The sequence below is a fragment of the Motacilla alba genome, chromosome 2 (genome assembly GCF_015832195.1).
Source record: "Motacilla alba alba isolate MOTALB_02 chromosome 2, Motacilla_alba_V1.0_pri, whole genome shotgun sequence".
NCBI classification, from domain to species: Eukaryota; Metazoa; Chordata; class Aves; order Passeriformes; family Motacillidae; genus Motacilla; species Motacilla alba.
In genome coordinates, this window is record NC_052017.1 from 74,675,909 (window position 1) to 75,829,341 (window position 1,153,433).

A 1,153,433-nucleotide genomic window follows, 5' to 3' on the forward strand; every position below is an offset into this window, starting at 1 on the left:
GGAGAAAGGAATGCTACTTTGAAAGACTGCTTCTAGCACCTAGGTTAATACACTACGCTGCTTCAATTGGAAGATGATATATATAAAGGTATAAATATTTTTTAAATGGTGCATTAAAAAAATCACTGAATCCAATAAGAAACTGTTTCCTATTTCTGCTTTCAGGTGGCTCCTGTAAGGGGAGTAATAAAGCTTCAAATTACTCCAAAAAGGGAAGAGACTCAGTAATGTAGAACACTATATGTGTGTATATAGGCTGGTTGGCATATATTATTTAAACCGTAATTCATTGTTCTTCTGGAAATCTCAGCATTAAGGAAATAGTCAATATTTGAAGATGCTTTAGGGTCTATGTTTAGGTAGCTATCTCCACTTCTCTAAACAGCTCTTTGTGTTAGGGTGTCCGTAAGCAGTTAAAACGTATTGTTCAGGAAAGTGGATTTCTCTTTGTCTGCTCTATCATCTATCCTAAAATGACTGTGCTGTCATTCTTTAGTATTAATCAATAGGTATCCTATAGAGCTGTAAAGGGGTACCTTTTTGCTACGTGAAATTTTGCTAGAATGATATATGACTCTTGCCAGCGCTTATAGGTCAGGGTTTTCTTCCCCTGTGCTGAAGATGAAAAATAAGAATAAATCTAAAATTGAGATTCTTTTCATATGGTACAGCAGGTTTGCATTTCTGGCCTCTCTCTTTCCTTGCTTAAATTTTTATGAATACCTTTAGAAAATATCTGGATCTTAGGCTATATAAAAGATTTCTTTTAGTCATCTGGGCAATGCCAAACTCTTGTTGACATCTGAATTTTTTTTGTGGTATTTTTGCTTTGAGAAGTGGGTTTTTTGGGATTTTTTGCTTCTGCCTATATTGGTAAATTAAATAAGTCTATGGGTATGTCATGAGTACAACTGTACTGTCTCCGCTAGCCTTAATGCCAGAACACTAGAATCCTAGTCTTTAAAAATATAATTGCTGTTTCTAAATTTGCATTTGGGAGTAGTTTCTGAGCATTGCCAATTCCTGAATTGTGCCCAAGAATAGTTTGGGAGCACTGTTTAATCCTGGCCAAAACCCATGCCAGACAGGACTGCTGTAACAATTAAAAGGACAGATAATTGAATTCAAATGCTGTGGAACACTTCCTAGTACTTCTAATGAAATAGTACGTGTCTAGCCAATGTAATAAGCTAAAAAGTGTTTTGGTTTTGTACATTTCAATGTGTCAGTTAACATCAGGATTGGCACTTATGGAGGCATACACAAACTGCCTTAATAAGGAAATGTGTAACGAGTTTAAGCCGTAGACAAAATAATTGACACAGCCTTGAACAGTTCAGTTCACTCGTGTGGCTAATTAACTCATGGTTTTGTAAAATTGCATGTTTTCTTTGTTTTCATTTGTCTTTTATTTGTTTTTTGTTAATGTTCTGTTTCATTATGTTAGAGTATTTCAAATATCAGAGTGCTAAGAGTTGGAGAAAAGTACCTTTAGACTCAGAATTAACCAATGGTGAATATAGTGCACATATAATCTTCCTACTTATTGGTCTACTCCCACTTTTGTTAAGGCTGTAGGTCTTTTGAACATCTTCAATGGGAGCAGAAACTGAAATCAGAACTTTTGACTTTCAGCTACCAACATATGACAACATACATCTTCTGTAAAATAGTGATCAAGTATGTTTCCCCACTGCTGTACAAATTTCAAGTGTTTATACAGCATGTTCAGCCCTTAAATGTTCACCATTGTTTCTGGAGCACCTAATTGGTGCAATTATAGGAAGCATTTTATAGCAAAGAGTCAACTGCTGTAACTGATACGCTGCTATCATATGGAATTTGTTAAAAGTAGAAAACTTTTTAACCTTGCTGTGGGACTTTTTCTTCAATCGTTTGTGCCACAGAAGCTTGTTATCCCTGCTCTCTGTATTATACAGACATTCAATTTTCTGTTTTTAAGGAGAAAACATGAGATTATTGTTTTGAATTTTTCTGTGTATTTTATATACCTCAGAGTACCAAAATTTCTGTGAAGAGCTGATGAACAAGAATGTCAGCAGTATGGGCTGACAAATGTATGGCTTTCAATTAGCTCTTCAGTGGATCATCAACTAAGAGAGGCAGAATATTTTGAGGGAGAGTAGATTTATGGAGCAGTGAAACATCAGCCACCAATATACTTTTCTATCAAAGGATTTCTGAAGTGATTAAGAACCACTTGGGGAAAAAATATTTAATAAAGGCAAGAGAGAAAGGAAAGATTTAAGTACAGTTTTATGAAAGATTTACATATACTGTTACAAGGTGCAGTCAATCCCATTTCCAGTGTCAGCACCAGCACTCCTTGGTCTGACTGCAAGTTAGCTGTGTAAAATAAACAAAGCTGGAGCTCTTTCTCTTGACCAAAAGCAATTGTATTGTATTACCCCTTGGCAGTACCAGGAACCTCCACTGCACAAGCAAGGAGATCTGAAAAAATAGATCATGAGTGAGCTTCAGGAAAGCTGGGAGCCTCTGTATACAGCAGCAATGCTAATTGGTTTGTTAAACTGCACTTCTTTGGCATTGCTTTGAAAAATGTGGAATCTGCCTGAAACAGGTTGCTGTAGAGCTTTTTTTTTTTGGTTTTTTTTTGTTTGTTTTGTTTTGGGGTTTTTTTGTTGTTTTTGTTGGTTTTTTTTTTTTTTGTTTTTGTTTTAGAAAGCAAACCAAAGGCCCCTCAGACACTTTGAAAAAGTTATTTTGCATGAACAGATCAATCCATATATCTGGAGAGCAAGATCCTTCTATTACAGATTTATGTATGCACTTGCACTTGTTATGTACCAGCACTTCCCTGGTTGTTGTCAAGATGTTTTTAATCTTAAAATTGGTTGGCTTGACCTCAGGATGCTTGTCTTCTGTACTCCAAATGCATAGACATTGCCTATCCACAGATGACTTCCTCTCCAGAGACAGGCAGAAAGGTGAGGGAAGGGAAAGCATTCTTAGAAATCAAGCAGAACTACTCGACACCTAGGATTCACAGCATAATACTACATGAAAACTCTATCAACGACTGCCTGGAAGGAGTATTCAAGAAGATATTTACAGCAAGGATCTGGATCAATATCTTCTAACCTATCCCCTCAAAGGGGTTGTAGTGTTGCATGAACATCCTGTGGAGAAGTATAGAAGCAGTCCAGAGAAATTGCTGCAGGATTTTTGCATTTAAAATAGCTTATATGCAACTACAGGGGGAAAATGTCCAGTTATTTTACAGGGGGTGGGTTTTTCTTTAGCAGAATTGGGCTGTCATTAGGGTGCTCAAAATTCAAAATGCAGAAAGAGATGGCAAAAAAATGGTATCTTTCAGTATTGTTGTTTTAAAACTTTATAATGTGTGTAGTACTGAAAAAGTAAGCTGTTACATATTGGCAAGCAGTACTGCAGTTTATTACTGTATATCCTGTTTAAAACATGTTGGCAGTTTCCTAGTCCAACTTATCAGTAAGATATTCCACACTTCATTTTACCAGAGTAGAAGCTTTCATTTTACCAGAGTAGATCCTAATGATTTAAGGAATTATGGCATTAAACATCACTGATTGTGAGATCACTTTAATAATTCTCTTTATGTTGTGGTAGGAAATGTGCTAACTTTATTAATACCTTATCTTGCATATCCATCCTGATAAGCTGACATTTTGTTCAAAGTAATTCATTAAAATACCCCATTTTCATTTTTTTTTTCCTTTCTGGGTGTATTAGGTATAAAGTTTAAAATCATACCTGTAACAGTGGAGCTTGGCTCAATGAGAACTGCCTTTAAAATTCTGTTCATTTGTGACTTAATAGCATAATGTCTTTTTTCAGATAATGCTATTTCTTCTTCCAGCAGTCAGTAGATGAGGATAAATAGACTGAAACCCCAACAGAATAAATTATCTTCAAATGAAATAATCATGTGTCAGAAGAATGAAGGGTAATGTCTTGATTTATAATGTGAATTCTTTCTGTTGGACAGTGTGAGGTAGCTGAAATATATATTTGATAGACTAAGCTGTCTTTGATTTTTAGTGGTGTCATGGCTAACCCCAGGCAGCAATGAAGCACTATGCAGGTTCTCACCCAGTGGGATGGGCTAGAGAATAGGAAGAGCAAATGAAAACTCATGGTTTGAGATAAAGTCAGTTTAATAGGGAAAGTAACAGTCACATGCCCACAATCAAAGCAAACCAAAGAATTAATTCATCACTTCCAAGATCAGGCAAGTGAAGTGTTCAGACACCTCCAGAAGATGACTAACTCTCTCTCCAGGAGAGCAGGTCTCTATCACATGTAGCAGTGGTGACTTGTGAAGACAAAGGTCCTAACATCAAACATCCCCCTCCCCATTTCCCTCTTCTACTCCCAGCTTTATAAACTGAGGATGATGTCCTACTGTATGGAATATCTCTTTGGTCAGTAGGTGTCATCTGTCCCAGTTGAGTCCCCTTCCAACTCCTTCTGCACCCCCAGACCCCTTGCCAGCAGGGCAGTACCAAAAGAAGTAAAGGCCCTTGACCTTGTGGAAGCCCTGCTCAGCAATAAGAAAACATTCCTGTCTTATCAACACTGTTTCCAGCACTAACCCAAGACACAGCCCTGTACTAGCTATGCTGAAGACAATTAATGCTACCCCAGCTCAAACAAGGACATGTTGCTAGCTTTAGGTTCACTCAGACTTATTCTCTAGTATGAGAGTGTGTTTTTGCCTAGAAATGCATTATCTGACAACCCCATGTGGAACTGGTCATATAAATGATATTGACTATTTTATCATCAATTTGAAATAACTGAGAAGCCATTCATACTTCATTTTTTGAGTAATGAAGTGTATTTAGGGTATTACTTCAATAAGATAAAACTTAGAAGTGCCTATTTCTTTCATTACAATTTTGGGCTCTGTTAAGGAATAAAAAGGAGCACAGAATAGTATTTGATCACATCACACCTGTTAAAATGCATTGACTCTCCTTCAGACATTTGTTCTTTATGGGATATGGACTGGGTGGGGAATGGAAGGGGAGCTGGAGGCACTTTCATGTAGGATAGTGTTTGACTGACATTTAATATAATACTTGATGCCACTTTAAGCTTTCAGATTTATCATGTGTTGTGCTACTACACCTGAAACAGTTTCTTGTTCTATTAAGAGCACAGATCTTGTGCTGTTTCTCTGGGAGCAGCAGGGAAATGGTGAATATATCTTGCTGGTTACAAGAGGAAAAACGTGTCTCATCTTTGAAGCTTATAACAGTAAGATTTTTTTGCATGCCAGTCTTGTCAGTTTTTCCCCCTGCAGAAGGAAATGAGTTTGGAGGAAATCATCCTTGTAGCGGAGACCCAAACAAGTATTTCTAAGAGGTAAAGTAGTGAAGTGAAAAGAAAGCGTGACAGAAGAGTATCTCTTAAGTTGAAACATCTTGGCCTCCTCTCATATTACAATATTGCATTGTAACAGCAAGTGCTACAAGCATGAGAAGTGATGCCATCCAAAATATGGCAGTAAAAACTTGCTCTGCAGTTGAAGGACCTCTAGAGTTGTGTTTTCTTAAAAATGAAATTTCTTCATAGTATGTAAAAATTCACAAAATTGATTCAGTCGTTCTTTCTTTCTGCTTTATTTTTTGAAGACTTCTCTCATGATAAATTAATCTAGGTATTATTTTTCCTTGCAACAGAGTTGCTCTGTTCTATGCTTTACCTGTAACATCTTTTTGCAGTATTAGGACTTACTTTTGAAAAAAGCAATTTGCTTTCCTGTATTCTATATAACCCAGTGGGATTAAAATTCCTACTGGTATTACTGCATGCTTGTAAGGTAGCAGGTGGAGGGGGAATGTGGAGAAAAAGCAAACTGTTTGCTACCAGAGGCCAGAGAGAATGCAGGAAGCCTGTCTTTGAGAAGCCTTTACTAATTCTTACTACATTTACCAGCCCATATGCTTAATTGCGAACTCAACACCAGGAAGAGGGGCCTGCAAAGCCATGAGTAGGCTTTGTGAAGCAGCAGACCTTGCTAGAATGGCTGGTTGCTCTCTCCTTAAATGTGAGTAAAGGACATGGTCTGCAGGCTTAGCAGCCTTCCTTTTTTTTCTATTTAAACAAAAATAAAAAAATCTAAATATATCTAATCTGCAAGTTGTAAGATTTGTCACATGTTTGTCAATTTTCTATTCGAACCACCACTGAAACAAAAAACTTCTGTGTACAAGTGGGTTTACATGTTAAATTGCAAGGCCAGCAGGAATTGAAGTCTCAACAGTACTAACATCATTGCTTAGCACAGAATTGTCCTTAGCCAGATTAATCTCTCTTGTAATGTCTACCAGGGAGTTATCTTGGCCCTTAAAGTGAAAGACACTCTTCCTTAGGACAGAATTTGCATTAAGTATGCACATACAGGAATGTGTTCTGTTCTACTACAGAATCAATTAGGTTGGAAAAGACCTCTGAGATCAAGTCCAACCTATGACCAAACACCACCTTGTCAACTGCATCAATGCTTGAAGTGCCACATCCAGTCTTTCCTTAAACACTTCCAGAGATGATGATTCCACCACCCCTCTGGGCAGCCCATGCCAATGTCCACTCACCATTTCTGTGAGGAATTTCTTCCTAATGTCCAACCTGAACCTTCCCTGGTGCAGCTTAAGACTGTCTCCTCTTGTCCTGTCACTGGTTACCTGGGAGAAGAGACCAACCCTCTCCTCGCTACACCTTCCTTTCAGGCAGTTGCAGAGAGTTATAAAGTCTCCCCAAGCCTCCTTTCCTCCAGGCTAAACAACTCCAGCTCCCTCAGCTTCCCCAAGCCCTTCACCAGCTTTGCTGCCCTTCTCTGGACGTGCCCCAGCTCCTCAATGTTCTTCCTAAATTAAGGGACTCAAAACTGGACACAGAATTCAACATGCAGCCTCACTAGTACAGGGTGATGATCAATGCCTTCATCCTGTTTGCCACACTATTTCTGATGCAGGCCTGGATGCTGTTGGCCTTCTCGGCCACTGCTGGCTCATGAGTCCAGTAAATGTGCTATCTGTCTTCCTGAAATTCTGTAGTTTAAGTAATGACTCAGACCTCTTCCCATTACTTTCACCGAATTATGCTTGGAAGTAAACTAATTTTGTTTCTGATTAGTTTTGTTTGTCTTTCCCATTCTTATCCAGTTAAGTTGATGTATGTCAAAGTGCAAAATTCAATGCCAAATAATGTTGTGGTATCAGTCTGATAAGGTGGTGCAATTAAATTTGAACAAATTACCAGGAAAATTAAAAATTAAGAGGAAAATAAGATATCCTAGCTGGCACTCAAGACCAGTACTGAAGGCTTTGAGAATCAAAGGCAATCATATTCTGACTTTAGGATCATCAACAAAGATGCACTTGGATGTCTCCTGGAATCAAGTTTTTAAAGTTCTGAAATAGTTAACTAACTGGAGAAAGCAGTATTAGCTGAGTAAAATTTATATTATACATTTATAAATTTTATAGATCTTGAGAAACTGCACTGGTGCTTTACTTTGTGGAGTGGGTTTTATCTCTTTAAGCTGAATGTGGATGCTAATTTACAACAACAAAACGGGAAGAGACAAAACTGAAGGCAATATAATATGAAATTCTGTAATTTACTAAAACACCTCAATGATGTCTACTTCTCCTGGTGGGATGTGGCTGTCCTGAGCAACCAAGGACAACCGAGTTGCTTGTCCCTTATAGAAATTCCTCACCTACTCCCATCCGTATCATGGTTGAATTTGAATCTGGATTTGATATTTGTGTGTTTCATCTAGTTTAAATGTTACCTTTGAAGGAAGATACTGTTTCTAACTGGATTTGTCTGATGCTCACCAATCTTCCTTTGGTAGCTTTTTGTCTTTATGGTAATAGGGGCCAGTGGGAGGGGAGTCTTATTTTGACTTAAACCTAAGAACTGAGGAAAGCCTGAAATCTTGAAGAAGAAATCTGCAAATCTGGTGAAAAACTATTATTCACTACTTATAGTGCATCAAACAAAAAAAAAAAATCTGACAATATTTCTTGTGTTACAAAGGGAAGAACAAAGAAAAAAAATAAAGAAAAATGTATTAGGTATAAGAATAGGAACAGGGAGACTTAGGCTGCTACACCTAAACTTTGTGTTTCTTAGTGGGTGATCTCTCTATATTTAGCATATAAAAGTGTTTGGTTCCAGTTAGGGTCATTGTTCTTTATAACAAGGACTTACTTTAAAAAATAAGTCAGAAATTATAGGAAAGCTGCATTTGTGTCATACTTTTGATCTTACCATACATCTGTAGGGAAGCTCTGCATACAGGAGGAAAAGTTGAATGAAAGTGGCTTAATAACTTGAGAATAATCCAGAGAGGATCAGTATGACAGCAGTCAGCATTTTCCTAAACTTATTTCCTTGAGTTGCTGATTGTCATGGGTTCTTTGACTTTATGTAGCTGGTCCAGCCTGGGATCTCATTGTACTTTTCTCATGTGGAAATCCATACAAAAGTTCTTAGTTTTTGCAGCCTTGAACTCTAGAAAAATCTTTCCTGAGTGTCTTGCAGGGATTGCCTTCTCAAAGCCAGATTGCAGGGATTGCCTTCTCAAAGCCAGAAACATCAAAGTCAGATGTTTCTTTATCAGGTAACTAGATATTTGTTGTAACACAGTGACATAGCCACCTCCAGCCGTTGTGAACACAAGCAGCCTCTGAAAAAAAAAAATCTGGAGGATGATTATTACATTTTGAATGCATTTTGAAAATGTTCAGATACTCTTAAGATGATGCCTTTTATATCTCTTGTTATGCCTCTTATTCCAACCACTGAGGGAAACATGCTCTATAGAGTGCACTTGCCTTGTTTTGTTACTGTAGCTTTGAAATACTAAAGCTTGACATTTAGTTTCTGAAATTAAATTGTTATTGATATCCAATCATAAGATTTAGTCTCTGAAATTAAATTTTTATTGCTATCTAGTCATAAAACAATCCTTGAGCCATTCAATTGAAAACTGACTGTGCAGTGCAGCTTTTTGAATGCATCTTGTTCTTGCAGTGAAGTCATAGGTTTATCCACAGAAGCCTTTTGAGGAAATATTTACTATATAATGCATTTCTTTACTATTGCAAGCACATTAGTACAGCAGATTTCTGTCACTTGGTTATGTAATGCTTGAACAGTGCCCTCATTACCAGCTCGAACGGGGAAATAAAGTATTTGACAATTTACTGTTTTTTCTAACACAAGCATGATAAAATATCTTGTGATAGGAATAATGTGACTTTAAAGTATTTCAATTGCAATAGAAGCTTGCAAAAATGAGTTCTAGCTCAGCATTTTGGTTAGAGAGTGACCAAAACTTCCCTTATTCTTAAACATTTAAGTAGCTTTAAGCCTCCTGATTACTCCTGTATGTTATTACTTCATTAAATATAAGAACTTAGATTTTTGTCTACTTTATATTCATAGTTCAATAAATCTGCTTTGTCCTGAGATGAAGGTAAATTTATGAAATACTTAGCATTATAGTGAGAAAAGCTACTCAAGTACACAAACCAGAAATGTTTCTCAAGTAGAGAAGAACCAAGTCATTGCTTTAGATTTTTTTAGTCTAAGAAAAGCTTGTTATAGTCTCAGAGAGGGAACAAGGAGGAGAGGAAAACAATGTTTATTAAACAGTGAAGGAAATATTTCTGTTCTTACTTTGTGGGAGGAAAATCTTAACTTTTGAATTGAGTAATTTACCTTTCCACCTGCTAAGTTCAACTATTTCCAGAGCTGTCATGCTCTGTTTAGTACAGAGAGAGAAAATGGAATTCTGTTGACCAAATAAGAAAGAAAAAGCATTGTATTATAGAAGAGAAAGATAGAAGAAGAAAAATCATTCCTGCACAGTGCTCATCAATTTAATTGGATGCATAGTCATTTCATGTGACTGTTTATTAAACTTGTTTGAAGTAATTTTAGGCAAAGTGAATTAAATAGCACTGAATATGTTGAAAATACAAATTTTCTGCCTGGTTTCAGGTTCAATATCTTTGCCACTAACTTTGACAAAAGATGATCTTTAGTTATATCACAAATAGGTTAGCAGGTACATATCCCACTTACCTTAACAAGTCATGGCTCCATAATAATCAAATAAAGTAAAGACAGTACCTTGAGATTTGAATCTGAAGGGAAAGCTCTAATTTTAGTGCTGGCGTTCCTCAATTATTCAACACTTATGCCCTATTATTTTTGTAAAAAATCATTTCTTAGGAGTTTTTTAATCTCTGATTACCTCATTATTCCCCAAGGATACATGTTTGTCCTTGGACAGGTAGATCATAGAATATTTTTCTTTAGAGAATTGTGTTAATTTGCCAAAAAGTGAAATGGCAAAATGAAAACTGAATGCTTGCACTGCTGCTGAGACTGGAGCCATTGTAATAAGAGCATGTTGTAATAAGATCATGAACACTATCTCTTAACAAAAAAACTACAAAAAATCCCCAAACCAACCAACCAAAACTCCAAAAACCCCCACAAAACCCCAAATACCAGATGTTAGCAGCTGAAAGATGAAATTACTTACGCATAAGATCTTAATATTACCAAAGGAGAAAAAAAAAAGATATTTTGATAACTTATAGGTGTCATTGATCTTATCCAGAACTGAATTTAAGCATTAAGGTTTGAGAAATTACAATAATGCAAATTACTGATGCAAATTACAGTTCTCGATGTTTTTATTTCATAAGAGCTTTGCTAGTGGTTGGGGTGTCTGGATGCAGAATAAAATGTGATGTCACTGAACTGAGAAAGACTACACACTTGATAATTAAAAATGTTGAAATTGAAGTTACTGGGAAAAAATAAGAAGCAGAACTTATGAGGAAATACATTAAAGCAGGAATTTAAAAATTGCATGAGAGTAGGAAGCCAAATAAATGTTCAGGTGACAGCTATTCTAAAAAGCTTAATAATGGACCTCTAGCTGAGCCATAACCCAGGGATATCCCACTGTTCTGGGGAAAAAAAGTAAATACTATATTCTAGTAAAAGTGAATCTACATTCTGTAAGGCTTTTTGAAATAATCCTGCTCTACAGAATACTGTGAGGGTCTTGGCTTCTGTCCAGTTCTGAGCTTTGCACAATTGGAGAAAGCTCAGAGGGGATAATAAGGGTGAGCATAGGTCAACTAAGCATGGCTTACAACAAAAATATGATTCAATTAATGTTATTCTGTTTAAGATGATACTCCTAAATATGTAAAACACTAATTCAAAGAAAACTGAAACAATTATTTTCCATGTCCATGAGAAGACAAAAGATAACTAATTAATGAAATGATAAGAAAGATTAAGGTTTTTTTGGGTTTTTTTTTTTAAATGCATAAGTAGGTAAGCACTGAAATTAATTGCCTGGATGTAGCTTCTAACTGTGGAGAAGTAGATAAGCAGATCACAGAAACTATGTAGATTTTAAAAAAAATAATGTAAGGAAATAGACTTAAATGATAATACAATGTGTCTTTAAACCCTGTAATTTTGTGGTAAATGAGGAATAGGTGTGTCAGTCCTTTGGCCTTAAATAATAGAAAAGCTTTCAATTATCTTCCTCTCACATTTGTGTCAAGGGTATAGAATCCTGCACCTTTTTTTCTGTCCCTCTGTAGCTGCTTGTAACCTTCTCTGGCTGTTCTTGTGCTCTCAATCTCCTATATTTCTTATCTGTAACAAGGTAGCAGTCAGAATACTTCAGTCTTGCTCATGCTTTTCATCTTGGGATTCAGGCATTAGAAAGGCTATCCCTTGCTATCACAGCAGAGAAATTACCCTTGGATGATCCACACTGAAGAAGGTAAGGTTGTTGGGGTTTTTTTAGCTTTTCGTTTGCTTTTTCCCAGTGATCATTTTATTTTCTCCTTGTGTTGTATTGCACTTACTTCCTTGATCATGAAGTTAGGATGAACATTCATATATGGTAGTCATTCTTTTGGTTCACCCAACTCTTTTGTTCACACCCTAGTAAATGTTTCTGTGACACATTTTAAGGACTTTTGTGGTTTTTAACACCAGGCCAACATCTTTCTTGTCCTGAGACAGTTCTCTGCCAGTTATATTGTCCATCCTATTGATTTGATGAATTCAGCTGGAATGTGCAGAAGACAAGGGAGTTTCTAAAGCAGAAGACGGTAATTGTCAAAAGCTATATAGTTCAGATGATCTAATTTACCTCCTGCTTTTCAAGAAATCTGATTGTGTTGACCAGACTAAGGTTAAAGCTTATTTTCAATTGACATAGATATTGCTGCATTTGCTCTTTTAATTCAGTACTGCTTTGGACTGTACCATGGAGCTGTATACCAGAAACACACAAATCTTCGTAAGATCTGTAGACCATTAAAGGTTCAATACATTTGCAATAGGAAACCAATGTTAGAGTTTCTAAGGATCTAAGAGCTCTTATTTAACCAGTTACATAATCTGTTTGCTTTATGTAACAAAGACTCCAATTTTTGTCACTGAAAGATACTGAGTCATGCCTTATGTGCAAATATTTCAGCTGACTTTCTCACAATTCCTTTGGTTTGTAAAATTGACAGAAGCTGAGATTCTCTTATGCCCTCTTGTCTTCCCCTACTTTTACAAAACTTGATTCAGTTTGGCCACTTCAACCCATTAACTACTGCATGAATAATGAGCAAAATACTGTGTTTAATACCTACTTACTGTGAAATGGTGTTTTCAAAAGGATGTTTACTTTCTAGGAGACTTGGGGTACGTCACGGTATTTTTAGTCCTGAAATGAAGATATTCATGAGCGATTATCATGATTACTGAGGATTATGCTCATATATTAAAGTATGTGACTGTTAGGACACTGGATTCCAGACTCTCTCTTAGTTCTCAAAAATATTTTCCTTCTAACTCTAACTTACATGCAGCTAAGTCCAAAAAATGGATTGCAAATTTTAATTTTTATGTTAATTATTTTATCCCAGTAATTTTTTAAAATTAGTTAGAAAGTGGAGTTGCTGGGGTTTTGATTAGCTGTGAAGGCAATGTGGCCTTTGCAGGGCAGCCAGGATGAGGGAAGAGACGAGAATCCTGACTCCATGTTTTAGAAGGCTGATTTATTATGTTATGATATATATTATATTAAAAATGCTAAACTAAAACTATACTAAAAGAATAGAGAGAAAGGAATCATCAGAAGGCTGGGCAGGAATAGAATGGAATGAATAACAAAGTCTTGTGACTGACCGAGACAGTCTGGACCGTGATTGGTTATTAATTAGAAACAACCACATGTGACCAATCACAGATCCACCTGTTGCATTCCACAGCATCAGATAGTCATTGTTTACATTTTGTTCCTGAGGCCTCTCAGCTTCTCAGGAGAAGAAAATCCTGGCAAAAGGATTTTCATAAAGTATGTCTGTGACAGCATTATACTTATATTCCCTGCCTTTTTATTTCTTGGAGAACACTACCACCAATTCTTGATTTTATCTTGCCAGTCATACATCCTTATTTGCAGGAGTAACATTTATATTCCAGGCAATGTGTGGGACGTGCCGCTATTTGTAAACCAGTCTAATTAACTCATTCTGCAGCTTAAGTATCATATTAAGTAAGCAAAAAACTAATTATCATCTGGTTGTAGCAGAATTAATTTCACTCCTTTCGTTGACTCCTCATCACTCCTTTGCTCTGAAGGAAGAGCACTTGGTTTTCTTTCAGAATGCAAATATATTCCAGTAAAGATCAGTCTGAATGTTTTTTTTTAAATATGATTAAACACCTTGGTAAATACATAATTCTATAAAAAAGACAACCTAATAATTTTATGGCTTCTAACTTCAACTTATTTTCTCCCAAGAGATGTGCAGCTTCTTTACATTTAAACAAAACATGTGTCATAAATATTGAGATATAATTTTGAGCTTTAATAGTTAGGTTATCTGTACTCTGATTAATAACAGAGATCTCAATGCTTTTTGGGTGGCCTCTAAGAGATACTTTTCTGTGTAGAAATTACAACATACTTGCACACACCATGCTTCAAAGACAGGTGTACTGGCTTTGCTTTAGAAACTGTATTGCCTGTCTTTCCATTATCATTTTGCAGATGGCCAAAAAGTCAAATCCATTTGTAATTTTGTACTGTAAGAAATAGAGCTTTCTAGAATGTGAGCATAGGAAGAGTATATGGATTGAAATATAGACTAAATAGTGTTAGTGAAAGGGATGCATATTTCTGCCTGAAAAAAATTTTAAAATAGTCTTAGGTTTTCCCTTTATTCCTGGTCTGCAAACTGAGAGACTCAGGCAGTTAAAAGTGACTTTCCATTTAGGAAGGAAGCATTGGTAAGCTGTTTGCTGAATGGCCTTACTAGTAACTTGTACTGTAGACAATGAACTGCAACAGGAAAAATATTTCTGCATCTTGTGGTCTTTGTAGGCCTAACATCTCCAGTTCTGAAGGATGCTCTAGAGAACTAGTGTGGATCTTTCAATTGCCAGTCTTGCACACTGTTGCAAAGCATTGAGAAGTCATAGTTTTCAGAAAGTTATTCTGTTTATGGAATTGTTTTGTTGGGTTTTTGGTTCAGTTTTTTTTTTTTTGGGGGGGGGGAAACATCTCTAAGAGCATCAACTTCAACTGTTAACCCAGAACTAAGTCCACTATTAAACTATGTCCCTAAGTGCCACATCTATGTGCTTTTAAAATACCTCCAGGAATGGTAACTTAACCACTTCTGGGGACAGGCTGTTCCTATTGTGAGCAACATTTTCTGTGAAGACCTTTTTTTGTAATATCTAATCTAAACCTCCCCTAGCACAAATTGAGGCTGTTTCCTCTTGTCCTGTTTCTTGTAACTTGGGAGAAGAGGCCAACATCCACCAGGCCACAACCACCTTGCAGGAAGTTGGAGAGAGAAGATTCCCCCTCAAAAACTGTCAAAATCTTCACTTTATATATGAGATTTGTGAAATGTAATTGTACAATATTGCAGATAATTTTTGGTAGTTTTACTGGAATTCCTACTCTTTAGGGACTAATTGCTCAGCCAAAAAAGAGGCAATAAAAATTACACAATTTATTTACCTGGAACAGCAAAGGAATGAAATAATCCTATTTATGTTCTTACTTCTCTGAAAGTGTTTAAGTCTCCCCTCTCCCTCCCTGAATCCCCTTCTTGAATTATGCAAGTGCTTGAATGCAATAGCATCTGACACCTGGATGTTTTATACAGAGGCACCTATGAAGCATAATCACTGGTCCACTTAAAACTTTACGGGTTTTTATTTGTTGTTATTTTTTTCTTATATGCAGGATATGTGTAGCTGCCTTCTTGTTCAGTATATAACATTCAAATCGTGTCCCTGCAATCTAATTGGCAACTTTTGCATCTCTTTCTTTGACTGTGGTTCAGGTTATCAGAATAATTTACATGTGGGAAAGGTTTTCTTTGTTTTACATTGGTAGGGTTTATCCTTCCCTTCCCTTCCCTTCCCTTCCCTTCCCTTCCCTTCCCTTCCCTTCCCTTCCCTTCCCTTCCCTTCCCTTCCCTTCCCTTCCCTTCCCTTCCCTTCCCTTCCCTTCCCTTCCCTTCCCTTCTTCCCCCTCCACTAGGCTTTAAGTTGTACTGTAAATATGCCTACATGGGTAAAATTCAGTTTGTGAAATTTCAGAAGTGTGTGGTCAGAATAGTCACACTGTGAAAAGACTTGTAATTAAGAAGGAAAAGTTTAGGAGGAAAGAAGACTCATGCTCATTGTGAACTGGATGATTGAAACACAGAAGTATACATATTCATACATAGCAATCTGTGACTGGCAGGGTAGGCATTTAAACCAAGATCTTCAGAGAATTGGAAGTCTCTCTTCTTTTACGATTACAAATCATTAAACTGCACACAAAATTTCAAATGCAAATTATATGATTTTTTTCTAAAGTGACAAATACAAATTCCTTATTACTCATGAGTGATTTGATGGATGGTGAAGAGTTTGTTTTCTAACTATCCAGACATTAAAAGAAAAGAAAAGCTATAATATTAGCACACTTTGTTAAGCAGGTATTTCCTTGCAAATGTTAAAAATGCAAAGTAACAATTGCAGGTGAGTAATTAATTATGGCTTGTTAGCACTGGCTAGGGAAGAAATGCCAAGTATACCTATGCAGAAACCTGAGCTAGGTGTCTGAGATCCTTTATTAAGCACCCGATAAGTTCTATCTCTACAAATAAAACCAGTGGTGACAGTAACCCTTCTTAGACAAAAGCTGCTGCCTTGCTCTACACTTACAAATTTATTTATTGCATATCTGACTTGCAACATGGCCGGAAAAGTAGGAAAGTATGTTTGTTTTTTAGCCTTTTTTATAATCTATTAGTGACATATTTGAGATAAGAGGCTTTATCACATCCTTTTTCAGCAAATGACTTTTCAACTGAAGCTCATTTTGTGATGAAGTACTAAATACCATAGAATTAGATGTAATGTTGAGTATGAAATTTTCATCTCACTGATTATTTTTCCTAAAATGCTAATTAATTCCTTGAATATGCAGTGTTGTAGCTGTATATTTTGTGCTATCTTACAAAGGTTTTTTGGTATGATAAAAGGTAGTCAAAATAATTGAGTCTTATGAAATAAAATTCTACATATTAAGCACTATCAAAGGATGATTACTGACATAAGTTGTCTTTTTATGATACTTCCATGAGACCACATCTTGTTCTGTTGGTTTGAAGAAGGAATTAGCACCTACTATTTACTAGCGATTTAAAAAAATGCTATTTTAGGACTAAGTGGGGTTTTGCAACAGCAGGTACCATTTTCTGCTAAAAATCCTAGGTATTTTTTGAAAAAGATTGTGGACCAATTTTCAATCATGCATTATTTTTATTGGCCTTTTGATGGAACTTCAGAACTTTAGAAAATTACTTCCCAGCAAATAATATTTTCAAATAGGTTTCAAAAACTTGCTCAGGCTGAGCAAGGAATTTTAAGAATGGAAACATATAAGTGTTAGTAATAAAGCTTTTGATGCATGCCGGTGTTATCTTGAAATAAAGCCAATGTATAAACACTATTATATGTAACACAACCGTAACAAATAAATTTACTGGTTTTTAGTTCAACTCTCTACTTGAAATTTACTCCCTGTGGCAAAATTAATGGTCCATGTTGTTTACTAGAAGGAAATGGTGTACTGATATTCTTCATGTAAAACAGAAGCTGAGGATCAGTAATCCCAAATTCAATTGCACACTGCCTAGTTTTTACTGGTAACGATCTAGTGATAATTTCTTAAGATGCTTGTACAGTTTTTAATGCTTCAGTTGGAGGATAGTATACTTTCCAGTGTTACATGCACTCTCTCTAAATCAGTACAAGCAACTATCAAAAGGAACATGGTTTTACCCTTCTTTAAAGTAAGGATTTGCTATTATAATCAAGGAGGGAAATTGCCAGTACTAGAAAACCTTTTTTGTAACTAAAGCACTCTGTCTTTAATTAACAGATGACCAGACTGTTGCAGGAGGAATGAAAAACTGGTTTAGTATGAAGGACTTAAGGAGCCCTTGGTAGAGGAATTCAAGAGAAAGCTCAGCTCTAGAAATAACACCACTGTTAATGCTACCACCATCCAGGAGATCTGAGAAAAGAGCTCCTTTGCAATAACACTGCAAGAATACCTTGAAGGTGTCTGAAAATGGCTTAATGATTGGTTCATTGCCTTCTACAGTTTCCTAAATGAGTATCATCTGTAGCAGATGGAAGTCTAAAGCCCACAATACTAATTCTGATTACACAGAGAGTATAGGGAAGGTAGTGAGGATTTTTATGGCACGTTAGTGTGAGCATGCTATACTTAGGCTCTTATTTGTCTATAATGTTTAAAATTTGGCTTGGTTTCATATTTAAAAAAAGCTTTTATTTGCATTCCTCTTGCTTTAGATTAACCTGAATGTTTTTAAAGTTTTTTTTGAAAAAAAAACCAAGACACTGATAATATAAGGGTGTCCTGAATTTATATCTTCAAACACTTTTCAAAGTGTGGTCTGGCTTAAAAGGCTTTGAGGGGCAAACTTAATTCTGACTTCTAGTAACACAAAAGGCTTTTTGGTGTGCAGTGAAATACTGGGATATATACTTGAACCTCTAAGTGAAAAGAGGAATATTATGCTCATAAAAGATAATTGAATAATAAAATAATAAAAAACCCTAAATTACTATTTACCCATCTAAATATATCTACTTTTTCATGAAGTATATGAATATGATATTCGAAGAGTGGACTGTATCTTCAAGTATAAATCCTAAGTTATTTTTATTTTTCTAAGTGAACCATATTTCTTTTTCCTGAAAATCATCTTTCTTTTGTCCTAGTGAAGTCTAATAGAATCATATTCAAAATGAATTAAAACAGAAGAACTGCATCTCTGAATTGAACCTGGGGTTCATTTGCTGATTACTGCCTTCAGTAGTGCTCAACTAAGAACAAAAAAGCTTGTAACTGCAATTAGATAGGACATGGTGAATGAAGCCTGAATCATCTGATATAGCAGCTCTTCTAATCTGCTTTGAATTATTAAGAGTACTTTGTCCTTTTTCAGTATCTACGCACTTTTTTGAAGTTCTGAGGCAATCATGGCTGCATTCTGCCATCCTGCGACAATGTGCAACAAGGTGGTCAGTCATACATAGTGCAGAAGGAAATAAAAGAATGCAGTCAATTATTCTAAATTTATCAGCCCTTACTCTCAGGGGATACAGAAGTTATTGTTCTACCAGGACTTTTACCATTGCTACACTAGTGTTGCATCCATTCTAGGCATTGGTGGGGTTTAAAAGAAACCAAAAATTTTTTTGAAGAGAGATATAAGTTATAGTTGGGCTTTGGTCCTTCTAATTTACCTTGCACAACCTCATGGCATCCTTACACAACCCACTGGCACCATTATAGTCCTTTCTCCCTGAGGTGAAGTCAGTGTTCAGCCAGAGAAGTGAGGATATGTAATCTTCCATATCATACATCCTAATCTCCCATGAGGCCTGTCCCAGGGAATGGAGATCCAGACAGATGCAGCAGATCTTTCTTGGATTCCTCCACCTTCTCACCAGAGCTCTGTCACTAAGAGAAGCTTCTCTACCTGAAAGACTCTTTGTTCTTCCCTTTAGAAAGAAGAATTGGAGGGTAAGGCTTTTATTTTTTCAGTTGAAACAGCAGCATTTGAAAAATAATAAGTCATAAAGTGGTAAAAGCAGAGCACTTAAACATTGTAATTTAAAGCCAAATTTATTATAGTTCATGTATCTCTGTTTCCTTTGCTTTCAATTGTCCTCTTCTTTACATGAGGATAGCACAGGAGACTAGTCAGCAAAATACATTTCTTGTTTGACTGGCTATGCCTTTACTTAAGAGTGGGTTGTATAAATGTCCCCAATGTTTGTAACCCCTTTGAAGGGGACATGGGAGAGATAATCTCTTGTTCAGGAGATCCATGGATGTTCTGCATTTGAGAACTTTTAGTTTTGGCCCAGCTTAACTAATGATTTCATTTCTCACACAGATGTCATGAGGAGGGAACTCAGGACACCTAGCATATGGGGAGTTCAGTTTTGAGCAGGACTTGCAGGATGTTACAGTATTGCATATAAAAAGAACTTAGTACTTTATCAGTTAGCCACTTTTCATTCCTGGAACTCCCGAAAGTTTTTGTGGATTATTTAATGCAAGCTGTACATTTGTCAGCCATGTAAACTCATATTCCAGGCGTCCCTTGGAGAAGCATATACCTGTGACAGGTTCAGATTTTTTTGTCATATTATTCAGTTATAATTATCCTGTGAAAGGCTGATGGAAGAGACATAAATGAATTCAATCTTTACCCCATTCTTAAAATTCATGGAAATAGAAAATATGTCCTTATAATATGTTACTTCAATAATTATTGTAGTCCCTAGCATAGTCAGTTGTGGTTGGAAGCTATGATATGGGGTTCTAAAGAGTTATACACCCAGATTTCATTGGTATAGTTTTTGAGTGCTTGGATACTGGAGGAATGTTTGTAAGTCTGAGATTCAAAGATTTTGACTGCAGTAGGATTTGGTGGGAGGAGGTAGTTCTCTATCATCAATATTAAGTGTTTACCTACATTAGAAATTCCAGTTTAAATAATCAAACTCTTAGCTACCTGTAAACACTTAAGTAAGCTATGATGATAGAACATAATTTGATCTCATTTTAAGGAAAAAGTTCCCCAATGTCAGCCTTATCTTTGCTTTTTAACTACTGTAATATTATTAATTTCCATTTTTGAGTAATCCAAAATGACTTGGCTGAATAAATGGCTTTCTTAATTGGCTAATTAAAGAGTTCTTAGCGAACAAAGTTTAAATATTGACATGTACAGCTTTTGAGACATAAGAAGCAAATATTTTTATTTTTATTACTATGTTTAGTACTTCATTAAATATGATCATTACTTAAGTTTAATTTTTGAGGTAAACAAGACCTCATCAAGACACAAATGATACTGGAAACCTGGTGCAGTGAAAGAAGTTATTCCCTGTTGAATTATAGAGTCAATGAAGTATGAAAATGATGACATTTAAAATCTTAAATGAAAGCTGCTTTAGGGAATGCTTCAGGACTTTAAACTGGTATCATAATTTGAACTCGCCTGCCTAATTCAATATCACAATACAGCTGCCAACTTTCAAACTCCAAGTTTCTGGTACTGCTATCAGATTTAGAAGGAAAAAGATGATAGAACAATATGCAACAATAAGTGTTATATTTATAGACATTTCTAATCAGGACATTTTTATGAGCTGTAACATTTATGCAGTTTAAAAAGCTATTTGTTTGAGTATATTGTAATATGACAACTACTTCAGTTAGAGAAATTAACCTAGTTGTGTGGCTTTTCTGTTTCCATTTCTCTGATATTGATGAAATATAAAAGAAGGTGAAATCTTCATACTGCTGTATCCAAATAAATTGCCTTTCTATAGGAAATATATGACAGAGACTTTGGGAGAATTGCTAAATCCCCACAAAAAATTTCAACAGATATCAAAATAATGTTATAATTTTGAAACTTAATTCTATAATCTATCTCGACCTCAAAAGGGGCACTATTTTTTCTATGTAAAATGTTCCATTACTTTGGAGAGGAGATGAATCTTATTCTACCAACCCTTAAACCTGACATGTTTTGAAGGAGTCAGTCCTGCCCTTGGATCACAACAACCCCAGGCAGCTCTGCAGGCTGGGGACAGAGTGGTTGGAAAGCTGCCCACTGGAAGAGGACATACAGGTGCTGAATGTGATCCAGCTGTGCCCAGATGGCCAAGAAGGCCAAAGACTTCCTGGCCTGTATCAGCAATAGTGTGGCCAGCAGAATGAGGGCAGTGATTGTCCCTCTGTACTCAGCACTGGTGAAGCTGCATCTTGAATTCTGTTTTGGGCACCTCACTTTGAGAAAGACACTTTGAGGTGCCGGAGCCTGTCCAGAGAAGAGCAACAAAGCTGAGGAGTCTGGAGCACAGTTCCTGTGAGGAGTGGCTGAGGGAGCTGGGAATGTGTAGCCTGGAAAAGAGGAAGCTCGGGGGAGACCTTTTGGCTTCTCCAATTACGTGAAAGGAGATTGTGGAGTCACGGGGGGGGTCAGTCTTTTCTCCAGTGAAGCAAGTGACAGGACCAGAGGAAATGGCTTTAAGTTATGCCAGGAAAGGTTTATATTAAGTATTAAGAAAATATTTTCACTGAGATTGTTGTCAGGCCTTGATACTAGCTGCTCAGAGAAGTGGTGGAATCACTGTCCCTGGAAGTGTTCAAAAAACGTGTGGATATGACATCTGGGGACTTGATTTAGTGGTGAAAATGGAAGTGCTAGCTTGATGGTTCAACTTGAGGATCTTAGAGGCCTTTTCCAGCCCATGATTCTTTATACTTCTTTCGTTCACTACAAGAGTACATTATTTATTGGGGGGCGAAATTCTTTTTAAACCAGGTTTCTTTTGGGTGGTGTTTGTGCACGAAGACAGGGTTATAGATATTTATTAATAAAAGCTAGTTGTTTGCAAGCCTATTTACACTTGCAAACAGAAAAGGCAAGCATATACATTATGGAGATCATGGAGCCTGAGTAGCTTTGCATTTTTGACTAGTATGAATATGTGCTTGGATATGTGAGTGTGGCAGTGTAAATTTTAGCATCAAATTTACTGAAAAAAAAGTAGCATTAGCACTATTTCAAAATTAGGGGAAAACAGTAAATGCATGCATTAAAAATAGCTATCTTTCTCTGTTTCTCTGTACTACAATAAGAAGAAAAGACCTCACACAGGGATGCTAAGAGCTCTAGCATATCTGTGTCAGAATACATAATGGTAATTGTGTCCCACTCTGCAATTTCATAAATGTACTAATTTTGTTGGAACGATTCCTTGACCATACCAAGCTAATGGAACAGGTTTCCAGAGACAAAGAGAAGTATATGTAAGACATATGGAACATAAAAATAAATGAAGTCATGTTTGATTTGCTCATAATATTTATTGTATTCCCTACTTTATTATGTCTTAAATTGCTGAGATTTTACTCTTCTTTGGCTTGTTACTTACAAAGGCTTAATGCTTCTTTTCAATGAAAACAGTAAATATTTAACTACATGAATCAAAGCTTTAGGGAAATATTACAGAAGCAGCACATGTTACAGGAGTTGCAATGTCTAAAATCCAAGGTATTGTCCTAAAAATCCTCAAGTTTAGTACAAAGAAAGGTAACTCTAAAAGGTAATTCTACAAAGGCATGTTTTTTCAACTACATACATTGTTTCTAATTGCAGTCCAATTCAGAACTTCTCACAACTAGCTTTTAAAACTGTTTATTAGAAGTATTTCACGCGTCATATTTTCTAATGCAATTAAGTATAACATGCTTACTTATCTTCCACATGATAAACAAAACCACCATCTGCTCTAATTGGGACAGGTAGAATGTGATGCAGATACTCAGATTGGTTTTGTTCTGAGGGGAAAGACGCCTTTAAAGTTCTGTTTTCTTGCATAGTTATTTCACCCAAAGACGTTGAGGTTAGATTTAGGTAATTATACTGTGCTCTGAATCTAGCTGAAACCAATGCAATTTTCAAAGCCTACTTATATCTAATGCTTATATCTAATTTATGGGCAGAAAAACCAGTTTAGTCTGTTGGGAAGAGGGGAATAAAGGTTTGGGAACACAGTGTGGGGAAGTATTTGTATGTTCAACTAAATATCAGCATAAAGCTGAGGGCTTAGATGTGGGAGATCTACCCAGCAAAGAGTCAAGCTGGAGTAGAGAGGGAGAAAGCAGTAGGTCTAGGGGAATACTAGTTGTGTTGCTGTCCATTAGTATGAATATCAGTGCACCAAGTAATGTTTTTGATCACTACAAAGGCATTTTTTTTTTTAAAAAAAGCCCTTTTAACTCTACATTTTAGTCTAGCAGACCTTTACGATGATCCCCTCATATTAATGAATCATATGTGCTTAGCTCTGAAATTTTTATCATCTTTCCAACTATTAATATTCATCATGCTGGGCTTTATGGTTGTAGACCACATTGTTATTAATAAAACATTAATTGCAGATTGAACAGCAGGCACATTCTGTAGCATATGGAGGAAGGGAGTGGTCCTGACCTAGGGAAAACCCAGGCAGTGCTGAGACCTGCAAGGAAGTGGCAGCTCTCATGTGAGGGGCTGATGAGGTGTGTGTGGGGCTGGGAGGAATGGTGTCACTCCCAATGCCCACAGAGAGCAGCCCTGGGGAGCACAAGGAGTAGAGTGGGCAAACAGGAGCTGGCATGTCAGCCAGAGCATGGTGAGACAGCTTGCACAGGAAGATGTGCCGGGGGCAGGGTGCTTCTTTGAAGGAGAGGCATTCCACAAGAGGAGAGTCTTGCTGCTGTGTCTGTTGGAGGTTCCTGGAATGCATTAACAATAGCTTCCTTCTCCATGTGATAGAGGAGCTGACAAGGAAAAGTGCTTTGCCAAACCCTGTTCTCACCAAGAGGTGCTGTGGGGAATGTGCATCTGGTTACAGCTGCTGTAACCATCAAATTGTGGAGTTCAAGATACTGAAGGCTGTGAGGAGGGTGCACACCGAACTCTGTATACCCTGGAGTTTGGACAAGAAAACTTTGGCCTCTCCAGGAGTCAGCTTGGTAGAGTAGCATGGAATAAAGCCCTGGAGGGAAGAAGCCCAAGCAAGTTGGTTGATATTCAAGGATCAACTCCACCAAGTTCAGGAGTTATACATCCCAACAAAGAGGAAGACAGACAAAATGACCAGGAGGTTAATGGAGGGAAAAAAGGTCTCCTGGACAAATAACAAACACAAAGCAAGCCTGGAGAGCATGGAAGCAGGGACAAGTAGTCTGCAAGGAATTTAAAGAGATTGTCTGGACAGCCAGGGATCAGGTTAGGAAACCTAATGCCCTGACAGAATTAAACCTTGCCACAGGTGTCAATGGCAAGAAGTAAAGCTCCCATGGGTTATGTCTGTAATAAAATTAAGACTAGGGAAAATATGGCCCCAATTCATAAGGAAGAGGGAAATCTGATTTTTAGGGATTTGGAGAAGGTAGAAGTGCTCAACAACTGTTTTGTCTCAGTCTTTTCTGACAAGTGCTTCAGCCACGCTCTTTGAGCCACACACACAGAAGATAAAGCCAGGGACTGAGAGAATGAAGAACCACTTGCTATAGGAGAAGATCAGGTCTGAGACCATCTAAGAAACAAGACAGTGCACAAACCCATGGAATCTGATAAGACAAATCTGTGTGTCTTGAGGAAACTGGCAGAGGAAGTAGCTAAGCTGCTGTCCATATTTGAGAAGCAACGTCAGTTTGGTGGAGTTCCCAGTGCCTGGTAGTTATGCCTTCAAGAATAGGGGTTACCTCTTCAAAAATGAGTGTGGGCAGGCACTGGAACATGTTGCCCAGAGAAGCTGTGGATGCTTCATCCCTGGAGGTGTTCAAAGCCGTGTTGGATGGGATTTCATGCAACCTGGTCTAGTGGAAGGTGTCCCTGGCATACTTGAGCTCTCTTCCAAATCAATTCCATGCTTCAATGATTAAAAGATAGCTAAGACAAGAATCAGGATTTTAATAACTGAATTGCTGTAAGTAAAAGGCAAACTGTCACAAGGAATTTGTTCCTGGATGGTGAAGAAAAGGCTAAAACACATTCCTTTGCTAGTCATGAAGGCAGAAACTAACCATCTATTAGCTCTTCCTCTCCTCAGCTGTTTGTTTGTGTAAATTTTTTTTAACAGGAAAAAAGTGTTTTTTCTTATGCTGTGACTTCAAACTGCAATAAGCTATAGACAAATGTTTTCTGGGTGATTTTACTTTCTTGATGGCAAAGATTTTTCAAGCTTCTATTCATGCATAATTTAAGGATTTCAGCCAAACTATTCAGTGCTTCTTTGGTGAAAAGGTATGATACAGAATAAAGCTAAACACAAAGTTCTTCTAAAGTTGATTTCCAGTATCTCTTAAATACTTACAAATCCATGAAAAATTCTGCAGTTGTCTCTATTTGGTAGTTCCGAGAAATTATGTAGGCTAGCATAAGTGTTAAGTGTGGAGCGTGTGTATGTCCTGCTATAATTATCTTGTTGTTCAAATAGACAACTGTGGGAGGGGAAAGGAATAGTTTTTAACTCACACATGGAAGATATGACCAAGGTCTTAGAACAGGATCTAGATATTGACTTGCATCTAGTTTTGCTTTGGAGTGTTCCCATTCATTTTATTGTTATGGTGACAGTTATTAAAACAATATATAACTTGACATTTCATTTGATCAGGGAAGTATAAGATGAAAGTATTTTGTAACACTTTGTTTGCCTTATCAGCCACATACAGATTTTTAAGTACTTACTGACATAGTAAGTATATTAACAGATTTTTGTTTTAATTAACCTCTAATGGCTCACCCATTAGTACATGTAAAGCACAATCACAATTCAAGAGACACCTGACATCCTGTGACAGGATGGCTAATCATTAGAAAAGCAGCTGAGACAACACAGCTCTGGCACTGTAATAAACTCCATCCTTTAGGTGTACAGGTTTCCTATAAATAGTTGATGGTGAAACTTTCACTTCTAATTCAAAGTTAACAAACCCAATCATATACATCTCGAATATTGATTTCTTTTTTCTAAAAAAAATCTGTTTTGAGGTCTCTTCTGTATGATTCTTCTTGCACAGTTATAAAGATCACAATGGTATTTTGAAAAACTCCACACAAATAATCCATTCTAGTTTTAGGTCTGCATATGCATTTTAATAAAATTTTTGTATTACATATTTCTGTTCTTGCAGTCATAAACTGGAAATATCTGAGTTTCTAGTCTAATACTAAAATGTGAAAAATAACAAACCTGATAAAAATAGAATCAAGAGATTGCTTTTATGAGAAAGTCATTACTTGTTTCTCTTTCAGTCTGTCATCAACTTTTTACAGCTATTATCCTATCTTCATATTTTTTCTTTCTCTGACTTTGGTTTTTGGCTGAAATGAAGGTTTTGGATATCTTATATTTGCTGTGACTTTCAATTATAAACAATTCAAGGTGGTTGTAGGGGGTCTAATTGAGACTTTGATATACTTCCTTCTTGCATTGCAACTTTGCTATGATATCTCTTTTCAGGAATGGTATAAAGGCTTGCTTTTAAAAGAAGTCTCTGAATGTTTATTGTTTCTGCTGTAAATGACTACTCAAATCTAGGTGTGCTGCTATGTCCAACAGGGTTTGGGTGCATCAGAGTAAACCTGACCTGTATATTTACATAGAACCAGAAGTTGGCCCATCAGGTACCTCAATTTCTTTTTAAGCAAATGCTTAAGTGTAAGGAGCAGCATAAACAAGGCTTGATCGATGTGCTGGAATGCTTCCTAAAGTTTAGACAGAATTATGGAGGTTAAACCTAGAGTACCATATATTTACCTTGTAAATACTCAGGAATGGAGATTACAAATAATTTAATAACCTAACTTCCATTTAATTTCAGTAGTGCTTGGACTCCAGTGTGCCATAACGACTGGAGCTTTGCAAAACCAACTGCATTTAAAAATGGATCATGAAGGTGGCTGTAAATTCCTCTAATGCACAGAATTACCTGTTTAGATAAAATTTTGCTGTTTGCAGGATTGAGTAAAAGAATGTCCTCTTTTATAAAAGCAAGATGAAAGAGCGAGAGGAAGGTAAGCCATGGGATTGTTTTCTTCCACTTGAGTATAGCTAATGAAGGTGAACAAAGTTAATAAAGATTAATATCCTTAAGCCTGAGAAATTGATTTTGATATCAGAGACTGTGGATGTGTTCACTCATCAGAGTTTAGCAATCTAAATTCAGGATCTTAAAGCAGGATACCTATGCCCTTTCTAAGATGAATAGCCTTTGAAATGGTTGAATGATCTGAAGAAGAAATCTCACACAGGCAAGACACCTGTGTAATGTTATAAAGGAGCTTAATTTTTTTTTCTCTTATTTCAAGTGGCTAAAACTGACTGTGTATGTATCCTTTCTTTCCAATATGTATTTCATTCTGATCTCCTATTATGTATGTTGGTCATATAACTGGAGTTGTGACTGTAATGAAATGATTCCTCCCCTGAGAAAAACACAAGACCTTCATCTCTTCTGTAGACGTTAATCTTTGCTCTGTTATGCATGGCCACACTTTCTTCAAAGTTCACTCTGTTAGTGTACATCATTCAAAGTGCTGTCAGGAATTAAGGGCCCTCTTAAGCAAAGCACTTAATTCCTCTACTTCACTTACAGCTAGGGTAGTCCAAAAGAACAAATAAGATCATCTACCTCCTTAAACTGAGGGTAATAGGTACCTTGCTTACTTAAAAGTTACTTTAGAATTTTGAAACTTGTTTCTTTCTGTGTTGTTTGATCACTGGAAGATTATTTGTTGTAGATTCTACGTCAGCTGAGTATTAATTATCTATAAAGCATGAAAATTCATATATGCTTATGAGAGAATTAAAAGTCATGAGAAAGTGAATAATTTTAATTTTTATTCTTGCTGTTTAAATATTTCCCAGATCTCATATATTGAATTATAATTATAATACTTAAAGGTTCATATGAAGGTTGCTCTGAATCATTCAGCTCCTCTGGGAAAATAGTATGGGAATAAATATTTGAAAAAGTTATATTAATGTATGAACAGGATTTCATATGGAAATGGGTATGTTTGGGGTTTTCTGCATCTGTAAATTTGACTTTGAAAGCCAAAGTCCTTTAATAACTCATTTTGGACAAAAGACTTCACAATATGCAATAAAATAGGATAACAATATTAAAGTACAAAGAAAGATAGCTTCTCTATAAAACATGGAAGGAGAAATGTTATTCCACTAGGCAGTGTATCGCTTGTTATTTCAAGTAGCAGGTTTAAAAAAAATTAGGTGTTTTGAAAATTGCTGGTTTTATTCTCACACTATAACATCTAAATATATCTTGAATAAATAACTTGACCTCCAAGTGCTGAAGTGTTTAGATGTGTACAGGTAACCTAGAAATATTTTAAGAAATACTGATCTCCAAACATTTGGAAAAATGTGTGTTTGAAAGTAAACAGGGAATGATATTATATAAAAAATTAATGCCTCAAACTCCACTTTATACATTACCGTAATTTTTTTTTCACATGCAAATATAAAAAGCTCTTACAAACCCTGTTTGCATTGCAAAAAATCTAAACAAAGTTTTTTGTTATTAATAACAATTTAGAACCTGTGAGTACTGTTCTATGATAGTTTTTGTAGATAAAATCTTTGGAATATTCTCCAGTAGATATATAAATGGAATGTAGGGATTTTAGTGTTATGGTTTAGTTTAAGTTTGTAGGGGCTTTTTTCCCCCCCTCAGGTGTAATTGTTTAGCAGTAAAAACTCTGTGTAATTCATAAAATGATGATTATAAGACTAAGCCTTTTTTTTTTTTTCTTTTTTTTTTTTTTTTAAAGAGGAAGGAAAAAAGTAGGGCTATATAAAGATTCAGGCCCAAGGATTAGTTTGAGTAGGAGCAACCCACCTTTTACTATCTTACCCTACCTGGCATCTCAGCTAAGAGGATTAGCTCACAGAAAGCTAAATAGCCTAAGCTGATTAGTACACTTTTGTAAACCTTTGTCTCAGCTTTGGGGAGCTCTGATCATGAAAATACAATCTGTAGTCTGTATCAACATAGTATTTCCCTTCTCTAATTCCTTGTTTAGACTTGTCATCTGAATACCAACCACTAGACAACATACCAGTAGGGGACTTGGGGACTATCAGTCCCCAGGATCATGTTCTAGGCAATGCAATTGTCCAAAGTCTCTCAGTGATGTAACTAGGCACTGGTTATTACTGGTATTCCTACTTGGAATAACATGGCACAACTTTAGCACTTACGGATACTAAAATGGTGAAGTATCCTTATGGATAGAGAGTCCAGAACAAGTTGTATGAATTGGGTTTATTTAGTCCCCTGTAATTTTGGCTTTTTCTTTGGCAATAGGGAAAAGATCATTCCTGACTTTTAAATGCCAGTAAAATTAGCTTATGTTCTGGGCTGTAGATATGCTGTGCAGCAACCTGCTAGGTTGTTTTATGGTTTTTTTTTCAGCCTGATAGGATTGCCCTAGTGTTGGCTCAGAGAGCAAACAAAAGAGGCATTACTCTCACTTCATGTTCCAAGACCTCACATGTTCAATCAATTTTTCCTTTCACTTTATAGAAGCTTTTGGAACAGGGCTCTCTGTGTATCCATATTGCCATACATGTTTCATATTCACAGGGTAGACTAGGCAGAAACCAAGTCATTCAGTTATTATTCAAACCAATAGAGAATCACAGAATTGCAGGATGAATCAGGCTGGAAAGGACCTCTGAGTTCATCAAATCCAACCTGCGACCAACCACCTTTTCCACTAGACCATGGCACTAAATGCCATGTCCAGCCATTCGTTGAACACTTTCAGGAACAATGACTCCTCCACCTCCCTGGGTAGACAAGAGATCTAACCAGCCCTTCTGTAAAGAATTTCTTCCTAAAGAAAGATGGTCTTTGAGATCCATGATCTTTTGGAGTAGTTTCTCAAGTAGATGAGCTTCACTCTTTGGATTGCTTGGTAAACATAAGCATGTGTATCATATGTTTGCTCTTGTGCTTATTAAAAGAAATTAAACTTCAAATTTTTTTTTTTTTTTTTTTTTTTTTTTTTTTTTTTTAGTGAGAAACTCTGGTCTGCTTCATTATGATAATTTGTCCTCTGACATCACATTAATTATTGGAACCAATGCTGAGGAAAGTGAGTTATCAACAGGAAGTATTAACAAAACAGTGTACTGAATAATATCAATTTTCAAACACAAAGTAAAAGTGAATTATTAATATATAATCAATTAACTTTGTATTAAAAATAAACAGTCATACAAAGAAAGCATGAAAGGGACTAAACACTGTCTTGATAGCATACCATTACGTTACTTCCATCACCATTGAACACCTGCTTTATTTTTTCCTATATTTTTTTTCCTCCAACAATATGCCTCTATGTTATGATTTTCTGTCTGTTAGTGACATCTCTTCTACTGATGTAAAAAAATGTTGAACACTGGTTGGTAAGTAACCTGGCATTCATAGGAAAGGGCTAAAGTTATTTTTTAAAAGCTCCCTTGGCTCAAGAGCAACTGGAAATAAAAGTTGCTGTTACTATTGAAACCTGATCATGTAAAAAGTGCTATTGTTACGAAATATGCTATATTACTAAACTAACAAGCAATAATCTGCAAGGGTGTTTATTTTATTTTTTCTTATAATTTATGCTAGTGCATAAATTATGGAGAGATCTCATAATGGTATTAAAAGATGTAAGATAATGGTATAAAAGATGTAAGATAATTATTATCTATATTTTCCATGTCAGAATGGGATTCTATTATAAAAATTCCAGTAAACACAAATTATCCCTTTCTATTTTTAAAGCAAATTAGAGTTTGGTATATTTAAGAAATGCAATGCCTTTAAAATATGAAGGAAGCAATCTCATTATCATGCTAGTCATGTTATCATTATTTTTCATGTTTTGGTAAGTACGTTACTGAAAATGCTCAATAAAAAAATGCAAACAAGATTACTAGTACTGCAAGCTGTTATATTTTGCTCTATTGCCATAGAAAGCTGCTGTGCCACTTTAATATGGCTTGGTGGTTGTTAAGGTACAGAATGGTTGTTGAAATGGATAGGTCCTTATATAAATGGCAGTGAAAACCAAATGCCTCTCCTTTACTCAGCTCTGGAGCTATCCTACAGAATTGCTTTAAATATTTGGATGGCTTTGTCAAGACTTAATGAATTCTGGCCATCATAAATCTCAGATGCCCTCCCTGAGTAAAACCCAAAATTATCAGAGTTTCATAGCTTAAGCTGCCCTTGCCATATGGCAAGTGCAAATGTTTCTAAAGCAGCAAATGTTCTGTCAAGAGTTCCCAGTGATGTTTTGATTGGATTGCTCTATTATCTGAACAAGTCTGCCAAAAGAAAGCACCTGCACAATGAAAAGTGTGCAGAAGCTGCCAGTCTGTAGCAAGGGAAGGAAAGTAAAGCATGTAGTGACAAGTTACCTGTCATTAGAAGATGTGCTGCCTAGGTTATAATAGATTCTACAGCACACCTGATCTCACAAAATGTCTCTCACAAAAGAAGAAAGGTGGGGAGCATGTGTGTGTGAAAGAACTAACCTAGCTCCAGTAAACTTCTGCCCCTGAGGGTGCCAAGTCACAGCTTAACGTGCTGTAACAGCTCACAAAACAATGAACTCATCTGGTGCTTCTTAGGCAGACCTTTCCAGAGAGGTTATCAAACAATAACTCCAGAGAGGTTAGATATATTCCTTTTCCATATTCAGTTTTGCTTCAGTTCTAAGATGCCAATACTGTATGCAGATTTTTATCCTCTTGGACAGTCTGGCCTGGAGCATATTATTCACTTGTTATAATTGATAGCTGAATATGCAACTGCAGTAAAGAACTGACAGAAGTAAAATTATTTTTTCTTTTCTGACAAGGAATATTTAATGAGATCCCTTTGCTATAGTCTACTTTTCTGGACTGTGTATCATCTTTAAGTAGATTAAAGTTATATTTTGCACCAAAAAAAGTTTCACATGGACAAGTGACAGCTATTATCTGTGTGTATGTAGGTTTGCAGGTCATTACCATTTCTGTCATTGAGAAGGATATGTAGCTATGCTGCACCTGTTGTTCTTAAGAAACAATAATATTCAATCTTACCTAGTAGCCAGAAGTGTGCAAAGTGTTACCAGGACATGATCTCTGTGCAAATCCCTTGACTCTGCCTTATTACTATGAATTTTGCTGTGTGCCCTGTCGTGGAACTGAGGGAAGAGAAGCAGTGCAGAGAGGAAATTGTAGATCAGAACAAGGGAACAGAAATTGACTCTATCAGAAGAAAAAAAAAAAAAAAAAAAAAGGCAACTGGATGGTGGGAATATGGTGCGGGGTTGGGAGATTTTTCTTTCAGTGAGGTAGATTAGAGTTGAGTGGGAAAACAGTAAAAATATGGGGGAGGCGGGGGGGAGGTGGGAACTGGGGGAAGATAGATGGTGTTAAGAGTTTTATGAGGACCTTTTGGGATAGATTTTTTATTTTATCCCCACTGTAGAGATGAATCAATTCATCTGTTAATGGATTTTACAATTCCAGTTTAAGGTCAATAAAATTTAATTTGCCTTCCAGACATACCTTTGCATATTGTAGTTCTAAATTTTTCCCACAGTAAAATTTCATCAAAAATCAAAGGGAGAACTGGAGTATAATAAAAGTGAGTTGCCTCGGTAAAATATTGTCTGAGTATTGTCTGATCTACCTCTCACAGGGTCAATGTAGCTGTTACACAGACATTGCATCAAATGTCAGTTGCACACTGTCCAGATTCTAACTATGTAGATGTTTTGAAAGAATTATGTTCTAGACCATGCTGTAACAAACCTCATCAAACCTGGCATCAGTCTTGGGACTTGCAATGTTTTAGCCCTCAGTAAAGCATTCTATTAAATAAGCAGTTCAAAATTCCTGGAGGATGTGTCTTACTCTTTAAAATTCCAACTTGGAATAAAAGCAAATGTGAAAAAAATTTACACTGTCTTTGGAGATCTGTTTGATAGTGGCAGAATGATCTCTGCTACCAGTATTTCCATAATTCATTGAGTGTTGAAGTGATATTCTCACTTTCCCTTTCCCTAAGTATGCTTTGGGTATTTAAAGACAATCCATTTTGACTTTTCTTTATTCTACTCTGTGCATCTTTTCTTAATTCACCTGAGTATAGAGTTGACCAGCTAGGAGAAAAAGCATAATGATGTTTTGCAAAACCTTTTTTTACATTCTCTCACCTCACCATCAGTCCACATTTGCCTGGTGGTTTTTTTTCTTTTCTCTTGTAGTGTGCTGCTATGCAAACCAAATCACAATCTAACAAGGCCCTAATGCAAGGTTGTTTATTCTCACATCAATGATGTATTCTGCACACAAAACAATGTACATTATAATTATTTTACATTTTTTCTGCACCTTTAAAATTGTATTTTTTTCCTCCATAGATGCTAAGTATGATTTAGGGTTTTCAGATTGTTTAAGGCAGTAGAAATTAATATCGTGTGGGTCTTAATCCTATTTAATATTGGAATTCATAACTATTTTCTTCCTTCTTTTTCATTATTGCCCTACTTAAAGTAGGACATTTTGTAAAATAAAAAGGCTCAGAAATAGGGGAAAAAGAGTTCCGTGATTACAATGCCTTGAATGCTGCAAATATGCAAGCAGATCTCTGGAGACTATCTCTAAAGGCTACACAGAGTATCTCTTAGTTATCACTGCATAATTCAGTAATTATGATATGAATACAATTGGTAGGAATACTTAAAAAAAAAACTCTACTAAGATTATCCCTTTTTCTGAAAGATCAATTTGAAAAGTTAACACTGATTAAAGGAAGTGCATGATATTATCTTTTAAAATCTGCTGTCCTTTAACTTTCAGGCATTTTCCAGAACTTTTTCTTTAGTTGCCTATGTTTGGGGGCAGTGGAGAGAATGTATGCACCATGGTCTGGTAGCTACCCGTATCATAAGAAGGAAAATATCTCTGACAAGGTAAATGAATTAATTTATAAATATGGAAGTCTTGACATTTTCCATGCAGAAATAGAAGTTAGCCACTGAGTGGATAAAACTGGTTTTGGTTTTGGGGTTTTTTTTGTACGAATGCCCAGAGGTGAAAAATATCTTGTTTTGTTTATACACGGATATTAATTTTAATGACATGGAATTAATACTAAAACCAGTCTTGGTACAGAGGACCGTAACTCTTGTAAGCCACTGCACTACAGGCATTTCTTAATGTAGGTTTTGAAGAGAAAAGCACTTAAAGCAGGTATTTTATAAATCAAAGGAAAAACTTCACTCACAACTGCTACTGGCAGATCCACAAAACTGGTACACCTGCATGACAAGCAATGTATCCTAGTGATGCCAAAATAAGGAAGAAGTCTAGGCATCTGGTGACTGACCGTTTTGTTGCTAGACTTAGACACATTCATCAAACAGCAGGTTTATATTGGATCTATTAAGTGTAAAAAAAATATTTGGGGATGTTTTTTCTAAAAATTGCAAGCAACTCGCTGCACTTGGTTTTTTTGTGAGAACAATATTCAGAACAAGAAAAAGGTTATTTCATTCTCTGATGCTTTAATTCAATTATATCCTAAAACTCATTGTGTGCTTCAAAAATAAATTAACTCAAGATGCTATTCTGCTCTCCATCTGCTGCATTTCTTTAAATGTATTACTTCCACTCCTAGATCAGTTTAAGTGATTTTTTTCCCATCAAACCCATAGGCATATTTTCTTTTTTTTTTTATTGCCTCTGTTCTAGAAATTGCCTCATAAACCATGTGACTCTCTACTTTACTTTTTTTTTCCCTTGCATGAAAAGCAGCCAGTAAAATGCAGCTAATGGCTGTTTTATGTCTATGCTGCTGTAGTCTTTGTAACAGCATGCTTCGTGTTTTCCATCTGTGGTCTGTGTCTCACTCGCAGAAGAGGCTGTGATTGTAGAGCAAATGATCAGAGTACAGTTCATTGTTGCCTCTTGATGCTGAGAGGCAAAAGAGGCTACTTGAGATAACCAGACTTTGGGTCATAGTTCAGCTGATTTCCTCACTCTTGGATGTTCCCTTCCAAAGCATTTCTGCTTTAGTTTGATTGGCTGACACAGATGCTCAAGATTTCCACTTTAGTATTTGCCATGCTAAATAAAAAAATGTAAAATGTCTTTATAGCAGAGCATGTTTCCTGTCTGCTTTTCACAGTGTATGTACAGCTTTAAGATCAGTATGGAGTAGAATAAACTTGTGCAGATTTCTCCCAAGCATTAAATGAACCTTGAATTAGTAGCATAGCTAAATACTTATGGTTAACTAATAAATCACAATTATACCTGGTTAATAGGAGCTTGAGGAAAAACATTAAGTTTCACTGGTTACCAGACAGGGATGGGTCAGAAGAACTGCAGCACTTTTCCTAAACAATGTAAATACTCTAAAATATAATATCACTGTCCAACTTTGAAATCTCTTCATATTTTTATATTCAAATTATTGTACATGGAAGTCAACCATACTTTCATTGGATTAAGGGTAGTCTGTCTGAAACTTTGTCCAGGAGGCCAAAGAGTTTGGTACAATTTCTTTAAATATATGATTTGAGGCTGGGCAAACCACTTATTCTTGCATTTATTTTTCTCTGTGTAAAATACGTGTAGTACTTGTGTACTTTAAAGACTTTTTATTATGTGCAATTTGCATTTTTAAAATTGTTTGGCATCCTTAAATGAAGATTTATTAAAAAACACAGAAATCAACAAATCTTCAAGATAGATATATGTGCAGTTGAACAGATGTCTGTCTTGATACCTTTATGCTGCTCTAATACTGCCTTCATAGAGACAAAATTGAACAGCTGTTGAGTTTTCAAATTAGTATAGTGAACTTGAGCATTCATATCATGCTGATAGGAATCCTAAAAACAAAAAAGACCACTTACATGCCACTGCTCTAGTATTTAGTACAATTAGTCTTAAGGAGTCCTATGTAATTGGTTTGTCTAACTGTGTTAGCTGAGGTTTTGACCTTTGAATAACTGATTCAAGTCCTACCTCCTTCCCAGTAAAGCCCATAACTTTTAGAAATCTGTTTCATGTTTTTCACTGCTTGTTTTACATGGGTGTACTGGTTTTGTCTAAGGTAGAATTCAATCTCATCAGTAGCTGGTAGGGGCTGTATCCTGGATTTGTGTTGAAAACAGGGTTGATAACACAGGCAGGTTTCCACTATAGCTGAGCAGGGTTTGGCCAGAGCTAAGAGCTCTTCTGCCCCTCATCCCACCCCCCCCCCCACCAGCGAGGAGGCTGGGGGTGCACACGAGGACAGAGAAGGGACAGAGAAGGTTGGGACAGCTAACCCAACTGAGCTAAGGGATATCCCATACCAAATGGTGTCATGCTTAGCATAAGTATCAGGGGAAGAAGGAAGGGAGGGGACACATGATGTGTGATGATGTTTGTCTTCCCAATTCATCATAAAAGGGGATGGAGCCCTGGTTTCCCAAAGATGGCTGAATACCTGCCTGCTGAACACCACAGGAAGTGATGTTCCTTATTTTCTTTACTTGTGTGTGAAGGTTTTACCTTGCCTATTAAACTGTCTTTATCTCAGTCCACAAGACTTTTCCTATTTGCCCCCCATCCCACAAAGGGAAAATGAGTGGGGCTTAGCTGCTTGCTGGTGTTAACCTATGACAATGGCTTATGAGATGCAGAGGTTTCTAGCTGAGTTACAAAGGAGACTGGGACACAAAGATTCTATCTGAAACACATACACTATTCAAGTTTTCTTTATTCTGTGTCTGTATTTTCTAAATCAGAGTGAGAACACTCTAACTGTAAAGGCAGAAATCAAATCTGATTTGAATCACATCTCTTTCTGCACAAGGCTGTATATCCTAAGGGGTGAGTCACCTTTTTTTTTTTTTTTTGTATCAACCAGACCAATTTTTCTGAGGAAGGAAGCTGCTATTGTCCTGTTCTCTTCTCACTTTGCCTGGGATGTTCTCTATCTCACTGATACTTAATGAATCCCAAAGCATCCTCCCCAAAAGCAAAAATATTGGAAATTTTAAATCTTCTTTTGGGAAAGAAGGTTCCTTGTTCAAACAGAAAGTGAACTTAGAGGCAGCAGTAATTTTCTCCTAACAACACTTAATTTTCTTGAGGGAAATGACTTTCAGCCCAGAAGGTGAATACTGTAGGTAAGCAAAGAGGCATTAAGAAATTACTTATTATCATCTTAGATTCTTATTTCTAAACAGCCATGTGTTTCATTATTAAACCTTTGTAATGATTTAGCTACTGTGTATGAGGAGGTGGAAAAAAACAATAGATGTTAGCTGTCAGTGAGATGTAAGAAAGAATATAGTAACATAGAAAAAAATCCTTCATCTTTAGTGATGAAGTGATTCCATCCTCTGAAATATTAATCTAAGTATAATGGTGACCTTTAAAATAGTTTTATTTTATTCTAATCTATTTTCTAAGACTATATTTTTGAGTTTAGTGATGTATTTGTTGTTTTTAATTTTCATAAAATGTAAAAATGGACACATAAAACACTTTTTTCTTGATTTACTATGCAGGCCACTAACTCAAATAACTAAGGTAGTTGAGCCAATGTATTTTTAAAGACATTTCACTCTGTTTAAACTACCATCTGCCTTCTTCAAAGATTCTACTTCAAATGAAGTCCTAAGTATGTGACTTTTGTTGCAGATGGTAACCACAGGTAATTTCCCCTTATTTGATTTTGAGGAATAACTCTTCTCCTAATCTATTCCTGCTTAATAACTGCTTCCAAATTCTTCTCAAACACAACCTCTGAAAAGGAGAATATTTGCTTTTCAAAGCTTCACTGCCAAAAATGTGATAATTCCCAGTATGTGTAAGAATATATCACTTTTTTGTCAAATTAGATGCATGTGAAATACTTAGTAGTTAAAAGTTCTGTAAGTAAATCAGTTATCAATAAATGTTATTAAATTATTACATTTTGTAGGAAAATATATCAGCATTTCTAGATGTACTTTTGATAGTGTGAAAACTAGGAATAGCTTTTTAGGAATACAAAATTATTCCAGTTAACTGCTTCATATTCCATTACAACACATGGAAAACACTAGTTTATTCAATTATGCTAGATATAGATTTTCACAAATTGCAACATTCAATGACAGAAATCAATAAATGATGAGAAGCTATAGAAAACTGTAAATAGTAAAATAGTTTTGTACTGCCATAAATAAATGAGGACTGAAATACATTAAATTCTTATAGTATTATTATTGAGGAAAACATTCAAGTCTGCAGGTGAGTCAGCTGATCTGGTGACATCAATGTGGATGAGAATTTTTAACCTGTAAGATCTCTTATAATTTTTGTCTTGTTCATTCTTTCCAGCCAGGAGATCTCACAGTATTATACCAAGAGGTCAGTAGTCTTTTTGTTTTGTGTGTTGGGAAAACTAAGGTACAAAGAATGGTGATTGGATGTTCTGGGTACTCACCATGCCACAGTGGAATGTCTACCATAGTAGAGTGGAAATACAGTTGCATTTTGTGAGTCTTCTCTCTTGATTGAGTAGAAGGAAATAATTGCTATGCTACAATTTAAGAACTCAATTCAGGCTGTTGAGTAAACTTCCTGATTCTACCAAAATTCAGAAATACTTCACTTTAGTTGTGGCTAAGTTTCATGCAGTTGAACTACATGCCAGTAATTACAGGATTTGCATCAACTTATCTCCAATTATCCTTGATATTCATTGATCTATTTATACACATGTAAAATCTATTATGAGAAGTTACTATTAGGTCATTAAGCCAAAAACTTTACATTCCAGCCTGACATTTAAAAGCCAGAGTTAGAAATTTAATGGCTCAGTATGATAGATTTGTATCCCATGAAAAGCTCTGGTATCTGTGATGAGAGATCATGCTGGACCTTGTTAGAGGGGTTTTTTTCTAACACTCTCCTGAACCTAGAAGTCTCATAATAATTAGGAAGCAGGTGGAAAGCCAATTTTCACTCCATGTGCTTTTGGACCAGATAGAAAACCAATTAATCTGATTCTAATAGACTATAATGGGGAAAGTAAAATTCTAAATGGTGGGGCTAATCCGGAGTTTCTGCAGAACTCAAGAATCATGGAAAATGTCTTGCAATTTCCTATGCTTCTGTCTCTAGTTGAACATAACAACAAATTGTCTTGAAACAAAGTAAAAATAGTGGAGGACTAAGCACCCATCCAATTTCCAGTGTTCAGTCCTAAATTATACTAAGAAGCTGTAAAGGAGAATGAAGAACATCCTGTGTCCAAATCACCATCTCCAAGAAGCCATGTGATGAAATCCAGATATAGGCAGTGGACAGCATCTTGCTGCAGTGAATTGAGAGCCACAGAAAGGAGTTGTGGAGGTGAAAAAGGAAGGAAAGGGTGAATCACTCCTAATTACTGAGATGTCTTCCAGATGTCACCTCTCATAGACACTTCCATTGGAGCAGTGGGAGGAGAAAATGCAGCAGCTGAGGAGCTATGAAACTGATGGAGCAACAACCATTACCCATGGCAATTAAACTGTGGGAATGACATATTCCATCAAAAGTTATAGGTAGCTTGGATGGTACATTAGCACAATTAACTTTTTCATAAAACAAGATCAAGAATGTCTCATAGACCATTTTTCCTATATGAATAAACCAGTATGATATTTTTAAAGTATTGTATGCCCTCTTTCCCCATCCCCCAGAAAGTAAATTTGCATTCTCACACAAACAGTGTGGAAAAATACAAGTATCTTATTCTAAACAGACAAGAATATGCAATAATCATGCAAAGGAGACTTTTTCATCCAGAGAATGAAATTCTTAGTAGCAGAGGTGATCAGAAAATCCCATGTTTATGAATCTTTAAGCAGCTGAAACCGATAGGATTAACACAGTGGTTTAATAGAGAATGAGAAGAGAGAACATAGGCAAAGAACTTTTCAAATCCTGGCAAACAGAATAATAAACAGACAGTAATGCTTAGGTTGAGGAAACTGTATTGTGAAGGAATGATTTTCAAAGCTATCTGAATGGAAAATTTGTCCAACAAAATATAATTTCTCTAGTGCCAGTCTTAAGAGTGCTTAAATGGACTATTTTCCATTAACAGAGCTTATAGTTATTGTAGCAGTAAAATAAACTGTAATTGTTGGCAGACGTAGGAATTTCAGAGATCTCTTGTGTAGCCCTGGATTTCCCAATAATGCACTGTTTTTCTTGGAAGTTGCACCACTTTCTGTACTGTAGAAGTTAATAAGTCCCCCTTTGAATGTTGAATGTTTTTAGCTTTTCTCTGCATAGTTTTGTGACCAAACCTCCCACACAACCAGCGGATCTTGTCACAAACAAAGGAAAAGAGCAAGTGAAGTGCATATATCAACAGGCATTTTGGGTTGCATCTATGTGTAACATTTGAAGTTTCAATCTTCCATTGCTTTTTCTTACATCAGTAAATGAAAATTTTGTTGGTTATGTAACTGAGCAAAATTTTAGTTACTTTTCATGTCATTTTGTGTTTTAGTGTAGCACTTTTATTTACATATAAAGGTCACACATTAATTCTCTAGATAAATCCCATACAAAGCAATCATAAATACCATTAGGTATGACAGGAATGCCCCCCTCCACAAATAAATAAATTCAAGCCTACTGAAAGATAGTACTGTTAAAGCAAAACCCCTTTGCAACAGGAGTTGCCAAAGTGTCTGGCATGCCCATTGTCAGTATCAACTTTTTAAACTAAATCAGACAACAAAGCATTTAAAACTCCATTTAGAGTCCTCTGTAAAAGTTTTTTGACTAATCTTCTTCCTAATAAAAGGAAAAGCATGACTGAATTAAGCAGATATTCCTCTAAACATATGCAAACACAAATGGGCAGCATTAGTGGTGGTTTTTTTTCTTAAGAAAAAGATAACTGAATATTTACTGGCAGTGGAAGTGAGTATGTGACAAAACAAACAATCAGAGTTACTGAAAGAGGAGTTACTGTGGGGTATCCATCACTGAAAAAAAAAAAAAATTACCTGCAAGAAATGTATTTTTTTTCTTCTAAGGCTTTTTTGTAGAAAAGGATTACCACTTATCTATGTGGATATATAGATGGATAAATATAGCTCATTTTCTATGACTAGAAACATGTATGACAATTACAGTTTAAATAATTTAATAGTTATTCTTAATTAAAACAGTTGTTCTGATTCCAAAAACATCTTCAAATAAACAATTGGTGATATATTTGCTTCTCAATATTTTCTTCCAATGCTGTGCATTTCATATCATTATATTTACTAGTGTCAAAATTAATGAAAGCTGATCATTATGGAAGTAAGCTGTTCAAGGACAAACAAAATGAAAAAAAAGCGTTTAAAATTTAAAAATTTATTTATTTATTTAATTTATATACTAAAGATACAGACTTAGGTACTAATTTCTTTGGTCTTAAAGGGGAGCAACCTTTGGCTTTAGGTAATGACATACACTGGGAATTAGATTTTGATCTCTGTTCCACACCTTTGTTCCCTAATGTCACAAACTATTTTGTAATCTAGGTAAAATTTGCTTTGAAGAATGGGCTTATCATCTTTCTTTAGTTTGTCTTGTTTGTTTAAATTTTAGAAAAATATATTCTACTGGTTGCCTTTTGTTTTACAGTGGCACAGTTCTTACACTAATACTCTATTCCGGTGGGGGCTTTTAGATGCTATTGGAATGCAGATTCTTTTTTTTCTTGAAATTTATTCCATCATTCTTGAGAAAAGCATTTTGAGATAAATTTAGGTCTCTCCCTAGAAGAGTAACTATGGAGGTGCCAGTAAAATAAAAGTGAGTATATCATGGACTTAACTTGCTAATGGAAATGCCTGAGTTTAATTGGTGCTTAAGTGTTAACCAGTTCTTGATATTCTATCCTCAAACCACAAGACTTAGTGGGGTCACGCTGCACTTTATTTGACAGCAGCAGAAACCTAATTCACTAAAGCCTCATTCTAAATTATTAACTAGTTTGTCAACCTTATGGCAGATCTAATATCAACAGTGTTCTCTTTTATAACACCAAGCAGTGCAGGTTGAGTAGATTATAGTCATCAGCTAAACTGTATCCAGAGCTATTCTGTTTTACCAAAATAGCATTAAAGTAGCTGAAGTGCATTCTCAAATATCTCTCTACCTCTTTACTGTCAACCCCTCATTTTTCTTCCACAGCCACAATATCTCTCATGAAGACACTGTGTGTTCCTTTACAATACCATTGACACACACATTGCCACATCTATCCTTTTCTACTAGCTCATCTGTTCTTATTTAACACTCTGACAGCAGTCTTGGGAAAGAAAGGAGAAAACACATTTTGAAGTCACCCTCCTAGGGACTGGGAAGAGCTAAAGGTCTTTAATGGCTGCAGATATGCACTGATGTGCCAGGAGATGCCCAGTGCTGGCCTGGATATGTTAGGGAGATGGGCAAATGAAATTATTGTTCTGGAACTTGAAGGCGTTCAAACCACTCCATGAGCCAGGTGACAATATGACATCATGTGGGAGTGAAGCAGCCAAACCTTATTTCTTTCTATATATACATTGTCACATGCACAGGTTACATGTAAATATACTTGGCAGTGTTTCTAAGTCTTAGACTACTTGGGAGGAAAAACAAAGTGCTCAGTCGAGTTGAATGCAGTGGAGAATTATTGAAAATAAATTTTTTACTAATACACTCATATTGGGCTGCTAGATATTTGTAATTTAACTTATCTATCTTTAGAGGAATTACATGAAATTTTTGTTCCAAGTAATATCCAAGTTTCCTTCTGAATTGACTGCTGCATCTCATTGCTCTTAACAGCATTGAAACAAACTGTCACCTTCCAAAAAAATCCTGTCTTTTGCTTTTCCCCCTAAGGAATAAAAGCTAGGAGATGTTTGAGCATCTTATACTGCTAGAAGTCACACTCACATTGATAAGAGTGTGACATAGAATCCATTTTGCAGCTGGATAGTCCTTTATGGAATTTCCATTTTGGAAAACACTCACGAGTCTCTAGTGTTAAACCTTCAAAACACTAGAGAGAAAAGCTATTAATTAAAAAGAAATTTAAAAAGTTAATTAAATTTTTTTAAAATGTTTTGAAAGTCTTGAAATATTTCAGTGTACAGTTTTTAAGAGTGTATGTACTTTATTCTTTAGGGGGAAGAGTCAAGGGGACTGCACAAAACACTGCTTTTTCTATAGATTCTGTGTCATATTTAAATGATTTATCTGTAAATGGATACACTTTTCAGTGAAAACAGGTGTAAGATGAAATCTCCCCAGACCTCACAAGAGGGGCTGAGTTAGCAGTGCTTTATCTTATTACCTGAACAGTACATCTACATATTTACTATATGGGATATATTCATTGGTGCTCACTGTAGCACCACCACTCTTTCACTTGTGGGTTTGGTTTACCTCAGCACCTGCTTTGGTATGAAACTGGATTCTCTGGCATTGGATTTCTACAGGTGCATGTGTGTGTGTGTGCAGTGGTTGCTCAAGAGAGGCTCTGTGGCCAGGGTGACCAAGGTGTGATGGGGTATTATTCTCACATGAATCTTCCCAGGAAGCGATTTGTGATTGGTTTTGTGTTCTTCATGGAAGATTGCTCTTACAGGTTTTCCTTTTTGCTATTCAGTACTGAAAAATTATGAAGAGTCTTTTTTAAGACTAAACAGGCTTCCATCTCCAGAAAGGATTTTTTCTTTTCAAATTCATCTGAGTATTTTAATTTCATTTTTTTTGCCCCATGGAGTGACAAGTGACTTGTCATAACTCAGGAAGCTGTAGTGTATTGGCACATGAGTGCATGGATAAAAAATTATATGATATCCTTTTGATAGAAAATATTGAAAGCTCTCATTAAAGATATAGTTAGTGGTTGTTGATAGTGATATCAATGATGACATATTGGTATTTGGCATTATATATCCACTTCTGTCTAGCTTCCTATTTAATGATCAGGAAAGGATATTTTCTATATATGCATTCTTTTGTATTGCAGCTGAATATTTCCTGCTTTTTTTTTCACCTGAAGCTCCTTACATTTCTTGTTTTTAATTAGGGAAAAAATGTCTTCTGCATATAGAAGTGGAAAATTTGGTGATCTGTAATGTGTAAGGTTATTGACTTAATGTACATGTTGCCCTTAGTATTCTTGGGATAGGTATCTTTAACTTGACTATGTTCAGGGGATAGGAAGCATGGCTCTTGTGCCAGTAGATCCATGATGATCAGTACTAATGGGCCATTCATTTGTCAACTTCTGCCCAGAGTGAGTGCTGTACCAAACAAAACCAGACTTGGTGAGGTAGAGGCCAACTCCCAGGCCAGCTTTATCAAAGCTGCTTACATGATAAGCATGGTATTTCCATTCTTCAATAAAAGGAACAACACAGTCTTTTGCATTGCTGGTAGTAGGGTAAGGCAGGTATAATTTCCCATAGGTGGCCAAAACATGTAAAAGGAATTAAAAATGAAAATAACCTTAAAATGTGAGAGGATTCTTGTATAATCAAACCTCATTTTGAACATATGACTTGAAGTATTAAATTAGTTCTTTGGGCCAAAGAAAGGTGTTTCTAGTTTGCTAGCACTAACAGTCAAATGACATGGTTTTCTTCCCAGAACTCTCTTTGGAAGGACTGTCTCTTTGTCAAGTTTTATAAGAAACAAGGAGACTATGTCGTTGTTGTGGTGATCCTGTCTAATGAATGCTTTATGTTTCCCTGCCCAATTGGCCCTGCACAGCTGACACCAGGAGCTGGCTGTGTCTAAAGCAGAGTGGTTGAATGCACGCTGAATACTGCTAATGGGACAGCTATGAATGACAAATATGTTTTTCAGACACCTTTGTGTGTATTCTCTCATCAATGTTTTTGGCATGTGTAACATATACACTTCTCTAGTTTGTGCACACATCCTGCATTAAAATTGAGCTGAGCCCTGAGTTCCACCAGTAATTTGTTACCACTCATGATAGTTGTGACAACAGAGCAGTTTTCTGTTCCTTCTGCTGAGATCTCTGTCTGCCTTAGCTGCTTTCATTAATCACATTCCTGATGTGAGAAGCATCCCTACTGTTTCAAGCTGAGAAACCTAACTTTTCAGGATGATGGTAGACAAGCTGTTGTAGAGTGGGTATAACCTGCAGGAAGTGGTACCCCCAGGCATACCACAGTAGAAGAAACAAATTATAGATATGTGATGACCCATTCACTGTAAGTAGTGAAACCATCTGGGTCATCTCCTACAGGCATGTTTCTATTGTTTAGAAGCTGCTGATCAGGGAGACAACACCCACTGGTGGGATGGGGCAGTAGTCTGCACCTGACATGACAGTTACTATTTAGGAAATATCAAGTGCACATGTGTGGATGTCTCCCTAAAGGTGCCGTGTTCTTGCTACAGAGCACAAGCTCACTTTCTTAGAGTTAATGCATTAATTAAGAGGCTGCCATCAGCAGCCTTATAATATTTGTGGTCTTTCTAAAATAACAAAATAGAAAATAGAGCTGTCTGAATCCCACATTTAATCTCACAGATGGGATCCACTTCCAGCTCCCACACTAGCTGTAGCACAAACTAGGAGACTGACAAAGCAATCTCTGTTCCTGGTGATCTGCCCTGAAATGACAGAGTATATATTAAAATGTTAATTAAAAAAGGTGCATTTTTCTCATAACATTTCTCATAATCTTGTGAATAAAGTGTAGTGTTTTGTGTTCTTGTAAGGAGATGTACTGCTGCACCAGGATAAGGATCCATCTACAGGGCACAGAACACTGGTGTTATTATTGCACACCAGAGGAGCACAGCCTTGTAACCCTTAGCACCTGATAAACCAGGTGCATTTGGTTAAGCTCAGAAACTCACAAAAACTCATTGAGATGTGAGTCAACACGTGTTAAAGATACATGAAATAAGAAAAGTTTAAATAAATAAAAGGAAAACAGCAAAGATTCACAAGACATAATTATCTGAGGCTATCATAATAGTGCTTAGCCTAACTCCTTAATCCTAGCCTTTTATGTAAATTAGCTAATAAAAGATTTCTTTCTACTACTTAGATGGTTTTTACTGTTCTCTCAAAATTTAGGAGTTTAATCTTCATTTTCAGAAACAGGAGATCAATGTCAGAGATCAAGACAATTTTTTTATCGTCAAAAAATTCAGTTAAATTATGGGAAAATAATTTAAAATTTTAATATATTTTTAATGATAATTGTGATTTTATTTATTGTTTCAGACAAGCATGTCTTTTCCTCATCCAGCCTCACTTTCCTCTATGGCTTGAATTTTAGTTTCAAATCTTCAGTAAACTTTATTGACCTCTTAACCCTCCAATTAATTTTTTATTTTAAATGTCCTCTTTCCCTTCACATTCCTCAAAATCTGCATCTTTAATGTTAAACTTTCAGTTGTGGCTTTTAAATAAGCAGGTGCACTTGGTTTAAAAATTGAACAAATCATAGTCAGAAAACAGGGAATTAAAAAATTTTTAGATTCATGAAGCTGGAATCAGTCAGCTGATCAGTCCTATGACATTATTTCCTCAAAAGCTACATTCTGTCTTTATTTAAATTTTGTTTCAATATGTTTTTCAGAGGTGAAAACTTTTCCCACAGACTTGTTTTTTCTGTTTTCTCAGGAAAGTTTTTGTTTTTCTCCTGTTTGGACCCAAGGGACGTTGACCAGTCAGGATTGCTGCTGGGCTTGCATCCTGCTGCCAGCCCTTCTGTGACTGTGGGACAGTATGTGCCTGTGCTCTGGTGCATGGCCACAGCTCCAAGCTGGCCACCTTGTGCCACAAGGAGAGGTCCTTGAGAAAGCTCTCATCCAGGCTTTTTGCAGGGCAGTGGAAGATATGCAACAGCTGGAAATCACCCATGGAAATTAATAATTTCCTAATTATCCCATATCTCAGAACAGACTTGCTGTCTCCTTGTGTTCTCAGCTATTATTGACACTCGAATCAGTCTTACATGTCGTTGCTCAGATATTGTGAAAGTTTTAAGATTTTTAGGACAAACACGTGTGATTCCACAAAGAAAGAGGTAAATAAAACTCTAATTCTACAAATTCAGTGTTGTTTTTTCAGTCTGAATTTCTTCTAATCCACCTGAAGTGAGAGAAAAAATTAGACTATGTAATATTTAGCCTTCAGAGGTTCCCTCATTGTCATGGGATTAGCAGGTCAGTCCCTGTATGTGGCCTGCTTATTCTGCCACTTTATTAGATAATTCAATGCTGCAATATTATAGCAGGAGCAATTTGCACACTACATTCGAATTTTAAAATAAGTAGTTTTTGAAAATTATCAGTGTTCCAAGAAGGAGGATGTTTATAACTGTTTCAAAGATAAGAGAAATAGATGACCTTATTAAAGTATTTGGCTCTAAACTTTAAAATGTTGTTGCAGAAATGACCTATACCGTGTTTTACTGCAAAAATGAATATTTGGGGAAAATAAAAGTTGATTAAAAGCAGGAACTTAGAAAATGAAGCCTGTTTGAAGGTCTGCTGCATTGGCTGGGAGCATGAACTGTTTTGCTTACACATGCATATTTATCATTTTTTTCTCCAGAAACCCAACACAAAGCAGAAAATTTCTTTTTATCTGATATCAGTGAAAGTGATAACCCTTACTGATATCACTCTGCTTTCTAAATGTAGTGTTTTTTCTCTATCCTTGTCTGAGAGAACTGCTTATAAGCAATATATGAATACAGAGTAACATTGATATTTTTCTTGTCTTTGTAAGCATGCTTCTGTGTATATACAAACACAGACACATTATAAATATATATATATTCTATACAAATGCAGAAAATGCAAGGTAAGATCTATTTCTACAGGGTTTTTTTTTGACATTTGCAAATCCTATAGCTATATTACCTAGCCTAATGTTCTCAGCAAATTCCGTGAAGAGATTCACACAATTTATGTAGTGTTTTGCATGCAGGAACTCTATAAAATTATGTAGGCATCTGTTCCTGCAGATGCTTTTGGAGACATGTTGAGCTCTTAGATTGAATGCAGTTACAGTATGCACACTCTAAAAATTATGAATGTGTTGAATCCTCTCCAGATAAGAGCTAAAAATTGATGTTTCATTTGTTTCCGAAGACCCACATATATATATGTGTGTGTGTGTGTGTGTGTGTGTGTGTGTGTGTGTGTGTGAATTCATGTGTGTGAATTCACTAAATCCATAGAACACAGATTTAGTGACTTTTTGATGACTTCAGGTTTTGAGACCACAAGCTAACATCTTTTTCATTGCTCTCTTACTGAATACTGGACTGCTGACTTTTCCTTCCTGTATGAATAAAATTAGAACATAAAAAGAATTAAAATACCTACCCCTTTTTCTAGCTCCAGGTAGTTAGGAGCCTATCAAATACCAGGTATTTTTGAAGCAGCAAAGATACTGAGTTTCTGCTGCTTTTTCAGTCCTCACAACAAGATTTGTTTTCAGACAGATGGGAAAGACAAATTTTTCTTTCAAACTCATTAATACTGTTGAAAATACAACCAGAATTTTAAACTACTGATAAGCTACTGTGGTTTTCAAACATTTTAGAATGTATAGTTGATAATGCATCCCACTTCTAAATTCACAAGCCAATTCTATTTCAGATTAAAAACATGAAAATAAAGTTAGGAGTTACGACTATAGGCATTGATTCGATATGTAGAAATATTGTGCAGCTTGTTAAAAAATAATAAATCCAAAGAATGGGAAAAATACAGGAATAAATAATACTGAAAGACATGGAATTGAAATTAGATAGTGTGTTGACAGGGGATTTTAATATCACCTATATCAGGAAAAGGCGACTGTGATTTTTAGCTGCTCTCACCAATGCCATGAATTGAAGAAGCAGTGAATGTTTTTTAAGCCTCAAAACTTCTGCTGCAAGTGTATTGTTGCCATAATTTTTAAAAAATTCTCACGAGAATGCTATTCATAAGATTAAGGTTCAGAAAAGAGCAATGAAAGTTATTGGGAAGAAGAAAGAAAAATATCTGAAAGGAGAAAAACAAGAAACATGCAACACGGAGAAGTGTTTGACTTAATTTTACCAAGCTCATGTATATATGAATTATCTGATTAATAATATAACAATATAATTAGCAAATGTAATTTAAATATTCAGATGTTTTAGCAGATGAGAAATTGTTTCATGTAATCTATCTTTTAGCATAGGAGTGTGTGTGTGCGGCATTTATAGTTCCATTTTTTCCTACAGGAATTGCGACTCCGTGGAAAGAACAATGTTCTAAGAGTTATTTGAAGCTTAATTTAATTTTATGTCATCATTCATTTTCTATTGCCATGTCATATTTTACTTCATATCTTCTCTATGGTGAACTGCCTATGAAATAACAGGTGGACTTTTCTTTGCAAGCCTTTTTTCATCTTGAAAATTCCTTTCCAGGAGGAAAGGAGACAGATGAAAAATTATCTCCATTTGACAGGAGGAGAAATGGCACAAGACAAGGTAAAAATTGTTCAAAACATCCAGTTATTTTGAATCTTAATCTAAAATAACAAAAGCTTAATTTTTTCAAGTAATTCACCATTTGAATAATATTCAGTAATTTTTGAGCCACTATTGTGATATTCATGGGTACATACTGAGCTTTGTCAATAAATTCTGTATTTTGGTCATTTAATGAGATGTAGTGTGAAAATGATGGTCATTTGTGAAAGGCAGTACTGGGAGAAAAGGTTGTCAACCATTTGCGCAGAAATTTTGAAAGAGAAGAAAGCACCTACTTCCATGAGGTGAAGTGCAGCTGCTCACGGCTGTAATGCATTGTCTCTGTTTTGTGAGAGGCTTTTTTTTCTGCATCTTTCCCACTGGAAATAAATACCTCAGTGTTCAGTCATTGGCTTGTTCCTTGAAGGTGCCCAGTTCTATGTACAGAACAAGGAAAATCTGCAGAGAATTGATTATTGAATCCTAAGAAGAATTCCCATTAAAATTGGACAGGCAATTTTAATTCCAGTCTTTTAAAATTTTGTGATCCTTGGGTTTGTGACGTTTTCCATACATGGTCTAAAAATAGGATAATTATGATTTCAAAACTTAGACCACTGTTCGAACTGTGAAATATTTCTGAGATTGACAGATAACTTTCCTGACAGGTGAGCAATACTGATGCTCACAGATCACAATTTTTAGTTTGGGGTCAGATCTTTTTGTGTTTAGGAGTACTATTAATTGTAGTCTGTTCCCACCACCTCTTACACTTATTTTTGCAAGAAGGCAGGAGAACACAGAGAGCCTGGGAGGGCAGGACCATGTGCTCCTCTGGCAGCCTCAGCTGCACCAGCAAGCAGGCAGGTACTGTTCTGCAGAGGAATGAGAAAGGGCATGTCCCTGACTGACAACTGTGTGTTAAAATTCAAACTAGTACAGCACCAGCAAATCAACTGTGAACAAGCAAAGCAACAATAAAAAGGGTAAATAGCATTTCCTTACTGTAATTGTGAAAATAGTTTCCTTTTTTTGCAACTTTAAAAATTAATAGTGATGTATTATATGATGAGGTAAATAGTTACCATGGAAGGTTTCAGCCTTCATGTATGAAGTTTAACAAAACTATAAGAATCTAAAAATGGATCCAAGTATTGGAAAATGACATGCAAGTTTAAGTACAAGCAATCTAATATTTATAAGTTGAGCAGTGATCCAGAGATAGATAGATAGATAGATAGATAGATAGATAGATAGATAGATAGATAGATAGATTCTGCAGCTGAAATTGAAGTTTAAAAGTTACAGAGGATGATATATCTATTCCTTTCCACGAAAAGGAAGAATAATCATAATATTATTTGGGTTGGAAGAGACCTTAAAAATCATGTTTCTACCCCCCTACCATGAGCAGAGACACCTTCTAGTAGACCAGGTTGCTCAAATCCCATTGATCACTTCCAGGGAGGGAACATCCGGATCTTCTTTTGGCAACCTGCCCCAGTGCTTCATCACCCTCACAGCAAAGAATTTCTTCCTAATATCTAATTTAAACCTATTTTAACCTATCCTCTTTCAGTTTTCTCCCTGTGCTATTGCTCCATGCACTTATATATTTGGTATTATATCAAGGCATATGTTGAGATTCAGTTACTGAGAGATATCTCTGTCCAAATTAAGGAGTAAACAAGACCATATGCCAAAATCAGTAATACTGATTTTTTTTTTTTTTTTTAACAATGAATGTGAGGTAGAGAGATAGAACAAAAAAGAGAGAAGAGAAAGAGATCAAGTACAGGATAGTCAACACCTGTGGATCCAGTAGTGTCTTGATGGTCTCTCTTCACTCTGGACATCTCAGTGGTGGGGATCCTGAGGTTGTTCAAAACTTTTCACCATTTATACATTTTAGCTGATACAGAAATAGATGCTCATTGGCTACACAGTTCTCCTATTCTATTGGTTAAATTATACTTTTGCTTCTAGCTCTAACTAGTCCACATGCTCAGTCTTTCTCTTCTTTGGTGGGTGTTTGAGTTGGTGGATTGTGGTCTTCCCCTGCCAGAATTACCTTGTATACAATCAGAGCTGATTCAGCATAGTTTCTAGTTGTGCAGTTGGCTTTCCTTGTAGTACATAAATTCTGTGCTCTTTGTGGCCAATTTCAGTGATGTGTTCTTCTCCCTCAGTTTTGCTAAGCTCTCCCTAGGTCTGAGAAAACACCTGGACAACAGTACCACCTTTGTCTTATCCCAAATTCTCTCTGTTATAGCTTAACTTACACTCAAAGTTCTGGGTATCCATGCAGGCATATTTGGGGATGCTTTGGTGTTCTTTGGTCACAGATGCCATCTGTCCAATAACTTGAAGTGGTCTTTGTTTAACCAGTGATATGTGTACAAGCAGGTACTTTACACAGTTTGCCATAGTGGGAATTCCTGCCCAGATGTGTTAACCAGGATGAGCTAACCAGACTTCACCTCTGTCAGCCCTGGGGTTCATTCTGTTCTTATCTCATAGTAAAGTCCTTCTGTGGCTTGAAGGGTGTTTGAGACAGGCACCTATGTTCTGTAACTCCTTAAAGTATAAGACACTGTTTTGACCTTAAGAGTGAGTCTGTTACACAACGCTTGTGACTCTTTCGTAATAAACCAATAACACATAAGTCCTTACAAAGAGTACACAGAGAAATTCAGCACTTTTCAGTTTTGTTTTTCATAAATTTTTAACACTTCCAGATATAATATTATTATAAGTGACATTAAGAGTCTGTTGCTGTCTCTGGGACATGGCATATAGACTGGCTCTCCAGTTCTATATGCATCTGGAACTGCTTTGTTGTACTCATATTCATGATACATCAGAAAAAGTGTTTTAAAGACTAATCTTGATTATTTGTCCAAATTTCTTCCTGGGACACTTTGAATGACTAACTTAGTACTTATCAGAAACATTCAAACTCCCTTGGCTTCTATTTTCTAGTGCAAAACTTGTTTATTATGGACAAGGGCTTCATTGTTATCTACTTTTAATGGAAGTCTAGAGGAACTTGAAGGAATTAAAGAAATAATAGGCAGAATTCTCTTCTGAGTTGTGTCAATATAAACATGTTTCAGAAGTCCTATGATAATTTAAGCATTGCAAATATTTCTAAAAAGTGTCACAGCATGTCACTGAAACCTAATTGTGTATAGTGTATTCCCACATCTGCAATTATCTCATCTCACTAGCATGAAACTTCATTAATATAGAGTATCTCATGTTGTTATGTTCTTAACAGCAAGCAGTGAGGGAGAGATTGCAGACAAGACCCTGAAGCCTTGAAGTTTGGTTCATTCATGGCAGTTTGTCAATTTCTCACCTAAAGGTTTTGCTCTGTTCATAGTGTGAGGTTATGACTGTCAAGAGAATTTCTATAAAATGAAATTTTACTTTCTTCTATGTGTCTCTGGAGCTGAAGAAAGATCAAGCCTGGCATATTTATAGCTCTACATAAGAATTTCTTTGGCCATCACTGTCAGCATATGTAAAACTTGCATGGAGCAGCATGAAAAGACTATTATAAAAAATAAAGTAGGCATACTGTAGACACAGCAACCAGCAAAACCCCTTAGTATACAGAACTACTCAGTGATTTTCATTATGCCTCTCTTAAAAATTTTGAGTTTATGTTGAACCAAGATGTCCATCCTACTTACTACCATTCATTGCATGGCAAGTTGGATTTTTTTAATACTTTGGCAATCGAAAGAAGTTTTGAAATTTTATGCCCATCAGTGCTCAAGTGTAACTATAATTTCACAAGACTTACTTTTTGAATTGGTAAGAATTTTTGTGAACTGATAAACATACATAATCTTTGGCCCACAGACTATATATTGCTTGCATAAACTAGTATTGCTTGTCCATATGTGCCAGAAATAATCTCATAATTTTTGCATTAAATGGTCAGTGATCGCATATTCAAAAACATTGTTCTCTAGCACTGCAGCATTACATGCATGATTTGTGCAATAGAACAGTATTCACTGGCTTCTTGTTTCTCCCACACAGAGTAATGTCAATCCTCCTAAAGCAGAGTTGTCTTATTTCATCTGTTAATCATAGCATTTGTCTTCTGAATTTCTGTATAATTTGATGATGATTGAAATCATCATTACATTTTTCTTCCCCAAATTAGAGTGACATGCTATGGAAAACAACTGCAATGAATTTTCTCTAAAAATTTATCAAGGAGGGGTAGGTAACATAATGCTTGACTTATGTGACTGAAAGATATTTCCTTGTTTTTCAGCTGTCAATTTTCCATGAAATTGAATTAAGATATTTCTTACAACTAGCAAAATTGTAGTGATATTACACTGACTTTTATTGCCTAGAAGCAATGCATTAGATCTTTATCTGGTTAGAGCAGTGGCCACTTTATTGATCACATCAGTATTATCCTTCTGTGAGAGCTGTGTAAAAATCACCATCTTACAGAAATAACATGTTAGCTATGAAAATTATTAGTATGCTGGCCACTGGCTGGCAGAGCCAGACTATGCCCAAGTTAGTAAAGCTTCTTTTTTATTCAGGCTTGTTGTCCTTTGTACTGTCAGGAAGTTCAAATAAGATACTTTTCACCAGATTCTTCAGAAACTCATTCTTCTGTAAATTTGAATTACCCTTTTGATCACATATAAGAGCATCTGACAGACATAATAGAGATGCAACTCACAGTGTCACTTTTGATTATTTAAAATTTAAATTGAGTTCTTCAAATATACTGTGAATAGTTGTGGATACCATTAGAAATTTCTCCTATGGCTTTAGAAGTTTCAATGTAGTGTACTCCTTTATTATATATTTTTCAATTTAAGCTTCATAATTTTATTTTTAAATAACTCTTTCTATAATAGCATTTCTAAATAATCATTCAGGTGCATAAATAAAAACATTTTTAACTACTGCTATTCTCAGAATCTTGACTTTCAGGAATCTTACACTCCTGAAAGTGAACACTGCAAAAAGCCTAGAAAATTATTTTGAGAGGAATCAAAGGAGAATACTTAAATAGCTGTCATTTCTGGGCATAAATATTCACAAAAATAGTGGTTTATTTTTAAACTTAGAAACATAACAACAGGTTTGTCCTTAATACTTCTTTAGAAATGCATACTTTAGAACTCACAGAATTACTAAGACAAAAACTGCTGATGAAACAAAAGGATTTATGTTTTGTACTTGAAGTAAAAACAATATAAACTGTAGCAGTTAATCAAATTCATTCCACAAACTGCATATCATACAGCCCAAGTATTATATTGCAAATGTAATTCTTCCAGCCAGTGCCCTAAAAATATAATAATATTTGTATAAGCTTGTCCTCTTTCCAAAGTAAACTAAACAAGAAATTTTAGAAGTATAGAATGGATGATAATTATTCTTTTGCTAGATTAAGGTTGCTTAAAAGACAAACAAGCAAATAAAAAACCGTCTTACAATTTAAGTAGATAGGGCCGATGAAAAGAGAGATAGCAGAGTCACAGCAGATACTGCAGTTATTGTCTCACAATAGTTTTTATTTACTTTTATTTGAAGATGAAGATGTCATGGTCGGGAACACAGCACAAGAATAGGACAGTGAAGCAGCAGCATTAAAAATGTGAAGGAAGAGAATCTGTAAACAGCCACAGAATTGTAAGATTTTAGATCTATTTATTTTAATAAGTTCTTCCTATGTTTTATAAAAACATGTGTTTCCTGCTTCAGCAGAACTTTTATCTTATAACATGCATCTGGAGGTCTTATGGTTTCCCTCAATGACCTTTGGGTACTCAAATGGGGATAGTCAACAGTTTGGTACTTCTCCTAGCAACTCTCAGTATAGCAGTAAATTTAAGAATTTTGCTGATTCCTTTTCAATGCAGGTAGTTTTCTTTACCTATCTTTATCTGTAGACTATTTCGTGGTACCCTGAGAGAAGCTTATAGGTCATACATTCTCATTCCTACTTTTGCCAATATTCATCGTTGTACAATCAATAATTTATCAGGTGCTTTCCTATAGCAACATAAAGTAAGTGACACAAAGCTAGCTCAAGAACATCTATGTTATTCGTGCCTCCCTCAGTCACTCGCTTTTATTGTGACATCTCAGCAGTGTCATTATTTATGCAGTTATCATGCTGCCATCATGGCCCTTTGGCCCAAAGCTATGCTATTAGTCACTGGTGCCCATTTACACAATCCATTTCACAAAGTGGATGCACTACATCCTGGGAGAAGTGCATTTCAGTGATGAGTACCAAGGTAGAATCTTAAAGGAAACAAAATCCTTTTGCTGTTTTTTTGTCAACAGTAGTTGTCAAACTTGTGCCTCAATTATTATTGATCTCATTCTGGTGCTTTTATAGCAGGTGTTACCTTGCTGCATGAATGGTCTGAAATGAGATCAAGTAAGAGTATTACCAGCATAGAAGAGCCATACCAACACTCCTTTCAGTAAAACTGTGAGTTGCTCTGGGAAAGGAAGGTACTCCCACACTGACTAAAGATTATTCTAAGCATTATTTCTTTCACCTAAACAGATTTAGAAATGAGGGCCCCTATTTGGCTGAGCTTTCTCTTGGGCTGTATTAGCAAGTGTTCAGAGAGCCAAGAGAAGTAATTCTTCCCCTATGGCCTTTATAAGACTGTGTCTGGAGTACCACACCTACTTTTGAGCTCCTAAGTACAGGACGGTCTGTGACATAGTCATGGAAGGCAGAGGGGAGAGCTAATTTCTGTATAGAGGTGAGAGGATGCAGAAAAATCAAAATCTCCTCTAGGAGATTCACAGTAGTAGCACATGAGGCAACAAAACCAACTTGGAGTTAGGAAGGGTTGGTTAGATATTACGGAAAAAGGAATTGACCCTGACTGTGGCCCAGCACTGGCACAGGTTGCCCATACAAGCTGTTAAATCTTTGTCATGGACATATTCAAAACAGAACAATACAAGACCCAAAGCAACCTGATCTAAGTTGAGCTGTTTAGAGCAGGAGGCTGGTCTGGCGGTCCTTCTTGAGTACTTTACAGCATGTAAGACTTAGATATCAATGATTCCATTAAAAAAAAATAATAAAAAAAAACCAAACTACAGCCTAAAAGAATGCTTTTCAATATGAAAGTGATAAAGAGAACACGACAGACTTTTATATCCAAATTGTCTAATCTGTGTAAAAGATGCCAATATTTGGATCACAAGGGAAAACATAAAACCATTAAATTATATAAAAGTATAACACCATAAATGTTTACCAAAATGCTCGATTATTATCAAAGTAGCTAAGGAAATAATATCACATATTTAGGACATCTTAAATGTGTTTATTGTAATTGTGCTTTTCATTGCAGTGCATTTACATTGTAATTGATCCTCTTGGCTTAAGGTGCTCTGTGGCTGCTCTGCTGGCATCATATTTTATCTTATTTGTCAGCCACAACTTGTAATATGTTATGACATGACATAAAGCTGTGCAACATAAAAAAAGGGTGAAAGAAGGCAAGTAATCCACTCTGACATAATTTCTGTAGTGAAAAACAATAATTTATTCTAATTCAAGCCTCAGAAAAAAATACATATCAGTTGCAAATCATGACTTCTGTTAATGCAAATATATTACCTCCTAAAAGAAAAATAAGTCTTCAGAGATACTATTTTTATTTTGTTATAAACATTTATTTCCTTGGGTTTTATTATATCAGGAGATTAGATGCCCTACATAAAGCATATTAAAAGTGCAGTTCCAAAACTCTTTTTTTTAACAGCATAATTTTAATTACTGTGCAAGTTTTTTTTCCATCACAACAGCTACTATGATAGTAGAAGATAAAAGTATATGTTGAATCCTAAAACTAGCAGATCAAGTCACATTAATTTGAATGAAAATAAAGCCTGGAAAAATATTGGAATTGGGAATAGTTTCACTGAAGACAAAATATATCCTTTGAAGAAATTATTTCAGTATTTTTCCTCTTGTGATGTCCATGATTATATCATCTCCCATATGTTGATAAATTTGTCATCACATGCACATTTTCAAATAGAATTGCAAGTAATGTTGGTTTTTTGCTTACTTCTTGGTAGACTATCCTCCATCTACTGCAGTTTTAAAGTTCATAGTTATGGTAGTTACAGGATTTTAATTTTTTTCTGCAAAGATTGCATATTTGTATCCCCATACATAGATTATATACCATTTCTAATAATTTTTTGAATGCACATTATTTTAAGGACTTAATTGACAAAAACTTCAATGCCTTTTTAAGTGTTGTGCTGATAGATTTATAGTGTTTTCATAGAAACTAGCTCTTATGTTCAAAAGATAATCCTTCTGGTAATATAGGGATGACTGTCTCTGTAATACACATAATGTGGAATCCATTAGTGGTCTGCATACCCAGTTTCATATGTGTGAATTTCTGTCTTTAAATATAATTGCAGCAGTAGGCCAAAGGAGACCAAAATACTTGGATTAGCACACACAGTCTCAAACCACAATGAAAAAGAATATCAGCAGGAGGAAGAAATTGTCAATTTTCTTCTCTGGATGACTTCATAATGCATGCAACATAAAGTTACGTGTATGAATGTTTAAATTGCTCTTCTATTCACAAATCAAGTATGGGCATAATAAAAGTTCGGTATCATTCCGTATAAGATTTTAAATTCAAAGCCTTTTCTTAAATTAAGACTGAAACTAGTTCCATCAAATAACCCAGGTGATTGGCTAAGTACAGAATGTCTAAGAAGATCTAAGATTTGTCTTAGATGGGTTTAAAGAATGATAATTTATGTTAGAAATTTTTATAAGCTTGCAGTTCTTACTCTCTGTTAAACTTTCACATACACCTTTATAACCAATAGATGAGAAATTGAATCCTTTTATGGCGATCCAATCTTTACCAGCTGTATTTTCCATAATGAAATTGTGTACTTCGATTTAAATATTTGGGGCATTAAAACACAACAAGCCATTGAGTTGCCCTGATACATTTGTAGTGTCTACTGTATTTTTAATTTGACATGTCCCATACGAGATAGGTTCTAAGTAGCCTGGCATTACAAGCTTCTATATTTGTATTTTTGAAATTAATTATTTTTCATATGAAACAGGCTGGAAAATCTACCCTATATTTTTTTTTTCTACATTACTTTATTTTTCTATAATAAAAATGTTTGATTACCTTTCTATAGCAAAAATGCAGCTTAAAGGCAGGAAAGCTTTCCTCCATTTTTCATTTAACATTCTCTTTGTTCTCTTAGAAACTTTTAAGATATTAAAATAGAGGGAAGGACAAAATTATGTCTATTTTTTTATTCATGGAAAGTTTTATCTTCTAATTTACATCCTGAGTTTTCCAGCTGGAATTTCAGCATATAAACTTGAATTTAGTAAACTCTATTTCCTATAGTCTTGTGTCCCCTTTCCTGGAAGAGCTTGAGAGATCTGGCTCATTCCTGGTAAAGTTTGGGTAAATCTGGGGCCCATTGACTCAGCAGATATTCCATTCTCTAATTTAAAATGTCCTTCCAGGCAGACCAAAAAACTCCTTGGATAGCTTTTGAGGCAAGACATCCATGTTGTTCTGCTCTTCCACTACAGGACTCTCTAATCATTTGCAGTGGCACGACTACAGTACAATTCCTCTTTTTTAAGATTTAGCCTTCAAAGAATCATCATTCTGGAATGATCTTATTAAGTAATTTGAAAAGGAAGACAATGGTGCTTGTAAAAATGCTAGTGGGGAAAACTACTTCCCTACATCCCTACAAAGAATGTCAGAGATGAGAGGAATTTGCAAGACTGATTCTAAAAGTTATGGTTATTATCATAAGGCAACATTTTCTACAGAAATAATAACAAAGGAAAAAAGCAGCAATGAAAATAAGGCAGATTCACCTCAGCTGGCTGTCGTGTGCTCACTCAGCTGCTATCTCACTCCTCCTCCTCAATAGGATGGGGACACAAAAGATTTAAAAAACTCATGGATCAGGAAAAAAATGAATGAAAGTAAAGGAAGCAAGAAACAAAGCAGAACAAAATTATTTTTTCTCTTATTTTTCACCAACAGGCAGAGTCCAGCCACTTCCTAAAACCCAGGGACTGAGTATGTATTTCAGTTACTTTGGAAGACAAATTTCTCTATAACAAATGCCCCCTCCAGGCCTTCCTCTTTCCTCTCAGCTTCTATTGATGCACATTACATCATATGGTATGGATTATCCCAGGAAAAGCACTGCTTTCTGCCCCTTTCCACCTGCCAATGCAGACAGCTCTAATGAAGGCTGCTATGGTGATCACTAACTCCATTCCAGACACGCTCAATATAGAACATTTGGATATTTGGTTATTCATTTTTTGTAGAGAAAATGAGAGTGAGTCTAATACACCAGGATGTCAGCTTATGTATCAATCACTTTTACAAGTCCATTGCTCATGTAGGCAAATACAATCTTGCTTCATGTCTATCCACTGAGTGCTGATACCATGTAATTTTATAACCAGTTTTATTTCATCATGTTATTCTTCTTCTCTGTCCATCCATTTTCTGTTTCCCTTTCTTAATACTGTAAAATAGTACAAGCCTATCACTGTCACTCTGAGGTCGATTAGTTCATCTTCCACCCTTTCTGTCATCTCTAATTTATTATCACAAATGTTGGTGCAGACCACCAGTCATGAGGGAAGCTGGCAGCTTCCCTCATGCACCTCTTTTAAGCACAACCAGGTTTTTTTTTACTGCTTCCCATCATTGTGTCTAAAAAGTGAGAGCAGATTTAAATGTGTTTCTCTTCAAAAGTCTTCTTAAGTTTTTGTCTTGTGTTGCATATACTAAGTTGCTAATAGCCTAAATGTTCTGTGCTCTTCTCTACTACAATTCTTCCTGTAATTTCATTGTTTAAATTTCCTTTAAGACAATTTTCAGTGTTTGTGCAGCATGAAGTTCAATGGAGTGAGGGTCTCTGAACAGGACCATATGTTATCCTGATATTGTGCTGATAAATGAAAACCCACGTGATTCACAACCAAAGCATGGTGATGAGTTGGGGTTTTTTTTCCTGTTTAACTAGCTGTGACTAATTATTAGGAGCTTTAGACAGTTTTTAAATTAATGGATTTATAAATGGAATGAAAGGCAGCTTTTGCTATAATGATGAATGTTTACAGATTTGTAATAGACATTAATAAAAATATTATAGACAGTTATAAGTACTTACTGGTTTTGTATTCAACTGAAATCAGAGGTAAGGAAAACTTTTAAAATAATAAATCATTCAGTGTACAATTTGTTCCTGATTGTTTTGGTAGAGTTTGGTTCTACTGCCACACTGGGTTGCTTATACATAGTATATTATTTCACAGTGTGGTGTATGAGCAAGTAAGGAAGAGAAGTTTGAAGTGATGGTTGTTTGGAATGTTTATTTTTGTTAGTAAAATATTGCAAATTGGCTTTTCTGTCAAGATTTTAAACCTGCTATTAACAGCTGTATTCTTTCCACTGCTCATATACTGAGGGAATTTAGTCAGTTTGCATATTTTATAAACTGAAGGAAAAATAAACAAAAGAAAAAAGAAAATAAAATCAGGAAGCAGTCCATGTTTCTAAAGGCATTGCCATAGGGTTTGCAGCCTGAAGACAGTGTTAAAAAACAAACTAACAAGCCAAAACAGCTAACAAGCAAACAACAAACTTATACTGAGACATTTTAATCTCAGTATAACATAGCCATCATCAGCCTGAGGAATGCCGAGTGAGAGATTAAGTATGTTTACTAACTTGAGCTCTAATTAAAAAACTGTGTGACAAAAGAAATTAAGGAAAACATTTCTTACAAAAAAATTCTCAAAATTAAATCCTAGCTGCTGACAGAACTTGGACTAAGAATAAAGCTGAGGAGTTATATTTTATTCAATGTTGAAGACAGGCACATAGCAGTGTTCCAGTCTGTGGCAGATGCATAAAATCTATTCATTTAAAAGAAAATACATGTATAAATTTTGTTTTATACCCTGCTCACCTCCAGCAGACAGGTATTTGTTTTTTTGAAAACAAGTAATTTTTGAAGAAATACCTTTATGCACAGAAATGGTCGTATTTGTTGTTGAAGTAAATGAAAAGGCAATTGAGGGCTTTCAAAAGATTATCAGCATTTTAATAAGTTGAAAACCTGTCTTTCAAAAATGCATTAGAATTATTAGTCTGATTTCTTAAAATCTGCCAACCTAAAAACATGCCAGGGAAATATTCAGAGGTGAGTTGTGAGGAAGATGAAGGGTGTAAGTTCTTAGAGAAAGAATTATGAATTTTGGGGCACAGACATCAACTTTGCCTGTGTCTATTTCTCCCTGCAAGGGTATGATTAGGTTATGTCTGCCCCAACTTTAGTTTGACATTTGCAAGAGCCATTCTAGCCTATTGCAAAAATTGTTACAAGGACAACAATGTCATGGTATCATATACTATTTCATGTGTAAGGGTGGTAAATTCTAATGGGAAAGTTGCCTGAAGTACTTGCATCATTTTTTTAAATCTCATTTGAATGAGTATTTTAACTTTCCCTCCCTCAAATTCTACTTATTTACTTATTTTTCAAAGAGTGATAATTTATATGCATAAAACATCCTGTAATCTGTTTCAGGAATGTTCCAGTCTTTTTGAGTCTTTATTTCCTTTGGCTGCTTTCCCTTACTTTTTGAGAGTTTTTCTCTTTCTATATGTCACTGGTCTTTTCTAGTTTCAAGTAGGCGCACCAGTGGTGGTGTACTTTTTCCTTAATGTCCATTAGTTTCTATTTTCCTCAAATTCCATCATTACAGTCTTTCTAATAGAGGCAATGTGAACAGGTTAACTTCATAATTTATATGAAAAGAATTTTCTATTAGTTCAAAAGCAACAAATTTACAATGTTTCTTTGTCTCTTGATGTTTATATGATACATTTGTGTTAATATTATTAAACATGTTTTAAATTACATACATAAAATTATACAGTCACAAAAAAAAAACCCCTCTAAAATTATTGAGTCCAAATGTTAAACTGGCTCTGCTGTGTTCACCACTGAACCATGCTCCCAAGTGCCACATCCACACCCCTTTTGGACACTTCCAGGGATGGTGACTCAACTACTTCCCTGGGCAGCCTGTTCCAATGCCTGAAACCCTTCTCCATGAAGAAATTTTTCCTAATATCCAATCAAAACCTCCCTTGGTGCAACCTAAGGCCATTTACTCTTGTCCTGTCACTTGTTACTTGTGAGAAAAGACTGACCTCTCCCCTTGCTACAGCCTCATTTCAGATAGTTGTGGCAAGCAGTAAGGTCCCTCCTGAGCTTTATTTTTTCTCCAGACTGAACAATTCCAGCTCCCTCAGCTGCTCCTCCTAAGACCTGTACTTTAGACACCTCTGTGTGTTGGTGAAAACACATTACATTAAATGAAAAACTCATTGATATTGGTGCTCTTAGATGAGGCACAAATTAGAATGGTAATTTTACCTAAAATTTATTGAAGATAAGCCTACATTTGGGTTCATTCCAGAGCAGAACTTAACTACTTAACAACTATTTTTGCTTCTCTTAGCTTAGAAAGACAATATTTAATACTTAAGACTTCACCTAGAGAGATTACTCAAAGAATGGGTGAAAATACTATCTTTAACAAATAAGATTGTCAACTGTTCTATATTGATTTTAATGTGCCATTTTAACACTGTATTAACACTTGTACATTGTTAAAATGTACATGTACATTTTAACATTTTAACATATTGTAACATTTTAAATGTTACAATATTGTTAAATTTTAGGCAAAGATGAAGAGGAGAACCTATGCACCTTAGGTCTTACAGCAACACAATTTTAGACTAAGTTCATAAATTATTTTTTTTATTCAGTCATTTTCAAAGCACCTATTGTTCTTGGAAAAATTAATAGTGAAAAAAATTGGAATATATGACTCCAGTATTCCATATTCTGAAAAGAAATAGAAATGTGATCACAGGAAGAACAAGGAATGTTTTTTTCAGAATTTCAGCTTGTCTTGAAGGAGATAGGAATAAAATTATTAATGACACAGCAAGTCAAAAACATTATTTATTTTGGAGACTGGAAAGATCAGGATTGAATAGATTTTCGTAGTATTCTTTGTGTCTTCTCTTTGTGTTGGTTTTGCACAGCCTGGATTTTGGTAGCAGGGGCCACAGAAGTGGCTGCTGTGAAAAACTGCTGGGAGCTTCCACTATGTCTAGCAGAGCGAATCCCTGATGTCTCTGAAGATGGACATGCTGCTGGCCAAGGCTGGGCCAGTTAGAGATGGTGGAAACACCTCTGTGATAACAAATTTAAGGGGAAAATCAAAACAAAGTTTGGGTGCAGTTTTAATTCCATCCAGAGAAGAGGAGGAGGTGAGAACATGTTAGGGAAACCACATGGAGACACCAAGGTCAGTGGAGAAGGAAGGGAGGACGTACTCCAGGCACCAGAGCTGAGATTCCTCTGCAGGCCGTGGTGAGACCATGGTGAAACAGCTGTGCCCCTGCAGCCCAGGGGGATCCATGGGGGATGCAGAGATCCACCCTCAGCCCATGGGGGAGCTGCCCATGCCAGAGCAGTGGATGCCTGGAGGAGGCTGTGATCCGGTGGGAGACCCAGCGGAGAGAGGGACTCCTGCTTCCAGGCTGGAGCAGCCTGGCCTTGGAGGACTGCACATTGTGGAAGAAGAGAGACCAGTGTCACAGCAGTTTTGGGAGGAGTGTGCCGATGGGAGGCACTCACGTTGGCAGCAGGTGCAGTAGGGCTGCTGCTCATGAGATTGGAACCATGTGGGAGAAGAACTGTGTCAATGGGAGGGACACCACAGTCTCACAGGAGGACTCCTCTCCCTGGGCAGCAGAGGAAAACCTCAGGTGATGAACTGACCAAAACCCCCACGCCCTGTCTCCCTGCCCTGTTGGTGGTAAGGAGGGAGGGGTTGGGAGTAAAAAGGTGTTAGAAGGGCTTATTTTATTCCTCATTACCCTCCTCTGATTTTTTTAGCAATGACTTCACATTGTACCTTTAAGTTGAGCCCGTTTTGCCCTTTGAGTGTTTTCTCCTGGTCCTTATCTCAACTCATGAACTCTTTGTTAAATTTTTCTCTCCTCTGCCCAGCTGTGGCAGGGGAGGGTGAGTGAGCAACTTCCATGGCTGCCTGGTGTTTGGCCAGTGTCAAACCATGACAGTTTTACTTTGAGTTATGCAGACATTCAGGCTGTGTATACAAGTTCCTTTTTAACAATGTGGTGGAAAGCTGTTTTACATCATCTGAAATGTCCTATAGCTTGTGGAGGGTATTTAATGGTTGTCTGGAGTGCCAAACATAGTTTTTAATCCTAATTTCTTTGTTTTAAAAGTATATTCAATGAAACAATTTCCTTAAAGTCCATTCTTCTTCAGCCAGTATCTACTTTCAAAAACACCTCACCTCTGAAATGAACTTAAAGATCATTCATTTGAAAGATCAGGTTATTTCACAAACAGAAAACTGCTGGTGACTTTATAATTTTGCCAACTGACGTCTAATCCATATTACTGGTATTTTCTGATAGCTGATACTGAGGCTGAACTGATAAGGAGTAATAAATCTTTAATGCGTTTGAGAATTTACAGATATTCAAACTGAATTAATATCACAGCGCTTCTTAATTTTCTACTATGACATTCAAGTTTTGAAGAACCAGTGTAGCTTGGATACATGACCAAATGTGAAAAAGATGGGAAATGTTAATATCCCATGGCAGAAATAAAACTTTTTTCTTCCCACTTAAATATTACCACCTAACATTTTATGAAATATAATACCCTGTGGTGCCCAGGTGGCTTCCTCCCCTGGTATCTTGATTAAATATTTACTTTGTTTAAGAGTCAACATAGGACAGAAAAAGCTCAGAAAATGCATTTTTAAACATTCTCTAAAGGTTCATATTAAAAAGGAATTTTAAACAGAACTCTGTAAAATGCATTTTATTTGCATTAGAAAAATATTTCACATCATGTTTCTTGAAAATTTAGACAGTTGCGCAAGCTTAGGTTTTGAATTATTCATTTAAAGATATTTGCTATGTAAAGACATGGAGGGGAATAAAACACCAACCAAAAAAAAAACCCAACAAAAAAAACCCCAAACCAAAACAGAAAAACAAACAGAAAAACCCCATATCCTGTTTCAGCTATCTTAAATGCCAATTAGCAGTTACAAACAAATTACATCAAGCATGGCTACATGAGTTCATCATAATCCTGTGAGAGAAAATAATTTTCTTCACTTTGGACAGGGGCTCCAAGAAATCTGATGTTGAAAATGTCTCTACTCGTTGCATGGGCATAGGACTACATGTACTTTAAAGATCCCTTCCAGCCCAAAATATTTTAAAATTCTATGATCTGCAATTTATTATTAAAAAAAAAATGACATGCAATTTTGGGGAAGGACTTTGTGTGAAGGAAGTCTACAAAAATGGGATATTATTGCAAAATTGCAGTAGTATTTAGATTAATCTACAATAGTTTATGTTCTTTTTGCTGATTTATTCCCAGACTGAGATGGTGTTTATAAATTGTAATGAATTTCAAAGAATGGAAGAAATTAAATATGCAGCTTTATTTAAATAGGAAATACAGTTATAAGTAAGACTTTTCAGAAGTTAGACAAGTTGTCTGTGGCTATGCCGTGAGAGAAAACCTGTTCTTTCTCTGGAGGATTTGCTCAAAAAATTGCTATCAAAATGGAGTCTTTCTTACTACTGTGGCAAAATAAAGTACTAGCTGTAATCTGAAGGCTTCATTTATTGGAGGTTATCATGTGACCTGATCTCTTTTCTGGAATGACCAGAAGGCAAGATTTCCTTTTGCACTAATTTTGTTTGTACTGCTGTGATAAATAAAGAAGCATGGTGTGAAACACAGTGAAATAACCAGAATTTTTTTTTCCACAAGCCTTAGAAGGATGGTTTGAGAGTAAGTTATATTTCCAGCATTACATCACTGTCAGTCCCATGCAAAGATTGTTACTTTCCAAAGAATGGACCTAAACCTCATGAGATTAGACATAAAAGACAATCTTGTTAGCCTTAATATTTTCTTTTTCTAGCATAAATTTCTGTTCCATTTTAATATTATAAAAATTGGTAAAATACTATTTGAGCTACATCTTTAAAAATCAGATTCATTATAGATAGTAAAAAAAAAAAAATCCCAACATAATTCAAAGCAGAACTGGAGATTAAAATATCCATCATGAACCCATAAGGGAAGCCATTTCTTATGAAAAAGGCAGAAGATAAAGCGTGGGAATATGCCTCAGGTGGGCACTATGTTGTCAGCACAGACTGTTTTGCCCATAGAGGAGCAAAAAAATCACTTACTGTTTTTTTAGCTGTACCACTGGTCTCTTGCCAGTTAACAAAAATCAAAACAATGCAACAAAACCCCCCAAACAAACAAACGACCAAATAAACAGAAGATAAAACATAGTCAAAGTTCACTCTCAAGGAAATGTTCCTATTCAATCCTGGCTCAGAAGTTAAGGTAAATCACACCAGTAGGCAACTTCCAAGAATGATAGATCTTAGGGGGTTTGCTTAACCAGCAAAAAATTGTGATTAATAAAATGGAGTTGCTCTGTGAGCAGTTTTTAATGTCTGAAGACTGATAAAATTGCTGAGTTTAAGAAAGTAAAAAAAAATTCTTTATTTTTGACAAGTTATCATGAACTTTTACAGTCCAGTGCTATGCTTTGAAATATATTTGCCAACAAGTCACTGTCACTTATTTCTCTTACTGTTTTGAAAGTCCTGCTTTTAAAGTGTTATTTCTAGTGCAATTCATATTTGTTCCGGTCTGGTGTATGCACAAAGTGCTGAGGGGAAAAATGTGTTTTTTGAAAAACATCCAAAATCACACTTTCCAGAACAACAACAAAGACTTGTTTAGAGATAATTAAGCTACCAAGAAAAAGATGCAATAATTTTAGCTATACACCTGACATAACCGGGTTTTGTTTATTTCTTCTTTTATGGTAATTTCTTCCATGTTCTTATTCATAGTTGATGCAATAATACTTTTTAAATTTATTACAAAGAAAGTCCTGTCTCTTTTAAATTGAATGCCTATTATGTATTAAAATGTGCAAATAGATTTCATAGATATAGATGTTTCTATTTTAATATCCTGGCATCATTTTTTATGGACTTTGCAAACCAGTGCTGTAGACAATTTCATTGAAGAGTTTCTTAGTTGTGAAGAAGTTGATATATCAGAGTCATTGTTGTCTTTCTGTAATTGCAAATTTCAAAAAGAATTTAAAAAGAAGAAAAAAATAGCAGCAGAAAAAATAATTGAGGATGATGCTATAATCCAGCAGAATTACTGTTGCCATAGTACACAAACCTTTTTATGTTTGGAGGTTTTTTGGTTTGGTCTGGTAGGGGGTTTTTTGGTTCTTTTTTTGTTTGTTTTTTGGTAAAGCTGCAGACACTGAAATTATGATAAACATGAAAATGCTTATGGAATTAATTTTGTGTGACAAAAGCAACTGGAACCATAAAAAAGACCGTATTTTTATTTGAAAAATAACTACTTCAAGAATCAATTTGTAGTACAAAGGATAGAATATCCAAGTGGTTTTTTCTCTTCTATCAGACAGTAAAAGAAAAAAGAGAACAGGATCAAAACAAGGAGACCTTCAGTGTTGAAATAGGCAAAAAAGCAGAAAGAATTTGCTAAATGAAACCATCTATACTAAAAATCTATGCTGAGGCGTTGGTTACTACTGAGATTTAATTAACAACTGAGTACTGGGAGAAGAACCAATTAAACAGGCACAGAGATTTAACAACGGAGGCTGAATCCTCAACTACCTCAACCTTTTAAAAAGATTCTTGTTTAGAGACAGAAAGAGATTTTTGCTTTCCTTGTTTGTTTTGAAAAAAGTAGCCAAATCACTGAAAATAATTCCCTGAATTGAATTTTCACTGAAAATAAAAGAAAGATTAGAAATTAATTTATTTTGGATCGCCATGCAAATTTTAGGAGGGTTTCCAAATGTATTTCAGCATGCTAAAGTTAAAAACCTTAATAAAGGCTGCTCCCCCTACACACCTTTTCTGTATACATTATGGCTGTTTCATATTTGTGACATAGTAGTGAGCTGATCTTTCTCTGGGTATAGACCCAGGAAAAACAGAAAACATGAAAAGTCATCCAATGTAAAATCATGAATAAGTCTTCCTTATTTTTTAACACATATTCTTGCCTTCAAATTTTCCACAAATATTTTTTCTTTTCCTTTTATAGTCCTAGATGATGCTTTTTGTTTAAATGTTTCCTCTTTATTGGACTATAGTGTACTACAGTATCAATGAAAAGAAGATTATTGGTTGCTTTTTATTTACTATTTTGATCAATAAACTTATTAAATTCTTATATTACAGCCTTTCATTAATTCTGAAATGCACATGACTTTAAATACAGGAAAAGCTAATTTGTATTACAGATACTTTCTTAAGTTTCTACATTAATTTCATCCTCAAATCTCTTCATTGTTTGTCTACAGATATGACATTAATCTAAATGTTGTTCAGTAGTCATCAAATTCTTTAGTCATAAAGATTGAGTTTGTCTCTTAGACTTACTGGTGCCATACACTAGAATTCTCTCAGTTGCTCCCAAAGACAAGCGAACGTTGAGTATCTGACACTTCTAGGACAAGAACTAGAAGTTCTTGATAATCTGAGATTTCTGCAGTTTTCCATCTGTGAAGTCAATGGTTCTGAGTTCTGCAGGCTTGTGTTTAAATCAAAATCAATGTGTTTGATCTCTGTTATAAGCTACTGCCCTTGCATTGCTATAACCATAGGAAAAAGAAGCTGGATTAAAGCACAGCCACACAATACTAGCAAAAGGAACAGGTTTAGAACCCTTCATATCCAAGAAATAGTGCTCACATGCACCTCTTCAATGTGTCAATGATCCAGTTTTGTATGGGGTTTATGACCACATTTGTGGTTCAGTGGAGCAGCTATTTTGATGAGAAAGAGTCTGGAGGTGGAAAAGGTGGAGACTCGTATTTTTTCCTCAAAATATGCTCTAGGAAAAATAAATATTTTTATGGATTTTTCTTGTAGCATGATGACTCCAGCCCTATCAGTGTGGTTATCTCCTCAGAAAAGTTGTTGCTGTCTGCAATTAATAATTTAAACCCAGATATAGTTAAAAATCTTGATTAACCAACAGCATGTCTGTTTAAATCATGTTTTCGTCTGACTTGTTGACCAGAAGTAAAACATTGGTTTTCAGTGTGAAACCCCAATATCTTAGATTTTATAGTGTCTCATTGAAGATGCATTTTTTTTCTTGTCTCTGCATTCCCACAGAGTCTAATTTCTTGGCCAGCCTGTATCTTTCGGAAAGTCATAAATTAATGTGGAGATACTGAGTTAAAGATACTCACTATCATGATCATAGAAGCCCATGAGACTAGAGAAAAAGATATTTTGAATATCTGTATCTAGAGAATTCTGTTGCGACAAAAATCTATATGAATAATATAATTTGACTTGGTATTTGGTATAAGTATAGAAATCCAGAGTTGTTTGGGACATCTGGATGCTTAGCACAACAGGCAATAAAATTAGCAGTTTCCTAACAAGCAGATTTTTAAATACTCATAGTATAAAGTATAATTCCACAATACACATCAACAAAGCACAACTTTGAGATTTATGTGCTTTGTTCCCTGAAAACTACTGTCTGTCTGTGTTTAGAGCTAAAAATGTCTGTTCACCTTGTAAGGTGTTATAAAATCCCTACTGCTTTTCTAAGTAAATTATTTCTCTGTAGCCTGAAGCTGCTAAGAGTACCTGAAGAATTAATAATGGTTTTGGCACAGGTCAGTATGTATCCTGCCAGTTCTCTCTCCCACTGAGCACACACACTAATACAGGACTTGTGACTCCAGTGGGGTTTATTACACTTGCTTATGGTGAAGATGGTGGGAATCTTAAGTGCCTAGAGAAACAGGAGACCACTAAAAAAGATGTAGCTGAAATAGAACAATAAAGGAAATGAAAATTTTCTGGACTCCATCAAAAAGACCTTGGAAGAGTTGGGGTTATCATGTACTCCCCCAGTGCTCCACTGAGAAATTTTCACTTCTTCCTGTGAGAACCTGGTAAAATTAACTGATTTTACCTTCCTGAAATGGTAGACAGGAGTTTAAAAAATCAAAATAACAAAATCTGATGTTAATTCATAGATGTCATTTGGTTAGCTGCTGGTTTATTAGTGTATTCAATAGTCATCTTTCTAGTAGGTTTGAAAAGTCAAGTGATGTTCCAGCACATTTAATGGGGCCAGGTAGGTTGTGTTGTCTTCAGGCTTCTTCGTAAGAGTTCATGAAGCTGTTCTGGAGACTGGATTTGGAAGTTTTAGGAAAATTTGATTCATAAGGCAGAGCACTTTCTGATTATGATTGGTTTTACTTTTCTTTCCTGCTATGAAAATGAGGCCAGAGCAGGGTGCCATTATAGAAGTCGCTAAGCAAACATATAATAAAATGCTAATCCCTGTCATAAAGGCTGCACAACCTAAATAACAGCCTGACATTTCAACAATGCTAATATAAGGTATATAAGTGAAATTTTATTCTCATTACAAAAGAGATATTTAAGCCTTAAGAAATGCATATGAGTATGAAAAAAACTTGCCTTAGAAATTAATATATTTTAAATTATAATTTTAATAAAGTGCTATAATTTTGAAGTGATGGATAATGTGTTATAACAAGACATCAAAATTTTTAATTTAAGAGGTAGATTTCTGCAAATATTAATTTTTAGAGAAAAGAAAATTTTATGGTAACAACCAGATATTTTCCATACAAAAACATGTTCAAGTTATCCTTTTGGGGAGATCTTACATAAACTTGGCACTAGATTTTCACTCATTAGTTAAATTACCATATTGCTAGTTCTAAAGATCAATTTAAATCCCATAGACACACCATGAAGAGTTTGTTTGATCACTACCTTCATTTCTGCTCTATCCAAGCTGAAATAATGAATTTTATTTTGCAAAAGCTATTCTTACTCTGTTTAGACACGTCACCCTAACTTTAGTGATTCTACCAGAGTACCTGCAGGCTGCCCAAGCTGCCAAGAACGATCAAGTGAAGCGAAGCTTGATAAATGAAAGCGGCGCTCCCCCACCGCGGTGTGCACTGACAGCAGGTGGTGCTGTACCTTTAAATTAAGGCGAACCGCAGCTCCCCCATCACATCTGCTGTACAGAAAAGTTTGGGTCAAGCTTCATCTGTCTTCCTTGGTAGGGGGCACGTGGAACCTGAAGTGTATTTTTTGTTGTGTTTTGTTTTGTTTTACAGGTATGGATTTACATAAATATGTTTATATATATATGGTACATGCTATTTCTGTTTTTGTTTTTTTTTTTTTTTTTTAGTTTAGAAGTTCTTGTGGGAGTTGTCCTCTTTGTGAGGCTTTACAGAGCTAGCAGTCAGGTCGTTAATGTTCCAGTTAGAATTAATCTTCTCAGATATGACACTCTTCCTACAGAGGAGAAACCTCCTGGTTATTTATGTAATGCTTTAAAGCCTGAGGTGGATAAGGCATATGGAGCTGCCTACAGTGGAACAGCTCACATCTGTGACAGGTTTTACTTTGGTCATGATTGCTGTTTTTACATGCCTTGAATGCTTTTTTTTTTTTTTTTTTTTTTTATTTTATTTTTATTTATTTTTATACCAGATATACCGAAGGGCAAGCCAGACACAGCCATATTATTTAATTTTCCTGGGGAAGTTTTCAACTTCCCTCCCTGAACAAGTTGAACTCCTGCTCCAGCTGTATGGTTTAATTAAGGGATAGATCTGTAGATGATGGTGAGGTGTTTCAGTTCTCTATGTAGAACTGAAGCCAAATTTAAATGTCTCTGACAAAAATAGTCCAAGCAAGCAGTAAATTACAACAAATTACCACATTCCTAGAGGATCATTTGAAGATATCCCAGTGAATAGTTTTTTATATGAATTATAAACCAATTCATTTAACCTGTCTCAAGGAAGGGCTAACAGGCTAATCAGATGCACAGAATGTTAAAAATCTCTTGTGATTTCTCCCTCCATAATACTTTTAAAATACAATGATTCCTTTCTGTATTCATATAACTCCACTGGCAAAAACGAGGTTCAAATAGAATACTGTATATGGGAAAAAGGGTCTACATGCAGTCCATGCAAAAATTCACGGCTCTTTTTGAGATCTAATATGCAAATTCTATATCTACTGTTAAAATATAGTGACTAAATATATTAATTTCCTTATTGTGGAGTATTATGAATGATGAGACACAAAATGGACTTGCTAATTAAAATCCAGCTGAGCATTATAAAAGTATCACTACCACTACATTGACTACATCTACAGAGATTCCTTTTCTATTTAATGAGACAAAAACAAACAAAAAAAACCCAACAACAAAAAGAGAAAAAAGAGGTTAATATTACATCTTTTACATCCTGATGGTATCTAAAACAATTACTAAAGTAACCTACTGATTACCTATTTAAATACTTGCCTGCTAAAGCTAAATGAAAATCACAGTATTTATTGTATTCAATTTACACTGAAATGGATGCAAGGAAGAACATTACTGACAACATAATTATCATTTAGAGTTGGATGTGTGATACACTTATTCTTGACACTTAAGGACCTTTCAGTTCTATTGATAGAGAAGCAAAGTGATTAATTCTTTCAATAAAAGCAGTGGTTTATATTAAGGTTAAACTGCATACTGTATTATTATTGATTTGCAGTTCACACAAAATAAATACTTATTAATAAGAGATTGATCTAATTGCTCTTAACACAAATGGAGAAAATAAAAGAGAATTCTTAGCATTTCTTTAGCTTTCTTACATATGCTAATTTTAAAATGTGTTTTGATTATATAACTTTTCAGGAATGATGCTCATGTTGAGGTTTTTTTCTTAGGTAATGCTAAAAATTAGGAGAAACCAAAATAAATACAGATTTTTTTTTTTTTTTGGCCTTGCTGCATATAGCTAAGACTTAATTTGATATTTTTTTATGAGCCAATTAAGACCCTAGTGTTTCTCATCTTGTGAGATATGGTAGGTACTAACCAAAGAGCATGGGTTAGAATCTTATAAAGGATTTCACTGCTTTTAAAAGTTTCTCTTAAGCATACATTATTTGCGTGTGCTTCAATTCTTACTTATTTTTTGGATAAAATATATTTTCCTTTTTTGTTACATCTGAATATGCATCAAATTTATTCAAAGTAAGTATTACTATGGAAATAGATATTCTATAAGGAAACATCCTGGGTTTGCTGGTGCTAAATTAATACATTTTACAAAAGACTAATTTAAACAAACAAACAAACAAACATGCAATATGCAAGCTTCATTTTCCCTCCTTTTTAACAATTTTTTTTCATCATATACTGGATCTTGTTTAAATTTAAACATTTACCTAACTCCTTCTTCAGGGCTGGTGTCTTATTAATCATCTTACAGGTGAGAGTATTATTTTATTAAAAATTTCAGAAAATATTTGGGATAATGTCATGCTTGCAGTAAATGTCACTTAGGTTCACTGCAGTTCTTTTGGAACAAAGTTGATACAGTCATTAGTAGGGAAACCCAGAAACAGCTTGTACAGCTTTAAAAGTATGCCTGTCTAGACAGCAGATGAATGGAGAAGAAATTCTTTCTGCATTGGCCTTGAGCAAACTCTACACAAAATAACAAGTACTTATATAAGCCAAGACTGCAGTGACCAGACAGGAGAACTTAAAATCCTCACTCTAGATTATATTTTATGTAATCATGACTTGATTACATATTATGAATAAATGTATATCATATTTGTTAGGTACTCTGCAATAGTATAATGTATGGCTCATGGAAGGCCAATATTAAAAATTTATACATTGAAAGAAATAACTCCACAGAAGGAGTAATGATAGTATTCTTTCATCTCTCACTGTGTGCCATGCTTGGCAGAGAAAATAAGCTGCAGGACAGAGCCATTAATCCAATCTTTGGTACACTCAGCAACATTTGTAGTGGTCCTGCAGGCTGACAAGAACTGTGAGCCTTCCCCAATGAAATCCTTGTACTTGCTTCCCCAAGGAAGTGTAGACAAGAAGGGCCAGTTCTCTGACAAGGAAGCTGCCCTCTTCCTCCAGGGAATTTCTGATGTGCTAAATAGGCTATGAAACATGATGAGCAAAGAGACACGGAAACTCCCAACACTTGGTTCTGTCCTGCAGTCACCAAGAAACAGAGCAGTTGGATTATGTCTTTCACTTCTTGAGGGCAAGGGAACTCTGGTTCAAATATTCCCTCCCTTTCCCCTTCAGTAGTATGGAGGCAGATATTTACTCTGGTAGATGTTCGCACTTGCAGTCAAAATATGTCATGAGTAGAGCTAAGTGCATATATCTGCACACTTAATTTATATATAGTATAGCTTAACCCATAGTGAAAGAGTTCTGATAAATCACGTTACTTCACTATTGTTGCAAGCTAAGAACATGCAGTGAATGTGAAAGGTAGCTCAGCAGATGCTTGGTAAGCCACAGTAACTTGATTCATTATCAATTCCCTGGGAAGTGAGGCCACAAATCGCATAAAGTTTCATAGGTTAAACTCTCAAGAGGTGTTCACAGATTCCCGGCATAATGTACTCGATATATGACTGTCAACATATTGACATTTGCAAGTTTTAGCTGAACTCTCTTTAAAAAAACTTCAAAAGATAAATTCTGCTCAAGATTTATTATTATAAATAACAAAGATGGTGCAGCAGATATTGGATGTATCAGAGTATGGGGTCAAACCTCAGGAATAAGGCAAGGAAGATGTAATCAACACCATCTCTAAGTGTTGTCTTGCACTTAATAAAAACCTCAGGGGGAAGTAAGGAAAGATAGCAGCTGGAGCAGCTGTTTTCACAGTGTGCCAAAATAACATCAGTGGGAAGTAAAAACTGGATGGATCTTGTGCCACTAGTGCAGAACCTGGAAAGGTTCCCCTAGGTCAGCACACAAAGAGAACCTGGTGCCATTCCAAAAAGTACTGCATTATGAGCTGTGAGGATAGCCAATTAAGAATGATGGTGAGGAGCTCAGTGCAGCAGCAATCTCACTGAGCCATCTCTGCCACTCAGCTCTGACTTGGGAGGATCAAAAACTGAATAGTGACATGCTTTAACTGGAGGAAGTTTAATACAAAGCACACATATTATTCAGCCCTGTTAAATCGGCTTTTCAATCCAAAGACAGTGGCAAGAAAAGAGGCATTTTCAAGCACAGAATACTTCATGTTTTACTGATGCCCAATCTTACATCATTTTCCATTTGCACAGTTAATACAGAGGTAAAATATATGGAATCTGCTTGTCACATGAAAAATTAAAAAGGGGCACCACACTGGGATGAGCTTGGTGCAGCTGATATTTTCCAGATTGTATCAGAGGGTTAAATGACTTGTTTCTTTAATCATCCCAGCAGTGACATAAGCCACTGACTGTCAAAATTTTCTTTGATCTATTCTCAACTGAAAAAAACCCTAACTTTTCCATGTTCACCATGTAGGATATTGTACTTTTTTATACTCAGTCTGCTCTGTTTTGAGGAATTTTTCTACATCTCACTGATTGGAAGCTGGAAGAGTAAGCAAAACTTGGTCAGCAAGCAACAATTTCCTGAGATTTACATTTACATTTTGGACACTTCTTAAATTCAATAAGTCATTCAGAACAGTCACCCAAAAGTCACTTTAGGGAGTGTCATGGTTTGAGAGGAAGTGAGTTTTTGGGAGGTGGTGGTCAAACCAATAGGTGCTCAGATGTGAATATTGGCACCTGGTTTGGCCACTGAGGATATGGATACGCCTCTGAGAACACAGGGCTTAAAAGCAAAGAACTCCCAGGGGAACACTCTCTCTTGGTTCCCAGCTGCGGACTGGGCGGGGGAGGGGAAGCCAGGAGGCCGGAGGGAGGAAAGCCAGAGGCTTGGGCAGAGAAGGGAGGTGAAGGCCCCTGGCCCCGGCAGGACAGGAGTGAGTTCCCTACAGAGGTGGAAGGGTGGAAGAACTGTGTGAGGCATCGGGCAGCCCCCCCTTCCCAGGAGGGAGAGATAGAGAGAGAGGGAGAGCGTGCCAGTACTACCTTGAAATTTGATAGCACTGACCTGGCCAAGAAGGAGAAGGGGGGGGCGGCAAGGAAAGTGCCCAGCAGGGCGAGCCTGGGAGTTCTGGACAAGCAGAGACTGTGATTTTAACCCTTCTATGGGATGATGGAAACCTTGTAAATGCTGATCCTCCAGGAGCTGAAGGAGAAGAGAGATAGGGATGAAATAGGAGGAAATGGGCAAGTGTGATGTAGAGTTGTGCAAGTGGAGAATGACTGAGAGAAGTTGAGACAAATCCTAGGTGGGAGGAGATGATGGAGTAGCTTTTGGCTGGACTTTTCTTGTATGGCCATGGACAGAACCATTTTTTCCTGTAATACAGAGACTGCATTTTAGGGGTAGGCGATGGCTTGGTGCCGAAGGAGTGATGTGAGCAGAGACGACGGGTGAAGAGGTGATGGTGCTCTCGTGACCCCTTGGCCCCAGGGGGTGAAATCTGGGGGGGACTAGTGTCCCAAAAAGGTGAGAGACAGTCGTTTTCTCCTGGAACTGGGAGAAGCATCCTTGAAAAGGGAACCCTAAAAGCAGCTCTGGTCCCTGTGCAGTGGTGAGAGCACTGGACATGGAAGGAAGAAGTCACGAAGGTGTGCTGAGTGACGTGGAAACACAAGAGGACTCGGTTGTGTTTCCAGGGGAAGCCTGTGGTGCAAGAGGGACTTCTCTCTCCTTGTTGAAATGAGAGGTGATTGTCGGAAGGGTGGAGATGGACTGAGAGTTGATTATTTGAAGGGTGATGGACTGGGTAAAGATCTGAAGTTCTGTTTTATGCTGTGGGAAATTGAGTGGGGGGAGGAGAAATGTTTTTGAAAAGTTTCCATTTTGCTCTGTGTGTTCATTTTATTATAGTTCTAAGGTAATAAAGTTTTTTTCCCTCTTTGTTCACAAGTAGAGGCCTGCTTTGCTGTTTCTGATCGCATCTCACAGCAGATACCAGGGAGAATATGTTTTCATGGGGGCACTGGCATTTTGCCAGGGCCAAACCATGTCATTTTTGGTTCCCTGACCGGGAATGGAATTTTGGACCAGAGATAAGATGAGACTGAGAGATGGGATCAAAGAGAAATAAGAGCAAAGCATGTAGTAGGTATCCACAGCGGGGGGAAGGAGCTGAAGGAGCGCCAGGCAGGCAAGGGAACAGAGGGGCTGCTGACACAAGGCTCTGCCTGTCATTTTAAAGGATTTTATTAACTTAATAACCTAATACAACTAACTTAGTAACCTAATACAACTAAGCAGTCATATCTCTAACTATTGTCAACTAAACAGTCATATATCGCTGACTGTTGTCACAGGCGTTTCTCGATTCTGACAAGGTGTCCCAAATCGAGCACTGGGCGCTGAGTCCTCTCCAGCTGGCTGGGCACTGTTGATGTCTGGCGGGGCTGGAGAGGCTGGTCGAGCCCTCGCGCCCATGAGACGTGTCTGCTGGCTGTGCCTGGACGACGCTCTCGTGAGGCGGCAGGGCCTGGAGGATGAAGGGCAAGGCTGAGCTGCCTCAGGTGCTGGCCCCATCCACCAGGCCTCAAGCTCTTGTCCCACACTGGCCATTCTCCCATCTTACTCCAGCTCCAAGCTCAGTTTCCCCATGTGCCAGTCCTCCTGCTCCATTCTGCCCATTCCTTCTTACCCCAGATGCAAAATACCCATGCCACATTACCCAGCTCTGTACACAGAGCCCGACTCATCTCCCAACCTGTACCCAAGCAGATAATCAGCCCCCTGTCAACATCAACCCCCATGCCCCAACAGGGCCATACCTGACTCATTCAGTGTCCTGTTCACCACAGGAAGCTGGTCATCACGGCCCCTCGAGATATGTCCATCACTGCGCTGCAGCAGGGTCACACTGGGCTGAGGAGGAGAGGCAGCTGGCTGCAATGCAGGGCCCAATCCAGCATCCCCCAATAATCCTCCCAACCCAGTTCTCCCTGGGGACCGAAGGAGCAGATTCCTGCGGGATAGTCAGCAATGCCATCAAGCCTCACTCACCATTCTGTGTCCCCCCTTTCATCATGCCCACCTTGTTGTGGAGTACCAGGAGACGCTGGAGCTGCGCACTGGTATGTGGGGAAGCCTTGATGTTCTGCATTGTGGGGCTGCTGCTCTGATGGTCCCCAGAGCTCTGTGGCACACGGGAGACCCTGCCATGGACCACCGTCCGCCTGTGGGATGGGGCAGAGGACGCTCAGTGCCCAGCCCTGCGGCATGCTGGGCATCACCCTGGTTTGCCAGGGAGGGGACTGGCAGTGCTGCCTGCAGGGGCATGTCCCTACCAGCTCCTGCCCACCTGCTGCAGGAGCCCCAAGCCCATCCCACCCGGCTGGATCTGCTGGCTCTGTCCCCACGGCCAGGTGAGCTGGCCATGGCCATGGCAGGTGCCTGTGCACAGGACACCAGCTGGCAGGAGCTGGGCTGTCCCAGCTGCAGGGATTGCTTTTGGGAACTCCTTTCACAAGAGGCACACAAGTCCCCACCAAGCCTGAGCCCCACCAAGCCTGAACAGACACAGCCCATCAGATGTGCTTTCAGCAACCTTGGGACAGAGAGGTGGGCCAGACAGGGCAGTGCAAGGCAAGGAATGCAAAAGCCCCCAGATGTGGGGCAAACACTGGCCCTCCACAGCTGCCTTCTGCTCCCCTGCCCTGCCCAGCGCCTCCAGGCTCCTCTGCCCAGCCCAGGTGCAGAGCCCTCCTTGCTGTGCCGGGGCTACCCTGCACCCCGGGAGCTGGGGATGTGTCCTCAGGGAGCTTACCTTGGGCTGCTGTGCTGAGGCTCCTTGCTGGGGGGCAGCGGCTGCAAATACGGAAGGGTCTCGGGGTTCCTGGGCAGGGCAGGAGTCACAGGTGTGGGAGAGGGCACAAACAACCTGTTCCTGTTGGAGGCAGCAGCCCCAAAGCCCTAGGATTGTAGCCCATGGCATCCCGCTGGCCGTGGCCCTTGGGATGAGTCCCCAGACGCCCTGGGGATGGGCAGGGCTGCAGAGGGGGCTCCCCACATCAGCCCCTCCCTAGCAGACACTGTCACCCCTGCGCCCAGCACAGCGGGTCACTGCTGGCACCCGCATCCCCCCATCCCGGCCCCGCTGTCCCCGCTGCACTGGTGCTACTCACTGGCCAGGAACCTGCACGGTGAGCATGCGGTCACAGGACAGGCACGTGAAAGGGACCGGCAGCTGCCTAAGGAGGGTGAGGGAAGAGGGCTGGCTGAGCTCCTGGGGCCACAGCCCTGCAGCACACAGGCAGCAGCTCACTGGGCAGGGCACTGCACAGGGCCACGGCGTTTGCAGGGTGAACCGTGCTCTCTTGAGCCTGTTTCTCCCCATTCCCAAGGTGCTGGCTGATGCCAGGTGAAGGGCACGGGCACCCATGTCACTGTGCCAAGCAGCCCCTGCAGCGCTTTCAGCCTCTCTCTGGCACCGAAGTCCCATGTGTGCACGGGCAGCAGGGCAGGGCACCACCCAGCTCTGGGACACTGCGTGTCACAGCCCTGCCTGGGAGGAGCACTTGCCATCTCCCGGCCTGGCTTCTGGGAGCCTTTGCACCCACACCCCCATTTTGCTTTGGGAGGGCTCCATCCTGCAGTTGCCCTCTCCCCGTTGCTCCTTTCCTGCGTGGAACCCGCTGCTGCTGGAAGGAGAAGCTGCAGCTGCTTCATCAGCATCCCCGTGCTTCCTTTCACAGCTGAATCGGTCCCGTGGCAGGGGACCACACGGGCAGTGTGTGGGACAGCTGGAGGCAATGGGACCGTCACGGTCCCCAAAGCCATCGGAATCTCCATCACCCACTCACTTCTTAATCCCAGCGGCGTTTTCACGCATCAGCCTGTTCTCGACTTCCTCCATGTTCCTGTTCCAGGAATCCTCCAGGTGCTTACGGAAAGCCTTCAGCTCCTGGCGATCCAGCTGTGGAGAGGTGCACAGCCTCAGCCAGCTGCTCCAGGATGCGACATGGAGCCCTCCAGGGAAAAGCCTGGAGGGGGATCCTCAGAGGGATGCTGCCTCAGGCTGTCAAGTCCCAAAGGTGCCAGTTCCTCATGGTGGGGACGAGGTACTCCTCACCTTCTCTTCCATTGCATCGCTGATCACCTGCTGCATATTGTTCCACTGATGCTCCTGGCCTGAAATCTGGCTCTGCAACTCCTGCAGCCTCTCATCCAGCTCCTCCATGTTCTCTTCAAACTGGCTGCGATCGACTTTGCTGTCCAAGGCGCCTTTGTCCACCTTCTAGCAGAGGGGAACAGCAGGAGAGTGGCGGGGAAAGGGATGAGGAACGACAGGCAGGGCCAGCGTGTGTGAGGGGCAGAGGCAGGCGTGCTTCCTGCAGGCCATCATGCCCCTTTCAGGCTGTCGTGGCCCCATTTGCCCCAGCACGCTGGTGAGCTGGTCCCACCACCTGAAGGGTCAGGGACCCCATGAGCTTGGGAAATTCTCCCTCCCCAGGCCAGTTCTGCCACTCAGCCTCCAAAGGACAAGGGGGCACTTGTAACCCTGCCTGGGGACCCCTGGGCGTGCACAGAGGCTCCTCTAGACTGTACCATGTCCATCGCTGCCATCACGTCCTGCTGATCTGCTTTCTCCTTCTGCAGCTTCTCCAGAGACTGGAACAGCATCTTTCAGCACAGAAGGGAACCCATGACACCACAGCAGGGTTGGGGCACACTCCAGGATGTAGGAGCCCACCCCTCTCCCCCTGCCCAAAAACCTGGAGGAAATGCACTTGGCACCAGCACTGTGCCGTGAGGAGGGCAGCAGGAGATTCCTGCTCATCCCTGCCTGGAGTCGTCTTGGGGGATGCTCTGACACAAAAGCAGTTTCAGCCACACACCGTGATATCTTTCTGCTTTTGTTGAGAGTCCCTTTGGAGGCTCTTGGAGGCAAAGCTGAGTTTCTCGTAGTCTCTCTGGATCTCCAAAAGCTTGTTTTCCATGTGCTGTCTCAGCTGCTGATCCTGCCCCAGGGATGAAAGAACATAAGGTGCTGACCAGAGGGGATCTGGCTGCTCCACAGGGGCAGACTCGCATTACTCAGCCAGTGGCCATGAGCTGTCAGTGTCAAGAGGACCTTTGCAGCAAGGCTTTAATTTCTGTTCATGCCGCTGACTGCTCCAGGCCAATTTGGACAGGTTGGCTCTCCCATATGATTACAGCAGAGCACAAGACAGCACGAGGGAGGATGTGGCATTGGACCTCCAGCAGGACCAAGCCAGGAGTGCTGGGAGTGCTCCCCCAAGACCTCACCTGCTCATTCAGCTGGTCGGCTGTCTCAGTCACCAGCTCCTCCAGCATGGCATTCCTCTTCTCCTGCTGCTCTCGCATCTTCTGCAGCTCACGCTTTGTCTCCTGGCGCAAAGCCCTGGCCAGCGGGAGCGGAGCAAGGGCAGGGTTACCCCTGCAGGGCTGCTGGGCATCCCGTGCCCACAAACCAAGATGCTGCCAGATCATCTGGGCTCCCTTGCAGCCCCCCAGGGTAAGAAACCCACTCCTGTCCTCTTACTCGATTTGCTGAGAGATCTCCTTCCTGCTCTCTTCCTTCCACTTGTCTAAATCCTGCCTCAGCTTTTTAAGGTTCTCCTCCAGCTTCTTCATCTGGGAAGGCCAGTGACAGCAGAGTCAGGGCACAGACATCATGTTGTCCCAGCGGGGGGGCCCTTCAGCTGCATGGGCAGAGCCAGGGTCCTCCACCTGCTCCTGGGACCCTGCTCCCAAACCCTGATTGTGGAGCCACACGGAAGTTCCCCATGAGAGCCCAAAGATGACACGACCCAACAGCTCACTAAGGCAAGAGACTCCTTAAGCTTCTTTATGTCTCCTTCCATGAGGATCTGTGCTGTCTTTATCTTGTCAACCTCCTCACGGAGGTCCTGGGTGAGAGCCATGTCCTACGAGAGAGCAGTGGTGGTGGCAGTGAGCCTCTCGCAGGGTCAGTGGGGAGCCGCAAGCCCTTGACCCCTGCTGTGGTTGGCGGAGCACTGGGGACAGTGCAGGGCCGGGCTCAGCCAGGCTGGCAGGGCTCTGCAGGCAGCACGGTCCGTGCATTGAGCAAGGCCAAGGCTGCTGAGCCTCCAGCCAGCAGAGCAGAGGGTACGGGCTGCGGTCTCAGACCCAAAACTTGCTCCCTGCAGCAGTTCACCTGGTCCCGCGACATCTGGACCTTCTTCACTTCCCCTTGCACATGACGCTGGCCAGCCTTTAACTTTTCAATCTCCTCCAGATGCTGGGAAACCACCATGGTCTAGGAGAAAGCAATTGTCAGAGACAAGTCTCTGGGGAGTGTGTTTAGGAAACATGACCTTAGAAGAACCACAGTGATCTGCGCAGACCTGTTCCTCCTGGAACTTCTTCATCTCCTCTGATATGCGGGAATGTTCTGCCTTTAACCCACCAATCTCCTCACGAAGCACCTGTGACACAGTCCAAGGAACAGGGATGCCAGAGGTGATGGCCAGGGCAGCAACAGCCCAAAGAGCCCCAGCCTGCCACGGGCAGCCCATGGCACAGCCAGGTGAGCAGGGAGAGTCCCAGTGCCACCTGCCTTAGGTGGGCTCAGGGCCAGAGCGCTGAAGCCCACCCAGACAGCAAAGAGCCCCTGCCAGCGGCTCTGCCAGGGCAGTGAGGGCAGAGCCAGGCACTGCTGCCTGAGGAAGCAGCGAGGGGCTGTCTGGTGGGGAGTGCCCAGGGGGCTGGGAAGAGCCTCTACCTTGGACATGTGCTTCTTGTATTTTTCCATCTCCTTCTTAAATACTTTTACGTCAGAAGTGACGTCAGCAAGTGAGGGGCCACTCAGCTGGCCCGGCCACGGCTCCTCGCTGGTCAGGTACTGCACGTCCAGGTGCTCCAGCACAGTCTGCAGCAGTTTGCGCATGGCTGCAAAGTGAATGGCCCCCTTCTGGGGCGTCCCGATGGCCAGATCCAGCATCTGGGAGAGGCTGAGTGTGTCCAGGGATGTTGCCATGACTGCACACACTCTGTCCCTGATTTCTCACAAGCCTTTCTGTCCACTTGGGTCTGTCGGGGATGAGCACAATGGATGAGAAATGCGGTGAACAAAAGGGGAGACAGACGCAATGAGAAAAAGCGATAATAAAAAGGCAGAGTAGCCAGCAGGCTCCTTCCTCCTTCCGTATCCCTTGCAGGACTGGGGCCGGCTCTGCTGATGCCCCTCCTCATCACAACTCCCGTTGCCCGGCAGCGCACCCCACTCCACTCCCAGAGTCATGAAGTCATAGATTAATGGAGTCTTGGAATGGCGTGGGCCGGAAGGGGCCTAAAAGATCATGGCATTTCACCCAGTCTGGGCCAGGCAAAAGAACATTTTCCACTAGGCCAGGGTGCTGCAAGTCCCATCTAACCCGGTCTTGGGCACTTGCAGGAGTGGTGCAGACTCTGTCAAGGCATCACCACGCTCACAGGGAAGAATTTCTTCCCAATATCACAGCCATCTCTCCCCTCTCTCAGTGTAAAGCCATTCCCATGTCAGGCCTGTGTTCAAAGTCCCCCTCCAGCCCTTTGGTAGTCCTTTGATTTGCCAGAAATGCTCAAAGGTCTCCCAGGAGAGTAGAACCTCGTTGTTTTTCTTTTGATCAGTGTAAGATGTGCATTATTACATCTCAGCCAGTTCCTCCACTGCTGCAAAGCCAAGGCCTGGTCTGGAGCATCCACTGCGATCAGCCTTTGCCAGGGAAGCAGTGGGGTGCTGTGCGTGAGCCCCTGGCTGAGCTCTAGGCTTGTTGGGGCATAGACTCTTTTCTCCTCAGGAGTTCAGGACAAAGAGTCTCTGTGGGTGAAGCCTTTGTACGTTTTCCTCCAAGTCAGCTTTTATGTCAGCTTGACAGTCCAGAAAGAAGACAATGAAATCATTTCTCCTGCCAATGTCCCCACGACTGTGGTGGAAAACAAAGCAAGTTCTTCCCTTCATCACCAGCCATCCACCCCCACCTGCCCCTTTCCAAAACATGCTCTCTTCACCCCTAGTCCTTCCTGCTTCAGAGCTCTACAGGAACAACGCTTGGTGAGCGGATACAGAGCTGACTTACGAGCCAGCAGAGGAAACAAACCATAGAGGACTCTCAAATTCGCTTTCAAGCGTTGGGAAACCTGACAACATGCATAGGGAATATATGTCCTGCACCCGGGCCTTGTCAGCCACTTTCTGCTGTTTCTTTGTCAGAAGAACAAAGAAACATGGGAAAGAATATGGGAGACTCCTTCCAATCCTCTCTGGCACATCTTCTTAGCTTTAATTTTAGCTGAGCTTTTTGATTCGATAGCTCTAATCACTATTGCCTTGGTTTGTTTGTTTTGTTTCACCTTTCAAGATGTTTTCTTATCCCTAATTTCTTGAGCTTTTTATTGCATACAGTATGAGAAAGAAAACCAGCAGCAAAGGCAGCTGTCTGCCGTAGTGACCAATCAAGTGCATTTCCAGTGACATGACAAGGCTTGTAATAAGCAGCACATCTAGGGAAAAGTAGAGCAAAATAAGTTCCTTTCCATGCTGGGTTGTTCATTGTCCAAATCTGCCGTGCAAGAGATTGCAGGAAGATGAAATAAGAACAGTGAAGAAGAACAAGAAGAAGAAGTGAATTATTAATCACCAACATGAAATAACAACAGTGAATAAAGAACAATGAAATAAGAATAAGAAGGTAGAACAAGAAAGAAGAGCAAACAGTTTTGAATATGAATACAGAACATGAATGAAGAATGAAGAACATGACTTAAACTGGTTTGTCTGCCTTCTTGACTTTCTTCATTGGAGGCTCCATTCCAGCTGGAGATCTTGGCTGTGGATGTTGTCTTCTGTATGGGTGAAAGAAGGACACAATGAAGTTAATTCAAAGAACCCACTCAGCCCACCCAGTGCAGAGGGCACTACAAATGCCTCGGTGTGAGCAGCCACTGCAGAGCTCTGCGCTCCAGAGGGCATTTCCGCAGGGAGCAATGGGTGAGTACAGGGCTGGGAAGTGGGCACTCCTTGCCAGCAACAGGGAGAGCAAAGGTAGGGCAGCTGAGCGAGACGGAGAGGCTCCATGCTCTGGTTCTTGCACACTGATGGGGAGCAGTGGCACCGGTGCCCTTTAGGGGCACTTGCCACCTCGGAGCGCCAGCTGCTCATGGCCTGTCTTCTGGCTCAGCCCAGCCAGGCCCCTGCTCCAGGGACCAGGAGTGAAACATGGCTCAGGCAGCTGTTGGCTGCTTTGCTCTGCCCCAAACTACCCCATGTTTGACTTGTCCACCGCAGATGCAGGGGGAAAGGGCAGGTTGTGACCCCTTGGGAAAGCTTTGCAGCTTGCAGGGAGCAGCCTGATGCTGCCCAGCACGCTCGCTGCCCTCCTGCACCTCACAGGCTCCTGTTAGCTGCGGTGCTGGTGCCATGGGAGGGACAGTCACATTTCTTCTTTGCTTCTTCTCCCTTTCTACCAGCTTTGTGTCTTCTGCTCCTTGCTTCATCTTGGCTTCACCAGGCCATTCTGTGCACACGCAAAGCCTAAACACCTTCAAGAAATCTCCCTCTAGTGCTTCAGAGAGTGCTCTGAAGGGAAATGGTAGGTAGCATCCCATGGACATCGGGTGTTAGGTGCACATGTACAGTACCCAGCCAGCTCTGGGTAGGGCAGGACCGTGCACTGTCCCTCGCCCTGACCCTGCTCCAGAATGGAGAGCAGAGGAGGTGTACCTGTCACCAAAATTCAGGAATAAAACTTAACAACAATATAGTATTCAGAATCAGGCATTTCTTTCTTGCGCAGCCCAACTACAACTGTGGATGCACAGGGGAGAGCTCCACCAAAGTGCAGGCACGGGGCCAGATGGTATAATAAGCATTTATTACCCAGGGCATTTTTAAATGTCTTTATTACCCATAAACATTGATTATCCCTTCTACTTTAGGTGTCCGCAGAAGCCCATCATTACCTTGGGCCACCTTGATTTGTTACTGAGTTCTTAAGGTACCAGTGACTGTTTCATGAACTGCCTCTTTGGCAAAATTTGCTATGCTTTAGCAAGGTTTTCTTGCCACACACCATTGTGAGAAGCATCCCTGCAGCGTCCTTTCTCCGGTCAGAGCACAGACATTCCTTCCCCTGTGCTCGGGGCCGTGCCAGCCCCGCACACGGCGCTGCCATGCGGCAATGGGGACACGGGGAAGCGGTGCCCGCCGTGTGTCCCCCGTGGGTTCCCGTGTGTCCCCCCGTGTCGCCCTGTGTTCCCCCGCCTGGGGAGCTGCTCTTGCCCGGCATGGCCGGGCCCAGCCGCCGGGCCTCGCCGGCTCTGGGCAGGAGCCGGCCCAGGCTGCGGGACACACCGGGGGTGCCCGGCTGGAAAGCAGCTCTGGCTCCTGACAGGGAGCTGTGGCCAAGGGGCTGCCAGCCGTGCGGGAGGAAAGCCGCTGCGCCAGCCGCGAACGCTGCCCCTCAGCAAGGAAGGCGAGGAGGAAGCTGACAGACGAGCTTGGAATCTCCCCGCGCAGAGAGGAAGGGACAAGTGCACTTGGGGGCCGGCTCGGGGCCAGCCCTCGGGCACGGCTCCAGGCGGCTCCTGAGGCGGCGCCAGGGCTGCCTGGGAGCATTTCAGGCGGCAGCCGAGAGCAGCAGCGCCGGCAGTGCCAGCCGGGCCCCGTGGCCATGTGCCCGTGGCTTCCCAGCCCATCAGGGCCGCGGGCTCTACAGCGCTGCTGCTGCTGCCACAGCAGGCCCAGAGCCTCAGAGCTGCCCTGCAGGCGCCACGGGAGCAGCAGCACCAGCAGGGCCCGGCCCGGGGCTCGATCTGCTCAGCGCGGGGGCAGAGCCACAGCGGGGGAAGGAGCTGAAGGAGCGCCAGGCAGGCAAGGGAACAGAGGGGCTGCTGACACAAGGCTCTGCCTGTCATTTTAAAGGATTTTATTAACTTAATAACCTAATACAACTAACTTAGTAACCTAATACAACTAAGCAGTCATATCTCTAACTATTGTCAACTAAACAGTCATATATCGCTGACTGTTGTCACAGGCGTTTCTCGATTCTGACAAGGTGTCCCAAATCGAGCACTGGGCGCTGAGTCCTCTCCAGCTGGCTGGGCACTGCTGATGTCTGGCGGGGCTGGAGAGGCTGGTCGAGCCCTCGTGCCCATGAGACGTGTCTGCTGGCTGTGCCTGGACGACGCTCTCGTGAGGCGGCAGGGCCTGGAGGGTGAAGGGCAAGGCTGAGCTGCCTCAGGTGCTGGCCCCATCCACCAGGTCTCAAGCTCTTGTCCCACACTGGCCATTCTCCCATCATACTCCAGCTCCAAGCTCAGTTTCCCCATGTGCCAGTCCTCCTGCTCCATTCTGCCCATTCCTTCTTACCCCAGACGCAAAATACCCATGCCACATTACCCAGCTCTGTACACAGAGCCCGACTCATCTCCCAACCTGTACCCAAGCAGATAATCAGCCCCCTGTCAACATCAACCCCCATGCCCCAACAGGGCCATACCTGACTCATTCAGTGTCCTGTTCACCACAGGAAGCTGGTCATCACGGCCCCTCGAGATATGTCCATCACTGCGCTGCAGCAGGGTCACACTGGGCTGAGGAGGAGAGGCAGCTGGCTGCAATGCAGGGCCCAATCCAGCATCCCCCAATAATCCTCCCAACCCAGTTCTCCCTGGGGACCGAAGGCACAGATTCCTGTGGGATTGTCAGCAATGCCATCAAGCCTCACTCACCATTCTGTGTCCCCACTTTCATCATGCCCACCTTGTTGTGGAGTACCAGGAGACGCTGGAGCTGCGCACTGGTATGTGGGGAAGCCTTGATGTTCTGCATTGTGGGGCTGCTGCTCTGATGGTCCCCAGAGCTCTGTGGCACACGGGAGACCCTGCCATGGACCACCGTCCGCCTGTGGGATAGGGCAGAGGACGCTCAGTATGCCGCAGGGCTGGGCATCACCCTGCTGTGCCAGGGAGGGGACTGGCAGTGCTGCCTGCAGGGGCATGTCCCTACCAGCTCCTGCCCACCTGCTGCAGGAGCCCCAAGCCCATCCCACCCAGCTGGATCTGCTGGCTCTGTCCCCACGGCCAGGTGAGCTGGCCATGGCCATGGCAGGTGCCTGTGCACAGGACACCAGCTGGCAGGAGCTGGGCTGTCCCAGCTGCAGGGATTGCTTTTGGGAACTCCTTTCACAGGAGGCACACAAGTCCCCACCAAGCCTGAGCCCACATTGAAAACAGACACAGCCCATCAGATGTGCTTTCAGCAACCTTGGGACAGAGAGGTGGGCCAGACAGGGCAGTGCAAGGCAAGGAATGCAAAAGCCCCCAGACGTGGGGCAAACACTGGCCCTCCACAGCTGCCTTCTGCTCCCCTGCCCTGCCCAGCACCCCCAGGCTCCTCTGCCCCAGCCCAGGTGCAGAGCCCTCCTTGCTGTGCCGGGGCTACCCTGCACCCCGGAAGCTGGGGATGTGTCCTCAGGGCACTTACCTTGGGCTGCTGTGCTGGGGCTCCTTGCTGGGGGGCAGCGGCTGCAAATACGGAAGGGTCTCGGGGTTCCTGGGCAGGGCAGGAGTCACAGGTGTGGGAGAGGGCACAAACAACCTGTTCCTGTTGGAGGCAGCAGCCCCAAAGCCCTAGGATTGTAGCCCATGGCATCCCGCTGGCCGTGGCCCTTGGGATGAGTCCCCAGACGCCCTGGGGATGGGCAGGGCTGCAGAGGGGGCTCCCCACATCAGCCCCTCCCTAGCAGACACTGTCACCCCTGCGCCCAGCACAGCGGGTCACTGCTGGCACCCGCATCCCCCCATCCCGGCCCCGCTGTCCCTGCTGCACTGGTGCTACTCACTGGCCAGGAACCTGCACGGTGAGCATGCGGTCACAGGACAGGCACGTGAAAGGGACCGGCAGCTGCCTAAGGAGGGTGAGGGAAGAGGGCTGGCTGAGCTCCTGGGTCCACAGCCCTGCAGCACACAGGCAGCAGCTCACTGGGCAGGGCACTGCACAGGGCCACGGCGTTTGCAGGGTGAACCGTGCGCTCTTGAGCCTGTTTCTCCCCATCCCCAAGGTGCTGGCTGATGCCAGGTGAAGGGCACGGGCACCCATGTCACTGTGCCAAGCAGCCCCTGCAGCGCTTTCAGCCTCTCTCAGGCACCGAAGTCCCATGTGTGCACGGGCAGCAGGGCAGGGCACCACCCAGCTCTGGGACACTGCGTGTCACAGCCCTGCCTGGGAGGAGCACTTGCTATCTCCCGGCCTGGCTTCTGGGAGCCTTTGCACCCACACCCCCATTTTGCTTTGGGAGGGCTCCATCCTGCAGTTGCCCTCTCCCCGTTGCTCCTTTCCTGCGTGGAACCCGCTGCTGCTGGAAGGAGAAGCTGCAGCTGCTTCATCAGCATCCCCGTGCTTCCTTTCACAGCTGAATCGGTCCCGTGGCAGGGGACCACACGGGCAGTGTGTGGGACAGCTGGAGGCAATGGGACCATCACAGTCCCCAAAGCCATCGGAATCTCCATCACCCACTCACTTCTTAATCCCAGCGGCGTTTTCACGCATCAGCCTGTTCTCGACTTCCTCCATGTTCCTGTTCCAGGAATCCTCCAGGTGCTTACGGAAAGCCTTCAGCTCCTGACGATCCAGCTGTGGAGAGGTGCACAGCCTCAGCCAGCTGCTCCAGGATGCGACATGGAGCCCTCCAGGGAAAAGCCTGGAGGGGGATCCTCAGAGGGATGCTGCCTCAGGCTGTCAAGTCCCAAAGGTGCCAGTTCCTCATGGTGGGGACGAGGTACTCCTCACCTTCTCTTCCATTGCATCGCTGATCACCTGCTGCATATTGTTCCACTGATGCTCCTGGCCTGAAATCTGGCTCTGCAACTCCTGCAGCCTCTCATCCAGCTCCTCCATGTTCTCTTCAAACTGGCTGCGATCGACTTTGCTGTCCAAGGCGCCTTTGTCCACCTTCTAGCAGAGGGGAACAGCAGGAGAGTGGCGGGGAAAGGGATGAGGAACGACAGGCAGGGCCAGCGTGTGTGAGGGGCAGAGGCAGGCGTGCTTCCTGCAGGCCATCATGCCCCTTTCAGGCTGTCGTGGCCCCATTTGCCCCAGCACGCTGGTGAGCTGGTCCCACCACCTGAAGGGTCAGGGACCCCATGAGCTTGGGAAATTCTCCCTCCCCAGGCCAGTTCTGCCACTCAGCCTCCAAAGGACAAGGGGGCACTTGTAACCCTGCCTGGGGACCCCTGGGCGTGCACAGAGGCTCCTCTAGACTGTACCATGTCCATCGCTGCCATCACGTCCTGCTGATCTGCTTTCTCCTTCTGCAGCTTCTCCAGAGACTGGAACAGCATCTTTCAGCACAGAAGGGAACCCATGACACCACAGCAAGGTTGGGGCACACTCCAGGATGTAGGAGCCCACCCCTCTCCCCCTGCCCAAAAACCTGGAGGAAATGCACTTGGCACCAGCACTGTGCCGTGAGGAGGGCAGCAGGAGATTCCTGCTCATCCCTGCCTGGAGTCGTCTTGGGGGATGCTCTGACACAAAAGCAGTTTCAGCCACACACCGTGATATCTTTCTGCTTTTGTTGAGAGTCCCTTTGGAGGCTCTTGGAGGCAAAGCTGAGTTTCTCGTAGTCTCTCTGGATCTCCAAAAGCTTGTTTTCCATGTGCTGTCTCAGCTGCTGATCCTGCCCCAGGGATGAAAGAACATAAGGTGCTGACCAGAGGGGATCTGGCTGCTCCACAGGGGCAGACTCGCATTACTCAGCCAGTGGCCATGAGCTGTCAGTGTCAAGAGGACCTTTGCAGCAAGGCTTTAATTTCTGTTCATGCCGCTGACTGCTCCAGGCCAATTTGGGCAGGTTGGCTCTCCCATATGATTACAGCAGAGCACAAGACAGCACGAGGGAGGATGTGGCATGGACCTCCAGCAGGACCAAGCCAGGAGTGCTGGGAGTGCTCCCCCAGGACCTCACCTGCTCATTCAGCTGGTCGGCTGTCTCAGTCACCAGCTCCTCCAGCATGGCATTCCTCTTCTCCTGCTGCTCTCGCATCTTCTGCAGCTCACGCTTTGTCTCCTGGCGCAAAGCCCTGGCCAGCGGGAGCGGAGCAAGGGCAGGGTTACCCCTGCAGGGCTGCTGGGCATCCCGTGCCCACAAACCAAGATGCTGCCAGATCATCTGGGCTCCCTTGCAGCCCCCCAGGGTATGAAACCCACTCCTGTCCTCTTACTCGATTTGCTGAGAGATCTCCTTCCTGCTCTCTTCCTTCCACTTGTCTAAATCCTGCCTCAGCTTTTTAAGGTTCTCCTCCAGCTTCTTCATCTGGGAAGGCCAGTGACAGCAGAGTCAGGGCACAGACATCATGTTGTCCCAGCGGGGGGGCCCTTCAGCTGCATGGGCAGAGCCAGGGTCCTCCACCTGCTCCTGAGACCCTGCTCCCAAACCCTGATTGTGGAGCCACACGGAAGTTCCCCATGAGAGCCCAAAGATGACACGACCCAACAGCTCACTAAGGCAAGAGACTCCTTAAGCTTCTTTATGTCTCCTTCCATGAGGATCTGTGCTGTCTTTATCTTGTCAACCTCCTCACGGAGGTCCTGGGTGAGAGCCATGTCCTACGAGAGAGCAGTGGTGGTGGCAGTGAGCCTCTCGCAGGGTCAGTGGGGAGCCGCAAGCCCTTGACCCCTGCTGTGGTTGGCGGAGCACTGGGGACAGTGCAGGGCCGGGCTCAGCCAGGCTGGCAGGGCTCTGCAGGCAGCACGGTCCGTGCATTGAGCAAGGCCAAGGCTGCTGAGCCTCCAGCCAGCAGAGCAGAGGGTACGGGCTGCGGTCTCAGACCCAAAACTTGCTCCCTGCAGCAGTTCACCTGGTCCCGCGACATCTGGACCTTCTTCACTTCCCCTTGCACATGACGCTGGCCAGCCTTTAACTTTTCAATCTCCTCCAGATGCTGGGAAACCACCATGGTCTAGGAGAAAGCAATTGTCAGAGACAAGTCTCTGGGGAGTGTGTTTAGGAAACATGACCTTAGAAGAACCACAGTGATCTGCGCAGACCTGTTCCTCCTGGAACTTCTTCATCTCCTCTGATATGCGGGAATGTTCTGCCTTTAACCCACCAATCTCCTCACGAAGCACCTGTGACACAGTCCAAGGAACAGGGATGCCAGAGGTGATGGCCAGGGCAGCAACAGCCCAAAGAGCCCCAGCCTGCCACGGGCAGCCCATGGCACAGCCAGGTGAGCAGGGAGAGTCCCAGTGCCACCTGCCTTAGGTGGGCTCAGGGCCAGAGCGCTGAAGCCCACCCAGACAGCAAAGAGCCCCTGCCAGCGGCTCTGCCAGGGCAGTGAGGGCAGAGCCAGGCACTGCTGCCTGAGGAAGCAGGGAGAGGCTGTCTGGTGGGGAGTGCCCAGGGGGCTGGGAAGAGCCTCTACCTTGGACATGTGCTTCTTGTATTTTTCCATCTCCTTCTTAAATACTTTTACGTCAGAAGTGACGTCAGCAAGCGAGGGGCCACTCAGCTGGCCCGGCCACGGCTCCTCGCTGGTCAGGTACTGCACGTCCAGGTGCTCCAGCACGGTCTGCAGCAGTTTGCGCATGGCTGCAAAGTGAATGGCCCCCTTCTGGGGCGTCCCGATGGCCAGATCCAGCATCTGGGAGAGGCTGAGTGTGTCCAGGGATGTTGCCATGACTGCACACACTCTGTCCCTGATTTCTCACAAGCCTTTCTGTCCACTTGGGTCTGTTGGGGATGAGCACAATGGATGAGAAATGCGGTGAACAAAAGGGGAGATAGACGCAATGAGCAAAAGCGATAATAAAACGGCGGAGTAGCCAGCAGGCTCCTTCCTCCTTCCGTATCCCTTGCAGGACTGGGGCCGGCTCTGCTGATGCCCCTCCTCATCACAACTCCCGTTGCCAGGCAGCGCACCCCACTCCACTCCCAGAGTCATGAAGTCATAGATTAATGGAGTCTTGGAATGGCATGGGCCGGAAGGGGCCTAAAAGATCATGGCATTTCACCCAGTCTGGGCCAGGCAAAAGAACATTTTCCGCTAGGCCAGGGTGCTGCAAGTCCCATCTAACCCGGTCTTGGGCACTTGCAGGAATGGTGCAGACTCTGTCAAGGCATCACCACGCTCACAGGGAAGAATTTCTTCCCAATATCCCAGCCATCTCTCCCCTCTCTCAGTGTAAAGCCATTCCCATGTCAGGCCTGTGTTCAAAGTCCCCCTCCAGCCCTTTGGTAGTCCTTTGATTTGCCAAAAATGCTCAAAGGTCTCCCAGGAGAGTAGAACCTCGTTGTTTTTCTTTTGATCAGCGTAAGATGTGCATTATTACATCTAAGCCAGTTCCTCCACTGCTGCAAAGCCAAGGCCTGGTCTGGAGCATCCACTGCGATCAGCCTTTGCCAGGGAAGCAGTGGGGTGTTGTGCGTGAGCCCCTGGCTGAGCTCTAGGCTTGTTGGGGCATAGACTCTTTTCTCCTCAGGAGTTCAGGACAAAGAGTCTCCGTGGGTGAAGCCTTTGTACGCTTTCCTCCAAGTCAGCTTTTATGTCAGCTTGACAGTCCAGAAAGAAGACAATGAAATCATTTCTCCTGCCAATGTCCCCACGACTGTGGCGGAAGACAAAGCAAGTTCTTCCCTTCAACACCAGCCATCCACCCCCACCTGCCCCTTTCCAAAACATGCTCTCTTCACCCCTAGTCCTTCCTGCTTCAGAGCTCTACAGGAACAACGCTTGGTGAGCGGATACAGAGCTGACTTACGAGCCAGCAGAGGAAACAAACCATAGAGGACTCTCAAATCCGCTTTCAAGCGCTGGGAAACCCGACAACATGCATAGGGAATATATGTCCTGCACCCTGGCCTTGTCAGCCACTTTCTGCTGTTTCTTTGTCAGACATGGGAATATGGGAGACTCCTTCCAATCCTCTCTGGCACATCTTCTTAGCTTTAATTTTAGCTGAGCTTTTTGATTCGATAGCTCTAATCACTATTGCCTTGGTTTGTTTGTTTTGTTTCACCTTTCAAGATGTTTTCTTATCCCTAATTTCTTGAGCTTTTTATTGCATACAGTATGAGAAAGAAAACCAGCAGCAAAGGCAGCTGTCTGCCGTAGTGACCAATCAAGTGCATTTCCAGTGACATGACAAGGCTTGTAATAAGCAGCACATCTAGGGAAAAGTAGAGCAAAATAAGTTCCTTTCCATGCTGGGTTGTTTATTGTTTAAATCTGTCGTGCAAGAGATTGCAGGAAGATGAAATAAGAACAGTGAAGAAGAACAAGAACAAGAAGTGAATTATTAATCACCAACATGAAATAACAACAGTGAATAAAGAACAATGAAATAAGAATAGGAAGGTAGAACATGAAAGAAGAGCAAACAATTTTGAATATGAATACAGAACATCAATGAAGAATGAAGAACATGACTTAAACTGGTTTGTCTGCCTTCTTGACTTTCTTCACTGGAGGCTCCATTCCAGCTGGAGACCTTGGCTGTGGATGTTTTCTTCTGTATGGGTGAAAGAAGGACACAATGAAGTTAATTCAAAGAACTCACTCAGCCCACCCAGTGCAGAGGGCACTACAAATGCCTCGGTGTGAGCAGCCACTGCAGAGCTCTGCGCTCCAGAGGGCATTTCCGCAGGGAGCAATGGGTGAGTACAGGGCTGGGAAGTGGGCACTCCTTGCCAGCAACAGGGAGAGCAAAGGTAGGGCAGCTGAGCGAGACGGAGAGGCTCCATGCTCTGGTTCTTGCACACTGATGGGGAGCAGTGGCACCGGTGCCCTTTAGGGGCACTTGCCACCTCGGAGCGCCAGCTGCTCATGGCCTGTCTTCTGGCTCAGCCCAGCCAGGCCCCTGCTCCAGGGACCAGGAGTGAAACGTGGCTCAGGCAGCTGTTGGCTGCTTTGCTCTGCCCCAAACTAGCCCGTGTTTGACTTGTCCACCGCAGATGCAGGGGGAAAGGGCAGGTTGTGACCCCTTGGGCAAGCTTTGCAGCTTGCAGGGAGCAGCCTGATGCTGCCCAGCACGCTCGCTGCCCTCCTGCACCTCACAAGCTCCTGTTAGCTGCGGTGCTGGTGCCATGGGAGGCACAGTCACATTTCTTCTTTGCTTCTTCTCCCTTTCTACCAGCTCCGTGTCTTCTGCTCCTTGCTTCATCTTGGCTTCACCAGGCCATTCTGTGCACACGCAAAGCCTAAACACCTTCAAGAAATCTCCCTCTAGTGCTTCAGAGAGTGCTCTGAAGGGAAATGGTAGGTAGCATCCCATGGACATCGGGTGTTAGGTGCACAGGTACAGTACCCAGCCAGCTCTGGGTAGGGCAGGACCGTGCACTGTCCCTCGCCCTGGCCCTGCTCCAGAATGGAGAGCGGCGGAGGTGTACCTGTCACCAAAATTCAGGAATAAAACTTAACAACAACGTTGTATTCAGAATCAGGCATTTCTTTCTTGCGCAGCCCAACTACAGCTGTGGATGCACAGGGGAGAGCTCCACCAAAGTGCAGGCATGGGGCCAGACGGTATAATAAGCATTTATTACCCAGGGCATTTTTAAATGTCTTTATTACCCATAAACATTGATTATCCCTTCTACTTTAGGTGTCCGCAGAAGCCCATCATTACCTTGGGCCACCTTGATTTGTTACTGAGTTCTTAAGGTACCAGTGACTGTTTCATGAACTGCCTCTTTGGCAAAATTTGCTATGCTTTAGCAAGGTTTTCTTGCCACACACCATTGTGAGAAGCATCCCTGCAGTGTCCTTTCTCCGGTCAGAGCACAGACATTCCTTCCCCTGTGCTCGGGGCCGTGCCAGCCCCGCACACAGCGCTGCCATGCGGCAATGCGGACACGGGGAAGCGGTGCCCGCCGTGTGTCCCCCGTGGGTTCCTGTGTGTCCCCCCGTGTCGCCCTGTGTTCCCCCGCCTGGGCAGCTGCTCTTGCCCGGCATGGCCGGGCCCAGCCGCCGGGCCTCGCCGGCTCTGGGCAGGAGCCGGCCCAGGCTGCGGGACACGCCGGGGGTGCCCGGCTGGAAAGCAGCTCTGGCTCCTGACAGGGAGCAGTGTCCAAGGGGCTGCCAGCCGTGCGGGAGGAAAGCCGCTGCGCCAGCCGCGAGCGCTGCCCCTCAGCAAGGAAGGCGAGGAGGAAGCTGACAGACGAGCTTGGAATCTCCCCGCGCAGAGATGAAGGGACAAGTGCACTTGGGGGCCGGCTCGGGGCCAGCCCTCGGGCACGGCTCCAGGCGGCTCCTGAGGCGGCGCCAGGGCTGCCTGGGAGCATTTCAGGCGGCAGCCGAGAGCAGCAGCGCCGGCAGTGCCAGCCGGGCCCCGTGGCCATGTGCCCGTGGCTTCCCAGCCCATCAGGGCCGCGGGCTCTGCAGCGCTGCTGCTGCTGCCACAGCAGGCCCAGAGCCTCAGAGCTGCCCCGCAGGCGCCACGGGAGCAGCAGCAGCAGCAGGGCCCAGCCCGGGGCTCGATCTGCTCAGCGCGGGGGCAGAGGCACAGCGGGGGAAGGAGCTGAAGGAGCGCCAGGCAGCCAAGGGAACAGAGTGGCTGCTGACACAAGGCTCTGCCTGTCATTTTAAAGGATTTTATTAACTTAATAACCTAATACAACAAACTTAGTAACCTAATACAACTAAGCAGTCATATCTCTAACTATTGTCAACTAAACAGTCATATATCGCTGACTGTTGTCACAGGCGTTTCTCGATTCTGACAAGGTGTCCCAAATCGAGCACTGGGCGCTGAGTCCTCTCCAGCTGGCTGGGCACTGTTGATGTCTGGCGGGGCTGGAGAGGCTGGTCGAGCCCTCGCGCCCATGAGACGTGTCTGCTGGCTGTGCCTGGACGACGCTCTCGTGAGGCGGCAGGGCCTGGGAGGTGAAGGGCAAGGCTGAGCTGCCACAGGTGCTGGCCCCATCCACCAGGTCTCAAGCTCTTGTCCCACACTGGCCATGGCCATTCTCCCATCTTACTCCAGCTCCCAGCTCAGTTTCCCCATGTGCCAGTCCTCCTGCTCCCTTTTGCCCATTCCTTCTTACCCCAGACGCAAAATACCCATGCCACATTACCCAGCTCTGTACACAGAGCCCGACTCATCTCCCAACCTGTACCCAAGCAGATAATCAGCCCCCTGTCAACATCAACCCCCATGCCCTAACAGGGCCATACCTGACTCATTCAGTGTCCTGTTCACCACAGGAAGCTGGTCATCACGGCCCCTCGAGATATGTCCATCACTGCGCTGCAGCAGGGTCACACTGGGCTGAGGAGGAGAGGCAGCTGGCTGCAATGCAGGGCCCAATCCAGCATCCCCCAATAATCCCCCCAACCCAGTCCCCCCGGGGGACCGAAGGCACAGATTCCTGTGGGATAGTCAGCAATGCCATCAAGCCTCACTCACCATTCTGTGTCCCCACTTTCATCATGCCCACCTTGTTGTGGAGTACCAGGAGACGCTGGAGCTGCGCACTGGTATGTGGGGAAGCCTTGATGTTCTGCATTGTGGGGCTGCTGCTCTGATGGTCCCCAGAGCTCTGTGGCACACGGGAGACCCTGCCATGGAGCACTGTCCGCCTGTGGGATGGGGCAGAGGACACTCAGTATGCCGCAGGGCTGGGCATCACCCTGCTGTGCCAGGGAGGGGACTGGCAGTGCTGCCTGCAGGGGCATGTCCCTACCAGCTCCTGCCCACCTGCTGCAGGAGCCTCAAGCCCATCCCACCCGGCTGGATCTGCTGGCTCTGTCCCCACGGCCAGGTGAGCTGGCCATGGCCATGGCAGGTGCCTGTGCACAGGACACCAGCTGGCAGGAGCTGAGCTGTCCCAGCTGCAGGGATTGCTTTTGGGAACTCCTTTTACAGGAGGCACACAAGTCCCCACCAAGCCTGAGCTCAGACTGAAAACAGACACAGCCCATCAGATGTGCTTTCAGCAACCTTGGGACAGAAAGGTGGGCCAGACAGGGCAGTGCAAGGCAAGGAATGCAAAAGCCCCCAGATGTGGGGCAAACACTGGCCCTCCACAGCTGCCTTCTGCTCCCCTGCCCTGCCCAGCGCCTCCAGGCTACTCTGCCCAGCCCAGGTGCAGAGCCCTCCTTGCTGTGCCGGGGCTACCCTGCACCCCAGGAGCTGGGGATGTGTCCTCAGGGCGCTTACCTTGGGCTGCTGTGCTGAGGCTCCTTGCTGGGGGGCAGCGGCTGCAAATACGGAAGGGTCTCGGGGTTCCTGGGCAGGGCAGGAGTCACAGGTGTGGGAGAGAGCACAAACAACCTGTTCCTGTTGGAGGCAGCAGCCCCAAAGCCCTAGGATTGTAGTTCATGGCATCCCGCTGGCCGTGGCCCTTGGGATGAGTCCCCAGACGCCCTGGGGATGGGCAGGGCTGCAGAGGGGGCTCCCCACATCAGCCCCTCCCTAGCAGACACTGTCACCCCTGCGCCCAGCACAGCGGGTCACTGCTGGCACCCGCGTCCCCCCATCCCGGCCCCGCTGTCCCTGCTGCACTGGTGCTACTCACTGGCCAGGAACCTGCACGGTGAGCATGCGGTCACAGGACAGGCACGTGAAAGGGACCGGCAGCTGCCTAAGGAGGGTGAGGGAAGAGGGCTGGCTGAGCTCCTGGGGCCACAGCCCTGCAGCACACAGGCAGCAGCTCACTGGGCAGGGCACTGCACAGGGCCACGGCGTTTGCAGGGTGAACCGTGCGCTCTTGAGCCTGTTTCTCCCCATCCCCAAGGTGCTGGCTGATGCCAGGTGAAGGGCACGGGCACCCATGTCACTGTGCCAAGCAGCCCCTGCAGCGCTTTCAGCCTCTCTCTGGCACCGAAGTCCCATGTGTGCATGGGCAGCAGGGCAGGGCACCACCCAGCTCTGGGACACTGCGTGTCACAGCCCTGCCTGGGAGGAGCACTTGCCATCTCCCGGCCTGGCTTCTGGGAGCCTTTGCACCCACACCCCCATTTTGCTTTGGGAGGGCTCCATCCTGCAGTTGCCCTCTCCCCGTTGCTCCTTTCCTGCGTGGAACCCGCTGCTGCTGGAAGGAGAAGCTGCAGCTGCTTCATCAGCATCCCCGTGCTTCCTTTCACAGCTGAATCGGTCCGTGGCAGGGGACCACACGGGCAGTGTGTGGGACAGCTGGAGGCAATGGGACCGTCGCGGTCCCCAAAGCCATCGGAATCTCCATCACCCACTCACTTCTTAATCCCAGCGGCGTTTTCACGCATCAGCCTGTTCTCGACTTCCTCCATGTTCCTGTTCCAGGAATCCTCCAGGTGCTTACGGAAAGCCTTCAGCTCCTGACGATCCAGCTGTGGAGAGGTGCACAGCCTCAGCCAGCTGCTCCAGGATGCGACATGGAGCCCTCCAGGGAAAAGCCTGGAGGGGGATCCTCAGAGGGATGCTGCCTCAGGCTGTCAAGTCCCAAAGGTGCCAGTTCCTCATGGTGGGGACGAGGTACTCCTCACCTTCTCTTCCATTGCATCGCTGATCACCTGCTGCATATTGTTCCACTGATGCTCCTGGCCTGAAATCTGGCTCTGCAACTCCTGCAGCCTCTCATCCAGCTCCTCCATGTTCTCTTCAAACTGGCTGCGATCGACTTTGCTGTCCAAGGCGCCTTTGTCCACCTTCTAGCAGAGGGGAACAGCAGGAGAGTGGCGGGGAAAGGGATGAGGAACGACAGGCAGGGCCAGCGTGTGTGAGGGGCAGAGGCAGGCGTGCTGTCTGCAGGCCATCATGCCCCTTTCAGGCTGCTGTGGCCCCATTTGCCCCAGCACCCTGGTGATCTGGTCCCACCACCTGAAGGGTCAGGGACCCCATGAGCTTGGGAAATTCTCCCTCCCCAGGCCAGTTCTGCCACTCAGCCTCCAAAGGACAAGGGGGCACTTGTAACCGTGCCTGGAGACCCCTGGGCATGCACAGAGGCTCCTCTAGACTGTACCATGTCCATCGCTGCCATCACGTCCTGCTGATCTGCTTTCTCCTTCTGCAGCTTCTCCAGAGACTGGAACAGCATCTTTCAGCACAGAAGGGAACCCATGACACCACAGCAAGGTTGGGGCACACTCCAGGATGTAGGAGCCCACCCCTCTCCCCCTGCCCAAAAACCTGGAGGAAATGCACTTGGCACCAGCACTGTGCCGTGAGGAGGGCAGCAGGAGATTGCTGCTCATCCCTGCCTGGAGTCGTCTTGGGGGATGCTCTGACCCAAAAGCAGTTTCAGCCACACACCGTGATATCTTTCTGCTTTTGTTGAGAGTCCCTTTGGAGGCTCTTGGAGGCAAAGCTGAGTTTCTCGTAGTCTCTCTGGATCTCCAAAAGCTTGTTTTCCATGTGCTGTCTCAGCTGCTGATCCTGCCCCAGGGATGAAAGAACATAAGGTGCTGACCAGAGGGGATCTGGCTGCTCCACAGGGGCAGACTCGCATTACTCAGCCAGTGGCCATGAGCTGTCAGTGTCAAGAGGACCTTTGCAGCAAGGCTTTAATTTCTGTTCATGCCGCTGACTGCTCCAGGCCAATTTGGGCAGCTTGGCTCTCCCATATGATTACAGCAGAGCACAAGACAGCACGAGGGAGGATGTGGCATGGACCTCCAGCAGGACCAAGCCAGGAGTGCTGGGAGTGCTCCCCCAGGACCTCACCTGCTCATTCAGCTGGTCGGCTGTCTCAGTCACCAGCTCCTCCAGCATGGCATTCCTCTTCTCCTGCTGCTCTCGCATCTTCTGCAGCTCACGCTTTGTCTCCTGGCGCAAAGCCCTGGCCAGCGGGAGCGGGGCAAGGGCAGGGTTACCCCTGCAGGGCTGCTGGGCATCCCGTGCCCACAAACCAAGATGCTGCCAGATCATCTGGGCTCCCTTGCAGCCCCCCAGGGTATGAAACCCACTCCTGTCCTCTTACTCGATTTGCTGAGAGATCTCCTTCCTGCTCTCTTCCTTCCACTTGTCTAAATCCTGCCTCAGCTTTTTAAGGTTCTCCTCCAGCTTCTTCATCTGGGAAGGCCAGTGACAGCAGAGTCAGGGCACAGACATCATGTTGTCCCAGCGGGGGGGCCCTTCAGCTGCATGGGCAGAGCCAGGCTCCTCCACCTGCTCCTGAGACCCTGCTCCCAAACCCTGATTGTGGAGCCACACGGAAGTTCCCCATGAGAGCCCAAAGATGACACAACCCAACAGCTCACTAAGGCAAGAGACTCCTTAAGCTTCTTTATGTCTCCTTCCATGAGGATCTGTGCTGTCTTTATCTTGTCAACCTCCTCGCGGAGGTCCTGGGTGAGAGCCATGTCCTACGAGAGAGCAGTGGTGGTGGCAGTGAGCCTCTCACAGGGTCAGTGGGGAGCCGCATGCCCTTGACCCCTGCTGTGGTTGACGGAGCACTGGGGACAGTGCAGGGCCGGGCTCAGCCAGGCTGGCAGGGCTCTGCAGGCAGCACGGTCCGTGCATTGAGCAAGGCCAAGGCTGCTGAGCCTCCAGCCAGCAGAGCAGAGGGTACGGGCTGCGGTCTCAGACCCAAAACTTGCTCCCAGCAGCAGTTCACCTGGTCCCGCGACATCTGGACCTTCTTCACTTCCCCTTGCACATGACGCTGGCCAGCCTTTAACTTTTCAATCTCCTCCAGATGCTGGGAAACCACCATGGTCTAGGAGAAAGCAATTGTCAGAGACAAGTCTCTGGGGAGTGTGTTTAGGAAACATGACCTTAGAAGAAACACAGTGATCTGCGCAGACCTGTTCCTCCTGGAACTTCTTCATCTCCTCTGATATGCGGGAATGTTCTGCCTTTAACCCACCAATCTCCTCACAAAGCACCTGTGACACAGTCCAAGGAACAGGGATGTGACTCCAATTAACAGGAGGTGATGGCCAGGGCAGCAACAGCCCAAAGAGCCCCAGCCTGCCACGGGCAGCCCATGGCACAGCCAGGTGAGCAGGGAGAGTCCCAGTGCCACCTGCCTTAGGTGGGCTCAGGGCCAGAGCGCTGAAGCCCACCCAGACAGCAAAGAGCCCCTGCCAGCAGCTATGCCAGGGCAGTGAGGGCAGAGCCAGGCACTGCTGCCTGAGGAAGCAGGGAGAGGCTGTCTGGTGGGGAGTGCCCAGGGGGCTGGGAAGAGCCTCTACCTTGGACATGTGCTTCTTGTATTTTTCCATCTCCTTCTTAAATACTTTTACGTCAGAAGTGACGTCAGCAAGCGAGGGGCCACTCAGCTGGCCCGGCCACGGCTCCTCGCTGGTCAGGTACTGCACGTCCAGGTGCTCCAGCACGGTCTGCAGCAGTTTGCGCATGGCTGCAAAGTGAATGGCCCCCTTCTGGGGCGTCCCGATGGCCAGATCCAGCATCTGGGAGAGGCTGAGTGTGTCCAGGGATGTTGCCATGACTGCACACACTCTGTCCCTGATTTCTCACAAGCCTTTCTGTCCACTTGGGTCTGTCGGGGATGAGCACAATGGATGAGAAATGCGGTGAACAAAAGGGGAGATAGACGCAATGAGAAAAAGCGATAATAAAAAGGCGGAGTAGCCAGCAAGCTCCTTCCTCCTTCCGTATCCCTTGCAGGACTGGGGCCGGCTCTGCTGATGCCCCTCCTCATCACAACTCCCGTTGCCAGGCAGCGCACCCCACTCCACTCCCAGAGTCATGAAGTCATAGATTAATGGAGTCTTGGAATGGCGTGGGCCGGAAGGGGCCTAAAAGATCATGGCATTTCACCCAGTCTGGGCCAGGCAAAAGAACATTTTCTGCTAGGCCAGGGTGCTGCAAGTCCCATCTAACCCGGTCTTGGGCACTTGCAGGAGTGGTTGTCATGGTTTGGCGCTGACACAATGCCAGTGCCCCCATGAAAACATATTCTCCCTGGTATCAGCTGTGAGATGCGATCAGAAACAGAGCAAAGCAGGCCTCTACTTGTGAACAAAGGAGGAAAAAACTTTATTACCTTACAAGTATAATAAAATGAACACACAGAGCAAAATGGAAACCTTTCAAAAACATTTCTCCTCCCCCCACTCAATTTCCCACAGCATAAAACAGAACTTTAGATCTTTACCCAGTCCATCACCCTTCAAATAATCAACTCTCAGTCCATCTCCACCCTTCCGACAATCACCTCTCATTTCAACAAGGAGAGAGGAGTCCCTCTTGCACCACAGGCTTCCCCTGGAAACACAACCGAGTCCTCTTGTGTTTCCACGTCACTCAGCACACCTTCGTGACTTCTTCCTTCCATGTCCAGTGCTCTCACCACTGCACAGGGACCAGAGCTGCTTTTAGGGTTCCCTTTTCAAGGATGCTTCTCCCAGTTCCAGGAGAAAACGACTGTCTCTCACCTTTTTGGGACACTAGTCCCCCCCAGATTTCACCCCATGGGGCCAAGGGGTCTCGAGAGCACCATCACCTCCTCACCTGTTGTCTCTGCTCACATCACTCCTTCGGCACTAAGCCATCGCCTCCCCCTAAAATGCAGTCTCTGTATTACAGGAAAAAATGGTTCTGTCCATGGCCATACAAGAAAAGTCCAGCCAAAAGCCACTCCATCATCTCCTCCCACCTAGGATTTGTCTCAGTTTCTCTCAGTTATTCTCCACTTGCACAACTCTACATCACACTTGCCCATTTCCTCCTATTTCATCCCTATCTCTCTTCTCCTTCAGCTCCTGGAGGATCAACATTTACAAGGTTTCCATCATCCCATAGAAGGGTTAAAATCACAGTCTCTGCTTGTCCAGAACTCCCAGGTTGGCCCTGCTGGGCACTTTCCTTGCCGCCCACCCCCCCTCTCCTTCTTGGCCAGGTCAGTGCTATCAAATTTCAAGGTAGTACTGGCACGCTCTCCCTCTCTCTCTATCTCTCCCTCCTGAGAAAGGGGGGCTGCCCGATGCCTCACACAGTTCTTCCACCCTTCCATCTCTGTAGGGAACTCACTCCTGTCCTGCCGGGGCCAGGGACCTTCTCCTCCCTTCTCTGCCCAAGGCTCTGGCTTTCCTCCCTCCGGCCTCCTGGCTTCCCCTCCCCTGCCCAGCCCGCAGCTGGGAACCAAGAGAGAGTGTTCCCCTGGGAGTTCTTTGCTTTTAAGCCCTGTGTTCTCAGAGGCGTATCCATATCCTCAGTGGCCAAACCAGGTGCCAATATTCACATCTGAGCACCTATTGGTTTGACCACCACCTCCCAAAAACTCACTTCCTCTCAAACCACGACAGGGAGTCATATTGGTAAAAGGGAAAGTAAGGTTCATTATTGTCTTTTTAATGAAATAAATTAAATTTCAGAGAAATTAATGGTTGTAGCCTTGACGAGATAGGCACAAAATGAGGACCATTAATATAAAACTTTATGGAACAGTTAAAGAAAAGTCATTAGTTTTGTTTCCTTTCCAAATCAGAAAATGTTCATGGTTATTACTTGTCTGTATATAATGTATGGAACCTGGCAGTAAATTCAGGATTGTACACTTGGTAATTTATCATGTTAATTTGAATCCATATGAAAAAAAATGATTACATGTCTTTTTATCTGTCCTAACAAATAAGATTTCCTTTTTCTAAGGAAGTAAATCTACATACCATTTTTCTCTGAAGTCTTTAATGAGCTTCAGACTTTAAAAGCAATTGGATTTTTTTCTACCAGACACCTTGCTTCTCTTGCCAATGTTAATAAAGCTCTTAATTTTATTTTATTTTTCTATTGGCAGGAAAAAGGTGAATAGGAGCTCTCAGTCACAACCTTCTCCTCACGATTTCTGTATTCCCAGCTTTCCCAGAACAGGCAGAGACAAGCTGGCAGTCAGCCTGGAGGAGGAGGAGGGGTTGACAGTCAGGGCACTTAGGCTCCAACAACTTGCCAGAGAAGTGCATGCCAATTTTACTTTCCCCCTGCAGTGAGAAAATTAGTTGGATAAAAGCCTTTCAGACAGGTAACAGTCAAGCTACTTTTTTTTTTTTTTCCATTTGTACACCCAGTATGGGATTTTTCTAGAAATCATCCTCTCTCTTCTTATCTCACTGATTTTAAAAACATTATCTTTATCCCAATTTGCACCATCAGAAATACCTACAAAAAGCATAGAAGGAGAAACAGATGGAGGCAGATATTGTTGGAGAGAAGACGGAAGGCTGAGTAGCTTTGTATGGTTAATTGGCTGGTTAATAGCTCATATCACTGTACAGTATTACACAGCAGCTGGAAGATTCCTGTTGAGGTGGAACTGCTTGAAGGAAGTGCAGCACAGGATTTCAGAGGTCCATTGGACTTGAAAAATAAAAAAAAAAAAGGTGCTGATTAGTAAAAATAAAGAATGTTTAGAAGAAAACCAGCTACATTGTGCATCTGTTGGAATTCCCAATCTAACCTTATTATTTGTAAAATATGTCAATTAATGGATTTGGGTAACTTCTATCTGTATACTGCATCAATATAGGAAATGCAAAGAGCAGCTCTGAAGACCAGCAAATAGGCTGTAGGAAAGAAAAAAGCATTCAGCAGCTGTGTGCCTAAATAGTATGGAGGAAGACACTGCATTCTATCTTCTGTAATTGCTAGTTACAGAACTTCTGGAATTTAAAGACCACAATGTGCTACTGTGCTTCCTTCCAAAGCAAGACCCTGAAGAGGTTTTAAATAAATGTTTACAGTTCATCATAAACTTGGAACATGTAGTGCAGTTGCATATACTTACCTTGTTGCAGTGAGGCAACATTTTATGTTCATATTCCTTGAAAAACAGAGGAAGGACTCTGAGCTTTTTCAGCAGAAGTAGGCAAAATTTTGTGCCCTCCATGGTTCTTCATATGAGTGATGACCAGGATATTTCTGTAACTTCCATTATTGACTTAAAAATGTGATTTTAGATTGCAAAAAAAGTGGAAAAAAATAGCATTGATTTATTTAGAGGATATTACTGCTACACATGTATTTTATTTAAACCACACTCCCTCCTCCTGGAATCACTTTTCTGGGATTTTTTTTTGGTTCTTACGTGGGTTATTTTCTTGGAAAACATATTGCTGATTTTTAATTTATTTTTAGGCTCTGAAGTGTCCTGTAATCAACTGAAAATATGATTAAAATATACCCTGAGTTTTCATTTAGGTTTGCTGGAGCTAATTTTATTTTAAGAAAGAAATCAGCAGAACTCCAAAGCCATGGTTGTTTCTTTTTTCATTACTCTTAATACAGTCTTGAGATTTTGGAAGGAAAGCTGATACTGAATTCTTGTGGCAGCTACTGCTTTTATAACAAATATGTGACTACATTAGGAAAGAGAAAAATGCAAGCAGTGTGTCACGCTATTTCAACTGATTGTGGATGAGGGAATTTAAAACTTAGTTCTTGACTTTTACAGAAGTATGTTGGATTTCATGCTAGTCATAGACAGGAGGCTCAGATGACAGACAGGAGAGTACCTTTATTTATATCTACAAAATTATGAGAGGTGATACAGAACTGGCTGTATTTGCTAAACATCTGGCCTTGCTGAGGACTGGTCTGGTTGGGCACAAGCCAGTAAATTGCAGAGGTACCAGCACCACAACAGGCTCACAGAGGATTCAGTTCTCACTGTTTCTTTGCTGTGAAAAATGTGGTGGTTATAACTTGGGCTAAGGAGAAGATGAGATACAACTTGTGGTTTTGGTATTAGATCACTGAAAAAACTGGTTTCTCCAGAACACCTTACTGAAAATAATACACTGGACAGACTTTTTGCAAATGCAGATATTCACTTATCACTGAGCTTTTAGAACTGTGCAAATGTGCATCAATCAAAGATCTCCTTGACTAGGAAGTATGGAAATACAAGAAATCAAAATTCAGCCCTAAGCCACTTCATGAGATCTTTCTGGTATTACTTCCTGTTTTCTTCTCAGGTCTGTGGTGAATCATGGTATTTCTTAACTGGACAAGTGAACTGTTGAAGAGGGAGAAATAAAGAATAACAGTGTTGACTTATGGGACATAATGTTAAACATTCACCCAATTTTATTATATATTAATATTTTTAATTCTGAGAATAAACAACCTCATAAAGTGTACAGTACAACCAGGAAGTAAACTGGGCACAGTTGTATGGTGGTGTTTCAGGGACTACCCCTGATGGGTGGATGGTGCTCAGCAAAAAGAGGGACTGAAGTGTTCTTGAGGAAAGAATAGATCCGTGAACATAATATTTGACATCTGAAACCAAAAGACAGTTGTCTATATTAAAAGGTGAACCTTTTGCAAACTTGTGATTTATCAAAAGAGAAATTGGTTTAGATACCAAAACTAAAGGTGTGACCTGAGTTAAATAGAAGTGAACTTCAGAAGAGGATTTTTTTTGCCATGCATATGTTTGCCCAAGGACATGAGAAGCAGACCAGGGCTGATGCAGCAGGTGAAGAATGTCCTCTTGCACTCTCAGCAGTCTGGCCAGATCTCCAATGGCCAGGAGCTACCATAGAGGCCACACTGCAGCTGCTGGGTCCTGATAGCAAGAGTTTTGGCAAAAGAACCTTTATCCATATTTTGTTACGGCTCAGACATAAACATAAGCTGTGTATCTCCCCTACATCTATGGTTTCTTTTTTTTCATTTCACTTTTGAAATGCACATAACTCTGATAGAACCAAACTAGAATTTGGAAGAATCATCAGGGAAAGATCATAGGAATGTAGTTAAATTATAGTATCAAATTGGTACAACAAAATGGAAACTGTAAGGCTATAACACAAGTTATATGAGCCTATATTAGCAATTGCATGGCCAGCAGGCATACAATCACTTTGTACTCAGCACTTTTGAGGCCACATCTCAAATCCTATGTTCAGTTTTGGGTCCCTCACTAGAAGATAGTCATTTAGGTGCTGGAGCATGTCCAGAGAAGGGCAATAGAGCTGGTGAAGGGTCTGGAGCACAAATCTTATGAGGAGCAGCTCAGGGAGCTGGGGTTGTTTAACCTGGAGAAAAGGAGACTCAGAGGAGATTTTATCACTCTGTACAACTGTCTGAAAGGGGGTTGTAGCCAGATGGGAATCAGTCTCGTCTCCCCAGTAGCAAGCAACAGGACAAGAGGAAACAGCCTCAAGTGGCACCAGGAGAGGCTTAGTCTGGATATTCAGAAAAAATTTCTTCACTGAAATGGTGCTCCAATAGTGGAACAGGCTGCCCAGGGAAATGCTGGCATGAACATCTCTGGAGGTATTTAAGAAATGTGTACGTGTGTTTTAGTGGTGAACTTGGTAGTACTGGGTTAACAGTTGAACTCAATAATCCCAAAGGTTTTTTTTAAACCTAAATAATTCCATGATTATATGTAATTTGTGTACAGTTGTTTAGCAGACAAAGATCTAACTGTATATTTCTTCTCTATCTGAAATTATTCTTCTGTTTGGCTGAGAAATTCACCTGATTTGGAAGCTGTAGCTATAAATCTATAGTATTGGCAGAAGCCTATTCATAAAACGTGGAGATTTCACTGTAAGTTCTGGAGGAAAGTCAATGTTGCAAAGTGAAGTGTAAAATTATTCCTGTCTCAGTGTTATTTTTGAGTCATATATCTCTGCCTTTTATGAACAGCAGGCATATTTGGAAGAATTATGTCTGAGTCATAAATCCCTATTTGCCTGGGACATGACTAATAGGTGTCTTTAACACAGTAAGATGATATTACTGTCTTAGCTTGCAATTTTTTTTAACCTCTGAAACACATACAACAGATGAAGTTTAAACAGTACAATGACATTAATCTATGGTCTGTCAAGATGTGTTTACCACCCTCCTTTTCTGGTCCATTGATTCCAGCCAACAGATGCTGTAATTTATATGAGTCCCAAAATTTATTATTTCAATATTTAGCAAGCACAATCAGCATGGTTGCTTTCGGAACCTGCTGAGTGTGGTGGTCTGTGGGAGAAAAGGAGGGAGCGAGTTGACGCAGGGAAGGAGGGAGGAGATCATTGTTCCTGCACTCCCTCATGCTGCGTCGGCTGAGCTGTGACCAGGGAAAACAAAAGTCTGTTTAAATGAATAATGCTGCAGATCTTCCTGCTGTAGCTACCGGTGGGGGCCAGTCTGTTTGTAAGCCATTACCAAGCCGTTGTGTTTTGAATAGTTATGCATCTTAAATGCAAGAAAATAATCTTCAAGAACTGGTTTCTGTCATCCTCATTGTCTTGTAGAAAAGACAGAGAACAACTCCAACAACACATCTTAATATAAATATTTAATATTTGTGAATCTCTCTGCTAGTCTAAAGGCTGCCAAGCGTCGCTTATGAACAGGTTCTGAATTTTGCAGAAGAGCTTATTATTACAGTGGAAACAACACCACCTTCTCTATATGCCTTTACTAGCTGCCTCCTTGCCATTATCACTATTATTAGTTATTTATTTATCTATTGTAGGTTAGACTGTGCACTCCTGCATAGCATTATGTGTGGTTACACTAGTTGCCCCAAACTTATTCCCCTTTAAAGCCAGTCTCTTTATAACTGTGTATATATGTAGAATGCATTACATGACATGGTGAAAAATATTATATCACATAATAGGAATGAAAACTACTAGGTGTTTCCTGAACATCCTCAATTGTACCTGAAAGTGTGTTACCTGCAATAATAATTTATCCTGACTGTGCAATGTGTAAATACGATCAAGAAGTTTTTGTGGGAAATTTAGATTTTTTTTTTTTGGAATACCGAAGTTTGCACTTCAATATTTTTGATATGTGATTTGTTCCTTAAATCACAATGCATTATATTTGCTCAGTCGATTAGATGGCCTAAATTCCTAGAAGAAAATAACTGTTGAGGAATAATGAATGAGGAATAATATATAATACATCATTAATATGGAAATTAATCAAAATTTATGCAGAAACTCACAAGCCCTTCATCAATTATCAGAATTTTTTATAAATAAAATGGTAGCTGCCCAAGTGTTTACAAACAAATAACATGCCCTACCACTATTATGGGCCTAACTAATTATATGTGCTAAAGCATCAACAAATTATGGTTTATGGTGTTCGATCAATTGTAATTAATTCTAGATCTTCCTCAAGGGAGATTCTGTTCAAATGAACTGATTATTAGCAGTGATGAGAGCTGCATGGTGACAAATGTATCCTTTTCTACAGTCTTCAGGAATGGGATAGCATTTGGTTGGGCATGGAATAAGGCAGTGTTCTGTGTACTTAAATATGGCACATAAAAGGCATTTTCTTCTTCTGGTAGAAAGGACCATCAGAGGCTTTGTGTGTTTATTTCTTCCCACACCCTTTTAGTTAAAAACAGACAGTGCAAGATAATGCTGCAACACCCTAAACCAGAAAGTGACTGACTGTGGGTAGGATTCAGCTCACCCGCACCTACCTTCAGACAAAGCATGCTGGTGGTTATTTAGTTTAGTATCGGGTAGGAATTTATAGTTTTTACACTGGAGGATGACTTTGTGTGCTTTGGGCTCTGCTTGAAGAAGAAATGCCACCTTGAGGTACCAAAAAGTACACGTTTAAAACAAACAGCTGAAATGACAGCAGCTGTTGCCCCCAGGCTGATCAAGCTGAGCACTGAAAAGCATGATTTTATCCTTGTGCTGTGAAGACTGTCACTTTCTAATGCAAACAACTAACTGCCGCGCTGCTGTCCCAAATGTCTCTACTCCCCCCAGGCGCGGGGAAGGAGGTCGCACCGGCTAGCTGGAGGCACACAGCAGCTAGCAGGGGGGGGACACTACCCAAATGCGTGCGGGACGTCCGGAGAGCGCTCTTCGACTGGAAGCAGCGGTCGGGGCGGCGAGGGGCGCAATCTAGAACTTTATTTGTCTCCAGGGGAGTCCACAGAAGAAAGACCACGAGAATCGAAGTACAAGGGTATATACAGGGGGTGGAACACACAGATGGATACAGTACAGCAACCAATGAGGGAAGACCAGGGAGGGGACTTGTAACCAACAGACCGACTAATCAACCAATAATAGGTAGGACAAGGAGGGGCTCTGATCCTTTGTCCAATCACCCTTCAGGGAAGGGAAAATTTTCTGGAAAAAGGGGAGGGGTTTTGGGTGAAGGACAGGGCTCAGGAGGAGGGGACAATCAACTCAACCTATCAACAGTATCAACTATCAACCTATCAACAGTATCAACTCAACCTATCACCAGGGAAACGGGGGTGGAGACAAGAAACTGGCAACACTCATGAGTAGGGAAGAAACCAACTGGGGAGGGGGAAACCAGGACCGAACCATAGAGTTTTAAATGACAAAATGGGGGCCAAACAGTACTAATTAAAATTGGGAACACACTGCAACAATTAACATGCAGCATTTCTTCTTATAATTGTAGGCAAGATGCCACAAATGAAAGAGAAACTGTGCTACTGCATCTGGCAGCCCTTGAAGGCTACAAGTGGTGACACTGGCTCCAAAATTTAGACAATTACTTGAATTCCTTTTAATTTCATTATGCTAAACTGTTTTAGTTGAAGAATCAAAACAGAGCAGCTGTGAGAAAACTGCAAGGACAAAGTTGATAATTTTTGCTTTGTCTCCAAAGTAAAAACAACTATATTATTGTGATTTATTTTAAACTCATATTTAGACATGTTTGGGGTGTGGATTTCTAGCTTCAGAGATCTAGCTTCCTCAGACACCATTGCTTAATGAGTGCAGTTATCAAATATTCATCCAATTTCTTTGCAATTGAATTTTCTTCAGTACTAAAATTTCATACTACTTTTCTACATCCATAATGTCGCTTGTAATTATTCCATATTCTTAGTGTTCTTTCTCACAGAATCCCACAGTTTACATATTTTTCAGGTTTTTACAGAGCTTATAACTGTTTTATGTCTTATGTAGTCAGGAATGGGCTTTGGCTAAAGCAAGGAGATAGAATTAATCAGTGCTTGAAATACACCTTCATCAGAAAGCTAGTTTCCTATGTCAAGAGAAATTAAACTCCTGGAGTGACTGCAGATGTTGCTTCATGCTACTTTTAATCAAGGATATTTGTTTAAGACTAAAAATGCCTTTTGAATAGACATTTCTTGTCAAATATTTTCATTTTTTATTAGTAAGGTTAATTTTGTTTCAGAAAGTTATAATTCTTGATATAATTTCTGACAATACTTTGCACTCCACCTACCAAAGAACTCTCAGATTGTAGTCTCCGTTCACTGTAACCAGAGTTACAAGCAAACTGTGTCACTGAGTATGTAGATCAGGAACTTCACAACCAGGCTCACAGACTGCTTGAAAAGCTCCAGGAAGTTTATTATTTTAATTGCATGTTTAATCACAAAGAAAAACAACAAACAAAAATCTGGCTTAAATACAATTTTCAGATTCTTAATAGAAATGTTCTTCAAGAGCAGTCAAAATCAATATATTGTGAAAGTTTTCTGAAGAACCACTGAAATATTCAAAGTGCTTTTTACAAGTTTAAGATGCAATCTCATTACCATACTACTGAGGTAACAAGAAAAAAATATTCAAATTCAAATGTTTGAGTTCAAGTGCAGAGAGAGCAAATAACTTTGCAGAGAATTTGAAAAAATTATCTTTTAGTTTTGACATATGCTGTGTATACTATTGGCTCAGTAACCTGCAAGGGAGAGGAAAAAGAGGAAAAATATCCACCTTAGTTGAAGTGTGATTCTATATATACTAGTGAGTATGGGAAATGTAGCCATAATATTTTTTGAAAATCCTTTTCTCAGGATTTTCTTCTCCTGAGAAGCTGAGGGGCCTCAGCTTCAAGATGTAAACAATTATTATCTGCTAGTATGTAAACAATTATTATCTGGAATGCAACAGGTGCTTCCTTGATTGGTCGATGTTGGATGTTTCTACTTAATAACCAATCAAGGAGGCAGCTGGGTCAGACTCTTTGGGAGTCACAAGACTTTGTTATATATTCCTTTCTATTCCTGTCTCTCCTTCTGATGCATCTTTATCTCTGTTCTTTTTGTATAGTTTTAGTGTGGCATTTTTAATATAATATATATCATAATACAATAAACCAGCCTTCTGAAACATGGAGTCGAGATTTCTCTGTCTCTCACCCTTCTCTTGGCTGTCCTGAAGACCACAGGGAAATATCATAATCTTGCCAACAGTAGCTCTCTGTTGGCAATATAAGCTCTGGGGTTTTTTTGACAGAAGTTTTTACAGGACCAATGCACTAAAGAAACTACAAAGCTTTGTGCCTTACCTGTCATTAAAGACCTTGTGAAGATTATATAGTAGTAATGCAGGAATTGCAAGAGACATGTAACTTTGATGTCAGATTTTTATTTTGGCTGGCATATAAAATTATCATTTTGGGACCCATAAATATCACAGCAGAGCACTAAAGGAGAAAAGCTCTGAATTCCCAGAGAGTTTTGTTATAGCATTCCTACTAATTCAAGTTGGTCAGTGGAAATTAACTCTGGAGACAGAGTTAATACCAGAAATACCATTATTTTCACAATGGAAGAAATCAAATGCATTGTTTTAGTGAGGATTCAACTCTGAAACAAATTGCTCTAGAGGTTAACAGTCCCAGGTAAGAGTTCTCCTCTGCAGTAATTTCAGTGGAATACCTACAGACATACACTTTATTGAGTGTAAGTTAGTACTGTTTTATTCATTGATGATCAGGCCTTCTAAATCTACCATTGCTTTCTCTCCATAGGTTTTCCTTATATTCAGTCAAATTTTATCAGAATGTGTCTGCCTCACATCTCTAGCCAGCATGGAGCATGACATTTCTAAAGTATTTCTGTCATTTCTAGGATATAAAAATCTAGTCCCAGAATACTCCCTTTTATTTTTTCATTCTGAGAAACTGGTGTCTTTTCACCTTCCTAAGAAAGTGGCAGTGAATACAGAGGAAGAGGTTTAGAAGCTGGGTTAGAAGCTGAGTATTTTTCTGGCAGTGGAGAATTTTGGTAGTTTGAAAAAGCACTAATGCTTTCCCAAATAAAAAGTTTCTGAAATTCTCCTTTGTTAGATTTATGTTTAAATCCTTTTTGTTTAAATCTTCTGTTTGTCTATCCATTTATACTGACTTACTACACATTGCAGTGGTGTGGGTGGCTTATTTGTATCCATGATAGCTTCTTTATGCTTCCACTTTCAAAAGTTAAAGACATATTTCTACTGAGAGTAATAAAACAAAACCAAAATCTGCTCAAGAGCTGCTGCATTTCCTCTGTCTTTGAAATAAAGGATAGCTGATGGATATATAGTCCCTAGTGAGTTTTTACATGCATCTTGGACTAGAATTTCAGCAGAATCTAACCTCCTTCTGCAGAGAGACATAAGTTCTTGCTTCTTTAGCTGCCGATAGCAAGAAGGGCATCCTCCATTATCGTCAGCACACTTCTAGATACAAATTTATTTGCCTTTATAGAGATGGTGTTAGTCATAAAAATCTTAGTAGACTTTTTTACTTTAATGTGTTCTTTTACAATTTCTTTCCCAATTCAGTAAAATGCATCATGATCTCCCCAGATCAGTAGGATTTCACTGATTAAACATATTTTTTACTAGAAAGATGTAGCTAAGAATTACCAGGAACCAGTTTTTCAAGATTTATCTCAGCTTCAAGCTTCATTAAAACACAAGGATATAATGACATTAGAATTTTATCTTGGACATCTAATTTAATCAGAATTATTTCTCCCTCTATTTTTTCAGCTCTATAAACTTGATTTGCGCAAGCTATTCTTAATGTTTTCCAGTTGCAGTGCAAGCAAAATCAAACCTTTCTAAGTGAAACAAAACAGAACAGAAATACCGGTATTTTAAATTACATTGCTTTCCATTTATTATTTTATTTTTTATTTTCTTTGCCCTAGTGGTTGTTTTGTTTTGTTTTTTTTTTCTGGTTGGTTGGTTTTTGGGTTTTTGTTTGTTTGGGTTTTTTTTTGGGGGGGAGGGGTTGGTGGTTTTTATGGAGTTTGTTTTGTTTGGTTTGGTTTGGTTTGGTTTTTTGTCTTGAAAAGAGTCTCCCTGGTACATATTTGAATAGGTAAAGTGCTAAAGCATATGAGAAATTAAAAATAAAATTATTACCTTTTCAACCCAAGCAAATTTCCACAGTCTATAAATAGCTTCTTAATTACTTACTAGTTTCAGTTTTTCAGGTATTACTTACGCAATATTATAATAACCTGGCACTAGAAAATTAATACTTTATAGTAGTGTCTGCCTCTATCATCTGGTCACTTATTCTCATTGCTTAAAGGCTATGTCTTGAAGAAAACTAGAATAAACCAAAAGTGAGTAGAAGGAAACATATGATGTTGAGCCATTTAGCCTGTTCAGCTGGGGAAAGAAGGAAAACCAATTTTTCACATGTTCAAAAATCAGGCATTCTGTGATTTTCTCTATAAAGTAACAACCTCCCCAGAAATAAATACATAAGGTAGCAGATCCTTGCAAAAAGGTGGATTGACACCCACCAAGATACCATTCAGCCAAATTAAGAGTATAAAGTCTTACCTTTAAAAAATGGAGCAATATTCTTATGTGAGGGGGATTACAAAATGAATTATACATGCCATTTCCTTCAGCTTTATAGCATCCTTTCTTACTCATTTCTGGAAGCAGGTACCAGACTTTAAGCAGTGTATTTTAGTTACTACAGGTATCATAGGACTATAAAATAATATCTTCACACCCTTTACTACCGTGTCTGTAAATTCTTTTAGTTTCTGTCATGATAAAAGAAGTCTGCAATAATTGCATTATATATGTTCAATGTTCTGAAGCAGAACAACAAGCCTGCATTTCTTAATAGATTAAAATTCTCTTTAATGTTTTTACATAATACAACAATTTCACCTCTCCTTGGCAGTGTGTCTATACATAGAATTAGACCTCAGGGAAAAACCTAACAATCTAGCGTGTGTGTGTGTGTGTGTGTGTGTGTGTGGTGTCAATGAAAAAAAATAACTGTTTGATTCACAGGTCTGTTTTGATTTTCCTGACTCATCTGCTTAAAAATCACATAAGGATGTTTCCTTTGGTTCTCATTGTTCTTGTTAAATAAAAGGAAGACGTGGTTAGGACCCACTCTGTCCCAAACAGAGACAACTTCTTTCAGTAGCATTGGTACCATGTGTTGCTTGCTCAAAGTTCTCTTGAAACTGCAGTGTTGGAAAAATGACAAATACTTCAATATTTTAAGCCTAAATCTTAGACCACTATTTCAGTATTCTCTTGGAAAAGCAAATTGTTCAAGAATACTTTTAATTGAAAATGGAATGAGGAAATGAACCATTTTCTGGTGTTTGAGACAGACATCAATCAGCTTGCTTCTTTTGTTTCTATAGTGTGAGTGGAAAAAGGGCCAGGGGGAGGACAGAATGAAGCATTTCACTAACTAAAAAGAAAATCTCAGGTGTTTTTTTGATTTCTAAGTTACATGTAAAATTAGGAGAATATGTACTAGTTTCTTATCTGTAGCTATTAATGGACCTTGCAATAATCTTGTATAGACAGCTGTGTTTTTATGCACTTAGATCATATCTGTATAAGCCACTGACTGAGTTTTTGTTCCATCTTATTTTTTAGTCCTCTTCCTACTAATGCACTTGAAAGCTGGAGTGAGCAGTCTGTGTAAATATACAAAATTTGTGTGAACAGCGCTGAAAGCTTGTTGAAATAAAATCTGCAAAGCATTTAAAACTGTAAATATGTAAGTTTAGAGATGCCAATTTCCACATGCTATAGGATGCCATTAAAATTGAAAAAAAAGACAATTGTTTCCATTTATATTTTCAGTAATATTAATTTGGTTCTGTTCTAAGCCTAATAGATGTTCATTATTTATTTTTGGCAGGGACTGTCAAGGATCATTTGTGCTTTTATTTCCAACCTACTACTTTTTTTCATCTAGTAGTAGTGGCCTGTTTTCAGCAAGATGGATGGATGCACTGACCTACGTACATCAACAGTAACCAAGGTGCAGAATCAAAGAAATAACTCCCAACTAATAGATGTTTTGTGGACTGCAAACATATGTTCTGCGAACACAGGGGTTGGAGATCCCTTGATGTTTCTTGGGCATCTTTGTGGAGAACACTGGATGAAATACTACTGTGCTACATACTACATTCACTTATCCAGTGGCTGATAAATCTTGCCACCTCCAAAAGCCTTAGGAGAAGAGGGTAATGAATTTCAGGGTGATGTAGAGGTACACAGTAGAAACAAAAGTAAGGGCACTCTCTGGTTCTGACTGATGTTAGGGCACAAACTGGATGTGAATAGACTAGAGGAAGCAGGAACTTGTTGAATTGCTGCCCCTCAAAGAGAAAGCCAAAATGGCCTCTAAGTATTTTTACTCTCTCTAAGCTCTAAGGCAACACTTCATCCCTGTGTGTGTATGCTCAGGCTCAATGGGTTTTTCCTAACCTGAATTCCAGGAAAAAACTTCTGACTGTTTGGTAATTATGTGGCACTTTTCAGTGCCCCAGTACCTAGTGCCTCACTATGAAAAATCTCCAATCTTCTCCCAGAATAGTTTCTATCTTAATGAAAGCATCTGTATTCACATTTCACACATTAGTGTAGCAAAAAACATAAATGAGAGAACTTGTTAAAAGTTTCAAGAATCTCAAAAAAACAGTGTGTTTATTTTTGAGGTCAGAATAATAATTTCATCCAGTTTCATCAGTAGATATTAAAACACTTTAGATAGGTACATGTAAAATTCATGCTGCTCTTTTTTGGAGGATTTGCAAAAAAGTACGTGATATGACTTTTTTTAGGTCTGCTATACTGTTCCAGTTCAGTGATTTAACACTCATCTAGCCTTTGTTTATAGAAAGTATTCCCTCAATTTATTTTTTCTTTATTATTTCCTTGTGAAAATAATGCTAGTACTGCTATGAAAACTAATTTTAGATCGACATGTATAAAATTGCTATTCAAGTGTAACATACATGAGGTGAACACTTGATGGAGATGAGTACATAGCACATAGAACACACTTGCAATCTTAGCAAGGCAGAAATGTTATTTTAAGAAGTATAAAAAATGGCTGCTTATTTGGAAACGTAGATAAGTTTATTGTGTTTCTGAGAGAATCTTTCCCTGGATGTATCATCTAGATAAGTATACAAAATGACAACAGGCTTTTAATAGTTGCCTTAGAAATTAAAATAACTGCAACATGTAACATTGTTTTAAAGATAACGTCTATTGCTTAGAGGAAGTATTGCATTGGGATTTAAGAGTTTCTGAATTGCAGGAAAATAAATTTACCTCTCAGTGAAATAAATTCACTGTCTTGTTAGAGAAGCAGTAAAATAAGAAATGACTAAAAATGGATTATGTTAATATGTATGTATTTATAATTGCACCCCTGTGAAAAAGCTTGCAAAAATCTAAGGTTAGTGATAACAATTTATGGAGATGTACTTATCCCCAGAAGAAACTGTGATAACTTGCTAGAACACAACAGTTTCAACAGTACTATCAAAATATATAATGTAGAAAACTTACAATTTAGAAAATGTGGGTCAATAGAATACATTATTTAAAAGCAAAGTTTATACCGAAGTTAAAAAAAACCCCAAAAATTAACTATTTTATGAACTACTGTCTGTGTACATTAGGGCTGTTTTCCATGCTGTGAAAAACCACACGTAGTTCTCATCTGGGCTACTGACATAACTTTTTCTTTCTTAATAACTGCTATAGCCTTTGCTGTCCCTCTCATCTTGATAACCTATTTGGTGCTCATGAGGCTAATTAAGTTCACACACAGCCAGGTTTAGTTTGCATCAAACTGACACATTTCATAACTGTATGAGTTAGCTATATGGTTCTATTTGACTTACTGCTTGTGTGAATGCATCAAAACCTGACTGTTTACTGAAAAGTGAGATGAGTAATCATTTGTTGACAATGTTGGTGGAGAGCACAGCTAACTGAATTAGTAGGCAGGCCTTAAATGGGGATAAGCTAGAAAAGAAGGATGCAGGAAGATTGTCCTGATGCTTTGTTTCACGTTTTCAGCAGTAGGACAGGCAAAGTGTGACTCAGTGCTGGAATCACCAGCAAGGAAAATTATTCAGCTGGTGAAATCTTCTCTCTCTTTTTTAGCAGTCATTATGTCTAAAATACAAGAGTAAAAAAAAAAAATCAACAAATCCACAGAACAGATTCTAAGAAGTAGTATCAATTGTAAAGTTGAAAAAAACACGAGTGAGTAAAAATTTTATATTAAAAGATTGACAAATTAAATGTGATACAGGTAATGTTTTGTGTCTAAAGGTACATCTTCCAATGGGTAGATGGATAAAAAGCACTACAATCTGCAGACATATAGACATTGTGGGAAGTAGGCAGTTGCATGAGACAAAGATAGTGGCATAGACATTGACAAACTGAAAGCTTTGTGGAAGGATGTAGTAAGAAATAGGAGAAGCTCAAAATGCCTCTTGCAAACACTATTGCACCCTATTGTTTTGTGTCTCATTTCCTGTGTTGACGATGACAATTAAAGTCAGCCTGCACTGTTCTGTTCATAGTGTGCTGCTGCACTGATTGCATCTGAGAGCTCTCTCTTATGTTTTGTTTAAAGTGCAAGTTCTTTAGAGAAGGACTGATTAATAGGATAACAGCATGACAAAGAGAAGAATGGCATTGACCCTGAATAAAGACAGTACTCAAATTTGAAGGCATTACCTTTCTAATAATCCTCAGGATGTGCCTTACCAGCACAGAGCACAGCAGCCCTATTGTATCCAGTATTAGACATTTAATTCTAGGAAACAGGAAATCTGTTGAATAAAGAAGAGAGCAGAGTAAAAAGAATGCTCAGAATCTAGGAAGCAAAAAGTCCTGTGAAGAGAGATGGAAGGAATGGGGATTGTTAGAGATGATATGTCTGTATTTCATATCTGCATGATATGAAATATCATAGCAAAAAGGAAGATAATAGTACGCATTATGCTAAACCAGAGGATATGTAGAGCAAAACCCAGAGGACTTAAATTTCAACCAGGCAGTTTCATGTTAAGCACCTGGAAAATCTTTCACTTGTAAATGTAGCTAAAATGTGGAAGAGGCTAGTTGAGAGACTGTGAATTCTCTGTCCTCAGAGATTTCTAGGACAGATTAGACATCATCTGGAAATGACACCTGTCGTTTTTGACTCTGCTTGTGACCTTAGGGAGGGATTTCAAATACTACCCAGCTCTCTTAGGATAATGCTGGATCTCTGGTTGGTTTCTCTAGGTGTCACTATAACAATCTGTATTTATAACTACAGTAAAAGCAGAAGCCTGATGGCTACCTGGATAACAAGGTGGGAAATCACTTAAGAGGCAGGTTACCACTTTATTGATGTAATATACTGGTTTAACTTCAGGGAGGTCTAACTGCAGAAGTTTCAGAAATTATGGAAGATCCCATAGATTCCTAGTAAGTAAACCTATAAAATTAGGATTTCTCTTTGAATCTTGTCTAGAATAAGTTTGCCCAACAAAAATAAACTCTCAGGCAAAGACTGCTTGGCTAATCTTACATATATATAAATATTTATCAACTAAAAAAGTTCACAAGTGAAATCTCAGTTCCCTTTCACCTATGTTGTGCAGTATGTAGGCTTTTAATCCTAGTTTTACATGTGTAGATGAATGAATTCTCCTCAGAAATGGCTAAACCTTGAATTCTACCATGCACAAATCAGGCAAATAAGTAGCTGCATAAATAAATCCAGTTATCCTTATAAACATGTTTCCATGATGCTGCAAGGCTAAAAATCTCAGACATTGTTTTGGAGGCATAGGAAATCTTTTAGACTCTGTAAAGGGTATTGGTCCAGCCTGCATTTTCTTAACAGAAATCTTTGAAAAATCATAGGAGTAGCAAGAAAAAGAAGAAACTTAAGTTATCTGGACCAGTATTAGAAGAATTTGTAGGGATACAGGGGCAAAATGCAATCATGTTTGATCCTACTGACATGCAAGGATTTTTTTCAAAAAAGGAAGAATTCCAGTTTCTCTGGATGCATTGTCTTCCATGCTACATACATTTTCAACTTTAATGAGTATTCTCTCATAAATAAGTAGTTCTATCTCTTCTTTAGAGTGACATTAAGAAATGAGTTATTCATGCTTCAGTGTTTCCTAAAAAAAAAATTTTAAAAACAAATGGAATTTTAAACCACACACATACTTCTTTGTGACAGATAGGAAAATTGGAGGCTAAAATTAGCAATTTAACTTCGTGGCTTTGCAAGGACTCACATACTCCTTTGTAAATTATATTGGTCTGTTTTCTAGGGTTTGTTTTGAACTTTCAATTGTCAAACTTAAAATCAGACTGTAAAGATGAAATGAAGATAGTTTGAAGTAGACTTTTAAGTGTTTCAGTAGTTTTGCAGCTAGTATGAGCTTTATTATTGATATACTCCATTATAAGGGAATAACTAGACTGAGTGAACTTTTTATAGTCACCTCTACATTATAATTTAAGGAAGTGCAATAACAACATTTTCCTTGTCATCAGTTAATAGAATTGACAAACATGAAAATTATACTTGCTGATGATCTCCTAGATTTAAAATATAGAACATCCTAAACTATTTTCCAGTGATTACACATCTAAACTGCTAAAGTGTCCTAAAAGGACACTTTCATGGCTTGTTCACTTGATGGACAAAAAATAAATTATTTAATTTTTTAAGTCCCTAGAAATCATTTCAATGTCATGACACCCACAGCTTTTCACACAACATAGAGACTCCATCTAAAAGGAGAACCTAGTGGCTTTGATAATCTATACAAACAGTTCTTAGGGCATGAGTTTTTTCTGGTTAACTACCAGCATTTTAACATACAATACAGTAACTGACTGTTTTGAGGAAGCTGGACTTTGACAAATAGCTCATGTATTCGTTCAGAGCACACATCATACCTGTAAGAGAGAGAGCTACAGGACAAGACTGCCACAGGACTGGGAGGGCTGACCAACTGTGGAGGCCATTTCCCTACTATCAATATCAGAATCTTTCATCTTGATGGGCTTGGTGCTCACTTGGAGGAGAAGGTTTTAATTTAGTCATGCTCCTTTTTCTACATGATAGCTCCAATCTATTAACTCTGGGAAGAGAAATGCCTTTTTTTTTTCATGTTATCTAGTGTACAGAAAACCATACAATGAAAGCCAGTGTCCAAAAAGGAGACAGAGGAGTCCTACAACTTTATTTGAATAAGGGGAGAGAATCCATTGGGGCACATGCCTGTGGGGTTTTCTCTTTCAAGGTTTCAGAGGGCACAGCCTCTTTTAATACTAAACTCCTGGCCACCTGTTGTCCTGTTCCTTTCCCCATCGGCTGAGGCGCCAGGAAGGTACAGCCTTCCCAAACCACCTACCACATATCCCTCCCTTGAACCTCCTATTTTACCCCAAAGTCCAGAAGTTCAGGCTTGTGCAGACCCCCTGGTTTGTTTCAGAAGCCAAGGTTTCTGCACTCTGTAACAAACCTGCTGCTTGGAGTTATAGAGACACTAAGGCCCATTTCAAAGATGTTAACAACCATCCCCTTCACCCTTGGAATTTTTTGTAAAGACATTAGCACATATCTTCCCTATCACTAGGAATTTGGTTTTATCAAGTATCACAGCTACATGCAGTTTGATTTCAGTTGTAGTATAGTGTGTGGGATGGGCAAAGATCGAGAATCCTAATTTGTCATAGCTTAGCCTAACATCAGTGGTTTCATGACTTTGTTTCACTGGAAAGCTCACCAATCTCCTGGAACTGAACTGTGGTATGAGGTCTTCTCCACAATACAGCCAGTTGTGCATGTATGTGTGTGCATATAGGGATGCACAGTATGATCAATTTGGCAATGTCTCTTGTGCTTCTGAACTTTATGGCCGTGTGCCTCAGACATACTGCATACATTTTATTTCTTCAGCACATATTCTTCTGCCTACCTTTTACTCTCTACAGAATGTTCTCAGACTTGATCTGAGAAGCACACATGAGCAGATAAAGACTGATAAAGACTTTTTAAGGCTCCTCCAATGATAAACTATGGATCAGGTGTATTTTTCTTTTGTGGGGACCATGTTCAGAACTGGAATTACGTTGGGGAAGCAATTCCCTGAAAGTCAAGGATCTCGAAGCTCTCCTGCAGTCACTACCAGAACAGCTCTTCCACAAGTTATTTTTGTATAAGAGGGCATCTGAAACTGAGCCTAGAGTTCATACAAATTATCCTAACAGGCTGCAAATGGCCCAAGAGCCAGAAGCCAAAAGTCATGAACTGTGTCTTTGCAATGCAGAAAGTGTTCAGTATTTTGACAGAGAGGAAGGCCTTACCTCATAGGTGATAGCTGCTTTGTGTTTCCCGGAGTAGTTAGGCCTGTTTCTCTATTTGACTAAAACTAATGAAGTTTTTGCCTGCCACATTAAAATCCATGCAGGTATCTGTAATTTATTTGCCTGCCTCTGTCAAATGAATATTATGTTATATATAGCACTGCACTTTTTTCAACTAAATTGAGGGAAACCCAAGTGTGTCTTTACTAGGCACACTATCTAATTTGCAGTACAAACTTCAGAATAATGAAATGCTATGAAGATTGTATTATCCACATGCTAATGTAACATGATTCACTTACCTCTGTGCATTTTAGCCAGGTTTGTTTTGTTGAAAATTTAAGTATTTTTAGAATCTTCTATTTTTCAGTAATTCATGTAGCATACCTTTTACTTTAAGTCAGAAAATAAGATCTCAGGCTTAACCTATTTTAAAACAGTTCTTGCCTTCATATGAACACCAAGAAACAAACAAGAAGATGGTGTATTTACTATGAAGGTCTAGAAATAAAGTTGTAGGGCTCTACAAGTAAAGCTATTTCTTCAAAAGTGAAGTACTCAATGTCCTTGATGACATTGTGAAGTCATATCCACTAAATAAAATTCAGGACCGGCCAAAATAAAAATTTCTCTTCTCTAGGTATGTTACTGTGACTGTATATGCCACTACTTAAATTCTTTTTTCTTTCTTGCTTGAAGTAGAGGCATATTTTTGGTCAGAAATACAGGAAGTTTGTGGGTAAAAAAATAAGGATGGTGTCTAGATGATAGATTTGAGGCTTTTTTAGGGGGAAGGTAACTTTTTGTGGGTTTTTTTCTGTTTTCTTTTTTTTTTTTCTTGCGCATTTTGGTTTGTTATGTGGGGGTTGTGGTGTGTTTGTGTTGATTTTTTGGTTTTTGATTGGGTTTTTTCTGGGGGGGAGGGTTTGTTTTGTTTTTTGTTTTGGCTATGGGCTATATCTACTAGATTGCAAAAATATCATCCTCCTAGGTAGGCAGTCAGTTGATCGCCAGGTCGGGTGTTTTAGTTCGCTCACTGACTGTTTCCCAGCTTAAAAACGTTCAGGTGGGGACAGTTTGGACAGTCAGAGGTTTGTTTTTTTTTTAATGCAAAAATAAAAAATGAGATTATCTGGAGCTCCGAAAGCACAGGGTGGTTTTCAAGCAAGGGGTTAAAACTACTTTTCACAACTCACGAAATTTCAAATGCAGACGGTGTATTTTTGTGGGAGGGGGTTACCGAAAGGGAATCCTCAATACCAATTGGCTGTTCTCTATCAGCCGCAGCTGAGCTCAGGCTGCTGCTGAAGTGCGGTATTGATCTGAAGGGTGAATGTGTAGAGAGCCTCAGAGAGCTATTCAGAGGCGTTCTGAGAAGGGAACCGACCTCTTCCAGTAAGAAAGTGGTTTCTACCTGCCTTTGCCGCCCGCGACATCCTTTGTGAATGAAGGGGAAGGCGAGAAAGGGCAGTTTGCTGCTACAGCGATTGAGCGAGCGAGGCGCTGCCGCTGTGGTCGCCGCTGCTGGTCTGCCTGCTGCTGCTGCAGCTCCATGTAGCAGGTAAGGCGGCTTTTCCTGGGAAGGGGGAGAGACCGGGATGGCCCCGCGGTGGTCGGGGCTGTGGTGTGGGGGTCCCCGGAGCCGGGCACCGAGGGACAGACGCTGCCCCCGCCGGAGGAGCGGCAGGGCCGCTCGCCAGGAGCCCGACCGTGCGGATGTAGCAGCCTCCATTCCCTGCTCATCCCGGTCTGGAACCGCAAAACTTCAGTAAGTTCCGAACAAAGTGTGCGAGTCCACAGTGCCTAAAGGGAGAGGGAGCAGGGTAGGGGGAGGAAGGAGCTACACCTTCCGCTGCCCGCCCTGCAGGTGTCCAGCCCTCCGGCGGTTGGGCAGCGGCTCTGGGAGACGCGGGTACCTGGGCGCCACAAAGGTGTGGGTGCAGCCACCTCGTCTGTGCTGGCTGCTGAGATCAGGGCTGATAGGAGGGAAAATACAGCGTGCCAAACTGGGCACTCAGTTAACAGGGAGAATAGCGAAGAGATGGTGTGAAACTCCTGTTATGTCCCTTTTTTTTTTTTTTTTTTGAGTGCTCAGTACTCTGTGTGTGTCTGAAGACAGGGAGGTGGGGGGGGGGGGGATTTCTGCAGCGTTGACGTTTGAAGTAATAAGGATCAATCAAATTGAAGAAGGTAAGGAATGTGAATTCGACCTGAAACAACTTTGAAAACACCTGAGCGGCTTCCCCCCTTAAAACAAACAAACAAAAAAGGCACTGCAGAAGAAAATTAATGGGGAGAAATAAAATTTAGCCCTGGCACAAGGTTTTCAAATGTGAGCCATGATTTATCAATATAATGTTTCAAACTGATCTTCTATGAATTAATCATGTGATGAACAGTATGACATGCATAATCTTTATACAAACGTTTTAATAGTGGGTTTTGCTCTGAATTACAAATCATGCTGCAAGTGTACCTATGACAGCAATGTGTGAAGGTACTTACCTTGAGTATCTCATGTAATTTTTGATGTTAATGCCTATGTGGCTTTGGTATTTCAATTCTTAATCTAGAGCAAGGAGGAAACATAGTCTCTTGCCTTTTAAATACTCATTTTAAAGCATGCTATGGTGTGGTGGTGATGATGGACTATGTGTAAATTTCTGTGTTTATTGAGTGGCAGTTAACTGGGCTTTTTTCTGTATCTGCAAATATCTGTACAGAGCTAAATAGGATGCTGGAGAGCATCAATGAATGGTTGCGGTTACTGGTATTTCTTTCTCTATTTTCAAATTCAAATATAAATAGCAAAAACTGAACAATTCAAGAATACTAAGTAGGTCTTATTATAATGCACCTTTTGCTGTGTATGTGATTGCATTTCAGATTCAAAGTAAATCAGTATTAAAATATTTCCATGAAACTATGCTTTTATGAAATTAGCAAATTTGTCAGGGTGTCTTTATTTCTGTCTTCTGAACATGTTACACCTTTTATTGATGACAGTGTATTTTCAAGAGGTCTCAAGGCTTCTTACAAAATATTTTCCCAGGTCTGAGAGGCAATGGTTACATTGCAGAAGTCATAAGCAGTTAATTGCTAAACTGATTTGAGTGCTCAAGAACATATCAGCATGCAGACCAAAGTCTTCCAACAGAACTGATCAAACTAGTTACCTCATGTTGCTCTTTCCAGAGGTTGAGGCCCCTGTGGGAGACTGCAGAGGGAACAGATTCTCCTTTGGGGAAGCAATAAACAAAATACTTTGTTTTGAAAAGGCTCTTTTATTAGCAAATTTATTTTGTCATTCTTGCATCTACCCCATAGATGACATTCATCCTCAAATTTGCTTTATTTCGATTAATTTGTGTCCTTCCTGCCCCCTTCCCCCCCCCCCACCTGTTCTGAATGTCAGGTCTATGGTATTTGTTTATCCACTGTGCTGGAGGGATCTCCCACAATTTCTATTCATAATAGACAGAATTCCCTCAAAGTATTCAATACTTTGTAATTTTTTCTTCCAAATATATAAGAAGAACTAATATTTCAGTTGCAATGACATGCAATAGAAAGTAGATTACAGAATAACCAATGTAAAGGCTACAGTTTTCTTGCTACATGCAGTTTCTCATTTTGCACCCATCAGTTGGAGTTTTGTTTTTCTGAAGAAAAACACTACTTGTAGTCAGTATTCAGAAGGAAAGCAAATGCTTATTTTGCTTTCTTTCAACCTTAAATAACCCATTTGTTCAATAGTAGTACTTGAGATGATTAAAAAAATTTATAGGTTAGCAAATTCCTAAATTACTTTTCCTTAAGTGAGTTTTAGACTAACAGCTTTTTCAGTATTCAAGTTATTTTAAATACTTTTGTATAAGAGAATGTTTTAAAAATCATTGACACTTGCGTAATATGAAAATGTCATGGTGTCTGTCTTCATCTAGATGCTGCTATGGCAGTATTATAAAGGTTTGGTTATAAATATTTCGTTAAAGGCTGCAAAATTGTGCTTAAGTTAGTATTTAAACAGTTATCACAGAATTAGAGAAGGGAGTAACTTACGTGTAACTGTGCAAAGCATCATGATCAAATTTTTCAAATATTCTTATAATCACCCACAGCTCAGGTAAATTGCTTTTAATATGTTCAGAGGATCTGCTAGTCTCATATTGACTTTCCTAGACTATTCTTACATGGACATGCAGTTTGAAGTCGTACAGAAAAACAGAGCAGATAAAGTCAGGGTGGCACATTGTGCTGTTTTCACGTAATGAAGCACAGAGGCTTGGGGGTGAGCTCACAGCCTGGTGCTGGCTGTAGGAGCCAGCCACTTTAGTACATGGAAACACCTTCTCATTGGTGGGGAGCAGGGCTCCCCTTACCATGTGCCCTGCTGTAAAACTGGTAAAACACTCACCATTTCCTGTGCGATGACTGAGTCTTAAATTATAACAAGAAAGATTATTTGGAGCATAGTTTTCTCATTAGGCATAACATTGTAAATACCAACTTTCTTGAGAAAGCTGTCTAAAGGGAATTTCTGCGCGTACATTTCTTCACAACAGTGCCTGCCCAGAGGGATCTTACCTTTTGCTCTGGAATGTATTGCTTCTAGTTATCCTTGTGCTTTAAAAGATTATGAGAGAGTGTATGTGCTCATTACATGTCTTTTCCTTATTTTCTAGCTCTAATAAAGTTGTCTGAAACAACAAAGAAAAAGAATATATTTCAAATTTGGATATATTTACTTTAAAAGTTTTATTTTTTCATATATTCTACTGCTGATTTGAACAACATATACTAGTTTTAATATAAAAATATTCAAAATTTACTAAAACCTTTGCTCTATTGCTCATACTTCATTACCAGACATTATTTATTATTATTGATACCTACACAATTAATTGTGTAAGTATTTTACTGAGTACTGTATGAAATAATTTTGTAATGACAACTGGCATTTTGATTAAATTACAGCAGTGGTCCCATTCACAGTCATAAGGCTTTGAAAAATGATTGCATACACGTATGGCTGTTGAGCATCTCTCCTTCTTTTAGAAATACCAAACTGTTTTCAGAATATTTTTCTTAACGTTGACCAACAGTGATGTGTGTGTGTATGTACTGGACTATGTGCATGTCCAGAAAAGGGCAACAAAACTGCTGAAGAGTCTGCAGCACAAGTTTTATGACGAGCAGCTGAGGGAGTAGAGATTGTTTGGCCTGGAGAAAAGGAGTCTCTAGGGAGACCCTATTACTCTCTACAACTGCCTGAAAAGAGGGTGTAGCCAGATGGGGTTAGTCTCTTCTCCCAGTCAACAAGTGGTACAGGACAGAGAAAACAGCCTCTAGCTGCATCAGGGGAGATTTAGATTGGATATTAGTGAAAGTTTTTTTCATTGAGGGCATGGTCAGAGATAGGCTAAGGAAGTGGTGGAATGGTCATCCCTGGATGAGTTTAAAAGGCATGTGGATGTATCACATTCCGACATTGTTTGGTAGTGGGCATGGCAGAACTATGTTAGTGGTTGGACTTAGTGATTTTAGACCTCTCTTTCAACTTTAACAATTCCATTATAAACTATAAATTCAAAGTCAAATACAAGCAAATTTATGACAATTCTACTGGAGTTATTCAACATTTCTTGAAAGGTTAGAAAAAAATCATAGTTCAATTTTAGTGTGAATTATTTTAAGCAATAAAATATACTGTTTTTTTCCTCAGTATGTTGCTGAGTGGAACAGCCATATTTTAATCTTATTTCCCCACTGTCATTAATTTTGAGCCTGTATATTAAAGACTCCTAATAAAAAAAAAAAGGAGAGAAATACAGACTCTAAAAGAATTAAAGCTGATGCCATAGTGTCTTTGATTTTTCTTAATTTAACCATGGTTTTCTATTCATATGTTAAGAGAAGAAACTCAAATGCAGAAACCTCTGCATTTGTCTGCTCCCCTGCAAATAAAATGTGTTTGCCTACAGCATCAGTATCTTTGTTGGTTTCCAAGCTATTTCTTTGCAAAGCTCTTTGAGGTATCTTAATGTGAAAATTGTTATGAAGCCAAGTACTGTTCTGCTTTTAAGTGACTCATAAAAATGCCTCCACTTAAAGCATTTTATGTATACATCAGTTTGGGTGTGTTTATACATACTCTTTAAATGAAACAATTTTTATAAGACATTTTAAAATGTGAACATGATTTGAGTTTGTATAGCACATTGAGTTGAAGGCATCACAAGGAATAAATTATGGTTCACTGTGGATAAAAGTGGACAAATGTTACTAAGAAGGTTTGTTACATGAAGTGTTGTTTTATAACTGCATTGTGAAAAATATCATGTGATCTTTCCTTTTTCTTAGGTACTTGACTGTTCACTAAAGGAACTGGAATATAATATCTATTATAAGAGATGGCACCTCTTTTCAGCTCTAGATTCACTTTTAGAAAAGTCTTTCATGTGGAGAGAGGTCTACAGTCTGCTGTGGTACACTGGCTTCTCTCAGAGCATTCACTCCTACTGGCCTGCATTTAGGAGCTGTATGGTACTTATAAGTGGTTGCATCGTAGTTGTGGAAATAAAGTTGGGTATGTTTTCATATATGTGTTATTTTGTATTGTGATACTATCAGATTTCACAGAGTAGACGTGACGGTGTGCTTACTTCTCAAGGGAAAAATTTAGGGTAAAAGGGTACAGATTCTGTCATCCCTCATTAATACAATTTGCTGCTCAGAGACCTAAATTTCAGAAAGATAGTTAAGTCTGTCTCTTTTTAGGATGCCACTTAAGAGTCTGCCTAATGTTAAGAGAATTCCCTTATATCTGAGAAGCTGTCTGCTAAAGTACTCTTTTTCCCTGAGAAATAGTACAAGTTATTAATCACCTCTCATCACTGAAAAGCTTACATTGCTATTGAATAAGACAGGGCTAAGACATACTATTTTGGCCTCTTTGTTTTAAAATAACTTATTTCCTAATTTCATTGTTCTTTATTGGTTTATCTTGGCTGATTTGTTTTCTCCTACTCAGTAAAACCAATTGTGAGGTACTCTGAAATTGCTACTTTGCTAAACTCCAGAAAGGGATTGCATTTCCTTGACAGATCAAGTGAACCTGTCACAGCTTGTTATATCTACCTCCTTTTCAAAATCTTGTAACAAATATTTTGCTTTTTTTTCTTTGTGTTTATTCTCCGCTTTGTCTTAGCACATGCGTTCTTAATATCTACTATAAAATTTAGTTATAAACTGAATTTTGAGATGTCCTGACCATTACTTCAGTGAAGACACTTACTGACACTTACTGTTGCATTTACTGTCTTTTAATTCCCACTGTCAGTTACCAAATGACAGATTTTTTTCCCCCAAACATCTGTCCTCTAGTAGCAGAGTCAGAGGTGGTAGACTGTGCAATGCCTTCACTCACAGAAGCAGTCTCTTTTTTCAGTTCTGTTCTGTACATTACGTCTTTCTTATAAACCACTGAAATCTTTGACAACAGCATGAAAAACAATGGGATTTTTATTGAATTAGGTATTAACCTTGAAAACTACTTCAGCCACAGGAAAACACTTCAAAATAACAAAATGGGTCTCATGGATAATGATCTGATTGCTTGAACTGCATAATAAAAAGTAATGATGGTGGATAGGGAAATAATATCAAGGTAGAAGAAGAGAAATATAACCTATCTAAAGTTAAATGAAAGCTCTTTGCTCCAACTTTCCTGTCATTGATGGAAATAGCACTAGTTCTGGTCCTTGTCAGAGAAATAAAGCTGCATGATTCACTGAAGAGACAGCTCAATGAACAAGCTTGATGGTCTTGATTCATCAAAATCTTTCCTGTTGTATTCCAGTAGTAATTATTGATTCCTGTAGAAATTTATTCCTTTGAAGCTAGATTTTTGGCCAGGTTGATTCTCTAGCCTCTTTAGGAGCACAGAGCAGGAGTAAATCTGGCTTAACCTTGGCTGGAGACTCCCTCAGTCGCAAAGCTTGTACTGTTTTGTGGCTGGCAAACAGCAGCCCTTTGGCCAGGCAGAGAGTTTGGCCTCCGTGTTCCTGCCCTGCTTATTGCATACCTGCTGGTAGGGCTTCTTTTGGGAGCTGCTGTTAATATGGTTTAGGGATGCCTTGAAACTAGAGCTCTTTAAAATCTTTATCAATGACATAAAATTCTAACAGTGAAATCAAGTGCGCCATTAGCAAGTTTACAGATGGCCCCAAGCTGAGTGACTCTGAAGGACAGGATCCCATCCAGACAAGTTCAAGAAGTGGGCCCATGATAACATCATGTGGTTCAACAAGTCCAACTGCAAGGTGCTGCGCCAGGGTCGAGGCAATCCCAAACATGAGTACAGACTGGGAGCTGAACTCATTGAGAGTAGTTCTGTGAGAAGGACTTGGGCTATTGGTTGGTGAAAAGCCCAATGACCATGTGTGCTTGCAGCCCAGAAAGCCAAATGTATCATGGGCTGAATCAGAAAGAAGTGTGGCCAGCAGATTGAGGGAGGTGATTGTCCTTCTCTGCTCTGCTCTTATGAGACCCCCATTTTGAAGTACTGTGTCCAGCTCTGGAGTTCTCAGCACAGAAAACATGTAGATCTGTTGGAGTGGGTCCAGAGGAGGGCCACCAAGATGATCAGAGGGCTGGAGCATCTTTCCTACCCAGGCAGGCTGAGAGTTGTGGTTGCTCAGCCTGGAGAAGAGAAGGCTCCATGTAGACCTTTGGTGGCTTTTCAGTACTTAAAGAGGCCTTATAAAAAGAGGGACAGCGACTGGACAGATATTGATAGAGAAAGGGGGAATGTTTTTGAACTAAAAGACAGATTTAAATTATATGTTAGGAAGAAATTCTTTACCTTTGGGACTAGTGAGACGCTGGCACAGGTTGTCCAGAGTGGCTGTGAGTGCCCCTCATTCAAAGTGCTCAAGGCCAGGCTGGATGGGGTTTTGAGCAATCTGATTTAGTGGGTGACGTCCCTGCCCATTGCAGGGGTTTTGGATCCAGTTACTCTTTAACGTACTTTTCCAATCTTAACCACTCCACATTTCTATGAAATATTGGTATTCATTCTCTTTTTCTTCTGATAGCATAGTATTTTGGTGATAGGTGCAAAGAGAGATTCTATTTATAAATAAATGTCATTATAAAAGAAAAAACAATAAAACCCCAAAATGTTGCTAACATTGGATTCCAAAAGCTCATCCATATAAGTCAGGAGACAAGAATGAACTTTTCAGGACAATGCAGCTATTATTTCTTCAGTCGTCAACTCAAAGGAAAATGAATTAGGTGTCAGTGTCATTTGTTTGGCTATGACAGAGAGAGAGAGATGATCCTATATTCATAATGCTTGTTGTAAGCAGTTGTGTTGATTTCTATACGTTCTTCCCTAATTTATTAGTTGCCCTTTTACACTGAGAGAATGCATTTTCATTTTTATTCAATTACTAGATCAAATAGAAATCAAGAGGAACTCATCAGTGGCTTGCATACAATCCTAACAGTTTAAGAGTAAAAGTCTTCTACCTACCAAAGTTGATATGCTATGTATATTTTAGAGACAGTCATAGATATCATCAGGGAGGTTCCAGAAATACAAATGTAAGTCAGACTTCAAAGTTAGAGGAGGGTCTGATATAGCAGCTTACTCAAGCATCTAACATTCTGCAAAGGCTGCGTGTGGTTCATGGGGATTTTGTTATTATGCACAGGAAAGGTGTTTCACTGAATTTTTTTTTTTTCCCACAGCTCTAGAGTGGGAGTGTAGAGTGAACTGAGTTGTTTAAACATGAATATGAATGTCCTTCTTGAAGCTGCAACTGGAGAAAAAAATTACATACTGTTATACTTGGCTCTTGTCAGTAGAAGCAGTATGCCCCAGTGAATTTCAGTCCATCAGGGGAAAGTGTCAGAGGGTCTTAAGGAAGTATGCAGGTAATGAGTATATAATTGAAGCTTATCAAAAGAAAAGTATGTCCCAACAAAGAATTTAGCTAAACAACAGTAATATATAGTAATTTATTCTGGAAAACCTTTAGAAATGTAACCAAAATTATTTTATGTGGATGCCTTAGAATTCACAAAAAGTACTACAACACACAGTCCCTTAAAACACCTTACATATTCTCAAAACAGCTGTTTAACAGAGTCTTGTAGTAAATGGTCGCAGATATTTTTCAGGGTAAAAGTGAAGAAGCTAATTGTCCATCCTCCCTAGAAGGAAATAGAAGCGTTTTCAAGTGATTACCCCTTTATCACTATTTATCAAGTTCTTTGGTATTTGCTCCTCCCAAGTTATCCATGCAGTACTTGGAGAAGATATTTTGTTCCCAACTGTGAAACCCATTCCTACCTTTTTCAGGCAAAACTGGTTTGATAGTGTATAGTGATTTGATTAAAAGATTCATTAATTTCCTTCCCTTATTGCAAAGATTTGCTATAAGATTATGGCTATAAAAATAAAACAATTTTTTGGTATAATGATATATAATTTGTGATTTAAACTTGATTTCAGGAGTATTTAGGGGGAAAATAATTCCTTCTTCTTTTATGGTCCAGCAGTCTCAGAGGATGTCCATAGTTCCTTGTTGCATCCATAACTGAATAAAGATTCCAGGATGCCATAAGAAAAGGAGGGTCATGGGAGTCCTTGAAAGGTTTTTCTTAACTAGTTTTGAAGCTCAGTCCTGTTATCACAACTGAGCACTGAAGAACTGGTATTAACACCTGGACTTGCGTCTATGCAAAATCCAGAGTTCCTAAAGTAGCAATTAATTGGCTTAATTCTGAATTCTGAATCTCTTTACTGAAGGACACTGTTAATTTGTCATGTAGTGCTGATTCAGAACAACTGGAAGTTCATTAATTTTCTACATTCCCAAAGTCTTTACTTGTGCATTATGAAAATTTGTGAAGAACAAAAAATTATCAAATTAGTGAATATTTTCTTTCCTCTTTAAGATAAAACTACAATTGAGACACATAAGAATTGCTTTATATATATGTGCAAATAAGTGTTTTAATGAAGCATTTTAAAATTATTCAAGTCTTAATCTTAGGTTTTCCCTTCATTGCTACCTCTCCTTTAAAAAGACACTTAGAATCTCTGTTGTACTTGGGCTGTATGCTCTAATAAAATATAAGACCTTGGAGCATTAACAAATCTCTCAGCTTTTAAATAGACTGTGACCTATTCATTTACAGGGCTACTTCAATAAAGCAATAGCTCACTTAGGTTAATGATGGATCATGGTGTGATTCGATTTGCAGAGTGCAGACTTGCCTATTATCCCCTAATGTTTGTATGGGTCATGTTATCACATCCAAATAATGATTCATGCCACCTCTTGTTCCTGAAGATATCACAGTGATTACAGGAAAGCTCAGCATGCTAGTACATAAAGCCTTTGGGGTTCTGTTGGAAGCTGTTGAATTATTATTTTTGGCTAGAGAATGATAAAGCAGGGAAGTCTCCGGCTTCTCTGTGACACCTTCCTCTTGTGATTCAATTTGCCATCTGGCTGAGCAGACGGGCTGGACATTTGCAGAAATCAGATCTGTCTCTCCCTGTCTTTTGCTTCTTTCTTTTTCCTTCATTTAGGTGAGGAAAGTTAGCTGGCCCTGACCTGCTGTGACAGATTATTTACAAGTCAAGTGCCTTATGACTTTCCTCACTCTACCCCTACACAGCTTGAGTTTCTAACATGAAAATGGAGCAATTTCCAACAGGAAGAAAACATCAATACTATGTCCTGCTGTAGTTACCCACAGGAGAGACTCAGGCTGGTAGCCACACTGAGAAGGGAATAAAGGGATATGTTTTCTAGTTGTGAATACACTGTGAGTATCAACATAATTTCTTCTCCCAATGTTGCCACATTGTCATTTACACTGAAGAATTGTTGTCACTTAGGCATAGCAATTCAAAACAGTCCAAGTGATAGGATGAGAAGACATTTTGGCTGTGATTGTAAATGTTTGTAAAGTGCTCTTAAGGTTTATTTTAACCTCTCATTTTTGGGGATGATCTGGGTTTTCTCACACTACCACTGTGTTTGTGCTGAATGACCATCAGGCTGCTCACTGGTTCGGCTGCTGACAAACACTAAATCTTGATAAATGCTTCCAATAAAACTGCCATAAACCTCACTACCTCTAAACTCTCGTAGACATAAACCACTCCTAGTTAATATATAGTACAACTAAAACATGAATGGGTAGAGGAATAGTTGACTTATATTTTTTATATAAAGATATAAGACCTATGGAAATTGAAAAGATGAACTTTGTTCTCTACCAATTGCACATGCAACCTAGATACAGAAAAAAGTGCCATAAGAAATAGTGCTGTTCTTCAAATAAATGAATTTTCTTATAGCTGAATTTAAAGATTCTCCAACAGCTTCTGTCACTAAGGAAATATAATAGTTTCACTCTGTCAACATTTTTCTAAGAAAAGCCACTGACAGTGAAAAAAAATCTAACTTGAAAGTATCTGTTAACATTGTTTCTTCCACTTTCTCTTCTTCTACACTTTGGCAAACAGGCGCATTCAACAGCATCAAGTAGAGATGAAATGCTTAAAAATATGCATTTTTTTAACCCATTTGACTTTTTCTCATCCACCCATAAAAATATTTCTTAAGAGTTTGGATGCTATAGAGGGAGTTTGTTGTTCAAATCAGGCATTATAAATAGAATTGTGATTGAAATAATGTTGCTGTGTTGACCTGTTTACATGGAATATGGTAAAAGGATAGGCCCTTAAAACATTTCATATATTTGGCTCTCATTATGTAACATTTTTATTTTGTTTTAGAAGTATTATACAAGGACCTTCCCAGAAACAGTGCCAAGGATCTCAAAATTGTAAGCAGATTTCAAACCTAAATTAGGTTTCCCAGCTGCTTAGTGGTATATACTCACATTCAAATAGTGAAAAATGGCTTTTGAAATGTGTACTACATTAAAACTCTGAGAAGTTTTATGTATTTTAATTTTCTGAGTGTTGCAGCAAATTTCAGACTTGAAAGTCTCTTGTGATTGCTGCCTGAAGCATTTATAGAAAGAGATTTTCTTCCTTTTCCCTCCCCTTGCATCCACAGTATAATGATTTTTGAGGATCAATATTGTATTCCTGCATTTGGAAGCTTAAACTCATGCAATTTTATTTCTGTCCAATGTTTTCCTACTTAAGCATGTTTGGCCTATTGAAATTTGAAAAGATATTCAAACTCACCATTTCCAAAGACAAGGTCATTCTCTCTCCTTCACAGATCCCATTTCCAGTGAAAAATTTATAAAAAAATCCTGGTGTTTTAGTCATATCTAAGAAATATATAGACTTAGTTTTTAATCTGAGTACAATGACCAATCCTTCAAGCTCAATGGACTAATAACAGGAACATGTGTGCTTTTTGCAAGCAAGGCAAAGGTTTTCATTCAAACCATAACCATAGGTGTAATTATTTTTATTTAATAATTTTACAGCAGAGTGATTTTTTGCATTGAAACACAGACTTTCAAGATTTCAAAGTTTGTGTAAATGCTGATAATTGTAAATTTAGCTGGCTGCCAGGTATAATGCAAAAACACATAGGATTTTATTTCTATCTTTATCTTTAATATCTATATATAATGTGGCATATCTGTATCACTGTATCCTTATTTTCTTTACATTGAAAACAGCACAAGGAAGACATGTCCTGAAACAAACTGCTAGTTCTATTGTTATTTTTCATATAGAGAAGTGAAATCCATCCCTAGAAAGAAGGAATTATAAATATCACCACTATGAAATATCTACCTGGGAATTTGTGAACTTGTTTATTTTCTGTGTGAAAATATGTACGTGCTTAAATCATTATTCTTTTTATTGTCATTGAGAGGATAGAATTAGGGTTCTTGTTTTCATGTCTTGATATTTTAAATGGGAAATGATGATCCTTAGAGAATTTAGGACCATAATATCCTTCTGTTGCATTCAAGCTCTCAGGTAGGAGCTAAGTACTCAAAAATTTTTGAGGGTTTAAGTTAAAATATTATATAGAGACTGAACCCCAATAAGAAGCAATGCAAAGGAAGAAATGATACTTTTTATGTCAAGTGCAAAGTGGAAAGCTTTGCTTTGGAATCTGTCAAATATCTCTTGCCTGTGTCTTACCTAAATACCCACAGATATGTAGACTTACCCCTGTCAGGGGAAGCTCATTAAATCCTACTCTTAGGCAGAACATCTGACAGGAAAAGAATCTTCCTCTCACAGCTTCTCCTGGAATTTTCTTTATGTCATGAGATTTTTCTTCTATTAGGAATAGACTTTTCAAACTTTCATGGACTTAGTTTAGAATGATAACATTTCACTTTCTTGTCCAATTAATTTAAAATTACATGAGAAATGCTGTTTCTGCCTCAGATATAATTTAACAGTTCCAAGAAAAAACTTGCTGTCATGGTATATTGGTAAAAGGAATAAATAAGAGAGAATAAAAGGACCTTATTTTGATAACAACAGCACTTTTCTGATGACCAGTATCAATGTATCATTTCAATTCAATTTACTCATATATTTATGTAATACGTAAGACTAGTCTTCACTAATGCTGTAGGTAATGTAAATTAGTCTTTGTGGTTCAGTTTATTTTTGATGATAGGCATCTAATTCTGGTGCCCTGTACTTCCACATTGTATGTGACAATTTCTTATTTTGAAACTTTTCTTCCCCTGTCAAAGTCACACAGTTGCAACAATAGATGTTGGCATGATGAGATTCCTATTTAAAAAAAAAAGAAAAATTAAACCAGTGGTTTGAATATTTTAATGGTGGTTTGAATGTTATCTAATACCAAGTAAATTTACAGATGTGGTGGTTCAGCTTTCACACGTGGGGAAATGAAAAGAGAATTACTTTGTGAATTCTCAACAATGAGTCAGTGTTTTCAGCCTTGGGATGAGCTGTAAAAACCCTGGTCAAAACTTTCCTGAAGGAAATATTTTTCTTTCCAGAATTTGATTTGTAGCTGAAGAAATCATTTTGCAAACAGAATTTGCTTTCCTGGAGAAAAAAAAAGAAAAAGAAAATTAATAAATAGCTGAAACAAACTATTGTACAGAAAAAGATGCAAAACCCAAAATCATTTCATTCAGAAACATTGCATGATATTGTAGCTGTTGCCTCATGCTCCTGACTGAAAAGCAGAAACTCTATTTTTATGTCCCTCCATGTAATGCTTTAAGGCCTTGTCAGTCTTATTCACTAAGGACAGTGTTGGCCTGTGGAACAGCATGGAGAATACAGTGAGTATGAGCAGTCCCATTATAAAAAAGTAGGACTGTAAATCTGAACTATCTCTCTCATATAAGATCAACAAAAAATTGTATTTTGTATTTTTGCCCTTCTTTTATCTTAAAAGAAAATGCCTCTATTTTGAAGATTCTTTAACTCTCTTATTAAATACTACCTTAGTTCACACTTTTTACATAAGATTTACTCCCCCAAAGTATATTTTATCTGTTGCTTGTGAGCTTAATAATGTGGAAAGTTGTGTTTATCCATCTTCTTTATAGAGGTTTTCACCTCTAGTTTATTCAGCACTCACTTTATTCTATTGCTTCCTCACTCCAGATCAAGACTTGGAGGAGTACAAGTGACACCACAGACTAAACTGTAGAAATTTAAGAGCTTAGAAGAATTATTAGGCCCTAGCTGTTGTCTGACAACCTAAATAATTGTTTTAACATCAAGGCTTGACCCTCTTCTGCACTTAGTTAAAAGACTGCATGCTGTTTTGTCATTCTTGTAACAGCTAAGGCAGATTATTTTTAATCTTTCCTTGAGGATATTTATTAGATAGATAGCTTAATGTTGGTACCTTATGATTTCTTGACAGCTGGCCATAAAACCTGATAAATGCTCCTGCCAACAAAACAACACGTGGGTTCCAAAAAAAGTTGTGATTTTTAATAAGGTAGATTATTTGATTGATGTGCAGTATGCATTCTAATTACAAAAAGAAAAAAGAGGAAGAGGAAATTTGTCACTTCCCTATTCATTATTCCTTAATTAGACTACAACTAATCAGAATATATGATTGGCTAAAATAACCCCAGATTTAATTTACTGCATTGCCATTACAGACAGATAAAAAGAAATCATAAGTTATGTTTCGCTGCCAAGACAGCACAAAAGAACAAGGAAATTGGATGAACCTTGAAAGATTGTAAACATGACTCTGTCTGCAATCTCTCAGATTAGTAATTTATTTCAGCAAATGAAATGCTTCTCTTCTAAAAATGACAGGGTACATTTTTTTAAAATATGCAATATTTATATATATTCTGAGTATCAGAGTAGATCAGTACTGCACGTGAGATCAATGCATTTATTTTGTTTTTGGCTTGTGTAACAGCATTTTGCAGACTTTACTTAACACCAAAATACGTCAAAGGGACCAAATGGGTGGTGATAATAGCACAGCTCTGACATTGTTACAGCTTCATTGTGGAGCCGAAATGTAGAATGGAAACTTTCATTTAGATGTGTTTTTTTTTTTTCCCTAAGTCAGCTTTATTCTACCAGTCTGGGTTTGCTGTGGTGTCTGTTATGTGCTTCTACTACCTGCGTTGCTGGTCTTTGTTTTAATGTGCGTATGTTAGGGGAAGAAAGTAGGACAAAAAAGAGAGAGCAAATTTTCCTTATTAAGTTCTCATTTGCACTCATTTTCTTGCATGGTGGCATCAAAGTAACTTGTATCTCCATGATGCAGTCATGTGCATATGAAAGCAATATATTTGTTTTCATATGGGAATCTGCTGACTATGCAGGCAAACACATCAGGTGCCTGTGGTGCAAGGTGTGGAAAATTCTGATTAGTCAAAGTTAGTTCTATTTCTGAAGTACTGTCATTGTTCTGTGTGCCCAGTAGAGGAAAAGAGATAGGAAGAAAAATGTCTAAGCAGAAGTTAGCACAATGGTTAGCAGTGAAGGAATTCTTTTGGGCTGTAAGAAAATACAGTTTAAATTCCTATTTGTTTTGGCTTTAACTCAGGTCTCATTTTAAGTAATTTTGCCTCAATATTTTATAGCCTGAGTCTCTCCAATGAAGTTATTTGAATTTTTATAAAAGCTAAAAGATCATTGGTAGGGACAGGAATTGTAAATTACTCAGTAGCACAATGGGCAGAATACTTACTCACTTTTTCAGAGGCAGGTTGGGCTTCTGTTCTGAATTAATCCAAGCAGAGGCTTCAAACCTTGGTCTCCCTAACTCTCAGATAAGTTGCCTTCTGCAATATTATTTGGTCTAAAATTTAGCTTGAGGCTTTTTATAGCTGATTCAATACTGCCTGTGAGGAGTGTTCCCATTTGAAATCTGTAAAAGTATATAAGTACAAAAGATACATGTTAACTACTTTACTTCTTTCAGCTTTTTTGGCGTTCTAGTCTAGGGATTGTGTTTTGGCTGAATTTATTTTCTCTTCAATTAACATAGATCCAAAATGCTTCAGAAATAAAGGCAGACAGTGAGAAACTGTAATCTGAAGATTTGTAATCCTGAATTTCACAGTACCAAAGCTTTCAAGGTCCTGGGTACAATAAAACCAAGTAATTGAAAATGCTTATGTCCTTGTAATCCAGCTGCACAAAAAAACAGCTGCTGTGACTCACTGTGGGCTCAGCAACAAGCCACAGGGTCATTTTTATTTCCTCTGATTCTATGTCTTGTAATTACGTAGATGTAGTGCATAAGATTGAGTCATGTACGGTCAATCATTGGTTCTTACTGCTTTAAATAGCTTATAAAAATGATCAGTTCAGTAGGCTGTCATTGACAAGGAATCGCTGAAAATGGCAGAAAACTGTGTAGTTGTCTTTGTACCTTCAGTAAGATTCTTTCTTGCCTGCTTTTCCAAGCAGAGCTTGTCCATGACGTGCTGGGCATCTTTTCTGTGTATGTGTGCATAAGTGAGATCTCAGCATCCTGCTAGCCCTGGTGCTGATGTTCTTATTATCCCTTTTTCTTTTTTTTTTTCTTTCTTCTAAGTTTTTGATAATTTTTTTTATTTTGCTTTTTTTTTCTCTTGCATATTTCTTTTCTTCCATTAATTTCTACCTCTCTGGTCTTTCTGTGTTTTCCCTTCTCTCATTGGAAAGAGGTAATGCAGTTCAGTAATGCTACTGTATTAGATTTAAGGAACCTTCTGCTTCATGCCAAGAAAGCTGGGTCACATTTGCAGCAAACAATAGTTCTCAAATGCATCAGAAACAGGGAAAGAAGCCTGAGGCTTCGTGTAGCACAAAAAGAGCTGGAATATTTCTGTAGTGAACTTCATTTGCATCATGCTTGTACCTTAGTAGACATCTTCCATTTGATTGCATATCTATTTTTACTTCTGTACTTTGTAGCGATCCACAATTGCACCAAGGAATTGAGGATGTGAAGACACATCCAATCTCAATAAATATTTGTCTGTAAAGACAAGAAAATACGTAAATAGTTAATGGAAATTATGATGAACATCTATATTATGGACTGATCTATGAGGTAATTATTTAAAGGAACAACCTACAGGTAATCAATACAAATGTATTTCTGCAAAAGTTCTGATAGCATTTTATTGTGAAATGCTGAATCTTAATTCAGATGATTATTAAAGCATTATGTATTAGAATGTCTTCTTCACTACACAAGAAATATTTTCCTAATGATTTTTTTCATTATTGAGGCACTTTGACAATTAGGTAACCAGCAAAGAAGAAATGGGACAGCCTATCTAGGCTAAGCCTAAACTCATATGCTTTTGGAAAGGTGCAAAATTATTTTTATGGTGTTCATTTACTTCGGGCACCTTCTGCTTGACCTTGGCAAGACTTGCAATGAGGACTTTTACAATATGATTTCAAGGAAAATGGATGCATTTGAAATTTCCACAGGGATTCATACATCTCAGCAATCTTTAAAAATGCCCAATGGTTTATTTTTTGAAGAATTTAGCTTATCTGCATCAAATATACAAGCTATGGTTTTATCCTGCTTGTTGGGAATTCTTGAATGCTTTCCAGGTGCTGCTGTGTCTCTTGAAAAACTAAAACAATAGCTTTGCAAGTGATGCCATCTGCCTGCATCCTGTTAACTAAAAACAAGTAGCCTCGGAAAAGGATTAACACTTTCAGTGCTGACCATAGAGGCTGCAGCTGAACTCCTAATACTGTAGAAACCCTGGCTGTAGCTGGGGCTGCTGAGCCACAGAGGAGTTTCTCCGCTGTGTCACTGAGACCATGACTGTCACAGCAGGTGGACTCCAAGGAGCTCTGTGGCCTTCCCAGACAAAAAAATCTATACCAAATAGTGCGTAGCTAAAAAATGGTTTCAGTAGGTTAAATGTTTCACTGTTTCCTAATCTAGGGAGGATTTGCACAGGTAAGCAAGAATGCTGTTTCTGTTATTGCCAAACAGGATGGGACAACAAAGTGCTAAATAGGGAATCTGGAAGAGAATATAGTTTTGAGGCCTTGGCTGTGTGAATAGAGACTCCACAGAAGTTGATGAGTTTAAAATTGCTAATTGAGTGTTCCAGCAGATACTTTAATTAAATTTTTTTCCCAAGGGAAGCTATCTTTACTTAATTTTTCTACTAATCCTTTTTCTGAATGTGTCTTGTTCATCATATGGAATATGTTAATACTTTGACCTGTATAATATTTTTTTTGCTTATATGGCTGACACCTCTGGGCAGTAACTTCAAATGTAAGGTTTTAGTGAGACAAAGTAGTGTAATTGTACTGGTGATATCTTAAAAAAGCTGGAAAGTATTTTCCAAAATGTATTTGACTCTATGTTATATATTAAAAAAATGTGTAAAACTTCATCTAATAGTTCCACATGGCATAATTACTTTTGGCATAATTAATATTGCTGTTTATCCAAATGATAAAAATCAGATTTTATCCACTTTGAGTTTAATCAAAAGGCTGCAGCTGATTAACTTTCCTTTGTCAGAGTTCTTCCATAATGGAATCCCCATGACACCAAATAAAAAAATAACTAATTGGTCAGTTGCCGCTTGCTACTTCTTCCTTTACACTGGCTTTTTCTGAAAATGCTTCTCCTTAGCCTGAGGCATAATCCTGAGACATGCACACAGTTAGGGATGATAAAGCTGCAGGACAGAGTAATCAACCCATATAGATGTAGTGACAAAGAAAATAGGTCCCCTGTGCTGTTTATGTGGCTTGATTTTTAACAAAAATCATATCTACACACTGCAGGGGGTAAGTAAAGAGTAAAACAATGCAGACATGGTGTCATGAGCATGAATGGATACAGATTCTACATACACAGCATATATAAGAAATCTAAAAGCATAGAAAAGCACAACATTGATAACATGATCCAATGGTCTGTGTCCTAGGGATTACACATTCTATCATATGTCTGTATTTTTTAGATCATATTCTTCCTTAAAAGTGGCATAGCTGGCAGCATCCTAAATCAGGATTTGTAACAGCATGCAGGTGAGAGTCTATGTGGAACCTAACAGTTCTGGGAAGGAGAGGTATCTTGGAGGACTTTGTCATATTCATTAACAGAGAAATACACTGCCCTAAATAGTGGTATTTTTTCAAGCAGATGTGTCTATTTTATCATGTATTATTACATATGTGCTTCAGAAAATACAGCAGATTTATTGTTTCAAGATGTCTTGTTTCTGACTTCTTCCCTGGCTTTTTCTTCTCTTGATGAATTGAAATTGCGTTGTTTTTATCCTCTGAAAATGAAACAGTACAAGCATTGTTACAAGTATTCTTTCAGAAGTGAATATCTTCCACCAGCTTTAAGGAGACCTAACTTAGTGACTTCTTCCAAGTTTTGAGAATGTATTTTCTGATACCTTTACATACATACAAGTACAATATTTACTTCCACCTTGCCTTGCTTACTCATGCGCTTAATTCTCCCTTAATGCACTTTTCCCATGTTAACAGGTTTTCTGTTTCTATTATACATTCAGTGTGTTCATTACATGTTGGATTTAATCAAATCATCCTAGCTCCCAAAAAAGCATTATCCCTTACTTCTGTGAGGAATTCATTTAAGATGACCTTCCTTACTCGCTCCTACTCGTCTTGCTCTTGTTATATGTGGTAGAGTTACCCTCTTTGGAACAGAGTAAGGCTTTCATAGGTCATTAAACCTGAGTTGCCATGTAAACATGCCATGAAAATAACTTTCTCTAGGAGGCTTTTTATTAGCAGTGGGCAAACTGGAATTCTATCTTTGGTACCTGGTATCATATTTGGTATAATATTTTTCTGTCTATAAGGGGCCAAGTGCTGTGAAAAAGAGAGTAGCAGTGAAACAGAGCTGTTGGTGTGGCATCTAGGGAGTAACCAGGAGGGTTATGTCTGCAAGCATAATATTTCAGTTAGCAAATACGGTACCACAGCTATCCTAAAAACAGTGTTTGCCTCTGTGTCCCTTGGAGCTTTATACCTGAAAGGGCAGCAGCAGAATAAAGACAGAGACAATAATCAACCAACAGTGAAAGTGCCACTTCTGTAGAAGTTCCTGTTCCCTCAGCTCATGTGGGTGTGCAAGCTTCTCTGTGCTGGAATAATGGAAAGAGGAGAAAATTTTCATTTTTTTTATTATCTTTTGGAATCTTAAATTTGTATTCAAGCTGTCCTAATGGTTAAATTGCCTTGCTGGGGGTTTTATAGCTGCAATGTTGACTATTTGGATTTTAATTCTCAGTTATTAGGGAGCTTGTTATAGGGAGGACTGAGATGCATTTTACTCCTTTGAACTTAGCCTCTGCAAAGAAGAGGAACCTCTACATTCACTCAGTGCATTTGTGCAATATTATTTCTCATAAAAAGACCAGCTTTATCAAGAAAAAAAAAACACAAACCAGTAAACCAGTTAAAATAAAAATATTTTAAGGCAATTTACCACACAATTATTATGAATTCCTTCTGTTTCTGGAGCAATGCTTTCTAAAAATTATCAGTGAGAAAGCAAAGATGCATAAAAGATAGTGGTAGCTGCTGTTAGCCTACACACTATCAATATACTAGATTAAAAAATTTCTTACAGTGCAATAAACTACTACTCATCTCTACAAGCAGATGAAATATTTTGTATGGATTTATATGTCCTTGAATGTCTTCTCATGAATTTCAGAGTGCTTTAAATGCAGTTAATTTGCAGTTTAAATATTCAGTTGTTTTTCAAGCTCTGTGTTTGTTGATATGGCCTTAGTCTGTTATTAAGCATTGCAGAATTTAGGATTTGTGGATTGCCAAGTTAAGTAATAGAACTGGTACTAAATTTGCCACAGAACTGTGATGGACTTTATACTGTTACTTGGGAAGAAAAGAAGTAAAATATATCTGTCACTGCACTGGGCAGATAAATGTAACCACTGCTCTGTGGTACTACAGAATTGGAAAAAAAATATTTATCTCTAAAAGTCTTTTCTAACATTACATGTTATTTCTAACTTCATTACATCACCTTACCCAAATTTCAGTTACCTTGAAATAAATGCTGCTAAATGACCACTGAAGCTTAGCTTCATTAGAGGTCATGGTTTTGAAAACTTTTGCATGGCTGTAAAAACAACTTTTGATTCTGTACTTGTTTCCATCAGCTTTTCAGCAGTGTCACCTGATAGTTTTGAGCAAGTAAGTTTTTGAGTTTTGGCAGAGCAAATGAAAGCAAAACCAATTTGAGGTCTTACTTTGCATCTAACTGGTTAAAAATGAAAAATAAAAATCTTCATCAGGCAAGAAGGGCTGTGTTTTACTGTGCTGGCAATTCTCAGCATAAGAAGTTATCTCTTTTCTTGTGATACGTCATCCACTACCACTAGAGTAAAGTCCATGATACACAAAGCAAAAAAGAGGACATATAAAGAGGTTTTTTTAGCTCAGTTTAAACCTCTCTTCTCTACAGAGATAACAAAGGTGAAATACAATGTCTACAAACACTTTCATTAAGATCTTAAAATACCTGGATGCCGGTGTCTCAGTTACACCTCTTGCTTCCCTTCATTCTCCTTAGAAAGGTACTCAAGAAGAGGAATAATAACCCTAAAAAACAGTCTAAAACAGTTGGCATACAATTTTTCATACAAGAACACGTCTCTAGATGCTGATACCCATTGCTAAAGTGCAAAGGAATTTCGAATGTCAGGTAGTATGTCATATGTTCATTTATCAATCCTAGTCTGCTGGGCTTTGGTTTATTAAATGTGTAACTTCAGAATCAGCTGCTACTGAAAACTGCTACTGATTTTACAATAACATCTCTGAACCACACTTTTTTTCTGTGTACACATTTGTGGTATGCAAACTCTGAAAACTCACCTGATATAAATGCTCATTCTTCAGTAGTATTTTCAGTTTCTTGTATTTCCCCTGTTGACCTATTCTGTAGAAATTTAACTCGCTTTTTCTTCAAATTAAGCAATCTTTTTCCTGCTTTCCCAAAGATCTCTTATCAGTTTCTGAACTACATATAGCTACACTTCCTAATTTTTTATATGATATGTATTATTCAAGTAACTCGTATATATTTATGTGTATGTATTGGGCAGGGACCAACTGACCTGGGAGACCTCAGAGAAAGAGAAACTAAGGAGGGTTTGTCCAGTAATGAGTAAGAAAATGAGCAAGGAAAGCAGAACAAATTGTTTCTTCAACTGAAGAAATTATTAGAGACGGTTTGGGGGCATCTGCACTAAGTTTTCACTGTCACAGATTCTTGGCAGTAGCTGTCCTAGTTTCAAGCAGCATGAAGTGTCTGAGTTTATAGCTGGTGTGAAATTACACTCTGGTATCAGAAAACAGAAATACTGAGTTCAGATCATTCCTAAGTGCTTCAAAATCTAGAGCTCTGAAATAGATGTTTAGGTATCTAATTTTAGGCAGTCTGATTTGAAACTGGACCTATTATTTGTATATGTTTTGAAGACCAATTTATCTGACCACTTTAAATCTCCAATATTTCAGACAGTTTCACACTGCTAGAAGGTATGATATTTGAAAGGCACTTTACTGTGTAGCAAAGCATTCATTCTTACTTCAATGAAAGCTGCAATAAATTTGATGGAAGTAAACAGATTTGAAATGTAATAGACTGACAGTTCACTAGTTATATCTGAAATATCTGACCATGAGCAGTCTAAATTTCAAACCAGTTTTTCAGTGTCAGAGAATGTATTTGGGTTTTAGCTGAAGGGCAACTAAATGGTTCCATTTCCTGCTCAGATCAAACTGTATTATTTTCTGGGATGATAAGGACCAGAATAAAATTCAGTGCTAAATTAATTTTAAGATAAACAGCAATAAAACTAGTGATTGTTATTGACTTATTAAAAAATGATAGTATTGTCTCTTCAACAGCAACATTGAAGACTAAGACCCATCAAAATGGGTGTTTTCAGTTTTAATAAATATACCAACACTGAGGCCACAAGAGCATGAAAAAACCTGTAGCATTTTGGGAAACAGAAAACTTTCAACTCACAAAAAAATCGGTCATATTGCACAGGTTTGAAGAATTAATGTTAGATACTAGAATTTAAATGAAATACTTTTACAGTAAAGATAAATGTAAATTTTAAAACTATAATAAATTATTTGAAATTTTATCAAAATTACAACTTTCCAAAAACACCCATATTTTGAAATTGTTTCAAGAAAGGGGTCAAGTTGACATTGCTTTTGTGGTTTTTAAAAAATTCAGCTTTTTGCACAACTGTAAGTAAACGATTAATAAATGGCACCTTTGACAGCTGGGATTTTGTGTGTGTAAGAGTTTTGTTATAAGGGATACAGATAAAAAATTTTGAAGTGGACTTTTCAGTAGCCTTTGAGCAAGCAAGGCATTTACACAGGCAACTAGGTTGCTCAAATAAATTACCTCCCTTGCTGATTTGGTCTAGCAAAAGCCTTGTTAGCTGTCCTAAGTTCTAGCACTTAGGTTGCTTTCTAATGAAGTTACTGAGCACAGGTGTGTACACCTCAACAGTGAACTGAACCAAAGATTTTTATGTAATGAATTGCAGAGTTGATGTAATATTGCAAACAAAGCTCTTTAGAAGAGTGTGATGTACTAACTCTCTAATTGCCTATATATATATATATATATATATATATATATATATATATAGGTTTAAAAGGAGTCATCTTATTAAGAAAAAGCAATGACATTTAAGAAGAATCCTATAGATGTCTAGGCAAAGGCAGTCTTTAAGAAACATTAATATCCTCTTAATTGTTGCAGTCACAAATGAAATTATCAGAATGGGAAATAATTAAAATTAGCTGATTGGTTTTATGGGTGTTTGAAGTGCGAATAGTATCAGCCCTTTTGGCAGAGTGGCAGAACTGAGATCTTTTCAGAAGAAAAACACAGTGGCATGGCCAAAATCCTTTCCTTCTGTGCTTTCTTTCTTATGTGCATAACAAAATCTTTCTTTTGGCATAAAATGCTTGCAATAAGACTGTATAGCTGGTCAGAAAATGCTGGTACAGTTTGGGTTTTTTATTTTTTTTATTTTTTTCCCAAAAAAGCCAGGATATATTTTAACAGGGATTTTCTCAGGAGACATTGTCAGCTGAAGCACAGCCTGCAAGTGTTACAGTACAGGCTGTGTGTGGATGTCTGTGAGAATAGAGTGATATGCAGGAGCCAAAATGTTCTCCTCCAATACAAAAATCACAGGCTGAAGTCTCAGTTCCGGTTGGCAGAACGAGGATTTCAATTTGCATTGAAATCTTGAAATAGAAGTTTTGCAAGGGAGAAATGCGAACATCATAGACACAAGAGAGCATTTCTTTACAAGAGGTGGTATTTAAGTATTTTTAAAAGGTGGAAGAGCATAAAATATTAAACAAGGCATTTACTTCCAAGCTCTGTGGTCACAGACCTTACAGTGTTTAAAATAAACAAATTAAATCCTCTAGATAAATAAAGCAGACATTCACCTGTGTCTTCTGTGGCCCAGGTGACCGGTCTAACCACTGTGCCCAAAACCTTTGCTGACAGGAAACAATGTACTGAATATTCGGGAGAAAGCAGCATGACTGTAGAACATTCTGCCTGATGCCTAGGTTGAGCAATGGGAGGAAACAAATGGCAGCTGTACATGCTTAGACGTACTGTAGGTCTTCTGTGGGTCTAAAGCAAAATATTTTGAATAAAAGTTCCTTGGATCCTATGATTTTTTAATCCTACCTCACTAGTGTTCTTAAAACTATTTTCTATTTAATTCCAATATTATTTAAAAATCTTACATTTCCTATGGAACATCCTGCATTTTGGTCAGGTGTACTCAAGAGTTTTGATTTATCTCCTCCAAGTACTGATGCAAAACAGTTGTTTTAGGTTCAAATAGTTTTCCTGTATTAAAAAAAAAACCAACAAAAAAAACCCCAAAACCCCAACAACAACAACAAACTGGAAAAAAAAAAACAAAAACAAAAACAACCCAGTTAAAATTGTTTTTTGTCTGATCTTAGTCATCAGTGGGTTGCAGATCTGTGCCAAATACTATTGAATTTGATGAGGTGACCTGCTTAAAGGTGCCATTATGGCATATAAGGACATAAATTTTTAAGACAGAAGAAAAGTTACACAGATATTTAAGTATATCAACACACTTGAAATATCCAAATTTAAAAAAAAATAAACAAACATTTTTATAATTGATAAGAAAATACAGCCCAGAAAGAAATTTCCAATAATTACTCTATGTAGAATCTTACTCATCCAGTGAACCTTGTTTAGTTACTGCATTAATAATAAAGATACACTCGGCTTTAATTTTTTACTCTTGTGCATTTTGGGGCAGTCAATAATTCTACATCTGTATTAGCTGCCTAGCATACTTTTGACAATAAAGTAACCTATTGAGTACTTGGACAAAAAAAACAGTGTTTGCCATTTGGTCGATCTGTTTGAATCTGGAAGATTGAGGCAGTTTTTTTACTTCTGCTATTTTCTGCTAGTAGTCTTTGATGGGTACATAAATCAGGTGACACTATTTCAGCTTCCTAATTAGAGAACTGATGTTATTTAGGGGAAAATATTGTAAAACAAAAATCAGTAAATTCCTTATTTTGCATGTGTATGCACACATTATTCACATCTTTGATGGAAACTACTGTCAGTGCTCATGCATTTCATGTAGAATTATTGTAAATAAGATTACAGAGAAAAGAAAACAAATCATATCTGTTGTGTATGGAAAGCTTTTTAACCAGGAATTTTCCATCTGATTTTCCTTTATGGAGGAAAATAAATCTCAAAATATACTACTAGAAAACATCTGTCTCAAGGAACCCCTGGTGCACAAATTGTTAAAGAGTGGGATGATAATATTGGGAAAAACTCTAGGTGTTTGCCATGTTCTTACACTCTTCCCTCAGGCACATTTTGTTGATCACTGGAAGAGACACTACACTGACATAGATGGATATTTTATTTTGACCTAACTGTGTTATCCAAAGTGACAGTTTCCACCATTTCCTAGTCCTCTATAAGGCAACTGCTGACCTATATTATTCCAACACCCTATCCTCTGTACACACCTCAGCATGTCAGTGGTCTTCTCCATAACTTCTCATGCTTGGATATTTTCTAGAGATTGATTGAGAAATTCCTCATGAATGAAATATGCTATAAGATGACAAGAACCTGGAAACTAGATTAATCTTTTGGAATAAAGTATAAATAAAGTTAAAACTGATCTAAGAAATAAAATTTGTCTTCATACAAAACCAAATTCAAGCAAAAAATTGAAATATTTAATGGATAAAATGGATAAAAATATTATTAAATATTTTTTCCTGGGTGCAGAAGAAATTTTGAGTTGGTATTAATTTTCCCTTTAGAGTAGTTTGGATCACTGTCACTGGCAGCATTTCAACTTGAATGAAGATGGAAAACTGCAAACTTCTAAGCCGCTTGTTCCTCAAGCGTTATGAAAGTAATTTATCCTCCAAAAAATATTGTGACAAAGGTAGTACTTGGGGCCTTATGTTCAACCAGTCCAAATCAACATTCCAATCCTATATGATATCTGAAATTCACAAAGATTATACTAAGAAAGCAAACTGTTGGGGATTTATTGAGACTACTACAAGCAGTATTTGGAGGTATTTTAACTTGTTGGTTTGGCTGTTTGTCTTTCTTCATCTTTATGTGGACTATTTCTTCTCTGTGCACCATCATAAATCATCTATTTAAAGTAGGTTTGTTAAGTTCACTTTTTTTTTTTTAAATTTTGAAATACTACATAATAAATAAAAAAATGTGTTGTTGCCACTGAGGACCTCCTCATTAACCAGAATTGGAGATGAAATGCACTGAAATGTTTCAGTGCTAATGATGTTCAGAGTCTGGTTTTTGTAATAAGAGATTAAGTATCAATTTTTGTCCAACTTCTCAAGATACATGCCACTGATAATGTCCGTGAATTAAGTTGGCAGTGCTCTTAATTCATCCTTAGATATGTGTTGTGCAGCATAATTTACATATTTTCAAATGCTGCAAGTCTGCCCTAGTGAAATAAAAATAAGTTTTAGTGTCTACTAACAAAAGACACTAAAGGTAATAAAAATGTAGAAGAACATAAATACTATAAAAATACCTTTTTAGAGTAAGGGCATTTCTACTTTTAAAACACAAGAAGGGCGTTTTTAAAGTTAGGATTAATTATGCATGCTTGTCTCAATACATTTCATTGGCAATACAATAAAAAACAAGTTAAACTTTCAAATGTTTATTACTTTAATTTTGTTTGGTTCCTTGCTTACAAATGTATGTGCCTTTCCTCCCTTCCTTCTACAGACACCTGGATCATAGGCATTTATATGGTATCATATAGTTGAGGTGCAATGAACAGTAATAGGGTTATAAGACTATTTTGAGCTAGGAAAAAACACTAAACCATTAGTAAAATACATACGCATTTGCTGTTCTAGCCACACATGAAGTTTATATGTCCTGCTGTGGGAAGACATGAAAGTTGCATTAAAGAAGCATTTCTTCTCTGGTCTTCATATTTTTTTAATCTAGTAGTATTTTTTTTGGACTTTGAGATTCACTTGAGGGACTGTACCTTAAGAAACCATTATGTTTTATGTTTGAGGCTGGATTAAACCTGTTCTAGTGGGAGATGTCCCTGCCCATGGCAGGGGGGATTGGAAGTGGATGATCTTTAAGGTCCTTTCCAACCCCTTAACATTCTATTATTCCATGCTTCTGTGAAATTAAACTTTAGTTTGTACGGACTTCACATGAAGTGCAACAAATGTGGATTATAGTGGAAATGTAGTATCAGAGTCCACTAAATAAGGTTTTTCTGCGACTATTTTGATTGTAAGATTGACAAAGATATTTGTAGACATCTGGACAAGGAAAAACTGTAAGGAACAGTAACTTTTTTTTGACGCTAAAATAAAAACTAAATCTAATTATGTCCCCTTAATACTTGATTAGGCACTGAACATTTATAACACTTTCTAAAGAAATTATACACAATGTGAACTTACGTTAAAGGACCAAAAAATGAAGTATATACTGAATCGATCACTTAAACCTGATTCCAGTTGTCTATATGAAGAAATATCGAGATGTCTGACATAATATTTTATTATCCTTTAAAGAAGGACTGTAGATTTACTCCTGGTTAACAGGAGGCAATAAGCCCCACTTTAGCTTTGTTTTCAAAGGTAATAAACACCATGGCTTCCTCCAAGGCAAAGTTCTGTTTGAAACACACTATGTCTAGTTGTAGAACATGTCACTGTGATATTTGATTTTTTTTTGTTCTATTTTTGTCTTTCCTGGATCACTTACTATATACTATATATAGTATATATATATATATATATATATATTTTAGTTATTTTTCTCTTTTGTAATCTAAACTCCAACTCCTGTGTTGTATCTTCCTTAAAAGTTCAAGCTTAATAATAGAAACTGTGGATAATGTGTTAATTGTGCTTGTTCTTTTACTCTTTCTGGCTGAACTAGGACATATGACATGAAAGGTCAATGATACCTGACTGAAACATTTATTAAAAGACATCTCTGAAAATCATTGCTGGAGAGAGATATTCCCTCTTAAAAATCAAGAGAACAGGCTGTCACTAATATGTCCTGTTCCATTCTTGTATCTGAACCATTTATTAACCCCCTAGCACTTTAAAATAACTTACATATGATTGAAATTTAGATTTAAGGAAACAAATAGAGAGTTAGCTCTCTGACACTGTGTCTGGTCCACAATCCATTTCATATGCTGCAGTCAAAAAGAATTTTATGATCTCTTCAACCAACAAAATGATCTGGACTAATATTGTTATACTCATATTGCAGTTTAGCACATTTACATGCCACAGAAATTGAATTTATGTCCTTTACAATAATCATAAATGTGATCACTTCCCCCCACCCCCCCACAATGGTTCTGGGAAAACCATCATAAGATCCTTGAGAGTAATACTTGTTTAGTGTTTTTAGAAGGCAAATTATTAGCTTCATTATGGATATCAGTGTTCATTAAAGATAAGGTATGGTCAAAAAATTATGGCTATTTAAGTGTCAGGAGAATCAAAGTACTATGTTTTTGTTTTTTTGGTTTTTTTTTTTGCTTTGGGAATAAATTTATATGGAAGGATTATTTTACCATCTTCCTAATTCTTATCCAGCTAACTGTGGAAAACTGATATGTGGACATGAATTTTCTAACTTAGATCTACATTTTCCAGTTGAATTTGGATATAGAACTTCTTAAACAAAATCTCCTGAGAAACACTATAGACATAGAGATAATTTTAGAATTTCTTTTCAGAAGTTCACTAACTTTTTAAAAATTCTTTTTGTTTTTAAGGGCTTCTTGGTTAGAATTCTGTATTTTCCAGTGATTTCTTCTCCCCCACCCATTAACATTTACTGGTTTTATATGTTCTTGGTCATTTTTCTGCCTAGAATATATTCTGTAAATGACAATGTTGGAAGGCCGCAAGGATATTATTTTATCATGTAATACTCTTCCTGGTTACTGTGTCATCTATTTTACTATTTTAATAATTGTCTTCTCCAATAACAGTCTCCATTTTAATGTAAAGTTCCTGCTTGTCTTCACATGTAGAATATGCTGACTTTTTTGATAGGAGGTAAACTACAGGTTTGTCAAATAGAATAATTTATGCTAGTTTATTAAAATAGTTTTTTTATGGGAGGTGGGCAAATGTATGAATTATTTCTGTTACAAAAACTTCCTAAGTCCATCGTAGATATGTGAGGAAGACATGTTCTCATACATCTTAAATAACCAAAACCTATGGAATATGGTTCTCTCTTAAATGACAAAAAGCTATAGATTCCATCTCATTCTCTGCCCTACCTTACAAAAACTAGATGGAGAGAGACTTTTTTGAACAACTTACAGCATACTCATTATGAAACATTGTAGAAACATACTCATTGTAGAAACATCGAGTGTGAGATGCTGGTAGAATAGCTGGCAGATTTTAAAAATCCTTACCACTCCACCGATTGTGTTCATCAGCCAAACAGCTGCATTTTAGTGATTATTAAAATCTCAAGCAATTTTTTTTCTGGAATGAGGTGACCCTTATTTGTATTTTTAGTCACATTTTTTGGTTTCTTCCAGTTATTTAAATGTTTTAAAAAACCTCCATGTTGTCCAGAAATGGCACCACAGTGTCTTCTCTCTTTTCAATAATTATTCTGAAGTATTTATACCAATACTAACTTCATTTTCTTCTCATCACTTCCTTACTCTTATCAAATACCAGTCTTTAGTAATACAGCTGGTTTCACGGTTATCTTTCACCAATATTCATGAAGCTAACATTGATGTATTTTCACTTGCTTATGCTCACCTATCTGCCTGCCAGGAAATAGTACATTCATGCAGTCTATACAAGAGCCTTTTAGTAAAATTAATGCTACATTCAACTGGGTCTTCCATCAGGAAGGAGCATTTCACAGGCAATGGTGCAGCACAGAAGCTCTTTAGGATAGGAAAGCAGAGTTTCTGCCTCAGCTCAGATTTTCAGAGAGCCTTCAGTAGAAAGCCTGAAGAGAAAGTATGAAATGAAAGAAAACTTCCATCACAAATCAAAATCAGCCTCAGGCTGGGAAAAATACCTTGAGATGATTTGCTGACAAATACTATCTCTTCTTTCCAGGTACTTGCTAATACATCAGGAATTCTCAAGAAGTAGCGTGTGGAAACTTGCTCCCCAGTGCTGCAACAGCCCCTTTAAAAGTTGGCCCCAAAAATAAGAGGGTGTCTCCCCACGGCTACTGATGCCATTGGGAGACACCAATTGGCTGATCTGATCTGATCTGAGTTCATACACAAACTGAAATGAAGGACTTCCTCAGATTAATTTTTATTTCAAATCAGGCATCATTCTTGATTTACAAATTCCTGATTTAGATAGTTCTCAGCAGTGCTTGGCCAGTGGATCCAATGGCTAATTACTGCCCTTATGGAAATATGCATGTGCTTTATTTGCAGGATACATTCAGCTAACATTAGCTTACAGACATGGGTTGGTTTTTTGTTGTTGTGTTATCATCTTTTGATAATTTTACTTGATAGAATGCAGTACAGTATTCTTTCATTGTTTAAATGGAGGAAGAAAAAGTTGCAAGGGCATCAGAGACCCAAGTCAGTAGTAAAACAAAGCAGTAAAATAAGAAAATCTGGTACAGTAGATTATCAAATACTATGTGGTAACATTTGTGTTTTAACATTTGGATTATTTGCTCTGAATGTCCTTAATTCTAAGCACATTTTAACACTGCAGCTATAAATATAGCAGTATCAGCTGAATTTAAAAGATATTTTATTGAGAAGGGTAGGGGAGGGTTAAATAACTGTCTGAAACTACTGAAAATCAAAATGAAATTTGAAAACCAAAATAGATAACAGATTTTGTTTTGGATTTGGGGAATATAATTTTAGTTGCATCTTGTCCTTGACTACCATAGACTAGAACGGTCAAAATAGAACATGTAAAGATGACATTTTTAAAGAAGCTAAACCAAGAGAGACTCTTTGGACTTGAAGCATTGCTTCCTCTTCCCCTTCTCCAGAAACATAGGATAGAGTGTCTTAATATGGACTGGTACTTAGGAATATAAACAACAGATATATATTAGAAACCATCAAGCTGTGAAGTTACATCTTACATGAAAATCATCTTAGAGATTGCAAAATGCTAGCAACATTTTGTTTTCTTATCAGATGTGACATAGAGTCTGACATAGATCAGGGATATTATAAAATCAAACCCATGAAATGCTGTGTCAAGCATAAAATGAAATTCTTGTAATAATTTTAATTTTTAATTTATTTTTTTTTACCCGATATAAAATTCCTCCTTTTTTCTGAAGTTGAACTTAACTGCACAATAGTTATTTCCCATGTAGGTCATCAGTACTTTGTGCCGCTACGTTATTCCCTTACTCTTCCCTCCCCAATCTCCCCAGTTGGTTACAGAGTCATTTTTCTGCATATGAAGTCACATGTAAGCTCTCTCTGGTGTTGTTCTCTGTCTTAAGCTTTCTGTAATCTTAATTCATAAAATCCTCAGTGACTGTGCTTTTGTTTGCTTTGCTTTGCTTTGCAGCTAGAGCATCTGCCATATCCAAGTGGCCTCATGCATAAGACAGGGACAGAAGATACTCTGCTCTCTCTCTCAGGCTTTGGTATTCATACAGCCCTGGTTATTATAGTTCAATCTGTTTACACTCTCTAATGAATTCATACAAAATTCCTTTGAGATACAGAGGATGTACTGCTGTTCCCTTTTTATAAGTGGGTGTTGAAGCACCACAAAAAATCCTGTGATTCCTTTTGAAAAAGAATGAGTTGTTTTTTCTTTCGCTTTATATGACATTCAACATTTAGATCTCTGAAGTCAAGATTCAAATGAAACCAACTAATTTGCTAATTCCAACTGATCCTTAATGACTGGCTGGGAGGTTGTGTGACAGAGAAATTGATATGGCTGATGGCCCCATCTGGTGTGGTAAAATCTTGTAGTCTGGATGACTTCAGCTCTGTCCTCATCAGTCTGCCTAGCTGGGACAAAATGTGAGTCATTAGCAGACAGAACTTCCTATTTGGCAAGATCTGCCCTGACTTTAAATAATAGCTTTCTAGGCTGTGTATTTCCTTATGGACAGCTCTCTTGTATTTCAGCCTTTACCTTCTTGATGGACTGGGATCTAGCTCTTTAATGGCGACCATAGTAATGACTGGACCAGATTTTCTTTTCCCTTTTGCCTCTTTTTTGTTGTTGCTCTTTTTTTTTTTTTTTTTTTTTTTTTTTTTTTTTTTTTTTGTAGCTAATAAAACCATTAGAATCTGACTGAAATTCTGCTCATTAGTGCACAGATGACTTAAGGAGATGTTTTACACTCTTCAAGAGTTGTTTTACTAAATCCCCTAAATTTTGCAGAGTTGAGCATTGAAATACTTTTAACAATCTATGAGTGCATATCTTTCCTAAGGTCAAATAGGAGTGTTCTGTCATATTTCAAATTTGCCACCAAGATTTTGTCTTTTTCTCATTTTGTGGATCCATGCCTGAAATGCTGTACATGGAATAAATACTACCGGTATATTAATTTGTTTTTCATTGCAAGAAAAGGATTCTTACAAGATTGGGTACTGAAAATTAACTACCTCTCTCACCAAACACGTATGTTTTTAGTCTCTGATGAGGTTCTGAAATGCAAGTCTATATTTTCTCCTCAATTTCACACTCCAATTTTCTTAACACTACCTATTAAGAGTGAATTAGGGTGAATTGCATAGAATTTAATAAAAATAGTATGGAAATGTGAAAATATACATAGGTTTTGTAAAAATACTTCTGCTATGAGAATCTGGTTCTTTAACACACCTTATATATCCTCTTTAATGCAGGAAAAAAAAAGAAAATTTGAAGTTATTGTAGAATGAATGGCAAATCTGAAGTTTTTGATGTTTCTTGTTTTGAAGTAAACAAAGCAAAATGTATAATCAGGATTAGTATTAATTGCTTAATTTGGTTGAATTATAAATGGTTACTTTTTATTTTATGTAAATTCATTTAATATTCTTAACACTGAAGAACTTTCGGGGGGGAAATTTTTTCAAAAAGGTATTTGCATTATTTTATATGCTCAGTTTATCCTTACACAGTACTAAGTACTCACTTTTATTTTGATACATAAGATCTGACTTTCATTCTCACTATAATTAATTAATTTATAGCAAGAATAAGAGAGGGTAAAAAATATTTATCTGAGTGCCTGAAGGAAGTTATTTATCTGAGTGTCTGAATATCTGTTTGCAGTAGGCAGAGTCCAGAGTAAAACGATTGCTAGAGAGTTACATGGCTAAATGGGGAGATGTGAGAGTCCTGTGTGTATTGTAGGGAAAGCATGAAAGTTGCCATGGCCAGTTTAAGGCTTAGAGCCCACTTCCCTCTAAGCCTGAGGATCACATTCTTATTTTCAGTAATAACAAGGGTTCAGATGTATTCAGTTTCTTTTCATGACTCTTACTCTACTTGTGAGAGAGCTCTCAAAATTGGATTTAGAACGTTCTAGCCCAATCTTTGCAGTTAAACCATCAGTCTTCTTTAATCATCAAATAATGCAAAGAATTATCAGATTCATACATAATTTATAGAGAATATCATTAGTTTAGCCAGACATATCTGTTTTCCTGTAGAGGCGAATCTATCCTTTATATGAATTAAATTTTATTTCATATGAATAATGTTTTTTGTTGCTACATAGAGGCCTAGTTATTCAATTATCAGAGTTATTGAGGGAAATAGTAAGGGCCTATTTGATATGTTTAGAAAAAAGGAAAAAAATCAGATTGTTCTGGGTTTTAATCAGTTTCAATGCCTTGCATTTGGTAGAGTTAATACAAATAAAACATTTTAATGTTAACAGATTTTACCTGTTTCATGCACAGGTAAAGTCTCTCTACTTGCATTTTCAATGGTTTGCCCTTTTTCAAGCTTCTGGATGAGAACCCAAACTCTGCTAGAGGTCAGCCTGGTGCAGGAGATACCAGTAGATAAAGCAGATGGATGTATCTTACCTGAAATGAGGCATTATCTTGCCTGTTCATGTGTGTGTATTTATCTCCACCGTCATTATAGCTGCTGGTAAAAGCAATGAATCTTTTCAGAGAAAATATCTAGCTGAGAAAAAAAGAGAGAGGAGTGAGAAAAACCAGTGCCCCCACACCTAGAAATCTGCTTATACAGTTGATGTTAGCAAAACAGTTGGGACAACTAAGTATCTGCTGCTTATTTAAAACAATCACTTAAGAGTTTTACTGAGTTTAGACTTCAGAAAGGGTAAGACAGCTCTCACTTGTGGTCTTTCACTTAGTTCTAGAAAATCAAGTGTTACCAGGAAAAGGAAATGCTTTATGAAGCATTTCTGTGGAGAGTAATAATGCCATTAAGATGCTAATGTCTGTAGGACCATTATTGTCTTTGTAGAACTGGCAGAATAGTGGGTTTCTGAACCGGGAAAAAAAAAAGTATTACTTATATGTATGCAAGAGCACAGAAGAGAGAACAATACCAGATGTAATTTTAAGAAATGAGATTTGCATAAGGTCTTGGTCCACAGTGTTTGCAGATATTGTGGCAAGGGCAAAATAAATTATTTAGACATGTCAAAGTGAGGAGAGAACCCACATCTATATCAAAATACTTGTCGTAGGGGACAGAAAACCCAACATGAGAAAAGAAGAAGCTGCCTTTTCAATGCAGTCTAAGTATGAAAAAGAAGTACAATAATGGCTAAGAAGGGAAAAGGCACCAAAAAGAAGAAAATGCTTTTAAGTGAGTGGGAAATAGCTATAAAAATACAAAATCTAAAAAGTATAAGGGTTTTCCAAATTTGTGATGTGAAATTGAAATTATATGATATGATACTATGAAGAGAAAATAGGAATTTAATATGATCTTTTTAGAAAAAGAGTTAAAATACCAAGAAAAAAACCCATATGAAAACTCTGAAAGTTGTAACCCTTGAATGAATCCTATTAGTACTGCTACTGCTACTAAAGGTAAATTAATTTTTAAAAATCCCCCAAATATAACATGTCCCTTACTAATTTTGAAAACAAGGTATCTGAAACACCAGCAGACTGTAAATAGAATAGCCTTTAAAATGGGAGCTGGTCCGAAAATTACAAAACCAGTTCAGGATTGTAACATTACTCTGTTAGATCAAGAGAGTGCTACCTATTGAGATTTCACCCACTTAATGCTTTGTCCTTTCTCAAGGACACAAGAGTATAATTTCATTATCTCATAGTGCTGATTACTGGACTGATTAAAATTAGCCAGGATAGTCACAACTGAGACTTTTACTTGTTTAGCTTTGTATTGAGGGTTGAACCCTGTAAGGGTTCTCCAGGAAAATCTAAACTCAGTCTCAGAGTGGTGCAGGATTGTGTAAGCATTTGTGATGAGCTCAGGCTGCAGCTGGCAGCTTGATGTCTACTTTCAGTTTCCAGTTTTGGGTTATGGGTTTTATATGCCTCCACCTAAACTAAGTGTAACCTATAGAATCATAGAATATGCTGAGTTGAAAGGACCCCACAAGGATCACCAAAGTCCAACTCCTGGCCCTGCACAAGACCAACCCTAAGAGTTAAACCTGAGAGTGCCTGAGAGTGTTGCCCAAAAATGCTTCTTGAACACTGTCTTGCTTTGTACTGTGACCATTTCTCTGGGGAGCCTCTGGAGAGTTCCAGTGCCCACTCTCTGTATGAATAAACCTTTTCCTGATACACAACCTAAACCTCCCCTGACTCAGCTTCATGTCATTTCCTTGAGTCCTGTCATGAGTGAAGAGATCGGTGTCTGCCCTCCTTTTCTGCTCACAAGGAAGTTGTAGGCTGCAATGAAGTCTCCTCTCAGTCTCCTCTCCAGGCTGAACAGACCAAGTGCCCTCAGCCACTCCTCAAACAGCTTCCTCTCCAGACCTTTCACCACTTCATTGCCCTCTTTTGGATGCTCTCTAATAGTTTAATGTCTTTCTTATATTGTGGCACCCAAAACTGCCCCCAGCACTCAAGGTGAGACTGGTAAATTGCAGAACAGACCAGGACAATCCCCTCCCTTGCCTGGCCAGTGATGCTGTGCCTGATGCCCCCCAGGACAGGATTGGCCCTCCTGGCTGCTAGAGCACTGCTGACTCAGATTCAACTTGCCATGGAGCAGGACCCCCAGGTCTCTTTCAGCAGCTGCTTTCCAGCCTCTCATTCCCCAGTCCATACACGCAGCCAGGTGTAGTATATGGAACTTGCCTCTGTAAACTTCCTGGAGTTTGTGATTGTCTGTCTGTAATTTTGTCAAGGTCTCTCTGCAGGGCCTCTCTGCCCCAAGGGAGTCTCTGTGTTTCATCACATCAACAATTGCAGACATACAGTAAATATTTGAATGAAAGTTTGAACCCTTATAATTTGAGCAATTTAAAATGATGCTATATATATTCATGCACAATGTGATTTCAATTGAGATGAGATTGATAATTTTACAGGTGAAATATGTCCCATTTAAAAGAATGGACAGAATGAAGGACCATAAATTTTACCAAAAGAATAGGAAGCAAGATATTGAAGTTTTAAAATATTCTATCCAAGAACTGCATAATATTTCAGTTTCATCTCCGTCTCCTACCCCTTTTAACTGAGAAGAAATGCATATTGACAGAAAAAAGGATTCATAGGTTAGCCTAGAGCAAAATGTTCTTATTTTTCAGAATCTTCCACTGCATTTGAGAAGATGGCCAGTAGTATGGTTTATTTTTTTCTGACATCTCCGCTTTTCACTTTTGCCTAAAGCAGAGTGGCAAGAAGGAACTGTAGAATCCTCCTTGCAAAAAATGCTGAAGGCCTGCTGCTCCTCAAAGTGGAATTTTCCAAAAGACGATTAAGAGTTTCTGACTCCCAACTAAAATCTAATTTAAATCTGAATCAAGATTTAACCTAGAATTTTTGACTCTTTTCTTTTAAGGGTAGGAGAGCTCTACTTAGAGGAGTGAAACAGACTTCCACTTCTTTAAATAATTGAAGTTTCATATAGCTAAAAGGAGCTACATTAAACAAGTCAGTTATGCAGTATTACTGACACATAGGAGAACTCAAAATTGTGCTGATAAACCCTACATCATGATTCATAGAAATTCACATTTTTTTTTCTTTACAGAATAGCTGTAAGCATCTTTCTTTAAAAGATGTCAAAATTTTACATGAGCTATGTGAATGAAACAGCTATACTGAGAGGACACAGAAGAATATTATAAAGAAATAATAATTTAAAGAAATTAAATTACGTCTAGATTTTTTTTCGTTATTGTGGTTAGGAGTAGTACATTTTTGGCATTTCAGACTTGTATCAAAATATATTCCAAGATTTGCAAGGATGGGTGTGGGGAAAATACTTCACATCTAGTTTCTAAGGGAGATTAAAATCTCTGTGCATAAAAAGAATGCTAACCAAAACTTGTTTAACAAAACCAATAACTGTAATCTTACATTCAAATTTCTTCTTAACACTCAAAGACCCCCACAGATTGCACTGTGAGTGCATTCAATCAACTAATATGTGGGAATTATATGATTTTTCAGCATTTAAGATAGTCTGTCAAAAGGGATTTGAGGTTTAAATTAAGAGATTCAATATTTATTGTAAGTGGAATTCTGTCTGAGGTATTCTAGTTTATTAACCAGAAAAAAGGTCCCCGCAAGTCATTCTGGATAGAATAAAAGTCTTGATAAAAGTTTTTTTGAAGGATGTCATTTGCTTCAGGATGGTGCTTCCCCCACACTCAGCTGTGGGAAGTGCAGTACAGTTTACAAGATGTTCTTTCAGCTGAATTACCAGCACAATTTGCTAGATGTTCCAGGATTTCTTCCCTCATTCAAGCATTTCCCTCATTCAAGAAAGATGAGTTCCTCATCTTTCTACTAGGATAAAAGAATGTGACTGCAAACCAAAACAAAAGAAACACACAGATCCAGGAAGCACTGGATTTTGGCTCAGTACTTGAGGTATACATGTTCAGTGAAATTGTAAACACTTGAGATACAGATGTAATTTCAATATATACTTTATTAGCACATTAAATGGCAATACTCAGTATATTCAGCTTCTGTGAATAGCAGTTATGAAAACTTTGCAAAAGTTTGGATAAATTGAATATACAAATGGTTTTGCTTTAGTACTGATGCTTATCATTTGTTTATTATGTTCTATTCTAGGAACTGGATGTAGTTCATTTATTCTATTTGTTTCCAAAATTCATATTCCTAACTTTCAAAAAGGCTTGTTCTTTTCTCCTCAGTGATGTACCAGTTTCCTGCTTTAGGTAAGATTTATAGCCAAGAGTTGTAACTTTTCATTTTATAAATGTACTTGACCTAAGGTTGAGTGTCAAATTTACCAGTTATCTCTTTTACTCCTCTAGTAAAAAGTCCTTCCATCTTTGTGATCTTCTATTATCTGCTGGGAGATAAGAGGGAAGCCTTTGGGAGTTATGTTGCTTCAACTTTGTCAGTCCCTAATTAGTTATTTCTCATGACCCTGTGAGCAGCATATCAAAGTTTTGTATTACCAAGAGACACTAGACAGAGTTTATACCACGTAGATAGCCAGAAGAGAAATATGTGGGCAGTCCTGAGAAAAGAGGTAACTTTGGTTTCCCAGAGGTTGCTGTATTCAGGTGAGGAAGGAGATGTGATTGGATTTTTCTAGTCACAAAGTGCAAGTATTTAGCCTACAGCCAGGGCAAGGAGCAGTTTGGATATCAGCAGTCATTGCTGGCTCATTTCCCTCACAGATGTATGTCTCAGTTTCCTTTTGCCCATCTTCCTCAACTGATGGTGTTACTTGGACACAACATGGCTCCTTGAGCTGCATGCAGTCAACAGCCACTGGGTATTCACATCTCACCTAATGTTACATAGATTAAAGGGAAAAAATATCTCTAGATCCAGCTTCTTTTCAGAGCAGTTGCATCTGGGAAGATTAAACATTGCTCCAACATGAAGTGCTGTCTCTAGCAAAAAGGGGCCAAAAGTTGTAGCCTAAAATCGTATCAAATAAAGCCCACACATAGAATCAAACAGGATGATTGAGGTTGGAAGACACTTCTGGGGAAATACCAGGACCAATCTCCTCAGAGTAGGGCCAGTTGAAACAAGTTGCTCAGGATTGTCTCTCATTGAGCTTTGAATATCTCCAGGAATGGAGACTTTAAAACCTCTCTGTGACATCTATCTCAGTGTTTGTTCATCCTCATAGTATAAAAGCACATAAAGCACATGCTTTTGTTTTTTGAGGTGGGTTTTTGTTTTTGTTATCGTTTCTTCTGTGGTTTGAATGGGGCTTTTTCACATCATTTTATGCCCATTGTCTCTTGCCCTGTCAACAGGAAAAGAGAAAAATCTAGCTCTTTATTCTTAAGTCCTCCCATCAGCTATACACAATGAGACTTCTCTTCTCTGGGCTGAACAGTCCCAGCTCTCTTTTGGTGTATCCTTCTATGTCAGATGCCCCAGTTCCTCGACCTTTTTCATGGTCTTTGTTGGACTTGCCCTAGAAAATCTATATCTGTCTTGTACTGGGAAGCCCGAAACTGGACACAGTTTTCTAGACATGTCTCATCAGGGTTGGGCAGATGGAAAGAATCTCCTCTGAGTTATCATCAAAGGTCTTCCATATATTGCCCAGATGCTGTTCATCTTTACTTAAAGCACACAGTTGCTAGTTCATGGTCAACTTGTTTTTCACCAGAGACCCCAGGTCTGCTAGAAAACACTGCTTTCCAGAAAGTTATTCTCTAGTGTGTACTGATGTAGGGTATTATTCCCCCTACATGCAATTTCCATTACTGAACTTCATGAGCTTCCTGTCAGACCATGCCTTCAGCCTGCTGAGGTCCCTCTGAATGGAAGAATGATGCTCTGGTGCATCAAACATTCCTCCCAGTTTTGTATCTTCTCCAAGCTTGAATCCATTGCCCAGGTCACTGATGAAGAGGTCATAGACAATTGTTTGTTGTGGTATCAGCCCCTGGGGTACATGTGGCTCCATCCTCAAGGTTCAGCTCACTGACTTCCTGAGCTAAATGTCCTTTCTATAAATGTAGTATTTTCAAAAGTATGTATGAATTTGTCTGTCATGAACTTTTCCTCACCTCGTTTAAGTGAGGCATTTGCTAGCAGAGGTAACTTGCCTGGATGTCAGTGATGCTCAGGATTTCAGACCTGTCAACAGAAAACCACAGGAGGGTCACTAGGGTGCTTTCAATTCCCAATGGTCACATTATTTTTTCTAAGAGACACTTGCTTATTGAACTTTTAAAATTTATTTAGTGGCAGACTTCACATAGTCACAGTTGGTAAATTTATTACAGTTTCTTCTTATAAGGTGAAAATAGGCGAGCTTAGACATTGTGAGATATCTTTTGACAAACACTGTCATAAAAAGCAACTACGGTTTTAGTTTATGAGTCCTGTTTAATTATAAACTTTCTAAAATTATTGCACTCATTATATAAAATTTGCTTTTTAAATATATCAGTTATAAAAAAAAAACCCCTCTGAAATTCAGAAAAAAAATATAATAATTCACTAATTATAAACTAACTCAGTTTGTGTTTAGCTGATGCTTTTTCCAGGAGACTGACAAATCAATAGAAATTGAAATCAATTTGTTGGCTGAATAATTTTGGAGCTCAAATTTCAGCTAAATGGTCTAAGTGGAATAAGGTTTATCAGATTTTTAAAAGTTGATTAATGTGTAAGGGAAAAATCCAATACAGTAGTACAGTACTTGAATGCTTTGCAATGTGTGAGAAGCACACAAGTATCTATGGTAAGTATGGATGACTGTAATGGCTTGTGGGAATTCTTTTTAAAATTTTGCCAAGGACATCAAAACCAAAGTGATAGTAGGAAATTACAGCTCTAGACATGATTATAGACTGGTAAGCATTTTTCTATAAATTTAAAAAAAATTGAAAAAAAACCCTAATTGCACTATTATTTTTCTACATTGCCATCAGCTTTTTTATTTAATCAATATACATTTTTCAGAAACACAGTAATACTATACTTTTTTAATACATGTCTGGCTCCTTTGTTTATTCCTGTTTAAAGAAAAAAATATATACTTGTCACTCTGTGAACCTCATGCTATGTTAGTGAAGTTTGCATTTTTTCTGAAATACTTTGAATTTGACTTCAAGGCTTTGAAATGAGGGAACACTCTCCTGTTGGGACTTTTTATAAGTAGAGGCAGAGGAAAATGATATTGTTGGAAATTATTTAAATGTAGAAATTTTGTAAAGTATAGTATGTAGGAATTAGTAGCCGTTTGAAGTGTGGTGTAACCTTTAGAGTGTGTAACCATAGTATTCAAGCAACCGTAACGAATGTTTAATCAGGGAGGGAAGCAAGAATGTTGATCTGTATACAATGTACTGGAAATCATGATAGGTACTTGATTTATAGTCTTGTTTGTAGCTTAAGGAGTATATCGTGAGTTTCACAAGAAGCCAGTTATTAAGAAAGGGAATTGTTGGGGAAGGGGGGTCTGTTACTTGGAGAAATTTGTAACAAACTGTAGTATATAAGGAGATCGATGTATCAGTAGCGTTGGAGCTCTGATTTGGGACAGGGGTCCCCGGACTCCCGGGCCCTCAATAAAGCACCGCACAAAACTTACGGGTTTTGTGTCTTTGTTCGGGCAACAGTTTTTCTGGCGACCGCGGCAGGACTCCGAGGGTGGCTGGGGCGGTTCACGTCCCGATTTGCTCCAAAGCCGGCGCCGAGCACTTCTCGGGGAGACATCGGTTCGTGCCCTACCCCCGCACCTGTCGGACAACTGCATAAGGTAAGCCCAAAAGGTGCTTTATATTGAATAAGGGGATATTGGATTTGGTGGATTTGGTGGAATAAGCCTAGGCCCGGCCGTAAGACGTAGAAAATACGCAGGACCGGATTTTACCCTTCGGGGTAAAAAGGTTTTACCCTTCAGGGGTAAAAAAAAAAAGGTGTGGAGGTATTGGTATATTGGAATATTATAATTGTATGGTGTAGAGGTATTGGTAGTATAATTGTGTAGTATGATGCCGTTTAAGACGTTTAAGGCATTAGTTCAAGCAAATAGTAAATGTAAAATGTAAAAATAGTAAAAAAAATAGTAAATGTAAAAAAATAGTAAAAAAAAATAGTAAATGTAAATGTAAAAATGTAAAAAAAATAGTAACTGTAAAATGTAAAAATAGTAAAAAACATGCCATTAGGTTGTATATCAAAACGATGGAAAAGTGAAGGATATGACCAAGAGTTGGACAAAGGAAAGATGATTGATTATTGTAATCACTGGTGGCCGGAGTATGAAATTGGAGAAGCTGGGTGGCCGGTGAACGGTACAATAGGAGTGAGAATTATGGAATCTTTGATGCGGTTTTTGAGGAGAAATGAGAAATGGGAGGAAATGCCATATTTAGACTTGTTCTTTGTTTTAAGTCGAAAGGAGGAGTAACAGCGAGAATGCAATATTTTGGTGTTGGACGTAAATGAGGAAAAAGAGTGTGTTGGTTGTAAGCAGAGAAAAGAGTGTGAGTTGGGGTCTACCGTGGAGGAAGATTTGTCTTACTGTGTAGCTCCGCTAAGAGTTTCTGAGAATCCTGGCTCTATTAACCCTTCTGCGCCGCCTGCTGAATATATAGGATTTAGTGAGAGTGAGACCGATGATGATAAGAAGGAGAATGTTAAAAGGACCCCATTAGCAGAACGAACACGCAAGGGGAGAAAAGGGCAAAAGAAGCCACAGCTAATTGCGCCATTGAGAGAGGCTGTGGGACCCCAAGGGGAAAGGATCCTTATAAAAGTACCCTTTTCCCCAGGAGATTTGGTGATCTGGAAACAATCTGCGGGGAGTTACCGGGAGGATCCTGAAAGGGTGGCAAGGGTGGTTAAAATGGTAATAAAAACACAGAACCCAGATTGGAATAATTTACAGGTGTTACTAGACACAATATTAGACTTTACTGAAAAGGAAATGGTTATTTGGGCTACTAAAGAAAAAGCAAGGGATGACATCCGATTACGGGGGGGTGAATAAAACGATTGATGAGGTAGTTCCAAGTGAGGACCCTAGATGGGACCCTAATTCAACAGGGGGAATGAGGGCCGTGAAGCGGTATCAGGAATTGTTAATTGAAGGAATCAGAACAGGAATACCTAAAACCATGAACTGGTCAAAATTGTATTCAGTTAAACAAGATAAAAACGAGTTACCTTCTGCCTTTTTGGAAAGATTGAAGGATGTGGCTCGGAGATTTACTAATTTGAATGTAGAAGAGCAATCGGGAAAACTCCAGATTGCATTGTTGTTCATGGGTTAGTCACAGGAAGATATTAGGAAGAAATTGCAGAAATTAGAGGGGGAAGATACTCGGGACCTGGATAAATTGCTAGAAGTGGCCTGGAAAGTATATAATAACAGGGAGAAGGAGGCAGCCAGAAAGCAGCAAGCTAGTCTATTAGCTGTGATACAACAAGCAAGGGCAGGCGGGAGGGTTAATCGGGGTTGCGGACGAAGTGGAATGTGAATGACTAGGGGACCTAGGGGAATGATAAGAAGAAGGGGAGGATTTGGGTTTGCCCCAGGCATGGAAAGACTAGACCCCAATCAATGTGCGTTTTGCCGACAATTAAGACACTAGAAAAATGAGTGTCCGATAAGAACCGGAATAAGAATGGGGCCAGCTATGGGAAATGTAGGTATAGGAATTATTTTGCCTGGAGGATTTGCAGGGAGGTCAGCAGATGTCGCCCAAGCAATGGTCCTGGGACATTATCAAAATCAAAGCTGACTAGACCGGGACTTGAAAGTAGTTCTAGAAGTAGAGGGGGAAAGTCAAGAATTTATAGTAGATACTGGAGCTACTTATTCTGTACTCAATAAACGAATAGGACCTTTAAGTGATACAACAGTCCAGGTAGTGGGTGCAACGGACAAAATAGAGGAGAGACCATTTTTGCAACCTTTAAACCTCCGATTTAGGGGAAAGGAACTGGACCATCAATTTTTGTACATGCCAAATTGTCCAATGCCCTTATTTAGAAGAGATCTTTTGTCTCGACTAAATGCAAAAATAATATTTGAGAAAGGATGAGTAAAATTGGAGATACCGGATAAACAGATAGCAGGTATATTTGTGATTAAAGAAATAGATGCTTCAGCTATTCCTGAAGAAATGGAACAAGCAGTAGTACCATGGGTATAGGAAATGGGAATCCCGGGGAAATCAAAGGCAGCCCAACCGGTGAAAATAGAGTTAAAGGAAGGAGTTAAACCGGTAAGAGTGAAACAATACCCTTTGAAACTGGAGGCTAGGAAAGGAGTGACTCCTTTGGTCAAGCAATTTCTGGACCAAGGAATCTTGCAGGAATGTGAATCAGAATATAACACCCCTATTTTTCCAGTAAAGAAACCCAATGGGAAATATCGGTTGGTCCAAGACCTAAGGGCTATCAATGAAATAGTGAAGGACATACATCCAGTTGTTGCTAATCCTTATACCTTGTTGACATCTGTATCAGAGAAATTTAAATGGTTTTCTGTGATTGACCTCAAAGATGCCTTTTTCTGCATCCCACTGGCAGTAGAAAGTAGGAAATATTTTGCTTTTGAATGGGAGAACCCAGATTCTGGAAGAAAGAGACAACTGACATGGACAAGGCTCCCGCAAAGATTTAAAAGCAGCCCCACGATATTTGGAAATCAATTGGCCAAGGAATTGGAGGACTGGAAGAATACTCAGGTAACAATATCTCCCTTTGCCTATGTGATTTTACAGTATGTGGATGACATCTTTTTGGGTACTGAGGAAAGAGAAATATGTGTCAAGCTAACTACTGATTTGTTAAACATGCTGGGTCAAGCTGGATATCGGGTTTCAAAGGAAAAAGCACAGTTGGTTAAAAACAACGTGATCTATTTGAGTTGCGAGATTACCCAAGGTCATAGACGATTGGGGGTGAATCGAGTAGAAACAATATGCGCTATTCCATTACCCCGTAATCATCAGGAACTGAGATCCTTTTTGGGAATGGTTGGGTGGTGTCGTTTGTGGATAATGAATTTCGGTCTCCTTGCTAAACCACTGTAAGAGGCCTTGAAGGAGCACCAGCTGGAATGGACATCTCAGCAGAAAAGGGCTTTCCAGGAGCTGAAACAGGCATTGAAGGAAGCCCCAGCTCTGGGACTTCCGGACTTAACCAAAGGATTCCAGCTGTACGTTAACGAGAGACAGAAATTGGCCTTGGGGGTTCTTACCCAGAAGGTTGGAACATAGAAAAGGCCAGTGGAATACTTTTCTAAACAGCTGGACTCGGTAAGCTCTGGGTGGCCCTCTTGCTTGCGAGTGGTAGCTGCAACAATTGCTCTTATCCAGAAGGCCCAGAAATTGACCTTAGGAACAAAAATGGAAGTATTTGTTCCCCATATGGTCATGGCCGTCCTGGAACAAAAGGGGGGACATTGGCTGTCATCCAGCCGTATGTTGCAGTATCAAACAATATTGAGAGAACAAGATGATGTAGAAATAAAAACCACTAACCATATCAATCCAGCAGAATTTTTGCGCGGAGACCGAGAGGAGGGAGAATTGGCACACGATTGTGTTGAAGTAATTGAACAGGTGTATGCCAGCCGACCTGACCTGAAAGATGAACCATTGGAGGAACCAGATTGAGAACTCTACACGGACGGATCCAGCTTCGTAGAAAATGGGACTCGATATGCAGGGTATGCTGTGGTAACCCTGGACCAGGTAATAGAAGCCAAAGCACTGATGCCCGGAACGTCTGCTCAGAAGGCAGAGATAATTGGACTTACTAGGGCCCTGTATTTGAGTAAAGACAAGAAAGTTAATATATGGACAGATTCTAAATATGCATTTAGTGTAGTCCACGTGCACAAGGCATTGTGGAAAGAGAGGGGACTGTTGAATTCACAGGGAGCCAGTGTTAAGCACCAAGAGGCAGTACTACAGCTGTTGGATGCTATACACAGTCCTGAGGTTGTTGCAATTATGCACGTGAGGGGACACCAAACCGCTGAGGGAAAAATCTACCAGGGAAACCGGTTTGTTGATGCCGTCGTAAGACAAGTTGCACGAGAGGTATGGACTCAGATGGCTCTAATACCGGTAAGGACTAACCCCGCGACCCCATACTTGAATCAAGAACCAGTGTATTCGACGGAGGATGTGAAGCTAGTAAATTTATTAGGGGCACAAAAGAATCAGACTGGATGGTATGTTACTTCCCTAGGACAAGTTGTAGTGCCAGCCCGAATAATGAAATTTATTTTAGAATCAGAGCATAACAAATGCCATTGGGGAGCAGAAGCATTGGTTAAATTTTAAAGAATGAAGTCATCTCTAATCAGATGTTAACAATGGCAAAAAGGGTTAACGCAATGTGTCCTGTGTGTTTGAAAAACAATCCAATAGTTAGGAGACAAATACAAATGGGGAAATTACAGGTTGGACCACAGCCTGGGGATTATTGGCAGGTTGATTTCTCTGAATTACCAAAGGCCCAGGGATATAAATATTTACTTGTGTATGTATGTACATTTTCAGGTTAGCCAGAAGCCTTTCCATGTCGAACAAATCAGGCAAAGGAAGTAGTAAAGACACTGCTAAAGGAAATAATACCGAAGTTTGGGGTACCTCTGGGGTTATCATCAGACAGGGGCCCACATTTTATTGCAGGGATAGTGCAGGAAATAGCCAGAATACTAGGCATCACTTAGAATTTACATACGCCCTGGAGGCCCCAGTCCAGTAGTCAGGTGAAAAGGATGAATCAAACACTGAAAGGTCAAATCAGGAAAATTTGCCAGGAAGCTAAGCTATATTAGCCTCAGGCCTTGCCCCTGGCATTGCTCAGGATTCGTATAAAGCCCCGAGAGAAGATAGGTGTAAGTCCATACGAAATATTGTATGGCAGACCATATCACGCCACTGTACTAAAAGGAGAAATGCGTGTGAATGGGAATAAGGCAATTGCAGAATATATAGTATCACTCAATAAGACTTTGAATTCTCTAAGGAATACCTTGCAGTGAAATAGGCCACTCACGCTAAAGAATCCTGTTCACGACATACATCCTGGGGATCAAGTGTACGTCAAAAATTAGATGACAGATCCACTACGGAAATCATAGGGTGGACCTTACCAGGTAATGATAACGACCTACACAGCAGTGAAGGTAGCGGGGACGGACGCTTGGATCCATTACACCCGAGTGAAGAAGGCTCCGCAGCAGTGGGAGACTTAGATGATAACCCCCACTCGAATGATTTTCCGCGCAAAGCTGCCTTCTTAATCATTCTGTTGTTAGTTTTAATGAAAATAATTCCTGTACATGGGTTTATCAGGGTGGAAACAGAAAACAAACGGGTTACAAAGGTAATGGAAATAGATATTCAACTAATTTGTGCATTGTATGATGACCAGGGAGCTGGAGTCGAGGAGATCCAGGTAGAATGGCAGCAAGAAGCTGAGGAAAGCCAGGGAGAAGTGAGTCTGGATTGGGATCAAGATGCTCAACAAGGAACTACAATGCTGAGACTGACTAAGGTAGCCACAAATAATTCTAAAGAGTACATCTATTTAGTTAGGATTCGGAGTAATGTTGATTATAAGAGAATCCAATTACAAGTGTTATCATAGGAAGAGACCTACTCAGAAAACATAGTAGTGTAGCCAACATCAGCAGTTGTAGATCTATGGGAGGGCCCACCACTTAGGATAAATTGCCCCTTTTTAATAAAATCTAGATACCCAAGGAATTTACGTGTCAAATGGTGGAAGCAAAATAAAAATTTAACCTAGGATCAGATAGAAACAGGAATAAGTTAGTAGGAGTACAAAAACCAAGGAAAAAGTTAGCTAAATATCACTGACCCACAAATAGGCAAAACAGAAGGGATCTACTTATGCATAGTAGAAGATGATATGGCTGGAGCATATGGATTGAGGATGGTTCAGGCAAAGTCTCATGGTGTATATCAAGAAGCAAGAGGACAGGCATTTCTGAAAAAGCATATAAGGAGAGATCGGAGGGAAATTAGTCCCCTAAAACGGAACGAAGAGCAGGAAAATTTAATAGTAGGGTTGATCAGGGACTTTGGAATAATGCAGAATATCACCAAAATAACTGCTTGTTTGCCGTTACCACAAGCTGCAGGGGAACCTATACCTCGGGGAATAATACCAATAACCGAGATGCCGGAATCTTTTAAAAATGTATCTTGGACTTGTCAGACAGTGCCAAAGTCAGTAGTAGAATGGAAAGATGTATGCAAAACAATTAGAACTATGACCGAGGCAGATTGTAAATTGAAACACAATTATTACGGGTGGATCCAAAATACAAAAAGGTGTTTAATTACATTTCCAATCGATGAGCCATGTAACAGGCTACGAATCAGAAACATAATCCATCGAAATGAGATGAAGTGTCAGAACATCACACAGAACTATGATACCTGGCAGGGGTGGAAAACATTGTGGGGTTCTAGTGTTTTAGAGCATTATAATTATTTGGGAGAAGTTCAATGGTGTATTCAATGGTTAGGGAAGCGAAACCAATCCTATTATAGAACTCTTGTTACATCCACATCCTCTAGAGCATTTAAGGCACAGAAAGAGGAATAGAATTGCACACAAGTTTTCACGTGCGACACTCCAGAGGATCAGATAGGACTAGTACCAGTTAAAATGGCCTTGAAGTGGGGATGTGAGTGTAGGGGATATAATCATACAGTAAACAAGGCATCAGTACATGAACCCATAAATTGTAGATATACAGCTGTGCACAGCCCAGGAAATTTGGTTTGGGTCATGGGACACGGACAGTGGACTACCCATTTACCACTAGATGGGCCCACCACTCAAATTACCCTCGAAATTCCCACCCTATGTCCGTATTAGAAGCAGAGCAAATTAAAACATAAAGAAAGAACAAAAAAGGAAGCAAATCCAGAGGAACAATGGCATGAACCTGATGCAGGAGTGAAATTTGGATGGATATTGGAATCTTTGTTCACCCCAGTAGCTACTTATCGAAACAGAGAAATGTTAAACAACCTGTTAGGGCAGACAGAGAGATTGGCAGCAGCTACAAAGAAAGGGTTCAAAGATCTAAATTTACAATTTCAAGCTACGTCAAGGATGACTCTCCAGAATCGAATAGCCTTAGATATGTTGCTGTTGAAGGATCATAGAGTTTGTGGTTACCTCAGCCAGAGAATAGATCATTGTTGTATTCATATACCAAATGTAACTGTAGAGGTTGAAAAGGATATTTCTCAGTTAAACAGAATAGAAGAGAAGACAAAGGAAATTAAAAAAGAAGCACAACATAACTGGATAGGAGCAGTGTTTGATTCCTTAGGACTCCATCTCTCTGGTTGGATTACATCCCTAATACAATATACACTAATGTTGTTAATATCTATAGCCATCATTTGGAGTGTGTATAGATGTCTTATAGGAGTCATCGAGAAGGAAAAGAAACGATCTCTTCGGTTGATGAAAGCGATGACTCGAGGAAGACAGGAGGAAGAAACCCATGAAGAAACCCGTGCAGCTTCCCACGTTACTGAATGATTGAGCATCCTTGCAGCAGGACTGAAGGATGCTCAAAAGGGGGGAAATGTTGGAAATTATTTAAATGTAGAAATTTTGTAAAGTATAGTATGTAGGAATTAGTAGCCGTTTGAAGTGTGGTGTAACCTTTAGAGTGTGTAACCATAGTATTCAAGCAACCGTAACGAATGTTTAATCAGGGAGGGAAGCAAGAATGTTGATCTGTATACAATGTACTGGAAATCATGATAGGTACTTGATTTATAGTCTTGTTTGTAGCTTAAGGAGTATATCGTGAGTTTCACAAGAAGCCAGTTATTAAGAAAGGGAATTGTTGGGGAAGGGGGGTCTGTTACTTGGAGAAATTTGTAACAAACTGTAGTATATAAGGAGATCGATGTATCAGTAGCGTTGGAGCTCTGATTTGGGACAGGGGTCCCCGGACTCCCGGGCCCTCAATAAAGCACCGCACAAAACTTACGGGTTTTGTGTCTTTGTTCGGGCAACAATATGGACAGTCTAACTTTAAAGTCTTTTTAAAAAAAATATTGACAGAAAACCATTAATTTCACACACATGTTCTTAATTTTATGATATGACACTGGTGGTTTGGAATGCATTTCCCGTGGCAGTGATACACTGTACGAAACAATAACACAAATCACAGTTCGTTCATAATGTCTCAACTTTCTCCTCTTTTTGAACAATGGTAAATCATATGGTTGGATCATGTTATTCTGTAACCTAGAATGTCCTAGAGGCTGATCTCCATTCAGCATTGAAAAGCTAGACTTGGCTCATGCCTTTGAGACCAAATAAGGTATGAAGTGATTTATTATCTTTTATGATTTGACTCCTGAATAGCTGAGATAGACAAAAAAATCGAAATATCCTTATTTCTACAAAATGAAACAAAGTTTTTAGATAATAATTTTTCTGTTGCCAAAAATTTTTGCTGTAGGTCTTAGAGGTGTTTTGTAAACAAAATTGTGCTTGTACAAGTACTTGCAACAATAGTGAAGTGCTGAAATTCAACCAAGAGTGTTTGTCAGTTAATGTACAGTTCAGGTGTGCTGTATGGCTGAGTGCTTTTACCACCTGAAGTTTGTATTAAGAGGCTAATAAAAATGCCCTGGAGTGTTTTAATATTGTTACTGTATGTCTCTTTAAGCATCAATTACTTTATTTAAACTATGTTTTTAAAACATTTTTCTCTTAAGATTACTTCTTTCTACATAAAATTAAAATCCCTCTAGCAGTAAAAGAATAAAATAGGAAACCCACTATTTTAATGTGAATAGAATTTTTTCATTCACTATGTATTATTTTATAAAGTATTTTTATTTTTATTTCTTTTCCTGTGTTACATTTGAATCTTACTGTCATTTGCCTATCCTTCAAGCGTAGCTGTGCTTTCTCCTTTCATTGTTTTTCCAATTCCTTATTTTTTTCACATTACACCAAATGTTCTCTGATGCACAATTTTCTTTGTTATCTTTTGTTTTTACCAGCAACTGCAATTATCCTAATATTTTAAGCTACTGAATTGCTTAAGAGCTATCCTAAGCTTTTCAGAACCTGCAGGGTTTGTTTGAGGTGCTTCATTAAAAGTGGCCTAAATAAAAATGGTAGTTACAGAAAGATGGAAACTTGTGCTGAATCTTATATAGACAATTGTTCTACTTGTGGGTTGTCAGGTCCCTCATGGGTTGACGAGATTTGTTGGCTATTTTAAGCCCTCGCAGACCATATGAGCTGTGCCCTTTAAATTTTGTGAAAGTCAGTGGTAAAAATGTATAATGTATCCAGAAAAATATTCTGCTTAGGAAATTGTTATGCAGCAGAATTCTAGTATGTCTGACCTTTTCCTCAGTTGTGTAGATGTCACCATACAAATATAATGAAGTGCAAACTGCCAGCTACTTTAAACAAAGTAGTTATATGGGGAAAATTTTAATCATAGCATATTTCAAAGAAGCGTTGGATTATTTTTATCATTTCTATAGAATCATTGTCACTTAAAATAAGACCATACACTTTTTACAAATAGTTTCCGTTGACTTCTGTTAGATATATGCTATGCTTTCCCTTGTGGATGGCAATGTTGTAAAATGAAAACAATTGGATGTCTCTACCATGTATATCAGAAAACTTCATGATTGCCATTTAAAAATATAAAAGCCTTTTAAAGTCCAGCTGCAATTTTAAGAGCTAGGTTGGGAGCTTCCGCTTATCTTTCTATGTGAAATCAAAATGGAAAATAAGTAATTTCAATATGTCTGAAATGCTAATGAGAAGGACAGCCAAGCTTCAAAGAAAATTGTCATCTAATTCTGGAGTCCACCAGTTACATCTTCTCTCAGTCAGCTTGACTGCTGAAAGGCCTGCCTTTCACCACAGAGGTAAATTAGCTCTCTCTGAAGTGCTACAGCCGGGTAGGAAGGGCAGTTTCTCTTTGAAGTTTGACCACTAGCACTTCTTTCTCAAGGAGCTGAACTTCAAAGGGAAATATTGTTTCTTTTCTTTTTTGGATGTTGTATTCAGTTGTATATGAAAGAGAGCTGTCCTATGTGTGTAGAGAGAAAAGCATTCTTTTAAACAATATCTCTGCATATATATTAAATTGAAGTTTCAGATTACTTTCTCTGTGATTCAATAAGCTGAATAGTGGTTGGGGAGAGCTACTAGACACTTATAACTCTCTAATTACAGGATTTTCAAGAATGGATAAGAAAGAGAGAAAATATCAAAATGGTGATTTTTCTTACTAGCATTCAATTTTATTTATAGTAGGAACCAACTCTTTGCCAAAGAAGCCTCCAAATCCAATGACTGCTCATCTGGTTTAAATTTTGTTCTTTACTGGATAATATTTAGAAGTTTGTTATAGAAATTGTGGTTAGAAACACATATGGAAGCCATCCAAACTCCTGCTCTCAGCAAGATTATCACCAATAGATCACACCAGCTGTGGTTTGGTGTAATGAAGTCTTAGAAGCTGGCAGTCGGTGTAATGAAGTCTTAGCAGTTGGAATGATGGAGGCCATGCTGCTTCCCTAGGTGACCTGTTCTACAGCTGAAATAGCCTCCAAATATCTAATTTGAAGGTCTCAGGCAGGTAATTTTAGCCATTTCCCCTTTGACTTTTCTGTCTGCCACCTTTAGAGAGAGTTAGACTCGGTCATCTTTCTAACTTTCCTTCAAGTGCTCTGGTTTTCTCTTAAACTGCCCTTTGACCTTGGCTTCTCCAGATGAAATAAGCATATCTCCCTCGACCTGTCCTGAAGGTCATGACCTTTTTGAACTGTGGGGCCCAAAACTGTAGGACTACTGTGGGTCACAGTAGTCCAGGTTTGGGTCCATTGCCACTGAGTAGAATGGAATATGTGGTCTGGTGGTCACAGTCCTCATAATGTAATTTAACATGCTGGTTGCTTTATTTGTGACAAGAGAGCACTGCTGGATTATATTCAGTTTTGTGTCAACTGTAATACCCACTTTCTTTTCAGCTGGTTTCCATGGACCAGTAAAACTATTATAACTGCAGCTGGTCTGATTCATACCAAGCAGCCCCAATAATACACCATGGCAGTCAGAGAAAGAGTAGTTTGTCATTAGTAGAGCTATCTGGAACATTTCCATTTAGAAAAAGCTTAAGTAATGCTGCTCATAAGCTACACACTTTTCCTTTGCATGGGAGTGTTTCTTGCACATTAATAATATCCTGAAATTCGGAAGAATGAGCACCAGCTGTAATGATGGAATGAGTACTAGAGTCTTGAAGACCTCATGAATTATCTTTAGAACTTTTTTCTCTCGTGATTAAGCACTTATAATCTAGACTTACAAGAAATGGACTTACATCCTTGAAATATTTAACAGTTTTTGTATAGAGTAGATGAGCTGTAAAATTACATAAAGTCTTTCACAATTGACCATTTTCAATTAACTTCAAGGAGGAATATTAGGAGTAACTTAAAATTTTACTACACGCTGTAGCAGTTAGAAACATCAATAGGAAACTCTCATTGACTTCAGTAGGTCTGGGGAGAAAGGTAAAACACTGATACATACACTTCCAAATGAAGAGGTAGAATGGTGCAGCCACAAGTCTCACCAGTTCTTTCAAGATTAACATTATACAAAGCCAAAATAATAGCAGCATATCTCAAATATTGGAATAGAATATAACTAAACTATGTTCTGTAGTGACAAGGAGAGGTTTATAGCTGTGCAAAATTTTTGCAGTGTCCAACATCAATTAACAGTCCTGTTAATCACTGTTATTCTTGATCACACTTTCTTACCTGCCTGTTTCAGGTTTTGTTTGGTTTTACTTAATTGTAATTAATTAATCCTAATTTACACAAACATTTTTATCTTAGCCTACATGCTTTTAAATTTTATTGTTATGTGTAGGAGAGACAGAAGTTGCATTGTTTGGCCTCAGAATTATGCTGAAATCTTTCATAGCGAAAGGAGGTCAGATTTTATGATAAGAATTTTTTTAAATTGTATTTTATCACTTTTGTGTGAAAGCTTATTTGGTCTGTTTTATTAATTCTAAATATGCTAGTATTGTAAAAAAAGGAACCTAGACAAAAGAAGTAAACAAAATGTGCTGTAAGCCTGATCATTTTGCTATAGCATCAGTCAAATATTGTGCTTTTTTCCCATTCAGTGTTAGATTTTGTATGCATTGTTTCATGACAGAGAGTTCTGGCTGACTGTACTTCTGTACTTCTCTTATGGAGATATATGTGGTTCACTGTGGTGATTGCTAAAACAGGAATAGTTTATTGTGGCAGTCTTCAGATTTTCTTGTACACCATCCCTGTACACAGAACTGTAGAATTTCTGAATGAACTGAAAAGATTCTGAATTCATGTTTTCACTGGAGTGGATAGTTTAAATTAAAGAGCTGATTGATCTAGCAACATAGTAGTTTGTTAAAAAAAAAAAAAAAAAAACAAAACAAAACCAAAACCCAAACCTGAAATTTTTCCAATAAAAATGTTATTGTCCCACCAGTATATAAGAATAAGAAAACAGTGAAGATTGCTTTTCTGTTAGACAAAGCTGTAAAGTTAAATCTTGGGAGATATATCTGAGATTTGTCTAAGTCCTTGGAAGATTGTGGTAGGTAAGTCTTGGCTAACAGACAGATCCCCACACAGCTGTTTTCTCACTCCTCCTATGAGGGGACAGAATAAAAAAAGAAATCTTACAGATTAAGGCAAAGATAGGGAGATTGCTTACATTTAGTGTACAACAGGCAAAAAAGACTCTATATGGTGGAAATTAATTTTTTTTGTCAATTTAAATAGATTTAACTGAGCAACAAAAGACAAAAATAAAGCAACACCTTTCCTTACCTGTTTGTCATGCCTAACTTCACCTCTTCACTCCCAAGCCCTCCCCAAGCAGCAATGGAAGATATGGGTGAAGAAAGAGTGTTACCTTCAATTTTTATTTATTTTAGCCTTTCCTGTCAGCTGTAGGAAACAGATGGTACTTGGTTTGACAATATGAGGGCCTTTTTTTCCAAATTATTTAAATAACAGATTGAACCTTTACCAACTAAATGCTTTGTGTGATAGAATCCACATTTTTTTATTTTAACCTAAACCTAAATCATACTGAACTACTAGCCTGATTCTTCTGGAAGCTATTTACACGAATTTACTCCTCAATTATCATGGAATGCTACTGCAAAATATAAACTTTTTATATATATACACACACCAGACTGGTAATCTGATTTTTAATGACAAATTTAGACAATATTTTGACGTTCTTCTTCATTTCATTGCATTTGATTGCTTCACCATTTCTGAAAGAAGGGCACTGTTTTGAGATGTTTCCACTAAAAAATACTCAAAGGTAGATGAGTTTACTGTAAGTAATGTCAATTGACATTTTATTACCAGTGTAGTATATTTTACCACTCCTTCAAGTGCTTTAGGAAATGAAGCAATGTAACATAACAGAGATATTGCTTCAGAACTCAGTCCTCTACAGTAGGTGGCTTGAAATGCGTGTGCCAAATAGCATGGAAAACGAAACCAGAACAAAACAACTCTTCAGGAGCCTCTGCTTCCCAGTATGAACTTTATAGCTGACACCCTGGGTTTTCATTGTCAGTAATCTTACATTGAAACAGTCTCAGTCTCATAACCCTGAAGTTGTTTTTCAGAAGTTCTCTCTCATTAATTCTTGCTTGAAGACATATAATTAAAACCTCACAAGGTGTTTCTTGGTAAAAGGTAGGTACCTTTTACATGAAGATAGAACACAAATCCCACTCTTAATACAATGGACCTTCTCACCTGGCACTCTCATAAAACCAAGATGTTGCCAAATAAATTGGCTGCGAGTGCAATCAGTGCCCTGCAGTGCTTTTGTTAATTATATTGCCATAGTGCCTGAGACAGATAGCAATCTTTCCAAAGGAGCAGGCAGATTTAAAGAGGCAGAATTAATTAAAATTGATTTTTGCAGTCTGTCATGTTGAGCTCTGCTGGGAGAGTTTTCTTTCCCTTTCTCTCTGTAATTCCTGCTGTAGTAGTACATGTAACAGGTAGTTGCCTCACCTTGGTTTACTGATTATGGTGAATGAATGGATTTGTCTGCTGTGATAGGTACAGGACAGCATAGGATTAGAAGACATCAACATTTACTTCATTTGAGTACCACCCAGAGAAAATATATTTTTTTTCCCAACTTTCTGGGTTCACTAAAAAAGGGGACTAAAAAAGAAAATTTCCATGGCCACAATTTTTTCAGTTGAGCTCATAGTTTGGTTTAGTATGTCCAGAGATACAGGGCTATAAACCTTTGTTGCAGATATGATAGAAAATGGCAGTGGAAGGTGTGCAAGAATGAAAATACTCCAACAGTGTCCTTGGAGCACAGAGATATCCTGATGTGAACAGTGGATTTATTTCTTATATATGAGGCTCATTATCAAGGAATATTGCTCAAGAATTACTGAGCTCCTTTACCCAGTTCAAATTTTATATGGAATTCTTCTCATATTTAAAATATCAAAAAGTTGAGCATTTATAAATAACCTTGAAGAAAACGTCAGCTGTTTCTTTTATAGAAATTTGCCTGTCCTACTGGCAAATAATGGACATATGTGGGAATAATTAATGTTCTTTATGTATTTACATCAAGTCAATCCAAGATGGGTTTTTAAGAACGTGCTTCTTTGAAAAATTCTTAACTTAAATATTTTAGATGTAGTATATTGTTTGCAGTCAGTTTTTTCCAACCTTTATTTATCTATATAAAAGTAATTTTTATTATTTGGCAAGGTTAGATAGGGAAATGATGAAGACATAAACTATAAAACCCAGTTTCTACTTATATTGAACAATTTTTTCTAATGTTAGGGAAAAAAATTCTTTTTAAAAGATGCACTAAAATGTATTTATTAATGAGGGGCTTATCAAGCAAGATGTGATACATTCAGTGGATTTTTTAAATATTTTCCTGGACTTTTTTAACTGCAAAAGTTTTACCTGGGTTTCTGGTGTTGATGTTGCAATTTGAAAATAATATCTTGATGTAACTTTGAAGATGGATTATAATTTGTATTTACTGTGAGAATTTGGATGAGTATTTTAAGCAAGAAAATTGCCTTCATGCAGCTCTTTACTGAATCAAATTTTCAAAAATGTATTTAAGGTTCCCACAACTGTTAAAAACTGACACAGCAACTGCTTGTCTTGCACTTTCTTAGATTATCATAGTACTTTGACTGGATAAAAACCAGGAAAGAATCAGGCCCAATGTGCTTCAATTGTTACTTCCATATCTAAGTCTAACAACCATGCTGTTTCCTTTGAAACTGGCTATTCACAAGCAGGATTTGCTTTATGCTGCATCACATTTATAGAGATTCACCTGGAGGAAAGGGCAGAAGAGGAAATCTGTTATAAGAATAAGAAAAAGAGGTAGACACAGTAACAAATAAAGTGGAAAGAAGCTAGAAAACAAATTAAATATGCAAATATAGCCGGTACATGCCAAGGTGAGTATTTTGCCTGATGTATTTCTTTCATGACCATCTTTTGAACCCAGCAGTTCAGCCAGCTTTTAGTCCATTTCACTCTGTGTTTATTTTGTCTGTACTTCATCCAGCCGAGTCAAACAAATCAGTTTGTTTATAAAGATGATACATAAGAAACTGTTAAAATCATTACTCAAGTGCAGATAAATCTTTCCTTTCTCCTAAATTAGTATCTTGACATATTACTTTCTATTTTCTATTACTCCTTTTAAGTAAGTGGTGCTATATAAAATTTATCATGAGTGCTTAAGATAACTTTTAATCCAAAAAACTAGTGAAATTTTTGGATCAAACGTGAAAATATTACTGGTAATAATAATATTAATAATTGGGGTCCTTAGGATTTATCTTCTTTTGAAGTGCAACTTTTTGACTGGCCTCAACCAATCTCTGACGATTTCAAGTATATTCACTATCTCCTTAATGCTGATAAACTTTATTGAAAAATTAGGTTTTAGATGTCTTTTTTTGAAACTAAAAAAATCTGCTTTGAAAGTCTTTCAGTCATATAGATAAGTGTGTGAAGTTGTCTGAAACAAAAGTTAAATTCCTGCTATAGTCTGATGAAACCGATTAGAAATCTTGAACAGTAAACTAAATGGAATAATGAATTAAACCTCATAAGAAGATAAAAATACTTTTTTACCATATAGAAAAGTTTAAAAGAAGTCACAGGACCATTACATTTGTAGTAGATTGGTTGTACAGAATGGCCAATTACAAAAAATTTAAACAATGACAGTATTGAGATAATGCAAATTCAGGGTTCTCATTTGATTCAGATTCAACTCTCTTGTAAGACGAGAATTTTTATTTTCGTCGACCATTTTCCAGTGACAGATGGAATTATAACAAACCTTCTACCCAAATAATTAAATTGATATGCAGTTAGAACTCAGCAGATGTAAATACTTTGATGGCAAAAAACTTTAAACCACAGACCTTTTAAAACTGATTGTCTTGAACTTCTTTATTTGTTAAAAATATTTTTATCATGATGATTTAAAGTATTTTTTTTGAGCAGGGCCAATCTGATTGTTTAAATAGGGATTAGGAACAGAGGTTTCACAGCAAGTTTGCAAATGACTAAGTGTTACTATGTGTTATTTATATCTAAAATACTGTGCTTTCAGGTGAAGGTAATTTCCAGGCTTCTGAGGAGCCCTTTAATTATTTCCCTTTTGAGTTACAGCAAGTAGATGTGAGGTTAAAACAGTGAAAAAAAAAAAAGAGTATTTTAAATTATCCTAACAAGAAGCTGAAAGCTATTCAAATAGAAGGGATTAAATCAGAAAATGAAAGCTGCACTATCTACCCAGTAATAGAATATTACAAAAAATCAATAATTTTTTTAGATTATATGAACCATTTAAAATCAGTATTTACACTGACCTACATCATCTGGAAACTAGAATTTATTTATTTTTGGGAAAATACCACTGAGATGCCCTTGTTAAATGTACGATACTTATATAGATCCCAGGTCAGCAGCAGTGTTTCAGCAAACCTTCATAAGATTAGTTTTGAGAAACCTGTACTGTATATCTTTGCTGACAGTTAGAAAAAAGCTAGGAAACAAACAGGAAAGGAATGATTTTCTGAGAGTTTCAGGTAAGAGAAACTATACTGGAATTTTCTGATTTCCTAGCAGACCTAGAAGCTGAATGCAAACCTAGTGAATGACTTGGGAGAAATCAATTCTGCCATCTATGCTTCAGTTTTCCATTCTGCCCTTGCCTCTCTTATTTGTTCATATTCATCTTTTTTGAACCTGCCTTATTTCTGGCAAGGAACTTTCAGTTGCTGTAATATGAAATAATAGGAAAGCAGCTTTAAAGCCATAGTCTTGGCTAAATTTACTCATCTGTGTTTTTAAACAAATCACTTTTTTTTTTAATATACATGTATTAGAGACTAACAAGAAAAGAAAATATAATCCTAATAGTTCTAACATCCAATGACATTCCAGCCATATTGCTCCCTTCAGATTTAACAGATTTTCTAACTCTGGACTAATGGTTACAAAGTGGAAAACAAGTAACAGACATTTATTTAAATAATAGTTTTTTCTTTATAAGGAAAGAAAAAAACAAGGCACAAAGAAGCAGTGAGCAATTGTTCCATACTGAGATCTCTTAATTACAGTTTCTTATTAATATATTTTAATTGTGGTTAGAATTACATCTGGGACATATCCTATATATCACCAATTGAATTAAGGTGCTAGACATGTATTTATAAATTTTCTTCTGGACTAGATGACTTCCAGACGTCCCTTCCAAGCTACACCATTCTGTGGTTGTGTGATTCTTTGAAATATCCAATAAAATTTAAAAATATATAGGATTATTTAACATTTTATTAAAAATAACTAGGATTCCATTCAAGTGTTAAGGGGAATAGTGAATCCTATTTAGTTCTATATGGAACCTTATAATGCTGTTAATTTACCATAACTCTATCATGTGAAAACTAGTTCAGAAATCCTACAATTCACTTTAAAGAGCTGTCTTTAGCAACAATATCAACAACAACAACAACAAAAATTGTATTAAGCTCTCTGCATTCCAGAATGAAACTTACTATTAATTTTAGTAAACAAAGTCTGAGTTCTTAAACACCTCTTCATGAATATACAGTCATAAAAACCTGGCACTTTACCAGAAGTTGTTAAGTGGTAAATACAATGACTTTGAGATTTGTTATTTGTTACAGGAAAAATTCAAGGTTAGTCTTCTGCAATGATTTTATTTGCATCCTTTCCCTAGTCCTGGCAGTTTGTGCTCTGCTCCCTCACACATAAAAAAAAAGCCAAAGTAGGGAGTTAAAGACTCTTCAGTCATCAGTAACTCTGTCATACTTCACATTATCACTTATTAATATTGATGTTGGTGTGTTAACAAAGCTTTCAAGCAGTGTAAATATTGAGAGGACCATTAATGACAAAAGAATCATTAATGGTAAGCAATCTGGGTTACATGGAATAAGGCCTGCAAGAAATATGAAAAGAAATATGAAAAGAAAAAAAACTCAGAGATTTGAAAGTGGAATAATTTTCCTATTTTGGTTTTGTGGTCTTTGAGAATTTACTCCTATGGCTTTTTTTCTTTAAGACAGACAGTAACCAGAATTGTAAAGGGCAATGGTCTGAGGTGCAGTTCACCATTACCGTTCTCAAAATCATTACAGTTTCTCAAAAAGAGAAAAAGAAAACCCACAAAAGCTATCTAACTTTTAGATACACTTTTATAACATCTAATAAAAATATATGAAGCATTAAAAGATTATACAATTTTAAAAGCTGGATTTCCAGCTCTGTGGAATGGACCTCACGGTGATACCAGCAAGGGGTATCATGCCTGTATGCATTGAAGGAGAACTGAGATTTACCTTAAAGCAGTCTTATTTAATTAGCCTGAACTCTTTATTTAATGTAATGAACAACCAAAGACATGAGCATGTGAACTATGTTTTTCCAGAATTACGTCTGAGAGAAGTGTCTCCTACAATTGATTAAAAGCAAAGATGATTTTACAATATGTAATATCTTCCCCCCCATTAAAATTTTCTGCACCTAGTTACACCAAATTGCCCTTCTGCAGACTTTGATATCAGACCTGTGCTTATAAAGCCTGTTTTTCAGATTTCTTATGTTTTAATAATATTTAGCAGTAGGGTAGGTACTTGTACTTTGGATTCAGGCAGTTTCAATTAATTCCTGAATATCTAAAAGTATAATGACGTAAATAGGAATCTGGTGGAAACTCAGGACCTTTTTAACAAGCTCTTGTCTGAGCTACATGACCAGTTCTATTAGTTCACACCCTGAAGCAGATTCAAAGTCTCACAATCGAATTTTCCTTTGGGAAACAAGTCCACATAAATAAAAGTGAGTATTTTTTAGTCCTTGTTAATCATTATTGAAGGTGATTTGCCATGAGCTTTTGAGAGTGTCCTGCTTGAAGGCCATCTAAAATACTTATTTAGACCATTGGTCATTCATACTGAAGTTTAAACATGGAACTACTGGAGTCCTTGAGTAGCTGATCAGTATAGTGCTTTTCAAAGGCATCCCATGAAATCCCAAAAGTGTCACCATGGCACTGATGTGGGGCTACACAAAACATATTAGCTACAACTCTCACAGTAGTCACCATGGTTTTTTTGTTTATGGCTCTGTGTTGACCCTTCAGATTTTCTGCAGATTGTATAACATACACAAACATTATACTGTGTAATTACTTGAAGGGGAAAGAAAACTACCCTGAGCAGCACTATTTGCATTGGTAGTCTGTCTTTTGGTCATCCTCATCCATTTCATTAAACACATAAAGTGATTTCCCTGACCAGCTGAATGTGAGGTGTCTTTGCTATCTCTAGCAGCACTCTGTAGTGTTTAAATGTTTAACATTTTCCAGGATTGCACTCTTAATATTCACCAGAGTCTTGCTTCAATGAATAAAGAGAAGGTTGGGTGGAAGAGAGTATTCCCTGAATGCTCTTCCTAGCAAAATCGACTATTCTTTTTCCAATACTAGCATGGAAAATTTCTAAAGCCAGCTTGAATTTTAGGGCAGAGATTATTGTTTCCTTAAATTTTTACATATGAATATTAGGTATTCTGATTGTTAATACAAGAGAATCCATGTATGAAACAGTATTCTCAATGTCACTTTTGTTCTTCAGAGATAGAAAATACAATCTTGTAAGTGATCACATTCAATTTTGTAAGAATTCACATTGACTATATACATGGAATGTTTTACCTTTTGCCTTTACCTTTTTCTTGAAATAAGTGTTTATACTACGATGACTTATACTGTTATATAAATATTGGTCTGTATATAGAGAGCACAATTTTTGCTACTTTTAAAGAATCTAAAATCATGCCACAGAGATTGTGTTATTTAAAGTATTTTTCTATGTTCTAAGGAAAGACTTAGTGCTTAATGAAGAGATGTTTTTAGTTTGCAAGTGATGTTTTAAAAGGTAAGTTGCTGCATATTACAGAGTTTTTCTATTGTTTTGTCTTGTGTTTTGGAGCGATTGCTCATTTTCCCTTTTCCAAGTTTAAATTATTTGTGGCAGAAAATACAGCTGGCTGCTTGTACTGAAAAATGTTTCTAATTAGCTCTTAAAGTCCTCTTCTCTGAAGGGTGTCAGGATTCTCTCACAGATCACTTGTTGCTTTATTTCTCCCATCCATCTTCTTCAGGCATCTTGACATTTTATGGCGCATTATTTTTTACACATCTTGAATTGAAGCTCTTAACCTGATCCTAGAAAGAGTATTTTTTGCTGAAGAGGGGAAAAAAGGACTTTTGGTTTTGATCAGATAATCTCTGGGCCACCTGTCTTAGTGGTACATGATCAACTGCCATGCCATACTTCTATTCAAGTCTGTGTTTAAAGAAAATGCTGCATAGGCTTACATTTATTTAAAGAACTGACAAATTTTTTATTGGTGCTTGTTAATGAAAAGACAAGGTGACCTTATTATTTTCTTCTTTTAAAAATCTTTTTGTTGTTTTGGGACTGGGGCTAGAGATAATTGCCATACTTCTTAACAGTCTCTGAAGACCAATTAACAACAGGGAGCCATGTACTCTGCCAGTCTGAGTTTCAATTAAATGTCTGCTCCAGGAGGAGCTAAACTAACACGCAGCTATTGAACAGCAGTTACACTATTGGTATAGCTGAGTCCACCACAGAGGACAAAGACTGTTGCTTCACAACAGATGGCCTAATGCTCTGGCAATTAATACATTTTTATGGCTTTTAAATCTTTCTGACCTTTTACTTTTCTGTCTGAATTAGTAGGGCAGAGTTTTATTAGTAGAATGAAAGTTTAAGAACATGTTTATGTGACATCTTTGGAGGAACTATTTTTTTTAATGTAAAATATATTCTGTTGGCAAGACTTAGCAGTCTGATTTTTTATCATTCAGGACTGCAATGTACTTATTCTGACTGTAGGGAAGGTGGCTGTTTCTGGTGAAATCCTGTTGTTTTATTATAGCTGGGCTGCCAAAGTAGCTAGAGATTAGAGAACAGAAATAATTAGTATGTGTTATTAAGTAAATGTTACTCAGTGATTAAAACACATGCAATGGAATTTGATACTTGTATCCTAACTCATCATGCCCTAGAGTTGTATCCTGAAAATACAGTGTTCCAAACAATAGAAACTTAAAAATCAAATCAGCATGGTAAATATTATCATGTAAACATTTTTTCAAATTTCCAACTACAGTTTAGAAGTATCTGCAAATTTTGGTTAGCTTATACACTAAGATGGAATCTAAAAAAATGCAGTCAATTTAGCATTATAATAAATCATTCCAGTATTAAGAATGTACCAGAGTTTTACTCATTTGCTTGTTTCTTCCCCCAAAATATCATCCATAAAAAGTTAAAATAATAACAATAGTAGTTAAAAAGAAAAATAATACTTTTCTCTCAGGCATACTTTATTATTGAGTCAGTTTTCCAGCATGACTAGGAAGAAATTATAAGTGCTTGGTATTTGTGAAGCAAACACACATCTAAAACCACTGAAATAAATGATAAAGATACAAATTATTGTGTGCCTATCACATACTGAGAGTGTTTTTAAACATTAATTAATTACTAGTCCTCTAGTTTTTTTAAAATAATGATTGGACTAATTGTGTATGCACAACATCCAATATTTCAATATGTCTTTATATAGAAGTTCTTTTTTTCTGTCAAATATACATCATACGAACAATGAAATCACTTGAAAGAAAACAAAGAACACTCACAGTTATGCATTGACTTTATTTATAGACTACAGAAATATTGTCAGTTTGTTTAAGCTTATATTTGTGTTCTAAGGCAAAGCATTTTCATTTAAACTCATTTATTTGCTTGTGGTTTTCCCTAAAATCTAAATATTAAGATGATTGGTAATGAATTTCCAGTATTAATATATAAAAAGTTTTTGGTATTATTTGTCTACAGATAACTTTAATAATGCACTTGTGCTAGTGATAACAAAGAAGTAACACTCAGAAAAAAACTAATAATAAACATTTTTGTTCTATAAAAGATCATTTGGATTCTAAAAATCCATATATGTATCTCCCCCTTGCCCTCCAATACACACACATATTCTGAGAAATTAAGATTTTATTTCTCCACAGATTTATTGAAAATCTTAAAAGACTGAAGTGTTAAAATTTTGTTATCCAAATAAGCCCCTTGAGGATGTCCTATATACTTGCTTCTAACATCAGCAGAAAATTAGACAACTTAGTCAAGCTCCTAGTAAAATGAGCCATAAACTTTTGGAACTAGTCAGCTGACCAAACTCAAATGTTCTCTGTGAAATTCACTGATTTTCATTGGTTATACTTTATTGGCCTATTTAAATTTCTGCACCTAAATTACATGCAAAGTTTTTAATGACTACATTTTTCTGTCCAAGAGTGTATCTACTTTCCATCTGTAATGGTATCTAGAAGTAAGATTCATTCTTATACTTCCTGGGTATGTACTTCTCTTCCATTATTTTTAGTGCGTGTGCACAACTTTTCATTGTGCAGACAAGAATCTGGTAAGATTTTGACTGAGAAAATTAAAATTTAAAAGAACGCTGAAAATTCTATTCTCCATCTTTATAAGATGACCAAGGTGAACACTGAATCTCGATTTAATTATTTTTTAAGAGTGTCAGACTATTCAGTGTCAAGGAGTTGATACTTCCCCATTGTCTGTGCTAAACATAGGCACTAGTTATTACTTGTAGGTGATCTAAATAAATAAATAAATAAATAAATGAAGATAGCCACCACCAAACCTCTAAACCTCTAAAAAATTGACTAAAGAGACTCAGTTGTTTTATCTGTATTTTTTTGGGGGGTGCATATATGAGCCCCTCAATCCTCAAGCAGGCCTTTTATGAACTAATTCACCATTCATAAGGGAAAGAGGAACACCAGATTAAAGATACCGGGACCCTTTTTTTTTTTTTTTAATATAGGACAAGATAAACTATGGGTGAATATTTGCCTATCTGGAGATAAATGGAAGGTTAAACAAGCAAACAAAACCTTAGAATTATGCCTGCAGATATGAAACTGAGATTTATTTGGAAGTGGAAGAGGTTGGTTTTTTGTCTTCAGGAAATTCAGGTACACTGTAAAACCTATAATTATTCCTGCCTTATAAAACGTAGTTTTGATTTCAGTACACATCTTTAAAAGTTAACATAGTATTTTTAATATCTCATCCCACGTGAACAAACCTGTCTCTTATTTGGAAAAGTTTACTTTGCTCTTATGACTGTGCAATTGTATTGCTGTTGAATTTCCTTTCTTTTTTTTCTCTTCAGTACCCTAAGACAAGGAACCTGTAAATGGGTAGAAATTTTTAAGTTTTGTCTTTGAAATAGTGTTTTTCTATGGTTTCTATTAGTCTGCAATGATAACTTTGTTCATCTATAAGTCTGTTATCTCCATTTTACAAAGTAATTTCTATCCTTGGCTTTTATCTTTCATAGACTTTTGGTTTGGAAGATTTATGGGCATGTGAAAAACCATGTGAGAAATTTGCATTTTACTTTCCACCTAGGTATTTGCTGTTCATGGCAAGTGATTATCGAATGGAAGAAATTAAAATCAGTTTTTATTAATAGCTTGGTTATAATTTTATTGCTCACAGAGCACTCCAAGCTGGCAGCACTCTAGAATGCTATCAGTTGCTTAGCTGGGTGTAAGTACAGGATCATTAAATCTATGCTTTTGATAGTCCTATTTAGTGAAACTCCAGCTCCACTTAGGTGTATGATACCTTTGGGACCAAGAGTTTATAACCATTCTTAAAGCTAGTTCAGGGTGTGTGAAGATCTACCTCTATAGTGCATGGTTCATATGGTTTGGTAGGATTTTATCTTCTTTATGCCTTCCTCTTTCAGTTTTCCTTCCTTCCTTCCTTTCTTGCAGCCTTCTTTGGCACATCCCCTTTAGATCTGTTGGTCTAACTGTAGCTCCTTGAAAAATAATGGAGATGATCATGCTGGATACTAATGTAAGTTATTAAAAGAGTAATGCAGTCATCTGGCACAGTCAACATGGATTCAGAGAGGGAAAGTCCTGTTTCAGTAATTTGATATCTTTCTAGGATAAGGTCACTCCCCTAGTGGATTAATGGAAAGTGGTGGATATAGTTACCAGGATTTTAGTAAAGCTTTTGATACTGACCCTGAAAGTAGCCTTTTGAACAAGCTGTCCAGCTGTGGGATGTGTGGGTTCACAGTGCTCTGGATAAAGAACTGGCTGAAGGGCAGAGCTCAGGGGGCTGTGGTGAATGAAATTACTTCTGGCTGGTGACCGGTCACCAGTGATGTTTCTCAGGGTACAGTTCCAGGGACAGTCCTGTTCAATTTGTTTATCAATGATCTGGATTCAGGAGTTGAACCTATGATGAGCTTGTTGATGATCCCAAATTGGAAGACTGGTAGGTAGTATTGACTCTCTTGAAAAACAGGAGGCCTTGCAGAGGGATCTAGATAGATTACTGCTTTGGGCTATGATTATTGGGATGAAATTTCAAAAGTTCAAATACCATTGTCTCAGTTTTGAGACAAATTTTAAAAAAGACACTCTGCAATGAGTAGTCTTCTCTAAAGGCTACAACAATCCCCCTCCACCAACAAAAAAATGAATGCTAAGGAAAGTAAAAAAAACCCAAAACCCAATGGTTTATTAACAGCAGAACACTCACAGAACTCACCCTCTGCCCCACACCGTCACAGGAACAAAGCCCCAAATATGCCCAGAGAATGGGGCAAAAGTTAAAGGAACACCCCTGACATATGGTGTGAGATGGAGCTGGCTTTCATGCTTAGGGAAGTGGAGCTTCCATGGAAGAGTTTCAGCAGTAGACAAAAAAAACCTGGTAGCTCTCTGGCATTGACCTCACCACAGCACTCATGGTAGGTGAAAGAGATGAGCTGGAGACTTTCTCCTTGGCTTGGCTACCCAAGGCTTAGGGCTGGAATGGGGCAGTCCCACTCCCTTTTCTCTAGTCTTGGACCAGGAGCTATTCTGTTCACCTTGACTCAGCTGAAAGATTGCTGCTGCAGCTTCTCCCAGCCAGGAGAGGGAAATGCTTTTTGCCCGGGCCAAGAAAACCAAGGAAAACCAAACCACCCAGTGCCCTGGAATGCCTGGGCCATGAGGTTTTGAAAAACACCTGCCAAAGAGCCCAGAGCTTCCCTGGACCCACACGCACCCAGTCTCAGGCCTTAAAGGTGGTGCTGTCAATTTTGGGCATAAAGTAGAGAATCATGGAATGGACTGGCATCATAAATGCCCCCAAGACAGCCATATTCTGCACCTAGGATGGAGTTATGATAGGGAAAAGTATAAATGAAGAGAGGCTGGAGAGCAGTCCTACATACAGGTAGGGATCTGGGCCTGCTGGTCAGTGTGAGCCAGCAGTGTGTGCCCTGGCAGTCCAGATGGCAAACCACATCCTGGGATGCATCAAACACAACATCACTAGCCAGTGAAAAGATGTGATTATCCCACTGTATTCAGTGCTGGTGTGGCCCCACCTAAAGTATTGTGTGCAGATCTGGGCCACACCATTAAAGAATAATGTGAAAGTCTTTCAGTCTGTCCAGAGGACAACAAAGTTGGTGAAAGAGATGGAAGGAAAGTCCTGTGAAAATCAGCTGAGGACTTTATGCTTGTCTAGCTTGTAGAGAAAAAGGCTGAAGGGGAGACTTCGTTGCTCTCTACACCTCTTGAGGAAGAGAAATGAAAAAGAAAGTCCTGAACTCTTCTCCCTGCTGTTTAATGGTAGGATAGAAAGGGAAGGCTTCATAAATGTGCAAGAAGAGGTTTAGAGCAGATGCTAGAAAGCATTCCTTTACCAAGTGGGTAGTTAAACATTGGAGCAGGCTTCTAGAGAGGTGCTTGATGCCTCATGACTGTCAGTGTTTAGGAAGTATTTGGACTTGACAACTTGGTCAGCCCTGACATGGTCAGGCAGTTGGGCTAGATGATTGCTCTATGTTTATTCCAATTGATATAGTCTGTTCTAATCTGCTCTGTTCTTAGTCTGTGCGTTTGTAGGGAGATTATTCTGAAAAATAAAATTGGCAAGTATTTAATTATGTATACATAAACCTTTTACCTTAAAACACAAGATATTGAACAGATACGTGCTTTTAAATAACAGTGAACAAAATATCAACTTCACAGGAATTTGAACATCCCAATTTTGAATTTGTTCCTACCCCAGTATTATTTTTGAAGCTGCACTTGTTTTGAGGTTTGAAAATGTTAAGACCATGATAAGCTCAAGCATTCAAACATCTGTTCAAAGCTTACAGATGGTCTTTTGTGTTATCTCTGGGCACTGTATAATTATATGTGACTCTGAGCTTCTCAGGGAAATGTTGCAATGTACAGATATATTACAATTGAAATGTTCCAAAGGGCTTTCCTTAATACTTATTATCTATTCCTCAGTGTATTCACCATAACCTCAAGACCGAAGATTGTGTTATTGTACATTGATTTGTTCTTGTTATACAATTCTTGCTGTTGAAAATTACTGTCTTTTTAGGGTAAAAATATCAAAAAAGCTTTCCTTCTCTTTCTGCATAATTTAATAGAAAAAATACCAATATTTTTAAGCTTTTCAATCCATGCTACAGAAAATTATGCTTTTTATATTTGCATAAAATGCATTAAATAAATATTAAAAAATTACTTTCTAGTAGCATCAGCATAAACCTTTGGTTCATGTTTGCTTCTTTATTATTCTTAGACTTTCAAGTTTCTCTCCTCAGTGAGAAAGCCTCATTTCTTCATTCTCAAGTAGGTTAGCAGTCTTAGAAATGTTTCTTCTGTTTGACTCCCAGAATCTCCCTGGTTAACCTCACAGAATAAAATGAGAGGGTTAAATATCACAATGTGAATCTGAAGTTGATTGAAGAACCATGTGGAATTTGTAATGGATGAGATTTGTACACCTGAGTGTTGAAACAAAAAGGGAGAGAACTATCTTGAATTATTTATTCTCCTAGATTCTAACAGCACTTTTTTTTTTTTAAAAAAGGACTCTTTTCTTTTTGAATAAATAGCCAATTCCCAAAGGTATACCTGCCACAGTTGAATCATATTAATCCTAATATGAAGGACAGGAAGACATTTAAGCAACCAAAACACCATGCAATTTATGAGGGAGAAGTGGCAATAATGTAGACGATTTCTGTAAGGAAAAAAAAAAGCTGCAAGATATTACTAGAAGTGTATTATATATTTTATACTTTCAAGTCTCTATGTATAACTTGAATAGTGTTAGGTTTTCTATTTCTTGATAGATCTCTGTACTGCAAAGAGCATAGAAGCACTGTTGTATTAATGCAATTCCACAGTAACTAGGAAGTGTTTCGTTTGTTTTGTTTGTATTCTTAATTAGAAGATCAGGTAACAAAAGGATAATTAGATAACTGCTTCTGCTGTTTACAACAGGCCCTTGAAAATAAGTGTACAATCTGTTGTTGGTCTACATTTTTCCTTCTCGGTATTTTTGACACTTTAATCATCAGGATAAGAATGGAGTAGATTCTATGTTCATTATTTAAAAGCTTGCTGCAACTTCATCTGTAGAGAATTTTGCCCACATTAAAGTATAGGATAAGCAAATATTGGCCAAATGATGATATTCTTGCTATTTACAGCTGAGTTTTCATTTAGTTCTTACTAAGCATTCCTTGTGTGAACTCTGAGTTTCTAGTCATATTTTAGAGCAGTTCAGCTCCATTGGAGCCATGTATAGTATTCATTATAGTAGAACTAGAATCATATATTCCCTAATTGAAACTGTTTTCAGATAAAAAAGGTATTTTCATTAAATTTTTAAGTATAAAGATTTTTTCAACAGTCTGTATTCAGCAAAATCATAACTATAGCTTTTCTTAATTATAGTGACTTTGGTGATACCCTGGGTATTCAAAACAAAGAAATAATTGAGACTTCCTATAGAAATGTTTTTCTTTATTAAATGCTTTCTTTTTTGTTTTTTCATTAGAACCATTACAGTATAATGAAAAAAAAAAAAAAAAAAAGATAAAAAACGCAGGATTTCCTGAGGTTTTTAATTCTTTTAATTCAGTATTTAACTTCATTTACCTTTCTGAAAATGAATCACCATAAATGCGTATTTATGTCAAGCAACCTATGGTATTAAAAGAAATCCCTCCGTGCCTATCTATTAAGTGTATTTTTTCTTTAATATAGCCATGAAATGTGCAGGTAAGTGGAGCAATGCCCACTGAGGTAAAAATTACTTGTAGAGGAGTAATTTCACTCTGGTAAAGAGTCCCAGCATTTTGACTCAAAGAGCACAGTGCTTTGAAGTATAATACTTTTTCTTATTAATTTCTATTAAACATGTGTTTCCGTTGAGTTGCATGAAGTTTTGCAGGATTTAAAAGCGGTGTTGACTTTCGGAATTGGGCTGCATGAATGTTGCTCTTGGTTTTTTTTACTTAAAATAAGCAAACTTCCATGACAAGAAGAAATGTTAATAACTGATTAGTTACTAATGATTACAGAGAGAAAATATACTAATTTAAAATGTTGTTCAGGCCATTGTAAAATATGTTCCAAGAAAATAATCCAAACAAACAAGAGAGTAAAGCAAACAAATAGAGCACTGATTTTTGAAAATTATTTCTTACATTTATTGACTATGGGAACTCAATTATCAGTAGAAGTCAAAGCAGCAAGTAAAAGCCTTTAAATTTTATCCCACTTCCCTTGACAAGAGAGTATTCTCAATGGAAAATTTTAGAATCAAATCAGATTTTTATTAGAACTGATGGCATGTGGACATAGTTTTTTTGTCTGGCATGCATTTCTATCATTTTAACTAGAACTGTGAACTTTTTCATTATAGACAGGCCTCATGACCACAATTTAATTAATTGCCATCTTTTAACCAAATCCTGAAGCATGTTGTAAATTGTAATAAGCTAAAATATAAATAGAAAGTCTTAATAAACCCAAATGCTATTGCCTGGTTCCATATGGATACATTGCATCAATTATTTAAGAATGTAATTTGCTTTTAAAATCTGAATTTTGAGATAAATATTCCCAATTGTGCTGAGTTTCCACTTTAAGAACAATTTTTCTTCCAATGAAGTCGCTGAGACCAGCCAGAGAAAGTTATTTCCAAATGATCTTCAAGTTATGTGGGACAACCTTGTTTTCCCTTCAGTAATAAGTCAGCAGAAAAACAGGGGAAGATCAAGTCTTAAAAGTGACCAATTGACAGCCAGTAAAGGTTGAACCTTTTAAGCAGTTTGATGATTTATGCAAATATCCAATCCTCATATCACAAACAAAATTAGACTACTCTATATCTTACCTGAAAAAAAAAAATACTCAATTCATGATTATGTGGAAATAGACCACTTTCTGCAGCAATATCTAAACAAAGGAAGATCCACAAGAAACATAGCAATACAATAAACATAAAAATACCAGCAATGCATTGCAGAAATAACTTTGCAGAATACCTCATGCCTTTAGAGACTATCTGGAAGGGAGAATTAACTGTTTATCAATGAAATTGCACATCACACTAGGGTGGAATTGTTGGCATTAATCAAAAAAAAGAGGAATTGGAAACTAAAGAGTATTCAAACATGAACAAAAACAAGATGAAAGCCATCCTGTGGAGGGAAACAGTTAGTGTAACCAAGGAAAACAAACAGCATGCTCACTGTCAGCTGGAAGGCAGTAACACCTAAAAGAACAAGGCTTACTGTCATCACAGGAGACAGCTACATTTCCATGAGCACATCAGGAAAAATCAAAGGAAAGACTAATGCAATGTTAGGCTTTTTGAATAACAGAACATTAGTAATGACAGTAACAGACCCTTATAAATATGCTACGTTACTCTGATTGATTAGTGTTACTGATGCAGTTATTACAACAAAGTTCAATGAAATAAAGGGGAAAGGAATTAATAAAAATAGAAGACAGGCTTTTCATTGTAAACATAATTGTTCTTCTGCTTAATGGGAATCTTCTCTTTTTTTCCCTAGAAGTAGTAAAATATGCATCCCTTTAAATACTAAAACTATTAAAATATCTGGGCAGATCAGTCTTTCTCATCCTGAGAACAGGGACTATTTAGGGGATATTTTCCATTTCACATTTGGATATTTCTAAAAAGAGGACATAGTTACTTTGTCATACATATTTGAAGTATGTCTTCATTCTGTATATCCGTGTCTACGGAACAGCTAGGTTTCCAGCATCCTAAAGAAGTAATTTTCCTCTACAACTATGCCTCCACATCTACTATAGCAATCAACTGGCTGGCCAAGCAGCACGTCCATTGACACAGTGACATATGACTGCAAGTAAGACTTATCTGGTTATTCTGTGACTGATGTTGCACACTAAAAAGAATTCATAAAACCTGAAATGCTAAAAAACTTTTCCATTTCTGGCAGCATGCATTCTTCGCTTTGTATCAACATTTTTGTAAAAGCATTTGTCTAAACTGTACCATTACAATGTCCTCTTGAGGATTAACATTGAATCTTTAACATTGCTTCAAGCAATTTTTTATATGCCACCTCCAACTCATATTCAGGCCAAAGATATATGTCATGAAAGCTGAGTTTTAAATCACCTCTTCATAACTTGCATATCCCAAAGGCAGTTCTGGACTTCAATCTCTGCTCCTAACCAGTTTAAACAAAAGAGAAATATTGCCACTTCTGTATATGTGTGTGACTACTCTTGGGCATGGAATTGTTCGAAGAATAAAAGCCAGAGAGGACAAATATTCAAACACTCTAATAATGAAAACACACTCTTAGAATAGCAAAATGTAAGCAAGTTTAATTATCACTGCTACCGGTAATCCTGCTGTAATACTGTTTTTTGGTTAACTTTTACACTTTTTCATGGAAAAAAAGCCTTCTACCTGTAAAGAAAGCATAATACAGTGACAAGCATTGCCCTACATGTCGTACATTAGACTTGTTGATTACCTGTCGCAGTAGACAATGTGTGTAGAAGAAAGTTGTTCTTATTTGGATACTTTTAGAGTGCTTTTCTGCTTTTGAGATAATTTTAAAAAATTTTTATCAGTTTCTTTCAATTGGGAGTGATTAGTCAATAATAAATGGTTCTTAGAAAAAATAATTCCTCAGAAATATAAAAAAATATTTACATTCAGCTATAGTATGTGGCATGGGGACTACTATCTGTGACCCTGAACTAGCCTCCATGAATATGGGAAAGATAATGCCAGAAGCATTTTTAGTAGATTAGAGAATGAATGTGGCTTATTTTGGTATGTTAGGGATATCTGCTTCCACAGACTTGTTTATTGAATTGACACAGCTTTTCAACAGTGAATTCTTTGATCTGATCCTGTGAAAAATGTCATCACCGCCACCATTTAAATTCTATCATGGATTTATGTAAAGATATTTAAAAATTTAAGGTGCAATTCAGATGTGCAGAATTATAATTTTAAATACAAGAAAATGCAGAGAATTTTTCCCAGGGTGGATTATAATGATCAGCAGTACTACACATAGTCAAAGCAGGAGAGAGAAACATATGGTCTTCCAGCTGTGGCAATACAGGTTGCTAAAGTCAGTAATAACTTAATAGAAAACCTAAAATTTCTATGCTACATTGCACAACTATTTGTCATGCATGCAAGTATTTAGGGGCAGAATAACACACAGTTATCTGTTTTAACTGCAGGAGACAGAATCCTCAAGCTTAAATAAAATAATACAATTTTGTCATGTGTTTATCATGCTCCCTCCTTCTTTTCAGACCTCCTGAAATTTTCTGAATGAGAAGGGTGAGATGTTGCATTATTACCCGTCACTCATCATAGTGTACTGGTAATCATCCTACTCCAAATCACACAGTTCCTTCAGCTTCATTAGGTCTTTGTGTTCCTTACATTTTTTTGGGTTTTTTTGGTATTTCTCTTTAGGCATTTGGGATATCAAGAAACTATTTTCTCAAGAAACTCTCAAACCAGAGGACATCTTCATTATAAAGAAATGGTGTGAGTTTCTGGGGAAAAGGCAGATGGTCATCTATGAAAAGACATATCTCATTATCCATCTAGTGAAATATATCTTTGTCAGCCTCCTTCTGTGCCAGAGTTTCCCTGCAGTAGGATTCAGATGATTTATCAGCAAAAGTCAGACTAGAGCCAGAGTCCAGAGCAACTTGCAGGACTGAAAGGATTGTGGTGGATGAGGGCAAGTTCAAGACCTAAGTTAACACAGATAGGAAACACAGCTGGGGACCTCCATCTCTGCAGACTTTGAATGAAAACCAAATTCCAGACTATTTGATAACACCTATAAGAAATGTTAATATTTTTTAAACACTAATCACTTATATAACATGTTGAAAGTGACTCCAACAGAAAATATTCCCAATATCTTTAGTTAGTCAATATCAAAATCAAAATTAGCCCTCCAGCCTCAGAGTTCTCTAGCCTCAGGAAGAGAAAAAAAAATCAGTCTTAATTGTCATTTGTCATACATTTGCATTTTATGGTAGGATGTGGTAATGATTTCAGATTCTAGAATAACAAAAGTTGTAAGTAGTCAGGTATAATATGTATAAGTATCACAATTGAACACAAAGTTCTTAACAGGAAGATCTTATTTACAGTGCAGATGCCTGTGTGCTGGAACAGATTACCCAGAGAGGTTTTGGTGTTTCCCTCACTGCAGATATTTAAGAGCCATCTGGACACAATCCTGTGTCATGTGCTCTAGGATGACCCTACTTGAGCAGGGAGCTTGGACCAGATGACCACTGTGTCCCCTTCCAACCTGACCCATTCTATGATTCTGTGAAAGTTTTCAGCAGTCATATGTACAGTAAAGGTGAACAGTTGTCTGAACATTTAAGAACATTGTTATCTATGCCTTCTGCCAAACAGAGAATTTTAAAAAACAGCAGGGGTTTTCTGAAGAAAAATTTAAAATTATTTATGAAAGCTAGTCCTAAATTATAAATTTACTTTAAAGCTACCGTGCGGAAAACCTTAAACATTCATTCTAATGGGAAAAGAGTACATTCTTGTACTTTTTTTCCTTTTTGTTGTTCTTGTTTGTTTGTTTGAAGAAGAGAGTTTCTTGGGTGTTTTTGTAGTTGGTTGGTTGTTTTTTTAGAATTTAGAAGTTTAGATATTTATAAGGGCAAAACAGGTAATTTTGCCAGCAAAGTCAATTGTTATATGTTTGAAATAGTTTTCTGCAGCTGAAAATCTCCAATCTTAATTTGTGGTCCTATCTCTAGAGAAACAAACCAGTATTTCTTCTTTAAATCTAATGAACAATAACAAAATAATATGTTATCCTGGATTTATATTAATTTGTTGCTTAACTTTCATTTTCTTATCATACCAAATTGACGTAGAGATTAAGACAGTTCTTAGACTATGTAAAAGAAAACCCAGCTTGCTGAAGTGAATGCAATGTTCACAATTTACATTAGACTGATTCTGTTTATCTCATGTAAGTTTATTTATAAATATACCTTAGCCTGGCTCTTTTTATCATGATTGTAACTGAGAAAACTAAAAAGTGATTTTGTTTTTCTGAATGCTTAGTTATCTAGAATGATTGTATCATTATCTGATCATAGCCCAGTTTGGGTAAAATTAATATGTAGGACTAGGTAAAACATTTTGTTTAGTAGTATATGCGGCATTAAAAAAATGGAATTATTTAATCAATGCCAGAAGCAGAAGCGTGGGTTTACAGAGCCCAGCAGCAGTGATTGCACATAGAATTGCATCCACATACATCCAACAATATTCAATCCTTGTTTTTTGGACAGTTAAATTAGAAGCAGTTATTATAATGCCTCCCATGAACATAAGGGATACCATCCACATGGATGCATCCTAACCAGCTCCTGGTTTGTATGCCTATCGCATTTCTGCTCTTCAAACAAACTTCAGTTCTGGATAACTCTTACTTTTATTGTACAAAGACACTAACTAAGATGTTTTTCTGCATAATTTTATGAGTTAACTAAAAATCTTGATGATTTTTTTCTTTGTTTGTTTGTTTTGGTTGCTTTTGTTTTGCTTTGTTTTTTCTGGATTATAGCAAAACACTTTTACCATCTAAAATTTAATATGTGTTTATTTATTTCATCCTGTAGAGTTTTAAATAAGCTGCATGGATTAATTTAAACTAGGATAAGATTAATCCAATTGAAATTTTCTCTTGAGGGAATTAGTTTTGAATATAGTTCATACATTTTAAATCCCAAATTTTATTTTAAAATCAGATAAGTAATTTTAGTCTAGAGAATTATGCAAAATAAAAGCGGTGTTTCTTAAACTTAACTTCTTAAAAGTTTAAGAAGTCAAAAGAACTTCTTAAATGTCCTTGTGAATATTTGTCAGTATATAATTTATTGATATTCCTGATGTTGTCTCTTTAAATATATGTGGCGTATTTTTTCATCCTGTAGAGTCAATCACAAAAATTCCTAGTCAGATATTACTCAGGAAAAAAATGCTTAATGAATATCTAGGACTTCTGAGCTAAAGGTTGAATAAAAATATTTGATTTGCTTCTACAGAAAGCAGAATTACCTAGACAAATAAATCTATATTTGTATTCAAGTTCTGTGGATTCCATGGAAAGTAAAAATTCTATGGCAGGTGTAATCCAGGAAACACAGCAGATTCCCAAACTAGCAGTGCTTTGCATTCTTCCTAGTAAGGAATAGCTCAGAGTTTTCTCTAACATACTAGATGTGCTTTAATATTTAGTCTGATTGCCAGAATATATTTTATTAGTAAGAGCTTTTATTTGGGAGCAGGAATTACACTTTTTCCCCAAGCCAGTTTTTTAAATATGTCATTATTTATCTCTCTAGTTTCTAAAGAAAGATTGGCCCAAAGATATTTGCAGTGTCTAACAACAGCTATGATAAAACAGGTATGAAAGAATTTGTTGACATTGAAATACTTTGCGCACTTTCCACATCCTCAGCTGTTACAACAATTTTCTCAAAAAGAAAATTTAATAGAGAAACATTGTGTCACATGGTTATATTGTTTCAGCTACAGCTTTTACGATTATATAATAACTATAAAGAAAAAGCTGAAAATCAGAAAGGCTCTTCATTTTTCTTATCTCCTTATAAGATCCAGTTGTTGAATGCACTTTATGCATGTCAAGATTGAACATTTTTGTTAGAACTCCAAATATCCAGACTTTCCCTTTTACATTTCTTCTGTAAGAGAATGTTTCTAGCTTTCAAAATTTCTTAGAAAGCCTAAGTAAAAACTTTGAGATAATTGATGAAAACTACCCATTTTGGCAGAGACTATATATTCTGAAACAATTCAGAAGTCCTTCCAAAATTAGCTTACTCTAGGAAGTTATGATTAAAACAAAGCATTTATTTTATTTCCAGCACTATGTCTCAATCATTTTATCTAGTAGAAAGAGAAATTAGGTATGTGCAGCATGTAATTACAAGAAACTAATTGAGCTGTTTCTGAAAAGGGAACATATTTACCTGCTGAAAGTTAAAAATAATTACAAGAAGACAGAGCAAAAATGAGTAATGATGATAATAATAATAATATCTGATTTTTGCCTAAGCCCAGTAACAAAATAACAATGAATGACAGAATGCAATGAGTCCAAAGTAAATACCCTACATCCATCATTAGAAAAAACCCTAGTTCTTATCTTCTAAAATGTCCTTAAGACCTAGATTTTTTTCTCTATTTACAATGTTTTTCCTACAATAATACTAATACTAAAAAGTGGAGCAGAAAACAGCTTTCCAATATTTACCATAGTGCAACAATAAGGGAAAATGCAATAGCAGTTTTAGGCTGGCTTAAAGCAAATAAATCAGGTTACATTGTTAAGATTAAAAGTAGTTCTGATTGCCCTGGAATGTTATCAAGGCTAAAAGTATGTTTAGAATAGCCATACAGCCGTGACCACTAACAAATGTCACCCAGACAATCTCATTTTCAGTCACATACTTAAATGTTTTATTATGTCTTTCAAGGAATTAACATTTTCTGTGCTTCTTCTTCTGCTCTTTCCTGCAGTGTCTGCTGCTCATCCTTCTCAGGATTTCAGGCTACACAGACCTTTCGTATGGGCAATTACAGGCATTTTAATGTTCACATTATTCCAGTTTTGCTTTCTGCCTGGTTTCATTTAGCTCTTTTCCACCACTTATGATCTCCATTAGAGCCTGAACATCTGTAACTTCCTTTGCCGTGGTTAGATTCAGCATCTTCCTTCTCAATGACTCCCACTTCTTTCTTTCTTTCCTTCCTCTTAGCCTTTTCTCCTAGCATGTGGAGAGGGCATTTGCATTCTTGCCTCTTTTCATAGTGGTGTTAAATGCCCTGAAAGTGCTTTTGGTTGAGCTTTGTCTCATCTCCTGTATTTTGGGGTTAAGCTGTGAAAAGTCTGTGTAGAAGTGAGGCCTGTGGGAATTACAACAAGGGTATCCAAGGATGCCAGCTTAGTGGAACTGAATCTGAGGAGTTGCTAAAACACTGCAGTATTTTCAGGTTTGATTAGGCCCAGCAGTCCTTTGGTATCACAGGCACTGCCTCGGGACAGCACAGGCAAAGTCATTTCAGGTTGTTTGCTGATCAGCAGCTGTGCAGTGGGACAGGGGCAGGGACAAGGGACAGCCACTAGCAGAATAGCAATCCAGTCAGGGAGGTGAGGCTGACAGAAGGTGCAAGTGCAACTCTCAGACAACATAAAATATAAGAAAAGGCTCTGGGGCTTTGTACGATTAGCAAAACCTGAGACAAAATACAAACCAAATATCATGTGAAGTAGAATGTTATTTTTTTCTGATTTAGCAGCTTGTTTTTGTCCTCTAAATTACCTTTTAAGTTATCTTAGTCCTTGTATAATAGGAAATATATACTCATGGAGACAATAATCTGCAGCCTTTTCAGAGAAGAAAAGTATTGTTTTCTGTGTTTCTATTTGTGAACCTTGAAGAAATTCTGGAGGCCAGGAACTGCCATGTTTTGCTTTTTTAACATGGAGCAATTCCATAGAATACAACAAGTTGTTTTTTTGTTGTGATTTTTTTTAAATTATTTTTTATTTGGGTCATTTCTGAGGGAATTAACAAACAGGTGAGTGCCTGGAGGATAGGAATTTTTTTTCCTACTAAATTTCATGCTTTCTCTTTTTTGCTTCCTAAACCTAACATTTATTTCACTATTTTAAGTTGTCAATTTTTTCTAATTTTTCAATCAACAAATTGTTGGCAATCAACAAATCCCCACTGATGGAATTTTTGGAAAATGCATAGTGTGTCCAGGCTTCAGAAATTCCTAAAAAGACTCAGTTAGATGAATTTTAGTTGGATGTGAAGATACAAAAAGGGTTAGGATGGGAGACAAAATGAAGAGCTCTAGGGTGAGTGGGACAGAAAATGACAGTCTGCAGTGGGAAAAGATGCAAAACTTTTACAATTGTCAGAGACTTCTGGGAAAGGTTTTCACTGCTGGTGTCACATGAAAGAGGGTCATGGACAGTATTCCTTTCTCTCTGAAAATCAAGATTCTTGCTAAGGCCTATGAGGGAAGTTAACATAATGCACAGGACAGCTGTCCTGTGTGCTCTCTACCACTATCTCCCTTTACAAATTAGCACAGTACCCCTAATGTTTTGATAATTATGATTTATTTTCTGTTCTTTATCTCCCCTTATGTTTTCCACACCTTGATTTACTTCCAGTGACTCTGCAGCCTTTATCTTGTCTACTGGAATTCTTCTGAATATCTGTTTTTAACAGATTTTATATAAAACCCTTTTGTTCTGGGGGTTTTCTTTTCGTTTCCCAGAAGTTGAAATTGAATATGATTATGATGCAGGTCTTCTAAACAACCAAATTTGTTCTGAGCCAAATAAAGTACTTTCCAAAATCAGCCAGCAGATCATTTCTCAGCCTGTCATTACTTTCACATCTGCTGCTGCTGATAGAATCTTCTGCATTGAAAATGTATGCTTGAAATGAGCGCTGCACACAAATGGCAGGACATAAAGAAATTTAATGAGTGTAAATGAAAAATAAAACCCACTTTCAAATGCCATTTATGGGCTCAATCTTGCAAGCTTCTTGGAAGTTTCAGAGAATATAAAGGCCGATCTGTACCTCAGTGGGAGTGGTCAGGACCTTACTAGACCAAGATCTGTAAGACTGTGACCTTCCCTTCAAAAGAAGGGAAAGAAAAAAAATCTTCCTATTGCCAAGATAGAAGTCTGACAGAAGAGAGGAAAAGCATGCAGGCTTATTGTGATGTGAAAACGCAGCTCTAGCTGCTAAACTTAGCTCTAGCCTACTAAAATTTAGTAATTCATTGGAAAGGTCAGGCACCTACTGTTGACATTTCATATGTCATTTTTAATTTCTAAAATAGTAAAAAAGCGAATTTTTTACTCTCAAACTGACTTTTGAGCAAACTATAAATCAGTGGAGAAGACTATCACTAAACCCAAAGCTCTATAACAAATTTGAATTCTATCAGAAGTCCAAAATCATATCTAGTAATGTGTGGGCATTTCTTGTTGCAAAAGTAGAGTGGTACCATCATTGTATCATTCCCTGCTGGAAGGAGAGTGGGTCACTGTTCTGGACTATTTGTTTCTCTCCTGCAAGGCTGACATATCTCTGCTCATCTGCTTCCCATGCTGTATTTTATTTTATCTATTATATTCGTTACTGGGATGTCAAACCACAAATACAGCTTGTTTTCTCTCTCAGCACTAGTTGGTTCATAAATCATGATAATAACAGGTGTATCAATATTTTATTCTGCATTAGTTGTTCTGTAATGTCTTTGCTTCTGTCTGTGTTTAATATTGCCAAAATTTAACTCTGAGGATAATATAGTCCCTGTTTGCTGTCTGCTTCAGTCTTACTGTTTGTGAAACAAGTTTTAAGACAGGAGCTTTACTAATATGGTAAGAAAAAAAGCAGAGTATTATTTACCCAACAAGTTGCTTCTTGGTGTTGGCATCTGATTTTTGAATGAGGCCAAACTGCAATGTTTTCCAATATAAAGGTCTATCAAGATCATCATCTTTTTGTCCTATCTATATCTGAAATATTGATAATATCCTTATTTTTTATCAAATTCATTATAATAAAATATTTTCTAAATAATTTGCTAAATGGATTTCAGGTGCCAGTTGTGTCCCATATACCACAGCTCTGACATTTTTTTAAATTGATTTTCATCTGAATTTTTCAGATGTCAGACTTCTAGAAATAGTTTCTTGAAGAGATCTCTAATGCACATCCCCTCATTTCCTCCTTCTTCCCTCTCCCTTTCCCCTCTCCGAGTTTATAATTAGCCGACTGCAGTCTAATTAATTCAGTAACAAAGTTTAGGCCCTTTTTTAATAAGACTATGAATGTGTCTGCTCAATGACTATGTGATGTTCTTAAGGGAAGTTCTCAGGATCAGAAGTTCTCTGCCTGTAGTGTAAGCAATTATTTATATAAGACTAAAAAGTCCATCAGGTTTAATTTATTGTCTAGCTTAAAATACTTCCCATACTACCATACAGTATTAATTCAAATGCTAGAGTTCTATAAAGGCTACCTAAAAAGTCTGTCAAGTAGAAGAATGTGAGTGACAGGAGAACAGTATTTTGAACCATGGAAATATGTGAAGGAGTGGACAAAAAGTTCTTCTGTGAGCTCCATTCTTGGTTCTCTTCCTTAGCTACCAGGTGACACCTGACAAGAAGGAATAATCCATACACAAAGGCTGCAGAAGTAATCTTTAGACTTGCATTTTCATATTTCTACACTTGAGTTGTATTGTTTTCATTCCTTCAATAAAGCATAAAGCCTATTTGAATGACTTGAAAGACTTGTTTTCCATTTTTACGAATAACAAGGGGACTTATTTAGGAGTGGTGAGACTTTGTTATCAAAATTTAAGCAAAACAATGTGACTGAGTGGTCTAGATCCTCAATCCTGCCCTTCTTTGTTACTGAAAATTTAGAGATTCATTTAAAAAGAAGCCAGAAGGATTTAGACTGAGTTTGTGGCCTATAAATTACAGAAAACAAGTACAAAAAGAACAAAACAGAAATAAGCTTTGGAAAATAAATAAAGTCTCTCCAGAGGCAGTGATGGTATCTCTAATTAGTAGTACTGGCCATGGCACTTATTTTTAGGGAAGGGCACATGCTGCCTTTATCCCTACTCAGCATAATAAGAGAGAAGGAACCTAAGATTTTATTAGTCACTTATTGTACCTCAAAATTATTTATGAAGACTAGCCATTTGATGACTGGAGGAATATCAATAGGAGGAAAAGACACCAGCATGTTGCATCCTTCTCTTAGACCCCCTTTTAAAGAACCGTGCATGAAAAAATGTGTGCAAGCAACCAAAGAATGCACTCAGAAGATCCCAACAGTAAAAGGTTAGGCTGCTATTTTAAGTGACTACTCTGTACTGTCTCCTTCGAGCCTAAGAATTGTTGGAGATTTCCAATGCAAATTTGGCTTTCCTTTAAAGACTGTTTTACTTTGCTTATGCACAAGATGGCTGAACTAAGGCTGCAGAGAACATTTGAATTCTGGCATTCCCTGTCTTATCTATACCAAATTTAAAACCCTTTGATGTCTCAGTATATTGTTGTACACTAGTTTATACACAGAAAACAAAGCTTTCCTTCCTGCATTTGCCAGTCTAGGCTGTTATGTAAACTGACCTCTGAACAGGTTACCTATCACCTGATAGCCAAGAGGGAATTTAGCCAACAGTTTTTGCAGTTTAGGGTAACAGACTCATACACTTTATGGATTTCTGCAAGAACATATGTACAGTTAATTATAGATGCTGTTTCTCACCCTTTCCCTGACTCTTAGCTAATCTTTGCTACCCTAACCTCTAACTGCTGTTTCTTCACCTTTCCTGTACTGTTGCATTCCCATTTCTTACTAAGGTATTTGATTCACATTTGGCCTCCTAGTGCCTGCATCACAGCATGGACAGTTCTGAGGAAAACACACAGTGAAACAGGCTAGCATCAGGTTATTGTCCCTATGTATTTATCAGATGGACTTTAATGTAAATAGTACCTGGAAAGTTTTTCTATATAGCTTCACAGGCAGACAGGAGGTACTACCGCTGAAATACCATAAAAATGTATTTTAGTATTAGTTTGCTTTTTTTTTTATTTTTTTATTTACACTTAGAAACTCTGTATTGTTAAATATTGCCTGGTTGTAAAATGAAATAGATTTACGGCAGAAAGTATATTGTATATGATGTGACTTATTCAGATTTTCAGACCTTAGATCTTTGAAGATAATGAAAGACAACATTGCAAGTCTAGGATATCTAAATAAGGTTCTCACTGCTTTGGCTTTGAACCTCACAATTTTGCAGCTAGAAGACCTGTAAGATTGTGCAGTCTTTCCATTCTGAGATCTGAATATTATAAATCTTTTTAAATGTCTTGCGTCCTGCTAAAGCCATACTCTTGCCTGGCTCATTACCAGTAGACATAGCCTTTAATTTCTAAAACCAAAACTCAGAAGTTATTCTGATGCTATACAAGGAACGACCAAAAGGAATAAACCAGCATACCACATAGGCTTGAAACTGCTTATTTCTAGTCTCGATGTCTTTATTGCTTTTCTGGTGACATTTTTTTAAAATAAAACTACCTTTCTTCATGCTTGTATATATAACCTCAATTCACACTTTAAGTATTTTGTGTTCCTGCAGCCATCTATTCCAAAAAAAAAAAAAAAATTTTCATGTAACTCCAAGAGTAACAATGTGGTGCTAATCTCTTTGAGGAAAGGAAATGCTTTACAGACTGAAGTGGGATGCACAGATTGATATACATCCCACTTCAGTCTGTAAAGCATTTCCTTTTCTGAAAACACAACTGATTCAAAGTAGATTGTAGTACCCAGAGGATTTACACCAACTAAAATTCTTTGTTCTTCCCCAGCTAATACTGCCTTCTAAACTTCTAGAAGTCTTTTAATAAGAAACAATCAAAGCAATTTATAATATTTTTAAGAAGGGGAAAAAGACCTGGGGAGCTATGAAATGGTAGTGCCTGGTGTGATCATTGATCAGATGCTCCTTGAAACTGTACTAAAGTACATGAAAAACAGTGCAGTGGTTGCTGACAGCCAGAATGGCTTCACTAAGGGTAAACCATGCCTGAAAAATGTGTTTGCCTTCTATAACAGGTTTAAGGTATTGGTGAATGAGGGAAGAGCAACTGATATCACCTACCTGGACTTGTGAAAAATATTTGATACTGTCCCACATGGCATCCTTGTCTCTAAAATGGAGAAACACAGAGTTGATGGGCAGACCAGTCAATGGATAAAGAATTGGCTGGATTGAATTGGCTGGAACTCAAAAAGTTGTGTTCAATGGCTCAATGTCCAATGTACCAGTGATAAGCAGCATCCTCAGGAGTGCATATTGGGACCAGTATTATGTAATAATTTTTTTGGAGACATGGACAGCAGGTTGGAGTACACTCTCAACAAGTTTGTGGATAACATCAAGCGGTGTAGTGTGGTCAACATGCTGGAGGGAAGAGATGCTTGACAGGCAGAGGGATCTTAAAAGGCTTGGGAGGTGGGCCTTTGAGAACCTCATGAACTTCAACAAGGCCAAATGCAAGGTCCTGCAGCTGGATCAGGGCAATCCCAATCATGGATACAGGCTGGGCAGCAAGAGGATGAGAGTAGCACCACAGAGAGGATGTGTGGTTTATTGGTAGTTAAAAAGCTCAACATGAGCCTCAATGTGTGCTTGCAGCCCAAAGAGCCAACTGCATCCTGGGCTGCATCAAAAGCAGTATGACCAGCAGGGTGAGGGAGGGGATTGTCTCTCCACTATTGAGTCTTCCCTCAATAGACTCCACCTGGAGTGCTGCATCCAGTTCTGGGATCCCCAGCATAAAAAGGTCACAGACCTGTTGGAGAGAGTCCAGGGGAAGGCCACAAAGATTATCAGATGGATGGAGCACTTCTCCTGTGAAGACAGGCTGAGAGACAAGAGAGATGGTGTTGGGCAGTATGGAGAAGGTAAGGCTTCAGGGAGACCTTCTAGCATCCCCTGTACCTAAAGGGGCTTAGAAGAAAGCTGAGAAAGGGTTTTTTACAAGGGCATGGAGTGATAGGGCAATGGGTGATGGCTTTAAACTGAAAGAGGGTTAGTTTAGATTACATGTTATGAAGAAGTTCTTCACTGACAGAGGTGGTGAGACACTGACAGAGGTTGCCTAGGGAAGTTGTAGTTTTTCTGTCCCTGTAAATGCTCAAGGCCAGGTTGGATGTGGCTTTGAGCAACCTGGCCCAGTGGAAGGGTACCTACCCACAGTGAGGAGGACTGGAACAAATGATCTTTAAAGTTCCTTCCAATCCAGACTATCCTTTGATTGGCTGATTCATTGTTTGGCTAATTTGTTAACAAGTAGATATCTCCTAGAGATTTGAAATTCAATTCAGAGGAATAGTCATATGTTTTATATTTCCTAGTAATTGATAGTCTGTTTGAGCTATTTAATAATAAGTAACAAGCCTTTTAAAAACATACACACTGAAAGATAAATGAATCATCTTTGCTTTTTGCTCGATTGTTCTTTCCTAGTTGTGTTAACAAGCAGATGGCTATCCTGACAGTATAGCAGTAACTTCTATGTAATTTTTCCAGCTGGAGGTACACCTGCTTATTTCACCTAGGGTTGAGTATTGACTATGTATTTCACCACACTGAATGTATACGCATCTTACATTAGCTTAATTTGTCCTAATTTAGTTCAATGTTCACAGAAACACAGAATCATTTACATTGGAAAAGACCTCTTAAGATCATCAAGACCAACCTTTGACCGAACACATCAACTTCACCACATCATTAAGCATCACATTCAGTAATTTCTTGAACATTTAGATGGTTGGTGACTCCATCATTTCTCAGGGCAGCTTTTTCCAGTTCTGGACAACCATTTCCATGAAGAAATTCTTCCTGATGCCTCTGGCACAACTTGAAGACATGTCCACTCACCGTATCACTAGTAGCCTGGGAGAAGAGAATGACCCCCACCTTGCTACAACCTCCTGTCAGTTACCTGTAGAAGTGATGTCACCCCTGAGCCTCCACTTCTCCAAGTTAAACAATTCAAGTTCCCTCAGCTGTTCCTCATAGGAGTCACTCTCTAGACTCTTTACCAGCTTCATTGTCCTTCTCTGGACACGGTCCAGCACATCAAAGTCTCTTTTGCTGTGAGGGGCCCAAAAGTGGACACAGGACAGTGTGGACCGTGCAGCTTCAGCAGCTTCAGCAGTGCTGAGTACATGAGGACAATCACTGCTCTGGTCCTGCTGGCCACACTATTGCTGATACAGGCCAGGATGCCATTTGCCTTCTTGGCTTCCTTGGGCACAGCTGGATCATGTTCAGCTGCTGTCAGACAGCATCACCAGGTCCTTTTCCATAGGGCAAATTTCCAGTCACTCTTTCCACAGCCTGTAGCACTGCCTGGGGTTGTTGTGATCCAAGTAAAGGACCTACCACTTTGCCCTATTTAACCTCATACCTTTGGCCTCATCCTTTTAATCCAGCCTATGCAGATCTGTTTGTAGAGCCTTCCTACCCCTCAGCAGATCAACCCTCCCCCACCCAACTTAGTATTGTCTGCAAACTTGGCGAGGGTGTACTCAGTCCCCTCATCCAAATGATCAGTAAAGATATTAAACGGTACTGAGCCAAATACTGAGCCCTGAGGAACCCAAATAATAACAGGACTCCAAGTGAATGCAGCACTATTCACCACCACTCTCTTTCATCACACTGAAGAGAGAACCTGTCCAAGCCATAGGCTGCCAGCTTTTCCAGGAGATTGCCATGGAAGACATTAACCAAGGCTTTGCTGAAGTCCAGATATTGTTGTTATGTTTATCTGGATTTCATTTTGGTTTTGTATGATTTGTTTTGCTTTGATCAAACCAGATGGGGCTAGCTTTTATTACAAGAGGAGGAAGCATAAAGGCGATATCAGATTAATAACTGACTTGAAAGATACTAAGATTAAGCAGACAATGGAAAGAGGAACTGATTAGAAAGGGAAAAGGAAATTAAGTCTGTGTTTTAGAGCTCAGTAATGAATAAAGTAAGAAGTGCCAAAAGTCAGATTTGCAGAGGAATTAAAATGAGAAGCACTATTCCTCCAAATGTATGCATAGAATAAGATAAAAAAGGAAAGAAATAGTGGTGCTGCTATGTAGTGGGGAATAGGCAGAAATTAAAGAAAATCCTTATTTGTCTTGATTTTCAGTAAAGATAATGATGGAGCTCATGAAACCAAACTAAAAGGGCCCATAAGGCAGAGAGAACAAAGGCAAAATTAAGAGATAAAACATAACCAAAAAAAAGCAATTTCAAGGCAGATGGATCATAAAAAATTAGCTCTGGAAAAGGTTTGTCCTGCCTGGAGAATAAGGGGCTTCAGGAGAACCTAAAAGCAGCCTCCCTGTACTTGTATGGATTTAATGAGAAGACAGAGATGGGCTCTTTATAGAACTACACAGCCAGAGGAGAAGATCTGACCTAGTCTGACTTCACAACTGACCCTGCTCTGGGCAGAGAGTGGGACTAGGGACCTCCTAGGGGTCCCTTCCAGCCTGAATGAATAAATGTGAAAACAATGCCTCAAATTAAAATGAGGCCTGAGAGAGCACAATCACTGTCTCAGATTATGTATGAGATGAGACTGAACAGAAGGAGGAAATGTAAAGAGAATTACTGTTTCAAGAGCAAATAAATATGCATACATTGACCTTGAGTCAATTCAGTCTGGAATGAAAAGATTTCTACCTGTTAGGGTCATGAAGACTTTGGAACCACCTTCCAAACGGCAGTAGTGAGGCCCAAGACTAAATTTGTTTTGTCTTGGAACTTAATTCCTATATGGAAAGAATTATAGTATGTGCCTTCCTCCTATACATGTAATTCCAGGTCTGTGGCTAGGCTGATCTTCACAAGACACATCTTTTTCCTAAGAAAACTCCTTTGTTGTGACCTACTCTGGAATACCCAGCGATCTATAAAGTTTGTTTTAAAAACTTGACATAACAAACTTTTAACATCCTCCCACCATGGGCAATCAGTTGTAGATGTCATTAAGAGGTGAGCAGAAGAAACCCATGCATTCACCAAATAGAAAAAGAAATCTTGTTTTTGCCAGTCATCATCTCTTTACACTCATCATGCTCAGTTGAGTAGCTCTTTGAGATGCAGGGGCTGTTGCTCTGTTGTAGTTAGTGCTCATGGATTAATTCCTATTTTCTGGTTAATAAACAAGTTTGTATTAATGTCCTTTCTTCCTAATTGAAATTGAGTCTAATAATTTTGAGAGTTATTTAATGAAATACTGTTGTGTTTTCTTCCTGCTGATAAGAATGCTTTCTAGGCTTTTAAATTCAGCTCTGCAAAAAATAAAAGTTGTGTGTAAACACTTCTAGGGTTCTAGATCATTTAAAGCAAGAGTTTCAAAACTTGAGATAAATTCCATCAAAAGATAAGGGGGAGAGAGACTGAGAACAAATTTGAGTCTTTCTATAGAATTATTCTTTTTATATTTCTGTGGTATACTTACATTTGGAGCAATTTTTTAAAGAACAAACCTAAACCATCTGGTAGAATAATACTTGGTTAGTGCTTCATATGCATGTACTGGATGCACAGAAAAGCTTTGATATACACCATGTCTTTCTGAGGCAAATGAGATACACAATGCATAATTCATGGCTGTACATCTTGGCATTGCATGGCAGTCTTGATTCAGTTGTTAGAACCATTTTATTTTTCAGAAGATTGTAACTCCTTAAGAGCGTGATTACAGTTAAGTGCACTGATGAATGTCAGATGTAATGAGAGGTTGTATCTCTGTCTTATGTCTCTGTTCTGAGTATGCTGTTTTAGGGTAGCCACAAGCTGCAGGCCCTCTTGCCAGTAATCCAGTAAGGAAGTGTGGACGAGTGACATTACCAGTATGCCTGGAGAAAAACAGTGAAATTTGGGAGGAGTTTGTTCCAATCTTTGGATAATTCTTTAAAAACAAACAAACAACAACAATAACAAAACAAACAAAACCCCAAAAAGCTTTAATTGAGGTAAAAAATCATAACTTTAAAGATTTTAGAAAACCATTGCAATTGTCAGCCATATTGCTTTATAGATGGGTTATGCACCTGCCTCATGCCACTCACTAACCCTTACATTTGCTTTAGTCTGAAAACAGATAGGGGATTTGGAATGATTGCAGAGATGCATTTTAGGGCCACTGTGTTTTGCACGTGAAGTGCCTCTTGCCTAGCAGATCAGTGGAGGGAATGATTCCCTTCAGGGTGGTTTTGGATTGATCCTAATACTAACTTCAGTCACTGTTGACATAATACTGAAGTAGTTGTCCCATCTGTTCAAAAAGTGTGATGCCCTTCACTGTGGAGGAAAGTGAATGTTTTCCCCACACACACATTTCTAGGACTATATATTTTCTCAGTGAATCTCATTGTAGTTCCAGTCTTGATTTCTCTGCTCTCTAGATTCTTTCTCATTATGTCTGTTTAACCCAGTGATAGAAACATCTTCTGTAACAAATGTTGTGTTTATGCATTCGCCTGGATTATTAATGGAGTTGTTCCATAAAATAAATCCAGCCTCTGAAAAATGCAGTAGTATAGCAGATTAATATCCAGACTCAACATATAGCAATATCCCTCAATATCTTTTGTCATCAGCTGCAATGACATGGCTTTCATTACTTCCTAATTGTCCATAGCATCTCCTTGTATTTTTCTCATTAAAGTTATCTTTAAAAAGCAACCTGGTGGCTGAGATGGTCCAGAATCATCAGAACCTTCTTCTGGAAAGGTTGCACAATGACAACTCCATAAAACCTTTACTTAAATTTAGGGAAATATGGTGCAAGCATCAGTAAAGATGTTTTTGTCTCAGAGCTATTTCTACCTCATCTTTGAGGGACAATTCCCCAAGCCTATTTAGTCTTTGATTTCTCTTATGAAATTACTTATAGGACTGCAAATTAGCTTGCTAATAATAGCAAGACAGCTTGTACATGAATTCATAAATACCTTTCCCACTTATTAATAAAAATGTTTGAAGCCATCAAAGTCAGATAAGACATAACCTTGCGCTTTTAATGTTAACATTTTTTTGTATTAGCTTTTTCCCTTTTACTGTAGTACTCAAATGCTATTATATATCCTACTTATTTTCCATTTTTATTTGTGGCAATCCTTGGGACATATTTTTTTCTTCCTATTTCTACAATATTTAGAAAAATGAGTCTCAGGACGTTGGCTGGGATTTCTCTTCTAGTAGAAGAGATTTCACAGCATGCAATATGTAATTACTTTTCTAAGACGCATCAAAGAAAAAAAAGTCTTACATTTTATGGCAAATGTGAAAGAATATACCCAAAAGGGACCATCTTTTTCATCCTCTTGCCTCAACTGTTCCTGATAGTTATTTCAAATCCTGGTAAATACCTTCAATGATGGAAATCTCACAGTCTCAATTTAATTTAGTGCTTAACTGTCTTTACAGTTAAAAGTTTTACTAATGTATAATCAAACTTAAGGCTTCAATTTAAGCCTCTTACTCCATGTTCTATCCCCAGTGGACATTAACAACAAGTTATTCATTCCTTATGTGCAGCATCCATGTAAATGTGCAAGGCTGTGAATGCTGCTCTTACTGTAAGCCATCCAAAGTGCCCTTTCTCTTCATACACTGCTTTGTCTGTAATTGGTCTCTTTCTCATCAAATGTTTATACATTTTGGGCAACGAAGAAGTGGCCTCCTAAATTGCCATTGGCATTTCTACATTTGACAACTTAATTCACACCCTAATTCTAAAGTCATAATTTCTATTCTGAATATCTAAATCCTGAATTTGTAAATAGTTGTTAATAGAGCTTGAATGTCTTTGCTTTTTTCCACATTTCACATTATGATTACTCTTCATGAGATGATGTCATGAAATCATAATTGCACAGTTCTGGAAGTCAAGCACCCTGAAATTACTTGGGTTAGCATATGGATATATTAGCTATACTTGTGTACATCCCATTCCACGGGTAGATTTATCTTTGTTTAATGAGATCAGAATCTTGAATAGAGTTTTAAAAAACCCTTTTTTAAAAATTTCAATTAACGACTGTATTACTTCACTTAATGCTAAGTCAGCCACTATAATGAGAAGTGGGTATTTGTCAAAAATTCTAAATTCAGTGCAGTGAACTACTAAATATTAATCTCTGTAAAACAGCTGCCTAATGTTGGTAGACATCCACGACACTTATATTGTCCTTGTCCCTTGTCCAGTGCAACACCAACTGTGTACTAAGTTCACTTAAAAATTTATATTCCTTTAATGGAGCATTAATGTATCTGCTTACAACCCACAAAAATCTAAAAATTTGAAATGTTTTTTCTTACATGGGACATTAATGAGGTGCATGGAATTAAGTAGATCAATCTGACTCTTTAGGGATGCAAAAAAGCAGGTGCAGTGACTTAACCCACTCAAAGTTTAGAAAATCTATATTAAACCATAATTTACCAACTTTAATGCCTCACAGGTTTGTCAATGTTACTTAGTGCTCATGAAAGTACATGTGGATATTGAGTCCTCTTTTAGGGTCCCAACACTGAGAACAGTGTTAGACTTGAGTAAATTCATCTGGCTGGGATCTGGAGCCATCATCCCATGAGGAGGTGCTGAGGAACCATGGCTTGTTCAGCCTGGAGGCATGGCTCCAGGGTGTCCTGGAGCAGTACATACCATCACCCCAACACCTGTGAGAAGATGGAACTAGGCTCTTCACAGTGCATAAAGTGAAATAAGAGAGGATTAGGCTATAAGAGGGATGGAAATAACCCTTAGGACAGTCCAGAAGTAGAGCACCTTTCCTAGAATGTCTCCTAGACATTTTTCCTAGAAATGTCTCCTAAAATTTCTCCTAGAAATGTTCAGTCTCCATCTTAGGAGTTTTAAAGACAAAACCGGAGCATATGTCAGATCCTGCTCTGACATACTTTTCATCATGAATCATTATGTGAATACAAACTGTAGACAATTTAGTCACTATACTTTTTAAATTTATTTTAAAATATTATGGAAATGCAGTTATTCAGTGTCAATTGTGCTTGTTTTCTGCATTTACTTGTGGTTAAGTTTAAATATTCCTTATTACCGGATTTTGGGTCTTTTTTGGATGATAATGCAATTACTTTTAGAGTCTTCTTTAGAGATTAGATGTCGAGGAGTTCATTGCAGAGTTTCAACCCATTTCCTGAGATAGTGAAAGGTAAATTGTTAAAGCCATCATAAAAATTGTATTTTTTCTCCATCTCAGTTACTGATTCCTAGTATGATTCTGAAAAGCTCAGTTGCATGGGTCTTTTAGCAACCGGGTACCATTCATTTCTGAATATTTGAACTGACTAATTTGCAGAAGCCCTGACACATAAACCCTAAAGTTAACCAGAGCTGTGTTAAACATTTTAGTTTATTCTGAGAAGTGTTCTGTAAAAGCATACATTTGATGATACTTACCAGATTCTGACAGTCTTGTCTTAATTTTCTCAGTTGTAAAAAATCTAAATCCAGGCAACATTAGAGAAAGGTTGATATCAGTATTTCACTTTCCCATGAAACTTTGAAGAAAAAAAATAGGACATATATGGAGCAGGTCTTCATTGGATTCATTGGATGAAACAGGGACTTTGTGGAAAACAAATTTATAGCACAATGTAATAGTGTGTGCAAAGTGGATAATAGTGAATCAACCTGTTCTGCTCTTATTATTTGTTTTTTCGGTCTTAATTTTTTTAAAGTAGTTTAGGATTATTTTTTATTGTTACAAAAGATGATTTGAGGCTTTACTGAGTTATGCAGTTTGATTAGAAATCCATTATATGATCCAAACATGGGAAAACCTTATATAAATTTAGGAAACTGGTGTTTGGATTGGACAAGGGAGACTTGCTCCATTGTCACAGTATTAAAAGAAAGCTTCCTAATAACCACATTCAAAACTTCTTTTTCCTTTTCTCTTAATTTTAGCTTCTTTCCCACAAGTGGAGATTGAGGGACTCATACCTCATTGATATCCACATCACTATTTTGCAAGTGAATTCATTGTGTTGTCTTTCACTTCAATGCACATCTCATATATTTCTCCAGCAGAATACACAACTCTATTGTAAGGAGAACAGCATAGCAAACTAAAAAAAAAAAAAAAAACATAGACGACAGAAGGCATCAATACTCACACACCACAGGTCATTATTAGTGTTGCATTGCTATCATCTTGTTTTTCTCTGTCTTGTCTCTCCTCCTGGGTGAAGAGAGCACATCTGGCTATAAAACCAGAGGTTTTTTTCTTTACTGAGGAAAGCATTTCTATATTAGACATTCCTGTGATGGTTTTTCCACTCGGTTATGAACTAAAAACCATCTGTCCAACAGTGGTGAAAGGCATGCTTGAAACAGTATCCTTGAGGGTACATAATTTGCAGAAAGTTTTCTTCTAGAAAAGTTTACAGAAGGATACCTAGAATCTGCATATATATAATCTGCTATCCCTCCATTCTCTCATATCTAACACAAAACTTTTAAAATAATTAGTATAATTGAGCTGTTCCCTGTTGCTTCATACTTTTGGTCAATTTGGTTTCATTACTAGAAATGAGAGCTTTGAAATTCTGCAGCAGTATAATTAGACATTTTTGTATGTTGTTTATATAAGTGAGCAGAAGTCAAACCCAGTCTCTTGGCCTAGATATTTATCTTAGTAAATGTGCATTGAGACTGTGCTACCATATAAGCACAGTCATACTTTAATTTTTCAAACGAGTGTTGCCACCTAATGTAGCAGTCAAAACTTATTTTCTATCAGAAACTTGCTTTCTCTACATTTACAAAATCTGTGTCTAGCTTTAAACCAACCAGTAAGAGTATGCACTTAGTCTATTTACATTATGTCACCTTGAATCTTTTCTCCCTGACAATTTAATGCAATCTGCTTTTCTGTTTCTTCTGGAAAGGAGTGCCATACAAATACATATCACTCAGTGATAGGTTTCTCTAGAATGTTTACCCAGCAGTAATATTCTCTCCAAAGTGCAATGCTAGTTTAACCTCTTTCCATTACTGAATTCACCAATTACCTAGGAAGCAATTCAGGGCTAACATAAGGTATTAGGACTAATCTTGTTAATTTGAGTTTATGGAGATATAAGTCAAGGGCCTGACCCTACACCAGTACTGAGAATAAGTTATAGAAGTCAGACAGTTTGCAACACATTAGTGTGCCTAGACTGTAAAATGATCCCTTCTCAGTATTTCTTTGGGAACAACCACTCCCAAGGAGGATGAATAGAGGTGGAATTCCTAGCCTTGTTCCTTCCTTTGCTGAAATAAGGGCTGATGCACAATGTATAAACATCCATGTGGAAATGCCAGATGAATGAAAAACAAAGAAAAAGAAAAAAACCCATAAAGTGATATGTCAGTCTCTGAGGAGGGCACAGTCTTTAAGGCACATGCTCCTTTGAGGTTTTTCAGACGAGTCAAGAGATGATGTCAGCTGATAAACTGACATTCTTCAGTTTTCTTTAAACTCTTCTAGTCCTGTGCCAATAAAAGTTATTCAATAGTTGGCAGCATGAACCTGAAAGTAATTTGTCCCAAAGATAATGGAAGCTAAAGAAGTAAACCAAATTAAAGTATGTTCTGCAACTGGTTTTGTACAAGACTTTTTTAAATAAAAAAAATTACAAAACATATTTCAGCATGTTTAACATTGTAGAAAAGTGTACAGTAAAAAATGAATGACAGGGGACTTTGTGTTGCATTTATTTGTCCTTCAGGACTTCTCTTTAGTTGTCTGAAATAACATCACTGAGATAATTCTAGTGTTTTCCTGTGCAATTGAGATCCAATTTCTGAGATGCCTTCTTTGTTTCTGAAAAATGTTACAGATCAGTAAAAAACCATTTTGCTGACACCTTCTTATCTTTATTCTTCTTCATGATCTCACTCCCATTAATTAAAGCTCTTTTATAATGAAGTGTTATTTCATAACAATGGAATATTCTCTATTATCAGGAGAATATTTGTATTCTTTCATAAGGTTTCTATTTTCTTTGAAATGTTGCTGGAAATTATAGTATCCCTTTTTTCAAATCAATAATACCTATAAGTTCTCATCTATGTTTAGGCTCATTTCTACTTAGCTAGAAATTATGGTTTAAAATTTTGAAACTTTATGTAAGAATTATAATGTATATTGAAACCTTTTTAATCACACTGAAGAAAAACCACTATTGTGATCAGTCAGTCATTAGTATTATGCATGGAAGGTTCACAGTTTGTTCTTAGAGGAACAACCATTATTTTATTTACTTATGTTATACATTAATATATTTGTATATGTATCAAAAAGAAAATCAGAGATCGCTGTAATAGGAATATCTAGAAGACTGATGTCATGACTCCTGTAGCAGTCATCTCATCCAGCTGCCTAACTGTGGTGGGAATAGAATATAAGAAATATGTAAAAAGCAGCTTTACCCCCAAAGAGTTGCAGCCAGGCCAATTATCCAAGATCAGAAACAGGCTTGACTCACAGCTGCAACCAATAAGGAAGACCAGTCCTATAAGACAGGGAGAACTGAGACCTAGAGTCACTTGCTGTCTGGGCGTTAAAGAAGAAGGAGCAGTGTTAAGAAGAACTACCCATGAGAAATCACTGAGAAGGTATGGGACTCTTGCAATAAGATAACCACACTTTTACATTGAGAACACAACAAATGGTGATCCTGATGTGATCCCATAGTGATTTTGGTAAAGAACTGTAGAGAGAGTTGTAAGGATGTGATCGTATGGTGATTCGGGTAGAGAACTGTAGACAATATCTATAGCCAGGTGAATCTGAAGGAGCTGGGTGCAGTGGTGCTGTGCAGGAGGCTGATATCGATGGATTGCTTGAGTTTGGAGAAGCCCTCAAAAATGGTATAGTGGCCATCTCCACAGGAACCTGATGTAATTCGGGATTGGGCTGCGGGGAAAGGTGCAGCCAGAGAGGGAGCCCATTGTAGCATTGAGAGCAGCAGGGGAAGCTGCCTGGTCCGGACCTGACAAAGTTTGACACCTGGGGTACAGGTGAGCCACTGGGGACACAATGAGAAATAATATATCGAGTGAAGAACAGATTGTTTTGTCTACATGGCAAACAGAGCAGGGCAAGAAAGGCTTGCAGTGACCAACTAATTAAAAAAAAAAAAAAAAAAAAAGGCAGTGGGAGTTGAAGACAGAGTAGCTGTATCATTCAGTATGGTGTATTTGCTGACGAAATGTGCATTTTATTTGCAAGAATTGCAACTATTAATCTTTGATTAGGCATAAGTGTAACAGTTTATATTCCATAAGTACCTTTACAGATACATCTCTTATAATTTCAATATCCATAACTATGTCCAGTGACAAGTGGTGCTCCTCAGAGGTTGGTAATGGGATAGGCATTGGTTAATATTGTTATTAGGGACATGGGCATTAGGGATTACATGTAGCCCAAGCTGAGTGGTATGTTTCATACACTAGAGGAAAGGGATGCCATCCATAGGGACTTTAATGATCCAGAGGGCTTTGGAGGTGGCCTGTGTACTCAGGGAAACGATGTGCCTATTTGTAGTCCCCTGTGCTTATCCTGCTCTCTTTTGGTTAATTTGTTGTACTTGGATGCACCCTTTGGGCAGCTACAATGGCCTTGGCCCCTCTTGGTGACCACGTTGCATGTGAAATCACTTTATATGGTATTTTCTGTATTTGTTGGATATTCTTTCTGTTTTGTTTGTTCTGTTTTGCCCCTAGAATAAAGTTTTGCCAATCTTCCAGGGTTACATCCTGATAATGGCATGTAATGCATATTGTTGAATCATTCATAGCTCTTCATTTTATCTTGTCCTGGTGCTCCAAAGGCTTATGCTGCCATCCCATGCCTCTACTCAAATCACATGGCTATCCTAGTGTGCCACTTCTTTCTGTAGAGAGTAATTGCACACTATTATAACTTACTGCTTTCCAGAATGTTATTACAACAGGCATAACACGCAGTTTTTCAAAGCTAAGCAAAACTGAAGTAAATTAGGCAATAATAACCTGATTGTTCAATAATTGCTAATAGAACAAAAGTTGAAAGAAAGAACTTGGGAAATATAAGGAAGCCCAGACAAACCAAGACGTTCTGGTTCTGAGCTCTTGAAGAGTTTTGATACAGCATTAATACATTCTTATCAGTGATGGGAAATTTTTTTGCTGAGGTAAAGGGCAATGCATTTCTTAGAAGATGGATTTTATTGCATGCTTGTCACAGATGAACTACATAATCAATAGAGAAAAGAGTTTGGACAATATATTTAATGCTAAATCTTTGTATATAACAACAGACATATTAATGAAATCATTACACTTTTTAGATGGAAGAACGAAAAGAAATGTTGGATATTGAAAACATTGACTTTTTTCTATTTTTATCCAACTACAAAATATAAAACTAGAAACATATTTTTACTGGTGAGCAGAGAGGAGTTACAAGGCTGGGTACAGCTCTATGTGCAAATAGAATGCTGGGAAAAGGGTTTGTTCCTGTTGTGGGATCCCAGACTTAGAATGAACCCTACTGCTAGGAATGCTTGTAAGAAAGATACCACAGAAGGTAACTGAGGTGTGATAGCAACAAACTGGAAATGGTGCAAACTGAGTTGGTTCTTACAGATACACACACTCCAGTGTACACGCAGATATATCTCTGTATACAGAGCAGAAAGTCATTCTTCTAGGAGAACTCTTAAATCTTCCAGCTGTTTGCCTTGGCCAAGGCACTGTAAATCTATTTTTCTCAGGTAACTGTATTTATGTTTTTGTTTCTTAGCTCATCTGGTTAAAAACTACCAAATTTATGTATATTCACATATATTCATATATTCACATAATAATAGCTAAAAAAATCACGGATTGAGACATATGTCTGTCAAGTGTCTGTATATGGAAGCATAAGACACTTCCATATACCAAAAGTATCATTTGACTATCAGAGATGGTTTATTATGATAAGGACTAGAAGATTTTTGTGTTAACATAACAGTGTTTTACAATCCTAATGATTTGGTACAGTATGTTTGAATTTCAAAAGTCCAATTATTTAGGTTTCTAAGAAATATAATTAAGTAAAAAAAAAAAAAAAACAACAAAAAAACCCACCCAAAAATCCAGAAAACAAAAAATACTTATAAAATAGCTTAAAATAAATCCAGAATTTGAGCCAAGAACTGAATCAGTATTTAAAGAACCAAGGACTGTACCTATCTTTAGGTCTTTAAGAATAAAACTGTAGCTTACAGTGAATCTAAAGTACAAACCCCACACTTTAAGGTAAGACAGGTTGTCTCAGCAGAGAAAATATAGCTGTTTGCTAAAGCAGATAGTATCTGTTCCTAAGATGCCGTAAACTGTTCTTCCCAGCAAAGTACTTCTATATAAAAATTTACTGACTATGTGACATTCAGTGAACTTCAAATGCTACAGGCTGATCATTTTATAGGTGGGTTGTCCAACAAATGAAACTTCTCACAAAACCTTACTATCACAGCAGTGTCTCTGTTCTTTGGTACAGCTGTCTAATTGAAGATTTTAATTTAGAACAATACTTGGCCTCAACAGAACCCAGAGTTTTCTGCAAGTTATCAGGTATTGAAATGATCCAAATTATTTTTTCATATCAATGAACTACAGAGTTGCCCCCAAGAGCTGCTGCTGCTAAAGAGGAAGATTTGAGACAGTAGGAAAAGGCAATTTCATATAATATTTTAAAATAGGCTCACTTGGTAAAGTTGAGAAACATGCAGAAACACTGTACAGTAGCTGTAGGCCAGCCTGGAAGCTGAGGTGATGGACTGGGTATGAAGGGAGAAGGAGTCAAAACTGGGAATTGGAGACAGAGGGGTAGGTGGCTTCTTGGCTCAGCAGGTCTGGGCTTCCAGGATTTGGCAGGGGCTCCCTGGCACCTAAGAATGAGTAGAAAAAGAAAAAAGGGAAAAATGCAAGAATCTTTTCCTCTGAGAGGTCAGATGGAGTTTTCATTAAATTTAGATTGAGATTTTATCTGCTGCTGTGGTGTCTGCCCTCAGATGGACTCAGATGCTATCTCCTGTTACCCATCTCATGATGGTAATACCAGTCTATTAGGAAACATCCTTAAATGATGTTCAGAAAATTGTCCTGCAGGATAAAGGGAAGAATGGGGAAAAATATATAAATGCATATATTCAAAAGAATTTGAGACAATATCTGTTCTGAATGTTTTCAGTTTTCTTTAGTATTGTGTGAAATTAGTATTTTCTATATTAATTTATTGCTTTCAAACACAGGGAAAGTAGGCAACTGTGGAAGGGAGCCCCACTTCACCTTTCTTTCTCATTCTTCTTTGTCTGCTCTCTCAAGAAAAGCAAATAGGCTGAAAATGAATAGACCTGGAAAACAAACTTGTAATCCAAAATCACATTCTGAAATATTTGTGATTCCTAAAAAAGTAATATTAGTTCAAGTAAAATGCAACTTTTCATTTTAATTCAGAACACAAAATATTAACTCTACAGTTATTACAGGCAGTAACTAAATCAACATTATCAACATATTTCTAGCTTGGAAATTGTTATATTTATTTTTTTCTTGAAAAAGTTTTCAAGAAGCCCTATTCCAATCAGACATATAGAACTAAAAAGGAAAACAATTACTTCTAAAAAAATTGTAATGGAAGGTGACAATAATTTTTTCATTTATATTTATATTCATATTTTTATTTGAATTTATATGCATGCCATTTACCTGTAGATAATTCAAATAATAGTGTAGTATAATATTCTTATTCTGAGACATGGAGAATTTACAAGGAAAATGGAAGGAGATTTTGTTTCCTTAATCTTCAGCTTCATGTTGATAAAGATGAAATATTAGTTTTTATTATCCATACTACTCAATTTCCTGTTTACATTGTTCAGGAAATGGCAATTCAGTGAAGTAGTACTGCAGGTTTTGATTGTTTGTGCAGTGAACATTGGGATGTTGAGAAGTTGCTTGTTTTTGTGATTTTTTCCATGTTCAAATGAAATGCATGAATGGTAGAAGTTCTCTTGTTTGAGTTTATTGCCTCTCTCTCACCTTACTAGATTACATTTGCACTAACCAAAGTCACTGTTTACACTTATTTAACAGTATTGACTGAAGTAACACTGAATCTCTTTCAGTGAGGGCTGATTTAGCTACAAATCACTGTTCCAGCACCAAGATCATTAATCAGCCTAAGGCTAGATCCATTATGTGGATATTCAGTATAGAGAAAATATTAACAGCTCCACAGAAGAAATGTTTCCATCAGATTAGCTCTGACTCCCTGCTGGAGCAGCAAATTACTCTGAAGTAATAATTATAATACATTAGTAGAGGTTTAATTTCCAATAAGTGCTGTCTATTTAAGGGATGGCAACCTCACCATACTTCAGAGAACAATAGATCATGTTATCAGCAGGAAAAATCTACATGGAATTTAAAAAGAAAAAAAAAAAAAAAAAAGGACAATAAAAAATTTATTACAGCCTCCAAATTGAAAAAAAAAAGTCCACTGAACTTTCCTAGATAAAGCTTTGTGGAAAAAATCCTATTAGTGTATTTGCGAAAACTTTCCCGCAGTGAGTAAGCAAGGATACACATTTTACCTGTAAATAAGGCCTGATTATGCAAACTCCAGCCTTCTTTTCAAGTCATTTCTGGAATATGCTGACATTTGGTTTAGGGTATATATAAAGCAAGAAGAAAGAAAGGTGTGCTGCGCCTGAAGTATTTAGCTTAATTAAGCATAGTGTGTTGACTTTGACAGAGTTTACCATAGCTCAGGGTCTGGACTTCTGTCTATATCCTCAAACCTGGGTATGAAAGGATTTGATTAATTTGCACAGAGCCACCGCATACCACACCATGGAGTTTTTCTTGAGAATCAGTAACAGCAAAAAATTTTTGTAGGGTTTTTTTTTATTAATTTCTTGTACCTCTCTGCAGATATTCAACACTTAAAAACTTCTCAAGTCACAAAGTCTGTGCTTAAAGACATTTTAAGTCCATATGTTGGCATTCTAAGGAAATAAAATGAACTAACTACTCCACATGGTGGCTTTGAAGTATTCAGTGCAGCTCTGACCAATGCTATTGTCTAAAATCAGTTACTGGAAACATAAAACCCCTCAATACCTGATAACTACAGAGGTGTTCCAGGAATGACCTGTTGCAGTGTATTAATTTTATGTACTTGGTGCTTATTTGATTGAGAAGTTTCGGGGAGAAGGGAGGAATGGGAAAAACAAAGATGCTGGGTTGCAAGGGAAGAGGGGCAACATGACTTTCATAATGTGAGGATTAAGACATTTCGCTACAAGATATGACCTACTGAACCTTTAGTTGCAAGTATTGTATCCTGCTTTGCCATTTTAATCATACATTCAGTTTCTTTGCACAGAAAAAAAAAAAAATCTAGGTCCTGAGGTGGAGTAAAGCTGGTAAGAGCAAATACTACAGAATCCAGATAAATAACCTTACCTAGTTGTTCCATGACTGCCATCTTTGCCTTAGATGGGACCAGAAATGATAATAGAGACATTCTTTAGTAATATGAGTCAGATTTACTGTCACAGCAGAGGAATACCTCTGCTTCCCTGAAGATGAGCAGACTGGCTAAAAATGTGGCCCAAAATACATTTCTAAACAGGGAATCAAGGTAGAACAGCATAGAAAAAGCCACACTAGATGTGCTACCCTCCTCTCATTCTGCAACAAGAATGATCATTCTGATTTATCTCTATTATAAATGAAAAATTAAATTAAAAAAAAAAAATCAGGTTGTTATGTAGCAAGTATATCTGTAAGGACACTGGTTCAAACCCTACTTAGTTCAGGCCTGATTTTTCCTTTAGACAAGCTGATTTTGAAGTTAAATCTGAGGCCTTCAGGATTAGTGAGTTCAGGTGCTTCTTTTTCTCTTTCTCTCTATTGTATTGACTTTTTTTTTTTTTTTTTTAATGTTACCTAAATCTGATCACATATTCTGAGAATTATGCTCCATTTTCACCCAAACCTTGGTTTATGGGTTTCTTTGTGGCTCCATTAAAACTGTAAAGAGATGAATATCTTTTAATTCTGTAGATTTCTGATTTGATTTATATCTCTCAAGAATGTATAAACTTGAAGGTTTTTCCTGTTCTCTTTATTTTCACTTTGAAAACATTTAAAGCCATATTGGCAAATATAGAATAAATACAAGCTGTGCTGTCTGGATTTAAGCTTTTATAGCAGAATTAAAAATATAATGTTGAGAAGATTTTGGGTCCAGATCACTTAAGTTCTGCAGAGTTTGCATTACAGAATTGAATTAATTTCATTCAGAAAAGAAATAAGCTTCTCAGTTCCACTGAAACAGCAATTTGAGATTTAAAAATAGTTGAGCATTCTAATTTCCTTTGTGTACTGCCACACTTTCAAACTAGGCAATGAACTGGAAGAGACTATCACAATGTTTCAAGACATGCTGTTTTCTTTGTATATGTGATCAAATCAGAATTATTCTTTGAACTGCTTATGCTCAAATTAATTCTTGTATCCTTTAATAACCCTGTTACATTAGGATAAACCCCTCAGCTTATAATGTTTGTGTGAGTCTCCAATATTAAGACTTAGGCTTAAAGCATCAAAACTGCATTCATATTTATCTTACTGCCCCATGTAGGAACAAGGATACTTACAGATAATTAGAGCTTCTGTGAATAGCTGAAATTGTAGAATAAACAGAAAATTCTATAAATTGAAAATGGACATGGACAACTCTAGAAAATATTTCTTAAAATCTAGTACCAGCATAGAAGTTTGATATATTTCTGCATCTATGTCTTCTAGAATGAATTCATCGCTTCTGATTTTCTATGTAGCTATGAGTTTGACTCATTAGATCAAAATAAATATACATTTTTAGCTTATTCATTTGATTACAAAGAGAGAGAACAAAATCATAATAAGCTTTACTTCCTCTCCTGCAATAGTGGATAGCAACCAAATTCTGAAAAACATATTATACATTTCAAATACTTGTACAGAGAATTCTATTTAACTCCTTTTAAGTCTCACTCTATTTCAATGCAAAATGATAAAACTGCATATTAATATAAATGTGAGTGCAGCAGATAACTATACCCAGAAATGCGTAGTATATAGCATATATAGATTTTTTTATCAAAAGCATCATTATTGCAAACTGTGAAACTTGGAATTCATATAAGCTAATGGATTGCAAGTATTTTACTCTGTAACTTCAGGAAAACAATATTTTATTTCTTTTTTTAGTACATCTTTTTCTACCTGAATTTTATTGACTGAACTTAGGTACTGTTTACATGAGTATGTGTTATGTTGAATCAATACACGTAGTACTTTTCCTGAAAATGAGGCATAATTCCTTGAGTGTAGGTGGGTCATGGTAACTCCTTTACTGAGTCCCTTACAGCTAGGACAGGATGATAGACCACAGTCTGAGAAGAATTTCATGTAAAAGAAAATATTAGAAACAGTTGGCAAGATATGTTCTTATACCATTCTGAGTATTATTTTGAAAATTGTGTCTTTCAATGGCCTTCCTCTTTTCTCCTGTCCATAACTTAACTGAGAAAGGAAGAGAAAAAAGACAAGGAAAAAGGAGAAAATAAACCCTCTCTCTCCCACTACACCCCACGCATTCAAAGATTAGAGAAAAAAACTCTTCTTGGTATCGGAGAATTGTTTTGTAAGCTTCCATTTCATTTTAGCTACAAAAAGTCTGTATGAAAAAAAGGTGATTTTTTGCTATCCCTGAAATTTAATATATCTTAACATTGAATCTCAAATCCCCATCCCAAATAGAACTTGTTTTCAAGACTCCATACAGTTCTGTTCAGGGGAGTGGTAAAAAGTTTAAAAAATCAATTACAGCTCCCAGGACTCTGAGTCTTGATTCCAAAGCTATTGATCTTATCTCACAGTACACTCATCAGACTTACTACCTCAGCCAACTATTTTGGCGACTACAAGTTGAGTTTTATAGCTTACTGCGCACTTGCTCTGATTTAAGACAAATAGGTAAAACTGAGTATGGAAACTCTTGTGCTCACTTTCTATGCTGTCCTCAAAGTAAAGACAGAGGATTCTGGTCTCCTCAGTTTAATAGCATAATCTAAAAGATGATTCCAAGTGTGTGGAACACCAAAGCACTCTTTCCTTGAAAAATCCTTCATCCTTTTCTCTCTCCTATAGGTGATACTAATTAGCTTCCAGTCTGAGCAATATGCCGCCACATTTTTCATCGGCATTTCATCTGCAGGCCCATAAAAATTTGTTTTTGTAGATTCCTGAAGCAGTTCTTAGTAGAAATCAAATTCAATTTTCATTTTGCTAGAGAACACATTCTGTAAATTGCAGGTGAAACTGCAAAAATAACTTCCATACTTTTACATTTTCATTGTTATTTATTCCAGATTTAAGATCACTGGTAAAAATATGAGAAGGTAAAGCTTACAAAGCTTACCAAAGTAGAAAATAAAGAACATCTTTTGAAACTCACTTTTCATCTACTGAAAACCAAGGAATGACATAGTTAATTACTATTTGTTAACTTAAAATTAGGATAATTTTCAAATTTTCACACTACATAAACCTTAAAACCATCAGATGATTCTAATGAAATCTGCTTATGAAACAGGTGTAAGCATGATAATAGATCATAAAGCATTGATCTGCTTTCAATCAACTACCTCAAGTTCCAGGGTCAGGAGCTGCAACTTCAAGGTATAGAAAAGTCCTACTCTACTATCACAAGCACAATGTTTCAAAATACTTTGAGAAAACACCTCAAGAATCAAAAGAGTTAGTAATCAAAATTAATTTTATAAATTTTAAAAACAATGATGTTTCAAGATGTTCGCTCTTATAAAAATAACTGGGTTCACATAGGCATTGGTTTATTTAACTTTTAGACTCAAACTTTTTAAACTTCTTGTGTTTATTAGCCCTTTGGTTTGAATTCATCTCTGCCCTCAGATGAAAACCATCTTCTGAAACCTTCCAGCATTTTTCATCCTTTCAAACTTTTAGAAGTACACCAAAGACACTGATTTCTCTTCAAGGTGTTGATGTGAGAATAGACTTGCTGCCTGAACTGTTACAGACATTGGGAATTGTCATTCATTTCATCATTTTCTCCACTGAAAAAAGAAAAGGCTATTTATGGGCCCCAAGAGAGACACAAACATGTGAAGCAGAGAGATCTTTTAAAATTTTAATTAGTACTAAGTATCCTAATAAGAGGTTCAACCACCACAGCACCAGGTAAACAATTAATCAATGTCAACTGTAACTAAAATATGACTAGGCTTAGAGCAATTTATTTTTTGTCTCACTGACTTTGGTCGCCTATATGCAAATTATAACACTTCACTAAAATTCCTTTGTTACATTTTCTTACTATATTAGTTGTGACATTTTTTCATTTATATTACAATCCAGAGAAGATGATCACACCCATTTTTAAGGTACAATAAGTCTAAATTTAATATACTTTCTTTTTTTTTTTTTTGATTGAAGTAGAACAAAACATTTTCCTTGATAAATTACTGGTGAGCCTGTTAGCCGTAAAGAAATCAGACAGAGCTCCTCATTGTGTTTGGTGGCACTTACCACTCATAAACTGCACAAGTGCTCAGGGTCTTAATGATGACTTCAGAACCTAATGTGTACAAAGTGGACAAGAGCCCCAAACAGACTTTCTACTCACTTCTGATTGTCAGAGTAAAATGCTGTGTACCTCCTATTGAGGGAGAATTACCTGTGGACTGTAAATTTTGAGATCCAGGGGCAAGGTGCTCTACAGACTTTCAATTACATAATCAATCTATTTGATCAAATTTATTTCTTGGGTGGCAAAGCTATTTGGTGTTCCTTTGGATCAGTGCAAAGAGAGATGATAATTGGAAGTGAGTTATTTGCATGAGCATGAGATGTGAAAGTCACACTCATACTGTAAAAGCCCTCGTGAAGATGGAGTATAGACAGAGGGTATTTTCAGCTATTTGAAGAACAGCTGATGTATCTTCTGTTTCTGGAAAGGTATCACCTTGAGAGAGTTGTCATTAATTGGAACATCAATATTGGGCTGCTTATGGTGCCAATTTACTTAAACATCAGATGCCCTACAATATGTATGGGACTACTAAATACCCTTTCTAGGGTGGTTCTAGAGCAAGTAGAAACACTTAATCAGCAAGAACTGTGAGCCTCATGGGAGTTCACAGGGCCATAAAATGTGCAAGGACTAAATAGTCAGATGCTAAAAATATCTCAATTGTCATTGATTAGGATTATAACTAATAAGTATATTGGTCTTTAGAAAATAACTATATTTTTTGTTGATGTGAACGTGGAAACCCAAACTGTCAAGAACTCTGCCATAAGTTCCAAATTGCCATGGTTTAAGGGCAGCTGTCAACTAAGCCGCACACAGCCATTCATTCACTCTCCTCAGTGGGATGCAGGAGAGAATAAGGAGAGTAAAAGTAGAAGAACTCCTGGGTTGAGAAGAAGACAGTTCAAAACAGAAAGCAAAAGCTGCACACACAGAAGCAAAGCAAAACCAGGAATTAATTCACTGCTTCCCATGGACAGGCAGGTGTTCAGCCATTGTCAGGAGAGCAAGGCCCCATCATGTGTAACAGTGACTTGAAAAGACAAACATCCATCACTCCAAACATCCCCCCTCTTCCTCCTTCCCCCCCCTGCTATATTTACTGCACATGACATAAGGTATGGAATATACTTTTGGTCAGTTGGGATTAGCTGTCCCAGCTGTGTCCCCTCAGAACTTTTCATGCACCTCTGACCTTCTTGCTGGTGGGGTGCTGTGAAGAGCAGAAAAGTGGTTGACTCTGTGCAAGCCCTGCTCAGCAATAACAAAATCATCCTTGTCTTGTCAACACTGTTACAACACAGCCCAGTTCTAGGTACTGAGAAGAAAATTACTTCTATCCCAGAAAAAAACCAACGAGCACACAAGCAAACTCTTTGTTTCTTGATTTATACTTTTGGTTCAGCCCCCCCTTTAATAGCCACAAATAAAATTAGAGATATTAAAGTGGAGTAAATTTAAGTGAAGCAGACTTGGTAGATCTTCACTCTAATATATTACTCTGCTTAAAATATACATATTTCTACACATACACATAAACACATGTATATGTATATTAAGGATTTAATAAGGTAACTGACCTTTTTAGAAGAATCAGTCTATTTTAAGAGTTGAAGGTATTATATCCTCAAATCAGACACAATACCTGTGACAAGATGCACAGTGACCTTGAGTGAGACTGTATTTCATACTTCTGTTATTCAGTTTTACTCAATGCATTCATTATACATGTGGTATAGGCAGGCATGGAAGACTGTATTTCGTTACATACTATAAGTGCGTTCATATACAACAAAGTGACATTCTATAATGTTCATTTAAGCTAAATCTTCCCCCTGCCCCGCCCCCCCCCCCCCCCCCCCCCCCCCCCCTTTGGGCAATTGAAAAGGAACTATTTTTATCAGATGTTGACATAGCTACTTTATATTTTCACACCCTCTTATCTAAATATTTCTATTGATATTTTCACACCCTCTATACTTGACTTCTATCTTACTGCAAAAAATTATTTTCTTTATAAATAATTTGTTTTCTTTGTAAATTCTGATTTGGAGTTCATCAAAAGTCAGTTTTCCTTAGTATAGTTTCCAGTCTAATCAAGGCAATTGAGTTTTTGCTTTTAAACAATTTTTGTTCTTAATGTTGCTTCATCTTCTCCCTCCAAAAAAAAGCTTATTTTTACTTTTCAACAACTTTGTCACTGTTTTTTTTAATCTTAACTAACATCTTAGCAATAGACAACATCACAGAGAATATGGGAATACTGTTATGCTCCCAAGGAAAATTTAAAGGAAAACTTCTCCTTGAATACCTTTTTACTGAAAACTAGGTGTGGTAAGCATAGCTGAAAATTTCACTGTGTGTAGTGAATTAAAGCAGGACAGCTTATGTGATAGATAAGAGGAAATCAATTAGCCCTTGTGTCTTCATTAACCTGCATGGGGGAAACACCTGGGATCAATGTGAGAGGTTCTACGATATGAGGAAGTGGCAGGCTGGTGGTTTGGGTGGGTTTAAATGTGATGGGGGTGTTTATGAGTGCTCCTGGGATAGTCTTTGTGTTGCTGAATGGTTTTATGGTAAGTTGTGGTTGAAGCAAGTTCTATGTAATTGTTTCTAAAATCTTGTGTTGCAGAGCAATTGGGTTGGTAGGAGAATTTGTGATTACTTGGTTTCTGTGTGACTGAGGTTTTATTGAAGAGTTTCTTACTGGAACACTAAGTTGGAACAACCAGAATAGTATTACTGAGCAACATGGTTGGAGTTGGTTTTGTTTGGTATGCTTGTAGGCAGCATAAGAAACTTACTTGAAAATTTTGTTCTTCAAGCTTTTGATTGAAGCCTCTGAGCAAAGAATATTTGCAAAGCCCTGTGGTTTGTTTGTAGCAGCTGGTTGTTTTATTTGCGGCATGAATTCTATTTAGATGTTTTTCTACTACTCACAATTTCTCTTCTCTACTCTGCTTTTATGTAATTCTTAGAGATTTAAGTATGAAGAGAATGTTATAGGTGTGGGCCTTGGTAATTACTACAGTTTTCATAGATATGATATTTCAAAGGCTTATGTTTCCTTATTTTAATAGTAGCACTGTTGAGTGTAGCAGTATGGACTTTAGATCTGTTAACCTTATTTTTTTTCACATAGCCTGAACACCACACAGAGCATCAATCCTGAAGGATGTTACTGTTAAGGGCATTAGTTGTTTGATGTTTTAGGAAATACCGTGTTAAAAAGCAACAACAACAAAAAAAAAAAAAAAACTCAAACGAAAAAGCAAACAACCCCCAAATTTTTATTTCAATAAAATAATCATCAAAACCCTAAGATGTAAGAGTAGGACTCAGATATCTGCACTTCTAAAGAGCTTGGATGAATTTCCCTTCATGAATGATAATTCAACCAGATATTTTAAGTGTTTCAATAAATTTCATTGATCTTAAAAGTAAACATATGCTGAAGTAGTGTGATGACTAAAGCTTTATTTAAAAAAAAAAAAACCAAAACCAAAAACTGTCCAACATTAGTAGTTTGGCAGTATTAATAGGATGATATTTTGAAAAGCATGTATGTATGTATCCATGGATATGACTGTGGATAGCTTCTTGTATTCACGAAGTATTCACTTAATTTCTTGGGCTTTTTTGGCTTAGTTCTGGGAAATGTTTTTATGTTAGCCTAGTGGATATTTTGGAAAAAAAATTCAGTCCTTTCTGAAAACTCAGGCTTCTTTTGTATGCCTTGTTTTGGACTTCTCTGTGGCTCACAAAGAGAAACTGGTGTTCCAAAACTTTGGCAAGATGAGTGAGAAATGCATTAGGGATTGTTTTAAGTTATTTCATGTTTGTTTTTTCTCATGTTTCTTTGTGCCTTCAGTACCTGCAACAACATATCAAACCCAGTAATATTCTGAGATTTTGTTTTTGCTTTTTTTGTTAAATAATATTAAAAGTTGTAATAGTAATGAAACATAGATGTGCTGTATTATAAATTTTAGTATTGAATTTCAACTGATGAACAAAAATGCAGCCATGCTACTATTTTCTCCTTTTTTATTGCTTCTCTTATTGCTCAAATTGCTGAGTTCATGTGCATATCACATGCAACTCTTGTTAAGTAATTTGTTACATTAATTGTTAATTCATGTTGTAAGTTATGGAGAGAACACAGTCAAATTTCTATTCCTAGTAATTTTACCAAAAAACTCAATCTGGAATTTTACTAGAAGAGAACATGCCCCCTCACAAGTGTGTTAAGTACAATAAATTAATGACAGCCTAGTCCTGAAGTGTAAGGAGCTCTTGCTATATGTGGAAGAATGGTAGTTTTAATAGGAGGCTCCCTTCTAAGGGGGATGGAGGGCCCAGTGTACAGACTGGAGCCAACTCACAGGAAAATCTGCTGTCTCCCAGGGGCTCCGATAAGGGACATCACTGGAAAACTCTCTAGTAAGGTCGTCTGATTACTATCTGTTATAGGCTGTTTAGGCTGGCAGCATTGAAATAACAAAGTTCAAGTACAATCAAAAGGGACTTTAGGGCCCTGGGAGAATCGGTGGAGATATCAGGAGCATGGATTGTGATTTCGTCAATTTTTTCAGTACCAACAGATAATAGGAATAGGCAGGTCCACTGGATCAATGCATGGCTACAAGGTTGGTGTCAGCAAAAAAGTTTTATTTCCTGACCACAGGATTTTATACTCAACACCTGGTCTACTGACACCTCACCAGATATGGCCTTCTCATAAGGAGGAAAGAGTTATAGCACAGGAGTAGCAGAGCTCATTGACAGAACTTTATAGTAGTTTGGAATGGGGGAAAGGGGCAAACCCGGTTGCCAGTGATAAGCAATGGGATGGTGTGCCAAAACTTGAGGAAATGAGTACTAATGAGATCCCTCAGTATGTTTGAGGAGTTGTTGGCTACAAAAAAGGTACCACACTTGAAATGTTTGTATACTAATGCACACAGCAAGAGGAAGCTTGAGGCTTTGGCCAGTCCAAGATTTGACATCATTAGTATAAGTGAAACCAGGGGGAATGAGTCTAGTGACTGGAGTGCCCTGTTGGATGGTTACAGGCAGAAGAGGTGGAGGGATGGCATTGTGTGTAACAGAGTGTTAGAATATAGGGAGCTCACGGTTGGCAATGAGAGCCTCTAGGTAAGAATCAAGGGACAAACAAATAATGTGGATATCTTTGTGGGAGTCTACTATAGAAGTCCTGGCCAGAACAATGACACTGATGAATTATCCTACGAGGAACTAAGGAATACTTCCAAGGCGATTGCCTTTGCCTTCATGGGGAACTTCACCTTGCCAGAAATCAGCTGGGAGCATCACAGAGCTGGTGCGACCTGGGCCTCTTTATGGAAGAGGACCTAAGGGAGCTGACTCAAAAATATGCCCTCCTTGATCTGCTGCTTGTCAACAGAGAAGCTCCTGAGAGCAAAGTGGTGGTTTAACTACTATAAAGGATCTAAAATTATTGCTTTATTTGCTTCCAAACAATTATTTAGACAGATATTATGAAATGTGATTGTTTTTTTTTCCCCATTGGTGTGTCTTTTTTCCTTCATCCTATGCCTCCTCTGTCTTTTTTTTTCTTTGTCTCTGAGAAGTAACATTTTCTGGGTAATGCTGGATAATTAGCAGTATAGCAGTATAAGAATTTCTTTCCTTGTGTCAAATAATTTCTTTGAGCTCTTATGCTACATCTTAGTTTTGCTACTGAATTTGTTATCCTTGGAGTGTCTGATCCAATTATACAGTCAGCTGAGCTTTGATACAGACAGCTAAATTAGCATGTGATAAGAACCATGCTTTAGAATTGTTCATAAACAGATAAGTGTTTTGTTAAAGCTCTGCTGGATGTCATCCTTGTTGATTAATACCTGTAAAAGAATAATCATAAAGGAATAATTAGGAAGGAGAACAGACATAATTTCACTAGATATCCTAAATTTTCGTCTTATTAACAAACACCCCCACTATCTCTATGTAAAAGAAAAAAGTCCAAAGAAGAAGTAAAGGTTTTATTGTGTTTTTTTTAATCCCAGAAATATTGCTTTCAACAGGAGCCAGTCATACTTAAAAATATTTTGTGAATGCAGATGTGATGAGTAATTAATTATTAATTTATCTGGTCACCTAGATGGCTAACCTACATTTTGGGCAACACCTATCAATATTCATTTTCAAAGGGCTTTGTGGCATTTCCTGCTGATTGACTTTTATGTTCAAGACCTGATTTTTACAGAGGGTGAGCCATTAAGAGCTTCTCCTGAGCATTTTGTAGTGCAATTCCAATACATGCTCCAACATTATTCTGCTACACTTACAGCTTCCTGTAATGTTAAAATTTTGACAATATATGATTTCTTGTCACAGTTAAAATACACAGTGCTTGGCTAATATTTCTAAAAAATTCAGGTGTTTCAAGTTTTTGTTCTGTCTCAGCTTTTTTTTAGCACCACAGCCTTATAAGTTAGTATCAGTTTTTATAGCTGTGCTTAAAGCTTTCAAATTATTTGATTTTTTTTTTTTTTTTAGTTACTATATTCCAGAGAAATGCAAGAGGTGGGGGAGCAATTAATTTTATTTTTTTTTTCCCCATGTGTCACCTGTAATCAAATTCTTCGGGATGATTTTGATGCATAACATGCTGTGATAGATTTGTAACACTTCCAAAATAAGAGATTTTTAGATCATGCTGATGCATTTTCACTGTCCCAGCATCTAGTTAGATCAGCTGCATCCTTAATTACTCTTGTACTATGTGATGTTGCATAATCAGAATATGATGCTGCTACAGCTACAGGCCTTTCATTATTGTTGCTGCTGAATGACTGCATTCAGTTTTCTGTATTCCACTCCAGAGAGTACAGCAGACATCCTTTTTACAGATTCTAAAGCCCCGTTAAAAACACTTGAATTTTCCTTTCATTCAATGTGGGCTTTAACTGGTTGCATATATAAGTGCAATAAGTTGCATATATAAGCACTGCATCAAACAAATTTTAGAGCTTCTGATCCATTAACATGAATATGAACAATTTTGAAGAGTGTCTAGAATGCACTGAAAGTGCCAAAATAATACTCTTTTTTTTTTTTTTTTTTTTTTTTTAATATGCCTATTTACCCTGCTCAGGATGAGAGGAGGCTAATTACAGGAATGTGAGATGTAAGAAAGCAGTTCTCTCTGGTTTTATTTAATCAGCATTTTGGGTGAAGTTGCCAAACTTGTAGTAACCTTTGAGGCCCATTGAACAATGACTGTGTCATATTAACAACAGGCATTCTCCACACTTCTGTCAAACTGAGATGTGCAGCCCAAGAGAAGGCCCTGACCTATCCATCTTGCTTCTGTCCAATTAGTGCTGTGACATTATGGGTTTGTTTTTGGGGAGGCATTAGACTTCACTCTCCTTATCAAGACTTACTTTTTCTTTTTCTCCCCAAATTATTAAAAATGTAAAAAGTGAAGCAACTTCATATTTTGAAGGTAGACAGGAAAAATAATTGAATACCACACTTCATGTTGTGGGGGATCTTAAGGCATTGTTCTTGGGTGTTTTCAGTTACTACTGGAGGCTTTCAGGCCTGTTCTTTTTAGCTCCTCTGTCTAGTTAGCTCCTGCAGAGTTTTGTGAACTTCTGATATATGCTTCTCTCTTTGCTCGTTTTCCCAGTTTGACTTGTGTGGTAAATGTTTCTCGGGTTTTTTATTCTCTCAGGGGACATGAATGTACCTAACCCCAGTCACATAGTGTTGTACAGAAACAGAGTGGAGTAACGTGCCTTTGGAAATGCAGGATTAACTGCTCTGTTTAAATATTCAAATTTCAACATTAAGAAAGCAACATAGTTTGCTGATGGTAAGGAATACATTATGGTTTGATACTGCAGAATATTTAAATCATCAAAGTGAAATCATTTCATTGGTTTATAAAGACATATAAAAATGCTACTAAATTGTACATAATATTTCCCTGACAAATCAGTGTGCCTTTTTAAGAAAAAGAAAAATCTAGTTGCATACACTGAAGTGAACTTTTTATTTTTTTTTTATATGAAATATAGAAAAGAGTGGGAAATATGAGAGCTGACTACTCTTGTAGTAGATGGCTTCAGCTCAGCTGAGGTTTCTTGCATCAATTATATACATCAGTTCATCTTTCATTAATCTTTTCGTACATCTTGTTTCTAATCGGAGCTTCCATTCGGAAGTCACTTGATCAGCTATGTTAAGTTGTAGATTGTTTAGAGTTATTCTGTTTATGTATGAAGCATGATTGGTATAGTTCAAGTGGGTTTACACAGTGGTGTGTTTAAAAATCAGGTTTTGGGAAATACAATATTCTCATCTGTTAAAAAAACTACTGCTGTAACCCTTTAAAGGGATCTCTCTTTTAAGGGTTTTTGAAGCAACAGAACATATTGTTTTCAGGATAATGTCTGTATGACAAAATAATTTGCTATGAACTCACATTAGCTAATTTAAGCTAAGTGTTTGATTGAAAATGTCCGATTTGTTCTAACTGAAGTTTAAATCTGCTTTTCTCCCTCCAGTGAACAAAATAGATAAGAAAGTGATGTTTGCCATTAAAGCTCATCATTTGATCCCCTGGCTACTGATAGCAACAGCCAGCATAACCAGATTGTTTTTGTATAACTTCAATATAAGAAGTAACTAAATCTTTAACTTGAGGAAGAAACGAATTGGCTAATGGTTTAAAAAATGATGAATGACCATGAATTAATCATTTTATACTCATTTTTCAAGTCTCATTATGCAAGAATTAATGACAAAAAGAATAACAAAACAGGAGGCAGAGAATAAACAGCTATGTATTTATCATACAAAATGCAATTGAACTGTGGGAATATTCTTGCCAGCAGTCAGAATGGTAAAGCAAAGTGTAACTGCCCAGAAGGATTAGACAAACTCATAAGTTATTCAAGAGGTGTTAAACACTAAGGTGAAGACTCTAACTACTTTTAAGAGTCCAGGAAATGTAGATTAACACATCTCAGAACAGTGTGTTCCCGAGTTTGTCTTCTCAAGCACACAGCATTCTTTGGTATAGCTGCTGGGTTCCTTAGTCAGATTGGATGCATCCTACTCGGTCAAGAAAATGAAAATTCCCTCTGAGATTATAGAAAATGAAGAAACTTACTGCAGAAGATAAAATCTGGGAGAAAATGGGGATTAGGGGAGAGCAAGAGTATGTCCAAGAAGCAAAACAAAAAACAACTACATGAATTCTGAATGATGTAAGCAGTCAGGGCAACTGAAAAAAAACCCAGACCTAAAACCATGCAAACCTGGATGACGACATCCAGGAGGCCAATGTACTTTGCACAGAAATATACAGGGAAAAGTAGATCTGTGGATATTTGGGAATGCCCTGATAACCTTCAGACAATTACTAATGAAGAGCCAGCTCTGTAATTATTCTGTTTTGGTATTGAATTTTTATGCATGCTCCTGCTGCTAATTATTGACACAGATATCTTGTTTAATCTTAATTCAGTTCTAAATTTGTTTGAACATACAGTATTGGTTCACTTCCAGCATAGGCTAGTTTAGCTGTCCTGGAAAAATTTTTATTGTGGTTATATTTGTCTTAATTTCATCACAATTCTGATATGCCTTGTCTATCAAGGCCTTCTCTGGACATAAATATGCCAGCTCCTTTATCTTAGGTTTTCTTACTTGCTCATCCCTGTGTGTCTGTTAGGGGCTTGTGCTCTTCTGGCTTTCCAGGTTGCTTGAGCATCCATCAGCCTCATTCAGAGGTCTTTCACTTAAATAAATTTAAAATTTAAAAATAACAAAAAATCAAGGGGAAAAGGAGGATACCTGTGACTCTTGAAAAACTAGAAACTTGAAGTAACTGAAAGAGGAATAAGCAGACCTTCCCCAGCAGTACCCTTTGATCCCAAAAGTTTCCAGACAGATGAAGCCTCAGGGACCTAAGAGCAGGAACAGATTCCACCTTGCTTAAGATCCTTGTGACTGTCTCGCCCAGACCAGGGAAGAGGTTTGAAGAAGAGCTCCTGTAACTTGCTGAGGTCTTTGTGAGTGACAATTTATGAATTGTGAAAGTGAGTCCTTCTGAGTTCTGAAAGGAGAGCAGCATGTCAGTGAGTGCTGTGCTGTGTGCATGTCCAAGAACACTGCAAAGGTGCCTGCACCCAGTTCTTGAGAAGCAGCAGGTACCAGAACCTAGCCTGACCCTCAGGGCTGCTCTGCACTGCCAAACTGTTTGCAAGGTGTCATCTATGTTTGGTGGGAGATGCGGGGAATGCTTAGTTGTTAAATGTGTCTGTGGCTCCCCCTGATTCTCTGTGTGTAAAAATATAATGCCAAACATTACCTGAAGTTTCTACTTGTTGGCTGGTGATTTCTCCAAGTTTGATTAGTTTTGTGATTTGGTGGTTTGAAGAGTTACCCTTCCTGCTTCCTCACTCCCCCCAGAAACTTATTACTCTGCTGCTTTCCTGCTTTCCTTGGTGGATGTGGAGGGGAGAAACTACTCTGCTGGCCAGACTGTTTGGTTGACAGTAGCAACATCTCTGAGTTATTTGAGCCTTTTTTCTCCTTTGTTTTCTCACATCAATCTCTCTGTTAGTTCTGGAAAAATACTTTTGTTCCTGCTTCATAGCAGTATCTGTGAACAGAAGAAATGTCAAGATGGAGCCTGCTAAACTTTGATTTCTCTGAATGCTTAGTTTCTGTATGTTCTATAGAGAGGTCATCTTAAATTTCATTTATGATTTTAAAGGTATCAGACCAGTGTTTCGACATTTTTGGTTACAATTGCCTGTACTCAATGTATGTACTCAAGCATTCAATTTGCATTCCTAATGTCTGACAACCAAACTCATCAACTTGTCTGGGTTGAAGTCCAAGGTTCATGTTAACAAAAAGGAAAAAAAAAAAAAAGACTGAGAAATTCAAGAATGGTTCTGGAGGTTTCTTCTGCTCACTGGGAACGCAAGTTGTAATACTCATGTTACATTTTATGTACTATCATCTTGCTTGTTTTGTAACAGAAGCAGTGTAGTGTCACTGGGGAAATGTCATCCATTTGCTAGCTATTTCCATTTCCAAATCATTGACTGCATAGACCCATGAGATTTTTCTACTTAAAAATAGCTGTGGTTGTGTTGAGGAATAACTTTTAAACTTTATTTCCGATTGCTTAATTAGTTTCTAAATCAAGATATTTGCCCCTTAGAAAACTACCTAGCACACAGCTGGTGACATAAAGCTAAATAATTTATATCCTTATGTGTAATTACAAAGAAATTAATATTCCTTTAGGAATGATCTAATTATATTATTTTTGAAAATGGAAGTTAATTAAGCCCATTTTCATTTACTCCCTTTCCTGCCCCCTGCCCCCCCCCCCCCCCCACTCCATTTTGTGTGTGCTTGCAAAAAAATATCTCTGCTGGGTTAGAGGAGTGAGATTTCTTTCTCCTCTACCCTTTTTCCCTTTACTGGAGCCATGCTGGCTTGAGTCTATCAAGTTATATTTATCCAGCTGTTCTGCCATTCTATCTTTAATTAGATTCTCTATCAGTTTACTCAGTAATGGGACAAATCTCACCAGGCTGTAAATTTTAGATTATTTTTTAGCAGCATTATTTAAAATTAGGTACTGAATTATTATTTTTTTTGCTATTCATCAGCAATTTAAGTGTTTCTGTAAGGATGTTCTTCAGATTTCTATTTCATCACTTTTTAAAATATTTTTTTGTTTGATGCTGCAATTTGTTCTCAACCTTTTCTCAAGTACCACCCAATCTTTAATCTTCTTCTGTAGATAAAACTTATTTGTCTGATGTCAAGTCACTGGTTTTAAACAAGTGATTTGAAGACTAACATGAACATCCATAGGGGATACTTCAGAAAGGAGTCTTTATTGACCAACATGTACATTTCCAGTGGAAGGCTTAGCATTTTATTGTAGAAACATGGTGAACCCACACTGCAGTAAAGCCCTTGACAATAACTTGTTTGAGCAATTTCTCTCTTCTTCTGGTGTTTGCACTTTATAGCTAATTGTGCATTTAGAGTTTCCATTTCCATTTGGAAAAGTAAATGCAATGTGAATACAGTTGAAGAAGAAATAGAAGGTAATTAACTGCAAGGCCAAAATTTTCACACTTGCGCCCACATGGAGCAATGCAGATAATCTGATTTACTTAACTTTAGTCATATATGGCCTCATTCATGTGCACAGCAGAAAAAAAATGTTTTAAATTGACTCACAGGCACTTTCACACTAGCTCCTTATTAAAATTTTATTTAAAATATAATTTTTATAAATTAATCTTGAAGCAATGTTTTTATTAAAAGAAACAGAGGGGGATGTGTTCTGGTAGAGTTAGTATTTCAGCTTGGTTTCAACTGAAATTATTCACACCGCTCTACCACAAATATCTTTTCACTGCTGCTTATGTTAAAGGTAACACACCTGTATCATGCACAGTCTTTTGCTGAAAATTAATGCCTTTTAACTTAATGGGTTTGCTTATGATACTTGATTTTGTATCAATCATATTTAGTCTAATTTGCATGTATAGAGCTAAATACATTAACACCAGGTGAATATGCAGTATCTGAATATTTGTGAGAAAGGGGATTAGCTGCAAAGTCAAAAGTAATAGGAGGGGGATTACTTGTTTTTTATCTGTATATGGACCAGAAGGCTTGAATTTTATGATTCCTTGCTATGTGCAAGACATGATGATAAATCAGAATATCTTTATTCTGTCCTCTGATTCTAGAGGAAAGGAAATAAATATTTTAGACTGTAATGGGGAGTTCTGAATATTCTGCTGTGATAGGTAGATAACTGGCTGGCCACCAGATGCCTGCCCAGCTGCTCTCTCACTCCCCCACTGGGAGAGATGCTGCCATGGAAGACTGTGGGTTTAAATAGAAGGGTGGAATCCCTTATGAGTTACTATCAGGCAAAACAGATTTGACTGTAGGAGAAGCTGTGTTGGCATTTTAAAAAGATCTGAGTTGTGGAAACAAAGACAGGCTTTAGAACAACACTTTTCTTCCCCTGCCCTTTCCTGGGCTGAGCTTCATTCCAAGCTCTTTGATGCATCCTCAGGTGACCCTGGTGCACAGTGTGGGGAATTGGATTGTGGTCAGTCCAAAACAACTCCTCTGCATCTCCTTTTTTCTCACACTTCTCCCTGCTCCACTTGAATACCTTCCAGGAACAACAGAGGGGCCTTCAATTCAATGCCCAGAGCTCCTCTTCCCTCTCTCCCCCCAGGGTTTGGAGGTACAGTTCCCAGTCTCGTTTGCTTTGGGTAAACTGAGTCATGTGTCTTAATATGTGGTGTTTTTTTGGTAGGCAGGATACCATTTCCTCCTTTCAGACATTGGTTGATGTGATTTTGGGGCACTTTTACTCTAGTGAAGGAAGAAGCAGTTGAACTCTATACTTGCGTTCTGACACCATCTCTGTTGAGAACTGCATGCAAATAAAGAGGACAACTTGAGTTTCTGGACCTCACTTCTGCCCCTTGGGTACTTCTTTTAATCTTTGTTTGTTCTGGTTAGGTTGTTGTTTTGGGGTTTTTATGAACTGTTAGTCTGTTTTTAAACAACTCACATTGCAATTATGCTGCTTTAAATTCAAGGTCTCTTCAATGAAAATGGTGTATTTACTCTGTAGGTGATAAAACCTCTTTTCTTTCTTAAAAAAAACACTTTAGAATTAAAGAGCTTGTATCAAATTGCAATTAGAGAAGTAAAAACCTAGATGTGGCTTAATGAGTAAATGAAGAGTTGGATAATGGCTGTCCCTTGTAAGAGATTTTAATGTGGAAAATGCTCTTTAATCATCTGATGATTATAGAAGAAGAGCAGTAATCTGTGCCACTTTGATGCCCTGGCAAGGTAATTTACTGTATTTTACTTTCTTGCTTTGAAACGGAATAGCCTTATTCTGTGCCCACACAGCAATCTGAAACATCTGGAGTCTGCTGTATTCAGGAGTCTTTTTTATTTTTAAGTGTTCATTCCAAATTGTGTGAATGGAGAGTGGGTGCTTTCTGATGCTGATGCACAGAAATGTACAAGGACTGTGGATGTAGTTAGGTATAGGATTATTGCAAGGTACACTTTGTAAGCACTTTGCTTTTCAGAGAATCTTTATACTTATTTCTGAAAGCTGTTTTATTTTTCTAGGAAGTGAGCCAAATGCTTTGACTGGCTGTCTCAAAATGAAAAGCAGCAGCCCCCACCAAATGCTTATCTGCTGCCACAGTGAATGAACATACCTTTAAAACTAAAGGCTCTGAAGTGCTGTGGCACTTTGTTTACGTAGTGAAATACATAACGGGTTAAGCCATAGATTCTTCCTTCTGTATCTACATGACAAATTTAGGATAGGCAAAGCACCAATCTGTGTGTGATCAACCCCTTGTTTGTTATAGAGGGAAAGGAAAAGAGACTTCTCACCTTTGCTCCACAAGTAAAGAGTATCTTCTTAATATCTACTATAAGCCTACTCTCAGTTTAAAATATTATCCCTTTTTCTATGCCATTGTGAGAAGTCCCTCTCCAGCTTTTTTTGTAGGCCCCTTGACTTACCGAAAGGCCACAGTTAGGTCATCCTGAACTACTTCTTCTCCAGGCTGAACAACCTCAGCTTGCTCATCCTTTCTTCCTAGGAGAGATCTACAGCCATCTTGATAGCCCTCCACTAGACTTGCTCCAGCAGCCCCATGTCCTTCATGTGCTGGGACCCCAGAGTTGGCTGCAGCACTGCAGGCGGGGTCTCAGCAGAGCAGAGGGACAGAATCCCCTCCCTGGCCCTGTTGGCCAGGCTGCTTTGGATGCAGCCCAGGGTACATTTGGCTTTCTGGGCTGGGAGTTCATATTGCCAGGACATGTGCAGCCTCTCATTCACTATCACCCCAAGGCCTTCTCATCAGGGCTGCTCCCAGTCTGTTCATCCCCCTGTGTTGAAAGTGGAATGCCTCAACCCAGGTGTACCATCTTGCACTTGGCTGTGTTAAATTCCATGATGTTCCCATAGGCCCACTTCTCAAGTTTGTCCAGGTCCCTCTGGATGGCATTCCATCTGCCAGGTGTGTCAACTGCGCCACTCAGCTTGGTGTTGGGCGCAAAATTGCTGAGGGTGTGCTCCATCTTGGTTATGATGCCAATGAGTTAAATATATTTCTTTCTCACATTGGTTTCTCAGTATTTTCTAGCTACTTTGTTATTGTTAAGGTTTTTTTTTTTTTTAGTGTCAAGTCCCATGTTGAGATATTATGACTCTTCTATTGCAATACAAGTGGTTACTTTGTGCATATAAAACTAGTCTTACAGCTGCTCATTGTTATTGCAGAATCCTTCTGGTAGAACTTATTTAAAAAAAAAATGAAAAAAACCCCAAAAAAAACCCCAAAATTCTAAACCCTCTCTATGTGTAAGCATATCTGTTACCAGGTTATCTGAAAGCCTGTGAAGGACACTTTTATGTTATGATGACAAGATAAAGTTAACCTTTCAAAGACTGATAATGTTTTTCATTAATGAAAGCCTAATTAGATGGTTATCATGTATGTAAAGTCAAAAAAAGAGCTTTGATTGTGGTTTTATTATTTATTTAATTATCACAACTGCTTCTAGAATAGTATGCAGATGGTACAATTGCTAAAACATTCTTTTTAAAAAAAACCTTTTTTTTCCTTTTGTTTTGTGGTTGTTTTTTTTCCTCTCCTTTTGCCCTGTGTGCTTTAAAGAAAACAAAGGCTGTGCAGAGTTTTGGTTGAAAAAGCAAAAGTTGGATAATGAGAATACTATAGCTATCACGGTGCAATTCCATTGTACTGCTGTGTCTGTGTCCCACTTTTCCAATAAATCATAATAACCAGCTGACAATGCAAATATCACAGCATGTAGTCTGGGAATTATTCTGATTAGTTTGTAACTTGCAAAGACTCCTCTCATTCTACAGCAATGAGTTTTTCTCTTGGGGTTGCTATTTTTCCCTGATACTTTGTGTCATAAGAGATACTGAGATTGCAGTGGCCATAATTCTGGTTCAAAGGTGGTTGCAATAGATCAGGCTTGTTACGTTTCAGGGCTTTGGGGAGTATGCTGTTAATACAGAAATATTTTTTTTCTACCATCTTTTCTTGCAAACTATCTATAACTAGATTTTTAAATCCCTGTATAGAGCTTTGGTTGTAAATCTCGCACAAAGAAAAAAGTGTATATTAAACCACTGTAGGACCATACAGTCTGCATACATTTGTAATGTGTCTGGAATTTTATAATTTCTGTAGAGGTAAAAACATTGTTAAATTTTGATTCTTATAATTTTAAATTTCTTTTTATTTTTCTCACAGAAATAGCAAGGTTCCTGCTCTTAAAAGTATAGATTTATTTCTATTTTTGACATTTAATATATTTTGTCTCTTACTGCCATAATGATTTCTGTGTAATAAGTCATGGTGGTCTTTTCTGGGAATTTACTGTGTGCTGAAAGCTTGTATTCTCTGATGTGATGAAAACATGAGAATTTGACTCCAACATAAAACTTGGAAATATGTGCTAGGGTTGTGGAAAAAAAGAATAAAAAGGATTTAAGTATACATCTAAAAAATCTATTTAAATTTTTTTTTAGTGTATAAAAGTTTAACTAGAATTACCATGTTTGAAGTCATCACAGCATCTTATAGGGTGTTCACAGTGAAAAACCTCCTAAAGCTTCTTGAATTGTTGTCCATTGTGGAAAACCTTAGACAAGACAAAGTAACCAGCTAATGTTGTCATGTGGTCATGTTAATTTTCTAACCTTCTTCTCTTGAGATGTTCAGTTTCATTATCGAAAACACACAAACATCAATTTTTTTCAAAATAGTTTGCCCAGATAAACTTGAAGCATTTGTATTCTTGCATACATTAGTATTTACTGCGCATGTTTTGGCTAGGAACCCAGTTTAAGCATCTAGATTTGATTTCTCAATCTGCCACAAATTTCTCAAGCTGTCCTGAGTACATTAATCTAGCTTTCCTATAGCTCAATCTTCAATCTATGTAATAGATTATTATTTAATAGATATCCTTCCTATTGTGACAGAATACACTCTGTAAATGTGGAAATAAACTTATGATGAATTCCAAAATGCTTAGGAAGTGTGGGATGGATCCACATGCCAGAGTTGGATGTGTAAAGAAGTAGTTATGTGCCCCAGCATGACAAATAAGTTAAACCAAACAGCCTTGTCCCAGCGTATATTTGAAACGTTTGGAGAGTTATAGTAGCTTCATATTTATTGTAGGACTCATGCAGTGTTAACAGAGTAGGCTTTGGTTTTAGGGAAAAATACCCTAAAGGTATTCAGAGGATTACTGTATCACCATCTGCTCATCATGAAAGAAATTTTAGCTTATTAGTATGCACTTTGTAGGGGAAGACAAACAAATTTCATAAAATTATGGAGGTGAAATATAGAGAGACTGTACAAATTCACAATATTGCAAGCCACAGAATCACAGAAGAGTTTGGATTGGAAGGGACCTTTAAAGATCATCTAGTCCAACCTCCTTGGCATGAGCAGAGACATTTTCAACTAGATAGGGTTTCTCAGAGCCCTGTCCAGTCTGACTATTAATGTTTCCAGCAGTGGGGCACCTTCCACTTCTTTGGACAACCTGTATCAGTATTTCACCAGCCTCATTAAAAAAAAATTTTCTTCCTAATCCTTACAGTGAATTTGTCCTCTTTTATTTTAAAACCTTTACCCCATGTCCTCCCAGAGCAGGACCTGCTAAAAAGTCTCACCATAATGTTATTTTCTTGTAGAAGTGTACTTGGTTTTTAACATAAAAAGGAATGGTTATTGCTTCATTTATTAGAGTATAAATAAAAATCCCATTCCTGGGTAAATGTTTTTTTTTTTTTTTTTTTTTTTTTTTCTCCTGCTTTTCTCAAGATGCATTCCTGGCAACAAACAGATAAAGTTATTAAGAAAATCTATAAAGACCAACTGCTTCACTACCAAAATATAAAAGAAATTCAGCAGAAAAAGCAATTTAATTGGGAAAGAGCTAGTGGGAAAAGAACTGGAAAGAAGGCCCCATGCTTCAAGATTTCTCTGAAGGACAGAATATAAAAAATGCCAGGTTTTTTAGAAAGAATCATGGACACATCTGAACATTTTAGATAAATGTTTTATTGGATGAATCCCATTCTAGTAGCATATGCTGGTAGCAGGGGTTACGACTGAACTACAGCAGATGCCAAGATTTAGTTAAATATGTTTCAGAATGGCTGGGCTGGACTCTAATTACCTAGTGTAAAAATAAGAAATTGTCATGCCTGGTGTTGTGGTTTAAGCCCAGACAGCAGCTGAACACCACTCGCTCACCCCCCACCATGGTGTGTGATGGGAGAGAGAATTGCAAGGGTCAAACTGAGAGCTTGTGGGGTGAGACAAAGGCAGTTTAATAGGGAGAGAAAAAGCCATGCTCTCCTGGCTCTGGCCAGGCTGGGGTTAATTTGTGTCGAGGAAGGGGCATTGCTAGGACCTGGTAGCAATTCTATATCACTTCACATCATTCTCTGGGGATGGGAGAAAGGGCTCCCTTCTGGGTTGGGGTAGCATGGTGGTAATTGGATCAGGGTCCATAGTGAGAATTTTCATGTGAATTTCTTGCCTCTCTCTCGTACACTTTTGTTATTAATATTGTTGCTGTTGGTGTTCATTTTCTTGTCTCATTGCTGTTTCCAGTAAATTGTACTTATCCCAAGCCTTGAACCTTCTATGCTTCCAGTTCTCATCTCCAGCCCATTGTAGGGTGAGGGGAGGGGGAGTGGGTGGCTGATGCAGGGTTTCAGTGGGAACACTAAACTGGAGAATACTGTTCCTAAACCATGACACACACATGAGCAAAACAAGGAAGTCATTCCCTGTTTCCTATGGGTAGAGAACTGCTCAGCCATGATGCACATGATGCCCCATCACTCACAACAGTTACTTGGGAAGACAAACACAATCACTCTTCCCTTCTTCTCCCCTACTTAATATATTAAGCATGAAATATCTCTCTGCTCAGTTGGGATCAGCTGTCCTGGCTGTGTGCCAGGCCTCCCAGCCTCTTATGCACCCCCCAGCCTCCTTGCTGCTGGTGCGAGAAGCAGAAAAGCCTTGATGCTGTGTAAGCTCTGCTCAGCAGTAATGAAAACATCCTGGTTATTGAAACATTCTACCACAAAAACAGAGCCCCATACCAGCTGCTGTGGAGAAAATTTTACTCTAGTGTAGCCCAAACCAGCATACCTTCTGATACTGGAAGCAGCAGCATCAGGAATTTGTACCTTGAACACAGCAGAGTATCAAAGAAGGTCATGGATAGGCAGCTCACTGTATAGGCACCTCACCTGCTGCTCAGTATAACAACTTATGCTGCTTCCTTGAAGGTTGGGTGCCCACCTGCATTTGTGCATCTCCTCTGAGTTTGTAGAGATGGGCCTGTGATGGGCAGATACCTCCTGGGAAGGGTCTGAGTGCAGTTGACTGCTCCTATTCCTGCCATTTTCTCCGAGCTCATTTGTGGTTCTGGGGATTAGCTTTATCACACAACCTAGCAGTAATGAATACAGTATAATGCCTTATGAATAGGCTGTGTTTTTGCTAGTTAGTTATAATGGAGGATTACTGTTATACAAGTTGCAATGTACGCAAGTCTCCAGAGAGGAAGATGTCCCTAATTGAAATAATTGTAAGTTAGATTGTTTTGCTGAAAATACTATGTTGTTAGCCTTTGCCTTGTCCTTAAAATACTCTTCATAACTGATCCTTTTGACTTCTATTTTTTAATGATTTTTCTTCAGAATACTCAAACTGTAGATTGTCTTTCACAAATGAGTTTGTAAAAGGGGAATTAAATATACTTTGTTCTCTTTACTCTTCCCTAGCTGTCATGTTGGATATTTACAAGGTTATGCTGTGTTCTACTAATTGTTGAGTTATTCTGGCACGGCAGTATTGTTTCATGTAGAAGTTTTGCCTGGGATAAAGACAGCAGGAAAACAAGTTTAAATAGTCCTGTGATTCAGAGCTTTAAAAGGATCAGTCTACAGTGCACAGAGCTGCCTGTCACTGTTGCAGCAAGATGAAGCTGAGTGGCCCATGAGAGAGAGGGATAAGTGCTCTTTATCAAAGAATTGAGACCTTTCTGAAAGGTGCCAACCGACTGGAGATACACAGCATGAGGATATATGCCCTGCAGATGTAACTCTTCTTTCTGTGTTTTGCTTGATTTCTAAAATCAGTGACAGGGTGATAGTCAATGGAAAAGATCATAATTCAGTAAATGATGCCCTTTTGGCTATTGTAATATGTAAAAAAAAAAAAAAAAAAAAAAAAAAAGCTTCCAGACTCAGAGAAGCTAAAATAGTAAAATAGTCAGCTGGTGTGCTATCACAGGATTTTAACTGTAGTCTTTGAACTGAGTTCTCAATTTCTTGTCTGTTTGAGATGAGCAAAATAATGTCTCCCAGTTGGTGAGTGTTCGGTTCCCTGTTAGTTACCTGCAAGGAAACACATAATTTTATAAGCAGATCGTGTAAGACAAAGGAAGTACTCAAAAGTGTTAATGGGAAGACCTTTATGGGTTGAATTGGACTAATTCTATTCAGCTGGTTGTGGGGAAGTAGAGATGTGAAGCTTTCACTGGTGGATGCTAGTCTCTGGAATACGCATTTAAGTAGGTTTGAGTATGTGTGGAGCTGCCTTTTCTCAAACTCTGTCTATGTCTTATCATTGGTATGAGAAGCCATGGTGAAAATCTTGATGAAAACCAGCCTGCAACTGAAGTAAATCCCTTCAGTAACTGTATTTCTCAGATCTCCCCTTCTACAAGATATTCTGGGGTTTTTAGAGGGAGGTGGAAGTGTTGTTAAAACAGCTACTTCTTACCTTATTTAAATCTGCACAGATGATAAAAATTGAGTACATTTAAATCTTCTTTATAAACTCATGTCCACAAAAAAAAAATGGAATCAGTATAATTTTAAAATTCATATGTTCCAGTAGCTTCTTATTAATGGACTTCTAACTATCTTAGAACAATCCATCAACAAACAGGGATGAGAGGTAGTGATGGGTGTCACAGAATGAGAATGTGAACAAAAAGCTCAGCGTTCAGATCAAAAGATTTTTATGTAAAATATATCTCATTCAGGCTTAACTGTCTGAAAACTAGAAATTATTCCAGCATCTTCATAAGTAGACTTTTTAGCATTTTAGCTTATAAGGGACAACCTGTGACTACCCTAAAATGATCTAAAATGATCTAAAAAGAGGTCTGGAGTTTGGCTGTGTATTTGATGTAATAAATGTATCAATGGCTACAGATGTAACTGCTATTACCAGTTTCATGTGCAGATCCAGTGTTTTCAGAAACTCTGTTTATAAGATGTCAGTGCTGCCATCTTACAAATATTAAAGGAGTAAGAATAAATTCAGTCTTTAAAAACATCAGTTAGAAGGGCTAGATGGTGCCTTCTGAACATGCTCCAGTCTCTAGTGGTTGTAAAAAAATTGGCAGCTGCAAAATTTTTATAGCAGTTAGTTTTACAGAGAACATTATAATAATTATGTGATTTGTCAGAATTTTCTGAAAATTGTTTAAATCCAAACAACTAAGTTTCCACAACTTATTATCAAAACCCTTTAATATACCTTTTTTTTCTTTCTCATATCTCATTGAATATCTGAAAAAGTTTTCAGAGACTCACTTGATGATCTCCCACCTATAATGAAAAAAAGTGGTCTGTAGATGGAGGTGTCTTGAAGAGATCTCAAACGGTCATATTGTCATTATCCCTGCTTAATGAAATCAGGAGATGAGTTGTGTTTGGATATTTAAACTGCTACTTACAGCATACATATGTTTTCTCTATTGAAATCTTGGATTAACTATGCAGTGTAAGATGCAAAGTCTAATAATTAGTGTTAATGAACTTCAAAGATAGCAGCATGGGAAAGCCTGTAGTACAAATGTAATTACAAGCTGTTATGATAGTTTACAAAAATATGTATATGCTTTATGTTGCTTTCTGCTTTGATTTTTCTATGAAGGTTACAACAAATAAAATGGTCTCCAGAGATTATTTCTCTTGCTGCTAAAAAAGCACATCTCATACTTTTTATGCAGCTTTCTAATTCTCTACTGTTTCCTTTCCCTTGGGTATGAGCTTTTATCCTGTAAAAATGGGGGTTTAACATTCTGAGTCTTAAATGTTGAAACAGTTCTGCCTGTTACCTATTTTTCCTGGTGTATTTTATGTACCAAGTGGCTTGTAACTCAGCATGTTTCCAGCACTAGCTGGATTCCAGCACTTGCAGAAATAAGCTGTGCTCTGACTGTGAGGGACAGCTGCAGTTGTGCCACTGTTTGCTACTTAAAATGAATGTTGGGAAAACAGAAATATTCTTGCCTTCCCTGAGGTAAATAAAATGACTGGCAAAGTGATATTGTGTTGAACTATGTAGCAGTCATACAAGTTCAGATCTCCCCATTTAGTAATAGTCACATTATCAGTCCATGGAAATAACTCTTGCATTAAGGTTAGCAAAATTGAAGTATGCAAAATACACAAATCTTCAGTGCTAAGGAATGTAGAGGATTGGACAGGATCATCTATTATGATCTCCAGCTTCTCATAGCTCTAATTTTACAAAATCTTCACTATCATTATTATTGACATATTCTGTTCAAAAAATTATTTATGCTAAAATATAGATTTGGAATTCCAATATTCCAAAAATTAGCTTTTCTGGTTCCCTATACAATTATTTAATATTTCTCTTACTTGAGAAAAGAATAAATAATAATTGGAGTTTGTTTCTTTTTTGTCATAGCCTATCTCATTAGACTTGGCTGGAGTAGTTTTATGTCATCATTTTTGCCAAAGGAACAATTCCATGATGTTATAAGATACAACTGGTCATGCTATCAGATATGTTGATGAGTGGCAAATGATATTTAGATTTAGGACAAGGTTGTTTTTTTCTCTTAACCATTATCTGTCTCATGTCATAATGGCTTAGCCCACTTAGGACATGCCTAATGCTTTCTTTTTTTTTTTTTTTTCCTTTTTGGTCGATGGGAAACCAGAATCTTATCTCGCAAGGCTTTTTTGACTAATACATTATGGGTTTATTATGTGGTTGTGAATGTACCCATCTCATTCTCTAGCTGTAGAATAAAAATGCCATTACCAGTAACTGAAGGAGGTCAGGAAATACAAGAACACTATATTCACAGAAATATTGTTGAGAGCTGAGTAAACAAAAAGCTGAATAAACTAGAAACACAGAGGGGTTTGGGTCAGAAGGGAATTAATGATCATCTAGTTCAACCCCTGATACAGGCAAGGACACCTGCCACTAGAGCAGGTTGCTCAAAATTTTGCCCAACCCAGCCCCAACACATACAGAGGTGAGACATCCACAAGTTCTCTGGTCCATCTGTCCTAGTGTCCCACCACCCTCATTGTGTAAAACTAAACAAGTGAACAAAACCTAATAAAATACCCCAAATTTCCCAATAAACAAATAAAAAAATTTCTTCCTTGTATGCTATCTAAATCTACCCAAAATCTACCATCTTTCAGTTTAAAACTGTTACCCCATGTCCTGTTTCTACAGGCCTTGGTAAAGACTCTCTTCAAGTCTGTCACATAAGCCTTCATGCATTGAAAGGCCGCAATGAAGTCTTTCAATGAAAGACCACAATGAGACCCCTTCTCCAGGCCAAGCAATCCCAACTCTCTCAGCCTGTTCTCACAGGAGAGGTGTTCCACCTCTCTGACCAGTAATAGATTTACAGATACATTATGTATGAAGAAATAGTTATTGAAGACTTTCCAAATTACTGTATTGAATGTTATTGAATGAACGAAGACTATAACTATACTTTGTGTAAGTTATCAGGAGACTAAGCTAGTGGATCACAAAAATTATCTTTATTATTTAAGCACATGTACATTGTGAAAGACGAGAGTCGTTTTGCCTGTTTCTTTTGATGACTTTCTCAGCAGCATAAAATCTTTCTGAATTAAATTATGTTAATGATAATTTTATTTTTTAAACTGTTATTTGGAAAAATAGATAACATAATCAGGTTACAAGATTAATTGGCAAGCAACATGAACAGATCTGCTGAGAAGATTGGTGTTAAAGTGGCACAAAGTACACATGTATTCTTGTGTGTACACACGCAAGTTCTTATGGCCTAGATTTGGATCTAAAAACTAGGCAAACATATTAACACAAAAGTTCTGGGTTTCTTGAAAAATGAGGATTTCTTCTGTATAGTTTATTCAGAAACATTGTCCCATTGCAAGGTTGTGGATGATGCCAGCTAGAGAAATGTAGTTTTTGTTAAGGTCCTGGGCTAAAATTGATAAATGGTTCTACTGCTGTTCAGGAAGCAATGGTTTTCCTTAGAACTCTTCAACAGTGATTTTAAGGTCTAAGCCTTACTGGAGACTTAAGCAGCTACCTCTTTCTTGTGTAGTTTTTCTTTAACATTTGATAAAATTCTCAGTAAAGCCCAGATTTTGGGAAGTACATTGATAGTGTTGACTGTCCAGTTCCTATTTGTCCAACAGCATCCAGGAGGTACCATGGATAATAATTCTAATAAGGGGCATCTAGAATTTTTTTCGAGTAAAGCCCTAGCATAAATTAATGTTCACATTCATTTAATAATGGTGGGTTTCAAATTGCATCATTAATGTGTTAGCACATCATGATGGTCTGGTCTCTCCCTGTATTGCACTTAACAATACTGTTTTTTTTTTAACTGAATGTTCCACAAAATTGATACCAAACTCCTGGAAACCATTACTGAGTCAATGAATTATTTCAAGAAACTGGTTGATATGGCATGCTTCAACAAACTGTGATTTTTCAAGTGGTGTGTTCATAAGATTGCTTATAATGCATACATTCTTATAATGCTTTTACTAGAAAAAGATAATGTAAAAATAATTTTCTTTTTTTTTCTGGAGATATATCTGCTTTCTTAAAGCTGTCTACCAAGCCTGAAAGGAAAAGTTTTCATGGAAAAGTGTGATTTTATTATTTTTTTTTTTATTTCCTCTTGATTGCTTTGTTTCCATTCAGCAGTCTGTGGTCTGTAAACATAATGAAAAGTAAACAAATGAAACCAGTGCATGACAGGAATTGAAACAGCCCTACCTGGAAAACAATTTGTAAACTGTTAGGAGTCCAAACTTTTTCCTGTTTTCCATAAACATACTATAACAGTGCATTAAGACAACAACCCTGAGTTTCCAAGATGAAGGGATACCTAGAATGACAATTATTATATACAATTAAGAAAAAGCTATTGCTGGGAAAGAAGTAAATATGTCCTAACCTATTTCAAGCATATATGATAAACTATATGAAGTGAGAAGAAGTGTGTGTTTCATGGAAATTTGTGACAATTATGAGCACAAAAAGTAGTGGATGCATACACAAAAAAAAGCATAAAACTAAACTAAAGATAGTACAAAGCTGAGCCTTAGGCTATTAAAAAGAATATAGCTTTTAAAAAAGAGTAGAAATTCCCTTGCACTTTCTTACTGCCTGATGCACCTAAGACAATCCTTTTCCCCCCAATTTTCAATTTTTCCTTTGAAATATGATTTTTTTTTTTGGTGTGTTTTCTGTAGTCACTACTGAGACTGGATAGATGAGTTTGACTTCCTGACTCAGGAATCAGTGCTGCTTCTCACAAATTTATTTTGGTATTTCTCAGCTGTTATTTTATGACATCTCTGTCTTCTTGGGATGAGTTGGTAGTTAAAGCTTTAGGGAGACTTACTGTCTGCTGCCTTCTTGACATATTGCTTGCACCTAAAAATTTTTTTTTTAACTATAAATGAGAATAAGGTATCTTTTTTTCTCAATTTCAGCCCTGTAATAGAACATGGAAGAAATCAAATTTAGTGTTTCTTATATTGGTAGACTTAGATAAGTCTGATCCCTTGTACTGCAGAACAACATTGTGTTGTAAAACGAAGCAATATGCTGCTGACATCTTTTGTCCAATAGCAATGATCTTTCTTATCAGTGAAACATATGTGGTTAGACAACTTTACTTATTTGGTGTCCTTCTTATAGACCTTCCGTGAATAATGTCTTTTCTCCCAGTTACCTTCTGGGACTGGTTTATTTCATCTGAGAGCTCTTGTAGCACATAACTTAATGCTTTACAACCAGGGTTCCAAACCTTGTTTGCCTTCTGAGAAGATCCCTTCCTTGTTATTGATAAGGATGTCTGTTTGACATTATAACTCAACATAATGGGTTCCATTCTTATATCTGCTCATGGGCTCATTCCATGCAGAATGAAGCAATTTTTTTTCTTCTTTTCCAAAAATCTAAAGGGAGTTAGATAATTTAATCTGGTACTGCAGTTGTACTAATATTTGTTCTGTTGAACTCCAGTCTAAATGAATATCTACTTTTGTCTAACTGCAAAATTGCCTGTAATTTCTCATGACTCAGTAGCTGAAAATTAACACCAAATTAGTACTGATGCTTTATTAGAATGCTCAAATTAGTTTTGATTTGAAGTGTGTATGTATGTGTCTTAGCATACTCTGAAATTTGAAAATGGAATAGACATCAAAAATAAAGATTGAATTGTTAGTGAAAATTGGACTTGTTTAATTTTTAAAATTAATTGACTCTGTCTCCGGATTATAACTAATTGACTCAGTATTTTGGGCCTGAACTTCACTCCTGAGTATCACCCCTCTTCATATGAACTTAATTAACCAACTTACTTTAATGACAGTACTGTAAACAGCCTGATAAAGTTCAACAAATTCATTCCCTTCAATAATGGAGAAACAGTGTGTCTATACTGCTATATTATTTTATCCTGTTATTGGTGGGAACAGACTTGAGAACATGCAACTGGGAAAAACCATGAAAGAGAATTAAGCCCATCCTAAAAACATAGTAGGTAGTGGTGCGTTTGGATCTCTTGCAAAATAGGTCCTGGATAGTTATGCATGTGTGTGTAATTGTGCATGTGGATGCATTTCAAATGCTAGTAGATATGTCTGCATGCTAGTAGGTTTAAAGCAAAGGGTTAAACTAAATGAAAAATCAATAAAAATCCCTTTGTGTTTTAGCAGCACTGCCCTGGGAGCCAGTTGAGATTCCAGTCACATGTTCTGTTTCTCCTGAAGTTTTTCTTTTATTTTCTGCAGTTCTTGAATAGAGGCATTTTGCAACGGGAGACTGCTGCCTGCTACAACGAGTTTTCAGATTAATCAAGACAACCACCAAAATCAAAGGCTCTATTTCTGCTGAAAATATGTGTGTATAATTCTGCATTACAATCATAGAGTAATTGGGTTCAAAGGGGCTTTGGGAGGTCCCCTAGTCTGACTTCTTGCTCAAAGCAGGATCAACACAGAGTCAAGACCAGGTCTTAAAAATCTACAAGGATGGAAACTGCACAACCTCTTTGGAGTACTTGTTCCACTGCCTAATTATCCCCACAGTGATTTCTCTGCTCCCCGCCACAAGTCCTTTCCCCCTTATATCAAACTGCAATCTGTGTTTTTTGGTTCGTGTTTATTGTGTCTCATCTTCCAGCTCAGTGCAAAGAGCTCCTTCCCAAAGGGCAAGAGCTTGGCTTAGCCCTTCCTCGCTGAACTTGACTCAGTTATTCAACATCTGCTTTGTACCTAGGGTCCAGAGCTGGACACAGTATTCTAAATATTGTCTCACTAGCACTGAGCAGGAGAGACTAGTCCTCCCTCCGGCCTCCTGCCTGCGCTCCTGTTAGCACACAGCAGGATGCTGCTGGCATTCCTTGCGGCCAGGACGCACTGCTAATTCAGGCTGAAATATAAACATCCCTGCTTGTCTCTTGGGAATTTAAAGTTTGCCACGCAAGGCTGAAATTGTTTCTTTAGAATTCACCTGTGTGCAATATTTCAGATGAAAGTAGGAAGAGTCATGAAGTTCTAAATTGGAGCACAATAAATTCTCTGATCAATTTGCTGCCTGATGCATGGGTGTTCTGACTAATCTGTACATTGTTCTAAAAATGGCTCTCTGAGTGTTAGCATCGACTTTCACAGCTCCTTTACCAAGGACAAAATGATACTGGCTTGCATAAACTGAATCTTTACCTTTTTTCATCAATATCAAAAAATACACTTCATAGTTCTTTCTTGCACAGGTATTAAATACAGTCAAAATATATCCTGAGTCTTTGGTGTTTTGATTTTTGTTGTTTTTTAGCTTGTTTTTTTTTTGTTTTTTCTTTAAAGAAAAAAAAAAAAGGTCACCTAAGAGTCACTCAGGAAAGTATCTAACTATTTGTGTTGAATTATACCTTTAAGGCATATGCTACATATGCTTTTGAAGTTGTATTCATATTTGGAAATAGTTATTTATTTCAAATTGCTTCAAGCTGGTGGAAAGGTCCTCTAAAATTTAATCAAATTCAAGTTATTTGCTTTAGGAATCTGACAGAAAAGTAGTTTATTCCTGAATATTTTTGAATTACTCTGCTATAAAGTATAAAACAATTCTCTCCAGTAACTTTCTGTAAAATGAACAGGAAAGCTCTTTGTGCTACTTTTCTGGCTGCTTGTCCCCTTTCAGGTTAGTACTAGTAATACATGTCATCTGTTATCATAAAAGAAACTCGGCCAAAGGCAGAAATAACAGGAAGAATTTTATACATTGTTTTGTGGCTTTTGTCTTATCAGCTCAGCCAACATATATATCGTGTCAATTAAATTTATCTCTGAAATGTCTTGAGCCCAAAACAAGAAGTGCAGTTATTATGAGGAATTTATAAGAGGTTATCTTTGAAGTTAAAAGATAATTTAAATACTCCACCAATTTATTATTCTAACAATTAGCTAAAGAATAAAATGTTATATGCACATCAACAGTTTAATCTGAATTGCAGTTTGCTAGTAGATGTTGAGCCAAATGTTCTGTTCATGAACTTCAGTGACAACTGAAAGAAAATACACTAAATCTACTTGTGAAATTTTTCATTTTGCATTTAATTATTTTTCATAAATCCCTGCATTGATATCAACTTCTTTTGACAGTTGCACTGTTATGTTAGCTAGTCTCCTTCTTAGTAATTATATTTAATTTTGCCCTTCTTATGGTTCTTGTCTTTTGCCCACCAGTAATTATAAATCATTAAGTGGTGGAAAAATCACTTGCAGAATTGTTATACTTTATCAGGAAGCTAACTGGTTTGTACATAACTATGCTTAAGGGATAAATCTTGTCTGCCTTGGTCTTCTGAACTAGCCAGAATTCGTTCGCAACAGAAGCTGGTAATTTATCTTGCATCTTTAACTTCTACTTCTTCCTTTTTTCCATTTCACGTTAATGAGAGGATTTTGTTAGACTTGGAGAGAGAAGTAAATAATGCATTTAACCTTACATTATCTGTTCAAATACTTTTTCTTTCATAGAGGCCTAACTTTGAAATCCTCTCTAATTTTACTCTAGTTTGTCTGAAACTTTCTGTGTAGATGACCTGAAACTTGGTTTCAAGAGAAAGAAATAATATTGGTTTTTATCTGTATTTACCATCTATGTACTGCCTTTTATTTTATATAATTTAGCCCTCTGATCTGCTTGAGTTTTGCTCTCTCAATTTGTTAAGGCTTTTATACTTCAGGCTTGGTTTCCTCCTGCATATCTGTCTACCTTCATCTGTTGTAAAGAAACAAATATAAGAGAAATTACAAGAGGAACTTGTGATAAAACATAAAATAAATGGTCAAATTTCTCAGTGTAATCATGATCTTAGATAAAGGAACTGTTCATTGTACAGGATTTTCTTCCTTTCACCTTTGATTGCTGCTCACATAAAACAATCCTGAAATAATCTGCAGCTTCTATAAAGATGCAGCTAGTAATTAGCAGCTCTGATCTGTAATGGAAGAAAACATCTAAGTACGTGGAGCATAGTGGTAATCTTTAAGCTCAAGTAGTTGGAAGGGGAAACTAAAGTCAAAATTATGGAACTGCTTAGGAATATTGTTTTTGGAACCAAGTTCAGCTACTATTGAGGCTTTAATGCTTTAGAAACTCTTCAAGGGTTTGCATTTTAAGAGGGTTTTTAGTGTTGAGGTTTGTTGGTAAGTGGTTGTTTTGTTGGATTTTTTTCTTCCAAAAAGAGTTGGAATTTTTTTTTTTTTTTTTCTGGTAAGCTTACATTTTTGTTTATGAGAGATTCTTGCTAGTGGTAGCTGTGCTGGATCATGTTTCCTTGAAACTTAATGTGAGTTTTTAACCTAAGCAGTTGGGTGCCATTCATAATCCTTATGGTCTCAAATTACAAGGGAAAAAAAATTCAACTCCTGATGACTGCTTCAGGATGTATATTTTTCAAGCACATAAGGTGGTTTTATGTGACTCTAAAACACTGCTTACAGTAGTTCCAATACAGTCAAATTCTAATTTGGAAAATTTCCCAAGGCCTGGAATTATGTCTTATGATAGCATTGCAATTAGAAAAAAACACATCAGTATTATACCAGTTGCTCATACTCATGTTATTTCCATCACTTGACTAATTTAATTTTTGTTTAACTAGTCTCTTCCTTTGTCTGCAGCTATATATGTTTCCTTATAATCTTATGCTGCATAAGCTTTTCTTACGTGTTCCCTTGTCAAAGTCTGATTTATGTTTGACCTGGTGTTGGTTGCTATTCCTAAGGCCCAGTTCTGCTCTGCTGTCCCTGACAGCTGACTGAAATGATGGAGAAGTCAACATGCAGGGTTGATGCCTGTCCCCATGGAGGTCTGTGAGCCATGCTATGACACTCTGACCAGCACTACCTCTATCTTTGCTGGAGTGCTGCTTGCTCACAGGTGTGATAACCAGTGACTTGGCAAGATATTTTCTTTCTTTAGTATTAAACTACCAAATTAATCCATTGCTATCAATACATGGCAGAGTTTTAAAGTAAGTTTCATGAGCATGAACTGAAATCCAAAAGTATCTGGATTGTATGGCTCAAGAAACTGTAGTGTTAGATTATTTCATGTGTTTTGGACTTCAGGACAGTACAGTATTTCCACTTGCTTTAGCTTTTCAGGTAAGGAAATTTTTTGGAAATGATGTGAACTAAAAATCTTTGGGCAAAAGAGACTAGGATACTTTTGGCATTGTAAGCCACTTGCTCTTTTAATTTATGTACTAATTAATACAGTTGAAGGCTGATGTAGGAAACTTCATATGATGGATAAAATTAAAGAGGAGTTTTTCAGCATATTTACTTGCTTATGTAGGCAATATTACATACAGGACTACAGAAATTGTAGATCAAGACATGGAATTCTATCATCTGTGAAAAAGTCATGGGAAATAAAGGAGTTCAGGGAACAATGAAGAAGTCAGTTTAAGTTATGTAATTATGGTCAAACTGCTAATAATTGTGCAGAGACAAAAACATTGCCTCATGAAGTGTAACTGTATGAATAAGTAATATTCATCATCACAAAAATGATAGATAAAAATGTATTGAATTTCCTGTTTATGAAGTAATTGAGTAGCAGTAAACATGGGACAAACTGATAACTGCTAGAATGAACACAAGCAAATAGAAAATAATTACTCCTTTTGTAGGCAGAATTAAAACACTTCTGTTCCTGCATAATAATAGGAATTAAGATCAATCTAGATGTAGAAAAAAAATTTTGCTAATTTGCATGATCATCACCATGCCTGGTTTATCCAGCTACAGGTGCTGATAATATTCACAAGAAGCTTGCTAAAAAAAATGCCTTTACACTTGTATTATAATGTGCACACATACCAAAGAATTTATATGCCTAATTCAAGACGTGCATTTGGTAAAATGAAAAGCCATATGTTTCATTTTGAAAGGAAAATTCACATTCTGTGACATTTCCAGTGTGTGCCTACATGCTTCATGACAACACTGCAAAATTGTTGTGAAATAATACAACTCAAACCCAAAATTTTATTGCATGGTTATAAAACAAGAAAAAAACAAATTCTGTGATCTCACCATTTAAAAAGATTGCTTTAGAGTGAGTGGAATTTTTCAGATGTATCAGTGAGGAAAATGCTGCCAAGTAAGTTGTATAAATGTGCTTGTGGGCTTGACAGAAATCAGGCAAGAAGTAACAGCCAGTCTTCCAAATCCTGGGATCAGTATTCATCCAATAGACATTTTTTTCTTTTTTTTTTTTACTGTTAGGCAGAGCAGACTATTGTTTTTGTTTTGCTTTACTGAATGTACCAGTCTTTTCTTGTAGATTGCTTCCAAGGAATATAGGTGAATCTTTATTCATAACAGCGAGTAAACATCAGTTTAAAAGAATCACCGTAGTTTCCTTTATTTCCTTATCATAGGAAGTAGCTTTAGTAAGCAATTTTCTGCTGTAGGGAAACCAGAAAGTAAGCTTTTTAAATTTTTTTTTTTTGAAGAAGGGGTTCTCAAGAAGGGGTGATTAGAGAAAGTTGGAAGATATTGTGACAGAGTAACTATATAACAATATGCATATCCTAAGAGGGTAAAAAAAAGCTCCTTGGTGCTGGTCCTTGTGGTCCTTGTACCCTCAACCTTGTCTATTATTCACAGTTAGACTTATAGTGCACAAAAAGCCCTGTAAATTGCATCACTTCTGCTCACAGATCCAATATTTTAAAGCCTATCCAAAGCCTGTCTTGGCATACATTAGGCAAGGTACCTGACATACCTATGGTGTGTTAATATAGCTAGAATATATTAAAGTCAATGTCTGTCACATCTGTGAGCATGTTACTATGCATGACATTTTTCAACATTCTTACACTTTTTTTCCTAATAAGTGCTTTTCCATATTTTTCATGCTAGCTTCAATAGAAATGATCCAAAAGATAACTTTTCTTCAAAAATCTGAGTTGTTTATAGAACCTAGCCCATCAGTTCTTTTGTTAATGAAGAAGAATCCTGGTGTGTACCATGATATGTTTAGCATATAAATGCTTTTAAATATGTGCATAATATATGTCTAGCAGTTCAGAGTATTTAGTTATATTGTGGCTGTACTACAGAGCTATACCATTTGAACAGGGTGTCACACAGCTTGGTTGACTGTAACCAGCTCTGTTCTTCTTGTCGTACTTGGTGTTAAAAAGACGTGAAAGATGTGCTTGCACTGACAGCAGACAGAACCCTGGTTGTCGCAACACTTGAGTACCTTTGTTGGTTGCTGTAGTGGTATCGGCAATTTTATGTTTCTGGAATATTGCTGTATAATTGTAGCCTGAATAACTAATACAAAAAACAAGGATTTGTTGCACATCAGCTTTCCTAACTGGATTCTTAAGTGTGCACACATATTTATTGATATGTCAGTTTTTAAATGTGAGAATATATATGTATTGTGTATTTATTAAACCTACATTTCATTTCTTGTATTTAAAATACTAGATGTGTATCATTGTGCTAGCTACCATTGCAAACATCTGACTTATACTAGATAGCTTTTTTCCCTGAATTTACAAGCTTGAGGAAACAGGCAATTTCATAACTCTAGACAGTATATCTGTGCTGGTACCCATAAGATTAAATATTGTGCCAGTCGCGATAGATAATTTGTTTAAGCCTAAGGAAGTTCAGAACAAAAAGGAAAATATTCTCTGCAGGAAAATATATAGAGAAGTAAAAGGATTGAGTACCTAATAAAGGACTGCTAAATCTAGCTTTGCCTAAAAGCAGCCTAATCTTTTTCTCAAGTACTTTAATATGACTGAATTCCCTCTGCCAGAGGAGGGAGAGAGTGCTTTTTACAACTCTACAGGTTCTATAAAGCACAATGCAATGTCTGCCTGTTGTATGCGTCCACACAAATGCACAGCAAAAAACTGTCATTTGGCTATGCCAGATCACAGTCTTGTCATAAGGCAGGTGACCACTGATTCTTTCAAACAAGGTGCTGTCCGTACTTATATGTGCACATATCTACATATCTATCTAAATATCTATCAATATATAATATATTTATATAAATATATATCTGTATCAATACGTGCATGTCAACTTTTCCTGTGTGTTACTCTCATACCATGATGACCTGTCCTGTGTCCTTTTTGCTTGGGTAAAACAAAAAGGGATTTTAGTGGGCAATGTTTGAAACCTTTTGATGGGCAATGTTTCAAATAGGGGAACTGACTTCTCTATATATTTCTTGATCATTACTTGATACTAGTCATTATTAAAAATAGAAGACTGTTCAAATCTATCTTCTGTAGTTTGGAATATGAGCTGTATTTACAGTTAAAAACACATAATTTGGGCAGTCTCTCCATCTGCTTGCTAATTTGTGCATCTGTGGCCTTGTAGGGCATGAAATCTGTGTGTTAATATAGTGCAGCTTTGGCTTTCTGAAGTTTAGGAAATGGTAGTGATTTCTGCAGCTGAATTACCAGGCCATGCTGAATGAAGTTCCTGGGTATAACAGTGAGAGCCTATGTCTGTAAAAACTGTATTGGTTTGAACTGGGCTTTTTTCTTCTCATCTTGCTCCTTTTTTAGCCAATATGGTTGCTTGTCTGCTGATCCATGGGAAGATGTGGATAACTAAGCACTAGGATTCCTATGGGAAAATTTCTTGTCTTGCATTTGCTGTTTATGTGTGATTCCCCTCTCACTGATGTTGGTAGCCTAAATGTTCATGTCTAATAATTAAAGTTATGTATCTGAGCCCCCTCTTAAGTCATGGGTATTGCAGTAAGGACTATCCCACCAGCCTTTCAGCAGGAAGACTTGTCCTTTTGGCTATGCTTCTCTTTCTCCAGATTAAAGACCTCTGGGGTCAGCTAAGATGGAAAGCTGAGCCTTTACCAGCCAGATCAAGTCAGCCCTACTGACCTTAACTTCTCATGTAGCAAAGGCCCAGAGGCAGCTATGTCAGCTGGCTGGATTTCTTGCCTCAGATGCCAACTGAGTGAAACCCTGATTGTGAATTAAACCATCATGATATTCTTGCTAAACCAGAAGGAGCAACCTTGCTAACCAGAAGCTAGCTTCTTATTGCCTTTCCTTCTAGTACCTTATGCCAGCACAGCAGGAGAAATTTCTGCTACCAGGCATTGCAAGGATATAGAAGTGTCAGTAATTATTTCAAAGTTGTAGTTTCTTAAATTTTTACTACTTCTTTTGAAATTTATTTACACAATTTTGCCAACTTTACCAGCTGTTGTCAAACCTAAACCTAGAAGCTTCTTTGGGATATTTGGGTTGTTGCACGTTTCATCAGCTCCCCTTAGGTGCTTTGATCTGTTGTTTTGGAGCAGATAGCAAGACCAGGGTCTGAGGGGAGAAGGCTGAAAAGGAAAAATGTTCTCAAGTGATGCTCCCTCTCATGTAGTACGTGAACACCGTTTGTTAGTACCAGACATTTCTTCAAAGGATATTATTTGTCTCTGTCTCGTGGTGTTAGACAAAAAACTAGCAAAGAATTAATGATCAGGTGTCATGATATTTCTTGACTTCTGTGTTTCTTGTAGCTAGTGCTGTCTGTTCAGCCCAAGCCAAAGTGGTGACTATCTGACTATCCATTATTTTTATTTTGCTATCTCCTCCTCCAATTAATTATTGACTCTGCTTTGCTATATGCCAGTTCATAATGAGTGGTAAGATTTTAGGAAATTATTTCAGGGTCTGGAAAAAGAAACAGCTAATTAAAATTACTAAATGGTGTTAAATTTCTGAAGATGTTATGTGTTGGTGCTGAAATCTACAAATGCAACTTTTCAGTCTAAGAAATCAATAGTAGTCCAAGTAATCACAAATTGGCTGTACAATACTAACTAAAAAGCTGAATCTACATATAGAGACACCACTTATGAAAACCCCACCCACAAAATGAAAATGTTCTATGTTGTTTAATCCCCTTCAATACATATGACTTCTTTGAGCCAAAAAATGTTAGGTGCTATCCTTTTGAAAGCTCTTTCAGTAATATGTGGTTCAGTGATTACATCTCCAAGATAAAAAACAAAACAAATTAGATAAAAATTATTTATCATTAGATTACTATAATTGGCTTTAAAGGCAGGCTAAAGACTATGTAGGAAAAATGTTGTAGTTTCAAGAAGAGGCTTAAAATTGTGTTTTGGAAGATGCAGTTTGGAGATGTTTTTCAGATTGTGTGGTAAGCAACTCTTACAATGTAGTAATTTATCCTTATAAATAAAACAGATGCAAGTTGGGGAGATCAGTGTTAAAATCTGAAGTTGTCTTAATGTGGTTGAGTCATCCCTATGCCAATCATAGTACTGTAAAAAGAAGTTAGAGAAGCACTTGTCAGACTTGTAAGGAGGAAAAACTAAAAATGTTAACATAGTTTATCCTCAAGTGGAGAATATTCCATGTGTAGTTTATTCTGTTATTTCAAAGGTTTATATTACTTTTTCCTTTGTCTGCATTTCAATATGGCTTTTAAATTATTTTTTGAGATTAAAAAATACTCGTGCTAGATTTATTTTTGAATGGTTTGTTTACCGCTTTTTGGTGACTGCATCTTGAAGTTGTTTTCTACTAGTAAATCTGTTCACTCTGTAAGAGGTTATAGTTCAAAAAAAAGAATGAGAAATTTCAAAACAACTTTGTGTAATGAAGCTGTTCTATATTTTGGTACACATTTGAATATGCTGATGTAGCTATTTTGAAGATGCATTGTCAGCCAAGGAAATGACCTATAATTCTGTTATGTTCAAACACAAGGAAACCGCAGCTGGAACGCAGTACATAGACTAAAGCAATAAAACAACAATTAAAAACTTTTTTGTGATTTCTTGGCCAAACCCACCCTGAAGCCAGAGTAGGACCAATATTTCTGACACTACTAAATTTGTTAAACTAGTTTTAGGAAACTTCAGGAGGCACTCTTGCTGTTGGGAGAAAAACATTCAGGGCAGTTTTGTCTGAAGCATTACCTACCCAGTACCTGTTAATTCCCTGAATCATTCTCTGACTTTAATGATAGCTTTATAACCCTGGAATTAATTTAGTAATTGATTCACATAACCTTAATTACAGTGTGAAGTACTGGAACTCTGATTGTACATGAGCCAGACTATAATCAGTGATGCATGCACTCTGGAAGAAAAATCCTGTCAGAAGTGAATGATCTTTATGGGCTGTGGATATTTAAAAGTACAAGATGACAACAACAAAAAAATCCAAATAAATAATCAATATCTTCTTTAACTAATGGAAATCCAATTTAAGAGAATTCTGTTGTGTCTGTATATATCAGGAAATTCAGCATAATTTTAATGATTTACTGGCTTTCCAATAGAGTCACAGCGTCTGTGTCTGTCAGTTTTCTGTGATAGCTTTTGAATATATTGGCTAGTTCATCTTAAATTTGTCAGGCAGTAGAAGCCTGCAGGCAGTGAAGGAGTTCTGGTAAGTGCTGTGAAATTGTGAGGTGGGAGAGAAGTCTGTGCCTCTGTCCATGCAGAGTACAGCACTGGAAGAAGGGCAGCCAGGTGGTTTGGCCCCTGGTGCTGTGCCCAAGGCAGACACGTGGTACCTGCTGGGGTTTTGACATGGATCTGACTTCTATTTTAGCCGTCTAGCCAAAAAATGGAAACAAGGAGTGGGAGGAAGGAAACTGAAAGGTTTTAGATGGCACAGAGGAAAAGGAGGAAAATAACACCGTGGGAAAGAGCGTGAGGGGAAGTGAGGCACATGCTTGTAGTGAAAGAAGCTACAGCTATATGGACAGAGGACCCTGCTTACTGAAATGTCCACAAATTTTTAAGAAGACTTAAAGACATATTTATTTTTGATCTACTGATGTAGAAAGATCAGGAAGCTCTATCACTAATTGTGTACAGAGACTGCATACATCAGCTATCGGCCCTCTCTAATGCAAACTGAGACTGACAATAAAGTTTTTCTGGGAATACATATGTAAAAATTGGTTGTTTATGGGAAAGAAATTTGTAGAAAATGGGTAACTGCTGAAGTTAACCCAAACCACAAGTTTTGTGTTACCTATTGTAGCTCAAGGAGATAAATAGGTAAGGAATTTACATCTGCCCTGCTTCTGACATTTTCAGCTATTCCTTTGAATATCCTACAGGGTAAAAAAAAGTATCTGTCTCTGTCTGTCCTTTCAACAGACCTAGGAAGTATTTGTGAAATGTGAACAGGTGCTGGAGGCAGTCTGAAAAAGTGTCCATATATATATATATATATATATATATAAGCACTTAAGCAGTATAGTAATATATATTACTCTGAATCTCACTAGAAATCAGTATTATTAAATAACAGAACTCCTTAAAGACTTTTTTGAACCTGTTTGCTCCCAATAAAATTAATGTCCAGAGAAAAAGAATTGCAAAGAAAAGTAAATCTGTTTGCAAAAAAAGTTGCTTTCTGCTGTCTGATTGCATAGTATATATAAAATCTGAATATTGTTTATGTATTCAATTACTTTTACATTAGATACTACAGTTTGAAAGACTGGCAGCAGTCACCTTGACCGAAGCAGTCACCTTGACTTACAGTGACAGTGCTACTTTGTTGCCAGTAGCAACATCTGTGTTAAACGTGCTTTAATTAAGTTTGAGTTTTGAAGTTTATTGCTGTCACAGTACTTGGTGGCATTTTGTGAAAACGAGGTGGGAATATTAATACAGCTCATCAGCCAGGTAGTCTCTGCCCATTGCTCTCTCTGCCAACTTGATACTCCACGTCCACTGTCCTCAGAAGAAAGGTGACATCCTGCTGGAAGACATCTAGTGGGAAAGGGTAGAAAATTCTGGTGTCAGTTAATGCTGCACTCAGACACATAAGTCAGGTTCACTTAGATGAATTCCCTGCATGAGTTCACTTCATGAGTTACCTCCAGTGTGTAACTTATGAACTTCTTTGAAGACAGAATCCAGTGAATTCACATGGCTTCATCTTTTCTACTACATTTGCAAAGTTATACACTGTTTAAATTGTCCTCTTACTACAGAGATTAACCTGGCTCACTGTTTGAGGCTCTCCTGATTACTCGAAGCTCAAGTGGAAAAAAAGTAATAAGGATTACAAAACCTATCAGGCAGAGGTTCCATTTTGCCTGAAATCCACATTACTAATGACTTTTGACAGACAGACAAAACATTTAATTACTGCTAAACATAAGACTTTTACAATTAGGTAGATTGGGTTTGTGTGGCCAGGTTTTGGTGGCTGGGGGTGAGGGAAGAGCAGCACACAGAGAGCTGGTAGAAGCTTCCCCCATGTCCAATGGAGCCCATGCTGACCAGCTCCAAGATGGATGTGCCACTGGCTAAGGCTGGGCCAATCAGAGCAGGTAGCAGCTCCTCTGTGATAACATATTTAAGAAGTAAAGAAAAAAAAAAAGTATAATGCAGATGCCATTGTGCTCAAAGAGGAGTGAGAATATGTAAAAGGAACAACTCTTCAGACACCAGCTTCAGTGGAGAAGGAGGGGCAGGACCTGCTCCAGGTGCCAGAGCTGAGATTCCCGTGCAGCCCATGGTGAGGCAGCTGTGCCCCTGCAGCCTATGGAGATCCATGGGGATGCAGAGATCCACCTCCAGCCCATGGAGGAGACCCCCACTGGAGTAGGTAAATGCTGTGAACCTGTGGGAGGCCTGTGCTGGAACAGGGTCCTGGCAGGACCCGCAGACCTGTAGAGAGAGGAGCCTGTGCTGGAAAATTTTCCCTTGACACAACATCTGAGCACGATGTGCCTGAAGGACTGCAGCCTGTGGTGAGAGACCCACACTCTCACAGTTTGTGGAGAGCTGTTGCCTGTGGGAAGGACTCAGGCTGGAGGAGTTAATGCAATAATGTTTCCCATGGGAGGCAACTCAAGCTAAGGCAGGGGAAGGACTCCTCTCCCAGAGCAGTGGCAGAAAATCCTGTGATGTGTGATGAGCTGACCATATCTCCCACTCCTTATCTCCTTCCACCACTGGGGCGAGATGGTAGAGCCCTGAAGGAAGGAGGAGTGGGATGAAGGTTTTTTTTTAAGATTCATTTTAATTCTCATTATTCTGCTCTGATTTTCATTGGCTATATATTCAATTCATATCGTCAAGTCTACTTTGCCTGTGACAGTATTCGATGAGTGTTCGCTCCCTGTCCTCATTCATCTTTCTCATGCATCTTTCATTATAATTGTTTTCCTCTACCTAGTTGCAGAGGTGAGTGATAGAGCACCTTTGGTGGTGGCTGAGCATCCAGGCAGAACCAAAGACCACACTTAGCCTATTTTATTATGTCTTGCTGCTGAGGAAAAGAAGCATGTTGATGAACTAAAGCTGCAGTGCTCTGTGTTCTTTTTTTGATGGTCCTGGGTTTTTTGGTTTTTTTTTGTTTTTTTTTTTTTTTTTTTTTTTTTTTTTGTTTTGTTTTTTTGTTTTTTTTTTTGCTGTTGTGTTGGGTTTTTGTTTTGTTTTGGTATTTTAGTGGGAAGTTCGTGAGAGTTAATTTTTCAGCTTTCATCAGATAAGCATACAAGTGTCAGCAGAGCTGAATGAAAGTATGTACTTTAATGAAATACAAGACTGAAATGTTGAACTCTTCCGGATCCATTATTTGGACTGGATGTATTTGTAAAAGTTGTAATACCTGTGTGTTTGATTTTCATTTGATATATTGGCTTATTTGGAGGTTTAGGTGCATGAGACAAGTATGATTAATAGGCTTCCTTCATGCAAAGCTGCAAAAATAATAGTAAAAAAATAATAGTAAAAAATAGTGGAAATTCTAAGTAGAAATTGGGGCAATACTCTTAATTTTATTATGTAAAGACCTTTCAATTTGCAACTTAATTTGGTTAATAGAGGAACCTGTCACTTTTTTTCTACGTGGTATAGTGCTCTTTGCTAAAGAGGAAAGAGAAGGTTGAGGGTACAGAGTAGGACTCTAATTGTTATTATTTATGTGGTTGTTGGCAGTGAGACTTGTAGTATAAGGATGAGGTTGACTCAAACATTCACAGCTGTGTCTCTGGTTTTGTTTGTTCTTTTCTGATTCAAGTTGGATGGATATGTGAGACGAAGCATATTGGTGACTAGGGCTGGAAGTTTATATGCTTGGCAAATGTTGGAAAATATTAGCTCTTTGCTAATTCTTCTATTCTTTTACTACAGATCTTTTAATTTACAGCTTGTGTTCAGCGAGGTAGAAATAAACCTGATTTTTGTTCACCCAATATATAACCAGTGAATTTCCTATGTCGTCACTACAGAACCATATGTATGTACAGACAGAAATTGTTCATATATAAATATTGCTCAATAATTAAATTATTTAATGACTATTGCCATTATTTTGTAAAATATTTGCTGGACTTGAAATGCAGAACCTATTTTTCAGTTGTTGTTATTGGTTCAGTGTAAAAATAGCAGTTGTTAAAAAGCAGTCAAAATTAAAAATTGTATGTTGCATCTTTTTCTGTTCTCAGAGGAAGAACTTAATTTCCCTATTGATGTTTTTGATGCCATATTGCTTAAGAAAATGAGCAGAAATACAAAAGCCTGTGTATAGATTTTGAAGGCATAATTGTGATGATCAAAAGCCTAATGGGGAAAAAATTCTAAATTAAATTAAAATTCAATTTCTCAGAAAACAAAAGAGCTCTGAAAGCTCAGTGTCACTCTGAGTAAAGCAATTCATTACCAGCCTGTTGAAACATCAGCTTTATTCTAATAGAAATTGTGGACACAACCCATAATCGGGAAATGCTATTTGAAATAAATTGATTTTATTTTTAAAGCTGCCAAAATTATAGTAGATTCTAGTGTGAGTCATTAGTTTAACAGCTGAAATGTCTGCATCAAGCCCACGAAAGGTAATGTGAGTTATCTTTGCCATGTGTATCACCAATTGGAGCTGTGCCAAGATAAAACTAATTTCTTGCAGGTGCCAAGCTGGAGATCTTGCAAAGGTGTTCCCAGGAGTGTTGGTGTTGGCCAGATCAGTAACACAGTCTTTCAATTTACTACACTTCTGAACAGCTGTTACTCACAGGTAGAAAGCATTCACACGACTTCCTGCATCCATTTCTTTACCTGCAGGCCTCAGGTGGCAGGTTTCTGCATGAAGTGTGCCTTATCAGCAGTTGTGTTACTGTGATATATGATAATGGGTTATCAATGAAATGGAAGTAAACCAGGCCAATAATCTATAAAAGGAAAACATATTGCAATCACTGCAAGAACTGGATAATCAGTTGAAAGAAAAAAAATCTCAAGTACTTGTTTTATGAAGAGCCTCAATAACTGCTCACAGTGGAATTTTTATTATTTGTTTGACAAATAATAAATATTAAACAGAGCAAGTTATGCATCTATAAAACACCTGCATGCAAAAAGTATTTAAGTGAAGCCAAACAGTGTAGATTGCAACATGAATATAAATGGGCAGGAAAGGATAAATACCACATACAGCTCAGAATTGTTTCACTCTTTATGCATTTTAAGAGAAGACCAGTGGACTTTGGAATTGATGGCAGTTCTCAAAACCAGAGAGAAGGTCTTGCCATCCCTGATAAATGCCAGGCTGCCACTTTTTCTCCTCCGGTTATCCCTAATGCACCAATGTACATACCCCTCACACACACACTGGGAACGTGGCTGGCTGTAAGAACATCCCCTCCTTTTGTTCAGGTGTCCCAGACCCACAAACAGCCCTCACATAAGCCAAAACTGTATGTGTCAATCTTGTTCTTAGCCACTGGCTAAACATGTTCAAACTTGCACACAAAATTCCCTCTGTTAGCTCCTCTTTGACCTATGTTCACACTCATAACTGGTTGCAGATTTACAGTCTCTCCTATCTTCACTTCCTTGCTGCCTAGTTAAGTTTGAAATTTGCAAGCATCTTGCTTGCTCGAGCACACATGGAATAGACAACATGCTTCTGAAGGTAGTGAGCTTGGAATAGAGTTTAAAAAGAAGACAGGAGGGACTGCCATGTTCAGGCACCAGATCTCCTCCTGCCATTCAATCAGATGCTCTTATTCCTGCTTCCATCCTCCTTGCTGTGCCTGCTACTTCTGAGTCACCTTAATCTCTCTGGTTTTCATCCTGTCTCATCACAGACAAACAACCTGCCCCAATTTACTTTTAACCTTTAGGGCCACTGTTTACTACAGACATTCTCCATTTTGGTATTTCTGGTGTTACTGAAGGTAATCTCAGACTCATATGATGGTGTTTGCCAAAGTTCTGCTGGTTTTACAAGACTCCCTAAAATGTTTCAGTGATGCCCATTGAGTTATTAATGTATCTTTATCCCACTCCCACCCCCTTGAACCATTCAATGAAATGAATTTCAGCCCTTCCTCGCAGCAGCAGGTGAAAATCTTACTCATTTATTGCCAAGGCCTGTGTTGTGTCCAGCAGATTCTCACATGATCTTCAGGAGTTTCTCCCATCCTCCTCAGTAAGCTTAACCTTACTTCAGGGCCCAGTTACCTGCAGTCATGCCTCAGTATTCCAGTTGTTCTCTTTTGTTCCTCATCCTGAATTTAACCTATTTTTCTGTCCAGCTTGCCGGAGTAGCTTGTGCTCAGATGCAAAACCAGCCAGTCTGACATTGAAAGAGACAGTTTTATTTTTTTTTCCATTTTATTTTTATACTGAGTGATTGTAATATTAAGCATCTTTGTACAAAACCAACACCCTTGTACTTAATTTCTGCATATGAATACACTTGAAGAAGAGGAAGTCTGATTTGCTGCAAGGTGGGGTAAAAGATCCACTTTTTAGAAATAAGGAATGAGGAAAATATCTGATTGGTAGATTTTCAGAATGTGTAAGAGGCTGATCCCTTCACATGTTTGCATGCAGGCATGAATTTAAATTTCCTCTGCAGATCATCATCCTTGTTGTCAAAACTCATTAATTTCTCAGAAATAACTGAAAATTGATTAACTAATTGATTAGTTTATCAGCAAAGCTGATAAATGTTCCAGGTATTTCTGTAATTTTATTGTGGCTGGGAAAAAACCAAAAAGTCTGAATTCACTTGCCTCCTTGATTTTGATAAATTCAAATGAAGTTATTATAAAATAGGTCAGGCCTTCAGGAAGCTTATAATAAATTTTCAATAAACAGAGGAAAAATCATTCCTACTCTCTCTTTATTCAACATCAGATGGAATTGAGAATTGCTGAAGAAATACTTGAGAGTGGCCTCTGCAGATTTTACATCTGTCAGTAACTGGCTGATAATGTGACACTATTAAGAAAGATTCAAGCTCCTTAACTTCGTCACACAATAATGCCACCAATGTATTCCCAGTATAATAGCCTTCTATATGCCATAATCCAGGCCATTCTTGACAAGTACGTTGCCTTTCTGGAATATGAAGATTGGCACTGTCATACAGGTAGAAAATATTGAAACAGTTACATAAGAGTAAATCATTATTTCACATAACCTACAGCTAAACCTTTCAAGTAATGATTGTCTCCTGCCACTTGTGTAGGCTCTATTAGATTTGATTTTTTTAAGGATAGATAATCTTTCCCCAGTGTTCCTGGTATTGTTTTATGGTTTTTTTTTTTTTCTTGTTTTTATATTTTAATCAATCTGTGAAGTAATTTAACAGTACGTGAAAAGAAATTATGTCCTAGTTAAGGAATGTGACTGGCAGAGCCATATATGACTGATTTAGCACCATGTTTACCACTCTGTAGCTGGTAGAAAATCAATAAGTTACTGAGTTCACAAGGCAACCAGTAAACCATGGTGTGTGACTCCTTTCATGGTGTAAGATTGTTCAGGCAGTGGCCTCTCCTTTAATATTGCAAAGCTTATTATAAAGTTAAATATTGGTGCTATGAACCCAGAAACAGTAATACAGCATTTAACAGTGGGATTCTCATTAGACCTGAAGATAATAATGTCTCTAGCTCAATATTAGCTGTCCTCAGCAATGATAACCCTAACCCAGGATCCCTTCTAAGAGGAAGGACAATTTCATTCTTCCACATTCACAGTGTTTATCACTTAAAAAGGAAAAAACAAAAAAAAAAAGAGGAAATTTCAGTGATACTGATAAGTCACAATAGTGGAAAAGAAAATGAAATGGTAAATTCTGCCAATGTGAATATTATTCCTATTTATTAATTCTCAGTGCCTGGTTTTAAGAGCTGTGGATTATATTAACAAAAATTGATGAGAGCTGGTTAATATGGGCCTGAGTAGGTAAACATCAAACTCTAAGAGCTGAAAGATCCTTTCACAATTCTTCTCTTTTGATCCTTGAAAGTGCAATAGCGGAATTGATGTTTAAGTGCTCACAGCCCTTTCTCTTTTGTGCAGAACAGTGAAAGTGTTGTGTGGGTGCCTCACCCTTGCATTCAAAATACTAATGTGCAGAAGAGAATGAACCACGGACCTGTACCTGCTTAATTGCAGCTGAACTAAAATCTACATGTGAAACTCAGTTATTATTATTCTATTTGCAATAATAATAATTGTAGTCCAAAATAATACAGGACAGCCTTATTAATACTGCCTTATAAAATTATTGCACAGTAACTTGCTAGCACCTATTTACGTTTGTCAGTGTCCGATGCTCCCATGTCTCTTTGGGTTTCCTGTAGCAGAGCAGTGCTGAGGTGCTTCAGGACATTGTCAGCAGCTGGGAAATGTTTGATACTGGTGGCGACAACCACGAGTTCCTTAGTTTAAAGGTCTGTATGGGGTTATTTTATAATGGAGGGGTAATATTTGAATCTCTTGAAAGGTTTCTGAATGATCCTTTTCAGAATCTTTTGGCTCTAAGCGTCTGTGAGAATGGAAGAGAATTGAAAAGAGTTTGGAGGTACTGTGAGATGATAATCCCTGTGGCACTCATGAGTTGTGTGTATACTTCTCAGTCTTAGAAGATCATGCTGTTATTAAGTATTTGTTTCTGTCGTACTTGCTGACAGAGAGTATATTGTTTGAAGCTAGTTATTTGGAGTTGGCCTTACATAACCAATCTTTCTTATTTAGAGTAAAGTTTAGCTCTTATTTATGAGTTGCTTACTTTATATATTCTATTAGAAGTAGGAAGACCCAAAGAAATTCTGAAATCATTGTATAGTATCTTAAGTAGGAGTTTGAAGAAAGCTTTTTTAATTATGAAATTTTTATTATGAAATTTTCTCTTGAACCAGCTCTTTCTGAGTTTCTTATCCAGTTTTAGTGAGACTACAGACTGGAGTTATAAAAAATTTGAAAAGAAGATTCAGAGAAAGATACACCTATGGGTGGTAGTCTTCTGAAAATTGAAAAGTAGGACATGGAGGGCTGTTTCATACTTTTGTTCTTAAAGAAAGCTTCTTTGGGTTGTCGGTAGTGCAAAGGTCATCACACCTGATGATTTTAATTGTAAGGTTTGCTGTAGTTGTAGCTGTTTTTTCTAAAACCCAGGCTTCTGATATAAAGGAACAAATGAATCTTGGGTTTCCTTAGAAAAAGAGCATTCTTCTGATGATTGTAGTTTAGGAGAAAACATTGAAAATATGTTCTGTGTTGCAGAATTATAATCTGAGAAGAAAGCCTTTACTCTTCTCCTTTCTTAAAAACATGGTCTCTTAGTAATCAGGCTATGTTGCGTTCCTAGTTTGGAATTTCCTAATTGTGGCATCTCTGGAAACTTAAAGTACTGTTTTCCTTTTTATAGAATTAGTGGGTGAAATAGCTTAATAGTTGGAAATTTTTAGCTTTCTATGTTAGATTTTTTTTGCTTTTTTTGTTTTTCGTTTTGTTTTGGTTTTTGTTGGGTTTTCAGTTTTGTTTTTTTTTTTCATTTTAGGATTGCGACTATATTAAAATATTGGCCACAAACATGCCTTTTAAAATATCACTAAGTATTTTCTTTTTTTTTAGCACTGACTTCTACTGTTATATATGTTTGTTTTTTATAAGTAATTCTATGTCAACTTTAATTGTCTGTTATCATACTGAGGAAGATCAGGTGAATTTACCTTGCAACTCCTGCACTGGTATAATTATCCATGGAGCTGGATTGGGCCATGGTGTTGTAGGATAAAATTCAAAGTTCACATTTCTATGGGCATGACTTGTCAAGTGTTAATTGTTGCTCTACATATTATAGACAAGGTCTGAATCTGAGAGAATCTTGAAGTAAATCTGCTGGCACCTTTTCTTTAAAATAAATGCACTGAAAATATTGAAAATCTTCCAGCTGATGTTTAATGAAACATCAACCAGAACAAGGTGTATTTTTTGGAAAGAGAAAATTCAGCTTTTGGCATCTGGAAATGACAGGAACTGGAATCAGTGTCTCCCTGCCTATTTTGCTCTTCTAGAGCAGTTAGGTTTTTTTCCATGGCTTTGCTGTCCAAGTGATTTCCAGTTCTTCACACATACACCTCTAGATTCAAAGTTATTCTAACTTTGTCTGCCTCCTCTGAAAATTTGGCAGTACTCACTGCCAAGGGAGTATATGCTCCCTTTATCTCCTTAGGAGTTTCTCATCACGCACCCTGTCTGCAAGTTCTTTCTGTGCTCTGGTGCTGTTTCTGCCCACCACATCTTGCACTCGAGAAAGCTTTCTCTGACTGAGCATGCTCATTTGCTCTCAAGGCCATCTCTCCACCCATCCAGCATGTCTTTTTAACATAGCACACAAGCACAACAGCTCTTGTGCTCATGAATCCTTCAAAGAAATGGAGTGTGCATTAGAAGATGAACAAGAAAAAGAAAAAAAAAACAAAACCAAAACCCCCAAAAAACCACCCCAAAGATACCGTCATTAAGAACATGTAAAATGGACAATCGAGTCCAAAGACTTCTTCATCATCACTCCTAGAAGTTAAAGGTAACATTGTTAAGCTGTAATGTGATTTGGCATGGCTTTCCTTCTCTAGCTAATCTGTGTATGAAGTGTGGAGTTACATGACATGCTAATACCCTTTTGGATGAGATTAACAAAAAAAATCAGAAAAATTGTCCAGGGTAACATTTTTAGAAAAGTCTCTAAAGTTTCTCATATAATTTTGGGTTTTTTTCCTTCTGAAACGAAGATGGTAAATGCTTTGGCTTCATAGGGCACTGTACATAGCTTGTTCAGCAAACCTAGCTTTACTGATGTAAGTACATCCTCCGTTTTATATATATATATATATAAGTATGTTAAGAGAAACTTGGAAACAGGTTATGCCTGCTGGCAGGCATTGGCAAGCATCTGACAGTTGTCTGAAAACACATGTACAGACTTGTGATGTTTTATGGCCTGTCATTATCTTCTCACTGCAGAGTATCTGTGTCATAACTCACTGAAACCATGCTACATGGAACACAGATACTCAGGGAAGAATAATACAGTCTTTTAACACTATTTTCATTTTAAAAACCAATATGTCCAATGACAATAATGTTATGATTTTGGCCATTATGAGAGTTCAGTTCTTTGCATCAGAAGAGAGTATGGTAACTGGAAAAGTTTTCTAGTATTTTGGCATTGGAGCTTCTTATTTGTTTCTGATTTTCCTTATATTCCACATGACTTTTGAAAAGGGGAAAGAATATTTACCAGTTGTTGGGATCTCAGCCTGAGATGCATGTAGATAATGTGTATACATCTGACCATGACCACATGTGGTCCACAAGACAGCTCCTGCTGCTCCATTTGCTAATTAGGTAGGGTGGGAAGCAGTGTTGGAAAGGCAGTGAGCATAGAGTTGTGCAGGGCATCTGCAGCTGCCCTAGTGCTTTCTTTGCCAGTTGCAACACTGCTGTTGAGCATCAGTGCAGGTGGTCATATGGAATCAACCTCCTTGTTGTCTAGGGACACTGCTTTAAGCAAAGCTTGTTAGTGTGATGATTGAGGAGATGCAGACTGAGCTCTGTGTGGGAGCCTGAGACAAGATGCTGTGAAGTGCCAATCCTTTGGTTAACAAAGGGCATGCAGACCAGTCCCACCAGCCAGGAGAGCAGACACTCAGAGACACAGGACAAGCCAAGGACTCATCTGGAAGACCCCAGACTATGGCACTGGAGTATAAAAGCCCAGGGGTTCCTTTGTCAAGGGTCTCTCCTCAGAAGCATCAGCTTGGCCTGTTTCTGTGTTACTGCACCATCAATAAGTGGTTTTATGGAAAGAGATAGGTCAGATTCTGCTAAGGGAAACCTGGTCTGACAGTGAGGGGGGGGGGGTGTGTAGGGAATCAAATGGGCACACGTCATTCACATCATCAGCTGTGAAGGGCTTTGGGCCCAGCAGTGAAAGTTTCTGGTGGTGGCAACGTGATTGCCAGAGTACCTTCTGAATGGTCACAGTGAGAAGCTTCCTTACCAGTGATCATGTACCATAAGTGCTGCTATCCACATAGGCACTCTGACTTTACAACTGCCTTTGCAATACAAGCAAAGCAAAAATGAGATGTCGAAACAGACTGACCCAGCCATCTTTGACAAAGACACAGGATACCATGCTAAAACTGATGACTCTAGTGACTGAAGCCAAGCTTTCTTGCTAAGAGGTATCCTATCCCTATGCTAACATTCTAAGTGCTTCTTAAAATTAACCTGTCTTGTAAGGTCAGACATCCAAGACAGGAATAGGTGTACCTTGCTTTTAGATAAGTTACCACAAGAAAGCAAAGTGCCCAAACTGAGTTGCAATTAATTTTCATTGATATAGACAGGGGTTTTTGTTTGCTTTATGTTCTTGAGAGGTTAAATACAGAAATCTTCGGATGCAGTTCCTTTACGCTTAGCTCAGATGCAAATCCTGAAGACTCACCAAAAACTCTTGTGAAATGTGATTCTTTTAAATAAGCTTTAAAGTTCTGCTGCTGTATATAGCTTTTAAGTTTGGAGATATTTGCAAAAATGCATGCAGAGAAGATAAGAACTTGGAAATCCATTCAGGCATGTGATTGCTTGAGAAAAATTAGTGTGTAATTGAAGATTTCATTTGTGCCAAATTTTAATAAGCTTTTTTTTTGTGTTTCTACTTTCTGAATGGCTAGCTGACTGTAATAAATTGAGTACATAGGTGCACACATAAGTGAGGGTCTGACTGTTATGCTATACAGATCTGATTAAGACCTTAGATCATATCAGAATGTGGATTTTCCTAAGTTTAAAAAACCTGAAACTATATTCCCTCCCTAGGTAAAGTACTTATCTTGCAAGTAATTATTTTTTATCCATGCACCTATGAACAGTAACTGGAAAATTACCTGTTATTACCATGGAAATTCCACCCTACAGGATGATCTTAATCAAGTTACATAAAGAATTGCTCATAAATATTGTCAGGAGGGGAACTGAACCAGCACAGTAATACAGCTCTAAAGAAGTTTCATCACTTGGATTCATGTCAGCTCTGTTACATTGTGAACAGCAAGATGTTGCAGAACAGAAAATTAACTTTGGAACTTTGTGTTCCTGAATTCTGAGAAGAGTTACTGTCTTCTACTCTGTCCAATTTTTCATTCTCTATTTACAGTGTAAAATCCACTCCAGGAAAGTAAAGACCTGTAAACCCTAATATTTTACACTACTTTAACAGGAAAATGTACAGAAGCATGAAATTCAAGACACATTCTGTGATCTTCTGACTGTTGATGTGTGGTATATACATATTACAGCTGTTCACCCTTGAGGAATTCCAGCCAGGATTCACTGATACAAAATTAGTAATTTTTAAATTTTAAACAATTCATTTTTTATCATCACAGCCTTTAATTTGCTCCATATTAATAACTAAATGTTTAGTTTAGATGAATGATAAAATATTGTAGGATTAAGGCTTTATTGAAGTACTGTACAGCTAGTATATAGCCCCATATTTTGGCAACAGGCAAGTTTACGCAGTGTGCTTCAGTTTTTAACAAGGAGATAATTTTATAAAAATATCACTTAAGTCTATAAAAATATTCTCAAAAACACTTCATTTGTTTTCTGTAAGCTGTACAGTACCTTGCTGTTTTCAGGCTTTAAAATAAGTCAGAGGGTTTGATTGTTTTATAGTGTTTTATTTAAATTTTATTTATTTGGGGTGATTTTTTGGGGGTTTTTGTTTTTTTTGTTGTTGTTGTTCTTTTGGTTGGTTTTTGGTTTTCAAATTAGAGAGAGCAGTATAGATTCAATCTTATGGAGACAGTCTACTTTTGGTCAAGACATTGACCAGAGAATAGTAGTATAAATTTATATTGATGTACCTAATTATAAAAATCTTTCAGATACTTCTATTTCTCCAACATTAGGAAAGAGCCTTAAGATCGGACTATGACAGAAGAACATAAAGTTCTACATGTATGTGCAGTTTGACACTTCTGCCGATTGGTTTCACATGAAAGTCAGAGTTCGGAATTATTTTGGAATAATGAGCTCTGTTATTGTTACACACAACATAGTTATAAAATGCTCAACATTCTTTCATGGGATTTTTTTTTAACTTCCATGTTTTTCTGTAGATAAATTTCCACCTCTCTGTTCCCAGTCTTGCTCGACTGTGGTGTTCAAGACAGGAGAAGGCAGACACTGTGTTGAATTTGAATACCAAAGACAGCTCAGGCTGAATCATAGATGCATGTGCCCAGTTTTTCCTGTGGGACTCTTCCTCCATTGGCCCTGGTCATTCCTGCTGTAGTAGTTCCTCTAACATACAACTCAAATCAAAAGTTATTTTTCCCTAAATGAAATCTCTTTGAGATGCACACTTGATTTCCTCACCAAGCATACCATGGTCCTCTGCAACCTCATGAATGTGTTTGCCAAAGGAGCAACCCAGTTGATTCACAGCCCAGTCAGTGCTATATGTGGAGTATGGTGACAAAGTGTGCACGGGCTTTGTTTGGGCAGGGCCTGGCCATTTGACCTCTACTGCTAACAAGGTGTCTTCAGTGAAACTTGCTGAAGACACAGTTAATTCAAAATTTCCAAAAAGGGATAAAAATGTTATCCTGGACGTGATTTTGCTACGCTCCTTTGAATGTGAAGGCGGATCAAATTTGTGGTACTTTTCTCTTTTCAGAGTCTTCCTTGTCACTCCTTGTCAAGTGTTGCCATATTCTTGCAGAAAAAAAATCTGCAAAAATAGAGGGCTTTTCTCTTTGCAAGCAGTTAAAAGCTCTTTAGTAGAAGTAGTTTTCAAGGCTGAATGATGTCAATGGAAACATGCACAGTCATGTGACCCAGAGAACATATGTTTTACTCTTTGATTACAGTCTTCTAAATCCCCCTGATAAGCTTCAACTTTAATTTACTCTCTGTAAAACACTTTAAAATATATAGGGTTTGTTTTCAAATTAAAATTTTTGGCTCCTATCTTTTGAGTATGTTAAATATTTTGTATTAGTTCTGAGTTTTGTATTAGTTCTGCAAGCACGCCTTTAATTTGAGGGCATTTCTCCAGAGAGGAAACTGAAAAATAAACTTTCATTCATGTATTTTGTTCAGAAAAAAGACACAGGCAGCATCTGAAATTTTAGTATGTGCTCTGAAGATATGGGGGATTCTTTGCATATACCTAATATAAGTTGGATTATTCAGTTTACTAATTTTAGCAAAAATCCTTGGAAGAATGACCCAGGTGGAATGGAGAAGTTCTTCAAGGTAGATTGATGTATTTTCTTTATTTTCATTGCAGTTTTGAAGCAGAAGAGAAGCAACACATGTAAATGTAGCAATTTCTGGGAACTTGTACACAAAGTGTTTAATTAGGTATCAGTTTAATTTACAATGGAGTATGTTGGACAACCTGGACAGGTTTCTGCCAGAATTCTGCCAGCAAACTGAAAGTGCTATTGCCCAATTTTTGTCATCGTTCAACAATACCCAGTAGGTGGCAAAAGAACACAAGGAATTTGTGCAATTCTTTTCTTATCGGAGTTCTTTTATGCTTGATTGATTGATTTCAAGGATTCTAATTAAAATACAATCATTTAGCTTTTTACTTTCTTTACAATGCTATGCAACTTGTTACTACAATTTCAGGTAACAGTTTGTATTTTGTACGATGGCAGGAAGTTCTTATTTTGGAACACATATAAATTCATGTCCTTAATCATAGCAAAAGCTCCAAAAGCTTCATCACTGAGTAAGTCTGATGTAAGGCTGATTTGAGACTTGGAGAATGATGAGGATGTTTTCACTTCCACTTTTACTATCATTTCATCTTTTGCAGCAAAATGTCTACATGTTGAGTACAAATTTTTTTCTCATTGTCTTCCTTACCAGTTTCCCTGACAAAACCAAAGTGGTTAGTTCTCTATGAAAACATACAAGGAAGTACATAGGAAGGAATTTGGGTTATAATTTTATTTTCCAAGTAACTGATCATAGATGGAACACATTAGTTATGAGAAAGAGAAAAAAGCTGTAGTGCCTTATTGGAAAGATACAGTCCAGGCATGTTTTCTATCTACTGAATTAATATTTATCAATTATTTGTGTAATTATCTGTTTCTTTTCAGATTACCAAAATAAGAAAAAACAGCTCTTTTACTATTATGCAATTTATAAAGTGTTGTGAAGAACAGTGCACTTTAGGACCAGCATGTCTCTACAATATAAGTGCGCCATATTTATAGTGCATTAATACTGCCCAGATCTACTTACTTAAGAGACTTCTTTGTCTCAGAATATATAATTAGATCCCATTCTTCATGCACAGAGACATTTAGAAATGGTAGCTGTATTTCATCATTTTACATGAGGAAAGGGAGCCAATCTAGTTCAAAGGAAACCCAGACATGATGAGAGAAAATAGATCTAAGGTGATTGCTGAAGAGCTACTATTTAAATCCTTCTGTGAGAAAATTTATCAATGGGTAAACTCCATGGACTCCTGTTGTAATTGGAAAAATTCAGAGAGGAGGCTGTACATGGAGCTTGTGCTGCCTCCATGAGCAGCAAAGGCACAAGGACTACTCAGTTTACTCACAGCAGCAGGCTTGTAAAAATGTCTTGCTAAAAAAGAACCCAATCTCAAGTATCATGTTGCTTGGCTTGTAAAAATGTGAAGACAGCTATCATACTGTTTTTAATTTACTCCCTTGGCCTGTAACTATGATAGTCTGTGTAACATTGTGTCAGTAGTGCTTCCTTTCAGAATACCAATTCACGATATCGCTGTGGCGACAGTGGCTGTGGCTACTGAATTTTCCCTTTCTTTTCTTTATTGGCATCTAAATGTCAAATGATGGGTTCCTTGGAAAGCATACCTGAAGCTGTATCTGTATTTTAACTTACATAAATTGATGAGAGCTCCTCCTTTATCTCCTCCTTTAGCTCCTCTAAATATTATAAGTTTTACAAATTATTACAATGGTGTAGTTTTTGGCTTTGCTGTATGGTTCTTCTTTTGAGAAGGAGAGGATTTGTTTGTTTTTGTAAGCAATTTAGCAATTTGTAGTAAGAAGAAACTACCTCCAGGTGATCTAAGAATCACATTCAAAGATTCTAAACTTCAGCTTTGATTTTTTGTTAATTTTGTTGTTAAATAAGAAAACTGACACAGTTGATGGCAATAGGTTGTCTACATAATTAGTATTTGCCTTAAACTCCTAAAAAGGCCTTCATTAAAATAAGGAAATACAGTCAGGTGATCCTTGCATTAGCAGTTATAAACCTCAGCATTACAAAAGTGAAACCATATGATAGCATCTAATAACTTGAATTTCTTCCATGATGCCTGCTAGAATGATGGAATTAGTTCATAAGTGTTGGCATTATTACCCAAATAATGCCAGAAAAAAAAGTATGTCTATATCTAGAAATGTATTGTGCTGGAGCTTGCTTTTGTTTGGAGTTTGTTGTATGTGTGGTTTGAAATACTGTATATTTGAAATAAATAAAAAAAATAAAATCTGGGAAGTAAAATAAGATAAATCAGTGGTTTGGTTTAGTTCTAGGATACTAACTGAGTTATTCATTGTATCTTGTGTATGGAAAGACTTGTGAATATTGTAAGAGTTCTTACTATTATGGAGTATAATGGAAAAATACCTTTAAAATGATGAATTTTTACTTGGAGTATTTTCTATACTCAAAGATTAAAACCACAAGTAAATTTCAGTAAACTAACCTTGTTAAATTGATATTTTTTGTAAAATGTTAGATTATTATTTAAATATATTTCAAAGTTATTTTTCATGCCTGTCTTACAACGAATCTCAAAACTGCTTGGTGTTTGCCAAGAGAATGTGAAGGAAAAACATGTGATATGAATTGTTTTCCATCCTGATCAGTCCTCCAGCTGGCTAGTTGTTTGGGTTTTTTACAGGCTCCAGGATAGTGTTTTTACCAGTTGCTAACAAATGTTTCAGAAAAATCTTTTCCTGACATAAGGATTAATTACTGCTAAATTACACTAAATCTCATCTTGTGAGAAAACAATAGTGTTAAGCATTAAATTGACTATTTTGCCATCATACAGCATAATGTCCCACCTGACACTGCAGCTGCACAAAGCTTTGGCAGTTTTCTAAAATATCTTATTTGCAACCCCCCAACCTTTGTTATTTTGTTTGGGGGTTTTGATGTTTTTACTGCTAGGATTAGAAACATTTAAAATCTGCATTTTCAGCTCTTCTTTTTGTATGTGTCTCTAGAACTCATTGCTTTCCTGGATAGTCAATGTCAAAAAGAATCAGTGTAGTCCTTGGGAGCTGGGGACTTTTAGGGGATCTTTTTCATGTCATCTTGCAGATAGGGGTAAAATACAATATGAATGTAAACATTAAGAAATGCCAACTGGGTTTTACAGATAGTTTCATTTGACCTCTATCTGATGTATACCTTAACTGTATGTTGTATGTAAACAGATATTTTTGAAGTTGAAATATTTAGTAGTCCATAGGACAATCTGATTTACAAGTTCCAAATGTATCTGGGGAAATAGCTATGAAATAGAATATATTTTTAAATAAGAAGTTTTGGTTTTAACTTAATTTTGTCAACTAGCTTTTCAAAGAAATAATTAATAAAATTAGTGAGTTCTGCCAATAGTTGTCATATCAGTATGCTGAATAGGGTCTTTGTCACTTTACAGACTAACTAACTCAGGTCAATATTACTCCAGAATTGTTGAGTGCGGATCTTTGCTCTTTCCTTTTTCTGGTGACCAACACTAGGAATTGCCTCAGGAACTGTCTAATAACTGAGAACCCTCCTGTGGTGCCTGAATGCTGATGAGAGGAATATGGTGGAAGCATCATCCTCTTCCTCCAATTGTGACTCTCACTGGCCCCTCTGTTACATCAATTTCATTTAACAGTATGGCAAAAGCTTCAACCAGTGTCAGGGTTTTCCTAGAGACCTCATTGTGAACTAAAAATAGGAGAAGAAATTTATTAAAATATTCAGATTTAGATGGAATAGATTTATTGTAGCCAAAAGAACCTTTGCTAACGTGAAATAAATTTCACAGATGAAGCACTGGCTATCATTTATCTTATTGAATGTGATCTTAGTAAACATGCCAAGAAGAATTCATACAGTCAGTCTTTCAATGGCACATAAATTCTTTGACTCAAAATGAGTGAAAGGAATTTTTAAAAAATTATATATATATATATATATATATGTATGTATGTAATATTCCAGGAAACTTCTAGAGGTTTAGTGGTTTTTAGAGGAGGTGTTTGTTCCATCAAGTGATGACAAAATAATGATAGGTTTGTTTGATCAAAGCTGATTTCATATGGCACGTATCATTGTGATACAGTGACTTACCATCCCTTCCCATCACTCATAACAGGAAATTAAGATTTACTAATAATACACTGAGACAAAATTACCAGGGTTAGGTTGAAATCCAGCCCACTAATTTTGCTCTTTCTGACTGCAAAATGGATGATGTATGTAAATTTGGTTACTTGGGAGCAAACATCCTGGCAGATTAAAAGACAGGATAGACCCTGAATCCTGGGAAGGTTTATAGTGAAATGCACATGAATAAAATGAGCAAGTGTTGCTTTTACTATTAACAGCTGAAGGAGAAGGGGATGTGTGTGTATGTTCTTACTTAGATTAGTATAAAGATTGCATAATCACACACTAAAAACCAGATTAAAAGACTGGTAGCTTAACTGAAGATAATAGAACTTGTGTTTGCCCTGCTATAAAAGTTACTAGTGGTAAAGTCCAAGCTAATAGCTTTGAAATAACCTGCATGCATGAAGAAGTGCATGGCAGGTCAAGAGCAGGAGGATTCTCAGTCATGAAGGATGGATCCCTGTAGGTCATGTATTTTGTATCTGATTTGTGTAGGGTTCACACACGTTCAATTACACATCCCTTTGATGTAAAAATTAGGGTTACACCTAGCTGCTAACTGGGAGTAGGAGTCAGAAATTTAAGTGGGGTTCCCAGGTCATCAGTAATTGTTGGCCAAAATGCATCCCTTTGTGGCTCATGTGTTCTCCGTCATTTGTGAATTATGGAGTTGCCAGTCTCAGTGCCAAAGGTATATTGTTCTTGCTTCCAATCTGTCTGAGAGGTTTGATTTGACAGAGCAGAGTGTATGATGACACAGAGAAGAGAAAGGAATCAAAAAAAGGGTTATTTTCCAGTTCTTTGTCCTGTCTCATATCCATACTCTTGAAGATAAAAACATTAGAGGAACATCACATCCTCCACGATCATGGATGCTATGAGCATTGGTATTGGGTGCATCACTCAGAGCTGAGAAGAAACTTGGGTCAGTAGCTGTATTTTAATAGAACTGCAAAGACATGCCTAGTGTTTCATTAGGCACTTCAGTTTGACTTCCTAGCTTCAGACAATGCTATTACTGGCACTGATGCTTGCTCCAGTGAACTAGGGAAACAGAGAGAAAAGCACAGTTTGGGTTTGTTTGTTCTACTGTTCCAGCTGGATTAAGCTAAATTATTCTCATCTCAGTGACTTGCTGCAGACATAAAGGGTTGTGGTTCTTACTCTGTTGAGAAACAAGAACATTGCCTCTGCTCCAAAACTCCTTGTTTGTTTTTTTCTTTTTTTTTTTTTTTCTCTTATGCAGAATGTGTTCCTCCGATGTTTGGTAGTTAAGTGAATCATAAACTTTTCATGCTCTGCAGTGGGTATATTCATATGTAAAATTACTACTATGCTTGTCATGAAATTGTAATAGGACATAGCACTTATCACAGCTGTGGACTTTTTCCCAACCATCTGAATCTCCAGGTGTGCCCTTGAATTGACAATAACAAGGTGATATGCTACTGTTATAACTTTACTGTATTTAATGTCACTGTCTGGGAAAATAGTTTCATGAGAAAGAGTTAATATAGGTTCCTGTTCCTAACTTTTTTGCAAGATTCACATTTTTTACATGTTAGGAATTTCATGTGAAAACAGATAAATGCAAAAATGCAAAAAATATATATAAAGCTTCATAAACTTTATGGATTAAAATCTTAAATTTCAATAAAGTAATAAGATCTTTAATAGTTCAGATTAATAAAAATATTCTATAAAACTAAAAGCAAAGTTTTATATTGTTGAACATAGTTTCTGGCTGCTTAATGATTTGCGTCAGTGTAAATCATAATGACCTGTAGTTGGAACACTTGAATTCAACTCTCTACAAGAAATGAATGAATGACAAATAAAACTTTTTGCCTTATGGAAAATTCACATACATCTGAAGGTTTCTTCGTTTCACACCCTGACTGCCTCCTCCACCTGGTCCCTCCAGCTTGGAATTCCTTTGTCTTTGTTTAATACTTCTCAAAATAATAAGGCTGAAATTCTTACACAGATCATCAGCAGAAAGTCCTTTATTGCAACTGCATTTTTCATGTAGTTGGAGAAGGAACACAGACAAAAGGAGTCTTGGGTTATATTAGGACTACCTGTTCTCTCCCTGCTACATCTGTGTAGTTGTGGCTGTTGGCATCACAGCTGAATGGACCTCTGCTGCCACTTGTTCAGATCCTCCAGAGGACACTTGGGCTACTCAATGACTTCCAAATGCCATTGTGTTCCTGGAATTATTTCACGGGACTTTATCTTCACAGGTGTTTTTTCAGCAACATTGTGTTTTATAAACTCCAGAACAGAAGAAAGCAATTTGAAAGAACTAAGTGGATTTTGAAGTGTTCTTTGTTACTTGATTTCTATTAGTCTACTTAGTAATTGGATGTTTTTGGAGGGATTTTTAGGGTTTTTCTTTATACTGAGAACTAATACTTCAGGTGCTGCAGTGAACCTGATTTTAGGCTATTAAAATTACATTTATATTGTTTCCACTTCTCATTTGCAAAATTCCTATAATTAAAAAAATTCTAAGGAAATTAGTAATAAAAGATCTTTTCATTTATAGCATAGATGTCTTGGTGACTTACACACAAATACCTTCTAGTGATATACTATTTTCTGTTGGAAGAAGGGAAGAATCTCTTTTCTTTAATTTTTTCTTAAGAGTGGACATATTCATCTGCAATCTGCCAAGAATTAAGTATGGAAACATTGTTTGTTGGTAAACTATTGTTCTGCCTATAGTTGCTATTCCTGCCCTTGAGGTTGAGAGAGTTTGCATTTTTGAGACCAGATTTAGGTGTTGAGTCTGCAGAGTTTTGATGCCTACCTTACTTACAACCACCAGCTTTTGGATGAATCTAGGCTTAACCACAGAATTTTGTTGCACAGCCTCCTCAAAATAAGATCTTGCCATACCTGCACATGCTGTTGTATGTAAAAAAATGTGCCTTGCATATGTATCTTGGACATAGCATTTATCTGTAGACCACAGCATTTTTTGTTTTGCCTTAAGTTTCTACAACACTTACCCGCAAAGCAGCTAATGCCTAAATCACATAAAAGCTGAATCTCATAGAACGCATTGTGAATCACTGATACTCAATGAAGTGGATTTTCCTGGGGAATGTGGGATTTTAAGCTATGATAATTAGTGATGCATTTTTTCTGTTAAACAATGTAATTTCAAGATTATAGAGGAACCAACTGAGTTGTTAAAATGTAAAATCTTTTGAGATTTTACCCTTTCTTTTATTTATAGTTTCTTATTTTTAGGAGAATATTTTGTCTTAAAAACTTGAAAATTACAGTTCTTACATCTTTAGGTCTGCAACTGTTTGCCCTTTTCTCGGGAAATAACTTCAGAAATAAATTTACCAAAATATTTTGCTCTCTTTGAAATTCTACTTGCTAAAAGCAATGACATAAAATTTTAAGCTGGAATGTATATTGTGGAAAGCCTTATAAAAAAGAAATGGAGCCTAGAACCCCCAGGAACAGTCATGACCAGTGAAGCTGTGCATGTAATGGGGGAATAAAACACTATTAACACTGTCATTATGTTTAATAGAAGTGCTTAGATCAGTTCTTACCACAGAGACAAAAGAAAAAGAAATAACCTCGTTATAAGACATAACAAATAACCAGATACTTTGAACAATAATGTCATTTTTTTTTAATTTTAAAATTGAAAAGCACAATTGTAAAGTGTAATTCAAAGCTGTTGTGCAGAAAAGTTTATTTTCAGCACTAGAGTCTAACCCAAGGCCTCTAAATGGACAGAGAACGTACACTTTTGAACTTTTAGAAACGTTCAAGTGCACTGCTGGTGAAAACCCTGGGTTCTGATAATACAAAAGAAAGACAGCGGCTTCTGAGAAATAAAAATAAAAGGCAGCACACTGCAAAAATCTACTATGTTTGGCGGTGGTTTTCAGAAAAAAAAAATCAAGAAATTTTGGTTTCCTCAAGCTATAAAGTGATAGTAAAAATTATCTCAAATCCTGTAGAGGTTTTCAAAACACAAGATAAAGTCACCCTTAACTTCTTTTCAGAAGGGCTTAACTTCTCTTCAGAGACCTTGTTTCTGTACATGAGTAGATGTTGTATCATGGCTCCAGATGCCTGGCTAAAACTAAGGCAGGCTGCTTGCTCATTCAAACTTCTGCAGAATAGATCTGAGGAGGGTAAAAAATTGCATGGTCATCCCCTTTTCAAAATGGGATATTTTCAATATTTCCTACTGTTAATTTAAAAATAAATTTTGGGGTGGATAGTATTTAAATGTGCTGGATAATGGCCACCTCATGAATTTAACTTGGATCTGTTTTGTTAGACTAATAAGACTAGAAAAAACATGGTAATGTACTGTATCAAATAAGAATATGTGGCTTCATTACATTATATTTCTTTTAATGTTATTCCATTTTTACATTGCCCATATGCTGAATGGAAGTAGTGTCAGATTGATAGTAGAGGCAATGTTCCTTTTTTTCCCTCAATTTAGACTTCTAATATTTTTTATCAAATAAATCAATTAGAGTTACTGGGAAAAAAAAAAGAAAAAATAAGAATGAAAAACATGCTAAATTTAAAAGAAACCATGTAATAAAAATCTGTTATGGAGTAGAAAGAAATTGTATTTGTGGGTTTATGAGTCTGTGTAAGTAGGTTCTTACAGAGGGAATGGAGAGAAACTAAGAGAATACCCATTTGTTTTCCACTTAGATAAATTATCCTTTTACAACCATTAAACAAGAAGACATATGGTATGATTTCACAGAAGAACTTATGTATAGTAAATTATTCGTCAATTCCCTGTTGTTCCTGAAACAGGCATGCAGCACAAGTGTTGTGCAAGCTATTCCAAAAGAAAAAAGATGTAAAAATGTTTTGAGAGTCCATGATGATTTATTCTAAGAAGTAAGGCATATATATTTAGAAGTAATCTTAAAATTATTCTTGGTTTATTTCCTTACTAGAAGTTTAAAAAGAACATCTCCTTTCTCTTGAGGCATGTATATGGTATAAAAGGACATGCAAAAGACCAAAAAAACTACCTAGGAAGAAAACAACCTAGAAAATCACTCTACTTTCAATCTGGAGAAAGTAATAAACTGGCTAGTATCAGAAATAAACTAGTGTGATCTTAGATAATCCTGTCATGCTTATCCTTCTGCTAAATTATATCTTTATGGGGGAACGAGATTATGGCAGATAGACTGGAGTCCACAAGGTGGGTTTCAGAAGGCCAGGTATAGATTTTTATATGTATCTCAGGAATTCTATGAAAATTTTGACTGCCTAATGATAAGTCCAAATACTTTTAGATGCCATATTGCACTCTTGGTATTTGAAACACATGAAATCCTGTCTAAAAATTCAGTCAAAATATAGATGTTTAAGAAACCATTAAAATTTAGTGCAGTGACAGAGTTCTTTGTCCTGATTCCTAGATAAATCTTGAACGGTCAATATTTATTTTTAGTAATATTTATAGAATAAATTTTATTATGGTTTTCTTGACTCATTTCTGTGAAGAAGGAGCTGTAGGATGGAAGTAAAGCCAAAGAGCCAAAGGCTTATTTGATTAAACTATGGCAACAGCATTAATCTTCAAAAGGAAAACAAGATAATAGAGGGGTCTGGATGGACCAGGAGATTGATAATTGGTTATAAAGCTTTTGACCTTTGAGCTGGTAGCTCAGATTCAAGCTAAGCCACTAGTGACTGAAAATCATTACTCTCTGATAGCAGTGCAATTGCTGTGTGAAATGGGTGATTGGTTTCATTCCAGTTTCTAGCAAACCTGTACTCATGTTGCAAAAATAGCTAGTGCCATTGTCAGGGACTTAAAGAAGAAAAGGATGAGGAAGTTCTTTACATGCTTATCTTAGGAAGTGTTTTGGGCAGTGAGGGATAGGAGAAGCTGCAGTTCATTGGCACATTGAAAACATCAACACCTCATCAAGGCTCTTGTTAAGGAATTAAAGCTACCTGTTTTGTCCACATGACACTTTTCATTGACCTCAATAAAAGACAAAATTTGGTATGTGATGCAACTCTGTACACATTTATAAAGATATTTCTCATTCTCATGGATTGTTTTCACCATTTTTAGTATGAAAGAATGCTGGTTTTGTTTTGGTCACTTGTAATTCACAGAAAAAACTGTCATTCAAGTAATTTATATGAATCTGTTTGACCTTGGAGTTGGGCTTGACCTGTTTTAAATGAATGGATGACTCATACCTGAATTGAGTTGCTAAAGATTTGTAACTGCTTGTCTGTGTTGGGTTGTTCTTCCTCCTTAATTGGATGACCCGATGTTAATAATTAATGCCACCTGAAACCAGCACAATTCAATTCAACCAGCACAATAAGAAATCATTTAGGTTGCTGGCAATCTCAAAGACCACAGAGTCATATTAAAATGTTGGAGCACTACAAACTTGGTAGTTCTGGGTTATAGGCTGGACTTGATGATCTTAAAGGTCTTTTCTAACCTAAACAATTGTATAATTTGTCCTCCTCTTACTCTTCTAAGTAAAAGTTATATTTATAATCTCCTTCACTATGCATTATTTTTCATTCTTTTTAACTGTGGGGAATGTGGCAGTATTGCTCACTCAGGCACTCTTCTGACTTCCTTTGGGTTTGCCAGTTTCTTCCGTCTGTTTTCTGAATCCTCAGCAAACCAGGAGGAATTCTATTGCTTCAGCATGCTTGCATTCCCATGTCTTTTATAAGATTTATGTTTAATTTAATTATGTGTCTATTCTTGCCTATTTCTCTAGCCTTTTCTTTTAAATGCCTTTAAATTTATAGTTTGACTGTTTAATGCATAATGTCACTGTAAGGTATTAAGTTCCTTTTGTTTCAAATACAGCCGCCCTGCCTCACCTGGAACCCCTTCCCAAGTCCCCAGAAATTAAACTGTAATTAATCCCTGTCTCATTTTTCTGTAGCTAGTCCAACTAACAGACTTGATTAGTAGAGATTTTTGTGTAGAATTTAGTTCCAGATTAAAAAAAAAAAAAAACAACAAAAAAAAACCCAAAAAAACAAACACAGGAGAGAATAAAAATAACATTGGATCCTTTAAAACTCAAAGCTCATGTTGTTGTTGTAAAAATAACATTAAAAGATGCTGTTACAGAGGTTGCTGCATTCTTCTTTCCAAGGACAAAAAGCTGGTTTAGAAACCCACTGGACTTTTGTAGGGTCTTTTGGAATCCTTTCAAATATGTCTTTGTAAAATACAAAGTGTTAAAAGGGTGAAGAAAAATGATAATTTTATAGCAAATGCTGTACGTTGTTTTAGTGTAATGAGTGGGTCTCACTTAGGCTGCCAGCAATGTCAGGAAACAACCTCCATCTACTGCAGGCAGAAGAAACAGGGAAAACGCAGAGGTGGATGCAAAGACTTACCCTGAAGTGCTGCAATTCATGAAAACTTTATTACTGAATTCTGCCACAGGAATCCCAGAATTCAGCAAAAGCGTTAATGCTGCTTGTTTTAATATTGACTTGTCAATAAGTAAACATGAAAGCATTATTAGCTGTACATTGTTGCATAATTGTGTTGGACGAATATTTATCAAAGAAGCCCAGAAGGAAATGTTGTTCTTTACAAAATTGACTATTATGGTTTTGAAGAGTGTGTTTGACTGCCAAATATCTGTAAACACACTAGTGCCATAAAATGAAAAACTAAGAATATTGAAAAGTACGGGGAGAAGTGAGGCCTTTCAGTCTATGATTAAGTTCTTTCTGAATGACCTTGTGTGTGGGGAGTTTTTTGCCCAAAGACACTTGTTTCTGGAGAATAAATGTTGATATAAAGGGAATGTGAAAAAAACCCAGAAACACAGGCCCAGATGCCAGCTTCACAAAGGATGAATCATCACTATCATTTGCAGTTGTGATCCACTTCTCCCCAGTGGGGGCAAGGGAGTGCAGGCAGAAAAGCACTATGAAATTCAGTCCATCTGCAAAACCAAAAGAGACTAAGGAACCATAATTTCATGTAAAAATTAAAATTAGGTGACTTCTATTTAAATGTTTTACTTCAAAAAATATCCGTAAATGAAAGTGAGTGATATTTCACCAAATATGCACATTCTTCTTGATACTTTTTGCTGGTTTACAGATGATAACAATCCTGACAGCTTTAACTTTGTTTTGTAAATGTGTTCAAAATGTTCTCTGAATGTGGATATATTCCAAGGTACTCAATGGCACCATAGTTCCCAGTCAATCTCCTCAGCTTAGGTCATTATTACAAACTGTATATTACAGTTTTCGTGCTGTACTTTTCCTTCAGCTAAGTAAACTGGATTATTTGCAGAAAAGATTTTTCAAATTTAATCAATGCAACTGAGAAAAAATCAATAAGGTTTACAGAACTACTCCAGTCTTAATTTGCAGTAAGAGTCATTGGGATCTCTTTTTCATTGCCAATGTTTTTGGTAAGAGGTGCCAAGCAATAAATAACTAGTGCTGTATGCTGCATTTTAAGAATATTTTTAAGGAATCAGGAACTTGCTATGCTATCCAAAAAACTGGATTTTTTTTTTCCCTTGGCTTTTATAAGGTTCTTTATTTTTACATCAGCAGACTCTAGAGGCCTGCAATGTGTGCAGTTCTGGATGCATGTTTCAGCTGCTCTTTTGAACTGATATCAAGTGTTATTGATTAATTAAGTTAATATTGTTGCTGTCAAATCCAATAACATGAAGAACTAACACTGAGAAAGAGCAAGTTGTTTTGTTTACGACTTCTGTATTCTGTTAGGGGTTTCTGTAATAAAAGGAGGTTGTACAGTGTTGGGATTCATCTCCTTTTGGACTGATTATTTTTGTTTTGTAAGTTTGGTTTTTGCAGGTACGTTAAATTTTTGGTGTAAGGACCACAAGTAAATTCTTCAAAGGAAAAGGGAATGTGGTTGGTTTGGTAAGCTTGAACTAAATCTTGTGATTTAAATCCTGTTTGCATCAGCAAGAAACTCAAAAAAATTTCTCGTGTTAAGTGGGTAGATTTGCTTCTGGTGCTGCCTTCCTCACAAATATGGTAAATTTAGAAGGAGAAATATATCACCACATCCATGGGGACTGAGTGTTTGAATAGTACCAGCTATTGCATTGGCGTCAATCACTTCTACAGTAAATTCATTGCCAGTGAATAGAATGTCTTGGGCATAAAAAAATTGTGGTTGAATGATACTAATAATTTCAAAATTTAATTCAACTAATTATTGAATAAATACTTCTTCCACTGAACTTAAAGAAAATTCTATGATTCCCTCCCCTTCCCACACCCCCAAAAGGTATTAAAAGTTCTGGAGGTACCAAAAGTGGTTCTGTATTAATTCGGTGGAGGGGAGTGGAAGTACTGTAAACATGTTATATATTTATAAATATGCAGTTTATTTTGTAGTGTATTGGAAGTTTTTTTTTTAATGTTTTCTTGAACTATAGAGACTTGGGTTGAAGTTTTATGACTGTCCTATTCTCCTCTGCAGGCATAATTCACCTGCAACTCGCAAGTTTGTACATTCTTAAAAGCCTCAATTCAGTGTAATCTAAATCTTGTTTGGCTCAGAGTGAGTGTTATGCGTCTCTTTAGTAACCTCTTATCTTCGATGAGGATACTACCTAGGGTATAAAAGAAGACAGAGAGAGCCACCAATTCAGCTGTTTGTCTTCCCTTGAGCTTTCTCTTGGTTTATAGTTTTATATCTGGATGCCATGTCCCTCTTAATAGCCCTCTAGCCTTATGTTTGGAAGGCTATCTATTTTAATTTTTTTGTCTCCTCTTCTATTTATTTAGCTTTCTGTCCATCTTCATTTAAAAATTCCATTGTGCAAACTCCTAGACAGTAAATAAAAGCAGCAAAGAACCTTCAAACTTTTCATCCTATTGAAGTAATTGAAAATATTTTCCAGTATTTTTTGTTTGCTTCCTCCCACCCCCATCATCTAAATATCAGATTGAGGTTCAAACAACATGTCTCAGAGCTGTAATAGGAACCAGATCATGATGGGCTAGTTATAGAAGTTGCTTCTGTGAGTTGCAGAACTGCATTTAAGAGAAAAATTGCAATCCTGACATATATGATACTGATTTATATGATTATAGTAGTGACAAAATTTGCTGTAAAACCATTGTGAAAAGAACAAATCATTATATGAGATGTTCCTAGCTCATATTCTCACTACTCCATCCTTTTCAAAAAGTTCTTTGTATGTTTATTTTCATGCTGTGATGAATGATAGCTGACACAAAGGAAACTCAGCTAAGGCAATGCATACAAATCAGAGCTGTAAAATGATGTTCTGCAGTTATGCCTACTGGCAGTAAAATCCCCCAAGTTTTAGACAGTTATAAAGAATGTGAGCATTTTAAAACTGAGTGTTTGCTCAGTGGGGTCCATCAGCTTCAAGGAATGTCTGTGTCCTGCTCTCCACCTTGCCACATTCAGTCAAGAGGCAAAGAAATGTGCTGTGTGGTGATCTGTTAATATTTTTTTTTACGTTAGATGGATTTTCTAATAACACATAATTGTGCTTTGGCTGTTATTCCCATTTTCATGGGGAACAATGATGACAATGACAATTTTACTTTTGTATGTTTGTTACAGACTTTAGTGACCCAATCTGTTGAGGGTTGTGGTAAATAAGGCCAGCTAAAGGCTGAAGTTCATTTCAATAAAGTCTTGGAAGATGTGGCATCATATTCACAGGTAGACTTTTAAAAAGATGTCTCTGTCATCTCAAAAAAATCTGTAATAATTGTGATGAACTTACTGTGTTAAACCTGGTGTATTCACGTCTCACTTTTTAGTTGGTGTATTTTTTTCTTATTTGTTTGTTTGCTGTTATTTATATATTAAACAGAATTTAGTTTTAGGCCCACTTAACTGAGCTCCAGAAATTGAGGATTATAACTATCCTTGCTGGCATATCTCAACAAAAATATTTGATGCAGTCTAGAGATATTTCACTGCTATAGACCAATTCACTATTTCCAGAGAGCTGTACTGTATGCTATATTCTTCAGACTATTTCAATTTAGATGTAGATTGGAGAAAATAAAAGCACTTTTGCAGTCTATTCTGTACCTCTTAAAGGACAGAAGCTAGTTTTCTCTCTGAGCTTTATTTTTATGATGCTTTTTCTCTTGTATTTGCGTGGTATTATTTTTGTCAAATGATATTTGTCTGCTTTCAAAGGCATGCCTTAGCAGAACCCTTTCACACAGGTAAAAACCAGTGTCATAGGCTTCCTCATGTTTGTAGATACACTATGTTTGCTTCAGTTGTTGCATATGGAGTGTACTGTAAACTGGTTTTACTGTATTCTGGACAGCAATTTAATGCTGGGAATGACCAAAAAAAATCAATTAGATGTGAAGGTATGAATTTTATAACTTTAGCAATAATATATTTTGAAGTAAAGTAGTTTAAAGTACAGCCTCCAAAAGATGGCAAAGGTTGGTGAAGTTTTTGGGGTTATAATTTTTTTTAGGAATTTGATCTATGAATCTTGGTTAAAAGTGTCTGGATACTAGGTTTTTGGTTTTTTGCTCAAGTCTGTCTTTGGGACAAAGAGCACAAGGCAATTTTCAGTTATGCATCTTCTCTTACAAAATTCTGGGCTTCTGACTAGTCAAAAGAAATCAGGAAATTGAGATTATATCTCAGTAACTCTGACAAATAAATGAAAAGATCTTCTCTGATGTCAATGTGATCAGCACTTGCTATCTTGACTAGGCTTGCTGGAAATGTGCCAGAAGAGCTTAGGATGTGACTATCATTTCTGCTTAGTAAAGTGGTTTGGATGACATATTTCCATGCACTTTGCCTTTAAAACATTATTTTTTTGACACTTGGATGGTAATTTAAATTGCATTTTGTTTCAGGACACTCAGGTAGAGAGTGTGGGAATGTAATGAGAAGGATAATAGAGAGCAAGTAATGTGGAATTACTTTATTAAATTTCTTTTGAAATTTAATGACATCAGCACGGAGTAGACTGTCTTCTAAGAATGCTTGTGTGTGGACAAAGACAAACCTTGGCATGCTCAGTTTATGATTTGTTGCTGATAATGAGTTTATATTCTTACTGCATGTAATATGAAATAAAATTTTAAACTGCTTGATTATAAAATTAGGCACATAATTAAAAGTCTGGTTCAGCTTTTCATATGCCTTAGATAACTCTCTAAGTGTTTGATAAGTTTATATTGATACATGCGCATAAGTGGAGATGTGGAAATCAGCATATTAACGAAGAAGAAATAGAGAAGTAGTAGAATAACAAAAAGCTATGCATTTACCTCATTCAGAATGGTTCCAAGTGTTCATATGCTAGGTTTAGCGACACATATTTCTGGAGAAGGAAAATAATCTCTAGATTTGTGAATTGTGAACTTTGAACAGCTTAAGGGATAAAATACACATTATGTTACTGCCTGCTCTGTCTCTCACATCTCATTCCCTCCCCTTCTTTTTACTGTGGGTTTTTAAAACATGTTGGTTAAAAGTGAGCAGAGCAGGCAGTAATCAAGATCATCATAGCATCACCCAGTCTGGAAAAACAAGAGTGATAAACAAGGGGGAAAAAAAGCCTTTTGCTGTTATCAAAGAAATACTACAGGAGAGATCAGGAGGCAGCTTGATTGTGGGACAACAATCCATAATTTACTTTGCAGATGTCTCTGTAATTTAAGCAGCAGGCAGAACAACCACACAGTTGTGGATGCTCTGGGGAAAGGATACCCAGAGCCTCGTAAATCATGGTAAGGATTAAAAGCAGTGAACATTCATCTTCTTAACCTCATAAGGTGGTATTGCAAAGCCAAGGATTATAACTTACTGTGCATGTAATCTTTGTTCAGGGATAGAGGATGGGAAATTTTTAAATGCTTCTCTCAATTAACAGTAACACATTTTGAAAGGGAAAAATATTGTAAAGTGGATCTTAAAAGAATTTATGCTATTAAAGGAATACTTAACATTTCCCGCAAAAGAAGGGAAAAAAAAAATTGATTCTTGCTGAGCCCACTGTTTCTAAGCCCTGATCTGCTTTTAAAAGTTAATATTTATAAATATGTTTGAAAATCTTGCTTAATAGATACAAGACAGAAAAATACCAACCTTTCCCATTTTAAATTGGTAGACTCCTGAACAACCCTTTGCCTTTGAATTGAACTGCCCTTTGTGTTTCCTTGAATTCAGCTACTTTTTCAAGTATAAATATTCAACTCAAATATTCATGGTGATTGAAGAACAACTTCAAAATGAAAACCCACAGCATGTGTGCAGTCTGTTAAATAAGCATCGTAAAGCCTGAATTTATCTGTTCGGTTTGTAAATGTTGCCAGTACACCTGGAAATAAATTTTATCCACAAATGTATTGAAAATATTTTACTTCCATACTCAGAATGCCAGTGTAGAGGGACTGAAAACATTTGTAAGAGAACTGAATGTATGTGATGTTGTAGCACCTTTCATAGCCCTGCAAACTAAGAAAATCAGGGAAGCAAGAGCTTTTGGGTTTTGGTTTGGTTTTGGTTTTTGGGTTGTTTTTTTTTTTTTTAATTCTGATATGTGACTCAAAATCCTATCTATTTCTGTCAGGGAAAGAAATACAGGCTTATAATGTTCAGCAGAGTTCTGTACTGCATGACTGGCAATGCTGGTGATCAGTTTCATGTATTATGAAGAAAAAAAAAGTTTGAAAGTTCTCAAGCTCTAATCCATTGCATAATTAGCACAGTAAACTCACAGATCAAGAAAGATGGAGAGTGACCTTTTACATGGTAATGTACTGACAGGACAAGGGGGAATGGCATCAAACTGAAAGAGGTTTAGATTAGATATTAGGAAAAAATATCTTTACTGTAAGGGTGATGGGGTACTGGAACAAGTTGCTAATAGAAGTTGTGGATGCCTTATCCCTGGAAGTGTTGAATTAAGGTTAGATGGGCCCTGAGCAACCTGGTCTAGTGAAAGGTGTCCATACTCATGGCAGAGGGATTAGAAAGAGATGGCCAGATGGTCTTTAAGGTCCCTTCCAACCCAGGCTATTCTATGATTCTGTGATCTAAAGGTGAAAGATAAAGTCAATCACACAATGTTATGTCTTGAAAACTAAAAAAAAACAAAACTAAAAAAAAAAAAGATATGTGTGTAGTTTGAATTTTCTTGATAATTCAAACCTTTGGATTGCCAACAGACAGGCAAACGTGGCATTAAGATGTTTATATTCAGTCATTATGTACAGAGAGTGTTTTCTAAAGAGCACTTCCTGAGTACTGTCAGAAGATCACAATCAGGAGAACATTTGTTTGTCAACTGCTTCAGGTCAGACTACTTGATAGCTGCTTAAACAATGCTGTAAAGTTTTACAGGCCCCCAGCAAGACTTTTTTCATCTCTTCAGAATAGCTGTTTCCTCTAATTAGCTCATGGAGATTGTACTGGAAATGTCTTCCTGGACAGATTTTCTGCAGTGATTTTTCTTTTAATTCAATTATTTTCCTATCTTAGCTTCTTTCCTACTTTGATGGAGTGAAAGTTCATTTATTTTCTAGTATTCCGTTGGGATGTTTGATCACTCTAGAAATCTAGCCAATAAAACAGACGATGCAGGATGAGAGAGTTTGCTTATACATCCACCATGCTATTTAGGAGTGATGCTGTTGCTATGAAACTAAACACTGGCCTTGAATACTATTTGTAGATAGACTGTTTTGTTTATCTGATTTCACGTAAACTTAAAAATTAGTTCTTTATGATAAAACTTCCTTTCCATACTATAAATATGTGCTACCTGCACAGCTTCTTACCCTCATAAAACACATCATTCTGGATTGGAATGGGTCACAGACTAAGAGTCCATGATTCACAAGAACCATTAGAGTAAAACCATGAAGGTAACAGCTGTCTACTTAGTGAACTAGCAGAAACTGCTCTTTGTTCAGGAAGTTTAATTTGGCCCAATGTAAATGTCTTTGTTTTCTTTTTAATAAAGCCTTCTGTAATTGTACTACACATGACAGACATAGAACATGCTGTTTTGAGAAAGCAGGATGGTTAGGTTACAAATGCATAGCTGAGACATGTTTATTATAACCTCATCTTTAAACATATGTACCTTTCAATACCAGATATTAATTTGGAATTCCTTAGATTTTAGTGCCAAATTGAGATAATTTTAAAAAATGTTAATTTTATGAGCATGCATCAGAAACAAGCTGATTGAAAACAGGTTTCCAAGAGTAAACCCGATGACATGGTGAATTCAAAAATGGAAGTCTTAATCTAATCCATGGTAATAAAGTTCTTTAGAAATTATTAATTTGTTTCTCATGGTTGAAATGCAAGAGCTAAATTAAACTGGAAATATGCAATATTCTTATTCACCTGAAACAAATAATTAAAAATGGCAAGTTGTTGCTACAATGCCACAAAAATTTTACAATGCCTTGTAAAATTTTAAAATTTTACAAGGAAAATGGAATATTTTGGGGATAAGTTTCCTTAGATTTAAAAAAAATAAAAGCATAATCGACAAATTGCTTGTAAGTAATTATTTTGTCTCTATTTTTGCCTATCCATCTTGTGACATCATGCTGTCACCCATATCTCAAAAGGATTGTTTGGTTAGCTGTTTTTACAACATAGGCCTGTTGAATTTCTGTGGTAGTGACCAGGCCAAAACATAGGAAATCTATATTCCTCAGTGATATAAAACAAAACAAACAAATAAAAAAAAAAAATCCTTAGTTACTTTCTTATATTGACCATTCACCTGACCAAGCCAAAAATCTTTATTTGTTAAGACCTCTGCTGTAGAAGTTATAAATGGAATCAATGTCACCGTTACACAGTTCTAATCTTAGTACATAATGCTTCTAGTTTGCTGATAAGTGACCTCACTTATAACATTTTTACTTCAGAAATGAGAGCTAAAATATTAATTAAATGGTAGAAATTCACATATTTTGAATGAATTATGTCAAAGCTCTCTAGTCTTGTAGCCTTATGGAGAAAGGAGAAAACAGGTGCCTTAAATCCTGACTAAGAATTTTGGAACTGTTTCACTTAGTGTTTTAATCTGTCTTTAATCTAGATGTATCAAAAAAGAGAAAGCATAAAGTTGGTTGCAGAACTTTCTTTACAATGAAAAGATATCTTACATTCAGCATGAAAGTGTGTAGTCATAAGGATCTTGTTATGGGCTTAGATCTGGCTTTATTCAATATTATCATTAACCTGATGGGTGATGAAATAGAATCCTGTATTTCTTATCAATTATGTGAAGATAAATATGTACATTTTACAAAGATAAATTTTCCATCTACAAAGCTGATGAGAATTAAGAGTGTGTGGAGGCAAGACTCTGCATTCAAAATAACCCTGAGGAGCAGAGAAGTAACCTCTAAAAGGTGTGGTGAAACTTAGACAAATTTAATATCCTTGCATAAAAATCACCAGAGACAAAATACAGACTGAGGAACAATTGATTCAGTAACGAGTCAGGGGAAGGAAGGAAGAGAGAAGGGATTACAAACTGAAGATGATGCTGTAAAATTATTTCAGAATGAAGCACGAAAAATTTGGGACATGATCTGGTGACTGGGGAAAAGCAAATTTTGCACACATCTTCCAAACAAGGCCCAAAAGATGGTACAGGAAATTACTGTATAGACATCTCATGTTAGTTTCTGAGGGAATCATGGAGATCTAAAACTCATATCTGGGCCCCTGAAGAAGAATGCAGGGGCTGGGAACAGTCAGACTCCCATTCATGCCTGGCCAACCTGATTGCTTTCTGTTCTGTGAGCATGGGGAAAGAAATGGGTAATATTTGCCTTGACTTAAATAAGTCTTACATTGTTGGTGTTGAACATTGCACTCTGGATGGCAGAAAACTAGATGGATAAAAAGCTGGTTGGATGGCTGAGACAAAAGCAATAGATCATGTGCTGCTTGAAGGCCTGTGATAAATTAAATATGTGAGGGATCTGGGCCAGCAGAGATGACATCTAGCCTGTATTCATAGGGAAACAGAAAGGAGATTGAGGGAGTAGGATTATGCCCCTGCTATTCAGAGTTTGTGAGACCTCATCTAACTACTGCTCACAGTGTTGGGCTCCTCAGTACAAGAGAGATGTCAATTAGCTGAATTGGGATTAACAGATGATACCCAAGCTAGTCAGGAGCTGGAGCATTTTTATTTTGATGAGAGAATGGCGGGTCAGACCTTGTTCAGTCTGAAAAAGAGACTTCTTTGGAAGAACTTGTCAGCAGCTTGACCATGCCAGCAAGATGGATAGCAAAAAGATGGAGCTGGGCTCTTCATGGCCATGCATCAGAGAGAATGAAAGGCTACAGGTATAAAGTGAAACAAGTGGAGTTCAGACTGGATGTATGAAAAGATCTTATAAGTCATAGGACAGTCAAAGTGTGGAACAGGTTTTTCAGAGAGACTGTTTAGTCTCTCAGTTCTTGGGCATATTCAAGACCAGACTGAATAAAGCCCTGAGCATAGTGGTTTGACCTCACAGCTTACTAATCCTATGAGTTGAAAACTGGACAAAAGATGTCCTGATGTCTCTTCAGCCTGAATAATTCTGTGATTCTATATATAGTTTAGGAGATGATTTTTCATCTCTATTTAGCTCCTGTAATACTTCTGTAGTGTTTTTGACAATATACTTTGAGATATCTGATTGGTTTAAAAAAACCATTCTCATTGCATGAGACAACCTTTGAACAAGCATATCTTCTGAGTAAAGAGAAGATGGAAAAAAATTAGATATCTTAATCTGCCATGATAAGTTCCTGAAAGAGAGATGAATAACTTGTTTTTTCCCAGGACAAATAGGGCAAGAATTAAGTGCTTTTTAACTTTATAGCAAGAGACATTTGGATTACATAGAATTAAAAATCTTATTATGGAAAATACCATTGAAATAGACTGTGTAGGAGAATCATGAATTCTTCATTATTAGAGGTATTTAAGAGCATAAGCATCTGTCAGAAACACAATGATTTCAAAAGTAGAAAATGGAATATTTGAATATATTTTGTATTGTGCATTGAAGGCTATGCTGAAATGATTTTAAGCTTTCCTGACCTCAAGCCTCTATTGTTTGCAGTATAACTGGGAGGTAATTTAAAAAAAATCTTCAGACACTGAGTGTGTCAGGATTTCTTCAAAGACTGACTTAGCTGTCGGTTTCACTACTTTTCTCTGTAAGATTTATGTCAAATCATGTTAAAATATAACAGTACATTTTTACACATGTCTATGTAAAAAACACACAATCTTTTTAGAGTTTGAACTGCTGCAATTCAAGCATTCAGAGCATGTATCCTAAATGGTTCTAATAAAATACTTATATGATGGCTTTTTTTTTTTTTCTGCAGCTCATTAAAAGAGTGAAAAAACCAGTAAGCCATTATCACCTTACAAAGTTTAGTTATCTGAAATAGAAATAACAGCTGACCTAGGAATATAGTGATCCTATTTATTTCAGATGTCTTGGAACCACAACTATTCATTTTCCACTACTCAGGCAGGATAAGAGAGCCTTGTCTGAATTATGGGTTTCTGATGCTTCTTTTTCAGGTCCCTTTAAGTCTGTTTTTAGTTGGTATGCAGTCAAGCTAGAGATGATAATTAGGGTAGACTGCTAGTCTGCCTATATGGAGATGAGGGTGGAGGCTCTAATTCTTGGAAGATTAAAGGCTTTAAGTGAAATGAATTGTAAAGGGAATAATCTCTTTCCTATATTATCAAGGTTGATAACTACTCTAAAGGTCAAACCTCAGTTTTAGTCTGAGGGGTCTATGAAGCAGACATATCATCTTACTCAAGGACTGACTCATGGACTAATTTTAGAAGTGGATAAAGGAAAAAAACATAAATTTTATTACAATATGCCCTCTACATTGTGTTTTTAAAGTGCTGTTTTGCTCCACAGTCCTGCTACATTTTTTTTTTCTTTCAGTCATATCTCACAGTCTCCATTAGGAGCTTATTAGAAGCAAAAAAAAAAACCCCTCTCTTTAGTTGTAGACTATGTGAGTTACAGTGGTATTTCACCCAACTGGTCAGGTGACAGAGAGAAAACAGGAAAAAAAAGGTAAAATACAGTTTTGGTTTAGTTTGTTTAAATATTCCTTTGGGTGACTTTGTGGAGTATAATAGATGCAAGCCTGAAACTTATCTGAGATATCTCAGGTGGTTTCTCTGTGAAAATGCAGGTTTGTACTAAGTAAACCAGCAAATATTTTCATGTTAATGGACAGGTCCTGTTTCTTACCTTCATGAATTGTGATGCTGCCTGTGGGGTGACTTCACATGCTCAATGTTTGATGACACTAGAAGAGAAATGTGTTCTGATTGACTTGCTTATTCTTTGGAGTGTCAATAGTTGTGTTTAAAGTAGTGACTCTCATGAGTTCTCATGAGTCTGAGGTTTTTCCCTCACCATTGGCAGTATTACATGAATATAATCTGTAGGAAGAGCTCCACTAATTGCCTGATCTAAATGCTATGAAGGACATCCTTCTTAGACAGCGCTGAAGATTTCCCATTTTTTTTTACTGAAGTCATGGTATTCTCATCTGACATGTTGGCTGTTGGGTTTGTGCTACAAATCACAGTTTGTGTGTTTTTATTGCTCACCTGATTTAAGTGGCATTTTACATTGATTTATTTATATTGATAAAGATAGTAGTGGCTCCTAAAATTTTATATTATTATATAAAATACCATAATAGTATAGGATGCAATTTATGAACTTTGTAACTAAGGCTAGTGTGGTAGCAAGTACTTTACAGAAAACTGAAAAGATTGACGAGCCAGTAAGAATGTTAATTTGGATTGATTCTGGTTGTTCTCTCATCTACCAAAACCTTTGACATCTGCAGTTTGTTTTGTGTCCTATAACTTATGACATCAAGATCAGATGGGTGTGCTGACTTTACAAGCTGGACAAGTGGAATACAATGAAATCTCATCTGAAGCTCACTTAGCATCACCTGACATATGGTGATTGGTATAACGTGTTCTATGCTGAACCTATAGGCACTTAATTTTGTAGTAAAGGTTTCCTCATATTTTTGCATTTTTTCCAGTAGTGTTGGGTGTATGGTTTCTTTCTGTAAATTGGCATACCTGCCTCATATTGAGCAAAGTGTGTCCTCTCTGTTGCTACAGATATTTGAAAGAAATGGAGAATAATCCCTCAGTGTTGTTTTGGGGTGTTGCTAATTAGAAGTCTTCTCAGATACTTCTCCTTGGTTTTACCTCTCATTTCAAATGGAAGGCTCTAAGATGTGCATAGAAAAGTGGGGTTTTTTTTGGTTACTTTATAAAATTAAAAGAAAGAAAAGGAAAATTGGATTTGTGTAATACCCTAGGTATCAATATCTTGAATAAAATGTCAAGTTAGAGTTTATGTCTTGAGTTTGGAAGAAGAGTGAAACGTTAAAATTCAGAAGTTATATAAAATTTCAGAGTCACAGATCAGACTAGGAAATCATGAGTGAATAAAAATTGTCACAGTAGAAAAGTCATCTTTCTGGAGTCAGGAGCACTCACCAAGTAATGTAGTGATTGATTAAGAAACAAAGGAAAAATAATGAAATCAAAAAGTAGAATATAGAAGAGCCTATATTGATGTTCATTTGATCCCAACACTTCCCTACCTGGAAATAAGGAATAGATTAGGGAGGAACACAGAACAAGTACCAAGATATGAAGTACCTTTTTGCCCCAGTCATATTCTATTAGGAACAAAAGTTTTGTTCTTTGGCTGAAGAAAGAATTGGGCTAGAAAAGATAAATATTTAACTGTCTGAAAATGTTAATACTTTGAGGCAGTTCTGTGCAAAATATTAAATAAGAAATAGAATAAATGCCAGCTTTGCCTCCTTCTGGAGCCCACCAGCTGAATTGGTAAGAACATTAAATATTTTTCATGAATAAATGTGGAAGCTTGATAAAAAATTCTGCATACTTACATGATCAGCTGTTGGTATTAATAAATGTAGCAGAACCTCTGTGGATGAAAAAGGAATATTACAGGCATGAAAGTGAGGCAAGAAGATACCTGCTAAAAGAATGCTTAATTGTAAACTTTGACAAGGGAGGAATCCTTTTATAGTATTACGTGTTTTTCTTACTAATGTGTATTTCTGCTGCCATTAGCCCCCATAACTGCCATGTACAGACCAGCTACAAGGTGCTTCAGTGTATTACTTACAGCTGAGTTTTTTTATAAATATTGATGCATTTCAATGCACTTTTCCATAAATTCATTGCATTTTATAAAATTTTTGTATGACAATCAATTCTGTTTATGGAAAATATTTTTTTTTTTACCATGGAGACATGTGGCAATGGAGATAATAAATTAGCACAAGTTTTAAGAAATTGTGGTGGCTAAGATTCTTTCATAATACTAGACATCTGAAGCATTTCTATGAATCTCTCATAATCTCTTAACAAATGATCTACATAAAACCTTTTTCTGAATTTCCCAGCTTTAAAGACAGTCTCTGTTTTTTTTTTGTTTTTTTTTTTAACAATTATTTTAAGGAAATTAGTAATGACATTAAGGTAATTTTGTTCCCTGAAAAAAAGCTTGTAGGATTACTGTGTGAAATCTCTTTCCCATCTCATCTTTTTTTTGCTGTGGTGTATTTAAGAGAAGTGCATGGGTGGGTGTCAGGGTAGGACCAATATTTTAAAATATACAAATCTGTATTCAAGACTGAAAAATTGAAATATTTCCTCTAATTTGAAGATACCTTTTAGCAGTTGATTATAAAAGAGTTGAAAATTCTTCTTGCATAAGTTTCAAGATCTCATCTATGGGCCACGCATGGGAATGTTTTGTTATCCTTGAAGTGTTTTTTGGTGACAGAAAGTTAAGTCACAATCTGTGTCATTAATTATAGGTATTATTATATTTTTATGTTGTGCTTTCACAGATTTTTTGTTAACAGCAAACCAGTTTTCTATAGTTGCACATGCTATTAATGAGTTCTAAAGTTTTTCTTATGTGTGTAATAAAAGTTTTTGTATGATTTGTTACATTGACACGACTTTTTATACTTGTCCCTGATGAGTTGAAAAGCCGCTAATACACCAAGTATGATAGCTTTGTTACAATTACTGCTAAACAATGTAAAATAAGCTCTAGCCAACCTATGAAGTGTAGAATTATTTTTTTTCTTTTAAATGGCTTTTTGACCATCATCGCTATTTTTCTGACCTATGTAAGGAGAGAAGCTAATGTACAGAAATTGCATAAGTAATTCCTAGGTCATGATCATTACAATCTTTGTCAGCATGGGATCACCATAGGTTCAGAATATGAAGTCAGTATTTAGTGCCTGCTGAAATTATACTGTGAAGTCATTGACTCATAAGTAGATTTAAATGCCATAAGTCTGACTATAGAAAATGCTCTTATTGAAAAAGAGTAGGTTTTGATTAGATATCCTATAACAAAATTTGGAAGTCAGGATTTCCTTTATATTTTAGTAAGAATTGGAGTATGTAAATAAATTTGGCATAATGTGATTTTAATTTACAGCCAAAAATAAAAATTCCTTTTTTTTTTTTTTTTGACATGATAAAACTGATTTCTATTCTGTCAGTGATTTCTAGTTTTTTGGTTTCATTTTTTCTCTTGGGACCACATTTTTTAGATTACAAGTATTATTTACTGTTTTATTCAAATGGGCCATCCCTTTAATTTTCTGCATAGTCTTTTTTTTCCTCTAGAAACCTCATCCTATAATAAGTTTAAAGGGAAAACTTTCCTTTTTATTTCTCTTCCATTGTATGACTCCGAAAATACGTTCTACAGTTCCCTCAGTTGAAAAACACCAAACAGCCTAGCACAGAAAACGTGAAAGGTAAAATCCTGCTTTACCTAGTGCTTACTGAGCCTATGAAAATAAAAATTTCAAGAATGGTCTGGTAATACTTCCATGCATGAGCTTTTAGACTCTACCAAAAGGAATTGAGTTGGTGTATGTTTCAAAGCCATGATCTGCATATGATACTGACTGAGCCTTTTCACTAAAATATACTATTGCCTTTGTACAAGCAGCATTTTCTGTCAGTATAATTGGGTTTTCTAATGACACTGTACACGTATGGATCACACAGACATCCAGGGTGTATAGAAATGATACAATTTTAAATATTTTAATTCATATTTAGTGTTTATTGTAGTATAGCCTTGCATTAATCTGTTTGCCTATGTTGTTTTGTGTGTTTGTTTTTGTTTTTTTTTCCAATCACTACATTTATTAGATCTTCTACAACAAATAAAAGTTTAAGTAGCAAGTATACATATTGTTGAGTAGTAGTTTAATTTTTCTGTATTTATGTGACAAAAAAAGACTTATGAGATGTTCTTTAAGAGTTTTGGGATCCTCCTCACAGCACTGTGTGGAGCTGTGTTGTATAAGCAGAAGGAAGAGGGAAATAAATTGAAAAACTGTAATTCTCAAGCCATTATTTGACTATCAGTTCATTCCAAAATCAATGCAGTGAAAGCCTTTTAGGAAGAAAGGAATTCATTTTAATTTGGTCATAAAGTGGGGGACTGCCGAGACAGGCTTTGGGTATCGAAAGAGACTATGTAAGCCCCATCCTCTACGTTGATCCTGGAAGAAATGTTTTTCACTGTCACTTAATTTTATTCTGCAGTTCAGTGTGGATCATGACCTGGTTATGTGCTCTGGATTGAGATGCAAGAAGTTCCACTTAAATGATTAAATGTTAAATGATTAAAGACATCAAATTATAAGTGAACATATGCTGGGGAGGAGAAAAGCTAGTGGATAAAAGGAGAAATATAAAAGTTTATCTCTTCTGAAATCTGCATGCTGTATTGCACAATAATAACTATAAATTGACAAAATCTTAGTGACATTTAGCAAAATGTGGAAGATGTGGAGTGTCTGTTAAAATGGGGAGGACTGCTGTGTGTTTATTGATACCTTTTAGGATAAGAGATCTTTGGTGGTCATAATCTGATTTCAAAGAAAATATTTCTGCAGCTCACTGATCCAGTTTAGGCATAAGAAGACTTCACAGAGTTGTGAAAATCTAGGAGCAAAATTGTATGCAAACAATTGGTAATGATGATAACAGAATAAAAATTGAATTCTAATTTAGGTCAAATTTTGTGTATAAGTATTTTCAGAAAAGATATTTTAAAAATAGTCAACTAGAATGACGTGGTAGCTACAATTACACAGACAAACTGAAGTGTTTTTTTTACTTTCTGAGATTTTTTTGATAGTCCTTTTGAAATCTCAGAAAAATACTGAGTAGGTGTAAATTCCACTCCATGCTCAAGTTCAGTTATTTCACCAAACATTTTATATAGCTTACCACATAGTTCTTAGACTAGGGTTTAGAAGACAGATCTCCATTGCTATAAGGGCTTTGCCAGGTATTTCTACATTGCTCTGTTAATGGCTTGTCCTGGTTCCATTTTAGATCAGCAGAAGAGGGCAAGGCCAAGACATTGGCCTTATATAATAAGGCCACACAATACGTCGCATTATGTCATTGACAGGGACAGGGAGCAGCTTCCAAGAAAGAGGGTCATGCTTTTCCAGTGGAACAAGTGTGACTGCTGCAGCAGTGGGATAATGCTGGTCCTGACCAGAGAGAGCGGCTTGGGTGGAATGTCTATGGCCAGATTGGGCTCCTACGCTCTCCTTTTTGTATAATTTTGTTATTAATGTTGATGCTGTTACTGCTTATTTTCTTATCTCATTGATCTTTCCAGTGAATAGTGATAACTATTCTTATCTCGACCCATGATCTTTACATTGTGCCTTCAACTCTCCTCTCTCTGCCCATGGAGCCAGAAGGGAGGAGAGGGGAAGAGTGGGAGCAGCAGGTGGTTTTGGAGTCTTGGGGGGAGGGGGCACAATAAATTGTGGACTACCATTCCTAAACCATGACATGTTTAAAGAAAATTACTTTATTTTGTAGATTATAAAAATTCAACAACACTTGGAAGCTGCTCTTATATATATATTCTATATGTATAAATACAGAATTTATATTTATATAACAATAGTATATTCTATAGCCTGGGTATCAGGCATTCTGCTGGGCTGAAACTGCCAAGACCAAAAAAAAAAATCCATTTTCACATGTATTTTTTTTCCAAACTCTTTATCATTAGCATTATATGTAGGGCGATGCCTTTAATTTTCTTTTTGTGAGTCCAAATGAAAGCTGGTATCATTGCTATGCTTGTAGGAACTTCATTTTCTAAATGCGAGTACACTTCATCATCCTAAGGAGTCTTCAGATGAAGATTGACACTAAGTCATCCAGAGACTTTGAGGCTATTCCATATGAGCACAGAGGCATTCAGGAAACATACTTTCTGATTGGGTCAATTTATGGGTTTATGCTTGAATTTGAGGATGAGACTGCTTAACATGAGAGATATCTCCAAATGCTGTTTTTGTTTCTTACTTTTTTTTTTTTTCACTTTGTTCTTGTTCTGTGTTTCCAAAAGGGAGACGGTAGCATTATTCACATTGCTGCAATGTGTCTGTGCATTATACCGATGTTTATAAAGGGAAATCAAAACTTTCATATGTGGCTGTCCGAAGCACCTTTATTGACTTTGGCAGTCACTTCACATGGTATTTAGTTTAGCATCTGCCACTGACACTTCCTGTATTTTTTTTCCTGTTCAATTGCAAGATCATTTGGCTTACTGCAATGATTCTCAGTTGTTTATTTGTTGGCTAGTACACTGTGCTCAGTCAAACACAATTTTTTGCTGCTCTTGGAGCCCACTTTCTATCTTGCTATAGGAACACATATATTTTCATGACACCTTTTTGTTTTGTTTATTGTAGCTGGTTTTTATTATTGCCTCAAAGGAAGAAGTATACATAAGATGTATTAGATCAAGAAGGAAAGAAACCAAAGGAGAACAGAGGTAAAGAAGTTTCAGGAGCAAAAGGGGAACTGAAGAAAAAGATGGAATGAGCAGTGAAAGCATTAGGTGTTTGCACTTTCTCACACAAGGAGAGTTCAGAGAAAGGAAGACACATTCAATGCTTGCCAAGGCATTTGACTTATATGTTTGGAAAAATTATACTCAAATAACCCCCAGCATGAAATCACACCTTAATAAATGTCGTAAAAGGGTGTAATAATCACATTGTTGTGAAATGTGACTCAAAGAGGGACTCTTAATTATTAGCTAAGAATTTTTTTCCTGTGAGTTGATATCTTGAAGTTGTTATCCCAGGAAGGAGCGTCAAACTAGTACAGGTGAAGTAAAAAGACATTTTCCATCTCTTGTTTATTTGTAGGTTCTTGACTAACATGGCCTTGATTCTGTGGGTGGGAATAGGAATAGGTGTGGGTGTTTATTAGACATCAGTAGCAAGGAGGTTTCTTTAAGTCTGCTACATTAGAGTTCTCTTTTGGTGTAGCAAATATGTGAGGTCTTGTTTCCTGGTTTTTGTTGGTTTGTTTTTGTGGGGTGGTTTTTTGTTTGCTTGTTTGGGTTTCTCCAAGAAGACCAGAGTAAAAGTTAAAATGGTAGATTAACTGATCTCTATATGGTGATGTTGACATTTTCAATTTTTACTTGTAACATTAGAGAAAACACACTGAAAAGCAGATAATTTCAATGCATGTGTTTAGATATTATTCTAAATAATGAAGCTGGTTTTCAGGGGTTTTTTTGGTTTTTTTTGGTTTTGTTTGTTTGTTTGTTGTTTTTTTATTTATTCTAAATAATTTGAAGCTGTTTTCTTCCCAAGTCACTGCCTTATTTTGGAAAACATAAAACTTGTAGCATTATTATACTTTTCTGCAAAACCAATTGTGAACACACAAGACCTATACTGAGACATCAGATCAGGAAACAAATGCATTAAAATAAAAATTCATGATTTATAGAATAGACTATGAGTAGGATTTGATTCCACTTTCTTCTGGTCCATAAATGAGCATTAAATAAATAATTCTTTGCTTGTATTTCTAACAATTTCACCATGTGGAACCACACAGTCATACTGTATTTCTAGTATATGTTACAGTTTCCTTATCCCTTGCCTCGGTAAGTAATCTCTTGGGTGCTTTTTGTTAGAAACATTTACTCCTTATTTTATTATTATCTCTGATTTACGTCTATCACCAAATAATTATTTGGAAAGTAAGAGAGGTTTTTTATGTTTTTATAGGGTGCATTTTAGCATGATTAAGTACATGCTTTTGTTGTTCTCCATTTCAAGAATTTCATAGAAATCGTGTGTTTTCCACCTTTTCATCGAATATGCTTATTGATAGGAAACAAAATTCAGTGCATTTTCATAAAGAATCTTCTTGGGTATCACAACAAACTAAACACCTAAACTAAAAAGCTCCTAAACAAAAAACATCAACCTAAAAAACCCCAACATTGGTGCAAAAGCATAATTTCCATTCCTCAGGCATTGTGTTAGTATAAGAACAGACACAAAGCAGGAGTGCAAAATTTCAAAGCTATTGTAATAGCAGGAAAAATCCATTTGCTGTCTTTATCAGAGAAATTATTATTGTGATGTCTGTCTGATGATGAAATATTTTTCATATTCAAAATAATCTATTCAGGCCTGAATTCTTCTTTCTTGTGACTTTTCATATATTTACTTTATTTGAATTTCCATAGTACACTACAAAACACATTTAGCTTTGAGTTCTTTGAGTTTGGTCAAGGGAGCATTGTATTGTAAAGAATTTTAAACCTATGATCTCCTGAAGAGCCTGGGGGTAATGGGCAAAAAAACCTCTAATTCTCTTCTCAAAAGAGAAAAAACATTCACATTCTCTTCTTAAAAAACTGAAATAAAATGTTATGCACAAATAAAGTTTGATAATGATCAAACATGGAATACAAGAGGATGTAAGTTTTGTAAATTGTGCTATAAATCAGAGTTGGATTAAGAGAGTTCAGAGGTTTATCACACTGTTGAGGGTTCTTTCTAGAAACTGGCAGTTCTTCAGTCTGAAGTAACTTGAACTGTGGAAGGTAATTTCCATTCCTTACTGCAGAATTCTGATACATCCAGAGAAGGATTTTCAAACTGTGTTTATCCCTTGAGAAAACATTTTGAAGGAAAATAATGTCACCTGCACCTCCTCTGGAAACCAACTCAAAGGTTCACCCACACTTGGGTAACTTCTTGTTACAGGCCTGTAATGAAAAAGCAGGGGTTTCTCCCCTAGGACATTTTTATTTTCTCTGTAGATCCAAGAAATACTAAGCATAAAGTGAGCACTGATTGCAGCCTTTTGATAAACAGCAACAAGGAATCAAAATTATTTCATATTGGATTTCATACCAGTGTCTTTACTAGAGGCCATATGTAGCTAATAATATGGGAAAGCCAAAGTACACCTGGAGTTGAGTTTTTCGGGGGATGTAGGAGGAAATAGACAATTTTACAAGTACAAAAACTATTGATGGAGGACAACCCCCAGCCAGGGAATAATGTGCAATGACGACTCCATGATTCAGAAGGCTGAACAATTGCTTTATTAAGCTATACTATATTATATTATATACTATACTAAACTATACTAATACTATACTAAAGAAAAACCTGTGACCCTTTCAGACAGTCATGACACAGTTTTGACCCAATTGGTCAATTGGTCAAAACAACCATCAACAGAGTCCAATTAACAAGTCCCTTCTTTGGTAAACAATCTCTATAACACATTCCATGTGTGCCAAACAACAGGAGCAGCAAATAGAGATAAGAATTGTTTTCTCTTTCTCTGAGCTTTCTCACTGTCTTCCCCAGGAGAAATCCTGGGAAGGTTGTGTCTGCTGCTTTCTGTGAAGAGAGCTTTGGCCACACATAAACAGCAAAAGAAACAGTAAGGAAAAAGTGCTTGTCCACCTTGTTATTGAATATTTATATTGCCTAGAAACAGAATTAGGTGCAGTTCTATAAAGAATTTTTTGGGGTAGTACTGCAAAGCAAAAATCTAGACAGAAAAATCTCCCAAACTAAGAACATCAAAAGTGGGCTTGCTGCTGAATGCATCTGATAAGCTGCTGACAAAGAATATGTTAAAGGCAAAGACGTTTAATGCCTTTTCCTGCTCAGTCTTTACTGGTAAGTTAGTATTCAGGAACTAAAAGAAACTAGGCATATATAAGTGCATGAAGCTTGATAGGAGACACAAGTGCTGAGGGAGCTGGTTAATGTCACTGTGGAGCCACTTGGTTGTCTTTGAAAGGTCATGGTCATTCAGGAGAGATCCCTGAACACTTTAAGAGGACACATATCACTCATATTCAAGAAAGCAAAGAATTAAGATGTGGGAAGTCCTACGGATCAGTGTCACCTTAGTGCCTGGGAGGCTAATGAAGCAACTAATCCTGGAAACCATTTCTAAAAGTGAATGAGAAGCAGGTGCTCAGGAGTAATCAGCATTGATTTATGAAGGAGAAACCATGCTTAGCCACCCTGATAGTCTTCTACAATGAAGTGGCTGGCTTAATAGATAGAGCGATAGATGTTTTTTTACCTGGACTTTAGTAAATTCTTTGACTATGTTTCCCATAGCATCCTTAGATAAAACTAAACATGGATTAGATAACTAGATAGTGAGGTTGATTGAAAATCTACTGAGCGGCTTGTCCTAGAGGATGATGATCAGTGACAAAAAGCCCAGTAGAGGTAAGTCACTTGTGAAGTAACTGAGGGGTCAAGGATGGAGCCAATACTGTTTAACATATTTATTAATGAGATAGATGATTAGGCACAATGTGTGCTCATATAGTTTCTGGACAATTAAAATCTGTGAGAAGTAGCTGATCCATTGGTTGTGTGTGATTCACCAAGCTGAACCCAAGTTCAGCAGTGGGCGGAGGAGAATCTCATCAAACTAAACAGTGGGAAATTCCAAGTTCTGCAGTTGGGGAGGAGTAACTCCAGGCACTGGTACCGACTAGGGCTGGCCAGCTTTAAAGCAGGTCTGCAGAAAAGAACCTTGGGATCATGAGGGACACCAAGCTCTCCACGAGCCAGCCAGAGTGCCTTTATGGCAGAGGTTACTGACAGCTTCTCAGGCTGCATGTGGAAAAATGTTGCCAGTAAAGGAACGTGGTTGTTTTTCTTCTTCTTGGCACTGACCAGACCAACTCTGGGAGTGCTGGGTGAAGTTCTGGTTCCCCCAGTCCAAAAAAGATATGGGCTTTATTAGAATAAGTCCACATAAGGGCCACAAAGATGTAAAAGCAGCTAGAGTATCTGCACTAGAAGGAGAGACTGAGAGAGCTGGGATTGTTCAGCATGAAGCAAAGAAGGCTCAAGGTGATCTTATCAATTTGGAAAAGTACCTGATAGAGAGGGAGTGAAGGAGAGCTCATGTCAGTGGTACCCAGTGACAGGACAAGAAGCAATGGATGTAAATTTGAAAATGTGAATACATACTTGAACAAAATTTCATGATTATGTAAAAATAGCCATACAGACAAAGGAAAGAAATAGAAAATCCTTTCTGTGTAGGTGTAATCATACCATTATTGATTTAATTTAATTCAAAACTGCAGTCTTCTATTCACAGTGAATAAGAACATACTGATCTCTGATAGAGTGAAAGACTAAAAGTCATTGACATGAAGAAGAACCACAATCTCTGTTTCATCATTCATTATTGTAATAAATGGATGGTTTATGACAACAATAAAAGATGAAGTCATTGCTCCATCTACAAATAGACAAAAGAGGAAAAGCTGAAATATGAATAACCCTATTTATGCTTCATAGTTTTCTTGCCACAGAAACCTGGTCAATGCTTCAGTCTGTCCTGGACATAGCAAATCAAACCAAAGGTTTATCACTCTCCAGTCTTGTTAGGGTAGAGATCCTGTTGTCAGGAGCAGTCTAAAATGACGGATAACAAGGGCAGTTTGTGTGCATCAAGCCGAATGATAAGTAGCGTGTTGGTGTAGGACATGGATATCATTAAATTAGTTGTAAGGCTGTTCTGCCTTGTTCATTTTTACTTCATACAAATATAAAAACCCCAGTGGTGGTTACATAATATGGGAAATATGTTTTTCCTTGACTTTTTTATAGAGTGTACATACAGGCCATAGTCATGAAAGAGATTAGGCTCTTTTTTTTATAGCAGATAACAATCCAGAATTCCTTTACAACATTGCTCTTTCCACAGCTTTCAATGACAATTTTAATTTGAAGATTCATTGAAGCAAAAATAATACCAAAAAGTATTTTCACTTCTACTATTCAGTGCATAGGATTTAGAAAACTTCCGAAGGATCTGAGAATCTAATGTAATCTTCAGCAAATCACAAGCAAAGAATGAAAAAATGAAAGAATTGCAAGATGAGAGCTTAAGAATAAATCAGAATTAATTATGTGAACAACTGAATGAATTGACTAAATTTAAAGATACAATTATATGGCAAATTATGCTGAAAATTAAATTGCTCACTGAAATAGAAGCAGCTCCCTGGAGGCTGTGTAGGTTGTGCAACAGTATCCTGAAAAGCACCAATGTAAAATGGCTTTGTCTTACTCAATGGATTTATGAAAATGGGGAACCAGTTTGATTATTTTGCTGACTGCACGTCCAGTAATTTTTGTGACTTGCCCCTTAATACTGAAGTATCAACACACAGCTTTAGGAAATTAGGATGGATCATTAGCAGGATTCTTGACTAAATTCAGATTAATTTGGTGAAACTCACTGTTAAAAGTCATCAGCATAAATGCTCAGGATGCCTTAATTTCTACTTTTCATGGCTCTGATAAGCATGCACATGTCATATTGCATAGTGCTTTTAAGAAATAAATGCCAATGAAGCTGGCAAATATTTTGAAATATAAAATATTACTTTTATACTCTGATAGATTTAGTATTATACATTTTAAACATGTTTTAAAAATATGTTTATAGCTGAATTGAAAACATAATTAAAGAACAAATGCATCATAGGTGGTGTCACTAAGTTGTCTGTTTCTTTCTATGGCTATTTTTTTCCTCCTTAGTATATCTTAATATGCATAAATGTGTAGTATTTATTTACATGTGTATCTTCATATATGTATCTTCATTATATAAAAATAAAGAAGGCAGTATTTAAAGACCACAAGATAGTTTTGGTCTGTACGTATAACAAATAAATTGAAAATAAAACAAAGCAAAATGAAAGCCTAATGATTTTGAAGTGGTTATAAGAATGTGAAGCAAAGTCTTGTTGATTTTCATTATAAGAAAAAGGAGAAGAGAAATAAATAATAAAGAATAGTGCATAGATAAAGGCTTTTGAAAAGAAAATGCGGTTTTGAGCTCCTAAGGAAGTATACTGTAAATAGATATGAACAACAAATTTTTAAGTTGTTGAGCAGTAGCTAGGTTTTCCACTAGCACTTAGTTCCCCAGTTATTTTCAGGTGTATTATATCTTATGAGGGCTTATGTGTCACAGAGGCTGGGGAACAGCAGATTCAATGGGAAAGGAATAATATTCTAAAAGACAGAGTTCAGGTTTTTTACAGAATAGGAGGCATCCCTTCAGAATGTTCTGAATTGTTTTCCTCTTCCTACATAACATCTGTTTGCTCTGGATATCAGATTCTAGCTGTTCCTTTAGATAAGATGACAGAAAAGAAAGAAATAAAGCATGAGAGGGGCAGGCAGATGGAAGACCTGCAGGAGGAAGGTCTGCTGATGTTATAAGAATTGTCTGTTGCTGTAATGAAGGATCAAAGGAGAGGGTGCCAAACTATCTTTTGGTGCTTTCAGGAGATGAGGTTTGGCAGAACAGACAAGATGATGGAACTCTTCCATCTCTATACAAAAGTTCTCTTTTTTTCATATCAAGGCTCTAGAGGAAAGAAGTTCATGAGAGATCAAATAAAAATGATAAAAAAAATACTCAGAAATTTTAGTATTGCAGTAAGCAAGGATTATAGTGTTTTGGGAACCATTGTTTGGATTTTAATTAGTAAAGAATGTGGGCACAGATCTATCACTTGTCCTGAATTTGAAGACTAATAGAATTACAATAATAAGAGCTAAAAGTTTTGTTCCAAATCTTGTGTAATTGGCAAATGGAAACTGCTGAGATCTGTAATGCCCTTGAAAAAGTCCTGCTACCAAGCAACCTTTACTAGAGGCACTAAGGTAGGCATTATTAGTAAAAGTGGTGTGTAATTCTAGTGATTGAAGCATGATCCTTGACAGTTTTTTCTGCTCTGGTCTCTAGCTCTTCTTATCTGACATGAGCAAGCTAAGCCAGGCTATGAGTCACTTCTGAGGAATGATTCAGAAATCAGATTCAAAATACATGGGCTCTGTGGCTGGGGTGAGTGACAAATCTATATCTGAAAATTCACAATAAGGACTTTATGACACCTAGGTAGGATAATTCATTGACCTTACTCAAAAGTTGATGTTTGGAATCATCTGATTATACCAGAGGAGGAATAAATTGACATAAGAATGGTGAGGAAGAAAAGCACTGAGTCCCAACTAAAAGAGTTTATTCTTTTGTAGCTCAATAGCTTAAAATATCCAAAATCTGCAGGTTTCATCTCACTTACATTTGTTATTCTTGGCTAATAGGATCTCACAGCTCTTTACCCTTGCTAACTGTTCCTGTGTCTTTCATATGAAATCAACACAGATTTGTGGTTGAGCCAGAAGAAAATAATTAAATTCCATGAACAAGTGTTTTCTAACTTTTTTGTTTGAGGAGTTGCAGATGACACTAAAAATAAGGGGCTTTTTTTCTTCTGTTATAGGAAGTAGTTTGGTCTTTGCAATCATTAATATGACTTACATGAAATAAATTGCTGTGTAATAGTATAACTTTATGTGGTGACAGCAGCCATGGGTTTGCAATGAGTCAGATATTTTTTAATGATGTGGATTATTCTGTGTGCATTAAGTGCTTTGCAATTGTGAAAAAAAATGTGCTAATCTAAGCAAACACATCAGTTTTGTTTTTTTCCTGGGCTATAACCAAAGGAATCATAAATAAGAGGAATACATAATACAACTTGGAGCTGAGCAAGGAGTTGCTGAATTCCTTCCTATTTATATGCAATCTGCATAAAGGGGGTCATAGCAGAGACTATGGTCTTTCTCAGTTTTCTCTTCTTATATCAACATATATCTGTTGAGTTGTAGTTGCAATCTATGCCACTTCAAATTATATTGTAGTCAACACTAGATGTTACCTTTGCATGAAGAGAAAGGATTCTGTTGCATGGTACTTGATTCTATTTCAAACTTCTCTCTAGAATGTCGTAGAGTGTTTCAATGTCACAGTTTGGACTTAAATTCAAAATACTTACCTTTAAGTTTGTAGTGTAGTTATTTCAATAGGTTGATATTTCCCTGAATACTTTGGTAGATATCTTGAATGCTAGAGAGAAGGCTAAGAGGTACTCTGTATAAAAAATTGCTCTGAAATTGAAGCCATGTAATGGCGATGAACTTACACACATGTAAGGCTGGTGTTTTCTTTGTTGTGAGTTTTAGTGGTTTTCTTTGTGTTTGGTTCTTTGGGGTTTCTTCTGGGGAGGAGGCTGGAGGTTGGAACTGAATGAATACAGAAGAGCACTTCTCTGATGCTGAGCTGTACAGATCTCCTGCAGGTCAAGTGTAGCTTTGCCCGGCTAGGTGGTAGCAGACTGCCACAGCCTCTCTCTGCTCTGCTGTTTCCCAGCTGTCAGGGAAGGCACGGTGCAAAAACAGAAGCAGCAGTCACAGATCCTGGGGTACTTTTATTTGATGTTACCAGTCCTCTTCTGCTTCTCCAGGACCCCAAACTCAGGGCTGACAATAGTTTATATACTGGGGGAGGGTCGCAGGAGAGGCTACAGAATTCAACAAATCAGGAGAACTAGAGATAATATACAAAGCGGGCATTCAAATCTCCACCAATGAAGAATCCCAAGGGAAAAGGACAGTTTAGAGAAATGCTGAATTGACAGAGAAGTTTCTCAAGAAGGCAGGTTTTTTTGGGGGAGAGAAAGGCATTTCCTGCCAGGAGGGGTAAAGGAAGTTCTGGGAGAAGAGCGGAAACCAAAGGGCAGCACAAGGAGATTACAAATCAAACAATAGTCATATTGATCAAACAAAACACATCCCAACAGTCAAGTATAAAAAAAACTTCATCAAATTATTCTTGTCTTCCTGAAGTAGATTGATTTGAAAGAAGAGAAAGAAACTTGGATTTCTGGTTTTAATTATGGACAATTTTATCCATGTAAATATTTATGAGAAAGAATAATCTCCAGAATGCCCATGCCGTGTTTGTCTCAGAAGTAGTCTAAAAAAGCCTCTTGTACTGCAATTAACTTAGTATCTCTGCAAACAAATTATCACAAAAGTCAAATTTTTTTAGGAAACATAAAGAAATGTAATATTTTGACAACACATCAAAAGACACAATTAGGTGGCTTCATAAACAATAGAAATTATTTTGGGGAGGAAAATGCCTATGTCTTTGAAGCATCCTGTTAGAATGTAGGCTTTTGTAAGACTGAAACCTTCTGGAAGTTTCCATACCTTGTATCAAAATGACATAAAAATACTGATTAGAGAAAGTTTTTATTCTATACATGATAACTTCTGAAATTGCATTAGCTTGTTTTTTGGGGGGCTATTGGATTTTACTTTTTTATTCAATCGGTGTGACAGTACAAATGAATCTGTCATCTTATCGCTGAAAAAGATCAAAGTAGGTAATGAAAACTGGATTTCCCTGCAAACCATCTTGGAACTACAATGCACCTTCTTGTGCCAGTCAAAGTGGTGCAGGCATGTAATGAAAAATTACAATTAATAATGACTATTATACTTTATAACTTTCCCTGTGCTTAGTGAACAAAAAGCAAAAATCATAGAAGTACAATTCTGTGGGGTACATTTATTTCTGGGGCAGAGTGTAATTTCCCACATTGATCAACAGTATGTCATCTATATATAATCTATATCTACATATATCTATGTATCTCCATCCTTGCTAGCTTTTTTACTGAATTGTCTACATAATTTCTGCACCTTGTTGTTTGCATAGGTAAACAAGCATATACGTAATCTTTATCTTCATGCCTTCTAAAAATTTGAAATAGCAAGATGAGATCTTTTTGGAAAAGTGGTCCATTAGCTATTGTTAATTAGAACATCTTTAAAGATTTCACTCATATATTGTCTGTGGTTTGAGTTGTGTGTCCACATAGTATTTCTTGGGAAAAAGCAAGTGGTGCAAATTATGCTGAAGTTATTTGACAATGGCAGGTATGACCAGCAAACCTCTGAGCAGAGGCTTGGGTTTTATTTTTTTTTTTAAATCCCAACTGTATGAAAATCATCAGAATATGTAAAGGGGGTTTGGAAAATAAAGTCTATTTTGCTCTGATAATTATATGGACAACAAATAATGATCAAGCCTAATGTAAAGCAAAGCCTGAAGTAAATCTCAATACAGCAAGGACACATATATCAAAGGCACCACGGTGTTTATTGTTTCAGGCTGCCACCCTAAATTTTACTAAATCACTTCTGCTCTTTGAGTGGCATTCTCCTGGAGTTGCCCGGTAAATCCTACCTGGCATAGATTGGGAAAGATAGCCTGTATGGATTTTCTCAGTGCCTATTCTAAGTGGTATAGTCTTCTTGCTAAAAGTGATTTTACACTATTTAGAAAAGTCAGCAAAAGGAACTAAATTACAGGGAACATTTCAGCCTTTAGTGACAGAACTATTTTCCATTGGGGACCTTCCTCTTTCTCAGAGTTAGTACCTGGAACAGATAAGTATTTAATTCTACTGCTAAGGTTGCAGTTAATAATATAGGTAATAATTACAGAAGTGAAGTTAATGATCTCATTTTGTGCAGTCCTAGATACTGTAAAATGCTGCTATAACCTGGATACATTAGATACTTGGTAATAGAATTTCCTTAAGCTTGCCTTGGGTAGACAGAAAGAGAAACATAATATAAACTTAGAGTTGTAGTACAAGAATTATATTAGGATTATAAAAGTGAAGTCTCATGGACAATAATGATTTTCCATTTATACCTGTAATTTCAGGCTAAGTATCTTCACAAATACCTGTCTCAGTCCTATTAAAAAAAAAAGAGATGAGTTATGCCAGGTTTTTCAAAAATAGTGTCTTAATTTGGTTTTCTTTTTAGAGAATGCCGTCTCTTAAAAAATTTTGTTTTGTCCCGAAGGGTAATTTTGACAATATTGATGACTCTCTTTTTTTGTTTTTTAGTTAGTTAGTTAGTTTGTTTGTTTTTATTGTTTTTATCTGAATCTTATAATCAGGAACTCTCAGAAGTTCCCAAGCAATGTTCAAGGATCAATACTGATATAGATAAATTTATGTAATACTACATTATTTAGTTGTCCTAATATTAAAAAAAAATATGTTGAAATAATGAGAAATGCCTGTCCTGACATTCACCAAAACTTTTGGATGTGATTCTTTGACGGAAAAAAAAAAAAGGGAATTTGAAATATTGCAATTTCCATATGGAAATGCTAAACAATACCAGAATCCTGCCTATCTCAATATGTTACTGCCAAACTCAAGCTTTCACAACAGTGAATCTAGCTTAGAAAAGCATGAGATTAAATTAAAAACCAAAGGCAGTAAGTAGAAGAATTAAATAGACATTATAATGCATATATGTGTGTGTGTGTATGTGTGTGTGTGTGTGTGTACATATGGTACACATTATATATTATATGTAAGTATGTACATACACCCACTTTATATGATGTATATAATGTATATATTTTATATGTATAGGTACACATTACAAAATGATAAATATTCTCTAAAATACATTTTAGAGTTTGGTACAGTTTTGGGAAGGAAATGTAAGCTTCTAAAAAAAATTTTTTTCCCAATTGATTCCTCAGAAACTCTTCAAATAAAAGTAACAAGATTTGATTGATAAAGGTAATCAGATGCCTTAATAAGCTTTATCAATCTTATACTTATGCATTGCATTAATTAGGGAAATATATTCTGCATTTTATGAGAGCAAAAATGAAAAAAAAAAATTGGTAATTTTTTCTTCACACATATATCTTGTGTATGGTAAAAAAAGTTATGTCCAAATGGGTATATGCTAATATGCTATAGGCTTTCAGTACCTGTACCAAGCAACTTTGTACAGGTTTAAATCCTACTGAAATAAATTATTTCAGTAATAAATAAATAGGCATTCTATCTTTTAAACCACTCCTTCTGGTGCTTGAACACAGGTACCAGGCATGAGGAGAAGGAGCAGAAAGCTGAAGTGAACTGGTGAAGGATAAAAAGGTGGGCAGAAGTGGAACAAAATCCCCTATAATCTTAAAATTTTGTTCTATACTTTTGTTTGAACCATGTACCTATTCCCTCCAAAGTGAGAGGTCAAGGGGTAAATCAGTGCCTTCACCTGAAAATAACAGAATAAAAAAAAAAGGCAGAAAGGAAGACATTCAGTCTTAAGAATGGAAAAAAAATTGTAGCAGAGCTAGGCCTAGATTTCTGTTAAAAGATTATACTTTCTTTTTTCCTTAAGAATTTTTAAATTACGTTCTTCATTGTAGTAAGACAACAATTTAGACAATTACCAGAAATGCCAGATACGTAGCAAACATTCTAGGTGGCCTCAGTTCATATATTAAAGTCTAATGCTTTTATTTCTAATGATGCTTGTCTGGGATAACTGAGGCAATATGCATTAACCTGAGGTGCTTTTAGGTGTGTGGGGTTCCAGTGAATTTGTTGCTTTATCTATAAAATCCTAAAGATGAGATTTTTGGAGTTAGATTATTTTTTTTAATTTTCTGAAGCAATATTATGGCTTAGGTATATTAACTTCAGGAGATGTCTTTATTGGAAATTTCTTTCAGGGGTAGGTGAGAAAGCATTCAACAGTTTTTTTGACAAAGATTTGATAAACCATGAAAGATACTTGTACATATTTTCATGTACATGTACTTATAATTGTGCCTGTAGGATAGATACAGGTTAGGTATGTATATATAGGATACAATATATCGATATATAGGATATTCCGGTTGTGCCAGATGCAGGTGCTGGCAGGAGCAGTGAGGATCTGTGGGGCTGTGACGAGAATCTGGTGCTACCCCTTGCTGTACACAGCCAGCTCCAAGACAAGGCCCAGGCTAAAGAGGAGACGAGCATGAGGAGGGGGCAGAAACAGAGAGAAGCTCTTACAACTGACTGCAGCCCCTAATTCCCCATCCCTCTAAGCTGCTCAGGGAGGAGGAGGTAGAGGAATTGGAAGTGAAGGAATGAAGGTCAGCCTGGGGAGAAGCTGGAGGAGAGGAACATATTTTTGATTTTGTTTTTGTTCCTCATCATTGAATTGTGTAATATGGACAATACCTGAAATTAACTTTCCCCAAATCAAGATAGTTTTGTACATGGTGGCAATTGACTAGCAAGCTCCCTGTCTTCATCTCAATCTGTGAGTTCTTCTCTCTTATTTTGCCCCACTGTTCGATTGAAGGGAGTGAGAGATTGGCTGGATGGGTGTGTGGTAGCCTGCCAAAGTCAACCCATCACATCTTTGTAATGAAGACTAGAAAGGATAATAAAATATCAACCTGAAAAATGTTTAAAAGGCTTGTTTTAAAAGACTAATTTCAACAGCACATTGGAGATACATGTTTTAACTGAAAATCCTAGTTAATCTATTTGTTGGCAAGTATCTTTCTGTCTTCTGTTTATCTCTGTGTACAAGGTACTACATCAGAAGTTGTCATTTTGTGGAAAACTAGAGCTTCTGCAGAGGAATGAGGACCCACCTGGAATGATTGTGTCATAGTGACTCATGTCTTTGGATAGTGATTTTCCAGTGATACTGGAGTTATTTGACAGTGGAAGGCAGTCCTGCTCAGAAAAGCTGTGTTGTTGTTATTGTTCTTGTTGAGGCACCTTCAAATTAAATACTCGTGTTGTCTTCCATCAACTCTGCTGCTGAATACATTGAGGAATAAGCAGTAAGTTGTATATACAGTCCCAACAAAGCTGTAGGTGATGGGGGAGTAGAAACTACTACTTTTTCATCACTAAAACTATGGAAAGACCAGGGAAACAATAAAAGCACTTTTTATACTGGCTAGTTTTTTTCTTATAATATATTACTAAAACCTCTGCAAACAATCTTCCAAGTTGTTACTGATGAGCTCTTAAATATTTAAATATTGTATATTTATTACAGTCTGTAACTATTTGAGAAGAAATAAACCTTCCCAAATACTTGAAGGATAAGCATTCAAGTTTTTCAAGAAAATATTCTGTGGTCTTTATAATGATTAAGAACATAATGCATTCATTAATTATACAATATATTAATCAAAAGTTGTGCTGTATACTGTGACAGCTAAGTGCATATACATTTTAACAAAAAAAAGTCCCTGGCCATAAAATCAGAGCTATGCTAAAAAATTGTTTTCCTTTTTACAATTTAAGAGACTAGTCTATGAATCTGCACATTAGAAATATGTCAAATGTTTCCTTTTTTTTTTTTTTTTCTTTTTAATTCATGAGTAGACTTGGCAGCAGATATCCAAGGCCCACCCCCATCCACTCTTGTTATTAGATAAAATCTTATAGCTAGAATTAGAATAAAAAGAGGGAAACATCACTCCCATTCTTAAAAAGGGGAGAAAGGAAAATCCAAGGAAGACTGTCTGTCTGAGAAGATCATGGGGTGGATACAGCTAGAAGATGTGGTGAGGCACACAAAGGACAACGAAATTATCTGAGAGAGCCAGCATAGCTGTTGGAGAGACAGAAATGTTTGACAAATGAAGATTGACCAAAGTAATATATTTAGACTTCTGTAGGGCCTTTGATATGGTCCCACATGACATCATTATCTCCAAATGGGAGAGACATGGACTTGAGCAGTGGACTACTTGGTGCATAAGGAATTGCCTGGATGGATGCAGCCAGAATTGTGGTCAATGTTTCCATGTCCAGGTGGAAGCCACTGACAAATGTGTCCTTTAGGGCACCTGTCTTGGGTCTAGTCTTCTTCCATATTTTCATGTGTTATACAGATGGTGGGATCAAGCACACCCTCAACAGGTTTGCAGATGATGCCAAGCTGAGTGATGCAGTTGATACACCTGGCAGATGGGATGTCATCCAGAGAGACCTGGACAAACTTGAGAAGTGGGCCTATGGGAACCTTATAAGGTTCAACAAGGCCAAGTGCCAGGTGCTGCACTTGATTTGGGGCAGTCCCAAACATGAGTACAGACTAGGAGAGGAAGTCATTGAGAGTAGCCTTGTGGAGAAGGACTCAAGGTTGCTGCTGAATAAGAGGCTGGGCACAACCCAGAAATGTGCACTTGCAGCCCAGAAAGCCAAACTTGCTCCGGGCTGAATCAAAAGCAGCACGGTCAGGGGAGATGATTCTGCCTCTACTCTGCTCTGGTGAGACCCCACCAGCTGCTTCATCCAGCTCTGGGGCCCCCAACATAAGAAGTACATGGACCTGTTGGAGCAAGTCCCGAGGGGGGCTGCGAAGATGAACGATGAGAGCACTGCTTCTGTGAGGACAGGCTGAGGCAGTTGAGGTTGTCCAGCATGTAGAAGAGATGGCTTTTTGGAAGAGATTATAGCAACTTTTTAGAGCTTTAAGGAGGCTTGTAAAAAGGAGCGAGAATAACTTTTTATATGGGCAGATAGTGACAGAACAAAGGACAATGGTTTTAAACTGAGAGAGGGCAGATTTAGATTAAAAGTCAGGAAGAAATTATTTACTCTGCTTTAGGAAAAAGTCCTTTTTAGAGTTGTGAAGCACTGGAACAGTTCCAGAGAATGTTGGCTGACCCACCCATGAAAATGTTCAAGGCCAGGTTGATGGGGACCTGAGCAGCCTGAATGTAGTAAATGGCATCCTTACATGTCAGGGTGTGGATTTGGGTGATCTTTAGAGTCCCTTGCAATCCAAACCATTCCATGGTTCTATAAGTTACACATTGGTGCTGAGCCTAACCTATAGGACACTTAAGTACAGTAATAGTGATGACAATGACTAGCATAGAAAATTGAGGAACCTCAGAAAGAGTAATTTAAGGAGTGCAAAACTTATCAGAAAATTTGTCTGCAGAGAAGATAAATTCAACATTTTCATTAAAAAACCATGAATCTTTGCAGACATCGCACATTTTTCACTTGCAGACTCTAGCACAGTATGTGTACATCATACACATGAAGTATATATATAAATATATTCATATATATACATATATAAGGAATTCAGTCCAGTGATCCAGTAGGTTTATTGGGTTGAAATATTTTCATTTTAGCTCACAATGTACTGTTTAATTAGCCTGTTGACTCTATGGAAACTACTGGTGTTTGTGGAAGTATATCAGAGAAGGTTTTGTTTTCACAAAAAAAAATATATTTGAAAAGAGAAATTATTTCAACAGAAATCAAGTAATACCTCAGAAATACTAATATTCAAAGATCTTTGGGGACAAAAATATTTAGCAATCAATTAGCAGAAACTTCATCACATTGTTAGATGTAAGGTAGATGGTTATTTTGCAAGGTTGCTAAATCAAATTCTTCAAAGAAATTTAACAGCTTATTGAAATGTAGTTATTAAGTTTGACATTCAGGATTAAAAAATATTTTAAAGGTAAAAGATTGTTGTTCTTTGTTCATAGAATTGCCTTACTTCTGGTAGTTCTGCAAGTTTATTTTTATAGCAGGTGATACTCTTACAGGATCTGGAATATAGAAAGGCAAAGACATTCATGCTTTGAAATATACTTTGAAGTCAAAGTTGAAAATATAGAAAACAGAATAGAATAGAAAAATAGAATACAGGAAGAAATAGGGATTTTTTTTCCCAATTGTATTTATACTACAAATATGCAAAGTGTGGGGTGGGTTTTCTTTCCTTCCCATTGTTAAAAATCCCTAGAACTAATTAATCATGTTGCAGTGAATGTCAAATGTATGCTTTCTTTGATTTGAGAAGCCCTGCCATTACAATAAGGACCCTGGACAGGAGAAATTATTGTCTGGGCATTATATTAAAGCTTATGCACCACCTGGTGGTTTTGAGAGATGGTTCTGTGCCACATGAGTTAGATCTGAACAGCTGGTTCCCAAGGTCAGAGACAGTCCAGCTCTAAAAAAACACAATAACAGTGTAGAATGTGTCTGTGTGTCTGGCATTACTTGATAGAGAGGATAGATAAGATGAGCTCTGAATTCACATAGAGATCTTAAGTCTAGTGCTTTTGCAAATATTTTCTTTTTTCTGGAGCTTCTGTTATTTACAGGTGACATAATCATTCACTGACCTTTCCTCCTCCTCCTCCTCCTCCTCCTCCTCCTCAATCTCCTTTCCACAATTGCACATGTCCAAGATTGATTAAATTAATAATCTCAACCAGACTTATTCCACTAGTTTCTTATCTGTGAACCATTGTTTGGAATTGTGTTTTTTCATCCAAATGTTATTATTCTCACTGATTATCCTCTCTGTTTTTCAGTTCAGTATCTGGTTATATATACTTACAAGATATGCCCTATTTCCTTTCCTAATTATCTGGTAAGCAAGTAAGAGGACATGAATAACAGTTTTACCATGCAACAAGAATACCTAGAGCCATCACCTTACTTTAAGACGTGCTAAGTAATCAACAAAAGGCGATGTGCATTACTGTCTTCAGTCAAATACACACAGAGAACTGTTGTTTTCCCTTCTCTAAGACTATATTGGAAATGTCTTTCTGTGCTGGCAACATCATGCTGTTTATTCCTCACAGTAAAGCTCATTTTTCTCCCTCTTCTTGTCTTCCAGCCCCACTTTCTTTATTCCACCTTAGAGTCTTCTTACTCAGTTTTCCTTCCACAACTCCAGACAAGGTGTGGTTTGGGTTTCTATTTTGGCTTGGTTTGGTTTTGGTTTTGGAACTGAAGCAAAGCACTTTTAAAAATAATTTCAGACAAAAAAAATTTTCTTCCCTAAGCACATAAAAATGTTAAATTAAAATTAGAAAAACAATAGGATGAAATCTTCAAAAATATTTCTCCAGCTTAGTCTGCATGAAGATGGTGAACTAGTAAGACAGAGGTAAAGACAGATAGAATGTGTTTGAAATAGACCTGTATATAAATCAGAAGTTACCAGAATATATTTTCAGGCCAGCTATGTGGTAGATGCTAAAGCAAAAAACAAACTCAAATTATCCTGCACATATTCTTCAGGGAAATCCATAGAAAATTAATTCAGATAAGTGCAGAACCCAATCAGTAATTTCTCAATAATTTCAAAGCCTTGATTTCTTTTATTCTTTAATTCTGCATTCTAATATTTTTAAAGTGTTCTTCATGCAGAGACATGTATTACAGCTTAGTTGTGCTTCATGTTGAGAATCTAAAAAGTATTTCTTCAGCTTTTAAGTGCACTTTTTGTCTGGGATGGAAAAAGTAAACTCAGTACTAGTTTTATTGCAAAGCATTCATAGTTATTGCCTTTGTATGTTTTATGCAGAGTTTGCTGACTGTTAAAATCTCAGGAAACATAGAAAAGTATGAAAGATACTCTTCTGAGACAAATCATGGGACCATATATTATTCTAACAGTTTATTTTTGGAGCCACAAACCATTTCAAAATAAGGCTATTAATTTTTTTTTATAACTTCGTTGCAATTTATTTCAAGATTGAAAGAAGTTATATGATAAATCAGGTGTCATGCTGGTTTTGTATACACCATACTTTAGTAAAATAAACAAACAAACAAACTGGGCTGGTATACAACAAACCTTTTGTTCTACAGGACTTTTTGATTGTTGCTTTGGATTTCTTTTAAATTACAAATCAAATCTATCTTAGTAGCAAACAACTTCCTCTGAACATTTGCAAAGTTAGTGTGACTTTTACTCCCCTGCCTTGTGTTCCAGATACCACAAGTGCCAACACATGGGAAAAAGACAGAGGGTAAATATAGAAGTAAGGCTCAGATGATGCCATTTACATGAGCTGTAGTGCCTCAGTTAAGGGTCCAACAATACTATGACTTTCAGATAAAAAGGTATCAGAAAGAAGAAGAAAAGAAGGTACTATTCCATTGTCTAATTTTTTTGGATACCAGGAGACACTGTTGAATGATTTGCCTGCCTGGTAACCTTTGAACATATATAATATACCATTTTCTATTTGCAGTTGCCTTCAGCAAGGAGTGCTATTGAACAATGGCTTATATAGTTTGAATCTAGATGCTACTACCTTTACTGGAGGTAAACAACAGTGTTTTATAGATACTTTTTTTTTAATAGGATATGGGAGAAAATAGATTTATTCCATTGTAGAATGATTTAATGGATTTTTCCTCTGCTCTTTTGCTCCTATCAGCATTTGCATATTTTGTACCTCTTGGTATGAAACTCTCCAAACACCAACCTGTTCCTCCGTATGTTAAATTAGTTTCATTGTTATATTTGTGGAAGTAGATTTATTTTTTGTCATGCACCTTTATTAATCTATAATATTTTTCATGTCTCATTTTGTCATTCTGTTGTTTGGGTCCCTAAGAGCCTTAAATGATTCTTTGCAATTTTCCTTGTTCTCTTAAATATCTTCATCAACAAACCAGCTCACCTTGCTGCTTGCCTTTTACCCAGGTTATTGATGAGGATATCAGACAACACAGGGCCAGAACCAGATAGAACAGAGGCTCTGGAGGGATTCCATTGATGACAAGCCCTACCAACACCCCTCCATTATGCAAAATAGCTCTTTGCGTCTATGGTCTGAATTCATATCTTTAAATGAAGTGGCTGCTTATTTTTCTTAAAAGCCTGAGGTAAAGAAATTTATCTTAAAGTATTTTGGAAATCTAAGGAAGACATGAGAACTTGGTCACTCTCATCCAAATGTGCTGAAAAGTCAGGTGACTCTACAAATTTTGCAACATCAGCTTCTGTAAAAGAAAGAGCTGCTGTCCCTTCCCAAGTACAGTATTCACAATTTTTTTCCTTATTCTTTTTTTCTTTATCTTTATAAATACATATTTATAAGTCTGAAGTTTCTTAAATCCTTTTGAAATCTTTTGTGAAAAACTAACATTCATATTTGCCTCCCTTCAGCCCAGATCTATCAACTAATTTTCACTGAGAGGTTATATATCATCATTAGCATTCATTATTTTTCCTTCCTTGAGTTCTTGTTAAGCTCTTAAGTGAGTGTGTTTGGATTCCAATGATAGTTGTTGTGTGACTAGTATGTGTTATTGAATGTTAGTATTACATTCCCTCAAAAGGCTGGCATATATACTTTGCATCCATTTACCTACAGACCAAGGACAGAGATCCTTTCTAGCTTATACAGTGTTTTATAAGATTTCAGGGCTCATTTACATCCAGTCAGGGAAGTAGAGAATGATGTTGGGAAAAAGTAGCCTCTCCCCATACACGCACAGGCACCCAAACCTGGAGAGGGGAAAAAAAAAATGCAACGTTCTGCTTGCTCAAGTTCTAATTGTAGCTCTCTAACATGTGTACTAGATACTGTCAGTTATTTTTAATTACATAAAAATTGACATAATAGAAAACCAGTTTGAGAGTCTAGCTATAGCTAAGAGAGCTCCTGTTGATGTGTGGGATAAGCTCCCTTTCTGTGCACTGTACCTTTTCTCAATGGAATAATTTATTGTATTCTGGTGTAATTTTCTGCCTTCAGGTGTAATTTAAGCAGTGAACATGTTTCTGTAGACACACACCCACACTATATGGATTTTTTTTTGTAGTTAAAAAGATGAGAAGCAGAGAATTAAGTGAAATAGTGGTATTGGATCCAATTCATTCTGCATTTAAATGTAAAAGAAAAATGAAATTGCTCTATCTATTGTAAGTGGATTGTCTTCACAGTCTCATAAAGATGAATTCCCTATTTTACTTGTACTCTGTGCAAAAAAAAGCATGAAAAATAACTGCAGGTGATTTCTGAGTCACAATTACAAAAAAAAAAAAAAAAAAGAGAAAATAATTTCTAATTTATTTATTAGTTTACTAAAACATCAATTTCCAAAATAAAAGAATACAAAAACTATTGGTTTTATTAATTGAAATAATTGCGGGGAGGGGGAGGAGAAATAAAGTTTACAACACTGACTAGCCAACAATAAACTTCTGACTTTGTGTCACTAGTGAGTTTTCTCACATGAGAAAAACTCATGTTTTTTTGAAGATGACCTGCCTAGAAATAACAAAATTTCATAGGGTTTTGGACGATTTATCATCACATATAATTGTTCTGGATTACATTTTTTTTTCATTCATTCCATGACTTTTGAAATCATTTTTTTTAGAATTCATTTCATAAGTAGATTTTTCACTCATTATGCACAGAATGCTTAAATCTGGTAGCTCATTTCAGGTTCAAAGTACTCCATTTTGCAAGGCAAGTAGAGAGTGAATAGGTAAATCTCTTAGTAATCCTGAAGGCCAAGTTTGACACATTAATTATATAACAATTGATATAAGACTGCTGCAGGGGGCAGCTCTGAAAGGAGCAGCATGATGGGTGTAACCAATATAAAGTAAAAATTAGAGCTGTAAAACCCTTGAAGGAATACTTACTTTTTTCATGTGAAATCTTTTTTCAACATGAAACACTGTGACTTTTACCCCCTGTATCCGTATATATGCATGTACATGCATATATATATACATATACATATACACATATACATCATATATATACATAGTTATATACATATTTACTTATTTATTTAAAATTGAATACTTGTTGAAATCCCAAAGTGAAGGAAACAGGTTGGAAGGAACAAAAAAATATTTTGACAGTACATATTTTTTCTCCTACTGTATTGACTACATATATGTTTCTGAAGTTATACAGATTGAATATCATGTCCAAAGAGAAGCAGCAGAGTGAGTTTATTAACCTCTATTGCATGAGCATATGATTGCTTACGAGACTAACTAATGTTTCTAGTAAGAAAATAAGTAAAGTCAAAAATTAATTTGTGTGGCAATCTGAAGTTTGATGACATCTTTTAAAAGCCAGGAATTATATTGAATAGTTTATAAAACTTAAACTAAAATACTGAATTTTTAACTAATAAAGTTTTGTGTTGGGAGCTGTCCTTTTTGCCAGATTTGTACAGTGCCAAGCAAAATGAAATTTGACTGTAATATCATTATCAAGAAATAACATTAGTGCAATAGGTATCCTTTTGTATCAATTGAGAAATGGATGTGCTTCTTGTGTGCATGTAGTTGTTTGTTCACTATACTTGTGCATCCTGTTAGAAAAATTTACACAATAAAATGACTTCTATCTCAAATCCATTTGTTAGTATTAAAAGGAGAACATTTCTACCATAATAGTTTATATTTTTCTGTTTGTTCATGTTCAGTGACAGAAAATCAGAATTTTACTTACAATTTTCTCAAGTAAAATTCTTAAATATGCATACGTATTTTTTAAAGAAATTGAGTAAATAATCAAGACTCAGTATAGTGCTTTGGACTTACTGAAATCCTAAGGAAAGTCAATTTTTTAGGAACAGTTCATAGGCCTGACTAGCACAAAAAATACTGGTTCAGATTCAGAAATGCTGTGCTCTTCATCAAAACTTAGGGCATTTTTGCCTATCTATATCCACTAAAAATCTAGTCTAGAGTTTTATACATAGAGAAAAGATGAAGGAGAAAAATTGTCTTCCACTTTACAACTTCTAAAAAGAGACAAAAAATTGTGACCACTCATACTTTTACCTGAAACATCCTTTCCTATACAGAAATAAGCTCAAAAACCAATAAAAAGTATGTTAAACAGCAGATTAACTGTCTCTCCCTTTTTCATAGCTTTTTTCTGAAACAACTTTCACGTCCCTAAATACTAGACTGCCTTTAAGCTACGTGTTTTTTACACATATAAGAGGACAGTAAATAAAATGTCTTTTTAATTGTCCAGGTACCTCTTTTTCCTTTTCAAATGTTTTCTTTTCTCGTCTGCCATCTACCAGGACCCTCAGAAGACAAATTGGATTTTAGGATTAAAGGGAAATGAAGGGTCAGAAATAATGCTGTGTGCTTTATCTGACTACTTTTGCAGCCCAAGCTGTGTAAACAAATCAGGAAATTTGAAGTCTTTGAAGAAAATAACACAACAAACACTGCCTGAGTATATAGTGTATCTAGTTGGCCAGCTCAATTATAAAGAACTATTGTGTGCCCAGCAAACATGGAAGAACAAAAATGAAAATGCAAGTCAGTGCTTTTGGGGTGTTTTGGTGGTTTGGGTTGGTTTATTTACAAACAGGGCAGGTAGCTCACGTTGAGACTGTTGGTTAACACAGACCACTGGCTTGGGGTCCAGTCGGGGAATTCTTTCCAGCAAGGCATACCAATGCTAATGAAATATGGCATATAAAGCTGTGAATCGACAGCAAGAGCCATTCTCAAACCACCAGGAAAAGGCAGTTCCACTCCTCAAACCTAGGGGGTAAGACGAGAGACACCATGAGGGAGCAAACCTGGCAGCGGTGCAGGGAGGAGGTGCAGATGGCAACAGTGAGATAATTAAAAGACAACCTGGAGAAAACAGTGATAGAAGCAACACTTTATCCACATCAAGAGATTTAACCCAGAAAGAGTACCCTAGCGCAGAAATTAAGCCCTGTGACTGGAGAGTTATTTGGAAGAGCTATTTATTAGCTACTGTTTAGATTTAGTGCTTTCACAATGCAATTACTGATAAACTAGAGTCTTTGCCAAATCAGTGTGTAACAAATGTGTCATTAGAAGTTGCAAACAACCCCATCACTTTGTTCCTAGAAAAAGATGATTCATCTTCAAATGGTTGACAATCTTGTTTAGCTGTTATAAGAGTGGCAAAAACTGACATGCTATAGCTATTTAAATGCAAAAGAAAAATTAATGCTTGTTTCTTTATAAAAAGTTAATGTAATTGAACTTTTAATCATTCTTACCAATTTATCACATGTGTTTTCTTTATCTATTTTATTAGTTTCTGCTATCAATGTTTTTTTTCTCTTGTTTTCACAAAATATAGCAAGTGGTTATTTTTCATGATCTGTGATATCAGCCCATAATTCATTTCTAGCTGTTCTCAGTAAGCGAGTTGTTGGTTTATTTTATGTTTAAAATTCAGAGAAGACTGAGCCTAACAAAAATTTTGGTACTCAATCACACGTTTATGTATTCAGGCTGTCTTTTTTTTTAAGATAAATTTTTCAGGCACTATATTCTTTATAACTCATCTACCAGGTTTTACTCTATTCTGCATGTTGTATAACACAAGGTTTTTTTCCATTGGATTGTTTTTCCCTTAGCAATTCCACAATGGTTCTGTGGCAGCTTCTACAGTCTCTGTCATGGAAAAAGAATATGTACTTACACAGGTGTATCAGGTTGATTTGGGGTTTTTGGGTTTATTTTTTTTGTTTGTGGTGTGGGGTGTATTTTTTTTTGTTGTTGTTGTTTGGGTTTTTTGTTTGTTAGTTTTTTTTGTTTTGGGTTTTTTGTTAAATAGAGCTGAAATTAGGAAATCCTTAATCCTTTTCATCATTTGCCACATCAAATCATAGTCTGAGACTCATCTAATTCATCCTTTTGAAGGCACTCAGCCTTGCCAGAAGGTCAGAGTTCACACTTCTCACATCTTTTTATGCCTTACTGGTCTTATTTCCAACTTACTTAAAGGTAAACTTGTCTCATTTCCAGTTGTACCTCCAGTTGTACTGGTTTTGCACACATCTCTGCCTGTCTTCATGTATCCCCAGAAATCTTCACAATAGACACTTTTAATTCGCTGACATGTAATGAAAGAAAAACTGAGCATAAAATATATATTTTTCAGTAATTTTTTCATAGATGTTACCAGTTACTAACTAAAATTAAAGCCAAAATCTACAAACCTAAAGCACCAGTATATTTTCACACGCAAACAAGGCTTTAAACAAGTCCTAAAAAAAATCTGTTCTAGAAAGTGAATGAGAGATACATTGTCCTAGAGATAGGATCTAAGTGCTATTATGTTATTAATTCAGGCTGTTCACCATGAGAAAAACTTTCAGAATTTGACTTGATCAGGAAAGCAGTTGTGAGCTGTGCACTGGCATCATGCATTGTAAAATGGGAAGAAGTTATAGCAACACAAAAAGAAAAAATACTAATGAAAACAGATAATTAGTGTGAAATATCTAGTTAGGGTACACTTCTGCACAATTTTCAAGCTTTAAAACGTGCTACATTAAGAAACCTGATACAGTTTTTAAAAAAGGACTTACACATTTTTTGTTCTGACTAGGACAAAAGATGGACATTTGAAAAAAAGTTTAAATAACAAATAAAATAACATCCACAAAATTATTTAGAAGAGCCATTTTTGTTGGTTTTTGACACGTGTGAATGAAAGAATATGAAAAAAACCCTCACAAATGCATAATCTCTTATTAGCTAAACTAGGCAATAGCAATGATTCAATCACATCTGTTATTCTTTAGCATTATATTCAGTGGGGAAAAAAAAAGAACAAAATAAAAAATAATTTTACTATCATGATTTCAGGGCACAGCTCATCATTTGCAAAATTTTTATTCCCAAGTTCTAGAATTGTGCAGGTGGCAGTACTTACATTAGAAATGGCCTGAGAAATGGATCTAGGCTATACTATAAGGCAAACCAAAAGGGGTTATTTAGTTTCTCTCAGAGGCAACAGCAAGAAAAGTGTCAAGATAAGTAAACCCAGCATTGTTCTCCCATTTTTCTTTGCCTTCAAGCACTATACTCATTTATGTAATTTACTGTCAATTCTAAAGACAGGCAATGATGGAACAGCATAGGTAAATATCACAGTCATACAGGAGATAGGTCAAAGATTTTTTTGCCCAAACATTGTTCCATTATTTTTACATCCAAATCTTTGAAACAGTTATATTAAGTAGATAGATAATCTTATTTGAAGACAATAGGAAGAAAATTACTGTTTATGCAACTGAGCTACAATACAGCACTGCATGTTCTATGTCTTGTACACAACTGTTCTCCCTTGCAAACGAAGGACACATTTACTTTTTCCATTTCTCCAGCAAGTTGTGGGAGTTTTTGGTTTTAGGGTTTTTTGTTTGTTTGTTTTCTTTTTTTCGTTTTAAAAACTTTGTATGAGGTGGGGCTTTTTTTACTATTTCAAGGGAAATTACTTAGGAGGGCATAACAATATGGAGTATTTGTTGCTAACTTAAAAGATTCTATTCTTTCTTCATGGTTTATATTAGCCAGAGAGAAGAGTCATTCCAAGCCTTACAAATCTTTCTAGGAAAATAGAGTGATCTTTCAAAATTTACTATTGAATTAGTGAACAGCAAATAGTGGTGTTCTTATTAGTGTTGTTCATACTACTAACCTAATGGTAAAGCCAATTCTGCTGTGTGGCAAGATGTCAACTCCTTCAACATTGTGTCAGAAGCCAACCATGATCATGGAATAAGAAAGTCCATTACTTTTTTGAACAAAAAGTGGTTCCATTTGAGGGAACTGTATCATGTTCTCTGTAGTTGTGTGTTTCGATGGGAGCAACTGTATAGCTGTGATTGTTGCCAACATAAGGAATGTCACAAAATTATAAGACATTTAAAATTTGAGATTCTTCTGATTAGAAATCAGTGTTTGGTTTAGGCATATGTTACATGTTTCAGATACACCATTGGAGAGAGTTTAATATCAACCATTTCATAAATGATCCAGTAGGGTCATACTTCATGGTGACCCCTGGAAGAAGTATGTGTTTATGTCTTTGCCATTTACCCACTCAGTTTCCTATCCTGTTGGAAATTAAGAGCTCTAAATTCTCCAGAAAGCTGTTTGTAGTCAATGAGAACCTGAGAAGACTGTGACAGGATGTTGGCAGCTGCAATTCCAACCTGTCCACTGCAGGAGGACCCCATCCTCTCTTTCAGAATCTCTCAGTTTTGATTGTGGGCTGACTGTTTTTGGGGAGAAAAGGGGGAATTGTACTAAACCATGTTTATCATTGTTTTGGCATCAAACCCTTTCTAAAATTTGTATTTTTGTATGTAAATAGCATTTTGCCTCTTCCAGACTACTTTATGTCCCCTACCAGAGCCATCTTCTGTCATCTTTATTGATAATTTTCTAGCTTCAGAGTGATATTTTTACTAATGATGAATTAAACCACATCATCTTCCAAACAATTCCAAGCTGCATAAAAGTTCATACTGAGAGCCAAATTTGAAGTGTGACATTTGTGGCTATTTCTTGAAGGGCCTGGCATTTCCTGTAGGACAAGCTGCTCTTTAGAGTCTAGCTGATAAATGTGACATCAGTCAATTAAAGAAAAAATAACAGCGATGTGTAATCACAGAAATTACAATGTACTCATGCAACCCAAAGTATTCTAGATGAGAAAAATATTAACTATTAAAATCAAAATTACATTCTGTGACAGAAACTATCTAGTTTAGAATTGGATGTATAATTGTGTAAGAAAACATAATTTTTACAACTAACTAACATGCATTTAAAAGGAAAGAAACAAGGATAAACCTGTTAACACTTTTGAAAATTTTGGAAGAAATTAATCAGAGATCAAAGCCCTCTGATGCTGTTGTCAAAACAGGATGTAATTATCCATGTCAAAATAAGGAAGACACCATTTTTAGCTCTAGTTTTCCCATTTTAAGCTTGTACTTATTTGTCCTTTATGATTTTATAAACTTGTCTAGTGGAACTTTTTAGTAACATTTACTAAACTTTTAGTAAATGTTACTTTTAGTAACATTTACATTTACTCCTTAGTAACATTTGTGCCAAAGCATGTACCTGTACATCAAAATTTGTCTGATTTTCTCATTAGAGGAATTCAGACTTTTTCTTAGTATTTCACTATGTAACAAATTTCCAGTACCTTGGATCATCCCCATGGGCAGGTGCAGCTGCAGAACTTACCAAACTGTTGTATAAATTATCTTTAAAATAGCTTTATACAGGTCATATTTTCTTCTGGAATTTTAGCAGATCTTCCCTTTATTCCAGTACACCTGAGGCAAGTTGGATTTTTAATTAGTTCATTATGCTATATGCAGGAATCATCTGGTTATCTTCTCTTAAATCCTTTCCATACAGTTTAGAACACTCACTCTTTTTCTTCACTAATTTTACATGTGTTCTTGATTTATACACATAGGATATAGCAAATGATATAAGGGTATATGTATCTCAAGTGCACCTAATTTTCCTAAGAGTCTTAATATCTTTGTAAAATGGCCTCCACTTAGAATTATTATGTCAATGACTTTGTGTCATCTGAGTTATAAAAAATTCTTTTTTTTCCAGATAGCTCACGTAAATATGCATAAATATGTTCAGAATATTGATTTTCATTTCCCCAGAAGGACCATATTAAAATATTTCAAGTGAATTATTCTTCCTCTGCAAATACATTTTGAGGTCTATCAATGAGAACATATCAGTCTTGTCATAGGCTGAAACAGAGACAGTAAGCACTGCCAGTGATATTATTTTTATTTTGGTATTTAACCCAAATGGCTCTAGATACTTCGGGGAAGCTAAAAAGAGGAAAAATTGGTTTACATTTTCCTGTCCATTAAAGAATGAAGACATCAGCAATCTAAATATCCTCCAAGCAGGAAACCTAAGAGACAAAGATGTCATATACAGGGTGCTGTTACTTTTATCAGAATTGCATTGTTCTTCATATGAATTATTCCTTAATAATTAAAATAAAACAAGTACTTCTGCCTCTTTCCATAGGGAATTGAGAAGAGCCATCAGGTTTCTTTATTTTTAAGAGAAAATATTTATTGATGAAGATCAGCACAGATACTTGGATAGATTATTATTGATCCAGATCTATAGGTCAGATGATGTGGATGTTATTTTCAGACTAGAGCTAGGACAATGCCTCTGGTTTAAAGATCCTATAGACTTCATTAGAATGCAGCCTTCTAGCCTGGCATGGACTCAGCGTCAACAAATTCATTGATTCCTCATTGTCATTTAAAATGCAGTTCTAAGATAAAAAAGTAATGATTTCTTTTGTCCTTACAAAGACTTATAAAGCCAGGGGAAAAAAAAAAAAAGCTCTAATCAGTTTATGCCATTTTTAGATATATGCATTTTTGCTGCTTCCCCTCCAGAGCTAGAACTGTAAGGTTGCTTTGCTTTGCTGTACCTCGTTTCAATTGGTAAGCACAGGTCAAATGTAAACATGTTAATTATTGATCTCCATGACAACATTCCATTACCTATCTAAGCCTAAAATAGCTTATCAAATTGAGTAATCTCAGTAGGGTTTTTTGACTATGAGATCCAATAACAGTGCCACATAGTGAGAAACAATATAGCAATTCTATTATTAACTCACGTGGAGAAAAACAAGTATGAAACTGAATGCATTTACAGCAGATAAGAAAACTGTATTATTTACCAGTGTGTCTAATCAACCATGTTTGATAACATAAAGTAAGAATTCCCAACTCATTTAAAGAAAGATAAAGGAGAAATTAAATGTAAAGTCTTTATGTAGAACTCTTTCTATAACATCAGGTGGTTTTAGTCAACTGTGTGGATGGTACAACAATTGAAATGCTTGTCAAGTACATCTCACTCTCAACAGGAGGTTCTATCACTGGGCATAGAGGAAGATTTCCCTAATTAAGACAATTTTCATTTTCAATGTACTTTTTTCTATATTTCATAGAATACAAAATTTAAAATTACATTCTGCATTATACTAAACAGTTGACTGCTGAAAAAATAGGATGTGTCCCCCTAGATTTGCCAGAATTATATTGTTTTTCTGAATTGCTTTGACTAAACTAAAACAACAGATGTATCCAAAATATAATAAGCTGACATTTGAAAAAAAAGGAGCTGTGCTAAAAGAGCGTTGTTGAAAAGATGTATTCTTTAGGGATGGTAGCCAAATAGGTTACAGTTTGCATTTTGCAATATGACATTGCATGACAGTTTCTGTTACTGTGTTAGATGCTGATATAATTTGTTCAGTTTTCAAAGCTACGGTTTGATCCAGTGACTTTACTGAGTTTGAGAGCACTACACAATTTTTATTTTTTTTAATCAGGACTTTTACTGTACTTATTCTTTCCCTGAAGCATTCAGGAAATTCCATTACTTTTTTCACTTTACTAATAGCCTTTAGTGAACTGGACTAGCCAATGTTTGTTGCAAATGAGAACACCTTAAATGTCTTGCTTTACCATTAAACTTTACAGAGCATGAACAAAAGGTGCACTGCCGTGACAGTGACAGTTTGTTTCAAAAATGAATGCAGTAGAAATTTTTCACTGTAACTAGTCTGAAATATTTTTAATTGCAAAATATAGTAAGAAGGAAGAAAAAAAAAAAAAGGTAGAGCCACACAGTCTTGTGCATAATGGAATGAGCAAGCCTAGAAGGTGTTATTGATCACAATATTGCTTGCATCAAATTGTTTTGGCTCAGCCTGCCTTTAAAAGCAGTTGTCACATTGAGTTCTCATCTGTCTTTGTCACTTTTCTTCATTTCATTAAGGTTCTGCCTGCAAGGTAAGGACAGGGTAAGTACACCGCACTGCAGTTTGATTCCTTAATTCCTTTAGAACCAACATCACTAGCTCTTTGGTAGTGAGCTCCCACTGGACTGTCACGCCCTGATTTTGGCAATGAACCTTCCAACTTGGAGGTATGGATCACAAAAAGCATCAAAATGCACTGTGAGTATTACAAGTTCCAGTGATGAATGCAAGTAAAGGAAGAAATTGCAATTTGCCATCTTCTATTTGCCACAGCTATTGCTTGAAAATATGTGTAAACTCAGGGGTCTCATGTACTTGGAATAGACAGATATTTAGAAACAGTTGGTTGTCAATAAGTCAGATATTTCTTCACAAGCCATAACACCTGAGAATTTTTCAACCCACCTGAGAATTAATGCTCAATTTTCAGACATAGTTTGGCAAATTTTGTCCTTTTGCCACGTATCTATTGATGAATGTTGCTTTACTTTCCCGTACAAGCCTTGTGTGGCCCACAACTGTGCCATTAAGGCAAAAGGTTGAATGGAAAATATAATAGTTGCTTCCTAACAAAAGATCTTCAATGTATAGTTTAGCAAATTAGAGACTGGGAATACTTATATATTACTGTTAATCAAATACTTTCAGACTGCAGGATTTTTATTCAGACAAGAATAACCATTTTGCTCTGCTTCTTTACTTAAAGAATTCACTCATACTGTAATCACACAAATAGGACTTTATTTCATTAGAGTTTAGGCATATAGAGATATTATATATCCATTATATATTATAGATATATGAGAGGTTAGGCATATACAAAGAACTTCTGGTAAGTCTGTTGCATGAAAATAAATATGTTGAAAAATTACATCTTCAAAGACAAGAAGGATTGTCAATGAAAATTTAAAGAGTCAGAAATATACATAGCTTTTTCCTATTCCTGAATTGTATAATGCTGTAAAGCCCAATCTTCATATATCCTTATTAATCATAATTAAATACACAACTGATTTGCTGCCAATGCACCCATTTCCCCTCTCCTGTTATCACCCTTTTATTTCTTATCCAAATTGTTGCTCACCTTTAATTCTGCTCTAGCTCACTTGTCTCCTGTAATTCTTTTTCACTTAACGCATGACAAAGATAATGAGGAATAAAACTATAAAAATGGTCACATAAACCATACTATTGCTTGTTGAGGCTGACAGGATATAATCTCCTGGAGTCCTGTCTATGATATAGAAACTGAGCCTGGTTATTTATTTTCTGACAAATGTTAACAAAAAGGAAACACTTTATTAGCTTTCTATGAAATTTCAGTTGAGCTTTAAGCAAATAAAACTCATTTCTGAGTCAACTAACAAGAAAGAGTGCAAATTTAAATGAAGTTTGGAGTTGATCATGAGCATGAATACAAACGATATTCTTAATGAATATTCTGGTTTTTGCTGTAACCACTAAATTGTTTTAAAGTCATAAGTGTATATTACCTCCACCACTAAAACACTGAGTGATACTTAAAAAATGTTACAGGAAGCACAGTAAAAATGACATGTGAAGCCATTATCACATATGGGTCAAAGAGAAGGAAGAAATAGGAAGGCTTGGTGGGGAGTACTTTGAGTGGGAAAGTATAATATTTTGTCATTAAACTTGAGCCAGATCTGTTATTATTCAGTTATGTTCATATTTTCTTTCATGTGACAGTAACAGTATTTTGATCTGTTTTCTTTGTGACATCCCTTTAAAAATCAGACCTAGAATATAGCCCATTTTCTTTGTCAAAAGAAGCTGTTTTTTAAAAGTCATGCATAAATGCTGTTTTCTGATCCTAAATAAGCCACAATGAGAAAGAACTTTTACTCCTTGAGTTTCTAAGAGTGATCTTGTCATTGCCAGCAGTTTTCTGCCCACGTCAGCCCATTTCCTGAATTTCTGTACATAAGAATGACAATCATGGTTTTCTGTAGTTGTCCAACAGTGTTTGAAATCTAGCGAGAAGAGATAATTATTTATTTTCTCCACCTCCCTGTTTCCCTTGCAATTTCTTTTTTTAAATACAAAGCTCACATAAAGAGGTTCATAATAGGAAAATTAATCCAAGATCCTAATTTGGTGGTGTGTATTTGATGTCCAGCTAGTGGAAAAGAAAAGTTAGTTTTAATTTTAGTTTCTATTTCTATTTTAGACTAGAAGGCAGAAACAACTTATTTAACAGTGGACTTCAAAAGGTTGTGCAATATGTAAATTGTTCAGGGATAAATCTTGGCACCAATGATGTCAAGAGCCAATTAGTCTTAACTTCTGCAATGATGAACTCCTTTTAAACTATGATAAACAGTAATATTTATGGCATGCTATGTAAAACTTTGCTGGAGCCGAATATGTGGATCCTGAGCTTTGGGAGGTGGTACTGATGGCAACATTTTTCATTCAGTGGAAACTGCATCATGAGTAAAATTCCTAGTGGCTGAGAAAAAGCACTGATATAAACATGGTGTGTCAGCATCAAGCCTGGTTTCTAGCTAAACTCTTAGTGTAAGTCAGTCAGAATGGACACTAAAGAGTTTTACTGATTTGTGCCACAGTTGCGTTCATCCTCTCTCATTAGAAAGAGATTACTGCTTGTGTCGGAGAGTCCTGTTCCTGGAATGGCCATGACTATGTCACATGTACCTTAAAGACACCCTCTCTGGGTGAGCTCAAGCCCAGAGTAGAAATCATGTATATATGACCTGCAAATATGGCCTTGCATGCTCTGCATGCACTCAGTGTAGGCATATTCCCACATTCCCTACATGCAACTGGCCTCTCCATTCTGTCTCGATTAGTGCAGAACCTGGATCAAGATGCTCTCACATGAGTTGTAAGCTCTGGTTTTAGTAAGAAAGGAAAGCAGGACTCTTTAAAGGGGGTGGTTCTTGGCTGTGGAACTTATTTATTTTTCTTCTTCATCTCAAAGTGATGGCAGTGTGTTGCTTTTCAAAACTTAACCATCTCTTCTTGTCTGTGAGACAGGGCTGTGCTGAAAGGAGTAAGGTCATTCATGCAAGAGCTCAGCAACCCATTGGCTCAATTTGGCAGTTAAAAATAAAGCCATTGGTGCCTTAGCAAGACAGACAATTAGTACATGAGCCTACATAAAATATTTGAGATACGTGCTTAAGCAAGGATTTTCTTGGGAAAAAAATAAAATGGAAGCCATTTTCAAATTAGTTCAGAAGACTTTTCATATGTTGACCTATCAGAAGAGTTTTTCTAATGTTGATACATAGACAAAAAAAATTTATGGTCTTCTCACTATCACAGAAAAATTTTAGTTAAACATAAAATCTGCTTTGAAGGCTGGTATAGTTTTGGTTTGGCTATTTTTTTTTTTTTTTTTTGTCCCTAATGATTTGAGGAAATGAAGTTTTAGAGAGAATGTCAAGGAGATCATAACCCTACAAAGTCTTTGTGGGAAGGAGTTCCACTTGTCATGGTGAAATCTTAAATTTGGTAACATAAGCTAATCATACATAATTTTTTATTATAATGTCATTCAAATGTGCATGTGTCTTAACGATTTTTTTCCTAAATCTGGTGTATTTCTACGAACTGGACATCGGTTTACTATCTGACTATGAGTGTCCACTGTATTTCAACAAAGATGAGCTAAGAACAAAGTTCTTTTTCTACCCAAACCATAGCCCAAACCTGTAAATTGCCTTCTTAATCTTGCTTCATTAGGTGCAGGCTAAAAAAAATATGGGGGGAAAGGCTTAACATCTGTATTTCTTTTATCCATGTGCTCAGCCCCTAATGCTGTTTCTGTGAACTCAGAAAATAGGTAGGTTACTTCAAATTGCATCATTATAAACATTTTCTGCTTTATTGATTACTACAAGTATAAAATTCCTGTTTATCATGGAGATTACTCTGAAAGGAATCAAAAACCCTGTCATTCTCAAGGTCCATGACTAAAGGACAGAGACTGTGGTATGGAAATATGTAATGCTGCATCTTCTAGTGTAAACAGAAATTAATCTTTGATGTATTGAGCATATTAATCATTATCCAAATAGCAATTCCACAGTAATGCAACTGGAAGAGGCCTAAAGAAAGGAGTCCATCTACCATTAAAGTGGTTATTGATTGAAGGTTAATGTTGTGTGTCTGGGAGATCATTCTGCATCCTTCTTTTAATCAAATAAGTGGAGAACTGAATGACTGACTAAACTGCTTGGCTAGCTGTTCATCTTATTCAATATGGGATATCAACATTGATTGTTTAAAGTAATGCAGTGGCTAAAAATCTAAAGCTCTATATCAACTGGAAATAGTCACGTAGTCACACATACCTACCAGTAAAAACTTGGTACTTTTTCACTTTGTTCACATTCAAGCTGTTGACATCTACTGCTTATTCCACTCTAAAAAAGGTTTTACCTTTTTCTTCCCCAATTTATTTATATTCTATTTTCCTTTTTTTTAATATCCAATTATATAGTACTGTGCATTTCTGTATGATATTCATATGAAAGAGAATGACAAGGTTAAATAAATGCTCCCGAGGTATGGAGAGATGGAGGTAGCCTAGGGACTATGCTCAGAGATAGGAAGGTTCAGGGGATGTTGGGCTGCAGGCAGCAACTATGCAGAGCCTTCGGGTAAATGCCAAGCCAAGCAGTGAGCACGCAGCACAGGAGGGATAGGAAGGTTGTTAAAAACAGGCAATGGAAATAGAATAGGTTACCAGAATGACAAAATCTAAATGTTTTCTTAGGACCACAGATTATGTACAGATAGCAGCTCCAGTCAGGAAAACGATTGAGTTGCTGAAATTACACTGGGGGATGAGGCTGGGGCAGAACTTCCACTGCTTATGGCAGAGTGGGAAAGGTTTCCCTTTTCTCTTCTGTCTTACTAATCAGTCAGAATTTTCTATACTTTCAAAGTAGAAAGGGATGATGAAGAGCTAAAATCTAATCACGTAAATTAAATGGCTTAGTCCCTAAATGCTGAAGGATTACACAGGAGTTCACACGGCATTTCAGAGCACATAAATGAAAAGCCCAATTAAAGTCTGCATAAAGTAGGTTGTGTAAATATCATACCAGTCTAGGACTTGACAGTGTCAACTTGTCAGCTGGTATTTCCTCTGCTCTAGTATATTCTCAGTGGATTGACAATTCATTTCTCTGTTTTTCTAGCTTAGGCCTGACCTTTATTCTACAAGGGCCAAAATGAATTGTGGTGCAGTCTTCTAGAAACATCAGCAGTGAATGTCTTGTGTAAAGAAACCCATGCAAAGAAGTGATTCTAAATGAGTATTTTGTTACCATCTTTTTGTTGTATGGTCTGAATTTGAGCTTTTAAGCTATATTATACTAAAGTCAGCGACAGTTTAAAATTGAAAAAAAATATCTTCTTATCCTTTGTGGCAATCATAACTAGTCTGTGTAATATGAATGTCATATGCTGTGCATATTTTGAGGAGTTTAATTGTCACATGACATAACTCACAGAACACTAAACATTAGTCTGTCTGAGTAACGAACCTATTTCTACTTACAATGTAATGAAACCTTCTCTCAAATAATCAACAAGCTAATGAGACTTTCTGAATAACCCTCGACTATACGTTGATTATTCTTGTAATTTAGATCAAACACTGCTGATAAATAAAGTAGAAAATCCTTAACTGAATGTAAACATTCAAACAAGAAAAGAGAGAAGAAATTAGTTGAAGCCAGAAATGAAAAGGACAAAGGAGTTCTGAATGGAAGCTACTCCAACCAAGATGATTGTGTAGGAGGCAGAAATGCACTGCATTAATGTCTATTGATTCAAGCACAATAAAGTTTCTCCAGGCACAATGAAGTTTCTCCCTGATTGCTTACTGAGCTATATAAAGGCTGTCCAATGGACAAAATAGCAAGATTTTTCCCTAAAAGTGTCTGAATTCAACATTATCTCACCTTTTCTGTACTTGCTTGCTCAAATATCTGGTGTCAGACATGAATTTATACTAACAGCCTCAGAGATTCCTTTGCTTTCACATTGCCTGTAAAACAAGCTTTTCAATGTTCTTCATGAGAGAGCAGCGTTATAAAGACCAGCAAAATCTCCAAGGAAGGGGTATGATATCTGAGTACATTTTCTGAGATAGATGAAAAACTATACAGAGTTTATAGAATGCTTCTTTTTATTATTTATATGCATCTATAACTTAGCATAAATACAGTTTTTGAAAGAGAAAAAAGAAAGAAAGAAAGAAAGAAAATTACATTTGAAAATATTGACACTAACCCTGAAGCCCTGAACTTGGCTACTCCCTTCTCCATGATATCTCTAGGGACTGGCTTCCAGGGCTTCCTGCTTTCCCACATGGCTTATATTTCACACTCCTTTCTCTTTCTGTCATTGCTGGTTATCCCCTGTTGTCCCTCATATTCAGTGCAGTTATGGTTCATGCTGCCTGTCCTGCTTTTATGTGAGTGCACTCAGAATGGAGATAACAGTTATCTCAGCAAATGGCTGGTTGGTCCTGCAGATGAATGTATGGGAGAACAGAGAGTGGCAGAAACTGAAGAGAAAGTGTTTATGATGACACCTAGAAACTCTGGACAAAGAACATTCTTATATAGATGATATTAGTGTCACATCCTTATTTAGAAAAATGTTTCATTTCTTTACCATTACTATGACTTTGATATAAGAATGCTTCATTAACAGATCTCATCAAATTAGAATATCAGTTCATAGAAGAAATAGAAGAAAAGTCTATGGTTTGGTATTTTATTTTTAAATTTTACAGGAAGTAGTAACTAGTTATTAACAGACATTTTTTTAGTGTATTAACCTACATTTGTCAGTGTTTTCTTTTCTGGAGAAAATTTCCCTCATATACAGCTTTAAAGCTAAGTTTCTTGTATTTTATGCATGCAAGCTTCTGCCTGCTACATGTATATATTTTGCACATTGATGTGTTACTCATTTCTCAAGACACTGGAGGATATTATATATCAAGATAAGGGTTTGGTCATGACCTTGATACATGAGATTCATTTTGCTGGTTGTGAATGTTATGGTTACTACAGCTGCAGTAGAATCACAAGCATATTTTAAATAAGAACATAAAAAGTTGATTTTTTAATACATTTGTGTTATCCTGTGGCCATTTGTCTGTGCTCTTGAGCAGTCTCTTTAAACATGTGGTGCATGATAGTCAGTTGAGCAGAAATGAGATTAGTTTTCCTCAGCAAAAGTAGAAGTATCTGATAAGGCATGCTCAGAAAAGGAAAGACACAAACCTGTTGGAATGATCTTCCTTTGAGGAAAGGCTGAAAGAGTTGGAATTGTTTAGTTGGAGAAGAGAAAGCTCCACTGAGGCCTTATAGCAGCCTTTCAGTATCTGAAGGGGGCTTATAAAAAGATGGGAACAATATTTTTAGCAGGGGCTGTTTTGATAGGACAACGGGTAATGGTTTTATCTGAAGGAGGTCTAGACTAGATATAAGAAGGAATGTTTTTACAATGAAGGTGGTGAAACAATGGAATAAGCTGCCCAGAGAAATTGTGGATGCCGCATCTCTGGAAGTGTTCAAGACCAGGATTAATGCTGCTCTAAGCAATGTAATCCAATTGAAGATGTTCCTGTTCACTGCAGGGAAATTTGGACTGGATGACCTTTAAAAGTCCCTTCCAACCCAAAATATTCTATCCTTCTATGATACAAGAAATTTTTTTCAGCAGATGAGTAGTACTTTTCCTGCACATACCTTGTACACAGATGGAGCTCAGGGCTGAAGGAAGTGCAATTTCCAGATGAAGGATGGAGAACAAACACCATGAGACTCTGAGTCTTTGGTCTGTAAACTCTACTGCCAAATTTTAAATTGACAAGTTTTAACCTCTCTCACTATGAAAATAAACTCTCCATTTTGAAAATGATTCAATTATGTGGAAAGAGATTTCTGATCCATGGCAACCCTTCTGTATGATAGAGAGGCATTGGTCACAATCTCAGTAGCTGAGTTGTTGCCAAGGAGAAAATAATGAGTAGATAATGACTCAGTACACCAATATCTCACATACTGCTTGTACTGTCTTAGGAAAAAGTGGTTGTGAGAAGACAAAACAAGGAATGAAACTCAACATGTCATTAGTATTATTTGTGTTCTGGCTTTTCAGAGACAGTGAAAGATGTCCTGTTAGTAAGATCAAAAGCATTACGGAAATATCCACATTTATTTATGTATTTATTTATTGCAAAAAAGTCATTAGAGAGGAAGGAAGAAGGGGATTTTTAGGGCGATGGGAAATTTGGTTTGGTTTGGTTTGGAAGAGGGGTTGTTGTTTAGTTGTTTTTTGTTTGTTTGTTTTGTGTTTTAGGAGATTTTGTTGATTTTTTTTCTTGGTTTGGTTTAGTTTTGGGGTTTTTTTTGGGGTTTTGCTTATTTTCTCCTTTTTAGGTTTTCATAGTTTAAACATCATTTGCTTTCATCTGTGATTCTTTCTCATATACATCATCATTAAATTTATTGTTGATGCGGTCTTTATATTTGTTTTTACAAAAAAAAGCTTTTGGCAGCTCACACAAAGAAAGTACCAAGACCATGTACTGCATTATTAAAGAATTTTGTCTGAGAGGAAAAGAAGATACTATAATGCATGTTATACTACAGGGCTGTTTATCAAGAAAATTGGTAGAACATACAAGACCCTGAACAGTTTTATTTCTCTTTGAAATTAGCTATACTGTAGCAAGAGTTTGGACCAGTGGTCTTTTGCCCAACCTATATTTTTCTGTGGAAAAGGCTTGAAATGTATGGAGGTCATATTTATGCATTTATGGTGGTTTACGTCAGGAAGTAAAAAGTTCCTTTTGCTACATCTGCCTATGTCTTTCAACACATATGTTCTATCCTTCAGCATCATTAATAACTTTCCTACTGCAAATTCCCTAATGGGTAAAACGTTATTTAGCTCTCTTCTAAGATTCTCAAGTGAATACTCCCTTCCAAACCCAAAATCTACAAGACTTCTGAAGACACAAGTTGAGTAAATAAGTAAGTATTTATTGAGTAAATATGTAAAGTCTTGATTAGATCCCTAATTTTGCACAAAGTAAGGGTATATTTAAGGGCAGCATTTGGAATCCATTGGAGTTGGTAGGCCATTCAGCTAATTTGGACTCTGAAGTCAGTAAATATTTTGCTGAGATTTTAATACCTTGTCTACCTTTTTGTGAATTCTTTACTGAGTCTTATGGTTCCTGCTGCTTCTGCTCTCCTGAACTGGTTAGAAAGGAAAATAAAACCTGGAATCCTGCAGAAGGTGTTCAGTTTCTCGTAACAGTAAATGTTCAGTTGACTAATTGTCTCTCACAAATTAATCCTGCTCTCTCCAGATGATTTTATGGCAGTGAGATGCCTAATGAAACAGAGTAAGACAAAGGTTTGGAGGATGAAGAGAATATGAACTATATTCTGTTTTAAAAATAAAGAAGAATTCAAAGTGTATCAGTAGGAACAGGCAAGAGAGAAGAATAGTACTGGATGAAAGTGAATTGCTGGGAAGTTACCTGTAAGTGTTAACACTAAAATTCTTCTTGCCTTAGTTGGATTCCTATTCTTTTTTACTGCTGTGCTTGGAATTGCCTTTACTGCTTGACATTAGTTTGTCTTTACTATATTTTGTCATATATTTCTATTAAGGGTACTGCAGAATTAATGCTATAAAGACCTTTAGTGAAACTACCTGTTAGAATCCTGAAATGAGTACAACATCTCACAGCTCATCACTTAAAATTCCTGTCTTGCCATATTAATGAGTCTCAGACAGCATTAATGCACCCGGAGGACATGGGTCTCAAAAGCCCAAGTACAGCATAAAGGAGATGGACATTCATTTGAGTCTCAGAGGCCCATGGGACCTTACAGGTATAAACTTGGCTATAAATTGACATGCAACCTTGCTTGTCCTCAGGCTGTCTGAAATTTATGAGAAGTTTGTAGTGTTTTGAGAAAAAAAAAAAAACAAACAAAACAACACACTAATGGATTGCCATTTGTTTAATCTGGCTATGGGACTGTGTTCTGTGTGCATACTTTGTCTTGCTATGGGACGTAAGGTGGATTTAAGCCCACTGGCTATAGATTTTCATAGCAAGTCAACCATGCTTCTACACTGCTCAATACTGACCAACATATATTAAACAGTTACCTTGTGGGTTATTTAGAGGGAGATTAATAGATAACTATGCAAAACCTTTGCTTTTGCCTGAATATTAGTGAATTAAGATGTTCTGTTTTGTTTTCCTGCAGAATACAAGGAGTCTCAAACAGTCTGTCACTTTCTCTCTTGAAAACAGGAAAAATAAAGGATTTAGAAAGCAGACTGAGGGATTTGTCTTGAGTGCTCAGATTAGTACTCTAGTATAACCCTCAAGTACCCTGCAAATGTTGACAAGTTTCTTCCTAAAGATTAAACCATTGTTTAGTAATCACACAGTACTGAATTAACATGGACCATCCAGAAAGAAAAGTCTTTTCAAAGCTGATGCTATAAAATCAAAATGTATTAGCTTCTCTTTTTTTTATTTTCTTCTGATGACTTTCTGTGCTTTTGTCCTCTGCCAGAAGCGAATCAGAAGCGATTCCAATTGACATTATATCTGATGGCCTATCAATAGAGAACAAAAGCACAGGAGATTTCAGGTAAAACTAGATTGTTTCCATTCAGATAATTATCACTTGTCCATCAGAACAAAACTTGCCCTACTTTTATGTTTCTTGAGTAGAACATTGGAGCGGGACACTGTTCCATTGAATTTTTCCTGAGTTTTGGGCAAGTCACCTCCTTATTATCATGAATTACAAATACAATTACACTTCCTTTTTAGAGATTGGTAAAGATAAAATGCTATGTAGTTGTTTAGTTTTATTTTTAGATTCTAACCTTAAACCACCTTTAAAACTGTTTCATGGTGTATGTAACTCATTACAAAGCATGGGTAGTTTTTTGGAAACTATCACAGAATTTTACCTAGAATTTAATACACTTGGTATATACAATTGCAGAAAGAAGTAGACAAGGGTTTGATTTTTCTGTCTTTCCCTTGAACTATCAGTTGAATTGGTAAACCAGATAAAAAGGAAACCAGGATCAACATCAGTGGAGATCCTGTATGTTACAGCTGGATGTCTAACAATGAGACTTCTGAAAGTTCTTTTCCATATTTTGTTTAAGGCACTGATTTGTAACTTGATTGTCTTAGGTTTGGCTCTGCTACACACGTATAAGTTTTGAAAAGTTGTTTGGTTAAACATTGCATGTGTTACATGGTTTACATTCATAAAATTGTGATATAAGTTATTATTTTTCTGTTTGGTCTACAATCCCTGTACTACAACAGACAATGCTGGTAAATGAGATGTGTGCTTGTGAAGGAATTCTGAATTGAAATAGGGCAAGTGAATATAATAATGAGATTTCAGGAAACTGGTATCTACCAGATCATCAGGCAGGAGTGATTATAAAGTAGTTCTCCCTGAAAAGAGCATTCATACCAGAAAAAAACTAGAGTCTATTTTCCAGATTTCATAAAACTTTACCTTTTTAGAAAGACTTTTGTGGAAATTTTCACATAATATATTTTTCTATACAGTTTTCTGTCACTAATTGAGGTAGAGAAATGTAGAATATTAGTCAAGTTGTTTTGTAACTGGTTCTAGGTTTCTCTGCATTTTGATCAAGGAAAATTTCTCTATAAGCATGAGTTCTTGAAAGATTTAACTAGAAAACCAAGAATAGCTTGTAGAGCAAACATAAAACACTTCCTGTTGTGAATGTCCCTTAGACTCTACTAAAGAAGTTGAAAAGCAACTGCCTGGCAGTATCTAGGACTGTTGGTCCTAATGTAGTCATAGGAGATCAGCATAAAAGGGTTCTATGAATATTCTCTGGGCCAGGATGAAGAAAATCATTGCAAAATGAGTCTAAACTGCTGTCCTTTCCCTTGAAATGCTCCAATGGTTAGAAAAAAATCCACAACTCTGATAGTCTGAATTCCTGGGAAAGACATTGTTCTAACAATAAAGAAAAAATACTGATGCAGGATAATCTCCATGTTTTCACATTAACACTCAGTATGGTTGACTAAGTAATGACAAGTGGGGCTTCACTTGCAAAATCTAACACAATGTTCATTCAAATGAACCTCTACAATATGTGAAGTGCACCCCATAATATAAAATACAGAAGAGATTTTTATACTGTTCCTTTTGTATCCATCACCTTCATAGTTTCTGTGGCATTTGGTACCCAAATTCCCTTTTAAATGGCATTCTATCCCTTCTAATAAACACTAATGCTTTGACTTCCTATTGCACTGGGAAATTTTAAGTTGGTGTAACACTGGTGAAAGTAATGGTGATGTTGTCTCTGAAAATGGAAAAGCTCAGAAATAACTCATAAACCAAGTCTTACCTTTTTTCGCTGAAATTTTGTCCAGCTTGAACCATGCATGCTAAAAGTTTGACCATCAAAATAAAACACAGATATGTAGAAGCCATCTCCAACATTTTTCATTCTAATAGCGAAATTTTGGCTTTTTTCCAATTCAAATGAGCAGAGTTACAATTATTCTTTATTATCCAGAGAAAAAACAAATGGTGAATCATATCTTCATATCCTAGAGTGTTATATAATACATATTGAATTTCATTTGTATGCTGTATGCATATGCTTATTATGCTGAAAGCTGATTACCCAATTTCTTCTAAAGTCTTTGAAGGCACTGTGCCAGCCCTTCCTAAAGTTTGCAAGCATATTGTTTTTGACAGTCAGGAGAGTTTGAGGTTTCTGTATTAATTACTCTGTTTATATAAAAATGAGCTTTATAACATTTGTGTATTCCTATTATACGTATTTTAGAAATTACAGAGTAATTACAGCAATTGCTTAAACTGCATGTGGTGTCTAATTTAATTTAATAAGATGCAGCTACATCATTTTTCACATCTCATAAAACTAAATATGTGAGACAGTGAAGTCATAATGAAGTGTTGTAACAGTATATAACACATAGAGTTCTAACAATGTTATTCAGTTACTTAATGGTAATTATTCATATAGTTAAGAAATATTGGTGTATTTGTCTCTATATGTAGTGTGTAAAGTATGTGAATGATTATTATCTCTCACTTTGTTATTTTATGCAAAGAAATGCATGTTACTTTTTTTCTCCCATGTAGGGCAGAGCCTTTACCAGTATCAGTGTGGTAATATTAGCTCTGGCCTGTGGTAATGCATTTTAGCAAGCCAAAAGGGATGGCCATTTATCAGACTTGACAAGTGGTGGCTGAATAATAACTTTCCTGTAATGCAGACACTTTCCTGAATGTTTAAGTGCTGATGGTTTGAACATTACAGCTCACCAAATTTTAATTGATTTGAGGTTCACTGATTCACTGACCTCTAAGTAAGTGCCAGAACATACTGGGGTTTTATTTTCTTTTAGTTGTCTATGCAGACGAATTTAAAGTCAAGTATTTGATACTATGATGTCCTATAGATACCCCAGAAATGTACTTCCTGTTCAAATATGTAAAGCCTTCTCTGCACAAGAGACACACAATCCATACATCCAAAAATACTGGTTTTAGCTGTGTGTGAAGTACAGGAAATATAAGCATTGCTTAGGGAGGGAAGTGCTTGAACAATAAGACATAATGTTTCTCAAGTCTTGTTTGCATGACTTAGAAGTGTAGGTTTTACAGCTAGACTGTTTCAGAAGTAAGGATGAGATTATAGAATCTGGCACAGGCTTGAGGTAATTCTGCATAATTATTGCCAAAGTGTGACTGGAAGCCTGATCAATGTTTTCATTTTCCTTTCATGTTTCATGGCCATAATTCAAGAATTGTGAAAGGGTCATGGAAACTTGCAGCTATGTCCTTTAGTTCCTGAACCAAGAAGTTTCATCTGTAGTCCTTTTTGTTTTTTTGGTTTTGTTTTGGTATTTTTTTTGTTGTTTTCTTTTGTTTTGTTTTTAAGATTTCTGCTTGATATGCACACAAATCCCCCACATATTCTGGGAGTTTTCAGCTTCTTTGTTTTTTTTCTCATTTTGACTTCAAGACATGTAGCCAGTCCTCCTCTTAACTTCAAGGAGAAATGAGAATAAAAGCTATTCTGTGTTATGTGACCATATAGGAAGCATTGTAGTGACAAATACTTCATATTGATCAAAAATATGAGCAAAAAAAGACATTTTGTTTTCTGTTTCAGAGTAATCACTCAAAAATTATGTGCCTTCTTTGAAGACATCAGTGAAGAATGAAAAAATTATAAAAAAAAATTAATGAAAGTATTTATATTTTCTTGTTGCAAATTATTTCCTTTTATGCCATTATTTGTGTTTGGAAAAGGAATTTTATATAAAATTTTCTGTTTAAATTGCAATGATCTACAAGTTTTTTTCTGGAAGGTTCTAGACCTTGTTCCTCACATGAGACACCTCAAAGTCAATAATAGGTATTTGGGAATAAATGAGAAGCCTAAATATTGTAATTTCATTCATCTAAGAAGCCAGGTAAATGAAATATGGCAAAATAATATCAATTTTTGCTTCAATCTTGTTGACGAAATGATACAAGTTTTAGAAATTATTAGAAGAAACAGATTCAAACAGGAATACATAAGAAGTTCTTATTATATTATGGCTTTTCATAGCTACTTTCTGGAGAGCAGTGTAGTCTTGTCTTCTTCTCCAGGCCTTCAAAGGATGAAATATTCAAAGGGCGACAATATTCATAAAGACCAGCCAGTTACACAGAAAATTCTTATGCTGATAAGTAAGCAATGATTACAATAGCGAGTACCCAAAATAAAACAAAACCGTAATTTAGACATTTATTTATTCCTGCAGCGATGAAACTTTTCCTAATTGCATAAAAACTTTGCCTAACTCAACTGTTTTAGTTATTTCTGTCTGCTTTGCCAGATACTCATGCTGCTTAATGAGTTTATGTATATACTCATGACAGTTATCATTAACGAAGCCAATCCCTATAGAATATACACATACATACATATAAATATAAATATATATATATATGTATTATATATATATATGCATATATGCATACATATAATGGAATAGGTCTACATATAATGGAATAGGCAAGCTGTAATAAGTTTGCTACTTCTTCACCAGTTATATGCATTTCAGATATGAGAAAAATCCTTTCATATTCTTCCAGTGTATTAATATACTTTGGCTTGAATTTTAGTGGATTTTTGTGGTCTTTGCAGGGCAGCCAGGACGAGGGAAGAGATGAGGAATCTTGACTCCATTTTCAGAAGGCTGATTTATTATATTATGAGATATAATATATTAAAAATGTTAAACTAAAACTATACTAAAAGAATAGAGAGAAAGGAATCATCAGAAGGCTAGACAAGAATAGAAAGGAATGAATAACAAAGTCTTGTGATTGACCAGAGAGTCTGAGCCAGCTGCATCCTTGATTGATTATTAAGTAGAAACACCTCACATGGACCAATCATCAATGCACCTGTTGCATTCCACAGCATCAGAAAGTCATTGTTTACATTTTGTTCCTGAGGCCCCTCTCAGCTTCTCAGGAAAAGAAAATCCTGGCAAAAGGATTTTCATAAAATATGTCTGTGACAGATTTTGGCCTTTTTTTTTCTCTTAACAGCAACTGAGTGCTGTGTGTGCTGACTTAAACATTGTGTACCAAAATTCACACAGGACTGTACTAGTTAAATAGTGGACTTCATGATACAATAAGTCATAACTAAAGTCTATTTGATATTTACCTACTACTGGAGAAGGGTCCAAGGCAGACAGTTTCAGCATTTGTTGCCATTCAGCAAGGGGCTCAGGAATGAGATGAATCTCTGTAATGTGGAGCTGGCTCAAAACTTGAAGGTTAAACAGTAGAATTATTATTATGGTCTTCATTCTTATTAAAGTACTGTACACAGTGGTTTTTATATTTTTAAACACAAAATATACTGAAGAGAAGAGGAAATAAGTGATGGGAAAAATGTGTATTTTATTACAGATGAAGAATTTTGCTGATTTTTCAAACTGTTAGCATGGTGGACAAATAAAGTGAAAAACTCTGAGTATATAATTAAATATATGTTTAAAAATCTATTTCCAGTTCTCTTTTTAATGCTACCTTATCTGGCCCAATCCTAAAACCATCAATTTTATCTAAGTAAATAAAATATATTCCAAAAAAAAGGAGTGATATCCAGGGATGTAAACAGTATTTTACAATTACTCCTTTTTTTATTTTTCTTACCCTATAGTAACCAATATAATCTCTATATACTATATGAAATCTAAACTCCAGTGGGGAAAAGTTTCTGATAAATTCTTCTCTACATTTATACTCACTTCTTGTTCTAGACTGTAAAATGACATGCAGGCTAGCTGTGCTGCAAAATAATTTTTCATCCATGGTTTGTGATATTGCATATTGTCTTTTAAGCTCTTGTGAGACAGTTGTCAAAATAACACCAGTCTGTGATGTTAATGGGCTTGAACATATGCTTTGGTAACTTAGGTGTGATTTTATATTGCATATTTTGGTGATATCTTACCTTGTAGGTATTCTATTCTGCTTTAAACTTGTATATATATATATATGTGCATGTAGATGTGCATATTTATGTGTACATTGCTTGTAATATACTGATAGTACTGTTTCTAATTTTAATGTATTCACCTATATACTCTTATCAATATAAAACAGTTTTCACTGCGAGCATGGAGATGTACTGTTATTCATACTGGGACAAATTCCTCATTAAGGAACTGAGGAAAATTTTGACAGTGAAGTCTGACCTACTGAGACTTTACTCTGAAGTTATCCCTATGTATTTAGACAAATATTATTGTACTTTTTAAAGACTGTTGAAAAGGTGGAAAAGTCATTGACCAAATGATTGAATAGAAAAAATGTTAATGTTGCTGTCTCAGTTTTATTCTTTTTAATATGTGTGAAATAATTTTATTCTGTTTTTGAGAAAACAGATTGCCTAAGTTTGTTTCATGTGCTAGAAGTTCTTAAGAGGAATCATTTACACTTTATTTTGAGAAAGATGATAACTCTGAATTCAAATTTTCCAACAGGGATGCTATCCTGCTATCCTGCTATATTTTTTGAACTGAGTTAATGAGCTCCAGGACTATTTTTCAAACTGAGTTCAGATTCTGTTTCATCTGTAAAAGCTGGTAATGTGTGGTAATGTAACAAATAAAGTTGTAAATAAATTTCATACCCCAGCATTTCTTTTTGCTCATAACAATACCAAATACTGCACTAAGAGGAGTGTTCCATCAAATCTTAGCAGCCTGGATGTAAACATCCCAACAAGCTCCTTATTGTCTGACCTTTCAGAAGCTGGTAGATTTCTTATACCTTTTTTATATACTTATATTCTATAAGTCTTAATATGTACAGAAAAAAAAAAAAAAAACAAGGGAGAGTTTAGTCTGCTCTCTGAAAATGAGGTTGGAAGGCTATGATTTCTTTTTTTCCAACCTACAACTAGTCCAAAAATAGTTTTCCTTTACTCTTAAGGAATAAAGGAAAAAAAATCACTAAAATTGAGGATAAGCACAGTTTCATGTAAATAACATTTTCTGAAGTTTTATGTGTGATAACTCCTCCTCCATAACTAAATCTCATTCCCTCATACAGGATTGAAAAAGAAGAGCAATGAGATCTCTTCTTCTGGACTGTGACAGTGCCTCAGGAAGTTGATGCACGTTCTGATATGCACTTCTTGCTCTTCCCCTGATGAGCCTTCACACTAGAACAAGGGGACTTAGTGCACGGTGTTTTGGTTAACCACCTAATTCTGAGTCCCTTTTGAGGATGTCTTTATTCATTTGCAATCCGGTATGCACAGCCTCAGACTTTTTTCTGTTCTATTCCTCCCTCGGAGTATCTTCTAGGGGTCAGGCTGTTCCTTTCTGCTGTAAAGGCTCTTCACTGCTAGAAGACTTTTCACAGAAAAACTGACTGTGTTAGCTCTGCAGTGTTGCCAAAGATTAGGACATTGTGAAAAAAGGGTGTGATTTGAGATCTCACTGAATTGTTTAGATGCTGTTCAGCTTGCTGGGATACTCTTTTTTAGCTCCTCTTTGGAGATTAGATAATTCTACAGACTCATGCATGAACTGGTAACAGAGCTGCTATTTGTAAACTTCAGATGTTTTATAATGCAGTAACAAAATTCTTTGTTAAGAAAACATATTAGTTAGCTAACACCACTCAAGTAGGCTTCTTTGTTCTTCTCCATTTTAAGTGGATTTAAACCTCAACCCCTTCCTAGTCCCTGATTTTATAAATAATACTTACAGTGTTAGGATTTAACATCCTACCCAGACTAAGAGAGATTTGTTTAGGCAATAGTCTGGAAAGAATCAAAATTTTATGTTTTGTATCATAAGAATTGAACTAGTCTCCAGGTTTGGGATGAAACAGTTCCACTGATGGTAGTCCTATTAGGCAGCAGTCTCACTCATTCTGTCTTCATCTGAATGTAACACTGAATGTCAACATCCTCATCTGAGATGACAGCTTGACTTTGGGTGGGTAGACAATGTATTTTTCTACCAGAATTTTTTAATCGATGTTCAACTACACCCCCAGAGAGAAATTTTTGAAAAGCAAAGAAGAAAACATAAGGTTTCTTGACTGTAGAGGTTCAGTCTTTTTTTATCCTCTCAAGATGCTAGGAAGATGCATATGCTTTTAAAAATCATTACCTGTCAGGAGAAAAAAATGCTCTTTTCATCTCTTTGTGTGAGCCATTATTTTGTTTTGAGGTGTAAAATTATGAGACTAATGGACAGTAAGGTAAGGTCTGGCATGGGTATTAAAGGCCATTATTGCCATAGGTTAGCAGAGGATGATAAGAATTATGACTACACAGGGATAAGTGTAAAACCTTGGTTTCCTTCTTTCCCCTTTTCCTAAACTAATCACAGTATCTGTCTTATTTTTTGTAATCTGCTTATGAGAAACAGTGCAAAAGCTGAAACCAGTAAAGCAGGAAGCCTTAGCTTATCAATTTGACAATTTTCAGGTGTAGATGTACATGAAAAATTGAACTATAGCTACCATGAAATATCTGTAATGATTGACAGTAGTATCAAGAGACTATACGCTAGGTTGGTTTTCTGGTGAGTACCAGATAGGTAAATTGATTAATTGTGGGTGTTTGTTGGCTTGGTTTTTTAAAAAATATTTACACTATTATTTCTATTTATAAAATTTATATACACTATTTTCTTTTTCATATCCTCCCTATTTCCACAGGAGAAGAACTGAGAGCATTTTAAAAGCGTGCCAAAGGAAGCAATAACAAGAAATGTAATTTCTTGTAGACGATTTCTTTTTTGTTGTTTTGTGATAGTTTATCTAGAGATATTAGAAGAAATAAAATTATTCTGCCTAAATATAATGGAGCTGATAAGTATATAGCATTTAATACAGCAGTTGGGGGTTTGGGACAAGCAGTTAGAAAGGATGCTTGAATAATGTAGCATCGTTTCAGAATTAGATCTGGAAATTGGAAGTGAGAGTTTCTGCATTTGTATTTCTTGGATAAACCGCTTAAACTTGCTTAGTTCTGTAAGTTAAGAGACTGTTAGTATGTATCACAATGATATTTTGTTACTTTGCTGACTATTGAGAGATGTATGTAATCATTTGAGATCTTAAGATGGAAATCTTCCCTCTTCCATCTATCCTTGCCTGCCCACAAGTTTAGGAAGAGAATCATTCTCTCTCTCAAAATCTAGTGATATTTTAGTGATATTTCTTGGGTTTTTTACATGCCTTAAAGAAGTCTGATTTTCATGAAAACCTGACCTTTTTCTTAATCTTAATTTTTATAAATTTAGCCCATGTTCCACCAAAAGTGCCTTGGCTCTAAAGGCTGGTTATTGGGAGCAGTGCTACTCATTGTGTGGATTCCACACAGTACATAACTAAGGTTGTGTTGGCTGCACTTGCACATGCTGATGGATGGCTGAACTGACTGGGTGTGGATAATTTTGGAGGCTGAACAAGTTAACAAACAGCTTCCAGTTAACAAATGAACTATTAAAAACACGATACCGAGCCTGAAAGCAGATGTTGCTATTGGAGGACCAAGAGGAAAACACAAGTGTTTTCCAGTGTGGTTCTTTTGCCTAAAGTGCTTGATGTGCTCTTTGATCTCTTCTGTTAGCTCACTTGGATATAAGGGCATTTTCTTTAGTACATTCAACGACGTGGTAATTTACCAAAGGCAGCAAGATGAATATTAAATATTCCATTCCTAACACTGGACTCAGATGAATGAAGATAGATACAGACTTTACAGCTTCTGAGAAGGACATCAGTATTGTCTTTTCCAGAATCTGGACAGAAGGCTAGTTTTACTTCGACTGTCATCTTTTGCTGGGTGATAACTGGTTAAAAAGAATGAAAATATTTTGTAGTGATAGCTTACATTCTTGCTCTTTTTTTGTTCCACAACTGGAAATTGTGAGAAATTGTAGCTTTTGTAGGAATATATGTAACTTGAGAAATAAGAGCAGCTCTGAAAAAGTTTATCTGCAAGATGTAACCTATTAAAGACCCAGTTGCATCACAAGTCATGTTCTTGATGGATATATTCAAAACAGTGAAAGAAACTTCTACTATATCTAGGACATTGGAGAAGGGAAAGGTTCTAAACATTTTAAAATTTGATATTTGATAAAATCTTGCATTCTTTATTTAGCAGTTTGGAATTTACTTGGAATTTTTCACAAGTGAAAACAAGAAGAAAGAACCTCACCTGATATAAACTATCATGGCTTCACTGAAGCCAAAAACCACAGTGTCTGAAGCAGCTGAGAAACTGACTGCTGCTTTCAGAATGGAGGCTGGTCTTTATTCTGGCACTTTATTTATTTATTTATTTATTTATTTATTTATTTATTTATTTATTTATGTCTATGCAGATCTATGCAGATCCCTGTTTATTGGAACTAGAATGCGTAGCTCATTTATTACCTAAAGTATTTTTTGGTCAAAGAGGGAAGAGGGCTGCAATTTTCTGTGCAGATGGCAAAAGTACTGTACAGTGGAATGGAGTGGAGTGTATCTATTAATCTCATCTAAAGAAGCAGACAGTGAAGAGGCTCAGTTCTGTGGCAGCCTAACCATTAACAGCATCCCAAACTTGATTTTATTTCTTTACTTTTTTGGACTGAAAACACTGGGGCTAAGATTTATTATGTCATTGTCGTCTCTGCCTTTCCTCTGTCTCATCTGTATTCTTTACAGAGTCTATAAACATGGGCTGTCAGCAAGCTAAACCTGTCAGATTTCTACTTCCCCCCTCCTCCGTCTGCTACTATGCTGCCCGAGAAACAGCCCCGCACATCGCACCCTCACTGTGATTCTCATGATCACATCTCATTCATCACCGTGACTCCAAACTCAGCTCAACACATTAGAAAAAAAGGTCAGGGATATGAAAGGGAAAGAGAAATAAACAACCACCCAGCGGAAGCCGTTGAGCTACAGGAGACGTGGGAGGTAAGATCGGAGCCAAATTCTCTGCCAGCAGCTGTACTGGGCATAAAGTACTTGCTTTACAAGTTCTAAGTGTTTTAAGCTGGAAGGTTATGTAGGGGGTTTCTGCAGCTCCTGGTTTATTTCCCAGCACAGAAGCATAGTGAAAGGATAGAAAGCCTTAGTTAAAGGTGGTAAGGTGATAAAACTTTTTATAACTGGAGTAAAGATGAGAGATTGGTTGCTGAGTGACTAGAAACCTGATAGCATGCAAGATTTTGGCTCGAGAGTTCAATAAGGAATGATAAAAGGGACAACTTCTTTGTTGACTTTCTGAGCCAAACTTTCAGGTGCTTTTATTTTGGAATTGTGAGAATTTTGTATGGATGAAAGAGAAATTATTTTGTATGAAGCAGTAAAATTCCTATAAATGGGGTCTGTTTCCTCCTCTGAGCTATGCTGTCAATCTAGTTAGGTAGAATTTACTTTAAAAGTATTCTGGCTAAGTGATATCTCTTTTCCATTCCCCTCACTACTACTTTTGTCATTTATATTTAGTAGGTTTTTTCCTTGATCAGGACTTTTTTTTGCCTTTGTGCAATTACCTTTTGTTCAATTTATTGATAATTCTCATCATAAACAGAAATAGTTGTTAATTCTTCACTCATTTGCATTTTGCAAATCTATATTTAAAATATTGATGTGATATAATGCCAGTGATTTTTTTCAAGTAAATAGGAGGGGAAAAAAAAGAGAAACTGCAGAGCCTAACATAAATAACTTGTAAAACTCTGCTTGGAAGAGTTTTTTTCTCACAAGTAGTAGTAAACATATCAGGATCTTAGTTTGCTCTTTTATTTATGTATGCAATAATATGGCCGCTGATAATAACATATTGCACAGCAAGTGTGATGACATTGGTCAAAAAGTCAAGAATATAAATATCTCTATTGAGTAATAATGTGACTGTGCTTTATGTGAGCACAGATTGTTTTTCTCCTAACCTTTTTTGACATGTTTCTGTCTGGCTCAAGTTACAAGCTTGTTTTTATGCTTTATGTGTTATTCAAGATTAAGAGAAAAAATTAATTGAGTATTTGATAACTCTCTTTGAACAAAGGAAAAAAAAAGGCAGAAGAACTCTAGTGAAGTTATCAGGCAAATGATAAAACCAGAAGCATGTAATGATTAAGCAGGGAAAAGGAAATTTTATAGAAGATGATTCCCATGATGTCGATTAAATGCAATGCTTTGGATGCAACCTTCAAATGTGTTAGCCATGTGCCTCTGGCTCTTGTAAGGTGAGAAGGAAAACTACACTGTATATTTGCTCCATTTCTCATTCTTTTTGAAGCATTTGCTATCATACCAAAGCTGAAGACAAAATGCTGGAGTTTGTGACTCAAAAGACCATAGCACATCTCACTGAGTCACTCATGGCAAGAATCTAGCAGCATCTGGGGAGAAACTTCTTATAATTCAGAAAAGGAACTTTGGTATTAAAACTAGAATATGGACTAGACTATATATAGACTGTAATATCCCTTACTTCTGTGCCAGAATTTGTGTTTTCTTCAGTAAATATAACTGCTCTCAGTGTCCCTTAGGAGGCTCTTTTCTCTATGTTCATCATTCTCCATGGAATGATAGTACGGAAATTCATCAGTTTTGAACATACTGAACATCCTCACTTTAGTGGGTAGGGGAAGTTAAGATCCCCAAATCAGGTAACTGCATCAATACATTGTATGCATAATAATGTAGCAACTGAAAAAGACAAAAAGCTGAGCACATAAGAGTTTGGATATTCAGAAAAAAAAGTTAGAAATTGAGCTGAGAATGGGTAAATTCTAGATTAACGTGAACTGTGAGGAGTCAAATAAATTGTGGAAGATAAGAACCAGAATGAAAACATATTAGAAAAAGACAAGCACATTTGAATTCCTACAATTTACTGTATATAAATGCAACCTTGTGATACAGCAGAACTCTGTACTGACATGATTCATACTCCAAAATAAGGAAAAAAAAAAAAACAACAACCAAACCTGCTAGAAATTTCAAACTTTTGAAGGAAGAGGTGTGAAAAACACCTAGCAGTACACCTATAAAAGAGGCTATAACTGAAGAACAATTAAGAAATAAATGTGAGTGGCTCTTCATGAACTACATTGAACTGCAATAATAGCAGTGCTGGTAGTATGAAAATTATGGTTCTACTAAAGGAAAATAAAATAGAGGGTAAGATCAGGATAAATTACAGTAAGAAAATAGGAGTACTTCAGAAAATAAAGTTATAAGAAACAGAGATATTTTCTAAGAGTGTAACTTGTAAAAAAATTATAAAGAATGTTTTTATCTACCACATCACTTCAAATAAAGTATAGATTGAGTGGAGGATGAAAGGAGGAAGAAGAACAGTCCAGAATCCAGTACTTCCTTCTTTACTGTTATACTAGGAAGAAGCCAACTCCTAGCCAGTTTATCTTCTGGAATCAAATGAGATTGTTTCAGTTATCTTGATCAACACCAGATGAAAATGAGGTGTAAACCAAATATTATTTTGCACTGGGATATCAAATATTCTTTTATGTTTCTCTGCTAAAGTAAACTTGCAAATATTGAGCTTGGCAGACTGAATCTGACAAGTACTTAAAATTTGAAGTGATGTCTTAGAAAAATAAATGGGAATCTCTTTTCCTTCTCCAATATATAGTAAAGTTTGCATAACATAATACACTGCTGTCCAGATAGAAGCTGAAGGGCTACATTAAGCTATGAAAAATTGTCCTAAACTGGTATATGAAAGGCAGTCATTTTAAAATAATAAGACTGAGGACAGAAAGGCAATTTGGAAAGTGAGTACTTTCAAGCGACTAATTCATCTCACCAAGCAAAAATTTGTTTTAGCATTGACCATCTAGTAAACATCAGGAATGTCATACGACAGAACTTGCCTACTCCTGATTGCTTGTAGTCACCAAAAATAGACTTGATTTGCCAGGCTGCAAATCAGATTCCTGTAATGCAGATATATAGGGGTTGGGTTTCTTACTCCTATATTTCTTAAGGAGGATTGGTTTAGTTGCACAGACCTCATTATCCAAGCTTGCAGCTCAGCTGGCTGCAATCAATAGTGTGCAGTCCAAGACAGATTTGTAAAATAAGCAAAATTATACCTTCATTAAAGACTTCATTGTGACTGATAGAGTTCAGGTCTGTATATTGGGTATGACAGCTATAATGCTTTCACTTCAGTCAACCCGATGTTTGCAACATAAAAGGATGTACCTCTCTAAGGAGTGACATGACCACTGACCCCTTTTTAATTTTCTGGAAATGTTTACTTTCCATTTGACAAGGTCTTAAAAAACATTTCTTATTATATTGGAATTAGGAAGAAAAACATTGAAACACTTTCAGATTTCTCTTCAGAAAGTAGCTGGTACTCTTATTTCTCAGATAAGAGACTCTTTCTGGCAGTTCTAACTACTCTGTTCTACTATTCAGAACTCTGTGGGTTTTAATAAGACTGCTTGAAAATGTTAAGAGAAGAGGGTATATTTGCGTGCTTAAGGAGTGCTTAGTCTTGATTAGTGGTGCATAGGAAATCAAGTAGCGTCTTATTTTTACCACAATTTATTCATTTGATGGTATCTATAATGCTATTTATTTAACAGGAATAGTCAAATGACTGAGTATATTTGAACATTGAATTTTATTTTTGCTTCTATTTTTCCCATCAAACTTTCCATGATTCAAAAAGATTCTCAGTTCTCCTGCATGTCTCTGTAATGAATATCACTGTCTAATATCATCAGGGAATGCATCCTCTGACTGTGCTGCTTCACTTCTTTTCCTTGGCCCCTCCAGTGAAGGCAAGCCAAACATTTAAACATGATTAACCCATTTCAAACTTCTTGCATGAATATGAACCAAGTTATTGTTTAGGAAAGAGTGTGTTCTTTTTTATAGTAATAACACTTTTTTTTTTATGTTAATATTTGAAATGGTTTAAAGTCATTCAAGAGTGACCAAGATACAGTATTGAATGTAGTTTGTTTCCTCTTTGTTTCATCTGAGGATGTATAACAGTGCTAACCATTTTATTTTCTTCAGGATGTAGCCTGTAATATTTTTTCACTCAAATACTATATTAAAAAATAAAAAAAAAACAGACAAAAAATTTCTAAATAATTTAGGAAATAATTAGGATTGAAATAGAAAAGACAATAAGTAAGGCAATTTTTTAAAAGTAGTCAGATAATTTATGGTTAGTCTTACAAGACTTATATTAAACAGTTGGAATTCAAACTACTCTTACATTGTGTTTCATTCATTACTAGTACTGTATTTAATATGTTCTTGGCATTCTGTTGCCCATTACAATAATGGGATATAATGAGATCTCTTTTTATGTGCCCCAGGTGTAAAAGTGTTACCCAGGGTTTCTTAGGCAACCACTGGAATCTAATCAGCACTGAGATGTGCTTGCTAGTAACCAGAGATAATCTGCACCCTCGTGCGCAAGGGCTGTGGTTTAAACCCAGCTGGCAGCCAAGCCCTGCACATCCACTTGCTCACTCTCTCCAGTCTGGCTGGGGAGGAGAATGGGAAGGGTAGAAGTGAGAAAACTCTTGGACTGGGGTAAAGACAGTTTAATAGGGAAAGCAAAAGTCGTGCACACAAGCATACCAAACCTAGGAACTCATTTACCACTTCCCAATTCGTTCATCACTTCCCATGTGCAGGCAGGTATTAGCCCATCTCCAGGAGAGCAGGGCTCCATCACATCTAACAGGGGCTTGAGAAGACAAATGGCATCACTCTGAAAATCCTCTGCTTCCTTCTTCTTCCCTGAGCATGAAATCCTGAGCAAGATGCCATGAGTGGAATGTCCCTTTGGTCATCTGGGGTCAGGAGACTCTGTCTCCTCCCAGTTCCTTGTTCACCTCCGGCCTCCTTAATGTTGGGGCAAAGTCTGAAGCAGAGCAGATCTTGATGCTGAGCAAGCACAGCTCAGCAAGAAATAAACATCCTCATGTTATCAGTGCCGTTTTCAGCACAAACCCAAGACATAATCCCATACTAGCTACTATGAAGAAAATTGATTCTACCCCAGCTGAAATCAAAGTAACTTACCTTCTCACAAGGTCCAACTTACTTACTTACAACAGCCTAACCATGGGAAACCTTTTATCATGTGCTGTGGAGAAAACACATGGATAAGGTGAATTTATTAGTCACTCAAAGGGAATATGTCACCTGCTGTATGTCTTGGCTTGAAGTTTTTAGCAGCAAATATCCTGAGAAGCAGCATGGGTGCAACTTTTGGAGGCAATTAGTATACTTCCCCTTCCCTTCATAAGGACTTTGAATTTTACATGATGACAGTTGTATGCCCAGGAAAGGAAAATATATTCTTGTTAGTACTCTCTCCTCAAATATAGCTGAATGTGAATATTAACTCTCCTCCTCCTGCATTTCATAGGCAAGATGAGGAAGAGAGATCTAATTCCATTCAATACACTGCTAGCTGTGATTTCAACAAGAAAGATTGTTTTTTAATTAAAAAATCACAAAAATACTCCCGGTCAGTTCCGAATTAACAAGGGTTTTGTTTTAATGATATATCATGTTGAATGATATATCATGTTGATATGGAACCAACCTTACCACTATCATTTCCAGTGCATATCTAGTCACAAAACAAATTGAATTTGTAAAACATAAATCATTTATAAACCATTTTTTTACTTAATAACTTCTTTGTCAAGTAACTTCTTTTTCCAAGATTTCCTCAAAGTTCATTCATTATTATTTAGGACATAAGGGCTGCAAAATGCAACAATTTTGATATATCAGCTTATTTAAAATACCTTTTTTCAATCTTTTTGGTTTAAGAACCAAAGAACCATTGGTTAAGAACCATTATTCCCAAAGCATTTATAAGCATTATTTTAATTTTACTAAACAATGTATTTTTACTTTTCTTGCTGCAACCATAGATTAGTATGTAAAAAAAACAGGTAATAGTGATAAAGTACCTTGCAGTATTGCTTCTCCTAGTATTCTTCTAGTAGTATCTTGCAGTATTGCTTCTCCAGAGACATTCAGAAAGAATAGATTAAAATAAAATCCACCATTGTCCAAACTCTGCTGCTTTTTTTTTTTTTTGTATTCAAAGTGTTTCATTGGTGATGATTTAGTTCTGAAATCACTTTCTGCTACCTTATTTTTTTTTTTTTTGGTCTGGATATCCAAGGTAAATGCCACAAAAAAAAAAAAGAAAAAAAAAGTACTCAAATATTGCAATATCACTAGAAGTACTTTCTGATTTCATTTTAAATTTATTTCTACTTAGGGTGTTTGGGAATTAGCAGGGAAAATTCCCTAAATTCCCTTCCAAGAAATTTCCCCAATGTTGTTTTTTTTAAAATATCAGATGTCAATGAAAGGAAGGTCTAAAATAAGAAACAATAAAGCTAAATCTTAAAATTTAAGATTCTGTAACATATTATAACTACCAAGAAGTTAATGCTAAGTGAAGCTGAAAAAAAATAATAAGTTTTCAGAGCTGGTGGTTTTTAGAATGTTTTGAAGATGTTCAAGATAAGGGCTAGAATTCATTACATTCCTTTGGAATATTTAGATAATCTTAATCAATTGCATTTTTGAGGGGAAAAAAATTGACACCACTGTTTTATTTTAAACTGTTTCTCTGGATGGAATAGCTGTTAACAGAGCTTTAGACTTGAGGGACTGACATGACTTTTAGAATATTACACTAATGAATACATGGATGGAAGAAATTCAGCTGGATTTTGGAGTTTAGACTAAGCTTCCATATTTGGAAAAATCACTATTTTGCAATGTGAAAAAAAAAGTGTTTGAAATATAAAGACAATACCATGACCAAGTTTTTATATTTTCATTGGAACAAAAAGTCTAGAAAAAAGATTATTTTTAAATGAAATATTTTATTAAAACATTTCAATAATAAGAAATCTAATAAACTTGCTCCCTATTTACATTTTTAAATGCACAATTTCCATGCATTTGGATTTTAAAAATGTGTGTTTCTATTCAATAAATTGACTTTTATTTGGATTGGCCTACAGAATAATATTATTTTAAATGCACACTTTTTTCCCTATGTCCTTTTCCAAATCTTTTCCAAATTTTTTCACATCCTATAAAACCATACTAATGAATGTTTCTTAGCTGAGTAGTATAATCTTATTTAAGGATTTCCTTAATTTGTGGTTTTTTGTTGTTTTTTTTTTTTTTTCTGGTTAACACCCTTTAACAGTCTTTACTCTTATGAGTCTGAATTTTCCCCTCATTAGACCAAGACAAATACAAAAGAAAGCATTAGACATAGCCATTTTTACTATCAATGTTCAAATTAAAATTCTGTTAGGCTCAACCATTCTTTTGTTTCTTACTCCTGTTTCTAAACAGATGAATTTTGGGTTTCTCTTTCTTTATTTTTTTTCATTTGTTCCTTTTTTCCTTTGTCATCCCATACCTAACCACATACCAATCATATACCAACCATACCAATCTTATATCAAATATCCCCAGCACTAAACCCAGGATACATCAGTTTTCTCTTTATTGGTGTTATAATCTGAAGCCTGGGTTTTATTTTAATTTTGTTTTCAGGAAAATGACCCCCATTATATGTGTTCATTAAAAAAAAAAAAAAATAGTGGGCTACTCTGTTTAGTTCAGAAGAAAACACTTTTATATTTCCCAGCTGTTTTAATAGTTGCTTAACCAGAGACAAGACTTAATCTGGGATTAAAAATATATATGAGTTCAACTCTCCAATCCATGAGAAAAATGAAGTTATTCTATATTCTGTGTGGAAAAGTGGAATTTTATTTCTTGCCTCATAAAGATACTGAGATATTAATAAAATAATAATTCCCCCTAGATTACAGGGCATGTAAATGCTATCAGAAAATGAGGAATGAGAAGATAAATACCTATTGCTAGACCTAGATAATGTGCCTTTCATTCTCAAAAGCTCTTAGGTAGTGAAATGCCCCATACTCACTGGAAGTCAAAAAAAAAGGTGCACATTTTTATCCAAGAAGGGTGTCTTGAACTTTGGTTCTCATGTTTATAGTAATATAATGGAGAAATAGTATAATTGTCTAAGTTAAAAAAAAAAAAAAAGGCACATGAAATGCAGTAAATGTTTATGTGAAGAGGAGACTATTGAAAAGACGTTTCAATGGAAATGGAAGGGAAGGGAGCAGACAGATGTACCAGACAATGCTCTCATGTTTCTACTGTCCAGCTGCAGTTAAACCTCATGGATAGCAACTCAAGTTTCTGCACTGATTGGTTTATTTCTGCCCCTAGCTGAAATACCAGAAAATTATCTTCTTCAAGAGACTTCAGTGCCTTAATATAAATGAGCATATGGGACTTGTACCTTGATGTCATACACTGGAAGGCTTGGGGTCCTCTGCTGCTGCCTCACCCCACAGCTCTCCAAATATGTCACAAAGAACATGAAATTGTGTATGAGCAACAGAGTAGTGGTAAGAAACATCCTGTGTGAGGAGCTGGATAGGAACTGCTGAGTGAAACCGTTCAACGGGCACATCTCAAATTTTCACAAGACCAACAAGCAGAATTCCAGGTAAAGGGGTTGCTGATGGAGATATTTTAAATGGAGAATACATTTTATTTCTTTCAATCAGCTCAAAACAATAAACAGGAAAAAAAAATAGGATTTTAATCTTCATAGTATTTTTAGTCTATAACCAGTTTGTTAGTTTCATAAGTGTATAAATATATTTTGAAAAATATCTGAGTTTGTTAAATGTAAATCAAAATTCTTCAAGTTTTACATCATGAAAATGGCAGAGTTTTAATAAAGCTAGTTGTTAATATTTAATATCACTGGTCTTTCCATGAGAAGCAGGGTGTAAGGAACTTCATCTTACAGAAATGGTTTCTATTTGGGATTCCTGTGCTAAGGAAGTACTTGATCACACAGTATAATTCTACTCTGATTGTTCTTGATAAAGTTGAATATATTTATTTGCATGAAATTATATGGACAAGGTGTTGTGAACCCTGGCTTTGATCCAATAAGTCACTGCTTTGATAAGTGGGTAACTTTTCAGCTATTCTCCAAATTTACTAAAAGTTTTGCTTAGTCACATATACCATGCTCTGCTCATAAATTACTAAGTTAGAATTGACAGTGAAAAAAATCAATTCTTCTTTGTAGTACAGATAATCTGTTCATAAACTCTGCATTATTATCTGAACTTTACCAGCATAACCATACCAAATGAGTAATTTATAAATACATCAACCTATTGTATCAGCATTTTATAATAATTGTAACAGAAATAGTGATTCATATTTCAGAATCACCACACTTTTTAACTCTGTGGAAAGTGCATGTAGCCCTTTTCTGACCTAGGGGATAAGTAATTGTACAAGTGCTATTATAAAATGTGTCTGATCTTTTTCTCCTAGTGTCTTTGTTTCTCTTCCCATTTCTTCCCTGCATCTCTCCTTGATGATCATGCACAACTTACAAGGATAGAGACCTGTCAGAAACTTGAGATCTCTGTAATTTTGAAATTTAATGCTTCTCCATGTATTTACAGTTTTCTACATATATATGTAGTGCAGTACAAATGCCATTAATCCAATAATTCATCATGCCACAGCTGATCCATTCTAAATGCTCTCTGCATTGCCACAAATATTGCCTACTGCACAGAAGTGATGACTAACACTGTCTGACAACTTGCTCTACAATTTCTGGAGATACTAGAGTAGCAAATATATAATGTTGGTCAGGTTAATGTTCTTGAAATGATTGATAAGTTTTTAATTATAAATCAAATTTTAATTTAGTTACTCTGTTCAGCCAAGTACATCTTATGAAATTTAATGTATGTAATATTAATATATTATATAATTGAGTTTCCAGTGCTGGTAGATTTGGTTGCTTGAGAATGCAGAGTAGATATTTTTATAATGACTGGTTTTATGATTGGGAACTTAGTCCCATAAAAAGGAATGCAAGAAACCACCCTTTTTATGGTATTTCTTGTACTGGAATGGTGACATGAAGAAAAGTTACTGTTTGAGAATTCTTTTCCATCTGTGCCCTAGCCTTGATAGCACTGAAATATAAAATTTTTCTAAAAGTATTGTGATTCTGTCTCTTCTCTTAGGCACTGTGACTCATACTTAACCATACATATGGAAGGGTATGAGCAAAGACAATAACAGCCAGTCAAGGACACCTCCATGTTATTTTAATTTCCCTACTAAAAATAGATATTAGATCATGTTTTCCCTGATACATTTTTCGGGTTCAAAACACTTTGCATGGATTCAGTTTGATTTCTATAGTCAGACCTCCCAGTGTTTGACAACATGTATGTGTTTTCATGGTTGGTAGATGGCATTTATTTCTGACTTTGGAAGAATATAAATTATCAAGACTCTGTATTGTGCTTATATTAAACTTTCTATTATTTTCCTAAATTTCAAAAATTCCCAGAAAGCTCATGAGTCTGCTAGACTTCATGTCTTCAGTAGTTTAGCCTGTGGTATATTTGCATTTTTAATGATGTTTGTACCCTGTTGGTCAAAGTAGCTGTAGGCAAGCCATTTCAATAAATACAATGTGTTGAATAGTATATGATAAATGAAAAGCAAAGTTCTCTTGGAACAACTCCTATGTGTTACAAAATATTGCAAAATACCTATGATTTTCATAAGCTGAATATGCTGACTGGAGGTTTTAATGCTTAATTAGAAATTACTGTTAATGGAAACTGAGTAGACAAATAGCACCAGGACTTTCCTTGTGTTTATTCTTTGACTGTGAATTAAGGATCATGTGTTTTAAAAGACTTTTAACTGTGAAAATGTAAGGCAAAACTTTGTTGACCATAAGGAAGCATTTGGCATTCTTTACTATAAGTAATAAATTCGAAGTTCAAGACAGAAATAACAGTTTATCATCTTGGTAGTTAAATGGTACTACCCAGTAGCAGGACAGGCAGCTGAAGGAAATTTATATTTCTTCAATTTTGAATAGTTAAGAGAGCTCTGCAGAATCAGATACATTTAGTTTAACTAAAAACTTCTGATCTTTTATCTACTAGGGATAGTTTACCTTTTTTGCAGGTTTCTCTTATTGAAGCCTAACAGTATAAGGATGCCAATGGAGATTTGATATTTGGATTTTTAAAGAGATTACTTCAATGTGTGTTTTTCCTCAGTCTATGAAGTAACTTTGCAAATAATTACTTTCTTTCTATATACCTGTGACTTTTAAAAACTAATTTATGCATTTTAGGTGACTATTAATGAATATCTCTTAATTTCTTTGATGAACTTTTAGCTATTTCTTTTTTTGACTACTAAAGATATAACAACTCTATTTTTGTTTACTGCTTCTATTTGTTTGCAATCGTTCAAGGTAATGATTACAGGCTCACACTTTCAGTCACCTCTTCCAGTAATACTAGAAAAATTTCCACATACATATTATTCATAGGAAGCTATATAGTCAGATAAAATATATACATGCATTTGGGCAGGAGGAAAATTATGTTTCTTAATTTGCTTATAGGGATGCTGTTTCTCCAAGAATGGGAGATTAATAGTGGGTCTTGCAACAGTGACAATAAAATTAATTTTATATCAAATTATATTAGCACCATAGAATCCTAATAATCCTAAATACTTCCTTGGACACTATTATTGCACAAAATGTACAACCCGTAACAGTTAATGTACCAGTGATGATAAAGATGTAGCAAAAACTGTAAAAATTCTTCAGCTATCCTTTCTCATATTCTCATCTACTCTTTTATTCCCTTATGTTTATACTGGTGTTTGTAAAAATAAATGTTATCATCATGACCTTGTAAAGTTGATAAAAATCCTGTTGGAGTAAATGTTCAGAGAATCAACTCTCAATTTCTAAAATGTTAAATACCTTTAGTATTCCTATTTTGGGACTTCTAGTTCACTTAAATTTTCAGGGAAAATATTAGAAAATTAAAATTCATATCCTAATAATTTTCAAATAGAACTTTGAGGAGAAAATATACAGCTCTGCTTTTAAAAGTAAACAAACATACAAGCCCATTTCTTGTTCTTAACTGTTCCTACCTCTACTTGATTTTTATGTCCTATTTTTTACTTTCTTAGTCATGCTCAATGCTGAACTCTGACAGGCATTTTGGGAAACTGTGCAATAGAAAATGTGTAGCATGAAATATTATGGCAAAGTAATTTTTTAAAGATGCTTCCAGACAGGGATAAATCTTTCTTCTTTCCAGAAGATTTCTTCTAGTGCATATTTTCAATACTGTTTGGGTATTTTTGTCATTTTACAGTAAAATAGAGAAAGCAAGAGAGAGAATTTCTAACAGGTGGGAAAATTCCACCTGGTAGCAGGCTTGTGTGTGCATGCATTTGTTTTTGGGGCCTGTGTAAAAAATTGTTCCTTCTTAAAAACAAAACCACCTGTTTTTAATTTTTTTTTCCTATTACGAGTTACCTATAGATTTCAAAAGAAAAAAAAAAAGGCAACAAACCAATAGTACTCTTTCTTTCAACAAAGCTACTCCCACTGTGTCTCAGACACATATTTTGAAAAATCCTCCTCCTTATGAGATTCTCATTGCAGTGCCTATCTCAGCCCTAACTGAGTCTCATGGGGGCAGGGCTGTGCACAGGATTTCCAGAGTGCCATTTTTTGTGCCAGTTTGAAAGCAGGAGACCCTGGGCCATCCTTTGAAATATCATTCAGTGACTGTTTGATGGGACTGGAGTAATTATTGAATTTATCATTCCCTAAACACTGAATACATTTAGAATCTCTAATGCTGGCTTTATTAGAACAGAGACTAGAAGCATGAACTTTTAAAAGTACAGAGCTCAGATAATGATATAAAGCTAAGACAGAATGTGGAAAGAAATTTCTCCTGCTTTTTTTGTCTTTTCAAAGTTCTCTTGTCTTCCAGGCTTGGTATTAGGCCAGGTTTTGAGGATGGATTAGTACAAATTCATATTGTTGATCCCTTGAAAGTGGCTAACTACCATTTTGGAGGTGTGTATGTTTGAAAATACCCTTTTCTTCCTCACTGTGTGCTCGCTCTCCCAAGGCAAAAATTTTACTGTCTCATGAGCCCCTTGCTTTCCTGCACACCAGAAAATATCTCTGGCACCTAGGCACTCTCTTCTTGCATGAAGGAACAGTCTCCCCTTCCTCCAAAGGCTTCTTCTGATCCAAGAGAAAAAGAAACATCCATCTGCCTCCTGCCTGGGTTTGGGCTTTTAAAGAAATGGGGCATGGGGGTTCACATGACTATGTTAAGCAGAGCCATTCTTGGCACCTTTTGAAATCAAAGGTCAGAGATGCTCAGAAACAGGTTTGTGAGAAACAGGTTAGCTCAGTAGGTTTGTATTATAACATGAATGGATAGGAGGGAAAGCTGTAATTCAGTTATAATTTGGGCATTTAGTGCAGGAACATAATTTATGTTGCTACCTCTGTCTTTCTAAAGCTGTCTGCCTTTGTGCTTTCTAAATGTCATTTCAGGATGTTCGGCCAGAAAATTACACTTGGTTGATGCTTTCCATGCTACAAATGTATGCAGTGCCTACAGTAATGTCTTAAGTTGAGAGCAGTACCATCTAGAAGAGGGCTTGTAGAAGTTAGGTAACATTTGTGCTGCTGTTTATGATGTTTTCACTGGCCTCTGGGAGGCAAGTCTGACCAAAGTTTTCTAGGGAAGACTTTCTAGAGTCTAATATATTGTGTGCATAAAAAGCAGCATTCACATAGCCTGTGCTTTTCCATTCTTCAGACTCCTTGTTTTGATCTTCTGGACCCCTGCCATGATGTAGCCTTGGGCATTAATTCCAAATGCAAAATGCTTGATCTGACCTTCGTGACACGTTCCAGAATGACTGCTGACATATTGGATGTGGGCTGCCACTGCTGTGCTGTTACTATGTTCCAGTTTCTGTCTCTTGTGCTCTTATTTGCTCCCTGTCTTTGCCTGAAATGAAAGGACTCATTTAGTTGAATGTATTTACCTGAAGAATTATGGTTTGGTCCCTTGGCTGGAAGGCTGGTTGTAGGCATTTGGCATGGAATCCGTTTCAGTGGATTGTGGCTGCCTGTTCTTATTGTATGAGGTTGCCAGTTGTAGTTTATAGTCTGCGTGGAGCAGCTAATCTCTCTCTGGTGTAAAGGACAGAGCTGGATTGCTGTATACTATACATTACATCTCTTGCCAGCTGGAAAGATTGCTAGGCACTCTGGAAGATTTTTTTTTTTCCTAAAGTAAGGACTTCTATGGAGTTTCTATATGTAGCTTTTTTCTTCTCTTGATTATCTCTTAGCAACAGGCTTGAAGAGTGTTAAGAAGATTAAATGAATAAATGAAAAAGGAGACTGGTGGGAATTCTTTTTAACTCGCTCCAGAATAGGACAGAACAAATGGAAACAGATGTAGCATTGATCTACATCTGACCATCATTGCATCCCACAACTAACCAATAAAGGATGGTACAATTGCAGATGTGCTCTATTGACATTATTGACGTTCATCACAACTGTGTGGGTGTAAAATTGTTTGTAAAGACATGGTAGGGTGGGGGGAGGGGAAGAAAAGCCCCTTGAGTCTTTTCCTTAGCTGATTATATATGAATTCAAAAGAAAAATCAGAGCTATGCCAAGTAAAATTTACAAGAGGATGAGGTACACTATAGATTTATTATTTTTTTTCTATTTGAAGTTGAAAACGAAACAGCTAATGCAATGCTTTCTGGGTAGATTGAAATTAATCCATAATGTAAGAATAAGAAGAGTTAGTGATATGATATCGCGAAATTTAGCCCTTTTTCATGTTTCATCTTCTCCCATGCAATGTTTGAAATAGATGAAAAGAAGTGAATTGCTAGTTTAGGATCATGAACACTTGCAATAAAGTACAAGGATGGCTCTGCTGAGTCACATATCCACATAATCTAATATTCTGTCTCAGATAGTGATCAAATGTGAAGGCCTTGAGAAGAGTATAGAGAGTGATAGCGTTCCTCCACTTTGGCACAGCATAAATCCTTTGTCCATTTCTGGGCCCCTCACTACAAGAAAGACATTGAGGAGCTGGATCATGTCCAGAGAAGGGCAACAGAACTAGTGAAGGGTTTGGAGCACAACTTTTATGAGGAGCAGCTGAGGGAGCTGGGGGTGTTTAGCCTGGAGAAAAGGAGGCTTGGGGGGGCCTTATCGCACTACAACTGCCTAAAAGGAGACTGTATCCTGGTAAAGGTCAGTATCTTCTGCCCAGTAACAAGCAATTGAACAAGAGGAAATGGCCTCAAATTGCCAGGGAGGTTTAGATTGGATATTAGGAAAAATATCCTCATCATGAGGGTTCTCAAGCACTGGAGCACATTTGCCAGGGAAATGCTTGAGTCACCTTAGTGCTGTTCAAAAGGCATGTAGATGTGATGTTTAGAGACATGATTTAGTGGTGGACTTGGCATTGTTAGCTTTACAGTTAGGCTTGATGTTCTTAAAGGGTTTTTTTTAACCTCTATGATTCTGTGATTTTATTGTATTTTTACAGTATGTCTTTTCAGCCTTCCTCTACTTTCAGGCCATGGACTTGATATGAATGAACATATTATCCAGGTATTTAGCAACCTGCTGTGGATCAGTCTTCCATGATCTTTTCAAGTTTCCTCTGAGCTTCATTTTGAAACAAGCAATCAAATATGGTTTGGCAAGAATTTTCACAATTCAGCCATTGGTTTTGAGCCTGACTCCTCCTGGCTCTATCTTGTTTTGAAATACACTGCTTAACCCTGTCCACCTCTTTTTACTTTTAACTTAATTTTATAAAATTTTAACACATTTCCCAGCCTCTCTTTTTTTTTTTTTTTTTTCCCCCAGAATGCAGAGATCAAATTCACTCAGGCATTCAGTGTAGGTAAGACACTCCATCCCTTTGTTTATCTCTAAGTTCCTGAGATGTAGAGGAGGGAAGGGCCAGAACTGCACATGATATTGAAGAAGTAGATGTACCATGGATTTGTACATTGGCATGGTTATATCAAAGCCAGGCATAACATCCAGACTACCTATATATTTCAGAGATCTCACTATAGGTTTGTGCATTGATGCAGGCCCACTTTCTCCTCTAGAGATAGATTCAGAGTAGGATCTCTCTTCATCCATGCAAATTGAAAACTAGGAGGTTGTGCTAAATATCCTGTTTTGTGGGGAGGTCCAAAGAAGCCAGCCTTGGTTCCCAAAGAATAGGCCCAAAAGCAAACAAATTAGTTTAAATGTGTGTGTCTTTATGTCTTCTTTAGACTTAAAACAGTCTATATATAAATGAAATAATATAACATCAGTTATGTGTAAACTATCTGTGAATCCAATTATTGTTCCCTCATTTTGAAGATTTCATTTTCAGAAAAGAAAAGAAAAAGGCCATCTGGTCCATGATAGAGAAATTATTTGATAGCAAAAATATTACAGGTAATACACAAAACAAGTTTTTACTTTTGTTTAGCTATTGCCATAACTTGAATAATTTTACTGGGATCTATGGTGTTTTGCTTTGTTTGAAGACTTGGGTCAATAAAGACAAGCTAAGTTGAATTTGTAGCAGTAAAATTAGCATTAAAATAGTATTTAATAATGCTTCTGTAAATACACTTTCTGACTGTAAAGAACGGGAAGAGTTTGAGTCTACAGTGTATTTATTAGTTGCATGTGTAATTAAAACCAAAAGTAGAGCAATTTAAAATTGTTGGAACAAATTCAATTAACTAGGGATTACTTTGTCTGAAAGTGAGCTACTTCAACAGTTGACAGTGTTATGGCTGAAGATGACTACAATAAATCGTTCTTTTTAAGGAGGCCTTTCCAATGCAGCAAGTAAAGGGCTCAGTATTCTTAGCACTAGAAGACAATCTTGCTCCTACGTTGACAGGTAGGTAAAACAAAGTTGAACACAATCTTGTGGTTTCAGAGCAAGATCTGAGAAAGGGTCAGTTAGAGTGGAAAGCATTCTTCAGGCTTTTGAATAGACTTTTTCCACTCCTCTCATGTACATCCAGTGTTATATGTATTTTTTGTGTTTTCTTTACTTTTTTATTTCACATTCAAAACAAAATACTTCTTAAAAGATGATTGCAACTACTTAGTACATTTAAGGGACCTTCTTTATTTCTATTTATTACCTTTGATGTTAACTGACAAACGTCCATGAACATGTTCACGAGTCCACTGTAGCACTGGTCATGTTCCTGCTCTTTCTGATGTTGTATCTTGTTTTAGTTTTTAAATTATACCATACTTTGGATGAATATTGTTGTTCAGAGAATATCTTATACAGAAAAAGCAACTCAGGTCAACAAGTTACCTTTCAAATGAGTAAAAGTATCTAGATGAGGAGTAGTAAAAGAACAGTGGATCAGAAGAAGCCAAAGTGATTTCCATGTAATTTTTAATATGATTTTCATGACTGTATTTTTTAAAAGCCAAAGTCATAACTGAGAAGTATAATGAAGTTCATGGAAATGTTCTGTTTACTTAGCAACAATGAAAAAATTGCTTGATTTCAAGTTTGGATATAAGAGGATTCTAAATTCAGTAGTATACTTCAGCTGATCTCAAGGACTCAGCACAGGCTTAAAGGCTTTTCTTTGTTTCTTGCAATAAAGAATAAAGCATAGAGCAAGAATTTTTATAATAGTAATTAAACAAAGGGCCTGTCTTCACAAGTTAAATGTCATATGCTAATTTATGAACTCTGCTAAGTTAGTAGCAGAGATTACTAAAATAGTACATTCTACGCATGATACATATTCGGCAGATTCATAAACAGCATATTCAACATGCTTCAATGAAGTACATCTTTAAAAATATAGTCTGTTGAAATCCCTAAAATCCTTAAAAGCAATTCACGTCCTAGCCAGAGATTAATAACACCATGATGTTATTTGCATTGTTACACTTCTTAATTAAGCAGCACACAATGAGTTTACGCAGGCACTAAAAAATCCCTTCTTAAAAAGGTTTTATGAAACCATTTGTAAACATCCACAGCAAAGTAAAGCTCAGTGGATCTATCAGCACAATATTAGCTTTATTTGCATGTCATAAAAATACAGGTACTCATTTAGTGGGACCTTATAACTTTCATAAAAGAACAGGGGCAATATAATTAGAAAAGAAAGGACAACCAGACTGTTGGGGATTTATCAGCACTGCAAAGTTACTGTGACTCGTTGCTATGAGAAGCTTTAATTAACCATCAATCACACTGAACATTTAAATGATCATATACGTATTGTGCTGTACAACATGCAGAACTGCTTGAGGCATCACAAAGAAACTTGTACAGAAACCAGTGTCAAATGTCCCATTTGTTATAATAACTGCTCTTTGACTACATTTATTATTTAAGGTAGGGATATGGAATTTATGAAGCCAACTGAGATTAAAATGTGAAGTACTGTACAGGTTATGGAAATGCTGGAATGAAGTTAAACCTTCAGTCTAAAATGATAAGTTTTATACTGGAAAACAAATTAGAAATCCAGTGAGAAATAAACCAGTAATAACTCTTTTTCTATTATTAGTATTTGTATTATTACTCAAAATAATTTTACCATTACTTCCTCTCATTTCCTAAGAGAAGGTGGGATGTTTGCAAAAAGGGCCTATCCAGGGAGGCAGTAATCTGAAAGAAGGGATTGATTTAGTAACTCTTAGTATAACAGTTAGCTCACTGGCTTGGAGTGTCTTGAAATGAAGATGATTTCATTTCTCCGTTAGCTTATCATTCCAGATGATCTATTATTATAATTAAACTCTAGCACTACTTCAATATTTTAGCTGTTAAAGGAGTTGAGATTTTATTACAGATCAAAGGTTTAATATTTATATTTAGTATCTTGCTTTAAACATCTGGGTAAGAATCCAGTTGGGTCTAGTTTAGGAGATTCCTAAAATTGATGGCTAAAGAAAGGGAAGTACTCTGAATTAATCTCTCCAATAAATACTGAAGGCTTTACACTTCTCTAACTTCATTAGGAGATTAGCCTGGTAAATTAGCCATCTAATTCAGGTGTTTGAAATGCAGTTAAATTAATAGTCCCTTAGCCTCTTATTTGGGTTGCTGTGTTACAAAGCCTGGCTGAGACAAAATTGGTTTTCCACACTTTCAGGTTTCTCAGAACGTTTCAAGCCTCTGCCTAAGATATAACAATTGCACAAGAATAATGTACTCCTTATTCACAAGGAAGCAAATGTGCGCAAGTTCTTAATTCCTGTCATGTGAAAAAGCCCAACAAGTGTTATAAATGTTTAAAACACATCAGATATCCTGATGTCACATCCAATGACCAGTCATTCTCGATATTTCCATAGTAATTTTAGTAAGCTATTATTCTTTATTCTTCATTCTTATTGTCACACAAATGTATTTTAAGACAGTAGAACCCTACATGTCTCAGTCATCTTCTGTATTCTGTTTTGAAAACAGAAGATTTGGTTACTACTCATCTACTATCAAACATATTTTAAGATATTGTTATGTCATGTGAGATGACGATCTCAGATACAATACTACTGCTAAACGACCTGTCTATAAAATTAAAAAAAAAAATGGAAATATGACACCATGGCACACTGATTTTGTTATTGTTATTGTTACATGTAAGATAAACCATATTGAGGCCTTCTAAATTCCTATGTCTATCTGTTAAAATATAACTATACACAAGAAAACTCTGAAATTGTCTTGCCATCCAGAATAAAAAATCCCACAGAGAGAAACATCCCCTTGAGTGATGTACAGTGTTTACCTTGTCTGTAACTTGATGTTCTTTTCCAGACTTCTATGTCCTGGCTTAGTTCAGAGAAACAGTTGACAGTATTCAAAGCTATATTGATTTCAGATGTTGCTGAAGGTGAAGAAGGATGACAAAATACAACTTTCAGCTCTATGCTCTAAGGGACTTGGTATGATTGTCCTTATATTGTAACTTTAGAACTTATGAATTCCCCCAGCAACCACATTTAATATAATAAAATGTATGCTGAAATTTTCAGCATTTTGCTGACTGCATCTAAGACCCTCACTTTTTTTGACACTTACCCATCATCTTTTTTTATCTTTGTAGGATTTCCCTGTTTATTTTTTTTCTCTTTTATTGTCTTTAAGTGTATTTTATCTCAGAAAATATGTTTACTTCTGATTCATTGAACATCTGATTGTTGGACGTAGGAAAAGTTTAAAAAATAACATTTATTGAGTATAGCTTGCATGCCGATGCACTGTGAATTTGATATTCAATAGCAAAAGATTATGATATTTATAGATCTTATAGCATATATTTTCTAAATTTGATAAGACTGGAACACTGATATTTTGAAAAGTGGTGAAAGTGTACAGGGAGAATGGGGTATGGTTTCCAAGGAAAAACAGGAAAGAGAGTCAATATCTAACATGGATAGTGAGGCTGATGAACTGGTGAACAGCTATAAAACTGCATGGCTAGGTATGATAAAACAGTGTTTGTTCTGCCTAGCAGAAAGCAAGGAAATAATAATTTGGGCATTTTTTTCATCTTCTGAATTGATTTGATTCAGAAGCCAAATGGTAATTGACTGAATTTAATATTATCCAAGACAACAATAGCTTTTCATTTTTGCTATTCTGCCAAGCGCTCTTGGCTGCAGGTACAGAAGGGGTCAGAGGAACCAGAGATGATTGCTCTATGTTAAGATTACTTTCCTTCAGGAAATTTTCAGTAGGTATCTTAAGTCATCCATAAATTTCTTATATATGTTATATATATCTTTCTGAACCTTTTCAGATGGTTGGGACTGTTAGAGTCCCATATGAAACAGACTGCAGTAGACATGACATTCAGACTATATACCACTATATGCCAATTTTGGCTAGGGTAGAGTTAATTTTCTTCACTATTGCGGGCAAAGGTCTGTATTTTGGGTTCGTGCTGAAAGCAAGGTTGATGGTACAGCATCATTTTTGTATTGCTGAGTAGTCCTTATTAAAGTCAAGGCTTTTTCTGCTTTTCTTACTGTCCTGCCAGTGAGTAAGAATTTCTGAAGGGGACACAGCCAGGGCAGCTGATCCCAACTGACCAAAGGGACATTCTAGACTTTATGGCATCATGCTCTGTATGTAAAGCTAGAGGAAGAAGAGGGGAAGTAGGGGATGTTGAGAGTGATTGCATATGTCTTCACAAGTATCTGCTATACATCAGGGAGACTTACTTTTCCTGAAAATGGCCTGGCTAGGGGAAGTGGTGAATTAATTCCTTGTTTTGCTTAGCTTGTGGGTGTGTTTCTTTCCTATGAATGTATCCTTATCTCAACAAACAAGTTCTCTGACTTTCCAATTCTCCTACCCATCTCACCAGAGAAAGGCAATCAGGGAGCTGTGTGGTGCTTCCTTGTGAACTGGAGTTAAACCACAATGCATTAAGACCCAGTTTAATACATAAGAAAAATAAAATTAACTCACACAAAGCTCTCTTTTCTTCATTAAAATTTTAACTAGTTTAGTTGCAAAGCAAGAAACTCATCTTTTCTCCTCTCAGGGAAGACAAGGCTACGAAGAATGAATGTTTCATATCTTTCCTCCTCTATGCTGGCTCTTTGTGGTAATTTCAGAATGACCTTGCCTGACCCACAGAGCACAGAGGTGTTACATGTCATACTCTGACTATAATTCTGTTTTTCCATAGATAATAGGTGTGAGACTGCATGGCAGTTGCCTTCTCGGTGTCTGGTTATTTTCAGATTTGAGGATCTTTTAAATTCTTTAAAGAAGTAGCTGATTCCCTGTAACTGTTCAATCCATATGGTAAAATACATTATACCTGATTATTAGGTGTTAAAGGTTTTGAGTATTTTATTCAGTCCCAATTTTATGGACTAGAATATGCCTTTTCTACTTTACTTTCTTTTTCCTACACAATTTTCCTGGTGAGTGGACTAGGTAAATAGAACTGCCTTAAAAGAGGTGGCCACATTGCTGTCCCTGGCCATCCATCCCCTAAAGAAATGCGCTTTTCCATTGATGTGTGCAGTTTAGAGTGTCGCTCCTTCTGGAAGATGGATTTGGAATAGAAAGGTGAGAAAGAGGAGTGAAGCTTTTGACTGATACTAGTCAGCTATAATGAGAGTTTATTTTTCTCATCATCTAGAAGCAGAACACTGTCTCCTGCCCAAATTGTCCACCACAGACTTGTGTTTCTCTCCTTCTGAGAAGTGTGGTTTCAGACCTCCCTTGCCTGTGTGCAGTTGTAGACTTGGGCAGGAGATTGTGTGGGAGGACAGGAGTGTTAGCTTCAGAACACATCCAGTACATGCTCAACACATGTGAGCAAACAGTTGGAGAGAAAGGAGACTTGTACCTTCACTTTGGTCTCCAGAAAACATGACTGGAACATTTTCATGGACAGACTGTATCTTCTTATTCTTGCTAATTAAAGTTTACAGTTGAGCAATCAAGCTTTCTGTGCCACGAGTGATGAATCTCCAGGACCAACAGTATAACACTTAAACCAGATCATAACGCATCTATATCACCACTGTCTTCCTAATTCTTGTCCAAGTGTCATATAACTGTCAGATTCATACCTTGTGTTAGTTTTGAATGGGAGGAGGCCAGAGGACACAGACTATGAATGTCTGTATTTTTCAGAGGATTACTTCCCAATTAATGCAACTTGAAATTAAAATTCTCAATTGAAAGTCATATTAAGTAGTTGTGCATAACTTGGAACTATTTTATATAAGGCAAACATTTGTAGGACAAAGAATTACTTACATAGTATTTGCTAATTAAATATTCTTATAAATAACAGCAAGAAAAATTTTACAGTACGCAGGACAGGAAAAATTGAAACTTGCAATGAAACATTGATCTATAGCCAAATGAAAATATTCTAAATGTAAAGCCTTCATTTAATTTAGGCAAAATCAAAAATAACATCAATGGAACCGTTACAATTCTCCCAAGACCTTGTCCGGAAACATAATACAATTTTCATGCTGTCCAGTGATGGATCCAGTTAATGGAATAACCTTATAAACTTTAGTGTTCTAATTCATATTCAGGGTAATATAAATATCATCTGTCCTTCCCTTGGGCTGTAGAACATTAGGCTAACCTATTTCTTCAAGGCTCAATGTGCTGTGGTTGCTCTATCTGTCTGATGTATTGATTATTTTAAAATAAATGGTGTTATTTTAGGCACAGAAGATTTCTTTAGTAGATCTGCAATGTGTTAGAGACTGAAAACTGCACTGAAACTTCAAAAATTGAGTATGTTCCAGAGACGTACCAGACCCAAAAAAATATTATTTGTTTATCCAAGGATTTTTCCCAAGCAGATTTGTCACCTCCAGTGTTTCTTTGTGTGGGGGTGTATAAATTAGAGTTCAAGTAATCATACTCTTTATTTTCATTTAATGAGTGCTTTCACTTTTCCATAAAGCTTCCTTGCACTGTAATCCTCTATGTGTCTAATTCCTAAAACCTGTGAAGAATGAACATAAAAAATGAATTTGCACAACCTTTGTTTTACTAGTTTCAGCTTTCACATGAATCACATTTTACACACTTATTAACACCATAAACAGTAAATAAGATTATCCTCTGGGTGGAGATCTGAGGTGTACTTGGCCTCATGTGCTGCCTGAAGTGGTCAGCCCTTGTGTCCTGTAGTTCTTAGCTCCAATCTGTGGGCAGAAGGGCTGCTAAACACCTGCAGCCTATCAAGTAAGGGGATTTCAGCTGAGGGTTCTCACTAAAGGGCATGGTAAAATTCTAGGGAAATGAACTCTAGAGATATATTTTTATTAAATAGTTCTCCATCACTACACTCTCCTCCCAGAAATGCCAAGGCAAGTATATCCAGCTCATGTTTAATAGAGGTAAGCAGATCTGTCATTCCTTACACACAGATGTCAGTCTGGCTTATGTGTACTCCTGTAGCTATGATGAAGCAGGAATAGACAGGCATGGGAATCGGGCAGAATGATAAGCTTGAGTCAAGCCAAGGGAAATCTCATAGCTATCATACCTTGTTTTGGAAGAAAAGCCATTAATTTTTAAGTCAGAAAAGACATTAATTTCAAAGAAGAATTTTGAAATAAGAGGGCTGAAGTCAATAAAGAAATGCAAGGAGCAATGAAATGCAGGATATGGGGAATGGAGAGCTGCAATGTGAGACAAGATACATAGTGCACTTGTATAGCAGTTAAGATAAAGTAAGTTTCAGTCTTAAAGTGAAGGTAAGTCCTCTGAGGAATGCTCTATTTTATATGTGCATAAAGGAAAGTGCTGATGGCAGAAGAAAAGCTCTCTCTTTTTTCCTTGACCCAGCCTTCTCCTACCACCTGGTGCATAGCTCAAACCAGACGATTCTAAAGATGCAAAGGAAACTGTTGTTATTGAAGGGAGAGAAATGAGAGAAAAGAAATTTAGGAGGAGGGGGCTGATATGATGCTTGTTAGTAAAGGGAGGGTTTTTTGCATACAAGGATTGCTATGCAGTCACTTCTTTCCCAAGATCTGTGAAATTTATGGGGAACCACCAGCTACTTGCAGATAAAATGTTTACTTATCCATATCTGAGGGTCAATGTATACTAATTTAGGAAAAATTCCCATCCTTTTCAATGAAGCTTCTTAAGAAACGTTCTAAGAAAAGATTCACTTGTGTATTGATTCACCGGGATGATGCTTTATTTCAGTTCACCTATAAGCCCAGCAGATTTGAAGCGGGACTCCTCTATGTTTCTTTTTGAACCAGTGAGTTTATAGCAGCCAGACACTCAGACAGCACTGCAGTAATGAGTGCATTACTAGAAGTGTAATGTTCACAGCCTTTAAGGACCATCAGGTTTTAATAGTTGCTGGTGTGTGTAGTGTATAAGATAAAGTATATGGTTATGGTTCTATGCACGTCTCAAATACATGCCTGCTACCTTCATGCACAGTAAAACAGAGAGGAGAAAGGGAAGGTAATGACCTGGCAAGCTTTCTTTTGGGTGGCTACCAGAGAGGGCACTATCTAAAATCCCAGGTTTAGAATTAGGTGCCAGAACAATTTGTGCCTCCATCCTCAGCTGACAGTCATCCTCATCCTGAAAATGCTTGGTTTTGCATTCCCAAACCTGCAAAATATCTGTAGTTGTGCTTAAGCGTTCTAAACCAAAGTCAGTAGGATCACTCACAGGCTTGAAAGGTTAGTCTACTTATGAGATTTACTGGATTGAAAAACCAGGGTTTTTGCAATGGGATAACCTTATAAATGAACCATATAAACCATATAATGCAAGGGCTTAATTATTCCTTGTTTTTCAGATGTGCCATATAAAATCAACTTGCTGCTGATACCAACAAAAATAATCTTTCTGGCACTAGCCAATAATGTGTTAACTAGCCTGCTCCAGCTCTAATGGTAAAGCTGAGATGGGCTTATTTACAGTCAACATTGAATTCATGTCTCCATAACCTTCTAAAGAGAATTAAAGGGCTATGAGAAATAATTAGCTGATGCCTGTCATATTATTTGAAGATGAAAAATACTAAGTGCTACTGTGGTTACAGTAACAATCCTTTCCTTTGAGAATGACTGCATGTAATCAAAATGTTAGAACCACAAACAGCACCATGGCAACTGAATTGTATTGGCAGAGAAAACACAAGTTTGTATGATGATAAGGGATGCTGACATGGTCTTTGCCATCTCTTCTCAATTCTGTATCAGCAGCAAAATGTATGAAGCACAAGAGTAGTTATCTTTCCCTCTGCATTCCTAATAAAAATATTAGATGACTGAGATGGAAAGAGAAGGCTAGTACTCAGTGTGCTCTGAAATTCTCTTATATGGGATACTTTGGGAGTGAGCTCTGGGGCCCTGAGAAAATTATAGTCTAGAAAGATTAATTATCCTGTTGCAAATTATCCTTCTTATTTTAAATTTTCCAGAGACAAACGACATTTACCATGACATATCAACAGGGTTAGCATCTCAGGGACTGTGGATTGATTAATGAGGTTTTGTTCTGGTGTCCTGGCTCTGTTAGTTCTCTCTTTATGCACCTTCAGCTATTGATGAACCCCAAACACTGCAGGGAAATATTTATAGAAAACAAACTGAGGAAAAATGTGAGAGATCTTTACAGCATCAGGATTGTGGTTAATTTACCTTCACACCTGTCCTGGATTGATCCCAGCCAGCAAAAAGCCTTGTACAACCACTCACCCTCTGTTCCATCAGTGGCATTGGGGAAAAAATTGGAAAAGTAAGAGGTGAAAAAATTGTGGGTTGACATAAAGACAGTTTAATAGGAAAAGCAAAAGCTGTGCATGCAAGAAAAGCCATACAAGGATTTAAGTCAGTGCTTCCCAAGGGCAGACAGGTGTTCAGCCATGTCCAGGACAGCAGGGCCCCATAACATGTAATAGTGACTTGGATGAGAAACACCATCACTTCAAATGTATGATTTTTAGAATTTTCCTCTTTATTCTGTAAAGAAGTTCATCATCTTAGTAGGATGGGAGAAAGATTTGTTGTTTTGTTTGGGTTTTTTATTTAATATTTACATTATTATAAGTTATCCCCAGACTAGCAAGCAAGAAGACCCCACGAGTCTTTATACATTTTGCAATTCTTAAAAGAAATGAAAGATGAAAGGGCTACACATTAATTTACAGATCACTTATGATAAGCAATAGCTATGTTATGTGTTGTCTTATATGCAGGTAAATCTATTTCTAAGCATGAATGAACCTTGCTTACAGAATCCAAATCTGTGGTCAAATTTCACCTTTGCATATCTCAAATAAAGAGGTATGTAGATGAGACAATACAGAGCCATTATTATTAGGTGCTTGCTGAATTATGATTTATTTTGGTTGTTGACTTTTGTTCATTTTATCTTTTGAGCAGATAAGCAAATTAAAGATGTAAAATCTAGCAAAGCTTGCCAAGGTTGGTATTTTGGTTGAATGGAGGTTGGTATGTCAGAGGTACACATTGATGAAAGACATGAACCAAAGATACTGTATCTGGGAAACTTACTTAAATATGACCAGTGAAAGCTGGACAAATAACTGATCTTTTGATTCCTATTGTTTTCTCAACACTGGAAAAACATGATGAAATCTGAATAGTATGAAGAAGTCAAAATTTTTCATTAACTGAAATGTCAAACACCTATATGTCAAACAAAATGTTTGTGTGGTTTTTTTTCCTTTTTTTTAAGTCACAGCCAAATATTTTTAGAGATTTTATCTGTTATTTTTAAAACAGATGCTGTTGTTTGTTTTTTCTTTTAATTAAAAAAAACCCCGAACAATTTGTAATGCAGATCTGTGTCACCTCTTGGAAATACTGCAGTGCTACTCTTAACTTTGAACTGATCAAATTAGCTGGCAAGCTATCTCCAATTCAATTTCCTTTCCCTGTTTTATGATGTCCAGATGGCTACAGAACATGTCCTGAATACTGTCAATATTTGGACTTGTCAAGGAGCTGCATGGAGATCAGTGGCTGCTTCACTGTACTTTGTACAGTGTACAAAGTCTCACTGTTTGAGACTTTGCAGTCAGGGTGATTATATAGGTGAATGCACTAAACATGCTATTTAAATGCAGTATTTTTCCAACAGTTCAACAAAATGCTTCTGTATCAGTATATTCTGCTAGCTCTCTTGAGATAGGTTTTGACAATCCTGAGAAAATTTCTGAGTTGTTGGGTCACAGGGCAGAACTGGTCTGGAAATAGTTATCCCTATTAGGTAATATGGAATATTGTATTAGTGCAGGATTTGTAAGTCCAGAACTTGTTATTTCCTATCAAATGCTTCAGGCATGAGGGAGAGAGCCTGTGTATGCTTTGTGCAGGTATAGTCGATGTCACTTCATTATCTTTTTTAGGTGATTAGTGTGCTATTGTTTCAACTAGGTTTTATTAAATCTCATTGTAAGCAAAATAAGTTTAGAGAGACAATATTTTGTGTTTCTCCTTCTGGGCAGTGTTAGATCTGCTTCTTAGATTTGTGTCCTCTGTGCTCATAACCACAAAGCTGTCTGAAAAATATAATAGTATTTTTTTCCTTGCAAAATTTTAGCCCCTTGAAGTTCTGCCTAAAGAAATATTTCTGGCCAAATTACTGCATGAATGGGCAATTTTCTTGCATTAAAAAAAAAAAAAAAAACTATGAAAAGTGTTTACTTAGCCATGTATCCACAGCAGAGGAGAGTCTTAACTCTCAGGATTTGGGGACAAAGACATGTAAATGCTTCCATTTCCCCAAATTGCTAACTTCATTTTACTGGAATTTGAATGAGAGTTTATGAATCATTCTACTACACCTGATTTTCTCTAGGTCTTCACTGATTTAACTAAATCTTACAGTCTTCCCACCATGAAATATATGACAATTGTGGGGATCAAAACCATAATTTTCAGTTTCACTGGGTTGTTTTGATGTTTGTTTTATTTTGTTTTGAAACACTTGCGCTTCAGTGGTAGACAGAGTTTTTCAAAAACTATATTCTTTTACAATTCTTCAAAGAAAAGTGATTCTCATTTTCAAAGACTTTAAATACCAGTTATTCCCAGGAAGTTCCAGTGTTCCAGAGCACTTCTAAGTGTAGCATGACTAAGTCAAACCTGGACATGAAGCAATCATATGATTCACTGTAACAGTGCATAACAGCAGTTTTAAGACCTTCAGTAGTCACTCAAACAAGGCATGAAATCTGGTAAGAGTCTTTTCAACATTTTTTTAATCTCAAATTTCATGTATAACTCCACAGATAAACATTTCTGTTTGCCCAATCAAACATCACTTCCCATGTTGTAATCTCATTCGCGCATCAGTTTTTATTTTCAAGAGCCACTTCTGTTCCTTCCTGATGTCAATCCTTAGTCTAGATATAAAGTGACAAGAGATTTTTATCTTTGCAACTTCTTTTAATTGCACACTTCTCTGGACAGTCTGTCCCAATACATGACAACCTTTTTGATGAAGAAATTTTTTCTAATATCCAGTCTAGACCTCCTCTGGTGTAACTTGAAGCCATTTCCTCTGGCCTTGTCACTCACTGCCAGGGAGAAGAGGCTAATCCCCACTTTGTTACACTCTCTTTCAGGCAGCTGTAGAAAGTGATAAGGTCTTCCCCAAGCCTCCTTTTTTTCCATGCTAAGCACTCCCATCTCCCTCAGCTGCACCATAACATTTCTCAGACCCTTCAGCAGTTCTGTTGTCCTTCTCTGAACACGTTCCAGTCCTTCCATGTCTGTCTTTTAGTGAGGGACTGAGCACTGAACACTGAGCTCAAGATGTGCCCCCATGAATGCTGAGTGCAGGGGGACAATCACTGCCCTGGTCCTGCTGGCCACACCATTGCTGATACAGGCCAGGATGCCATTGGCCACCTGAGCACATGGATCAGATCCACACAGCTGTTGATCAGCACCCCCTGGTCCTTCTCTGTGGGTTGCTTTCCAGTCACTCTGCCCCTAGCCTGTAACACTGCAGGGAGTTGCTGTTACCCAAGAGCAGGACCCAGCACTTGGCCTCATTGAACCTCTTAGAGTTGGCCTTGGCCTTTTGATTCAGCCTGTCCAGATCTCTCTGAAGAGAGTTTGTCCAGCAGATAAACACTGATGCCCAACTTGGTGTCACCTGAAAACTTACTGAGGATGCACTTGATACCCTCCTCTAGGTCATCAATGAGAATATTTAACAGGACTGACCCCAACACTGAGCCCTCAAGAAGACCACTTGTGAATGGCCACCAGCTGGATGTAACCCCATTCACCAGTACTGTTCAGGCTCAGCCATCAAGCCAATTTTCTACTCAGCAAATAGTGGACTTGTCCTGAGCAGCCGGTTTCTCCAGGAGAATGCTGTGGGAGACAGTGTCAAAGGATTTACTAAAGTCCAGCTAAAAAACATCCAGAGCCTTTTTCTCATCCACTGAGTGTGTTACCTTTTCATGAAAGTAGATCAGGTTGGTCAAGCAGGACCTGCCTTTTCTAAACCCATGCTGACTGGGCTGAACATGGCTGGTTGTCCTCACGTTCTGGCTCTTGTAGATGGGGGTCACATACGGTAACCTCAAGTCAACTGGGACCTCCCCAGTTAGCCAGGACTGCTGGTACACTTACCAAAGTAGTTTGGCAACCTCTACTGCCAACTCCATCAGGACTTTTGGAGGGATCCCATCTGTCCCCATAGACTTCTGCATGTCTAAGCAGGTAGTTGACCTCTCCCCCTTAGGTTATGGGGATTTCCTTTTCCTTCCCATCTCGGTCTTCCAGCTCAGGGGGCTGAGAACAACTGTCCTTGCTGTTAAAGGCTGAGGCAAAGAAGGCATTAGTACCTCAGCCTTCTCCTTAATCTTTGTTACTATTTCCCCCGTGTTCAGTAAATGATGGAAATTCTCCTTAACCCTCCTTTTGTTGCTGATGTATTTGTGAAAACATTTTTTACTATCCTTTACAGCAATAATCTAATCAGATTAAGTTCTAGTTGGGCTTTGGCCCTTCTGAATTCCCCCTGCAAAACCTCATGACATTCTTGTAGTCCTCCTGACTAGAAAAAATCTTTAATAATGCATGCATTTGCATAATGCTGTGGGATATGTATTGACCTCTGTTGGTTGCTGACATACATTTGAACATGGGAGGATTAATAATACAACTCCCTCTGCTCCACTGACATGTCTGTTCTGAACCTCAGAGGAGGCTGCTTTCTCTGTAATAAGGATTATTCATAACCCAGTTATATTGAACAGCCATATATTCTCGACCTGAAGTGCAGCTTATTAATCAACCATACAGTCCAGGAATTTCAACTAAAATATTAATGTAGTATGTTATTCACTTAGGACAATTCATGTCACCACAACTGAACAGGTTCAATTGCTGCATCACAAATTCTGATTTTTAATAAAGTTGAACACCTCATCAAGTTCACTGTTGTCATGCAGGATGCTGTCACCTTGTCAATGTTTTTTTTTTTTTCCTTTGATTAATAGTCTCCAAGTTTCAAAGCATGATATTTTAGATTGTCTTTCTTTTACACCTTTACATCCTGCAGTGCGAAATCTGACATTTCAAAGGAACTTGAGTCTCCTGAAGTCATTAGCACCTATTCCTAAATGAAAATATTATACGACTGAGCAGAATATGATATGTAGTTTTTATGTAATATATATAATATAAAATGGAATGTAATATTTTTATTTGATGATACACATATTCAAATAATACTTATTTAATGAGTAGTACTACTGAACAATGGTCTATGGAGTGTGAAAAGACAAGTTTCTTTAGTGGCTCTTGTCATATTGTAGTGTGTTGCGGGAATCTAGAGCAGAATTACAGAACATAAAGAAAGACTCAAGATGTCAGAGATCATGTAAACAGATAGTTCCTGTGAGTCTATGCACAATTTCTCCTACAGAGAAACCCAAGAAAAAGATTGAAATAGTTTTATCTCTTGGGCTCTAAACTTATTTTATTGATGTTTCCCCAGTCACAAACAGAGCACCTACAGTGTGTGACCCAGGTGTTCTTGCTTATGTGATATTATAAATATGGATAATTCTTTCAGGTTTTAAAACCTAAAGGTGAACTTCTAAAGAAGGGAAAGTGTCAGTATGGATATCCCAGTACATCAGATGATTTTATTTTGACACACTGCTTATTCTGCAGAATGATTATCTTATATTCTCCAGAGCTGATTTCTCCTTAGTTATTATACTGTCTGTGATCTGCATAGCAATATCCCACAGCCTTACTGAGATTTTTAGATCTAATCTAAGATGCAAAATTAGGCCTTGCACACTTGTAGTCATTAAAGACTTTTTTGGCACTTAAAGGAAAGGCATCACCAGTGGAAAATTTCCTTGCTCTGCTAGCCACAGCGTAGTCTGGGTAATTCACAGCATTGTTTTATAAAAGAAAACAGAATGACCAGACTGTCAGTCCTGTTAATGCCATAAAATTAGTAGTCAACTCTGTAACAAACACCATGTTTTCCTCAAATATAACTAATCACCAGTTAGGACAGGCAGGTTATCTGCCGCTGAACACTATTAATTAAAATCCTTTATGCTGTAGTGGCAGTGCAACTTAAGTTATAAAATAATACCTTTTTTTTTACCAATAGAAACAGATTTAGGGGAACTATTTTGGAACATTTTACAAGTCTGATTTGGGAATCTGGACTAAAAATTATCACATTATTTGGAAGATAAATGTTGCTGTAGGAATTTATATATTGGGCTGGGGGTACAGAGGAGGGTTGATATTCAATAAGTTGCATTAAAACATACTGAAACTATTTCTGAGTTGGAGCTTATTCAAAGATTAATGATAAATTGTAAAAAATACATGGTTTGTTTTGGGTTTTCTTGTTAAAATATTTATTTATGAGTATAGTGCAAAGAGTACTTGAACCTCCACCTTACCCACATAAGAGGCAATTGTGAGGAAATATGGATTTCTTCAGCACAATTTAGTTTTAATAGTTTGAAGGATTTTTAATTATGTGTTGGGAACAGAAGTGTTTTCATCACATCAGCCTGCTGACTTTTACAAGTATTTTGTTTTTCATGATACCTAAATTTGGCTTCAAGATAAGAGCAAATCAGCTGGGGCATTGGCGTGATTTGAACTGTGTTAAAACAATCAAGACATTTCTTCCCAAAGAGGAATTGTGTTATGAACTCCTGCATTTATGACTACTTTTATAGGATTGATTGGTTTCTTTGTTCATCCCTTGGGGTCTGCCAGTTCATGGGAAGAGCAAGTTCCTCTCTAGAAACCTTTCCTCTGATGCTCTTTTCTGCTATTTGTGTACTTTTAGTCTTTTTATTGGGTCAAGATCTCTAAATCTAAAAACTTGCCTTGAGTTCCCTTAGGGTAGGTGTTGTTTGTATGTTGTTCTTTTCCTGCTACTTTCTTTACTAATGGGCTTAAGAAGCCTTAGAAGAGAGAAGAAGCTAGGAAATGGTATAGTTAGATCATCAATTTACCAATTTTTTTTTTTTTTTTTGTATCAATTTACTTTCTGTAATTTCAGAGGGATATGATGAAACATCAGTTACTACCCTGGAAGCTGCAAAATCTTTGGTTTTGGGGCACATGGTGCTTTTAATGTTTGCATAAAAAGGTAGTAATTTCTCTTCATGTCATTAATCCTAGCCATTGCAGACTGACTAGTTCTGGGGAATATACTGCCTGTAGACAAATCTACTCCTTAGGCATAATTCCCAGCAGTAAAGCTGGCATTTGGCCTACAGGAGTAGATTACTATGGATTGTTTCTATGAATTATGTCCTTTGGCATCTGAACCATATCTCTGGGAATACCCTCTTCATGACTTTTAAAATTCAGTCTGTACCTTCACTATGGACTTGACTTTCAGCAGAGTGCTTGTAGTTCACCCCAAATCATTCCATGTCAGACCCACTTGCTATAGTTGCAAACTTTTGCAAAACTGTCAGTCCATGAAGGAACAGTTGTGACCTGGTAAGTGAGTGTTTTAGCCTTGGAGTGGAGGAAGACAGCATAGTATTTAACTCTTTAAGGATTCTTACTTATTGTCCCATCATTCATCTGAAATGAGTCTGCCTGCACTGTCTTACAATACCAGTTACACATCTATGTTTGGCATTCTGATTTGTTTGGGGTTTTTTAAATTTTTATTATTTTTTTTTCTGTTTTAAGACCTGTGTTATGAGCTTGTTAAATGTTTGTAGTGAAATGTGTCATTATGTGTTCAGGTGTTTGAGAATTCTGTCAGACTTTTTGCTGCAATTTGGAGAAGCAGTTGACCTGTCCCATCATTCAACTAAACCTTTAAGCACATGCTTGAATTTAATTCATTTAAGAATGCATTAAAGTTAAGGATTTTTTTAGAAGTGCTTTGATGAATTAATATTTTTATTTTTAAATACAGGCTTGGCTTCTGGTAGGGATCTTTGGTTATTCATAGTGATAGTAATAATGGTATAATACTTTGAGAAACTTAATCAATCATGGTTTGATTGGGCTAATTGCTTCTAGACAAAAGAAAAGAGATTCTGCCCCACTCTGGAATCTCTAATAGACAGGAAAAATAAAAAGCAGGAGGAAAAATAGTATCATCTGTTCTATATTTTTGTGAAACAGCCATTCAAAGAATGTTAGCAATCTGTACAAATGACCAAGGGATCACATAGAGCAATAGAAATGACGCCTTACCTTCACAGTTGTCAGCCCTGAAGATTGTTCTGTTCATTTTCCCTCACTGTTATAACATTGCTAAAAACAGTATATTTCTTTTTCCTTAATTAATTGATAGCTGAAAGAGACAAGTCCCTTTTGCAAATAATAGAATTTGTCTTTGAATAAATTTGTAAGATTTCCTGCAACTGTAAAGTCTGGAATGACTGATTATGGCTGCTAAATGTTAAAATCGAACCTCAGTCTTTAGCCTAATAACAACCATCTCATCTTCATCAATCTCGAATATCATTGTCAAAATTCTCTCCCCAAGTGTCTGGATAGATGGAAGTTACAGCTGGTGTCCATCCTGCTCTTTACATTGACGTTCGTACTTTTCCATCCGACTGAACGCCACCTGCTGCAAGGGCAGGAGGGCGGGGTCACCCATTTCTGAATGATGTCTCTCTGCCAACAGAAGGTTATTCAATTAGGCAATCACTTCTGCTTAATGCTGGGTGGGATGATGTCTGCCACCTGCACTCTCCCTCACTTCCCACTTCCTGGGGACAACAGTCTTTTCTGTCCCTGGGGAGGGGGCAAAGGTTTTCAATCTGTTCCCTTTTTGCATTAGCTCCTGAATGCAATTATTAGAATCTGACATTTGTTTTGCTTCCTGACTGGGGCTATATTCAGTGCAGACACTTTGTAGAAATATGAATAAGCATTTAATAATATATTTATATTTTAACACTCCTCCCTGCTCTAATGTGCTGAATTTTTCTCTTGCTTGCTATAACCTGGTGTTAGCAAATTTCATGTTTTAATGCATTACACTAGGATCACTAAGAAAAGAGTCAGAATTCTAAAGTGTAATGATGCTACAAGACTTTTCCTGCACTTTTGTTTGTGTTTATGTCTTTTTTTTGTTTCCCCTAAAGTCTGTTTGTATTGTTGATTTTACTATGGTTATTCCAGTTTTTAGAAATAGAACCAGTGTTTATTGATGAGATTACTCTTGCTTCACTAGCAGATAATTTTGTGCTCTCTTTGTTTATTAATTAAATGGATGTGTGGCTTTGTGACTTTTCTTGGTGCTCCCTGCTCTTTACACAATTAATCTCATTTTGTGAGGGAAAAAATTACATATAAAAAGAATAAAAACTAGAGGCATGCTGAACATCATCTTTGTCTTAGAAGCAAACAGACATGTTCCTTTACACCCTTACTAAAAACTTTATAAATTCATCAATAGAATGTCAAACAACCATCCACTCAGAATTTTATTTTAATAAATGGCAACTCTTATATCCATAACAGATTACATAATAATTTCCTGAAATGTGTAATATTTATGGAACCCTGAAATATTTACATGAATCTGGAAAATAGTCGTCTAAGCATGGCTATTAGAACAATGAGTTTCATTCAAGCCTCATATGTCTCTGAGAGACAATTGAAACCAAGTGCCATACTGCTGAATTTGAAGTAATTCCATTTGGTTTAAAATGCACTGAAGATAACCTTGAGTCTGTCAGATCTTATTATAGGTGAAGAGCATAACTCAAATTATTTTTCTGCTGTGGTAGTTCTTACCTTTTTATTTTATTTATTTTATTTTTTTCTATTGATGTACTCTTCTATTCTCTCAAATATTTTATTAATGTAGCTCCTGGGTGCCATTTTGTTAAGTAAACTTTATTAATTTTTTGCTAGTTTTAAAACTGTTTTTTTTCAATAGAAATTATTTTACTCCCTAATGACTGTTTAAACATTTTTGATAACAATACACGCTTAAATTTTTTTCCCTCCACTTTCAGTGGAGGGACATTCTGCAAGACTTCAGTTTCCTAATAATCTTTAAAATTTCTAATGATTAGGCCCTTCTATATTTAATTAACAATTAATTTTAAAACTCATTAATTTCTCAGACGTCTCAATCGTCAGTAAATATTCTACATTCAGTCTGCACCTTCCACCGACAACACAATAGAAATAGAGATGGTAAGGGGGTTGTTATTTGTGGAAACACAATAAAAAACTCCCAAAAATCTCCACTAGCAGGTATATCCCCATTAGTGGAGATTTTTTCCTTTTGACTTCCCGTTGATTGAGAACCATCTTATAGCTTAGTGTTTTGGGATAAAACAGTCCGTTGGACAATTCCTGCAGCATTTGGGATTCTTATATTTCAAAGGCTACACCACCTTGGAAGGCCAGGCAAAGTTGAATTCCTGTTGACCTACCAGTTTTGATGCTCCTAAAAAAGTATCTCAGCTGTAGTTTCCCAATGGTTATTAGACATATACGGTTTGTCTACTTGTTTACCATGAAAGTAATAATGCTGCTTTCAGCATTATTATATCCAGTGTACTTAATTAGCATGGTCAACACATTTTTCATGTGAATAAATTGAGGCAGAAAAGAAGATACTCAGACAGGTTATTTCATTAGCCAGTTACATACTGTAGGAATAAAATTAGTATCTTTACACTAGAGAAGGACCAGAAAGTGTTCTGAACTGTATTTAAATCTTCCTTTGTCTGTCTGAGCATTATCTAAGTTAAATATTTTTATTATTACTAGGCACAATCCTAATAAATGCTAAGTAAAAATACACAGAAAGTAAAGCAAAACCATTTCTTCAAGTGAAAAATGGTGATCTAAACACTCTTGGACAAATGTAATGAGAGAAGATGAGTAGATGACTGAGATTAATATAAAGACTCAAAAGCTGAAAATCAGTGAATATCCATGAGTACAAATACCTTCACACATTTCATCATTCAAGACCATCATACACATAACTTTCCAAATTGACAGAGGCCAAAATAGGTGATAATTCAGCCACCTAATCAGCCAGTATCATTTAGTTTTTTGAGTTGCAATGAGGCAAAATGTGTTATTTCTACTAGATTAGGTCCACTGATCTTTCTTAAACCCAGTGAGATTAGTTTTCAAACATGTTTTAAAAGAGGAAATTAAATAAGGATTTTAAAATACAGCAAAAGTGAAGATGAAGGAGGAACTTAATTCTGTATGGATAAACTGACGGTAGCTTGGAAATGAGAAAACTATATACAAGTATTGAGTTGAAACAGGTCTGGGAGAAATACTATAGTAAAACAGCAGTTCAGTCACTGCAGAATTAGTGACTATAATTTTCAAGATTTCAAGAGAGAGCATGACTTGAAAAATGTGTTTCCAGACCACACTATTTTGTGCATGTTACATTTTCAGCTAGACTGGTGTGTTTTATGTCTGATGAATTTATACCACAATTACATCTGTGAGGTAACGCAGAGGTAATTTTTAGTTCTTAAATGGTATTGTACAAGGAGGTTGCACTGTTTTAAAAAGCTTAAGATGCCATTTAATTCTCAGTATGATGCACAAAATTTGTCCAAAGGCATGCAGTTACAGGCAAACCATCCTGTGCAAATTTTTCCTAGAAGGAAAGTTGACCCTTTGAAGGACTCTTCACAAATTTTCTGTCAATACTAGAAACTAATAATATAGGTCAACTCTGTTTTCAAAAGAGATATTTTCTGAGTTGAAATAAAGAAAAAAAGCCTTGATATCTGTCAGTGACAATTGCTAAATAAGGTCAAGGATATTATTAAAACCATTGCAGTGTACAAGGGCTCATCTTCCTAGCACTTCTGGAATATTGGTACATATCAGTTTAGAAAATGAGAAAATTACATTTGGAGCAAGGATTTATTTGGCATCTACATTAGCACAACAGTGCTGTGGGCTGACAAAGACTGATTAAAAACATGTTCTTATAGTTTTCTAAATGTGTTCAAGATAAGCAGGAGTTCTCATGGAGATCCTAATGGGACTATTGTCCACACAAAGTCTACAAGTACAACCTGAAGGATGAACCCATTTATACTTTTCTGAGTGTACAAAACCCAGGAAACCCAGAGCTTTTCAGCCAGGTAGCATGCTGACAGTCAAGGGCAGACTGGCCATGGCTGTGTAATTGGAACAAAAGCGTTGGAGCAGTTTGTGCTAAAGCTTCTTTAGGAAAATTGCACCTTCACAGCAGGACAGACATAAAATATGGGTCAAGTCTTTAATTCATACAAGCCAGTGTTATATAATGGAATTAGACTTTAAATGGAGATATCAGCTGTAGGGATCACAAGGTCCTTATTACACATGTAAATAGATGTATCTATGTCTATGTATATATACGTATATATTGTGTGTCTATTTGTATATATTTATATGTAAAGTTAGCAATATGCAGTTTAGATTCAAGGTTAAGTTTGTTCCAAATGAAAAGCCATAAAAATCCTGTTGCTGGCACAGATGAGTACATGGCCAACAGAGTTTAGCTTTAAACAGGTAAATCTCTGTTTTGATTTATACTTGTGGCACTCAAAATGGCAGAATCAATTTGCTTGAAAATTGGTAAAACAAATTTGTTGTCGGCTATGACCTTGTATGCTGAACATCCCAGAAGGTTTGTTTTTTTTTTCTTTATGTTTGATTTGTAAATCTTGGAAATACTGGTTTTTATTGCAGAAATATTGACAGAGCTTTAACTATAACGGTGTGGCTATATTTCCTCAAAGAGTAGGTATGTGTTTTGCCAGTAGTTACCCAATATTTTTCAAAGAGTAGTAGATGTTGAACAGAGAAGACAAATTAAAAATGAGTGGCAAAAACCAAAAAGTCATTGATGTGAAAAATTAATAAAAGGGAAAAAACTACTATAGGAATGACCAAAGATGAAAATTGACAGCTGAAAATGCTAAGAGTATATGTGGAGATAATCATACATGAACCCTCATGGGATTGTATTTACCGTGTGTTTCAAGACTCAGTTTTGTTAAGAGACTACAAGAACAAGATATATAAAATTATCAAAGGCAATAAAAGCAATTATTGTGACTAACACTCACATGACTTAAAATGACATCTGAGTGTAATTGTGTAATTTTGTTACATGCTATCTTGTATTTGTGCTTGAAAAAAGACACGTTAGGATTTTTTTGTAGGAAACATGGGCATTGCTGTTTATCTCATGTAGCATACAGATACAAAGGTGTCTGATCCTGAATTATTTGCTTAGGGCAAATACTTGTTTTCACCTTTGGTGTGCTCTTTTAAGATTCAGAGATTTTATTGGATGCCTTTTAGTTCAGATTTAAACACACTTGGACTAGTTGAGATTTGTGTTTCATTCACGTCTTCAATCAATAATTCTTGTTCATTTTAAACTTGGGCTAAATTTACTAGCAAGGGCACAAAATTACTTAATGAAGTACTTTTGTGATGATCAGATAAATTCTCCACAAACTTTTGTATGAGCTGATGCCAATAAGAGCTTGTGTTGCAATAAAAAAATTCAGTCAAATTATACCTTATTTCAATGGCCCTATACTTTAAATGAAATATGAAAACGTGAGATTAGCATCTGCATTGAGGTTGTCCCCTTTGGTAATGTCAAATCTGTAAGCTGGTAAGCATTCCAAGGCCATGATTTCACTGAGACATATTTGCTACCTGAAAAGGGAAAGAGGACAAGTTAGAGACAAACTTTCTTTCACTGGAAAACTGAGAACAAATAAATTAAAAGATTTTGTGGTTTTGCATATCTTCAAAAGTGCTAGAAGATTATGAAGAATAAGGAACAAGCCACAGATGTGACTGTGGTGACAGCTTTCTGTGTTAGCCACACCCTCAGTTAATGCGCAATCACAGACTTGTCCTGAGTATAAACTCTACATATTTGATTCATCGAATCAAATTATTGATTATCGAATCAAATTATCAAATTTATCGAAAATTTGATAAAACTGGTTTGTGTTTCAAGCTGGGCCCACTTTTATTTTCTTTTGTTTTTTTTTTTTTTTTCAAAACTATCTTTATCCAAAGTGGGTTAATTTTAAAATCTTAATCTAAAATCTGGCCTCTTGGTTTATTTGAAGTATATGGAATTATGAGGGAGTATGTAATCACGAAGCATACTGGATTACCTGTTGTGTGAATGGCCACAACTAGCTACCATTGCAAAACACTCTCTCAATTGCTGCTTTTTTTTCTGCTCTGTCTCCACATCTGTGCTTTCTTGATTCTAGTCAGGAGTGAAACTGGATGGTCTGCCATAGTGGGAATCTCTCTGTATTTATATTTCTGTACATGTTTCAGCAAATTTTGACCTGTTTAGCCTTTGGACCATTTAAAATTCTACTCTAACATCTCACCATTCTTTTTGTGGTGTCTCATAGAAATTCAGTGAAACTGGTTTTTTAGCCTCCCTGACACGTTCTCATCCACTTGACTTCTTTCTCTTGAATAATTTCCTTTATTTTTAGTTTCCATGTCTTCTGGCCTTGCTATTGACCTTGTACAGCAGAATACAAAGAGAATTCTTGAGCTTTTCCTGCCCTTAGTGACCGTTAAATGTTGAAAAGAGAACTCTTGCATCCTGTGTTGATAACATAGAAAACTAACAAATCTTTTAAATCACAGAGCTAAGGTTCCATTGGTCTGGGAAGTGAGCATCCTGCAACATTTAGGTACAATCTTACAGCATCATCAGCTCCACTGAATTCTCTGCTTGAGGCGGTTTGATGTGTTCTGTCAGCTCAGCAGCATATTGTGTGACTTGTTCTTTGGTGCAAATCTAATGGGGATTAATGGCAGCAAACTTGAGGGTACTCAGGGCCTTATTCACCCTAGTTTGACACCAGCAGCTGCCTGAAATACTGAGGAAAGTGCCCCAGTTTAGGTTTGTCATAATGTCTTAGCTGACTCAGTAAGAAGTACCTGTTTTAGGGAACCAATATTACAGGACAAAAAAAGGCCTTGCTAAGTGCGAAGGCACTTTGTTTACCTTTCTAGTGCCTAGTGAAATTCTGTCAAAAATTTTACCCTGTAATCTAAAAGTGTAATAATTTACTCTCTTTAGGAGACTGTCCTTCTCTGCAGGTCCATAAGTTCCATGTGGATAATCAGTGAGAAATCTTGGGCGTTTTATTTCTTATCATTTTCACAGAAGTATAACATCAAGAAACAGATCTTAATGAAAATTGGTTTGAGGGAATGCTTAATTGAGAAAAAAATTAATTTTTTTTTTCCTTCCCATTTAGTGAAATGGGAAGCTTATTCTTCCAATCCAGAATGCAACAAGATACTGTCTTTACCTTCAATAGGAACTCTTACAAGGATTGTAATTCCAGACTCTTAATTTTTAGGTCCATGTCCAAAGTTAACAGCAAGCACTGCATCCCAAAACACAATGTTCTTTTACTCCTTCTCCCTCTTCCAGTGTAGATTATACAACTTTAATTTACAAAGCTGGAATTCAGTTTTAACTCGCAAGTTCAGTTGTCAGTGCTTTTGTAGATGTTCTGCACTAATTGTGTTAGTGCAGAAGAGTACCCCCAAAGTAATTCAAATCACACATGACAGAGTAAGAAAAACATCCCCTTGTGTATCCAAGCCCTATACCTGAATGCAGGGAGGTTCAACTATTTAGGTGAAACAGAACCAACTTTCTCTGAAAGTAAATTCTTATCTCCTACAAACTGTCCACTGGTAAAGTGAAATTGATTGCAATCAGTTCTTTCATTGCAAAACTATACTCCTAATTATAAATATGGTGCTATGATTTTAGTTAGTGCATGTTCTTTACCACTGTGATGTTTCAGAAATCATCCCAAAAACTTCACCACATATTATCATATGTTAAATTATATCAGCAGCTTGTAGAAAGGGAAAGTTTTTCCACTGCAGATGGCAAGTCTGTGCTTTTTATCTACTTTAATGCTTGCTTGAGTGAACTTTATTTTATAACATCTGTAGTATTTGTTTTTCTTTTTTTTTCCTGTGGTAAATTATTTTAGAGGTGTCTAGTCTACAAATTATGAGGAAGGAAATGGATAGACACACAGTTCAGAGGGAATGCTTTTTAGATATGTTACAATAAAGTACTACCCTTATGTTTATACATCACATTCAATTGTATAATCTTGATGTGTCGCCAATATTTAAGAGAGTACCAAACAGTGTCACTCCGTTTCTGAAGCATGAGTTCTTTCTTTTTCTGTACTAAAACATCTAACATGAATGAGTTATTGAATCACTTTAACAGCTGGTCTCTCCCTGTCTCTCTTTTAATATTTTTTGTTTGTTTTGTTTTGTGTTGTCTTGTTAATAAATACATATTTGTGATTTTTGCAAGCTTTTTCTTTTTGGAAAACATTGTTTTCATCAAAGCAAAATCCTTTTCATGCCAGCATATCTATTCTGAGATTTTTGTCTGAAATCCAGGTAATAGTGTTTTGATCAAAAAGAGAAAAGCTTCAATCTCCTACTCTGTGGGAAATGCTAAATCAGGTTCTCTTTTCAATTGTTATTAGACATAATGATTCAATATCAAATTCTCTTATCAATTGTTATTAAATATAATGATATGCTTTTAAAAAGAGACATTTTTATAATGATTCATCAAATTTTAAGTGACTCAAAAAAATGGTTTGCTATATGAATAGAATGATGGAAACAGCATAAGTGGGGGCAAGTGGGAGATTCTGACACCAAAATATTCTAAAGTAGCTGTAAGGGGGCTCTCAGTTAACATGTGAAAGACCAATAGATTGAGGGATCTGAAGCTGATGTTTGCCACATACGAGAATCCTCATCTTGCCTATAATAAAAACCCCTCTGACTCACTGTTTCATTCTTTTATATCTCTTTTTCTTTTTTCAGAAAGTCATATAAAAGTTTGGTTTTTGGTTGGGTTTTTTTTAGCAAATATTTCATATTCTTGATACTTCAGGAAGAGTTGTGTTACAAAGAAAAATTTCAGGCACTTTAAAATGAAATACCTTCTTTAAATGCAGTTTAAAACATTAATGTTAGAAGATATTAAATACATTTTATAGAATTTGGTTGGAAATTAGATACATCATTCACTTCTCATGTGTTCAATCTCCAAAGGCATATGTAAATACACAAACTGAATTCTGGTAAAACTTCATCTTGCAGGAGAAGCTGTCTCTAAGTCAAATAAGGAATAAGATTAAAATTGATTTTGTCATGAGAAAGAAAATTACACAATTGTCTAAATCATGTTTTAGTTCTTCAGTTAGTGGGTGGCAATCCAGGGCAATCCAGGTCATATTTATATAAAAGACAAGGATCGTCTCCATTTTGTTTCCATGCTACATGACACAGGTTGGCTAGGTCACCATCTAATGACCAACTAATCATCAGCTTGGTTGCTCACAGATAAATTATGTTCAGAGATATGCTGGAAAAAACTTAAAGCACGTGAAGGGTACAAATCAACTTTCTAATCTCAGCCTAGGTGATCTTAGAGAAGACTGTAGATGGTGAGATTTATTCTGAGTGCATTCAGATCTCATTGTTGATGCTTTTCCTTGCCAAGTTCCATTTTATTGAACTGCATGCCATGATTAAATGATTTTGTTTAAGCTTAAGAAAACAAGGAGACGGGTCTGCATACAAGCAATGAAAAGGAGACATAAAAATGATGTTTTCTACAGCATCTGCTTAGACTATCTAGTCAGGTTTCCTAGTATGAACAAGCTACTCAGTTGCCAAGAGAGGTTGAGACTTGAAGGACTTCTCATAGTAAAATTTATGGTGGAGGGTTGATCTGTAGAAAAAGATAGGAAGCAGTTCAGCCTTTTTACTGATTCTTGAAATTTTTAGGAGCAGCTTAAGAAAGCTGCCAGTTTGGTGGTTTGTATATGCAGACCTATTGACAATTTAACTGGTAAATGGGTTTTGCTTGAATTTCTGTGGTGTGGATGACTGTGTTAAATATCTTGGGAATAATCACCAGTGAAAATCATGTGGAAGAGATATCAGGCTTCTGTGGAAACCAGGAAGATTTGAGGTTCTGCTAAGAACATATTTGTGTGTGCAAATGCATGGAATATTCCTTACTGTTTGGCTCTGCTCAGAAATACAGAACTTGCTAGGATACAATTCTTGGATAATGGAGACAGCAGAAGTCACACCTACATGCAAGAAGAATGAAATTAGCATCAATATAGATTTTCAGTTGCTAATGGAATAGAAAAGAATAAAAATTATGTCTGTTTGAAACAAAACTGCGAATCAAATCTAATATTGTATTTTGAAAAAAAAACCATAAAAAATAAAATTAGGCTGATTTATGAACATCATTCAAAGCCTATTTGTTACCCATTTTCTAAGAAAGCTCATTTTAGCATCATTTTTATGTTTCAATTTAAGTGAAGCATTTTCTTTCAGTTGCCAGTGTAGATGATAGGATGCTTACATATTATTACAAAAGAATCCACAGTTCATAAGTACTTTAAATTTTATATTTCTAGTTGAAGAAGCTTGACTGACTATAGAATGAGTTATATTTTATATTCATCTGGTTGGTATATGGAGCTGGAATGAAACATGAAGAATTAAAATGGGAACAATTAAACTAGGCTTTTTTATATGTAGTAGTAAAGAAATAAATCTTGTTTGAAGTGTACAAATAATGTAATTTATCTTGCAAGACTGGCATGTGAATAATTGCAGCTCCCCATTTCCCTGCTGAAATAAATTCCACATACATATCACGCTGCTGTGCTCTGCAACTCAGCTCTTTTCCATGCTTTCACCATCTAACATTAACCAGCACACATCAATGTGCAGAAAAAAATTTGCCTTCAAAGCAAGTCATCCACACAAACAGCCTTATTTGAAAGACTTAGAGGACTATTAGTTCCTGAGGCTATGCTCTTTTTTAAAAAAGATACAGAGAAAAATATATGATAGTCAGCAGCATGCATGAAAATTAAAAATAGTGAATTTGATTTATCTCAGCAAACAGATTAAGCACTCTGTAAAAAGTATATTAAGTATATAAATTTGTAAACAATAATTTGAACTTTGAATTGATATCATTAAAATAGTATTTTTCCATTAAAGACAGAAGCCATGTGCAAATAGCCCAAAGATGCATTTTCTTCTTAGCGTTATATCTTTATTGATTAATGAAAAGCAAAAAAGGAAAAGAAAAAAACCCTTAAAACTCTCTTTGAACCCTAAGGAGCAGCTATGGTCAGAAAATGGATTGACTGTAAAAGAGATGTTTTTATGATAGCTTGGAATAGAGTCTAATTACCTTGTTAGCTGAAGCAGACTCGTATTGTTTGCACATATTCATCTAGTACTCAGCACAAAGGATGTTTTGCATCTTGCTTTGTTTTTAATTGTTATCTTAGATCAGTTAATGAAGAATCAGAGAGGTCAGGTAAATAATGAAGCCATCAGAACTGAAATAGTAGTACCGGGCCGTAGGATAGCAACCATTTACTCAGGATCAGCAGTGTCTAAGGTAGCCAACCTGGTCAAGCTATGTGCCAAGGACACATAAAGCACTACAGCAGAGTCCAGTAATCAATAGCTTTTTATTTCATTTAACTTTTAAACTAATTTTTTTAGGGATTATTTCCTTATATGGCTTGTTTGTGATCACACTATGCTTTATTCTACCTGCAGTACTTCACACTAATATTTTCTATAAAATATGAGCTGAAGTAATGGCATTGCATGTCCTAATGTTCACTGACTCCTATAACAGATATTGGTATTTCTAATTTGAAATGAGATTCATATTTTTTAAGAAGTCTGTGTGGTAACCTGCAGCATTTGAACATGCCCTCTTGCCTCAGTCTACAAAACAAAAAAGTTAAATTTTTTAACTCAGTTAAAAATTTATTTTGAAATAGAAAACATTCAATACCATAAAATAATTTGCTATACAAATGATAGCCTTTGTCATTTAAACTGGCTCATTTGCTCAAAAAAATGAGCACTTTTTCAAGTGCTCTGATGACCATTAAATTCCTTTTGAGAAACAAGATTTCCTTTCAAAGGTAGATTTTCAGCTCAGTTTCTTCCATTAATCTAAAAGGGGTTTTGTGTGAAATGATAGTTCTGTGATATGTTTGAAGTAGTTCTTATTGCATTAACGAGAGAATTTGGACTGTTCTTATAGCATATTAAAATATTCATAGTTCATTAATCAAACCTGAGTTATCTATGAGCAAAAAATTTTCAGGATGCTCATACATGTGGACTGGCCTGTTGTTGAACTAAAATTGGTTTCTGATGTCCATTTTCCAGTTCTGTAATACCTTAATTCTTGATCTGTTTTCTAGATAGTGCTCCTTGAAGTGACCAAAAGGGTTAGAAATTCGGAACAAAACCCCACAAAAAATTTTACTGTTTCATTCACAATTAAAGTTCTTCCTCAGATGATTATTGCTTTATACTCTTTAAAATGGAAAAAGAGGAATAGAATTATTTATTGTTGTTTGCATGTTATCAAAAGAAATTGAAATATATTCTTTGAAATTTCATATATACTGCTTGTTCCCAGAATAAGGACTTCTAAAAGAGGCTTTAAAAAAAAAAGTGAGCTTTTAAGAAGTTCATTAACAGAAATTAACATAGATCAGAAGAAGTAAATTATTAAAAACTGATCAAGAGGTGGATTCAGTCAACAGTCTACAAGTTTTCTGAGTCAGAGAAAAATTCTTTAACCTCAAAAGGCAAATGACTGGGTCCAGAGCAAGATTCCATGTCATGCACAGAGATCTATTTGTTCAACTATCCTAGTCTTTTCATGTGGAACCTTGTTCTTATTTCAGTACCTTTGTCCTCTTCCTTGAACTGCATAAAAAAAAAATACCCATGAATGGTAGAACCTGAAGAGTAATCTTTCTCTGTGTTGATCTGGTAGTTAATCAGTCTCTGCTGGTCTTTACTGTCAATGTACACTGATGATCAGGCAGTGTAAGAAAGAAAGCATCTCAATGCTTTCTGCAGTGGTAAGTTTCTAGACATAATGTACTGTGTTTCCACAGTGCTGAGAAGGACATGAAAGTTGTAGATTTCTGTCGGCCCAGGAAAAAAAAAATCATCCATTTCTCCTCATCTTTAAAATTAAAATTTAGGAAAATAAGAACTGTAGAAAATGGGCCACCTTTCACAAGAGAGGACTAAGTCTCTACAGGATGTCAATACACAAAATGCTGCAATGTTTTGGGTTTTTTTTCATTAAAAAATATTCTGGATTGGAGAATGCTGGAACTCACCATAGTGTGGCAATTGTCAATTCCAGTGTATTTCATGACCCATTACCAAATTTTCAGTGTCTTAATATCCTCCATGAAGGAGAACGGTGTTGCAATAAAAAAAAAATACAGTGGATTACATTAAGGGATAATCTTTATTTTATTTATTTATTTAATTATTTCTTTCTTCCTTTCTTTCTTCTTTGTACACTAAGACTACAGCTAGGGTGCTCGTTCTCTCTTGTTCCCCTCCCTGCTAGCTCGCCAAGGCAGTGGTGTTAGATCCTGACAGCAAAGAAATGAGATTTAGCCATCAGCAGAAGCCTCATGGGACTGGCGCTGGCATGAGTGACACTGGGTGACCTGCTGTGTGAGGCTGAGTGACCCTCACTGCCTGGGCAGAGCCTGTGCAGGGCTGTCAGTGGTGTGGGACTTGCCAAGGGAATGTGTGGGAATCATCTGAAGCAGACCAAAGTCTGGGGAGGGGGAAACCCCTTTCATGAGCATGGCAATTGCTGTAAGGCCCCTGCAGCCCACCCTCCCTTCTGTGCGTGCACACGCCAAGATTCTGAGGTGCCCAGGAGCCATGGATAGGCAGAGAACAGGAGGGGGTAGGAAGGGTGTGAGTTTTACTGCAATTTCTACTGGATCATTATTGAAGGGGTTTTACATTTGAGAGTGTGGACTGTAAAAACCATGAGCACATCATCTGCACCAGCAGTGCTTTATCAGTACTGCAGGCACAACAGTTTTGAGGCTTTTGAGGGTAACCAGTGGTGGAAAAGTGGGCAAACCCCTCAGTGATCCCAGACCCAGTGACCTGCAAACATGTCTCTGCAGATGACCAGACTGATCAAAGAAGACTAGAAAGGCAGAGCTTGTGTCAAGAGTGTTAGCTCTTGTGACATTTTTCTTTCTTTTATTTTGTTTTGTATATAATTTAATTAATTTAATTTCATTTCATTTAACTTCATATATGGTTTAGAAGGTGAAGGCTCCCCAAAAGCACAAGAAGAAGGGAAGACAGAATTTTTTTTGTCTTGGTTTTGTTGTCAGGCCACAAACTTCAGCTGGAAAATCATTGGTTTGGAGAGGAATTAGCTGAGGAACTGGTATCTCAGGTTGTTAGCCCAAAATCTGAGAAGGAGAATGAAAAGAGTCAGCCCCTGAAGAAGTCTGAGAAGATGTGAGATCCAGGTCAAAATCTCAGGATTGCTGCAATGTGGCTTCTGTCTCTGGTCAGAGTCTGAGGAGATCAGAGGTCTCTGTTTTCTGTTATTTTTTTGTAAACTGGTTGAATCCAGGTGTTTGGTCTTCTTGGCAGTTTTTTTCTATGAACTGATGGAAAGGGCAGAAGGCCAGACACACCTATAGGGAAGGCAAGGAGGAGGAAAAGAGCTAATTCCCCTCCTCTCTTGACCCCACACTAGATCCCTGCTCTGCTGCTGCATGAGTTCTCAAGCTGAGCTCAGCTGAGTAAAGGGATACCAAAGTCCTGGGGCTGGGCTTCCAGCATAGGGATTCTTTCAGAGAAACTCTCCAGAGCTTTCACTGGGAAAACTGGCATCCAAAGAGGAGAGAGAAGTAAAAAGACCACAGTTAAAAAAAAATAAATAGTAAAAAGGAGAGGGGGAAAATATACTTTAAACCACAGAATCAGTGTCTAAGTGCTCTCTATACTTAAGTAACTGTCAGCGAAGTGAGGCAGAGCTAACTGCATAAGCCAGAATATAAACCTATAAGGGATGATTGCAATTGATGCATTCAAAAAGACATTTATTTTGAAAGGAAAGAAGGAAAAGAGAAATGTAAAAGTTTAAATACAAGTCCTTGTTTTTTTTTGTTTGTTTTTTTAAAGTTAAAATATCTAGTTTTATGTGTTTGCTCTAAAAAATAGATTAAAACCAGGGGTAAGAAGTAATGTTGTTTGATCAGTGAACAGTTCCTTAAGCACACAAAGTAAAATGCTCTTACCTAGTAATAAAATAATTCATAAAAGATACTGCAAAATGTATTGTCAAAGCAACAATGGTGCTAATTAGCTGGAATATCACCAGAAAGACTTCTGAAAGGAGATGGGACTGACAAAGATAGCGATTTGTAGCAGTCTTGGTTGTAAGATTTTTGTGGGGTTAGTTTGTTTATATGGTTTTTATCCCTATAGGTAGAAAAGAAAGATGAATAACCAATTTCTGTCCCATGGGTATTGTTAGCTGTGTAATGCACAGCTATTATCTGTTTGAATTTTGGTTTGATTTGGCTTTTTATTACCATATCCCAATATAAGAAAAACAAAAGTTAGGATAGTTTCCCTGGGAAGTCAGTTGCCATGGCTGAAGTTAAAAACATAAGAAAATAGGCACCTGGATTAAAAGGCACCTATGTAAACCGTAGGCACGGTTTAAACTGTTGGGGTTTTTTTGTTTTGTTTTGGTTTGTTTTTTTTCTGTATTAATTTGGATTAGAAGTATTAATGTAATTGGACAATTATGTGTTTTTTAGGATCCCTACCCACAGGAAATTCTTTTTCTAATATGACTAGTTTGAATGTATCAGCCATGAGATAAGTGTGTAGAGTTCTATCTGCCCTTCCTGTGAGACAATTTTATCTAGATTATAATAAGACTACTAATGCTGGACATCCCAAATCAGTCTGAAAGGAAAGCTTTGCCTGGATTCAGCTGAAAATCAGATCTATGTCTAAATTAGCAATATGTACAAACATGGTGGGCCATTTTGTGAGCTACCTAGATCTCATGAATGGATTTGCTAGAGGGCTAAAGCAGCTTTACATGGTCTGTTTTTACTGCCAGTGTTTGCATATATCTTGTTTGTATGATCAGTGTGAGCTTTGGCTTCAGAGTCTTCTCTTAGCTAAGGCTCTATTAAATGTTGCTCTGTTACATTCCATGAGTAGGGGGAAAGCAAAGAGTGCAACTTATGTGAAATTTAAATCTGTTTGAATTTCTACAAATCTCTGAACTTTTCTATGTTCTTATGGATGGATCCATCTCTTCACTCTCCTGAATTGAATGAAGTTGTATTCTCTTTCTATACTGATACACAACATAACATACTGTATTCTATAAACTTTGTGTACACCTCTGTAAATTTTATTCACTTTTTTTTAGATAGCCAAAGCTCATGTTCCTTATCAATACTTTTGATCCTCTTCCATGAGTAAGCTCTCACATGGGCAGGTAGAAAGTTTTATAAAAGATAAAAAGAGATAACTATGCCTGTGACCATGTTGAAAGACCAGGAAGGGAAACAGATACTTGCACAGGTTATATAGACTTCTGTTATCAGAAGTGAATCGCAAAAGAATCCACATTACACTATTTGCATGTCATGATTTGTCCTTCTCCCACTTTGTTATTCAAACTTGGTCTGTTTGTAAAGATAACATTTTTGGAGGGTGGTTTTGAAGAAGTCTTCATTTGATTTTTGTTCACAGCAAATATCCAGGGCTGCATACCTTTAACTTAGTATTTAAAGGTGAGATTACTCAAGACCTGGTTGAATAATCCTTACTGCTCATTCTTCAGACTTGCACGTTTTCTTCAAATTCTCATCAGTACTTGCATAAAGTGACCATGTACTTCACCCTCTAGACTTTGCAAATGCTTTTGGAATAAAAGCCTATAAGAGCAAAAGGAACTACTGCATTTATTTAGGGGTATGCTTTTATCCTTTGCTTTTCCATAGTTTTGTTCCCCTAATATGTCTTCTTACTGAATCCTTTTAGAAGCTCTGAAATATCAAAGGTAATCCTACATCTTGTATTTTGTCAAATCCAATTGATCACAGTGCTAATACTTTCATCTCTCCGTATGAACATCCTTGTAATGCTTTCCTTATACTGTTATAGTTTTGTTTCAGAGGCATGATGGGTAAGATTTTAAATAGTTACTTTGAAACTTTTATCAGTTTGCAATCAGAGTAGAAATAAGACTGTATTTCATTGAGGAGGTTAACATGATCCCATAATTCTCATAATATGAATAATAAGGCTTACTGACATTGCTGGTAAAATGAAATAATACACTTCTTTTTATTGGATAAGTTTTGTTTTCAGTGTGACACTCAGACTTTTAGTTGCATCCCAAAGGGGAAGTTTTATATGCATGAAAAATTTTAAGGCTTTGCTGTTTATGGTTTAGGGGTTTGCTTTACATTTTCTCATTTTGGATGATTTTAGGAGCAGTAAATTCCAGAATACAATTCTGCCCTTGGAGAGAAGTTTTGATCATCAAAAGCACTCTGGTTAGTGGTCTACGAATCATAACTTACCACTGGTTTATGATGCTTTTAGGTCTGCTTTTATTTGAGAGATTACTTTCAAGTTATTAAAATATCTGGAGATTTAATAAGATTTTTGGAGACAAATATTTTATTTTGGTAGAAAAATATATCAATCACAAATGTTTTTGGCTTGTTGCATCTAGAACAAAAAAACTATGTAAGCATGTAATACAGTCCTTTTCTGAATCGTAGGCCTTGCAAGTCCCTGAGATAGAATAGAAATGTCTTTCTTCTATTTATAGTACTGCATATGCAGATTAGGAGTAAAATTCAGTCCTCACATTTGTTTCAATAGAGAGTTTTGCCAAGAGCAGAAGGATAAGATATATCCATGACAAGAAATCTATGTTGTATGTTCCTTGCTTAGTTTCTAAATTTGATTTTTACCTTTCCTTTCAGAGCAGAAAGGGTCTGAGCAGGTTCCTGTAGCAGGAAGCATCAGCTTTACCAGACTTTACATCTCAGCTCTAGACTATCAATGTCTGGCTTTTAGGCAGGCACAGTATGAATTAATTTTAAATGTATCAGGGACAGACTTTGGTTAGGAATCTTTCTCTGTATAGAGCATGTGTCTGTAGATTGAAAAGAAAAAGAAAGATTCATCTTTTATTTAATCTTTTTCCATATCCGCTCCTTTAAGATATATATATATATATATTTCTCAGTTTTATTATTTTGTTTTGTGCGTAACAGTGGATTCTGTGGAGCTATGCAGTTAGAAATGGTGTATCAGGAAAATTTGTGACATTGGCCATTGAGATTTAACTAGGATCAATTAGAATGAAGCTGTAATTATGCAAGAGAGGACAGCATATTCCTAAAGTTCACATTTTGTATAATATTATTTCTTTTACACTAAAAATGTTTCTGTTTTGTTGATTTTTGGGTTTTTTTCTGTTTTTTTTTTTTTTCTCTCTGTGTCTTGATAAATATTTTAAACTAAGTTATCAGTAGGGAGGGGAATATCATCAAAGAAAAAGATCTCAGAAAGCTTAGTGAACTAATTTGCCTGACATTATGTGCATGTTGTGGTTTGGAAAGAGATCTATTGCTGTGAAACTACTACTCTATACATATATCCCTAGGGGAATAAAAAGGGGAGGGTTTTTTTCTATAAACTCTTAGAGGGATACTCTCATGAGTTTTCTGAAAATAATCAACAGGCTGTTGATGGTGTTTCCCATAGAAGACTGGCTATTTTGGTAGTCAGTGAACCTGAACAGGGTATCAGCTGTTCAAAGTGCAGCCTGCCTCCAAAGCAGTTAGAGATGTTACTTTTAGACCAGCAGGGAGGAAAATGCTTTGAATATGGAATCTAGAGGATGATAGCAGTCACTCCTACTAGTATGTCTTTCTTTTTTTTCTTTTTCAGGAATCTTTTCTGTTAGTTGGAAGATTCTTGTCAAGAGTTAAATAAAACTTCTTGAATTATCTGAATTTTTTAATCTTCTCATGAAAAGCGGTTTAATATTCTACAGAAAAGCTGTATTTTTTAATATTCTCTGTTAATCAGATAACAAAACCAATGGAGTTTATAATACAAAACTATTTCTATATATCACACAGACTCAACCATATAAATTTTTAAATTTTATTTTACTTTTAAAATTATATGTATTTCTTTTGTGAAATATTCATTAAGGTAAAAAACCACGACCAAATACAGAAAAATAATTCACTCAAGTTATCAAGGAAGCCAACAGGAGGTACAGGAATAGGATCTGACTTTTCAGCATCTCATTCTAGAAATCTAGCTCTAAAAAATAAATAATTCAATGTCACAGTGAGGAATTCTTTTAAAAAAATCAATTTATTCAGAAAAAAATTCTATTGGAATGAATTTGTCACTGAAGACTTTAAACATACATATAGCTTTTCATTTAGAAAAATCTAAATTTAATGTTGCATTCTGAGACATTCATTTAAAAGAGCTCATTTAATTCTGTTCTCTCTCTTTATGTGATATGTATGTATGTATGCATGTATGTATGCTCCTGATTTCTTGATCTTGGTTACATTTAAAAAAGAAAGGGCATTAAAAATTTTGTTAAATTTAAGGTAGAAAGAAAAATAGTACCAATGTACACTTAAATCAAAGTTTTTCATATTAAGAAACTTGAGAAAACTGTAGTTTGCTACATACTGAAATTTTTTTTCATGTTCCAGAAAATAGAATTTTCTTTGTCTTTCTTGGTAGAAAAGATAAATGTTGAAAGGTAGTATTTACTTTGCCACAGAAATTATGAGGTTTGCATAACTCTAATTCTGGTATGTCTGTTATTTTAGAAAGTAAAAGGCTTTTGTGACAGGAATCAATATACCCCCAGGAAGTTCCAATGAATTTCTACAGTGAAGTGAAAATGTGTGCTAAAAAATGTGTTCTTCATGAAATATGAGTCCCTTGAATTGTTTTGCACTGAAATGTTTTCAACATAGATTGTGCAAAATATAAGTTTTATCAGCAATTTTCCAGCTTTAATGTAGTACTTGGTTAAATACTTACTGGTGTCAAGGACAGGGTTGCAATCAACAAACTCTAAGCAATGATTTTTTAACGGAAGTGATGTTCCCAAATAAGTAAGATGAGCAAATAGCATTGGAACATTTGTTGGTGCAAACCCAGGAGTTGATCAAAAGTTCTGTGACAGCTATTATTTCAATGATGTATCTGGTTATTTCCTGTCTTGGAGTGGTTAGCAAATAGTGAATACATCTTGGCTGCTGACACTTCATTTTATTCTTAACTTGCTTTGGATCACATCCAAAATCAATTGCTATCAATGGCAGTTTTCTGACCTATGTTAAGGAGAGCTGGATCTGGCTCTTAATGATCTAAAAAAGCTTTATTATTATCCATAACACTGTCTGCCACGCTGAAACACTAAACAGTTTCAGCATTTTCTGCTTTTCTCTGTTTCATTGTGAGATGTGGCATGTCTATTGACTAATGGGATGGAAATCACTAATAATAACTAGCAGTTTATAAGTAACACTCTTTGAAAATGTCAAAACAAGCAACAACAACAAAAAAACAACACAGAGGAAATTGATCTTTTTAATAATTTCCCCTTTAATTACTAACAGACACATGACTTACCATCTAGAAAATAGATTTTTGGTGCATCAGGAGGGGGAAAAAAAAAACAAACAAAAACAAAACAAAACAAAAAAAAACCCTTCTCATTCCACCATGGAAAATGAACTATTCTGGGAACTGAAGGCTCAATGGTATCTCTACACTAGTCTATACAGAAGACAAATTCAGGACATGGTAGCCCTGAGCCATTGTATTTTGAGGATGTCTACTTCCAGAAAGACCAGTCATAACTGGAGATCATTAATGTAAAAAGTGCCTGAAAAGTGTAAAGAGCTCTTCAGCAGCTCAAGAATACATGCATGACATATGATGTGAATGATACAAACCACTTGTTTTTCCTTTGTAATTTAAATGTCAGTCTTCTATTGTGTGGGAGATTTCTTATATTAAACACTCTGCAAATTGCTACTTACTATAAGGATTAGATTTTCCATTATGAAGCCTTGCATCTTTGTCTAGTGGTGGTGGCTTATATGTTCAGGATTGCTTACATGTTCAGAATTAAAATACTTTGAATTTTTCTCTCTGTTTTCATGAGTAACACCAAGGTTTTAGATAAGTACCTGGCTGACAGCCCTGAAAGGCAGACAGTTTTTTACAATTTGTTCTAAGTAAATTTATTTAACATGCATTCTCCATGATAGCTTCCTTTTTCTTAACTTGAAATCTTGATAGGACATCAATAGGAGAAGTCTTCCTTCCAGATCTTGGTCACTTTGGTCGTGTCTGTACAAAGAAGTGAAACACACCAGGGTCATTATGACATTGGTGGTGAAACACTGGCACAGGATTTACGGGGAGGTGGTAGATGCTCCATCCCTGGAAACACTTAAGGTCAGTAGCACAGGGCTGTGAACATCCTGATCGAATTGAAGATGTCCCTGCCCATTGCAGGGAAGTTGGACTAGATGACCTTTAAAGGTCCCTTCCAACTCAAACCATTCCCTCATTCTGTGATTCTCTGGCACTGAGGCCAAAAAGCAGAGAGCAGCAATGGAAGTAAAGAAAGTTTACTTACAAAATAAGATGGTTTTATATAAATTCCCTGCTGTTCTTTTCTACCACATAACACATTCCCACAGAAATAACTTCAAGAAAACACTGAGGCTCCAAGTATATTGGACACTCTTTTAATTTGTGGTATGATGACTGAGCCCAGTACCCAGGAAAAGTCACAGACACTGGGTAGTTTAATAGCATAGGCATTTCTTTTGTGGTGGTGGAAAGTTTAATTTCAGGTGCTTACTATTTTTTTTAAAATTATAGGATTCCATTTAACATGCAGATTGGAAAACAGTGTCAGGACACTTCCCTGTCTGGATCTTCAGTGGACTCTAGCTACAGGTGTAACATTTCAGAGAGCTCCTCTGTCTCTCCATCTAGATAGTAAAGATACCAGATTGAACCTGAGATCAGAGTTAATACTAGGAGGAGCATCAAGGCAGTTGATTCCACCAAAAATTATGCCTAACACAATTAAAGCTATACCTAACCATGTAAAGTTAATTCTTGCTCCTGAGGCCACTTAGATGGGATATAAAAAATTATGCATGTCTTCATATGGAAAGCTGAGCCATAGTACCTTTCCAGCTCAGAGATGCAAATGCATCTCTTGACAAATGAATGAAAGCTAGCTCTGAACTCATTGTGTGTGGGATGCCGTAAGGGATGTAACTGCAGAACTAGCAAGCTCCCCTCTTTGGTTGCCCTGTGAATTTCTCTTAAGAAAGTCAAAAAAGCAAAAGAAAACCTTGATGCTATTTGATAGATTATTGTGTTGTAGCAAATACAGACTACATAGAATCAAATATTTTTGTATTCTATACGTATAGACTTTGTAGGATATACACATCTTTTGGGTTTTGATTTCTGCAGAATTCTTTAAAAGATAAAATACCAAAACAGCACAGTAAAATTACAAGACACTTGGCACAGACATCCTATTTTCTGTAAGAAATAATGCTTTTGGAGTATGCTGAATAACTAAATATGTGTTCAAGCATCTTGTCTTTTAGTTATGCTGCTGCTTCAAGACCTAAACCAGTCTTGTGTTTGAATGCTTTATGCTTGCCACAGTGCTATTAAAAAAAATGTTATGTTGTTATCTCTTGCTGCTGCAGAAAGTCACAAATCTGCATGATGAAATTGGGGTATTGTCACTGGGCCACAATTGGGAGAATCTTTATATTTACTCTTCTTCATCTAGCTCCTTGTGTCCTAACCCTGCAGTGTTTTATCCCTCCAAGAAATACCTGCTTTAAGATATCTCGGCTCTGTGGCTATATAAGCAACAAACTCTTTGCTTATATAGTATTAAGGATTTTAAATGTAGATTTTTGTGTGCCTTTTTGCAATCAACTTTGCAGTAATATTTTCAGTAATTGCTGTATCCCTTTGTTGGAACTTGCTCTATTGGTATAAAATGGTCTTGTCAAATCTCAGTCTTTATAGAACCAAAATCTGAAATCCTTTATTCTGTCAAAATCAACAATAAATCTGGCTTTACCAGCGCTGAGTAAAGGGGAGGAATCAAGTTCTTCTACCTGCTAGCAATACTTAATGTCAAACATCCCAGGGTCATATTATTCATCCTGGCTGCAAAGGGCATATTGCTAGTGCATGTTTCCTTTGGTGTCCACCAGGATCTCCACGTTCTTTCTGGCAAAGCTGGTTGCTACAAGCATACCTGGGGTTGTTCCTCCCCAGGCACAGAACTTGCACTTCCCTTGATTGAACTTTGCAGCATTCCTGCCTGCCCATTTCTCCAGCTGGCCCAGGTCCCTCTGGATGGCAGCATGACCCTTTGATGTATGAACCACTCCTTCCAATTTTGTGTCATTTGTAAACTTGCTGACAGTAACAGCTCAGTACAGAACACAAACGATGGAGTTGATCAGGACTGGAGCCCAAAGTGATCCCTAGGTACACCGCTAGTTACTGGCCTCCAGCTAGGCTTTGTGCCACTGTTCACCCCCCCACTTTGGGCTGGCTATTTGTCAAGTTTCTGATCCTCCTCACCATCTGCTCATCCAGCCCTCAGTTCAACAGCTTCTCTATGATGATCTTGTGGGGTATTTTCTGAAGTCAAGGTAGACAATATACACTGTTCTCCTCCCATCCGTCAAGCCAATCATTTCACCATAGATGTCTATCAAGTTAATCAAGCATGACTTCCCCTGTTTAAATCCTTGCTGGCTGTACCTGACGACCTGCTTGTCCTTTGTATGCCTGGGAATGGAACACTGGAAATGGGAAACCAAGTTATCAGTATTAAAGGGTTTAAATGCAGAGGTGATATTACATTTCTGTGCTTCACACATTGCACAGTGACAGATGGGGAGATTAGAGGTAGTTTTTAGTGGGAGGTGTTTTCTCTATTTTTAATTTACACCTAGTATGTGAATTAATTTATTTATTACAGTAAGAAGAAAAGTAAATTGCAACTGGAAATGGACATATGATTGAATTCCTTAAATTGAATTGGGGTGGGTTGTGTTAGCACAATTTGCCATTAACAATACAATCACTATTGTGAGAATGAATTCATGTTGTTCCATACTCTGGTCTCATTATAACCTTTTTATTCCCACATAACCATACTGAATTGTTGGGGTGAACAATAATAAAGTGTATTAATGCCAACTCCATCTCTATTTAATTGCACTGACTTCATTTGTCCAGTGCCTCATGCTTACAGTGACGGGCATAGAAAGATAAAATAGCATAGATTTGAGGTGAAAGTCTGACCTTATTTAAGTGAACAGGAATTTAGCCATGGCTGTCTTTGTAGCTGAAATTGTTTCTGTTATTTCAGGACAATGCTGATATGAAGGGAAAAATCCTAAATGAAATCAAGTTGAAAACAATTTTCACATTATCCTTTTTTAGGAATTAATAAATCAGACAAACTTTGCAATTATTTTTAAAATGAATTCTAAAAGAACCCCAAACTTAGTTTATTTTGATTTCAGAATCTTAAATTGTTTATAATTGAAATTAAAATACAGTAAGGAGCAAAGCATCAATATATATAACTAATGAAAAATATTAAGTTGGGATTATTTAAAATTCAGGTACACTTTTAATTTGTAAACTAAAAATCTCTAGGATGACAACATTTACTTTATAAAATAACATAAAAAAACCCATTAAGTTGTTTTTTGGAAAAGGTTAACAGCTGACATAATGACAAACCAGGCATTTACATTCTGAGACTGCTTTTTCACATAGCTGGCATGGATAATTTGCTCAGAAAATAAGAAATTGACAAGATATTTATAAAACAGCTCTTCCCCTGTCTTTGCTAGCTGGCCTTGTCCATCTTTCTCCACTGTTGAGTAACAAAGAAATATGCCATGTTCCTCAGATTTTTTATACAGATGCTCTGCATTATTTCTTTACTGAATATTTTTTTTAATATTCAACAGGAACTACTTGCCTTTAAATAAAAAACAAAAAAAGCCTATCAAAATTGTGATATTTCTTTCCCCATCTATATATCATCTATTAGCAACAGAAAATAATGAAGTTATAGACCAGATTTCTTTCTTTATGAAATTAACTATATAACTATAGGAAATTAAGGTCCATAATATGCCTAAACGTGTCTGGAGTTCAAATTACCATTCTATGTCTTAAATCAATTTGTAGATGTTTATAAACTCTGTGTAACAAATAATTTTCGTTTAGGTGGCTATTCAATAGTTATCTGACAGCCTAAAGGTTAAACATATTAAACGATAATTTATAGAAGTTGCATGGTATACTGAGTTGAGGGAAAGGTGTTTGCAGTATTATTTGCTCTTACTTCAGCCTGTGATGTTTCCCTTTTGAGTCTGCAGTCATCCTATGAGGTCACCCTAGCGTGGGAGAGCGGAGAAGGGGAAGCAAGTGGGCAGTGTGTGGAGTCTTGAGGGGAGGGCAGCAATAAACAGGGAGTGCGATTCCTAAACCATGACAGTAAGGTTACATATCTTAGTGAGAGGAAATTCATGCAGTTTTATTCCTCATCTTCTACTCTTTCTCCCAGCCTGAATCACACATGAGAAATGTTTACATAATATTTACAAAATTATAAACATCTGGATAAGACTACTTTGATAAAAAACAAAGAAAAATTGTACAAACTTGACAGGGAAAGACAAAGCATTTATCAAAACATGTCTTTTCAGAAAAACAAGGTTTTTTTTCTCTTTCCATGACTTCTAAAGCTTGTGTCAAGGAATGGTGGGATTCTACTCAGCTAATATTAATTGGTTACAATTTAGGCATCTGATCTTAACAAATCGTCTATGATGTTTTCATAATTGAAAGCGTAAGACTTAGATGCCAAATTTAAGATAAATCTCATTTTGAAAAAGATGTCTATCATTGAAGGGAGCCCCCGATGCTGGGAATAATGTGCTCTGACTCCATGATTCAGAAGGCTGAACAATTGCTTTATTAGGCTATACTATATAACACTAATACTATATTAAAACTACACTAAAGATATACTATACTATACTAAAGAAAAACCCGTGACTGTCTGAAACAGCCAGGACACAGTTTTGGGGGATTGGCTAATCACTCAAAACAACTTTCACCCGTGTCCAATTAACAAATCACTTCAGGTAAACAATTTCCATAACACATTCCACACGTGCAAAACAACAGGACCAGCAAGTAGAGATAAGAATTGTTTTCTCTTCTTCTCTCTGTGCTTCTCACTCCCCTCCCAGGAAAAATCCTTGCAAAGTTGTGCCTGCTGCTCTCTGGGAAGAGAGCTGTGGCCACAGATGTCTATGTTCAGATAGAAGAAAACTTACTGACATTCTATTCTAAGAATGGACTGTCAGGTAAGCTAAATTACAGCGCACAATCAATTGAACAAACCACACATAAGAGCCTAGAGTTGTAATGATATTGCAAGGCATACAGATATGTTGCAGTATTCTTTTAAATATGAGTTTTACTTTTGAAAATGTTGAAATTCTGAAAACTTTATTTTTAGTTGGCATGTTGTATACCACCCTTTCTTCCTATGAATAATTCCATCTAGGTATACATGTGTGTCATGGTTTAACCCCAGCCAGGCCACTTCCCTACCACACAGATTGGGGAGGAAATCAGAAGGATAAAAGGTAGAGAACTCATGGGTTGAGATAAAAACAGTTTAACAGGGAAAGCAAAAGCCATGCACACAAGCAAAGCAAAACAAGGAATTAATTCACTGCTTCTCATGGGCGGGAAGGTGTTCAGCCGCCTCCAGGAGAGCAGGGTCCCATCAATTTCTTGGGAAGGCAAAAACCATCACTCCAAATGTCCACTCCTTCCTCCTTCCCCTCAGGTTAAACACCGAACATGTTGTCATATGGTCTGGAATATCCTTTCAGTCAGTTTGGGTCACCTGTGCTGGCTGTGTCTCCTCCCAGCCTCCGAAGCAGCCCCAGCTTCCTCACCAGCATAGCAGTATGAAAAGCAGAAAAGGCTTTGGCTCTGTGTGAGCCCCACCCAGCAATAATAAAAACATCTCTCTAATATCAACCCTGTGTTCAGCACAAATCCAAAACACAGCCCCACACTAGGCACAGTGAAAAAAATGAACTCCAACCCAGCTGAAACCAGAACAATGTGTTTATCACATATTCTAGCAATGTATTATTAAGATGTTTCTCAAATTAATGATGTGAGTGTGTGTATATATTAGCAATGCCTTTTTAGCTTGTCTCTTACTTGCACAAATAAAAGCAGTCTCTTGCAGAAATGTATTCAAGGTCTGGCCCATAACCAATTGGGTCACAGATTTCATGTAAATAATCTCACTTAGTTCACTGGAACCACTTTCTGTGAGAATGCAATGAAAAAAAGTTGAAGCATGGGGTAGATTTCTTTAATGAAATGTAAGGGATACATCCCCTAATATTCCTTTGGTTTCTCAAACGTACTGTTTGCTGGGCATGATATTGTAAAGAACATATTTGGGTAGCTCTCCTGCAGTTATTCACTGTGCCCTGCTATGCTGCTACTGGTATTTCAGCTAATTAGGACTAACTCAGATGTGTCTGTGTGAATTTCAACCATTCCCAGTCTGCTTGCTGTTGAGAATAAAATCATTCATATTTTCTGGAATATGAATATTTGTGTCTGATGTTTTACAAAATGTGATACTCCTGAGCTTTGGGCTTTGGGACCTGCATGAAAAGATTCTTAATGTATATAATAGCAAGTGGAAGTGAAGTGACTGGAAATAGGCCTATTAGTATTGAGAATGAGCCATAGAAAGAGACAGCATTGTGCTACAAATTAAAGGGTGCAGACGTCATCACCGTTGCCATAGCTTTCCTGCGTGCTTCAAAAAACAGTTTGGAAAAAAGATGCATACAAAAAATGAGATTATTTTCTATGTGAGCAAGTGAAAAAGACAAAAAATTGAGATGAAGGTAGACATAAATAATGGGAAAGCCCCAATTACCAAAAAGCAGACAGCTACTTAGGCCACTTACACAAGTATTTTATTTACTGAGAGAGTGATCAAAATATTGAAAAAAAAAGAAAGTTGGAATAACTACGTAAACTTACTTTTAGAAATTCTCAGTTGCAGTCAACATTGCCCATGAATTTCTGTTGAGGTAAAACCATATACACAGGACATATTCCTGGCCCATCCTACTCATTATTTCTTTATTCTTTTGTTCCATAATTTGGAAAAGTTTTGGACAAGTGTTATGAGTGGATCATAGATCTCACATGTATATTTTTCTGAATTAGATAATAAATGATCCAAACTACAGAAACTTTATTTTCAGGCACTGGTTGTGAATTCTAGACTTTTCATATCTTTTATTTATGCAAACTTTCTTTCTGAAAAGTAGTGTTTTCAGAATTAATGGTCAACGATACAGTACAGTAAATTCTTCCGTCATTATAACACACTTCTTGTGGGAGTTCTTACTTAGAGGTTGTTCCAAGACATGTATTTTACCACAGTTTACAAAACAGTAGAGTTCTTTTTTATGAGTGTATGCCTGTATTTAATTATTTTCTAAACCAAATTAAAGAATTTTCATCCTGGTATCATGTTCATGGAGATCAGGATTATTTATTATTAATACAGTGTTTTCTTCAACAAATTAATATTTTATTCTTAGTATCATCATAAATAAGTAATTTGTGCCATTTTATCATTAATGACATAGGACAAACATGCTTTTGGTTGATTGCAAGTGTGCTGCTGTGCAAATGTCATTGAGATAGAGAGAGTTTATTTTATGCCATTTTCTATAGTTTTAATTAAGCAATAAAAGAAGAAATCCAAAATAATTACATACAGTTTCCTGCTTGAAGAATATAAAACTAAAGTCTTTGCAAAAAAAAAGACTGCAAAAGAAAGAAAACTGACACTTTCCTGCTTAACCGAGAATAACCTTAGGTAGTTTAAAATATTTGAATCAGCAACATTCAGAATACATTAACAAATTTTAATTAAAGATGAACTGATAGGTAAAGCTAGTCCACTTGAAGTTTCCAACATCTAAGAACCAGTATTTGCTTTACCTTGATAACCACCCATTTAACTTACAGCATTGAACTACACAGCAATGCCTAGTTTCTGACAAAAAAATAGGCTAAGTAAATAAATAAAAATCATTTTTTAAAGGAACTTGATTCCTAAAATAGTAATTAGATTTCTATCAACAGCACTTCTGAGCTCCATCTTTGCTCAACAGCATCCAAATACAATTATAGAGACATGTAAATAAAATCCGCCTCTTCTTTTTAACGCTGAAATATACGGAAGAAAGGGCACAATGCGAAGCTACAGCAGCCTCTGTGTAACCTAGAAGCATCTGGGAAGAAACTCAGGACATGTGGTCTGAATCCTTGACATTTTTATAACGGTTGCATAAACAAAACTTGTCTTCTCCATGTTGGGTGACACCACAGCTGACCCAGGCACTTTGTTTTCTTTGCCACTTTTCCTATTTGCTAAAAGTCCTTCCTGCACAGTGCTCTGAGTTTTGGTGAGAGTGATCTGTGGCCTTACTCCAGCAGACTGACCTAAGCAAAGCAAACCTAACTAAACCTCACAGACAAAATGCAGCATTTATTTGTCATGATACATTCATGTAATCACTCAGCATCCTTCTCAAGAGTCCTGTACCTATGCACGTGATCTGTTATGAAACTTTTGTGATTGTTACTTTTTTGTAATAACATAAACCCCTTTCTATCACAGGAGCTAACCAAAAATTTAATCACTGGATGAAATCACAAATTTAATAGCTTCATCCTGATTACAATGTACTGTAGGAGTTCTTTCCAATCAATTTGTTTCTTACTGCTACAGAATTTTGAGGTCACAAGTGGTAAGTTGCTTGCTGTTGTCAGTGATTGGATTGGTAATCATGTGTATTGTCTGCAAAGCTTGCAAATGATGAAACCATAAAATTGTGTTATTAATATCAAAATAGTGCCAATAGAGGCTTTTTTCCACCTTGTCATTTCCAAGAAAGGTTTTTCCTGAATATGCATCTTAAATAAAGTTTAAAGGGAGAATTAATTTTAAGAGGATATAGAACTCAGAGAGAGAGAAAGCAATTAACTTTACTTTCAAAGTCTTGGACAAACAAAATATAATATTTATTATTCTTTTTTGAAATAACAGTTTTGGCTCAAGTTCTTAGAGCTTGGGAAGCAGATAATTTTGCAACACACAGAATAGGTGTATCTGTTCTGTATCTTAGAAATTATTTGCTTTCCAAGCTCTAAGAACCTGGGAAAGTGTAGGTAATTAAATTTTATTTTTAGGGCTTCTCCATGGCAGAGGATAGCTAGTGAGAGAAATGCACAGGTTTCAGGAGTGAGAGTTCCTTTCTTAGTGCTGAATATTACAGCACGTATGCAGTGTTTGAAATTGTCAGGGGCCTTTTTACATCCCCCTTTGCTCCTCTTCATTCTCACTGGGGCTTTCTGTACTCTTGGATTCTTTATCCACTATTCAGTGAGTTACAGTATTGTATAAAATGTCAATATTGACATAAAGTGCAACTAAAACAAACATTTAACATATCAATGAAGTGGAAAGCAAAACTTCTCAGAGACAGGCAAAAGTCATCTCAGTTTGACCTGATTGTATATTTTCTAGATTTTGCACAGCTTTCTGTGGGCTGATTTTTTTTTTTTTTAATTTGTTCCCAGTCTGTATGGCGCATATAATCCATTGAATATTTATGTAATCATTTGGAGTAATAATTTTGATTTGGATAGGTATGTTTACTGTACTTGCTAGATTCAAACACAATTCAAAACCAGTCCCCAGGTTTGTAACAGCTGTGACAGAGAATAGTTTCTGCTTTTAGATAATTCATTCCCAGGATTTGTCTTGGGTATCTCACATCATCAGTTGCTGTCCTAAATTCTGGACAATGACGTATCTCTTACAGCCTTAAGGAAAAAATCTCCCTGACAACAGTATAATACAATAGTATTATCCCATGTTCTCCTGTAGTCTTGTGTAGAAATGTTTGTTTTCCTGGAATAATTTGGGATTGTAAACAAAGCAAAACCAAACTAAAACAAAGTGGAAAAAATGTAGTTAAACAGAGGTTATTTGGAAAGCAGAAAGCCAAGGTTCAAGAGGGAAGTTTATTTGTTTAGTTTTTTCACTTAGTGTTGGAATTAAATACGTGAGCTAGATCTAGTCTTATAGAGAGCATATTTTCTATTAGACTCCCTTGATGCAAAATGAACCAGGCATAGAAATCCAAATGTCACTAGCATTGGGCAGTCTTTGCATTTAGTTGATCCAATTCAGTACACATAGCCTCACATCAAATGAGATACCAAATAAATTAGAATTTTCTAGTTTCTTGACCCTAGTTTTTTGCTCATGATTACTTTTAAGATTTTTGCCAGTATCTAAGAACAGATTGTTCTTGTTTTTAAAAAAAATATGAATGAACAATAACTTTTATTTTCAGGTGGTTTTGTTTTTTGTTTGTTTGTTTTGGTTTTTTGTTTTTTGTTTTTGTTTTGTGGATCCTTAGGCAAACTGAGTGGCTGTATAATATCCAGTAGGACTAGCACTGCCTGCCCTCCAGTGGTATGTTGAATTCTTCACTGGACTCTCATGATCACCATAATTGTCACATCTGCCTCCATTTCATTCTAGTTATAAGCATCTTTTTTCTTAGTCCTCTCCCCTTTCTCTGCTCTCCATGGCCTCAGGCAGGTCACTCACCCTCTCTGCTAATGCTTCCCCATCTGTAAAATGAAAGTAATGTGAGTTGTTGGAAAGATTAATTAGTGAATTAATATTTGTAAAGCACTTGAAAGATGAGAAGCACTAGATAAAGGCTAAGTAGTGTAATTATTATTCTCAGAAGTGCCTTCATGAATAGGGGAAAAAAAAAGATGCAGTGTTCCAGCAAACTGATTAATATCAGTATAGGTGGTTCTGGAGATAGAGGAACGCAAGCTGGTTGGCTTTGCTAGTTAAGAGACAAATTAACATGAATGAATATGTAGTGTTTGTGGTTTTTACCCATTGTACTTAACAGACAGTGTTAATATTACACATTTTCACATCAATCACAAATTACAGCTTGAAAGCATGAGAGAAACTGTGTATTTAGGCAGTGAGGCCCTGCATCTTTCAGCTTCCACATTCTTCTACTCCCATTCCCTATATGCAAGTGTCTTTTAAACATGCTACTTATTACAGATGCAAATGGAACTGAGAGGGTAACTGAGAATAAATATTTTAAGGCAATATTTTTAAGGTAATATTGTACAGTCTCAACTTTGTATTGTGATTATTAGACCACCTTCTCTACCCCCCACCAAAAGGCAAGTAATTTCCTAGTGCTATAATTAAGCTATATTTCATTCCTCTATATTCATAAAAAGGGAAAAGAGAGGCTAATGGCTCAAAATGAGAATGATCACATAATGATACTTTCTGTCCATAAAATATATGACTATTAACCTGCACAATTTTTTTTCCAAATGTTTCATATGATTAATCTGTCATGTGTGACTAGAGAATTCTATTTGGTTTAATCAGTGGAGGCCAAATTTTATTGCTTAACCACTGTCTCAAACCATGCCATCTTCAGAAGAGGTAACAGGTGTCTGTGCTTTGTGGAAGCATGTTCTTTCCAAAAGGTTTCCAGAGAAATACTGGTTAAAGAAACTGTTCCAGCATGCTCTGTACTGGTTTTTGGCAGCAAACTGCAATGATGTAGAGTTTAAGATGCCACTGCTGTATTCTCTCTGCAGGATACAATGCCCAAGTTTATGATAGACCATGGCTTCTGCTTCCCTGAGTGAAGAGGCAGCAGCTGTGACGTGGCTTTTGCTTGGTCTGCCTGTGCTAAGGAGTCTGGGTTTTTAGCTCCGATCTCCTCCTGCCACCTTCAGTTTCCTGCTGGCTAGAACTGTGTCACATTTCATATTGTGATCTGATTCTCTGCCTTCTGAGCTTTTAAAATGAAGGCATTAATAGATCCAACTGGAAATAATGACTACAGGATGGAAAAATTAAGAACACAGTATATTATTGCCTTTTCATTTTCTTTTCAGCTGATGATTTAAGGTAAACCTTTGGAAACCTGGTAATCACAAAGGCCTATGAGACTATTGAAGTGCAAGATATAGTCAAAAACAGGCAAACGAGAAATTACATACAGGTCTGAAAAAGGAGGCAATATTTTTTTCTGAATTTTTGCTATAGGCAAGCAAACTCATGGTGGAGTAATATGCAGCACATGATATTTATCATATGCCTGTAATAGGAGGTGTTAGAGGGAGTAATGATGTGAGTGGTAAAAACAAGAAGGAAACTGACAGGGTTAGACCCTGCTAATCAGTGTCAGTGTCTTGTACTAGACTGAAATCTTCATGTTCCTTGGTATAAAAAAAAAAAAAAAAAGATTAATATACAGTGAACGCTTTAGCTTCTCTGTGTCATGGAAGGCACTTATTATACAATTGGATGCAGTGCAATGCTTCTGGGAGTAATAATCTTGACATTAGGCACATGGCAGGAACTAAATAACTTCTATTCCTGATAACCTCTGAAGAAGCTGGAATGAGGGACTGCTTTACCCTCCTGTTCACTGTCACCTTTACGTGCTAGCTTGAGTATTCCCACAGCAAATCCAACCAAGAGCTAACCAGCATGGTCCCACATGAAGGGAGAGTGCTGACCCCAAATAAGGGCTTGTCTTACTGGCTGCTATTCCCATCAGCCTATTCCTTCAGGGCTTGGCACAATACTGCTGCAGATACTCTTTATTTTATAGTCCAGCCTTCTTCCTTGTTACAAGGATGTTGTCCTTGAGCTGGTGTCTGTCATCTGAGGGAAAACTTGTTTCAGACTATGAAGAATCAGACTGTATGAGGAATTAAAATGCTTCCAGTCATGCTCTTTTACAGAATTTCCTCCTGAACAGTAGTTGAGGGAATGAAAAATAAAAGCAATTTTGGTAACATTTGATTTCCTTTTCCTACATAAGATATTTTTTATGTGTATATGGAAAAATGTAGGTATTATTCTCCCTGTTATTTTCCTCTATACCTATCCATTCTAACACTGCCAAGAAAAGGCACTATACATCTCCATATAAGACTGGAAAAATAGAGAGCAAGAAAACAAGGAAAGAGGAATATTAAAAGGGATTGGAAATAAAAAAAAAAAAAAAACAAAAAAAAACCAGATTAAAGATGACTCTGGAATGGAAAAACTGCAAAAGAGAAGAGTAATATCATATAAGAAAACAGTCAAGGGTGAAATAAAAATAAAAAAAAAAAAAACAGAACAATCAAAAAAGAAACAAATAAAAGTTCCCAATAGTTAGAAGACTAAAATCTAGACAGACAGATAGCTGGAAAGTTAATTAGTGTTTAGTCTTGTTACTGTATTTTTCTGAGCTTTTCCAGAAACCGGTAGCATCTGAAAAATCTGAGGCAGAGATGTTGTCACATCCTAAGATCTGATTTTCTCTATTATTATAAAAGCCTTGTGGTTACCCTGAAAAATGGACAGATATGATGCTTTATGATACTGAAAATGTGGCCCTTAAAGTATGCTAGATTTATAGCACTAGTCTGAGTGAGTAGCTGACATGCTTCAGCTATAAAAATGCCAGGGAGAATCCCAAGACTAAATTGCAGTTCAGTTTTGTCCCCTTCAAGGGGACAAGCATCCCCTCCTTATTCAGAGAGACAGGAACAGGGAGGCTAATGGATGAGTGTAAGATATTTATGTGGTTACAAGCAGTACATTGCATCCCTGCACATGACTTTCTGCACTATCCTCTCCCCCCTGTCCCTGCATGCTAAAGCAAGTTGATGGCAGAAGGGAGTGAGCAGAGGGATTTTAGGGAAGTTGTAAATTGCTGCTGAGACAGCTCATACCACAAATCACACTGTTCCCTTCACCTGAACAAGACGGATGTGAGGGAGGAATTGTACTTTAGAAAGGATGTCCCTGAGTCATTCTGTTTCCCACACTGCTACTGTGGTGCAAATTGCAGGGTGCTCCTATTTTTGCTGTTATGTCTAAAGTAGCTTTATAGCCCCCAGCAAAAAGAAGACCCAGACCAGAAACTGCAAACTTCGTTGCAAAATCATGCTTTTGGTTACAGCTGCTTAATTTCTTTTCCAGCTGAGCAGTATAGGTGTATTGCTGACAGAAATTTTCAGCAGAGATTAACTAACTTTATATTCAAAGTTTCCTTGGTCCTGTAGAGTAAATTTTGGTAGTCCCAAGGTTCTCAATTCATACAGAAAAACACACCAAACAAACTGAACAGAATTTTGATGCCATTATTTCACAAAGGTGCCTTTCTAGTATGCATCTGTAAATGAAATAGTATTGCAAGCACATATCACATTTGAATAATTGTTCATTCTGTTTCCTTCTAAATAATTATGGATAACAATAGTTTATTTGGTTCTTTAACGTGAACGGTGTTCCTCTGTGATAAAAATTTATTTCTCTCAGATGGTAGTTAAACTCCAAAAGAGGGGTGGCCTGTTTCCATTTTACATCGTCTTTCTACCTTCATTTTCATTTTCTCTATATTAGACCTGAATATATCCTTAAAAATACTATCCCTCTACATTTCCTTTCACTCACAAGGCTATGTATCCTTTCTACCCATAAGTTCCCCACTCTTTCAAAGCATAATGTTCATAATTTTTTCCCAGAACTGAATTTTAGAGTATTTAACCACCACCTACTTTTCCGCTGTCATTATGATTTTGGGACTATTCCACAGTGGTATTAGGTTGCTCCAAGACTTTAATTTCTTTATGCATTTTTTGGGCCTTTATTTAAATCTAGGGTTACCCATGCCTCCTAAATGTCTCAAACATTGTGAGAATGTCTCCATAGAAACAGAGATCACCAACATTAAATTCTCTCAGCCTACAAGGCTGGCTTAATCAAAGCAAACAATGGAATTCAAACTGCACTTTACATAACATTATCAGAAGTGTCCTAAAGCAATATGCTGTGCTACTTTCCTTACATTTGGAAGTATGGCCTTAGTAAGAAGAGTGATAATGATAATTATTGCTAAATTAGGAGTGAGAACATTGATCAGATGCCAAAAAGCAGTTTGGATTTGTCTGAGCCCCTTGAGGTACCACAAGGGGAAGCCTGATAAAATCAGCAGTTTTCCACTGAGTATGACAAGGATTCAGCTGTCTCCTTCCATCCAGATCACATCTTTACCTTTACATCAAGAACCTGTTGAATAAACTCTGAATTAAAGCATTGAATACTCAAGATTAAACTCGTTGGTGCAAAGAAATTTCCTGTGTTGTCCATACTCACTGTGGCCAAAAAATTTGGAAAGAAATGATCCATATCAAACAGTAAAATATTAGATGATGCTACAGAAAGTTTGATCTTTGAAAACTGCTGTATTATTCATTGATGACCAATTGTATTGCTATTACATGAGATCTCACTGATTTATAAATCTGCTGCACAATTCCACTTAAATCAATGTAGCCGTGCGGATATAGGCCAGATGAGAATTTGAAGTTGGCTTTGCTCAGCTGGTACTTTTGAAATTAAGGAGGATGAGAGTAAAATTTCAGAGCGACAGTGCATGGCAGTTAAGTATTACAATGAGTTAACTAGTCTCATTGTTGATGGAGGCCATGGAGAAAAACTGGTTGCCAAAATAAGGAAAATACAGTTGTGAAAGTTTGAATGGCTCAAATGCTTTTCTGCGGAGCATTTTTAGTGTCTTAAAGTGGTTTGCTATTTATGTTTTTCTCCGAAGAGATGAAGGATAAATATAGTGTTACCTAATCTTTTCTATGTACTCTGCTGGGTTTGCTGCTATCCTAGAGTACTCAAACACTTTATCTCCAGACAAAATGAAGCTGACACTATCTCCTTTTTGTTTTTTACTTATTAGAAAAGAAGAAATTACTCAGAAAATCAACATTCTAGGTGCATCTGTACAGATTTTTTCTTAATTCATACCAAAGGATCTTTTTAAATGTAAGAGAAGAATAATTCTGTGTGTTGACATGGACATAGACACAATTTGCTTCTACTCCTTTCTGTTCCTGAAAATCAACAGAGCTGACACGACAGGCTCTATGTGGGATTTGGGCCAGCAGGAAAGTTGTGACTGTATTAGCACTTTTCTTGCTGTTCCTCTATCGCCTTTTATTCTGTCTTGACTTTACATTGATGCATGATAAGGAATTGAGCTGAAGTACTTTGTGTCTGTGAACTAAAGGTCTTTACAAGAATATTATGAAACTTACACTAGTACAGCTTTCTGTATTTATTTTGGCATTCAGTCTACTCAAATAAACAAGTTTGGAAATACAGCTTTTTAAAATATGCTACTCATCTTTAAAAAAAGTCTTTTAGTGAAGCACAAACATCTAATGACCTTTGACAGTAAAAAATATAATGGTTTATTCAATGGTACTGTAAAGGTATTTTAAATTTTTCTGCTAAATCATTAGTTGGACAACAATTCTTTTCCTCATGACTAGTATCTTGTCTTGCCCATGAGAAAATGTTTTTGCTTTGCAATGAGGAACAATACTGAACAAAGAAATTATTATTGTGTAACCATTTTAGATGCTGTTATGATTTCAAAATACTCTCACACGTACATATGGATTATTTCCTATAATCATGGCTTTGGGCAGTGAATTCAAAAGATTAATTAGAGATTATATAGAATTTTGGGGTTTTTTTAACTGCTTTAATATACTGCCCCCTTTCTGTAAGAATGATGTGCTGAGAAGGGTGCCTATTTTTTTTTTTTTTATCTCTATATGTTACTGTATAATTTCCTATTGTAAACATATTACTTTTCTGATCTCCTTGTTTAGAAAAACCTCTGTCCCTTTATTGAGATGACTCACAGGAACTGCGTTCAAAATTTTAAGTTATATTTAGGATTGGGAATAGGACCCAAGGCACCAGACTTTGCTTCTGTTACTTAGACTGTAGCAAGATTCATGAGTGAGTCAAATTATTGCTTTCTTTTGTTAACAACGAATTTAAAATGCCAGTGTCTTACCTAATAGTCCAAGACTACAGTAAGTCCCAGTTGTTTCTGCACAAACTGAAATCATATTGTCACTTCAGGTTTTTTTCCTTCATGCTTCAGTCCCTTTTCTGGATCTGCTGTTATTTTTTTCCTCAGACCTTTACTTGTGGTGAGAAACAATTAAAATAATTCAGTTTTGTACAATGAACTTCTGATGAATGTTGACCTTTAAACCTTAAAAAGACAATCAGAACATTGAATTTGAATGATTACCATTTAAATTATTAGAATATTTTTTTTAGTAGAAAACTATTGAAAGATATTTGAAAAGTAGTAAGTGGAAAAGAATTCCTGTTATGGAGATCTCATAGGGTGGAACAGCAGTTTAAGGAAAGTGTTGAAATTTCTAGGGCTGGTGAGAGCTAAGATTCAATTAAACAAAAGTAGCATGAAACCTGAAATTGGACGCTTACAGCAGTGGCAAATAAATTGTCTTAATAAGGTCTTTTTCATATTTAATTTCTTTAATTGTATTTAAAATCATTAATAATACAGCATGTGTCTGTGGATTTCACATTTCATGAGGGATGCCATGTCAGAACAGATAAGACTCTAAGCGTTGGGATGACTTCCACCCTTTCACTAGTACAAATGTATAGGTACGGAGAACAGCCTCTTTTTCAGTGGGCGTTGTAACAGGAAATCACTTTAGTCTTGACACATAAAACCCTTTACTCAAGAATGTGTTTATGTTTCATAATATTGTGTATAAAAGTCTTCTTATTTGATTAACTAGTACATTAATTAGATTAATTATTACTTTTTTACCATTAGTCCCAGGGCAGGCAAGAATCCCTGGGTGATAGGCATTCAATAAATTAAAAAAAAAAAAAGTAACCTACATTCTAAAAACTGTGCTGTCTGAATATAAAACATTGCCAATTTTATAATCCAGACTTTGCACATTGAGGCACTTTTCAGTGGAGACTGGCATTTTCAGAGGAGGAGCCTGAAAATTATATTGCTAACACTGCTAGGGTAGAAAAATTGATATGTTCCTACTCATTGTCTAGTGGAAATATGGGACACTTACATTTATTTCCTGTTTCTCAGGCATTAAAACCAGGGTGAAAAATCTTTGTTTTCTATCTTGCTAAATAAATTGGAGATTCAAACTTCCATGGTTACTTCTGAGTGATCTAAATCACATGATACTCTTTTCTCTGTAATAATGAGCTTTCTGATATGAATGCCTTCAGAAAGTAAACATATAATCCATTTTCTCTGCCACTTAACAACTTTAAAATTGCTTTCATTACTGCTTTTCCTACTAAAACACAATTGCACAAATTTACCAGAAAAATGTATGAGTACACCCAAAGTAAATAAATTTGATTAGGAATTTCAATATTTGTTTTTGATTAACTTTTTTTCAGCATTCACAGAGTGACTTATGGTAACTACATATGAACTAGCATTGCTATTATAGCTTCTAAATCATCTTCATTAGTTGCTATAAAAATATCAATTTTCCATTTTGTATTGATGTTTCAGATCACAATACTAAATATATTATTCTGTGAACAAAGTTTTTCTTAGTCACAAGCTGGTATTTCATAGATAAATCTGAATGGAAAATGGACTCAACTGCCTAGAGCCTTAATTATCATCCAAGAACAGGAAAATAGCAGATGAGAGCAGTCATGAAAGTTGACACACTTTGACTTGACTCATTTGACCATGCAAGCCTGAATACTTGGTACACTGAAGTCTAGTTTCCATAATACCCTTGAACCAAAAATGAGTAATGAATACACCTCATTCTTCTTTCACTCTGTTTTTTTTTTATCCTTATCTAAATTAAAACTGTCATCTTTAATAGAATTATTTGTATCAGTGCAAGTGAAAGGCAAATTAGAGCCTTTAAATGCATTCCTTGTTGGTTTTTCCCCTCTGCTGTAAGAGAGGGAAGAACTTGCATTGCTGTTTTGTTGTGTTTTTCTACTGCTTTATCTCCATGTTGAAAAGTGCTTTCTGTACTAATTTGAAATTCTTTCTCCACAGTTTATTTAAATTGCCACATACACTTGTTAAATAATTAGTCTGTTTGGGTTTTGTTGTTCTGCTCTTTTTCTTTCCATGCTGACTGATTGCCATCTGGGGGCTAACATGAGCCCACCATTCTAATTTCACTTATTCTACCCATTAACTGCTATTGTCTCCAGGGTCAGAGACAAATGTATGGATCCACTTTATCTCTCAGCTTACAGAACATCTCATACAGAGAGCCTTGTATTACGAAATGGCTACATCAGCCTCTAATTACTCAGCTCTACCCTGCCTTGAATGCTGGTGTACCTTGAGAAACAGCACGCAAAAGCACAATTGTTTAAGTCCTCAGATGGTTAACATTGTGCATAACCTCCTCACAAATTACAGCCTCAGCTGCAGCACATCCATTAGTCTGGAAGAATGAAGATTCCCAAGCGGCCCTGGTGCCTTTCCCAATTCCCTTGCGACCCACCAATCCTCTCAGCGCTTTCTCTGCATGTAGGGAGTGTTCAGAGCTAATCAGGTCAATGATCATCTCACGGCTCAGGGGACATGACAGGAGCCTATCACAGCAGTTACAGGATCTTCCAGACCTGAGCACGCTTGCTGAGAATCTCCCGTTAAGAAACATTGCTTTGGTGCCTCTTCTCTCACTCCCTACGAGCCTCTGAGGATTTCAGCTGATCTCTCTCTCTCTCTCTCTCTCTCCTCCAGACAGTGAGGAGTTCACTGAAAAAAAGGCAGAGCAGCATGCGGCTACCCGGAGGGTGTTGATTGAAACTTAGATTCTCCCCGATCGCTGTTGATTGGACTGATGCTCCAGCATTACCAGAGAAAAGATTTCAAATAAGGTAAGTGCTGCTTTATCTGGCTGCCTGCATCGTGCCGAATTTCTGCATGGAAAGTTGGAACTGAGTGAAGTGCCAGCCTGCACTGCAGCAAGGGAGCCCGCGCCGCGCCGCGGGAGCGGGCTGGGGGCAGGACCCGGTGTCCCAGCCCGCAACACCTCTCGGGAGGGAGTCGAGTTTTCAGCAGCATCGTGTGAATGGTTGCAGTTTTTCCGATCCTGTGATTCTCTGAAGCTTGCAAAAAAAAAAAAAAAAAAAAAACCAAAAAAAACCAAAAAAAAAACAAAACAAAAAAAAAAACCAAAAACACAAACAAACCCCAAAACCAACAAACAAAGAAGAAGGAAAAAAAATGTTAGAAGCGTGCAGGAGTGCGAGAAGGCAGGAGCAGGAAAGGCAAGTGCACTTTCCGTCCTTGTGTATGTATTTGAGGAAGCACAGCAGCTGGAAAAGAAAAGTACATTATGGTAAAAGATAATCCTTAATAAGGAGGATCATTCCCTCACCAGCAGGAACTCGTAGATGCGGGGCTTTAAAGTCCCATGGCATTTAAATGAGACAGTAAGGGATTCTTGAAATGTGAGTCAAGAATATGCATGCAGCTTTCCAGGTTGCCTGCAGACTGAAGACTGTGACTGGCATGTGGAAGGAATGTTATGCTTGGAGGCTGGTAGGATTCGGGTAGTTGCTTTTGTAGGGTTAGCATTTCTCCTCTGTGTGGGGGGAAAGAGTGCGCAGGGGTACTCTTTCAATACAAGCGGCCAGAAAATTAAATTGATTTCTGTGGGGTGAGAGCAGTGTTTAAATGAGGGGAGAGAGGATGCATTTTTTCATGGGCTGATAGAAAGTGAGACATATCAAAAGAAATAGACTGATGCTTGAAGATCTTTATCTGTAAGGAAATAAGACAGTAGATGAGAGAGGCTGTCTTGAAAGATTAAATGAGTAATAGGAAAATGTCAGAGATTTTTACACAGCCTGGAGTTTGCTAGCCTTGTACCTATGGTCTATCCATCCTGAAATTTCTAAAGTGAACTGACTTGACTAGTCTCAGTCGTGCCCATGCATGACAGCTGTGCTATCAGGGGATGCAATTAAGGAGTGTGTAATAAGGCCAAACTTTTTAATACTGTAAGGGATGAAATTAAGATCTGTTGTATTGAAAATGTCAGTTCTCTTTGTTGCCCTTAAAAGTTAACACATTTTGTTTAAAAGTCTGTCATAATAGAAAGAAAGCATTAAGGGAAAGTTAAGTGATTTCAAATCCTCATAGCTTTGACAGATGTAAAACTTCTAGGCAGTTTAAAAAAGTGTAAATTTATTGCACTGTTTTCAGCCAATGCTGTTTATTGTCGTTAAATATCTCTATTGTTGATTATCATTTATTGTTGGAAATACAATTCATAGCATTATATCATGCATTAAAAACTCAGCTAATTGATTTGGACATATACTTCTCAAGCCTCTGCCCTGCTCCACTCCTCTCCACATCACCACCTGCCCTCCCCTGCCCCCCATCCCCAAAAAAGAGGAAAGAAAAAAAAAAAAAGGAACCCCTTTTTCCCAAAAAGGGGAAAAAAAAAAAGGAACAACCCTTGCTCCCAAAATAAGAGGAAAGAAAAAAAAAAAAAGGAACAATTTCAGCAAATGTTGGTTACCTGCAGTTTACTTACTCTATTAGCTTTTTCCATGAAAAATACCAAGTTGTCTTTCTTGCAAAAACATTAGCATAGGGAGAAATGACTTAAGGTTTTGGTGGGATGTTTGAAGAATACTTACAGTTTTAACTGTCTATATTCTCCTTCTTGAAAGTTATTTTGGAAAGTAGTATTTTCTATAATGGTGATTCAGTATGTCCACTGTTTTCTAGGAAAGGAAGCTGATTTTGGAAGTAAGTTACATGCACTGATCCTCATTTTGGTGAAGCATATGGCTCACTTCATTTTTCATGTTACATTTATATGACATTTACTAAATGCCTAGGTGCTTCCTCCAGCCAGAGATGCAAGTCTTGACCAGGGTAGAAGTATTTCAATGCACATTTAAGAATGCACAGAATATGTCTTCACTTTTTTTTCTTTCACAACTAATCAATGTTTTTTCAGTATAGTATTCATTCATATACATCAGAGCATTCATTATTTAAAAAAGTCAAAAAAACAAAACAATAACCTAATGCACTGCAAGGAAAGAAATCAAGAGTCAACCAGTTGCAGTTGCAATTGAGGACATCCAGGTTACATACAAATAGCAGGAAGTTCCATTCCAGTCTTTCACAAGGTCTGACTACAAACATTGTTTGACATGATGGCTTTGTTCTCCTTTTGTTTCACAAAGCTGTTGCTCTGAGTAAAAAATAAATAAATCACACTTTCATGGCAATGTGTCTGTGCTTTTCTAAACAAGTCTTACAAATACATCTCTATTATTATTTTACAAAATCACATGTTCTATCTGCTTGTAAGTGAAGAGCACTTACTTTCCGGTTTGCCAGCCTCAGAGGTTTTATGACATGACAGCTTACCTAACACAGGGAAATGCTTGCTTTTCTTGTGTTTTGATAAAAACAGACAATAATTCTATCATTACTTCCTGATCTTTTATATTTGTGGGTTGTGAGCGTCTCCATACATAGTAATGATCCTAAAAGTGACCTCAGCAATATGGGGAAATAATATTCCTCTCATTAAGCAAATAAATTGGGGCATCTGACTTACTGAAGCTTTTCAGACTTGTTAAACACAGGCCAACAGATTACACAGGAAGGCAATATAGCCTAGTTCCCTCTCTTGAAGTTGTTTTTTTACTCCAAGGCTGTATTAAATGCTATTAAATATATATCTATATGCAGAGTTCAACTTTATTTCAAGCTATTTCAACTTTATTTCAAGATATTTCAAGCTCTTTGAATGAGGTTGGTGTTAAATTTTTTGCCTCAAGCTACGTCTCCTTATTACTGACAGCAGAGTATGATTACTATCAGGCCCAACTCCATTGAAAATTAGTGTTTGATACTAATGCTTTAATGTTTTACGAGATTTTAAGGAGATTCATTAAAAGGAAGCTTGGAAACGGGTAAAGGAAAATGAGTTCTATGAAAAGTGAGATGAAACCAACCACAGACCAGTGAGGAACAGTCCTGGTAAAACAGGGATAGTGACATGTTAAAGAGGAAACAACTGTTAATGACTATAGTTCTTAATCCAGATAATATAAAAGAAGGAGTTATATTATCCTAAATTATTATATAATTCCAAGACTATGGGGTGACAGTGAGTTAGAACAAACTTCAGGGGTTAATGAGTTTCCACAGTTATCTTTCTTGAAGATATATGGGGAAATTGCTTCACCTGAAAAGGAGACTTACAAACCCTGTGTTATTAACATGGGTTATGAAACTAACATTAGCTTTCCTAGCAAGATCATTGTGTCCCACCAGACTCTTGTTATCTCTCTTTAATTTGTTGTTTTCATCATCTATTTCATGGACGCTTGTTCTTGCACCTCAGGGTAGCACCTTCCTCTTTGTAAAGTCTCATTTTCTTCTTGATATATGTTTATCTTCGTTCTTTTCCTCTTAGCATTCCCTTGTTCTTTCCTTTTCTTCACCTACCATGACTCTTCTCCTTTCTTTGATGCTGCAGGGATATCACTTTTCACACTTGGGCCATCTGTGTAAATTTTTCATTTTTGATTGAAACAAAAACCCCACTGAAACACTCCAGTGCTCAAAAGAATAGGATGTGTGTGCTCCAACAACTCTACCACTTCTTGATCCCGTTTATCTCTAGTTTTTAATTGTACAATCTTGTTTTTGATTGTACAATCTTTGTGTCAGGGGCTGTATCTCACTGTACAGTAAGTACCTAGTACAGTTAGATATGGTTGTGCTTCCAGCTTTGGAGCCTATGTGTGTGTCTAGACTGCAGAAATCTCCTGCTCTTCACTGGTTCATAGAAACAATGCAAGGTTTAAGTCATCTGCCTCAGGATGACATTGTTTTTGTGTTTTTGCAAAAGCATACATTTCAGTTAAAAAAAAGAGATTAAAAAATATATATTATGCTTTTAAATGAGTAAGCTTTGAGCATGTTTTCCGTGGTTGCTATTTTCAAGACACTCTGAAAGCTGCACCTCCTGAATGACTTCTCAGACTCTAATATGTTGATGTAGAGGCTACTCTAGTCTTTGCTACTACTTTTCCCTGGCTTCTCTTTTTATTGTGGCTTTTCATAGATAAGATAACATAGCATGTTAAAGAATGACTTTCAAGCACTATCTTCTTTTGTATTAACAGAACCTTTCACAAAGGCCCGGTTGTTTTGTAGAGGCATAACTTACTGGCATGTGTCACCGAATATTTGTTCAGGTAATTATTTTGTAACAAAGCTTTGAGGATACAGTGCTCTTTTGGGAGGGACAAAGCTTCAGTCTGCTTTTTTGTTGAGCATTCAAGCCTGGTGGTTTGCATGGGGAAAAAAATTTTCAGGTAGAAAAATTCTTCATCAAAATGAAATACAAACCTATCTCACTATTTTGATTACTGGAATTCGTATTTAGCAGAGATCATGTTTTACAATGCTAATATTGAAATGGTTTGTTTAAAGATTCCCTTCTTCTCACCACCAGATGGGAACTAAAAGATTTCACATCATGAGACTTGGTCAGATTACTTTAGGAGCAGCTGTGGTTCAGTTTCTGTCAACTGTATCACTTCAGGTTTGAGGGTGAAGAGTCTTCTTGTAAAGACCAGATTCGCTGATGTATACCAGACAGTCCCAGGCTGGAGTATCATCTTTCTTCTGCAGATGTCTCAGCAGTCATTTTTTTTTAAGGCAATGGCTGCATTGATTTGGATATGTATGATATAAGCTTTGTTTACTGTCCTGTGTTGCAGCAGAGTGGGATTTGGGGTCTGTGGGTGCTGAAGTTCATCTCTGTACTGCTGTACTGAATGGCCCAGACCTGGAACCACAGCTCAGATGCAAACCTTTATGGCAATATTCATAAGAAAAGTAGATGTCTGAGATTAAAAACAAAACATTATTGAAGCAAAATTCTGTCTACCACATAAGTTTAAAACTTGAGTATTTAGGTACCAGAATTACGTGCTCTGTCAACTTTCAGAGTACAGTATATTTGGAACTGTCTCCAAAATGATGATAAATACTCAGTTAAATAACTTGGATGAATAGTTTTGGTTTCTACATTTAGGCCAGATTTATTATTCTTGTCATTCATGCCTTTACTCACTGTCTGCATCAATACTTTGTCCAGCACACCAAATACACTTACAAAATACCATAGTGACTGACTTGATTAGTAAAATGCTTGAAACAATTTTTTTTCCACTAAAGGTAAATAGGTAAGCAAACCCATTAGTTTTTCAGAAAACGGACTTGACTTTTGACATATCTTGATCAGCAATGTACTCTTGAATTGATCCCATCATCCAGGGTTTTGAACTGGGTCATTTGGCCTGGAGTCTATGAGCATTAGGTAGGGTCCTGGCTGTTGTTCTCTGAAGGCTGCCAGTGGGTGTTAAGTGGAATTGTAAATGTAGACACACATTTGCCAAATACTTGTCTGTGGCCATTTATTAATTTCACAAAAAATTGGGGTTGTTTATGCAGTTCAAACACTACCCACAGGACTTGGTTTGAACTGAAGACCCAGATTCTGACTTCCTTTCCCTTTTCCTTGTTTGTTCTGCAGTCACCTTGGACCATTTATCTAGTCAGTTAGTTAGTTATAACGCAGCATTTCTGTACATGGAGTTGAGGTGATAGTTTAAGCAGCTCTCTTAAAAGCCATTATGAAGATCACAAAGTATATTTATTAAGAATCTCCTTGGCGTTCTATCCTCAGGCATACTGGCTCTGTGTGTGTGTGTGTATGTGTGTGTGTGTGTTACACACTTTCAGGTATCTGTTTTATACTAGGTTTAATGCATAATCTAAACAAAACAAAACAAAAGACCCCATTCCACTGTTCACTTTTCCTGTTTAAGAAAATGCTGAAAATAACAAACAATATTGTTAAGTGGAAAATTTAATTACAGATTTCTAAGAATACTTACAGCATGAATAAAAGGTAGAAACCAGCATTTCTTTACTAGATTTTCATTGTCTTTAACAGTCTGAGCAGAATTTTACACAATACTTCTGCTAGGAATTTGATGATGAAGCCATTCTGCCGAATCTGAGTTTATTCAAATTTATTGCAACAAGCCATCTATAAAAAACTCTTCTATTTCAAGTAATATTTCATTCATTTAGCTGGAGTAATAATTGTATGGCAAAATGAAAAGCCATTGCCTTTCCATTTAAAAGCCTTTTATGTTTGCTTGTTAAATGTCTTTTCAATTCTCTCTAAAATATTAATAATATTCATGTTACTTGTTTGCCAGAATTTTAAATATACAACCATATCTCTTTTAAAAAGTTTCATTTACTGTCACAAGGAGCACTTTTTATTCCTTCACTAAATAAATAGTAATAATTTTGGGCATAAGTTAACACACCCAGTGTAGATCTATCTCACTGTAACTCCAAACAGATGTTACAGAAGTCCTGATTTACACTATTATAAGAAAAGAAGGAAAAAAGTAGCTCTATGCCTTTCAATAAATGTCCTGACTTAATGAGCAGACCTCTCAGTAGAGCTGTGTTTCATATTTTCGTAATGAAATAGCCTGCTGGTTTTTGGTTTGTTTTTAAAATCTGACCTCCTAGATAGTGACACTCAGATTTGCTATAAATCAGAGCTTTTTGTAATTTGGTCCGTCCTCTTCTGAACTGCTACTTGAAGGAGAATGTGTCAAAAAAATAAAGTGAGAAAATGTGATATACCTGGCTTCTGCTTGAATGAGTACATATGTCAGAATAAATACAGAGTGTGAGAGGTGGTGTTGAATAGGTAAGTGCTGATAAGGAAAACACTCAAATTAATTTGCTAATTAAAATGCTTTTTAAAGAGCATCACTTACCTCTGATGTTTTTGTAATTCAGTGTAAAAATTGCTATCCCATTTTTTGATCCTCACTGCATATAGATCTAATAAAATTTTCAGACACTATCGCTTTCTTCTGCATTTGTCCTCGTTTCTCCTCATCTCATCCCTATCCTCTTCTTTTTATTATTATTTGTAAACGTCCTTTGTTAATGCACAGAATGCATAAGCAACTATTTCAGGTGCATCAATGGACTTCAATCCCACTCTGCATTAGCCATCAGATGCAGCACATAGCAATTACCTGTCCTTCTTTCTCACCCTGAGAGCCAAAATTTATCTGTCAAGGACATATTTGAGTTCCAGCAGCCAAGGAAGTGAGTAATCGTAGGCTAGGTAAACAAGATACTATGTATGGCAGGATGGAGCAGAGTCATCAGGGCAAGCAATTGGATGATTTTAATAGTTAAAGAGAAAAAAACCCAAAAAACAAACAAAACAACAACAAACTAAAAAGAAAACCTCAAAGAAAAGAACACCAAAAATCCCCCCAAAAGAACTAACCAAAAACCCCAATGCAACAAAACAAACAAACAAAAAACCCACCACAAAAATACCACCCCAAAAAACCCCACAGGAAATATTAAAAAGTAGCCTTTTTTTTTTTGTTTGTTTAGTTTGGTTTGGGGTATTTTTAGTCTGGTAGAAGTTGGCTTTTCCCCAAGCCTGTTATTTAAACTGGGTGGGTTTGTTTGTTTATTTGGTTTGACTTTTTTTTTATTTTTCCTGGAACTGCCTTGAGCATTATCTTTCAACAAACAGTGGGCATTTTTTTGCAAATGTTTTCTAAAGGTCACTCTTTTTTTAATCAACTCACTTTTTCTCTAATAATTTTGTGACATTTTTTGCCCTATTTGTGATCAAAGAGCATGAATACTTCAAATAGAAAACTCACACACTTACTGTCTTTCTAAATGTTGATGTTACAGTTCTGTGCAAGGCTGGAAGGGGGTTACTGAACTACCAGAATTACCATTCCCTTCTCATTACCTGGTGGCTATACAATCTTTTTTTGTGGTACACACCTAGGGATGCTAATTCAGGTAAAAAGAGCAAGGTGCTATGTTTAAATTTTTTCTTGATTGGAAGGTCTCACAACTATTTCTAAATATGTCTTCTGTCCAGTCAAAAGCATGAACACAGTTCATGTTTATGTACCGAGTGACAGATGATGATTTTACTAACAGCTGAGTTTAATAAATCTAACTTGACGTAATCTCACTTATTTGATAAAGACCAGCTGGAGCTGGTTACCATGCACCCTACCTCAGTTGTTTCTAATAGTGCAGGTTTTACCAGCCAAAACAAAAATGGATGTACCTAAAAGTATTTGAATGCAGTGCTTAGGTGTATCAGACATTTCTTTTTCTACCAGCTGTTCTTTAGGTCCTCTTTGGACAAATACCTGAGACATCATTTATTATCATTTCAAAGCATACTTTGGGATGTTTGGGATCATTTTTTGACTCTCTGCCTCTTTGTGCCTTTATGTCTTGTGCAAAAATGATTAAGGAAGTAGAGGTCTTGTGCCATCTAAAATTTTAAAAGATACATGTGCTGGAGGTCATAGCTATGTGTGTTGTGCGGCTTGCCTGCTTGTTTTCAGATTTTAATTTTGAAGAAAAATTAACTGATATTACTGATTTCCACAGTTAAACTAGCCATTTTAGGAGTCATTCTTCTGGAGTCCATGATAGGATATCTCCCCCTCCCCAGCAAAAATAAAGAACAGTATTTGTTTTGGAAAATGTTGCCTTCATACCTCTTTAGTGCTAATCTCCTCAGACAGAAATTAAATTGTCTTTCTTGCAAAGAAACAAAACTTGGGTCAAATGGGTTTAGTTTTCATGGGATATGTGGATATATTTTCTTAAAGTGCACTTCATAAGGCATAAATGTGATGTTTTAAATGGCTTGTCAGGAAAAAGAAGTGATTTTTAATGCAGATCTATTAAATAGATGCTCTTTAGTAACATCAATACCGCTGAAGGCAAAGAGCAGCATAACACCAAGATAAATGTGAGTAGGATGGAAGGCAAAATGTAGTACAAGTAAATAGAGAAACATTTCTTGTCAAAATAAGGAAGTATTAGCAATCAAAATTATTGTTCTAATATTTTGTTTTATTTGCAAATCTCTAAGAAGACATTGAGGTTTTTTTAATAGTAAAGGGTTTTTTTTCTCTTTAATTAGTTTCAAAATATTTTTAACTCTTTATTTGTTATTCTGAAAATAATTAGGAATACAAATGAAATACATAATATGTATTTTCTTTATTATGCAAAGTTCTATTGCTCTATTACTGCAGCAAAACACAGCCACAGAAATGAAAACTAATTCTAAGTAATCATTTGAAATACCAATTTATAATTCTTTATGAGAGTATAATCCCATGTATGTTGGAATTTGATATTCTAAAATTGTAAAAATTCTGAAGCTCTCTGTGAAACCAATTGTTATTTGATAATAATTTGCAAGAGTTTTGTAATTGGATAATCTTATTCATCCCTCCTTGAGGCATTAAACTATGTTTTATGGAAGGTATTGTGAAATGAGCACTGCTCTGGTACTATAGCCTAGCTTTAATTTCATTAAAAAGGTTATCTATCATGTTTACCAACCCACAGGTGAAAGAAATTTTACAGTCTGCTCAGCACATTGCCACATAGATGAAAATCTAAAGAAGTATTTAGTAAGCTCTGGTTTACAGAGCAGACAAAATTCAGAAGAGTCAACATGGATGGAAAATGAATTTAACCTCCTATTATTTCATCAGGAGCTGGATCAGGCTGTGGCTGTGAAGTACACCAGATATGATTGACAGAATTAGAAAATCTAACTGAGTGGGTAGGTTTGATAAGCACTCATGAGAGCTTTGAAGTTTTATAGAATGTCTAAACAAAGTCTTAGAACAATTAAGTCTTGATTTCTACTGTACCCTTTATGTCTGGGATTGAAGTGTCATTCAGTGGCTAGGATGTTGAGTAATAGACAAGATCCTGCTTCAGTCATTAGACCTAAGTGCCAAGTGTGGAACAGTGCTGCACCTCTGACTGAGATTAGGTGAGAATGTGATTACTTATGTGATGCCATCAAGAGCTGCTGAGCTTTTCGTCTTGGACAAATTGAAGTTTATAAGTACTTGTGGTGGGTTGACCTTGGCTGGATTCCAAGTGCCCTCCAAATCACACTATTACTCCCCAGCTGGACAGTGAAGAGAAGATAAAAAACAACTTGTGGGTTGAGATAAGGCAGTTTGCTAAAGCAAAAGTGAAAATTTGCATGTGCACAACAAAAGAAAAAGTTTATTCTCTACTTCCTCTGAGCAAGTGATGTTCAGGCCACTTTCAATGTAGCGGTTGCTCTAGAAAGCAAATATTGTAAATTACAAATGCCCCCCCCCATCCTCCTCCTTTCCTTAACTTTTATATCTGAAGAGATGTCATATGGTATGGAATATCCCTTTGGTTATTTTGTGTCAAATGGCCTGGTTGTGTGCCATCCCAGGATCTTGTCCACCCCCATCCCTTTGTTGTGGGGAATGCTGAGAGACAGCAGTACCCAAAACTCTGGTTGGTTATCAACACCTCTCCAGCTACCAATGCAGAGCACAGCACTGTGATGGCTGCTGTGGGAAAATGAACTCTGGCTCAGCTAGACTCAATACAGTACTGAAATTATTGTTCTCTGCCAAAGTTCCTTTGCCTTTTAATAAAACAAAAATCCTAAAAAAAAAACCAAAAGAAAAAGAAAAAAAGACAAACTTGCTTTGTCTCATTTTCCCCACACCTGTTGCCTGCAAAGAGGTCTGTTCCCAGCTTTTGGAGGCTTGTCCATCTGCCAACATAAAAGTCAAGAGACTGTTTCCTTTTTTCCTTTATCCCAACCCAGCAAACCATGGGTAGTGGGTTATTATGCTGACCACTGCTTTCTGGGAGTCATGTTTCCCTTCACAGGTCCTTAGCATCATTTTCCCTTTGCTGCTCCTAAGGAAGTAATGGGTCACTGTCTCAGGACCTAACTCATCTTTTTACAGGAGATTGGCTTGTGATCACTAATTGCCATAATGTCAGATACTGATTGCAGGGATTATCATAGGCATTTCTATAATAGGAGCATTCTTAGTTTGGATTAAGCATTTGGTGGGGGAAGAGGGATTGAGGCTATATATCTTCTTGAATATAGAAGCAGTATATTTATTTTCAATAACAGTGGTAGGCAGTAATTACAGCCTTTTCTCATTCTCCTGCCTCAGGGGAACTAAACTGCTGCTGGTTTAGGGGAGGCTGAGCTGCTACTGGCTGCTGCCATTTAACACTTAGGGTCCTTTGAGATGGTTTGTGAACTACTTCTTCCTTTTTCTTGTTCCTTTGATTTTCCTGATGAATATGTTCCTGAAATGCCTTTTAAAGCAAGTTCAGATATCTGTGCAAATAATATCTTCTAAACACCTGAAAGAGACCAGCAAACATAAATCATTAGTTCAAGAGAGTCTATCTTCAACAAATTCCCCCTCCTCCCCATAACTGATTACTTAATGCATTTGATTAAACAGCAGTTAATATGTACTTATAAAATATGATTCTTAATACTATTCCCATGCAGCTATAATATTTCTCCTCTATTGTTCTCAGTCTTCCTAATGCCAAAGTGTTGGTTTTTATTATCAAAAACAAGAAAGTGTATTATTTTAAATAAGTGTATTTTATTATCAAAAACAAGAAAGTTCCTACTGTGTGTATATGTCAGTAGACATGTCTGAGAGAAGGAAGTGGCATTTCTGTGAGCATACGCACCCATGAACATCTTGGTTTTGTATATTACTGTCAGAGTATTGTTTAAAGTTAGTGCAATGCCCACAGCATGGGACGTTGGCACATTCATCCAGTCTTTACACACTTTGTATGCTCTTCAAGCTCTGATTAGACATTACATAATGATTTTCAATTTTTAATTGTTTATTTCCTCGTATTTCTTCTCTCTAAAATCAGATGATCCACTATTCTTTCCAAATACTACTGTTACCATTTTCTCAGGACAGGAAGGCTTCCTACTTAAAAGACTCCTCCTTTCCTTTCCTATTCCTGTGCTTAACAGTTACCCCTCAGCATGCACTTTAGAACAGACACCAAGACAAAGGAATAAAAGAGGATATGTCAGATCAGCCCATCCTAAAGGTCTTCTATATTACACTCTATCCAAGTGTGTTTACATACTGTTCTTAAAAATATGTGTTCATTCTTGTATATGTTTTTTTTTTTCCTTTGTGGCTGTTATAAAGGGTAATAATATATATATGTACATATATATATATCTGTATCTTTATGATATATATATATTTACCCATATAATGGGTAAATAGAATTAAAGAAAAAAGAACAGTCTAATTGCATACTATAATTCTTTTAAATTAGGGTGAATCCAGCCCTTCAAAATTATTGGCAAAATGTGATTTTATTCCACTGTTTAGGAGGCTGATAGATTTACAGGACCCAAAGAAATAAGAGCTTTGTAGAATAGCCCAAAAGAGAATGCAATGGTACAATAGAAGGCTTAATTGTGAAAGTAATCATGTTAGTTTTCTAATTATTCAAATCTTAATTACAACTGTGTTGGCCCAATTAGTTCAAAACACAAGGCTAATGTTAGGGTTGGGTGGATACTCAGCATCTGTGCATAAGTAAGAGGCATCTGTTGCCAAGTGGTGGAGCGATAGAAAGTGTCAACTCACCAGCTGTGAAGTCAACAAAGCTCTTAAAAAGTGAATTTGAGCCAACACAATGATTTAGCACCCTTGGGAACACGTAAATCTTCTCACACATGTATACTTTAGCTAGATGTTGTCACCTAGTGGGACTGAAATCTTGAGCAACTATGCATATTTAAGTCTTTCTCTGCTTTTTAAATAATGCCCTGCCTGACAGGGATCTGCAATCTGACTGATATTTTCTGCCTGACAGTGCTGCAGTGGTGTTTTGTTTTTGGTTTTGTTTTGCTTTTTTTCCTTGAATAACCTAGAGAACAAAATAATGTTAAGCTCTTCAGAATATGCATTGCCTTAAGATTTTACAGCATTTTACAAGTATTACATACAGATAAAAGAATAGAAAAAAGTGAGATATTAGGAGGAATATCTTGTTTAAAAAGTGTTGTCTTTTCTTTCCTGGCTCCAGTTTTGTAGGAAGATGTTAAATATCCATTGTACCTTTTACTTTGTTTATTGCTATCAATTCCAGAAAGACAGGATTTTTATGATTCTGACTATTGATAGTGATCTTAGCAATTTCTAGTATCGCCTACAGAGACTAGGGATATTAATAGTGTTGCTAACTTTACAATGGTATGTTTAATATTTATGCATTATTAACATTTAATGGTAACGTGTAAACTTTACTGAAAGATAATCAATTGGCAGCAAGAACAAGAGAAGAAGGTGAACATTAAAACCTAAGATGGAATTATATTGAACACTAATGCATTCACTTATGACCTAGTTCTGAATGTTATAGATCCTTTGTCTGTGACTTCATTTGCATTACTTTCAAGTTTTTATTTATTCACATATCAGAAAATACAGATGGAGGAGTGTTTAGATTCATTGTAGTCTGATAATGTTGCTAATTTACATGAAATGCATAGAATTTGTTATTCTACTGCAGGGCAACAGAAAATGATCTCAACTTTCAAGATTGCCTTCACAAGAATTTTCAATTACATTAGAATAAAATTAAACTGAGTTATAGGGCATTTCAACCATTCTGTGTCCAGGTTTCTTTATTTGCAAATTGTGAGGTGAGAAAGGCTTTATTTCCTTCCTGTTTGAGCCAATGTTGCTTTAAGGTATGGCTTGTGCTTTAATACAGAGACTTTTGCTTTAAAAAAAAAAAAAAAAAAGAAAGAAAAAAAGCCTATATCTATATGGTATGGCAATGCTTGATCTATTCTATTAAAGCAGCAATCTGGCTGGACCACAAAAGTCAAGCAGCTCAACCTGCTTGTAGAAAAATATATATAAATAAACACAACTACTTCTGAAGAGATGTAATGGAGTGTAAACTTAATCGGTTGTAAGCTGAGCAGTTAGGTGACTTGGAAAACATTTTTTTAAATTCACAATTTATTTAGGTGTTTCAACATCTGCATAGTCACAAAACAAATTCAGCAGTTCTTAACATTATACTGAAATTTGTGTATAATTGTGTGTGCAGTGATGAAATGAAACAGAAAGTAGTATTATACTACCTTTAGCTCGGGTTAGCAGACCAATTTTGCTTAAGATTGTGAGACTTCATCAGAAGCTCCTGGAAGCTCTGATGCTGCCACCTCCACCAAGGAGTCACAAGCGCCATGTGTCTAACTATAGTATTCCTGTGAATGGGAAGAAGGAACATAGTGAGACACACTACCATTAATTGCATGTGCTCTCTAGTGCTTTGGATTTCAGCTTCCTGTTGCATTTGTGGCTATATTTCACCTGCAAAATGTTCTTTCCTTTTAAATCATATTGACAATGTGAATAGCATGTGTATACTTTAACTAAACAACTTACAAATTCAAGTGGGCTGCCTCAGCTGTAAGGCATGAACTTAGAAGTGATAAAGCATGGCACTGCTTCAGTAAAATGGAATAAGAAATCATTTTGACAGAGCTTAGATCTTGGTCTGAGCTGTTGAATGGGTTTGGTGGGATTTATTGTTTCCCACCCCGCCCCCGCTGGCCCCTTTCCTTTCAAGGTCAATGTTCCTTATTTTTTGTGGAGCACATCTTACATGGCAGTACTGAAATAAATGCAGCCTGGCTGGGTTAGTGTTTTTGGGGTCAAAGTGGATTCCTGAATGCAAGGAAACAGCACCTGAGAAGTAGTGTTCACAGCCACCCCATGAAGACAAACAGTGACTGTACATCAGATGGTCAGACTACATATTTTTACTAGGGGCATGTTATGAAGGATTCTGAAAGTAAATATTTTAGTCCGTAATTAAAGGAAATAGTCTCTCTTTTGTTTAACTCAACTGCATGGAATTAAAAGAGAGTGGAAGTGCTGTGATCATAGAATATTCTGTTTTTTCTGAAAACCAATTCTTGTTTATTGGGTCCACAGGCATCTTTAAAATAGCAAATTTAGGCAATAAAATTAGATAATACCTTTTTCTTTTTGTTCATTTCCTATCCTATCATTTACTATTGCAGGAAACATTGTAAAAGTGAGCAGCAATGATTCTTTTGAAAATTACTTTTGCCTATGATAAGAACGTAATTTTAAAATGTCTAATCTATGATATTGCAGATGACTGACTGTAGTGTGTGTGTAAGACTAGTTAATCTTTTTTGAAGCTCTCTTGGGTCCCGAAAGAAGCAAACCTATGCTCCTTTAATCACAGAGGGAGATAATGCTTCCTTTGCCTCTTCCATTCTACATGCTAAAACAACAGTAAAGCATCACTCTCATGTAAACAACACTAGAATAACTTTATCTAACCCTCTACCCAGTACAACTTTTTTTGATGTATACATTTACATAAATACCACATTTGTGGATAAAAATTGTGACAAGTTAGAGCTTGTCTCAAAACCAAACTCCTATATTCAATGGATGTCAACTCTTAGATTTTCCTTTGTGAAAAATACTGAGCTTTACCTAAAACTAATGAGGTACAATAATGTAGACAGAGCATTTAGTCTGACAGAATCATTTCAGTAAGATGGTATTTCTTTAAATAATTTCTTCCAAAGCCAAAGGATCCCTCTCTCATAATTTTATTCTATTATATTCAAATTGTCATTTTTTGTAAGGTTTTCTTTCTGAAGACCATTTGGGTTACATTAGCAGTTGCAGTTTGAAAATGCGCCTTGAAACTTCATGCAGCAGACAAACTCTTATCAATATATCATGTGTCAAACATTCCAACTAAATCAAGTAACTTCAGTGAGGTTATTCCATAATGATATAAGTTTCCAAAGGAACAGCTAATGTCAATATCTGTCTGATAGAATCACATCAGCATTTTCTGCTGCTTCAAATTGAATTGTTATGGTAAGGTAAGTGAAAGAAATTATAAAATGTCATATGCTTGGGTGTCTAGACATGCTGTTTAAAAGCATCACTAAAAGCTGTTCACACTGAGGTCAATGACATGTGCTGGGATGATTCCTTAAATAAGTTTCATCAAGTGTACTGACTTTAGAGTAGCTATTTAGTTTTAAATTATACCATAAAAAGATTATCAGATTTTGATTCAGTGAAACTCTTGAAATATTGATTTCAGTGATACTGGATGAAGATCTGATACTCTCAAAAAATAAAGTAAAACCAAGGAGAAGCTGTCTTTGTAGTATATCATAGCAACATCTCACTCCTTACTGTCAGTGTCACAATCACTTCTGTGAAACAAAAAGTCATAAAAACCAGCTATGAATTCATGAAATTTTAAAGGTATCAGGAGGTATACAAAGGTATTCTTTGTTTCTGGCAATTGTCTTGTATTGTTTTGCAGCTGAGTTTTTCCACTGAAAATCTTGAGACGTGAGCATACTAGCATAGAAAGTGTACAGTGATAAAGATAGCTTGAAGGTTTTAGTGTAAAAGATCATTTTCCTGGGGAGAAAAAGGATATTCTGACCATGGCAGAGACATATGCTTCTATTTTAATTGGTGTAGACTATTTTATGTCAATTAACTTAAACTTCTACAGTGGGCAATCACTAAGCAGAAACTGGTTTTATAATGTCCTGCACAAAAGTCCAGTATCTGTTTAATTCTCATGTAATCTCTATTAAAATAGAGAAAGTGGTCAGAAAACAGACTAGAAGTGAGGTGAGGATTTACCCATTAGGCAAGGATGAAGACAATGTATGTCGTTCTGTACGCCATGTCCCAGCAAATATTCTCTTTGTACTATTGCTTTACTGAGCTGAGTTTTTCTTCTTCAGACGCCTTCAGGACAGGAAAAAGTCAGGCATGACATAGCATTAATCCAGTTTTACAGAGGAAGAAAATTACAGTGCTTATTCTCTCTGAGACTCATTATATTCCAAAAGACATGAGGAAGCAGGCACTATTCTTTCCTGTACAAAAATCAAGATCTAAATATGGTATGAAGGACACTGATAATGTTTTTTTATACTCCTATAAGTTTTAATACATTAAGTCAAGACTCTTCATCCTCTCTGTACAACTATAGCTGCACTAAGTTTAATAACTTGATTTGAATTCGTTATATGTGGATCTGTTACAGCACAAGACCTTTCTGAACCTTTTAAGGACTTGTATAAAAATAACATATTGGACATCAATCTGTTTATTCCACAGTTCCTATAAACATTATTGTTTTGCAATTTAATGTGAATGGTTTATTGATATGCAAATAAAATGATTAATATAATGCTTGTGGTGATCATTAGCCATAACTTTCTCTGTGTTGTTGTTAATACAAGTCCTTATCATTTATAGTATCTCTTCAATTTCTAACTTCTCCACCTACTTGCTTAGAGTAACTTCAGAATAAATTCTAGAGAATTCCTACTGCTAGTTCTAACTTCCCCATGCTCATAAGGATTCTGTTTGAATTGTAAACTGAACATGAGAACTATATAGTCAGCTGGATTTTTTTTCTGTGCATTTAGGACTAATTCAAGTCCCAGTGATGTGAACCTGAGTTTTCCTATTGACTTCCCAATGGGGTGGATTACGCCCTTAGGCAGTGCTTCTAACTGCTTCTCTAATGCCTAGTGCAGTAACTAGGAAGAACTAAAGCATATCTCAGTTATTAACCATGCTCAACCAACTCAATGAATATTAACCATACTCAACTCAACACCAGAGTTGGAGTAACTGCAAATGTATCACTCAAGAGAGAAGAGATAGTAAATGCAGCTCATGGTTTCCCCTTTCATAATGAAAAAGAAACAAATTCTTAAATTATTAAAATTGGCAAATAAGCTAGCATTACTCATGCCCTATTTTTATATGAAATTCTAGAGAGAAAATTAGTGGTCACCATAATAGGGACACTGAAGTAATCAAAGTACAAACCCATACTCCTTTATACTACTTCAAGTCCTTTTCTTAATTTTAGACCCTCTAAACTTAAATTCCCATAATGTTCCCTTATTTTAATGTGACAGCAACTTACTGTCACCCTGATAATTTCCATCAGTAATGATGTTCTTTCTTCTAGATGAGAAAGAGAGGGAAATAGATGAGCAAGGTTTTTCATGAAATTATTCTGTATGTCACTTCCATGCTCACAGCTTAAACTTTGTCTTGCAGGTAGCCAGGAAATGATTCCCACTTAACCACAAGAGCAGAGTTGAAAAGAAAAAAAAAAAAGAGAAAATGAGAAGAATTTGGTAATTTTTTAGTTGTCAGTTTTAATAGTAAGCAAATGTGAATTTCCTTAGTGCATTTAACTTGAAAACATCAAATTTAAAGTTGACACCAAGGTTCCTCATTCCTTAAGGAATATAAAATAACAGACTCTTTTAAGTGACAGGCACTAGCTGCCTGTCAGTCAATAGCAATGAAGTTTCAATCATCTTTGTGTACTTTAAAGAGGTATATTTGAAGAGCAGTCTGATAACAGAATTCACTCCTTATGTCACACTTTAATTTGCAAGGCCATTGCCAAAAGTGAGAACACAGAAATCTGAAGCCTATCCTATGAAAGCGGTGATGATCCAATTCAGTTTTGGAAAGGCAAACAACGCAGTTATATAAGCTAGTCTCCTAATACCTCTAACTTTACTCAAGGCATCTGCTGTAGTACTGTGTCTTCTTCAAGAAGCATACAAAGGAAATCAAAAATCATTATTTTTCTTTCATTTACCAGTTAAGTGTTATGCTAAGGCAAATGCAATAATTGTTTTCCTACATAATCTCAAGGGAGCAGACAGAAGATCAGATCTACATCCCAAACTTTGGTTGGAGAATTCTAGGTTCTCATAAGCAAAATGTTAAGAGACAAAATTAGGTCTCAGTCTTTTCGAAACATGTAGGACCAGTTGCCTGTATAGTTTTGGAATACTTCCTCTAGAAGAGACTAGAAAGAAAAAGTTTAGTCCTGTGTGAAAAATGCTATATAATTTCTTCTAGCTGCCTTTTGGATTTGAAAATTCAGGAACTTAAAACTTTCCAGAGCTTAATGGGGAGTTTCTGTCAAAGGTTATCTCAAAATGGGAGAGGCAGGACAACGAAGATTTGCAGAGATGATGTGCTGGTATGAAAAGTATAGACTACACTTCTCACCTTGCTTAAAGATACAGTTGAACATTTGGAGTCTAAGAATTTGGAGAGAATTTGGAGGCTTTGAGACAAACTTCAAATATAACCCAAATTCTTAGGTTGGCCAAGTGTTCCACAATCTTCTGTTTGACTTTTCCAATTCCTGAATTTGGAAGATTTTTTTTGGGATAGAAGTATAGCTGCTTAGAAGAGCTAGCCAAGAACATATCCATCCCTTTCCGAAGCAAGACAAAATACATGAGCTTGTAAAAAAAGGAACATTTGCATAGGTACCTCAAATGAGAGTTCATTTGGTGTGTGTAAGGAAATTCACAAAATACTTGTGTGTATTTTGTGCTTTTTGAAATAAGTTGACACATTTAACCACCAGAAACATCACGTTACATTTGGTTTCATGAACATTTGAATATCTATGGGTTGCTGGTAATTCATCAACTCTGTAACACAACTTTAAAATTATGATTGTCAAAGGTATTATGTACAAACACAGACATATGTCAAGGGATAAAAAATATTAAAATAGACAAAACATTAAGCGAAAATGAAATTAAGTGAAAATGTTCCTTAAAAGGCTAACAATTAATTTAAATTTGCCTGAAATATATTGTCTGAGTTTCTTTTTGTATTTAATTTGCATTTTGGGCTTTAAGAAACATTAAACTGTCATGATGAGAGCTGTAGATTTGAGACTACTAAAGAGACTTTTTTTCCAAAAATGTGAAAATAAGTAGCATAAAATCCATCATCTGGTAGGCATCAAGACATGATGCAAGTAGAAATGATAGTATCATTTAGGTTGGAAAAGACTATTAAGATCATCAAGCCCAACCACAAACTTTACACTGCCACTAAATCGTGGACCAAAGTGCTACACCTACATGTCTTTCAAACACCTCCAGTGATGGTGACTTCATCATTTTCTTGGGTAGCCTGTTCCAGTTCTCAACAGCACTTTCCATGAGGAAAATATTTCCTGATATCTAAACAAACTTTCTTCTGATGCAACTTGAAGCCATTTATCTAAACAAACAGTCTTCTGATGCAACTTGAAGCCATTTCCTCTTCCCCTACCACTTGTTACTTGGAAGAAGAGATCAACCTTCATCTCACAACAACCCCTTTCAGGTAGTTGAAAGGAGTGGTAAGTTCTCCTTAGAGACTCCTTTTCCCCAGGGTAAACAACCCCCAGCTCCCTCAGCCACTCCTCACAGGCTTATGTTCCAGACCCTTCCTCAGCTCCATTGCCCTTCTCTGGACATGTTGTGAGGGTCTCAGAACAGAACACAGGACTTGAGATGTGTCCTTATCTTGTGAGTTCAGGGGGACAATCACTGCCCTGGTCCTGCTGGCCACACCATTGCTGATACAGCCCAGGATGCCATTGAGCCTTCTTGGCCACCTGGGCACACGCTGGCTCATGTTCACCTGGTGGTCAATGAGCATTCCCAGGTACTTTCCTGCTGGGCAGCTTTCCAGCCACTCTGCACCCAGCCTATAGCACTGCAGGAAGTTGTTGTGACCCAAATGCAGGACCCTGCACTTGGCCTTGTTGAAGCTCATACAAGTGGCCTTGTCCCATTGATCCAGCCTGTCCAGATCCCCCTGCAGAGCCTTCCAGCAGAACGCCGCTTCCCAAATGGATGTCACCTGCAAATGACTGAGGGTGCACTCAGTCCCCTTGTCTGGATGAAGACATTAAACAGGACTAACCCCAAAACTGAGCCCTCAGGAACCCTACTAGTGATCTGATCTGTAGCTGGATGTAAACCCATTCACCAGCATTTTTCAGGCTCAGCTATCCAACCAATTTTCTACCCAGCAAACTGTGGACCTGTCCATGTCTTGAGTAGCCAGTTTCTCTGGGAGCATGCTGTGGGAGACAGTGTCAAAGGATTAACTAAAGCCCAGGTAGAAAACATCCAGAGCCTTTCCCTCATCCGCTAAGGGTGTTGAATTGCCATGGAAAGGAGATCAATTTGGTCAAGCAGAGCCTGCCTTTTCTAGATTCATGCTGATTCAGCCCGAACAACTACTTGTTCTACACATGTCATGTGATAATGTGCAAGATGATCTACTCCATTCCTTTTAGTGACCCTGAAATCATACTGACAGGTCTGTAGTTCCCCAGATCCTCCTTCCAACCCTTTTTATAGATGGGCATCACACTGGCCAAATTTCCGTCCACTAGGACCTCCCTAGTTAACCAAGACGATGATGGAAAATGGTTTGGTGAGCACTTCTGCCAGCTTCTTACGTACCCTTGGATAGATTCCACTCAGCCCCTAAGATTGTGTGTGACTAAGTGTTATAGCAGGTCACTGGCCATTTCCCATGTGTTATGGGGGCTTCATTCTGCTCCCCGTGCCTGTTTTCCAACTCAGGGGACTGGGTACCCAGACAACAACAGGCCTTACCATAAAAACTGAGGCAAAGGAGTACCATTAAGTACCTCAGGCATTTACACATCTTTTGTCATTATATTTCCTCTTCCGTCCAATAAACAGTGGAGATTCTCCTTAGCCCTCCTTTTGTTACTGTATTGATAGAAGCATTTTAACTGTCTTTATTAACAGTGGCCAGATTTAAGTTCTAGATGGGTTTTGACTTTTCTAATTTTGCCCCAGAACAACCTCATAATATCCTTTTAGTCCTTCAGAATTGCCCACCCCTTTTTCCAGAGGTCACAAACCTAGAATTTTACACATTCATGTGTGGTTAATCATGGTAAGCAGTTGCCTGGATCAGCAGTCTCTAGCAGAGATATGATAGGTGTTGGTAGCAATTAAGCTACAGTTCACTGTCAAGCTTTATTATGTTGCTATGGAAGAGTGATTTTTTTTCATTTACTATCAACAAATCTTTGTGTTGGAATGATTGTACATGTGTACCTGCTTGAATAGCAAATGTAATTAAGAACATCTACTGGTGTTCAGATTGGAAGGTAATAATGCATTAGAATTGAGAAATCGTGGATCACTAAGACTTGAAATAGTTCTAATGTAAATTTTGATTTTCCTTTTCATCCAAAGTTTTTATTTCTTTATTTCATCTGTATTACCTTTAAATGAAATGCCTGGAGTTTTTTTCATATCTGAAATACCCAGGGTTACTTTCATAGCTGTTTGTATACTACTATTTCTGCTTGTTGTTGTAAGATATTAAGGTTCTTTAACCAAAAAGACTTCCAAGCCTATTTTGAGCATGTGACTAGTACTGATGAGTACAGTAAGCCTACTGATATGCTTAATTTAAAGCCACACATAAGTGATTTGCTATTAAAAAGTATGTGAGCATATGGAGCTGTATAGTCTTCCAGTTCACAATTTCAATATGAAACTGCTCTGAAAAAAGTGTCTTTCCTGTTCACAGAGAAAGAAAAGGTATAAAAATATTTCCTTTTCTGCTGTGTGCCATCACAGCATGATTCCAACAGGTGGTGAGTTGCTGTGCCTTTCTCTAAAGTCTGTTTCGTAACTCTAAGCACTACGTATCTCTTTGTATCAATGCGTTTTATTTACTGTTTTTTTTCTTTTTTATCTCAAAAGGTTTTGTAAAGTTAGCCTGTGTAAAACAGCTGCAAAATTCAAGAGAAAATTGGAAGTCATAAATCAAAGATTGCTATGATTTCTGATATTTTAAATTATTTTCTATAGAAAGGAGCAGTTGGAAAAAGGACAATGAATATGCAGAATTTCATGCAAAATTTTGAGTAAGAATTCAGATTGTTTTTTTTACTAGTCTGACTGAATTTAACCTAATTTACTCAAGACCATATTGAATCTCTGTACGCAAATGCATTGCTAGGCTGAGTGAGAAGTTGTGATATTTTTTGTACACTGGAGACAAATTCCTACGTCTGTAATTTTTGAGGGGCGTATTAGTTATTCAGGAATAAGTTTCTGGAAATGGTTGAAAAGAATCCTGGACACAGAAGAGTTTAACCTCTTTTATTCCCATTAGCTCTGGGAAGTGTTCTTTTGGCTCTGTGCCTTGTGATAGCATATCTGTGACCCTCAAGTCTGTCCCAGGCCCTCATGCCCTGCTTTAAATTTCAGTAGACATGGATTTTTGCAGAGGTGCTTCCAGCTACCTAAAGCCAAAGTCCTAAATTTCAGCTTAGTTTACAAGCATACATAGATGAGAAGGAAAGTTCCAGGAAAGGAAAGTTCAGGAGAGTTCAAGAAAGGAAAGTTCAGGAAAGTTCAGGAAAGGAAAGTTCAGGAAAGAGGAAAGGAAAGTTCAGGAAAGGAAAGTTCAGGAAAGTTCAGGAAAGAGGAAAGGAAAGTTCAGGAAAGGAAAGTTCAGGAAAGGAAAGTTCAGGAAAGGAAAGGAAAGTTCAGGAAAGTTCAGGAAAGGAAAGTTCAGGAAAGGAAAGGAAAGTTCAGGAAAGGAAAGGTCAGGAAAGTTGAAAGGAAAGGAAAGTTCAGGAAAGGAAAGGAAAGTTCAGGAAAGGAAAGTTCAGGAAAGGAAAGGAAAGTTCAGGAAAGGAAAGTTCAGGAAAGGAAAGTTCAGGAAAGTTCAGGAAAGTTCAGGAAAGGAAAGTTCAGGAAAGTTCAGGAAAGTTCAGGAAAGGAAAGGAAAGGAAAGGAAAGGAAAGGAAAGGAAAGGAAAGGAAAGGAAAGGAAAGGAAAGTTCAGGAAAGGAAAGGAAAGGAAAGGAAAGGAAAGGAAAGGAAAGGAAAGGAAAGGAAAGGAAAGGAAAGGAAAGGAAAGGAAAGGAAAAAGGAAAGGGAAAAGGAAAGGGGGAGGGAGGAAGGAAGGGGGGGGGGAGGGAGGAAGGGAGGGAGGGAGGGAGGGAGGGAGGGAGGAAGGAAGGATCTTTTGCATCAGGTACAAGAACTGCTCAGTCGATTCTTTCATGTGTATCTAATTGATCTACCTAAGCTATGGTGATTAAGGCATCTATATAAATTGATGGAAAAGAAAAATTAGTCTCTTCACAGAATTTGTGAAAATATTATTGTTAGTTTAGCCCTGCTATGAATTCTCTTTGGAGAGGCTGCAAATGTTTATGAACTTTTTTTTGATTCCATATTTTACACTCAGTGAGTATTTTTTTTTCTGAATAAGTTTTTGCCATTAGATTGCTTGTTAATTTTAAGATATGCAGTTTAATTTTAACTAAAATAATTTTTTTTCCTTTTAAATTTTTTTTAAATTTATTTTTGTTTTCATCAAGCAACTGCAATACATTTATTGTCTAAATATTTTGATGCAATTATGGCTTAATTTAATTAAAGAGGGATGGTCACAACTGTAAGTTATTTAGAGTAATGTAAATAAAATAGGTGAAGAAGAAAGTACAGGTAAAATTTCATGGATTATTACCTATGTGTATTTTGTAAAAAACTTTTTTTAAGTCTTTGTTACAACAGGAATTTAAGAAGAAATTAATGAACCCTAAAAAGGTTCATGAAAGTTTAGTATAAATAATTTACTGACCAGATAAAGACCTTCTTGACAAGAGCTTTCAAAAAGTATAAAAAGAAAAAGTATATTTGAAATCTTTATATGAAGTGAGAGAGTGCAATCCAAACCAAGTTCTTTAGAAAGGGACAATATTGGATTTCATTCAAACTGCCCCCTCTACATTAGAGTACCATCTTTTAGATTTATTCTGTAGGAAATATACAATACTGAGGGAGAGAATTTTACTGATATCTTTCTCTCTTAATAGTTCTACATAATGCAGCAGCAAGCTAGAAAGACAATACTGTGTATAGAATTTTCTGCTTAATATGTCCGTGATTATACATCTGATCAGCAAAATTGAAAGTTCCCTTGAATATTTCTGTCTACCTTTACTTATGCTGAACAGAATAGGAACTTCATTTTTACCTTTCAGTAGTGCTAAATCCTCCAATAACTCAACTAAAAGATGATAGTTCAGTAATTCACCCTGTGAATTACTGAGGTAGTAGAGAGGTTAGGTTATTTAATCTAGGAGCTGTTGCTGGCAGTGAAGTTTTCACTTCAATGAAGTTTCATTTTAATGTGTTTTATTGGAGATCTGTTTTAACAATCCAGAGAACTAAACATGATGAAATTACTTTTTCTGACTACAGAGATACCATGTAAATAAATAAAATTTGAAGATTCAGCTCAAATACCATAGAATGTATCATGGATATTACACTTCTAAGTTGGGAAGGTTTCTGGAATGTTGTGCAGATGTGCTGAATTTGATGTGGAACACAGATTGGCCTGGAGAAGAGAACAAAATAATATTATAAATTACTTTGAGACCATGAGGTTAATTTATTTGTGCATATATTTTATTTGGGGATTATCAGAGATAGAGTTTATAAACCTTTCAAATATGTAAAATTATACCCAGCTGGGATCAGTTTAAGATTTGACAGTTTGAGTTTATTCCCTGTTAAGATAAACTATTGCTATTATAATTTATTATTATAAATTATTAAGTAACTAACTATGTAGTTACTTTCCACTAAATACACACTGCAGCTTACTTTCCCTCAGATGCTAAGACTCATGGAAATAAGTCCTTATCCTATAAATATTACATGAATTTAGGTAGCAGCAAAATATTATTCACTTAGAAAATGCCTATAACAATCTTTTATTTTCATACTTTCGCACATCTGTAATAAAAATAATGTGGTAATAATTTACCAAGCATCGTCTGATAAAAATGCTTAACTCCACTCTCCAGTTTTCTATCCATACTCTGAAATATATTTTGAAATTAGTTAATCCAAACAGATAGCTCAGAAGCATTTCTCATATTACTTGCATTTAAGTTTCAATGTCAATATCAATATTAACTTCCAAAAACTGTTTTCACTTGAAGAAATCAGTGGTCCAACGTGCTGCCTGCCTTAAAAGCACTTATTCATTACTAAGATGAAAAAGGTACCCCAGTAGTGTATTTCTCTTTCTCATCTCACTTATTATGGGGAAATGTATATTTGGAATAAAAAAAATAAGTAAGTAAAGTTTATATGCAAGAGGAAAATGCGCTCTCTTTTGTGTTATTTGCATTTTTATAAAGCATTTTTTGTCACATGCTCATGATTCCTTTCATCAATTCTCTTAAGTCTGCATCTTAAATTGTAGATCTCCAAGTGTTTGGCAATTTACATGTACACAGCATAGAGTGAATGCTTACATGTGCGTTTACATAATTTCTCTTTCTTCTCTTCCTCACTGAGATATTGAGAGTGATGAAACATATTAGAATTAAATAGTCCCGTTTTCTGGGTGGTCCCTTAACTCTTCCATCAGTCATACTAAAAAAAGCATCTCTTGAAACGGAAGCATTGTGTATTTGTGTCAGCTACTGGTTATATTCTTCTGGTCTCTTGCTGAAATTAGTAGAAAAACTCTGTGTTCTTTGTGGAAATTAGGCAGGAAAAACAGAACATGAAGATATTTTTACAACTTTTTATATATTTTCTGTTGATTCTCCATGTTTCAGGCTGACTGCTTATGGGGTGTAGTACAAGGTTACGCTAGACCTTTATTTAGGATGATCTTTACAGGTTACTTATGGCTTCACACAGAACCTCATAAAGCGCAATAGCTGAAACCTCTTAGAAACTAAAAGTTACATTTGTCAAATAGAAGGTTTGAGCACTGATAATTTGAAACCTTGAAGGAAAGATTAAGAAATGACCTAAAGACAATTACAGATCATCATCTTCCAAACAGATCCACACTAGTGGTCTCTTTTATAGGTACATTTATAGAAAGATAGTGTATTTAACATAAAAGATGCTTTTTGTTTTTGAGACTGAAAGTAATTTTCAAATGAGGGGCAGAGTATCATAAGTTTTTCTCTGAGCAGGTCTTTGGTCTCACCTTGTATTTTGTGTTTTAGGGTTTGTTTTTTTTTTTGTCGTGTTTTAATACTTTTTCTTGATGCTTGTTTTGTTTGAATAAACATGTTTACTGAGTTTATTATGAGTTTGCTGTCAGGTTAGGAGGTAATACAGATTTTGAATATTCACTAGGAATGTAAGTTTATTGACCTATATTTAATGATCAAGAGCAATGATTTATTATAACAGACCTTAATGATGGCTGTTAAGGGTTTTTTAATGGTAGGGATACGATGCAAAATCATGCTTCTGGCATTCAACAGTCGCTCTCTGTCCTGGTTTGCTTTTGCGAGGTCACTCAATGTCACTGTGGCTCCTCACTGGGACAAAGTACCCAGAGAATAGTATTCCTGGCTAATCTTCTGACATTCTTATGTTTCAAATATTCTCGGCATACAAGGCACTCCTGGAATATGAAGTGAAACCCTCAAAGCATGTTGACTCACCAACCACACAAGCATGCTGCAAAATTATGCATTAGCTTACACTGATTAAAATTGGTCTCATCTAAACAAATTAAGGGGTCTGCTCTCTCATCCATATGCATGGCTAGTTCTCATTAATTCTAATAGAGACTATGCACATACATGGATGGAAGAACACACCTCTGAGGCTAACTGTACAGTTTCAGTTTGGTTTATTTCTGCAACAGCCATAAAACTTTCAGTGTTAAGTATTTCAATAATTTAGAGAAAGATCAAAGGGGAGAAAGCTCAATACTATACCTTTTCTTGTACCTTACTGTGGTAAATAAATAAAACAATACACCTTATCTCTGTAAGTTGGGGACAAGTAGTTATTTTTACCTGCTACTGGCTTTTTATAGTGCCTACTAGCAAATTCAGATTTACCTGCCTGTGTTTTCAGGCAGAAATATGGAAAAAACCTAAGTAATTTATGCAAAATAGTTTCATACTCCCAAAACACTGAAACATTGGTGTATATTTGTTACAAGGGAGTTATTAGACTTTTTAGAGAGATCCCTCTGTCCAAATTAAGGTGCAAACATGACCATATGCTGAAGTCAAAAGTATGGATGTTATTTAACAATATATAAGAGGGGGAGAGAGTGAGATATTAAGAAATAGAAAAAAGAGGTTTGGTAGGGAGGTGAGAAGGAGAGTGACAGGGACACATTAAGTAGAAAATATCACCACTCCCATTGATTCTCTTCTCCCAGGCTTCTGGGTGGCGAGGGTCCTGCAAAACATGGAGCTCAGTGGATTAATATAGGTTCAGGCCAGGTGAGAATGTCCAGCTGCCTTCCCTGGGAGCGGAGCAGGGGACAAGTTTGACGCTGTCTCTTGCAACAGATTGTGGATCTGCAGCGTCACTTTGCATCACGAGCAATGCTCCACTTCAAGGCCTCAGCAATGAGTCTGGGGAGGAAGAAGTTCAGATGTTCTTTGACGGACTGTGACACCTTCTCAGCTGCCTGTCATGTGAATGTCCCATGGATTGAGGGCGGGGGGGGCTGGGGGGTGGGGTTTACAACTGAGACAATTTGTGGAAAGGAGGGTGGATGTTCATTGCCTCTCATCTGAGGTTATGTTACGTATCCAAAAACTCTCTCCCCATACTCCCTGCCCGCAAAGCCAGTCAGAGCTGATATCTTTCTTGATACATTCTTCTCCTTCAGCCTTATGTATTCCTCCCTAAATCTGAGCTAAATGGACAATAGTGTCACCTTTATCTTATCTCAAGTTCGATTGGGCAGTTTAACTCACAGTCTAAAGTTCCAGTCCAGAGGCATATTCAGGGAGGAGTGGGTTTTGGTGGTCACACCTTCTTTACACAGTTTTACCATAATGGGCAAACAGGTCATTCATAACAGTGTTTAAGCCATTAACAGTAATTAAAATCTCTCACAGTATTAAATCTCTTAATGCCATCTTCAAAATTTTACAAACTAAATACCATTTACTGTATTTGGTCATGTTCTTGTGCTACATGCAGCATAACAGCTGTAATGAAGAATTCCCATGATTTAGTCCTTTCATAGTCTGTTAAGTGTTCTCAGAACATATTTTGTCAAGGCATTTTAAATATTTGAATAATACTGTAAAAATAGTGTTGGGCATATGCTATCAAACAGTAGGAGATTAATTAGCATTCTTTGCAGTCTGAGCTACACTGGGATAGAAGAAATGCATGTTACAAGGTCTGGTGCCTCAAGGGAGTTTGTTCTCTGCATACAAGGACTTTTAAAACAAGCCCCACTGCGAGAGGCTGGTTTTGATTTTTTATTGTAAGGATTGCCAAGTAAAAATTAATTGATTCATGATTACTAAACTATACCAGTCACAGAGTTATGGCAATGCTTATACCTCCAGCTGCTTTCATAGAGCTCAGGATCTATTCTGGGCTATAAATTCCTTGGAAAAAAATTTTAAAAAAATGTCAAATGCATCTCTTTTCTTCACAATTCGAAGGAACTTTGTGTGTACTACCAACTATCTAAGCCTAGGATTCTAGTGGAAAAATAAGTCACTGGTTATGATGGAGGATTGCAAAACTGACCATTTTAGACAATTGTCATGGGTGTGGTAGACACAGGAACAGAACCACACTGCTTAGTGACATAATATGTAAAAGATATTTGTAAGAAGAATGGGACCACTGTGCAAGGACGTCCTTCATGAAAGGCTGTTGCTATTGCTGTTTTTTGCACAGCTGACTGATGTAAGTAACCAATGTTTTCCTTGGTGACATCACCATTTCCTTTTACTTTCTTCATAGCTATAGAAATCTGGACATTGATTCTTAGGTTACTATCACTTCCTGGCTTCCTGGAGGTGATAGTAACCTCGGTATCAATTTCCTTCCAAAATGTCTTACCTGGACAGAAATTTGTTATGAGCCCATCTTCTTTATTTCTTTTCTGTGTGTACCTAAACATCAGAGCAGGCCAGGTACAGCCCAGAGCTTTGAGAGATGCCTCTCTATAGAAGGTGTTTGTCCTTGGTTTGATTTTATAGCACATACCAGAGTCAGTTCAAGCTGGGCACTAGGCAAATTCAGTCAAGGTCTCAGTGATTTCAGTGGTGTTGTAGACGTTTAACACCAGGTGGAAATTAAATTATGAAGAAGCCATTCGCCTTCCCCTCATCCCTTCCAGTACAAGTGGGACAAAGGCAGAGACTGTGGAGTGAGATAACAATTTACTGAAAACAAAAAGCAATGGAATAAGAAACACACAGTAACAGCAGCAATAGCGTTTTAAAAAGTATACAAAAAGAGAAGGTGCTTTTGCCACAAAAACAAAACAAAACAAAACAAAACAAAACAAATAAACTTAGTTCTGTCAGCCCGCTGGGACAAATACAAGATGGTGGCTGCTCCCGTGCTGCCAGCTGGCCATGTCCCAAATTCCAAGGCAATGGAAAACAACAATGGCTAAACCCCTGCAAGCTGTACTGTCTGTGTCGTGCCGTGCCACTGCTCTGCTGCACTGGGGCTCGGGCTCCACTGGGGCTGTGCCTCTGCACCATGGGCACAGCCACACTGGGTGCTTTCCAACACCACATCCCACAGCCATGTTTTGGAGGAATGGGAGGAAATGGATGGTGGCAGCAGAGGATGGGGTCTGCAGGGCTGATGCTGACAACCTTCCCACTGGAAAGAGGGAAGCAAAATGGCAGAATTTCCAGGGTGTGCTCACCTTTTCTTCCCCCCTCTCTTCAACCAGGGCAGGTGCTTTCAGATAGGTTTTACCCTTTAGCAAATGGTTTTACCCTTTGAAAATTATCATTCTTTGTGAACTTGGTCTGGACTTGCTGATGAGGAAGGGAGGCTTTTCATGTGTTTCTGATCATAAAGATGCACAATGAAGAGTTCTTCACTTGCCTGCTTCTTTTAACTTAGCCCAGCTTGTTACTTGAAACAATATGATTTGTTACGCACCAGAGTAATAGAGACAATTTTGAAAGACTTGGGATTTTGAGTTCTTAATTAACATGAAGAACAGAGTTTGGGTTTTTTTGTCTTACGTTAATCTATAAAGGCATCAACTCCCATGAATTAACAGAAGTAATAATGTGTTTGAGAAGAAGTGGAGGCTTTGAAGCAGAGTTCTGTTCTGTAGAGTGCTTCATGGTCACTGGTGGAGGTCACTCTTGATCTTAATAACTTTAAAAACTGAAATTAAAACCCTTGTGCAGTAAGAGGCGAATAATGCAGATTTGAAACATAGTAAATAATTGCTTCCATAGAACGTGATCAAAAAATAAAGCAGTTATTTTTCTATAGAAGTTTAGAATGTGTTCTGCCAGAGGAAAGACAAAGAAAAATCTTTGTCTTTGATGGAATATGAATACTATCTTGGAGAATATTTTAGTTAGGGAAAAAAAAAAAAAGTAAAACTGTAGGTTTTGTAATTAATGTTTCCTGCAAGTGAGTCAGACCTAGTTGCAGTTTAGACCAGAGATCTTTGAAGCAATTCAGGTTTACCAAGAACTAGAATGACACAGAGAAAGTGACAGAGTTTGTTTTACAAGGTCAGTCAGTCCCTGGTTTTTGTGGCGGAGGAAGGAGGCTACCAAAGTAATTAAGGCATAAAAATTAAAACCAAGATTAATTACTTAGGATGAAGAAGAGACACTAAGTACTTCCATTTGCTTTGTGAATGTTCTGTGGTGTTGAACTCCCATGTGTGGGACACACCATCTTCTGTCTCGGGGACATCTCAGGTGTGATTTAACTCTGATTTAACTTGCCTGATGGGCTTTCAACATATTTCCTCACTTCCTATATCTGAGCTGGTTTTAGGTAGATCCAGCTCTTTTTTATCGTATTCCTGAAGGTTGCTTTTAGCCAGCCTCTGCAGATTTCCACTTACGATTACAGAGAGAGTATGGTAGAGCTGGTTTTGTCTGGGAAGTACAGGACAGAAGAGAATTGGGGTATTAGGGTGTAAACACACATGTAAGTCCCTTTCTGATGCCAAAAAAGAAAAAAACACAAGCCAAGGAAAAATCCTAAACAAAACAAACCAAAACAAGCATAATGTGGTTTTTTTTCCTTTTCATTATACAGTCTTTTCCTCGTATTCTAATTCTCTTCTCAAACATTTGTCTGTATATTGTGGAAACCTGTCTTCCAGGAATTTCTATCAGACAAAACTGTGAACGTGCTGTAGATTCTAGAGAAATGAATTCCTATCCAACCATTCATATAACTTGGTAAAACTACTTCACTTAATCTTATCTTTTACAACAAATATGCATGCTTCATTAATTGACCAAAATGAATTAGTGGCAGAAATGTAGCTTTTTCAATTTTTTTCTTTAATAAGGAGAAAACTAGGACAAACAAAAACAGAATGAGAGTAGCTCATGTGGGAGATTGTAAATTGATTTTCTTTTGAGATAGAACATAAGGATTCTATTTCTGTTCAGTGCTAGCTTATTTGAGTATTTGTGCTGGTTCAAGAACCTGCTGCTAACAAGATGAGTTGCAGAATGTTTTGTAGTCATTCTTGCACATCCATAATAATGTGAGATGTCATTGAAGAATATGAAGAATTTAAGAATACATTATTTGTGGTTGGTTTTGTTAAAATGAAGATGGATATATAGATCAATGTGAAGACTTGTGATAGACTTAATAATTTGCTTATACATTTAAATGAGAGAAAGGCCTTAGAAAGTCAGGAGAGAAGGTTTTCAGTTTGGGTTTTTTTAACTTTTTTTCCTCTGAATTATATTGCATGTAATGGTTTAGGTTAAATGGAAATTTTATCATGTCCTAATCTTACACTAATGCTACAATTACCATTTCGTAATTCAATCCATAAATTCCTTCTGGTCACATAGAAGAAGATAAGCATCTGTCATCTTACAGGAAGTACAAAAAATACATTCATACAAACTATTTTTGTGGAATTAGATAATTTTGTTGTAATATTTCTGAAGATGCCATTTCTTGTACACTGTAAGCCTGATTTTTCCTCTTTTTTCTCTCAGTTATGCTTAGGCAAAGCAAGTTTTTTTTATAGATGTGGTTAAGGTTGGAGGTTTTCATTAGCAGCTGAATTTCCTGCTGCTTCACTGGTAGTAATAGGATGAGCTTTTTAAATGGTAAGGTTATTTTTCATTCAGTATCATTCCTTTAGATCCTTATATTTAAAAAAAAAAAATCCCACAAAAATATCACTGAACAGAATAATTCAGCTTGTGATTGGCACACAGTCTAGAAGCCAATATATCTTTCTTCTTCTTAGTCTAAAAGGTCCTTTACTGTAAGGATGTCATTTATCATACCCGGTTCTTTTTAAGTAATATAATTTGGACTGCCTACATGTTGGTACTTAAGAACTTATACATGAGGTAGTCAATAATTTTGTTCTTTAATGTTTCATTTGAAAAAGGTGGACAAGACAACTTTCGTGTACTGGAATGTTTTATGAAGTTTTAAAGGGAATGTAAAATCTTCACTGGAAGTTCAAAGCTATATTAAGTTATAATGAACATAAATTTTCAACGGAAATATTGCAGAATCTTCACAATAACATTATGGTCAATTTAATAGGTTCATAATTGATTCATTGGTTCAAATAGCTAAATTCTAGCTTTAACTTACATTGGTAGATAATCAGAGAAACTAAGTAACCAGTGCCTGAAAATTTCTACTTACAGGGGAATTTTCTTTTCCCTGGCTCCAGAAAGAGAGAAAAGAAGATAAATTTTTCGGTTTTCATCAGCTATTGTCTTGAATTGTGTTGGTTTCTTAGAAAACGCAAAAAAAAAAACCTGGCAATTTTTAAAATTTCTTGTTATTGTTTGATTTTATAGATTTAATGGCTTATTTGAAGTGATGTTCCACAAGTGAGTGTTTTAGGTCACTCAAGGATAGTGACAAAAGCAGGTTTAGTGCTGTAGGGAAAGTGTGGCAAAGTTGTTGGCAAGGTTCGCTCTACTACTTACTAGATTGTTAAAGCACACCGAGAAAAATCTAAGTGAAATCTACAATCAACCAAAACCAATCTATGTGGAGGCTTGGGTTGGAAAAAGGGTAAGAATACAAAATTATAAGAATAAAAAACAATAAGAGAAGCTCTGCTATTGAGTCACTATGTTGAAAGTGGATCCCCTTGTCAAATTTAGCCCCACAAAATAACAAATGGTTCAGGCCTGGAGATTTTAAGAACGCATAAACTTAGCAGCACTTAATTGATAGACTAATTTAAACAATTTCACCAAAGATTCTATCAAATTTTCTATAGCACAATAATAAAAACTCACTTATAGGCCTTTCTTACTTATTATTCTAATATAGTTAAGAATCTGAGAATGCAACATTCACGGTACATTTGCTATGCCGTATTCACTCTCATAGACACACAGAACTATGGAGTTCTAGGAGTATATATGAGGCATATACCTGTGAAAAATTCCCATTGAATTCAGTAAAGTACTTGTGTTGGATGCCTTTGACTAGTCTCAGTGGTCAAAGGGTTGAGTCTTGAGGAGAGGGGAGTATCAGCCCAGGCTCTGTAATCATCATTGGGTGATCCTCCAGGTATAGCAACCTTGGGACTTTGCTGGTGTTGAGTGGCATCCCATTCAGAGGGAGATTTCTGGTCACAGCCCACTGTGGTCCAGGAGAGCTCAAAGGGTCTCACTTAGGACTGCTGTTTATAAGGCCTCAAGCGAAAACAGCAACAATATCTATCAAACCAATAAACAAAACCCTGAGAGATTTGAGTAGGAGGCTGGTCATATGGCTCCCCAGGATGTTTCTCTGTTGGTTTGAAAGAGTCTGAAAGCCCCCACTTTCCAGGCCTCTTGTGCCTTTGTCACCAGCTGCTGTTCCTGCCATCACAGGACTCTGACTTGTTCCTGATGGGAGCAGAGCCGTGGCAGGTTTGTGTTTTTGGGGCGTCATTCTGCTCCTTGAGAGCACCTCTCTGCGCTAGGTCTGGGGCTGGGTCAAATCAAGTTCCTGGCTTGAAGTGGGGGCTGACATAGAAGCACATTGCTGAATCAGAGGCTTAGCATGCTGATGGATGTCTGTTCATCATAACTACATTCTACAAAACTTTGTCTGTCACTTTCAGTCTGTTAATTCATCACTATAGTCCTCTACCAGTGTTCCATACATCTGTTATACCTTATATTTCAGCAATGGAAGTATATGTCTGAAGAGTGATAACATTAAGAATGGCCAGTTTCTTGGGACATAGATGCTATAGATCAAAGCTGAGCTTTCACTGTAAATCTAAGGGAAATTAAATTTTCAATGACTTATTGCTCCATTTTCAACTCCAAATACTCAAGCAGGATTTCAAATTAATCTGTTCCAGCATTCATGCAGTCAAATGATTGCAAAAGACAAGAGCACAAATTTAATCTCTAGAAAAGATTTTTGTTGTTATGTGATTTTTTTTTTAAATTCATTTAGATGTCAGAAGTTTAAGACAGAGGTTTTTATTTTGTTTTGTGATGAAGCAACTGAAAAAGCAACACAATCTTTTGGCTGAAAGCAAAGTCTGTTTCACCAACAAAGCTTAGTAACAAAAGAAAGGTAGGGAACTTAAATTGTATATTATCTAACAGAAAAAAAAAAAGAAAAACCCAGTTTCCTGAGCCTTGGTAACTAATAAGCCTTAGATAATGGTGTTGGGCTACTTCAATGTACAAAATAAAAACAAACTTAAAATACAATGAAAATATCAAGTTAGCAATAGTTACGAAACGTAGTTACAGGAGGGTCTGAAATTTGTTTGGTACAAAAATGTACAGAGAAAATCAACAGTAAAAAATCAACACCATAGGGCAGAAAAAAACCCCAGAAATTATCAAAATGTTTTTGTGCTTCACTTTTTCAGGAAGAGATGGTTGTAATATGTATGATTTGAAGGGGAATAGTCAGTCTGATGAGATTAAATAATTTTTAGTGATGTTAAGAGGATTAATTTCAATTCTTAATACTAATTTCCATTTTGCTCCGTTGGTTAGTGCTGCATGAACTATTCTGTGTGTTTTCTGTCTCTGATAAAGGTTTTTTGCTCTTTCTCAGAATTTTCATTTATATGTTGAAGAGTGGGTGTTCAATCAGAGCAGCATTTTCTTATGAAAGAAATAGTTATCAGCACTATTCACATCAATAATGACAACCTCAATACAGGAATATGTGTCAGATGCAAGCCAGAGATCCACAGCTCTGTGAAGAATGAATGACAGTTGACTTTCAGTTTTAGGACTGGCTAGACAGTTGTCTATAGTTCTTCTGAGAGAGCTGTGTACAGCCAGAAAGAGCAGTGGTGATGACAAAGTGAAGCCTAATTAAAGCCACTGCTGTCAACAATTCAACTCTATCAGGACATTTTCTCTATTTCTTTTGAAGTTAGAGGTCTTACCTGAGTGAAGCTGACCATTAGGCTATATATGTTAGGTGCATTTGATTCTCATTATTCTCAAACCATTTCTGTAATATAGAGATGCATCTCTCACATATGAATACACTATTAAATATATGCACAGTCTTCAAAATGATGTTTAGATTGCGGTTTTGGTGAACTAGAAAGTGTTACAAAATAAGGCTTCCTATATATGTGAAGCTGAACAGTTAGAGTGAAGGAGAACCAGGATTTTTTAAGTCCTCTTAATGCGCCCTCTACCTTCTGTCCCTCCAAAATGCAGTGAGGTTGATGGAAACATACTCTATTTCAAGGGCTGAAAGTAAATTTTTGGAGCTTCTTGTAGAAGAGGTGAAATAAATTGTGTGTAAATTGTGAGTCCCATTTAATAACTGAAAGTTTCAGTCTCATAATTTGTTTTTTTTTTTACTATAGTCAATTTCATTATCAGCCAAGAGTGTGAGAAAACATCAGAAGCCACTAGTATTCCTTCTGACAATAGTGAAATGCGACATGATTCTGGCAATTACAGCTGAGTAAGCAAAACGTTCTGGAATGTGATGATTTTCATTACACTGCTGTATTTATGAAATCTTGTAATATTAAGGTGAATTCACAAATTTTATTTTTTTTTTTTTTTTTTTAATCTGAGCTCAGTTTCCATCACACAGCCAGAGTCCAAAGTATAGAAGTCTGGAGATGCATAGCACTTTGAAGGCTGATTAAGAGCACTGGAAATGTTATGGGGACTAAAGGAAGTGCTGCTCACTTTTAGATTAAATTTAGTAAGCTCTTTTTCTGTCCTTCTCATTCATTTTCGATGTCTCTTTTCTTCTGCATTCACTTTGGAAGAAAATTTGGGTCTTAAGGAGTTCAAAGTGGGTAGGAGTTTTACACACTGCATTAGCTAGTTGCTGCATATCGAATTAACTAGAAATCAGCTACCTACTGAGTTTATATCAGCTAGAGCTTTACCTTTAGTGTCTTAATAGAACAACTGTGCTGCACATGCATGGCTGCTTTTGTTTAACATTGCTGTCAAAAGAGATCATGTGTTAGAACATAACTTATATTAGTTTCTGAGCATGAGCGGTAATAGTGAAAACTGATGTTGTATCCTGGTTGTTTGCAAAGCTGTCTCTTTGTATGAGCACAACTTAAAATTTATAGCCTACAGCCCCAATTGTTTTGCTTAAACATTATTTTACCTTCAAAATTTAATTAAATATCTCATAACTATAAAATATCTCATAACTATAAAAACATATAGTCAACTTCCTAATAACTTCTGACATTAGCATTCACATCCACATGTATATTTTAATGTCCTTACCATTAACATGCTCTACAAAATGTAAGTCATAGTCACATTTCTTTTTTTCAACCAATGGATTCTGAGGTGTTTGTGCTTTATGCTCACTTCATTTCCTCAATGGCATTTCTCTACATTATTGTATATAATGAGAAGTCCCATATATATATGTTACGGCTATAAAGCATAGCAATAATACCCCCTATATGACAGATATGTCCAAGAGGGCTGTCTATGGCCCTCTTTACTCAGTGGCCCCTTAGCCATTAAGAGTGTTGACTGCTTTGACATGGTGTTTTGCTCCTTATGTCCTTTTCTTCTATATCTTCCTTTGTTTCTTGTCTCTCCTATGGCTGCATCACATGTGCATCACATGGCCTGCCTGTCATGTGGCAGGTTCAGTTTTGATTGCTAAATGGCATTGCATAGATTTAATTACACTGTGTCATTTTGTGCAATTTTTGGACATCCAGTCACATAAGCAGATACATCATCTGTATATCCATCATGTGAAGGACATGTCAACTTGATTTTTTTGTCTTATAAAGTTGTTTCTTTCATCAAGTTAAAGATCGGGAATTATTTCTCTGAATATAAACATAAGAGGATTTCCCGAACCATATAATGGTCTGCATACGAGAAATTTGGAGCTGAATCTAACATGGATGAAGAAGAACACATTAGAAAATGTTTAAAATAAAGATTAAAAAAACAAGCTGAAAGAATAATTCAGCTCGTGATTGTATAATTCAGTAGTGTATATCAAAGAAATCGCAGACCTCAATTTAAAATTTGGAACTTCTTTTTACATTCACACGTAAATAAATCCAGAGTTGCAGCTTTTTTGTTTAAAAAAACCACCACCATCAATGTGTACTCACAAACATTTTCAGGCATAGTCTAGCTAGTCATAAATCATCTGATTTATGATTTGTAATTTATGGACTGATACAAAACTAGGTCACTTTTCAAGATGTATAATATTATGAAGGAATAGTGTTTGAGAGAGATGCCATGCCATGATATTGACTGCTTAAAACACAGAGATTCCAACCACAGAGAAATCAGATAAAACATGAACATGTGGAAATCTTTGTTCTGTTCCATTTGCATCTGACTTTGGACAGGTAAGTTTAACTAGAAATGTGAAAATAATGAAAAGTAGAAACTACTTATGATAAATTATTTGGATGTATGTTACTGTTGCATCTTAATACACTAAAGGTATTATTGTAAAGACACTAATAGCCTGACCTTTTCTGAGGTAGAAGATGACTCTTATATGAAGTTGCTTTTGAATGCGTTTGAGTCAGTCTGATGTGAGCAGATCTACTGCAAAACTTGAAAAATGACGTATTTGGTTCTGTTCTTTAATATATTACTTCAAGACCCAAGGAGCTGGGATGGATTAATGACAATTTAAATTAATGCATAACTAAATCCATAACTATATGGAATAGATAAAAAATAATAAGCCAAGATCTTTGGGATGCTATCTAAACTTATTAAATACATGTGCCAGAATGCTCTGCTTGGATTTGAAAATATTCCTATCACTTGTTCCTTGATCGTTCCTACAGGGGTTTTGCATATGATCTGGCTATATGCCCCTTGCTGTAAGATTTGTTATATTTTTTAAAAAGGTGAAAATTCTGGGACAGAAACCAGCAAGCAGAATTCAGGACACTGCCAACATGCCAAGACAAGGTACATGAGGCATAAGTATGAACATAGTTCAAAATTGGAAATAATAAATCTCTAGCATTTGGTCTACAGATGTGAGTAAATGCAAGCGTGTCTGGAAAACAAAGTAAGCACTGTAATACCTTGCTGCTTTGTAAAGGTTAATGGTATTTAGGGTCTGGAAAAAGCATAATACTTTGACAAGATGCAAATTCTGTTGAGCTGCAACTCATGACGAATATTGCAGCTAAAAAGGAATACATTATTTACAGAGGGAAGGCACTTATTAATTTTAGACTGGGCAGTTCTACATCAGAAACAATGAAAGTTACCAAGCAGGTGACAAGGGAGCAGGGTAAAATTAATAATATGTTGTGGCAATTTTACCCATATTATTTATGTATTTGAACTACATGTATAGTTTAATAAAGTGGAGAAAGAGTGACAGGTTGTAATATTGTCTTGGTAAAAGACCTGGGCTTGTCAGGAGACTGCTCTTATTACATTTTAGGAGATGTCAGATGAACTACTCCAGAGTTCAGAGTCAGAGAAAGACTCCAACCTTACCTAAAACTTATGTAACTAAAAGGTTCCCTTTTTCTTCAGGAAAATTGGTATTCCATACTTTTTTTTTAATATGAGCAGATGAAATAAATTAAGTATAAACCCCAACAAACAAAATCAAACATTAAATTAACTGTACCCCCAAAACAAAGTTATGATTGAATTCTTTCCATATATAGAGAGAAAAGTAATTAAAGGAATGGGAATAAGGAGGATCTTTTTTTTTTGCTACGAATGAAATTCTAGGAGAAATGTTTTTACAATGCTTTTATAAAAGCAAAAAATAATCTCTGATTACATCTTGGGTTGCCTTTGGCATCTGCTATATCTTCTGGGAAAGATTATTTTGATATCATAGAATCATAGAATGGCTTGGATTAGAAGGGATCTGGAAGATCATCTCGTTCCAAACCCCTTGTCATGCACAGGGACACTTTCTACCAGACCAGGTTGTTCAGAACCTCATCAACCTCACATTGAACACATGAAGGAGAATGACAAGAAGTTCTGAGCAGCACTGGGAAGAGCTAAAAATTTAGACCATAAGAAACACAAACAGGGAAAATAATTAGGGAGAATAGAGGAAAAAGTAATAAGGAAAATAGTAAATAAAACAAATGTAAAAATGTATGCAAAGATATACAAGTCCATCTTATCCATCTTGGGAATATGTGCTTTAGCAGTGTATGGGAAGTACACATTCCTGGTTTGGCAAATGTGAGGAAAATCCCTCCGCTCCACTCCCCTCCCCTCCCCTCCCGTTTTTTTTTTTTTTTTCCTTTTTACTCTGGAAGATACAAAAAATGTAACTTCCAGTATTTTGAGAAAATTAGGAAGTTTCTATTACGACAGTGGCTCTCAGAGGCTCTGAGATACTTTTGTAGGAAACAAACTTCTAGATTTGTCTACTGATTCTTCCAACGAGGATATTGGTAAACATATTTTTGCCTGTTATTTTGCAGTTACAGCATTGAAGAAAACCTCTGCTTTGGTAATTAAAATGTGAGCAAAAGCTGAAAAGAAACATTTTCAAAACAAGAAAGGTAAAAAAGAAAGGTGTTTCAGCAATGATCATGAGAATGTATAGAAATACTTTTTTATAAAAGGATATTAAGGATTGCTGAAATTGACTGTTATTGAACTTTCCACTAGTACTTTGGTGAAAAGATCTTTCCGAGTGTGAGATTTTGCACAAATCATAGAGATCACTCTTTCTAACACTTTAGATGTTCATGGAGGAAAGACAGGAGATTCATTATAGACTTGTTATTCAGTATAGTAATCTAGCATCCACTGGGCATGAGACACTGCAGGGTGCAGTTAAGTCATTAGAGCCTGGTAATTTGTATACACTTCCTTTCAAGTTACCCTATATATCACTGTTACTGCAAATTAAGATTTTAAACAAAGGCAGCAGACTTGTGACTCTGTCATAAAAAAACCCATACTTTCTAAGGTTGCATGAAGGTTACTTGACTTTGGGAAAAAGACATTTGACCTATTTATATGAACCTCAGCTGCAGAAGGAAATAGAACAAGCTGTGAAAGTCCATTGCATAGGCCAACAGTGCAAGCTATAGATTACAGAGCCTAAAGTGCTAGTTAGTAAATCAAATAATGCCTCTCACTCAGCAAGTAACACTCCTTCCTTCCAAAAGAATAGTGACTGTCTTAAATTTGTAAAAAATATTCCTTGCCAACTGTCTGGAAAGCTTTTCACTTCCATTCATGGTACCAAAGAATCACTCTGTAATGTAACACACAAAAGATAAGGTACAGGCTTTTCTTTATCTTACTTACAAGCAGAGAATCAAAGAAGTGTAAAAAGAAATCCGGCAACCTGCAAAGGAGAGCCTTGCAGAGTTTTCAGCTGCTGTCCTGTCATATACTGAACTAGTAAAATAACAGATTGCCAATAAAACTGAAATAATCACATTCTAGGACAGCATGAGCAATACGAGGAAAGATGTACTACATTTGTTGGACTCTGGTAATGGAAAGTGTGTTGCTGGCTGACTCCTAATTTAAAAAAGGGAAAAAAAAGCATTAACTGGTTATATTTTATAATAATATTAAATATAATATGATCTTAATTTAACATCTGTTCTGGGCATGCCCAGTTAGATAACAATGTGTTATAAAAATCTGAGTGCTTTGAAAGGCTGATGAAAAGAAGACAGGAAATGAATGCTAAAAATTAATCACCACCTTCTTCGTCTGAAAAAATGACACTCACTCTTTGCGTTGGTTGAACTCCAGGCAGAAACCAAGCACCACACAACTGCTCACTCGCACTCCCCACAGCAGGAGACCGAGAGGGGAATTGGAAGGGTAAATGTAACAAACGCATGAGTTCAGCTTAGAACAACTTAATAATTGCAATAACAATAATAATAACAAAGAAACCCCCACTTTAATTTCAATTAAAAAAGTAATAAGAAGAGGCAAATAAAACCCAAGAAAGACAAGTGATGAAAATGAAAACAGTTCTCACCAGCAACTGACTGATGCTCACCCAGTCCCTGAGCAGCAGCCCTATGGCAAACCTTACCCTTTATATATTTCTGATCATGATGCCATATGATGTGGAATATCCTTTTGGTCAGTTGGAATGAGCTGTCCTGGCTGTTTCCACTCTCAAACTCTTGCGCACCTCCATCTATTTGCTGTTGGGGTGGTGTGAGAAGCAGAAAAGGCCTTGGCTCTGAGCCCTGATCAGCAGCAACCGAGACATCTCCGAGTTATCAAAACTGTTCTCAGCACAAATCCAAGCCAAAGTCCTATATTAGCTATTATGGAGAAAAATTACTTCAGCCCAACCAAAACCATCACACACGCTGCTGTTACTGTGATATTTTCCTTTTAGTAATTTAGGGGTGAAAAAACTATTTTGACGCTTCAGTTTGAGATTTGATTACGTGAAGTATTGAAGGTCTTGTATAAAAGATTAAAATTTGTCAGCAGGTTTCTGTGGGAATGAGTAATCAGCATAACTAATGCAAAAAATAAAGTGGCAGTGATCTGCAGCATGCACAAATGGACGCAAAAGATCCTGGTATGCTTATCATTGTACAGGTTTTGTAAAGTTTTAGTCATGATAATATGTTGACAATGGTTTAGAAAAAGACACTGAAGATCAGTCACCAGAGAATGACTAATTACCACAATGCTTTACTTAACAGTAGCAATGAGCTACATATCTGTACAACATCAAAATGTTTATTAATTATGTGTTTTTATTATAGAGGAAAAAGTACAAAATTAGTAGTGTTTATTGATTGTATATCACAATAAAATGTATCAGTGGTTCACCAAGGGAAGAGAGGAGATGGTTGTTCTCTCTTACTGAGTAAAATAATGTTAATTGGTCAGTCAAGCACAGGATATAACAAAACATCTAAGAAAGCAGAAGAGGACTTATTTTACACAAAAAGCACAGTCAGCAGATTTTCTCTGTATGTACTCGATATAGTCATTTTCTAAGAGAAACAATGATGCTGCCTGGGTGCATTGGGAGATTTGATGGGAGAACATGGCTACAGGAATGTAACATTTTGCAAAAACATAATGATTTTTGGTGGAGATAGTAAAGCAGAGGTTCTCTCTGACAGTACTGTCTGGGGAATAAAGTAAGGAAAAGATTATAAATGCTTCTTCCATCTTACCTGCAAGAGCATATCAGCTATACCTGGTTTTGAGATGAGGAGAAAGAACATTCTTGTTTAACCTTAGCTAAATAGACCAAGTTCCTCTTGTGACAACACTAAAAGTATTAGAGTTGAAGAGAGAAAAAAAGAGAGAGGAGGAAATATGCATTTTACTTTAACTTGGATTCAGTTAAGGTTATTTTTAAATGTGTTGATAACTGATTACCACTTAGATATTATGAACATAATAGGAGGAACCTAAACATTATATACCCAGCAGGACTGGAAGCAACACAAAATGTGAGTCTTCATTTCATGTCCATCGATAAGGCACCATAACAAGCAGAAAAACAGTGAAAACCAAGAAGCCTACTATAGTACTTACAAATAATTTTGTTTTTTCTTTCAGCTGTATATACGTTCTAGTAATTATCATGTTATTGGTAGCTAGAATATGCAGAGTAAAGATCAGCTTAAGTGTAGACAGTTTGTGAATTGAATAAGGAAACCAAATTTTGATCAATGTGTAGAAGCCAAATTCAAATTGATGTTCACTATCATGGATCAGTAACACTAAAAAATATGATCAATTCATCTTGAAAATAATTGTACATTTTAGCAAGGTACTGTAGAGCAAAAGAGCAGCATATACTAAGCAAAAGCAGAAAATTGCATGCAGTGCTATTAAGATATAATTGTTGTAAACAAAGGTTTTACGGAGAATATTCACCACTCTCTGTAGGAGAGATATTAATAGTATTCAGGAGACAGTGCACTTGAGTAATCAAATTTCTTATTCTTTTTTACACAGAATAACTTCCCTTTGAACACTACACAATTTAGATCAGCCACAAATTATAAGTCAGCAAATAAATTGGTGTATGTTTTCTGAAGATTGAAATCAACCTGAAAAATTGTAATGGAGTATAGCTTTTCTTTTTTTATTCCTTTTATTTTTTTTTCCCCTGGATGGCTTTCCTGCATTAAAACCCCATTGGTTTGTGCTCTCATGGAGCGCACTGAAACTGATTGTGTTTTGGATGCTCTCTGTGGGTATTTCAAGTTTACATATGTGATAGATCATAAAACGAAATGCATGTTGCATGCTCTGTGTGTGTGACTTGCTGCAACATGAAGGCATTGACAAGTCAGTCTTAAAAGAGTAATCCTGGAAGCTGAGGAAAGCACTTGCTGTGCCAGCTCATGTAGCTTTTAAGTAACATGGAAATCTATTAAATGAATTTTGTATTCTCAGAATGTGGTTTTTAAAAGTGGCATAAACTTTTAGATAAGAACCATTTGGCATTTCAGTCTATCACTTATAACCAAAAAGGACTAAGCCAATGTTGAAGACGCATGGTTGGATTTTGTTCAAATCCTAGCTCTGCTTGCTTCACTGGATTTTTATAGATCCCTTTGCTCTGTATTCAATTCCCTCTTCGTGAAATACAGTTGCTGGTATTCATATTCTATGAGGATCTATCAAGATGTTTTATTCAATAGTGCCTAGAAAGTCATGTGCTACACCCTGAAAAATTTATTTATATTATATATATGGATGTATAAATGAACAGTCCTAGTACGTACACAACTCATTATTACTTGGATCACTATTTAGTTTCTTTGGTCTTCAGAAGATTATGAAACCGATGTTTTATCTAGTAAATACACTTTTTTAAAAAGGTTTTATGTGCTTTTTGTTCACCACCATCAAATTGTGCTATAAATAACCATACTGCTACATTATAAGCTCTTTATTCTTTCTTAGTTCCATAAAAGTAGGGTGTTTTTAATTTGTTGGTTTTTTTTTTTTCCAAACAGGATGGAAAAAACTTGAAAACCAATTTTTGTTTCATTGTAATGTATATTTAGTTTGGTTTTCTTGCAATAAGGTTGCAAGAACTGTGTCAGTTTTTGGGTAATTTTTTTTTTTTTATATTTTTTCAAACATTCATGATTAAAGTTAAGAAAAATAGTAAGAAAAAAGATATTAACATTGTAGCTGTAAATCTTCAGATTTGAAGATTTGTAGAATTTCACTTGTGCCAGTATTTTCTGAAGGTGTATGCTAAGTGTATTAGATGCTGGGGATCTATAAAGGAAATTAGGATTATAAAGGAAAGTGTTTGCTTTACAATGGAAGCTCTGCCAAAAAAAATTATATGATAAATATTGTTGACCTGTTTTTAAAGAACAGCATTTTGAGGAGATGCCTGGAAGGACATTATACCACAGGGAAAAAAAAATGCACACTTCAACATGTGAAACATTTAAAAGTGTTACATACATCTCCTTCCAATGCAAAACTGAATGAAGTGTTATCAAGTTTTGTTTCCTCAACTGTAAACAGAGAGCAGAAAAAATCTCCTTTATTGTACTTGTAGTGGATGCAGAAAGCCATTAGCATTAAGGTCAAAGAATGAAGATGTAGTTGCCTTGTTATTGACAAGGGGTTTTAGAAGAAGAACATTTTTACCTTTTCTGACTTCCTTCTTGTCTTCCCTTCTTCATTTTTTTCTTGTCTTTTTCCTGGTTGACTCGAAAGCTCAGAAAAGATGGTTTCCAGTGTTTCAGCTTCTGAACTGAAAAATAATTTTGTGGAGTGAGTGAATACATGCTTTTGAACAGACAAATGAAGAGAACCAAAAGCACCACCAGGAAAAATGTTCCATAACGACCATTGAATGTCGTGCTGTTTACCTAGGGCACTGTGTGTTCACATCCCACTGTGTTTTCCAGCTGCTCTGAGTAGAAGAAACATTGACTGTCCTAAAATATGTTATCTACAGTGACCATCTGCAGCAAAAGGAGTCACAGGAAATTTAGGCTTTGTAAGAAGTGCTCCAAGAATTGCAACTGCAATATATCCTAGAAGTAAAATTTTCCCCAATTTCTTGATTAAATTATTGAAATTTACACCACTGAGTGTGTATAATGCTTTTTGAATCTTTGCAGTATAAGAATGAGGAAAGTCAAGTATCAATTTTTCAGGACATTAGGGACTTGAGTTCATTTCAGGTGGAATTGATGTATACTGATTCTTTTCTTTTTTTTTTTTTTTTGCTTCCCTGCAAGACACATTTTCTTTTTCTGAAATGCCATTTTAAAATGCCTGCAGGTCCTCTGAGCACAAAGGTTTGTTTTGCCTTCCATATCATTGCTCTAAAACACATTCCAGAAAAGTTGAAAGAAGAGTGGGAAACTCTTTGTTGAACTTTTTCAAACATTATTTTCACAAATCTTCAGCATCTCTTCCCTTTTTTTTTTTCTTGATCAGCTTTAGCAAAATAAAAGGGATCCAGAAGACTCGGAAATTAATTATAAACTGACATGTTTTTGATTTCATGCCTTATGTCCTTTCTATTCTTTTTTTTTTTTTTATGTTTGACTTTTTTTTTTCCTCTGGGTTTGTTGGGGTTTGTTTGTTTGTTTGTTTTTGTTTGTTTTGTTGTTGTTGTTTTGGGGTTTTTGTTTGTTTGGGTTTTTTTATGGGGAGGGGTGCTTCTGCAGGCTGCGTGAATGCTACACTTTTCAGCTGTGTGTTTCTAGGCTCTTTAATAAGCCTAGATCTGTTTTAATAAGCAGATTTTTGTGGCAGCTACATTGATAAAAATCTGCAACAATGCTTTGCTTGTCTTTGGTGCTTGTCTAGGTGCCTATCTGTGTATTTGAAATGCAGAATCTTTTATTCTTTTTTAATTTTAAGATCTAATCACTGATTAGGAGAAAAATGTCAACCCATGCAGGAAAGTTTGCTGCATCCCAAAGTGTTTGTTTTGTGCTTGCCTAACAATGAAGTGTCGATTCTGTTGCTGTTAATAGAGTTAAATGGTGTTACCAAAAAGAAGCAACAATAAACCAGAAAAAAACAGCAAAATAAACATTTTCTATCTGTTTGTCTCGTTCCCCACATTAATTTTATTTTCTTCCAAGCTCCAAGTTGTCTGTGCAAAAAGCACACTTGCCTCCTTGAGAGGATTCTGTTTCAAGCAATGTCATAACCCACCCAGGCTGTTAAAGTGACTTTCCTCACTCTTTTTCATCCTCTCTGAAATATTTTAGGGTGGAAGAGAAAGTGTGTAGATCCTCTGGGTGATTTCTGCTCAGCCAAACTAATCCCATTATCCGTTTAGTCATGTTTACATCAGGCTAACAGCTAATAACTCATGTGCAACTCTATAACTATCTTTAATCTTGTTCTTCATCCAAGAGCCTGGCTTTCTCAGATTATTAATGGTGCTGGGTGAGTGTCCTGTCAGGCTTCTGTGCTCCTGGAATTGCAAAGTGACACAAGGTCAGCCCTTTCAGACCAGATCTCTGGGGTGACATATGGTAATCACATGTACCCCTCCTCCTAAGGAAAAGAGCTGACTATCTGATCCATGGTCTCAAAATAGTCATTGTTCTCACACAACACATTAAAGAGTTGATTTTTCCCTTCTGAAAAAGTTGGAGACAGTTGTAGAGAGACTTGTGACTGACTAAGTCTGCTGTCAGCTTGGCTGTTTGTGTCCAAGTGAGTCTTTTTTGTAGTGCAATGATCTTACAAAAGATTTCAGAATCCCAGTAGGCATAAAGAGGCCAAAGGATGCCCTCAGAATTATATAAACCATGGATGACATGCTGTGAAGAAATTACTTTTGAATTATTTTCTGACTGACTTAAATGATTCAGTGTACCAACAGTATTGTAGAGCAATAATCATTTTGCATTAATTTGTCAAAACGTTTAGGTATGAGTACTTGAAGGTGTGAAGTTACTATAATTTTCATGCATTTTTTTGTAGACAGCAAAAAACCCCTTAGTGTCAATATAATAATGTCAATTCACAGCTTTAACCTTAGACTCTATGGGATAAGTGAAGCTGAAATAGGGTGAAGAACTTGTTTTAGCTGTTTCTATTCAAGAGGGCAAATCTGCTCTATTGTTGCAATTAGAATGAGCAAGTGTAAGCATGTCAGGCTAAGTGATCATGCTTTTCATCCTAGACCTGCTCAAGAAGCCTTTTTCTATTGAATAAAGATGATGTGCAAGTATCCTGCCAAGCTTCAGTTTGTGAAAACTAAATCAGGACAAAAGCAGACCTTGATAATGAACCTGTAATTTATGCAGCCCTGAAATGCTAAACATTCTTAGACTAAGGGATGTTACTACTTCGGTGATTAAAACAAAACAAAACAAAACAAAAACAACAAAACCAAAACTCACCAAACAAACACCCCACCTTCCACCAAAATTATTTGGTCATGTAAATCTGTTAGGAATAAATAATGTCTTAGGATGTAATCTGCTCTTCAAGAGTCTCCTTTATTCATCACAATATAAAATCTTTCAGGTTGAGATAGGCAACCAAATCCTTATCTTGAAACAGACATCATATCTGCAAGAAGGAAATGCTTAATTGAATAAATGGGAAAATACAGGGATGTCATGGGATCTGTGAAATTGTGGATTGTCTCTTGTTGGAAATGGAAAACAATCTGCTAACTCAGTTAAAATTTGATGGCATCCCCTTATCCTAAAGAAAAATTAAAATATATATATAGGTATAATGAACTTTAAAATATTTTCAGATCCTTGATTTGAATATTTAAATATCTCTTTTCTTATATAAATAAATAAAATATCTTTCTTCCCCTTCTTATTTCCAAACTCATAGCATTTTGGAGTCACAAAACGTAGGCTCATAGCATTATAGTCAGAAACATAGACTCATAGCATCATAGAGTCACAGAATGTTTTGGGTTGGAAGGGAGACTAAAAGTCATCTAATTCACACTGCTTGCCATGTGCCACAGACTGACCTGTCCAACCTGGCCTTGAACAATTCCAGGAATGGGGCATCCACAATGTCTCTGGGAAACCTCTGCTAGTGCCTCATCACCCTTTGAGTAAAGAAATATTCTTCCTAACATCCAATCTAATCCTCATCTATTTTGCTTTAAAATCTTTCCCCCTTGTCCTGTCTGCCAATGTGAAAAGTTGCTCTAGATCTTTCCTATAAAGTCCTTTAAATACTGGAGGGCTACTAATAAGGTATCTCTGGAGCCTTCTCTTCTCCAGTCTGAACAACTCCAGCTCTCTCAGCCTGTCTTCATAGGAGAGGTGTTCCAGCCTTCTGATCATCTTCATGGCTTCCTCTGGACTCTCTCCAACAGGTCCATCTATGCCCTCCTTGTGCTGGGGACCCCAGATCTGGATGCAGCACTCCAGGTGTGGTCTCACCAGAGTAGAGCAGAGCAGAGGGGCAGAATGACCTCCCATGCCTTGCTGGCCACACTGCAGGATATGATTGGCTTGATTGGCTTTCTGGGCTGCAAGCACACACTGTTGACTCATGTCCATCCTTTTCTCCACAAGAACATCTAAGTCCTTCTCTGAAGGCCTGCTTTCAATTAGTTATTTTTTCAGTCATTTCTGGGATTGCCCTGACCCAAGTGCGGCACCTTGCTCTTGGCCTTGTTAAACCTCGTGAGTTTCTCATCATCACAGTTCTCTAATTTGGTCAGGTCCCTCTGGATGGCATCCCATCCTTCAGCTGTGTCAACTGCATCACTCAGCTTGGTTTTATCTGCTACCCTGCTGAGGGTGTGTTTGATCTCACTGTCTATGTCATTGATGAAGATATAAAAGAATATCAGTCTTAAAACAGAGTATTTTTTTTTTTTCAGAATGAAATGTAATTGGTTTAACCTAATTATCTTTGTTACCTCCCTGTCCTGAGTCAGAAGCACCAGAGTATGGGGAGCAGTGGTTTGGTGAGAGAAATCTTAATTGATTTTGTGGCCTTTGACTCAAAGCAAGGACTTTCTGTTACTGTTTATAATGGGGAAAGGTGGGAGAAGGACACAAGTGACAAAAGTGGCTGAAGAAAGGAAAGCCAGTCTTACAGGCCCCATGGAGGTTGTTTTGCAAGCCTTGAGAGCTTGAGCAGGAGCACGGGCCGGCCAGGAAACTGCGTGTTGACAGAAGGATGGAAATTCATGCAAATAAATCTTTCTTGTCACAGCTTAGCATTTGATAGATGAAAATTATGCTTATTTTATAGAATTAAACTGTCATTTTATGGAGAGAATTATTTAGAACTGATGGGTTATAAAGTTTGATCATGTGCACATAAGTAAAGGCTGACTTTAACATTTTACCTCTGAGTCCTTGCTCTTCCTGCTGCCTTCCAGGAACACTGTGGCCTCCTTTGCATAACTCTTTCTGTGGCTCAATTTCCTCTGCTAGTAACTGCTGGATTTCTGTAGTTTCCAGCTTATAAGGTCATTGCCCATCATGGGGACATAGATTTTACCTCTCTGCTAATATGAAATGTTAAACCATCTGGGCAGACTTCTGGCTTGTGTTTTATGTTGAAAATTACTTTTATAGTTTCCTGTGTCTGCTTTACAGGATGGCACCTTTTAATCTCCTCTTTTTTCTTCTGTTTGTACCTCCAACAACTGATATCTCCAATTGGAATGTATTCCATTTAATTTATGACAGCAGTGGTTTCAGGATGCAGGGCTATTGCTGTACTTGGGTTTATTTCCTTTTATTTCTTTTAGTTGATGTCTTTGTTCAAAAAGATTTGCAGAGCTTCAGAGCTTCTTTTATTAAGGGGCAATGGAAAACAATTGCTATACAACACTACAACATACTGGTTTTATGAGAGGCCTTACCTTAGAATGCTTTATTGAATGGAAAACAGGCTCTTTTGTATTTTCATTTTCTGTTTAGGAAACCCTTTTTGAACAAAATTTTTTTTACAATTGTTCTTGATTTTAAATTAGGATTGATCTAAAAAACTGATCATTGCAAAAGAGAATGAATCTGTGTTTCAGTTTGTTTCTTTCTTTAATTATGAATAAAGTGCAATTTAACAAGAGATGACATTTCAAAATTTCAAAATACCCTATGAAAATTAATTAAATTGTTAGGGGTTTTTTAATTTTGAGGTTAATAGACTTTTTTCATTATTGGATATTTTAATTTCAATTTTTTTTGATTCTAAGTGGCATTTCACGTCTGAAAATACTTTGAAAAAGTCTGACATGAAAAGGAGTTTTCAAAAATATTTCCTCATTTCTAAAATAATTTTTCTTTAGTTTCACCTGATTTGACTTAGTTTAGCCAAGTATAGCATTTCTGATATAAGTTTTTCACAAAAGTTATTAGTCATATTTACCTTTCATTAAACAGTGGAAAGACAATTCAGATCTAAAAGTTTAAAAAAGAAAGAGCTTCCCATCTTGCAAAATTTCTTACTCCATATAATCCTGATCTAAATCTAATTCCATTATTTTTTTGAGTCTCTACATGCATGTTTATTTTGCCTCTGTTTCCTATAATCTAAAAAGGAAAACTAAAGCAGCATCAGATGAGAAAATGTCACAGAAGGGTGTAGGAAAAGATTAGACATTTAAAATGGTCACTTGTCTTTTCAGCTTCTGTCATGTTTTCTCTTGCAATTTCTCATCTTCTTAAAGTCTCAGTAAGTGTCCAATTCTATTTTTCACAGCTTGAAAGTTTTCTGGCCTTCTTAGTTGTGCTGTACTTTTTGAGTGCTGCAATAAGAATTTGGTAAACAAGGAATATATCTCTTATTACTTCCTTACTTTGAAAGAAAGCAAAATGTATTCTAGCATCTCTTGTGTTTGCAGTTTATCCATTTAGTCTTACATTTTCCTCAAGTTATTTATCCTGCATCACCCTCTGTAACCTCAAGAAACTTTTGGGAAATGAACAGGATTCATTTTATTTCTTTTGTCAAATTTAAATCTTTAGTTCCAGTTTTGATGAGAGAAAATTTAAAAATAAAGTATGGAATGTAAAAGTGCTGCAGTAAGTGCTTTCAATTTGAAAAATAAGTGTCACTGGTACACAGAATTACAAAATGCATTTGAGTTTTGTGCAGGGAGATTATACTCTTTGTGATAATGCATTATATTTGGGATTTTTTTTTTTTCAGCAGAAGAATATGTTTAATTTTTTTTTTTCACTTCCAAGCACTGGACCACTGCCTTTTGTAGAAAATGGAAGATATACTGTCTACTTTGTTTCTTTTTTTATTGGAAAATAGCAACTTTCTTGGAGCCCATACAGTGTGGAAAGGGAAACTGCACCTTAAAAACATTTGAGGAAGTCATATCATTGGCAGTATCCTTCAGGAATGCTTTTTTTTTAGGAAAACTAGGTGTGGAAAGGATTTTTTGCACTGCATTGGGAAGATTAACTCATGTTATTCAGTAGAAAATATATTTGGTGTTTTTCTGAGAATTTACCACTCTTAGGCATGCATGTAATGAATAAACTTCAATTTTTCTTAGGTATATATAAGCATGTCTCTGTGATTATTACTATTTTTACATACACATACTCACAGAATACAAAATAAAGGGATATTTGCTGTCCTGAATTTTTTGGCCTGCAGACCAAAGCGAATGTAACTGTCATGAAAGCTTTGTTTTGGTATTACAAGAATGGCCGAAAATTATGTTAGTTTTGAAATAAGTTGAAGAAACTTAGAGACCTGGGAGTTTTACCTTGATTTCCTAGGAGAAGGAAAAAAAAAAAATCAATAAGAGACATTGCAATAGTTGGATTTGGCTTTGCTCTGAGAAAAATTTACTTCTTTTATTTATTTTTTTTAAGTGGTTAAATGCTTAATCTTTGAAAAACAAAAGGGATGTATGGGAGAAGAAACTTCGTTGCCTCTCTTAGGTGGAAAGGCACATCAACGCTGAAAGACAAATAAAGTCTTAGATTTGCTGCAAATTCTTGAAAACCTAGTGCTCTTCAAAATCAGATTGGTAACAGTTTGGTCTCTCTGTTTCGGAGATCGCATTAAACAGGAAATGTGAACTAAATCATCAAGGACGCTGTAATTTTTTCCATTACTCACTCAAGCAAACAAATTCTGAGTTTTAACATGGCATATAATCCAACTTCCTATACAAACTGATCATGAAAAGATTTATGGTGCCCTATGCTAATATGTATCCAAAGCTTGCCCTGGTTTTCAAAGTACTCGACACACATGACCTCTGAAGCAGACCTCTTTAATTCATGTGTCTAACTACAAATTTAATGTCTTGTTTTATCATGCTATTGAGTTTTAATGACAAAATCTCATCTCCTCTCTCTTCCCTTTGCTCTCTTCTAAATACTGTTTCTAAAATTGGTGAAGAGAAAAAACAACGGCAAAGAGAGTGAGATAGGGAAGGTGATTAATTAGTGAGCAGTAAAGGGGTGACTTGATTGATGTGTTGACATGCCGGAATGCTGCTGCAGTGTTTTGTTCTTAATTTTTGTAACTTGAGCTGGTATGACAACTGGGATGTTGCCAGTGGATAAATGCACTCAACTGTGGATTTAGGGGAGAATTAAAAATTCCCTGCACCTCATCTGCAAGTTTTCTTATGTAACTGCAGTGTGATTATTTCTCAGTAATAGTAAAATATTAAAGTCTCTGTAACTTGTCTGAAAACTCCCATTTGCACAACTATTATTCAGCTTGTTTCTGAACAAGGGCTGAGTAAGTCATTATTTTTTGTTGATTAGCTGAGCCATTTTTGCTACCTTATTAAGAAATAATCACAACAATTCTTTCTGCCCTGATTGTGTGCTGCTGCCTAGCCAGGCTGCCAACTATTGCTGCAGATGCTAACTAGTTAAATATTTAATTATAATTAATGATGCTTGAATACCATAATGATGGCTAACACAGGTAACAGAGAATTACAGCCTTTTTACTGAGCTAGGAGGAGCCTTCAGAAGGCACAGTACTTTATGGTTTAGGGGGTTATGTATCCTAGAGAATTACTAGCTCATTCTGTGCTAATGACAAACCTGAATCTTGGAACTTTTTTTTTTCCTTCTTGTTTCCTTTGGGGACAGTAGATTTGTTTCTGCACCCTTCATTATTATGCAAATAAATTCAGTAGAAATCTCATGATATTTACTCAAACAGAAGTAGAAGGATAGTCCCTTTCTTCTGCAACATCAAAGCATAGTTAGTAGTCTCAAATTTGTGATCCTAGTGCCAGTCCAGGTTTTGAACTGCTCAACAGAGATTCTATTTCACACACATCAGATGAGAGGTGTGTCTGATGGGCTCCTGTCTGGTCTCTCCCTTTGGTCCTCACCTGAAATTCTGTCTCTGGGTCTGAACAAAGCTGGCAGATAAATAGGTGAAAATACATCTGGTAGTTTAGCAGATGATGAGAAACAGGAGAGTTGCAAGTGGTGAATCAATGGAAAATTCTCAGTGACAGGAGTTTGATGCTTTATGCTTTGTCTGAAAAAACAAAGGAGTAGTAAAGCCTATAGTGGTTGATATAATCTAAAAAGTACAACTTTATTCCATTTCCAAGTTGCAGGGTTTAGGTTTAAATGATTTTTAATGCCACAAACCATATAAAAAATGTGTATCAAAAGGGGTAAAACCAAAGAAATGGTTTTGTTCTTTTTGAAATGGAAAATAGGACTCTTCCTGGGAATAAAACTCTCCCAGGAATTTCAAAAGCTCTAACATCAGAGAAAGTTTTAGCTAAAGTGAGGTAAAGTTATAAAAGCATTTCAGTTGGAATTTTCATAAGCAATAAGATTTTACTGTCTTTTATATCATCAATTGCTTTTAATATCTTATAAAACTCTGCAAAGCAAATACTTGATCTTGTGGTGAATTAATTATTCTCTTTGTATATCTGAATGATCTGTCATAATATGATGATAATTTTTTTATATCTTTCTGTTAGAGAAATATAGGAAACAGAGTAAATTTGTTAAGTGTTAGAGATAGAAGGAAATTAATTTACAGATATATTTTTTAAAGCTCTCTGTGCAAACTGAGTTCTCTCTACTTATATATGAAAATTTTCCAGGTAAAAGTTCTGTCACTGAACAAGATTTTTTCATTAAAAAGCCAAAAATTTTGTTTATGTTAAAGTGTAACCCATTACCATTAAAATTTAGATCTTCACAAAAAAAACCCTCTATAAATATTTTAGATGCCATAGGTGAGATCCATTTTTTGTCCATTACATTAAAATGTTGTCTTTCAAATAGCTTTTATTTAGCGTATTTAATACGTGTTGAGCATCTGCATGTGTATTGCAATTTGCTTGCAATTCTTTAGAGTACAGAATGTAACGTGTTTTTTGAAAGCATTTTTGGGTTTTCACCAGGCATTTGAAGTCAACAGTGTTTCTGAAAAATCAAAATACTTTATTTAGGAACACAGAATATAGACCTACATTTTGGGCTCCAGTGTTAATAAATGTAACAAATAATAATAAGAAGAGACTCATTGATTTATAAGGAAGAAATTGGGAATTTAATTGAAAAATTTATGCTCATCTTCTCTAAAAGTACTTGGGACTTTCAAAGGCTCCTTTCCTACAGGGAAGTGAAGAGGGTTTGAAAAATAATAGGGCTTATTATGGCTCACTTACTGTCTTAGTGTAAACAACAAAAGCTATCTTCAAGAAGAGACTTGATCATAGTGCTTGTGGGTGAGGCTTTGAAATTCCAGGAAAACAGGAAGTATCTGCTGCTTATGTATAGACCAAAGAAGATTTGCTCTCAGTGATGGAGGACCAGGTTGGGAGCACTTTAGCAATCAGTACATACACAAATCCATGGGGCTTAAGGCATCAGCTTCACCTAAGTCCTCAGGAAAATAATAAAGCCCTGGAAGCCTGGAAACCATTTCCAAATATATGAAGGACAAGAAGGCAGATGAGAGAAGTCAGTCTGGATTTACAAAGGAGAAGTCATGCTTAACCAACCTGCTAGCTTTCTATAATGAGGCAATTGGCTTGGTGGATGAGGGGAGTGTAGTGAATGTAGTCTTTAAAGCAGGTTTTCACATCAGCTGCAAAACAATCTCATAGAGAAACTGATGAAATTAAGTGGACAGTGAGGGGGATCAAAAACTTGCAGAATGGCCAGGCCATTGAAACAGGTCACCCAATAGGGTTATGTAACCCATCTGTAGAAAAACTTGTTTTGCCTATGTAGCTACAGCTGCTTCTTGTACTGACCCTGACTGAGCTTGGGATTTGGACCAGATGAACTCTAGAAGTCCCATTCAATCTCAACCATTCTGTGTTTCTGTGATTCTGTAATTAGAGGAGCCGCACAGTGGGTCGCACTTGACCACAGATCAGAGGTTGCATGGAGGGAAACACCCTTTTATTTCCACCAAATTAGTTGCCTTCCTTGCAGCTTAGTCTTTGGCCCAGTACTCCATTCTTACCAGGACAAAATGTGTGTCTCTGGGCTGTGTCCTCTTGTAAGGTTAATTCACTAGTCTTAGGATATTTGATTTAGGTTTCTCCAGACTAAATGTGTCAATCTTTCTACCTTGAGACCTGAAAGAATTTTTTTAGTACAACAGGACAGTGCCCTTAGTGATTACAATATGTCTGATTGATTGGCTGCAATCTATAATACTGCAGGTATGACATTATCCTCTTGCCATAATGCTGTTCTTTCTGAGTTCAGCTGAGGTGCAATTTCATCAGGACTATTTCAGCACCTCATTTTACTGAGTTTAACCTTAAAAAGACATTATCGATTTCCTATTTAAACCGCAGTTTTGCAGACTGAAGTAACTAGACAAATTTATGTTTGTTATAAAAAATAAAATATGCAATATGTGCAATAAACAAGCTGCTCGTTACATGTCTGGAGCTAAGTTACATAAATCATAAACCACCTAGCCACTATACAGTTGCATTTTTACTGTAGCATGGAGCGAGCTCAGACCAAAATAAAGGAAAAACTATGCTTAAGTTGCAAACAAATAAGAAAAAGTAACCACTGCCTTTTCTAAAGAATGAGGATGTTGAATGTAAAGAGTTTATGAATATATGTGCTTTGTTTTAATTAATACTCATTTAATTATTGAAGTCATTCAAAGCAGGGTGTAAAGGGTGAAACACAGTTAGATGAAATGGCTTCTATTCTAAGTTAAATCAGTGCTAACTAAAAATGGTTTATGAACCTTTATGGACATTTTTATTTTTTAAAAAGAGTTTTTGAAATTTTAGATTTACAATAGTTGATGAGATTTTGCATTTCATATCTAAATTTGTCTACTTCCTGTATTTTCTGTGAATCTGTGAGATTGGGCATGTATGTATGTATGAACAATGAAGCAGACACAAAATAATATTTGCCTTTAATTTATTAAATTATAGCAGATACATTTGTGAATGACATTATGAAAATATATTCCCACTAGTTAATAAAGATCTACATGTGTACCATATGGGGGAAAAAAGTACCAATAATTTATGTTGCTGAGTGTGAGTGTTACACAGATGACAACACATTTCTTTTCTAATACATTATTTTCTTGTCCTTTTAATTTGAAATTTAGAAAGGTATGAAAGTATCCAAAAGGAAAATTATTTTTATCAATAAGATTTTCACTTATTTCTCTAGATAAAACAGATAGAGCTGTAGTAGTGAGTGTGACTATTTCCTTCTGCACCACCTCATCTATTGTCTGTGCTTGGCCATAATTGCTGAAATTCACAGCAGGCATCTGTTACAAAATTACTCAATTAATTACTCTTGAATTTTGGAAATGAGCAATCATACACAAGAGACATGAGGATTTATAAAGATGAAAGTGAGGCACAAATATTATTTAATCTTCTTTTAGAAATGGTACACAAAATGTCTCCTGGCTGCTTTTAACATCTCTGAGTTTAATCACTGACTTAGTTTGGGAGCATTTCCACATTGACTGGCAAGTAGAGGGTTTTACTTGAGTGAAAGATTTCTTGATGAGAGACACACAGCTATTCACACACACCTTTGATACTTGGTGAGTCTTCATGAAGCAAATCCAGTTTTGAAAAACAAAATACAAATGAGGATTACTTTGGCTGACATTATTTGTAGATGGCTGTACTTTCTAGTTAGAGTAGCTGTTGCCCATCTAACTAGAGCCTGCCTTAGTTGTTCTAATGACCTTATATTCCTGTGCAGTAATGCTGGGCAAAACAAAGAAAACTTTTCAAGAATAAAACCAGAAGCCCTAGTATTATTATTTCTGATATTTTAAAATCCATTAAGGTTTTGGTTTTGGGTTTTTGTTGGTTTCTTTTTTTTTTTTTTAGTTCATCGATGATCAGAAAAGAGACATAGTCTTACCAGTAAATGAAGCTAGGGTGAAAACAAGCCAAAATGAGTTGTGAAAAGAGATAAATTACCAAGCATAAGAGTTATTTTTTATTGAGCATTGGAGAAAGCCCAGAATAAAGTTGGTGACTCCAGAATACTGAGAGGTCTAAGCTGATATTCTCACAGTTCAGAAAATTGATGGGCTATCTCTCACTCCTGTTGTCTTTGGGACTACCTGTTAAAATTCACAAGATTAATGGCTAGAAACCTGTTGGGCACAACTGCTGTCTGTCATGTTTTCCTGAGGACGGTATCATCCTCTGAAATTATACAATTCAGTGCTGTTAGGAAAATTCTAATAAACTTTCAGAAGACTGAAAGTCTAAAAGTTAGACTATGGATTTCCATAATCTACTACAGAAAGGAATATTGGGAATTAAACACCTTTTAATACTATGTTGATGGAGACAAGGCCATTTAAATCTACTTTATAGAAGTTGCAATAATGGGCAAGAGGAGACCCATATTTTCAATTTTAAACATCTAAGGTTATACACCAAGTTGATATCAAGCAAGAATTGCACCACCATATACACAATACACAAACAAATGCCTAGAAGATCTCACTTCAAAATTTCTATCTTTGAGTGTCTTTTGTAATTTAGTATACTTTTTAGTTATTCTGACACCAGAAACTATAATAAATAGTTTCAAACTTCTTATAATCAGGTTCTGACCAATAGCAGAAAATCTTTTAATGAGATCTTAACTAAAGTATGTTTGCAATCTGATAGAATTTTTGACAGGTTCAGAAAAACAGAAATATTCCAAGGATTGAGAAAATGCTCTCATGCATTTCAGTATCTCATGTTACAAAATGTTACAAAATGTTACAAAATTATACATATATTTGAGCTGCAGCCTCAGATTTGTCAATTATTGCTTTGCATGTATTGCTAATGTGTTGAAATGTTTTGATTTATTTCCCTTTCCCTCCTTTCCCTCATCTCATATATTTATTCAAAAATTGTAGAACGACAGCAGAATGAAGGATTGTTTCCTGATTGTCTGTTCTTTAGCATTGACACTGACAGATTCCCAACAGAAATGAAAATGTTTGTAATTTATCGAAAATAAAGATTCTAGATCATTGACAAAGTAGGTATAGATTGACCATATGACTTTCCTGAGTCAAACATGCCACAAGACAAAATAAAAATGAAATTGATGAAACTGCTTCATCATCTGACCATATTTCTAAAGGAAACTGTTCTTTTTGGAATTTGTTTCTTTCTTTTAGCTGATGATTAAACTGTAGAGTTGCACTATGCATTTACATAGTTCTGGGCTGAATTTGAATCTCAGCAAAATATTCATTATTAACCTGAAGTGAAAGTGAAATTTCATTTTACTTGAGTTAACTTTCAAGAGTTCAATGAGCCATGGAGACTTGCACATTTACTGATGTATTTACATTTTATAATGAAAGTTCCAGTCCTTTTTTTTTTTTTTTTTTTTTAATTTCCCTCATATTCTTATGCACGTTTGTGAATTAGAAGTGATAATTTCCCTGGTAGAGGATGATGGCTCAGTCCTAAATGATCTCCTGTAAGTATTACTAATGATAACAAAACTGACACAATATGTATAAATAGTTGCATGCAGAACCTGTTAATTATTTTTCACTCAGAATATTTTTTACATTGCACTTCTTCATTAGTTTTCTATAAGCCTCAGCATTGTAATGCTACACTGTTTTTAGAAGTATGTAGCATTTGATTTTGTTATGTTACCAAACTCCCTAAAGCCATCACTTTTTTATATACTAGAAAGCCAATTATTAAAGCATATCTGTGAAGTTATAATAATTTTATTATTGTAAGGTTTAGAAATGCCAGACATAATTAGACTCCTCTCCAATGTTAGAGATTTCATAAATGTGTTTACTGGGTATTGATAGACTGTATCATATGTTTTTTGTGTGGTAATGTGTCTTTGTGGCAACCTTCCTATGAATGTGGTTGCAAGGACAATCATGTTCAAAGATGGGGGACATCGTTCTCATCTCACTTTGGTTTTATGCCAGTTAAAACTCAATAGAGTAGTCCAGATTCATAGATGGTGTTACTCTAAAGGCAGAGCTTACATCAGAATTGATCTCTTAACTAGTATACAAAATACATCCCAGCAGAGAACAATCAAATACGGAGAGGAAGTGGCTTTGGCAGTCAAATCCAAAAATCATAGCCTTAACCAAACTGATATTATTATTTCCAAGTTGAATTATTAGTAACTTTATAATAAGCAAAATATTTGACATTAAATAGTAGGATTTGGGGGCTTTTGTAATAGAATTTACCAAAAGCGAGCTAAAATCATTTTATTGCAGGGGAAATGCTACCATCTATTTCTTGTGTAGTAGTCTACAGGGTACAGTTCTTGTCCATATGATGACATATATCTTCCAGAAATACCAAGATTCAGCTTCCATATGTTTATTTCCTGCATATATTTCTCACATTAAATCAGAATGCTCTTATCACTTATCTACAGAATATTTGGGATTAGCTTTGGTGATTTTGGTTTCTGTTCCCTCTCTTAATCAGCAACTTCATACAAACGACCTCTGAATTAATGGGACTGAGATTCAGATTTTCATTCTTGTGAGGATTCAATCTAAGCAGACAGCATGCCAAGGCTTCTGTACTGGTTTTTGGCTGGGACAGAGTTAATTCTCTTCACAGTTGCTGGTATGGGGCAGTGTTTTTGGATTTGTGCTGGAAACAGCATTGATAACACAGGGATATTTTATTGATTGCTGACCCTTTCTCACACAGAGTAAAGGCCTTTGTTTCTCACACCAACCCACCAGTGCATTTGTGGGGATACACAAGAATCTGGGAGGGAACAGAATCAGAAACAGATCAGCCAGGACAGCTGATCCCAAATGACCAAAGAAATATTCCATACCATATGGAGTCATGCACAGCAATAAATCAGGGGGAAGGTTGGGAGTTGCTGCTTGGGGGCGGGCTGGGTATCAATTCACTGGTGGTGCCCAATTATTTTCATTTGTATTTATTGGGGTTTATTTCTCTCACTCACTTATTTTACATTTCATAGCATTATGATTATTATTGTTAATAATATTATTGATATTTTATGATATTTCTGTTATTAAACTGTTTTTATCTGAACCCACAAGTTTTCCCCCTTTTATTCTTCCATTTCTCTTGCCCCCATCATCCTGGCTGAGGGAGTGAGTGAGCAGCTGTGTGGTGCTTGGTTGCTGACAGATGTTAAACTAGGACAGTTTATACAGTTTATTGAATCTCACACAAAGGGAGATAAAGAAATAAATGGTTTGGATGATGTTAAGACTCCAGCAGGTAGAAACACTGATATTATTTTTTCCCCATGACAGTTACCTGGCATGGATTCCAGATGTTATTCTTTCCAAGTTGCTATAGTAGCTGCAAAGGTGGGACCTGCTTAATCTGTTAAAAGTTTTCTGACTTGTAGGATGGACAGATTGAGAATTAAAGTCTTTGCTAGTTTGTGGCTTGTAATCTGTTTACTTGTAATCTCCCTCCTAACCCTCTTTTGATATTACCAAGTAGTTCCCATGCTAACTAAAAAGACAGGTGGAGGTGGAAAAAGGAAGAATTACTTTCATCTATGAAGTATCTATATAGGTTGTGAAGCTCAAGAAAGTCAAACTCACAAAGAAATATGGCAATTTAGAGTCTAATGGGATTTGTTTAATTAAATAACTTGAGGATATCCTTCTAACTGATTTGTCTAAACTCATAGAAAGATTTACCATATCCTTTTACCTATTCTTTAACCAGAAGATATATCACCTCAAATACTTCAGCAGTTAATTTTAAAAGATACCAAAAACATGGACTTGTTTTTCCTGCTGTTTTATTTTATTATTGCAAGATATTGCAGAGAAACAAGATTGCATGGTCAGCTATTACAGCATATCTATAGTTACAGATATTATCTGGCTTTCCTGCTGGCATGATCAAACCATCTTACAGTACCACCAAGCTTTTTCAAACCTCTTTATGAGTAGGAAGATGGTTGCTCTACATTAGCTCTTATTTCACATGAGCTAAAGCGTTCTCTGTGCAGATAGATTTATGGTAAAGGTGGCTGCAGAAGTGTTCCCACCATCAGTGCATAATGGATACTTTGTCAGTAAGCAATTTGCCTCCATTCATGGAGGTTCAATTACCAGCCTTGCTGGACTGATGACATTTTTGAGTGCATCATGGAGCTTTAGTGTTTCCTGCTTGTCTGCATGTGACAGTAGTGCATGTGTGGTCTGATCCAAGTAGATACATCATACAGGTCTGCGCCGGTTTTGGCTGGAACAGAATTAATTTTCTTCATAATAGCCAGTATGGGGTGGTGTTCTGAATTATCCTGAAAACAGCGTAGATAACATGGGGAAGTTTTAGCTATTGTTGAGCAGTGCTTATGTAGTCAGGGCCTTTTCTGCACCTCACCCCAGCTCACCAGCGAAGGAGCTGCTGGTGCACAAGAAGTTGGGAGGAGAGACAACAAGGACAGCTGATCCAAGCTCACTGAAGGAATATTCCAGACCATATGGCATCATGGACAGCATATAGAGCTGGGGGGAGGGGGAGAAGAAGAAGAAAAGTTGGAATGTTTGAAGTGATGGCATTTGTCTTCCCAAGACACCACTATGTATTATGGAGCTCTGAAGAGCTGGGGATTTCCTGAGGATAACTGAAAATCTGCCTGCCAATGGGAAAGGAGTAAATGAACTTATTTCATTTCCTTGCATTTGCAGCTTTTGCTTTACCTATCAAACTGTCTTTAGTTCAACCCATGAGTTTCCTCGCTTTTATCTTTTTGATTCTCTTCACTGCGCGTGAGTGAGTGAGCAGCTGGGTGGGCCTGTGTTGTTGGCTGGGATTAAACCATGACAAGATCAAAGATCATTTAAAGTTTATTTTCAAATATTTCCCTACATGAGGCCTTATGTGCATACTAGTGATTGCAGAGGATCTGTGGCTGTTATCTCTACAAGGCATAACCTTTGCCAAGGTTGGTGAGGTGATTTGTGTCTGAAGCACAAGTGATAAAGGGTGGTTGCAGCAGCAATGATATTCATCAGTTTTGTATTCCAAAAGCATTTCTTTGCTCAGGCTCTTTAGATTAATGGCAGTATAGTCCAGGTCAGAATCAAAATTTTTGCAGGAGCACCATTTATACTGTATTTTGTTATTCCCAATAAATAATTTTTGTAGTGATATTTTATTCATCATTTGCATTTCATGAGTTTCTAAGCCTGCAGTTTGGGGGACACAGTAAATATGATCAAGATTTCATAATAATTGTGTATTAACAAACTGTCCATGCTTGCTGTTGGATCATTTATTCCCCTTTATCAAACTGAGGAAACGAATAAATGTAATCACAGGTTATAAAAGCAAATGTGGGGATAAGTTCATACAGCGTATCCCTTTGTACCTCTCTTTATGGGTTAATTAAATCATGCATAATGGTACTTAAATCTTTACAAGATCATTTGAAGAAATGAGTAGCAACAGCTAATATTGAAAAAACCCCAAGATCTAATAAAAATCTGACCATCTGTACTTCTGTAATATATAGGAAAGAGATGCAACGAGGGTGCATGTCTGTTCAAAACTGTCTGTCTGGGTAAGTATTTCTTTATGAGCATCACTGGAAATAATAACCCAAAATTTTAGGGATTATAGTGCCTTCCTTATGGTTAATTGTTCTGAGTGGATTTCTAAATCATTGTCTCCTAGTTGTCTTAGTAGTTTTCTGATCAGAGGTATGTAAGGGACCAATGAGTATTTGACAATATAAAAACACTAAGACAGGATTTGACATAGCTTAAAAAGAAAATGCAAAACAATAAGCGCAGACTAAAAGGAAAAGACATATATATTAGCCTTTGAATTCCTGTACAAGTTCCAATGGTTCTATAAAATACATTCTAGTAGACAAAGCCTCCTGCAAAGCCAGCAATGAAATTATGGGAAGAAGAGGCTACTGGGGGAGAACCTTAGGCCTCAGTTTCCTGTGGCAAAAATGTTACAGAACAGCCAGCTGAAGTGATTCTTTCAAGTGCCAAAGTATGAGAGTATCAATTATTTGCCTTGCTGAGGTTTAAATTAAAAAAAAAAAGGAAAAAAAAAAAAAGAGAGAAAAATTGAAAGAAATTCTTCGTGTTGAGCTCTTTTGCAGCTGATGAGGGCATCTTGCAACAATCCTGTACTGCAACATCCATTAGCCTCCCATTTTTTTTCTGACCCTCCCATTCATCATCTTTGTGCAGCTGTAGGAAATGAAGCAAGCACTGGCATTGCTCTTTCCTTACTCTGCAGTAGGCATTCTGGGAGGCTGTCTGGGATACCAATGGAGAAGAGGTTAAAGTGCTCTGTGTCTTGCACTTGGTTACTAACCTTCCAGCCGAGGGGGAATTGCTCTCCTTTTATTGAAGTCTTTCAATCTCTTTGCATTACTTTTGGTGCTGTACAACATTTTAAAAGCTCCCTGACTGACAGACATGGCCAGAGGCAGAGCTCTGCTGGGAGAACTGCTATGTACAGAGTCTTCTAAGCAAAGAGAAGTGGCATGGCAATTAAATTGACTACAACATGATTTTGGCCTTTCTGAAGCAGTGCAGACTATCCCACCCCTTTTATTATATTTGTTTCCACCTCCCATCTATGTCTGGGCAATTCAAAAGGGTATGTTGAGTTGATTGGTTTCATTTTTATATGATTTTGCCATAAAAACAAGGCATGCACTCTGCAACCATGAATCAGGAGAGGTAAAAAAGTTTGGAAATCTTGGAACTGAATTATGGATGAACACAGTCTGAATGTGATGTTATATACCACTGAATGCATTAAAAAGAGAAGCAGAAAAACTCATGTGAACTATTCAGTAAAAAATAAATTCATACCAAATATATTGAATGCAGATCTCTGTTGTGGTTGGGTCATGTCTAAAGATTCCTTTGCTGGAATAAAATCCTTAGACTGCAAATGATTGTGCAAGTAAGAAGTTTCTACTCATTGCAGAAAATATTAATTTGCTGTGGATGAAAAACATTGAAATGTTTTGAACATAACTTAGAAAAACTTTGATTTAAAGGATTCTGAGCAGATGGGCATTCTTTCCTCATATTTTATCCTTTCTGAAGGTAGAATTAAAACACTCAGTAGATACCTTTCATCAGGTTTTTTACTTTTTTATTAAGACCTAAAATATAGCCTTTCAAATTAGAACAGAAAATCTCACCCTAAATTTAGCATAGGAAGTGCAGTTATTCTTCTAGGGTGGTTTTTTTTCTTTTTTAAGACTGGTTAAGTTTTCCAGGTTCCTGATTATAAATCCTTTTTATTTAATTACTTCAGCATGTACTCAACGAATAAGAATTTTAATGCTATTTATTGTTATGTTATTATATGTTATTCATAAGGAAAATATAACCTTTGGCAGTATTTTAAAAAGAAAAATACATATGGTTAAGTAATTTATTATTCTTCTTTTTTGAGGTCCATATCATGTCATTGCTTTATAAGCAGAACTCTATTGATTTCCTAGAAACCTATGCTTAAAAATCAATGACACAATATGACCGTAACAAAGTGGTGAATTCCATAGCACTATAAATTGAATTTTGTTTTTAAAATGTAGAATGCATCTATCTTAAGTCCTACAGGCAGTTATTTTTTTTTTTATACCTGGCAACCAGCACACTGTAGAGAAGACTTCAAGAGGCTTCTGTGTCAGAGAAAGAGAGCAAAGATTCTTGCTCTGGACAGTAGCGTGAAAGAGTGGATCCCCTGTTCTCCAGTATTTTGTTTGTAAATCTTTTTTGAATAAAAGATTTATGAGTAAAGTTTGAGTAAAACTAAAAAAAAAAAAAAAAAACCCAAACAAAAAGTAAACATTTTTGATATCACTGATGGGAAACAGTTTTGTTTGATAACTGATCCTAAAACAAATACTACATCCCTTTCTCAGACAGACAAAGGTAATGCTAAGCAGAGCAAGAATGAGATAATAACTACAAATTGTTCTAGAGCAGCTCAGTGCTACAATGAAAATAGCACTCTCTTTTAAACTGTGATTCTAATATTTTTCTCCATCTCTAGAAAATAACTAGGTGTGAGAATTTTGATGAATGCTTCAGTGTAATCCTATGTAATTTGATGTTGCATGTAAATCTCTTTTATAGGTCCCTATAGATGGAATTTATTGCGGCAAATACCTTGTCATCAGAAGGATTAATGCCTGCATTAGCATTTCTGCAATAAAATCAGAAGCTAAGTGGTGAAGGCCACAGACACCTCAAACCTGGATTCCTCTGCTCGGCATTAAGTGCTGGAGTTTTTATTACTTGTGGTAGGGAAGCCATTGCCAATGCTCACAAGGAACTGCTTATCCCTGCTTCTCTGGGTCCTGTTCGATGGAGGTCTCCTAACAACACTGCATCCACAAGCACAAGAGATTTTAGAAGCACAGCCAAGAGAAAATGTTGTCCCAGTGCCTGGGAGGAGAACATCTGCCCAGCGAGTTAAACGAGGCTGGGTGTGGAATCAGTTTTTTGTGCTGGAGGAGTACATGGGCTCTGAACCTCAGTATGTGGGAAAGGTAATTTTTTACTATTTCTTCGAATGTCCAAATGATACAGAGAAGTAGTATAATGTATTTTAAATGTGTACCTGTTTCTGGTGGGACAAATTTACTGGCAGTAGTTCCCTCTGCTCATTGCTTTTACCATCCAGCCTGTCCTGTAGTCACTATATACAGTCACTATATATCTTCTGTCTTTGTATGTTTGTCTTATTTCCCTGTTCTTGTTTTTTATATTAAACAAAAACAACAGCAAAAAAAATAATAAAAGCAAACAAACAAAATAAGAGAGTTCTGATAGAAGTGTGTTTCACAACTAATTTTAATTGAGACTACTGTGATAACATATTTGATTTTTAGTAACAAACTTTGTTCTGATATCAAGAGATAAGATATAAACTTTAGATCTCAAGCCTAGAATGAACAGTCATTCCTGTGACTGATATGGTTATTACAAGTCCATTTTCAGCTAATGAAGATGCATCCTTTTTGGTCTGTTGTCTTATGTCTCAGAACAATTTACTTTTATTTCTGATTCTTCAGATTATTTTCAAGTATTTCTAATATGTTTTATTGCTTCATAATTCAAAGTCCTGCACTACAGTTTTTATACTGTGTGTAGACATGCACAATCATACCTGCAAAGAATTTTTGCAATTCCCTCTCTCATTGTATGTCCACTGTTTCTGTAACAGGGCATAAGTAATTGACAGAAAACTGTTTGAGGGATGTGGGGTGGTGAATTTAAACAATAGAGTTTTCAGGTAGGAAAGCTGAAAAGGACACCTGAAGAAAATCTTAGCAGAGTGTATAATTGGATGCTGTGTATAATTTTCAGTTTAAGTATAGGACTTTACTCAGTGAAAATAACAAGTCAGGAATTTCTTTCCTGGGTCCCCAAATGCCACTTCCCTAGAGAGCAAGGTTTCAAATTCACCTACTGTAAAAATGAGTCATCATGTTTCAGTTTTTACTTTAATACCATTGTTAACCTTTTTTTTTTTTTAGTGTACAAGTGGGAAATATTTTTTTCCTTTTTCCTAAATATAAATAAATCAACAGAAAATTAAATTTTCCTCCAACTTTTCCAGAAAACTATTCTGAGGATGTATAAATAAAACACTAGATTATTTAGCACAGCAGCCAAAAATGTACTTGGATATTGCACGTGAAGACATTTGTGTTAAGCCCTAAAATGTATTGATCAAAGCAATTGGCAAAGCAGTGTGTTTGTATCACAAAGCTAATACAATGAGCCTGCTATGAGTCTGAAAAAAGGGGGACCACATAATGGAAAAAATCTTATTTGTGATATCCAGTTGGCACAAGTTACACTTTCTCTAAGACATACCTTTGTTCTGGCACCTCACTGAAGGTGCCAATAAAGACTTTCATCACATTTGGAACTGTAGCACAGGCAATGTGATTGCTGTGCCTTTAATATCAAAAAACAGAGATATTACTGATGCATCACTATATTTTCATGAGTCTTTATTCCTTTGTGTAAGTTTTTCTTGGTAGTCATTTAGGGTCCGTTCTAAACTGCCAAAAAAATGTAAATTTTGCACAAAATGGACTATTATCAATGTACTGATGAATCAGCTTTTTCCTTTGTCCTGTTTTTGCTTCACTGACATTAAGTTTATAAGCAACTTCAGAATAATGGAATAATTTCATTACGACTAATACTTATTACAGATTTACGTGGAATATTTTTACCTCTTAAGACTTTTTTTAACCGTTAAAAATTGTGCAACACTTTTCAAGTATGACAAAAGTCAAAAAGTCAAACCCCTTTTTTTACGTCAAAACACCTGCTTCTAGAATAGAGCAATTAATTCTAGATAATAACTTCTTTCAACAATGTTTATTTTGATGTTTATCACAACTTGTTTTATCTATATTAACTATTTGCTTTACTATATCTGAAAAAACCCAGCAAACTCTGCCAGTCTGTTTATGTCATCTTTGCTGAATCTCTTACAAAAAAAACAGAGCACAAACAAATAAACAAAACCAAGATGGAGATGTTGGTGTTTTCCCCTTATTTTCCACAAAGCTCTCAATTCAGGTATAACACTGAAAGAGAGAAGTTCCTTAGAGAAATTGTGCTTTTAGATCCAGATAGCAAAAGCCCAGCTTCATATAAATTCAAACCATTGTCAGCATACTAAAATATATCCAACAGCTGCTAATCAGTATCTTTAGATCATATGCAATTTTTTAAAATCACATAAAAACTTTAAGATGTTAAATGCAGTTGAGTTCTGGATTGATTGCAGAACTAAATCTGCAGAATCAGATGATTCACCAAAATTACATGTTTATTCCAAAAGCATATATTTTCAACCTAATTATTTTTATAATGCTACTGTTATATATTTTAAAGTAGTAATAAGAATATTATAAAGTGTAGGATATTTCATGTGACCTGAAATCACAAGGATTTTATCTTCTTCTAGCCATGATATCATGACACCTGTGCATAGGCATTTATATTAGTTATTGTAGAACTACTGCACTAATAATGTCAGAGTAATTTATAAATAGGATTTTAATGTATCTATTAAATCAGCTGACAGTTTCACTAAACAGTTGAGGGTGATTAGCTAATATCGCAAACCTTTTGTAAGAGAACACAGACCTACAGAAATAATGTCTTCTGTTATCAACCAGTGTATGTAATTCCTTTCATGTCTGTTTTTAGACATCTATCTCAAGGAATGTCAGGTTGCAAATCAAAATATAGTTTACAAACTGATGGGGATTAGTCTAGCGTACAGGTGGTGATTTTGAAATAGTGCTTGAAGCTTACCCATTAAAAGCATTTAACCTGTTTATTAAAGTTTGGGAATCTGATGGTGTAATCTGGAAGAAGACTAAAACCCCATCAGATTGATAACAGAAGATAACCCTCTTTGCTCTATATTCATTAAGCAGATCCAGTCTAAAAAGTAAAATTAAAGTATGATATTACCATGCAACCCATGAAAATGAACAGGGTGTTCATTTCAGGTGAACAAAGTAAATGCTCATTTACTTTGCAGTGCTTTATTTGTTTTCCTGGTACTGTGAAGCTCCAGAGAGCCAGGCAAAAGCAGGACGTGTGGATGAAGACCAAAAGTTCATGCTTTTTTTTGTGCAAAAGCACAGGTCTCAGTGAATGGTGACAGAAATCATCAGAGGATCAAGTCCTCAAGGATAAACAAGTTCCAGCACAGTTTACACCCACAAACAAGGCAGCAGTTTTAATTGCCCTTATGCAAGGATAGCTGAAGGGGGTGCAGCCCCACCAGAACACTACAAATATGTCTGTAACCTTTCTTTATTGCTGTGTTTCAACAGTGACATGCAGAGGCAGCAAAATAAACTGAAAGTTCAAGAGAACAACATGGTCAAGATAATACTAGCAAAGGTTTTTGTTGTGCTGCATGTGGTATTTTTCTTTTGTTTTCCTAGTGTGTAAATGCATCATATCTTTCTTGTGTGGCACACCTGCTGTGGCACACCTGCAGTATTGCTTTCAGTGAGAATTTTTTTGCTGTCTGTCCTCAAGTTTGCAGAGACAGGCATATGGTAACTTGTACTGGAAGCATACGAAAATATTGCAAAGTCCTCTTCAGTGTAATGGTCATTTCTCTTCTATTTTCCAGTGTAGCAAAAATGAAAAACAAACAAAACCCAAAGAAACAAAAACAAAACAAAAAAAACCCCCAAAAAAATAAAAAAATAAAAACAAACCAAAAAGCCCCCAACCAACCAACCAACAGAAAAAACACAACAAAAATCCCAGAAACTCAGTTTAGCAGATATTTTTGTGCCAATTAATAACCTATGTTTTACAAGTTTGTTGTTTAAACCTCTGTCACATTAATGCATGCTCACACACAAACTACTACAGATATTTTTTGTTAAGAAAAGGATGCTGAAAAATTTAATACTCATGACTGTTCTATGGCAGTACAGGGTAACAATACGGTATTTTTCATCAGAAGGAGTGCTGATTTGGAGGAAGCAGAGCTCTATATCTATGACCAGAACAGCATGCTTTTTCAAAACCTTATCATTTATCTTCTGCATCTGAAATATGAGCATGGAATTTATTTATGCGCTTTATAGTGGATAATTTTTGATATGATGGAATGAATGTTGAGCACCTTCCATTAGGCTTAAATCAACATGTATTTCTGAATACATGCTCTCTTTTTACAGTTATTTTCCCTCTTACATGAGTGTCTGTATGACAGGGCAGTCTGTAAAGGAGATTACGCACTGCTTTTTTTGAATCTGTTCAGACAAACAATTTTACAGAGCAGTGGCTATCATTTTGGCATTATTCATAAGCACTGAGTTAACTTGAAAGAAACAATAAAATTTAAAGAAAATAAATACGTGCAGTGAATTTGAAAGCTACTGCCCTTTGAAGGAAAAAAACCCTACTTAAATCTATTCATAAATGTACCCTGATTAAACTCATTTTTTTAAATTGTATTTCCACTAGATTTCTACTAATATGATCACAATAATATTTCATTTAAAGCTGTCAAAACAGGTTTTTTGTACTTTATCAGATTCCATTCCCTCAACTGAAGTAACAATATTAGAGAGAGCTGTGTATTATTTCCATTAGGCATTTGCACAGTGCCATCATCAAGGAGATGAAAATTGTTTCAGGGACTGCTGCTAGTAATGTATTAATTGACTCCCATGATGCAGGACATCACAGTTACTCATGATGTATGATTTTCAAATGAAAGCTATTCTATGTATAAGAATGACCTTGTTCAGTACATCGAACATATACTCATCTCTGTCTGCTGACATCAAAGTGAAATCTTGTTGGGCCTTAATGCTCTTTAGATAGTAATTTAAAGAGCAATCAGGCATGATCACATTAACCTGGCTTACTAAATTGGCTTATGGAGTTTATGCCGTGCACATATTCAAGCAAAAGCACTGTCACAATTTATTACAGACAAGGAAATTGATAAGGAGAAACGAAATGGTAAAAAAGGTGTAAGAGGAATCAGAACTGGTATCAGAATTCTGGATTTCTTTTCTTGCTCTGTTGAGCTGAGACTTTTGTCTCTCCCACTTATGTCTGTCTGGCGAAAAAAAGTGATGACTTTAAAAGCTTTGCATCCTGTATATTGCATAGCGTATGTGAGACACAAAGTAATTTTGACAGTTGCACATGAAAGTGTGAGAAGGAAATGGAACCATGGAAACACAAAACCCCCATGAGCAAGTCAGACTTGCATTTAATGTTTACTCCTGAAAGCTAACCCCTTTTTACAAGGTGTACAAAAGGCCCCTTTTTACAAGGTGTACAAAGACATGCAGCAGAGATGAACAGCTTGCAACAGAACGTTTATTATTGATCTAGTGGCTTCACTTTGTTTATTGATTTGCTTAGGTAGTTCAGAGCAGGTAAATTAGGAGCTTAGTAGTAGTAAGACCTCTTGCTTTTGGTCCTTACATTGATGAAAATTATGTGAGGTATTTGGAACTAGGAAAAAAAAAAAAGGAGGACTATGTTTTACTGATTGCGTGAGAGAGGAGAAAGAGTGAGCTCAGGACAAGGCGAGATCAAAATAAAAAGGAAGGATCAACTTCTTGAGATGTCACCTGCACTTTAGAGGATGTAAAAGGTTGAAGTTATTGTTCTGAACAGCTAAGGAGGTCACAGGCTGAAATATTTCAAACTCCAAAATTTAGCAGGCTGTATTATGCAAGGATTCAGTGATCACTGTAGAAGGTTCAGAGCCTGTGAAAATGGTCCTGTTAGAATGAATGACTGGGTCTCACAAGACCTCCAAACACACCTGAGTGTAGGGTGCTAATGGTGCTAGCGTATCTGAAATTTGTGTTGCTGACACAGATGGAGAAATACAAATGAGCTTGTAGAAATTACGCTGCTAAAGAAAACATCTTACACATATTGTAGTTTTATTTGGAATGCTTCTGTATAAATGTCTTCATCTGGGCACGAAGTTTATTTAAACAGAGAAATATGAGAAAAGATACTTTAAAAAATATTTAGAAATTCTTCAATGACTTGAGAAGAACAGACAAATCAAAGCATTGTCTCCTCCTTTAATCCAAGAAAATGTGAAGTTTTTTTTTTTTTAAATCTAAATATGGAGTTTGGCTGAGAATTTCTGATTCACCTGGCAGACATATTGTTGTTGATAGTCAGATCAGACATGGGCATGTATTCTCTATGTCAGCAATGCAAGCTGAATTTATAATTAGTGAAACATTAGACCATCAATTGAAATTCAGCTGGGATCACGAGATCTTCTTTCTGGAAAATCATCAGAATGCCAAGTAATAAATTAAATAGCATTTTTCAGACAGAAAAATGAAAGAAAGTATTAAATTCCTGAAGCCATTCCTGTATCTGGGTAGTAATGTATAAACCAAAAATAACAAGAAGGTTCATAAATGGAATAAAATTTATGATTACTGTGACATGCGAGGTGTGAAAAAAAGGACATACCATAATGCCTCAAATGAGCTGCAAAAGTATAAATTTTCAGCAGGAAAACAAAAAAAAAAAAAACCAGAAATATTAAGGAACTGCTAAGTGACATGAGAATAGATTAAAGCTCGGGATTTCATAGAAATGAAATCTATGCATCTCATAGATTTCATATCTATGAGATGGAAAACTTTTTTCACAATGTGGACTTTTTATTTCCTTAGCTCATTGTAGAGGGATGCAGATTTGGCGTTAAAACAGTAATTGGAAAAAAAAATTAAACTGCAAATTTCAGAAATGTAAATCATTTATAATTCTACTTCAATAGTTGTAAAAATATGGATATTTATATAATTTGGATAGTTATACAGTTTTCAATGAAAAGCAGAACTGTGGAGAGGGACCTGGGGATCCTTGTCAATGTCAAGTTGAACATGAGTCAGCAGTACCATGGTAGCCAAGAGGGCTGGGGGGCATCAGGCACAGCATCACCAGCCGGGCAAGGGAGGGGATTGTCCTGTCCTCTGAGCTGGGACGGCCTCACTTCGAGTGCTGGGGACAGTTTTGGGGGTCGCAATATAAGAAAGACATTAAACTATTAGGGAGTATCCAAAGAAAGGCCACGAGGATGGTGAAGGCCTTGAGCTGAAGCCATATGAGGAGCAGCTGAGAGCGGCTGAGAGCAGCTGAGAGCAGCTGCTCTTGCTGAAGCCATATGAGGAGCAGCTGACACTTGGTCTTTTCAGCCTGGACAAGACGAGACTGAGGGGAGATCCTATCACAGTTACAACTTCCTCATGAGGGGAGGAGGAGGGACAGGCACTGATCTCTTCTCTCTGGTGACCAGTGACAGGACCCAAGCAAATGCGCTGAGGTTGTGTCAGGAGAGTTTTAGGCTGTATATTAGAAAAGGGTTCTTCATCTAGAGGGTGTTTGGGCACTGAAACAGGCTGCTCAGGGTAGTGGTCACAGCATCAGCCTGACAAAGTTCAAGGAGCGTTTGGCCAATGCCCTCAGGCACATGGTGTGACCCTTGAAGCTGTTCTGTGCAGGCAAGGACTCAAAGTTCCTTGTGGGTCCCTTCTAACTCAGAATATGCGGTGATTCTGTGATTATTTTTTTTTTTCAATAAAATGCAAATCTTTGAAAACATAGCATGAAAAATCACCACTGAAATTCAAAACTGAAGTATGAGCATGAAGCAGAATGTAATAAAATTAAAATTTAATTCATTTTTTCAAAAAAATTATAAATATCCTGAAACAACAAACCCCCCCCAAAAACTAACAAACAAGACCCAAAAAGCCACAAACAAGCAAACAAACAAAAAACCCCCAAAATCTCCACAAAACAAACTCAAAACCCCACAGCTAGAATCAATCAATCAATCAATCATTATTAAAGAGTGCTTTATAAGAAAAAGAAAGAATAATTTCTTATCAGCTATCCAACACCAACAAATAGGAGAAGCTAACAAGTTAGAAGGTTATGTCATCTTCAGTCACTGCCTTTAATATCCTTGTATGCAAGTCATAAACAGAAATGATTTGGATTGGCGGTCTTGTCAAGTGCTGCCATGACTTAACATAGTTTGTGATTTTGGGGCCTGAAAATGTTCTAACAGCAGATGTCCTATAGTGAAAAGCCCCCTGCTCTTCTGGAGGTGATATATCAATCCACAATTTCTATTATATGACATAGAAAGCAGTGGACTTGGAGCAAGTATTGGTTTTATGGCAATGACCATTTCCCTCTCTCCCAGCCACGCTTCATGTCCCACAGCCTCTACATGTCCTGTCTCTCCCCTCCATCTAGAGACAACCATTCCCTAATCCTTCTTTCTGTCCCCCTGTATCTAATATCCACTCTGATGCAAAAAGTTACAATCACCTTACTTCTTGCATAGGATCTGTTATGTATCCTATTAAATTCTGAGGAATTAACCCAGTTTTAACAGCAGCTTTGAACTCCATAGCTCCTCTTTCAGTTTCAAATAGACCTTGGGTACCCAAAATCTTGCTTGTATTTTCTACATGAATTGGTGACATGAACTGTCTTTCATAAATGAGCCTGTATTACATAATTATTTCATAAACCGAATATATTACGTATTTTTCTAGCCAGGAAAAAAAATGCAGAAAACTCAACATGAAAAGTCAAAAAAGGTCAACAAAGAAAAGTGGAATGGGACAAGATTAAAATTGAGGACAATTTATAAAAATAACCAAATATTATTTAGATGCCCCAGTACTGGAAAATAATTTTGTAACAGGAACACTGTGGTATAGTTTTCTCCCTGTTGTCATTTGCTTATCATTTAGTCAATCTAAATGGAGATTACAAGGTTATTGGATTATTTGGGATTTTATAGAGGCTTTTGCAGACTCTTAGAAACAGATGATGCTGTTTCTAAGGGTGGAAGTTGACATAAATCGTAAAAACATTCTGGTGTAAAATTGGCTTTTTCCTTCCAGTATTTTTTTTAAAACTCTAAAATAACTCTAAGGTAATTTCCTTGTAGTTCACTGTGCAGTACCAGATGCATGTGTTCTATGACTGCTGCATGGCAGTGATACATGTGCCCTATAGGCAGGAGAGGGTGACTAAGGAGAAAGGTGATTTTAAATATTCTGAAAGAAACATGCCACTGCTGGGTGACATGTCCCCTCCCCCACCCAGCCCAGGGGCTCATCTCATAAAAGGTGAAAAAAGGAGGAGTAAAGCTGAAAGACATACTAATAAGAGAACACAATGTCCACTAGCATTGATACATACTAAAATTAAAGCTAATGTAATTTTAATTTTTAGTAACTTGCATAAATTTAATTTTCCTCTGAAGAAGGTTTTGTTTCATAAATACATAAATACAATGGATTTTGTCCAAATAGCTGTGTGCAGTAGTTATATTTACAATAAGAGAAAAAAATGCATGTAAAGAACAAAGCAAACTTGGAAAAAATCCTGTCTTCTAGCATCAGTTATAATTATAAAAATTATTACCTTGTGTGCATTATATTTATTTTAGTTGTCAGTCCCTGAACGTGTAAGTTGGAGTTGTTATTGATTGATACTGTTATGCCATTAAAAGCTTGTACTCCTGGCTAAAAAAATAGATTTCCAGTAACAGATGGATTAATCACTCCTATTGTTGTGAAAATGCTTAATTGACCCCTGAAAAAACATTACTATGTTTCATCCTGGACACTATGATTCAGTATCAGTAAGGATTTAGGCTGAGGCCTATGTTGTTTAATGTCATCATAAATTATCTTGGAAAGTGTGAGGGTATCCAGGGAAGTGTTTGCTTTTCAAATTAAGCTACTAGAGTTACTAAAGACAAAGGCTAAATGGAAAAAGAATGGGAAAAAACATTATGAAATGGGACTAAAATAAGACATGAAAGCCGATGTAAAGTTTTACATACTGTGGGAGGAGAGGAATAACTCCAATTTCATTAATAAATTGTTCTCTGTGGAAATGATAATCTCTCTCAAATGGGATCTTGTGTCATAATAGCTGTATGCACATTTGCTTAGTGTGTGGTGAGTACCAGAAAAAGCAAATGGGATGTTAGAAATTCTTAGCAGCATCTGAAGGAAATAGATGTCATTAATATAGCTTTGTATCTAAATTTCTGGTGATCCTGTATCTTCCACGCTGGAAATGATTTCTCTCTAGTCTCAGAGAGCATGTGTCCCAAAGAACTTGAAAAAGTTCAGGCAAGGACAAAAGGTTAATCAGGACCTTTGGACTGATTCGTCAGTGAGCAATAACTGAGTAAGATAGGTTTCCTTAGCCTGCAGAAGAAACAAAGAGAAGGAGATATGATAGGTCTCAAAAATGTCTAGAACATAGGGGTGAGACTAAAGGGGGGAGATTCCTGCCTTCACCAATGCAAGATGTGTGGGGCACACATGAGGTCAACAGGTTGCTCATTCAGAGCAAAGAAAAGGAAGTGAATCTTCATCAAATGAATTATTCCAAAATAGGTAGTTCCATGCCATAGGCTGCTGTGATAACAGAATTTTTCATGTTAATGATAAAAGAATGAAGAAATTAATAAAAATTCAATTTGCCAAAGGCTAATAACTGTAGTCACCACCAATAGCCACAAACTACTGGACACTTGGCAATTATGTGCTGAACTGTGACCGTCACCTTTGCCAGAGGCAGAGTTCAGGTTTGGAGGCCACGTGCACCCAGTGCAGCATACCATGCTTTGGGGTCCAAGGACAGTAACAGACATGCTCCTACACCCAGAATAAAATAATGATAAGTGTTTATATTAGTCATGTTTCCAAAAGTTACTTATTTAACTTTGATTCATGTGGTTTGGATAGTTTAATGAGCAAGGAATTTCATCAAGTAAGAAATCAGTTCTAAACAGAAAAAATACACTTTATTAAATAGCATGACTCCTAGTGAAAAATATATTATATGTCTTTATATGTAAAATTCAAACATCTGCAGTACTTCACATAGCAATTTACTGATTTTTTGTTGATTTGGATATATTAGTAATAACATTAGATTCAAAAAACATAAGGCAGTAGTGCATTATTACAATATTACAAATTATTACAAATGTAATGCCAAGAAAAATGTCCGGTTAGCAAGAGGCTTGGGATGTTGTTGCAAATCTTCATGTCTTTCAGTATCTCATACAGCCAGCCATTCCACAAAAACTGCTTCTTTACTTTTCTTAGTCCATGTCACTGACAGAGGATTGTCCTTAAAACATCCTTAAAAAGAGCTGAACCTCTTCAGGGCCCTTACAAGTCTCCCAGAGGATCTCTTCTATGTGAAGCTGAGCTAAGCACAAAACACATTTGCTATGCTGAGGATGCAGCCCACACACTCAGTTGGTGATTTGGTTTCTTCTCTGACTCTGAGAGGGAACTAGCTCAGCTTATGCTCAGGCCAGTTTGGGAATGTTAGGGGATTTGATCAGGTGCAGTGAAACCTCCCAGATAAGCTCATCATCCACATGCAGCATGAATGTGACAACCCATGAACCCCAGTAGTACCCACACTCAAACTCAAACATGCTTACGAAAACAGACAGATACAAAGCACAAATATTCCTGCATGTCTTCTTGCTGGGATATTTTTACCTTCTTATGCAAATCTTATGGCATTCTTATAAAAGGCAGTAGGTGATTTGAATTACACTTCACAATCTGCTCCATGAAAATAAGATGACCTCTTTAAGGGGATGAGAGTTGTGATCATGTCTTTTTATTCTGACTGCCTGATAAGCTGAAAATCAAGAAGTAAATGAAAAGATTTTTTTTTTTTATTACACCTTCTGCTTTACTTCTGTGGAAGAATTCCTTGTTCATCTTGCAGACTTAAAAACCTTCAGAGTTCTATATGTTTGCATAAAGTCTTCATATACAAAATCCCACAGGGATTTGAGGGAGAGTAAGTGTTTTATGTGCTGGTTGAATAAGAATTTAGGACTGTCAGGAATGTGTAGACCAGTCTTTTGGCTTTTATTTAATTTTTGAGTCTTCAAAAACCCTTTTTTGGGTGTTCAGTTCAAGTTGTCCTTTAAAGAAGCTTAAGGTGTGACAAGATGAGAGAATTTTCTGTTCCAATATCCTAGAGGATAATGTCAATAAATGAGTTTCAATCAGTAAATCCTTTTCCATGTCACTGTGGCAGTGGGTAAACCGTAGTCCCTGATGATTATTCTATGCCATTCAGCAGAGGTTGTTCTGTTTGATTTTTTTCTCATAGCACTGGTTTTCAGGAGTGGTGTCTCAGTAAGATGTTGATCACAGCTGATTCTGAATTTTTTATGTTTTCTTGTACCTTGGTGTCAGTGTAAAATTACTACTTTGAAGACAGTAGTTTTTTAGTGTTTCATAATGCAGGATCCAAAGATATTTTCCTGAGTGTGTCAAGTTGTAGATTTGGATTGTCAACAAGAGGTATTGTGTCAAAAACCATCAGCCTATAAATCTGATGTGAATTAAGGATTATAATAAAAGAGTGAGATAGGACAATTTAATTGGTGTGGCAATGTTGTTTTTTTCTTACTATGAGAATTGAAGCATAGACTGTAGAGGAGAAAGCTATGGAAAAAAGCCTCATTGACATTACTAGTGCAATATACATTTTCTAGAAACCAAGAGTACTTTTCAGCACTGTCATATAAGCCAGTTAATAGCTCTTGCTTGTCAAATCCAGCTGTATCAGCCTAACAGCAGGTAACTGCTTCTAGTTTAATTGATGCCAGTATTAGAGTCCAAGAAAATAATCAATGCATGTTTGCAGAATCAGGAGATTCCTGCACAAGCCAAATGAATTCTGGCAGACAGCATTTGTATAGATAAAGAATCATTATAAAGATGCCGAAAACTTGAAAAACTGACCAGTAAAACTGAAAATTTCTTTTCAGTAAAGGTATGTATCGTTGTGGTATTTTTAAAAAGTAAAATACTTACTTATTTTGAGTAATTTATATGCTAATATACTAATTCAATATTATCAGGAAGTTAAAAAGCAGTAACAGCTGTATGATTATATTAGAAACAAGAACTTGAGCTGCTTTTTTTGTATCGCAAAATAAAGAACAAAAAATAAGTCTTTTTTTCATTTAGATGCAAACAAGACTGGATTTGGTTCTTTTTTATGAACTATTTTATTTACTCTATTCACCATTTTGACATGTTCATTGCACTATCATATCTGAAAGCTATTGTAAGGCCTGGTTCTGAAATGCACTTGATCATTCCTTCTTCAGCAAGCTGAGTCTTCTGCCAGGTGAATCTGGCAGCAAATATAGCATAATTTTATTATTCAGGGTAGTAAAATTAGAAATACTAAAAATTAAAAAATAAATTAATGTCTAACATATTATTTTGTTTTGGAGCAACACTTTTTAAAAAGAAATTTTAATTTATCCTACAAAAATATTAATTGCTCTGTCCTCTTTACTTATTAACCTGTCTGTAAGGTAGAGTGATTGAAAGACATGATTTTATGGGCCTCATCACTTAGGCATCTGAACATTTCAGTCACTATCCTTGCAGTGGCTCTGTGAGGCAAGAAAGTAGCAGCTCTCTTCCCTAAGTAGGGAGTTGAAGCACAGGAAGACTGAATTATTTGCTTGAATAATTTATAAATGAAATTGAAACCTTAAAAACTAGAAAGTCCATCCTTCTGTTTTTTTTCTAATTCTTGTTAAATGTGGGGCTTTTAATATAAATAATGGTTTACAGTTTGCTATTGTCTGGATTGATAAGTAGGCAGCTGTGTCTCAGCTGAAGGACACAGTAACAGGGAGCTGGGCAGATCTGCCTACCTGGAAATTAAATAAAGGATTACTGATTAAATTTTCCTACATCCAGCACTGCAGTGCTCTTTAGATTAAATAGTTAGCTTCCAAGTCCATTCCTAGTCTTGACATTAATAATGTCAAATTTGTAACTGCAAGGTAGAAAGTAAGGTAAAGTAAGCTCAAGGGGAAGAGGGAAGGGGATTAAAGGTCAGTGCTGCCAAGTCCTCACGAGCCCACAGTATCCATGGATCATTGAAATAGATGACAAAATTATGAAAATACTGGCAAAACAGGCGGCCAAGAGTCTTGTGTTCGTAACAGTCTGTCTGCCTTGTGCTTTTTGGGTATTCACTTGTGTTCCTTGCAATAGGTTGTTAACATGTTTCTTTGGGGAGCCCAGCCCCAGAGACTGATTCTGAAGTTATGGCCTCCTCAGTGTATTAAATAATTCTGACAGCCTGCTCATTTTCTTTAATTATCTCCAAGTATTAGTAGTTAAAAACTTGTAAAAAGTAATGGTATAAGTAATTAGCCTATTGACATTACTTTTCCTACAGGCTATACAAGATAATATGTCCTGAATTTGATCACATTTTATGCATTGTACAGATAATTTTGTTTTATTGGTGAAAATATAAAACTGTATTTTTTGGAAGAAAAAGGGTGCATGAAATCCATTTTCCTAATATCTAGGACAGAAACCAAAGGTTCTTTTATTCTGTGTGTTTGTGGGGAGTCTACTGTCGTATTTGTTAGTGGTGTACAAGTCCATATGCTGAGTTAAACAAGTAGGCAGAAATTATTTGCTCCAGTAATTTATCTCCAGTGTTACTTTCCAGTAATGTAACTCAAATTGTGGGAAAAAAGTAAATTACAAAGATAAGCATGGGTAAATTTAATCAAGGACTTTTCAAAGCCATTGATATTCTTTCATGACACTGTCTAAAAAAACTCTGAAATTCATTCTTAGTCTTAATATTCATTAATGTTATACCCTAAAGAACAAGATGAGCCTAAAACAGTGCCTACAAAGTAAATAGAGACATTTTTCTAAATGTTGTCAATACCCCACACATTTTGATAGAATTTATTAGGAAAAACATTTTCAGAAATTGTTTTTCAGATTCAGGGATTTTAAAGTAAATTTTCATTTTATCCTGTTAAATTCCAGTTCACTTTACTTTATGCCACCACAAATTTCATAATCAGCTAATGAGAGCTCTATATCTTTATTTAAAGATACAATGCAGACATAAAGTTCACTTCCATTTTGGACTGTGTCCAAGAAATAAATGGGATCTTTCTTAAAAAAATTATTTTGATTCTTCCAAAATTAAAAAGTGATAGCTGGCAGATAGCTGGCAGATTTTCATGAGTGTTTTTATTCTGAATTAAAGGGCACTTTTGAGAGAAATCTGTTAGTCATTCAAACTTACTGTAGATTTGTTCACATCAGGAGAGGTCTTGGAGAGTACAAATATGATCACTTCTCAGTAAAAAAAGCTGAGAGGATGCACTACATGAATTGGCACTTAATCCACTGAACCAGATGAGATTTTGTTCACAACAGAAAACCCTGAGGTGCGTTTATTGCCTGCACATTCCTCTCCATCAGTTGCTTCATTCTACAGAACACTGTAACTGGTTCATGTTACCTGCTAACACAGGTACAGTTTGTGTCTAATAAAAAATAGATACAGAGACACTACCCAAGGCTAGGTGAGTCCTGGCATATTAAGTCTGCCATCTTTCCCTAAATTTTGGTTGAATATTCCAGTATTTTTAAGATGACCTACTGAGCAAAGGGGATGTATACTGCTAATGTACTAAGGCAGGGAAGAAAGAATGTGAAATAGTAGTATAAAGCATAAGTGTATAATCTCAATTTTGGAGTAACTTTTAGTGATATTTATACTTATGGTCCTTTCATTCTGGAATATGAAAAAAAAAACAAGTTTGTAGTGCATATCTTTCATGACTTACAATCCTTAAAAAATCTAGGTACCAAAAATAAATCTTTACATTGCCTGTGTAAAATGATATTGATTTAGAAGAAATTAACTTCCAAGTTTGGTGCTGCATGTCTGTGTGTCTATGTGTCTGTGTGTGATCTGCAAGTAAAAGTTACATTTGTCCAAGTTGTCCTTTTATGATTTGTTCTTATCTGTGTTGGAACATATTCACCCATTTCTTTTGACATTGCAAAAAAAAAAAACATATCAAGAGCAATAAAAATGATGAGATAGATCAAATTTATTAAAGTCACCAAAATATGTCAATTTGAATGAATTTTGACTTGGTCTTAAATGGTTGTTAAGACAAAGCATGAAACAGGCAATGGAAAGTTAGAAGAATTGTGTCAGAAAAATGAAAAATTATTTTTATCATATTTAGTTTATAATAGATGCTCTATTTAAACAGATCTTTTCACTGCAATAATGAAAGATAAAATGAAGAGTAGTTCAATTATTATTATTAAATTGAAAGAGAAATAGAATACTCCAACTAAAAACTGAATTTTTCAAGATAAAGATTTTTGTGTAAAAATGATACAAAGTGTTATGAAGAACAGAAGTAATTTTCTAAATACTTGTTTATGCTCTTATCATTATTTTTATTTCTCTGAAGGCTAGTAATTCTGAAAATGTGCTCTTGAAAATATTCATGGTAATAGTTTCTAACCTAGGAAAATTAATATTTTAAAACATTTTTATATATAAAAGATATGAGAAGGATATATACATAATTCAAAATCTGTGATAGAGAAATCTTGTATGTAGAACGCAGTCTAAAATGCCATCTGTTTTTTTCCTTTAAGGTACTCATAAAATGTGTATTTTTAAAATACTTGGCTATGTAAAATTCATTTGCCCTTTCTTTTGGAAACATTTAACTGTTTTGCAACATCCATTAGTAATGCATGCAATTTACACCTTTGATCACAGTCTTTTTTTTTTTTTTTCCTTCTTTTCTCTTCTTTTTTTTTTTTTTAATTTTTCTCTTCCATGTTAACCAGGAAAAGAACTACTCTAAAACAAGCATATGGACAATCTGTGGGTGCCTGTTTGTGTGCGTAAAACCTGCAGCCGGGGAAACTTCATTTAATTATTTACTTTTGAGCTGGTAAACGATCCAAATTTTGTTCTCATAGGTCCTCTGGTTTTGCAGTCTTGACCTTTGGTGGTTTTGACCTTAAACCTTTGTAAAACTGACCCAGGTTCATATGGAAGGAGAACAAGTTGCTTTAGTTGGTGTTCTCTGTAGAGCTGATGTTTCTCTATTCATTCTCTCTCTCTCACTAACTCAACTGGAGTTCCTAAGATCAATAATTTCTTAGGTGCTCCTAGCTGAAGTTCTATAAAATTAGACTATTCTTCTTCATTTCTCTGACTTTTGAGGTTTTATAGCTTGAATGAAAAGCAAACTTCACACTCATCTACAACTATTGTGCTGGAAGGCAGCTGAACGATTGAGTACTGCCATTAAAGTCAGTACGCTTTCTCTGAATTCTGTTTACAAATTGTACCATTGGGCTTCTTTGTACCATTCTATTTTTTTGTCTGTTTCCATTCCTCTAAGTAGGGTTGATAATGCTCTCTGATAATTGATGTAAAGTTATCATCTGTAGCTCTTACATGAACATGGCTTTGTAGAACCTGAACATCATTAACTTTTCTTTGTCAAGGACCGTAATACCGCTGGGACTCAGCGTGTCGCTACACAAATCCTATATACACCCTGCAGTGCTGATATGTGCTGCTAATTTGCTGTTGCCAGGACTAGTTTATTATTTTGCCAGTTCACAGGGAAAAGTGCTTTTCCATTCTTTTCACAGCTGGCAGTACTGCTCAGCCAGGCAATGTAGGAGTTCTTGTGGGCTAAGTAGAGAAAGATCTGGTATCTGCTGCCCTGGCATGGCATTGGCACACATACCTTTCCTGTGGGACAGAGGTAGGTGTAACAGCAGGATCAGCCTGCAAAATGTAGTCAGTAATGCTGGGAAAACCATGGTTTACTTGTCCTTTGGGAAGTCTTGCCCTTTTGGGAAGTCATTTGGAAGCACCTTAAAATCTTCCCTTAATGATTCTGGTGTGTTTATGTTGCTGTGCTGAGGGGACGATGTATGTTAGAAAGTTGCACTGCACTCAGGAGAAGAAATATCCTCCACCTGAGACCTGTAACCTCTCTTTTATAACCTCTTTATGGACGACCATGTATCTGTTCTTAGCTGTGCTTTGTACAGCCCAGCCTGCCTGAAGCACTTATTCATCTGCCTATCAAAGTCATGACATTCACAGATCACAGGCAAGTTGGAGAACTACTCTGTACATTTTTTTTTTTCTGTCTTCCAAAAATATTTCTTGTTGCTCCTTAAAATTTAAAACAGTGTCTGTTGAGGGCAAACTTGCTTAAATACTGACAAATTTTTTTGAGAGCAAGCTAATCAGCATCAAATCAGTTTTTATTTATGCACTGAACAGACATCTTCAGATGGTCCCATTCTTTTTTCTTCTAAACTGTAGCTTCAATTTCACATTCATCTCACACTTAAGAAAGAATTTGTATGTGTTTATCTCACAGGGACAAAATTTGAGTTCTTACAAGAAAAAAAAAAAATCCAAAGAATCCCATATTCCACAGTCAGCCATATGGTGCTGATAACAAAGGAGTCACACAAGACCCAGAATTGTTTATAGGGGTCCACAGTACTAACCCAGTCCACAAAACAGATGCTTCAGGAAGTCAGAAATGCTACACTGCTAGCAGTGGTAGAATGCAGATGTTATATCAAACTATGAAGAAAGTATCTAACTATTGCCCTGGGGACCAGTTGTTCCATTAATGGAAACACCACTACTTAGTAGTATTTTTTAAATCAAACTAATTTTAAGATTATTTTTATTTTGTGTGAGATTGGTATTAAAATGGCTTGTCAATCAAGCTAAGCCCAGTCTAACTAGGATATTTAGTTATTGATAAGCAAAGAAATCTTGATGTATTTATGAATTTTAAAATATTCATTGGTGTTTCTTGCTAAGTTTATGAAGTTTAAAAGAATATTTAGAGTAAATTTGGTATTCAATTGAATTCTTAGAGAAGAACATTATCCTGATATGTCTGTAAGTGTTCTGGGACATAGTTTATTCATGATTTTATAGCATGAAATTTTGTTGTGACAGGTATTTGGCATCCAACATCACCAATACATGTTTCCAGAAAGTGTATCATTAGGATGAAAAATATGTACATTTAAGGCACACATATAGTAAATCAAAAGCTTGGCCTTGCTTAATTTTTTTTTTCTGTCTTTGCTATATGATTTTTTCAACAAAAATTTTGCAGCACTCAAAACAAGGCCAGCTGTATGCCAACAACAGATGAATCTATTCTGAAAGCTTAAAAAGGCTCACTACAAGTGGATGCTGTATTCTTCTCATTCTGCTAAGCCAGACTCTCAAAAAATTTAAAGTAAAGGACATGGCTCTAAATTGGATCTCATAGCAGCTCAAGAAGGATGGCTATTTCCCTGTGCAGATGGAGAAGGTCAGGGTGGGAAGGTGGGAGGCTCTGTGCATAAAGCCTTTTTCTCTTCTTATTGAGTGAAATAAGACTTAACTACTTAAAGACCTGATTCCTTTAAAACAATTATCTCTGTGGGGCACGTGGCTGTTGTAAATAGACCTGTGCCCTGCTGTGGATATGGGCTTTGGCAGTTACATGCTATTCCCACTAGATAAATAAAGTGCAGTTTCACAGAGTTCAACCTTGAATGGCTTTTCAAGGATGGCTTGCAGACTCCCTTTTTTTAGGGGTTGTACCTGCTATGTTCCTACAGTCAGTCACACACTATGATCATAGTTTGGTAGTTAGAGCTTGCTTCTGAATGAGATAGGGAAATACAATTTGCCTCATTACTAGAGTGAATTACTGTCCAATTGCTGTAAGCACTACTTGCAAGAGAATATGCTCATGAGTTAGTTTTCACATTGAATCTATTCTGATTCATTAAATCAATACTGCAGAAGACAAATCATCATCAGATATCCTTGAAAGAAATGAGATTTTCTGACAAAAACCTTTGCAATGAAAATAAATATTTAATTATTCAATTTATAATAGAAATAAAAATGTTAGCTTTCAACAGATTTGGCAATTTTTATATCTAGAATATTTTTCCCTGAAGAAGTGGAAGCAACAGAAATAACTACTGTTTCCTCGTTTACTCATTTTTGGCAAATTCATTAGTAAATAACTGCAATTACCTGTTCATTCTATACATACATCTTTCAGGCATAATCAAAATTAATGTCACTAAGTTGTAAATTTTCTTAAAGTGCCTTATTCACTATAGAGATTTTCTATAATTCAGTAAGTAAAATATTTACAGTCTCTTTGAAGAGGTGCAAACACTTTCCAGAGTCCTGGCTTCTACATTTGGGAAATGTCATAAGATGATGAAATCTGTAAATACTTAAAGGCAGACAACAAAGGAAAGATGATGTTTGATGCTCAGAAGGTCTACAGCCAGTGAATATATTATTATTTAATAGAGAAGTCTGATCCTATGTTCAAAAATATTGCTATTCCAAAGCAATATTTTTAGGAAAATTTCTAAAATGGGTTCCCTTTTTTGAATATCACTTCCTTGATCATAATTAACAGCTGCTGCAAATGCAGGTGAATTTAGCTACCAATAGCTGCAATATTTGTCAGTGAAAGAAGCCTGACTTCTGCAAACATTTATGAATGGATAAAAGACCTGCCACATCACAACTAACTCCCACAACACTGAAAGGATTTCACAGTAATTTCTATCTAACAAAGGTTAAATTGAAAAAGCAGTTTTTGTTAAAGTTTATCCTACCCCTGAATCTTTAAACAATAAAATACTGTTATTTGAGGTATTTGAAGTTCCGGAAAATGAAAAAGGAGGACTGGGAGGGGTAGCGGGAGATATGGTGAATGATTTCCACACAAGAAAAAAACTTCTGGTTTTTTTTGAGATCTTTAGTATAGTAATACTTAAAGGTGAAAAGAAAATTTCCCTAAGTGCATGAACTTAAACAAAAGAAAATGTTTACTGTCAGTCTGCAGGAGAGAACCCTGCCAATACTCTGCAGGAGAGTTCTCTGCTAGTGCTTGCAAGGCCCTAATTATTACTGAATAAAATTGGAGACAATGGGAGTTTTGCCATTGGCTTTCTAAAGTCCAAGATTTAGGCTTTATGGACACAGTTACACTTCCCTGGAACCTGGAGAGATTTTGTCCTTGTTAATTGATTTTCCCAGGACTTCTAGAAGAATTATATACAAGATAGGAACAAATTAACATCTCTGTTGTGTCAATGAGCAGTTCTGTCAGAAAAGTAGAATACAAGCTCATCCAGAAACAGTTTTTCTACTTCACTTCCTGCTTCTTCCAAGTTCTCTGTAGGAATGACCTTCCCACCCTCTTGTCTCTGGGGTAAAATGACTCTCTTTTCTTCTCCACTCCCAATAGCAGCAGCAGACATGGCTGTTCTTCCATCTCATCAATAGAAAACATAAGTACAGCCACAGCTATAGAAAACAGATATCTTACATCAGCCGTACAGTAATTTTTGTTCCAAATTATAAAGCTTTCTAGTTTCTTTTATCTGTTGTATTGTACTCTCAATGGATTCTTAGGAATATTTGTCTTTATTCATGAAACACATGAGTAAATCTTGAAAGTGATTGCTATAGCTAGTTAATAACTGTATGCAAACTCAACATGTTTTTCAAAAAACTGAATTGGGAGAATCCAGCAGAGACAATCATATTCAGATTTATAATTAAACTGCTCCATTTGAGCAGAAATTATGTAACCTTGAGCTGTGAAAGATATTTTCCTTGTTAGTACATAGGTGTGACATTTTTATTAAAAAGAAGGCATACCAATATTCTTACACATTGTAGCTTAACAATATGTGAAATATTAATGTATCCATACCTTAGAATATATACAGGATTTCTGGGATTTGATTCAGTTCTGTACAGTTTCATATAAATGCTGCTTGTTTTAAGTAATCCAAGCCAAAAGAGCAAACTCTATCTGATGCTTTACCTGTGTCTTAAGAACCTACTTTTCTTTCATGCAAATGTTGATTAGTTCAAAGACTCCACTAAAATAGAATGTTTACCTATTTTTGCAAAAACTCAAACCTTAAAAATAAAACCCAAAAACCCTGTGTCACAAGCTAGCAAAAATTACAAACTATGCAGCATGTCACTTCTCTGTACTGCTTCAGCAAAATGAAAGAAGTACATACAGCACAACCCTTTCCTATGCTACTTCTGTAACCTGAAGAAAATCAACAGTGCTGTGTAATAATACAGCCTTTAAAAATATTATTCTGAGGAAATCTTGCAGCCAGAATATTATTCATGGGGTGTGCTTTCTTGGAATTGATGCACAGGACACAGAAGAGCTCTTTCAGTTTCCTTGCTGTACTTTGTATTCCTTGCACATTAAACTTATTTGTTCATGCTTGCTGGAATATTTTGCAATTTTTTGGTGTACCTTGTAGTCTGAATGTCTGCCTGACTTTTTTGGGGCCAACTTAAGACAAAGAAAATAAAAATTCAAAATTTATCATATTTCACTCATAAAATGCTGTGCCTGGAAATGTCTTAAAATTATCCCTCTAATATATGAGTTAACATTTATTTTTTCTACCTCTATGATGGAACAAAGATTTTTTTTCCTGTTTATGTAAGAGAACTGGTCAAACAGTTTATGATAGTATGCCTTGTCACAGTGATAGACAGGCTGAGGTAAAATCTTTCTACTCTGTCATTCCCTACCTGTTCTAGTATATCATTATCAAACAAAAAGAGACACCTTAGCTGACAGATCTTTACAGCAAGTGTGATTTATGGAACAAGTTTTTTGTATGTAACTTAACATTAAATTTAAATACATGAGGAAGGGAGTTTTTGACATTCATTTGCTAGGTGGTCAATAAAGAAAAATATTGGAAAAAAACCAAAGAAAAATGAATTAAGGGAAGAATAAAAATGAAGAAAGCTTCATCAGCACCAGCAGAATTTAGTAGACCTTTACTCTAAACCCTTCCAAGTTCCAGCTAGAGTTTAAAGGCATGCTGATATAAATCAGAAAATAGCAGAAGATGTATTTGTTAAATAAGGTTCCAATCAGTATAAAATTAAACATAAGCTTTTATAATCAGTTTATAATATTTTACCTTTACAATTGCAATGGATTTAAACTATTTCTCATTCAACACACATTTCTAGGCATGTGTTTGCTACAGTTCTAGACTTTCTTTTTATGTTCTAACTTCAAGAACCTGTCACTTTTTGTTTATGACAGAGTGCCTTTTTGAAGTACTTAAAAGTTGTGTATTTATTTGAAATACTTAAAAGTTGTGTATTTATCAGTATTGTTGATATTATTATTTCTATTATTATCTTGGGCACAGAAAAAATTCAGCTTATTTAGACTAATGGGTAAGGTAATGAGAGTGTGTATAACAACGTGTCCTTTCATGCCTCTGTGTGTGATAAAATTGTGCCTTCCTGAAGTAGAGTAAACCTAGTTTAGGGAGCCTAATTAGGATACACTTGTAGGAATGATACTGAACCCTTGGCTTTACAGAGAAGCTATGTCTGGATATTTTGCACAGCTGATTCAGTAAGCCAGTCAGGCTTGGGATTCACTTTGTGTGCGGTCACATGCACCATTTATGTGACTATGGAGGTCAGCTAACCCCTAACTGGGGTTTTTTGTGTTAGGGACTGATGAACAGTAGGAGATAACTACTTTGTGACTACTTTGCCTTTAGATATTTATGACTGCATAGCTGGAGATGTATTTCTTCTCCTAGCTGCAGCTGTGGTATGGAAATATATGCTGCCTCACAGCTACCATCCCTCATACAAGTTGCTCCCTTCTCAGAAGAGCAACTCCAGCAGGAAATTTGAGTTTTCCATAATTAATTTGAAAGAACCAGGCTTACAAAAGTCATCTATTCAATTCCTCTAACTAGATGGGACAGTCTGATATAAAGAACTCTACAGGAATTCAATTAGCTCCAGATGTTTAGGGTGAAGAAGTGAATGCCACCAAGAAAAAGAGTGGGAAGCTGCTCAGAGTCAAGATCTCTTCCAGCAGCATGGCAGTTGTCAACAGGCAGATGTCTTTTTGTCTGTCACTTCAGAAATTGAATGGCACACCCCACACTTTCTTCCCTATCACACAAGATATTCCTACTAGCATTGGTAGGGCAACTGCTGTGAGAGAAAAAAATCTCATGCAAGGGACTTGCTGTAGCTATAGCTTCCATCATAAATTAAATCTCAAATAAAAATCAAGTCGATAATGTCATAACTATTAGGTGAGATTAGGAATAAAGCGTGTGTCCTCTGATGATTATGGTATTTATTACGTGTAGAAAAGTCCAAGTAACTAACCAGGATTTTATACCTTGCAGGTTAAGAGATCTATAGACTATAATTCTGCAGAAACTGGTTCACATTCACACACCCTAGAAAGAAAACATATTTTGTCATTTCAGGAGCATAAACACCTCATTCTAAACTGAAAATTTGTAACCTTGCCAACAGCTTCATTTCAGTGACACTCTGCAGTATAAAGTTCCTGTTTGTTCTCAGATTTCTGAACAGTGGTTATCTGGTGATCTGTAGAGAGACTAACTTCATAAATAGAAGTAGACAGTATTTAGAAATTATAAACTTTCCTTGAACAGGTGTCTTAGAAATTTTGGTTTAGATTTTGAAAAAATCACATAAAGACTTAATTCTCTAGTGTCTATTTTTATTGTATTTATTCATACAGATATTTAATATTTTCACGCACCGATCTTTTATATGTGTTGTAGAAGAGATACAGCAGGCAACACCATGCAAAATAATGTATTACTGTCAGTATATATTATCTAGAGAGATGCAGCTCTTTTTGATATTCTGATAGTGATTCCTCTTTCAAAAAAGAAATACTGCAATCACTACCTCAAAAATCACTACCCCTTCATACTGACAATTTTAATTGATTACAGCAATGACATTGAACATTTTGCTGATCTTTCACAATTAAATAGCAAGAGTTAGAATTTGATTGTCATGCTGTTTTTTCTTAATTTAGTTTTCATAATCAGTGAATAAGTGTTGTCTTGAAGAGGAATACAAATATCTCCTGCCTAAAGCTGGGATGATTTTTTTCCCCAGAGCCCTGTTTGTGGCAAATTCCCTTCCTGCATTTCTGAGTTTTGGACATCAACATTATCCTGTAACTTAACCACAGGGACTCCAGCCAGGCATGGGTACAGAGGGAGTAGCAGTGCTTTCACAGGTGTAGATCAAACCAGGTCTACGGGTGCCAACTCAAATGCATTCATTAGTAACAGGTGATGTCTTCCACAGCCTCCTTCAACCCAGAAAATTATTTACCACAGATTTTGGGTGCACAGTAGTGAAAAGAAATTCTTCATCCATGTATGAGGATACATGACACAACTTCACTTTTCCCATGTGATGCATTAGGGGTTTTGGACTGTGAGGGTTGCACTTTCAATCCCCTCCTCAGTTCCTGTTAAATAATTTTAAAAATTCTAAAATTATAAAAATTTAATAATATGGTAAAACCCTTTTCCACTGAGCTGTCATCAGCAGCTGCACACTACATTGTAACTCATAATCCTTCGGAAGGGTATATAAAATTGAGCTGGATAAAGAAGAAATTAGAAGTTGAAAAATTTCCTCAGATTTTGTCTCCTGTTGCTGTCTAATGGTCAATACTGGAATTTGTTGTTGAAACCTGTGATTACGCTGTTACTTGACAACGACTATACTCAGAGACCTCAACAGATTGATGTCCGCATCAGCTGTCACCATTCTGCAGAACATTTTTCTCAAATGTCATTCAACATAACTGAACTGAAATTGATCAACATGTGTACACAGAGCACCCTGTAACATGGCATTATATGAGACCAATAAGAATAATTTAATTTTTAAAATTACTTTTTATGTTGATTCTTGCATTAAAGTTGAAGAGGGCAGAGCAGAACACGTATTTCTATATGTATCAGTTCCAGATGAAATGGTGATGCAGAAATAATCATCAGAAATCTATGCAAATTGTAACTTACATGTATAATTGCTTGTATATTTAAGTGATATTAAGACATTATTGAGACATTTTTATTCTTTCAATGTTTTACTAGTGCATAACATTTTTCATTGGCCAATATTTTTTACACATATGGCATTCCATAAAATGAATATTGGGACTTTTTTCACTGTGATTATAGAAGTGTTGCTATTAAAGTCCACATAATGCAACAAAAATATTAATGTAGAGAAGAATTATAAAAATAACAATCCCTAGCTCCTCAAGGGTATGATTTTGGTAGAGATGAAGATTCATCTGAACTGAGAAGGTCAGGTACTGTTTTTATTCCTTTCTAATGACTCATTTGCTATCATCTTACTACCTGACAACCACATTCATTATTGAAAAAGTCTGTTCTGACTTAGTGTGCTTAGACTAATTCCCCATGGCAGGAGGAGATAATGTTTTATTTAATTGGATAATAAGTGTTTTAATTTTAATAAAGCCTTATTTGCAAAACAAGAATGACTAAAAAAGAGTATAAATTCTTTTTACTTAATTATTTTTGAATGAGGTTGTATTCTAATCTAATTTGAACAGGAAGATATTTCAAAATGCAGAACCATATTGTTTATTACTTTTTTTTCAAAAAGTAGTCAGAAGGATGTCAATTCTTGGAAGCAGATATTTTATGAAGCATAAAAAAAAGAAGACATAGAAATACAACACAAAGAAAATTAATCATGATGATGATAATATATGCACAGCTTCTTAATTCAAATAATATTTTTAAAATTTTTGAATATATATGTGTAGACACACATGCATCCTTTAACTGACATTTTAAATTATTGTTTGAAATTCTCATAGTACTAAGAAAGTTGCCTCACAGATAGAAGTCTCTTATAAAAGGCCTGTACAAAGCTAGTAAAAAGACACCTTTTCCTAGTACAAATAATTTTCAGCTTTGAAAATTGTTCTTTTCCAAATGTCCTTTAAAAAAATTATTCTTTTCTCCTTTTGTTTACCTTTCTTTTACCTCATGATTTGACAGTTGGACTCAGCTATCTTAAAGGTCTTTTTTATCCTCCAGGATTCTCTGATTCTGTGATTTTAGTTGCTCCTTGTTTCCATACACCTGTTGTCATTCATCTGACCCATTTTTAGTAGTGTCTTAACTCGTCTCAACACAACCTTTAGTCTACATGACTAATGCATATTAACTTATTATTCAGAAGATGCCCTAGGTAATCCAAACTTTTAGGATCAGGAAACATTTGCACTGATTGTGTTGTGAGCAGATTTGACCTTGTCCCTAAATATCCTCTGCAGTGGTGAGTGTGTGTGCAATGGAGAGGGAAAGACAGAAAAGCTATTTTATTGGATTTGATCGGCAACAATTACACTGTTTTGTTTGTTTGGTTTTTTTTATTTATCCATGTCCTGAATTAAAATCTCTGGCACTTCCATACCCCTTTGAATCTTAGGAAAATTTTCAAGGTTTATGTATTTTTAGACAGAAGGAATAAGTACATTTGTGTGAAAGCAGTACATTAGATTCTAATTATCAGTTTTTAAAGAAAGCTATGCAATCTGTGTAGACTGTTGAGCTCTTGCCAAGAGAAAATATGTGTAGAATAATTATATTTTAAAAGGGCAGCCTTCCAAATAGAAAGTCTCCAGACTCATTTACACCCTCCTCTCTTGTAGTGGGTATCCTTGTTCCAGCACACAGTTTTGGAGTAGAGATCTGCCAAAATACGTCTGCTTGGGTCTATGTTAACTGCACAAAAATGGCCTTTTTTACCTTTCATCTGTTCAAGCCACCATTCTGTATTTTCAGTCTTAGGTAATGTTGGAGCTGAATAGATGTTCTGGTTTCTTAAATAGTTTTCATTGCACATTTTATCCGAGATAGTACAGGGGCTGGTGGCTACAGAATGAATGGTGGTACCTGGGAGTAGATGCAGGAAGAGAAAATAAAGGAGTAAAGTCCTAGAATAGATTGCATAAAGAAAAATGACATAAAGATGTGGGATGTATAACTAATACTGTTGTGCAGGCAAGGAACAGTTAATAGCCTGAAACACTTAAATTTTTTTAAGTCCAGATATGCACTGCAATGTAGCATTTAAACTGGTTTACTAGCAAGAAATAAATGGGATAGTGATTTTTAAATTTTTTTTCCGGCCTGTGAAATTGGCATTGGAATAAGACCTAGAATCTCAGAGTGTATCATAGGGTAAAGGGTAAATATATCAGTTTAGGGGTTTTAAGCATTCCTTGGCATTTGAGAAATGCGTAAAGGGAAGTTGTCAACTCATACAATTATTTTCAATGTCTGTATTGCTGTGAAATTAAGATCACAGCAATCCTGGCAGATGTCATAGCCTTGTTCTGGCATGATTTGTGGGGGTATAGTGATTGTTTCATTTTAAAGTAAACTATTTTGTAATTTTTAAGCTTCTTTTGCTTCCATTTTCTTTACCTATGTATGCAAATTTACATATTTGACTTTCAAAATTATTGTATTTATAGAAATCATAGAAGTATTTAAGGAAAGAGAAGGTGAACAGGTGAGGATCAGATGAATTGGACGCTAAAGAGAAAATCAGCACCACAGGATATTGAGGAACAAATACATCTGATCCATACTCCTGCAATGCTCAATTTACCTAGGAGTATAGACCCATTCTTGAAATACATTACCTAATGCATTTACTGGTCTTTCATGTGGTTTGAAATTATTTGTGCAGATGTATGAATTCTTGAAGTGACACAGAGCTGATAACACTGAGTTATTGAAGCAGTAAGATCTTAATTTATTGCTAAAATACAAACAATCATGCTTCTTGCTAGAAACTGTCAGAAGAACTGAGTAAATAATTTCTCCCAGATGTGCTAGTAGAGAATTGTTACCAACTTTTCATCCTCTTTGAAGCAAACTAGCATTCAGCTTATTACAGGCTGAAGCAGATTGCTAGATCACATGGATTTGTAGACTGACTCAGTCTGGCATCTGGTACTGGATATGATTCAAAAACACTGTCATAATTTCTGCATAGATTTATGCAATGTATCTTACAATAGTCTCCATCTTATTATTCATATTTTTTTTAATCAGTCATTTCCTTTGCCAAATGTGTTATTGTTTGTACACATTAGCAAGAATTATGGAATGATATGTCTTTTTCTGCTGTCATGGAAAAATATTCATGATTTTCTGCACTAAGAGAGTTTTGCCGCAAGAAATTATTAGTTTTACACTTGGGGTAGATTTGCCCAAAGATCTGACACTAAACTGTGTGTAGAATACAAGTGTATATTTCAACAAGGATAGAAATGAATCCCTTACATTTCCAAGCCTCTGCTGCATTTTTAATATTCAGTATTTATAGGGAAAGCATAAAATTAAGACAACCTGTGTGAATACAATCATTTGTACAACTTTGTTGCAGTAAATTCAGGTGATTCTGGAATGTAAACACCTTGTGGGGAGGGAAGCAGGTAGTATCTGAGCACTTGTTCTCTTGCCCTTTAATTTTACTGCAATAATGGAAGACCAAGAATTAGAAAATAAGTGCAAGCAAGAAGGTGAAATGGGATGCAAACCCAAAGTTGCTGTGGACACAGTGTCAGAAAAACTAGTCTCTCACAAATCTTCTGTTTTTCAGCACAAAAAAAATAAATGTCTTTTCTTCCAGTGCAATACAGCTTGTAGCACATAAATCAAGACACAGTAGCAAGCACTTATTCTTTAGCCTAAACTGCTTTCTGGAAAATTTCAGGCATTGAAAGTCAGGATTATTTGCTAGTGTTGTGTAAGTACAGCTAATGCTAGCTTCTTGCTCTTCATCCTTGCATCTGAATCTAAGTTTTGCATTCCCTTTATTGTTGGAAAATTTAGTTAATTTTAAATTAATCAATCAGCTGTTCCCCTGCCATAATTTGAAACTGTGTAATGTTGAATTGACCCACAAATTGCATAGCTTGATGGGGGTTACAAAATAAGCATGCATTTGCACATTGGCATGCAATGTCATCTAGGAAGCTTATGTCAAAATCAGCAGATTTGGTGAATAAATACACTGTGACACATCCCAGCTAATGCAGAACATTGCAGCTCTGCTTGAATAGGTGGAACAGTTCACTAGATGAGTGATACTTGTGAAGCCCAGTGAATACATCTGCAACTGTAGAATTGCTATTCCTACCAGTTGTAAACCTTTTTTCTCCAATAGATTTGGGAAAAAACAAAAACAAAAACAAAAACAAAAACAAAAACAAAAAAAAAACACGAAAAAACAAAAAACCTATGTTTAGTCTAGTATTTGTATTTCAGTCTTCCTTTGTCTTGGGAGACCTTGCTATTCCTGCTTTTTCTCGAGCTAGGAAAAGCAACTATAATTGATTCTCTCTAGTATAATCCAAGGGCTCAGATAAGACATGCAATACAGCCTGATTTGTTACTAGTTGAACACAAAACCTACAGCTGGCAATCAGAAACACACTCAACCATCTCAGCTTTAGTGCCAAATCCAATGACAGGAGATGGGAGTAATCTTGTCATGCTTCCCTGTTTACAAATTCCTGTCTCATAATTGCATTATTTTACTCTGTGATATTATAATTTTCAGGAGTATGCATCAAGGCACTCTTCACAATGTAGCCCATACAAATTTTATTTAATATAGGGATACTACTAAAACAGTTGTCTGGTTCCCTTTAAAAAGTTTTAAGATTTTTTTTCTTCAAGCTATCTAATCATCATTTTGATTCTTTTTTTCTCTTGATGTGTGTCTGTAAGCCTCTAAATGATAATGGAAGGAAAATACCAAGTTTTTACTGAGCAGAGTGTAATGAAACAGCAGGAAGTTTTGAGCCATTTAAATTAAAATAAGGAGGAAGAAATTGGCATTAATTATCTCAGACTACCTTATCTTTTCATTTTGCAAGCAAGGAAATATTTAACACCTTGGAAGCAAAATACATTAGTTTGGACTGGGGAGATAATTTAAAATCATATGTGGGGGGCAGCTAGATGAAAAATCAGAAATTAGGATGTTCACTGAGCAAGAATGGTGAGATGAAAAAGTAGACAAAGAAAAGACTAAGCTCATGTTCGCTCTGTGCTACAAACCACGACCTCTTCCACAGTCACAAGGACCTATTTTCAATTTCAAGTCAATAGCTATAAATGTTAGTAATTGCCTTTAACTCCTTTTCTGTATCTTGGCTTCTTGCCCCATTACCAAAACCATTTAGTTTCTCAGTAATTCATTTTCTACATAATCTCCTTTCATATCCCATGTTTCCTCTATTGTGTTTCACCTTGGGCAGTATATCATGTAAATAAAGTCTATATCCATAACCACTTTACAATTCAGCTTAAGAGAATTCACTCTTGAAAACTCCATTCTGACCAGTGGCCATTATAGAAGATGTTTTTAGTCCTCATTAGATGGGAAAAGTGGATGAATATTTTAAAAACTGTTTCAGCATCAGTGATGTAACCTTGTGTATCTTTTCAAAGCTTTTAGATATATTTAAATTATGAGTATGGAGCAGGTAAAGGCATTTGAGAAAGAAGTTAATAATACTGTAGTTGGATTTAAAATCCTGTATTTAAAATAATGTTTAAGACCACTTTATTGTAGGATAGACACTGATTAAAGGGACAAAAACATCCAAGAAGTTAAATTCAAGTTGGGTTTTTTTAAATTTTTTTTTTAAATTATAACTTGAGATTCATCAGAGTAATAGCCAGTAAAAAAAGTATATTGGTATTTAAGGCAAAAAAATATTGAGTTCTGTACTCTTTCAAAATGAGCAAGAAATTCCTAGATTCACAGTCTACAGTATGATTATCTCAGAAAAGACAAGAGTAAGGGATCAAGTATTTGTGTAAAAGGCAGTATTTTTAGTTCTGTTTAGCATTTACTGTAATCATGAAGTGTATTTTTTTTTAACCAAGTCTGAGTTTCAGATGCCATCAAGCTCTTGCTCTTTAAATAATTAGATATTTCCCTTTTTCTTCTCTGAAAGCCAAATGCCTGTGAAAGCTTTTGACACTCTCATGTCATCTCACATTTGTTTGATGTGGCCATGGGTGATTTTACATACTTGGTCTTAAATTTCAGTTTATAACAAATGTGAAGCCCTGCTTCATTGCAGTTTTAGTTACTGAACTGCAGCAAGTCTGTGCTGTATACTAGATAGGAGTAAAAGTCTTGCATATCATATTACCCACATTTTTCCATGCACTAAGAGGCAGTTAAGGACTTAAAAAAATTGGTTCCTCAAAATCTTTTATTGCATTAAAAAAAATGCTAAATGCTGTCTAGCCTAGGAAAGGCCATTAATGTTTTTGTCCTCTCTTTTGTTCTTATTTTTCTTCTCCAGCTTCATTCTGACTTGGACAAGGGAGTTGGCACTGTTAAATATACACTTTCAGGAGATGGTGCCGGCACAGTTTTTACCATTGATGAGACCACAGGTGATATTCATGCCATAAGGAGCCTAGATCGAGAAGAAAAACCTTTCTACACACTCCGAGCTCAGGCTGTGGATGTTGACACCAAGAAACCACTAGAGCCTGAATCAGAGTTCATCATCAAAGTTCAGGACATTAATGATAATGAGCCAAAGTTTCTGGATGGGCCTTATGTTGCCAGTGTCCCAGAAATGTCTCCAGTGGGTGAGTAACAAGCTGTAAATGCTTGATAACTAATTGCATATTACTTAATTGTCTCAATGTACTTTGCTTTCTGAAAGAGGGATGAAATGAAAAAAAAAATTCTAAAATTTATTATTAGAAATGTTTCTAATATTCTGTGCCTAGACGTACACAGATTACAGTTTTGTTTTAGCTTTTTTTGCTTATTTAGAAACATATTCTCCTGCAATATGGGTGCCTTTGATGTTAAGTTTCTGAAGGTAGGATGAGTTAAAAAAAAGAAAAAGATATTCAAGGAAGGTATGCTAAGGTCCAGGCGTTCTCTAACCCCAAACTTGTTATGTCACATGATGTGGTGCATTCCCCTCTCTTCCTAGTTTACATTTGCTGCTTGCTGGAAAAAATTAGATTGCCTGTTTGCTGTAAATCATCTTGTCATTGAAATGGTTTTGTCATTGTGTCTCTTAAATTCCTACAGCACTTGCATGATTTCCTAATTATCCTAATTATGCATTAGGGGGCAATTCTTTATAGTCCTGTTATACTCTGCATGCTCAGAGTAACTATTGCCCTTGCCTTGGTCACAATGCAAGAATGAGAGTCTGCAAGAGTGGCTCAAGTTGTCAAAAGCCTAATGTCCAAAAAATTCCTTAGAAAAGAAGATTGCCTGGGAACATGGTAAGTTTTCAAAAACGTAGTGTACAGAGGACAAAGTAATTTTCTTTTCAGAGAAGGGTGGACTGAGGTACTGGAATAGGTTTTTGCTTGAAGAATTTTCACAACACGATAGATATTTGCCAGGAAAGACATAAAGAGCATCGATCCTGCTTTGGAGCAGGAGAATAGGCTAAATGGGCCTTTTGGTCTCTTCCTGATGTCTGATTCTGCAGTGGTCCTGAGCAGTGTGTTTGCAAAATAAGCATAGTTCTTGTGTCCTGCTGCCAGATGGCATTTTGCTTAGACCGACCATTCCCTGCAGGCACCAGAAATTAATTTGTTCTGGGCTGGGAGTCATTTAACTTCCCAGTGCTAGTTCCAGCTTATTGCCCTTCTCTCCTAAACTGCATTTTCCCAGTACTTCACAAGCCTGTACCAGCCATTTAATACTCCCACTAGTTAAGAGTTTTGGAAGTTTTTTGACTTTGAAGTGGCAGAGGGATATTGCTCCCCTTCAGCTATGCAACTCAAATGTTGATACTTTTAAAGTCAATCTAGGAGGTGGCTACCTATCTACACAAGAATTGTGCACTACATAGAATTAATGAGAATTAATTAAATTTTGTCATAAGGAGCCGTAGAATGCTATAGAATGTGATAAAATGTGATGTAAATAGACATGGAGAGATGATCATGTAATTCTTATAGAAGTGTTGAGAAGCATTCAGTATAGTCACCTACAGGAATTGGTCTGTGGATTCACAATATGCGTGCACTATTTTTTCCCCTAATGAGATGCATAATAATATTACTTACAGTTGTGTCATGTATAGATGAAAAACATTTGTTACATTTTGACACCTGTGTCTGTGGCAAATTCAGAATAAAATTTCTCACCAGCGAATGTATGGTTGGTAGTGAAATTGTGTTTAAAAACCTTATCAGAAAGAAAAAATGAAAATCAGTGATGGTGTTAGTACAGCAGAACACAGTGCCTACATTCATTCCCTTACTCTGTTGTTCTAGCCTATCTTTCTTTGTTATTTTCCTAAATGTGTGTGTGAAGCAGAAGATTAAATGCTAACAGAGCTTTTACTTCACATGAAATGCTCTTCAAGGTGTGCCATATATTGGCAGCTTTTACATGGATGAGGAGTTGTATGACTAAATGAGATACAACTGAGCATGCTGTGACATGCATACAGAATTTTAAAAGAAATGCTGTTCAATTTATTCTCCTTTAGAACAACAGAAGTAGATGCCATGGCAAAAATAGATCTTCTTACTCTTCTCTTTATTCAGTCACGTTCACTATCTCTATTCCTCTATAAAAAAAAAGGATGAAAATTGATCAGAAAAAGCAAGGCAAGGGAAGAGCTCCCTAAATGGAAGTCTAAACTTCAATTAGTTGCTACTAAAGCAGATAAGAATTTTTGCTGTTGGGTTGTCTTGCAGCAAAAATATCCAGAAATGCCTTGTCCTCTCTAGTGTGCCAGGAGATCGTGCCTTCTCTGATGTAGGTCTTGCTATTCTCTTGTTCTCTTTATCTGTTTTTCCTTCCTTATGCAAGCACTGATTTCTCAGAGGAACTAAAACTACTCCTTTCTATCATCAGTACCATTTAGTTGCACCTTTAGAGATGCTTAGACCTACCAGTGCCTGAGGCTGACATTGAAAATCACTTTGATTTTTCAGCTGGTGCAGCATATGGTTGTCTTGGCTTAGGAAAAAACCCAGATAAACTCTTCCTCTCTTTTTTTTTTTAACATTTTCATTTTCTAGTTGCTACGTCTTAAATAGCAAATGTTCCAAATTTCACTTACTATAGTTTTATACAGTATTGATTATAAGCTGCACTCACACACATATTTCTTGGGAAATTGTGGGAAATTCACTGAAACACTACATTTTTGACCCTTACTAGTCTCTTATGTGAGCCTGGCAAGCTTTTGTGACTAGTGACTTGCAGTCTTTAATTGTTTCACATTTGCATGCAAAGTTTTACCCAGTTTGGTACTTTAACCCAAGGGTTTTGGTAATCTTATTAGTAATGGTACTTCCTAGAAATTGTCATGGCTACATGGTTCTCAGTTTTATAATGTCTCTAGACTTCCTAATAATTGCTATTGCTGAATCTGGGATGGCTGAAATAATGCCAGAGCATTCACCTCTGGAATCAGGGTTGCAGTTACAGTGTTATAATAAAATTGTACATCAGCTGGACCTTTGTAATTTTTTTACGGGAAATAGTGCAAAAAAAATGAAAATATGTGGCATTCTTAAGTTCTGATTTTCTGCACAGAGGTATTTCTTAGATATACCTGTCATAGCCTTGTTTTTCACAGTAGATTTTCTTAGAACTTTTGATACGTTCCATGCATGTTGGAGGTGGAAGTTTACTTTTTCACTTCAAATTTACATTGAGAGCAGATTGAATTTTCTTCTACAGTTTCTGTACTCTAGTGTTGGTTTGTTTGTCCTTTTAATCAATATCACTCATTAAAAGAGATAATGATACTGAATATCTTTAGTTTTTTTCTGAAGAAATAGTTTTAGGACTGCTATTTTTTCTTACTGGTGCCTTCCTTACCAGGAGCCAAATTCCTTCATATGCTCTTAAGGAAAAATGTTAGAAGGACATTTACCCAATACAAGCTAGGATGCAAACCTCTTTCATGCCAAAGTTTGACTGGACAGCCAGCCTTGCTCTTTGCATACATGCACTGTAATCTGTTCTTGTACGATGGAGAGGAAAGTCAATCACAGCCATAAACAAGATCTTCTCTTGAAAAGCCCCTGGGGTTACCAACTGTTGCAATATGCAGGCTGCTGTACCCATCTGTGATTTCCAGTGCTTCTGATACTTTCAAAGCAGGCACAGATTCCACTCTGTAGTGAAAGGATATCACTGCCTCCAAAGTTGACATTGTATTGCTCACATGATAAATGGGGTGCATAATACTTTATGGTGAAGATTTTATATTTTGAAGGACTACTTGAAAATTATTTTACTTATTATTCATTATTTTTGAAAAATATTTTACAAACTATTTGAAATTCCTTGCAGAAAAACTCAGCAGATGGAGTCAAATTACAATGCAGAACTAATATTTTAAGAACATAGATTGCTGTGCGTTATCTTATGCCTAGTAAGAGACTTATAAAAGCTTAAGAGCTGAACTCCTAATATTGGTTGTGGGGTTTTATTTTGGTTTTTTTGTTTTGTTTTGGTTTTTTTGTTTTGTTTTGTTTTGTTTTTCTGATATTGGTTTTATCAATACCTTTACTTAAAAATATTTTCTTGGTTTACTATAGGTTCCAAAATATAGAATGAAGCAGAAACGTGGATTTATCTATGAGAACTGAAAAGGGTGCCCTAATATCTCCATTTGTAAGTTTGTTTTAGCAAAACATGTTCTCCTTAAGTATAGTTTAATCAACTGTGTTGTTGCTTCTGGCAGCTGTGCCAGCTTCTGCTGCAATATAGTTGACGTAAGCATGCAAATATAGCTGAGTTTAAACCAAGGTTATCCCCTTATTAAAGCTATCAGTCCAGATGACTGAGAATGGGGGCAAATCAGCATTAAGCACACATTCAAGGGAAGATATTATTATATATATTTTTTGTATATTTATACATAAAAACGTGCACAGAAATGCATTTGCTTCCGTATGCATTTCCCTCACTTAATATACTGATTCTAACAGCAAATTTATAACCTCTGTTTTTACAGCCTCTTAATTGTTTTCTAAGGTCTTTGCATTATTCCTCTATGCTTATGCGTTGACTAGCTAGTATTGTACTAAACCCATCAACTGCATAATGTACAGATACCATGTGTTCTTTCCTACACAATTTAATTTCATACTTTTCCACTACATTAACTCTTTATTGATTAGGTGGGACTCTACAAACTCCAGATGACCATGGCAGACTAAAATGGTCAATGGTACTAGAAAGTTGATATCGGGTTATTTTATTGTGTTCCTCAGTGGTACAAAGCAGCTCCTGAAGAGTCTTATGGATTTGCTTCCCATGGTACTGTCAGTGTGAAAATAGTCTCTATAAATTTCTTTTAGTATTCCTTCTGGAGTGAATACCTAATTGGCTTTTATTTAAACATTGGCTTATATAATGGAACATATGTTTAATATCTCCATCTATGTAGTTATATGTGCAAGAATTACAATATGTTGAAAACTAACCTGGTGAAGCAGTGGGCAATAACCTGCACTCTTGGCTTGGCTCATCTTAGCACTGTGAGCCTGACTTTAGCCTGAAGCTTACAGTGAGCAAGGGATGGGGAAGGAAGAACTATAAGACATTGGAGCAAATGCTGAATGAGCCTGCCTTTGATATAGATTCCTAGCTGTTGGCGATATATTTTAAAAGGTTTCCAAAAGCTTACCCAGGCTGTTGTGGAAGATATTACTTTGGGAATCCATTGAAGCCAGAGGTACTTTTGAATGGCATTATGCATGCTCATGAACAGATAACTGACAGCATAATCTGTCTGCAGCCATTGTCTGCAATCCCTCCAGCTCCAGCCTGGTCTCCAGGTTTTTTTTTCTGGTGTTATCAAGTCCTTAGAGAAAATGATGGGAGCCAGATGTCTTATTCAAGATACAAACATCTTGAATATGTTTTATTTTTATCCAGTTTTCCACATCGAATTATTCCCATTGATCGTTTTCCTTTTTCTTGTCTGCTGTTGATCATTGAGAAGAAAACTTTGGAGGATTTTCCATAGTGATCCCAAGATCAAGAGTTAATAGGTGACAGAGCTACAACCCACCTCTGCAGAAGTACTGATAAGTTACTTTTTCTGAAGCCTCTTTGTGTTTCTCCATGTGAAGTTCCGTTTTCTCAGTTTCATGCTATGTTAAGATTCCCCTGTAGCACTTTGCAGCAAAGCTTTCATTTTGTCAAGCTGTCACCTGTTCATATATTCTCTTTTACTGGCAACCTATAAGTTCAGATCCAAGAGAGATGCCAGTGGCAACCCCTCTCTCATATAAAGACTGGCAATTTATTCCTACTGTTTTAGATCTCTTTTTATTTGGATTATATAAGGAAAAGCTGTTATATCTTAAACTTCTTTTTTTTTTTTTTTAAGAGTCTTTGCTTAGGAACCTTGCTGAAAACTTTTTTGAAATTTAGATATTCTTAATCTATGCCAGTAATCTTGAGCTACATGCTCACTGATGCACCCAATAGTTTTAATAGGTTTAGTGAAGAGCAACTTTCCTTCACAAAACCATACTGAATTTGAGCTTACAGGGTCATACCCACGTGTCCTCTAATTTGGTACATTATTAAAGTGTGCAAATTTTATCCATCACTTGGGTCAGACCTGGTGCCCTGGGTCATTTGGACCATGTTTCAGAAAAATCCATGTTCCATCATTTTTTTTCTGTATTTTTTTTCCTGGGGCTATGTCAGGTGGCAGATAACTCAGCACAATTGATGGTTCAGTGGTTTTAATTACAGCTCTTGTCTTTCTGATTCTCTTTTTGTTTTAATTTTGAAAAGATACATCTACTGCACTGATCATCAGAATAAGTTCTTTTGCCACTGTGTAGGAAAGTGAGTTTTAAGGAAGGAACAAAGGGGAAGGCAGGTTAGGACTTAGCCTTGTCTCAAAGAGTGTTTTCCCCTTTATACAGGACATTACATAAAACGTAAAACAAAAAGCACATTAAAACACCCCAACACTGAGATATTGAGAAAATATTACAAGTAGGCAGTGAAAGCTTTTGAAACAAAAGTGTTTCTCTATGATAGACCACTGGGAAACCAGGTAGCTTAAATCATGGGGCAGGGGGGGAGCCAGAAAAAAAAATTAAATCAAAAAAGAGGGAGAAAATAGTGCAAAAAATCAAGACTGGATTAGTTAAAGGGTGATGGTTGTTGCCATACTGTGAGTTTCCTTTCATACACCCTGGCTGCTGGATATTGTCAGCAAAACTAAGACATTTGGCAAATGCTGTGAGATGGGACAATCTATTTAAAATCAAAGCTGTGATGCACAGGACTATACAAACACGTGAACAGCAAAATTCTCAGCAAAGCTACCACAACTTCAGCAAGGCTTTTATCACTGTCTCTCATGATATCCTCAAAGGCAAACTCAGAAGATGGGAATTAGATAAGTGGATTGAGAACTGGCTGAAAAGCAGATCCCAGAGGGCTGTAATCAGTGGCACAGGTCCTAGTTGGAGGCCTGTCAGTAGTGGGTCTGCCAAAGCTCAATACGGGGCTCAATATTGTTTAACTTCTTCTACAATGACTTAGATGACGAGGAAGAGGCCTCCTCAGCCAGTTCTCTGATGGCCCAAAGCTGGGAGGAGTGGCCAATACCCCAGAGGCCTGTGCAGCCCTTCAGAGGGACCACAACAGCTTGGAGACATGGGCAGAGAAGAACTTCCTGAGATTCAACAAAGGCAAGTGCAGGGTCCTGCAACTGGGGAAAAATAACACCATGCACCAGCTCAGGCTGGGGGATGAACTGCTGGAAAACAGCTCTGTGGAGAAGGACCTGGGAGCCCTGTTGGACAACAAGCTCCAAGGGCCAGAAGTGTGTCCTTGCGGACAAGAAGGCCAGAGGTATCCTGGGGTGCATTAGGAAGAGCATAGCCTGCACATTGAGGGAGGTGTTTCTGTTCCTGAGAAGGCACAGCTGGAGTGCTGTCTCCAGATTTGGGCTCCTCAGTTCAACAGAGACATGGAGCAGGTCCAGTGGAGGGTAAAATAGAGGATTGTGGGACTGGAGCATCTCTTTTATGAGGAAAGACTGAAGGAGCTCAGCCTGTTCAGCCTTGAGAAGAAACAACAGAGAAGGGACCTGAACAATGCTGGTAAGCAGTGTGCCATGAGAATGGAGCCGGCCTCTTCTTGTTGGGGACAGGTAGTAGGGCAAGAGGCAACAGGCAGTGATGGATGCACAGAAAGTTCCACCTGAACATGAGGTGACCAAGCACTGGAACAGATTGCCCACAGAGGTTGTGTAGTTTCACTTAAGAACTATATGGACACAATCCTGTGCAATGTGCTCTAGGATAACCCTGCTTGAGCAGGGAGGTTGGACCAAATGGCTCACTGTGGTCTCCTCCAACCTTACCTGTTCTTTGGTTCTCTATGTGATTGTGTTTAACTGTATGTGGGCAAAGCTAAGAACCCACACCGCAGCAGTTAAAACCACTCTGTTTCCACACAATGACCTTACTGCAGCTCAGAAGCATAAATCAAATAATACATTTTATCATATGTGTCTTTTGATACAAGCTAACCTTTTTTAGGTGTCCAAGCAATTATTAAATTAATAAAATTAAGCTATTGGGTTTGTTCTAAATCTATATTCTAAATATCGTTGGTAGCTTAGGTGGTATTGAGTATTAGTTCTTTTGGTATATAAGGAGAAGCTTTTTAATTATTAGTGCAGTCTTGCTGTTTGCATAAACACCTTTAGGTTCAAGATATATTGCATTAGAATTGTTGGGATTATGTGCTAATTTTTTTGGTAATTACACAGTTGATGAGGGAAAGAAATTGACATATTTACGTGTAGTATTGAAAAATTGTAGAAATTGTTTTTATGCAGGCACCTAATATGTTTAAAATAAAATGTGTTGTATTGATAGTTGTTTTAGTAGCCACAGATCAGCTGTAAATGATAAAAATTAAAAAGAATTTGGGTTTTTTTTACCACAAAATTACTCTGGACATTAAATAGCTTTTCAGTAAGACCTGCTCTTTTGGTCACCAAGTGGTTTTAAACATTAAATATATTTTAAAAGTATTACTCTTCTCAGCCACTGAGCGACTGTAAACATTAAATATGTTTTATAAAAGCTGCTTTTCAAGCTACTGCCTGCATGGCTATGAATATAAATTTTGTTTAAAGTTGATTTTCAGCCACTGAACTATTTTTTTTTTGTTATGCGCTCAGTTCTATTTATAACTTTTCAGAGAAAAAACACGTGCAAGGTTTCACTGGCACAAGGCAGCTCTTCATTTATGACAAGTAATCATGTCCTACCCATCTTCTCATAAAAAACATGTCAGGTAATAATAACAAGCCAAATTTTAAAAGGATTTTAATGGATATTTTGCATGGTGAGTGCATATCTAGTGTTCTAGTCACCCATATTTGTGTTTTACTCTGCAGTAAAACAAAACAATAAAAGCAGACATGACTGATATTCTTTACTAAAAAGTCTTAGAAGTCTAAGAAATCAGTCACTGAGGGATTGTGTGAATCAATCAAGTCATCATCAGCCCTAGAGGAGGGCAAAAGAGAATGCAAAATATTCTCAAGATTACTAAGCAAATGTGAGTCACTAAACCAAATATGATTAAAGGCTTTAATCCTGTGTGCATAAATTCTATGTGGCAAATTAGATGTAATCCTAGGAAGGCCTGGAGTGATAAGAAAAGTGTTCATGAGAATCTGGCTTAACAAGAACTAAGAGAAAAATCACTGATCACAAACATACTGTTAAGGACAAATTATTCTCTGTTTAGAGAATCCCATAGGGCCTAAAGTCTACACCAAAGACACTGCAGATAAAAATAATACCTTAGGAAAAGAAAATCTACATAAACCAGAGGTCTAAAAATATCTGCAGATTGAGGAACAGCATATACAAGAGTATCTTTAAATGGAATGTCAGCCAATTAGTAGGTGTATCTGTCTTCCAATCTTGGATTTAATGAGTGCTAGGTACTTAACAGTTCTCTTTGTTTGTAGTAAGGAACAGCATAGATTGGCAATCCAGTCCGATATCTGTCCTGCACATGAATCTGCCATCCCTCCAGCCTTTTTTCAACAAGGATCCTGATAGAGCTGATTGAAACTTTTCCACAAGAAATATTTTGCTAAGTTTCTATACAACTGAAAGGTGCAAACATGTAATTCGCTTAAAACTTTTTCTGAAAACCAGATGGCTGCCTAGTGAGCCATCCCACGGGTTATCTGCTGACTAGAAAATCAAACAGGTGGCTCCTGTATTAGTAAAGGAGCATGCTTTATATCACCCTGACAAGCCAAGTACTGGCTGACTTAGAACCCCTAGACAACACAACATTCTCTGAAGCTTGAAACATAGTGCATTTGCTTGTTCCCTGACTTCTCTTCCATATAATAGATGACAAGACAGGATGTCATGCTTTCCAGACAAGCTAGTCAGCTTGCAATCTAAACAGGTCATAACTAAGTAGGAAGAAGACCAGTGGACATGAAAGAAACCGTTCTCTTTACTAAAAACTTGGCAGTGTCAGTAGTGTTTTCTGGAGTACAATTTAATTTTTTTTTGAATGATACAGGATGAAGTGAAAATCCAAAACTATCTGAAATATGACAGTAAAGTAAAATTTCACTGTCTAGACATCCTTACTTGCCAGTTATGTCTGAGCACCTTTTGTGCAGAAGCCAGCAGTAAATGTGAGATCATTGAGGATTAGAGAGATGAAGACTGGAAATAGAAGGGGAGTTGACTTCGGGCAGGTGTGAAAGTTAAGAATGACAGCAGCGGAAGAGGAAAATCTTTATAGATGTTCAGCTTTCACTTCAAAAGCTTCTGGAGAGAAATCGACACCTTTAATACTGCCTTTGACTTGTTTTAGGTTGACAATGCTAAAAAGACAGCTATTATTTCTGTTAACAAAACCCCAGAATGGTTCTTTTATTTTCATAAAAAGCTTAAAGGGAGTTAATACATAAGCACTCAAGGGATCAGTATTCTTCTTACTTATCAGTACAACCCAGCTTGTACAGTAACACTTGTGGAGCAGTCTTGAGGGAACAAGGAAACAGCAAGGAGTAGGCAAGAGGACTTCCAACCAAGGGATTACCGGATGCACCATTCTGCATCAGGATTGATGGAGAATGTTGCTGCTGGTACCCTCAGAGGTGTCATTTCAGCTAACCATTCAAATCTTGGTACACATTGTTAACAACACATGATTTTCTCTGGAAATAGTTTGTTGACTGCTAGTCATTCCACTGAGGTTGGCATGATGCTTTGGGAATAGATGTTCTAAATGGTAAGGGATAATATGAATCCTAACAGACAATCCAATAAAAATCTGGCCAAGAAACCTACAGCTGGTGATCATCTCCTCAATAATATCTTTCATTTTCCATCTGTGTTTATTGCTGTTAGTACAGGAAGCATCAATTTTATCATTTGTTCTGATCTAAAAGAGTATCCCAACTTGTCTCAAACATAAGATAATTATACAGCTAAGATTCCCATTTTTTAGAAGGAGCACCTTAGAAACCTATCTATCCTCTCATATCTGTAAATTTCCAGAACTAGAGCCTGGGAGAAAATTAAATACATTTTTAGGCAGATTATAATGTCACAGCCTATTTGGGACTAAGTTTTATCCAAGCTTTACTGCTTCTCTATCTTCTAAAAAGGATTGTTGTTTGGGTTAACATACTTGTCAAATATTTTTCTAATCCCCATTTTGTGAGGTGTAGTGGCTGTGCATTGCCTAAATTGCTCATGCCATTCTACAAAACATCTTTTTTTTCCTATTTTTAATATTTTTGACTTTTAGTCTGGAAGATAAAAGGTGTATAATAGCAGATGATGTAGGTATAGTCCTACCTACTGAATACATCTCTATCATGCCACATCTTTTTGTCTCCTTTCTAAATTAAACAGATAAAATCTTTAAAGTTCTATGTGGAAAACTTTTCATGTCTCAATCACTTACTGCTTTCCTCTGAGCCCCCGTTACTTTTGCTGTCATTTTAGCGATAAGGCAGCAGTAATCAATATTTTCAACAGCCTTGAGAGAATTCAGATGAGAAAGATGCCCGAAGGGCAGGTTCAAGTGCTCAAGCCTACAATTTATGGTCTTGCAGGAGATGATACAGACACAGATGCTCAAATTATCAGCCCTACTTGCTACTTCTCTGCTTCAGTAGCTCCAAATTCATCCACTTTTTCTTGCTGCTTTCACTCCATATCACCTTATGCCTGAACACAAACCAAACCCTTTCAGACAGTTTTCAACAGATGCTTGATAGTCCTGGGATTCTTTCATGATTTTTCTGTGTGATTCTGAATGAATCCTTTGTTCACAAGTTTTAAGTCCTAAATCAATATTAATCACTGAGCATAATTCAGTGAGGCATAGCACCTTGTTGTTCAAACAGTGGATGATCCTGTATGCCTTCCAAAGATCATCCAGTTGCTAATATAGCAGAGGGCAGGGGGCAGAAATCTTACCCTGGTTGAGTAGTAAAAATAGATTTACTATTATATATTAAAGCACTGGTTTTGATAGTTTTGTTTGCAATACTGGTAAGGGAATAAGGGGCAGGGGGGGACAACTCTTAACATTTGTGGGGGGAGAGGCAATGAGTGAACAAATGTAAACAGCTGTTTTTATTTCTCACAGCCCAGATTCTGACACTGCTGTACTAGGAATTGTTGCTACATAAAATGTTGAATAATCAGTTCCCACATCAGCTTTTCTTTGTAAGAAATAAGCAAAAGCAAATTCTAGCTTTTCCTTCTGAAGAAAATCTTACATAAATGACCCAAGAGGTGCCAAGATGTCAGACTGTCTGCCTGAATCAAAAGATCACAGCAAGGCATCAGCTCCTTAAATTCCAAAATCCATATGAAGCTAGTAATGGAACTGGCAAGCTGTAAAGGAGGAATCCTCTCTTTGGGCCACTGCACAGCAATAAGAGATCTTTGAACGGCTGATTTAAAGGAAAGCTAAGGAATAAGAACTGCACCAGCACATCCTACTGATTTACTGTAGAGATGAAGTTGTGGCAGCTCAGTAATACCTCTACTGCAATCTGGATGCTTTATACTTTAGCCACCTTGATCAATTACTTTGGTTAGCACAAGGGGACAGTAACAGTGATGACAGGACAGGTTTTATGGCAGCACAGTACAAGACACTTTGGGACACTAACTCATCAGCTACCTTACAGGAATGTCCTGATGGTTCATTTCTGCTGTTGCTCAGATTGCCTGTATTAAAGACCATGTGAGGCTGCACCTCTCACACTGCAAATATGTTTTATGATTTTAGTATTGACTTAATTGTGGACACAGTGTGCATCATGTTGGTATTGCTCTTCTCAACAGTAGAGATTTTACACTCTTTTGTAGGGTCTTCTTCATGGAAGCTTTTCATCATCACATTCTCAGGACAGATTTTTAATGGTAACTTGGCACTGAGAGTTTTACATGCATCTTGTGGTTATTTTTTTTCCTTGATATGACTAAGTGTAAGGCATATAAATGGTTTTGAAAACCCTAGTCAGTCTTTGGACTCCCAAATATCTTCTAATAGCTTGAGCTGTACCACTAAGTTCCTCAAGCTATACCAAGAATCCCTTATCTATAGACATCTAACTTTTGCTGACCTGCATTATAAATATGAGTCAACATGTCCTCGAAATTTGGACAGGTACTTGGAGCAATGTCTCTGGAGCCCAATCAGATCAGACACAAATCAAATTCAGCACTACTACAGTAAATGAGGTCATGCCATTGAGGGTTAAACATCCACATGCATTTATTTGTCTGATTCCACGTGAAATATCTTAGCATCTGCCTGAATCTGTAAAAAAAGTAAGATTCCATGATTTTTTTTCTATGGGTACCTAAAATGTCATCTAAGTCTGTCCCCAATCTGCTTGCACATAGAAGCATCTGAACTTTACACTTCTGAGCAGCTAGAAGCCAATTAATGCCTAAGCACTGTCAGAAATCATAAAGTAGATATACCTAATTCTCTTTCGGAAGCCAGTCAGTGACATTTTCAGAGTTCAGAGTTATATCCCATGCAAAATGTGGCTGGAGGAGAGGTTACATGTTTTTCATTTCTCAGTGCGGTAGGTAAAAATCTCAGACAAGATGCTGCAGATGCAGCTTTAATACTTTTCTTTTTTTTTGAATACCCCCTCCTTATGTTTTAACCACCAGAGTCTTTGTAGCTTTTCTTCCTTCTCCCTTTTTTTGGGCCTGATAAATACTTAATGATCCTACATGAAACAGATCAACTTCCTTGTTTTTTTTTGAGTCATGCTCTTGAGAGACCATTCACTTAGGAGATAGGAAATAAGCATTCAACCAACATATAACAGGAGAGTGACTTAAAAAAAACTGTAGCTTATGTATCCACTGAGCAGTCAGGAGGGCAACATCATCTGCTTTTTCATTTTATCACAATAATGTTGCTTTAAACTCTTAACACAGAAGAAGGTTCAAAATTTTCATCCCCAGTAAATAATTTCTGAGAAAGAAGATATCTAGGATACAGCTTTTCTCATTGGTATTTCTTACAGCACCTTTTCACTAATAAGCTTGCTTGTATGGACCTCTTTGTTAGGCATCTAAATAACACCAAAGAGAAAAATCTGCATCTGGCCTTATTGCATTTTACAGTGGTTCATTTTTATGATTCATGCCCTCAGTATTGTTGCGCATAAAAGCAGCATGTAATGTTACATCTCTGCTTTATAGATGTACTCTTGAAATTGGTGAAAACTGAGGAGAAATGTTCATTGCAGAGCTTGATTCTTAATGCTTATTTGGTACCAGAACTGACAAAAACCAGACAGGATGTGTGTGCAAGGGCACTGGGGGAAATTACCTTAAAAACAGCATGTCTTTTGAAATACATTCGTGAAGGTGTCAGGGGAAAAAAAATGTTGATGGATACAAAAGGAAAAAGCAGGAAAAGCGAGTAAAGCAGATTAATAATAGTACAAAATATTAATGTTCATTAAAAATATGAGCAAGATTAGTTTAGGGAGTTGATAACTATGATGTCTGTTTTTATGTATGGAGCAAGGACTGTGCATGAACTATTTAAAATGAGGAGCTGGGATTTTTTTGGTTTTTATTTGGTTGTTTGTTTCATTTGGTTTTGGTTTTGTTTTTGTCTTTGTCTTTTTTTTTTTGTCTTGGTTTTGTTTTTGTTCTTAATTTATTTTGTTTTATTTGGGATTATGATATAATTTTCTTTTGCAATTCTTACTACTCTTGATCTTTGGAAAAAATCAATAACTTGGATTTTATTTTATTTAGAAATTTTAAGGTGAAGACAAGATTCCTTGAATAATGAATGCAATAAAATTTTATATAGCCAATATGTAGACCTGGATTTGATTTTTAAAAGATGTAGATTCATCTCTAAAATTTTAACACAACAAACATTAAGCAAATATTTTCCTCTGAAATGTAGAACTCTGTTTTTATGGATATCTAGGCCATATTTAGGTGCATTTAATTTTATCTCTGGTACTTCATAAGTTCAGAATTTCATGAATATCAAGGCTTGCTTACCTCACAGGTTTTAGAATTCATGAATAAACATAAAAATGTTGGGGAGTGGAATAAAAAGGCAAATTTCTAGATGCTAAGAAGCATCAGACTACACATCAGCCCAGACAACAGTCAGGTATGCTCTGCCTTTACCATTTTATTTATCTTTAAATATTCTGATAATTATCTTTAAATATTCTAATAAATATTTGGATTTTTTTCTTTTTTCTTTTTTATTTTTCTTTTTATTTTTTTCTTTTCTTTTCTTTTTTTTTTTTTTTTTTTTTGGCCAGTGGTGCCAATTTAAGCAATGCTTTTTATCTGATCTCCAGAGACAAGTGATTTTGATCATCAAAATTGAGATAGAAATGCAAATCAGGGGGAAAATTCCCAGAGTAGGCTTAGAATAACTCTAATGAGTAAATGATTTAAACTCCTATCTGGTCAGAATTGCAGAGTTTCTATCTTAATCATTTTAACCATGTGAAATACAGAGTTAGGCCTGTTTGTATCACCCTCAACTAGAATTTTCTGTATCCTAGCTCTGCTATACAAATATTGAAATACTAGCATTTATGAATTTAGGTATGGTCACAATATATTTGCGTGTTGTTCTGGTCTTTTTTTGTCTTGTGTCTTTTTTAAAAAACACAACACATTGAAATAAAATCGAGGCATTAAAGAAGCCATCAAAAAGAATACAAGGGCTTAAAATTAAAATTATAAAAGAATGCTGCACCCTTCCTACAGAGGCAGTTAAGCATCATTGTTTGATTTTACTCCTTTTTTCCAAAGTCCAGGTATTTTAATTAAGAAATCATCATTTTTCAACACATTTCTTTATAAAACTAACAGACTACCAGTGAAATATTTGCAAAGTATATATATACTTGAATCACATCAGGAGAAGGTTATGTTGTAGAGGTGATGGCTCAGAATTCCCAAATAAGAAAAAGTCTTTTCAAAGAAGAATTGTTCTAAGTCTTGTAAAAAGATTTGTCAGTCCACTGTGCAGTGATAGTGGAGGAAGGGAAATGAATGTTTTCTGCTTATATTTTACAGCAATTAAGAAATTAGGCAGATAAAGAAAGTTTGGGCTCAGATTTTTCCTCAGAGCTGTCTGATTAGCACCTGAATTCTGGGTTATCAATAAGGAAAAGAATAATATGATGAAGGAATAACCATGGAGAAGGGAAATGAAACTGTGTATATTATTAACATATATCCTTCAATAATATCAATAATAAATCCCAATTACTTACTAAAAAAAAATAATATATTGGATCTCACTGGCTTCAGTACCTTTTAAAATTTTCTTTAAATGAAACATATGCCAAGTGGTGTGCTGAGTAGTTATGTTCTTAAAGTTTGCAGTCAGGCTTTCATTCACATTTTAGATGAATCCAAGGCTATGCTTACCCAAGATGTTTGGACCATGGAGCAATGCAGTAGGACTCATGAGTGGAAGTCGTGACCTGGCCTGCTCTTTGTCATTTTTCCTTGGGATAACCCTTCATGAAGAGAGAATAACTTCTACTGCTACTGTTGGATCAGTGTAAGCTTTTCTTTTGACAACATTCAAATGACAGGGAAGGGAGAAGGATATGCCAGGCTGGGTGGCAGGGGGAACTCAGGACAGTGAGGATCAATCCCAGGGAAGTCCCAGAAAAAGACATCTTGAAGCCTTCCTGCAGGTGAGTTTCATTGCTGAGCTCCTGCTGACAGAAGTCCTCTGACTAAACTGCTGGGAAAGTGAGATCTTTTGAGCATACACTATTTCTGCACTACGGTGGGGATACGGCGTTGATGAGGGTTGTGTAGATGTGGAGTGAGACTCTCTTGAAGGCTTTCTGAGTGGTGATTTTCAGTGCTGCCTTTTAAATACTCAAATAATGAGGCAGAAATTAACAGTTTTGGGTGTTTTCTTTGACCTAACCCAGAGTTAATGAGCCCCTATATTTCTGATATTGTGCACACATCTGTCTCTAGCACATTTCTGCTCCCTCAGGTGGTGACTGGCAGATGTATGTACAGGACCGTGGCAGCCATCCATGGTGACTGGGGTCAGCTTCACAGCTCACACACACTTGTTTTTCTCTTCACACATTGTGCTAACAAATACTTAATCCCTGTCATAAAGTTTATCTGATAAAAATAAAAAAATACAGTTTTCACTGTTAGAAATACCTTCATTTTTATTATCAGGAAGATAAACGCCTTTAAAATCTGATCTGTATTGTATGCTCCCATATTGTACTGTCTTATCCTAACCAGACAAATAAAGTGCCATGTTGAATTATTTCTCTAATGTGGGGAAAAAAAATGGGGCCCCTGGTTGTTTGATTTTTTTTTCCCATGGATACCTGAACTACACACAGTTAACACTGCATTCCAATTCGCAGAACACCAAATATTGTACACTAAAAGTGTAGTGGGATTAGTTAATATTTTCCATGAAAATTTTCAGGTATTTTCATTCAAAAGAAAAACTGACAGTATTTCCGGTTTTTAAAAAAATCTCAGAGTTGAAGAACTGCAACTTCATTCCCATATGCAGAAATAGATAACTCAAGTTCTTAGATAGATTTATGTATCTGAGCATCTCAGAACCTCTTATTCTCCTCAGTGTTTTTTTCCCCCTAATCTCCCATCTCTATTTAGGGACTCCCCTCTGACAATGAAGTAGTATTGCAATATGAGAAATGGAGGCAAGCCAGAACTCCCAGGCCCATATTAATCCTGTTTATTTATTTTGTTTGCTATTTCATGGTTTGTTTTTTTTTTTCCAGTTCAACATGAGATATGTTAGCAAATACACTGTTTTTGTTATTTACCTATGAGTGGAAAAAAGTCCCCTTTTCGGAAAAATCTCACCTTTGTTTTAGAAGGAATAGGAATCTTCCACTACAAAAAATTTTGTGAGACTCTTAAAATCAAGAGGAGTACTCCATAAAGCACCATATTCTGAAAATACAATTGAAAAAGTTATGAAAATTGTATCTTTTACTAGGCTGATAATTCCTGTGATCTTTTATTTCTACAGATGTTCACATCAGCTCTGAATGTTTTTCCACCGCATTTGTAAATTAGTTATACTTTTGAGTAAATTCCCAAGCATTCCTACAGATGTTATGCCCCAAATCTGCAAAACAGTGTATCATTTAATCTTAAACCTGATTTCAAGCACATTGAAATGCTTTAAAATAGATATAAAGCATGCAGCTTTAATTTTAAACTACTTTTGTGTAGTGTGTCCATTCTGTATGTAGACTAGCAGATGATCCACACTGATTACATGCTCACTAAAAGAAGAATACAGAGGAAAATTCTCCTAGAAGAATTTAAGATACAAGGAAAAAAATATAAGAATGTTGGGCATTGGCTAGGAGGTTTATCTTAAGGCACATTTTCTCACCTGTACTTTAGTACAGTGATAATATACAACATTCAGTGCTGTTTTATTGGGGTTTTTTTCCCTTTGGCCAGAGGCCATAGGAAAGACTAATGACCTTTAAAGATGTTTTTTTTCATACAGTTGTTGACTTCTTTTTTTAAGAAGATGCCCACTGTGCCTTTCTTTTACATTTGTACAAGAGGAAACATGATGTCACACCTTGGTGATGTACAATGTGTTTGCTTTTGCCACTGGTCCCTTTCATTAAGCAGATCTTTAACTTGTGAGCAGAAATTTCATTTTCTATTCTTGTCCATTTTTTTGTCTGGGAAACCACACTGACATAGAATTTTCTTGTTTCACAAACCTAGGCTTATGTTTTTAAGTACATATGCTGTTGCCCTGGAGAATCATCAGGACCTAATTTTATTGGGGAGTCAGAGATATATGGAAAAACTATTTACCTTTATTTTAATATTTATTTTAATATATATATTTTAGTGACATGTAAATAAAGAGTTTTGACGTACAAGTAGTCTGTACAGGTAGCTGCTTTTTCTTAGTTCACTGACCTGAAAAATTAGGATCACCTAAAAAATTACAATCAAAGATTGAAATTTTGAAACCTAAATAATTTGACTTTTTGTAATATTATTTCAGAGATAGTTGTGGTAAAGTTGTTCAGCACGAATATAGACATATCTTTGATTAAAATGAGCCTCAGTTATTTAGTTATTTTTTTACATCCAAAATTAAAATAGTGTTTAGGATTATGTTCCCAAGGAGGGGAAAAACCATTGAAAAGCCTTTAAAACGTTTCTTAAAATATGAAATGTTTATAAATAAAACTTTAACTGAAGATTAATTATCTTTTGCAACATGGCTATTGCAAACTTCTGTGTGGATTCAGTTGGGCACTAACAAATGCATCTGAGCTCAGTTTGGGGACTGCATGATTCTCTTGTGCATCTCAAGATGATTTTAACAGTAGAGTTCCCACCATGTCAGTATGCAAGAGGAATGTAATTCCAGATGTTTCAACACAGTTAAAATTTTCATAAATATTAAATGTTTTCAGATTTTTGAGGGTTTTGCATAGACATCTCCCAGTATTTTGACAAATATCAGGGTAGGGTTTATCTTCTTCTAGAAGAGGTTTAGCACTACGTCCTTTATACCATGCACCTTGAGTATTTCAAATGAATAAGCGGAACTAGGTCATGTTCAGATCACACTATTTCATCTCTCCATCTCCAATACCAGTTGGCTTAATTCATTCTTGTGCTTATCATCAGACTGTTGAGCTCTGAGCACCCTGATGACATTGAATGGGTGCACTTCACAGTCAAAGCTGGGGCTACTGATCTCTAATCATCCTCAAATTTACTACAGTGGTTTTCACTAATGCACAGTTTTATTAAGCTACCAGGAAGAACTCAATAAATCATCTTTCTATGCTTGAAAACTCCACTGAGCCTTTAAAAGCCAGGTGATAACACTGACAAACTGCTTTAAATTCTAACAGAAATTAGAATAGAAGAAGAAATATATTTTTCTGCCTAAGAATATAATTTATATTGCCTTTCTGTAGATGAAAACATTGTTAATGTTTGCAGTCCCATATGGATTTTTTTACACTATTCAGATCACCTCTGGGAAAATGATAATCATAGAATGCAGAAGATTGAAGTAAGATCAAGTGAGTTATTGTCTAGCCAATCAAATGGGAACTGCCCATTTACAGAGGACCTTATTCATCTGTCCACATGTGGTGTCAGCCCCAAAGATGAGTATCTAAAGGTGTCTATTCACATCTGGCTCCAGGCAGAAGACAAGTGAAGGCCAAAGATCGGGAGTGTTTGAGAGTTAGGCTTCCGAGGATCTCACAGTCAGGTAGCTCCCAGAAGCTGTTCCTGCTGCTGTGCAAAGTGGAGGTGATCTGGTGTGAAGACTCTGAGACACGCAAGTTAGTCTGAAAGACCCAGGAAAGGACAGGTATTTCATAAGCAACATAACTGAAATGGCTTATGGAGAAGGTGTAACCTTTATGATATAATATACCTGTTATCATTCGTGTTTTTAAAAGCATGGCCTTATTTTAACAAGATGGCAGAACTGATGGTGGCTCTTCTGAGGGCAGCACAGAAGGGGTCCAGAGAGCTCCATAGCTGGGCCTGTGCCCTAAGCCATGAGCCAAGTCATGGCATGTACATGGCTGTATCAAGCAAGGCTCCACCAGAACCCAGATATTTCTTCCCTGCTGTGGGCTCTACACAGAGAAGCATTAGGATCAGAATCAATATCAAAAGGTAAAAAAAAGAATAGAGCTCTGTGACAAGCAGCAGTTTTACATAAATGCATCTCCAGTAGCAGGGAAGTTGCTTCAGTTCTCTAGAGTTTTCTTGAGGCATCTAAAGATTCTGAGTTTGTGTTTCAGTGTACAGAGTACTGTGCTAGGCAAGTGTGATACTTTTGCAGGGAAAAAAAGCTAGAAAAAAAGGGGAAAATAACTTTTCTTCTCCTGATGTTATACTGCAATTTGTTTAATCCCTGAAAGTTATCTTTAAGGAGATTTTTTTGCTAGAGTGTGGGAAACTAAACAGAGAAGACCTGTGTTAAATTTCAACTGAATATGATTTGAAATTGAGGGGATAATAGAACCTGAAAAGGATAGTTTAAAAAATGGGGGGGGGGGGGGGGGGGGGCGGGGGGGGGAGGAGGGTGAAAGTGCTGCTTCAAGGAAAAAGGAAAAAAAAATAACAAGAGAGAAGCAAAAAATTCATATCACATCAGTCTAAACTGTGATGCATCAGAAGCATCAGTATGGGACGGCACATATTTACTACATCTCAGCGTGCTGTTGCAATGTCTTTGTACTTGCTGCTCTGTGTAATCATCACTCCCTGTTGGATTCCATGTAAATTCCAAGTGCAAGCAATACTCATTTCTTCTGGAAGCATTTCACTCTACAAAACTACTGCACAAAGTGACACAATATTCCCATTGCTCAGTGGTCCCCTTTTTCTTGCAGCCTTATCTTTCAGCCCTTAGGGACTGAAGCTGCATCTGCTGTGGAGCTGTTTCTGTAATAGCTCTCTGAGGGCCTATTCCAGGTAGTCTCTAATTAGACACACCCAGATGGTGGGCACCAAGCAGATGTCCTGCCAGCTTGGGGTGGATATGGAAGAAAGTTTTCTCTTGGCTCCCCATAGTTTGTCTTTTTAATGTTTTTTCCCCCTCAATTTGTCTTCACGGCGAGCATTTGAAATGTTTTCTCACCATTTCAAACGTATGAGGCAAATGTAGCTATAGTAATCTAAGGTACTAAACATTCACAGTGTTTGGTGTAGTCTGAAGCCTAGACATATTGAACTCATGTTACCCACATGCTGTCACGAACAAAAATGCTTACTTGTGCTTTGATACACAATCTTTATCAGCAATTAAGATTTTATTCTTGGAAACTAATTAACAATTATGGTAATACTGCCAGAGACATAAGTAAGCACACTCAATCATGTCTGTGTAGCCAGCTTTGCAGATGAAATGAATGCAGCTAGCTGGAATAGAGTCTGATATTTTCAGTCACATGAGTCACATAAGAAGCAGATCTCCAAAGTACAAAACAGCTATTTTCTGACAGCTTCTTTTCACAGTAGAACTGTACTTTAAATGTTTAGCCACATCTGACATTGAAAAGGTTTTGAGGCAGAATATTTACTTACCCAGCAATTTGATCATCATGTTCACAGTGCTGTGTTTCATGCTCCATTTGCCATAAATGTTGACGTGTTTTTCACAGTATTTGGGGCAATGACAATTTTAATTAAAAAGTTCCCATATTACTCCTTCACCTTTCTAAATGTGACCACGTACAGAACAACAAAAAAAAAATAAAAATAAAAGCTCAAGTGGGTTTGCAAGAGTGTCCTATAATCACTTATGGTTCAAGAGATTTAACAAAGTCAATCCTCAGCTATCATCTCTCTATTGTATTGTCCTTTTTCTGTAATATAATGGTTTAATTTATTAAAAAACAATTATCACAAATGGCTGTGAATCAGACAATACTTTATGATATAAAGATTTGTAAAATATGTAGCTTAGGAATTTTTGCTGGTTTTGGCTGGGGTAGAATTAATTTTATTCACAGAGTCTGGTATGGATTTGTGCTTTGGATTTGTGCTGAACATAGGGTTGATAATATTTTCTGAGTATTTTTGGTTTTGTTATTGATGAGCAATAGCAAAAGATGTTTTTATTATCACTGAGCAGGGCTTATACAGAGCCAAGTCTTTTTCTGCTTTTCACACTGGTGATGGATCTGGGGGTGCTTGGGAGGCTGGGAGAAGACACAGAGACACAGAGAAGACACAGACATGACAGGTGAGCCCAACTGACCAAAAGGATATTCCAAACCATATGAAATCATGCTCAGTATATAAATTTCAGAGAAGAAGAAGGAAGTGGGTGAACATTTGCAGTGATGGTGTCTGTCTTCCAAAGTCACCATTCTGTGTCATGGAGGCATCTGTGTCATCTCCCTGCTCTTCTGGAGATGGCTGAACACCTGCCTGTTCTTGGGAAACAGTGAATTAATTCCTTGTTTCTCTTTGCTTGTGTGCATGGCTATTGCTTTCACTATTAAACTGTCTTTATCTCAAACCACAAGTTTTCTACCTTTTGTTCTTCTGATTCCCTCACCAGTTCTACTGGTAGGGGAATGAGTGAGTGGCTGTGTAGGATTTGGTGGCTGGCTGGGGTTAAACCACAACCATCCATTTTGAACAATAACAAAAAAACCTTCTTGATATGATCAACCCTGTGTACAGCACAAATCTAAAACATAGCCTCATACAAGCCACTGTGATGAATATTAAATCTACCCCAGCCAAAATCAGCAGAGAACTGAAGATAAATTTGAAGCATGGAAGGCTGCAATATTTAATTGCAATGCTTTTCTTAAGGAGGTTTTGAAAACAGCTTTACAAACCTCCCTGTCAAGAAGCACAACTAAAATAAGTTTGCATCATTATTTTGGGCATATTTGCGTAATATTTTATTTTCACAATCCATGTTCTTGCACACTATTTTCTGATTTGGCATTTCTTGGAAGGAAGTATTTCAAACTCTTATCTTTAAATATCTTGTTATTTTTGAATGTCTTGTATGAGAAAGAATTACACTGTTTTTTTAATTGATGAATCTGTAAGTTCTCCACTAACTAGGTTCTCTTAGTCATGCTACTGTAAGCCAAAAGGTAAGGAAATAACAGAGGAATCCTTCCTGTGGAAGGAAAATGTTATTTATATTTCATCCTTTGAAGAAAAAAGAGAGCAAAAGAGATAGAAAGAGAGAAAGAGAAAGAGGAAAGAAGGAAGGAAGGAAGGAAGGAAGGAAGGAAGGAAGGAAGGAAGGAAGGAAGGAAGGAAGGAAGGAAGGAAGGAAGGAAGGAAGGAAGGAAGGAAGGAAGGAAGGAAGGAAGGAAGGAAGGAAGGAAGGAAGGAAGGAAGGAAGGAAGGAAGGAAGGAAGGAAGGAAGGAAGGAAGGAAGGAAGGAAGGAAGGAAGGAAGGAATCAAAACCCAAACAAATAACATAATGTCCAAGAATTAGATTTTGCCAGAGAAACAAGAAAAGTGACTCGTTTTTTTCCTCTGACTATTATGGAGTTGTTGAGACCATCTGAAAATATACATACAACCATTTTAAAAGCAATATTATCACTAACTATGTTGCATTTAGTTATACTTTAAATTTAAGTAAAGACACACCAATTCAGTGACAAATAAACATTCTTCTAACACATTTCTAAAAACAATCTTTCAAAGAAGTTCTGCATCCCTGTAGAACATCGTTATTTTCCACTATATAATAATTTTAATAATGTTTAACTTATTTTCAAACTGAAAGGGTTGTCAAAATTTCTAAGAAATCATAAGGAGAAGTGTTTTGGAGTTTTTCCTGGCCAAATGCAGACTTTTAGAAGCCTTCTTGAAAAGAGTCTTCCCTAACAGGCTTTCAAATTCAATTTTACAGACTCAACACATTCAGAAAAAAATAGGAATAACTTTCAGACTCCGAAGCCTTTACTCAACTGAAATCAGAACTCCAAAATTCTTGAAATGCACCCACGAGTAATGAAAATGTGTGATTATATACAGTTACAGTATATACAACGAAAAGCTTTTAATCTTGACATCCACTGAAGCCAGGTCAGTGCTGCTAACCAATGAAAATACAGTTTAGTGAAATTAATAAACACAGATAACTGGCAGTGGTTCAATATATTCTGGATATTCAATATATTCTGGCTTATTGAAGCCAATGCAATTGAGCTTCTGATAGCATTTTTTGAAATGTGTGTTAAAGGCCATAATCAGGCAATTGCTGCAAAAAATAATTACATTAATCAAAAATGTTACTGTGTCTCAAAAGTACCATCCCCACATTTGAGCAAGAAGAAATAATGGCATACAAAGTCCTTATCTGGTTAGGGGCAAAACATCTGTCTTGGCTTGAACATTTACTGCAGGCTGCTCAAGCCAGGGAGGAGAACATTGCACTGGGTTCAGGTGCAGAGACCTCCCAGCCAATGTCCTGGCAACTTGGCTGCACAAAATCTGACCTAGAGAAGATGTAAATGCAGGTATGGCAGTGCATGTCAGCGAGCACCAAAGGATGCTACATCTCCTGATTACAGGGCACAAGAACAGACACAGAGCTCTGCAGCCCGTACTATTCATGTTGTACCTTCTGTTAACCTTGCCAGCAAGTGGCAGCAACGTGGTACAGTGGTTGTTTGGCTGTGATATAAGACAATCTTAAAAAACTAGTATGGACACTAAAAGTAGCCAAAAAATACCAGTGTGCTCTCTTCCTGGGATAGTTCTTGTTGTCATTGTAAGTTTTTTGCTTTTTCCAGCTAATCAAGCTCTTGTTCATCTCAATGCAGCAAGACATTAAATAAGAGGACATAACTAGGTAATTTTAGAAAGCTTAGTTCAGGGGTAGAGGAGGTTGTGGTGGAATGCATGTAATCTCTCTGCATCACTGCTTCTACTGTTATTTCTACTGTTGGTGTGATACTGCTTTCTGTGTTTTAGCTGACCTTCTGTCTCTCTGCTCTTTGAGTATTTAGTACCTTCCAAAAATAGAAATAGTGAAAACTTAAAAGCCAGCATGGTCCTTATAAATGTAATTATAACTAAACATAATTTTCCCTTTGTCTTTTAAATGAAATGGATGAAATGTACATAGTCATTGATCTTAAATGACTGTTAACTCACAAAATCAGAGGAAGAAGAGAATATTCACCATAAGCCTTAGTTATGTCTATGTTATTAAATTATCTTCGCTAGTCAGCCTATTATTTTGTGCTCTGAGTCCTTTCTTTTCCTGCCTTTCCTTTCATTCTTATCTACTTTCCCTAAGAGTAAGTTATATATCTGATTAAACGGTAATTAGTACTTCAGTGGGGCTGCATGTGTGTAACTGAGAATAGAATTTTCCCTAAAGAATTTTTAAAATCAAATATGTAATAATTAAAGAAAACTGAAGTAGTGAATGGTTTTCAATATGATTACCTAAAAATCTAAGTAATTGACAGCAAGTTTTCTGAAGAAAAAAAAAAAAAGAAAAAGAAAAAAAGTTTTTTCTAACTTTCTAACTGTGTGAAGTAAGGGGAGGAAAGGACACAGCACATATCATGTTTGGTAAATTGTCTTTCCATATTTAATTTTAATTTGATAAAAATCAGATATGTGCATATTAAAGAGAAAGTAAAAATAAATTCAAGTGCAGGAGTACATCTTTAAATTTAATATAAAATTAAACTCAGAGTCCTTTAATTGCTTTTCTTTTTTTCAATTAAACCTTACAGCATATTCATCATATAATTATTTTTACTGCAATATTTAAGTAGCATGATTCTTATAATTTTAAGTTACTGAAGAGGGCTGGGAAAAGAGAAACCACTTCCTGGATTCTGAAAAGACATCTGAAAAGACATCTTTATTTAGTTAGCTCTTTGAAAAGTAGCCAGTTGGCTGCAAGTTGAATTCCTGTGTGCTTGGGAGGCCATTGCAGGTGTCACCTGACGAAGCTCACAGAGAAAGAGCAGAGGGCAAAAACTGGAGTGGGCAGTGGGTGCACCAGGTTGCAGCCATGGCTGTAGCACTCCTCATGCTCTGTGTCCCTGAACAACTGCCTGTTTTTCTGTCCCAGAGTGGCTCTGTAGTAAGATGTTGATAACCACCTGCCAGCAGTCCCAGACCATTATCCCTGGTAAGTGAATGGGAGTAGTGGGGAATTGCATCTAGGTAGATACACACTGAAAATGAGGACAAAGGTCTTCCCAGCCTTTCTGTGGTCTTGGTATCTCTTACATAGGCTTTTCCTTTTCTTAGGATAAAAAAGGATGAAAGGTTGTTGTTAAATATAATTACATGAAGGTGTGATTTGGTAAATCTTTCTTGTACACTATATGGTGGCATGCCAATAACTTGCCAAAGATAAATCCCTAGCTTTCTCTGCTTTACACCAAGCAAAATATAGCAAACATGCCAGCAGTCAGTTGTGGAGATAACTGCATGAACTTTGGCTTTATCAAACCATGAGTCCAGAGAAACTACAATAAATTGTGTACAGTATAACTTGTGACTTCATGTTTGGAGAAGAGGTATTGCTTCTGTAAAAAAAAAAAAAAAAACAAAAACCAAATTTTATCAAAAGTAAAAAGTCTTTAAGTTCCTTATTGTATTATCATTCAATTAAATTCATTTTGTGCAAATATGGACAAAGTACACTGCATTCACAAATGTGGGAGCATACTTTACAAAATTTGTTGGAGCAAGGGTAGATCTCTAGTGCTGTTGCCTCTAAGCAGTGGTATTTGTAATTTTTATCTTAGGAAAAACTCATGGTTAGAGGCCCTGTGTGGATTAATAAAGTATGTTCAATTCCTGTGTTTCATATGTAAGGGACAAAGGATTTGAAATCTCATGATTTGCATGCTCCTGTTTTCTAGCTAAGGCTCAGTTCTGATCAGAAGTGTTTTTTCCACATACTGTATGGGTTACATACTAATTACAGTAACATACTTGCCATTTTCAGTTCTTTCCTTTTGTGAGCTTCCACATGACCTAGAAATGTGCACTTCCAGCCCAGAAGGCCAACCGTGTCCTGGGCTGCATCCAAAGCAGGGAGGACAGCAAGGCAAGGGAGGGAATTCTGACTCTCTGCTCTGCTCTGCTCTGCTCTGGTGAGACTCCACCTGGAGTGCTACTTCCAGCTCTGGGGTCCCCAGCACAGGCAGGACATGGACATACGTCTAGGAGAGGTTCATGAAGATGATCAGAGGGCTGGAGCACCTCTCCTATAAAGACAGGCTGGGAGAGTTGGGATTGTTCAGTCTGGAGAAGAGAAGATTCTCGGGAGACCATAGAGAACCTTCCAGTACCTAAAAGGAGCCTGCAAGAAAGCTGGAGAGGGACTTTTCACAAGGACATGAAGTCATAGGACAAGGGGTAGCAGCTTCAGACAGAAAGAGGGTAGATTTAGATTGGATATTAAGAAATTCAGAAGAAATTCTTTACTGTGAGGGTGGTAAGACACTGGAACAGGCTGCCCAGAGGAGTTGTGGATGCCCCATCCCAGGAAGCTTCTGGGCTTGATGGGACTTTGAGCAACCTGGTCTAAGGAAAGGTGTCCCTACCCATAACAGGAGTGTGGGAACAGATGATCTTTAATGTCCCTTCCAACTCAAACCATTCTATCATTCCATAAGGAAATCTGTTCTACTCTAACATATCTTAAAGAAAAAGGATAATATTACATATTGCATAGTTTCTTGTAGAGAAGTACACAAATTTCTTATTATCAGGGGATGAGGGCAGAAAAATGTCTAAATAATTATGCTTGTTTCAAAATTCCTTGTAATGATTGGAATACAAATGTGTCTTTTAGTGCATTATAATCAGGAAATAAAAGGGGTGAAAAATGAAATACCCTTAGGATGATGTCTTTCTAATGGTCACACATTGTTAAATCCAGTCAAGAACATAAAGTGTGCAAACCCTGGACAGAGAAGAGTTTAAATAAACATATAATTTCAGATATATACTTGCAATTATATTGAAAGACTTATCTGTTAGAGTCCTGCCCCACACCATTAGTAGAGGGTGTATGGAGTCCTTAGTCTGTGGGGTTTTTTGTCAGAAAAATTCCTTGGTGATTTGTGCACCAGTCTCTATTAACATAACTCATCAGTCATTGCCAATAACAGTCATAAAGTCTTAAAAGGGCAGAAATAGTCAACTCTAATTGATTTATTTTGGCTTAAACCACTGAATTTTTGTGTATTTAAGGAACTCTGGATGAAGACCCGCTTATCTTGACACAAGGGCACTGGTGTACCTGAAACAAAGTATGTCCCACAGTTACAGAGCCTGGCTCAGAATATCACACTGAAGTTAATGTCTTGAGTCAAGCTATCTGACATCTTTCATTTCTTCTTTGTTGACAAAGGACTTACTGCAAGGGTGCTTTTGCTTAACCTTTCTTGCACTGCCACTGTTCTTTAGTTAGATGCATTCCCCCAGTGAAAATAAGAAATAATGAAAACATAAGTCAGTCTTTGCAACAGAGTCTAGGGGTAGCAACTAATTTCAGTGAAGGCAAATTAAAAAAGAAAATTCTTTGAATGCATTCTTACACTGTGAGACATAGAAAAGAACCATAGTCAATAAGAAAAACCATGCTAGAGGTAGAAGTCAGATTCTGTCAAATTTTGGATTAGTGCCATAACACCTGTATCAATTTTTTAACACCATTGTGGCTTCTGTCATTTTAGTTCAATTTCATGAGTTGAGTTGTTCTAGGAGTGTACTACTGCAATCCATTGTGGAAACTAACACTGGGCTTAAAAAAATTAGTCAAGTTCAGCAGATTTGGCTGGATCCCCAGATACCTTGAAATTAGCATGTCTTTTTCATTAAACATATTTTTTTTAAGAAATAAAATTTGAAATGATAATCAATCTTCCTTTTTCTGACTAGGGAATTATTAAACTTAAAAAGGTAAGAAACTGTTACAGAATGCTTTTTCTAGCACTTGTATGATTCACTATTAACAGTCTTGGCACTGTGTAGTTTTTATATGCAAGCCTTTTATTACCACCATCAGTTTTCGAAAAACAAACAAACCCAAAACCCAAGAAAGGGAATCCTGCTAATTATATGTGTGAAAAGTTTTAACTTTCTCAGGTCAGTAACAAATACATACATACACACACACACACACACACACACACACACACACACACACAAGCAAATGTATTTGCTATATTCAGGCCACAGATCCAATTTGTAAGTATTTATATATGCAAAATTAAGATGTCAAAGTCTGGGGATAGCTTTAACTATATTTAAAGCTATATTTAACTATATTTATTGTACTATATTTAGTTCAATGAAAAATGCATAGAAAAATAAGTGAACAGAGAGCCAATCAAAAGAAAGTGAAAGCTAAGGTGTTTTGTGAATAAATCAAGCAGAGAACATGCTCATAAAGGTAAGAGTTCTGCCAAAATCTATTAATGTTGTCCTGAGTAAAGTTTGAGAGACTCCAAGTTGAAATGGGAAAGTAATTTTGAGCAAGAAGGCACTTTGATTCCTCAGAGGAGTCTGCTTTCAGGGCTTTCCAGAGTTGTGATGAAAATGAAACCGGACATTATAGATGCTCTTTTTTTGGCTCAATGTATGAATTTATTGCATTAAATAGAGAAACATTTGTGTTGGATGCACTTAGAGTTTGTATGCATTGGTGCAAAATCCCTGGGCATGCACTGTGAACAGCAGCTTTGCTCCCAGGGCTGCCTGTGCTCATTAGCACATGTCTGTGTAGAGACTGACATGTCCTGTATCTCAGCTGAATGGATGAACATTGTTATGCCTGTGTGGCTTTTAGCCCTGTGTTGGCACACAGCCATGTAGGAAAGTGTCCAGAATTAACACCAAACCATTTTGTCTGTGTCTAATCTTTTTTTTAGCCTGTGATTTATCAGTAAGTACAGTGTTTACATCTAGATAACTGCCTTGTTTCGCAGGCACCTCAAACTTGCTGATTGTTCCAGATATGTTTGGTCTACTGTAATTTCTGTGCTGGGAACAGTGATGACAGACAGCCTGTGGAATGGGTAGAGGGAGTCACTTCTGGGGAAAGGAGTGAGACGAAGACTCCCTCTCTGGCAAATGCTACATTAAGCCTGATGAAAAAAATAATGTATTTTCATTAAGGTTTGACCAGGTAAGGATGTAGGACCCTGTGCAATGGTCTTCTGTTGTACTCAAATGAAGGATCGGGCAAAACTGAATACTACCTAAGATATGGTATGAAGATAGAAAGAGGGTAAGGTTCTTGCTAGAATGAAAATTTGGACTTGTATTTGCTATTTAAGGGGTAGGAAATAGATGTAAAAATATTTATTCTCTGAGAAGAAATACTAATAATTTGAAATGGTAATCTAAAATAAATCAGAAAAACCTGTGCATTTATTTAATGGATAGACTCAGCTCCAGCTTGTTTCAAATCTAGAAATCAAAATTAATAGAAGATAAATATATTAGCCAATGGTAAAACATTCTGAGCAGTTTTTGAAGACATGGGTTGCTTCCTACTGAGGGAAAAAGTAGGGGGCTGAGGTAGAAGGTTTTGCTTTTCTTTTTACCTTTTTTATTTTCTGTGATCACATGCAAGGTTTACATCAGCCACAGGATCACAAGAGTGGGAAAGGTTGGAGGAGACCACAGTGGGTCACCTGGTCCAACCTCCCAGCTCAAGCAGGGTCATCCTAGAGCACGTTGCACAGGATTGCGTTCAGACAGTTCTGGAATATGTCCAGTGAGACTCCACAGCCCCTCTGGGCAATCTGCTGCAGTGCTTGGTCACGTCATGTGCAGGTGGAAGTTTTTCTGTATCTGTTTCTGCCTTTTTCTTCTTGTCCTGTCTCCATCCTGTAGAAATCCTTCCTCCAGATACTTATACATATTGATTAGGTCCCCTCTTAGTTGTGTTTCTCCAGACTAAACAAGTCCTTCTGAAGGGCTGCAGAGCACTCTGCAGTATTGGCCACTACTCCCAGCTTTGTTTTATTCTTCTCGGTAAAAAAACAAACCCAAAACCAAAACTGAACACTCTACTACTGAATAACATGTTGGGTCATCTCTACCCACCGACCCTTTCTTGAGAAACAGATGCTATGACAAGTTTAGATCTTTAAATAAAAATCAGCATAACATTCATAAATGCATGGGACATCGATAAAATGGTGAACAAGGATATATTGAATATTAAATATTATATATGAATAAGAAATTAAAAGCTTTCATGGACCAAATTCCTCATCTGGCTAGGTGAAGGGCACCATCTGGTGGATCTATCCTTTGGAAAATATTTCCTGGAAAGTGAAGTCATAACTTAGAGGCTGTCCCTCTACCATAAAACAGAATATTTTGCAAGAAGTGCTGAAGGTTAAATAAGATGCAAAGAAATGTAACAGTTATTAAAAACGTACTTTTCACCATTGTTCATTTTGGAAAATTACCATTATATTTTGCAAAATAAATGCCATGTGAATAATAAAGAGAACAAAGAAAATTAGTTGAAAACAATTTATTAAGTGTTAAATTGAACTCTCTGTTCATAGCTACAAAAAGAACCTATTCTATAATTCTGTGAAGTAGTTTTCTGAACATGGTAATGGAGTACAGGAAATTCAAATGAAATATAGATTTGGGGAGTTTTTTGGGGGGATATAAATGCCTTCATTTGCTCTTTCATTACATTGCAACTCAGTTGATTTGAGGACTTCTGTAGTAGTAGTTCTTGCTTTTCAAATACAATGAAAGTCACTGGTAAATGCATTCTGTAGGTTGCCACCAGCATTGGAAATCTCAATTATTCAGTCAGTTTTTCCCAAGCAGGTAGCACAGGTGACCTTTATCCATGGGAATCTTTGATGACAGCATGTGCTGGCACCTTCTGCCCACGGTATTTGCCCTGCTACATTGCACTACTTGTAACTTTCCAGGTAACTGGATGAACTGGATACACTCTCAGACTTCATTTCTACCAAAGAACATGCAGTCTATTGGATCCCCTGCTCATGCATTGCTGTCCATGAGAAGAATATTTCAGAAACATATTTCATTTATATATATTTCATATATATATATATATATATATATATATATATATATATATATATATATATATATACACCATTCTTCATTTATAGTGAAGAGGAAAATATTGCAGGTGACTTTTCAAAAAAAATTGCAATTATCCTAAATAAACAAATAATACTCAAATCAATGTAAAATAATAAGTATAATCAAGCAGAGTCATTCTTTGTGTGGCCACAACCACTACCTGATGTGTGCTTAAGAGTTTTCAGTGAAAAATTCTTAGAATTACTTAAGGACAGTAATTTTCAGCTGGTAAAATTCAATTACCATTGGGAACCCTAGTGGTTCCAAGCATGTAATAGAAACATATTGAAAGTGACAAAGGAAAATTAATTAGACATTTTTACAAAATGGTCAAAGAGCTTATTCCTTCATTCAGTGTGGCCTTCACATTCCTACTGAATTTTAAGATAATAAGACTGTATTCTGCATTATATTTAGCTGCAATAAAAAAGAAATGAATGAATGTTTTCTCCACTGTCTTTCTATAAATTTCTCCTCGACTAGTCTCCATTAACATTAATTATTATTAATTTTCTTTTTTTTTAAACTTATGATGAATAAATAGGAAAAATAATAGAGGTCTTCAGGGTAAGAAAAATGAATAAATTAAAAACTAGAAAATCATAAGTGGCCTGATACTGCTTAGATTTCTCATTAAGGTGTTCATATTGTTTACTTAGTATATTTTTTTTCAGTATCTTGACATGAAGTTTGTTGTTGGCACTAGGTACAATGGGGCCAGGAAAAACCTTGAAATATTTCATTTGTATTACATTTTCAGAAAATACAATGTCACATTTATTATTCCCATAATTGATTTAAAAGATTGAAATGTGTAAAAAATAGATATGTTGAATATAATTTTATTTTATAAAATAAAATGGAAAAGAATATGAAAATAGGAGAAGTAAGCTGATTAATGTTGAAGAATGAAAAAATGACGGAATGTGCTGCATGCAGAAGCACAGTTTTGTGGGAAGGAGATACTATAAAACAGCTTTTTTGTTGTGGGTTTTTTTTCGGGGGGGGTTCTGTAGAGACAAATCTAGGGAAAACAGAAGCTTTCTCAGGAACATTTTATCAAGCTAGACCTGGGCAAGGTTCAAGACTGAAAGATGTAGAGGAGAAAGAAACAGGGACACAAGGGAGATCGTTTCATAACAGGCACAGAAGGATATGTATCAGGAGAAATGGGGAGGATAAGCAAATGTAGTAAGTAACTATGGGAAACTGCAGTTTAGACTGGATCAATTTCCTCTGTGTGGCTCACTAGATGGAGGCTATGGGAATATGAATATGGCTGGAAATTGCAAAAGGTGTGAGTCTTCTCAGCAGCCCCAGAGAAGAGCTGCAGTCAGTCAAGGTAAAGTATCACCATTCTCTAAAGAAAGATTACTTCTAGCAGCTCAGTGGATGACTTATCATTTTTATTGTTTTGGATCGATTTTGCTTTTAGATGGTAACTTGTCCTATGACTGGAATCCTTAAAAAATTTGAGAGGAAAATTTAGAACTTACTGCTTTCAGATGTTGGATGATGGAGCACCTTAATGTGCCTTTGCAGATACCTGTGCTCCATTTCATCTAAAGGGCTCCAGACTTGTAGAAAAATTAAAGAACAAAACTGACCAACCAACCAAACTAAACAAAACAAAAAAACCCCAACAGAACCAAACTAAACCAAACAATTAAAAAAAAACAAACCAAAAACCAACAACAACAAAGAAACCCAAAAAACAAGAAAACCACAAAAAACCCCACAAACAAACAAAAAGTTATTTTTCTGCAGGAATAAGAGACTATTCAACTGGACAGCAGTATCATTATATTATTTTATTTGCTGTAGATCTTTAGCAGTTAATATACCAAAAATGAATGCTAAAGACAACTGCTGTCTTAGGCCTGAGGCTTGCTACTAATTTTATCCCTGTTGAATAATTTGGATCTCATTTCGGGGATCAGTTCAGTTGGCAAATGTGATTGTGGCTCTTGGGGAAGAAAATTATGTCAAAAATGTTTATATTTGGGAAATAAATGATAATTTATTAAAATCTAGGGGGTTTTGTCTCCTCTAGCATCTGTAACACATAGGCTGAAATACATTTCTAAAAACTTTTGCAATTTTTCTGTGGATTAGGTTTCAAATGAATTAAGTAAAAGTTTCAAGTGAATTAGGTAAAAGAACCTTGGCTATCATGGTTTTGTAAGTGCTAAAATCTTCAAAGGGATCTAGTAAGTTAGAGAAAAGTGATCTAGTAAGTTAGAGAAAAATATTAAGAAACATAAGATTATAAATTATTTGGAATCTAAACATCCTTTTTTTTGAAGCTGTTAATGTCTCTTTGCAAGGGGGAGAAAAATATTTTGGATTTCTTGCATTTATCTGAGATACATCACATGAGGTTTTGTATTTTAAGAGTTCCAACAGAGTTCAATCACACATTGTGGATACAGAATGCATTGTCAGTTAGTGATTTGAAGAAAGGAATGCTTGAAGAATCATTCAGGCAATGCTTTGAGTAAGCATTTCCAACAGAAAGGCTGCTCAGAACCAACTGATAGCTCACAAAGTCAATTATGAAAATTTAATTTCTATCCATTTTCTCGGGATAATTAACAACCTGATGGGAAACACCTGGTTTTATCTAGACTAATAGAGCTAGATAGATTTCAAATTCCAAAACACCAGGAGTATCTAAACACATGGTGCTTTGCTATCTAAGGTAATGACAAGCTTGTTGTTACTTTTAGGATGAACAGGGCAGGATCTCAGCCTTCCCAAACAGGACTTTAAAATGGGAAGTGCTGCATAAAATGAGCTGAAATAGACTTAATTGGCTAAAAGATAAGGATAATAATTACACTTTTCCAGAAGATACACTTTTTGATTAGCTTTGAAAACAATTTATTTTGTCATCCACGGCTAAACAAGAACTGTTGGGGATGGAGGTCTGGACTTACCTCTAGCACACAGGGAAGAGTGGCACATACATGAATACAGCCTTTAATGTCATCTGGAATAACCCCAGGACCACTGGCTGGCTCTTCATCTGATCTGGCATCATTCCAGTTAGAAGCTTTGCAGCCACAACCCATTCAATCAGTATAACACAGATTATCCCATGAGGGTCATGGCTTATTTTTAGCTAACAGATGAATTAAAATTTAATTGATAAATGAACACTGCCCATATTTTGGGATGGGCAGGTACATTAACTTTTAGAGTGTTGAGATTGATTCTCAAGAGCCTGAAGTTAAACAATAAAACTTCAGTACCCACAACTAGGACACATTGATGAAAACTATATTAATTTTAAAATAGAGTAATCATAAATGTATTGTCTTCTCTAAACAGAGGAGGTGGGGCTTTTGTCCCATACTTCAAACCTCCTTCTTTTCCATATTCTCCATCATATTTCTTGCTGCAACATTTCCTTGAATCTCTCTTAGGAAGTTAAAACTGAGTCACAAAAGGTAAGAATGCTACTGAATGCTACTATAGTTTTGTGTCAGTGAAGAGTTCAGTCCCTGAAAAGCTCAATTCAAGATGACTTGAATCTGTTTGCCAGTTAGTCAATTATGCACACATAAAAATGGGCCAGGGAAAATTTTTAATGCAGTAGTCCAATTTATGTAGAAGACTCAACTTTTTTTTTGTTTGTTTGTTTGTTTGTTTCTCTACCAGTAGTGCTCTTATTCCACCATCATAGATAAATGTATGTCTTTCAGGCTCACTTGATAATATTGTTTCATGTTTCTGAAAATGCAGATTTCCATTGATCGGGAGTGCTCATACAGAAGAAACTGAGATGGAACAAAATGAAAGAAAGAGTAACATTGCATGAGTCGGGAAGCTGTTTCAGAAAACTGGTGGATACCCTAGTGAATGATTAAATGAAATATATAAGCAGTCGCATGTACAAAATTTTCCAGAAAGATGGGCATTACAAATTTGAATTTCCTCAGGCAAAAAAAATCATCTAAACTAAGAACTCCTACAGCATACCTGTCTTCCACTCCTAATGCAACCCTAGAAACAAAAGCTTTCTTGTTCTTGCCTGTTTACTGTGCTCAAAACTGAAATGCTTTTTGTGTACTGACAAGCATTATGCTAACTTAAAATCATATTTTTGTTTCAGGATTTTTGTTTGTTCCAAAAGTCACACTGTCTTTCAGTTTTTAACAAATTGACAAAAAAAAGAATATTGGGTGTTTGCACAGCCACAGGTTGTAAGATGCTTTCTTCTATAAGAAAATTTCTTCTCTCATAAAATATTGTGCAAAATAAGCAATATTGTAGTTCTGTCAGCTCTTAAGATTGTTATTTGACAGCTTCTTAACTGTAGTACATAATTCTTTTAAATATATGAATTTGAGCAATTTGAAAAATAGGATGTGCTGCTTCATGTCTTACTTTGGGATAGTGTAGTATTCTGCATAATGCCACATTTCCAAAGTACATATATTATTATGTCATGATCAATGATGTAACAGAAGACATCTCTATTACCATCATGTTACAGAGCATCAGAAGTCATTGCACATTAAACTGTCTTAGAACAGTATCTACCACTGTGGGTCTAAAGGTTCCTGTTTTCATGTTATCATGTAGAACCTAGGATATTTTGTAAGATATTTTGTTGAGTAACAGTCTGTTATTGAATTGAGAACAGGACTGAAGGAACCCGTGGGTTTCGGGCTGTAAATCCCCCCGGCTAGCTTGGGACTTACGCCCGCACGGATCCTACATGGACGAAGTAAAGGACGAGAAGCGCTCTTTCTCCACGTGGTTCTGATGTCCTGTTTATTAGCTGGAAGGGGACATCTGCATCGTAGGGTTTCCAGGTGAAGAAGAGGGCGAGAGGCCCAACTCAAGGGACATTTATACCCGCGGAATGGGAGGCGGGGACGGAAAGCCACACCAGTGGGGAAGGGCGAAGGGAGGGGCTTCAGGGGACAAGACCACAGGTACAGACCTCAGGTGTATCTGAGGGATACACCATTTGAGAAAAAAGGGGGGAAACATTTGTATAACATAACACCCAGTGCAGAACATCTAAATACCTATACAGTGCATCACAACAGACCATATCTTTGTTACCATCTTCTGCTTCAGTCTTTCCTCATGCTGAGAAAAACTCTGCATGCAGTATCCTGAAATTGAGTTGTGCTTAGTAAGGCAGAAAAAAAGGAAAAGCATGTTTCTATGACCTTTTGGCAAAGAACATCTTCCCAGTTACGCCTAGGAAGTGCATTCCTCCGGTGAAATACTGACATTTTCTTTGGCTCAGTGGACTTTTCCTAACAAAACTCGATGTAAGTCCCCACTCTGGCAGCACATAGTCCAGAAATTTGCCTGCTGAGAAGGATGCTTGAGGTTTTGTTTACTAGGACTGTATTATCAAAGCATTATATTGATGCAAATTATGAAGTGAATGCAAACTTTTATTTAATGTTCAGATCAACAAAAAATCAGATTGATACACTAGAAGGTTTTAAAATTATCTTATAAAAAAAATCAAAACCTTACGCAAGTACATGAAAAGGAGGGTGTTGTCACACTAATATAAGATATTTGAGACAGAAGAGTCATGATAAGTTTTAAGTGTGTATTTTTAAAGCTTCCATATGTGCAATATGACCTTGTGGTTTGAATTCCTTCTCTCTCCTAATCACTAAAATGTTCTCTTTTCAGTGCCATGAAATTGGCCAAATATGTGTAGTTGTACTATGATAGCATTTTATATCTTCAGTTAAAACTTCATAGATTTTTGCTAATTAAGTTGCAGCTGTTCCTGACGTGAAATAAGGATGATACTTATGTAATGTTATAGTACCTAAAGGCTCTAAAAAGGATGTGATGTCCTACTAGGTAGTAGCATCATGCAATAGTAACAGGGCTGTGTGATGGAACAGTGTGTTATGAGAATTTAGCATCCAGAGTATTTGAAACCCTCATGGTTTCAAATAAGCTCTTATCAACTACCTATTAACAATAGTATTGCATCAAGTGCACACCTACGTTCCATCTTTGTTTTAACCCAAAATAATCCAGTTCACATGCTGAAAGAGCACATTGAGGGAAAGGGAAAGATCTGCTTCAATAGTGCACTCCTGAACCAAATTAAAGCACTTTTATCATAGCCATAAGAACAAGGATACAACAGTTCTCTGGAGGGAGGGAAGTCTGTTCACGCAGTACAAGTCATCAAAAAGCTAGGGAAGAAGGAATCTCAGGTTCACTTAATGCATTTTCTTGAGGATCATCACACATACATCATTCCTAATGCATGTCTGATCTGTTCCCAAGAACTTTCAAACATAGTGACACTACAATCCCTCTAGTAAATGAACAAAGGGGAATTAATTATGTGCTTACTATTAACATGAGGGCTCTATTTAAAGTCTGTCCACTCGTAACCTTCATGCCTGCATGGTTTTCTGTTGCCAGTTGTTTGTTCCCACTCTCTCTCAAAGTCTCTGCTGCAAGGATGATTCAGCTGCATGTTCAAAGTCCACCAACTGCTGTGAATTATTAAGGAAATATGAAGCTGACCTGAGTTTTTACCTTCCTAAGCCATTGGGTCATTCCTACAGCAGGGACGGGATTTCTGAGAGGAAACTCAAAGCTCAGATGAGGAGTCACTACAGTCAGCTCTGTTCAAGCTCTCTCTATTCATCCATCACAAACCTCTGACTCCCTTCAATTCCTTGTACGTGTCTTGTAGGAAGGGGAATTAGATCATGTGCTTTGTTTTAGGAATAATTTGTCCAGTTATTGTGGTGAAAGCTAAGAGGTATTTGAGGGCTTACCCAGGGGCTTATTATCCTGAGTGTTTTCAGATGCTGGATTTCTTCCCCTTTATTTTTTTTTCCTTAAATACCATTTTTAATGAAGGATGGGCCTGATGTTACCTAAAGTAACAATCCCTCTTTTGCATTTCTCTTATTCTTGCAAAAAAGTTTGCATGAGGGGAATCTCTTGTCAAGCCTGAGGATATCCATGTTGTTCCATGTTCTGAAGCCCCTGTAGTCATACCCTCATGGTGGGTATGTGGGGCTACTCTCTCTTCTCACCACAGAGGGTTAGTGTAGTTGGATATTGATGTAGAGAGCTGTGTAGAACAGTATTGACATTATGAATTAAGTCACTGAATGGATCAGATTACGTTTTAAATTTTAATGCAAATGTATGGGGTAAAATTCTGTGAATTCTTCAGTACTTTGATCTTCAAGGAGCAGGAAGTCTTCAAAGCAATATTCTGATTAAATAATCAAAGTCAGCAACTTTCACAGAGAATCTCATTGCATAGTCAGTTGTGTAGAAGTCACTGATGTATTCTGCAGTTCTTTTTGCTTGTTATCATGACTCTGCCTAATCCAAGACTGCCCTCACATATTTGTAGATTTTGGGTAGGAAAAAGTGGTAAATGGAAAAAAAGAAAAAGAGAAGGAAAAGATGTTCATGAAGACAGCTCTGCATCCTTCCTGTCCTTCCTGAGAGATTTAACAACAATATTTTAAGTAGGTAGGAAGAAATGCGATACAGGCAATGCAAATTTTAGAAGAGCTCAGTCATCAATATCTCCAAATGTTTTTTCCATGAAATGCTACTACATAAGTATTTAATTCTGTTATCAATTCTTGAGCCTAAGTGTGTGACACTAAATATAACTGAGGAAATGGCCTTGATAAACTTATTTCATTCAAAATTTAAAATATTTTTTCACCAAGTACTGGTGTAGAAATTAACTTTGCTTAGCTAAAGATACCTGGGTGAACATAGAATTAAATTATTTCTAAACAGGTCCAACATCTGGTAAAAAATATTGAAACAACCCAGCCTCCATATAGCATTAGAACATCTGCTGGGATTCAAAACCAGGTCTCTTTAGCTGACATTCACTGTGAATGACATTTATTTCACAGTAATTTTTTTCTTGTATCCTCTGTAAAGCTCGAGTTTTCTTATTACTACATTCTGAATAAATCATTTGACATTTGAAGAAATGATGTGTGAAACTCCAGCTCATGAAAACTTCAAATCATAAAATAGTGGAAGTAACACTGTGACTTGCTTTCTCCTGAGTTCTTTATGTGATGGCCACCATTTTTGGCATACTTTATTTTGGGGGCAAGAGAGCTTGAAGGCTGTCAGGAGGAGTGTCACAATTTCAAGTTCTTTGTCATACATTAAGAATCTCCCGGCTCCAGGACCTCTTCCGTGAGAAAAGTGAATGCTTAAAAATTCTTTATTTAATACTTTTTTATCTGGCATGAGAAGAATCTATGTTGTTGAAAGAGTATGGAGCTGATATTAACAATCCCTGTCCAGGTAAATATCGTAACAACCATCAGGTTGCATCAGCTTGGATCACTTCCATCATTGTATCACTTTCCTTGCTCAAATTGAACGTAATTCTTAGTATGTCCTTTGAACATTTGAGTGTGAAAAAATATTTTAAGCACACAGAAAAAAAACTTTACAGATTAATAAATGAATAGCAACTCTTTGTGCTGTTATTCAAGGGTTGACTCGTTTTTCTTCAAGCCTTTTTATATTTTAGTGCATTGAGTAGGGCTAAAATTAATTATGTTGCAATTCCATTGAAGAAGGTATTTCCCACAACACATCTGAATTCCAACGGTGTTTTTGGATGAGTTGTCTGGTTGTGACATAGCATTTGATATCATAAAGATTCTTATACAACAAACTACCTCTCTGAAAAACATAAACTAAGGCAGCAAAAGCATGCTTTTATCAGCACGGAAACATCTACAAGTGGGAAACTTGCCAGCACAGCTATCATGATTAGAGAGTATAGTGGTTATTTTTATCTCACCTACCCTAGCCATAAAGGTATACTGGCGCACTTAAGTCCCTATTGAGTCATAGCCTGAAAACTAATCAAGTTCTCAAGATGATAAAAGCAGAAGTCAAAGCAAATTTTTTTTATTTGCTAAATTTTATATATATATATATATATATATATATATATATATATATATATATATATATATATATAAAAGAAGAACTTCTGTCATATTGGTGAGAGGGAAACAATCTTGAAGACAGAAGGGAAAAATCACTCTCCAGAAGTGTATTTCTCAAACAGATAGATATTAAGCTTAGTATTTGCCGTTTGGTTCCTCTGCCATTCTCCTTATGCATAATTTCCAGCAATTACTTTACCAGGCCACTCCTTTATGTGCATGTTGGGTTTAGACTATAAGCTGCTATTGCAAGCTCAGAAAACAGCTGTTGCTGTTTTTTTCAGAAGTTTTGCTCTGTAAACCTTATCACAGCCTTGAGACTGTGTAAGCCGCTGTCTTTATAAGTAAATGAATAGCCTAAATTAATAAAAATAAATAAATTAAATAAATATTCAGTGGACAACAGGCATTATTAGCTTAGCCACACTGAGTTGCTCAACTCTGGCTGACCCCAACAAATGACAGTACCAAAAAAAAAAAAAAAAAAAAGAGAAAAAGAAAGGTGAAATAAAATAATCATGAGGGAGACAAGGATGACCAGCAGGGAAAAAAAAAAAAAAAAGCCAGCTTCTATACTCCTTGGATTGTTGCTAATACAAGTTAAATGTTATTCTAGACATACTAGAAATATGCTTGATTATGCACTAAATGCTGAGATTTGCAGCAGCTGCTTTTAGCTACCAGCACAGCAAAACTATTACCAAAAGGCTGCCATTCTTCATCTATTACAAAAGGGAATGGCAGTATTGCTTTTGTGGCCATGGCCACTTCTGACAGCTGAGAGAAATATATATGTTCAGGATGATGTCTGGAATGCAAAACAGGAAAAAAAGTGTGTTTCCTTGATTGTGTCTAGTGTTCAAGATATTGATGTAGCCAACAAGCTTGTGTTATTATTGGGGCTGCACAGCCATGAATACATAAACTGGAAGCTGACTTTTCCAAGTAAAATCTGTCTTTTTCACATTAGTTTTGTGGGAGTGAGAGTCCAGAGTCTATATTCAAAACTTATTACTGGTAATTTTTCTATAGAAGATAAGCCCCAAAAGGGCAATGTCAGCATCTCTCTTTACAAATGCGCGTGTCTTCTGAGCACTGGAGTTTTGCTGAAACTACTGGTGGCAGGTCAGGGGAATATTTATTGAGACACGGAATCTCCTGATCTGAATTGCAATGTAGTGCTGCAGTGAGCCATAAATTCACTTCTTTTTTTTCTTAAACTTAAACAAAACCCCAAACCCACAACTATGAAATGTGCTGATTAGATTTTTACTTGAGTTCTGATAAGAAGATGGATGGTGTTTGGGTTGCCATGGTGCTATTTTTGGAATTGTTTAGAAAGAATATTGCACAAAGTAGTTAGTTTCTATGCCAGCAGCTGTGCTTTTCCTTCATCCTTCCCATAAAAAATGGTTTCACAATCATCTAATTTCTTTGAAAAGTACTACATAATGTATGTGGAAGGGGAGAAGTTGTGCAGCAAGATGATGACAGTTCCTATGACTGTACAAGGATATCATATCTTTACTCACCATGAAGTAAATGAAACTACCTTTGGTAGTCCATTACAAAAAGTAATTCCATGAAAATTTACATACAATGTCACATCCTCATTTCCTACTAACAAAAGACAGGAAAAAGGTGAAGAAGAGAAATGGCAAAATCAGAGCCCTGAATTTCAAAGGAGAAGAGTTGAGGTAGGAATCTGCTTGACAGTATCACCCAAGAAGTGATATCTTTGTTATTGAAGAAATTCAAAACTTAGCAGGATGAGGGCCTGAGTCACCTGCTTTGACTGAACCTCTGATCGTGGTGGAGTGGAGAGAGGCTCCAGCCAGAGCCTATGGAGCACTTGAAGTCCTGTGATATATTGCTTTCTCAATTAACTTTTAAAACTTACTGCTCCCATCCAGCCTTCTCTTACCTCTTGAAAGCCTCGAAGCAGGCGACCCTCATTTCCTGTGTAAAGCTACTACCACCTAACTGAATTTTGGCATTTGTAACCAAACTTAATGGGATTTGCAGACATAGTGTAAGCTGTTCTTAACAAGAAAATACATAACATATCACCACACCATCTCCTTACTAGTTTGTCTTTGCAATTATATTGACTGTGCTTTTTTTTTTTTTTTTTTTTTTTTTCCAGGAATCATGTTTAAATAAGTCTGCTGTGTTATTCTCATAGCACTCAATCATCTCCTCCATTTTCCTTTGAAATAACCATTTTATCTAGTCCCGGTCAAATTTTGTGTATTCTTTGTCATGCTCTTCAGGTCAACAAACTAAACATAAAAAGCTCAGATTTCATGCTTAATTACTTTGAATGACAGAAATAGCTCCACAGAGAGCAGGATGTCCCACCCCAACTACACTTTGGTGAAGGTAAAATTTGTTTCCAGGTTGAAATAATAAAAAGGGTCAATACTTTAGTCTTTTATAAGGAAAAAAAATACCCAGGAAGGAAAATGAATCAAATACTCTGTTTCAAAATTTGGGAGAATCTAAACTTCAAAATAATTATTTAAAAAAATTTTAATAAATTTTGACATTCATAAGCAATTTGAAAATCTCAAACTGGGTATTAGAATATTTTGAAATTTCCTCGTAGTTCTCCTTGGATGAGAAGAGATTCCATCAATACTGGTCTTCTCTAAAAGATTCTTTTTATTTATTATAACATTTTTACCAATGAGAGGCTGTCAGAAAAAAAAAAAGTTAATTGCTCTGGAAGTCAAATCAATATTTCATAAACATTTCTGTTCTGGTATAAACTCAGATGTCCTACAGTTCCTTACAGTTATTCTGATATAAACAAAAAGGCTTTTTCAATGATGCTCTTTCTGTCAGTTTTGTCAACAAGTTATAGATGTTAGGCTCATTCTATTAGCACTTATTGATGAGTCTCCTTTAGTTTTAGCTAGAGTAAAATTCAGGTGAGTATGCTTGCTGTGATTTACAGCATGTTAGTTTTCGACACCACTTGTATTTTTTCAAAGAAAACACAATCTTTAAAATTCCATACCTTTTCTTGAGCTGTGAGAATGGTTTAACATTATTTTTTTCTCTTTCTAAAACATAAATAACTAAAGCACATAATTCATTTTTTCCGCATTTTATAATGCCTTACATCAAATGTATGTTGTTTGCACATGAAAAATTAAAAATATATTTAAATGTTGACTGTCATGTAAGGTATTTCCCTAAAAAGAAACATTCTATCTTTTTTGTTCATTTCATTACTCCATGTAGTAATGTAAGTATATATTTTAATTGAAATGTCATGAAGTATAGTTAATGTGATCCTTCCTCACTACATTTGTGCATTAAAGATTTACAACTGTAGTGTCCTGAATTATTGCCTGGGAAAATATAATTTGATTTTAGAGTCCGCTTTTAAAAATATATTGGTTTCATGCTTTGCAATAAAATAGAAAGCTTGTTAGATACAAAGAGCAATGCTTGATAATACTGAAAGGATGAGAAACCAATTTCAGAAAATCCATTTAGAACATTAAGTATGCATTTAAATAAGTAAATTACTGGAGGCATATTAAAAAAATACAAACCAACATGCCAGATCTATTGTAAAAATATAAACTTTACATATTATCTGTTAGTTTAAAAGACCTGACAGGTGGGTTAATACAGGTGAAAATGCTGTCAATGTGAAATGGAATATTCTTCATATTCAGTGCCAACTATTTATCAGATTCTGTAAGTTTCCCTTAATAAAACTTAGTTTGTAAATCAACTTTTCTTCCTCCTTTTGTGTAATAAAGTTGGATTGCCTGGAGCATGTACCTAGGAATATCTACAAAAATAATCACTATATGCAGGAATCATCGAGCACCTCAGTCGGTGACAGAATTTTCAGGCACTTTGACGGCCAGTGTCTGCTTTCTTCAGATTGCATCATCACATTTTTGAGTGAGGAGATATAGATATGGATTCATATCTAAAGCTGTGGTGTTTATTTGCATTCATTCACTTATTTGTTAATATTTTCTTTCTTTTAGAAGTTGATTTTAATGAAAGTTGCTGTCAGTTTAAGAACATGATGCACCAATTAACTTTAAAAGGTGATTGCTAATCAAATAACACATATTTTTTTGTGTTTTCCTCAGGAGATAGAATATCTCTTGGAATAGCTTTTCATTCTCTATTGCTCAAAAAACCATTACAGGAGAAGCCTGATGCTACCATCATGCAGCAAGTGTTTTTACAATGCTAGTACCAAACCTCTCAGCACCACTGTTAGTCATCACTGTCATTTGATGAAATTACATGGGCTGGGCACTGAAAAAAATTGTCCTTTAAACAGTTAACCTTTGCTGTCACTTTTCTGCCAAAGTCATAGGACCTTTCACGAGGAACATCTATCAGTGAGGTACTCCCAGAACAAAACTTCGACAAGTCCATTGAGGTTCATTTCCAATTCTGAACATTTTTTTTTAAACTTGTCGATTTCCATTGCAGAAAAGTAGAAGTCTTCAAGCTCTTGCAGTATTCCATGGATATTCCTGGAAAAATGTCAAATGACCTCCAAATGCACAATGATGCTTAAATTAGGAATGATGCAGATAACACACATCACTGTGCTGTTTCTCGTGTAGGCAATCTTCACTCCAAATCAGCACTGCAAATTCCAGCATTGAATTGCACAGAAGATCATAGGAAACAATTCTTCAAAGCTGATGGGAAAGCCTAACAATGTGGCAGTTTGTTTTGCTGAAGATTATAGTTTGAAAAATATTTTAATTATGGGGCAGTGAGGAAATGCAAGTAAATAGACTAGCAAACAGCAGGAGGAACAAGAAATTTTTGTGGACTTTTGCCATTTGCAGTGAATTTTTTGCTTTCATGTGCATTTCTTTTGCTCCATTGGTCCATTTTAAGTTGTAATGTAAAGAAAACTGCACTAGGTCTGGTCTATAGTTACGGCTGAAAACAAAGTGACAAGGAATACTTCCTCTATGGTATTTCTAATTCTTAGCTGTATTGGAAGGGCAAGAGTACTCAAGTCTGGATTTTAAAGACAACTACCTGAAGTAAGCACCTAATTCACCTAATATTATTTCCAACTTTAGGTGACTGCAGTGCAGTTCTTTAATGTACTTAGAGCTTGGTTCACTTGATCTTACTGAGGATTCAGGAGCTGATCGACCAAACACTAATTTTAAAGGCAACTCCCATATTTTACTTTCATGGTTGTCTACTTTTTCACAAAGTTGTGGGGTATAATCCTTTTTCAAAATTTAATATTGTGTTTTCCCAAACCTTCATTCTGTATGTGTTATGTAAAAGGTTTTTGCAAAAAATCATAAACTATTTATAAGTATCTTCTGATGGTGGATACCTTTCCCTTTCTTCCCCTTTATTCCTCAGCTATTTTCTAGATGGCTGCTAGCATGGAGCTGAAGAATTAACAGTTTTATTCCCACCTTTTTTTCAGTGGAACAAGAATTGCAACGGAATCCACTAGCAACTGGACTAATGTGTCTGAAATATCCCTGATCATTGCTGTATGACAAAAATGTGATTACCTGTGTTTCTTTGCAGGAGCATATGTGCTTCAAGTAAAGGCGACAGATGCTGATGATCCCACTTATGGAAACAGTGCTAGAGTGGTTTACAGCATTCTTCAGGGACAACCATATTTCTCCATTGATCCCAAGACAGGTAACTATTTTATCAGCAACAGTGGAAGATTTAAGCTTTGGATTTTTTGATTCATGTAGGCAGTATGAATGAATAAATATGGACCTGGTTGATATGGCCAAAATCCAGGAGAGCACATTCCCATATGATTCAGTTTTGAGGATTGACTAGCTTTTTATGAATTATAATGTGTTGTAGAAAAAAAAGAAATATACTCATCCAACCAGTACTGGAATATCTAAAATATGTCTACATTGAATGATTATTTTTTCAATGCTTTACCATTTCCCTAACATCAAGCTTTGTCTTCTACATGTATCCTTTTTTTTTTTTTTTTACCCTGATAATTGAGTATTTTAACTTGGGTCTTCTCAGCATTTTTACTTGCTGAATATACAGTCAGAAATTCTCCAGCAATTATTGTTTTGTTATATTGAACGAATTTGAGACTGTGGAACAACCAATCATCTCCTCCCCTCCTCTTTTCCTGGGGCATCTTATCTTTGCAGTCACTGGATGTATGAGCAGAAAAAGATAATACATTTAAAGAGACTGAAGTATTTGGGAGGTTGGTAGACATGTTAATTTTGTATCTTGTCCTATATTTCTAAATATAATTCTTGATTCTATATTTAGTAATTCAGTTGAGGAAGCGATAATGTACATGGTGAATGACACACATTGTGGCATCCAGAGTGTGCTACAGGGAACTCTATCCATATGCTCCTTTCAGCAAATAGTTTTGCCTTCCAATGTAGCTGTACTTGAATGTCAGATTCAGGGCCTTTAGCCATGATGGTGGAGCTTTGTAAGGCTGTGAGTGCACCATCTCCATTGTACACATTTCTTTGTTCCATGCTCCATTTAGCAGGAGATCATACTGCAATTTGCAGTGAGCAATTTTACTTTTCAAACTAAAATAGGACTTCTTCTGGTGTCTGGGGAAAAAAAGTAGTTGCCTTTATACTTAATTTTTCATTTCAGTTTTGTAAAGAATGGATATAAATTCAGTGGCAAGAAAAAGCTATACTGGAGCCAAAATTGGAGTTTTAATACAAGTTTCACAAGAAAAAAAAAAGAGTAGTTAGTGGTACATGGAAGAAGAACTATTTTTCCCATTGCACTTTGAAAGGCTGTGTCATATGTTCTCATCTGTTACTCAGTAGTGAGTCAACCACAGGTGATGGCCTGCACCCTGCAAGCCCTGGAAGATCATTCAAACCTGGCTATTACCTTAAATGAATTATGTGCTAAAAGAATGGACACAGCTGTAGAGGAAGATTGGTGAAACAGTAGCCCAGCGTAATTTAAAATCCTATACCAGAAAAAAAGTGTATAGATTCATGCTTCTATAAACATCAATAATATGCTGTAATGTGCCTTGCGTTAGGAGGTTCACATTATGAGAATTACTCATGGGCCTAACAGTGACTTTAAACAGTGAATAACACTGCACAGGATAATGCTTAATGATTTGTTCTAAAATCCAGAAGTCCAGGGCAGTACTACAGATCTGCTCTTTCAAATTCTTTATCTTATAACTGAGGAGTTTATGCAGTAGTTTTTCACTGGAGAGTTTTACTGCCCGAAATCTGTCCTGAGTGCTTTTGGCAGGTAAGGGGAAGAAAGCCATTTCAGTACAATGACAAACTCAGAACTGCCAGCAGATGAATAAGCATTTTTTGTGTTGTTGTTGGCTTGTTTTGCCATCTCTTGCATTCCAGAAACAATTTTGAGACATAATCTTGTAGTTATTTAAAGAACTCAAGAACATATATACTATGTTTCTGCCCTGTGTCATGTTTCCAAAAGTGATGGCCTGCTTAGTTCTAGCAAGGGATGAAGAGTAAGTGTTTAGTGACTCTACCCTTGGAATACTCTTCTAGTTTTGAAAGAACTTGTCCTTACAAAGTTCTTTGGTGACTAGCAGGGTCAAAGTAACTAAAAGTCTGCACGTATTTCTCCTTCACAACTTTTCCACTTCCCAGTAGATTTGACTTGTCCAAGAGTACAGTAGCTGCATACCCACTGACTAGAAATTCCACAGCAAAAGTTAATCTGGCTAAGAACCAGCTCCTCTTGTTCTTTTTTTGACTTGTTTTATACCTCACACATAGCATAAGACAGTGAATAGTTAATTTCTATTTATATTCCCCCTGAAATGACTCTTTTCTAGATTGAAGACTTCTTTAAACAGAAGCAATTCCATACCAGTAATCACCCATCCTTCTCCTCCCCAGGGTGAGAAAGTGCACAGAGTATTCAGAAAGGCAGCTGATATGGATGTATAGAGCTGTTTAATAGCACTTCTGTTCCCTGTTCCCTCCCAAACAGTTCCAAACATTGTTTATGTCTTTAGCTTCTACCGCACAGATGTTGATATGTTTGTGGAAATTTCTGTTACTAGCTCAGGATCCCAGTGAAATAAGGGCTGTGTTTGTCAAGCACATGACTTAGCACATACTCATTCCTCAAATCACTCCTAATATGTCTTACACATTTATTTTGATATGAAACTAGTATACTTAAATTGTTTTTAACCTCTATGGGTCTGAATGTCATAGCTGCCCCTTTTACTCCTTGTCTTTATTGACTTCCTAATATTTTTCCATTATTTTTGTTGGAGATAAGCAAACCATGTGGAAACAGGAGAGTTAGCTTTCATTGCTATTTCAGGGGGGTGACATGCAGTACAGTACCTTCTGGAGAGCAAGTGTTTGAATGCCACATTCTAAGGCCTCAAATCTTGTATGTTGGGGGTACTTTTAAATGCTACAAAATTTCTATTCTGATTTTAATGTGAGGGTTTGTTTTTTTTTAACATGAGAACTTCTCTTAAAGCAGATAACCTCTCTTCTCTTTCCTCTGTATATTCTCTTTTCTTATGAAAATGTCCATTTCCACCATGAAAATGTTCTTTCCACCCAATTTTCTGATATGTTTTTGAGCTCAATATTCTTATTTATGGCTAGATGTAACCAGGTTTTGTTAGATTTTGCATTCTTGTCCATCTTCTGACTTCAGTTATATTATTGAAATCCAAATTGGTATCAGCAGGAGTATTGATGTAAATATTTATGCAGGAGGTTCCTGTGTTTTTTCTTCCACAAAAGTGGGTGATCTCCTGCTGAATTATGGGTCAATAACTTTGGAAAGAAAATCTTCTGGCCCAAGTCCCATACAGAATATTTTCAGTTTTCAGCAATCTCATGGGGACCATATTTTTCTACGCATTTGATATCGATGACACCTGATAAGACAAAAAAGAAAATCCAAGTTATTCAGTTCTGCAGTTGAACAATATTGTAAAATCTTAAGGTAAAAGGATTTACAAAAACTCAGAATACCATCACATGCACATAAGGCCTCTACATTTTAATAACCCTTTGATTTAAATTTAGATATTCTTTGTGATGCTGAAGTTGAAATACCAGCATTTGTAGCCTTTTCCTTCCCATGGATCTTTATCTCTACTTTATTATTCTATTTTGCTAGTAAAATAACTCTAATTCATATCTGTCCTGTCCAGATGAACTGATTTTGGAAGAAATAATATTTCTCCGTGTTTTGTCTAAGCCTTTGAAATAGAGTAGGCAGAAACAAGAAATTTGCCCATGAATTGCTAGACATAAAAATTATTTTCACAGATTTTTTTTTTCTTTTCTAAAGATAAAGTTTTTGTTTTCCAGAAAAATATATAGAATGACCTTAAACTTCAAGACAGGAATAAACAGTGGGTGATTTGGAACTTTACTACTGGAATGATTGCCCATTCTTCATTTTCTGAAAAAACCCTGGAACATTTCTGAGAAAGTCGCTTAGTTGTACCCAGAACACCTATATCAGCCAGATAAACTGCATTTTCTCTTCACAACCTGCTATGTGGCCATGCTCAGTTTTTTCTGACATGTTTTTCTGTCATATTTTTGAACTTCAGCAAAGCTTTTAATACCATCTCTCACAGGATCCTTCTGGACAAAATGTCCAGCACACAGCTGGGTAAACACCACTTCATGTCATGGGTGAGCAACTGGCTCACAGGTCAGGCACAAACGGTTATAGTGAATGGGGTGACCTGAGTGATGGGGTGATCAGAGTGGTGACCTGGCACTAGTGGGGCTCTGCAGGGATCCATCCTCAACACAGTGTTCTTTGACATCCTCAAAAATGATTTGGACACAGGACTACAAGGAACACTACGTAAGTTTGCTGATAACACTAAACTGGAAGGAGCTGTCAACTCTCTTAGGGGCAGGGAAGTCCTGCAGATTTTTGACAAAATAAAGAGCTGGGCAGTTACCAAATATATGTAGCTTAACAAAGTACCAGATTCTGCAGTCTGTACCCTGGTTGTGTATAGACTGGGTAATGAGGGGCTGGAAAGCAGCACTGTGGAAAGGAGCCTGGATGTCCTGGACAATGGCCAATTGAATCTGAGTCATTGTGTCCTGGCAGCCAGGAAGGCCAACCCTGTCCTGGGGTGCATCAGGCACAGCATGGCCAGCTGGGCAAGGAAGGGGATTGTCCTGCTCTGCTCTGCAGTGGGGCAGACTCACCTTGAGTGCTGGGGGCAGTTTTGGGTGCCATAATATAAAAAAGACCCATGTGAGCTCCTAGAGGGGATCCAAAGGAAGACCACAAAGATGATCAAGGGCCATGAGAGGAAGCCATATGAAGAGCAGCTGAGGTCACTTGGTCTGTTCAGCCTGGAGGAGACTGATTGGAAGTCTCATTGTGCTCTTCAACATTCTCATGAGTGGAAGAGGAGGGGCAGGTACATATCTCTCTCATGACCAGTGACAGCACTCGAGGAAGTGTCATAAAGCTGAGTCAGGAGAGGTTTAGATGGATATCAGAGAAAGGTTTCCCACCCAGAGGGTGGTTGGGCACTGGAACAACTTCTCAGGGAAGTGGTCACAGCTTCAGCATGACAGAGTTCATTAAGCATTTGTGCAAACACTCTCAGATACCTAGTGTGACTCTTGGCGTGTTCTGCACAGAGACAGAAGTAGCACTCAATGATCCTGATAGGTGGCTTGCAACTTAGCATACTCTGATTCTGTAATTCTTATATTTTATTTTGTTATCATGACACAAGAGGCCTTTCATCCTTTCATTTCCGTAGGTCTTTTCTCCTTGGAATGAATATACCAAGGATTTTGTAAAATTCTGTAGAACATATAGCTTCCCTAATGCCAAATTAAGTAATAATTAAGATTAAGAGATTCAAGAAGAAACATTTAAAGTTCATCCTATTTGCAAAAATATTATTTTTCTGAATCTAATGAATATGAAAAATTTTTTTTTTTAGTTTTGTAGTTCAAGATTTCAGTTTGGAGCAAACTGTGTGCAGTAGAGTACATGCCATCCTGAGGCAGGAAAATGGTGATTCCTAATATTGTCATTATCATAATGTTACAGGTGGCAAGAAAGGACATTGTTATAGAGTTCAATTCAATGGGAATCTTTAATGGGTTCCAGAAATAGCAGATTTATGTCAATGTTATTTCTAGACTGAAAAAGTATTCTAAGATAATAGTTCCTATTCTGGCTTGTTAAGACAGCAGTGATTAGCTGCTGTAAAGATAAGAATGGTCCTTAAAATTTGCTTCTTGCCATTCCAGATCCATTTTAACACCAGGTAAAAACCTGCTTTTGACATCAAATTGTTTATGACTAGGAAAATAATACTTTCTAAATCAATAATAACCAAGAAGGCCATACTTCCAGTTGGTTTATTTTTCAATTTTGCATGTTATCTGCACCAATGTGCACCTAGACATTTTCTGATAACTGTTGTTGAATAAATAGCATTTTGCAATGCAATTTATATTTCTAAAATTTTTGACAAAGACATGCATTTCCTCCTACATATTTAATTTCAAGAAAAAGCCTTTAGTACCCCAAATGTTTTAGCTTTCTACTACCTCATCAGTTCATCTGTGTGTTCAGTAATACCTCTCCCTTTTCCTCCCTCTCTTTCTCTCTCCAAGTCTTCCTTTTATTCTATATATTCTTAGCATATCCAAAGGGAGATTATGGCATATCTGCTTAGACAGCAGCTGTCCAAAAATCCCTAAAGACTAGAAGCCATGTCTTACAGTGATATTTAATTCCTTTCTTAAGAGGAAATTCCTCAAATTTTCACTGCGTATTTGTGTTATATCAAGAAAACTTTCTCTAGGAAAGGAAGAGTCTTCTAATAAAAACAGCCTTTTGTACAGAGGAACATTGTCTTGGCATACAGTAACTTGAATTTTTTGTCAAGTGAATGGTTGGAAACAATTGAAGATGCAGGCTCTGCAATGCAATGCCACCTCTTTCCACATTGCTTTACTCTGTACAAGGCAGTTTTCCTCATCCCTCATATGGCAAATCTATGATCACAGCATTCACATCCCTAATGAAAACACATCGTTCTCTTTCATCAATTCATATCTCTTTCATCTATTCATATCCTGATTGAAAAGACAAAACAGTAATTTTGAGTGGTTGAATAGCTGACAAACACACTTTTGAAAATCCTGAGTGATTTGTATGTTTTCATGTGACCACCTCTCATCAAACCATTCAGAAGAATTCTATTCCTGGTTCAAGAGATCCAGTATTAATTTGTGAGAGTAGACAATCACAGCTCTTTGTTTATTTGCTCCTTTTCTTTCCCATTTCTTCTCATAGGTGTAATAAGAACAGCTTTGCCAAATATGGACAGAGAAGTGAAAGAACAATATCAAGTTCTAATCCAAGCCAAGGACATGGGAGGACAGCTGGGAGGACTAGCTGGTACTACCACTGTAAACATTACTCTCACGGATGTCAACGACAACCCACCCAGATTTCCTAAGAGTATGTAATATTCCAAAACACTGATTTTCCAATAAGCATGACTAAAGGTATTAATTTGGAAAAGTCTTGTAGATAAGAAACTGAGATCCTGGAAAAAGAACAGTATATGATGAAAAAAAATCAGTCATCCTGTTTTTTTAAATATAATATAAAGCTCAATTTGAAAGTATGAGTTGAATGTTTAAGAGGATATATACCATCATTCCACAAAACCAGCCTGAGCCTGAGTTAATTTCATTTACACTATAAAAATTATTTGGGAAATACTATTTTGTCAAGGGAAACTGCATGAATTCCTTCAAATTAAAAAAGGTTATAACCTGAGATTTCCAGGTACCAAAGGCAGAGCTAGCTCATGCTAAGCGTTATTGTTATGATATTCAGGAACAGATTTTTATATGTCTTGGCACAGAAAATTATATCTGTCCCTGAAAACACTTACAGCCTCAAAACAGTGATCATTCACTGATAATTTATTATGTTTCACATCAGTTAGTTTAAATGAAGCTTTTCAGAAGTATGCTAATTTAAAGAGTTTTATAGTCTGTATGATTAGGAGGATTGTCACTTACTTATCTCCATAAATTTATTGAAGTTTAGTATATTCTGTACCTTCAAAATGCAGAAACTAATCAAGCATATATCTTGATAACTATGCCAAAATAATTAGTTGCTAAAATTCGTTAGTAAGGCTAATTCATACTAGAATATATTGCATGAATCTGCAGTAACATCACAGCAGCTTTTTACTTTGCATCTCTTTCTTGCCTATGAATTGAAATCCCACTGTATGTATCCTGAATACTCCATAGATACAAAATCACATCTGGAGCTGTGAAGTTTTCTTTCATATAAAAATTCTACTTCTTTTACTCAGTCTGAAAATAAATTGTGTTTTTGCAGGCATGTAAGGAAAATCATGTTATGAGAAGGATCCATTTTGTCCTTCCTTCTGTCTCTTACACTTGTGTCTAGATAGTATCCACAAAACAGGCCAAGCAATACTTCATAAGACTTGCTTACTTTCTAATTGTATTTAGTTCTAATGGTGTCTTTGTGTTTAACAACACTCAATTTTTTTTTCTTCCACCAATTTGCCCCATTGCTTTGAAATTTATGTTAAATTTCAGAGTCCACATCCTCTGTCAGAGGTACACAGATTAATATATATCATGCAACTAAGAGCTCCCTCTCATTTGTTTTTAATCCATTATTGCCTGCATGTTAACCTCTTCAAAGAATTCAGAAAGCACTGCAAAATATCACTTTTATTTAGAGAAGCTGTGTTGATTTCTCTTTTTTTCAGGATGGGAAATTCTCTCTGAATTGAGTAAATCTGCTCCTACTGTTTTGCCTACTGTTTTGCCTGTACATGTCAGTCATATCCATCCTTATCTCCCCTGGATTCCCTGGAGAACTTTTGTGGGGAAAAAAAAATCAGTGTTATATTATACCTCCAAGCCTTCTTTTGCACAGTGTTTTGAAACAAAATATTGCACATCATAATAGTTCCCTTATTTCATTCTTCAGGCTCTTGGGCATGTAACAGCTAATCTAAATGATTTGTTACTGTTGTGTCTGTTTGTTCCACAACTGCTTCTATAGCTAATTTAACCTTCTCCTGAGTCCCCTATAAAGTTCTAGGATAGAAAAAAAATCTCCAGTCTTTCTATAATAACAATAAAGAAGAAAATGTATTCAGTTTTAAATTTGTGATCTTATCTTCTCTGAGCACTTCTGTATCTCAGTTTTGGGCAGGCTTTACACAGTTCCTCTCAGGCTTTTGCCTCCAGATGTCTTAAAAGACAATTATTATTAGCTTGTTTGCAGAGATTTATTCAAACTCATTTTTGTCTTCTTTATTGTGGTTTTATAGATAAAGCAGGGTTTATGGTTCTTTCTATTGTCCTCTCTGAGACACAACTTCATTTTTTTGAAATATGTGTTCTTTCTTTTATTAGCTATGTTGTTTGCCCTTACAGATTTTCCTTTTAATGGATATGTGCATTTGCTATGGGTCCTCTAAATGATATCCCTAGATAGCATCCATACCACCCATAGTGATTTAACAGTCTCAGCTATCTCATTCAGAATTTCTATAGGAATATGCCTCAGTTTTATTTATTTCCGTTTTCATCTTATTATTTATTTAACTGAATGCAACCATCTTGTAATTCTAGTTTTTATTGCTCCTGCACAAGCATTGCATTTAAACTAATTATAGTTGTTGTAAACTGTGGAATAACTAGGAAACTTTTCCTGAATAGCTAATGTTAATACTGTCCTCTTTTTTAAGTCTTAGTTGACAAAGATTCCTTTCACAACCATCATTATTCCTCCACTGACAGTCTGCTGTGACTTTCCTGTGTACTTTGCTCCTTGATACTATGCTGCCTGACTGATTTTCTTCTTTCCCACAGATATTGAACACAGGTATAATGCTGATATTCTTCTTTAGCATTAAGCATTAAAGTTGCCTATATTGGGTAACTAGGTCCCATTTTAACCCTTGGTTATATATTATGGCTTTCTTTCTCCTCTTTACTGGTCCCTAGTTTGGTTCCACATGAACTACCACTTCTTCTTTCCCACTGGGTGGTCATCTCCTTTTGTAGCATCCTCCAGTGAAGAATGCAGAATTCTCATAACTTCACCCTTTGTCTGAACTGCATACATTTGCTTTTTTTTGTTTTCTAATTTTGTGCTTTCCAACACCTGAAAATTCTCCTGAACCTTTCACTAGATATCACAATGTTCGTAGAAAACTTTTAAAACTTTCATAAGCCTATTTTTCTCATGGCCAAAATGAATTTTGCAATTTTTCGTATTCTTTAACAGATGCTCCAACATTCTAATATAGTGACTCACTTCTCCTCACCACTTTTTCTCAGCCAGGCATTTAAAGCTCTACCTTTCAATCTTTTTCTTCTGATTGTACATGGTGAGACTTGTTCAAACTATGCTACTATAAACGTCCTTGTCTTCAGGTTTCATTTGCTAGCCTGAATTTCAATCCTAAGACTTTTTTATTTTATCAGACCTCACATGATATCTCCTTCAGTATCATGACATGCTGTCAAAGCACTTGTGGGATGCTCCAAACCTGATCAATAAACAAATCATCCCTGAGGGCCTCTTTGTACCATCGTTCTTACTGCCTTAATCCTCAGTGCTTGTTAAACTGCCCACAATTGCAGTCTGCTCCTTCCTTTCAGCTGGAACCTCTGTTGTTTGAAGGGTACCGTGGGTACAACAGGAAATAAAGCAACTGTCTGGAGACTGAAAACTCAGTACATTGGCAAGCTTCATGTGCCCAGTGCTGACTCCTGTTCTGGTTTTTAGTTATATGTTTTATTTCCTTTGTTGTTAGGGGCCTTAGTATTTTATATTTTGTTGTATGCTTTCATGTACTGAGGTGGTGCAAAAATGCACAATTTTCGCATAATGTCAGATGGTGTTAATGGCACAGAGAAACCATGGAATATATCATCCTCTTTGAAGAAGACAGCCTCCGGGTCTTATTTAATGCATGAATTGCAGTTATGACATCTTTGCCCAATTGTTGCTATGAAGAAGAAAAATAAATCACACACAAGAGACCAAGCTTGTCCTGTACTTTGCATGTAAAACCTTTTTCTTTGCATTGTATCAAATGTCACAAAAGACAAATTACAGCCGTGATGCTCACAATACAGATGAGAATAAGATTGGAAGTTTGTGTTGATATTGAAAATAACAAACACTTAACATGCCTTATGAGCTAAAATGTCAGTGTGGGGACTCCAGTGTATTGGTCAAGCTTTTTGGTTTTTTTTTTTTTTTACATGTGTTACAGGCAACAGTCTTGATCAATGGGGGTTTACTTAGCCAGACCTGTTTGGTTATGCAGAATGAGCGCCTGAAATTCACAGAGACACCTGGCTAATTATAGCTAAACAAAATAACTAAGTGAGAAAAAGTGGAGTATTAATTATATTTCAGACATAACAACTGTATTTTTCATTTTTTTCCTTGAAAGCATTGCAATGATTTGGAGTAAATACCTGCCAGGAAAAGGGGTTTGCCATTTGCTTGACTACCATAACTAAAAGGATACTTGTGAAGAATTTTAGTTTATGTGAAAAATAAGTCTTTAAAATCCAGTCAGTGTAGGTGTCAAGTTCAGGCCTGGCAAGAGGTCAGGACCCCTGGGTGCTGGAATTGAGACCTCCAGTATCCCATTGCTCGCTGTTGGTCAACAAAGCCATGAAGTGCAAACTAGAAGAAAGACACAAACTGCAGGGTTAATGTTTTTGCGTCACATAATCAGGATCGCAGCTTTGCAAAGGACTTATGCCAAAGAATCCATGCTCTAGATCACCTAATATTTCACAGGATAAAGTTTAAATTTATTTTCTGAACTTAGTAAAGCTGGAGAAAAAAAAATCACAGCAGAAGAGCAGAAGTAGGAGAACATATATTATTAATATTTGGAAGGAGCTACATTGATAAATAATACATTACAAGCTTGCAAAAAAAAAAGTATCACGAAACACCTTCATCTCATTGAGGGTCCTTTAAGGAGACAGGCAGGTTGGATGAGTTATCAGCATCCAGTGATGAAAAACCGCTGACTATCCTGCTGAACATGGAATTTTTTATTTAGAACCTGTGCTTTTGAACGTATTCAGTGGGGAACTCCCACCTTGCATGTCTCCTAGTAATGAGAAGTGTAACAGAGAGGAAACCTATAAACATATATTTCTGTCAGAGTTGTTTGACCTGGAGGTATCTGTTGGCCCACATTTCAGAAAACTGACAGATCAGTAAACTGATATTTTTGTTAAAACTAGTAGGAAAAAACTAATCTGAATGATTTTATTAGTAAAAATGTATTTCCAGAAGTATTTTCTTTCTTCCCTAGCTCTTCATTAGTACAGCAGTTTTCTGCATTGCTGTGCATGTTTCATTGTTAAAGATAGATCTTTTTCGTAAATATTAAAATAAATATTTCATATAAAAATTTTATTTTTGCCAAAACAAGCGGAAAAAATAAGGCAATTACTTAAAAGGTAAGTACTTTTCCTATCATAACAACAACGTTCAAGTAATTGAAAAAAAATTGGTATAACATAACAGTGCCTTTGAGCAAAGAGGAGTGGACAAAAGCTGTGTTTGTGTAGGCATGCATCCTGGTCCACAAGGGGACTGATGGCCTTTCTCTCCCAGCTACTTATGTACATGATAGCTGGCTAAGTAAAAACATATTTAAGCACATAATTCCTGAAAGCTAATGGGCTAACCCTAAACTCATCAAGCAGAGGACTAGTCTGAGCAAGCTGCCAGGACAGCAATGGCTTGTTTCCAATTCTTAAAATAAGCTTCAAGAAAAAATGGATGGTTTATATCTACTTCAACATTTAAATGACAAAAACTGCATAATTAGTTGCTATAAATTATGCTTTATGGAATCAAACTAATTAAGTGAAGTGGTGGATTCATACTTTGTAATTTTATTATGCTTCAGTTTCCCAGGCTCTTTCTTTTGTTCACTGCTGACAGAGTGAGTGTGAGATATAAACTCTTATATGCGGAGCAATAAAAGCACATGTGAATCATTTTAGTCAAAGGAATAGTATGTCTTTTTATTTTAATATGACATAAATATGCTTTTAGAGAATAAAGCCCTGACATAGAAAAAATGCAGTTGAATTTTAAAATGTATACACTATTTATTCTCATATTAACAAAAAAAAAATATTTCAAGTGTCTTACAAAGTCATTAATAAGTTTCTTTTTAGGGTGTGTATTTTTGGATGTGCCACCTCCTGAATTTGCTTTTCTGAACTCAAAAGAACTATGTAGATAAAGTTATATTTCATCACATCATTTCCAGCTAACAGAAGTCAATTTTGTGAGAGAATGTTTAAAAGCTTTCTCTAAAAGAAGAGAAATTAATTTAGGTTTGAACCCAATATTTGAATTTTGTCTACTTGTGCATGTCTTTCCTTTAAAAAAATGCATCTCTTATGGTCAGAAACCATTATCTCAGGGTGGGTTTGCAACCACATTTAAAATATTCAGACAGCTGTAGAGCAAGGCCTAAACATCACAAGGGCCATTTTTTTTGCTGTCATTGGTCTTTCAAAAAGCAACTCAATGAAATCCATCAAGATAGTTTGCATAAAAGAACTTGGCAAATTTCCAGAAATGCTAACATGTTTGGAAACAAAAACGCAACTATTCAACTTTCTGGTGGTGACACCTAAAATAAAGTAAGGCTGAAGGATCATTCCTACAACCTTGCACATCAGTCCATACTGTAGGAGTTTGCAGGTAAGTGGATTAGGATTTCACCAGTGGCCAGCACAGTGCATTTCATAGAATATATTAAATCCTCTATTGGAGACAGCAGAGGAAACAATAATCTTAGAGAACAATGTTCATAAAATGGACAATTCAGAAACAAACAGAAAAAAACCTTTCATTTATGCAATTCCAGGAATTTCAGTGTAAGTGAACAAGACCTTTGCAAACATAAACTAGCCCTTTATTCTCTCAGTTATTTAGCCTTGGCATGGCACTTGAATGATCTATTAACTGGATGATCTACTATATAGACATAGTATGTATTAAATATTAGGAATAGGCTTTGCATAGTATTACCCTTTAGATTGCATCTTTTTTCTGTGATTATTTATTGGTTTGTAGTTTATTTTAATAGGCTTACTGTCAAATACTACAATTTGTAGAAATATTTAAAAAGAAAGAACAACCAAGTGCTGAACTGGAAATAGCGTGCCTATACGTGCATTTGCATACACGCTTTTTAGATTGAAAACTCTTATTATAGTTACTTATTTATATGTTATTGTAAGCTTAGTACATCACAGAAATTGCACATGCATTAATTGTCCTAAGTTTTACTACATTGAAGCTGGTCAGTTTTTAACTCAGTAAACCAAATGTGGCTGATTCCATTCAAGTGACTTTGAACAAGTCTAGCTCAGATTACATTGAAAAACTGGTTCAGAAGCAGAGTGCAAGGGAAAGGTCTTCTGGTCTACAAGAGATAGAAAGGAAAATATTTTAGTCCATTGCTTTGGATAAGTGGCTTATGATAGACAATGATATCTACTTTTAAAGATTTCAGAAGAATGCATCACAAATCCTACACAGTAGTGCATTAGAAATCTATAGAAAAAGATCATGTGATTAATAAATTGTTCTGTTCACTAATCTAAATAATTTAAATAATGAAAGCAGAGATTTGATTTAAAAATAAATAAGGGATATTTATCCCCTCCTTCTTGTACAATATAGAACCAGAAAACTTATTTACTTTTCTTTAGCTAGCAAATTTACTCAGGATTAAGGTTCAGATCTGCCTAACTAAGCATTTTAACAAGTCTGCATGAGTTTCTGGAAAGTTGTTCTACTCCCTGTAATTTAGATATGGAAACATGGCTTCTCTTGGTATTTCTGTTAAAAAATTGTGTTTTGTATACAGCACTTGAATCTCAGAATGAAAATGAGTCCATCTTTCATTGATTAAAGAATTTGCCTGGCAGACAATATGCTCTAATTCAACTCCAGCAACTAATTACTTCTGTTATACCAGTCGGGAGATACCTGCACAGGACAGGTGGACAGATTTGTTGCAGACTAGCCTGCAGTCATAGATTAGTTGTGAGGCTGAGCCAGAACTTGCTTTGAATCAGAAGAGGACAGAAGGTCAAATCCTGATTTTCTCCATCTTTAATTTTCTAATGTCTATGCCATAAGACATAAAAGGAAAAAAACACCAGCTTGATCCTGTTAACCAAGCTTAAATTGTTTAATGTCAGAAAATCTTCTGCAAGTCTGATTTTCAAAACCTGTGAGTTTTGAATAAATTAAAACTTCATTTTTGAGTTAAACATGTTCTTTAACCAAGCATTTCAAACAGTGATGGAAGATAGGAATGCAAAGGCTGCAGAAATGAGCTCATGCATTTGCAAGCCAATCAGGAAAACAACACCCATTTTGGATTGCAATACTTTTGACTCAGTACTGCTATAGCATCAGAAAAACTACAGTCAAATCAGTACGAGAATAAATATCAGCTGACCAGTATTTGCACAGGGCTCTTACAGGAATCAGAGGACAACCAAAGGTAGCTCCTCTTTATTCCAGGTTCCTTCCAAGTCTCACACCTCTGTACTATTTGCATTTGTTTCTCACCTGTTTCATCCTCCTTTGGCTTCTCTTTCCTCCTCATCCTGTATATCCTTATTTTCAATATACACTCTTGTCTCCACTCTCCTGTGTGAGAGAGACATATTTATCTTTGATCTCATTTTCATCGTATAACTGGATTGTGGCCATCTCCTCCTTCAACTCCACAAGTAGGTTTTGGTTTTTTTTTTTCTTTCCCAATGGTAACACTACAAAGAGAATTTATATTTTGCTGAGTCACTCCCAGCTCTGCATTTCTCCATATTTTGCTATACTGAAATCATGAGTCTTCACCATTCCAGTCTTCACATCTTCATGTTACTTGTTTAAGCCACTACCCTGTCACATAGCTCAGTAGCCCCTGCCTGCTGTTTCTATTTCACTCACTTGACTTGCGTATTTGACAGGTAGTCATAAAAAATCCTCTGTATTTTACTTTTCCCTTCACCACCATTTAATCAGTGAAATTATGGGCATTTTTACATAAACTTAAAGAAGTTATACAATGGCTTATTACATTTTGCTTTTCAAAGCAAAAGGACATGAGAATATCTGGGAAAGTTCCTGAAGTATTACCTTATCTGTGCTGTTAGTCTTACAACAGTCAGGGCACAGTTCTGACCAACACCAAGTAAAGCTTTCTCAGAGAAATTCAGGGCATTTGGAGAAATTAGTACAGGTCAGGAACTATTTTCTGCAGTCACTTTCCATGAAATTGACCTATTTTGGTGTGGGTAAAAGAATTTAATAACATGGAATTAGGCCATTTATATTGTCTGGCTTCTGGGCCACAGAACATGGCTGGTACATGAAATTTCTTTGTATATTTGTAACGGGTTTGATCCTATGCTTTTTAATCCAGGCCATGCAGCCCTCTTTGGGTGACAGTACCCCACAGTTAATTAGCCTTCTATAATTATTTGTGTGTGTCCAACGTAAAGGAGTTAAAATTTAACCTCTATAAAAATTTCCATTTACACTTATACCAAATTTTTCTTAATTTTTTTCTTATTCCTTTTCATATCAGAATTCTTCATGCACTATTAGAAAGAGCTGATTTTCCCCCCAAGGTGCATGTAACCTTAGTAAAAACTCCCTGGAAACTTCTTCTCTTTTTTGTTCACTATTGCATGTCCTTAATCATAAAGCATCTTGAAGAATGAATCATTTTATTCAGACTGAATAACTGAATTCCCAACAAAAACAAACTAATTGGAAGAAAACTGAGAAATAAACTGGAGAGGGAGATATTCAATTACCACAGATTCTCAAAACACTAAGTGTTTTGCAAATTCTTTGTCTGCTGCACTTGTATTGTTTTTTTAATTTTCTCAAGAATGCATAAGTAGCAAAGGTTATCTGAGGACTGTTTGAAGTATGCATTGAATGAAACAAAAAAAACTGTTTAAAGGTCTGAATTGAGAGAGATTGAACCCTTAGCTGCAAAGCAGAGCATAAGCCCAAGTATAGCTATTTCTTTAAACTACTCCATGGCAAATTAAAAATATAGCTAATTTCTCACTGACTGAAATGCAATGCTCTGATTGCACTGTAAACAATAGTCCAAGAAATACAAATAAGCACAATTGTGATTAGAAGTTAAATATTATCTATTTGTTGTAACATTCTGTTGTTAATTCATTTCCCTTCTATCATCATCTCTAAGTAGTAATTGATCATTAGCAGAAAGATTAGGTAAATTGTTTTTAAGCACTATAATTATCATAATAGTAGATTATTATCATTAATAATTGTGTTTTACATCTGCTACCTTATGTAGAGAAGGTGCAAATAAATAGAGTTCATAGAAATTCAACAACCTTTGGCAGGAATCATGTCATTCATTGCACTACAATGTGTTTTCTGTAGGGAGTGATGAAGAAATTATTCATTCAAAACACAGAAGTATTTAGATTGGATGCATGAAATTACTCTCAGTAACCTTGGTATGTCTGAAAAGCCACATGCATCTCCGCCTACTCTGATATTGAAAAGTAGCTAAGGCTACAGATTTAACAGCATGGGGTTGCCTTGCAATGCTTTGAGAATTGGTTCCAAAGTGACTCACTGACAACAGTGCCACTTGCTGTGTCACTATCAGTTCTGGCAGCATCTGCCTTTCTCCCTGAGGTCTTCCATCTAAGTAAGAAATCAACATATCCTTTCTGCTTCTAACTGTGGTGAGCTTACTTTCTGAAAATTTAGAGACTACAGGGCAACATAAAGTGAAACAGACCATATGTAATTATCTAATTATAATCACAGTAGTTTAGGCTCATGATTTTCAAAAATATCTAAGAACTGCAGTTGTATGCAGAATTTCAGCAGTGCTCCACTCCTTGTAAAAACATTAAATGGGATGCCCAAATGCTTGCAACAATCCACATGGTCCTAATGACAGCAGCAGGAGCTGAGCTGAAGATACCAAGAAGTTTGTAACTGTCTTCTCTAAATCCAAAATACATCTTCAGTATATTTACAGAGAGAAAACTATAAAAATAAAAATAAAAATAAAGCAACAGAAATATTCTAGAGTATATTTTTTAAGTTTTGTCTGGAATTCATGACAATTGTTTTATTCTTAGTGGCTTCTATGGAAAATTTGTTGAATTTGTAAATGTGATTGTCTGGTGCTCACAAGAGAGAGACCTGTAATTAAGCACTCATGACTTTTGCATTTTATTGCAAAATGAAGCAGTATTTATAAGGAGAGTTTACTTAAAGCACTTAAATTATAAAACATAAACATCACTTGTGATAAGCTGAGCACATCTGCTATAAAAGTATAAGCGAAGACAAATGCAAAATATGCAATTGTTATCCCATTCTATCTCTATTTTCCTATCAATATCACACACTAAATCACAATCAATTAAGAAAACTGCAGAGAGTAAACCAACACTTGAAACGAAGTATAGGAAACTATTATAAACATGTACTTGATGGTTTCACAATTTCATCTTGAGAAGTAATATTTTTGGCCTCATCCTGTGCCTTCACAGGGAAGAAAAGTAATATGGAGTTCAGGGAAAAAAACATTGTATGAAATGTACTTAATGAGTATGTAAAAATCAAGTCTTCACAAGGAGTTTTTTGAGTAATACAGATGTTGAGCATGCTTTGTTTAGGTGATTTTAGGGATACAACTAAGGTGTGACTTGGAGGACTTAAGATAGGAACCTAATTTTCTTAGTCAATGGAGAGAAAAATTATTCTTCCAATACAGATGATTTAGAGCACCTGACTTAGATCCTAAAATAAATGGTTTGGCCATATTCTTAAAAGTGAATGAATTGTAGTAAAAGTTGTGTTATTATCTCTTGTGCAAGAACGATAAAGACAATATGAAAAGGCTCCAGCAAGATATTTAGGAAGCAGGGATGTTAAGCAGAGCATTACAAACTCTATTTCCCATCCTTGAAAATATACTTTCTATCATGTTAATGTTTCATATGTATCTTTCAATTTAAATTTTATAGAGGGAACAAGTGTATTGATTTACTTCATGGTGACAGTGTGATCACCAGAATATTACCAACCAACCTACCTGATAAATGCCAATTACATGCTGCCTGGGATTCTGAAAAAGGAAAGACATCTTCTCCTGAAAACTTCTTTTCTATCTATAAGACATGCTACACCTTGATAATTCTTTATAACCACTATTTAATTAATTGATTCAAGCTTTTCTACTATATCACCCCCCAAAATTATTTCTCTCATTGGATTATTTTGTTTGGCAGTAATTTCGAATTAGTAGACTGGATGTGGAACTGGTTTTCCACATAAGCCTTCAGAGATACAGAAAGCTACACTAACATGTGAATGCATTGGCAAAGTCAATTTTTTCACAAAAAGAGGAAATGATAAATATGGCATCTGTCGTATACAACAATAATGTCAGGATAAAAGCAGTTACTCAGGAATTTGATTAGTTCTCCTCAGCCCATTGGAACATGGAAACTCCATAGTGTCTAGAAGAAACTCCTCTTTATAAACTTGAGGAATTTATAGAACCTAGTATTTTCTTACCCTCTTGGTAAAACTATGCAACCATGCAAAGATGATATAAGATCTTCAAAGAAGATTAAGTTATCCTTGCCTCAGTATTAGGATGCACATCTAAATGTGTGTGGCTCAAAAGAACTCCTTCAATAATTATTTCTTCATTATGTTGTTAAACAGAGTACTCTCTGTTGCAACAAGTATTCTTTATGCAACAACAGCAGACTTTGAAGGCAAAAGCTGTGGGCTTGACTATCTTGAGATAATAAAAATGAACTGGCATTTCCCATTTCCTGAACCCTTGCTCCAACAAGGGGGATGTTCATGTCTGTGGAATTCTTCTCTGCAGTGGTTAGGTGTATTTTTAGAAAGCTATATGACAACAACCTTATCAGTAGGGAAAAAAAAATAGCAAATGTCTACAAAAATTATACCAGTATAATGAAAATAATTTTTCCTTTAGGAAGGTGGAAGGAGGATGGCTTCAAAAACACAGTCTGCTAACTCACCTCAGGGGGGATAGAGGGTTGGCTCAGGAGCCAAATAGAGCTGGCTCAGGAGCTGCCAGCTCTAGGGAAGCTCCATCATGCAGATTATCCTAAACTAGGGTAGGATCAAACTCAAAATGGTTTTTGTTTCTGCTCTTTTTCCCTTGAAGTACTGGTGACCCTTGAACATCCACAATCTCTGCAGCATGAGGAGGCGTATTTTTCTAGGTGTGGACTTTGGAATCCACAGAAGAGAACCAGAAATTTTTAAGCATGGTTATGTTACATCTAATGAGGCTGTAAATCCTTACTCAGAGAAGTGCGTTAAAGACTGGAAGGATCCTTTCCATAACTGAAGTTTTAGAAGCCCATCCCAGATCATGCATGACCAGCATCAGGCCCATGGTGACACAGCCTGTCTTTTTTTCCCCACACAATGTCCCAGCCCCTCTGCAGGGCACAGAGCCACATCCAGGAAAGGAATAAATGCATCTCACTGCTGCGCTAAATCACATCTTCATAGTTTGAGGACCATATGCATCAGAAGCTGCTATTTATTAGGCTGATTAGCTGTTGCTGATGTAGCAGGTTTAGTATATTGAGTGTATGCTTAAATATTTACATTATACTTTCCCTTGCCTATTATACAGTAGTTAAAATGCCACTGAGAAAATATGAACTCTTTCCTTATGATTCTTCCTAAACACACATAAATCAGTGTCTTTACAACCTGGATCAGAACAAAAATTAAAATGCCTTGGTAATTTAATTTAAAAAGACTATTACAATACATTGTCTGGTGGGTTTGGGTTTTGTTGTTTGTTTTTTGTGTTGTTGGTGGTTTTTTTTGTTATTTGTTTTGTTTTGTTTTGTTTTGTTTTTTGTTTGCCTATCTGTTTGGTTTGGTTGATTTTGTTTGTTTTTATTGTGAGGATTTGTTTGTTTTCATTTTGTTTGTCTTGGTGTTTTGCTTTGGTTTGGTTTTTTCCTGAAGAAACATTAAAGATTTAGAAGAAAGAGAGATCAATTATTTTACTTCAGTGTTTTTACCTTTAAGAATGATGCTATTGTGGTCCACTGCAATGCAATACTTTGGCAACTGCCAGAAAACTGAAAAAAGTACAGACAAAGAAAAATCAGGAGAGGATAATCTTGCACAGTACAAGTATGGTGACATATTAGAAAAAAAGTTCAAATAGCATTTGCAGCTGTTTGATTGAAGGCCATTATGCATTTAGCTTAAGTCCTTGGATGCTAACCTGGGTTATTTCTTAATGGTTGTTTTGCTGATAAGAAATAATAACAGTTTTCATGTGCTAGTCCTATCAGATCTGAAAAGCTTTTTGGTAAATGATGATGTAAACTTCAAGTGTGGAGGAACAACAACAAAAAACCCTCTTTTTAAGTGAAAAATAAACAAAAAAGCACCTAACATCTTTGTAAATAAAAATCAAACCCCATAACAGCTTTTGAGCCTTAAAAACTAAAACTAATCTAATCACATCAGAGGAACTGTAAATGTGTGCTGCATTTCAGTCAATATGACTGATTACCTGTCACTTACTCAGCTCTGATTTCTTCCGCTGTGCGTTTTGGAACCATCTTTGTTTTAGAAACTCAGAGGCAGAGTGTATGAATTGTTAGCTAACCTCTGCCTCATTTTCCTTAATGATTTTAGGACTAAGCAATAAGTCCTGTCAGTTATTTCAGCTTAAAAGATTCAACAGCATCATCACTCATTTACTTTTATCATTCTCACTGATGCCACTCAACATGAAAGAGAAAGTCCTAACCAAGCAATAAAGCAATATTTATTCCTACCAGCTTTCCTATACAGGAAAATATCCCAACTTGCATGCAATATATGTGACTAAAATCAGCAAAGTGGGGAGCCAGTTTCAGAGTCCAATTTGGTACTGCAGTTTTAGGAAAGTCAAGGCTTTCTCCTTTGGTACATCCCAAAATACAGGAGCAAACTTAGAAAACACATTTAAAAGAGATTTATGCAAGTAGAAGAAGGATTTTTGTTGGCAAAGAAGTCACATCAACAAAATTTGACAGAACTGTTTGAGCAGCGTAACCAGCCACTGCATAAGTTTGTCTGAAGTGCTTGTTCCATCATTCCTGGAAGCTGAAGAGAACAAGGTTTTCAGGACCTTTGGGAGTAAAAGGCTATTACTCAGGCCTGTTTCAATATATCTCTACAGAAAATGGAGGTAGGACTGTATACAGGCAAAATGGACAATAAAAAATGAATAATGCTAAACTGTCACAGCAAATCTACAGCAAGAAGCAATGTCTGCTGGAAAAAGCAAAATAAAAATCTACAAAACTGTCTTTCTATCTCATTTGATGTATAGCATATATTGATAATTTCAGATGTCCTCCCTACAAAGACTGAGCCTTTCTGAGTTCAAGAACCATTTGGACAATGCTCTCAGGCACATGATGTGGTTTTAAGGGAGTCCCGTGCAGGGTCAGGAGTTGCAGTCAGTGTTCCTGTTGGGTCCCTTCTGACTACACATATTTAGTGATTTTAGGATTCTATTATTTGAGGGTGGGGAGGAAGGGAATGAGGGTTTCATGCTATATATTATCTTCCTTTGAAGTTTTTCTGTGAGCTGGCAGCAATATATATTGTTTGTTTTCATTTATTTTATTCTGAAAGTAAGTTGTCACAGTAGAACAGTTAACAGCTTCCATGTGCTGTGAAGATAATATCAGAGAAGGACAATGGCACTGTAATTACATACTACATCTTTATAAATATGACTCTTGCAGGGTTGAAGACTGTTTCAGAGTTTCAAATTAGTCTGAATGACCCCATCGTTATTGCTGTTGAATTTCTGGAAATTATGAAATGCCAAGTCATTGAAAATAACTGATAAAAGCCTAAACAATGTGAAATGAGCAATTTAGTCTTTCTTTGACTTCATGTAAGTCCCATATGCTTTTCGGCCAGGTGCAATATTTTATAGGAAAATGTTTGTTTTAATGAATCTGAGTGATCTTCAGATCACTAAAAACAGATAAATTTGTCAAAGATGGAAAAATATATGATCATATGCTCTTACATTTAATTTTCACTAAAATTGTGGATGTAAACAACAATGGCTGCAGCAATGATTTCTGTTATACATTATAAGTGCCTGTAAAAAACTAGGACATCAGGGCTAAGACTATGTTGTGGAAACTTAATATAAGATTCAAGTGTAGATAAATGCCTTTTTGGTCTCTTTTCATCATAATTTGCATAGCAGAGACCCAGTAATACACATGTTCGTAAATGGCATTAAATAAAAGGAGGATTTCTGGTTGTATCATGAATACCATGTTAAAATTTTTTTCTTTAGTCAGAATCACTAAAATACATCTGAGAAATAGCTGAGACTATCTTGTCATGACACCATTTTGTGTCATAATAATCCTTTCCTGCTGTTAGAAAAACACTAAGAAGTCAGCTTCCTTTAGTACGTTCCCTTGGAAAGAAAAGTAGTGAAATGATAATTGCTCAGTCTTTAGCAGCTCAGTCAATGGGTACATAGAAACCTATACTGTGAATGTCCAGAAGTAAATGCTGGGACAAGCTGACTTTGCTTATGGGGAATTTCTCTAAGAAAAAAGGCAAATTTTGCTTTCTGGTATATTTTGCATACTGTTGGCCAGAGGGGGGAAGCAAACAGAACAGATTTTTTCATAGGCAATCAAACAGATGATTGTATGAGTATTATACCTCAAATGACGAGCTCACAAAAGAGTAAGCCTGCTCCTAATCCAGCAGTGCTAATGTCATTTTGTTCCTCATCTGAAAATATTGTGAAGCTGAAAAAGCTGACACAGCATGCATTGTAAGGAGATAACGACAGGGAACATTGTCTGCTGTTTAATTCAGCGGCTGAAGGTGAAAGTCATCTATCCTGCTGTTACATAATATACAGCTTTTCAGAGCCTCATTTTGTGATGTGTGGCTGAACCACTGCCGGGCGGAAATCTCTGAGACAACCCCTTAATGTGCCTCCCAAGAGTCACAGTTGCCTGTCCTGCTATGCTGTTGAAAAAGAGGTGCAAATTTCCTACTACATGTCACATGTAGCAGAAACGAGCAGGGCACTGCTGATGTTTTCTGAAGGGGCTGCTCTGTGAGAACTGTGGAACATTGGCACAGGAAAACAAGATGGACCAAGGGAAACAAAATGATGGGGCTGGCTTTGCTGAGAGACCAGATGAAGTGAAACAAACATTCTGGGTTCAAAACCAGCTCCAAAAGTTGCTGGCAGTGTTGACAGCAGAGACTGCTATGTGAAGAAAGGTGAGCTCTGCCTGCCCACTGTAAACACTGATCATGGAGGTGTTCACTGGCAGCTGAGCAAAGTAACTACTTCAGCGAGAGGTGCAGCTAAACACGGAATACCGAAACTTCAGGAGCAGTGAAATAGGTCAGGGCACTGTGTTACAAGCCCAGGCCTGCTGCTACTGCTGTTGCTAAAATCAAGGCTGCCTCAAAGCACTTTGGACTTCTGCGTTTAGCTCTATTATGTCTAGCATTTTCCAGCATGGTTGTTCACCTGAATGAAACCATTTTCTCCCTACATGCCAGCAGCAATACTTATTTTAAAAGTGTGTAATTTTTTGGTGGTTTTTTTTTTATTTTTTTATTATAGCTTTTAGTAAATAATCTGAAAGCAAAAGTGTTCTAAACTAAAAATTGTTTAGCTCTGACATTTTAGTAAGAGCACCCTCTGGTGGTTCATGCATGAACAATGTATCTTCCAAAAGGAGTTGTACATTTATAGTACTGAATTTTAAAGAAATGGGTGAAAACTTTTTCCACTGAATTCTTCCTTTCAATCAATGTGAAATTCATAAATATATTAAAAAAAACCACAAAAAACCCCAAAAAACTGCAAAAACAAGCAAAAGCAAAACAAAATTAAAAACGAAGAAACAAAAAAAAAAAGAAGGAAAGTGTTTAAAAACATATACTATCTAATTCTACTACTGTCTATAAGTACAATTTCATTCAAGAGAGATTGAATTCACATTCAATCACATGTGAAAAATTAAAGATAGAAACATAGATATATATCTCAAGAGCTATAGATGCTAATGCCTTCACAGTTGCAATGGACAAAATCTAGAATCTATGGAAAGTCAATAGATAAAACTGGAATATATTTTTCAAAATCTTTGTTGTTTTTATCTCCTAATTTTAATTAGATTATTTGGGGGTTTTTTTGTTGTTGTTGTTGGTTTATTTTTTTTTTTGCCCAGACCCCATAATTTTAATTAGAAATACCTGGTTTTATTACCAAGAAATCCCAAGAATGACTGTCTACCACTTTGTCACAGGTATCTTCCATTTAAAAGTACCTGAGACCTCTCACGTTGGTTCTGCTATTGGACGGATCAGAGCTGTGGACCCTGATTTTGGGAAAAATGCAGAAATTGAGTACAACATAGTTCCAGGAGATGGAGGAAACTTGTTTGACATCATGACAGATGAGTACACCCAGGAAGGAGTCATTAAACTGAAAAAGGTATGTGGCACCAATGGGTGGATGTGCCTATGACTCAAGTGGTAAACCAGGTAAGGGAATGAAACATTTCACAATTTTACGTCATAACTAGCTCACAGTAGTAGCGCTACGTAAGTAGTTTACATCTCTATTTGAATCCACGGTTGTGATCTTCATTTTACAAGGCATTGCAGTTTAGTCTTTCATTTCACATACAATTAGGTGTGATGTTTCATAAATAATGTCGTGGTGAGGAAGTAATTCTAATCTCTGTCTAGAAAGTACAATGTCTCTTGTTTGGGAAGGTTTCTACCTAAAACCATGCAAAAACTATTTTAGTTCAGAGCATGGAATGAAAGAGTTATATTTTATGTTAGATAAAATCTGATAAATTTTTACTTATAAGCATTTTAATTTTGAAAGTTTTGACTTTGTGTTTGCTATTTTGATAATGCATATTGTAAAGTACTAAGGTGAACACAGTTTTTATTCAGGGTAGAAGAGTCCCAAATGGCAAATAGCCATGTCCTACTTCCAAACTCATGATAGTGTTCCAAGTAGCTGGTTATAAGATACTCATGCAGGAAAACACACTACATCTCAGTCATTGATGTTGCTTTAGTGCACTAGAATAAGTTCAAGATTACTGAATTCATGAATTTCAAAGATGGAAAGGGTGCTTTTCATTTAGATTTTAGTGATTAAAGCACTCAGTGGAAAAAATTGACACAGGGAGTTTCACATTTTAACCAGTTATTATTTTCTGATCCCAGGCATTTATATATACACCGATGATCAACTTGTTCAGCAGAAAAAAATCTGAAACACAGGTCATTTTGGAAGGCACAGTTATGTTTTATAGACAGCTCAGGCTTGTAGATGTAAATTTTGTAAAAAAACCTGAAATTATTAGCTGAATACTTCACAAGGGTCCGAAAAGGAAAGAGTTCTGGACATGTATATTAAGATAAGCTTTAGGAAAAGTGAAGCTTTAATTCTAAGAAAATTTAGAATGCTGGTGCTTAAATTTCCTTGCCTCTGACCATTGATCTATACTTGCATTATATCCATTCTAATAATGGAAGTCCTGGCTTCAACCTCCTGACCTGGGAAATAATAAATCATCCATGGGTGCATTAAAGAATAAGAAGATGTCAAGTCACTGACTCTTCTGCTAGTTTTAATGACATAAAATGGAAGTCACTATACTCACAGGAAGTAATTTGTCAATGAGACTCAAACTCTTTGACCTCTCAACACCCCCCTTCTTTTCTGACTAAAGATTTGAGTGTTCTGTTTCCTCATAATGGGAATTTGTAGACTTTGTTTCATTTTTAAAAACCCTTCTGGTCACCTTTTTCCCTCCATGCAGATGACTCAAAAATGGGTCCATCTGGAGCTGTCAGGCTGAGCAGCTGCATACCCCTCCATATGCACTGCCAGTTGGAAAATGCAGTAAGTAGAAAGCATTAAAAAAATAATATTTCATCATCAAGAGCAAGGTTTTGATAGAATTCAGTTCTCCTTGCATTAGTCCTAAGCCTCCTCTGTGCTTCTTTTTTTTTTCTATACATAACAATGGAATTTTCCTTACTTGTGGTTAATTGTATTTATTGCCCACTGCTGGTTGTCCTGGTTGGCAGTGATGATGTTGATAAGAAGGGTGCCAGGGTAATTTAAAAGGAACTTCAAGGCTCTGGGTCGATTAGTTGATGAAACAGGAGTGCAGGCAGTGCTCTGCTCAGGTCCTTCAGTAGCAGAGATGAATGATGAAAGGAACAGGAAAGGAACATACTGCCAATAAGTGGTTTAGGGGCTGGTGCCATCAACACAATTTTGAGGTTTTTTGATCATGGGGTAACTTTTACAGCACCAGGCCTGCTAGAGTCAGACAGGCTCCATCAATCTAACAAGGGCAAAAGGATTTTAGCTCATGAGTCAGCTGATTGAGAGGCTTTTAAACTAGGTGTGAAGGGGGAAGAGGATGAAACTAGGCTCTTCAGAGAAAAGCCTAAGGGTGGTTAGTCAGTCGAGGGTGAAATCAGCCCAGCTGGAGTGCATGTACACTAATGTTGCATGGGCAACAAATAAGAGGAGCTGGAAGCCATGGCACAGAAGGAAAGCAGTGACACAGCATCCATCACAGAAACATTGTGGGATGGCTCACATAACTGGGGTGCTGCAATGGATGGTCACAGGCTTTTCAAAGGGATGGGAGAGGAAGGAGAGGTGGTGGGGTGGCTCTGTACAGTGGGGAATTTCTTGACAAGATAGAATTTGACGTCAAGGGTAATGACGTTGAGTGCCTATGGGTAAGGATCAGGGGAAAAGCCAACAAGGCAGGCATCCTGGTGGGAGTCTGTTATAGGCCGCCCAAACCAGGATGAAGAGGTGGATACATTATTCTGTAAGCAGCTGGAGGATGTTTGAAGATCACCAGTCGGGGGTGGGGCTCTGCTAGCCCTTCTGTTTACAGATGGAGAAGGGTTGGTGGGAGATGTGGTGGTCAGAGGCTGTCTGGGGTACGGTGATCATAGAGTTTTCAATGTTTGGTGAAACAAGGAGGGGTATAACAAAGCTCTACAATGGACTTCTGGAAGGCAAACTTCAGTCTCTTCAGGATGCTGATCAGAGAGTACCTTGGGAAACAACGCTTAAAAACAAAGGGGTCCAGGAAGGATAGACATACCTCAAGAAGGAAATCTTGAAGATGCAGGAGCAGGCTATCCCTATGAATCAAAGACGAGCTACATGACAAGCTACAGCTGCAGGAAAAAAAAACAAAAAATGAAACCAAACTGACCTGACTGGACAGGGAGCTTTTGAAGAAACTAAGGAGAAAAAAGAAGTTATATAATCTTTGGAAAAGTGGGCAGGCAACTCAGGAAATGTTTAAGGATGTCATTAGGGCATGCAGAAAGAAAATTAGAGAGGTGAAGCAAAAAAAAATTAACACAACCTGATTTGACCTTGTGAAATTATGCAAATATTTAAATATATATTGAAGTCTTTTTAAAAATGAAGGTGGGTAAATGAATAAGACTGACACATTCAATTAAGAATTATAAATAATAAACAGTGAAAGCCACTAATAAAAAGTGCTATATGCTTTAAAAACAGATTTACAATTTCTTCTCTATTATAGCATATTCTGTAAGCATGTGCTGTAAGTGCTGCAGTAATTTAGTGCTGAGCCACTTCAAAACCATTTATAAAATTTGCTTTTATTTTCCCTGAAAAATTTCTTGCAGCCAGAAACTGTCCATCATTTCACAGATGCTTTTTTTGTCTGTTATTATGCAGAAAAACATTGAGAGATTTCTATCAAAATTGATAAAAAATGAAGCCTTCCTGGACTACCTTATTTATGGTGGAAAATACATTTGATGAGAAGAAAAATTGCACAGACTAAACTGTTCCTTTTAGCACACTAAGTGTGTTGACAGATGCAGAAGGTCATTCTCTGCTTCAGGGATGCCATTCTCTGCTTTGGAAATGAGTAAGAACAGTTACAGCTGGACAAGTTGCTGATCTTAAATAATCTGTTTTGGTTGCTGTTTTGGTTGTTTTTGTTGTTGTTTTTTTGTGCCATGATCCTATATAAGTCTGATTACTACTTCTCTTGTTCTAATTACATGTATTAAAAATGAAATGGCTTTTCTTATATTCTGCTAAATAAATCATCCAAATGCCATCTAGCACCACTGTGTGGTTAGTACTGTATTTTTTTTCTCTCAAAATAAAAAAAAATAAAGGAAAATAATGTCACTAAAAAAGGGGTGGGGGAAAACTTGGCTTAAGGGCAGTGCTGTATACAGTTCTATGTAAAGAGTCAGAGATATTGCTATGTTAGGAATAGAATTATTCCCTCCCATGTCTAGTGTTGTCTAATGCAGTGTTTATTGCATTTGGTCTTTAGACAGCATCTTCTATTGTACCTGAATCTTCAGCAAACTTCAGTGGATGTAAGCTATAAGAAACATGGTGACAGAAGGGGCCTTCATGCCAGAGTATAGTGGCCTCTGATGTGTCAGTCCCAGGCAAGGGACTGATTTTGAAATTTTTCATGACCAGGCACAACAGTAAAGGAAAATAGAAGGTTCCAACCTTCTCTGAAAATTTGTCACTGAATTTACTAAACAAAGAATGAGTTTATATAATAACCCCATTTTGTGCAGAAGCCTTTTAATTAGTTCAGCACATGCTAATCCAGAAACTGAGTAGGGTTCAGGCACTGAACGTCTTCTGCTTGAAGACATCACTTTACTAATTTGTGCAGCTCATTAAACCTTGGAAAACAACTGTTTCCAAGCTCCACCTGTTGTGATCCTACACTGCTCCACTATACTGGGTGAACTTCTCCATGTGGTTCAGTGGAAATTCAGGGGGCAAACACATCTTGTTTTCTGTAAGTTGTGCATCATGACTAAAACTAACTGATCAGATGACAAAGCTGTGGCCATGAAATCACAGCATGTCATAGCATTGCACAATGAGAAACGGTAACTTTAGTGATGATAAAATAGAAGAAACTGGGGGACAATGAACAGAAGCAGAAGCTGCAGGAAAGTATTAGGAGTGTGTGCTTCCTTTTAACCTCAGGAGGCACTTTTTAGAAACTTTTATTGCGGTCAGTAAATAGTGCTTTGACTGTGGGCTAAGTTGAGTTGCCTGTGGGACAGCCCATGTACGTAGCTCTGGGATGTTTCTGTAATCTAAGAGCAGTCTGAGAACACCTGTACCACACAAGAGTGAGAATAAGGCAGACTCCTGATGTCCTTCAGTGAGAACTGTGTTAAAGCTACTCCATGCTTTACTACCAAAACTCTTCAGACTTACCACACGCCATCCTGCACATTCTTTCTCCAAAGGCAGGAAATTTCCTCTGCAAGTGTGAGCACAGGCACTGTCTGCCTGTAATCATAACTCACGGGTTTGTGGGAGTGGGAATAGTGGTTGGCCATTTTCAGGAGGAAGAGCAGGTGATATTAAGTCCTTCAGTACAGGCAGAAAGTGGTGAGCTGTGTGCAGATACAATCACAAAGAACAACAGGAAAAGTAAGCAAGAGGAGACATTCAGTCTTTGCAGTTTGTAGATAGAGCTGTTTGGTTTGGTTTTCCCTGGAACAGGGAAAGACACCTTCAGAAATGGGTGAGATGCTTGAGAGCAGCAAACAACTGAACCCCTGACACTGGTCAGCTTCTTCCCTTCTCCAGATAGAGAACAGACATATATTTTGTCCATTTGCCTTCAAATCTTGAAATACTCACTACAGACCTCGTTTTTTACTGTGCATTCTCAACTCTAATGAATGAATGCTCCTGGTTGATCTAGAGCCTACTTTACTAAACCTGCTCTGTAATACTACTTATTTCCTTATGCTATTTAAAATCCAATGCAGAAATTCAGTTACTGAAACTTAACTGCTCATGCAGAAATTGTGTCAATGCACATCAAATTGTCTTATGCCAATATTTAACAAAATGCATAGGTGCTAAATGCATTTGAAGGGGAAAGTGTTTCCAGCTTTTAAGACCAACACATATGACCCAGAGCTATTCTGCAATTGCACAATGCTAGAAGTCAAGCCTAAGTTATTATGCACTTCCAGTCAACCCAGTCCTACCATCTATAACTATCCATATGTCCTGGGGCTTAAAATCTCATCCCAAAATATAGCTTTTCCATAATTGTAGGTGAAAACCTCTATCAGAAACAATACTGTCTTATGTGAGAGAGTATTTCTTATGTGTGGATATCTATGGACAAAAAGTAGAAATTTCTGGAGTTTCCAGTCCTGCCTCTTTGTGAAGCAGAACAAACTGACAGGGTAATTCTTTTTTCACCCTTGTTGTGCTTATCATTAGAATTCATTATATCTTTTGGACCATTTTTTTCTTTCAGTTCTTTAATTATCTCTCTCTCTCTTTCCCACTATAGCAGCATTTCTTCTGCCTTGAATGTGGAAAACAGCAATATTTCAAAATATGTTTATTTCTAATACAGAGCTGGTTTTGTGCTGTCCTAGTAATACTAAATAAGTCCATTCATGGTACTTACAGAGTTGCAAGGTAAAGTGATTTGTCAGTATGTATTTGATTTGGGGATTTGTAGGACGGCTTTGCTGTGCACAGGTGTGTACATGCTGATAGCACTTTACCAGGCAACTGTATAGAGCAGCTTGTAACCTCAACATAGGAAAAAAGCAGATGAGGACAAGTTGAGGAGGCCAAATAACTCTGTTCTGTCACTGGTACTTGGAATATCAATTAGAAGTACTCCAGCTATTTAATAGTTCACAGTTAATAAGGTATCAGCTTACTATTAGCAAATATGCTGTTTACTGCACACAAAAAAAAGCAAACCAAAACAACAAACTTTGCAAAATGAAAGCTTCATTCAAATTTACCTTCTTCATAGAATTACTTTTATAGAAGGAAGAATACATATTTCTCTTGCTTATTAAAAAAAATCTATGAAGTAATTTCATTAAAATCTTTTTAATTGTAAGACATTTCAAGAACCTTACAGGGCTGGTTTGGAGTTTTTTGTATGATTCAAACATTTTACTGTGTTTATTTCCTTAGCCCCATTCCAGATTCAAAAAGAAAATAGGACTGAGCACCCTCAGACAGTTATTTATATAACAGCAAAACACAGTGATGGAGGTTTTTCTTTGTTTCTTTGTTGAGTTTTGGTGGGGTTTTTTTGTTTTAGTACAGTTAAAATATTGTGTGGACCATTCATTTCCTTGACAGATTTTAGTGATATCTACTAAAAATAAAAATATAATGAAATGTTTTTTTAACACGTTTTAAACCAAAAATCAAAAAATCCAAAAGGTTTTGCCTGAGACCTATGCAGACATTCAATTCTACTGTTTTCAGGCAGACTCTGGAAAATTCAGAGCAATGCCTAAATCTTAAACTGTCAATGCTATCTTTACAACTCAACTGTTCAAATATGGAAAAACCAGACCTGATCAGTAGGTTGTAGCATGCAATCCCAACACACACAAGGCAATAAAACCATATTCTTGCTACATGATCTATGTTGTACAAAATATTTTTCTACTTGAAATTAAATCCTAGGTTTACCATTTACAACATTTCCCAACTCTCCATATATCTCAGCTGTGGTTTAGCCTCACTTGGCTAAAGGCTAATTTCTGCTATTTTTTGGGAGTCTGTCACTGATTTCCTTCTCTCATGATGGCTCATCACTTTCAGCCTCTCTTCTTATTTTGACTGCCATCTGTGCTTTACACTGGCCACATAACCTCTAACTATATTTATCATCAGACCCATAGAAGGCCAGAAAGAGAACATGAGTTGCTCTGAGGTTACAGTGGAAAAACATTATCCCTTTTTGGGATCACACTGTCTTTTTAAAAATATACTTTAGTATTTCCCCATAATGCTGGAGAGTAGAGAAGTAATGCAGCTACTTTTCCTGCTTCCTGGATACCTGTGCAGTAAAATATGCCAGCCTGAACATACCAATAGACAGAACTGTTTGAAATCTTCCTGCTTTCTGCTCCCCTTGCATCATAAAATGTTGTGACTGGGCACTAGCCACGCACCATGATCTGGTATAAATGCTTGAAGAGTAATTTGGTGAAAGACAGCCTGCTAAGACTGCATGAATTATGGCTCTTTCCATTAATACATCTCTTTGCAAATATACTGCTATATTACAGGAGCCTATCTGAAAAGTTTTAATGCAATTTTGGTGGTATGAAAGATACATACAAGGTGTTACCCAGAATTACTGCCCATGTGGGAGCTTAGATTTCTTACTTTCTTTGTCTTAATAATTTATCTCTAGTTTAACCCCTGACTTTTTGTTCTCCAGACTAAGTCCTTAAACTTCATATTTGTCCTCTTATTATGTTTTTGAAAATGTGTTACTATTGATAAAAATATCTGGAGAAGAGTTCTCTTGGTTTTTTGGGGTTTTTTTTGGTGAAATTATTTTGGCAATGCAGAACAAGTGTGCACGAGTAGTATAGAAAGTGAAAATACAGTGTGGCAATAATTTGGATAATGGACCAACATGTCTATTTTTAGTGAAGGCAACATCTTAGGGTTTCACCACAGGGACATGAGATCTACTAGACTTAATTTTGTCTGTTTCTTCTCAGGCTTAGTTTCTTCTTCTTTCTGTCAGTCCAGACACAAAGGTGCAGCACATACTGACTTTTCTGGTAATTTTGTCTGTAGGAGGATGGTTGTATTTGGTAGGGAAATAATTACTTTCAAGTCTGGTTATTTCTATGGCATTAAAATTTATATTACTAATGTTAAGTCCCTAGCTCAAACAAACAAACAAACAAACAAACAAACAAAAAAACCCCCAACAAAACAAAACAAAACAAAACAAAAAAAAAACCCCAAGCATCTAATCTACTGAAATGACAAAGTCTTTTATAAGGATTTATAATCATTATGGTAGCTGTTCAGCTTATGTAAGTCAAGGTAACTCAATTGATTTTAATGGAGCTATTTCAATTTACACCAGTTAGTCATCTGGTGTATAATGTCCTGTTGTGATAAGGACAGAAAAATTAGGAATTTAAATCTATCTTGGCTGTGACAACTGTTTGAAAACATTGGGGAAAAAATAACAGACATTGAAATATTCTTGTTCATACACATGTAAACCTGCTCTTTTTTTATTCATTCCCGTTAGCAAAATTCCAGCTTAACAATTATAGGCAGAAACCACTAGGTGCCAGTGTTACCCAGTCATCAGGAAAAGGCTTTGTTAGAAACGTTCAAAACAACATGAAAGCCAATGCAGATAAACCCTTTAAATGAAAATAAAGCTTCTGCATCTTTTCAACGAAATAAGACTATATAGGGGTTTTGAGATTATTATTTTTCTAGAAGTAAAGGCACTAAATTGATATGCGTTGACAGAAACCCACATCAAAACAACCATATTTTGAAGGATACATTCTGTCAAAACCCCACATAACTACACAAAAACTGCAGTGTCATCTTCAAGACCTTATGAATTACACCTAGGATCATAAGACAGAGCCAAAGTCTACATTTTGCAAAGTACATGCAGATCAAACATATGGCATGAATAGCAGTTCACTACTAAGATCCACATTTTACAGGAAAAACTTGTTTCAGATCAAGTTAGAATTCACATTCCAAGTCATACCTGAAGTTTGGTTTGACTCATTAGTATATATCAGAGTTTTCATTTGGGTCATCTTCATCACTTTCATGGTCTTCTGGAAGCCTTTCCTGCTAAAAAAAATTCAGGAAATCTTCTATTTAAGGAGCTGGATCTGCTAGAGACAGCTGATTGCCTGTGCATGGGAGTTGCAAATGCAAATCTCTGACTAACCTTCACTCAGCTCATTTGCAAGAGATGAATCTCACTCATTTAATTTCAGACATCTACACTGTAACTGTTTACATCCATGCCAGTCATCCTGATTTTTTTGATGTAGAGAAGCAGCAATTTCCTGACTATGATTCATCTGGCCTATTTCAAAATTCACCTTAGCATAAGATGAACTGCAAAACAAACTTAAATGATTGATTAGCTCAGGAGATGAGTTTTACACAAAAGACATCTTAATTTTTGTCAGATTTATCAAATCAAAGTGATTTTGCAATGCCTAATTTTTAGTCAAATCTAATGTTTTGCTTTTGTTCTTCCTACAGCCATTAGACTTTGAAACAAAGAAGGCATACACCTTTAAGGTGGAGGCCTCCAATCTCCATCTTGACCATCGATTTCACTCAGTGGGTCCGTTCAAAGATACTGCCACTGTGAAGATAAATGTGTTGGACATGGATGAACCTCCAGTGTTCAGCAAGCCCATGTACACGATGGAAGTCTATGAGGATACACCTGTGGGGACCATTATAGGTGCAGTGACAGCACAAGACCTTGATGCTGGCAGCAGCTCAGTTAGGTAAGAGAGCTTTTCCTCCTTCAGTAGCTGTCTGACAACTCAAAGTGCTGCTGACAGTTGGATGCACTGGCTAAGAACTTAGTATGAAGATATAAAATATACCTTGTCTGTCATTGTAACAGATAACTGATGTTCTGAAAAAAATATTAGAAGGACATGCTCGTTTGGGTGAATTATCATTAAGTGCTCACAGCTTCTTATGATACTGATCACATAAGTTACCACACACTGACATGACTTCAGACATGGTGTGTTAAGACTAAGGAATAGCATGGTGTCTGGGTGTCACAACCCACTGGTAGAGGACGTGATATTTGCTATAAATTCTCCTTCAGGCTGAACAAAGACACACGTCAGGGAACTTTCATGCTATTATTGTACCATCACTATAACTCTGACTCGCAAGGTGTTGGCTAACAAGCCCTTAAATTCTTACAATGTTCTTCCACAAGAGTGGTAACCCTTAATTTTGTAAGGTACACTTCAATAGGTTCTCAACTCCCACAACAAGCTTCTCAAACTGTGCTGGCTCACATGCCACAACACACCTTCAGGGAGACTGAGGGGGCCCAATCCATGACTTTTATAGTTGATCTGGTGCACACCTCTTACGTAAAGTAGATTTTTCACACTATTTTGTTAGCACATGAACAGCCAGCATTTCTCCAGGAAATGAGTTGGCAGGTGGAAGCTGGGAATGAATCTCAAGGTGCAGCAGGAAGTTGGCTGAGAACAGCCCAGCCCCACCTCTGCAGGATCTTCTCCTCTGATCGCACCTTTCCTGTAGCAATGCTCAGAAAGTTTGAGACAAAATATGCTTTGGTCTGGTCCTCTGCACTGGGTCTTCCACAAAAATATCTCTGAAGTACAGTAGTGAAAAAGAATGTTTTACTTGCTATGTTTGTTTGAGTTAGACCCCAATGGGTGACAGAACTGCCCCTTTCACCACTTACTCTCTACATCTTGCAAAGAACAAATGCTCTCATAAACAATCATCACACGTGTGTTGGCTGAAGCTATGGGGACATGATTGCTGACCAACATGGCTGAGTTCAGCACAAGGAAACTCCTGCCAGGCAGCCTCTCATTTATTGCTACAGCATATTTTAATGAAATAAAAAGGAGGGGGAATCTGGTATACAAATGTCATGCATTGATTTTGACAACCTATTTACAGCCACATTAGAAAGATTAAAGTGAACCAGTCATGTACCCATAACGAAGCTCCTTAAAGCTTAGACACGGTCTAAGATTTAGGCAGTTGTTAACACATACTTTCAGTACCAATTTGTACTGGGCCTACCTGACTTCAGGAAACATTTTTATCCCCAGATTTTCATAAGAAATATTAAAGACATAGTGCATTTCATCAATATTTAATTAATAATGTTTATCTAATGGGACTATGACAGAACAGGAAAATGCCACTAGTGTCTACCAGGGGCATCCATTTTCATGCATATTTGATTATAAATTGAATTTGGACTTTTTAAATCTATGCTTACTAATGATGTGTATTTTGGCTCAGTACTCGTACTCTCAAAACATACAATAAGCATGTTAGTTGTAATCATATGCAAAAATTTTCATACAACACTGACTGTTTAGCTCCTGCTTTGTCAAGTCACTGTTAATTTTTGCTTAAAACTATTACTATTGCTGTTTGTTTCACTTTTTTATTATTACATTCATTTTTTAGATATAGAAATGTATTTGTCTGTGAGTCTGTGACACATACCTTCTCTGACAAAGGATCAAAACCTTCACTAACAAAGAATGAAGTCTGAACCTTTTTCCCTGGTGGTAGCCTATGAAAAATAGCCCCAGTGAAGTCAATATTCTGTTGAAAACCATACTCTCTTGCAACCAGATAGAAAGCCTTTAATCACATTGTTGAGCAGTTTTTCATATGACAGTGGAATCATTTGGATGTATAACCAGTCTTCAGTGAGAGTTTTTCGTTTCACAAATGCTCCTAGGAGACTCAAGTGCTTTTTACTGATTCTATATTTGCAACTACACAAGAAAAATAATTGTCTCTCGATGGTTTACCCACAGACTGTGTTGTCTGGAATATTGAATCCTAAGCCATTTTATTATGTCCATGTCTACGTTATTTTAACCCCGAACTCACTACTGAAGTGTCCAAATGCCCATCTACATTAATACATTCAGTTAATACCCCTGCATTTTAGTCTCACTGCTCTTCCTAGTGATGCCTTACACCCACAAGCTGTGAAAATCCTCCCAGTGTCACATTTATAAGTTGATTCAGCTGGTTCATGCCCATAGGAAAACATGAACTATGTCCCAGAATGTTCTGGTGTTGTTCAGTGGCGTGACTTTTGGGCACATGTGCATCTACATGAGTTAAATTCAGAGTCATATCTTCTACCTGTGCAGTGATGTCCTGCCCCAATACAGCAGCCCAGATGGGTTTGCCTATGTGTTGCCAGTTAGTCTCTTCCATTGCTGAAGTCACCACCACAGGATGTTAGACACCAACAATGAGTCAGTGTAGAGATAGACTAGAGGCCATGTTTCTTATTCAGAAATTTCTCGGGCCAGTTGGATGGCTTTCACTTCTGCAAATAAGTTCACTTAGAACTTATTCGCAAAGAAGTTTCACTTCTTTTTCTCACACAGCAGTCATTGTGTAGGACTCCACACAGCAGCTTTCCAACTGCAATGGTTTCCCACCATGCAGGAAGATCCAGCAATAAATAGAGCATGGCTTCTTTTGTTTTGGGACAACTCGTTATATGATGGTGCTTCTTGGGCACTTTGAGCCACCTTCCTCCTTATGGCCATTGTGCAAAGGGCATCCTCTGGATCTTTAGGGACTGTCGTGGAGTGATTTTATAATGTTTTTTTTTTTTTTTCCCCTTGATCTCTTTCTGCTTTTTTTTTTTCTTTTTTTTTTTCCCAGCCCACCTGGGGAGCTGGTGGGGAGGCCACCCCAAACTTGAGACCTCAAAGCAGCTAAAGCAACATGAGAAAGGACACTGAAACCCACCAGCTTCTCCTTCTGCAAGGAAGAGACTAATGTCAGAAAGATTCCAATCTATTCCCAAGTAGCTACGCTAACTCCTGTTCCTCCCCTTCCCTGATACAAAGAAGGGCAGCCTTCATCTTTTCTTCATGGCTCTGCTGTCTGGTGGGAGTTTGGGGTTAAGTTCTTGAAATTTCAGTATCTAGCATTTATTCAGTCCTTTTCTGTGCCTTGCATGCAACCTTTTCTTTTTTTGTTTGTTAATAAATTGTTTTGATTTTTTTTTCACTTTCACCCACTAGGATTTATTTCTGTCATTGGGAAGCAGGAGGAAATGCTCATTCCAGGGCATTTTCTCCTAAAATTTGTCTCTAAACCTAGATAGGGCCATTTTTTACTGTACTATAAAGCACTTCCAGGACTTCAAATTCTCTCAAGCACTGGATACCTTCATCTGCAGTGATCCACCTTCCTGGGGAATTCACAAGATCTTCCTTAAATGGATTTCATGACCTCATGCTTTAGAGAGGCCATCTCTAGAGACTGCAAATTGCTCCTTCTTTTCCAATTCCTCCTTCAATTTCCCCATCTCTAGCAAGGGATTTTAGCTGTTGTGGCCTCATGACCTTCTAATTGTTGACTGTCAGCCCTGTTATCCCAGCATCACCTGGCTGGTCACTGTAGTCTTTCCACAAGTCTCAAAGTTCTGATGAGGTCAAGGAACAGGTAACTTCAGGTTCCTACTTGATTTGTCTCACTTCTTCAAATTTATTTGTTGAATGACCAACTTTTTCATCTGACCTCTCCTCTCCTGATTGTCCTCCTTCTTTCCCTCTTCCTCCCTTTCTTATCAATTATATGGGCCTGTAGCTTCCCTTATCTGTTATTTTGTTTTCTCTACTGGTGCAAGTACTGTAGTTGCTGTGGTTTGAGTCCCTGTGTCAGCCATAGTGCTCTCAAATGCAGTTTGGGTTCCTGCCTCAACTACAGTCCTCTGTGAGGACTGAAAAGGGGCTCAGCAGGCACAGGTCCAGCCCCAGAACAGGACAAGAAGCTGCTGGCTTTCACTGGGGTAGGCAAGGCACCCTTCCATCATTGACGGGTCAGTTTGCCAGGGTTGGTCATGTGTTCAGGTGTAAAGTCACAGGTAACTGGAGGTAATAACCACCCTAGGAACCCACCCAGATTCTTCCACACACCCTGCCACTCAGGAACTGGATGTCTCAGGGCACATTTCAATGTCCCCATACTTAAAGGTTGTTTTCTCTTACACCAGGATGACACCAGATTCCAAAAATCCCATAGTGCACCAGTACTATTCCTTAATACTATTAACAGTATTAAGCAGCTTAAATAAGGATGAGCAATGTCCATGGGAGCCTGTATTATAAACCCATTTACATAAATTTTGGGCAGGGAGAGGGAGATGTATTTCCTCATCACCCACAGAACATAGCCCTGCTAACAAGGCTGCCATGTCAGGGCAAAGCACAGAGCTAGTGCTTGTGTTAACACATTCCCAGCAATTCAGCCAAACAGAGAGATAAGGAGTACAGCTGACAAACCTCATGTCCCACAAAGGAGCTTGCTACAAGATAACTGCTATTATTCCAGCAAGCAATATCGAGAGATAGATAGATAGATAGATAGATAGATAGATAGATAAAGACAGACAATCAGACAGTCAAAGAGAAAGAGAGAGATAGAAATGCCTTTGTCTCGCTCCATGGGCACTAAAAAGGACCTTGGTGGGTTGACCTTGGAGACATGCCACATGCCCACCAAGCCACTCTATCAATCCCCTTCCCAGGTGGATGGGGAGAGAAAATAAGATGGAAAACAATTTGATAAGGCAGTTTACTAAAAACAAAATTGAGCTTTGTGCATGCATAAGTGAAGAGAAAAATAAAGGGTTTTTTCTACACTTCCTATCAGCAAGGGGTGTTCAGCCACTTCCTGGGACGCAGGGCTTCAACACATGTAGTGGTTTCTCTGGAAGGACAACGCTGTAAATGACAAATGCACCCCCCCCCCCCCCCCCCCCCCCTTGTTCCTCCTTTCCTTAGCTTTTCTATCTGGGCTGATGTCATATGGTATGTTCTATCCCTTTTGTTAATTTCATTGGCATAGTTGTGTCCCCTCCCAGGATCTTGGGAAATGTTGGAGACACAGAGTTAATGCTGTAGCAGAGCTGTTCAACAGCAGACAAAACACTGGTGTGTTATCAACACCTTTCTAGGTACCAATGCAGAGCACAGCATTGTGAAGTCTGCTATTGGAAAATTAATTCCATCTCAACCTGACCCAATACACCAACATATAAGTATTCAATATTCCATAAGTTTTATATGCTCTAAATGAAAAACAAACAAACAAACCAAAAAACAACAAAACAAGACCATAACTTAGAAAAGTGTAAGTGAATTTGTAGCTGCTAAATGTGTTTGCAAGTTCTTATTGTATCTTAACCTATAGCCTTATTGTATCTTAACCAATAACCTTACTGTATCTTATTGTATCTTATTGTGTCTTAACCTCTGTTAGCTGCTTAAAATCTAGATGAAATCATAGAGTTAAGGAATGACTTCATCGATTTCATCATATTGCAAAAGAGTCCAAGAAACTTCTCAGTAAATATGCACTCTAAACAAATGGGGAAAAGCAAGTCATGCTTTTTGAAGACACAGCCCATACAAAGTACCGGATAGTACTGGTAGTACTACAACTACTGATTGTAGTTTCTCTACATATTCATTCATTTTCTGTGAAATGTTTTCCTGGAATGGTTTGCCCAATAAGAAGTCTGTAAAAAAAAAAGAAATAGTCAACATTCTGCCAAACAATAAAGACTGGGATAAAATCTGCACAGCATGCAACAGAAGGCAAAACTCCAGAGAGCAATGCAAGCTAGAGCAGCTCACATGAAAAGAAACAGTATTTATTCCAGCAACTAAATCCATGTTATCAGACAAAAATTTCATGTCTGTTATGTTAGACACATCAGGAAGGGGGAGATAACGACTAAGGATGAAAACTGGATTCAGTTGTTAAAGAAAAATATTTTGCTGAAGGACATTGAAAATGGCGAGGGCTATGTTATTTTCTCTTCTGTTACTGGTATCAAAACTTTAGACAAATCAGAAGCCTTAAAAGGTTTGTTTTGTAGGAAGATATTTGCTAGAGATGTTGGAGTGAAAAGGCACAGAGCACACACTTAGTAATGAAGAGGAAATTAAGGATAAGGAGAAAAAGAGCTGCAGGTATTCAACACCTGCAAGGGTGACTGGCTTTGCAGCTGTTTTGGAACATTACCCCAATGCACCTAATTTTCAAACTGTGTTAAATCTGGAGCTTATGTGTCTCAAGTGATCTGTTTTGTCTATTCCCATTTCATTCATAGTGCTTCAAGAAACATGTTAAGGTGAAGTCCTATGTACATTTTGGCCATTAAAAATCCCGAAGCAATTGCATAAACAGCTCTGATCTCATTTTCTTCTCAGACTCCTCTAGTTTATGACAGTTTGAAGATGACTGGGAGGAAAAAAAAAGCTGCTGTCCTGTAGTGTGTTGCAAGGTCTGTAATTTGTAACTATAGAAGATTTTGGTAAAGATCCTTGTACTTCTGGAGCAAGGGGTTTTAGGACTTCCTAAAAATTGCTGGTTTATGTGTCCATAGAGCATGAATGTTATAGACAAAGCTGTCTAAATAACAAGAAAGCAGAAATGGAGAGCAAGACTGAATTACGTGCAGTACATCCTAGTGAGCTCCATTTAACAGTGTGTGAGAAGTTCAACAACTTTGCACTGACACGTCTGAAGTTGTCAGATTTCCATGAAGATGATTTTCTGGCATAAAGTATAAGAGGATTATTGTCCCTGTTGTGAATCCCAGTCAGCTCTAATTATCGATGGGTTTCATATTCTGTGCCAAAAACACTGTCCTTCAGGTCTTCTCTGCTTGACTCAGGAGTTTTGCCTTATGAACCGAATGAACCATTCATAGCAGGAAAGCTGTGAGGACTGTGCATTTTATCGACTGAGTCCAGAGTCATGAAACTATGATTTTAAAGTAAAAAGCCATGTGTACTATCCATAGGTCAGTCCTGTCCTCAGTATCTCAGGGATAAGACTGTATTCCTTGCATATGCTTTCAAAGGAAAACCCTTTTAAGATTTGTTCCTGAATCCTAGAACACCATATATTATCATACAGGTACCAACAAGATGAATTAAAGTATGTAAGAGTTTGACTTTTCAGTCCCATAATTCTTCCAAAGTTTTTGTGCTTGCATTTTTTGAATTTACTTATTCTTAGAAAAGTCACATCCTGTGACATTAAAATGTATCTTACAGTTTCATACACATATAGAAAACTGGGACATCTAGTTCCAGCACCTCAAGCATCTTCATTTAATAACAGATTAAGTGGCAGCCATTTTTCTGTGTATGGTATCATGCTGGAGAGTAACAAGTCAGTTTTGTACAGATAAGAGATACTAAGACTCATGAATTTTGGTTCCTTTTCAGCTGCTCTGGTGGTTCTGCATACTTCTTGGTCTGTTGCATCCTGTCAGTTTCTGTTTAGCTATATTCCATCCTTTGCACTTTATCAAATCCCTGTAACACACCCCACTTTTAAAACCTCTATTCCAAGTTCTAATTTATCCAAACTATTTAATTCGAATCCTGAAGAACTACTTCTCAGTTTCTGCTGCAGATGCCTTGGTATGGTTTTCTATTCTCCTACTAGACCACTGTTTTCTTATATCTCTTATGTTCTGTCTAATAGTAGTCCCCTACTCCACAGTCTTTCTTTCCCCCATGGCTGGTTTCTGTATTTTTATTGCTGAACCATCCCCCATTAGCTTCATTGGTGTCCTGCTCCATCCTCTTCTTTTCTTCTGCTGAGGACAGACACCTTTTTTTGATCTCAGCATCTTGATGTATTTATTTCACTTTGTTCCAGCTACTTTACCTTCTTTTAAAAACTACAGAAACCTGTTTTCCCTCCAACATTTTCTCTGAATCCCAAGGAATATCTTTAGCAATTATGTTTATTATCAAGGTGTTTCATGGGGTCAGTGGTTGGAGACATGGACAACACACCAAAGCTTCCTATGACAAACAGCCTCAAGTTTTTTCCTCCGGCTCCTTTTATAGGAGCTCCAATTACACATGTGATTGGTTGAAGCCTTAGCCCCATCCAGCTCTCTGGCCAGTGATACATCTGCATTTAGAACTGGATGACATTGGCTGAGAGTCCCTGTGTAGATTGAATCCAACCTATCCTTGCTCACCCAGGGGCTCCAATGCCACAACTCAACCTTTCGGTTATATTAAAAAATGTAATTGATGAGCATAGTTGAATAAGGCTTTTTCACTCAGCAGGCAGTGATGTACCTTTTGTATCACTGGAACTGTGATGCTCAAATCCAGAAGCTGCCAGTTAAAACTACCAACATTACAATCTTTATAGGTTAGCATGTCACAGGCTTAATGCTTAGAAGTTACAAAATTACCACTCAACACTACAAACAATAACAATTCAACTCAAAGCCATTTCAGTTAAAACCATACATATTTCTACCACTTATTTCTCTAAATATTTGTATCTTGGAGCTTTAGTATGTTGATGGACTGACTGCCTCCCTATTGACAATCTCTTGTCTCTGACAAGCCACTGGCTTGCCAGGTCATGCTGTGATTTTTATAGAAAAATAAGAGAGAAACATGAGAATATGAGAACACTCAAGACCTTTGAGAGGGGGTGTACCCTTCTCTTTGTTCTAATAACCACAATAGGAACACAACATATACCTTTGAACAAAATCAATAAGGCAAAACTTGCCTAAATGCTTTACCATCACCCAGGGTCTGCCATCGCTGAGAGGCCTCTTTCTCACAAACAGGACTTGGAGGACTTCCTGTGATCAAAGCCTCCATCTTTATCTCAAAGGAAAGCTTTTGCAAAGACAATTTAGCTAGCACAGAAATACCTGGTTTTAATAACTTTCCCTGCCAGACAAAGCCATAGCCTGGCCAGGGCTATGACTTAGTCTGGAAGGGTCTGATGGAACATCTTTCTCACTAGTTAAGGCCACAGCTTGGCTAGAGCTGGGACCTAAATTGGACAGGCTTCCCCATCATATCTTTAAAAGTGATCCCTCAGTAATAACCCATAGAATCAGTGCCTTTGTTGTTTAACTCTAGCTAAATTAGATATTATAAAAAGCCTATAAAGAACTCATATAAAGTTCATTAAGCACTCATTAAGTGCTCATATAAACAAATCTCTTGAAAAACTTATAAACAATTATAACTAAGTACACACACAAACAAATGTCACCATTTGCCCTCTCCTTACAAACAAACCCATTTAAAACTATAAACACAGACAATCTTTAGTACTACAAAACAGAGATAGCAAAAGTGAAATCACTTTGCCATATGTTATATGAGTCAGTTTAACCTTAACATATGTAGATGTTCCAGTCTTGCCTTTTGAGGAAGGAGGTATTAAACTAGCCCGACCCTCTCTTTTATTTAGTATCAGCTTATTAGAGTGTGTAGGATATGAAAGACCTTGGTAGAGTTGAAGTAGTAGTAGGCGTCTTTTGAAGATTTTTGTGTCTCACTGCTTTTGCTCCCACATCACTGCAGAGAAAGATTCAGAGAGGCTGTGGTAGGGGCCAGGACCTGGCACCGCTGTGCTAGTGGTGTTTCATTAGGACTTTCCCCTCTAGTGCAACAGCAAGCTGGCGTGGCCATGAAAGGCTGGATCAGGGGCGGAACCACACCTCCAGGAGGCATGGCTATGCTCTGTGGAGGCATAGTTTTGGAGCCAGCCCACCCAGTCTTAGGTGGGAGCAGTCTTAGCATTTCCATGGCGATGAGAGGTGTGGATGCTCCAGCATGCCACCTGTTGGGTCCCTGGCAGAGGCTTTTCCCATGTCCTGATCAGCATAAGGGAAGGGTGCCCAGGAGTTACCCCCCACAGGGGTGGCGATTTTTGGCATACTGGGGTTTGTTCAGAGCACTGTGTTGGGTTTTGGAGCTTTAGGGTTGCTTTTCCAGGAGTGCCAGAGGTGAGGCTGCTGGTTTCCTGCTGAATCCACTGAGAGAGTGTCCTTCCTTTTGCCACTGTGAGTTGGCTGCGCCATGTGGCCGGCACCATCTTTTGGGAAGGTTTGACTGTTACTGCTTCCACAGGACCATGCTTCCACCTGCCTCTCCCTGCCCTTTTCTTGTAGGGGTTTTACCCCTGTTTTCTTGGCAAAAGGGCAGGAGCCCAGCCCTTCCCCCCCCTTTCACCTCCCCCCCACACTTGGGTGGCACACCACCACATACTTGCGTTTATTATCCACGTGTTCCATGGGTTCGGCGGTCAGAGACATGGACAACACACACACACACCAAAGCTTCCTGTGACAATTACACATGTGATTGGTTGAGGCCTTAGCCCCATCCAAGTCTCTGGCATCTGCATACTTCTGCATTTAGAGCTGGATGACATTGGCTGAGAGTCCCTGTGTAGATTGAATCCAACCTATCCTTGCTCACCCAGGGAGTCCAATGTCACATTTTGCAGACACATCTGTTCTTTCCTTACTATCCTCTCCTTTCCATTCTCATTTGGCTCAGTGAACACCAAGCTACCATATAATCAACAAGATCTCCATCTACCTACCTTCCAGCAATGCTGGGTATGGTATAGAGCAATTAACTCCTACTTCTGGCTCCTACTGCTCCCCTCTTTCTGACTCTTCCTTTGTTCTCTGTTTTCTAGCTTCTAAACTTTGTCTTCATGAACTCAAGGAATCACATCCTTTATTCCACTGCCCTTTTCCTGTAAGATTTTCCCCTATGATCCCATGTACTGCTCTGTCATTTTCTAGGTTTGAATGACCTGTCTTCCTCCTCAGTGACTGTGTGGTTTTAAGGAACTAGACAGAAAAGTGACTTATTTTCAAACAGAAGGCAGAAAAAAATCTTTCTCTTCTGTGTATAAATTGTCTGTCAAAAGGAGCTGTTTTGTAGCAGCAAATTCTCTACCTTTACTATGAAACAAAGTGTGAATAATAAATTATTGTGTCAATCCCCTTCATGGTAGTTTAAATTACTACATTTTATTTTACATTTGCCAGGGATTAGGTGCATGCAGACAATTATCATAGCTCAGCTGGTAAGTGGCTCAGTTTGTATCAATTCAGAGTCTGTGGTATCTTGATTCAGTGATCGGCTTGGAGCTACTATGGGGAGAAACTACCAAAAAGGTGTGAATTTGTATTAACCTTAATCTTAAATCTATATACGCAAGGATGAAGCGATCACACATGATCAGAGGGGAAGGTAAATGTAGTCACTTCTTAGCCCTCTGTGATGCTGCAGCAGGTTCACTGAAAACAGATGGAGGTGTGCATTAAAAATCCTTCTTTGCAATTTTGGGACACATGCAGACTGACATTTTGATCTGTGTGGGTTTTCTCGAGACTGGCAGGAACATGGAGCAAAGGTAAGTACTTTCTGGCACAAGTCAGAAAGACTGTGCTAGTGAAAAATCAGACCTTCCCAAAGAAAAGACTAGGGAGATTCATTTGACTTGTATAAATTTTCCTAGATCAACTCCTGGATGCACTTGAAATGTGAAATATTATTTCCTAAGTCCATCTAGTCAAAAGCAACTGAAAACAAAGTCTAAAACTGAGTGAGGCCAGTAACCTTTATTTACAGTCAGTAATTCATCAACTTACTGAGGCTTGTGAAAAACAGCAAGTGATCTTCTGTTGGCATATGCAGTCATATTATGCTATAAAATGTCAGTCGGGAGACTGAACTGAAATAGATGTGTAGACCCAAGAAGTTTATAGACTATAGCTCTCAGTGAATGGCCTGTTTGTGAAGGAAGTGGATGCTGAAAATGAAGAAGCATGCATTCAGATCCAAGGTAAAGAACAACCTGAAAAGAAACCTTTCAAATTAATTGAGAACAGCTAAGTAGCCGAAGTGAGGGGAAAGGAACAATATGATCATAATAGCTCATAATAGTTTCTGGTTTATTTCACACTACTTGTACCACCTGGTGATGTGATTTCGCAAAGCCAGTTCTTATCCAAGAGGCACAAACTGTAATTTTTCCTCAAATACTAGTCTTCCTGATTTTTTATCAAGAACTGTTATTTCAAATTTCTTCTAAAATGGATTTCTCAAGGATTCTAGAAAGCAATTGTGAGATTAAAGCAGAGCTTTAATGGCTACAGCCATTAGCATATCACCTTAATTGGTGAACCTCTGAGGGCTTGACAGAGAATTATGAGGGCTAAGGAATGAAAACTATGTCTAAGAAAAACCTATGTGCTACAGGGAAGTGTGTTAGTTGGTAATCTGCACTTTGGTAGACCAAGTTGACCATGAAACTATCTCATTAGTATAGAAAAAGAAATAAGCTTCCCAATTTTTTTCATTTAAGGTCTTTCATCCCTTTTCACAAGGATAACTGCAGCCTGATCAGATTCCAAGTCCTTTCCTTCTGAATTTGTCCTTTAGGTCTGTTTGTAAGCATTGACTATACTTTCCTGTCCTAAAATACTCAGGTTTATTATTATGTTTAAATGGTTATTTCATACAGAATTTCTTGTATATTTTGCACTTTGTTTGTTTGTTGTTTTCAGTTTAAGTTTAAACAACAGGATTTTTGAGAATTTTACACTTTTTGAGATCTCTGTTTTGAAGTTTCAGTCATGTTCTGACTGTAGATACAAATAGATCTCAGATATTTCTACTTTTACTGTGTCCTAATTCTGGGCTTCTCAGTGCAAGAAAGACAGGGACATGCTGCAGGGAGTCCAACAAAGGGCCTTGAGGATGATGAAGGAACTTCTTTCTATGAGGAAAGGCTGAGAGAGCTGGGAATGTTCAGTCCAGGGAAGAGAAGGCTCAAGAGGGTCTTAACAGTTATAAAAACACTTAGTGCACATAGGAGCACCTGAAAAGAGGGTGCAAAGACGATGGAGACAACTTCTCAGTGGTGTCTGGAGGCAGGACAAGAGGCAGTGGGCACAAACTGAAGCACGGTTTTCCTCTGAATATCAGGAACAGGAAACACTTCTTGCTGTGAGGTTGACCAAGCACTGGCACAGATTGCCCAAGAAGGTGGTGGAGTGTCTGTGGAGATATTAAAAGAAACAAAACAGTTGGAGTTGGTCCTGGATGAGTGGCTCTAGGTGTCCCTGCTTGAACAGAGGGCTTGGACCAGATGACCCCTAGAGGTCCAACCTCCACCCTTCTTTGGTTCTGTGGCATCCATCTTTAATAAGCTGGAGCAGAATCTGTGAAAAATAAAGGCAGGGAAACATCTATGATAGCTAAAAAAACTGCTGTCAGCATTAATTGAAATAGTAAGCATACAGAGGTATAAAAATAGATTAATTTAGAAAATAAATCTGAAAGTAGTATGAAGGAAACACTGCACAGAAATTCAGTGTGGATAGAAGGAGAGAGGAACTAATATTAGAAATAAGTGATGAGACCTGATGTTGCTCAGGTCATCATCAGCATGCAAATGTCAGACCATCAGCATGCAAATAGGAGCAAGGAGATGCTTATCCAGCAACTTTTGCCTGCTGTCCTCACGAAATTTATAAAACCTTTGAAAAGGTGACTTCATACTTACACTGACCTCTGTAGATTTTGCATTCCTTGACACATCAGAAGCTTGGGGAGGAGAAAAGAAAGAGGAAAATGCAGCAGCTCTGCACCATCAGAGCTGTTCTGAATAATTTCTTATTTTATGAGCACTTCACCAAATCAGCTTCAAAGCAGCACAAAGAAGCCTCCAATTCTTGACTTCACTGTTTCCCCTTGCAGATCCAGCTGAAAATCTCAGTCCCAACTGATGATCTAAGCAAGCAATATATCTTTTACTCTGTGCTGCAGTTTTCTCTAGAGTCAGCATGGTTATTTTATTTGCTTTTCCTTTTATTATCTCAGCATCAGCATTTTACTTCAGCTTTTTAAATGGATAAAAATATAAGATATTTGTTCAGTTTCTGGTTCCCAAAGATATAGAACAGAGCTAATATTTATGTATTTACAGGATGCAAAAGAAAACAAAGATTATTTATATTGGATTTATGCCAGTGGGCCAGTTCTCCTTTTTTGTATTTATGATTTTTAATGCCTTAGCACTTTTTTAGAAGACGAAGCATTCCAGGCCAGGCACGGGAACAGCAGCTCAGGAAACACCTCTGTCTTATCCTTTGGGGTTTATGTCAGATGCACCCAAGCGCAAAATAAAGTTTAGGCATCTACTGACTTTCTTAAGTGTTGAGGTATTCATTCAGGTTTACTTGCTCCATCTTTCTGTACTCATTCTGCCCATTTGTAGAGATGCTCATACACATCTAGACACTCATCCTGGCATGCTCTTTCCCCACCTAAAACCAGCAAAGCAAGAGCTCTTCTCTTCACCAAGCGTGAGATGTGCCCTCTGGTACCTGGGTACTTTGATGGATGCAGGGGGTGGGTTCTTCCTGCTATGGGCTGGATGAAAGGGGAAAGAACAGACCATGGACAGCAGGGCAAAGGGCAAATGCACACCTTTCAAAATCATGGTGAAATGGTGTTCAGGGTCTATAATGTGTGGTGTTGGTATAGAAAGTGCTCTACTGCTTTCCCACAGTAGCAGGACTGGCTGCTAAACTGGGAGTGAGGGTGTTAAGTCTGACATGCCTTCTACTGCTGCTCACAGTCCAAAAACTGAGACTTAATTAAACTGCAGGACAAAGCTTTCCCTCTGCCTGACTGTCTTGCAGTTCTGACTGCTCAATGAAGCAGGAAAAATGATGTTGAGACTGAATGAAAACAATGCATTTTCCAAATGACAACAGCTTTTGATAAGATACTCAGCTGGTAATGAGAAATGCAGAGCAGACAGTGGAGCTGACTGGAGGGTCAGATAAGCAAATGAACAAAACCTTTAAAGGCAGAGGGAAGAGAAATCACAGGAAGCTGAAGACAGGCAGAATTGCCAGTTTGAAAGGGCTGATAACTGAACTGCAGCACATTTTAATTCCTATATTACCTACCATGTTTTACTAAAATTCCTATGTAAGATTTATAGGGCTTATGAAAAGTTTAACATCTTCCTTTGCTTGACTCCGACCCATCATTAGTTTGGCTGTCTGCAGCCACTGCTTTACTGTCAATTAATTTGGCATAATGGCTGATCTTCTCCAAAGGAGCAAAATGTAATTTACTTGCACTGATACTACTCATTCCAGACCAAGTAAGATACTGACTGCTAACATTACTAAACCTTCTATCTCCTGATTAAAATCACAGAAGTAGGGAGCCATACATAAGGACTATGAACCCAGTCAAGTAGTATGCCAAAGACTCAAACTGTTTTTTTCTTGTGGGAGATCAAGTGTTACACTAAAGACATGAAAATGATAGGCATGGAACAATGACAAGAAACATTCATACCTTCTCCCAAGGTGTAACAATCCCTTCATCCTTCTTTTAAGCATCACCACCTGATGGGCAGTATAGACAATACTCATTGTGGGAAGGCTGAAGGACAGATCACAGGATAGCACTCTGAGAAATTACACTGCTGAACTCCTTTGGAAGAGAATACAAAGACAGCAACTTATTTGGGCTTTTGTCAAACTAATTCCAGAATTCTCCATTTTTTAAGCCAAAATATTTTAACTAATGCAAAACTATCCTTCCTAAAAGACTAGACACATTACTTCACTGGGATCTTCAAAAGCACTCAGCCTGGACTATTACAAAAGCTTTACCTCTGTGCATTGTACATTTGAAAATCTCTGCAAAAACATGTAGGATTATGGCTTTTTGTGTGAAATGCTGAATGAAAAATCATAGTAAAACTGACAGAAATATTTTAGTATGCGAGTAAACTTGGGAGTGTATTTTTTTTTAGGTGTGTCAAGTGTGATGTGACTTAGATCTGACTTAGAGTTTCTCATATTTATGCATGTAAATATGGTAATAAGATTTGTCTGAGTTTTACACAATGATAACTCAGCGAATGGATTTAGAGTTGCAGGAAGGAAATTTTAGTGGCAAGATGGGATTTTGGAGGACACGTAACTTGTATCCTTCAACACATTGCATTCTCTAACTTTTTAAATTGTTTCAGGCTCAACTTGAAGTCTAAATTTCTTGCTTCTTATTGGTCGAGTGATTTACCTGTTTTCCTACATTTTATTAATAATCTTAAAAACATGTGAAAACCATTGTTGTACTTTAAAATATTTGTAACTGCACCTTATGATGAGTATGATTGGTATGATGATACCTCTTCCTATTTAGAAGACCTTGCAATTACAGAGACTATAAGAGTTATCATTCCACCTTTCTAGAAATGTCCTTTACTCCACAGTCTCTATTACATTACCCAGCTTGCCTTTTTAGTACCAAGTGGCAGCACTTCTGTCATTCCTCTGGTGTGCAGCATAATGTACATCACTGACAGAAAGATTTTGCTACAACACATAAATTTTCCCTTCTGAGTTTTGGCTTTTTACTTCACTGTGTTCCAAAAAATCGTACCCTCTCCTTTTTTCCTGTTGAAGCTCTTCAGTTATCTGTAGGCTGTTATCCTATCTCCCTTTTTTTCATCTCTTATCCACGCTAAGCATATGTTAGTTCTTTTAATCTTTCCTTATAAATTGGAAATTCGTAGACCCAAGATAGTTTTTCTTGCTTTTCTGTAAGCTTCCTCTATTTTTTTTATATTTATCTATTGACTTAATGACTAGGACAAATTTGTGTTGTAGAGGTGTCATATTCTCAACATCCAGTTATATGCAGAGATCTAATAATTTCAAGCCACAGCATATGATTATTATACTAATGAAAATTCCTTTGGGCTTTCAGGTATCTCAACATGCTTAGAATCTCATTTATATTCTTCCAGTCCCTCATGCTTTTTGCCATTCCTGCTTTAATGCTTCTTTCATCTATTTAATTATATATGTATTGTAAATACAAAAAAATCGTAAAATCGTAACTAATCACAATACCCAACTGAATTCTCTTAGCTTTCATTTATGTTCCTAATGTTTTTAGGGTACTGCTTAATTTTTCTGATATGATGGGTGGTATTTATATATCTCAAATTGTCATAGACCCTGAATTTCTTTTAGTTGCAGTTAAATATTTAAATAAAACTTAAAATGAATGCAGTTTAAACAATTTAAGGTCATATACACAAATAGCAATCTATCACATTACAGAAAATTTTTATTTTACCCCTTACCTTTCTTTGCAATATTTTTCTTAAAAATAGCCTGTGTTCTAAGTCACTAGGTACTAGAGTAAGCAATGTGCTTTACAACAGCAAAGTGTGAGTTGAGACAAATTATTTTTGTAAAGCTCCTCTATCACCTGGCTATTTCTCCCTCTCAAAATAAAAAAAAAAAGAATTTTTTTTAAAGGAAATGTTTATTGAGCACAAAGGCAGAATGATCAGGAGCCATTAACCTTCAAATGCCTAATTTTGGTTGTACTAATCTTACATTGCCACTTCTTTTTTTATCTTTCACTTTATCTATTGTCTGTGCTTTAAGCACTCTTTAAGGTCAATTCTTGAGTTTTACATCTGGCATTTGGCCTTAATCCTCCCAGCATAGCTTTAAAGCAGTCTTCTTTTCCTCTAAAACACACACACTTTTAGATGTCTTCCCTTGCTCCTTTCCTGCCTTAAATTACGTGATCATAATATCCAGAACAAACATGTTCTGTTATAGGCATGAGAAATCTTCCCATCCACGTTTTTAAGACCAAAAAATACATCCCAAGTCCTAAGCTTCACAGCCTCCTTAGCATCCTGCCACCTCCCATCCTTTCAGAGCAAGTTGTCACATGGGTTTCTCCCGCAGCACTGGACAGCTGTCCAGTTCTTTTATTCATGGCATAACAGTCTGAAGGCACTACTGTTGTCTGCTCAATGGTTCAGCGTTCCTGTTATTCTCACAAGGATGACCTGCTGTCACTCATGTATTCAATAGCACTCCATCAAGCACTGCCATCTTCTGTGCTGCAGCAAGAATCAACTCAGTCTTCCTTGTTGTCCTCCTCTCTTTGAATGGAGTTGAGCCCTCTTCCATGGGAGTGTTCTGTGAGAGCTCGCGAGAGACATGCAGCCTCACTGTCTAGCCAGGGTGAGTGTCCATAGTTCTTGGAGCTCCTAGAGGTCATTGTGGACTCTGGGTGAGCCTTATGGGCTTGAATCTTATAATTTTATAAACTGAATATTTCCCTTCTATCTCTTCTATCCTATATGATGTCCAAATGCATCTCTTCTTGAGAAAACTCAGACAGTGTTAACAAAGGTATATCCTTCCACACACTCCCTGACTTCAACAAGAAAATCTGAAAATATACTTTACTGCTAGAAAGAATATTCAGGGAGACATACATATCAAAATTTCTTCACTGACAGTGAATATGAATGATATCAATGTCTGGTACTGAGAGCCACGAGGCAGACCTGTACAGGGGCTTCTGAAAAGTAATTCTGCTGTGTCCTATATCAACAAGTTCTCCCTAACTTTTCAAGGAAGGAAGTGCCTCTTAGGATTAGTGCACTTATCCATGGTTTGTCTTGCAGGCACTCTGAGCAGTCAAATAAACCAACCCCAGTTGCTTCAAACTGCTAGACCATGACTGGAAGATCTAGACAGCTGTCCTAACACCAGTATTTCAACAACAGTGTTCCTCTGCATATCCCAGTCTCACAAGAAATGTCAGGCTTTATGTCCCAGATATCTTGGTTTATCTCTGAAAGTTACTGATTTTTGGTTGGAGACATTTTTCCCATTCCTTCTCTTCTTCAAACTGTCTCTTCCATGTTAAGGACAGAGCTCAGGCTATGCAGTTGGCCTTAGAAAGAGGTTAGCTGTTGCTGTCCTATTTACAAAAAATTACACACTGAGAATCAGTGTGTGAAAGAGCGATTTCTATAAAAGGAAACTACATTTTCTTAGGGTCTTTGCCAAAAGCGACCTACTCTTGGGGTGTGCCCAAAAAATTCCATTTCAAGACCAGATAGATGGGGTCCCGTTCCCACTTTTCTTAAGCTTATGGACTTAGTGATGTATCTGGGAGTAGTTCTGCGTCCAGAAGATCTGCCTGTAGGAGGATTTTCTGCTAGGTATGTTATCTTGGGTGCTATACATGGAGAACCAATGAAAGGAGGAAGAATGGATGCTTGTTTGCAAGTTTTCCTGTTAATTTATCTCTTTTAGACAATACATCTCCAATAATTCTGCCTATACCTCTCCCTTTGGTATTCTAACTGGATACGTAGATTCTTAAAATGAGAGGAGCTGAAACAGGGGATTTAACAGCCTGATTTAATTCAATTCCCATTTCCATGGAAGCCACAAGGAATTCTGCCAGAAGTACCAGCAGGAGTAATGCTAGTCCTGCAGTGCTCACTGTGGACTTTGATCCTGTTGATGCTTATGTTTTGAAATAGGCATACTGGGCCTGGGCATGAAGTTATCACCTGTGTGAATGCTTCCAGATAAACTATCAGATTCTGATCCCACAAATATTCATGCCTGAACTTCACTTCAAACACAACAGTGTTCATACTAAATATGTCTTCTGTACTTTAAAAGCGTCTGGTGAAGGAGGCCATCCCCTACATGGTGCTTTGAATTAAGGCCTGTATTTTTTTCCCTGGCTCATACTGTAGTGTGCAGGGTACTCAGGCAAAGTTAGACTTCCTAAGCGGAAATAAAAGCCAAGTTACTTTCTCATGCTTTGAACTCATTTATTTGTGTGTTGCTGCATATTTAATTTTGGAAGAAATTATAAATTATTAAACATGCAAAGCCTGACAGAGTAATTTTGCTACTCCTGAGAGAGTATCTTAGGGTAATGATATTTCTAATAAATGGTTTATTTATTTTTCATTATTTTAATGTCAAGCAAAGTTTGAACAAAGAGATTGAAATTACCAATAAGGGTAGATAATATTATCATATTCAAGAAAATGTGCCTGCTCAACTGTGTAAAAGGATACATGCTGCCTTTAGCAAACCATTTCTGAGGCTTTTCAATTAAAGCTGTAAACTGGTAATGATGCCTGTCAATTGATGAAATAACCTATTTCACTTACAGATAGGATTTTTTTGTGATTTTTATTGAACAAAATGTCTCCAAATGAGCACATCACCTTATTTGTGGCTTTTTTGCTCTTCAAGTCTACCAGAGCCATTGGCATTCTTAGTACCAAGTAGAAACATTTTCTTTGTGAATATGACATATATTCCTTTCTACTGTTGCTTCCTTCTACAGAAGTAAACACAGTGCTCATCATTACATTCCCTCTATATTAAATACATAAATTACTCTAATTAGAGATGGAAAAAAACAACTTTTATCCCTGTTCTTACTGGTTTGCATAAAATTAGGTATCACAGGAGTGGTTCTCTAGGCTTTATAAACTTCTGAATGTACTTGTTGAGTGCCATTTTGTTCTTAATTCCTACTGCTCACAAATGGCTTTCTCAATTTAATCCTGCCTAGTTTTTGAGAAACACTATCAAGGTATGAAGAGACTAGCAATGAAAAGGAAATTAGTAGCTGGAGGCAATAGCATCAGAAAAAAATATTATTCTGTTATGACTACAAACAGTTGCATCAAATGTGAAAATAGACTTTCAAATTAATTAGCATTTAAGGGAAATGGGTTTGGGATAGTTATCACATTGCTTTTAAGCAGCTGTGTTACCAGGTACATCTCTGCTTTCTATTCCTCACTAGAGAAAAATAAGAAATAAGTAAACATGTCTAGTTTTAAATCTGTTCTATGTTCATACTTCTTGACAAATAAGGGCTCAGGAAAACAAACAAACAAACAACAACAACAACAAAAACAAAAACAAAAAACCAAAACAACACAAAAGAATGGTATTTCCCTCTTTCACACAGGTCCAGTGAAAGGTGCCTATTCTTCACAAAGGCAAAGTGCTATTTATTGATCCTATATATGCATGGGAATAAGCATACTCTTCTCCATCTCCCTTGCTGTTACTCTGCCAAAATCCTTTAGGACACCTCTTTGTGAGGCTATGTCCAGACCACTGCAGCTACAAATGGATGTAAAGAGACCAGATCTGGCACACTCTTCATCACCATTCATCACCTCAAGACCTATTTCACATTTCTTTTCTCTTTTTCCCTCTAAGCCTGTATATTGCTTCCAAAGTAGCTGACATAAGTAATCAGGGTCACAGAAGATGCGCATCAACTTCTTGGGACTTCAAGGTTTTCAAATAATCTGAACACCAGGACTACTAAGCCTTTTATTATATCCTATTTCCCCTTGAGCATTCCAACCTGGCAAAAAAAGAAATAAACAAATCATTCTTTATTGTCTTCTTCCTGCAAGGATGGTAATAGTTGTGAAGAGAACAATAACAAAACTTGAGGCAGGTACATTGCTGTTATGATAAATGAGTAATCTTTGCACATTTGCATCTACTTTCTTTAATATTTTTCACATACAGATACTTCATGGATTGGAAGAATGATGTGGACAGCTACTTCACAATAGATGCTACTGAAGGAACCATTGCTACTAATGAGTTACTGGACAGAGAAAGCACAGCACAATACAATTTCTCTATAATTGCAAGTAAAGTTAGTAAGTATGACACAAATGGAATTAATATGCTAATATGGTATTTTTTTCTCAGAAAATAATGGTCAGGTATAAATATAATGTGAAGACTACTTGAATTGCCAAGTGTTTATTTAAGAAGGTTCAATAAATATCATTTTCCCAGACTCATGAGGATAATTGTGATGTTCAATCAGCCCTGCTTAGTAAGGTTTTGCTAGCAGACCTCATGTAACCACAATTCCCTTAGAAGCTGAAAAACATTTTGTCATCATGGAGCTGTATGGGTGCCAGTTCTGATTCTGATTTTCTAAGTCACTTCATATGAAATTAGGTTAGTCAAATAACAGGTCTGTCAATGTGTTTTTCGAAGGCAGAAAAATGTAAAGAGTCATTTTATACTCAGAGAAAAAGTACACTAAAATTAAGTCAAGATTTAATGCCCTAAAAGGATCTGTGTGCTACATTTCTGCTCTTTTCTCTCTGCCCAAAATTTTATGCCTAACTCCTTCTTTTTTTTTCCTATGTGATTTGTGGTGGGATAATTTCATTTCTTGTCTCTGTGTCTTCTGCATAGCCTTTTTTTTGTAGGTCCTTTCTTCCGCTATATTATGTGCCTGCAATTTTCTTCATTGCCATCCATGTGTGTGGCATTTCTCATTCATGGTCTTGTCAAACTGTAACTCTCATGGGTGCATCTCACACTTTGAATAAGAGTCTTTTGGTCACTTAGCAGTTGTGCAAAGGCCACGGAATTCTTTCTGTTGACATCAACAGGCTGTAGAAGAGGGTCCTGATGTATTTATTATTCATTCTATGTTGTTTATGTGTCAGAAAAGGCAAGTTTCTGTAGCAAACAACATTTTTTCCTCAATGTATTGTTTGACTGAGTCTTCAAAAGTTAATAACTGCTAGTAACAGGAAGAGGAAGATTTGGGAAGCAGAGATGGTATATATTATTTCAGATAAAAAAAAATCCCTGAATTCTCAGTTGTGTTACCTCAAAAAGAACCATGGGCTCACTCCTGGGAACCTGAAAATATAAGGAGAACACCAGTCAAATGAATACTTGAATTTTATCCCTAGATTGGAAAAGACATACAGTAATAGAGAAGCCTAAGCTGTCAGAAGTGGTTGAGTCCATGGAGTTATATGTGCAGGTGTCTATTCACAGAAAAAAACAGCAGAAGTGTAATTTGTTTCCAGAGAAACTGAAAGGCAGGCAGACGCAGAAAGAAGGTCTCATCATGGTCCATGTTTCAGTAAAGCTTAACTATTTAGGCTAAGTAGTGTGCAAAGGACATTTGAGATTTGTAAATTTCTTTTCCTGCAGCAAGGGAAACAGTTTTAGTAAACTTGATTTAAATCTGTTTATTATTCCCAATAGTAATTAAAGATGTCTACCCTGAAATTTATTTGTCCATGGACACAGATATATAATAGTATGACATTTAAGCAGAGCTGTAGGAAATAGTATATATTTTGATATCCCCAATTTTATCAATTGCTAGGCTAAGAATCTGCACCTAAAACATATCTGTGCTTTATTGCAGCATATTCCAAAATATTTATATATTGACCAATAACTATAGTGGTAACAATTGTTATATACCTACTATACTAGTAACTGGCAAAATTTGGGAGGATTTGAGCTGTAGTAACTGTCAAAACATTATGTGCAATTGTCAGACTAAAGAGCGTAAAAATAAAGGTGGAGGATTGAGGGATGACACACTGCACAAAAGCCAAATATAATGGTTAGAGAGAAAAAAAATTGAAAAAGATTGAGGGGAAATTGCTATATTTGAAGAAATATTGGTATAAAAAAATTGTTGTCCAGTGCCAACATAGAAACTGAGACTGTCATCCCTTATCACATGAAAGACACACTGAGAAGTGCCTTGACATATACATGACTATTTAAAAAGGTGGCCCAGTATTGAAATTAGCTGCATAAACTTCCTTCAGAAAAGAACAGACAGTATTGTTATATATATATATATATATATATATATATATATATATATATATATATATGTAATTGCTCAAATTTTGTTTTGTCATTGTGAGAGAGTATCAGCAACAGCACCTCCCACACTTTTTAGGCATATCCTAATGGTCATTGTGTAAACTAACTTTTCTTGAATGGAGATGAATGGAGATGTTTTTAAGGAGGAGATGGATGGTCTGCAGACATGCTGAGAAGGCAGCTGAATGCAGAACATCCCTGACCCATTCAGAGATATTAAGTTCAGGTTTTATATAGAACAAAGTGCTTGAGCAAGTGGAGGCTGTTTCAGGCTATATTGTTTGTCCCCATTTCACTTTCCAATTCCTCTGTACCTATTTTCATTACATGACTGTATTTATTTTATCTTGCTGTTTTGTTTCTTAATAATTAGAATAAATCAACACCCTAGTAGTCTGCATGGTTGCTGTTTCTGAACATTTTTGATGCCACAGAACCTATCCAAACTAATAAATTAAACATGGCTCTCATTCATTTCAAGCACAAAGGCCAGTTGGCATGAAGTAGCTTATTTCTATGCCATTCTTACTTTCCAGAGTCCCTCCAGATGTATATCAATTCTTTAAGAGTAGTCCCTGCCCTTACTAATTCCCGGCACATGCATGTGAATTGACCACAATACCACTGGTTGCCCCAGGCCAAAAATGCACCAAGAGCTGCTATAAGAGAACAGTGGCATAAAAACCACAGTCCAGTGTTTAAAATTCCTCCATATGCTGCCTAATTACCTAGTATGGAAGTGTTTTTGGTTTTTTTCCATTTTACAAAAGAGGAGATAGGTAAAATGCAAAGAATTTACTTCTGCTTTCCTGTCCTCAAGGAATAATTTAAGGGTAAAAATGAATTCATAATCCTTCCTGTCCAAACCATCTTCCTAATTCACCTATGTCTAGATCCAAATTTTGAGAATGTTAAAGAAACCTCACCTTACACCACGAAATGGAGTTGATCTATTCCTGTAATCCCAGAACTGGGACTAAGTAATCAGCAGTTCTCCTCAATAGTCAGTATCTGTCTTCTCAGATATCTTGGATTTTCACAACTTCATTATTCAAAGAATTTTACATGTTTTCTACTGCTGTAATAGCTTTGAACCATTAGGATGCTGATAAATTATGGTAATCAAGTAAAAAAAAGGAAGCAGGATGGTCACTGTTTTACAGACAGGAAGAACAAGGGAAAATGAAGTCAACTAATTAATTAAGTTGATAAAAGAAATTAATGAAGCTAATTAATTTTCCTATATCTTACCAGCAGAATTGAAACATGAAATCAGTTTCTTAATTTCTAGGTTCATGATTTACCCAGTTTGTCTTCTCATCTGTGTAATCTGGGTTTAAAAGGCATAAGCAAATGTTTTTAGTGACTCACTCACTGATACCAATATATACATCACAATTGTGTTCACAGAGTTCATGAAGACTTGAATTTGAGCTAAACATCAACCAAAAACCAGAGAAAATGGAGGTCAAGTCTGCAAAGTAGTATTTTAAATGCAATTCTTCATACTTTCTTACATCAAGTATTACAGGTCTTTGGTATTATATATGAATTCAAAGCTGTACACAATCTCCTTGCAGTCTTCATTTATGCAACAAGTAGTTAAAGTGATGTCAGTGCAAACCAGAAAGAAAATCATATAAACAAAATGAAAACCTGAAATAGGTTCATCTTAGGCTCTGGTAATTCTGTTTACTCTCCTATCTGTCTTTTCCAGACCATTTGTGCAAGGTGCAATTCTAGTTTGCTGAAATACTTAGGAATAGAAGATTTTGGTCTCTAATATATCTTTCAAAGAATCACGGAGAATAAATCAGATAGCATCAGCCAGAAATAAATGTAAAATTATACTCATATTCATGTATATTTCCAGAGCATGCCATCCTGTTGTGATTTTGAGTGGGGAAAAATGTCAAATCCTTTTGTTACTTTTAAAAATATAGGTCACATACTACCTAAACAGTTGCAAAAACCAGAAAAAAGTTAATTTATACAAGCTACTTTACAGAAATATGACCACAAAAACTTCCTAAAGAAATAGACATGTCTAACAGAAATTATCAAAATCATCTGATATTTTCATGTACATGATGCATAGATTTTGAATACATTCAAAAGTTTTATTGGAAAGGCACTGTGAACATATTCCTAAAAGGGAATTGACATCTATGTCTGTATTTCGGTGGCAATGCATTAATCTCTAATCTGTTTGAAGAATATGTCCTGAGCCCCCGTTTCTCAGTGTTGTACCTTAAAATGAACAGAATTAACACAGACACACAAAAATATCTAAAGCAAAACCTGAGTTACTCCATGTGAGTTGATGTGTCCTTTTCAGTGAGTACTGCTAGGAGGGAAGTTTTAGGTCAGATTGTTTCTCCCAGTAGCTGTGTGAATTTGACATGTTCAGAGATTTTCTGATCTCTCTATAGAGGTCTTGCCCTCTACTGAATAAAATAACTTCTTAATATTTTTTTTAATTTCCTATTACACAAAGGAACCAATTCAACTGTGAACAAGTAATCTAGATTTCTTCCAGCTCTTCAGGCACCTAAAGAATGAGTGCCCAATTCCTAGCTGCTAGACCAAACTGTGTCTTTGATTGTACTGCACAATGCCCTCCTTTACGGAGACATTCTGCAAGTAGGGATGATGGTGAATTGGAAATCAATAAGAATTCAAAGAGCTGTCATTAGATATTTTCTCTATTAAATATTAAATATTTCTCCATTAAATTCATAGGTAAGGACTACAAATGTGTGATCTGGGTAGTACATTTTTGTCTTCTTCTAGGTTCCAAGCTGTGTTTATAGCTTGGTCAGTTTATCTACTACACGTAAATAGATAAAACAAAGTTCATCTTGCAGCTAGTCCTGTGTAACTAGGAAATAATTGGGGAATACTGTAGTTATGATATTTCATGAAAATTCTTTTGTCAGGATTTTCTTCTCCTGAGAAGCTAAGAAGGTTTCAGGAATAAATGTAAACAAATTACTATTTGCTGCTGTGGAATGCAACAGGTGCTTCCTTGATTGGTCAATGTGAAGTGTTTTTACTTAGTGACCAATCAAGGGGGCAGCTGGTTGAGACTCTTTGGGAGTCACAAGCCTTTGTTATACATTCCTTTCTATTCCTGTCTCGCCTTCTGATGCTTCTTTCTCTCTGATCTTGTAGTATACTTTTAGTGTGGTCTTTTTAACATAATATATATCATAATTTAATAAACCAGCCTTCTGAAACATGGAGTCAAGATTTTTCCTGTCTCTTTACCCTTGTCCTGGCTGCCCTGAGAAGACCACAGAATACCTTTGTTTTTGACAGAGGTCTCCTGAAACTACTACTGCATTTAGTAGTTGCTAAGAATAAGGAAGAAAGCATGCAATTTTTTTACAGTGACAATGAAGAAACTTTGCCCTTTGCCATGTTAGTTATAAACGAGAGAAATGCCTAGGATTATACAAGCTGCAAAGCAAGTGCCCAATGCAAATAATTTGAAGGGTCCATGGAGGGCCATGAAGATGATCAGAGGGTTGGAGCATGTCTCCTATGAAGACAGGCTAAGACAATTGAGCTTTTACAGCCTGGAGAAGAGCACAATCTGGGATTACCTAATTGTGGCCTTCCAGTACCTGAAGGGAGCCTACAAGAAAGCGGGACTTTTGACAGCAACAGGACAAGGGGGGAATGGCTTCAAACTGAAAGAGGGTAGATTTGGATTGGATACGAGGTAAATTTGTTACAGTGAGGCTGCTGAGCCACTGGCACAGGTTGCCCAGAGGAATTGTGGGTGCCCCATTCCTGGAAGTGTTCAAGACAAAGTTGGAAGGGACTATGAGCAATCTGGTCGAGTGGAAGGTGTCTCTGCATGTGGCAGGGGCCTTGGAACTAGATGATCTTCAAATTTTCTTCCCACCCAAGCCATTCTGTGACTCTTTGATTCTATAATTTATTCCTGAAGATTCAAGACAGCTCCTCTTCTACTAAAACATGACATCATGTTGTCATTTCTACAACATCCTGATTTATAGCATAGATTTTTTCCAGTAGTTAACTGTTTCTGCCACTCATCTTAAGTGAAAAAAACATAAAATAATTACACTTTTGACTCACCAGCTTTACTATTTTTCATATATTTGCTATTTTGCAGGAGGTCTCAGCATAAAGCATTATCTGCTTTGTATTGTACTAGGGTCTCTGTTTTGTCAGACTTTGCATTTGTGAGTAAACTTGTTTATAAAACGCATCTAGTGACTGACGAAGATTATCTATAGAGGAAGGGCAGCGGAAAGAAACATGGTGTATACTATTGTTTACTTTTCTTTTGTACAAAATTATTTGCTGCCTGCAAATACTTTTGCAGTTAAAAGAATACCTTCCATGACATGGCCAAATAGTTGAATGCTGGCTGTGAGTGTTCCACTGCTAAATTTAACACTGACTCTGTCTGGCTTGCAGCAAGATTTTTGTTCTTCCATATCTTTCTCTCTTTCTCTGTCTTCTAAATTGGTATGCTCTGCTTGCCTCATTAATATCTTGAAGATTTAAACAATGACTAGGCAATAAATATTAATTTTCTGCATTTAGCTGTGGAAAACAGAATTCAGTTTTAATCATTGGAAGTGTTTTCCACAGGCTTAATGAAAAGTGATCTGAGAAAAGTTTGCATCCCTAATAACAGGTACAACTTCACTTTTTTTTTCCATTTATGCTCTGATAAACATAATCATCCTGATTGATTCTTTAACCCATGAAGAGTAATGGATCAAAGTCTGGTACAAACTGATAAGAACTTTTGTTCTGTTTTCTTCTTAGTTCAAATCAGAAGTAAATGGAAGTCAAGGGCTTTCAAAAGCAGCAGTAGTGAGATCACAAGTTTATGACAATTTATGAGACTGGTGATGACAACAAATGTAATGTTTTTCTTCTAAAATTATTTATAGGTAACCCACTATTAACCAGCAAAGTCAATGTTATAATAAATGTTTTGGATGTCAACGAGTTTCCTCCTGAAATTTCAGTTCCATATGAGACATCTGTGTGTGAAAATGCCAAGCCAGGACAGGTATTTCAAATTTGTGATGCTTGCTCTTTTGATTTTTCTTTCTTTATTATTTATAGCAGCAGAAATTTCTGAGTTTAAAAATTACATCATGTGCAGAATTCTCCTACAAACAAAATGTCTATGTTGGAAACACATATTCGAATTCTTTTTGTTGATTTTTATGGTCAATTTGCAGTCTATTTTTTTTTAATTTCTCCAATAATATGGGCCTGAGCAACCCTTTATCATGCATTTAATAGCTATAAGAGGAGAAACAATCCCTTTCTTAAAGGGTTGTAACTGTGACAAAAGTAGTAGCAAATGAAGTGAAGCATAACCATTCAACCAAAAGCTATCATTAGCATTTTAATATAAAATATAAATATTAAATACCATGAATATGCCGTAAATCTTTCTGATTTTTATCAGATATGTCAACGCAAGACCTTCTGAGCTCTCTGGTTGTTACAGAATTCAGACTTCTTGCCTCCTCTATGCAGACTTTTAAAGGAATGACACTAATCCAGCAAGATCTCACTTTCAACAGTTTCATTTGATTTTCACTTTGCACTTCTACAAAACTGCTTCTTTTGGAAGAGTGAACTGATTCAGAATTAATCTGGTTTCAGGTGATACAGACCATCACTGCAGCAGATAAAGATTTATCACCAGCTGGGCAAAGGTTTTCCTTCAAACTGTCATCTGAGGCTTCCAACAAACCAAACTTCACAGTCCATGACTACAGAAGTAAGTTGGTTACCCATAACTCTCTTTCAGAGCAGCAGACTGTAGTTACAATGACAAATATGTTTACTTTCAATTACAGTTATGTCTGCAGACCTATCATTTTTCTTTTTTGACATTTCTTTTTTTGACATTTCTAATTGCTAAACTCTCTGGACTTATATTAATATAAATTCAGGTCTTGCACCTTTTCTTATTTTTAGGGACAGGAATTGTCAGAACACCAAAGGCTGAGATTTCCCTACAGGCCTTCAAAAACACTGCCACCTGTTTTATTTTCTTCCTTTTATCATTCAGTATCTCAGGAAGAATCCATATGCAAATGCAGGTATACCTTTAAACAAGGCACTATTACTGTCTTGTTTAAATACTATGACTTTGCTAACCATTTTCAAAGTACCCAGATATTGTGCTTTCTTGAGGATATGTAGTCCTGCAGAAGAGTGAGTTCTAAATATCGACAGAGCTGCTGAAGTACAACACGCTTAATAACTCGGAAATTTATGCAACTGATATCCCTGATTTTTCTTCCAATTTTTTTCATAACTGAATATCCTTCTTCGTTTCCTTATGAACTTGAACTCTTTTGTTAAATGGCAAAGAAAAAAACAAGACAAAAAAATTGATTTTTTTTTCCTATTGCAAGCATCTTCAAAGAATTAGTCTTTAATCAAATAAGAAAAAAAGAAGTATTTGATCTATTAGATGATCTTTAAATTTAAATTACAATTCAAAGAAAGAACACCTAAAGCCATCCAACAAAGTTTAAAAACACTTGACTGTGCAGGTTGTAATTAACATTATCTAAAAAAGTATATCATTCTTAATTTTTTAATTGCTGCTTTCAATTTAAATTTGAGGTAACATCATTTGTGAGGTAAAGGTTCCTTTCTTGTGAATTAAGTGACCCAAGGCCTTAAAAGCGCTAGAAATGAATAATACACCAATTGAAATAAAATTACAAAAGCCTAATTTTTTAGCCCTTAAAAAATAGTATTTAAATTATGTATATGGCCCACATTATTTTTGAAGCCACTATTGACATTGTTATGCAATGGAAAACTAAAGCCAGCAACATAAGCTAACCACTATTAATCCTGAAGAAACGTCAGGAAGAAATAAATTTGAAAAAATGAACTGTGCTTCTTTTCTCTTTATATAGCTCTCCTGTGAGGCTGATACAATGAAAATGGTTTATTCCCAAACTTAATAGTGACTTTTATTTATGTGTGTCATAGATAGTTAAAAACCTTGAACCGATGAGCCAAGAGCTGCACTTAAGAATTCGTAAATAGAGAATATAGTGAAACCATTCATAATATTGTAGACATGAATAATACTATCTTATAAAGCCAAAACTATGTAGCTATAACACATTTTATCAAAGGGCATTCAAACAGGTTTCTTGAGACAGAGAGCTCAATGAATATGAAGGATGACTTTACAACAGATCCAGGTTCCCTTACTTCTGTTCTTGGAAGATTAGGGCATTACTTTGCCCTAATAGGGGCAAAAGAACATATTTTAAGGCCCATATGGGTAGAATCTTCACAATTATATAATCTTAGAACATAAATACTATGTATTTCTAATTACTTTAATTTTTTTTATAAAGATTTCTTTAAAGTAAGAGAGTGAGAGCTTTAATTTCTCTTTTTTTTTTTTCCTTGTCTGTTTCTTAAAATATCCTTTAACTTCACCAAGGTTTGTTGTTTTGTTGTTTTTGTTTTTTTTTTTTGGGGGGGGGTGGTTTGTTTAATAATAATTATCAACTTCTGCTTTAAAAATAAGTCTTCCTGGTAATTTTAACAGATTTAATTCATCAAAATAATTTTTAAACTTAATAAGTCTCTACAGTAATTACAGCTGTTGTAAAGTGTGCTTAGCGTGTGAGTTTGGTGAGGAAATTGTTCAAATATTATTAGACCATTAAATTTCCCTGTTTAAACTAGTAATGTTGACACTGGATGACTTTGGATCTCAGTAATCTGTTAATGAAGCTTCAATACTGTATAAAAATAAGTGCAATATTCTGATAAAAAGTGGAAACCACCAAGATAAAAAATTTTAAAAGCATTGTTTAACACTTAGAAACAAAAAGAAAAATAAAAAAGCAGTATGCAATTTTTTACAATGTAAGGAACAAAAAACCCCATAAAAACCTTTTTTCATTATTGATGATTTACAGAGATATTAGGAAAAAATCTGTCCAAACTAAAACTCTGTCTTGCAATATCATCTGCCTTTTGTTTGCCAAAAAAGGTGGATGAAGATCTGTTCTGTGCACAATTTAGAGATGTTGTAACACAACTTTATTTTCACTGGAGAAACCTTTTAAAAACAAGTACCGTTTTCTTTTAAGTTAGCAATTATGTTAGTAACAAGCTGGTACTTTGTGAAAGCAATTTTTTCTATTTTTTGAGCATGCAGTGTTGTTCACTGTAGTTCAATTAATACTTTTACAAGTAAAGGTGGCATTTAAAATTTTTAAATATATCAAGAAGCCTTAATGCCTGTGCTGTTCTATACAACTGAAAATCGTGGGTGGTCTGACACTTCAGCAAGTGTAACTTCAGCAGGTATCCTTGTGCTGCACCCAAGAGAAGCCAGGCCCCAAACTTCAGAATATAACTTAGTGAGGACTGGAGTGAGACAGAAGCTCAAGGTTGCCTTTCAGCAGCACTGAGATCAATCCACTGTGTTAATAGAAGTGATGCCCTGGCAGAGCTGGAGTGCTTCTAAAGGGACTGCAGATCTCCCTCTTCCTGCTTTGCTGGCCTCACTCTGCTCTCTAGAGGGCAGCTTCCATGCGGAGTACACTCCATTACTCACGTAAGAGACAGAATTTCCTTTTCTCACACATATCCTATAAATTAATTTAGTGACAACATATTGAAGAGCCAGAAGCTATCTCAGCTTCTCTAGACTCTTCTGTGTAGAGTTCAAACACCTGTCTGTGTTCATATTTTCAAAAGAACTTTGAACAATTGAAAGGGGTCATAAAAGAGCAACAAAAAGCGCTCAAAATCAAGGAGTTAAGAGGTTTATCTGATTGATTCTTCTCAAAAGAGGATGGAAAGTCATTTAGTTGCATTGTAAGCTATTAAAGTGATCTTCAGTGTTTCAATTAGAAGAAAAAATAAAAGAATAGAAATAATTCTAATAATAGAAATATGGAAAAAATAATAAAAATAAAATTAACCTGAATGTCTTCAAATTAGTTCTTAAACTTTTTATACAGTGCAGGTTTTTAATCATAGAGAGAAATAAAAAGCTGAAGATGGAAGCTGGTTTGATTCAAACTATTCTGCGATATTTTTTCCTTTTCAAAACTAAGTGTAACTGAACTTGACATGTCCATGTTTGAATTTGTTGAAAAGGAAATGTCTGAAGCATTTTTTAACCATGCATCTTCTCAATGGCATCTAATCATAACATAAATAATTTTGGATATTTAGGGTTCCTTCTTATTGTCCTTAATCAGAACTCCATACCAGTATTTGAGTGTGAAAGCACCCTTAATCCTTCTACCTTGTAACAAAGCTCTGAGTCATGAAAACCATCGTGTGACATCTTGTAAAAAATATAAAAAAGAATATATGTGACAAGGAAAAATGGTAATTGTAGCAGGTTACTTTCATTTAGTTCTGTCATCTCATTAATTCTCTGTGAAATTAATTTTAGTTTTGTTTTAATGTAATTATTTTAGTCTTTACATCAATTCCTTGCTACTTTGTTTGATTCAGAAAAGCATCAGTAACTGACTGGGAAGAAATGACAAAGTCTAGAGGTGGATTAATTGATGGAAACTGTATTGATTTTTTAGTACTCAGTTAATTTCCCTAGTTATTTTTAATGGGGCAGGAAAGCTAAAATGATTGCATATTGTCCAGGTGTATTACTTTGTATTTTTAAGGAAATTGATTAGTTGATATAAACATGATTCTAAATTCATAAGCAATCAAAATCCTTTGTACCATAGGCTTAGAATATAAGGAGATCATGTGAAAAAAACCTGAAAAGTCTTCAGAATCACACTTGTAATGTTTTGTTTGGGGATTTTTAAGTTATTTTTGTCTTCTTTGAAATTTCAGCTGTTAAAAGGTTTACAAGAAAAGGAATATTGTTTAAGGGTCTGAAAAAAATAACTGTTACCAGTTAGAATACAATGCCTTCTGTAATGGCAAAGCAAGGCAATTATGTAATGCATGTCACTCACTAAGTTTCAAATATGAAATACCAGCCTATTACTGAAGGTGATACAAGCTAAATTTGCAGTGAAGTACACAATAAAAATCTGCTAATGACTGTCATGTTTTACAGACAACACAGCTGGGATTGAAACCAGGAGAAATGGCTACAGCAGAAGGCAGCAAGAGCTGTACTTTCTTCCGGTAGTAATTGAAGACAGCAGTTACCCTGTCCAGAGCAGCACAAACACTTTGACTATCCGTGTTTGCAGATGTGATTCTGATGGCACCATCCAGTCCTGCAATGTGGAAGCAATCTTCTTACCAGTCGGCCTCAGCACAGGAGCTTTGATTGCAATCTTGTTGTGTATTGTTATACTTCTAGGTTAGTTCTCATGAAAGCCTGCAAAGTGCTTTACTCTGATTATTTACTAGCTTCCCCTAGTTTTTAACAAAAGCCATGGAAAATGTGTGGCAGTTTATTTCTAGAAGAATATCCCAAAGCACTGCTCATGACCATGAATCTTCTAATCCATGCAATATCTCTTATTGCATTAGTTTTCAGTGGAACCCAAATTGTAATTTTTTATCAGAAATTATTTGAAATATCTTTCTTGAAAGATTAATTTTTTAGATTATTACTAAGGTAGACGAGTCCTACTGACAGTAACATCAGTAAGAACAGAGTACGAACTTTTATTTAATTCTTCATGCCCACTTAAGCAAATTGTGAATGAAGAAATGGAAGAGGAGAAAATAATTGTAACAGACTGTTACTGGCCACATCTATATAAAGCTTCACAGGAAGATTTTTTTTTATTTCAGGCAGGCATTGATTTCATAAGGTGGCATTATTACTTGTTCTACCTTATATTTGTGTACTGTCTTGTTTACAGCCTATCCAAAGTGCATCTTACTTGTAATATAGCTTGAAGCAGCTGCTAATGAAATAAAACCAACTTTAAAGCTTACACAGGCACAATGTGGACTTCAGAAATCAGACTGAGTCTTACAGATGCTGGCCTATGCCTCATTTTGATAACAGTGGCTTCCAAAGTCCTATGGTAGTCTAATGTGTACCCAAAAACAGCTCCTGACACAGAATATAAAACATGTGAATACCTCATTGCATTTGGATGATGTAGGTGCCACTTAAGTAAACTATTAAAGACTCAGTGTTACATAAATAGCTTCTGAGTAAGAGTGGGTAAAAGTCAGGATTTCTGCTCTGTGTCAAAAAAAGAGCAGAAATTATGTTGTGAGAAAAAATATTATTTCAAATAAAAATTAGAATGGCAAATGGCCACTCTTCCCATGGAGTAGCAGTTAAATTCACAAATATACTCATTCTGAAGAATTTAAAACAAATCCAAAGACCAACAAAACCAAATAACTTATGTCAGTTTTTGAAGCAAGAAGAATGCTGTATCCTTTGACACAATTCCAGTTGGAGCAGCATGGATACCACACAACTTCTCTGGGAAACATATTCTACTACTTGACATCCTGGTGATAAAGAAACCTCTTTTTTGTAATATTTTAATGGAATTTTCCACGTTTCCTTTTGTGCGCATTGCCTCTTGTCTTGTGACAGGACACTCCTCAGAAAAGCCTGGCTCTGTGCTTACTTTCATCCATCAGGTATTTATTCACATTGATAAGAACCCCCTGTGCCTTCTCCAGAATGAGCAGACCTGGCTCTCTTAGCCTCTCCTTGTGTGGCAGATGGTCTCATCCCTTAATCATCTTTGTGGGTCTACACTGGACTCACTTCAGGAAGTCCATGTCCCTCTTTCATGAGGAGCCTGGAACTGGGCCTGGAACTCCAAGCGTGCATAAGCAGAGCTGAGCAGAGGGCAATGACCATCTCATTAGAACTGCTAGCAATGTTTCTCCTAATGCAGTCCCGAATGCTGTTGATCTTCTTTGATACAAGGGCACGTTGACGGCTCATGGTGAACTTGTTGTCCACCAGGATCGCAAGGCCTCATCCATCAAGCTGCTTTCTAGTCAGCTGGCCAACAGCATCTACAGTAGGCAGTTACTCCTCCCTGTGTGTGGGACTTGGAATTTCTATTTGTTGAACATCATGGAGTTCCTTTTGGCCCACTCCCTCAGGCTGGTGAGATCCCTCTGAACAGTGGCACAACCACTCTTTTTTATTGTCGGAAAATTTGCTGAGGGTGCACTCAATCCCACCATCCAAGCTATTAATGAAAATATTAATCAAAAGTAGTCCCAGTACCAAATCCTGCGGTACTTTATTAGAGACTGGCCTCCATCTGGTCTTTGAAATATTTCTCACAACCTTTACAGTCTGACAGTTTGGCAGTTTGGCAATCCACCTCACCATCTGCTTGTATAGTCCATACTTTCAGGTTTTCTGAGAAGATTGTTTTAAAAGACAACATCAAAAGCTTTACCTAGAATTAGAATAAAATTATTGCACTTTTCTCCCTTCATCAACCAGTCACCTTATTGTAGAAGGCTATCAAGTGAGTTAAGCACAATTTCACTTTCATAAATCCATGCCTGTTACACTTATGCCCCTTCTTAGATTCCAGAATTATTTTCTCCATCATTTTCCTAAAAATCAAGGTGAGACTGACTAACCACTCTAGTACCCTAGCTCATTCTTCTTGCCTTACTTGAAGATAGGAGTGACACTTGCTCCAGTTCTCAGAAACCTTTCCCAGACACCATGACCTTTCAGAAATTATCACAAATAGCCTCACAATGATAGCAGGCACCTTCCTCATCATTCACGTGTGTATCTCACCATACTCCCATGCTCTTGTGCGTCTAGTTTGTTCAAGTTTTCTCTAACCTGATCCTCTTCCATGAAGGATTAGGTCTTCCTTCTTCCCTCTGGTCTCAGAGACATTGAATTACTGAAGGACAACTTTACAAAAAAAGACAGTCAAAGAAATTGCTGACTAGGCTGGCCTTTTCCATGTCATTTGGCAATAGCTCCCCTGCCCCATTCAGCAGTGGGCCCACCTTTACCTTTCTACCCTTTCTTTCTGTCTTACTTGTACAAGTCCTTCTTGCTGCCTTTTGTGTCCCTCCTTAGACAGCACCATGCGGGCTTTCTCTTTCCTTACTGCATTCCTGCGTGTTCAGACTGCCACTGTATATTCCTCCTCGCTCACCTGCCACTGTTTTCAACTCTTAGATGCCTCTTTTTTTTTGTCACTGAGTTTAGTCAAGAGCTTCTTATTTATAAATGCAGGCCTCCTGCTGCCTTTTCTTGATTTCCTGCTCCTCAGGTTGGACCACTGTTGAGTTTGGAGGACATGATACTTGAAAATCAACCAGCTCTCCTAGACCCCTCTGCTCTACAGAACTTTATAACAAGTAAATTTTTGAAGCAGATCCCTGAGGAGGCTGAAGTGTACTGTATAAAAAGATACAGTAGGATTATTTTTTCTGAATTTAAAAAATTCCAAATTTGAAATTATTCAAATTATTTATTATCCAAAATCCTTTTTTTTTTTTCTGTAATACGCATTGGGTTGGGGCTTTGGTGTAGTTTTTTATTCTTGTCTTCAAAGTATAAATTTAGAATTCTTTTCTATATTTTTCTCTGAAAAATATTTTAAAAGAATATTTTTAAATGTCTCTCTGAACTAAAAACCTGCAGTCCTTTTCAATTCTATTAGTTTGCACAGCAGGCTAGCAGGAAAATTGTTTGGTACTTTCTCCAGCAGTACAGCAAGCACTTAAGAAAGTTAGATTCATAGTCATAGTTAGTTAGTCATAGTTAGATTCATGTCAAAGAGCATATAATTTTTCATTTGCTACAGCACTGCTAAGCACTGCTCTTTTCTAAGGACAAAAGTCCCTTTGATTGCTTGTGGCTTTCTAAGAAAGCTATAATGATGTGTCATCAGAGTACTAAATTATTTCTCTGCATGTCTTAACTTCAGTTGTCTCTCATTACAGTTATTGTAGTACTGTATGTAGCACTACGGAGGCAGAAGAAGAAAGACACCCTGATGACCTCTAAAGAAGACATCAGAGATAATGTTATCCATTATGATGATGAAGGAGGTGGAGAAGAGGACACCCAGGCTTTTGACATAGGTGCCCTGAGGAATCCCAAAGTGATTGAAGATAATAAAATACGCAGGGACATAAAACCAGACACCTTGCGTTTTACGCGCCACAGACCACCAGCAGAAGATAACACAGACATAAGAGATTTCATTAATCAAAGGCTGCAGGAAAATGACGTAGATCCATCTGCACCTCCTTATGACTCCTTGGCAACCTATGCTTATGAAGGCAACGGATCTGTTGCAGAGTCTCTCAGCTCTATAGACTCCCTCACTACAGAGGCAGATCAGGATTATGACTATCTGAGTGACTGGGGACCTCGCTTTAAGATCTTGGCAGATATGTTTGGAGAAGAAAGTTATAACCCTGACAAAGTCACTTAAGTACAACTACAACAGTGAAACAAAAAGAAAAGCAAATCAACAACAAATTTAAAAGATAAACCTAAGCTTTATATAAGACACAATTACTTTGATTATAAAAGACAGCAATTGTTTCCAGCAAGTTACTACATTTATCATACCGTCAGTTTTGATTTGATTTGAGAAAGAATGATAAATCCTGTAACATACACAGGTTTTTGTTGTTGTTATTTTGTTACTCTGGAATTACACTGAGACAAGCTCAGGCCTACAAGGTGAAGTTTACTGACCTGACTTAGAAAGAAGGTAGCTTTCTGGCATCATGGTGGAAGAGTGGTAGCTTTTTCGTAATTCCACTAAAGTGCCTATTGAAACTTTTATCATTTAAGTGGTAAACTGTCTGCTGTGATGGTGTTACAAAACTGAATGGTAAATCAAACATGAACTTAAAGACAAGAAGCAATAGCAACATGCTGACTTCTTTTAGAAAAAAAATGGAGATCACTTCCTGGAGTATCTAATGACTAGAAGACTAGAACTGTGGGGGAGGAGGGGGGTGTGTACATTGTGTTTGGGGGTTATGTTTGTTGTCTTTTTTTTAAAGAAAACAGTATGTCGAGACATCATATTTCCTCTTCCAAAGTTTCACTGAGAATTTAAATTTAAAATGCTGTTGCTCACTTTGAAGATGTAAATCCCAAATTAAAAAGGAAAAGATCTTCGCATACATCAGTGAATATTTAAAATGTTCATACAAATACTACATTTTTCCAAAATAAAAAAAGATGAAAGCAGCTATTTCTTGATGTGAAGGAAATTTCCCTTGTCTCTCCCTCTTCTTTTGAAATGAGACTATTATTAGAATGTAAAAATGGAGAGGGCTTTAAAGACTATTATTGTACTTTCAGTACCAAGACACCTTTTCCATTGTAAGTATCACTAAAGAAGTTCATGGAAATAACTCCACACCACTTTTCTTTTCAGTTATATTGTTTCTCTGTAGGCACCATAAGCATACACACTATAAATATAATAGTTTTTCCGTTGATGATCTGCTACAGTTCAGCACATCACCATATTTCACAGCCACACCCACAGGAAACACTTGAGAAAACCTTTTGAGGTTGGACACTTTATTATTTGTTCTTGACAAAATTTAAACAGAAGCAGAATAAATATATAAACCAGCACTTTTGTTCACATTTTGTGTACATAATCATACCTAAATGTAGCTGTGCAGACAGCAGAAGTTCAGATATGCACAAGGCATTATGTCTTGGAAAATGTCTTGCAGAACTATTTTATGTGACTTTTTCTGATGATCTAAGGCATAGACATTTTGTAAGACGATGGTTTATGGCTCCCAAAGTGCATATATCCTTACATTCTCCTCCCAAAGTCTCTGCAGTGCTATACAATCTGTTTAAGCTCTGCTCAAGATTAATGGCACTGCCAAGGTCAGCCTTAGTCTCTCTTGAACCAGAAGTCTTTTGTTCACCTCAGGTCTTTAGCTTACCTTTTGTATAGCTAAAGAATTAATAAGCATCAAATATACTTAACTCACAAGTCTGATATTAATGTACATAAGTTTCCCTTTACCCTCTGGGGGAAATTGAAAGATATTTCAACATTATATAACTCCACCTCTCAATAAGACTTTGAAACACATTATAATGAGTTTTGGATCATTCAGTACAATTGGACAGGGCTACATCAAAAGCACAATTGGCATAGTTTCTACCAGCAGTGTGCTGAAGAAGAGACACAGCAAATGGCAACAAGGAAATTTTGTGGTTTTTATTGTTTTCAGGAAAGGTATCCTGTGTTCCCTAAAGACAGATTAAATTAATAAAAGCTCTCTCCTCACAGGACAGGAAAGCAGATGAGGTGATGGAGCTCATTTGACAGCACAGAAGTTTTTGTGTGGAAGATTGTTTTAAATTTTCACACATCTTGACAGTACATCAAAAGCAACTTGATACTGCACAGTGGGCCTAAAACAGAGCACTGGATAAATGAAGAAATATTTATATTTTCTACTAGTCACAACTGAGACTTGATTCATTCAAGAGTCACAAGTAATTAGCTAAGCTTCCTCATGTAGCATGTGCATGGCAATTCTTCCTACCCTGTTGCCACAACTAAAACAAACATCTGAGTCTGATCATTTTAAGATGCGCAGTCCTGCAGCCAAACCCTGCTCTTAGCAACTGTGTTAGTCCTTTATATGCCTTTCACTAGTAAAACCACCATAAGTGAGGGCAGTGTTTGCTTTTTTTGATACCATGAAGCATGCTCACTCCTGAGGAAATTCTCTGTATTTGTAGTGCATACTGGCTGAACATTAGTTGTCTTGAACAGGTACGCATTTGTTTTTAAGCTGGAGAGTCTATATGTGAGCCTGACTTCCAAAATGGGTAGACAGAAAACATGATCTTCAACATACTGCTACACACAATCTGTATGTGACAGTGAGTAGCTTTATGTTAAATCAATACCAAAATTGATTTTCAAGTGTATATTTTTGACATTTAAGGTATTTGTAGCTGAGATGTTGCTATCACATAATTTATACACATCCAGGAATATTTTAGAAAAAAAAATGTAATTACTTACAAAAATGCCCTAAAATATATAATTAAATTTTTTGAAGACCTTGTTTTGGAGAGTGATCAAACTCTTTTAACATAACAAGGGCATTTTTTGTAAACAGTTCTGTAGAACTAAGAAAAGGAATTGCTTTTCAGTTATTCATAACCTGGGATTCAGGAAATTTGTAATTAATTCCATGTTATTTCACTCCCTTTCTAGAAGATATTTGTCAGATCTTTAACATTTTTAAAATTATAATTAAAGAAATATGAAATTTACAAGAACTGAAATATCAAGGCATCTGAGATGACATGAAGTCAGTAGGATTAGGGAGCCCCAGTGCACATGTAAATTGTATCAGTTAATTTCTTCTGGTTTTACACATTATATCTTTAAACAAACCCTTGCAGAGTCAAGATGTTGAAGTGGATGTCTCTCTTTCTGACAAAACTTCAAATATTATCAGTGTGTGAAGAATCTAAGAAAATTTATAAAAGGCCTGAATTGAGAGAACGTTTTTGTTTTAATTTCCAAAAATAGGGCACTAGTGCATACTCATTTAACATCATCTCAAATGTCCCAACAGTGTACTTCCTGCAAAGAACAACATTCTGTAAAACACTTTCTGCATATGAAGTAATTGAAATACTTCACTGGCACAAAAAAATCCACTTTTTAGGTTAAATATTTATGACATATACTTTTGGTGCTGAAATAATGCATTCAGCTAAGAGTGGAAGTAGCTAAGGAAAGTCAATTATTAAACTTACATCATAGATGTACAGAATTGAAGAGAAATGTATAACAGAATATCTGAAACGAATTTCAGGGAAGAAGGAAAAAAATTTCCCTGCCCTCTCAAGAAAACTGAAAATGTCAATACTTAGGGAATTTCATACAATTTCGCAGTAGAGTCAGAATATAAAAGATTGTTAATATTTGGTTTAAGACCTCTATCATACAAATCTGAAATTACTTCTATTCTCATAACACAGATCTGCAAAAATGACAGTGAGTCAAGGAGCAAGGATTTGGAAAGCAATGACAGTAGATTATGTCTCCTGCACAAAGATATGGGTCAATATTTTACACTTTCATGATTTTTACTTATTTTATATATTGGCTAAATTTCAATGTTTGAAATACAATCACAATTACTGTGGATTTACTCTAGGTTTTGGAAGCAGAGTTCATTGAGAAGCAAAGACCAATAAATGACTCAATAATTTACTAAAAATATTGTTCTAGAGATTGCCTTCAAAATATTCTTACCTTAACAATAAGATTTCCATATCCTCATAAACACTGCCTATATTTTACACTGCTAAAAATTTGGTTCTGCAGATGCTATATTCATACTAGGTTTACCTCCATGATTGATGTGAGAATTAAGACTGTGTTGCTATGGAATAACAGATCTCTACTGAGTGAATACAGGAAGAAAAGGTAATAATTCACTGGGTTAAAGGCATTTAATATTACATTAATGACTGTATTTTACTTGTTGAGATTTGAGGTTGTACTGGTTTTGCAATTATATTATTACTTTTATTATTATGATTGTTATTAGCATAGACATTCAAATCCTGTGTGTATAAAAACATATTTCAGCTTTGAAACACTTTATGAAAGTAAATAATGAAATTACCCCCAATAGTAACCCTACTGAGGTGACATTTAAGTGTGAATGAAAATCAAATTTTATATTACACTCATTCACAACCTTTTTGTAATGGAAAATGTATAATAACCTGCATCCTTTTCTGTTCTTACTTAAATCAAGAATCAGATCAGTAGTCAGAACATCAGCAGCCATTGCTATTTTGAGCAAAACTAAGAAAAGTATCCGGAGCTTTTTGGTGGGACTTTGGAATGTTTTTTTAACCTATTTATTTAATTCATCGGCTTCTTTTATTCAACTTTAGTTTTCAACTAAAATTCCCAGTTTTTTTTTTTTTTTAATCTTACTTTCATGCCTTTTTTTCCAATCAAATTGCTTCCCAGGACTCAGGGAAGTCTTGTCAATATGTATAAATACCTGATGGATGGAAGTAAAAAAGGTAGAGCAAGGTGTTTCTCAGTGGTGCCCAGTGACAGGACAAACGTTAATGAACTTAAATTGAAATGCATGAAATTCCATTCAAATGAAGAAAAAAGGTGCTTTATTCTCAGGCTGTTAAACAGTTGATAATATTGCTCAGAAAAGTTGTCATGTATCCAACCTTACAGATCTTCAAAACTCAACTGGATTTTTTCCTGAGAAACCTGCTGTAACTGACCCTGCTATATGCAGGGAGGCTGGACTAGATAATCTCCAGAGGTATCTTCCAGCCTCATCCATTTTGTGACCTGTGATAAAATCATACTTGGACGACTCAGCTTGAGTAAGCTCAAAAGCACTAGGGGCCTAACTACATAAGCAGAGTAGAATCATAGAAACACACAATGGTTTGTATTGGAAAGGGACCTTAAGCACCCTCTAGTTCCAACTCCCTGACATGGGCAGGGACACCTCCCACTAGATCAAGTTTCTCACAGCTCCAATCATAGTAACTAAGACTTGTTTCAGTGAGACAGTTGAGGTAGGAGTGAAGAAATAGAGTAGCAATCTATACAGTCACTAGCAATGAGGATAGGGTGGAGAGGGATATATTACTTACTGTAATTTCCAGTACAAGATGTAAGGGGCATCACTTGAAACTAGTAGATGTAAGGGTGAAATTAAAAAAAGGGGCATCACTTGAAACTAGTAGATGTAAGGGTGAAATTAAAAAAAAAAACTGGATGTGGTTCTTCACGTGATAACTAGCTGAGAGAATCAAGGAGGCTCAGAGTTTACACAGGTTGAAAAAGAGGCTTGACAAAGTCCAGAAAAACTGATAGTTTGTGGATTGCTTAATGCATAGGAATCACATCTGCTTGAATCTGTTCTTTAATAGTGCTTGATTAGCATCTGGAAAATCTCACAGCCTGGTTGGTTTCTTGGTATTTTGCTGGGATCTCAGGTTCTGCCTGTGCTGAGTAAAATTTTACTACTCAATTTTGACTAACTTATTTTCTTATTATTAATTTATTGTAAATTTACTTGATCTTCATATCAACATTCCCTTAGTTCTAATTTTCATTTTGCATAGATAAAAACATTTTTCTCATTTATTACATATCACATGCTTATATGTATGCATATTTTATTATTTCCCTCAGATTTTAACCATTGTAATTGCTGTATTTCCTTCAATACTGCATACCTTATATAGACCTTACACTTTTCTGTCTTTAAAAGGGACACTAACTCTGATTGCTGCTAGGGCTGATGAAACAGTTTGGCTTAATCTATATTAAAAAAAAAAAAAAAAAACGTTGCTGGATAAAGAAGATAACTTTTATAATACACGTCCTCTCTTGCATGTGTTTCACTTTGTTAGCTCTCTTGGTTACATCTCTGTGTTCCAGGAACACCTGGAAAAGAGAGGGGAGAATGAAGTGACTGACTAGAAAAGGGGCCAATATTAGTCAACTATTCTGGAATGCAGGCTACTGCTCTCCTGCTATGTGTTGTAATGTTAGAGGTGATTTATTGCTTTCAAATGTTGAACACTCTGCATTTACACTCAAATGCATGTTTTTCTACTGTACACCTCCATCAAAAAGGACAATTCAAGAAGCACACACAGAAAGGTGTATGGTGAGGAAATGAAATCATATTAAGAGAGGTCACAAATAAATATGCCTTAAAAGTTTGTCTTATATTATTTGGTCACATGACTTCAATTAATAGTTATATATTTAATTTTATATTTTTAATTTTGTCCTTGGAGTTCATTTTGTCAGAGCTGTAAGTGAGGTCAGGGGATTCATTTAATATTATTCAAATGTTCCCGTTGCCTTCAGCCCCTGCTGCTTTAGGTTGTTTGGGTTACTTTGAAGTTAGATCTTTTTCCCCCTGTGTATTCATTATGTTCCCAGTTGTGGGTCTTGCTGCATAAATGACTACAGCTGAAGTTTCGCACCAGAAGCATCTGACCAAAAAGTATAGGACACAAGAGGACAGGTGCAGAACTCTAGTTTGGGTTTGCATAAGATGTTTCAGAATGAACAAACATCGAATTAATGTTCTGACAACCTACATAGGCAAAAATCAGACAATAAGGGTGAAAAAGAAAAAAATCTAACTGCAATAACAAAACCTGTACCGTATTTTCTCCTGTTCTACCATAGCATGTAAAAACCTCCACTCTGTGAAGGGAAGGAGATACAAAGAGTAGGAAATGAAGGACTCCGGAATTGTTATGTCCTCTTCTTTTTTTATGGCTATTTGTATTTAGCATCCTTTTGTATCTATAAATAACAAGCTAACATTTCTTAGCTCAATTGTGTTTTTTAGTCTTACATATTTATATATTTATAAATATGTAAGACTAAATAACTTTAGTCTTTTAGTTTATAAAATAAACTTTATAAATATAGTCTTATATATTTAAGAAAAATATATATTATAAAATGAAGGAGGATTTGTTAGTGACAAATGAAATAGAAATGTTTCAAATGCAGTAAAGCAAGATATTAATCTTCAGTTCATAAAAGAGGAAATTTGAGGACAGAAATTCAGTTCATCTTTTTTCAGGTTTGATGAATTTAGCTCACCAATGAATAATTGTTGCTTCTAGTAATGCTATCTCACAGTTGGTAAGTGCTGCATTTTTCTTTCAAGAATTAATTTTAATAATTGCAGTTCTGTTTATTTAAATTAAAATTTTATATCACATACATTAGTTTTTGTGCTTGATCCAAATGATATGATTGAAAATGCTTAATATCATATGTAGTCAAGAAAGCATTGTAAGTAACATCAGAAAAATGATTTAATGAAGCAATTTGTTGACCAGAGATGTTCAAAGACAGATACTGATGTCTGAATTGCTGCCTATCTGGAAGATAGTGCTTTGTTACCCAAGCTGAAAGCAGTGCTTCAGTTCTGTGTTGATGGTTATGGAGAGGAGAATGCTGTCCCATGGCTCAGATTTCATGAAACAGTGTCGTGACTTGACAAATCCTCTGGGTAATTGCTCTAGAAAACTGTTGCCATGAGCAGAGTGAGATCCCCATTTCAAATACTCAGCAGCAGAGAAAACTTAGGTATGTGGGAAAATCTAAGCGGGACCATTCTTCACATTGAAATGATCTGCAAAGGACTGTAAGGCACAACATTTTCCTTATAAATGATCTCCACTGCTCTTCTGTTATTCAGAGACCATGCATGCATTTACACAAAGCATTGCAGGATTAAATAAAACAGCATAACATGGATCAGAAAAGATGTTGCAAACCAAAATTGTTCTCTCCCTTTTGTTCAAAGTCTCTGAGCTGACCAGGCTCCATCATGCATCTTATTTTCTCTCTATCAAAAAATCTGCCCTTTTTTCTGCATGTGACAGAGCCCCATGGAGGATTAGCCCCAGTCAGTAGCTAAGCATCATATAGCCACTCACTCACTCCCCACTCCAATGGGTTGGGGAACAGAATAGGCAGAGGAAAGTCAGATAACTCATGGAACAAGTTAAAGACAGTTTAAAAAGTCATAAGAGAAAAGCATGAAAAAAAATCACATACCAACACCAAGTGATGAACTTACATCCTCCCGTCATCATGGAGATGAATGCTCAGCCAGTCTAAAAACAAAGACTGCCTCCAAGAAAAAATTTCCCCTCCAGCTTTATTGCTGAGCATGACACCATACGGTATGTAATATCCCTTTGGCCACCTGAAGTAATCTGGTCTGTCTGTGTGTCCTCCCAAAGTCTTGTGCATCCCCAGCCTCCTCACTGGAATGGCAGAGTGGAGAAAGTAAAACCTTGACTGCTCAGCAATAGCCAGAAGATTTGTATTTATCGGTGCTGCTTCAGTCACAGGTGCAAAGGGTTGCTATGAGGAAAGCTAACTCCATCCCAGCTAGACCCAGCACAGCCTCCAAAGGGGCGGTGAAGAACAAATAATCTGAAACTTCTCACAGACACCTACATACCATACATGACTTCATTTACACACAACTGAAAACATGCCCTGAAGAGTATTTTTCCTCCTAAGATTGTGCCAGGTTCTCAGACAAGAAATTGTCCATAGGCTTTCTTTACTAACCAGGGTAAGTTTTCTGTGAAGAATTTTCAGGTAAGTTAGAAAGCCAGTGACAGTGCTATCTACATTCTGCTGAACTGCAGGATGAAATCCTCCCTTTTCTACATAGGCAGTTGGAATTCTATTTGCCGCAGACTTAGTGTATCACACAGGCTGCAAAAGTCACTTGCAGAAATCAATCAAAACAGAAGAAAAAAACTAAACTTTCCAATGACAAGAAACTCCCCTCTCTCCCATGCAGTAGCTCAACAGTTAATGCATGCACACAAAATTGAAGAGCCCAATTTTAAAGCACTCCAAAGATTGCAGCAAGTAAAGTATCTTGCTTCTCTCATAGTGTATTCAGGTCATCATTGAGCCCCTCACACTATCTGCTGAAACTATATAAAATTTGAGTGCAAAGGAGTAGATAATTTAGCAGGTCAAGCCCATAAAACATAACCCACATGCTCCATAGGAAAAGTTAGTCTCACAAGCAAGGCACTCTGCCCTCTGGATTCTCCTCCCACAGCTAATACTTGCCCTTTACAATCTCAAATCCCTGGCAAACTCTTCTTCCCTGTGTGAAGAAATAATGACATTTCATTCATTGTATTTCTTCCAGGAATTTTTCTTCCTTCATCATCTGACTCAAAGAAAGAACAGTCTTCTTTTTCTATAAGAAGATTGGACTCAATTAATCACAAATAAGTACAGGCTGGCCTTTGAATGTTTCTTAGGACTGGGACTGAAAATACTCCAGCTGATAAGGACAGTAAAACAGAACAGCACAGGCATGGAAAAATAGATAAAGGATGAAACTTAAGCAAAGAGGATGTCAGCTCATCTCTGCAAGGCTGACAAAGCAGGAGTCATACAAAACAGTATTGATCTTACTCAATCAAGGACTGGGGTCAGTGAATGACCACCTCAAATATTATGATGCCAGACACTAAAGATCACCAAAGAAAACCCCAAAAGACCACACAAGGACTTCTGACAAGGGGTGTGACTATGTAAAATAAATTAATGCATAACATCAAGTAAGAGGGGATGACTAATGAATATGTAATCAGTGCGCATGATAAAAACACCATTGAGTTGATGCTGGGGCGCTCAGTTAGGGGAGGAATCCTCAGGTTGGCAAATAAACTGCAATAAAGAATGCTCAATTTCTAATATGAAAAACTGTGTTAGAAAGTTGCTTCAGGCTGATTTTGTATCACAGAAAGATCTAGCCAGGTGCATTCCAATTCCCCCTCAGTGTTGGTCTCATACATTGGCTGCTCTGACTCACTCAGACACAGCTAATCTTGAAGTATTAAGCTGAACTTTCTCTGGCTTAGAGTTGCTTTCTGGAACTATCAGAACTTTCCATTGAAAGAAAGTTAAAAAGTTTTTCTACGTGTGCAACAGCTCTTCTTTTTGTCCATTCTGCACTTGTTGAATCTGCAATATTTAATGTAAATGAAGAACTTTGTTCTACTCGTGAAACAAGAAAAAAACTAGTCAAAGAGACTACTGAACATAATATTTATTAAAAATATGCAGAGGAAACTTTCTTGCTTTTCTCCTGCAATGCTCAGATGCCAAGAGCTTGAGAAGTAAAATTTTGAACAAAAGGTATATCCATGAAAAATCCACATAAAAACAGTAAGCAATTTTTAATGAGATATTAGAACACTATTTTCACTCTATGTGATGGGACATATGGATATTCTACATAACTACTTAAAGATTAAAACATTTTTAAACAATAAAACTTAATATTTTTTTAATATATATTTTTGCCAGGTGATGTGTTTTGAATGTTTGAGATTAAATGTTTTGTATTTTTTACAGTACTGTAACACCTTGAACTCTACTGGAAATAATCCTGAATTTCAGTGACACAAGACTTATAAATTAAACTAATGGCTATTATGAGTTGAAAAGTGTGTTCTGGTGTGTGGAACAAGTTTTCACTGAAAACATGTATATTTTGTTATGTTAGTTATTATTTTAATTCATTAAATTTCATTTAAAAGTTTTATAAAATGCAGGAGATTAGTTCGGCAACTCAAGGCACTAGAACGGGAAATATATTTTCAACAGGAAATGTGTTTAAAACTAATACATGAAACTTCCTCAACTATGGCTTTAAAGCATTTCAGAGAGTTTTAGTATGATTCACAGAACAAATAGTAGAGAAGACACTGAAATAAAAAAGGTACAGCATAATAGGAAAAAATTGACAGTAACTTTTTTTTTAACAGTCTACTCCTTTCAAAAGAAATCCCGTTAAAAAGAGAAAAATATGATGAAAATTATAAAGAGTATTGTGTATCCAGACAGTAACACTCAGTTTTCTAACTCCAAATAGTTTCTTACATTGAAACTATTTTTTTTTTTTTACTTTACAGTTCACTAGGCTGATACTTTCACTGGACAAGAAATAATTTTATATATTTGGATGTGGTTGTCACTAATTTTATTTATGAAGTTGTATTTAAAATTTTTGTTGACATTTTTACTTCCACACAGTCATCAAGAAGTTATTTAAAATAATATGTTATCAAATTAATTCTAAACTACTAAGTTTAAAAGCAAATGTTCACCTTTTTCAATCAGTATTGAAAATAGTGAAAACCATTTTTAAAATTATTAATACATCAATACATTGATTTCTAAGCATTTGAAGGAACTTCAGAAAATGAGTTCATCATGAATGCAACAATTCTAACAGGATGAATGATTCCAGTATAGAGACACAGATTGAGATTATTTAGTTTGTTGCACAATCAATAGTTCTGTATTGGACACAACCTCTGAAAATGAGGTTAAAAAGAATAAGAAGGAATTTGCAAAGACTTATAAGCCTTTGTTGGTTTAAAGCCTCTGTTAGCACCACAGAGGAATCTATCACTGACTATTTTCACAGGAGTCGGGCACAACATTTTCCAGCCTGCAATGCCTGACTGGCTGAGTCAGCATGACTGACTGAAAAAATGTTATACTGCTAAGAAATTATGGTAGTGGCATGCAAACAGGTTGGAAAATAAACACAGGTACAGCATTAATATACAGCTAGAGTTAGTTTCATGTTCCAGACCTTAGGTTTCACTTACTTCACTAACTTATTTCACTAAGTCTCCTCTCCAGAATTATTTCCACTTTTACATCAAATTGGACAATGGATCATTTGGATACCAAAGTTCTTGTGATCTATGGGCAGTGATTTGTCATAATTTCTATGGGAGGTGGCCACTTCTCTCGTGAATTACTATTATATTGATCTGTTCTGAAGTGTTAGTAGGATTACTTCTCTGCTGGTACTCTTGATCACTTAGAGGGGATTACAAAATCATGCTCTCTCAGATATATCTTCCACACTCCAAAATATAATTTATTTCTTGCCTGTCCACTAACTCGTGTTTTTGGCAACTATTTGCTGAAGCAGTCATAATAGTCCTGCAACACTTATGAATCTTGATGTACAATCAATATGCTCCTTACCATCATTTTGTGGTATACTCTACCCATGCTATAGCTACTCACAGGCATTGAGATCCCCTTCTGCTCTAGACAAAGAGTGCCATATCAAACCATAGAGCTGGTAGGTTATACTATCTTAATTTGCAACAAGTGCGTTACATTTCAGGGAAACCTGTCTCAATTTTGACTCATTTCCTTGTGTGTAGTTATGAAATACTCTGTTTAGAACAAACTAAGAGGACTACAGGCCATTCATGGTTGTTAATCTGATTTTTATGAATTTCTATGCTGTTTAAGTTAATTCTTTGTTAAGTAGAACAATCAAAAGTAAAAATACAGAAATCTGAAATGTATACTCCTGCAATTTAGGCTAAGATTGTACTGACAAGGCAATAGATAGTGGGGGGTTCTCTTGGCTCAGATTACCTAAAGTTTCCATGAATGTGTGAACTTATAAAGCATTGAAATACTTATAAAAATCAGGGTATTCAGATGCTTTGTAATCAATGTGACAGAAAAAAAGCAGCTGTGAAAATTAACAGCAAAGAGGATCAAAAGAAGAAAGAGTACTCAAAAAATATTACTAAAGCAGTTCACCAGAGGAAAACTTTCATATTCTGTACCTTAGGAACAAAGGAGAAGAGTTTGTGTTTTAATACCATGATACAGTTCCTCTCATCCATAGTGTGGCTAAAACAGGCTATATAAATCCGCTTTGGGATTCCAAAGTAATGCTGGGAGTTCCTACTGAAAGCAGTTGAACTTTCCTCATGGCAAGAGAGGGCCATCAACTCTGTCCAGTGATTTCTAAAAGACTGCTGTGATGGACTTTCTACCATCACTGCTATGATCTTCACAAAATTTATCTGGGAAAAGCAAAAGGGAAGTAGGGGAATCAAGAAGCCGCTGCGGCATTTTTACTTCTGTCGATGGCTCAAGCAACCCTCTTTTAGAGTCTGGATGTTTGCTGCCCTCATGTGGCTCAGAGATTTAGGAGTCCTTCCAAGGCAGGGAAGAGGCCTCACTGTGTTCAAACTGGGTAAGTGTACCTCTGTTACAGTACATCCGAACTTTATGGCATCCGATGGGATGAGGCTGCTCTTAGAAACAGTACGTGTGCATAAAGAAACAAATTATACCAGGTAGTATTGGTGATTCCTATTTGACTCCCTATTTATATTTGTTAAGACCTATTTCCATGGTATAGCATGCATGTTTATTTTTAATGAGTTTTCATTTCCTTTTTATGAGTTTTTTTTTTCATAAAAATAACATTGGATGTTGCCAATTAATTCTTAAGTAGTAAAGCTGATTGCTACTACCAGTGACAAAATCCTCTTATGTGCACTAAGAAATGGATATAAAAATGGCAGTCACTGAATTTATATGGATATATATGGATATATATAGCTTTTTATGCACTAACATCAGAGATAATAGTTCCTTCTATAATAAAGTCGTTTCAGCTTGCCCAAAACTTCAGAGATGCAAGAATAAAAAGATTTCACAATCAAATACTAGCTAACCAACATCAACAGGCTCAAATATCTTTTCAAGAGTACCATTGACTGTGAGGAAAAGCTTGAATGTGCCAAAACAACACATTCTGATGAATATTGACACTGTTGAGGGCTTTGTGCACTTCAAAAGCATAAATTAGTAGCAAGTACCCAACAATGGCTCTCCACAGTTCCTGTATTTAGTGTAACACTTCTCCTGCTAAGTGCTCACAACTTTATTAAGAGCATTTGAGTGCCCTCTGCTCTGGCCAAAATCCATGAGAAAGTTATTTGTTTTGACTCATTATGGACTTGAGCTCAAGAACTACGTGTAAGAATTTATCTGGGAAGCAATGAAAAGTCAATGCACATATCAGTGCGCAGGTGTTTTTGTACTTTCTAACAGGAACTCAAGTTGCCAGGTAGGTATAACCTTCTCCACCTCTGACTTCCAACCGGGCTATTCTATGTAGTTGCTAATAATATGTGTCAATAGTTGTCACTGAGAAAAATAGAGATGGCTGCCTTTGGCTGCTCCTACTGAAACAATAATGATGTGTAAGAGCAAAGAAGAAAAGCTTTTGAAAACTTTCCTTTTGGCTTGATTTTGTAAAGTGCTTTCACACAAACTTCTTAGGCATATCAGTAATCTTTTCAATTGTCCAAGACAATGTCCTGTTGTTAAAGGTAGGAATTTGTCCGTACTGGACTGAGGCCATGAATGGATGGCAAACACAGATCAAAATGACCTTTCTCAACTACCACAAATTTTAATTGATTTCCATTTGCCCGACTGATAAGTTTGTCTCCATTTTAGAAATCCCACTGACTACTGTGAGACTATTCACAATAGACCAGCAATCAGTAGCTCCCTGTGGGAAGACAAGCTTTTAACAGATTTTACTATGTTGGAAAATCTCTCCTGCTGCCTGTTTTAACATGAAGGACAGGGAACTAAAGGATTACCAGCCTGAATTGAAATACAGAGGTTTTTTTGAACACTCTAGGCAGAAAGAATCCAGTTGTATAAACCAGCTGGAGTTTTCACCATTCTGCAAGCAATTATCAATGAGTCTATGCCTTCTGCATCAGAAACTACTATGTGTGAAAAAAAGAGAATATTCTATTTGCTGCACCATAGTGAGTACTTAAAAATTGTAAAAGAACTATTGTAGATATTTTATAAAACTGCATTCATTTAAGTATTTCTAGCTTTTACTCCTCCTTGTTGAAGAACATTTTCATTCCCTATCTCAGAAATTAGTGAATCTGCAGTAAAAATGCTTCTCAGTAGAAAGCGAGATCATCAATACGACAAAATGATGAATAAAGAATAATGACCTGCAGATTTAAAAGCATAGAAAAGAAGATGGATGGGGTGAGAAAAGGGAGTATTTAATTACACATAATGCTTTCCTGTGTTCTAGTTTCTCAGGATGGTTTGGTCTCCTTCCTACTCTGAAGTGTCAGGATCCTCCAGCTACTAATGCAGCCTCATTTTAATCCAGCTGTTTTCATCAATTATGGTGGGAATCTGAAGTGAATAGGTGGGTATCTTAGGTGTCACAGTTCAGTGTTTTAAATTACGTAGAATAATTCTAAATTTCTGGGAATATTTTTAAAGGTTCATTAGCAGCCAAATAGCAACACCCAAAAGAAATGTCAATTGCTTTAATCTCTCTTAAATGTCTCCGTCTGCTGCAATTTCCTCATATGTGTGATAGAAATATTCCCGCTACCGCTCAGAGTACTTTTAATTATTTCTTTAATTTACTGGTTTGCATGTGCATAGTGTCCACCACAAGAGCCATCACACAGCCCCAGTTCTACAGCAGTAACCATGAAATTCAGACAATCTATTCTGTAATGAAAATCTCTCAGAGACTTTTTCTCCTTTCAAAATGAGAAAAATAACACCATTCTACTTCAGAGGAAGGAGAAAAAATGCATTAATTTTTAGGAAGCACTTACCTTTTGAAATGAAACAAACAGAAACTGCTACTCATCAGTGGAAGTATGTTTTTCAAATCTATTTCTCCTTAGCTTTTTCCTGATCATCAATCCCTATTTTTAAATAAAAATTATAAAATCAATTCTTTAAACAAAGAAAAAATATGAACTGAAAATAAGCATTGTCCAGTTTAAGAAAAATATCATCTTTATTCAAATTATGTGTTTGGAATGGCTTAATCACAAATTAATTACTCTCTGCCCTTCCTGCAGGTATTCAAGATACTTGTAAACAGCCTTTTTTTTCCCCCAGAATTTTCAGATAAACTTTTTAGACAAGCAAGCAAAGAATTACATTTTCAAGCAACTGAAATACTTATAGTTTTAAAAGCTGGGTTCCTACAACATAAACAGGCTATTTGGCTCTACATGTAAGTAAAAAGAGTAGATGTGTATTTACACATTGAAAAAACATAAAATGCTTGTTTTGAAGAATCCAGAAAAGAATATCACATATGTCTGATGGGCTTAATCTAGGCTGACATAATTTACTGCATAGTTATAACAAAATATACCAGTCTACAAAAGCTTTCATAATCTCAGATTTCTACCTACTGCCAAAAAACTTATACATTTTTAAATGCAGATTACAAAGCTACTGTTTTTAAATATTCTGAAGAAAGACACAAGTCTGCAATTACAAAATGTAGTTACATTGCAGTTTGTCTAAGAAAGAGAGCTTCAGCTTTCAGTATTTTTACAAGAATGAGAAAGAGTTTTATAGTTTTGCTTGTAGTTTGTATTTCATTTGTCTAAGCTCGTTAATTAGAGAAACCTTTTTTGTCTTCATAAGGTGTTAATTCAATCATGTGTCTATACAATGACTCAAATATGTACATCTTTACCAGAAAAATGTTAACAGTGAGAAATAGATAAAAAAATACTTGTGTCTGCATTATTTTCAATTCCTTTAACATGCTTTTAATAAGTGTTATGAATTTAAAATGTGAAGATCAGTAGAGGAAAAGGTGAAATGATTTCAGCTTTCAGAACCCATTCAGCAGTATTTAATCACAGTCACAATATATTTGACGAGAAATGTAAGATGTATGTGGAAGATAAGAAGTTCCTTTAGCTGAGTTTAAGGCTCATTTGTTTGTTTAATCTGCATATGGAAATTACTTGTATATTTTAGATATAAACACATTTCTTGGTTTATAGTGAAGTGATGAAGACTGGGGGATGTACATTCTGTAGTGCAGTTTCATTTAGGTGCTTGTAGATGTGCCTGAGAGGCATGTAGGCAGTACTAGCAATATTAGGTCTTTGATGATGTAACTAAATAACCATTATAAATTAAAAAAAAAAAAAAAAAAAAAAGGAAAAAATCAGCAACCTGGAACCTTTGAATTAAGGAGAGTCATCCAGGCATTTGCTTACTTGCTGCCCACAGCAGCTTGGAAATGATCTTAAAGTGGCTCTATTGATAATTTTTTTTTTTTAGGTTATTGAAGAAAAAAAAATATGGATTTGGAGTGTTCCTACCATGACTAAGTTCCGCCTTATTATTTATTTATCTGAGAACTACAGGCAAAAAAATTAAACCAAAGCATCTTTAGCTGTGCTACTTTCTACTCTCTAATCTTCATGCCAACTTTCCCCATGAGTCAGCTCCTAGCCTAGATTCAGGACAATCTTTTCAAGATCTCCCATTCTTAATTACATTTTTTGAGAGTTTTATTAAGCAATGTCCTACCTTTTCCCAGGGTAAGTGTTTGGGAACTATAAATAAAGAGTAAGTATGTAAGCCTTTCCCACGTTTTTGCAATCTGTTTGAAAAGCCTCTGGAGATACCTTACAGCTGATAAAGCCAGCTTTTGGGAATATTCAATCTTATGACAGGGACTGTGCTACTTGGTGGCAAGTTTGAAGAATGACAGGTACTTTTTTCTCCCTCGTCCCCAGATTCCTATTAGCATTTTTCAAACATATCACTGAGGGCATTTTATAAGGGTGTAAAGTCCTTAATGAATATCTTATACTGCTTCTAATAAAGCACTGTGAAAGTGGTAGTCCCAAGTAAACTGTCCCATTACTTCAGAGAACTAACCTTTAAGCAAGAACTGTAGCTGTCTGACAAAATAAAATATAAAAATGCTGATATTTGTCTTGTGTAGATGTAAAGTTCTATCCACAAAGAAAGTTTTCATTTGGTTCTAGTCAACATTTAAACCAATAATTATTCATTTTACTATTAACACATCAGAGAAACGTAATTGGATATTTGCTCAACTAATAACCCAAGGCAATGTACTTAAGCTGAAGAATGCAGCACTCAGTTATTCTCAATTATTTTTGATAGAAGAAGCAGGAGTCATTCACCTCTGCAGAATGAATAGACTTTCTGAGGGAAAGATACTGAGAAAAGTAACATCTTAGAGGTTAGATGTTAGATACACAGCCCCATAACAGAAGACCTAATCCCATTTACCAGCTAACCTTCAGTCTGCAGTTATTGATTTGACAGGTGGGATGCACAGTGTTATTCCTTTAGGGATTTATCAGCCTTGTCCCAGCGATAATATGGTAAACTTCACTTGAAAAGGTGATGAATAATGAAGAACATCACACCAAGACATTCAGCAAACCTGAAGGGAGAAAAATGTAAACTCAACACGACTTTCACATTTACAGAACATTCAACTAAACAAACAATTAATTGAAAAAGGTAATGATTCTGCTCAAACATATTTATCTTGGTTCTTACTGTCTGCTTTAGTTTTCATAATTCTTAAGGTAGAACTTGGCACATATTTTTAACTGAGTGTAAAAAAAGAGGAAAGAAAATTTCCCTGTTCTCTGACAGCTCTAAAAATTATTCTCATCTTAAATTGGTGGGAATAGTTTAAAATTTTATAAAGGTTGCTTGAGATCAATAATAATTAATTAAGGAAAGAAACCTGAAAACTTTTTTATGCTTCATTTATATTACTGAAATTTAAACAATATATTACAGATAAATTACATTTTCTAAACAAAAATTCTTATTTAGGGAAAAGGTAAAACGTAAAATTAATGACAAAGTCAACTTTTTTACCATTTGAAAGCAGTGGTTTCCAACTGAAAACTGTAACAGTGACTTGAGAAGACAAACACCATCACTTCAAAGGCCTCCCTTTCCTTCTTCATTCCCCTAAGTTTATATGCTGAGAAGGATGCCATATGACCTGAAATATCCTTTTGTCAGATGAGATCAGCTGTCCCCACTGTGTGCCCTCACAGCTCGTTGTGCATCCCCAGCCTCCTCACTCATGGGATGGTGTGATGGGCAGAAAAGGCCTCGATGCTGTGTAATCCCTGTTCAGCAATAATGAAAACATGCCTGTGCCAGGCATGAAAAACACTGTTTCCAGTACAAATCCAAAACATAATCCCATACAAAATATAATTAAGAAAATAAACTCTATCATGGCAAAGATCTGCATCCATTTGAGGGAAATGTTCTCCTTAAATACAGCATTCCTTAATCACCTCGTGACAATTAATCACAATTTCTATTGTATTGCTTTTAAAAAACCACCAAAAAAACCCTCAATTTTGACAATACTTCAGTGAGGCATTTGCTAACTTAAGGCTTCTGTCATCATTTTGTTCTGAAGACAGATGATGTCTGGAAAGATATATTTAAAACTAAAAAGTACAGGCAAGAAACCTGATTTTTCTCCTGGGACACAACAGCAAGTACAGGAGAAAGGGAAAGGTCAGATCGCTGCCTCAGTCATCTTGGAGCATTATTCTAATTGCTTGAGGGATTTGTATGGGGACGAAACAGTAGGCAGGCCACCCCTGGATACATGGACACATCTGGAGACAAATGAATTGGGGAAAACAGAGTGACTTACTCTTCACTACTGCTAATTCAGCACCAGGCTGGACTCCAAGCAATGATGCAACAAGTGGACAATGGAGACACATTGGTTCTCTATAAACTGTTTTCTAGATTTCCTCTGTAAAAAATGATTATTTTTTTTATTCCCATCCAAAAATATTAAATCAGAGAGAGTTAGCATGATGAGATGACTCTATGCAGAAATTTTCTTAAGGCAACAATTTTCAATACCATTTCTCAGGTGGATAAAACTGCCAAATGAAATTCCAAGATTTTGTGTCCATATAAATTTATATAGTTTCATAACAATTTATTGTTTCAACAATTACAGCAATGACAGCCTGAAGCCAAGCAAGGTTTTCCCTCATGCCTCAGACTTCAAGATGAATATTTCATTTATGTGACATGAATTGCTATGGAAACTACTGTTCTGACATTACAAACAAAATCACCTTTAATATTGTTTTATATATTATTTAGCAGATAAGAGTTTATGGCACACTCTCATTCTGAAATACCACTTTGTTGCCAGAACAATGATACATACAACTGTCTGGCTAGCTTTGTGCAGTACTTCATAACCAAGCCAGTCTGTGTCTTTATTATATAAAGAACTTACAAGTTAAATTCCAGATGCCACCTTTTTATTTTATCATTGCTACACAAACCAGTTTTATGTTTTACAGTCTTATTAAGGATAATGTAATAAAACACTGCTTCTGACCAAAACCCCGCACCTTTGACCCTCACATGTTCTGCATCTCATCTGAAGGCCACAGTTCTCAAGACAGTTTAATCAGATTATACTTTCAATTCCTTCAAAACTAAGCAATGTAGCTACATTGATTTATATCTACAGTAAATTATACAATTTACTTAACTACACTGCTGTTAAGGAAGAAAAAGCTTCTAGATTAAGATTATAAAATTATTTTGGAAGGTAAAGCTGTGCAAATAACTGATTGTGTTGATATATCTGGTTCACCAAAAACAACGAAAAAGCATTAGTATTTAAGGCCCATAAAAGGAAAGAATTTCTTACTTATATTCATCTTATCCCCTCAAATCATAATTCTCAGTCAAAGTAAACACTCTATTGGAGCTAAAAGAGAAAAGTTTGCTTTGTTTTCTTCTTCTTGGTCCTTTTGTGGGGGGGATTGTTTATTTCAGTTATTGGGTTTTGTTTGTTTATTTGGGGGTGAGACTTGAAACAGGAAGTTGAAACATTAAATTGAAGCATTTTGGGGCTTCACACACATTCAGAAACTCACTCTGATCTCTGACTTCTTCCCATCATTCTTCTCCCTGTCCTTATCACAGATTGCTCAGTGAGCCAGGCTATAACTCAAGGAGTGAGCTTTGTCCCAGCCCCAAATCTTGGACTGTAAAGGCAAGTAAAACAAATAAATTCCATAACATTCAGGGTTTTTTCTTTTATTTTTGTTTTTGTTTGTTTGTTTGTTTTTATTTATTTAGGCTGACTAATGGTATGGTACTCCATAATTATTCCCATTAAAGTTGCCAAAAATACATGACTGCATGCACAGGTATGCAGTCAGAATATCTCACCCTTCCTCCACCATCCTGTTACAGGCAACATTCTGAACAGCTGCTTTATCAGTGCACCAAATCTGAAGCCAGAAATAGAATGAAGAACCAGGTCTGTATTCAGTATCTATACAAGATAGATACTGATAGATACTGATAGACACTGATAGATACTTCCAAAAGACAAAGGATTGTGGAAGAAAAAGAAGATAAATAGAAAAGAGATAGCCTATACATAAAATAGTTGAGAAAAAAAATCAATGAGCATGAATTTGTAAAGTCATAAATATGTATATATTCTGTCTCAAATTCAGCAAGTTTATGACTTTCTGATTTTTCCCATCAGCTTTCAATACTTCTTTTTCCCCAAGCCACATTTGAGTGTGTAGCATTTTAAATGCCCTAAGTACAATAATTTTTATAGCCATTAATATTTGTTGCACACTAGGCGTGCAACATTAGCAAATGTTGCACCATTAAAGGTTTTTTAAACCTAAAAAACCTTTTTTTTTAGGTTTTCTAAAAAGTGTATAAATCAAAGAAAAAAATGAAACATTTGAAAACATTCCTTTGAAACATTTAAATTCTCATAACTGAACAATACTGTTTTCTGGGGATGGAAGGACTGAAGGTTCATTATATAAGGACTGAAGGATTATATAGAAAAGGATCTTTTCTATAAAGTAATCAAAAATTGCATTTTATAAAGTCTCCAATGCATTTGTACTCTAGCTACAGATTTGTACTCTGACCTGTGGTGAACCCTGAACCCTGTATTGGCTGAGACAGCGAGGTCATTTTGTGCTGTTTGTGTTTAAAGAATACAATAAAAGTTAGTGTAGAAATCACATCCCAGTAAGAAATGTTCCAGCATTTTGTCTTGTAAAACATTCATCAGTATTTGCAGGGGTTCCATTTGCAAGGCTGTCTTCTGAAGTGTAACATAAGTCTTATGCAGCAAGTTAGAAAGAGTAGACCCCCTTCTTGTGCTTTGCACATGCCTTCTACTTGGCCCTTCCAGGAAGCAAGGAAAAGCAGCACAAGTGGTTCCCCACAAATCAGTGGTCCTTTCAGACTGAAAGCAGACAAATATGGAAGTAACTGCTACATCTGCCTGCACAAGAAGCAAATAAAGAACATAAGAAGCAGATCTAGGTCATGCCAAACAATAGAGAGGACAAAATAAAAGAATCTGTTTTTCCACAAGATGTCCATTTGGTTTTACACTATTGCATTTAGCTGTGGCTTTAAAACTACTGCTGCTTTGAATCACTATAGATTGTGGCTTTGGTTTTGTTTTTTTTTTTGCTCTGAGTGCTCTCCACCTCAAGCTTTCTGGGCATACAATGATTTGTGTATTGTTTGTCTATTGAGCTTAACCCAATATATCTTCAGTTATGTTTCCTCATCCTCATTACTGCATATTGCAGTGAGAGCTCATCGTCTGATGAATATTTTTCATAAATATTTCGCAGATAAGAAGAGAGTTTCTTGTTAGAACATTTATAAGTTCCTTGCAAATTTCATTTCTAAATGAAATAAGAAACAAAAGAGGTTGTTTTGCTTTGCTATGAGTTTTTTCTAATTCCATTGACTTTTCAAGAAGCACACCTGATAAGGACCAGCCTACTTTAGGAGGCAAAAGATTAAAATCAATCTACTTATTAAATCATTAGAAATTCAGGCAGAGAGTAGTGAAAGAATACTGTGAGTGAAAAAAGCAGAAAGTCTATCTGAGTGAATTTTGTCAAATATACTTCACCACTTCTGTGTTTAAAATTGTCACCAAGTTATCCAATACTGCACACTATCATCAAGTGCTATTTATGTTTCCATTCCTGAGTAAAGAGATTTTAGCATTGTCCTGTAACACAGTGCATGGGTTGCTTCATCTGGTGAAAATAGAAGACAGCATTTTTTTCAGAAGAACTAGGGGATTTACACATTTACTTCTACTCTTTCGCAGTATGAAAGCAATCCGAGGGGGTGCCCAGGCATTAAAAATGTCCATGCATTTCTAGACACTCTGTTTTGAAAAATAATAGTACAATCTGATCTTGAGAATTGTTGCAATGAGTTTTTATAGGTGAATGCTTTTGTTATTAATATAATGCATCTTTGAAAACAAACCACAGGGATACACCAAAAAAACCCCACATTTCTCCCTTTAACCAAAGGATTTACTAATTCCCTATGAAAAGGCTTAAAATATATTTGTATTTTTCTCTTCAGTTTATTTCTCACTTTTATATTGATAGTTGAGAAATCTAGTTTCTGCCTCTCCCATTGTGTCAGGATTTGAACCTCTGATTTAAATGAATAGTCATCCTTATCTTAGCCCTTCCCAACCAGTGGGTGAAATGCATTGCTACTTAGGATCTTAGAACATACTTTAATATTGACCTCATCACCTGAAAAAATTCTGTCCTCAGAATATTTTTTTCTTTCTTCAGGGGATCAAAACCCCCTTCTTTAGGCTAAATTGTACTTATCCACAAAGCTGGCCTGAAAAAGTCTCTTCCAGCCTTAGTTTCAATAAATAACACTATTGCACAGATACTCTTTTTTAAGTTTGCCCAGTAATTCCAAAATTATGTACCGGCAGGATACTGGGCCCAGGCTCTTCCTCTTTTCTGTGAATTGACTAATGATTCTGGTGAGACACTAAACAAATCCCTACAGTGTAGTAGATGCTTGCAGCCATAAAGCCTTTTCTGCTCCATAAAGGATGATGTGATTCCATGCAGCCCACAGTACATGCTGTCCTGAAGTGACTCTGCGGAGCCATTTGTGCACAGCAAGAAGTATGAATCTGTCTAAATGACTGTTATTAAAAGTACAATGTCGTTTCATGAAAACAGTAGTTGCACTCCACATGAAAACAGCTCTTAAAAACAGAAAAAAAAATAAAAATAATGGGGACTATTAATGGGGTGAAAAATATTCATATCCTTTCTCTCCTAACTATGTAAAGCCAAATTATCCTACCACAATAAAAACATGATGCTATTTGCAACAAGTATGCAATTTCAAAGTTACCTTACACCTGTGGATGAGTTAAACATCACAATTAAGACTCCACAGTTTCTGCCTTCCTTTCTCATGTAATGTCAGTTTGTACTGAAAAAGAAACAAAACAGAAGCCCCCTGAGTATTTAAAATCACAACTATGAGTCTTTGACTTTGTTTTCTCATGCAAAATGAAAGTTTTGACCATGCTATCACACATAATAAATGCTCTAGTTTAGTTCTGCCAACAGGACAATTTCCTGACATCATACAGAGTTTTTTAGGCAGGAATTCACTTCTACACATCCTCCTCACTCTAATAATTAAAAGATGCTCTATTAAATGTTTGCAACCTGCATTTTGTTCCTGCCAGAAATTAATTTTCCATCTTTTTCTTGTCAGTCATCACGTAAATATGAACTAGTCATCCACCAGGCATCCAGAATATGTTGTTCTCAAATGAATTTTCCCCAAATTAACTTTATAGAACTGCACCTGGAATTAATTTTTTGCCAAAAATGCACTGTTTGTATTTTCTTGGAAGCAAGTGCAAACTGCCTAGAAGAAATTTCTCTTAGGAGTATTCAGCTTGTGCAACTAGAGACCACCTTTGTCAGATTTATCTTAATAAAAATGAATTTATAATATGAATAAACCCTTACCATATTCAAAGTACACACTGTTCTGCAGCACACACTGTATTAGTGATTGTTTTCCATGGTAGAGGACTCAGAAGGCAGTGAGCAATATAAATAACCTAATCTCTCCCAGTATCCATTGCCCTTTATTTGTCCTGGTAGGAGCATCTGTATGAGGAGGAGAAAAAAAAAAAAGTGCCTTTCCAAAGGCAGAGTATGCAAATGTCAAGAGAAAAAAGACCAATAAGAATCTACAGGAAAAATATGTAATCAGAAATGATAATTGGAAACATCAGTCTGATAATCATTTGTAACTGTGGACACAGATTATTTGATTACACCACGGAAAGGTTTTGTTCCACGGAACATGCTGAAGTAGACAACGCAAATTGTAATGAAAGACTACAAATGTTGTAATGAAACAAAATGAATAGCTACAAATTCCTAATAACAAAATCTAGTAGCACATTATTAGAAAGGGAAAAACATTTTTTAGAATGTATGGCACATAGTTATGTTATATGATTTAACAACTTGGTCTCAATTGTTCCTGGCAGAGATTTTTTTTTTTTAAGATCAATGTTGTACTTGATATAACAAATTTATTAAAATAATTAATATACGTTGGCATTTATTTACACAAAATTGCAGAACCGTTTAGGGTGAAATGGACTTCTTGAGGTAACCTAGTCAAATCCTGCTGCTCAAGCAGGGTCAGCTACGGCAGGTTTTCCAAATTTTTATCCAAGCAGGTTTTCAGTATCTCCAGAGACAGAGATGCCATAAAATTCTGAGAAACATGATCTAGCGTTACCTGAGACCTATTTCTGATTCCCAGCTGTCACAGAATCAAAATCACAGAATTGGCCAGTTTGGATGGGACAACAGTGGTCTAATCTCCCTGCTTCACCAGGGTCATCTTAGAGCACATGGCACAGGATTTTGTCTAGATGATTCTTAAACAACTCCAGGGAGGGAGACTCCACAAACTCGCTGGGCAATCTGATCCAGTGCTTGTTCACACACACAGGAAAGATGCTCTTCCTCATAACCGGAGGAAATTCCTGTGCATCAGTTTCTGCCCATTGCCTCGTGTCCTATTGCTTGGCACCACCAAGAAGAGCCTGACTCCATTCTCTTGACAGCTTTGTACGTCTTGTTTTCTTGCTGCCTTCCCAGTTCCAATATAACTAATAAACTTCATGTAACTTTATTCTACTCTCAATATAATGTTTATACCATCAATGAGTATCACTAACAGGGTTGTAGTCTACATTGTTTTATTTGCTGCAAAAAATTCTCAGTTTGAAAGAATCTAGCTTCACTATGAGCAAATCGTGACTGAACTGTAAAAAGATATCTTAGAGTATTTCCTTGCACTATGTGTAAAAATGCACAGAAAATTGGGAGACAGAGGGTGGAAACCTTGGAACTCTAATTTGACTCATGAAAATATTGTATTTTCCTGTATGTCAGAACAAGATCTAGCCATTGCTGAAATTCAGTACATAAAAATCCATCTTGGGAAACCTAAATACAAATTTATCTCCTTCTTTATCTAAGTGTCCTGGATTGCCAAGCAAATTGTATTCTCTTTACCACCTGTATGGCCTGTCTTCTGTTAAGTGGGCAGTTTTCCTTATCTCTTCCACAACCAGGAGACATCTCCTGATAATAGGCTATTGAATGTCACTGCATGACTGATAAGAACTATAGCATCCCATTATGAGATGCTCTGCCCAGAGGGGAGAGCCAAGCATTCTACCCAGATATAATTTTGAGATTCGGGAACACCAGCACAACTTTCTCCTCTGGATTTTCCAGAGGAACAGCTGCCTCTTCCACTGGATCTCCAGAGGAAGACTACACCTTTCTACAGGATCCCTGCTCCAACAGAACCACACCTGACACTCCAGAAGGACTACAGCCACAATTCCAATTGGACTGCTACCAGCACCCTGACCAACAGGGTGTCAGGTTGTGTTTTGACTCTGTCAGTGTTTAGTTTACTGCATTGTTTATTTTATCTTTTAATTTTCTTCCCTAGTAAAGAACTGTTATTTCCTGCTCCCATAGTTTTTGCCTGAGAGCCCCTTAATTAAAAATTTATAGCAATTCAGAGGGAGGGGGTTTACATTTTCCATTTCAGGGGAGGCTCCTGCCTTCCTTAGCAGACACCTGTCTTTATAAACCAAGACACTAAGGCTCTACAAAAATTATTTTTTTTCCTCTTCCAACCCTTTGTTTCTTCCATTAAACAGACCTCTATTTTATTGTATTATTGTTTATCATTGGTGGAGATTCTATGGAAGAATAGAACAATAAAATCATTAGAGGCTGATACACAAGTTATATTCTGTAAACAGCTGTATAATTGTTATCTTTAAGCAAGTGTGACAATTTTAAGTGTCTAAGCTAGTCTTTCTGAACACTACAGCTGATGTTCTCTCAGGTGATTTTTATGGCATGGTATAAAGGTACTCGTTATTTTCTCATCCAGGTATTATATGTAATTTCCCACTTACTCTGTGCTTTCTTTTGTTTAAATTTGAATTCTTGCCTGCTGAAAACACAAGAATAAGTGGAAACAATACTGCACATCTTTGGCAACTTTCCAAGAGAAAGAAATAAAAAAAGAAGCAGGAAGAGGATAATATGCTGACAGGCAACCTAAGTCTCATGAATCTATTCTGTTCTATGATGAACACAAAAATAAGATCAAGAAGAAACTCTTCTGGCATTAAGAAAAGCCATTACAAACTCAACCATTTTTTGTAAGGTGCAGAAAGAAGAAATGATGCAAGCAAATTTTTCAATCACTTATTATAAAAGGTAAGTACTTCAATGCAACTAGCTAATCTTTTCAAGGCAAGAGAATGGGCTTATCTTGTGCACTGAAGGGGTACCAAGGCTTAAACTGATGTAAAGGCTACAGGTTTCGAAATTTTGAAAGAAAGCGCTAACATTGCAGACCCTTAGATTAACAACCAAGATTCCCAGGTGCACCACTAAGCCACTTTTCACACTGTTTTCTCATGGTTAATAGAGCAAGAATCTTTGAATGCATTTAATTGCAGTGCTAAACTCATACTTCCCCTCTCATTCATATACTTTCATTTGTTTCAGGACTTATGATCTCTCTTGCCCCTCCTTTGGTCTACATAGCCTATTGGTAAGAAGTGTATCTGAATACTCTTTGGTTATTTTGCTCTGAGACTCTGATTCTAGCTGGTATGTTTGTACAAATGTGGTTCTGCAGATTAAAGTGTGAAAGGAAGACAAGCTTTATAAATTTTACAGTTTTAACACAGAAAATTTCATAAAATACATATTTTTTAAAAGAGCAGCATTTTTGAAATTATGATGGATGAACTGTGGATCACAAGCAAGACTTGTGACTCTCTAAGGGCTTCCTAGAACATGTCAGGAGACACGAATAAAGAAGATTTCAAGTAGTCAATGCTCATTCCACTATTTAGTACAAGGATTAAAAATGTTTACAATTTAAAAAATAAACTACATTGATGAATATTATAAATTTTATTTCAATACAGAATCCAGTTCTTTTCATTTATACCTCAATGGTGATAGCTTACTTTTCATTTTTGCCAGAAAACTGAAAAGTGAATTTCACCTCAGATACAAACACCATGGAATTTAAAAGTGAAGATGATGTGTTTTTAAATGTTATTATAGGCTCCCCAAGCATGCAAGATAAATGTTGAGCCAAAAATCCCTTATCAGAGTACTTTAGAAGGTCTTGTTGCCAAGGACACATATTAAAGAAGGAACCCAGAGTCACATCCAGCTGACAGTACCGCCAGTAAATCTGGAATTTTTCTGTTTAAATAGCTGGAGTAGCTCTGCTGTTATGCCTTCTCATTCCACAGCAGCATCTGGCACTGTAATATCCTGTAAATCTGGGTTCTGTTTCATGGTACTTTTCCACTTATAAACAACTACTTCATATTATTCAACCTGCATTTGAACTAGAACCACCCTTGAGTTATCAAACTTAAATAGAATATTTCCCTGACTTCAAAGAAACCACCATTTTCTCACTCTGAGAAATTACTGAGTAGAAATTGGTTTTGGTTTTGATTTCCTAGGCAAGATAATGAATCAGAGTAGAAAATACCATTTAGAAAAATCTTTAAAGGAATTAATCTTTCATGCTCAATAACATGAAATAAAGTGTAAATACCTGTAACAGAGAAGAAATAGAAAATACAGATTCTCATTAGTGGATGAGGAGGCCCTTGTTTTTCTCAGTCATTGCTCATGGAAGCATGCTGTGAGCTGCTAATTAGGAAGCTGATACTTCAAAAGCAAGTGAGAAAAAGCTGGTTATCAAGCCCAACTTGTTTCCACCCTTTAACTGAGGATTCTCTTGATGAAAGAAGTCCAGTTTTGTTGATACAGCTGGAGGTTTTTTTATCTTATTGAGAGGATTATTTCCATATATGTATAAATTCAAAGTTTAATTGATACTCTTTCGGGAATAAAAGCAGTAGTCCCATACAATTTTCAGTTTTGTCAAGATTGTTCATCATGGCTGGACACCAGATGTCCACCAAAAGTGTTTTATCACTCTCCTTGTCAGCTAGACAGAGGAAAAAGAAAGGTCACTCACCAATTACCACCACAGGTAAAACAGACTTGATTTGGGGAAATGAATGAAATTTATAACCAAATGAATGAAATTTATAATCAAATCAGAGTAAGACAATGCAAAATAAAATCAAAATCTTAAAATGTCTTCTCCTTGTACCTCCTTTCTTTCCAGATTTAACTATATTCTATGGTTTTCTACCTTCTCTCCCACAGAGGCACAGCAGGTTGTGGGATTGGTGTTTTGGTCAGGTCATCATACATTGTCTCTGTCACTCTTTCCTGCTTAGAGGGAGGGAACCCTTGCCCTGCTCCAGCTTGGGGTACCTCCCATGGGAGAGAGTTTTCCATTAACTTCTCCCATGTGAATCCTTCCTGTGGGCTACAGTTTTCCTCAAACTACAGCAGTGTTGGTCCCTTCCAAGGACACAGTCCTTCAGGCACAGCGTGCTCTTGTATGAACCCCCCACAGGGTGACCAGTCCTGCTTTAACACCGGCTTCAGCATGGGCTCCTCTCTCCATGAGTCCGTAGATCCTGTCAGGAGCCTGCTCTAGCACATCTTCATACATGGTCACAGTTTTCTTTGAGCATCCACCTCTTTTGGCTTTGTGTCTTCCACAGGCTGCAGGTGGATCTCTGCTCCCCCATGGACCTCCATTAGCTGCAGGGGCACAGCTGCCTCACCATGGTTTGCACCACAAGCTGCAGGAGAATCTCAGCTCTGCTACCTGAAGCACCTCTTGACCATCCTCTTCCACTGCCCTAGATGTCTGCAGAGCTATTTATTCCACTCATTTTTACTTCTCTGGCATCAGTTGCACAGTTTTTGTCCTATTCTAAAATACACTATCCCAGTGTCTCCACCATTATTTCCAATGGGCTTGGCCTTGGCCAGTGGTGGGTCCATCCTGGAGCAGGCTGGCATTGGCCCTATCAGACATGGGGAAGTTTCCAGCACCTTTGCACAGAGCCACCCTTGTAGCCCCTCTGCTACTCAAACCTGACCACAGAAACCCAGTACACAGGTCCATTGCAATAAGGGGGCAATACTAGGCCTTGGCTCTGGACCCCAAAGTAGTAGATCTGTGCAGAACTGCAATGCTCTGTTTTGTGCAGATGTAACAGCTTGTCTGAAGATAAGTTTAGCATCAGTGCACTAGGCAAGTATGTCCTAAGACTCTGTTTTTCAGTTTATCAGTTCTGCAACATATACTTACCAAAATATTAAAAGTATATTCTGCTACTTATGGAAAACTAAGTAGTTTCCCCACAACAATGCGCATTTCAGCAGCATTTAGTTAATGTCTATTTTTTTAATCTTAACAACTTGTAAAAAAATGTAAAAAGCAATCAAAATCAATGGAATAAATTTAGCCATACGTATTTGCTGAGCATTTCTGGCTTTGCAATAAAGTTACTAATTTGGTGGTCTCCTAATTTGTCTGGCAATGTATCAGTTTCCAAATGGTAATAAATTCAAGGCTGTAATTGACTTTTCTCTGCTACACAAATCTGTAAAACTACTTCAAAGTGCTTCAGCTAGATGATAAAGCTCAAAAATGAGAAAGCTGTGCCCATCTAATACGTTCTCAAATGCTCATAAGGTTTATCTACAGGTTCCTAGAAAATAAATGTTCAATTTTTCTTGAAATGATTTTGACTTGCATTCCCCAAGGTCAGTAAAACTCTTAGAATGCAATTGCAGAGTATAAATGCAATACTTTGAGCAACTTTCCATTATACTGATTCACATTTCAAAATTTACATTCCACCTTCCCAGCAAAATAAGTGACAAGATATACCAGAGGTTAAGCATGAAGTTAACTACAAAATGACAATTATGGTTATAAAAAGGAAGGCATGCATCTGATTTGTAGAGGTCAAGTCATGATTTGTGTGGGCATCTCAAGTGGCAGCTGAGGCTCTACATTGCTCCCATAGGAACACACCTTTCTGCCTTATTTTTAGAGCTTCTGATAAGTCTGAAACTGACGTGGATATCTTTTATACATTTAAAATTTCTTCCTTCAATTTCATTTAAAAGGATATTAATATTTACAAACTGATTTTAAAAGTCTTGACAGGAAATGTCAGCATTAATGAACTTTCTCCAAATGATGAGGGTAGCGTTCTCTCAAAAAATGTAAGGACAAAACATTTTATGAGAAAGTACCTTAATTTTCCAAGTCATTTCCTTCCTTAATATAATTTATCATTATACAAATTTGACTTTCATTGTATAATTCAAAGAAATAGTAACTAAGCTTATGTAGGGTGCAATACCAGAATGTGTTAAACCCCAAACTAAACTCATCAAATTCCTCACACTCAGAGCAAGAAAATTCCCCAGTTTTCAAGAGAACCTGACTGTGGGTATCAGCTAGTCAAACTGGTTGCCAATTCCTTGACATAATACGATATAATAGCTCGGTACTTTGGTAGAGGTTTGTTTCAACAACCAACGGATATTCACCAAGGATATTGGGTAGCATTTAAATATAATTCTCTTGACTATGCCAGTCTATCAGACACTTCTGCTACTTTTTTTTTTGCAGGGAACTGTTGCTCTGTATGCAGCAATGTTGAAAAGAATGATGCAATTTATATAAAAATCTGTAAGTCATGGAAGATACTATTGCCATGCTAATCTGTAACCACCAATTAAAGATATACATCACAAGATGCAAAACAAAAACTACTAGCTAATCAAGTTGTTCAGACAATGAAAAGAGAATGCTTTTTTTTTTATCATGGCGCTTTCAGTTATTCTCTCCACTACTCCACAAAGTTTTTCTTATAATGTCAGGATGAGTTTAAGGCTTTATTTTCCCTGTAGTCTGTAATGTTCCTGTGCCTACATTACTGGAGAGTTAACAATAATTTAAGTATCATACTAGAGCAATCAGAAGCTGTCTTTGCAACTAAAATCAGAATTAAAATCAGAATTAAAATATACTTGAATAAAAACTGCAGTACATCTCAGGACCACTCTGATCATACCTTTGAAAATCCCTGTCTTTTGAGCAAGGTTAATCTAAATTTTAAAATTCTAGCTTCCAAATCTTGAGAAAGTCAATGACTAAACTGCCACTCTAGGGTCACCTCTAAAGAGACACTAAGGGGAGACAATTAATTGCTAGTTACTTTCAAGCCTGGGAATCATGGAAATCTTACCAATAAATCAAGTTACAAAGACTTTCCCACTGAACAGAAAGTAAAGAGAAATCAATAATATGATACTTCAACTGCAAGACTTACAGAGACAGCAAGTTTAATAAAATTAAAGGATTAAAGGTGTTAGAGAAACTTAAATATCTTTATTTTTGTGTCCAAAATTATCTCTCTGAGGATCTCCATAATAAGAGCTTTAATATAAATACTATGTTTTAGTGACAGTAATAAAATATGACCTTTTAAAATCACTTAAATGACTTCTTATGTTAACTACCCACATCAAAAGGGGCATTAGACCTTTCTCACTTTTTATTTCCCTTCTAAGCTTTACAAAGAGCAAAACACAATGGAGTCTTAATGAGATATTAGACTAAATTCTTTTTTTTTTAAGATAAATTCAATTTTCCATCTATCCTTGCCTTCTGGTTTCCTTTCAGCAATGAAAATATATTTCAATTTTAAAAAATTCTCTTAACTTTGTTTTGTTGTTGTTGTTGTTGTTTTAGTGTTGTTTTTTTTTTTTAATATTGGGTTAAGTAGGAAATTGTTGCATTAAGTTTCTAGAAATTTGGCAGAAAATAAATCCCCCTTGTATTCCATCTGATCCTCAGAGATTAGATGTGCTGAGTGTGGCTGGGCTTAATTTCCAATAGGAACGAATTCAGAATTGCAACTTTGGTTGTGTCCAATAGGACTCCAGGTGCATATAGTGGGTTACACTATAAGTCTGGTCTCATTTACAATTACAAATTCACAAATAGTGCAATTCACTGGAGAAAAAGATTATAAATTCTTTCAGCTTGCCAGCAATAAATTCAGCACACCTCAAAAGTAAAAGTGTAGCACTATGTACAAGTGTTCCTGGGTATTACCTGATACAGTTGGAGATGCAAATCTTAGAAAAGAGGCACCCGTACTTTTATTTGCCAGCAGCAAATAATAATTTTTTGAATATAATTATGTCCATTCTAATCCTATGCAGTATATCAGAACTCTTAAAAGAAATTTCTGACACAACTGCATAATCTTAATTTAAAGTTAAGACTTTAGGAAAATGTGGAGATAATGGAAAGAAGAACAAGAGAGAAATGCTCACTACTGCCTTGCAAAGTAAAAGAGAATTGGACAGCTTGAGCTGGTAAAAAAGTGAGAGAAAGAAAAGAGCAAAATAGGACAAACTTTTTCATGCACATGTTGGATTGGGACAGATCAGGCCTCAAAATTCCCCGTGTGATCTTGAAACCACTGTCATATTGATCATGAGGTCATCTGACTTCTATAGTGGATGTTATGCTCAGTTTTTAGACCAAGGTCTCAGTTTCTAAGATGTCACATTCCTGCTTTTCAGATCTCTTTGATTTCACTTTTTCCTGTGTTTCATTGAATCTTACCCCTTTATACTACATCTCAGGTAGTAATTGGTTCTTATTGTAATGTGGGAAGGATAAAGTACTGCAAAAGCTAAGCAATAATCATTCAAACTCTCTACCATAATAGAGACAAGAAAAGATATTACATTCTAATATTTCTGTCCTTAATTTCTTGCTAAAAATTTGAAAAGGTTTTAATCATATCCTTTCTGCTCATAGCAAAAGAGAGTTCCATAATAACAGACGTAAACAAATCCAAGCCAGATAAGGCTTTGCTAGTTTTTCCCTCAGATTTTGCTTCTGCTATTCTTACGACCTTGAAACATAAATAGTGTTTATGATGAGAAACTGGTTTGTTGTAGTGTGTTTTTTGTTTTATTAGTATGATTATTGTTTGATTTGTAATTTTGTGATTTCTTTATGCTGTCCTTTTTCTGTTTTTAGAGTGGCACAGGCTGCCCATTTTGTATTTTATGTTTTTAAAACTAGACTTACTCCTTTATTGTTATTTAGTTTAGTTAAGTGGTTGGTTTTTTGTTTGTTACCTAACTATTCCCTGCCAAGTTCTAAACGCCTCCTATCCATACCCTTTCCCCAGAACATTCTTTACTCTTGTTCCATGAAATGCTCATCTCTCCCCAAACCTGCCTTTCGCCTAGAAACTTCCCTGTCAGTTTTGTATTCTTCCAAACACCATTACCCACTGAAGATGTTTTCCTCCTTTGAAATCCTTCATTGGTTTATACATTGTATTCCCCGCCTTGTGTTACTACTGTTTAGTTAAAGATACTATCCTCCCTTGAGCCCTTCCCTCGTTTATAAGCTGTTGTCTGCCCCGAGTTCGGGGTCCTGGGACCCTGGGGAGGGAAGTTTTACCATCGAATAAAGTCACCCCAGTTCCACCCCAGGACCGGTGCTGCTGCCCTTTTGTTCCGTGCTGCGCCCCGAATGGTACCTGAGATTTTGTGGAGCCCGATAGAGGGGGACTGTCGCCCCCACCCCCCGCCACCATCTAGCTGGGACATGCAACACTGGTTTGACCAAAATATTTAATTTCATGGAAAATTAAAAGAAAGAAGCTTATTATGGAATTCAGTGTGCAATCTTTTTTCCTCTCCATTTCTGAATGCCTTGAAATCAACTCTTGGTGTTTTGTTTTTTTGGGTTTTTTTTGGTCGGGTTTTTTTTTTGGGGTTGGTTGGTTAGGTTTTTTTGTTTGTTTGGAGTTTTTGTGGGTTTTTTTTTTTCTTCTTTTTGCTGTTCTTTTCACATTAGCCTCCTTATGTTTTCCAGAAAGAGTAAAAAATTATTATTTTTCTGTGCTGATTTTTTTTCTGCTCTGTTTCCAAAGTTCTCCAATGCTAAAAGGAAGAAAAGATGGAAGACTAATCCGGATAAAAGGTGGAACAGTACCTCCCTTATTCAGAAAAAGTAAAAACTCTAAATTTTAAAACTCATTTCCTCTCTGCTTAGGGGAAAACATAAGAAGGGTTTCCAAATGGTTTTTTTGATAATTAGGCTTTATAACATAATTGAAAGACACTATATAGTGAATATTTTAGCAATTATTCAGGCCAGGCACATCTGCAGGAGTTTTAGAACACTGTGTTTAAGTGAATAAAAGGATTTTTTTTATGAACATTGACTGTATTGATCTAATATGAAATAGATCAATATTCCATTTCATTTCTAAGTTTCAATTTTAGTTACATTTTATTCTCTGACATTTCAAAGTAATTCCAAGATAGTGTCCTTTCTTTGTGCAGTATATTAAGTTTATGTATATTATAAAATTCAGCATATTATTCTGAATGACAAAGAGGGCCTAATTTTCTACTGGGCATGAACACAGGCTTGAATAGCCAGATGAGTATGGTTAAAAACATGCTACTTTAATCTGGGAAAAAAACAACCAAAAATAAAGACAAAAACAAAACCAAAAAAACTCTCTGACAGACAGTATCCTACTGGCATCAGTATAAATTGTTTCTAAAAAAAAATGAACAACTTGGTATCAATGAAATGAAATTCATGCTGCAAAACACTGACAAAAAGGTAGCACCTTCTGGCATAAACTGATGTAGACTTCATACTCTTACAGAGGAAAAATAACCTGACAGCCTGTCAAAGGTGTTGTTTTTTACCACTCTGTTGCCTTTGCCGCTCTTGGGTTTAATCTCAGGCTGTTTGCAGATGCACTGCTTCTAGAAATGCTAACAGTGCTGGTGCCAGGAAGTGGCTTATTTTATCTTATGAGACTGATACATATTTTAGGACTGCTTGATAATTAGAATAATTTCTGTATTTATTTCCAAATCAGGTCTCCTGAAGATTGACTATGGACCTATGTCTGCATGGACCAGCAAAGAATATTACACATTCTTTGAGTTATGTTTCAGGGATGAGAACAAAGTTCACAGCACTGCTTTGACCCCAGAACACCAAACATTTACATTAGCCTAGCACAGGGACAGTTAGTAAGTCTGTCTCAAGATAAATTAGTTCAGGCTCAGCACCACGTAGTCACAGCTTCTTTTGACTCTTGTGTGAACAATAGATTTTCTCTTTTCATCACAGAGAAAGTAACTGAAACATGAAAGACCAAAAAGAACCAACTTTTCTTACAGCAGCACCTGTATGACCTGCTAATCGCAGGTCACATATGAGTTGACATGAGAGAATGCCTTAATAAAAAAAAAAAAAGCCCAAATATCCTGACACTTAAATAGGGCCCCAAAAAGTTGTGAAGCATCAACAATGAAAAAAAGACTGGAACACTGAAAAACACCTACAGACTGGTATGTCTCAGAAACAAAATGTTTAGGAGGAGAAAAAAGTCCCGAAAGATGCCACAACATATTTCAGCTGTGTCCTGGATATAGATGACTAAGTGTACAGAATTTCTAGGTACCCATTTACAGAGCAGATATAACCCTCTGAAAATCTGCAGAATGAATGCATACACAGAATTTTCCTAATTTTTATTCCAACATCTCATTTAGTGGTCTCTAGTAAAAGCCATTCCTTCTCTCAGGAAGCCTTGTCTATCTTTTGTGAGTACATTAACGACAGGACAAAGCAAAATAACAGTGGCACAGGCACAAAGCATACAGAATCTGAATGTGTACATGCAGCTCAACAACCCAAAGTGAGATTCCAAAAGATTCTCTTCAGGGAACTATAGGATGAGGATTAAGAGTGAATTTATAAAATGCAGACTGATAAATTTGCAAATTGGTATATAACTTCTTTCTGTAAAAGCAGCAGACTGAATTTTATGGCTCAAAGATGGAAAGACTCTGCTATACAACACACTGCTGAAATATCTTTTCTAAGATCAAACTCATGGATACACTTGTATACCTGGAATGGATCACTCAACTCACATGCTTCTGTTTTTAGGAAAAGATATCACAAAAATATCACTAAATTTCCATGGAAGTCTTTCAGTATAGAAGATGGCAAAACCCCAATCTATCCCTATATAACTAGCATCCAGACAAAAATCTCTGTAAAGCAATTAAAAAAATTGTAGAGGAAATAATTTTATTTCTCCCAAAAATAGAAAAACTTTATATTACAATCACTATCAGTAGTTAATCTCCTTTCATGAATTCACAGTATTGTCTTCTTTCTGCTGAATTTTAGGTAAAGAGCCTCACAACTCAGTCATATCTGCTTCAAAATGGAGAAGACAAACTTATTTTTTATTTTAATTTATTGCCTTAAGTGAGCCATATATTATACTCCAGAAGACTCTACAGCTGTCTGGCCTCAGTTAATCTTCCTCCTACTAGCTTAAAAGCAATAGGATGAACCCAGAGAGACTTCTTCCCATCCAAATATAGCATAAATAGTGGTAATGTCCTTGCACTGTAGTACAGCACTGCCAACAGTTTTAGTCCCAAATACTACTAAAGTAGATGCATCTATCTTGCTTGTTTATAAAAAAAAAAAAAAAATTCAAGGAGTGATAAAGTAGTCACCAAGACAAAACTTTGTTACACCAGCACTTTGGATATACTTTGTTTAAGGATTGATAGTCCTTGTGTTGTACAGCATGTGATAATTTTGGGAGTCAGTTTTGTATTTACACGACTGCAATTGCACAGTAAATCTACTGTCCAGATTGCACTAAGTTACTAATGCATTTCAGTAAATTGTTAATACTGTAATACTGATCTGTAAGAGTCATAGCTCTGTTATAAAAGCAATAGCAACCGTGTAATTTACCATAGCAGGTAACCCACTGAGACTTAGCTCCATAGCATCATGACAGAGGGCCAGAGGCTAAGATTTCTGTGCTGGAACAATAAAGGAATTTGTGCAAAAATAATTTTTTACATTTGGAGGTGTCTAATTGCTTTAGATATTTTCTATTGCTTATGAGAGACCGAATCAGTCAGATTCTACATTTTATTGAGAATAACTGTGTTTATTGGAAGGCTGTTTTACGTGAACAAAGTACTAAATTAGCATCCATCTCATCTAAGGTATAAGGCCAATCAATCCCCTGCTAGTGATGCTATAGAATAAGAATTGTGGAAAAACTCTGGAGCATCCTTCCAGCTGACAGGGAAGAGTATAAGCTAGAAACAAAGCACTGAAAATATATTAGTGAAGGACAGCATGATACAGCCATGAATCACTACACTGATGCCTGCATAGTACCTTCATATCTTGTTTAGAATAATTATACTCTGGGTCAGTGTATAAAGATTCCTGCATATTGCTTACTCCACAGTTCTTAAAGATATTTGTTGTATAAACAAAATGTTTGCACCACATGAAAGAAGTACTGAGTATAGAACAGGATCCTCACCATACATTACTGTAGGAAAGGCTAACATATTTTATTACAACACTTGGATGGGATTTTAGAGGTGATGTTCCTGACTGAGGAGTTATACAAATGAACAGCACATCATCCATATGTTTGTAGAATCATGAATGTAGAGCCTGCAGAGATGCAAGCTACATTTCCAGCACTGTTGTGGGTTTGCTCATGCTATTCTTGGTAATTTGTGTGATTTCTCTGCCTCCCTGATAAGGTGCATTATGTGGGAGATCATGAGCATGCTCATGTACTTTTCATTCTACTGCATGAAAAGGACAGAATGTTATTGATGTTAAATAATGTATGGGTTTCAAAAATTTTGAAACAGATGATAGGTTTAAGCATGATCATTCAAAATATCTATCTATTAGAAAATATTTTTAATGGCAGCTTTAGAAAGATCAAAAGGAAAAGATTTTACCTTTTTCTATGATTTTGCAGTTTTTCTGTGAAAAAAGAGAAATATTTCAATACTGAAGTATCTAAATTTACAGTTATTGTACTTTTTCACAAAAAGGGATATTGGTAAATGACAATAGAATTTACAATACCTCACACTTCCATTTTCCTGTGTTTGACTGCTACTTCCTTTCATCTAGTGAAGAATGGGCATAAATATAATATGTAATTCATTTTTCTCTGATCAGAAATGGTGAAGCAGATAATTGGATTTTTTCTTCCATCCTTCAGATTATGGAATGGTCCATCAATCCTTATGCTACCCTTTTATGGTGGCTGTAATTATGAATGTGAATGTGATATAGAGATTGACTGGAAGAACAGAAGAAAATAGAGACCTCTGTTTAGGTAACACTATAAGTAAATTAAAATCATGACCCTGAAAAATACTAGCAATATTTTGACTCATATATGTCATCCAAAGTTTTTCAGTACTCTAAGTCATATAAAAATTATTATTTCACAGAATTCTCATGTAACTTATGTAATTGTTTCATAAAATAAGATGCTATAATAGAAATTCAAATCAGATTTTTTTTTTCCAAACTGCAATGGCAGCAATCTGAAAAAGAACTCCTAATCTCTGAGAGACTCTTTAGCATGAAGCAATAATATGTTATAATCCAGCAACTTTGTTGCACTGCAGGTGCAAATGGAGTAACTTGGAGTCAAGTGTTTATTTAAGAATTGGCGTGGTTAAGAGCTAAATTTTAAAAGTACAAAAGGAGAAAATTCCCAGCTATAGCTACATGTCACTTTTAATAAGCTAAGCAACACTTTATAAATTATCATTTCAGTCAAAAAATTTATCAAATTTAGCGGCTAAAAACCACATGCAGGTACTCATGCATCAAGCATGCATATTCATGAATAAGTGCATGCACATGTATAAGCAGAAAGTTTATCTTTTTCCTACTTACATGTGTGACTTATGGAGTCACTTAATTTGCTCATGCTTACTCATCACTCAAAACAGAAAGCAGCAGAATGCAGGCAAACAGATATATATCTGACCAAGAATTAACCTGAAATCAAATCCTTTGTACGAGCACAGGAAGAAATGTCACAGAACCACAGGATATTCTGAGTTGGAAGGACAACTTTAAGTTAGCTTATTTAAAATTAGCTAATTAGCCAGATTTGAAGCAAGGGCCGAAACATCTTGTCACCAAAATATTTTGGTAGTGTATACATTACTTTAAATTATTACTAAACTGAAATGATGTTTTTTGTATCAGATGCAATGAAAAATTACTTTTTTTATTTGGGACCCTTTCCTCTGGATTATTAAAATGGACATAAGTATAGCTTCTTTTGATCTTGAAAATTGTACAACAGATAGCCATAGTAAATTCCACCTAAACAATCAAAAATCTGACATAAACCAAAGATAGGATTATTTTTCTTTGTCATTTGATCCACAATTATTTTTTAAAAATTTTGCACAAGGAAACCTACACTGAAAATAGTACAGATTGCTCAGACTTAGAATAGCTTAAGTATGAAATAATTACTATTTATGTTTTATAATGATCATTGTTTAAGCTCACTGGTCTAACAATTACAGTCAGTTAATATTCTTTCAGCTGAAATCTTGCAGGTCTTGGTAAGATTTTAGAATGATTCATAAGAAACTGAATTAAATGAATAATTACACAGATATCATTACTTCCTTTATGCAGGATATTAATTGTGGTCAAAGGTCACTTGGAGCACAGCTACTAGACTGCATGTGTTAAACAGAAAGAATTGGAAAATATGCTTTGATAGCCTAATAGATATGTAATACCTGGAAAGCAACAATTGTGGAACACCCTACATTATTCCTATGAAAGTTTTTGAAACAAATCATATTATTCATGAGTCACACAGAGTCCAGATGTTCAACCAGGAATTCCATCATCCTAGTATTTACTGGAAGCACATTAGTGTTCAGCATGTATATCCAGGAGATATACAGTATGTCCTGACAATATGTCCTGAACATATGTCTTGACATATGCGACTTATAAACCAAAATCAGGAGTTACTCTTCTGAGCTGGATAATCCCAAAGGAAGAAGAACTGGTCAAGTTGTGAAAGCAAGCAGCAAATACCAAGAGCAGTGATGAAGAACTTAAAACCCTGAAAGAGGTTAGCAACACAAATAGTGGAGCAGCATCCATCAGAATGATGCAGAACTGAAGCTTTACAGAAAGCTACACTTTCAACAGTGTTTTAGGGCTTTTGCTATTTCAGTGTTTTACTTCCACTCCCCAGCACTTTCCTATTTATATTTTAAGCCTAGATAAGAAAAAGCTTACCCCTCCTCTAACTGAGATATCAACATACACTTGGACAAAAGTTTGTCAACTTTGTGGAGAAAAAAACCCAAACTCCAAAACCTGTAAGTCCTGTAGTTAGAATACTCATCTAAGTTATAAAAGGCTCATCAGCTTACATAAATGCTGTCACACAGAAAGCCAGGCTTTAAAGGCCAAGTTCTCATGCCACTCCCATCACCCACCACGATTTTTAGATTACTGCTGTAGTTTCTCCCTCATGTGTGTTTACTTTGTACTAAAATTATTTACAGAATCCAGCAGAGATTACAGGGATTGCTGAAGGGCCTGATGGTAAGGTAATGGCATGATACCAGTGCAAGGACTTAAATACTAAGTACCTGAAGCATGGACTGCAGTACTTAACTATCACTTCACAGTTCTGCAAAAGGGTTTTTTAGTTATCTGTGATTTTATTAAATATTCTCCATTGAATCCCAGGAATGTCTCTCAGGTTAAATTCTGTTCAAAGCAGTTTAACCCTGTGAAAAACCTTTCTGAGCCCAACTAGTATCCAGCTTACTTGAGAATGGAGTTCACAGAACTATTGAAAAGAAGATTCTAGGTCTTAAAATGTTTGGGAGGCAAGTGTGTGTGTGTGTTTTGGATTTTTTGTCTGCTTTTATTTTTTTATATTTTTTTTTAAGAAAGCATCTGCAAGGTGATCTCTCTAATCTTGACCCAAAAATAACATTTAAAATAACGGCTTTCCTTCAGATCTAGGCATGTCTCAGAATAGTACTTAGATGCTTAAAGTTGAAAAGATTCTTTTTTGGTTGATCATACTCAAAATAGTTAAATTTCACACTTTCAGAAGTGTGTAGAATGTCCTCTATAAATACTAGTTGCCGTGTGACATGGGAAAGTGACACAGGATTTCTTTGCAAAATTATTTCCAAAATACATCAATGTTATAGACCTCAATGTATAACTGTCTAAATTTTTGCTAACTAAATAAACATTAATTGTTTGCCTACAGCTTTCATTTTCTTTTCAGTATAAATTAGTGCAGACTTCAAGTTTTTTGTTACTTATACAAAATGAATGTGGTTCAAGTGATGTATTACATCTTCCTTTTCTAGAACACAAGATTACTGAGGTTAAGAACAGGGTCTGTTTTACAGTATGTTTGAAAATCACACAGGGCCATAAGGATGCCCACAGAAGAAAGCTGAAGAGACATACATATAGCATTCTAGAAAATATTAAGGAAAAATAGTAAGTGTTGACATGAATACTATGTTAAGTAAATGCTCTTCATAACTAGAAAAATTATGAAAGAATTTTTAGTTTTTATTTTGAGGAAAATTATTCAAAAATGGTAGACCAAACTACTAGTGTAAACTGAATGCTTCTGGCCTTATAATTCCTTTTAAGTCAATAGAATATGAGCAGTAATTAGTAAAGATGCTATTTTAATCGTTAGATACTTTTAAACTGAGATAACAATATTAAAAAATAACCCAGACCTCACATTAATTCATGCATGACATGTAATTTATTATTAAATAGAAAATACATGGGGTTTCTGTATTCCAAAGGAAATAAATCTGTTCAACAATAAAGCCTAATATGTAGAATAATTAAAAAAAATAAATAACCAATGTTTAAATATGCAAAATTACTCAGTCTGTGTATCTCAATTGTAAAGGGAATTTCAATATTTTTTGTGACCTTGATTATGATAATAATATAACTAAGCGTATGTTGTATTTGTTTTCAGAGACTCTATCAACAGTTCTTCAGAATGACAATATAATTTTCTGCGTAGACTTGCCTTGATCCATTTTATGTGGTCCTTGAACCTTAATTTAAATCGTTAACAAGACGATTTTTTCTTCTATAGAAATTATTTATGCACAATGCAGAATCAACTAACTAATAAAGAGTAATGTTATGAGCTCACAGTATAGTTACAAATACTCCTGCTTTCCATTTTAATTCTCTAGAAGACTGTATTCTAGAAGATAGAGCAGGATAGTGTGATTTAATGAAAACCAGAAAAATTAAACTTTTTTGTTGGTCTGCAAAAACACAAATCTCTTTTTGTAAATGTTACAAGTCATTTTATGTTAGCTTTCACTAGAGAGATAAACACCAAAGAAGCATTATTTCCTTTTGAATTTATTATCTGTTTGAAAAGAATTATTGGAAAACCATTAAAATACTAATGATGACAAAATATTTCAAATAATCTTACTGATATGCAGTCACTGGAAGAAACTAAATTATTTACCTGCATTGCATAGACTGATTTAGGTTGTATATAATAAATGTATAATTTTTGCACCTTTTCATCAATTCTGCATTCCTTGTATGTCTTCTTTAAAAACATATTATGCTAACCCAGACAGTAAATGCAGAAATGGGACTTCAGGCATAGTGATAAATATGTCTGACACTTTTCTTCTCCATTTTATTTTTAATATTCTAAATGCTGTGCCAAACTCCATTCCTACCTCTTCTTTGAATGATAAATTGTTCTCAGACCTTAGAAGTCATTTAAATGAAAAAAAAAAAGTCTTTCTCCTCTAGTTTGTCTGCACCTCACTTGTAGGAAATAGAATCAAGTGATTTTTTTTTTCTTTAAAGTTGTAAGTGAAGCAAGGAGGTGGTCACTGGTATCACTGAATTTTACAGTACATATACAGCTGCTAAGATCATGTGTTGGTTTCAGCCAGGGTAGAGTTAATTTTCTTCACAGTGGCTGCTGTGGTGCTGTGTTTTGGATTTGTGCTGAACAGAGGGTTGATAATGTAGAGATGTTTTTGTTATTGCTCAGCAGGGCTCACACAGAGCCAAGGCCTTTTCTGCTTTCCCCACTGCCCTGCTGGGGAAGTTGGGGGTGCTTGGAGGGTGGGAGGAGACAAAGCCAGAACAGGTCACCCAAACCGACCAAAGGGATATTCCAGACCTTGTAAAGTGGTGGGAAGAGAGAGAAAGGGCGGGGAGGGGGGGGAGGACATCTTTGGTGTGATGGCTTTTGTCTTCCCAAGTCATCATCATATATGGAATACATCCTGGAGATGGCTGAGCAACTGCTTGCCCATGGGAAGCGGTGAATTAATTTCTTGTCTGTCTTTGTATGCACAGCACTTGCTTTCCCTACTGTACTCTCTTTACCTCAACCCATGAGTTTTCTACCTTTTACTCTTCTGACTCTCTGCCCAGTCCCACTGGTGGGAAGTGAGTGAGCCACTGCTGGCTGGGGCTAAACCGTGAAAGATCATAAATATAATTCCCAATAATATTATTGTGTTTGTCCACTTCTGGCTAAAACTGGTCTACAAAATATGTCAGAAAACATCTTTCAGTAGTCCTTAATGATACAGAAAGGAAAAGCAAGTAGACAGTAAGTTCTAGCAGCCTTCCAGTATCTAAAGTGGACTAACAAGGAAGAGGGAAATGGGACTTTTTTACAAGGGCATGTAGGGACAGGACAAGGGATAGTGGCTTTAAACTTAAGAAGGGTAGGTTTACAGCAGATTTCAGGAAGAAATTCTTTACTGTGAGGGTCGTTATGCACCAGAAGAAGGCTTCCCAGTTAAGTTGTGGGTGTGTAATCCCTGAAAGTGTGCAAGGTCAGGGTGGGGCTTTGGGCCACCTGGTCTAGTAAAAGATGTCCATGGCCATGGCAGGGAGGGTGGAACTAAATGATCTTAGAATCCCTTCCAACCCATAGTCATTCTGTGAATCTCTGAAACAGCTCTGAAATCCAGTTGGTTCAAATATACCTTTGGGTTGAACATTTGCTTTAAATTGTTTAACTGTTCCCTAGTTTTGCTGGATGCCTAAACAGGAAGACAGTGCAAAAGTTAAATAAAACATGCATTGTCTCCAAATTCAAAAAAGAAGATTTTAATTCCATGGTCTTATGCTTCAAATGTCAATCTGGATGCCTGCAGCACCTGGACTTTAAAATGAACTGCGTAACACAAGTGTCAGTCTGACAGAGATGAGAAGCAAACTCAAAGCATGATCCTGGCATGAGATCCACTGGTAAAATCAGACAACAAACAAAAGATAAAATGGTGACCAGGGGATACAAACTAAAAGCTTACAGAATACAAAACAAGCCAGATAGAAAATAAATTTAAAAAAAAAATACTGTAGGAAATTGAAAACTGATGCTAAATTTATTTGTATTACACAACTTTTAGTTTGTTTCTTTTTTTTGGGGGGGGGGTGTTTGCTGTTAATTTTTTTTTTGGTTTTTTGTTCTTGTCAACAAAAAATTAGCAATTTTGAATTGGGAATTGCCATATAATTAATTTGCAATTATTAAAATTTATTGAAAAGCAACAATTTTAATGACACTCTATATACATTCACTCTGTGGCACAAAACCAAGGTAACTGTTTCCCTTATACGTACAGAACATTAATATCTCTCAGTTGAAACATTTCTAAATTATGATAATGTTATCAATGCCAAATTATTTCCATTTATCATTGAATCTTCAGGGTTTTATAACACTGTGCATTAGGACACGGAGATTGACCAAAAATCAGTACACTAGATACTACATCAAATGTAAACATGTAACTTTACAATCAAAAGGATAGATTTTAAGAAAACATGACAATGAGTAAAGCTGTACATATTCTAATTTTTTGTGTGCTTATTCAAATCTAGTGTTTTGGAACTGTGAGGATTTTTCATTACTGTGCCCTAGTTTACAGAATTTTTAGTTACACATTTCCCTTTAACAAACTGTTATATCATGCAGAATCATATTCATGTCATGCAAGCAACTGTTCTTGGCTTTATTAGGCAATATTATTTTATTTCTAGAACAAATAAACACATCCAAATTTAGACTAATAAAAAACTCTCTGATGCATTTAAAAATCACAAATCTTAATACTAAAATTGTGTGAGTTGTTTTCATTGCACTACGCAGTGTGATGTCCCTGCTAGAACATGAGAAATGAGAACGTGTTACTACGGACACCAATTCAGAATAATAGAAACGTTGCATCAGAGGAGCTATGTGATCATTGAAAGAGCAAAGCCATCTCACTTTTTGCTTGTCTTGTCAAGCCAGAAGGAAGGTAAGAACAAGAAATCAATACAAGGTTCTTTAAATATAAATGAAGGTACATATCCTAGCTTTGCACCTACCGTGAGTAGTGCAAGAATAGAATATTTAGAAAAGAACCTACCAGCATAGTATTTGTCTTTAGGACATGAAGAGTTGATGAAGTTTCAGGTGACTAATTCAAAGACTTATAAACACTGTCTTGAAAGCTCCATGTATAAAACAGATTAAGTACTGTATTATGCAAGTACATTATCAGCTTCACAACTGCAGTTGCAATGAGGGATTTTTTTCACAGCTACCACAGATTTTTTTACATAACTCCCCACAAGTGCTTGCTAAGAGCTAAGAATGCTTTTGGTTGACATAAAATGAGCTTAACTGTTATGATAACCTGGAGATCAAGAACAATTATCACTTGCAAGGAAGGTGAAAGAAAAACGGAAAAAGAGGTTTCATGTTCTAAAATTTTGTTGGTAATTAACATAGCTATCTTTGACTCCTGCTAAAAGATAACCTTCTGTATTTAATTCTAGGGCCTCAAGAACCCTTTTTTTTTTTTTTTTTTTTTACTGCTCACTTCCTACCAAACCTTTAAAATATATTGAATCCACTTGAGAACAGTCAAGTCCTCCAATGCATGTGCATGTGCTTCAAACAATTTTCCATCCTCACACAAATATCTAGAAACTATGAGGAGTTATGAATGACTGATTTACTCCTCTGTTTTTTTTTTTTTGAAAAAGCAGCAAGTCAATAGTGAGATGTTGATAAGCTATAAGGGAAATGGCTTTTGGTACTCTCATCTCTGGAATCTAACTCTGATCTCTCTAAGTGATTTTTTATAAATGTCCAAAAGTAATTGCTTTTCTTGGTTAGAAGACTGTTATTCATTACCCCTCTCTAAAACAAAACCATGAAAAATCAGCAGAGCTATTCAGCTTAGCAGTACCATTCATCCCTATCAAAATATGCAGTTAACTGAACACACCATGTTACATCTGAAGAGACTGTCAGATCTAATGAAAACATTCAATAAAATACCCATCACAGTCTGCTGCCATTCCTAGGATGGCATGGACTCAAGCTTGCGTGGAAAAGGATCAAGTTCCACACCTTACATTTTAAACTCTAGAGCTGCACACTTACGCATTTTTCCACTGAGTCTTAACAGATGGAAATCTCATTTGAAAATGCTTCAATACTAAGAGAAAGTTTCTGAAATGCTGACTGTGAAAACAGCAATTTGATCAATGCCAGAATTTTGCACTGAAATAAAAATATTTGAAGTATGGAAAAATAGAAGTAGAAAGTAGAAAGAAAAAAACCATGCTTTCAAAAAGGATTAAAATTTCTAGAAAACTTTATTATACTCAAAACAATATTTTAGTTTAAATCTTGGCAAGAAAAATTGACCAAATCTAATCTCCTGAAAAACCTTTGTTTCATATAGATTTTTCACATAATCAGAAAGGTCTTCCAGCCAAGCAGGTTTTTTTAGTATGGTTCTTTGCCTGTCCAGTTGAGGAGGTGAAGTAATAGCAGAGCTTGGTTAGCACCACTTGTCCAGCAAAGGTCAACATCTAAGTAATGGGTATTGAAAACTTCAATAAGCATAGGTTTTCCTCATCACACTATTTCAGCATATCTAAAAGGCAATTAATAGGTTAGATGATACAGGCCTTAGATGATAAATGTGAGCAAGATTATGAGTTGATATCACAGGCATCAGAAGAGGAGAAAGATACCTTTCAACTGCCACTATAAAAAAACATTTTTACATGCATGGAGTTGGTGGGGGACTCACCTAAGACCTTGGAAAATATCTCAGTTTCATGTCAGTGGATGACAGCAAAAATTCCTCTAGCAGTATCAGATCAGTAATCCTACTTTAGTAATAAGAATTTTGAAAATACAGTCACTAAACATACTCTTCCTCTGAGAAAATATTGTTTTTATGAACAAAAACACTGTCTTAATAATCACTCTGTCATAGTCACAACCATCTGTTCATATATATAAATGGAAAATAAATCTGCTAGATAGGGGTCCTTGTCTTGTTTTTCACCATCCTCCAGTATGCACAAATAAGGTTGGTGAAAATATGCTGCAATTTGAGAGTCACTGGAACCATTGCAAAGTTTGCTATTGCTGGGAGTTCAGGAGGCATAAAAAGAGTTATTTTTTTATTTCTAAGGCCATATTACCGTATGGGGAATTTTTAGGATCACTATACTTTTAAGAATTAGTATAAAGGCTTGTTTAAGCATGCAGAAATGGAATAAGAAAAGCAATGACTGAGAAAGAAATTCAGTTTTAATCAATGGAAACAGAATTATAGTAAAATTTCATTATTTATAAATACTAACACCTCACTAATACCCCAAAAATGTATTAAAAAATTATATTTTATAAAAGCACCATCAGTCAGCAATAAGACCTAGGCCTCCCAAATTCCAGCGTAATACGTTATCAATAGGAACATACTGATTCTCATTATGTGTTGAAATGGTGCATAGCAGTTTAATATTCTGAAAAAGAAAATAAACAAGTATTTTTCTCATGTAATATCAATTATGACAATGACACAGTGATATTGTTCACACTCATAGCAATAACAATCATTCAAAGCAGTTCAGTGGCAGATTCTCAAATAATGTGCTATTTTATCACCCTTCAGACCAAGCTGCATCTCTAACAATGTAGTTGCACATTTTTAATCACAACTACAAAAAGAGCTAGGCCTTCCTCCAAAACTTAATGCCCTAATGCATAAATCAAAATAAACTATACAAATCCTGAATAAGATATTTAGGAAAAAAAAAAGGAAAAATATTTGATTTATTGTGTCAGAAATTACATTCAGTTATCCTTAGTAAACAATGAATAATTATTAAAGGTACTCTTCCCAAAACACTGAAACTTGAAATATCTTCATATAGTCAGTTGGTTTAATGCTGTTTTTTATCTGCTGAAATCTTGGATATTCGCACCATTTTCTTATCACTCCCTCATGGATTTTGGTAACTTCATGGACATTACATTATTTTTATTAGCAGCCCATCAGGCAGTATTTGTTGTGTTTAGCTTGCACTGATTATTTCTGTAAAAGATTAATGGTAATACAATTGATCAGTTTTTTCTCTCTCACCCTTTTCATCAACATGCCAGAGGCAGGAGCTTTAACTGGTATATTTTAACAGCTTTATATAAGTATTTGTCATGTCATTATGTTTCTGGAGCTTTGTTTTTCTGTGACGAAAGGTAGAGTGTTTCATTCTTCTTCACTTGCAGATCCATCAAAATGTTAACTCTAATTTGCCCTTTGTTCATCTCTGTTCATATATAAACGCATATATAAATATGTATAAATATATATATTCATATATAAATGCAAAACCTTCAAGAATAAAAGAGGCAGAAACCAATGACCATATTGAAAATGGTAAAGCTGCCAAAGTGAATTTAACCTAAAATTTTGTGAAAAATAAATAAGATCTAGAAATAGTTTTTACTTCTCATCCACCTTCTAGTTTATACACAAAAGAATTACATGTTCTGCTAAGCTCTTGCAGGAATTCTACTGGAAATAAAATGTTACAATTTTTTATGAGAATTTACAAGACTTATGACAGCAATCACTTGAAAGCAGAAATTACTAACAATCTGATATCTGCATAATTGGATTTTTAGCTATACTAACATAGTCTTACTTCTCCTCATCATGAGCTGGCTGGTAGATCTTAGCCTTGGCTCAGTCAGTTTTCCTGTTAAGTCACTTGAGCCACAGACTGAGGGCTCTCTCTTAACCACCTAGCACCCTACACTGTCAGCTTTTAAGAACACTTCCTACTACCTACAGGTAAAATCTTTAATTTTTGCTTAGATTTCTTTTTTTTTTAAGCATTTTGGGATGATTTCTCTTTGAAGAAAATAGACTTAGGCAGAAGGTAGCAAGGGCATCCTATGAGTCAGTCTTCATATGGAAACAAGCAAATCCAACCCTGACCTTTTGAAACAATAATGAGCTGCTTAGGTCTCTACTCAGTCTACATCTGACTATATTTTCAATTACTTCCTTGAAACTTCTCCCTGATACCTGACTTCATCCCTCTCTGTAATAGTTTCACCCCTTTATTGAAAGTGCTGTCAAGGGAAGTGGTGGAGTCACCATTCCTGCAGGTATTGAAAAGACGTAGATGCGGCACCTAAAGACGTAGTTTAGTTTTAGACTGACAGTGCTGAGTTAATGGTTGGACTTAAGGGTGATCTTAAAGATATTTTCCAACCCGAAGAATCTTCTGATTCTAATTTTATGGTAATAGCTTCCTCTTGTATGTTTGTAAATAAAATAATGTATGTTTTGGTAAATAAAATAATGTAATAAGCATGAAGTAGTCAGATGCAGTAATGATCAGGATAATGTTGAAACACAAATAAAGGGGATGGATTGTACAGCCTCTGTTTGGGGTAATGAATATTTGCCAACATAAGCCATTCATATTTTTATAAATTCTTATGTAAAACAGACCTTTAACCCACCACTGTTATACATACCAGCAGGAATAAAAACCCTCCTTATAGACCTGATGTACTAAAAACTCACAGACTGCTGGTAAGAAACTCGAGTAGAAATCTCAAACAGCAGAGGAAAAAGAGTAATTTGGAATTTTGTATCAGTTTACACTTTAATTGACCCCTTTAAATGAGAGACACAAGAAAAGCGCAGTACCAAAATATTATCGAGGAAGTAAAGAACTGTGCCTCAGAGAGGTTTGGGCTACATTATTCATCAGTGAATCCTGCATCAAATATTAGACAAGCTTAAATATGAAGCAGTTTTATTACTTCAGTCAATTAAGCCCAAATAAATTTTCTTGTATGCAAGATTACAAAGAGATTTGAGATTCCTTCTTAAAATAATAAAGAATATTTTGAGTAAAAGCAATGACATTTTTTAAAGACATTTTCCTTTTTATTTAATAACATGATGTATTAATGTGGCAGTTGTGACCAAATAAAACATATTAATCAAAGGCAATTTGCCAAATGAGAACTTTTAAGTAGTTGTTTTTTGGGGGTTTTTTGCATTAGTAAAATATTACCAATTTATTCAATGTTATGAAAGATACTGTGCAGTATCTATGACAAGATGAACACTCAGAATTCAAACAGAGGGAGGTAAGAACTTTACAACCCCTTAACCTTGTAAGAGGAGAAAGTTAAAAAGAGGGAATTGAAAATCAAAGACCTATTAAAAATAATCCTGAAAGAATTAAACTAGATTTCTGTTGTGATTTAAATAGAAACTGGGAATGAAACAGCAGATCAGGACTCTTAATAGAAAAAAAAACTTCTAAAGTTAAGCAATGTGTATAACCAGGGACTGATATTAGACACTCTAAATTTTTCACATTATCCTTGAGAAATCTGATAGTGTCACAATAGGTAAGATTTCATAATCCAAAATCAAGAGGGAATTATAAGCAACAAAATACTTGGAATTTAAAAGGTTTCACCATGAATAAAATAGAGACTGGATGAGAAGGGCTTGGGGGTGCTGGTGGATGAAAGGCAGGACATGAACCTGAGATGTTCTTGCTCCCAGAAAGCCAACCATACACATCTCAGAAGAGTGGCCAGAAGGTGGAAGGAAGTGATTCTCCCCTTATACTCCACTCTGATGAGATCCCACCCAGAGCAGTGTGTCCAGTTGTGAGGTCCTTACACAAGGAAGACATGGACCTTTTGGAGGGGGTTCAGATAAGGGCCATAAAAATGGTCAGAGGGCTGGAGCACCTCTTCTATGAGGGCAGGCTGAGATAGATGGGGTTGTTTAGACTGGAGAAAGAAAAGGCTCTAGGGAGACCTCATTGTGGCCTTTCAGTTCTTGAAGGGGCCCTACAAAAAAGATGGGGCCCTACAAAAAACTTTTGAGCAGGGTTTGTTGCAATAGGACAGAAGGGAAGGGCTTGAAACTGAGAGAAGATAGATGTAGATTAGGTATAAGAATGAAAGCTTTTTACGATGAGGATGTTGAAACACTGGAACAGATTTTGCAGAGAGGTGGTTGATGCCCAATCCCTGGATGTGGTTGGACGAGCTCTGAGCAGCCTGATCTAATTGAAGATGTCCCTGCTGATTGCAGGAGGGGGTAGAACTGGATGATCCTTTAAGGGCCTTCCAACACAAATGATTCTATGATTCTATGACTGGGCTGAAGGGATGGAGTTCTGGGCTTTCTTCATAGCAATCTCTCCACTCTGCATTTGTGGTCAATGGGGTGCTGGTAACATATCAGTGTTCCAGCTATTGCTAAGCTGTGCTTGCTCTTCCTTACCTGCTCAAAGTGAGTAGTTGGGGATACACAGGAGGTTGGAAGGGGACATCTCTGGGATGGCTGACAGCTGACCAGAGCGATGGCGTGCGCACTGCAACTCATCTTCTGCCCGGGCCGGCCCCAGGCGGTGCCAGCGGCTGCAGCGGCCCCAGCGCAGGGCACGGCTGAGCCCCTCAGCCCCGGGGAAAGCCTGGGCAAGGGAGGGCAAAACGCTGCCCGGCAGCCAGGGCTGAGCCAGGGGAAGTGAGCGAGAAACACCGGGAGCCGGGAGCAGGAGAGACCCAGCAGGGATGGCCCTGCGGCCTGGCAGAGAACCCGGCGTGGCTGCGCTTTCCCTGCGGTTCGTGGGAAGGCTCAACACCAGAGACGGGGAATATGTCCTGAAAGGCTGCAGACTGTGGAAAACCCTCACTGGAGCAAGTTTATCCTGAAGTACTGCAGCCTCTGGAGAGGTCTCACACTGGAGCTGGGTAAAGTGTGATCAGGAAGGAGCAACAAAAACTGTGACCTTAGGGTCCCGTTGCCAGGAATGCCTTGGAGGAAAGGAGGTAGAGGAATTGGGAGTGAAGGTTCAAGGTGAAGGTGATCCCTGGAAGTAAAGTTGACAGATAAAGGGAAAGTATTTATGCATGGTGTTTTGTCTCTGTTTCTCAGCATCCTATTCTTATTTTCAATAGGCAATAAATTTAATTGATCTTGCACAAGTGGAGTCTGTTTTGCTGTCACTGTTTGTGACAGTAATGGATCTGCCTGTCTTTGTCTTGACCCAGAAGCTTTTCCATCCTATTTACTCCCTCTGTCCTAGTGAGGATGGGGAATGAGAGCATGGCTGTGTGGGTGTCTGGCAACCAGGCATGGTCAACCAGAAAGACAAGCACAGATAGCTGTAGATGACACAATTTGAGAACAAAATAGACCTGAATATCCCGTTACATGTTTGGCTGACATGCATCAAGACAGTGTGATCAGCGTTTCAAGGAGAATAAAAAATGGGAGAAGTGAGAATTGTGATGCCACTCCCCCTGTGAAAGACACCAGAAGCACAATACAGGAATTAGAAAAATAATTAAACATCCACTTTGTTTCTTCTGTCTGCATACAATTCAGATGGTTTCCTCTCATTTTCATCAATGCAATTTCTCTGGTTCATGTTGTATTGCACAAGTGTAATTTGCAACCTCGTCTAAGCACAGCATACTTTTTGCATAATGTATTACAAAATATTGTTGGTATTCTCCTTAAATCAAAATATGCTCAAAAATAGGCCCTTCAGTTGTACCTATCCCTCCACCAACTGATTTTTTGATTTTATCGATAATAGGAGCCCATTGTTCATATGCAGAATGGTAGAAAGGCATCTATCCCAGATATGTATGTTTTCCTTCAACGCAGTATCTGAGACAGTTATAAGTCAGATTGTGTCCAAGCGCCATTTACAGAACACAGTATTGCTACAATAAACTACCCAATATTCTCAAAAGTGTAATCTTCAGAGATTCCTAATTGACCTTAACCAGAATACATGTATAACCTTAACAATAAAGGGTAAAGTGTGACTCAAATACCTTGAATATTCCTTCCTGTATTAAGTAGTGGTGCAATTCAAAAAAAGGATTTTATAGTTAACATTTTTCCTCATTTAGTTTAATTAAAAGAGAATCTTTCTATCTGTAATGATTCTTACAGCAATTTAATATTAATGCATACATATTATCTTCTGCCTTTTATCAGCTGAAAATGTCATCACTGAAATAAACATTTTTTGACCATTAGCTCGTTTTAAGCATTTGATCTTGTCTTTTCTTTTAAATAAAAAATCCAAAGGGATGAGTCATTTCCTAGTGCTCTGAAACAGCAGGGGGAGCTTTCAGCTTGTTTAGAACTCCACAGTGTTTTTAATTTATCATTCAGGAAAGTGTAACTGAGCTGAAATACATTATAGAAAAGATTTTTAGAACGATTAAACGATTTTTGATTGTATTCCCAGGGCCAACACCATACCCAACTGATAAATAAACAAGAAAAAAAAATAACAAAACACATCCACGCACCACACACACACACACACACACACACACACACACACACACACACAAAGCCAACCCTCCTTACTTTTTCACTAGCAGTTTAGTCTTCTGGGAAAGAGGCAAGAGTTCAAGTCCCTTGACTGGCACTTTATTATGACATTTATCTCACAGTTGGATGCATTCAGCATGTCATAAAGGTGTTTCAATGGCCATAAAGCATTTAAGAACAGAAACAGACTGAAACACGTAAAACTGGTTATACTTCAGCTGATGTACAAAGGGACATGACCACATGAGTCTGAACAACTGCAACACATTGCTTAATTCTAAAAAATTGCTTCTGATTCTTAGTATAGTAACTGCTTTTCCAGGTAGTTTCTATGGAAATCCACTAAGCATACATTTTGTTCTTTGTAAACAAAGTATTTATGTATTTATTAATTACTTTCAATTGACCTCTTCCAGCAATGGTGCATAATAGTGTACATTCTAGTACCATGCATTTTTCCTTATCTAATTAGCATTAGAATATGATATTTAAACACTAAAGAATATAGACGAAAAATCGGAAAACACAACATTCATCAATAATTTGCAATTTCCACTTAAAATTGTAGTACACCATCACACAAGTTAGACAAACCCACAAAAGTTGCACTTAGTTCATTTATTTGCATCTTGACTTGCAAGTAAAATTGGACACATGCAGCAACATTACTAGTTCCTGACCTTGGAAACTTTTGGCAAGAAATCCTTTTATTTTCCTCTTGTATGCAATTGAGTGATTTAATTATTTCTTCTGGGTAATTTCTACTTATTTCAGGGAGACATCTAGAAAAAATCCTATCTTTATCAGCTTTCTATTTACTTTTATTTATATTGGTTTTTGAACAGTAATATTTTCATCCTGCTGTAGCCAGCATTTCTGTAACGTCCTATAATTTCAGATTCTTTATTTTATTAATTTTTTAGAATTTGAGCAATGAATTTGAGTTCATTTTCAGGAGTTTTAAGAATTATACTTAAAATTAGCCAATTAAAAAACTCTTATATGCTTTTTGACATCCTTGGTTTGTGCAACTACTCATAACTTCATGCCTACAAAACAGCTATATCAGGTCTCTGAGGAGAGAAGCTCAGAAGACTCTCCCTTCAGTCAAGAGAGCAAAGACAGACTCCATGTTTCTAAATGTCTCAATTTTTACTTTTTTTTTTTTTTCATACCTGTTCCCTGTTAGAGACATTTTCTTCCAGATATATGTTTTAGGTATGCTAAATCATCTGACTGTATCACCTCAATCTGTGTGCTGTGTACTTCATAATATCTATTAAAATAATCCTGCTGCATGTGATCATCATTTTATTTATCACTAAATTCCATTTTTCCTTCAATTCTGGCTTTCAACTTCAATGTTTTATCTTCTTCATCCAGCCTTCCTTCTACCATAATTAAAATTTACAGTTGGAAACAAAGCATATATCAGTATTACTTAAGGAAGAGAAACTGATTTATTCAGCACATACATCTATCTTTGTTATTATTATTATTACACTGGAATATATTCATGTTTATTAATAGATCATATATTACTAAAAAGATGGGCAAAGTAAACCTGAAAAAGAACTGTGACCTTAGTATTAGGTATTTTTTATTCACGTCTTGGTATTAACTTCCATGGTCACTAACATATGAATAATTTCAGACTCCCAGACCACCAGTACAGCTGATCTTCTGTTAAAATAGCTGTCATAGGGTGAACAGGCAGCTTGAAATGAACAGTTAGGATTAACTTTAATACCGTTGACAGAAAGGAAATCTGGTCTGCTCTGACATCCTTCTAAGTCATGTCAGGATTTTGTATATCTCAAAATCCCTTGCCTTGTTTACTTTTTTTCATCATCTCTTCTGTCTTTGACTTTTAGACACATGATTAATACTAATGTTAAAAATCCATGTTCTCATGTGTTATGAAATCCAAGCCCTTTCATTTCTACTGAAAGTACTCACAATGTTTGGAAAATGACAGCTAGTCAAAGAAGAAGTACTCAAGAAAAATCTTTGTTGCCCTTTATAATTACAAGCAAATTATTTAAATTCTTTGGTCTCCCAATGACTCATGTCCAATAAAAAAAAAATCTTTTAAGGATTTGCAGTTGTTGAAATGACAAAATCTGTAGGACAAGGAAAATATGCAGAAGAGTATTATTAAACATAATGTGGGGCAAAGATCTGCAGTACTGGCAAATCTGTGATTTCCCTGAATAAAATGAAATTTTATGATTTATAAAGTTATGATGAGTGATGTCTTGGGCTTCCTGACCTTTGCTATGATTTTTGAAGTGACTCTTTGAAATAAGGATTTCCATTAAACTACAATCATAAATCAGTTTGTTAACATACTGTTTCAAGAAGAGAGAGAGCACAGTGAGCCATTTGCAAAAAAATTATTGACACTTTTTTCTTTTTTTCCAAATGTTCTGTATGATGTCTAACAACACATTCACATGTTCAGAAAACAGATAATACATACACTAGAGGAGAACATGTGGGGCTGAACAACTATCAGGTTATATGATATAGCATGGAAGTTTTTCACCATGCTTACAAGATAATATTGACTGTTTAGAAGGCCACATATCTAAATTAGATACAAACAGATTGAGACACATCTAACAAGTTTCTCCAATGACAATGGAAAAATATATAAAAATTCATTCACTGTCCAATAAGTGTAACAAACATAAACAGGAAGGAGGGACTATGATGTCACCAGACATCTACAAATGCTGTAGTATAAGCCTTGAAAGTACCTTTCAAGGCCTTCCAGTACAATGCAGTATAGAAGAACCAGTGCACAGAAGGTTTGTCTAACCAGCAGGCATGTAAAAAGACTAAGCTAAACTTTGATGCAGATGAAGCAGACCAAGGGCATGATTTTGGGTTTTCATGCCTTATGCAAATACTCCAGAGGGTAAGCTATTACTGTACCTCTGAAGAACTTCACAATGAAGATTAGGAATGTTCTTTGCATTTTATCTAGGATTTATAAAATTAATTTCATAGCTGTAGGGGGAAACAAAAAAAAAATTCTTCCCTACTTTGGTAATAGTTTAATGAAACCAGTGTTCTGAAAAGCTATTCATAAAGCTGACAGTCAGTGCTCTACGGGTCTCCTTTCATGCCTATAAAATGCCTATCCTGAAGAGACTTCCATTTACAAAAAGAAAAAAAAAAGCTTCTGAACTTACAGAAAAGGGCTTGCTCTAGGACTTATAATAGAATTTTAGCAGAATGCATTACTGCTTTTACAGAGAAGTAAAGTACTTAACAACAGCAGCCTAAGAATGTGAACAGTCTGTGGCTGAACTTAAGCTTCCCAAGTTAATTAATCTCCCATCCTTTAAAGGGATAAATACAAAACACAGAGTGTGACAATGTTGTACTAAACATGAAAATACCAAGAGAACAGATGTGTATTAAAACTGCACTTTGGTTCACCTTTCCTTGCATTGGCAAGGCATTCGGCATATAAGCTAAGTTGTCCTTTCTTCCCGTGGGAGGAGAAAATATTCGTAACTACTGGGGTTTGGTTGGTTGGTTTTTTGTTTGTTGGTGGGGTTTTTTTTTTTGGTTTTTTTTTAAGAGCCAGAAAAACAGTTTCTTAATCTTTTAACCAGAACTTCCAGGGCTAAGGCTACCTATTGCTTTCCTACAGGCAAAAGGAAGATTAATCACTTAGGCTTGTTAAAGAAATTGCAATACAAAAGCAGCTAATGCAGAAATAAAAAGCAGGCAAACAAGCTGTTTACATTTAAAAAATAAATATTATTTCTCACACACCTTATACGCTTCTGCCAGCCCAGGACCATCAATATAGGCTCAAGCAGCCCATCAGCAAAAGGCACCTCTCCAAGTTTCTAGAGAGCTTCCAAATGCCCTCAGTGTGGAGGTACTCCACATTTTGGAAGCAGTTTGACTTAGTATATATCTAGAATAAAAAGAAAATCTCAGACAACATAATCCATTTGATCTCTCAGGTTGCTCTCAATACAAAATGCAGTTTAGTGAATGAATTACACAGCCCCATGGAAGCTTATACTCTAAAACAGAAGTTGTCTTTATTGAAGTGATTGATGTGATATTACTCAAGGGCATATATAATTTGACTAAATCTTTCTTCAGAGTACCAGGTACTTCTGCATTATGAATGACATTATTTATTGTATTCAGATATTAAAACAAGGCACAATATTTGTGAAAGGCAATGGTTTCAGACTTATTTGGAAGAGCAATGTAGGGGATAATAGATGTTTATTATAGAGAAAAAGGTATTTTCTTAACTTTATATCTAGTACCTTGTCATTTACATAATTGGTAGCCCACAACTGGATAAGCATACTTCTACTTTTTGGAAAAAAAAATCAGATTTTTTTTTTCACTTGAAAGTCTTGCAGCAGCATTTTTCAGCACATTTCAAGGGAGTTGGAATTAAAAGGAAAGAAATATTACAATTCACACAACCTCAAATATTTTTCTCTAGGTCCATATACTAAGCAACAATATCTCTCTCTCTCTCTCTCACACACACACACACACACAAGAAATTTAAAAGCAGAAAGAATTTGATTACAGCTGCTGAACCCAAAAGTTATTCTTTTTTTTCCCTAAGGCAATAAACCTAGACATAAGACATGTTTGCATGCTTACGGAGTCCCAACAGTATAAAAAAAAACTTGTTTAGTAGTGGTAGATAAGAACAAAATCTTACAGTTTAAGAATTTCTATGGGTTCCTCCCTATTTTTACATATAGTTTAAAAATTTGTTTTCTCATATTTTGAACATTCACTATGAATAAATAAATTCCTTCTTAACTTTTGAAGGTTTATATTCTCACATCAAAATTCAAATCAACATTCCATTTTGAATTTGTGATTTAGATTTTAAGTACATGGGTTGGTAACGATATATAATAAAACTTGACATGTTTTTCAAAGTGTATTCATTTCAGTAGAAACATGCCTTTTTGTCAGAATACCTCTCAGACAGTAGAGTTTTTCACAAATTTGTAAGGTGTGCAAAGTACCTAAGTGGTAACATATGAAAGACAGTCTTCTAAATGATACTGTTTTTTTCTCTAGTTATGTACAAAGTAAACATATTCTATCTACATATAGAAATGTTTTATATTTATCATCTTTCGTCATTCACAGAATTAGACATCCCTACACCAGTTTTGAATATTAAAGAACAGGATTTCAGGTAGAATATACTAAATGCCGGCAATTGTCTTCTCTGATAATTTCTCTATAAGGGCTGCCAAAAAATCAAGTGAAAAACATGCATAATGATCAATTAACTGTTAGTAACAACTGCTGTCAAAATTAATCTTAAAAGCCAACCTTTTCTTCATGTGCCACATTTTTTTTCAAAAATTTCAGAGACCAGGCAGAGGATGACCTATTTCATACTAAGCAACTTGCTTTTACAGACAGCAAATCAATCTACTTCAAAAATTGGTAAAAATGTCTCTTTATTACTTTAAAGATGTATGACTTAAAAAGGTAAAACCCTGGGATAACAGTGCTGTCATACAACAGGCAGTTAGAACCACAGTTTTATAAATCACAAGAAACTAGAGATGTACCCCGGAGTAGGGGGTCCAATTCTGTTCAAGATCTTTATTCATGATCCTGATGGACCTGAGTAAACACTCAGCAAGTTTGCAGATCAGCGGGTCTGGGATGAGTGGCTGACACGCCAGACTGTTGTGCTGCTATCCAGAAGGTATCTTGAACCTGGAGAAAATGGCTGAGAGGAACCTCATGAAGTTCAGCTAGGGAAAGAGCTAAGACCTGTGCCTGCTAAAGAGTAACCCCTTGTGCCAGAATAAGCTGACTGTCTGGAAAGCTGAAGCACAGACTAGGACTTGGGGGTCCTGGTGGACTCTAAGTGGAACATGAGTCAGCAGTGCTCTCTCAAAGAAAAAATGCCTAGTCGCATCCCTTGATGAGTCAGAAAAAGTATTGACGACCAGGGTGAGGGTCAGTCTTGTGTCACAAGTGAAAAGGGATATGACAAGAGGAAAAGGCCTCCCATTTTACCAAGGAAGGTTTAAACTAGGATATTGGGAGAAACTGCTTTACTGGAAGGGTTTCCAAACATTAGAATGACTTGCCCAGGGAACTGGAGAAGTCACCATCCCTGAAGGTATTCACGAGATGGGTAAATGTAGATTTCAGGGAGGACATGATTTAGTGATGACCTTGAAAATGTTGGGTTAATGGTTGGACTTGACAATCTTTAGGGTCTTTTCCAACCTCCATGATTCTGTGATTCCATCTAGACTGAAGTTCCATTGGCAGCACAGAACACAACAGCAGTTTGTATGAAACTTTGCTTCAGTTACAGAGCACACAGATAGTGACAGGAACATGTGTTTGGCAAGGATAAGATATTTAGGGGTATATTCCACTACTATAAGAAAAAGTTATATATGGATATCAACAAAGGAATGCAATAAAAAAATCACCAAAAAAAACCCAACCAAACAAAAAACCCTAACAATTTTATGTGGGAACTCTCTGGCATAATGAGATAATCAGAACAAATGAAAATTTCTTTTGTTTACCAGAAACCAGATGTTACAATAGCTCAGTACACCTTAACATTAGAAAGAAAATTGGCATAATGTATTGATTTATTAGTAAGCATCAAAAATGTTAATTATGCATCACTTAATAAATTGAAGTTCCTTTAGCATTATGATTTTGTTTAAATTAATCTTACACACTGAACACTAGCAGAACTTGCTCATAAAAATCCTAACAAGGCCAGCTTAGTTGAGAACACCAGGATATTGTTCCTCTTCACACACTAGCATATTTCACAGTGAAGTAATAAATATTTTCTCTCAAGAATATGAGCTATTAAAGGACTATATCCTCTTTATTTTCAGTTCTGGGTACTCTTTCAGCATTCCTAGTCACTATGCTTGTGGAGGAAACCTTACTGAGCAAGACTTTAAAAGTGAAATTGTCTTCAGCTTTTCCTTAAACCAGGCAAACCAGGATGATTTCCAGCTACTAAAGCAGCACCAGGTTAAAATGCTGACACATTAAAACATTTGTATAATTCTTTATGTTCTTGTTAGTGAATCACTTGTGAAGATTATGACTTAATTTTGTTAGGAGCTCTTCTTCACCAAACTTGCTTTTGTTGTCTCCTCTAATAAATCTTAAAGTGCATAGAAAATTGAAGTAATAAGAGGCAAAGAAAGATAGAGAACTGTAATACTCATGCTGGGACAAGTTTCTCTTACATAAAAGCACTTCAAAAATATCCACTGGTGCAATACGTCCTGTGATGCTTTGGTCTCCACTCCACATGCCATGATCCCAACTTGAACTTTATTTCCCATAAGTCTACCTAAGTGCTAACAGTTCCAGTGGCTACCATGGATGTGCCTGGTCCTTTTGGCTGTAGCTCTCATTGTGGATTTGGAGGAGACAGATAACAACCCAAGAGCCGAGAGCTAATGTCGGCAACGCAAGTACCTAACAGTAGCGCCGGGCAACGGTTTAACTCAAGCCAAGTTTGGAAGAAATTAACATCTATAATTGGTATCCAAATATGACTTTAAGTCAATTGTTTTGGCCTATAAATACTGGACAGCCCAGGGCCTGCTGAGCTCTCTTGCATGACAGTGGGCTATGTGCCAGGATCTCCCCTTGAGCAGAGAGGCTTCTCAAGGTTACTTCTTTAGACTGAAATATTCTTTAACGCAGCAGATCCTTGGTGCATAATTCATACTGAAATATTTGCTGACATAAAGGATTGATTGTGCATATATAATACTTTACACATAGAACACGGACCAAGTTTGGGACTAAATCTGGATCCAACTGCACCTAAACTCCACTCTTAGGAGTTTAGACCATAAGGATGTCCTTTCTGAAACTCAGAACTCTGTAGGAGGGTTTCTCTGACAGTTTTGTCTGACCCGGTTCTCTATGCAGTAAATAGTCAAGAGTAGCTTGTTATTGAATCTTGTTAAACCACTGTACTATTTACTATCAAAATTTATTAAATTTCTGGTTTCTATCAATGAACATATTGCTACTTATCTCTTAAGAATGAAGTGTGTCACTCCATCCACCACACACTCCCTAAGGCAAATTTAATGGTGCATAAGATGTATATTACCCATTTTGATTTTCTTCAGTTGGAAATAATGAACTCTCTTCCAGTTAATGACGGCTGGCACTTCTATGCCTTGTAATTCCTAGCTTCAAGAAGCCATCTCATTATCTGTTATGGAACACAAATGCTTGAAAACAGCATCTTTTATTCTTGCAGTTCATGTGCAGAATAATTAAAATAGATTCTTTAACCACTCCACCATTACTTTAAGGAAAAGCTATTATTAGTAATCCCAGGCAAAAGATGAAGGGTTTATCCCATGATTAAGTCAGATTTATTGGACAGAGGGTAAGTGACATTATAATTTAAGAGATGAATTTTAAGTAATGTCTGTATTGAAAACTCCTGAACATAAAATAACCCCAAGGGCATAAGATAAGAGGAATAATAAAAACATATATTCACAGCAACATATATAAACTCATTTTCTGCTGTATTGCATTATTGGCTCACTGTAGCTGAAACAGTGCAAGAAATGTATTTGACTAAAAAATATTCTATTTGCCTTCTGTGTGATACAAAAACATCACCATTATCTTCTAACTGCTTTTTTGTAATCTAGATTTTCTGCTGATCTGAAAGGTTTCTGAAGTGAAAAAAATATGCTGCTTGTAGTTGTTACAGAGGATGTAATTCCCTGATGATGGCAATTTCACATTTTACAGATATCATAGTAGTCAATAGGAAAAATTAGAATATTTTGGGGACACTTCAGCACAAAATTAATGCTTCACAAAGATCTGACATACTCTTTAAAGGCTCTAGAAAGTAACTGCTAGGCCAACTTTGCCTACCTGTGGCTAAGGGAACATCTTTTCAGTAATCTCAGTCATCTCTGGGAATGAAGTTCATGATAATTCTGACATGCTTCCTTCAGAGAAATATTAACACTGTTCAACATAAAATTTAGAGGATGAAGGAGAAGAGGAATTTAAGATGCTTTATGCTGTAAGGTTGAGTGGGGCACCAGGACCTCAGGCTATGCAGTGAACACCAAATTCTGTGATAATAAGAAATAGTTTTAAAATCTACAGTAATACAGTCATGGTAGAGAGTTTGGTTATTTCAGTGCTTTTTCAGCCAAAATCAAATATTTTACATATTGAAGTTACATACGGTTACATGAATTTTTTCTGATGATCCAATTCAGGTTCATCAGATTTAGGGTTTCAGTAGAAAATCAGCAGAGTCTCCAAACCAGAATACTTCCTGTAGCAGTAGTAACTGCGTTAACACAACTTTTACTGGAAGTCTACCTTCTTGATTTTCCTTTTAAATGTCACACACTTGCAAAGCATTCAGCCTACAGTCAATGACATATACAAGTGTCAGGATTTGCCACTAGGTAAGAGCCTCCACTGGCTGACAGATCAAAGCTGCTCTGAGAATAGTTTTCACTGGAGACTAAGCTGCATCATTTAGTTCTATAACTTAATAGATAATACCTGGAAAGACTTGGCCTTGAGGTGCTTGAATCTCTAGTTCATAAGCATTTCAAATTAGGGACAATTGAAAACTCACCCAAAATTTTTGGAGATTGCTAGGCCAGCAATTCCATTATTCCCTGAACTAAAAATATTTATTTGAGAAAAAGTGATTTTTTTTCAATTTTAATCAGATACTACAGACTGAAGAAAGAAATACAGGACAGGTATCCAAGAGTAAGTTTATAAAGCAAGTTGGTGCTTGTCATACCCTTGACTACCAGAGACAGAACTTGTAAATTGAAGCTGAGACAAATGCTTTTGAAATGTTATGTTCAGAATCTTAACATTCTTTCAGTAATGCAAAGTAATTCTTCCTTCACTGATCATTTTCACATATGGGAATTTTTCCTTGCCACAACTACAAAGCTTTTAGTACTTCATGGATGAGCACACAGCACTAGTGACACAGTTCTTGCGATGAATTATCCAAAAGAAGTCATCACAAAGTGCTCTTGGATAACTATTAATATTACATATCCTTCTTTACCCATTTTCTCCAGACACATTCCCTGTGGTTCTCCCAGATAGTTCACATTTTTACTCATACAAAAAAAACTCTCAAAAACTTTTCTCAGTTCTTTAAAAGAAGTTATATTTTATCCTGTCCTGCTAAAGCTTTAAAGCTTCTTAGTTTTGTCTCTTGTAGGTGTCATTTGTGTTAATTTTATACTTTTTCAGGGCAATTTACAGAATAAAATTTACAATATTTTTCCATTGATATAGTAAGCTTTGCAGTCTGCAGGAGATCACAGCACACTGTGCTGGAACACAGGAAAGGAAGAGCTATTTCCAGGAATTTCCTACTCAACCAGGAATAAAAAAACCAAGAAATCCAACCCTATTTAATGTGGACCATGCATACTATGGCATTAGTACCCCCTATTTTCCTTAAAAAAAGTTGAGTTTTCTATGCACAGATTCAACAGGTATCAGCTTCTTTTTCTTCTAAATGCCTTATTGCATATATATGAAAACTGCAACAAATATTTCTGTTTGGGGACTAGCAGTGCAATGACCAAAAATATGTATGCATCAAAGGAATGGAGTGAAATCAGTCTCATTTCAGGCACTTGTTTCTAATAGTGGTAGAAACTGGCTGCTGAGCCCCAGGCAGAGCAACCTCTTACTCCACTGTTGTTGAGAAGGGCTCTAAGAGGTGACAACTTCAGTGTAATGTCACAGTTCTGCTGGTCAGCTGCCACTGGCCAATCAGTTGTCACACAAAATTGAGACAAAAAAACAAAGTCACAAACACATAAAGACTCTATTAACCATATAAGCTACATGCTGATTTATTTTAAGTGTTTCCTCTTGAATTTTTAACTCATCTTCAGGCTCCTTGGAATTCTCCTAAATTGCAACTAAAGCACTTGCTCAGATCGCATTCAGTACCTGAGAAATGTTCCCAAGACACCAAGGCCAGTGAATATTTAATTTTAAAAGCATTTTTATTTCTAGAAGGTTACATCCAGTTTCATCTAAGAGGACCATTGTGCTGAAGCCTTTTAAAATCACAGCTTCCCATAATCAGCAGAATAAGCATATATCACTGTAGTTAGTAAAAGTTTCAAGGGATATATGAAAAATGAATTAGATATTATTTAAATATATTATCAATATTATCATAGAAATACATTTGAATATGTAGGTCACCATTTTGAAATGCCATGAACATGTTACAGGAACAAATATATCTTAATAAATATAAGATTATTCCAAAGCTAATATTTATAAATGCTATCACAGAACTTCAAAACACATAAATATGATAAAAATAATTCACAAGAAACATTCTGGTCCCAACCACTCCAATCCCCCAAAACGTATAAGGAAAAAAAATGGGTGTGAAGAGTTACTCATAAAATTGGTCTACATTTCACTCAATTATATGAAAAATTGTGATTTTTCTCCTGGGAAAATGCTGAGATCTAGACCCCTGTACAAATACTTAATATTAAAATTATTTATTCTTTAAGTTTACAAAACATAACACCTTAATGATATATTAACAATGTGCCATAGCATTGTGCAAAATATTTTTGAAGTATATAATCATAAATGACTAGAATTTATTCACGAATGCACCTGCTAAAATGCAAAGAATTTGTTTTGAATTTTTAAACATAGTTCATAGTGTGACCCTGAAATTAGCTCAGTTGGTCAGAGCATGGTGCTGATAATGCCAAGGTCATGGCTTTGATTCCCTTCAGGGACATTCACTTCTTAATAAAAGAAAGTTATAAAAAAGACCAAAGCATGAAAAAGGAAACATGTAAAAAACAAACAAACAAAAAAAACCAACTTTTTTTTTGCTTGCATTTTCATAGGAATTACAATTTAGGAGCCTGGGCAAAAGGAAAAAAAAAATAAAAAAGGAAAAATTCAAAAAATCCCCTGCTGGTGTGAAGCGCACCAGAGTTGATGACTGCCAGTCTCACCCACAAAGAACAACAGCAAACAGGATGTAGTTGCCTAATTATATAATTCCCTGACCATCTTCCATATCTGGTTTTACAGAAACACAATAAGCATATATGTCTATTAGGACATGACAATCTTAATTTGGAATCTCTTCTGCTGACCTGAATCACTAATTTTATTCTTGACTTTTTCATTTTTATTCTTCTTCTTAAAAAACTCTAGCTTCATTTAGATGCAGAGGAGAACCTAGTATCTAAAGAAGCATTGGGCAAACACTTATGAAATCATTCCAATTTTAGCCATTTAAATACATAATTTAACATTAAATATCTTAATCCAAATTCCCAATTAATAGTGCTGTCCCTAAAAGCTGTATCCTTTAGTATATAAGCACAATTTAGTGAAGGCTGAGCATTCAAACTGGACCTATGAGCACTAGTTCAGCTTCTTACTAAAGAACAAATTGCAACTTTGAAACACAAAACTAAGGAAAATAATTTTGTAGCATAGACAAGCAATTCTCAAAGCTTTCACTAAAATCACGCAGAAAGACTTTGAATAGATAATGGTAAAGACTTTGTGATAGTAAACAATCTTGCTCATCTCAATACAATAATTCAAACATCTGATCCCATAAGCACTGGTCTATGAGGCCATCTTAACTCTACCAGAAGCCTTAGATCTGTGAAGTATCTCTATTTCTCAGAAAGAAAACTCATATGCCATGGACTCTGCCCTGAGGAATAGCATTCTCTGTTCAAAGAAAATAAAAATTTCCAAACACATTCCTGTAAAACCTTTTTTTCTAATAAACCTGTAAGCCATGTGTAAACTTGAGTTAACATGTGCATGCTGTTCACAGCACATGGAGGAGTAAGTTCATACAGCCTTAATGAAATTGTTAGGAAATCATTTGAATCATCTGGGGAATTTGAAATAACTGCTTCCATGAATTTTGTAAAGTTCAGGGGTAATTCTGTGAAATTAATAAAATCTGCACAGAAAATTTTGCTGAAGTAAGTACTTTAGACTCTAAATATTACAAATGCAAATATTTACATTTGCAAAAATAAAGTGTTCTTTTATTATTCAAACAAATTTTGTTTTATTGAACTACTTTTTATGCTATCAGTGGGTGAAATATCTGGATTTTTTCCCCTTAACCATGGAACATGATGCAAATCAGAACAGCACTGTGAAAATCTGCATAGTGGATTTCAACTGGTATTTAATCCTAGTGTTTCAAGGAGGCATAAGTTAGGATAGACATAAAACTTGAAAAAGCAACAGTATTTTTTCCACCCCTCATGTGATTTTTACTATTCAGTATCCTTTAAATCTGCTACCAACTTTTGATAGAATACTTTGTGCTGCCAGAATCTATAAAATGAAAATAATAATAATAATAAAAGACCACTAATACTGTAGCATTAAACTGGGGCTTTTTTCACTCAGTATCTGCAGTATAAAACAACATCCTACTTTATGTGCAAAGCTCAAATGCAATTACTAACTTGTTGCTTCTGAATTACTTTCTGATTTGCTTGAATTCACATCAGTTTGTTACACTCAAAGTATTTTCAAGAGCAAGTCCTTCTGCAGCACAGACACAATGATGAGGGTTTCTTCTTTGTCATGCTTTGTATCATTTTAAATATGTTTGTTAATGTGATCCACCTTGCTGTTTTTCCTCCCACTGGTTTGTAGCAGCTCCTCATTGCACTCAGATTTACTAAAGTCTGTGTTGCTTAGTTTGGTTACTTGCCCTTTCCTCGCTTTTTTATTCCTAAAACTGGTTTTGCCCAGCTTCCAAGGCAACATTCTGCTACTGAGCAACTGCTGGACATTTACCAGTTTTTTGTAGCCCTGTGGCTATCACTCTCACCTGTACATTGTAGGCTTCTGCTGTCATCCCATAGCTGTATCATTATGCTCTGCATTTTGTTCTAAGGCTATATATTTTCCATTATTCTGTACAGAAAAATTACTTGTTACCGTGGCCTAGTAGTTACAAACATGTAATAGCAATTACTGTTTTTCCACACAGCAGTACAAAATATTAAACCAAGAGAGGCAATAGTTACCTGGCCATTGCACAGCTGGTTTTGCAGCTAAACAAGCTGAAACAGGTCCATGAACAGGCCAGTCCCAGAAAAAGCCTGACAGGACTGAAGGCTCACACAATCAGCCTAACTGGCACCCAGCCTCTTACCAGCAATGGCAACAACATAATTCCTAAGCTGGACAGGGCTGCATTGGAAATAAACAAACCTTCTGAGAGCAGGGAAAATCTAAGCCTACGGAATTCATTCTGCTAACAAAGACCTACACAGGTGTTGTGGCTAACACAGTCTTTGATTCATTGTGTCTACTAGAAAAGGGATGCTGTATCAATAAATAGATGTAAATATGTCAATGCAACAACTCTCAAAGAAGGGCAGAGATGATAAATGTCAAGAATGAAAGATGTTGTGTGTCTGTAAATTCCTCACATAATAGGTATTGTTTGAATAAGGCATAGGCTGCTTTACGACAGCCTGAAATCTCTCAATGTCCCTGTCTGTTGTCCATAGAGCAGAAGCAGCATCAATTACAGGCTGCCAAACAGCAATTAGAGAGCCCAACTAAAACAATCATTAGGGTGTTTTCTTTTGTCCTCTGAATAACTTTTCAAAAATATTTGGTCGTCTGCACTGACAATGGATTTAGGGTTAGGAAATATGCTTAGAATAGAACTAACTTGCTAAAGTACACAATTCAAGTTATTGAGATGAGTTAGATATGATTGTCAGTAATATATTTTAGCCACAGTATAGGATGAAATGTTTAGTGATTTCTTCACCCCTTACACACTGTGTTAGGTTGGAAATGGGGGGTGTATTGTATTCCGATCTGATGGGGCAGTTATCGTCTGTTAATTTGGGCAGTTTTCTTTATCTCTTCCACAACCAATCCTCCCTCCAGGGAGATATCTTCTGTTAATGGGCCATTGAGTCTCACTGCATGACTGATAAAATTACATCATCCCATTGTGAGAAACTCCACCCAGAGGGAGGAGCCAAGTATTCTTAACTAGATATAATCAGAGATCTGGAAGACCACAGTTAGCCTTTTCCACTGGATTCCCAGAGGTACAGCTGCTTTCTCCACTGGATTCCCAGAGGAAGACCAGGACCATCTACACCACTACTGGATCTTCAGAGGAAAACTACACCTTTCTACAGGATCTCTTCTTCTACAGAACCACATCTATCACTCCAGGAGGACTGCAGCCACCATTTCCATTGGTGTTGGTCAGCACCCTGACCAACAGAGTGTCAGGTCATATTCTGACTTTGTCAGTGTTGTTTTGTAGTGTCAGGTCATATTCTGACTTTTTCAGTGTTGTTTTGTATTACTGCATTGTTTGTTTTATTTTTATTTTATTCCCTAATAAAGAACTGTTATTCTTGCTCCCATATCTTTACCTGAGAGCCCCCTTAATTTAAAAAATATAACAATTCAGAGGGAGGGGGTTTACATTTTCCATTTCAGGGGAGATTTCTGCCTTCCTTAGCAGACACCTGTCTTTTCAAACCAAGATACACACACACTCATGGGAAAATAGCACTTAAGAGGTTAACATGTACCTGTACTGAGAAAAAAACAAAGTATGAAAAACAAATTCTAATCCATTATTTACATAACTGGACTGTTGTCAAACCAACATTTTTTGTGAAATTACATATCATCACCCAAAACTCAGATGTCTGCTTAATATCTTTGAGTTTGGGATGGCACTATTGCCAATTTAGGGATTCTAAACACGGGCAGGTTGCCTAATTTAGATAAGCTACGTTGCTGATTCTGAAAAGAGTGCAAGGTGGACGCTTTTCCAGAAATTAAGCACACAGATTCTCAAACATTTACACTATCAATACATTTTAGAACGCACAAAAAAAAAAAAAAAACAACAGTTTGTTATCTACAAGTGACTTAGTTCTCTTAAAATTAGTATGTTACCCTTTATTTGTTAAATAATTCTCTTGCTTCTTTTACTAATTAGGCCACATGGTCAATCTTTCTCTCCTTTTTGAGTCAGTGGGTCCCCTGAGTCAGTGGTCCATGAGTCAGTGGTTACAGTCTCTCACTGCCAGTCTCCAGAGGCCATGAAATGGCACATATCCCTTGCATTAGACAGGCACAACCCTCTTTCACAACCACTTTCTCATTTTCTCTAAGTCCCTGGGCAAATAGTTAACTGTTTCTGACTCTCATGATGTCAGCATCAATACCTTTTTCAATTGATTTCCTCAATTAATTTATCTGCTCAACTTATCACCCCTGAAATCCTCTGTGAAAATCGCCGTAATTTTTTCTATTGTTTAGTCTTCTGGAAGTGAATTCGTTTCAAGGGAGATGCTATGTATAGCATAGACAGCAGTTTAAGCATTTTGTTTCTAATTTATTTTTTTGGTGTATATTTTTTGTAAATATATTGGTCAATGTGTCTTAAAGACATTTAAAGACATTGTGTCTGCCCTTGTGATTCATGCAAATTAAATCTACAGGTGGAAGTACCATATCAGACCCTCCCTGCAATCCATGTACGGTAAGTAAACACACCTTACATGCAAATGTATTGTTACTCAATAATTAAGATATTAAACTAATAAAAGATAAATATGGTCCAAAAGTTACTTGCTAACTTTACAAGAAATTCTTCAAATTTTCAAACTATTTTTCTCAACAAGACTAGAAATCTCCTATATACAGATTTCACTGTATCCACCCTTCCCTATTGTTATGAACTGCAACTTTACGCTCCTCAAGAACAGATGTGGGTATTACTGTGGTGAGTTGTCAATATTCTGAATTCTTCACTGGTGTGGGCATGCTCATACAGCCCACTGTTGGCAAATAGACTGAATAGCAACATGGGTAGGATTAGAACAAGTGTACGTGGAATGTGCATACAGATCAAATGCACGAAGCTCAGCAGCATGCCTGCCCAAAACTGATTGCATTAAATATCATGGCTGGGAACTAATTGCCTCTGGGGATGTTAAAGGGCAAGAAAAACATCAGCCAGAGTAAATAGGAAAATTCTAACATATTTTGAAAATGAATGAAAAGTTCACCTGAGAAATACAGAAGAAACAAGATTTTGTAACAAAAGAGAGGAAAATACCTTACAGTAGGAGCAGCAGCACCCATCCTTGCTGACACTATAACCTCTGCCCTTGCTAAAGAGGACGACCTCCCCATGAGAAGCCATGAAGAGCTAGTATTCAGAGTGTGCCCAAGCATGGTTGGAATTTTGGGCATTCAGTTGCAGAGATGATTATTAACAATTTAAAAATGCTTAGGATTCTGCCTTGTCTGTTGTACAACATATATTAATCCCAAATGGATAAATTAAGGACAGATGGTTAACACAAAAACATAATAAATTTATTAATTGCTTTGATTCTAGTTTAAGATTAATCTAGGTGAACTGAGCTGTTTTCCCCTTGTAAAAATTGGCAAATTTATTATATTGATAGCAAATATTACTCCTTCCTCATCTTATGGACTAATTTTATGTACTCTGGTACATGCACTGTACCTTGTTTTTGTTTTACTGGTCTGCAATTCTGTATTATACCTGAACTTAATGTATATGACATGTTTTACATATGCTAAATACTATTCTGTGTTTCCTTTGTTAGTTCTGAAACCAATTTTCCCAGTTCAGCACTGCATGTGATTAGTGGGCAGTAATTGACTACTGATCATCTGCTCATAGCTCTTGACCTGTGGTTTCATCATGTGCTCACATGTTCTTTCTATCAGCCCACACCCATATCCCTCTAAATTGCATTTTTATTCTATCATCATCATCTACAACCCATTCCATACATAAGAATTACTTACCATTACTACCTATTACAGCCTCCTGGTGCAGTCATGGCCCCAGCACCAGCTATTAGCAGTGCCAAGTGCCTGCTTTCTGTGTTTGTCTTTCTCTACTGCATACAGTATCCCAGCCTCCAGTCCAGTTGCAAAGATTCAACTCTTTAAGTTGCTTACTTTTTTCTTTTTTCTTTTTTTTTAATTTCCCCTTTTAAAAATTGTCTCATAGCTTTTGCTTTTTTACTTATGCAGAAATGTTTAAAATGAAACAGATTATGCTGCTCTCACAAAGTGACCCTCATAAGAAGAAAATTCCATGAGAGGCTGTTCTCCTATTGCTATTTCCCCATGAAGCAGTGACTGTTCGTGCCTGAGCAGCTGGATCCAACAGCATGGCATGCATTAATCTAGGCAGCAATGGAGCTTGCTTAGAGACTGATAAACACACTGATTTTTCTGTGCTTTGCCTATTATGCTATAATCACTTCCCATAACAACTTCTCCGGGAGAAGTCACGTATCGGGGGAGTTTTGCTGCTCTGCTACTATGTATTTAAAGAGAGAAATATGCAGAAATTGTAAACACAATGTAAACACAAATGCTCAGATTGCTAACATTTTCCTGCATTATTATTTTTCAGAATTTTCTTTCAATTGAAATATTCTTGCCTTTATCTCCCGACTTTTCAAAAAAATTTTTTTTAATTTCTACTCATGCTTTTATAATGATTTTGAGTCCACTGATATCATGCCTTTAAGCTGAGTTTGCTTTAGTTTCTCCTGCTATTGAAACATATCAAGATTTCATTGCCATTTTCCTTCTGATTTGCATGCTATTTGAAGCATTAATAATTTAGCTTTTTTAAAATATGACCTATTTTCCTAATGTAGACAAGTCTATAACATTAGCTATCTATGAACAGAAATAAGTGGATTCGGTTATGCAAATAGTTAGCAAATGAAAAAAGAGGATTGAGTTTCACTGCAGTATGACTTTCATTTCTAAGAAGTTATAAAAGATAAAATATAATGGAAATATGAGGGAGAATAATGAGAGGAGCCTTTATAAAGGGAAAGGCTGTCTGAGCTATCTAACAATATTCTTTGGAGAAGTCAGCACACACAGAGATAAGCAACACAGCAATCCATCCAAAGGGCATCTCTTTTTACAAAATCTCTGCAGCTGATGTTTGAAGTCTAGCACCACTATGGCCTTTTAAACAAACCATAGAAGTCATGCCCCATCTACAGATTGTTATGCAGCTTAAAATTAAAATGAAGCTCATCTTAGTTTGTCTCCTTCCTTCCTTCCTTCCTTCCTTCCTTCCTCAATTACATAGAATGGCACTATGTATTTTGTCCATTGCTACCAAGGGAAAAGTTTATCTGTATTTTAAGGTTTGTTAATTGTCATTTTTAAAGAGGTAGATGTAAATCAGTGTGAATAACTTCAAAATATTATCAGACTGCTAGTCATCAGCACTCAAGAGGATGACAGAAAAGGCTGAGGAGAAGGGGAGGAAGACTGAATTGGCTCACATTCCTTAGTCTCTCCGACATCCAAGGAAGGAAACTACAGATTCAAGAGAGAGCATTTCCATACTACCATATATTAGGAATTAAGATTATCAAATGAAGCTCAGCTGCAGTCAGAAAAGGTAATTAGAATTATATAAGTTACTAGAAAAGGTAAAAATTCAAAACTGTAATGTGCATAAATTCATATCTGTCATGTCCTGTGTTTTGAATATTGCAGTTATGGTCCTCAGTCTCAAAAGAAGAAAAAAAAGATATTTATTTTGATTATAGGATATTTGAATAAAGAAAAGACATGACTGATGGAGTATCTGACCACCTACCCCAAAATCGTCCATAGCCTGGTCATACCACTTAATGCTGATAAGTTTCTTGTGTGTTTCATGGCCTACTCTAAGTCAAGAAAAACACACACGCACTGAAGTAACTTGCTCAAAATTCTGTCTTGATATGGCCAAATGCCAGATGATTTTACAAAAATTTCTAGATCTCTGGAAATAAGTTCAGTGATATAAATTCTACCACTGATTGGGAAGTTAAAAAAAAATAAAAATGAAATGCTAAACTCTTGCAGTTGCTAGCTCTCCACTATGACCCCCTTATGTGACAACATGAGAAAGCATATTAGATTAACCCAGTACAATCTTTCCTACATCAGCATAATTTTATGGAATGACTAAACCCAGATGTTTAATTTGGGCTCATACAAAAATCTAAAGTCTCAACTAAGGACTATCTTATTCTGTTCTAGAAATCATATAATAGCTTGTTGGAATAACTACAAAGAGCCACATTGACATAAGCTGTTATTTAAAGGTCAAAAACTGTTGGCAAAATATTTGTTTTGCATGCTGCCATGTGATGTTGATGTTCTAAACAGAGCTTACCAGGTGGCCACAAATTAACATGAAAATTGGGACTGGCAGAGGGAATAAACTGAAATCCAACTGCAGATCAATAGCAGAAATTGTAGGTCTTAAATGGGTACGCACAGTTTCAAACTGGAGTATAATTGTTTTATTGTGTGGCTGCCAGTCCCTTATATTTGAAGCTTAAAATACTGAGATAAAATAATAAAAAAGACCCAGAGGGTATGAAAAAGGATGGAAATTACCGCTGTAAAGGAAACTAGGGAAAATGTATGTCCTTGTCTGGAAGTACTACAAGTCTTAGATATTTTTGTTACTAGAATGTCCCACATGAGGGTGGAAGGATCATGCTGACGTTAGGAATGAGGATAAGTAACTGGAAGTTGTCTTAGAATTTGTATCCTTAGGATGTAGATTACTTCAATCACATGAAAGATTTCAAAGCTGTCTATACTAAATTTATTCGAGTAGGTTGACATTTGTTCAATGATTAGCCTCAGGTTCTCTACACTGAAATATAGCCACAGAAGGAACTTAGAATGAGTACAACAGTTGTGCCAGAGGCATCCCCTGATTTTTCCCAGTGCTTCCTATCTCTTCAAAATGGGCTGATTAAAAAAGCAAAGGATAGGGATACATCGTCCTCCTTACCTTCTTACTTCACCTCAAAGACAGCACCACAATGTTGTGCAACATAGGTTCTGACTGAAATCAGTTCCCTTTGGAGGAATGCACAATATTACTTTTGCTCTACTGAAATCACAATCCCAGAATGCACAGTCATCCATGTATAACTCAAAAATGGTGCAAAACATCTGTCCCTTCACCCAATCCCTCAGCCCCCACCTCTCTGACCCCTTCCTCTCTGACTGTTAGTAACTCTCTGACTGTTAGTAACTCTCTCAGAGGAAGAGGTGTTGCAGAAGTACCACACCCTTTGCCAGGGGCTTTGCTGAACCCTACTCTCTTCCTTTTGAAAGCAAATAGGCAGGAAGAAAACCTCTACAATGATACAAGTCTGCCATTTTTATTAAATTCTTATAACATAAGCAGTCTCTCTGCCAAGACTTAATAGTCCTATATATTAGATTGTAAAACTCCCATTTTTGCTGGAAATATGCAATAAAAAGTGACCAAAACAAATATTTTAGAGAATTAAACCTCTTGACTTAGTTTATATAAAATATCAGATTTTTAAAAGACCTGGATACTTACAGTGGTTTTGTGCCTTTGTTAGTTCGTTCATTTTAGTAACACATGGAAAGGAACAAAAGAAAAAGCATTATGAACATATAAGACATAATCATCCAAAAGATTTTTGTACAGTTTTTATTTAAGATAATTTTAGAAGAAAATTCTTCAGTATTTTTATCTAGTAAAAAATACTCTACAACATTATTGTCCATTTAGGCTTTTTGTTAATAACAATACTCATGTTTCTTTTTTTCAGATCTTTCCAGTAGCTTCTGCATACATAAAGTAACTATGTGAACCCATCATTTTAATGAGAGGAGGGGACACAAGACACACATCTTTGAAAGGGTACATGAGAGGTACACTCAGTAGCATTCAGACCTTTGGTTTCCTATACCCATATGTAAGCAAATTCTAAGTAAACTATAAGTTACTATTAATTTACTAACAAACAAGAAATCCACATTGCTGCAATACCTCAAGATCTTGGCAATACAGTGTAAGTATTTTCTTTTGCCTGCTCACTGCCTGGAGAGAGAACAAAATGAATTAAATGTTACCTAGAATCTTCATTTTCCTTACCTCATCACAAATTCTTGCCTCTGGTGTTGTCTTAAATTCCTCTGGGGACAAAAGACAAAAGCTCCAGTAACCAATTTATTAATTAATTTCTGGTGAAATACCATCTTTGAACTTTTTGCTTTGTGTGTCTTATATTTTATATTGTTTAACCATTCAATTTCTTAACAGCATAAAAATTATCACATCCCCCTGACTGCAGATGACATATTTATGTAGAAATGTCTTAAACTGGCAGAGCTGGTTTAAAGAGCCAACTACTACAGCAGGGCCTGCCACAGAGCTGTGATTTGGGAGGCAGAGACAAATGTAAAGCAAGTGGCCAAGAACGGACCTAGTTCCCATCACAGGTATGTTACTTTGCTTCCCATCTTTTATAGAAATTCAAATTCTCCAATTCTCCCAAAGGAGGACACTTCTACATTTTAAACTGGATTTGAATATTTTAAAAAAATTCGATTTTACAGTACAGAACTGCAGCTTTTCCCCCATTCCAGGTGTTTTTCACCAAAAAAAAGAGAATAATCATACTGTTTGTAAAAATCCTTGAAGAAATGGTATCGGGTCTAATACACTAAAAGATGAAAAGAGAAAAATAACAGTGACACACATACATGGATTCCATTCCTATTCAACATAGTCTTTAAATTTCTTCTTAAATCTTCTTCTAAATTGGGTATTATAATATAGCTGAATATCAGCAGTGTATCATGACTATCCTGTTGTACCCTGTAAGAAAAAAATATTTTCAATTTTTGTCAGTTTTTAATTTAATTTAATTTTATATTTTGAGAAGATTAAGAAAGATAAAATTCAAACAAAGTTTCAGAAAAACAATATCACCAAAGGTAGTGATAATAATATAATGAAGAAAATAAAATGCAGTTTTAGAGCTCTGCAATTTTTATCACCTTTACTTTCATACTTTTGTTTCATTTATATTCCAAGACCTAGACAAAAAACTGACACTGTTTCACCCTGTTATCAAAGAAAAGCTCTGTTCCATTAGGAAACTGTTCAACATTTTATGGAATTAAGCTCTGTATTTATAACAAATGTCTCCAGTTATACACTACTAATATAACCGTACTCCAAAACTCTCTCGAAGCATGATACCAGTAATGAATTTTCTCCTGGAAAAACTGATGAATTAAATGTGAGGCTGTAAACAAAAATTACATTAATCCATCTTGTAGCTCACAGTAATGTAAATTTCCTAACCTTCTCGTTCATATTGCTACAAACATGTCATTAATCTGTTACACCCTGAACTTCTGTTCTTTTTACTGCATAAGAGCAGTGGAGTAGATAAACTATGGGCAGTGTATCAAGAGGAAGGAGCAAATTATAGTTTTGACACTTACTAAGTGACTTCCCCATTTTCTTTCTATGTATTTCTTCTGCAAGTTATCATTTAGGTACTAACACTTCCATTACACTTTCAAATGGGCTTTCGCTCTGTATAGAACTTGTGGACGTGAAATAAACTATCTGTTTCTTTGTTCAGAGTGGCTGCATAAAAGTGCTGTCCCCTGTTTTATCCTGGTGTTTTAAATTCTGGAAGAGGAACTAATCCAACATACTTCTCCCTAACACTGTGATCATGAGACTGCTAAAAAGAATAAAAATAATACGTACATACAAAAAATTATCTGAATAATAACAAAATTTATAAGAAAGCTTGGTGACAAAGCCACTCAAAAGGCTATTAGACTTTGCACTGCATGTTTTTATCATTTTATCTCAAAGGAGTTAATGTTAAAATAAAATGTCATGTGTCTGTCTATCAGGTTTGCATGGGCAAGTTTGGAAGCAGAGGGGGAACTACAGGGGTGGCTTCTGTGAGAAGCTGCTGGAAGCTTCCTCCATGTACGGCAAAGCCAAACCCTGACAGCTCCAAAGATGGACATGCCACTGGTCAAGGCTGGGACATTTAGAAAATCTGGTAACACCTCTGTGATAATATATTTAAGAAGATTGAAAAACAAAAAAACAAACCCCAAGTAGTTGTTGCACAGTTGTAATTACAGCCAGAGAAAGCAGTGAGAACATGTGAGAAGGACAGCTCTGCACACACCAAGGTCAGTGAAGAAGGAGGGGCAGGAGGTGCTCCAGGTGCCAGAGCTGAGATTCCTCTGCAGCCCATGGTGCAGACTGTGGTGAAGCAGCTGTGCCCCTGCAGCCCATGGAGGTTCATGAGGGATGCAAATATTCGCCTGCAGCCCCTGGAGGAGACCCATACCAGAGCAGATGGAGGCCTGAGAGGAGGCTGTGACCCTGTAGGAGGCCCATGGAGGAAGGAGCCCACACCACAGCTGCTTGTACTTGAAAGACTGCATCCCATGGAAGAATGACCCTCTCTTTTCAATAAAGTGTAAGATTTTCAACATCTTTCTCTTTACCAATATAGCTACCAATTTATTGTAAATAGTAATGGAATGCAGCTGTAATACTTTGAATGTATTTCCTCAGCAATATAAAATACTCTATCATTCCCCAAAGAGAGAAAACAAAATCATGTACTATTGCCTCTGCTAGTGCCACACTCTGCTTTCCTAGAAGACATTTATGTGTACCTAACTTAGAACAGTTTAGTCTCCCTATAGCTCTTGTTTCATTACTTTTTTTTTCCAGAAAAATTTGACACTCACATATTTTTATTGGCAAATTAACTACCTTTTTTTGAACTTAATTATTCTAAATTTTAATCTCTTTAATTTCTTACCTGATATACTTACTTGAATTTCTTACCCACCTCATAGTACCACAGCTGTTATTCTTCAGATCTTTTTTCTCTGCACTCTTAGAATAACACCAAACTCCAATCTTAGAAAATCTAACCTCCACTTTTGAAATTTCATTTAAATTCTTTCCTAACAAACCCTTCACCACCCTTCCAGTTTTTCTTGGTCTTTTCTGAAATTTCTTTGGAAGTTCTCATCAGAAAACTCCAGATGTTCTATGGCAGAACAGGTTGCTAATCTGAAATTCTTTCACTTTACTTAACATGATCTGGCAACCACAGGGGAAATATTTTTTAAATTTTCCTTTTAAAGGCTAGCATAAATTTTGTCAGAAAAACATGTTAGTTTTTATCCATATTGCCATCATTCAATCTAGAACAGGAAATAAAAGTTCAATTTAAAATCCTGATTAATATTTCAAATGTACTTTCATTCTAAGCATAAAATCCAGTCCAGGTTTCATGCTCCACGTAATGGTCAGGTGGTCATGTTCTATGGTCAGATGTAAAAGACACTGAGAGATATTTTGAAAAAATAATTGAGAGATAAATACATGTATTCTACAAAATTTTCAGCATTTTTATCTTTTAGTCTCTATTGTTATGAGTAGGAAAAGGTGTTCATTTCTTTTAAAAAGGCTGCATAGTTAAATTGCTGCTAAGTTGGAGTTTTAACTATTTGTTGTTCATAATTTCATGTTGTAATCACCTGCTGTTAATGGTTTTTCTCTAATTTCCTGTTGATGGTTAAAAATCCCTCTTTCATTGAGCATCCCCTCCCCTTCCCACTGCAACCTCGGAGATGACATCGGGGACTGAAAAGGTGAAATCGGAGCTGACATGCAAACATGAAAGACCAGCATGCAAAGGTGTAAACACCATACCAAATCCTGCAAAAAAACCCTAAAACAACCAGCCAACATAGAATTAAGGGATCTAAGTAATGTCTAAAGGTGAGCGACTGCATCCAGTGTCTGTTAAGATCCTTTTTACCCCTCACCCTAACCTGAAGGATGCCTGCTAGGATTAGGATCACGAATGTCTGACTAAATAATCAGGATCTCCTGATGCTTCTGTGAGGAAAAGCATCCCCAGCTCTGCCTGCATACCAGCAGACAAAGCTGCAATCATCCTCCGCCCTCGTGCCATTCCTGGGAGCAGCAGCAGCATGTGTGCCACGTGCTGGTTCTCCCCACCCAAGCTGATTTCTTATTAATAAAGGCATTAAATAGGAAACTTATCTCCTGCCCAATTTATAACATCTAACAAAGGTAATTGAAGTTGACACCTTCATTAAAAAAATGTGTTTGTTGAGGGAGGGGGGAGAGTTTGTGTTTTTTTCTTACCTGATTGCAATACAACATGAGATAATTAATTGACAGCATTCTCCATGGTGTAAGGCCTGATTTAGAAACAATTGTGCAAGGTGATATATCTGTCCTTGTCAAAAGCTGGTTTAATGAGAAATCTCTGAAAAAATAGGGTTTTTTTTAAACGAGATTGCATGATATTTAATGATCTAAGCACTTAAAAAAAAAAAAAAAGAAGAAATGTAAAATCTTGCTTGGATTTTAGAAATGTGTTGATTTCATACAAATTAGTTTTCTGCAAAACATTGCCAACCTAACACATACAAGACTTTTGAAATATCAATCTACATCTGTCTGAAGATCTGGACATTCTCATCTCCTGATTGGGTAATTCACTATATTCTCTTTTGCAGAGCCTTATGTAAAAACATATACACTGACTTATTTCTCTACCTCAAATTAACATCAGTCTTGATAAAATCATGTATAAGTTTTTCTCTGCTTTATCTACAACAAATTCCTGTTGAGTACATTCTTATTTGTCAAGTATGCTTTGAAATTTGAAATATGCCTCAGATATTTTATTTTTCCCTAAAATTCCTTTTTCAGCCACTAAAAGTAAAAGAAAATAATGGAAAATTATTAAGACAAAACTAGTTATCTCTAAGAATCTAATAGAGCCTCAACAAAGTATTAGTTTCCTATTGTAAAATCTGGCCAATCAACTTGTATCTTAAAAACATATCTCCAAAATTTTAATTTAACTTCCTCATGGCAGTGGCCTTGAGCTCTAAGTGAATTTTTCAGGATCTGATTCCCTCTGTTTTGTAAAAGATTTTTCTGTCCAATATAACTGTTCATAGATCCAAAGTTAAGTTTTTTTAATTTTTTTTCAGTTACTCTGAATATTAGAATGGATAATCAGCACCCTTATAAAAGGTGGCAGCCATTCCACATTTACAAGCTCAAGGTAGCATGTAATCAGTAAAAAATTCTGTTCTTAAGTTACTCAGTGCTTATAGGAGTGGATTTTGTAGCTTTATTCCCAGTATGAAATCTGTACCAAAAAAAAAAGCTTGTTACTGGCCCCAGAACTCTGGAGCTTCTGCTAAAGCAGTAGGACCTTGCACATGACAATGCTCCCAGCCAAATTGTAAATGCACTGACCAATCTGGCAGCTGTCACACAGATCTGAATCAAATAAAAACATGCATCATGAGGTGAATCCCAAAGTAGACCTTAATTATTTCTAGCACCATTGATTAGGACCGCCTGACAGGAGTGATAATTACATGCTACATTTCTAGAAATTAATGCTTGACATTCTGCATCAAGTTTCTTGCAACATGCTGAATTTCTGGAACCATTTTACTTTAGTCGTTTTTTGAGAAAATAACAAAAAAAGTTGTTGCACATGTTATTTGATTGGTTTTTTTCCTGCCTGCATCTCTATCCATTCGCTCAGCAGTTCAGCTGTTTGCAATCCAATTTCTATGTTTGATGTATCAAGCCGCACGACCTTGGGTCAGGTTTACCACTAAAACTCTTAGGCTTTGAAAAAGAACACATGAGAGACTGCATAACCTGGAGTCATGCCATGTAAGAAAAGTAAAACCGAGATGAGTTACAGCTTAGGGATTCAGGAGGAAAACTACAGATATGAATGAGCAGGCAAAGGTAAGTAAAACAAACAAAAGGAAACTGACACAGTGTAACTACAGTGATTGACATTGATTGACATTGAACGCCAGTCTATTCCAGGGAGCAACAGGCCAATTTTTCCTAATCTAAGACTGACTGGCCAGCAAAGGCTCATCATTAGCATATTAATGGGCACATTAACCAGGAAAAGTTGTAGGAACATGTTAGTTCTGACTATCTGCTCTATGAGTAGCCAGTGTGTAATTGCTGGTTCTCTTCAGCTGTATGTGTCCTCTTTACAGAATTCCCTTCATAAGGTAAAAGTTACCCAATCTAAAATATCCAAAAGAGAGAAGGTTGCACTGCAGCAGACTCATGCTTTGGGACGAGCTCACTAGGTCAGAAAACATGACTTTTTTCTGGTTTTCCCACTTCTAATAAAAAGTCAGGGGGCATATTTTGATAATATTTTTGACATTACTGACTGTAAAAAATAGCAAAAATTTTGATAGTGCTGGTTAGAGACCCACAGATGTATAGGGATCATCATAGAGTCCTAACAATAACCGTAGTGTATTTGTGCCATTCTCACATTTTAAAAACCTCACATTTTCCAGCATTTGGGAAGCTGTGTATGGCAAGACTAAGATCTCAGCAGAATGTCTGAATATGTTGTCAACATTGTCTTGCTACTGGGTGTAAAATGAGGCTTTGATTGTGTATTTCGAGATTGTCATCAGCATACTTAAATAAAAAGTTCAGTGCTAACTAACTTGAATGTTTTGTTCTCTGATGTTTACACTATTGTTAACACTAATTTTTTTTCCCAAAACTCTCCAAAGCAAAAGCAAAAAAACCCAAACAAACATAAATACAACAAAGTTAAGATTTCTCTCTTTGAATGTTTTCATTTGTTCTTTTTATATTTCAGGTTTAGGAAGGTTTTGATTATGCAAGAAATAAGGAATGAAAAAGTGGAAAAATCTTTTTAATTCTGGAAGTTCTGTGCTGCTCTGAATCATCAAAGAATGCATTTCAATGTTAACTATTTTAAAAACAGTGCGATAATCTTGAGCACTTCCCTGCTATATTATTACAATCTGCATTCTGTTTAAAGTTTAATTTTAAAAATAATTGTCCCTTATTAAAATCTCCCACATTACATTACTGCTGGTCATGCAGAAAATTACTTTGCTTCAGGAGACAAAACCATTCAATAAAATAATTTCTGTCCTATAGATGAAAGAAAATTGGCATAATCACAGTGGAAAATCTTGGAAGTGCTTTGTTTACTAAGCTGAGCGGCAAGCATCAAGAAGAGGATTTAGTGCTTGTGACTCTCATGCACTTTTCACTACATTCTTGAAACTAGGAAGTGATCTCCCAGGTCCTTCTGGCATTGTTTATGCAGCATGGTCTGAATGAAGTGGGAAATAAACATTTTATAAGTGGCAGAACTATCAAAAATCTTGGAAAAAGTGAATACAATGATGTAATTTACAAGAAGAATTTTCTATACTTCAATTTATGCATTTTTTTCAGGACATAGTGAGTTGACAGTACAGAAAAAGTTGGACAAAATTAAACTTTTTTTCTCTTTTCTTCCTACAGGTTTGATCAAAAGAAAAAAGAGCATGAAACACACCTCAGGGCAGAAAATGGAAAATTATAAAGTTAAATTTCTGAATTTTTAATAATCTATCAGTCTGAGAATTTTTTTTTGTAGTGCTAGCATTAAATGTAGCAGTAGCAACACTAATATGACTTAAATAAACTGAAAATGAGAATACTATTATGTAAGAGACGTTCATTTTATCCAAGAGAAAGTAATTTTTATTATGACAAGGCTGAAGTTTCCTTTTATTCTTGTTTATTCTTATCCTATTCTACCATATAAAGGCTAGAATTCTCCATGTGCCTATCTCTCCCCTACATTGACATACTTCAGAGGCTGGAGAAGAATTTGGTTGGAACTATGGAAGCCTTAGTGAACAAAGACCCTGTGTATTCTAGAACAGATGCCTGATTTGGACAGGCAGGTATGTTTTCATTGTGAAATGATTAAACAAACCATGTACCAAACAGCAGCACTGAGGCTGCTCCACAAGGGCTGCTGGAGCAGGAGCAGCAGATGCTGACAGCACAAGCCGTGCTTTCCCTAGCAGGGTGCAGCCTGGCAGGGCCCAAGCAGGGCTGGACTAGGAATGCCAATCCACTGGACGGCAATCCGAGGCAAGGTGAGGGGATGAGTCAGGGCAGGGAACCAGCAAACCCTTTGAGGGTTTGCTCAGAAAGAGCAGAAGACTGAACACAGGGACAAGGTGTGATGGGGTGTCCCAGCCTGGTAGAGCCCAAACAGAACCCCTGGACCTGGCAGAAGACACCTGTGTAGAGACCCCGGTGAGGCTGGTCAGGGCAAGGAAGGTCTGTTGGTAGAACCCAGATCGTGACACCAGCAGAAGGAACTGTCTAGCATGGATTTGCTGGAATTGAGACCTCACATGCAATTCTCAGAGTATGTTTTCTCCAGTTAATCTTGGTTTATGAACCATGAGGTCAATATTGTGGGACCATGCCAATTAAACATTTTTTTCAGTCCCTTGGAGAAAGTGTCAGAGCTCACTTTCAAAGATTATAGATGATGAAACTGAGCTGCAAGCATCAAGAAGAGGATTCAGTTCTTGGGACTCTCATGCACTTTTCACTACTTTCCTCTCCCTACCAAATGCAGGGAAGCTGGTCAGTAACTCTAGAGTGAAGGGGTACTGTTCATACATATCTGATCAACCTGGAGGAACAGGTCAACAGGAAATGTAAGAAATTTGACAAGGCACAAGAAGCACTTGTGCAAGGATATGGGCTGGAGCCTGCCTGGCTGGGAGCCACTTACAAAATACCTGCCAAATCTCTTGTGGGTTTGGTTTGTTTTGCTTTGTTTGCAATCCCCATAGCTTCATCCAAGGCTACTTAATTATAAGTAAGAAGTACATCAGTTGCCTGATGATTGATGAAAAGATTGTGGATTGCTGAACAGATATTACAAGTCCATTGCCTTATATGAAAATTCAACAATGGTCTTCTAAGCCACTGACAATATAATGGATTTCTCAAGGCTTGGAATAAACTTCACTGCAGAAAGCACAAATACTCCTTCAGGAAGGATTTGGAAATAATTTTAGATTTTATGGTTTGTGTAACTCTAACTTTTCCTTTATCTCAGCACTTTTAGCCTTTTTGTTTCCGTTGCTGCTAAGGGAAAGCTACTGCTGGATTATGGATTGATTGCGCAGAGGTGATATGTGAGCAAGCAAGGTACCTACCTACTTTGATCCACTGGCAAAGTTAATTTGTATCAAACTGTCTTTCAGATGTATTACTGCTCCCAAATATGCATACTGAAAGGGTGAGACCATTAAATAGACTATTACACAAAGGTAAGTTGTAGTAACCCCTCTAAGACATTTAAGTGTCGGATCGGCAATAAAATGTAATGATAAATTCTAGTTTTAATAGATCTTGAAGAATATGTTCAAATAAAACTTTAGGGGTTCAATAAAATGTGATACCTAACCCTCAGTAAAGTACAGCTAGACTTTCTGTATTAGTGTATAATGGTAGAAGGTTTTAGTAATTTCAAGGGAAAGTTAATATTTTATATGAATATTTAAATACTTGACACATTATTAGGAAGATTGGGACCAAAATCTCATATTACTAAGTGACTATTTAGTTGATTCCATTAGAATTTTACTCATTTATGTTGGTTCTAAAAGTCATTCCTAATTTGGCCCATGCTAGAGGTCTAAACCAATCTTAAAAAAAAAAAAAGTCACTACTTCATCTATGTGTTTCTCATCATTCATTTCACACTTATATTTGCTACTTAGTGAGAATGATTACTTATTGAGAGCTCAGTTCATCTCTCCTGGTCATTAAACATTTGTCCTTCTTACAATGATCAGCAAGTGATAATTTATCATCACACAATAGACAGGGCATTTCTATATTGGATAATGAGGTCCATGTTTGTTCTTGCTAAAAATTATGTTCAGGAATGGATAAATTAGTAAAAAATATTCTAAAATAAAATCATGTTTCTCACAAATGAGACTCATAAACAGCAGACTCTTTTTTTTTATTATTATTCACAAAACCCCCCACAGTATTTTTAAATATATTGAGGATTTTTAATTTAAAAATATAAATTAGCATAATAAGTGTCTCAGTAGGTAACTACTTCTTACCGACTAACTATGGTTGCCAAAGTTGCAATTCACATTTTTATTTTTTGAAGGAAGTTATAAATCCACATTATTTTCAATGGAATTAATATTGATTGTACTTGGCCATATTAGTGCATTCCTGTAATTACAGTCACCTCTCATAAGTAATTGGTCTAGCAAGGCTTCCAAAATACATCCTAGAAAGGAAAAAAGAGTTAGATTTTTGTAAAGCATTGTCAAGCTCCTCATACACTAAGATGAAACAAGAACTAGCTCTTATTAGCAGCTAATGGAATGACTTACATTTTCAGATAGGTCAAAATTTTAAAAGCACTCCATGCCAATGAGACCAAAGACAAAAATTGTCATGTTTTCTATGAATCAAAATCCCTACAGAAGCAGAAACAAATGTTCCTTGTAAGATGAGACTGTCCAAAACTGACCTTAGTTTTATCAGTTTGTTGCTGGTCAGCACTAAGCAGCAGTAAAGGACCTAGTAAAAATCATGCTGTTTTTAGTGTGAGAGGGTCACAGCTCAAATCCATCCCTGGAGGTCACAAAGATGCTGAGTAAGAAGGTATTTCCTGAGTAGTCCTGAATGGAAGCTTTTCTTGAAATAAGTGAATAGTGATAGCATGAATTTAAAGCCTTATATAAGATTTTTAGTATTTGCCTGCCAAACTCTGTGGTAGATAGTTCTATAATTTTTTTCATCAAAATTATAACTCTATAATGACATGTTCCATAATTGAAAAGCTGTTGTCTAAGTGGGGCACAGGAATTTCCATTCTCTCCCCAGATTAAAATTACCTACACTTAAAAAAGAATATGTACAAAAGGATATTAGGTACTGACTTCTTACTAATGTAATCTGAGCTATGCAGAACCCTCAGACATCTTTATAAGATTTCTTATGTAGAAAAGAAAAAGAGGGAAGAATTAGGAAAAAGAATTCTGTGTTACTGATTGATGCAAGAGTGAGCAAATTTGCCTATGATTTTCCTGAGTCATTCCCTTAGAGAAACCTAGTAACAAGGCTGTGGAAAACAACTAGTCCATTGCTGTGTCTAACTATTTTAACATTTTTCTTTTGACTATTGATTATCAAAATTTGTAAAATATATAAACAATCAATCTGTGAATCTTCTTAATTATTCTGAGTGATCCACATGTTTCCTCCATTTTTCATATAGAACAGAAAGTGCCTGCATAGCAGAGCCTGTGTTGAAGAACTAAAAAAAAAAAAATCCAAGGCATTTAAAAGTCATGCTGAAAGGCTAAAACTATGTAACACTGGAGAAGTTAACTTTGCACTTTAGTGTGCTCAGAAAATTGATACAGTGTATGATGCTATCTGTTCTTCCATTTAAAATTAGAAGCCTCAAACTATAGATCATCAAAACTCATTTTCCAGAAAACTAGCAAAATACAGTTTGACAGATTGATTCTTGTTAACAGTGAAAAGGTATTGCACATACTGACCTGAACTGATTTCAGGTGTTTTGGTTTTTTTGTTGTGGTTTTTTTTTTTTTTTCTTTTTTATAATAGGAACTAGATCATCACTTTTTATCTCCTGACATATGGATATCAGAAGATTTATGCAATTTGATAACGTCAAAGAGTTTAACCAGCAGAATACATAGTTTCTGGCTCAGTCTGGATTTTTTTTTTAATGAATATGTAAATAACAATAAGAAACAAAATAAATTAGTAGGAAGTGAAAACTACTTCAGGAGGTAAAAAATAGCACATAAATATGATCACTGTTGTACATAAATTTCTTCCCTGTAAACTCCGATCACCTACACCTCACCCCTCCCAGGGAGGAACCAAGTGTTGTGCAGTGGTTTAAAAAAATTAGACATTTTTTAAGGGCATGGTGACATTTTTTAAAAATGCATTTCTACTAAATATTTAGATATTTTTCGTAGGTTCAAAATCAGAACTTTTTCCTATTTAAGAATAAGGGTCATTAAGAGAACTACCAATAATTCCACCACTGTCAATTGTATGTTTGAAATCAAATTTTTTCAGGAAGATCAGGTCCTGAGCCACAACATTTCTCAGTGTGACAGACACTGGTGAGACTGGTTTTTTTTTGAGTAATACAGCATTTAGAAGATAAGATTACGAGTCTTGAAAGTCTGTGGTTTATAAAAATATATAGATAATAAAAAATTCCTGACCACCACCTCTCCCTGAGGACAAACACTCTCACAATTCAAATTAATCTTTTATCATGAAGATAGCTGACAATTTTAAAAATCATTACATAAATTAAAACATCTTTGTTTATCTATGGAATCATAGAGTAATTTAGACCAGAAAAACACTTAAGATCCTTGAGTCCAGCCATCAGCCTAATACTACAAAGTTCCCCACTAAAGCCTGTTCCATCCAATAAATATCATTCCTGTTCCATCCTTTAAATATCACTATGGATGGTGACTTAACCACTTGCCTGGGCAGCTTGTTCCAAAGTTTGATAACCCTGTCATTGAACACTAGGCACCTTTCCAAATGCTCTGTTGCCAGCCTGTTGTGCTATGTGGGGTTGTTGCCACGCAAGTGCAGGACTCAGCATGTGGCCTTGTTAAGCTCACACCCTTAGCCTTGGTCCATTTATCCAGCTGTCCAGATCCCTCTTAGGAGTCTTCCTACGCTCTGCCCTAGGTTACACAAAGTACCACTACTACCTTTTCTGTGCTCGGCCTCAGTTTTCAGGTTTTTTCTCTTCTCTGCTAGTCACTAGAAAAACCAACTAAAATATCATATTTACAAGTAGGTCAATGAAAATCATCAGTATTATCAGTATTGCTGCAGTTCAAACCATCATATCCCTCAATAAATCCTACAGTGCAGGGACTGAAAGGATTGTGCTGTTGCCTTAAAAAGGGTACAATGGGGGTGATTCATGGGGATTGATTACATTTCCCATTATACTTTCTCCAGAAGCAAACCATTGTACAAGTCAATCTTCATTCTTTAAAATATTACTAGAAAATATGACAAATAGAAAATATAGAAAATATGCTTTCATTATATTAGTGTATGTATCAGGCTGCTAACATGCATGTTGAAGTGTGCATGAATACTGTTAATTTCAAACTTATTCTAGTTAGTGAAAAAAAAATTGATGGAAGCAATTAAAAAAAAGTTTTATTAAAAAAATAAATTTTATATTCCCTTTGTTACCACTGTGAAAACGTTCCCTGCAGAAAATTGTTATAAAGGAACTAAGTATTGGAAGGTGGCTTCTTAAAAAGGAGTAATTTGTTGATCATCTACACTTGATTGCAATCTCAGTTGTACCTTATGGACGTAGAGACATTATGAGCTTTTCATAAAATTTTAAATACAAATAGTTAAATTCACGTAAATTCTTGCTTAGGAGTTCAAGCTTAAAAATGCCCCATTTGGATTTATGTTTCTGTATAAAGTGAGTTCAGTATATTTTGAATAGAAACAACAATGTGCAGCTTTAATGCAGTTTAAGTAATTTGTTCAAATTAAATTCACATTGATTTGGTTTTCCTGAATGTTTTAATTTATAAAATTATTGAAGGAAGGACTGGCAATACTAATGATAAGATGGCTGTTTTTCAAGGTTCTAACATAGGGAAAACACCCCGCAAAAGGAAGCACTACTTCTAGAAACCATCATTATCTTATAAGTTATCTTCTCTGATCTGTAAGAGTCTGCTTCAAAAATAGAATAATATTAAAGTAAGTAACATTTCCCAACATTTAAGTAAGATTAATTCAGCTAAATAACATGTACACAGCAATGGCTCCCTTGAAGTCATTAGCCTCCCACTGATTTTCTGTGCAGAAATATAATCAAAGCTTAGGGAAATCTAATTCACTACAGCTACTTTGCGTAAAACCAGAATGAACTCAAGCTACAACAATACAAAATTTCTGCTCTGTAAAAGTATAAGTGGGAGGAAAAAAAAGATGAATGAATTTAAACTAATTAGCCTATGTAAAGGTTAGGTACACTGCTTACAGCAATGATAAAATTGTGGCTCTTAGGTAAGCAAAAAAAGGTTGTCATAGCTGTTTAATACTTGTCCTCTTTCTTACTCTGAAATATGGGAACAATAAATACTGAACTGCCATATTGGCAGAGATAAGACAATAAACATCTCTCAGAAATATCCAGTTTATTACAAAAGAGAAAAAGAACAAAGGCTGTTCTAACAGTGTTACAAAGTGTTGTAATGCAATCACACACTGTTCTCAGTGTACTAGGTATTCAAATTCCCAGAGAGGAAATATTTTGCAAAACGAGCTCACTGCCCTCCACTAAAACAAAGGATTTCTATTGTGGAGGTACCACTGACCCAGCTTTAGGCCAGTGACCTGTTGCACACCTTGATTACAACTGTATTTCATTAATTCCATCAGCTACCTGTGGACACAGTAATAGGAGAGTTTCTTACATGTCCCCCTTTCAGATGATTTCAATGTTTTGAATGTGGTTATGTCTGAGAGAATTCATCAGCTATTTAGGAATACAGAAGTAAAAAGTAACAAACAAAAATGTGGCATAGTCTGAGGTACCTGTTAAACAGAAATTTAGTTCTGAAAAGCCAGTGAAATACCTTTTTTAAAACTTCTCCAAATACATGTCTACTGAACATATGAGAATATCTTCCCACCAAATGAAGTCTGAAGTCATAATTATAATTTGACCAAAGAGAGCAGGAAAGCACGAGGATATTGTCAATATCCAAAGGAACTTAAATCAGCAAGAAGTGTGTTAAATAAAATCCTGTATACTTATACACAGATTTGAAGGGAAAAATAAAGCAATAACCTATATGGTATTAAACTTGGTATTTAAGTTGATGCTGAGTCATGTGTTTAAACACTGAAGAAGAGTAAAATAAAGAATCTAAATCCTCATAACAGAAGTGTTTTCAGCTTGCTGAACCAAACAGGAAATCTCGCCCTTACTGCGCAATCAGTTATAACCTCAACATTTTGCCTTTGGGTTCTTGAGCCATTTCTGATACAGCTCTTAGTGAGACCTAAAAGTTGAAAAGTTTAATCTTTAAGACCTTTCCAGAAACCCTTTAGTTGTACACTATTTCTAGGTAGATTAAATATTTTTCTCATTCTATATGACAAAAAACCCAATAAATTACCCAGATTCTAATAAAGTATTCAATATTATTAACAAGACATTTCTCTGCAAATGTAGATTCTTGTGAAAACAAAAATCATTCACACTCAAGAACTGAAAAATGCTAAATAATACCTTCTCCCTGTCCCTCCCAGCAATTCCCATCCCCTACTGATCTACTTATTTTTAAATCAGCTAAGGTCTTCACTGGGTCTTCTGGACAGTCTCATCAGAATACAATACTTAGTAGGAACAAGGATGACTTTTTCCAAGTGAGAAAAAGATTATTCGCTCCTAGAATTTAAGAGCTGTACTAGTGACTGCCACCAAGAACAAATTTCTTGAATAATGGACCTATTAGCAGTACTATGGTTCCCTTCCTGAAGGGTTTCCTTCCTGAAGGCATATAAAACCTGCCTGATTCTAGAACATTTCTAAATTCAGTGTGTTTCTGCTCCTACTTAATTGATTAATGTGACTGTTTTATTATCTGGATGAATCCTTCCCAAGGTCCCTAACTTTTTAGCACTGCTACTTGCAAATTTAGATGTAACAAACAATCTCGTTGAGGACCTCTTCTACAAAGAAGCCTTTCAACTATTATCAAAAGACTAAAATTCTAAGCCAAATAATTAATTTCTGAGTAGAATTTTCATATGGTTTCTGTAGGTCTGTATGACACTAATATTTCCTGATCACTTAGGATTTGCGTCCCTTTCAGATCACTTTTTTCATTGTGTAGATAGTGCTAACTTTAATAATTAATAGTGGATAAATCTCAGCTCTTTTTGCTGATGATTAACTGCAATCAGGAGGCCTGTGATCATCACATACAAAAAACTACTTACACAGAATTTGGAGCCTAAAGTCCCTGAAATTCAGCAGCCTCTTTTCAATTTGAAAATAAAATAAAACCAAACCAAACAAACAACAAATAAAACCAAAACAATGTCAACAACAACAAAGACACAAAAAAACCCCAAAACCAAAACCAAAAAAAACCCAAACAAACAAACCAAAAACCACCCTAACCAACCAACAACAAAACCCCAAATCAAACTAGAAAATGGAAGAAATCTGGGAACCTTATATGTAATTTTAAGCTTTAAATTTACCATTGACTATGCCAAGACTATGTCCTGCTCAGTACAAGGACTATTTGAGATTCCTAATGGAGAAGACTGTGCCTTGTGCTGTACAGGGATCAAGGCAGCCCAACTAATAGAAATTTATCTTGTAGGAATATATACTGCAGCTCCTTGTTTGCAGTTGTCAATGACATTAAGCACACTCAGGCCTTATTATTTTTATTCTGGAAAGCTCTAGAAGCAAACTCCAGCAGCAAAAAACTGGCCACTCAGTTGGGGTGAAGTAGAAATCTCTCCTTCTTCTCTAAAATATTGTCATTCTTTGGTATGATGAGAATAAATCGTCTGTTTTGAATGTGCCCAGGAAGAAAGTATCCCATTCACCTTCTTCTCTGTACAGCACTCAGAGGTAAGCTGAACAGAATTCTTAAGAAACCATATACTATTAAACAGCAAGAGCAGAGATGAGATCAGGGAATAATGCATTGAAAAAAAATGAAGAAGAAAAACGCTCCACAAACAGACAAAACTCTTATACAGATATAATAAAGTTATCCACAAAGCAATTTTGACTCTTTATATTCCTCATGTAATATAAAATTCCCAAAATATTGAGGAAATAAATGCTTGTTAATTGTTGACCTAAACCATATATGCTCATAATGTTGCAACTCTTGAGTAGTGAAAAGTTTTCATTAGGATGCAAACCACCATGCAAAAAGGAATAGAAATGACACTATATTTTCTTGCCATACTGAAAAAGAAAAAGTACCATTTCTGTTTTAAAAACAGTAAAACGGAAAAGTAATTCCTAATGCACAGAAAGGAGCACTGGGATTACACTTCATTGTGTTTCTATCACATAATTAAATGAACTAGCCTTAGGAAAAGTTATTCAAGAGAAAGATACACTTAAAAATGAAACCTTTTTTTAAGATCCCTTTACACCAAAGTCTTCTCCAAACCGGAAAAAATTATTCAAAAAGCAGTATTTTCTTGTTAATTGTAAATGTAAGTGGTCAAGTTTTCAGGTCATCTGTGTTCCAGCAAGACGTGTATTTCAATTGTTGAAGGGGGGAGGGGGGCGGGAAATGGGGAAAAAACATGTTTAGGAAGTGTTTTGTTTTCAATCTGTTCAGATTTCATTGTAAACTGCACAAAGAATCTTCATTAGTCTGTCATTAGCAGTGTGCCCTGGCAGCCGGGAGGGCCAAGTGTGTCCTGGGGTGCATCAGGCACAGCATTGCCATCCGGGCAAGGGAGGGGATTGTCCTGCTCTGCTCTGCACTGGGGCGGCCTCACCTCCCATATCTGTACGAAGTTTTGGGTGCCACCATACAAAAAATATATTAAGCTATTGGAGAGCATCCAAAAGAAGGGCTATGACAATGCTGCAGGGCCTTGAAGGGAAGCTGTATGAGGAGCAGCTGAGGTCACTTGGTCTGTTCAGTCTTGGGAAGAAGAGACTGAGGGGAGACCACATTGGAATCTACAACTTCCTCATGGGGTGGAAAGGAGGGACAGGCAATGATCTCTTCTATGTGATGACCAGTGACAGGACCTGAGGGAATGTCCTGAGTCAGGGGAGATTTAGGTTAGATATTAGGAAAAGGTTCGCCATGTAGAGATGGCTGGGTACTGGAACAGGCTCCCAGGGAAGTGGTCACAGTTCCAAGTCTTACAGAGCTCAAGAAGGGTTTGGACAATGCTCTCCTACTCATGATGTAATTCTCAGAGGTGGTCCCAGTTCAGGTTATTAACTGAAAATAATTACATGGATGGTCTCTAGGTTGATACTGTCAGCAAGGCATCTATGTATACTAAGGAGGACCCTTTCCTTCTGGGAGAAACTTTTTTGCTGTCAAAACAGAACTGAGGGGATACCTCAGAACAGCTCTGACACAACTCATCTTTCTTTAATCCATCAAATTCCTGCTGCAAGGTACTCTAAGCCAACAAATTGTTTCACTCAGTGTATAGCGATGTCTTTGCACCTAATATATGAAGGGAATTATTATTAATGAGATTATTATGCTTAGCAGTTCTCACACAACACACTGATCATTTAATTAATTCTGAAAAGAGAAAGAGTAAGCTATAGAACTGTCAAAATATATGGCATGCCTGCTGAATTGATGAAGTACTGAATAAAGAAGGTACCTGCCTCTGAATCTTTAGTAGGTTGTATTTTCTAATAAACTGTGACATGGGATATAAGACCCTTCTCTGTGCTGTTTCTCTGTCTGAATCACTTACAGCACTAAAAAATGGGTCAAACATAGTTTGACACTATTCATGAGTAGTAACGGACTAACCCAGAGCAGAGAGACTAATGCCCAGATATTTCATTACTTTATGTTTCTATCTCAGATCCATGGTAAGAGGGAAAAAGAGAGAAGTTAGGGATTTTATAATCCTGTTTCACCTGGCTTTCACATTCTCTTCTCTTCTCTTCCTGAGCAAGAGAACATCAAAGAAGAACATTAAAAGAAACATGTCACAGGCAAGTCTACCTTGATTTTACAAGGGAGGGTAGCTACTTGACTATTGGTTGGGAAGTCTCACTGCATGACAACACTGCAATGAAATTAAACTCTTTCTGCAAGTCTGAAGACCAAAACACTATAAGAAAGCTCACCAGAGAGAGGATGGCTAGAAGGGATTCAGAAAGGAATGGCAGATAAGTAAGGCTACCTCCAAAGACAGTAGGTGCTAAGAGAACTACTTCAGACTCCCTTGCCTCTGACATTCAGCTGGAAATCACAGTAAATTAAATCCTAGGGTTTGGTTTCATTTTAGAATGACATGTAATTCCAATGTGGCTGTGGAAAATATGATGCTTTAATATTTTGAAAATAGTAGATAAAGTTTGTGGACTTAAGAGGGAAAACATTGAAGAGCATCACCAGAAATGTGAACAGAAACAAGCATACCAACTGCAAGCCAATCTGATTTCTAAACCACACCATGGCATTATTTACATAAACTTCAATTGATTTTAAGAAAAACCAAATGAGAGCACAAAGACATGCCTCATAAACACTGACATTGGTGAGTTCTACTGTGGACCAGTAAATGATCTTCAGACTACTACGTTTTCCATACGGTAGCCTACATAGTAGATATGGAGCACTCCATTTAACTTTTGAAATATATAAACTCTGAGGGGAAAAAATAAAGATGATAATGTAAAATATTCTGACTCTTCCATCCCAAGTTGTTCTGTGTAGTTTAGACAACAGATTATTTGTAAAGTTTGTAAAATAAAGTTTTGAGATATATTTGTATGTATAGAAGAAGTCAATTTAGATTTACAGCAGCTTTGACAACTCCCAAACAGCAATCTGTATGAGTGTCTAATATTATGCTCTCTCTTCTCTTTTAGACAATTATTCTTTCTTAAGTTACCTACAGTGTGTGTTTAAAAATGGTATGCTTAGCCATAAAATTTACTGAGTTTAGTACTTTATGCTCTTACACACTTCAGTAGCTTTAATGTATCCCAGATTTACAGAGCTGAGTTTCTTTTTAGATGTAGTTTTTTATTTTTGCAAAACTATAAAATCTTTTAATAGATCTTAGACTATTGCATGTATCAATAGCTACAGTTTAAAATTTTTTTTCTAAGCATTGTATTTCAGTGAGACCTTCAAAATCAGTATTTTTTTCCCAGGTAGATGTCTTAAAAATTAGTTTATTTATAAATTTTTTATATCTCATTCAGCCAAGTTCAAACTAGTATAGTACTTTGTTTCACATTGCACCATATGTTTATTTATTGTGACCTTATATTTTGTTAACACTTATTACCAATATCTTTAAATTCTGTAGTCTGTGTGTACCTTTTGCTGGCCTTTGTAGTTTTACTACAAATGTTTATCTGTGCTTAATCCTCAAATACTTATTTAAACTTTTTACCTGAAAATGGGTACTAAAAGTATATTTAATATTTTGCTGTATGCTTGCCAGTTTCCTAAAGCTACCTATAACCCGATGTTAAAAAGTTCTTTAAATCCATAAAGCAGAAGACTGCATCTGAAAGTGTTTGTGTAGTTTCTCTATTCCTAAGGAAGTCCACAGTGTGATGCAAAGTAGAAGCTCCAGACTGCTGATTTCAACCACCTGCCAGGTACACCAATACTCCTAGTTGATCCATATGCCTCCTTACAGGTACAACTACCTGAAGAGATTAGAGCAGGTGAAGACTTTTCATAATTTCAGGAAAAATAATTTGAATTTCAGGGTAATTTCTCAGTACTTCTAAACTATAACTAGTGTCATGTAGTGTGTAAAGTTGTCCCTGATGCCAGGAAATGATGGAAGATTAACATTGGCCTCAGGAGCTGTAAACTCACTGCAGTCTCCTGGTAACTGCTTACAAGAGAATAAGTAAGCATCAGTGCACTGATGCCATTGGGGCTGCCTCCTATGCAACCTTCTGATACGTAAAGCAATCTATCTGGGCCATAGTGCATTTCAAAATATGTTTTTAAACTTGATGGCTCCCCGCACCAAGAGACTGTTGAGAAAATAACTTCTTAAATCTACAAAAATCCACCTTATATTCTCATGTAAAAGAAGCTGAACAAACTATATTATTACTGCATTTTAAAATCAGATTTATTTCTCAAAGATTTTCTCTGGATGTTAACCTGACAGGACCAATTTATTACTGACCTGATCTAATAAGTTGTAAGTAATTAAAGGACTAATTGTGAAGCAGTCTACTCTGTCAGTATTCTCAACTCACATTTAAAGAATTCACATACTAAAATAGTAACCTAAGAAACAGTTACATTGACAGAATCATAACACGTGAATACAGTGCCATAATCTGAGTAACCATTGCACAACGGAATTCCTCTGGTTGTGAGAAGAAACAAGCCATGTACTTACACACTTATATTGTGTACACGGAGAAGATTCAGGGCCATGCGCAGCAGTGCACCCACTGCAGCCAGCTGGCTCCCCAGAACAATTCAGGAATCACACTTCCATGAAGAAAGTTGGAAGCCACTCTTCCAATAACATCCAGATATCAAAAAATCATGAAAGACATAGAAATATATTGCAATTTGACATAACTATAAAGAACTTATACTATACATAGTAATTTTTTTCCTCAGCCAAAAGGACATTTCTTCATTTCTGCCAGCTTAATTTAGAGTAAATAGAATCATTGTAATTATTAAACCGCTACTCAACATATAATAAATTGAGAGAGGAAGTAGATAGAAGAGGACTATGTGATCATTAATATCTTTCCTTAGTATTTGTATTTCCTAAACTTAAATTAAAAATGTATTTTGCAAGCATGAAAAGACCTCTATTGAGCTAAACACATGCAGCAAAAGAAAAGCAGTAGGTTGCTGTTAAGTGCGACAATCTAATAAAAGGAATTATTTTATAGAATCCAATTTTAGAAAAAAATCAAATATGCTTATAAGCCTTTTAAAGGTTTTGAAAGCATTGCTGAAGCATGGCAAATTAAAGGTAAGAGGTATGCTTTCTGAGCACCAACAACCTATGCTTAGAGATGGCATTTGGCTATTATTCCTCAACCAAATTCTTCCAGCTATAGCATCTCAAGTGCTTCTTGAAGCAATATCTTTAGTATCTGGTAACCTAAATAAATGGTAGTTGCACATGTTACATTTACACATAATTTCTGGAAAAAAATTTTAAAAGCGAATTTAAGTGCATACCAGATTAATTTCTGTAGATAAAAAAAAAAAAAAGAAAAGTATTTTGTCTATATAATATAAGAATTCTTGGAATGTTTTGCTCTATAAAATTGGAAGACCTATGTAGTATCTGAATGGATAATTAATTTTTATTGAAATTTCTATCTAAAATATTGATGCTTTATGTTTTAGATTTTATATTTTTCAGATCCTGTACTGCATTAATGTATAACTCTGAACTTCATATGGAGTCTCTTCACAATTTAGTCAGACAAAACAATCCTTTCTCAGATGGAACAAAGGTCATCTCAGCCTCAGGCCAGAAAAGTATAAACAAAAATGAACTGGGGGGGAGGGCAAACTGGAGGGAGTGTGACTTTAATTGGACAATTAACCCCTGATAGGCAAATAGACCAAAGCCACATCTGTCTGAAAAACTGGTGACCATCATCCATCTTGGGTGTAGCCTCTGCGAAGCTCCTACATTGCCCAAGATGGAACTTTGAAGGCCTTTCAATAAATACCTGCTTTATTTTCTAACTCAGTCTAGCCTCTGTTCCAGGTTGCCTCTCCAAGGCATCAGTATAAATGAAGAATTACAATTCCCAAAGCCAGAGGCATGTGGAATTAATTTCTATTTTCTGGTCTTATATTCTGAGAATGATGTTCACAGTCTATGGGAGGCCATAAACTACTTTGTCACAGCTCTGGTTGCATTTTTTTGTTCTCATCAGTTTCATGAAAATATTGTTTCTCGTGCTACTTTTTGTCTGACTTAAAAGTTTTTTTAACTTAGGTTTGCTATACATGATGAAATTGAATTTAAAACCACAAAGCATCTAGGTGAAACTGGAAAATAACCAGTAAACTTGGTGGAATTTTATTTCAATGGATTTTCTGCCAGCTAACCATGAAAAAAAAAATTATCAAGGCCAGAGAGAAAGTTTCAGTTAATCTTTTTTTTTTTTTCCCCACAAGACAAAACAATGTGATAAGTTAGTTCTATCAACTACTTTTTCATCTGTGTCATTGTTTCATCTACTCACATTTATTAACACAGGTGTTTTGATGACTTCAATTCCTTGAATGAACCATTTTTATTGCTATTTTTATTATGAGTACTATGCTTAAATTCCTATTTCCTTCTGTAATGATCATTACTGATGAGCTTGTATTGGTGATTTTTTCCTCATCAGAAATTCAGTGTATCTTCATGGTTCTTTTTGTGCTGCCTCTCTTAGCCCAGTTTTCATAACCCTCACAGCTTGCTTTATCTTCCAATATTTAAATTACATGTAGTTCATTGTATCTTTAAACAGAAATATTTGAACTTTAAATGATGTGACTCTACGGAGAAAAGACTGTTATGTTTGACAAAAAATTTTGGAGCATTACTTTATATACGGGAATATGATTAAGAGCAATGTAGAGAGCAATAACATGAATTAATTTACACACTTATTCATAGCTATAGATTAGCTATAGCTATAGATACAGATATGTGCTACATATATAGTTCAACCTTTACACATATAGATAAATAAAGGAGAAAAGCCATCAGGTGATTAGAATTGCTCCTTCATACTCAAGACAACAAATATCCTTAAACAGCTTCATCCAGTAACAATCACTTTATAATCCCTTGCAAAGAGAAAGATCATCATGAGATGGTCCCTCTGTGTAGGCCCTAAGAGCACTAAGTTCTTACAACAATGAATAAGAATGCAATTTCCTTAGGACAGGTACTAGTTTTGAGAAGCCCTTTTAGTGCTGAGTATCCCTCTTCACTTTGTGGTGAGAAGAGCTGTTGGAGTTGTGTCACTCCAGTGATGCCACTGCAGGATATCACTGCTGGTTTTTTCAATCAAGGTGGGTGCTGGGCCAGGTGTGGTCAGACTACCATATGTCCATACATAGTTAAAACAAATTTCAAATATTGTCTTAAAATATGCACTGAACTTCATCTTTGCTGAGTCACATGAAGGGATAAAAAGTTCCTCTTTCATATTTCTCAGCAAAAAATGAAAGAATTGTTGCTGCTTCAAGGTTATATGATTTCAGATTTTCATTTTTGTTATAAAAATACACAATGACACAGTTATTACTTTGTCTTGAGGTGATGTTGGGGTAATATTTTTACGATATTTACACAGGTCTTTACTAGACTGAACAGTTCCTTTTTTTGGTTTCTTTCCTTTTTGAACCTTTCAACAACACAATTTTATTTGCAAAAAGCAAAAGTGACATTCAGGTTTGTATAACTTTTACAAGACATCCATGGCATGACAACAAATTTGCAGAAAAGCAGTAGCAACACTTTAAAGCTTGCTTTGCATACAACTGGCTTTTGGGTAAACAGGTATTTCAAATAGGTGTGTGCTTTAGCTTCTAATATTCATACAAATTATCCACTTTTAGGAAGACACGTAATCTTCAGATTCTTTTTTAAACCTCCTAATGTGAATGTTTCACAAATTTTAAGACTTTTTTTGCCATGTTGTAAGTGTGATACCTAACTCAAAAGGCTACCTAGTCGCTTCCTTGCTGAGGGCACAGTTGTGCCCTGTAAATTCTGCCTGTACAGTCCCTGATGTGTACATTGTTATTGATGCTGTCTGGGAGCTGCTACTTGGGCACTCCCACAGTCCTGCTCCCTCTTTCTCACAGTCCTGCTTTCTCTTTCTCAAGAGCACGGGCTTCTCCCCAGCAAAGTCTCCTCAAATATTGAATATTGCAAAGACCTGTGAGCTCAATGTCTCTGGGCTCCCTAAGCCTCCTTTTGTACCATGGGCCCTCACACAGCCTGGCCAGACCTGTTACAGCAGTAAAGGGAAAGATACAGACTGCCCTAAGGCAAGAATTAAATAGGTGCTGTCTGCCACAGGACCAAAACTACAGGGCTGTCTGTAGCACCTGAGGGATGAGAGCTGGGAATAGGATCAGGTAGCTTTTGCTTAATCTGCTCATCCTTTTGCATTAATGCTGCTGTGCCACTAGTGTGATTTATAAGTAATAGTGCTTGTCAAAAGGAAATTGCTGTTGTTTCTGGCCATGCATAACTTGTCAAAATTAAATACACACTTTGCACTAGGGATGCTGTCACCTCTGCTGCACCTCATTAAGCAAATTGAATTCATAAAATGTTAAATACTGTTGGGCCTGAGCTTCCCTCAACCACAAAATTCAAGTCACCAAATTACTCTAATTATGCTCTTGCAGTTGAGATGTTTTTTGCTGGGAGTTTATTTCAGAGCTCATCCAGTGTCAGTGCGTGGTGTCTACTCATGACTGCCTTTGGTGTGGGGCATAGTGCTGCCTTTGCTCTCACCCCATGAGAGCTGCAAGACTGGCCTGGCATTGAACATGCCAAGGAGGTGCACATGTGCAGCTTTGCCCCTGGAAGTGACAGTTTTTTGAACTACAGCCAGAGCTGCACAAAAAGTCAAGGTGCCAAATCAGCTATATGCACTGGTCTGGTGGAGTGAGGGTAACAGTGGTGCCTATGGAGAATTCTCCATACTTAAGGAAAAATTGTTTGTGTGCATCTATTTAGATATAGACATAGATGATATAGATATAGACATGAATAGACAGATACAAGATAGATAGATAGATAGATAGATAAAGATATAGATACATACATGTAAGTATCTTTAGTCTATCCTAAAGATATAATTTTAATTTACAAATCTTATTTGTAAAAAGGTAATCTTTCATATGTTTTGACATTCCAACATGAAACTGTCAGAACAAACAGCACTACACTAGTATGGTGAGAAAATCAGGGTAATTTAGAATGAGGAAAAAACCCCATGGAATCATGTATGCACATAAAATCAGCTGGTGGTAGCCGCAAAGGAAAATATAGGAAATTACATATAAACAATTGAAAAAAGCTTATTTTACTGTGAGAGTTGTCAAGCACTGGAACAGGTTCCTCAGCTAGGTTGTGCAGTTCTCACCCCTGGAAATATTCAACAGTTGTCTAGATATTGTGTGTGACAAACTGTTCTAGTCAGAGCTGCTTGAGGAGGGTGACTGGACAAGATTGATAACAGCTAACTGGGAGGACAAATGGAAAGCTTTCAGGAGGCCCAAAATGAGCTCCCAAGACACTAAGATTTAGGCTTTTATTTTTATAAAGATGGTGCTGTTTCACCTAAGTTTTATCTTATTTCCATCTATTCTCATATCCTTTCTCAACTGGAAACTGAAAAGATCTTCCTCTAGAAATTTGTTTAAAGAAAAAAAAAATTCCCAAGGTACCAGTGTCATGGTCTGAACAATGTTCTCCCTCACTCTCAAATGATAAAATCTGTAAGAAAGAGATCAAATCACTTCAATATTTTTTGTATTAAGACCACTTGATTTGACTTCCTAAGTACTATGCTGAAGGCACAGAGTAGACAAATTACTGAACGAGAGTAAATCTATAGGCTTGTCTTTGAGAAAGTTTAAGAAGTAACAATAATAATTACCAGTAGTAGTCAGCCAGGTCACATTTACACATTTCCCGTGGTCATTTCCCAGTCAGCATTTGATTAATGTGAATTCATTGACCCTAAGGTAATTACCCAATCATTATCAGACAACAAAATTGACTTCAATAATAACAACCAATCAATACAATCCCTAATGCAGTATGGCTCACATTAATGACCCAACATTCAGACTTGAGTTTGCTTAATATCCAGGTCCTATAATCCTTTTCTGTGTGCTTCAGAATACCATATTCCTAAAGTGATGCTTAGATTAAACATCTGTTCCTTCAAATGCAGTCCTTTGTACGTGACATATTAGATTTTCCTACTTTGCATTGCATCTCAAAATATGTATTGGTAAGTGTCCAACAATGGAAATAAAGAGGACATGAGCAAGCAGGCTTAAAATTCAGTATACATTCACACTTACTCTCAAGTTCCCTTCTGACATCATTCTGTGGCTAGAGAGTGTAATTAATGATTTTTCAGACTTCATCAAATCAATAGAACTACTGACTAATGCATAAAGACAACTAACCATTTCATACAAGACTTCTTGAACACCCCATTTTTACAAGTTGCAAAAAAACCTTCTCATGCAGAACATTTGCTGGCTTATCACTAAGGTGTGCTTCATATAACTAACTTGACATTCTTGAGTGAAGCTGAGCTTTCCCCCCCAATAAAACTTCTTCAAACTGAGATACAGTTAGCACCATGCTTCTTCTACTGGATTGCTCCAAAATGTGCAAAGATATTCCCTCTTTGCTCTGGAAAATGTTAAGCTATTTCAGATACATGGACTTCATGGGATTTTATATTTAGATGGTCAAAATGCTGTGAATAGATAATGGAATTTTACTTAATAAGTCTGAGGGTAATTGTCAATAAGTTTAAAATTTTGTTATCTAAAATATTCCTAATGTCTTTTAAATTATGTTAAAGATACATACCACACTTTGTATACATGTAGCTTATATAATGAAATAGTTGATTATGAAAACTTATTTGCTTATGTATACATTTTCTATTTAATGTTCCTTATGTTCAGTATTTTGTAGTTTAATATTCCATGATTTTTAAATACTGTTGGTTTAAATCCTTTTTACACAGATGAAAAAGTTATGTTATGCTACACTGTGAAAATCTACTAACCACTGTTAAAGACAAGGTGAAAGCATCTTACAAGAATGTGCAATACAAACATTTTGAAATAGTGATTTTAAGTTTGAAACAGAAGCTGTGCTCATAATTTCCTATGTATTTCTAATTGTATTTTTTATACAGTAAACCTTACTCTAAACAGGAATGAGTTATGTTATCCCCGTTATCCCCAAAATGAATCAGCTGCAAGCTGCGACCAAGTTAAAATAGGAGCAGGATAGCTTGTGGTAATATTAAAAAGTGCCTTTTGTTTTTTGAAAGATGCGTTGTTCAGGTGGGGTCTTTACATTGCTAGAATGAGAGATATGATCATTCTGGAGGCAGAAATTAACTTCTCCCAGTAAAGTGCTTGGTTAACTCGCACTAACCCACTAATTTCTGCCACCAGTAGCATGAGGTAAATATAATATGTCTCACCTGGATTATGCTCACTAGGAATAACACTGTTTCTTTCTCAGCACAAATGTTTGGGTTTTTTTAGGTTCATCTCTCACCTTTCAGTTTCAAGTTGCAAAATCCTCAGACAACCCCCCCCCCCCCCCCCCGTTTTATTTAGCAAACTGCAACAATGGTTAAATGGCATCATTAAGATATCTTTGTACACCCAGACCAACCTCAGATACATTTTAACATGAATTTTCTCCCTATTCACTTGCACATCAGACTATTTGTTAACAAAGATGATCTTATTGCTCTGGTTCTTCTGTTGTGTCCCAATAGGCTTAAAAGAGCCTATATCCATTATGTTTACTTGAGATTTATTTCATCTGATTAGTACAAGCACTTGCCCTCAGTCAGAAACAGAAAATAAACTGACTCTGGTGCAAATGCTGAAGGACAGTAGAGACAAAAAGAAAATTAGACCTGTCTGGTGGAATCTGTAATCCTGCCATCAGTATAGGGCTAAGATGCCAGAATGCATGTACATAGGCCAAGATTTTCCTATCCAAACAGCAATAAAATAAATTAATTTAAGGTCATGGTATTGGATTCATAAAGAGAAGGCAGTAATCCATTTCCTAAGGCTGCAACAGGCTTCCTGTGAGACTGTGATAAAGCCATTTATTTCATAGATTTGGGAATGTATTCCCAGACACAGCCACAAAATTTTTCTTAACAATAGCACGTACAATGAAGTAAATTGCTTAAAGGTAGGCCTAAAGTATTAAAATCCTTTACTGAATCAAGATTTTTAACCTGCAGTTTCCTAAATGAAGCCAGCTCTTTTTCTCCCTCTACCAGGTCTCAACAGACTTGTTATCTATATGCCCAGTTTTACTTGTGTGAAAAATCTCCATTAGTACAGATAAATCATTTAGCACAATTAATCCTGAGCTTATTTGGGTTGTACTTGTCTTTCAGAACAAAAAATAATGGTCTATCTTTTCCCTTCTTTGTAATATAGTGAACTTGATCTCATAAAAATATGTCAGATTTACTATTAAATTTTGTTAGAAGACTCTCTCCCGAAGTCTTATGTAGCCGGTGAGATGGGAGGGAACCAGAGAGGAGTAGGTTAAAGAAGTAATGATATCATTGTTCCTGACAGAGAAGTCTGAATTCAGTGTGGGAACAGACACAAGCAAAAATCTATTTTATAGCATCCCTTGCAGTAATAAAAGTTGCTGTTTGAGGCCACCTTCTGAGATACTGCTAAAATAATTTCCTGTGATCTTTGAAGGTTGTTTCTGTACAGATATATATATATATACACACACGCATACAAAATTGTCTCGCATTGGAGGACAAAGCAATAAAAGAACAAAAAATACTTTGAAGTTTAAATCCTATATCTTGAATTCAAGAACACTATTCACTTTCCCAGCAAAGAACTGTCTTAAAAAACCCTAATCATGCCAGACACCCATCTTTTTTCACGAATATTAAAGGAATAATGAATTGCACAGATATTTTATACTCAGTAAGTAGTTCAGACAAATAAGAAATTACCTAAACCTTAAAAATAGTTTGATTAAGCTATTAAGATGGAAATCATCATGCTGAAATATCTCATCCATGAAACTGAGCATAAAAATTATTTTGAAATTATTCTAGGAGGAAAATTATTTTTTCCAGTGACTTGAGGTTAAATTACCTCATATTTGGTTTCAGCACTCAAGGTGGCATGGTGTCAAGACTGCAAAAGAAATGCAGGAAAATTTTTGTGTTTTTTAATTATTTTAAAATAGTCAGACATATTTATTTCTTGGGAATGTCAGAAAGAACAGTCTGAGTCTGCCCACAACAGCAATTTTTCTTTTTAATCTGCAGTCTCCAGCCCTGCCAGACCATCCCATATGTAGGGGAGATTTCAATACTTTTGTTTGCTGTTGTTTTGCCAGGTAAATCTGGGCAGGCTGCCTGCAAGGTAGGTTATGCAGATGGTTGGTAGTCAGACACAAAATATTGGGTGCCAGCATTCACAGCACTCCAAAACTACAGTTTGGAAAGTAGAAGTAGCAAAAATACAGAAAAATCACAAAACACTGAGAGGTGCTCTAGTGGAATGACTGATGTCATAGCAGAAACATGGTAAGAAATAGGCTCTGCACTGCACTATTTCTGCTGCTGTGAGCCCAGTGGAAACACAGATCCCCAAGAGGACTTGGGAGAATTAAGAGTATGCTAAGCGTAATCTCTAAACAGGGCCTTCCTGTGGGTTATCCATTTTTTATCTCCTTGAAAAGGCATATTTGTCAGCACCAGAACTGCCACCACATTGGCGGGTCTGGGCACTCAGCATTCCAGTCCTCAGCCTGATAAGGCTCTTCTACCTATTCCTTCCAGCCCTTCTTGGTGCACACAACATGCCTCAGTCACTCCTGATGAAAACATAGTAGCTGTGTCCCCATTTCCTACAGTTTCCGAAGAGCAGAAAGAGTGTGACTGACCCAGACAGAGGAGGAGCCAGGAGATAAAGGTGACCAGACAAAGCCATCATCCCTCACCAGTGGGTGGCATCCCTAATCATATAAGGCAGTCAGGTACAAATATTGGAGGGCATCAAGAGTACATCAAGAACAAGCAACAAATCAGGACTGGGGTCAATCCAGAGAGGCCAGTCAGGAGCAACATGATGTGGGGCCGAGGCAGGACTGGAGTTACAACACAAGTGTGAGAGATCCAACCAGAAAACAGGGCTGGAGCCAGGCTGCCAACAATACAGAACCAAAGCCATGCCAAGAAGTGGACCAGATTGGAGACAGGCACATCTGCAGTTCGGCCCAGGGAAGAGCTGGAGACCCAGGGCTGCTCTGAAGGTTCCTGGGCTGACTGGTAGAGGGTGTAGGTGGTGGTACCAAGTGGGGCTGGGCTGAGTTATTACAACTTGTTAGTGTCCTCAGGGCACTGGCAACAACACCAAAGTGGCTAGGAAAATCATCCAAGAAGATGAAAGACTTCTCAACAACTGGGGTACTACATTAAGCATTGTTACATATTTCTTCAGAATGGTGGTTATATATTTCTTAAGAGTGGTAGATCAGCTTGAGTTTTGTTGCTCCTGTTAAAATCTGTGATCTTTACAAAAATAGAAAGCACTCCCCGGTAATAAAGCTCATTTGTTGGGCTGAAGGGGGATTAACTCTTTTTTCTAAATCCAGTCACAGTTTCAATCAATTAACATAAAGTCTCAGGTGTTTCAATCTGAACCAAGATATTGCTGAGACCTCACCTGGGCTGAAAATAATCCATTCGGTCTTGACCTTGCCCGCTCTGAATTCATACTGCAGACAAGGACATTCTGTGCTATGTGACCCTTCCACCCACACAAGTTCACATGGACCTGTGTGAACTTTTAAGTCCACATTGACCAAGTCTCAGACCTAAATTACTCCCACAACCTACTCCTAGTTTTGGGACCAGTGCCCTGGAATGGAGGCTATGTGTAACCAATTACAGAGTGTAAGTCAGGGTTTTTCTTACTCCACTGTAGAATTTAGATGGAGACAGAGAGATGAAGATGGGAATTTCCTCCATATTGTGGTTTGCTCCACTGTGAATACCCAGTATTTTTTAAAACTAGGGAGAATTTATTGAAGGAAATTTAATAAAATCTGGCATTCTATAATGAGCTTTGCAGACCGCTAAAGGATTTATTTCATGACAACAAATTTAAATAAATTTGTATTCAAATGTTATTAAATTGTATTAATTTCAATTTACTTGATGTTTTCCATACATCTCAGTGTGTTACAAAATCACATAGAAACTGTTAATCCGCCCCTCTGACTACCTTTAAGCTACAGCTTTTTGCATTTGGACAGCAGCCTGTGGTAAATTTGTCTGCATTCAGTAACATGACAGTATCTACAGTCTGAGTAAGTACCTTGGCTTTATGATCTGAATTGCAAAAGCAGTAGTCAATTTTTTATGGTTTTCTTGATTACATCTTTCCATTTCACACTTAATATACCATTGCTATAAAGGGTCACATTACACCATCCAGAGCCATTTTTTTCAAACTATTTGCAGAATAGAGCACTGCATCTGTTCTGAAGTAGCTGGCATTTGAATGTTCTGGCAATAGAAGAGTGCATCTCTTGCTGTTTGCATCTGTATTGCTTAAGAGAAAAAAATCCTACTAATGCAGATGAAATCTCTAGGCATGTATGTATCTAAATGAAATAAATATAAACATTTTTGATTTAAATAAAGACTAGATTCTGGCAAAAAAAAAAAATCATGAAAACAGCATGTTCCCATGACAAAATTGCAATAAAGAAATATATCAAACCCAAATGTTGGGTAGCATTTCAGCAAACATAAAAAAAGCAACACTAGATTTTGTCTCTGAAATTCAAACTTTTCTGTGTATAATATGTACAGAATTAAAATTTGATTTCAATTTCAGCTGTAGGTCTGTTTTGGCTTAAGAGTCCTGTATTAATGATTACCCAGACCATCAAGTGTAGCTTCTACGCCTTGACAGGATGACTTGAGCTTTTGAAGCAGGACAATAATAAAGTATGAGTTCTGAATACTAATAAATGTATTTACAAAGCAAGTGTTCAGATGATTTTTTTTACAGTATTCAGGCAATTTTCGAGACTCAAATGTGTTTTGGCAGTAAATATGAAAGGGCCTGCGTCCGCCATGTGCCATAGCCCAGCAGCTGCCTGCAGGCCAGCCAGATCCATGCCTTTCAGCTGCCTTCAGAGAGGTTTTTTTTTTTGCAGCTTCTGAACTGCTATCACTAATGCAAGATACATCTTGTCTCTTTTTAGAGCTACTTGGTACTTTTCAGTTTCTGTCCTCAAGTTTTTGTGGCTCCTGGTGTTTCTAGAATGTGTTCTTTGTGTTTATAAAAGAGATGAAGCTTATATCTCACTAGCTTCTCCAACCATTCCCAGTACCCCCCAGAGTGGACAGTGTTAGGTTCAGCATGCATTGCTCTCACATTTCAGATTTTGAAGGAGTATACCCTTCTTTTGTGTAAGGATGATCTCAAGTTAGAAACACAAAAACAGACCTGTAAAAAATAATAATCAAGATATTCAGATTTCCAACTGTCCTGACCCTTTTGTATGCTTGTGTGGAATGTGTGTGAATGGGCAATAGCAATAGATAATCAGCAAAACTTACACTGATGTGTTTTTTGGGTCTTGCTGGAAATAGTTTTGTATGAAGCTGACATGAAGGTTGGAAGCCTTATGAAGCAAGTCATGTCTGCACATCAAATTAAAAACATTTTCCTTTGACACTTCAGTCCCTTCCATATCATGTTGTGGTGAGTATAAGCTTTAAAATTTGGCATCTGTTATGTTTCTAAATGACTTATGCAAAATAAAAATTCTTCACTACACTTTCCATAAGCAAAAGTGGGGAAAACTTATAAAATACTAATCACTCTGTTTTTCCAATGTGATAGAAGGGAATATCTTATAGTAGACATATGGAAAATGACAGATAAATTATGAAGTTATGCTGCATTACAGTGGTGTACAGCACACCAGAATGGGAATAAACATAGAAAACCCTAGGATCTTTTCAAAATGGATGTATAAAGAAAGAAAAATATAGAGCTGCCAGGGGTTAAAAATACAGTTTTCCTAAACTTTGGGTTTAGATTTAAACAGATATTTTGCCATTAGATTTTATGTAAGTTGAATAAGTAACCTCATTTCTCAAAACCACCAGCTGTCGTTTGGATATTTACATCCCATTTCTGGATTTTGCAATTTTTTAGCTCCTACTGAGGCCAGTAAAAAATAGAAGAACTGTGATGCCTTTTAACTGTTTTAGACTCTATATCTACGAAAGTGACACATAGTGACAAACTGTGAGAGCTTAAACTACCTCTCAGAAATGTGTCCAGTGGGTGTCATTGTACTGAATTCTCCAGAATTTGTGGATATATAGTCAGTATGAGGTGGTGATCAACTCCTTAAAAGATGTGACTCAAACTTTGTTCCAAGTGCTCAGATTTCTGCATGCTTTTCTAATGTCAGGTCTGAGTTAAGCCTGAAGACAAAACTGAGGCAAAATTTTCCTCTTGGTACAAATCTGTTTCATATACTAAACACATTTCATGCTTGACATTTCCACTGACATAGATAAGAGACTTGAGCATAGTGCAAGTACAGAATTAGCAACATGGATCCCTGCTGATGAAAGAAAAGATGAACAACAACAGCCAAAACCAAGGCTCCTGCAGCAGATGTGAAGAGTAAGATTCTAACACTGCCAGGAACTTTTAAACTTCTTTTTACAAAACTTAAATTTCAGTGAATTTTCTCTAACCTGTGCAGATGTGCTGTTTATCTTATATCTCTTTTAATTCTCTTTTTATTCTCTACATGGTTTTAACTCTTATATGTAATATTGCTGTAGCTTTTCCTGGTTTTCCCCATTTAGCTCTTTACCTACCAATTAAAGTTAAAATGAGAATATATCAACCCATTTTCTGCTGCTAGATTAGTCATTCTATGTCTTCACATTTTGATTAAAAGCCCATTGATGAACAGAGTACCATCTTTTGAGTTTAAACAGTGCCTATTATTATTCTAGTCCTGATCCCTTATTTATTCATGTTGATATGTCATTTGATATAATAACAATATATGTAATCATAGCTTCAATCAAATATTACTAAATTTTTCCTAACTTAAAATGGAAGATTTCTACTAATTTTCAAGTTTATTCTCTGAAATAATATATTCCCAAAGCATGTGAATAGGCATACATACCTTATAAGTTTCACAAATGTCAGTACAACAATTTCTTTTTTGCCTAAAGTGAGGATATAACATATCTAGATGAAAAAGAATGTACAAAACTCTTCTTCTTTACTGAGAAAACTAATTTGCAAGCACAGTATAAATACATTTATATGGTAAGTGTATTTGTTCAGTAAATCATAAACATTCACAACTTATTAAATAAGAAAAGACCGAGAAACTTGAGCTTTGAATCCATTTTACATGCTGTTTTTCAGAATTTCCTGTTTTCTCAACCATAAATCTCCTCAAGCGATTAAAAGAATAATAAAACCATAATCAAATAAATGTCATTAATGTGTTTTCAGGTGACTCAGAATAAGAGTGGCAAAAAGACATGCTGTAATGCAATTCTTCTAGCATAATACCTGTTTACAGTTCAAATCAATGTCTTCCACTGGACAATCAATATCACCTCAGTCTGTTTATCACTACTTGTAAACCTTTTCAATAATTCTAATTTTAAAGAGTCATTGCTGAAATTGTATAGCCATCGATTGTTTAAAGGTTGCAGATGGCATGAACAAATTGAATTTTGGATTCAATTAGATCTGTTGAAAAATTGCAAATCACCTTTTCTTGAGAAAGTTTCGCATCAGTCTTTCAGATGAAATCAACTTGCATAAATCCACTATAACCACAGTTTGTCTGTTAATACGCAGACACACTGATCTATAGATCAGTGTAGGGCAAGATGCAAACTACAGAGGGGTTTGTACCCTAATCTGGGGTTGAAACAGTTTTCTCTTTCCATTTTCCCTTGACCTGAGCAGGGGCTGTAATAGACAAACCTGGATACCATAACATATTCTATATTTCTCACATCAGATGTCTTATCTGTTAGAACCACACACATACTTTACCCCTCTCCAGTCTGAACAGATACAAGACAGCTTGCATCTGTAAGCTCCAGACCCACAGTAAAATAATCTTAGGTGAATATGTCTAGTTATTTCAAAACAATGGCTTAGTGTCAAGTGTGATCATGCTGCAGCCTCTCACTGAAATGTTCATGGTGAGATATTCTTCAAAGACAACTGGCCACTTACGTCAGTGTCTCAAAAACAGAGACCTTCAAATTGTTTGGCTTTTTATTGAAAATCTGGCCTGTACATTAGCTGTAATAGATAGCAGAGTTCAGGTTCACAATGTCACAGCAAAAAAGAATTAGATGAAAAATTGTCACTGTGTCTTCTCTAAGGCCATCTACAAGTAACTTATCACTGTCATTTTTGCTGGACCTGAAAGATGAACTTCATATGTACCAAAGAGAAAATGAAAAGCTTAAAATGGCAGCTGTCCACTATCTGAGCAATTACTATAATTCATTCTATAATAACTTTAGTTCCGTGAGTGCATTTGTTTCCCAGACTTTGACTTAGACTTTTTTTTCTGTCCAAATGCTAGAAATAGTGATAAAATCCATATAGTTTATTTTTATCTCCTAAGATAATTATTCGTAATAATTTCAAACATCTTCCTTTTACTCCTTTGTTCCCTTCTCTTTCGGGAATTACAGGTATCTCTTCTTCGTTGGTTTGTATCTATTCTCACTCAGCTTTCTGCATTGCAGACAAATTTATGTGGAAGTGTCACTTGTTTTGCTCACCAATCCTGCATGCAGCTAAAGATAGAAGGCAATCAATAAAAAAACCTTTGTTAGCTTTCCCAAATTGAAGTAAATAGCCCAGTTTTTATGTACATGCTTATAAGCAAACCTCTGGTGAATCCATCCACCTGAGTTGTGTTGATTTTAGATATTTTTGCAAGTCAGTAACATTTTAAACAAGGCTATCTTAACTTATAAGCAATAATCCTGTTTGGCAACTTGAATGTCAAAATACAGACTCTTAAACCTTGTGAGTTTTATTGAGAAGCACTTTGCCTGTTTGCAACTAAAATTTGCAAAAATAGAATGACAGTGAATATCTATATGTGCCATAGCTTTTGAACGGTACTATCAAGTGTTTTCTTAACAGTGAAATTAGAAATGGGTCAGTCTTATGTGCAAGTAAAAGCTGTGCTCTGTTGCAATTTTTCTATCAGTCTAGCTTACACTATCTATAAATTAGTAATGTTTTTGAATGTCTTGAATAATTCTAAAGGCAGTGATGGAGTTAGGAAAACCCAGTCAACTGTTCTAAGTAGTCCCTTCATGGTAAAACCTTCTACTGAAAAGAAAAAGAAAAGCACGAGTCGCATCAGGGATTCCTTTATTGGCTGAAAAACAGAGAAAAGAATTACTCTGTTAAAGCAGCTAAGTGGTTCTTACTACAGTAACTCGTTCTGTTTTTAAAAATTGCATTGGAGACCCTGAGTAATCTCTGCTCTATCAACAGGTTAACTTGGACACAGCTATTCTACGTCTTTTCACCTTTCACCACAGGATCTTTATTCCACCTATGGGAATAGACTCTCATACAAGAAAAGATTAAGGCAGATATACAGATGTTGTGTTGCCAAAAACATTAGAAGGCTTACATTTTAGAGAAGAATTTGTTACAACTGAAACCTGAAGATATTGATACCCCCTTCCTTGGAAAGCACCTCACTATTGAAAAATGTAAAGCATCATGCAAGGCCTTTAATAACAAGAATAAAATGTTTTTATAATAACAAGCCTGGTAGAAATGGAACTAAGTAAACATTATTCCCTGAGCATCTCCAAATTTGTGCTTTACAGCATCTGAATTTTCTGTGAGGACCTCCTGTGCAAAATGTACTAGAGTTTTAGTACATAAATATTTCAAACTACGTAAAAACTACAAGATCTAAAATTTAAATAAAACTAAGATAATATGCCATCTATATAATACATGGCCTATGCAAATCTTCACGTGTACCTCAGTATGTTCAACCTTCTATGAATTTTTACGAAATGTCTTATATGGGAATGCACAGTGAACTTGGATATAGTAGGAACAGCTGCTTTAGTGAAGAAAAAACATAAAAATTTAAAGCACTCAGATGGCTTTAAATGTCCATGTATCAATTCCATTTAAGTTTAAATATAAATATGTATTTTTTCCTGTTGAGAGTAAAAGTCTTCAAGTGCATAACATTTCCTAGAACAAATTCAACTACCACCTTTCATTATATTCAGCAAGTCTGAAATGTATTTTAGCCTTGTTCCTTGGCAATACTTTCTAGTATGTCAACTCAACAAATCTGATTTAAGCTGAGTAATACTTGGTTTCATGTCATTCTCTGTTCACTTTAAGGCTTCTGTGTAAGCCTGTCTATCTTCTTGCAGTGGTAGAATTTGGTCTCACAACTTTATAGGCATATTTAGCCACTATAAAAAAAAATAAAAAGGAAAAAGAGAAGGGAACATAAATTTTGAAAATTAGTTCTGACCTCTGAATACTTCCTTCCTAATTATAGATATTGACAGCAATTGATGTGTTTATCTGTATTTCTGAAGGACAACCATTTTTTCTGCCTGTTCAGTATGAGATTTGTCACAGACACCAGAATCTCACCAGCTTAATATTTTACTCAACTTTTTTTACATGCATTCGAGTATTTTGTTATATTCTTCTAACATAAAATAATTTGTTGCTAAATAAAACCTCATTTCACTCTGTAACCTTGCTATGAAAGAAATGTCTCAACTTTGCTTGCCAGACATATTGAAAAGTAACAACATCTGATCCTCGGTATTTTCATACAAAATGTATCTTTGTCTACAAAATGTAGGACCTTATTTTGTTTAAAGTCAAAGCTAAATATGAATAGGAAATTACTTAGCACACAGGAGCTCTAGATTAATGTTTTAGAATTTAAGATTATAAGCTCTGCTGTCAAGATCCACAGTGCAAATTTAGATGCCATCTCCAGTGAAAAATGTTTATGCAAATATACATTTCATCAAGCAAAATATCTCAAATTGAATTTGAAGATAGGGAGACGTTTAGTCTTTTCCCTTTTTGTGTGTAGAAGAGAAAATGCAATACAAGGAATTCGAGTGATTTATAAAGCACTGTTTTGCACAAGGGGCTGAGATTTCCCATTAACTACAAGCAAGACACATAAAATGTTTAAAGACTCAGCACAATTAAATTTTTTCCTTTCTTTTCTTTTTTTTTCTTTTTTTTTATTTTTAATTTTTGTTTTGAATTAATCCAGTCAATATATTATTGGCCAGGGAAGGGAAGATAATTTAAGTCATAATCAAAGAAAAGTAAAACCACAGGCTCAAAATTAACTTTTTTTAATGATTTTTTTTTTTCCAAAAGAAGCTATTTATTTCCAAAGTATGTAAATCCAGGTATATGAAGTATTTGAATGAATTTTTAATCAAATCACTTCCAACAGAAACACTCTACGCAACTCTTAGCTTTATCAGGATAATACATTTGCATGTACCTACTGAAATGGAGTTCAATATTTTCCAAAGAGGTTTTGCCTGCCGTTTGCAGCTACTTGTCCACTAGGAGACACCATTGTTCCATAGAGCTGAAAGATGAGGTGTGGCAGTAAATTATCGGAGGTAATACATGTTAACAGTCGCTCTTATCTTCCAGGTCATTCTCCACTGTTCATAAAATTTATATTGACCCAGATGAAGTTTGATTTTCTTTTCCAGGCATGCAGAAAATACATGAGCTAGCACTTTCCACAGTCCAAACTTGCGGGGAAAAAAAAAAAAAAAAAAAGAAGGAAAATTGGAATCAGGAATACTTAGTGAGAGAGTAAAAAAGGGAAATAAAAAGGGAAATTGTTTTGTAATAGTTAAAAAGAAACAATCAAAATTTTAGAAGAAAAAATTGAAATTTAAAATACAATAAAATTTTATTGTCTTGGTGTATTTCAGGACACAAACCTTCAAGGATGAAATTGAAGAGAAGATTACAACTTGAAGATGATGAGATTTTTCTCCTTTGTGCGATAATATTCTAATTTAAGAATTTACGCCACATCAAGGAGTTGAGTTCAACATTTTCTCTTCCATTTGAAAAATTATGTATCTTTGTACATGTACCTAAAATACATGTAAGTATGTGATATATACACATCCATACCATACATAAAACATTAAAATATTTGTTAAGGATTTATTTACACTAAGAAAAGCCTTTAGGAGGACATAAGAAAGGGAAAGATCTTCTTACGTCATCAGCTAACCAAAGACAAGAATTAGATCTTTGTAATTTTGGAACACAACTGTATTTTGTAATTCAAAATTTCAAAATAATATGTGTACAAGTACCCAATTAAAAAGAAAAAAAGCTACATACAAGCTTTCTCATGATTTAATTTGTTAAGATTTTTAATCATTACTTTTAGTTATATTTTGTTTGTTGCCTTTTTAAGATGGATTCCATAGCTGTATAATTGAACCTTATGCATTTTATTATCTGTGATCTAGATAGTCATTTTAATTTCAAAACTGCATGCAGCAAAAGTAATTAACAAATTAGCTCATATTTAAAATGAAAATTCTATATGAAAATGTTAAAAAATATGCTTTTCATTTAATGCAGAAAAATCCAATAACTGAAAAAAAGTGGGTTGGAACACATTTACTTGGTCATTGAGATCAAAAACTCTAGGCCATACCATTAACTGGTGTAAATCAATCAGTGCAGTTTGGTAGAATTTGATAGAGTTAGGCTTCTTTGTAGTAGATATATATTTATATCTTTTGATGTTGCTAAGTAGACCTTGTTTATTAAAAAATTACTGTCTTTGATACTGCTTAAGGCAGTTCTAAACTAAAGAAACTCTTAGTGGAATTTTCAGCATTACAAAAGAAAAGTATGAGATTCTTCTTGACACTTGAAATACTAATGTGGCAGCTACCAAGAAAAAAAGCTAGTAATATTTATTCTTTTTAGTAGAACTGAGTATACAGAAGTAAAATAAGTAATTATTTGAAATAGTTATGATCAAATTTTGAAAAAAAAAATATCCAGCCATCTCTGGGGATTTATTTACAACTACAATGCCGTTAAAAATGAGTGTTTTCTAGAATACTACAGCAAAAAGTCCCAAGAGGAAGATGTTGACTACCTAGAAAATTGATCTCACACAAAAACAATCTATTTCATCCAACAAGTGTTTCAAATTTGCTTTTCCAACATTTATGAGAACCTACAAATTCAGAAGAAAAAGATTTGAAACATTAACAGGGAAAATAACAACAAAATACAGGAAATTAGACATTTTCAGGCAGGAATTACAGGTCTGATGCAGAAGGTTAAGGAAATTACACGGCCTACTGGATGAAATGGTGACAACAGATCTCTTAGGTTTCAGAATTCTGTGAAAAAAAATAGTATTAACACAAGGATAGAACAAAACAGAGACAAAAAGATTTATGATTCATCAACTTTTTTTAGCCATGTACTTGAAATGATCATGTCCAGAATGGAACCCTTTCCTAAGAATCTACAGTTGCCATTTATAATTATTTTTCATCTAAGTAATGTAGTGAAGAAAGCCAAATTCTTTGTGATTCACTTTACTCTTTTTAGAAGTGTGTTTTCTGAGAAATAGCCATTCTGAAGTGATAGTGTCTCATTCAGTGTCTTGGTCTTAAATAAAATTGATCAGATAATAAATAAGATAAATAGTGGTAATAAAGGTGCATGACTTTTAGGTTTGGAAGCTGAAATGCTGATCCCTATTTATCTTAGCTAGTGACTGCAGACTGTTCTTTTAGGTACCTCGTGATAGGCAAATTAAGCAATTTTAGAGGACAGAATAACCTTCTGCAGTCTTTGGCTAGGGCACAAATATTGAACAAACAATTACCATTAGGGCTAGAGCACATCCTTCAAATATTGTACCCAGTTTCATGGTACCTCAATATGGTCTTTGTTGTGCAGCAATAAAAGTTCTAAAGCCATGAAAGCAAGTTAGGTGCTATTGTAATTTCTCAGAATGCTGTTAAAACAATTAAAGACCACCCCTTTTCTCCTTTGCCTACTTGTTTTTCTGGCAGCAGCCTCAACTGTGCTTGGATATGCAGGACATCTTGTCTGACTCCTCCATTTGTAAATGTTTGGATTCAAATGGGCTGAGCTCCCAAATGACTGAAGAGAGTCCCTGCAGTTTCTCACACTTGACCCAGCTCTTTTTTAGCTAATCTTTTATGTTCTTTAGCTCCCACAACTAGATGATGTACAAAGCACTGTATAATGTCATTACCTGTCTTGCCTTTTGACAAAATAAAAGACTAAGTACATCAATTTGCTTTATGAGCTACAGATATGTCTTAGTCAAAATCACAACTTGTCTTTTACACCTCATCCACATGAATGAAAAGAATGGGTTGTCCTTTCCTTTTTGCCTGTTTGTGCTCTCTTTTTACTTTTCTACATATTGAGCCAGATAACAAAATTATTTTGCTGAAGGGAAAATTTCATAAAAGCAAAATGTATCTTTTTCCTAAATGAACCTGCATGACTTTGTTTAGCACCTCTCAAAGGAAAGTTACATGTCATGGAGCAAGTGAAATAATAGCATATATGCAATGCAATGAGCCATGTGAAAAAGAGGTTGGAGAATGTCTTACCCAAAGACAGTTAAAGGTCTGAGATGGGGCATGCTACAAAAGTGAAGAAAGGCTATTAAGCAAAGCAGTCTAGAGAAACTAGACTGGGAATATCTCTTAACTGATATCTCATTAACTCCTGAGTAATTAATTTGCAAATTTTACTATAAAACTTGACAAGATTTCTAATGTAATTTGATATTAATAAAGTCCTCAAGAATATTCGATATCCAAAAAAGTACTGGATTCTTTGCTCTTACAATAAAATGAAGCTCCAGATATTTGAGAATAGATTAAGAAGTACATGGAAATAGATTTTTTTTTAGTCCTATTATATTTCCTTTTATCTCCATTGTTAGAGGGTGAAGCATGATAGATTCTATTGTCTACAATACATTTTGGACATATTTTTCTGATGATCAAATTTACCTACTCTCATCAATAAGTTTTAGAAAGCTGTCATTTTGTTAAACATTATTCATCATTGCTCAAAACCCAAATTATTCCCACTGTAAATACAGTTAAAATCCAAGAGATTTATCTACCCCCTACTTCCCCTTTCCTGACTTGCCTGCATGATAGTGTGCCTCACACACACAAAAGTGATCCCAAAAATCCTTAGTTATCTAACTTATCTAATACCACATCTATATCTTTGTGTGCAACCCTTTTGCTATTAGGACAAGACTTTCAGTATTCACTATATAAATTTTTTTAATAAACAGGTGATGGCAGAAGCAGTAGATTGTGGTATTCCGAACAGAGTATATCCACAAACTTCTGGGTATTAATTCCCTCTTTGCCTTTGTTTGGGTTTCTTAATACTGTTGGAAGCCATTGCCAGAGATTGAGTACACTTTTCCCTGCTTCCCTAATATCTGCAGCAAAAGCACATCACAATGCTTGGTTAAATTTGCCATCTGTAATCCCAGAACCTCAGGTATATCTGAGCCAGATAACTGCAATTCACAATAATGATTTAATATGTCATAATTTTCAGCATTCAAGCATTCGTTTTCACTTGGAAATGCAGAGGATGAGATTCATAATGGCACTGAAATTTCCTGCTAAATTTCCCATCTGGTGATCCTCTGTTACTACCACTACAAAATTCTGATTTTCCATCCATTTGCAGCTGTAGCTCCTTCCCCCATGGGATCAAAGTTGCACCTGGCTAAGCAGCCTTTTTGAAAATGCCACAAATAGTGCAATATGTCATTCTAAATGGTGATGACTCCTTTTGGATTTGGAGTTAACAGCGGGCAGCCCATAACTTGCTGGCACACTCTACACAAGACACCAAATCAGAGTATTTCCATTCAATTTAAGTAGATTTATTGATTTGCTAAAGGCCACGGAACAGATACATTTTGAAGGGGAGAAATCATCTTTAGTGGCATCCATAGGCCAATAATGCAACTTAAAGCAGCTGTTCTTAAGCTGTATTAAAGCCAGGACAAGCCCTTCTAATTAGGCAGCTCCTTCTCTGCCTAATGCCTGTGCAGTGCAGATATTCACTTCAGGAATGAAAAGAGCTGCTGTTCTTCATGCTTTGAGGGATGACCGAATCAACAGCTTGACAATTGCTGGAAGCATTTGAATACATCTTGCTTCTTGGTTTATGATGAAGGCATTTTTGTGACTGTTTTTTGTGACTGTTACTTATAAAAATCAGCTGTGGAGGCTGCTGGACAGAACAGCAGGCACAGCCCCAGGAGACCAAGATTCTACTTCTTGTCCTTGCCAGTGGCTTGCTGGGAAACCCTGGAGGAGTCATTCGCTGCCCCTAGCAGAACTGTCCCTTCTCTACAGCTTAGTTCTTCTAAAAATACACCATTAAAAGTCTTTCCTTCATTCAGCCCACATTTCATCTAAACCCATTAGCCTCAGAATCCCAACACTGAAGAGTGCTGAAAATGACAAAACAAAATTAAATCACAGTTGAAGATAAAACTGGAAAAAGGAAGCTGTAACTCTCTTTACTGAGGGTTGTTGCATATCACCTTGGGACTATTTCAACTATTCGTGCCAGACAGAGAGATATTTATTTTGTTTTGACTGTTTGGTTTAACATTTTATGTCTGAAGTCTCAGAAGAAGAAATTGCTGGATACAATTTCATCTCTGGAAAAGGCTCACAAGGACTCTTTAGCTACTTTCAGGAAATATGCTTGGCAATTAATTACTGAATGCAATATGTCCAGATTTCCCAGGCCACAGTTACAGGTAAAGGCTGTTGAAACCTGCTGCTGTAGTGAAACCAGGGAGAAAATGGGACTGCTAAAGAGTCCATACTATTTCAAGTGGGAGCACTTGAATGTAACTTAGGTGATAATGGGTCTGATTGGGGGTCTTTTTCTGCAGTTTTAGTTCTCTTATCTCTTTTTTTCCCTTGAAGGGGAAAAAATTGTAAACACTGTCATGCTGCTTGATTTTCTTCTTCCCTGAAAATGTTTTAGTACTTCCACAAAGTAAAATAGACCCAACACATGAGACTTTATCTCCTTAGAAAACATGCAAGATATATTAAAATTTGGCTTAGTTTTATCTACACTGAAATTGTCACATTATTAAGTTATTTACTAATATTTCTTTTGTTTTACAAGGACTTCCAGTCCTTCACGTGTAGTGTTTATATATAAAAATGAGTGGGAGTGGTCACACTTCACGCACATTCATTCAGAAACTGTTCAAACTCCATAGCCGACTCTGAAAACAAATGGATTATCAACTCTGGCCTTTAACTAAACCAATTTTATCAAAAGAAAGGAGGATCTTAACTGTCAGGGTCCCAGCACGCCTCACTGTCTGGGGCTCTGAGCCACAATTCCCCTAACACAGCCCAGCCAGGCCACCCTCTGTGGTGGGATCCAGGCTGCAGCTGTCAGGCAGTAGCACGCCCACAACACTTTCCATCACCCTGTGGCTGATGCCTTTCTCACAGTGAAGGCAGAAAAAATCCCACCAGGTTAAAATCTGGTTTAGTGGCCAGGACACATGGGGTGTGAGCATTTCCTGCGTCTGCTGGCTGGCCCTGTGCAGGATCCTTGAGTAAGGATGCCTCAGGATCTCCACACACCCTTGGCTCTGACCAGACAGAAAATATGCTTTGTGTGCCTAAGGCAGCAAAGAAAGCAAGAGGATTAGCAAATCACTGTGACAATTTTGAGTCTGTACGAAGAGAAATTATTACTAAACTTATCTATCTCTAAGACAAGGGAAAAACAAACAGATCCTTTTTGAGTTCAGAACATCCATTGGAGACAGCTGCACAAATCAAAAGCTGCTTATAAATTACTATTTTATATAAAATTAAGGAAGAACAAATACATGTTACCCTGTGTTTTATGGCCAGATCAGAATTAGTGTAGCAGTTATAGAATACACAGAAGATCTGTAAGAGACTGTAAGACCCCAAAAATCTCTCTCAACCAGACTTAAAAGTTGTTTGTGGACTCTGAGTTAGATGCACAGGAGAAAAACTGACAAGATGTTCTCAGGAGGTCAAAACAACAAAAGGAACTTTATTGGCAACTTCAGAAAAATCAAAGAACTTTCACAAAAGGTGTTAAGCAACATTCAGTCAATATAAAACACTTCCCACAGCTTTATGTTGGCCCATTCAACCCCAAAACATCTAAGCCAATCTGATTTTATTTACACAAAAATTCGGCAAAGAGAGAATTAGAAGAAAGAGAGACAGACAAGATATAGAAAAGAGCAAATATAGCTACCGCTCTTGCTGTAGAAGTGTTCAAGCCAATAAAAATTCCAAGAGGAACTAGGGTCCAGACATGCTCACTGCATGTTTGGCCTTAAATACCTCTTGACCTTCCTGGGTTCTTCTCCTAGGTGGGAATTCCCAGTCATTTAGCTACTCAGGAGCTAGGTTAGGGGCTCCAGAGGCAGGTGTAGAGCATGGCCACAGTGTGACAGGGATTGAAGTCACTTCATGGTTGAGATCAGGCTTTAGTGATGGGAGGTGTGGAGCAGCCCAAGGCCTCATGTGTCCCTCCCCTTCCCTTAAACTCTCACCCCAAAATGTCTCAAGACCGTCTTCCCAGTCTCTAGCACAGCCACAGCCTGATTTTTTCCACAGCTTATACACCACATTTAAATTAATTGTTTCTGTTTCAGATGCATTCATATTTTTGTAATAACAGATTTGCATTCCTGAGATCTAAATATTAAGTTGCATGATAAAGATTCAAATGCTCTAAAACTGGGGGATGTATCTAGTACATCTGAGCCATCCCACAGACAGTAATTTCAGAGGGCTAGAGATCCATGGCTTTTTGAAAACAGGTTTTACCACAGCATGTGAAGTCATGAACAGTGTTAACTAGTGACAACACTGTTTAATGAGACTAAAGTATGTGATAATGATACACACATTCATAGAGTAGGTATCTCATGCGCTTGTCCTTTCCTTACTCTTTTTTGGATGTTCATGTAAATCCATTGATGGAGGAAATTTCTAGGCTAGGCTGACCCTTTGACAGAGTAGGCAGGATTGTAGTTATGATTTATTACAATTTTAACACAAACAGAGGCTTTATTAGGGTATTTACTGCAGTCTTTCTAGAAGTTTTTCTTAGAAGAGTTGGTTCATTGCTGGAAATATTTGAACATATGAAAAAAAATAATGTACAAGAAATAGACAAATAGACAAAGGTTACATATTTTTTCATATCCGTTTATAATCAGGCAATAACTGAATATTTAATTTCAGGTATGAATATTTTTCACAGATTTTTAACAAACTGCTAATAGTATGAGTCACCCAAAAACCTCCTAACATTTTTTTTTTTTCCACCCTTGGAGAAGGGAAAAAAAATCCACTCTTTCCACTCAGACTACTTGGAAAGACTGAGAGACTTGTTAGTACATGCTGGGATTTGTGCATTTAAGCTCTGAAAGGAGAGAAAAATCAATTAGCAGGCGAATGTGTAACTTTTTTGTCACTTCCACGTATAAAAGTTTAGAAAGAATATAACCTCTGACACTGGAGTATACTTCAAAGGCCAGACTTGTGGATTCTGTAAGATATGGCTGGAAGGACAGAAAGTTCTACTGAATGGTTTACTGGCTGTCTGCCATACTCTGAATTGCTGTCTGTCAATGCCACATGTGGCACCTTTCAGATAGCATATTCTTTCAAGCAAGTCTATAAAGGTGGCAGATATCAAGAGTGTGAAAGTGTGCTTTTGTTAATGCCCGGGAGTATTTAGACTGACAGCTAGAAAAAGAGAAAACTCTTAGACATTGCTCTTGTAGGTAGCAACACAAAATGATCACATTCACTTCACTCATAACCAGCTGTGATTTGTATTTTTAATCTAGGAAATCCATATATTTAGGTCTCTCAGTGATCAAAATAATTTTTTTTTCCTACCATGGAAACTGAATTATGGAGTTGCACGTCTCTTCCTGTGAAAGAGGTTTTAATTCTAATTCTTGATTTCTATCTGTCTTAACGGCCGTGTTTTCAATCTTTTACACCATAGACCTACAAGTTATAAAATTCATTTATGGTCTTGGAAGGAAAGGAAACAGCAGTAGTTCAAAAGAATTAGATGCTGTCTGACACAATAATGTGCCTACAACTTCTCCCTCCATGTTATTCCCTACTCAAGGCTCATCACCATTACACTATTTTTAAATAGTACTTTATGACACAAATGGTCAGCCTAAAAGACAAATTAGAATTTAAATGCTCTCTAAATGTCTTATTCTAAAGAGAAATGTCTTTTTACTAAACATAATAGAAACCTGTATCTCCATTACAGGCCCTTTACATTACCAAGTTTTGAATTAAAATCTTGACTCATGCAGGAAAAAACATTGTACTGCAGGCCATCACTGTATTTTACTATGTCCATCATCTTAGACAATAGTTGAAATATGTGCGAATTTATGTAAATTGTGGGGTGGGAGGAAGCAGAAGTAAGGATTTGGAAAAAGAAGTAAATAATAAAAAAAATCAAAAAACCAAAAAAAAACCACTTACAGAAGTAAAGCCAGAGTCACTATTAAATAAAAATTAAAAAGAATAAGACAAAACTCTCTTCTTAAACCTTTTAAATGGACTTGAAACCAGTAATGTACACATTATTTAGCCAGTGTAACTGACCGGGGCTACACACTACAAGGATGCTTTCATCATTCCTTCACCCAGGCATCTGCAGAGGCCTCTGCAAGAATGAGAGGTTAAATTCCTGAATCTTCCAGGGCTGAAAATCTCCAGTGCATGGTGTGTAACACAGCTCACTCCTGACTGAGGCCACTGGATCCACCATCATGTATCTAGCAAGAAAGAAAATGCTTAGTGCATTAAAGCAAATGAGAATCCTCACTGTTGTTAAAGTGCAGACTTAAACCTTTTTTCAGCTAATCCTGTTAAAGCAGCTAGCAGTCATATATTGAAATGCGGCAATAGTTTCTGAAATGTTTTCTGTGAGCAGCAATACCAGAAGTGTATGTCTTTGCAAAATAACTTCAGACTGTTTTCCTTTTCATCTGTTGCTGACTAGGTAGTTTGGGTATTCTTTTGATTGTTCAATATATAAATAATAATTTTTATTTCCTATTTCTTTTCATGATACTAACGCACCTCCAATTCCCCAGGAACCAAGAGGATTGAATAAACAAGGTTGGCTGCCTGCAGGCTTGTTGGTTATTTTGTGGAGAGTACATTGTCTTGGCAGCACATGTTCCATTCATTCTTTCCCACTATCCATGCTCAAACTTTGCCTGAAGGATGGTTTAGGTGATATACTTGAAAAGGATCATTAACATTGTAAAAGGAGAATAATAAAAAGATGCTGATGGATTAAGAAGAACAAAAATCAGTCCCTCAAAGCACATACAGAAATGTATGTTAATTTATGTAATTATTAATTAATTTATGCAACATATGTTAATGTAGGCCATCATTGAATTTACCTCGTGTAGCCATCCATATCTGATGTAGTGTGAAGGAATAAATAAATAATGTGTCAGTGTCTGCAAAGAGAAAAGGACAACATAAGCTTAGACTTCCTAATTTTCTGGGCTGTCCCAGACTAGCCCCTACAGCTATGGCACTGTCATTAATCCAGGGACAAGTTAAAGAGTGTCATAAAGGTGAATTTCAGTCCTGAGAGAATATATAAGTTGTGCTGAGATGAGAACATGTGGCATTGATCCAGGAACTGGCTGTGGAAGACACTGGCCAGCAGCACAACTACCCAGATTTCTTTAGAAGCACAAGTCCGGCTCTTTGATCATTCTTGGTCCCTTAGGATGATTTTGTCTTAGCTACAAAATCATGTTTTCATCTATTCTCTAGAAATTTACATTACAGCTAAAAGTCAGTGGTATTTTGGCTACACAGTTTGTCATAAAGGTGTTATGATATTAAACCATTAGAAGACAGCCCTGGGAATTGCAGAGATGGGAACAGCAAAAATGTAATTGGTACATATGGAATGTGTGCAACAGTCTGCACGTATTAAAGCTAACTGTTATTTGCTTTGCTTCAATATTGGATTTGTGTGTATTTCCTTAGCTCTTGAGATGGACAAAACTGATCAGGTAATATAATTTAATAACAAATTGTTATTGCTACTCATATAAAAAATCTGGTTCATAAAACCCTGAGGAAATGCTTTTTATTATGTTCTTGGTAAAAGTCAAATGTGTAGATCTACATGGGAGTTAGTTGAAATAAAAAGTGAAATAAATAATGATCTGGGAAACTAGTGAAGGTCAATGAATATATGAAATACATTACTGAAAACAAGCAGGTTATTATAGTTGTTGTTTATTTAAAGAGTACATTAATTACTGGGTAATGACTTGAGACTATTTTTCCATATTATTATTATTATGGGGAGCTACATTCAGGAAGAGCTTTGATTAACCATATTCTGTTTGAATAGCCTGGTAATTTACCACTGGCCTAAATTGTATCCTCTGGATGAAACACCACGTGGTCTATCAAAAGGGACCATGCTACGTAGTCTTATTCTGTCCAGTTTTCTGAGTCTGATTGTATATAAATATGAAGCATTTCTGAGCCTTTCTGTAATTACAGTGCAATCTCTTTCTTGAATCTGGTGTGGTTTTTTTTTTTTTTTTTTTTTGTATTTTTAACACATTGTACAGAAAATATATGCAAAAAAGAAAAAAAATACTGTCAGAGGGGCATTACGTGTACAGTCATTGTAAATAGATTGGGAAAGTACATTCTGTATTAGCTTTTGAAAAACAACTAACCTTCTAGAAGTAGCAAGCAAATGTAATAATGAAAATGGAAAAAAGATTAAATAACAACCATAATCACATTTCTTCTTTTTATTTATGTAAGATATTTTGTTGTATTCGGAATTTGAAATGTCTGGCTATATTTATAATGAGTTCTATTTTGCTATGAAGTTCTTCCAAATACCAGTTAGCTTCATGTTTTTATACATTGCCAAAAAAGAGAAACTGTATTTGGCTCTTAATATAATTTTTTTTCTTGGGAAGTAATGTGTCTTGAGTGTTCCTCATTTAAGAAGCTGTCCGTGTAACTCACAGCTGTGGCTGCACAGATTAAATTCAGTGATTGCTCTTTAAAAAGCAGTCTTATCCTATGAAGCTGTCCTAAAGTTAGCTACAACAGCCTATTTCAACCCATAAAAAAACTAACAAGGTTTTCAGAACTGTTGCATACTTGTATCTTTCATTTATTTCTAAAGAGGCTGCAGGTGCCTTGAATTGAAAGTAATCATACATATGGTTAAATATGATTAGGAATAGAAACAGAAAAATAAAAAATATCTGAAGACTATTTGTAGTGGCTTTATCGTAGATGGGTTTCAGGTGCCCAGTAAGCTGCTCTATCACTCCCCCTCCTCAACTGGCCAGGGGAGAGAAAATACAGTCAAAGTCTCATGGGTCCAGATAAGGAGAGAAAATACAGTCAAAGGCTTGTGGGTCCAGGTAGGAACAGGGAGAGATCATACAGAACTGTCATATTGTCACCATATTGTCATGGTCAAAAGAGACTTGATTTAGGAAAATTATGTGAATTTATTGCCAATAAAATCAGAGTATGGTAATGAGAAATAAAATAAATCTTAAAACACCTGTCCCCACCCCTCCTTTCTTCCTGGGCTCAATTTCACCTCCCAATATTTCTACCTCCTCTCACTGACTGCACTGGAGCACAGTGAATGGGGCCTGCACATGTTGGGACTCTTGGGTATGGTGCTGTGCAGGGCTGGGAGCTGGACTCAATGAACCTTGTGGGTCCCTTCAAAACCAGAATACTCTGTGATTCATCACACGTCATCTCTGCTGCTCCTTCCTCCTCACACTCTTCCCCTGTGCCAGCTCGGGATCTATCCACATGAGGTAATCCTCCAGGATCTTCAGCATGGGTCCTTCCCACAGCTTACGTTTCTTCACAAAATTTTCCAGAGTAGGATCATTCCACAAGGTGCAGCCCTTCAGGAACAGGCTGCTCAAATGGGAGTCCCACACAGTCATAAGTTCCCCCAGGGAACCTGCTCCAGCGTGAGCTCCTGTCCCCACAGGGCCACAACTTCCTCAAGGCACAGTTGACCCTTTTGTCTGCCAGGACACACTGTTGTCTCATATTTAACTTCCCTGGGGAATAACAAGTTAGAATACTAGATTAAATTTATACATACAATTTTAAAAATGAAGACGTGTGCTGAAGAACTGTAAAGCTGAAATGAATTTTGTTTTATGCTACAAAACTCTTGAATCTTTGCTTTACTGATTGAGAACATATCAACTCCTTCTGTACCTAAAATCTGTGATCTACAATTGTGATTTTAAATGACTACCTTAGTTTGCAATTTGAAGCAGTTATTGTCAAGAAAAATCTTCCAACAAATTCCATTTTCATACAATCTGCAGAGTATATCAGAACAAAAATTTTATTAATTTAGATTTAGCAAAGTGCTGTATGTGCAAAGTAAACATTACAAAACCGGATCTGTCTGCTAAAATAAGGTAATACGTACAAACACTTATACACATATATTAAGTAAATAACAAAAGACTGACTAAACTTTTTAAGTGGTTTTCCCTAAAAAAAAATTGAACAAATTTAAAAGTCACTTTTTTTTTCCCTTGTTTTTTTCCCCATAGTGGGATCTCTAGTTTTCTTCTCAGCTATGAATTAATTTAGGCATTAACTTAGAAGTTTCTCTTGGATCTTACAAGAGGACCTTGCAATAAACTACAACTCAATTTCAAAGCTGCTATTTAAAAGAAAATCCAATAGAAAATTGATGTAGTGATATAACAGAAATGTAACTAAACTCATTCAGAACTCTTAATTTTTTATTGGTCTAGATACTTGAAATTTCTTTTGCTATCCCCCTTTTTTTTTCCAAGTTGACATATAAAGGATAGATGAAATTTTTTATTGCTTATATAGTAAAGATTAACATCCAACAAAATATCATTAACAGTTCTGGCAGTATGATAAGAGCATCTCAAAAAATGTCACATCCAACATGGGCAAGTCAATGAGATTTATTCTGTCGACATGTGTATTTTAAAGGCATTGACACTCTGAAAATGGATAGAAACAGAAGATGATTATTCATTTCCACAAGTTCTTACTATATGTCTCAAAAAAGTCCTTTAGTGAGATATAGCAAAATGAATGGGTGAGGAAAATAAAATTATTTGATTCTGAGGTGGGAAAAGTTGTTATATTTCCAATGAAATAATTTATGCAAAATAAAATTTCTGTCTGATGTCCCTAACTTTGAAACCATTGATATAGAATTAGAATTAAAAATCCTGCCTTCCTTACAAGAACTTCCACTCTGTTAGATACCAGCTGAGCAAAGAACTTGGACTTATTCCATAAACTGTGCTTCTACACTGACACTCAGTTCATGTCTTTGTCTTGAAACACTTCAGTTCTCACATAAATATAAAATTTCCACTTATTTCAGTTAAGCCAACTGTGTACCTTAGTGCTTTGAGGAATCAAAAGCTCATAAGAAGTTCTCTTTTTTTTTAGTATGATTTTTTAATGAATAGCTTCAGTAATTTTATGTCTACAAACTTGGAGTTGTGCAAAAACAGTGATTTTTAAAAAGCTTTCTAAAAATATTCTGAAGTATCATCTATAATTGGAGTTCAATGTAAGAAGAAATTAATCTAAATGCTTTGAACTCTTAGCATAATGTTCATTATATAGAAGTTTTAGCTGCTCATCTACTGTATGATGTAATTGCCTGCATGAAATTTTGTTTCTTGATCTCCACAACTTGAGCTCATTGGTTGTTTTAAATATAGAGATCCTAAGGACTACAACTGTCTGAAATATTAAATACCTTATTTATAAATGCTGGAAGAGCAACATAATGATTTTATAACACTTCAAGGCATCTGATTTTTATCTTTACCACAGTAAATAAAATAAGTAACAAATGGCCACAGTCCCATATCCACAAAAACAGTGAATCAGCACTGTGGGACAACCATCAAATACACTGTCAGCTGTAGCCATAAATATCAGAGTGTAGGTGCATATAACCACGGTAATACAACTCAGTAACATACAACTACCAACAATTATGCTCTTAAAGCTGAAGAGGCATTTTTGGGCCCTTGATGCACCTTTTTCTGAATTGCTTTAAGCAACTCAGGAAAAAACTTGATAAGAATAGGTTGAAAAAGATGGAGGTCAGTGTATCTGTGCATGATGGAGTTTTGTTTTCCAACCGCATTTTTTTAATGGTAGGGAACTTAAGAAAAGGTTTGGTGGTATCAGAAAGCATGTATTGGAATAACTTGTGAGGTTTGCGTAATGTTCTTTTAAACTCAGAGATTTCACAGATCACGTAAGAGAATAATTTGTGGTGGTGTGTGCTCTAAAGGATCCATGTAATTGTGGATGTGGTAACAAGCAGAGTCAGCAGTAGCTACACAAATCTGCTCGCTGCTAAAAAACCCGAATGTGTAGAGTCATGCTCTAAAAAATGTCATAGGCAGCTGAGCTCCCTGTTTACATATTCACTAGTATGTGAAACAGGGAGCACACATCATTATCCACCTCATAGATACCCATTGCTTTGAAATATACAGTGCAGAACATTATTGTGCTAAGTTCTATGGAGGTAATAAAAATCAAACACTCTGCTTTCAAATTACCTCTGAAACACACAACATCTCAATATTTTATTTGAATGTCTGATAAATGTTTCTTCAGCACCCTTTTTCATAAATATGCAATAAAATTCCCATACAATGAGAATATGAATTATTCAAAAACATTCTTATTCCATTTGACAAGAAAAAGTAACACCTTGAAAGCATCTAAAATTACGAAGCTTATTTAAACAGGAAGACGATACTTTGAAAATTTTATAATATTGTCTAAAAAAACAAAGTGGATATATATATATATATATATATATATATATATATATATATATATGATTTTTGGTTTTTGGTGGTTTTTTTACAAAACGATAGCTAGAAAATTCCAAATCGGCTTTCTACACCCTCAGGAATAAACAGAATAAACCAGATAGTTCTACTTTAAGTAGAATTTTCTCATTAAAATTAATCAATTATTGAGTGTACATTCTTCTAAGTAAGCATTTTAGTGGAAATGAGTCATCAGCTTGTGCTTCTATTATCAACTCTAGGTAAGCTCCAAGTCAGAATGCATCTTATTGGCATTTACTAACTACACAGAAGCAAAACCCATATGCCACTTTTTAGATACAAGATTTTTTTTCCTTGGGAAAACAACTCACGTGTTTACAGTGAAGAGAAAATTTTAGGTTACCATTAAACACACTTGTTTATGTCAGGAAAGGTTGTATCTCCACAAAAAGAAGTAATCAATACCTTCACAGAGCTGCAGCCCTTTTTCTGGAGTCTTTAACTATAGTTCTATGGTCAAACAGTGAATTTATGCTGATCTAGATACATACAAAAATGTTTATGAATAATCCTTCTCTTTGTGTATAGATTTATAAATGTATATGTATTTAAAAGCCCATTTTAGAAATAATAATCCCACAGCTTTACTTATTGCCCAGGCAGCACAAAGTCCTATATAGTGCTGAAGCAGAAATGAGCATTAAGAACCTCAAAGGAGGGAAGTCAAAGTGTTGACTTAAACAATTTTAGTTTGTAGATCAAACTATGGGAAACACAGACTATTAAAAAAATTATGAGATGGCAATTTCTGACAATCTAATGTCTAACCGATGACATTAACATACAAATGAAGAACAATTACCTCAAGTGTTCCAAGTAAATAATAATCTTACATTTGTCATAAAATATTTTGAATTTTATTCAAACTGATATTAAGCAAAGTAGGTCTTTTAGTGAGTGGATTCAATTGATTGCTCCTAGGTTGAAGTATCTATAACATTTTCTGACTGGTAGATTTTACCTCAGTTATATATTTCTCATGCAATCAAATAAAGAAAGGTTTTCTTATTTTTTTTTCAGCTGTGAATGACGTGACAATAAATTTTAATAAATTCAATAAACTGAAATCAAGAAAATACTTTCCACATATACAGCAGAGGCTACAATTTCTCAGTGTTACTTGCCACAGTGAATATGCTTAGGTAGCAGCATTCAGCAAGGGGTTTGCCTTCAAAATTTCAGAAACATATACTGGAAAATAAAAGACAATTGATTTTGTTTCTAGCCTCTAACATTATCATTTATCACAGCAACATGAGCAAAAATACATTTATTTGGTGGTCTGAGTGTGAACATCAAGTCAAAGCTATGTGATTTTTCTGCATACCTTCTGAGCAGGTAAAATTAGTCTTATTTGCATTTTAGACAATTTTAGACTCCACATGTCATTTTTAGCTCTGTTTAAGTGAACTTTGCTCCTGATAACATTAATAAGAACTGTATTTGCTATCATCAGTTTTGCATTTAGCCCACTGTGCCCCGACTTGATTTCAGAATACAAGAATGAAGGTATGTGCTTAAGTGTTAAGGACAGGCAGACCTAGAGTTTTCTACATGTGGATGGACATAGTCTTCAAAATTAGGACAAAAATTAAGAACACCAGGAGAATCATAATTTCCAATAGTTTGAATTCTGACTCTGCAGGGCTGAAGTTCCTGCAGATTTTTGGGAACTTTGAAGGTGTGAGAACACAGTTGAGAGCAGGGACCTTTGCCTGTTACAATGTGTACTGATACCCTGATTTGAAACATTGCAATAGGAAAAATAAAGTGACAAGGAGAGCAATGTTTGAGAGAGACAACTACTATGTAATTCAAGAAGTTTTTTCATTATTTTTATTTGATAATCTTGTTTGTCCTTGATATGTTAGAGAAAACTAAAGACAATGTCAGCTTTTCCCTGTGCTGCACCATTACTGAGCACTTCCACAAGGAGAAACTCCAGGGATATGACAGCTTTGCCTGATGTGTTTTACTATAGGTCCATGGAGGGAGCTGGCTTTGGAAACCATTTCAGAGGTGATTAAAAGCCATTTTGACTCTCTCCAGGAAGTAAATGAGTAAACATTTGTGACTCCTGGGAAGAAAGCTTGAAGTACTAACGGGAATGTCTTGGTAACGAAGGTCAGTCCAGACAGGCAAAATATATTCATTAGCATTCTCAAAGAGAAATTAAAAAAAAATTCCAAGTGAATCAATGAGGCAAAATACCTGTATTTCAGTCATATCACCAGTCAGCTTCAAAGATGCAGACTCTCATGGTGTTCCAGTGAAGCATCTGTGAAAAGTAGTGAGAGTAAAAAATTAACACGAAACACTCAACAGCAAGACCTGATACTGTACAGAACATGTAGGAAACACATAAAAACATACAGATGCCATTCACTGAGCAGAGGGTTGTACCATGTGTTTCATCATTTATTGACACCCTCTGCAATAGGGCAAAAGATTTCAACCCACTTCCTATCATCCTCTGCAACCCTGAGCTTACCTCATAGAGTCTTAGAGATTTGCCCTCATTAAGGCTGTTGGACTGGGAGGACCTGGGAGGACTTGCCAGTGCTGTAATCAGAGGCCATGCTGAAGGACTTACACCATGCCTTTTTCCAGACTCAGATGCCCCTGTGCTGGTGGCAGCAGCAGCAGCAGCATAGAGGGTCCTGCCAGGGTGGACCATGTGCAGATCAGCTGGGGCTGTCCTTTGCTGGACAGTTCTAGTGGCTCTGGGTGGCTCCACCTGGTGACATCTGAGGGAGTAGAAACCCCCTTTGCACAGGACCCAGGGTTAGCACAGCAAACAGAAGTAAAGAGAAAACTTTTCATACTGAAACAACTGGTTTTGAATCTCAGGGACAATTCACACTAAACTGGAAAAAAACTTATTTTTCTTATCAGGAATAGTACTTCTGAAACTAGATTTTAGAGTGTTTCTTGAATTTCTCTTATGTTGAAATAAAGGATCATATTTTAACAGAATATGGGCAAAAAGAAATTGAATGCCCTGGTTCAAACAACTGTGAAATACAGTCCTTGCATGGTGCAGGCTGATGAACCTATTGGTACCTGGGGCTCTGAGCAGCCCTGCAATGCTGAGGGCCAGGAAGACACCAGCCTTACTGTCAGCTGTGCAACCATTGAACAATTCAGACAAAATAAAAGGAACAAAAGAAATAAAATAAACTTTTAATATTAGCATGAATGTTTTTAAAGGTTTTCAAAAAGTGAAAAGAGCAACTGTATGATTTTACAGATTGTCTTTCCTTTGTTTTCCGAAAACTTTGACTTCAGAATGTAATAAGAACTAGAGATTTTAAAATAAATCATATTCAAGCCGTTGTTTTTCCCTTCTAGAAATTACATGAACTAGTCCAGAAAACTGGGTGTAACTCAGTTATTAAAAATTAGAATCTAATTTCTATTGTTAAAAAGGAAACCTTTCACAAAATCAGGAAAACATTGAAGAGAAGCAGCTGTATTATCTTAAAAATAATAGAACAACAATAACCAAGAATGATTTAATCCTAATCAAAGAGAACAGCAATACAAATATTAAAATAAATTAGAAATTGAAATTCATCTGCAATACAAGTTTGTATGCGCAATCATCATTAGAAACACATTATTGATTTAGTTAATCATTAATGTCTCTTTATATAGCATAACATTTCTATTGGAGAGTATTGATACTTATTTATTGTAATAATCCTATTCAATCTCCACTAAAAGGAGATTTCAAAGAAAATTTTTGAACAAGTTTATGTACCATTACTCAGACTCAGTGATGTAGTTCTGCTGGTTCATACAGTATTCCATTTCTAGTCATCACAGAAATAAGGATATCACAGTCTAACACTTATCAAGAATAAAAAAAACTTTAACATGCTCAGCTTGATAGTATGTGATACCTTCTGTAACCTAATGTGGAATCCATTTTTCTCGTGGAACACTTGGGTTTATTTTTCAGGAGTTTTTTTGTTTATTTTGCTGTTTGGTTGGATTTGTATTTGGGGTTTTGTTTTGTTTTGTTTTTAATATATAAATACATACCTCTCTCTCTTCTTCAGTAGTGACAGATACTTACCTTAGGCCTGATGCTGCAAATATGTAATGCAGAATTTTCAAGACTTCAGTATTTTAATTTTCATTGTATCCTAGGATCCTATTTCTGTCTAATATGCAATTTTGATAGCTATACTTGTTATTCTCCAGAAAGCTCGATGTGTTTTTAAACTGCAAATATTTTTAATGTTGGTACAATTGCTAGTTTACCCTTTCCTACTTCTTTACCCTGAAATAGTTTTATTGCACTGAGATTGCTGTTCCTTAACACTTCCTTAAGAACCAGGTATTGGTCCTACACTCCTCCTTTTGTGTTGGAGGAGAGAGAGGAAAAGCAAGCATCACTCCTGTCTCAAATGTCTCCTATTTCCTGCCTCTTGCCTTTCTTTATTAATGAGAAGCTTCATGAAATGAATTCTGAAAATATTATTTTCAAGCGTCTCCTGATCAATTACATTCACCAAACTGTAGTCAAGCCATTAATGCATGGATTAGAAATTTTTTTTTCCTGTGCAAAGCCACATTAATTTTACAAATACTACAGGCACTTGCAAAACAAAGCTCCAAGTTTTTACTTTTACTATTCATTGTCTTGCCTTTTGTTTAACATTTATTCCCACTACATGCCTTATTCTTCCTTACTATCAGGAATACTGGATACACTGTAAAAAGCAGTGTAAAAAGCAAAAATATTTGCTTGGCAAGGTTAATATCTACAACCTGGGATTGAGAACAAATTATTTAATTAGAATATGCATTACCTTTGCATTGAAATGGAAAAATTGACAAGCAACACATTGGAAAGAGACTGTAAAAAATTAATTTTTCTCTTTCAAACTGTGGCTTTTTAGCTCTGTTCCATGGAAGGGCATGAAGATAAAACCAGGGCTGAGAACAGAAGGCAGTTTGAATAAAACTGAAGGGATGTAAGAGGTGGCTCAAAATTTTAATATCTTGACATGTTTATTAGAAGTCTGCCAGTATTTTAAAACTTTTTGTCTTCCCCAGTGTTCACAACAAAAACTGTGTCATGGTGCTACATGGACAGTAAGTGATGGGTGAGCATCAGAATTGGGCAGATTAGTGTTCTGTGGTCAAAACTATTTAGGTTTCTGGCCTCCACACAATGGATGGAACAATGTGTAGGGATCAAACCAGCTGCCACCAGAAGTGGTGCTGTGTGAAAAACAAAACACACCAGGCTGACATCTCCCCAGGTGTGGTGGTGCCTCCCCCTGCACTGCCTTCATCCCCAGGGCTGCTATATGACCTCAGCAGCTTTAAGTGGGCCCTGACCTTCCTGTAATGGGCTGGCAGGTACATGGCCCCGGGCCATACCAGGAACTCTTGCACGGCTTAGGTGGGAGTGCACTGACTACACACCAGGGATACTTGTTACCATATCAAGAAGGAGAAAAATAATCACCTGACAACCTTGGAACATTTCTCACCTGAAGTGTAACCCAAATCGAATGGTACCATTGATATTGTCCTTTTGAATAATTTCAGTAACTAACTCAGACTACAGTCATGACGGAGTTTCAAAAGCAAGGGTGTGTGTGTGTGTGTGTGTGTGTGTGTGTGTGCTACTCTGAACCTTGTGAGTCAAAGTGATGGTTTCTCTTACCCTTTCTACCCTAATTACAAAGACAATGGGATTTGTGTTTTGAAGGCTTGAAATATATGTTACTGTTGTTCTACTAAAGCAACATGGACAATTTGGCTGGCAAATAATGAGCAAACAACTGGAAAAAACCCAAACTGAGATTAACTATCCAATAGTTTCAACTCATTTGTATTTAGTCCTTCATAATCAAGCTGCAAAAAAGCTTGTTGTATTGTTTAGTTCTAGTTTCTTGATGCTTAGCCTTTTTTGATTTGAATTACTACTTTTGATTTTTATGCTCTCTACATTTCTGGTTCAACTCCTAACTGAGATGACTGTCATGAGAGCATAAAATGTGTGAACTTCCCGTGAAATGAAGGATTGTTGCCATCTATGCAATGTTTTGTGATAATTTCTGTTCAATCATTTTATTGTTTTCAGCCTCACTGAATGCTTGCCCTTTGCACATTAAGGAGTGGAACTAGTATGGCACCATTCCATGTAAGTGGAATCTCCTGTTTAAGACACAGGACCTCACTTTCTACAAAGTGATAAGCAGAAATAGCACAACTGCTTTGTCAACAGTTTAAAGAAAAAAGACCACCATATTTTAGAATATATTCTTTATCAGAGAATTCTTGCAGTGTATCAAGTAATGGAATTATAAACTCTATTTCCCTACTATTCCAAATGCACTTTATTTAAAAAAAGAGGAAAGCTACATATGTCAAAAGAATTTGGTTTTTGAAGATTGGATTTGCAATGTGTTGAGATTTTAAGCCTGTCTGTCCTCTGAGATGTAGCTTGTGGACTGAAGGACATTCATTCTTTATCACAGAAGTAAAGATGAAATGAATTTGAGGGACCAAAGGTCACAAAATATTGCTGAGTGGCAGTTAGGGTCTGGAGGTTATTAAGTAGATGGTTTGTGAAGCAGCCACTAGCATCCACCTCCTCCTGCAAAGAGACTTCAAAGGACAATGGCTCCTTTCCTTGTAGTCTGCCTTGTATTCACAAGTACTGAAGACAGAGCTGAACAGCACCGTATTGAACTTTAAGCAAATCATGTGAAGCTGTCAAGTAGTTCATATTTCTTAACACAGTGATCTGATAGACAAAATTGAGATCAATAAATAAGAAAAAGCAGCAAGGAAATAAAAAATCCTCAGTTCTAAAATTTTTGGAGATAGGATAACTGAAGCATAACTAACTTTCTGGTCAAACAAGCATAATCCTTTCCTCTTCACATGGTATTTTGTAGGCTATATTGTTATTAAAGCTTGTATTGAAGATAAGGTATTTCATGGCTTGTCAGAGTCAGGGCTTTTAAAAATATGTATTGAAATCAAAGGAATTTGGGGGCTTTTAATCTAAACACTTAACAGATACATGTCTCAAAAATACTCAGTTTTTTTCTCTCTTTGTCCAGTATGCACAGGGTTTTTTTTGTTCTTTTTTTTTTTTTTTTTACAAGCTGAGATCCTGTACATAGCATGTCACACAAGAAGAGGGGGAGCTTTGGCCACCTGGCAGAGGCAATGTTGTAGCTCAGTCCTACTGCAGGAAAATATAGATCCCTGCTAGATCTCTCTGAGCATGCAGCCCAGGATACAAACCTTCCTGCTGCTCTATGACCCACGGATGTAGCAGGTCACAGAAACATAGAATCATTAAGCTTGGAAAAGACCTCCAAGACCATGGAGTCCAACCTTTGACCCAACACCAGCATGTCATTTAGACCATAGTTATGATTGCCACATCTAGTCATTTCTTGAACACTTAAAGAGATGTTGACGCCACCACTTTCCTGAGCAGCATGTTCCAATGCCTGACCACCCTTTCAATGGCGAACGGTTCATCAGTTCTTCCTGATGTTCAACCTGAACCTCCTCTGCTGTTGGAACCCAGGACACCCCTCTGGGTGCCCTGGATGGCCCAAGCCTCTGGCAGGGGGCTCTGCGACCCTGGCATGCAGCCAAGGACACGAGGGTTTTGATCTTAGCCCATGGAGAAAATTACCAACTCTGTATGAAGAATTACAAGCCACACAAGTTTAGATATTATAGTAGAAATAATCACGACGTGAAGGGAAAAATTTTTGAGTGCTGTACAGAGGGGTTTTGGACTCTGTACATGGGGGTCAGGGGTTCTAAGATGGAGGGATTTGGGCATGCCCTGTCCTCCTTTCTCCTTCCTAACCTCCATGTTCAGGGTGATGTTGGCACTTTTAGATTGGTTTAGAATAGAAGCTGACTGTCTAACAAAGGTGATAGCTATTGGAACAGAGTTGTAAATATAGTACACGTAGTTTTTAGTATAAAAGATAGCACCAGCCTCGTGGGTGGGGAGTGTGCCTCTGGCTGACCTGCTGAGCAGACCTCATCAGCTCAGGGAGAAAATCTTTTAGATAACATACAATAAACAACCTTGAGGCCAGATGACTGAAGACTATTGAGTCTTTGACGGTATTGGTTGGAGGACAGACTATTCCATCTTTCAGGATCACCCCAATCTGGGGGTGATAGCGGCACTCTGGTGCACCTTGAGGCCATTTTTTCTTGTCCTGTCAGTAGTTGCCTGGGAGAAGAGGCTGATCCCCACCTGACTGCAACGTCCTTTCAGGCAGTTGTAGAGACCAATAAGGTTAACCTCTGAGCCTCCTCCAGATGAAACAAGTCCAGTTCCCTCATCCACTCCTTATAGGATTTACACTCTGGACTCTTCACCACCTTCATTGTCCTTCTCTGGACACACCTCAATGTCTTTCTTGTAGTAAGGGGTCCAGAACTGAACACAGGACTCAAGGTGTGGCCTCACGAGTGCCAAGTATAAGGGGGACAATCACTGTCCTGGTCCTTCTGGCCACACTATTGCTGATACAGGCCAGGATGTCATTGGCCTTCTTGGCCACCTGGGCAGAGCTGTATCATGTTCAGCTGCTGTCAACAAACATCCCCCAGTCCTTTTCCTCTAGGCAGATTTTCAGTAATTTTTTCTTCAGTCTAGAGACAATACTGAAGGCTTTACTGAAGCCCACGTAGACAATATCCACAGTCTTTCCCTCATGCACTAGGTGGGCCACATGGTCATAAAAAGAGATCAGGTTGCTTAAGCAGGATCTGCCTTTCCTAAATCCATGATGGCTGAGCCTGATGCCTTCATTGTCCTATATATGCCATGTCCATGATATGCCATTATCATACTTAAGATAACTTATTCCACAACCTGATCTGCAGGACACATTATTCAAATCTCTTTGGCATAGGTGATAACAATTGCCATAGTTCAGAATCCTTCTTTTCTGGGTAGAAGCCTTGTGGCTCAGGAAGGAAAATCCCAAGCACAGCATGAAAGAGTGACCTGGTCAGAATTCCTCTGGCTCTGTCAATTTTGTGTATGTCACGAAGAGAAGTCACTGTTGTGTGTACCTCTGGCTTTGTAAAATGAGAATGAGAACAGCTTTCTCTGAGCTCTGCCTTAAGATGTGTGAAAAAAAGCTTAAATCAGCACTATTTGTTCACAAGTAACTAAAACTGTGTTTCGCATGAGTGAGCTTTTCAAGAGGGCAGTTTTCTTGCCTTCACTGCATTAGGATGATATCCATGAATTTCCAAGCTAATGTAGGGGACTGCCAATGTGCAGAATACAGTTTACTTGACTGTTGCGGTAGAATCTTCCTGAGTAGGTGCAGTTCCAGGACGTGAGGTTCATACCAGCTCACATGACAAAAAAGATCTGTGTGGCTGCTGGAGATTGTGACATTCAAAATTCATCATCCTCCTTTCATTCCTCCAAAAAAAATCATTATTGCAAAGCTCATGATACAGGCCTAAATCCTTCACACTTAATTTTAAGAATTTGAGATGTCTAATATGCTGTCTTTGAGTCAGAACTGAGGCAGGAGCTTCCAAAATCAAATTCAGTTTGCTTAAGATACAAATGAATAGGCTTACCCTCCTCCTCTTGGTGAGATGAAGTAAGGCACAAATCCTGGGCGTGTTCTGCATTCCTTTTATGAATATATAGTGCAGAAAAACATATATTTGTCTTTAGATACAATGACTGTATTAGATGGCTACAAGAAGCATTTACTAATACAATGGTAATATGATTCTAAACTGCTCTGACACTATAATATTTTTATTTACATACAAGGATTTTTTTTCTAAATTATGAGCATGAATCACACAATAAGTTATGCAACATGGAATAAATTATGCAAATAACATTCTTTGAAGTTTTGAATTAAGTGCCATGCTCTGGAATACACAGCATACACACTGAATGCTTGATAGCAGTAAAATACTTTATGTTTAGAATATATTCCAACTATTTAAGTTAGTGTTGATCCTTTCTAACCATCAGAAAATTACTTACTGATCTTCAGTACCTCATTACCTCTGTTCTGTTTTAAAAATCCAGTCACATGGGATCAGCCAAAAAATCTCATAATTAGGACTCATCCTTAGTTTGACACCTGGAGCACATAATGTGAGCATAGTCATGTTGCTCTGACATTCAGAAATATAAAAACTGTAAAGCACCAGAGAAACCACATGAAAGAAGCTTCACTGCCCCAAACTGCACATATTAGAGAACTTTGAAGATCCCATCATAAGCTGATTGGTAATTTCTCCTTGTCTGTGATGAAAAAGTTGTACTGTCAGGCTTTTTGGTAAAAGGTGGAAGTTTCAAGTAAGATTCCTGTGTTATTCCAGGTTTACCTCTTTCAGCAGATGGCACCCATCACTCAAACTAAAGTCACAATTATGTGACTGCACATAATATGCACAATCTCTTGTAAAAAAAAAAAAAAAAGAGGAAGGGAAGTAACATTTCATTTCTATATTTCTATCATATGTTTCTACAGTATATTGGTAAATTAATATTATTTGAATATACATAATAGAGCAACTAATTTCTTTATGTATTCCTTGAGGCTAAAAGTACTCTAACAAATGTTCTTCAAAAAAATAAAATGAGACTTTTGACTCATTAGGCTGTTTTTACTTTGCTATACATTGCTTGTTAAGAGGAACAGAACTCCACCTTTATACAAAACTAAGAACTTCTGGTTGTATTTCACAAAGAAGCCAACATCGGTCAGCATAAGCTAGTGCTGAAAGAGGGAGGAAGCTTACAACAGTAAGTGGGGTAATGCTTGCTCCACACTGCCAAAATTTTTGATTTCAAAGACCACTCAATATGTAAAAGAAACACGGGAGGCACTATGTTTCTCTCAGAATTACAGGGTTATTACTCTGATAAGAATTTATTAAATTCATCATGCTCTAAATATCTGATCAGCTGTGACATGTCATCTGTAAAAGACTAATCTACACTTTTAGATTCCAGAAGGAAAGTGTATTTCAAGTGCTGTCTGAAAGGAAAATATTTCAAATCCCTCCTAGTGTCAAATGCTTGCAAGCAGTCACAGAATGCCTTTCAAGGTCTGGGCTTTCAATTTGCTCAGGTATTTCAGAGAGTTCTATGTCAGCAAAAATTTAAATAGAAGTAAAATACTCATCAGGCAGATGTGCAGTGCCTTTCACCAAGCCAGATGCTAAATGGCCACTTTAACATAGACAACTTTCCTCTCTTACTGAGAAAAAGGTACTGAGAAGGATTTCTGCAGTGAATTAAAGAAATGACCTGGCCATTAAAGAGTAAGAGGTCACTGCAGAGAAAAACAAATATGGGAGTAAAAACACACTGAAAACCCTGTGCTTCTTTTTAACATACTCCAACCCACTGCTCCCCCACCATCCTGTATTGTGTCCTCTCCTCTCTCTCCCTTCCCTGAAGATTTTTCTTGAAGAACTTGAGTTCTTATACTTTCACTTTGCAGTTGTTTATTTAAGAGATATCAATATACTGAAGAGTATTCCTTAAAGTCAGAAGCACTAGCACACCTCAAGCATATCATTACCTCAGCATGATTTACTTTTTTCTTGTGCTCCTAATCAAAAATGGGTAAAAAGTTGTAACCATAGACTCAATTTTTTTACATACTTTGTAAAGTGTGGCTGTGGAATTACACCCTCCTGTACATATGAATGTAAAAAGGGTTCTTCCTGAAACGTAAGCTGAACATTTGTGATTAGAAGGACAGATAGAGAGAAAAGAAAATTATTATGATTCTGGAAAACTGTTCTTATTCCTTTCCAATAATTGTCTCAATCTGAAGAGGATTATCTACCATAATGTGAAATGAGCTCCCCTCCAAGCCTTAACTCAGTTGTGTGAAGAAAATCTGATGGCTAATGGCTTCAAAATAACCAGGTTTTTTCTTACAAAGACTGTGAAACATCTGTTATATTTCAAATCAATGCTTATATGACAAAATACATTTTTAAAACTAACAGAGCCATTATTAAACAAAATCAATTTATTTTGAATTGTGTATTTCATGTCGTTATTAAACCTATGTAGAGGCTTCTATCTATACAAAAGCATGCTGGGTATTTTGAATTTGGTGAACTGTTACTGTTTTTGTAGTGAAAAAGGGAATGTGGAAACTGCAAAAAAATGGATTCTAAGATGCTCTAGAAGTGTCCAGTTCCTAACAGCATCGTTCCAGTATGAAGAAGAATCTTCTGGTAAGCAGTAATTACCAGGAAGACATTTTTCATAAGGAAAGCACAATATAGCAAAGAGAACACTTTCATATTGGTGCTGCACCAGAAGCTCAGTTGGGTCTGATAATTATCTTTCTGCAACTGCATCACTGTTCTATTGTTAGCCTGCTTTCAGGGACAGTTACAGTTCATGCCACTTATCACTCTCACAGGCTTCCCTGGGTACTCTTAAAAATTTGCTATTATAGACAAAGTCTAATCTGCCTGAAGCATCCTGTGTTACAGACTAGTTTTACTGATTTATGAAAGGTAATGTCAGAAGTCATAATTACCCTGTATTTGCATGTGTTCACATTTTGACTATGCATGGAAAAAGCAGAGAAATGTTAGGATCAACTTCCAGAAAGTTCCAGTTAGAACAACACAGGGTGGAAGCAGGGTGCTTCCACCCTGCATCTCCAAAAGCTGAATTTGTGGAATTTAGGCAGGGTACAAACCAAGGAGACTACAACATGGCTGCTAAGGTCTCACCAGCTGAGCTCCCCATACCTAATTTTTTTTCTGAGCTCTTACCATCTGTGTTTACTCCATCTATCCTTTCCTGTTGCTATAGGTGAGGCAATGAGGGAAAAAATATTCATTTGATCAGTACAGTAAGAATGGCTGACATGATGGAAATAACTAGAAAGAGCTCATTTTTCTGCTTTCTTAGTGGGTGCCACAGTTACTCTTTATGTCTCATTGTACCCACCAAAAACTCATAAACTTCTAGTGTTTGGAGTCCAAATGGATGTTTCACATTGAGGTAAATCAGAAAAAATGAAATATTGGTGCTGTCATGTGTAGATGGTGATGCAAATCTGGTCTCTATATGCCCATAAATGCACTATCTGAGTCAGCATTCAAATAGCACTTAGCGTTTTCAACTTGCTAAAGCAAGAAAACAGACATCTGACAAACATGTTTTATTCTGCGTACTTAGTATTATTTAGAGAAGTGCATCCTTCTCAAAAAACTTATCATTCTCCCACACCTTCTACAGACATGGCTTCTTTCTCTGCACAATTGGTCCCCCAGAGCAGATAGTTAATAGTGCAGGCAGTATGGAAAGTTATTCTGAGCTGATCTCTGGGTGTCTATTTTGTATTTTCCCAACGGTTTTACACGTGTTGGTATTGGTTTTCCAAGACAAGACTTCTTAATATTCCTACTTTAATTCTCAAGTAGGCATTGCAATGTTTAAAGTAAGCTTTTACTGTACAGCAGAGGAAATGTTCACACTTGATTCCAGTTAGCATTGCAACAGCACAAAATGCCAGCAAGAAAAGCTGCTTAAGGACAGCCAGGATATTTATCATATAATGGTCTTTATATTAGCTCAACAAAGGGCTAGCAAAATCATCTTAATATATGTCATTCTGCTTAATATTTGCCATTTTCATAATTTTCTGAAAATAGTTCAGAATAAAGTCGAAATATTTCCTGAGCTCTGTGGCTTTATGACCATTAATAGCAAGGCTATAGAAATCTCTATTAAAAGTCTGACAGTTATTTTTTGTAATGACATTGACTTATCTCCACATCATTCAACCTAAGCAGGAAAAAAGTCAGATAAAAAAGACCAGTTATGTTTTGGAAAATTTAATCTCTGTGAAACTATAACTCATTCTGAAATCTTGAGTACAACTTATTTGTAAATGTGATTCTTTCCACTAAAATAGTTTCAGCTATGGCCACAAAGGTAAATGAATTTAAGTATCAATGAAACACTATGTTTATAAAACTTTGCTATCTTGAAGGAGAAAATGTGACAAAGTAACAGAAAAGGCATCATGAACTTGTCTTGCAAACTGCTGGAAAGTACCACAGTTGATCTGCTATGAATATGTCATATGCTTTGAAAGGCAAAAGCTGACCCCCAAAATAAGACAAGGTGAATACATTACAATAGGAATAATAAAGACTACTAAAAGGATGTCTGACCAAAATATTTAAGAGCTAACAGGTTGACTGCAATAGAACCGAGAGCAAAATTAACATCTAAGCGTAACTATGCACAGCTTTTTTTCTCCACAGAACTGGGGAATGGGCAAAGATCAGAGAACCTGATTTTTGAGACAATTGAGGGAACACTATTTTGGCAAAATGTGCAAAGGAAATGGTCTACAGCAGTGAAAACTAATGTTTTCAAAGATGACTGGATTCCCTTTTTTGTCATAAATTACCCAGATATAAGTTTATATTTTCTCACAAGGTCTGGCATGTGCAGCTTTGTTGATTTATAACACTGTCACTCTTGGTGTCTGCGCTTCCTCTACATTGGATATTCATCACAGCAGTGTTGGTGGACTCAAACTGTGTTGGCTTTTACACCACTGCATCTTGCAGTAAATACATTCACCTGAGCCATGGCCTTTGTCAGTTTAAGCTGGTGCTGTGCACAGTGAACTAAAACAGAAGTAAATGCATTGCCTTAAAACTCATTCCTCAGCATTTTCTACTGTTTCACTGTTGTGTGAGCTAAGAATTAGCACATTTGATTTTCCTGCTACAACTAAGGGGCACAGTGGTGGGTCATGGCAACATCATAAAGTCTGCAACACTGCACAGCACCTTGGTAAAATTCATCGTATGAGATGCAGACAGAGGTCCAGATATCTTAAGACAAGCTGTGTGGGTTCACACCTGCATTTCATACTGTCCTTCATCTTTAAACCTTTTTTTTCTTCCACCAACTCTTGGCATTTCATATCTAACTAAGAGAAATTATTTGTGATCTCATTTTTTTCACTAAAGGAAAGATACTTTAATATTTCTACCCATTACTCCCGTTAAAATCTATTATTTTATTAATGTTTATTTCTGCTGCAGCAATTGACTACTACAAAGATTTTAGAATCTGATCTTTTATTGATTGTTGCTGATAAATAAGCTAAAGCTGAATTCAACATCATCTGCTGATATTTGTGTTCACTCAAAAAAATTTACAGCTCCAAATTTTTTTTATGTAAATTGAATCAGTTAGTATAAAATCATCAGCTATAACCTCAAATAGAGTGTCTTAAAAAGGAAAAATATTCCCTTTTCTAGCAACAATGCAGCTACATTTTAACAGCCTAATCTGTATCTCTTCTAGCTGCTGTAATTATTATAAACATGTATTTTCTCAGCTTTTCAATTTTCTTCTTTTTTAGTTCTAGAACTCCAAATTTTTAATTATGGGTCCCTTATTATATTTAATTGATTATATTTTCTGTGATTTTTTCTTTTACTATATTTTAAAAAAGTGTTATCTGTTTCAATTTATTTTCTGAATTCAGCTAATGAAATCCTCTGTAACCTGAAGTGTCTTCTTCTGCTTCTTTTTCCTTCCTGCTGTATATGGAAAATCTGTTTCTGTTCCTTTTAATCCTTTCAGTTAGCATATCATCATAGTGGTGATATTATTCTCTTTCTATTTGTCTGAGTATCAAGCTTTCTGTATTTTCTGGCTTGGTTGGTTTTGCCCTCTACAAAATTTGTGGCAAAATAATTGAAATGGCTCACACTTTTCCCATTTTTTTTTCCTGTGCTTGCATATAATCCAAGAATTGCACACTTCTGAAACCTTCTCAAGATACAGATCTTGTTTTGTCACCTAAACACTGGCATATTTATGAATTAAAAAGATATGAAACCCATTTCTATTGCATTAAAGTATTGCAAATTACTTCATTGGGATCCTAGAAAAATCCAAGGTAATATTTTTCTCAAGTCTACCAGGTCATCCTTTAGAATACGGAAGGGGTAAAGGTAAAGAGTGGTAGTATATGGTATTCCTGGTTAAAGACTGCTTTTCTAATTTGTTGATAATTAAAACACATTTTGAAACAACTGGCAGATCTGCAATTAAATTTCTCATTCTTGCTTTGATGAGTAAGAAAATTTGGCCTACTGTCACAATAAAATAACAAAGTACACTACTGGATGAAGAGTCCAACCATAAGAGAAAATTGAAAATTAGAGCTGACAACAATACGTTAAGCAATGAAACTACAGGCGAGTGATCACACATAAATGCCAATTAATTAAAAACAAATTGCGTATAGCATTTAAGTTTTGTTATACATTTTCAATATGGTTCAATGGCTTTCTTAAATCAAGCATTAAGTAGCTTTTTATTTTATTTATTATAACAGCAGACCAAAATTACTTCTTCCTCATGTAGCAGTACTGTACATTGCAAAGTAAGACAAAAGGCAAGATAAATTAAGTAGCTGAATCTCATAATGAAGAAAATCAATTTCTACTGCCTGATAAATCAAAGCAAATTCAAAGTCAATAGACTGATCCAACATTTATGCCAGAATAAAGCAGAACCTTGTTTTCTTCTTTCTCTCAAATACCAACTCAAGCATAGGGCATTTCAAGGAGTTTAATGACTAACTGGATTTAATGGCACTTGACTGCAATTCATACCTTCAGCTTCTCTCACTAGTTATCAATACCCAGGAAATTATCTGTGCTTCAGTCATGAATGTTTGTGAATGAATTTTGAACAGTTTGAGCAGATTTTAAACACAAGAGATGATGTCTTAATGAAAAGTATTTGAATCTATAAAACATATTTTTTCCCTTGGTATATTAGGTTTGCATGGCAGTATGTGATGACTAATCTCCCCTGGTTCTTATCTCAGCTAAGGAACTTTTTTGTTACATTTTTCTCTCCCCTGTTCAGTGGTACAGGGGGGAGATAGAGTATTTTTGGTGGGTACCTGGCATTCAGACAGGCTCAACTCACATTTCAATTGCCAAAGATGGCACCAAAAATACCACAGAAACACATCTTCACTCCAAATAGACTGGCACTTTTCTTCACTGGCTGTTCCCACTCTGCTCATAGTTCCTTAAATTGGTATATCATTCTGCCTCAATTAAAACTGTGGCAATAGTAGAGATCAATTCACAGAGGGATCTTATGGGGCCAACAATAGATAGACACTGTTGTACAGGTATGCTGAAGACCCTAAATGAAATAAAAAATATCACCAAACCATGTTTCCCAGTTTCTTTAGATGGGACACGTTTCCTCATTTGCACATGCCAAATATCAATTAACTTAAGCCAAGAAGAGTTAGCTACAAGAAATTTATTGGTGTTTGCTTTTCCTCAGTTTTCCTATCAGTGCTGTCAGGTGTTAAACAGTAAGAACAGCTTAGAGAGAGCCCTTCCCTTTTGTGCCCATTCATTTTCCAGGTCTGGCACAGTCCAAAATAGAAAGAATTTTGTTACTAACCTTGCAGTGAACTGCTAGTTATTGCGAGGCTTCTAACATTTACACATGACTACATGGTCGTACACGTGAAGCCGTGTAACAGTGCCTGATATGAGTCTCTCTATTTCACTGTGTCACTGATGTCTGCAGATTCACAGCAAGATGACTCAGTCCTGCAGTAAATCTTCAAATGTGTTTCCACTGAATGAGCACCTTTCCCATTTTCCTTATCTTGGCTTTACTTTTGAACCATGTCAGCTTGTCAGTGTGGGCAAGGGGATCTTTTATTGAGAGTACACTTGGGAAAGTCTTGTCTCCTCATGGTTACAATGGTTCATCTCCTTAAAACCAAAACTTCCAAGTCTCTTTCTCCTGCCCCTGGAAATGACATAGGGTGATATCAAATAACCTCCTAGGTCCACATGAAGCCATGCTCCCTCAGTTACTGCAAAAAAAGAAAAAAAATTATCTCTGTCCTGGCTAGGACTAGGATAATCCTATATGCAGTAAATAACATTTTTATGTATAATACTTCCAATAATTCGTGAATGACGAATAACTATGCAAAAATTCAGTTTGTTATTGAACAACACCCATGTAGCCTGATCCTATTTCCTACAGTGGGATTTTTACCATGCATTTCTTGATTCTCTTTTCTTTGGAGTTCAAGAATAATAAGAAAAGGTTTTGTTCACTAGATAAACTAAATATTTGGTAATAGGCTTTAGATCACAAGCATGCTAAATACTTAGAAGGAATAGATAAGATCAGCATTATTGAGTCTGATGTATAAAAATAGCAGAATGGGATGCGAGAAACAAGAGAACATTTTAGCTTTAGATTTTTTGAATTTTTTTTTTTTAGAAAGAACACTCTAGGGAGAGAAAAATAAATGAGCCATGTAGGAAAATCACCAGGGTTGTTGTTTTCTGGGTTTTTTTTTGTTTTTTTTTTTTGCAAGGGACATAGTAAGTATTTTCTGGCAGCATTGGTTTTATGAGCCGGTTATGGGTTGTCTTCCGGCAACATAACAATGAAATTAATATTAGCAGGATAGTTTAGGAGTTTACATTTATACAGAAAGAACATTGATTGTTTTCACTCTGCATCTACCATGTAAGCATCACTTGAAGGAACAGGAAAGAATAGGCAATGGAGAACATCAGTATTAAAACCTACTTAAAAATAACTTTATCTTAATTAGGAAAGAATAAAAACATCAGGAATATATTTAATCTAGTCAGAGACAAATAGCTAACTGAAAAGAGGTCTAAGTTGATCAGAATTTTGAGGCTTCTCTATGGGGTGCAATCTGCACTATTGCATTGATTTATATAGTGTCAAGGGTAAAGCCTATTGGTTCTGATCTGAAAGAGCTATCCTCACACTCATGTTCCCATGAATTGGAAACATGGGTTTCTTAGCCTCTTCTTATCTTAGATCTGAATGCTTTCCTTGACTGGACTTCAGTACTGTGCAAGAGACAAGGTTAACCTGCCTTTGAAAAAACCCTATGCACCAATATTTAGGCTACTGGACTAGAACTTTGGAGATGAGAAACCTCTGCTCTGCTGTGCAGACTCAATTAAGAGCATGTTTTCCTGGCTATTCTATTTGAACTGCAAACCTTTGGGGCAAGGAGTCCTTCTCAACATGTATGTATTTATCCATTAGTTGTTCTAAGGGGACTCTGAGCTTAATGTGGATCTCCGTGTAAGTAAATTAATAAAAGGAATATCATTAGATGTGCATTATCCCAAACTATAATTGTGCAACTTAAAGAAGAGCTTTAGTGATGGTGCTTTGGTTTAGGTCTAACAAGCTTCTATAAATTGACAAAAGGTAATGGAATTCATAAGCATTTAGGTTCTTCTTCAGAATTGCCTCTTCTTTGCCTCAAAATCTACAGAAACCTGTCAAGTTAATATCCATGTAGCAATGGATTGTCCTTTTTAACATACTACTCTTTAAATAGGTATTCATTTGCAAGGGCCCTAAGGTTTTTATGAAATATATTCATGTATAATGCATAGAGAGTACATTCATTTATAATGTCAGTATTCTTTTGCTTTTCCTCTTTAAGGCTTTAGACATATTAATTTTAATTTTTCTTTCTTAATTATTTATTTATTTATATTAGGGACTATTCCTAATAACTGTCTTAAAAAATGGTTACTTTCTGTAAAATATGTTCATCTGAGGGGACTCCACACACTGACAAAGTACGTTACAAATATTTGATTTATGATAGCCCCAGGAACCTGAGCTTGTACTACTACTTTGCTGCACAGACAAAGATGAGTAAAACAAATTACCTGATTTCAGAAGTGCATGTAAGTTCTTGTTAGACTGTGGCTCTGTGGACAGCAAGGCTGCACTTTTTATCTCCAAACATCACCTGCTGATTTTTAGCTGACCTTTCAGCAGAATATCTGAGAAACAGCATGTACAGGTCCCAGTCACCCTGTCCATTGCTCTGTAGCTTGACAAATCACAACCCAGTTGCAGCAAGACAGGAACTTGGCATGCTTTATCACCCTGAGAGACATGAGCCTCTCTCTAGATCCTGATGTATTCCAACCAGAAATACTCTAGCCAACTGTTTGCTATAGTATGAGCAAGAACATGATCAACAATGAAAACTGGCAATTTGCAGTCATTTTTTGATGAACAAATGTAGAATTTTAAAGAAACCCAATCTGCCACTTCTCTAAATCTAACTTTTACTACTGAGAATGCCTCACAGAGGAAATAGCACATTCTGCAACAGAGCTAATACACAGAAAACTGAATGCAGAATTATGCAGAAAAACCAGAATAAATGAGATATTTTAGAGCTGAAAGCACTAATTTCATTCATGTTTTGAGCCTGATCTAGTTCTTCTCTTCTGCCCTGTGAATGCCTTGTGAATGTGTATTGTGAACAAGATAAGAAAATCTGTTACAGAATGAGAAAGATTACACTACACAACTTATAATAAAATCCTAATTTGTTCATTGACATTAGATTTGTTTCCCCCCAACGTTCTTTCTAATATATAAACACTTCTTTACATATTAACATTTCTCTGTCACCTCATTTTGAGTTTTACAGGCACTTCAATTTCCTTTACCTAGCCTTAAACAACCCCCTGAATTATCAAGACAACTCGTCATCACCAGTTTTTGTTAACTGTTGCTGATCAAGGGCAAGTTATTTATATTGAACAGGGTAAAGATAACAAAGAGGTCTCTTTGCAGTCTGAAGGCAGTGGGTTATTCAATTTGTTCTGAATTTTCAAAGGTAAAAAAGCAAAGTTTCAATCTAATATACTAAATGTTTTAAGAACATTTTTTGTTCCAAGGAATGAAAAGGGAGTTCATAGGATAGTTGTAATGTATTCAGGATTGCCACAAATAATACAAAAAAGCTTTCTTTTATTTGAGGGTCTATGAGTATTAAGGTGTAAAGAATTTTATATCATTCTTGACTGAAAAAAAAAAATAGGTCAGACCAAGTAAATATTATAAAACTAAAAATTTATTTTCCCTCCTTTGGGAGAAGGACCACAATAAATGATCTGAAGTTCTACCTCATCCAGGCCAGTCCAGTCATACTTTGGCTGCATTACAGATGCACCCACAGATGCACCTACAATCACTGTTGTCTTCTGCAAATGGAATGTAGGATTCCCCGTGCCTGACACATACATTGTCTTCAATTCATGTTCCTCTCCCTTTAGCTCATGATACTTAGAGTGGATGGGAACTTACCAGCTGAATTGTAGAGAAATTTGCTGACAGGAGACTTGACCTACTGTCACTACAGGAAACTGCTGAGGGCAGAAAGGGTTTAACTAGAACAGAATGCATTATCTTTTGACAGCTCTTCACACTTCAGTCTCAAAAAAATACTGTTATTAGAGATGGAAAATTAAGGTAGTTTTTTATTTAGAAAATAAATTTTGGAAATGAATAAAAAGGACTGAAATATCAAAGATGTGTTTACTGTAGAACATCTACATGTCCCTTTTGAATGAATCACACTTATACCCATAAATACTTTGGAGACCAGTCATAATCCAGGGATATACCAAGTCTTCCTCTCTGATTTTCAGTTAGCAATGTCATTCACTTCATTTTCTCTCAACAGCCTGCATGCTGGCAGGATATTTTGTATTTTGGAACTATGGGTGTCAGATGTCGGTGGTGGAAGGCATACCGTGCAGAGAGGCTCACCACCTAGAAAAAGGGCGTGTCATTCAGAGGGCATCAAATAGGGGCTGTTCCTGCTTGTGTAATCAGGGGCAGATACAGGTCATATTTTGTTGTTGGGAGCTGAAATGGGATGTGTGAGAACATGTGTGGAGTCTATGCTGAACCTATTTCAATAACAACTTAAAGTATCAAAAAAAAATCTAGACAATACATTTAAATTTGAATTTCACTTGAATTTATAAGAACTTTAGTTTCTGCCTGGAAGGTGTATTGAACTGATACCAAAGAAACAAATCTATCCCAGAGGTGAATTAGGTCCTGAAACAGAATTAATATCTTGGATATAAATCTTGACAATATACGTCATATTCACAATAAGTATATTCTGAAATTCTCCCAAACAAAGCAGAATTGACTATACCAAAAGGCAAAATTAAACCCTAATACCAGTGAAACATGAGGTTTGATTATATGTACTATGCTAGGAAGATAGAAATCCATTGTAGCAACAAAGGAATTTTTATGTCCTTTGAGGCAACCACCTCATTTCAATGAGCATCTGGAAAACATTCAAATTAAGCTAAGTGTACTTGTGGCTTAGTCATGAATCTGCTTATGAATTGCATAGAAATCTATCAAAGAACTATATTGCATAACTGTTTTCAAATTGATGCAGCCTATAACAACTTTCCAAATTTAGGCTCATATAACATTTAAAGTAAGTTTCTGTGCATTTGATTTTTTAATTAAAATTGTGCATTTTTCTTCATCCCTATATTGTGATGATTATAAATAGGGGTGCCTCATAGAATAAAATGATTTGGATATGTTGGAACTTTTTTAAACAGTAATGATAAATGAAAATTATCCTGTAGTATTACACTATGTCTTAATTCCTTTTGATTATTTTGGTTTAGATGTGTTCTTTTTTGCATGCTGTCTTGGGATAATTTCTTTCTTTCTTTCTTTTTACATTATTGTATAAAACTAAAATATAGAAAATATAGTAACATAATGTAAGGAAAATATAAGCTAAATCTCAGGAAATCATTCATGACAGTATGCCAGCAATCTTTGGAACATTCTGTGCTTAAAAGTAGCAGAAGTCCATTCAAAATTTATGAGACAAATGTCTGAGAAACATTTTAATATATTAAAAAAAAAATTGGCAAAGCAAATGTGACTTAGCTAGTGTTTCTGTCTCCAGATATCTCCAGTGCTATGCAAGGGGTCTCTATACAGCTGAACACTCTTCTTATGTTTTCATAATTTCCCAGTCTGGTCAGTAAACAAATCTAGCGTGTAGTCTATCTAGTCAAAGACTTGGAAATTTACCATAATTTTCAGATTTGTCCTCTCTACTGCATTATGCCTCTTTTAATATAAATATATAAATTTCCCCATTTCAGTCATGTTACTCACTAGTTGTAAGGATTTTGATATATGTTGCTATCAGGAAAATACAGACTTTTCCATCCCTGAAAAAAATTTCAAGTTCAGTATGAATTTGAAAGTATGGATAAGCTGATGCTTCAAGACATAAGGTGACAAGGCAGACAAGGAGAACTTAGAAAATTTTCCATAGTAGGAAAGAGTCCAATCTGACAGATGGGCTGACCAGTCTAAATTCTCAACTATGAAAATTCATTATCACTTTCTTACCTGCACAATATTCAGTGTTACTATGGATAATAAATTTATTCATTGCTTTTATAAATCCATCCACATTTCTGCATTCAAGCTTACTATTTTCTCTGATAGCACATTAAAAGACTGAGAACACATCTCTGAAGAAATAATTCATTTAACTTCAACTATGGTTACGCACTTTTTCTTTTCCCTGGGTGGTCCATAATTCTTATTTGTATCTTTTTAAATACCTTTGTAGTCTTTTAGAAAATTCATATCTAAGGAAATATTGAAAGGTCTTCCAGATAGAAATGCTTTCTCTGACAAAATACTTAATATTGACTTTGGCTCTACTGCTGTTCTACTTCAAGCCTTAAGGTCTTTCAACACTAATATTTGTATATGTTTCTGTTTCCTTTAGATAAGATAAATCTAATAACTGACACAATTTCAAATTGACAGACAAAAATTAAATGTATATATTGACAAGCTAAACTGAGTTATTAAAATCTGACATTGTAGGCCTTCCACTCTATTAGAAAAAATATTTATCCATAAAATTAATTACTTTAAATCTTCTCCTTTGTGTATAATCATGGCAGCAAAATGCACTCAGAGAAACAATTAAAAAAGGATTGCAGTTGGATATCCAACATATAGCCCAAGATCTGGAGCTCCTCTAATTAATTGTTTCTATTCTTATAAAGCTCACACATAAGTTGAGATGCTTTAATTTATCTGAGTTTTCAAATATTCAATTACCTTCATGTCAGAACTTTTCAACATATTTCTGAAGCATCTTTTCTTCGGGTTATGTGCTGGGTTTTTTTGGTTTTTGTTTTAGACCCAGTTATACTTTATGCCAATGAAAAAACTGTCTTTTTTGTCAGAAATCTCCAAATATTTTTTCATATGGTGTTATCCAGCACTTTTTTCTCCTGGGAAAAGGTGTAATGATCACTAGTGCAGCAGGTTCATTTTTCTTGCACTGATCTGACCTTTTGTGCATACATTCATTAAGGCTTTATGAAATCTCTTACTGATATCTAAATGAGAGAATGTCATTCTTTATCAAGACTGTTGCCGTAAGATCCAGAAAATACCCATCACGTCAAGCCAGAAAGAGTCTAGGTGCTTACACAGGTGAGAAGTGTATCCTCACAGTTGAACATTGCTAGTGCCATTTGCTCATTCTGCTATATAAATTTTCTCTGTGAATGCTAAGTCATGATACTGGCCTATCTCTAAATGAAAATAACTGCCTGTGTACAAATAAGAAAGGTGGATAGGATAATGAAAACACTTGGACAATATTAAATTATAAAAATAGAGAATCAGTGGAAATTGAAATTATTTAGACTTCAAGGAAATATTTAAAAATAAAACTCACAAAGGAACTGCAGAAAATGCTTGGAACAAAGATATAAAACCACAGACTTGAAAAAAAATATAAAATTAAGACAAAATTATATTCAGCCTGGATTAAGTGAAATAAAATGTAATCATACACATATGGAAATAAACACTAATACTTTTTGAGAATGGGTTTTAGCAAAGCATAAATTGAGATAAGCAGTTTACCTAGTTTTGATTTGCATAGTATAGACTTTTCCTGCCTAAACGATCGTTCATGTTGATCCACTGTCTAAATTAATAGAAAATAAAAGGATGGATGAAGAGTTGGTAATGAATATTATATTATACATTTTTTAACATACAGATATCTCAGAGATATTTTTCCTTTAGGGGTCTTCTTACCTCGCTGCAGATATGTTGTTGTATTATGAGTATCAGACTATCCCTCCAAGAGAGACATTTTGCAAGTTCCAAAGAAAACAGCACACTTCAGAGAGCTCAAATTACTAAATTGCACAGAAAGAATGAAAGCTTTAGGCAGTGAGTCTATGCTGAAATGTCTGCAACACCATTATAGCGCCAGGAATTTCTGTGAAGCCCTGCTACACCTGTTGTTCCTCTGCCAACTGCATGTTTCTTAGCTAACAGAAGGATAAGAGAGCAGACAAAAATGGTTTCAAACAATGGGATGGCATTCAGAAGACCTCATTTAAATTCCAAGTGCTCTTACCAATTTCCTATCTTATTTAGACTAAGTACATAATCTTTCTGAGATCCTATTGTGTGCTCAAAATGGTGCTTTTGTGAATTCTTTGTAACAGAAAATATCCTTTGCTATGTTTATATACCTACATACTATATTCATGGTATTATCTAGAGTAGTACATTCACAGCGTGGCTGATATGAAATTGAAGCTTAGTGACAGAGGAAGCAATTATGGTTTAGCAATTAGAAAAAGCAGGAAGTTTAGAGTAAATTAAGATGGCAAAACAGGAACAGAATATGAGAAACCGATTGTTGCTAATGAGAATGATAGCGATGGAAAAAAATTCCTTGTGTACTAAGGTCTTAATTGCAGGAATTCTCTGAACACACAAGAAAATAGACTTGCACTGAGGGTGTCCTGTATGACCAATGGGTCTTTTCCAAATTTATAAGATGCATTGCAACATTAATTACACTCCATAAATAAAAGAGGAATGTATCTCATACTGTTAGGAGGGCAACCAAAATGATTAAAATACCTTTTTCAGACTTTGCATTTATTTATGATGTATCAAGAAAAAGATTTTTTTAGCTGAAGTTTATTCCAAAGCCACTTGAGAGATTCAGATGCTCCAGTCCCTGTTAAAATTAAATCTACCAGGCAGCTTTGAAAGTCACAACTTAGCAGCAAAAACAAAGAGCTGTCAATGTACAAAGACTCTTGCAAGTACGAACCATATGTTGTCTCTGCAGGACATCCTAAAATTAACCAGGCATCTTGGTTTCCATTATATTATATCAAAGAAACAAAAGTTTAGAATTTGTATTGTTTCCAAAAAGGAGGATTCATTAAATTCAGATCATCTCCATCTGGAGACCATTACAGTCATTGGGATTATTCAAGCTGAAACTGCTTTTATGTTGCAACTTTTTTTACTCCAGAGCTTGCTCTCTTTCTCTGACTCATGAAGATACAGAGGGTTTAAAGATATCTCTACAGAATGCTAGTACTGAGCAAAATATATGTCCATATATACACACATAATCTTGTTCTACATGTTTCTTCAAAATGAGTGTAGTCAGGGAAAAATATGTTTTTCCAAAACCCAATTAAAAATCTAATCTGGAATGATCATTTTCACTCAAACACTACAAAAGTAATTGAAACACTGGGTTTTCTTATGTAATTCAAATGGATAGGAAAGAATCTTCCCCTACCCTCCAACAAAATTCTGATCTTGAGAGTTAGAATGTCCTAAATGCATACAAAGGATAGATATGCAATCATTATTTTGATTTTAGGAACCAGTCTTTATATGCAGGTAGATATTGCAAAGGTAAGATCAGATGAACATTCTGTTTGCAATTATTAATATGGAAACTCTCACAAAATGCTTCTACAAAGTGTGTCAAAGACTCCAGTTTTAGTGATCTCTTTTTGCAATAATTGGCAATTCCCTGCTTCTTCAGCTATCTTTCTCAGTTTCTCTACATTTTAAGTTTCACAATTAATGATACACCCACAAGTAGATAAGATTAGGAAGATGATTTGCCTCTGGGCAGGTTATTCCATAACTGTTTATTATGTGTGCTCATTCCCTGAAGCAGCTGGTATTGACTGCTGGCAGAAATAGCACATTGAATTAGCAGATCAGTGGTTTGACCTGTAATGGTAATTCCAATTGTCCTTTGCTGCCATGAGCACAAAAGTTTAATCAAAATGGATGTAAATTAGCTCAGACATTTGAAAATTGAAGCACATTATACAAACTGCATACAGAAAAAATCTTCTAATGCAATTTTTCCAAATTTTATCTTCAGAGTAAAGATAGGAACAATTAAGAATCTGGATTTTCTGAGTAATCTCTTACATGAAAATTCATGTCTCGCTGCCCATCCAGCTCCACCATGAACTTTATCAATTCTTGCCCCAGTACTGCCTTCTTTCATTCCTCCCTCAAGAAAATTACTTCCAGTGACCTAGAGAAATCATAGGAGCTATGTTTTTGCAGGAGGATGAGTGAGATGGAAACAGCATGGAAATATTTAAGACAAATAGGGTTTCTAAAGATCATGAGAATATTTCTTCTAAACTGGAAGTGTTAATGGAAAGGTCCATCAACACTGAAACATGATATTTGGAAGAACAGCCGGGGTATAACAGATATTTTACTTGTAACTACTTCAATAAAAGTATTTGAGGATGTCAGGATGACTGCAAAACCAAGTAACTTTGGCAGATTTAAATTGATCTACATATTGGCCTAAGCTTTTATGAAAAGCAGGTTTTATTTAAGTGTATAAGATGTAAATGGAGTGTGGTGTCATTTCATCACTTAATGCACTTTTAAAATTAGTTTGTACACTATTAATACAGATGTTGCAGTTAAAACAAAATCCTAGAAAGTAAACCACCTTTATAAGAAGCTAAGATAAAAGGCTTTGCACATTTTATCCAAACAGAGAATTCTGGGTTTATTCTCTTAATGTTCAGTTCTAAAAAGGAATCCAACAGAGGACTCAGAGTTCCTTCATGTACTGAGACCATAAGATGTCTCAAAGTCATGAAATACTTCATAAATAAGTTTAAGAATACCTTTTTTAATAAGTATTTCATCAGGGCATTGGTAACGCAGTGGTCATAATTTAACTAAATTTATGATTAACAGTGAAAATACTACATAAATGATTAAATTCTTGCAGCTGTCCCCACTACTTCCCTTTTAGTTTCTGTTTCTTAGTTAACTTTCATGAAGGGCACCCGAAACACAGACTCCTCAGCTTTGGCTCAGGTATACTTTTTTTTTCCAGTGTGCTTGACTCCTTTTTTTCTAACAATATAATTTCAAGTGTTGAATTTTATATTAATATGTTCCAGCTTTTTTAAAGTTTTACCATGGAGACAAAATAAGAAATGTAGGTGTTTTACTTGCTGGATATCTTTGTCTCATTTTCTACAATTAAATGTTTCATTCTGTTGACCTTGGAGCTTAATCATGTTCTCATTATTTTCAAGGAGATTGTTCCTGGGATGCAAGAGGTGAAGAAGGAGATCCTTGTTTTTATATCACTATACCTTTCTTACAGTATTTCCTTCAGAAAATTACTTTCATACTTTTATAATACCAGTATAATTTAGGATAATTTAGTTGAGGTGGGGATAAAAGAAGATATGCTATTAAAATCGAGCATCTGAATTTTGCTGATGGGAAAAGAAAAAAATTTTTGTTATGCTGTGTGAACATGTGCAAAGCAGATGTCTAATTTCTAGTTTCCTCCATTAACTCCAGAGGTGATAGAAGCCTAAACCAGGTGTGCTCGAATAGTATCTGAAGATAGGAATAGGAGATAAAATTGCCAATTGTTAGTCTGGAACTGGTTTTGGTTTGCACACACTGTTTTACTATGTTTGAGTGACTTTACACTTGCAAATTGAGGAAACACTATGTTTATAATAGTGTAGAGAAGTGTAGGCCAACAACATCTGAATCTGCCTACAGAGATGTCATGCTGAGTTAAAGCTATGTTTTCCAGCTCTGGAGTGATGGAGTTTGATTTAGACTGGAATAAAACAAACAACAACAAAAGATGTCTCATCACATAGAGGGAGAATAAGAGAAGCTGTTGAAGGACTTCCTGTGCTTTAAAAGGTAGTGTATTTTTTTCAGTACCACAAGCAGTTTTCCAAAAGTTGGAGAATTAAAACTGTTAGCAAAGCTGCTGGATAAGGCAGAAAGGGGGGGCAAAGTGCTGATAGCAGAGCAATTCAAGGCTACTGGAAGAAGCTTGTGTGGGAAAAGGCTGTAAGGGATACTTTGCAGGACCTCGCAGGACAGCTGATGAGAGGGAAAGACTCCCTTGAGTTTGTCAAGGGGGGGACAGGTGGTAGATGAGAGAAGAGCAAGAAGCAACAGACAGAACCAGGTCAAACCAACTTGAGAAGTCGGACATGCTAATCAGGCCCAGGAAAGCTTGGGTTAATTTTCCTAGCTTATTATGAGCTAGCTAGCTTATGCTCCGAGCTAATGCCTGAATAGCATCCTGCTTGACTTTTAATTCAGCTTTGTTGCTGTCCATCTAGAATCTGTGGGAGAATTAGAGGCCTGAGTTCTGCTAGTAGCTATTAAGAAGTACAAATAGAAACATCAAAAATTGTAGCTATGGCTATTTTAAAAACCTAGGATTCCTGGAAGTCTTGTTCTGGCAGGGAAGAACAGACTAAAAGTGTTCTTATGTGAATTCATCAGTACCACTCGCAAACCAAGGAACTGTTTATTATGCACAGTACAGAACCATCCTGCAGTACCTAAGCTGAAACCAAACTCCTTTTTGAATGTGAAGCAGTTTGAATCTGCATCTGTGTGGCATTGAGAAGTACTACCAATTAGCTGCATCCCATTGAAGCAATTATTCATTTCGCAAGATGCAATTTGATATGTCAGTTTAGACTATTCTGGGAAAGTGCACCTGGTTTTCAATGCTATCTTAGGTAATTTTAACAATACATTTTGCTGAAGATAATGTTTTCTTGCATTTTATTCTATCTTACGCTGAAATTAGCAAGTAGTGTGGAACAACAAGAGTAGAGCCTGACAGCTGTTGCTGGGGCCACAGTGTTTGTATCATCTCTATTACAGGCAGTTTTGCTCTGCAGGCCCAGGCAGGTCCTGCAGTCCCAGTGGTTGGTATCAGCATGACCTGCCTTTCTTGAGCACATCTTCTGCTTCAGCTTTGTCTGAAAGGAATTCAGTTCAGCCGCCTCAGGGCTTCTCCGTGACATCAAATGTTAGTAGGCACAACCAAGACATATGCTTCTAAATCAGACTCACAATACGACTCAAAATGATAACATAGGTCCATCTTTATATACTAAAGCACTTCTGGATTAGTCCTCTGTGTTTGCAGATATCTTTCTAGTACCACCGATGCCTTAGGATTTTATGAGCAATACTATCTGCTTGGACAATAAACTAAATTTGTTTTTGTTGTTGAGAAGACTTGCATAAAAAAAATGACGTCTTTTTACAGTTCTGAATTTTAGCGCTGAAAAATGTGGTAATAATCAGTTCCATTAATAAATTCAGCATTCCAGTTTCAGTGACAAAGATGCTACTGTAATTTGTGCAATATAGCTGTTATATGCCTGACCTTGACTTCATTTTGAAAGTGAGCAAAATAAGGCTGACTAGCTTTTTAGAGGATTTTCTACAATGATCAGTGAAGTGAATGAGACCCTCTGTGATGGGTTGACCCTGACTGGATGCCAGCTACTCACTAAAGCTGCTCTATTCCTCTTCTCCACCACTGAACAGCTTTTGCTTTTTTAATACTCTCTCTTGTTCTTCAGTGGGGAGAGTGAGTAGGTGACTAGATGGGTACTTAGCTGTTGACTGGGGTCAACACTCCACAGGGGGAGGAGGAAAAAATATATATTTGGGTGAAAAATTTAGGCTTCCAAACTGACTCTCAGTAAAATGAATTCCATCAGACAATCTTTGTTCTGCTTAACACTACAGAGGAACAGATACTTACAGGGGATGCAAGCCTATAGTCTAACACTAGAACCTGGCCTGAGGGAAAGTTACACATAGAGCCACAGTAAATGTTTACTAGTCAGAAAGTAAAAGGAGCTTTTAATACAATGTCAGAAACAACAGTAGAGAAGATGTCTCACTGTTTACCTAAAGGGTAAGTTAATTCAAACAGAAAATAAAATACATAAAAGAGGCAGCTGTGTCTGAGCACACTACCATGCAGTGTATGGAGGAACCCTCTGTGGGAAATCCTGCCTGCACTGAGGAGTGCAGCACAGATAACTGCCGGAGAAGGCTTCAAGGAAAGGAGCAACGCTACCTCTGACTAAACACCATGGCAGAGAGAAGAGACTGAGGGGTACAATTGCTTTGAATTAAAACACCCTTAATCACTACACAAAATACAGCTAGGTATACAAAATGTGAAGGAAAGCATTATTTCTCTGTACTTTGCCTTTACATAAACAGAAAGGCCACAAAGGTAAGCAAACAGACAAGAATGTAAGCCAAGAATAAAAAAACATATTGGATACCTACTTTTTAAATGCTGGGAAATTGACTCAGAAGACAAAACATTTTGAAAATATGATTCGACTCTGGAGCTACTCAAGTTACACTGGAGTGTATTTTAGAGCAAACTCATTGCTACAGATAGAAATTTATTCCTCCCCTGACTCTCCTTGCAGTCTTAGCTGCAGGATCACTTGAGGATGAAAATCCTTAATATGTCGATGGGTTCAGAAGCTGCACATAATAATGCCAACCAAAGTTGTCTTGTAGGCGAGCAAATACACATAATTATAGAAAACCCCTTGATATTTGTGATTCGACAATATTTTACAAAGGTGCCTGTTTCTTTTAATTTTCCCTGTCTGTAAAATATTTCTTCCCTCCATTCCCACAATCGTACACCTTAGGTAATCAACAAACTGCAAACAATGTGAATTAAGTGCTCAGGAATTTTTGAACTCATACATGCAACAAATGAGGATGGCAAATCTCTTTAGCCCTGCATAATATTAATTTTAACTGTCAGAAAGATATTTCAATATGAGTACATCTGTCTTCTAAATCAAATTTCCATACTGGGGCCACAGTATACTATATAGAACTTTGCACTAATCTTCAGTCAGTGTCTACAAATTTCTGAACAAAACCCCTTTTTAGGCTATTCATTTTGATAGGTCTAGTTCTAGAGACATAAAGGCTCCTGCATTGTTCATATTTTTGAGAAGCAGCTTAATGCATTCTCCTGTCTCCATATCCTGGTCTGTAACTTTTTATCTTTTGAAATTCAGTGTGATAATTAGACTTACTTTTGTTAATTCATCCATTTAATTTAATTTAAACTGAAATCGACTTTATCCAGATTGATGCAAGGTTATTATTAACATCATTTGTTCTCTAAGCTTTGCCTAGCTCAGTATTACCTGTTGTTTTCAGTAGTATTTGTCTTTCTAACAAAATTAAGGATAGTTTTATCCCATAGCAGACAGAATAAAGGTTGAAAAATCCATTTAAATATTAAGTTTTCATAGGTATTTCTGATTAACTGTGTGGCAACTCATATTATGACCGACATCATTGATATGAAGCAGGAGTCAAGCTGGAATTCTTAGGTGCTTTTCCACACTCTTCTTATGATACGACCCTGAATACCAAATATATACACAATTATATACAAAGTCTGTCCCAAAGTGAAAAAGCAATTGGCCCTAACAGGCATTATGAATAGTAGTCATTCTCCATCCTGAATTTTGAAGGATGAATTGAAAAAATAATAAAAAAAATTGTGCAGCCTGAAGCTTTCTTATTAGTTTTGCATGGCACACAGTTTAATGCTAAAATCATACGTGCCATAATAGAAACTGAAGTTGGGAAATAAAAGTAAGAACTCATAAAATGAATCTGTCCTAGTTTTAGGAATATGTTTGACTCAACAAGTCCAGATAAAAAGTGGTAGAGTAATAACGATGAATTTTATTTTGACAAGTCTTGTTTCCCCCTTACATTTTTGAAATGGGAGACAAAGAAAAAGAACATACTTGATTTTTGTCTTAAGTTGTTCAGATGCAACTTCTTGTTACTGAAAATCAAATAAAAAATATTTTCCTGTGGGAAAAAAAAACCTTGAAAGACTTTTCCTAAAAAGGGTACTGAACAAGGAACTAACTGGTTTTTTGCAAAACAAAACAAAACAAAACAAAATAATATCTCAAGTTTCCACATGACTGCTTTGATGAAGGATTTTGAATTTGCTGATAAAACTGTCAAATTTCAAGTTGTAAGAGATTCACCAACAGTATTTTCTTTGAACAAAAATATTCTAGAATGAACATCTGCAATCATTTGTCAATGTCTCCGTAACACCAAAGGAGTCCCACAGAAGTAGTTTCTATGTGAACAGGACAGTGATGCCTGCTCACAGAGTATGAAATCCAATGTCAATTTTGCAGTTATTAAGATTATTAACAACCTGCAATATCTTATTATACAGCAACAGATGTTGCAATCAAATAATTTTCCTATCTAGAAAACATTAATCCTTTATAAATATGATAAATGTAATCATGTTACGAAGTGTGGCTATTCAATTATTTCTGAAGAAGCACGTGATATGCAATGAAGATGTAAACAATGTAGTACAATAGAAGGAAAAAAATAACCTCTGTAGAACACTTTTGGTTGATACTGCAGAAAATTGTTCAGGGTTTGAAAGGAACTGGTTCAGGACCAGCAGCACAAACATTCAAATAGATACAGATCTCTGTGCCTTCGTTAGCTAAACCTAAAATATTTTTGTCTAGAAAAGAACACATTTTTCTCATAAGTTCACAAGACTTGATCTTGTGTGCACAGATCTGGAAGACACAGCTCATGCTGAAGTACAAATCCGTGCAGCTAAAGCAAAGTACCAAAGTCAGTTAAATTTTGCTGTGCTAGAGAACAAGAACAAAATCTGCCCTCTGAGCAAAGTTCCCACATACAAATGTATTTTTCAGCAAGTGTTATGCATCATGGGGATCCATATGGTTTCAAACGTTCTAACAGACATTTGCATTTTTACAGAAATGGAAGCATCATGTAGGAATAATTCACAAAATCAGATTTTGTTAGACAGTTTTGGTTTATGCAATCAATTTTATCTCTATTTAGAACAATTTATGTGAGATATAGGTCTTGTGAGATTATGGCACACTATAACCTGTTTAAAAAACAAACAATCTATTTAGGGAACCTGTAAACGAGGGACTATACCCATGAAGAAATACCAGGGCATCTTTTCAAGATCAAAGTTACACAAGTATTTCTGGGCAGACTGTGCTTCTAATAGATCACAAATCACCAACAGTAACACAGTTTGATCTAAAATCACATGGAGAATACTCAGCAATATCGCACCCTTTCCTGATAGTGGCCACTGAGAAAATTCTCCTGTCTTGAGTAAAGCCATGGTTGTAATTGTACTTTAAATTCCATTTGTTTCATGAGTTGTGAGATATAATAAGGAAAAGGTGGCAAAGTTATGTCAAAGAAAGGATATCTATATATTCACACACATATGGGCAGTCATGCCTATGTACAAAAATACCTGCTTTTGAAGGTGTCAGCAAATCTCCACCAGCACAGGATATTTACTGATCAGCTTAGTTTAATCGACTAAGAGGAGCAGAACCAGATGTATGTATTAATTGGCAGAAACACAGCAAAACAGAAATTAATTAAAAATACGAAATTCTAATGTCATGTGAACCTGAATTTCATGCTTCATCAAACACTTGCAACATTTCCAGCTGACTGCTGCAGAAGAATCAAAGACAAAAGTTTTCCTTCTTTTTAGTACAACCATGCTATGGAGGACTTTAGTTTGTTATTTACAGCCCTGATTCAGAATGTGATTTTTAAACTGATGTTTCAAACTTCATTGCTTTTTGTTTTTTAATTTTCTCACAAAATATGCTGTGACCTGGAAGGAAGCCATAGAAAGTTGTACTTAGGAGCCAATGAACTGACAAGAGAGGACAAATTATGTTTATGGATTCCCACAGGGCTATGAATAAAATGGTTCATCACCCACACAGATTTCTTCTACTTAGAGATTTAAAGTACATCATTCTCAAAGGGCATACAGATACAGACAATCACCAAATCCCATAGGAATAAATGCAAATCATAATCCCAATATATGAGCTGTCAAGGACCACTGGAGACTGCATTTCAATCATCTTGGCAGTTATAGTACATTGAATCAATATAGCACATGGCATTATTACTCAGGCATGTGCATTACTATTCAGTAAAACAACAAAATGTCAAGGAAAGATACTAAAAGGTAGCAAGAGTTCTGGATATCACAGACTGCTAAAATTCCAATTATCTGAAAATTAGAAAAGGCACTTTTTTCCATTTAGTAAAGTATTACATTTACAAAAAGAACTGCAATATTAGCTCCCTATATTCCTAACCATGCTAAAAAAATACATGGTAAAAGATAAAATTTACATAAATTAAAAAAAAAAGTTTAGATAGATTAAATGTTTCTTTCTGTAATACTAATCTAAGACATATAATCTTATTCACAGTCAAGTTAATTAAAATTCATGAGCAACATAAACCAACTTATAAATATGGCTATATTTTTTGAGATATTTAACCACTCTGGGGGAAAAACCCCACAACAAATCCAATAAAAAACAACCTTGTATAAACCTGTCATCTAAATACTGTGATTCCACATCTTGTCTTGCATTGATGAATGGATCTGAAAAGACTTTGGCAAGAATTTGTTACTAAGTACTCTGAAAAACACTGGAATTCTTTCAATACACCTGTGATTGTGAATCTTGTTTAAAAACATACACAAAAGCCCACTTCACACAAGTTTTATTAACTCTTCTATTGATTGAATTATTTTAGTATGTTTACAGATTTCTCCTTATTTTTCATCCATACTGTGCCCCCTGAATTAATTACCAGTTTTGATCTTTAAGTTGTACTCTAAGTACTATCAGTGAAACAGGATAATGTATTCATTGGTGAAGCCCCTGATTGGAATCAGGAAATGTGCATCTGTGTCTGTGATAAATGTTTTTTATTTTGTTTTTTTTTTCTTTATCTCATTTTAGCTACCTAAAGCATTCTAGAAGACCTTTGTCTTCACCCATAGTTTCAGATTATACTCAATAGGCTATAAATACAATTCAGTATGATTCCCATGTACTATTTTTACCACAGCTAGTTGAGGTCACAGGTCACAACTAATCAACCTTAAAAGTGACAAATAAATGTTAGACTATTCTACTCTGCATAGCAAGATGTCATTTCTTGTTTAGATTTTTTCTTGAATTCCCACATGAGGCTTTTCTTATTAAGACTTTTTCTCTCTATGCTATGTTAGGTAATCAGGTATTCAAAAACTCACAGAAATATTTCTCCTTGCAGGATTATGCTAATATTATGCTCCCCTTCAAAGATACATATCACACACAACAGAATGTTCTTACAAGCTTAACATGCTTCAGTGTCAGTCTTTGGTGCAGTTATGTTCCTAAAATCACATATGGTCTTCAGAGTTTCAATAACTTGAATTCCAGAATTTTTAGCAAAAAAACCATAAGTGTTTAGAGTCATTAATTTAAAAACTACTTCATGAACGCCACATGCACACATGCGGTAGAACTACAAAAGTTGCAGGCGCTAGCAGTACTCAATTCAAGTGAAGCAGATTTCAGCATATATTCAAGTTGAGATTTACAATTAGATTAATAAGATTTTTACAATTACTTCATTGGACAGTCTTCATAACCCAGCACTTGCTTCCTCTACCCTTAATATTTAGCACATCTAGAAGTGAATACTGAAGTTTTTCAACTTGGCTGTACAATACTGTCATAACAGAAAATCTTAAGAACAGCCAGGATGAAAGGACCTACAGTGTACTAGTTATTGTCCATAACTTTTTGAAACAGAGAAGAAAAAAACATAAGGAGTAAAGGCTGTAGAGTGATTTGATTCCTTCTGACATGGTTGACAGCATGGACATGAGCAGTTTAAAAACTCTTCCAAAAACCATTAAATGCGACAGCAAATACTTGCTTCAATTTCATAGGCAGTTATTTTGTGTGTGACTGCATGTTACTTTGGTGATCTGGTGACTATTAAACTGATGGGGTAATTTAAATTTAGTGCAGCTTTGGCAGTGAGTGCTTCATCCTATTTCTAATAGAAGATCCCTGTGCACAGAAGAAAACTCTGTGGTGATGAGGAACTGCAAACAGAGACGGTTCTCTCCTGGTTCTTTTCTCACCTCCATGTCATTTTCAAATCTTAAAATGGAGTAGAGAAGTGATCATCAAGTCAACCTTTTCCCGAGGTTCTTTATTATCAGTAAAATGCAGAAATTTGCTTTTGTTGGCCAAGATTCAACTGCTAAAACTTTGGACTGCCACAATACATGAAAAATAGCTTTCTTAAAGATACTTTTTAAAGTTTATGATGGGTTTTTTTAAGGTTTTCTCTTTATTTTAGGGAATTCTTCTCACATCTGTGAGCAATACGATGTTTGAAATTGTAAAAGATAGTCCTTATATGGCTGAAAGTGCAAGAAGAGCAGGAAATCAGTACTGTTTGTTTTTTTTTTAATGGATAAAAATGTACGTAATAATGATGAGGATGCACATTGTAAGAAGGACACTGTGATACCTGATTGGCCCTGATACCCAATAGTTCAATACATAATTTAATAAGTACATAAAATTATTATACTATGTCAAATTAAAAAACTCCATTGCCCAAATTTTTTCCATTATCTTTTCAGTTGTAGGTAAATATATACACACCTGAAGCCGGATTACATGTCTTAAAACTGTTTTCAGATCAAGTGCTAATTAAGTCTCACAAAACCTTGCCATTGAATCATGTTAAATTGCTGTCATATTTACCACCTAACTTTATTAATTTGGTCATTTTTAAAATAAATTATATTATTGTTTACCTCTCAAAAATGAGGTGCATCATTTTGCTCATGGCGCTGAGTTATAGTTTACATAGATCTAATTGTATTTTTTAACTCTCATTTCTCTTTAGCTGGAAAACATGCCATAAATCCACCTGGAAACATGGTCACTTCAACACTTCTTCCTCAGTTAGCAGAAAAGAATGACATTATACAGTGTAAAAAAAGCGCATTCAGTTGTAAAATCAAAGTTACTTTATTTTCTTGGTAGAAGATGAACACAAGGAGAAAAGAATACAGGTTAGGTTTTGCTTGTAGGAAAGATTCTCTCAGTTAAAATTCTTCTCAGCCATATTTTCACGCCATAATATGTCTTACTTGAATATTTTTAACAAAGATTAATCTCCATCTAGGAGTCAGCTATTTGCATTTATTTCTTATTTTAATTTTTCATGCATTCATTTATTTGTAGTCATGTCTGGAAATACTCTTTGACACTTTTTGTCAGTGTTAAGTGGTTAGCCTTATCTATACAGAGCACAATGAGCCTCATTGAGGAGGGCTCTAGATTAAAATTTTGTCCTTGACAGTACAGGTAGAAACCTCATCAGTGGATTTTTTAACTGTACACAGCACAGAAGTGATTGAAAGGTTATATCATTTTCAAAAAATACATGTAATCTTATTGTCACAAATCTCTGTGCTTCCTTATACTATATTTCCACCTTATGTCTTGTCACCACAACTTGTCCATTCATGGTTGGGATCAGACTGTGGGGCATTTTGGTAAACAAAGTATATTAAAGAGAATGTGTTTATTTTATCCCTTTGACTATAAAATAAATATAAATCACATTTTTGTTTGCAAAAATCACAAAAAGATTTCTTTTTCTATTAATTTTTAAATAAAAATAGCACTTAGTCTATATATATTGTAGGGTACATTTATAATATTTATTGGACTATGTTTAAAAGTTTTTTTCCCAAAACATTAATTTTCACAGTTAGCTCTTCCAAAAAAAAAAAAATTACCATTTCATTGAAATAGTTGAAATAAAGATTTAAGACAAAGGGTTTTTTATTATAAGCCACCACAAAAATCACTGTACACTGAGAAAAAATAAAATTGAAAAATTCAGGGCTTTTGAAGCTTTCATGCCATTTCAACTGATGTCTTTGATCTGTATTTTGTGATTAATAAGTAATTTACAGAAAAGTTTATATAAGTGGTGTGTAAATTTACAAAATAATTGAAACTGATTTGAAAATAAAGCTGTCTGCCATCAAGTCTTATAGAAAAAAATATTTAAAGAATTCAGTGGTTTGAAGAGACCTGCAGATGGCATAAAAACACTGAGAAGAATCAAAGACACTGCTCTAGAAGCTAGGAAGGAATTATTTACATATGGTTCTTGGAGATATAACTAAAGATAAGAATGACAGCAAATCATTCAGAGGGTTTCTGCCTTTCTGATGCTGTTATAAAATAATGACACAGAAATGTAGTTTAATGCACATGGCACTGAGAGAGGATGTTCAATAAGCAATAGTTTCTGTGAAAAATTCTGTTCATATTAAAAGAAATATAATTCCTATGCATAAAAATTTAAGTTTTTCTTACCCACTTTGATAATTATTTAAACATAAAGCATAACAACAGAAGCAAAGCTCCTTTCTTATGAGCTACAGTGATAAAGCCACAAACCCTGTCTTATCTGAGATCTGTTTGGTCCTAAATGCTCTGAAAGACATTTGCATTTTTAACACTACAGTTGTAGTGAATGTGGAAGTCTTCTCCAGCCCCTTCTTTATTGCCAAACTGACCTCTGAGTCCATGAAAAGGAGCCAGGAAGCACTGAATTCCAGGTCATTCACAGGTCAGGGTTTTTTACTGTAAGGCTGCTAAGTCTGAAGCACTGGTAACTTTATTCCAAGGCAATATTCAGTAATGGATTGGTCAACATACAGCAATAAATGTTAGAGTTTCTGACCTAATTTTCACTGGGCAGTCAGGCAGAAAACTCTCACGTAGGCTAAATGCTATCTGATTCTGTGAAACATTTCAAATTTCAATCTTGTCAAAAAAAGCTTTGTTTTCTGAAATATAGTTTTACCACAAAGAGCCCTCAGCTTTTTTTATATATTAATGGTTAAATTAATTTCAAAATTATAGCAAATACATAATGAATTCAACAAAATACAACAAATTCCCCCTGTGATAAAACACAGTACTGAGTTTTCCCAGTCCTTTTTTCTTCTCTTCCATTTCACCTTCAGCAGCAGCAGGAAGGTAAAAACAAGCTGAGTAAGACTGACAATACTAGAGAACATGTTTCAGGCTTTTTGAGGTGTACAGATGGTGATCAGGATGATGAGAATCTATATAAAATGGACTGAGCATCTCAGTTCATTGACAGTAACTCTACCATTACAAATGAATCTTTAGAACGCTCCAAGAAGAGTACGATTCATAAGGTAAGATTGAGACAGGCTGTAAGTCTTTATCAGTGGCTATTCTATCTGCTTTCTTTTAGATCTGTGACTCACAAAAGCCTAGAAGATTTGAGATGAAAGAGGTTAGCTCAACAAATCAGTAAATTTCTTCTGCTCCAGCGCAGGATCAGCTGTATCTCAAAAGTGCTTGTGAGATATTTGTCTAACATCTCTATAACAATGTCTAAAAGGAAGGGATTCTCAGTCCCTTAGCTAATCTGTTACAGTGCTAGTCTGTCTTTTCCATTAAAAAGCTATTATTAATGTCGGGTCTAAATCTTTTCTGTTGCAGTTTAAGCCCATCATGACTTTTCCCAGAGGATATGAGGAAGATTTTATTCTCTTCTTTTTTCAGTAGCGTCTTGTTGTTGAAATCTCTTACTAAGATAAATTAGGCTTGCATGGTCATCTTTGGCAGTGGGGGGCTACAAAGGCGGCTTTTGTGAGAAGCTTCTGGAAGCTTCCTCCATGTCCAGCAGAGCCAATGCCAACTACCTTCAAGAGAGACGTGTTCTGGTCAAGGCCAGGCCAATCAGAAATGGTGGTAACACCTCTGTGGTAACATATTTAAGAGGAAAGAAAAACAAAATGTGGTTGTGCAATTGTAATTGCTGCCAGAGCAGAGTGGGGTGAGAATATGCAAGAGTGACATCACTGCACGCACCAAGGTCAGTGGAGAAGGAGGGAGGGGAGGTGCTCCAGGCACTGGAGCTGAAATTCCCTTGCAGCCTGTGGTACAGACCATGACTAGACAGTTGTGCCCCGGCAGCCAATGGAGGTCAATGAAGATGCAGGGATCCACCTGCAGCCCATGGAAGAGACCCATGCCAGAACAGATGAGTGCCTAAGAAGAGACTCTGACCCTGTGGGAGGCCTCTGCTGGAGCAGGCTCCTGGCAGGGACCTGCTGACCTGTGGAGAGAGGAGCCCGCTCTCAAGCAAGTTTTCTCGTTAGGACTTGTGACCCTGTAGGGGCTCATGCTGGAGCAGCCTGTGCCTGAGGGACTGCACCCTGTGGGATGGACTCACACTGGAGCAGGGGAAGGACCCTCTTCCCCGAGCAGGAGCAGAAACAACTGTGCATAACCCTCATTCCCTGTCTCCCTTTGTTGCTGAGTAGGAGGAGGTAGAGTGGGGCTGGAGGAAGGGGTGGGGGTAAGGTGTTTTCAGGGTCTTATTTTACTTCTCAATATTCTGCACTGATTTTGGTAATAAAGAATTCAAGCAATATTTTTATTTCAAGTCTGGTTTTGCCTGTGGTGTCATTTGGTGATTGATGGCTCTCTGCTCATGTCTCAACCCATCCACTCTCCATTACATTTTCTCTCCCTTGTCCAGCTGCGGAGGGGAGTGATAGAATTTAATGGATTCCTGGAATCCAGAGAGGGCCAACCCACTACAGGTGGTCCAGCCCTTTATCTCCTTTCCTTTACCTTAACCACACACGCACTACAAACTTCTATACTATTGGATGCTATATAGCTATTATTATCCTGTACATTTATTAGAAAGAGTCTCCTCAAGTACTAGTTTATAAGAGAACAGCAATCTAAATTAGTCTTGGCAGATTTTAAGAGAAAACTAAACTGCTAAAGCCTCTAATTATTGGAGAGTGTTAGCCTATAGCTACAAAATTATATAAAATAACTTATTTTTGGGGTCACATCCAGGCAGACAGCTGCAAACATCTGCTCTGCCTATGCTCAGAGGTGGCTAGAAGCTGTTCAACACTGCTATGGCTCATGATCTGGGGCTCTGACTCAGCACAGCATGCTGCCTTTATTGTACCACTCCAGGTTACAAACAGCTTGCATCAGCTTTACTTGGAGGAATAACAGAACTGCATGGCCATCTGCACCTGTACGCAAAGATATATAGAGATGTTTCGGGGCAGTATCTACATCTTTATGAGCTGCAGTCATTGGAATGAACTTCAGTCTTCCCTGGGACCACAAGATGTTTTTTAATGCAAATAGCAAAGCATGCACAAGATGCTATAATACAGATAGCCATAACCATACTCCTGCGTAGCCTATGCACATGTACAGAATTTTAGATAGGCTTTGCTTACATGTGTATGATACAGCTGTATGTACAGTCGTGTGCCCATAGCTGAGTCAGACACAGTACTATTCAAGTTCAAGGTATACATTTTTAGATAGTGTCATAGGAATGACTCATTAGTGTCAACAATATGGATTTAGGACTCTATTATGTTGAAAAGAAAAAAATCACCTTTAAAAGAAAACTGATTTTGGTTCTTATCTTTTATATTGCTATGCCAGTGAGCCTCAGAGCAGAGTAAAATAAAAGACACGAATTTTTATTTTAAAAAAGCTTTTGATACATTGTTATTATCAGGTTTTGAGAGATGCCTCAGCCCAAATTAAGGTGCAAATGAGACCATATGCTAAAGTCAATAGTACAGATTTCATGCAACAGTAAATGTGAGAGAAAAAGATAAAAGGAAATAGCCACCTGCTATGATGGCTTGTCTTATGGCAAGCTCCTTTTGTGCCCTTAACAGTTTTTGAGGCAACTGTGATCTTTAAGTGTCTCACGTACTTTAAATGTGCTCTTTACTACACAATTTATAATAATTTGTAATAACCTCCGATGATCAAGGAACTGATATGGCACATCGTATGAAGGTAGGATTTCTACTACATTCAGTTATACAGTAGCCTGAAGTCCAAAAACATTTGGAAGAGCAGTGCAGCTCATACAAATATGATACTGTAGTGGGATGACCCTGATTGCATGCCAGGTGCCCCCCCCAGAGTAATTCTAACTAACTGGAATGCATAAGAAAATACAGCAAAGGGTTTGTGAATTAGGGTAAAAAACAGAGAAAGATTGCTCATCAATTACTGTCAGAGACGAAACATACTTGATTTGGGGAAATTAATTTATTGCAAATCAAAATTAGAGCATGATAAGGAGAGGTGAAACAAATATTAAAAGCACTTTACCACCTCCCTCTTTTCTAGTTCTACCTCCTCCCACCCAGTGGTGAAGGGAGATGGGGGAAATGGGGTTATGGTGAGTTTTTTACACATTGTTCTTGATGCTGCTCAGGGAGAGGAGTCCATGTCCTGCTCCAACGTGGGGTCCTTGCCACAGGAGACAGTTCTCCATCAACCTCTCCAGCCTAAATCCTTCCCAAAGTTCTTCATAAACTTCCAGCATGGGTCCTTCACCACAGGGTGCAGCTCTTCAGACACTGCATTCTCCATTGGTTGTAGGTGGATCTCTGCATCCCTATGGTCCTCTGAGAGAGCACAGCTGCTTCATCATGGTCTGCATCACAGGCTGCAGAGGAATCTCAGCTCCACCACCTGGAGCACCTCCTGCCCCTCTCTCCACTGACCTTGGTGTGTGCAGACTTTGTTTCTCTCACATTCTCACTCCTCTCATGTCTGGCAACAATTACGCCAGTGAAATGATTTTTTATTTCCTTCATAAATGTATTATCACCGAGGCACTACCTTCCTTAATGGGCTACAGCCTTGGCCAGTATGGGCCTGTCCTAGAGACAGTTGGGATTGGCTCTATCAGACATGGAGGAAGTTTCTGACAGCTTTTCACAGAAGCCACCCCTGTAGCCACCACTGCCAAAACTTGGCCACATTAATCCAATAAAGATACTGTCATGGTTTGGCACTAGCACAATGCCAGTGCCCCCATGAAGACATATCCTCTCCCTGGTATCTGCTGTGAGATGCGATCAGAGACAGAGCAAAGCAGGCCTCCACTTGTGAACAAAGAAAAAAAACTTTATTATCTTACAATTATAATAAAATGAACACACAGAGAAAAATGGAAACCTCTCAAACATTTCTCCTCCCCCCACTCAATTTCCCACAGCATAAAACAAAACCTTAGTTTTTTACCAGTCCATCACCCTTCAAATAATCAACTCAGTCCATCTCCACCCTTCTGACAATCACCCCTCATTTCATCAAGGAGAGAGGAGTCCCTCTTGCACCACAGGCTTCCCCTGGAAACACAGCCGAGTCCAGTTGTGTTTCCCCGTCACTCAGCAACCACCTTCGTGACTTCTTCCTTCCATGTTCAGTGCTCTCACCACTGCACATGGACCAGAGCTGCTTTTAGGGTTTCCCTTTTCAAGGATGCTTCGCCCAGTTCCAGGAGAAAATGACAGTCTCTCACCTTTTTGGGACACTAGTCCCCCCCAGATTTCACCCCCTGGGGCCAAGGGGTCACGAGAGCACCATCACCTCCTCACCCGTCGTCTCTGCTCACATCACTCCTTCGGCACCAAGCCATCGCCTCCCCCTAAAATGCAGTCTCTGTATTACAGGAAAGGTTCTGTCCATGGCCATACAAGAAAAGTCCAGCCAAAAGCCACTCCATCATCTCCTCCCACCAGAATTCTTCTCTACTTCTCTCGGTCCTTCTTCACTTGCACAACTCTGCATCACACTTGCGCATTTCCTCTTACTTTATCCCTATCTCTCTTCTCCTTCAGCTCCTGGAGGATCAGCATTTGCAAGGTTTCCATCATCCCACAGAAGGGTTAAAATCACAGTCTCTACTCATCCAGAACTCCCACCCTGGCCCTGCCGGGCACTCTTCTCACCGCCCCCCCTTCTCCTTCTGGGCCAGGCCAGTGCTATCAAATTTCAAGGTAGCACTGGCAGCTCTCTCTCTCTCTCTCTCTCTCCCTCCTGAGAAAGGGGGGGCTGCCCGATGCCTCTCCGAGTTCTTCCACCCTTCCATAATCTGTGGGGGACTCACTCTTGTCCTGCCGGGGCCAGGGGCCTCCACCTCCCTTCCTTGCCCAAGGCTCTGGCCTACCTCCCTCCAGCCTCGTGGCTTCTCCTCCCCCACCCAGCCCGAAGCTGGGCAGGGGAGGTCTGACCTCTCCATCCACCGGAGTCAAGAGAGAGTTCCCCCGGGAGTTCCTTGCTTTTAACCCCTGTGTTCTCAGAGGCGTAACCATATCCTCAATGGCCAAACCAGGTGCCAATATTCACATCTGAGCACCTATTGGTTTGACCACCACCACCTCCCAAAAACTCACTTCCTCTCAAACCACGACAGATACAGACAAAAACTTGTCAAAATTTAGCAATATTCATGGGTCCCATGAGGTCTTCTGTAGTGAAACATGTTCTATCTCTAAATGTAGTGCTGTTTTACCACAGGAAGCGTCTTAAAAAACAAGCTTTAATTTTCCTATTTGTCATTCTTTTGACACCAGACGGCACAGCAATATCTAACTATTGCAATTATCCCAATTAATTTTGATTAATTTTGATTTTGATTTCAGTGGAAGAAAATCTTCATTAATCAATTTGCATACTAGAGCTATGTGATCAAAAGGCTTACTAACCCTCTTGCTCAATTTCAGTCTTCCAAGCAAGCAGCTATCATAGTACCAGGGTCTACCTTAGTTTTTCGTTATCAATGTTCAGACTACAGTTAAGCATTAGCATCAGTTTTGTTCACCTCTTTCAGTTTCACTAGGCCTTATCTAAAAAACACTTGTTCACTGATTAAGAAGGGGAAAATGGGAATTATGGATCTAGTCCTCTTGCTGCGAAACCAAAATCCACAGCCATAATAAGAAAGTACCTTGAAGATCTAAAAGACCCTCACTCATCACCTTCCAGCTCATGTGCTTTAGCAGGGTCTGAGTTGATCATCAAGGGAAAGAAACAGCACAGCCCCTAAATCTGAGCAAAGATATTTCTATTTTCTTTACCATTTCCTGATCATTTTACATCCCTAGCAGTTGCTCAAAGCAATGGAGCTTTCTTCAGCATATCTTGCAGGTTCTCCCCTGATTCCCTTCCACCCATTCTTCATGAAAGTGTAGCCAAATATTATGTAAGAAGCGCTATTATGCCGGAAAGAAGAATTTCTGAATGTTAACAGAAACACTTAAATTGCTTCTCTTAATGGCTCCAGAGAGTTATGTAAGCAGGCATTGCTGTTTAGACCAATGGCTGGATGACTATCTCTATACATCACGCATAAGATTTCTTTAGGAAACCAATGTAATAATCCTGGGAGACCAGAATCATATCAGTATATTTAACAAGAAGTCTGCTGAAATAAAATACCAAGGAATCACAGAATTGTAGAATCCTTTTAGTTGAAAAAGAAAATTGTGTCCAAGAATTAACCCAGCACTGCCAAGTGTACCACTAATTCATCTCCATAATTGTCATGTATATTTCTTTTAAACACTTCCAGAGATAGTGTCTCCGTCACTTATATGGGCAGTCTGTCCCAATGGTTGAAATGGGGTTTTTCAAAGCCAATCTATTAATGGCTTTAAGGACATCAACAGTGTTTTCAATCAGAAATAAGTATTTTAACACCAAAAAAAAAAAGCCTTGATGAAGAGTCAGAAAATCTGTCTTGCAAAGAAGAACTGAAAAGATGTTAAACAGCTGCCAATTTTGTGTGAGGTAGGCTGAAAATTGCTAACTTCTGATTGTGCATTAAGAAAGACTTAAGGGCTTCTACTGCCTAAATAAAGCTTTGCAAAGGTCTAAGATAGTTTACTTTCTTGACTATGGCCTAGATTTGAATAAGTTTTTAAGTTCTCTGGGGGGTAAAAAAACTGTAGAGGAGCAATTCAAAACACCATCTATTTTTGAGCTATAAACCATTGATATTAGAGCTTAAAGCCTAAATTTAAATTTTAAAATTTTGGCATAATTAATTTCTTATAGTTGCAGGCTATGAAAGGAGAGAAATAAAAAGTTTCTTTACAAAACAGATGCCCACATATAAGATTTATGACCTGTCATTTTGGGGTGTTTTTTTCTGTTTCTGGTTTTTTGGTTTTTTTTTCCTTTTCCAGTTTGCTCCAATGAACTTCACAGGATTTCACCAAAACAAGTTTCTCACATACCAGATGCTTGTAAATCCAGAACAGGTGTGCATATGTGTTGATTTATGCCTCTGGTAAATATGTGGGCAGTAGAGGGGAAAGAATGATACAAGAGAAAAAAACCAAAATCACATCCCAATGGCCCCATGTAGAAACACAAACCTACTCTTTTCTATGCCTTGCCAGTTATGAGAAGAAATTAAAATAAGTTTCTTTCTCTAAGACAAATGAGAAATATTGTCATGCTTCCATTGATTTTTATGTACCCATTTCTTAGACTGAACTTTTACTCCTCAGGAAAATTTGCTGTTCTGCATCACTTTGTAAATCTGTGTACACAGCTGAAAGCAAAAGTTATTACTCTTTACTCAGGAGTGGTCTCATCTGAAATCCAGTCCTTCCCAACATTTTTGCATAAAGAGACGTAAAAGAATTTTAATTTTAACTTGTTTTTTAACACTTCAGGTTACAGAAAATAAAGTGTGACTGTTTCAATGCTAGAGAAAGTGGAGTCTTGCATAGTTCCTGTAGTAGTGCCTGAAGACCTTTATAACAGTGGCTTATGAAAGTAAAGTTTCACAAAATTCCTAAGACCGAATTGCTACCAGTATTTTTCTGAATTAGGGAAGATTTTAGAAAAAACGTTACCCCCCTCCAAAAACCCCCAAACCAAAAAACACCTAAATTTCTAAATACTTAAAGCAGTTTATGTAATAATGTATTATATTTATTTCTGTATTTTATATGCAATAAAACCTTTTGCATGATTTTTAAAATACCTTCCCTCTTATCCTCTTTATGTGTATCTATTAGATGATATATTTTAACAGTGCAAGAGGAGCTACTGTGTGTGAGATGAAATTTCATTTTGGGTTGAAATTATATTATGGAAACTGGACACACACTAATCTCCTGTTAGTGTGGCTGTCCATTACACAGTATAACAAAAAGACGCTGCTTTTTTATGGCTTGCAGGGATGTTTCCTTCCCAGGAGCTGTGCTTGAACTTGGCCTTGTTGAACCCTATAATGTTCCTGCTGGCCATTTCCTACAGCCTCTCTAGGTCCCTCTAGCTGGGAGCATTGTCCCTAAGAGTATTATCTGGTCATTCTCCCACAGTTTGGAGTCATCTGCAAACTAAAAGAGACAGCTCTTCATCATCTCTTTCAGTCTACTGAAAAATAATGTTTAATTATTTTTGATAATTCAAAAAATTTAACATTTTTATAATTTAGATTTAATTTTTAAAATTATTAAAAGGACCAGTCCTAGGACAGAGTTTTGTGATAGCCTGCTTAGACACCAGGCTTCAGTTAGAATATACCTTACCAAGTACACCTCTACACACCTGATCATCCACCCTTTTCTTTACCTGTCCATAGCATTCAAACTGGGATACAGTAATACAGCGACAGATAATGTCAAAAACTTTGCTGAAGTCCAAATAAAAAATGGCCACAATTTTCTCTGGCCCACATATTTCAGCATTTGGTCACCAAAGAGAATGAATCTGGTCAGACATCATTTACCCTTCAGTAAATTCAAGGTTTTTGGTTCCAGTCATCTCCTGTGTGTGCCCAAAAATGGAGTCCATGAGGACTTGTTCCAGCATCAAAGTTGGGCAACCTTGGGTTGATCGGTTTTTTTATTTTTGAATATGGGTGTGGCATTCATTTACCTTTATCCAGTTGGTACTTTCTCCTGAACCCCACAACAACCTTTCAAAGACAAGAGAAAGCAGCTTTGAAAGGATGTTGGTCATCTTTTTCAGCACCTTGGGAGCCTGTCGGGTCCCAACCATTTTTGTGGATCAAATCACTCAGCAGTGGGCCTGTACTTTCATTTTTCTTCCTCCCTTCCACAGAAGTATGCAAGATGTAAGGTGTATGCAAGGTCAGTCTTTGGGATGTAGGGGGTGTAGGAGTGGGGTTTTATTTGGAGGGGGAAATAAGGGTGGGTTGTTTGTTTGCTTGCTGTTCCACATATTTTTTCATTTTTTTTATTAAGCAGTATCTTGAGGACTTTCATCCTGTTGCTCTAACAAAGGCTATTCACTTCTTTCATTTGCCATATAAAGGAAATGGAGAAAGAAAATAGGGACAAAAAATTAGGAAAAAAAAAAAAGAGGAAAAAGGAAAATATACAAGACAAAAATCTGCAGACATAACAAAAGGAGAAAGAAGCAGGAGAAGAGTGAGCACATGTCAAATTATTTTGCAAGAGCATAGTGGGAGAAGATCATAGAGCTGCAGTCATCCACCAGGCTTTGATAAAAGGATAGACTAGAAAAAAACGGAGAGGTTGAAAAATGACTGAATGTAAGGCACAATCAGTTCAGTCGTCCTGAGTCTAATAATTCTGTCCTGCCGTGCTGTTTGAAAATGGCTGACAACAACAGCAGTGCCTGTCAGTCTCTTCTCTGGCTCAGGTTTGAATCTTTTTTCTTTTCTCAAAATGTAGAGATAAAGAACCATGAAAGATACATAAAATAAAACGAGTAACCACCAGGCTTGGGTACAGTCAAGAGACAAAAAGACATACTTCCAGGAAAAATTTGCAGTAGCATTAAGAAAAAAAATGCAGGAAAAAGAAATATAGACTAAAAGTGGTAAAGATGAATGTTTCTCTTAGCACATGCAGGTATCTCAACTTCAGGATTAACAGGAGGCCTAATCAGAGCTTTTCAGCATTTGACACCTGGGCACATGTACATATACATGTTTAAAATTACCTTGCATTCCCACAATTGTAGACTCTTAAGGTGAAAAGGCAGTTCCCAATGATTCTGTCACCAAAACATCTGTAGAAGCAGATGTACAGTTGGTGCTGTTCTATACACTCTTTTCTATATTCATTCCTCTTATCACATAGAAGATGATCTATATCTGTCAGATCTTGCATGGTAGAACAATCCTGGCAATGACTGACCATCTTGGGAAAAAGGAATATAGGTATTTTGATGAATTGGGAATGTGAATCTATGTCCACATAAGCCAGAATGTACTGACATTTTAAAGGCCAAAATGGATATATTATCTAGGACAATATGGTTCATTATGTGGCATAAAAAAAAAAAAAAAAAAAAAAAAAAAAGGGAAATTACCCAGATCTTTTATTTCGTAAAATAACTAATTTTACATATAACTTTCCAAGTAGAGTACAATGGGTAGTCAATGCATGAGAAAATAAAGGAGATGAGACAGTTAAAAAAAATCTAAATGGTAATACTTAAACTGTACATCAAAAAAAAATCTAAATAGTAATACCTAAACTGTACATCACCCTTCTTTTTCTGGAGTAAAAGGTGGGTGTAATCTTAGTAAGTAAAGCCTCGATTTTAGAACAGACATTTTAATCAGGATCACTTGTTTTTAGTTCATAACAACTTACCTTCTATTATTTTCTCCAAATAATCCTCCCATTGAACACTTACTCAAGAGGAACCATTTCTCTTTGTGTTTACAATGACCTGCTTTATTAGAAAAGTTGATTCAAACATAAAACTCCAATACTTCTAGTTGATGGAAATAATAACATTACATCAAGAAAATAAAATATCCAGTAAGTGCAACCAATTAACACAGTGATTGATTTTAGACCTTTTTGCTACATTTTACAATAATGTGAAAGAAAAGAAACACAAAGTCTTCCAAGTTTAAAAATGTGTGGAGATTTCTTAGCCAGTATTACTTAGTAAAAGGCTTTTTTTGCCTGAGATAGAAGTGTCAAATATCAAGAATTGTGAAGTCTTTAACTACTTTGCTTACTATGAAAACAATAGCTCTTGCAGCATTGCATTGTACTAGTCTGAACTTCGTTTCAAGCAAGCAGTTAGAGTTTTTCTTTGAAATTTCATCCAATGCAAAAGAAGAAAAAAACTAAGAGCTAAGAGTCTTGAGTCTTAGAGCAGTTATACCTTGATTGTCACTTTCCATCCTAGCTGTAATTTTATTTAATCCCATTGTCCTTCCCAAGATGTGACTTTGTAGTTTCTTTTATAACTGGTCCAAGAGATTGTCCTAAAGTGATGTAAAATAGGAAAAGAATCATTAATATCTAATGAACTACAATGGCTCATACCCACTGAAGAGTGTCTAAGAGCACTCATTTAATGAGAAGTCCAGATACAGAAGTAATTATTCTACTATATTTCAAATTTATTCAGCTAAAAGCATCGGGCTGTTACATTTTTCCACTCATGTGCTGGAGTATACTTAATGAAACCAATGAGATTACTCTGCTCATCTCAGTAGTGACTGAGAACTTCTGTGGTACAGAATACTGTATGTACAGCTGGCTGCAACTTACCGTTGCCTTAGTAGGCTACCTCCTGTAAATGGGACTGAAATTGGATCAGGTAATATCTATCTCTCATGAAAACCATCTATTATTCTTAATTTTATAGGAAGGCTGCTGGGTGCATCTACAAAAGGAACATATGATTTTCAAAGAGTCAAAAGATATTAATTCTCATAGTGAACTCTGTTTACAACCAAGTGTTTGCAAGTAAACTAGACTGATAAGAAATTCTGTAAATCATTAAAAACTACTGCCAGCCAAACCTGGTTGGTTTTAATTTCCCTCACTTCACAATATCTTTCTTATATTTTAGTTCAAGAACATTGCACTGAGACAATTTTGATATTCAAGTAAAACTAATCTTTAACTTTGAAACTAAAAGCACATCCAAATAGAAAATGAAATGAGTTCAAGTAGTTTTAGATTATCAAAAGTAAACAATTTCATTATTCTCTAAAATACTGTTCATTTGTTGGATGTTGAATAGATTTTGTTTCAATTGAGATAAAGTTTGAAAAAAGTTTTGAGAAAAACCCATCAGGAATATCAAAAGTGCTTATGAGACAGAAAATTTGTTACCTGTGTAGTTGAATCACAAAAATACTGTTCTTAATTCACTAAAAAAAAAGTAGAAAATAAAGCGGCAGATCAAACATTTTTCTGATGTAAGATGACAGACTCATTCTGAAAGTGTAGTGCCATATTTTGAACCCACTTATTAGATATTCCTTTTAAAAATATTATTCTACATTTATTCTTCTATGATTTTAATAAAATCTTTAAAATTTTCTACTTTAGATTCATATTTATTCTTATCATCAAACTTGGTACAAATTATGCATTTTTTGATGAGAGGTAAAATCACAGGGACAAAGACTGATGAAGTCCTGTGTTATTGACTCTAGGTATTTTTTTCATGAATGTATTATACAATAATGGATTAAAGTTTTTGCAGTCACATAGCAATCACAATACAGTAGAGACATTAACAGTAATAGTCTAGAAACCTTGCACAAAATTTATAAGCCTCAGGACTAAGGTTTGTCATTTTACTCTGCCTAAATTATTCTTGACCTGTCTGCAACTTGATTTTACTTGACTTAGCTGTTGCAGCAATTTCTCCGGTTGACCAGATGTTTATAGCTAATTTGTTTTGGTTTTATTTATCTTTGTGTGGTATGATGACATTTCTAAAGAGGCAACAGGAACCAGAAAATTCTCTCTCTTGAAGAAATTTGCATCCTTAACATTGAAGTGTAGAGAAATACTTGGCATTATAGCTGCTCTCCACTCACAAGCTGAAATATAGAATGTGGTGCAGGTGTATACAGGAATGGGAAGAGGGAAGATGAGGTGTGGGCTTGCAACAGGGACACCATGACTATCGCCAATTTGCCAGTGGTTGGTTAAAAACATGTGGAACTGGAATGGGGCAAAGTTGGTTGTTTGGGTATCAGGACAAAGAAGTAGGACCAAACATACATAAAAGCCATACGCCAAATACATCAAATTTGGATTTAACACGGGCTTGTGGAACAATGAAATGTAAAAGCAGGTTAGCAATTGTGTAAATAACCTCAAGCAGATGTCAAGGGTGGAAGAAGATACAACAGGCCTCAACATTGTATTTCTCCCTATGAAGGTCTCCAGATACTGAAGATTTAGCTTAACTTCTCCAAACGTGTGGACTCAAGATCCAGTGTTGCCACAACTTAAAGAAATAAAGACTTCTATTATCAGAGTAAATCTCACAGGCAAATTGTCCAAAACTCTAAAATGAATTTGTCCTCAGGTATTAAAACCACTACAAAGCTGTGGTGATCACTACAAAGCTCTGTCATGTTCCAAGACCATTCTATCCGCCATCTTCAAACTAGAGAAACATATTTTACCTCTAAGAATAGAAGTAGATGATCCAAATCCCATAAAAGGAAATAACTATCTTTATTCATTCTATCTTTATGAAGTAGATGAGAGGTGAAATAAACAACACGGTAGTGATGTCAGACAAAAGAACTCAAAGGGATATTCCTAGATCCTGCAGTCACAAGACTGTTGAAGATGCAATAAAACCATTGTCTGAAATAAACCACTTCTGTTTGTGGTGAGACAAGCTAAACCAAGATTAGTTCTTAAAAGCTTCAAATCTAAGTTACAATTATATTAAGTTTTGGCACCTATGCAAGAAAAGTGTAAGGCCATTACTTGGTCCATGTTTTAGAAACTTAAATTTAGAAGTGCAGATGACTCACCTATTTAGGTAATACAGAGAGATGGACATTTCTTTATGACTTTAGCCCAGATTTAGATATAGTATGACCTTAATTTCTTTCATTTTTGTATAATTCCTGATTTTAAATATCTCTCAGACAAGATTATTTGTGTCTTTAACAGCCAACTACGTGGTCCATCAGGCAGGATCCCAAGTTTTAATTAATCTGGACTTCAGAAACCAAGGGCATAAAGACTAATCATTTTAATTCAGCAAAAATCAAAAAAAGTGACTTACAGAAAGTTTGCTATCTACAGGGAAAAAAATTGGATCATTATTATGGATGATTAGGTATTATTTAATCCTAAAAGTTATTATTACTTTTGTTGTTGTTGTTGTGTATTTTCTATATATGGGTAACACTGACAAAAAAAGGAACTGGTAACGTCATATTTTATGAAATATTTACATTTGTACTAGCTGTTCATTATGAAAGGATGAGGTATATGTGACAATTTCTTCCAAAGAAGAAATTTTCCTTTCCTTTCCCAAGGAAAGAGAGTTTGGCAGAAAGCAAAGAAAGATTATAAGATGACCTACCTATCAGACTGAGTTTTTTCTCATAATAACTCCAAATTTTGGGAAAATAATCCCTCCAGTTGCCTAGCTTTTTCTTCATTTTCATAGACATTATAAACTGCTTGTTTGATTTGTTGTCATAACCAAGTTAAGCAAATGGTTTTTGATCCTCTTAAAATCTATGCCACAGTAGCATTATTAGTAATAAGCATTAAAGTAGGCATCTTTTCTGTGAATCTTTAATGGAGGAAAAAAACCCTCCTATCAGTCAAAGTATGTTTAAAATTGTAGTAGACACTTTTGTTCATTTCTGAATAGTAGTTGGCTCTCTGTGCACTGCAGGTGCCATCTCAGCTCAGAGCTGCCTCTCACATGCTGTCAGGAATGTACTCATGAGCCAAACAAAGTTAGTTGCCAACTTGGCACTCAGAAAACAAGTGTGACTCTCTGTTCTCTGCATTTCTCACTGTGACAGTTGTACACTGTTGTAGTCACAGAGGTCTGGCATAAGAGGAAAACAACATTTTGGCTGCTAGAGGCCAAGATGTTTTGTGAAAACTAACACTGATACCAGTTGTGAGAAGACTTTTTCCCTCAATCCACGTAAGCTAATCATGTATGCAAATTCATTCTTTATCAATCAGTCTTGTACTAATCCATGAAACCCAGGTCCTTATACAATTCTAATACTGCAATATTCTCTCTGAGCTTCGCCAAGCTCTTTTTGAATACGTATTAAGAGCTGACATAAAATAATAATATTAATAGCAAACAAATAATAAATGAGAAGAATGAAAGGGGTAATTTTACCCACATCTAATTGGCACCTCAATAAGCTAGTGATGACTCAGTGAAGTATACACCAGTTATAGGGTAATGCTGAACACCAGTACAGACTAATTTCATAGTGTCCCTGCAGGGATATGCTCCCTTCATATCCACATTGTGCTATGTAACTCAGTGAAATTTTGTTATTGGTTTCAACAGGATTAAAATGGGATCAAACCCATTTGGAATCTTTGGACATTCTCATGGCAGGAAAAGCTTGTGGCATTTTGTTGTGTTTTGAGGATCCAAGAATGAGACCATGAAAAAATCCTCAGACTTGAAGAACAGCCTAATACTACTCTTAAATGAGATACTTAAGAAACACTCATTTTTATATTCACAACCACTATTCCACTTAAACGTATTACTCTGAGGACATCTACAGACTTGTGTGCATTTTGATGTTAACATTATTTTATACTTCAGCTCCAAGGACTCAATCTCCTCACCTCAATCCCAGCTCCAGGTTTCCTGTGAAGTGTGGTAGGCTCCAGAATTTAGGCTGTCACAGATTATTAATTCTCCACACAATAACTCTTTGCTATGCCAAAAAGGAGTTCAAGATGCATCACAACAAAGGCTGTGATGCCTGTGATGACAAGAGACTTGAAACTACTTGGATTTACAGAGAATAATTATTGATTGATGGACTGAGAGGGTTAGAGAATTAAGTGATCTTGACTGTTTAGTCTTGTGATGGGACATTCACCAAGGAGCTAGGTTGTGGTCTTTGCTCCAATAAATTTTCAGTTATTTTACATTAAATAACCCCTAGCCCTTTGCATTAACCCTATATCAATTAGTTAGTCAAGCAAGTCAAGCAAAGTGTGAATGCTCATGAGTGCTGTCGTCAGTAGGCTTCAAAGCCATGATCTTTTTCACAATTTTTATCTAGGCCAATGACCTTAAATAATTTTAAATACGTTGTATCTGGATGACCACGGGTGCCAGCAGTTTCTGAAGAGTCAAAGTTTTGGTCCTCTTTCATATAATCTTTCTTCTGACAAACAGGGCTCTTATTAGTTACAAAAGCTGATTTTTATTTGGGAAGCATGTGACGCTCATGTATGAAAAGGCTTCAGCAGCACAATGGTGCTCAACAGATGATCTCCAGTATTCTGGCAGTCCAAAACTCTGTGCATATTAGACACCCAAGAAACTGCCTGGTACAGTCTGCCATAATGAATTTACTTATCCTGAGAGTTTGTCATATTACTAGGAAACAGCTCAGGCAAGATGAAAGTATTAAAGAACATGTGTTTGCAAAACAGTTACGATAATGCAATAACAGTTAAAAATATATGATTAAGATTTACATTTAAAATTTAAGCTATGTAGACTGTCTCTTTGTGAGGCTATAGTTCTAGCTCTAGAAGTCATATGAAGGTATAATGCCCTGAATAGTTCTGAATAGTTCCTATTCTCATAGTGAAAGACAACTACTTCATAGACCGCCTCTGACAAGCCCCTAACTTATCCCCCAGAACAATACCATAACACATTTGTCCTTCACAAGAGATAGGGAAAAGCAGACCTGTGATGGGGCAGTAACACATGGTAGTGCAGGGCATTCCATTATTTCCTTTCTGGTCTGGTCTGGTCTGGTCTCCTCTCCTCAAGAACTCTTAAGATTTAGTTTTTTTCTCTTAATCAGACTCATCCAAATGCCTGGCTTGAGGCTGTTTTCCTGGACATACAAGCCACATAGATCATGGTAGTCTTTGCAAATTAGATGTCATGAAAAATATTGATTTACAAGCTTATTTCAATATTTTGCATGTTTGGCTTCTGGGAAGCTTTATATGAAGACCTAAACTCTGATGTGACAAATGTTGACTGCTTTGCTAGATCTGGGAAAATCTTTCTGGTCCAGGACGTGTTTACAACAGAAAGAAGAAAAGGTATTCTCACCTATTCTTTGAGGGTAAATTACCAGTAGGAATAACAACAAAATAGATTTATTCCATGCTTACTCAGGGGAGGGATAGTAAGTAGTTACATGTTCTTCATAATCAAATGACAAAACATTCAAACTATTTAATAAAAACAATCTAAGTCAGAGCATTACAAGTGAAATAATATTTCCTTTAGAAAACAAAACAACAATCAAACTTCAAGTTTATGTTCCAGGAGATGTGTAGGCTCTGACTCCCCAGAACACAGCAGTGTTCCCTTAAGGCTATGAGAAAGAACTAAGTGGCAGAAAATAATAAGATTTAAGACATATTAGTTTCCACAGGATTTATCATCAACTGTGACTCCCAATCAGAGCTCTTGCACTCATGAATTCCACTCCAAGATATTACACACAGCGTGCAGTACCTTGCTCACAAGGTGAAAGTAATCTACAACTTTGAAGCTGCTGCAAAAGTTTGTAATGTCTTTTATGATTTTATCCCCAAATAGTTGGTGCCATGAGACTGCAAAACCAGGGATTGTGAACTGTTCTGGGGATTTTTGAGATGTAGCATTCAGGAGGCCTTTCTTCTTTGATTAATTAAAGAAAAAAAACGAAAGAAATAGAGAGAAAGAGAGAGAGAGAGAAAGAAAAAAAGAAAAAAAGAAAGAAAGAGAGAGAGAGAGAAAAAGAAAGAGCAAGCAATTATTAAAGAAACTAGCAGAGGAACAAATTTATCCTATGACATCGCAAAATGCCTTTCATGATTACTTGACCTCTCAATGCCATCAAGAGTTCATTTTCAAGCCAAAGTAAGAAAAACCCAACCCACTCAAGAGGGACTGCACAGAAGGACAGAGATCTGTTGTATCCAAAATCTGATAATTTTTTATGCATTCAAATCTGCAGATTTACAGTAATTTGAACAAAATGGTGACTGATTCTGACAGCAGCTCATTCATCCAAATTGTACTCAGTGATATGAACCAGTGATTGTTGACCCTGCTAAGCTGGAGAGCTCTAATCAGTAAATTGCCAAAATCTGGAGCTGATTTAGGACATGAAAATTCTTTCTTCTCATGTGCACTACTGCTAGAATCTGAGTGAATCTGAATGAGCTTAGAGGTATTATTTGTATAATGTTGTAAAACTTAGGTTACAAATTTGTACTGCAAACTTGCAAGTTTGTCATTGTGCTTTTGTGATTTTCTTTAACATCAGCAGGATGTAGTGGTTGCTGATCAGTAACATACGCAAACGGTTTTGTGAGTTCACTACTTCCCGCAGGCAACAGCCTGTATGAGCAAAGCACGGCAAGGAGTAAAGAGGAAGTTGGTTCTCTAGGGATTTCATCTCTGGTGATCAGGAAAAACTATTTTTATTTCACATCTGAAATTCAAAATTTCATATTCATGCTTCATGCTATTACATGTATAATCTGATCATTAATTCCAAGACCAATTTTTTGCTGCCTATGTAGGTGCTAGAGTTAAAAAAATCTCCCTGTGACTATAAAACTGGTCATGTGACTATAAAATGTGACTATAAAACTGGTCATGAGGCCCCATACAGATCACAAGTTTCAACTTTCTTCCTTTTACTTACAGTATGGCAAAAGATAGTAAGAATTTTGAATATACATTTCATTAGAACATGTAGTCACATATACTGCATCTTATTCCAAAGGGACTATATCAATGCTCAGTAGGGGAAATGAAAAATAGAATATTTGAAAACAAGTTCTCCAGTGATTTTTTTAGGAGAAGACATTTTTGTCAGACCCTCTTTTCAAGTTCTTTATTTATTATAATTCCACACTGACTCCTGTAAAGCAGGGAAAGCTGTTTTTTTCTCACATCTCAGGCTAGGCTTGCTGCCCTGTACAGCAATTAAGGAACACCGTGAATGAAAGAAACCACTGTGTTATACCATTTATTACAGTATGAAATGTGAACCCCTATCTCAACGATTATGTCCTTTCTTGTCATTTCTGATAGCAACATTGTCCTACCCTGGGCTGTATCCAAAGCGGTGTAGCCAGCAGGACAAGGGAGCCGATTCTGCCTCTCTGCTCTGCTCCGGTGAGACCCCACCTGGAGTGCTGCATCCAGCTCTGGGGACTTTAACACAGGAAGGACATGGACCTGGAATGAGTCCAGAGGAGGGACACTAACTTGATTAGAGTGATGGAGCACTTCTCCTAAGAAGACAGGCTAAGATTATTGGGATAGTGCAGCCTGGAGAAGAAAAGGTTTCAGGGTGACCAAATTATGGCCTTCCAGTACTTGGAGGGAGTCTACCAGAGAGACAGAGAGAGACTATTTATGAGACCATGTAATGACAGAACAGGTGTGAATGGTTTCAAATTAAGAGAGTAGGTTTAGATTAGATATAAAGAAAATAATCTTTAGAGTGAGGGTGTTAATACACTGGAACAGCTTGCCCAGAGAAGCGGTGAATGCCTCATGCCGGAAAATGTGTTAAAGGCAAGCTTGGATAGATCTCTGAACAACCTAGTCTGGTGGAAGGTGTCCCTGCCAATGGGGAGGGGGCTTGGAGCTACATGATTTAAGATCCCTTCCAAGCTGAAGTATTCTATGATTATCCATGACATGAAAAATCCATTTACATAAAAATTCCACAAGAAAGGATGTAGCTGACAGTGTTCTAATAGCTGAGGTATGGTTACAATAAACCTTTTAATTGTTAATCATGGTTCTGTAGGATTAAAAATTATTGCACTGCAGTGGATTCTCAAATTACAAAATTATTTCAATTTTTTTACCATGAAACAATATAAAAATTAGGTGGTTAAATCTACTGTCATTTTAACTTGGAAAGTTAATAGTTCCTTTCTATTCCTGTGAATCATCTGAAATACCTCTTATGCTTTTAAATATGAGGAGAGATTCATGTGATTCTCAGAGATGAGGTTTTAAGTGCAAAATACAAGAAAGAATGTGTAGAAAACAAAAACCGTCTCTTTATCCATAGCTTGTTTTTTTTCTCTTTCAGCATTATGTGTGGGAAGGGACAAAACCAGGCTTTCCAGTGATAGGCAGTGAGATGGTGTGCTAAAATTTGAGAAAACAAGTGCTAATAGGATTCCTCATTCTGCTCTAGCAGGTGTCAACTACCACAAACCCCACCTGAAATGTTTCTACAATAATGCAAACTTTAGGAGCAAACAAGAGGAACTTGAAACTTTGGCCCTGTTTTAGAGATTTGAGCTTATTAGCATAAGCAAAACCTGGACCTGTGGCTGGACTGTATGGAGCCCATGGTGCACAGGGGCACAATTGAGAGCCTCTGGTTAGGGATTAAGGAATGAGCAACTAGTGTGAATGTCATGGTGGGAGTCTACTGTAGACCACGTAATCTGGATGGTGATACTGATTAATTATTCTTTGAGGAACTAAGAGACACCTCTAAATGAACTGCCCTTGACCTTAAGGAGGACTTCAGCTTGCCAGAAATTAACTGGGAACAGCACGAAACTGACATAAACAGTTACAGAGGGTTCCAAAAACACCTAAATGATAACTTCATGGTACAGGTACTAAGGGAGCCAACTTGGAAATATGCATTCCTTGATTTGTCTCTTGTTAAGATCTCATGAGGGAAGTAGTGATTGGTGGCCATCTTGGCCACAGCAACCACAATGCAATTGAGTTTAAATATCTTCTCACAAGAGGAAAAGTGCCACCAAGACTCCAGCTCTGAGCAAGAGGAGATCAGACTTCAGACTGATCAGGGAACTAATGAGTAAAGTCCCCGGCAAAATTTTTCTTAGGCTGGTAGGGCCCCTCATTGCTGATTTTCTTTTAAGTACCACCTCCTAAGGGCACAGGGGCAGGCAATTCCAAAATGTCAGAAGTTAAGCAAAAAAGGGCAGAAGGCCCCTCCCCTGTCTTGGCTGAGCAGGAACATTCTTTTGGATATAAGGCAAGAAAAGGAGGTGTATGCCCAGCAGAAACAAGGTGAGGTAATATGGAAGGAACACAAAGATGCTGCTGGCCAGTATGTGGATAAAATTCATGCGGTCAAAGCTCAATTGGAGCTGCAGCTGGCCAGAACTGTGGGGGACAATAAAAGGTTTTTGTTTGTTTGTTTGTTTGTTGTTTTGTTTTGTTTTTTAACATATACATTAATGGCAAAATGCAGTGCAGAAATAACATCGAGCCTGTTAGAGGATGGGGGCGGTCACTTCACAAATGTGGACCTAGACAAGACAGAGTGGTTAAATTCTTTCTTTGATTCTGTTTTCAACACCATTGATGGACCAAGTTGGTGCCAAGCCTTGAGCTGGAGGACCATGGCTATGAGAATGATCAACCTGCAGTTGACATAAGTGTTGTGTCATTGGGATCTGCTTTTCCAGCTGCATCCCTGTACGTCTCTAGGGCCTGGATGGGCCCCTGCAAGGCTACATAAAGACTTTTCTGATGAAATCATGAGGCCTCTCTCAATGATTTTTGTATGGTCTTGAAACTCTGGAGAGGTCTCTTTTGACTGGAAGTGCTTTCATCAGAAGATCTAGCAATGTTTGTTGGAGTTATTAGTGCTTTCTATAGTCTGATTGGTGTTTCTTGGGGCAAGTACAGAAAAGCAATAATAAAAAAAACCCCTATTGTTATTGCTTTCAATATAGAGTTTTGAATTTTTTTCCACATATCTTCTGTGCATTTACGCGAATTTATTAAAAAGCAATTCAGAACATAATGTTTTAAGGAACCTTGACCTAACATGAGGCTTCTCACTCCCCGCAAATTTATTTTGTTTTGTATTTAAAGAGAAAGAAATTATTTTTGCAATCATTTTTTATATCAGTACTTGAGAGAAAATTTTGCATGTAAAGGGTATTGACATGTCAAAGATCAATTTAAAACAGTGCCATTGAATCAAGCCAATCAACGTCTGTCTGCCTCAAGACTATGAAGATAGAGCTTCACGAAAACACAGAATTTGGTCTTATTGCTGAGCTTAAGTACAGAACATTGACTGAGCAACAGAAATGGTTTAATAATACTTGACAAGAACCAATGAAAGCTAAAGGAGCAAGACCTAACAGAAGTCATTGTAATTCATGATTATGGATTTAAATTATTTAGAAAAGACATAGATTAAAAAAAATTTCAACAGCTTTCCTTTTAGGTTAACAATTTTCAAAAAAATGTTTTCAAAAAGCTTATAATAACTAATAGTGTATTCACCAGCTTGGTGTAAATCTCACTACTATTGATAAACTTACAAATGTAAAACTCTAACAAACCCCAGAAATTTTGGTATTTCAGACACACACATAGAAAAAGAAAAAAGATAACCTAAAACCTTCATGTTTTGTCTAAATTTCCCTTGAAGTCAAAGATTTAATTAAGGTCTGACATTCTTTAAGAAAAGAAACTGAATTCAGTGGGGACTCAGATTCTTCAAACTCTCTGAAAAATCAAATACTTACCAATCTGAGCATATTTAAAATGAATATTTCAGAAGGAGATATTCCACTCTTTCCTTCACCTCAGTGATTTGCAGACTTGATTCTCAGACTGTCTCTTTCTCAAAATGTCAAGAGGCCATATTGCTGTAATACTAAGATGTGGAACATCTCTAGCTATTTTTCTGCTGAGCTACAAAAAACCTGTCCACAAAATAGCTTGGCCAAAATCTTTAGACTTGTGGAATCCTTGGAAACTAGTATTTTCAAGTATTTATTTCTCTGCAGGCTTGCTCTGTAAACAACACAGAATTCTCTGCCTGTGTTGATTGTAGAAGACTATACGCGTGGATAGGTCTTCACTCATTAGTAGGGATGAATATTGGTAAAGGGATATTTTTTGTTTTCTTGCTTTGTTGACTTAAACATTATTGTCCTGATTCCAGCCAGGACAAGGTTAGTTTTTGCAGTGGCCAGGAGGAGATGTGAGTAGGACATGGATATTATTCCACACCACCTCCTATTATTGCTGGGAGTTTCTTCTGGAAGAAAGGTTTTTTTTCCAGTCAGGGTGGTGTGGCTGTGGGTGGGCTGTGAGCTCTGCAGTGAGCATTTTGCATGTGAATCACTCTTTTTACACTTTTGTTATTAATATTGTTGCTGTTACTGTTTTTTTTTCTTATCTCATTGCTGTTTCCAGTAAATTAGACTTATCCCAGCCTGTGATGATTTCCGTTTGCTCCTCCAATTCTGGTCTTCATCCTGCAGTGGGGAGGGGAGTTCCAGAAAGGGGGAAAGAGCAGTGCGTGGTTTCAGTTGGAGCACTAAATTGGAGAATACCATTCCTAAACCAAAGCAATTATTTAAAAGGATTGTCAACAATAAATATAAAACCATTTTTATAGACATTGTGGTATGTGCATTCTTTAAAAAGTACAGCCATTGTTACAAACCCTCATAAATATCAGATGTAAAGGGTAAGTAAAGCAAAAGCCTCTGCATTAAAAAAAAAAGAAAAGCCAGAGAAGCCCCACAGCAACAAAACCAGATGTTTGAAATTTGTGTAAACACAAATTCCTGAGGAATTCTTACATCAGCATTCAACTAGCTATCTTCTCATTCAAGAAACCAGATTTAGTCATTGTTTTGTATTCCAATTTTGAGTAATACAAGGAGACATAGTAAATGGATCAGCATTTTGTTCAAGGACTCTATCTTTTAACATAGTTCTCTAGCAAGAGATCACAGTAGATCTCTAGATCTACTGACAAAAATGTAACTTAATTAGAGTTTTGTTGCACTATCACAATTTAAAAGAAGAAAAGGAAAAGAAAGGAGGGGCAAATCATCTGAAACATGATAAGAGGAACTCCTGAGCAGAACCCTCCTTCTCCCAAATGTATGCAAATATGTAGCAGGCCACTTAGCAATGCTGGAAAGAAGAAAGAATATGATGATAATGACATGGCCTGCAGCTTTTTGTTAATGAGAACATCTATCAACTATCAAAATGAGAAATATTTCAGTTACCTATACAGTGTGTGTCCTGGTTTAGGGCAAAAGTTTGGAGAAAACCTCTAAAGGGGTTCCTCTAGAAAACAAATTCAAGCAGCCCCTCCCCAAACTGGTTTGGAAAAATATTTCCTTGGAGAAAAGTGGAAAAAAACCCTGTTTATTTAACAGACAAAACATTCACCAGCACAGAAAAAAAAAATTAAAAAAAGCAGTATTAAACAATAACCTCTTACCTCTCTGAAGAGATGACAAACTTAAGTCCCCTTTCTGGGCTGTAGCTCAGCTCACTCAGTCTCCTATCAGTCCCTCTGGTGCTGGAAATGGCCCGGCCCTGTGGGCCACAGGTGTAAGCTGCCTGTGCTCTTCTGGGTGTCCAGTCCAGAGCAGGTTTAAACAGGTCCAAAGGAAAGAAAAAAACCACTGTCTACAGAACTTGTCTGCCTCAGCTAGTTAGAAACTAACTAAAAGCAAAGGAGAGCTCTGTCCTGCTGTCTGTCTGTTCGCAGACAACACGGTCAAGGAGAGGATGCGGGGGAGCAAGGGCAGCTTCTGATAACAAACTCCTCACTTCTTCTCTCCCCACTTTTGCTCTCAAAGCAAGTCTTAAATGTGCAAAACTCATTTCTGGGCTAAACAGATGCGCGCTTCTTCTCTCCCCCCTTCACTCTCTGGAACAAGTCTTAAAGATGCAAAATATATTATTCACCATAAACAGAACAGGACGATTTGGGATAAAAGCATCATATAGTCAACCTAGGACATTGGGATACTAGCATCATAAAGTCACCCCAGGAAAGTGAGTTATTGACATATTTAAACAGCAGACAGAGGATGATAAGGAATAGCTGTGTGGCACCTGTTACTCCCTGCAGTAAATTGTGATGATATCAAATGAAGAAAAAAACCATTAGCCTGACCACAGGATGTTTTTTCAAGATTATTAACACCATTATCATGAATATCTATGAGCTAATTTAACAGAAGGAATGCAAGGTACCTTTTTTGACAAGGACTTTCCAGCATACATTCAGGCTAAATTTTAATTGTCTTTTCCTACATTAGCTAAATATTAATGCATTGTGTTAAAAGAAAACCAGTGCACATTTAAAATTAAACATGTACATAGTTTAGTATCACAAAATATTACCTTGGATGTAGCCCTTCTCAGCAACCCCGGAGCTTTCTGAAGCATGGATCTTTTTGCATGTATCCACAGAAAGTGAGCTACTTAGGAACTGCCCAGCTTATGAAAGGAACTTGCACAGCCAGATGGTGCTTATGTCTGGGATATCAAAATTTATGGCAAATGTTGATGAAAGTACCACAGCTGCTGCATGCTCACACAAACTGAGACATAACTCTGGGAACTGTCTTGTTGTACATCATAATATCCCTGGAAAGAAGAGTATTTTCATGAGTTCTTTGTAGAGAAGGTTTTTTTTAGGTGCCAAAGGTAGAAAACTTTATAAAAAGAAGGGAGGAAAAAATTACAATGTGTTCAAGCTGAAATTTGGCAGAGAAAGTTTCTGGAAAGTCAGCAAGGGTCTGGAGACAGAACAATGCATGGAAAAAAAAAGCAGACAACATTACTGAAGATTCAGTCTCTAGATTCAAAGGTCAGACATTGAAGTGTTACCTGACTGACTGTGTGTGGGAATATAGCGAATGACATTCAAATTGATTAGAAGTGATTTCAGCAAGGGCATTAAATAATTATAAGCCTATGTGAAGACACAAAGATAGAAACAGAAAAATAGAAGCCATTTCACAAATGTTTTGAGAAGTCATGACCTCTTCTTAGGCAGAATATAATGGCTTGCTAGTAAAAAATAGTCAAATCTGTTCTGCTTACTGCATCTCACACACAACAGGGTCCTCAGTAAGATAAACTTAAATAATTATATGTATTAATGTTTGCTGAATTTTGAGTGGTGAACTACATTAACATTAATGTTAACAAACTATTTTATGGTTGACTCAGTTGCTACCTCAGTATCTACAGTGGGGTCTCACAGAATTAATTAAGTGTTTCACCTGTATAAGGGTGCTCCAAGATGCAATGCTTTAGAGGGTCATTTACTCATAATGGATTTCAGAAAAAGGGAAGAGGAAGTTTTTATTTTAAGTATTTTCATGATGTACCTTCATAGCACATTACCATAATAGGATGACTACTCAAGTCAGATCAAGAATTCCTGGAAGTATAGGGATTAAAGACTGACAAAAATAATGATTAATTATCTGCAAATATAAGAGGAGCTTTCAAGTTATGTAATCCATATTTAGTGTCTTTCTTGTGCGTAAACATGGTAAGTACCAGCACTTTTTTTTTTTCTTAAAAGCTTACTACTGCACTGACTTTGCACTTACTGCAGAAGCCCACCACTAATAATGTAAATATCCTGGGCATATAGCTCCCTTTTCTGCCAGCACTGGCACAGTTGTTTGAAATGCATTGCAGTTAAATGACTTTGTGAACTCTCAGCATCTCAGTATTCTATCTGGAAGCAGCAAAGTTTGCAAACTCTTCTCAAAGTGATGGTTAGTCTGCATTGGACCGCAGAAGCAACAAACTGGGTCCGTGTGGTGCACACCACAGTCAGCAACACACACAAGGTTTGCTGGACAATCTTTGAAAAAACATGAGGGCAAACCAGCATCTGGAAGTATGGAAGAGAATGGAGTATGGAAGTATGGAAGAAAACCTCTCTTTGAAGTTGAAAATTTCCATGCTTAACATTACAAAAAAAAAAAAAAAAAAAAAAAAAGCATGAAATAAATTGAAGTTTCAAATGCTTAAAGAGAAAGACTCCGGTTGAGATTTACTTTGATAACCATCTGGTAATGTCTTCAAAACAACAGACAACAGTTCTGAGATTTGGAGGTTTTTTCTGAGAATGGGTTATAAGAAATAGAGCTCCCATAATCTTCTTATTTTTTTTCTCTAATGTATGACTTTAGCACATTTAAAACTTAAAACTCTTACATGTGAGAGACGGCTCCAGAACTTGCACAGGAATGTTAAGTGTTCATGTTTTACCCAGGTAATTTAGATCAATACTCTCTGTAATCCAACTCTACATAAAAAGAGAAAATTGGAGGGAATAGGTGATTATTTCAGATTCCTTCTTCCTAAAGGGATTATATTTCATACACCAACATAACCATGTTTTATCTATTTTCTTCCAAAAATAGCACAACACTGAAGCTCAGAGAAGTCCTACTTCTCTGAATTGAGCATTTACTTAGGTTTGTAAGCCTCAAGATTTTTAAATCCTTGTAGCTCTAAGATGTTCCCCTAAAGTTCTTCATCTCCTAATTTTCAAAAAAAACCCCTTTACATTCTGCAGGCTTACATATTTTAATACTTTTACCTTTACTGATAGCTGGAGACTGTTTCTCTTTTTTCTTCCCCATTCATAGCTATGGCACAACCTCTTTTCCTCCGCAACATTCAAAACACTTCTCTCTTTACTCCATATTTCCTTCTCAACTCCTGTGCATCAGCATTAAGTGCAGGACAGAATTGTATTGAACACTTTGCAACCATCTCTGGGTGTCTAGGGGAGGGAAAATTTGATCCTGAAATCTTTCCTGAGGTACTAGCAAATCAAGTTGTAGATTAGGAGACAAAAAAATTTTGTCTTAAATTCTGAAGCATGAGAATCCTTCCACATAAGTGACTTCTAAACATATCATCACCACATCAATTCTTTAGCACAGCAGAGCCCTCCACATTGTGTATAAGCAGATGATTTGCTCCCACACCTATTTTAAGAGTACCTTTGCATGAACAGGAGATTTCCTCAAAAAAAAGAGACTGCAAACACCATTCCTAATCTGTGTGTACTATGTAATGAATACAGGAGGCAACTGAGTAATTTCACTAGCTTATATTTTACTCCTAATAATTTACTAATCTTAGAAATGTCTCTCTAGCTTGAGTCAGATTTCCCTTCTTTAGGTAAGGCACAAATACAGAATTCCAGTTTGAGCACAATTTAAATTTTTACTGTCCATATTAAGTAAATTTGCAGACTACAAATAGTTCTTCATGGAATTACACCATTACCATTTTAAGTACTCACTTCAATTTTAGGGATATCAGCTAAATGGGAAATTCAAAGCCTGCTGCTCTCTTGACTCCTCCTGTTTGGTCTTCCATGTGAAATTTAAACCTGTCATTTCTTGCAATGTTCTTTTTTTTTCTCATACTTCACAGATATAAGCTGAAAGCTCATATAGAATTCTAAAGAGTTCATATTACTGTTTGATTGAAAGAACTTCCCTAGTTCTTCTTGCTGTCCATTTTTTTCCAGTGCATATGAACACAGTAAAATATTTTTTTAAAGTTCGAGTCACATTAGTTGAAATGCTGTATAAAGTAAAGGCAGACACTGACGCTAACTCAGGAAATCAGGACTAGCAAATTTCCAGTCTGGAGTTTTTAGTACTCATTAAAAGCCATGAAACAAAGAAGTGCAAAGAACAAATACAGCTGTCAGAGTGATACATAGATAAGAGTGTGTGTTGATTGTTGTTTCTTAAACAGAAGACGTAAATAAAACTCACAAGAAGGTCTAGTCTTTAGTTATTTTCAAGACTGTAGAGACAGAAAGTGGGATGAAGATAGTCCCAATTTTTATGTCTAGCCATGATCAATTTTTTTCTAGGGATTACACTGTATTGAAACACTATATGGACATATAATCTATATATGAATATATAACTTCATGCCATCTGTGGATCTGCTAATTGATTCTTCCATCTACAAATCAAAAGAAATTTGCTATTACTATATACACTGCACCTGTATTAAGAGGGTACTTCAAATTACATACTTTTAGAACTAGTAATTTGTCTTCTCTACTTGAGAATGCTGTTTCAATTTAATTCAAATAATTTTAAACATCTCTTAGTTTAGTTTTACTGCATAACATATTCCAGTTCAAACTGTCCTGTCTAGGTCCAGAAACAGAAAAATACTCTGACAACCTTCCTAATAGTCTGTAGTTTATCTTCTTATGCAAGTTTCTGCACAAAAACCATTTGTTATTTCTAGACTAAAATACACTGTTGAAAACTGCTGCTTTATCCTATGTGGAGGTATTGCTTAAACTAGGTCTAGAGTAGGGTTATCTGCTCTTTGCTGGTTGCCATGTCATACATCATTTAGTGACATTTACAAAACTGTGTGGAAGGTAAGATTTAAAGGAATTTTTATCAATATTGGTCATGATTTATTTTTATGCATATTGGTCAGGATTCATTCTTTCATAATAAAAAATTAGCAATTTTTAAACCCACCTTAAAGATACTTCCAAGATGCCTCAGCCACTGAAATGAGCTGGCTTAAATTTACATTTCGAGACTTTAAGTTATATAAACAAAACTCATGTTTGAAGCAAATTCTATAATTAGGACTTCTAGGTTTTATAAGTAATTTACATATTAAAGAAAACTCATCCTTTTATATATGCAGATATAAAAATCTATGTTACAGATATCAAAGTTAAATCTAAAGGATTTTAACACCCTTATTTTTTTCTGTCATTCTAACAATGTCTACTTTTTTTCTACTATATTTTCTACTTGTCTTTTTATGCTAATCTTGTATTCCATGTAAACATTCTTGCCACTTTACGCATTTTTACTGCAGTTGTTCATGGTGTCAAATGGATAAGCCAGATTCTTGTTTGGGGGGAGTGAGAGTGAAAGAGTAATTTTTTTTTTTCTGAGTGAAATAAAAGGATATTTGTATGTGTAGTGAGAGGTGGAAGTGGGGGTATTGGAGCAAGAACTTGAACCATACAAGGGATGCCAAATCCTCTTCTGAAAAAGATAAGCTTCCTGCCAACCCTGTAAAATTGTGTTCAATATAAGCCTCTGAAATATCACACATTAGCTGCAAAGTTCTTAAGATCTCAAAAGGTGGCAACTGCGCAGAGTATGCTCTGTCCCTTTCCAACTCCTATCTGCAATTTACAGCATTGGGAACATCCCCACTGAATAAAATGAGTGTTCTTTCTCCAGCACATCATCATAAATTTGAAATTTCAGGTATAATTTACCTGGGAAGGCTATTCTGACTTCTTTAAACCCAGGCCCATAAACAAGAACTAAGATAGGTGGCTTAAATGATATAAGTGAGATCAAGACTGATAAGCTTGGAAACTCCTTTATGAGAGAAAGTGGTTAGGAGTTAGGGAAATAATGAGCATTGGATAGACAAGAAGGCAAATGTTAATGGGCAGAAGGCCTGTCCACAACAGAGCAACAGAGTATATGCTCATCAATAGATTGAGTCTAGAAACTTGCCTCTTGAAGCCTTAGCATACTCCTGCAGTTATTAAAAATCTGTGAAATCTATTGGAGAAATAAGTTGTAACTTTATATGTGATCCTGCTCAGACATTAAGTCTCTGACACACTACAGTGGATGACAAAATAATTTAGTCATCCATAATTTAGTCAAAATAATTTAGTTTAATTTTATTAAAAAAATATAAAATCCATCCACTAAACAAACTAATGGCAAATATTGCTAAATGGCTGCAGGTAACATTTTTGCAACCGTGGCTGCAGCCATGAGAAAGGCTTTCAGCACACTGCTACAGAATAACTGCTGTGTGCCAGGATAGACAGCAGACCCTGTCTCCTGATTTTTGCCTACTGGATTTAAAACTTTACAGATTATGGGTACTTAAGAGGTCCTTCAATAACTTTTGAAATGACTTCTAAATGCTCATATAAATGAGAGTTATATTCTCTCCAGAGGTAAACTTGGAAGGATGAAATGAAAAGCAGAAAAATCACAGAAATTTCAAAGCAGCAGCAGCCTGCAATATTCCAGCATAAAAGTACTTAAAATAAATTGTCAGTTCTAGCTGACACTTGGATGGTGGGACAGCGTACAATGAGCACCAGATAACCACAGTTAAAATAATTACAATTAAGGGACAGCAAGATAAAAAAACCTTGATCAGGACAAACAAGGCTCAGTCCTGGATCAAATGCAAGTTGAGGTCAATCTTAAAACCAATGTTGTAACCAAAAATTGCATACATGATGAAATAAGTACATCTATCTATCTATCTATCTATCTATCTATCTATTTATCTATTTATTTATCTATATCCTTATTCCATCTAGAGCCGATCAATGGGATGACAAATTCTTATTTTCTTCATTAGGATATTGGATTAGCAGAAATTTTTGTAACAGCTGTAGAGGCTCTAAACAAACGGAAAAATTATAGATACTGTCATAGAAATTTTTTCATTCTTGAAAAATATATACTTAAATAGACGGATGAATACTGAGATACCACATACTGAAAGCTTACCCAAGAAAGAGTTTTATACTGCTTGCACACATTATACAACAATCTATATTTGAACCATCACATAATAACTTTTGCCAAAGGTAAATTTCCTTGGTACTTTGAGTGTCCAACACAGCAATTTAAATACTTTTCATTTAACACAGTTTTCTGTGGATGGTACTATTATATACATGGAAGCTTTAAAAGAGTCCTGAAAAATATTTTTTATTAGGAAAAACTGCCTTTATTTTTTTTCCTATCTACAGAAGGCAAAAAATAAATTTTTATTAAATACCTATTCAAATTGAATTTTAATGATCTTAAGGCCTATAGCTGGTATTTCCTTGCACTTCATGCATTCAAAAAGGTGAAATTTTCAGTGCATTTGAATTCCATACTCAAAGATACAGCTTGTTAAATATTGTTCCTTTTGCCAGTGGCATATTGTGGACTTTGAAGCTGCTTTTTGAAAGACACTCCTTTCCAATTAAACAGAAGATCAAGGACAAAAAAGGATAGGTGTAGATCACTGTGCTAGAAAATGAAATGTAAATCTGTTTCTAATATTGACTATAGAGTGAGAGGAAAATCTGACAGCCAATGAAGCTCTTCATAAATACTATGGCTAGCTTTAAATTTGCTAAGAAAGCATACAAATCCATGAAATGCTACAGCTGAAACCTAGCTGTCTAAAATTTAAAAAATGAAATGCAGTTTGAATTAAACTATTGGGGTGGAATTCTCTTATTAAAAATCTTTGAGTAATACTATATAATTAAATATATAAAAAAATAAAATAGTAAAACATCAAAGTAAAAAATATTGGCGAGTACTCAGAAAATTTTTTATCCCTCACATACTCTCCTCCTTTTTAGCTGAAAAATCTCTGATCTGTTCAGTTATCTTTTTAGTGAACAGAGTTTTAATTTGTAGTTGTGTATCCTCAAAATTACTACCTTTAGTTAGGAAAACATAATTAATTTATCCTTCTTTTTGTTGTAGAAAGACAGAAGAAACTAAGGTCTGGAGGAAAGATTTTTTGTTTTACCTTCCTGCTGGACATGCAATAGCCGACTCCTAGCTCCTGCTTGTTCAGCATCTTTTCCAAATATTTTCTTCTGTATGTCTTTCCATCAAGGAGAGAATAACTACAAATAAAACACCAAAAACCCTCACATCACCAAAACCAACCTAAAGAATTAATAATTATAGAACAAGCTAGATGTCTCCTCTTGCAATATTTTTGTATGTTGCTTCTGCCTTGATAATTTGTGATTCTTTGACAAAATTGTATATTAAACTGACATAGACCATGGGGGATAGTGGATTGCTTGGCATCTGCAATTAAATGTATATGGGGAGGAAGGAAATCAGATCTACAGCTTCAAATAATTTTTGTTTTCTACTCAGCTGAAGGACAAGCTAATATAATTTCTGTTTCACAAAGTAAAAGTTAGGCTGTGTACAACTTGAAAGAGAGCAGAAGTTCCCCTTTCTTTCTTATGTGGCCTACAAAGTGAATATTATTACCAGTCCTAATGAATGCCTAGAAATTATTTACCTCATATCTGCTTACAGTTTTTTTTTTTTTATTTTTTTAAGTATGAATAATGATTTTTAATTTGCTGGTAGTGGTATGGCTCTTCAAAATTTTTAGAGATAAGGCTCCCTAGAAACATCTTAAAGTTCTCTAAAATTTGTCATCATTTGCAGATACTTTAATCTAGTGTTATATAAAAATTTACTTCCATGGGCAAAATATTATAATAGGTTTGCATGGTTCTAGGATTTTGAAACACAGTTTTATTTTAAATAGCTGATTTTTTAATCAGGTTAAAAAGAAAAAAAAAGTGTTCTGAGGAAAAATGGATTGTGATGTGTTGTGTGTGCTTTGAAAGAGAAGCCAAGTCAAATGCACACATATTCTTTGGCCCAGAAAGATTTCTTTTGCATGAAAAATATACTGCAAAACCAGCTACATCCTCTAGCTGCCAGATTTGTTACATAGACAAGAATTTGGAAATCATGCACCAGGAGTGCGACTGTTTTCCGAAATCTTGCTTAGATTTTGGCTAACCTACAGCTTGTGCTAAGGGCTGAGGTAAGTTAGGAGCAGTACCATTATGTCGAAGTGAGGGCGCCATGTAGTCAGGACCATGGACAGAAAAGGTGAAAGGTGATTATGCACCGTCACCTGTGCTTGCTGTCTCCTGCAGCTATAATCCTCTGTACTGGTTCTCTGACAGTTTCTCCAGAATCTGCTAACTAAAGCAAAAGGTATAATAGACCAAACTTCCAAGCTGGAAAGCGTATCACTTATCCAAAAGAGTTTTTGAAACAGATCCAGCAGCAGCTTGAATGCTGAAGGTTTTGTGCTTCCCAGTATGTTACAGGGAACACCCACACCATGATGGGGGAGGAAAGGTGAGCACCCTTACCATCGGCTTGGTAGCTATTTTTTTCTTCATAGGTATACCAGCTGCAGTTTAGAGAATATCTGTATTAGAAACATCATGAATTAGGTGGTTAGTAAGTGAATTCAAATATCAGACAACTCTGTACAAAAGGAATTGTGCCCTTAGATGTTGTACTTTGTTTTCTTTGTAAGTGAGCCCAAAAAATGAAGTTTAATTCACAGAGTACATTGTCCTAGGAAGTTGAGAGATCCAAATGGACCATGGTACCATTGAACATTACTTATGATCAGCTGCAACATGATTGAAGTTAATGACCTAAAAAAAACCCCAAAAAAACAAAACCAGAAAAAAAAAAAAAAAACAAAAAAACAAAAAACAAAAAACCAAACCAACCCAAACAACAATTCAGCTGAAAATTTAAAGTGCAAAACTTTGCTTGCAAGATATTTTCAAGGATGTTGCTGTTTAATTGGAAGCCGTCTTCGTCTAGTATAAAATTTCTAAGCATTAAACAAACAATTATGGTCAAATGGAAGATATTAACACCCAACAATTGAAAAAAGCCAAAAAGCCAATATAAAAAGAAAGAGAAAATTTTGATTGGAATACAGCCTGTGAATCTGTTATTAAACGATGTGACATGCAGTATAGGAATAAGAAATGACATGATGGGGAATATGCCATACAGGATAGGTTCAACACTGAGAGTATTTAACATGCAAATAAAACTTCCTACATGTTTTCATTTTGCATACCACATAGATTTTGCTTATTGAGGATACATATTAAGTTATTCTGAAATAAAGCATAATGCTTTTAATACTGTACTGATGCAGTTGTTCAATTCATTAATCTCTTAACAGAAATATTTCTTCTTATTAAAACATCTCAAAAGATGCATTTTTTTGCATGTAAATATAAGAATATATGCATGCCCTATTTTGTGTAATTACATTAAAATGCTGCCTAATTTGTTTTCCTTGTTGATTATTAAAGAATCATGACTCATAGGAAACAATGGATTATACAAATGGAATGGAAATCCAGGGCTGTTTGAGGCCTATTTTTTAATCATTATTTTTAACTGTAGTAGACTCCTGTCCCTTTTTGTAACGAGATAAAAAATTCAACTGAACTGTGTAAATTTTGTGAATTATGTCAGTCTGAGTTCCCAGTATTAGTTTACTTAAGAAATAGTAATTTATATTGCCTTAAATTATTACTGACTTCATGTTAAAAACTTCTACATTAATTTTAGCATTTAGGTTTATAGGACAGTAATTACCGGGTGTGCACTTTTCCCTTTGGCATAATATTGACCTAATATTGAATGTTAATGAAATGTTCTATGAAATAAAAAAAATAAAAAAAAATATTTAAAGTAGAATGGCACAGTATTTGTCTTTCTACATGCTCTATTTGACCAAGGTGGATTTTTCTTTTTTCCAATAATCATTGCTTTCCAGTAGTGTTGACTGGCCCGGCATCAACCCACATTAACAAAATATGACCTCTTTAACCTCTACCTGCCCACCCTATCCAGTGCCATTGACAACTTCCCAGGTGACAATGTTTCCATATGCCTGGTGCATGCAAGCCATCACACTGCCCTTTAGCTGTCACACTCCTCACTGCCCTGGCAGAAGACTCCTTCAGCCTCTGCATTCTGGCTGTTCCTCTCACTGCTGTACATTGGAGATACACCTCTAGGGCTCTCTCTTACAGTTCTCCTCTCCAGCTATCTCAACTGAGTGTCTGACAGTACAACAGCAAGCACAGGGTGCTGAACTGAGAAAAAAGAGTCAGTGGACCTGGGCAGACAGATGGCAGAGCAATTAGAGATTAGAAGGGTAAGGGTAAGAGACAAGGAAATCAAGAGAGGACAAAAGAGAAACAAAGACAGAAATGTATTTTAATATGGAATGAAGATGGTGAACTTTTCTCTAGGTAACACCTTCTCTATGCCCACACAGAACCATATGTAATTCATCGCCTTTCTACCCTGGTTTTTTGGGTTGCTGCATAGACTTTCTTAATGCTGACTTTTGGATTCACAATAGTTTTCTACACCTATAAAATGAAATTAATCTAGAAGAGACTTTGAAAGATGACTAGAAAGCTATTTGACTCTTCAAAAAGCTCATTAAATAATTGTATAAACTGTTGATTCAAAGATACCACTTTTTTTTCCAGTGCTATAGAATAGATGCGCATGGTTGGAATGGGAAACTTTTCAATGAAGGATGGATGTTATGGTAAGCAATTGCCTCAGGTAGTGGTGAATCAACATAGAAACCAGATACATTTTTAATTATATTTAATATTTCCAGATCTATTTCTAAAACTGACTGTGGAAGTTTTTAATCCTACAAGAACAACACAAAAAACAGAATGAGAGCTGATTGTCAAACCAGCTGAGTCTTCTCAAACCAGCTGTTTTCTCGTACTTGCACATATAAAGAGTCTATACTCTTTTAGTGCCTTTTGCAGGAGTTGTTTCCCACAAAGAAATATGATTTTTTTTTTATTACTAAGAGTGATAGCAGGTTGGCTTCTAGCATGGTATTGGAATTAAAGCTCCATCCTGGATACAGACAGAGGTTTTGCTTGGGCTGAAAACTTGCATGGAAGACAGAGCTGATTTCTGTTTTGAGCTGAACAAGAGATATCGTACACTATTTATTTTATAGACCTAAAAATTTGATCTTTTAGCCAATATAGGGTATCAAGCATGTGGAGGGCCTTTGCACAACATGGATCCAATTATGAGTTTTGTGTAATTTGCAGCAATTTAAAAAGAATATCTATAGTAGTCAGAAATAGGTATGACTACATTAACTTCTACCACAGAATCTTTTAGCCAAAAGTAGTTAAGCAATGCAAGCACAATATTAAATCTTGGAAATTCATCTCTTGATGAGTCTGAGTTCTTTATTTTCTCACAGCTCAGAAAAAAAATCACAGCTAAACTAATGCATAAATTTCATCACAAAGAGAAGAACAACTTGGCAGAATTTAGGGGCAGACCATTTCTTTCATTCAGCCATTGTATTCCAGGATGTTCACTGAGAACAAGATGTCCTGTTGCTCGTCAGGATGCTTAATTTTTATGTAATATCTCCATTGCCAGATTGATTTTTAAGCTCATACACATAGTAGGAGTCCTAGTATTACTGGAGAATTAACCATGAAGATCGAACAAAGGATGAAAAGTGATCATGCACTGGGATATATCATTTGAAGACAGTTGGGACTATTCAGTGACAATGATGCTCAAATGAATTAATTGTATCTACAGTATGGTAAACATACTTCCCTTTTGCTTTTCCTCCCAACACTTATTTTAAAGCATAACCAACAAGCATAAGTCTGCTCAGAAGTAATAAACTTTAGCAATTGCGCATTCATCAAACACTAAAATGTATAAAGTTCAGTTTTTCTCCCCTTTATAATTAATCATGTCAAACATAACACTGGCCAATTTTATTTTAGAGTTTGGAAGTATCTCTTCAATACTGTATCGTTACAAGTTAAATCAACTTTAAGAAGAATAATTATTAGTTGAAAGAGCAAGAATTGAAGGAAAGCAACAGATAAATTTTTAGATCAAATTCAAGCAATGAAGTGAAATCCCTGAGGCTGTTTTGTAAATGAAAGTTCATGGTGAATTCAAAAATACATATAATCTTCGTAATGAATAATAATACAACTTCTAAATGCCATGAGGTCTGAGTCTTTGTTGCCCCTCCAACAGTTGGAATAACTGACCTATCTGAAGGATAGCTCTTGAAACATAGAAGGTACACACTTCAATCCAGTTTAAAAAAAAAAAAATCTGGGAATAGACAGCCACTTCTTGCTTATTTATTATAACTGAACTCTCTCTAGGGCTGTGAGTAGACATATTAGCAGTTAATCATCTGTTAGGCACTTTATAAACATTAAAATTTTTTCTTCATAATACTCAAGGGTTCCAGCTATCTTAATTTATTTTAGGAGTCATATTCTGAGAACTTCCTAGAGGATTATATTCAAACCCCCATGATTACACTGAGTGAAACTGAATTTGCAGGAAAATCAACAGTAATATTCTGGGCACACAGCAATCTAGAAATTATTGGATATTGCATGGATAACAGCAAAATGGATGCAGACATAAAAGAAGGGTTGGGTGAGGACTACTGCAGAGATGAGGAAGAGACGACAATGTACGTGCATTCGGCTGAAGGTTGATGCAATTTCTGCGTTACAGTTTTACACTAGGTATTCAGAGTCTGGATTAAGCTCTTTCCTATGGGTTTCCTGCATGACAAAAATTATTACACACATGTCACCAGCTAGGCTGGCACTGCACAAAGTATAATAGAAGAGTTCATCGCATTTCACCTTCTGAAGAGTCTACCTTTGTTGAAAAAAAAAAAAAAGGGACGGAAGCAAAGGAAGTTCATACTTTTTGGAATGCCATTATTACCAATAAGTAGGATTAAAAAACATCAAACCCCCCTAAACAAAGCAATTTAACCCAATAACTAATCATAGTCCGCAATGTGGACTTTTCTGTCCAATTACAAAATACCACCCAAACCGATGAAGAAGAAGGTGAAGAAGAAGGACCAGCCTCCTCCCTAAAACCTCCATCTTGCTCTATTTATATGACTATGTGCTAACACCCCAAACTCTAAGTTTTCCATCCTGTGATATTACACACTTCTAATCAACCTACACACCTGTAATCCCAGTGTTATCAATCAGTTTTGGAAGCTTTCTCCATGGCCTTAGGTCAAATGCAGTTCTCTCTTGGGGGTCAGAGTGTGTCAGCAGAGAAAGTCTAAAATTCTCAGCATCCAGAACTCTAACAGGCACCAAACTTCTTAGAGTTCAAGGAGCATCTGGTCAGTGCTCTTGGCCATAATATATGGTTTATATAGTACTGAAAGGAGCAGAATTCTATGATTCTAGGATTTTCCAAGGAAAAAAGGAAATTCCCTCAAACACTATCAGACCAAAAGAAACCCAAAACAACATTCTATCTGAAACCACAAAAAAAAAAAAAAAAAAAAAAGCTGGGGCACAAAGTCTGATGTTTTGAAAGTAAGGAAAAGAGTAGTTGATGCTTTTTTTTTTTTTTAAATTTACAGAGATTAGCTCATTTATCTTATGGCAGAAAGCAACATTTCAGAAATATCAGATATAAAAGAGTAATACGAAATGTTATCAGTAAGACACACACAATGTTAGTCTTTAGAGAGTATAATTTATTTTTTTTTGCTTCATCCCTTGTATTGAAAGTCGAGGACTTTCCCTAACACTCAATCACATATTAAGCACATGGAAAGAGAAGGTTTATCTCAGTTTTTAAGATGATAAAAGACAAATATTAATCTGATCTCCACCACAAGAGAGTCCCACAGACAAATATCCCATTACCATAAAGGCCCTATCTTCCTCCACAGTCATTTTGCCTCCTTGAACAGAAAGGTTCTGCTGGAAGTCTCTTGTCTTACCATTGAATACTGATGAGAAAGTGAATGGTGAATTCATGAAGAAAGCCTTCTTGGAATTAAAATCTCATCTCTCACTTCTGAAACAGGTTTTAGTAAAGCTCAGAAAAAAAAGTGTTTGTTGATCACTTGCAAAGTTTTTCATAGAATTTCCAAATGCACCAGAAAGACGCCAGCAAACTTTCCAAACACTTCAAAAATCTTTCAAAAACAAAGAAAGAAAAAACCCAAACAAACAGAAAATATTATTGTCTTCCATCAGAAACAAACAAAACAATCACAGTATTAAGAAATATTCTAGATACTCCTTTGCTCTCCATCAGGGGCAGTAGCTTGGAATCAACCACTAATTTTTCTTCCCTGTATCTTGCCAACTCTGCAACTTTCTGTACTTCCTGATAAGAGACATTTTCTCTCTACACTTACATTTTTCTTTCTGGACTGAACAGAGTAAGTGCTCCCAGTTTATCTTATAAAATAAACACTATTTTTTTACTGATCTATAATTTTTTAACTTGAATATGACTACACAGAGTTACAGAGAACATTTCACTGTTTTTTTGTTTTGTTTTTTTCAAAGGAAGAGCTTTGATAATCTTTAGTTGAGCTAATACATAGTCATAGGTGTTACACACTGCCTTTTATGTTCTACACTCCAAAAAACACATAACCTTAATCCATTTATTAACATTTTGCAGCTTTAATAGATTTATCAGTTGATTTGTCAACCTGTCATTCAGCTAGATCAACAGTGTAAGTGAGCCATGATGAAATAATTAAAGCTAAGTTTTTAAAATATTATTATTGGTCTTCAGAGTCTCTGGCTAAATTCATGGAGAAAGAGGAGTACATCTCTGAACAATATGATGCTCCTCTCCACAAAGTCAAGCAGTTACTACCTCTGTATATTCCCCTAAATTCTGAAGCAGAGTAACACAAATCAACTTTGTGGTTTAAAAGAGGGTGCAGGACATAAACACTGAGGTTGCAAAGGGTCCTCTCTAAAGAAACATAGTCAGCTTTTTACCATTTTCTGATGGTAATAACCAAGATAATGAGTGCACAAAAGATTTTTTCAGAGGAAATGTTACACTTCTTGCCTGTTGTCACTGCAGATATCCTCCTGAAAGTGTGAGACAAGATCCTCATATCAACAAAGCTGATGATAACTTCAAGAATTTTAGAGAGAAGGCATAGGTTACTATGACTTCCTGCTAAGGATTTCAGCCCTTTATTAGGACCAACAGACAACGTCAGTGGAATAGTAGTTACACTTAATAAAACTGTTAAGCTTCTTAATGGAAATTTCTACAGTTTATGCACTTTAGTCTCCACTGTGAGGTCTTGATCTAATGATTCAAAATCAGGTATAGCCGTTACATTATAAGCACTCTTATAAATTACATACATACCTAAGATTGCACTGTGTGGTGGCTGAATTGGCAACCTAAAAAGCAATTGCTTACTTGCAGTACCACAGCAATCATGATAAAAACCCCCACAATGCTCTAAGAAATTGCATCTGTTTTGACTTGTAAAAGCCTAAAAAGATGGAAAATAACAGCCAGAAGTGAGAACAAGAACTGGACTTATATGGGGGCAACAAAACTATTCTCTCCAGCTATCCATTTTAATAAAGGCATTGGAACATGTTTGATTTTAGTTCCATTATGGAATAAATACACAATTTTGGAACCTCAAAGCTCCATGAAATGAATCTATCACATTCTCAAGGTCTCTCTAGTATATGGCACGTTTTGAAATCTGGTCCTTTCTTTTTGTCTTAAAGAGACAGCTTGTTAAAATTGAAAACTTTGACACATGATAACCAATAACACCCTAGAGAGATTTTTGCATGTATTTGCATAACTTTGCTCCCTTTAAAAGCAATAATGCAAACATGAAGCAGACCCCTTATTATTTACACATTTTAGAGCCACCAACATACATTTGTTTTTGACTTTTGTTCAATTAGCCTAATCTCCTACAAACCCATTTGTAATAATCAGTATTTACTGCCATGACACATATGGGCATGAGTGGAACTAATCATCTGCAGGCTGTCCCTGCTGCTGAGCTGAACAAACAAGCTGTTCAAGACTTCTTCCTGGAAACATTTCTGCTTCATAAATCAATGGGAACCTAATGTAATATTTCCCTCTTTTTTTTCCCAGAGACTACACTGAGATTCACAAGCTCATTTCTGAATGTCGCCCAAAAAAAAAAAAAAAAGGAGAAAAAGAAAAGAAAGACAGGGACCCAAAGCAGACAGTAATAAACAAGTGTGCTAGTCCAACTGCAGTTTTAATCAATAAAATTAATACTACGTGTTCTGGTGCCTACACCTGTGACAGATGGTCCACAGAGAAGAAAGCTATCCCTATCAAAACTGACAAGTTCTGAAGTCCCAGTGCACAAACCACAGATGGCACTGGCAGAACAGTTCAAAGAAGTAGAGATCCAGAAATAGACTTTTTATTTTCTGTGTTGCACTCCTAAAATGTGTGGGCACTATTTGCAAATTACTTAAAAGCAAACACATCTTTGGGTTAAAGCAACTTGTCAGCCTTCATTAATACAAATGTTAGATAGTAGGTCAGGGGCATGCTAAGCCAATAGACTGATCAATCCTTTTTACATTTCAGTGCTCAGAATTTCCATTGACTCCAGGGGAGGATTGCAGGTCTCAGACCCTGAACATTTTTGTGCTACACGCAAGTAATCAAGGTACTGCTTTGATCTCCAGGTAAATGATCAGTCTTGTAAATCTATTTATTGTTCGTAAATGTCACTATATATATGTGGATATAGGTTTCTGATCAAATTTTGAAGCCATGAATGCTACAAAAATGTTTGGAGGTCTCTAAGTGATTGTTCTAGTTCACCTTTGTGTGTGAGTCTGAGCCCCTAGATCCCTACACAGATCTTTCAAATGAAGTCCAGGACCTACATCTGTAGAGGTAAATAAAAAGGGCACTTGTTGCCTGGGAGAAAAGACATCATAGTAGCAGGATTGAAATACAATGAATTTTTAGTATATAATTAGAAAAATACTACTGTAAAACAACCAACACACTCCTAGCTCCATAAATGCAGCGTCTTTCCTTTGACCCACCATAAGAGTTTGAGCATAAGAGGATAAATTATTATAAACAAAAATCTAAATAAAAGGTGTTGTTGGCAGGACTACCTCATCAAAAGGTTAGAAAATCAAACACAGCCGAGTTCCTACGAATTTCAGGAGAGCAGCCAGAGATTTAAGCCAGAGCCAGTATGGAGGTGGGTATTTAATTGTATCTTGAGAGCAGAAACAGTGTTTCTCCCAAGTGATTAAAAATAGATTTAACAAGTGTGCTTTTTTTTTGCTTACATCAGATATGAAAGAAAGAAGATGGGAAGAAACAGCATGAAAGTATAGAAAACACCAATTAAAAAAAATAAAGAAAAAACCACAAATTTAGATTTTAGGCCCTAAGTGTAACAGTCTAGGGCTATTGATTCCATGGGATTGCTGATCTATGCAGAGCAAAGAGTAGAAGGAGGACAGAAGGGACATAGGGAGGGAGGAAATGAGGGAGAGACTGAAAAGTTCTCCCTCAGCTCAAGGAGGATCTCCAGTCCTTTGAACAGTGTGTGAGGTGGCTGTAAATGCAGCTCACAGCTGGAAACTAATTTGCATGCTTTCCTGAAAATGAGTGAAGGAATGAAGACAGAGAGAGGGAGCCCATGGCTTTGAAATTGCTGCAGGATGTGTGTCTGTTCTCTTTCCTTCATCAGTCGCAAAGGAAGCCTCAAGAGATTAAGACAAGGTCAGTTGCTGCTGATTTTGTTTCCCAACCTTACAATACCAGTCCAAGTCTAGTTTATATGAATTAATTTGTCTGTGCATCCAAATCTTCCACTGTGGACAGCAGTGTACTGTGCCAGTGGCATATAATCAATATAGAAAGGCAAGATTCCAGAGAGAAATAAGTTCTTGGGAGAAGCAAGGACCAATTTCTTGTGATGCTTTGGACAGTAGGAAAAATTGGAAAAACATAGAAACACACAGCTAAGGGAACAAAGTGTGAGCTAATAGATAACAGCTCCTTTAAGACAAGAACAAAGATGCAAAATGTTAATGCCTATTGGAGTGGTCTCCATTGCATACAAATATGAAGATTAAATGCACTCTATTACATGGCAGTCTGTGACAGTAACCAGCAAACACTTGATAATTAAAACATTAAAAAGCCATCAGCTACTAAGGACAATCTCAGCTGAAATGAACACCGCTGAAATGACAACACTGTTCACAAAACAAATCAATGCGCTTTAAGCTTTTCAGCTGGATTAATGCAAGTAGAAAGGAGGCTGGATTAAAAAAAAAAAGTCATTAACTGTTGCTTTATTTCACAAATCCTAGATATGCACTCTTTCACAGGATGCTAAGAAACCCTCACAGCATCATCTTGACAGACAATTATTCCCCTATTAGGTGGCAGCCCTACTTTAGACAATAACAGTGAATCATTTTCCTATTCTGAAGGTCTAATTAAAAAGAGGAGAGGGGAAAAAAGGAAGGGGAATTTTCAGAGAGCCGGCAAATACATCCTAAACAAAAAATTCAGAAAAAAGAAATAATAGCATATAGCTGAGTGTGCACTTAAAAAATCCAGACTACCTCCAGCAGAAAACAGCCAAATAAGAGACTGTGGGTTTGTTTTCTTGATGACAATTACTCTAGAGTGCTTCTTCCTGTCTAGAAGTTGAAACTCTATACTGAAATTCCTCCTAGGTGCTTTACTACATCCAGCTGATAGAAAAATCATTATTTAAAAATAAATCTCTCTTAATTTTTATATCCCTCCTTATTTCATGTTTTTAGTTATGCTCATAAATTTACCTGTGTTGATTGCAAATGCAATCCCTTAACAGAGAGGGGAAGTGCACTTGGGAAAGTCTGTGTATGGAATCGAAGAATTTAATGAAAAATTCTTCTTTTCAAACAGTTTTTTTAAAGCAGTAATTCCTAAATGATTCTGTAAAGGCTTTTTCTGCCACGTAGTAGCCAAAAAGTTTACTTTTGCTCTGGTTTTTGTTCAAAACTTGTCTGGCATCTGGAAATCACAAGACTTTGACAATGAAATTTAGTTTTAATCTTCTCATTGATTCAAAACACATCAACCATCAGAAAATGATGAGTTTGTTCCAATAAACAGTCAAAAATGAAATTGCAAAATATATCCACCTCTCCACATGAAACTTTCTAATAAAATACACACAACCAAGAAGCAAAAACCCCCAGGTTTTAAAGTAAGCTTCCGGCAGACTCTGTGTTAGAAAAGAGATAGGCATTTGTACACAAATTATTATTAGCATGTGAGAACAAATTTGAAGGGTGTTTTTGAAACCATTAAAAAAATATACTTTCTTCATCTTAAATATTCCATTAAGCAGGTGGTTTTGGTTTTTTTTTCATACACTCATATAGTCTTTTCTGTTGCTTTTACATGCTTTTACTTTTGTAGATTATATTGCAATTTTTTACAACAAAAGCAACCCTCTTTATGGATTATAAATTGTCACCCCCATATCACTTATCCAGGATCATTAATCTTGTATAAATAACAGTTCGTCTTGAACAACAAGTAGTAGAACAAACAAGCTAGTATGAAGGTTATGAGAGATAAATACTAGTGCATTAACAGATGGCTGCATTCTTGAAATGGCTTAGCCAAGATTCCAGAGAAATGTTAAAGGATATTACCAACATAACATCCTATTGTCATACCCTTCCAACTGGTAGTACCATCCCTGAGGCAGGAATATCTGAACTGATTTTTACTTGGTCCCTGAACCCCCAGCTTTCAACCAAATTAGCACAGCTTAATTTGAGTAATAATATAAGATAAAGCTGCTTTTCCTTAAAACAAGGTATAGTAATTGCAGTAGCTCGAGAGCTGATACCCAAGGCTCAGCACCAGTCATCTGTTCAGAGAGCTGAGTTGTTCAAAGGGAATGATAATGCTTGGTGCAGGCTCTGGAGGAATGAGGCCACTGGCCAGGGTGCTGTTTTTTGCGGTGACACTACTGGCGTTTATGACACTATTGTCATCTATTTCCTGCTATAGGTGCTAGAGGTGAAGCACCGTGGTAGCACCACTGCTTTAACTCAGATGACATTTATAGCATTTTCATAATAACCATTCATTGCCTTTTCTATTACAGCCCAGTTCCCATGACACTGTATCCCTGTAAGGATATAAGCATTTATCTTTAAATTTAATTGTTAAATAAATTGAAGGGTTTGCTTCAAACTGGCACACTCTTAAACTGAAAATTCCCCAGGATGTAATTTTTCATGTTCAAATAAATACATTAACAGAAAAGTTTCTATTTTTCCTAAAAATCCAGGAGTTTAATAAGTAATATAAGTGCAGTTTTAAACAACAGACCTTTATCGGTGAATTATAGATAGTATATGTATTTCAACAGAAAGTCAAGATGGGAATAATTTTGTGGTTTCCTATTAATGCATTTAATGTTTGGTAAAATTAATTTCATTTGTTGCACAAGCTTTAAAAAATAAAAACAAAAGCCTAGAAAAGGTGGTCAAATAATTACTGTAATCCTGTGGTTCTCAGATTATTCAGCATTCATATCTCTTTTCTGTTCCTAAGAGACCAAACTAAACAAAAATATGGTAAAATAGAGAGAATTGCAGCATTCATTTGAAAGATCACAAAACTTTAGCTTCTTAAACTAGTCTACTGGAAAAGCAGGAACAATATTGTAAAGGGAGGGCCATGGACACAATACGCACTTGACTTGTTAAAACAACATAGCCTTCCAAAATGTTGTAATGCACCTAATGCAGATAACAGACAAATGCTTCAAATAATTAAAAAAATTAGAATCCCTCAACATATTATTTAATTATAGAATTGTTTTATTTCATTTTCAAGGTATATATGCCTGTTATATCTACTTGTACTAGATTTTCGGAGCAGGAATAGAATATTTATTTTGATTTGTTCAATGCTTAGGATTAGGAGGTCAATAGGTGACATAATTTCTAGCTAATACTAGTTAATCTTATCTAATTTGAGATCTAACCACTTGCTAGCATCTCCAAATGTCAGTCATCATTTATGCAAAATCCCTGGGAATATAATACCATAAATATTGCTTGCATTGGTGAAGTTGAAGCTTCTGCTTTTTTTAATAAAGAAATGGAAAGTTCAGAGCTTAAGCAAGTGAACCTTTTCTCATCAATAATGGTAAGGCTAGATAATGAATGATTAACTGTACAGTGGTCATGTTAATGCCCCACAAAAAATTGGCATGAGAAGAAAAATATTACTTACAGGACGATGATATGCTTTTTAATGAGGTAAAACTGTTTTATGATATTAACTCTATTATCTCAGCATCCTACCTCCAAGGAAAGCCAACATATGAATATGAATAAACAACAAATATATTAAAATTGTCAAGAATTCTAGAACATTCTAATACATTTTGATTTTGCAGTTTTACTGTCTATCCTATCTAATAGCAGTAAATGAAGAACTGAACCCCTTCATTTTTTATGCTACTGTAGGCTGAGTTTGCTTTAGATTTCCTCATATAGCATATCAAAGGAAAGATTTTGTCATCTAAGCTCAAGAAAGATGACTTTTTCACCTTTGACCAGGCAGTCCATAATAAATTCTCACCACAATGTTGCCCTTGTTGCTTTGTTCTCTACTTCTGACCTCCACACCCTCAATAGGTTTGTCACCTGTCTGGAGAGCTGAAGAGCTCCATATATCTGAGCTGCTCCTTAGTGCGCTGACAACCCCATCTCCTTTTCCCTGTTCCCTGTCTTTCCTAAGGAGCTTGTATCCAGACATCAATCCACCACAGCCCTTCAGACACACAGGCTGTCCCCATCTCAGTTATTGCAATCACATCTTAGTTTTTCAATAACACACACCACATGTGGTCCTCCTGCTGGTTTACCAGGCTGTGTGCAATTGTGTGCAGGAACTTCAGAAGTGCCTTTTGACACTTGTTTCATCCTTTCCAAAAGCCCTTGTACTCCCATAACAATGTCCCATGCACTTATTACCCCTGATTTCTACATTGTCATTTACCTGCAAGCTGTCGTCATCATCATCACCCTCAGTGGTTTAATATGCTCTACAGCAGACAAGCAAGACTGGGACAAAGAAGCTTTTAGACCATTACTGTCTAGTGAGTCCCATCTCTTGCTAGCAGTTCTCATTCCTCAAAAAGAGACTTGTGGTTAAAAAAGCCAACACACCACCCATGACACCAGGGAGTTGCTAACTCACAGTGTGTATTCATTCCTAATTGAGCCCTGTTCCTTCAGTAGGAGAACTGAGAGAAACTCCATTTGGCTTTCCATGTACTTATCTTTGTCTCCAGGTTACTGCAGCCCCTCCTGATTTCTTCCCAGGTCTACCTCCGAAGTGACTCACATGGACAAAATGAACAAGAGCCTCAGAGTTGGGAAGCCCTTGGCAGTCTCACTAGAGCACTCCCAGTCCAGGATATTTGCAAACAGTAAACCTCATGACAAACAAGTGTGCCTTACGACCTTTGATATGATGTGGGGCGTTCCCACCCTGCAAAAGGGAACATCCAACCATCACTATCCCGTACTTCCCCTTTACGCTAGTGCTCTGTGCATGCCCAGTTTACTCTGAGGTCTCTCTGAATGGAACTTGTTCCCTTACACAGGATATTACTATTAATCCTGTGAGTTCAGATCTGAGGGTAGATAAGGAATCATTCTTTTGCTGCCAGATGTCACAAGCTTCATGCCTCTCCTATCTTGTGAGAATTTATTCATCACTCATTCAAGCATGGTCTATATCTGTCCCCCCTTCCCTGCATCACAGGGTTCAGATCTTCCCTCATCAGGGTTTCTTGTGAAGCCCCTGTCAGGATCATGTTCATTCTCCCTGATAGCACACAGTCCACTCCATTCCCCGTGCAGCTCCATTCCCTGACTCAGGGCCCTGATCAATCTCTGCTGCTGCTGAACCCTGTAGAGGCATCCCATTACTCCTTGCTGCCACAGACTTGACTGCTTCATTCCCTGCAAGAGTTCTGTCTGGACAAAGACATACCACTAGTTATCCACTTCTAATTTTTGACTGTACAGAAGCTGCAAAGGTTCCTTTGGACTTCTTTTGCCAAGCTAAAATAGATAGAGTATTTCTAATTTTCAGCAATAGTTTTGTTTTTATTTTTTCTTGTGTAATTCACCCTATACCTTAAAAAGCTTGGCTTTTATCATGATAAACTCCTGTCAGTGATATCCTTTTTCTCTGCAGATACACAAAGATCTGCTCTCCCTGGCACATGAGCAATCTTGTTGCAGTGGAAGCCGTGTAATAATCTCCCAGAACTGATAGGTTGCAGGATAGAGTTTAATAAAGTATAATGTGTAGTTTAACGAAGGTAGAGAAAAAACTTAGCACGTTATTTCTCAGAATGCATATTTCAAGAAAGCAGGAAACTCCTAGTTGATGATAAGGGAAAACCAACTTATAGTATTGCAGCAAAATGCCTCTCAAACTAAAGATAAACTCCCCTTATCCATGCAACTCTGAAAGACACTATGTGAAGAAGTACCAAAAAAGCTATTCACAGTTTTCTGTTATTTTTGTTCTTTTTGGTGGTTTTGGTTTCAAAACCAGTTAAAGGTTCCTATCTGAATTGTTTACAAAGATGATCAGTAATAAGGCATCATTTCTAAGTTTTGCTAGCTTGTTTCATAGTTTTTTTAATGGTTTAGGAATGGTACTCCCCAATTTAGTTCTCCCTACAAGCCACTTGCTTGCTGCCTCTTGTCATCTTCAGCCCCTCCACCCCACCCCAGTCCTTGAGTGGCCTGAGAGGTGAATTGGTGCCAAAAAAGGCAAAAGTCACGGGTTGAGATAACAAGATAAGATATAATTTACTTGGAAAGGCAATAAGACAAGAAGAGGAAGAGCAATGGCAATGATATTAAGAACAAAAGTGTATGAAAGAGAGGGCAATTCAGGCAGAATGCTGCTTCCCAAATCTCCCTTCCCTGCACCTGGCAATGATCTGGCCTGGTATAGAATAACCTCCCTATCTTAGCCATACCCTCTCCCGACTACTGCAAAAATTAACCCTAAAACCAGGACAACAGTAAAATGACTAAATATCATTTTTAAAAACAGATTATTTTGAAAATTTTGAAAGACTAATCTCCACCTGTTACTTCAAACACTCAGCTCTCCAGTTTAAGTTGGAATAAGTGTCCTGGCCATGATACCTTGAAAGGACAAAACCTTTAAAACAGTCTAGTTTTTCCCTGTAGTTTAAGGACATACATTTAGACTCTCTTTCTCCTACATTTAGCTTAAAGTTATTCTTCCACTAGAAAGCTCTCTGACAAAAGCACTAATTACATAGCCTTTCTCGCCTACAAGCTTATTATTTCTGGGAAATCTCAAACCACTGGGGTTCCACAGTCCTCCCCAAGCACAAATTTTCCACAAACTGAGTAATGGAATGTCTATTATGATACAGTCACTCACATGCCTTTCAAAAGAGATAGCAAAATTCAGATAAAATTCATTAGAGTTTCCTTCCTAAGAGAAAAAGGAATCAATCATCATTCACAAAACTTTAACAATAGTTCTTAATGAAAACCATTAATCCAAGCATATCATTAGTGGAAGTAATATAAATGAAAAATGTTTAACAACATGAGGAATAAAGACTGCAATAGTGGAAAATTATACACAATGTTTTCAAAATAAGCTAGTTTCTTAATAAATAGGTATTTTTCCCCCCTTCTTTAAAAAAAAATATTCTCTTTAAAAGAGGAAGAGATAGAAAGATCCAAGTCTACTAACATTTTCTGGTTAAAAACTTCCAAGATAGAAGAGACATACCAACAATAAATTCTGTGAGAAAGCAGGTTGGAGAAGACTGTTCAGTAGCCACTCTCATTACATTAGTTGGCTATAATGCTGGGAGGAGATTCTTGTGGAATCCTGTCCTGCACAAGTTAGTTACATAAAACCAGAGACTATTGGGAATTGTGTGATGACAGTCCTTGACTTCCAGGCATTGTCAGCATGAGATTCCCAGAAGCACACTGCAACAGCCTGGATATGTTGGTTTCCATGGAAAATGAAGACATTAATTTCATCTAATGGTGAAGAGCTCAGATTCCATCTCATATGGAAATACCCTGGAATCATTTAAGGACTGGCATTTCTATCCCATCATGTAGTGTCATTGCAGGGCGCTCCAGCTCTCAATATATCTCTTAGCCTATACGAATGAATAAAAAATAAATTAAAAAAATCTGTTTACTTAGTGATTTCATTTATTGGGTACTTACAGTGTATAAATCTTGGTGATGCTGAGGAACTTTTATTTGAGAGAAATTTTCCATAGAAAAACTGTGTAAATTATGTAGAACAAAATAAACACAATTTCTGTGTCAAAAAGGTAAGTGGAAAATCTTCCTAGCAGCTGGAGCTGGATTTTTTTTTTCTTTTCTGCCAATATGGAGAAAATTCATTACTGATCATGCAACTTCAGGTGTTGCTCCGACCCATAAGAATACTTTCCTGTGAAAGCTCTTAAATATGATTTGCTATCATGATGAAAGAAATCATAATTTTCAAGATTTCATGGAATAGATGAAAGTTCTTGTAAAATTTCTTGTAAGGAAATTTTAAGGGAAATAATAGTAATAAATCAAGTACAAACAAATTCAAATCTTGCAAGAATTGAGTTTCATTCACAACCGTGTTACATCTATGTAACTTATTTGACTTCAATAAAGCATATAATTTCTGATCTATACAGCTAAATGGATAGAGAAAATGAGGTCTCAGCTCTAAGCTCTTCCTATTTTTTTCTCATTAAGAGAGTTCCATATAGACCTCACTGTTTTTTGAAAAAACTCATTACCTCAAAAAAAAAATTATTTTCTATGAAAGGTTCCTCTCTTTAGCCTTCTATCTTTAATGTCTTCCATTTTTCAAAATCAGAAACAACACTATGCTGACCTACCCTGAGAACAAATGAACATTTCTTACTGTGTTATATAAAGCTTTCAACTGATACAGAGAGATTCAACTGATAATTAAGTAAATTAAAAACACCTGATGCTTCATAATTTGAAGTCATTGGCACTAAATAATTACACAAGGAAAAAAATGTTTTGGCTTTTCATGCAGTCACACAATAATTAGAGAGATTAATGGTACTAAGTGTATTTTGTAAGCATTGAGACATTTCTGAAAACACTTGTAGCATGAAATACCATATAGCCTAAAGACTGAAGTGTACTTGGAAGACAATTACTTTAACTCCTAAACAATCCAATATGATTTTGCTCAAGCCATAACGTCTGAAAAGGAGCATATATTACATTTGTTTTGTGCTTTAAGCTGTCTTCCTTTTTTTTTCTTTTTCTGTCACTTCTATTTTACATCAATAGGAGGCATGCTAAGTTTGGATGAAATATCTGCTATTTGAATGTAAATGATGGATATAATATGATTACTTCACTCAGAGCTTGAATAATGAAAGGACCTTTGTCTTATATAGCTTCACATAAGTGAGTCAAGGTGCATATTATATGCATGATCAAAAAGCAGAAAGTCTGACATTTGAAGGTCAGATCAGAGAGGGCAATAACAAAAAGGAAATTATGCATTCTTTTACCATAGGAAAAGGGAAGTAATAAAGGTTATGTGAGAACAAAACTTTCCACCATATTAGTGACAAACTGCTATAATTACACAAGAATCAAACCACCTCAAAACCCCAATACAGTTGCTGCGAACCATTCCTATATTGCCTTATATTTAAAATTGATCTCATGCAATTTCAAGATGTTTATTTATATATATTAACATAAAGCATAGGGGAATGTGAAAATCTGCATTGACATGCTTCTGTGCTCAGATTGTACTTAGAGACTTTTTTTACAATACAATAAAACATGTAGAATTTACTGTGGTCTATACAAAAAAAATTAGCATAAGTAAGCAATCTGATAACAGAAATTTTTAAGGGAATCTGAGAAAGTGGCTTCATAAAATATGTAACTTTACTCCGTGAATACTCTGTGGGAATTACTTACTGGTGCAATGAACTGGATAAGCCATAAGTCAAGAGCAGGCACTGCAATTAATCTACTCTCTTTTCCTGATTTTGTGATGACAAATGGCAGACTGGAAAGAGATTGTACTACGGACCCAATTAGAGAATAGTTGCTGATGTGAAAAATGTGGAAAAAAGGAGTCTGAATTTACCCTTGCAGAGGGAAGGCTTTTGGAAAGAAAAACGAAGCAGCTCTGTGACAAAATACCCCATTGTTGCCATGCTGAAGGACACTGGCCACCTTGTCCAGGTTTACACACCTGCACAAGTCCACACTGATGCAGTTCTCTGTGTCAGAAACTCCACCTTTGAAGGTGGAATGCAAACCAAGCCCATTCCAGTGCACAAAATCTGACAGGTAACTGCAGGTATGGAGCTGCATCCTAAAATTTCAAACAGGATAATGCCATGCAGAAACAATTTCCAGTCATTTCAAGAGACAAGGTAGTCTGTGTGCCACAAACATGGCTGTTCAAAATATTTATTCTGAAAATTTGATAAAAATTAGTTTTTATTAATCAATTTTGATGTTAATGAAAAACTTAGGGTAAAAATCTCAAATTTAATTCTTAAAGGGAGGGCCTTGTCAGAACATGTTATACCCCTTCTCTCCTCCAAGAACTTCCTAAAGCCTGATCTCCACAATATTTTATCAAAAGTTTAGATATTAATCCAGATAAAGCAGTAGACATCAGCATAGGGACTTTGTCTCCCCATCCTCTTCTGAACACTACTTTATTAAAGCCCTGAATTGTGATATGGAAGCTATTTTTCTTAAATAAAGTTTTGAATTCCATTTAGATTTTTTTTCTTCTTCTCTCTTTTACTACACACAGAAGCATAGAAAACAAATATTAATGTTTCTATATTAAGGAAACACAGAGACTTGCCTAAACAAATAATTGATTATGAACTCTCTAACAACGAAAGAGATTTCTTTCCACCTTATCTATGTTTTTCATGGTCTTTGTATGGGGATGCATATAAGCTGTCTTTTGTAAGTAAAGAAGATCTTGCCTTCCTTAAACATTCAAAAAACCTCCCACATAATTTATGATGGTAATATATTCTGTAAGGTCTTCTTTGTTGATGGATATGACAGCTAATGAAAACAAGCTTTTAGAGATTTTTCTTACAGTGTGCTGTTTCTTAGTGAAAGTCAACTGAGTTTATTAATATTATTTTTAAAAAGTAGGTTTGAGATGAAATTCTGCTGACTGAGAATGTTCTTTTCCAATTATTTAACAAAGCTAACACCTTTTACATGCTTCTTGCATGATGTGTCAATATAATATTACTAATAGGAGAAATAGCAGAAAACAATGAAGACGTGTATGTTTCACAGCTTTAAAATGCTTCTAACCAGTTTTGAAGTTTAAAAGTGTTACTATGGCCTGTAGATGTGTACAAAAACATTTTGGAGTCACGGATTTTCCTATCAATACAATGTTAAATACAAGTGACAAGTAGGAATATATATATATATATAAAGTTGATCAATTAAAGAGAAACATCTCACTAATAGACATACTAAGACAAACACAAAGTTTCCTCAAGAAAAACCAAAAACCTGAAGAATTAAAGCAGTTATTAAAGTGGCAAAAATCTAGGCATTGAAATATATGTTTCGAATGTCACTGCCAATACAATTCAAGGAAATCTGTGGTTTTTGACCATCTAACGCATCATGTCCATAAAACATCATGTTGGCTTTTCTCCTATTGCTTTCTTTTCATTTCTCCATTTCAGTCCTGCTCCTGCCACTAGGTGCTAAACACAGAATGTACAATACAGAGCTTTGGACTTTTTAGTAATCTTTACCAGGTTAGGTAGGCAGTGTTCTCAGGCCTGTTAGTACGCTTCTCTGATCAGATGGTGGCTTTTTGTTGTGTCTGTGTTTGCAGAGAAGGTGATTCCAAACTAGATAGAGAGAGATATCCTGATTCCCTTGTGGTTTTAAATCATAGTATAAAACTGTAATTTCTGGCGAGACAGTTTTTGTTCCTGTTCATACAAAAGTGCACTATTGCCCCCACGTACCACATTGTCATTCTAGTCTTCAGATAATGTGGAATACTTACAAAGGCTATTACATGTGACTCATAGTTAAATTCAACTGCAGTCCTTTCCTCTAGGACTATTCTACTCAGGATGCAACTTGTGGATGAAGTTCTGCAAACCTACCTGTACAATAGTAATACTAAAAAATCTGAGTACAAACAGAGCTGTCAAACAGTAACCTAAATGCAGCTGTTGAGTGCTATAAATAGCTTGCTGTGGGAAGTGCACAGGTGAAAACACAAAGCTACAATTATTCACAGTGGTGACTCAAACTATAATATAAACCTATAGTAGTAATATCTGAGATACAGAATATAATTCTTGAAATTTTCAGTCCCACTGATATTCACATACAATGGAAAATTCAACATTCCCAGCGCTATTGATAGACCTGACCACACTGTCTTCAAATCAAGGCAAAAAATTTTACTATTTTGCCAATAAATCTTAACATAAATGGCAACATGTTCCAAATTTGATAATAAAACTTCCTGATGTGGTAGAATTCTCTTAAATAAAGACTGTAAAAGTTTTATTTCAGCACTCTTCAAATACACCCGGAGGGGATGTAGAGGATTAATGAAGTTCAGGTATCTATGCTTGTGAGAACAGATGTTGCCTCTCATACTTGGAAAATCGTAAGTTTTTATGCCAGGTAATAGGATTTTTCCTTTAAAGAGAGTGGCCTAAAACTGCAGTCCGTGAAAAATCCTGGTACATAGTATTCCAAAGAGACTGGGCACTATATCTGTGTGTTACGCACACCAGCTGGTGGATTGGTTCAGTTATAAAGATTTCAAGGAACAAATGGGAGGACACAGACAGCTTACATTCTGGAGCATTCCCAAAGACATTTTTAATCCAGCAGGATAAAAACTTCATGGTTCTTCACTGGGAGCTACATAGTTTGCTTTGAGATAGACAAAGGCTGAAAACATCCTATTGCAAGCCTACAGTTTTCTTTAGCAGTTCAGAGCACCAGGCTAGATGTTAATCAGAGGCATCCATCACTGCTGACTTCTTGAAACAACAGTGTTCTGAAACATCTACCTGAATAGAGATCGTTGTAGCCAGTGTTCCAGGCTGATCCTAGCTTATATTTATGTATTATCTCACATTCTCACCATTGTTTCTCAGTCAGCATACAAAGCTAAGAGATAAGCAAAGGTGAAAGACTTCAGCCCTTGGGAGATGGCACTAAAATATTTGTTTTCCTACCTATGAATCACTATGAAAATTTTGCATATTTGCCTTCTCTTTTGCAATTATTATTCAAGTCATTGGAGGGGAATTGAGACAGCTGCAAAGGGATAAACTTAGGAAAGGTGAAGGTTATTTAGGAGCACTGCAGAAAGCTGTCTTCACTGTAAGAACGCTAGAATAGGAGGAGTTATATCTTGCAGATTTCCGACTATTTATATATTGACTTGGGAATTTATACTGAACACAGAGTTCTGAATTTTGAAAAAAATTATTTTGAAAGGGTTTAATGATTATCTTTAGAAGACTAGTAGAATATGAAGTGAGATATATTCACACATTCATGGAAATCAGATGGCATTTCAGGGCCAGGCATATGTTAAGGTGGTTTGTAATCTTAGAATCTCATGAAAGTTGAATTTTCATTGAATATAGAAATGTCTTTTCTGGGTTTTATTTGTTTTAACAGCAATAGAAACACTTGAATATCACATTGAACTCATTACATAAATCAGCTTTCTACACTGCATATCAATTCAGGAAACTTTATTTGAAACACCCTCAAATCTGGTGTTTGCTTCAAGACAGAATGCTGTAAAACATCAGACATTTATTTTACCAACATGCTGCAGTGCTTGTCATCCTGCCATGTCTTTTAGCTCCCATGACTGAACGGTTCAGTTTTTAAGGCAATGAATTGGAGCATGGCATTTTTTAACACTTTGCCAAAAATTATTTTTCCCTCAAATTTGTTGCTGAGTTTCAAGGATAATTGAGAAATATTCAATGAATTTTCCATGCCGAGTTTTTCCTGTGAACTGCACCATAATTATCAAATACATTATATGGGAACATTCACAGCTCTTTGTGGCTCTGCTTTTGTCTTAGGTGATCTCAGAAGTGAAATGATGTGTAGCCTCTCTACCTTGTTCTGTTTTTTTAACCAGAGAATTCCTAATTTAAAGAGCATTGGCTGGTTCCAACAACATGCACTGAACAAAGCTGTAGTGTTGTGCTTCACCCATGAAGGAAACTCATATATTTTTGTATTCCTTGTAATTTTATTTTTTCATTCTTACTGAAGATGTGTGAAAGCAAACATGTAAACACATCTATATTTTAATTTATTTTCAGTAAAAGTCTCTTTGGTTACTCTGCATTTAATTAAACAGAACTGATTAAAAGAAACCCCACTGTCTTATTTCTGTCATTTTGATATATTACTCCAATTTCAACAGATTTCTTCTGGCTCATACTTTTGGTTAGCGTTTTCATAAATACCTTCCTTAGGCAATTCATTCTATTAGGAATGTGTATGACATTGGAAAAATCTTTTTTTCCTTCAGACTAGAGTTGCTATGATTTATGGACCTGATCCTGTCCTGTAAAGTAGATAAAAAAAGTCCCTTTTGAACTAGATTCACCATAATGTTATTCCAGATTTTCTGAAGAAGTGACTCTATTACATAGAAACTGCTTGTGAAAAAGCTGCTATAGTTCTATAGCTACAAAGGTCAAACCTTTTCACTATATTATTCTTATTTCCTAGGGCTGTTTTTTTGTTGTTTTTGATGAATGTTCTTAATTTTCATTTTTTTATCTTGAGCAAATTACATTGTGTACATTATGGATATATATTCTAAAAAGGGTGGATAATATAAAAGAAGCCTTGCATACAATATTATAGATAATAATAAATTTTTGCTATAACAGAAAATCCACATAAATGTTGGCTCCCATTTTGAAATTAAAAAAAGAAGGAATAAAAAGTTAGATTTAAACAACTAAACATTTTTTCCCCATATTTTCAGATGGCTATCTCCTTGCTTTCTTTTGTTTATTTTTTCCAGCTCCCAGGGAATCACAGAATCATAGAATAAATCAGCTTGGAAGAGATTTGAAGAGTCCTCACATCCAGTCTTTTATGCAGAAAAGTCAACACTCAATGGAGCCAATTGCTTAGCAGGGCTGTAAAAACCTCCAAGGAGAGATATTCTGCAGTATCTCTGCGAGCTACATGTGCCAATGCTCAATTATGCACAAGGTGGATAAATTACTTTCCCCTCATGTAAATTCAGAACCTCATAGACAGTTTCAATTAACGACACCTGACAATGTCTTATTCTTTTGGGAGAGTATTTCTTCTACTAGCTCTACAGGTGGGCAACTCTGCAATTTTGCTTTGGTTTGTGTTTGGTAGGTTGGTTTAATGTGTTATGTCCCAATACTTCACGTTGATTTAGAGTCCAGGATTTAAACCAGAATTATAATAGGTGCAAGATATAAATGAAAAAATAGCAAAAAAATATACAATAAACGAGGTGATGAATGCTCCCAGGATGCCCAGGGAATCCTCAAATTCAGAGTCACTTCTGGGATTTTCAGGGGTATAGAAAAGTTGAATTCTTTTAGATGAGAAATAATAAATTCCTGAGGAGGGATGTCACTTTATCATCTCCTGGTACTCAATCCCACATGGCAAAAGCTGCATGGTTTATATTGCGACCACAGCAGAAAAATTCAGTTGTCCCAAAGCTGTCCTGTAGTTATAATGGGACTGAGTGTCAGGGCTGTTCCTGAGTGCACACGCAGTGGATTTAGCCATGAGTTCCCTGGGTGGTCCAGGAACTCCACCGCTCCTCCTTCTGCACAGATAAGCCAAAAGACTGACTGGAGAGATAGGTTTAAATGAATTCCTTCCACCTTCATGTTGTCCACCTTGGACTGTTATGGACTTGGAGATTCTTCCAGGTAGTTCACGCTGTGCCTGAACAAATTGGTAAACATTATCTGCATGCTTCAATTATCAATTAGCAATTTGAATGGAGAATCTATTTATCCCAAAGACTCCCCAAGGTGGTTGCTGGTCCAAAATACCAGCTGTAGATAAATAGAACACCCTCAATAGTCAGCTGAGACTGTTCCTGAAAATGCAGACTATTCAGCTAGGTCAGTGTTTTGCTTTCTGGACTCCTTCTCAGAGAGGAGGCCAGGTGTGGCGCTGGATCCAGCCTTAGCCCCACACTTTGCCAAAGGTTTATGTCTAAAGGATTATACAGATATAATTAGACTTTTGAACAACTAGTCCATCCAAAGGATGTCAAACTTGATATATTTATATAAATACAAATATTTATTATGAAAGTGAGTAAACAAAAATATCATAATCACAATTATTTATTACACAATATAGAAGCTATAACTACTAATATAGTATAGTACATGCTTTCTAAGCCATATTGAAGAAGTTATATTAAAACAATTGTTTAAAAGCTACCAATACCAATTATTAAATACAATATGTTACTCATACCCACTACTGTGGGCAGATTTCCTTTGCTCAGACACCTTGAGAGGGTGTCCCTATTCAAGCAAGAAATCTTGACACACACCCCAAGAAGGGGTATGGTAGAAGAACCTGCTGTTAAAAAGTGGGACTTTATATGATATACTTTGTGGTAAAAACTGAATGACTGTCAGTCACATGTCTCCAGGTCATCTGTGTCAGCTCAGCAGGTTTAGGTAAGTTAATAGCAGTGTCACTTGTCTGTTCCTTTTTCTGGGTATTTCAGCAGTTCTACCAGATCTTCACCTCACTGTCAGAATGTTTAACTTTGGAATTGATGAGTCAAACTGGTTTCAGCACTCTTCAACACCAAAAACTACATGATGAACTTTCTTCCATTTGTCACTGGTAGATTTGCCAATAGAGAGGACATTGTTTGAGTTGGTTTACCCCATTCTAGGTAAGCATCCTGCTACAGGTACCCTGCCCAAGATGAAAGTTGGCCTAGAACAAAGACAAGCAATTTATACTAACAAAATCACTTAGAGAAACATTTTACACTAGACTGCTATCTACAGACCTAGTCAACTGCTTGTTATGCCTATGGCTATGCTTGGAGCCTGATATCTTAGCACAGTTACAAAATTTGAAGGGAAAATTTGATTTTTTCTTTAGTTTTCCCTCCATTCAATTCACTGTTGCAGGGCATTCTCAGCAATCACATTGATCCGGAGGGTCACAGCAGCCCTTTATCTATAACAGAAACATTCATTGCAGTCTGATTTTGTTCATGTTTCTTGAAACAACTGCTTCACCACAAACATTCACAACAGCTGGGATACACAAATCATAAATAATTACATTGTCAGTGACGTATCACCATGTAACCTAACAGATTACATACCAGTTTGGAAAGGTTGGGGGGGGGCAGTGATATTTACATGTACAAATAACTTCCAAGAGGATTGAAATGGAAGACATAATACTGGAAAAAATTGTCATTCCATACAGTTGATTGGAGGACAGTTTTTTTAAAGCTTTTGAACTGGAACTTTGAAAAACAAAGATGATTTACAGTGTACTTTCTGACAAGATAAAAGCAATCATTATTGAGTAAAGCTAAAATATATTTGATAAGACTACTGAAATATGCAGACATAGATTTTTAGAAACATAATAAAGAAAATTATGTTGTATTGAAATGTTGTTTTCCATTATTAAGTTGAGCTACTTAAAATATTTAAAATAATGTTACAAGCAATATAATGTACCTGACAAAAGAGGTTTACATATTAGTTAAAAAGTTTTCTGATGAATAATGCACACTACAGAAATCTATTCAGGAAAAATTTAGAATATTAAAGAGAATTTTACTTGTTATAGGTATGAATATATATTATAAACTAATTTTTTCAATATTGCATAACGAAAAGAAAATCATCCACACGTTTTTGGAATACTGAGCTGGGAAGAGGGTTTTTTTCCTCTCTTTTTGAATGTGTGTGTTGGAGGAAAATCTATTTCATTATCCTTTTTCATTCCTGCCCCAAATCCATAAACATTGCAATTTAGAGATGTGCACATTTTTTGTTCAAATGGAATAAACTAAAAGAAAATAGGAACTATCAATTAAATTTTAAGTTATGGTGGAAAGAAAAGAAGTTTCATTAGAGGAGTTTTGGTTATTTGACTTAATACAAATTTTCTATGACAGGAAAGAAAAATCATGTGCTAGTCAATCTGAACTGAGAATGCAATGATGGACATATAAAATCTGTGTCCTAAGAGAAAACATTCAGCTATATCTAGAGAATCAAGAGAACACAGATCAATGACGTTTCCTGATTTTCAGTACTTAACTGCAATCAGTATTTGTAAATACTGCTGAAAGAGGTGAGTTTTTAGTATGCACTTTCAAGTTCTTAAGTTGTTTTGGAGAAAATACAATTCTTTTCCTACTCACAGACATCATCTAGAGAGCCTTGTGATTCATCCACATGACTGAACTTTTAAATTTTTTCCTGTGGACCTGATGACGATATCTGATAGCCTTAGCTGGTTGTTACCCTCCCTGTGAACCAGCAAGAGAGGAAATGACTGCAAGAGCTTCTTGACAAAAAAATAAAGCAGATCATGTGCTGATTATTATTTACCCTTAGTAAGGCAACCATGAAGCCAGAAGATCAATCAGATATTATCTAGAATCAGTGTATTGATTAGGACTGTAAAAGCACCATAACCCAGTAACAGCCTCATGCTCACTGCATCACTGGAGTTGTGTGACAATAATTACATAGAGGAAAAAGTACCACAGAATTTAACTTTTCTTCTTGATAGCTATTATTGCCCAAAACATATATTTTAACAACTGGTATTTTTTTAATTAACTTTAAAAATATTAACATAAGTCATACAATTGTCTTTCCAGTGACGCAGGAAGAAATAAGTTGCTGAACATAATCAAAATTACTTTGCAGAACAAACCCTTCAATTTAGTTAAAATTAAATGACTCTTCTAGTGTAAGACATAAAGATTGATCAGACTTTTCTACACAACTGCTTATACATCCAGCAGGCTCTTTTCTTGAACTAAGAAAATAAATTTTCATAAACATCACAATTAAATCAGTTCCCTAAAAGCCTCTTACCATCAGACCATCTAATATATGCAGTTTTAGTTAACCCAAGCATATCGGGACCATTCCAGCAGTGAAGAAAAGTGTACTCCAGCAGTCATTGATTCACAGTCATTCTCCCCAAGCTTGAATTTGTCTTTCTGTTCCATCCAAACAGCTGGTATCTAAAGTCTGTTTCTTGCCCTGGATCCACCTGAAAGCCTTCTGTTCAACCCAATGAAATGACTTCACTTCATGCCTACTATTTTTATTTTTTTCATGAATCAAGAAAAAAATAATAGTGCAACAAACCATAAAATATTAATTTTTTCCTGCAAATAAGGAAGTTTCCGACCACATTTTCAGCTTTTTCTACCTAAAGTCACAATTGCTTTTGTTTTGGAATATAGTTCAGTTTTGCTTCAATATTAAGAAACTCAGAACTTTTACAGAAGCCAGCACCAGATTTTTTTTCTGGCCTTTATTAACACCAAATATTCTTCTTTTATTCTTCTAGCCTTAGAAGACAAGCACCAGCTAATGAGTCACATCCCCCAAGCTCACTCTATCTTTCCCATGCAGTTCATGGCAAAACTATGACTGAATTATTTGAGAAAATTTTTATTTTGATGATGGATCTCTGTGACACCCAGATGATTAATATTTCATTGTAACAGCATAAAAATTGAAGACATTTTGTCTGTCAGTGTGGGACATAGCTCTAGATGTCCTATTTTCACTATGACAAAATTCTTGACATGAAACCAGATGCTACATAATAGGGTAATGAAATGTCATTTATTGCAAATACTAACAAGATAAGGGAATTACAGTTTATTGTGAAGCAGAGCATTAACTTTTGAAATATTCTAAATCAAACTGGTTCTCTGATGAGTTACATTTTCACATGGAACACAAATGATTAATTATATTAAACAAGAACAAATAAAGATATCTGTTAGAGATTAACCAGAATATTATGCTAGGAAGACCAAAACCCTGACAGCATAGTTTGAAACCATATTCACTTGCACTTACCCTTCTCGGGTATTGTCCATCCTACCAGCATCCTGCTGTATTGTTCTCCATGGGAATTGGTAGAGAAAGGGGAGAAAAAGAAGGGATATTACTATTACTTTCTTTTTGGTGCTCGCTCAGTTATTATTAAAAAAAAAAAGGGCCATGCAATCCTGCTTCCTCAAAAAAAAAAAAGATGAACAAACATGAAATGTTTTCCAATGCTGCTTTTCCAGACGGGCTTGTGACTTTAGGAATTTCATTCTTTAGCCCCATTTTAGCACAAACTACTTTTTCTTTTTCCTTATTTATTTTTTTTTTCTTTATATATACATGCAGGGAAACACATGTCAACAAAATAAAATTTCTCTTCTTTATCACTCCTCAGAAATCATTCTCTCTCACACCTCATGAGAAGCTTTTTGTCCAGCTTGATTTTCCCGCTATTTTACTCCATGTGCTGTTTCATTGCTTCTCTCATTTAGCCTAAATGTAAGATGTGTGGCAACCTATGACCATTAACAGGATCTGAGATAACTTACAGGCTGAAAATAGTAAAAAGAGGTCAACTGTTCAGCCAGGTGGATGCTGTGAGTCCAGGTCAGAGTTCCTCCAGTAGAAATAGGAGTAATAATTCCAGCTGTGCATTCTTTTGAGAATGTAAAACAAATATTGCAACTTCCAATTTTATTCAGGTATGCCTAAGCTACAAGACTGGGAAAGTCTCTCAATGCCCACATTTAGTTGTGAGATTCAGTAGGATCATGGCTCAAAACACATACACACACACTAACACATACCTGGCATCTCAACCTCGTTTCCTTCTGAGGAAAAAAATCCACCCAAAAATCATATCATTAAATAATGTTGCTTTTCTGTTAAAAACTGCATTTAGTTATACATTTGACAAGAGACAGACCATAGCATAAAGAGTTTGTCCTGAAGCTTTTGTCTTGATAAGTTAATTTCCACTGCTTCTGTTATTTTTTTTTCTAACAGCATGCCATTTGTAGTTCACTGCTACTATCATAACAAATATTAGTTGTGCTAGATTTTGTTTATGTGGATATAAGTAGCTGCTTTTAGTATATGATTATGAAAATGTACCAGGGTATCTTTCAGTTTACATGTAACAGATAACTGTGCATAGAATTATGAAAAAAAAAAAAAGGAAGGAAAGAAAGAAGAATTAAAAAAAAAAAAAGAAAAATAAATAAAAGTCTAAAAGAGAAATTTGAAATTTTGAGTATCTTATCTGTAACTTTCCAAAGTAACCATGGCTGTAAAAATGAACCCACATACTCCTGAAATTTTTCAAATTACCTTCTCTGCTTTTGAATAAAAAATCTGGATATGAAATTAAAAATCTTTTCTACATAATATCTACTATTGCTTGGTAAAATGTGATTGCACATGTGGCATCTTGCAAATTTTCTGTGGATTTATATTAGGGAAAAAGTCTAGATATTTTTCAAGCTATTCCAAGGTCAATGCATATTTAATATATTCTGACATAGGAAAAATATAGAGTACAATACTACATACCATTCTATACTGTATACAGTAGCATAAACATAATAAAATTAATAAGAGAAAATAAGTATACAAAATACTCCTCACAACATCCAATATCTTCACCTCTGCAAAGACAGAAGAGAGCAATAAATCCTACCTGAGCTTTCACCTTTCATTGAAAAAAGCCACCTTGGAGGATTGAAGAAAGGTATTCCCTTTCACTTGAATCTTTCTAAACTGAACTAGAGGCGAGGGGTTTAATTGTTTACAGGACAACTTTATTAGGCTATAAGTAATGATGTTTTGCTTTCAGTGCTCACACTCTCATTGTGGTATTTCAGCAGAGGAGCACTGAATTTTCCTTCTGAAAGCAAATCTGTTAGACAGAAGGAAGAGAAAGAGGCACGAGAAGGCAGAAGAGCGAAAGGGATTTGCAATTACAGTTGTTAAGTCGTGGTGGCTTCTGGGGCCAGATGTGGATGAGCTTCTCTCTGAGCCCATAATGAGCCAAAGCAGCTGCCTCTCAAAGAGAAAAGGTGGTAGCTCTGTGAAAGGTAAGGTTTTCCCTTGCCTCCAACAATATGAACTCAGGAAGATGCAGGAGACAGAAATCTCTATTTTTTTTCTGAATTTGTTCACAGTGGGACCCCCATAGTATATGTCCATCATACCCCATCTTTCATTCAAACTTGTGTCATATTATAAGGCATGACTATTCACTAGCTTTTATTATCTAAATGAATACTTTTAAAATTAATTTTTATCTAGAATAAAAAACAATAAACCACAATGTGTACTCTATTCTTATTCAGAATGTGTGCTTTAATTATGCCTTTAGATGTTACCTTATAGAGATGCTTTACCTTGATCTAAAACTGTGTCTTATTCTGAATGCATAGGGGGTATTTTACTCTCATTCACATGTGGTTTTGTTTTTAAATGAGACAAAATGTTAGTGTGATAGTTTACTCCCCAGTATCCATCACATTTCTCAGATTGTTGTCTATTCCCATATCTTCATTTTCCTTCATGACGGATTCTGACATGTTCTGACATGTTCCACAGGGAGCACCTTTATGGCTTCTGTAGGAGTAACTGCCTGTTAAAAAGCTATCTGCTACCAACAACTGGCAGCTGGCAGAATGAACAGTGCAGATGATGCTGCTTAGCTCTAGAAAAAGGCATGCTCAGAACCATTTTCTATCTTCTCCAAGGCTTCTGAAGATAACTATATGCAGGGTAACTGACATAATTATAGGCCATCACTTTCATTAATAATAGTCTAAGAATTCAGGCTGCTCTCCTCACTCTTCTTATCACAATTTGTCTGGAAATTGTTTGCTTCTAATAATAATGCTCTTATGGACCCCTGTACCTCCCCATGAAGATAACAAGGTAAAGTTACTTCTGTATATCCAACAATCTTCACACAGACCACCAGCTTTGTCACAATACACCCATCTTCCTCTAAACACGCATTTGGCTCATATCCTTATAATCCAGTAGTAAGAAAATCACACAACCATCCCTGCTCCCTCTCATTTGTCTTGTCTACACTGCTGAATCACAGGACATGTGCAACATGTTTCAGCAATCTGGCAGGTAAGAGGGTAGGAGACAGCACTCTAAAGAATGTGAGGGAGCTCCATAGCTATACAAAAGCACACATTTGTACATTTCATTGGAAGATGAGACTGAGATAGATGTGCTTCTGAATACAGGGCAATTTGGCAACTTTGTTTTTTTCTTTTCTAGTGCCCTCAACCTATAGCCCAAAATGCACCCATACATCACCTCTGATTTATGAACTATTACCATATATTGGTAAAGTTTAAAGATAGTCTGCAAGTGCTGAATTAGAAAAATATTTGGGGTTTTATAAGCTTTGTGAACAAGACTGACTTTCTGAATACAAGATTCTTCAGCATAAGCAGCAAGTGGCCCAAAGAAATTAACTTGAGTTGCTGTTCATGGACATTGGTGAATACATTCAGAGTGGAACTGTAATGACCCAAGAATTTCTTTAAAAGTGCTTATAAGGATTTTAAAATAAGTTTAAAAATATTATACAAAAGTTTAATGTATGACACCATATTAACTGTAACCTTTTAATTTTTTTGATTTCAAGTCCTTATAATAAAGCATCAACCTTCTAAGAATCACATTTATGTTAACAGATGCTTACATTCCCATCACCTCACTTTGCAATGATTCAGGTCTCCAGTTGATGTCATATGGAATATATGCAAGTAAGCAAGACTAAGTTGTTTTAATTAAAAATATATTATAACTACTAAATTTTGTGCACCATGGTATGTCTCACAGACAGCAAACAGGATAAGTAGTGTCAGTCCCACAGTGCAATAAGACAGTTCATGCTTCAAGAGATTATTCTGCAGAGTTAAAAATGAAAGAACTTCCTTTCCAAATGCGTAAAGAACAGAAAGAAAGTAAGATATTTTATCAACATCTCACTGTCAGTTGCTGAGTATAACCTAGACTATTGAGGAATTCCTCTTAATTAAGTATAGATTCTGGGATAATGTAGTAAAAATTTAACCCTTCAAAAATATTGATACAGATGTTTTAAATTTTATGGGTTTAGATTTTGTTTTCAATTTTAATTTTTTGTTTTAAATTTGACATTCCTCTAACATAGTAGCAAAAAATAATGATAGAAAATAGTTTAATAACAGTCTAATTGTATAATGCACTTGCTTTCTGAGGTCATGAAGTAATTAAGCTTTTCTGAGACAACCAGCAGACTGGAAACAATCTGTGTTCAAATTACTTCTTGACTGTCAGGACACTAATTTTCTTCCTTTAAGATTTGCTCAAAACCTAAGAAGTCAGAAATAAACTCAAGGAACTGGTCTCATTATTTCTATGGATGAAATGACTTCTGATTCATTGCCTTTTCTATAACCGGTAAATGGAAGTTCACAGCATGAATAAAGGGAGAACCAGAGCCACAAAACTGAATTATTTGACTTACAGAGAAGTTAATGAATACCTAATAAAAACCTGAGTGAGCCACTTGAAGGCAAAAAAAGAGAAGGGAATAATGGTATTTGGATCCTGTTTTGTAGGTAGGATCAAAACAGATGACACAAACAGATTTGCTGTCCTGGTTTTGTTTGTTCTATACAAACATGATGATGTATTTTTCAGCACATACACATTAAATTTAAATTCCACTATTTTCATGCAAAAAATAATTCCATAGCTTTTTATTTTATTTAAAAAATGCTTTATCTGCTTTTATTTTGTATAATTCATATATGCAACACTTACATGCCTTTAATCTCATAAAGTTGTCCCTAAAGCAGTGTTCTTTCACCCAGTGTGCAAGAGCAAGTCAATGCACTGATCCAAGACATTTGATTTTATTATCATTGTTCAGAATAGGCTGACAGGCATCTAACAAAAGATGTCATCCCTTTTAGAAAAGGAAGCACAGTCTTTTACACAAAAAAAAAAGGTAACAAACAATGATACTGAAGCATGTGGTCTGTTACTCATGATTCTATAACTTAATTCCTAATCTGCACGTGGAGGTCTTGTTGCAGTTCATTACACTATCATTTACATAAGTAAATTTCCCCATGAGTATGTTTTTTAGTCATCTTAGGTAACTTGAAGAATAATTTTCATCCTATGAACTACAACTAAGTTATTAATTAACCTTATACTCTTTTAGTTTCTGCTTGAATCTGTTTAAACAGGTGGTTGTCAAACAAATAATGATTTATAGTATTCTCTCTCTCAAGACTCTTACTTTCATTCTGTTCCTGGGGACCCCTCATTACCTTATTACTCCAGCAACCCTTTATGATGATTTTGTTGCTGTTTTAGAGTTACTGAGAATGTTTTTTTTTTCCTTCGTCTGATGTCAGTAATGCTGAATGGAATTCCAAGAAAAGAATAATTTTATTAAAACTCATCCTAACAGAAAAATTATTCAAAATGTGTTATATAGCATCAAGAATTTAAGGTACTGAATAAATTCTAGTAGACCCCATTTGTTTTTAATACACTCATTGTCCAGGAATGCTCTCTCATTTGGGCTTTTGTTAGAGTTTAGTTTCTGAAATTTCTGTGCATAAAAGACCATGTTTTTCTTTTAATTACTAGGTAGCACTTTGAAGAAGCCTAACAAAGACATCAGCCTCAGACACAGCTTCACAACAGCACTTAGCAAATACTTAGTTTCAAGGAAAGGTTTGCTATTCTCTGCTGTAAATGGGACTCAGTATCTTCTTAAATTAGCAGTTATTAAAATTCTTGCCTGTGTTAGAACTAGTGGCAAAAAACAATGTAACTGGTATAATGAAATATGCACAGTAAAGAAAAACTGACAGCAAACTATGGATCATGTGGTATTGTTGACTGAAGGTATTGTATGGTTTTCTGTTTCAGAAGGCACCATTGTCTGTCATATGCATACTTTAAATAAAAAAGTGGTAATAAAAGCTAGAGAAAGATGAAAGAGAAAAACTAAAACTCAAAAAGAACACAAAGTGTCAAAATAAGATACTCTGAAGCATCCTGTAAGTAGGTTCCCAAGTTGCCTTGAAACACATTGTATTAAAATTAAAGCCATTTTTAAAGCCTTGCCATAATATAATTTAGGGATGCAATATCTCTGTGTAACAGACTTCACCACATGCTCCTGGGTGTACTATCTTCTGGCATAACATAAGGGCCTGAAATGTGCTCAATACTGTCAGGAAATCAGTTCTGGGTTGCAAAAGAAAGAGGACAACATCTAGACATGACTGGTGTGCTCCTCACCGGCTGAAAGTGCACCTATCTTCTGTCAGATTTTGCAGGTTCACCTGTAGTGCTGTAGCATCACTTTCTAGATCCTACACTATCCTGTGCATGATGGCTCAGTTGATTCCTCTTTCATCTTACTGTCCTCCGTCCCCTGTAATCCAGTGGCCAGGTATGATTCTGATATTACTGGTACCAAAGCACCTGTAAGGCGCTTTGGTACCAGTACTCCTCGGGGAAAATTGAATATGGAACAAATTTAAAAGAACATAGATCAAACATACAAGCAACATTTGAGAACAATGAGACCTAATATTTTTAAAGCTTAAGTTTTTTGGTACAAGGAAAATTTGAGTAATTAAAGGTAAACTTCACAAATTAATGTAGGAGTTCTGTGATAAAGTTTCAGACATTTTCAGATGAATTACTTTTGAATTCTTATTAAGAATGAAAACTAACAAATTTCTATCCTTAAAAATAGAATTATAAAAATATTTTCCTTATTACCCATCTGTGTTGCAATTATTAAGATAGTAACATTTCACAGTAAAATAGCAGAATGACAGAGAATAACTGCTCCTGAACTCAGTTGCATTTTTCAGTATCTTGCACAGAGATACTACACACAGATGGAGAGACTAGCCCAGTCTTAGGGAGCCACAATGTCAGAAATGAAGTAATTTCTCTTTACATTCCTTCACAAATAACATGCATAAAGGCAAATGAGTTTTCCTCAGCTCAATCTTGATCCCTTTGCAGATTCACAACCTATTTTTATAAACTGTCACAAAATTAATCATTTCCCACCCATGTGCAGTTTTCTTTATTTCCCACCAGCCTACCCTATGACTTCATTTTTTTATTCTCTTCTAGCTTCTTTTGTTGATCTCCCTTTTGTTTTAGATTGCTTTTTATAACTCTTCAAAGGCCTCCCTCCCATTGTCCCTTGTTCATACCTTGCTCTGCTGAAAAATCTGCAGCAGCAAGACTTTTTTGAAAAAGTGACAAGAAATGCTGCTGATTCAGTGTGGCAAAGACATGTGATACAATGAGAGCAGTGGGTGGTTTTACAGCTTGTGTCAAAATATGGGCTGGCCTTAGTTTTTCTTGCAAATTTGTTTAAATGACTGGGTTTGATTCTTTGTATCAGGAAAAAACAAGCTCAGAATAAAGTTTTTGATGATTTGGGAGAATGTTTGTCTATCTACTGCTCTGCATTTTTCTCACAGGATTCTTATATCCTCTCCCATGATGTTGAAGATAACTGCATACTATGGGGACTGGCTTCTCCAAATATTTGTGAAGGACTTCTTAGCATGTATAGATTTGCTACTGTTTTACAGAGCAATCAAATAATGAATGAGTTCCAATCTTTCCTATATTTCCCACTTTGAAAGGAAAGAGACAAAAACAAAGCAAACAAACAAACAAACAAACAAAAAACCCAAAGAAAACTCAACAAAACATCAATTCCATAAATGAAAAAATTGTAATGGATTGGGGTTTTTCTAATGACACTGCAGCAGAAACTGCATGTGAACACCCATTATTCCTTCATGGAGTAGATTCCTACACTGTATCTCTTTATTGGGCACTGCATTCTTTCTGTCAGTCGTATGCAGATTGTTACACTCCGCTAGCTGCAGTTGCAAATACATTTGGCATTTGGACTGTTGTAGCCCTCAGTAGCCATCTTCTTTTTTTTTTTTTTTTTTTTTTTTTTTTTGTGAAACAGCTCTGGGGAGGAACAGTGAAGAACAAAAGAAAGATCTTTCTCTTACCCATCCAGCCACTGTATCTGTATATTGAGAAATTGGATAGGAATAGAGGAAACAAAACCACTACAATTCTAGGCTCAGAATTCAACATCAATAATTATTTAAACAGGAGGGCCTATAAAGAATATTATTTTGAATTGAAGAATTATTGAAATGTTTTGAACAGTCCAATAACAGACAAACCTACTGGAAGAAAATCCTCTAGGTTCTGAATACCTGCAAAATATTTTTAGGCATAAAATCTTCAGTTAATATCAATACCAAGTTCTAAGTTAATCTCTTCTTCAGCTGCATTAAATTTCAGAAGTACCACAAAAAATATGCCACAGAGTTACAATTCACCACAGAAAAGTCACTGGGCATGACTGTGATTGTGGCCCTTCCTAATCCATGGCAAATGCAATGTTACTAGGAGAGAAATTTGTGCTGAAAGAGCATTACCCTAGATCTGTTTCCCAGTGGGTGAGTTTGTGCATTTCAACTCTTCTCAAGGTTTAGGTGAAATAGAAATTGTGTAAAATGCCTTACTGATATGAGCAATATTTCTTTTCATCTTGATTTACATCAGGTAGGATGCAGTTTTAACAATCATTATATAAGGTCACATTTTTAATAAAAATGTCTAAACAGAATTTTATTAGTCTCACTAGGAAATTTCTCCTATGTAAACAAAACTCAGTGCCTTTCTGTTACCTTCTTGGCCAGCAGCACTTTGAAAACAAAGCACAAATGAACAGAAGTAACTTGGGAGCTTCATTCTTTCATAATCAGTAATTATATTTCATGGTCTGAGTGTAAAAGTTCATATGAGACTTCCTGTCTGACCCTGTTTCAATTTTTCAAATTTTTTTTTCATATAGGGGATGAATTGTCTGTCCTGTGTATTATGGCTGTTGTTTCCAGCATTTTCTAATGTCTGCTATCTAACATTGGTGCTATAATAATCCTACTTTCATCTTGGCTGCACTGTAGGAAGCTGAAAATCAGAAGCTGAAATCTGGCCCTAAGGAAGTATGTCTTTTATTATGAACAGGATCAGCATCAGATCCTGCTTTGCGAGTCCTTTTTTAACTTGGTCAGAAGTATGATGAAAGAAAACAAAACCAGCATGTTTTAGTCTCTATCTTAATTCATAATATTCATAATATCTTTTCTCCTTACCAGTGATGAGCCATTCTCATGTGAAATTCACAATTTATAAATATAAATATAAATGTATTGTCATGGTTTCAAAAAACCTCATTAGTTTGGCAGCTTAGTTACAAATGACAGTTCTAATCTTCATAAGAGCAATCTAACTGTTTCTTTCACAGGAGGTTAATGGCCATGACTCATCAAAATATATTTTTCATGGCAATAAGAGGTATGAAAAAAGTACTCAATTCTTTTAATTTCAGAGTATATTTTACCCCATTCCTTGCAATATCTTTGCTGCACGAATATGTGGGTGATCTCTTTTTTCTTGCTGTCTATTAAATTGTTTTGTTTAGAAAGTTCTATACCTATATTTTTTCTATAAAATAGCTAACAAGCTGGGATTTAAAAAAAGCAAGATTTTTTAATGATTGATAATTAAAGTCTGTGGATGAACGAGCTACAGTTGAAAAGTACCAGCACATAGAAGATAAAGTGATTATCCTGAATTTGTTTTGAGACTTAAATATCTAAATCACAGAGCAAAAAAAAGAAGGTCTAATTTATTGGAGTAAGGCTTGAGAGAGGGAAGAGGTTGAAGAAGAGGAGAAAAGAACTGGCTAATAATAAAGAAAGTAGAAAACAAAATATTCTAAAATATTCCTCTTTGTTACATCTTTGCAGCATAGATATGGCACAAAAAGTGAGAAAACAGAGTGAAACTCACTGGCTGAAGAGTGAGAATCTGGGTTTAATATGCAAGTTTTAATTTATCATATTAAACTGTATTTCAGTGGGACCTTCACTTTGTGCCCTTGAAGTGTCTTGTCTTGCCAGAATAGTTGCCACTCAAAACGAAGGCCAATCTAGTGTTCATTTAACTTCTCATGTGGTTACTCTACTCTTTGTAGCTAAGATAATGCTACCAAAAAGGATTCAATGTTTACTGCAACTGTTTGAGTATAAAATAAGGCTTCTATTTATTTTCTCTCATAACATCGATAGAAAGGTTTCACATTCATGTCACATTCATGATTTTTGGGTTTTATTCCCACTGAAGTACTTTTGAGAATCTGCCATTTCAGAGAACAAGTCTTTTGTCCTTGCACAGAAACGTTGTACCTGTAAGTGACAATATACCAATGTACTTTCATCAGCAATAAGTTGCTGTTAAAACCTGAATCTTACCAGATATCTTACTGTAATTTGACCCTTTCAAAAAGAAATCTCTTTTTTTGGAAGTTCCTCTGAATAATTTTAATAAATAACTTAATTGCCTAAGTAAATAATCCAGCTTTAGCATGAGAACTGCTGTCCCATTACAATATAGATAACAGGAAAGCAGTTCAGTAGCGAAAGAGTTCCCTACATGATTTTACCACTTTGTTACAGCACAGCACCCCAGTTTTCCCAATGTCTGCAGTACAAGGCTGATGATCTCCCTAGTCTTTCAAAGTAACAAACTACCAGTAATTCTGGATGAAGCTCTGGAGATCCTGAGTATTTAATTCATTTTTCTCTTTTCACATACATCTTGGTCTGACAGTGTACGACACAAAGTGTGAGAATGTCTGTCTCCCTCCTGAAGCGTAACAAGCAGTTAAGAAATCAGCATTTTCTTCTGTTATTTCTCCCTCTGTCAGGCAATGAAAACACCAAAAGAGAGTCAATTAAGCACATCAAAATAGCAAGCGTAAACATATGGGAACATTTCCCTTTGATTAATTTCTTTCACTTTCCCACACTGATGTTCTTTCCTGACATTTATGCTATGCTATGTGTTACCTTTAGAACAATTATGTTGCAAATGCATCTTCCATCAGATTCATGTTATAGCTTTTATTCTTATATACCCTTAAAAATTGTCTCAATTTCTTAATTGCATTTTTTTATTATTTTCTCTTACTCAAACACTTTAGTTGAACTTTCTGATTGTACAGTTTTAAGAAAAATCAAGAAAAAATTTAATAAAATCTTGTATTATCTTGGGTATTTATTCCCTCTTGACTAGAGGCTGGAATTTAAATATAAGAACAGTTTCTGTTCCAATATTCAGTGATGCTGGGAAATACATAAGACTGACCAAGACCTAAAAAAGGTGTTACTAGTCTTAGAAGCAATCAAAAAATTTGCAAAAAATGCTAGTTTTTGTAATGCTGCTAAGAAAATTGCATGAATGTGCTTATTATTAGACAATATTATATGCTTTTTATTTCAGTAATATTTTTTCTTAGAATGTATCACTAATCTAGGATCATACCTTAAAAACTAATGGTTTACTAATGTGTTGCTGAGTTTAGGAAGAATTGCTTTTTCAGGGGGAAGAGATCCTGAAATGTTATCTTCTTCCACCTTTTTACTATAATAAGCATGTGCTGTGCTAGTTTTTTGGTAGACAGAAGTTTAAATTCATGTAGCATGTCATATTGTTGCCTTGGCAATCTTCAAATTATACAGGTGGGTTTGAGAAGAGGTAAACAAAATGAATGTTTTCATTGGAACAGTGAAATATCCACATGAGAAGCCTCAAGGGATCTCCAAGGCTTTATATTACAGAGTTACATAGACAGATACACATTTAAAAATCTATTTCTCCACAAAATATGCTGCATTGCCTAGCCAGGTTGTGTTTGTACATATACTTGTGCTGTTTCCCACGAAAACTAAATATACCACAACTTTAGAAATGAGAAACAGAAGTAACTTCAGCCCTGTGATTTTCTGATCGTTTTTGATTCAAGCTTTTCAATGCAGGGACCTTTTCTCATCCAGTGTGCCTTATACTTCAGCTCACTTTTTCTAGAAGTTCATGGCATGTGGTAACTTGGGTTTTTTGTCTGCAAAAATTCTCTGGAATCATAAAATGGGAAGAAAATATTTTTGTTATCATATCCATAAGAATCCTTGGAATGCCATAATATAGAGAATTCTCTTGTGAGAACATTTTACATATGAGGATATTGTCCTTGCAAAAGATTTGTTTTGTTAAAAGATATATTTTACAACAGTATTGTATAGTACAGGAAGAAAAACTCAAAAAATTAAACATAGGCTGTTGGAAGGATCTCTAGATTAAATAATTCTATCCAGGATCATGACTAAACCAGCCTTTTTGTACTAGGGTTAAAGTAGCTTCATATACTTTAGATTTACCTATTATTTTGGAGTGAGAATGGGAAAATTAGCTTTCCAACTGTGCTTTTCAGATGATATATCTAGACTCAGCTAACAATTGTGATAGACAGTAAAAAGATGAACAAATATTTTGGTATGTGTAATTTGAGCAGGATGATTAAAAAACAAAAGATAAGCCAAAGAAATACAGTTATTATAGCCAAGACAAAAAAAGTATCTAGTATCTTAAGGTGTTTCACAGTAGAAATAGAAGTGGAAACATGTGGAGGGATCCAGTGGGCTGAAATTCCCTTAAAAAAAAGGGAAAAATTATATGTATCTAAATTATAGAAGTCTAAATTTCAAAAGATGAGTCAGGAAATAGAAAAAAAAAATGTTTCATTAGGCTGACCTGATTTTCCAAGAGAAGCAGTAAAATAAGTGGTTCTACTCCAACTGCCTAGAATGCTACTGAGAAACATCTCTCAAGGACTAACATTGATATGACTAATGTTCTGAGCTAGAGAACTGATGCAAACAGCTTTCTGCACAAAATTTTGTTAAATTTTAAGACTAATTTGCAGTTTACTTGTGTTCACTTTTATTTTGTTCTTTTCCCATTAGCATTCCACAAAAGGCTCTTCAATTTCCAAAATGTGACAGGAAGACAGAAGTCTTACAAAAACATAATAGTAATAGTTCCTTCACCATACTACAGTAGAACCTACAAGTTTTTGTCTCCATGGAGAGTCATCTCCCTCAGATTATTTAAAGCAAATAAGTAATCATTACATAAGGTGAAGAAAATAATTGAATGCGGAGATTTATGCTAGGAAATTGTGGCCAGTCTAAAAAAATTTACATGGTAGAAAAAACTATTAAGTTAAGAGAACTTCAGAGTATTCTTCCTGCTGTCAGCTACCAGCCAATGGCTCACATGAAAGAAGAGCAGGAGGTATTTTCCACCAAATAAGAAGCATAAAACAACCAAAAAAAAACCCCCAAAAAATTTGAAAACTTAAAATTTTCAGTGTTGACCCCTCTTTTTAAGAGTCCAATGTTTGAGGCAGTGCTAGAATTTGATAATCTACTTGCACCCAGATCACAGCAACTGTGCACCAGAGAGACTGGGTGCTTCTGTGTATTGCTTCTCTTGGATTTACACCACATGATTGTCTGCACTAACAACACAGCAACTTGATAAGTCCAGTACAACTGTAATAGGAATTCAGTTGATTCCTGGATATAAATAAAGTACTCTGCTAAAAATGAGGACTGAGAGTATGCCATTCCTATTAGAAGTGCAAAGGTCTAAAAATGGAAAAGGATGGATATACTGGTGATGTGAGTTGTAATAAAGAGTTATTCACCATCTCTGTACTTCCAGGTGAATTTTATTTTATACAATTCAATGTAATAATTAAAATATTTTAATCAAACCGTCACAATTAGATTATTTGGCAACAGGACATGTATAAATAATGCATAACTAGTTCAGAGAATTCATGTGATTTACACAGACTAGAATTGGTAACAGACTAGGATTTGGCTCCCAAAATAAAATCATCTCAGTCAAGACTGGTAATGAAATAAGACCTCACATGAGTCAAAAGGCAAAATTCAGGAACTCATGGCAGAGTCTCTGTGACATCCAAGCTTTGAGGAAGGTTACAGGGTGGTATTTGGCACAGTCAGGTCAGTTGTGGATTTATTGTAGCAGAGATCTAGATTTCCTCACAAACAGAAGACATATTTAGTTTAAGCATGAAGATATCTGCACACATGCACACATACAAACACATGTGCTCCAAAACGCAGAGAGAAGGTTAAGGAGCAAGTTTAGAAAGTAAAGATAAAGCTTCAAGAACTTTAAATTTAAGAATTTTAATCAGAAATTTTATCAGAATATAAATAAATAAATAAATAAATAAATAAATATATAATGGACAGTTTTGGTAACTACAACAGTTTAAATATTAAGCTACTTATCACACTTAGTAATCAAGAGTAGTTCATGGCCTTTGGGATAAGTGGAGAATAGTCCCAGATAGCAAAAATATATATTTATCGTTCAAAATCAGAGTTCCTTAAAGCTGTCAGATGATGAATATAAATAGGATGTCAGAGTAAGTGGTTTTATTTTTGAAGGTTTTTTTGTGTTTGTTAATTTATTTCTTTAATGCTCCTCTTTTGAAATATTGCCAACCTGTGTCTCTCAGTCTTGCACATCCTTATCATTCCCTTTCTACCCCACCCCAAAAACATGGTGGGTTTTTCAGTCCTGAGTTCATAAGAAAAATGAAAGGTTTTGCTCCGGGAACAATTCTGTGGAAATGGGAAGTTTTTTGTGGAAAGTTTGCAATTTAATTTGAATACTAAGGTAAGTTCTTGTGGTATTTTTTAATAGTCTTAAGAAAAATTCCTAGCAGCCTTCCTGATGTTGATATTTCCTACAGCTAAATTAATGTGGAGACTGATTATTTTGTAGGAATTTTTGCAGGTGTTCTGAACATAGATTGTAGCTAACTCAATTTTGTTGTATTTTTTCTTTATTATCTTTCATATTACAAAAACTTAGAGAGTTCATATACTAAATCTTATATGAAAATTACTCTGGTAATTTTTTTTTTCAGGAAGATCATTGAAATCTCCCATAATGTCTTATTTGCTGCATAAAAAGATCAAACTTCCACAGGATTAGAAACCATTGATATTACATTAGAGTTTGAAAGCTTTGCTAGCACTTGACAAGATAGTAGTTCATTCTCCCAAAAATTGGGCATTTGAGAAGATCTTAATCATAACAAATTTTGGGTTTTTTGAGTAGTGGTAGGCAGAAGAAAACCTGGAAACTATTAAAATAGATTTTAAAGGAGAAACAATACTCATTTGGAAATATCAAAACAATTTTATATAAACTTTTCAACATTTCTTTTGAAAGTTATATTTTATGTCCTGTCATTTTTTTATTTACTAACAGGTTTTGCATATTTACTATAGCAACTAGGGAAAAAAAAGGATGAATTTGAGTAAAAAATCAGCATTTTTTTGCTTGGGTTTTTCACTTGTCAAAGATAATACTAAAAATAATTTGTTTCCATTTGAACTAATTTTGACCTAGTTTTGATGTTCAACTATCAACTTGAAAGAGAACCAATATTCTTCCACCTTTACTTTGAACCTCAGGAACAAGATAATAAATAAAATGTTTTTTAGATGGTTCAGCATTTTTAACAGCAAAACTATGTTGTGAGTTACATTTTAAAAAATATGAATATTGAAGAGGTGTTGATGAATGTCCAGGGTAAATAAAGGAGTAATACTGTTGCAGCTCAAACCTTACTTCAGATGCTCTCATTATAAATAATAATGTGGGATTTACACCAGTAAAGGCTGGGTAAAAACTATTGGAAAGAGAATAGAGGAAATGGAAGTCCTTTTAATGCATTTACTGCATTGAATGGTAGCTGTGATAGTAATTTGAATTTTGATTTCAGACATCATTTCTCCTGGCCTTAACAGTAGAGTTAAAAAATTTTATTTTTAAAGTTTAGCTTAATGATTAGTTCTTTTAAAGATATAAAAATTGGAAATGTTAGGGAAAGTTTTTATGATTTTTAAATTGTTTTCAACAGATGTCATATTAGCAATGTCTATAGCATAATCTTGGGGAAAATATTTTCATTTAGTAATGATTTTGTAAATGGCTTCCTCTCTGAAGTTTACTTTGAAATTTCATTACTGCTAATAAAAAGAGCTTTTGACATTTTGAAAATTGATAACTTTGCTAAAGAGCTTATGAAGTGGTTGGCAATGACATGACTTCAGAATGAATACACCAAATATAAAAAGGGCCAGAGATTTCAGTTGATATAAAATTTTATAGTCCATGGTCACTACCAAATATTGTGTGATTTTTTGGTTTTGGTTTTTTTTTTTAATTTCATTATTTTTTTTCTCAAAAAACTGCATTTAAAGAAAATTTTGAACACTAATGATCTGATGGGCATTGGTACTTCCACTGACAGATTTGCATGGGTTCACTGAGGTTCAAGAAACATATCATACCCATGTAACTGAGTGCAGAACCCAGTTGCTAAGTTTTTTTTTATTATTATACTGCATTTAAATGCAAATTACTCAATTTCATCTTGAATAAAATCACGTTTAAATGGATGGCAGTACTTAAGAGCTACTGCCTATAATATTCACTATATTGGAAAAGGATGCATTTGACATCCATTAAATTGTGTTACACTGTCATTTGAATGGACATTTTAAGTATTCACTGCATAAAATAAAAGGTAATGAAACAGTGCTTAGATGCCAAAGATATTTAATGTCATTCTTCAGACTATCTCTATATCCAGTGAGAACTAAAATTCTGTTTTAATGGTAATAGCTATTAAAATGTACACTTTCCTCTATGGAAGAGTGAGAGCTTTACTACTTTGCCAAGCAGAGCTTGGCAAACACATATGTCCATACAGTATGCTGAAGTGGACTAAAATATGTCTTTCCTTGGGACTCAGATATTCATGAGGTTTCTGTGGTCAAAAAGCCAGAGGGAAAACTCATGTCAGACATTCGAGGTACAGGTTTAATGGACCATTGTTAAATGTTGTCTTTGTGGTCATCATAATGTCTCAGTAGAATAATAATAATGATACCTATTTTAAACAAAAAGATCAATTTTCTCATAATTAACAATAGGTAGCACCATATAATGAAAATGGCAAATAGAAGTATTATCCCATTCATTTAAAGTAAGAACCCAATAACAAGAAAAAAACTTATGGACATAAGTCTGAGAAAGAAAAACTTTGGTAATTTACCTGGCAGAAGAAGAAATACTAAAATTAAAATGATTATGCCCAATAATTACTAGGGTTTTTAACTAACAATATCAACTACCTCCAGGAAAACAGGGTGCCATAGCATGTAACCATTACTTGGGAAGACAAACACCATAATTCTAAACATTACCACCTTCCTCCTTCTTCCCACTTTATACACTGAGCATGATGCCACATGGTCTGGAATATACCTTTGGTCAGTTTGGGTCACCTATCCTAGCTGTGTCTCCTCCCAACCTCCCAAGCACTCGCAGCTTCCTCACCATTGTGGCAGTACAGAAATAAGAAAAGCCTTGGCTCTGTGTGAGCCCTGCCAAGCAATAACAAAAATATCTCTCTATTATCAGCCCTGTGTTCAGAGCAAATCCAAAACTTAGCCCCATACCAGCCACTGTGAAGAAAATTGATTCTACCCCAGCAAAAACCAGCACTCCATATGAAGCAGATAATTAATTCCTTGTTTTGCTTTGCTTGTGTGCAGAGCTTTTGCTGTCCCCATTAACCATCTTTATCTCAACCCACAAATTTTCTTCCTTTTACTCTCTGACTCTTTCCCCCATCTCAGCAGAAGGAACTGAGCAAGCAGGTGCATGGGGCCCAGCTGTCAGCAGAGATTTAACCATGACAGTAGCGAATTTAAAACATTCTATTTTCACTCTCATCTAGAACTAACAGAAATTTTGAAATCTCTTGTGAAAAAGAGTCTGTACTCCGCAAATTACTTGTTACCACATGGTCAGTGAGATACACTGTAATTTTCACTCTTGCAGGTTTAAATATTTGATTATTTCTCTTTCAAATATTTCCTGCCAGCTCCTGTGAGAGGTTCTTTCTCTAACCTCTATCAGAAATTCTGCAAATGTTTATTTTTTTCAGGTGCATAAGAGGGAAATAACAGCAAGAAAAGATGGAAAATTACAACAACTTAAACTGTAGGAGCTTTAAAAACATCATTGCATTCAAATTTTTCTTTGGTCAACCATGTTCTCCAGAAACATGCCTCAGCTCAGTGACACATTTACTGTTATCAAAGTAAAGAAATAGCTTTAGTCAGACCTCTGACAGGTGCCTACAGTGTTAGAAAGTAGCAACAGAGAGTTTTCCTTCAAAGGCTAAATAAACCCAGGTGTCTAAGGGCTGTAACCTCCTGGATAACAACACCTACCATTGCCTCCCACCAAGGCAATACGAGAGTTCACTGGCGCAAATGGTCTGTTGGGGTAAATCATATCTATTTCTCCAAGTAGCAGATAAAAATATGAGAATCGTGTCCAGCAGGTCTGATTGAGTAGAGCATTAACTTTCAAAATACGTGATGATGCCTTTATTTTCCTCAGACCTGTAGAGCTCTGATACTCTTTTCCCTCTTTATAGAAGTTATCAGTGAACTTCCTTCACTCTAAAACAGACCTCTATTACAGTCAGGGCATCTATGATCCCTACATTTGAAGGGTCACTCAGTGTCTGCTGAATGCTAGTTTGGGAAAATTGCCATATTTTCTTTCTGTGATGGCTTGTAAGGGCTATTTTTGTTAAATCCTTTCATGCAACACCAAAATTCCACTTACATGTTGTGTCACTGCTGTCTACTATGTCCCACTCTTCTTTCCTGGTATTCCTGCACAAGTAAGAATAACTTCAACACAAACTCAACCAATTCAGGTTTGTCTGTCTGCTCTCATTACAATTTGATCTGACAAAATATGTATGCACACATCTGAGCTGTCTGATGAGGTTCTCCCATAAGGCATTGAACTCTTTAGACATGATTCACTTCATAATAAAATAGACAGAAAAAATAGGTCAGATGAATCTGGCACTAAAATGTCTATTTTTCTGCAGAGACAAAAGTACTTTTAGGTAACAACTGGCAACGTAATTTCAGTAAACAGAAATTCTACCTTTCTGTTTTCAGTAGGTTTTTCTTTTTATTATGAGCTGTGTCCCATTGATGCCTACATTGTGTTAAACATACCCACATTACCCCAAAAGATTACAGTGTAGTACATCTTGTTATTAAATCAGTTATGATGCTATGCATAAAGACATCCATGAAACTACTATGTTCCTCTTAGTCCCTTGGCTTAAATGCCAGAAAGAATAAAGCATCTAATGTCAAAACTGCTTAAGTGGGTTTTATACAATCCTCCCACACAGGGCACCATTCATCAGAGTTTTTTTCCTTTTCCTCCCAAAAAAGGCTTTTATTGTAGGCTGTTAAAAAGAGAAAAACAACAACAACAACAACAACAACACCAACACCACCACCAACAACAAAAAAAACCCACTAAAAACAAAACCAAAAAACCCAAAACAACACAACCCAAACTTAAAAAAAAACTAAACCACAATCGAAACAACAACAAAACTCCCACCGGTAGTTCAGATCAATTAATTATTAAATCAGGGTAATGTTCTTTCTATGGTTTTGCAAGTCTTTTTAAATGTTTGTGACTTCAGAAAAATAAACAGACGCCTGCATTGTACATTGGGAATGCACACTTTTTTGTTTGTTTGCTTGTTTGTTTGTTTGCACTCTTTTAATTTTTGAAAATTTTAAACTGTGATAATTCATTTAGAAGACCCTTGGTTACTGCATATTTTATGATGGCATCTTTAGATTTTTAAAAATCCTACGAATCATGTATGGAAAAATCTAAGAAATCACTCTGTAAGATTAAAGTGGAATTATTTGAGTTGTGTTCATATACAGTGTCAGCAGAACCTCTCAGCCCTTGTCACTGGTGGAAAAAATGTTACCAGACTAGAAGTTACACTTGCTTTTTAATTAAATAACTTTTTTTCCTAATTTTGTTATAATCCATTTGAATAGTGAACTGTAGTTGTGTCTGGGATGTATTTCTATGATGCGTGGTAATGATGTCTCTGTGCACATTGATTTGTACACATTATTAGTGAGTTGTGAGGGTTTTGGTGGGTTGGTTGTTTGTTTGTTTGTTTTGCAGAATTCAGCTGAGTATTATATGTGACCTGTATGTGCATAACTAGAATTTTGACAGAGAAGCTACCAAGCATATCACTGCAACTTAAAAAACAAAACAAAACAAAACAATAAAAAAACCTCAAAAAACTCAAAAACCTGTTTGCTTAGCTTTCTCCATTTATATCTGCAGAGTAAGAGTTGTCATATGGATTATTACTGTGCTCAAGAGCAAAGAAAAACAAACTCTTTGTACTATACTCTTGTTAACTATCCATTTAGGTGTTACACTTAAGACAGAGAATGCATCAGTCCTGATTAAAGCACTTTTTGAGTGTTGTAAAAAAAAAAAAGGCCTCTTCAATATTGCATGCATTTGAGATATATTTTAAATCAGCACGAATGTCCGTTTACTGTCTTTTGCACAACAATTTTGTTTGAATTTCACTCTACCAATGATGTCGTAGGATTCTTAAAGATACAGGTATATTTTTTATTATTATTTTTATCCTCTGGTTCTGTTATTACTCTTTTTAAAATTCATTTCTCCACATTCTTCCTATCCAGTATGTCTCTAGAGGCTACTAGTATTTATTTATGTAATTATTTCTGTTCCCTAAGTATTTTGAATTGTTTTCTCTACCTTTGTAACTAAGAAGCACTTGGATCTTTGCAACTTAATTAAAAAAATAAAAAAAGGAAAAAAGAGAAAGACAATGCAATTATCATATCTTGTAGGCAGAGAAAAATATTTTAGATTTTAGATATATTGAGGAAAGAGATAACAAAGAACAGTGCCTTGTCTGATTTTTACTGCAGTCAACCTCTGGAGCTGTTCAAGCTGCTCATATTCCATGGAGGTAGGAAAGGTCTGAGAAGGGAAGACATGAGGAAGGAAAGGATGGCAGGATAAACTGAAAGCTCAGCTACTTGTGTGATTTCTAACACAAACAAAGATCCACACATTGTACCAGAAGCCTTTTATTATCCTAAGTACATGGAAAGTGAACCATCCTTTAAAATCCTGACACATAATCTTAAAAACCTGCGATTGAAAGACATCAAAACTGAAGCTGCATAAGGTTTAAAGCTTCCAAACAGCAAATATTTAGCACTGAAAGGGACAAACCAGATACATATGCATGTGAAATAGTTTTTTAACATCTTTATGTTAAAATCAGGAAACCTGTATAAAATTCAAAGATAAGGGGAGGAAAAAGATTTGAAGAATATTTAAGGTGTATGTATCCCAACCTCAGAATCACCATGGAGTTTATATGAAATGGAGAAAGATATATTTTAATAATTAATAAAAATTGCATACAAATAAGAAGGACATCTATCAAAACGGAGGTTGAACTCCTAAGAACAAGTTTTTTCTCTATGTATTTTTGTCTTTCCTACTAATCTTTTGATTATATAAATAAATATAAGACTAGACTTGAATTGTTTTGTGAGATTAACACCTTAAAGATGAGATCTCTACATATAACCCCAAAATCAGTAATTTTTTCTCTGAACAACAGTATTTAACACTAGAGCAAAGGCAGAGTAACTACAAAAACCTGTGTATGCAAATTTTGATAACCATATCCAAACTGGAATAAAAATTGAAAGTGCTTATCCTAGGAAAATTAAGAAAAGATAATGAAAATAAGTTTAAAATAGACAGTCTTCAGAGCTCTGGAAAAGCTGGGACATTAAATGACAAACATCTCCAGTAAACATTTTAAGCAAATCTCTTCAATAGGGAATTATATTCTAGTAGCAGACAGAGGAAAAATAAAAACCAAAACTTTATAAATGTAAAGGAGATGCAGGCAACTAAAAGCCTCAAAACAGGCTTCCCCTAAAAACTTGGAGTATCATTAAATATATTTTTAAAATTAGAAATAAAAAATTAAAATAGATTTAATATAGATAGAAGAGCTGGGTCCAATTTGAAGTCTTTGCAATATTTCATTTTGATATAAAAGATTTTATAGGCAGGAATAAAACTATGCATGGAGGGATTTTTGTGGTCTTCAGCAAATCTTTGGCATACTAATAAAGAGAACACTAAAGGCTAAACCAAAAATAAATTGGATTACTTCACAAATGAGGCAATGACTACAAAATAATTGCCACCTTAATATCAGAAAAGACATCTGAATAAATTTCTTTCAGTAGTCTCATATTTTCTGGACAGCTTTTTACTTTTGAAGGGTTCTAAAGATAATTTTCATTGGAAAGCCATTCACTGTTCACTTGGAGAAAATATTTTTTCTTAAGATAGAAACAATCACAAAAGACAAAGTTTACTGTATCACTGCTTCAAATCCTCCTGGGGTTATGATTTCAGGAAATGTTGGTTGTTTGTGGTTTGTTTTAAAAATATATATGCAGAAGATAAATGTTGCAAAGGAAAAAAGCCAAAGGGCAACAATCCCTTGTGCATTTCCTATTTAAAAAATTATGTCTTTTTTTGTTCTTGGCATTATTATTGCCTACAGTGAAGAAATTGCTAGGAAGAAAACCTGCATTGTTTTACAATTGTGTTTTAGCTTGTTTTCTCTTGCAAAGCTGCTTGCTAAGAAATACCTCTAAAACAAGACAAAACTATAAAAGAGCCTATTTGGCCACCTTTTTGATCAGCTTGTTCATATGACAGAACTGATCCAATAACTTGAAAAATCCAACAGATATAATTCTAGTTCCTGACCAGACCTAGAAGTGAAAACTAGATGGAAGCAAGGAAATTGACCTCACAGAGCATTTATTTGAAGTCAGTTGTCAAAGGATGAAAGAAATCCAACAAAAACTTCAGACAAGCTGTGCCATGTAAAGTTATTCCACAGCAAGTTTTGTTTTGTTTTTTTTTTCCTTAGGAAATTAAAATATTCTTTCTCTTTCTTCTTAAAAAAAAAAAAAAAGACCTGGTGAATAAAAGCAATTAAGTTTTAATTAAGAGAGATTACACTGTACTAGTTCTGAAAAACTTTAAGAGCTTCAAAACAAATCCCATACTCTTTATATTTATGATATGTCACATGTCATGGTTTTCTAAGAACAACATAGTTAATGGTGGTGTCTTAGGGAATATGCACAGTTAATACCTTATGAAGAAACTTCTCAAAATAACCAAATAATTCACTAAATCAAGCTTTTGCATCGATATCTATTCATAGATAAGAATATACCGTTCTAGGAGTGCACCTCATAGGTTAAGATATGTATTATACACATAATCTCAATATTAAAATGCCACTATAAAGTTAATGAATATTGGAGTAACGCATCTTCTACTTTTTTTCTTTTTTTGTAAACAAAAAGAAACCTGAATATAAAGAAACTTAGCTTCAAAATTATTTATAAATTAAACTTTGAATTTCATTTCCAATAGTATAAAGTATAAATGTATAGTATAAATGTATAACTTTATACATTATTGTATAAAGTTATGTTTAATTGGAGAAATGTCCTGTGGTGGTCATTTTGAAGGGGAAAATCACTAGAGTACCATGTTTCTAAATGAAATTACACTAATATAATAATGTCAGCCCATACAGAAGTAGCAATAGTCAGATGTAGTAGTAAGACAGCACAGCTCTACAGAAGTCAATAATGCATCTTTACATGTCAGTGATGTCATGTCCACATGCACTGAGGCCAACTTCCTCCCTGTATATTTACCACAGCTATAATGAACTATAAAGTAAATATTGTACTGTTATAGTGATGAAAGCCTTTGCATATCAGTTGACAGAGGCAATAAACAAAAGTAGTTATTTCAGAAGCACAAACTTTTCCTGTTACTGATTTTATAAACAATATACCGAAAGTAACCTTAAGGCTGCATAGTTAACCTCAGCTGAGCCTTTTTACAGGGTCTCTAATTACATGACCAGTGTGACAGATCCACCCAGCCTGGGCAAGTGCCTGGTGCTGTGGTTCAGTCCTCACTGACAGGCAATCCTGACTGAAATCAGCCCAGCTGTGCAAACCATGAGATCTGCACCAATGTGCCTCCTCTCAGGAACTAAGGAATTTAAGTTGTGTCTTATCAGCAGCCAACATTATGAACTCAAGCTGGGACCGCATGGAGCTAAAACTGCTACAGCTGTACCCCTACGCACACACTAAAGTGGGGAGGTTGACTAGCAGTCAATCACTTTCATGCTACAAAATCTGCAGCCTTTGTGAGCTCATAAGGCTATCCCATGTGGCATCAGGCTGCATGCTGGTGAACTCTCGCTCGATGAGGAACTCCCTCAAGGCTGCCCCTTGAGACTGAGAGACCCTTTACCTAACATCTGATATCTATAATGAAGCAAGCGACAATTTGCATTAAGTCTAAATGTAGATTATATGCTACTGACATTTTTATACGGCCAGAGATAAACTTAACAATTAGAAGTGGAGGAAGGAGTACTTTGACAGCTGTCCAAATCATTGTCCATCATCATCTAGTTACTGCTTAAATTATAATTTAAATAATTGTCATATTTTTGTTAAATTATTGTTTGACTAAAAACCAATTATTGCATAATCACTGTTTGACTTCCATTCAGCCATTGATTAAATAACCTCTGATCATAGCTTGGTAATTAGTAAGACCCTTCTAGGACACCTCACAACTATGACTTCTCTTGATAATTCAGCTGTGCTCACATAGAAGTTTATGCCCAGAATCCCTGCCCAGAATCCATAAGGTGGAACAGGAGGGAGGGTAGGCTAGAAAAAGCCAAGGGAATTGTAAAGAACGAGACTTTTATCTGTATGACCTGTGTTGAATTTTTTAATGAAGTCAGCACATGGTGTAGCTAATACAGATTAGAAAGACAGACAGGAGAATGGACACTATTCTACTTCTTCCAGTGCTGTTCCCAGTGTGCTTCTTTGTGGCAATACCATTAAAAGAGTGGCACTATGCTTCTGCCACCAACAAGCCAATGGACATGAAGTTATGTGTTGTCTGTGCAAAACTGGTGACAAAAATATTTATCCTAATACTGTTTGTCCCTTTTAATAAATGGCCCAATGTTGATGGCTGAAGAAGGAAAAAGGAAGAATTGTTATAATCAATGACCTTTATTGATAGAGGTAATAAAATTGGCTTTGTTACTAACAATAAATCCAGGACTTTAAAACAAAATAAATTAAAATTAGTTACATTTGAAGGACATGACTTTTTACAGCTGTAAATACTTACTCTGTGGTATCTTAAACTCCAGGTTAATAAGAAGCCTTGCTAAAAATACTGGTAATACTGGATAATATAAATCCTGTACTGTATGCTTCTGTCTGTAAATGAACATACGATTCTAATTAGTTGCTCAGCAAATGACTAAACCCTCTGATTACCTGTTTAGAAAGCCCACATCTCCCTCTGTTGGGAGATAGCTCATTGCAACCACACAAAACACTATGTCCCCATGAATAATTGTGTCTTTCTTAGGCTTCCGGTGTCTGTATATTCAGACTTATTTGGAAAGCTAAACTCCTAAATGTTGTTCCAGTTGAATCATTGAATCATTCTTTGTATTCATTAGGAGACCAACAGCTTTGTTGTCCTACATTCAAAACTTTTTACATGTAACCACTTTTCTCCCAAGTGAATATATACATGCACAGCCTTGGATGGAAGTGCTGTCTGGCTGGCAGGCTATCTTTAGTGTTATACACTGAATCATCCCTGTAGAGCTAGATCCCAGGTATCTCTCCTCCCACACACTGATTACCTGCTATTAAATAGAGCAGAGTGAGCCCTCAGCTCCTCTCTTCCTGCCTTGAGACTGCAAGAAACTCTATATCTTAATTCAGAAGGATGGGGAAGAGGATAGGAGGCATCATGTGCTGCTTTTCCTTTCCTGTGTCTGTCTGGATGGTGCAGACGTAATCCTGAACTTAATCCTGACCACGAACCTATGGCCAGGGTGAGAGGCCCCAGCTGTATTAAGTCAAGACTGCAGGAAGAAGGGCTCAAATGAGTACCATTTGATGCCACCCTGGGTCACAATTACAGTTTCTTGGAGCTTAACTCAAATGACGGAGATGAAGAGCCAGCAAGGAGAGCAAAAAGAGTATGCTCAAGCAGGTTTAAACCTTTTTCCAGGCTGAGCATTTTGTTGCCAGGGTTAGCTCCAACTGTCAAGTGACATCCTTGACTGACAGATGCAGAAAGAAGTTCACAGACCTGAACTCAAAGGTCATGGAAAAGTCCTCCAAAATTTGTGTCAAAGCTGACCAAGTAGTTTCAGTTGAAATTATGAATATAAAATACTTTTAAATTTTACTTTTACTAATTCTGACATATTTTGTGATGTAGCATGTACTATAAAACAGAATAAATGAAAACTGCAAAATATTTTCCAGTTTCTTATGGGTGAATATTAGTAATACTGTATGTGAAATATATGAGGATAACATACTACAAGGAAAGGGCTGAACCAGGAGCTTTTACAGGGTAAATGCAATGACTAAACTAGGAGGAGAAACAGAGGAAGTATTTTCAGGTTTCAATTTGTACCTCCAAATGAAACCAGGTTTTGATACACTAAATGAATGAATCAGCATCATGCTGCTGCATATTAAACCCTTGCAGATTTAGATTTATCTCCTGTGCTTTCACCACAATGGATAGACTGCTTATATATTATATAAGCTGGAGAGAATGCCTCCACAGAATTGTTGTTTAGGTACATTGAGACAGAAAACTAAAGTTCATTTTATGATGGATATTAAGTTTCTCATCTGTCAGAAATTTTTCTACATCTGAAACTGTAGATTAATTATCTTTCTCTAGTGAAACATAAATTTAAATAATCCATACAACATGGCTCATTCAAACTTCACAGTTTCTTCTCTGTTTTATGCGATGTTTTTTGCTTTTCTCTTTCTCCAGGAATCTTAGGTTATACACATTTACACAGTAACAAACCTTTTATGTTTTTTTCCAGCTCTTTCTCATTTGTTTATACTCTCCAGTAAATACATTTTTCATGTGAAGGTTTTTGTGCGTAGTGTGCAATGAGAGATTTTAACTATGGGAATGCCTGACTAACCTGGATGTAGCACATCAGCTTGGATAGCAGTGAAAGCTGTGCATTCCATATCAGTAAAGATGCCTCCAAAGAGTAGATGCTAAATGCATTTTGGCTCTGAATCTCCCTAACTATGTGTGTATATGAATTAGATATACCTATAGGCAAAATAATTCTTACTTTTGACCATTAGTACTGTATTTTGGGGTCAAATTCTTAATTGTAATCAAAATTTCTACTAAGCTGGCAATGGCCACATGAGACTTCAGATTCTAAATGGCAACCCATACCCATACTCAAGCAAATTTCTTCTGTGAAAAGGAAATCCAGTAACATCACTAGACAGTGGTATAAAAGAACAGCAAACTCCTACAGAAGATAATGGCAAGATAATGGTTTTGAATTTCCTTTCTAGAGAAATTCATCTCTTCTTACTGAATCCATGAACTCAGGGGAAAATCAATATTCAAAGGATTAAAATAAGATGTGTACATCCTTCTGTTTTAACTCTTTGGAAATGTCACTACTGTACTTAAAACTCTGTAAAGCCTACGAGTGCTATTTTTCTTCTGTGGGCGATCTGTGTGCAAATTACTAAGAAACATATAAATTACTCTAGCTGTTTTAGGAAATAGTAACTGACTCTGTGCTCTGAGAATTCACATTAGCAGCTGGTGAATTTGGAGAGGAATCAAATGAAGGTAGAGAGATTTTTCAAGTGCCTCAGAAAGGAGTAATGTTGACAGAATCCAGTTTGTGCTACTATTCTTATCACCTGCAAGAAAAATCTATCCTTATATTATATATTACCTTATAAAAAAAAAGTCATTGTCAGTTTGACTTATGATTATCAGAAACATCTGTCACCTTAAGGCAAACCTAATTTGAATAACCAAATCATGTACAATTTCAGTAAGAATTGCTTATTTATACTGGGGAATATGATTCCTCAACTCTTCATGCCTCTTATGTATTTTAGTATTTTAGTATTTAGTATTTTAGTATTTTTATGTATTTTATTATTTTTCTTTGTGAAAATAACAAATGAATAGAACAAGAGAAGTTAAACAACAATGGCAGTCTGAGAGTGAGGTCAGAGTCTACTTTCACTGCTTTGGTCTTATATATAACCAATATTAATATCGATTTCTCTCTTATATACATAGTTTTCCCATTAAATTGTCCAGCTCAATATAAAGCTTCCTAAATCTGCATTCAGATAGTAAAAAGAAATCAAAATCCACAAATAAAGCAAAACAAAACACTGCAATAACAATAACAGAAAAAAGGAGGTTGAATTCCTATAATCATTGAATTTGAATTCTCCCTGGATGTTTTATTTATGTCTTTATTTTGGATGCATAGAGAATTTTGGAATTTTACAATTAAATTGCTTCTGTTTAGAATCATGAGTGTTGGGAAGACATTTCTTCAATCTCCGAAACCCAATAATGTTTTAGGAACTAGATTTTTTTTCAACAAAATAAGACCAATAAACATAAATCCCTCATTTTTTATGTGTTTGAAAAGTTTATTGAACAGCAAATAAGTAATCATAATAGTGAGGTATAGAGAAGTTCAGTCTTCTGGACAGTTTTTCAAGGTTTGTGAAAGAGTTTCCCACAAAAGATAAAAATTCTAGTACCCTTCCTGGGAGCAGGACAATGAATCACAAACTTTACTCTTCTTTGTAAAATGAGATGTGTAAATATTGCTTATGTTCATAAGAAGATGGAACCTTTTCTGAAACTCACCCTGCTCACTTGGCTCTTCAAATTATATCTCATGACATTTTTCTCTAAACAGCTAATGGTTTTTGGCTTTTATTTTAGCCGGTTTTTTATTTCCACTGAAAACTTTGTCAGAGGCGTTCACTTTCATGTACTTCTGACAGATATATCTTGATCTCTGAGAAAAGTAAAGTTACATTTTTATATCACCAGGAACTTGAAGACATTTTAAAAAGTGAGCTTGGTACTCATAATGATTAATACACTGGAAGTCAGAAAACATTGAAAAAACATAAAATAAAGAGAAGGTCCTTGGTTTATCAAGCTCTGCCTTAAAGAGCTTGAAGTCAAAACTAGAAAGATACACCAAAGAAATGAAGTATTGTGCACCTTTTACAGACACAAATTGGAGGCTGAGTTTGCAGACTAAAACCAAACCGTGTCTCCTGAATCAGTCCTTTAGTCCAGAAACAAGAACAATGGAGAGCAGAAAGGCATGATTCATGGACACTGAGACTTAAGAAATATCTGCTATATTTTGATTACCTGTAAGAGACAATTTCTGATTGCTAGAAACATGTTGTGCCATTTTGTGGTTTGTAGTTCATCGACGGAATAGAGCAATGCTCTAAAATATGAGGGAAGTTGGAAGTATTACAGATGTAATACCTTAAAAACCGAAATTTTAAAATTAATTACCTGAGCTCTCTTACAATTTGGTTTTTCTTCTGATTTTAATAATGAAGTCAAGTCTTTGGAGGCTTGTTTTTTGTGTAAACACAACACAAACACATTTTTTCATTAACATTTACATTCATTTTACAATACAAACATTCAATAAATGAACTAGAAAGACGCTTGTTTTCTTCTGTTATCTCCCATATTTAGAAGAAATATTTTTCTGTGTTTGTATCAAAAGACCTTTCACTGAAGCCAGTCAACAAGCAATTTTTATTATTTTCCATCTTCATAGTTGATAATAAAGGAAAACACATACTGGCATATCTTAGGGAATAAAAAACCTGAGGGAGCAAACAAAAGTAAAATACCAGATAAGACATACCTGAAAAAGTTTAATCAAAAATATATCTGGAAGATAACTTTATTTATCAATTTTTTATTTACCAAACTTCTGTCTTGACATACATGATAAGCATGCAGAACTCAAAACCATTTCTTATGTTGCATTAGATTTGTTTAAAAGTCTTCATTATAAATCAGAATTTAAATAAGCTTAAAATTATGCCAACAAATCCTAGGTGAATGATGGTAATTTGAAAGTTTTAATACAAAAAAAAAAGCAATGTCTTAAATATTTTTCTTACACAGTTCAAGAAAATAAGTCTTAGTGTAACTTTAGTAATAAATCAGGCTTGTAATATTACCTGCTACATCTATTCAGTCAGTGCTTGCTAATGATGAACATCAGTATGAATATTTTTATAAACAGATATTGGAGATTTTTGACATCTTGTTAACTCAAAGTGCTGGCATGCTACATAAAACATATGCACTTCGAGCATCTAAAGTCATATTTGTTCAGAATTTCTCTGAAAAAAACCCTTTTCTTTCCAACACATTTACAGAGGAGCCAGAAGTGCCTCCTTGTGTGGAGCAGGGCATTGGGACAGGTGATGGAGCCTCTGTCCTGAGGACTACCGACAGCAGCCAGGCAATATCCTGCCTATGGTGCCCACCCAGACTTGGAAGACAGCTCCAAGAGAGCTGCAATAGATATGGACTTGAAATTTAGGATGAAGATTGCTTGTGAATTTTAGGTAGAAATAAAGACATAAGTACCTTTCAAGTTTTAGAAATCAATACTCTTTGGCAGAAAGCTGTCCCTCTCAGCTTAATTCTGATACAGATGCTGAAGAAGGAAGTATTTATTATCATATTACCTTTTTATCATTCTACTGAAAATCGAATTGTCAAGCAGAAAATACATGTGCATCTTTTCAGAACATATGGAAAATATTTAGAACAAGAGGTTTAAATATATCTTACCTAGAAAACTTCCAAAGATATCTAAAACATTAAGGTAGCTGTAACCCTAGATGGGCACATATGTGCCCAACTGTCCTGATTCCAGACATTAGAATCTAGTCCAAAATGTACATTAATACTTTTTGTAGAGTATCTGCTTTCCTGATTCATTAGAACAAAACAGGTTTACATCAGCTCTAGATCTTATTCTTTATAATTCCATGTAACATATTTTCTGAACTAAAAATGGGCTCTGGGGAGGCAGCTTCTGCAATTGTTACAAAGTAAATTGACTCTGAGAGGCTTTAGCTGCTGGCTAGTTGTTTTTATCTGGAAAACAATCTTAGTTAATGAAGAATGTTAATGAAAAAAGTCCCAAAGAGCTCTGTTCTCTCAGATCAGGTCTATGAACTCTCCATCTGACTCAGTTTGTGCTATTGAAGCCGGTTAGTTTTCTACCTGAGGTGTGAGATTCATGAAAGGGGAGACAATCAATTACTTCACATGCAGAGTCAGAAACCTTCATCACTTTAGCCAGAATTCCTTATCTAACCAGAAGCAGGTATAAACAAGTTAACTAATTGATATAACCCTATCATTCAGGTTCAGAGGTGAATTGACCTTTATTACTACAAGAACACAAAAATCTCTGTTTGCATGCAGTGAAGTGTTGCATCGTTCTGTTCAGATTTTGGGCAATAAAATAGGATCAGAGTATCTTCATGAAGATTAGAGGATTTTTTAGGTGTGTAGGAAATAAAAAAAAAAAAGTGCAGAAGTCATAAAAAAAAGACATTAAGACCCTTGCAGAGGCCTAAAATTTCATCGTGACAAGAAACTATCACAGTTTGTTTCATAAACTATATAAAAAATTAGAGAGACTATATTGAATTGAACACAAAGATGAAGCAATACCATAATAGAGGGTTGTTGAAGACTACAGGACTGCAGTTTGAAACTGAGAAAGCAAATTCAGTGCAAGGGATTTTTGCTGACTAGAACAAGAGAAAATTAATTTTTATGGCCATAATTTTTATCTAAAATCTTTAATTTAACTTGGATGTGCGTAGGAAGAGGTCATTTTTATCATCACTTTTTGATGCCATCCATTTGTAATCCTTCCATCTCTGTCACTTTGTTTGCCTATAGCCTGCCTTAACCAGTTAAGTTTCAAACAAAATCACTAGCCTGAGCCTGCAAGGCAGGGAAAGTGATGCTTTAAACAACTCATTTGTGTAGTTTTCTATATTTCCAAGTGTGATATACTGAAAATGCAATTTATAACTCTATTCCTAGTGATAGGCAAAGGCTCATATCTGCTGTTGTCCCTTCTGAAGATACAGCTTCAGAGACAAGTAACATCTCTAATACATTCCATCATTTTCCCTGACCTAAAAGAAAACATCAAGGCTTAATATTAACTAAAAGTAACTGAGAAGGTTTACCCTACAAAATTTGTCACAGGCTAAAGGAAAAAATACAGAGGGAGGTCAATAGAAAGGAAAGATTTTTTACAGTTTTAAAGTTCTAATGCTTAAATTACCATCTCTTCAGAAGGTTTAAAATGATCAGTTGTTCTTTGCCATGGTATCAGGGCAAAGGATAAGTGGCAGATAACTCTGAAGCCTACAGTTCTAGGCCAATATCATCAATACTGTAAAAGAGAAATTCCTAGTAATAGAGACATAGGGTGAGTCTCTTCACAGGAAAAAAATTACCATAAGCAGCTCCAAAGCTCTGAGATTACACTGTATTGGTCTCTGGCTGTGACATGGGAACACAGTTCAAGAAAGCAAAGAAATAAAGATCTCTCAGTAAGATACATGAAGAATTTATTATAAAACTTTATAATGCAAAGTCCAGGTTGTTAATCAGAATAGTATTCCACAGGTAAATACAGGAAGCTCCATATGTGGTATATGTGAGGCTGAAATCCAAAGACAACTTTTTCGGCTGCAGAGGAGTGTGGATTGTCCATAGCACAAGACCGAGTAGTCAGAGGTGGAAAGGTGAATATAGAGATTTTATACTGATTTATCTATTTCACACTGATCACATCTCAGACATCAGAAAAATGCATTGCAGTCTTAGACTCATTGCCATTTAACCATATTTCAAAGAACCTTTTCAGCACATTTGTACATAATATGTATCATCATATAGCAGAACAAAGATTAATCTGTATATATTGGTGGAACATTACTGCTAAGGGCAACTAAGATCAACATTTTGATATTATTAACAAATCAACATTATTTTTGTTGTCATTTATTCTTGTTTGGGCTCTTCCTGACCAAATTTGAACAATTATTTTGCTTTGTCATCATAATATCATATACATAATATTGTATTAATTATAATATGATATTATTTTATAATATTATATCGATTTCCCCTTCTTTCCCTTTGTTCCTTAGACCCAAAGAGTAATCAAACTTCAGCAAAAACTCCCCCAGCTTTTGTAAAATCATATACCAACAGAGTATGTGGTATTGGAAAGCCATTAAGATGTCTTTTTGAGTTGAAGTATATTTAAAAAGCAGGAGAAACATTTCTTACTATGAAGCTGAAATTTAAATTTTAACAAATTTTCTTTCCCATATACACACACACAGAGACATACTCAGATACGGATGGTCCCACTACTGCAGACTGCTGGAAAAGAAAGAGTTTACATGTTTGAATACACACACTTATTCAGTGTATTTATCTTCTCATACAGCAAGGTCAGTAATAACAAAATCAAATTTGAGCTGCTAATGACCATTTTTACTTCAGTTCAGCTATCCCTATACTTGATATTCAGTAACTAAATTAATTCAGATAGTTTTATAAAAGTTTACAACTTTAATTACTTCAAGCTGCCAAAATACGGCTAGCAAAACATAAGTTCTAAACATATTACTTGAATCTTTACTATATATCAGCAAAATTCTCAAGTTTTATTAAAAAATGTTTCTCAGACCTTATTTTTTAGAAAGTGAATAATCTGGGAAATGTATAATATGTTATTTCTGTTAACAAATCAATATTTTTGCCAGGTTATGGGTAATGTATTAAATACAATGAAGTAATTTTATAATAAAATAAATTTTACTCTGCCAACAAGAAAAAATTCTACCTGCAATTTGATACATGAATAAATATAGTATACTTGAAATCAAGACCAGACTTTGATTTAGCCACAAATATTGAAGCTTAATATCCTGTAAAAATTATGTTAATCTGTGGTAGCTTCAAGGTCTCAAAATAAAATGAGCTCATAGGTAAAGCTGTCAAACCCCAACACCACCAAAAAAATCAAGAGATTTTTTTTACTCTAAAAAGAGAGTATCTAGGTCACCTGTTACTCAGAGAGTCTGAGAGCCTTACTCCAATGTCTAAAATGAGCAGAACTGAAAAAAAAAGCTGAAACGAGCTCTGATATTACCAGAAACCTTTGTTAGCATTTGCAGATAACTTGTAATGATGAAAGGCTCTTGTAAGTGCTTGAAAAAATTAAATCTAAATCAGCTCTTTTAAATCTACATGTATCATCACTTCCCCATGTCCAATAAAGATCTCACAAATTTTCCCACAAAAAAAAAAAAAAAGTTATGTATGGAAAGGAATGTTACTGAGTTTCTAACAGAAGCAAATGACTTTGTCTTTAGCTCAGCTGTTGGCACTGTATCTGTATTAGCTGTGTTATTTCTTCAGGTGTAATCTATCTAGAAGCATTGAGATACATATACATGTTATGAAGTCATTGGCATTTACACTAAGATTTATTTTATTTTCCCCCTTCATTTACAATTATAATTAATTCTTCCTTAACTGACACCTAAATTTTATATCTTGAGTAATCTTCAAAGGCAAATGTCTGCTCACTCCAGCTTTAGAAGTGAGTTTTCCTTCTGTTTCTTTTCTTTGATGAGATGATACTTTACACAGATCTCAGTAGAAAAAGAAGTTTAGAAAAAGCAATTAATAATAGCTCTTCACAAAAAACCACAAATAACCCTTTATTTTTATATTTATGTGGCTTTTTCTTTTTGTCTACAGTCATGTACAAAGAATGCATTCACACTGGTCTGAGGACTCAAAGAAATAAGAGTAGTCTTTAATACTTGAGATCACTGGCCCATTACCTGAAAAATATATGCTTTGTTTGAACAGTCCTATGACTAACCAAAGCCTTTATTTTCCATGATTTTTTTTTACATAATATAACATTCTTTTGTGCAACCATTTGCCCAATTTTTGTCTTCACAATTTTCTCAAAACCTTAGCAGTCTGTCTCAAAAGCTGAACAGACTGATGTATTCAGTAAACACTAAAGTATTTAGTACATAATGCATGTTAGTTAAGTGCTTTAAGCTTAGTTATGTCTAGTCCTTTTACAGAGTTATATTTAAATAGTTTGTGATCAGGTCAACATCACTACATCACTAGCTTAATTCCTACAAAATTGTTCAAGATAAATACATATAACACCTTGAAAAATGAACAGAAATCTGTGCTTTCTTCCTTGTCCTAATAAACTCAAATGTTTAGGAAGAATATGGATAAGACATTAAGTTCCTTCAGACTTCTTTTTCAATAACTTTTCTAAATTGCAGGACCTTCTCTGACCTATTTGATTCTGCTTATCCTCATCACATAGTTGACATATTGATGTGTTAACACCTGTCTTCAGGCTGTATTATCCAGTCTTTAGATTTCAAAAGAGAATATACTCAGGTATTTTCTGTGCTATCCTTAAAACAGAAATGTGTTCCTCTCAACGCTTTGAATGGGAGATTTTGCTAAATAAGTTTTGTGAATGACTTAACTTGCATCCCATATCCCGTGGCACATGAACTTACCATGGAACATGGATCTTACAGCAGGTTTAATCAGAGGGATGGTGTTTGGACAGGATGCAGAAATCATAAACAAAGAGAAAAAGATTGCATTACATTTCTGAAGGTTGCCAGGTGAATTTGATCTGGGTTACTACAGGTCTTGTTGCTGTATTCACTTTCTTCCTTGATTTTTCCTGGATTTAAACAGGCACTTTCCATCTCTTCCTTGTCATTTTTATTTAAATAAATTTCATTTATCTTTTAGACACATTTATGCTTTATCCTGTGGTAACTGGAATTGTTAACAAATACACAGATCCTTCAATCTTGATTTCAGTACTGTTATCCTTCTGTGTGCATTAAGCCACAGCTGCACTCTGCAGTGCCAGCAAAATCAGGGATTCTCTGTTACTTAGCTGCAATTCATGCTTGAAATGCTGGACTCTCAGCCATCATCTCCTCTCAGTTGATCAATGCCATAGGAAGACTTTCTAAATCCTTGCTTTCCTCCTAGAATTCTTTTTGCTGCCCTGCTCTCTGCCGTGCTCACCCAACTGCCTTTGGCAGAGCACATTGATAGGACTAGGATGTGGACTTGTGGGCAGAATTAACAGGGACCACATGAGATTTCAAGAGTACCCTGCTTTTGTCCTAGCCTGCTACTTCTCAAAATGAGCAATCCTGACCTCTATTAAGCGGTGTTTGAAATCACACTGGATAAACCTCTTTAGATTTTTTTTCCTTTCTATATTTTTTCCTACACATAAGCTGACAGCTAAAAAGACCCATTTGTAGGTATAATCCTAGGAGAAACTCCTTTTTATTATTCCATTCAGCTACACTCAAGCATATAATAATTCCTCCTCCATAAAGTACCTGTACATACTTTGGTCCGGTATTCACCCATTACTAATAGCTGTACAATCTTATTTTGTTTATGACAGAATATGGTCTTAGTTTTTATGCTTCTGTATTATGCAAATAAATACATGTAATTTCTCTACCTTGTAGACTGAATACCAATTATTTCCCTGTCCTTGAATTCAATAAATGTTTTAAAGAGCTTTTACGAAGACATATCGCATAGATATTTGTAGCAAAGAAAAAACCATTTAAAATCTAATATCTTAAGAATGTAGACATATTTCCTTTTTCTTACTTTTATCTCCTGTCTCAAAGTTGCTTATTTTAAATGTCTGAGGGAATAGACTATCTGAGCTTGGAAGGAATGAAGCTATTTCTTTCTCTATGTTTTATTTATAAACATACTTTCTTTTTTCTTGTTTACTTCTTTATAAGCAGCATTGTGTCTTCACTAGAAATACGCAAATAAATCAAGAGCATGAAAACATTTGCATTTTTAATTGCACATTTTCCTGCACAGTAATTTAGATAATAAAGCCTCCTCCTAGGAGAATCACTGCAACTGGGCTAACTGCTTAATTCTTAATGACCATTTTTTAAATTAAGCATGCAGCATCCAAAATGATAGAAGCCTCCAAAACAGTTAAACTGTGTCTTTGCCTCATTCCAGTAAAGGTGCTGGGAAGTTGAGACTAATGGTCATACCCTTTATTCTGATCGTTCTTCAAGAGCCCGCTGCAGCCTCGATGCTCCATCCCCCTTATCTTTCACCCTGGTGTTAACACTGATTTATACCTAAATCATTGCCACTGACAATTCATCCAGATAATTTCAATTTGCTGCTAATCAAATAACCATTAGTGTGAAGTGGCATGCACTTTCATGATGGATGCAGTGATTTAAACGTGGGAAGAAGGGAATAGGGAGAGCATAAATACCCATAAGTATTGGCTCATGCAGCTTCAAGGTCACTTACAAGTGGACAGATTCAGTGATTGGGTGACAGTAGCAAGGAGCAGAAAATTAGGCAAAATAATACACATAGAGGGGTTTAGGGAGTACTGTGACCCTCTTTCTGTAGTCCTGCCAGGAAGAAACAAGGGCAGGTTGCCCTGTAGAAGGCAAGTCAGGAGCTGAGCATCACAAGGCAGGCACAGGCAGTAAGGAGCCTAAAATGGAGCCAGGAAAGTAAGCCAGTAAGCCAGGGTCCAGATCAGACTCAGTGATGGTAACCAGGATCAGCCAAGAGTCCAGCAAACACCCATCAAGTCCAAAACCAGGATAAAGGACCAAGGTCAAACCAGAAAGTCAAGGTCCTAGGACAAGGGTGGAACGAGATGGGACACAGATGGAACATCATTGTGTCCACAGACTAGCTCAGATGGGAATCAAGTACAGGACCCTCCAATCTTGGTCACTGCCCCAAGCAGAGGTGGAGGGAGCTGCTGCTAAGGCTTCTTCTGACTGCTCCTTCACAAGAGGCCTTTTCAGTGAGATGGCCTCCAAAAATCAGCTAAACTCCTACAGGGGAGAAGGGGACCATACTCTCAAATACACTTCAAGAATCATAGAAATGCATGAAGTATAAGATCACAGAGCAAGAATACTCATTTCCAGATCTCTTTTCAGGTTTTGTAGGCAGCAGGTACTTTAATTAAAATATGAAGACCAAACAGACTTTTCTAAAAGTGGAGCTTTGCTGTAGTAAAGTCGACAAGTTTTGTGCACTGCACTCTATGAAAATACAAGGTGCAACAGATGAGTATCTGCATATTTACCTGTTTTGAATAAGGCAGCAGTATTTGTCTGTTGCTGTAAAACTGTTAGATTTAAATTTGTGTAAAACAAAATAAACAGTGAAAATACATCAATAAACTTTCCTCTCCATATAAACTCATCTTGTTAACCGAGACTAGGCAGTTATTTATCATATCTCCAGAAGATTCAAACTCAATATTTAAAGAAATGTCTGTATTTGAGAAAATAACAAAACTCATACTGAATATATTTTAAAAATAAAAAGGCTAAACTTTTTAAACCAGGTGCTTTAGTGTGTTCTAAACATAAGTACTGGAATAGCTAAAAGCAAGATCTGCTCCAAAGGTATTCACAAAGTATTCTGAATTTCAATGGTAACCTTTTTCTCTATATAAAGCAAAGCCTTGTTACAAATGTTGAAGGTGTGACCACAATGGACATTTTTGCATACAGAAGAAACAGATATTTTTGTGGAAGAAAATGCCTCAAGTTACATCTCAAAATTCAATGCAAAGAAACCCACAATGCTACTCAGTTTTACCTGGAATGAAAGCCAAGTCAGAGATAGGCTGAGGTACTGGCTTTTAATTCTCTTGGACAGTGAACTCTTCACAAAATATAGAGAATAAAACTACATTATGTTTCTTGTTTAATTCCCTGACTATTAATATTTAGATGTGCAGATGAGCTGAATTTCATTTTTCACTGGATTTTAGGCAACAGCGCAGTTTAGATTTAATCAGTGTGGGAACCCAGGGCACAGGGAATATTTCTCCATCTGCTCTGGGGGGTTCTGACCCCCAGAGAAACACTGCCTTTAACCTTCACCCATTGAGAGCACTTCCAAGGCTTTGAGATAGACTAGAGTCTACCAAAATGTGAAACAGATAATAGAAAGAAGTATAGCATGTCACTTGGGTGAGAAATTTAGGGTTTGGGATTTTTAGTATGGTGTGGATAGGACACAAGATGGAGGAATTTGAGTGTAGTCCCTGTCTTTTTCTTCTTCTTCTTCTTCATCTACTCCATTTTCTGCAGTATTGGTGGCACAGGGTGATTGGTCAAAGAAAGCACAATTCTGAGGTTATGTGGACAGTCAAGGGATGAGTTATTGGTAGATAAGTAGAAACAATGTATGTTTTAAGAGTTAATTGGATGAAACAAGTTTAAAAGACCTTGAAATTGTATATTTAAGGGCCATTTTGCAGTGCTTTTCCAGCGTGCTGAGCCTGGTGTGGACAGCATGCAAAACTTTAGATATATAACAACAAACAAGAAGTTAAAGATGAAAAAAGTGACGTGCATCTCCTTTTTCCTGGCACAGAACTGCTACAGGAGGGCTTCCCCCATCCGGGGAGCCCCTATAGGGTCCAACATAAAAAAAAAAAATCAATAAATCAGTTTAGATTTATCAGCATCTTGTGGAAATTGAAAAAAAAATTGTCTTCATTGGGACACTTTTTATTCAGTAACTACATATTTGAAGTGATTCTTCCTTCCAAACATGGTGTTGCAAACTCTTCTTTCATTTTTTCCATGCATTATTGAGAAAAAAAATCTATAGCAGAGAAAGAGTGATAGCAGCAACTTCTTCTGACCTTGTACAAAGATTCATAAGAGGAATTAGCTATGAAAATTTAAAGCTTCAACACTATTATTTTTGAGTGACACTGTAAACCATCTGTGTTTTTTGAAATTGTTCTATACAAAAGAGGGGAAAACATATCTCAACTAGGAGTGGCAATAAATTAAATAAAACCAAAACCAACCCCAGAACAATACAGGATTCGCTACTTTCCCATTGCAGAGTACTGAAGTTTTATTGTTTTAGAAAAAAGTGGATATTCCTTTTATAGCAATATTCTATTATATATATTCATAGAGTTATGTTCATTTACATCACAACCTTTGTTTTTTATTTTAAAACTCCTTCACTGAGAGCTCAAACCTTCTTCAAGTTCTTTATTCTCAGTCATATCTTAGTCCTGCTTTAGTAGCAGTGCTCAACCATTTGTGGCAGGTATCCTGCAGAATATGTATTAAGTCCATTTGCTCATATCTCCCCCTTTATGAGAAGTCACTGTCTTAATAAAGTCATTGTTGGGATCAAGATAAACCAAATCTGAATGAAATCAAGTTATTTTTAAATACATACTATTTTTTTTCCCTCATGATACTGAATTTTTCTGTTAACAATTATAAATAATTATTTTTAAAACAAAATGAGCTATGTATAAATCATATATATAAGGTAGTTTTCTCCAGCAACAGGGTGGATAGAGAAGTATATTATAGGATTTGGGGTTTTGTTTGGTTTTTTTTGCTGTTGGTTTTGGGGGTTTTTTTTGTTTTCTTTTGTTGGTTTTCTTTTTCTTTTTTTTTTTTTTTTGTTCACTTCTAATGTATTTCATGTAGTCTTGCAGATAATAAAGTTTTAAATACAGTTACTAAAATAAAGTAATATTACTGAACTAAGAATCACACATACTCCATAAATACAGCTGGAAATTTCTGACCTTCTAAAATTAGATAAATGAGAAAATGTTCCCACTATTACTGTTCATAAAAAGTGGTGTGGCCGTAAGGCCAAACTTTATTTTCTTATTCAGCACTTTCAAGTTAACAAGCAAACATAATATAGTGGATTCTACACGAGTAAGTTGCATCATGGATTAGAAGGATTTTGATGATTCAAGCTATGCACCTCATCTCTATTTTATGCACCAGCAATGACTCAATTCTGGAAAATAATGTGCATACTTACTCTTATTAATATATATAAAGTTCACAGTAGGATTAAATTATTCATTAAAGTCCTAAATTTGTCGGGTCAGCTAAATCCGAGTAAGCAAAAAAATCATAGAATACAAAACATCTAATGAAAGGAGCAAGAAGTGCAAATATCAAATAAGAAAGGTACTCATAAAAACTAACAAAAGGATCAGCCTATGAACAAGTAGCATAACGATAATTTTAGAAATGCAGCATTGTTTGCCAAACTCTAAAAATTAATGTCAAGAAAATTTGTCCTAAAAATATCAAAACACTGAATCTATAGTGCTCACTCTCAGAAAATTGAAAGATAGGGCTGAAAGTAGAAGAAAAGCACTAGCTGAGAAATCTTCCAGAGTCTTCACATGTGAAACCTGGGGAATAATGTGAAGCAGTGCTCTTGAGCAAACATTAAAACCTGATGCTAAGAAATTAGGAGGAGCCAGTGTTAATATGAAAATATTATCAACAAATACAGAGATTGTTTAAATACAATCTTGTCAGTAGGAGCAAAGGCACAAAAATATAATATGTAAATAAGCACATTTAATAAGTGGGTTTGGATATAAAATTTCCCGTTTAACTGATGTTTTTGAAAGCATGGGATGTCACTTTTGGTGTGGTACTGTGGCAAATGCCACTGGTGAGTGGATCATGGTCTAACAAAACTAAGACAGTTTGTGAGATGATCAAAATTACCCAGAACATTGGAAGAAAAGTCATTTGTGAAGTCAGAAATATTACTGGGTGGTGAAAGATACTGGGCGGTGAAAGATACTGGGTGGTGAAAGCAGAATTTCTCTGCAGTCTTCTGTCCCTTGAATAAATATAGAATACCAGTACAAAAGGGGATGGAGACAAGCTGTTGTCAGAACCACACAGGAAATGCAAGGTTTGTCAACACTGTCCCAAAGTAAAACTCAAAGCTTCAGGCTGTCCTGAGAAGAAGGAGGAGTGTCCCAAGAACTGAAATGGTCGTGGTTTCTCAGAGAGGAAATAGTTATTTCCATGTATGAGAGAAAAAAATGTATTCAAGAAATACCTTTGATGAAATCTAAAATTATGGAGAACCAGAAGTTGGAATGAGCAGTGTAAGACATGCAAGAATAAATATATAAATGCTTCAAATTTAGGACTGCTGCAATGCCTGCTTTGGGCAAGATGTCCACTTATATGTTTCATTTTCCAGATATGTTTTGCACTCTGGTCAAATAAATAGATTATTTGTTTATAAAAAGAGTATAAATAATAGCAATAGTAGTATTTAGCATTACAGTCCATGACAGCTGGAAAGAAAGACTGTGAAAATAAGAATTAGAATGTTACCTACCCTTAGGAACAACTTCTCAGACTTATCACTTTATGAGATTTAAACCTCATCCATTTCTAATACTGAAATTGTTGATTCAAACTTCAGAAGAAAAAACAGATTTTTCTTCCTTGCTAACCTTCTCTAAGCTGGTGTTTACAGAAATGCTAGAGGCAAACATCTTCTTGGTATTCTTAGGTTTTAAAGTGGGCTGCAGCTCCAAGCAAATGCTGCGTGTGATCCACTTTCTGCTTAGATCAGACCCCAGTCTGAAGTTTACTAACTGCGTTGATAATTAAATGTTAGCATTTTCATCACGTGCCATGAAATCAATTGATTTGTTATCTCTGCAGGTCTATCTGATAGTGAAACTAAGCCCCTTTTAAGTGTTTGAGTGATGTCAGCATGGGATTAGTTAAACAGCAAGTTGATGCTGCAAAGGCGTGCCCTGAGAGACAGGAGTACCAGCAGCGAGTTCATCACGAGGCAGAAGCACACTTACTGGGGCTATGGAAGAGTCAAGGTCAGGACAAAAAGAGAGAAATCCATGCAATAAGAGATTACTTCCTGGGGCTATTCCTTTCTTTGCAGATTGCAAAAATTCTTTATAGGTGTAGCTCTGGGGGTTTATATACAGAAGACTTTTCATTTTCTTTCTCTTTTTTTTTGCTTCTGCCAGAGCTTCACATTCAAATGGAAAACTTTAGCAGTACAGAATGGATTAATAGAGGATTACAAGAAGAAGATTATATTTCTGGGTCCTCTCATCCCTTTTTTTTTATAACGTATATCCCAATATTACATTGCACATATTCAAAATGACTCCTTTATGCAGAGCCATATGTTAAAATAGCTGTCAAAAGAAAGTAATTTTTTAAAAGTAGCTGAGATTTGTGAAGAATTCTAAGAAGATTTACCTAGGTTATAAAGAATGTTAACAGGGCTATTCATTAAAACTCTAGAATAATTTAGGATTTAAACGTGTCCTTACATCATGCCCACTTTCTATTTGGCTTTTACATCCAGTATTACCTGACATTATATTTCTTTCTTTTCTTTCTTCAAATACTTCATGCCCTCTGACATTTTTGTGTAATAGAAATTCCAGCACAAAATATCATGGAGTCTCCCTGCTCCTTTTATCCTAAGAACATTATTTCTCTAAGCTTTTCCAGTCACAAACATTTGGTAATATGAAAGGTCTGATTTTGCCCTTACTGAGGTTCATTGAAAAACTTCAAATAAGAGTCAAACAGGCTTTCCAGCTCTCTGGAAAGCCTTTAATCCAGAATATTTTAAAAGGAAAACCTCCTGTGTTCTTAAAAAAGTAAAATATTAGTAACTTTCGTAGAGTTAAGACTCACAAAAATGTTACAAATGATGAAATAATTCTGCTGCTTTTGCATACTTTAGTTCACTTAAACACAACAAACTGTGAATTCTGGTTTTTACCTAAGACATGCGGTAAGCCTCACAACAGAAATGGCTATTGTTACAGTCTGGTTAGATTGGTTTCTTCCCACAAAGAACTGGGCTGAGGCCCTTGTCTTTACTCCCCTGTGCTCTACTCCCCTGTGATACCAGTCTGAACACTGGTATCCAAAAGTTATTCTTTCTTCTTTTTATCTTCTTGTCTTGCCTGATGAATTGCTAAATTTAAAAATCAAACATACTGCTTTTTGCTTGATTCTCCAGAGAGAGTTAAATCTAAGAACTCAAAAAGAGTGATAAATATCAAGTTCTAACAGAAGATTTATTAGCATAAGATAATCTCTTCTACCTCACTAAGTACAAACAACAGAAATTTGGTAAATCCTGGCATAGGTTAGGCCTAATTTCTCTTTCTCACTTCCGGGCAGAAGAGCTATTAATGTAGATATTTTCTGTAGTAACATAACCAGTCATTTTTCATGGCATCATAGGATCATAAAATGGTTTTTGTTGGATGGGACCTTAAAGATCACCTATTTTGAGAGCCTGTGACATGATCAGGGACACCTTCTACTACACCACGTGGCTCAGAGCCGCATCTCACCTGGCCTTGAACACTTCCAGAGATGAGGCATCCACAACTTCTCTGAGCCGCCTGTTCCTGTGTCTCATCACCCTTAGAGTAAGGAATTTCTTCCTAATATATAACCTAAACATGTACTCGTTCAGTCTCCACCCATTCCCCTTTGTCCTGTTGATTTATTAAAAAAATATGGATATTGATCCAGTACAGATATCCAACCGTGACAGACAAAAATTCTGTAACAATTAAAAGTTAGAAAGTGTATGTTTATTGTGACGCTGGGCAGCGCGCGGGATAGCTCCCAAATACACACCACAATTTACAGATGATTACAGATTTTATCCATACAAGTATTTAATACCCAAAATACAAATGCATATTCATAGCTTTGGTACATACCTTTCCCTGCTTCTTATGGTAATTAGTTCAAAAGCTATTAAGCATGAGTAGTTTGTTCCTTGAAATGGGTCAGTGGTCCCTTTCATGGGGAGGGGTCCCAAAATGAGGAAGTAAATGAAGTCTTCCTCATTCTGACCTTTCTACCTTTTCAATGGAAATATGACAAATGAACCCTTGGTAGAACTCCCATTCCCTGTCTACTATTGGTTTCAGAACAGAGGAGGCCCACAATTATGTTCCTAAAAGCTATTTATCGCTTTCTATATTCTTCATTATAAACCCAGCTAACCAAACATTGTGTTGACAAGCAATCAATTGTTAGTTAACTACTAACACTTAACTTCATTAAGGCCTGCCCATTTATTTTAATTAACTCCAATAAAGCTTATCTCTAACTAAAATCTTAGCTCCTCTAAAGTCACTAAATTCCTTAAAGTTTATGTCTCACTGTCACTACATGCTCTTGTAAAAAGTCTCTCTCTATCTTTCTTGTACTGGAAGGCAACAATTAGGTCATCCCAAAGCTTTCTCTTCTTTATAAAGGAAAGAATGAATAATCAGTCACAGAAATAAAGACTTTGTGGAAAGATCCTGACATTCATTTTGATAATCCATACCATGGAAGAGATGTGCAAAACTGAAGGTCAACAGTAAAAAAAAAAAATGTAGAGAAATACATTCACTCCTGTAACTATTGCATGCCATACATCTCTGCATCATGAAAGTATTAGGATAAAAAAATATTTCTTTTTTGTGTTGGAGAAATTTAGGGAGAACACAAAAATACCCCCCTATTTTTTTTCTCTGAAATCAGTTCTTGCAAATTTCCTTCTGGCTTTTACCATTATTCTGCTAGTTTTCACTCTGACTTTCTCAAACCTGAGCCCATCAGGCAGAGATCTGACCAAAGATGATGAGTAAGAGGGGAGGAGTTCTCTTCTTACACAAACTGCTCTATGTCCAGAAATAGAGAAAAAAAATTCTTTAATGACTCCCCAGCGTTAGAGAGCAATCTTAGGGATTATGAGAACCCATTTCATGTGCTTCACATGACCTATGTTCCCCTAACTCCAGTTTTTTGCATCACTGCAGAGCAGGAGAAGAGGAGCTGTGACTCATCCATCTCACCTTTCCAGAGATAAAAAAAATAAGTGTAGCATATATAAGCACAGCCATTTAGGCTGCACTCCATTTTTCTGAAATGAAATTTATTTTAAAAGCTTTTTACCAGGAATAATATGAAAACAGTATCTCAACAAGCAAGCAGCACTAAGCAGTCAATAATTTCATTAATCAGCCTCTGTAAAAAGTCAAATATACCAATAATTTATGCACCTACTGAAATATGCGAGGTCAGCATAGGAATGATATGAGTCATATTGAAAATTTTGAACCCTATTTGTTATATTTCACTTTAGCTCCTGGCACTTTGTATCACATTAAGTATAAATAATATCGTATACAAGAGCCCCAGGCATGATTCAAAATGTGAGACAGCAGAACCTGCATGCAGGTATCTCAATTAATTCCCAGATTCCTACTCTCTCCCAGCAGCAAGAAAGTTACTTCTCTGTTGCTGTGTCCTTAGCTGGTTAAATGATTAGTTGTTTATTTATTTTCACTGACCTAAATGAATCTTTAAAAAGGTGTCTATCTGTTTCCCCTGGGATCTCAAATCTAGGCAGTTGATTGGAAGAGCATTGCAACCTTTCCGATTGGATTAACTCCTTCTATCAGCAGACTTATATTTTTTTGTTGTTTCTAAGAAGATAGAACCCATCTTTTATAATTGGCATGAGCATAAGCCTTTACTGACTTCCCTGTCACCTCTGTTTGCTCAGAGATTAGACCTGTGCTTGCTTTATTTCAGGCTCTGCAAATTCAAGCAGAAGCAGATGCTTCATTTCACCTATCTAATCTTAGCTCACAATTTTCTCTCCACAAAATATCCTCTTGGGGTAGAGAATGTTTCACTTCAGAAGCTTGGGATACTTCTGTCTATCCAAATTTTTTTGCAGTTATTGAAGAACAGTATGTGGAATTAAAAATACTTATATACAATGAAGTTTCTTGCAGAGCTCTTTTAGTGTCGGTTATTCTAACTGGATAGACAGAAAAGCCTCATGGGTAATAGATGTAAGCAAAGAGACTGTTGGGGTTTGAATGTAAAATTTCCAATTCTTTCACCAAAACTGCTGAACAAATTTGACCTGTGCCTCAAACACATAAGGAACATAAAAGTTTGGGGTTTAGCTGTAGCATTTCTATTTATCCTGCAAACATCAGGCTGGGAAATAGGTCAAATCATTTTACTCTGCTCTCTTTCACCACTGTTCCTCAGTTCTGAGGCAAGGGAGATTCTTCAAGAAATAAGAGCAATCCTGTCTTTTACTTTTCAATCCATGATATCCAGACAGAGATTTAATAATGGATAACAGTAACTGATCATGGTAATGATGGCAGCTGAGTCTGCTAGGAGCTGAACTAAAAGCAACAACTAATTTCAAAGACACTGGATAGAGGAACTTAACATTTGCACTCAAAATTTAATCTGTTATTTTTGATTTAAAAAAAAACCCATAGTAAAATAAATTAAAACCACATTAGTGAAAATATACATTGTATTAATGATGACATCAGAAAGACTCTTATGTGAATCATACTTAATTCACCTCAGCCTATTGCATGGTCCGCACATGGATATTCAAACCAGGGAAATGGAAAAGTTTATCTCCTTTTACTAAAATCCTGACCAAAGACTTCTAGACAGGTATTTCAGGCTTTAAAAACAAACAAACAAAAAAAAAAATTAAAAAAGAACAAACAAACTGAACCAACCAAAACCCCCCACCAAAAGCTCAAACCAAACAAACCCAAAACCTGCCTGCCTCCACAGAGTTGGCAGATTTTACCGCCTCAACAGCATTCTGCTTTAGGGAGCACTGGACACAATAAACGAGGTATATAGCTTAATTTATTTATTTTCAGGGTAATGGTCAATCACACTCCTTGTCCTCTATTTATTATTTTTGTATAGCATTAGAATTGTATGTGCTTGCACAAGAACAAGATTGCAGTTTGTCTAATATACTCAAATATACTCCAGATCGTGTATTTTTCATTAAAAGTTATTTTAGGCATTTTTACTCTGAAAATGTATTTTCTAATATCATAGGGTCAGTCTATCATACATATCTATACAATATTTTACTCCACATGTACTGAAACCAATGGGACCAGTAAATAAACAAGAAACTGAGTAGGGGTGGCCTAATTTGGACCTTATACAATCATACTGCGTATTTGTTTTACTGAAAACAGAAGGACAACAGACTGCATTCAATTTGGTTGGCATTAAATCAGTGTAATCTATGTGGTTTCTTCTAGACTGTGTATGTTTTCTTTCCTTTTTCCAGTGTCTTCTCACCCCACTCACCCCACTTTCATTCCTTTCCTCTGCTTATAAGTGGTTGAAAAACATCACTGTAATTAAAACCATATTTTAAAAACTTGACTGTGCTTAAGATTTCAAAACATCTTTTTTTTCATCCCATAAGGATAATTTTACCTTCCATGTCCCCCAGAAACTTCTGAAACATCTGAAAGTTTTGGTGTTTTGGTTTGGGGTTTTTTTGTTGTTTTGTTTTGTTTTGTTTTTTTAATTTCTTAGTGTTTTCCTCTTCTAGTAATAACTTTTCCACATTCTCATTTCCCCCTTCAGAATATATCCTCAAATTATACAGACACTGATCCTTTCCTTACTTTTTTCATATGCTAACCAAACATAATGTCACTGCAATTGCTGTGCACATAGTCCTTGCCAAATAATTATCATTCCTAGAGGAACGTGTGAATCCTAACAGACAAAATTGAGTATTGCATCAACCATGATAAGAAAAGAGATTTACCAAGACCGGTCTAAAATAAAGGGGCATTATTTAGGCCCTGAATCTGAATAATTGAAACTGGAATCAAAAAGCGTATGCAGAAAAAGGAAAGAGTTTTGTATGGCAAATTTAACCATTTCAGAGCAAGATAATTATGTTGTATTTTTGCTGATGGATTTCAGTGAAATCTTTTCAGGTAATCTGCCCACAGTATTTTCAAAAAGAGCATATAATCTTATGGCTCAGCCGGTCTCACTTCTCTGTGGGAAGCAGCTGCTTATCTTCTCAAGCAGCCAAGGTTGTGATACCTCCTTATTTACATACCTCATTTATTATGGCTAGACCAGTGGTTTTGTTCAGTGATTTGAGAGAGTAGTCAGTTTGTCATGGAACTACTTATTTTTCTTAAAACTCGTCTTTGCTCTAGAGTTTGCCTCTGATACTTGTAAATATGAGAAAGACTTTCATGTTCACAATTATGCCCAGGAGAACAAGACTCATTCTTTCAATTGTTGCTCTAAGCAGTAGAGAAATTTATAGGATGACATGACGGATTATTTCCATGTTTTCACTGTACTTAGAAGCTGAATACTTCCAAGAGAAGTGTAGACTTCCAAAGGTTACCAAAAAAACAACAGCTAGAAATCCCTCTAAGCTTCAGTAACATGTTACAAAAGATTTGTACCATGTTCCTTGCTTGAGCAAGAGCTCCTTCTAGACCATCACAGTCTTATTTGCCTATGTTGCATGGCAGATTTTGGAAAATTGCACAGAATGTCTGATGCATATACTGAAGCCCTTATTAAGGTAAAGGTACTTAGTATAGCCATGCAAAAGAAATTAAGATATTTCTAATTTATTGTTATTTTTCTAGGCCCTGTGGGTGTGGAGCTATGCAGGTCTAAATGCTGGTTATGAACTTGTGGTGCCAGTGAAAGTTCCAGTAGCTCCTCTAGCACATTCCATACTCTTCAGGTTGATGCTACGTACAAACTATTCTGCTGAAACCTCACATTCTTGCTCAAACAAATTCCAATAATCCAAAAGAAGGATTTTATTCTGTCTTCATGTCTATGGCATCTGGCTGGGAATCAAAGTACAGTTAACTCTATTATTCACTCAGGGTAGCAGTTATTAGATCTTTCATGCTGCTGAAGTACTTAAAAAACAAGTTTAGGAGGGAGTAGTGATATAAAACATAATTCAATATGTACTTCTAGTGGAGAGGTTCCCAAAACACTCATGAAGATTTTGGATTTTTAGTGATATGTCCTACTCAACAGAGGAGTAAGCTAATGCTTATATCCTAAAGCTGACTTGCTGTTTCTCTTCTTTCTGGTGATACAGATAACTGGACAAGTGGAAAGGACACAATTGCAGCAGACTTTCTTTTTTTTTTTTTTTTGTATCTGTTTTTAGATATTGCTGTTTTACCCAGACAGTTTTATATGTACTGGAACTTCGACCTAGCATCAATAATTGAATGGATATATAAGTCCTCAGGATGAACAATTTCATGCTTATTTTCCAGGATATTCATATGCTCTACACTGGGTGAAAAAATAGCTTGAAGAAAACATTCTTCTGTGATTTAGTTTGATTTCTTTTTCTATCCAATACAAATAGTGGAAGCATCTTGAATTTTCCCACAAGAAAAGACAATGAAAATTAACTTTCTGAAATCTTTTCATTGCCATATAGATACAATAACATCTGTGAACATTCAGTGTACTAGCTTCTTAATGTAATGTGTTGGTTTAAGAAAATACAAACCAACTATTTGTGGTCTTTGTAGAGCAGCCAGGACGAGGGAAGAGATGAGAATCTTGACTCCATGTTTCAGAAGGCTGATTTACTATATTATCATATATATTATATTAAAAATGGTATATTAGAATTATACTAAAAGAATAGAGAGAAAGGATTTATTAGAAGACTAGACAAGAATAGAATGGAATGAATAACAAAGTCTTGTGACTGACTAGAGAATCGATGCAGTTGCATCCTTGTTGCATTCAACAGCAGCAGATAGTTATTGTTTACATGTCTTTCCTGAGGCTCCTCAGCTTCTCAGGAGAAGAAAATCCTGGCAACAGGATTTTTCATAAAATATGTCTGTGACAACTATTTATTTCAAAGACAAAATTACAAAATTAAAGAACAAGATTAACCACATCAATAATCTTAGGATGATAGTTTAATATTTTTTCCTCATTTAGTCTGTGACACCTCAGGACCCCATCTTGATACCTTTCTTGACCCTGCAATGTACCTGTGTTTTAAAAATGGCTAGTAGAAGGGAAAGGGAAGCTGGGAAAGCAGAGGCATAAGTAACCTCTGCACTGCAGACAAATTATGTGTCCTAAGGTGTGATTGTCCATGGCACAAGTTCTTGCTTAGAGTGAATAGAAATAAAAGAAAGAAAAATCTAGCAAAGTTTTTTTTCTCATTCAAAACTATTGGATAAGATAAAAAACCCCAAACCTCTGATGCTCTGAGCACATATTCACCGTTTCAACATTGTCAATGATGCAGTTTTGATTTGGTCTGTAAAAAAGATCCAGTCTCTCAATAGGATACAGAGGCACATTTGTTCCTCATTTCACTAGAAACATCTCTTTTCATTTCTATCCACACTAAGCAGGACTACCTGCTGTGGAACAGGACTTACTGTGAATGGAAAACAACTTATTTTGTAGTCCTCTGGTTTGTTTTAGGCATTGGTATAAAATAGTGATAGAGCTTCCTGTGTGTTCCCTGCCACTTTATTAAATACATCCCATGACATCAAAAGTGATGAAGTAAGTGTTCCCTCATATGCAAGTGTTAGGACTCTTCTGGCATGCAAAAGGACCAGTGTGAAGGAGGAAATAAATGGAAGTCTTTCTTTCTGTTTTTTTCTTTGTATGTTCCATTGCCAGTTATAGGCATACTTCGGCTCAAAGAGATTTGAAGTTAAAATTCATTTATTTGCATCTTAAAGACAGAATTCCTATCTGAAGTACCATAGTATTTATCTAACATTCTTCTTGACCAAACCTAAATATTATCTCAGGCAATTCTGATTCTCAGCCTCAGTTCTTTTTTGTGCTGGCTCTGGTGACATCAGAAATTCAAGGAAAGGATAGACAAGATGAAACCACATATAACTCTAAATTACAAGGTAACTCAACAGCGAAATTGCTAGAATCTTTAGAGCAACCTAGTCTACTAGAGCAAAAGGAAATTTCTGAAACTAGGTAGCCTTAGACACAGGAGATCTAAAATCACCTTCTCTGAAGCTTATAAAACTTAATATTTAATAGTTCATTCAGGTTATGCTGCAGTATGCATAAAAGAAAACAGAAACAAACTGATCTTTTTGGATTCCTGTAAGTCTCCTGTCGGACAGCATAGCTATATAGCAAAATAATTCAAAATATTAGCCAAAATTTAAATTTCTGACAGAATCACAAAATCTTGGGATAGGTAATGTTGGAAGGGACTACTGGAAGTCAACTAGTCCAGCCTTCCTGCTCAAGCCATCTACCTTGCAGCACATTATAACGCATCACTCAGGATTGTGTCCAGACTGCTTTTGAATGTCTCTGAAAACTAGACTCCACAACCTCTTGGGAGGTTGTTCCAGTGTTCTGTGACCCTCTCATTAAACAGGTTCTTCCTCAATTCAGGTGGAACTCCCTGTTCTTCAGCTTCTCCCCATTGCCTCTCATTGCTAAGCAGCACTGAGAAGAGTCCAGTTCCGTCCTCTTGACATCTGCCTTTCCAATACTCACATGCATTGATAAGATCCTCTCTCAATCTTCTCCAGGCTAAACAATCTAGCTCCTCCATCTTTCCCTCATAAGAGAGGGCTCCAGTCCCTTAATTATCTTTTTAGACCTCTGATGGACTTGTTCCAGGAGCTCCATGTCTCTCTTGCACTGAGGAGCTCAGAACTGGACAGAGCACCCCAGACGTGGCCTCACCCAAGCTGATGAAAAGTGTAGGATCACCTCCCTCAATCTGCTGGGAATGCTGTTTTTAATGCATCCCAGGATACCCATTGACCTTCTTGGCCACCAGGACACAGTGCTGGTTCATGGAAAACTTCTTGTCCATCAGGGCTCCCAGGGCTCCCAGCAGTTCTGTGCAGAACTGCTTTCCAGCAGATCAGCCCCTAGGCTGTCCGGGTCCACAGAGTTATTCCTCCTGAGGGGTGGGATGCTGGGTTTGCCCTTGTTGAATTTCAGAATGTTTTTCTCTGTCCATCTCTCCATCCTACCAAGGCCCCTCTGAAAGGCTGCACAGCCCTTTGGGGTACTGGCCACTCCTCACATCTTTGTGCCACCAGTGAACTTGCTGAGCAGGATGATGCTCCTTCATCCAAGTCATGGGTGAAGAAGTTAAACAATATTGGACCCAGTATTGAGCCTTGGGGGACACCCTTAGTGACAGGTCTCCAACCAGACTCCGTGGCACTGATCAAAACTCTCTGAGGCATGACCATTCTGACAATTCTCAATTCACTTCACCGTCCAATTATCCAGACCACACTTCCTGAGTACATATGAGGATATTGTGAGAGATGCTGAAGTTGAGGTAGACAACATCCACTACTCTCCCCTCATCTATCCAACTAGCTGTCCTGTCATAGGAGGCAATAAGATTGGCTAAACATGATTTCATTTTGAGGCCTACATGTTGACTACTCCTGATGATATTGCCTTCCATGCACTCCAAGATGGCCTCTAGGATTAGCTGCTCCATCACTTCTCTAGGGATTGAGAAGAGGCTGAAAGGCTGGTAGTTCCCAAGTCCTCTTGTCCTTTTTGTACATTGGGGTGACATTTGCTTTCTTTTAGTCCTCAAGCAAGTCAACCCATCACCTTGTAAAGATGATTGAGTGACCAAAGACATCCACACTTCTGGGTGCAGCCCTCCTTTTATGAGGAGCAAATAATATAAATTGGTATAAACATTCCTGACAGAATACTGTGAGAAAATATGAAATGTATTTATTGAATTAAAAGAGTAATAGAGAAGTGTAGCCAGAACTATGTCTTTCTCAGTGTGAGCGAATCTGCAACACATCAGACCAACATGCAGTTTTCATCACTCTCTTTTGGCACAACCTTTTGGCAGTTCTGGTTTTAGACAGATAGGCTACCACAACCATAAAATAATGGAACTATGCTAAAATCATTTACTCTAAATATGCAATTATAAATGTTCTGAATTATAGATCATTTTATTTTACTGAATTTCAGACAAGAAAACCACTTGAATATCCAAGTTCAAATCAGGAGATTGAGTCATTTTAGAGAAAGAAATATATAAATACAATTTCAAAATAAAATTTCCACTCGGTATAAGTGTTTCTATGTATATATAGATATTTAGGCACAAATATTTATAGAAACATGGCTCTTTTCAATCAGTTTGCTGACTTGCAGGGAACATACCCACTCTGCAAAACACAGTTAAAAGTAATGTTACTGTACACTCTGGTATAAATTCAGGTTAGTCTGAGCACAAGGCTGTATTCTGTGTTTAGGAATTTGAAGATGATGAAGTATCTCAGATGCCTCGAGCAAATTATTACTCTGAAGTGTAATTTATCTTCCATTCTCTGGCACCCCATGTCTCCACAAATAATATCTTCCCCAAAGACTGTTTTAATGTTCACTGCTCCATTTCCCCACATCCATGTGCATAGAAGTAAGTGGTAAGGAAAGTCATCATCAACACAGATTTTTCTTTCTTATATTAGAGATATATTCCAGATAGATTAGAGATATATTCCAGGATAAATCCAGCATACACAGAAGAAAAATATACTCACTTTTGAAATACTGGCAGAATCTGGGTCTTTATTGTTCTGACAGGATAATTCAAGACAGATACTGCTGACCAAAAATGTTCCAATTCAAAGGTTCTGCTGGTAAAGGTAAGTGAGCCAGCAAAACCAAAACACAGGAGGTGACCAAGTATACCAAGTAGGACTTGTTTTATTCATTTTGGAGTCTTTATATTTAAATCAGAGAATTATCATGAACTTTTGAATGAACAGCTTTTAGTTTGCTAAATTCAGTAACCAGTCTTCATTACTTCAGTTTCTTTGACCTGAAATGACATGAGAAAATGCCTGGCAATTTCTCAATGGAACTTCATAACTCCATATTAATGGATTTTTAATAGACCAGGGAAAAGTAGAAGTTAATATTTCTACAAACACTAAGTGAAATAACACCTACTATGTTCTCATAAAAATACAAAATTAGATAGCAGTTTTAATTTTTTTAAACACAGGATTACTTATTGAGTCAGCTGCCAGAATGTATAGAAAAGACATTTTAAAATAGAAAAACCAAACAATGTTATAACTTCTCCTTAGATAATACAATGTACTTAATGCCTAATTTTAATGACTCCTTGAACATAGCCTTACCTGTACAATCTGTTCTTTTTATTTATCATGTAGTCCTCTCAAAGACACGGCAGCCTATCATTGTGCAGTATGTTCAATCCTTCACTGCACACTTGTGCACAAGTGGATGTTTACAGACTAATATGAACTGCATGCTACATCAAAGTACAAGATCAAATCTTGTTTGATGAGTGAACCACAGTGCAGAGCCTGGTACTTTGACCCCAGTGAGGGTTCTCTTCAGGCAGCAATTTCACAGGAAAACTGAGCTGCTGAATCTTGTTTGAATTTAAATCCAGAGGTGACAGACTTAGATCTTGACATTTTCTAGGAGGCCCTTCAATGTAATAACTAAGTAAAAACTATGGCTATTGGTCATAGAAAGTAGGAGAGGCTTTTTTGATCTCAACCTGTATCTCTATCCTCCTTTCTTCCAAATGAAATAGATATTAGCAGCAAATCTTGACACCACAAAAAGCAAAATCTTGACATCACTCTCTAAAGCATCTAACTTGCAGAACAGAGCAGTTGCATTGAAGACAATTATGCTTTGGTAGAATATATCCAGACAACTTTTGTTTTCGGGGAAATAACCTGAGAATCCACTTTGTATCAATTTTTGAGTTAGAATGTTATGCTAAGGTTATTCAATCAACAGCTTGAGGACGAAAGATATAGGCTAAAACTAAATTCCACATTCAAACAGTGGCAGCTGAAGAGAATTGAAGTATAATGCTGATTTTTTCGTCAGAATTTGTGGTCCACTGCACTCAGCTGCTGACAAAGATGGAACAAGTATTAAAATGCATGTATGCAAATATTCAGAGTAAACATGTCTCTTCATGCTCATGGAAGTCACCTGATGTACTTAGTGTGCACAGGAGCAGAGTCTTGATCACTTTGACATTGAGACATAAACTAAATTTGCAACTTGATAATTTACAGATTTAGCTTGGTTTCTTTGGCAGGCAGGCAAAGATGGTTTCTGTCAGTTCACAGAGAGGTCAGCCATATTGATTTTGGCATAGGTTGCAAAGTAGATTATACAAATATTTTATTGCCTATTATCCAGTAAAAAACCTTGGAATAGAATCTGAGTACACAGCTTGTTTATAAAGATAATAATTCTTTTTTTACATAGTTGCCTTGCGTGATAAAACTTTCAATACAATTCAGATAATGTTTGTATAGTAAACCATGATCAAATAAAATAGAGATATAAATAAATCTTCAATCTATATAGCAGTCTGTATGTTTGGCTAGATGACAGAGATGGCAGGAGGATATAACTGTATTAGTACATTATTATGCATTAGTATATGTGGTCTGCACACACAAAACCATTAATAGTTCAATACATAATAAAGTTTTATTGTTTTGATGTAATTTTTGAGACACAAAATAGCTCATTTGAAATTACCCACTATATACTATTATGAACAAAAGGTAACAATAAAAGCTATGCAAACCTGCATGATTTATATTAGAAAATACTAAGGTGAAATTTATTTCTTCTATATTTGATTTAAAGTAAATAAGAAAAGAGCTAATGAATTTACTAAATCACATCATACAGTTCCTTTGGAAATTTTCCTTTTATTTAGGAAATGTTTATGGTAAGGATTATTTTCACAATGTAGACAAATTAACTGGTGTCCCTTAGATAACAAGATTAAGATAAAATCTCCTTTTCTAGTAACAATATATTGATTTTAACTACTGAAGACCAAAATAAAAAGCTTTCCACAAACTCACTTTCTACTGATAAAAGAAGACAATGTGAAGAGCATGTGAAACAGAGCAATGAGAAAACTCACTTGAAGCTGCAAATCTACCACAGCTAAAATTTCTAGCTAAACGACAGGTAGCATTTAGTTCTCACAAAAGTGCTAGCTGTTATGCAAGATAACTAACACACTGCAAAAAGCAAGTTTCGATGGTTTGTTTTGTTTGGTTTTTTTTTTTTTTTTTGAAGATGCAGAGATTTCCACAGAGAAACTATTGATGTGATTCTGCACCACAAGTACCTGGGAAGGTAAAGTCCTTATACTATGAGGAAGTTGATACAAAATGCATTGATTCAAATTAACAAGTAGGAGAAAAAGGCTGCTTTACTTTTCTTCCCAGTAGAAAATTCCTTTCTATATAGCCCCCAGTGAAAAGACAGAAAGCAGACAGTGGGTGTATTAGTTACATATCATAAGGACAGATTTGACGCTGTACCTACTGGCACCATGATAAAGCCACAGCTGTTACAACTTATTCAAAAATCAATTCCTTGTTACAGGCTTCTTACAATTCTCCTAGAAGTGTCTTGAAGGGATTTGCTAATCTCACTGCAGGTGCAAAAAGTACTGACAACTATTCATGTAGTCTAGAAATGATAACCAACTTATTACACTAGCAATAATATCCTCTACTGTACTGAGATATAATCGTTGTACTCACTGATAAGCATTATAAATAGGAAAATAAATTAAAATTAAATCATTATAAATAGGAAAATAGTTTCTAGTGTTCATTTTAACAGATTTTTAAATCTTAACAAAATCAGCTCTTATTTTAAAGCCTGGTGAGAAACTCAAGAAAGGAATGTGTCAGGTGTTACATATTAACAACATGTTTTAAAAATAATATTAAAAAAAAGCTTATTAAGAATATGTATAATACTTTGGGGAACCCTTAGGTTTGATATATTTGTGTCTTAAGAGAGAACTTCAGCAATGATAAGGTGATTAGAAAGACCTAACTGGTTAGCCAGTGCTAAGTTAAAATTCATAGTATTAGAAGTGGAAATTTAAATCCTGCACCTTTTCCTGTTTTGCATATTTAAACATTTTTCTACTTCCTAGGAATTCCAATATTTAGACATATTTAGAAAATATGTGGTTGGGTGGCCTCTTCTGTTTTTTTTTCTTTCCCTCCCCTCTTTCTTTTTAATAGAATAATGAAATGGAACAGTTTTGGCTGGAAGGGACATTTAAAAGTCATATAATCCAACTTGCCTACAGTGAACAGGGACATCTTCAACTTTATGGGGTTGCTCAGAGCCCCATCCAACTGGACCTTGAATGTTTCCAGAGATGGAGCATCTCTGTGCTACTGATTATCATATTTCATAACCCTCATTGCAAAAAAATGCACTCATATTTAATCAGCTCAAGTACATCTACCCTCCTTCAGTTTGAAACCATTACCCCTTGTCCTGGGTGAGGATCACTGTGGCAATGGTAATTAGAAAGAAGTCTGGAAGTAAATAAAACATCATAAACCTATAAATATATTTACTTGAAGTGATTAGTGTAAGCTGCAGAAACTACTACTTGAAAACCTCACAAAAAAATCAATGGAGAACCAAAGTTGCAGCTGAAGACTATTCTGTTTCTCAGGTGGAGTTTGGGAATGCACTGGGGGAGAGATACCAAATACAGTCTGAATGCCAAATAAATTCAAAATAAACCATTGCTGTGTGGGGTTGCAGCTGGGAGCAGGGGAAGAACTTGAAAGAATGCTAAAATTTCAATGCTGAACAGCAGAAGATAAATCCCTTGAAAAAGAATGTGGCAATTGAAAATGAAAGACTAAGGAAAAAGATAAACTTCTGTTATTATGAGCATAACTCTGTAAGAAATTTCAGCCAGCAAATTAACTCCACCTCCAGATGAAAACAGTGATGAGGCCAAAGGGAAACAGCTCAAACAGCTGTTTGCCAACACATTCAGTTTGACATTGTTAAACAACTTTTTCAAAGATATCTGTGAAAGATATGAAACCATTCATTAAAGTCATAGTAGGAATGCAAAACAAGAAAATTTGTAACTAGGCTAGAGATGAATGAAAGAATTAACTCTTTAGAAAGGATGGAATTAAAATTAAAAGTGGTGGTTCAGCACTGTGAACTCACCAAAATGACTGATTAAATAAAGATAATATTCCCCATTAATTTTGAAAAGACCACACTTTTTGGGGGAAGACTTCTCAGGTATATGCTAATACTTCTCCTGCATCAGGGCTGAAAAATGTTTAATTTGATTTTGTAAGTTTATGTGAGATAGATAAAGTAGTGTTATTTTTATGCTTCCTACTGATTTCTTAGCATTTCTCTTCCAAACTGTATCAATTCACAATGGCAATTCTCAGTCATGCTTTGATATAAATAAATATTAAACTCCTAATTTAATTTACCTGTGCTGACCTGGTAAACACTCAAGATGCTGCAAAAAGAAAAACTCACCTTTTGGTTGAGAAATCTCAAGATAATTATTTTTTTTCAAATTTATACCAAAGAAATAAACAGATAAAAAAACTATACAACTGGATTTATTAGTATAGCAAACAGAAAAATTAGGAGGATGAAAAACAAGATCAACAGAAGAACAGAAATATTTGAATGTGGAGGTAGAGGTACTGAATTAAAATAGAAATATAGTATCTGGAGTCTTCAGAAAGAAAAGAGAAAATTGAAAGGATAGTCTGCTTGGATAAGTAAACAGAAAAAACAGAACTTTAAAAATGAAAATACGGATAAAGGATCAATGACTTACACAAATCAAAGCCAGAAATACAAATATCCATAAGCACATTTGAACTTCAGTTTTGTAAGGAAGTTAAAATAACATAAAATTAGTTATCCAGAGGTAGGGTAATGGAAGTGACTGCATCAGTTGTAGAAGCAAGCTTTCTTTGCAAAAACTGAAGGGAATTAAAATCCATAAACTGGGATATTTTAAGATTTCTGGTGTCAAATATTCAATTAACAATTCATGTAAAGGTTGTAACTGGGGACTAAGAAATAGAAAGCCTGCTACTCTTCTTACTGTCAGAAGTATGTATGGGGGGCAAAAAAGGAAAGAAAAATGCCTCAACTACTACAATCCTGCTTAACTACTGTTCAGAAACAACTCAGAAAGGAAATTACAAAGAATAGGTAACTGTACATGGAGGGAAGTGAACTAAAATCAACATTTTTTTCAAACATCAAAATGTGCCTTTGTTGTTTTATCACTCTTGTCAGACAACTGAAATTTATCCATGCTAATATATCTAAATTTAAGCAGAATCTCTGATGGAAATTACTCATGGGAAAATATTTTTTAATTCATAAAAAGGTCAAGTTTTATAGAACTGATTTACAGCAAGAAATTTTATATAAACAGAAAAACTGCAGCAGGAAAAACTTCCAAACCCACCAAAAAACCCCAACAACAGAAAAAAAAGACTTACGTTGAAGGGTAGGTTATCGCATGAGAGATGCCAAAGATATTCTTTAATAACAGACTTTGATACTGATCCCATTTATTATTTTCACTGGCGACAGCAATACGAGGAATTCTAGCCAGTTTCAGAGGCAGTTTCTGAGGCAGTAATACTACTGAAGGCTGCTTTACAATCCTTCAGGAGTAATTAGATTTCTCTGCAGATAAAACCGAACAAACATACAAACAAAAAAATAAACAAACTCACATACAAAAAATCCCAAACCTCCAACAGAAAATTTCATGCACTTGGAGACTAAGAAGAAGAATGCATGTCCTAAGATGAGAAAGGTAGTTTTGGTTGATTCTACTATTGCAGGTGATTATCATGACTTGGCTGAAAGATAGCCAAATTATTTTCCAACACGCGAGAACTGAGAAGCATTCAGCAATGGGGTACAAGGTGTACTTATCTACAAAGCACTGAAAAAGCCTCCTGGATAATATTTTACAGACATCTGATAGATATTTAAAAATAGAAGGTTTATTTAGAGTAAGTTGGTGTGGAGAAGAGTTTCTAGGATTATTCGAGTAAAAACATGTTGTTAAAACAGTCTCATTTTTCATGTTAGGGGTAAAAAAAGCTGTAATGACATTCAGTTACTGTTCAGGATATGAGATCTATTTATGTTACTTAGGAGAACTAAGCTTTTTTGTATTCAGTAAGATCCAGCTTCTCCTGCTCACTGTAGCTGTAATTATCCTATTCAAAGAGTTGCACTGGGAATCTTTTTGGGTGATAATGTAACATACCATGGTGAGTGTGGTTAGATGGGGTATTAGCAGTTTTATAACCATCAGAGGTTAATCATTTTGAGATTGGATTTTACAAGGTCATGAACAGTAAAGAAGAGCAAAGGGAGAATATGAGACTAAGTAAGTAATCTTCCAGCATGAAATCTTAAGAAAATGAATCATTGGTATATTTAAGATGGCAGTGTATTATTGTGCATTGTGGGTTTGTATCTAGTAGACTCTAAGCCTCTATGGCTCCCAAGTAATACTGAGTAGTTCTTGACATGACAGACAAATATATAGAAAAGGAGAAACTGTGCAGATACAAAAGCTGGGAAAGATTCCAAGCCCTTACCTTCCCTTTAGATCAGCAGCAGCATTGCAGTGGGAAGTGCCCTTGTATGTGATTGTCCGGTTCACACGGGAGCTGACACACCTGAATGGTTCTTATTGTGGATGGAGGAGTCTGTGTCTGCACACAGCTGCTGAGGTACACACAGAAAACAAAAATGTCTCAGTAGGCCTAAAAATATATGCATGCCTGGAAGACATAGGAGAAATTTCAAATCCTATATTAATGCAATAATATCAGTCATTTCATACAAGGCAGAAAATCCATATCAAACTCAGGGTAGTGACTGATTATTTCCAAAAAGATTATTTGCAGTTAAAAAACCAGAATCTTTATTTACCAATACCTTCAGTATTTCCTCTTGTGCATTCTCTTCTATCATTTATTTAAAATAAACTTACATATACAATAAAATTCATAACAGTATCAGAGAAAAAAAAAACATTCTGAATTCTTCACTTACTGACATTACATGGCTCAGAATCTGATTCACATTAGCACAATACTGTCCATGTTATGATTTTAGGGTAACTTTTCATAGTTTTTCTAGAAATTCAGGTTCTGAAGTCATGAAGCAATGGTTATAAAATATAAGGATGACAGATAAAACTCCCTTAACTTTTAATGGTGAACCTAAGCATCTACAAGTTATTACTTGTGCTGGTTGCTCACCTGATCTTGAACAATACAGGCATACAAAATAGAACAACCTGGTCTATATAACAACATGAAAAATAGTAGATAAATAAAAATCCTATTCAGTTTATCCCTAATGTAGTTCTAAACTGACTCAATAGTTCAAGTTGAAAAAAGAAAATTAAAAATTATTTGTACTAATCAGCTTAAAAATAATAGTGAAATACAACAGAGTCAACTTAATTCTGCCCCATGTTTGACTACAGTCACTACTGAATGGCAATGAAAGCAAAGGTTTTTATATCAAAAAAGTGAAATACACCCCAAAATTTCAGAAAATCACAGACTACAGGACACATACAAATCATGTGTTCAAAGCTCACATTTTAAGTCTCAAATGATATAATCCTATAGGTTTCTCCATAGTTACATATGACCTATATGCCCATCAGTGGCTGAATGTACACTGGACCACAAATTTCACCAGCATTTTAGAAAGCATTTTTACAAAGGATTCACTGACAAATTCTTATGAAGGAGAACAGCTCCATTTCTTAGTCTCCAATTTTACACTTAGCAAAAGCAGAATGCATGAAGTTTCAAAATAATTTTAATGGTGTAATGGTTCTAAAGTATTTGGTTCATCATGACATCTTCTGCTGCTCTAAAAAAACATAGCAGTGAATTTCCTAATGCCAAAGTGTTTTGTCAGTGAGTAGTTTAGACAGTTTCACACCTTCTCTGCACTTTTTATTCTAGCTATAAAAAACCCTGAACATTGAATATCTCCCAAAATAAGATATTTATATGGCTAACATAACAGCAGAATAAAAAAAGTAAGCTTAGGATAAGCTCTGAGGTATGTTTGTAGGAAAAAGGTTGATGCTTATTGGTATCACAGAATCACAAAATTTGTGAGGGTGGAACGGGACCCTTGAGGTCACCTGGTGCCACCCTTTGTGTTCAAGAAGGGACACCCAGACCTGGCTGACCAGGATCATATCCAGGTGGATTTTCAATGTCTCTAGGGAGAGAGACTTCCTTTCTGGGTAACCTATGCAGTGCTCACTGACCATCAGTATGAAAGTGTTTTCTGATGCTCAGAGGAAACCTCCAGTGTTTCAGTTTGTGCCCACTTCCTCTGTCCTGCCACTGGGCACCTCAGGAAAGAGCCCTGCTCAGTCTTCTTTGTGCCCTCCCTTCAAGTATGGGTATACATTAATAACATCCCCCTGAGCCTTCTCTTCTCCAGGCTGTACAGTCCCAGCTCTGAGTCTTTACTCATGGGAGAGATGTTGCAGTCCTTTGATAATCTTGCAGCCTTTTGCTGGACTTTCTCCGGTATGCCGATGCTTTTCCTGTTCTGGAGAGCCCAGAACTGGACACAGCCTTCCAGATGTGGTCTTTTCAGTGCTGAGTAGAAGGGAAAGATCTCCTCCCTCAGCCTGCTGGCAATACTTTGTCTAATGCAGTTCAGGGTACCACTGATCCTTTGTGGCAAGGGCATATTACCAGCTCATGTTCATCTTGGCTGATTACCAGGACCCCCAGCTCCTTCTCTCTGACAAGATATTTTACAGATGTGTTGTTTCCAATATCTACTGATGTGTAGGGTTGTTCTTTCCCCAAGCTGAACTTCAGGTGGTTCCTTCCACCTTATTTCTCCAGTTTGTCCAGGTCTGCCTGGATGTGATCACAATCTGCAGCCTGTTAGCCACTCCTCCCAGTTTTGTGTCATCAACAACTGGCTGAGGATACACTCTGCGCCATCATCCAGATCAGTAACAAAGACATTAAGCAGGACAGGACACAGCCTTGACTTCTGGGCTCCTTCTGGTCTGTCCTTCTTAAAGATCCTGTATCCCTCCATTCAACACTCAAGTCATAGGAGTCATCCAACCACACCACCATGATTCCATCAAGACTGTTGCCTTGCTGCTGGTGTTACCAGGATTCCTTGAGTGTGGATCACATTTGTTACTGCCAGGCATTGAACACAGTCAACTGGATAAGGTGTTCACTTGAGAGAAAAAATAAAAGCCAGGAAAAATTAAAAAAAAAAAAAAAAAAAGAAAACCATTACTGTATCTCATGACTGTTTTAGAGAGGATAGCAACAAGTAGGATCCCAAAGCAGGAAAATGCATCTGCATGAAGAAAATCAGAGTACATGAATTTTTCCTCCTCAAAGCAGAGGCTTTATACAAAATCATTGTCCATAAGACAGCCAGTTTTTAGCAAATGGCTACCATGAAACTTTAAAATCATCATCTTCATTGTGATATTAAGCTCTGAATCCATATGTGTGTCACAAACCCATAATTTCACTTTACAGTAACTCAGAGCTCAGTTCAGCCTCTTCTTACACCTACTAATAGCTTATGATTTATGATTTTTGGGCTACGCCTTTACACCATAATCAAAGATCATAAAATTATTATAATGAACATTTGCAGATGCTTCTCTGTCTAGAAATATTTCTTTTTGGACAGATTTTTATAACATCTCTCTTCTTTTTGCAAGCATTTAGAAATCAGAGCTGAGTCAAAATCTGAGTTTCATTTTTATCCTTTGGGAACTTTATGGAATATTAAATCTCTAATTCCCATTTTTGAGTCAAATACTATGAAATAAAAGAGAGCTCAGAAGGATCCTGTAGCCTTTTATTTTCCCTTTTCCTTCCATTCCCTGCAATTTTTTTGATTAACAACTTATTCCGACTATGAAAAAAGAGAAAATACCATGGTTAATGCTTGTCGACAAAAATGACTGAATTTTGTGTAAATCGCTTGTGTATTACATCACTCTACGTGAGAGAATGTGATGTCAATAAATATCAAGCAGTCTTCCTGATGTGAACAGATACTGTAAGATTTACTTTCTTAATTGCCATTAAAAAATAACCAAAATGAAGTTTCACAAGACACCTTTATTTGAAACCAGTAATGTCTGTGTTCCAGCTTATCTATCCCAAGTAATTTAAAGGTCATTGTGACTGGAATCAGATTGCCAAATCAGACTGCCAGCCTATCTGTTTTTTGGGGTTTTTTTATCTTGCTTGATTATGATATTGAATAAACAAGCACTAGTATTTTGGAGAAGTCTATTGAGAGATCTTTTGAGGAAAAATAAGTGGGGTAAAAAGAGAGCTGTACAACAATTATAGTTGCTACTCCCTAGATGGAACATGGTCAACATATCTGACCTCCCCCACACAATACAATTTAAGGACGACTAAACAGAGGGTAGAATAGAGTGGAAACACCATGTTCAGACTCTGTTCAAACCCTTGTAGGGAGGGAACTCAGGGAACCTTTCAACTGATAAGCTGCACAGCAGCTAAAAACCGAGGGAGATAAAAGGAAATGTCCTGCTGCTGAATCAGCAACCGTGGTGAAATAATTTTCCTTGGAGTGATGCATGTCCCCATCCCAGGGTTATCTCAGATACCATTCTGAGATACCCACCCCCAAGGTACAGCCATCCCTCACTGAGTAAGATGCATGACTAAAGTAACTCAAGCTCCCCCTAAACACAAATAAAGAGTATAACAGTAAGTTAGGAATGGGCTGAACCTATCTTTTCCCCATGGGAACAAGAACAGTACTATTTATGTGCTGAATGATTATCTTGTGCTAGCTTTCCTTAGGGATTAGATCTTGTTACTACTTCACTTTGAATACGTTTTTGCAGTCAGGTACTATCATCAACAGTCTTCGAACCTTAACCTGTTACAATTTTATTAATTGTGCTATTCTGTGCACTGTTACTGTGAGTCCTTCAAGAGCACTGTCAGTCTCTGGCAGTGGTAAAGGTGTGGTGACCCAGGAGGAAACCCCAACAAGGGGTCTCTCTCTTTGGAGTGTGACCCTGAACATGTCGCTCTAACTGCCCTCCAGTCCAGTGAACTGCTCAGTGAAGGCTCCCCATAACAGGGCTTTGACATACTGGTAGGGCAGAAGGGTCTCAGATTTCCTGGGGCTCTGACAGACTAATCAAACACGAAGGGTTTAAGATAATCTCCCCTTTATACATGATATTTTTGAAAAAAAAATAAACCAAACATTAATGTTAGTTTTTTACTCCCCAATCTCTGAAAAATTTCTGGCTATTTGCTTTGGTGCTTGTTGGTTTATTAGATACTTCTGAGCTTATGAGGATTCATTAATCCATTATTATTCTTTCAAGCACTGAGCATCATTTTCCCCACTTCTGTGACAATTGGTCAAAATCAAAAGAAACTATACAACTCTGTGATTTAATTACTTACCAATATAATCTAAGGACTTTTACAACTGTTTAGTTTTTGTTTATTTTGAATAACAAGGTTACAGTTAAGCATTAACTCCTGAGAACCCATGAAGTCATCTCTTGTTTTTGTCAGGAAACTAAAAACTCTCACCCAAATTTTCAATTTCACACTCTAATTATGTGTTTAATGTCTTTCAGGATTTGATGCATCTTTTTTTTTCTCCCCAAGTAATTATTTTTTTATCTTCACCTGTTTTAAGAATCAGACTTTTAATTTGCCATTAAATAGGAAAAAATGTTCTGAAATAAAGCTTGTATTGTAATAATAAAAGAATGATATATGCTTTGCTACAGCTCACTGTTCATCTTTGTGGAAGTGGACAAGAAATTGAGTTAGTGCTTCCTTACATACAGCAGTCATTGGGGCCATCTTTCATTAGGCAGTAGTACTGAATGCTGAAATCTATTCCCTTACACTGGATTTCTGTACACATGCAAATAAATATGCTCTCCTCCACAAGGTCATATTCTCAATATAATTGCAGAGGCCAGCCTTTCATAGCATTTTATAATGGGGAGGTGCTCTCTCAAATATTATCATTTGATGGTTCAGTGCAGCACTTTCATAGCATACACCTTAATGTAGCATGTAAAAGTGTAATAGACCATTACTGCATTCAGACATATCTCCAGATCAGTGATCAGCTAAGACCTTAAATGGAAAGAAAGTCTGTTCAAATAGCTACAACCAACTTGTCTCTCTGCAGCTGCAAAAATATTAGTAAGTTTTCAACACACAATTTCTCAATTCTTTCCTTTCAGAAAAGAATAGTCACCTGGAAAAAGCAAATGAATAAACATTTTTCCAATAATCATTTTTACCCTGTCAGATATGACAGCAGGAGAGGATTTTGAGGTGTTCAATTTTTGTTTATTTACTTGTTCATTTGTTTGGTTTAAATTAAAGTGCATGCATCTATGCTGTTTACAAAGATTTGTGCATCTCCAGGTTTCCTTCACCTCATCAAATGGGAGTATGAATGATTATCAGGAAGTTGTTTTTAAATAACTTTTGTGAAATAGCATTTTTTTAATCAGGAGGCTTATGCATAAAGATATCTGCAAGATAAAGATTTTCTTTTATGAGGACAGTGGACTTGCATAATGTTGATAATCAAATCTAGTCATGCTTTTTTCTCAGTTCACAAACCACAGTGATGGAAAATAAGATCAAATGTATAAATGAAAATAATAATGAGGAACAAAACAATGATGAATAATTCATAGTCTAAATACAACACAAAACAAAAGTGAAAGAAAGCTGGGAGGAATGGCCAATATCCCTGAGGTCTGTACAGCCTTTCAGAAGGACCTGGACAGGTTGGAGAGATGAGCAAAGAACTTTTTGAAATTTAACAAAAGCAAGTGCAGGATCCTGCACCTGAGGAATAAGAACCCCATGCACCAGGACAGGCTGAGGGCTGGAAAGCAGCCCTGCAGGGAGGGACCTGAGAGTTCATGCAGACAACAAGCTGTCCATGAGCCAGCAGTGCGTTCTTGTCATCAAAAAGGCCAATGGTATCCTGGGATGCAGCAGGAATAATATTGCCAGCAGGTCGAGGGAGGTGATCCTGCCCCTTTAATGTGTCCTGCTGAGGCACATCTGGAGTGCTGTGTCTCCAGTTCTGGGCTCCTCAGCACAAGAAAGACATGGAGCTCCTGGAGTAAGTCCAGCAGAGGGTAACAAAAATGAGCCTTTTCAGTCTTGAGAAGTGATGACTCAGAGGAGGTCTCGTCAGTGTAAATTAGCGTCTGAAGGGAGGCTGTCAAGAAGATGGAGCCAGATTGTTCTCAGTGATGCTGAGCAATGCAAAGGAAACAGGCAGAAACAGGCATGGGAACTTCCACCTATGAGGAAGAACTTCTTTACTGTGCAGCTGTCTGTGCCCAGAGAGGTTGTGGAGTCTCCCTCACCAGAGGTATTCAAGAACACTCTGGTCTCAGTTCTGTTCAATGTGCTCTAGGATGGTCCCACTTGGCCAGGGAGGACAAGATGATCTGCTGTGGTGCTTTACAATTTTACCGATTCTATGTGAAATAAAGTTATTTTCTACCAGTTCTGTTAAGCTGGAAGTTGGAATTCTCATGCTAAAGGATACACTTCAAAAAATTTTAAAAGCATAATATGTCAGCATATCATTATATTGGCATTATGTATCTTTTAATACTGTAAAATAATAAATATATAAAATAGTTCATAAAATGAAAATATTCATTTGAAATATTTCTGGGCTTTTGGTAGTAAACAGGAAAACCTGGAAAAATTATAGAAAAATGGAATTAAGGATTGAAAGGGATCTTGAAGATCATCTAGTCCCCTCTAACTGTGACATATCCTAAGGCATTCAGGTGACACAATCTTATTATTACTAAACTTGAAAATGTTGTGGAAAGAAAAAAAGCTAAAAGTAAGGAAGGATAGAATAGATACCACAGAAATTAATACTAAAATTGTTCACTTCATCACTCAAAGTTCTGAGTCTTCTATGTTGTATATGAATATGACTTACAGTAATTTAAATAATGCATATATTTAAAAAATTATAGGGAGAAAAAATGGTTAAAACTATTTTTTTGTAAATAAGAAAATCCAGTAGAGCAAGAAAAACTGGTTTTGGCAAGAAAGAATGGTTTCACACTAGGAAGTTGTAAGAAAACTGCAGAGACTGAGGAAAAAAAAAGGTAATTCAAGACATGTAACTTAGTTATGTGTAGATATGATTTCCACAGTATACAATAACACAACTCTTTGAGTTCTTTTAAATCCTGTGAAGGACTACTGGGCCTACTACAATTCCCTGTAAACTGACCTATACTCTAAACTTCTTTGAAATTATTTGCAACTATTCACTTGAGCCAGAGTACGCTACAGTGAAAACTAGATTAAGTTAGTATCATTCATTTAAAAAGCATGAGAAGTTGAGACTCTGTAATATATTGGTAGGAAATGAAATACCCAGAACGTGTAACTGTAAGAACACTCATGCCATGTGTAATGTTTTAATAAGCACAACACAAACTGAAAGATAAAGAAGTGGAGAATTCTACATTCTATAACTCCCTGATCTGAATGATCAACTGCAAGCTCAAGCAGATAATCTCTGAGAACAATTGATAGTGTCTATAAAATAGCTAGATAACTAATTTAGTAAAATACTTCAATTATATTGTCAACTGGAAGTCACTAAATATATGTAATAGTCATTGAATTACCTTCTGGGGTAGCCAGAAGAACTCACAGGTTTTAAATAATGTCAGTGAAGACACAGGAGATATTTTTAGCAGTGATTTAGTTTCTTTGCAAATCTGAAAGAGAAACAGCCGCTGGAGTTGTATTCTGGGATTGGTCAATTTCTGATTATTCCAAAATATCCCCAAGTTACCATCTAAAAATGTACGAAGTGAAAGCTATTTTCTCAGAGAAGATTTTAGGCTTTTAGGTTTACATTCCCTCTGAAATAAGGCATCAGGAATTACACACACAGGAACTAAGCAATCGCCTCAGGGGTCTGAGTTCTAATCTTCCTTCCACTATTTTGTTCCACCTTTCCTTCCCCCACTTCTTCATTTGCAGGGAAGCTTATAATAGATATGGGATAGGATACAAAACTTGTCTCACAACAAAAAAACCCATCTATTTTACAATTGCTGCAAAGTTATCTATACACCTTGAAAAATTAGTGGAAAGAATGTAAAGAAAGTTACAACAGATATTAAATTCATTTGAACATACACATATTTAAAAGTCAGGAAGAGTTAGAAGAGATATGTGTAAGATTGAAGTGTTGTCTTAAGCATGTCCAGCTAAATAGGTATCAAAGTGGTTCTGGTATCTCAAGTAACGCTTAAAAACATTTTTATTCTATTTCAAATATGTTTTGTCTAATCAGGTTTTTAAACCTCATATATCACTCATAAAACCACTCACTGAGATACTCCTGAAGGTGATGTGAGGAAAAAGTGCGTGTTAAAATGAAAATCTCAAGAGAATACTCCATTGAATCTTCTAGAATTATATGTTACTTGAAATATTCTTTTTATTTTTTATTATTAATTTAATGAATTATCAGGAACTGAAATGACTGGTACATTTGCAATCATCTTCCTCTGAATGCAAACTATATTGTGAAAACTATAGGGAGTTTTTATGGGTAAATCTAATTTCTACCAACTGTGCATTTTTTTTTTTATTTTTTTTCTTCAAAATTAGGGTAAAAGCCCTCAGTAGCCTAGGATTAACTAATATTTCTTCCCTCCAGAAATTTTAACATGAGATGAAAATTATTTTATAGTCAGAAATTAGACCAGAAATTTAGTGGAATTTCTCAGATTCCTTCTATACTATAATGAATATATAATGCCATAATACAAAATGAATATATATAATAAATATATATCAGGTAGCTAAAAGTTGTCATGTTTTATATGCACATCAGCTAAAGTCAGATCATAATTCTAATTTCACTGAGCTGAGTATTCACCGTAGTCAACAGTAAGTCACCCTCTCACTCATTTTTGTACTGCACAGCAGAATACAGCTTAAATCCAATGCTAATATAAATTTAAGCTGGTGGAGTCTACATAGTCCAGTGAACTGGGAAAATACTACCTCTGAGTCCTATAGCAATGCAGCTCCATTGCCATGGCATCAGTCCTGGACTAGTTATACCTTTCACTCCCAGTCAATCAAATAAGGCCCTGCATAGTGGAGATCGAAACTTCGAATTACAAATACAGCTCAGGCCAAGAGTTCAGAGGCTGGGTCCATCGCATGGTATGATAAAGTGAAGGTATGCTCCACAGTAGGAATACAAACCTACAGTGATGCAAGATTCAGGAAACAGCTGTTCCAAAAAAGATACATTTAGGCTATAAACTGTATAGGAAGAATACCTTTCACAGCCACATTAAAGATTCATGGGAAAGAAAAGTAGGTCTTTATTAAAATCTTTATAATCATAAATCATTTCCTTATAAACCAAATGAAAAGTAGAATGACATTTTCTAATCTTTAACTTAAAAACATTAGGATTGTGGAAAAAGCATATATGAAATCAAAAATTATTTCCAGGCTTTACTGATTTGGTCTCTACTCAACTTTTAGAAGCAATTATTTTATTTTTTATTGAAATAGCTCTCTTCACTAAGAAATTTCAATAGAAAATACCCTTGTTAAAACTGTTTTGTTTTTCAGCTTGCTCCCTTTAATTAAACTGCACATTCCAAAGGAAAATGCAGCTACTTTCTGAATATTAATTATAATTCCCTAGAAGTCTCTTAGGTCATTAAAATATGATTAGCTAAAGGCTTTTCCTAGGTGGAATGAATAATAAGCTTCAAATATACAGATCCATTTCAAGTCTACAATGATTATCTTGTTGGGATTCAGTTAATGAGAAAAATCCATCTCTGTTTGCTCAGTGACATGGATGAATATTTCAATTCCCAAAGATGCACAGCATGACAAACATAAATCACAACACCTGAAGTATCAAGTTAGCCACATCAGACTGAAGGGCCTGCAAACTACTAAGAAGGACAAGCATTCCTGCTGAGTGTCTTACCTAAAGTCTCCTCTTCCTTAATTATTTTTATCAGATTACTTTAAGTTAGCCCTGTGCTAAGGCTTATTAAAAAATGAATCCTGTTTCCACAGCAATAAATTTGTTTCACCAACTTGTAATAAATGGATACACGAAAGCATCTGCAATTTTTTTTTTCATTTCATCTTCGATATAAGCAGGAATCAGATAAATCTGTCCAGGAAGTGTGATATGGAACATTTCATCACTTCTTCAGTATTTCCAAATGCTCCTTCTGGGGATTAGCCATAGTTCAAATTAGAAAGAAATGTTGCAATCATTGTTATCAATCTGTATGAGGTTTTAAAGGATATGTTTGCATGGTTATATTTAATTAACACCATCAGGAAATGGGGCATTGTTATATTACTCACTATCTCCAGAAATCTTCCACCCTGGAATGGTCTGAAACCATCTCACCTTAGTGAAAATTCGACCACAGCAACAGCTGTAACAACTTGCCTTAGGTGGTGACCCCTGGGAAAGTCTAGAGCTAGGAAGATTTACCCTCAGGGATACAGTATCCAATTAAGGTATGTTTAAACATACTGGAGGTAGACAGGCCTGTGGGACCTGATGGAATGCACCCTGTAATGCTGAGAGCTGGCTGATGTCACTGTGAGACCACTCTCAGATGTGTTGTAAATGTCATGGCAACTGGGGGAGATAGCAAGGGACAGGGAGAAAGCAAATGTCACAGCCATTGGCGGGAAGGTCAAAAAAAATAAAAATCCAGGGAATCACTGGCCAGTAGGCCTCACCTCCATCCCTGTATAGGTGGTGGAGTAAGCAGCCTGTCTGGAAATGGAATAGCTTTCAGTACGAAGTACAGGAGAATGGATTTACAAAGGGAAAATCATGCTTAACCATCTGATAACCTTCTTTGATGACAGAACTGGACCAGTGGAATAAAGGAGAGCAATGGATATAATTTATCCTGATTTTAGGAAAACTTTCAGTAAAATCTCCCATGACATCCTCACAGACAAATTGATTTAGTTCATGCCAGATAAATGGACAGCAAGGAGGGAGAGCTGACAGCTCTCTAAACTTCTGGGCTCAAAGGATTTTGTCACATGGAGTATGATTCATCTGGAAGCCAGTCACTAGTGGTGTCACTAGGCATTGTTATGGCATCTACTACTGTCTAACCTCTTCATAATGACCCAGATGATTGGCCTGAAGGCATCCTCAGCAAGTTTGATGATGATAAGAAAACTGGGAAGGATAGCATCGGGTGGATGTGCTGCCATTCAGAGGAACCTAGACAGGTTGGAGAAATGGGCTGACGGGAACCTCACACAGTTAACAAAGAGATGTGCAAAGTCCTGGTGACAGAATAGCCAGCACCTGGGGAAAAATAACTCCACAAAACACTATAGACCGTGGCTGACTGGTTGGAAAGCAAGTCTGCAGAAAGAGATCTGGATGTCCGGGTGGACACCAAGCAGAACATGATCTGGTGATATCCCTTTGCAACAATGACCATCAATAGCATCCGTCCTTTGCTTCATTAACAGGAGTATCATCAGCAGGCTGAGGGAGGTGAACTCTTCTCTCTGTTCAGCCCTTGGGAGACACATCTTAAGACCTTTGTTATGGTCTGGGTGATGCCTTGAGAGGCCATCCAGAACGGAGGCTAGACACTGTTAAAGGAATAAAGTATGTATTTATTAAAAAGGCCTTCAAAAGATAAACCTTGGGCAGTACAAGGGCCTGGCCGAGGCTCTACCCAATGGATGCTGGCTCACACTTTTTTAAGTTTTGGTCCATTTACATATTGGGGTTAATTGTCCAATTACAGCTTCAGGTTATGAAGGCTCATCCTCCCAGATTGCTTTCTTCAATTCACTGTTGTTTATACTTTTTGGGCCTAAAGCTGCAACAGTGTCTTTGGTTCCCGGGCTGGAAAAGGATTGTTTTGTCTAACTAAACTGTGAAGACAACTTGCTAAAACTCTATATGATGTTCAGAGTTATATACTAATGCAGTACAGAATCTGGAAAATATGAAAGCTAAAACTTATGGCATCATGGGTACCTCTGTACAAAAGGGTCGTAGTTCTGCTACTGGTATAAGTGCAGCAAATGACCAACCACGATGATCAGGAAACTCATGCTTTTTTCATGTGACGAAAGATTGAGAGAGCTGGGACTCTTCAGCCTGAAGGAGCAAAGTATCAAGGGAATCTGATCAATGTGTATAAGTACCTGATGAAAGGAATAAAGATGGCAGAGTCAAACTCTTCTCAGTGATGCCTTGGAGAACACCAGTGTGTAATCAACATTATTCAAATTCTAAACCCTAAAGCCACAGCACTTTACCAGCTACTATGAAAAAAATGAACTCTGTCCCAGCTGAAAACAGCACAGTGAACAAGCAGCAATGGGTACAAAATTACATACACAAAATTCCACTAAACTGTTGGAAAAAAAATCAACTATTTTTTTTTAACTCTGAAGTGGTCAAACACAAGAAGGAAGATAAGCAGTCTTTTTTTTTTCTTTTAAGATAGGCAAAACCTAACAAGAAAAAGTCTCAAGTAATTGCAGTAACTAGGTGACCTCTAGGTGTTCCTTCAAATTTCAATGACTGCTTAATGGAATTCATCTAATCACTTGACAAATATGGAGACAACTTTCTCACTGAAAAAAAAAAAATCAGACTATTATTAATTCCCCCACCCTTGAAAAAAAAAAAAAGTGGCATTATTCTGACACAATATTTTATTATTAAATAAGTAGGGTATTACAATGGCTACATAATTTGTTTATCTATTTTAAAGCAATTCTACCATGACCCTCTTCTGCAGAAAACTTCCTGAAAATAATTCAATTAGACTTCAAAAAGCCCAATATTTTTCATGGTTGCAGATAACAGATATAAAGTATATAAAGCAGACATTAGCAAAGTAAATAGTAAATCATCTTACATTTCTGCCATATTTATTTTGAATAGCTACTGAGGTAGGTAAAGATCAGACCTAGCTGATAAGCATTATATTGCTCTGGGTTGAGTCCCTCCATTGAGCATGTGCACACACACCACAGGCGTACACGTACGTACACGCACACACACCACAGGCATACATGTACGTACACACACACACACACACACACACACACAGCAATGTTATCTAAGTTTCAGGTAATTGTAGTCTGAAACAGCTGAGAAACAACAACTACATACAGGTAATTAAATCTTCAACAGAGCACCATTACAACTGTAAGTAGTTAGTGCAGGTACCCTGGGCTGCAGAAAGTAGAAAGAAAAGAGTCAGATCAACAGATAGGCAGATGCAGACGCAAAACACACTAATGTTCTTATGTATACAATAAATACATATATTGTCTATCTCTTCAGACTGAAACACGAGGAATGAGAATCTATCTATATACAAAATAACTCTCAGAACTGCTAGTTGGAATTCTTGAAAGTCAGCTGCCTTTTACTTCCTTTTTTTACTTTCTTATACCTTTGATCATTCTATTAAAGGCATAAGAAAGTATTTAATCATTCTTTTAACAGCAAAGAGCATCTAATTGAATCTACTCATGTAACTTACTTGTTTCAATGCTAAATAGAAGGGCTAGTAAGTGACTGCAATAGTAAAGAAAAAATAAAGTTATGATATCATTATTATGCATAGAAGGGCTGATAGTTTTTTAATTTGTTTTTGTTGTTAGTTTTTTTTTAATTGTAATAATAAATGAGGAAGTTAGAAGAAAACCATATTTGGCCAAAACCATGTAAGAAACATAAGGAAACAACTGCACAGTGATGCATTATGACACATATCAGAAAATAGAGCAACAAAATACTACAGAATATTGAAAAAGTTGTGCTTTTTTTCAAAACTGCAAATAAAACACTTCCTTTTCTTCATTGTAAACAGTAATCATGGGCCAGACTCTGACACTGCTTTCTCTATTACTGGTTATGATGAGTAAAATTTTATTTTAAAAGCTGTCTCATTGACATAAGAAGCTTCATTATATTAAAAAGGTGTTATTAAACTGAGAATGTTAATTAGTCATCAAGAATATTTAATCCTTTTCTAAAGATACACAATGTCCTATTTTCATCTTTGCTGTGAAAATATCAACTTAAAAACCTATGACCCTTTAACAATATGGCACATCTCTCTGGACCTTGCATGACACATAAAAGTGCTGCAGTACTTTTTATTGATAAAATGTGATACTTTCAAGCTCTGTTCATATACTGGTTTTATTTTTCTCAGTAGCTGTGTGAAATGCCAAGAACAAGAATGGAAAAGATGTATACTTACAATTCATAGCAAGACAAAAACAATTGACAAGTGAATTTTAGTAGCTGAGGTCTGCAGGGTTTGTGTGCATGTTGGCCAGTGCCATTCACGTCCTGGTTAACACAAAAAGGAGTCATCTGCGCTGGCTTCTCTTTCTGGAGAATACAGTAATTTGACTTGTCTTCAACTGTACAGTAAAATTTGATCCAAATTCTATGAAAGTTTTTATAGAACCAGAGAGCAAATGGCAGATTCCTTGCTTTTAATAATAAATGTTCCGGTCTAAAATCCTGACATAGGACATCGTGTGTCAAATCAAGGGATGGCAGGATACAGAACTGGTAGGATGTAACCGTGTGCTTAGCAAAGCTGATGTACTTGCCACTGATTTCTCTGGGGGTCAGGATGTCATTCTCAGACAGTGAACAGTAGAATGGAATGGCACAGTAATTTACACAGACACTGCTAGAGGAATGGTAAATGAAGAGGTGAGAAAAGAGTAGTAAGGATTAACAAAGAACTATATTACAAGCAATGGTGGCTAACTGGAACAAATGTGGAAAGAAAGGCATCTAATGTTTATGATGCTATATGTGTAATTAAAGGCCTATCTTCAAATGATTATGAGAGCAGGAGAAAGCAAATAAGATCAATTCAGTGTTGAAGCATAACACTCAACTTCAGTTTCTTTACTGTAAATGTTGTTCAGTTTAGACAATTTGAGCAAGAATGAGAAAGATGCTATCTTCATCTTACTGACAATTTCATAAACCAGATTTCTTCAAAGAAATGCCTCAAACTAACAGTAAACCCTATCAGTGTCCATGGGAACTGCAGCTGGACAACAATAAGTGCATGAAAAATGCATTTGTGTGTGTTTATCAAGCAGTACATACCCATGTGTTATTTACATAACCTATTGTTTAAACAACTATAAAATATACATTTAAAGTATATATAAATAAAACCTTCTAGAAATCTGTCAAAAGCAACACAAGACTGTTGGACACCAAGGAAGGATTCTTGCAATAAAAATAAGAGTCAGGTAATGAGTCATCTGATCTCCTCAAATGAAAATTAGTGATATCTGTGTAAAGAAAAACACATTTAAGTGATAATACAGGTAACGCCCACCCCCAAAAAAGCCCAAAACACTAACTACAGCACCAACAGATTCTTGAAAGAGCTAGGAAGTCAGAAATATTATTTTGTACTTATTACCAAAGTAACCAAACTGAAAAGAATGAGATACATACTAGGAACTGTTAATGACAGTGGTGTTCACAGCAAACAAACATAGAAGCTGACTGCCAGTGCACCTGCAAGTGTGGAGTATGACTTTCTGAGAGACTGCTAAAATGCCTTCCTTAAATAATATTTACAAGTCTGCACAGTGTGTTCTCAGTTTACAGTCTCTGCTGCATTCTAACTTTCTGTTACTGCTTCATATGTGTTTCTATCTACTTCAACCTTGCTTCTCATGAAAAGAGATGTAAAAAATTTTGTGTGTTTTTTTTCTAACAGCTAATCTAAGCAGAACGGTAATTTTTTCAGCTTGCTCACATGACAACAAATCCAACTACCCATGAGCCGGTTGGAAGCCAACGATACCAGAACCAGGGTTTTCACATAGCTGGCCATTGAGAAGATAGTAACATCAAATCTTTAAAAGCAAGGAGTCAGTTACAGTCTGCCTCCCTCAGCCTTATTACCTGAAATAAAAGGAAACTGGGGAGCTAGAAATTCTTGTGTTTTGGATGCCCAACTGAAGGGAAGCTGAAAGGAACGGGGGCTGCTTCCCAAATTCTCCAAACTAGGTAATTTTTAGTTGCAAAAGTCTTTGTCAGTTGAATGAAATAAACTTGCCAGCAAATGTTAAATTGCTTAAGATTAAAGTCATCAACAGGACTGTCATTGCTTGTACACAACACACAGTCTGATAGGAGCAAAAATTTTGCCTGCTTCAGAGAGCAGCTGTATGTCTTCCTTGTTTACAACTCTACTGCAGCATGCCAGATTAATCCAAACTTCCATTTCTGTATCTCTAATTTTGCAAGAAAACTCCTGGGTAGACAGGTATTTATGTGCCTGATTTGCAGACTCCTGTAACACACATACAAACCCTTCTGCTGACAGCAGTATCAGCAAGATTTATGTAGGCAGCTACCATACAGATTTAGGAGTCTGCTGGCACACATTGCACAGTACAGTCAATGCCAGGCATATATTTAGACAACATATTGGTGATACAGATAAGTGGGGAAAAGTATATTATTTTAGAAAGTTTGATCCTGAATGTCAATATTTAAAGTGGCAATATCATAGACTATTAACACAGCGACAGAATTCTCATTATTATAAAAAGCCACATCTCCATGAATACTATTATTATTATTATTATTATTATGAAACATTCATACAGCCTATTAACTTTACATGATCTTTGAATGAGATTGCAGAAGGACAAAGCCCTTTCCTGAAATATTTTAAAATTCAAATAAGGCAAAGATGAGTAAGAATATGCAAAGAACAGGGAAAAAAATAAAAATAAAAAATAAAAAGAAGGAAAAAAAGAAAGGGATTTAGAAAAGAAGATTAATATGAGCTGTGAATATTTTAAGGACAAAAACCTGTTAATATATTTCATTGCACAGAGTGACTTACACTAAGACATAAGATATGGCACAGAGGGAGAAAATCATAACTGTAACTAAGCAGAAGGTAGTGGATTGGTGACCAAAAAGGACTTTTAGAAAGTGTTTCAGAAGGGAGCAGCAAAAATACTGAAAAATATACTCTGAAGACACAAATCAAACAGAAAAAACAAAAAATCAGTACAGTCTCAAAAGTTTACTCCAAAAAATTAAAAGCAGTTAAAGGACTGAGCATTTCCAATGCCCCTTCAACTACTACAAGAACCTCTAGTAGGAAGATTAATTTTTTCCCCTACAGATATTATCCTAAATGTACCATTCCCAAAAGGAGGAAACTGTATCATGTATATCATGTGATATTTCAGAGACACTTCCTTCATTGAGAAAATATTTTCTCAGACTTTCCTGGTACCACATAAACTGTTTTTTGCTGACTCCATTTTCACTGGAAATGTCATTCTGTTCTTCCCCCAGCCACCCAACTTGAGCCAGATGTTTTGTGGGAAAAAAAAAAAAAAAAAAAGGACTCAAACAAACTTTACCTGGACTGTACAGAACGATTCTTGTGTCAAATCTGGGAAGTAAAAATGAGAGAAACCATCCAATACAATCAAAAAAGGAGATATTCTGAGCAAGAATGTTTTTTGTGCTACCTTAATTCTTCTGAAGAATATAGAAGACAATAGATTTACTTCTCTAGCCTGCTGCAGTGGGGCAAATTACTCAAAAATCATGTATCACAAAAGGATAAAGGGTGTCAGGATTTGAGTGACCATTTATTATAGAGAGCAAAGGCCTTAGAAATCCCTTCATTTTTGGCTAATGTAAGTTTTTGCTGTTCTGTCTGGTTTGCCATGGTACACAATTAAAAACCAACTACAAAGGTTGTCCACAATGAGAATGCGTCTCAGTGGAGCAGATAGATGGAATAGTCCTGGAGGAGCAGAGATGACACACATGGACACAAGTTCTGGTTTGTTGCAATGAATCACATTTCTGCTAAAGAGGGGACGTAGCTGAATGACTGTCAGGTTAGCACTGGTATTTTTTGTAGCAATCAATGTAAGGATAAACTTTGAAATATATTCTTTTCAATTCAATAAAGATTGCACCTACCACCCAAAAAGAATACAGTTATACAATAACCACCTGAAAAGCCTTCCTGTCATTCATTTTTGTGGATTTTTTAGTCACTTCCAATGCTTAGCAGAGCTGTTACTAATAGAAATATCCCAGTGGTTTAAAGTTTTCTAAAATTTTCTGAAGGTGCAGCATGATTTCAAATATCCTCTAGAACTCAGCACATTTCTTAAACCTCACTGAATCATGTACTTGCTTCCATTTTCCTCTGTCCCTCACTTGTGTTTATGTTGTTTCAGCCTGCCCCCACCCTATAATGTGTTTTCATTCGGAGGATAAATGTTATGACCTGTACCAGATACCATCAGATGGAGATGCTGAATGAAGAGCTTAATTTATACAAATTTAGGGGATTTTGAGGATTCCAGCGAACTTGCTGACTACCCCTGTGATCGATAAGCCCTTCTGAAGTGTGAACAGCTAAGGACAAGCCCACTGCACTGTGCAGCACGTTCACTTGAGGTATCCAGCTGGAATTATATACTCCTATAAAGAGAAAGTTCCCCAAGTATATCAGTCTTTTCTCAGACACCTCAATTTCTAAACCTGACGTTTGTTACATATTGTCAGGGAGGGTCCACTCCCACAGTAGTGCTTTCATGGGCACAGAGGGCTCAGAAGACTGGAAAAGAGCAGAGTGTAATGGGCCTCATGTGCTAAAATACCATTCTGAATCCCACTCTGAACACTAGTTATAGGGGAAAAAGAGAAAGGCTGCTACAAGGACCACATCCAATACACTAATCAAGAAAGTAAAAAAAGCAATACCTGTGTGCTTTTTTCTGGTACATGGCAAAAGTACTTGATGAAAAGTTGATTTATGTCAGAATGGAAGATGTATAGTTGTTGGTTTAAGGTATTAGAAAAAGATACTCCTTTCAAAAGATGGGCTATATTTTCAACAGAGATAATAAATATTTTTGGTAGTAATGGACCTTAATTTTTCCTGGTTTCTCAAAATACATAATTCCCCAAATTTGGATCTCAAGTATATAGCTTGTTTATGTGGCCTCTTCAGTGTTCTATATTGACAAAAGCTTATACATACTATTATGCACCAAACTGAAGACTTCTAAACCTTTGCCCTTATAACATTCTACTTGTCACTGAGTTTGCATGGAGTGCATATGTAATGTTCAAATACCAAAACCCAGTGATTTCTATATGGATTTCTCCGATTATGGCCTCATCCTCACCCCCACTAGAAGGAGAAACCCTCATACAAGGCCTTCTGAAACATAATTGCCATTTCACCAGACTGAGCATGAAGAAACTGATATATCTGGTCATGGAACAACTGCACGTGTGTCTAATTGCCCTGCAGAATACTACAGAAATTCAGTAACATTCCTCAGTCATCATCTTTACTACTTTTGAGGAAGTGGCTTACCTAATATATTCTAAGATACGCACATCACATCTTGACATGCAGCAAAATCGCTGTGTAAAGTTTTTATTCCTTATTTTAAAAGTTAGAATATTTAATATAAAAAGATTCTATTTCCAGCTAAACAAGATGAAAATTACTGAAAAACAACTGGATTTTTCTCTTCCCTAGAACCCAAAAATCACAGTTAATTTGTTCCTCCCTGAATACATATTTATTAGTGCCACATGCAGGAAGAATATTATGCCAAGAATTCTATAGTTGCAGAGAAGATACAATAACTTCTTAAAAGTGAATGTACTTCCAGGATATTTTTAGCATGTTACATACTCTTAATTTCACAGAAGAAATTTCTTACAGGTAGTCCAAAACTCTGAGCTGCTAAAATACAAAACTGGTAGGGTAGTGGGCTGTAGTAGAACATTATTTAGGATCTCCAGTTGACAGTTTAGACAGTCTAATAATTCACTTAGTAACATTAAAAGATATGAAAATATTTTTGTAAGGAAGGTTTTTAATTTTTCAACAAGGTCTTTTTAATTTTAAAAAAATTGAGAATGACAGATATGCATAAAATAGAGAAAAAAATTATTAGCATATCATGGAACACCCTCATGGTCCAGAATAGTCTAGTATGGTAACAAAGTTCTATCTTATTAACCACAGGAATTATAGCTCCTAATACCAACAAATGTCGGAACCCAGGACACCCCTCTGGGTGCCCTGGATGGCCCGAGCCCCTGGCAGGGGGCTCTGAGACCCTGGCATGCAGCCAAGGACACGAGGGTTTTGATCTTAGCCCATGGAGAAAATTACCAACTCTGTATGAAGAATCCCAAGTCACAAATGTTTAGATAGCACAATAGTAGTAATCATGAGGTGAAGGGAAAAGTTTTTGAGTGCTGTACAGGGGGGTTTTGGACTCTGTACATGGGGGTCAGGAGTTTTAAGATGGAGGGATTTGGGCGTGCCCTGTCCTCCTTATTTCTCCTTCCTAACCTCCATGTTCATGGTGATGTTGGCCCTTTTAGATTGGTTTAGAATAGAAGCTGACTGTCTAACATAGGTGATAGCTATTGGAACGGAATTGTAAATATAGTACACTTAGTTTTTAGTGTAAAAGACAGCACCAGCCTCGTGGGAGGGAAGTGTGCCTCTGGCTGACCTGCTGAGCAGACCTCAGCAGCCCAGGGAGAAAATCTTTTAGATAACACACAATAAACAACCTTGAGACCGGACGACTGAAAACTATTGCGTCTTTCTTTGAAGGCACGGGTTGGAGCACAGACTTTTCCACCTTTCAGGGTCACCCTTACCTGGGGGAGACTCCGACAAACAAGGACTTTGAGTTTTATCCTGATTAACCTTCTGCAAAGAAGAATCTAATCCCCAAATTTCTGCATTTACTGTCTAGTGTCTATCTGCTTCTTCCCCAAGACCATTCAAAAAATGTGAAGATTTTTTTATATGCCTCTACATTTTCTTTTTGTTCAGATAATATGATTTGCTCATAAGACACATACAGGTGATGTAAATTCAAGGCTCCAAATTTAGCCTCACAGAATTTCATTTGGAGGAGTAAAAAAATAAAACAATGTTTTCCATTGCAAGTAGTGATGTATTACCAGCAATTCAATCAGCTATAGCAGTCATTAGCATAAGAATCTATTAGTCAGTAAATTTTTTTCAAAGTATGTATAAAGTATAAATAAGTTGTACTGCATACATCCCTTGTGTATCCTTGCTCAGAACACATATTCCATAGTACTTAACTGTGCTGCTTGCTATAAAATATGTGTGCCTTGCTGTTCCTGATAGATGTATCTTAAAACTCCAGACACAGAAAAAAAAAGCTATTTCTTACATCCAATGATACCCTGTGACTCTTACAGGCTTTCTACAACCCACAGGATTTCAACACATTTCCCTATGCCCTGCCAAGCTCCACAAAGTCCTGAGGCATCATCAGCAGCCGCTGGACCACATTCCTGCTGCCCCTGGACCCTGGACCTCCATCTGGTTCATATGGCAGAAGTCATGGTAGGCGCCTGTAGCTCACGTGTAGTTCCTTCTAGCAGCACCTACAGAAATTCATCATGTCTTTAAATGGGCAATACCTTGCTTTTAACCAAATACTTAAATAATCAACTTAAAAATAACTAATATAAAATGTAACAAGCATTTTTCTATGAAATCCATGTCAAATAAAAGATATAAATGTGCATAAAGGATACAAGTGAAGGAATGAAAGCTAAAATATACCGAAAATAAGAAGTTCTGAGTTACCTCAAAATCACCTTCTTGTTCCTCATTCAGCTATCTTGCTGTGTTCCCTGTCTCTCCTCCTTTCTTCTTAAAATGTGGTAAAATGTTTCCAGCTTTGTATCAGCTATAGCTGCTACAAAGCCTATCAGAAAGTTCGGCCATAGGACAAAAAAGCATCTCCTGGAGCACCACCATTAGAGGACACCTCCAGTAACACTGGCGTCCTTCAATTGTCTCATGGTGAAGAATGTTAGTTCCTGTGGTAAATATTCCCTTCAAGAATATTTTGAGACCATCCTTGCAGGCTTCAGCTTTCATCCACGATTCGTTTTCAGCCTCATGCTTTTGCAAGGAGAGTTCAGTTAATCAATCCTTTCGTTAAACAAAGAGTGTTTCCTATCCTTAGGAAAGAGTGTTGAGGACTGAAGTAGAAGAAAATTTCACCACACCCTCCCTCAGCTTCAAGAAGCCTGAAGGAGAGTATGCTGAGGAGTGAAGAGGCCTATTCTTGACAATTAGACAAGGAAAAGAAAGCTAAGCTGGAAGGATCAATGGGTAAGCCTAAAGCATAATTGATTTGCATGTCATGTAATATTTGAGAGGCATTTTGTTTAGAAGGAGGGTATGCAAGTTCTGAGTTTAAACTAATATACAGTTCTAATATACAGGAATATCTGGAGTAATTGTAACATCAATGCTTGTTAGTAGCTTACAGTGTTGCAACAGAAAGGCTAAAAACAAAGCAAGGTATTAGAAGAAGAAAATTCTGACTTTAAGAGTTTATTGTCAAGCAAGAGCTATAGTGCTAGCCCTATGGCGCTGTTCTATAGGGTGGTGATGGGAGGGAGCTGATGATGGTGTTTTAAGTGCTACCAAACAGCATCCAGGGCTACTGCTCATCATTCTGTGGCACCCCCAACCCCCCAGGCTGAGGGTGGGCAGGAGTCTGGGAGGGGACAGTGCTGGGACAAGTGACTGAACTGGGCACAGAGACCTGCATCACACCATGTATGATCATGCTCAATAATAGCTGTGAGGGAGTTATTCCAAAGGAGCCACTGCTCAGAGCACAGCTGGGCATCCTTCTGCTGGTGATGAGGGAGTACATTAGCATAACTTGGAGTTTGATTTGGGGTTTTCTTCCACTTTTTTTTTTTCTTTTCTCCACACCCTCTCTGCATTCTTCACTCATTAAACTGTAGTGACTCACAAGGTTTTCTTGATGATCTTCAAATCCTCTTCCTTACATTGTGGTGGGGTAGCTGCTGGGTGCTTAGCTGCTGCCTGAGGTCAAACCACCACACAGCAAAGTTCTGAAGTTGACTAGAATGGCTGGCAGGGTGTATAAAATGAAGTGAGAAAATAGCACTCTGAAGCACATCTAGCAGGAGAAATGACAGAAGGCAGAGGGAGAGAGAGCAGGAGGGTGGGGGAGAAGTTGTGTGAAGCATGTCTAAAGGGATGAGAAGCAGAGCAATGGGTAGTGCAGAACAGCAAGAACAGGGGTTGGGAGTGTGAGACAGAACAAAATCAGAACCAGGTGAGATCAATGCACCTACTCAGCCTAAATGCAGCCTTACCCCCCATCAAGGCTTCAAAAATCTTAAACAGTGAGTGCCAATTATTACAGGAGAGAAAAAACAACAAGCTGATCTAGCAGCTACTTCCTCTGAACAAAACACAGGAAAATGTTATTGGTCTAGTTTATATTAAGAATTAAGTACTGTGCTTACTTACAATTTCTGAGCTTTTTAATTTCAATTTAATAAAAATGTGCTTGTTAGCAAATTTATTTACTTTTCATAGCTGCATAACATAGTTCACCGCATAAAGCATTTTTCATTGCAAATTGCATCCTATATCAATCTTTGTATCAAAAAATGTGCAGGACTCAAACACCTAAATGAAATAATTCTGTGTAGTTCTTGAAAGATGAAGATAACATACTACAGTAATTACTTTTTTTTTTTTTTCTGTTTGTGACTGATTTCCAACCTCTTCCATTTTGGTATACCATGAAAGTGACCTTTATAGAAAAATTACTGTTCTAGTAACATCTTCAACCTTCCTTGTCAATATGCTAAGTTGCAAGAGCTAATCAACTTAATGCATTTCATATTATGGCTTAAGTGGGGTGCTTTTTACAACAATGGCATGTCCATACAAAGAAACTGCATTTTCTTATACAATGATAAAATTAAGAAATCTCTCAGTACAGTAAAAGAATCACTGCCATTTTTAGCTTAAAAAACCAACCAAACAAACAAACAAAAAAACCCAAAAAACCCCAATAAAGCATCAAAAATTGGAAAACCATATGAAAAAACATCTGAAAATTTTCTCCTAGGATTGTTGCAAGACACCTAGACTTGGAAGGTTTGGTATGGGAACATTCAAGAATCTCATTAAAAATGTCTACTTATGTGGATGACTATAGATCATGCTCTCTGAAATGACCAAAAGGCTCACCAAAAAGGCAGAAAAATATTCAAGTCTGATCCAAATGTGAGTGGCGCCTTAATATAGAAGACCAAAGTACCATTTTTTTTTTTTGTCCAGGATGAACACATATCACCCAGAATTAAATAACATCTTTAGGAAGTAACAAGGATTTCTTTTAACCAAGTTCCTCAAAAAGAGAAAACTCTGTGTATGTTATTTGACTACAAAGTCATTCAGTTCAAGATTTGTGCAGAATCTAGGCAAAAAATGTGGCAAAATTAACAGAATGCCATGCCTCTTTATTTGCTGTAGTGTTCTAGTGCCCAAGGGAATTGCTTGTTTTGTTTATTTCAGTTCTGGGATCTGTGATGTATTTACTCAAAAAAGAAAAAAAAATCTTTGTCTCTGTCTAGCAAAGCTCTTCTAGAAGACCTACACCTGCCAAGATCATATGACTGCTAGAGGAAAAAATCCTATTTAGAATGCTGAGTGTAATTCTGTCACACATGTTAATCTTTCTCAAATTTATATTGACATAAATGAATTAAAGAAACTTGGCTTGATTAACCATACCAAAGGCTAAGATGGAATGGAAGCATTCCCTGCAAATAAATCAGGATGCAAATACTGGGCAGAAAGAGATAATTCAGCTAAACAAAGAGGCTGGCAGAAGAACAAGGGCTGCATAAATCAAGCTGGTGACTAGAAGAAAGCTCCCAATCATTAATGGTGTGAGGGTCTGAAACAGCTTCTCAAGAGGCACAGTGGAACACAAGCCAACCAGTGCTGACAAGCTTGGTCATTTATTGAATTACAGTATATGAACCCTATGCAATGTGCCTGTGCACTTCACAAGACAGATCCACCTTGCTCCCTGCTCATACAGGTTGGATTAAATCTTTGTCTGACAATGTCCAAGTTTTCTCTTGTCTGATGTACTGATTTTGGCTGAGATAGAAGTAATTTTCTTTATAGCACCTGCTATTGTGCTACTCTTTGGAGTTGTTCTGATAACACAGGGATGTTTTAGCCATTGCTGAACAGTACTTACACAGTGCCAAGGTCTTTTGTGCTTCAGATACACTGCCAGTGAGCACACTGGAGTGGCAAGAAATCAGGAGACAGCATAGCCAGGACAGCTGACTCCAACTGACCAAAGCGGGAGGCTCCCTACACATGCTCAGCACATAAAGCATGTGCATCACATGTGCATCATGCTCAGCACATAAAGCTGGAGGAAGGAAGAAGGGTGAGATGTTTGGAGTAATGGCAGTCATTTTACAAAGTCACTGTCATACATGGTGGAGCACTGCTTGTCTGGAGGTGGCCAAACACCTGCCTGCTGTTGGGAAGTAGCGAATGAATTCTTTATTTTGCTCTGCTTGCAAGCACATCTCTCTATTTTTTTTTTACCTTTATTTAAGGACGTTTATCAACCCACTTTACCCCTCCAATTCTTTCCCCTGCCCTACTGGTCAGGGAAAGAGAAGTGGCTATGTAGTGCTTAGTTGTTTGCAGGAGTTAACTCAGAGTCTCTGCCCACTGGCTGAGCCTTTGTTATATATTCCTGAGTACATTGCTGTTGGGCTGGCTTGGAAAGGATGGGATACAAACCCAAAAATTAAATACAACAAATAAACAGCTAAGCATGCCTTCTACAAACCAATTAACAATGCTTTAGCATGCACTACCATTATGATAAAAAATTTTGAGATTTAATACTACAAAAACTTCTCACTGGCCTGCCACTGCACAGCTTCTCATTCTACTCAATTTAAACTTCTATATTTACTGTGTAGAATGATGCCCCAGGCTACTTTCACCATCAAGGAAACTACCAGAAACCACAGTGAATCCAGGAACAGACCCTCATTTTTAAGAGAAACCTGCAAAGAGACCCAGTACGCTTAATTAATAGAAGCACCCAACATCTCCCCATGTACAACTCTTGGCAGGGAAAATGTCCAGAAAAGGCCAAGGTGCTCTTTCCTATTGTAGCTATTTGAGTTGTGTGGATTTATCATTTGTCATTATTTACAGAATAAAGGCCATACCCCAGTGCCTCATGCAAAACCCATGTAGGCATTCTCCTTCCATCCTGCAGATCTTGCTCTAGCTGGCATATCACATGTAGAGTGCTCAATGAGATGGATCTGGTTTTAGCTCACAATACCAAAAAGAAAAGGGAAACATAATTTTTTATTGATATTACAAACCTTTTACAGAAAGTAATAGCCTAAGTTACCTATTTCCAGTGTTTTATTCTGCACTACTTCTGAGCACAACTTGAAAAATGGTTCTGTTTATTTTATCTTATCACATTAGCCTGGTATTACTTTTTGCTCATAACCATTCAGACATGTTTGGCATTTAACATATGCTATTTTGGAAAAGATTCTAATCTGTTAAATAAGTTTTAAGCTTATCTGAAAAGGCATTTTTCTTGCATACAGCTATCTGCAGATAGTGTGATGGAAGATTAAAAGAAACTTCAGTATCTCTCCCTTCCCTACAAGCAGCTCCCCCTCTACTAATCTTGGTTGTTACAAGCAAGGATGTCAGAGACCTGGCATACTGGTTTTTAGAGCAAATTGACAATTTTCTTTTCATGCTTTTAGGTAATTATATTTTAAATTTATGCAAGAATACTGATATATGAGCAACTGAACTGTAAATTCCAGTTCCAACAAGTTTTTTTAGAAGAGGAAAGCTCTTCCTTTGAAGAGGAAAGGAAAAAAGAAGTGAAAGAAAAAAGCCTGGGGATATTGTGACCATCTTCAGCAGCAGGCAGCCCCAATACTTCTAGCAATTAAGCTTGTCAGAATTCCTTCTCACAAACTCCTGCTGCTCTAGCAACACCAAGTGCCAGCAGGCAGCTGTGTTCCAAGAGACTGCGAACATAAACCCAGCAGAAGACAACTTGGTAGCTCCTTGTGGAAGATGAAGAAAGCCAGACATATGAACTCCCTAATAAACTTCTGTGAATTAAGAGCTGCAGGGAGTTTAAGCTTTTATGCTTTTATTTGCATAATGGCCAGCATAAGCTCTCAAGTCACAAAAGGAAATGGACTTTCCTGCCTGAGGCCACCACACTACATCAATCACTCCATCACTTAAGCAACACAGCCTGATAAAATCATCATGCCTTTATAAAACAAATGCCTTGTAAGGAGTATAAGAGAATTCAGCGTTAAGAGCAGGGGAACTCACTTAGCAAGAGATTTGCTAAGGTGTGAATCAAACTGGTGAGCTTCTTTAGTAATTAGATATTAAAACATTAAAAGTCTACCTGAGCTCTTTTTATCCAGCAATTTATTTAAATCTCCCAAAGTGCAACCAGCTTAAGAGAAACATTTTCAACTAAACTAAGAACATGGGCACAGAGATGGTTTTGGCCAGCATATTAGAATCATAGAATGGTTAGGGCTGGAGGGGACTCTGAGGACCATCTAGTTCCAACCCCCTTCCATGGCCAGGGACTACTTCCAGTAGATCAGGTTGCTCAGGGTCCCATCCAACCTAGTCTTGAACTCTTTCAGGGATGATGCATCCACAACTTCCCTGAACAACCTGGTCCAGTGCCCCACCACCCTCATTGCAAAGACTTTTTCCCGATATAAAATCTATAACCTACTTTCAGTTTAAAGCCATTCCATCTTGTCCTATCGCCACATGTCCTCATAATAAGTCCATCTTCAGCTTTCTTGTAGGCCCCTTTAGGTACTGGAAAGCTGCTGTAGGCAGCTGCCCAGAGTCTTCTCTCCTCCACGAGGAACAACTCTCAGCCTGTTTTCATAGGAGAAGTCCTCCAGCCCTCTGATCATATTAATGACCCTTTTCTGGACTCAATCCAACAGTTTCATGTCCTTCCAGTGCTGGGGGCTCCAGACATAGGCACAATACTCCAGGTGGGATCTCACTAGAACAGAGTAGAGGAACAGAATAATCTAATTTGGTCATGCTTCTTTTGATGCAGCTAAGGATAAGATTGTCCTTCCAGGTTGGAAAGTATTAACCTAAAAAGAAAACTACTTCCAAAAAACTGACAGCAGCCATACTTTGAATTTTTTAGTTTTTGTTTTGGTTTTTTGATTGGTTTGTGGTTGCTTTTTCTTCTTTTTAAATTTGAATTGTGATTCTTTATGTTCAACAAGAAGACAGAATACACCTAAGTAATTCAGTCTGATATATACAAGCACTAAGATATAGACTAATTGTTCTTATTCCCAATTCAAAATTCAGTGCTTCATTTGGTGCAAGGGATAAAGCAAGATCTCATCAGGTGCATGGACCTCAACTGATGAAAAATGAGTCTTCTCACATACTTATTTTTGAAAAATTAAGCCTTCAGAATCCTGATATACTTCATTCATATTCTTTAAATATAGTGAAATTTCTTTGATGATTTTTACTCTGCAATCAGACATATATCATGGCAAATTCATTGCTTTAGTGTAGTCCCTTCTCAACCGAGCTCTATAGTCAAGTATAATACCCTACTCAGATTACAATTTTTAATATTGATGCCACTGACAGTCATTACTTCATGGTAATGATAACATGAACCACCTGATTTTCAAAGGATAGTAGAAAACAGGAAGATATTATAGTAAATACATGACTCTATTTGGGCACAGGGTGAAAAATGTACCCAATGTATTGATAAGGAAAATGACTTTCAAATACTAATTTACAGATTTTAAAAAACCTACCATTACATTCATGAGTTATTTTAGGTTGTTTTTTGTGTTACTGTTAATAAAATAATTTTCTGGGCAAATATGATAATTTAGTTAGATCTGGAAACACAGGGACAAGCAGGACAGAAAGTATATATTGCAGGAGCATTCTGCCAAAATGATAAATTAAGTTGCATTCAAGGCTTATTGTTCTTTTATTAATAAAAGCCTATCCAGAAGTCATCCTCAGGTAGGAGTGTAGCTGCTTTAATTTGCTGTCCCAATGCCTAGTATAAGTGAACCAAACCTGGGTTTCATTTTCTCCTCCCAAGGTGTCTAACTTCTCCTAAACAGGCAGGAAACCTAGAAGAGAAAAAACATTTCTCCACTGCTGAAAGCATTACATACTCTGAGAAAGTATCCCTTTCTGGGAAAGGAGAAGGTTCTGGCCAGAGGAGTTTCTCCTTGCTATTTCACCTTCAGTGGGTTATAAAACTGCCAACCAGACCTTAGGAGTTGCCATAGAGCCTTCAGGACCATTCTGAGAGGTAGAGAAAAGGGGACAAAAACAAGACTGAAGCCCTACAAGGTCTAGGCTCACAGGATGAAACTGCAACCAAATTTTCAGAGTTTCAGAATAGATAACAGAATGCCTGGATTTTGATTTGAATCTAAAGTGCATCTCAACTATGAACTGTGAATGAGAGATAAGAGGTAAACTCAGACAGCTTTGCACTTATCTTCATTATTCTCTCAAAAAGGGTACATGTTTCTATAGTTGGCAAATGCAGGCGGTCACCAAATAAAGTCCCAAATTCTTCTTGTTGAGACAACAGCCACAACACATAAGCTTGTCATGTTCCAGATGTCTGATGGTAGACAAGGGAAAAAGGCCTGAGATTGTCTTTATGCTCTCTGTATACCAGTACCAGAGGGGATTATCCTCCCTCACCCTTCCATTCCTCTGGCTCCTTTAATTCTCTTTTCTGTAATTAGAATTTGACAGACAGAATTAAAGAGATGCAGTATAGTGGATTCTCAAAAAAAGCATCATGCCTACCTGTCTCATAACCATCATCCTTCTTCATGCTACATTATCCTGCATAACATCTGATAAAGGTATAAATTTAATCTGTTTCAGTTTAAGTAGTATGATTTTCAACATACTACTTAACTGTGTGACTGAAATAATTTTATTATTTTCTCCCAGAAGGGTGAAGGATGCATTGCTTCCTTTTCTTTTAAACCTTTCATTTTAAATCAAGTAATATGGCTCTGTTAGCCTTTGGAGGGTGGGATTGTAAATTACTCCCTCTGCCATTGAAATCAACTGTTCTATGCTTCCTATTTGCATCGAGAAGTCATAGAAAATTTCATTTTATTTCTCATGAATCATGTTAGCAAAAGCCAGTGAATAGCTATCTTAAAAATCCTTGAGGTGGAGGGGATGAACAGTCTTTGAGAACATGGAGTGTACTCCAGGTGTGGAGGATATAGATGTGTAGGAGCAAAAAGATGGAAGGTAACAATGAAACGCTGCAACCCAAGGAGTCCTTCAGACAGTCGTGAGAGTGTAAAAGCAGTGGCCAAACAAAACAACTCACTTACCTGTAATAAGACTAGGTATTCCTTTAAGGATAGGAAAAGAGATCACGGTCCCTTCAAGATGGAGGGCTCACAGCCAAGTCTGCTCACTGTTCAATCAGCAAACACAAATCAGAAATTCTGTATTATCGGGACAGCCAAGTATTTACAATGTACAAATCTTGGCAAAACACTCTGTGCTCAAGCTGAAATAAAATGAACGCTTGTTCTTCTGGAAACTGCAGTTAATTAACCAGAGAATCATTCCACCTTGCTTGCACTATTCATGGCACTTACACAGAAGATCAGTCTATAGAAACTAAATCTCAGCTAAAGTGGATTTAAGCTTATAAAGTATTTCTTAATGTTCAAGCCTATGCCTCTCCTTTGATTTCAGCATGGATTTTGTCTGATGTCACAAAATTAAGCTGGGATGCACATCTCCCCAAAAGTCAGCAAGGAAGAGCATTATTTTCTGTTTATAAGGCAGAAGTAATTTCCTGAATGAGGGGGAAGTTGAGAGTGGGAAGGGGGGGAGTTACTTAAAGGGAGCCTGAAAATTGAATGGAGAGTAAATGTGTTAGTTCTTGAGACAAAAATAACTATCATTGAAATTCATGCTTATGTGAAGTTTCTAAACATCAGAAAGGATAATAATATATGCTGCAGAAAACCTATGATCAGAGTTTTCGGGTACAACAGATTTGCCCACTAGGAAGCATCCGTCAAAGAAGATTTAATGATCTAAATGTCACTGTAGAGCAAAAAAACTCCAGGAATGTTCTTTTATTATGCCTGGAACAGCAACACTTATACCTGCAATATTTAGAAAAGAATGTGCTGAATGTTTTTTATCTTTGCAAGGAACTCTAAGTGAGGCATGCCACCATGCACTAACAATGCATAGTTCAGGTAATATAATTTTACCTTATTTTAGGCCATAACACCTATTAATAGGAATGCAGATATCAAGTGAATTATTTAACACTGAATTTATTTTGGAAGTAGTAGAAGTATGCACCATATAACAAAGTTAGTTACTATTACTATATGAACCATTTATTTTATATTGTTGAGATCAATCAGATCATTGCCTCATTGTCCCCCAAGTGATCTCTAAGTTTTGCCAGTTAGGAGTTGGAAGGGTCAAATGAGTCCCTCCTAACTCATGTGCTTAAAAATTCAAATTACTTCATTCACTTTATAAGTAGTCATTAGTATGGACAAAAAATGAAATGTCTCTTCATCTAGTAAAATTATATAATTTGCAGACATTTAGATACAATAGATGAATATCTAACATTTTCCCCTGTATTGTTCTGCAATAATTTGCTGAAGCTGGAGGAAACCATGAGTTAGAGTCTAAAGCCAACCATCAAAAAAACAATAAAAAAACTGAAAACAGTTAAGTCCATGAAAGAATTTCCTCTTTTTCTTAAATTAAGATGAAGTGGAGGCCAAAAAAACTGAGTTCACTTAAATTTTCTATGAAATTAATATAATTTGCTTTATTTAAATATTCTTTAAATTATTTAGTAGAAAAGCATATATTTATACCACCTTGCAATGAAAATCATTGTCCTACATCTGAAATACAAGTTTCGAGCAAGTATTCTTTGCAACTATTTAGAGCAAGTCTTGTGATTGATAAAATTCAAAGATAAAAATGATGCCATTAAGGTTGCTTTAAATATTTTATTTTTGCTGGTCAAGAATACTTTTAATCAAAACTCACAAAAAAAGGGGAAAATTATCATTATTTTAAAGGAATTTAATGGTAATTTGTCTTGATGATTACAATTCTGTTAACCTGCAAGGCAAATTAGAAGCAAGAGCCTAAATTCAGAAAGCATACCAAACCCTTAATAGAACTATGATAGAGGCAGGGAAGAAATAAGATGAGAATTTTTTTGTGTTTCACTAAACATACCAAGTTTACTACGTTTAAATTTTCCCACACCATTTCAATTGTGACAGTACTATGAAGGATGGAATACCTTCATAATATTTCATCTAATGCCCAAATGCTAGATTATTTTGGTAAATTCCTCTGCCATCTGTAAGCCACACTGAAATTTATCAACAGACAACTGAAACTGTATTATCTAAGTTAAACATAGATTAAAATTACTAATGCTCTACAAGTGGTTGTGTTCCTTGGGATATTGAGACAGCTTATCTGAGAAATTCTGAATAAGTCATGATTGTCATGGGCTAAGACTAGACACCAGCCCTAAGAAAGTGGCTTGAATTTCCCATATGAAACATGAATATAGTACATGTTTTCTTTTTTTTCTCTCTTTCTAATTGTATTCTCAGTTCCCAATTTCAGCTGGTTTTCTTCCAAATAAAGATGTGAAGCAACTTATTATAAGCTCATAAACACATAAAAGTGACTTGAACTTCTATAAATTTCTTCCTAATAGTTGAAAAAAGCCACACACCAAGGATTTGCATCAATTTAACTCTCTTAAATCAGTATGAGTGAATTATATTGATTTAGTTTAACTCTCTAACAAGCTAAATGAATGCACTCTAATTCAGAATAACCAGAGTTGTTCCTATTCAACAAACTCAATTTAGAAGGAAATTTACTAAAATTCAATTCAGTTTGTTTATGTGTGTAGAAAATGTCTATGGGGAAGCATATGCTGGATAGACTTAGGAAATAGCATCATATATTTCTGTTCCAACATGGCATGCAGCACCCATTCCAGAAGTTCAAAAGTTCAAATAGGACATTCTACCAGTAAGTAATAATTTTTAATTCTTTTCTTACCATATTATCGCAACACATAAAATGCATGTGTATGAGGAGATATCTTTTGGTGTATTAAAAAAGAAACAAGTGGTTTTGGCCATGAAATAGAGATTATCAGTATCAGTAAGGGCTTAATACAAAGATAATGCATGAAAGCATGAAAAAATGTGCAGGAAAAATTGAGTAGAATCTGTAGAATCATAGAACTGTAGAATATGTTGATTTGGAAGGGATCCACAAGAACCACTGAGTCCAACTCTAAAAGCTACAGATACTACAGAAATCAGGCTTCAGATTTTTTTACCCCCATTTAATCTTACTGCCAAGAAACAGGTTTTGTTAAACCTGAATGTTAAACCTATTCTAGCAAAAGTTAAAACCTGAATGTACTGTTCAAGAAATGTACTGTTCAAGAAATTAATTAATCCCTAGCATCTGAATTATTGCTTGACATTGCTTCAAGATTGCTTTACACTTTTTTCCACTGTTTCCCATGGAACACTTGCAGGGTGAGGTGCATTATTTTGAAATAATGGCATCAGGATTCATCCCAATTTGGCTAAAGAGGAAATTCAGATGTGTATTTCTATTATTTAATAAAGTAACTCAGCAGGATTTCATTTTTTCCAACAATTGTGAAAAGAAATTACAAATATATACAACACTGGTCTGTCCTCCCAATGAAAATCCAAATCTTTTTCCATCTTCAGAGTAAAAAAGTTTCAGTAATTTTGCTATTTCACAGTTCAGCTAAAAATAAAATAAAATAAATACATGTCAATTTCAAAGTGTTTCTATTTTAAATGCCCAAGATACACTTTTGTTCACCTTTTCTTTTTTTTTTTTTTTCACTTTGGCTGCTGAAAAAACTGTCTAGTTGCCATCTATAGAACTGGAGAAACACGTTGAGAGCTTATTGCCTTAAGAATTTTCCATCCTTCAAAATACACTTCAGAAATCTGGGAGAAGGAGACAGTATTTTGTGGGTTTCCTAATTATGTTTTTCTGTTGTTTTCTAAGAAATATTCCCACTCCATCACCTTCATCCATGAAGGAAAGACTAAGAGATTCTGTCCTTCCAGAAAAGCTTTATACAGAATCCTCATTCAGATCTTCTGTATTTAAATACAGATTAAATTTATTGGCTTCCTATAATGATAGAGAAAATAGAATTTGAACAAAATTACAAAAATGCACATGCTTTCAGAACCACTTGAATGTTTTCAAAAGAAGAGGTTATGCATCTGCCGACTCCCAGCTTGTATCTGTGTTTCATGTATGTATGCGAACTCTGATTTTGAATGACAAAATTTTTTTGCAGTTTCAAATTCTTTCAAAACTTTACTGAAGTCTAGGAATACACACACAGCTGAACATTTCCAGCATCTTCTAAGAGTTCTGTGTGATTCATACCAAAGCTATATATTCTAAAAGAAGTAAAGACGTGTTATTTAAGAACCCTAAAAATTTATTAGCATTTTCAGGGATGCTTGGCAAGCTTTAAAGTAAATTTTTGCTATAAAAATAATTTAAGAAACCTACATGCAAAAATATGCTTATCACAATGCTCACCAGTAAGTCATTAAATTCAGTGATGCTGTTTAAATTCTAAATTTTAAAAGCTCCAAATCCTCATATTCACATCTATCCCTACGGTACCCAACTTTCTTCCAAGAGAAAGGACAACATTTTTTGTCACAGAAAACTGTCAGTGCATGACAGATCATATGCCATAAATAGTAGTGGGACTTCTTTGAAATTACGGCCTTGCTGAATACTTAGAATATGCTTAAGCATATGCAGACAATTGTGTTAAGCGTATTAAGCTTAAATAAAGCTTCCAAAAATAGAGGATTTTTCTGACACTACTGTGATTATCAGTCTTGAATAGAAAGAAATAATACTCATATGTGCCCCAAAAATTTTCACATATCAGAGAAGGGATTCCTCAATATAAAAAATTTGTAAAATGGTCTCTCAATATGCCATTGTTTTTGTTTTATGAGAGGATGATTTACCCTGGTTTTCCTGGGGGAGGGATGTGATGGCTTTATTGAAATCAGTGCTCTTCTGACTTGCGTTTCTTTATTACTGCTTGCAGAAAAAAACACTCTCATAGTCCTGCAGAAGCAGAAAATAGAACATAGATCATTACAAATACAAAATTGGGTTTACATGACTTGATGTCCCATCCTCCAAAATCTTACTTGTGAGATTAAAACAATAATTTTGAAAATATTGCAGATAAGACATAAAGTGATGTGTTCAGTCACAAAGGCATGGGAAACTCTTGTGCTAATTTAAGGCAAAACAATGCCCAATGATCAATTAGAAAGTTTTATTTATGGCAGAAATTATTTCAACCTTAAACATTAGGGTAGTTTGAATGGCCCATGGTAGCAATAATTCAAACTTTCCTGAGCAGAAGAGCAATTCCAACTTTTCTGACTTTGACTTTTCATAACAGCACATGACAACAATTTCTGAACAGCCCATAGTAGCAGTGTTTTATACTTTTAACCTTATGCCAGGTTGAACAACCGACCACAGAAACAATACAGACTTTTAAGGAGAGGAAGAGAAGAAGAATGAAAGATAAGAAAATAGAGGAAAAGATTGGGATCACTAGGCAGAGTTCCAGAGACATCTCTGATTAATTTCCTTTGGATGGTGGGTGAACACCCAGCGCCTCTCACTTGTGCTATTTATAGGCTAGTCCTTGCATATGCACAATGTGTTATTTTCAAACTTTTTAGAAGTGTACAGGGGGAGCCTTTGTTTTCAGTCCCACTCTCTGTCAGACACCAAAGTGCATTGCTGTCTCAAACTTGGGTTTAGAGATAGTTGTTATCCAGGATAAGGAAGCTGGTCTCAGAAAAATGCTATCCTGCCTCTGCAAGTCCTTGTTTTCTAACTGCACCTTATCTTGTTGGCATGGTAACATTCCTTTTCTTTTCTGCCAAGTGTTTAAAATATTTACTCTTCCAGGTTTTTAGTCTCTTAAGCAAACATTCCCAAATTGTTTGCAGGGGGAGAAATCTCCAAAGCACTTCAGAGCATAATTCCCTGAAGTAAGAGTTGCTACCACATTTCATGTAATTTACCTATCTCCATTTTTAAACCATTTCTAGCTATCCATAACTGGCAAAAACCCCCAATTGCCAGTAGCAATTTGGCTGGATAACCACCTTTATCACTCTTTTATCCAATTTGAGAATTATCTGATTAATTTGGTATTAAGTTACTGAAACTTTCACAGGAAAAGCTGTGACCATGCACTGCCATCATGAATTTTCATTATAGCAGTGCATGCTATATTTGGGGACAAGAAAAAAAGGAAATTTTAAGTTATAGCAAAAAGGAGATCAGAAATAAGGATGGTCACCTCACCAACAGGGACACAGACAAAGCAAAGCCGATGAATGCTTTCTTTGCCTCAGACTTCAGCACTACTGATGGGTTATCAATACCCCCTGAAAAAAACAACAAGAAAACAAATCTCCATATCCAAAAAAACAACCACATCAAAATAATCTATTAAAACTCTAGGGTATTATCCAATTTACCCACATTTGAAATTTTTTGCCATTTATTTTTTGTACTAAAATCAGTGAAAAGAAGGGAATAAAATACTGTACAGATTTTTTTTTTAATATTTTCTGCTACTTAAGTGATGCTCAGCATGATTGTTTAAAAGTTTATGACAAGACTATCCTTTCCTTCAGCTGCTGGATTTGGGGGTTTTGAGTGGTTGGTTTTGGTTTTGGTTTTGTTTGGTTTTGGTTTTGGTTTTGCTTGTTTTCCTGGATTTCCTTTGTTTTGTTTTGGTTTTTTTTTTACATTTCTAAGAAGGACGTTTTTTTCTTAAAAAGTGATCATGCTTTTCAAGAACTACATTGTATATAATGTGTTTTGCCCAGCTTCAGCAGTCTGGAGAGCATTGTAGAGGGTGACAGCGTGTTTCAGATCACTCTGACTCTTTGAGATAAAGTGTAAATCTAGAAATTGTATGAGTTCTCACTTTGGACATCAGAATTCAGAAATGTCCACAGAAACCTGGCAGCCATAAATGTAAGGCGGTAATTATGCCCACAACTATTTGACATCCTTGCATAAATGCACGGCTTTGCATGTGCAAGCATTTTTTGTCATTACACTGATTTTGCCACTATCTGGAAAAGTATTTTTTTTTTCTTTTTGTGTTCTCTCCATTCAGCAAATATCAGAGGATCCAACTTAAGGCACAGATGGGCAAAATCAGATATTTATCATGAAACAGTAAACACACTTTTTCATTCAGAATTTGCTCCATTTAGTTTGAAAGTAGATGCAAGATATTGGCTTAGGAATTTGCAATGAGTCTTTATGCAATTATTTGCTTTCCAGTCTATAAGAAATTTGCAGCTGAAGAATACTGTGATGGTAGGATTCTGACTAGCAGTGTTACACAGTGTTACACTGTGGCAATGCTTCCTTTATGACCTGCACAGTTCTTGCTGAACGCAAGCCACTGCAGAGGGATCTGGACAGGCTGGATTGATGGGCCAAGCCCAGTGATATGAGGCTCAACAAGGTCAAGTGCAAGTTGTAGCCTGTACTTTGACAACAACAACCCCATGCAGCACTACAGACTGGGGACAGAGTGGCTGGAAAGTGGCCTAGTGGAAAAGGACCTGGAAATGCTGGCCAACGGCCAGCTGAGCATGAACCAGCCAGCCCAGGTGGCCAAGAAGGCAAATGGCATACTGGCCTGTATCAGCAGTAGTGTGTCCAGCAGGACCAGGGCTGTGATTTTCTCTCTTTACCCAGCACTCATGAGGCCACACCTCAAATCCTGTGTTCAGTTCTGAGTTCCTCAATTCAAGATGCACTTGGGAGCAGAAATAGCACATATGACAAAGGGATGCTTTTTGGTGTCTATAATAGAGGACACCTGCCAGCAAATCTGGCAATGTGAAGAGCTTTTGGGAGGGGTTGTTCAGGTACTGGGGGCATTTTGAGGGATGTTTGTACTGGGGTTTTTTATGCCTTACTGCATCATCTCACAGCTTCAGATTAAAAAAATCCAAAAATCCTATATTAAAGAAGAAAAACTCTGTAACACTGCAAATAATTATAAAAAAAATCTGTTTATAAAGTATTTCAAGTCTAACTATCTGCCCTTAGGTTAAAAATCAAGAAGTATCAAACTCAAACAAGAAGTTATTACAAAGGAATCGTTGAGTATGACAGAGGATACTTTTTTCAAAAAGTCTTCTGGCAAACTAGAACAAAATCATTATGAAAAGAATAACTAAAGGGCTGAAGAACATGCTTTATAGTCTTTCAGGAGCTCAATCTATTTAATATGTCAGAAAGACTAAAAAGATAATTTGTTTACAAGTGGGAAAAGCCTCCAAGGAAAAAGAAGTTTGATTGCAGAGAGTTGGTACAAAAGAGTTTATTAAACCCAACAGCTGAAAGTGAAGCTAAACAAACCCATCTATTCAACAATGCAAAGCAGATATTTTGATATTTAGGAGCATCAGGGATACTTGAACATTGGCTAATGATTTTTCTAATACAAAGAATCAGAAGATTTCTGAGGCTTCTGTCTAGTAAACCCACAAATGCAAAAAGAGCAGACCAAGTTAAATGTACATCTGTCACTGTGATCTGTAGCTCTACTGTTGTGTGATTTTGTACTTCACAGTAATGACATCTGGAGAACCATCTCACTGAACATTTGGAAGTAGCATAGCTGCTACGCATGATAATGCATTTGGTTGATGATAGGTTACATAGCACTATATAAACAACACAGCTCAGTCAGTACTGCCTTCCTTCTCCCAACATTTAGGGATATACCTTCTTAGTGCCCTGCTTCTGATCAGAATTTCCTTTGGACCATGAGCATGAAGAAGCAATGCTTTTATTCCTTGGACAGTGGCTTTTAACAGAATGCCAGGGGAAAGATGTTGCTCCCCTTTTCTTTGTCTCACAAAGGACAAAATAAGATTCAGACTTTTAAATAAAAGTACTCATTTTTACAGAGTTTACCTGACAAGGTACCATCAGCAGCATGGGAAGGTCTGCAGGGGATGTCTCTCTGTGGGATGCCCAAGCACAGCTGATCCCAGCAGCTCCAGTGTCCCCAGTGCAGGGCATGGCTGTGCCCCTCAGCCACAGGCAGGTGCCTCACCCCAGACTGGAATTATGGATAGAAAGAGCTAAAGCAATACATAGCTATGAACATAAAATTCAGGATACATTGTACTGGTATGCTATGCAGTATGAAAAAGCGAGATATCTAAACTTATCCCTAAATTTGGAATACTTCATCATTTCTTGCTGGGCTGCCTTCAGTTAGCAATGCTGCCCATCAAAATGTTGTAAGGACATTTACCAAGTAAGAGAGAAAGCCTGACCTGTAAAGTCTTGATCATACTCTTTCCATTGCTTTCTAGGACAATTTTGACATTTATCTTCATTTTCCTGTTCTGTGCAGGTAATAGCTATTATTGTACATCAAACCTAGACAGACATAGGAGATACATAACAGCAAAAATCCATAAAGTTTTTGTGACATCCAGGAAACAAGTGTGCTGCCGTCCTTACAAGATTTGACTGGCATGGTCTGAGATGTGCTTAGATATTGTAATGAAAGTTTGATATTCACATGGAATTACTGAAAAGGAATTGTAGAAGCGAAACTAGAGAAACAAAGCATTACAATATGTTGTTACATATGAGTGGGTTGAAATTAAAGCAATCAATGTATTTGGGAGGTCATCATTTACCAGCAATAAAAACATAGCATTAGCAAATTGTCTTCACAGAATGTTAAGTGAAAGGGAGAATATGAGCTGCAAGTAAAAGTACTTGATCTAAAGGTAAGAAGAGTCATTTCTAGTACAGGTAGACTCACCTCAGCTCCAACTGGCCCATCTAAAATATATATTCCATGGACACATTTAAAAGTAGAAACATGCAAGCACTGGATAGGATTCAGAGAAAGTCAGCTGGCTGATCTGCATGGGTGAAAATTCACACACATACAAACATTCCCTTCATAAGGTCTTTCACGACTTGCTAGGCTATTTAAATGAAAACAGTAGACTAAAATAAAACATTCTCTTCCTTGTGCTTTTCAAATAACATTCCATATAATCAGAAAAATAGCCTGTGGAAGGACTTATCATCTATTATTTGAAATGTCTGTGTTAGGAAAGAGGAATTCAATCCCTTTATAACAAACTTTTCATCTGAGTCAGTGAATTTAGGCAGCTTGTTTTTCCTTTTATCCTGTACCATACCATGGCATTTCTTCGCAGCAACATTTTATAAAGAAATACAGTAGTTGTATGCACTCACCTTCAGATAACCTGGTTCAAACAAAGTAACATGTCTGTTACTAATTTTTGCAATGGTTGTATTTAGTCCCCGCAGTTGGTGGAGGCAGTGAAATAATATTGATTTCATACTTCTTACACAGATCATTCCAGGAAAACATCACAAGCATGCAAATTAATTTTCTGCTTCTATTTTTTTTTTTTTTTTAATTCAAGTCCTATTGACATCACGGGGACCTGAGATTTCACAGGGAGAATAAACCTGCAAGGGAAGGAGCAACATTTATGGAAAAATGTGTGCAACTATACAAGAGGGCTCTGCAGAAAGCAGAAGCTGATATTGAGGAAAAACTGATAAAAGGATAACATATTGGACCTCAATATTACATACTCATTATTTAAAAAAAATCTGGAAATCCCAATAGTGAAATAATCAACAAGGAGCAAAGCCCTTGAAGTGAAATATTCTTTCACAAATCATGACAGTTCCCTTTTACTAAGTTGATTTACAGCACAGAACTAACAAAGAACCATAATAATTGGGAAAGCAAGCCAGTCATTCAATTTAAAAATAAGACAGAGGTTTACCAGAAACACAAAAGACTTCTGACAGTCTTTTAAATAGCTACAAGGAGAGCTTTGCTCATCAGAAAATGAAAATCAGAATGTGAAAATGAAAAAAATAGTCTTGAAACTTTAGCAAATTATTTTGAAAAAAACCAGTTTCTGGATTTAGTACAAGATTTTCTCTGCTTCAGTTTATGACAGGAAGATTACTTTTAAAGTAAATAAGCAAACACTTTGAGTGCTTTGGAGACCATTTAAGTCAGTAACTGAGATGAAAGTTCACATATGTTAAATAATTAAATATGACAAAAGTAAATTCCACTCTAAATATATTGGCTATATGGATTTCTATTTTTAGTCATTTTGCAAAGATATGTCACACTTGTCATGTTGCTAAAATCCAGAAGTATAATAACAGATCTTAACTTTTCTAAGGAAAATATTTAAGCATCTGATTCATCACTGAAGGAAAAAAAAAAAAAAAGAATATCAGACAAGTTTGCCGAAAAGATTTTGTAACCTTCCTGATTAGAAAGGTTGTGTGTATGTGGAACAAATTAAAGTCAGTGACTCATCGCAATGCTAAAATCTTTGAGTGCAACTTCAAGATGTGTCGAAAGTGTACTTACACAAAAATTTTCTTTTTTATATCTAATAGCATCTGCCAGTTACTGTTTGAGTACTTGACAGGCACAAAATCTTCATCTATGTGGAAAATAATTACATCTAGTTCTACTAATTCTTCATGGATTTCAAACAATCAGATTCTGTCTTCTCTCCCCTTAAAGAATACTGCCTGAAAGAACAGGGAACAATTATTTATGCTTCTGAAAGATATATTCTGTTTACATGTACACAGAAAAACAGCTCATTTTCTCTGTTCTCTCCTAAATATCAATTCCATATAAAATATAACGCCTGTTAGTTAGCTCAGTCTTTGCTTCTGTCCAAGTAAAGTAAATTCCTCCCCCTCTGTTACATCAAAAGGGGAGATTTACTCAAACCCTTCATGTTTGATTAGTCTGTGAGAGCCCCTGGAAGGTTGAGACCCGTTCGGCGCAGTCAATCTGTCAGCATCCTGTTATGGGGAGCCTTCACAGAGCAGTTCACTGGATTGGAGGGTAGGTTGACCAACATTTTCAGGGTCACATTCCAAACAGAGAGACTCCCTACTGGGTCTCCACACCTTTATCTACTCCCAGCGACTGTCGGTGCTCTTGTGGGACTCACATTAACAGTTTACAGAATGAAACTCAATACAATTGTGATGAGTTGAGGTTAAAGGATTACTATGATCATGTCTGACTTCTAAAATATGTTCAAAGCAATATATTAATTCAAAGTAATATGCAGACAAGCTCTAATCCCCCCAAAATCTACTGTGAGATCATCATTCGGCACTTACCAAGTGTATATCTTACCCAACAGGCTTCTCAACAAGGGAAAAGAGAGGCTTAGCCTGTTGACTGATCCCAAAGGTTACAATGGATCCTTCTCCAAATCTTCCCCATTCCTAATTCACTTTTATACTCTTTATTTGTGTTTAGGAGGAGCTTGGGTTACTTTAGTCATACATTTTACTCAGTGCATGGTCATTGTACCTTGGGATGGGTATCTTAGGGTAATTCCTGAGGTAACCTTGGGATGGGAACATATATCAGTCCAAGGAGAGCGATTTCACTACAGCTGCTGATTCAGCAGCAAGACATTTTCCTTTATCTCCCTTGGCTGTCAGCTGCTGTGAAGTTTATCAACTACGAAGCAACACCGAGTTCCCTCCTCTGCGAGGGTTTCGACAGAGCCAGTCTGTGGTGTCTCCATTCCACTCTCCATCTTGTCTCCTTTAGTATTATTTGTGGGAGGCTGGATGTGTTGACTATGTTCCATCCAGGGAATAGCAATCATATTTTTCCCAGTAATTTTCACACCATTATCTTTTTTTACCCTCAGTCATCTTCCCACACTCTCCAAGACAAAGTCTACGTAACATATAGAAGATAGTTTCATTGCTAGACTGAGCCACCAGCAGGATACCACTAATATCTGGTTCCTACAGCATCTATATAGCTCTACTATGGTGTTCCAGCAGATTTTACTCATCCCAAACTCTCTATTTGGGGCATAGGTGGGATCTTGAAGAGATTGACACACTGTACTCCTAATTATTCATAATTTTCTCTCTCTCAGAGACAATGCTTGTTGGAAAGTAAAGGGGAAATTTGGTTTATTTTCTGTCCAAAAAAGACTATTTTGGATTTTTGCCTGTTGGAATTTTATATGTTATTCTTAAAAAGTGCACTAATAGTAAAAGTGTGAGATTGAATAATACTTTTGTTGCTATTACTCATTTCATACATCATTAAATACTGACATATTCCCAAAAGCCAATTTGTATTGCATTTGAAATACAAACTGTTAGTTTAGGAGGAATAAACCTAATTATTAACTAAGGATGGAATTATGAGAACCAAATTTCCATTGAAGATTCATAATAAAATGTCAAAAAGGGCTAACCTACCCTACCCCCAACCCCAAAATGAAAAACAGCAAAAAGGTTGTTTTTTGTTTACAGCCTCATAAACACAATTGTTTCAAGTGCAACATTAAAGAGTTAAGTATTAGCATAAACATACAGGTAAACCCCCATTTTCTATTATTACTACCATTTCTAAACCAAATTAATTAAAAAAAAAAGAAAAAAAGACTTAAACCAAACATTTTGTGGAAGAAGAATTTGGCATAGAATGAACTTATATTTCCCTTGAGTTCCCAACATCAAAACCACAATATTTTTCTGTGTGGTTTCTGTTCAGCCCTAGGGTAACCTCTGCTTTACACTGAAGGAGAAAAAGATTTATCCCATTTCTTCTCCATCGTGCTATCCACTAGCAAAGGCAGAGAGAGGCAGAGAGTGTTGATTATCCCTCAGTATTATTTTCCTCTTTGAAACTGAGAAAGAAGAAAGCAATAAAAAGGAGACAACTGTGATATATTTATCGAAGGAAGGGGGAAAATTGGTATTTAGGGAGAAGAAAGCAACTACGAACAAAACTAACAGAGCCATAATGAGCTAGACATCAAAACAACCCAAAAACCAAAACAACAAAAACAATTGAAAAATCAACTGACAGATATTACCACAATATAAGCATACATTTACATAGTAGACTTTCACACTCACTGTCTGACAATCCATCTGTACTCATAGCAAGAATATTTTTTTTTCCCTGAGTCAGTATAATCCAGATTGGCAGTGTTAAGTAACATCAGAAAGAAATAGCTGCATAAAAAAAAAGGCATCCCTATACTTGGGAATGCACCAAGCGTATTCTAGGAAAGCATATTTAAATGTATAAGACGAATAGAAGGCAAACCCACCTGGACATCAATTGGTATGTTTCTTTATCCCACTCCCTCAGAAATTTGAGGTTTTTTATTTGATCAAATATATCCTTTTATTCATCCTTTATTTGGAACAAATATTTTTCCCAAAAACCCCACTTGTGTAAAGCCAACAAATCAATTTTTGTAACTCAAGGGGAAAAGCATTTTTATTGTATAAAATTCAAATATTTCTGTTTGAAAATGACAGCATAGTACTCCACGAAAGTTCCAGTTTGCATTATCTGTGTTATATGATGAAACCTTTACAGCTACTTTTAGGTATCCTGATGCATAAAAAGTTGAGGTACGGTACAGGATTTGTACAAGTATTCTTAGAAAATGTCAAGACAGACATGATAGACCAGGAAGGTGTTTTCCTCCTTTATGTGTGGTGGTCTGTCATTTTTACTGCAGATGATGTAAAGTTGGTATGTTCTGTTCACCCCTGTTCACTCCTGTTACATGGTTCTGCCCTGGTTCTCCCCTCCCCATCAGTTCATGCCAATCCCCTTATCTCCACCCCAATTGTCCTTATTTGTGATAATTCATTACTGTAACCCCTACCCAGACTCCTATCCATCACTCAGCGTCCCCTCCCATTGTTCCAGAATCTTCTGCTGTTCCCATCGAGTGATTGGATTAGGAGGTGGGGTCCCGCCCTCAGTTCAAATGCATTTGTCACCCCAACTGTCGCTCCTTTGTGTCCCCCCACCCCCCTGTTTCCCGATTGGAGCTGGGTCCAGTTCCACCCCTGTTCTCCGCCCCCTTTATAACCCCGTGTAGCCGGCTGCCCGGGGTCCCCGGTCGGCTGGTTCCGCTGGTGTTCAATAAGGCCGGATTTCTACCCCCGGACGGAGACCCTCTTTTCGTCACTTTGCCGCAGCTGCCTCTAAATATTCCAGCTAGGCGCTCTCTGGACACGGCAGTGCCTCTGGAGAGTGCCCCCCGGTGCTGGCTGTGTCGGAGCTAGCCGCTGTCGATCCTGCTCCCCAGCTGGGAGCAGAGGGACACAAGTGCAGCATTTACGGAAGAGTTTTATTCTGGATATAAAATGGTAGCTGATATATTTTCATTAAAATACTGCTCATAAATTAATGGGGGAAAACAAACAGAAAAACAAACAAACCTCCCCCCCCAAAAAAAAACAACGAAAATCTTACCCAGAAACAAAACAAAAATAACTCAAAGTACCACAACAAGACCAAGTAGCTCAGATTTCCTCCTACTAATATTGATGGCCACCATGAACTCCACCTGGGAAGGTATTGTGTGCGTTAGTAAGTTGAAAAAATTTTCAAAACATGAATTTTATAAATGACCTTTTTATCCAGAGTGGTAATTTAAAGTCAAAAGGCGTATCTGGGGTTTCTGAAGAACTATACTATCAGATGTGTGAAGCCTTCCCGCCTTACCAACCATTCTCTCTCTACTGCTTGGAAAAAAAAAAAAAAAAAGTTTTCGCAGCTTTATATCTGCAGATTATAAGGGTTTTTTTCCTGCATGAGAGCATTAAAGAAACCTATTTATCTATGCACCTTAGGGAAAACCAGCTTGCCACAAATGGTGGTTTATAAGATTACATAACAGTACTTGCTATAGGCTATTTAATAGCTTTAAAACTCACTATGAAGCCTTTTGAATTTCACTGAGTGCCTTTATTTAAAGAGAGAAATTTTTTCCCCTTTGGAAAACACTGCATTATTTAGCAACATAAAACACAACTTTTGAAAGCACTGGGTATCTTTGTTTACTATATTTAAGACCTGATGACTTGTGGAATTAGTGATGAAAAATTATGGGAGAGGGAGAGAGAAGGGAAGGGATTAAAATAGTAACATGGGAAGTTGTACCTGAGATTTATGCAGAGATATCTCATCAAGAAATTTCTGAAAAAAAAATCAATTAGGCCTCCCCTTTGTGGATTTTACAAAAACCATCCACTGTAATATTTGTCTACTATGTCCTGAAAACAAACAAGTTAGTATCACTATACATGACAGAAATATTTCAGTTTGATCCTTTCTTTACACAGTCATCAGAAGTAAGTTAGAGAAGTATAAATACTGTTTTCTACTTAAACAAAGAAAATAATCTAAATCAATATCTGAAACCTTAAAATTGATATCTGAAACCAGAGACTAACCCATAATAGCTTCAGGTTCTTATTTTAATATCCCAAGATATGGGTCTGTTTAGAGGCCAGATGTGTGAACACCCTTCCCTCTCTATAATGTTATTGTCTTTTGCTGTTGTCAATCATTTCTACACAAAATGGGTTCTTGAATGCAGTAATGATGAGGTTGACAAAAAGGACATACTTACTGTCTTGAAACACATTCAGCCTCTAACACTGTGGGATGGAAATGTTATAGACTGCAAATTACTTAGACAAATGTCAAGGTTCAGATTAAAAAAAGGTTCAGGAGATAAAGAATTCATATGTAAAAAAGAATCCATAAACTGTTACAGGATGTGAAAAATGACTAAAGAAATTCAACCTGTATGCATTTGAAGAATATAGTTTAGTGGGTTCACTTATCATATGGCTACAAAACCAATATAAAATCTAATCTTTGCACCTGTGTCTAAAGAGAGCTTTTGACTTCAATATTTTGTTCATATAGTAAACATGGTGTTATGATGTACGTTATAATGTACACAATGTGTACGTAAGATATGTGTAAAGTGTAGCATTATATTTAAATCATAATACCCTGAATTTTGCAGACTATGAATAAAATTTACAATTAGTGATTGACAAATATTTTTAATTTCTCCACTAAACATCTTCTTTTCCCCTACTTTCTACATTTTTTTTACTTTTTTTACTAATCCAAGTCTAAGGATGTCAAGTTCTGTGGTAGACTGAGATAATCACTGAGACCCATTGCTTTCTTCTTCTTAAACCCAGAACATATGTGAATAAATCCTTTTTTTCCAGCGTTTTTTTTTTGTCCTAAAATAATAATGTGATATTTTACAGACATTTTATTGACTAATGACTCCGAAGAAGTTAACTGCATATCATTCTCAGAAGCGATAATTTTAGAGCACCCTGTCTTGCACCATGCTTTTCTTAAATGCAATTTTAGTTAGACAAAAATTATACTTTATAAGTCATTCCATTAAACTTGAAGTTTCTGTAAGTTTTGGTTACTGCATAAATCCTCAAGCACAATACATTTAAAAAAGTATTTAATTTAATTTGATTCTGTTTTTATCCTGAACATGATAGGGGGTTGGTAGAAAATTTCAAATCTGTTTTAGGCTTTATTTGCATTGCCTTATAATGACAAGTTGAACCCTAAATTAGCTGACCCTTTGATTGTAATATTGTGAGAAACGTTCCCATTTTTGAGTAATTTACAAGTAACCCACCAATATAATTCTTATAATTAAATCTTCTGGCTGAACATCATTGCTATTTGAGGAGAAGGCTCACCTGTCCAAATGTAAGGAGGTTTGGGAATATGAGCCTCTGCCTAGGACCGTCCACCTACATGTCAGGAGCAAGCTCCTGTTCCAAGCAAAGAAGCCAGACAGCAATCTTTCTGCTATCAAACTTTCCATTTTCAAACTGGATCATGAGTCATCTGCAGCTTTCTAAGAGTTTTTAATATCTGTATTGTCAGCTGAAATGTTATCTGTATTGCATTAAACACCATTTTGCAAGGAAGCTACAGGCAGGGCAGCTAGCTTCTCCTTCAGATTTTTCTTTTTACAAAAAGCAGTTAGAATTAAAAGCTGCTGCCTTTGTCATTGTAAGAATGGACATTTCCACCATTTTGCCAGCTTTTAGTTTCAATAGTATTTTCTAATAGGGTAATAACTAGCAAGTCCTAGCTGGTATTTCCTTTCATGATAGCAAAACTCATTTTTCATTTATTATCAGGAGGCCTTTTGAGCAACTTCTACTAATGTAATCTTTCTATTACACATATATTATTTCTTCTTTTCTTTCTGTTCTCATGTTTCATCACACAGAAAACTCCCAATGCTGACAAATATAATGGTTCATATAGTCTCAGGTTAAACTGGAATTTTTCTATTTGGTTTAATATTCTATTCTATTCTAAGTGAAGGAAAAAATTGTACAATTACTGACCACATTCATCATTATAAGAAAATAGCCCTTATATCTTATCATTCTCATTAGGGATATTCTTGGTAAGACTTACATAGTTCTTCTTGGTTAATTTGTGCAATTTCATTAACGGTATTTGTGCTGATCACATAAAACTGAGGAAGAGGCTCATACACCAGAAGATTGTGCTGCCATCCAGAAGGACATGGTCAGGCTGAAGAAATAGGCTGACAGGAAGTACATGAAATTCAACAAAGAGGAGTATGGAATCTGTACCTGGGATGGAATAAAGTTATTCACCAATAAATACTGAGGGATATCCAGCTTGAAAGCAGCTTAGCAGAAAAGTCCTGGTGGACACTCCATTTGAATGCAAGTCAGTAAAATGCTGTTGTGTCAAAGAAGGCTGATGGTGTCATCAGCTGCATGAGTAGAAGTGCTGCCAGAAGTCTGAGGGATGGGATAATTCCCTTCTCTTCAGCAATGGGGGGAAGTGTCCAGTTCTGGGCTCCTCAGCACCAGAGGGATATGGACACACTGACAGAGCAAAGAGCCAGGAAGGTGAAGTTCTGAAACATTTCCCACATGAAGAAAGGCTGAAAGAGTTGGGACTGTCCAGCCTGGAGAAGAGAGGTCTCTGGTGGGATCTTTGCACACTGTACGTCAGTGGAGCAAGGGCAGAAATGGAACAGAATGAGGCTATTTTCAGTGGTGCCAGGATCTGAGTCAGTACTAATAAACTGAAACACAGGAGGTTCCTTATGAACATCAGGAGACACCTTGTTATTGTGCACATGAGTGAACCACGACACCGTTTTTCCAGGCAGGCTGTGGAGTCTCCATCCTTAAAGAGTGACTGGACTGTTAGTCAAAAGATGTCTGGACATGATCATAGGTATCCAGGTATATGTAACTCTGTTTGAGCAGGAAGGAATTGGATCATATAATCCCTAGAGTTCCCTTCCAAACACAACTATTCTACAATTTCATTTGGAGATAGGAGATCAGTGAATTATTTTGTCTAGATTTTGAGAGCAAACATATTACTCTTAAGGGATTTAGCATTACAAGTGATAATTAATTGCCAGTGACTAGAAACTATCAGCTAATTAAAAAGTTTCACCAGTCAATATATTAGTATATCAGCATTATGGTATTTAATTTTGTTCCAAATACCTATCAATTTTCACTAAATATTAACCTGAAGTTTCTTCACAATTATAAATGAAAAAATATAAATAAAAACAATATCATAGCTTTCCATAAGATTCGGTGCATGCAGCAATAATATAGATTCTTATGTAGATGTGTACTCGGTTTTCTTTAGTGTAAAGGTAGACAGTTCAACTACATGGAGGCATCTTTACCTGGTCATATGTATGACCAGATACCAGACTACAAATTAGGCAAGCCAGAACATATCCACCACAGAACTTTGTTATAGTCTTAAAACCCCCTTATTTTTACCTATTAACAACCTTACTATATGCTTATTTGACCCTAGGAACACTGGATTTCAGCTATTTGTATGGACTAACAGCTATCGAGTCCTTTAGTTTAGCCCAGAACCTGTCTTCAGAAATAAGAGAATGACGTAGATTGCCACAGCATTGTCCTTTCCAAAGCAAGACATTTTCTCAGGTTTGACTCAGCTGCACAGGAACAAATCCCGGAGCCCAACAGCACAAAGCAGCAGGGCTTTGCTCTCCTGGGCACTCGCGTACATTGGTTCAGGGACAGCAACACACAGAAGGCCTTGCTGTGGGAATTCTTATACTCAGGTTAGGCTAACTGGAACACTCTGATCCCAGTGCTAATTAGCTCAGATGAGCCTTCAATGGAGATATTCCCTTTGTAGATGCTCACACCATCAATGCCTTCCAAGCACTTTTTATATTTCCTCTCTGGGTCTAATGTGTATTGGATGGCCAATGGTCACAAAACTAATTCTGACTGCTGAGAATGAAACATCACAGAACATAAGAATGTGAATGGAATTGCATGAGGGAACAGAGTCTGAATGGAAAAAATAATGACAACAATATTAGCTGATCACCTCTGGCTACCAAGAAGGACAGAACACATGAGCAGAGGAAGCAGAAAATGCACTTCAAAGAATGGAGGGGCCAGGAAATACCTGCCCACAGCATTCAAATAGATTATATAGGCAGTAGAGAAAAAATTGCTTTCTGTCCTAAGATATGGCAAGAATATTCTAAGGGAGATACTAGAAGATGTCTGTTACCTACATAGTCTTTCAGGATTGAAGCCCTCTTGCTGTTCTTTGAACCATATCAGACAATTTGCAAGTACAAACAGCAATGAAGTTATTATTTCAGTTTGTATCAGAGTTTTTCTCTTCCCTTAAAATAAAAAAAAAGTTGAAAAAGGAAACTGTCTTTGTGAGAGATATTATGGACACTGCTTTTCTTTCAGAGGCATCCTATTTTGCTCTGTAGTTTTGCTCTCCATTTATCACATCAACTGGAGAGAGATAGGACTCCTGGCATTTACCTAGGGAATACATTGTGTCATATATTGGGGTGGCCCTGACTCTAGGCCAGGTACCCTCCAAAGCACTCCTCTTCTCAGCTGAGCAGGGAATCAAAAATATAACAAAAAGCTCATGGGTAAAGATAGACAGGGAGAGATAATTTTAAAACTACTGTGACTAGCAAAACAGATTCAACTTGAGGAAATTAGCTTGACTTGTCACCAATCAAATCAGAGTAGAATAATGAGAAATAAACCCACATCTTAAAAACACCTTCTGCCCACTGCTCCATCATTTCTGGGCTTACCTTCACTCCAGAATTCACTACCTCCTCCCCCTGTAACTGGTGTCAGGGAATGGAGGCTGCAGTCAGTTCAACATACATTGTCTCAGCCTGACCTTATTCCTCAGAAAGACACCTCTGCATACTCTTCCCCTGCTCTGCCATGGGGTGTCTCCTATGGGAGCTCTCCATGAACTTCCAGTGGGCTGCAGTTCTTCACAAAATGCTCCAGCCTGTCCTTTCCACAGGGTGCAGTCTTTCAGGAACATGCTACTCCAGAGTGGGATACTCTCTCCTCAGAGCCTCAGGTCCTGCCAGAAGCCTGCTCCAGCATGGGCTTCCCATGGGATCACAGCCTACCCTGGGCATATCAACCTGCTACAGTGTGGGGCCCACCATGGGCTGCAGGTGGATCTCTGCTCAACCATGGACCTCCATGAGTCACAGGGGGACAGTTTTCCTCCCCATGAGCTGCAGGGGCATCTCTGCTTTAGCACTCAGAGCATCTCCTCCACCTCTGTCTCCACTGACATTGGTGCCTGTATGGCTGTTGTTCCTCTCACTCCTGTCTCCCAGCTGCTGATGTGCAGTATATGTATTTTTCCCCCTGCTTAAAAAACTTTTATCCCAAAGGTGTTACCACAGTCTCTGATGGGCTTGGCTTGGGCTAACAGAGGGCCTGCCTTGGAGCTGCCTGGCATAGGTTTTGTGGCACACAGGGGAAGTTTCCAGCAGTTTCTCACAGAAGTCACACCTGTAGTCCCTACCACTACCAAAACCTTGCCATGCAAACCCAATATACAGACCCATGTGGCAGCCAGTTGCAAGCACAATCTCCTCTAATTATTTAATTTCTATGCAGGTCAAAATCTGCACAGACTCTCTGCTCAACAAGAAATGTATTCAGTCGTGTGGGTTTTGACTCTTCAGCCAGGAGTCCCAGATGTGCTAAAGAAACGAGCTCTCTACTAAATCTCACTCTACATAAAAGCTGTTGTTGTGGAAAATGAACTTGCTTGTGCTGGCCAAGTATAAATAGTTTCCATTATACACATTAAAATCTGTTGCTGTCTGACACCAAATATTTTGTTGGTAGCTTGTGCTTACATTTACCTTGTCTGATGATTTATTCTTATAAAAACAGGTAATTCTCCACCTTTCATTTCAAGCTCTAGAATGATGTTTTGTTTTCTGTTGACATCTTGCTTGTAGATACCTTCTCAAAAAATAAAAAATCATCAGGATATATTCAATTTTCAGTACTATTTGTTTTCTGCTTGCTTACTCATCTACCATGTACTGCCCTTGATGACTTTGCAGACTTAGAGGTATTGTGGCAGGATTCTTTGCAATTACAGAATAAGGTTTGTGACCCCTTTTGTCAACATAATAAGGAGCGGGATGCTGTAGTGATATAATACACTTAAATGTGAATGGTAGAAATTTAAAGAAACAACCATGAAAATGTTAATCCAAAACATAGATCCAGGCTTAGATTCTTTCTGTTTTAATTTACTACTTGAAGCTAGTTATTTTATCTTTCAGTACATTCTCCACCCCCATTGGAACACTAATTCAGAAAGAAAAAGCCAGCAAACAACACATTGGTTATTTTGAGGACATGAACACCTGCTTAAAAATCAGTCTCATACATCTCAATTGCCTGGAATGACATAATTTTTGATTAGTGCATATAGTTAAGGGTGAGTTAGTTTAAGCTTTATTATGAGCATTCCAGTGGCTACTAGAGAAATGAGACTAATTCTCCATTTTGAAGGACAGATTTTACTTCCACAGCACTCAGATGCAGAAGCAGATTGCTATTTGATGAACACAGCTAGATTAGTTAGGAGTGAGAACATGGTTTCACACTGCTATACTGCATCTTTGAAGTGATCATGCAGTCATTCTGGGCCTCCTGAAAGGTGAAGCTGCATGTTGTCACTGAAGAATGGGATTACCATACTGAACAAGCATGTATTACTGTTCTAATTTAATGGAGATGTGAAAAGAATAAAAGCCTTAGCACATTACAGTGTTTTATAGATTGTGATCTGCTTCCTGAATATTATTAGTTTGGCACAACAAAGAATCTGATCTTGATAGACCTTGATTGCATTATTGGAGGTTTATACCTCTATGAGTAATGGCAATAGAAACTCCTCAGGCAAAGTTCTGCATTACTGAGGTTAATGGAAATTTTGTCACTGTATTCAACTGGACCAGGATTACACTGCCAGAATTAAAGCAAAAAATAAGAGGTCTAGCTCCAATCCCAATTGTTACGATGAATGCCTTTGTTATGTATTTGGTATCAGAGCATTGATGAAGCCAATCTTCAAATTTCAAATTGTCAATGACTGCTAAAATTTTGTTTAAAAATAATTAGAGATGTAGGGATTTTTCTTTTCAGGAAGGTAGGCAAATGAGTTAGATAAAACAAGGATGTTGGACAGTCTGTTTTACTGCAGAATTCCAATATTTTTTCAGGAAAGAACTCCAAGAACAGAAACAGTCTGTACTGCCCTTTTTATCAATGGTCAGGCATTGTTTAGCTCCTACACAAATAAATACAAAAAGAAAATGCAGTGAATGTGGTAGAGAACCTGACTTGTTTTTCACTCCTCCATAAAGCAGGACTGGATTCCTGAGAAGAAACTCCAGAGTACAAAAACAAATTTAGAAATTTCAGATCAGATCTGGAAATACTGCCTAATGGTTCTCAAAGGGCAACACAATTTCTTCCACCTGACCCCAGTTCAGCTGGATATGGGATTTGTAGGGGGTAAGCCTTTTAAATCTGCAAATACATCACCAATTTGTTCTTCTGTTGATTATTTCTCTAAGGGAAAAATGTGACCACTGCTGAAGTAAGCATTAAAGCCAGTGTTAATAGTATAATTTCAGTACTGTTCAGGATCCAGAGGCAGTTACTGATTTGAGTGTTATCACCAACTGAGCAATTCTATTAACCTTTACGCCCGGGTTTCTGCATAAAGCAATACCAAGGCAGTAGAGGATACAATAAGAGAAGTTAAATTTGTAGAACACTGTTCTAGGCATAGTCAGAAAAAATTCTCAGAGCTTAAAAATTTCAGCAAGAAAAGTGCATTTTAGCATTATAGGAACTTTATTCTGCTTTTCTGTATTTGTGGATTTTGCTTTGGTGTCCACCCTGCTTTCCCCAACAGCTATCATTCAAAAGGAAGGTCTCTACTTAACTAGAGATTTAAGCATATAGAGAAATATGAATGTTTTGCTTGGTTTTTTTTCTGTAAAAATTTGTTTAACAAGATGTTCAGTTTCATCAGTAATGAGCAAATCTCACATCTAAATCTTTCTAATACTCCAGTCTCACACTCAAGTCAGAAGGAAAATGAGTGACAAGAGCCCAACAGTTAATCTGCAAGCCTTTAACCAAAAAGACACTCCTGTCCACTTTGAAGTATGTAGTGAGCAAATTGCAAGATGGTTTCCACACTTAAGCAAATTAAAAACCTAAAAGTGCTGTAGAAAGGCTGAGAAAGTGGCAGTTCCTTACTAATTACTGTGTGAAAAATCTGACCATTTTATACCCTGCTCTCATGTTAATCTTGGAGAGAAAGATGTATGTCTGTTACAAATCGTTGCTTTAGTCTAACATACATTTATATAAGTAGATTTTTCTTCATTTTCATGCTGTAGCACTATTGTGAGCTAACCCAAACAGGCCACTGAGCTCCATTCTGCTGCTCACTCACCCCTCCCCCAGCTGGATTAGGAAGAGAATGGGAAGGATAACAGTGAGAAACCCATCACTAGTAATGTTACTTGGGAAGATACATGCTATAATTCTATGAGTGTGCCACACTCCTCCTCTCCACCAGATTTTATTTTTGAACATGACATCATATGATGTGAAATATCCCTTTGTTCAGTTGAGGTCAGCTGTCCTGTTTGTGTCCTTTCACAGCTTCTTGTGCACCCTGCTTGCTGGTGTGGCACTGTGAGAAATAGAAAAGGCCTTGACACCATTTAAACACTTTTCATAGTATTTGCATTCCTATGTTAACAATACTGTTTTAGGCACAAATACAAAATGTGGCACAATTGCAGCTACTATGAAGTAAATTGAAGTAAATTAATTCTATTCCAGGCAAGCCTAGCACAAGCCCCTGGGCTGTTACAGGGAATTTTTTGAATTTCCACCAAATTGCTCCAGAGTAGTTAAACAGACACTCTGCATTGACAGAGGAACCATGTAAGAGGTTAAAAGATAAATCCTGGCAGTTTAATTGGTTAGTAATTCAATTTGCTTTCACTGTAGCCATTAGCAACCAGGATACCTCAGGGTACTGTCAGTCTATCCTACTCCTACTGCTATGGAATAGCCTCTGGACTGCTCAGGGATGTAGATCAACAGCAAACCAGCTCAGTCCTTTAGTCTAACTACCTACAGAGTCACACTGCTGCCTCCCTGGCTGCATGCAATTATTTGGTTCTTAATTCTCTGCTGGAATTCGTAGTCACCATAATAATGTGACTGCAAAAGGAGGGGTGGATTATTTGTTTGTTAGACCTGTAGAAAGAACAGATACTGTTAACAGTTCCCTTCTGGTGTCTGCAAATGCTGCCTGCAGGAGAAGAAGGAAACATGGAAAGGGACTGTTTTTGCTACTGTCTGGCAACATTCAACTCATTCTTTCTTTGCATAATGTTTTTGCCCCTCAAAACAAACGAATAAAAGAAACCTGGCTGCACACTGAAGTGCACACTTAAGGGAAGAAGAACACACTTCTAGGATTTTTTCACTTAGAGGAATATAATCACTTATTGCTTTCTTACATTTGATGCAATGCAGTTGGAAGGCAGCAATTCATCTACAAGGTGAAATGCATATAATGTATATTTTATATACATTATAATGTATAGTCTATATACATATAATTATATACATGTAAAGTATATTACCAATAGTAACAAGTTCTTTGTAGAATAACCTAATCTGTGATAAATAAAATAAGCATGGGATGACAGCAGCAACTTTGAAAGACACGCACAAAGAGCCAGGGCTGTAAACAGCCCTCCAATGACAAACTACCAGTGGCTAAAGGCATGAATCCTTGACAGCTGGAGCTTGTTTGGGATGTAAAAATGGAATGAAGTGATAACCAAAGAAGGAAAACAGTATTTATTCACTCCTTCATTCATTCATTCATTCATGAGAATTGAATCAGCTCAACTAAAAAGGGAGGTCTTGTTACCTTACCTAATTTTTAAACCACTGGAGTGGTTTACAGTGCCAGTGGGCCTCCCCCTTGCACGCCCAGGCAGCACAGACACCAAGGGCTAGGCAGGGATTGCTGCTCCTTCATGCTGAGCTACTGCTGCCTATATCTACACCACAGCTTCCCCAAAGTAGGAAAAGCAATGACAGCCATTAGGAAAAAGCATAGGGCTGACCAGAATTCTCTATCCTCCAATGGGTTGAACATTGCATTTTAACCTAGTCTGGGATGCAAAAAAGTGGCAGTACTTTTCTCTTGTATTTCACAAGGGCACAGGTGACCCTAAGGGTCACTCTTGTACTTATTAGCTAGCAATCCCTCTAAAAAAGATGGCTGGGGGACAGAACTTCTCTCTCCAAGCCATTGAGACAAACTTCAACATCCAGATAAATAATTTCACAAATACTTGGTAAGATTTCAAAATATAAATAATACTACACAAAGAACTGCTTTTGGCCTAATTTACTGAGAGAGATAGTCTGGTACTTTACAGATATTACTTCATCTTGTGATACTTAGCACCATGTCATTATTACGTGAAGGGAGAAAAGTGGATTTCTTCAACCCTACAGCTGATGACAAGGATTACTAAATTAAAAAAACAAAACAAAACAAAACAAACAAAAAAAAAAAAAGCAGAAAAAGTAGAAACCCCACCAGTGAAAACATGCATTCACACTGGGTTCTATGAGTTTATTTCAGCTGTGACTTTGTACAGTACCTGGCAGCTCTAATACCATTGCATAAACATGGTGAACAACAGAAGTGTGTGTGGGGAAAAAAAAATAGAAATATAGTTTGTTATCTTTAATTGTTGTGCAAAGTTGTAAATCTCTTGATAGCTGATTTCCCACACTCCTTCACCATTATTTTCGCTTCTCCTTCCACATGAATGGTTAATGTTTTCAGTCAGAGCTTTGACTGAGCAAACAGGACAGAAGTACATCTCTCAAGCTCACATCCCAGGAGTGTCAATATTTTTTTCTTGACAGCTACATTCAAACTGCCTCTAATTTTTTACTTCCATATGCCAATTAAAATATTCTATCTGTTTAAAAACTAGGTGTAGTGATGGGTTACTGATTTATATTTTTTAGCATTGTGCAATTTTCCAGATGGTTTCTTGTATGAAACAAGGGTTTCAATAAAGTATTTTTCACAAAGAGCACCTGAAGCTTCTAAATTCTAATACTTGATAACCAAATTTTAATAAAACACATGAAAGACAATGGCAATAATTAAATATACAGTGTTTCAAATGTTATTTCATAAGGAAATACAAGAGACCGTGGAAAGAAAAGACTAAACTAACAGATTCCTGAGGACTTTACATTTATGAAAAAATTCCAGTACTTTAATACAGCAATGTGAAATATTCATAGAGACATAGAGACATCCTCAATGCATGCTTCTAATAGTCAGAAAAAAGCATGCAGAAGTGCCCCATAAATGTGGGCACTTATTTGCACTTATTCCCATGCTTGTGATGTGATTTCAAAAGAAAACTAGAAATTTAGGTTAGGAAAATAAATAACAAAAAGTCTGAAAGCATAAGAAAATCACAGCCTTTTTGATAGAATTTTCTCCAACTTTTACTTAATTCCTTTTTTTTCTTGCTTTAAGATCTCATCTCCTACATCTACTCTAAAGCATCTCTTCACCTAAGCATAACATAAAAGGACAAGTTAATAAAACAAATTTAAAGAACAGCAAAGTAGCCAAAGAATTTTTTGATTTGCTGTAGCACTAGTAGGCATTGTGTCTGTTCTAATCTTTATTATTTTGCTGGTTTATTCTGTAGTACAAATATGTAATCCTTGGTGCCACAATAAATTGTAATGTTGTGGCAAGTTGTGTAGCTAGGATATCCCTCATAACTTGCTCCAAATCTTATCCTATTCCAATCTACACAAAGAAAAATGGAGCTAAAAATAAAAAAAAATCTTCCTTTTTAACTATCCAGAATGATACAACTGAAATATCTGTTTATCATATTCAAATCCAATTGTACTCTGCAATTTGTAGATCTTTTTATAGTTGGAGATGTTTAAAAGCACCTAATTGACACTCAGAATTTGGGGGTTTGGGGTTCATGGGTTTAAAGGTGGTGGGTATTTTTTTGCAAAAGAAATCATTTTGTCCCTGCCATGCTTTGCAAATCTTTACTACTCTAACTCTATCTTGAAGTCACACTATTTCAACAAGTGAATTTTCACAGCTACATACCTCCTGCAAATAACCATTATAGGAAAGGATTGCCTCTTGCTGCTTTGTTTTCTTATTTCAAAGTCACTGCCTGTGGTTATTTTAGTTGCTGCAAGAGCAGAGGAGGGAAGATACACAATTCCACAGAGAAAAGTCATAGAAAAAGCAGCTTAGATGACAAGTATTCAACTCTAAATTTGGGGCTGAAGAGTCCTTTATTCAAATGCAAGTAAACAAGTAAACCTGTACTGACGGGACTTCAGTTCTTTTGATAATATGTTTCTGCTCTTGCTTATTTGAGAAGCTGTTTCCAGAGTTCAGTTCTAGGTGATCAAGTTACCGTCACAGTTATTTTCTATAGAACATATAGAAGTTAATAATTCCTCTATAAATAAATACTCATCTGCAGGTGAGTAATAATAGGTGTGAACCACAGCCCTGAAGTGGGTAATTTACAGGCAATGAGATTACTTAGCTCAGTACCACTGACTAGTAGCTTTCAAAGCCAAGAGAATTTGCTTGCAACCATTAGACATGGTCAGATTTTGGGTACTGCCATAAGAATGCATCCCCATTCTAACAGATGGAATGATACTACATTTCTAAGAGAATAAACTCCTTGTTGAAAAGAATTGTGTCAGCTATTGTGCATGTCTGCACAAGAATTAAATCTCCAAAGTTGTTTTTTTTTTTTTTTTGGTTGAGTTTTTGGGTAAGCGTTATAAGAATAATTATGTAATGCTTTGGAATTTTCCCATAAAATTCTCCTTTAGGCAAAATACAAACCTCATATTGAAAATTGTCATAGCAGTGTTTTCCAAACTTAGTGTTTACTAGCAATGGCTAATAAGGATACTTCAATCAACATCAAAAATTCAAACTGCAGACTTAAAAAGAGTAATTAAAATAATGGGGTAATACAGATCAGCGATCGCATAATATGGATATCTCACCAGTGATCTGGTGGTTTCAACTCCACATATTTTAGGTATTAATTCAGAATAACCTCATGGGTGTTCAGAAATAACTCAGTGTTAGCTTTAAACAGAACATCAAGTTTAAAAGCAAAATGTAACATGTCTATAAATGTCAGAATCTCAAGTAAAAGTTGATGTCTAACTTATCAGTTACCACATACAGAATTTCTGGGATCTTTATTTGCAAGGTGTTAAGAAAACCCTGGATTAGTTTCAGAAGCAAGCTGGAAGAGTTATTAATTATTTGAAACATCTAATCTCTGGTAAGACAACAATAAAAATCTGTTCATTTTTTTAAAGATGTTTTCCCAGCCCAAATTTACATGCAATTACTTTAATAGAGGACCACATAATGGAACAGATGAAGACATAATGAGACACAACAATAGAAAGCTATTACATAAAAGTACATAAATTTCACTCAGAATGACTAGGATGGAAGAGACCTGCAAGATCATCAAGTCCAACCCAGCCCTAACACCTCAACTAAACCATGGCACTGAGTGCCACATCCAATCTTTTTTTAAACCCATCTAGGGATGGTGCCTCCATCACCTCCCTGGGCAGACCATTACAGTACTTTATCACTCTTTCTGTAAAAAACTTTTTCTTAACATCCAGCATAAATTTCCCTTGGTACAGCTTGAGACTTTGTCCTTGTGTTCTCAGTTGCTGCCTGGTGAAAGAGACCAACCCCCACCTGGCAACAACTACCCTTCCGGAAGTTGTAGAGTGTGATAAGGTCACCTCTGAGTCTCCTTTTCTCCAGGCTAAACAACCCCAACTCCCTCAGTCGTTCTTCACAGGGCTTGTGTTCCAAGCCCCTCACCAGCCTCGCTGCCCTCCTCTGGAGGCGCTCAAGTGTCTCAACGTCCTTCCCAAACTGAGGGGAACAGATCACTCAAGGTGTGGCCTCACCAGCACAGAGTACAGAGAAAGAATGACTTCCCTGGTGCTACTGGCCACACTATTCCTGATACAGGCCACCAGGATGCCATTGGCTTTCTTGGCCACCAGGACACATTGCCGGCTCATGTTCAGCCGGCTGTCGACCGGTACTCCCAGGTCCCTTTCTGCCTGGGCACTGTCCAGACACACCATCCCCAGCCCATAGCACTGCAGGGGGTTGTTGTGCCCAAAATGCAGGACTTACTAAACTTCATCTTATTGGACTCTGCCCATACATCCAACTGTTCCAAGTCTCTCTGCAGAGCCCTCCTACCTTCCAGCAGATTGACACATGCTCCCAGTTTAGTGATGTCTGCAAATTTGCTAATGACAATACCCTCATCCATGTCATTAATGATACCCTTATCCATGTCATCTTTTTGTCTTTACAGGTTACAATAAATCCTAGGAGCTATTTACCTGAAGCTTTGTAGATTCTTTGGTACTACAAGCCCAAGACAAAATGGTTCAGAAACACAGGCCCTAGCTTCATGTGGCCACAAACTATATATAATCCAGAGGCTCCTCTATGTCCTACCATTTTGTAGAATATTCAGTCGCTTTTTTTGCAAAATTAAGAACTAAGTAATTTCAACTGGGCAAGCAGTCTTTTGAGGACATGTTTATTCATGAGTTTCCTAATGTTTATTGTCTGCAATAAATGGCATAAGGTCATACTATTCCTAAACACATTTAGGTGTTTGTTGAATCTTGTGTGTGTTTTCTTTTAAAATGCAGGGCTATCCTCTGCAGCTGCAAACCAGTTAGGTAATACTCATATTAAACCTTAGACTTTCTTCATCAGAAGTGCTGTCAAAACATGGATTTTTATATTGTTCAGAATCTGCACAAGAAAGAGTGAGGGTTTATTTTTCTGTTTAAGAGGAAGATTCAAATATGGTGGTTAAGACATTTGTTTTTAAAATGCTTTTAAAATTATGATGATCTGGATTCCCTTCCTCCTCCCACTCCTCTCCACGACCCCCTCCAAAAAAAAGGAAGCAGCAGTGAATTCTAAGCAGTGAATTTAGTACTCTCATATCCAAATCCTTCAGACCACTCAAAACTCAAAATGATAATAAAACAAAATATCAAAATCTCTGAAATTAAATCATTTATAAAAGGTCTTGCATACTCTTCTGCTAAAACATCTAAATTATATATAAATTTTTAAATGTTGGCCTTAAGACTTTTTTTTAACTAAATTTGGAAGTTTAGAGAGAAGTTCAATAACTGAAAGTGATTTGAGAGAAAACCAGATCCAATTTCACATTTCTGATTATTTTTGTCTGTGTTTTAGAAATCTGGATCTCCTTAAAAAACAGTCACAACTCTTTTCAGTTGTTCAGCTGAAAATAAATGTGTTTAAATGGGATTATAGGTGTTACAAGGGTCAGAATATGGTGGAAGAGTTGGATAACTAAAAACTTGTATAATACAAATCATGGCTGAATGGGATATTCTTTCACATTAAGTACAGACACCTTGTGTAATGTAGTATATACTGGGTAAATATATTTTAAGCAGAGAAGAGATATGCTGCCATATCTCAAAAGGGATATGAAAATAATTCTGAAAGGAATTATTGAAAGGGAAAAGGAAAGAATTTTAAAATATGGCTTGCTACACACCTCTTCAAATGCTGATCAAGTGATCTGTATATCAACTGAAATAACTTCAAAAAAAGCACCTACTAGCCCTATGTTGAAGTTGCGTCCCAAGCCTTGTTAACCTTTTGTGAGAGCTGCAAACAATCCATTTTCCCTGTTTCAAGCTGGAGTGCCAAAACCTAGTCCTAATAAGGAAATTCTCACAGGCCCACAGCTTACTCTGGTGTTTCATCTTCCAGAAATTCCTCATCTTGAGGAGCTGTACGTGGCATCTAATTAAACAGATAGAAGTCTGTTAGAACTTATGTGACATGCTAATTTATTAGAAAATTAATAGAGGCAGCTTTAGAGAGCTGTGGCCAAATATATCACCGATTTGACTAAAAATCTACACTAAGTGCCTTTTTCACTGGAACTAATGACACACATTGCAGTTAAAAAAAAAAAAAAAGGTAACAGAAATGAAAGAATGATATTATGGTGGAAAGTAGCTGTTACCCACTCGAAAAGCAGAGGCTAAAGAGAAAAACATAATCACGAAAAAGAAGTGTAAGAAAAAATAAAATGCATTTCTCTCCTCACAGATTTTAATCTGTTCTTTCAACATTTTTAGAATACACCTATATGCAATTTTGCAAAGATCTTGGACATGAAAGTTCTCAACAGCAGAAACTTTTCAATAAACTAGTTTCATCATTGAAATAAAACACTGAGAAATACTAAAACCAAGACAGTTCTTATTATGCCATTCCATATAAAATCTAAAATTCTGATTTTAATCAGCATAAAGATGTAAAAACACTAATAATAGAGGTAAAATTTACATGTCAATTGATATCCTCTAAAATAAAGTCCTGTGAGATGTAAAGTGTTAATTTCAATATGTCTATTTCTTTTCGCATCCTTTGAGAAATTTTAAGAGAAGTGTCAGTATTGTGATGTGAAATTTCTATTGCAACATGGAATTTATAGTTGCTAGGCAGTAGGAACATATGAACTAATGCAGTAATAGTAATGAATGTTAAAACTGCTAAATATTTCTGAATAAAAGATAGTTGTGTGATATTCAGATTTATTACTGCACTGGCACTTAGTCTCATAAGTATTTACAAACATTTTTAAAAAAAGAGTCATCACAGTCCCTTAATCAATGTTTTATACTCACAGGAAAAGTCTGCATAAAGAGCCAGCATATCACTGGCTTGTGTTTTAACCCTGCTGATTAAAGCACTTAGAAGCAAATTTTGCTGGCTCACCAGCAAAAATGCAAAACTGTTTGCTGATGCATCCCCTAAAACCCAAAGGGAACACTGGTAGTACTGGAACACTCCAGATCCAGATTTCTTGCTTTAAACAGCACTAGAAGCAGCAAAGTTCTGTAGATAGTGCAGGAACATAAGTGAACAAAATACATATAAGAGATGTATTGTCCTCTAGGAAGTATGATTTTTTTGCATCTCTGACTTAGAAGGGGCTTTCTTTTCTATGGCATTTTTGCCTTTTTTCCCAACCTAGAAATGAAACTCAAAATAATTGTAGAAAGGAGGTAATATAAAAGAGGAGCTTTAAGAAAGACCTTCAGGGGCAGTTATGGAAAGATGTCCACAAAAGCCTACCTCTTCCAGAGGTGAGAATATTTGTATAGGTTTTAGGAAATTAGTATAATTAATAAAAAGCACCAATTAGGAGGACAAGTGGTGATGCAATTCCCCCCCATGACAAGCTCCTTCTCTGAAGGGCTCCCCTTGGCACTAGCTTTGTCCATGAAATGCATCTCGAAGAGTTGTTCTTGACCTTGGTTCCCAGGAAGAACCAAATTAGCACTGGGGCCTTGTACTTCCAGGGGCTTGGAGCTCTGGAATTTGTTTTCTCTTCCTGCCTAGGGAAAGGCCACGGAAAATTGCAGGAAAAACTAGCTACTAATACAATAGGCTATAGAGCTATAAATATATGTGCAAAGAATACAGGGATCATATAACAGAAAAAAAAAAGGCAAAACTCAAAATGGCAACAGCATGACTTAAAGCCATGATTTCGATTAATGTCTTGGAACCTCTATCATACAGGTAGAGGCTGAGAGATCTGGGACTGCTAAGCATCTGAAAGAGAAGGTTTAAGAAGGATTTCTGTGTATTTATACACAGCAGAACGGAGAGAGTCTGATTTGTCTCATTGGTACCCAGTGAAAGGACGTGATGCAACAGACACAAACTGAAATAATAACGATCCGAATCTAAAAACAAAGGAATAAAAAGAAAGAAACACCTTTCGTCATGATGATGACCAAATACCGTAACAGGTTGCCCAGAGAATTTGTGGCATCACCATCCTTAGAGATATTAAAAACCTGAGGAGACAGAGTTCTGAACAACTGACTCTAGCTGATCCTTCCTTGGAGCAGGGGCAAGAATTAGGTAAGGTGTCCTCCAGAGATTGCTGCGTACCTCAGCTGTTTTGTGACTTGGCAAAATGTGTTTGAAGGTGTTCCCAGAGGAGCAACTAAAAAAGGAAAAACAAACAAAATAAATTTACTTGCAGAAGGCTGGTATAACATCTTACTTTTCTGTATTTTTCTGTCAAAAATATGTTCAATATGCTCCAAAATATACTTTATAAATATTTCATAATACAAAAGGTATTACTTTGATCATTGTCACAATCGTTTTGGAAGAAAGAACTGGCTGCTTATAGTCACATTTTTTATGTACCTTCTTAAATTATAGAACCACCAACATCTATGTAAGAGTACAGAAATACAGCACAGCAATGAAGAAAACAATGTTTGTTTTCTTTTGATAATCCAAAAAGGTATTTGAAAAGGTCTAGCCAGTTCAGTGGGAAAAGTGAGGTACAATGAAATTGCATTTCTACTTTTGTTTGTACATGGAAAAAGTAAAAATGTCACTTTAGCTAAGCTAAAAATGATTTCTCGTATTGTAAAAATGTTATCAAACCAGAAGAATAAAAAAAAAGGTCAAGTTCATGACTGGATGCTTCACTGCGTCTGTTTCCACATGGACTTGCCATTTTATTGAAAATATCAAGCATATAGATCAAGGTTCCATAGAAATGAATTACTAGACCTGATAAGAAAAAAAAAATCTTTAAAAGTTTGAAGGTTGTTTCAGCACAGGTTAATTGTATCATTACCCATGAAAAAGGGCAACAATAGCCCAAGAATTTTCCCCTCAAAAAGCATTATTGAGAGCACTGATTTAAAAGGTGACCTGAAAGCCACACAGGAATATAGAGAAATAGTTAGAAAAATAATAATAAAATAGAGTAGTATCAAATATGACAGTTGTTTATAAATATCAACCCTTTGGCTTGGGATGTTTAATTAGTGTACTCAGATCTCATTAGATTTTGCTTCTTTGGCTTTTTTTTCCAGGCAATATGGCCTGAAGTCAGCGTAAATTAAGTATACTGAGTGCCCCATGAGATTGGAGTCATAATTATTTCTCACCTTAACATCATCTAGTTCAGTTCAAAACAGCTAAACCATGGGAAAGAGAAGAACATGCTTTAAATGGGCCCATTTGAATGCATTAGAAGTTTTTAATGGATATGCCTAAAGTGTCAGGCACCTGGCTCACAAGTTGTCAATAACATATGCTCACTTTGATTGTATCAGAAGCTCAATTGGAGATAAGGCAGAAAATAAAATGTAGTATGCCATGGGCTTTTGTGTATGCCAAGACTCAAACTATGCAAATTTTTAACAATTATGGAATGTTAAGAAAATAGAGCTGTGTTTCATCTGCTTTTTTGCTTTGTGTTTTTTTTTGTTTTTTTTTTCTTTGAAGGAAGTATTTTTATCATTACAGTGCTACTAGTAGTATTAATATTGGTATTGGTATGTTTTAGTATTAGCATGTATTAGTATTGGTATTTATTAGTATTAACATTTACTCCAGCAAGTTATCATACAGCAGAGAATTTAGTAAAATCTAGATGCATATGAGGGAAGTTTAGATTATGCATTTCTGCTTCCTATATCACTAGATCTTTTAAGTAGTGCTTTGTGCATGTCTTACCCTTTTGGTACACAAATGATATTACAGTATTTCTAATAGTTTTAGTTGTGCATGTTCTGGTACAGCCACTATTAATTTAAACACATTTTATATTCCTCTTTTTTCCTTCAAAAAACATACATCTAATACAAAATGCTTGGGATACTACTGAGATTGAACATGAACAGAAGATATTAACCTTGTGTGTTGTAGAATGGAAGATCATAAACTTTGAGTTTGTTTCATGAAAAGCACCTCAAAAGACTATTCCACCCCAAGTTATTCTAAATGGGAATGGCCTAGGATTTGTCTCTTGTGAATAAAAAGGCCAAAAGAGCAAAAGGAGGCCCACTTAAACAAGATGCATGAAAAATACCAGGATATGAGGCTGAACTTTAATTAATCTCTTAAGCTGTCTCTAAAACAGATATATCTACATCAGATACTGTGCTTGGAAAAGGAGTTGAAGAAATCTGTTAGATGCTGACATTTATTCTGTGCAAGGACATCCTAGTCAAATTGCTAGCAATCATATGCTGCTGTCTGTTGCTGTTTTTCAAGATAGCACAGATAGCCACTCTACATCATCACACACAAGCACAGGCTGTACTTGAGGTCCACAAAACAGCATCCAGAGGCTAGTAGTAAGATTTTCCCTCCCCTATTTTTCAGGAGAACACCTGATTTGCTAAATCTTACCTTGAAAACCAGAATAAAAATGTGCCAAATATAACTATTTTACAGGAAGAGAATAGAGGGCCGTTTAATTCCTGGGCTTCTCTTAATGGGAAAAAAAAAAAAAAAAAGGGAAAAACTAAGTTCTTTCTCCAAGAACAGATTGCAATTTTAGTTTCAGGTAACTTGTCAAGACAATTACAGATGCAGCTCATGCCTGTATCAATCACAGAAGCATGGGCCTTGATGATGGAAGTTTACATTGCTGAAATATTTAAGGTAGGATAAGAAGGACCTAATAGTGAGAGATTAAGATCCACTAAATTCATCAGGAATTTAAGACAGAACAGCTTACAGGATCAACTCACCACCCTTCACATGAATTGCAAGTGTCAATGAAAATAATATTGGTCACCTTTGCATCTTCTGTTGAGAAAGGTCACCACAGGGGAAGGATGCACTAATGCACAACTTTAGGTAATTAATGAACACTTATTATTTCTGGCTCATAAAATTTCAGCAACAAAGTGCAAAGACTTAATGGTCACACAGTTTTGTTAAAGTTGCTGAGCTGGAAAGCTGCCAGCCTGGAGAGCTGATGATGAACAATTATCAGAACCTTTATTTAATGAGTGCTACGAAAATTAGAAAGAAAAAAAAAAACAACAAAACACAAACACACACTTTCACAGAACAAAGCTATAAGCAAGCTTAGTTAGTGCAATTGAAAAGGTCTGTTGAAGGATTAGCAAAACCAAGGTCAGAGCACTAACTAGTTTCTCCTGTGCATGCACGTGGGCACACACGTACGCACATAATTAGAAGAATGATGTTGCTTACTGAAAATGAGGGAAGTGCTTCCACGAGACTCTCTTAAATTAGTGAGATGAAAAAAACAGGGGAGAGCATACCAAAACCATTTTGAAAATACAAATAATGGCTTTGTTTGACACTATATATAATTCCTTCTGTATCCCACACTGCAGAAAAAGTAGCTGCTTTTCATTATAGAAAACATAACTTGGTGAGGAAGGGAGAAGTGAAATTCTTCACCATTATTTTCTCTTTTCCTAAAGAAACAATGAACAAATCTTAAAAATCTTGCCTATCATTTAAGCTAGAAGTTTGTCAGCACATTTTCTGAGGAAAACCCTAATACTCACCCAAAACTAGCAGAAAACCCTTAATAAACAGCACAGAGTTTATCAAAACTTTACTAATTTCTGTCAAAATGTATGATATATTTCCTATATTAGTCATGTACAGAAAATTACTTAGATTTCATTTTTATCTCTGTCAACATTAATCACTAATGTCTCTGTATAAGTCAATAATGGACTGTTATTAGCGTCAAAATTTCTCAAGTTGTAAGATGCAAAGTTTTGTTACAAATAAAAAGACTTTTTTTAGGATAGAAATAAAAAGATGCAAAAAAAAAAAGTTACATAACCATAATAAAAAGCAATGTGAATGGACAGATTAAGACTCTAAAATATTTTAAACTCAAACATTGTTCATAGAGTCTTTCTTGTACTGACAGCGCTGACAATTTAAGCTTTGCTTCAGAGTATCACTCCAAAATAAATGCTCTAATAATTTTATATATACAAAAAATGAAGTAACAAAAGTTTTCTTGAATTCACCAGTGAAAAAATCAGATGGATGGACCTTTTCATGACATAAAACACAAAATTCATTAAACAACCAACCATATGCCTCATAATGAAGTGAAAACAAAATTTGGTATTTTCTTGTTTCACATAAAAAACTCTAAGCTTGTTTTGAATTTCAATTTGTCTGTGAGCTGTATCCTATGCAGAGTTAATAATGAACCTTAAGATTTACTTGTAAATACATTTTTCACTATGAAAAGATATATCATAAATACAAATTATAAGGCTAAATTAAGTATCATCTATGTAACAGGAAAAAAATAAAACACACCAACAAAAAAACCAAAAACTGAATAAATAAAATTAGGAAAAATTAAAGAAGAAGTTTAGTGGATTCATTTGCACTGCTTTGAAGGAATAGTTCCTGGTCAAGGCTGGAGGCCAGACTTACCATCTATTCACATCAGCACCTGAGCAGGAGAAAAGGCAGAGCTGAATTTAATATGGTTATCATGAAACGCAGACATAAGCATGATCCCTATGGATGCCCACTCTGGACTGGAGAACCTGACAACCTGGGCCAGGTCCAGCACTGGGCCAGGTCCAGCACTGCCACCTATATGATAGCACTACGTGTACATCATATGAGAAAGACAGGATTGGGTAAGACCTTACAAGTACTAGGCCCTTTATGGCTTGCTGGAAAGAGAGATGGGATTTCTGGGTGTGTCAGACTCAGCCTGGGTCAGGTCCTCAGCAGAATTGACTAAAATGTAAAAAAAAAAAAAACCAACAGAAGATATCAATATATAAACTTAAATATATATACTATATATACTATAAATTTATTCAAATATATACTATAAATTTATTCATCTCTGAGTAACATGTATCTTTAACAAGTATCTTTAGTGATAAAAGCAAGTTTTCTGTATTTATAGATAAACAGCACTCCATGAATATTCAATTTTTCTGCTTAGCATATGTATCCCTGTTTCATATACAATATGTGTAGAAGTCTGGAAATCACTAGACTATTTGACACTCAAAAATATCCAGAGAAACAGTTTTTTACCCATCAAAATGCAAGTAGCTCAACCCCTTTATACTTCGTTATTTGCATCCTTCCAACATGTGAATAAAAGAAAAAAAAATGATTAATTACAGTGGTAACTGGAGAATCAGATCATATTTACTGGCAATAAAAATATTTTTTAATAATGTTTCTCCATCACAAATTAACAGTAAGAGGTTTCCAGTATCTTACAATAGGAGAGTAATTCAGTAAGAGACCGCCAGTTTCAATATTTCATAACTAAGATAAATTAAGATAGCTTTTGCTGTATGGCATCCAAAGGGGAAAGCTGGAGTCCCTTTATAGTGAAGGGACTCAGCAGGACACTTCAGACCCTCAAACCAGAAAACTGCCTCCTTCACCAATGACACCACAAGAAGTTGTGCTGCCTCCTTTAGGCTCCTAGGAAGACAAAAGGAGGTACTTGAAAGTACCTTGAAAGAATTTGGTACTTTAAAATTATCTGAGAAGTCAGATGCCTTGAAAGTACCAAATCCACCAAAGCTCAAAATGTCCTTTTGGACAAACTAGGGGATGTCCTTTCCTAGGCATCATTCAGCCATCTCCTGAGTTTGAATTCAAACTGGAGACTTCCCTTCAAGAATGGAAAAAAAAGGCTTCTTATGAAGCAATATATACTATTTCACTAGAGTTTATAGAAGGCATTGGCCTATGCAGTGATCAATTAGTTGGGTTGATGCAAAGGAGAATGACATTTCTCTGATGAAACAGGGAATACAGCCTGCAAAGCATATCAGCACTGTGCTTCCTAGTGTGTTGGAGATTAATGTATTTGAAGATGATATATGATACTACAACCACTATGTTCTTTGATACGCATCACAAGAGATTACTGTGAAATAGAGGTGGTCTCTAAAATCATTAATTTTATTTCAGTCTAAATGAAACAATATTTGACTTGAGACAAAATTCTGGAAGACTTTCATCTCCTTTTGTTTTTCCTCCAGTTTTTGAATTTGGTGAAACAAACTTAATTTACAACAGCCAAAGTCTGTAACATTAGAGAGAAAGAAAAAAGAATAACCTGCATTTTTAAAGAAGAATATTATTGTATTTGGAAATAGCATCAAAAATATCTTATATTTGCAGGAGCAAGGATTAAAGTTCTGAGTTGTTCTTTTAAAGAAATTTGCAATTTAATAGGCTCTATAACAAGAAAGAAATATCAATGCAGCATAAAATACCTACTGATAGTTTTATTCTTCTTGTTAATCTCTTTCCTTAAATCAAATCCGTGTCTTCCAAGATACTACTGCTTTACTGTAAATACAAAATATATGCAATAAACGGTCTAGTTTATGACACAGGGTCCTAGGTTTTCTGGTAAACCAAAAAATAGTACAAACGTTGTTCTTTTTCACAATCTGAAAATCCAGTTTAAGAAATAATTCAAATAAAACAAATAACACTAATTTTCTAAGATGAATATCATTCATCTAATATGAATAGTTGTTTTCTAATTTTATAACAACTGGCACAATTAAAACAATACTATTTGAAATAATATTATATTGAGCTAGTTTCTTCCTGTCTTAGTTTAAAATCCACTCTTCTACTTCTTCAGCCTGCAACTGGAAGAGGAAAACAGAGGAAAGAAATGCTGAAGCTCATAGTGCTCAAGAAAACAAAGATTTTTAACAAAAGTTTTTGAATTTATGTTGCTCACAGGTTTTGATTTTATGGAAATTTACATGTTTAGACAGAAGAATACCCAATATGTTCCCATATAACTTAGCTTTTACCCACTTAAAAGGATTTAGTTTCAAGTTTGAGCTACACTTTATATAAATGAAACAAACCATGACATGGTATGGAATTAAATCAAATATTCTTAATTTTTCCTAGAAAAGTAAATTCCCCCCTTCATTATGATATCAACTACATTTAATCTTTTCAATTTGTCAGATAAAAGGCAAAATGCAGTTCTGTGAAGAAATATGTAAAAGTATTTTTTACAAATATGTAAAAGGCAAAATGCAGTTCTGTGAAGAAAATAAAAAAGCTCCTATATTTCTGCATAAGAGTAAAATGATCATATAGTATATGCCATTTTCCCCACAGTGAACATGTTGTTGTGATGATATGATCACAGAAGCAGTGAAAGTGGAGTGTGGCCTCCACAGAATCCTTTGTTTTCCCTTCCACTCCCAGTACAGACTTGCTTTACAGAATTAACTGCTATAGAGAGAAAAGACCAATGGATGAGCTGATTTTAGTCATTCACATACTTGGGAAAACTTTCAAGTCTTCCCCTTGTAATTTTTACTCCTTTTTTATGTTCTTCTCATCCAACTTGGCAACTGCACTGCCATTAGAAAATTATATATTAGATACTAAGGGATGCGGGCCTTGATGCACAGTAAAGAGGTCTCTCTTGGAGAGCTGTACCTGTCATAAGAGTCCAGTCATTACCACAAATCTTAAAGAAAAATTTCATTACTCTTGTAATATATGTAAGGACCTAAAATAAATGTGGCTAGTGGATTTCTTTGTATTTGAATTTGTTGCTGAATTTTTGGGTACTGATTTTTTTTTTCTTTTCACAGAAAATAATTTTGAGTGTTTCAAATGCTAGATTAATCTGAGGAAATACATATTAATATTTATCAGAAGTTGAAAAACAAGGAAATAAGAGCTGAAGTTTCTGGACTACTGCTTTATTCAGTGGTCTCACTGTGCACTGAATCACTGAAAATTAAACCACTGTAATGCAGTTTATCAGATGATCAAAGGCAAATTTGCAACAAATAAAAAATTTCAAAATATAGCACTATGTTTTTAAAAACCGTACAAAACCTTATTTCTTTTAACAACTTTTGAGGTGACACTTAAACAACCATCAGACACAATACAACATTTAGAGATTTCCAAATGTGACTGGATGTGATGAAACTTTGCAATCTTTTTACAATGTAAGCCTCAAAAGATTTAGTACATATTTTAAAAAAATCTGCAAAGCTTTATAACATTGATCAAACAAGAAAGGAAAGCTATCATTGAAATGGATATTATTTCCACTAAATCTAAATATATATGACAAAGATCCATTCATTTGTCATGCATATCTGGATTTAGTGGAAACAATCTTCACAACATTTAAAAAAATTCTTAAAGGTTTTGAAGAGCAATGTTAGTCTGATGGAAACATATTATCCCCTCATTTTTCATTTCTCCAGTGTGTAGTCATTAGCAGCAGACTTCCACATTCTTAATATCTTAGTTCCTCAATTAGTTATCAAAATTTCCTGCCCAATTTCCTTCCCATGCTGACTCTTCCTATTTATTAAACTAATTTTCTCTCCTGATATAAATGCTGTGAAATAAATACTCCTACAGCATTTGCTTCCAAAAGAATTGAGTAAAATTTTCAGTATGGACTTCATACCAGATGGCATGCATGAGTTTCTGAAAATGAACAATATATGAAATTGCTGTGCTGAAAAAACCTTCAAAAATGAAAATCTTACCTTCCTGATGTTAAGATGAAGAGTTTGGGTGTTTGTAGTTGGTGTTTGTTTGTTTATTTGCTTGTGTATAGGTGTTTTTTATGACACAGGAATATACAAAATAATTCATACCTCAAAAATCATAGTATTTCTACAACACATGAAGAAATATTTCAAAAATTGCACTTAGAAGAGTTTGGTTTAGGTATTGTATTTAATCCTCTAAAAGGAACCTTGTCATAATGTTGTTAAAGTCACTAAAATAGTTTTCAAAAATAGGATAAAAATTTCAACGATTATATACTGAAGAAGTTAAGTTAAAACTTCTTTTGAATTTCAGGAAAGTTTTCTGTACTCTCTCTCACAGTATTTTTCAGGACAAAATATTGTAGTAAATGGAGTTAAATCAGGTTGGCCACTAGTGGGGTTCTACAGGGCTCCACTTCAAGGCCAGGTCTCTTCAATGTCTTAATCTGCAGTGGTCACAGCAACAGCCTGACTGAGTTCAAGGAGCGTTTGGACAACCCTGTGAGGCACATGGTACGATCTTTGGGGTTGTCCTGTGCAGAGCCAGAACTTGAACTCCGATCTCTATGGATTTCTTTCAACTCAGAATATTCCATTATTCTGTATTGGATTATGAGTTACATATAAGGTCTGTAACAAAAAAAAAAACCATTGATGAATTATTTTGAGCCAAATTCAAGACTTGTGGCTCTGTTGAGAAACGCTGAGAAAGTCTGTTTCCTCTTTTCAATAGTTCAAATGTAGGTTTGCTGTAGCCTTGCACCCTTGCTTGTAGCAAGCATCCATTTAATATGCACCATTACACTTTGAAGAAAATATCAACAAAACAACTGAATACATTTTTAGCTCCTCAGCATTCTGATCAACTACCTCTAATTTTTCACCCTTTTTTTATATTAACGCATAGTAAGATAATATTTGTAGTGATAAACTATCTTTGCATAGTACTGCTTTTGTGCTTATAAAAAACGTCAGTATTTTATCACTAATAACAGTGATTTATTGCTTCCAGTACTCTGCGGGTGAAACAATTCATGTAACAACCCTAATGTCACTCCCCATTGTTTTAATTTAATCAGCTGTAAAATAGAAATAATAAATTATGTCGTCTTTTAGGTTATAAGATTATGTATGTCCAACGGTCCATGAAAAATTCTAAGCAATGTGTTTGGTTCTTACTTTTCATTAGCCATATACCACGCTTATATTGTTAAATATTAATCCAGGAGACCAAAGCTCTATTTGCTTTACTCTGCAAGAAACTAGGTATAGCTATATAAAACTTAAACAGCTACAGTTAATGCAAAGAGAATTTGAATGTTAAACAATTTCCTATTCCTTATTCTGAAGAGTTTGTAGTCCTGAATTTCATTGGGATTGCTAACTTGCTAGTTAGAGATAGCATATTGCTTTGCTCTGCTTTCATCCTAATTTTCCCAACATTCCAAGAACAATGAGAGATGGATGAGAAAGACAGAATGTTTGAATACTTGTAAATCAGTGAACATCTAACATGTCAAATCTATTGATATTAACAATATCAATATATAATAATATTGATATTAACAACTTTTTTGTCTTAGGACTGCTGGCCATCCACCTCACAGTAGTCACTAAGGAGTGACTACCTTGATCTGCTCATTCAAAAACCCTTCTCCTCCCATATCACGGGCAACAGTCTTAACATTTAATTAGCAGCTATTTCCTTTCCTTTCCTTTGAAGGAAAAGTCCAGTGTGTACCGAGGGGTTGGTATCGGTTTGAATATTTGGTAGATGAGGCTACAAAGGCTAAATCTATTTTCAGGTCATCCAAATACAGTGAGTGGAGACTCGTGTCTGTAGAAATGACAATGCATGTTGAAAACCATTCCTGCATTGCCAGGCTGCTTAAAGAATTTTGGATTAAAGTCTGTTGCATCATGCATTCACAGTACTGTATCTGCTTAAACTAAACAGTTGACCAGAACATAGAAAAATACTCCTGAATTAAATGGTAACCATTTTTTTTAGTTGCAGAAAGATTTTATCCACTGACTGTAGAAGTCAAAAATTTTCTCTAATAGATGTGTTTTGTAAATTTGCATACAGTCAGCTATACATTTCAAAGCTGCTTGATAACCTTGTTCAAATGAACTGTGAACAACAGAAATATCCCCAACAGAAGACTACAAATTTATACCAAGTGTGTTACAAGAAAAAGTCTGCATTCATCTTCATTCACTTTTATGTTAAGGTGACTTAGGTGTCATGATTGTTTTGAATTAATTAAAGCAGAGAAAAATATGGCCTAAAACTATACACAAGTTCTTATTCAATAGACTGGAAAGGCTTCATCATAGTATCATATTTTCCCTATATGGTGTAAATTTTTAAAGCTAACAAAAAACTACTCACACCACAGCAGTAGAGTTTGGATTTTTTATTTAAAGGAAACTTCTTGATGCTCTGTAATGAATTTATTATTCTGAGTCAATAATGAGGGAGACCTGCTAAAGTTTGGTTTCTATCATACACAAAAACTCTAAATTATTTCCTTGGATTTACATGAAATGAAAACAGCAAGAACTGAGATATTATGTACAGAATACCTTTGTTAATAGACAAACCCAATTTTTTTAAAAAATCTAGCATCATATCTAAGAGTATATCTCCTGTAATTTTGTGAATGTCATTAAATTGTTTTATGTTAAATAAATAGCTGTCATACTATGCTCTGACTTCTCAGTGTTTCAGTAGATACTAAAATCCAGTTATATACCGATTAAATATATCTAACAAAATTAAAAAATCTTTTGATATTTATTATGCAGTCATATTTAGTTTTATGAATCTCAGGATAAAAGGGACAATATTTACTGTATTATTGAAAGTGAAATTAACATTTCAGTTTCATGGAAAGTCAGAGGGACTATATTAATACCTTTCATGATACAGACTACTGTGATAGGAACTTGTGGCTCTTCATCACAGAGAACATTTTCTATTGCTTGTTTGGCTTCAGCAGCCACTTTAACATTTCTTATCATACCCATAAATCTGAAGTTAATTGTTTATCTCTATAAGTTAATTGTCTTATCATTGAATTTAATACTGAACTGTGCATATCAAAAAAAGATGGTTTGTATCTCTGAAGACATGAAAAAAAAAGACAAAACTTAAAATCTTCTTGCAATTACAGCTTTACTTTAATAAAATTTTTGGGTCCTGCAGGTTCTCTCAGTTGCACCAATTATCCAAGAAATGAATACTGCTTCTTCAAGTAAGATGTTAAGCTGTCCAGACCATGCAACAGTAGCTGAGGCACTTCAATTTTTCTGGTAAGATAGTTGAAAAATAAAATCACTATATTCATTCTTTGCTATAATTTAGGAAAAAAATATTTGGGATATACATTTTCAAAGCAGTACAGTTCCACAAGGAAATATAGAATAACTGCCTAGATTAACACTACTGGCTTTCAAGGTATTGAGGAAGTGTCCAAATTCTTCTGAGTCAACGGAACCCGTTAACCCTGAAAATAGTAGAATAACTACTTCTCACCACTAGTAAATATAACTGCAAACCAAAAGATACATAGTTTTGTAACAATTTTTAATGACTAGATAGAGCCTTTTGAAAATTTCACATACACAGACAAAACTTTGTATATACATCTACACTCATCCTTGGCTACTGTTTGTGAATCCCTTAAAAGCATGCTGTGAAATACAGGGGGAAAAACACTCATGTAGACTTCCAAGTAGTTGGATGTGACTTGTTGTGAATGGTGTGCACTGTATCTGGGGTTTTGCTTCTGTACTTGGAACTTATGTTTTGCAGGTTTTGAGAATTTGGAAGGAAACTACACACCCTGGATTTCATGAATACAACTGTGTTTGCTAAGCTGCTTAATAAGCATATGCTGGGTATAGTTACATTCCCATCAGGAAATGTAAAACACTATTTAAAACAGTGAAATTACCATAATTGAAAGAACACAGATGCTCTTTAATAATGTAGTAGATTGCACCCTCAATGGAAATGCTCATTAATTCTATTTTAAGACAGTGTGATTCACCTGTATGTCAGACAATTATCATTGAAAGCTAGGTTAGCAGAAAGGTTACGTATTTAGATTTGATGACTCCATCACAGAACATGAAATATTTTCCATTTGAGAGCAATATGACTACTCATTTGCTTCTCCCATATCATGCAATTTATAAGCAGGGAGAAAAAAATGTCAGAAACATTAAATTTCTCTTTCACAAAAAAAAAAAAAGGCAAAAAAAGCAAAAAAAAAGCAAAAAAAGCAAAAAAGCAAAACCACTTCTTAGATCAGATTAACTTCAGAAACTTATAATACCTAAATAATACCTAATACAGTATCATCTGCATCTGAAGGAGAAGGTTATGATCCCCACAAATAGATTTTCAGTATCCAAAACTGAGTTATATCAGTAGCAATAGGTAAACATTGCTAAATTGCTGCAAACTTGAGGAACACGAATAGCATGCAGTGAGCAACATAGAAGGATAGAACTGCAACACAGATTGTCACCAAGATCATCCATGTTATTTTGCACAGGCTTACTATATTAGTAAGTATTCAAGATTCTTTAACAGAGCCTAATGTAACATGGTGTAAGTCCCTGTGACAACATTGTTTAAGCAATTAATAAATTTCTGACAGAGATATCATTTGACTTGTGTACTTTTTAACTTATATATGATTTCCATATCCATACTAAAAAAATGTTCAGGTAACTCCTTAGTTGTTGGTTTACAGAAATTTGTGAAAACTCCACAGGCAAACATCTAAAGTCATTGGAAGGGGTAGTTCAAACTCATTCATTGCTCACTGACATGTCCAAGCATTTTTCAAATGCTAAATCATTTTTTATAACTTGATTTTGCTTTTCTATATTTTCTACATCTTGAAAGGAGTATCAAGCAGTAATTAATCAACTCACACACACATGCTATTTGTTGTATTCTATTAAAGTAAGTTAACTGCAAACTCAGAAGAAACAGAATTTTTCTAAGTTTGTTTAGTCAATTTTAAAATATACTTACAAATGTCTTTTCTGTACACTTAGAATTACAGAACTCTTATACAGACTTAAACATGTCACAACTTATTTTATGTTTCTAGATAACATACGCTTAGACAAAATGCCAAAGATGAATTGGATGTCTCCACTCAGCAAGGGGAGTAAGACTCCTTCATCTGCTATTTCAACATAATATGTGTATGTAACACTGCACTTATCAAACCTTGCCTTAAACACTCCTAGAGAAGGGGCTCAGGCTGTCTCAAAACAGCCTCTCACATTCCCACATTTATAAGGACGTGTAGTGACAAGATCAAGAGGCATGGCTTAAACTGAGAGATTTAGATTAAACATTAGGAAGACATTCTTTATTTTGAGTGTGGTTAGACACTGATATAGATTTCCCAGAGCAGTTGTGGATGCCCTCTCCCCAGAAGTGTTCAAGGACAGATTGGATGGGGCCTAGTCTAGTGGAAGATGTCCCAGCCCATGGTTGGGAGGGCTTTGGAACTAAGTGGTATTTAAGGTCCCTTCCTATCTAAACTATTCTATGATTCTCATATGTCAGTTCAACAAAGGTAGATTTATATGTTTATGCTTTTCTCTCCTAGACTACTGTTCCTTGCTCATGTCCAAATGAAAGAGACTATCTCTTGAAGGTCAGACATTCTATCCACCCCCACAGATTACCTTCCCAGCATCCTAATGAATCCAGGATAATCCAGAGATTATTCAAGAAATAAAAACTTGCTTCATTGTGTTCTCACCATTCCTTATATGCTCCTTTAAATGATATTGGCCTATGTGAACTTAAGAAAACAACCAAGCACTTTGTGAATGGAGTAAGAATATGCTTTCTGCATAGCTCAGTCTAATACAGAGCTGGGGATCCAACCATGAAAAGCTTTGCTGTTGAGACTCAATGATGTGTTACAGCTGGTTTATGACAGTAAGTGCTCCCTTTAATTTTTCTTTTATAAAAGAGTATTTTTATTCAGAGGTTTCATTGCATCACAAGGTTAATGCTGTACTTCAAAGGCATAAACTGTCCAGATTTAATAAATGTGAGAAGACAAAAAACACAGCACGGTTCCACCACATTACCCTTTCAGATAAAATTAAAATTCAAGATGAATTTTGACATATTTAGAAGCTGTAACTTTATTGATTTCATGAATAATTGGAACTAGGACTTCAGAGGTTGGTAAGGGTTTTAAGTTATTTTATTTTAATCTTAGCAGTAGTACAGTAAAACCAAAAGAATAATAAAACATAAATATCTTCTCTTTACATAGCAAAGCCAAACAAGCAAGAAAATGGAATGGACCTGTTTTATGCTTTCATGATCACATTTGAGATGTTTTTAATAACTTGTAATGACTGAATATATCTGTGTCATTTCTATGTTTAAAAATCCCACAGAAACAAAGTGAAGAGGAAAAGAGGGAAAATAATTTCTCTAGCAAAATAAATGTATTTGCTAAGATCTACTAAAGAAAAGAGTTGCAGAAAAATGTAAAAAAAAAAAATCAGTGAAAAACAACTCAGATTCAAACCCCAAAATACATCCACAAAATCCTGAAGAGCAGTACTATCAAAGAAAAAGAGCTTACACAAAATCCACTATTTCATTGGCTTCTAAAGGTGTATATAGTGTTCATTTTAAGGTTGGAGAAATAGCAGTTCTGTGCATGAAAAGATAATATTTATCTGGAGCATATCAATAAATAAACCACTTCAAAAGTATAGGACATTTTTGAATAAAATAAATATGAGAATTGAATAAAATAATTTAAATCTAAAAAAAAATCTGAAAAGATTTTGTCATTATCATTCACAATGTAGAAATACAGTATAGAATTATGTGCCTAAAATGACTGTCTTTTTGATGCCTCTTAGGTTATTAAATATAAGATGCAAATCAAAAGTATGACTGAGCCAATTATTCTAGTATTCAAAACAAAAAAAATAGCTGTTTTCTGTTTCTTTTAGTGATCATGCATAGTCTAAGCATATTTTGCTAAAGGAAAGTGGAACTAGAGAATATGGTATTACTCTAGGGATAGGAAGTTATCTGTAGAGCTGCTCAAATATAGTGGAGCATTAACAACCAGTGCACAGGCCATACAGCTTTTTACAAGACCATATCTAAAACAAAAAAGGGTACAAAAGCCCAATAAACCCAAACCACAGGAAACCCTCCTCTGAAATAAAGAAACCTGCATTCTTGTAGCTTTTAGTGCACTTAACATTTCAAGATAAAAAACTAAAACTATCCAGAATCTTGGTAAATCTTGGTAGCTTGAAATCTCTTTTTGAGCTTCTTCCACTCTAGAAAGAACATATTCAGAATCCCCATGTAGTTATGATAGCCAGAAATAATGTTCTTTCTCTAGCAGTGGAAAGAAAGAGTGTTTGGGGGAAACAACAACAACAGCACAAACCACCATCAACAACAAAATATCCCCAATGTACAAGCAAACACTTTTTTTTTTCTTGAGCCTCACAGGTTAAATTCCCCCTTCCCATCATCTAGATATGCAAATGGTGAGGATCAAGGACAGATTAGTTCCTTAGTACTACTTTGGTCAATGGGACCTAGAAAGGATCAGACAATTTTAATTAAATATGTAACATTTTTTTTTCTGAACGCAATACTACTGATGACCACAACCAATATTTTAAATGCCCCCAAATAAACACATAAGTGAAAAATTGGTACTGATCAAAAAGATTATAATCTTGTATTTAAAAAAAACAACCAAACAAAGAATGTTTTCATTTTTTTTCTAAAATGACGTATAAATCACATCTGGTAGTCTTCTGTCTAATATCAATGCAGTCATTAGTTCTAGAAAAATTAAGAGAAATAGGAACAATTATTTTACCCCAGTCCTGCTTTAGAAAGAACATATAAAATGTATCAGTGGATATTAGGAAGAAGCTGAAATATCATTTGTTCTGCCTATTACATGCATGTGGGTATATTGGATTAATTTTAAATTTCCTGGTTTGTTAAAAATGCTATCACTTTATTAGTGTCTCTAATTTGAAAAGCAGCCACAAATGTGAAGGTCCAGCTGGATTCTCAAAAACAAAAAATACCCAAAACCCTGAGAAGTTGGTCTTTCAGAAAAAGCAGCTCTCCTCGTGAAAATGAATTTTACAATATCATGACCTTGCATATTCATTAAAAATATACTGTATATATTCATTAGAATATAGCATATTTTGTATATTCATTAAAATAACATTTCTCTGTTTCTTGACAAAAATATTTTCTGTACAAGAAACACCAGAAGATTCAGCAGAGATAAAGCCACTGGCTTAATATCTCACAGAGATATTAGACTGTGTCATAATTAAGATTCCTTAATAATGTTGGTAACTCAAAATGAAATATGATAATGCTATTTACCAGTTTTTCTCTATAAAGAATCATTTTTCCAGCAGAATTCTACAATATCAAACAGAACTTTACCCCTGCAGACTTCTTGCCTCGGCTGGCCAAATTTTACTTTGTTGTTTACTCAATGTATTTTGACACTAAAGGTCTATTAAAAAAAAAAAAAAAAAGCAAGCAAATAGCTAATTACATGCATCTGTGTATTTTTCAGCATTACACCTTCTGTTAAGACTACAAATAACAGCTCAATTTCAGACCTTTCTTGTCTACTGTTCCTGAAAGTTACAGTTTCAGGCTGTTTGTTTCAAGAGGAAGGTTGGCAGCTCTCATCTCCTCAGTTATGGAACGGCTAAACGTCAAGGTGGTTGGGCAGTCAAGTTCTTCACATCAAACACAAAGCTTACATACTTATGAAGCACCAAGGTCTGCTAAAATTAATAGTGAAACTAAATAAATGGGTTGTGCAAGAACTCTATGCCAATAGATTTCCAGCACCCCAGGGTATGCACCAGAATATAGTGTAGCCCTCCTGGATGCATGGTAGCTAATAGGAAAAAATACATTTTAAATTAGATTGCTTATTTAACAATTCTCCACTAGGTGTTCATTTTTCACATAGCAATTGTCTGCAAATATAAAATGGAGAATTACAAAAAAGTGAGTTTAAATTGAACTGCATGAAAAAAAAAGTTAATTCACTGTTATAAACAGTTCCTGGATCTCTAAATATATTAGCTTCTTCTGTCATATAGAGGAAAACTACCACAACTATTAATTCTTCTCTCCCCCCATGTATGGAAGAGAATACAAAGATGTCATGTGAAAGCCCTCTGTGTAAATAAATGTCCTCTTCAATTTTAAAAAGACTGTCAAGAAAAGATGAGCTGAAATGTGAATTATAACAAAGTGATGACAAAATTCAAATAGAAATAGCAAGGCATGATGAGTGCTGCATTGTGTGAATTAGATGATTTGACAGTATTGAGAACCAAAAGAAGTACAATTCTGCATAAGCAAAAATGTGAAAAATCTACACAGTGCTTCTTCAAGCTATCTTCAAATGACTTCAGACTATCAAAAACATTTCACTATTATTAATTGAAAAATTCAGTTATGCCACTATGTGTTAGTCACTGTTACTTGACAAAAAACCCAATAGCTCTTTAAGTATTTTAAAATATATAGGAAATGGACGTAGAAGGAGTCATCCTACTACACTGACAATTCCAAATAATGATCAGTGTCTCTTTCTGTGAATTTTTAAGAGGAATCATGGAAGAGAAATGCAAAGAAAGCTGTTGGAAAAGAAAGATGCTTTTGAAAGAGAGGCATAAAAGCCTACAATGAATAAAATACTTAAACATGCCTATATTTTAAGGCAGATGCTTAGACCAGGTTTTTCAGAATTTCCTCCAAAAACATGTTAGGCACAGGCTATAATGGTATATGAGTTTTACTTAGTAGACAGATAAAAACATATTATTAAAATTTTAAGGTCTACTGGTAATATATACAGAGAAGTGTGCAAAAACTTTACAAAGTGTTAGTGTACATGGTTAGTCTTTAAAAATTGATTGTCAAATTATACAAATGATAATTAGTCAGTCTACTAATTTGGATTTTTTCCAAAGACTTTTTCTACCCTTCTTTATAATGATCAGCTTCAAAGGAGAGTTAGATCAGGATCAAAGGAGATGCCAGTATTGGTGCTCTTGTGGAAGGAGATAGATCCAGACCACCTTTCAGCATAACATGTCTTTTTTTAAACAATTTAAGATCTCTAAATCATAGAGCCAGATTCTTAGGGTGGATTTTCATCTTCCTGCAAACTATTGGAAAAAGAACACAGCTAGAACCAAGCAGTTGAGTTGTTGGGGAGGTGTCAAAGATAACTCCTTGATGCAAGAAATGGATAGGGCAAATGCACAGTGGGTCTGATTATTCACTAACAGGAACAGACTGATTGGTAACACAATAATCAGTGGCAGCTCTGTCTGTGGTGACCATGAAATGGAAAAGCCCAAGATCCCCAGGAGAGGGAATAGAAGGTAGCAAGTACCACAGTATAGATTCAGGGCTCTAGAAGTGAAAAATTTAGCTTACTAAAGAAATTGGTATCAGTGACCCTAAGAAAGGCAGCTCTGGAGGGAAAAAGAGCTTGTAAAAGCTGACAAATCTTTAAGAGCAATCTCATAGTTCAAGAAAGGTGCCTCACAATAATCAGGAAAAGAAACAGATTAGCAGATCAGTTTAACAAGGAACTCATGACTGTGTTTCAAAGCAAAAAAACACAGTCCATAGAATGGGGAAGCAGGAACAGTTTACAAGGGAGACTATTGCTCAGACAAGCAAGGACAGTATGAGGAAAGACAAGGCTCACCTAGAGTGGATACTTGTGAGTGATGTCAAACACAACTAGAGCTTCAAATGCTCTATTAAGAGTAAACACCTGTCAAAAGAAAACATGGCTGTATTATTCTGTAGGGCAGTTGGCTGAAATGAGAGCAGACAAAATAAGCCTGAATTACTTGCCTTGCTTGCAATGGTAGCCTGCCCATACCTGTGTGCTGGATACTGAGAAGATGGAACTTGCATCTTCATACCCACACCTGGCAGAAGCACATGAATCATGGCAGGTAAAGTGGACATATGGACATATGGAAAAAAAAAAATCACCAGAGGAAAGTAGAGTAGCTGACCAGAGAGGCTGTGTAGTCTCTGTCCTTGGAGGTTTTCAAGACTCCAGAAAGTCCTGAGCAGCAACATCTGACCTTGTAGCAGGCCCAGCTTTTCATGGGAAGTTGGACTAGAGAACTCTTGAGTCCTTTCCAGCATAAATTGTTCTGCAACTATCTTATAGGAAGAAATAAGTTTGATGAAGACTTTACAACACAACAGACAGAACATTGTGCAAATAAAACTGCTTTCTTTATTTTAAAACTTTGTGTATGCACTCCGAGATGAAAGGAGTTCTGATCAACTTCACAGTTGGGAAAAAAATGAAGATGAAGATTCTGAGCTCTAAAAATATACCTTTCAAAGTAATTTCTGAGCTTAAATGGGAGAAAGTGAATAATTGCACATAATATTTAGAGTCGTGGTAAACATTTTTTAAAGTTCAATAGATATAATAAATAGCTTGTGAAAAACTTATATGAGATGAGGACAGTTTTTATAATAGATGTGTTTTTCAATCAGAGAGTTTGTAATCACCAAAGCACTTACTTCCTCAAACAGATGTAATTTTTCTGATACTCAAGCTAAAAATCAATGACTATAAGACCTGACCTAGATAAATCATTATTTTCTTCTCCCTGAAAACATTGTATAACACACATAGTATTGTGGCAATTGAGAAATTTAATAGTATGGTAAACATCACTAAAGCCTTTCTATGCCTTCAGGCAAAGCTGTAAATATCAGCTTTAAAAGTACTGATGGTGAGCTGTTAGGAACTTCCAAATAATTTTTACTAATAATACCAATTTGTAAAAGAAGTGCTAGAATGAAAGTGATGAAACTCTCAGTGAAAATGGCCAGAATTCCTTGCACAATACTAGTAACAAAGTATTCCAAAAGAAAAGAAGAAAATGAAAAACAGGCAAAAAAAGGTAAAATAAAGTGCCACAGAGGAAATAATCGATTAAATCTTACTGAAGACATTAATTCTCTGTATATAAACATCATAGTAACATGGAAAAGCATCTATAGTTGGAAGACAATTCATCAAATGCAGAGTGAACCGAGTGCATATTGCTTGAAGCATACTTAGGAGCATACATTCAAGAGCCAGGTAGGGGCTGTGCATAATACATGATGTTACTCTGTGGATTTGCCAAAGTCAGGCAAGGATTGATGGAAGAAACACTAGGCAAGGTGTCTGATGCCTGTGTTTTCAGAAATAACAACCTTTAAGTTTCAGCATCAGTTATTTATACAAATGGGCTCATTGTCTATTTACAGGCAATATTTTAACATTTAAACGTTTAAATCAACATTTTCAAATCCTAGGAAATCTAACTGCCTATCAAGACAGAGAAAAAGAACAAGCAAGCTATCCAGGTTTGTGATTTCTCTGCTCTATTGTAACATGACAAGTAATCTCACCTGGAACAGAGAGAGCAGCAGCAGAAATACAAATGAACAGGTAAATGTAAAGTGAAGCACAAGGGAAGTGTGCATATGCAAGTGATGTGTGTATGAAATGATGAGCCCTGAGCTGACTAGGTGGGCACTGTGGGATTATCACAGCTCTATTAAATCAGCAGCTCACTGTTCAGTACTCAGTAGTAGGCAAAAACCCAAAGAGAAATTATTAGGAAAGGCACAACGAATGAAACAGAAATGTTATTATGCTGCTTTTTAAGTCCTTCAAAGTAAGATCTGGTAAGACAGGAAAAGGTCCAGAACATGTTGGTAAGAACGCTCAGTGGCACTGGGCTATTCCCACATGAAAAGCAGCAGACTGGCTTGGCATCTTCAAAAGACTCGTCTCCTCAAAAGTGAGACAGAGATAACAGAGGACTGTAAAATCAAACAGACATAGACACAGTAGACATGAAGAAATTGCACACTGTCTTTTCCAATATAAGAACTGGGGGCATAAAATGAAACTAGTATAAGCCAGTTTCAAAACAGAGGAGGCAGTTGCTCAGGCAAAGCAAGAGTGCCACAAGATGTTGCAAATGCTGAGTTTACAGAGCCTCCAGGGTAAACTGGAGGCTGGTAACATTACATGGAAGCAAAACACTCTGAAATCACATTTGGTTCAGAATGTCGTGTGAGAAAAAAGTACTTACAAATTGAAAACAGTTCAAATGAAAACCCTTATTTGCCCTTATTATTGTCCTTATTATTAGGCATTTGCCATACAAGCTCTGGTGGGCACAGGTTAGTAGGACAGATAAATCTTTGGTCTGACCCACAACAATCTTTTTTCTCTTATAAAAATGTCCTTTTCTGAACCTTAGGTAATGCATCTCCTTTGTGCTCTTAAATTGTAGTCAAACAAAATCAACATTGACAAATCAAAGTTCATATTACCTCTGCCATATGCAAATTTCTTCTCTGTGGCTTGCATTAATGAAATTAAACAAGAAATCCTTCCATATCCACAGGACAAAAATTACTGTTTTACTAGATACACTACCTAATGAGTGTGGGATTGACATAGTATACTTTTTGAGCCTTTAATTTTTCTTATTTAAACACAATGGAATCCCATTTTACTATATAATATGCATATATATACTAAAGGATATATATTCCTTACATGAAAGGGTTTGCCAGCTGAAAGAAATCATGCAGCATGTGTGGGTAAGTACATAAGAGGAATCTCTATCTGCACAGAGATAGAAAGCAGATAGAGAACATAGGATCTAATGTATTACAAATCAGATGAGCTAATCAAGCTGAACCTAGCTCTAGATGCAACGTCAAGCCATTGTGGCATATAAAGCGATACTTCTTATTTTCTTTCTTCTTCCCAAGAGGTTAATATATGAGGAATTTTATATAAATTAATCTATCTTTGGCTTCTAAAGGTTACTTCTTTGTGAAGATCACAGCAGGAGCTAATTTTCTTATATGTGGCAAATAAATTTCCTTATGATAAAAGTATGTTTCCTGAACCCATTCAATCCATGCTAAAGACAGTCAAATCCTGAACTATCATTTTTCCTATGTGGGTGACACACGCCACGTAAAGTAAAAACTGAATCTTAGTGGATTAATTCTCAGCAGGTTTTTCTCTATATTCCCCAAAAAGGACGGAGAGAAGAGTTTGATAAAGCAGAGAGAGTCAAGATTTTTCCCAGTATAATAGGTGATCTGAAAAGAAATAATTTTTAGAGACCACATTCATTGTTTTTACAGTTTTGTTTGCAGTTTTCTTACTGCAGAGTGCACAAACAGGCATTGTGTGTTTGGGATGAATGCGAATGACAGAATGGTTGGGGGTGGAAGGGACTTCTGGAGATCATCCTGTCAAACCACTCATGCAAGGCAGTTTTACCTAGAGCAAGTTGCACAGGATTGCATCCAGATGGGTTTCAAATACCTACAAAGAAGGACATTCCTCAACCTCTCTGGGCAGCCTGTGCCCCTATTCTGTCACCCTCACCGTAAAGAAGTTACTCCTCATATACAGAGGATCTTTCTGCGTTTCAGTTGTGCCCATTGTCCCTTTTGCTGTCTCTGAATGCCATGAAAGTGAGATACAACATACATAGTATTTCAGAAATGTCTTTGTGATTTTGATTAAAAATGATACTCTGGTCCTTAGAAATCGAATTTCAAGGTACATGGTTAATTTGATCTGAGTTACTGATCTCTCATATACACAGAATCTTACCTTATATAAAGACCATTAATGATGCATGCAGTGGAAGGGAAAGTTTACTACCAGGAAGATAAACTAAATTGCACTATGGTTGACAGAGATCAGATTGAATATCCATTTAGGGATTCAGGTTAAAGAGATGCCTACTTTTGCATGGGCATGGATAGCCAGAGTCTCAACAGAAGCAGAAAAAAATGAGTTTGGGAAAACAGAACATAAATATCTGTCACACAGTATTTTTTAATAGCCCCTAACCAAAGTTTGACCTGCAAACATTTTTATCTGGTTTTCCTAAGGAAAAATTGAACCATTTGCCAAAATCACTGGTATCTCACGTTATGTTCCTAACAGCAGCATGCAACCAGGAAGCCTGGCAGAGAAGAGAGAATATACAGCTGCTTATACTCAGAAGATGGCTAAACTCACATGTCAGTTTCCTTCAGACTTCAAATACCCAGTCGGGAAAAAACAGAATTGCCCTAGAACATGTTTAATGCAGCATTACACCTTTTCATGCACCAGGATAACTAATCATGCTTTATTTCTTTAGGATAATAGTGGGTCAACAAGTCCCATCAATAGAGTTTTTTACTTACAGATATTCTTTTTCATGTTTTGAAGTTTGTGCTATAAAATTATAAAATCCTGATAAAAAGCAGTTCTGTCATTAAAATCTTAGGGTGTCTGAGTAAATATCTTTAACACTGAAGAAAAAGGAGAGAGAAGAATATTTTTTCTTCCCAAAGATGTTTTATCTCCCTCAGTGCTAGATATAAAAAAAAAAAAGTGGATATATTTACTTAAGGGTTGAAGGGACCTTCCAAGAAGAATATCATCACAGTCCTTTTTTTTTTTTCCTATTACACTGTATGATGTAGTGCTATGAAGAGTTAGCTGAGAAATGGTGGAGATCTGCACAGTAATTCACCATGTTTCTGGCTTGGCTGTATACAGCTGGTGACTGGAAGGAGTACCTGCCTTAGTAGATTATTGACCCCACTATCCACTAGACAGTATACTTCCGAACTATTTGGAAAGAAAGAAGATACCCACTGATATCCAATGACTTTCACAATTTTGTGAGCTGTAGGAATTGCCTCATTCATTAGTACATTATTGGCACGTTTTTCCAAAGATGTTCGTAGTTCTCAGGGAACTGGTGCACAGAAACTTGAAGATAGGGGCCTTACCATGTTATAAAGGAATTTCTTTTAAACCTCAAATGAAAAAAAATGTTTCATTTGATGGCATTCCATCTGTAAAGGTCTCTTCCAAGCCAAACTATTGTGTGATTCTATGATGAACATACAGCATCTACCATATTCTTTTCCTGGTTTTTGTATTGTTTTGTTTGGGTTTTTTGTTTGTCTGTTTGTTTGTTTTCATATGTGAATTCAAAACAAACAGCCTGTATTAAGAGCATCTAAACAGATAATAAATTCTGGAGACCTACCATATGTTAATTAACATATCACCTATTTAAGTCTACCAGCTCACCTTTGATCCTATTGAGCAAAACAGAATTATTTTCTTAACTAAAAAAGAGAGTCATAAAATGCAGAATTTCATATAATCTAAGACAGTATACCAATTATAACCTCTCTGTATTAAGTATTCCATGTCAAATGGAAGGAAAAACTGTAATTTTTGTATTTAAATTAAAAGAACATTAGAAACAAGACAAGTTAACACTGAAAAAGTTTTTTATTCTGCTTACAGAGAAAGATGAAAAATATCTAGGATATTAAATACAATGAAGGCAAAACAGGGGAGAAAAATGCATAGGTAATCTTAATGAATTACAAATTAGAGCAATATACCTTTAGAGATCACCCAACTCATACATTTCTGCAAGCCATGATCAGTGGGAAAAAGAAGAAAAAAATCACTTCAAAATTTCTGAAAACAATCTTGAATTAACAAATGTTTTCTAAAAGACAAAACTATCAAGATTAATAGTTCTGAGAGAGCAAACAGGAAAGCTGAAGAAGAAAAGTGTAACAAAGATTTTTGTAAATGGGATTTTTCCCAGCATCTGGAACTAATATCTTATTTTTGGTATTGTCTGACTGGATATCAAGTATCACTGAAATAGCATGTCAGAGCACTGATTGGAAAGCTATTTCTTTTTTCTTTTTTCCCTGTGCACTGTGGAGGTAGGAATATTTGATTTCATACATCATTTGTGAATTGCTGTGGGGATTCCAGAAAGCCAATTTCACTTTACAAAATTGATGAATGAAAAAAAATAATACTGCTGGTTTTGTGTCTGTTGCTTTTGGAAGCTACATGCCTGGGACTTTGGCAAACTGGGCATTACTAATGATTCATTGCCACAGAGCTACAATGAATAGAAGCTGAAGCTTCTTTTAACCCTTAAGGAACTTGTTCATCAGAATTCATAAATTATTTACATTTTACTGGCATCCCTTAATAACACCAAAAAAAAAGGAAACACTAAAAGCTTTACAATCTAATAAAGCTTTTAAATGAAAATACTCAAGCAGCAAAACCCAAGGAAGAGCACAATACAGAGAATAAGGAAACAAATGACTGCAAAGGGGATGATGATGTGCAGCTACTTCTGCATCAGGCATAGGGAGCTGGTTTGCACTGCACTGCACCAGTGCTGATGTGAAAGGAGACAGTGAGAGACCCACTAAATCACACTTTGATTTTTAATAATTTTAACAGAGCTTCATCAGATCTAAAGTGAAAAGAAACTAGTAAGATCATCTGAGCTGTTACATGCACAAGACCTGGAATCTAATCCAGTTATATTTTGTTTGAACTGTAGTGAACATCATCAGCACACTAAATGAAACAGACTTCCATTAAATAGTCAGTGAACTACAAAGCAATCATTCACAATTCAAAGGAGCAAAAATGATAGGCATCCTAAATCAAAAAATATTATATAAGCATTTGAAAAATGTTACATAAAAGTTCCTATGTGCTAAAAATACTGAGAGAATTTTTTAAAACAGAGAGAACGATTATTTTATATAGAATCATGTGTGGTTTTACCATTTCATTATACAATTAGTAATCTGTGTTCTATAGACAATAATCTGCAGAAATTAATAAAAATAATTATATACAAATTGAATATTTAATAGATGCCAGCTTCTTCAACTGTAAGTCGAATGGATAAACTTTAAAGCTAATAAAGCCATAGACAGGGGTACCAGTGGTGATCATCATGAAGTTCCTACTCTGCTTCCAGATCAAAGGCAGCTGGTATTGTCCTGTTGGGTGGCAGGAGGCAGATACACCTGATGAGGAAGATGGTCCTGAGACTGCTATTTCTCCCTCACACCAAGATGAGGAAGGAATTTCCATTTTACACACCCATGGGTAAGCCCATTGTAGGGACCTGAACTATCACAGTTATCATGTGGATTAGCCAGAATAAAGGAAGTATTCCTTTCCATAAGACATACAGACTACTCCTCAGCCTCCATGGAACAGAGTCAGATATCCTGAGGGTTAATATCGTAACCATCTCAGACGCACTGTGCCTCAGTCTCAGCAGGCAGCATTCAAGACTTACTTCAGTGAAAAAAAGAAGCAAGGCAACAAGGACATCATGTGTGAACAACTGGGGTTGAGCCTTCACTGAAGATTTTGCCAGATTAACCAGTTTCACTGCCCAGGAGAGGGACAGTACAGATGCTTCCTGATCACTCTGACCATACTTCCTTCCCCATCCCTATTAAATCTGCAGTTTGGCTGGATAATTATCTTGGAGTAAAAAAACCAAACAAACAAACAAACAAAAAAAAAAAAAACAAACCCTAAAACATTCTTCATCACTTACTGGTTAAAATGTATGCCTGGATTTTCAACACATACATCTGTGATTGAAGAGATGGGTCCTACTACATTGCCTGTGCCCTGCACCTGTAAATCAACAAGTATAACTCCATCAATCTTTAGAGAGAAAAATGGGAGTGTAGCATTGCCTAACCCTGTGCACTTAAGTGCAAAAATCAATCCTGACATAAAATTAGCAACATTTGAATACCACTGTTAAAACTTCTCAAAATACCTATGAGAAATTAATAATTCTGTAAAAGATGAAAAAAACATTCAGAAAAAGTTGATGCAAACCTGAGGATATATCAAATATCATGTCAGAAGAAATTATCGAGTTTATCCTTAAAAGTGATATAATTTATACTTTACATTTGGACACTACCCTGGAAAAGCTTACAGAATCCCTGCATGTAAAGACATCCATCATGATATATATGCATTAGCAATAATATTTACTTTGTGATCCTTGCTGCATAAACTATTAACAAATACATTAAAAAAAAAAAAAAAAAGAAAGAAAAAAGAAATAGACAAACATCCCCCAGGCTTCAGATATCAAAAAAACCCCCTCATTTTTCAGTCTTGATTTATCCAAGACAACATCCTCCAGAGTGCTAGAAGGTGAAGCTGCTGGGATAATACATATCCTTACTCATCATTTTACAAACTTTCTGTTAAGTCACAGAAAACCAATTGGCGGCATCAGGGATGGTTTCTCTGAGAAGCTGCCAGAAGCTTCCTACATTTCTGACAGGCCCAATGCCAGCCAGCTTCAGGATGGAGCTGCTGCTGGCCAAGACCATGCCCACCAGTGGTGGTGGTCCCAAGCCTGGGATAAAGTATTTCAGAAAGCAGGAAAAGAAACTGCACAAGAACATTTGCAGCTTGAGAGGGGAAACTACGACCCTGAGGGAATCCAATGCTTGAGCAGGCTTCTGGAAAAACTTGTGGACCAGAGGGTAGAGGAGTCAATGATGGAGCAGGGTTTCTAGTAGGACTTGTTATCCTACAGGAGTCTCACACTGGAGCAGGTGGAGAGTGTGAGGAGGAAACACGGCAGAGACAATATGTGGACTGGTTACAGCCCTCATTTCCCTTGCATCTGCACCACCACTTGGCAAGGACGTAGAGAAAATCTGGAGTAAAGTTAAGTTTGGGAAGAAGGGAGGGAGGATAGGGGGAAGGTGTTCCAAGATTCAGGTTTATTTCTCATTATCCTGCTGCCATTTCATTTGCAATAATCTAAATTATTTTGTCTGAGTCAAGTCTGTTTTGCCCATGACAGTGATGAGATCTCTCCCTGTCTTCATTTCATTCCACAAGACTTTCATCATATCTTCTTTCCTCTGACAAGTGAGAAAGGGAGAGATAGAGCAGCTTGTTAGACATCTGACTCCAGCCAAGGTCAACCCACCACAGAGTGAAACCTAAGTTCCAGTTTTAATTACAGGCTAATGCAACTGGAACAAATGAATCCCTTCATATGAATCCTAAATTTGCATTTCCAGGAATAAATATGCTTGATATGCATAAGAACTCAAGCAATATCTGTTACAGCCTAGTACCACACCAATTCCAAAAGCTCAGCAACTGAGAAAAAGGGATATTCAGCTTCACAAGTCACCTCAACCAGGTATCAAGCATGCTTTCCACTTCAAAGGATGACAGAACCAAGAACTAAATTAAAATGAAAGCACAATCCACCCATGCATATCCGTTCACACATGCAATACTTTCCTCCAGACTAAGCAGAAGCAGCAGCTCCCACCCCTGAGTAGCAGAGCAAATAACAAAACACCTTAATGCTCAGTAGACCTGACTGGCACCTGAAATGTCAAGACAAAAGTTTCTGGGAAGAACAAATCTAAGAAAGCAATAAAAATGCTTCAGGACCCACCACAATATTAGCACAGAAACAGGCTATTTTAGCACAACCAAACGTGCAAAGTTAAGTCAAACCATATGCCAGCTGACCTATCTCAAAATTGGTGAGGATATAAACAAGCAGAAAATACTGGATAAATAACTGTGCTCCTTTCTTAGCATAAACAAAAGCTGTTAAAGCTTGATACTGCATGATACCTATTAATTGCACCTATACTCAAAGACTAAACAGGAGAGTGACAGTCCAGTTTCAACTCCTTGGGGAAATTGGACAGACTTGTAGCATTTTCATCTTCAGTATTTTTACGATTAATCAGGCTAGACAAAAGAAATTTCACTTACCAAGAAATTCTGTTGTTTCACCTGGGATCTTATAGTGAATTATAAAAGCAGATGTCATATGAAATTTATCAATAATCTAAGTTCAGAAACAGTGTTTTTTATGAATACATCTATTCCTGCTAATTAAATATTTTTCTTTGGTTTATACCACAGTACATAAACCATTAAAATAAATGCCTGTAAAAATAATTTCTCAATGTAACATTAAAATGCCTGTAGTACTTAACTTATTTTTTTTTTTAATTTTGGCATTCTCAAGTCGTTCTCTGCTGCACAAAAAACATCAACAAACCAACCAACCAACCAAAAAATCTCCAAGCCAAAAAACCAAAAAAATAGCCCCTCACGGAAAGCCCAACAGATTTTTTTTTTTTAAATTTTCATATTGCCAGATAACTTACCAGTCTTACTAATGACTGGCAAGAAAGGGTAGTGTATTAAAAATATTTATTAAACAGGAGCTCTTGAGTTTAGAGTTTCAGGGAAAATATTATTACTGAGTTACAGCTCAATGTTTGACACTGATATTATTAATGAAAAAGTATAAAAAGACTCTTGTCTGAATGCAGTGTTATTATAGATACATACAAATCTGAATATGACTTTAATTAAATAATTTCTGGTAATTTTAAATCAAAGCCTTTACATTAGAGAGCATGACTCATCAGTCAGAACAACAATCATTATTTCTTCCAAACTGTCATCTTAATGGTTATGAAAAACAGTCACAAAATTTAGGATTTCACTTTACCTCATATATTTTTAATTATTTTTGATTAGATGAAATTCTTACTGAACTCTGAGGATAAAAGACAGAAGCATGAATGATGGAGAAAACAAAAAATGAATTTGCAGACCTTTACCAGCAGAATTTATTAAACAAAACAATATGTTTGAATGAATAAGTTTATTTAAATTAAAAAAAAATAAATTTTTCTATTGCTCTGAATTACCAGTCCTTCATAATGACTTTCTAAGCCATTGTGTTACTTAAAAGAGCCTCTTGTTTTAGTATTAAAAATGCTGTCATGTCTTTGAATGAACAAAGAAAAAAAAAAGGATTTAGATTAAATAAACTAATAAAACTTCTCTCCCTAATAAATCCATACTTCCCTGACTATTTATTTATGTGGTTCTATTTGTGATGTACTTCCTGCCTCCTTCTATATGCTGAACTTCAAAAGCTTGCAAGCAAGGTTTATTTTACTCACCATTCATCAGAGTTCTTACTCAGATTTTTTACAATCTTATCGTGTTTGAGCAGGATTATGAAGAAAGTCTTCAATACACACAAAATGGAAAATGCAGACCACAGAACATTCTTTTTTTTTTCAAGGGAGACACAAATTTAGATTTGTCACTATATTTATTAGGCAGTTGAAATAGGTAATAACAATGGTTTCTGTATTTTATTTTAATTTAGTTATCTGGTAATTCAGATTACCAGAACTTTTAAAAGATAGAAAATACAGCCAGAAAACTGCATAGGCTTTTCTGCATGTGGTCTTTAAAGGAGAAGCTAGCAGGGAAAAAACAAAAATTGTTTGGTTACCTTAGAGTGCCTAATAATTTACAGAAGTTTATGATATACAATTTTCAAAACAAACAATTTGCAAAGGTTTATTCCCAATGCCCACTTCAAATCCTATTTAGAAAATTACCTTTGCATTTCAAATCAGAGTTCAATACTCAAAGCACTCTGAAAAGCCAATGAGATATATATGTTTAGCTTGTTTTAAAATCACTCAATTTAGTTTGAATGCCAGAAAGCAGAAATTGCACTAGGTAAAGTTTTGTAATTGTTTTGGTCTTGCCCCAAATCTTTGTATATTTTTAGGAGCACCAATGTACTTTGGCTGTCAGTTCCAATGTCAGAATAACCAATACAAGAAGAGCTGTTTTGTTTACTGTGAATGCGACTCTTATTAGTTTAAAATGGTAGCCAAGTTCCTATATCAGAAGAGAGAGGGCATAATCGTTCCTTTCTACTCTTCCCATGTAACCCATATGAAAACTCAATAAACCTGTTGATCATATCCTTTCTGAGACATAATTTTTCAAGACTGAGGAGTCTTGAAAAGAGTAGCCTAGTCCAGTGTAGCCTACTTATTTCTCAGGTGTAAACTTTTCCACATCTTGTATTACCACAGTTGTACTTCCCTAAATTTTCTCAATTTGCTCGCAGGCTAAAAGGAAAACTGTACAAAGTATACATCCTCCAGAAAAGCATGCAATTATACAATGGTTTGATGATTTTTTTTTGCTCTGATCTCTACTGCCTTCCTAATAAACCCTAACAATTCTTTTTTGACTGCCAGTGATGAGGAAGTTTACAGTTTTTAGGCTCCCTCCTTTCTAATTGAAATCTACCATCTGGCTACAATGACTTCAAATCTATTTTAAATGGCAGGTTAAGGTTTGCCCACTCCCTTTGCCATCAGTATCACTTCAAATTTATCTACATTGAATTCCATGCTATTAGTCACTTATTCTTGTAATACTTTGTGCAATTCACCACAGTTGGTCCTTGTTGCACAACCGGGATTTCATTTTTGACAGATTCACAGAAGTCTTCCACCACACACCACAAGTTCCAATGTACTTCACTTAACCTATGGGATATGGCATTATTCACAGAGTTCTTCAGCATCAAAAACACCACAGATATCCACTCTCATGCAGTTTAGAAAGCACACATTAGCTTATAAAAGTCTTCATGGAGCTGGCAAAGTGGAGAGAGTATTTAAATATTTTGATCTATTTGTATTTGAGAAGAACCTCCGGAACTCAAGAAATTACAAAATTTTCAGTCCCCTGCATGGTGTATAAATTGGGTCAGACCTTATCTAACCATACCATTATTTGTAACAGATTTTATTTTCACATATGCAATATATTCAGTAGCTGCTGGTAATAAATTGCGCATTAGGTGACTAGTGACATGATAAGTCATTGTTATTGTACCTGGCATTGTCATGGAATATTATATTGGAATAGCTATTCACTGTTGTTGTAAGGATTTTTTACCTATCTTATTTTCATGTAGTTTCCCTTTTTGAAACTGAGCAGAGATGCAGTGATTTCTGATTGAATCTGGAGGGACATTGAATATAAACTCATGCTTTTTTATTGTGGAGAGGCCATATAACTGAAAATTTCAGACCTGTTGCATGTTTGCTTAAGGATAAAGAATTTCCATTATTTCAGCATCAGCAGATACCTCCACACTGAGCAATTGTCTCTTTCATCATGGCTGACTTTACAGTGTTCATAAATTAAAAATATGCTAGTAAAGCTTCAAAATCAAAAGTCCCAGCTCTTAAATCAAATTAAGTGCACCTCTATTGTATAGGCCTTCTATAGAATAGAGGAATTTCCAGTCTCTGAAGAATTTGAATTCCTGTTTACTCCCCTTCAAATCCAGACACTAAAAAATCAGTCTTCCTTAGGATTTCCAAAACAACACTGAGTACTATGAGAACTTAAGAAAATGACACTACAGGTGTCCTGGCCTTCAAGGGCCTTCCTTAAAAGGTCATATTATGCTTCCATAGTAAAATGACTTGTCAAATGATTTGTAGAGAAAGGGGAAAAGCTATGGATGGCAACTATCTTGACAGTAACAAGGCTTTCAACACTCCAACATTGATGTTGGGGTGGTTGAACTGTTAGATGAACAAATAAAAGGTGAACAGTTCGAATCAGAGTGGTCAATGGTTTGTACACCAACTGGAAGTATGTAACAAGTAAAATCCACTTTGTACTGTACTGGGTTCTACACTGAATCCAAAGGATTTGACCAAAACTACACATAATCCACTGCAATGGGTCAAGTCTGGGAAACCTGCTCTCTTAACGAATGCCGAAAAGAAGATAAGAGAGCACAAAAGCAAGAAACTTGCTTGGCAATTTAAGTAAGTGTTATCATACCTGCTTTTCTTAGTTCTTTTTCTCTTACCCTTTAATTATTTGAACTGTGTTTACTTTTCTGGGACTGTTGTTTTCACTCCTGATGCTACCTATTATTTCCTGTTTCTCATTTGAGTTCTTCCTCACTCTATTGCTTTCTAGGGAAAAAAAAAAAGGTACAATTTGAACTCTATAAAATTTCAATAAAATTTCAAAAAAGTAGTTACAAAAATAACCCTCTAGTAACATGGTCAATATATGAAATTTTGTACTAATATCATAATATCATGCAGTTCAATCACTTTGAAAAAAAACTACTTTTTTTATTGTTGGAATATTTGATTTAATTATCATTTTTCATGGCTGTGTTCAGATGTATTGATCATTTAATTATCTTGTTGCTGATAAATAATTACATTGATAACACTTGTGGCAATCTTCTACTATAGAAAGACTCAATTATCTCAGTAGCACTGGGCTGAATGAGTGGAAGTTTTTTCTTTACAAGAATAAAACTCTAGTTTTAAAATTTTCTGACTTGAAAATATTGTTCTTACTTCTATAAATTTCTACCAGCTACAGTCAAATTTTAAAATGTAAACAGACATTATGAAAAAGACATATTGTTAGACTTTAAAGGATTTTAAAACACAGTAGAATGAGCTACTGAAACCTTCTACTGTCTGGGTATTTTTCCATGGCACACTCTAAAAATCCCTTTTGAGTTTTACACTGTTTTAGGATCCAAGCACACAGCTGTACTTACTTGTCAGTTTGATGCTGCCCATTTGACAGGTTATCTGTCGTCTTTTCTGATAAAAATGTTCACAACAAAGTACCTCCAAGGCTTCTACCAAAGTCTTTTTGGTATTTAAAAACTCCAAGACTAGTAAAGCAGACGCTTAGGAATTATTTTACATACTGTAGCGTTTGTTTGGTGAATGTCCCCCACTTTCCCCAGCTGTTAATCACATCTATTTTCTAGTTTGCCATATTACTAATAAATCATGTTTAGTTTTAGCTGCCACAAAGTAGGTAGTAATATGTAGCTACTGTATAAGGTCCCACTGTAATTTCAAGCTGTGGTAAAGTACTCAATTCAGCAGCACTTGCAGTTTCACAATAAACCTGCACAGTACAGCAGAGATTATCATATCTCATGTTATAATAGAGAAGCATTTTCAATAGTATTAGAAACACAACTTGTTATGCTTCTATCTTTTAGATTATTTTGATGGCATATTATAATGAAAAAAAGTTACAGAAAATGTGGAAAATTAAAATAATTTACTGCTGGACTCCAGATATGGCAGCATACAGAATAAAGTGCTATTGGTCACACAAACAGAAAGCGGCTCTCTCTCACTGAAATGCAGTGTCACAACGGAGAAGTAAAATCAAGAATTTCTCCTATTACATGTTTGAATCACATAATCTCCAGTGTGAATGAGTTGACTACCACCAGCAGCTCTCTCACCAGTGCATCTTGGGTCCTCTGGGCTTGCCTTTTAAGAGAGGGATTTGTCAATAGCCAGCTGCAAAGTTTTGGTGCAACCATTCCCAGAAGCATTCTTAGTGCAAATAGCCTAAAGACCCATCTAACCTCCTAGCAGGAATTTTCCTTCAGCTACAGCACCCTTGGGAGGCTGAGCACCTGGAGCAAACTCGGAGCACAACTGGCAGCAAACTGCAGACTCTTGGGAGAGTCTCCCCTTCCCACACCTCTAAGTTTTTGGAAGGTCCCTCTCTTACCTTACATACACTTTTTGGTTTTAAATCAGATTTTCATGTGACATTTTGTGTAAGAAAGGACAGAGTTTTCAGAACTGTGGACAGATGAAATTATTTTTGTTTCAGTTTGATTTTTTTCTCACTAACATACACTTGCTGAGAAAAACTCCTTTTTCAGTAAGATTTGGCAAATACATTACCAGCCAAATGTCAAGTTTCATACCTATATGAAAAGTAACTAAATAGCTTTTGATTAATTCTATTTAAATTAAAAATTGAAACCACCTATATTGGATATTTTGTAAATATATATTTTTTTAAAATAATTGATCCTGAAATTTTTGATATCATTTAAGTTTTTAAGGGCAACAATGAAATGGATATTTGAAACAAGTTCAATACTTTATTTCAAGTAGAAAATTAACACTTTCCCCTCCAATTAGGTAATGCACCATGAAAAACTTTTGGTTTTTATTTAGAAAACCCAATACTTTTTCTCTTCCACTATTCTACTTCTCCCTTTGAGAAAAAAAGAAAACAAACAATTGCTGCATATCTTTACCTTCATACATACAAAGTGTCACAGGCTAGCACTCCATATTTCAAGAAATAAATATGAGTAAGTGAAAATCTGTCCCTGTTCTGTCACGTCCTCCACAGCCATGCTGTTACGCAGCCAGCATTTCACAGCTGAAACAGTTTGCCTCCCTTCTCTACAAAGGCACACTCTACTTACAATACATAACTTAAAAGTAATGCTGCTGGCTGCTATGTTCATGAATAAAACAGTTCTAAAACACATATGCTGTTAGCATCAGAGAGTGATTATCTATTGTGTAGGAGCACAACAAAGTAATCAAACAAATAATTATATAGGCCCTTACAAAGTTTCTTTAAAATAAAGTCTGCATAAGTTTTGATGATGTTTCTTATCATATCCATTTCATTGTGAACAATTGGACACATATTGTGATGTAAAGAACAGACTCTATATAAAGAATTTCTGGTGCTGAAGACAGCATGGGAACTTCTTAAGGCCTTGCTTAGAGTATTGCATTTATTTTTAAATTATATTTTTAAAAGCAATTATAATAGACTGTTATATTATCAGCTTGCCTACCCAGGCTGGGGAGCTTTTTCCACATTCCCCTAGATTCCCTGAATTTATTTTTTGTTTTAAGTGTTGTCCTTATAAATAAAAAAGTCAGCTAAATAAAAGTTGTTGATATCAAGGAGTATGATGAATGGTTTTTTTTTTGTTTTGCACTGTCTTAGCAGTTTAGAAATCTAATTGAAACTTCAGCTGCATGTTCTTTGTTCTGCTCAGTAATCACCACTCTCAAATATAAAATATTATATCTTAAAAATTCTATAGACCTTTTTATAAGTGGAAAAAAATTACACAAAGTTTTCATTAATAAATGCAATTTAGAGTGTTCACACTTTGAATGCATCTAGGCTTAGTTGATCCAATAGCACAGAAAATGCAATATCTCTACTTTCTATTTAACAAGCTCAATCAATATCTTTTTAGTTACATATAATGACATTCTATTTCTTTATCCATTAGTGGAATAAAGGAGAAATCTAATATATGTGTAGATTAGTGATGAAACTTCTCCTGAAATAAGCATGATAAAAAAAACTTGCAATGTTTGTATTTTTCTGCAATGTCTTGTAGCTCCCAAAGTAATTTTCTTCAAGAGACATTATGGAACTCTACATTAATCTTGCTGGTTTTAGCCTTCATTTATTAAAGTAGCACATACTGTTACTCAGCAGCTCAATTTGCATGAACGTGTTCATGTCTCTGCACCTAGGCAAGGATTTCTACTTCATAATATGGTTTTGCACATTGGTACCAAGTCAGAGACAGATTTAGCTTTATGAAAGTGATCACCACCTTCAAACTGTTTTATATAAGCTATGGTTATATTCAGAATAACTCCAGGTCCACCTCTCTTTTTTTAAATATATGGAAGGAAGAAATAAGGAATTACAGAGGTTTTCTCCAGATCCCACAGAAAACTATGTCAGACAACATAATACATTCAGCTCTCTTGTATCTTCATCTTTCATCCCAACCTTACAACCAGGCTTCCCATCACTGCTGCAGATAAAACTGTAAGGTTTTGAGAAGAAAAGTTCTTTAAGGTCTGGAATATAGCCTTGAACACATAACAGTTAGAAACAAATACTCACATACAAAATAAGCAAAGCTGGAGGGAGGACAGAATAAGAAAGTGGAAAAAAAGACAAGTCTAAGAATTTAATTTAGAAAGAAGATTTTCAGAAACAAATATTCAGTCTGTAAAATCAAGCCAAACATGATTGAAAAACCTTAGTTCAATCAAGGGCTTTTCCACAAATGAAATTCAAACCATAACAAACTGCTTCATCCTCAGAAGACACATATGGCAGATGATCCTCAGGCTGGAGCATCTCTTGTAAAGTACATGGAGAAACTCCTGCTAACTCATAGTTTCTTAGAGAGAATGCTTCTGTTGAACCTTGTTGTACAGATGAGACGGCAAGGTTTGCTGTCCCTGTGGTCACATTTAGGAGGAAAGTACACCGGTGAGCTTAGGGAACATTCCTGTCCTGCTCTGAATTCAGGCTGGAATCTTGGGTAAGATCATGCCTACAGTCTTCAGTTTCTCTTCAAGGGATTGAGCTTTTGCTATGCTTCACCTAAGGGCCATGCTGGATAATAAGCTTCCCCCAAACAAATATCAAGAACTGAATACTTTTAGATGAGAAAGTAAAACTAAGTATATAGAGCAAATATGATGATATACACTCATGCCTGCACCAATAACACATATTAAACTTTACAAGCTGGTAAGACTGTTTTTTATTAGACACTATTAAGATTAATGAGTTTTGCTAACATAAATATCTGAAAACAACAAAAACCATTACTAAAATCAAGACACATTTCTGAACTCTTTTCCTAGCTTTCTTTCATCTTATTAGTGAAAGACATGTAGGTCCCAGCTGTGTTTATATTTGCAAGGTTTAAAATTTTATCTTTTTTAAATCAAGCTTTCTTCAGCCCACAGCTTAATCCCCAGCACTGCTGAACATGAACAAATAAATTAATGAGTTAAGAGGCACTCAATCACTATTCCAACACACTGACTATGCAAAACTCAGACGACAAATATCAAGTTTTTTCTATAAGGTTAAAACTTAAAATCTGAGAGGATTCTTATTTCTCTAAGGATTAAATTGTACAGATTGTACACACTAAGGTCTCAGCAATGAGGTGATAGAGGTTCTAAAAGCAGTTTTTCCGGATATGTCATTGACAATAACAAACATAACTGACGACAATTACATGTTATCCTAACCAGATAAAAGCTAATGGCTAACTAATGAACAAATAGCTGAAAATACTGTTTCTTAAAATTATTAAGTATATAATTTTTTTTTTAAATTTCAAACATAGACAATTAACATGACCTTCAGATTAGGAGAATAAAATAATTCACTGAGAATATTTAGGAGGCTTAAAATTCTAATTGAAATTTTGCATTCTTTTTTAGTTACTTATTTTCCCCCAAGGGCTCTGAAATAAAACTGAATAGTTATAATTTAATCACAAACCCATTCATATAATTTCTCTTCAATGTACCATACAGCAATATAGTAAATTGCCAGCATCTAGTACGCCACACCATAACTTAAAAAATAACAGATTTAGGGGTGGGGGAAGAATTAAAGTTAATTTCATGGTCCAATTGAACTCAAAAAAGGATGATGTTATGTAAAGCATTTTGGAGGTACTTACCAGTAAGTCTGAATCTTACAAAAGATGTCTTGCAGGAATAATAAATACAGGAATACTGTATACAGACAAAAGTATGACAGGAAAAAAAGTATCCATAAGTGTAAAGGCTATGCTTATCAGGAAGGATATGCAAGTGCTGATAAGGAAGAGGATCCCAAAATGTGAATTCTAGTTAGTCTTAAGACACTTTTGATGAAGAAAACAGAATGGTGTTCTGTAACATTGCATTAGAAAAACAGGATTTAAATACTGCTTACAGAACAAACAGAAAAGCCATATTACTTTAATCTAGAAGAAGGGAAGAACTTGATCCTGAGGAACTTAAACCAAGAGAAATTCCTAGCAGAACTGTCTTTCATTCACTTTTCCAGATCAATGTGAAAAACAGTTTTTTCCATACTAAAAAGGGTTCCTTTCTAATCAGAGAGCTACTGTCTAATCCCAAGAAACATCAACATCCTGAATGATGATCACTGAAATTCTAGTGAAGTGTTTTGCTGGTGTCACAAATTAATGCACTTCAAAAGATATTTATCTGTTACAGACTAAGACATTGATGTCAGTATTTAAGAAACTGAACAATCAGATCATTTCCATGCTTCAAAATTCCTACTAGACTGATTTTCAACAGCAATACATGTTGACAGTGCATAGTTCCTATTCATTATCAATCATTATCAATAAGTATTTAAAGCAACAATCCATTCCAAATGCATTTTAGAGTCAGAAAATATATAATGCTCCTTTATGGACTCTGATGTGAAGAGTGTGATTTCAGTGATATCCTCATCTACTGGTGTCAGGACATTTGTCCATGTATCATTTTATTTGAGTCATCAATAGCTGATTTGTGCTGTTCAAGAGGTAGATTTGGATTATGGATTATCTGGCTCACATACCAACTCTAAAGATTGGCTCTTCAGCTGAAAAATAAGGGGATAGCTCATGCACTGCTCCAGTAACAGACAACAGTGGTACTAATACTCATTAGTGCTTGAAATTGCAATGTTTGGAGGAAAGATGGGATACATCTCCCTGACCAGCATACAATTGCCAAGTCTTCACAATAAAGACAACTTGGGCAACACATTCTAACTGTGATCCCTGCCCAAGTATAGATGACTGGAAGATGAGCCTGTAAATGGAGAAGATTCCATGAAAGGATATACTTTCTATACACTGTTCAGGTCTTTTCTTCCAGTGTATAGACTTACGCATGAATTCACATCTCTAGGGAGCAAACATCAAACTAGATAATGTCTACATAGCACCAGATTTGAACATCAACTTCCTGCACCAATGGGTATCAACAGGTGATGAGAATGCACTCTCATGCCAACCAGAAACAAAAGGGTGTGCTGTCAGTGTATGGTGGCTGCAGTATAGAGAGGAGATGAGTCTGATCAAAATCCTTGCTGCACTTCGATAGCGCTCTGTGAGTGCCACTCACTTGGGGCTCACCAAATGGGACCGAGTTTGAGGGGTCCCAGGACAAGGGAAGAGACAAGAATCTTAACTCCATGTTTCAGAAGGCTGATTTATTATATTATGATATATATTATATTAAAAATGCTATATTAAAACTATATTAAAAGAATATAAAGGATTCATGAGAAGGCTGGACAAGAATAGAAAAGAATGAATAACAAAAGCTCGTGACTGTCAGAGAGTCTGATGCAGCTGGATTTTTGATTGGTTATTAAGTAGAAACACCTAATGTGGACCAAGCAAAAAATCACCTGTTGCATTCCACAGCGGCAGATAGTTATTATTTACATTTTTTTCCTGAGGCTCCTCAGCTTCTCAGGAGAAAAAAAATCCTAGCAAAGGATTTTCATAAAAATGTCATGGTGACAGTGCTCTTAGGAGTTCTATCTGCTAACCGTGATAGATGCTGGAGAGCAGAGAATTTTTGTGATTTTGTTTATGCAATTAACTGTTTGGAGAAAAAAAACAAAGAGTCATCCTTTATCAGTCAGTCACCAAGACATGGATCTGACAGTTAGGAACCAGAACCTTTACCAGTGTATCAATTTATTCAGGCATTTTTCGCATCACGCAGCAAAACTGGGCCATCAGGTTATATACAGCGTCCCTGGTGGCCAGCCAGTCCAACAAAATCAGGAAAAGGCTATCTCCACCTCTTCTCATAATGGGCAAACCCCATGCTAACCAAATTGCTGTCTTTAGGCTGACCGCCTTTTCCTTTGTATCTCACAGATTCTTATTTTCTCTTGAATCCTTGAACTGCTGTCATCATCTCAACAATTTTGTTTCTGCATTCTCCCTTTTATTGTCATACATGGCTTTAGCTCATGTCCTTTCTCATTCCTTAGAAACAGACTTCATAATAAAATTGAATCAAGATCACACCACTGTGTTGCACCAAATGAGGTCTGAAGTGACAGACTGAAGGTTACAGCTGGCTGTCACTGCAACTCTGAATGTCATTGAACACCTGCTCATTAAATACATTCAGTGCCATGTGAAAACCAAAGGCCAGAAGTAAGAATGGATAATGATCCCGGTCTATTGTGAATCTAAGCCATTTAGAGTACAAAGAACTGGTAAAGACTAGGAAAAAAATCTTCCGACTGAGAAATGGGAATCAGCCTTTTTTTTTCTTGAACAAGAGGATTGTCTCCTGTGCCTGCTGCTCTCTGTGAAGAGAGTTGTGGCCACAATCCCCACCAAGTCAGTATGCTGCAACTGAATTTTTCAGAAGATGTTGTTCAGGTTGGTCAAATCTGGAAGTGTTCTGAAATAACAGAAAGTGACTAATGTTAGACTTAAAATGCTGATATGGACTGCTCTTTGAAAAAAAGCCCATCCCCACTTATATTAAGTCAAGATTTAGTTACTAAAATCCTAACTTATCAGTGAATTACAGAACTCCAGATCGAATTATAGAGGAAGAAAAACTCAAAGAAAATAATTCTATTCTATTAAAAAATATTTATAAAATTAATAGTAATATAGTTTAAACTATTCACATTTCCCAGTAACTGCATCTTTTTAATGTTATAGTTAGTCCTCTGCTCTCCAGACTCTAAGGTTGATGTCTTCAGTCTGGACTGAAGACAGTCCGGACTATTGGGAAAGTAAAGCAAAACCACAGTATTTTTTTCATCATTTCCTGGGAGGATAAAGTTTGTTTATCATATTGATTGTTTCCTCCTCCTCACTCTGGATCTATTTGGAATAATTTTATGTATTTCCTGATATATTTTACACCTTGTTTTCTCCACTGTTGGCAAGTCCATATTGCACTGAAATTTTGCAGTTCCTCCTTTTTGTGTTTCGTATTCTTACAGCAATTGAAACTGGGGAAACTTGATGATGTGTAGAGAGAAAGTACTTGGGAAACGGATTTTCTTGTCTGGCCCAGTATGAATATTGTTGCATTCTCAGTAGGCTGGAGTGGGTAGCCTCTGTGTAAACGTAAAAAAGAGTGGTGCCTTTAAGAGATGAGCTGTTTCTAGAAGCCGCTCCTAACAGGAAGCTGTTTGTAAGACATATAGTTTAGCCCAATGTACAGTTCTGATGAAAAAAACAATACAAAGAAAAAAATCCAATGTATCTGTTCTACAAAATGACCAGAAAGGCAGAGTCTGCCCAAACTGTGAGGATGGATCAAGCTGACAACAAAAAAATATGATAGCAATAATTGCTATAAGTCTCCAGGGCTCAATAAGGAAACTGGTCAGAGATTTGGAACTGACTTATGAAGATAGAAGTTAAAACATTTATCATAGCAAATTTCATTTAGTTTGGCAGTCAGAAGCAAATATGAAATGTGGAAATGTTAAGAGAAAGAACATAATATACTGTCTTCACTTTCCAGGACAGTGTGCCCAGGAATTCAGTCTTTCTTGGTTTTAGTGATAGGGACACACAGGTACATTTTTTTTTATAACACTTCAAAGCTTAAGAATCTTTGCATTTAATAATAATTGCAGCTTTAGTTGTATGAAATGCTGGCCAAAGCATATGTATTGTCTTCAGGCTGTACAAATGAGAAACTGATTTAGAGGATTAGATGTACTCTTCACATGTAACAGAGTTTCCATATTGAGATGGTGTGTTATTAGATCAAAATCAGGAAAAAATACATAAACATATAATTTTAGTAAAGGACATAAACAGAGTTTATTAAAAATGTTTTACTGAATGAAATGTTTAATTTGAGTCATGGCATGATAAATAAAGCAAATTTGTTTGTGAATTGAATGCCTGTAAATCTATGCTGACTAAAATGTCTTTCAAAATCTTGGCAAAAGATCCATTTATATTAAACAAAAAAAAAAAAAAGAAAACCCAAAACAAATAAAATAAAAAACCCCAGCCACATAAAAAGTGATAGTTACATGATGTGATAATTTAAAAAGTAATCTAAAACCAAGGCAAAACACAAATACAGCATAATAATAAAGGAATATGATAATGTAAGAAATTAAAGAGGAGAAGGAAAAAACAATCACTGGAAAAATTGATAAACAATGAGAAAAAAAAGGTGTGCTCTCATCTCTGAATTAAAAAAAACAATCACTAGAGAAACAGAGAAGGAAATCCAGGCATAACTGAGATGCTGTAGATTTAGGCTTTGAAACCATCTTTTTTACTGGGAAACTAAAATGCTAAGGGGTTACAAAACAGATTCTAATAAATTATTTTAACATTAGAAGAATAAGAAAAGACAGAAAGGTGAGAGTGGGGCAAATACTGAAATTAATCTGAGAGAGAATATTGCAAGAGCTGGTTCTGCAGTGGAGAGAGAAGAATATTAAAGTTTGATACATAATCAGTGGGAGAATTCTGGGAATGATAATGACACATGATTATACACTTATGTAAAATATGCACATTTGAGAACATAGCTGTGACATCACCATAAGTAGTAGATACTTAGACTGAACTATTAATGATCTTAGAACAAGGGAATATGTGTGAATAAATTTGCCTGTAGCTCTATTAGTTCCCCTGTCAGGACACCACACTTGAAATATTGTGTTCAGTTTTGGTACCTAACATTCAAAAGCGATATGGGCAGTCTGGAGAGGGTCCAGAGAAGGGCACTAGAGATAATCAAAGCTCTGGGAAACATGCCATATGAGGAAAGACTGCCAGAACCTGATTTGTACAACCTGGAAAAGGAAGGTTTAGGAGATCCTTCAGAGCACGTTCCAGTGTTTAAAGGGTGGCTGCAGAAGTGATGAAGACTCCCTTTTGACAAGAATTCACAGGTACAATTTACTCTTGGAGCGATTCTGTTAGACAAAAAAGGAAATTTTTTCACAATGAGACAATGATCCATGGGAATAATCTTCCCAGAGAAGTGGTGAATTCCCCAATGAAGAACATTGGGGGATTCAGCTGGGCCATCTTGTCTGGATCATGCTCTTGCCAAGAAAGGTTGTACCACATGATCCCTGAAGTCCCCTTCCAGCCTGATATTCTATGATTCTAAGATAATGCAGTCCTATTCACACTTAAACAAACAAAAATAAAATCTACTTATATTTCTTGGCAGGATAATTCATTACACTGGATAATAATGTACACCAGTTAACATTTTAAAATGTCAAGCACATTTGTTTAATTGCATTAGTACCTTTGCAAATAGGAATATATAATTTTGACCTTCTGAATGGTCACATTAACAGTTAAGACAAATCTACATATATCAAGTAACCTAGAATATTTGTTGCAAAGTTCAGAATACTTTGAATCAATTCATGCAAGATTAGATAAGAACATGCAAAGGGTAGAAGGAAGACACAGAACTGCATATTCAGCTAAATGTTGATTACCACAGATATAGAAGTTTCCATCTGAATTTGAAATCACAAAATAGCGTTTATCTGTTGTGTCAAAAATTTACATGCCAGCATAAACCCAAATTTAAGCTGAAACCAAATCTGTTATAAAGAGCTCTGTGTCAGTAATCTAGACAGAATAGAGAATGAAAAAACTTGTCGCTCACATTAATTGCATATTTATGTCATGAAGGTGAAGAGGCTTTAGTTATTAATTATTACATTGTATTAGACAATGTTTTACCTCCATTATAGATTTCATGACCATAGTTACAGTAACACACAATATCTAGAAAATTCCAAAACAATATAAAAAGTAGTCCTTTAGACATCAATAGACATGAAGTACAGTATTATTTCAAAATTCAAAATGCTGCCAGAAATAGCCTGAGAGTTGACATATGAGAACTTTATCCTTGGAATGGAAAACTTCAATTTAAACAATTTGCTGCACAACAGAAGACAATTTCAGCAGGAAAATAATTTTTAGATAATTGTTAGGTCAAATGATATGGAATGGTACATTTAAAATTTTATTATTAAAATTTATAGGAAAAAAAAATCTTTGTGCAAATACTATTCCCCAAACATGGAAGTGCCCTTTCATTAAAAAAAAAAAAAAGCACAAAGGAAAATTAATGCTGATTTATAAAGTGAATTATCATACAACATTCATAATAAAAGAAGCTAACAACACTTATTCATATTATTCATATTGATTTGGGTAAAACAAAATCTTGGAAGATGTAATCTCTGTGAAATTACTTTGACCTCCAATGCTTTTAGCTAATCTACATGGACAGATTAATTTTATAAACATGTACTTAGTAATGGAAGAGCATAAAATCTAACTTAATGACTGCAATTCTAATCTTGAGTAACTAACTGCACACTTGTGGCAGGTTGACCTTAGCTGGAGGCCAGGTGCCAACCGAGCATCTCAATCACTCCCCCTTCTCAGCTGGACAAGGGAGAGAAAATAAAATTAAAAAGTCTCCTAGTTTCCAATAAGGCAGTTTACCAAAGCACAAGCAAAGAAAAAATGCAAAGATTTTGTTTTCCAATTCCCATCAGGAAATGATGCCCAGCCACTGGCTGGAAAGCAGGGCTCCAGCATGCATAGTGTTTGCTCTGGAAGGCAAATATTGTAAATACCAAATGCCCTCTTTTCCTTAACTTTTTATGTCTGAGTTGATCTCATATGGTATGGAATATCCATTTCATTAATCTGGGTCAGGTGGCCAGGTTCTGTACCCTGCCAGGATCTTGTTTACCTCCAGACTACTACTTGGGATGGGGAGGAGGGGGGGGGGGGGGGGAGTGTGTGAATATTGAAGCTACTTTTCCACTCGGCCTCTCACCATTTCCTGAGCTGCAAACAGAAGGATTCTAAAAATGGGAGAAAAGTTCCTGAAATTAAGCTTCTTATAATAAGAAATGGTTATCAGGAAAACCTACAAAAGAGCTCAGAAGGATTTTTCCCTGGACCCCGTGTAATTTTTTGGTCTCAGGGTCTTGGTAGGAGCTCTTAAATGTTCTGGATCTCACATAGCATGAAGAGTTATTCTGGGCTGTATGACCTTATCCAAATTCTTAGCACACAAGCGCATTTCTGGGTGTTGCTTAAACTAGAAGAAAGGCTGTGTTCACTTAATTATGGAAAGTTCTGTGTAAAGAGTTACTACATTTGCTGAGAAGTGTTTCTTCTGGTAGAATCAGTTACCTATTTAATACACTGCACCAGCAATATTTTTACTGGAAGTATGATTTTTCTACAAAAAGGTAACACTGTTGATATCAGATACAGAAACCTCTATAAGAAAAGGAGAAGAAATGTTTCCAGAACAACACCATTGTGGATGTTTCTGTAGATGAGATATAACCATTTTATTAAATAACACCGCTGTAACTTTTAAACCTTCCCATCAAAGTTATTACAAGTATTTTTTCAGTGTTTAACCTCTGTAGTATTATAAACACTATATTGTCACAGTATATGTCGCAGCACATGTGGCAATCCAGACGGCCATGATACACACAGTATCACCATACAATATCAGAAAGCTTTCAGCATCCCCATACAGAGTAACACCATACAACGTCCAAAGGCTTCAAGTACCAGCTCCCGTTGTTCCTTAAGCCCAACCTTTTACATCCTCCATCTACATGCCTTACACCTGTGTCCCTTCAGTTCCTTTTAGTGATTGGTCAGTGCGCCTCGGCACTCCATGTCTCATTGCTTTCAATGCTGCTCACCGGCTTTTCACAGCTGTAGCCCGTTAGGGATGAGGCTCAGCCCCTCTCCCAATTACCATAAAATGTGCACCTACACTACATTTCTTGAAATTTGTAATCTAATCTGTCTCATTAAGGGTTCTGATTGTAACTCAAGTAACTGCAGCATACGCAAAACTTGAAAGGCCAATGCAAAACTTTAAAGGGTAAGCTTAGTTTTCAAGAAATTTGGAGTGGGTAATAATTTTTTGTTTTCAATGTAGTGTTTATTAATGATTACAACAACTTAGCATATCAAAGACCTTAGTAGAATTATATTATTTTACATAGTATCTAATGAACTACTCAATAAGTATTAATCACACGCTACAGTTCCTATGCTAAATGGGACCATAAATATTGTTTCAGCTGAGTAGTAAAGCTGAGTTAATGATACTGGTCATTGTATTGACCATATTTCATTGCATGTCATGTTCAATCTGTTGTCCATATTACCACAGCCTTTTAAAAACTATGGTTTGGATTTTTTTCTTTTCATTTTTAATACTATTTACTGTAATTTCAACATCATAAATTTAGTTTGGTCTCTGAATTCCATTAACATACTGCTTATTCTTACTACTGAATGACCAAAAATATTAAATTAAGTATTTAATAGTCCCAAGCTGAACAGATCTCCCAGTGTTTTGTCAAAAAAAGTGGCTTTTGGAAGTATTTCTTGTTCCTATAATATATACAGAATATATTTTAATGAAAATGGTAAACTTTTTAAATTGAAAACAAATATATTTACAATTCATTTATAGACAAATGATTGCAGAACTTAATGATTAATTTATTTCAATTATAAATCTATTTTAACTGTGATTTTACACAGTTTCAGTTATTTCAAGAGATTGGATATTAAGAACAAGGAAGTAAAGTATTAAGTAACTGTATTTACTTCCCTGGTCATAATAGTTCTCCATATGCATCTCTAACCTATTTTTTTTTTCTTGATATCTTTATTTTAGATTATTGGGGTTTATACTAAGCAATTTTTTCTATCTTCATTAAACCTTCTGTATTCAAATAGTTATGTGAGATTTCTTTTATTCTTGCAAGGTTCTAACAGTAATTTTCCAGATTTTATCAAATTGTCTGTTATTAAAATCAATGGTGACAACTGTCAATAGCAATTGAAATGTAGTTAATAGTCTTTTTTCCCTTTTTTTTTCTTCCTAAATATCACTAGTTTGATTCCGCTTTTATCTATCAGGCTGCTGTATCTTACTAACTCCCTTAAGCCTTTTAGATGTCTCTCTGCTCTTTTGTTTCTCTTCCAACATCTGTAGGTGCTGGAGAATTACATTAATTTGCCTTATATTTTCCCATATTTCATGTAAAGCTGCAAAGCAACTACTTAAGAAGGAAAAAACCTAAGGAGTTCTTGTTTGTTTCTTTTAGAGACAGAGTATCCAAACCCACTGCTCTGAAATCCTCTCTGTTGATGTATCAGAAAGCCAAGCCCTGCCTAGGGCTGGTTCTATGATCCCAGCAGTATGACATGTAGGCCTTACTCCCTTGAACTATAAGTTGCATGAATGATTTTACGGTGGTAACTCAACTCTGATAAGATCTTTTTTCCTGAAACTGTATCTCCTTACACTGTTGTATTATGTAAGCTCAGAGCTTCTTGAGCCTGAAGAATTCCAGTCTTCAACAAAATTAAGGTGTTTTGAATTTACTAGGCACTTTCTTAGTCCTATATTCTACCCAACAGAAGGAAGCTCATTTCCTTCTCTGGATCATAAAGGAATTATTCTGAATCAGCTCATATGTACTTTTCCTTGGCTTGAAATATAAGGAGACATATAACATCAGGCATAAAATATCAGGCAACAACAAGGGCAGGCGGCTTCTGGGAGAGACAAAGAGTTAAGCATGGCAAGGCAAGCAGAGGCAGTTGTCACACTGACAATTTATGATCTTTCAGCTAATGAAAAACAAAGGCCTGAAGCAACTATCTCAATTTCTTTGCCTGCAAATTGCACTTCTGTGTAATTTTGGGTTTTAGAATATAATAAGGAAAGGAGGCAGAATTTTAGTTCACAGAAGGATGGAGTGATTAAAAATGTAAAACACAAGACTGTCAAGTAGAAGTAGGTTTAAAACTTTCCTTTCAATAAAACTGACACACTTTTTTTCTCATAGTATAACCCATCATGTTCTTTTAAGGAGGAATCTTAACTAAATATTTTAAGTGAGATTCATATGCTGAATAAAGCCATTGTTTTGTCTTATATTCTAAGATAAAAAACAAAATTGAAGCTATGTGTTGTTCACATAGAAATGAACAGCACAAGTATTATTTATGAGGTCTGTTTTTTTCTTCTAGCACAATCTATGCTGGTATATATCCTCTTTTCTTCACTTGCACATCAATTGTACTTCTACTGTTTTCAAAACATTCATATTCCATCTCAAACAATCTGTCTTTGGGTTTTTGTTTTGTTTAGATTTTATTACATTGCCCTATTTCAATTTGTCCAGACACAAGTCAAAAAAAAACCCCTTACACCAGGCTCTCCCTGCTCCTTCATTTTGTCTAGAGAGGGGCTGGATGGCTGTATGAACTAGAATTTTCCATTCAAACCTTCATTTAAATTCTGTCTGCTCTTCCCTAGACATTTGCATACATGCATTGACACGGTGGCAAAAGAAAGCACACTGAATCAATCTACCAAAATCATTCATTGCATAGTCCTTACGCATGCACTATGTACCTCGAAGTTCTGAGCAGAAAATTCCATTAGAAGGGAAGCAAACTGTTAGCCAAATACATTTGAAGTTTCTCTGGAGTATCCATGCCAGTTTGAGTGCTACTCTTTTCCTCTGGTGAAACAGCTTTTCTCTTTGACATTCCACTCCCTTACCTTTCACCAGTGATTTAATGATGGAGCTGTTCTCATAGTCTGATGCATTACTGGTATGATATATCACAGTCTGGTATGTTAACTAAACATGCATTTTTAATCTCATTCTGCTGACATAAGTAAATGCAACAAGATCACTGGCATTATCCAGTAGAATTTTTGGTCATACATACATATATGCATTCACACACACACACCCACCCTTATGTTCTGTCTTATTTTAAGAGTTCATGTTGCAAAAATTCTCCATGCTGTTTCACACCAAGATATTCTAATGCCTTCTTCTATTAATACTTCCTTGTGTTCTGTGTAAATGTTTTACACAGACTAAGGCTTCATTCTTGCAGAGGACACTGAGGGGAGACCTCATTGTAGTCACAACTTCCTTATGAGGGGAAGCAGAGAGGTGAGTGCTGTTGTCTCTGATCAGCTTTGATAGGAATGACATGAAGCTGTCAGGGAAGGTTTAGGTGGAATACTAGGAAAAAATCCTTTCTCCACTCAAAGGGTGGTCAAATACATGAAACAGGCTCCCCAGGGAAGTATTCACAGGACCAAACATGACAAGAGTTCAAGTGCTTGGACAATGCTCTCAGGCACATGGTGCGATTCTTGGGGAGATACAGGGCCACGAATTGGCCATTGAGTCAATGATCCTCATTGGTCCTTCTAAATCAGGATACAACTTGATGAATCTTACTCTCTTCATAACATAATCATACCAATGACCTAGACCTATGATGTGGTACTCAAGAACCCAGATGTTTTCCTCCTTAATATACATCTCAGGGTCCCAGTGTGCAGCCAATACTATTGTTACTCCTCTCTAAGTGCTATAATGTTCAGCATTATGCTACTTGTACTGTCATAGACATTCAGGCTCTTAGTTCTTCCTAGCTGATACTATTATTTCCCTGCTTCCTAATACTATTATTTCTTACCTTTTTGCCTGCAGGTATCTTTAGCCCACTTCTACTTTTCCTACTGTGATGATTTTAAACAGAAAATACATTTCCCAAGGAGTAAGTTTAAAAAAAAACCACATTTAGTAAGACCTTTCCCTATTATTTTCCATTTAGGTGCAAACTCTTGTTGTCTCATATAGGCAGTTCTTCAAACTGGGATTCGCACAGCGATTGAATAAGTAATAGTTCCTCACTTTAATCCAGTACATTTCATTTGACACTATACCAGATATTTTATAAATTATGAGATTGTATGGTGGCTTGGTCAAAACCAGAAGAAGTAGTAGAAGAGGAAAATCTGAAATTATATCTCTGGTATATTTGATTTGTACCATTTCCTTCCAAATCCTTTAAGATTTGAGGTTGAATTTATATGCATCAGCCAATCCAGTAACATCCTAAGAGTGGAGAAATGTGGTATAAATCCATAATGCCTTATCCTATTTCAATATGAATGCATCCTGTATCTTACACTAAACACAAGATTAAAAAAAAAAACAACCAAAAACAAACCCTTAAAGCATTAATCCACCTTTCTAATGGAAAAAGAAATAAGTATTTTCCATTTTAGTTGATCCAAGCTTTTAAAATAGTCCTCTGTGTGAATTTTGTTATTCTTTGATGCTTTGTCCCTTTTAGTATCTTCTTGGTGTTGTGTAATTGACCAAAGGAAGCATAAAAGTGAGTCACTGCACTGACTGAAAAAATTTCTGCAGGTAACACAGTTCAATTTCTTTCCATGTTATCATTATTGTCAGTATTAATCTATGCCAGCAAAATGCATAAGATTCATTTTCTTATTTTCACTTCAGGAGGCAGTGAAGAGATATTGAATATTCAGAATTTAACCTTTTATGTAATCCATTTCAGCTTAATGCACCAACAAACAAAACTGATATTGATGCACTTAATCATTGCCAGTGCTATTTTTACCTAGTTTTCATGTATTAACTTTTTGAAAAAACTTGTTGATTTTTACAGTTGGAGTTCACTCCTTCAAGAGCAGCTCTGCAGTCATAAACAAACGAAATAAAAATGGTGATGTTGTATGTGGGGAAGTTTGACTTAAGTAAGGTAAACTGATGTGCTGGTTTTGAATTAATTGATTTTTGGTGAGGAGGGAAGGAGCCATGGAAGTGACGTTCTAAGAGAAGCTGCTAAGAGCTTCCTTCATGCCTGGTAAAACCAATAGCTGACTGGCTCAGAGAATGGGCATCCTGAGAAGCCAATTAAAGGGCTGGACGAACCTCTGTGATATCCACATTTTAAAATGAAGAAGCCTGGGAAAGCTCTCTTGCTTTCTGACTTCTGAGGAGAGAAGTTCCCCCCACCCCTCTTCCTGGCCTGGTGGCTGGGTTGGGGAGGGGAGGCCGCAGGGCCCCGGCTGAGGCAGGGCTGGGCTGCAGCCATTAACATCTTGCCAACATTGAGCCCTGCCCATCACCACCCCAGGCTGAATCAGGGTCTGCCGGTCCCCGGGAGCAGCTCCAGGCTGGGCTGGGCCACAGGGCAGGCTGCTGAGATCCCAACCACTTCTTCCACCTCCCACGGCATGGCCACTGAAGAATGCTCCACTGTAAACATCTCTGGCTGCCCGGCAGGGATCACACAGCCGTGCACAGGCCCAGGTTAGATATTAACTCTCTTACTGCACAGATGAGTCTGGCAGACCTTCAATCCTCTCTCTAGTGAGAGAAAAGGACAGCGAAGACACGTAGAAGACAATATGAAGACACCAAGGTCAATAAAGGTGGAGTCAAATCCCAGATGGGAGGAGAATGACGAGAAGCCCTAGTCTTGGGCTGAAAATCTTTTGTAAGGCCATGGTGATGGACTATGATACAATAGAATATCCCTGTAATTAATGAAAAAAACCATGGGGGTGTGTTCAAACTGTACACATGAGCAAAGGCACCTATGCTGAAGTAAAGCAGATGTTGAAGTAGTGATCCAAATAAGTTTGAACAGAGAGAGAAAGAGTGACGAAGACTCTTTACCCCCAGGGAAAGAAGAAGACAACCTCTGTTCCCAGAGATTAAGATGATCTCAGAGATAGATTAAGAGAAACCTTTCTTCTGAAAAGCTCATCCTTAAAAGTCTACCCATTAGCCAAAGATTGAGCATTCAAAAACTGTTGTGGGGAAGGCTGTAAGTCAAGGGGAGAGGCGTTCCATAGAGAACAGATTTCCATTTCCTGGGCAGCTGATTGGCTGTGTCATTGGAGCCACGAGAGAACTCCATGGAATTGCATGACAAAAGTCTCCATGGAATTACAGGAGATATTCCTCTCCCTAAGTGAATTGAAAAAAGCGTATTCTAAAGGTAGTGAACTGACTGAACGTCCCGAGTTTTGTTTCTTTACTTTGTCAGTAAGAAAGAAAAGAAGGTGTGGGGGTAGAAGTGTTCTGAAGGTTTTATTCTGATTCTTACTATTCTTTCTTTTAGTTCTGTTAATGAAGTTTTTTTAATATCCTTTAAAGTTTTGAGCCTGCTTTGCTCGTCTCCTAATCCAATCTCACAGCAGAAAATGAATAAATATATTCTACTGGGTGCACTGGCATTTAACCATCACTAAACCCACTACATAAATTGGTCCATTGGCTGGGAAATCTCAGATTGGCGAACCAAAACCACTACAAATAATTGACGTTTCTGCCTGGTTTCACACTGAAACTGCCACAACTGAAAACTCCAAGTAGAAAGAAACCAAACCTCCATAAACTGCTTTACTCAGTGAAAATTTAAATATATGTATCATGCCCAAAAATACTTCCATCAATTTCTTCTGGGAAAAAATCCACATCACTTGTACCTTCACATTAGTCCTGAAACAGATCATAAGGAAGACAAATGCCTTTTGGCATCAATCTACTCTCCTTTGCAATCTGGACAGAGTAAGGACGCAGGTTAGGTTTCAGTCTGCTATCCCTGATGTTCAGTACAAACAAAATCATTTTCTGAATATAATTTTATGGACACCACATTGAAAATCATTTGTTAGACCTGACAATGTACAGACACTTAATGTTAAAGAAATTTCTCTCTTATTTTTCAGCTCCAAGTTACTATAACTCTGTCTTCTCTAAATCTACATATTTTTCACTTATTCTGCCTCTTGTCCCAGAGGTCATACACCTAGATAAGCAAAAAAAACAATCTGTAAATAACAGTCTTGATGACTGCTGTTGACTAAAGTTCAGCTCAATTCCTTTAGCTGTATTTTCTGCACTCGACACAAACTATCCTTCTCATAACACATTATGTTCAAGATGCATATAATTTCTCAGAAAATCTTTTTACTTCTATTATTCTACTCTTTTCACTTGCTGTTGGATGCTGCTAATGTGAATATCCTTAGATTTTGAAATAGTTTTATTCTATATTTGATCCTTTACAGAACTTTGATGTATGTTATTTTGCAGTCTGTTCATTTTTTTAATACTTTCTGTAAGTGTTTATAACAGCTTACACCACATTCAAAAATCATTATTTGAACATATGAGTTCAGTAAAGCTACTGCCAATGCTCACATTTGCAGAAGACAGCTTGATATGGCTAATTATAACAATCTAGATTCTATCTTCTAGTAAACCTTTGACCAAGGACTCTATGCTAAAATTAATCTTCATTCTTTGAAGGTTTAGATTAGGCCAAGTGATACTTTAATGAATTTTCTATAAAATATAGACTTCATTCTTCTCTCTCCCTGAGATTTATTTCTGAAAACTTTTCCAAAAACACTTCCAGAGACCTTGACAAGATTTTCTCTTTTTAAACCTATGTTGGCAGCTGACGATATCATTCCCAATTCTTCTTCAAATACCTGGTCTTAGTAGCATATGGATTGTAAGCCTTCCCTGATATCACCCCATAATTTAAAAAAAAACCTTTTGCAGTTCACTGTTTTTTTTTCCCAAATAGAACTCCCAGTATGTTACAGATTAAAAAAAAAAAAAAGAAATTGCTGTATGGTTCATTATATTAAAATCTTCAATAACAAAACTACATACTTAAAATATTGCGCATGTTTTAATGCTAAAAATGCTGACATATTAATTAGAATTTAAATTTCAGTGAGTGGGACCCATTCACATGGGAGGGAGGATGAGATGGAAGCCATGAGAGATCCCAGCTCACGAGCCAGGACACAGTAGCACAACACCTGAAAGCGGTGGGCAGAGCAAAATGACAGGCTGCACAGTCTGTCCCAGACAAATTGAAACACTTGACTGGGTTCAGAGCCTACCTGGTGAATCTAGTCAGGAGATGGGGCCAGAAACATGATTGGAAACTATTCATCCAGAGACAGAACTTGAGAAAGCACACCTCCAGCACAGTTCTGACAAGGAGGGGGCACCTGGCCTGCCCTGAAATGTGGTCCTGGACACTCAGGCATAATCCAAGGACACTATTCAGGACAGTTAATATATCATGGTGCACTCTGGGTTCTGATATTTAGCTAAGAGATTTTTTCAAATTTCTGTATCTATTTTTGGGATTGTGACCTAAATGTTCTACCATTCCAGGTTCAGTTAAAATTTACATGCAAGAAAAGCTTAAACATAATAAATCTTGGATGCTAGAACAAGATTTTGGAAATATAAATGCAATAAGAAATAAAATATAGACATGCAAGTACAAAGGTTTCTCTTGATCTCGTTCACCAAAGATTTCTGAACTGGAAGTTTTCATGTAGCCTTCTAATATGTTCTCTGCTATTGAAGTTCTTAGCCAACAAATAGAATGTAATGAGATTAATTTATGCCAGTATCAAGCTGAGCATTTGTAATGCCATTTCAATTGTCTTTAAAACTTGAACATTTTCTTTTCTCCACTAGAAATCTCCTGTTTCATCTTACGATTATAGTTTCTCTTTTAGTTAATTTTCTTAAACTCATCAGATAATTATTCAAATTTTTATTCAAGTTATGCAACAACCAATCTGACTGCTTTTTTTTGGTTTTAGCTTTTATTTTTTTAAAATGCATTCATCTTATAAGTTTTGTATCACTTGGGACTTTGCATGCAGTCTAGAAAGCCATTTCAAGAAATTTGTATTTGGGTTTTCTTGTTTGTTTTGTTATGTTCTGTTTTTTCACCTCTTCCCACTCTCTCCACCCCCCCTTTCCCCTAGAAAAAACACAGGGATACTTTTGCGTAAAAGAAGTAATTTGACATAGTTTCAAAACTTAGCATTTTGAAAATATCTACAAGAGGTATTTAGTTAGCTGATATGACTGTTGTTTTATTTTTAGAGCTGCTCATTTATATTCTTTTCCTGAGATCTATCAGAATAAAAATTTCACAATGGAAACAGTGTAGAAATTTTTTTGATTATCAGCTCTTCAAATTACTGTAAATATCAGGAGGCAAGGATCAGAGGATCAAGTAGCTGTGTATCTTTGTCTCTACACAGCTTCCAAGCCATCCTGTGTCATCATTTCTAGATATGTGTAGAAGTGAGTGAGGCATCTGGAAAATATTTTTTCTAAAGAGATGGTTTAATATTAGGCATGAAATCTCTGCATACCTACTTGCCTAAAGAAAGGCAGACTTTTCAAGGACTATTAGCTAGTTACCTCCCTTAGCTGCACAATTCTGTGCAAACACTGGGGAAAACAGGGAGACTTCTGCACTTAAGTACATGTAGGTACACTTCATGTGGGAGTGAAATTTTTAATTACAGTACCTTAAAAATGTATTTAAGGAAGAAAGGGGAAATAGAAGCATATATCTGGCATACTCATACCATTATCAGACTTCTGTGACCAGCTAGGAGTCTTTCTCTTGGTAACTTACACCTATTCTCAACCTTGAATAATATTGGTCCAATAAAACCTTCACTCATTAATTTAAATGAATAAGCTTCTTTTTTTGGTCAAATTTCACAAATATGAAGTCTCTGATATCATTGAAGAACTGTCATATACCATTGCTATCAAAACAGAAACAAAGGGACATGGACAAATAAATTAAATTTAAAAGTGTATTATTTAGTAACTAATGATGTACTGCTGTATGATTCAATTGCACCTCATCCAGAAACTTACTTCTAATAATAAAATTCCATAAAATAGTTCAATTTCTACTGCTTTTCATGGACCTATGTTATCCTCCTAGGAAACTGACATTCATTTCATGAAAAGAGTTTGTGAAATAATACACTCCTCTATGACTTACAAGCACAAGGTTAGTAAAAAAAAAAGAAAAATTTCATTTTCTGCTACACCCAATAACATGTACTCTCAACTCTTCACCTGCAAATTAACTTTGCAACATAAATACACAGTTACCAGAAATGAACAATTTAAACTCTAAATCAGATCAAAATGACAAGGACCTGTGATTTAAACACAAGTGAATCTAAAACTTCTGCTACGGAATTTGTTGGAAATTGAAAAGCCTCAAAAGAGTTTAGAAATCATATGGTTCTCTCAAAGGGAATATTTAAAATATATTTAGATCACCTCCTTTGTGGTCTTTTTTTCAGAAATGATACATCAGTGAGAGAGTATGAGCTGGGAGGAACAACAAGATTTTGGCAGCAAAATGCCTTCATTAATCACAAATGTGCTCCTTGTTTAAGACTGCTTGCCACCAAGGGGATCCTCATAAACACATGACAACACCTGGTGATCTAAGCATACCTATTTATCACCTGGTGACTAAGCATACAGACAGTTTAGTAGGTGGATGTGTACAAAGACAAGCCAAAAACTCAGCACCCACATCAAGGTGAAGTATTTCATGTGGAGTCTCTATCCAGCTACATCAAATGCAGGCTTGTGATTAACTACAGCCTCAAATGTTTAGGATTATTACAGACTAAAATTAGTTTACTTCCCAGCAATTCTAGTAATTTAGAACTCTAGGTTTTTTGACAGTTCCTAAGGAAGGGAGCAATTCACACACTTGTCCAGTTGTTCATAAGAACCTTCTGCAGATATGGAGACCTCATTTAAAAAGAAATTTATGTGCAGAAAATCTAAGAGGCATAAGTAATTTGATACACATAGAAATATTGTGAAACTAACACAAATAGCAAAACTCTATGTAAGATCCAACAAGAGGGAAAGATGAGTTTGTTTTAACACAAAACGGTTTCATTCACTTACGCTCATAGTATCACATCACCATTAACCACCAAAACAATTGAGTCCAAGTAGTCCGGCCCACAGCACTAAAACATATATCCTGTGGTCTACTAAAGATTAAAATTACAGTAATAACAATTGACAAGAGCGATCCACTTCTGCTTATCCAGGTACCATCAAAATCCAAACATTCCTGAAATTTTGTCTATCTGATGATTGTACAACTAGACATATCTCTTCTTTCTCCATTCATATCAATTTAACAAATTTCTCTTTCTCTTCTTTACAAGTCTCTACTTATAACGGTGATGCCTGATATTTTAGAATTATGGTGTGCTTATCAGGGTCCTAACTACCACGGCATGAAATCCACATTATTCTAACAGTTGCTCAATCTCACTTAAGAACATAGATGTTCTCAGAATTTTGTGTTCTGTATAGCTGATGGCCTAACCTGTTTTTTCAGAATCACTAATAATTTTTAAATATTATTTTATTTTGTGATTGATTTAGAATAGCCAAAATTATTAAACAGCTCATGCTTCTGATAGCCAGTCCTAAGCATTGTCATTAAAGGATTAAATGCAATAAGACTGTCATGTAGTTCATAATGGAATCATAAAAATACACAATCAAAAGAGTGCCAGTCAGATTATATAGACTGAAATATAAATTAAATAAACTCTGTGATCATTTGAGCTCAAAAGAGTATTTGGTGGTTATGCTACTACACAGAATTTATGAAAATAAGTGGCTGCACTTATGCCAAAAAAAACCCGACACGTTATGAAACAAGTAGTGCACTGAAGCTAACCATGTTGTGAATAATTTCTAAAATCTTCTTGGAGCATCCTGCTACATGTATAATTTTGAACTCATAAAAATGAGGGGGAAGATAACCTCACAACAGAAATAAAAACATGAATGTTACTTCCATGAGCTGATGACATTACTGACATGAACGTCAGCAGTGATGTAGCCTATCTTTTAAGAAACCAGCAAAAATGGATATGTGTATTTCCTTTTGGCTTTTTGAAGTTGTCAGAAAGATCTGTGCAGCCATAGTGTGATTATATGACCACAAAAGGAGCCCCCAAGTGCAAGTGACTTAAAATGCCAAGTTGTATAATTCTGTTCAAAGCAAATCCTTATACTTAGAACAAATGCAGTCTTTAGTGTTCTAGTATTCGCACATTATGGCATTAGCTCCATAAACCAGCAGTACAAGATTGCTGAGCATTTTTGCTTTAAATAATTTTTGTACAGAAATCAAAAAGGAAGCATTTTGAGGTATTAAATGGTTAGACTAACTTCTGCATTTGTTAGTGGCATGAGCACTCATCTCCAGTAGGCTAAAGGGCTCTGCTGCTTGAATGGCTTCGAATGAAACAGAAAGTTGTAAATCTCTTGCTGTAATGCATGTTACTGTACACATTTCAAGATGCTTGATTCCTCCCTAAAGATTGCTGGTTGAATGATAAAGCAGCTACAGCTCAGGCAGGTAGTGCATTACAGCAAATGTCAAAGTAGAATAATGAACAGAGCTATTAAATACAGTGTTGTTGGAATGCGGCTTGGCTAGGACTCATTCTGTATTCTGTATGAACTACAAAAACACACATATTATGGTATAAAAATTGCTCTGAATAGACCACTGTGTAAATGCAATCCATTAACACTGCCTGCAAGAGGGTTTACTGCAAGCAATTTATTTTTAAAGAATAACTTTAAAAACATCCATTAGACTCTTGTTAACTTTTGAGTATATTACTGTTGATAACTTTCACTTGTAACTAAGTATAATGGTTATTTCCTTTACCATTTTCATTCTTTTGTAATTTAATTCAAAGCATGGTTACAAGGGATCCGAGAAATGTAGTATAGCTCAATTCTTGATCTTTCCTCATTATTTCACAAAATTGCAGAGCCAGAAAAACCCTAAATTCTGAAATAGTTTCAACAAACATTTCTTCCTAGGTGTATAAACAAGCCCTTCCAGGCTCTATACTTGTAACTGTAATAGTTTGTCTCTCAGCAAGAAGCATTAGCCTCTGCTTAGTACTGCATTAAATTGCAGATTTTATGAAGCTTATATTTTTCACCAGACAGTTCACAGAGGTTCTCTCTGGATAAAACAAATTTGACTGATTATAAAGAGTATATTGTCAACCTCTTTTAGCATCATACTCCTAGTTTAAACTTCATGAACATGTTTGTAGGTTCACCCTTCTCCCAAGACAATTATCTTCCTTTGTTTTGTTTTTTTGTTTGTTTGTTTTTTTTTTGTTTTGTTTTTTTGTTTTTTGTTTTTTTTAGTTAGGAAAAGTTGCACAATGGAAGTGATGGAGTCATCTCGAAAGCCTAAATCTCCTACACTATGCTGGTTTTGGGGGCAAAACCTGGTTCACAGAGACTTGAGCTACAAATGAGATGGTTGATGTTCTGTGATGAACAACATTCTTGTTTTAACAAACTCTAGTCATGTAGAAGAGACATTAACCATCCAACAAGCTTCAATGAATGTCTGCAATTGTTTTGAAAAGATTTTATCTTGGTTTCCATTGGGATAGAGTTAATTTTCTTCTTAGTAGCTGATGGAGTGCTGTGTTCTGGATTTAGTATGAAAGCAATGTTAATAACACACTGATGTTTCAGTTGTTGCTGAGTATTCCTTGCCCTAATTCAAGGACTTCTCAGTGTCTCAGACTCTGCCAGTGAGCAGGTGCACAGGAGGCCAGGGGGAAGCATGGCCAGGGCAGCTGAACTGAATTGGCCAAAGGGATATTCCATACCACAGAACGTAATGCACAGTATATAAACTGGGGAGAGTTGGCCAGAATCTGCTGATTTCTGCTTGGGGATAGGCTGGGCATTGTTCAATGGGTAGTGAGCAATTGTACTGTGAATTTCTTATTTGTTTGTGGTTTACTTCTCTCTTTCTCTCTTTCTCTTTCTCTTTATCTCTCTCTCTCTCTCTCCCTCCCCATTTCATTACAATTTTTGTTACTTTTATTGTTATTGTTGTTGCTAGTTTTATTATAATATGATTTTCATTATTATTATTGTTGTTGTTATATTTTATAAAGTTTCAATTATTAAACTGGTTTTATCTCAACCCATGAGATTTACTTTTTTCCTTCTATTTTCCTTCCCACAGTGTGAAGGTAGGGAGAATACGAGTCTGTGCAATACTTGGGTGATGGCTGGGTTGAAACCATGACAGATTTTCACAATACAATATTGCAAAATCTATTTTAAAAAACCCAACAAACTTTCAAAACCATGATTAAAAGCTTATTTAAAATCTCATACATTTTAAAAATGCAAACACTTTCAAACTGAAATAGGTTATTTTTCTGTTAGTAGGAAGTAATTTTTAACATGTTTAATAAGAAAAAATATTTTAATGTAAATTGTTAATAACCAATAATGAAATATTGAGTTTCTAAAAGGCTACTTTTAAATGATAGAAACATGCACATAACTATAGCATTAACTTTCTTTCAGACAAAAACTAAAAGGCCTATATATTGCAAATATTGACCTACTTCAAATTTTTCTGAATAGGTCTTCAGTTATTTCAGTGTTCTATCATTCTCATACAGAAAACTCCAGAAGAGATTATATCACATTTATTTAGGTTGCATATATCCACAGTAGGAGTGCTGTCCTCCATTTGATGGATTTGCTCTCTCCCCTGTCCCACATCTGAGGTAACAGCCTAAGTCACATTAAGATGCTAAGAGAGATGAAAAATTCCTCAACAGCTATGTTTCATCACAAAATTGCACTAAATGTTCTCTTATTCTAACAGAGAGATATTTGGTCATAAAACTACTTAAATGACAAAGGGATAAAATGTGGTTTTCAGCTTTTTTGCATTTCTTATAGCACTGAGGAAGTCATTCATCTCTGCTGAGATAACCAAATTTAACTATGTGCCACGGTGTATGTGATATTCCATAAATGAAAGCAATGCAGAAAATAAAACCTCTAGATACTCACTTTTTAATTCAATGTTCAGTCTGTAAATTGCCCAAGAGACGGAGACTGCTTTGCAATCTGAAGATGGATCCTTCTCCAGGATACCCAGAGGTCTAAGGAACATAAAAATCTAAATGAGCACAGTTTGAATATATAAGCACAGAAATACAAACTGGAAAACATTACCAGGAGCTATTTGCCCCTTTAATGCTGTCTAAAGCCAAAGTGGTGTATTAGGTGAAGCTGACTTCTGGAAGGCTGATGAGAAAATTGCACTGCCAGTTGAAATTAAAATCCCCATCACACTTCTTGAAAGAAGGAGTTTCAATCAAAGTTACTTAAACATGCATACAGAAATATATGACATCTGCAATCCTAACATTTTTAATAGACCTTGGTTTTTTGTTTTGTTTTTTTTTTTTTTTTTTTTGTTTCAGCTCCTTGTAATTTTCAATGATGCCAAACTATATCCAAGAAATATGTAGGATATTAATGTTACTACATGAAGTCCACTTCCAGTAGTTGAAAAGGTCTCTTTACAATGCTCACTAAGTCACTGGTATTTTGCCTGTTGATGGAAAATATTCTGTAAATGTTTTTAGTTTTCCTAAGCAAGTACACAGTCGTCACAGAATGGGCAGCAAAACAAATCTTGATAGGCAGATGTTCCGTTTGTTTTCAAATTAGGTAACTTTCAAGTACCATTTAGCACTACCCGATGCAGGCAAATTGTTATTTTTTGAAAACAAAATCACTATATTACCTTCAGTAAAACACTGTTAGAATCTCACTTGATAACTAAAAAAAGATTGACTATGTAAATGGTTATTTCATTTGAAGTACATGGTTTTGACTTCACTTTGTCACTCAAACATCTGCCTTAGTAGATATGAAGGTAGACATCGGTAATTAATAAGATAATTTGTACGATAGTTATATTTGACCTAAATCTACTTGCCTTTGAAACACTTGCAATTTTTCAATGTTCTCACTTATAAATTTTAAAGTTGCCAATCACTATTTATGTAAGATTTAGAATATAATATTTTTGGTTTGCATTCATTTGCGAAGATTAATATCTGAAGTCTGATATTTGCCAAAGGCAGCTAAGAAGGCAACATAAACTGAAACTATTTCTAGGCTATTTAAGCAAAGCTCTATTATCTGAAGTAGTCTCATTTTCAGAGTAACAGGAACCAATAGTGTTAGCCATGTCCCATTGCTACATATCAAGTATTAATATATTATACCTTTGAGTTGTAATGAAACACACACACTGAAAATTAATATACTGTGAGGTGTAATTTTAATGGAATGAATAAATAAAAATGAACTCTTAGTAAGAAATCTTCATTCTCTTGATCTTGATGATTTTCTAAAGAATTTCTAAAGTTTTTACGATTTCAGTAATATCCTGAAAAAGGAGTAACTACAGAAAAAAACTTCAAATATCTGTGAGCATTTTGGCATATCTCATTATACATAATAGGTGGGAAAAAATCATCTGCTTTACTGATGTAATCTATCAAAACCTCAAAATTCCAGTCTTTTAAACAGTTTTTAAGAATAAAACAAACCAATAAATTAATGTTACCCAGAAAAGGGACTGTTTTCTTGCAGTAGGACATTAAGACAGTGATTCAGTTCCCCTTTTTTGAAACCTAATATAGGCCACACCGAATAAACTATTACTGAGAAAACATTTCACTGTGACTTAGCCTTTTCAAAGTATGTTTGGTGTAATTTAGTTTGTGCATTTCCACACCGTCTCTTTACTCAACATTTTAACCTCCCTACACACCTCATTCCTTTTTACTTTGGTTAAGCCTTACATTTCTTTTTTTGATTCCTCTAATTTCTTATTTCTTTTCCAACATTGCAAAGAATCACTAATGCTACATTTGATTTATTATTCAAACATATCCTGTTTCCATAAGGTCTTTCACTTACTCTCTGTACTCAGCAAGTCTTAGAAATCCCCTATTTGATGTCCTATTCATCCTTCTCTAACTCATTTGCACACACTATTGTCCCCAGGCATATAGGTGCTCTCACTATGTCAGAATTTGAGGTGAAATTAAATCAGTTTACATGGGAAATACACATGGCAAAGAAAGATAACTTATTTACATTGTTTTATATCACAACTGTCCCTTCTGATATTAATGTTGTCAGATAAAGAAAGGCATACTTCAGAAACTTATTTGGTAGATCAGTCACATCCTATACAGCACATTTACTTTCTCTTTATTTCAATGCAATCAAACCACTTTATGATGGTTATTAACAAGTGGGTTTTTTTAACAGTTTTTTATTTTTCTAGACTGCTCTGGTACACTGCAATTATTAGCATGATATTGGTTTGCGTACAGAGAATAAGGCAGATTTGTGAAGGCAAATATGTCTCTGCTACAACACATCTTGAGGATGACTGCAGTAAGAGCTTCCTCTCTTCTGAGCCTTACGCAAACTCTTTAAGAACCTGATGTATTTAAAAAGTGCAACCTATAAATCCTTTTTTAATACACCGAAATGGTAAGGCTACCTAGATACTTGATGATTTTATAGCTGATGCTCCCCTTTTCTGGGAAGAAACCTGGCTGCAAGACTGCAGAAAGAAGCCAGGGAGCAATAGAACACTCTCACATGGTGGGCACAAAACCAGAGTGATCCAAATTAGAAAAGAAAATAAAACAGTAAGACAAAAGAAGTACTTTTTAGGCATTTGAAATGAGCCATTTTTCAGGAAGAACAGCATATTGATGTGTTCCTTTCAGTAAGCGTGACAACAAACATTAACTCTTGTTAAAAAATGTGCCAGTGGTATTACATATTGGCATTGATAAAGGAGAACTTTAGTGGGTATGTGTCGGAACCCAGGACACCCCTCTGGGTGCCCTGGGTGGCCCGAGCCCCTGGCAGGGGGCTCTGAGACCCTGGCATACAGCCAAAGACACGTGGGGTTTTGATCTTAGCCCATGAAGAAAATTATCAACTCTGTATGAAGAATTACAAGCCACACAAGTTTAGATAGCATAGTAGAGATAGTCGCAAAGTGAAGGGAAGAGTTTTTGAGTGCTGTACAGGGGGGTTTTGGGCCTTGTACAGCGGTGTTTGAATTTTGTACATGGGGGTCAGAAGTTCTAAGATGGAGGGATTTGGGTGTGCCCTGTCCTCCTTCTTTCTTCTTCCTAGCCTCCATGATTTGGGTGAAGTTGGCAATTTTAGATTGGTTTAGAATAGAAGCTGACTGTCTAACATAGGTGATAGCTATTGGAATGGAATTGTAAATACAGTACACGTAGTTTTTAGTATAAAAGATAGCACTAGCCTTGGAGGCGGAGAGTGTGCCTCTGGCTGACCTGCTGAGCAGACCTCAGCAGCTCAGGAAGAAAATCTTTTAGATAACACACAATAAACAACCTTGAGACCGGAAGACTGAAAACTATTGAGTATTTCTTTGAAGGCACGGGTTGGAGCAGAGACTTTTCCACCTTCTGGGGTCACCCTGACCTGGGGGAGACTCCGACATGTATGTATTGACATTTGGACCTTTACTAAATAAAGACAGGTAAAACTTGTTCACATAAAATACATTTTAAGGCTTGGAAATGTAAGAAAAGCAGTTTTAAATAATCAGTGAATCAAGAAATGTAAAAGAGCATGTCCACATCCTACTCACACAAGACATGCTGAGCACAGAACAGAGGGCACCTGCTTTGAAAGTTAAACTTAGCCCTTATAAGAGAGCCGATGGAGTCATTATTTTGACAGTTTCCTCATCTGACAGATATTCTCTTGTATCTTTTCCAAAAAGAACTCCTTTGAGCCAGTAGACTAACATGGCAACAATACAAAACACTGGACAAGTTTCAAGAGTTATACCAACCTGTGCTCTGTAACCAATGTCTGTGTCTGGCTTTTGATCAGTGCAGTGAAGGAGCATGCCCAATCAAACTAGTGTGTCCTGGATGACCAGAAGGTTTTCTTTGGATTAGTTTTCAACACAGGCACACGTAACTTAACTGATTGTCATGGACAGCTTCCTTCACATTTCATTATCTCCTGCAACCTCCAAATCACTAAAAGCCACATTTCACTGACTACTCAGAGTCTACTAATAGGTTGTCAAAATAAGGACAGTAACAAAAAATAAAAGTCAGACTCTGCTCACTCCTCCACACCAGTGTTTATGTATCTTTTTCGAAAGAATCAAACACCCCAAAGCCTGTAAAGTCTTAAAAACAGATCTTCTTTTAAAAGTTACAGATTAAATCATTTTAATTCAATACACTTGAAATAAACTTCAGTGCAATGCCTGATTTTCTGCAATGGACTATCTATTTAATACTGTCACTTAAGTGCAACATCTCTTCAAACTTTCCTCCTTGAAACAACTTGGTTTCTATGCATGGCATCCTGTAAGCCTCCACCAGACTGAGTGTCTCACCTGAAGTGCAGTCTTATGCCAACTAAGAACACTCCTCCACTGTTGTTTTGTAGGCATCAAACAAAAGTTTTCTGTGTGTCCACTTTAAAAGAATGAGTAGTTTAAAGGACAAAATTGAAACTCTTGAAATCTCAAGTTCTATATACTGTGCTAGAAAATTTTGAAAAAGTTTATAGACAAGGAATTTCTGGCCTCAATGTCCATATACCATGGAAGACACACTGTTTCCATAGAAGAATAAAAAATAAATAAACCTGTACATACTGAGGTTCCAGATCAGTGCAGAACTTCTGAGAAACTGTATGTACAAAAGTCTCTAAGTGTGGGACTACCCAAAATCATTAAACCATAGATAGGTTTTGGTTGGAAGGGACCTTAAAGATGACCAAGTTCCAAAGAACTTGTCATGGGCAAGGACAGTTTTCACTAGGCCAGGTTGCTCAACGACCCCCACCCCCCACCCCTCCCCCCCCGCCACCCCCAGCCTGATTTTGAACATTTCCAGGAATGGAGCATCCACAATCTCTGTGGACAACATGTTTCAGTGTCACCACCCTCACAGAAAATAATTTCTTACTAATACCAAACATAAACCTACCTGCTTTCAGATAAAAGCCAGTCCCCCTTGTTCTATCACTACATGCTCTTGTAAAATGTCCTGCTCCACCTTTCTTGTAGGCTCCTTTTTGGTGTTGGAAAGTTCATAAGGCCTTCCCAGAGCCTGCTCTTCTCCAGGCTCTAAACTCCAGCTGTCTTAGCCTGTGCTCATAGGAGAGGTGCTTCAGCCCTTTGATCACCTTTGTGCCCCTCCTCTGGGTGCACTGCAACAGATCTATGGCTGCATATTTTGGCCTCCAGAGCTGGATGCAGCCGTCCAAATCTCATTAGAGCAGAGAGTACAGGGGCAGAATCATCTCCATCGACCTGCTGACCATGCTTCCTTTAATACAGCCTAGAGTACAGTTGGCTTTCTAGGCTGCAAACAAATATTGCCTTCTCATGTACAGCTTTTCATCCATGAGATCGCCCAAGTCCTGCACAGGGCTTCTCTCAATCCATTCTCTGTTCAGAAGGTGTCAGGTACAACAGAGCATCTGCCCTATGAACTCCACTATCACCTGTGTCAGGAAAATCCTCATGAGGCCCAAAGGCTCACAAACACAATGTTACTTACATTTTTTTCTGAAGAAGGTCTCGTACATCACTTCTTAATCTGATAATTTTACAGCCTTACACATTAGTCTACCCTTTAATCCTGACCTACCAGCTCTTGTCTGACTCATCACCAGTTGCCAGGGAGAGCCCCATGCATTCCAGCTTATCCCTCATACTAACAGCAACCAAAGTTACTTCAGTTCAGAAAGCTGCGTACACATACATATGTGTACATACATATGTGTACATATATATATATATATATATATATATATAAAACACAAAAACATCTGCATTGTTATGGAAAAAATAATAAATTTGTGCATTTAGACTTCAATCAATAAAAAGTTTAGAGCATAACCCATTAATTGATATTTTTTGCATGGAATATACTTCCATAATGAATCATTTCTGAATTAAATACTTAATAAAATAAAAACCCTTTCACTGAATAAGAATTTTTATAAAAAAGAGTAAATACAAGTAAAAGTCTTATTGTTCTTGCCAACAGTAAATATAATTCTAAAAACAATTTCAATGTCTTCCAAACTACTGCACAAATGGCTCTACACTGAGAGCTTTTATAATATTTGTAGCAGGTAGAACAACTATTTTTTCTGCTCCATGAAGTACTATTCAAAGCTAGTTTTCCTGCTTTGCTGGTTTTGACAAGCGGGCCATGAAAGAGATTTGCAAGACAATACACAAAATCAGGGAACTGCAGAGTTATTTCAGTATCCCTAATTACAATGCAGAGTTGGAAAGGCAAGGACTGGCAATGCTTTTCTTCAAAGAACTCAACTATCTACCAGCTAAAAAAAAGCTGTATTAGAGCAAAAGTCAACTGGATAATTACAAGTACCTTCAACACCTGAATAGTAAAATATCTCATGTATATTTCATATGAAAAATATTCTCAATTATGCTATTATTTCTGGTAAGTCTACACAAGAAAACAAAATTTAAATTTCATATTAAAGGACTGATCTAAAGCATGAAAACACACTGAAACTGATATGATGTATGGGAACTTGGTGAGATCCAATGAGAAGGCCATGCACTGAAAGCAGTTTGGCACACATTTCTTAAAGGAAGAAAACCTAAAGGTTGCTCAGCTGTACTGCCTTAACAGCCAAACATTCCCATTGTGCTTGCTCATAACAGCATTATGATGAGCTTTTATGTTTAGCTACTGTGCCAGGTAGGGCTGTGAACATCCCAAGAGATGGTACGTTCTTCATGACTGTGGAGAGTAGACAGCTGTGAAATACTTTCTATACAGCACAAGTCATTGCACAAGTCTGGGTAGCTGTGTTGGAGCTATGTTGGAGCAAATCTAATGACTGACTGTGAGCTCCATTTTTGCTGCCTAGTCTCGTGCCATGAATTTGAGAAAGGAGGTAGGCAAGGCACAGCAGTGTAAGTTTCAAAAAAAGTGGTTGAACAAAAGTCAGGAAAATGGCACAATAAAGTTTCAGAGAGCCATTTAGCAACAGAATTACAGTTATCCTGAAATGAGTGATGGCCTCCAGCCAGTCTTTATAGTGAATGCACAAATATTTTCATATTTGTGAGGAATAATAGTAGGTTCAGAGGATGGCATTATTACTATGTTCCCTACTGTACTCCAAGGTTAATGTACAATTTATGCATGAGCATCAATTTTCAAAAGACATACTGCTAAGTCATTATCAATAGAATTAAAGGTTATGAACAATCTTCAGAAATAAATAAATAGACCAATAGTTTCTGGAAAAAAAGAATTACTGTTTTTGCTAATTTAAAAAGCTGATTCTGATGCCATTTATCATAAGATTTTTTACCACTGCATGGCTATCAATGAACAACAAAGGAGAAGAGAGACTAAAAACACGAGTGTGGACATCTGGACCTTGGTAAAGCTGAATCTCTCCCACTAGGCTTGCCTTTATGAAAGGAAAAAAAATAAACTTTATATAAATATAAAATAATCTTAAAACATTTTAAAAACATTCTTGGACTTATTCTATTTCTTCCTTGGTGGTGTCATGAGTTGTTGAAGTATAAACACAGCACCACAGGAAAGCAGAAAAATATTAATTCCACATTAACAATTTGTAAAATGATTTTTAGAGTACTTAAAAACAGATCATATTTTTTTTCTTCATCAGAGTGAAGAAACCTATGGTAAAAATGTTCTAAGCAAAAGGATCAAGGAGTTGATTCTGCTAAGCTCTTGCAAATTCAAAAAGAAAGCAGAAAAGAGATGAAGAAAAAAATATTTTGTTCTTTCAGTCTTGATGATATAGCAAACCCAAATCACTGGCTACTGAACAGTTGGTTTAGGAAAATTCTCCCTCCACATTCTTCAGACATGTATTATCTCAGTTACTTCTTTTTGCAGTAAGAAAGATGATTAAGAAAGAGAGACCTTAATACTGTAGTACTCTCAACAGTCTGGAACAATTATTGCCCCCTTTTAATTTTGAAATGCTGATACCTTCAATCTCTATAGCATAGGTCCACAAAGTTTTTTATACTTTACTGGACAGAGAAAACTAATGGGGTTCACTCAGACCTTCTTCAGGTCTTCTCTATCCACTGAAAATGCAGAATTGACATACATTTCCATTTGGCACAATATTGTTGTTGGTTTTTTAATGCATAAAATAGCAAGAGAATAAATAACTTTCTATAAGACAAGAAAACTTCAGACTGCATACTCAGCCTGGGCTTTATTCTTCCAGGTCTTGTTCCTATGAGAGTGAGACAGAATGTTTCCCTTGCAGAAAAGAAGTGTGTGTATGTGAGGTGGGTTAACCTTGGCTGGAAGCCAGGTGCACACTAAACCATTCAAAAACTCTTTCTCCTCCACTGAAAAGGAAAAATATAATTAAAGGCTTGTGGATTGAGATAAGGACAGGGAGCGATCACTCACCAATTACTGTGATGGGCACAACTGACTCTACCTGGGGAAATTAAGTGAATTTATCAGCAATCAAATCAGGGCAGGATAATAGAAATATAAATAGATCTTAAAACACATTTCTCCCACCCCTCTCTTCTCGGGCACAGCTTCACTCCTTTTCCCAAGTGGTGCAGGAGGTAGGGAGTGGGGGCTCTAGTCAGTTCATCACATATTGCCTTGTCCACTTCCCTCTGATGAGAGACAGTCATCTCCAATGTGGATCTCTTCCACAGGGTGCAGCCCTTCAGGAAAAGAATGCTCCAGTGTGGGTCCCCCACAGGGTCACAGGTCCTGCAGGAACACCTGTTACAGCATGGACCCACTGGGTCACAGGTCCTGACATGAGCCTTATGCAGCACAAGCTTTCCACAGGGCCACAGTGTCTTTCAGACACATCTACTTGCTTCTGTGTGGAACAGCCTTCACAGGCTGCAGCTGGATCTCTGCTCCCTCATGGACCTCTAGGGGCTGTAGGGGCACAGCTGCCTCACCAGGATCTGCACTATGTGCTGCAGGAGAATGTCAGCTCTGATGGCTGGAGCACCTTCTCCCCTCCTTCTCCACTGATCTGTGTGTCTGCAGAGGTATTTCTCCCACATATTCTCACTCTTCCAGCTGCTGTTGTGCAGATTTTTTTTTTCCCTTCTTAAATCACAGAGGGGCTACTAGCATCACTGATGTGCCAGGTCTGTCATGGAGCCAGCTGGAATTGGACAGGGGAAGATTTTGGCATCTCCTCATAGAAGCCACCCCTGTACCCATCCACTATCAAAACCTTGCCATGCAAGCCCCATACAGTACAAATCATTATTGAGGAAAAAAGTTTGATCCTTAATTGAATGTCTTACCCAACATCCGAATTATGCAGTCACCATGGATGAGTTAGTACTTTGCCATTCTACAACCTCTGGTAACTTATCATGTGCCTGAACTCTCTAAGACTGAAGAGGTTTATTCATGTCCATGTACTTCTCCTTGTTTTATGAAATGCAGAGAAAATATCTCCATTCTTCTTTCAAACTATTTATATATAACAAATATTTGAAGCAATAATATTAATTTTTAAAGTATTAGCTTAAGAAAAGTTACAAACCTTTTAGAACATTTCAGCTTTCGTTCTTTGCAATTGTAGATAAACATCTGAAATGTACTTTATTTTTGTTCCTTTAAATTTGGTTTGAAGAACTTGTATTTAAATATCCTTCCTTAAAAGTGTGCCAAGCTGTGAGGAGAAAGCACTGATTGTCTAATATTCACTGCTTCTAGCATATGCAGACTACAAAAGCAAGTTACTTCTTTCTAGTAGAATGTTAATGACAACAGCTATAGCTGCAGAAATGTTGAGATTGAATGGCCTGTTGCAGGATTCAGATCTTCTGCAGCAGTCAGCTGTACTGACAGAACTATTCCTTGCTTTAGAAAACTGATGTGTTGTAGAAGTCTGGCTCACAATTTTTTTAAAATTTATCTATATAATTAAAGTATACTACTTTTGTTGAGTTTACCTGCTGTAGAGAAGAAAGGTATAAAGTTCCTCTAATTTATTAAGGTACCATCCCTTGTAGCATTTTATTGCTATTTCCTGCAATGGTTAGGATTGTGAAGCAATTTTTTTTTTTGTCTAGCCTGAAAAATGCTGCTTGAAATCCATTTAGTTAAATGATCCCACATCACTCCCACAGCATTCTTCTGGAGAAACTGCCTGCTCATAGATTAGAGGTGCATGTTCTTCAGTGGGTGAAAAAACTGACTGGATGACCAGGCCCAGTGTAATGCTTGTCAATGGAGTTAAACCCATTAGTGACCAGTCACAAGATGGCTCAGTACTGGGGCCAGTCCTATCTAATATCTTTATCAATTATATGAATGAGAGCATGAAGTGCACCCTCTAAGACAAATATGAACAGCTAAAAAAATTACAAGCATTTACAGCTACCCTATTTCAAAATTATCATGTTAATATTTACCTCCTGCAATAGCTGAAAATAACCCTTTGGACACAACTGAAAGTGTTAGATTCTTTCATTTTATATATGTATAATTTTCATCATAATTATCTCCAGTTGAATGAAAGTATAATTTAAAAGTCACAGAAGGACACATACAAGCTGATTTAAAGAATAGAACACAGAGTTACGAATGCTAATGTTGAAATTGTTCCCCTAAAATATGAACTTTAAGCACTTGAGACTTTAGATTATTTTGCTTTTTTTGCTAAAAAAGTAAAAGTAGGTATATTCACAAGTCTGCTAACTGCCTAAGGAAAGAATTCTTTTCTTTTTCTCTCTGCTTCTTGAGTCTATAGCAGAAGAACAAGATATGACAGAAAAGACTGAAATCTGTGTAAAAACACTACATAAAATAGCACAGAATAAAATGTACAATTATTTAACACGAAGCCTTATTTCAGAAAATTTATTAAGAAAACCACCAGAACTTTTTGTTAGTCTCACTAAATGTCTCACTAAATTTTTGACTGAAGAGCAAAGATACAGATGGGACCCCATTTTACTGGAACAAAACAATGTCACCTATACAATTTTTGTGGCTTAACCCCAACTAGGAAACAAAACCCCATGGAGCTGTTTGCTCACTCCCCACCAGCTGTGTGAGGGAAAGAACCAGAAGGATAAGGATGAGAAAACTCATGAGCTGAGTTAAAGACACTTTAAAAAGTAAAGCAAAAGCCACACTCACAAACACAGCAAAGTGATGAGTTTATTCACCCTTTCCCATGGGCAGGTGCATGTTCAGCCATCTCCAGGAGAGCAGGGCCCCTCACACACAGCTGTGACTTGGGAAGGCAAACATCATCACTCCATACATCCCACACTTTCTTCCTCTCCCTCAGCTTTATAAACTGAACATGACAGGTGTGCAATAATGCTTGGGTCACTTGGGGTCAGGTGTCCTGCCCATGTCCCCTCCCAGATTGTTGTTCACACCAAACTTCCTCACTGGCAGGGTAGTACAAGAAACAGAAAAGGCCTTGATTCTGTGTAAACCCTGCTCTGCAATAACGAAAACATCTTTGCTGTCGACCCTATTTCCAGCAAAAATTCAAAATATGCTCCCCTTCTAGCTACTATGAAGAAAACTAACTCCATCCTAGCCAAAACCAGGACAACAATGTAATGCATTATGCCAGCATTGCCTACTTATCTTTTGAAGTCATAAAATCACAGAATGGTTTGGCTTGGAAGGGACCTTAAAGATCCTCTAATTCCAATACGCCTGCCATGGGCAAGGATACCTTTCACTAGACCAGGTCGCTCTGAGCCCCGTCTGACCCACTCTTGAAATTTCGGGGGCGGGTCATCCACCACTTTTCTGGGCAGCATGTCAACTTCTGCTGCTTTTGGTACAATGGATTATTTTAAAATACTTGGCTACAAGTTATTAATATGTAGAGGTCAGATGAAATGCATATTTTCCACTCAAGCCAATTCTCAAGGGACAGATTGCAAAATTTAAAATAAATTTCAAACCTAATAAGCTTTATTACCTTCAAATATATTAACAGATATCATTTCAAAGAGATCTGTAAAAATTAAAGCACACAGTACTGTTAAAATGTGAAATTTAAATTTTCAACCATTATAAGGATCATGATCCTTCATCAAAGTAAATATTTGTTTTTTGCGACTCTCTACATAAAAAAGAGTAAGAAAACATAAGGAATCACTCTTTCAAAACACAAAGAGCTGAGAACAATGTTGAGCTTTTTCTCAACTCTCTTGTTGTCCAGCTGCTTATTTACATGGCATGATTTTTAGGGGCTTAATAAACATATGTTATTGTAAGAGATAAAAAAAAGAGAGTACTTGTCTCACTGTAAAGGCATAGTAAAATATACTAACATTGTTTTCCTCTCTCTTCAGATCTTTAAGGAAAAAAACATTGCAGCTTGCTCTTGTCTGAAATTCTGCAATTGCATCTCAAGAATTTCAACCACAATTATATTGACACAGGCTTTGTTTATATTTTCAAAATACAGGGAGATTCATAACTATGCAGTTCTCAAATTTTAAATGACAAAAGAAACTTGACTGGAGACTTTTGTGTGGCTGCCATTTTTGATCCGTCTCTCAGAAGGAGCAAGCCCCCACGAACATTCTTAAGGAATCTTTCTCTCAAGTTGCAAAGAAGTATTTGAACATCAATAATAAAGCCAAGTCTGTCACTCCAGCTGAGAAGAAAGCTTTTCAAGCTTCAGAACTGCCACAGGGACACAGTTCTTTTGAGCAGCAAATCCAAAGTAGCACTCAAGATTATATGTCTCCTGTGGGACAGTGGTGATTGCTTTGCTTTTTTTTTTCCTTTATTTTTTTTCCTTTATTTTTCTCTCCTTCGTCTTGCTGGGATGATGCACTGAAAAAGGTTGGGGTTTTTTGTTTGTTTTTATTTCCATGTCTCATTGGGAATAGGAAATCATGAGCATTCTTTTTCCTCTTCTCTCTCTCTCCACAAATTCAAGCTATCTCACATAGGCTTTTTTTTGTGTTTGAAGAGATTTTTATATTGACTCAAAAACCCTGACCAAGTTGAACTGATACCCTTGGGCAGAATGAAAGTTTTTTTCATACATAAAGGCAAGAAGTTATTTTATCTGTTTAAAGAACAAGGTTGTGTATAGGTTAAGAGTAACAATGCCACAAGAATAAGCATGAAAGGTGCACTTCCACCCAGAAAAAAATGCATAAGAATATCCAAAGACTGTGATTAAATCATGTTCTTTAACTACATGGCAAGACACAGCATGCAATAGAGAAAAATAGCAACATTGTGAGTGAATTTAATCTCTCACATGACTCTTTTGGCTTCAGACATATTACAGCAGAATAAATTAATTTGACTCCTCAGCAATCACCAATATCTTTAATGTAAATTCATTTAGAATTTTTTTTTAAGATTTACCTAGGAAATAAAATCAGACAGGATTTTTTCATATAAGATGTACAGTAATTTTGCACTTATCCTGGATGGCAAGAATTAATGTTAATTGGACCTTTTTTTTTTAATGAGAAATTATTGAGAAGGAAACACAGTGCGGTAAAGGTACTTTACAGGCTGCTTGCTCAGACATAACAGAAGTCTGACTGCATCTCACAGGTCCCAAATCCCACCCTTGGCAACTATTCCACCAAATTCAGCAGAACTTTTCTGGTTCACATTAGTCAGAGACTTATCTCTCTCTTCACTTATTTATCTATATTTTCTGGTACCTTCAATTGAAAACAAGTGGAAAAGGACTATTTTGCCAGTCATTAATTTTACAGTACGAAGAAATTTCAGCTGCAAGTGATTAACAGAAGGAATGAGTCAGAGTTGGAATGCAACACTTTTAAATATAGCAGTAGTTGTGAACATACATAATCACAAAAATAAAACCAGACCCAGTATTTTCTACTGAGGCTTGAAAGTTACTAAAAGGTATGAAGGAAATCCTTTTGGCAATTTCCCCATTCATATTATCCTAACAATGTGATTGGGACATATAAACTCCCTATTTTTATGCAAGATAAATGCAGATATATTCTTCACTGCTCATGCTTTCAACAGCAAAAAGACACTACAGCACTTAAAAAATCAAAAAAGGAAGGAAGGAAGGAAGGAAGGAAGGAAGGAAGGAAGGAAGGAAGGAAGGAAGGAAGGAAGGAAGGAAGGAAGGAAGGAAGGAAGGAAGGAAGGAAGGAAGGAAGGAAGGAAGGAAAAAGTTACCATGTGGTTTCTTAAAATTTAAGCCTACCAATATTTTTGATACTGAAGCTGAAATATATTTGAAAATCCCAAGTCCTCAGTGTTTTAATAACCTTATCATTTACTCTCTGTTTTCCAACCCCAGAGTAGTTGTCATTTGCTTAACTTCTTATTTCTGACACATATGAACAATGCGAAGTGACTCAATAAAAGTAACAGAGGTACCTTAAATGTTCACCAAGTGCCACACTTCTCAGGTTCTTTCTTTGGAGGACTAGGGCCCTGGGAATGGATCAATTACATTTTCAGCACATTGCAGTTGAATTTCTTTCAACATCTTTCTTTCAAGTTTTATCCCTTTCTTGCTGCTGGACATTCTGTCTCTGTGCAAGCTTACACTAGCATGCAGACTTCTATTCAGGCTGTTGAGCACTGAGAATTTCTTTTCCCTTCTCTTGTCTACATTTGTAGCTCCTACAAGAGGATAAATTTCACCCAGATGCTAATTTGAGGGCATCTAAGAGCACATGACACCCTTTTCCTTCAATAGCTCTGTGAGTTGCCAGATTTGGAGCTTTTCTACTTTGGGACCTGGGAAATGACTGCCCAAATAAGGAGCTTGTTGTGGGCAGACTCTCCTCATAAGATAGTGACAAGAAAAACAAGGAGACACCTGAAGTTTTCATCCTGCAATAGAAGAACTGGAATATTCATGCAGTTGTCACACTCTAAAGCTTTCAAGCCATAGTATACTTGAATGATCCTCTATCTTGAATTTGCATGGCAGGGTGTCAGCAAAAGAGGGGGCTGCAGAGGCACCCTTTGTGATACATTTTATGTTTCTGGATCCTTGGAGAGGTGCGAAGTCAGTCTAGGGATCTCTTATTTCACAAAATACATGGCAACAGTTTCCAGGACTTCATTCTGTTTTATTGCTGACTTTGTGGCTATAACCAACTTTATAGTTTAGATTCATTTGGCAAGCTGGAGCACTGCTGCTTTTGATTAATTTATTCAGGGAAGAAAGGGTCCCTAAACAATCTGTCCTTACACTGTACAGTCATTGATCCCACTTGTAATCTCCTTAAGATGTCTCTCTATTCAGCTATTCATACTTAATTCTCAGCAGATTCTGTTGACAGACACTCATCCTTGCTCATCAAGTTCATAAGCCCTCTTAATCTGCACACATGTTTAATATGAAATTTGAGACATTTCATAGGCTTGGGGTTATTCATTATCGAAACATGGAGTTAATTTGGCACACCTTCGCAAATGCACAGGAGACGAGAGGGATAACAATTGCAAAACTGAGTATTACACTTCTTGCTGATACTTTTGTTCTCTACTCTTCAAGAGATAACAAAGAATTTCATTTCTTATGTGTGTTTTTAAGACTTTAACAGTTTCTACAGTTGCAACTTAACAGTTAAATTCACTGCATTTTACAGAAATTCTTACCTTCTATATGGCAACATTTTCCTCTGTAACTAACATACTCAAATGTGCTCTTAAACCACTAATATCATTTTGCAAAAAATGAAATCTTAAGATAATATACAATGATGTTGCAAATGTGGTGATTTTTAATAGTCCTCCCTGTTTACTTGAACCCACTCAAAATAGAAGAACAACACATTCTGTGAAAGATATTACTCAGAAGCACTTCTTCTTCAAGCACTTGTTCAAGAATCCATTCTTGAACATATACATTTTTTTGCTTTGTACTTCCCCATGAGGCAGTTCTCTCATGATAAATTTTGCAGCCAGAAGCTGAAAGCAATTAAAGGCTATAAATCTATTTTCTACGGTAAACTGTGAATTTTAGGATGCCATAAATAAAAACAGGTGTAGACTTCTGGGTTTTGCCTTTTTTTTTTTAATATGTTCTCTGCATTCTTCACACATATATTTGTAGCTCTTTAGCCCATTGTATTAGTAGCTAGTTTTCCCTGCAATTTTCCATGGCCTTTTTCCTGGGCAGAAAGATCATGCAAATTCCAGCATTCCAAGCCCCAGGAGATACAAGGCCCCTGTGCTATCTTGGTTCTTCCTGGGAGCCAAGGCCAAGAACAACTCTTCAAGATACATTTCATGGACAAAGCTAGTGCTGAGGGGGGCCTCCAGAGAAGGAGCTTGACCTGGGGGGAAATTGCATGACCACTTGTCCTCCTAATTGGTGCTTTTTATCAATTACGCTAATTTCCTAAAACCTATAAAAATGTACTTACCCCTGGGGGGCTGGGCTTTTATGGACATCTTTCCATAACTGTCCCTAAAGGTCTTCAAATCATTAAAGATCCTCTTTTATATTACCTCCTTACTAAAATTATATCGAGTTTCATTTCCAGGTTGGAGGAAAGGCAACAGTATGAAAACAAAAATATCTATACTAAGTTACCAGTCTTTTCAATTAACTGCCCCTTCTAATTCAGGATGTGTGTATTAAATGCATAATGCCCTCAACCAAAAGGGATCATGATTAAATTTAGATTGTTAAAAATTTTCTTTGCATATTCTCTGCAGTCAATTCTACCAAACAGCAAAAATTCATTTCTTAAAATAAAAATATTAAAGACAAATGCTTGATGAGGCTGTTTGAAATCAAACTAGATTGGGATGAAAAGGTCAGCTGCCTTGTCTGTTTCTAAATGTCTCAAACAAGAAGGATTCAGTATATTCCTTAGTAGATAACTACATTGTCATTCAAACCTTTTCTTATTAACTCTAGCTGTAATCTTATTTCATAATCCTTTAATTATAAAACTTACAGTCAACAAGGCAATGCCATGAATGTATAACATCCTTCTAAAGACATTAGGGATCAATATTCCTTAATCCAGTGCCAGCCCAGAGTGATTAATTATTACCATGTCTGTGTTCTGTTGAGAGCCAGTGGTAGGTACACATATTTATCCCATTTATAAACTAAGTAAACTTAGCAGACTGATATAGAATGAAAGGCTTCATGCAAGTTTAAGACACACTTCCCACTGTGAGGTAATCTCCCAGTGGGAAAGAAGAAAGGCTTTTCAGGATGGAAGCTCAGTGTTAACTGAGTAAATTGAGTAACTGGCTCCTTCTGTAACAAAGATGAATCTGCATACTTAAGAGAAACAATTTAAAATATCCAGGCTGTCTCTTACAGTAGGACAGAAAAGATTAAACTTCAGAAGGAAATGTTCTCTTGAAGTTCTGAAAGAATTCACAGGGGGACTGGTAGCATGAACTAACATGTTTCATTAAACTAGAGTAAGCTGAGCCAATCCTTGAAATCAAAAAAGTTAACTGGGGGCAAATTGCAAACATTATTAGCCAGGATATCTGGTAAAAACAGTCTGTTGGAAAGAGACTGAGGCTTCCAAGTAAGCTGTCTTCAACAAATGGGAACTAAGGTTTAAGCTTTGCACACAGACTAGACTATGTTTTTTTAAAGAATCTGCACCAACATGGAAACATGTCCCAAAAACAAGCTAATATCAGGTATCTACTACCTGATAGTTTTGTGGAGAACATTATCAAAATGCAGCTGATCAGAAGAACAATAAAACCAGATGTGAAAGTGTAGCATTAACCCCAGGAGGATATCACCATTTACATGAGTCACAGTAACAGTGGAGTGTGACACATTAAAATTCTGTTATACTCAGGCTTTCCATGAGTCTGAAAAGTGCAAGCACTAGGATGGAGGGGCAGTGAAATAAACTGTTCTAAAACAGTCAATTCAATAGTTTCATGAAATCTTCTAAGAAAACAAGTCACAACTAATTTTGAAAAAGTTGAAATCTATTGACTTTTTTACTAAAATTGTGGTTAGAGTCTTACTTATAAAAAATATCTTTCTTCAAACATAAACCCCAATCCACTTGACAAAGGCTGTAAAAGTCACCTGAGGACTAAGATGCTCACACACGTTATGTCATACTATTTCTAGCATTTCAAGAGTGTCATAGTATACATACTCCATGCTGTCATTTTAATATCAGTTTATAGCAGTTCTTGTCAAACTAGAAGCTATTTGAAGAGCAGGAACCATCTTTGTTGGTATCACAGAGTAGTGCAAACATTCTCAGTGGGTTCCTTTAAGCATAGTACAAGCAATAGAATCAGGGGATTTTTTACACTATTAATAACTATTCACAGAAACAATTCCCCACCTGAAATAAAACCAGTCATTTAAACCAAAAAAGAAAAAATGAAAATTGTGAAACCATATTTGAAAGCTTAAGTATTTTAAGAGAAATTAAGCATTCCTATTTTTCTATTCACATTTCTATTTTGAGTGATTTCAAAATATCACTTTCAGTTAGTAAATCCAAATTTTTAACAATTTTTATTTTAGCATCTTGTTGCCTTTTTCTAACTGGAAGGGAAACTTGAGATAATTTTAGAAAGGAGGTAATATAAAAGCAGATATTTTATTTGAAGGCTTTTGGGGACAGTTATGGAAAGATGTCCACAAAAGCCACTCCCTCCAGGGAATATATTTTTATAGCTATTAAGAAATTAGCATAATTGATAAAAAGCACCAATTAGGAGGTGATGAAATTTTCCCCCCAGGTCAAGCTCCTTCTCTGGAGACCCTCCCTCAGCAGTAGCTGTACTTTGTCCATGGAATGTATCTCAAAGAGTTATTCTTGGCCTTGGTTCCCGGGAAGAACCGAGACAGCACTGGGCCTTGTACCTCCTGGGGCTTGGAGCTCTGGAATTTTTTTGTCTTTCTGCTTAGGGAAAGGCCATGTAAAATTACTGAGAAAACTAGTCAGTAATACAATAGGCTAAAGAGCTACAAATATATGTATGAAGAATACAGAGAAAAAAAAGGAGAAAGAAAAAAAATTTCTAATTTTTTTCTTTTCTATAAAAAGAAAAAAGACAAAAAACAACTGGCAACAGTCTCTATCCTGAATGCTAAATTTAGAAATCAACTTACTCAAAATATTTCTATGTTCATGATGGTAAAGGATAGCATGCTCCTATTGCCTGCGTCAAGAGAATTGGAAAATAATCACTACATTCTTTTCCTCCTCTCCTGGCATCTATTTAAGGCCAGTCATAATAAGTTGCATGAGGATTTGGCTTAGCACCATAGAGTCAATTGAAGATTCTGGTTAGTTGCTTTATCTAATTGGGAGATTTACCAAAATGTTGGGATGTTTTATCAAGATTACTAACCCACAAAATCGTTGGCATTTCAAAAATTAATCTTTGACTTTTGAGGTCAATATGAATGAACAACTGGGGTTTCTTTGTCTGCCAATATGCATATATAATTGAGTTGTAATGAGCTCAGTTTCTTTTTTAAGCAAGAGAGGAATTTAAATAAAAATAATTTACTGATTTCATTTACCTTCATAAGATTGCCCATTCAAATTTCAACTTGATGTGTCTTATGTAAGTATGTCTAAATAAATACACCAAAGGACAGAAACTCTTATGAAGATAATGAAAGAAGATCTACTATCCTTCCTCAGCTAAGAACTTAATGTGCCATTTTAGTGTTAAGTTTTACATGTGCATGGCAAAAGCTGGTTTTTATGAAATGGGAATCTCAGCACTTTATGGACTTCCTGACTTCCCATTAGTAGGAGACATGGTGATGAAGACAGGAGATTTTAGCAAGCAAACAGACAAATTAAAACATTACCAGCCAGCTTCTAATTATGTCAAGGCTTGGACACAGAAGACTACTGCTGGCTCCATCTCACCTTTTAAATTGAACCACAATCATCTGGCTGAAGAATCTGGATTGGACAAGAGAAAGACATAGTCCTGAAATTCAGCTTATGAAAAACTTAGTTTTGACAGGTCAAACTCCTTTTTTTGGGTTGCACACCACATGTGTTCTTGAATTATAAACTGAATATTGCTTATGAGTTATACATAGAAGTGTACACCCATGTTAAAAATAATACCCTTAAAAGTTCTAATATTGGAAAGGGGAATAATTATGAGGTGCCATATGACCAATACATACATAGGGACAACGTGAATGACCACTCAGATTATGTCTAAATTAGATGGTATAAAATAACTTAGACAAGACAAAGATATACCACACAAGATCACTGGGACTAGATTATTTTTTAGTTCCAAGTGCTCATGGATTTAAATAAGTCACCTCATTTCTTCATGATTCAGGCTGTCCTGGATAAAAGGGTTTATAATTCTGTCTCTGTTCATGAAGACCTTTGAAATAAGTCAGATGTAGAAAACCTCTACATTCTATAACTTAAAAGCTTTTTCTTCCATAATTTTGATCACTTCCCTGACATCACTTTAGAATATCGCGATTTTAGAAAATCAGGATATTCTGCAGCAAGAAGCTGCACCATTTCATTAAACATATTGTGAAGAAACATTTATTTTGTTTGGTATGTATGTTTCTCCTGTTTTTTTCCAAGGTTCACTTACTGTCATTATGCAAAGCACAATGGGATTGGGGTTTTTTCACAAGATATGTAGATGGAGACACATTGTCTCCAAACATGAAGCAGATGATCAGTAAAGAGGAAAATCTCTTTTGCATCAGGATGGAAGCAGATTATTTTAGTAAATGCATGAGAAATCTGCTGCCACTGAAATCTGTCTCATGGGCTCTGCTGCATGAGAAGAGAACTCCAAGTTATTTGAGTCCTACTGAAACATAGTATCATAGTAAGAAATAACTATCATAGTAAGAAATAACTATTCTCACATATTTTTTATATCAAACTACTTAACTGTGAGTTGCTAATTCATGAGATTATTTGTGTCCTAAGTAAGATTTCGCTTGCTTTGGTGAAACCATGGGTACAAACTATCCAACATACAGACTTTTTTTTCCTCCTCCCCCATTGCACCTGATATACCCAACATCTGACAGCTTATCCCTATACCATACAACCCTCCACCCACAAGATGCTTCAGTCTTCCCATTGATACACACTCGAATTTGTATATTTAGTGGCCTCCAAAACTAAAGATCTTCAATCTGGACTCCACCAAGAAAAAGAATTTTCTTCTGACTCAGAGTAAATTTGTACTGAAGCAAATCTAGAAATTCATATAACATTGCAATTACTGTAATTTCAGGAATGTTCACATTATGGAATAAGGCTATAGTTCTGGACTTAGATTGGGACTTCTGTGCAAGCTGATCTTTGATAATATTTTACACGTCAAATAAACCTTAAGGTCATAATTTTGAAGACAGATGAGGTATGATTGCAAAATTTTCTGCTATACCCATTTCTTGAAGTGTCTTTGTAAAATAACCAAACAACCATGTTCTTTTCATCCTGACTTTTTTCTTTTTTTAATGAAATGAATGATGAGATTTCAGTAAGAGAAGGGATGGGTACCTCATTTAAACTGACTTACTGCAATTTACACGGGTCATAAAAATAAAATACAGGAGAATATTGATTTAGCAATATCAAATAGAAATCCAAAGACATCAGGAATATGGCTGATATTCTAGTTTCAGTGTCTACACTGCAGACAGCTGCCTGAACTACATTTTGAGACAAATATCACATAACATATTCAGTCACATGACCAAGAAAATATCCCAAACAGATTAATTACTTTTAAATTATTTGTATATGCAGATCCTATAAACAGAATCGAGACATTTCAGATGTGAAAATCTATGCTACACCTCACTAAAGCTCCTGCATCCTACTTGGAAGGGAAACATGGCAAAACTAACCCTCTAACAAACCTGATGTCCACAAGAACAATTTGAAGAGTAGAGTTTGAAGTAAGCTCATTGGGAAGAGCAGGATACCAAGAGCAAAATTTGTGTTGCTGGTAGAGAACTTATTTGTGTTGCTGGTAGAGAACTACAGACTGAAATTATGATTTCCTGTGCTGAATACACTAGTAATATTATTCTTCATTCTTCTCTAACTTCCAAAAGTAGAGTCCTTGTATAGGCAAAGTATACCTCTGATGCCTCTGACTCCAAAAACCTACTGCTAGTATCATTGATTCATCCACAGCCTAAGAGTTCACAGTCCTTAATACAGGCTGATGTCAATAATCAATGGCAATAACATTTGCCATGTCTCCTGACTTGCAAAGTTAACTCTGTTCCGTTGCACTCAGGAGTATTTGCTGTATCAAGGGCACTTAGGGTCCTCTGTTTCAACTTTTTGCCCTGACTCTTCCCTTGCTGGCAGCAATGGAGCCTTTCTACCATGTCACACTCCTTTCTCCCTAGCTTTATATAACCTGCAGTGGAGTCTCTGCACAGTCACACTGCAGGACCCTCTGTGCCAAAAGCCCAGCCTCAGGGTTTTGGTTTTCAGTGTATAATCCCTTTGCTCAGCTCGGCCCTGAGAGCAGCAGAACAGACATCCTCCCTTGCTTTTTTTTTTTTTTTTTTTTTTTTCATTCCTACTCTCCCCTACAGCTGTATCTGGCTTTCTGCCCTTTCAAAGAAAAACCTGCCAGAACTCAGAAAGGTCACAAAAGAGAACTGGAAGCAGAGATCTCTGATCTCTTCAGACTATGACCAGAGACTGAAACTTCATTGCAGCAACCCTGGCCCTCTTCTTCTCAGCTGACTTCAGGGCTGCCACTTCTCTCTCTTGCTATGATTTATTTTAACACTGTCAACACCTTTGCTGACTCCTCTCCATACCAATGTTCTCCAAGTTGGACTTGCATTCTGACAAGACTAAAACAGAAGCGGTTTCTACATTTTCCTCAGGTTTTCAACCTGAGGTTTCACACCACATGCACAAACAAACACCAAATCCTACTGATGTTTTTAACACTCCTGTTTCTACATACAATGACATTCATTGCATTGTTGTACATGTAAATTATCCTCCTAATTTTAAATTGAACTGGAACCCAACAAAAATATGGTAGAATGACTCAAATAAATCCTAGTAAAGTGAAATAAATTACTACTTATAATTTACAATTTGTATGCCATCAACAAGGAAAATTAATAATTATTTATCAAATTTGATTAGATGCCTCATAGCTGTAATTAAAGGTAAGTGTTTTGGATTTTAAATTTGTACTCATGTTAATTTTAAGAATCATCTATCAAGGAGGATATAAGTTGGCCTGTGAACTTTGAATATTCTCCAGGGTTTTCCTGAAGATAGGAAATTTTGCTTGAGATTGTGGCTTAGATCACCTCCCCCATCTATCTGTTTCACAGTAAATGGACATGCATACTTAATTTGGGTGTTAAACAATAATAATTCTGTGTGAATTAAGCTCAGCATGCAGCTCAGCCCCACACAGCCACTCACTCATTTCCCACAGTGGCATTGGAGAGAAGAGGAAGGATAGCAATGAGAAAATTTCTGGATTGAGACAAAGACATTTTAGTAGGGAAAGGAAAAGCCATGCACAAACAAAGCAAAATGAGGCATTCATCCAACACTTCCCATTGGCAGGTAGGTGTTCAACTCCCCCGAGGAACATCAGGCTTCATCAAGCCTAGCAGTTACTTGGGAAGTCTAACACCATCACTCAGAAGGGGACACAGCTGGGACAGCTGACCCCAAGTGACACAAGGGATATTCCATGCTATAGGCAGCACATGCAGCTGGGGGAACATTTTAAGTCGTTGTGCACCCACAAACCATTTGCTGGAGGGATGAGGGTAGAAGGAGAAAAGCACTTCTGCAACACCTAAAACTTCCCTGTATTATCAAAACTGCTTTGGTCACAAATCCAAAACATAGCATCATGTGAGCTGCAATGAAAAACATTTACTCTTATCACAGCCATAAACCAGCAGAGCATTTAACCAAGTTATTTTACCTAGTATTTTTCAGGACTTGCAGAAGACCCAGGCTCTTTTTGAACAGTCTCCAGAACCCTGTCTGGATAACTCTGGCATCTCAAATGATGCCAGGTATCTGTAACCAGGCAATAAGTAAGTTACAGGGACTTAATCATTACAGTTTACAGCACAGTCCTCTATCCAGCTCATGTGTTTGATTTTTAAGAACCACTAGCTACATGCCTAGCATAAGTGCTTATGAAAATCAGCATGAGTCCTATCCTACAAATGTAACAGCCTTTTCCAGACTGGAAGTGTAGCTTCAACAGTTTATTAAAAAAATTGCATGCACTTTACTCCTTGGTTCAAAGAGTACTAACATTTTTGCAAGTGCTTTTAATTATGAGATTTTTGTAAACACTGACTTTAAAAATGTAATGTGAAATTTGCCCAGCTTGATGAAAGCAATTTAAAAAATCCCTTACAGCAGTCATCAGCTTAGGTTTTTAATTGTGTAGAAAGCTTCTTTTCTACAGAGACAATTATACAGAGCTATTTTGAAAAATAGTAATGGAATTGAAAACCGACTTCAGATCTCCAACCTGATTTTGCAGTGTTCTGATATAAGTCACGCCACTGTAAAGATCTGAACAGAATTAGCAGCCTTACTCTTTCATGCTTAGCTCATCACATCTATATAATGGGAAATTGATAATGTCAACACATGGCATTATGTGTTAATGCCTATACTCATGTTAGAACAGAAAGCAATGGAATTACTTCAGGACAGCACTGAAAGTCCAGACTAGCATGCAGAAATCATGCCAACGAGTTTGCACTGTTTCTGGAATTTAATGTGACATTCATACTGAACTCTATGGATGAAGAAACACACTAAACAGTGGTTCAGACAGCTTTATGCCATATCCAATTCTTCATGTAAAAAGCCCAGGTAATCAAAACAGGGTTGATCAGCACAGCTTGGTTAACTGAAAATTCTGACTAATGCAGTGAAAAACCACAGCAGATATCACTAAACTGTTATGATTTAGAGTGACACACCATTTTATGTCAGAATGTATATCTGTGTGTGTAAGTGTACATACAGCTAAACTATAGATTAAAGTACAAATGTTCCATAAACACTCACAGCTATGATCATAAAAGCTTGTCATCAGAAATTACCTTAAGATCAGTCCAGATTTTATGCAAATTTCCTTGAACTAACTGCCACAGAAACAAAAAGTTTCAGAGTATAACAGAGAGCAGCACTGGTCCCCATGCCAAGTCAGCCTGCTTACACCTTAACTATTAACAACATTCAATCATACCGAGATTTCATTCAGAGCCCTGCCCTGGAGTACACAAGCTGTGAACTGGAGTTTGATGTCATGCACAAACTTGATAAAGGTGAATTTTCTTGCCTCGTCTAGACTATTGATGAAAACATGAAACAGGATAGCCCTCAAGTTAAAACTCAGAGGAGCTCCACTTGCAACTAGCCTCCAGGTAGAATACATGCTGTTAACCCCTTTCCTTCAGATTCATCCACACAGCCAGCACTCTAGCAAGATACTAATCCACCCATGTACACTGTAACATCCCTCTCTAAAAAAACAGAGATGCTCTGATAAACAGAGTTAAAAGCCTTTGCAGTCCTGGAAGAAAAAAAAAAAAACCAAAAACAATATCACTCTCTGACATCCATAAACTCAGTTGCAAATGCTAAACTTGCATTAAGGGGTAGTCAGATTAGTGAAGATTTATTTACCCTTGGTAAACTCGTGCATACCCACCACCTTCACATGGCCAGTATGTGTTTGATTCATGCAATAGTTTTACAAAGGGTGAAGTGTGGTTGATCAGCCCCTACCTGGAGTTCCACTGACATTCCCACTCACTCTTTAAAACGAGTGCAACATCTCTCTTTCTGTTTCTAGTTGTCAAAGGCTTCTCCTGGTTCCATGTCCAGCTGTAGATGATAGCAAACAGCCTCACAATGACATGAGTTATCTCTGTGGCTTTCTCATTAATAAGAGTCTCAGGCCCTCTGCCGTCTCTCTGCCACACCAAAAACATGGGCTTTAAAATCTATGGCAAGCAGTAAACTTTCTGTGATGGTGTGTCTGCTGAGCAGCTAGATGCTTCTGTTCCCATCAAAAGAGGATCTCCATCTTGGTGTTGATAGTCTATTAAGGTCCAGCTCTCCCACAGATCCTCCTTAGAAGAGGTTGTTCCTCTGTATGGCTATTGTGGAGCAGTATCCCTGTCTATAAGATCAGATCTGACATCAGAAAAGCCTTTCTCTTACTTCAGAAAATCAAAAGCTTCAAGCCTGTCTCATCTTGCGGGTGTCCATCCATGAGTCACTCAAACATAGCCTCTCTATATATGTCTTTCATTCTCTATGAAAAGATCTTCCCAATGAGGGAAAAAACTTAGGCTCTTCTGGCTGTAAAATTTCTATGAAGCCTCAGTCAACCCTGGTTTTGTCCTTTCTAATGGCACACAGCCTGCTAATCTGCCCCCTGTAATATTTCACAGAATCATATAATCATTTAGATTAGGAAAAGACTTTTAAGATCATCCTACGCTCACTCTTTCAGGTAGTAGTAGAGAGCAATAAGGTCTTTCCTGAAGCTTCTTTGCTCCAGGATAAACAACCCCAGCTCTCTGCTGTTCTTGAAGAGACTTACCCCCTAGACCCTTCACAAGTTCCATTGCCCTTCTCTAGACACACTCCAGCATCTCACTGTCTTTCTTGCTGTGAGGGTCCCAGAACTGAACACAGGATTTGAAGTGCAGCCTTACCATCACGGAGTACAGGGGGAAAATCCTGGTCCTGCTGGCTACAGTACTGTTGATACAGGCCAGGATATAATTGGCCTTCTTGGCCACCTGGCATGCTGGCTCACGTTCATCTGGCTGTTGACCAGCACCTCCAGGTCCTTTTATTGCTGGTCACCTTTCCAGCCACTCTTTCCCAACTCTGTAGCATTGCTTGGGGTTGTCATGACCCAAGTGGGGGACAAATTTCCACTGAACAATGCAGGGCTTTTACCACCACTCATTTCCTGCAAGTGAGACCACTGTGTTCCACAGGCAGTCCTAGCTGCTCCAGATCCAGAGCCATCTTCTCATGACCCTCATCTGGGTCAGAGCCTCTGATGTGCCTAGGTATCATCTCCAGACAGGACACCATGCCCTCTGGAACATCACTGCCTGAACTCCTACACTGTCTAGAGCAGCCTCCAGATGCTGCTGCCTGTTGTCTCTGGGTGTTCATACCAGCCAGGTTGAGAGGCTTTACCTACTGTGCACCTGTAGGCCCCTTCTACACAGCAACCCAACAATCAGAAAACATACAAAAAAAATCAAGGACTCGCCAATTATGAAGGCAGTAACATCCATAAGGGATAAAAATCTGGCAAGTCCAAGTGATGGATTTGCATCTAGGATGGAGCAACACTGCACACATTTACAGACTGGGAGAGGAGTGGCTGGAGGGCAGCCCTGCAGAAAGGGATCTGGGGATTCTGGTCAGCAGCAGTTCAGTGTGAGACAGCAGTGTGCCCTATCAGTCCAGAAGGAAATTGTCATAGGATAAACCACCGCAGGGGGAACTTAAGATAAGCACATCTCCCCTCCTACCTTACATTTACTGTTAAATAAAATCCATATTATTGACTTAGGCATGTGGTCTCATTTGCACAGTCTCACTAATCTAGTCATACACACAGGAAAGGCATGCCTCACTAATCTAGTCATACACACAGGAAGAATCCTACCATTTATAAATCAATTGTCAGCCTTTCAGTCAGCACTTGGAGTGAGTTAGAATGCAATCAAATTTTCTCAATTCAAGTGTCTTGAGGTAACAGCTTACTGTTTGACCTACTTTCGTCAGAATAGTTCAGATACACATTCTGCATTCTCAGGAACATTTTCGGTCCACTACTGGCAAGATATTGAACATTGCCTAAGGCCTCAGTTGAGCTCTGACCTTTCTAATTATTCATTCAAAAATTATGCAGCAAATCTATAGCAAAGGTCTACTAAGGCAGACCCACAGGAAATCCTATCAATTTCTCTCCATAAGGACTTCATGAGAGCTGTCAGATGGAACTGTAGAAGGCACTGGAATGTATGAAGCTTATGTGCCATTCCCAGCTAAGATATAAATCCAGTTGTGCAGGTTTTAGAAGAGATAATTTTCTTCATAGTAGCTAGTATGGGTCTATGCTTTGGATTTGTGCTGGAAACAAGGTTGATAGTGCACATATTTCCAATATTGCTGAGCAGTGCTTGCACAGAATCTTTTCTGCTTCTTGCACTGCCCTGACAGTAAGGAGGCCAGGGGTACACAGGAAGATGGGAGAAGACAAATCTTGGACACCTGAACTCATGTGACCCAAGGGAAATTCCACACTATGTGATATCATGCTCAGCATATAAATCTGGGGGAAGAAGAAGGAAAGGGGGACATTTGAAGTGATAGCCTTTTTCTTCTCAAGTCACTGTCACACATAATGGAGCTCTGAAAACTGTCCTGGATGAACCACTCCCTGCCCATGGGCTGTTGTGAAAGAATTCCTTGTTTTTTTTCTTGTTTTGCTTTGTTTGTGTGTGTGTGGCTTTTGCTCTACTTATTAAACTGTCATTATCTCAACTCACAAGTTCTCTCACTTTTACCCTTTTGATGTTTTTCTGCATTCAGTCAAGGGGGAAAAAGCAAGTGTCTGTGTCAGGCTTCATTCCTAGCTGGGTTTAAAACACACAATAACTCGTATCTATGATTAACTCAAAACAAACTCTCTTTTATCTCTATAGTATACCTAATGATGTAATCCTCTTTTTTTCACCGTCATCTATGAGATTGTGTGTCTCTTTAAAGCTGTCAACTCTCAGGGTAAGGCATGTCTTCAAGTTTAAAAAGATAAAATGACAGAATTTTCATCATTAGTTAAGACTTAGTCACTATCTTTATGGAAGTAATTATGCATGCACACCCACAGTTACAAAGAATCAGTGCTTCATTGCCAAGAGTGGGGTAGCCACTGACTTCGGTTACTTCAGTATAAAGTAACTCACTAGACTAAAAATAGTTCATATTAAAAATATTTACTCCAATTTCCATCTTATGATGTAAATGTACTGAGACATTCAGCTTGTTAACATTACGTTGCCACTGAAAGCAGTTCTCACTAGCCAACACCATCTGCTTATGCCCAAATATTTTCCTTCCATTCAGGCTAGTTGAAAGTAACAGTAAAAACAGTCTGGTAGGGAAAAGAAATTTGCTAAATGTGCTGATACACACATATATCAAGACAAGCCTATTTAATACTGCTTTACTCCATAGCCAAAATTTAAGCTGTTGCTTTTGAAATTCAACAGAGGGAAAAGTAAAAATTCTTGTGAAGATCTGGAACAACAAAGACAAAGGAAGAATTTTCATTTACTGATATATAGAAGTGTTAAGATCCTGATTCCAATTACTGTAAAAGAGATATTAGAGAAAGTAGAGGGTAATTACTACAGTAAGTTGCAAAGACTAGTAGGATTCTTCTGTGTTAGCAACATTTATGTTTCAGACCTCATCTTCAATGAATTGAAAAGAAAGTCACTTTCTTGAGTAATTTTTTTTTCTATTTATCCCAAAGACTTGTAATATTCTGTAATTCTTTATAGAACATTATATTCTCTTTCACTTAGAAATACTGTTCCAAGGGATCCCCATTCACTGTTTAACTTCTGCCCCTGACCCAAACTATCTTCTATTTTCCAGTCATTATTTTCATGAAATAATAGACAAAAAAACAACAACTAGAAGGTTGTCTCCAGGAAGGCAAACTAGCTATGCTGGCATTTAAATCTACTTTTATTTGGCAGGGGAAGCATTTATAAATGCTTCTTTAAAACTATTTACATCAAGACTCATAATATATCACTGAGGGAAGGACCAGAATCTCCCTCTGGAACCATATGGACCCCAATAAAGTCTTTTTACTTGGTTTTGTTATGTGTATTGATTTCTGGTCTTATTTGCATTCAGCCTAGAAGACAAACAGCCTCACTAGCCAGCAGCTCTTTACATCAGTTGCCCTCTTACAAAGTGTCTTTTCCAGCTGGAGCAAGGAAAATTCTTTCACCTGTAGTTTACTCAGAGGAACCTATGCAGAGGTAGATAATAGGAACAAATATAAAAATTTGTAGCAGCCTTGTCAAGAAAGTGTGTGCTGTGACTAGACAATTTTATATGGTTTGGGACTTATAGGCCAGATGGTGATGGAATGTTCTTCTTAAACATTTTTCTCTTACTCATGTATTGTTGAGTTGGTGGCAATAAGGAAATCTGTGGTGAAATAACCTTTCCATGTTGCAGCACTGACCACTAGCTCAGCAGTTACTTTCACAAGAGGTTTTATACTTTTCTCTCATAAACTGACTTTTCTACCCGTTTTAGATTCAGTGCTTTTTACTAAGTTCAGGAAGAATATTTCCATTAAATTTAATGAGCATTGGATTATCTTGCTCCTATATATAGATTTGTAAATTTGTACACTGAAATTTGTTTTTCAGTGTTGAAAATGCTGACATTGAGGAAGAAAATAAATTTCAGTTTTAAATTAAAATACCATAATTTGAATATCTCATCACACCCTGGTGTTAAATATGGCTTTCTTTAAGCATCTCTAAATTACAGAGGTGTCTTCAGTGGTGTGGTTTGGCATAAAGCAATACCATGTGGGCAAGCTGAATTAACTAACTACTCAAATAAACATACCCCAATTCTGGTGTATAAAAACATGATAGTTGAAAATGATAAGATCAAAAAAAATGCAATGATCTTTCTCATCAGAAAAATATCTTGCATTCTCTCCCTAATTAGGGCTTTATATATAGAAATGAATAGTAGTTGTCTGTGACTGAAGATGACATTAGTCAATGCTGCAAATTTTTGGAGAAAACAAACACAAGATACCAAGAGCTCTGGAAAGAATTTCTCCTAAGAAAAAAAAAAAAAAACCAAAACCAAAAAACCCAGACACATAAACACACATTTAGATACATGCATGTCTTTAGATATACATACTTATTTGCATCTCAGCTGAATACTTATTGGGAACATGAAAACTAACACTGCCTTTTTGTGCTGCTCATTTTCTAGTTTTCAAACATATGAATAAACAGCTGGAGGTGTTTCTAATGGGAGTTCGATCTGCTGATAGCAAAGGATATGAAAAAAAAAATATATGGCAGTTTCCCAATTCCCAGCTGATAAACAGATGACTCTTTTTTAAAGAGGTTTACAATGAGTTTCAAGAAACAGAGCTATCAAATAAAAAAAAAAAAAAGGCTGCAAAGTGACAAGATGTAGAATACATGACTGTTCTCAACAATGGTATTTACTGAATGACTCACCAAATATGGGGCAACAATTTATCAAATATGTTGGCAAACAGAATTATTTCTATGCAATGCTTTGGTTTAAAAACCAATTTTCTTCACATAAAAGCTGTTTTTGGCATGTCATTCTGAATTCCTGTTTCACTGCTTGAAGATATTTTAAAACACATTTCTCTGTTACCAGAAAATATTGCAGTGTTGTAGCCAAAAACGATCTTGACATCTGCCACTTATAAACAGAGATTTCTTGTCAGAAATTTTTATCCATAACATTGTTAAAACCCCAAAGGAGATGAGAAACCCAGCTTTGACCCAAGACATTATTTAATAAGTAGTACTGCATCACAAATGTGAGATCGCATTTTGAGCTATCCTATGAGACTCAGATGATCTATTAAGAAGAGCATTTTTAGACCAGAGGTAGAGGTTATGTCCACCACTTACATCCTTGTTCTCCTAGACCCATGAAGATGATTCACTATAGATCTTCTGGAGCTTTTAAACAATTCAAGGTATTCATTCTTTGAGAACTGAATAATAAGGAGAAAATCCATGTTTTTATACTTGAAGGATAATTAGTGATTTAATTCTTCCCAGGTATCCAGCTAACCAATTTTTACATGGCTGCACAACGGGAAAAGCTTTCTTATCCTAGAAAGTGATCATTTTGTGACATGAAGCGTGAACCTTCCTTTATTAAATTTGTGATGTTAGACATCAACTCTATCCATCACAGGCTGATATACATATACTACAAATAAGTCAATTTTCTACTTTCCATCCCCTAGCTGTCCATTTCTTTCAACAGCCTTTGCTATTTTCTGATGCATGAAAATATAAAGGATTTCCCTAAGCCAATCACTATAAACTTGGTAATTCTGGATGTCTAAGTTGCTTCTGATGTTTTAACTTTGTGCTATCCAGTGACCCTAAATTTTATCTAAAACTTTAGTTTAAAAATTATTTCCATTTCTCTGTGTCATGTCACATTTTAAAACTGATACTTCTTAAAAGTGAGGGAATCATTAGGTACATTACTGAACAACTAATTGTATCTGAAAGAAAGAAACACATGAATAGAAATAATTATTTTGTGTTTTTTTAAATGACCTAGATGATTCTGTTTTCTCTGTAGGAGCAGTAGAAATGCAGATATATTCCCAGGCAAAAAGTCTGTTAGATAAAAGTGGTATTAAAAAGTTAGGGACTTCAGAAAAGTTTTTGCAATATTAAAAGCATAACCAGTTACATTACACAAAATTTCCAAAGCATGTAATACTAAACTATTTCTTTTCTGTTCCAACTCAAGCCACTGACCATAGGATGGGAGTAAGGTCATGCCATAACTGAGTGTTCCATGAAAAAAAGAAGAGAAAAAAAGAGAAAAAGAGAAAAAGAAAGAAAGAAAGAAAGAAAGAAAGAAAGAAAGAAAGAAAGAAAGAAAGAAAGAAAGAAAGAAAGAAAGAAAGAAAGAAAGAAAGAAAGAAAGAAAGAAAGAAAGAAAGAAAGAAAGAAAGAAAGAAAGAAAGGGAGATGGAGATTTTTAAGAGCCATAGATTTTCTGTAAAGAAGTACACTCTACACATTCACCTCAGTGTATTCAACACATTATCAGATTTCCATTTTCATTCCATCAAGGAAGGTTCATGAGAACAAATTTAAGCAAGGTCATACTGAATGATACTAGAAAGCAGAAAAAATTACAGGGTCAGAGTCTCAACTGAGTTTAAATTCATTCTAAAATTTCAAGGTAAATGGGTCTTTATTATTTTATATCAGCTGGTGATCTATAGCCTTATTTTTTTATATTTACCCATATCAACAGTACTTCTTCCTTCTCTCTGAATCTTTAGAAGAATAAAGTAAAAGTCTGAGTCTAACAAGAGCAGATATTTGAACTATTGGTGACAATTTATTCTGTTGCTCAAAGCATCCCACTGAAATATTTCAGTCATCATGTAATTTACACACTGAATTAGCTAACAATCATCTTTGCAAGTGGAAACTTGTTCTATATTCTCTGTGCTTTACCAAAGTTCAAAGAAAAGACAGAAATATGTAGTTACTGTGGACAGAGTGCAAGGCTGAAGTAATCAAAGTTAAGATTTACTTTACATCAATCTAGTCTTTCTAAATTACTGAAGCTCCATCTGAAAGCTCCTGTCAGCCTAAAAGAAACATAAAAGAACAAGGTATCCAGCCCTTTCTTATGTTGGAGTAGTGTCAGAGAAGAAAGAAAAAATGAGAACAGCAATCATATGTATTAAATCATCAGTTCACAGTTTCCAAGACAGTATGAAACAATTTTCTTCTGTAATGAAAAAAAAAAAAATATTCAGCATTTATACAGCACAAATTTTCACAAAAGGACAGGTTTTCCTTTCAAATGGGATAGACCCTAATGCGTAATGAAAAGAGGCAGAAGCTTTTGTGCTTCAGTAAAATGCAAGTGTGCTGTGAGATGCAGAACCTGGGCCTAAATCTTTGGCAAAATAAAATTACAGATATTTTAAGAGACGTCAAGTACTCAGCATCCATTTACATACAAGGATATGCACTGGAGAGTCACGAGCCAGATCTTTTCACTGTAGAAAAGCATGATCATCCTCAGTGTGTAAGACTGCACCTTTCATGGAATCTGAACAGTAACCAAAATATACTCCAGCAAAAACAAGCACCAGTAGCTCATCTGGGCTTCTCTGCAGCAAAGACACTCTGAACTCAAACACAACGTGACTAATGTTCCAGCAGGGTGGAAAGAAAAACAAAACTGCTGCAGATCTCAGGATTTCATTTCTTACATCACTATTCAGTTTCAACACATACATTTTAAGCAATATCTTAAAAATATCTGATGAGGCTAAGGCCAGTAAAAAAGTGCATGACAAATTTAACTTGTACCAGTGGAGGTTTACAAAAAATCACCTGAGACTCTGGTCTGGAGTGCTTCCTAACCCCAAATCTGTAATATCCAAAATCTGTAATTGAATACACACTTTAACCTAGCTTTTAGTTCACAGCATTTTTGGTAGGAAGTAAAATTATGCTTCCTAATTTATAAGATGCAATTCAACTTTTGCAAATAAAATAGCAGCAAGTGCAGAGTGGTAGATGAGGCAATTTTTTTACTGTAAAATTAGTTTGATATCATCTTTCTTAAGTAAGAGGAACTTAGAATATTCAGCATATAAGTAATCAGTGCTGCTGTTAATTCTTCAGACATAGGTCCTTTCTGTAGCAGAGGAAGACTGCATCATCTGTGTATAAGCTTGACACTAATTGTACAACAAACATTAAAGTAGATTATCCAGACTTGTAATAAATACCAGTAAAATTGAAGACAGCCTTTTCTTATCTTCCTTTTCTGCTAGCTAATAAAGCACAAAATGTTTACTACAAAATGAAACGTTATTTTTTAAACACACTGTTCACACGCATATTGAGGAAACTCAGTGTGCCATTGGTTCAAATAATCCCTCCTTGATTATAGCCAATGATAATGACAGTATTTGACAGACAATGGATTTTATTCCAGACTATGAGGCAGAATATTATAAATCCTTTTAATAAAATAAACGTTTCAAAGGCATTAAAAAAAAAAAACCAAAACACCAATAACCACAAGATTTTTGAGTTTCCAAGTGTAACACTATTACTTTTCCAGGGTAACAAAAAATTATTAATTTTTTTGTACCCTGAGGCTTTGCTTTTGCTAGTAAATAATACCTGGCCAGGTCTTAACTTTGAGGGCTGACATATGTTTATATATATTGTCTAACTCCTTTTCTGTGCCTTGGCATGGAACACACCAAATTAGCACCTTCCAGACAACACTTGTACAAAGACTGGGGAATAGCATGGGCCAGGGGTTGTTGAAGCAGCAGGAGGAGATTACCTGATTTTCTAAGGGAAGTGAGTTAAACTCTGAAGCCAGCATTATAATTTCCCTGAAAAAGGAGTTATTTGGAAAGACTCCTCAAAGCCACCACTGCTCAGAGGGGCTCACTAGCAGCAAGGTCAGTCTCAGTTAAGACAGGGAAACAAAAATTGATCCACAGGAGGAGGAGAGAAATCTTTCTTACTGCAAGTAGCTCAAGCATAGTTTCATCTTTCTTTTTCCCTACCTATATCAGATATATGTATCTTCTGCCTGGTTTTATATGCTGTCAACAACATTATGAGTTAGGTTAGTCCAAGAGTTATTTAAGATGCCTGGCTAGTACCAATACATTTCTCCCTCAAATGCAGGCCAAATGTACAAACTAAGACTCTGGAATATTTTACTGTCCTAAAGAACTAGAGCTTCCTATAATTCAAAGCATCCAAAGGGTAGCTGAATTTAAGCTGAATAGGACTGGTGAAGAGGTGATGCCACTGGGGCTAAGGGAAGCAGACACATCTGCCAGCATCTTTTGTAACATTTTCCATGCAATAAGATATGAGGGTGCACATATGAACCTAAAGTAATGCAGCATGGAAAGGGGGCATACCAAAATGGTAGCATGTCCCTTGCTGCCAGGAGCAGAAAATAAATTCTAGACAACTTCATTTACTAACAGAATTGTACCCTCAGTAAAGTGAAAAAACCATTGAAATACCTGGCTAAACACCTATATCTATTGAATTACAAAGAGTATGAAGTCAGCCTCAAAATGAAAGCCCTTAAATACTATTAAAATATTAGGTACCATGCTAGTCAATTTTTGGATTATATGATTCATTCACTATCAATAATATTCAATACATTTCATTTCTTATTTTTTCTTTAGTAAGATTCCAATATGGATAGAAATATTTAATACTAATACCCATATGGTAAATATTTTCCACTGAATTTGTTCCACTTTGTTTTGTAAAACTGGGTTAAGAAATATTTTATATTCTGAGTAGAGCATAAGAAAACATCTACTTTAAAAATGGGTGGACTTCCCCTTGCTAATATCAATAGACCCAAGCAATCCATTTTAATCTATATTGATCTCTAGAAAAATGAGATATAATGTAATATCCTCAAACATTTCAACAGGGAATTTCAGATGGATTATAAAGTAAAAAGTAGTTTTAATATATGGGAAAGATTTTCAGAGACACAGTGGGCATTAGAACCCTTGTTACCTCCATGTACCTCCACCACTTATTTTAATTTATCTTCCTAAGCCTATGGAGATCTGAACTTATTTATGTTATTTGGGGACTGCAGTTTGTGCCAATAACAGACCACTCAACAAATGCTTGATTGATAAGCTTAACTTTCTAACACAGCATAAATACTGTTTTCTTCGAATAACATCTAGGTCAAGGGCTGAAACTACAGGTGAGCCAAAGTCTGCAATCTCACCACACCAAATCTATTAAAGCGAAGCTACGTAACAAGCAAAGTTATACAGAAAGACTGAACCTTTGATCTGCCACGTTCTCAGAAAGAAAACAGCAAATGAACATAAAGAGTGGGAGAAAAGAAATATTTTATGGTGTATCCCTAGTGTAAATGAGGTTAACAGGGCCTTGATTCATTCTTCCACTAAGCAGCCTCCCTGCACCTCCCAAGGACAAGGGTGCCCATGACTGCTCTGTGGCTATACTGCTAGGTTGTCAGAAAGCTGTGATTCCCTGGCTGCCTGGAGAACAGAGCCTGTGGGAACATGCCGTGGCTCTTTCTGCCCCTGCATACATTCAGAAGTCACTGGCTGTGACTGGATCACTGTGCCATTTCCAGTAAGTATTACTATTCAGAAATCCATCCCCCCTGCGTGTCTCCAACAAGACTTTTTCTTTGGTCCCAACAATTTCCTGCTTATTACTGTTCATAGATTCACAAATGGAGTAACTCTCACATTTTACTTATGTCATCAAACTTCCAATCTCATGCTCAGTTTATGAAGCTCTGTCAAGTGTAGTTTCCTCCGGTGTAAGGGTAAGGAGTTGCACTGAGACTGTTGTTCACACCAGTTACTAATTCAGAGTAATGTCTCATCACAATATCATCAGTATTGACAATATTCTCAGAAAAAGGAAAAAAAAAAAAAAAAAAAGTAGCTACCATGTTCTTCCAGAGTGTTCAGATTAGTGTCCAGGTAGAATCAGTATTTAAATTAGCTCATTCCTAAGTCTTTTCCTGTCACTACTTCCTGAAGGTTACAGACAGTATTATTACACTTTCTAGCTCAATATTATGGCAGAACTGCTCTCCCAAAACTCTAAACATGCTTTCTGCACTTAAGATTAATATCATATTGTTGCTTTCATATTTATGGGCATGGGGTTTACCAAAGTGCACTTGAATTAATAGGAAATTTCATCCATTGTAAAATGTTACCAATAAATGGATTGTCTTGTAACTGACACAGCCCAGATGTAAAAATGAGTTATAATTTCAGTATACTGCAACTCAACCATCAATGTCTATTTTTAAAACCTCTGTGTGATGTAAATTATAATTGTAATCACTTGGTCTTTAACTATATTTAGCTAAAAGTTGAAGACAACATGGGCGTCTCATCTCTAGCCCATCTAGCCAACTACCAATTCATTTATATATTGTATCTTTTGATTAAGTTAAAAATAAAATCATTTGAACTAATTATTTATATATACAGATGTTAAAAATCAACAGTAAATTAAAATTGACAAAAATGTCAAACCACTTTAAAGTACGGATTACAAATGAGAAGTGATGGATGAATCCAAGCTTCTGAAACAATACTTTCATGAGAACAGGATTGGATCTTACTGAGGAATGTAAAAAATACTGACTTTGTTTTTAGCAAGCTCTTGCGATAATAAAATATAATAGATCAAAGACAAATGATTCAGAAATTATTCAACCTGTCACGGCACAAAGTTGCTTCAATGCAACATATTCACAAACTGCACTAAATCTTTCTGTTTTAATTGGAACTCAAATCACCTTGACCTTTCCTGGCATAGAGCAGAGTGCCCCTCAGAACCACCAGCAGCATCTGCATCCTCATTCCATTTTAATCAGAGCTCAATTTGGATTTCTCTGTCTCGGCAATCAGTGCATTGCAGAGCAACGAAACTGCAGAAATAAATGAGATGTTGCCTTGTTCCAGTTGATTAAAACATGATTCAAGGTGACTTTTAGGTGACACTACAAGTTGTCAGAGCAGCAATGTACTTTTCTTTATGATGAAAAAAAATGTGTGAGGGATGTTTATTTCCCCTATCTGAGATAAGTGACAGAATTGAAATGAGAGCACTGGTGTCTCCATAAAAATATATCAGTGTTTAAAGAATCCTATTATTAGACACAGTGGAAACTACATCTTGGATAAGCCTCCCATACTGTGGGTAATTATCACAAGCCAGAATGCTAATTGCTTTTCGATCTGCTCTGTGCCTCCGATGAGTCTTGTTGAGGGCTACTGGGGCTGTACCAGACACTAACACTTAATGAGACTGAGTTTATCAAAGTACAGCATCAGCTATTACCAAGTGAAGAACAGGAAAAATAGGCCTTAAAATGAAAAGAGGGGAAAAAAACAGATGAAACTGTGGGACAACAAGAAGAATTAAACTATATATAAACATTTTAATTAAAATTTATTTTCTGGATCTAAGTAATTATGTCTTCACCATAGATAAAAAACATATATATTTATGTGTCATGGTTTGGTTACTTGGAAAGGTGAGTACTTGTTCTGTATTTTAAAAAATTTGCTTGTTTACACAAGACAAATTAGGAAATCATAAAGCATTTTTCCTTTCAGTTCTGACTAGTATGGTTAAGAACATTTAAGGGTGGGTGTCTCTATATATTTTCTCACTTTCTTGTGAAAAACGACAAAAAAAAAACTAAATTGGAAACCATCTTCTGGGTAATATGCCATGTCTTTGATGGTAGATTTCACTTTAGACTCTGAGACTCCAGAAAATACGTATGATGGGCAATGAGCATTTTCCAGGAAGCCAACCCAACAAAAATTACAATTCAGAAGAAATTTGGGAACATTTCAACATTTCTCTGTTTTACAATATTTGTTATCCTATAATTAGATCTTTTTTCATGAACTCAAGGAACTAGGTAGGGAATTACTACAGTAAGCATTCAAGGTATCATTAAAACATGTAAGATGTATTGACTGCTTTAAGGACACAATAGTGAAGACCCCAAAGCCCTACTGAAAATCTTCAGGAAAGGGGAAAAAAAACCCAGCATCAGTGTTTGTGATGTAATTATTTCTTCTCATAATCTCTAAATTAGAGATTAGAAAAACAGGTGAAGCAAGGTGTGCACCTCTAAAGCAGAGAAATAAGTGTTTGACTTTAGTTCTGCAAAATCCTGTCAGTTCCCAGCGCTGACAGTTTCAAGTGCAGAGGTCAAAAGAGCAGCACCAGAGAGCACCAGTTAGACCAGTAAGTTAAGGGCCTCAACAGCAGTGACACAGCATTTGTGCATGTGCATGTATTCACTCACCTTAATAGAAAACACTTTGCTATTCTTGTTACTATTTAAGAGTAAGACAGACTACTGAAAAATAATTTTAAACCTACTCTTCACACTCACTAGTCCTACCACTTCACACAAGCTGATGAAGTCAAGATAGCATATATCTAATAGGCTGCTTTGAGTCTTCTTCTCTCAGTACTTCAAAAGAAAAACTTATAAGAGTCTCATTCAAGAGCAACAGATAAACCACAGAACACAGATTTATGTATAAGAAATAAACATTTGATTCTTCATCTGGCTGAATTCTGTTTGTCTTGTAATCATAACATTATTACATTTTATTATAGTCCCTGATCTCTGCCTCTCATAAGACGTGCAAGCTTTACTTCTAATAAGGGTTTTTAATACCTGAATCATTCCCTTCACCTTATATTACTCCATCTCTAGGGCAATCTCATCTTTCCTCAGAAAAAGTGACCTACTTCCAAGATGAAGCCTAACAATTGGGTTATTCAGTAACAATACTGCTTTTCTTTTGTCTTGATTTTCCTGAGAACAGTCTATTTGCCTTAAAACTGCCTTGCCCTAATTTTCTAGAACTTTTTAGTCAAGTAAATTCTTGACAGCTTGTCTTAATATCAAGTATTATTGCAAATAAGATAAATATGCCTCAGCAGTGGCTACAACATTATTCTCTGAATTCTCAGTACAATCAGTCAACAAAATTATTTCATTTCATACATCATTTACCACTTCTATAGGAGTTGCAGAAGATACTGCAAATGAATTCTAAAGTGAAAGTTTAGAAGCAGCAGTGGATGCACGATGTATGTGTAAGATTACCTTTGACCAGTTCTTTCCACCTCTCCTCATCATGATCCATGCACTATGGAATTAAATTTTGGAATGAAAACTACAAAAAAGCCATAGAAAGGAGAAAGAAAACAGAGTTAAAAGATAGCTACCTGGTAGATCTTTGTCCTCTGTATGGATCAACTCTTATTCATGACATCATGACAGTAATTGAATTATTTTCTTTCCCCATTTTATTACTGTATGAAATAGAATGGAGAACCAGTAGAGCTGTAAGATGACAGAGAGACCTTTAAAGTCAGGTAACACACTGCAACAGGAATCTCTGAAGCTCAGAAATTCTCTTCCCAAGGAAATAGTCTCATGTGAGCTCTTTCTACTTTCTAACTCTCTGGATGTGCTGACCATGGTACCAGGAAGAGATGATGAATCTGCTTACAATGGATACCAGTCAAAAGAAAAAAGCAGGTTTTTTTCCATCTGTCCTCTGTTCCTCTCCCAATTTACAAGCAAAATTTTAAATAGAAATGAGCCTCTGGTTTGAGGTTTATTTGTTTGTTGGGGAGGAATTGTTTGTTTTGGGGGTTTTTTTTTGGGTTTTTTTGGTTTGTTTGTTTGGTTTTTTTTTTTTTTTTTTTTTTTGTGGAGGATTATAATTTTTAAAATATATATCAAGTGATAATTATATGGGAAAATTACAATTCTGCTGAATTCTGAAATTCTGAAGGCATTTTTACTTTTATTAGACCTTTGTCTTTGAGATGCTTATATTAGCACCTAGCAATTATAGCAGGGTTTTTTTGTTTTGGGTTTTGAGTGTTTGGGTTTTTTGACATCTAGACAGTGTTTTCGCTGTTCTATCCTTTTGATAGTTATTGTAGCAGCTCTGGCTTGTGTTGTGGACTACTGTCTAAAGGTAGGCAGCTCAGCCCCAACCAGCTGCTCATTCACTGCCTCTCAGTGGGATGGGAAAGAGAATGGAAAGGGTTAAAGTGGAAAAACTCACAGTTTGAGATAAACACAGTTTATCACAGGTTAACATCTTTAAGAACACACAGAAGGTTTTCTCAACTTTTCTCTTTTTGGTTATCTGTGAAATATGATATGTTATTATGATCCTTTGCTTAAGGAAGACAGTGATTTTAGAATCAGAATTTGAACTCTCTTAGGGTGACCAAATCTACCAGATTCAAGTTGAACTCTGTAGTAAGGGGCCACATAGCCCACTGCAGGTAATGAGAGTAGTGAAGTGTATTTCAACAAGGCTTTATATCCCTAACTAATATTGTGGAATTCTTTGTCCATGAACTCATAACTACTCAAGTTACATCTAAATATGTATTCCACATTTAAAAAAATTTAAAAAGTAAAAAATTAAGAAATAATATGGACAAGCATAAACAACAACCAAGGTTAAAAGATTAGAGAAGTGAAGGGCAAAGTAAGCTAGCACAACTTTGAACTTTATAGGTCATGAAATTGTTGCTGCTTTCAGAAATGATAACATTTTAAAATGGAAGATTGTATCTCTTTTTACACTTTGCTTTTTTGATTCTCTCCAGTGTCCAAGTTTACAAAGGTTAGATGCCAGTATAATCTAGAATAAGACCATCTGTGACTGATTTTGAAAGGTTACTGAGAGGGAAATCGGATGCGTGAGAAGCCTCCGGGAATGTAGCTGACTCCTATTGTTTTCTAATAGATCTGATATTCCAAGGAAAGACAAAATAACTGAATTCCTGCTTGGATTCCCAGACAGCACTTCAGAATACGTAAGCAGTCAAATTAGAACATATTCTTCCCCCTAATATTGTGACAAAATGTTGTCAAAATCTGATGCTTGTCAGAGATGTTGTAAGCACTACCTGCATATCATACACAAAATCAAACAAATAATGTGCATTTATTCTTTACAACCACTAAAAACTGTTCAACCCTCACAAGTCCTGCTTGATAAAATAGACAGACTATTGCGGTAGAGAAGAAAGGCCAAAATTAACATTCATTACATTATTTCTGCAATTTTCTACCCGTCTATCATCAGGTCACACCAATAATCAGGGTTAACCTGAGGAAAAGAAAATGTTATCCAGTCTGAAATGGCACAGTCTAGTCCTATAAAAGGCTTTGAATATTAAAGGAAGAATTCTCCCCAGGGTCTGTGAGAGACACCAAAGCATAGAAAAAGAACTTTAACCACCACAGTAACCCTACTTGTGAAAAAATGAGGATGTGGTGCTTTCTACCCAGCAGTTTCCCAGGACTATATATTATTCAATAGGTATGAATCAAAGAAATCAGTATGTTTGGAATTCAGGAGTCTAATATTGTGCAATGCTAGTCAGGATTGGGAGAAAATTTTCAGATGAATAATTTCTTTGTCCAAAATGAAAGTCATCTGAATTGTTTCTGAGAGAGTGATTTACTCATAGAAGAAATACAGTTGTATAATATTTGCAAATGATGCATTTCATTTGGGTCAATTCAGAAAATCTGTGTGCTTAAAGAAAAGGAAAAAAAGGTAAGTTTTTTTATTTCAGCCACCAAACCAACCATCTATCTATATGAGCACAGTCTGAAATCCGTTAAGAACAGATATCAAAAAAACATTGTGCAGTCTAGACTAGCAGCATGCAATCACCATATAGAAACAGGAGGGTTTTGATGTAGTGATCTTGTGTCAAATTTCTTCTTCCCTTTAAATATCATGATCTCCACCTTCCCCTGCATTCAGTTTTGGTGAAATTTCAGATTCTAGTATGACATTGTGAAAACTGGGATAAGATATACCTACACTTGGTCTGCAGGACAAACAGGAATGCCATCTGCACAGAAAGCCAAGGAAATTGCATTCTTTTACCTTATCTCTCAATAGTTTTCTATAAAACAGGAATGATAAACACAAAGAAGACTCACTTCAAGAAAGAGAAATACTGCCCACAATGAACTATTCCGCTCCTTTGTGCAAGTTCTTGTAGAGAGATCACAGATAATTTTAAAACTCAGAGTCTTTAAAGTTTAAAAAATGTTTTCTCTGCACCATCTTTTCTCCTCATAAAGAAAAACATGTTTTAGTAAAACTTTGAAATAGAGAAACATTTAATGATAATTATTGAATTTGATATACAATAAGAAGGGTTACCTTTAAACCTCAATTATCAATTTCGCAGGAAAAAAAATGATGGTACTTCTGGAATCTAAATACATGTTATCTTCTTGATCTAAATTACCTTTTCATAAGGTAATTATACAAAGTTTCATAAATCTACATTTGTATCTACTCTGGACATCTAATAGTCTAGACTGGTTATGTAAAGATCCTCTTGTCAAATTCCTCTTAAAATGGTACCAAAATGCTTCTTGCAAATAGTCCAGCAGAGAATGAAACCCCTAGATGCTTAATTCCTAATCTTTAAAAGTAATTCTTTATTTTAACTATTTTTAATTATTTTATATAAGGCATGATTTTGAAAAAGGCAGGAACATCTTGCTATCATCTATTAGATAAGGAACTTAGAAGTATGAAAATAAAGTTGCACTCTATCTTCATGCAGTTTCTTTTATAAAAATAACCATATTTGGGTTTTCACTTTCTGCCTGCCATTTCAGCAACAAACCATTTTACTTACAGTTATTTTGGCATTTTATTTTGGCTCAGAGGAAGATAAACATCCTGAAGGATGAAGACATGATTCATTTGTCCTCTTGAAAGCTGAACTGCCTCCACAGTTCCAAAACCAGAGAGCAGGCAACAGAATCCTTGGTTTCTCTGTCTCCTTCAAACATATTGTGAATGGTTGTTCTGCTTGTGTTGAGAAATTCTTTGAATTTGACACATTTTCTAAGCAGGTTACTTAGTGAGATTAAATAAAACCCCAAGTCAGCTAATCATTTTTTAGTCAGGCTTGAAGAATACCAACATATACCAGCTAGTAAGGCAGTTTGTTAAGCTGACTAATCATACAGACAGGCTGTAGCAAGTAGCAATCTTAACAGCAGTGCATGAAGAATTATCATAGTTTCCTTTAATCATAAGAGGTAAAAAGGAACAATCACTTTGGCTTTCATAAGAACTTTTTTAAAAATAGTCTTGTTTTTCAACCATAATGTGTATGATACAGAAGTCAAACAGGTTTCCAGATAGCACGTGGCTAAGTTGTACCATCTTAAGTGGGTCATAGAAAGCTTTTTTTAGGGGGTGAGAGTTTGGGGGTCTCATCTCTTTCTTGGATCTGTGCTGATGCAGAGAGAAAAAAAAATGAAATAAAGTATGCTCCAGCACATTGTATCAGTATAGAAAATTTACTTTTCTACTGAGACATAATTTTTATTTTTGTTCAGTACAGAATTCCAGGACATACTGCCAAAGTCTAGACCATGGTAAAACCAAGCTGAATTCAAGCCTGAATGCTACAGAAAGTTCAAATTGCAGAGAAAAAAAACATAAGTCTTCCATCTGGAGGGCCTGTGACTTTATATTCCAGATGCTAAAGAACTTCAAAATAAATTATTAAATTTCTGCACCTTAACAATACATTGTCCCTGCAATAATATGATTTGTGAGCCACAGACATCTTTCTCAACTTGCCTTTTTCTACAATTTCTAAAGCATTTTTTTGGTTTGCCATTTGAAAGTACACTTCTGCTAAAGAACTTGATGATTAAATTTATCAGATTTTGGCATATGATATCGGAATTTCAGAGGCATAGCTTTTATTATGTATCTCATTTTCTACATTGAACATGCCATTAAGAAACAAAGCAGAGAAATTTTCCCCCTTTGTTTTTAAAAAGAGGTAATGGTTGTATTTGTTATGAACTGCCAAGTACAAATGTGAAATTTTGAGAGTCTAGTGAAAACATGTTTGAGCCCTTGAGATCCCTTGCCATTTATTCAGTTGAAGGATCTAGAAGAAGGGAAAAATGTGAGAGAAAAAAAAAAGCATTAATGAAAAGAACATGTACACTAAAAATATCTAATAAAGATATAAGATATGCTACACTTCAGGTTTTTTTTTCTGGAATCACAGGCAGAAGAGAAGCAACAGCCACTAAGGCCACCTATTTGAAAGAAATAAAGACCAGAAGTATAACCTCACCAACTGGATCTTCCTAGAGATAGGAAATGCTGCTCCCAAAAACACAGTGACTTGACAGGAGATATTGTTATCACAGACAAAAGGTGCAGTGGTCACATATACATGTGTATACAAAGCATACATTACTCCAGGGTTCTCACTTGCTAAATATTACTTGCTTTACTTTTCCTCACTAATAATCAGCAAAGAGAAGTGACAAGGCTGATTAGCACACTGAAGAAAAGGGGTTTTACCTGATACCATATCATTGCATTATATCAGCAAAATTAGTCTAGATTTTGTTTGCTACTAAGCCAGTTTTTTTCATTAAAATGTTCCATTTAATTTAATTTATTTATTTTTGTTGTGATGTAAGCACATGAAGGGCTGAGGGTAAACAGAACTGAAGATAACTGCCTCCATAAGTCTAACTTTTTGAGGCACCTGCATGTTGGTAAGGGGTCATTAGATGTGTTGAACAAGTATGTAAGGCACAAAACAGAACAACTTAATCTAAAAATTATTCCTTAGGATTTAATTTTAGTTAGGCTTATTCTGCTTATTTGGAAAAAGGTTTATGCAGACCTTAATTGTGCAGGTCACTGTTTTAAATTTTTCAAGTAATTAAAAATCTGCCATGACCTGAGATGAACACTACTTAGTGTTTATCTTCTCAAAGACTAAATGAACAACTTCAATCAATGCAGTTATGTAAAAATGAGGATAAGAAATGACATTAACGTGCAAAGCTATTAATTTTTTTGATTTAGCTATTCCACAGCTGCAAACAACCATGTGTTGGTATGCTATGAAGCTGAAGAAACTTCTATAATTCATTGGCAGTAATTTATTGAATAGCTCAGAGAACTATTAATTTTTTTATTATTTAGGACTTTTTTAGGTATGGTTTATGAACTTACTGACTTCCACTGACAGTTAAAGATAAGATATCTCTATGCCTTCATTTGATGATGACTTGAAAAAAAATTGCAGAGACTGGATTCAACCTAAAGGTCCTCAGACACACTTAATAATTGTGTGAAAGCCCTTAGGTTGTCCCTACGTAATAATTTGCATATTCATAATAAAAATAAAAACATCTTATTATACAAAAGGTTTGGGGTTTTTTAATTATTATTCTTTCTTTGAAGCAAAATTCAGTGAATTCATAGAAATGAATAGTCTGAATAGAAGTAGTAAAGGATGGTTGCATATGCAGGTTTTTTGGTCATTATTCAAGAGTCAAAGCCTGAAGTGTTTATCCTTCATTTAGAGCTTGTCTTGTCTTAACGTCAGCTGGCAGCTCAGTCCCAAATTGCTACTCATGCAGTCAGCCCTGGTGGGATGTGGAAGTGAAGTGGAAGAGTAACAGTGAGAAAACTCATGGGTGGAGATAAAGACAGTTTGATAGGGAAAGTAAAAGCCAAGTGCGCAATTAAAGCAGAGCAAGGAATTCACTCACCAGGCAGGCCTTCAGCCATCCACAGGAGAGCAGGGAGCCATCACACATGAAACTATGACTTGGGAAATAAATGTCATCAATTTGAACATCCCGCCCACTGCTATGAGCTGTTCCCACAATGCTGAGAGCAACCCAGGTTTTTATTAATAAATCCCTTAGGGTGGATTAAAGTGAAATGACACTGAATGATCAGTATTTGTAATATATATATCTATATGTAGGGCTTATTCTAGAACAATTTGGTTGCAATGGAAAGTAGTTATGTAGCCTTTTGGTTATTATTATCTGTGGCAATATAGCAATATGAAGCAGAAAAATATTTCCTAGGAAAATGTATAAGGATGAGAAAGAAAGGATATGAGTAGAAAAATACCCAATTACCATTGGTCTTCTGATGAGACTTGATTGTTGCAGCTTAGTTTTCTCTTGGCCAAAGTGGTGGTCCATCAGGACTGGAGTAAGAAGCTCACAAAATACAAAGTCTGGCAAGTTAAACTACACTCAGGCTAAGCTGGGAACATACTGGTACCTCCTCTAGAAATGAAAAGATTTCAATCCTCTGGTGCAAGGCCTCAGAAATGAGTCTGGAGGTGCTTTGGGGACCTTTTATGGCTTTTGACACCTTTGAGAACACAGCAGCTGCCTCTCATGTTATGGGGTAGTTATACCCCATCAGGCCTTCCCTGGAGACTGGAGGGAGGAATTTTACAACTGAGTTGTGTAAGGGAGGGCAGTTAGCATGATAAGAGGCACCATTTTGACTTGCAGGATTTGCCTCTCCTGTGCCTCAAAGCCTGGCTTGTAGCCTCCAGACAGTGCCAGTTCACCCCCTCAGTCTTTATGCAGACTGGCCATTACACACCCAAAAACGTCACTTCCTTCCCCTGGGAGGTTTAAACTTGGCCTCACCAAAGCACCTTGGTGCTTCCATAAATGGGCTAATGTTTTGAGACATTAAACTTGAGAAACTCTTGTGCTACTTCGTCTCCTCACTGTGGGTGCTGTGCAGAGTGGAATTGCTGTGTAAGTCCAACTCAGCAACGACTGAAACATCCCTGGGTTATCAATGTTGTTTTGGTCACAAATCCAAAACAGAGCACCATAGTAGCTGCTATAAAGAAAAACACCTCTCATCCCAGCCAAAACCAATAGACAACTTCACTTAAAATGGAGTTTAATCAACATCAAGTCATGCAAATTTAAATATTTTTTTTTTAAATATAGTGGTAGACACGTATAAGATATTTTAAAGGTCCTGAAGTGAAAGGTAAGTCTTGGAAATCAAAAATGTATTATGCATTGCTCTAAAATCAATCCATCAGTATAAAACTTTAAGAAGTTTTTCCCCAGTATGCTACACTGATAATAAAAAAATGCTAAAAAGAAATGCCTAACATGGGTATTATGAAGAAAATATAAGTTGTATTAAAAACCACAAACAGTTAAAATAACAAAGAAAATAAAACATGTAAAATATATGAACTGAATCTGAACTGAACTACACTGGCAAATTAATGTTTTTCTCTAGCTACGGAATGCTTCTTAAGAAGGTACATTAAATGAAGTCCAAAACTAGAGCTAATAAACACTAAGTTGATAAGTCCACATTAAGAAGAGGGACACTGGGTGAAGAGCACACACTAAAATACTTTAGAAATAATTTTATGAAGTCAAACTAATTCCTGTGCACTCTTTTTCATATTATAATAGGTCATTGTCAAATGTGATATATATTTAATATTCTACAAGGTCAGCAGTATGCCTTCTACCTATTGTTACTATTTCTTTGTGCTACTTAACAATTTGCATCCATAGAATTCAACATCCATGTGGGGGTCTTATTATAGGACTTTTGAATACATTACCCTTCTCTGTTGTAATTAATCTTTTAATTGCCTGATCCTACTTCAGCAGAAAGAGTTGGTCAATTAATGCAGATGCACATGTCTATGTATAATGCCTGTGCCTGCTGATAGCATTCCTTTTGATACTGCATTTCATGAAAACAATCTTAGTGATTCCTTTTTAGGGTTTAAAATACCTTCATCAAAACACTTTTGATTTTCAGTAGGAAGACTGCTCGATTTGTTTTGGTAAAACTTGATAATTTTCTCTTATTTTGCTTCTATGAAAGAAATTAGTTTCTCATTCCATTTGTGGTCCAGCACCTTGTACTCAATTCACATTCAATATGCATTCTTCTGACAATTCTATGTACTGAGGCATTAAAATCAAGGATTGCAGCGATCACTTTTTTTGACCTGTGATGCACAGAAGTTATTTTCTTAGGAATGCGTATCAGAACCAGTATAAAAACTATCTATACTAAACACCAAGTGATTGAATTGACTCAAATTCAACCTGGAAGCAACCTATTTGAATGACATAACAGCCAAAGATCATCTGACAAAAAGGTATGGTCTCTGTCGAAATGCACAGGTAAGGTGTGTGATATAAAAAGTGTGACTAAATGCTACCCATAAAATTTGAAATCAGCTTTCAGATCAGTAAAAATCTGCAGTAAGTGCTCAAAAGCAAATTGAATAAAAAGGTCTAAGACCAAGTTCCCAACACTAGGTGACAAAAAAAGAGAAATATTCAAATTGAAAAATGCAGTAGTTGTTGCATCCAACTTTTTTGTAGCATTTTAATTTACTTATCAATTATGGGATTAAGGTGTTAATTTTCAGTCACTAATTTCAAATGTGCTTGATGGGTTTATTCAAGGTCAATTGGAAATAGGAATTCTCAACAAGTGAAATATTAATAGTGTTTTTAAAAATAGAAGCAATGTAGAGGAAAAAGAGGAGGCAAAAGAGTTTGTTAAAATATTTCCACCATGATTCTTGAAAACTCTGATAATCATTAAAACTAAGCAAAACAAGGACACATTGGAATCCAAGGTTTCAGTACAAGAAAAATAAGTATATGATTTTGGCAACTACTTTAATATTTTGACTTCAGAATATGGAAGAAATATAAAGAATTTATGTTCTAACTAGTAAATGTTGCTGCTAAGAATGCAATAGACCCATTTTTATCAAATGAGGAGTTACAAAGAAGCACAGAATTTTGAAAAATTCAAAATTTTGCCTTTCAGTCTTATAATTCTGCCAGCTTTTATAGTGTTCTTTTTTTACTAAAATACTATTCATAAGGAAAAAAAAAAGAACAAACCTCACATAAAGAGTTTTATATCAACAGCATCAAGTTATTCCAGTAAGAAAGGCGAGCAAATAAAGAATTTGAGTGGTTCGTAGGAAGACAGCTTTCTTTTAGTTGAGCTCAGATGAAACAATCTCTTCTGATTACCATTCATGAAGGTATAAGTTTGGATGTGAGACTTTTTGTGGAAGTCCTTTCAAGCGTTTCTTAGCTTTCTGGAGTGGAAACAAGTCCCCTAAGTCCCATCACCTTCACCTAGTTATAGCCTAAGCCAGTTTAAATTCATGCTGACATTTACAGATGGTCAACTGGCATACTTGCCCGGCTGTGTTCTCCAAATAAACTTCAGATTCCACATTACCTGATTTTATGCAGGAAACTGACACAACGAAGCACCAAGGAAGCCATACGTAGTGCATGAAAAATGGCTCTGTTTTCCCTTTCCATATTTTAGACAGTCTAAATGTACAGACTACTGAGATATTGATGCAGCAAAGACAAAAAAAAAGAAATAATTATCAAGGTTTCATGACATAAGCTATGCTGTGGTAGTATGTCTATTTTCATCTAGTACAGTATTTTTAGGTATTATAAATAAATATGACCTGTCAGCCATTAAGTCTGACTTAGAGACTGTGACATATGGCTGTTATACATATACAGTCTCTTGGATTCTTACAAAACCTGACTAAGGTCAAGGAACCCTGTGCCTTCCCTCTCTCATTTATATTTTATGATTCAGGAACAAGATGAAGTCCTCTAGACAGCTAGTACTGAGTCACACAGTAGATGGATATGTTTCAGATTACGATCTATCAGGGTCAAAAAGGGGTGTAACTCACCAGATTTTGACACAACTGTCTTCATAGATACTTCAATTATTTGGAAATAGCATAAGACAGCTTAGTTTCACTTCAGAAATCCCTAGTACTTAAAAAGATATTTACATATTTTTTCACAAGTTGTGATCATAGCATTAGTAATGTTATTATCAATTCTCTAGGTAGCACACAATTAATATACTCTGACATATTTATCATGTGCATATTTGTATTGACATGACTAAGAGCTTTTTTCATTTTCATTATATTTCTTAGCCAAAGGCAAAATTAGGTCCTTTGCCAGTTTTCATTCTGTCTGTGCTAAAAATGAAATTCTATACATGGAAAGAAAAAATAATAAAAAGAAAGTAGCATTTATAAATCTGAACTGAATTGTGAGATATGTTCTTTGTTGTCTTATAGAATCCCTAACACAAAAATAATGAGATCATCTGTGGCCTGGGGCTTGGATCCTAAAGCTTATGCAGCCACAGGACTTTGTGAACTTTTACAGTCTCATCAAAATCAATAGTAGTATTCATGAGATGAAAGTTATTTGCATGCTTAGGTCTTTTCAAAGTCAATGCTTTTATTATTTGGATTCAGGCTCAAAGTTTTTAGTGACCAACTGTGTCAGTAGCTCATTGAAAGATTAACAAAAAAATTCTGCCTGTCATGCTGAGTTCAAGTAAAAATACTTCTTTTCACCTTCACTTCATCTTCTGTGTGCTTTGAATATGTCAACAGCCTGATACAACAATCGGCATACTAGTGGTATATGGAATTTTGTTAAGTATGCTTAAATCAGCATTCAGCAAGTATAGATTTATTTTCTATTATTGTAACATTGGTTTATGGCTGTTGAAGTACAAAAAATGTCACAGATCTTAATTGCAAATCATGCAAAAGCACAAAAGTAATACAAATAAAAGAGCTAGTGTGATGAAGACATCTAGGGTTCACATAATAGACAGACATCTAGGAACTTCAATTACACAAGAGGTGAAGGATGTAGAACAGAGATAGTCTGTTAATGGGACCAACACTGACAATGCACAGAAATCACCTAACTGATCTTTGCAGTTCAGCAACAGCCAGCAACAAGATGCAGCAACTGAGTAAAGTAAAACCAGAAATATCTTACTGACCCCTTGTTAGAGAGTCAGCAGTAGCAGAGCCATTACAGAAGTGCCAGTGAAATGACAATGTCTATTTGTCTATTTTTTATTTTTTTTTTACTTCCTACAGATGAAAATATGTTGTTCCTCTTACATATCTCTTCTGTAACAAGAACTCAATAGCCTAGTTCTCCTGTGTTCTTCAGCTAGGAGCTTCAGATGAGGGAGAAGGAAGATAAGAGAGCCAGTCGCTCTACTTTTTTGAGAACTTAGTCTAGATTAGACCTTACAAGGTGTCAAATCAATCAGGTTGCTCAAAGCTCCATCCATCCTAGCCTTGAACATTTCCACAGATGGGGCATCCCCAACATCTCTGGGAAACCAGTGCCTCACCACCCTCACAGTGAATAATTTCCTCCCAACATCTCATCTAAACCTTCAGTCTTTCAGTTTAAAGACATTCCCTCTTGCCATATCACTACATGCCCATGTTGAAAGTCTCTCTCCGGATCTCTTGTAGACCCTTTAGGTACCGTAAGGCTTCTATAAAATCTCATTTCTCCATGTAGAACAACCCCAACTCAGCCTGTCTTCATAGGAGAGAAGCTCCAGATGTCTGATCAGTGTCTCTCCTCTGGACTTTCTCCAACAGGTCCATCTCTTGGGGGCCCCAGAGCTGGATGTAGTACTCCAGGTGGTCCCATGAAAAAGGGGGAGAATGACCTCCTTCAACCTGCTGCTGGATATACCTTGCTCACAATTTTATTAAAAATACCCATCAGAATAGTTGACATTTAATCCTTAAAGACAAAGATAAACACAACTATAAGAGTATTATTCTATTTTTAAAATTTACCTGCCTGACTTGGATGAATTCCTTCTGCAGGTAAAAATCATGAGTATGTGTATTTCTATGCTTAACAAAACTGGGGTAATATTATCTGTACTAAATTTCTTAAATAGCAAACAAGAAGTGCCATAAAGTTCAATGAGCACATCCTCCCTCTCAGAAAACCCCAGAGGAATACACACAAGGACAGTATATGCAATGTACTTACAAATAGCCAAACTGTAGATTCTGAGGTTCCCAAAGGTGATCTGATGGTCATACATTTGAGAGTGCTGTTACAGGGTTTTTTACCTCAGTTCTTTAGGAAAGGTGAATAGCAAAATTAGTGTTGAAAGAGCAACTGAATGGAGTAAATCCAAAGCATTTGAAAATATTAAATGAGATTAGCATTTTCACATATAACCATACAGATTAGCTTTAACTCATATTTTGATTCATGCTGTATAAACCTATTTTTCAGATTTTATCAATCAGTTTTCAATAAAAACATTGTGTATCTAAGCTCCAAAATCTTCACTCTGATTAACTGAATCTTCAGACACACACTCCATTTAGCTACTTTTCACCGTCTTACATATACTCTAAGCTATCTATTACATTTGCAACCACCATAAGTCAACTGAACTTTTTCCAAAGGCTTTCTTTTTCTCTATTTTTTTAATATATAATTTTTATTTGAAACATGCGTTACATAGTGTTTATCTCCATTTCTCCTTCTCCAAAAACCAGGAGCATTGTCAGGAAGTAAAAAGAACACACAACCATTTGATTTTGGTGATATAAACACTCAGGAGAAGTACTGCCACAATGCTCCCAGCTGGCTCCAAACTGAAGGGTCTTCTAACACTGTCTGCTTGTATGTAGGAGATATTTACTAAATAGGCACAAGTGAAGTATAAGAAGTTGAAAGGGCAAAGAATATTACATAGGAAGAGGTGAGAAGAAAATCCTTCAGGAGAGGAAGGCTGGGAATATTGGCTACACAGACTTTAATAAAGCTTCTGAAGCCGTTTCCTGCAGCATTCTCTTGGACAAGCTGTGTGCTCATGGCTTCAATTAGCAGACATTGCTGAGTAAAAAATTGGCTGGATGGTCAGGCTCAAAGAGTGCTGGCGAAAGAGGTTAAATTCAACTGGTGGCTGGTCACCAGTGGTGTTGTCCAAGGCTCAGTATTGGTTCCAGTCCTGTTTAACATCTTTGTGAATGATTGGGACCAGGGGATCGAGTGTACCCTTGGTGAGTTTGCAGACAACATTAAGCTGGGCAACAGTGTTAATCGGCTAGAAGGTAAGAAGGCTCTGGACAGGCTGGATTAATTGGACAAGGCCAGTGGTATGAGGTTCAATAAGGTGAGGTATCAGGTCTTGCACTTCAATCTCCACAACCCCATGGATCCAATTTTAGTTGTGTAGAAGTTTTGAAGCTACACAGAGTGCTCAGTTATTCTAATACCTGGACTGACTAGTTCAATATATAGCTATCAGAAGCCAATAGAATTTTCCTCTTTATTTTCAGTTCATACAGGTTTGTTACAAAGTGTGGCTCTATTTTTAATGTTTCTATTCAGAATGCAGCCTTAAGTATTCTTTCTGCCATTTGCTCAAATTCAAGTAGTTGCTATTAATGCCTCTCTTGTGTCCAAAGCAAGTCATTCTCATGTCAAACAGGTGGAGAAATAGTCTCTTAACACTTGCTAAATTTCACTGTAGCATGCATACCATGCACATGCACTTCAACAATACAGGAAATTTCTTTTTTTTTCTCAAAATTTTGTTTTCTCAGCCATGACTGGGGTTAATTTCAATTTCTCCTTATTCTCAGAACATTTAAACACTACACAACTATGGAAAGACTGCATCCAATTTCAGTCCTGAAAATGAAGGAATTGTGCATTGGTCTCTCAATGACTAATTAAAACCATGTCATCACTGTTCCTACAGGAGATCCTTGATTTCCTGTTTTACTCTCTGTCCTGGGGTGACTGTGATGCTGAATTGTATCCCCATTTGCCTATTTAGCCCAGAAATAAGTTCTGCACCTTTAAAACTGGATCCAAGAGCAAAGGCAGGGGTAAGCTGTGGCACAAAGTTTTGTGTGTGCAGAAACTTCATTTTCACTCCCCTGGAATTCCTTTTCTCTTGGTGTGTGCTGTCTGCAGCATGGACATGGGAGAAAGCTCGCCTTTGCTTTTAGTTAGTCTTTTTTTAGCTACCTGAGGCAGAAAAGTTCCCCAGACGGTGGCTTTTTCTTCTTCTTGGAACTTATCAGTCCTGCTCTGGACTGAAAACCCAGAAAAAAACCACCATGAGCTGGCACCTGTGGCCCAACAGAGCCCAGGATGTGGCATTTTCCAGCGCAGGTGGGACTGATAAGAGACTGAGCAAGCCAAGCTACAGCCCACGACAAGGAGTTTCTGAATTTGCTGTCTCTTCAGAACAGCAAGAGGTTTAATTTTTGAATATTATTGACTATTCCATGTTTGTGAGTACTTTGCTTGTTAAATAAACAGTTTAATTCTACTTTTCTCGAAAGAGGTTTACCTCCCAAACTGACTGGGAGAAGGGCTGCTTGAATTTGCTTTCTAGAAAAGACACTTCAGAAGTTTCCTCACAAAATTTGCCCTAAACCAGGACACTCTCTCAAAAGTATTCCAAGCACTTCACTGTGAGTTCTAGACACAAGACACCTAGTGAATATAATATCTCCACAGCCATTTCTTCACACCTGGGAGACCAACAAGTGTTTAACTTCCACTAACAGCAGTAACTATTGTTCCATGGCAAAAGGAAATATATAAATTGCGAAGGGAGTTGTCTTTGAGAAAATCTGGAGTTCTTCGTTCTCCCAGACATGAGTAACTCCTTGTAGATCATGTGAAGGACATGGTTTTCTTTTGAAGGCTCAACTTCCTCAATATTTAGCTCAACTGTTCTTCAGGACTGCATTACTGGACTACCTTTCCATAAACTATTAAAATCATACAGTTGCCCCGTTTCATTGAGGCCTCATGACCTTGTTCTCCAAAAGTCAAGTATGGCAGAGGGTACCAATTAACATAATAGAGTAACCAAGATTCTGACAATACTTGCCAAAGTTTTCACAGCTGTCCAGGTAAAAAAGTATGTATATCCCACAGATTTGGTCAAAACCAAGCACTCAAAACCAAGCAGAATAGCAATAAAATGTGAGAGTAATAGCTATTTCCTACTTCTAGACATACTTTGATCAAGTGCATGCAATTACATCTCCATCTCATGGCTGGGTGAAGCAGAAATTATGACCTACCACTGACTGAAATAAAGGAGGTGATCTATAAATAAAGGCGTAGAATTCTACTTTTGATTTTGACAACTTCCTCTTTGAGAAAGTTCTTTGTTTTTCTCTAGGAGAAAGAACTTTTTTGGTTCTGAAAGGAAAAACTTACAAGCACATAAAATTATCAGGTGTGTTCAAATTACTCCTTTCTCAGAGGTTCATAGGGCAAATGTTCACAAGTCTTCCAAATGTTATGAAGGAGAAAACTCAATTCAAGAAATGAGAGAAATACTATGCAACTTTCTTGAAGGAATTGCCTCTAATCAAGCACAAAATAACCACAATTCAATATTCTCTTTGAAATCAAGTTGGTCAGTTCCAAGATTAAAGAGATGTGACAATGCTTTATATGAATGAAGCTGAGCAATAAATAAAGCAATAGGCTCAGCTAAAATATATGGGTAGATAGTTGTAGATATTTTTAGGAAAAAATAGCTCATTGCAGAAGCAGAGGAAATGCCAAATCAACAATTTTGAAAGAACTATACAGTAACCACAATTAAGAAGAGAATTAGCATACACAGATACACTTGATTGTGCTTGGGTGGTGATAATATCATGCTTTCAAAGGCTCATGTCTTACTGGAATTATTTAGTTTTAAGAATGTAATTAAAATTGGTCTCATAACTAACTGATGTGCATTTGATCAATCTAAGCTTTTGTGTGTGTCACCTTCCCAAAAGTCTGTTCAGAAAGCAGAATTAGGTTTGGAAAGGATACTGAATAACCCATAATTAAAAAAAAAAAACTAGTTATTATTTTAGTAGGTCATATAGTAGGAAACCTTTTTTAAATGAAATGTCAAGGCCTATGGCTATACACAGAAGACACTGAACATAAATGAATTTAAGCCTTGAACCAAAAAAAAAGAGTACACTTGTAAAACATTGACGCTGGATAACTGTGGAAGAAATTGTGTTCTAATCAATCAAAAAAATTCTCATATAGCAAAGATTTGATCGAAAATTGCAATTTAGCAGATTTGTGGTGAGAAAATATTGCATTCATTGCTGTTGGAGTTTTTAAAGTTATATGACTGGGACAAGATAAAAAAAAGTAAGACATTAAACCTCTGGAAATTGGTACTGTTCATAAGCTGAAAGGTTATTTCTTATGTCTACCTAAAAGTCTAGAATTACAAAACCAATAGGATCTCAGCAATACTGAGAAGCTGTATTCAGAGAAAAGAGGCAAAAACCCACTTGCATGTAACACTCGTCATTCTTAATCTCAAACTGAAAACAAAGCAAATGAGCAACTTCTTTGAACTGATTGCAGGCTTGTCCTGTGTTTTGTCTATATGTGACATAAACATGTATAAAACCTATAGAATCTCAGATTTTTGCAGCCAAAGCAAAAGGGGACTTAAGGAATCACTACAATATCAGGTGAATATATTTTTCAGAAATATAAAGAAGATAACCTCCATGGGAAGCTTATCAAGTTGTGACAGGAATAGGTATTCCCAAGAGAACACAACTTGTTAAAATGTATTCACTAGTCTTGAAAATTCAAGCATGTCAGACTGGGCACACAGCACAATACAAAATAGCTTGGTCTAATTCCTTGTATATGACTACAATTGTGAATCTAGAAGGTATTTTTTCAGATTTCTGAGGAGAAAAAAAGCTATATAAAATTAATTTGACTGCAAAATACTGTATTGAAGTGGGAGAAATCAACTGCATGATTATAGTAGGATAAGGAACAATATCCTAAGATGCAGCTGTTCAGGAAAGAGAAGCTATGAATGAGAGCAAGATATGAGATCAATCGAAATCAGTATTGCCCCAGTGTTCTAACCAAGATAGTTGCAACAGTAGGAAAATGAACTGCACTGTATCTCATTCAATCCTCAGGTATAATACTTTGAATACTTTTGAAATCCAAATTTTGAATAAAATAAACCTGTTTGAAAAGCAACAATAGAAAAATGTTTCCCAGAACTGCCACCGAAGAAGAACTGAACAAAGTAGCTTTTTGCAGTGAAGACTGAGGTGGACACGCAGCAGAAAACACGTTCACATTCAGATATGGGCATGGCTGCTGATGAGAGAAAAGGAAAAATACACATTCAGAACGCACTATCATCAGATCATACAGATCATACAGATTATACAGACTTGCATGTACTAGTACCCAAAACCTTTTTATCAAAGTACATCTAGAAATTGATAAGCCATAGTTCAAATTGATTTTCACATCAGGTAACAACACAGTTGTGGTGAATGGTCTTGAAAGATACAAGTAGCTTGCTGACTGGATGGCATAGTCCACCTGAGTGCATCCATACCCATGTTTCAAAAACTCTACCTGTAATACCTAGTATTCCCAAAGTAATTATAGCTGCGCACCAGCTAGGATGTATAGTCACCTAACTAAAATTTCAGTAGGTCAGGGCATTAGTTGTTCTTCTGAAAGACTTTAAAACCCCTGTAAGAAATAGGAGAATTAACATGCCAAATTTTAAGTGTACCTTTATCATTCTTGTTACTTTGATAGTCATCCTCAGGAAAATGATGCATTGCAAGTCAGAATTAAGAGAATCCTCCCTGTGAAGCCACAAGATGCATTTACCTGGGATTTCTGTCTTTTAGGTTTAATCCTGAAAAAAAGAAAGAATATGAGAGAGTACAGCATGAGCTGTAGAGAAAAGATCACTCATCAACAATATTGGTACTGAGAAAAAAGATAAAAGAGCTATGTCAACTTCAGGGAAAGATAACCAAAGTTATTTGGACAGAACATTGGAAAATGTATAAAATACATGAAACGAGCCCTAGGGTTTTGTTGAGGCCAATCTAAATAGAAGTCTGCCTAGTCATTTAAGTATATCTATTTAAGGATAGACATGACTGGCTAGCTCTTTCCTTTTCCTTTTCTAACAAGGAAATATTATTCCTAAAGGTCAAAATGTACTATAATTCTAGTCTCCATGCAGAAAGAAAAGGTAACCACTCTTCTAGTAGTCCCCAAACAGAGCCTTTTTTATCTTCCCAGCAGCTTGCTATTTGTTTTATCTGGTTAACAGAAGAGACACAGACTATAGTAAAGATCAATAAATGGGAAGGTGTTGAAAGATGAGCAAAGTGTAGCTGGGTAGCCCACAAGAGATGGCGATGACACTCCAGTAAGAGACCACAAGCCTTTTGTCAGGCTCATGGCCCTCAGCTGGTGTCAGGACACACTTGAACTCATCTTGGTCTGTCTGTAGCCAAGTCTTTGCTTTTCTAAATGTAACAGCAGTCATTAAACTACTTCTTCATTAATTAACCCTTCTATAATTCTAGCTTTTTCTTGGCTTCATCAATTATGTTGTGGCTATTGTTGCATGTGCAACTAACTATAGGAACATTTGTTGAGACAGCCCTGGTGGACCACAGGCTGGGGCTCCAACAATTTATGCTGGTTCCCCAGCATAATTTTCTCCCAGAATATTTGCACAATTAGTCCTTTCACCATCAGACAAGTGCTAAACCACACAATTACACCAAAACCTGGCCATGAGCCCAGACTGCAAAAGCCATGGAAGGTGGAGAGAGGAGTTTGGTCTCAGGGTGTGACAATAGCTTAATTAAGCTGTGTACAATGAAATCTCTATTATGATCCTAAAATCTAATGCAAGACAGGTAAACACAGCAGACTCAATGGATGTTAACAGGCCATGAACGGTCCTTCACTGCCCATTAAAAGAATGTAATAATGGGAGTTGGCAAAAATAGTTTTCAGGATAGCAAACCTCCCAAAAGTACTCAGCATCTATGTAAGACACTCACTTTGCTCCTGGTGAAGGAGTCTGAATGCTGATGGCTCACCCCTAATGATCATCTTTGCAAAGTTGTAGAGAGAAAGAAGTACACTAATATCTGCCACAAGGTTCATATCACTGTATTGTTGGAGGTTAGGATTTTTCCCAGTTTTTTTCCCCCTTTTCTTTCTCTCAGGGAATTTTCTTCCATTTGTTGCCTAAGGGATAGGAAGAACCAATACCTACGAGACAAAAGTCGCCAAAGTGGGGGGAAGGGGTGCAGCTGGCTGCACTATTTTGGCTGGGGGTTTTTCTCTTGGGGAGGGCAGAGATACCATAGGATTTTGGCTGTGTAGGTCAGAGAGCTAGTCTCGGTTCCTCTTTTTCTGTTGCTCTCAGGACTGAGGAGGAGATGGTGCTGTTGTTGCTGTGGGAAGAATTCTGTCCCACTGTGAAGTTCAGCCCTTTTACTGCTTCTTCTACTGTGAGTGAGGATTTGCTCGTAAGAGTGGTCATTGAACTGGGACCTTATAAATCACCTGCTCGCACTGTAAAGGACCCTCACCATCTACTCCAGTGCCCCAGGGGAGAACCTGGAACCCCAACCCCTGACCCCCTCCCAGGGAGTGTGTCCCAGCTGTTTTGCTGGCGTGTGGCTTCTGCTGTATGGCCTAGCTGTTTTCTGCCACTGCTTCAGGTTTTTTGCTACACTTCAACCTGATATCTTGTGTCTGCCCAATCCATCACAGCTGCTGCTATGGCTACAGAGCTTCTGCTATATTTTGTGCGCCACCCTGGGATCTGCTCCCCTATGCTATTCCAGCTGCTGCTCCCAGGTTCTTGCTACAGCCCATTTCACAATACGGAGGAGCACGAGGACCAGCTGCCCCTGTGGGTTTGTAACAGAAGCCACTTTTCCATCTCTTTCACTGGCGCTCCGCTATTGTCCATGCAAGAGAGATGACTGAACTCGCACCACAGCACCCCCTGCAGCCGCGGAGGAATCATCGCACCTGTCCTGCCAGCCGGGAGCCACCAGCACCCCTGCCGGCTGTGACCAGAATTGCACTGATGGGGGAAGTGCCTGTGGCTGAGAGAAGGCTGGGACTGGGTTTGTGTTCTTGTATTTGTTTTTGTGTTCTTTGTTTTTGTGTTTGTTGTTGCTGCCATTGTTGTTGGTTTGCCATGTTATACATATATAGATGCTAGTAAAGGACTATTATTTCTTTTCCCATAATCTTTGCCTGAAAGCCCCTTAATTTCAAAGTTATAATAATGTGGAGGGAAGGGAGTCACATGTCCATTCCAAGGGAGGTTCACACCTACCTTCCTTAGCAGGCCCCCGTATTTTAAACCAAGACATATATACAGATTTTTTTTTTCTGAGAAATATATAGAGTCCAAGCCTGTACAACATGTAGATATATTGTTTACAGTAGATTATAAATCTACTAATAGCTTGCTATTCTAATTTTCACTAAGTATTGTTCCCATTTCAGTCACATATTACTACATGACAAATTTTCCCTCTTTGGTACTTACAATAATTACTTCTGAGAGAAAATACCAGAGGGAGGTTGTAAAAAGGCTAGATGAAAGCACAACAGTACTTTATCACTTCTACTCTTAAAAAAAAAAAATAAATTCAGAGACAGGAGCTTCAGAGTTAGACTGAAGATTGAAAGAAAATATTCTAAGACTCTTCAGGCCTGTGATAGCATTCAGTAACTGAGAAATATCAACATTTTGCTTACAATACTCCATTGTGCCTCACAGTTTTGGTAGGTAGGTGAGGTACTTAGGTAAAGAACTGGAGCTTTAAGTAGTCATGATTCCAAATGAAATGTGACTGTACAAATATCAATTCCATTGATAATTTTGCTTTGAAAAGCTACCTGGAAAGTTTGTTCTTATGTATCTTTCAAACTTAAATAATAAAAACTCTGCATAAGGTGCCTGAAATTTTTCTTTTGAGAAATATGCAGACTCATAAATTAATGATTATTTCTCTTTTTTCTTGACTTACATAGTCTAACAAATTCTTTCTCATTGAAACATGAAAATAGTGGAAATAGAACATCTCTCAGCTGTTACAATAGAGAATAGCTAATCAGAACTTAATATGTGGTTGTTAGCAAAGAGATGGAAAAAATGTAAATATTTGTTCAGTAATTCACTGCACTTGACATAATGAGACATTCAAGACATTGCAGCAGAGATAATTGTGCAAAAGCTGTTTTTTTAATGTTTTGTCTAGTCTTCACTTCCCTTCCCAAAAAGTGGCCGTTTCCTTTTTTAGCGCTGTCACAAAAAGTCATAAAGTACCTCGAGACAAAATTCTTTAGATCTCATGCATGAGTTTCTTCAATAAAATGTAGCATTTCTATCTTAGCTACTATTGCATACCCAAATGTTCTCAATAGTAAAACAAATTATTTCTTAAGAGCTGTGTTTGATATAATGCAAGTCAGAAATGGAGTACATTATCAGAAGTACATGAACAAAAGAATACTCATATTGCAGTAAATTATTTACTTGATATAAGAAATGACTGTTTCTTACTATTCATGACAAAGAGTTCTTTAAATTCATCTTCATTCTTGAAGCATAAGGCTTTAAAAAAAGCTCTGTTCACACAATATTTTCCAAAAAAAGCAGGTAAAAGCATTCTATGTAAACTAAGGTTTGTATATAGTAAATAGAGAAGTGAAGAAAAAAATCAGTTGATGTAAAATTGTAAGGAGATTGTGGAGACTAATATAATAGCTGCTTCTTGAAGAAAACTATAATATTTTTACCCTACACAGACATTATAGGTTTTTTTGGTTTTTTTTTTATTACATCTTACTGTTACTAAAACTGAAATTGGCAGGTTTTTTAATATTTACATTAAATATTCAATGCATGCATGTAAGATGACACCCCCCTAAAACTCTGTCTCTTTTTCCATTATTGAGACTAAAAATCTTCACAAATCACACAATTTATCAAATAGGCAAGTCCTTTCCTAATGTTTAATATTCAAAGTTCTTCTTTTTAAGAATAATGTTGTTTGTAATTTACATCAACTGAACTTTTGATGTGTGACATTTGTCCAAGAAAGGAAACGGGATTAGTATCTCACAGATCAAAGGGACCTCCAGAATTCCTGTTGTCCAAGACATTGCAAAAAGTCAGACCAATCAGAGCAGGTGGTTCAGGGCTATGTTCAGTTGAATTTTAAAGATCTCACAACCTCCCGAGGTACTTGTTCCAGGGTTTGAACATCCTCATGGTAAAAAATTCCTTACATCAAGCTGGTATAGTCTCTTTTTGCAACCTGTATTTTTGGTATCTCGTCCTTCTACTGTAAACATCCACAGAAAATCTGACCCTGTATTCAACATGGTCTCTCAACAGAGAGTTGTAGTCAGACTTAAAATTTCCTCCTCACTTTCAGTTCTTTAAATTGGAGAAGTCCATTTTTCTCAGTCTCTAATTTCATATCATACTACAATGCATTACCATATTTGTGGCCCTCTTCTTGACCCACCCCAGAACATCACTGTATTTCTTGCACTGAGAAGTCCAAATCAAACAGACCACACCAGAAGGGGTGTCACAGGTGAAAGAGATGCTGAACTCATGGCCATGCTTTTCATACCGTTCTGTCAGCAGGACTCAAGAAAGAGTTGGGCCAGAGCCTGCCTGTGAAGAGTAGTGTCAGAACTGCAGGCTTCAGATTTATTCAAATATCAGTCATTCAGCATGGAAGGTTGCCAGGACAAGATGCCAAGACATGAGACGCTGCTGTAATTAACTTCTATGAGGACCACCAGGTGAAAGATATCTATCCTGTGTTTGTTAATTTCAGTAAACCTGGAAACTGCCTGCTTCTACCTTCTTTCCTTCCTGTTTCAAAATTCCTTTTCACCAAAATTTCACCCTATAAATTCTGTATTCATTCAAAAATTAACTATCACTTTTGGTCTGAGGTTCAAAAATTCACTGTTAAGCATTGACTTTGAATAAGTTAAGAATTTTATCTTCCATGCATGGAGTATCTAAAAGGACCCCATCAGAGAGTATGAGGCTCCTACACTGCCTCTCACTTCAATTTGTGGCTATCTGCCAGGTGCAGTGCTGTACCACTCTAATGGTAAGTTATTCACAGGAGGAGCAGTGAGTGCATCATAAACCTGTAACAGGTCACAGGCTGTTGCCCATGCCTTGTCCTGCTTCTGGCATTGACTTTCATGAGCTTTAGCTAATAATTTCATTGCAAAGGGGGGTACTTGGGAACTGGTTTTGGAAACTTCTATTAGAGGGCAGAAGGAGTGAGGTTGCACTTCAAGCAATGACAAGGCCGGAGCCAACTGACAGCACAGGCAATGCCCTCACTGCCAGGGCATTATCTTGAAGCCCCTCAGCAGGATAAGAAATGTCAGATGGCAAAAACAACAGGTTCCGACAACAGTCCTGTGATCTTCAGCCAAGGGCAAGGTCACCAATTCAGGGCTGAGATTCATCCATGAAAGTTCAGTGACCGCTCAGGGAGGGCTTGAGAAAGGATCAGACCATGGCACAACTAGAGCATAATTCAGGCCGTGCCTGATTACCCTGACCTGAACTCAGATAGAGTCATTAAATTAATTACTTTTTTTTTTTTAGAAAAAATCCATCCTCTTAAAGCCTGATCTTTACCCCTGACCAGAAAACAAATGGATGGAGGAATTGGTTTTGCATGATATGAATATTTACGATAACATCTTTATTTGTATTGATGCTTTCTGATAATAAATTGTTCATATTAATTTTATTTTAATTTTAGGCTATGTTGTCCTTTAACATACTTGTGGATGTTTGTAAACACGTTCTATAAATCAATACTGTGGCACAAGCTAAGTTCATCACAGAAGATAGAGACAACTAACTATTGCATGACATGGAGAATAAGATGCTGGAAAGTAGTTCTGTGGAAAGGGACTTGGGCTTCCTGGTCAACAGAAAGTTGAACATGGGTCAGCAGTGCCCTAGCAGCCAGGAGGGCTAACCCTGTCCCAAGAGGCATCAAGCACCAGTTGGACACGGGAAGGGATTGTCCTGCTCTGCTCTGAGCTGGGGCAGCCTCAGCTTGAGTGCTGTGTGCAATTTTGGGTGACACAGTGTAAGAAAGACATTGAGCTATTAGAAAATGTCCAAAGGATAGCAACAAAGATGGTGAAGGGTGTAGACGGGAAGATGTATGAGGTGCAGTTGAGGTCACTTGCTCTGTTCAGCCTGGAGAAGAGGAGACTGAGGGGAGATCTCACTGCAGTCAACAATTTCCTCATGAGGGAAAGACGAGGGGCAGACTCTGAACTCCTCTCTGTGTTGACCAGGACCTGAGGGAAGGGCCTGAAGTTGTGTCAGGGAAGGTTTAGGTTGGATATTAAGAATTTCTTCACTCCAGAGGGTGTTTGGGCACTGAAACCGCTCCCCAGTGAAGTGGTCACAGCACCAAGCCTGACAGAGCTCAAGGAGCATTTGGACAATGCTCTCAGGCACATGACATCACACTTGGGTTGTCTTGTGAAGGTCCAGAAGTTGGACCCAATGATCCTTGCGAGTCTCTTGCAAGTCAGCATATTCTGTGATTCTGTAATAAAGCCCTCCATCTCCCAAACAGGACATTTGTTGTCATAGTAAGGCACATTATATTTGACCTTATTATCCTTGTCATTTCTTACAACCTGAGTTCACCAACAAACTAAACTGTAACACAGTTTTTAGATATAATTAGTGACAGAATATTGAATTAATATCTAAGAGGACTTAGAATCAGCTAAAAGCAGTAAGAGCATCTCTCTGAAGTGTGCTGAATGGAGCCTCTCCTTGACCTGAGATTTCAGTTCTATAAAACATTTTTATAGACAGATCCTCAGTATTGCACAAAGTCCCTCTAAAACAGATGAGGCTCAGCCCTCCAATCCATGCAGAGCTCAAGTCTTTTCCTCTTGCCAGAGGGAACAAAAGCAGTCACACAAAACTGAGAAATTGCACACTGCTAGTGTGAGTAAATACAAAAGGTATCATTTGTTTTCATTTATAGATGTTAAACCTTTTATTTTCACATCTCTTTTTAACAAAACTTTTTTTTTTTCATTTTCCTTTTTTCTTTTTTTTTTTTCTTTTTTTTTTTTTTTTGTTGAAGAGAAGTGGATGAAGAGTCAAATATTTTCCTGTTAGCCGCCAAAAGTCAAACTCAGCTTGAAAAACCATACCTGCTGCGTTACTAAAGGGAATAAATTTTCGGCTCACAGGGAAGAAATATCAACAGACAATACAACATCCTATTAGGGAGCAAGCAATACAAGATGAGATATGAAAGTAAAACACACAGCTCCTACAAAAGTTTAGGTTTAGTAATAAACTCAGAACAAGTTGGAGCTTGGATACTGAGCCAACCCACCAAAAAATCATGACAGAGCTTGTGAACTAGGTTCATCACTTATAACTGAAAAAAACCCACAACCTTTTAAAAATATACATCTGCAGTCTTATCAGACAGAAAAAAATAATGGAATTGAAAATCATCCTGCTGTGACCTCATAGGCTACATCCTATCTTTTATCCTCACCACTGGAT

General features: G+C 36.4%; 1 protein-coding gene across 9 annotated transcripts; it reads left to right on the forward strand.

Annotated features, from left to right (window-relative positions):
- Positions 1-125,699: 125,699 nt before the first annotated feature.
- CDH12 (cadherin 12) lies at positions 125,700-664,748 on the forward strand. 9 transcript variants are annotated; one of them, XM_038160521.1, is made up of 15 exons: positions 125,700-125,967; positions 275,253-275,360; positions 300,714-300,815; positions 443,463-443,599; positions 510,641-511,056; positions 543,327-543,621; positions 590,761-590,880; positions 597,538-597,705; positions 615,744-615,931; positions 625,598-625,851; positions 647,394-647,530; positions 654,476-654,597; positions 655,206-655,323; positions 659,644-659,895; positions 663,456-664,748. In XM_038160521.1, the coding sequence occupies exons 5-15, from the start codon at positions 510,826-510,828 to the stop codon at positions 663,950-663,952; spliced, it is 2,382 nt and encodes a 793-aa protein (XP_038016449.1). In that variant the 5' UTR covers positions 125,700-125,967; positions 275,253-275,360; positions 300,714-300,815; positions 443,463-443,599; positions 510,641-510,825; the 3' UTR covers positions 663,953-664,748. The 9 variants fall into 9 exon arrangements, 8 of the variants coding, with proteins under 8 accessions (XP_038016449.1, XP_038016458.1, XP_038016467.1 ...); XM_038160530.1 differs by lacking the exon at positions 300,714-300,815; XM_038160539.1 differs by lacking the exon at positions 300,714-300,815 and having other exon boundaries at positions 443,467-443,599.
- Positions 664,749-1,153,433: the final 488,685 nt, after the last annotated feature.

Excerpts from the sequence above, each read along its gene's own strand:
- CDH12 (XM_038160521.1), top strand. The coding sequence starts at position 510,826 with ATGCTCACAAGGAACTGCTTATCCCTGCTTCTCTGGGTCCTGTTCGAT. Across the intron at positions 597,706-615,743 it reads CCCACCCAGATTTCCTAAGA|GTATCTTCCATTTAAAAGTA; the intron begins GTATGTAATATT and ends ACTTTGTCACAG. Across the intron at positions 659,896-663,455 it reads GTGTATTGTTATACTTCTAG|TTATTGTAGTACTGTATGTA; the intron begins GTTAGTTCTCAT and ends CTCTCATTACAG.